At 47.1% G+C, this 1,153,433-nt stretch overlaps 2 protein-coding genes, 2 long non-coding RNA genes and 5 pseudogenes across 6 annotated transcripts; 4 read left to right on the top strand and 5 right to left on the bottom strand.

The window, feature by feature from the left end:
• Positions 1 to 37,483: 37,483 nt before the first annotated feature.
• On the bottom strand, positions 37,484 to 53,997 carry YWHAQ (tyrosine 3-monooxygenase/tryptophan 5-monooxygenase activation protein theta). Its single transcript, XM_063915435.1, has 6 exons — positions 53,849 to 53,997; positions 51,207 to 51,622; positions 43,745 to 43,868; positions 41,590 to 41,753; positions 40,023 to 40,118; positions 37,484 to 38,308 (listed from the first exon to the last, which is right to left on the bottom strand). Exons 2-6 carry the CDS (start codon positions 51,501 to 51,503, stop codon positions 38,246 to 38,248), a joined length of 744 nt encoding a protein of 247 aa, XP_063771505.1. The 5' UTR covers positions 51,504 to 51,622; positions 53,849 to 53,997; the 3' UTR covers positions 37,484 to 38,245.
• Positions 53,998 to 320,821: 266,824 nt separating this feature from the next.
• Positions 320,822 to 323,155, bottom strand: LOC134911168 (uncharacterized). The gene is made up of 3 exons (XR_010176375.1): positions 323,039 to 323,155; positions 322,659 to 322,793; positions 320,822 to 321,047 (listed from the first exon to the last, which is right to left on the bottom strand). It is a non-coding gene; the product is annotated as an uncharacterized LOC134911168 (long non-coding RNA).
• A 95,800-nt stretch (positions 323,156 to 418,955) lies between these two features.
• On the bottom strand, positions 418,956 to 419,079 carry LOC134913261 (U2 spliceosomal RNA; annotated as a pseudogene).
• A 130,908-nt stretch (positions 419,080 to 549,987) lies between these two features.
• On the bottom strand, positions 549,988 to 811,124 carry LOC134909040 (uncharacterized). 2 transcript variants are annotated; one of them, XR_010175833.1, is made up of 4 exons: positions 811,035 to 811,124; positions 800,230 to 800,326; positions 551,090 to 551,758; positions 549,988 to 550,113 (listed from the first exon to the last, which is right to left on the bottom strand). It is a non-coding gene; the product is annotated as an uncharacterized LOC134909040 (long non-coding RNA). The 2 variants fall into 2 exon arrangements; XR_010175834.1 differs by lacking the exons at positions 549,988 to 550,113; positions 551,090 to 551,758 and adding an exon at positions 640,444 to 640,946.
• On the top strand, positions 557,923 to 558,041 carry LOC134912646 (5S ribosomal RNA; annotated as a pseudogene).
• LOC134913653 (5S ribosomal RNA) lies at positions 626,969 to 627,087 on the bottom strand (annotated as a pseudogene).
• On the top strand, positions 682,987 to 683,104 carry LOC134911957 (5S ribosomal RNA; annotated as a pseudogene).
• On the top strand, positions 683,187 to 683,304 carry LOC134912203 (5S ribosomal RNA; annotated as a pseudogene).
• A 79-nt stretch (positions 811,125 to 811,203) lies between the features above and the next one.
• Positions 811,204 to 1,127,204, top strand: TAF1B (TATA-box binding protein associated factor, RNA polymerase I subunit B). 2 transcript variants are annotated; one of them, XM_063915434.1, is made up of 15 exons: positions 811,204 to 811,293; positions 822,422 to 822,520; positions 842,999 to 843,086; positions 846,773 to 846,873; positions 854,737 to 854,832; positions 854,915 to 855,062; positions 855,430 to 855,592; positions 861,938 to 862,037; positions 974,601 to 974,748; positions 987,363 to 987,540; positions 988,098 to 988,144; positions 990,834 to 990,924; positions 1,025,537 to 1,025,607; positions 1,026,874 to 1,027,099; positions 1,126,612 to 1,127,204. In XM_063915434.1, the coding sequence occupies exons 1-15, from the start codon at positions 811,276 to 811,278 to the stop codon at positions 1,126,778 to 1,126,780; spliced, it is 1,743 nt and encodes a 580-aa protein (XP_063771504.1). In that variant the 5' UTR covers positions 811,204 to 811,275; the 3' UTR covers positions 1,126,781 to 1,127,204. The 2 variants fall into 2 exon arrangements, with proteins under 2 accessions (XP_063771504.1, XP_063771503.1); XM_063915433.1 differs by lacking the exon at positions 811,204 to 811,293 and adding an exon at positions 812,223 to 812,357.
• The last annotated feature ends 26,229 nt before the right edge of the window (positions 1,127,205 to 1,153,433 follow it).

Below are 1,153,433 nucleotides of genomic sequence, written 5' to 3'. Positions count from 1 at the left end.
AATAGAGAGGGGAAAGCTTTTATGGGTTCATTAAAATAAAGTAACAGATCATCAGCAAAAGCCGAAACTTTCACTGATTGTGAGCCAATTTCTATCCCTTCCCAAGTAACATCTTGCACGCAGGTGTGTATTAACGGGTCAAGGGCCAAATGAAAAGTAGGGGAGAGAGGGGACATCCCTGGTGCGTACCCCTATGTAAGGAGAAGGCGGATGTGTTCAATCCATTAATAGTGAGGTGAGCCTGCGGATTAGAATAAAGCATATTGAAGACTCTAATAAACTCTGCTCCGAATTCTTGAGTATGGAAGATTCTCAGTAAGTGTGTCCAGGATACCCGGTCAAACGCTTTATCAGCGTCGCAACTGACCACTAGCGCTTTAGATGTTGTAGAGCCATCGACACTATGTATTGCTGCAATCAGGGTACGTACATTATGCACTGATGTTCTAGTCTTTACAAACCCGGTTTGGGCAGGATGTAAGATACGTTGCAATATTAATTGGAGACGAGCGGCCAATAATTTGGTGAATAGCTTTAGGTCCTGGTTTAGAAGGGATATAGGACGATAAGACTGGACAAGTGTAGGGTCTTTACCTGGTTTAGGAAATACTACTATTCTAGCTTCGGTGAATCCCGAAGGGGGAGAGGATCCTTGCAATAATGAGTTAAATAATGTTAGCAAATAAGGCAACATATGAGGAGCTAGCATTTTATAATATTCTGCTCCGAACCCATCCGGGCCCGGCGTTTTGCCATTATGGAGTGATTTAATCAAATATAGCAATTCCGTTTCCGTTACTGGGTCCGTCAATGATGCCCGTTCCTCCTCCGTCAATGTGGGCAAGCCTGCTTTTTCCAGAAATAACATACCCTCAGTGGGGTTATCTAGGGGTGCTGCGTATAAATTCTTATAATATTGTAAGAAGGTGTCAGATATGGTTTGCGTGTTCATAGTTGAAGAAACTGAGTCTGTGTGTAAGTGAGTAATGCGAGAAGGGATTGTAGATGATCTCACTAAGTTAGCCAACAATTTGCCCGACTTGTTACCACCACGGAAAAATTTGTTTCGTTGGACATCATAGGAAAAGTTAGCTCGTTCAGTGTATAACGCGTCATGAAGATGTTTTGCGTCAGTATAGGCCCGCCTAGTGGCTGGAGAATCATGTAATACCATAGCGTCATATGCTGCCGTCAAAGCTTTACTCAGATCATGCAACTGGGCGTTCAATTGCTTGCGTTTTCTGGAAACATATTCAAGGATTTGTCCACGGACAACTGGTTTGGAAGCCGACCAAAACAAATTGATGTCATTGACATGAATTTTGTTATCATTTACATAGTTAAGGAAGGCCTGGGTAAGAAATTGACTAAAGTCTGAGGAATGTTCCAGGTAAGCAGGGAAACGCCAATTATAGGATCTAGTCAAAGGGGTATCTAAAGTGATCGAGAGCCAGATTGGGGCATGGTCCGAGAGTGAAATGGGTTCTATCGCAGCATCCACAATATGTTGCAGAAGAGAATCCGCAATTAACCAAAAATCTAATCTAGAAGAGGAGTGGTGAGGGTGGGAGTAGAAGGTATATTCGCGAGCGTCTGGGTTGCGAATTCTCCATGGGTCAGATAGTCGTAAAGAAGAGGTGAGTAGTGTGAGTGAGGTAGGAGTGGTAACAGTAGACAAATTAGGTGTGGACGTCCTGTCAAGACCAGTTGACTGTACACAATTAAAGTCTCCTCCCAAAATAATTTCTCCCTCTGCCCAACCCTGCAATTTCGAGTATATATATGAGAAAAAAGATGCATTAGGGCCATAGATATTGGCCACCGTATAGGTCGTATTTAGTATTTTCAGTTTCAAGAATAGAAATCTACCCTCTTGATCAACCAGGCTATCTAAAATAATGGCGGGCAGTGATTTATTGAGGATAATCAAGATGCCTCTGCGTTTTGATGTGAAGGAGGCCATTCTATATTCTCCCACCCACGTATCGCGTAGCACATTAGGGTCCGATACCTTCCAGTGAGTTTCCTGTAATAACACTATGTCAGGTTTTAGCCTTTTCAAATAGGTAAGAACCTTTTTCCGTTTAATAGGGGTATTGAGTCCCTCGACGTTCCATGACACTAACTTGAAACGTGATTGTGTTATCATAGAAGAGTCATGTGTTAGCGGCATTCAACCGATACCAACCCTAGGCCAGTATCCGACTACAATATGCCGTAACAGTTGATCCCAGCCCTTCCCAGCGAGCGGGCCGTAGTGGATCAATGATGAAAAGTAACAAAGATAAAGACGTACTGATATTCCTATCAAAATTTGTGAAGATTGTGTGTGTATAGCAATAAAGTTATAAACCGGGTTACAAAACATTTTCAACACTTTAAGAACCCATGTAAGTGCCCTATGAAATTCCTTCAACATCCAGAAAAAAAAACCCAGTAGAACACATGAGGAGGATATCCTCAAACATAAAATCCAAGGGCACCATAAACTGAAGTAACATATCAAAAGATGAGAAAAAGGGGAGAGGAGCAGGCAAAGGAGCCAGAAAAAGGATAGAAGAGGCGGTAGCAGGTGAGAAAAGGGGTATAGAGGAAAGAACATAAGAGCATGACAAGTATGAAATTGTTGCATAGCAGTTGGTATTATACTCCAACTGCTACAATAAACCATTGTCACAGTGTTGAAATACAACCAAATCACTATATCAAATAGAAAAGCATTATTCATCTGTTTCTTGAATGGACAAGCAAAAGGTGACAATTAATCAACTGGAAAAGGATATAAAGAGTCAGTCCGCATCATCCAGACCAGAGAGTAGAGTTGTATCCAAAGAGTTCACAAAGTTTCTGGCCTCCTGTGCAGTTTCAAAGAGGTAGGATTTACCAACATGGGTGATTCTCAGCTTGGCCGGATATAACAATGCAAATCGGTGACCAAGTTCAAACAGACGTTTACATATAGGTGAAAACTCTCGTCGTTTCGCAGCCACTAGATAAGAAAAGTCCTGAAATAGTAAAATCTTGGAGTCTTGGTATCGAAGATCAGTACTTTTCCGATAGGCTTCCATCAAACGGACTTTATCGGCATAGTTAAGAATTCTCATAATGACCGGTCTGGGTCTGTCTCTACCGGTCTGACGATCAGGGCCAATCCGATGGACACGTTCAACCAAAATGGACCCCGTGTCCGAAACGCAACCCAGTTCTCTTGGCAGCCATTGGGAGGCCAGTTTCATTAGATCTGACGGTTTCACAGATTCTGGCAAACCCACAAGACGGACATTATTTCTTCTATTCCAATTTTCTAAATCTTCTAGCTTGTCTTGCAGGGACACCATCAGCTTATCGTGTTCTATCCGGTTCGACTTAGCCGCAGATAGATTGTCCTCTAAATCAGAAATCCTTTGTTCAGCTTCGGATATACGTTGATCATGAGCTGTGAGTTGAGTGTGTGCCGAATCTAAGGAATCCTTCAGGGGCGCCAGTTTTTGATCCAGTAGAGATGAGAGTATATTTGTGATTTCACTTGTGGAGAAGGACTTGGATGATTCCATAGTTGGAGCAGGTGGTGGGTGCCCCCTGGGACTAGAACCCTGACTATATGTCGGGGAGACAGGAGCACTATTAGCGGAGCTTTCACGATTTTTGCTTTACCCGCCTGGGCACCCCGTGGATTACGTAGTTTTTTAGACATGAATTTGTCCATAATAATATATATAGGTAGAATGGACAGGTGATCCACAGAACTGCAGTGAAAGGTATCTTAGGGAGAGGCTACTGATCTGGACCAGCCACAATCAGAGCACTGGCGGGCAAGATATGTGCAGGTAAAGAAGTATAGACCACTTGTAGAAGGGGTTTGTGAGGCGCGTGAGCGTGCAATAGCAGGCGATCCAGGTCTGCAGGCACTGGTCCGATTGTGTAGTGCACTCCAGTGCACACCTCACTATAGATAAGAATCACCCCACGCGGGCCACGGTCCCAACTTCAAACAAGGTCCCGGCTCCGGTGGTGAATGTAAACCGTAGTCCGCGAGCATGTCAGCCCCGCGACCCAGGTCAGGGATCCACACCCCCGAGTGCGAGCAGGACACTATCTGCCGTTGCTACGGTATAAATTTTTTTTTTTACTTTTTTTTATTTTTTATTATTATATCTTTTTATCGCAGCTGATGTAGCTCCAGACAGTGCCACGGAGATAGAGTTCCCAGCAAGCAGCAGTAGAATCAGGGTCAGCTGCCACTTTGCGTCTGGTTTAGCCAATGCAGTTATACCAGGGACAGACTGAGGTATATCAGGGTCTCCGGGTGTATGTAACACCACCTGCAGGGTATAGTGTGGGGAAGGAGAGGGGAGGGAAGCCTCTAAATGCAGCCCATCACACCCCCCCTAACACTCAATACGGAGTACCTGGGGCCCAGACTGTACCAGCGTGGGTCAGAGAGTCGTCCTCTGCAGCCTCCTAATCACTCCCAGCGCAGCGTCTCCTCTTCTGCCTCCCACTGAGGGAGAGAGAGTGGCCGTCGTCACTTGCAGCAGCAGCCGGACGGCAGTCACGGGGGAAGCTGAGTCCTTCTCACAGGCGCGCCTATCAGCCGCACAGGGTCCCGTCTCACTAGTTGCGCCGCAGTCAGGGAGGGGGTCCCGGCGCCGGAGCGACACTTCCGACGTCGCGGGGCAGATCCATAAATTGAGGTCCCGGCTTCAGGTGACGAGTAGGCCACAACCCGCGGGGACTGAGTAAACAGCCCCCCGGCTCCGTGACCCGTCTCGTCGTGCAATGGATGTTTATCCCAGCCAGGGAGAGTGAAATAGGGCTGCCGGGCACCACAACAAGGGCTGCTTTTAAACTGTATTTGCAGGAGCTCCTGCGTTCCACATCTACTCAGGCTGCTCACCAAGCCACGCCAGCACTTCCCTTTTTAAACAGTCCCCAGTTAGAAAAGGATAATTTGAATCCCATTTTCTGGGAATTCTGTATTTTTTTTATTGAGTGTAGCCCAAGCTTCTTCCATGATTTCCGTCAGTTGATCTGATCCTGGAAACTCTATCCTGTTTTGGGACATTGAAACACAGGTACCTTCGTTTTTAACACTGGCTCTGTTGAATCCTCTAAGGACAGAATAGCCTTCATTATTCTAATTAATTCAGCTACATCCACTGAGCTGATACCCCCCTACCTGTTCTTCGTATGCTGAAGCAGAGTAGATAGAGCTATCATCATCTGATGTATCATCCTGTGTAGCCTGTGAATTTTATGATTTATTTACACTCGGTTTATCAGCTTGTTTCATTGGAGAAGCTGTTGGGGATATACCGTAGGAAGGGAGCTGCATGTATGAGTTAATAGTGTACCCTACTCCTGGTATTGAAGCTGTAGGAATTACCCGTTCAGCTATACTGGACAAGGTCTGTGCAAACATTGCCCAAGGTGCATCTACCGGACGCTGAACAGGGATCGGCCTTGTAATCTGCTGAAAAGCAAAACAATTTGCACATAAACCATCCTGTACTAGATCCTGAGAGGATAATACCGTTTTGCAGGACAAACATGATATGAGTGTTGGTGTTACTGTCAGTGTAACCTCGTCACTTTTGCCGCTCTTAGACATGATAAATAATCAGCACTTCCACAGTGTACTACACAATTTGTGACTGTAATCACTTTACCCTTTAAAGTGGTATCAATCTAACCCTACCCATGCACCAGCATTGAGGCTCAGGTGAAACCACTGACAAACATATATAAAGTCAGCAATCACACTAGCAGTCAGTCACATGTTATATATTAGTCATATGAGCATATTTAAAAATATGTAGGAGTACATATTACTGCATTCTGTTCTATACAGATCTTAACGTATTCAGACGCAATGCGAAGAAAACCACAGTAATGTACACAGACTCATATGCAATGGGCACTAAACGTAACTATTCATACTAACAAAAGTAGATAGAAATTTAGTGCTGTATTACCGGTACTCAGTAGAGTGGGATACAGGGAGACTCACCTCACTTCCAAGATCGATCAATATGTTAGCAAATGCTGAGTGGATCCAGACGCTACTAATGTACACTGTCGCTTCGGGAACTTTAGGTGCACACAGACGCCTGTGCTGCGACCGGGTCTCATCCTCGTGGTAGCATCTGAGACGGAAGTGAGGCAACAGTTCATGGCGGGAGACCGACGGAAACTGGTCATGAACTGGGGGGAGGGGCGACCAGGAGAGCGAGTGACTCCCCACTACTGACATTAACCCTAGGGATCGCAGCCTCATACTATTCCTGGTGCCGCGCCAGCTACTGCTTGGTAGTATCCTACCAAAACGGTGTGGCTGTGTCCGTATTCCCCTTCTAAGCGGAACTGATGTCTTACCTTCTCCCCATGCTCCGGCCACAGCCATGTCATGTCTGCTGGACCTGCTAGTATATCTGACACAGGCGCCCGTCGAGACAGCACTTGTATCGTGGGTAAGCATTGCTGCAACCTGACGGAGAGTTGTTGGAGCAACTCTTTCCAATATGCGTATAAGACGCTGTTAGGAAAGATCACTCAAAAACCTAGTAAGACTATAAAAAATAAAATAAGAAAGCTTAGGGCTGTCAAAAACAGCAGCCCTCTGACCATGGTCCAGCTCCTGCTGCACCAAACAAAAAACTGATTTGCCTGAGCCAGTGGGCGGGGATATATGGACGGGCCCATTGCATCCTGGGAGGACTGAAAGCTTGTGATCGTTTGGTGCCAATCCGCTATCGCGCCATCATATCCCATTGTTATCCTGTGGATAACCTGTGGACCCAACCGGAGAAAACACCCTGAGTGAAAGTGTGAACGTCAGGAAGAGACACAATCTTTCTCTGAAACCACACAAACAAGGCAGATATATGAACCTTGAGGGAGGACAGACAAAGGCCTAAGTCCAGGCCCTGTTGCAGAAAAGCCAAACGTTTGGCAGTACTGAACTTGTATGCATCATAATTCTTAGCCGCACACCAGGTGAAGTAAGAATTCCAGACCCTATAATAAATCCGAGCCGAAGCTGGTTTACGGGCTTTCAACATAGTTTGAATGACCGCCTCAGAAAATCCTTTGGCCCTCAGGAGGGACGCTTCAAGAGCCACGCCATCAAAGCCAGTTGGGCCAGATCATGGTAGACACAGGGGCCCTGAACGAGGTCTGGGCATTGTGGAAGCAGAAAAGGACGCTCTATTGAGAGACCCTGCAGGTCTGAGAACCAATGCCGTCTGGGCCACGCTGGAGCGATTAGAAATAGTATTCCTCCTTCTTGCTTGAACTTCCTTATTACCCTGGGCAGGAGTGACACCGGAGGGAACACGTACGGCAGCTGAAAGTTCCACGGAATTGCCAGTGCATCCACAAATGCTGCTTGAGGATCTCTTGTCCTTGCTCCGAAGACCGGAACCTTGTGATTGTGTCGAGACGCCATCAGGTCTACATCTGGTAGGCCCCACTTGTCCACTAGGGGTTAAATGACCTCCGGATAAAGGCTCCACTCTCTGGCGTGTACGTCCTGACAACTGAGGAAGTCCGCTTCCCTGTTGAGGACCACCGGAATGAACACTGCCAATATGGCTGGCAGATGGCGTTCCGCCCATTAAAGAATCTTTGACACTTCCATAACTACCATGCGGCTTTGCCGTGGTGGCATTGTCCGACTGTACTTGAACAGGCCTGTTGTGTACCAGAGGCAGGGCAAGTTTCAGAGCATTGAACACTGCCCGCAACTCCAGAATATTTATCGGGAGGAGAGATTCCTCCCTGGTCCACCGACCCTGAAGAAAGTGTTGCTCCAACACCGTGCCCCAACCCCGCACACTGGCATCCATCGTTAGGAGGACCCAGTTGGAGATCCAGAAGGGACGACCCCTGCTCAATTGTTGTTCCTGTAGCCACCAGCTCAGTGACAGACAAACCTCCAGAGTCGAGGAGATCATGTGAGATCTGATCCGGTGAGGCAGGCCGTCCCATCTGGCAAGGATCAGCTTCTGCAGAGGGAGTGTGAGAAATTGAGCATACTCTTACCATGTCGAAAGCCGACACCATGAGGCCTAGTACTTGCATCACTGAGTGTATCGACACTCGTGGGCTATAAAGGAAGCATCTTATTCTGTCCTGAAGCTTCAGGACCTTTTCTGGAGACCAGAACAAATGTTGGTTTTGTGTGTCCAGTAATTCCCGCAAGTGCACCATGCTCTGAGCAGGGACCAGTGATGACTTCTTCCAATTGATGAGCCACCCGTGTGTTTGTAGGAATTGGACCGTCAGTTCCAGATGACGGGTGAGAACCTCTGGGGAGTTCACCAGGATCAGCAAGTCGTGCAGATACAGCAGGATCCCGATACCTTGCCGACGGAGAATGGCCGTCATGACCTTGGTGAAGATCGGAGGAGCTGTAGTCAGTCCAAAGGGCAAGGCTTGGAATTGATAATGTAGGTTGCCAATAGCAAACCGCAGATACTGCTGATGCAATACAGCAATGGGTATGTGTAGGTAAGCATCTTGTATGTCCAGGGATACCATATAATCCTTGGGCTCCAAAGGCAGAGCAACAGAACGAAGAGTTTCCATACGGAATTTGGATACCTTCACAAATTTGTTCAAAGATTTGAGATTGAGAATGGGCCGGGAGGATCCATTTGGCTTCAGTACTAGGAACAGCGTTGAATAGTACCCCCTGCCCCTCTGAGACAGAGGCACCGGCACTATCACTGTGTCCAGGAGGGATTGCACCAACAAACGTAGAGTTTTTGCTTTTAACGGATCTGAACGGATAACAATCGAGCAAAACATGTGAGGGTGACATGTCCTGAAAGAGATGGCGTATCCACGAGTGACGACTTCCCTCACCTAAGTGTCTGAAGTGGTCTATAACCATACCTGGGTAAATCGCAGAAGCCGGCCTCCAACCCTGGGATCCCCGCCACGTCATGTAGTAGGCTTGTCTGGTTTGGAAGCAGGCTGACGGGCAGCCCAAGGACATTTAGGCTTGGGCTTAGAGGTTTTGGAAGTGCAAGCCTGTTTCGGGTACGCCTGACCCTGTGCTTTACTTGGAGGTCGAAAGGTACGAAAAGTGGTACTCTTAGCCTTCGGAGCCGAAGGATTACTACTTGGCAGACATGCAGTTTTAGCAGACGCTAAATCAGCAACAATCTTGTTCAAATCTTCTTAAAAGGGATCACCTCCAAAGTCTATTTAGAGTCCAGGTCTACCGACCAGCACCGCAACCACAGAATTCGGTGAGCCAGAATGGACATAGTAGACGCTTTGGCCACCAGAACACCGGCATCCGAGGCCGCCTCCTGAATGTAATGAGAGGCTGTGGTAATGTATGAAAGACACTGCCTGGCATTATCAGAAAAATTCAGAGGTAGCTCTGCCTCAACAGCTTGAACCCAGGCTTCAATACCTTTTGCAGCCCAAGAAGCAGCTATAGTGGGTCTATGCACAGCACCCACAAGAGTGTAAATAGACTTTAAACAACCCTCCACACGCCTATCCGTCAGTTCCTTCAGACAGGTGATGGTAGTGAGAGGAAGAGTAGAAGACACCACAAGACGCGCTACATGTGAGTCCACCCGTGGTGGTGTTTCCCAATTCTTACTTAACTCTGCAAAGAGGGGATAACGAGCTAGCATCTTTTTAGACAGGGAGAATTTCTTCCCTGGAGACTCCCAGGATTCCTGACTTATGTCAACCAAATGGTCAGAATGTGGCAAAACTAATTTAGTAACCTTCTGACGTTTGAACTTATCAGGTTTCTTAGACGTATCTGGAGAATCAGTTTCATCCTCAATCTAAAGAATGAATTTGATAGCCTCCAATAGGTCAGGAACATCAACCTGCATTGTAGATTCCTCATCAGAAGCATCTGCATCAGTGTCTGATGGATCAGTATATACCCCATCTTCATCAGATAAAGTATCCGAAACATAAGTGGATTGTGAGGAAGAAATGGCCTGCTTAGGTGACACCTTGGTCCTAGGAGGACGAGGGTTAGGCTTTTGTTTAACCAAAGACTGATTTAATTTCTGTAACTGAGTAGACAGAGTGTTCGCCCATGGCGGATTAACTACAGGGACAATATGTGGCTGTAATGGCACAGGAGGTCCCACAGGGGGCGTAAGTCTCATTACTAGCGTAGTCAGTAAATTAGAAAAAGCAGCCGAAGCTGGGTCTTGGTGTGCCACTAGTGCTGCAGACTGACTGAGGGATACTGGACCCCCGGTACCTGGACCCTCAGCTGGAATATTTCCCTCAGATAAATCTGCAGATCTACCGCCCTGTGTAGCAGACATTATATGGAAACGTAGCCTCAGGGTGTTAACAGTACAATATAGCCAGACACAGTACCTGCAAAAAAAAAACCCTGTGGAGTGTGACTGCAAATGCAGAACACAGAGGATTTAAGTGGTATATGGTGACTGAAATACACAAAGAAAAATACAAAACCGTATATCCTGTGAAAGACTATATAATATATGGGACCCTGATGCACTTAGCCCCCCTCAGGGTACAGAATATAGTGATAGCAAGATGTGATACACAGAATGGAAACCACTCATCAGCTATAGGCACACACAGTCACATGTACAATGCAGACATTATTGCACACAACAATAAGACTGCACTGGACTAGTAATACTATGTATGTATACAGATATAACAATGCACAGTAAACACTGGATGTATATCACAGAATACCTGTACTAAATATTTCTGTAGTTATGTACTTGTTCTTAACTAACACTGTCTAAACGACATGTAGAATACTTAAGTGTCCTGTAAATGCACAGCACTGATGAGGCAGGTGGCTTTATAGATGAGCCAGTGCCCAGCAGTCCCAGAATCAGCACAGCTCTGTGTAATGGCGCCCAAACGCTGACAGGGAGTGAGAGAGAGAGATGCAGCTCCAGGGCGGAAACATCTGCTGTAGATGGCACCTGGGGCTACAGGTCAGTGCCTTATCCCCTTCTGCTGGGCTTCACCACTGGATACTATGGAGCCTGTAAGAAATTATTTTAGTAAATCCAACCTGTGCTCCTTGTCCCTGTACGGGCAGTGTCCACGGCCAGCGGCGCACTCCGTCTCCTAGGACCGCGATTTTGGCAGGTCCCAACTGGGGGACCCTCTTACCTCCTCCCTGTAAGTGCAGCCACGCGATCCAGGAGAGCATCAGTGGTGACTGTGCCTGATGAGACCGGAGCGCCTCCGTTGTAAGAACCCGGCAACCAGGGCGCGGGAGTATACAGCGCCGCTAGGGGAGGTGATGGAGCCACAGCACGATATGTTAGTGTGACATAGCATCTAGTGCAGGCCTGGCCAACCTGTGGATCTCCAGCTGTTGTGAAACTACAAATCCCAGCATGCCCTGCCACAGTTTTGTTATTAGGGAATGCTAAAACTGTGGCTGGGCATGCCAGGACATGTAGTTCCACAACAGCTGTAGAGCCACAGGTTGGCCAGGCCTGATCTAGTGCCTGTGCTGCGGCCCTTGAAGTCTTCTTTCTTCTCAAAAAAACTCTTTTCAGGGCTGCCTAACGCAGCCCTCCCTGTTAGCTGTCTGCACTGCAGGCACCAACTTACAAACTGAGCTCCAGTGCCTGGTGGCAGTGCAATGCATCCTAGGAACAATCAAAGCTTTAGCCTGTTGGTGCCTTGATAGAGATCCAAACTCTATACCCCCAATGTTATTCCCTGTGGAATCCCAATGTACCCCACTGCAGAAAATAAGATTTTAAACCTACCGGTAAATCTTTTTCTCCTAGTCCGTAGAGGATGCTGGGGACTCCGTAAGGACCATGAGGTATAGACGGGCTCCGCAGGAGACATGGGCACTCTAAAGACTTTAGATGGGTGTGAACTGGCTCCTCCCTCTATAGCCCTCCTCCAGACCTCAGTTAAAGAACTGTGCCCAGAGGAGACGGACAGTACAAGGAAAGGATTTTTGTTAATCTAAGGGCAAGATACATACCAGCCCACACCATCCACAACGTACAACATGGAATATACGAAACCAGTTAACAGTATGAACAAAACAGCATCAGCCAGAGACTGATCTCAACTGTAACATAACCCTCATGTAAGCAACAACTATATACAAGCCTTGCAGAAATAGTCCGAACTTGGGACGGGCGCCCAGCATCCTCCACGGACTAGGAGAAAAAGATTTACCGGTAGGTTTAAAAATAAGATTTTACTTACCGGTAAATCTATTTCTCGTAGTCCGTAGAGGATACTGGGGACTCCGTAAGGACCATGGGGAAGAGACGGGCTACGCAGGAGACATGGGCACTTTAAGAAAGAATTTAGTTCCTGGTGTGCACTGGCTCCTCCCTCTCTGCCCCTCCTCCAGACCTCAGTTAGAGAACTGTGCCCAGAGGAGATGGACAGTACGAGGAAAGTATTTTTGTTAATCCAAGGGCAAGATTCATACCAGCCACACCAATCACACCGTATAACTTGTGATAACAATCCAGTAAACAGTATGACAATAACATAGCATCAGTTCACGCCCGATGCAACAATAACGTAACCCTTATTGAAGCAATAACTATATACAAGTATTGCAGAAGAAGTCCGCACTTGGGACGGGCGCCCAGCATCCTCTACGGACTATGAGAAATAGATTTACCGGTAAGTAAAATCTTATTTTCTCTAACGTCCTAGAGGATGCTGGGGACTCCGTAAGGACCATGGGGATTATACCAAAGCTCCCAAACGGGTGGGAGAGTGCGGATGACTCTGCAGCACCGATTGAGCAAACATGAGGTCCTCCTCAGCCAGGGTATCAAACTTATAGAATTTTGCAAAGGTGTTTGTACCCGACCAAGTAGCAGCTCGACACAGCTGTAGTGCCGAGACCCCTCGGGCAGCCGCCCAAGAAGAGCCCACTTTCCTAGTGGAATGGGCCTTGATCGATTTAGGTAACGGCAATCCTGCTGTAGAATGCGCCTGCTGAATCGTGTTACAGATCCAGCGAGCAAGAGTCTGCTTTGAAGCAGGGCCGCCAAGCTTGTTGGCTGCATACAGAACAAACAGTGCTTCTGTTTTTCGGACTCTAGCTGTCCTGGCTACATAAATTTTCAAAGCCCTGACCACATCAAGGGACTCGGAATCCTCTAAGTCTCGTGTAGCCACAGGCACCACAATAGGTTGGTTCATATGAAAGGATGAAACCACTTTTGGCAGGAACTGAGGACGTGTCCACAATTCCGCTCTATCCATATGGAAAACCAGATAGGGGCTTTTATGTGATAAAGCCGCTAATTCCGACACTCGCCTAGCCGAAGCCAGGGCTAATAACATGACCACCTTCCAAGTGAGATATTTCAACTCCACCATTTTCAGTGGTTCAAACCAGTGTTACTTTAGGAAGCCCAAGACCACATTAAGGTCCCAAGGCGCCACCGGAGGCACAAACGGAGGCTGAATATGCAGTACTCCCTTAACAAAAGTCTGAACTTCTGGGAGAGAAGCCAATTCTTTTTGAAAGAAAATGGATAGGGCCGAAATCTGGACCTTAATGGAGCCTAATTTAAGGCCCAAATCCACTCCAGTTTGTAGGAAGTGAAGGAAACGGCCCAGATGGAATTCTTCCGTAGGAGCATTCCTGGCATCACACCAAGAAACATATCTTCGCCATATACAGTGATAATGTTTTGCTGTTACTTCCTTCCTAGCCTTTATCAGCATAGGGATAACCTCCACCGGAATACCTTTTTCCGCTAGGATCCGGCGTTCAACCGCCATGCCGTCAAACGCAGCCGCGGTAAGTCTTGGAACAGACAGGGACCCTGTTGCAACAAGTCCTGTCTTAGAGGAAGAGGCCACGGGTCCTCTGTGAGCATTTCTTGCAGATCTGGATACCAGGTCCGTCGTGGCCAATCTGGAACAACGAGGATTGTTCTCACTCCTTTTCTTCTTACTATTCTCAACACCTTTGGTATGAGAGGAATAGGATGAAATACATAGACGGACCGGAACACCCACGGTGTCACGAGGGCGTCTACCGCTACTGCCTGAGGGTCTCTTGACCTGGCGCAATACCTCTGCAGCTTTTTGTTGAGGCGGGACGCCATCATGTCTATCTGTGGCAGTTCCCCCCGACTCACAATCTGTGCGAAGACTTCTGGATGAAGTCCCCACTCTCCCGGGTGTAGGTAGTGTCTGCTGAGGAAGTCTGCTTCCCAGTTGTCCACTCCCGGAATGAACACTGCTGACAGTGCACTTACATGATTCTCCGCCCAGCGAAGAATCCTGGTGGCTTCCGCCATTGCCGCTCTGCTCCTTGTGCCACCTTGGCGGTTTACATGAGCCACTGCGGTGATGTTGTCTGACTGGATCAGAACTGGTTGGTCGCGAAGTAAGGCCTCCGCTTGACGTAGGGCGTTGCATATGGCCCTTAGTTCCAGGATGTTGATGTGCAGACAAGTCTCTTGACTTGACCAAAGACCCTGGAAATTTCTTCCCTGTGTGACTGCTCCCCAACCGCGGAGGCTTGCGGCCGTGGTCACCAGGATCCAATCCTGAATGCCGAATCTGCGGCCCTCGAGAAGGTGAGCACTCTGCAGCCACCACAGCAGTGACACCCTGGCTCTGGGGGACAGGGTGATCAACCGATGCATCTGTAGATGTGATCCGGACCACTTGTCCAACAGATCCCATTGGAAAGTCCTCGCATGGAACCTGCCAAAGGGAATGGCCTCGAATGAGGCCACCATCTTTCCCAGGACTCGAGTGCAATGATGCACGGACACCTGTCTTGTTTCCAAAAGGTTCCTGACCAGAGTCATAAGTTCCTGGGCTTTTTCTATTGGAAGATAAACCCTTTTCTGGGTCGTCTCAAGAATCATGCCCAAGAAGGGCAGACGAGTCGTAGGAACCAACTGCGACTTTGGGATATTGAGAATCCAGCCGTGTTGTTGTAACACTTTCAGTGAAAGAGATACGCTGTTCAGCAACTGCTCTCTTGATCTCGCTTTTATGAGGAGATCGTCCAAGTACGGGATAATTGTGACACCCTGCTTGCGCAGGAGCACCATCATTTCCGCCATTACCTTGGTGAAAATCCTCGGAGCCGTTGAGAGACCAAACGGCAACGTCTGAAATTGGTAATGACAGTCCTGTACCGCAAATCTTAGGTACGCCTGATGAGGTGGATAAATGGGGACATGAAGGTATGCATCCTTTATGTCCAGTGACACCATAAAATCCCCCCTTTCAGGCTGGTGATGACCGCTCTTAGCGATTCCATCTTGAACCTCTTCAAGTATAGGTTCAGAGATTTTAAATTCAATATGGGTCTGACCGAACCGTCCGGTTTCGGAACCACAAACATGGTCGAATAATACCCCCTTCCCTGTTGAAGGAGGGGAACCTCGACCACCACCTGCTGAAGATACAATTTTTGTATTGCATTTAACACTATCTCCCTCTATAGGGGGGAAGACGGTAGGGCCGATTTGAAAAACCGGCGAGGAGGCACCTCTTCGAATTCCAGCTTGTAACCCTGAGACACAATTTCTATTGCCCAGGGATCCACCTGGGAGTGAACCCACATGTGGCTGAAATTCCGAAGACGCGCCCCCACTGGCCAGTGGAGCCCCAGCGTCATGTGGTGGATTTTGCAGAGGCCGGGGAGGACTTCTGTTCTTGGGAACTAGCTGTATTGTGCAGCTTCTTTCCTCTGCCCCTCCCTCTGGCAAGAAAGGACGCACCTCGGACTTTCTCGTTTCTTTGTGAACGAAAGGACTGCATTTGATAATGCGGTGCTCTCTTAGGCTGTGAGGGAACATAAGGCAAAAATTTTTACTTTCCAGCCGTAGCTGTGGAGACCAGGTCCGATAGACCTTCAACGAACAATTCCTCACCCCTGTAAGGTAAAACCTCCATATGCCGTTTTGAGTCGGCATCACCTGTCCATTGCAGAGTCCACAGGACCCTTCTGGCAGAAATAGACATAGCGTTTATTCTAGAACCCAGCAGACTAATGTCTCTTTGAGCATCTCTCATATAAAGGACAACGTCTTTAATATGCCCCAGGGTCAATAAAACAGTATCCCTATCTAGGGTATCAAACTCCTCTGATAAGGTATCAGTCCATGCCGCTACTGCACTACAGACCCAGGCAGACGCGATTGCCGGTCTGAGCAAGGTACCTGAATGTGTATAAATGGACTTCAGGGTACCCTCCTGTTTGCGATCAGCAGCATCCTTGAGGGTAGCCGTATCCTGGGACGGCAGGGCTACCTTTTTGGATAAGCGAGTTAAAGCTTTGTCCATCCTAGGGGAGGATTCCCATCGTAACCTGTCCGTTGGCGGGAAAGGATACACCATAAGAATCCGTTTGGAAATCTGCAGTTTTTCATCTGGAGATTCCCAAGCTTTTTCACATAACTCATTCAGTTCGTGTGAGGGGGGAAAAGTTACCTCAGGTTTCTTTCCCTTATACATATAAACCCTTGTGTCAGGGACAGGGGTTTCCTCCGTGATGTGCAAAACCTCCTTAATTGCTATAATCATATATCGGAGTGATTTAGCCAACTTTGGCTGTAACTTTGCATCATCGTAATCGACACTGGAGTCAGAATCCATGTCGGTATCTGTGTCAACAATTTGGGATAGTGGGCGCTTATGAGACCCTGACGGTCCCTGCGACATAGGATCAGGCACGGGTTGAGACCCTGACTGTCCCAATGCATCAGCCTTGTCTAATCTTTTATGCAAAGAATTAACATCATTTAAAACCTTCCACATATCCATCCAATCAGGTGTCGGCGGAGACACCATATTAATTTGCTCCCGCTCCTCTCCCACATAGCCTCCCACATCAGACATGTCGACACAAGCGTACCGACACACCACACACACACAGGGAATGTCCTTTCTGAAGACAGTTCCCCCACGAGGCCCTTTGGAGAGACAGAGAGAGAGTATGCCAGCACACACCCCAGCACTATATAACACAGGAATAACACAGTAACTTAATGTTAACCCAGTAGCTACTGTTAATATACTTTTTTGCGCCTAATTATGTGCCCCCCCTCTCTTTTCAACCCTCTTCTACCGTGTATCAGCAAGGGAGAGCTTGGGGAGTTTCCTCTCAGCGTGCTGTGGAGAAAAAATGGCGCTGGTGAGTGCTGAGGGAGAAGCCCCGCCCCCTCGGCGGCAGGCTTCTGTCCCGCTTAAATTTTATTTCTTTGGCGGGGGCTCCTACATATATACAGTGCCCAGCTGTATATGTGTGTTTATTTCCCAGAATGAGGTCCCAAATGCTGCCCAGGGCGCACCCCCCCCCCCTGCACCCTAACAGTTACCAGAGTATGTGTAGGTGTGTGGAGCAATGGCGCACAGCTGCAGTGCTGTGTGTTACCTCCAGTGAAGATCACAAAGTCTTCTGCCGCCTGTGAAGTCTTCTTGCTTCTCATACTCACCCGGCTTCAGTCTTCCGGCTCTGCGAGGGGGACGGCGGCCCGGCTTTGGGACGGACGGCGAGGGTGAGATCCTGCGTACCGATCCCTCTGGAGCTAATGGTGTCCAGTAGCCTAAGAAGCAGGACCTAGCTTCAGAGAGTAGGGCTGCTTCTCTCCCCTCAGTCCCACGATGCAGGGAGTCTGTTGCCAGCAGAGCTCCCTGAAAATAAAAAACCTAACAAAAAACTTTCTATCAGCAAACTCAGGAGAGCTCACTGAAAAGCACCCAGCTCCTCTGGGCACAGAATCAAACTGAGGTCTGGAGGAGGGGCAGAGAGGGAGGAGCCAGTGCACACCAGGAACTAAATTCTTTCTTAAAGTGCCCATGTCTCCTGCAGAGCCCGTCTCTTCCCCATGGTCCTTACGGAGTCCCCAGCATCCTCTAGGACGTTAGAGAAATCTTATTTCCTCTTACGTCCTAGAGGATGCTGGGGACTCCGTAAGGACAATGGGGATTATACCAAAGCTCCAGACGGGGCGGAAGAGTGCGGATGACTCTGCAGCACCGATTGAGCAAACATGAAGTCCTCATTAGCCAGGGTATCAAACTTGTAGAATTTTGCAAAAGTGTTTGAACCCGACCAAGTAGCTGCCCGGCAAAGCTGTAATGCCGAGACGCCTCGGGCAGCCGCCCAAGAAGAGCCCACCTTCCTAGTGGAATGGGCCTTTACCGAATTAGGTACCGGCAATCCAGCTGTAGAATGAGCCTGCTGAATCGTGTTACAGATCCAGCGAGCAATAGTCTGCTTAGAAGCAGGAGCGCCAACCTTGTTGGCCGCATACAGGACAAACAGTGCCTCTGTTTTCCTAACTCGAGCCGTCCTGGCTACATAAATGTTTAAGGCCCTGACCACATCAAGGGATTTGGAATCCTCCAAGTCCCCCGTAGCCACAGGCACCACAATAGGTTGGTTCATATGAAACGACGAAACCACCTTAGGTAGAAATTGAGGACGAATACTCAATTCTGCTCGATCCACGTGAAAAATCAATAGGGGCTCTTGTGAGACAAGGCCGCCAATTCGGACACCCGCCTCGCGGATGCTAAGGCCAACAACATGACCACTTTCCAAGTGAGAAATTTTTATTCAACCGTTTGAAGAGGTTCAAACCAGTGTGACTTAAGGAACTGTAACACCACGTTAAGGTCCCACGGTGCCACAAAAGGAGGTTGGATGTGCAGCACTCCCTTTACAGAAGTCTGGACTTCTGGGAGAGAAGCCAATTCCTTCTGAAAGAATATAGATAAGGCCGAAATCTGCACCTTAATGGAGAGCCTAACTTTAGGCCCATATCCACTCCTGTCTGTAGAAAATGGAGAAAACGACCCAGCTGAAAATCTTCTGTAGGAGCATTCTTGGCTTCACACCAAGAAACATTTCCTCCAGATGCGGTGATAGTGCTTCACCGTTACCTCCTTCCTAGCTTTAATCAGAGTAGGGATAACTTCCCCCGGAATACCTTTCCTAGCTAGGATTTTGTGTTCAACCGCCATGCCATCAAACGTAACCGCGGTAAGTCTTGGAACACACAGGGCCCTTGTTGCAACAGATCCTCCCTGGGAGGAAGAGGCCACGGATCTTCTGTGAGCATCTCCTGAAGATCTGAATACCAGGCATTGGCTCTTGAACCCAACAGCCCAATATCTCTCGCAGCCTCTCTCATATATAACGCTGCGTCCTTAATGTGACCCAAAGTCAACAAAATGCTATCTTTATCTAGGGTGTCAATGTCAGATGACAAGTTATCTGCCCACGCTGCAATTGCGCTGCTCACCCATGCCGACGCTACTGCCCGTCTGAGCAGGGCATCCGTATGTATGTAAATTGATTTTAAGGTAGTTTCCTGTCTGCGATCAGCAGGATCCTTGAGGGCTGCCGTGTCTGGAGACGGTAGCGCCACCTTTTTGGACAAGCGCGTTAAAGCCTTGTCCACCGTGGGCGAGGATTCCCACCGTAACCTATCCTGTGAGGGGAAGGGATACGCCATAATAATTCTCTTGGGAATCTGCAGGAGGGGTGTGTCTTTATGTAAAGCCGTTTTTAAAACCGGATATACGGGAAGATATTCAGGAGGGGACTGTAGACACTGTCGAGACATTATGGGTAGAAATTGCATGCGGGGAAAAAGGAATAAAAAAGTTAGTATTGGGTGTATGCTATAGGCCGCCTGGTATCAACGCATCTGATGAGGAATTGTTACTAAAGCAAATTGAAAGAGCAGCAGGAGTAGGAGACATAGTAGTGATGGGAGATTTTAACTATCCAGAGATAAACTGGAAAAAAGATTCATGTGATACTGCTAGGGGCAATATGTTTTTAAACACACTTAATGATAACTACTTAGTCCAACTAATTGAGGAACCAACTAGGTACAATGCAATCTTAGACCTGGTATTAACAAACAATGGGGATTTGGTATCAGGTATTATAGTAGGGGAACCCATAGGAAACAGCAACCACAATATGGTCACATTCAATATCAGTTTCCATAAACAGCCCTATACTGGCTCAACTAGGACTCTAAACTTTAGCAAAGCAAATTTTGAAAAGATGAGGGTATTTTTCAGGGATATTGAATGGGAAGGTTTGTTTTTAGGAAAAAATACTACGGAGAAATGGGAGGTACTGAAATTCCTGCTAGCTAAAAATACACTCAAATTTATTCCTATGAGCAGCAAAAAAAGGAATAAAAATCATAAACCGATGTGGCTTAACAAAAAGATTAAGGAATTTATGGGCAAGAAAAGGCGAGCATTTAAAAAATACAAATCTGACAGGGAAGCAGTCATTTCAGCACTATAAGGAATGTAACAAAATTTGCAAAAAGGAAATAAGAGCGGATAAAGTAGATACTGAAAAACTAGTAGCAAAGGAAAGCGAATCCCAAAAAATTCTTTAAATACATTAATAGCAAGAGATTAAAGAAGGAGAGTATAGGCCCTTTAAAAGACAAGTTGGGAGTCTTAAGCAAAAATGATAATGACATAGCGGACACACTAAATGAATTTTTTTCAACAGTATTCACTAGAGAGGACCCAATTCAGGGACTGACAATCTCAATAATGAGAATATCCCACTGATAGGTACTTATTTAAGCGAGGAAGTAGTCTGTGACCGATTAAAACATTTAAAGATAAATAAATCACCAGGGCCCGATGGTATTCATCCAAGGGTTCTAATGGAGCTTCACTCTGAACTGACAAAACCGCTATCTTTGATCTTTAAGGATTCAGTTATATCAGGTATGGTTCCCAAAGACTGGCGTATAGCGGAAGTAGTGCCTATATTCAAAAAGGGAAATAAAGCTGAACCAGGTAATTATAGACCAGTTAGTCTTACATCTTTAGTGGGGAAAGTAGTGGATGGTATTCTACGAGATAGTATTCAGAAGTTCCTTGAAGTCAATAAGGTCATTAAAAGGAATCAACATGGGTTTATGAAGGACAGATCCTGTCAAACCAACTAGCTTTTATGAAACAGTAAGCGCAAACCTAGATCAGGGTAAAGACGTGGATGTAATCTTTTTAGACTTTGCCAAAGCGTTCGATACTGTACCACACGAGACTTATCTACAAGCTACAAGAATCAGGGCTAGGAAGCACAATATGCACTTGGGTCAAAAACTGGTTAGATAATAGGGAGCAGCGCGCTGTGGTTAATGGATCTTTTTCAACTTGGACTGAAGTGCTAAGTGGTGTGCCGCAAGGCTCAGTATTAGGACCGCTATTGTTCAATATTTCCATTAACGACCTAACAGAAGGTCTAGAGAGCATGGTGTTAATTTTTGCAGATGATACCAAATTGTGTAAGGCTATAAATACAGAGGAGGATGCCGAGTCTCTTCAGAACGACTTAGTTAAGTTAGAAGCATGGGCAGCCAAATGGAGAATGCGCTTCAACACAGACAAGTGTAAGGTAATGCACTGTGGTAACAAGAACAAAAATTACACCTACCTACTAAATGGGGTAAAATTAGGGGATTCTGTACTGGGAAAGGACTTAGTGTTACGTTCCTGATGCTCAGAACTAGAGAGATGTTGCGTAGTGAGTCCAGAGCACCAGGACGTGACGCTGAAATAAGGGGTGGTACGGGAATAGCCCCTAGCACCCTACCTCCATTGTTTTACCCGTGTGGTCAGTTCACGCCTGAGTGACTATGGTTTCTTGGGCCCACGGCAGCCGCGTTTGAAGGGCGGATTAGGTCTGCCCAACTCAGATGCCCCCAGGTCTTAGAGTGAGACAAGGCGTGACCCGAGACAGGATAATAACAAGGGGACCTCTAACTAAAGCAAACAGAAAGCTAGGGGCTACTAACTACCCTAAAACTAAATATATGTGCGGCACGCCGCCAAAGGAAAGGAACAACAAAAGATACCACTGTCCACTCCCCCACACGGCACCGCCGAGTTTCGGGGAGGACAGTGAAAAGCAGAAACCTCCGCAAAAACCACCAATACAAAATTAACACAAGGACTAAGCGGCCTAGGCCGCAACACGCGGCAGAAGCCGCTACTCATGAAACCGGGAGAACCCCAACAAGCGAGAACCCCCAGATGACTGCAACAGGTTCACTTGGACAGGAAGGATTCCCAGGACCGGCTTCAGAACTCAGGAGCACAGGAAGCAGGATCGACCAGATATAGCTGACCAGGAACAGACGTTGCAAGGCAGGAACAGCATACAGGAAGCTATCACCGGCGAGGCTGCAGTGTGCTGGCTCCCATAAAAAGACCCTGCTGGCCAATGACAGGAGGGCTAGCAAGACCAGCCCCTAATTACTAGTTGCCGTGCAGCTGCCCTGCTGCACGAGCAACTAATCAATCCTATCTGGCAGCGGGGAACGCGGTCCGCCAATGGCGTCCCCGTTGCTATGGACCCAGCGGCTGAGGACGCCCGGCGTCCTAGCGTTGCCAGGGACCCGGCGGCTACAGTACGCACGGCGTCCTGGCGTTGCTAGGCGCCGGGCGGGCAGGGAGGGAGGTGCGGCGGCCGTGACCGTCGCTCGGAAGCAAACCGAGCGGCGCCGCGGACCACGGCACCTAACACTTAGGTGTCCTCATAGATAGCAAACTAAGCAGTAATACCCAAAGTAGGACTGCAGCAAAGAAGGCTAATAAGATAATAGCAAGCATAAAACGGGGTATTGATGCTAGGGACGAGTGTATTAGACTCCCGTTATATAAATCACTAGTGAGGCCACACCTTGAATACTGTGTACAATTCTGGGCACCGTACTACAAAAAGGATATCCTGGAGCTAGAAAAGGTTCAGAGGAGGGCGACCAAACTAATTAAGGGCATGGAGACGATGGAATACAAGGAAAGGCTTGAAAGACTAGTCATGTTTACATTGGAAAAGCGGAGACTAAGAGGGGATATGATCAACATCTACAAATATATAAGAAGACAATACACAGAGCTTGCGCAGGACCTGTTTTTGGTTAGATCAACACAGAGGACTAGTGGACACTCGCTCAGGTTAGAGGAGAGGAGATTCCGCACAAAACGGCATAAAGGCTTTTTCACGGTAAGGACAATACATGTTTGGAATTCCCTGCCTGAGGGAGTTGTAATGGCGGAATCTGTCAACACCTTTAAGAATGGGTTAGATAAATTCCTAATGGATAAGGATATCCAGGGGTATGGTGCATAGTCATGCATTATAGTTACTATAAAATAAGAATTTACTTACCGATAATTCTATTTCTCGGAGTCCGTAGTGGATGCTGGGGTTCCTGAAAGGGCCATGGGGAATAGCGGCTCCGCAGGAGACAGGGCACAAAAAAGTAAAGCTTTACTAGGTCAGGTGGTGTGCACTGGCTCCTCCCCCTATGACCCTCCTCCAGACTCCAGTTAGGTACTGTGCCCGGACGAGCATACACAATAAGGGAGGCATTTTGAATCCCGGGTAAGACTCATACCAGCCACACCAATCACACCGTACAACTTGTGATCTAAACCCAGTTAACAGTATGACAACAGAAAGGGCCTCTTAAAGATGGCTCCTTAACAATAACCCGAATTAGTTAACAATAACTATGTACAAGTATTGCAGATAATCCGCACTTGGGATGGGCGCCCAGCATCCACTACGGACTCCGAGAAATAGAATTATCGGTAAGTAAATTCTTATTTTCTCTATCGTCCTAAGTGGATGCTGGGGTTCCTGAAAGGACCATGGGGATTATACCAAAGCTCCCAAACGGGCGGGAGAGTGCGGATGACTCTGCAGCACCGAATGAGAGAACTCCAGGTCCTCCTTTGCCAGGGTATCAAATTTGTAAAAATTTACAAACGTGTTCTCCCCCGACCACGTAGCTGCTCGGCAGAGTTGTAATGCCGAGACCCCTCGGGCAGCCGCCCAAGATGAGCCCACCTTCCTTGTGGAGTGGGCTTTTACAGTTTTAGGCTGTGGCAGGCCTGCCACAGAATGTGCAAGTTGAATTGTGTTACAAATCCAACGAGCAATCGACTGCTTAGAAGCAGGTGCGCCCAACTTGTTGGGTGCATACAATATAAACAGCGAGTCAGATTTTCTGACTCCAGCCGTCCTTGCAATGTATATTTTTAAGGCTCTGACAACGTCCAACAACTTGGAGTCCTCCAAGTCGCTAGTGGCCGCAGGCACCACAATAGGTTGGTTCAGATGAAATGCTGATACCACTTTAGGGAGAAAATGCGGACGAGTCCGCAGTTCTGCCCTATCCGAATGGAAGATTAGATAAGGACTTTTATAAGATAAAGCCGCCAATTCAGATACTCTCCTGGCAGAGGCCAGGGCTAGTAACATAGTCACTTTCAATGTGAGATATTTCAAATCCACCTTTTTCAATGGTTCAAACCAATGGGATTTGAGGAAATCTAAAACTACATTTAGATCCCACGGTGCCACCGGAGGCACCACAGGAGGCTGTATATGCAGCACTCCCTTGACAAAAGTCTGGACCTCAGGGACAGAGGCCAATTCTTTTTGGAAGAATATTGACAGGGCCGAAATTTGAACCTTAATGGATCCCAATTTGAGACCCATAGATAATCCTGATTGCAGGAAATGTAGGAAACGACCCAGTTGGAATTCCTCCGTCGGAACCCTCCGATCCTCGCACCACGCTACATATTTTCGCCAAATGCGGTGATAATGTTTCACGGTGACTTCCTTCCGTGCCTTAATCAAGGTAGGAATGACTTCTTCTGGAATGCCTTTCCCTTTTAGGATCTGGCGTTCAACCGCCATGCCGTCAAACGCATCCGCGGTAAGTCTTGAAAAAGACAGGGACCCTGCTGTAGCAGGTCCCTTCTCAGAGGTAGAGGCCACGGTTCGTCCGTGAGCATCTCTTGAAGTTCCGGATACCAAGTCCTTCTCGGCCAATCCGGAACCACTAGTATTGTTCTTACTCTTCTTTGCCGTATGATCTTCAATACCTTTGGTATGAGCGGCAGAGGAGGAAACACATACACTGACTGGTACACCCAAGGAGTTACCAGTGCGTCCACAGCTATTGCCTGTGGATCTCTTGACCTGGCGCAATATTTGTCCAGTTTCTTGTTGAGGCGAGACGCCATCATGTCTACAATTGGTCTTTCCCAACGGTCTATTAACATGTTGAAGACTTCTGGATGTAGACCCCACTCTCCCGGATGAAGATCGTGTCTGCTGAGGAAGTCTGCTTCCCAGTTGTCCACGCCCGGGATGAACACTGCTGACAGTGCTATCACGTGATTCTCCGCCCAGCGAAGAATCTTGGCAGCTTCTGCCATTGCACTCCTGCTTCTTGTGCCGCCCTGCCTGTTTACATGGGCGACCGCCGTGATGTTGTCCGACTGAATCAACACCGGCTTTCCTTGCAGGAGAAGTTCCGCCTGGCTTAGAGCATTGTAGATTGCTCTTAGTTCCAGAATGTTTATGTGAAGAGACTTTTCCAGACTCGTCCATACTCCCTGGAAGTTTCTTCCTTGTGTGACTGCTCCCCAGCCTCTCAGGCTGGCGTCCGTGGTCACCAGGATCCAATCCTGAATGCCGAATCTGCGGCCTTCTAATAGGTGAGCCTTCTGCAACCACCACAGAAGTGACACCCTTGTCTTTGGTGACAGGGTTATTCGCAGGTGCATCTGCAGATGCGACCCTGACCATTTGTCCAACAGATCCCTTTGGAATATTCTTGCATGGAATCTGCCGAATGGAATTGCTTCGTAAGAAGCCACCATTTTTCCCAGGACTCTTGTGCATTGATGTACTGACACTTTTCCTGGTTTTAGGAGGTTCCTGACCAGATCGGATAACTCCTTGGCTTTTTCCTCTGGAAGGAAAACCTTTTTCTGAACCGTGTCCAGAATCATTCCTAGGAACAGCAGACGAGTTGTCGGGATTAAATGGGATTTTGGAATATTCAGAATCCACCCGTGTTGTCTTAGCACCTCTTGAGATAGTGCTAAAGCTGTCTCCAGCTGTTCTCTGGACCTTGCCCTTATTAGGAGATCGTCCAAGTATGGGATAACTAATACGCCTTTTCTTCGAAGAAGAATCATCATCTCGGCCATTACCTTGGTAAAGACCCGAGGCGCCGTGGACAATCCGAACGGCAGCGTCTGAAACTGATAGTGACAGTTTTGAACAATGAACCTGAGGTACCCCTGGTGTGCGGGGTAAATTGGAACGTGTAGATACGCATCCTTGATGTCCAAGGATACCATAAAGTCCCCTTCTTCCAGGTTCGCTATCACTGCTCTGAGTGACTCCATCTTGAACTTGAACTTTTTTATGTAGAGGTTCAAGGACTTCAGATTTAGAATAGGCCTTACCGAGCCATCCGGCTTCGGTACCACAAATAGAGTGGAATAATACCCCTTTCCTTGTTGTAATAGGGGTACTTTGACTATCACCTGCTGAGCGTACAGCTTGTGAATGGCTTCCAACACCCTCTCCCTTTCGGAAGAGACGGTTGGTAAGGCAGACTTCAGGAAACGATGAGGAGGATCCGTCTCTAATTCCAACCTGTACCCCTGAGATATTATCTGCAGGATCCAGGGGTCTACCTGCGAGTGAGCCCACTGCGCGCTGTAATTTTTGAGACGGCCCCCCACTGTCCCCGAGTCCGCTTGAGAGGCCCCAGCGTCATGCTGAGGTTTTTGCAGGAGCCGGGGAGGGCTTCTGTTCCTGGGAAGGAGCTGCCTGTTGGTGTCTCTTCCCTCTTCCTCTGCCTCGTGGCAGGTACGACAAGCCCTTTGCTCTCTTATTTTTGTAGGAGCGAAAAGGCTGCGGTTGAAAGGTCGGTGCCTTTCTCTGTTGGGGAGTGACTTGAGGTAAAAAAGTGGATTTCCCGGCAGTAGCCGTGGCCACCAAGTCTGATAGACCAACTCCAAATAACTCCTCCCCTTTATACGGCAAAACCTCCATGTGACGTTTTGAATCCGCATCGCCTGTCCACTGTCGTGTCCATAAGGCTCTTCTGGCTGAAATGGACATAGCACTCACCCGAGATGCCAGTGTGCAAATATCCCTCTGTGCATCACGCATATAGATAAATGCATCCTTTATTTGTTCTAACGACAGTAAAACATTGTCCCTATCTAGGGTATCAATATTTTCAATCAGGGATTCTGACCAAACTACTCCAGCACTGCACATCCAGGCAGTTGCTATAGCTGGTCATAGTATAACACCTGCATGTGTGTATATATTCTTTTGAATAACTTCCATCTTTCTATCTGATGGATCCTTAAGTGCGGCCGTCTCAGGAGAGGGTAACGCCACTTGTTTGGATAAGCGTGTGAGCGCCTTGTCCACCTTAGGGGGTGTTTCCCAGCGCGCCCTAACCTCTGGCGGGAAAGGGTATAATGCCAATAACTTTTTTGAAATTATCAACTTTTTATCAGGAGCAACCCACGCTTCATCACACACGTCATTTAATTCTTCTGATTCAGGAAAAACTGTTTGTAGTTTTTTCACACCATACATAATACCCTGTTTTACGGTATCTGTAGTATCAGCTAAATGTAACGTCTCCTTCATTGCCAAAATCATATAACGTGTGGCCCTACTGGAAAATACGTTTGAATTTCTACCGTCGTCACTGGAATCAGTGCCCGTGTCTGGGTCTGTGTCGACCGACTGAAGCAAAGGGCGTTTTACAGCCCCTGACGGTGTTTGAGGCGCCTGGACAGGCATTAATTGATTGTCCGGCCGCCTCATGTCCTCAACTGTTTAAGGGAAGATAAACCATCACGTAATTCCACAAATAAAGGCATCCATTCTGGTGTCGACCCCCTGGGGGGTGACATCTGCATATTTGGCAATTGCTCCGCCTCCACACCAATATCGTCCTCATACATGTCGACACCACGTACCGACACACACCGCAAACTCACAGGGAATGCTCTAATGAAGACAGGACCCACTAGCCCTTTTGGGGAGACAGAGGGAGAGTCTGCCAGCACACACCACAAAGCGCTATATATACAAGGGATATCCTTATATTAAGTGCTCCCTTATAGCTGCTTTAATATATATATATATATAGCCATTAATGTGCCCCCCCTCTCTGTTTTACCCTGTTTCTGTAGTGCAGTGCAGGGGAGAGACCTGGGAGCCGTTCTGACCAGCGGAGCTGTGACAGAAAATGGCGCCGTGTGCTGAGGAGATAGGCCCCGCCCCTTTTTCGGCGGGTTCTTCTCCCGCTATTTTTCCAGTCAGGCAGGGGTTAAATATCTCCATATAGCCCCTATGGGCTATATGTGAGGTATTTTTAGCCTTGTATAAGGTTTATATTTGCCTCTCAGAGCGCCCCCCCCCAGCGCTCTGCACCCTCAGTGACTGCCCAGTGAAGTGTGCTGAGAGGAAAATGGCGCACAGCTGCAGTGCTGTGCGCTACCTTATGAAGACTGAGGAGTCTTCAGCCGCCGGTTTCCGGACCTCTTCACGCTTCAGCATCTGCAAGGGGGTCGGCGGCGCGGCTCCGGGACCGGACTCCACGGCTGGGCCTGTGTTCGATCCCTCTGGAGCTAATGGTGTCCAGTAGCCAAGCAGCAAATCCACTCTGCATGCAGGTGAGTTTACTACTTTCCCCCTAAGTCCCACGTTGCAGTGATCCTGTTGCCAGCAGGACTCACTGTAAAGAAAAAAACCTAAACTAAACTTTCTCTAAGCAGCTCTTTAGGAGAGCCACCTAGATTGCACCCTTCTCGTTCGGGCACAAAATCTAACTGGAGTCTGGAGGAGGGTCATAGGGGGAGGAGCCAGTGCACACCACCTGACCTAGTAAAGCTTTACTTTTTTGTGCCCTGTCTCCTGCGGAGCCGCTATTCCCCATGGTCCTTTCAGGAACCCCAGCATCCACTTAGGACGATAGAGAAATAGGGATAAAATGCAACGGCTGACAGCATCAGTCAGAAATTTTAGTCAAATCATCATGCATAGGAGACCACAAATAGGTTGAACTCGATGGACAATTGACTTTTTTTCAACCTCAGATACTATGTTATATGTTTCTTGTCTGGAGTTTCCCAAGCATTTTCAAATAAAGCGTTGAGCTCATGAGATGGGGGAAACGTTACCACAGGTTTCTTTTCCTTAAACATGCAGACCCTCGCGTCAGGGACAGAGGGGTCCTCCGTGATATGCAAAACATCTTTTATCGCAATAATCATATAATGAATACTCTTGGCCACACTTGGGTTTAACCGTGCATCATCATAGTAGACACTGGAGTCGGAATCCGTGTCGGACGTTTATGAGACCCCGAAGGGCCTTGTGACAGTCAAAGCCATGGATTGACTCCCTGCTGTTTCCCTGGACTCTGCTTTGTCCAATCTTTTATGTAATAGTCACATTTGCATTTAAAACATTCCACATATCCAACCAATCAGGTGTCGACGGAGACACCACAATCTGCTCTGCCTCCTCCCTAGACTAGCCCTCCGCTTCAGACATGCCGACACACACGTACTGACACCCCCCCACACACACTGGGATATACAAATATGGGGACAGCCCCCCAATGAGGCCCTTTGTAGAGACAGAAAGAGTATGCCAGCACACACCCCGCGCCACTGGAACAGCGCTTTTTATATATATGAATACACCTTTTTGCGCCAAATAAATGTGCCCCCCCCCCCCCCCCCCCCCCTTTTTTTGCCCTCTGTTACTTGGTTCAGCAGGGGAGAGTCCGGGAGCAGCTTCTCTGTAGCTTGCTGTGGAGAAAATGGCGCTGGTTAGTGCTGGAGGATCAAGCCCCACCCCCTCGACGGCAGGCTTTGGTCCCGCTCATATTTTTATACTGGCGGTGGTTTTATAATATACTACCTCTGCAGTATCTGATACCTGTGCCAGTGTTAGTGAGGTAATTATTGCCACCCAGGGCGCCCCCACTGCACCCTTGCACCCATGCTGTGCAGTGTGTGTGCACGCGCAATGGCGCGCAGTGTGACCGCTGCGCGGTACCTCAGTGAAGATCAGAAGTCTTCTGCCGCCTGTGAAGTCCTCTTTCTTCTTATACTCACCCGGCTTCTATCTTCCGGCTCTGTGAGGAGGACGGCTGCGCGGCTCCGGGATGACACCTGCGTTCCGACCCTCTGGAGCTAATGGTGTCCAGTAGCCTAAGAAGCAGAGCCCATCAGTTAAGTAGGTCTGCTTCTCTACCCTCAGTCCCACGATGCAGGGAGCCTGTTGCCAGCAGTGCTCCCTGAAAATAAAAAACCTAACAAAAGTATTTTCAGAGAAACTCAGTAGAGCTCCCCTGCAGTGCATCGTCTCCTCTGGGCACAGGATCTAACTGAGGTCTGGAGGACGGGCATAGAGGGAGGAGCCAGCTCACACCCATCTAAAGTCTTTGAGTGCCCATGTCTCCTGCAGAGCCCTTCTATACCCCATGGTCCTTATGGAGTCCCCAGCATCCTCTAGGACGTAAGAGAAGTAAATGCACAGTATATACTGGATGTATATTTCAGAATACTTGTACTAAATATTCTGGTAGAAGTACACTTGTTCTTAACACTGTCTAAAATGACATGTAGAACACTTAAGTAACTGTAAATTCACAGCGCTGATGAGACAGGCGGATTTATGGAGGAGACATTGCCCTGCAGTCCCGGAGATCAGCCACAGCTACTTGTGTAAAGATGGCACCTAAATCTCTGTGAGGGAGAGTGAAATGCAGCTCCAGGGCAGGAACACCAGCAGTAGATGGCGCCCGGAGCTGTGGGAGGGGCTACAGGTCAGCAATTTCTCTCTATGCTGGTCCTCACCACCGAGTACTGTGGAGCCTATCTAAAATGGATTTTTTTTTTTTTTTTTAAATGCGACCTGGTTATATAGGAGGCTATGCAATGCATTCTGGGAACAGTCAAAGCATTAGCCTGTTGGTGCCTCTGGATCGAGATCCAACTCTACACCCTGATGTATTCCCTGTGGAACAGAGTGTACCCCGCTGCAGAAACGACAGTTAGGAGCTGGCTCTTTATCTCCATCCACGGCTTAGTAAATAGACCCCTTAGTGTTCTACAGTAGTCTTGTATGTGGGGGCCCCCAGTCACAAATCTTTCTCCTGAATACCCAGACTTTACGGCCACTCTTCTGGAAGCATTCTGAACTACTGTATATTCACACAGAAGGTCAGTGATGAAAGCCTTTGGAAGATCACCCTTGGAGAAAATAAGATTTTACTCACCGGTAAATCTATTTCTCGTAGTCCGTAGTGGATGCTGGGACTCCGTAAGGACCATGGGGATTAGCGGCTCCGCAGGAGACTGGGCACAACTAAAGAAAGCTTTAGGACCATCTGGTGTGCACTGGCTCCTCCCACTAAGACCCTCCTCCAGACCTCAGTTAGGATACTGTGCCCGGAAAAGCTGACACAATAAGGAAGGATTTTGAATCCCGGGTAAGACTCATACCAGCCACACCAATCACACCGTATAACTCGTGATACTATACCCAGTTAACAGTATGAAATATAACTGAGCCTCTCAACAGATGGCTCAACAATAACCCTTTAGTTAGGCAATAACTATAAACAAGTATTGCAGACAATCCGCACTTGGGATAGGCGCCCAGCATCCACTACGGACTATGAGAAATAGATTTACCGGTGAGTAAAATCTTATTTTCTCTGACGTCCTAAGTGGATGCTGGGACTCCGTAAGGACCATGGGGATTATACCAAAGCTCCCAAACGGGCGGGAGAGTGCGGATGACTCTGCAGCACCGAATGAGCAAAATCTAGGTCCTCCTCAGCCAGGGTATCAAACTTGTAGACTCTTACAAAAATGTTTTAACCCGACCAAGTTGTAAAGCAGAGACCCCTCGGGCAGCCGCCCAAGAAGAGCCCACTTTCCTCGTGGAATGGGCTTTTACAGATTTAGGGTGCGGCAGTCCAGCCGCAGAATGTGCAAGTTGAATCGTGCTACAGATCCAGCGAGCAATCGTCTGCTTAGAAGCAGGAGCACCCAGCTTGTTGGGTGCATACAGGAGAAATAGCGAGTCAGTTTTCCTGACTCCAGCTGTCCTGGAAACATACTTTTCAGGGCCCTGACTACATCCAGTAACTTGGAATCCTCCAAGTCCCAATTAGCCGCAGGCACCACAATAGGTTTGTTCACATGAAAAACTGATACCACCTTAGGAAGGAATTGGGAACGAGTCCTCAATTCCGCCTTATCCATATAAAATACAGATAAGGGCTTTTGTATGACAAAGCCGCCAATTCTGATACACGCCTGGCCGACGCCAAGGCCCACAGAATGACCACTTTCCACGTGAGGTATTATAGCTCCACGGATTTAAGTGGCTCAACCCAATGCGACTTCAGGAAATCCAACACCACGTTGAGATCCCACGGTGCCACTGGAGGCACAAAACGGGGGCTGACTATGCAGCACTCCCTTAACAAAAGTCTGAACTTCAGGCAGTGAAGCCAGTTCAATTTTGGAAGAAAATCGATAGAGCCGAAATCTGGACCTTAATGGAACCCAATTTTAGACCCATAGTCACCTCTGACTGTAGGAAGTGCAGAAATCGACCTAGCTGAAATTTCTCCTTTGGGGCCTTCCTGGCCTCACAGTGCGCAACATATTTCCGCCATATGCGGTGATAATGGTTTGCGTTCACTTCTTTCCTAGCTTTAAATAGCGTAGGGATAACTTCCTCCGGAATTCCCTTTTCCTTCAGGATCCGGCGTTCAACCGCCATGCCGTCAACGCAGCCGCGGTACGTCTTGGAACAGACAGGCCCCCTGCTGCAGCAGGTCCTGTCTGAGCGGCAGAGGCCATGGGTCCTCTGAGATCATTTCTTGGAGTTCTGGTTACCAAGCTCTTTTTGGCCAACCCGGAACAATGAGTATAGTTCTTACTCCTCTCCTTCTTATTATTCTCATTACCCTGGGTAAGAGGCGCAGAGAAGGGAACAGATACACCGACTGGTACACCCAAGGTGTTACCAGAGCGTCCACAGCTATCGCCTGAGGGTCCTTGACCTGGCGCAATATCTTTGTAACTTTTAGTTGAGGCGGGACGCCATCATGTCCACCTGTGGCCTTTCCCAACGGTGTACAATCATTTGGAAGACTTCTGGATGAAGTCCCCACTCTCCCGGGTGGAGGTCGTGTCTTCTGAGAAAGTCTGCTTCTCAGTTGTCCACTCCGGGAATGAACACTGCTGACAGTGCTAACACATGATTTTCCACCCATCGGAGAATCCTTGTGGCTTCTGCCATCGCCATCCTGCTTCTTGTGCCGCCCTGTCGGTTTACATGAGCGACCGCCGTGATGTTGTCTGACAGGATCAGCACCGGCCCGTGTTGAATCAGGGATCTAGCCCGACTTAGGGCATTGTAAATGGCCCTCAGTTCCAGAATATTTATGTGTAGGGAAGTCTCCTGACTTTTCCATAGCCTTGGAAGTTCCTTCCCTGTGTGACTGCCCCCCAGCCTCGAAGGCTGGCATCCGTGGTCACCAAGACCCAGTCCTGTATGCCGAATCTGCGGCCCCCTAGAAGATGAGCACTCTGCAGCCACCACAACAGCGACACCCTGACCCTTGGAGACAGGGTTATCTGAAGATGCGACCCGGACCACTTGTCCAACAGATCCCACTGGAAAATCCTTGCATGGGACCTGGCGAATGGAATTTCTTCGTAAGAAGCTACCATCTTTCCCAGGGCTCGCGTGCATTGATGCACCGACACCTGTATACGTATTAGGAGGGCTCTGTCTAGAGACAACAACTCCTTGGACTTCTCCTCCGGGAGAAACCCTTTTTATCCTGTTCTGTGTCCAGAACCATACCCAGGAACAGTAGGACGCGTCGTAGGAACCAGCTGCGACTTTGGAATATTCAGAATCCAGCCGTGCTGTTGTAGCACTTCCCGAGATAGTGCTACTCCGACGAACAACTGCTCCCTGGACCTCGCCTTTATAAGGAGATCGTCCAAGTATGGGATAATTATTTCGGCCATTACCTTGGTAAATACCTCGGTGCCGGGGACAGACCAACAGCAACGTCTGGAATTGGTAATGACAATCCTGTACCACAATATTGAGGTACTCCTGGTGAAGAGGGTAAATAGGGACATGCAGGTAATCATCCTTGATGTCCAGTGATACCATGAAATTCTCCAGGCTTGCAATAATCGCCCTGAGCGATTCCATTTTGAACTTGAACCTTCGTATATAAGTGTTCAAGGCTTTCAATTTTAGAATAGGTCTCACCGAACCGTCTGGTTTCGGTACCACAACATTTTGGAATAGTAACCCCGGCCTTGTTGAAGGAGGGGTACCTTGATTTCACCTGCTGGAAGTACAGCTTGTGAATTGCCGCCAGTACTACCTTTCTCCGAGGGCAGCAGGCAAGGCTGATGTGAGGTAACGGCGAGGGGGAGTCGCCTCAAACTCCAGCCTGTATCCCTGTGATACTATTTGCAGAACCTAGAGATCCACCTGTGGGCAAGCCCACTGGTCCCTGAAGTTCCCGAGACGCGCCCCTACCGCACCTGTCTCCACCTGTGGAGCCCCAGCGTCATGCGGTGGACTCCGAGGAAGCGGGGGAAGATTTTTGATCTGGGAACTGGCTGCTGTTGCAGCTTTTTTCCTTCTTCCCTTGTCTCTGTGCAGAAAGGAAGCGCCTTTGACCCGCTTGCTTTTCTGAAGCCGAAAGGACTGTACCTGAAAATACAGTGCTTTCTTAGGCTGTGAGGAAAGCAGAGGTAAAAAATTTTCTTCCCAGCTGTTGCTGTGGATACGAGGTCCCAGAGACCATCCCCAAACAATTCCTCACCCTTATAAGGCAGAATCTCCATGTGCCTTTTACAGGCAGCATCACCTGTCCACTGCCAGGTTTCTAATACCCTCCTGGCAGAATGGACATTGCATTAATTCTGGATGCCAGCCGGCAAATATCCCTCTTTTATATATAAGACAACGTCTTAAATATGCTCAATGTTAGCAAAATATTATCCCTGTCTTAACGTATTAATATTATCTGACAGGGTATCAGACCACGCTGCAGCAGCACTATTTATGCTGAGGCAATTGCCGGTCTCAGTATATAACCTGAGTGTGTAAATACAGACTTCAGGATCTCCTCCTGCTTTTTATCAGCAGGTTCCTTCAAGGTGGCCGTATCCTAAGACGGCAGTGCCACCTTTTGACAAACGTGTGAGCGCCTTATCCACCCTAAGGTATATCTCCCAACGTGACCTATCCTCTGGCGGGAAAGGGTACGCCATCAGTAACTTTTTAGAAATTACCAGTTTCTTATCGGGGGAAACCACGCTTCTTTACACACTTTATTCATTCATTCGATGGGGGAACAAAACACTGGCTGCTTTTTCTCCCCAAAAATAAAACCCCTTTTATGTGGTACTTGGGTTCATGTCAGAAAATGCGTAACACATTTTTCATTGCCGAGATCATGTAATGGATGTTCCTAGTGGATTGTGTATATGTCTCAACCTCGTAGACACTGGAGTCAGACTCCGTGTCGACATCTGTGTCTGCTTTCTGAGGTAACGGGCGTTTTTTGAGCCCCTGATGGCCTTTGAGACGCCTGGGCAGGCACGGGCTGAGAAGCCGGCTGTCCCACAGCTGTTACGTCATCCAGCCTTTTATGTAAGGAGTTGACACTGTCGGTTAATACCTTCCACCTATCCATCCACTCTGGTGTCGGCCCCACAGGGGGCGACATCCCATTTATCGGCCTCTGCTCCGCCTCCACGTAACCTTCCTCATCCAACATGTCGACACAGCCGTACAGACACACCACACACACACAGGGAATGCTCTGACTGAGGACAGGACCCCACAAAGTCCTTTGGGGAGACAGAGAGAGAGTATGCCAGCACACACCAGAGCGCTATATAATGCAGGGATTAACACTATAACTGAGTGATTTTTCCCCAAATAGCTGCTTGTATACATATATTGCGCCTAAATTTAGTGCCCCCCCTCTCTTTTTAACCCTTTGAGCCTGAAAACTACAGGGGAGAGCCTGGGGAGCTGTCTTCCAGCTGCACTGTGAAGAGAAAATGGCGCCAGTGTGCTGAGGAAGAAGCCCCGCCCCTTTTTCGGCAGACTTTCTCCCGCTTTTTCTGGAATACTGGCAGGGGTAATTTTACATCTATATAGCCTCTAGGACTATATATGATGTAGATTTGCCAGCCAAGGTGTCATATATTGCCCTCAGGGCGCCCCCCCCAGCGCCCTGCACCCATCAGTGACCGGAGTGTGAGGTGTACATGAGGAGCAATGGCGCACAGCTGCAGTGCTGTACCTTGGTGAAGACCGAAGTCTTCTGCCGCCGATTTTCCGGACTCTTCATGCTTCTGGCTCTGTAAGGGGGACCGCGGCGCGGCTCCGGGAACGAACACCAAGGTCGGGTCCTGCGGTCGATCCCTCTGGAGCCAATGGTGTCCAGTAGCCTAAGAAGCCCAAACTACCACCTGCTAGGTAGGTTCGCTTCTTCTCCCCTTAGTCCCTCGCTGCAGTGAGTCTGTTGCCAGCAGATCTCACTGTAAAATAAAAAACCTAAATATACTTACTTTCTAGAAGCTCAGGAGAGCCCCTAGTGTGCATCCAGCTCAGCCGGGCACAAGAATCTAACCGAGGTCTGGAGGAGGGTCTTAGTGGGAGGAGCCAGTGCACACCAGGTAGTCCTAAAGCTTTCTTTAGTTGTGCCCAGTCTCCTGCAGAGCCGCTAATCCCGATGGTCCTTACGGAGTCCCAGCATCCACTTAGGACGTCAGAGAAAGGCCGTAAGTTTGTCAATCAGATCTTGCTGCTTGTCCTACCTTCAGTATTGGCCACCTTAGAAAATGCCAACAATCAACTATTATTTCCTGCTATCTCTATAGCAAGCAGCAGGGTAAGGGGAGTCGGGCTGCTGGAGATTTAAATGTTGCAGAGTAGAATTAGATGTTGCCGACACCACCACTAATCCGGCACAGCACCGGAACCAAGCATGCCGGATTATCAGTGTTGTCCCTGTACTTTTAAACCAGACCTAGAGATGTACAATATCCGCCCCCGACAACGTCCATTTTAGTTTTAACATAGGCTATCAGGAGGCCAGTATAATAGCCTAGATCATATGTTCCCAAACTTAGCTCTCAAGGCACCCTAAAGCTGAATGACTTAATTAGCACCCCTGTTTTCTTCAATACCTTTAAAGTACTGGACAATTGGGTATGGGTCATTAAAATCGACCACTGTTGGTCAACATGCATTAGGTAGACATGATCACTAGGGCGACATTAGGGGTTTTTCCCCCACTTTTTTTGGTGTAGTTTTCTCCGTAACGTGACGGGGAATCCCAATTAGTGCACCGTGTCTGCGCGCCATGCTTCGGGCAAGGTGTCAAATTGTAAAGTATGAAAAAGTTTAAAAAAAATGAAGGGAAAATAAAAAAATGTGAAAAACTCATGTCAACCAATAGTGGTCGATCTAATGACTATCCCAGACAATTAATAAAATGCAGTTGGATATTAAGTAAACACCAGGACAACAAGACCAGGAGTGTAATGAAGATTTATTGGAGTAGGCAGAGGTTTGTCAACTGAACAGCAGCAAAAAGAATAAAATATTAGAGAATTCCATATTTGTTATCCACAGCCTCCGATGCAATGATCCAGTGGTTGCTAGGTAGAATAGGTTATATTCTGCCAGCTATTTAATTCTGTAAGTGCACCCCAAATTTGCAAAGGACCTTTACCACCCCAGGACACACAATTTGGACATTTATAAAAGGTGTAGGGGGGGGGAATAGAATAAAGGATTTTCAGATAAAGAAAATATTTATGCAACAAAACAAGTGATATTTCAGGGAAAATTATAATCAATACAACCCAGTTAGGCTGTTAGCAGTTAACTACATTTCTTTCATACATTTTACATTATAATACACAGAAAGTCTTTTGCAGAAACTGGTGGTTCCAATTTTTTTTCCATTTTTTTTAAATTTAAATACTAGAAAGTTCTCCAACATAAGAGTTTGATAGAAACTTATGTGCATATTTCTCTTAAATTTCTTTTTTACATGAGGTGAAACCATTAATACTTCTCTACAGCAGTAACCGCACAAAAACATGAGGGGAAAAAAAAAAAGAAAAAAAAAAAAAAAAGGGGGAATGGAGTTCTCCCAAAGCTGCAGTGTGAAGAGACTATAAACCTTATTTCCGTTACACATGGATGGACTTTCTGTGCTATAGAAAATCCATGTGGAGCGATTAGGAATGGAGACGTGTAAAAAGGGACAGGTGCCTGCTGCATGAGTTAGTTATTTTCGGCTTGCTCCCCTGCGTCGTTTTCTTCTCCTGCAGCGTCCGAGGTCCATAACTAAAAGAAATAAAATAAAATCTGTAGCATTGGGCTATACAAAGTTGAGCAAATATGGTAACAAGTTCACTTGTCTGAAGTTGCTAGGGCAGTAAATTAGGGACACTATGGGAGGGGGCAATATAATAAAAAATTTTAGCCACTTTGAAGCGGTTCAAAATGCCATGTAGACTTGTGATCAATATGTAAACATTCTGACTGGCGCCAAATACTAAATATGGATTTTTTTTGTGCAGTTATACATATTTTATTGGTTCAGAAGGATTTTAAAAGCACCTGGTTTAATACACTGGTTTTTTATTCTCACCCTAAATACAACCTACTTTATATCACTGTACACGTTTAGTTTCTGGCAGCGAAAGAAAGAATAACCCAGAATTCAATATGTATTTCACTAACCTATTGCGTAATCTTTTCTGTAATTCAAATTCACATTATCATACGAGAAAGATTAGATCTCCATTATATGGAAATAGTTCTGACCACAGCTAGGGCACACAATTATATAATTTTTTTGTGTTAGGGCTTGCACATGGTTGGTGTAACCAATTGTAAAGAAAGTATACAGTATGTCACACACCAAAACCAACATCTATAGTAAATAGTGATTTTACGCCTAATAGGAGGGAATTGAATTCAAAGTAATGTGCCCCCGGGAATCACCACGATACCCGGCTATTTACAGTAGAACTTGCATCATACGTTTTCCCTGGCACCTCAGGAGTTGTGAAGGAAACGTGGGATGCTGGTTTACGCGCTGTACCATTCCAGAATGGCACATTGCTTCCTTCAGGCAGAAAAAATTTCCCCCATAAAGTATTTTAAAATACCCCCTAAAAAAAAAATTTATTCAAGCAGCCCCAACACCAGTCAGTCGGGCTGCCTCTATGACTGGCAGATAACTAAATTGGCAACCAGACCTAGTCTGGGATAGGCTGAACCAATTCAACTATAATAAAACATCTCATAGTGGGAACCAGTCCCATTCTGGTCAGAACAGGGGCAGAGGGCTGAGACTTTTGCAACGGGCCCACTTGCTATTGGCCCGCTCTGAATCTTGGGGCATATAGAACTACAGACAGCACATGGCCGCTGTGTGTGTGTAGAATAAATGGTTTACCAAATATTATTTAAATAAAGACATGCCGACATTTCTTTTACCAATTTAATACCAAAATCATCCATTCTAGTGAATGCACTGCAAATCCTCACCCACTAAGTAGCAGAACTGGGTAATAAAATGCCACATGGCAAAATACCATTGTCCCCGAACGTCAAGAAAAACCCTACCCAAAATCTCAGGAGCTAGCACAACACTATCTGTAACACCTCCCCTCCCCCATCTTGTGTCTTGTGACACAGCATTATCATAAAGTACACTTCAGTCACAGTTTCCTTCTTTCCTAAAATCTGCATAATTGGGATGGAGGTGGGGCATCTGATCTCCTTAACTCCTGAGGGAACAGGTAATTTTCCTAGGCACTATATAGCAAGGATTCTTGCTCAGTACACTTGAGACAGGACGGTCACCCACAGACCATCTCAGTTGCTGCATAATAAGCAGTGAAGTGGACCGACATCACATTAGCCCTTCTATAGGATCACATCAGAGTAGAAATCACACACCGCCGATACACTAAATACCATTACCAACATGTGACCTTTCATAAAGAGCTTAATTTAGTGATGAATCTGCCCTAACACAAACACTCACTGTTAGGTTGTCTCTAAGCAATTGCATGATAAGGGTGCTGTCTTTGTAGGATTCTTCGTTGAGGGTGTCAAGCTCTGCAATTGCTTCATCAAATGCCTGAAAAATGAGGGGAGAACAAAAAAAACAAACAACTTTAACTTTTGCATCAAAACCTCCCATAACCCTCAGAACTCCGTGTAACAGAACTTCATTTAAGACTTCAAAAACAGTTTCCGAACCCAATATAGTTGTTTGTCACAGATAAGTGACCTGTATACTATACACGCTAGCGTAACACTAAGCACAGTTTGATCTAGATGATTATTCAGCCCCCAGGTGGACAACCTACTCATAAGAGGATGAAGAGGTCCGGTTTTAAATTACTTAAGATGATCCATACAATTTTATTTATCTCTCATCCCCCCCCCCCCTCCTCCTCAAAAAAAAAAAAAAAAAGTTTTGAAAGCTTGGGGGGGGGGGGGGGGGGGGGGGGTTTTCAATGTGCCAACTACACAATGTGCTGTTCCTGCAACGGCAATTTGTGGTTCGTGGGCTCTCCCTTACAAACGTGGTGCCGCTACAAGCGTAATTGCAGATATGCTTGCAGTCAGGCGTGGCAGAATCAAATTTTCCCCTTAGTGTCCCCAATCAAAATTACCCTTATGAGCTGTATACCCAGTTGTCAGTATCTGGTTCATAGTAGCACTTACAGATGTGTCCTCATACTAACTCGCCAAACATACCTACTCAACACGTTTGTGACAAGAGTCTTTTTTTTTACACAAATCTTAGTAGCATTGTGTCAATCTAGTGCACGGACTAGTTTGATATGCAACACTTGCATACCTGTGAGCGAGAGTCTGAATTTCTATAAGGAGGGATGCAATGCCGTAGCTTTATCACACCAAGTTCCACATAAACAGAATCAGATGGTGGGCCTAGTTCAGCATGGATCGTAGCTGTGCGAAAAAACACGGTGGCAATCCTTTCGCATGTTTAAGGTAGCCCTCTGCTTACGCAGTCTAGCTGTGAAGGCAGGCGGCAAATAGTCATGTTTCAGGTCACAGCAGCTGCGTGTAACGCCATGCAACTGCTGCGGGCCGTAAACAGTCAAGACACGCATGCGTTGTCTGGACTGCGCGCCCCCCTGCCAAGTTGATGCTGCACCGCGAACACCTCTGTCAGAGGCGTTCGCACATGTGAGATGCTTTCACAACTTACTGTGAGCACACACACGCAGTGCAGCTGCGCACACTTCACAGGGCTTCAGCATGTGATACAAAATGTGATCATATGTGTCACTGATCAACCCACTACCAAGATTGGGAGTAAATTGTGGCAGCTGAATGCAGCCCCTGGAGCGAAAAACCACCAAGTCCCTAGAAAGGACAGCATTCGAAATACAGATCCTAAGAACCTGAGCAGGCTACAAATATTCAACAGTATTATCCAACACACGCAACTGTTCCAATTGTAAAGCGCAAAAGAATGTGCTGCGCTTATAAGAAACTGTTTACTACTACCGCTTAAAATGTCAACTAGTACTGGCATTCTCTTTCATAAATTGGTTCTAGAAGTCATCACTTACGGTCTTGGCTAGTGAACAGGCCTTTTCTGGACTATTAAGAATTTCATAGTAGAAGACTGAAAAATTCAGGGCCAAACCCAAGCGGATGGGATGAGTTGGCTGCATTTTCTGCTTGCTGATGTCGAATGCTTCCTGGTAAGCTTCTTGAGAGTCTTGAATTGTACCTGTTGAGAGGCAAACAGGTATTACACCGTGCTACACATCAGAGAGGTTACAGAATGCAGAAATATAATAATCAGGTGATGTACAACTGCACATGTATGAAAATTCTCATGGCGCGTGCATTACACAGTACACACAAAGCTGATGTTGCAATCGGGACAGACTTAAAGAAATGAGGAGTCCAAGTAATCAGCGCTCCTGGGCGGTGACTGGGACGTGGCTAGAAGTGAGCGCAAAGAGTCCATCCCATGGTAGTGTCAGCGAAAGTGGCTGCGCTCTCAGAGGCCAGTGTCACACAGAGGGCTGCTGCAAGTGTCGTTCATGCAGCAGTATCAGTGTGCAGAGAGGCTAAAAGTAGGAGTCTCAGTCCTTGCACAGAGAGACGCAGGCTACTACATCAAGGGAAGGGCCTATACTAGCATATGATCACAGCGGGGGCGCAAGAGCAAACGCAGCAGTGCCCACCCCTGAATCAGGCCCTCGGTGTGCATATCAATATGTATTATTCTTAGCATTAATTCTGGAGGAACCAAAACTTCCCACAGCACCATACTGTATAGTGTCTGATGGACTGAGAAATGGATCAGTGCTTATATGGAAGAAACAGGGAATGTACCAATTAACTAAAATGATTCACAAAATGTCCATTGAGCAGGGAATCCGTGATCTTTATATATGCTTTATAAGAATATTTCCATGTTCTGCCTGGATGCCACCAAGACCCTCATTCACTCACTGGTCATTCCCAGCTTGGGCTTCCTCTAACCTCCTCCCTCACTACTGCCTCTCATCACTCCAGTCTGTCCTCAATGCTGCTACCTGGGTCATCTTTCTATCCAAACACACTACATATGCCACCCCTCTCCTGTAGGGCCCTACATTGGCTCCCCTTCAGAACCTAATTCAAGCTTCTCCCATTCCTCTCCCTTCACCCTCTGCTGCATAAATGCACGCAGCCTCTCATCAACCGATAACTACCTCCCATTGCCACACCAAGATTTTGCATGTGCTGTTCCCTTTCAGAGTCTGCACAAAACATTGAACGGGTACTCAACACCCACTTCTTCAAACATAGCCATCTCATCTTAACTCTCTGTTCCATGCTCACTGTTTACACCATCTGTGTAAAAGTACACCTTGAAAGACAAATAGGTGCCATGTACAACCTTACCAGAAGTTTCATATGACAGCAAGTAGTGCTGCTGCTGTGAATAACCGCAGTGCGAATGTCATCTATTCACATTAAAGGGAGAGCTTGGGGGTAGGCCAGCACCATCATAAGTTCCAGGCACGCCCCCATTACCAACGCCACAGCTGGGGCACTCCCCTATTAGTGACGTTGAGGGGCCACACCACCCCCAATAGACGCCAGCGGGGCAGGGTAACACCCCTTTGCTTGGCAGGATGCATCTCCTTTCCGATCGAGCACTTCCTGGCCTGGCATCTCTGCGCCCTGCCTGGATCCTAGCAGGAACACTCATTTCTGATGAAATGGGCAGGGAAAGCTACAAACGAGGTAGTAATTTACAAAGCTGTACAGGCAATATAAAGAGAAAATCCGCACAAGATTAAATATATAAAGCTCTGAATATTAACAGGTAACGCAAGTTAGCATATTAATATATGAACAAGTTGTTCACTCAGGTATCATCCGATTTACTGACCAAAATGTGCATAAACCACTACAATAGATTGCCTTGCATGAAGAAAGATAACTTAGGGGCCAATTCAATTGTGGCGCTCACCCCCTGCTAGCAGTCTAAACGAATGGTGGCTACCGTAGCCATTAAATTGTTGCTCCGATCACACTGTTACCCACAGCACACACACACTTTCCATCAAGGCCTTCGGAGGAGTGATGGGAATTTTTTTTTTTTTTTTTAAATGTGCGCTTAAAGTCTGTAGTTTGCGGGTGCAACAATTGATGAGCCCCTCAGTTTACAACCCCCCTCCCCCACCATCCCCTTCTAATATGTAGGAGGACGACACTCACGGCTTCTGTCTTCTCCACTGGCCACCTCTGCCAGATATCGGTAGTAGTCCCCCTTCATCTTCAGGTAAAACACTTGGCTCTCCGCTTGGGTCGATTTGAGGATCAGGAACTGGTCAAGCAGAGTCTAGACAAGAGGAGAGAAGAAAAAAACAAAGAAAAAAAAACAAAGACAACTATTACACTCATACTACAATAGTCTACAGCAAACATTTTGCCAAAGTGACCAAACATGAAAGATTAAACCAGGAGGTATTTCTCTGTGTATTGCCTGTAATGTGTTGGGAGTTTAGACTTTAAGACTGATACGATTAGTTGTGGTTCTCTCTTGTTCTCTAGGATTGTTAGCGGATTGGGATGAGTTTAGAGAGTCTTGGCTGATGCTAGGCAGATTGAGGGCCTAATTCAGACCTGATCGCAGCAGCAAATTTGTTAGCTAATGGGCTAAACCATGTGTACTGCGGGGCAGATATAACATGTGCAGAGAGAGTTAGATTTGGGTGGGGTGTGTTCAAACTGAAAACTAAATTAGTGTAAAAATACAGCAGCCAGTATTTACCCTGCACAGAAACACATAACCCACCCAAATCTAACTCTCTGCACATGTTCCATATTGGCCTGCATGTACAGCCGACGATGGACCAGCGATGAACGAGCGCGGGGCCGCGCATCATTCATTGCTGGAGCCTCCACACTGCACGATATGAACGTTATCTCGTTCATTAATGAACAAGATCGTTCATATCGTGCAGTCATGTCGGCCAGTGTGTAGGGCCCATTACAGTACAAGACATCGCAGAACACATGATACAGGCTATATAAACATTGCTTCTTATTACAAGACCCAAGAAAGCAGCTCTGGGGGGGATGTTAGCAGTGGGGAGGAGGAGGGTATCTGATCTCTAGGTCAACAAGACTTAGGTTGACCACTATTGGTTGACAGTAGGTAGACATGGAGTTTAAACTTTTTAAGCATGGCGAGCGAAGCGAGGGCACTAATGGGGATTCCCGGTCACTGTACGGAGAAAACGACACCAAAAGAAGTGAAAACACAAACAACTCATGTCGACCTTGTATCATGTCAACCTAGCCCATGTCAATCTACTTACTGTTGACCAATAGTGGTCGACCCAACTCTTATCGAGCCTCCATGCCACACCCGAGGAGGAGACGGTATAAGTACATGAGGGAAGGGAGTGTAGCATGCAGCCGACAGTACTGCTGCATCCATTCACTCTCCAATTTGCAGTCATTATAACACATATCTGGAATTGCAGCTATTCTATTATTTTTGTTTTACATTATAAAAAATGAACAGCTTGCTGTGAGGATGCAGGAAAGAAAACCATGAACCCTCAATAAAAATTACTGCACCAGACCGCTGTCAGGACAGTTCAGATGACTCTTGGATGAAAGGTGTTGGCAACATTGTAGAATTGGTAGTTTAGAGCATTTCCTTGTAAGGAAGTACAGTAGATCCACAATGTGGTTTTCCTCTGCAGAGGATAGTCTGTAGCACCACGCCTTTCCATGTCTTACCACCAGAATGAGTACGTTTATTGCAGAGAGGGATTGTTGCTCAATAACACAGCAGAAAAAAAACACATGGAATTCCCTGATACATTACAGGAACAAACAATTTACTTCATAAATAGAGTGATGGTATGCCCAGCTGAACACTGCGTACGTCTGTTACAGCTATAAACTGGATATTTATTATTTTATTCTATTTTACCAGTTATTTATATAGCGCACACATATTCCGCAGCGCTTTACAGAGAGAATATTTGGCCATTTACACCAGTCCCTGCCCCAGTGGAGCTTACAATCTATGGGGTCGATTCTAGGTACATGCTCAGCTTTCCTCCTGTGCAGGTTAGATTGCAGCTCTACTGTAGAGTCAGTCTAGCAATTCTCATAGCACGCTAATCATACAAGACAAGGGGGCAGATGTATTAAGCCTGGAGAAGTGATAAAGCAGTGATAAATGCAAGGTGATAAAGCACCAACCAATCATTACGGATTTGAAAAATGACAGGAGCCGACTGCCTGGTGCGTTATCACCTTGCACTTATCACTGCTTTATCCCTTCTCCAGGCTTAATACATCTGCCCCAGTGCGCCTGGTGACAGATACCCAGGGGCCCAAATATACCTCCTGCACCTTAGACACCGTTTGATACCAGTTATGAGTACAGACAGTCACAAAGCAGGTCTGTTTGATTACTATTGTAGCTGCATAAAAGGTCTTTCATGGACACCTATGCTTTGTGTGTAAGCAACATGCAAATCAGGCACTAATCTCATTAACTACTGCACTCCCATACAGGCAATGCTGCCTAGTTTATAGTGTGTGAACACACCCAATTCATTCAGGTACATGAAATACAGATGGCTATGTGAATACATACTGTAGACAAACTTGAGCATTTATAGATCAACCTCAGATAAAAACCATAAGGCTTGTATACATGACATTACAATAACACGTTCAACACCTGTACTTAAAGCCTTGTAACACGCTTTAAAGCCTGACCTCAAAAGCAAAGAAGGCCTGAGAAATGCTCGAGAGGACCAAGTGCAAGGTTAATGTACTGTGCTACAAGAGCTGTGCGCCTCCAAGCATCCAGATACACGTCGGAGCGTGGAACCTCCCCCTGAATCTTAATTTCCAACCATAGGGGTCTACTTACTAAGCCTTGGATGGAGATAAGTGACCAGCCAATCAGCTCCTAACTACCATGTCACAGGCTGGGTTTGAAAAAAAATGGACAGTTAGGAGGTGATTGGCTGGTACTTTATCTTATCCAAGGCTTAGTAATACCCCTTTTCCACTAGCTTTTTAAACACTGGTAAATGCGTGGGGGCACACATTTACCCGTGTTTCCCCTAGTGGAAAAGGGTCCCCCTGCAAATTCTCAGATCAAGTGATCCGGGAATACTACCCGGGTAGCTAGCCGTGTTGAACACGTGTTCAACCCGGCTAGCTGTCTAGTGTGAATGGGAGCCGTGTTGAGGCGACACGGCTCCCGTTCAGTGTATGGGAGGGCTGTGCTGGGAGATCATGTGATCTCCCAACGCCGCCCCTGCCGCGTCACTAACCCGGCAATATGCCGGGTGGATGAGCGCTGTCTGAAAGGGGGCTGTAGCACGGTGACACGGCTGCGACCCGTGCTACACAGTGGAAAAGGGGTATACAAAGACCCCATAGTTTATTAAATGGACAGGATCCGTAGTACATGCAGTTCTTAAATAATGCATATGCCAACCAAGAACAGACCATTAAAGAGAAAGCTCTCCGGATGCACTATGTAATGGATGCAGATTACCTGCTTCCTGCACAGAATGGAGACCAATCTCTCTAGATATTTCAATTCAATGATCAAGGATAAAATGCAATTAGTGGCTCTCCTGCCATATGCCTTCCTACCTCTTTGTCTGTCTGTTTTTACCCAGTTTTGTTCTATTACTGTTCTAATTGTAAAGCGCAACGGAATATGCTGCGCTATATAAGAAACTTAATAAATAAACAAATATGTCATTCTAGAACATACTGTGGAAAGCAATATCGTTAGTTTTCCCTGTAACCCTCAACATCGACCAACTTCATGGAACTGCACATCCCAGCATGCCCTGCCAGTTTGCTACCAAGGAATATTTAAACTGTGGCAGTACATGCTGGGAAGTGCAGTCACTATTCAATTGTTTGGGCAGACATGCATATCGCACCCAGACAGGGTTTAGCCGTGTAAAGCAGCTAAAACCAGTCTAAAGTCCTGATTTGGGTGTACAAACTTTCAGACGCCCATTGTGCAGACTCTGCACACATTTCTTCTTGCTAATTGTTCCCAGAAAGCACAAAATGTTTAAGAAAGTAGGAGGCCAGGATCTAAGGCACCAGTATTACAGGTTGAGTATCCCTTATCCAAAATGCTTGGGACCAGAGGTATTTTGGATATGGGATTTTTCCGTATTTTGGAATAATTGCATACCATAATGAGATACCATGGTGATGGGACCTAAGTTTAAGCACAGAATGCATTTATGTTTCATATACACCTTATACTCACAGCCTGAAGGTAATCTTAGCCAATATTTTTTGTAACTTTGTGCATTGAACAAAGTGTATCTACATTCACACAATTCATTTATGTTTCATATACACAGCCTGAAGGTCATTTAATACAATATTTTTAATAACTTTGTGTATTAAACAAAGTTTGTGTACATTGAGCCATCAAAAAACAAAGGTTTCACTATCTCACTCTCACGCAAAAAAGTCTGTATTTCGGAATATTTGGATATGGGATACTCAACCTGTACTGCCATTTCTTTGAAAATACTAGAATTACAATACAATCAACAGGAAAGACCAGCTGCAAGACAGGAACCAGGATCATTTCAATCTAGTCTTATTGAGTGCGCAAGAACACTTCAAGCACTGAGAGGAGGCGTCCTACTACCCCCTTATGTTGGGACAGCTGTGAGGTATCGTGGAAGATGGCACAGAAAACATGGCGCTTAGAGCATACACTATTGAGTCTCTTGTGAGAATGGGGATAACCAGATTCCTATAATAGCATATTACTCAAGCACAAACACCAAGCCCATAATATGGTAACAGGATTCTCCCATTAAGGCAGCTGATGGAACACCACCTCTCCAAACTGCATTGCAAGCAGTATTCAGGCTTATGTTAATGCGTGGTTTTTGTAGGGCTGGGGCGTTCCTGTATATAACCAAAGATGCCTCATTACAGTGTTAGGCGGCGTACATGCCAAGCAATATAAAACAAATACTTCTAGCCGGCTTGCTCCTAAAGAACACAGTATATCCAACCATGTTGAACAGTTGCAGTAGAGGAACAGAAAGAAAAAAAAAAAAACCCATGTAACATGGGTTTCACATACACACAAAAAGGTGTATTGCTAAGAACTCTGGTGTATGCTTCTATTTCTGGATAGAGGCAGCCAAGATGTTAAATAAATCACTGCCTGACACAGAGGCCCAGATGATGCCACTCTCTAGCAGCGTATAGTCCTCTGCCTTAGTAGTGTCTGCTGACACACTATCTGCAGCATGCTTGTTACTGCAGTGCTACAGACAGCGAGATTTATGCTGCTCCAATGAGTATTGATCCAGCAGTCAGATGGCGCCACTACTGCACTGCTAACATGAGGGCAGCCTGTACAATGCAGAGAATTACCGATGATAGGCCGCGTGTGATACAGTTCCGTCAGACAAATATCCCTCTACATATGCTGCATACCACACCAGACAGGAAAACCCACGTAACAGCTTAGACAGGTAACATTTACTGACAGGGGAGAGAAGTAGGTTTCCCATCTAGAAACATTTCCTGCATAAGTTGAAGCAGGGAGGTCCGGCAGCCTCTCATAGGGCCTCGGTGCATATAGCATTCCCAACCTCGGTCCCGAGGCACACTAACAGTACAGGTTTTATAGTGATCTCCATGCTTGAGCACAGGTGACAATTAGTATCGCAGTTATTTTGATTTAATCTGTGCTGAAGCCTGGATATCACTAAAACCTGCACTGTCGGTGTGCCTTGAGGACCAAGGTTGGGAATGCCTGAAAGGGTCCCAGCTCTGTGTTGCGAGATTGCAAATAGCCCAGGCAAGGCATACAACCAATAAGTTATACCTCAAGATAAAGAGCTGTCCCCTAAACACATCAGACCATTGTCTGTAACACAACTAAATGTGCAAATATAAAGGAAAATAGAATGACTTCACTACATATAGCAAGGGTACAAGGCATCCGACATCTATGAGCATGTACATATACATTTGCCAATTTAAGCACAGTACACCACGTGCCAAGAATCTAAGTCACATGATCATAGCAATTAGAAGAGGACAACAGGCAATGTGTATGATCCCTGGAACACTACAAAGCAGCAATAACCTCGCAGATAGGTCCCCTTATGAATACAGACATTTTCATAATAAACTTCAAGTACATTTGGCAAAGACTAATAGGCCAATTTATCTACGAGTGATAAACCTCATTGCACATGATAAATGATACTCCAGCCAATCAGCTCCTGTCATTTTTCAAACACACGACAGTTAGGAGCTGATTGGCTGGAGCGCCATTGATCATACACAATGCGTTTTATCACTTGATAAATGAGCCCCAAAATCCTGTTTAGTAGAAAACGACAGTTACACATAAAAATAATCTGCCCTGTAGTGTAATGCAATGTAAATGATACTCCGTTGCACATTGCTTTCTTAGCCAGTTTTAAGTCCTTGGAGTAGTTTGCAATACCCCTTTCATGCCACACAAATAACCCGGTTTCGACCCGGTATATTGCCAGGTTGACACGGGTCGCTGTGCGGTGTGAAAGGGGCCATGGACGAATTCCCGGGTTGCCTGGCGCACTAGGCGCAGTGTGAACAGGCTACCCAGGTCGATGCAACCCAGGACCCAATCGCTGCACAGGGAGAGGATGTTATCTTGCAGCACCGCCTCTGCCCCCAGATGGAAACCTGACCAGTCATATTGCTGGGTCGGGACTGCGGTGTGTAGGGTCCAATGCCGGGTCCCACCCAGGAAGGACCCGTTTCCAAGTCCTGTGTGGGACCCAGCATTGCGACCTGAAAGCGGTATAAATAAACCCACCCCCCCCTCCCCCCCACATCAGCCAAGCTTCCACTAGGCAGCTTTTACTTTCAGGCTTTTCCCGTTCTTTGTGCCCACAAAAGCTTCTGGTTCAGGTAAATGCAAGGGTACGAAATCTCAAATATAAAATCATGAGATCACAGGAGTTATTTCAGACTGGCTGGAAGCATATTACAAGACTGCCTGTATTAAGAGTGCTCATTAGCACCACGTATCAGTGGCTCGTCAGATAGAGACACTGGTAATTAATTTAATCTCGTATCTTAGACAGTACTCAGAAGCCAGCTAGTGACATCAGTATTTCATTAGGCGTATAATCTGCACTCTAAACTCTGCAGTATATAGGTGTGTGCCACTGGCCTCCCAGGAAGGTAAATGCTTTACAGACCACAAAGCCATCAAGCTCAGTAAATACATACGAGACTAGTGCATCTGTTTTTCAGTTACTGAATACATATACTAAACAAAACAAACATTCCACAGATGAAGTAGTAGTGTGCAAAGTGATATCCTTCAGGGGTCTTAGGGTGGCTCGAGACTACTTAACAGCTTATATATGGAGGAGAAAACCCAGCTCACATTACTGGATCAGAGCAGCATGGAGCTCACAGGACCTCCTCACCAGCTACTGTTGGGCCATCTATGTACCCAGGGAATCCATTTTTGCTTACGCTTCTACAGTCAACAGGATGTTTCAGTCCTGCCTAATGCCCAACACTGCTATAAAGGTATGCTTTTTTTTTTCTGATGCAGTAGCGATTTCCTTTCTTTACAGTGCACTGCCATCACATAAGTCAAGTCTACCGGTCACCAACTTACCAGAACAGTTTCACATATAGACTTGAGCTCACTCTCTATTTTCTCCCTGTACTCTTTGACCAGCTGCTGCTTCTTATCCGAGCTCTCAGTCTTCTGCTCAATACTGGAGACGACCCTCCAAGCGGATCTCCGCGCACCAACCACGTTCTTGTAGGCCACGGAAAGAAGGTTCCTTTCTTCGTTGGACAACTCGTCTCCGCATTCCGTCACAGCCTTCATGTTGGCCGCCATATCATCGTAACGCTCTGCTTGTTCTGCCAGTTTGGCCTTCTGGATCATATCGGTTCTGTCTGCCATGGCTTGAGTGTGTTTAAGCGCAAAGAGGAGGAGAAACAAAACCCTGGTGAAAGGACAGTTGGGATGGGGATCAAGTGAGGAGTTTTAGGTGGCAGCAAAGCACAAGCAGGCAGAGAAACCTGAAAAAAAGGCATAAAAAAGCGTCAGTTTTACATACTCAATGAAAATAGACTTACCGGTGTTTAAAGTAAGCTATACAGACATACCAGGATAATTCTGGAAACAGTGCTGCAATCACACACACAAGTGACTATTGCTTCATGAGAATACCAAGGCACAAATGCAGGGAATTCTAGCACACATGCCAACCTTAAGACAGGCACAGCCCAAGTTTCTGGACATGCACTATCTAGAATCCCCACATCACAGACAATATGTAGGTCACATAGGAATATAAACTTAAATCACCCTAAAGAGTAAAGGGAAAGTTTCCTTTCAAAATTATTTAAACAGCATGAGTCAGTAGCAGGAGGAGCTCAGTCCCTGAAATCACACTAGGGGAGGAGAAGGAATCAATCTGGCTGCCCTGCCTTTTGTCTCCAGGCTGCCTGGATGATCACCGCCCTGGCTGCCTCTCCCTCCGTTACTCCCACCCCTCAGGGGAGCCAGGCTTCCCAGCAATGCACAGCCAGATTCATGGGACACGCCAGACTCCAGGAGCACACTATATGATAATGTGCAGCCCTAACAGAGTAATGCCCAGATCCTGCTAGACAGGCAGCACAATAAGTGCTACAGTGATTTATTGAAACCCCATCAGCAGAATTAAGAGACAAAATGTAGCACAAACAGGCTTCCCATAAAACCATCTGATAAACCAGGGACATTAAGCAAAACATTGTTTGACTGTGGGCACTAGTGACCCACTACATGTCCATTGAGCACTTCTCCAGTGTGACAGACAAGGCACCCATGCTCACCAATACACCTGCAAGTGAACACATTCATGCACCAAAAGCAGTAACCTAAGCAAATAGCACTGAACCGACAAACTGATGTAATAAACCCAACACGGTGATATATGAAGTATACAGGACACAAGTAGGGCTTTGAGCGACAATAGACTGAATTATGCTGTGCATAAAATGGAGGAAAGAACATGTAACTGCTTGTTAATCACCTTCCTACCACTGGAGGGACAGCATGACAAGCTAGAGGTGGTGGACCCCGCACATTACACACTGGAATTTCCTGCAGTAACCAGAGGAGGAAGACCCCACACACACACACATCATCATCAACCTACAGACGTGGAAGAGCCCACACATTACACTCTGGATCAGCAGTATCCAATGGTGGAGGATCCCACACACTGGAACATACCACCTTGCAATATCCAGAGATGGAGGAGCACACACATGCTACTTGCAGTATTTAGAGGTGGGGTATCACACACACACACACACACACACACACACACACACACACACACACACACACACACACACACACACACACACACCAGGGATAGGCAGCCTGTGGTATTCCAGCTGCTGTGGGACTACATATCCCTTCATACCCCGACAGTTTTACTGTTAAGGCATGCTGGGATGTGTAGTTCCACACATTGCAATCACACACTAAACACTGGGATTATCAGCCACCTACTATATCTAGAGATGGAGGATCCCACACACCATATCATCATCTAACACCCAATACCCAGAGATGGAGGTACCCACACTCTGGATTATCATTTACCTCCTACCATACAGTGGAGGAGCATAGACAGGAGATAATTGTCCCCTGCAATAGTAAAGTGCAGCGGCATATGCTGGCATTATACAAGTAATTATAAATATCCAGAGGCTGAGGATCCCATACAGTGGATCATTATCTACCTGCATGGGTAGGGGTGGAGGAGCCCACACATTTCACCCTCTGGCATTTCATACACCTGGTGACATGCACACAGCCCAGTATATTGGGGAGGGGGGGCTGAATGTCACATGGATGTAGACGGTATGCAGGCAGCACATGTGCTTGTCATACGAGTGAAGTAAAGTACAGACAGAGAGACAGACAGTCACACACATATCCTAGTGCTTAATGCACCTAGAGACAGAGGGGAACATTTTTTTTAAAATATATATATATATATATATATATATATATATATATATATATATAATATATATATATATATATATATATATATATACACACACACACACACACATACGAGCAACCAGTGACACATACACACCCAGGAGGTGCAGCAGCACAGTAGCTGTCCCTGTGACAGTCAGTGCAGGACACGGAGGCGATAGTGTGATGGCGTGTAGCTGGGGGAAGGCCACCACGGGGCGGCAGGGCAGACTATCAGTAGCGCGGCGGAGACTCACCTTGCACCGCTCCTCCTCACCGTGCGAGCCGCTGGCCGGCGCTGGAAAGAGAGGGGGGGAGAGGAGACAGCCCGGAGAATGAGGCTACAACGTACAAGGATCCCTCCCGGCTCAGCCTAACCCAATTACCAGGCGTTGGCAAAGGGAGGGGTAAAGAGGCGGCAGCCAATCGACGCCCAGAGAGAGGCCCGCCAATTCCACGTGCTCCTCCGCGCTGCCGGCCAATCAGGAGGCAGCGCGGGAGCCAGGGGCGGGACTCAGGGAGATGGAGGAGGAGGGCGGGTTAGGTTGAACGACAGGCTGCAGATTGGGCCACGGGGTTTCCTCCAATGAGGTGCAGGGTGATATGACGTCACTGTCGCTGAGGCAACCGAGTTGCTGCCCCCCCCTTCCCCCTCTCCCACCTTCCCGCCCCTCCTAGACTGGATGAGCGCGCACGCTGAGGCCGGGGCGTGGTGCCGGCTCCCTGCAGTAGTAGTAGTAGTATGCTGTAGTAGTAGTAGCAGCAGTGCTGCAACACCTGCACCGGCTGTGCCCACATCAGCGCAGTATAGTATCCCTCACCAGCTGCATCACCCATAGGTGGCTTCTGTGGGTGGTGCAGCGGTTATGCTGGCTGTATGTATTCTAAGAGGAATGTGTACCACTGGACCACATTGTTCAGCCTAAACTGCACCTTAGTAGGTTATGGAGGTGAAGCAGGAAGCAATGTATTAACATGTCAGCACTGTGGCCCATCTATGGGGGTCAATCCGAGTTGTCCGCTCGCAAGCTGCTTTTAGCAGCTTTGCACACTCTAAGCCGCCGCCTACTGGGAGTGAATCTTAGCTTATCAAAATTGCGAACGAAAGATTAGCAGAATTGCGAATAGACACTTAGCAGTTTCTGAGTAGCTCCAAACTTACTCGGCATCTGCGATCAGTTCAGTGCTTGTCGTTCCTGGTTTGACGTCACAAACACACCCAGCGTTCGCCCAGACACTCCTCCGTTTCTCCAGCCACTCCCGCGTTTTTCCCAGAAACGGTAGCGTTTTTTCACACACACCCATAAAACGGACAGTTTCCGCCCAGAAACACCCACTTCCTGTCAATCACATTACGATCACCAGAACGAAGAAAAAACCTTGTAATGCCGTGAGTAAAATTCCTAACTGCATAGCAAATTTACTTGGCGCAGTCGCACTGCGGACATTGCGCATGCGCATTAGCGACTAATCGCTCCGTTGCGAAAAAAAATAACGAGCGAACAACTCGGAATGACCCCCAATGATGGGCGCAGTGTGTGTGGTGCATACAGACCCCTTGGGTTCAGGGAGGCCCGCAGCGCACACACTGCACCCATTATTCAGTACTTGCCTATACAGAGTCCACTCTAGTGGTGCTACAGCAGCCCTGCAAAATCACTGGGAAAATGGCGTAGTTGTCATTTTCCTGGAGACTTGCACATGTGCAGTAGGGGGAAATTGCTGGGAAAATGTCCGTTGCGCTATTTTCCCAGAGTCCTGCACTCTAGAATCTAGTGCCCAGCGCCGTGACACTGACTTTGCTGCCTGGCTACCGGAGAGAGAGGGGAGGGGGCCCTGGTTGGAGACTGAACACAGGCCTCCTCTCTTAATATGCCCCCGTGTCAGCAACTGGAGTGTGGGAGAGAAACCGCCTTTCTCCTGCGATGTGGGCGAGCTCCATAGCGCATCAGCCTAGTCACTGGCGTTTCTATAATGGGAGCAGTGTGTGCGGTGCACACGGCACCTGAGTCCAGAGGGAGCCCACACCGCACACACTGTAACCATTTTTTAATACCACTCTGGAGTCCCGTGCCGACGTCACCGGCGCTGTTAAAACCCTGTGAAAATGGCGCAGTGGTCATTTTCATGGAGTTCTGCGCATGTGCAGTACAGATATCTCTGGGAAAATGTCCGCCACACCATTTTCCCGGAGATCTGCGCATGCGCAGTAGAGTCTGAGCCCTCTAGCGCTCAGACCCTACAGTGCTCCTGCAGAGAGGAGGGGGCCCGTATGGAGGAGGCAGCACACAGGCCTCCTCTCTTAAAGCGCCCCTGAGCCTAGTGCTGATCCAATCGCTAATGCCCCTGGTTGGCCTCATTACATGCGTGAGATGTCGCATAACCACAAGATGTCATTTGCTGACAGACGGCACACGGGCGAGGATACAGTCTCAGTCAGTACTTACCGGCAAAGGAATCTGCCAATACATGACATAGCCAATATGCCACAAAAGTGAGCTTATCCATTTGTGCTGGTATCTTATTGATAACCAGTAGGCTCACTTTTGTGGCATACAATTGTATGGCAATGGCAACATCAGTGGTGCAAGTAGAAAAAATGTCATAGGTACTGTCAAAAATGGGTGTGGCCAAATGCCACATGGGGCGTGGCCAATGAAAATGGGGGCGTGATTCACATATGGGAGGAGGAGCAGATACACATATGACCCCAATAGTGCCAGATACACGTTGCCTCACAGTGCCAGATATATATTGCCCCACAGTGCCAGATACACATATGCCCCCAGAGTGCCAGATAAACATTGCCCCACAGTGCCAGATACATATTTCCCCACAGTGCCAGATACTGTACACATTGTCCCACAGTGCCAGATACACAAATGCTCCCAAAGTGCCAGATATACATTGCCTCACAGTGCCAGATACACAAATGCCCCCAGAGTGCCAGATATACATTGCCTCAAAGTGCCAGATACACATTGCCCCACAGTGCCAGATACACAAATGCCCCAGAATGCCAGATATACATTGCCTCACAGTGGCAGATACACAAATGCCCCCACAGTGTCATATATACATTGCCCCCCAGTGCCAGATACACATGTCCCCCCAGTGGCAGATATGCTCCCAGTGCCAGATACACAAATGCCCCCACTGTGTCAGATATACATTGCCCCCCCCAGTGCCAGATACACATGTCCCCTTAGTGGCAGATATGCTCCCAGTGCCAGATATGCCCCCAGTGCCAGATACAGAGATGACCCCAGTGCCAGATATGCCCCCAGTGCCACATACAGAAATGTCCCCAGTGCCAGATACACATGTCCCCCCAGTGCCAGATATGCTCCCAGTGCCAGATACACATGTCCCCCCAGTGGCAGATATGCTCCCAGTGCCAGATATGCCCCCAGTACCAGATACAGAAATGCCCCCACAGTGCCAGATATGCCCCCAGTGCCAGATACACAAATGCTCCCACTGTGTCAGATATACATTGCCCCCCAGTGCCAGATACACTTGTCCCCCCAGTGGCAGATATGCTCCCAGTGCCAGATATGCCCCCAGTGCCAGACACAGAAATGTCCCCAGTGCCAGATACACATGTCCCCTCAGTGCCAGATACACATGTCAGTGCCAGATATGCCCCCAGTGCCAGATACACATGTCCCCGCAGTGCCAGATATGCCCCCAGTGCCAGACACAGAAATGTCCCCAGTGCCAGATACACATGTCCCCCCAGTGCCAGGTATTCCCCCCAGGGCCAGATACACATGTCAGTGCCAGATATGCCCCCAGTGCCAGATACACATGTCCCCGCAGTGCCAGATATGCCCCCAGTGCCAGGTACACATGCCCCCCTCTTCCCCTGCTGCTCACCACTGCTGCTGTGCTGTATTGTGTGTGAGGGGAGGAGAGCGCAGCCTGCGCCTCTCCTGCGCCTCAGTTTTCGGCGGCGTTGCAGGACTCTACCTTCAATTCAACGCCGATCCGTGAGCCAATCAAAGCTCGTGGTCCGGCAGCCAATCAGGAGCCTTGGCTGCCGGTCCGCGAGCTCTCATTGGCTCATGGACCGGCGCTGAATTGAAGACACTGAGGGGCAGGAGAGGCGCAGGCTGCGCTCTCCTCCCCTCATGCAGCGGCGGTGAGCAGCAGCAGCGGAGGGAGCGAGCGGTAGCCTGTCGGCGTGGGTACGGCGTTCCCATGGCTAAATTCTTAAGGGTACGCCGTACCCACCCATACCCGCCCACTTGCACCCCTGGGCAACATTGGAACATGGTTGCAGAGACCGTAGGGGAAAGTGATTTTTCTTTGTGGACCCTGCTTTGATACATGTTGCTGATTGATACAAATGCCAGATTGCACTGGCACTAGCATGTTTGGCACTTACCATCTGGAGAGTAGGCAAGCATGATAAAAAGCTGACTCATTACGCTAAAGGCTCCCATCCACTAGTGCGATATGGCCACTTTTCATCCGATTCCGAACTTGAATGAGGGATTGGATGAAAAGTGTCACATAGCATGTCATTTTACTCCGATCCGAGGTGCATTACCGTGCTCCTCGGATCAAGGTCGCAGATTTTCATGGCTGCTATGAATATCGCAATCAGAGGTAAAAAGTTGCACATCGGAGTGCATTTGTACACCTGCGATCCTATCGCAGACGATACCTCGGATGAGTCTCTTGACTGGCACCTTGGGCACACCCATCCACACGCCCAGCAGCAGCGGAGGATCAGCAGCAGCACCGATCGGCGGCGTGTTTATTTATTGCATTACAAGTCGGATTGCAAGCAGGTACCAGCACCCATCACACCCATATACACTAGCTACCATGTACATGTTTTAAAACACTGTCCACCCATGTATCACACTATCCACAACGTTTATATCACTGCACACTGCCCACCACCACCCATATCCCTCAGAGCACATGTGCATCCTGTATGTTTCCCATTGCTTGTCCTACAGTGGATTTAACCTGTTGATGCCCATCTTGATTACCCGCCACTGTACCCCTATTGTGTCCCATTGCTTACTGCTGTCCCAAAGTGGTTTTAACCTGTTGATGCTTAATGACACATTGTTTTCAAAACCAACTTTATTTTTAAATAATTTTTAAACCATAAAAACATTTTTAAACCCTATTAAAACATCAATAAATAAATATAAATAAAAACATCTAAAATAAATAAAAACATCTAACATCTAACTTAATTACCATAAATAAAAACATTTAACCATAACTAAAACAATAACTAAAACTTTTTTTATCCTTTGTTTAGTCCTTACATATGTCTTTAGACAAGAATGTGGATTTTATTACATGTTTCATTGAACTCTTCCAGTCCAAGGATTGTCTTTGGCGGGCAAAGTCCAAGGACTATTCAAACAAGACCAAGCGTCTTGCGGCCAATGAAGAACTGGTGGAGTTTTCCAAACCTTTTTATGCGTCAGCCAATGTGGGTCACAAAGAAGTGGCAGAACCTGCGAACCATCTTTAAGAGCACAAAAATATGGAGGAGTCGAAGCGTTCCGGTGCAGGCACAGATGAGGTGTACAAGCCGAGTCTATGGTACTTCAACATGATGACCTTCATAGTAGATAAAGAGCCAGCAAGGGGTGGATTCTCCTCCCTCCCATGGCCTGACGCAGCGGAGCCTGAAGTGGGTAAAACGTTTCAGGCCACATCTGTAAGTATATTGTCATTCTCATTTTAATTTTTAAAATGTCCCACACATACCTCCCAACTTTGTCCCCTTTGAAAGAGGGACACATGCGCGGCGAAGCCGCGCGCGCTCCCGAAAAAGGGGTGTGACCTAAGTAAAAGGGGGCGTGGCTTCACGGGAGGACCGCGATCGCGAGCCACGCCCCCATTTTCGTCACTGAGGGGGCATACCCAGCGCTCTGTGAGCCGCTGGCATGCCCCCTCTCCCTCTGACTTCAGTGAATAGACGCTAAGCAGGGCAGCGACAGACAGAGCCTCCCAACTGCCCCCCCACCCCCACCGCGGGACACTGCGGCCCGCGGGTGGGACAGCGGGACAGTCCCCAAAAAACGGGACTGTCCCGCGAAAATCGGGACAGTTGGGAGGTATGCCCACAGTCCACACCAGTCCGCTTCACTCATACTCCACTACACTTTACATAATGGCCTTCACCTGCCAGGGGATCGCACCTACTCCATTAAAATAGGCCAGGTACTCCTCCCTGACCTGGTTTGCACACGCAGTCCTTTTGGAGAGGAGAGGAGGTACTTGCAGGGAAGACAATGATGTATCCTCCTCCAGTTGGTCTGGCTCCTCCAGTGCTGCTGTGCCCAATGTCCTATGCTTGCTGGCTTTCCTGCGCAAAAAGTTATGGAGGTCACAGCATGAGTCACCGCCCAGTTTATTTCTCTTACGTCCTAGAGGATGCTGGGGACTCCGTAAGGACCATGGGGTATAGACGGGCTCCGCAGGAGACATGGGCACTATAAAGAACTTTCAGTATGGGTGTGCACTGGCTCCTCCCTCTATGCCCCTCCTCCAGACCTCAGTTAGATTCTGTGCCCAGAGGAGAATAGGTGCACTACAGGGGAGCTCTACTGAGTTTCTCTGAATAAAGAATTTTGTTAGGTTTTTTATTATCAGGGAGCACTGCTGGCAACAGGCTCCCTGCATCGTGGGACTGAGGAGAGAGAAGCAGACATACTTAAATGATAGGCTCTGCTTCTTAGGCTACTGGACACCATTAGCTCCAGAGGGAGTCGGAACGCAGGTCTCACCCTTGCCGTTCGTCCCGGAGCCGCGCCGCCGTCCTCCTCACAGAGCCGGAAGATAGAAGCCGGGTGAGTATAAGAAGAAAGAAGACTTCAAAGGCGTCAGAAGACTTCAGATCTTCTATGAGGTAACGCTGTGCGCCATTGCTCCCACACTACACACACACTGAAGCACTGATGGGTGCAGGGCGCAGGGGGGGCGCCCTGGGCAGCAATAAACCTCTAGGACTGGCACAAATATGAATATAGGCAACAGTGGCAGTATATATTTTAACCCCAGCCAGTATAAATAAAATTTGAGCGGGACCAAAGCCCGCCGCTGAGGGGGCGGGGCTTGATCTCCCAGCACTAACCAGCGCCATTTTCTCCACAGCACACTGCAGGAGCTGGCTCCCCGGACTCTCCACTGCTGAACACGGTGACAGCGGGCCAAAAAGAGGGGGGGGGGGGCACTTGTAAGGCGCAGTGAGTGTATAGATTTAGCTATATAAATATATAAAAGCGCTACTTGGCTGGGAATTTGGTTTCCAGGGTTATTGGCGCTGGGTGTGTGCTGGCATACCCTCTCTCTGCCTCTCCAAAGGGCTTTATTGGGGGAGTTGTCTCCATAGTAATATGTACAATCCCTGTGTGTGTGTGTGGGGGGGTGTCGGTATGCGTGTCGGCATGTCTGAAATGGAAGGCTCTTCTAGAGAGGAGGTGGAGCAGATGATTGGGGGGCTCAGTCGGCAACGCCGACACCGGATTGGTTGGACATGTGGAATGTTTTAAATGCGAATGTGACCTTGTTACATCAGAGATTGGACAATGCAGAGTCCAGAGAACAGGGCCCTTCAGGGTCTCAAAAGCATTCCCTATCCCAAATAGCTGACACTGATACCGACACAGATTCTGACTCCAGTGTCGATTATGATGAGGCTAGGTTACACCCAAGGGTGGCCAAAAGTATTCATTATATGATTATTGCAATAAAAGATGTTTTGCATATCACTGATGAACCCTCTGTCCCTGACACGAGGGAACACATGGTTAAGGAAAAGAAACCTGAGGTAACATTTCCACCATCTTATGAGCTGAACGCTGTATTTGAAAAAGCTTTGGAAACTCCAGACAAGAAACTGCAGATTCCCAAGAGAATTCTTATGGCGTATCCTTTCCCTGCGCAGGACAGAGTACGGTGGGAATCCTCACCCAGGGTAGACAAGGCGTTGACGCGCTTATCCAAAAAGGTGGCGCTACCGTCCCCTGACACGGCAGCTCTCAAAGATCCTGCTGATCGCAGACAGGAAACAACTTTGAAATCTATTTATACACATACTGGTGCTTTACTCAGACCGGCTATAGCATCGGCTTGGGTCTGTAGCGCGGTAGCAGCTTGGACAGATACCTTGTCAGCTGATCTTGATACCCTAGATGGGGATACCATTTTGTTGACCTTGGGTCACATCAAAGATGCAGTCTTATATATGAGAGACGCTCAGAGAGACGTCGGACTACTAGGTTCAAGGGCCAACGCCATGGCGGTCTTAGCTAGACAGGCTCTGTGGACCCGCCAATGGACGGGTGATGCCGACTCAAAGAAGCATATGGAAGTTTTACCTTACAAGGGTGAGGTTTTATTTGGGGAAGGTCTCGAGGACCTAGTTTCCACAGCTACTGCAGGTAAATCTACTTTTTTGCCTTATGTTCCCCCACAGCAAAAGAAAACTCCACAATATCAGATGCAGTCCTTTTGGTCGCATAAGTCCAGAAGAGGTCGGGGCTCTTCCTTCCTTGCCAGAGGTAAGGGTAGAGAAAAAAGAACGCCTGCTTCGGCTAGTTCCCAGGAGCAGAAGTCCTCCCCGGCTTCTACTAAATCCACCGCATGACGCTGGGGCTCCACTGAGGGAGTCCGCACCGGTGGGGGCACGTCTTCGACTCTTCAGCCAGGTCTGGGTTCTGTCAGACGTGGATCCTTGGGCGATAGAAATTTTTCCCAAGGCTACAAACTGGAATTCGAAGAGGTGCCCCCTCGCCGATTTTCAAGTCGGCCTTACCAGCTTCTCCCCCGGAGAGGGAAGTAGTGTTAGCTGCAGTTCAAAAGCTGTGTCAACAGCAAGTGATTATCAGGGTCCCCCTGGCCCAACAGGGAAAAGGGTACTATTCAACCCTGTTCGTGGTCCCGAAGCCGGATGGTTCGGTCAGGCCCATTTTAAATCTAAAATCCCTAAACCTGTACTTGAAAAAGTTCAAATTCAAGATGGAATCACTCCGGGCAGTGATATCCAGTCTGGAAGGGGGGGATTTTATGGTGTCACTGGACGTAAAGGATGCATACCTTCATGTCCCCATATATCTTCCTCATCGGGAGTATCTGAGATTCGCGGTACAGGACTGTCATTCAGTTTCAGACGTTGCCATTTGGGCTTTCCACGGCTCCGAGGATTTTCACCAAGGTGATGGCGGAGATGATGGTGCTCCTGCGCAGGCAATGGAAAAAGCCCAGGACCTCCAGAACATGGTCAGAGACCTGCTAAAACCAAAAAGGGTGTTGGTTCATCAATGCACTCGGGTTCTGGGGAAAATGGTGGCAGCTTACGAGGCCATCCCCTTCGGCAGGTTCCATGCGAGGACTTTTCAGTGGGACCTTCTGGACAAGTGGTCAGGGTCCCATCTGCACATACATCAAAAGATAAGCCTGTCCCCCAGGGCCAGGGTGTCTCTCCTGTGGTGGCTGCAAAGTGCTTACCTTCTAGAGGGTCGCAGGTTCGGCATTCAAGACTGGATTCTGGTGACCACGGACGCGAGCCTCCGAGGATGGTGAGCAGTCACACAAGGAAGAAATTTTCAGGGACTATGGTCAAGCCAGGAGGCTTGTCTACACATCAACGTACTGGAATTGAGGGCCATATACAACGGCCTACGACAAGCGGAGAATCTTCTTCGCGACCTACCGTTGCTGATTCAATCAGACAATGTCACAGCCGTAGCCCATGTAAACCGCCAAGGCGGGACAAGGAGCAGAGCGGCAATGGCGGAAGCCACCAGGATTCTGCGCTGGGCGGAAAATCACGTAAGCGTTCTGTCAGCGGTCTTCATCCCGGGAGTGGACAACTGGGAAGCAGACTTCCTCAGCAGACACGATCTCAATCCAGGAGAGTGGGGACTTCATCAAGAGGTCTTTGCAGAGATAACAAGTCTTTGGGCAAATAGACATGATGGCGTCACGCCTCAACAAAAAGCTTCGGAGTTATTGTGCCAGGTCAAGGGACCCTGAGGCAGTAGCGGTAGACGCCCTAGTGACACCATGGGTGTTTCAGTCGGTCTATGTGTTCCCTCCTCTACCTCTCATCTCAAAAGTGCTGAGAATCATAAGACGAAAAAGAGAACAGACAATACTCATTGTTCCAGATTGGCCCCGAAGGGCCTGGTATTCAGATCTTCAGGAGATGCTCACAGAAGATCCATGGCCTCTTCCTCTCAGGGAGGACCTGTTGCTGCAGGGGCCCTGCGTGTTCCAAGACTTACAGCGGTTACGTTTGACGGCATGGCGGTTGAACACCAAATCCTAGCTGAGAAGGGTATTCCGGAAGAAGTCATCCCTACTCTGATAAAGGCTAGGAAGGAGGTGACGGCGAAACATTATCACCGTATCTGGAGGAAGTATGTATCTTGGTGTGAAGCCAAGAATAATCCTACGGAAGATTTCCATCTGGGCCGTTTTCTCCACTTTCTACAGACAGGAGTGGATATGGGCCTGAAGTTAGGCTCCATTAAGGTACAGATTTCGGCCCTATCTATATTCTTCCAGAAGGAATTGGCTTCTCTTCCAGAAGTCCAGACTTTTATAAAGGGAGTGCTACACATCCAGCCTCCTTTTGTGCCCCCAGTGGCACCATGGGACCTTAATGTGGTATTAAGTTTCCTGAAATCTCACTGGTTTGAACCTCTTCAAATGGTTGAATTTAAATTTCTCACTTGGAAGGTGGTCATGTTATTGGCCTTGGCATCTGCAAGGCGGGTGTCAGAGTTGGCGGCCTTGTCTCACAAGAGCCCCTATTTGATTTTCCATGAGGATAGAGCAGAGTTGAGGACGCGGCCTCAATTTTTGCCTAAGGTGGTTTCTTCATTTCATATGAACCAACCTATTGTGGTGCCTGTGGCTACAGGCGACTTGGAGGACTCCAAGTCCCTGGATGTTGTCAGGGCCTTAAAAATGTATGTAGCCAGAACGGCTAGGGTTAGGAAAACAGAGGCTCTGTTTGTCCTGTATGCAGCCAACAAGGTTGGCGCTCCTGCTTCTAAGCAGACTATTGCTCGCTGGATCTGTAACACGATTCAGCAGGCTCATTCTACGGCGGGATTGCCGTTACCAAATTCGGTAAAGGCCCATTCCACTAGGAAGGTGGGCTCTTCTTGGGGGGCTGCCCGAGGCGTCTCAGCATTACAGCATTGCCGAGCAGCTATTTGGTCGGGTTCAAACACTTTTGCTAAATTCTACAAGTTTGATACCCTGGCTGATGAAGACCTCGCGTTTGCTCAATCGGTGCTACAGAATCATCCGCACTCTCCCGCCCGGTTTGGAGCTTTGGTATAAACCCCATGGTCCTTACGGAGTCCCCAGCATCCTCTAGGACGTAAGAGAAAATAAGGTTTTAAACCTACCGGTAAATCTTTTTCTCCTAGTCCGTAGAGGATGCTAGGCGCCCGTCCCAGTGCGGACTGAATCTGCAAGACTTGTATATAGTTGTTGCTTACATAAGGGTTATGTTACAGTTGGAATCGGTCTTTGACTGATACTGTTTTTTGTTCATACTGTTAACTGGTTGCGTATATTCCAGGTTATACGGTGTGATTGGTGTGGGCTGGTATGAATCTTGCCCTTAGATTAACAAAATCCTTTCCTCATATTGTCCATCTCCTCTGGGCACAGTTTCTCTAACTGAGGTCTGGAGGAGGGGCATAGATGGAGGAGCCAGTGCACACCCATACTGAAAGTTCTTTATAGTGCCCATGTCTCCTGCGGAGTCCGTCTATACCCCATGGTCCTTACGGAGTCTCCAGCATCCTCTACGGACTAGGAGAAAAAGATTTACCGGTAGGTTTAAAATCTTATTTTTTCCCGCAGGGAGGTTGATAGCTGTAAGAAAAATGCGGAAGCGGTTGGACAGTATCCCAAAAGCGTTTTCCACAATACGGCGTGCCCTGGATAGCCTATAATTGTAAATCCTCCTCTCCTTTGATAGCCTTCTTTGCGGTTAGGGCTTCATTATGTTTTCTCATACATCCTAGAGGATGCTGGGGTCCACTTCGGTACCATGGGGTATAGACGGTTCCGCAGGAGCCATGGGCACTTTAAGACTTTTTCAGAGTGTGAACTGGCTCCTCCCTCTATGCCCCTCCTCCAGACCTCAGTATAGAAATGGTGCCCAGGCAGACTGGTCGCACTCTAGTGGAGCTCTACAGAGTTCTACTAAAAGACTTTGTTTAGGTTTTTTATTTTACAGGGAGACTGCTGACAACAGCCTCCCTGCTTCGTGGGACTTAGAGGGAAGAAGTAGGAACCAACTTCCTATGTAGTTTCATGGCTCTGCTTCTGCTGACAGGACACTATTAGCTCCTGAAGGGTACTGAACACTAGCTGCGGCTATGCGCTCACTCCCACAGCATGCCGTCACCCCCCTAACAGAGCCAGAAGTCAGAAGACTGGTGAGTAGTGTTACCGGAGATCTGCAGAGAGGGACCTCCGGTCATCCTGACGGCTTAAGGTACCGCGCAGCGAGCATGCTATCCATATACAAAGAACCCAGCAGGGCGTGTGGGGGGGGGGGGGGGGCGCCCTGGGCAGCATGAACCCTACTGTCACTGGCAAAAGGTAGCATACGATGTTTTACACAGTCCTACACCCCCGCCAGTATACAGATTATGTCTAATACCTGAGGGAAAACGCGCCATTACAGGGGGCGGAGCTTCTTCCTCAGGCAGCCAGCACACTTCTCAGCGCCATTTCTGCCCAGCAGCAGCAGTGAAGACACGCTGATCCTCCTCTCCACATCTGACCAAGTATCAGGGTGTAAAAAAAGGGGGGGGGGAGTGTATTATTTAGGTGTTATAACCTATATTGGCATTATATAAGCGCTCCACAAGTCTCTGTGTGTAAACAACGTAATTTGTTATTTTTGCGCTGAGTTGTGGACTGGCAATTCCCTTCTGTGTCCCTCTGACAGATTTTGCTGTGGGTCTGTCTCCAGTAGCCCCGGAGTGTCTGTGGTGTGATTTTGCACGTGTGTGACATGTCTGAGGCAGGGAGCTCTTCCCCTGAGGAAGCCATTTTAGGGACACAAGGATGTAATGTGGTGGCACTGCCGTCGCACCACGAGCCTGAATGGGTGAAAGAATTACGTGATAGTGTGAATCATATAAGTAAGAGATTGGATAAGTCTGAGTCTCATGCAGAAAACTGGAGAAAATCAGTGGAAGACGTGATTTTTCATAGTTCTGCCTTTTCATCCACAGGGGACCCCTCTGGTTCACAAAAATTGTAATTTGCACAAGTAGTACAAACTGATACCGACATGGACTCTGAGTCCTGTGTCGACACTAGTGATTCCAGGGGAATAGATCCAAAGTTAGCAAAAAACATTCAATACATGATTGTTGCTATAAGGGAGGTGTTAGAAGTTACAGAGCCCCCTCCTTTACCACAGGAGAAGGCTTACTTTAATAAAGAGAAGAAACCTGGACTTCTGCTTCCGGCCCCGCTGATGAGAGCCGCACGATAGCGCAGCTCTGACACCGCCGCCGGGCTCCCGATCTCATGGCTGCTCCTGCAGCCTCCACGCCGCCGGGACCCACACCCGCTGCCCTCACAGACGCCGCTGCGGTGTATGGACTGCTTCCTCTTGCCTCCGATGCCACGCAATAAGAATATGGGAGCTAAGGAGGCCCCTTCCATGATGGCGCCCGGAGCTGACTGGACGGAATCCCCAGCTCATGTGCCTGCAGTTACAAACACAGAGCAGCACAGTAGAGGTGAGCTACCTCCCCTGACCTCCCCTGGACACACTCTTAATACAGATGCTGCACATTTAGACTCCCCTGTGACATACAGGGACATGGTAACTGCAATTAGGGATGCCATAGGCCCCCTTATCACTGCACAAACAGCCAGCATCACACAGCAGCTGGACAAACTCACTCACAGGGTCCAGGATACAGAACAGAGGCTAGGGGCAATATTTTCGGATGTGGCGGATCTTCAAACCTCTTCTACTAAACAGAGGAAACTTCAGCACTCGATAATTAACAAACTGCAAGATTTGGAGAACAGATCGCGCAGAAATAATTTACGAGTTGTTGGAGTCCCTGAAGACGTAAAAGGCCCCGTCCTTTATGATTTTATAAGAATCACTCTCCCAGAGTTATTTCAACTTTCGGATCAGTGCCGGGATATGGTAATTGAGCGGGCGCACCGCCTGGGACCGGTGCGCAACCAAACAGGTGCACGCCCCCGTGTGGTCATCTTCCGTATCCTTAATTACGCACACAAACACTTACTGTGGCTAGCCTCCCGCAAGCTCGGTTCCTTACATTGGAATGGAAACACATTGCTCCTATTTCAAGACTATTCGGCAGAGCTGACAGCTGCAAGAAAAGAGTTCTCTCCAGTATGTTCTTATTTGATCAAGAAAGGGAAAAAATTTGCCTTGTTATACCCGGCATGGCTTCGCATTTACAACGGGTCCTCCCATGTGGACTTCACTTCAGTAGCCGATGCTCAACAATATCTGGAAAAACTGCAAACTGATATGGATGCCCAATCTGGGCACGACGATGATTGATGTGTCTGTTGACTATGATTGACTTCCTAATAATCCCTTGCACAATTGTGCAGCATCATTTATGCACATCTGTTTACGCTGTTTATAACTCCATTTGCCTGCTTGATTCTGTGTGAGATTCCTTTTATAGAATCACTACAGCGACTCGACCAACACCAGTATTATACCCGCTCCCCCCCCTCACCCCCCTCTGATTTTACCCCCATCCCTCCCCCCCCCCCCCCTCCTAGTGGCAACGTAATTCTGTATTTTCAGACACCCCTTTCTCCAAGCCTAGGCGGTGTCACGGAGCTATCCCTGAGCTCATTATTTTAAATGTCTTTTTTTCACACATTGGAAGTCCATCTTACCAAGTTTGTGCATCACAGAGACGGTCAATACTGACTCGGAAAGGAACGAGTCGGAGACCCGCCTTCTGCTTGATGCTTTTGGTATTGTTGTATGTTTTAATGTTCTGTATGTTTACATTTTGTTATTTTCAGGATCAGGTCTGTTCCCGGCCTGCTCCCTCCCTTTCGCCTAGTTGCACTCAGGCTCTTGCTAGCGAGGTTGTATTTTTACTTCTTTTTTTCCTTTGTATGATGAGTAGTGATGCCTTCATGAAGTACGTTTATTGTGATAGATGATGACGTTACTTAAAATTGGTTCACTGAATGTAGGAGGTGTAAATTCACCTTCAAAAAGAAGGAAAGTTTTGCTCTACCTGACTAAACAACGCATTGATATAGCCTTCCTCCAGGAGACACGTCTTCTAACCGATGACATACTCAGGCTGCAAATCCTCGGCTGGCGAGTATTGCATTCTGCTTCATATACTTAAAAAAAGAGAGGCGTTGCCATTTTAGCTAAAAGAACCGTCCCCATTGAGCTTCTGTCGTCCACGACAGACCCTGATGGGCGTTATGTTTTAACAGAGGTTAAGATTGGCGTGACAGTATATGTCTATTGTAACTTATATGCACCCAGTGTCTCTCCCCAAAAACTTTTACACCACTATTCTTACCGCCCTCCAGCAGTATACCCATTTACCTATGCTGGTTTGTGGCAACTTCAATATGTATGTTTCTCCGCACTTAGATAAACGGGTACTTCTAGCAAACCTCACCCGGCTCAGAAATATGGTATACCCATGCTACTGGACAAACTCCAATTGCTTGATGGCTGGAGAACCCACCCCCCGACTGACAAGGTATACACATGCCTATCGGCAGCCCACGGTTCCCTATCCAGAATTGACTACATCCTAGTCTCGCCCTCTCTGTTTTCTAAAATGGAAGAGGTGGAGATCTCCCCTATTTGTATATCTGATCATGCCATGGTCTGGTTAACACTACGCACCACTATAGATTTGGGCCCCTACATTCAATGGCGCTACCCCACTTCCTTTGCCACATCTATCAAATTTTGTAGTAAAGTTCAAGCTGCTTGGGCAGATTATGAATTACTCAACATTGAATCACAATCCAATGAGCCTTCATTATTTTGGCAAGCATCCAAATCGGTTCTCAGGGGAACAATTATGGCTTACACCCACTCCTTTAAAAAGAAAACGGCAGCTGATTACCTCTCTCAGCAATCTCACCTTACTACCTCCTATCAACTCTTCATATCCGACCCCTCCCCATCAATAAATCAGCCTATTCCCTCGCAAAAACCCATTTTGATGCCTTACTTACTACATTAGAATCCATATACTCTTTCCGCAAAGATCACCTTTTTTTAAAAATTCGGTAACAAAGTGGGCAAACTATTGACAAATCTTTTACGCAGCCAATCCCCACATATGGTGATTCATCCATTAAGACTTCCTGATGGCTCCTTAGAATCCCGTAGCGCGCATATTGTTAATATCATGACGGACTTCTACACCTCACTATACTCTGCCCCCACTCATGATACTAGGACTGAGGACTCCTTTTGGGAAAACCTAACTGTTCCAACACTCCCACCCTCCGCTGCTGACTTGCTCACAGCTCCAATAACTGAATTTGAAGTTAAGAACACGATCTCTAATTTAAAATCGGGTAAGGCACCAGGACCAGATGGCCTGACGACCGAATATTACAAACTCCTAGCTCCTTCTATAGTTCCTATTCTAACAACTCTATATAATCAAATTATCACCACTCATACCCTCCCTAAATATTTTAACTCTGCTATAATTAAACTTGTCCCGAAACCAGGAAGAGACCATAGCAATACCTCCTCTTATAGACCAATATCACTTCTCAACCTGGATTATAAAATCCTAACGAAAATCCTAGTTGATAGACTAAAAATATTCCTCCCTTCTATAATACACAAGGACCAATCTGGATTTGTGGCTGGTCGACACTCCGTCACTAATGTTCGAAGAGTCTTCTCGGCTATCTTTTCAGTCTCCCAAACAGCTTCCCCAATGCCTAGCGCCATACTTTCCCTAGATGCCGAGAAGGCCTTCGACATGGTGCTCTGGAGTCATCTTTTTTCCACCATGTCCAAATTTGGTTTTCCAGAAAGCTTCATTATGATTATTAAAACTTTATATCTATCCTCTACTTCCCAACTATCTTGTAATGGTTATCTATCATAACCCATCCCCATACTGAGAGGCACCAGACAGGGCTGCCCCCTATCCCATCTGCTCTTCGATATTGCATTGGAACCGCTAGCAATCACATTACGTGAATCCCTCTTTATCAAGGCATTCGTATAGGTTCAATAGACTTAAGAATATGTTTATTTGCAGACGATATGCTATTATTTTTATCCCACCCGGAACACTCCCTGCCAGTAGTAATGGATATCATTGCCCGATTCAGCATTTTTTCCTCTTACGTCCTAGAGGATGCTGGGGACTCCGTAAGGACCATGGGGTATAGACGGGCTCCGCAGGAGACATGGGCACTATAAAGAACTTTAGATGGGTGTGCACTGGCTCCTCCATCTATGCCCCTCCTCCAGACCTCAGTTAGATCCTGTGCCCAGAGGAGACTAGGTGCATTACAGGGGAGCTCTCCTGAGTTTCTCTGAATAAAGAATTTTGTTAGGTTTTTTATTTTCAGGGAGTACTGCTGGCAACAGGCTCCCTGCATCGTGGGACTGAGGAGAGAGAAGCAGACCTACTTAAATGATAGGCTCTGCTTCTTAGGCTACTGGACACCATTAGCTCCAGAGGGTCGGAACGCAGGTCTCACCCTCGCCGTTCGTCCCGGAGCCGCGCCGCCGTCCTCCTCACAGAGCCGGAAGATAGAAGCCGGGTGAGTATAAGAAGAAAGAAGACTTCAAAGGCGGCAGAAGAATTCAGATCTTCTCTGAGGTAACGCGCAGTGGTAACGCTGTGCTCCATTGCTCCCACACACAACACACACTGCAGGCACTGATGGGTGCAGGGCGCAGGGGGGGCGCCCTGGGCAGCAATAATAAACCTCTAGGACTGGCTAACATATAAATATAGGCTGCAGAGGCATTATATTATATAATCCCCCGCCAGTATTGAAAATTTGAGCGGGACCGAAGCCAGCCGCTGAGGGGGCGGAGCTTGATCCTCCAGCACTAACCAGCGCCATTTTCTCCACAGTACACTGCAGAGAAGCTGGCTCCCTGGACTCTCCCCTGCTGAACACGGTGACAGAGGGCAAAAAAGAGGGGGGGGGGGCACTTGTAATTGGCGCAGTGAGTGTATATATGTATATATAGATATATAGTTATATAAAAGCGCTGTTTATCTGGAAATTTTGTTTCCAGTGTCAGTTGGCGCTGGGTGTGTGCTGGCATACTCTCTCTCTGTCTCTCCAAAGGACCTTATTGGGAACTGTCTCCATATAAATATATCCCTGTGTGTGTGGGGGTGTCGGTACTTGTGTGTCAGCATGTCTGAAGCGGAAGGCTCATCTAAGGAGGAGGTGGAGCAGATGATTGTGGTGTCTCCGTCGGCACCGCCGACACCTGATTGGTTGGACATGTGGAATGTTTTAAATGCAAATGTGGCTTTATTACATAAGAGATTAGATAAAGCAGAGTCCAGGGATAATACAGGGAGTCAATCAATGGCTTTGACGGTGTCACAGGGCCCTTCAGGGTCTCAAAAACGTCCCCTATCCCAAATAGCAGACACTGATACCGACACGGATTCTGACTCCAGTGTCGACTACGATGAGGCGAAGTTACACCCAAGGGTGGCCAAAAGTATTCATTATATGATTATTGCAATAAAAGATGTTTTGCATATCACAGATGACCCCTCTGTCCCTGACACGAGGGTACACATGGTTAAGGAAAAGAAACCTGAGGTAACCTTTCCCCCATCTCATGAGCTGAACGCGTTATTTGAAAAGGCTTGGGAAACTCCAGACAAGAAACTGCAGATTCCCAAGAGAATTCTTATGGCGTATCCTTTCCCTGCGCAGGACAAGGTACGGTGGGAATCCTCACCCAGGGTGGACAAGGTGTTAACGCGCTTGTCCAAAAAGGTGGCGCTACCGTCTCCAGACACGGCAGCCCTCAAGGATCCTGCTGATCGCAGACAGGAAACTACTTTAAAATCAATTTATACACATACGGGTGCTTTGCTCAGACCGGCTATAGCATCGGCTTGGGTTTGTAGCGCGGTAGCAGCTTGGACAGATACCTTGTCAGCTGATATTGATAACCTGGATAGGGATACCATTTTATTGACCTTAAGTCACATTAAAGACGCAGTCTTATATATGAGAGACGCTCAGAGAGACGTTGGTCTACTAGGTTCGAGAGCCAACGCCATGGCGATTTCTGCGAGGCGAGCCCTGTGGACCCGCCAATGGACGGGTGATGCCGACTCAAAGAAACATATGGAAGTTTTACCTTACAAAGGTGAGAATTTATTTTGGGAAGGTCTCGTGGACCTGGTTTCCACAGCTACCGCGGGTAAATCTACTTTTTACCTTATGTTTCCCCACAGCAAAAGAAAACGCTGCAATATCAGATGCAGTCCTTTCGGTCGCATAAGTCCAGAAGTGGTCGGGGCTCTTCCTTCCTCGCCAGAGGTAAGGGTAGAGGGAAAAGAATGCCTGCTACGGCTAGTTCCCGGGAGCAGAAGTCCTCCCCGGCCTCTACCGCATGACGCTGGGGCTCCACTGAGGGAGTCCGCTCCGGTGGGGGCACGTCTTCGACTCTTCAGCCACGTCTGGGTTCAGTCAGACGTGGATCCTTGGGCATTGGAAATTGTATCCCAAGATTACAAGCTGGAATTCGAAGACGTGCCTCCTCGCCGTTTTTTCAAATCGGCTTTACCAGCTTCTTCCCAAGAAAGGGAGATAATTTTAGCTGCAATTCAAAAACTGTGTCAACAACAAGTGGTTGTCGAGGTTCCCCTAGTTCAACAGGGGAAGGGGTACTATTCAACCCTATTTGTGGTCCCGAAACCGGATGGCTCGGTCCGACCCATTCTAAATTTAAAATCTCTAAACCTGTACTTGAAAAAGTTCAAATTCAAGATGGAATCGCTCCGGGCAGTTATCTCCAGCCTGGAAAGGGGGGATTTTATGGTGTCACTGGACATAAAGGACGCGTACCTTCATGTCCCCATATATCCCTCTCATCAGGCGTACCTGATATTCGCTGTACAGGACTGTCATTACCAGTTTCAGATGTTGCCGTTTGGGCTTTCCACGGCCCCAAGGATTTTCACCAAGGTAACCGCGGAAATGATGGTGCTCCTGCGCCGGCAGGGAGTCACAATTATCCCGTACTTGGACGATCTCCTGATAAAAGCGAGATCGAGAGATCTGTTGCTGAAAAGCGTGGTGCTCTCCCTGAGAGTGCTGCAGCAGCATGGCTGGATTCGAAATCTACCAAAGTCACAGTTGGTTCCAACAACTCGGCTATCTTTCTTAGGCATGATTCTGGACACGGAACAGAAGAGGGTCTTTCTCCCAATGGAAAAAGCCCAGGAACTCCAGAACATGGTCAGAGACCTGTTAAAACTGAAAAGAGTGTCAGTGCATCAATGCACTCGAGTACTGGGAAAAATGGTGGCGACCTACGAGGCCATCCCCTTCGGCAGGTTTCATGCAAGGATGTTTCAGTGGGACCTCTTGGACAAGTGGTCCGGGTCTCATCTTCAAATTCATCAGAAAATAACCCTGTCCCCCAGGGCCAGGGTGTCTCTCCTGTGGTGGCTGCGGAGTGCTCACCTTCTAGAGGGTCGTAGGTTCGGCATTCAGGACTGGGCTCTGGTGACCACGGACGCGAGACTCCGAGGTTGGGGAGCAGTCACACAAGGAAAAAACTTTCAGGGACTATGGTCAAGCCAGGAGGTTTGTCTACACATCAACGTACTGGAATTGAGGGCCATATTCAACAGCCTACGTCAAGCGGAGAATCTTCTTCGCGACCTACCGGTTCTGATTCAATCAGACAACGTCACAGCCGTGGCTCATGTAAACCGCCAAGGCGGGACAAGGAGCGGAACGGCAATGGCAGAAGCCACCAGGATTCTTCGCTGGGCGGAAAATCACATAAGCGGGTTGGCAGCGGTATTCATTCCGGGAGTGAACAACTGGGAAGCAAACTTCCTCAGCAGACTAGGAGAAAAAGATTTACCGGTAGGTTTAAAATCTTATTTTCAGGCTACAAAATAAACATCGGCAAGTCAGAAATAATGCCCTTGTCAGGTCCCCTGGATTTTATACACTCTGACCCATCTTTACATACCATGACTGTCGTCCCTACACACTTTAAATACTTAGGCATCCAAGTCCCAGCTAAACTTTCAGATCTATATGGTCTAAACTTTACTCCTTTAATATCACGCATTTCTAATACTCTGGAAGGATGGAAATCTCTTCCTTTATCCTTGCTGGGTAGGGTGGCGGTCATAAAACATATTATCTTTCCCAAATTACTTTATTTAATGCAGATGCTCCCTATACGTATGTCCCATACAGACATCTCTCTTTTAAATACCATTTTCCAAAAATTTCTTTGGAAAGGTGGGAAATCCCGTATCGCACAGAAAAAACTAAAAATGTCCCGCAAACATGGTGGTCTGGGCCTCCCTGACCTACTGGTTTATACTCACTCGATTCTCTTCTGATATGCCTCTGGTTGGCTCCTAGAAAAAAGCATATTCACTGACTATGAACTAGACTCTTCGCTATTTCATCCGCTATCACCTAATGTCCTCCTCCATACTCCGAGAGCAAACCTACCTCCTAAACTACTCCTCAATCCACTCTTTAGAGAAACTTATATATCCTGGCTGTCTATTAATAAAAAATTTAAACGTAACCATAGATACACCAAACATATCTCTTTATGGGGAAACCCACTTTTTGAGCCGGGAAGGGACTCTTCTGTTTTCCACAGACTTTTCATGAAGGGCATCCGAGCTACCTCGGATGTCTTTGACCCAGGAGGCAAATGATATACCTTCCCCTCTCTCCGGGAGAAGTTTGGACTTACTTCGCAACATATTTACCCTTACATGCAGATTCAACACTTTGTTTCATATTTACACCGCTTCGCGCCATCCAGATCCATCCCAGATGAAATAGATACATTGCTGCACTTTCTAAGACAGCATACTTATAGATTGAGGTTCCTCTACCTCCCGTTACTGACACTTTCCAAAGATAAGATCTGTGCCTCAATAGTATCCCAATGGTCTGCAGATATCCCTGTTAGATTCATCTGCTACTATTTTCCAACACTATGACCGTTCTATGAAATTGCTACGATCCTCTTTGCTGCAAGAGGTTCATACCAAGGTGATACATAGAGCTTATATCACACAAATGCAACGCCGGCATTACATCCCCTCAGTACTCAAATGCTGTTTGAAATGTTCTATTGCATCTGCAACATTTATACACTATGTATGGCATTGTCACAAAATCCGAAAATTTTGGAACAAAATTGTATATTTTATTAATACTACTTTAAACTTACAGCTTCAATTAGACCCAATCCCTTGTCTTTTTGCTAATTTTCAATCTTGGATACAGCAAGGTATGTTACCAAGCATGATCCCTTTCCTTACGATCTTAGTAACCGTAGCGAAAAAAGTTATTATGAGACATTGGATTTCGTCAACTTCCCCCTCTCTATGTGAGGTGAAATCCCTACTCCTCAAGATTCTCTATTTCGATAGAGAGTCGACAATTCCTGATCTGGAAAGGGGGGTAATCCGCTTTTATAGAAAATGGGGTATATATATTGACACACTTGACGAGGTCACACGTTCCAAGATTTTCAAGCTCTATGAAAACACTGATTGGTGGCATTATAAACGACTGGCAGACCTAATCTAATAAGTGTATTCTCCTGGGTCGACCTACAAGACGCTTCGTTTTTCTGCTCTTCTGACTTAAGCCACACCCATCCCTTCTACTTAGACTTAAATTATCTATGCTAATCGTAGCATCCTATTCTTTTTTTTTTAACTTGTGTAATTTTTTATTGAAGTTTTCCAGAGAAAAACAAAAAACATTAAATACAGAACAAAAACAAACACACAAAAAAAAGAAAAGAAAAAAAAGAAAAAGGTACAGGAAAAATACAGCAAATAATGCAATCTGTGTCACAGTGTCACATAGATAGAGATAATAAGTGTCACGGCAATCTCGCAAATTCACATACTAAACCTCAATCAGTTAGAGAGTAGTGCCCCAGCTGTAGCCAGACGGGAGGTATTCCACCTATCCCACTTGCTGAGGTAATGGGGTAGGGTCCCTCTAGACCTATGTGTAAACCTCTCATGTCCTGACACCTCATTCGCTAGAGCTCGCCAATTGTACACATTAGGGGAAGAAGTAGCAATCCAGTTATGCGCTATAATCACCTTAGCTAAGGTAGTCAGGCAAAGAACATATTTGTACAATGCCGGGCAGTAGGATTCCTCTAAGTCTAGCGCAAACATACACAGTGTAGGAGAAAGGGGGGGCAGCGTAGGTTCAGTAAGCAGAATGTCCGACCAGACTGCTTCCCAAAAGGCATACACAGTGGGGCACAGCCATAGTAGATGCCAAAAGGTAGCTTCAGGGGCACCACATCTTGGGCCGGTAGTACCAGGCCGTAGACCTGCTTTACATAAAGAAACTGGAGTACTATACGTCCTATGTAGAACAAAGAAATAAACCTGTTGGTACTTGACACACTGAGTAGTATATTTAAGAGAGCACAACACCTGGAGCCATTGGTCATCTGTAAGTGGGCCAATGTCTTGCTCCCACTTAAGTTTAAGTTGGTCAAATATATTCGGGCAGATGTGGGCATTAAGACTAACATATAAAGTGGAAACTTGGTGACTTGTACCCAAATTCATAACCATGTCTTTAATCGGGGAATCAGAAATGGACGGAGGCGAGGCCCCAAACTGTGCCTGCACCGCATGGCGGAGCTGTAGATAACGATAAAAGGATCTATTGGATATTTCAAGCTCCTCCCGCAGTTGTGTGAAAGATTTAAAAACACCATTATCATACAGTTGTGAAACTGTGGTAAGGCCCGCCCCAATCCATATATTGTCCTGTGAGAGCTGCAATAACTCCGTATATGCTGGGTTAAACTAAAGTGGCGTGTCAGAATCTGTACCTCGCCATTCATAATAGGAGTGAGTTTGACGCCATACAAGTAGCGACTGACGGAGTAAAGGAGGAAGACCAGCAGTAGAAGAGGCAAAAAGAAGGAACTGGATAGGGGAGAAGTGAGACCCCACATACTCGGCAAAGAATCTCTCAAACGTGGGACTATCCCTACTGAAAGTCCAATTAGACAAATGCGCAAGTTGGGCAGCTAGATAATAGGCCCGCAGATTGGAAAAACCCAAACCTCCATCCAATTTAGCCCTAACCAGAGCTCTCAGGGCAACCCTAGGCGTTTTGTCACCCCAAACAAAAGAGGAAAACACGCTATCAATGCTAGTGAAAATTTTCTTGGGGATATAAGTAGGAGAGTGCTGTAATAGATAAAGATATTTTGATTGTATCCCCATCTTGATCAAGTTAATGCGACCCGTGACAGTAAGGGGAAGCTTCTTCCATACATGGATCCGTCGCTTCAGATCCGCCGTGACCTGGTCAATGTTTTGATGTACAAAAGACTTAACATTAAGAGTGATCCAGACACCAAGGTACTGAAAGCGAAGGGTCCAGTGCAAGGAGGACACAATAGGCAATGGGTCAGGAAGAATACCAGATATGGGAAAGACATTAGATTTATTCCAGTTGATAGGACGGAATAGAGGCCAAATGTATCAACAATACTTAGAAGGGAGGTCAGGGAAGCATCAGGGTCATTGAGAAACAAAAGCATGTCATCGGCATATAATGCAATAACATCCTCATGTCCATCAATAGTAATGCCCCTAACATCAGGGGACGCTCTAATGAAACTCGCCAATGGTTCCACAGCCAGGGCAAAAAGGGCAGGGGACAGTGGGCAGCCCTGTCTAGTACCATGAGACAAAGCAAATGGGGATGTTACATAGCCATTGACAGATATTCGAGCCACGGGGGAGGAATAGAGTAATTGTACCCAGCGTATGAATTTGGGGCCAAAAGCAAATCGTCTAAGGACTTCCCACAAATACTCCCATTCCACAGAGTCGAAGGCTTTGGCAGCATCCAGGGAAACCACTACAGCCCCCGACTCGGACTGGTCCCCCATCTGCAGGTGACAAAACAGTTGCCTCAAATTTTGGAGAGTAGACTTGCCTGGCATAAATCCTGTCTGATCATCGTGAATGATCGAAGTGATAACACTATTGAGTCTAAGTGCCAGAATTTTGGCCAAAATCTTGACATCAGTAGGTAGCAATGAGATTGGGCGGTAGGATTCTGGGGCCGTAGGGTCCTTACCTGGTTTGAGGATCACCACAATAATAGCATCTGACATAGAAGGAGGCAAACGAGCACCCTCTAGTAAAGCATTAAAGAGAGTCAAAAGATAAGGGACAAAGTATGCACGATATTGTCTATAGACTTCAACCGGTATACCGTCGCTACCCGGGGCCTTTTTATCAGGGAAGGAGGCAATAGCTGCCTCAACTTCCTCTGGAGTGATACTAGCATCTAGAAAATCTATAGATTGTTGGGACAATTGTGGTAGGACAATACATGAAAGATATTGCTGTAGTTGACTGGGGGTATAAGTGACTTTAGAGGCATACAACGAGGAATAAAAGGACTGGAAAACCTGGGCTATCTCAGGAGTGGCATAGACCATTTCGCCCTGGGCGTCACAGATCTGCTGAATAGAACCTCCAGTTCTCTCCCCCCAAGCCAGAAAAGCCAAGTAACTACCCCCCGTGTCCGATTGTGATTAGAGGGTATGCTGGGAGAAAAGTAATTTGCGCCTCGATTTATCAAGTAAATGGTCAGACCAGGCTTTCCTGGCCAAATTCCACCTCACTCGGTCACTAAGGGTCTTAGTAGAAAGGTAAACAGACTCAGATTGGGAACAGGCAAGCTCCAGGCGCACCTCCTCCTCCCTACTAGATTTTTTAACATTAGCAATTTGTCGTATGAAGGAGCCCCGTAACGAAGCCTTAAATGCGTCATGTTTAACCAGTTGATCAGAACAGGATGCATTATGTACCTCAAAATCACTCCATTCGCGAACCAAGGCCTCATGATCAGTCAACAAGGTCAACCAAAAGGGGTTCAATTTCCAGAGTTTAGCCCCACAGACAGGCACAGAATCCAGGGCCACCAGCAGGGGTGAGTGGTCCGAGATTCCCCTCTGTAGGTACTGGACATCTAGTATTCTAGCGGTGAGATCAGGGGAAACGAGGGCCAAATCTATTCTCGAGAACGTGTGAAAACTGGCCGAGTGGCAAGAGTATTGTAGCTGTTTAGGGTGTCTCAGCCTCCAAATATCCAGGAGCCCAAGCTCGGTAACCAGCCTCGCAAACGGTTTGGGGGACGGGGAAGTAGAGGGTAGAGAAGGGGGAAGCTCAGCCCAACGATCTAAAACTTTATCTAAAACATTATTGAAATCTCTGATGCAAAGACCGGTGCTGAGGGAGAAGTAGCAATAAACGACATTGCCTGTCGGAGTACTTTGTTAGTGTAGGGGGGGGGGGATATAAACAGCAAGTATATGTAAAAGTGTACGGTTAACATAAGCCCTAAGGATTTGACTATGAACTAAATGGAAATTAACCGACTTCCGCACCAAAACTGAAACCCCCCTGGAATTAGCAGAAAAGGTGGAATGATAGGAGAGACCAACCCAGGGCTTCCTGAGAGCTAAGGTTCTAGTACCAACCAAGTGTGTTTTGGAGAGGAATATGACATCTGCCTTATACTTCCTCACCTGAGATAAAACTAGAGCCCGCTTGATGCGGTCATTCAGGCCCCTCACATTCCAGCCGAGTATGCAGAGTCCATCAACCCCTGCAGCCATGAGTATAAGAAAGAAAGGACAGAAGGAGAAACGAAGCAAGGTGAGAACATGGAGAGGCAGAAGAGGAGGAATATCCAAGGCAAGCGGGGCACGTAACAGAGGGGAACCCAGAGTGTAGAGAAAGAAGGAGCAAAGGGACCACTGCGGCCCTCCACCAGCAAGCAGGTAGAGCATCTGGAGACCAGAAGGCACATATAAGAAAAAACATAGACACATTGCAATTCAAGAAAAAAAAATAACACAGTGACACACGGAGCAATACACATACAAGAAAAACAAACAAACCCAAAACAACCCAAACACCCCCCTCCCTGCATATCCATCCCAAACTAAACACGCCTGGATCCTAAAAAACCAACTAAACTAAAGCTGAAAACCTATAGCTGTCACAACTGAGGGCCTGAGCTGACGGGAGGCAGCCTCAGTTGTAGGGGCTGAGATGTACCGGAACCTGGGAGGTTGTATCAGACCCCTGGACATGTAAGTAACATGAATAATAACTGCCCGAAGGCGTGACCACGACAACTTGGATAAAAGTCAATGATGTTTATTATGACAACTCCGCAACACAGCAGCAGTAAAAGAAAACGTAAAAGTCAGCAAAGAATAAATACAGTTCCTGGGTACTACAGGATGGCAGGAGCCACAGGGCACTGGTAGTGTGAGATAGTTCTTATAATCTTCTAGATGGAAAGTCCTTACCAGGCCCAACTGTAGCAATGGAGATAACCCAGGATTGTACCAGCTGGTGTTCCAGGAAAAGCTGGGTTGCTGAAGATAAAACGGCTGCTGTGGATACTGGCTGGAACCAGACTGTTGTTAGCACGGAGTGGATACTGGCTGGAACCAGTTAAATAATAAATGAACTTGGGAGCGATGAAATATGAGCTGAAATGTAGAACTTGAGAGCGGAGAAATAATAATACCGGTGGAGAGTGGTAAAGTGTAGAAAGGACACCGGCCCTTTAAGAGAAGCTGTACTCTGCTGGAAGCTGGGCTGGAAGCAGGTAATGTTGTAGCTGGAAACAGATGAATCCACAATGGATTGGAGAGTCAGGCTACACCGCAGATGGAATGCTGGTGCGGGTCTCTATGGTGGAAGTCTTGAGACAGGAGCTGGAACCTGGAAGACAATCACAGGAGAGAGACAAACAGGAACTAGGTTTGACAACCAAAGCACTGACGCCTTCCTTGCTCAGGCACAGTGTATTTATACCTGCAGCAAGGAAGGGATTGGCTAGGCAATTATGCAGATTAACAATACTGACAACAGATTGGAGGAAATGATCAGCTGACAGAATCCAAGATGGCTGCGCCCATGCAGACACTTGGAGGGAAGTTTGGTTTGTAATCCATGTGGTAATGAAAACAGTAATGGCGGCGCCGGCCACTGGAGACAGGAGACGCCAGGCTGACAAGTGCACATCCAACCACGCGGACACAGCGAAGGCCGCGGCTGACGTAATCGCCACTCTGACACTCTGCATGCAGAAGCTCAGGGACGGCGGCGGAGGCCGCGGGAGACGCCATGCCAGATGTAATAAGGCGTTACTGTGACAGCGTCTCAGAGAGACAGGAGAGGATGCAGGAATGTGAACATTAGGATAACAGATGGGATCCGGTCCTGGAGCGCTGAGCCAGCCTTAGGAGGCATCTGATGGGTAAGAAATGGCGTCCAGATACCCGGATCGTGACAGCACCCCCCCCTTTAGGAGTGGCCCCAGGACACTTCTTTGGCTTTTGAGGAAACTTGGAATGGAATCTCCGGACCAAGGCAGGAGCATGGACATCAGAAGCATTGGTCCATGAACGTTCCTCAGGGCCGTAACCCTTCCAGTCAATAAGATACTGTAGTTGACCGTAACGGTGACGTGAGTCCAGGATCTTGGCCACTTCATACTCAACGCCTCGTTGAGTTTGGACTTTCGGAGTTGGAGGAAGTGAGGAATGAAACCGATTCAAGATCAGCGGTTTCAACAGGGAAACATGGAATGTCCTCGGTATTTTTAAGAAGGGAGGCAACTGAAGTCTGTAAGCAACAGGATTGATGACTTGTTCAATCTTGAAAGGACCGATATAGCGAGGTGCAAACTTCATACTGGGAACTCTTAACCTCAAATTCTTCGTGGATAACCATACCCGATCACCCACCTTGAGAGCAGGAACTGCTCGACGCTTCTTATCCGCAAACTTCTTGTACCTGAACGATGCCTTGAGCAGAGCTGATCGTACGCTCTTCCAGATATTGGCAAACTGATGCAAGGTGATATCCACTGCGGGAACAGAAGTTGCTGGAAGCGGTTGGAACTCAGGGACTTTAGGGTGGAATCCAAAGTTAGTGAAGAATGGTGTTGAAGCAGATGAAGAATGATACTGGTTGTTATGACAGAACTCGGCCCAGGGAAGTAATTGAACCCAGTCATCTTGAGAGGAGGACACATAGATGCGGAGGAAGGCCTCCAAGTCCTGATTCACCCTCTCGGTTTGACCATTGGTCTGAGGATGCTAAGCCGTGGAAAACTTTAGCTTGACTTGAAGGACTTGACATAAACTTCGCCAGAATTTGGCTGTGAATTGAACTCCTCGATCTGAGATAATTTCTTCAGGAAGACCGTGGAGTCGGAAGATCTCTTGTATGAATACTTGAGCCAACTTGGAAGCTGACGGAAGACTGGTGAGAGGAATGAAGTGTGCCATCTTGGTGAACCGGTCAACTACCACCCAGATGGTATTGAACTTGTTGCACATGGGTAAATCTGTAATAAAATCCATCGACAAATGGGTCCAAGGTCGACGGGGAACAGATAGTGGAACCAGTTGCCCCGCAGGCGACTGGCGGGATACCTTATGTTGAGCACACTTTGGGCAAGATGCAATAAACTCCAAGACGTCCTTTTTCAGAGTTGGCCACCAATAGGACCTAGAGATAAACTCCAGGGTTTTTTGGATACCTGTATGTCCGGCAAAACGGGAAGCATGGGCCCAATGCATGAGCTTCTTCCTTAGCATCGGTTTCACAAAACTTTTCCCTGATGGGGGCGTAGAGTCCATCCCTACCGTGGAGAATGCCAACGGATTTATAATAGGATGCTTGTCTGAAGACTCTGACTCATTTTCTTGCTCCCATGAGCGGGAAAGGGCATCGGCCTTGCGATTCTGAGAGCCCGGACAGAACTGGAGTTTAAAGTCGAACCTGGAAAAGAAAAGTGCCCATCTGGCCTGACGAGGGTTGAGACATTGTGCGCCTTTCAGATATAAAAGGTTCTTGTGGTCTGTAAGTATGGTAATTGAATGAGAAGCTCCCTCCAACAGATACCTCCACTCTTCTAGAGCGAGCTTGATGGCTAGCAACTCCTGGTCGCCAATGGCATAGTTGCGCTCAGCTGGGGAGAACTTCCGGGAGAAGAAACTGCAAGGGTGTAAATGGCCATCTTTAGCCCTCTGAGATAACACCGCTCCTACTCCAACGGAGGAGGCATCCACCTCTAAGATGAAAGGAGAGTCGATGTCAGGCTGTTTCAGAACAGGCGCAGAGATGAACCTTTGTTTTAAAAGACGAAATGCTTGCATGGCTTCTTCAGACCACTTGGACGGGTTAGCACCCTTCTTAGTGAAAGCAGTAATAGGCGCCACAATGGTGGAAAAGTCTCGTATAAACTTTCGGTAATAGTTGGCGAACCCTAAGAACCTCTGGACCCCTTTGAGGGTTAAGGGTACCGGCCAATTTTGGATTGCTTGTAGTTTCTCAGGATCCATCTCTAGTCCGGAACCGGACACAATGTACCCTAGAAACGGAATGGACTTGACTTCAAAGACGCATTTCTCTAATTTGCAATAGAGATGATTGACACGGAGACGGGACAGAACCTCTTTAACCCAAAAACGATGTTCCTCTAAATCGTTGGCAAAAATGAGGATATCGTCTAGATAGACCACGACATGACGGTATAGAATGTCTCTAAAGATCTCATTGACAAAATGCTGGAAGACAGCTGGAGCATTGCTCAATCCGAAGGGCATGACGAGGTACTCATAATGTCCGTCACGGGTGTTAAAGGCGGTCTTCCACTCGTCACCCTCACGGATCCGGATGAGATTGTATGCACCTCTCAAGTCCAGCTTTGTAAAGATGGTAGCTCCGCTAACTCTGTCAAAGAGCTCAGTAATCAGGGGTAAAGGATAACGGTTCTTGATGGTAATGTCGTTCAAACCTCTGTAGTCGATGCACGGCCGCAGACCACCATCTTTCTTTTTTACAAAAAAGAAGCCTGCGCCGGCTGGAGAAGAAGAAGGTCGAATGAACCCCTTTGCTAGGTTCTCTTTAATATATTCCTCCATAGAATGCGTCTCAGGCAGAGACAACGGATAAGTTCGGCCTCGAGGTGGAACCTTCCCTGGAACGAGATCAATCGGGCAGTCCCATTCTCTATGAGGAGGAAGGATATCAGCAGAAGCTTTACTGAACACATCCGTGAAATCTTGATATGGAGGAGGTGGAACATCAGACGACCTGGGGGAGGAAGAACAGACAGGCAATACTTTAAACAAACATGTCTCAGCACAGGAGGAACCCCATGCCAGGATTTGCGTAGTCGTCCAGTCAATTGTAGGATTGTGAAGACGGAGCCATGGAAGGCCCAGGACCACAGGATGTGTGGCTCTTGGAATCACTAAAAAAGAAATAAGTTCGGAATGAAGAACTCCCACTCTCAGACGAACTGGTAGAGTCCTTAAAGAAATAACTGCATCAAAAATTTTGCTGCCATCCACGGCAGTTAAAGAAATGGACGAAGGAAGTCTCTCGGTGGGTAGGGACCACCGTTTAACATAGGCTTCGGTAATAAGTTCCCAGCTGCTCCGGAATCAAGGAGGGCAATGACGTTCCGATAACGTTGAGCAACTTGAAGCGAGACTGGGAGATTACAATCTTGAGGAGATGGAGAGGAAATCATTACTCCTAGCCGGCCCTCTCCTTGGCGAGCTAGGATTTGGAGTTTCCCGGACGTTTGGGACAGGCATTAATGGTGTGAGACGGAGCTGCACAATACAGACAGAGAGACTCGGAGAGACGTCTTCGGCGCTCAGCAGGAGTTAAACGGGAACGGCCAATTTGCATGGGCTCATCTTTAGTTGGTGACAGTTGGCGAGGAGGAGGAGCAGAAGATTTTGGAGCAGATGATCTTCCACGCTCAGTTGCTCTCTCTCTGAAACGTAAATCAACTTTCGTGCAGAGTGAGATTAGCTCATCTAACTTAGAGGGTAAGTCTCTGGTAGCTAACTCATCTTTAATACGCCCAGATAAGCCATGCCAGAATGCAGCATACAGGGCCTCGTCGTTCCATGCCAGTTCGGATGCCAGGATCTGGAACTGTATCAGATATTGTCCTACAGTACGTGACCCCTGGCGTAAACGGAGAATCTCGGATGAAGCTGAGGTTACCCGGCCTGGCTCGTCGAAGATGCGCCTGAATGTTGACACGAAGGCAGTGTAGGAAGATAGCAGGGTGTCGGACCTCTCCCATAACGGTGATGCCCAATCAAGGGCTGAGCCACTGAGAAGAGAAATAATGTAGGCAATTTTTGTACGGTCACTGGGAAAATTGCCAGGTTGTAGCTCAAACTGAATCTCACACTGGTTGAGAAATCCCCTGCAGAATCTTGGAGATCCGTCAAATTTTGCTGGCGTTGGAAGATGAAGACGTGGAGCAGAAATGGGTAAGGTGGGTGGGGTTATAGCTGGAGTCACTGTGGTTGACGCACCAGACGCGCCTGATCCACGGAGAGTTGTCTGAATCCTATCCAGCCGAGTAGAGAAATCCTGGAGACAGCGGATGATGTGGCCCTGTGCAGCCTCCTGATGTTCTAGTCGGGCTGCCAGTTCTTGCATCGGCCTGGCCGCTTGATCCTGGTCTCCGGCTGGATTCATTAGGTCAGTGCTTACTGTCACAACTGAGGGCCTGAGCTGACAGGAGGCAGCCTCAGTTGTAGGGGCTGAGATGTACCGGAACCTGGGAGGTTGTATCAGACCCCTGGACATGTAAGTAACATGAATAATAACTGCCCGAAGGCGTGACCACGACAACTTGGATAAAAGTCAATGATGTTTATTATGACAACTCCGCAACACAGCAGCAGTAAAAGAAAACGTAAAAGTCAGCAAAGAATAAATACAGTTCCTGGGTACTACAGGATGGCAGGAGCCACAGGGCACTGGTAGTGTGAGATAGTTCTTATAATCTTCTAGATGGAAAGTCCTTACCAGGCCCAACTGTAGCAATGGAGATAACCCAGGATTGTACCAGCTGGTGTTCCAGGAAAAGCTGGGTTGCTGAAGATAAAACGGCTGCTGTGGATACTGGCTGGAACCAGACTGTTGTTAGCACGGAGTGGATACTGGCTGGAACCAGTTAAATAATAAATGAACTTGGGAGCGATGAAATATGAGCTGAAATGTAGAACTTGAGAGCGGAGAAATAATAATACCGGTGGAGAGTGGTAAAGTGTAGAAAGGACACCGGCCCTTTAAGAGAAGCTGTACTCTGCTGGAAGCTGGGCTGGAAGCAGGTAATGTTGTAGCTGGAAACAGATGAATCCACAATGGATTGGAGAGTCAGGCTACACCGCAGATGGAATGCTGGTGCGGGTCTCTATGGTGGAAGTCTTGAGACAGGAGCTGGAACCTGGAAGACAATCACAGGAGAGAGACAAACAGGAACTAGGTTTGACAACCAAAGCACTGACGCCTTCCTTGAAATATGAGCTGAAATGTAGAACTTGAGAGCGGAGAAATAATAATACCGGTGGAGAGTGGTAAAGTGTAGAAAGGACACCGGCCCTTTAAGAGAAGCTGTACTCTGCTGGAAGCTGGGCTGGAAGCAGGTAATGTTGTAGCTGGAAACAGATGAATCCACAATGGATTGGAGAGTCAGGCTACACCGCAGATGGAATGCTGGTGCGGGTCTCTATGGTGGAAGTCTTGAGACAGGAGCTGGAACCTGGAAGACAATCACAGGAGAGAGACAAACAGGAACTAGGTTTGACAACCAAAGCACTGACGCCTTCCTTGCTCAGGCACAGTGTATTTATACCTGCAGCAAGGAAGGGATTGGCTAGGCAATTATGCAGATTAACAATACTGACAACAGATTGGAGGAAATGATCAGCTGACAGAATCCAAGATGGCTGCGCCCATGCAGACACTTGGAGGGAAGTTTGGTTTGTAATCCATGTGGTAATGAAAACAGTAATGGCGGCGCCGGCCACTGGAGACAGGAGACGCCAGGCTGACAAGTGCACATCCAACCACGCGGACACAGCGAAGGCCGCGGCTGACGTAATCGCCACTCTGACACTCTGCATGCAGAAGCTCAGGGACGGCGGCGGAGGCCGCGGGAAACGCCATGCCAGATGTAATAAGGCGTTACTGTGACAGCGTCTCAGAGAGACAGGAGAGGATGCAGGAATGTGAACATTAGGATAACAGATGGGATCCGGTCCTGGAGCGCTGAGCCAGCCTTAGGAGGCATCTGATGGGTAAGAAATGGCGTCCAGATACCCGGATCGTGACAATAGCAACCCCAGGGAGTAGAGACAAGTATTGCCTCTACAAAAAGGCTATATCCTAGCATTCAGCTCCTAAACTTAAAGATCGTCCCCGCTATATGAACACTAAACAAAAAAAACAAAAAAAGGAAAGAATTTGGCAAATAGCAGGAGTACGAAACCCAGCAATCAATGCGACCCCTGAGAGAGAAACAATCAAAACAGCAAAAGTCAGAAACAGTCCTCAGTTAGGGGCCCGAGGTCTACGCTCCAGCCAGGTCTCCGCCTCTTGAGGGGTATTGAAGAAGTGTGTGGAGCCATCATACACCACCCTTAAACGTGCCGGAAACAGTATGGCATATTGGATTTGATGGTCACGATGCTTCCTTTTGACCTGAAGGAACTGCGCACGCGACTTCTGGACATCTACGGCGAAGTCCGGATAAACAGAAATATCATGGTTGTCAAATTTCAAAGGACCCTGTGTGCGGGCCAGCCGCAGGACCGCATCCCGGTCCCTGTAGTGCAGGAAACGAGCTATGAAAGTGCGCGCAGGTGCGCCTGGGGGAGGAGCCCTAGCAGGTAATCGATGCGCCCTCTCCACAGAGAACTGAGGACCAAAGTCATCACGTTGAAATAATCGGAGAAGCCATGTTTCCAGGAACGATTCTGGAGAGGAGCCCTCCGCTCTCTCCGGGAGGCCCACAAAGCGGACGTTATTACGACGGAGTCTTCCTTCAACATCAGAGAGCTTCGCCTTAACTGCCGACATTTGAGTTGTGAGATTGGAAACCGTATCTTTAAGAGGATTGGTGATGTCTTCTAAGTCGGAGATATGGTGCTCCGCTTCCCCCACCCGTTCACGAATCTTTTGCATATCATGTCTGATTAAAGTGATATCCACCTGCACTTGGCTGATTTTATCCATGACTCTGTGTTCGGACGTGGATATGGCCAAAAGAATTTGATGCGTCGACTGGGACGTGTCATCTTCTTGAGGAGGTGTCCCCGAGGGGGAAGGAGGGGATGGGGGAGCAGTACCCTGGGTGAGTTGGGAGGAAGACTGAGAGCCACTAGCAAATTTTTCAAGCTTAGCAGCAGCGGTAGCAGCAGCAGCACTGCCCCCACGCACCATGACGGGACACGGGTGGAACCCGGGGGTCGAGGTAGAAATAGCAATAACAGTAGAGGCTAAGTGCGAGAGCAAAGCTACTGAAGTAATGCAGAGAGAGGACTCCCGCAGCGATGATATAGAACAAACAATACGTGCTCACCACAGGCTGTAAAATCTTCAGGCTTCCAGAGTCTCACTTAGGTGAATGGACACAAGCAGGGAAAAGGAAATCCTTAGTGGCAGCAGTCAGGCTGTAGAATCAGCAGCAGGCTTTCAAGTGGACCCTCATGGAGAGTAGTGTAGATAGTGCAGCGCCAACCAGCAATGTAGGCAGAGTAGGATAGCAGCAGGTGTCCAGGCAGCCCCGCAGGCAGAGTAGTGCAGACAGGGTGGCTCCAACCAGCAGTGCAGGGAGGCAGGGGTCGTCAGGAGGGACGGTCAGTGCAGACAGATGCACCCCCGCACTGTCAGCAGCGATCACCGCCACCCAGGGACAATCAGCCCACCGGTCGCAAGGTGGAGGGAGACAGGGGCACACGCCGACCTCCGGATCAGCAGGAAGCAGCAGAGGGCACGGGTGAAGGGAGCTCCGGCCCAGCGCGTCCCCGGCCTCCGCTGTTAGTTCCCAATATGGCGCCGCACTTCCGGTTAGACGGAAGGAGTAAGGCAGAGCGGTGTAGGCCACGATCCGTCCGGCGGCCGCCCAGGGCAGAGACACAGTCCCGCAGACCTCTCAAAATGTGCAGGGCCAAGAGACACAAAGGGTGAGCCAGGTCAGGAGCGATCACCAGCGGGGGAATCAGGATGATAGCAGCATAGACGGAGCTCTAACTCCTAGCTCCTTACTCCATGCTCGGCCAAGCCACGCCCCCCCTGTAGCATCCTATTCTTACCTTGAAGTACCGCCTCTATGCAGAGCCTCTCTTTTATCAAATTACACTCCCCCCCCCTCCCCTCCCATGATTCGATTATATGCTAAGTAGTGATGAGCGGGTTCGGTTCGTCGGAATCCGAACCCCCCCGAACTTCACCCATTTTACACGGTTCCGAGGCAGATTCAAATCTTCCCGCCTTGCTCGGTTAACCCGAGCGCGCCCGAACGTCATCATCCCGCTGTCGGATTCTCGCGAGATTCGTATTCTATATAAGGAGCCGCGCGTCGCCGCCATTTTTCACTTGTGCATTGGAAATGATAGTGAGAGGACGTGGCTGGCGTCCTCTCAGTTTTATTCAGGTGGCTGCAAATATCTGTGCTCACTGCTTTATTGTGGGGACTGGGGACCAGCAGTATTATATAGGAGGAGTACAGTGCAGAGTTTTGCTGACCAGTGACCACCAGTATTATACGTTCTCTGCCTGAAAACCGCTCCATATCTGTGCTCAGTGTGCTGCATATATCTGTGCTCACACTGCTTTATTGTGGGGACTGGGGACCAGCAGTATTATATAGGAGGAGTACAGTGCAGAGTTTTGCTGACCAGTGACCACCAGTATTATACGTTCTCTGCCTGAAAAACGCTCCATATCTGTGCTCAGTGTGCTGCATATATCTGTGCTCACACTATTTTATTGTGGGGACTGGGGACCAGCAGTATTATATAGGAGGAGTACAGTGCAGAGTTTTGCTGACCAGTGACCACCAGTATTATACGTTCTCTGCCTGAAAAACGCTCCATATCTGTGCTCAGTGTGCTGCATATATCTGTGCTCACACTGCTTTATTTTGGGGACTGGGGACCAGCAGTATTATATAGGAGGAGTACAGTGCAGAGTTTTGCTGACCAGTGACCACCAGAATTATACGTTCTCTGCCTGAAAAACGCTCCATATCTGTGCTCAGTGTGCTGCATATATCTGTGCTCACACTGCTTTATTGTGGGGACTGGGGACCACCAGTATTATATAGGAGGAGTACAGTGCAGAGTTTTGCTGACCAGTGACCACCAGTATTATACGTTCTCTGCCTGAAAAACGCTCCATATCTGTGCTCAGTGTGCTGCATATATCTGTGCTCACACTGCTTTATTGTGGGGACTGGGGACCACCAGTATTATATAGGAGGAGTACAGTGCAGAGTTTTGCTGACCAGTGACCACCAGTATTATACGTTCTCTGCCTGAAAAATGCTCCATATCTGTGCTGCATTGTAGTATATAGTAGGAGTACAGTGCATAATTTTGCTGACCACCAGTATATAATATATAGCAGTACGGTACAGAAGGCCACTGCTCTACCTACCTCTGTGTCGTCAAGTATACTATCCATCCATACCTGTGGTGCATTTCAGTTTTGCACAGTTTGCTGACCACCAGTATATAATATATAGCAGTACGGTACAGAAGGCCACTGCTCTACCTACCTCTGTGTCGTCAAGTATACTATCCATCCATACCTGTGGTGCATTTCAGTTTTGCACAGTTTGCTGACCACCAGTATATAATATATAGCAGTACGGTACAGAAGGCCACTGCTCTACCTACCTCTGTGTCGTCAAGTATACTATCCATCCATACCTGTGGTGCATTTCAGTTTTGCACAGTTTGCTGACCACCAGTATATAGTATATAGCAGTACGGTACAGTAGGCCACTGCTCTACCTACCTCTGTGTCGTCAAGTATACTATCCATCCATACCTGTGGTGCATTTCAGTTTTGCACAGTTTGCTGACCACCAGTATATAGTATATAGCATTACGGTACAGTAGGCCACTGCTCTACCTACCTCTGTGTCATCAAGTATACTATCCATCCATACCTGTGGTGCATTTCAGTTGTGCGCAGTATATATAGTAGTAGGCCATTGCTATTGATACTGGCATATAATTCCACACATTAAAAAATGGAGAACAAAAATGTGGAGGGTAAAATAGGGAAAGATCAAGATCCACTTCCACCTCGTGCTGAAGCTGCTGCCACTAGTCATGGCCGAGATGATGAAATGCCATCAACGTCGTCTGCCAAGGCCGATGCCCAATGTCATAGTAGAGAGCATGTAAAATCCAAAAAACAAAAGTTCAGTAAAATGACCCAAAAATCAAAATTAAAAGCGTCTGAGGAGAAGCGTAAACTTGCCAATATGCCATTTACGACACGGAGTGGCAAGGAACGGCTGAGGCCCTGGCCTATGTTCATGGCTAGTGGTTCAGATTCACATGAGGATGGAAGCACTCATCCTCTCGCTAGAAAACTGCAGTGCCACTCCTAGATGGGCCAGGTGTTTGTGTCGGCCACTTGGGTCACTTAGCTTAGTCACACAGCTACCTCATTGCGCCTCTTTTTTTCTTTGCATCATGTACTGTTTGGAGACTATTTTTTTGAAGTGCCATCCTGCCTGACACTGCAGTGCCACTCCTAGATGGGCCAGGTGTTTGTGTCGGCCACTTGGGTCGCTTAGCTTAGTCACACAGCTACCTCATTGCGCCTCTTTTTTTCTTTGCATCATGTGCTGTTTGGGGACTATTTTTTTGAAGTGCCATCCTGCCTGACACTGCAGTGCCACTCCTAGATGGGCCAGGTGTTTGTGTCGGCCACTTGGGTCGCTTAGCTTAGTCACACAGCTACCTCATTGCGCCTCTTTTTTTCTTTGCATCATGTGCTGTTTGGGGACTATTTTTTTGAAGTGCCATCCTGCCTGACACTGCAGTGCCACTCCTAGATGGGCAAGGTGTTTGTGTCGGCCACCCTGGTCGCTTAGCTTAGTCACACAGCTACCTCATTGCGCCTCTTTTTTTCTTTGCATCATGTGCTGTTTGGGGACTATTTTTTTGAAGTGCCATCCTGCCTGACACTGCAGTGCCACTCCTAGATGGGCCAGGTGTTTGTGTCGGCCACTTGGGTCGCTTAGCTTAGTCATCCAGCGACCTCAGTGCTAATTTTAGGACTAAAAATAATATTGTGAGGTGTTCAGAATAGACTGAAAATGAGTGGAAATTATGGTTATTGAGGTTAATAATACTATGGGATCAAAATGACCCCCAAATTCTATGATTTAAGCTGTTTTTGAGGGTTTTTTGTAAAAAAAACACCCGAATCCAAAACACACCCGAATCCGACAAAAAATTTTCAGGGAGGTTTTGCCAAAACGCGTCCGAATCCAAAACACGTCCGCGGAACCGAATCCAAAACCAAAACACAAAACCCGAAAAATTTCCGGTGCACATCACTAATTTGCTAAGTTATTACGAGAGAGAGAGATATATTTGATGTTCCATTTCTATATATATGCTAAAAGAAGACAGACATGACTTGATTGCTATCCGTTGAAATTTTATTATCGTAATAGATCATCTGCATAACAACGATATATTGTGGTAAGTCAACTATTTAATTTTATGTCATGTTCATGAATAATGTTGTCTCTTAATATCCGATGCTGAAACCCGTGCATATGATGTCTGGACAGACTCTAGCGATAACTACACGTGATGTACTCCGATTACTTTTCATTAGTCTTGACTTTCTCTTTCTTTCACTGTCATGATTATTATTGTTGTTATCCTGAAAGAAAACCCAATAAAAATATGTAAAAAAAAAAAAAAAAGAGAAGAAACCTAATGTAAATTTCCCTCCATCTCATGAACTGAACGGACTCTTTGAGGGAGTCTGGACAAACCCTGAAAAGAAATTTCAGATTCACAAAAGAATTCAGGCAGCTTACCCTTTTCCTGCAGAGGACAGGAAACGGTGGGACTCACCCTCCATTTTAGACAGTGCCCTGTCACGGTTAACAAAAAAGGTGATTCTCCCTGCAACTGGGACGGCTTCACTAAAGGAGCTGGCAGACCGCAAGTTAGAGACTACGTTGAAATCTATTTATGTAACCAATGGGACACTACTCAGGCCTACCATTGTCTGTGCGTGGGTGAGTAGTGCTATTGGAAAGTGGTCAGAAAACTTGTCATCTGACATTGACACGATAGATAGAGATGAGATACTCCTAACGTTAGGTCATATCAAGGACACTGCTGCGTACATGCTGGAAGCCATGAAAGATATTGGTCTCTTGGGATCAAGAGCCGCTACCATGGCGATTTCAGCACGTAGGGTGTTGTGGATTCGCCAATGGAATGCAGACGCAGATTCCAAAAGGAATATGGAGTCTCTCCCGTATAATGGTGAAGCCTTATTTGGAGATGGGCTGGATGCCTTCGTTTCTGCAGCTACCGCAGGTAGGTCGACATTTTTGCCTAATGCTCCTGCGCCGGCGAAAAAGACGCATCAGTCTCAGATGCAGTCCTTTCGGCCCAATAAATATAAAAAGGGAAAAGGTTCCCCTCTCTCTACAGGTAAAGGAAGGGGAAAAGGTAAAAAGTCCACAGCATCTCCAGGATCGCAGGAGCAGAAATCAACCTCTGCTTCTGCCAAATCTTCAGCATGACGCTGGGGCTCCCTAGCGGGAGTCCGCTCAGGTGAGGGGACGTCTGAAACTCTTCAGTCAGATTTGGGTTCAATCTGGCCTGGACCCATGGGTCTTACAAATAGTGTCCCACGGGTACAAGCTGGAGTTTCAAGGCATTCCCCCATGCCGATTTTTCAAATAGGCCTTACCAGCTTCTGCTCCACACAGGGAAGTGGTATCAGCAGCAATACAAAAATTGTGTCAGGATCAAGTGATTGTCCTGGTTCCCTTGTCGCAACAAGGAGAAGGATTTTATTCAAGCCTTTTCGTAGTTCCGAAACCGGACGGCTCGGTCAGACCGATTCTAAACCTGAAAACACTGAATCTCTACCTGCAAAGGTTCAAATTCAAGATGGAATCTCTGAGGGCAGTGATTTCCAGTCTGGAGGAGAAGGACTTCATGGTGTCAGTGGACATAAAAGATGCCTACTTACATGTTCCTATCTATCCTCCACATCAAGCTTATCTGAGATTCGCAGTGCAGGATTGTCATTACCAATTTCAAACGTTACCGTTCGGGCTCTCCACGGCACTGAGGGTGTTTACCAAGGTGATGGCGGAGATGATGGTCCTCCTTCGACGGCAAGGAGTCAACATAATCCTTACCTGGACGATCTCCTGATAAAGGCGAGGTCCAGGGAAAGGTTGGTGCAGAGCATTGCACTCTTCCTGACAGTACTTCAACAACACGGTTGGATCATATATTTTCCAAAGTCACAGTTGGAACCGACGACAAGATTATCGTTTCTGGGGATGATACTGGACACAGAAGTACAGAGGGTATTTCTTCCAGTAGAAAAGGCTCTGGAAATCCAGAGAATGGTCAAACAAATTCTAAAACCAACAAAAGTGTCGATTCATCAATGCATACGTTTGTTGGGGAAGATGGTAGCGGCCTAAGAGGCCCTACAGTTCGGCCGATTCCATGCCAGAGTATTCCAGTGGGACCTATTGGACAAGTGGTCCGGATCTCATCTACACATGCATCAGAGGATAATCCTGCCATCCAAAGCCAGAATTTCGCTCCTGTGGTGGCTACACAGTTCTCACCTCCTAGAGGGACGCAGGTTCGGGATTCAGGACTGGGTCCTAGTAACCACGGATGCAAGTCTCCGAGGCTGGGGAGCAGTCACACAGGGGGAAAGCTTCCAAGGAAGATGGTCAAGTCAAGAAACCTGTCTTCACATAAGCGTTCTGGAGTTGAGAGCCATTTACAATGGCCTTCTACAAGCGGTGCATCTTCTTCAAGATCAACCCATGCAGATCCAGTCAGACAATGTAACAGCAGTGGCGTACATAAACTGTCAGGGTGGAATGAAAAGCAGAGCGGCAATGGCAGAGGTGACAAAGATCCTCCTCTGGGCAGAAAGACATGCAAGAGCTCTGTCGGCAATTTTAATTCTGGGAGTGGACAACTGGGAAGCGGACTTCCTCAGCAGACACGATCTCCACCCAGAAAAATGGGGCCTCCACCAAGAAGTCTTCACAGAGTTGACAGGTCTTTGGGAATTCCTCAAATAGACATGATGGCGTCTCGTCACAACAAGAAGCTTCAGAGATATTGATCCAGGTCGAGAGACACTCAAGCAATAACAGTGGATGCATTAGTGACCCAGTGGGTGTTTCGGTCTGTGTATGTCTTCCGTCCACTTCCACTAATAGCAAAAGTTCTCAGAATCATAAGAAGAACAGGGGTTCGAGCAATCCTCATTGTCCCAGACTGGCCAAGGAGGGCTTGGTATCCAGATCTTCAGGAGTTACTCATCGTAGATCCTCGGCCTCTTCCTCTTCACGAGGACCTGCTGCGGCAGGGGCCGTGTGTGTATCAAATCTTACCACGGCTACGTTTGACGGCATGGCTGTTGAACACCGGATCCTAGCCCGAAAGGGTAATCCCAAATAAGTCATTCCCACTCTTATTCAGGCCAGGAAAGGAGTAACGTCTAGACATTACCACCATATTTGGAGAAAATATGTGTCTTGGTGTGAAACCAAGAAGGCTCCAACGGAAGAATTTTCAGTTAGGACGTTTTCTCCATTTTATTCAGGCGGGTGTGGATGCTGGCTTAAGATTGGGTTCAATCAAGGTCCAAATTTCGGCCTTGTCCGTTTTCTTTCAGAAACAATTAGCCTCCCTTCCGGAAGTTCAGACGTTCGTGAAAGGGGTTCTGCACATCCAACCTCCATTTGTGCCTCCTACGGCACCGTGGGATCTTAACGTGGTGTTGCAGTTCCTTCAATCAGATTGGTTTGAACCTCTCCAGGAGGTGGAGTTAAAGTTTCTCACTTGGAAAGTGGTCATGCTGTTGGCCTTGGCATCAGCAAGGAGGGTGTCTGAGTTGGGGGTCTTGTCTCACAAGAGCCCTTATTTGATCTTCCATGAAGATAGGGCTGAACTAAGAATTTGTCAACAATTTCTTCCAAAGGTTGTTTCTTCTTTCCATGTGAACCAACCTATTGTGGTGCCAGTGGCTACTGACACCTTAGCTGCTTCAAAGTCTCTGGATGTGGTCAGAGCGTTGAAAATTTATGTCACGAGAACAGCTCAGATAAGGAAAAAGAGGCACTGTTTGTCCTGTATGATCCCAACAAGATTGGGTGCCCTGCTTCTAAGCAGACGATTGCGCCCTGGATCAGAGGTACGATTCAGCATGCTCATTCCACGGCAGGATTGCTGATACCGAATTCGGTGAATGCCCATTCTACAATGCAGGTGGGCTCGTCCTGGGCGGCTGCCCGGGGGGTCTCGGCATTACAGCTTTGCCAAGCAGCTACTTGGTCGGGGACAAACACGTTTGCTAAGTTTTACAAGTTTTACACCTTGGCCGCTGATGACCTAAAGTTTGGTCAGTCGGTTCTGCAGGGTCATCCGCACTCTCCCGCCCATACTGGAGCTTTGTTATAACCCCGTGGTACTGAAGTAGACCTCAGCATCCTCCGTAGAGGATGCTGGGCACCCAGCCCAGTGCGTACTTTACCTGCAGTAGTTATTTTGTTATGGTTTTACACAGGTGTTGTGTTAAAAGTGTTTTCAGCACGCTGCTGCAATGGTCATGCTCGTTGGCATGTGTTATATTGAATTCCATGTTGTGCGGCAAGGTTGAAGTGTGAGCTGGTATGAATCTCACCATTAACTTAAAAGTAAATCCTATTCTCGAATTGTCCGTCTCCCTGGGCACAGTTCCTATACTGAGGTCTGGAGGAGGGGCATAGAGGGAGGAGCCAGTTCACGCTCTGAAAAAGTCTTAAAGTGCCCATGGCTCCTGCGGAACCGTCTATACCCCATGGTACTGAAGTGGACCCCAGCATCCTCTACGGACTAGGAGAAAAGGATTTACTGGTAGGTATTAAAATCCTGTTTTTGTGGAATGCGAAGGCCTCATCCGCCACGAAAACAAAATTTAACCCATGCCTCTTTCCCCCCTAGAAGGCAAATTCATGGTGTTTGTGGTGAATTTTTTGTAGAAGGCAGTATTCTTCAGGGAGCCACCATCTGAGGCCCGGCCATTTTTCTCAACATCTATAAAGATAAACTCGCAGTTGGCATTGACCACCACCATCAGAATGATGCTGAAGTGCCCCGCTGTTAACAGGGGGGTTAATGCGGATGTGTTTACCATCAATGGCTCCACTGCAATTACGGAAATGCCACCTGGTTTCAAACTCCTCTGCGATGGCTTGCCACTCTTCCACACTTGTAGGGAACTAGAAAAAAATAGAAAACAAATGATTAACACATGGAAAATGTTTGTGTTTTTGACCCACAGATTTCCACTTTGGAGCATGATAAGACAAAGCACCCCAGACCTCAGTATTTTTGTGGACCCTGAGGACTCCTCCCAAGTGCCTACAATACCGCAAGAATTCACTGCACCTGTGTCTCCAGCCACCCTTCCCCAAGCTCCCCGGAAGAGAGCCAGAAAGCGAAAGAATACCCAGGGCGAGGAGGAGTTGGCCCTGTGTTTTCAACAAGTGAAAAGGGCATTGTCAAATCCCCTGACCAGTTTGACCAGTTTGGGGCATACGCCATGCCCCTCTCGACAAAGTGGACCACTTTGAGAGACTGTCCAATGACATGCTGTTCATGCTGAGAGGCCGTTTAAATGACGACACAGTGGTTGGTCCCTGTTCCACTATCCTCTCTGCTCATTCCACCCAACTCCAGCCTATTTCTATCACCCAACTCCAGCCTATTCCTCTTACCCAACTCCAGCCTTCTCCCACCCAACTCCAGCCTATTCCTGTCACCCAACTCTAGCCTTCTTCCACCGAACCCCAGCCTATTCCTTCCACCCAAGCCCAGCCTACATCCCCACACACCTTCTCTTCAGCTATTTAGATGGCTGTGCTGGATGCAGAAGATGACAATGTGCCTGATTTTTCAGACTTGTAGATATATTTTATATTATTATTTTTTAGTTCACCATAAATATGGTGCTGTATGGTGCTATATGGTGCTTTGGCTGCAGATTTTTGGTGGAGGATACACACATGCTGCAAGTGCGTAGTCATGCAACTGGGACCATTGATTCTGCGCTTTACAGCATGTGTATATTCTCTTGTTCAAATCTGCGACCAAAACACCATATAGCCCTCCCATGTTAGGAATATATATACCGCACCATATTTATTGGGGAATTAGAGGGATTGGCTAAAAAACAGACAGGGTCAGATGCACAAACGCCAGACTGTACTGAATCCCCACACTAATCTTGGCCACTTTTTTAAAAAAGTACTGCAGGTACCTGTCTGGGGATGGGGTGGGGGGGGGGGTGTCTTGGCCTTGGGGGTTTATGTGACAGCGGTCATCAGGAAGAATGGGAGGGAGAGATTACAGGCATTCTGCATCATCCAGGGATGTTCTAAAAAACCAGATCGACCTAGACCATGGGTCTTCAACCCGGGGCCCTCCAGCTGCTGTAGAACTACACATCCCAGCATGCCCTGCCTCAGTTTTAGTATGACTTAATAGCAAAACTGTGGCAGGGCACGCTGGGATGTGTAGTTCCACAGCAGCTGGAGAGACGCAGGTTGAAGACCCATGACTTATACCATACAGAGATGCTGTAATCTCTCTCCCCGTGTTCCGCAATGACTGCTGACATATACACCCCACCATGCTGGAGACCCCACAGACTGGGACGTACGGGGATGCACAGTACTGTTTCCAAAATTGTTGGGATTGCTGCAGGGATCCGGTCCGGTGTGGTGTTGGGGGCTCTGGACGGTTCTGACTTTTACCCAATCCCACAAATATTAAACTTTTAACATGTTATACTGTTATAAAGGTGTATTTATGCTTGTTTAAAGCCATGTTGGCTACACTGGAAATATATGCCATGTTGGCAAAAAAAACTGCACTTTTTGGCTTAAAACAAATATTTAAATGTTTTATGCTACTTTAGATTAAAAAGAAAAATTACTACTTAAGTAAATAAGTGTGTCGTGTTGTTCTTTTACCTTTAAATACTAGTTTTGCAAAACCTTCATGATGACTTTGCAAGTTTGATCAGAGATGAGGGTCTCAAACTTTAGATCTTCCAGTGAACGGCCAGTAGCCAGATACCTCAAGGTAGCCGCCAGTCTCTCCTTAGGTGATATGGCCCTCCGCATCTTGGTATCCTTGGTATCCTGATATAGGGAGTCACCAGGGCCAGTAACTCCTGGAATGTAGGCTCATCCATACGCAAGTAGTTATGATAGTCCTCTGGGTTGTTCTCCTTAATTTCAGTCAGGAGAGACGTGAGAGAGAGTGTCCCTCTTCAGCCAGTCCTTTGTCCAGCAGGACATTACCCTCCTCCTTTTCTGAGCCCTGTCACCTCTCCCCTTCAGAAAGCCATAGGCTAGCAGGCGTTTATAGCGATAGGAATCCATCACAGAATAGGATATAGCCCTTTGTTGAGACAAGCCAAATAAAGCAGTGCACGGTTGCAATGTGGAACGCTCGGTAGGTGTAAACCAGCCACACTAATCACAAAGCAGAGTGTGCCCAGTGTTAAAAATAGCTGCTGATTATATATGCTTTAGCCCATCCCACCAGATAAATCTGATGTGTAAATTGTCTGTTAAAAATGTCCTTTCACATATATCGCATCAGATGGATCCCCGCTTAATAAATGGGATGCGATATATCACATGTAATAAAAACACTCAAGTAGCAAATCGTAATCGCAGGACTCCCGGGAAGCTGCCAGCCAGATCGGGGGTAAATCGGATCTGACTTTTAGTTCAGATAAGTCTCACTAGTGGATGGGGGCCTTAACCCTGAACACTGAGATGACATGGTACAAATAAAGAACACACAATGACATGAAACAGAAGGTAAAGATGACCTTGCCCAAATGGGTTTAAAATCTAAAAGGTGTCAGGAAGGGATGCATTTAGCATCCCGGCAGTCAGGATGTGACCGATGCCAGAATCCTAACACTGCTCAGGAGACTGGCGCCAGAACACGACATCCGGCATCCTGATGGTTAGTATTGGTATTGGTATTAGGGTTTAGCCATAGCCGCCACCCCCCTAGGTTTAGCCCTAGCCGCCACCTCAGGAGGGTTAGGGGTGGGAGGGTTAGTGTACTTACCCTGCAGAGGTGTTGGGATTCTTGGTTTATGGGTGCCGGGGTTGGTCATGGTTGCTGGGATTTGTACTGAGGCGCCCACTGGAGGTGTCTAAGATATGCCGCTTGTGTATGAATACATCAGATGCACATCGGTTGATAATCGATCTTCTGGGTACTCCTATGGTAGAGAAGCATAGCCGCATAATGTAAGACGCCGCAGACATTGTAACTGCATACAGGATCACAGGTTCAGGCATGCTCCCAAAATGGTTGCAACACACCTGTGTTTAAGTCTGTACTTGTGCTGTGGGTGTACGTCCAAGAAAAAGGGTGTGTGGTCTCACTGCATGGGGTGTGAGGACTCTCTAACCGAAATCACACATTGACCAACACATTTAATACACACATTGGCGCCCACAGGAAAAACTCTGATTGCCCTCACAGGGGAAAAAAAATTATCCCCCCAAGAAAAACCCAAACATATCATCTCCCACAGGAAAAAAAACCTTGTCCCCCATATATTAAATTGCCCCAACCCCTCACAAAAAGACAAAATCTGTTAGCGAAATAAAAATATCAAGTTGGCACTAATAAACAGTAAATCAAAATATTTTAAATACAGACTTGTACACCAGCCTTCACATGTGGAACTGGATTTCCACTCTCTAAGCAACAGTAAGCTGACGCGTTTCTCCACTCAATCGCACAGCGGTTTCATTAGCGGTTCCTCTGATGAAACTGTCATGTGATTGGGTAGAGAAATGCATCAGGTGACTGTTGGAATGCAGGTGGAACACAAACTGGAAACCCGGGAACCGGAAATAGCGTGAGTTTGGCAGCGGCTCCTGGCCAGCTGAGGCAACGTGAGCAGCTGCTAGTGCTGCAATTTGGGAGCAGAGGTCCCTCTGTCTTGGGTCCCAGCACCTTCAGTCTCCCGGTGCACCAAGCGTACATCGGTGCCAATGTGCAGTAATCATCATACTTTGGCTGTTAAGATCATTGCCACCCTCCTCTATTAAGTGAATAGAATAGTGAATAGACTGCTTATTACAGTTTGTTTGGCTGCCTGAATATCTATTTCCATTCAAGTAATATCTGCTGAACTGCAATACTGCTCTTTTTCATGTGAACTTTTTTTTCAGCCGGATCGTGCTCATTTCATTATATGTTTTAGAGATTGAATTCAGTCCACTTTCATAGCCATTGTTTTACATTATTTTATATGTGTTTTAGGAAGATTTCTTCCAAGGTAATGGATTTCCTGTTGTGTAATTATTAATATATCTTCTAGTGATATAAAAAATATATATATTTTTATTGCATTTAAACCAGCAGCCTTTCACAAGTGCTCCCATTCCATTTCTTTATCAAATCAGCTCCCAGCCCTTCATATCCCTCCGACATGACAGTCCAGCAGCAGCCTCAGTGTGGTGGGTGCAGTGGTGCCAAGCAGGGGGGGCGGTACTCTTTACCCGGGCCCGGCAGGGGCACGGGTGCCACTACCCACCTTCACCATTGCACAGGGCCACAGTGTAGGGAGAGAGAGGAATGCTTCTTCAGCAGCCTCTCTCCGTCGCCGAGCACACGCTGCTGTGTGCTGGGTAGACAGACAGGTGTGTGTGTGTTGGCTACATTAGCCACGCCCCAACTCCGGGACCCGGCAGACCTGTCGGCACCACATGGTGTGTTGCAGTGGCTACCCCCATGCCTGCTAGTCTTGGTTGATAGAGTGTCCTGGACTAGGCCGCACTGCACTAGGCTGGCCCTTCCTCCATCCCCCCCCCCCCACCTCAATTTGGCTTTCCGGCAGTCAAAATGGGGGCTGTCACATATGAGAGCCTCAGCTAATACGAATCAGCCTAATTCCTATTGGCTATTGCTGTCACAGTGACATCCTGCAGAGAGCTGCTGCTTCAGCTAGCAACGGCAGCTTCAGTTTGTCACAGCTAGCCAATAAGAATCAGCCTGAATCTTATTGGCTGCTGTGGAAAGTCCACAGCAATTGATTGGTTGCGTGTACGCGGACGACCAGTTCATTGCGATCGATGCTTTGGCCACCTCTGTTCTAAAGGATATGTAACAGATCACTAGTCTGTCAACTGGTGGCTACCGAACCTCTCTTGATTAAACAATTAGCTCCTATGTTTGTCTCTGGTGGAGACTGTGTTATTATCTATACACTCAAATGAACTACTGTCAATAAAAGTAAAACAAGTAAAGAAAACTTTTATTTTACTGGAACCACTCTCCGTCCTCTGCTGTTTGTGGTAAATGAGGTAACCTGTGCAGAAAGGTTAATACAGCTATCTAATTCATACAATTTTAAGACACAGTGTAATATGCAACAAAGTTAATAACTTTATAATTACTACGCGCTGTCGGTACAGTAAGGGAAGGGGTTCCATTCACACCTTAACTTTCTGACTAGAGTACTCATAATCACTCGTTGGTGCACATTAGAACGACAATCCCCACAGTCTGACTGAACTATATGAGTTCCTATATTTCCTGTGTCGGCTGTGTCAGCCAGTAGTCTAATTGTATAAGTGCAATATTTCAGCTCTGGCAATCAACTCCTAGTTCACTAATTTTAGAGGCCACAAAGTCTGCAGGGATGAAAGCTATTTCTGAAGTTAATCTATGGCTCCGTGTTTGCTGAACCAGTTTATTACTACTCTGATGCAGGCTACTTACTAATGTCACCAAATAATGTTTAGCGGTATCTCACGGTAGTACTATGAAACTTGCTGAAATGCTGCCAGACTGGGTGACACATGATAATATTAATCCGACTGTCTCTGACCAGACTATCACAGTGTTATATAACTTTTGATCACACTGTGCGGATAGCACCGAGCTGGCTGTCACTGACAAGGTTGGGACAAAACTGAGGGACATGTAGACGCACTGCACTGACTGTCTGGTAAGACTGAAACAAGGTTGAGGGACTTGTAGATGCACTGCACTGACTGCCTGGTAAGACTGAAACAAGGTTGAGGGACTTGTAGATGCACTGCACTGACTGCCTGGTAAAACTGAAACAAGGTTGAGGGACTTGTAGATGCACTGCACTGACTATCTCTGGTGAGGCTGATGCAGGTCTGAGAGATTGACAGGTGCACTGTACTAACGGTCTCTATCAAAGCTGCTGCGGGCTAAGTGTATTGGGAGAACACTACAGCTGACCGGCTACTGTGGGAACATAAATACCGTATATGGAAGCTCCAGTTCTGCCTTTCGCTGTCACTCTTGTTCCGGCCCGCCTCACTCGAGGCCGGCTTAGCTGCGTCACTCCCGCCCGCCTCACTCGGGTTTGTCTAGGCCCTCTTTGCTCCGCCTCGCACCGTCCCTCCTTTCCAAGCCGCGCACCACACTCGATCTCCGGTCACGGCTTTTCAGGCGGCCACCCGCTGAACTGTCAGAGCGGGTGAGACAGGTACCAGCTCGCGGGATTAACTCGGGTGTCCGGAGGTGAGGGTCCCATTTTCGTCTCCTCACGCAGCGTCGTCCCTTTTCTCTTCTCTCTTTCCTTTAAGACACCACCTCTCCCCTTTATATCCTTCCTGCCAGGTTCCCGGATCAGTCCCGCCAGAGACCCCTTGTACGAGCTGGGTTATCCTACAATAGTCTCGTGCCAGCACCCCTCTTCTCTATAGGCAGTGTGACCAGTGCAGTTTCTTGCGGCGGGCGGGCCGTGCAACCGCACGGGGCGCCCGCCTCGGCACTTCTTGAGCACTTTGAATCCCCCCTCCTCTCTCCTCCCGAGTGCCCAGCTCGGGTAGGCGGAGTTTTGCGGAATGACGCGAGTGCATCGTGACATCACGACGCAATCGTGTCATTCCGTGAAACTCTGCCCCCCGAGCTGGGCACTCGGGAGGAGGGAGAAGGGGGAGCCAAATTGTCTAGAAACAGCCCTGAGTGTGACAGTCTATTCAACCCATATCCAGGCTGACAGTACCAACTCCCCTCTGTGAGGGGCCCTTATTCACCATTACTTCTTTCTGTGAAAGCAATTATATTAAATATGCTAATATCCTCCTATGAGGGTCTATGTGTAATTACATGAAATTCTTATTTTTCTTATCCCTATCTACACAAAGCACATTTAATAATATTATAACTTTACCCTGTTACAACTCATTGCCCACGCAGGGGTCTTAGCAAAGTGCTACATGCAGGTTTTAACAGAGTGTTACATTGTGACTACAATTCCACGAAAAAGTCTGTCTAACAATGCCGTAGTAAGACTTTCCCAAATCTTTCATATATTAATAAAACATTACTATTCCTTTAAGAGAATCTGTAAAATTCAGGACAACTGTGAAGGGCTTTGAGGTGTGAATAGCAATACCACATTTATGTTCAAAAAGATAAAACATTTTTACCAACAGTGAGAACCTGAATAGATACAAAGTGAAAACTATGGCTCATTTATAAAATACTTATTAAATGTTAAGATTGCTGAAGAGCATTGTACAGCCGCAGAGTGTATCATTACTAAATAACAAATTGGCTAATAGTTTGAAAATTTCAAAAGATTTTATTTAAAAACTGTCTTCTACAGAAATTGTGATCAAAGCGACACAGAGAATAGGAGCTGTCTAAATTCTAAAAGGGAAAAGTAACATTCTAAAAGTACAGTGCATTTAAATAAAACTGGAAAAATTCTTAAAATAATTATAATGCCACAGCAAAGAAGCACTTAAGTTATTGTACCCCTCAGGTGAGGCACATCTTCCCTATGTACTTCTTTAGCATGGGCCACCGCTATCTGGTGGTGTGGATCATTAGGGTGACCAATATTAGGTCGACAGTCACTACATCAACCGTGTTCGAGAGGGTCAAAAGGTTGACAGTAAAAGGTAGACACACAAAAGGTCGACATGGAAACGGTTGACACACAAAAGGTCGACAATCAGTGTACCACGTCCCTTCGCATGGCCAGTGAAGGCAAGGTGCCTTGGCATAGGTTACTATTCCCAGTCGTAGTCCACGTAGATGGTAAAGTATGAAAGTAATTAGCAAAATGGAAGAAATCTGAAAGAAAATGGGTATCGACCATATGTGTGTCGACCATTGTCATGTCAACCATTTGAACTTGACAACCTTTTGTACCAGTCAACCTTAAGCACTGACAAACTTTTCCAGTCGACCTTTTGTACCCGTCAACCTATTGCATGTCGACCATATGGGGGTCGACCTATTGACTGTCTACCTTATTACTTTTAGACCTATTATCCGGCTACCATGCCAGCCATCATTCTGCTGGATTTATGGGGATATGTATCAGACCTTCTAAGGAAGACAAGTGGTGTTGCTCATGGTAACTAATCAGATGCTATCTTACATTTTATAGAATGTACAAAACAAGTGATATGTTGCCTACTTTCTGGACCATCCGACAGACTCCTAAATCTATGGTGGCTCTCCCAAATGGCCGGAAAATTAGGCAAGTCTTCCAGAGTCCACGTGCCACCGACTCCTGAGGTATGTGGGCAGTTCTGAGTAGCATGTTGACATAATTTACTACCTGGAATCGCAATCCAATCGCAATTGTTGTCTCAGACACTCCCACTGCACACCTGCCTGTGCCACACCCCCTGAATCTCCCATCTACTTGACCCCTCCCAGAAGGGACAGACAGAATATGTTTAGAAGGTTTGATATATCTCCCCATGAATCATCACCTAGGTTGGGAATGTTTAGGGTAGTCTCCTTTTCTGATTGGCAGAAAATGGCTTAAATCTAGCACTAGTAAGGGGTACATTGAAGGACCTGCCCCAAAATGCCAGGGGTTGTGTAAGACTGTTACTCCCAACAGTTTTGAAGAAAATTAAACTGAGGAACCATTTTTTCACCTACCCGATGGTGTACAAAAACCCTATTTGATGAACCAAAGATTTTACTATTTGATTCATCCAGCCATAAGATTTTCTTTCAGTCTTAAGTAGTCTACTGAAAATGTGAAATATACGTTATTTTGGGATGCTTTCAAGATGCCGGCAGCCGGAATACTGGCAGTCAAAATCCCCCCACGCAGCTAGACGACCAGAGCCGGAATCCTGACATCAACTGGAAATGCTGATGCCAGAATCCTGACAGCCGGCATCCTGATCATTAGGGGGGTTAGGTTTTCTGACCGCTGGCATCCCGATCACCAGTCACGCGCATGTATTCAATTATTTTTTGTTGTTAACTAAACTAAACTTGTTTTTTTTAGTCTTCAGGAATGTAGCTCTTACCGTTGTATCATTTCAGTTTATTCACAGAACTTATATGCTTACATTTCCATTAAAACTGGGAACATTCTAAAACGTTTGACTTGTGTTTATGCAGTGCTAATGATCCAAGTACAATAAACTAGAGAAGACAATGAGCCTGATTCAGATGCCTTCGCAACTTCAATGGTGGCGCAACTGTGCAATTATTGGTAGACTGTGCATGTGTTGTGGCCGTAGTGCGCATGCACCAAGTTACCTTTGCGATGCCGCTTGTAGTGAGGAGTTATTAGCAGAGTAAAGGCAGGAAAAAGCTGTTTGGGGGAGGTAAGTGGGTGTGTCTGTAAAAACAGGTGTGTGGTGACCGTTTCCTGGGTGTATCTCGGTGTGTGACTGTGATCTTGTATGCATAAAATATGGTGCCGGCATCGCAGCTCCTGCGTCCGTTCTGCGCTGCCATAGAGGTCCTCAATGGAGTCAGTGTTCCTTGCATCTTCGTCATGGTTGAGATGGAGTACGCAGTTGCTGTATGTTGCGACCACTTCGGTGGGCGTGTCTGTTCACTTTATGGCAGCAGCAACACTTGCGTTGCCTCACAGTTCCATCACTGAAAAGGATCGCTGCTGCGTCAGCATTGAGACCACATCTGAATCAGGGTTAATATGCGATAAGCCATTCAGAAACGACTAGAATAGATACTGCTGCTGATAGCCATCTTCATCACTTCATTTTGTAACACGTGCCATATAAGAGTTAAACCATATTAATGGCTTATGTGCGGATGAGTTTTGTTGTGTCATTCCCCTGTACTGTATATCATAGGGATATAGTGGGCATCCCAACAGACGGGATCCTGGCCGTGAAAAGACCACTGTTGGAATCCCCAACGTAAGTATGCTGGAAGGGTTAGGCTGCGGGGGAAGGGTTAGTGCTAGGCTGCAGGGGAAGGGTTAGGCTGTGGGGGAGGATTAGGGATAGGCTGTGGGGGGAGGGTTAGGGTTAGGCTGCAGTGAGGGATGGTTAGGGTTACCCTGAGGGAATCGAGAGTTAGAGTTAGACTGTGGGAAGGGTGGATAGTGTTAGGGGGATGGTTAGGGATATTTTAGTTTGTCAGTCGGGATCCCGGCATCGGTATTCTGACTGCTGGCATCCTAACAGCCAGTATCCCGTACCCAATCTGTATCACAGGAGAATTAAGGTTTATTTATATTGTAGTCGACTCAGTTTGGTGAGATTCACCCAAAGGAGCAGAGTTTAACAGGGACCTGGATTTCTCCCAGTAATCCTGCTACAGAAGCTCCATAGGTCAAATGATGAGTACCAAAGGACTCGTTGGGAGCAGTAGTGGAGACTGGGATAGCACAGTGGAGCGTCTCAATCAAGGGTCAGTCAAGCCAAGGGTCAAGGACACAAGCAGAGGTTCACAAATGTTTAAATAATCCAAGTGGTCAATGGCACAGACAAAGATGTAAGGTTGAGGTCAAGCCAGAAACTGGTGCACTGGAGTCAAAGCATTTTAAGCTGTGGGCTACTGAAGGCAACTGAGATATGGAGTCTTCACTGTTTGGGGAAGATGTATCACTCTTTGGAGAGAGATAAAGTACCAGTCAGCTCCTAACTGTCCTTTTACAGGTTGTGTTTGAAAACTGACAGGAAGGAGCTGATTGATTGGTACTTTATCTCTATCCATGGTTTCATACATTTCCCCCATGGTGAGGGGCAAGCATCTGAAAAGGCAGTAGTGGAGTGAGGGGTTTAAATATTGTGCCAGCACCTGTGATTGGTTGTAGTGATCATCTGGATAAAAACTGAAAAGCTGCTGCTATGTTGATCTTTGGCAAAATGGCGGCACCCATAGAAGGAGACCAAGCTGGCTCTGTAAGGACTCCTAGAAGAAAATGGTGCCCATTGGACGTATAGATGTAGCGGGAGACGAGCTCTGAAGATACTAGGAGCCACCCCAGTGTCAGTGAGTCACAGAAGCACAGAGGACAAGCCATAATAAGCAAAATTGTATGAATGGATGTGTCCACTTCCCAGCCCCAGTGCCTGGCATTTATAGAGAAAAACAATACATTTCCTTTTAGTTCTAACAGTAAAGTAATATAACGTAAAACATCAAACTTACCAATATGCATTTTGTTAGCTAAAAATTCTTCCTTAGACAAATTTAAATGCAATTTTAATATGTTTGTTAAGAAACTGCAGTGTATTTTGTAGATTGCATTGTTTTATAATCCGGATTTTCACCAAACACTTCTTTTGATCTTAGCAATAAAACAACCAAATAGACTGGATGTCAGTGAAAGGATACATTTATATGATTGTTGTCTTGCTTGGAAGCAATCACATTTCTTTGAAGGTTTGTGTATATTAGCGTCAAGTGTACATGTGTTAGAATGCTTATGATGACAGTCAGGCAGACATTTAGTTGTTGATGGCTGATCCCAACATCAAAGCGGCAGGGAGATATGAATGTTTACAGAATATAATTGCTTTGCAGAGCTGGGTCGCAGGTAGGGATGTGCTGAATTACAGCAATACTCAGAAATCACTCTGTAATGGTAATTTACAAACTGCAAAAAAGTGGCCTTAATTGTCTGCACATCCCCTTTCCAGCTGCACGCTAATTCTCCAGTCTTATACCTATAAAAGTGGGATGCTCACATTTGAGGATACTCCAGAGAATGGTGAAACAGTTTAAATGAACTGTATAAAATAAACTACTGTAGTTCTCATGGTAATTAGGTCACTCTTAATTTGACTCAATTCTTTATATTAGAGAATATTAATAGAATTAACTTTAGCTTCTCGTTTTCCAGATTCCACCTGCGCCAGATTATACAATTTTAGGATATCTTTCGGGAGAAACCTGGACATCTACCAACTCCAGTTTGCAATCCATGAACTTTAAGTCTCTTCTTGGTAAAGCTGGGCACACACTCAGTGGCAAACGCAGGATTTCCAGAGGGTTTTTTTCAAATGCAATCCTCAAATATCCCACTCTGCGGAACGTGGAATACAGTATAGATGATCTATAGTATGGGATGTATCAAACATATTTAAATAATATAAATAAGCGGTCATGAAAAAGTTTAAACATACTAAAATAAATGCACAAACATTATAGAACAAGTACTGCATATTCTAAGCACGCATTCTCCCACCTCATGGTAAGGCTCCTGTCTCTTCTTCTTGGTAGCTACTCTCTGGTCCAGTGCACTGAATGAGAGCTCAGAACCCCACAGAAAACTTGGTGGAAGAAGCTGCCACCACTGGGCATGTGCAGCAGCTCTGCTCTGTCCCTTAAACTGCATGATGTGGCGGCAGCTCTACTAATCATATTATATGCCATTATCACTAGCGTCTGCGGGCACCCGTATATTGGGCATACACACTGCCCAATGTGCACCAAAATGCAAGCGATATGTCGGTCCGATCCGCTGGATCAGATGACATATCGCTCAGTGTGTACCCACCTAACCACACCTTATTAAGTGGTACCAGGGCCGGTGCAAGGTTTCTTGGCACCCTAGGCAAAACTTCTGCCTACTGCACCTTCCCCATACCCACCCTTCAGGTGAAAGGCATGCTGCTGCTCTCCCCCACCCCCAGTCTCTGTGGGTGCCTGCTGCTCTCACCTTCCCCACCACCGTTAAATGTCTGCTGTTTTATCCCGCACCATCTGTGTGCATGCTGCTGCTTATCCCCCTAAGACTGTGTGCAACCCCCCCTGCACGCACACACACACACACACACACACACACACACACACACACACACACACACACACACACACACACACACACACACACCCCCCCAGACTGCTACTCTCCCTCTTTTTCCTTATCAAATGCAGAGAGTGCACTGTGCAGCCACCTTTACCTGCAGGCTGCATCGCAGAGTCTGTGAAAGAGCCTGGAATCAAGAGTAGCACCGTATGTCACCCCTGGCCAGGACTCCAGGAGATATCAAAGTTACTGCCTGTGGCGGGTGAAGGCGGAGCTTGTCAGTCGCGGCTACTGTAAGATGAGTGCTGGGGGGATTGCGGCAGCTGTAAGAGGTAGGACCACGGTACCTTTTTCAGGTAGCTGTAGCAGGCTGCCCCCTCAGGTCCCGGTGCCCCTAGGCAACTGCCTAAAGCTGCCTAGTGGAAGCTCCGGCCCTGAGTGGTACTAAACATTTATCATATGCCTGGGAACATTGCCTTTATTGAATACAGCAGAAGTGTCTGTATTACTTTGAGGCACTTTTGAACAGCTAGAAAACTTTGGTCCTGGTAAGAAAATGCTTTGTGCCCGCTTATGAAACAGGGTATTGCTCTATAAATGCTCCTTCTCCTAGGACGCAGCTCAGATCAGTAATGCAGCATGAGACGTGATGCTTCCTTCTGCATTAACATATAAGTGCTATCGCTGCTGCTCCCATGTAAGAGATAGCTAATCCGTCCACATCTAAATCAGGCCCATTATGCACACAGTGTCCCCAGTTCATATTATGCCACATTACAGTGACCACTGTTCATACTATGCCACATTAGAGTGCCCTCCAGTTCAAATTATGCTACATTACAGTGCCCCAGTTCATAGTATGCCACACTATAGTGCCTCTGTTTAATATTGTGCCACATTAAAGTGCCCCAGTTCTTTTGTATGTAACATTATAGTGCCCTCCATATTACAATGAGATCAGATTATGACACATTACAGTGGCCTCCTGTTCGAATGATGCCACATTACAGTGCCACCTAACTATTATAACATCCAGGGCCGTCTTTTTGTATAGGCTCAATGGGCACTTGCCCAAGGGCCCCAGGAGTATAAGGGCCCTATGCTGATAGCTGAGGGTCCCCTCTTTCCAGGGATACCTGATTTATGAAAATCGGCCCAGGGGAACAAGAGATATCCAACTTGAAAGCAGTGGTCCCCATCCAAGCCTGTTAATTGCTCTTCCCAGCCAGATATCTCGGGTTCCGTCTGACATAGAGTTTTTCTGATGGTATACTCCAAAAGCTGGGACTCTCCCCTTTCGGTGGACACTGGCAGCTTGTCTCTACTACTGTATGCCCAGAACCAGAGATATCAGCCTTCAAGCAGCTGGTCCCTGCTCCAGCTCCACGTGCCTGGTATGCAGTTTTATATGTTCGTCGGTGGATTGCTCTGGCTCCTGAACTCTCATCCCCAAGTCCCCAGTACCTCCTAAAAGTTGAGATTCCATTCAAAGCTATTTCCAGGAACTTGAGATATCTGCAGTCAAGCAAGCAGCCCTCCCACCAGAAAATGATGAATATTAAGCCCACTCCACTATCCACCCCTTCCCTACGTATTAAACACTCCCTACCACCCTGGAAGTCATGTACCGGGGCCCCTTCATTCAGCCCAATGCCCCCCTCTACAGTTTAGTGTTCTCCCTCCCGCCCCATATGTGCAGTAAAGGAGTAATTAGCAAAAATTTCTGCTCCAGGTCCTACATGCTGAGCGGAAGATAGAATACCCCCTACCACCGTGGGACATCAAAGCTGCCACTGATAGCCCCCCCTCCCCCCCCCCACCCCTACCGCTGGAGGATGGGTAGGGCCCCCAGTGCATTACTGTGCCCAGGGGCCTACACTGCTAAGACGGCCTTGATAACATCCACTACACGCTTCTCTCACTGAAAATGTAATGTCACACAACTGAGGCTGGGCAATGGATCAGACACAATTGCTTAGCAGATAATCTGGAAAATTGATGTGCAACCTTATAACCTGGGTCCAGGCATCCCTAAGCCTCTGGGGCCCATAGCAATGGCATCACATGCACCCACTAGTTACTTACGCCCATGATAAGAACAGATGTGCAGAAGATCTACGTGTAAATGTGAATAGCTTACACCAAGGAGGGAAATGGGCCTGTATAACAAGCAAGGAGGGTGGTTTATCTGCTGGGCCTGGGAAGAATCTTTATTAGAAAATTATGCTATTTTAATGCGCCAGGTCTCTCCTTACAGCTATAATTCCTCTCAGCGCCTCTAAATCACCTGTCTCTGCATATTTGGGGAGTGCCAGGATGAAGTTTGTATCACCAAGTAAGTGTCTATGGTCTGGCACATATCCACCTATTCTGGTCACCGCCCATTTACCTCCCAGAAACGCACGTTTCACTGAAAGTGTTTGCTATGCAGACAAACGGATCCATTGGTACGCACTTCAAAAACTCTGTCCGGGTGCCTGGTCTGGCGCACACCAATTTCTGTTTACCGTGCAGCATGCAGATTTCCAAGAGATGTGTCACATTTCCACTTGTGTCCTACTCAGATGTGGCCTTAAAAGTAGCATTGGGTGTAGCTTAGTGCCAGTTGCCTTAAGCCTGGCAATTGGTGGGTGGTGGTGGTGAGTAACAATTATGGGTCTGGCATCACTGTATAATGTATACCTGGCAGTCAGGTATATTTGTCCAATAACAGTAGGGGTGTTACTGTGTAATGTATGGAACGCTATTGTGGAGTCTATTGTTGTGAAAGGTACGGCTAGCATGGGGAATGCAGTTTGCAAACATTAATTAGTGGATGAATCCTGATTTTTCTATCCTATCCTATGAATAAAGCTATACTTCAAATCCTAGTGATTTGGCTATACAGTGCTTTCGGAAAGTATTCACACTGCTTAATTTTTTCCACATTTTGTTATGTTACAGTCTTACTACAAAATGGAATAAATTCATTTTCCCCCTCAAAATTCTACACACAATACCACATAATGACAACGTGAAAACAGTTTTTTTTAGATTTTTGAAAATGTATTAAAAATAAAAAAACTAAGAAATCACATGTACATAAGTATTTACAGCCTTTGCCATGAAGCTCAAAATTGAGCTCAGGTGCATACTGTTTCCACTGATCATCCTTGAGATGTTCCTACAGCTTAATTGGAGTCCACCTGTTGTAAATTCAGTTGATTGGACATGATTTGGAAAGGCACACACCTGTCTATATAAGGTCCGGGAGGTGACCAAGAACCTGATGGTCACTCTGTCAGAGCTACAGCATTCCTCTGTGGAGAGAGGAGAACCTTCCAGAAGGAAAACCATCTCTGCAGCAATCCACCAATCAGGCCTGTATGGTAGAGTGGCCAGACGGAAGCCACTCCTTAGTAAAAAGCACATCGCAGCCCGCCTGAAGTTTGCCAAAATGCACCTGAAGGATTCTCAGACCATGAGCAGCAAAATTCTCTGGTCTAATGAGACAAAGATTGAACTCTTTGGCGTGAATGCCAGGCGTCATGTTTGGAGGACACCAGGCACCGCTATTAACGAGGCCAATACCATCCCTACAGTGAAGCATGATGGTGGCAGCATCATACTGTGGGGATGTTTTTCATTGGCAGGAACTGGGAGACTAGTCAGAATAGAGGGTAAAATGAATGCATAAATGTACAGAGACATCCTGGATGAAAACCTGCTCCAGAGCGCTAGTGACCTCAGACTGGGGCAACAGTTCATCTTTCAGCAGGACAACGACCCTAAGCACACAGCAAAGATATCAAAGGAGTGGCTTCAGGACTACTCTGTGAATGTCCTTGAGTAGCCCAGACTTGAATCCGATTGAACATCTCTGGAGTGATCTGAAAATGGCTGTGCTCCGACGCTTCCCATCCAACCTGATGGAGCTTGAGAGGAATGGGCGAAACTGCCCAAAGATAGTTGTGCCAAGCTTGTGGCATCATATTCAAAAAGACTTAAGGCTGCAATTGCTGCCAAAGGTGCATCATCAACAAAGTATTGAGCAAAGGCTGTGAATATTTATGTACATGTGATTTCTTGCAAAAATCTCAAAAAAAAACTTTTTCTGCTGCGGGGTATACTGAGCTCCACAAGGAGAGACATAGGGGTGTAGAGTAGGATCTTGATCCGAGGCACCAACAGGCTCAAAAGCTTTGACTGTTCCCAGAATGCATAGCGCCGCCTCCTCTATAACCCCGCCTCCCTGCACAGGAGCTCAGTTTTGTAGTTGTTGCCGCAGATAGCAGGCACATAACAGAGGGGCTGCTCTGGGCAGCCCTAAGAAGAGCTTTTTGAGAAGAAAAGTGAAGACTTCAAGGGCTGCAGCAGTGTGTACATGTCTAGTGACATTCACTGCTGCAGATCCATCTCTCCCCAGCGGCGCTGTACACTCCCGAGCCCTGGTTGCCGGGTAACTACAGCAGGAGGCTCCGGTTTTCTTCTAACGTCAGGCACACACGACGGGGGCTCTCCGGGATCGTGTGGCCACGCTTCGGGAGGTGGTGAGTGGGTCCCGCACGCGGGACCCATACTTTATCGCGATCCGGCGCGGTCAGTGGGAGGCAGGCCACACGCGCTGGCGGTGGACACTGTGGCAGTACAGGTGATCCCACTAGATCACCAGGGCATGGGTGCAGGTCAGGTTCTCCCTTAAAACTGTTTTACTAGTAGCCCACAGTACCCGGTGGTTTTGCCAGCAGGGGATAAGGCTTAGACCTAGAGCCCCTCCCCCAGCCCCAGGGCACCATTTCCAGCAAATGTTCCCGTCCTGGAGCTGCATATCTGTCTCTCCCTCACTCCCTGTCAGTGTCTGGGCGCCATTTCTCTCAGCTACACTGTTCCTGGGACTGCTTGGGCAAATCCTCCTGTGTAAAGCCGCCTGGTTGTCAGCGCTGTGACTTTACATGACACTTAAGTATTCTACATTGTTAGTTAAGAAAGAGTGCATTTAGTCAGGGTTCTCTGGTACAAGTACCCTGTGATATCCATCCAGTTCTTACTGTGCAGTGTTATATCTATTGACTACATAGCTATATAAGCTGGTCCAGTGCAGTATTATTGTTAGTAATAACCTCTGCATTGTTTACGTGACTATATATTATTTATTACCAGTTATTTATATATGTGTGTGCATTAGCTTGCTGAGTGGTTTCCATTCCGTGTCTCTCACTCAACTAGCTATCCCTATATTCTATAACCTGAGGGGGCTTGGTGCGTCAGGTTTTATTATTATATAGGATTTTCACAAAGATATACTCTAATACGTATTTTTCTCTGTGATTTTAGTCACCATATCTCTCCTGTATCTCTGCTTGTGCTGACTACACTGCACAGGGGTTTGGGTAAGTGGTATTGTGCTGCTGCGAATTGTACTGTGTTACCTGATACTGCAAGTTATATCATGTCTGCTTCTGAAGGTAACGGTTCTGGGGCGGAACACACTGCCGGTGTTGCTGAAGCCGCAGACCCCTATGAGGAGACTATAGCAGCTGTGGGCTCTTGTTCTGGGGGCTCCTTGCCCCCCAGTGGGACTGTGGCAACGGCGGTACATAATGACCCACCGTGGGCTACTTTCTCCACACTTCTACATACGCTAGTTACTAAACTAACACCTCCTATGGGACCTCCTATGCCGGTGCAACCGTATGTGGTCCCTGCAGCTAACCCGCCTTGGGTGGACAATTTATCTGCTCAATTGAAGAAGTTGAAACAGCCTCTGACTACTAAAAAGTCTGACCCTCGCTCGCCTAAGACCAAGGGATCCTCTAAGCAAGCTCTTATCTCCTCATAATCCACTGCTGTCACTGACACCTCGTCTGATGAAGATGGCGCTTACACTGACCCCACAGATTCTGACACAGATACTGCTGATGGGGAGGGTAGTTCACATGTGGATGTTCCTGATCTTTTGGAGGCTATTAAATTAATTTTATAGATTACGGATGATCCCGAGCCATCCGCCCCTCCTAAGAAACCAGATAGGTTCAAGCGTCAGAAGGTGGTTAAACAAGTTTTACCTCACTCTGACCACCTAGTGGATATACATCAGGAACCCTGGGGAAACCCGGGAAAGAAGTTTGTGCCTCAAAAGAAGATGCTGGCTCGCTATCCCCTCGCGCCAGAGCTCTCTAAAAATTGGGAAACGCCTCCTCCAGTAGACTCGCATGTGGCTAGGATGGTGGTTTCCTCAGCTCTACCTGTCACTACCGTCACGTCTCTAAAAGAGCCTGCGGATAAACGTGTGGAGGGTTGTCTGAAAGCGATTTACACCCTCACGGGTGCTGCACAAAGGCCCACTATTGCAGCAACATGGGCTGCAGAGGCTATTGAAGCATGGGCCTTAGAGTTAGAAGCTGAAATCTCTTCTGACCATGCTAGACAATGCTTGTCATATATTGTCACAGCTTCTCACTATATTAAAGAGGCGGCTTCTGATGCCGGTATCATAGCAGCCAAGGCCTTTACTACATCAGTCCTGGCTCGCCGGATATTGTGGCTGAGATCCTGGTCTGTGGATCTGGACTCTAGAAAAACCCTGGAGGTACTCCCTTTCAAGGGAGATATTCTGTTTGGGAAGGACTTAAATAAGATAGTGGCTGACTTGGCTACTGCCAAAACTGCCTGTCTGCCAAGTACCGCTCCTTCTGTGTCGAAGGCTAAAGGTACTTCCTTTCGCCCCTTTCGTCCTTCAGGTAAAGTAAAAGGTCAGGCGTACAACAAGCAGGCCCACACTTCCAAACCTGGTAAGCCGAAGCCCAAAAGAGCCTGGGCTGCCCGTCAGCCAGCTCCCAAGACCGATAAGCCTACCGCATGACGGGGCGGGCCACCCCCTGGGGGATTCCAGGGTGGGGGGCCGGCTTCTAGGATATACCCAGGAATGGTTGAAGCCCACTTCAGATGCCTGGGTACAGGAAGTCGTTACTCGAGGTTACGCCATAGCCTTCAAAAACCGACCCCCTCATCGATTTTGCCGGACAGACGTCCCATTGGACCAGACAAAGGCAAACACTCTACATTCGGTGGTACAGACCCTCCTGGATACAGGAGTCGTAGTACAGGTGCCTCTTGCTCAGAGGAGCCGGGGGTACTATTCTCCGCTGTTTCTGGTCCCAAAACCGAATGGGTCCTCCCGGCCCATTCTCAACCTCAAGGCATTGGACAGGTTTGTGAAAGTATCCAAGTTCCGTATGGAAACCCTTTGCTCTATAGTTCTGGCCTTGGAACCTGGGCACTACATGGTCTCCCTGGACATACAGGATGCTTACCTGCATATTTCTATAGCAGTGTCACATCAGCAATACCTGAGGTTTGCGATTGGCAACCTCCATTACCAGTTTCGGGCGTTACCTTTTGGTTTAACTACGGCTCCGCGAGTCTTCACCAAAGTTATAGCGGTGATGACGGTGGTACTCCGCCGTCAAGGGGTCAGGATACTGCCGTATCTGGACGACTTGTTAATCCTGGCAAATTCCCCAGAAATTCTCCTACGTCATCTGGATATGACTGTCCGGTTTCTACAAGCCCACGGGTGGCTCATCAACTGAAAGAAATCCTCCCTGGTCCCTGCATGGTGCACCTGGGAGCGCTTTTGGACACTCACAATCAGCGGTTGTTCTTGTCTCAGGAGAAAGTCCCGAAGCTTCAGGACAGGATTCATTGCTTCCTTTCTCGTCCGCAAGTGTCGATACATTCGGCGATGCAGGTGCTGGGCCTCATGGTATCAGCATTCGACATGGTGGAGTATGCTCAATTTAATTGTCGCCCCCTCCAGAGGCTGATTCTAGCCAAATGGGATGGCCTGCCTCACCGGATCAGGTCTCACATGATCTCATTGACTCCGGAGGTCCGTCTGTCGCTGCACTGGTGGCTCCAGGACCAGCGATTGTGCAGGGGCCGGCCCTTCTGGATATCCGACTGGGTCCTGTTGATGACAGATGCCAGTCTCAGAGGTTGGGGAGCGGTGATGGAGCAACACTCCCTTCAGGGTCGGTGGACCAAGGAGGAATCTCTCCTCTCGATCAACATTCTGGAATTGCGGGCGGTCTTCAATGCGTTGAACCTGGCCCAGCATTTAATTCAGAACCGTCCTGTTCAAGTACAGTCGGACAACGCCACTACAGTGGCTTACATAAATCATCAAGGCGGCACTCGAAGCCGTTTGGCAATGAAGGAAGTCTCACGGATTCTACATTGGGCGGAACGCCATCTACCGGCCATATCGGCAATATTCATTCCGGGAGTCCTGAATTGGGAAGCGGACTTTCTCAGTCGTCAGGACGTACATGCCGGAGAGTGGGGCCTCCATCCAGAAGTGTTTCAACTCCTAGTGGAAAGGTGGGGCCTTCCAGACGTCGATCTGATGGCGTCTCGACATAATCACAAGGTTCCGGTCTTTGGAGCAAGGACAAGGGATCCTCAAGCAGCATTCGTGGATGCGCTGGCGGTGCCGTGGAGGTTTCGGCTGCCGTACATGTTCCCTCCGGTGTCACTTCTGCCCAGGGTAATTCAGAAGTTCAAGCAAGAAAAAGGAATTCTGCTTCTCATAGCTCCAGCGTGGCCCAGACGGCACTGGTTCTCAGACCTGCAGGGCCTATCGTCAGAGCGTCCAATTCTACTTCCACAACGCCCAGACCTCCTCGTTCAGGGCCCCTGTGTCTACCAGGACCTAGCCTGGCTGTCTTTGACGGCATGGCTCTTGAAGCTTCCGTCTTGAGGGCTAAAGGGTTTTCTGAGGCGGTCATTCAAACTATGTTGCGGGCCCGTAAACCGGCTTCTGCTCGGATTTACTACAGGGTCTGGCATTCTTACTTTGTTTGGTGCGCATCTAACGATTATGACGCTTCCAAGTTTAGTACGGCCAAGTTGTTGGCCTTTCTTCAGCAGGGCCTGGACTTAGGCCTGCGTCTGGCCTCCCTCAAGGTTCAAATATCTGCCTTGTCGGTGTGGTTTCAGAGAAAGATTGCGACCTTACCTGATGTGCATACCTGATGTGCATATCGTCCCGGATATTTACCTAAGGTGGTTTCTTCGTTCCACCTTAACCAGGAGATCGTGGTTCCGGCACTTGTTTCTCCTGATCTGTCTCCCAAAAAGCGGTCTTTGGATGTGGTAAGGGCTCTCCGTATCTATGTGAAGAGAACTGCTTCTATTAGGAAATCTGATTCTCTCTTTGTGCTGTTTGGATTTCACAAACGGGGCTGGCCTGCTCACAAGCAAACTTTGGCCAGATGGATTAGAATGGTGATTGCACATGCTTATGTGAGGGCTCGTCTATCAGCTCCTGCTCACATTACTGCCCATTCTACTCGGTCTGTTGGACCTTCTTGGGCGGCCCGCCGTGGTGAGACCCTTGAACAATTGTGCAACACGTTCATAAGGTTCTATGCCTTCGATACTGCCACTTCCCAGGATGCTTCCTTTGGACGCCGGGTTCTTGTGCCCGCTACAGTGCATCCCCTCCCATAAGGAACTGTTTTAGGACATCCCCTATGTCTCTCCTTGTGGAGCCCAGTGTACCCCGCAGCAGAAAACGAGTTTTATGGTAAGAACTTACCTTTGTTAAAACTCTTTCTGCGAGGTACACTGGGCTCCACAAGGTGCCCACCCTGACGCACTTAGCTTCTTTGGGTTGGTATGGCATTAGCCGCTGACACTTCTCCTGTCGTGAGAGTGTGGTGTATGTGGCTACTAACCGTTGTCGTCTCTTTTCCTGCTACTGCATTGGGCTTGTTAACTAAAACCTGAGCTCCTGTGCAGTGAGCCGGGGTTATAGAGGAGGCGGCGCTATGCATTCTGGGAACAGTCAAAGTGTTTGAGCCTGTTGGTGCCTCGGATCAAGATCCTACTCTACACCCCTATGTCTCTCCTTGTGGAGCCCAGTGTACCTCGCAGAAAGAGTTTTAACAAAGGTAAGTTCTTACCATAAAAATCATTTTTCACGTTGTCATTATGGGGTATTGTGTGTAGAATTTTAAGGGTAAAATGAATTTATTCCATTTTGGATTAAGGCTGTAACATAACAAAATGTGAAAAAAGTCAAGCGCTGTGAATACTTTCCGGATGCACTATATTTCTATTCTATATATATATAGGGATATGAGGGTTTATTAAGGCTTGGGATGATGATTCTGACCATTTAATAATGGTGGCAGTTTGCTGTGTAAGATAATGATAGAACTTTGCTGTGTAGAGGCATGGTGATCACTTGCTTTAAAGGGAACTCTGGTTATCAGTTGTTGGGGCTCTGCATGGTATAGTTACCAGCAGACTGTGGTTTCCTGCATGGCATACTGGTCAGAATACGATAGCGCTTTAGCTAGTATACTGGTCATCAGATTGTCGGGTTCTTACATGTTATATTGTCAACTGATGATGGAGTATCGCAAGCTGTAGTGGTAACCAGACATTGGAATATTATACTGCATCTTTTTCAGCTCCAGGCTCACACACTCCTTATTTGAACGTAGTTGTAAGGCCTGCTATAAAAAGTCGGCCCCGTTCAGTGCCACCCTGAAAAGGCATGGTAGCTGTCATAACTGAGGGCTGGTGTTGGTGTGAGGCTACCTCAGTTGTAGGGGCTGGCGTATAGATGAATCTAGGTGGCTGAATAGGACTCCTAGACATAGGGAACTTCTACCACCAATGCCCGAAGATGTGACCACGACAACAAAGATAAAAATAAATGTTCGTTTATTAGACACAGTTCTGGTGGTACACCGGCAGTTAGCACAAGATGAAATGAAAGATGATTTAAAAACAGTACATGGTTGCAAGAACAACAACAGCTGTAATGTTTCTTTAGCTGTGGTAGCCGCACAAGACTAGCTTGGGAGTTTAAGGAGATGGACAGTCCTTACCAACACCTAGGTGCTGTGGAATGATGGTAACTGGAACTAATCAGCAGATGGAATACGGAGGCTGAATGCACTGTAGAAGAATGGATATCTGTAGACTGCTGGTTTTGCCGGATGAAACGGAAGGTGAAGAACTGTGGAAGTAGTGCAGTTCCTGATTAAACGGATAATGTAAGTGAATAACACAAATGATGCTAGAGATCGATGAGTTGAAAAACAGATGACTTGGTACTGAGTGTAAATGTCAGGAACTCCGATGACGGTAGATAGGTGAACACCACTGGGAGCACAATGCTGGAAGATGGTGTTAACTCAAATAACTGCTACTCGCAGAAACACTGATGATATAAGGAAGTCAGGCAGGCACCGTAGGGTGATGATTGGCGCTGGTCTCTGTAGAACTGGAGACTTCAGGAGCTGGAATACCTGGAACACAGTTACAGAGAGCAGAGACAGAATACACTTGGTGATGGCAACCAAAGCACTGATGATTTCCTGGTCCAAAATCAGTCGCTTTATACCCTCAGCAATGCAGGGATTGGATCAGCAATGCAGGGATTGCATCAGCAATCAGGCAAGCTCAGCAGGACTGTGGATTGGTAGAAACAGTGTCACATGATATGAACCAACATGGCTGCGCCCATACTGAGTCTTGGAGGGAATCCTGGCTTGTATTCCATATGGCCTTTCACAGCAATGGCGGCAGCGGCCACAGGACCCAGAGAATGACAATACTGCACAACATTTCCCCAGCGCCAGCAACAGACGCTACGAAAGGTGAGAGGCGCTGCACAGTCCCGTAGTGTACTAACAAGGTAATCGCGGCAAGCGGCCGCGGCTGACAGGAGATGTCACACGGATCCATCCTCACGCTGGAAGCGCAGCAAAGGCGGCGGAGGCCGCAGCTGACAGGATGTATAATGCAGAGCCGTCCACAAGCTAAGAGTCCAGTAATGGCGGTGAAGGCCGCGGTGATTCAGAAATTCCATTCTATTTAAGAATTTCTTATGACAGCACCTGTAAGCTAACGGGGAAGGAATATGAAGTAGGAACATAACATCATAACTGAGACCCGGCCCTGGGACGCTGAGCCAGCCTCAGGAGACACCTGAAAGGTAAAAAATAATGTCCAGTCGTCCGGATCGTGACAGTAGCCAATCACCCATGATGATGTTGAAGGGAGTGTCACACAAATGGTTTCAACTTCCTGCCTTTTCTCTGTCTGCTGGTCCCAAACCTAACTAATATTACTCCATTTCCTATTTCTGCTACCTCAGACATTCCTATATACAGCTTGCCCTTATCAATACCAGTGTGTTGTGTATGTCGTCCAAGACTCCCCAAACCTATCCTTTGCTCAGTATAAACTCTGATTGTAATATCTGTCAATAAACAAAGAGTTACACAATATATGAAGAAAGTAGCCCCTTATGCTTCTGAGGAAGCTGCGTGACTTTGCGCAGAGAAAGCGTTCAGCAGGACTCACAACGGTCATTTTGGGGTATGATCATCTTGTTTTGGACTCATTGGGCATCACTTCTTCCATCCTTCTTTGGAGGTCACTCCATTTCATCTGCAAGAAATGTGTCACTGCTAAAGTACACCAGGTGGCATTTCCAATAGGTATATACCATGGTGTTCTAGCTACCAGAATCAGAATCATCTTTATTGCCAAGTATATCAGTACATAATACACAAGGAAATTGTTTCCGATAACCACAGCTCTCAGACAGAAAAAATGAAAAGAGAAAAAGAAGAAAAAAGAAAACAACAACGTGACATAAACTTATAGAAGGGAACATAATGGATGCTTGAATACATGGTTCGAGTGCAAAAATGAATAGACTAAGCAAGTGTCGAGTTAACCAAGATAGTCGCTTGGGGAAAGAAACTGTTCCTGTGTCTAGCAGTTCTCAAGAGCCGCAGGCTGTACCATCTTCCAGATGGCAGCCGTCGGAACAGGTCATGAGCTGGTCATCGATGATCCTTTCCGCCCGTTTCATAACCCTAGCCCAGTAGATATCCTCAATTTCCGGGAGATTTGTCCCTATGATTTTTTCCGCTACCCTTACTATTCGTTGTAGTTTATTCCTGTCGTGAGTTGAGGCCGAGCCAAACCACATTATTATTGAGGTGGATAAAACAGATTGCATGAATGCCGAGTAGAAGAGGATCAGAAGTTACCGTGGCAGATTGAGCTTCCTTAGTTGGCGTAGGAAGTACAGTCTTTGCTGGGCTTTTCCCGCAATGCGCTCTATGTTAGTCTTCCACCTCAGATCCTTGGTGATCGTGGAGCCTAAAAATCTGAAGGATTCTACCACAACTACTGTGCTGTCCGCAATTGTGAGTGGGGAAAGTGTAGGGGGAAGCTTCCTAAAATAAACAATCATCTCAACCGTTTTCAATGTATTTAGCTAAAGATTGTTTGTACCGCACCAGGTAGTTAGCCGCTTGACCTCCCTTCTATAAGCGGACTCCTCTCCGTCCATAATAAGTCCAATCAGCGTGGTGTCGTCCGCGAATTTAAGGAGTTTCACGGAGGAGTCTGCAGAAGTGCAGTCGTTGGTGTAGAGAGAGAAGAGGAAGGGAGAAAGAACACACCCCTGGGGAGCACCCGTGCTAGTTGTCCTGACGCTGGAGATGAATTTCCCTGTCCTGACTCGCTGCTCCCTATCCGTCAGGAAGTTTACCACCCAGGAACATAGCATTTCTGGTACTCCTAAGCTGCACATTTTCAATTACAGCAGATCAGAGATGATAGTGTTGAATGCGGAGCTGAAGTCTACGAACAGGACCATCGCATAGCCTCCTGGTGAATCCAAATGTTGCATGATGTAGTGCAGGCCCAGAATCACTGCATCCTCAGACAATCTATTTGCTCTGTAGGTGAACCAGGAACAATTTTCTGGCTAGTACAAACCCCCCAAAACTGCCCTTTCCTCAGCAGACACTTTGATTGTAATAGCTGTCAATCAACAAAGATTTACACACTATGGGGTCTATTTACTAAGTCCTGGATGGAGATAAAGTGGATGGAAATAAAGTACCAGACAATCAGCTGCTCCTGTCATTTTTCAAACCCAGCCTGAGACATGGCCGTTAGACACTGATTGGCTGGTACTTTATCTCTGTCCACTTCATCTCAATGCAAGGCTTAGTAAATAGACACCTATATTACAATGACTGCTGGTCGGGACCTGTTTCTGTGAGCTCGCACACACGCAGGGTACATAATATTGTCTACTTAGTTTAGTATTTCATTCATTTTCATGTTAACAAACTTCAGTTCCATTCATTTCCCCATACAGGGTGGAAGTAGAGTGTCTCCAGCAGGTGCTGCCCTCACAATTTCTCATATATAAATTTCCAAGTTACTCTCTTTAATTATAAGCACAACCCTGTAAAATACTGCAATGTTGGCCTCACACTCATCCATATTGGCGCCAGTATCGGAGATCTGTCCCAATATCATCCCCTGCGTCACACAAAATAATTAGCATGCCTCAGAATGATTGGAGCAGAAATGATGAGATTATTTTTGGACACATCACAAATCCAGTCAGCCGATGACAGCTGGCAGCCTGTGTATATGGTCATCTGGCACAAGCACTGGCAGGCCTCCGTGTGATGTAATGCAGAACTGCCCCCGGGATGGCAGAACACATCTTCATAGGAAAATCACCTTATACAGAACATGTGCTAGTGTTATTTACATTTTTGGCAGTGCAATTATTTTACGTTCTAACTAAGATACAAAATAATGATGTAAATGTGCAATGATCATGCTGTATTCTCCAGCACTTGTCTACACTAAGGCAGGGTACAAACTCTCCAATGTATCATTTGTGCAGCCGATGAACGATATATTGACTAGACCATCGGCTCGTATGTACAGCCACTATGTCTGTGAACAAAGTCGTTCACAGACATATCAGGTCGGCCCTACAGCACGGCCAATGCTGACATATCATGTAGATTTGTCAGTACGTCTGCTTGTATGTTCAGGCGACCTCCCGCAGAAACCATTGAATATGGTGTCACAAGTGGGTGGTCGTATTTAAGTTGGGCTGCTAGCCAGATATCGCGGGCAGATGATCTGTAAATGTGTATCATACTTACCTACTATGGCTGATTCCTCTCCAGGAGAGCCCGGAAAGGAGATGCAGCTGGGTGGGGGCGGGGCCTGACTAGTAACATCATTAGGCTCCGCCTTATGCAAAATACTGCATTTCCATAGAAACGCATCACTAGGCGCCAACTCCTCCCTCAAGGTCCGAGGATTCCTTATATTACTCTCCCCATTCTGCCCACTTCACTAGTGGGTTGGATATGGGAGGAGTACCAACTCTTCTGGGGGTGCGAGGGACTGTCTGAAAAAAACGGGTGTCTCCTCAGGCAAGTATTGTGTTCATGCCAGATCGTTTGTGCATAAAACTAATAGTAATATTGGTCGGCGGTAGCGAAGCCAATCCCGCAACAGTTGTGTAATCCCGGGATTGAGTTACACCCACAATTCGGCCTACTGAAGTAGCTGCCCCAGACTCCTGCATACACTGACTGCATGCCGGAGGCAAGGGTACAGTATCAGAAAAGGCCTACATGTTCCCAATTTAACATTCAGCAAATAATTGTATCACCCCTGTTGTTCCCCATGATCCTGACCTCACCTGTCAGATGTCTCACTGTGGTCTAGCTTTCTCAAGCCTTAGAGAGTGATAAATTGCACGGTGATAAAATGCCAATCAATCAGCTCCTAACTGTCATTTTTCAAACACAGCCTGTGACATGGCAGTTAGTAGCTGATTGGCTGGTACTTTGTCACTGTGCAATTTATCATTCTCCAAGGCTTGATAAAATCTGGGCTTCTGTCACTTGCAGAGCCAGAGACCTCGACTCACATGTAGTGGAAGAAGAGGAGCTCGTCCTCCCAGTCCCTTCCTCATCAGCCACTCACTTCATCACTAGCACTATTGTGCACTGAGTCTCTTTGTGCTGTGCCAATCAGAAGAGTGCAGTGCACTCTTCTGATTGGCACATCACAAAGAGACTCAGTGGACTGCCTGATCATTGACGTCACGCCGCCGCAATGCCGTTCATTGGTCACGTTTCGGGTCGTGTCTAAGCAGCTGGAAGAGCTACCCAGGCCAGAACAATCCTGGAAGAACTAGTGTGCTCTACAAACCCATGCCCTGTAGATACTCTGTCACTGTTATTTATTGAACCTGACCATCTTAACTTCTGATATGCTGAGATACTGATTTATGGACCTTAAAAATAATAACCACGTTTAGAACAGACCTGTCTACAAAGTTCTGCCCTCTACCTTTCACAAGAACTCAAGGCTAAGATGACAAGTGGTGGCCATTTCTCTACGCCATCACACATTTAGTACAGCTATATTATATGGTTGCAGCATAAAAAGGTTACAAGGCTTATGTATTGCAACTCTATATGTACTGATGCCCTTCAATGTATCTAAGTACTAGTTATAGTAGTTATATCAAGCTTTTCCTGGATTTCCCAAAGAAGTCCATTCTCCTGTTGATAGGCCAAATTAGGAAAAATAATATATCATTTTTAACTGGAGTTGAACCCATAAGCCTAAATGAACCCAAGACAACGGAACTGTCTCGATTGCTTACCCCAGTCCCAGTCCTGACCACTGACTGTCCTTTTCTCTTCATGTAGACATTCCTTGGCAGCCATTAGAACTATTTAGACCTATGGGTATATATTCCAAGCATACTAGTTTCTTATACCTGCATTACAGTAAATATAAGCTTACAGTTACTGTTTAATTGTTGCTATTCTATTAAAATTGAGCTATTGATTAGATTAACTACTAATGCTTGGAAGCATGGGAGTGCCTAGATCCCCTTCATCAAGATGACTTTTCCCATAATGCAGTGGGCCAACATCCACCATCTATTTGGAACAGTAACCTGTGGCGAGCAAAGCAAGCCTAAATAAAACAAAATAGCCTACAACAAACGGAAAATTGGAGGAAACATACAAATGCTGTAAGGGCAGAAGAGACCTTCCACCCTCACCTAATGTCACATCTGGTTCCTTTCCACAAAGGGTAAATAGATTCAACCATAATCTCTTCTTCATTCCTGCTTAGACAATTTTGCCTCATAGGAGCACCCTGTGCTCTATGCAGCCTCCAAGTCTTATTCTCAGCAAACAGAGTCAATAGCTTCTACTGATGACCCCTAATAAGGCAGAAACAGCAGTCTACTGTATTTCAATTTGAGAAGTGTGGGTTCGGATTTACCCAGATTTACATGGATCTCAAAACAGCATCTTATTGGCTATCCGGCTGTCACGTGTTCTGGATCGTCAATAAGAAAAATCCAGATAAACACAAAATTTGCGCTAATTTGGCATTAAGAAACAAGTAAATCTGAACCCGCATATCTCTAAGTCTTCAGGAAGTGTGATTATTACATTTAACCTCATAGGGTGGAACATTTTTTTTTGCTTAATATTTTCCTATGCTCGCCAATGCTATACATAAAATAAAAATTCACATACCCCTGTTGACAAGCCCTGTTTAAAATGAATGACCCCCACCTCTTAAATATGCACCCCAGTAATTTCCAGATTTTGGCCCTTTGGCCAAAACGCATCACTAGGCGTTTGGCCTGTACGGTGTAACCATAGCCAGATTAAGGGAGGGATGCATAGCATACTGAAGCCCGGGCCCCCCTTTGTCAGGAGGGCCCCCAGGCCAGAGCACACTGACATCACTAGCTTTACCTGTTAAGCAGCAGCAGAACCAGCAGCCAGAATGCAAGCATAACAGTATGCAGTGCAGGTAAAAACACAGGAATATCATGTTACCGATAGAGCTTTCCGACCAGAGGAGAAATAGGAGGGTGTAGAGAACTGTAAGTGACACAGGAATCTCAGCTCATCCTCCTCCCTGCCTGGGTGTCTGAGGACTCTGTAAACCGCTATGCAACTAAACCATTTGGGTCTAGAGATAGAGACACAAACAGAGAGTCCTCCTGATTCCTATCCCAGTGTGTAAGTAGTACAGAGGCTGCTGCTATTCTTGCATGTGACAAGATAATTTTTTTAAAATTTTATATGTGTATTTTAAGGTTATCTTTGTTCCACTACCAGAAAAGTTTATAAAATAGTTGTCTTTCAATTGGGTGGAGCTATAAACAGTACCCAGGCATTATTACACTATTAGTTAAAACTAGAGATGAGCGGGTTTGGATTTACTCGGTTCTTAACGCAAAAATTATCGTAAGTTCGGTTTTATCCGGATTTTTCTTATTGGCTATCCAAAACACGTAACATCCGTGAGCCATTAAGATGCCGTTTTGAGATCCGGGTAAATCCTCACAAAACCGAACCCGCTCAGCTCTAGTTAAAACTAATATACTCCATGGTTTAAATTTAATATAAACAATCTAGACCTCCCAACATCACCCATTCCAGGAGGGACACAATGCTCTCTATCCTGGACTTCCTTCTTAATGTATGATTACAATCACCAATGTTGAAATAGCTTTATTATCAATTAAATATTTCAACACAGGTAACGCCAATCACCTGGGGAAGTCCAGGTAGAGAGCATTTTGTCCCTCCTGGAATGGGACATGTTGGGAGGTATGCACAATATAATATACATCTCCCACCTTTCATCGGGGCCCCCCTGTCTTAAGTGCCCCGGGCACCCCCAAGGCTTAATCCGGCCCTAGGTGTAACCATAACAAGCTCCTCATCAGACAGAAGTTTAGTACAGTCAGGGAACAATACCTTTTTTTGCTTACCATTTTTATATTATGCATGTTGCCAAGCAGGAAACACATTTTACCAGCGACAAATGCACACGATATACAAACAATAACAGTGACAGAATATGTGACACATCTACGATGACGGGAATTCCCAATAGCATCTTCCTTCTCTGTAAACGTCCATGTAGAGTACATAAGTGGGCCTGCCTGGCATGCAGTGACTGTCACTTCTCAGCGCACAGTCTCATATTCTGAAACAGTAGTTCAGTGACCTCTGTGAGCACTAATTTATACATCAATCACTGAGCTAGGGCAACCTTTTAAATAGTTTTCTCTTCAAAATTATGTTACTGTTATTAAATATATCTGCCAATGGTACAGATTTTATTTTATTTTTATACATCTAGACCTCTAGACTTCTGAAAATAGCTGTTTATATATCGTACCCAAGGGATTAGCTGAAAACTCTCCCTGACCCCTCTCTTTGTCTCAGCGAAGCTGCTAAATATTTCATAACAATTACTACATCACCAGGTTATTTTATTTTATGGCACCTAAATGCCTCTATGGCTGTCTTAGTGGTAGCTTTATTGGATAACTGTTGTTGAGTGTGATCCGTTAGATGCAAATATAAACATTTTCCATGTAAAGTGGAATATGTTAATAATGTAATAACTCTTAAAGCAATTTGTATTTTAGGTGCAGATGCCAGGGCCTTCTAAGAGATTTTTTTAGGGGTCTATTTACTAAGCCTTGGATGGAGATAAAGGGAGTCATTCCGACCCGATCGCATGCTGCAGTTTTTCGCAGCGGTGTGATTGGGTCTGAACTGCGCATGCACCGCGACCGCAATGTGCAGTTGCGTCGCAGCCCGGCGACGGTAAATGCCGGGCATCGTGGGACCTTACAAAGAACGCGATCGCAGCGGCGATTGCAAGAAGGCGTTTCTGGGTGGCAACTGACCGTTTTCTGGGAGTGCCATGGAAAATGCAGGCGTGTCCAGGCGTTTTGCAGGGTGGGTGTCTGACGTCAATTCCGGGACCTGACAGGCTGAAGTGATCGCAGTGGCTGAGTAAGTTCAGAGCTACTCAGAAACTGCACAAAAACTTATTGCACAGCTCCCCTGCTCAAGCGATCGCACACTTGCTATGCTAAAATACACTGCCCCATAGGCGGCGACTATCTGATCGCACGGCTGCAAAAAACTGTTACCGTGCGATCAACTCAGAATGACTCCCTAAGTCGCTGGAGATAAAATACCAGCCAATCGGCTCCTAACTGCTATGCCACAGGCTGTGTTTGAAAAATGACAGGAGCCGATTGGTTGGTACTTTATCTCTAGCGACTTTATCTCCATATAAAGCTTAGTAAATAGACCCCATTAGCCACCCCTGTACCTATCATGTGACAATATGATGCCAGAATGAGAGGAAGGGGCCACTGGACTAGGGAGAAGTTGAGAGTGCCTGGACTGTCCAAAGGTTTGCCGCCGGATCTAGTAAGGTACTGAGTGTCCGGAGCATCTTTCGGAAACGCCAAGTGGCTTCTTTCTAGACTGCAGGGTGCTGTTCCGGAGCTGATTGGCTGGTGCGTTATCATATCACCTTCCATTTATCACTGCTTTATCACTTCTCCAGGCTTAATACATCTGCCCATTATATCTTTCATTAAATCATTTACACATACCTATCTACTCTCTGATCTGTGGCAAATTGCTTCATAGTAGATTTGCCACCCACTGCGTGCTGCTGAACTTAGTGGCACTTTGCAGCAGGGGGCGTGGCCTTGGTTATACAAGTTACTTTGCAACGTATCTCGCACTTTTGACTTGAACTTCCTGGAGTTGATGAAGAAAAACTTTGCAAGTGAGACATTTTTTGCCAGCAGAGTCAGCACTAGGCATAGTCAAACTAGGCAAATACCTAGGGGCACAAGCAGCTTCTGCTGATTAAAATGATATGTGGCATGCCTATATTCTGTGTGTAGCATTTCGTATACAGATACAGCCACAATCGCACACAGTATATAGGCATGCTGCATATCATTTTAATCAGCAGAAGCTGATTGTGCATCCTAGCCACATAGCAATGCAAATAAGATGCACATTCATCAAAAATAGACACCCAACATTAGCAGAGCTGCCAGCTGACTCACGCCAGGCATCTCCTGCTGCATTCAGGCAAGATTTAGGACATATCTGTATCCAAGCAGAGGCAGAGGCACACTGTTAGTGGCCGTATGAGTGCTGTGTGTGTGTAAGTGGGTTGGTTGTGCAATTGTGTTTGGCATATGTGTAAGGGACATTATGTGTGTTATTATGTGTATAAATGCATTAATAATGTGAGGCATATGTGTAAGAGGCATTGTGCGTGTCATGTGTATAAATGCATTAATAATGTGTGACATATTTGTAAGGGGCACTATGTGTGTTATTATGTGTATAAGGGCATTAATAATGTGCGGCATCTGTATAAGGGACATTATGTGTATAGGGGCATTTATAAAGGTTGGCATAATGTGTAAGGTGCATTATGTTTATAAGGACATTAATAATGTGTGTCATATGTGTAAAGGTGTGTACACATGGGCCCTCATTCCGAGTTGTTCACTCGCAAGCTGCTTTTAGCAGCTTTGCACACGCTATGCCGCCGCCTACTGGCAGTGAATCTTAGCATAGTAAAATTGCGAACGAAAGATTAGCAGAATTGTGGATAGACACTTCTTAGCAGTTTCTGAGTAGCTCCACACTTACTCGGCAACTGCGATCAGTTCAGTCAGTTTCGTTCCTGGTTTGACGTCACAAACACTCCCAGCGTTCACCCAGACACTCCTCTGTTTCTTCAGACACTCCCGCGTTTTTCCCAGAAACGGCAGCGTTTTTTCACACACACCCATAAAACGGCCAGTTTCCGCCCAGAAACACCCACTTCCTGTCAATCACATTACGATCACCAGAACGAAGAAAAAACCTCGTAATGCCGTGAGTAAAATTCCTAACTGCATAGCAAATTTACTTGGCGCAGTCGCAGTGCGAACATTGCGCATGCGCAATTAGCGGAAAATCACTGCGATGCGAAGAAAATTACCGAGCGAACAACTCGGAATGACCACCTAGGTGAGATCTTTGCTTTCGATTTTGATTATGTAGTCAAAATCGCAAGGAAAGTTAGTGCAAATCGCAAGGTGTTAGCCACCTTGCGATCCCAATTCAATCCTGATACACACTCCCGCGGGTTGGTATCACAAGGCTAGATAGACTGTGCAGGCAAGTCAATCTTTACTATATAGTGTACTGTCTAGTACAAAGTATAGTCAAAATTGTACATAGTCAAAATCGAAAATCGAAAGTACAGATAGTCAAAATTGGTGCTTATGGGCTCTGGGGGAGTTCAAGGGAAATTGCATAGTCAAAATCGGGCATAGGCCCTCATTCCGAGTTGCTCGCTCGCTGCTAATTTTAGCAGAATTGCTAATAGGCTAAAATCCGGCAGTTCTGTGCATGCGTATGCACAGCAGGGCGCACGCGCTAAGCAATTTTACACAAAACTATGCTATTTTACTCACGGGCGAACAAAGCTTTTCAGTCGCTCTGCTGATCGTAGTGTGATTGACAGGAAGTGGGTGTTTCTGGGCGGAAACTGGCCGTTTTCAGGGAGTGTGCTAAAAAACGCAGGCGTGCCAGGTAAAAACGCAGAACTGGCTGGAGAAACGGAGAAGTGGCTGGCCGAACGCAGGGTGTGTTTGTGACGTCAAACCAGGAACTAAACGGACTGAGGTGATCGTAATCTAGGAGTAGGTCTGGAGCTACTTAGAAACTGCAAGGAAATTGCTTTCGTTAGCAATTCTGCTAATAATAGCAGAATTGCTAATCTTCCGTTAGCAATTGCTAATCTTTTTCGTTAGCAATTCTGCTATGCTAAGATACACTCCCAGAGGGCGGCGGCTTTGTGTTTGCATTTCTGCTAAAAGCAGCTAGCGAGCGAACAACTCGGAATGAGGGCCATAGTCAGATCTCACCATGTGTATGCACCTTAAGGGGCAGTATGTGTGTCATTACGTGTATGGGTAATTACTGTGTGGTGTTTTGTGGATAAAGGCATTACTAATGTGTGGCATTACGTCTGTAAGGTGCTCTACTGTGTGGCATAATGTATAGAAAGGGCTCTACTGTGTGGTCTAATGAGAATAAAGAGCAATATGGTGTGGTGTAATGTGAATAAGGAGTAATTCAGTGTGATGTAATGTGAATGAGGGGCACTACTGTTAGGAGTAATGTATATACGGTAAAGTGGTACTACTGTGTGATGTAACGTAAATAAGGGACACTATCGCATGATATAATGTGAATAAAGTTGCAGTATTGTGTGGCGTAATTTGAATTGGGGGTATTATTGTGTGGCCATGCCCCTTGTCAGCAAAAACACCCCCCTTTTTGGGCTGTGGACCAAATGTGCGCACTGTCCTATTTAAAATATAGGGGGTAGGAACACCAAAATGAGGACTGCTATGACTGAGGAGTGATGGTGCTAGGAAAGGGGTGCAGGGTCAGAGGCAGAACTAGCAGCAGTGCTAGGGGGCACCAGCCAAAAACTTGCCTAGGGCATCATATTGGTTAGGGATGGCTCTGTATGCCAGGAACTGGTAGATGAGTACTGTATACACAGACTGAATAAAAAGAAGATCATGTCACAAAATCACCCTGGGTAGTTCTAGAATGGTAAAACATACATAGCCAGGAAGATCAGCTGTTGTATTTATTATATTTCCTTCATAATAGCTTTTGTCTTATGTCATAGGTATGTGTAAAATGTCATCTTGCAAGAGATGTTGTATATCAAGAAATGCATGTCACATATTTTAAGCCCATGTAATAGGTTCATGACAAGTTTAAGTAAAATCTGCATTGTAATCAGAGCTATTTATACCAGCAGTGGAACGTACATTGCTGACTGTCCATAGCACCCTTATATTCAGAAAATTTAAGTACCTCTTTGATTTCTTAGTTTCCTGGGCTGAAACAATGCAAATACCACCTGTCAGATATATGCCAGACTCACACTTTGAGGAGCCAATTAAGAATACTGGTCAACAATTTTTCACATATGTATGCTTCTGAGATGAAATCTGTTATTTCTCATGTATTCTGATGTGCTGAATTCAAATCTAACAATGAAAACTGCTAATTGGCAATTGTTTTAAAGATACAAGAGGTTGGCTGTTTTCATTATTTTATTATCACATACAATATATATATATATATATATATATAAATATATATAAAATGAAGTGCAAAAGAGCGCCTAATGGTGTTAAAAATATTCTAAAGTTATGAGTTACTATGTAACCAATTCACCATGTGAAAAGTGCAACGTGCAGATTTAAAAGGATTGACTTAGCTTCCTTGGGAAACTGCTTCAGTCTGATGACACGTTTGGAACATGTAAAACAGAAATAAAAATAAAAATAAAAAATAAAAAATAGAAAGTGTCATCAGACTGAAGCAGTTTCCCAAGGAAGCTAAGTCAATCCTTTTAAATCTGCACGTTGCACTTTTCACATGGTGAATTGGTTACATAGTAACTCATAACTTTAGAATATTTTTAACACCATTAGGCGCTCTTTTGCACTTAATTTTTATATTTTATCCATATACTGGGCACGAGCTGCCACCCATTAACCCTTGGGGGGTGTCAAAATAATTTTCATCTAATCACGAATAATTTTTTTATTCAACTTTATTTTGTGTGTCATTAAGGATTAGCCTCGGCGCTACTCTCCATTTTTATATATATATATATATATATATATATATAGTACATAGAAGATTTTTAGGGGGAGATGTACTAAGCAGTAAAAATAGAGAAGTGAGCCAGTAAAGAAGTTGCCTATGGCAACCAATCAGCCGCACTGTATAATTTTATAGTATGCAAATTATAAATGTTACTTCACTGCTGATTGGTTGCCATGGGCAATTTCTCCAGTGGCTCACTTCTCCACTCTTTCCACTGCTCAGTACATCTCCCGCTTAGTCCTTAATCTGTGTCTACTCTACACTTTTTGGTTTCTCACTTGTAGGCATTAAAGGGAACAGTGCTGGGCTCCATTGCCTGGGTACCGTTTCTCCATGGATGTAATATCTTGGTGAAACCGCTCACCGTGCTCGTCACTTACTGCTCCACAGTTCGATGGAAAGAAATCTAGATGCAAATCCAAATACTGGATCTTGAGTGACATGTTACATCCCATACATTTATATGCCTTGATGAGGTTTTCTACCAACTCCTTGTAGTTCTGTGCCTTTTTGTTCTCAAGAAATCTTGTTGCCACTAACGGGAATGCTTCCCACACAGCCTTCTCCTTGTCACGCAGTGCACAGTCAAATTCTCTATCTCTAAGAAGTTCACAAATCTGAGGACCCATAAAAACACCTTCCGTTATTTTAGCATCACTTAATCTGGGAAATTTTGAAGTGAGGTTCTTGAAAGCCTGATCTGTTTTGTCCATGGCTTTGACAAAGATCTTCATCAGGCCCAGTTTTATGCGTAAGGGTGGTAACAAAATATTGCTTGATTCAACAAGTGGTGGATGCTGAACATTTTTCTTCTCAGGCTCCAATGATGGACCGAGTGGTCAGTCTCTGTTGATGCAGTGGGAATTTCTTGCATGACTGTCCCATTCACATAGAAAACAGCAGTACTTTGTATAGCCACCCCGCAAACCCATCCCAATATCAACAACCTTCAAATCGCCACAGATCTGCCACTGATGTTGGTCATAGTTTATGCATCTCAAAAATGTTGTCTTTATGCTTTGTGCTTGGTAAGGGTTGTTTAACAAGTACGGAGGCTAGATGTGAGTGGACAGATCTTTCGGCTGAACTTTGAGTTCAGTACAAAACAGAAAGACTTTTGCTATCAGCGCTAACAATAATATACCATACCGCCCAACTTTTGAGGCAGGTAAAACAGGACTTTGCACGCCAGAGGCATGGCCACACCCAACAAGGGAGCATGGCTTTTAGCAGATGGGACGTGGCCTCGTCACACAACCCCCGTGATCGTCATTTTGGGGGCGTGCACAGCACTCCTGAGCAGCATGCGCACAACATCTATTCAGTGTCACCGGCTGCTAAGCAGAGCAGAGCAGCGGTGATCACAGGCTCTCTCAAACTGCCTCCGTCACCCGCGGGACACTGCGGCCCAGGGGTGGAACAGCGGGACAGTGTCTGAATAGCAGGTCTGTGCTGCTGGAATTGGGAAAGTTGGGAGGTCTGATATACTGCAAATCGGTGTGTGCCTAGCAAATACAAGCAGGCTATTTTGTTCATATTTTGAGCAAAACATTTAAGCTTGCAGCCCATCTTCAAGGAACACCAATTCTCTGCAAGTCCTTACACTAGCATAGATGCCGAGCACACCATTACATTGCAGCTAAATGCACTCTCCTCCCAGATAAAGAGGACAACATCTTATACAGTGGTGTCACAAGCCGGGTGCGGGGGGTGCGGCCCGCACCGGGGTGTGACGCCTAGAAGGGTTGACACCAATCTGTGGGCTCCTCCGCAATGACTGGAGCCAGGCGCTGCAGTGTGAAATTCTGCTACAGCACCCGGTTCCTGTCAAAGAATATGAGCCAACAGCGCTGCAGACAGTCTCCAGGGGCAGCCCAGTAAAGCCCTTCATCTCTGGAGATGCTTGGCACGACCCTGGAGTGATGACCTGCGAGATCACGCCCCCTTTTGGTACGACCACGCCCCCTTTTTGCAGCACGCTCTGGCATATCAAGGGTGCGCACTGGGTGTCACTGCACCCGGTGACGCCTCTGATCTTATACAAGGGCTGGCTTATGAGCCCAACTAGGCGTTTTAAAGCCTTCATTGAAAGCAGCCATGATTGCCAGGGCAATAGAGACCTTGGCTGGGGCCAGGTACTTTTCAAGGGGCATGGCCTAATCACAGGCGGCATGGCCATACACCCTTGGAAAAAATACAGAAAAAATAGTACTTAGAGCAACTCCCTGGCCACACTGCAGCCCAGTACACAGCAGTGTGTACTAGGCTGAGACGAAGAGCTGCAGCTGCTGCTGCCAGTTAAGGGGGGAAAGATCTAGGCCCCCATTGGGTCCCTCTATTATACCTGGGCCTGGGTAATTTGTGTGTCCCCCCCCCTCCCTTTTTGTCACCACTAAAGATAGCACTAGGCAAAATTTTGAAACAAAACCGAAAATAAATATGCCTGAGCTCAGTTTTACCCATATTGTACATGGTACCAGCTGCGTGGCAGTATTAATGCCATGGACTTCGAGTTGATGTTATTACTCTTTCCACCAGGTTTACCTGAAAAACCCACAAAAGCTTGTGCCAGTAGCGATTCCAAAGACTGGATTGCTAGCATGCCCCCAGTTTTTGCAATTAGGTACATTTACACAAAATAAAGGCTATATCACAAGGCCCACCTGGGCATGCATGACGTATGTTAAAAGACATGCTCTCACTGTTAAATACCAAGGTTGAGTGACTCCTGAAGTCTTTGAGAAATCAATGACAAAACTTTGTTTTGTTAAATCAGATTTAAAATGACAAAAAAAATCACAATGGTTATAAAATATTAGTATTATTATCAATCTGCCAAATAGAAATATTACAGAAAAATAATCTCTTAACATAAAAGAGAAATGAACAATTAATGTTCAATTACTTATTTATTATTTAACTATTTTATTGCTCCACTGTTCAACAGTGGTTCCATTAATGGACTGTTAAAAAATAATATCCTATCTGGAACACAGCTGACAGTTGTTAATACTGTCACTAAACAGGGTATGTTTTTTTTTTTTGCACGCATACATATGAAACATTACTATGTTGTATGGATTTCTATAGGAGTTTTATCATTCCCATACATAGGTTTCTTGTTGGATATATCATTGACACATGTGGTGTGCTGATCAGCATTTACAGATTTATACAGATGCATTCTGTATATGCATCTGGAGTGACCCAAACATAATATTGTAGATGTACGCTGTATGTGGATGGTGGAAGTTGCATCATTGTCATTGTTCTGGCCATGGGAATTCTTCGCCAAGCTTTTGTGGACTCTTAATTGGGAAATAAAAAGTTTTGAATGATTATCTGTGTGAACGTATCCCTCTGGCCACACGCTGAGCACATGTGTTCGAAATGCAACTTACCTTCATACTGCCTGTACGTATTAATTAGGAGGTTGGACACTCCAGACTTTCATCTCATATAGTGTACTGGGGATGTAGTTATGTAACTGGCAGTCACAATACCTTCCCCTACATCCCGCCCCCTGAGAATCCCAACAGTTGGCATGCTGACTAGCAGAGACTATTCCGACTCGTGGGTGTCCACAACACCCGGGAATAGAACCTATGGCCACCTGAGCCCGATAGGGGCTTCCTGTGCTCGCCAAGAACCTCCGCCGGCATTTCGCTGCCGGCATCCTGTCGGAGGTATGCTGACTGCTGGTCACCTGACCGCTGGTCACACATACCCAGCCCGTCTACTGTAGGTGCCAGACACCAGAGATAGTTAGATGCCTAGTTTAGAAGTTAAATTTGATTATATATATATAGTATACTAATTACATTCAATAGATGTACAGTCATGCCTGCTGAAGTCAGTACTTTAGTCCAGAAGGTTTCTTTTGGAAAGTAATGTTCTGGTTCAATAAAAATAGATAACCATATGCAGGGGATGTATGGAGGGTGGTTCCGGTGGAGCTCGAGCTCCAGGCACCCAAGACAGTACAGGGCGCCGCAGCTTGACTCCACCGGGACCTCCGCCTGGCCGCACGGAGCTCGCAGCTGTCAGTCACTGACAGCTGCGAGCCTGAGGAGCTTCAGCTCTCTACCTCGCTCCCCTGCTCCATGCTTGGTTATGCACGGGTGGCTGACGACATGACGTCAGACGGGTGGAGATGCGCAGCAGCCAGACGGGACAGGACTGCAGAGACGGAGCAGCAGCAATGTCAAGCAGGAACGGGGCAGGTGAGTATTTTTTTTTTTTCCTTGTGTGTGTAAGCGGCGCTACCAGGGGGCACAACTACTGGGGGCAAATATACAGGGGGCATGACTACTGGGGGAAAATATACAGGGAACACAACTACGGTGGGCAAATATACAGGTGGCACAACTACTGTGGGCAAATCTACAGGGGGCACAGCTACAGAGGGCACAACTACTGGGGGCAAATCTACAGGGGGCACAACTGCAGGGGGCAAATCTACAGGGGGCACAGCTACAGGGGGCACAACTACAGGGGGCAAATCTACAGGGGGCACAACTACTGTGGGCAAATCTACAGGGGGCACAGCTACAGGGGGCACAGATACAGGGGCACAACTACAGGGGGCACAGCTACAGGGGGCATAACTACTGGGGGGCAAATCTACAGGGGGCACAGGTACAGGGGGCACAACTACAGAGGGCACCACTACTGGGGGCAAATCTACAGGGGGCACAGCTACTGAGGGCACAACTACTGGGGGCAAATCTACAGGGAGCAAATCTACAGGGGGCACAACTACTGAGGGCACAACTACTGGGGGCAAATCTACAGGGAGCAAATCTACGGGGGGCTCAGCTACAGGGGCACAACAACTGGGGAAAATCTACAGGGGGCACAGCTACTAGGGGCACAACTACTGAGAGCACAACTACTGGGGGCACAAGTACGGGGTCACAGCTACTGAGGGCACACTACTGGGGGCAAATCTACAGGGGGCTCAGCTACAGGGGCACAACTACTGGGGGCAAATCTACAGGGGCACAGCTACAGGGGGCACAACTACAGGTGGCAAATCTACTGAGGACAGAACTACAGGGGGCAAATCTACAGCTGGCACAGCTACAGGGGGCACAACTACTGGGGGCACAACTACTCTGGGCACAGCTACAGAGGGCACAACTACTGGGTCCATAACTACAGGCGGCATAACTGTGGCGAAGCCCCTTCCCTATGAAGCCATGCTCCTTTTTTTGGGCGCACGCCTTTGGCACGCACTATGTTGCACCTACAGGTGTGTGTGTGGGGGGGGGGGGCGCTCTGAGTGCCACAAGGTCTAGAACTGGCCCAGGTGGCCACGCCCCCAATTCAGTACAGGAGGAGTGGGGGGGGGGGGGGTGTGCCGAACCATATCTTGCTCCAGGCACCGTGACACCTTGCTACACCTCTGACCATATGAACAACGGCTGCTCCAGAATTTGAGTGACTAAAAAGTGCTTGTACAATAAACTAACAAATTACAGCGATTGCCTATGTAAATCATGTATCAGTTTTATTATCCCAGAAGGAAAACGTAAAACAAGCCTTACATGGATTATCCGACCCTTCCCTGGGTTTTGGTAGATACATTCTGGTGCTAGACAACAGTTTAATGTTTCATACTGCAGACGTGTTACTGTTGGGGGGTTAAACAGATAACTTTTATTTGATTGTTTAACTAATGATTACACGTAACACCTGGTTCTCTGCCTTTGTTTAAACATAAATAATTGACAGATATGAGTCATCCCTTATCCTGCCGGGTTTCGCATGTGTGTCAGATTTTGTGGTGCCAGCTGGATCCCGGGTGACTTCTTTCTTCTCTGTGAATCCTATTTTCTTTGTTAGCGATCGTCATGTCCACTACTTTTCTTTATGCAAGTTTATTAGTTCTCATCCAAGAATCATTAGCCTGCATTAAGCATCTGTCTATTGTATGTACCCCCTCAAAAATACAAGTTTTGTGACACTACTAATCTTGAATGTCTAACATGATGGCATATGTAGCAGTGGGTAGTGAAAGTGTAACACACCTACAAAGAAGGCGAGCGTGCAACCACCCTTGAAACATCAACTTTCAGATGCCGGTGAGCACATAGCCCAACTCACAATAAGAACAGTAGAGCAGGGCTTTGTGCCACTCTGTGCCAGCCCCATCCCTTAACAGGTGATGTCATTATGTCATGCCAGCTAACAGGGTCACACAGTGTCGGATGGGGCATAAAGGGCCCACCGGGGTGATGCAGTGGTAGGGGCCCGTGCTTAGGGGTGTGGCCAGTCTCCAGAAGGGGTGTGGCTAGCCCCAACAGAGGTTTGGCTAACCATTAGAGAGTGCATGGTCTGGGCCCCTTGATTAATATATAGTAAATCCTGCTAGTGCATACATGATAATGTACCAGATTAATAACAGCAATGCACTGTAGATAATACACCATAGTCCTGTGCAGTATAAGGTAACATGTATATTGTATAATTCAAGTGCACAGTCTGGAACCTGATCCTTAGAGGAGGAGGTGGGCCACTGGGGTTTTCCCCTGTACCCCTGTGGGCCAGTCCAACCCTGGGGTCACAGGTACCAGGAAGTACAGTACTGTCCAGAGCGTCTTAAGGACACTTCAATGGCTCTAAGACTGCAAGGTGCATGCCTGGAGCAGTAGGTACTGCACTAGGCACCCTGAAAGCCTAATGCAGATGCTATGTGGCAGCGATGGCGCCGCTGACAGGGTCATGCACCATGTGTGACGGCATCACTCACACACCCCTAGTTACGGCCCTGAATATTCTCTGGCTATGCTCCACAAGTATGGACAAAACAGAGTTGTACGCATTCCATTCGCCTTATGGCCAAGGAGTCAGATCTTGTCTGTAAGTGGGCACTGTCACGTAGTCCAGTGAGGGTGTGGTCATGCAAATGAAGGCCTATACGATGCTGGGTGTCAGCGCATAAACACCCATCTGAAGGTGTACCTCCCCCAACTAGCACAGAGTAGGGGAAAGCCCATATTGATTATGATAGCTGATAGTAAGCCAGACGTGTGAAGTTAACTTGAGATCACTAGATGTGTAGAACTATGGGAGAATCGGAATATACACTTTTTTTGCAGTGCACGTTTCTTTGAGCAATGTATGCCTGATTTACTTGCAACTCTGCAGCAGGTCTAATGTATTGTTACGTAGCAAACAAACTCCACCTATGGAAACATAGGAGCTGAGCAGAATTGGGCACAACTGTACCTAAAATCATCCCATTTGTGTTCATTAAAATAACTATGACCATATGCGATGGAACAGTACGGGTCAAGGATCCCTTATCCAAAATTCAAAATCACACATTTTTTGTTCCCCTACTGAGATAATGATACATATATATGTTTATTATATTATATATCTATATAATAGTTCTATATATACACATACATAATAGATAATAAATATGCCATTATCTCAGCAGGGGACCCAAACATGTGTGATTTTGAATTTTGGATAAGGGATACTCAACCCGTATCACATGGTCCTGGTGACAGCAGACATTCGTCACACGCACTTACATCCTACTTGCATCCATATTTTTAACCATTAAATTAATTGCCAACAAACGTATAACATATTAGGCACCAGTGAAACTGCTACAACTTCACTAATATGGCAGGAGATGAATTACATACTATTTACCAGCGGGCGGGATGCTGGCTGTCAAGATACCGACATCGGTATCCCGCCCGCCAGAATGCCGGTAGCGTGGCAAGCGCTAAGAGTCCCCTTGCGGGCTCACTGTGCACGCCACGCTGCAGGCTCGGTGGCTTGCTGCGCTCACCACAGGTTCTGTTTAAAACACATCTATGGGCGTTGTGGACACCCACGATTGGGAATAGTCCCTCTGTGCTAGGATTCCGGCTGTTGGCATTGTCAGCTGTCAGGATTCCAGCCGGCAAATTGATTGCATCCCCAGGAGATAACTCCTTGTCTCATATATAACAAAAAAAGTTCTGTTTAAAACACATACAAAAGCATAATCTATGCCCAAGCGACAAAGAAAGCACCAATCAGTGTCAGCAGAGCATTAGCAAACAGCCAATCACAAGGAGTTCACTAGTACCAGCAACTGTGAACAGCAGCAGCATCCAGGATTGTCAGCTGTCCTTACCAGCTGCACATAATACAGCTTTCTCAGATACATATGTGTCTTAGTCCTTGATGGCATCTGTTCAAAATTGCGCAAAAACATGGCCATACTGTACTTGCTCGCTGTTAAAACGCACCTGTACGGTCTGTCCAGGCCCAAACAGGCGTAAGTGTAAGAATTGCCTTAATGCATTAATGGGCGCCCACTGTTCAGGGCATAGCAAAATATGGTATGCCAACTGGCATATAGCACACTTGGAATCAGGTGCAAACCATGCCTGCCGACATATTAGCTTCTAGGTGGGAGGTTTAGTGGGGTGTGATGTCACAATCAATTAATTGTGGCCCTGCCGCCTGCTAAGTGTGGTGCAGGGCCACGATGATGTGATTCAACACAACTTGTGTCATCTAGCTGCAGAGACCATCCACTTGACATGTGGACAGCAACAAGCACCATGCAGGGGAATGGCCTACTCTCCCTGCACTCTGAAAAAGCCACCCATAATTCGTGAGACTTCCGGGCATTCCGGAAGAGTAGGTACTGTAAGTATGATGCAAATTGTCTTTGTGCTCAGTATACAGTAAGCACATACATCTACAATAAACAATAAATCACCTTTCTCTTATCTGATGCAGAAATAAACTTTGGCTGATGATAAGTAGATGGCTGAAAGCACTCAAGGAAGGCAGTATAATAAATGAATTTACTATGTAATAGTTGCAGATTACTATGTGCAATCCTCTGAAAATCATTAAATGTCTCTAGCTGACCAGCGGGCTGGAAATGATCAGAGCTGGTAAATATAAATGCAGGTCATTTATTTATCCCACCGTAAGACCTTAATAAGCAGGTCCCTCCACCCATTCCCTGTGTGCAGCTCAGACAGAATGTGACTTGTGTGTGACCCTGGAATGTGCTCCTTTGCTCTAGCCAGGAGACTAATGACTCATGACCAGTCACTGCTCTCACTCTACCTACTACAGGTTTCACATGAGCTGTGCTATACTGCATGTTGCTTAAATGGTAAATGAGCTCCCGAGTCCCTGTTCTGGTGTTTTCAAATAACAATGACTTGTGTACAGAAATAAGTAATAAAAAGAAGCTGCAATTTTCACGTTTCTGCTGAAGAACAACAATACAATTCCATAGGCACATAAAGAGAATATGATGCTGTGGTTAAAACACTTCAGGCCCATACACACTTGACGATGCACACGTCGTTAACGACTTCCCTTGAACTTCCCTTGAACAGCTGAGCAAATGACATGAGCATACACACTACCAACGACCAAAGACCAAAGACCATTCATTGTTGAAGCATCCAAGCTGAAGAGTTTATTAAAATAATGAGCTGGGAACACGGCTGGTGAACAGTGGCTTGGTCGTTGGTCGTTCACACCATACACATTCAACGACGTCTCTGGTCGGTAACGACCATAGTGGAAATTGAGCATACATGCTCCACAGATAAGCGAGGGTCGTTAACGTCCCGCGGGGCCGCGCATCGGTGGTCGTTGGATGCATACACACTTGACGATATAATGAGCGACGTCGTTGATGAGGGCTGAAATGAACGACGTCGCTCATTTTATCGTCAAGTGTGTATGGGCCTTTCCTTCTGTTACCATTATTTCAGGGGCATACTGTGCAGTATTCATATTTTTAAGCTTTTCCAATTCTGTTTTCAGGTTCAGATATTTGGTTTACAACAGCACATAGGGAACAGAAAATAGGATAGAACACGGTCAGTGTGGTTGGTATAATGGATAGCTTTACAGCCTCACAGCACTGAGGCTGTGACTTCAATTGCTACCATCGTCCTAATAGTATATTCTTCATGTGCTTCTGTGGGTTTCCTATTGGTGCTCTGGTTTTCTTCCACAATCCAAAAATATACTGGTAGGCTAATTGGCTCCTGGCCAAAAATTAACCCTAAGGCTTGTGTGCATGTGGGAGCAGACCGATGGGGGCCCCACAGCACAATCCCCATGGGGCCCCCCTAGCTGACTGCTCAGACCGCCCCCCCCCCTTTCCCCTCATGGACTACTCACAAACATCGAAGTTCCTCCCTTCCCCGTGGTTTGCCCATGTAGACTCCCTTCCCCCGTGGACTAACCAAAGACCTGCCCTGTTGCCTGCTTTTCATTTCTCAGCTGTTTGCTGCTCTGCTCTCCATCCCAGCCGTCTCCGTCTCATCACTCCTTACTGACCCCTTGGGGGGTCATTCAGAGTTGATCGCTTGCTAGCTACTTTTGCAGCGCTGCGATCAGATAGTCGCCGCCTATGGGGGAGTGTATTTTCGCTTTGCAAGTGTGCGAACGCTTGTGCAGCTGAGCGGTACAAAACAGTTTTGTGCAATTTCTGAGTAGGTCTGGACTTACTCAGCCACTGCAATCACTTCAGCCTGTCCGGTCCCGGAAATTGACATCAGACACCCGCCCTGCAAACGCTTGGACACGCCTGCGTTTTCTCTAACGTCCTAGAGGATGCTGGGGTCCATATTAGTACCATGGGGTATAGACGGGTCCACCAGGAGCCATTGGCACTTTAAGAGTTTAATAGTGTGGGCTGGCTCCTCCCTCTATGCCCCTCCTACCAGACTCAGTTTAGAAAATGTGCCCAGAGGAGCCGGTCACAGCTAGGGGAGCTCTACAGAGTTCTCTTAGTAAAAGAGTTTATTTCTTCTTTTTCAGTTTTTTTTATTTTACAGGGAGGCTGTTGGCGACAGCCTTTCTGCAGTGTGGGACTGAGGGGGGGGGGGGGGGAGCAGTGTCCGCCCCACGGGTTCTTGAGCCACTCTCGCTCGCCCCGGCAGCCGGCCGCCACACTCTCAGGAGCTGAAGATGGGGAGTGAGTCACTGTCCCCCCTTGCAAGCGGGGGGACAGTGTGAAGTGGGCGGCTAGAGGGTTAGGAGCGCGGTCTTAACCGCGCTCCTGGAAGGCTCAGCGGTACTTTGTGCGGTGCTGGGGGGGAGCGCCCTGGGCCAGCACCGGACCCTGCACTGGTCGCTTCCTGCATGTCGGGGTCTGCGGATCCAGGTCAGCCAAATCCTCCAGGCCAGTATAATCTTCTTGAGAGCAGGAAGCCGGCGCCATTGAAGGGGGCGGAGCTTCTCCTCAGAGCGGACCCAGCAGCGTTCAGCGCCATTTTCTCTGCCTGCAGTCGCTATCCACTGGATCCAGGTCCCTCCAGAGCTTTCTCCACCAGTCTGTATGGTACCAGGGGACTGTAGAAGGGAGGGGAGGCTGCATAATAGGCTGTGTCACCTATTAAGGGACACAGTCAGCGCTGGGAAGGGACTCCCTTTGCCTACAAAGCGCTGTGGGTGGGTTGGCTCCAATCTCTGTGTCTCTCTGCCTTTCTTGGGGGGGGAAACTCTGACTGCATAATACCCTGTGTGTGTGTGTGGGTGTGGTAACATGTCTAGGGACAATGTGTCATATGCTGCAGAGGATTTGTCCTCCCAGGAGGACTCCATACCATGTAATCAGGATTGCACAGTTTTAGCGCAGATCCCAGCTAGAGAGCCAGAATGGTTAGCTTCTCTGAGGGGGACTATTTCCCAGATTTCTGATAGAGTTGCTAGAACTGAACACGCCACTCAGGTCCTCCAGTCCTCTATGGTGGTATGGTCGGATTCTGCCTCCTCGGGGTCCCCGGCGGTACATTCTCATAAACGTGCGCTTGCAATTATGCAGGATGACGCGGACACCGACTCTGACACTGCAGACGGTGATGGGGATGTGTTGCGGGGGATGACATCACTTGCCAAGGGGGTGCAGTTGATGATTGAGGCTGTTCGGGATGTTTTATACATTTCAGACACAGCTCCGGAACAGGTGGAGGAGGCCTTCTTTACAGATAATAAGAAGACTCCCCTCACCTTCCCGGCATCCAAGGAATTGAATGCTATCTTTGAAAAGGCATGGGAAATGCCGGAGAAGAAATTCCAGATTCCCAAGAGGGTCTTGGTGGCTTTTCCCTTCCCAGAGGAAGATAGGAAGAGGTGGGAGTCTCCGCCGATAGTCGACACCTCTGTATCCAGGCTGTCCAAACAGGTAGTTTCACCGGTCCCGGGATCTACCGCGTTAAAGGACCCTGCAGATCGCAAGGTGGATGCTACGCTGAAATCCATTTACACGGCTTCGGGGGCTATATTGCGGCCTACTATAGCCTGTGCTTGGATTGCTAAAGCTATTGCCAGGTGGTTGATCACTCTGCAGGAGGAATCGTCTACGCTGGACAAAGGAGACGTTGATTTGTATTTGCGTAATATTCAGGATTCTGCAGGGTTCCTGGTGGATTCCATGAAGGACCTGGGTTCCATGGCTGCGGGGATCTCCTCCATGTCAGTCTCGGCTCGCAGAGGTCTCTGGCTGCGCAACTGGTCTGCGGACACGGAATCCAGGAAGTGTGTGGAAGGCCTTCCGTACAAAGGTCAGGCTCTATTTGGGGAGGAGCTGGATACGTGGATTGCCACGGCTACCGTGGGTAAGTCTCCTTTTCTCCCCTCAGTTGCACCGGCTACAAAGAAGCCCTTTTCATCTAACACGTCACAGTCCTTTCGGGCCGCGAGGCCTAGAAAGAATAAGCTTTCGAACACCTTCTTCAGAGGTGGTCGTGCCAAGGGAAAGAAACCCGCTCCCGCAGGTTCCCAGACCCAGAAGTCCGCTTCTGATACCCCTAAGTCCTCCGCATGACGGTGGACAGCTAGGCCGGGAGGAAGGTCAGGTGGGGGCGAGACTCTGGCAGTTCAGCCACGTCTGGGTTTCGTCGAGTCTGGACCCCTGGGTTCTGGATATAGTGTCCAGGGAGTACAGACTGGAGTTTCAAGAGCCCCCGCCTCACCGTTTCTTCAAGTCAGGCTTACCAGCTCTGCTGGCGGACAGGACAGTTCTTCTGGAAGCCATCAGGAAATTGGTGGTGTAAGAGGTAATTGTTCAGGTCCCTCTTCAGCAACGGAACAAGGGTTATTATTCAAACCGTTTTGTGGTACCGAAACCGGATGGTTCGGTACGGCCTATTCTAAATTTAAAGTCCTTGAACCCTTATCTCAAGGAGTACAAATTCAAGATGGAATCTCTGAGAGCTGTCATTTCAGGGCTGTCAGAGGGGGAGTTCCTGGTGTCCCTGGACATCAAGGATGCTTACCTCCACATTCCAATTTGGGCGCCGCATCAAGCTTATCTCAGGTTTGCGCTGATGGACGATCACTATCAGTTCCAGGTGCTACCGTTTGGCCTCTCAACAGCACCAAGGATCTTCACCAAGGTGATGGCGGAGATGATGGTTCTCCTTCGCAAACAGGGGGTGAACATAATTCCATATCTGGACGATCTCCTGATCAAGGCGTCATCCAGGGAGAGGTTGATGCGGTCCATCGCACTCACGACAAAGCTGCTCAGGAAGCCCGGTTGGATCCTGAATCTTCCGAAGTCTCATCTGGAGCCGACATGGCGGCTGTCTTTCCTGGGAATAATCCTCGACACGGAAGTGCAGAGGGTTTTTCTCCCAGTGGAGAAAGCGTTGGTGATTCAAACAATGGTCCGGGATGTCCTACGGCCTACCCGGGTATCGGTTCATCAATGCATAAGCCTTCTGGGGAAGACGGTTGCCGCCTACGAGGCTCTGCAGTACAGCAGGTTTCATGCTCGACCTTTTCAACTGGACCTCTTGGACCAGTGGTCGGGCTCTCACCTACACATGCACAAGAGGATACGCCTGTCTCAGAAAGCCAGGATTTCACTCCTCTGGTGGCTGCAACTTCCTCACCTTCTGGAAGGGAGAAGGTTCGGAATTCAAGACTGGATCCTCTTAGATGCAAGTCTAAGAGGTTGGGGAGCGGTCGCTCTGGGGGAAACCTTTCAAGGACGATGGTCGGCTCAGGAGTCACTTTTCCCAATAAACATCCTGGAACTCAGGGCCGTTTACAACGCCCTTCTAAAAGCAGCACACCTTCTACAGGATCGGGCTGTTCAGGTCCAATCGGACAACGTGACCACAGTGGCCTACATAAACCGACGAGGCGGAACGAAGAGCAGAGCTGCCATGGCAGAGGTGTCAAAGATCCTCGTCAGGGCAGAAAGGCACGCAGTTCCGATGTCGGCAATCTTCATTCCGGGTGTAGACCACTGGGAAGCAGACTTCCTCAGCAGACACGATCTCCATCCAGGGGAGTGGGGCCTCCATCCGGAGGTGTTCGAGGAGGTAACCGGTTGGTGGGAGGTTCCTCACATAGACATGATGGCTCCCGCCTCAACAAGAAGCTACGGAGGTACTGTTCCAGGTCAAGAGACCCACAGGCAGTGGCGGTGGACGCACTGGTAACGCCTTGGGTGTTCAAGTCAGTGTATGTGTTCCCTCCACTTCCTCTGATACCAAGAGTTCTTCAACTCGTGAGAAGAACGAAGGTTCTGGCAATCCTCATTGCTCCAGACTGGCCAAGGAGGGCTTGGTATGCGGACCTGCTGGATCTTCTGCTAGAAGATCCAAGGCCGTTACCTCTTCGGGAGGATCTGCTTCTGCAGGGGCCGTTCGCTTATCAAGACTTACCGCGGCTTAATTTGACGGCATGGCGGTTGAATGCCAGATCTTAGCTTGAAAGAGTATCCCGAGTGAGGTCATTCCTACCCTGATACAGGCCAGGAAGGGGGTAACGTCTAAGCATTACCATTGCATTTGGAAGAAATATGTTTCTTGGTGTGAGGCCAACAGGTTTCCGGCTGTGGAGTTTTAACTTGGCCGTTTTCTTCTTTTTCTGCAGGCAGGGGTGGATATGGGGCTGAGACTGGGCTCCATCAAGGTCCAGATCTCTGCTTTGTCCATCTTCTTCCAAAAACAATTGGCTGTTCTTCCTGAGGTTCAGACCTTTTTGAAAGGGGTTCTGCACATTCAGCCTCCCTTTGTGGCGCCTACGGCTCCATGGGATCTGGATGTGGTGTTGCAGTACCTACAATCTGCTTGGTTTGAGACTCTACAGGAGGCTGATCTCAAGTTTCTCACGTGGAAGGCGGTCACCTTGTTGGCCTTGGCTTCTGCGCGACACGTGTCGGAATTGAGGGCTTTATCTTGTAAAAGCCCCTATCTGATCTTCCATGAAGACAGGGCGGAACTTAGGACTCGTCCACAGTTCCTGCCTAAGGTTGTGTCGGCTTTCCACATCAACCAGCCCATTGTGGTGCCAGTGGCTACTGACTCCTCATTTAATTCAAAGGCCTTGGACGTAGTGAGGTCTTTGAAGATTTACGTGAAGAGGACGGCTCGTCATAGGAAAAGTGACTCTCTGTATGTCCTCTATGATCCAAAAAAACTTGGATGTCCTGCTTCTAAGCAGTAGATTTCACACTGGATCAGTTTCTCTATCCAGCATGCTTATTCCACGGCAGGATTGCCGTGTCCGAAATCCGTAAAGGCCCACTCTACTCGTAAAGTGGGTTCTTCCTGGGCGGCTGCCCCGGAGTGTCTCGTTGATACAACTCTGCCGAGCGGCTACTTGGTCTGGGTCGAACACCTTTGCCAAGTTTTACAAGTTCGATACTTTGGCCTCTGATGACCTCACGTTTGGTTAGGCAGTGTTGCAGGAGCCTCCGCGCTCTCCCTCCCGTACTGGGAGCTTTGGTACATCCCCATGGTACTAATATGGACCCCAGCATCCTCTAGGACGTTAGAGAAAATAGGATTTTGGTTACCTACTGGTAAATCCTTTTCTCGTAGTCCGTAGAGGATGCTGGGCGCCCGCCCAGCGCTTCGTTTCCTGCATTGGTTTTATAGTTCAGAGTTACCTGGTTCCTAGGTAAGTTCTGCGTTATTTACTGTTTCAGCTGTTGCTGAGTTGTTCCGGCATGTTGGCCGGATTTTCATGTTTGTGTGAGCTGGTATGAATCTCGCCACTATCTGTGTAATTCCTTCTCTCGAAGTATGTCGTCTCCTTGGGCATAGTTTCTAGACTGAGTCTGGTAGGAGGGGCATAGAGGGAGGAGCCAGCCCACACTATTAAACTCTTAAAGTGCCAATGGCTCCTGGTGGACCCGTCTATACCCCATGGTACTAATATGGACCCCAGCATCCTCTACGGACTACGAGAAAAGGATTTACCGGTAGGTAACCAAAATCCTATTTTTCCAACCACTCCCTGAAAATGGTCAGTTGCCACCCACAATCGCCTTCTTCCTGTCAATCTCCTTGCGATCGGCTGTGCGAATGGATTCTTCGTAAAACCCATCGCTCAGCAACGATCCGCTTTGCACCCGCACGACGCGCCTGCACATTGCGGTGCATACGCATGCACAGTTTTACCGAGTTTTGACCTGATCGCACCGCAGCAAAAAAATCTAGCGTGCCATCAGCTCGGAATGACCCCCATAGTCCTGAAGCTGACACCCTGCTGGCCCTGAACCTCGACCCTGACTCAACCCTGGTTCCAAACATCAACCTAGCCATAGCCCCTAGCCTGGGCCACTGGGTCAATTCTGGTACCCTAATCCTGGTGCCCAAGCCCAAATGCCTAAACTAACCCCAGTGCCCTGGCCTAAACAGCTAAACCAACCTTGGTGCCCTGGCCCAGTCTACTAGTCAACCCTAGTGTCCTGTCCGTAATGCCCTAGCCCCTAACCCAAACACTTAAACTAGCTCTGGTACGCTGTCCCAGGCTGCTGGACCAAGCCTTTTACCCTATTCCTGATGCCCTAATACCCAAGCCACTTGCCCAGACCCCTAATCTGATTCAAAAACCCTAACTCAAATTGCTAAACCAACCCTAATATCCTAATCCAAACCCCTAAACGAACCCTAATACCCTAACCCAGACCCCTACACCAATGTGTAAGTATGATTGCTGTATATGTGTATATGCTGTGTGTGTATGCTGTGACGCAGGGGAAGTGAAGGTGTGCTGAGAGACGACACGGTTTAGGTGATAGTGTGCTGAGAGACGTTTCAAGGGGAGGTGATAGTGTGCTGAGAGACGTCTCAGGGGGAGGTGATAGTGTGCTGAGAGACGTCTCAGGGGGAGGTGATGGTGTGCTGAGAGACGTTTCAGGGGGAGGTGATAGTGTGCTGAGAGACGTCTCAGGGAGAGGTGATGGTGTGCTGAGACACGTCTCAGGGGGAGGTGATAGTGTGCTGAGAGACGTTTCAGGGGGAGGTGATGGTGTGCTGAGAGACGTCTCAGGGGGAGGTGATGGTGTGCTGAGAGACGTCTCAGGGGGAGGTGATGGTGTGCTGAGACACGTTTCAGGGGGAGGTAATGGTGTGCTGAGATACAAGGCAGGGGGAGATGATGGTGTGACTGAGAGACAACGTAGGGGGTAGGTGATGGTGTGCTGAGAGAAGCAGGGGCAGAATGTGAAACAGGTTACACGAGTCTGGTTGAACCACTCTTGTATGCTGCTAACCTTGTTAATATTCCTACACAACCAGGCATCTTCTGGACGCTGTGATCTCCTCTGTGAATAGTGAATACCGACTGAAGATGCTGTTTACCTTAGAAGAAACATTTCATCAGAGAGTCCACATTGTGAGAAACCATCATATAGGTAAGGTGCATGTGGAATTGAAAAGAATGTTGCCAGTGTGACAAGAAACAGGAGGCGTGTCATGTTGGCACGCCCCATTTTCAGTGGCCACACCCCCTCTGGAGTGCGACCACGCACATTTCATGGCTTTCTTTATGATTTTTTTTTTTTTTGGTGGGGGGGGGGGGTAGGCGCCATTCATAATCTTGCCCTGGGTTCCAAAAGCCCTTCTTACGCCTTTGGTCAGGTATGGTTGTATCACATATGTGTAGTAATCTATGTACATTCCTTTAGAATGTGAAGCCTGTGGTGAGTACGCATAATATACCTGTGCAAAAGACACAAAGTGTTCCTGGATTTTATGCTGGAACATTGGCCGCATGCGCCACTTTGCATATACTTTGATTAGTGAAATGAGGCACCTTTAACTGCTTGTGACTTGGCTGCCAGTGTCTGAGACAGCATGAGTCAGCCGTACTGAGACTGGGACTGATTTGAGCTGATATTCATGTCACAGGGCGTTCCTTGGGAATAGGGGAATCATTTCCCAGCCATACCCAGAGAAGGCTCTGCAGGCAGCTACAGATCCAGACACAGCTGTTGACATAGGTGTGTTGTGGCACGCCCCATTTTTCACATTCTTCCTGCCTTTGTATTGCATGGTAATGGCTGAATATCATTCCTAGCTTTCATGCTTGAAGGCATAGGGGGATCTAGCAGTCCCCACCCTGCTGATGTGTCAGACTGCTTTACCAAGGTGCTCAGCACCTTTATGGAAGAGAAGCATTTCCGGAATATGCTGCACTTTATGTGCAGTCTGCCTTACCTATTCTAGAACTCATTACACTAGCTGCGTCTACGCCTCTGGGCTTAATCCAGGGGTCTAGTAGAAATTTCCCCATCGGCATTACATAGGTTTTTTCACCTGAGAAGCATATAAGAACAATGGGGGTCATTCCGAGTTGTTCGCTCGATGCTGATTTTCGCTATGCAGCGATTTGTTGCTAACTGCGCATGCGCATGGTTCGCAGAGCACATGCGCTAAGTTATTTAACACAAAATTTAGTAGATTTGCTGGTGTTCGAACGACGATTTTCAGTTGCACTGCTGATCGGTGAGTGATTGACAGGAAATGGGCGTTTCTGGGTGGTAACTGAGCGTTTTCCGGGAGTGTGCTAAAAAACGCAGGCGTGTCAGGGAAAAACACGGGAGTGTCTGGAGAAACGGGGGAGTGGCTGGCCGAACGCAGGGCTTGTTTGTGACGTCAAACCAGGAACTAAACGGACTGAGGTGATTGCAATCTGTGAGTAGGTCTGGAGCTACTCAGAAACTGCTAAGAATTATTTAGTAGCAGTTCTGCTAATCTTTCGTTCGCTATTCTGCTAAGATACACTCCCAGAGGGCGGCGGCCTAGCGTGTGCAATGCTGCTAAAAGCAGCTAGAGAGCGAACAACTCGGAATGAGGGCCATTGCTACTACAGCAGCAAGCATAGGCACTGTGTGGCTTTCTAGCTGTTGTAGAACTACAAGCGCCAGAAGATTTTACATCCACAACAGAGCTATAAATTGTCTACACTGTTATACAGTGCCTAGTAATTGCAATTTGCTGGTGGAAATCATACTTTTTCTGTTACTGTATATATTGTTATTACTGTAGATGTTGCAACATTTTTAGACATTTGATATATAGTGTTGCACAGGGATCAGTACTAAATGCCACCGGTCGGAATCCCGGCGGTCGAAATACCGACGCCGGAATCCCGACCACACAATCCCGACAGGGGTGGCGAGCGGAACGCAGCCCCTTACGGGCTCGCTTCGCTCGCCACGCTGCGGGCACGGTGCCTCGCTACGCTCGGCACACTATTATATTCTCCCTCTGTGGGTGTCGTGGACACCCACGGAGGGAGAATATGTCGGGATTGTGGCGGTCGGGATTCCGGCGTCGGTATTTCGACCGCCGGGATTCCGGCCGGCGGCATCTTGACCGCATCCCGTTGCACAGTGAGGGGCAGAAATAGAGCTGAAAGATAGTCTGCAGTAACTGCTCCCCATTACATGCCTGGAAATAAATGCTGGTATTCACCTTCGCACTGCGGCACCGGCGCATTCGCAGTTCTGACCCGAACGCTGCGACAAACTGCAGCGAGCGTTCGGGTCAGAATGACCCCCTTGGTCTCATGGTAAAAGACTACCTTACACATCAGGTTTGCACCCTGCGCACATTGGCCCCTACAGCGCAGCTTCAGTGATGCAGATGGAGTTGCGTGACTTGCGATATCAAGATGCTACATTGCCATTAGTCACTGCGCTTTGCCCTCATTAATCTGCTTTGGTGGCCAATGGCAGCAGGGATCACAGCACTCCATGTGATTGCATAGCTCGATAGCCCTACAAACTGTTCTGCCGTCACCAATGTCAGTGCGTAAATTGTGCCAGTCCTATCCTTGAAAGATCCATCTGAAAACTAGTGTAATAATGTGTAGGCTCAACTCTGCATAGTCCAGACTTCCGCCTGTGAATGTAGGGTACTTGCGAATGCCCCACTACCAGCAAAGTTATTCCCCTTCAGCTGCATGTGAAGATGCTTCTCAGTTGTGCACACACAGCTCAGGAACCCATAAGATCAAAACCAGACCCAAGTGTGTTGGAATGCCAAAGACTTCAGTTGTTACATGGGAGGTGAGAGATATGCAAATCCCTTGATCTTTAAAGTACATTGTACGGTAAGACGCACTCCTGCACTATTGGATAGGATTAATGTGTACTTTAGAGTAATATGCTTCACTGCTTGTCCTATGAGCTAATGCATCACTTTCTGGAGCTGAGTGTGTACAAGATGTATTTCTGTGCTATTCTTCTCTGGTATAATATGAATTAATACTTATAATAACTATTTACAGTTACTACCATTAACGGAACTAGTGAGTAGTGGGCCGAGGTGCGAAATTACGCTTACCACCACCACCTCCAGTACAACTACGCAAAAAAGCGCTCTCAATTCACATTATATGTCACAATGTGTCCCCAAGTCACAGTATATGCTACACTGTGCCCTCAAATCACATTATACTGTATGTCATACTGTGCTGTCAAATCACATAATATGCCCCAGTGTGCCCCCAAATCACATAATATGCCCCAGTGTGCCCCCAAATCACATAATATGCCCAGTGTGCCCCCAAATCACATAATATGCCCAGTGTGCCCCCAAATCACATAATATGCCCCAGTGTGCCCCCCAAATCACATAATATGCCCCAGTGTGCCCCCAAATCACACAATATGCCCAGTGTGCCCCAAAATCACATAATATTCCCAGTGTGCCCCCAAACCACAAAATATGCTCAGTGTGCCCCCAAATCACATAATATGCCCCAGTGTGACCCCAAATCACATAATATGCCCAGTGTGCCCCAAATCACATAATATGCCCCAATGTGCCCCCAAATCACATAATATGCCCCAGTGTGCCCCCAAATCACATAATATGCCACAGTGTTCCTCCAAATAGCATAATATCATACCTCCCAACTGTCCAGATTATTGCGGGACAGTCCCTTTTTTTGGGATTGTACCGCTGTCCCACCTGCGGGCTGCAGTGTCCCGAGGTGTGTGTGTGGGGGGAGGGGGCAGTTGGGAGGCTTCTGTCACTGCTTCTCTGCTTAGCAGAGCAGTGGTGAATAAATGCTGTGTGCATGCGCACAGCATCTATTCACGGAGACAAGAGGGACTAGGGGCATGGCCAGCATTTCACAGAGTGAGTGATGGGGAATGGGGGCATTGTGATAGGAGTCCCGATTCCTTCTCCCTAAAAGTTGGGGGGGGGGGGTGTAATATGCCAACTGTGCCCCCAAATCACATAATATGCCACAGTGTGCCCCCAAATCACATAATGTGCCCACTGTGCCTCCAAATCACATAATATGCCAGAGTGTGCCCCCAAATCACGTAATATGCAGCTCATCTTCACCCGTTGCTGTGTCACCACGCTCTGCTGCTCACTTGTAAAGTGCAGTATCTGTTGTCCAGGATAAAGAGTTTGACTGCCATCAGGGGTTGTGTCAGAGCTCCATGGAACTTGGGGACTGGTATATGTGTGCCCCTAGTACTCCCCTGTCACCGGGCCAGGGCAGGGAGGCTCCGCCCCTTTGTTTTTTGTTGTTGATGGGGATGGTCATGATATTGTGACATGAGGTCCCTGGCAACAGCAGTGTTAGAGAGGAGGAGGTGAGAGGAAGAGAGGGAACCCCTTGTCACCTACGCTTGAACCATCTCCTCCTTATTTGATATGGCCATGGCATACTGTAATGAGTCACTGTGAACGCATTATAAGTAGAGATGAGCGGGTTCGGTTCCTCGGAATCCGAACCCGCCCGAACTTAAGGGTTTTTTACACGGGGCCGAGCAGGCTCGGATCCTCCCGCCTTGCTCGGTTAACCCGAGCGCGCCCGAATGTCATCATCACGCTGTCGGATTCTCGCGAGGCTCGGATTCTATATAAGGAGCCGCGCGTCGCCGCCATTTTTCACACGTGCATTGAGATTCATAGGGAGAGGACGTGGCTGGCGTCCTCTCCGTTTATATATAGAGATTCGAGAAGAGAGTGAGACAGTCTCACTAGAGAGAGACACAGTAGTAATTTTGGGGAGCATTTAGGAGGAGTACTACTACTACTAGTACTTGCTGAAGTGAAGTGATAGATAGTGTGACTGTATTGTATTATCTGACTTGTGGGGGAGACACTGACAGTGGGGAGCAGTTAGAGTCTGAGAGCAGGACTCAGGACTCAGGAGTACATAGTACATATAACGTACAGTGCACACTTTTGCTGCCAGAGTGCCACACCAGTATAATATATATTGTGATTGTATGCTTAGGAGTACTACTTGCAAGTTGCTGATAGTGTGACCAGTGACCTGACCACCAGTTTAATAATCACCACCAGTTTAATTAATATATATATATATATAATTGTATATAATTAATATATATATAATATTATAATTGTATACCACCTACCCGTGTTTTTTTTTTTTTTCTTTCTTCTTTATACATACTACTATAGTAGCTTACTGTAGCAGTCTGCGGTGCTGCTGAGCTGACAGTGTCCAGCAGGTCCGTCATCAGTCATTACATAATAAATATATCTACCTGTCCGGCTGCAGTACTAGTGATATTATATATACATATATATATTGATTTCATATCATTATCATCCAGTCTATATTAGCAGCAGACACAGTACGTTAGTCCACGGCTGTAGCTACCTCTGTGTCGGCACTCGGCAGTCCATCCATAATTGTATACCACCTACCCGTGGTTTTTTTTTTTCTTTCTTCTTGATACATACTACTATAGTAGCTTACTGTAGCAGTCTGCAGTGCTGCTGAGCTGACAGTGTCCAGCAGGTCCGTCATCAGTCATCATTACCTAATAAATATATATCTACCTGTCCGGCTGCAGTACTAGTGATATTATATATACATATATATATTGATTTCATATCATTATCATCCAGTCTATATTAGCAGCAGACACAGTACGTTAGTCCACGGCTGTAGCTACCTCTGTGTCGGCACTCGGCGGTCCATCCATAATTGTATACCACCTACCCGTGTTTTTTTTTTTCTTTCTTCTTGATACATACTACTATAGTAGCTTACTGTAGCAGTCTGCGGTGCTGCTGAGCTGACAGTGTCCAGCAGGTCCGTCATCAGTCATCATTACCTAATAAATATATATCTACCTGTCCGGCTGCAGTACTAGTGATATTATATATACATATATATATTGATTTCATATCATTATCATCCAGTCTATATTAGCAGCAGACACAGTACGTTAGTCCACGGCTGTAGCTACCTCTGTGTCGGCACTCGGCAGTCCATCCATAATTGTATACCACCTACCCGTGGTTTTTTTTTTTCTTTCTTCTTGATACATACTACTATAGTAGCTTACTGTAGCAGTCTGCGGTGCTGCTGAGCTGACAGTGTCCAGCAGGTCCGTCATCAGTCATCATTACCTAATAAATATATATCTACCTGTCCGGCTGCAGTACTAGTGATATTATATATACATATATATATTGATTTCATATCATTATCATCCAGTCTATATTAGCAGCAGACACAGTACGTTAGTCCACGGCTGTAGCTACCTCTGTGTCGGCACTCGGCAGTCCATCCATAATTGTATACCACCTACCCGTGGTTTTTTTTTTCTTTCTTCTTGATACATACTACTATAGTAGCTTACTGTAGCAGTCTGCGGTGCTGCTGAGCTGACAGTGTCCAGCAGGTCCGTCATCAGTCATCATTACTTAATAAATATATATCTACCTGTCCGGCTGCAGTACTAGTGATATTATATATACATATATATATTGATTTCATATCATTATCATCCAGTCTATATTAGCAGCAGACACAGTACGGTAGTCCACGGCTGTAGCTACCTCTGTGTCGGCACTCGGCAGTCCATCCATAATTGTATACCACCTACCCGTGGTTTTTTTTTTTTCTTTCTTCTTGATACATACTACTATAGTAGCTTACTGTAGCAATCTGCGGTGCTGCTGAGCTGACAGTGTCCAGCAGGTCCGTCATCAGTCATCATTACCTAATAAATATATATCTACCTGTCCGGCTGCAGTACTAGTGATATTATATATGCATATATATATATTGATTTCATATCATTATCATCCAGTCTTTATTAGCAGCAGACACAGTACGTTAGTCCACGGCTGTAGCTACCTCTGTGTCGGCACTCGGCAGTCCATCCATAATTGTATACCACCTACCCGTGGTTTTTTGTTTTCTTTCTTCTTGATACATACTACTATAGTAGCTTACTGTAGCAGTCTGCGGTGCTGCTGAGCTGACAGTGTCCAGCAGGTCCGTCATCAGTCATCATTACCTAATAAATATATATCTACCTGTCCGGCTGCAGTACTAGTGATATTATATATACATATATATATTGATTTCATATCATTATCATCCAGTCTATATTAGCAGCAGACACAGTACGTTAGTCCACGGCTGTAGCTACCTCTGTGTCGGCACTCGGCAGTCCATCCATAATTGTATACCACCTACCCGTGTTTTTTTTTTTTTCTTTCTTCTTGATACATACTACTATAGTAGCTTACTGTAGCAGTCTGCGGTGCTGCTGAGCTGACAGTGTCCAGCAGGTCCGTCATCAGTCATCATTACCTAATAAATATATATCTACCTGTCCGGCTGCAGTACTAGTGATATTATATATACATATATATATTGATTTCATATCATTATCATCCAGTCTATATTAGCAGCAGACACAGTACGGTAGTCCACGGCTGTAGCTACCTCTGTGTCGGCACTCGGCAGTCCATCCATAATTGTATACCACCTACCCGTGGTTTTTTTTTTCTTTCTTCTTGATACATACTACTATAGTAGCTTACTGTAGCAGTCTGCGGTGCTGCTGAGCTGACAGTGTCCAGCAGGTCCGTCATCAGTCATCATTACCTAATAAATATATATCTACCTGTCCGGCTGCAGTACTAGTGATATTATATATACATATATATATTGATTTCATATCATTATCATCCAGTCTATATTAGCAGCAGACACAGTACGGTAGTCCACGGCTGTAGCTACCTCTGTGTCGGCACTCGGCAGTCCATCCATAAGTATACTAGTATCCATCCATCTCCATTGTTTACCTGAGGTGCCTTTTAGTTGTGCCTATTAAAATATGGAGAACAAAAATGTTGAGGTTCCAAAATTAGGGAAAGATCAAGATCCACTTCCACCTCGTGCTGAAGCTGCTGCCACTAGTCATGGCCGAGACGATGAAATGCCAGCAACGTCGTCTGCCAAGGCCGATGCCCAATGTCATAGTACAGAGCATATCAAATCCAAAACACCAAATATCAGTAAAAAAAGGACTCCAAAACCTAAAATAAAATTGTCGGAGGAGAAGCGTAAACTTGCCAATATGCCATTTACCACACGGAGTGGCAAGGAACGGCTGAGGCCCTGGCCTATGTTCATGGCTAGTGGTTCAGCTTCACATGAGGATGGAAGCACTCAACCTCTCGCTAGAAAAATGAAAAGACTCAAGCTGGCAAAAGCACCGCAAAGAACTGTGCGTTCTTCGAAATCCCAAATCCACAAGGAGAGTCCAATTGTGTCGGTTGCGATGCCTGACCTTCCCAACACTGGACGTGAAGAGCATGCGCCTTCCACCATTTGCACGCCCCCTGCAAGTGCTGGAAGGAGCACCCGCAGTCCAGTTCCTGATAGTCAGATTGAAGATGTCAGTGTTGAAGTACACCAGGATGAGGAGGATATGGGTGTTGCTGGCGCTGGGGAGGAAATTGACCAGGAGGATTCTGATGGTGAGGTGGTTTGTTTAAGTCAGGCACCAGGGGAGACACCTGTTGTCCGTGGGAGGAATAGGGCCGTTGACATGCCTGGTGAAAATACCAAAAAAATCAGCTCTTCGGTGTGGAAGTATTTCACCAGAAATGCGGACAACATTTGTCAAGCCATGTGTTGCCTTTGTCAAGCTGTAATAAGTAGGGGTAAGGACGTTAACCACCTCGGAACATCCTCCCTTATACGTCACCTGCAGCGCATTCATAATAAGTCAGTGACAAGTTCAAAAACTTTGGGCGACAGCGGAAGCAGTCCACTGACCAGTAAATCCCTTCCTCTTGTAACCAAGCTCACGCAAACCACCCCACCAACTCCCTCAGTGTCAATTTCCTCCTTCCCCAGGAATGCCAATAGTCCTGCAGGCCATGTCACTGGCAATTCTGACGAGTCCTCTCCTGCCTGGGATTCCTCCGATGCATCCTTGAGTGTAATGCCTACTGCTGCTGGCGCTGCTGTTGTTGCTGCTGGGAGTCGATCGTCATCCCAGAGGGGAAGTCGTAAGCCCACTTGTACTACTTCCAGTAAGCAATTGACTGTCCAACAGTCCTTTGCGAGGAAGATGAAATATCACAGCAGTCATCCTGCTGCAAAGCGGATAACTGAGGCCTTGACAACTATGTTGGTGTTAGACGTGCGTCCGGTATCCGCCGTTAGTTCACAGGGAACTAGACAATTTATTGAGGCAGTGTGCCCCCGTTACCAAATACCATCTAGGTTCCACTTCTCTAGGCAGGCGATACCGAGAATGTACACGGACGTCAGAAAAAGACTCACCAGTGTCCTAAAAAATGCAGTTGTACCCAATGTCCACTTAACCACGGACATGTGGACAAGTGGAGCAGGGCAGGGTCAGGACTATATGACTGTGACAGCCCACTGGGTAGATGTATGGACTCCCGCCGCAAGAACAGCAGCGGCGGCACCAGTAGCAGCATCTCGCAAACGCCAACTCTTTCCTAGGCAGGCTACGCTTTGTATCACCGCTTTCCAGAATACGCACACAGCTGAAAACCTCTTACGGCAACTGAGGAAGATCATCGCGGAATGGCTTACCCCAATTGGACTCTCCTGTGGATTTGTGGCATCGGACAACGCCAGCAATATTGTGTGTGCATTAAATATGGGCAAATTCCAGCACGTCCCATGTTTTGCACATACCTTGAATTTGGTGGTGCAGAATTTTTAAAAAAACGACAGGGGCGTGCAAGAGATGCTGTCGGTGGCCAGAAGAATTGCGGGACACTTTCGGCGTACAGGCACCACGTACAGAAGACTGGAGCACCACCAAAAACAACTGAACCTGCCCTGCCATCATCTGAAGCAAGAAGTGGTAACGAGGTGGAATTCAACCCTCTATATGCTTCAGAGGTTGGAGGAGCAGCAAAAGGCCATTCAAGCCTATACAATTGAGCACGATATAGGAGGTGGAATGCACCTGTCTCAAGCGCAGTGGAGAATGATTTCAACGTTGTGCAAGGTTCTGCTGCCCTTTGAACTTGCCACACGTGAAGTCAGTTCAGACACTGCCAGCCTGAGTCAGGTCATTCCCCTCATCAGGCTTTTGCAGAAGAAGCTGGAGACATTGAAGGAGGAGCTAACACGGAGCGATTCCGCTAGGCATGTGGGACTTGTGGATGGAGCCCTTAATTCGCTTAACAAGGATTCACGGGTGGTCAATCTGTTGAAATCAGAGCACTACATTTTGGCCACCGTGCTCGATCCTAGATTTAAAGCCTACCTTGGATCTCTCTTTCCGGCAGACACAAGTCTGCTGGGGTTGAAAGACCTGCTGGTGAGAAAATTGTCAAGTCAAGCGGAACGCGACTGTCACGATCCGGGTATCTGGACACCATTTCTTACCTATCAGATGCCTCCTAAGGCTGGCTCAGCGCTCCAGGACCGGATCCCATCTGTTATCCTGATGTGCACATTCCCGCATCCTCTCCTGTCTCTCTGGACGCAGTCACAGTAACGCCTTATACATCTGGCATGGCGTCTCCCGCGGCCTCCGCCGCCGTCCCTGAGCTTCTGCATTCAGAGTGGCGATTACGTCAGCCGCGGCCTCCGCTGTGTCCGCGTGGTCGGATGTGCATCTGTCAGCCGGCCTCCGCTGTCTCCGGTGGCCGGCGCCGCCATTACTGTTTTCCAGACCACATGGATTACAATCCAAACTTCCCTCCAAGTGTCTGCATGGGCGCAGCCATCTTGGATTCTGTCAGCTGATCATTCCTACCAATCCGTTGTCAGTATTATTAATTTGCATAATTGCCTAGCCAATGCCTTCCTTGCTACGGGTATAAATAGGTTGTGCCTGAGCAAGGAAGGCGTCAGTGCTTTGGTTGTCAAACCTAGTTCCAGTTTGTCTCTCTTCTGTGAATGTCTTCCAGGTTCCAGCTCCTGTCTCCAGACTTCTGCTATAGAGACCCGCACCAGCATTCCATCTGCGGTGTAGCCTGACTCTCCGATCCATTCTGGACTCACCTGTTTCCAGCTACAACATCACCTGCTTCCAGCTTAGCTTCCAGCAGTGTACAGCTTCTCTTAAAGGGCCGGTGTCCTTTCTGCAGTTTACCACTCTCCACCGGTATTATTATTTCTCCGCTCTCAAATTCTACATTTCATCTACATTGCATCGCTCTCAAGCTTTATTTATTATTTAACTGGTTCCAGCCAGTATCCACTCCGTGCCAACACCTGTCTGGTTCTAACCAGTACCCACAGCAGCATTTTATCTACAGCAGTCCAGCTTTCCCTGGAACACCAGCTGGTACGACCCTGGGCTTTCCTCATTGCTACAGTTGAGCCTGGTAAGGACTTTCCAACTTGCAGATAATAAGAACTGTCTCATACCACCAGAGCTCTGTGGCCCCTGCCACCCTGTAGTACCCAGGAACTGTATTATTATTTCTCTGCTTATTTTTATGTTACTTTTTACTGCTACTGTGATGCATGGAGTTTGTCATAAATAAATATCATTGACTTTTACTCAAGTTGTCGTGGTCACGCCTTCGGGCGGTTTCTCTTCATGTTACTTACATGTCCAGGGGTCTGATACAACCTCCCAGGTTCCGGTACATCTCAGCCCCTACAACTGAGGCTGCCTTCCGTCAGCTCAGGCCCTCAGTTGTGACAGTAAGCACTGACCAAATGAATCCAGCCGGAGACCAGGATCAAGCGGCCAGGCCGATGCAAGAACTGGCAGCCCGACTTGAACATCAGGAGGCTGCACAGGGCCACATCATCCGCTGTCTCCAGGATCTCTCTACTCTGCTGGATGGGATTCAGACAACTCTCCGTGGATCAGGCGCATCTGGGGCGTCAACCACAGTGACTACAACTATAACCCCACCCACCTTACCCGTTTCTGCTCCACGTCTTCATCTTCCAACGCCAGCAAAATTTGACGGATCTCCAAGATTCTGCAGGGGATTTCTCAACCAGTGTGAGATTCAGTTTGAGCTACAACCTGGCAATTTTCCCAGTGACCGTACAAAAATTGCCTACATCATTTCACTTCTCAGTGGCTCAGCCCTTGACTGGGCATCACCGTTATGGGAGAGGTCCGACACCCTGCTATCTTCTTACACTGCATTCGTGTCAACATTCAGGCGCATCTTCGACGAGCCAGGCCGGGTAACTTCAGCTTCGTCTGAGATTCTCCGTTTACGCCAGGGATCACATACTGTAGGACAATATCTTATACAGTTCCAGATCCTGGCATCTGAACTGGCATGGAACGACGAGGCCCTGTATGCTGCATTCTGGCATGGTTTATCCGAGCGTATTAAAGATGAGTTAGCTACCAGAGACTTACCCTCCAAGTTAGATGAGCTAATCTCACTTTGTACAAAAGTTGACTTACGTTTCAGAGAGAGAGCAACTGAGCGTGGAAGATCATCTGCTCCAAAATCTTCTGCTCCTCCTCCTCGCCAACTGTCACCAACTAAAGATGAACCCATGCAAATTGGCCGTTCCCGTTTAACTCCTGCTGAGCGCCGAAGACGTCTCTCCGAGTCTCTCTGTCTTTATTGTGCAGCTCCGTCTCACACCATTAATGCCTGTCCCAAACGTCCGGGACTCCAAGTCCTAGCTCGTCAAGGAGAGGGCCGGCTAGGAGTAATGATCTCCTCTCCATCTCCTCAAGATTGTAATCTCCCAGTCTCGCTTCAAGTTGCTCAACGTTATCAGAACGTCATTGCCCTCCTGGATTCCGGAGCAGCTGGGAACTTTATTACCGAAGCCTATGTTAAACGGTGGTCCCTACCCACCGAGAGACTTCCTTCCTCCTTTTCCTTAACTGCCGTGGATGGCAGTAAAATTTTTGATACAGTTATTGCTCTAAGGACTCTACCAGTTCGTCTGAGAGTGGGAGTTCTTCATTCCGAACTTATTTCACTTTTAGTGATTCCAAGAGCCACACATCCTGTGGTCCTGGGCCTTCCATGGCTCCGTCATCACAATCCTACAATTGATTGGACGACTACGCAAATCCTGGCATGGGGTCCCTCCTGTGCTGAGACATGTTTGTTTAAAGTGTTGCCTGTCTGTTCTTCCTCCCCCAGGTCGTCTGATGTTCCACCTCCTCCATATCAAGATTTCACGGATGTGTTCAGTAAAGCTTCTGCTGATATCCTTCCTCCTCATAGAGAATGGGACTGCCCGATTGATCTCGTTCCAGGGAAGGTTCCACCTCGAGGCCGAACTTATCCGTTGTCTCTGCCCGAGACGCATTCTATGGAGGAATACATTAAAGAGAACCTAGCAAAGGGGTTCATTCGACCTTCTTCTTCTCCAGCCGGCGCAGGCTTCTTTTTTGTAAAAAAGAAAGATGGTGGTCTGCGGCCGTGCATCGACTACAGAGGTTTGAACGACATTACCATTAAGAACCGCTATCCTTTACCCCTGATTACTGAGCTCTTTGACAGAGTTAGCGGAGCTACCATCTTTACAAAGCTGGACTTGAGAGGTGCATACAATCTAATCCGGATCCGTGAGGGTGACGAGTGGAAGACCGCATTTAACACCCGTGACGGACATTATGAGTACCTCGTCATGCCCTTCGGATTGAGCAATGCTCCAGCTGTCTTCCAGCATTTCGTCAATGAGATCTTCAGAGACATTCTATACCGTCATGTCGTGGTCTATCTAGACGATATCCTCATTTTTGCCAACAATTTAGAGGAACATCATTTTTGGGTAAAGGAGGTTCTGTCCCGTCTCCGTGTCAATCATCTCTATTGCAAATTAGAGAAATGCGTCTTTGAAGTCAAGTCCATTCCGTTTCTAGGGTACATTGTGTCCGGTTCCGGACTAGAGATGGATCCTGAGAAACTACAAGCAATCCAGAATTGGCCGGTACCCTTAACCCTCAAAGGGGTCCAGAGGTTCTTAGGGTTCGCCAATTATTACCGAAAGTTTATACGAGACTTTTCCACCATTGTGGCGCCTATTACTGCTTTTACCAAGAAGGGTGCTAACCCGTCCAAGTGGTCTGAAGAAGCCATGCAAGCTTTTCATCTTTTAAAACAGAGGTTCATCTCTGCGCCTGTCCTGAAACAGCCTGACATCGACTCTCCTTTCATCCTAGAGGTGGATGCCTCCTCCGTTGGAGTAGGAGCGGTGTTATCTCAGAGGGCTAAAGATGGCCATTTACATCCTTGCAGTTTCTTCTCACGGAAGTTCTCCCCAGCGGAGCGCAACTATGCCATTGGCGACCAGGAGTTGCTAGCCATCAAGCTCGCTCTAGAGGAGTGGAGATATCTGTTGGAGGGAGCTTCTCATTCAATCACCATCCTTACAGACCACAAGAACCTTCTATATCTGAAAGGCGCACAATGTCTCAACCCTCGTCAGGCCAGATGGGCACTTTTCTTTTCCAGGTTCGACTTTAAACTCCAGTTCTGTCCGGGCTCTCAGAATCGCAAGGCCGATGCCCTTTCCCACTCATGGGAGCAAGAAAATGAGTCAGAGTCTTCAGACAAGCATCCTATTATAAATCCGTTGGCATTCTCCACGGTAGGGATGGACTCTACGCCCCCATCAGGGAAAAGTTTTGTAAAGCCGACACTAAGGAAGAAGCTCATGCATTGGGCCCATGCTTCCCGCTTTGCCGGACATACAGGTATCCAAAAAACCCTGGAGTTTATCTCTAGGTCTTATTGGTGGCCAACTCTGAAAAAGGACGTTTTGGAGTTTATTGCATCTTGCCCAAAGTGTGCTCAACATAAAATATCCCGCCAGTCGCCTGCGGGGCAACTGGTTCCACTATCTGTTCCCCGTCGACCATGGACCCATTTGTCGATGGATTTTATTACAGATTTGCCCATGTGCAACAAGTTTAATACCATCTGGGTGGTAGTTGACCGGTTCACCAAGATGGCACACTTCATTCCTCTCACCGGTCTTCCGTCAGCTTCCAAGTTGGCTCAAGTATTCATACAAGAGATCTTTCGACTCCACGGTCTTCCAGAAGAAATTATCTCAGATCGAGGAGTTCAATTCACAGCCAAATTCTGGCGAAGTTTATGTCAAGCCCTCCAAGTCAAGCTAAAGTTTTCCACGGCTTACCATCCTCAGACCAATGGTCAAACTGAGAGGGTGAATCAGGACTTGGAGTCCTTCCTCCGCATCTATGTGTCCTCCTCTCAAGATGACTGGGTTCAATTACTTCCCTGGGCCGAGTTCTGTCATAACAACCAGTATCATTCTTCATCTTCTTCAACACCATTCTTCACCAACTTTGGATTCCACCCTAAAGTCCCTGAGTTCCAACCGCTTCCAGCAACTTCTGTTCCCGCAGTGGATATCACCTTGCATCAGTTTGCCAATATCTGGAAGAGCGTACGATCAGCTCTGCTCAAGGCATCGTTCAGGTACAAGAAGTTTGCGGATAAGAAGCGTCGAGCAGTTCCTGCTCTCAAGGTGGGTGATCGGGTATGGTTATCCACGAAGAATTTGAGGTTAAGAGTTCCCAGTATGAAGTTTGCACCTCGCTACATCGGTCCTTTTAAAATTGATCAAGTCATCAATCCTGTTGCTTACAGACTCCAGTTGCCTCCCTTCTTAAAGATACCCAGGACATTCCATGTTTCCCTGTTGAAACCGCTAATCTTGAATCGGTTTCATTCCTCTCTTCCTCCAACTCCGAAAGTCCAAACTCAACGAGGCGTTGAGTATGAAGTAGCCAAGATCCTGGACTCACGTCACCGTTACGGTCAACTTCAGTATCTTATTGACTGGAAGGGTTATGGTCCTGAGGAACGTTCATGGACCAATGCTTCTGATGTCCATGCTCCTGCCTTGGTCCGGAGATTCCACTCCAAGTTTCCTCAAAAGCCAAAGAAGTGTCCTGGGGCCACTCCTAAAGGGGGGGGTGCTGTCACGATCCGGGTATCTGGACACCATTTCTTACCTATCAGATGCCTCCTAAGGCTGGCTCAGCGCTCCAGGACCGGATCCCATCTGTTATCCTGATGTGCACATTCCCGCATCCTCTCCTGTCTCTCTGGACGCAGTCACAGTAACGCCTTATACATCTGGCATGGCGTCTCCCGCGGCCTCCGCCGCCGTCCCTGAGCTTCTGCATTCAGAGTGGCGATTACGTCAGCCGCGGCCTCCGCTGTGTCCGCGTGGTCGGATGTGCATCTGTCAGCCGGCCTCCGCTGTCTCCGGTGGCCGGCGCCGCCATTACTGTTTTCCAGACCACATGGATTACAATCCAAACTTCCCTCCAAGTGTCTGCATGGGCGCAGCCATCTTGGATTCTGTCAGCTGATCATTCCTACCAATCCGTTGTCAGTATTATTAATTTGCATAATTGCCTAGCCAATGCCTTCCTTGCTGCGGGTATAAATAGGTTGTGCCTGAGCAAGGAAGGCGTCAGTGCTTTGGTTGTCAAACCTAGTTCCAGTTTGTCTCTCTTCTGTGAATGTCTTCCAGGTTCCAGCTCCTGTCTCCAGACTTCTGCTATAGAGACCCGCACCAGCATTCCATCTGCGGTGTAGCCTGACTCTCCGATCCATTCTGGACTCACCTGTTTCCAGCTACAACATCACCTGCTTCCAGCTTAGCTTCCAGCAGTGTACAGCTTCTCTTAAAGGGCCGGTGTCCTTTCTGCAGTTTACCACTCTCCACCGGTATTATTATTTCTCCGCTCTCAAATTCTACATTTCATCTACATTGCATCGCTCTCAAGCTTTATTTATTATTTAACTGGTTCCAGCCAGTATCCACTCCGTGCCAACACCTGTCTGGTTCTAACCAGTACCCACAGCAGCATTTTATCTACAGCAGTCCAGCTTTCCCTGGAACACCAGCTGGTACGACCCTGGGCTTTCCTCATTGCTACAGTTGAGCCTGGTAAGGACTTTCCAACTTGCAGATAATAAGAACTGTCTCATACCACCAGAGCTCTGTGGCCCCTGCCACCCTGTAGTACCCAGGAACTGTATTATTATTTCTCTGCTGATTTTTATGTTACTTTTTACTGCTACTGTGATGCATGGAGTTTGTCATAAATAAATATCATTGACTTTTACTCAAGTTGTCGTGGTCACGCCTTCGGGCGGTTTCTCTTCATGTTACTTACATGTCCAGGGGTCTGATACAACCTCCCAGGTTCCGGTACATCTCAGCCCCTACAACTGAGGCTGCCTTCCGTCAGCTCAGGCCCTCAGTTGTGACAGCGACCTGTCAACATCTCCTCCTTCACATTCTCCCGCAACTGGGGGTGCGAGGAAAAGGCTCAGAATTCCGAGCCCACCCGCTGGCGGTGATGCAGGGCAGTCTGGAGCGACTGCTGATGCTGACATCTGGTCCAGACTGAAGGACCTGACAACGATTACGGACATGTCGTCTACTGTCACTGCATATGATTCTCTCCCCATTGAAAGAATGGTGGAGGATTATATGAGTGACCGCATCCAAGTAGGCACGTCACACAGTCCGTACTTATACTGGCAGGAAAAAGAGGCAATTTGGAGGCCCTTGCACAAACTGGCTTTATTCTACCTAAGTTGCCCTCCCACAAGTGTGTACTCCGAAAGAGTGTTTAGTGCCGCCGCTCACCTTGTCAGCAATCGGCGTACGAGGTTACATCCAGAAAATGTGGAGAAGATGATGTTCATTAAAATGAATTATAATCAATTCCTCCGTGGAGACATTGACCAGCAGCAATTGCCTCCACAAAGTACACAGGGAGCTGAGATGGTGGATTCCAGTGGGGACGAATTGATAATCTATGAGGAGGGGGATGTACACGGTGATATATCGGAGGATGATGATGAGGTGGACATCTTGCCTCTGTAGAGCCAGTTTGTGCAAGGAGAGATTAATTGCTTCTTTTTTGGTGGGGGTCCAAACCATCCCGTCATTTCAGTCACAGTCATGTGGCAGACCCTGTCACTGAAATGATGGGTTGGTTAAAGTGTGCATGTCCTGTTTATACAACATAAGGGTGGGTGGGAGGGCCCAAGGACAATTCCATCTTGCACCTCTTTTTTCTTTCATTTTTATTTGCGTCATGTGCTGTTTGTGGAGTGTTTTTTGGAAGGGCCATCCTGCGTGCCACTGCAGTGCCACTCCTAGATGGGCCCGGTGTTTGTGTCGGCCACTAGGGTCGCTTATCTTACTCACACAGCTACCTCATTGCGCCTCTTTTTTTCTTTGCATCATGTGCTGTTTGGGGAGTGTTTTTTGGAAGGGCCATCCTGCGTGACACTGCAGTGCCACTCCTAGATGGGCCCGGTGTTTGTGTCGGCCACTAGGGTCGCTTATCTTACTCACACAGCTACCTCATTGCGCCTCTTTTTTTCTTTGCGTCATGTGCTGTTTGGGGAGTGTTTTTTGGAAGGGCCATCCTGCGTGACACTGCAGTGCCACTCCTAGATGGGCCCGGTGTTTGTGTCGGCCACTAGGGTCGCTTATCTTACTCACACAGCTACCTCATTGCGCCTCTTTTTTTCTTTGCGTCATGTGCTGTTTGGGGAGTGTTTTTTGGAAGGGCCATCCTGCGTGACACTGCAGTGCCACTCCTAGATGGGCCCGGTGTTTGTGTCGGCCACTAGGGTCGCTTATCTTACTTACACAGCTACCTCATTGCGCCTCTTTTTTTCTTTGCGTCATGTGCTGTTTGGGGAGTGTTTTTTGGAAGGGCCATCCTGCGTGACACTGCAGTGCCACTCCTAGATGGGCCCGGTGTTTGTGTCGGCCACTAGGGTCGCTTATCTTACTCACATAGCTTCCTCATTGCGCCTCTTTTTTTCTTTGCGTCATGTGCTGTTTGGGGAGTGTTTTTTGGAAGGGCCATCCTGCGTGACACTGCAGTGCCACTCCTAGATGGGCCCGGTGTTTGTGTCGGCCACTAGGGTCGCTTATCTTACTCACACAGCTACCTCATTGCGCCTCTTTTTTTCTTTGCGTCATGTGCTGTTTGTGGAGTGTTTTTTGGAAGGGCCATCCTGCGTGACACTGCAGTGCCACTCCTAGATGGGCCCGGTGTTTGTGTCGGCCACTAGGGTCGCTTATCTTACTCACACAGCTACCTCATTGTGCCTCTTTTTTTCTTTGCGTCATGTGCTGTTTGGGGAGTGTTTTTTGGAAGGGCCATCCTGCGTGACACTGCAGTGCCACTCCTAGATGGGCCCGGTGTTTGTGTCGGCCACTAGGGTCGCTTATCTTACTCACACAGCTACCTCATTGCGCCTCTTTTTTTCTTTGCGTCATGTGCTGTTTGGGGAGTGTTTTTTGGAAGGGCCATCCTGCGTGACACTGCAGTGCCACTCCTAGATGGGCCAGGTGTTTGTGTCGGCCACTAGGGTCGCTTAGCTTAGTCATCCAGCGACCTCGGTGCAAATTTTAGGACTAAAAATAATATTGTGAGGTATGAGGTATTCAGAATAGACTGAAAATGAGTGGAAATTATGGTTTTTGAGGTTAATAATACTTTGGGATCAAAATGACCCCCAAATTCTATGATTTAAGCTGTTTTTTAGGTTTTTTTGAAAAAAACACCCGAATCCAAAACACACCCGAATCCGACAAAAAAAATTCGGTGAGGTTTTGCCAAAACGCGGTCGAACCCAAAACACGGCCGCGGAACCGAACCCAAAACCAAAACACAAAACCCGAAAAATTTCCGGCGCTCATCTCTAATTATAAGTACTGCTGGCTGCAGGCCCTTTCACTACTGCGGGCCCCAGTGCAGGGCCAGATTAAGGGCTACATGGGCCTGGAGCTGAACATTTTCAAGGGCCTGTACTGAGATGGAGAGGAGCTGTGACCAGTGCTGTGTGGGTGTGGCCCGAGTCACCTGTGGGTGTACACCCTGTACACTATGGGCGGTATTTAAATTATATATCACGCCCAATCTCCTTTCTAAAGTGATCCCCATTATTGTGCCCATAGTAATCAGGTTTAGCTGCATAAAGGGCTGGACGCCCTCGTTACCCCGGGGGTAGCAAACTGAAAAGATTATGCCATGCCTGTCAGCAGAAACAGAACGGTTGTGGAAAGGGGTGAAAATAATTTAATACCACCCTTTGTGCCATAATGTCTCCCTGAATACATAAACATAGAAAAATTGGATCATTTTGTGCGAAAAGCTACAAACACAAAATTAATACTTATGATTTATGATTGCCAGCTGTCATCATCCTGTTGCCAGCATGATGGTCCTATTTTTATGTGGAGGCCTGGAGCTGTAGCTCCATCCGCCCTATTTGTTGTCAAAGTCGGAAAAATATCATGCTACACGTTGCCATATATTCACCTCATGCGCTTGCCCGCTGCACGTGCACATTCTCTCCCGTGCGTGCGGATACTCGCAGCTGCGTGATGGCGCCTCCTCGGCCATGCGCTCGAGCACGTGGTATGTGCATTTACGGTAGAGTTTGTGTGCGTCTAGCGGGCGACTCAAACGTTAAATAATAAAACCAAATAGTATGTTTTATAGATAATGTTCCCCTTAATAATGACTGTAAGTTTGTTTAATGTAACTGGTTGCTGGACAGAGGAATTCCTCTTTTCATGGTACGAAGGGTCAGACAGGGTTTGAGCAGTTGTGTCTGGTACCTAACTAAAGAACATTTTATTAGAAACAATCCGGTGCTGGTTAGGTAAAGATTAATCGCTCCTGCGTATAGTTATGGCTATTAGTAGTTTCTGGACATTTACTATATTTGCGGTTCATTATCCATGCAGCGGGAATTCTCAGATTCCCTCCCACCTGAGCAGTTTGATATAGTCACAGCCCACCTGTTCAAACTAACCTATGACCTTTTGTTATGATGCGAGGAGACATTCCTGTGTCCAATGAACAATGAGATTGTAGGTCCCTTTGTAGTATACTGTACGCAGTTTATATAAGGACAGCCAGCCTGGCCAGCTCACTCTTCTCTCCACAAACGGTTTTCATCTTGACTAACTCGGAGCTGGTACCAGAGCTGCGCAGCGATCGTTCCCCAGTGTGTGTAAGTTATTCTCTGTAACCATTCTAAATCTCTGTTTGTATTTGCCATATTCTCTCTCTCTGTTATTGTATAAGATTGTGACGATATTGTATATTTATGTGTAGTTAGCCTGCTTAGATATTGATGTTAGCCTGTAGTGTATGAACTGTTAACTGTTTTAACTTTTACATTGCTAGATATTGTTAGTAAAGGTGTTGGAACCTTAGCAAGGTATTGTGTGTTTATTACATTGCTGAGAGTATTCAGAGTGTCTCAATCGCTCAAGAGGCTTTCATACAATAGAGGTTAATTAGCATTGCATTGTGCTCACATTACAAAACCAAGGTTTACAGTACAAACTCAATCTTTCACTGTGTTGCATACAAGGTTTACTGAGTGTCATCCCGTGAGCGTCTGCGCCGCTCGTGTTCTCCTCGTGGTCACGAGCGTACGCTACGCTAGTAGCGTAGCATTACGGTAGTTGACCGCCTATAGCGTGCTCGACACCACACGTTAAGTTGTGAGCGAGCGTGTCGCATGTGCGTCTCGACCACGGCTAAGCGTCTGCTACGCTAAGTGCGTACCCTTACGGTACCCCATACGCCAATTGCGTACTGAGTCTCTTACCCATTTTATAGTGAATGTAATAAGATAAATAGTTAGCTTTATCAATTGGCGGCTCGTCCGTCCTCCACATATCCGCACCAGCGAAAACAGACTTTATCTGTCAGCAAGGGCGGGAAGGCAGTATCCCTTCGTATCGGGATACAGTAGTGCTGGCTAGATAAGCGTCTGTTTCGCTACGTTGTAGGAGTGCTGGTGGAATCCGGAACCGGAAGGTAAGAACAGTACGCTATTGTCTTTTAAAACTGTTTATTTCTGTTTTGCGTACGCACACACGCACGCACGCACACACCTGTATTTCTTTTTCCATTTGTGTATTTTCACACCTCACCTTCCTGTATGCCATTTCACAATTGATAACGTGCTGAGAAAGATTTGTTGCTATTGGTAGTTAAAAGTAATATTAATACGTTAAGGAGTAATTTGTAAAACATGTGCACGGCTTGCCTAAGATACAAGGAAGTTCGGTGTGGTGTTCAGTAGATGATTACAGTTAAAGATCATCTACATTGATATAAACGTGTTAATTGTATTTCTGTGGATATACCTGGCTTGCGTACATGTGTCTCTAACAAAGGGCGGGACTAGCGTACGCGACGCAAGGGCCGACGCACGGAGCGTATATTACGCAACGGAGCGTCTGGGTACGCCCACATAATACAAATCACACGATAGTATTGTTTTAGTCAGGCGATAAGGAGGCAACGCGATAATAACGCAAATCAATCTCAGTGTCCAAAATTTTAAGCTAATAGATCCTTCTCTAGTTGCAACTCCTCGGGATTAGCCTGCGATACTGAATGAAAGGGATTTCTGCGCAGAAACGAAAGTAAAGAGTATATGAGGTGAAAGAGTGTGTATACATATATATAAGTTTCTAATTTTTGGGGTTGAACCACAGGAAATCATCGAGTTCTCGTGAGGTACATACGTGTAAGTGACTGCACGGTAGCTTGGGAGGCATCCCTTGTTAAACATTTAAAAAAAGAGCATTAGAGTATAGCAGACCAGGAGGTCTACTGTAACACAGACCAGGAGGTCCAGACAGACCAGGAGGTCTAGGTACAGCAGACTAGGAGGTCCGCTATAGATAAAGAGTAAAGAAGCACAACAGCAGGAAGGGTTGGTGCGGTACCCATATAGGCCATTAAGCTCTGGCTGAAGGAATTCGCAGCCACAATTTTCGATTCCACTGGTCGCTCCGCACATAAGATTAGTTGCTTATGTGCAGAACGATTGTACCGCACGTAATTGTGTGCATTAGTTAATAACTTGACCCAGTACCATTTGCGTACGCTAGAGGGGTCATAAACGCTATTTGTACATTCTAACGTGATTTGTGTAATTTTTTTATTTTAAGGGAGGTTCGCTGGTCACTCGGGAATTCTCTAACAACCAATAGTTACTGGGAAGGGTTAAGTGCTCTTCGGATCACACCCACATGTTCCAGTAAATAGAGGTTCAGGTCGCATGGGCCCTAGGTCGAGTACGCCAGCGCTAGGGCAGTGTGTGGGCGTATTGGTCGACGTGGGCGAGTGAGTGGAGGTACTCGGTAAACTTCCGCCGCCGGCCTACCCCGGACATCTTGGTTTTTGTAAGGGTTCGCTGAAGACCCTGATTTGAAGGTCAGAGGTAGTGAAAGCAACACCTGCAAAGATGGGGGCCAGTTGTTCAGGTAGGGGGCGATCAACCTCGGTTCGGGTTGACTTAGTAAACCGACCAATCGGGTCGGCAAGGTATGTCATGTGTGAGAAATACGGTTCACGCACAGAGGTTTTGTGCGATGAATGGGAAAGAATGACTGTGCATGATGGGGAAAAGTTCCCACGGGTAGGCAGTTTTAGTCCCGAGGTGTTACAAAATCTAAGGAGAAGGATATGTCTCATTAAATCTGCAAAGAGACGGATCAAACATTATGATTATTTACAGTTATGGCAACAGGAAGGTGAAATACAAAGAGGATTGGCTCAAGCGGCTGGATCTAACCCTATCAGAAAACTGATAGCCACCGCGCCACCACCACCATACATAACGGGAGAGAAGGTGGTTACAGAGAATGGCACACTGGTGAATGATAAACATGCACTTAGTAACTGTATAAATGTTAAGAATAATGTAACCAAGATTGTTGATGCTAATATTAACCCGTGCAAGCTGTACCCTGTTTTAAACTTTCCCCAGGATTGTGACCAAGAGGATGAGCCAACAACAATATCGGCACTCTCTCTAGCAGCCACCATAGCAGAAACAACAGTGGGCACGTCCCAACCAGTAAGAGCAGTATCAAAGGCCCCTAGTGGAGGGACAGGTGAGGTCATATCAACTGGTAAGTACGGCACCATACACTATGCTGAAACCATTTCACCACATGTTGTAGAATCTACTCAGAATGATGTTATTGAACTTAATCCCGTTCGGGTAATTGCAGTGCCAAATGGGAAAACTGACACTTCAGGAGTCACTCCTCTCAGACACATCGCCATGCACTGCCCCTTTTCCCGAATGGAATTAAGATCAATGGTGTCTGAATTCCCTGATCCTAGGAAAGATCTAGTTGCAAGCCAGGAATACATTAGAGAGCTAGGAAATACTGTGGAGCTTAATAACAAAGACTGGCAGATATTGCTGAGGGCATGTTTACCCTCCAATGTCGACTCAGCAAGATTTATAGCTGACTGTAAATTAGATGAAGAGGTACCCCTTACGGATGTGTACAACCAAGATAATGTAAAGAGAATAAATTTACAGTTAAAAGAAGTATTTTCCAGCTGTTGTCAAATGGAACAAACTTTTCTCCATCAAACAAAAAGAGGGAGAAACAGCTGCTGATTATTTTCATCGGGCACTACAGGATATGGCTAAGTATACAGGCATAGAAGACATTAAGACAAATGTGAATCATAGAGAAGTAGCAGTATCTGTGTTAATGGATGGTTTAAAGGAAGTATTGAGGACGAGGGTACAGACCACCCAACCATGTTGGCGAGGTCTGTCGGTGGCTACTTTGAGAGAGGCCGCTATTGATCATGATCGGAATATCACCAGACACAGGGAGTCACAAAGTGATAAGTTAATGGCCGTAAGTATACAGGCCCTGACCACAAGGCCACCTCTGTATAAATCTCCGACCCCTGTGGGTAAGTCAAATGTGGTAACTTGTTATTACTGTCATAAAGAGGGACATTTTGCACGAGACTGTAGATCGAAAAATGTACAAAAATCATATCAACCCCCTAGACAACGACATGACACACGAAATTGGGATCAAGGACCGCAGAAACGGAGTTATGAGCCACACGCAGGGGAAACAAAAAGGTATCCCCCAAAAAGAGACTGGCAAGTCACTGATAGTTCCCATTTACCCCCTTCACAGGTAATAGCTGCCAGCGCAATGCAGGGAGGTCACCACGCACCATAGGGGCGGGGCCACACCTGTAGTCTGCAGCCAGTGAAATTAATTGCGAGCCTTGGAAGTGAACCCGAGGTCACAATTGATGTAGCTGGTAAATCTCTAAATTTTCTTGTAGATACGGGGGCGGCCAAGTCAGTGATAAATTTGACCGTGGGCATGAGAACCACTGGCAAAACAATTCCAGCCATGGGAGTAACAGGAGTAGTACAGCACTACCCTTTAAGCAAACCTGCAGAGATTACGATAGGGCCTTTGCATACCAAGCATTCTTTTCTGCTGGCTGCATCGGCTCCGACTAATCTCCTAGGGAGAGATTTACTGTGCAAAATGGGATGCGTCATATACTGTACTCCTGAGGGTGTGTTCTTGGACATACCCGAAAACCACGCCCAGGAAGCGCAGGATATGCTAGACTCCCCAACAAGATTAATGTCACACACTGTTGTTGTAAATAGGTGTCCGTCCAAGGTAGAGGAAATGATTTCCCAAATACCGGAATCACTTTGGACCAAGGATGGACAAGACACTGGATTGATGGCAAATGTAGCCCCAGTAGTTGTGCAAGTAAAAGATGGTAGGATAGCTCCAAAAATCCCACAATACCCTCTGAAGCCAGAGGTGGAGTTAGGAGTTTACCCTGTAATAGAGCGCTTGCTACAACAGGGCATTCTGGTAAGAACGTCCAGCACTGCCAATAGTCCCATCTTCCCTGTTAAAAAAGAGTGGGGGGAGGGGTTACAGATTAGTGCAGGATCTAAGAGGGATCAACAAAATAGTTGAGAGTCAATTCCCCGTAGTGCCAAATCCAGCTGTCATCCTTATGCAAATCCCTCCCACTGCCAAATTTTTCACTGTGATTGACCTCTGCTCCGCTTTCTTCTCGGTACCTCTGCACCCTGACAGTCAATACTTATTCGCATTCACATACAGAGGAGTTCAGTACACTTGGACTCGATTACTACAAGGTTTCATAGACAGTCCAAGTATTTTCTCACAGGCCCTGCATGATTGTTTACAGTCTTTCCAACCAGAGAGTGGATCAATATTGATACAGTATGTGGATGATTTACTGCTGTGTTCAGATTCACTGGAAGTGTCCCTGAGAGATACGAAACAACTCCTGTTTCATCTTTCAGACACAGGACACAAGGTTTCCAAGGATAAGTTACAATTATGCCAAACCCGTGTGAAGTATTTGGGACACTGTCTAACACAAGGACTGAGACACCTTACCGCTGATAGAATTCAAGCAATTCGTGACATGACCCTGCCACAAACCCAGCAACAGATTAGAACATTTTTAGGAATGTGTGGGTATTGCTGTAACTGGATCCCAGGTTTTTCCATACTAGCCCTACCTTTGCAGGAGATGGTCTCCTCAAACAAACCTGATCGGATTTCGCACACAGACGAATCTGAAATGGCATTTGAGAGACTTAAACAGTGCCTAACGCTGGCACCAGCATTAGGTATGCCTGACTATGGGAAACCCTTTGAGCTGTTTGGATAAGAGAGTGCTGGGTGCGCAGCAGGTGTCTTAACCCAGAAGCATGGTGATGCCAGCAGGCCGGTAGCCTACTATAGCGCTCAGCTAGACACGGTAGCGCGATCCCTCCCCACATGCTTGCGAAGCGTTGCAGCAATAGCATTGCTAGTCACAAAGAGCGAAGATGTAGTGCTAGGACACAACCTCACAATTCATACACCACATGCAGTGTCAGCCTTACTGAATTCGGCCCAAACCAGACACGTCTCATCAGCGCGGTTTACAAGATGGGAATTGGTATTGATGGCCCCCGTAAACATCACCATAAGGAGATGCAGCGCATTAAATCCTGCAACGTATCTCCCAGGTGTGCCTGGACAGGCACAAAGGGTGGAGGATGAGAGTGATGGTGAAGGAGGATTTAATACAGGGGATGACACGCATGATTGTATGGAATATTTGACCTAAAATTTCACGGCAAGGCCTGACATCAGTGACAACCCACTGGAAGATGTAGATTTTACTTTCTACACTGACGGTAGTTGTCACAGACAGACGGACTCGGGAGACTTATGTACTGGTTACGCAGTCGTAGATGACCAAGGTACCATAGAAGCGGAACCGCTAGGCCCACCACACTCAGCACAAGTTGCTGAACTGGTTGCCCTAACCAGAGCATGTGAATTGGCTAAGGGCAAATCAGCCAATATTTACACAGATTCTAGGTACGCCTTCGGAGTAGTCCATGATTTCGGGGCCCTATGGCGCCTCAGAAATTTCATGACGGCAGCTGGCACACCCATAGCGCATGCAGCCCACATCAAAAGACTTCTAACAGCGATACAGGAACCCGACAGAGTGGCTGTTATCAAGTGTAAAGCTCACACATATAGCCAAGACCCGGTATCACTTGGTAACAGCCGAGCAGACGAAGCTGCTAAATCAGCAGCAGGTAACCCCATACAAACAGATAGTACACGACTGATGGTATTTAATACTGTAAACACACAGAAATTGTGTGAAATGCTAAATTTGTGTTCCCCACAGGAAAACGCAGTTTGGAGGTCAAAAGGATATGGCCAGGAGTCCTCAGGACTCTGGACAGATGGACAGGGTAAGCCAGTGGCACCCCGAGCATACCTTCCAAGTCTAGCGGAAGCGGCACATGGGCTGACTCATCTAGGCAAAGAAGGAATGTGTAAGTTGGTAAGAGCTTATTGGTGCGCCCCAGGATTTTCTTCCCATGCGGGTAAAAGAGCGATGACATGTCTCACCTGCTTGAGGAAGAATATCGGAAAGGCAATACCGACAGAGCCATCCCATATCCCTCCGACAGATGGCCCTTTTCAGGTAATACAAATTGATTTCATACAATTGCCACCTTGTTGAAATTTAAAATATGTATTGGTCTGTATTGATGTGTTCTCAAATTGGGTTGAAGCATTTCCCGCAGCCACAAATACCGCTGTATTTACTGCAAAGAAAATTGTGCAGGAATTTGTGTGTAGGTATGGTATCCCTAGAATCATTGAGAGTGATAGGGGTACCCATTTTACAGGTGAAGTCTTTCAAACAATGTGTAAGTTGATGGGAATTAATAGTAAGCTGCACACTCCGTATCGCCCCCAGGCGAGTGCGAAGGTGGAAAGAGTAAACAGCACTATTAAAAATAAATTGAGCAAGGTAATGACTGAAACAGGACTGTTATGGCCTGAAGCTTTGCCAATCGTATTATACAGCATCAGAACCACTCCCAGGTCCCCTCTTAATCTGTCTCCTTTTGAAATTCTGTTTGGTCGACAACCCCATGTTATGATTAACCCCCAGGATGATTTGAAATGTAACAATGAAGTAACCGTAAAGTACTTGGTTAAGATGAGTAAGCAATTGAGGAATCAGAATGATAATCTAAAGTTGGTGATTCCTGATCTGCCGGACAGTAATTGTCATGACATTGAACCTGGGGATTATGTAATGATACGGAATTTTCTATGCTCAGGTTGCCTTATTGACAGATGGGAAGGACCATATCAAGTCTTATTGACCAGCACAACAGCATTGAAGGTTGCCGAGAGAGAGACTTGGGTCCATTCGTCTCATTGTAAAAAGGTCACTGGCCCAGAGAGGTCCCGTGATAAAGAACAGACGGTAGAGGTTGTATCACTAGAGTGTCTGTTCAGGGAGGATTGAGACGACACCTGAGCGCTGAGAATAATAAGACCGGAAGCTTGTCGAGCCAGATTTCTTTTTCCCATTTGTTATTTTCTCCAGTTCCCACCTCCCTCCTATTTCCTTTCCCCTTTCTTATTTTTCTCCTTTTACTCCTCTAAGATGGACTTGCCCCAAGAGACTGTGATCCGGATTTTCCTGTTGACCATGATGTTGACCAGAGCAGTCTGTTTCGGTGAGAGTACCATGGAGGTCGAGAAAGGATCGGGAATGGGTTCTGATGACCAGGATGCAGGCGTAAATTTCCAAGAGCAACATAATCTCCGAGTAAAGGCGAGTATCAGAAAACGATCTGGTAGCATTGACAATAGAAGAAATTGTGAAGGATTGTTAGCTGAAGAGAACTGCATCTGTAGGCATTGTGACAATATAGTTGAGGATGGGTGCATAAAGAAATGTCAGTCCAGTTTTAATGTTCACATGGATCGGCATCCATTGAGTGACTATCACTCCTTAGTGGGTAAAGTGTTAAACCAGACAGACTGTTGGGTATGCTCTCAAGTACCTCAAGGTTATAGTAAATCAGGACTAGTACCATTCCCTTTAACTGTAGGAGAGGTACTTGAGCTAAGTGGTGGGAGGCCGGTGGACAAGAGGTTTAATATCTCTAGTCCTCCTAGTTTGAAGCTCCACCAATATCACGTGGATAGGTCCTTAGTGTGCTTTAACATTTCCAATCCCCGAAAGCCGGGAAATTGGGAAGTGTCATGGAGTAATCAAACCATGACCTTTTCATACAGACCCGACAGAATGCCCATAGACACAGAACTTATACGCCAGATAGCCGACCATGGAAGATTTTTACGGTATAGGTACACTCTAGGAAGTAGGACCATGCGAGTTGGAGAAGTATCACCAGGATACTGTGCACATATCGTACAAACAGATACGTGTACTAAACAGATGGGAGAGTTAGGGTTAGGAGATTTCACATGGAAAATTTGTAACATGATAATGTCATACTCCGTCCCATATGTTCTCCCCGATGATGCATATTTCATATGCGGGAGGAAGGCGTATAAGTGGCTTGCCCCAAACTCAGAGGGATTGTGCTATATTGGAAAAGCACTGCCTGAAGTAATGACTATAACCCATAACAAAATGAAAGATATTCACCGCAGTGCCCAAGCTCCTTATACTCACACTCATTACGAGCACGTCGTTAAACGACACCTGATAGAGAGGACAGAGCATTCAGCCTCTGATCTGATCCATGAATCCACCGGGATTCAATTCCTACTCGCGTTAGATATCACTCGCACCGCCAGAGGAGTGATAAATTATAAATATATATCTGCGCTTGCAAATTTATTAGACAATATCACCGAAATGTATGACGACACATTCAGGTACACTGGGAAAGAGTTACAAGCCTACAAAACAGAACTGGTTCAGCATAGGATGATTCTCAATAACCTCACAGCTGTGACAGGCGGGTATTGTGTTACCCTAGCAACCCAATATGGAATAAAGTACTGCACGTACATTACAAACAGCACAGAGGACCCAGCCGAGGTCATAGACCAAAAGATGGATGACATTTTACAATTAAAGTGGGAGTTTCGAAGGAAACACAATCTCACACTCGCTGCTGTGGGTAATGAGCTGACCAGTTGGGTGTCATGGTTGAACCCACAAAATTGGTTCTCGGCTTAGGAGAATGGGCCCAAGGTATTATTATGGATGTAGGGAAATTTCTTTTGTGTATTTTGGGAGTCGTCATATTGGTTGGCCTGATATTTAGATGCGTTCAGGTTTTAGCGAAGCGTAAAAGTAACACCAGGGTGATGAGTCTAAGGAGCGAAGACACTGTAATAACAACAACTAATTTGATTTATGACCCAACGATAGAGACAATGTTGTGATGAAAATGTGATTCCACGGTCCGTTTCTTTCACCCGTTTCTTCTTTGTTTTCCTCCAAGGTACAAAGACATCCGCTTGGAAGAAGAATTTGACAACCTCTTTTATACAGACCATTGATGGACTATGCTACAAGCCCCCAATTTCCCTAGTGACTTTAATTTTTACGATAGCCCAACACTTTAGAGACTGTAACTTTATGGACAATGGAACAACTTTTGCTCGTTATTTATAGCAAAAGCACCGAGAGACATCAGACAACATGTACATCAAGACAAGACATCAGACAAGACCTCAATCGGCGAATGCATATTAAACTCACATAGTTTACGACTGCATTTATAATAATTGCTTCTTATCTTCACCTCTACAACCTTCAGGTAATGACACACATAGTCGATAGGGAATATAGATACAGATATCAGCACTCACATATCCCCCCATTCATGTATCATCAACTAAATGTGCTCCCCCATTTGTTGCAACCAAAAGCCGAAAAGAGCTCGGTAAAGTTTGACAGCCCATCCACAGACCCTTGATACGGGATAAGAAGGAATTCAAATGTATACTTCGCAATACCTCGAAGCTTGATCTAAAACACGTACGGCACGATGATACATGACCCCTCAAACATGGATTCATACACACATGCTTCTACTATCTCACTAGGTCATACCTTTTTCCCACCTGCTCCTCTCCTCCCCTTACCCAATCATAAAATGGTATTTACATTATGACATATATTTTTCTTTTTGAACTGTTTTAGGAAGTGGCAGTTATGATGACTGCCAAAGGGTGGACTGTCAAAGTCGGAAAAATATCATGCTACACGTTGCCATATATTCACCTCATGCGCTTGCCCGCTGCACGTGTACATTCTCTCCCGTGCGTGCGGATACTCGCAGCTGCGTGATGGCGCCTCCTCGGCCATGCGCTCGAGCGCGTGGTATGTGCATTTACGGTAGAGTTTGTGTGCGTCTAGCGGGCGACTCAAACATTAAATAATAAAACCAAATAGTATGTTTTATAGATAATGTTCCCCTTAATAATGACTGTAAGTTTGTTTAATGTAACTGGTTGCTGGACAGAGGAATTTCTCTTTTCATGGTACGAAGGGTCAGACAGGGTTTGAGAAGTTGTGTCTGGTACCTAACTAAAGAACATTTTATTAGAAACAATCCGGTGATGGTTAGGTAAAGATTAATCGCTCCTGCGTATAGTTATGGCTATTAGTAGTTTCTGGACATTTACTATATTTGCGGTTCATTATCCATGCGGCGGGAATTCTCAGATTCCCTCCCACATGAGCAGTTTGATATAGTCACAGCCCACCTGTTCAAACTAACCTATAACCTTTTGTTATGATGCGAGGAGACATTCCTGTGTCCAATGAACAATGAGATTGTAGGTCCCTTTGTAGTATACTGTACGCAGTGTATATAAGGACAGCCAGCCTGGCCAGCTCACTCTTCTCTCCACAAACGGTTTTCATCTTGACTAACTCGGAGCTGGTACCAGAGCTGCGCAGCGATCGTTCCCCAGTGTGTGTAAGTTATTCTCTGTAACCATTCTAAATCTCTGTTTGTATTTGCCATATTCTCTCTCTCTGTTATTGTATAAGATTGTGATGATATTGTATATTTATGTGTAGTTAGCCTGCTTAGATATTGATGTTAGCCTGTAGTGTATGAACTGTTAACTGTTTTAACTTTTACATAGCTAGATATTGTTAGTAAAGGTGTTGGAACCTTAGCAAGGTATTGTGTGTTTATTACATTGCTGAGAGTATTCAGAGTGTCTCAATCGCTCAAGAGGCTTTCATACAATAGAGGTTAATTAGCATTGCATTGTGCTCACATTACAAAACCAAGGTTTACAGTACAAACTCAATCTTTCACTGTGTTGTATACAAGGTTTACTGAGTGTCATCCCGTGAGCGTCTGCGCCGCTCGTGTTCTCCTCGTGGTCACGAGCGTACGCTACGCTAGTAGTGTAGCATTACGGTAGTCGACCGCCTATAGCGTGCTCGACACCACGCGTTAAGTTGTGAGCGAGCGTGTCGCATGTGCGTCTCGACCACGGCTAAGCGTCTGCTACGCTAAGTGCGTACCCTTACGGTACCCCATACGCCAATTGCGTACTGAGTCTCTTACCCATTTTATAGTGAATGTAATAAGATAAATAGTTAGCTTTATCATTGTTAATCTGGCCCTGCCCCAGTGCAATGCACTGGCTACACCACAGGTAATTCTGCCATTGGGTAATTACCATATCTGTGAGAACTGTGACTATTATTTATTTATTATTATATATTACCAGTTATTTATATACAGTAGCACACACATATTCTGCAGCGCTTTACAGAGAATATTTGCCCATTCACATCGGTCCCTACCCCAGTGGACCTTACAATCTGTGGGGGTAATTCAGAGTTGATCGCAGCAGCAAATTTGTTAGCAGTTGGGCAAAACCATGGTGGTCATTCTGAGTTGTTCGCTCGCTAGCTGCTATTAGCAGCCGTGTGGACGCTAAGCTGCCGCCCTCTGGGAGTGTATTTTAGCTTAGCAGAAGTGCGAACGAAAGGATCAGACAGCGGCTACAAAATAATTTTGTGCAGTTTCAGAGTAGCTCCAGACCTACTCAGCGCTTGCGATCACTTCAGACTATTAAGTTCCTGTTTTGACGTCACAAACACGCCCTGCGTTCGGCCAGCCACGCCTACATTTCCCCAGCCATGCCTGCGTTTTTATCTGGCACGCCTGCATTTTTCCGCTCACTCCCTGAAAACGGTCAGTTGACACCCAGAAACGCCCTCTTCCTGTCAATCACTCTGCGGCCAGCAGTGCGACTGAAAAGCCTCGTTAGACCTTTTGTGAAACTACAACGTTCGTTGTAATAGTACGACACGTGTGCGCATTGCGCCGCATACGCATGCGCAGAAGTGCCGTTTTTTTTGCCTCATCGCTGCACATCGAACGAATGCAGCTAGCGATCAACTCGGAATGACTCCCATAAACCGGCACTTCCACAATACAGCTGGCAGGTGCAGACAGCTCCGCATCTTCAACACATTTCTCCGCCTATGGGGCAGCTTTCTCAAGAAGCGGATGTGGGCAATCACCTATAGCATTAATTACTTGTCGCAATGGTTTACGTGCATTTGGAGTAGGGAGATCTATCTCTATGCACCCAATCAGCCCATTTACTTTGGTATCCAACTCTCCGCGAGTTCTGGCATCAGATATTAAATTACCAGAGGAATTCAAGAATGTTCCGATGCAGGTAACACCTGCAGTTATGGTGCTAATTAGTAGCAGTATAATATATGACACTGCCAGATCTGACCTAAGTGGGTAATTCAGACCTGATTTCTGCTGTGGGTTTTCACACAGCGGGCGATCAGGTCCAAACTGAACATGCGTATGCACCGCAATGCACAGGCGCATCGCATGGGTACAAAGCGGATCGCCGCTCAACGATGGGTTTGTGTGACGTATCCGTTCGCACCGGCAAGCGCAAGGAGATTGGCAGGAAGAAGGCGTTTCTGGGTGGTAACTGACCGTTTTCAGGCAGTGTCTGGAAAAACGCAGGCGTGTCCATGCGTTTGCAGGGAGGGTTCCTGACGTCAATTCCGGTTCCGGACAGGCTGATGTGATCGCAGTGGCTGAGTAAGTATTGTGTTGCGCAGATACTGCACAAAATCTGTTTGTACAGCTCTGTTACACATGCGTTCGCACACTTGCACAGCTAAAATACACTCCCCCTGTAGGCGGCGACTATCTGACTGCAGCAGTGAGACAATCGCTTGCTAGCGATCAGGTCTGATTTAGGCCCTAAGTTCGTTCCTGCGCACGGAGAGTGCCGACACAAGCTGAGGCATCCAGTGTGAATAACGACAGGAATCTTCAATAAAGGGAGATACAGTATCACAATATTGGTGGTTACATTGCAGAATTATGGCCCAAATGTATAAAGCTTTAACAAGAGATTAAGGGGTCCATTCATGAAGCAGTGAAAAGCGTGGAGAAGTGAACCTGTGGAGAAGTTGCCCATGGCAACCAATGAGCATTGAAGTAACATTTATAATTTGCATACTATACAATTGTATGGAGCAGCTGATTGGTTGTCATGGGTGTTGGTGAAGGTATAAAATGGGTAGAAGCGAACTGATTAGATTATTTGCTAACTAAATGGCTTGCCAGAAGGAGCTAACCGAATTTGCAAAGGGGATCATCATAGGCAGCTCAATCAGAGGTATGGTTGTGAGAAGCACTGCGGATGGTAGGAAGATTACTAAATCCACTGTGTCTTTTGTCATTAATGCGTGGAAGAGGAACGGTCTCTGCAGGAATGCACCTCGCCCTGAAAGAACCCCAAAACTGCAACCCAGTGACTGGAAAGTGCTAACCAGGGAGCTGTAAAAGAACAGGGGTCGTCCCATGTCCCGGTTTTAACAAGAACACTTCATAAGAGGCCCATGCACTTGGATATAATGGGCAAGCAGCTGCTCGTAAACCTCTCATCGCAAAGAAAAATGCCGCATTGCGCTTATGATGGTGTAAAGAGTGCAAAAGCTAGACACTAGAACAATGGCGGTGAGATTTACGGAGTGACAAATCGCGGTTTACACTTTTCAGATCACATGGACGTGTTTGGGATTGCCAGGAGAACGTCTGATGTCAGAGTGTACAGTACCTATAGTAAAGCATGGAGGTGGTGGTGTTATGCTGTGGGGCTGTTTCAGCTGGTTTGGCATGGGTCCGCTAGTTGTAATGCATGGCCTCATTAACTCTGAGAAGTATAGAGATGTTCTCTGTATCTCTGTGCTCCCTATATTGTGGCAGTTTTATGGAAACGACAAATGTTTGTATCAGGACGACAATGCCACCTGTCATGTCTCCAGGGCGAAGCTGGGCTGGTATACAGAAAATTGGGTAACCCGGATGGACTGGCTTGCTTATACCCCTTTCACATCGCACAAATAACCCGGTATCAACACGGCATATTGCCGTGTCGAACCGGGTCACTGTGCGATGTGAAAGGTCCTTTCACGATTTAGCGGGTCGCCTGACCCGGTAATTCAACCCGGTAAAAAAGAAGGGTTTTACCCGGGTTGATTACCGGGTCAGGTGCGGTGTGAATGGGAGCCGTGTCGATGCGACACGGCTCCCATTCACAGCATAGGGAGAGGCGGCGCAGGAGATGAGCTCATCTCCCGGCGCCGCCTCCACCCCCGCCCCTGCTGCTGCTGCTGCTCCCGCCGCTGCTATGGCAACCAACCCAGTATATTGCTGGGTCGGAAAGCCAGCAGCGGAGCGCAAATGCCGGATCCCACCCGGTAAGTACACGTTTGTCTTACCGGGTAGGATCCGGCATTTGCGGTCTGAATGTAGTATTAGAGTCCAGATCTTTATACCACTGAGAACTTCTGGGACGAATTGGAGCGACGGGTGCCTTCTAGGCCGACTCGACTGTCTTAAGTGTCACAGTTGGTCATTGTACTTAAGGCGGAATGGCAAAACATTTCCTGTGTGGTTCAGGGTGAAGCCCCGGATCCCTAGTACACTTCGAATGGTGTTTTGCTGCATCTGCGATGTGAATAAGATGCATAATGTAATGAATAATATGGTATGATACACCATCTCAGTCACGGCTGGTGTCTCACGTATAGTTGCTAGGTGTATGGGGACACATCTGTATTACAATTAGAAATTGGCCACGTACAGTACACCTGGATGTGGTTATGGTGTCTAAGATTTCCTCCAAGTCAGTGATCCAGTTTGTCTAGATGAAACAGCCCTGACAAGCTTGTTATGCAACTTTAATGTTTTATTTCAGACAATTTAACATTTCCACAGGCTGACCCAGTTTTCTCTGGCATTACCGTGTGGACTTTGATTTCAGTAAAGTGACAGCTGTAGCAGGAAGTCTAACAAGAGGTTCCAGACTGTCACCTGAGCAACTCAAATCATCTGAGCAGTCAGAGGGCCTGATTCAGGTTTGTTAGCACAGCAAAAAAGCACACAACTGGGCAAAACCATGCTGCACTGCAGGTGGGGCAGATGTAACGTGCAGAGAGATTTAGATTTGGACAGGGTGTATTCAACTGAAATCTAAATTGCAGTGTAAAAATAAAGCAGCCAGTATTTACCCTTCACAGAAACAATATAACCCACCCAAATGTAAATCTCTCTGCATGTTACATCTGCCCCACCTGCAGCACAACCAGTTTTTCCCCAGCTGTATGCTGTTTTGCTTTACTTACAAGCCTGAATCGAGCCCTCAGTTCCTGACAGTCAGGCTTATTTACAAACTGCAGAATAAAAAAAAGATGCATGCACTGTTTTTTAATGTGCGCAAATGTGTCTAAATGCATTTTCAGTTGCACACTGCCTTCTTATCTTTGTAACGCCCAATTCCACTTTAGGGTCTCCTCCCTCTTCATTCATTTTAGCTTTTTATGTTTTTCTCATGAGGGCCCGGCTTATTTATTAAATAAGGGGGTAATTCAGACCTGATCGCTGCTGTGCATTTTGCGCAGAGACTGCACAAAATCAGTTTGTAGAGCTCTGCTACACATGCATTCACACACTTGCACAGCTAAAATACACTCCCCCCTGTAGGCGGCGACTATCTGATCGCAGCAGTGCAAAAATCTCTTGCTAGCGATCAGGTCTGAATTAGGCCCTAAGGGGGTCATTTTAAGTTGATCGCTCGCTGGCTATTTTTTGAAGCGCTGCGAACAGATAGTCGCCGCCTGTGGGGGAGTGTATTTTTGCTTTGCAAGTGTGTGAACGCATGTGCAGCCGAGCACTACAAAAAAGTTTTGTGCAGTATCTGAGTAGATCAGAACTTACTCAGCTGCTGCGATCACTTCAGCCTGTTCTTGTCCGGAATTGACGTCAGACACCCGCCCTGCAAACGCTTGTACATGCCTGCATTTTTCCAACCACTCCCAGAAAACGGTCAGCTGACACCCACAAATGCCCTCTTCCTGTCAATCTCCTTGCGATCGGCTCCACTACTGATGCGCTCGGCACAGGTTACCGTTCCCAATTGTAGTCCAAAGTATGTAAAAGTTCCAAAAACGCATGTCGACCTTGTTCATGTCGACCTAATGGTCATGTCAACCTATTTCTATTGTCGACCTATCCACTGTCGACCAATGGGTGTCGACCTCATGGGTGTCGACCCAGAGTCCGGATGCCGTATCTCACATAGAAAAGAATAAAGCTGCTCCAGAAGAGAATGGCTACTGTCCCAGGAAAACATTATTAACACAAAAATATGGAGCGCGCCCGTCCCTCCTGTGGTGCTGTGATGGTGATCACTCAGTAATCCAAATATTATCACAAATAGTCTTCTCAAATATAAGTAGAATAGCAAGTACATATGATACACAGAAGAGAAAATACATATAAATAGACATCTGGATGTTTTTGTACAATGGTTTGTGTAGTATATTCAGGGCCGGATTAAGGGAGAGGCAACAGGGGAGGTTGTCACAGGGCCCCCACAGATTAGGGACCCCAATACACTGCTGCATAAAGTGGAGGAGACCCCCTCTGACAGCTTCAGCGGCCGCTGAGGAGCTCCTGAGTCTTGCGGGATAGGGAATTAAATTCCCACGAGACACTGAGTGTGATCCGACCACGTGTGCAGGAGGTGCGGAGCGTGGACAGACGATTCTGCAACATCCAGGGAAACTGCGTCCAGTGAGTGTGTGTTTTTTTTTTTTTTACGGTGCACAGGGGGTGCTGAGGGTTTCCCATCACTTTTACTAGTGGGGACCCCTACAACTACATTGCCCAAGGGCCCCCACAGGCTCTGAGTATATAATATTTGTATATCATCTCTTATACAGAGATACAGAGAGGGGCCAGGATTAGATTTGAACAATTTACTGATAGATTGATAGATAGATAGATAGATAGATAGATAGATAGACAGACTGTAGAATATATATATATATATATATATATATATATATCTCCCTTATTGTGCTATATTAAAGAATATGTGAATAAGTATTTGTGGGCTGCCTTATTACACTGGATTCTCTGCTAGTCACAACCAAAACACAGAACAAACACAACAATAGTGAAATTGGCGCCCTAGGGGAGGTATACTCCTGATCCCTCTTATGTTAGTATCTCAATATATCTTACAGAGAGCATAAAATACACAGTGAGTTCCAATATACAGATTTTTTTATTAAAACATTGCTAAAATATCAATTATGTCCTTATATCCTTAGATGCATTAACAGATGACAGTCTCCTCACATAACATGGAGGTTTGATTTCTCATAGATGAACAGATTGCTTTTTTCATGAGATCCTCCTTCAAATGATACAGGTTGGAGGTTACATTAAAGCATAATAGAATAGACAAAACATGTTTAGCATCATTATGTTTTAAATTATATAGTAGAGTGTAACATCAGATATTGTTAGGGTCTCCTGCCCTGTGCTGCCACGTCGTCATGGCAACCGGGAGACAAGTGCTAGCGGAGTAACCTGAGCGCAGCTGATACTCCGGTTCGGGTCTTTTGCTGTGCAGTGGTTATAGGCTCTGTGCATGGCAGGGGATCCGGTGCTGGTTTTTGTGCTCACAGTCTGTGAGGTCTGAGTGGGGCGTGGACAGCACCTGCTTTATAAGGCCTCTTTTCAGGGTAAGCAGATGCTGCTGAATCTTTGTTGGTTAGTCAGTTTCTGAAAGTTAGCCAGTACTGTGTAGCTTTGTATTTGTTTGTTGCTTACTGCAAATAGGCCTGGGGATTTGGTATTACACTCTGCCAATCCAGACCTAGCAGTAAGACTGGAGTCAGTCGTTTAGCTTGCTGGGGTTCTGTTACTACTCTGTGAACTTAGCAAGTTTGCGGCTGTATTCTAAGACTTGCCTGTCTAATCCTGTCTCACTGTGCTAGGTGTCAGGGGTCAGTTTAGTGGCAGTAAACCGAACCTGTGCACTGCAAGTGAGAATTAGGATTGTGGAGAATCTCCTTGTGTCTATCATTCCATCTCTGACCAAGGAGTTTACTGCCACACCCGTTGGTAACCCTTTAGGGTTTTGCTGTTGCCCTTAGCAACAGCATTTCGGGTTTTCTATGTATTAAAACACAACATCTTGCTTTTCACATCTGAGCAGTTCTAATACAAGGGAGATACCCAGTTCCTTAGCCTCTGGGCTTCTCTGTTCACGTTGTGTGTATTTTGTTACCCTTCCACCTTCTGTGTACGTTATGTCATATTCCCTAGTCTGTCTGTGAGTCCATTTGTTTTGCATAACAGTTCAAACACCAGTACATTCCTGCAGGCACTGGAGTGCATAACAGTCCTGACACCAGTACTTTCCTGCAGGCACTGGTGTGCATAACATATTCAGCAGCCCAATACTCCTGTTGAAATTTTGTGGGAATATGGAGCATACCCCTCAAAATACGTTGCAACAGGTGGTTGATCAGGTGCAGGTCCTGACTCAAAAATGTAATGATTTGTCCATTAAAATGCACACCTCCCAGGCTGCTGGCGGAGCTCCCGCAGCAGCAGCACCTGCAGGGGTTAAGGAGCCGAAAGTAAATCTCCCGGATCGTTTTTCTGGAGATCGCTCGCAGTTCTTTTGTTTCAAGGAGAGCTGCAAGCTATACTTCCGGCTTAGGCCTCAGTCTTCTGGGTCGGAGATTCAGCGGGTGGGCATAGTGATTTCCTTGCTACAAGGAGACCCACAGGTCTGGGCATATGGGTTGCAGCCTGACTGTCCGTCGCTTAAAAGTGTTGATGCTTTTTTTACGGCACTGGGCATGTTGTATGATGACCCTGACAAGACGGCCTCAGCCGAGGCTCAGATTTCGATCCTTAAGCAAGGGCGAAGGCCAGTTGAGGTTTACTGTACGGAGTTTCGGAGGTTGGCCCATGATACCCAGTGGAATGACCCAGCCCTGAGACACCAGTACCGAAGAGGTCTTTCTAACCAGATAAAGGACCAACTGGTACAACATCCCTTGCCTGATAGCTTGGATCAGCTCATGCAGTTATCCATCCGGGTGGATAGACGGCTGAGAGAGCGTAGGCTTGAAAGGGAGACTGAGATTTCCTTCCTTCCCAAGGGAACCTCAGACTCTGAGGAATTTTCCGAGGAGCCTATGCAGATTGGGGCTACCCGCCTCTCCTCGCGTGAGAAGATGCGGAGGAGACAGCAGGGGTTGTGTTTGTACTGTGGGAATAAAGGTCATGTGGTAGTATCATGCCCAGAAAAGCCGGAAAACTTCAGGGCCTGAGGGTGATGGGAAATATCCTGTCAGGCCAGAAGTCAGAATTTCCCAAGAAGACTTTTATCATTCCGGTGACCTTGAAGATCCTCGGTCAAACTGTCAAGACTGAGGCCTTTGTGGACAGTGGGGCCGACGGGGTTTTTATGGACCGCCAATTCGCCCTGAAACACTCTGTTCCCTTAGTACCCTTGGCATCGGAAATTGAGATTTGTGGGTTAAACGGGGAACCATTATCCCAAGGTAAAATTACCTCTTGCACTAGCCAGATTTCTTTGTTTATTGGAGCCACACACTCTGAAAAATTGTCCTTTTATGTGACTGTCTGTACTTTTGCCCCATTGGTGTTGGGGTTACCCTGGTTAAGGGCCCACAATCCTCAATTTGACTGGGTCTCTGGGGAGATTCTTAGTTGGAGTACTGATTGTTTCAGGAGTTGCTTGAGCCTTCCAGTCAGGTTCTCGCAGCTAAGTTTGCCAGGATTGCCAGGGTGTTATGCAGATTTTGCGGACGTGTTCTCCAAAAAAGTTGCAGAGGTACTACCTCCCCATCGCTCCTATGACTGTGCCATTGATTTGTTGCCAAATGCTAAGCTTCCCAAGAGCAGGTTGTACTCCCTGTCACGTCCTGAGACTCAGGCTATGGCAGAGTACATTCAGGAGAACTTGGCTAAGGGATTTATCAGACCTTCACAGTCTCCAGTTGGGTCGGGGTTCTTCTTCGTGGGTAAAAAGGACGGTTCGTTGCGACCCTGCATCGACTTCAGGGAATTGAACCGTATCACGATTAAAAACTCATACCCACTGCCTCTCATTTCGGTCTTGTTTGACCAGCTTCGTACTGCCACCATTTTTTCTAAGATTGACCTACGCGGTGCGTACAATCTAATCCGAATAAGAGAGGGGGATGAATGGAAGACTGCCTTTAATACCCACTCGGGGCATTATGAATATTTGGTGATGCCTTTTGGGCTCTGTAATGCCCCGGCAGTCTTCCAGGATTTCATGAATGATGTGCTCAGGGAATATTTGGATAGATTCTTAGTTGTATACTTAGATGACATCCTAATCTTCTCCCATTCCCTGGAGGAACATCGGAAGCATGTACGCTTAGTCCTCCAGAAACTCAGAGACCACCGGCTTGGGGCGAAGCTGGAGAAGTGCGAATTTGAAGTTCAGCAAATCGCATTTCTAGGATATATTATCTCCCCAGAAGGTTTCCAAATGGAGGGTTCCAAGGTACAGGCAGTCCTGGATTGGGTGCAGCCCACTAGTTTGAAGGCGCTTCAGCGTTTCCTGGGCTTTGCGAATTTTTATAGACGATTTATCGCTGGATTTTCGTCTATAGTGGCGCCCTTGGTGGCACTCACTAAGAAAGGGGCGGATGTTGCTCACTGGTCTTGTGAGGCTAAAGCGGCTTTTGCCCGTCTCAAAAGGGCATTTGTTTCGGCCAAGGTGCTGCGACACCCAGATCCAGAGCGTCCTTTTGTGGTGGAGGTGGATGCCTCTGAGATGGGTATTGGGGCAGTGCTTTCTCAGATGGGAGTGTCAGATAATCGCCTTCATCCCTGTGCTTACTTTTCCCGTAAATTTTCGCCTGCCGAGATGAATTATGACGTGGGTAACCGGGAATTGTTGGCTATTAAGGATGCACTCGAGGAGTGGAGACACTGGCTTGAGGGGGCTAAGTTTGTGGTCTCAATTCTCACTGACCATAAGAATCTGGCATATTTAGAGTCAGCGAAGCGTCTCAATGCCAGGCAGGCACGATGGGCTTTGTTTTTTGCTCGCTTTAATTTTTTGATAACATATCGCCCTGGGTCAAAAAACATCAAGGCTGATGCGCTCTCGCGGAGTTTTGCTCCAATCCAGGAGACCACCGAGGAGCCGTTGCCCATTGTTTCCCCATCATGTATTAAAGTGGGCATTACCCAGGACCTCTTATCATTAGTCCTTAGAGCACAGGAGCAGGCTCCTCCAGACCTTCCGGTAGGTCTTTTGTTTGTGCCTCCTAGGTTAAGACAGCGAGTGTTCCTGGAATTCCATGCCAAGAAGTCTGCAGGTCACCCGGGTATTGCCAGAACTCGGGAGTTGCTATCTAGGGCGGTGTGGTGGCCCTCGGTGGCTAAGGATGTGGATCAGTGGGTTCGGGCATGTGACATCTGTGCCCGAAATAAGACTCCTAGAGGGGTTCCTGTTGGCCCACTACATCCACTCTCTATCCCATCTAAGCCATGGACCCACATTTCAATGGATTTTGTGGTGGACTTGCCCAAATCCTCGGGGATGACAGCCATCTGGGTTGTCGTTGACAGGTTTTCGAAGATGGCGCACTTCGTTCCACTGGTTGGGCTGCCATCGGCCAGACGCCTGTCTGAATTATTTATGCTGCATGTTGTGCGTCTCCACGGGTTGCCACTTGATGTGGTCTCTGACCGCGGATCCCAGTTTGTGGCCAAATTCTGGAGGGCATTTTGTTCCGATCTCCAGATTTCTGTCAGCTTGTCGTCGGGCTACCATCCGCAGTCTAATGGGCAGACTGAAAGGGTGAACCAGTCCTTGGAGCAGTTCCTCAGGTGTTATGTCTCCAAGTGTCAGACTGACTGGGTTGCTCATCTGTCCATGGCGGAGTTTGCCTATAACAACGCGGCTCACTCTGCTACAGGGATCTCTCCCTTCCTTTGTGTGTATGGGCATCATCCTAAGGCCAATTCTTTTGACCCCCTGGACTCCACGCCTGGTGGTTCCTCTGTGGTTTCGGTCCTTAGAGGTATTTGGCGGAAAGTGAAGAAAGCCCTTGTGTCTGTGTCATTAGTGACCAAAAGGGTTTTTGATAAGCGGAAAAGACCCTGCAGCTTCAAATTAGGAGACTTCGTCTGGTTGTCTACCAAGAATTTGAAGTTGAGACAGCCATCTCATAAGTTAGGCCCCCGGTTCATCGGCCCTTATAAGATCACCAGGGTTATCAATCCGGTGGCATTTCAGTTAGATCTGCCCCGTTCTTTGGGTATCAATAAAACATTTCATTGTTCCCTTTTAAAACGGGCGATTAGTAATCCTTCTTCCAGTGGAAGACCTTCCCCTCTTCTGATACGTGGCCAGAGGGAGTTTGTTGTTGAAAGGATTCTTGACTCCAAGATGGTTCGGGGTCGGCTGTCATTTTTGGTGCACTGGAAGGGGTATGGCCCGGAGGAGCGGTCGTGGGTGCGCAGTTGTGATCTTCATGCCCCCAGACTGATACGCTCTTTCTTCTCGCAGTTCCCCGATAAACCCGGTGGTAGGGGTTCTTTGACCCCTCGTCAGAGGGGGGGTACTGTTAGGGTCTCCTGCCCTGTGCTGCCACGTCGTCATGGCAACCGGGAGACAAGTGCTAGCGGAGTAACCTGAGCGCAGCTGATACTCCGGTTCGGGTCTTTTGCTGTGCAGTGGTTATAGGCTCTGTGCATGGCAGGGGATCCGGTGCTGGTTTTTGTGCTCACAGTCTGTGAGGTCTGAGTGGGGCGTGGACAGCACCTGCTTTATAAGGCCTCTTTTCAGGGTAAGCAGATGCTGCTGAATCTTTGTTGGTTAGTCAGTTTCTGAAAGTTAGCCAGTACTGTGTAGCTTTGTATTTGTTTGTTGCTTACTGCAAATAGGCCTGGGGATTTGGTATTACACTCTGCCAATCCAGACCTAGCAGTAAGACTGGAGTCAGTCGTTTAGCTTGCTGGGGTTCTGTTACTACTCTGTGAACTTAGCAAGTTTGCGGCTGTATTCTAAGACTTGCCTGTCTAATCCTGTCTCACTGTGCTAGGTGTCAGGGGTCAGTTTAGTGGCAGTAAACCGAACCTGTGCACTGCAAGTGAGAATTAGGATTGTGGAGAATCTCCTTGTGTCTATCATTCCATCTCTGACCAAGGAGTTTACTGCCACACCCGTTGGTAACCCTTTAGGGTTTTGCTGTTGCCCTTAGCAACAGCATTTCGGGTTTTCTAAAAACACAACATCTTGCTTTTCACATCTGAGCAGTTCTAATACAAGGGAGATACCCAGTTCCTTAGCCTCTGGGCTTCTCTGTTCACGTTGTGTGTATTTTGTTACCCTTCCACCTTCTGTGTACGTTATGTCATATTCCCTAGTCTGTCTGTGAGTCCATTTGTTTTGCATAACAGTTCAAACACCAGTACTTTCCTGCAGGCACTGGTGTGCATAACAGATATATATGTATTATTGGAACAGAACAAGATAAACATATCATGCTTAGTGTCAACATGATCAGGGGAATGAGTGTGTTAATTTGATAGCTGTGGTTAGATTGTAGCACATTGCAACGATTAGTTATGATTAAATGTATGAAATCTAAAGTCACTTTTATTAGAACAAAGACAGCATGTTTGCAGCACAAACCAGTGGCTAACCCCTCTTCAAATTGGACGTTGCTTGCATATGAACTGACCAATAACACATCATGAACAAGAGATCTCCCTCCCCTGGACCAATAACAGAAGACTCAGTCCCAGACATGTACCTCCCCCAATACACATCATATAGGTATTTTCCCTCACCCAAGAAGGTCTGTTTTGTTAGTTGCTGTTGCAGCAGATTCAAAGATGGAGCGGACTGTGCATTGAGGGACAGGGTGAAGTATGCTGGCTGTAGCTGTAATTGATCCTTATGTAACTACAACTGCTTCTTGTGTAATTGTAACACTTTAACCATATATATACTGTACATGTGTTATATTGTATGCATACCCTTTTAATATCAAATATATACATCTCTGAGCATTGGACCTCATCCGACAATGTGTACGAGTACTTGTTTTCTCTTAAGGGATGTAGTGTCGCTGAACTGATGGGTTTATTAAACACTGTGCATGTCCTGTTTAAACAACATAAGGATGGGTAGGAGGGCCTTGGCCAATCTGGAGCAATGAGAATTGCTTGAACCTTTTCCCTTTTTATTCTTTTGAGAATTCTTGGAATCATTGGAAGTGGTGGAAACACATACACCATCTGATAGACCCATGGAGTCACCAGAGCTTCCACCGCCACTGCCTGTGGGTCTCACGACCTGGAACAATACCGCCTGAGCTTCTTGTTGAGACAAGAGGCCATCATGTCGATCTGTGGAATTCCCCACCGATGTGTCAAGCACCTGAACACCTCCGGGTGAAGGCCCCACTTTCCTGGGTGGAAGTCGTATCTGCTGAGGAAGTCTGCTTTCCAGTTGTCTACTCCCGGAATGAAGATTACGGACAGTGCCACAGTGTGTCTTTCTGCCCAGTGGAGAATCCTTGTTACCTCTGACATTGCCGCTCTGCTCTTCGTTCCGCCCTGTTGGTTTATGTACGTTACCACCGTCACATTGTCCAACTGAACCTGGATGGCCTGATCTTGAAGAAGATGTGATGCCTGTCGAAGGGCGTTGTATATGGCTCTGAGGCTTGCATCTGTGGTTAGCAGAATTCAATTTTGAATCCCGAACCTTCGGCCCTCTGTCAGGTGAGAAGTCTGAAGCCACCACAGAAGAGAAATCCTGGCTCTTGGGGACAGACGTATCCTCTGGTGCATGTGGAGATGCGATCTGGACCATTTGTCCAACAGATCCAGCTGGAAGGGCCTTGCGTGAAACCTTCCGTACTGCAGCGCCTCGTAAGTGGCTACCATCTTTCCCAGAAGGCAAATGCATAGATGCACCGACATCCGGGTTAGTTTTAGAACATCCCACACCATCGACTGGATTATCAATGCCTTTTCCAATGGAAGGAATACCTTCTGTGCCTTCGTATCCAGTAGCATCCCAAGGAACGGAAGCCTCCGTGTTGGTTCCAGGTGAGATTTTGGTAGGTTCAGAATCCACCGGTGATCCCGGAGTAGTCGAGTTGAGAGGGCAATGTTGTCCATCTACCGCTCTTTGGATGGTGCTTTTATCAGCAGATCGTCCAGGTATGGAATTATGTTCACACCCTGTTTTCAGAGGAGAAACATTATCTTTGCCATTACCTTGGTGAACACCCTCGGTGCCGTGGAGAGACCAAATGACAGGGCCTGGAACTGGTAGTGACTGTCCTGTAATGCAAACCTTAGATAAACCAGATTGGGATATGACGGTACGTATCCCTGATTTCCAGAGACACCAAGAATTCCCCTTCCTCCAGACCTGAGATCACCGCTCTCAGAGACTCCATCTTGAATTTGAACACCCGTAAATACGGGTTCAGTGACTTGAGGTGTAAAATGGATCTTATTAACCCATCTGGTTTCGGTACCACAAGCAGGTTGGAATAATAACCTTTGTTCTGTAGCTGAGGTGGAACTGGAACAATGACCTGAGTCTGTACCAGTTTTTGAATTGCATCCTGTAAAATTATACTTACCTACTGAGAAGCTGGTAAGCCTGATTTGAAGAATCTGTGAGGTGGGAGCTCCTGAAACTCCAGTCTGTACCCCTGGGCGATGAGCTCTTTGACCCAGGGATCTTGGCATGATGTCGCCCAGATGTGACTGAAATCTCTTAATTGGGCTCCCACCTGCCTGTCTTCCAGGCAGTGCAGTCCACCGTCATGCTGATGGCTTTGAGGAAACAGAATCTGAGTTCTTTTCCTGTGAACCTGCAGTTGCTTGTTTTCTGGGTTTACCTCTATTGCCTTTGAAGGTTGTAGAAGAACCTCTGGTTTTATTTTTAACTTTGCTGTCCGAAAGGACTGCAGAGTTGGAGCAGAGTAGGTCTTCCTTACTGGGGGGGGGGGCTGCGGAAGGAAGATATGTAGACTTACCCACCATAGCCTTGGATATCCACGTATCCAGTTCATCTCCAAACAGGGCCTCACCTGTGAATGGTAGGCTTTCTACACCTTTTCTGGAATCCATTGACGTAGCCATAGGCCCCTGCGTGCTGACACTACCATGGCCGTGGTGCGTGCATTGAGCAAGCCTATCTCTTTTATGGCCTTCACCATAAAATTTGCAGAGTCCTGTACAGTGGGGCAAAAAAGTATTTGGACAGCCACCAAATGTGCAAGTTGACCCACTTAAAAAGATGAGAGAGGTCTGTAATTTCCATCATAGGTACACTTCAACTGTGAGAGACAGAATCTAAAAAAAACCCCTAGGAAATCACATTGTATGATTTTTAAACAATTTATTTGTATATTCTTGCAGAAAATAAATATTTGGACAATCAAAAAGTTTAACTTAATACTTTGTAATGTAACCTCGGTTGGCAATTACAGAGGTCAAACGCTTCCTGTAGTTCTTGACCAGGTTTACACACACTGTAGCAGGTACTTTGGCCCACTCTTCCATGCAGATCTTCTCTAGATCTGTCATGTTTTGGGGCTGTCGCCGGGCACCACAGACTTTCAACTCACTCCACAGATTTTCTAGTGGGTTGAGGTCTGGAGACTAGCTAGGCCACTCCAGGACCTTGAAATGCTTCTTATGGAGCCACTCCTTAGTTGCCCGGGCGGTGTGTTTGGGGTCATTGTCATGCTGGAAGATCCAGCCACATTCCATCTTCAATGCTCTTACTGAGGGAAGGAGGTTTTTGCACAAAATTTCACGATACATGGCCCCATTCATCCTCTCCTTAATACGGATCAGTCGTCCTGTCCCCTTTGCAGAAAAGCCCCAAAGCATGATGTTTCCACCCCCATGCTTCACAGTGGGTATGGTGGTCTTGGGATGCCATTCATCATTCTTCTCCCTCCAAACACGGCGAGTGGAGTTTATACCAAAAAGTTCTATTTTGCTCTCATCTGATCACATTACATTCTCCCAATCCTCCTCTGGATCATCCAGATGGTCACTGGCAAACTTTAGATGGGCCTGGATATGTGCTTGTTTAAGCAGGGGGACCTTTCGGGCGCTGCAGGATTTCAATCCATGACGATGTAGTGTGTTACTAATGGTAACCTTTAACCTTTGTGACTGTGGTCCCAGCTCTCTTGAGGTCATTGATCAGGTCCCCCCGTGTAGTTCTGGGCTGATTCCTCACCGTTCTCAAGATCATTGATACTCCACGAGGTGAGATCTTGCATGGAGCCTCAGGTCAAGGGAGATTGTCTGTGATCTTGTATTTCTTCCATTTTTTTTATAATTGCGCCAACAGTTGATCTCTTCTCACCAAGCTGCTTGCCTATTGTCGAGTAGCTCATCCCAGGCTTGTGCAGCTCTACAATTTTGTCCCTGGTGTCCTTAGACAGCTCTCTGGTCTTGGTCATGGTGGAGAGGTAGCAGTCTGACTGTTTGAGGGTGTGGACAGGTGTCTTTTATACAGATAACCAGTTCAAACAGGTGCCATTAATACAGGTAACGAGTGGAGGATAGAAGAGCTTCTTAAAGAAGAAGTAACAGGTCTGTGAGAGTCAGAAATCTTGCTGCTTGGTAGGTGTCCAAATATTTATTTTCCACAAGAATATACAAATAAATTTTTAAAAATCATACAATGTGATTTCCTGTTTTTTTTTTTCCAGATTCTATCTCTCACATTTGAAGTGTACCTATGATGGAAATTACAGACCTCTCTCATCTTTTTCAGTGGGTCAACTTGCACAATCGGTGGCTGTCCAAATACTTTTTTGCCCCACTGTATATGCTGTAGGAGTAAAACTATCTCCCATCTGGGTAAGGAATCTAACCCCTCAATTAGGTTACCTGACTATTTTGCAATGGCCCATGCACAAGTTATAGTGGGTCTCTGGGCAACCCCCGCAGCTGTGTACAGGGATTTGAGAGTGGTCTCAATCTTGCGTTCAGCAGTGTCCTTTAAGGAGGCTGCCCCCGGGACAGGTAAGATTATCTTATGTGACAACCTAGATACCGATGCATCAACAATTGGTGGGTTTTCCCATTTTTTTCTATCATCCTGAGGAAAAGGGAAGGATGCCAGTAACCTTTTAGGGATCTGAAACTTCTTGTCAGGATTAATCCGTTTCTTCAAATAGGGAATTTAATTCCTTAGATGCAGGGAAAGTAGCAGAGGATGTCTTTTTTATTATAGAATAAGATTCCTCATCGTCCTCTGTCACTTTGTCAGGAATGTGCAGGACGTCTCTAATATCTTCTAGTCCACCTCACCCTCCTCTGCGTCTGATACATCATCATCAGTGTCAGCCTGCAGGATTTGAGCCAGTGTACATTTTTGTGGACAATTGGTAGGAGTCTGAGTCGCTGGTATGGGCACTGAATCTCTATTCATCAGGTCATCCACAGACTGTTTTAACTTACTATTGCGTCTCTTTCTCATTTTGGGACAATTTATTTGAAATATTTGAGATCATCCCTTTTAATGAATCCAACCATACTGGTTCGGACCCACCAGCCTGAGAATGTGTACTATACTGAGTACACTGTAGTGATCCCCCTGAGGAAGAAAAACACTCTGCCGTGCATGAGACACACTCCTTTGACATTGTAAAATGTGAAAGAACACACCCACACAGGAGAAAGGTTAAAAGCACAGTTAACCCACACAGAGCCCCCTAGGGAGACACAGAGGATGATGGAGCCAGCCGCACCGCGCCCTTATAGCTAATGCCAAGCTTAGCTGGGTCGCAAATTAAGTACCCTTAATGGGGCTTAGTATTCTGAGATTGCTCCCCCCCCCTTGGTATGACCCCTTGGTACCGCTGAGATAAGCTGGAGTCCTTGTGGAGGAGCTGCGCTTCCCTGCCAGTCTATCTGTGTAAGCTGCAGAGGGAAAATGGCGCTGATGAGCTGCTGGATCCGCTCATAGTGAAGCCCCGCCCCTTCAATGGCGCGTGGTCTTCCTGTTTTTTTTTATACTTGCTGAGATGATTTTGGTGCTTAACAGTGGGTCAGAGCCTCTGCAAGCCCTGTGCCAGTGTGGGTAGTTGTTTAAAAACGGCTCAGCTCGCCCCTCATAGCGGTGCAGCAATGCTGATCTGAGCCTGGAGACGCAGCCTGCACTCAGAGCTGCGCTCCTACACTCGTGCCGCCATAATAGCCGGTGACCCGCTAATCGGGGCGCAGGCATAGCACTCACCACTCTTATAACTTCTGGCTCTGTTATGGGTGGCGGTGTGCTGTGGGAATGTACGCTCGCCGTGGTGGGGCTTGCGAATGGTTCCCTCAGGAGCTTAGTGTCCTGTCAGCGGGGAACGGGACCATTAACCCCCCCCCCCCCCCCCAAGTCCCACGAAGCAGACAGGCTGTTGCCAACCAGCCCTGTCTGAAAATAACAAACAGAAAATAAAAGCAGAAAACTCTTCAGGAGCCCTAAGCGTGACTGGCTCCTCCGGGCACATTTTCTAAACTGAGTCTGGTGGGAGGGGCATAGAGGGAGGAGCCAGCGCACACTATTGATTTCTTGATGTGCCCAAGGCTCCTAGTGGACCCGTCTATGGCCCTCATTCCGAGTTGATCACACAAAGCTGCTTTCTGCAGCCCGTGTGATCGACTAGTTGCCGCTTATGGGGGAGGGATTTTTTGCATAGCAAGGCTGCGAATGCTTGTGCAGACCTGCTATGCAAAAAGATTTTGTGCAGTTTTTAAGTAGGTCCTGACATACTCACTGGCTGCGATGTCTTCAGCGTGACTGGTCCCGGAGTTGACGTCAGACACCCACCCTGCAAACGCCTGGACACGCCTGAGTTGGACTCACCACTCCCAGAAAATGGTGAGTAACTGCCCCGGAACGCCTTCCGCCTGTCAATCTTCTTGCGCTCGCCGCCCATGGTACTGAATGGACCCCAGTATCTTCTAGGACGTAAGAGAAAGTAGAAAAAGGGATTATTACCCCTTGAGAAATATATCCCTAGCATTCTGCTGTGTTAACCTTTCTTTCTACTTGTCAAAACTGGGATTAGAAGGGACGCAGGCTGACTGAAGTGATCCTGCCAGGACTGTGCCAGTTCCTGGCAAGGAACCCCCTCTGGTTAGGTAAAGGAGAGGTTAGATAAAAGATATATTTGAGTTGGAGTTATCTCCTTCCTACCAAAGATTACTAATAAGGATATTGGGGGTCAATCTGAGTTGTTCGCTCACTAGCAGTTTTTAGCAGCCGTGCAAATGCTATGCCGCCTCCCACTGGGAGTGTATTTTAGCTTAGCAGAAGTGCGAACGAAAGGATCGCAGAGTGGCGGCAAATTTTTTTTGCGATCACTACAGAATGTTCAGTTCCTGTTTTGACGTCACAAACACGCCCTGCATTTTTCCTGGCACGCCTGCGTTTTTTTTGAACACTCCCTGAAATGGTCAGTTGACACCTAGAAACGCCCCCTTTATGTCAATCACTCTGCGCCCAGTAGTGCGACTGAAAAGCTTCGCTAGACCCTTTGTGAAACGACATTGTTCGTTGTAATAGTACATCGCACGTGCGCATTGCGCAGTATACGCATGCGCAGAAGTGCTGTTTTTTTGCCTCATCGCTGCACAGCGAAAAAATGCAGCTAGCGATCAACTCGGAATGACCACTAATGTGAATTGTGGTCAGTAATTATCCCACACTACCCTCCAATAGTTTTAATTATTCAAAGAAATCAGTTCAGGCATCTATTTCTCCTTTCCCTCCATTATTATTCAAATATTGCAGATCACCTGAACACCATAAATTGCTGTATACTCCTTCCCCAAGCCTATGATCCTTAAGGTAAGTGCTCTGAGCTGAACCTAACCCCACTCCACATAACATGTAATTGTTAATTTATCTAACAACCCTTCTATTAACTACTGCCAAGTCCTAATCTAACCTATACTTATTTAATGCAAGAAGGATACTACATGTAATAAAGCAATCAGAGTAATACCTGTGGTGCAGTGATAGGCAGGTGCACTGTTAGTGTACTAGATGGATCAGCAGTGACTTCATCTAATCACACCTGTACTGAGTCATGGCACTGTGTACTCAGAACGTCAGCATGACCAGTAGAGGAAGTGAGACACAAGCATCATTTACCATTTGTGCCATAATGGGGATGTTATAGTGTCAGGTATACTTGGGAGAGTCTCCTGCAGTGCTGAAAGTGGGTGGTACGGAGTACCATTAAGAAATATGGTGGTGGTACACAGTACCACCAGCCTACCGCTGGGGCATAATTTATAAGGGGCATTTTTGTAAAATTGTGTTGGTGGCATAACTGTATGTGGCATAATATGTAATAGGCATTACGGTGTGTGGTATAATATGTAATAGGCATTATGGTGTGTGGCATAATGTGTAATGGGCATTATGGTGTGTGACATAATGTGTAATGGGTGTTTTGGTGTCTTGCATAATGTGTAATGGGCATTACGGTGTGTGGCATAATGTGTAATAAGCATTATGGTGTGTGGCATACTGTGTAAAGGGCACTACGGTGTTTGGCATAATGTGTAAGGGGCATTATGGTGTTTGGCATAATATGTAAGGGGCATTACGGTGTGTGGCATAATGTGTAAGGGGCATTACGGTGTGTGGCATAATATGTAAGGGGCATTACGGTGTGTGGCATAATGTGTAAGGGGCATTACGGTGTGTGGCATAATGTGGCCATGTCCCTATTGTCATGTAGTCACTCCCATAGTTTCGGGTGACCATGCCCCCTCATGGCATGTGATCACGCCCATTTTTACTATCAGTACCACTAAGAAAAAATTTCTACTTGCACCACTGGTCTCCTGCACCTGTCCTGATGGCATCACGCCTTATGATCACTCAGTGGTAGTACAGATAATCATGGAGGTGACTTAGGACTGCAGAGACAAGAGACCAAATCAAAATAGCTAAATATGTAGTTAAAAAGGTTCAAGTTCAGAGAGAGAGAGAGCAAAAAATAGGCAGCACTCTGGATCAGATGCACTAAACAAGGTGTGTTTATTGTGCAAGTCAGCAACGTTTCAGACACAAAGGGCCCATTCTCAGACTGAAAGGTACATTTGTGCCTGAGATGTTGCTTACTCCATGTAGTATCCTCTATCTGAAACAGGTGTGCAGTTTCCGCCCTCTTGCTACAGCTGAGCACGGAAGTCGGTACACAAGCCCAAGATGCTTCAGTGACACAGAACAGTTTTATCCGATTACGTGGTTGCCCCCCAGTTACCATCCAGAAACCCCATTTCTCTAACGTCCTAGAGGATGCTGGGGACTCCGTAAGGACCATGGGGAGAGACGGGCTCCGCAGGAGACATGGGCACTTTAAGAAATAATTTAGTTCCTGGTGTGCACTGGCTCCTCCCTCTCTGCCCCTCCTCCAGACCTCAGTTTGATTCTGTGCCCAGAGGAGCTGGGTGCTTTTCAGTGAGCTCTCCTGAGTTTGCTGATAGAAAGTTTTTTGTTAGGTTTTTTATTTTCAGGGAGCTCTGCTGGCAACAGACTCCCTGCATCATGGGACTGAGGGGAGAGAAGCAGCCCTACTCTCTGAAGCTAGGTCCTGCTTCTTAGGCTACTGGACACCATTAGCTCCAGAGGGATCAGTACGCAGGATCTCACCCTCGCCGTCCGTCCCAGAGCCGCGCCGCCGTCCCCCTCGCAGAGCCGGAAGACTGAAGCCGGGTGAGTATGAGAAGCAAGAAGACTTCACAGGCGGCAGAAGACTTCGTGATCTTCACTGAGGTAACGCACAGCACTGCAGCTGTGCGTCATTGCTCCACACACCTACACATACTCCGGTCACTGTTAGGGTGCAGGGCGCAGGGGGGGGGGGGGGGGGGGGGCGCCCTGGGCAGCATTTGGGACCTCATTCTGGCAAATGAACACATATATGCAGCTGGGCACTGTATATATGTAGGAGCCCCCGCCAAAGAAATAAAATTTAAGCGGGACAGAAGCCCGCCACCGAGGGGGCGGGGCTTCTCCCTCAGCACTCACCAGCGCCATTTTTTCTCCACAGCACGCTGAGAGGAAGCTCCCCAGGCTCTCCCCTGCTGATACACGGTAGAAGAGGGTTGAAAAGAGAGGGGGGGGCACATAATTAGGCGCAAAAAAGTATATAAACAGCAGCTACTGGGTTAACATTAAGTTACTGTGTTATTCCTGGGTTATATAGCGCTGGGGTGTGTGCTGGCATACTCTCTCTCTGTCTCTCCAAAGGGCCTCGTGGGGGAACTGTCTTCAGAAAGGACATTCTCTGTGTGTGTGGTGTGTCGGTACGCTTGTGTCGACATGTCTGATGTGGAAGGCTATGTGGGAGAGGAGCGGGAGCAAATGAATGTGGTGTCTCCGCCGACGGCGCCGACACCTGATTGGATGGATATGTGGAAGGTTTTAAATGATAATGTAAATTCCTTGCATAAAAGATTAGACAAGGCTGATGTATTGGGACAGGCAGGGTCTCAAGTTCTCAACCCGTGCCTGATCCTATGTCCAGGGACCGTCGGGGTCTCATAAGCGCCCACTATCCCAAATTGTTGACACAGATACCGACATGGATTCTGACTCCAGTGTCGATTACGATGATGCAAAGTTACAGCCAAAGTTGGCTAAATCACTCCGATATATGATTATAGCAATTAAGGAGGTTTTGCACATCACAGAGGAAACCCCTGTCCCTGACACAAGGGTTTATATGTATAAGGGAAAGAAACCTGAGGTAACTTTTCCCCCCTCACACAAACTGAATGAGTTATGTGAAAAAGCTTGGGAATCTCCAGATAAAAAACTGCAGATTTCCAAATGGATTCTTATGGCGTATCCTTTCCCGCCAACGGACAGGTTACGATGGGAATCCTCCCCTAGGGTGGACAAAGCTTTAACCCGCTTATCCAAAAAGGTAGCCCTGCCGTCCCAGGATACGGCTACCCTCAAGGATGCTGCTGATCGCAAACAGGAGGGTACCCCGAAGTCCATTTATACACATTCAGGTACCTTGCTCAGACCGGCAATCGCGTCGGCCTGGGTCTGTAGTGCAGTAGCGGCATGGACTGATACCTTATCAGAGGAGTTTGATACCCTAGATAGGGATACTGTTTTATTGACCCTGGGGCATATTAAAGATGCTGTCCTTTACATGAGAGATGCTCAAAGAGACATTAGTCTGCTGGGTTCTAGAATAAACGCTATGTCGATTTCTGCCAGAAGGGTCCTGTGGACTCGGCAATGGACAGGTGATGCCGACTCAAAACGGCATATGGAGGTTTTACCTTACAGGGGTGAGGAATTGTTCGGTGAAGGTCTCTCGGACCTGGTCTCCACAGCTACGGCTGGAAAGTAAATTTTTTTGCTTTAAGTTCCCTCACAGCCTAAGAGAGCACCGCATTATCAAATGCAGCTCTTTCGTTCACAAAGAAACAAGAAAGTCCGAGGTGCGTCCTATCTTGCCAGAGGGAGGGGCAGAGGAAAGAAGCTGCACAATACAGCTAGTTCCCAGGAACAGAAGTCCTCCCCGGCCTCTGCAAAATCCACCGCATGACGCTGGGGCTCCACTGGCGGAGTCGGGACCAGTGGGGTTGCGTCTTCGGAATTTCAGCCACATGTGGGTTCACTCCCAGGTGGATCCCTGGGCAATAGAAATTGTGTCTCAGGGTTACAAGCTGGAATTCGAAGAGGTGCCTCCTCGCCGGTTTTTCAAATCGGCCCTACCGTCTTCCCCCCTAGAGAGGGAGATAGTGTTAAATGCAATACAAAAATTGTATCTTCAGCAGGTGGTGGTCGAGGTTCCCCTCCTTCAACAGGGAAGGGGTTATTATTCAACCATGTTTGTGGTTCCGAAACCGGATGGTTCGGTCAGACCCATATTGAATTTAAAATCTCTGAACCTATACTTGAAGAGGTTCAAGTTCAAGATGGAATCGCTAAGAGCGGTCATCGCCAGCCTGGAAGGGGGGGATTTTATGGTGTCACTGGACATAAAAGATGCGTACCTTCATGTCCCCATTTATCCACCTCAACAGGCGTACCTAAGATTTGCGGTACAGGACTGTCATTACCAATTTCAGACGTTGCCGTTTGGTCTCTCAACGGCTCCGAGGATTTTCACCAAGGTAATGGCGGAAATGATGGTGCTCCTGCGCAAGCAGGGTGTCACAATTATCCCGTACTTGGACGATCTCCTCATAAAAGCGAGATCAAGAGAGCAGTTGCTGAACAGCGTATCTCTTTCACTGAAAGTGTTACAACAACACGGCTGGATTCTCAATATCCCAAAGTCGCAGTTGGTTCCTACGACTCGTCTGCCTTTCTTGGGCATGATTCTGGACACGACCCAGAAAAGGGTTTATCTTCCGATAGAAAAAGCCCAGGAACATATGACTCTGGTCAAGAACCTTTTGAAATCAAGACAGGTGTCCGTGCATCATTGCACTCGAGTCCTGGGAAAGATGGAGGCCTCATACGAGGCCATTCCCTTTGGCAGGTTCCATGCGAGGACTTTCCAATGGGATCTGTTGGACAAGTGGTCCGGAGCACATCTACAGATGCATCGGTTGATCACCCTGTCCCCCAGGGCCAGGGTGTCGCTCCTGTGGTGGCTGCAGAGTGCTCACCTTCTCGAGGGCCGCAGATTCGGCATTCAGGATTGGATCCTGGTGACCACGGACACAAGCCTCCGAGGTTGGGGAGCAGTCACACAGGGAAGAAATTTCCAGGGTCTTTGGTCAAGTCAATAGACTTGTCTGCATATCAACATCCTGGAACTAAGGGCCATATACAACGCCCTACGTCAAGCGGAGGCCTTACTTCGCGACCAACCAGTTCTGATCCAGTCAGACAACATCACCGCAGTGGCTCATGTAAACAGCAAAGGCGGCACAAGGAGCAGAGTGGCAATGGCGGAAGCTACCAGGATTCTTCGCTGGGCGGAGAATCATGTAAGCGCACTGTCAGCAGTGTTCATTCCGGGAGTGGACAACTGGGAAGCAGACTTCCTCAGCAGACACGACCTACACCCAGGAGAGTGGGGACTTCATCCAGAAGTCTTCGCACAGATTGTGAGTCGGTGGGATCTGCCACAGATAGACATGATGGCGTCCCGCCTCAACAAAAAGCTACAGAGGTATTGCGCCAGGTCCAGAGACCCTCAGGCAGTAGCGGTAGACGCCCTCGTGACACCGTGGGTGTTCCGGTCCGTCTATGTATTTCCTCTTCTTCCTCTCATACCCAAGGTGTTGAGAATAGTAAGAAGAAAAGGAGTGAGAACAATCCTCGTTGTTCCAGATTGGCCACGACGGACCTGGTATCCAGATCTGCAGGAAATGCTCACGGAAGATCCGTGGCCTCTTCCTCTAAGGCAGGACCTGTTGCAACAGGGACCCTGTCTGTTCCAAGACTTACCGCGGCTGCGTTTGACGGCATGGCGGTTGAACGCCGGATCCTAGCGGAAAAAGGTATTCCGGTTGAGGTTATCCCTACGCTGATAAAGGCTAGGAAGGAAGTAACAGCAAAACATTATCACCGTATATGGCGAAGATATGTTTCTTGGTGTGAGGCCAGGAATGCTCCTACGGAAGAATTCCATCTGGGCCGTTTCCTTCAATTCCTACATACTGGAGTGGATTTGAGCCTTAAATTAGGCTCCATTAAGGTCCAGATTTCGGCCCTATCCATTTTCTTTCAAAAATAATTGGCTTCTCTCCCAGAAGTTCAGACTTTTGTTAAGGGAGTACTGCATATTCAGCCTCCGTTTGTGCCTCCGGTGGTGCCTTGGGACCTTAATGTGGTCTTGGACTTCCTAAAGTCACACTGGTGTGAACCACTGAAAACGGTGGAGTTGAAATATCTCATTTGGAAGGTGGTCATGTTATTAGCCCTGGCTTCGGCTAGGCGAGTGTCGGAATTAGCGGCTTTATCACATAAAAGCCCCTATCTGGTTTTCCATATGGATAGAGCGGAATTGCGGACACGTCCTCAGTTCCTGCCAAAAGTGGTTTCATCCTTTCATATGAACCAACCTATTGTGGTGCCTGTGGCTACACGGGACTTAGAGGATTCCGAGTCCCTTGATGTGGTCAGGGCTTTGAAAATTTATGTAGCCAGGACTGCTAGAGTCCGAAAAACAGAAGCACTGTTTGTTCTGTATGCAGCCAACAAGCTTGGCGGCCCTGCTTCAAAGCAGACTCTTGCTCGCTGGATCTGTATCACGATTCAGCAGGCGCATTCTACGGCAGGATTGCCGTTACCTAAATTGATCAAGGTCCATTCCACTAGGAAAGTGGGCTCTTCTTGGGCGGCTGCCCGAGGGGTCTCGGCACTACAGCTGTGTCGAGCTGCTACTTGGTCGGGTACAAACACCTTTGCAAAATTCTATAAGTTTGATACCTTGGCTGAGGAGGACCTCATGTTTGCTCAATCGGTGCTGCAGAGTCATCCGCACTCTCCCGCCCATTTGGGAGCTTTTGGAGTCCCCAGCATCCTCAAGGACGTTAGAGAAAATAAGATTTTACTTACCGGTAAATCTATTTCTCGTAGTCCGTAGAGGATGCTGGGCGCCCGTCCCAAGTGCGGACTTCTTCTGCAATACTTGTATATAGTTATTGCTTCAATAAGGGTTACGTTATTGTTGCATCGGGCATGAGCTGATGCTATGTTATTGTCATACTGTTTACTGGATTGTTATCACAAGTTATACTGTGTTATTGGTGTGGCTGGTATGAATCTTGCCCTTGGATTAACAAAATCCTTTCCTCGTACTGTCCATCTCCTCTGGGCACAGTTCTCTAACTGAGGTCTAGAGGAGGGGCAGAGAGGGAGGAGCCAGTGCACACCAGGAACTAAATTCTTTCTAAAAGTGCCCATGTCTCCTGCGGAGCCCGTCTCTCCCCATGGTCCTTACGGAGTCCCCAGCATCCTCTACGGACTACGAGAAATAGATTTACCGGTAAGTAAAATCTTATTTTCATTGAAAGTATGGTCCGTCGATGGATAGATCAATCCATACACACTAGTGATCTCCATTCGTGTGATCCGGCACATCTGCACTATGCTGATATCTGCAAAGTGCGCCCACATTTATTTTTTTACTTTTGTCCGACACAGAATAAAGCAATATAAGCATGTACTGTATGAAAGAGAATAAATGGTCACTCATCAAAAATTACTATGGGTGGTATCCAATTAGATGCAATCTGTTTTCGGCAGATCAAAATGGCGTTATAATGACCATCGTGCAAAAATGGCAGCATCCAATTAGAGGCCACTTTGATCGGCCGCAAATGGACCCGTGGTCGTGCGATTATACATGGGATCTGGGATAAGCTCCTGATCCCATGTGTTAAAGTGGCTCCAGTGGCCACTTATCGTGGATTATGCTTCAGGTGCCATCGGGGGGAGGAGCCCGCCCTATCAGGGCTAATATGATGCCCATGCGAACCAATTAGTTGGATACCTCCCTATATATGAGAGAGAAATAGTAGTTGACTGTATAAAATCCTAGAAGCTGCAAAGTTGGAAGGTCCAGTAAAAATCCAAGCTCACAATATTAGTGATCCAACATAATGGACAAACGTGCGTAAAATAGAAACCACAAGAAGAAAGGGAAAAGCACTGTCCATAAAGTGTATAGTTCTTTCACTCCCACGGCTTTCTGTCAAACAGGTTCTTCAACCAGTACAGGTGCTATCCCCTTAGTATAATGTGTATTACTTACTAGACTGCTTCAGCACATCAGCATGCAACCATTGCCAAATGTCCCTAATTTCCAGGGGCAGTCCCAGATGTTCCAAATTTGCCCGGAAATGTTAATCTTTTGTTAATGTAACAGTACTCCTTCTCTGTATAAGGAATACAGTTCTCACTCAGGGCCATCTTATCAGCAGTGTAGGCCCCTGGGCACACTAATGCACTGGGCCCCTTACCCATCCTCCAGCGCAGAGCCGGCCCTAACCAATATGATGCCATAGGCAAGATTTTGGCAGGTGCCCCCAAGCACCGCCGCTAGTTCTGCAGGAGATGCCTGGCATGAGTCAGCTGGCAGCTCAGCTAACGTCGGGCACCTTTTGTTTATGAAAATGCATATGATTTGCATTACTATATGGCTAGGAGGCACAAGCAGCTTCTGCTGTTTAAAATGATATGCAGCATGCCTATATTCTGTGTGCGACTGCGGCTGTATCTGCATACGAAATGCTACATTACAGTGATTTCCAGGAATACACGCAATAAAGCATTTTGTATGCAGATACAGCCACAGTCACACACAGAATATAGGCATGCTGCATATAATTTTAATCAGCAGAAGCTGCTGGTGCCCCTAAGCATACCAAATGCCCTAGGCATTTGCCTAGTTTGCCTATGCCTAAGGCCGGCTCTGCTTCAGCGGTAGGGGTGAGGGGTGCTATCAGCGGCAGCTTTGATGTCCCACGGGCGGTAGGGGGTGTTCTATCTTTCACTCAGCATGTAGGACCTGGAGCAGTAATTTATGCTAATTAATCCTTTACTGCACAGATGGTGCTTAACTGTAGAAGGGGGTATTGGGCTGAATGAAGAAGCCCTGGTACATGACTTTCAGGGTGGTAGGGAGTGTTTAATACGCAGGAGAGGGATGGATAGTGGATTGGGCTTAATATTTATCATTTTCTGGTGGGAGGGCAGCTTGCTTGACTGCATATATCTCATGTTCCTGAAAATATATTTCTTCGCTTTGAATGGGATAAAAAACTAGAGTCCCACCTGTCAGGAGGTTCTGGGGACTTGGGGATCAGAGTTCAGGAGCCAGAGCAATCCACCAACGTATATCGAAGACTGCATATTAGGAATGTGGAGCTGGAGCAGGGACCAGCTGCTTGAAGGCTGAAATCTCTGGTTCTGGGCATAATAGAGACAAGCTGCCAGAGTCCACCAAAAGGGGAGAGTCACAGCTTTAGGATTATTCCCTCAGAAAAACTCAAGTCAGACAGAACCCAACATATCTGGCTGGGAAGAACAATTAACAGGCTTGGATGGGGACCACTGCTTTCAAGTCAGATATCTCCAGTTCCCCAGGACCGATTTTCAAAAATCTGGTACCCCTGGAAAGAGGGGACCCTCATCTATCAGCCTATGGGCCTTACACTCCTGGGTTCCTTGGGCAAGAGCCCATTGAGCCCATACGAAAAGACGGCCCTGTTCTCACTACCTATTCCTCTACTTTTGGGTTTATGACTTAATTTAATATAAATTGTAGACGTCTATTTAAAATGCTGTAATAATGCATGACAAACACGAGCAATACAAAGACTGTGAGGTTAAGGGCAGAAAAGGCAATCTATATAGGAGCAAAACTGGGCCCTAAGGAGGGGTGTGCGACTGGTGCCGCCACCGAGGGCACAAGGTTAAGGAGGCAGCATTGTTGTTGGCCCAACAGCATATGCTTTCATCTTGCATGGTGCCTGGAGAGGGACACTGCTACATGGAAAGATGTTGGGGCATACATTGGGTCTGGTATCAGTCTTCCTGCTAAGTGACATCACTTAGTTGAAATTTTTTTATCTCCCACATGATGACTTCCAATGATCCAGTGGCTAAGGCTGCCGGGCCCAGGGCAATTATAGGAGAAGCTACAGGGTTTGAGGGGAAGAGAATAGAAACAATGGCATCTGTACTGACCATGGATATCTATACTCAGAAATAGGCAGGTAGTGTTGGAGTGTGAAAAAATATTCAAACATAATTCTTTACATTCCTACAAATTAAGTAAATTACTTCAAGAATAATTTTATACGTTCACACCTTAGTATTTACATTAGGCACATTTAACTTTGAAAGATTCAAGTTTCTGGATGCTGACTTAGGGAAGGGGCAACACTATTTGATTAAACTTCATGCAGCTTTCACACTCTGGTCTCTCTGGACTGTTTACCGACATCCCAGTCACTCTGCCATCTAGAAGATTCTATGGGGTATATTCAATTAAGGTCGAAACTGCCGTCTTGTCGAAAAGACAACAGTTTTCGACTTTTTTAGGTCGGAAGGGGTTCCGACCTATTCAATCCCAAGCATTTTTATTCCACAAGTTGGGGAATTCGACTTGTCGAATAGTACGTGAATCGGCGGTATAACTGCCGATTTGCGTACTTCTGAGGGAAACGGGGCCAAATTCGACAGGTTTTGGCCCCATTTCCGACCATCTCAGTTCGACTTAAAAAAAAGTCAAACTGAGATGAGGGACCTGAGAGGAGGAGAGGGGGGAGAGCCGTGGGCAGACGGGGGACAGCAGCGCTACAGCACAGCGCTGAAGGAGGATGTGGCACAGCCGCCGCTCACGGCAGCATCCACCCGGCTCCATCAAGTGAGGTCCCGCTTGCTGGAGCCAGGTGGACACTGCCGTGAGGTCAGGCGGCTGTGCCACATCCTCCTGCAGCGCTGCTGTCCCTCGTCTACCCGCGGCTCTCCCCGTCTGCCCGCAGCTCTCCCCCCTCTCCCCCCCCCTCCCTCATCTCAATTTGACTTTTTTAACGAAGAATACATTTGCACGTGCGAGCGCAAGGTGATTGACAGGAAGAAGGCATTTGTGGGTGTCAACTAGAGATGAGCGGGTTCGGTTCCTCTGAATCCGAACCCGCCCGAACTTCAGTTTTTTTTACACGGGGCCGAGCGACTCGGATCTTCCCGCCTTGCTCGGTTAACCCGAGCGCGCACGAACGTCATCATCACACTGTCGGATTCTCGCGAGGCTCGGATTCTATCGCGAGACTCGGATTCTATATAAGGAGCCGCGCGTCGCCGCCATTTTCACACGTGCATTGAGATTGATAGGGAGAGGACGTGGCTGGCGTCCTCTCCGTTTAGAAATTAAAATAGGAGAGTGAGAGTGAGACACGTTCATTACTATACTTACTGGAGCTTAGGAGGAGTTATTATATTATACTACTAGTGACTGATGACCAGTGACCTGACCACCAGTGCAGTTTTATAATTTATTAATATTTAAATAATAATCCGTTCTGTTCTTGTTCTCTGCCTGAAAAAAACGATACACAGCTTAATTGTGGGGGAGACTGGGGAGCAGTTATAGGTTATAGCAGGAGCCAGGAGTACATATTAAACAGTGCACACTTTTGCTGCCAGAGAGAGACTAGTGCCACTGCCAGTGTGACTGACCACTGTGACCAGTGACCTGACCACACTGACCACCAGTACTATAGTACTATATTTATTGATTGTCTGCCTGAAAAAGTACACTCGTCGTGGACTCGTGTGACTTGTGTGGTGTTTTTTTCTTCTTTAAAAAACTCATTCTGCTGACAGACAGTGTCCAGCAGGTCCGTCATTAATATCTGACTGTGCTCACACAGCTTAATTGTGGGGGAGACTGGGGAGCAGTTATAGGTTATAGCAGGAGCCAGGAGTACATATTAAACAGTGCACACTTTTGCTGCCAGAGAGAGACTAGTGCCACTGCCAGTGTGACTGACCACTGTGACCAGTGACCTGACCACACTGACTACCAGTACTATAGTACTATATTTATTGATTGTCTGCCTGAAAAAGTACACTCGTCGTGGACTCGTGTGACTTGTGTGGTGTTTTTTTCTTCTTTAAAAAACTCATTCTGCTGACAGACAGTGTCCAGCAGGTCCGTCATTAATATCTGACTGTGCTCACACAGCTTAATTGTGGGGGAGACTGGGGAGCAGTTATAGGTTATAGCAGGAGCCAGGAGTACATATTAAACAGTGCACACTTTTGCTGCCAGAGAGAGACTAGTGCCACTGCCAGTGTGACTGACCACTGTGACCAGTGACCTGACCACACTGACCACCAGTACTATAGTACTATATTTATTGATTGTCTGCCTGAAAAAGTACACTCGTCGTGGACTCGTGTGACTTGTGTGGTGTTTTTTTCTTCTTTAAAAAACTCATTCTGCTGACAGACAGTGTCCAGCAGGTCCGTCATTAATATCTGACTGTGCTCACACAGCTTAATTGTGGGGGAGACTGGGGAGCAGTTATAGGTTATAGCAGGAGCCAGGAGTACATATTAAACAGTGCACACTTTTGCTGCCAGAGAGAGACTAGTGCCACTGCCAGTGTGACTGACCACTGTGACCAGTGACCTGACCACACTGACCACCAGTACTATAGTACTATATTTATTGATTGTCTGCCTGAAAAAGTACACTCATCGTGGACTCGTGTGACTTGTGTGGTGTTTTTTTCTTCTATAAAAAACTCATTCTGCTGACAGACAGTGTCCAGCAGGTCCGTCATTATATAATATTATATACCTGTCCGGCTGCAGTAGTGATATATTTTTTATATCATTATTTATCATCCAGTCTATACTAGCAGCAGACACAGTATGGTAGTTCACGGCTGTAGCTACCTCTGTGTCGGCACTCGGCAGTCCATCCATAATTGTATACCACCTACCCGTGGTTTTTTTTTTCTTTCTTCTTTATACATACTACATCTCATTATCAACCAGTCTATATTAGCAGCTAGTATCTAGCTAGTATTATTAGCTAGTACTATTATTATTAGCTAGTATTAGTACTAGTATTATTAGCTAGTACTAGTATCCATCCATCTCCATTGTTTACCTGAGGTGCCTTTTAGTTGTGCCTATTAAAATATGGAGAACAAAAATGTTGAGGTTCCAAAATTAGGGAAAGATCAAGATCCACTTCCACCTCGTGCTGAAGCTGCTGCCACTAGTCATGGCCGAGACGATGAAATGCCAGCAACGTCGTCTGCCAAGGCCGATGCCCAATGGCATAGTACAGAGCATGTCAAATCCAAAACACCAAATATCAGTAAAAAAAGGACTCCAAAACCTAAAATAAAATTGTCGGAGAAGCGTAAACTTGCCAATATGCCATTTACCACACGGAGTGGCAAGGAACGGCTGAGGCCCTGGCCTATGTTCATGGCTAGTGGTTCAGCTTCACATGAGGATGGAAGCACTCAGCCTCCCGCTAGAAAAATGAAAAGACTCAAGCTGGCAAAAGCAGTAGCACCGCAAAGAACTGTGCGTTCTTCGAAATCCCAAATCCACGAGGAGAGTCCAATTGTGTCGGTTGCGATGCCTGACCTTCCCAACACTGGACGTGAAGAGCATGCGCCTTCCACCATTTGCACGCCCCCTGCAAGTGCTGGAAGGAGCACCCGCAGTCCAGTTCCTGATAGTCAGATTGAAGATGTCAGTGTTGAAGTACACCAGGATGAGGAGGATATGGGTGTTGCTGGCGCTGGGGAGGAAATTGACCAGGAGGATTCTGATGGTGAGGTGGTTTGTTTAAGTCAGGCACCCGGGGAGACACCTGTTGTCCGTGGGAGGAATATGGCCGTTGACATGCCTGGTGAAAATACCAAAAAAATCAGCTCTTCGGTGTGGAGGTATTTCAACAGGTGTCAAGCCGTGTGTTGCCTTTGTCAAGCTGTAATAAGTAGGGGTAAGGACGTTAACCACCTCGGAACATCCTCCCTTATACGTCACCTGCAGCGCATTCATAATAAGTCAGTGACAAGTTCAAAAACTTTGGGTGACAGCGGAAGCAGTCCACTGACCAGTAAATCCCTTCATCTTGTAACCAAGCTCCCGCAAACCACCCCACCAACTCCCTCAGTGTCAATTTCCTCCTTCCCCAGGAATGCCAATAGTCCTGCAGGCCATGTCACTGGCAATTCTGACGATTCCTCTCCTGCCTGGGATTCCTCCGATGCATCCTTGCGTGTAACGCCTACTGCTGCTGGCGCTGCTGTTGTTGCTGCTGGGAGTCGATGGTCATCCCAGAGGGGAAGTTGTAAGCCCACTTGTACTACTTCCAGTAAGCAATTGACTGTTCAACAGTCCTTTGCGAGGAAGATGAAATATCACAGCAGTCATCCTACTGCAAAGCGGATAACTGAGGCCTTGGCATCCTGGGTGGTGAGAAACGTGGTTCCGGTATCCATCATTACTGCAGAGCCAACTAGAGACTTGTTGGAGGTACTGTGTCCCCGGTACCAAATACCATCTAGGTTCCATTTCTCTAGGCAGGCGATACCGAAAATGTACACAGACCTCAGAAAAAGAGTCACCAGTGTCCTAAAAAATGCAGCTGTACCCAATGTCCACTTAACCACGGACATGTGGACAAGTGGAGCAGGGCAGGGTCAGGACTATATGACTGTGACAGCCCACTGGGTAGATGTATGGACTCCCGCCGCAAGAACAGCAGCAGCGGCACCAGTAGCAGGATCTCGCAAACGCCAACTCTTTCCTAGGCAGGCTACGCTTTGTATCACCGGTTTCCAGAATACGCACACAGCTGAAAACCTCTTACGGCAACTGAGGAAGATCATCGCGGAATGGCTTACCCCAATTGGACTCTCCTGTGGATTTGTGGCATCGGACAACGCCAGCAATATTGTGTGTGCATTAAATATGGGCAAATTCCAGCACGTCCCATGTTTTGCACATACCTTGAATTTGGTGGTGCAGAATTTTTAAAAAAACGACAGGGGCATGCAAGAGATGCTGTCGGTGGCCAGAAGAATTGCGGGACACTTTCGGCGTACAGGCACCACGTACAGAAGACTGGAGCAACACCAAAAACGCCTGAACCTGCCCTGCCATCATCTGAAGCAAGAAGTGGTAACGAGGTGGAATTCAACCCTCTATATGCTTCAGAGGTTGGAGGAGCAGCAAAAGGCCATTCAAGCCTATACATCTGACCACGATATAGGAGGTGGAATGCACCTGTCTCAAGCGCAGTGGAGAATGATTTCAACGTTGTGCAAGGTTCTGATGCCCTTTGAACTTGCCACACGTGAAGTCAGTTCAGACACTGCCAGCCTGAGTCAGGTCATTCCCCTCATCAGGCTTTTGCAGAAGAAGCTGGAGACATTGAAGGAGGAGCTAACACGGAGCGATTCCGCTAGGCATGTGGGACTTGTGGATGGAGCCCTTAATTCGCTTAACCAGGATTCACGGGTGGTCAATCTGTTGAAATCAGAGCACTACATTTTGGCCACCGTGCTCGATCCTAGATTTAAAACCTACCTTGGATCTCTCTTTCCGGCAGACACAAGTCTGCTGGGGTTGAAAGACCTGCTGGTGAGAAAATTGTCAAGTCAAGCGGAACGCGACCTGTCAACATCTCCTCCTTCACATTCTCCCGCAACTGGGGGTGCGAGGAAAAGGCTCAGAATTCCGAGCCCACCCGCTGGCGGTGATGCAGGGCAGTCTGGAGCGACTGCTGATGCTGACATCTGGTCCGGACTGAAGGACCTGACAACAATTACGGACATGTCGTCTACTGTCACTGCATATGATTCTCTCACCATTGAAAGAATGGTGGAGGATTATATGAGTGACCGCATCCAAGTAGGCACGTCACACAGTCCGTACTTATACTGGCAGGAAAAAGAGGCAATTTGGAGGCCCTTGCACAAACTGGCTTTATTCTACCTAAGTTGCCCTCCCACAAGTGTGTACTCCGAAAGAGTGTTTAGTGCCGCCGCTCACCTTGTCAGCAATCGGCGTACGAGGTTACATCCAGAAAATGTGGAGAAGATGATGTTCATTAAAATGAATTATAATCAATTCCTCCGCGGAGACATTGACCAGCAGCAATTGCCTCCACAAAGTACACAGGGAGCTGAGATGGTGGATTCCAGTGGGGACGAATTGATAATCTGTGAGGAGGGGGATGTACACGGTGATATATCGGAGGATGATGATGAGGTGGACATCTTGCCTCTGTAGAGCCAGTTTGTGCAAGGAGAGATTAATTGCTTCTTTTTTGGTGGGGGTCCAAACCAACCTGTCATATCAGTCACAGTCGTGTGGCAGACCCTGTCACTGAAATGATGGGTTGGTTAAAGTGTGCATGTCCTGTTTATACAACATAAGGGTGGGTGGGAGGGCCCAAGGACAATTCCATCTTGCACCTCTTTTTTCTTTAATTTTTCTTTGCGTCATGTGCTGTTTGGGGAGGGTTTTTTGGAAGGGACATCCTGCGTGACACTGCAGTGCCACTCCTAGATGGGCCCGGTGTTTGTGTCGGCCACTAGGGTCGCTTATCTTACTCACACAGCTACCTCATTGCGCCTCTTTTTTTCTTTGCGTCATGTGCTGTTTGGGGAGGGTTTTTTGGAAGGGACATCCTGCGTGACACTGCAGTGCCACTCCTAGATGGGCCCGGTGTTTGTGTCGGCCACTAGGGTCGCTTATCTTACTCACACAGTCAGCTACCTCATTGCGCCTCTTTTTTTCTTTGCGTCATGTGCTGTTTGGGGAGGGTTTTTTGGAAGGGACATCCTGCGTGACACTGCAGTGCCACTCCTAGATGGGCCCGGTGTTTGTGTCGGCCACTAGGGTCGCTTATCTTACTCACACAGTCAGCTACCTCATTGCGCCTCTTTTTTTCTTTGCGTCATGTGCTGTTTGGGGAGGGTTTTTTGGAAGGGACATCCTGCGTGACACTGCAGTGCCACTCCTAGATGGGCCCGGTGTTTGTGTCGGCCACTAGGGTCGCTTATCTTACTCACACAGTCAGCTACCTCATTGCGCCTCTTTTTTTCTTTGCGTCATGTGCTGTTTGGGGAGGGTTTTTTGGAAGGGACATCCTGCGTGACACTGCAGTGCCACTCCTAGATGGGCCCGGTGTTTGTGTCGGCCACTAGGGTCGCTTATCTTACTCACACAGTCAGCTACCTCATTGCGCCTCTTTTTTTCTTTGCGTCATGTGCTGTTTGGGGAGGGTTTTTTGGAAGGGACATCCTGCGTGACACTGCAGTGCCACTCCTAGATGGGCCCGGTGTTTGTGTCGGCCACTAGGGTCACCCAGCTTAGTCATCCAGCGACCTAGGTGCAAATTTTAGGACTAAAAATAATATTGTGAGGTGTGAGGTATTCAGAATAGACTGAAAATGAGTGTAAATTATGGTTTTTGAGGTTAATAATACTTTGGGATCAAAATGACCCCCAAATTCTATGATTTAAGCTGTTTTTTAGTGTTTTTAAAAAAAAAACACCCGAATCCAAAACACACCCGAATCCGACAAAAAAAATTCGGTGAGGTTTTGCCAAAACGCGTTCGAACCCAAAACACGGCCGCGGAACCGAACCCAAAACCAAAACACAAAACCCGAAAAATTTCCGGCGCTCATCTCTAGTGTCAACTGACCTTTTTCTGGGAGTGTTTAGAAAAATGCAGGCGTGTCCAAGCGTTTGCACTGTAGTGATGTGCACCGGAAATTTTTCGGGTTTTGTGTTTTGGTTATGGATTCGGTTCCGCGGCCGTGTTTTGGATTCGGATGCGTTTTGGCAAAACCTCCCTGAAAATTTTTTGTCGGATTCGGGTGTTTTTTTACAAAACCCCCTCAAAAACAGCTTAAATCATAGAATTTGGGGGTCATTTTGATCCCATAGTATTATTAACCTCAATAACCATAATTTCCACACATTTCCAGTCTATTCTGAACACCTCACACCTCACAATATTATTTTTAGTCCTAAAATTTGCACCAAGGTCGCTGGATGGCTAAGCTAAGCGACCCAAGTGGCCGACACAAACACCTGGCCCATCTAGGAGTGGCACTGCAGTGTCAGACAGGATGGCAGATTTAAAAAATAGTCCCCAAACAGCACATGTTGCAAAGCAAAAAAGAGGTGCAATGAGGTAGCTGTGTGGCTAAGCTAAGCATCCCAAGTGGCTGACACAAACACCTGGCCCATCTAGGAGTGGCACTGCAGTGTCAGACAGGATGGCAGATTTAAAAAAATAGTCCCCAAACAGCACATGATGCAAAGAAAAAAAAAGTGCAATGAGGTAGCTGTGTGACTAAGCTAAGCGACCCAAGTGGCCGACACAAACACCTGACCCTTCTAGGAGTGGCACTGCAGAGTCAGACAGGATGGCAGATTTAAAAAATAGTCCCCAAACAGCACATGATGCAAAGAAAAAAAGAGGTGCAATGAGGTAGCTGTGTGGCTAAGCTAAGCGATCCAAGTGGCCGACACAAACACCTGGCCCATCTAGGAGTGGCACTGCAGTGTCAGACAGGATGGCACTTAAAAAAATAGTCCCCAAACAGCACATGATGCAAAGAAAAAAAGAGGTGCACCAAGGTCGCTGGATGGCTAAGCTAGGCCCATCTAGGAGTGGCACTGCAGTTTCCTAGCGAGAGGATGAGTGCTACCATCCTCATGTGAATCTGAACCACTAGCCATGAACATAGGCCAGGGCCTCAGCCGTTCCTTGCCACTCCGTGTCGTAAATGGCATATTGGCAAGTTTACGCTTCTCATCAGACGCTTTTAATTTAGATTTTTGGGTCATTTTACTGAACTTTTGTAGTATACTTGACGACACAGAGGTAGAGCAGTGGACTACTGTACCGTACTGCTATATATTATATACTGGTGGTCAGCAAAATTCTGCACTGTCCTCCTACTATATATACTGCGCACAACTAAAATGCACCACAGGTATGGATGGATAGTATACTTGACTACACAGAGGTAGAGCAATGGACTACTGTACCGTACTGCTATATATATATATACTGGTGGTCACAGCAAAATTCTGCACTCTCCTCCTACTATATACTACAATGCAGCACAGATATGGAGCGTTTTTCAGGCAGAGAACGTAGATATTTTCAGCACACTGAGCACAGATATTTGCAAGCACACTGAGCACAGATATTTGCAGCACACTGAACACAGAAACTGAGAGAACGCTGCACGTCCTCTCCCTATCATCTCCAATGCACGAGTGAAAATGGCGGCGACGCGTGGCTCCTTATATAGGATATGAATCTCGCGAGAATCCGACAGTAGGATGATGACGTTCGGGCGCGCTCGGGTTAACCGAGCAAGGTGGGAAGATCCGAGTCTGCCTCGGAACCGTGTAAAATGGGTGAAGTTCGGGGGGGTTCGGATTCCGAGGAACCGAACCCGCTCATCACTAGTTTGCAGGGCGGGTGTCTGACGTCAATTCCGGACCGGACAGGCTGAAGTGATCGCAGCGGCTGAGTAAGTCCTGAGCTACTCAGAAACTGCACAAACTCTTTTTGTACAACTTGGCTGCACATGCGATCAGGTCTGAATTAGGCCCATACTTCAGTACATATAGCAGTGCGTAGTGCTATCAGTTGGGATCTGCTGATGAGCGCGCCGAATGGTAAAGGACAGACTGGTAAATAGAAATATTAATTGTGGAAATAGTTGAATTGGGTTGGTGTGTGTGTGTGTGTGTGTGTGTGTGTGTGTGGGGGGGGGTTCTCATATGATTCTCACACAGGGAGCTACTAGACCTGGGGCTGGCCCTCCCTCATTACACTATTATATTGTGTACAAACTGGGTAATGTGACATTAGCATTTTCTAGTACTAACACTATCAAGCTGCATCTCTTGGTGGATGTTACTGTTGTACAGCTGAACATGTATTGAACTGCTTATTATTATTTTTTTCTTTAATGTATGTATGTTACTCCTGCGCTTTTAGATGTACGGTTCATTTAACTTTACACAAGCCGCTGTATATTCAAAAACAACGTTTAAAAATAAAATAAGGATTCATAAGAAAAAATAATATTGCTAAATCAAACTTTGCTGTTTTATATATTTTATTTTTCAATTTCTGCTCTCAGTTTCTATCGGTCCTATTCTTCCTGAATAGATATTTCCCATCATCTTGGAATTGGGGTTTCTGCTGTTCCGGGTCCACCTGTGTAAAGTGTTTTATGACCGTCCACAACTATAATATCAAACTACTATGCAAACATAGGGACATCTGAAGATGCTGCACATCAATCGTCATGTTTACATTTAACCTAAGGAATAAGTAACCTGTTCCATTCTCAGCAGCCTGACAGCTGCTTCCTGTCTGACTGCTTGGCATTGACTAGGTTGATGAGAACTTTGTTCTGATTGAAATGAAACTTTGATGAAAAGTACATATAAGCTATAGTGACACTCTCAGTTTAGAATAGCATTAATAGTGAAACAGACCAATGGATTTTCCATCTAGCTGTGGTAGGAATATGCCATGCCGGTATTGTGCCATCTCCATTATCCTGTTGCATATTGATGTCGACACAACAGTCCCAAAGACTTATGATGCCATTGTGGCTGAAGCAGAAAGCAGTATCGATGAGTGAAACTCCCCCTCCCTGCTAGATCACCCACAGCGCGTAGCCTAGTACTGATGCGCTGTGTTTCATTCCCAGCCGAGTCCACTGGGCATGCTCAAGATCTCACAACCATGGCGAAATCTCACATGAGCAACCCGGAGACCAGCATCCAATGCAGGTCAGCACACATAGGCAGGTAATACTCTTTATGTGACGCAATCTGTATTTTCTTTATTGTACTCCATCACCCCCACCCAGATGCCCCCAGGCATTTGCCTATACTGCATATGCCTAGAACCAGCTCTGAATACCCATCAAATCCTCTCTCATTCAGAACATCTACTAGGTTAAGAGTAAAGCAATATACACACAATGCAATAAACTAAGATTTATTAACCAGCAACTGAGGAAGTACAATAATTATCATTATTGCAACATGTAATCCTGATCCTTATCTCCTTTCTGTACTCATGCAGCATTTTATTATGTCGTTTTTCATTTCATAGAATTATTAGCAGAATGTCCGAACCCTAGCAGTCCCAAACCTTGCCCAGATAGTAGCAATTGCCGACAGAAGGGCTGATTCAGAGGTGGATGCTATAGCACAGCCGCTGTGTCTTTGTACGCACCAGCTGTGCTGCTAAGATATGTAAAAGCTGCAGTTTTCTGTGATGCTTCCTGTCGCCACCATCTAGCCACCCCCAACCACCAACAGCATGTCAGTCATGCTGCAGCGTTTGTGGCACTGTGAGCAACATCACTTCCCCAGATCTGCACATGCGCCATCTTTAAACATCTGCAACTACGGAAAATCTCTATAGCGTCCGCCTCAGACCCGGATTGGAAGGTGTGAGGGGTTTGGGGCTCAGAGGATCCTGTACCCCAGGCCCCCCTCTCTCAGGGCACCCCCCCCCCCCCTTCCCCCAGCTGGAGCACCTTGACATCACCTGCACTCACTCCTGCAGTAGCAGAAGGAAAAACCTGGCAGCCAGCACGGAATGTGAGCAGGACAGTGAGCAATGCAGGCAGGAATCAGGTTTCATCAGATTCATCAGATGCCGAATGAACTTCCCGACCAGAGGAGATATAGGAGAGGGGAGAGGGCTGTAAGTGACCCAGGGATCCCAGCTTCTTCCTCCCACATACACAGCAGGCTAGGTTGAAGTGTCTGGGTCCTCTGGTCCTGTGTAACCCAATCAGGGCATTTGGGACTGGAGAGAGACACACACAGAGAGTCCTCCTGAGTCCTGTCCCATTTTGTAAGTACAGAGGCTGCTGCTATTCTTGCATGTGACAAGATAGCTTAGATTGTTTTTCTATGCCATTTTAAGGCTGTTTTTACATTGTCTTAGTTTTGATTCTAAGATGTACAGTATTGCACAGCCGCCGGGATGCAGCTGTGCAATACTATTATTTCTTTATTTTTTTTATTTTTTAACAGTTTCTTATATAGCGCAGCAAATTCCGTTGCGCTTTACAATTGGAAATAACAATGATATAACAAACTGGGTAATAACAAACAGTCATAGAGGCAGGAAGGCCCTGCTTGCAAGCTTACAATCTATAGGAAAATAGGCATGTATACAGAAGGAAAGGTGCTATCTATTGCATAGTTGTCCGCCAGATTGCAAAGGTTCTTGGTGGGCTGTATGATATGGTCATACAGCAATGATGAACCGGGGTTGAGAGGAAGGGAAAGTGAAGAATGAGAAGACATGTGAGGATATGTGTGGACTGTGCAGAGTGGATGCAATTTGATAGGAAGGTTTATGAAAGTTATGCGGGCGGTTCTGGAATGTGATAAGCTTGCCTAAAGAGGTGAGTTTTCAGGGAACGCTTGAAGGTTTGGAGACTAGAGGAGAGTCTTATTGTGCGTGGTAGGGCATTCCACAGAGTGGGTGCAGCCCGATGAAAGTCCTGCAATCGTGAGTGGAAGCGAGTAATGAGTGTGGATGAGAGACGCAGGTCTTGTGAAGAACGAAGAGGTCTGGTTGGGAGATATTTTGAGATAAGTGAAGTGATGTACGTTGGTGTAGTTTGGTTAATGGCCTTGTGTGTGAGTAAAAGTATTTTATATTGAATACGGTAGAGTACAGGTAACCAAAGGAGGGACTGACAAAGTGGATCTGCAGACGATGAACGTCTAGCGAGGAAGATAAGCCTAGCCGCTGCATTCAGAATGGATTGTAGTAGTGAGAGTCTCGTTTTGGGAAGACCAGTTAGGAGACTATTGCAATAATCAATGCGGGAGATAATACTATACAACTACTGTGCTAATGCTGCAGGAAGTGCATACTTACCGATTTTATGGCTGCTCTCTCCGGGAGAGAGCAGCCAGTTCGGCTCAGCAGGGAGCGGGGCAGGGTAGCGATGAGCAGAGGGGGCGGGGCAGAGGCAGAATGGGGGCAGGGTGGGAGCATGGCTGATGGATCACGTTATTTAAGCCACACTCCCCGCTGTGTAATGCCTTTGTTACCGGCATTATACTGCAGGGGGCGTGGCTATTATTATGCGATTCAACAAGAATCGCGTCATCGACTGCCCACTTTACTCACTAAGTGGACTGCCGGGCAGGGGGGACGAGACAGAAATCGTGAGACTTAGCTGCTCTACCAGGGAAGGCGGGTGGGTCACCTGATTTTCGGGAGCCTCCCGGCCATTCCGGGGGAGTAGGCAAGTATGAGGAAGCGTCTATTGGAAAAAGATGCCTCCTGCATGCAGCACTGATCTGAGTGCTGCGTCCAAAGATGCAGCATCAGATCACCGGTCGCCATAATCACAGACCTCGGCCATCTGAGTAAGCCAAAATTACACTTACTGGCCACTGGAACATCTCTGCTGGATGAAGCACACTGCTGCAGTGTGCATTGTGCATTGCCGTAGAGGGGGTGGGCTGGATAACAAGCAACAAGTGGGGGCTGTGCTGACAAGAGGGAGGGGGGGCTTAGTGGGTCCCCCCTCTTAAATGCCCCTCTGGCCTCCCCTCTGGGGCCCCCATGTCTTAAATGCCCCCTGGCCTCCCAAAGGCTTAATCTGGTGCTGGTCCACCTCTGTATCAGCTTCAGAGATTGCAGCTGTAGCAGCCAACTGTGTGATAGTGGCTGCAGTTTCCTGCGGTCTGCCAGACGGAGCATGGGTGCTACTGCATCAAGCATTGGGAGACTTCCCTTTCCCCATACGAATGGGGATGTAGTTATGTGACCGGTGGTCGGGAAACCGCCAGTCACTAGACCGATGCCGGGATCCCTGATGATTCTGAGCCCGACAGTCGGCATGCTGACTGACAGGGACTATTTCCACTTGTGGGTGTCCACAACACCCAGTGGAAATAGAACCTGTGGCGAGCGCACCCAGACTTCTTTCTCAAACCGTGGGGAAATCCTTCAACTAATTTAGGCCCAGATTTATCAAGCTTTGGAGAGTGATAAATTGCACGGTGATAAAGTTCCAGCCAATCAGCTCCTAACTGCCATGTGTTTCAAAATTGACAGTTATGAGCTGATTGGTTGGTACTTATTGTAAAATATGCCATATACTGTATTCATTTTTTTTGTACTGAATCTGTGTATATTTTAGACCATGAAAGTATTTAATCAAATACACACAAGTAATTTTAGTCTGATATGAACATGTATGTGAATTGTGAATAAACAATTCCTTTATTTTGAACATTACGACCCACATTTCATTAAGAGCTGTTTTTTTGCGCCAAGATCTTTTTTTCTGCTAAAAGCTATTAAAACACAATAGAGAAAGAATCGTAGTACAGGCAGCATAACACTACATAACACTAAATTACAGTACAGGCAGCATTACACTACATTATAGTACAGGCAGCATAACACTACATTACACTACATTATAGCACAGGCAGCATTACACTACATTATAGTACAGGCAGCATTACACTACATTATAGTACAGGCAGCATTACACTACATTACAGTACAGGCAGCATTACACTACATTACACTACATTATAGTACAGGCAGCATTACGCTACATTACACTACATTATAGTACAGGCAGCATTACACTACATTACAGTACAGGCAGCATTACACTACATTACAGTACAGGCAGCATTACACTACATTATAGTACATGCAGCATTACACTACATTACACTACATTATAGTACAGGCAGCATTACACTACATTACACTACATTCCAGTACAGGCAGCATTACACTACATTACACTACATTATAGTACAGGCAGCATTACACTACATTACAGTACAGGCAGCATTACACTACATTACACTACATTATAGTACAGGCAGCATTACGCTACATTACACTACATTATAGTACAGGCAGCATTACACTACATTATAGTACAGGCAGCTTTACGCTACATTACACTACATTATAGTACAGGCAGCATTACGCTACATTACACTACATTATAGTACAGGCAGCATTACACTACATTACAGTACAGGCAGCATTACACTACACTACATTACAGTACAGGCAGCATTACACTAGAGATGTGCACTTGAAATTTTTCGGGTTTTGTGTTTTGGTTTTGGGTTCGGTTCCGCGGCCGTGTTTTGGGTTCGACCGCGTTTTGGCAAAACCTCACCGAATTTTTTTTGTCGGATTCGGGTGTTTTTTTCAAAAAACACTAAAAAACTGCTTAAATCATAGAATTTGGGGGTCATTTTGATCCCAAAGTATTATTAACCTCAAAAACCATAATTTCCACTCATTTTCAGTCTATTCTGAATACCTCACACCTCACAATATTATTTTTAGTCCTAAAATTTGCACCGAGGTCGCTGGATGACTAAGCTAAGCGTCCCTAGTGGCCGACACAAACACCGGGCCCATCTAGGAGTGGCACTGCAGTGTCAGGCCGGATGGCCCTTCCAAAAAACACTCCCCAAACAGCACATGACGCAAAGAAAAAAAGAGGCGCAATGAGGTAGCTGTGTGAGTAAGATAAGCGACCCTAGTGGCCGACACAAACACCGGGCCCATCTAGGAGTGGCACTGCAGTGTCACGCAGGATGGCCCTTCCAAAAAACACTCCCCAAACAGCACATGACGCAAAGAAAAAAAGAGGCGCAATGAGGTAGCTGTGTGAGTAAGATAAGCGACCCTAGTGGCCGACACAAACACCTGGCCCATCTAGGAGTGGCACTGCAGTGTCACGCAGGATGGCCCTTCCAAAAAACACTCCCCAAACAGCACATGACGCAAAGAAAAATTAAAGAAAAAAGAGGTGCAAGATGGAATTGTCCTTGGGCCCTCCCACCCACCCTTATGTTGTATAAACAGGACATGCACACTTTAACCAACCCATCATTTCAGTGACAGGGTCTGCCACACGACTGTGACTGAAATGACGGGTTGGTTTGGACCCCCACCAAAAAAGAAGCAATTAATCTCTCCTTGCACAAACTGGCTCTACAGAGGCAAGATGTCCACCTCATCATCATCCTCCGATATATCACCGTGTACATCCCCCTCCTCACAGATTATCAATTCGTCCCCACTGGAATCCACCATCTCAGCTCCCTGTGTACTTTGTGGAGGCAATTGCTGCTGGTCAATGTCTCCACGGAGGAATTGATTATAATTCATTTTAATGAACATCATCTTCTCCACATTTTCTGGATGTAACCTCGTACGCCGATTGCTGACAAGGTGAGCGGCGGCACTAAACACTCTTTCGGAGTACACACTTGTGGGAGGGCAACTTAGGTAGAATAAAGCCAGTTTGTGCAAGGGCCTCCAAATTGCCTCTTTTTCCTGCCAGTATAAGTACGGACTGTGTGACGTGCCTACTTGGATGCGGTCACTCATATAATCCTCCACCATTCTTTCAATGGGGAGAGAATCATATGCAGTGACAGTAGACGACATGTCCGTAATCGTTGACAGGTCCTTCAGTCCGGACCAGATGTCAGCATCAGCAGTCGCTCCAGACTGCCCTGCATCACCGCCAGCGGGTGGGCTCGGAATTCTGAGCCTTTTCCTCGCACCCCCAGTTGCGGGAGAATGTGAAGGAGGAGATGTTGACAGGTCGCGTTCCGCTTGACTTGACAATTTTCTCACCAGCAGGTCTTTGAACCCCAGCAGACTTGTGTCTGCCGGAAAGAGAGATCCAAGGTAGGTTTTAAATCTAGGATCGAGCACGGTGGCCAAAATGTAGTGCTCTGATTTCAACAGATTGACCACCCGTGAATCCTTGTTAAGCGAATTAAGGGCTCCATCCACAAGTCCCACATGCCTAGCGGAATCGCTCCGTGTTAGCTCCTCCTTCAATGTCTCCAGCTTCTTCTGCAAAAGCCTGATGAGGGGAATGACCTGACTCAGGCTGGCAGTGTCTGAACTGACTTCACGTGTGGCAAGTTCAAAGGGCAGCAGAACCTTGCACAACGTTGAAATCATTCTCCACTGCGCTTGAGACAGGTGCATTCCACCTCCTATATCGTGCTGAATTGTATAGGCTTGAATGGCCTTTTGCTGCTCCTCCAACCTCTGAAGCATATATAGGGTTGAATTCCACCTCGTTACCACTTCTTGCTTCAGATGATGGCAGGGCAGGTTCAGACGTTTTTGGTGTTGCTCCAGTCTTCTGTACATGGTGACAGAAAAGACTAAACAAGAGAGCGCAGGCAGACTTAGCAAAATTCACAATTTATTAAAACAGTGATCACAAAATAAGATAATAATAAAATGATTATGAATTAATTCCGTACTACCACTCCATATATTCCACACATTTAGAGTGCACTAGTATACTAGTATAATGACAATATGAAGTAATCCTGGAAATTTTAGGCAGCTGGTGTTTTAAGTGCTGCGGATCTTATCCATATAATAGTCTCATACTTGTATTAATTTGTTCAAAGTGAAAGTCACATGTATACAAAGTCAGTGCACTGTTGATTTGTGTTAAATATCTGTGAGTTACCTCCAATAGACAGAGCACCAGTTCCGTTTGGTTTAGTATATCCTCATATAGGGAATTAACGCTTACCGCTTCCTTGATGTGAATAAAGCACTCCCGAGTGCTCGGGTGTCTGTTTGTTCCAGCGGCTGTATCCACTGCTCTCTCCTTACTGAGTCTTGTCAGACTCCTGACTGCTCACCACTCCTATGGATCATCTGACGGTGCTGTAATTAACCGAAGTGCCGTTGATCCAAGGAGATAAGTTGATAGCCACGGTCCCCGTGTTTGCAAAAGGGACCCGTGCAGGTGGCTTTAATCGGGCAGATTCGGACCCGACAGTGGAAGTGAGCTGGCAGCCACGGTCCCCGTAATTCAAAAACGGACCAGTGCAGGAGGCTGAACTCGGGCAGATTTTTACCCGACAGTGGAGTAGAGCTGGAACAGATAAAGTCCGTGAGAAATGGAGGTAGTAAGATGAAAGGTAGTCGGATCCTATAGCAGCCCTGACGCGTTTCTCGACCGACACAATCTGGTCGTTTCCTCAGAGGGTTATAGTGAACCTATCCTGCTGGTACCTCATATTTAAAGGACTCCCAGGACGGTCATTAGTGCAGGCACCTGCGAGGCACCTGTTTAAATCATTACTAAACGTGTGTGCAGATAGAATTACAATCAATTCCACAGACAAATCTGGCAGTTTTAAAAGAGCATATCTAAACAGACTAATTCGTAACTCAACCAAATAACATAATAAGATAACTTTCAGAGTAATACTTTTATACATTTATGATATTTCATTATTATTATTAGAATTGTTTCATAGCGGAGCGGGAGACAGCAACATATTGATCTCAATGCAACAGTTTATAATCCAAATTGTAACAGTATTAAACCATATCTGTTGTATTGATCAATGAATTCATTTATCTATATGGAATATTCTCACTCAAATTGATCCAATAGTATCTCGTAGAATAGGGAGAAATCCATAAGAGTTCCTTATGAAAAATAAATAAATTTAACTAGACTAATATTATATAAATTATACAAATATAAATAAAAATAAATAGAAAAAAAATTAATAATAAACATATACTACTCATCAGTAGGTATATATAATTACTTCCCCAGTGCTACAAATGGATAAGCCTTTTGCTCTCCATTTGCATAAAATATATGTATATAAATGAATCTAAATAATAAAAATACTAAAAATAATAAAAATAATAATAAATGGAAGGTGGGAATGGACGAATGCATCACACGATGGTAGAGAGATATATTTACACTCGATCTGCCAAAGTGGGAGGCACTCGCCCACTCCCTCAGCAAGAACAGAAAAGGAAGACATACATAATCAGGACAGCTCATGGAGACACCTGTAATTTACCCTACAATTGGTGGACACAATAATCTTCCATAAGGTAAAAAGAGACAAAGATAGAAGGAGAGACCAATTAAATAGCATTGAGTTCCACTGTGTCATTAAGACCATGTGGGCTCAAAGTATGTAACCGGAAAATCCAAAATGCTTCACGCATGCAAAGTTTTCTGTATCTGTCGCCTCCCCTCATAGTGACTTTTATGTGTTCAACTGCTCTAATGGTTAAACCATTAATAGCTCCTTTCTGACACCAAGAGACATGACTAGATAGACTATGCGTTTTAATATTCTTTATAATGTTCCTCTTATGTTCCATGAATCTTTCATGGAGGGGACGAATCGTGCGGCCAACATACTGTATTCCGCATTTGCATTGGATGACATATATCACAAAGTTGGTCCTACAGTTCATAAAGCCTTTTATCTCAAACTCTTCAAATCTGCTGAAGGATTTAATCTTAGTGCATTTATTTTCTGCAAAAAGACACGTCATACATCTATCCTTACCACATTTGAAGAATCCATTCGGTTTAGATGGTAATCTCATTACATTTTCTCCTATTTCTTTGGGTTTTCTTTTAAATAGACTTGGTGCTAGTTTTTGTCTCAGTGAATCAGCTTTTCTAAATACCACTGATCACCCTCTGATCTTTCCCCTCAAAATCTGGGTGATTAGAATGAATTAGTAATGCTTCCTGTATTTTTTCTATTTTAACTTGAATGGCAGATATATAGATGATTTATTTTTTATTTGGGATGAGGATGTCTCACCTTTTTCACTACTCACTGGTTTTCTTAATTCAAACACACTGGGTCTTAAATTCACTAACACTTTTAGTAAAATATCTATTAATTTTCTTGATATCACTGTCACTATTCAGGATGGTAGAATAGTCACTTCCACTTATATTAAAGATGTGGACTGTAATAATTACTTACACTTCACCAGTGGGCACTACAAACCATGGAAATTAAATATACCCAAAGGACAGTTCCAGCGGTTACGTCGGAACTGTTCCACTGAGGAGGCCTTTAAGAACCAAGCAGAAAGCATGTATAAGGCATTTATACGGCAGGGATATCCAGCACACATTTTGGATAAAGCTCTTATAGAGACACAATCTAAATCGAGGACCACACTAGTTCATCCTGTAGTCAAAAAGAAACAAGACCCAAATGATAGACAAATAGCATTCATTACACAGTACAATACAGCAGCGAAGGATATTAAAAGAATCATCACAAAGAATTCTGCTATCCTAAAATCAGATAAAGTGTTAGAGACTACCCTAACCGGAAGAAACTTAGTGGTATTTAGAAAAGCTGATTCACTGAGACAAAAACTAGCACCAAGTCTATTTAAAAGAAAACCCAAAGAAATAGGAGAAAATGTAATGAGATTACCATCTAAACCGAATGGATTCTTCAAATGTGGTAAGGATAGATGTATGACGTGTCTTTTTGCAGAAAATAAATGCACTAAGATTAAATCCTTCAGCAGATTTGAAGAGTTTGAGATAAAAGGCTTTATGAACTGTAGGACCAACTTTGTGATATATGTCATCCAATGCAAATGCGGAATACAGTATGTTGGCCGCACGATTCGTCCCCTCCATGAAAGATTCATGGAACATAAGAGGAACATTATAAAGAATAGTAAAACGCATAGTCTATCTAGTCATGTCTCTTGGTGTCAGAAAGGAGCTATTAATGGTTTAACCATTAGAGCAGTTGAACACATAAAAGTCACTATGAGGGGAGGCGACAGATACAGAAAACTTTGCATGCGTGAAGCATTTTGGATTTTCCGGTTACATACTTTGAGCCCACATGGTCTTAATGACACAGTGGAACTCAATGCTATTTAATTGGTCTCTCCTTCTATCTTTGTCTCTTTTTACCTTATGGAAGATTATTGTGTCCACCAATTGTAGGGTAAATTACAGGTGTCTCCATGAGCTGTCCTGATTATGTATGTCTTCCTTTTCTGTTCTTGCTGAGGGAGTGGGCGAGTGCCTCCCACTTTGGCAGATCGAGTGTAAATATATCTCTCTACCATCGTGTGATGCATTCGTCCATTCCCACCTTCCATTTATTATTATTTTTATTATTTTTAGTATTTTTATTATTTAGATTCATTTATATACATATATTTTATGCAAATGGAGAGCAAAAGGCTTATCCATTTGTAGCACTGGGGAAGTAATTATATATACCTACTGATGAGTAGTATATGTTTATTATTAATTTTTTTTCTATTTATTTTTATTTATATTTGTATAATTTATATAATATTAGTCTAGTTAAATTTATTTATTTTTCATAAGGAACTCTTATGGATTTCTCCCTATTCTACGAGATACTATTGGATCAATTTGAGTGAGAATATTCCATATAGATAAATGAATTCATTGATCAATACAACAGATATGGTTTAATACTGTTACAATTTGGATTATAAACTGTTGCATTGAGATCAATATGTTGCTGTCTCCCGCTCCGCTATGAAACAATTCTAATAATAATAATGAAATATCATAAATGTATAAAAGTATTACTCTGAAAGTTATCTTATTATGTTATTTGGTTGAGTTACGAATTAGTCTGTTTAGATATGCTCTTTTAAAACTGCCAGATTTGTCTGTGGAATTGATTGTAATTCTATCTGCACACACGTTTAGTAATGATTTAAACAGGTGCCTCGCAGGTGCCTGCACTAATGACCGTCCTGGGAGTCCTTTAAATATGAGGTACCAGCAGGATAGGTTCACTATAACCCTCTGAGGAAACGACCAGATTGTGTCGGTCGAGAAACGCGTCAGAGCTGCTATAGGATCCGACTACCTTTCATCTTACTACCTCCATTTCTCACGGACTTTATCTGTTCCAGCTCTACTCCACTGTCGGGTAAAAATCTGCCCGAGTTCAGCCTCCTGCACTGGTCCGTTTTTGAATTACGGGGACCGTGGCTGCCAGCTCACTTCCACTGTCGGGTCCGAATCTGCCCGATTAAAGCCACCTGCACGGGTCCCTTTTGCAAACACGGGGACCGTGGCTATCAACTTATCTCCTTGGATCAACGGCACTTCGGTTAATTACAGCACCGTCAGATGATCCATAGGAGTGGTGAGCAGTCAGGAGTCTGACAAGACTCAGTAAGGAGAGAGCAGTGGATACAGCCGCTGGAACAAACAGACACCCGAGCACTCGGGAGTGCTTTATTCACATCAAGGAAGCGGTAAGCGTTAATTCCCTATATGAGGATATACTAAACCAAACGGAACTGGTGCTCTGTCTATTGGAGGTAACTCACAGATATTTAACACAAATCAACAGTGCACTGACTTTGTATACATGTGACTTTCACTTTGAACAAATTAATACAAGTATGAGACTATTATATGGATAAGATCCGCAGCACTTAAAACACCAGCTGCCTAAAATTTCCAGGATTACTTCATATTGTCATTATACTAGTATACTAGTGCACTCTAAATGTGTGGAATATATGGAGTGGTAGTACGGAATTAATTCATAATCATTTTATTATTATCTTATTTTGTGATCACTGTTTTAATAAATTGTGAATTTTGCTAAGTCTGCCTGCGCTCTCTTGTTTAGTCTTTTCTGTCTCCATTTGTTTAGGGATCGCTAATACCCTATTCCTTTGAGAGCAGCGGGCAGCGTTTCAACATAGGATCAAGGAGGCGCCTCTTTCCCCCCCTTTTTTTCTGTACGTGGTGCCTGTACGCCGAAAGTGTCCCGCAATTCTTCTGGCCACCGACAGCATCTCTTGCACGCCCCTGTCGTTTTTTAAAAAATTCTGCACCACCATATTCAAGGTATGTGCAAAACATGGGATGTGCTGGAATTTGCCCAGATTTAATGCACACACAATATTGCTGGCGTTGTCCGATGCCACAAATCCACAGGAGAGTCCAATTGGGGTAAGCCATTCCGCGATGATCTTCCTCAGTTGCCGTAAGAGGTTTTCAGCTGTGTGCGTATTCTGGAAACCGGTGATACAAAGCGTAGCCTGCCTAGGAAAGAGTTGGCGTTTGCGAGATGCTGCTACTGGTGCCGCCGCTGCTGTTCTTGCGGCGGGAGTCCATACATCTACCCAGTGGGCTGTCACAGTCATATAGTCCTGACCCTGCCCTGCTCCACTTGTCCACATGTCCGTGGTTAAGTGGACATTGGGTACAGCTGCATTTTTTAGGACACTGGTGACTCTTTTTCTGAGGTCTGTGTACATTTTCGGTATCGCCTGCCTAGAGAAATGGAACCTAGATGGTATTTGGTACCGGGGACACAGTACCTCCAACAAGTCTCTAGTTGGCTCTGCAGTAATGATGGATACCGGAACCACGTTTCTCACCACCCAGGATGCCAAGGCCTCAGTTATCCGCTTTGCAGCAGGATGACTGCTGTGATATTTCATCTTCCTCGCAAAGGACTGTTGGACAGTCAATTGCTTGGTGGAAGTAGTAAAAGTGATCTTACGATTTCCCCTCTGGGATGACCATCGACTCCCAGCAGCAACAACAGCAGCGCCAGCAGCAGTAGGCGTTACACGCAAGGATGCATCGGAGGAATCCCAGACAGGAGAGGAATCGTCAGAATTGCCAGTGACATGGCCTGCAGGACTATTGGCATTCCTGGGGAAGGAGGAAATTGACACTGAGGGAGTTGGTGGGGTGGTTTGCGTGAGCTTGGTTACAAGAGGAAAGGATTTACTGGTCAGTGGACTGCTTCCGCTGTCGCCCAAAGTTTTTGAACTTGTCACTGACTTATTATGAATGCGCTGCAGGTAACGTATAAGGGAGGATGTTCCGAGGTGGTTAACGTCCTTACCCCTACTTATTACAGCTTGACAAAGGCAACACACGGCTTGACAAATGTTGTCCGCATTTCTGTTGAAATACTTCCACACCGAAGAGCTGATTTTTTTGGTATTTTCACCAGGCATGTCAACGGCCATATTCCTCCCACGGACAACAGGTGTCTCCCCGGGTGCCTGACTTAAACAAACCACCTCACCATCAGAATCCTCCTTGTCAATTTCCTCCCCAGCGCCAGCAACACCCATATCCTCCTCATCCTGGTGTACTTCAACACTGACATCTTCAATCTGACTATCAGGAACTGGACTGCGGGTGCTCCTTCCAGCACTTGCAGGGGGCGTGCAAATGGTGGAAGGCGCATGCTCTTCACGTCCAGTGTTGGGAAGGTCAGGCATCGCAACCGACACAATTGGACTCTCCTTGTGGATTTGGGATTTCGAAGAACGCACAGTTCTTTGCGGTGCTTTTGCCAGCTTGAGTCTTTTCATTTTTCTAGCGAGAGGCTGAGTGCTTCCATCCTCATGTGAAGCTGAACCACTAGCCATGAACATAGGCCAGGGCCTCAGCCGTTCCTTGCCACTCCGTGTGGTAAATGGCATATTGGCAAGTTTATGCTTCTCCTCCGACAATTTTATTTTAGATTTTGGAGTCCTTTTTTTACTGATATTTGGTGTTTTGGATTTTACATGCTCTGTACTATGACATTGGGCATCGGCCTTGGCAGACGACGTTGCTGGCATTTCATCGTCTCGGCCATGACTAGTGGCAGCAGCTTCAGCACGAGGTGGAAGTGGATCTTGATCTTTCCCTAATTTTGGAACCTCAACATTTTTGTTCTCCATATTTTAATAGGCACAACTAAAAGGCACCTCAGGTAAACAATGGAGATGGATGGATACTAGTATACTTATGGATGGACGAGCGACTGCCGACACAGAGGTAGCTACAGCCGTGGACTACCGTACTGTGTCTGCTGCTAATATAGACTGGATGATAATGAGATGAAATCAATATATATATATATAATATCACTAGTACTGCAGCCGGACAGGTATATATATTTATTATGTAATGACTGATGACGGACCTGCTGGACACTGTCAGCTCAGCAGCACCGCAGACTGCTACAGTAAGCTACTATAGTAGTATGTATAAAGAAGAAAGAAAAAAAAAAACCACGGGTAGGTGGTATACAATTATGGATGGACGAGCGACTGCCGACACAGAGGTAGCTACAGCCGTGGACTACCGTACTGTGTCTGCTGCTAATATAGACTGGATGATAATGAGATGAAATCAATATATATATATATAATATCACACTAGTACTGCAGCCGGACAGGTAGATATATTTATTATGTAATGACTGATGACGGACCTGCTGGACACTGTCAGCTCAGCAGCACCGCAGACTGCTACAGTAAGCTACTATAGTAGTATGTATAAAGAAGAAAGGAAAAAAAAAAACCACGGGTAGGTGGTATACAATTATGGATGGACGAGCGACTGCCGACACAGAGGTAGCTACAGCCGTGGACTACCGTACTGTGTCTGCTGCTAATATAGACTGGATGATAATGAGATGAAATCAATATATATATATATAATATCACACTTGTACTGCAGCCGGACAGGTATATATATTTATTATGTAATGACTGATGACGGACCTGCTGGACACTGTCAGCTCAGCAGCACCGCAGACTGCTACAGTAAGCTACTATAGTAGTATGTATAAAGAAGAAAGAAAAAAAAAAAACCACGGGTAGGTGGTATACAATTATGGATGGACGAGCGACTGCCGACACAGAGGTAGCTACAGCCGTGGACTACCGTACTGTGTCTGCTGCTAATATAGACTGGATGATAATGAGATGAAATCAATATATATATATATAATATCACACTAGTACTGCAGCCGGACAGGTAGATATATTTATTATGTAATGACTGATGACGGACCTGCTGGACACTGTCAGCTCAGCAGCACCGCAGACTGCTACAGTAAGCTACTATAGTAGTATGTATAAAGAAGAAGAAAAAAAAAAAAAAAACGGGTAGGTGGTATACAATATTATATATATATTATATACAATTATATATATATATTATATATATTAAACTGGTGGTGATTATTAAACTGGTGGTCAGGTCACTGGTCACACTATCAGCAACTTGCAAGTAGTACTCCTAAGCAGACAATCACAATATCTATTATACTGGTGGTCAGTGTGGTCACAATGGCAGTGTGGCACTCTGGCAGCAAAAGTGTGCACTGTACGTTATATGTACTCCTGAGTCCTGCTCTCAGATCCTAACTGCTCCCCACTGTCAGTGTCTCCCCCACAAGTCAGATATACATTATACAGTCACACTATCTATCTATCTATCTATCTATCTATCTATCTATCTATCTATCTATCTATCTATCTATCACTTCGGCAAGTAGTAGTACCCCTTCTAATGTGCCCCAAAATTACTACTGTGTCTCTCTCTACTCTAGTCTCACTCTCTTCTCTATAAACGGAGAGGACGCCAGCCACGTCCTCTCCCTATGAATCTCAATGCACGTGTGAAAATGGCGGCGACGCGCGGCTCCTTATATAGAATCCGAGTCTCGCGATAGAATCCGAGCCTCGCGAGAATACGACAGCGGGATGATGACGTTCGGGCGCGCTCGGGTTAACCGAGCAAGGCGGGAAGATCCGAGTCGCTCGGCCCCGTGTAAAAAAAAATGAAGTTCGGGCGGGTTCGGATTCCGAGGAACCGAACCCGCTCATCTCTACATTACACTAGAGATGAGCGCCTGAAATTTTTCGGGTTTTGTGTTTTGATTTTGGGTTCGGTACCGCGGCCGTGTTTTGGGTTCGAACGCGTTTTGGCAAAACCTCACCAAATTTTTTTTGTCGGATTCGGGTGTGTTTTGGATTCGGGTGTTTTTTTCAAAAAACACTAAAAAACAGCTTAAATCATAGAATTTGGGGGTCATTTTGATCCCAAAGTATTATTAACCTCAAAAACCATAATTTACACTCATTTTCAGTCTATTCTGAATACCTCACACCTCACAATATTATTTTTAGTCCTAAAATTTGCACCGAGGTCGCTGTGTGAGTAAGATAAGCGACCCTAGTGGCCGACACAAACACCGGGCCCATCTAGGAGTGGCACTGCAGTGTCACGCAGGATGTCCCTTCCAAAAAACCCTCCCCAAACAGCACATGACGCAAAGAAAAAAAGAGGCGCAATGAGGTAGCTGTGTGAGTAAGATTAGCGACCCTAGTGGCCGACACAAACACGGGGCCCATCTAGGAGTGGCACTGCAGTGTCACGCAGGATGGCCCTTCCAAAAAACCCTCCCCAAACAGCACATGACGCAAAGAAAAAAAGAGGCGCAATGAGGTAGCTGTGTGAGTAAGATTAGCGACCCTAGTGGCCGACACAAACACCGGGCCCATCTAGGAGTGGCACTGCAGTGTCACGCAGGAAGTCCCTTCCAAAAAACCCTCCCCAAACAGCACATGACGCAAAGAAAAAAAGAGGCGCAATGAGGTAGCTGACTGTGTGAGTAAGATTAGCGACCCTAGTGGCCGACACAAACACCGGGCCCATCTAGGAGTGGCACTGCAGTGTCACGCAGGATGTCCCTTCCAAAAAACCCTCCCCAATCAGCACATGATGCAAAGAAAAAGAAAAGAAAAAAGAGGTGCAAGATGGAATTGTCCTTGGGCCCTCCCACCCACCCTTATGTTGTATAAACAAAACAGGACATGCACACTTTAACCAACCCATCATTTCAGTGACAGGGTCTGCCACACGACTGTGACTGATATGACGGGTTGGTTTGGACCCCCCCCAAAAAAGAAGCAATTAATCTCTCCTTGCACAAACTGGCTCTACAGAGGCAAGATGTCCACCTCATCTTCACCCTCCGATATATCACCGTGTCAAAGTCAGAAAAATATCCCTATACACGCTGCCATATTTGCACCTCATGCTGGTCCGTGCTGCGCATGCGTGCGCTTTCCCGTGATAGCGCATACCCGCTGATGCGTGCACCCGCTCGCATCGGTATGCGTATCTACGGTAAAGAGTATGTAGTCGTAGCGTGCGACCCAATCGTTACATATTTTCACAATTAATGTAGTTTGTAGATCATGGTCCCTTTGATAGTTTCTGAAAGTTTAGTTAATATAGAATGTCCCTGAGCTGAGGAATCCCTCTTTGTATTGTGGGAAGGGTCTAACAAGAGTCATGCAGCAGTGTTTGGTACCCATCGGAAGAGTATTTAATTAGCAATATTCCGGTGTTGGTTTGGAGCGTATTAATCGCTCGTGCGAATAGTTATGGACATAAGAAGTTTATGTCCATTTCTATTATTTACTCATACTCAGGTATGCGGCGGGAAACCCAGTTTCCCACCCACCTGAGCTGTTTGAAATCGTCACAGCCCACCTGTATGAATCAACCTATGACCTTTTGTTATGATACAGGGCCGAATTCCGACGTCCAATGGACAATGGGATTGTAGGGACTATGAGATTGCATTGTGTGAGGGGCATAAATAGGCAGGTCGACCATATCCAACTTCACTCTCTCATCAACGGTTTTCTGCTGATAACCGGGAGCTGGATATCGAGGCGCATGCGATCATACCCTTTGTGCGTAAGTTTCTCTCCGTAATCATTGTCTTACTGTGAGCCAATTTCTCTCATCTCTCTCCATTTCTCTCTCTCTCTCTCCTTTCTCTTTTCTCTCACATCTCCCCTAGACTAGTATTGAATTGTATTAGATAGTATTGTATTTTGGTTAGGAAGTCTCTGTTATATTGTAGTGTATCATTTGTACTGTTATCCCCTTTTACAAGTATATTAGATATAATACAGTTAATAGGCTTTGGACCCTAAACCAGTATCTGTGTATTTCCTATAGTGTTAAGTGTTCACTTGAGCGTCGGTGACGCTCAAGCAGCTTTGTAGTTAGTCAGGTTACACAAGGTTGCACTTACACCCTGTATTCACATTAAGGTATTCTGTGTATTTCATTGGTATAAGGTTTAGACATAAAGGTATAGCGTTGTGAGCGTCTGCGCCGCTGGTGATCTCCTCGTGGTCTCGAGCGTCCGCTACGCCATAGCGAATCATTACTCTAGTCATAGCCCTTAACGTGCTGTCCTGTGATCGCTGGGCCGTGAGCGAACGTGACGCTTGAGCGTCTCGCCTACGGCGGAGCGATCGTTACGCAACCAGCGTACCCGTACGGTACTTCTTAAGTAAACAGCGTACAGTGTTCTTAGACTTCATAAAGGGTTGTTTATACGACAAAGGAATTTAGCATTGTCAATTGGGGACTCGTCCTATCCTTCTCATATCTGCACTAGGTAGATCAGCAGACATTATCCCCCCAGCAAAGGGTGGGAGGTTGTCTCGCAGTGCTGTGCTGACGGGATAAGCGTCTGCTTCGCTTAGACAAAGAGTGCTGAAGGAATCCGGGAACCGGAAGTAAGAACAAAACGCTTGTGTCTTTTAAAACTGTTTATTTCTCTTCTGTCTTGCGTATACACGCACGCATACATATATATCTGCATTTCTTTTTTCAAATTTCGTATATCACTATTCCTGTTTGCCAATTTTTATAGTTGATAGAAAGTGCTAAAAGAGATTTGCTGTTATTTCATAGTAGAGGTAATAGTTAAAGTATAGACCAACACACGGCTTGTCTGGGAGATAAGGCAGTCAGTGTGGTGTGCGGTAGATGATCAGGGATCATCTACATTGATAAAAGTAGAAATTGTGTTACGGTGGATCTTTGTTTTGCGTACACGTGTCACTAACAAAGACTAGCGTACGCAATCCAAAGGCAGACGCACGCAGCGTTCATTACGCAACGTAGCGTCCGGTTACGCCCACGTAGCTCAAGTCACGAAAAGTTGGATTTTAGCGCAAAACGATAATTAGCGCAAAGCGATAATTAACGCAAAGGCGATAAGATAACGCGACGCGGTAAATAACGCAAATCTATTTTTGGAAAAATCTGAAATTTAGTTTAACAGATCCTGCTCCTAATTGGTAACACAGCTGGGCTGAAGAAAATTTCTGCGCAGAAATAGATATAGAAACAAAGTGTACATGTGTTGAGTGAGTGTGTTTTTATCACATAAGTTTATATAACTTAGAGGTTGAACCAAAAGGAAAGTCGGGTACTCGTCAAAGGACATACGTGTAAGTGACATATGCGGTGGCTAGGGAGGCATCCCTGGTTAAATAATATTTGAGCATTAGAGTATAGCGGACCATAAGGTAACAGACCAGGAGGTCATTAACAGACGGTAACAGACCAGGAGGTCATAAGGTAACAGGTTAAATAGACAAAGAGGTCCGCTATAAAGGTACAAGAGGCACAACGCCTGGGGTGTTGGTGCAGAACCCATATAGGCCATACAAGCTCTTGCTGAAGGAATCGCGGCCGGAAACATCGATTCCATTGATCTTTCAGTACATGACAAGTAGTGCTTATGTACTGAACGATTGTACCGCACGTAATTGTGTGCAGTAGTTAGTAATCTGACCTAATACCATTAGAGTAAAGTGGTCACAAACGCTATTTGTACATTCTGACGTGATTTGTGTAATTTTTTATTTTTGGAAGGGAAGTTCGCTGGTCACTCAGGAACTATCTAACAACCCCACCTTTACTGGAAAGAGTAAGTGTCCTGCGGGTAACCCTCATATGTTCCAGTAAACAGAAGGTTCCATAGGGGCCCTGTATCGAGTACGCCAGCACCATATCGGTGTGATCAGGTCGTATTGGTCGAGGTGGGCGAGTGAGTGGGGTACTCGGTAAACCGCCACCGCCGGCCTATTTTTGGACAATTTAGTTTGCTGTAAGGGTTCGCTGAAGACCGTGATATAAAGATCACAGGAGTAGTAAGCAACACCTGCAGATTATGGGGGCCAATTGTTCAGGTAGGGGGCGATCAACCTTGGTTCGGGTTGATTCAGAGAACCGACCCGTCGGGTCGGCAAGGTACATCATGTGTGAAAAATACGGAAGTCACACAGAATCTTTATGTGATGAATGGGAGAGAATGACTGTACAAGACAGGGACAAATTCCCAAGAATAGGTAGCTTCAGTCCAGAAGTGTTACAAAATTTAAGGAGGAGGATATGTCTCCTAAAATCAACAAAGAGACGAATTCAGCATCATGATTATTTACAGTTATGGCACCAGGAAGGTGAGATACAGAGAGGTTTGGCTCTGGCGGCAGGATCTGGGGCAGTCAGGAAGCTGATAGCCACAGCCCCTCCTCCACCATACATTGCTGGAGAGAAGTTGATTGCGGAGAGAAACGCACTGGGTTGTAAAACACAAACTCTTAGTAACCCTGTAAATGTTAATGATGTTAACCAAGTAACTCATGCAATTATTAACCCGTGCAAGATGTACCCTGTTTTGAACCTTCCTCAGGAGTGTGATCAAGAAGACGATTCAACAACAATTTCAGCTCTCTCTCTCGCGGCCACCATAGCAGAGACCACAGTAGGCACAACAACACCCACGAGATTAGCGAAAGCCCCTAGCGGAGGGATAGGTGAGGTCGTGTCAACGGGTAAGTACGGCACCATGCACTACACTGAAACAATTTCACCACAAGTTGTAGAATCTACACAGAATGAGGTTGTTAGACTTGCTCCTGTAAGGGTAATAGCAGTTCCCAATGGAAAAACAGATGTGTCTGGAGCCACTCCCATAAGGAACATTGCCATGTACACTCCATTTTCCCGAATGGAATTAAGAACAATAGTGTCCGAATTTCCTGACCCCAGGAAGGACTTAGTTGCTAGCCAAAAATACATCAGGGATCTAGGCAACACTGTAGAACCCAACAACAAGGATTGGCAGATACTGCTAAGAGCTTGTTTACCTTCCAATGTCGACGCAACTCAATTTTTAGCTGACTGTGCATTGGATAAAGATGTACCGCTTACAGACGTGTACAACAAGGATAATGTAAAAAGGATAAATTTACAGCTAAAGGAGTATTTCCCAGCCGTTGTTAAATGGAACAAGATATTCTCCATTAGACAAAAAGAGTCCGAGACGGCATCAGAATATTTTCACCGGGCACTATTAGAAATGGCAAAGTACACTGGAATAGAAGACATTAAGACCAACCCAAACCATCAAGACGTAGCAGTATCTGTACTGATGGATGGTTTAAAGGAAACATTAAAGACTAGGGTACAGACCACGCAACCATGTTGGCGAGGTCTGTCGGTATCCACTTTGAGAGAGGCTGCTATTGATCACGACAGAAACATCACTAGACACAGGGAGTCGCAAAGTGATAAGTTAATGTCAGTAAGTATACAGGCGCTGACCACAAGGCAGCCTGCGTATGTACCATCGAATCCTGTAAGTAAATCAACTGTAATAACTTGTTATTCCTGTAACAGACCAGGACACTATGCACGAGAATGTAGAACAAAGAGTGTACAAAGATCTTTTCAACCCCCTAGACAACGACACGACACACGACATTGGGAGCAGGGTCCACAGAGGCGGAGTTTTGAGCCACATACAGGGGAAACAAAAAGATATCCCCCGAACAGAGACTGGCATGCCTCTGGTAGTTCCCAGCTAACTCCCTCACAAGTAGTCGCTGCCAGCGGGGTACAGGCAGGTCACCATACCCAATAGGGGTGTGGCCATACCTGTAATCTGCAGCCAGTTAAGTTGATTGCCAGTCTTGGAAGCGAACCAGAGATTGCAATCAATGTAGCTGGTAAAACTTTAAACTTTCTTGTAGACACAGGGGCGGCCAAGTCAGTGATAAATTCGACAGTGGGCATGAGAACCACTGGTAGGACAATTCCAGCCATGGGAGTAACAGGAGTAGTCCAGCACTACCCTGTTAGCAAACCAGCCGAGATTACAATAGAGATGAGCGGGTTCGGTTTCTCTGAAACCGAACCCGCACGAACTTCATGTTTTTTTTCACGGGTCCGAGCAGACTCGGATCCTCCCGCCTTGCTCGGTTAACCCGAGCGCGCCCGAACGTCATCATGACGCTGTCGGATTCTCGCGAGACTCGGATTCTATATAAGGAGCCGCGCGTCGCCGCCATTTTCACACGTGCATTGAGATTGATAGGGAGAGGACGTGGCTGGCGTCCTCTCCATTAGAAATTAGATTAGAAGAGAGAGAGAGATTGTGCAGAGTCAGACAGAGTTTACCACAGTGACCAGTGCAGTTGTTGTTAGTTAACTTTTATTTATTTTAATATATCCGTTCTCTGCTATATCCGTTCTCTGCCTGAAAAAAAACGATACACAGCAGCAGCCAGTCACACAGTGTGACTCAGTCTGTGTGCACTCAGCTCAGCCCAGTGTGCTGCACATCAATGTATAAAAGGCAAAGCTTATAATAATTGTGGGGGAGACTGGGGAGCACTGCAGGTTGTTATAGCAGGAGCCCCCAGGAGTACATAATATTATATTAATTTAAAATTAAACAGTGCACACTTTTGCTGCAGGAGTGCCACTGCCAGTGTGACTAGTGGTGACCAGTGCCTGACCACCAGTATAGTAGTATATTGTTGTATGTATTGTATACTATCTCTTTATCAACCAGTCTATATTAGCAGCAGACACAGTACAGTGCGGTAGTTCACGGCTGTGGCTACCTCTGTGTCGGCAGTCGGAACTCGGCAGGCAGTCCGTCCATCCATAATTGTATTACAATATATACCACCTAACCGTGGTATTTTTTTTTCTTTCTTTATACCGTCGTCATAGTGTCATACTAGTTGTTACGAGTATACTACTATCTCTTTATCAACCAGTGTACAGTGCGGTAGTTCACGGCTGTGGCTACCTCTGTGTCGGCAGTCGGCAGGCAGTCCGTCCATCCATAATTGTATTATTATTATAATATATACCACCTAACCGTGGTTTTTTTTTCATTCTTTATACCGTCGTCATAGTGTCATACTAGTTGTTACGAGTATACTACTATCTCTTTATCAACCAGTGTACAGTGCGGTAGTTCACGGCTGTGGCTACCTCTGTGTCGGCAGTCGGCAGGCAGTCCGTCCATCCATAATTGTATTATTATTATAATATATACCACCTAACCGTGGTTTTTTTTTCATTCTTTATACCGTCGTCATAGTGTCATACTAGTTGTTACGAGTATACTACTATCTCTTTATCAACCAGTGTACAGTGCGGTAGTTCACGGCTGTGGCTACCTCTGTGTCGGCAGTCGGCAGGCAGTCCGTCCATCCATAATTGTATTATTATTATAATATATGCCACCTAACCGTGGTTTTTTTTTCATTCTTTATACCGTCGTCATAGTGTCATACTAGTTGTTACGAGTATACTACTATCTCTTTATCAACCAGTGTACAGTGCGGTAGTTCACGGCTGTGGCTACCTCTGTGTCGGCAGTCGGCAGGCAGTCCGTCCATCCATAATTGTATTATTATTATAATATATACCACCTAACCGTGGTTTTTTTTTCATTCTTTATACCGTCGTCATAGTGTCATACTAGTTGTTACGAGTATACTACTATCTCTTTATCAACCAGTGTACAGTGCGGTAGTTCACGGCTGTGGCTACCTCTGTGTCGGCAGTCGGCAGGCAGTCCGTCCATCCATAATTGTATTATTATTATAATATATACCACCTAACCGTGGTTTTTTTTTCATTCTTTATACCGTCGTCATAGTGTCATACTAGTTGTTACGAGTATACTACTATCTCTTTATCAACCAGTGTACAGTGCGGTAGTTCACGGCTGTGGCTACCTCTGTGTCGGCAGTCGGCAGGCAGTCCGTCCATCCATAATTGTATTATTATTATAATATATACCACCTAACCGTGGTTTTTTTTTCATTCTTTATACCGTCGTCATAGTGTCATACTAGTTGTTACGAGTATACTACTATCTCTTTATCAACCAGTGTACAGTGCGGTAGTTCACGGCTGTGGCTACCTCTGTGTCGGCAGTCGGCAGGCAGTCCGTCCATCCATAATTGTATTATTATTATAATATATACCACCTAACCGTGGTTTTTTTTTCATTCTTTATACCGTCGTCATAGTGTCATACTAGTTGTTACGAGTATACTACTATCTCTTTATCAACCAGTGTACAGTGCGGTAGTTCACGGCTGTGGCTACCTCTGTGTCGGCAGTCGGCAGGCAGTCCGTCCATCCATAATTGTATTATTATTATAATATATACCACCTAACCGTGGTTTTTTTTTCATTCTTTATACCGTCGTCATAGTGTCATACTAGTTGTTACGAGTATACTACTATCTCTTTATCAACCAGTGTACAGTGCGGTAGTTCACGGCTGTGGCTACCTCTGTGTCGGCAGTCGGCAGGCAGTCCGTCCATCCATAATTGTATTATTATTATAATATATACCACCTAACCGTGGTTTTTTTTTCATTCTTTATACCGTCGTCATAGTGTCATACTAGTTGTTACGAGTATACTACTATCTCTTTATCAACCAGTGTACAGTGCGGTAGTTCACGGCTGTGGCTACCTCTGTGTCGGCAGTCGGCAGGTATCCAATACTAGTATCCAATCCATCCATCTCCATTGTTTACCTGAGGTGCCTTTTAGTTCTGCCTATAAAATATGGAGAACAAAAAAGTTGAGGTTCCAAAATTAGGGAAAGATCAAGATCCACTTCCACCTCGTGCTGAAGCTGCTGCCACTAGTCATGGCCGAGACGATGAAATGCCAGCAACGTCGTCTGCCAAGGCCGATGCCCAATGTCATAGTACAGAGCATGTCAAATCCAAAACACCAAATATCAGAAAAAAAAGGACTCCAAAACCTAAAATAAAATTGTCGGAGGAGAAGCGTAAACTTGCCAATATGCCATTTACCACACGGAGTGGCAAGGAACGGCTGAGGCCCTGGCCTATGTTCATGGCTAGTGGTTCAGCTTCACATGAGGATGGAAGCACTCAGCCTCTCGCTAGAAAACTGAAAAGACTCAAGCTGGCAAAAGCACCGCAAAGAACTGTGCGTTCTTCGAAATCCCAAATCCACAAGGAGAGTCCAATTGTGTCGGTTGCGATGCCTGACCTTCCCAACACTGGAGGTGAAGAGCATGCGCCTTCCACCATTTGCACGCCCCCTGCAAGTGCTGGAAGGAGCACCCGCAGTCCAGTTCCTGATAGTCAGATTGAAGATGTCAGTGTTGAAGTACACCAGGATGAGGAGGATATGGGTGTTGCTGGCGCTGGGGAGGAAATTGACCAGGAGGATTCTGATGGTGAGGTGGTTTGTTTAAGTCAGGCACCCGGGGAGACACCTGTTGTCCGTGGGAGGAATATGGCCGTTGACATGCCAGGTGAAAATACCAAAAAAATCAGCTCTTCGGTGTGGAGGTATTTCACCAGAAATGCGGACAACAGGTGTCAAGCCGTGTGTTCCCTTTGTCAAGCTGTAATAAGTAGGGGTAAGGACGTTAACCACCTCGGAACATCCTCCCTTATACGTCACCTGCAGCGCATTCATAATAAGTCAGTGACAAGTTCAAAAACTTTGGGTGACAGCGGAAGCAGTCCACTGACCAGTAAATCCCTTCCTCTTGTAACCAAGCTCACGCAAACCACCCCACCAACTCCCTCAGTGTCAATTTCCTCCTTCCCCAGGAATGCCAATAGTCCTGCAGGCCATGTCACTGGCAAGTCTGACGAGTCCTCTCCTGCCTGGGATTCCTCCGATGCATCCTTGCGTGTAACGCCTACTGCTGCTGGCGCTGCTGTTGTTGCCGCTGGGAGTCGATGGTCATCCCAGAGGGGAAGTCGTAAGCCCACTTGTACTACTTCCAGTAAGCAATTGACTGTTCAACAGTCCTTTGCGAGGAAGATGAAATATCACAGCAGTCATCCTACTGCAAAGCGGATAACTGAGGCCTTGGCATCCTGGGTGGTGAGAAACGTGGTTCCGGTATCCATCATTACTGCAGAGCCAACTAGAGACTTGTTGGAGGTACTGTGTCCCCGGTACCAAATACCATCTAGGTTCCATTTCTCTAGGCAGGCGATACCGAAAATGTACACAGACCTCAGAAAAAGAGTCACCAGTGTCCTAAAAAATGCAGCTGTACCCAATGTCCACTTAACCACGGACATGTGGACAAGTGGAGCAGGGCAGGGTCAGGACTATATGACTGTGACAGCCCACTGGGTAGATGTATGGACTCCCGCCGCAAGAACAGCAGCGGCGGCACCAGTAGCAGCATCTCGCAAACGCCAACTCTTTCCTAGGCAGGCTACGCTTTGTATCACCGCTTTCCAGAATACGCACACAGCTGAAAACCTCTTACGGCAACTGAGGAAGATCATCGCGGAATGGCTTACCCCAATTGGACTCTCCTGTGGATTTGTGGCATCGGACAACGCCAGCAATATTGTGTGTGCATTAAATCTGGGCCAATTCCAGCACGTCCCATGTTTTGCACATACCTTGAATTTGGTGGTGCAGAATTTTTTAAAAAACGACAGGGGCGTGCAAGAGATGCTGTCGGTGGCCAGAAGAATTGCGGGACACTTTCGGCGTACAGGCACCACGTACAGAAAACTGGAGCACCACCAAAAACTACTGAACCTGCCCTGCCATCATCTGAAGCAAGAAGTGGTAACGAGGTGGAATTCAACCCTCTATATGCTTCAGAGGTTGGAGGAGCAGCAAAAGGCCATTCAAGCCTATACAATTGAGCACGATATAGTAGGTGGAATGCACCTGTCTCAAGTGCAGTGGAGAATGATTTCAACGTTGTGCAAGGTTCTGATGCCCTTTGAACTTGCCACACGTGAAGTCAGTTCAGACACTGCCAGCCTGAGTCAGGTCATTCCCCTCATCAGGCTTTTGCAGAAGAAGCTGGAGGCATTGAAGAAGGAGCTAACACGGAGCGATTCCGCTAGGCATGTGGGACTTGTGGATGCAGCCCTTAATTCGCTTAACAAGGATTCACGGGTGGTCAATCTGTTGAAATCAGAGCACTACATTTTGGCCACCGTGCTCGATCCTAGATTTAAAGCCTACCTTGGATCTCTCTTTCCGGCAGACACAGGTCTGCTGGGGTTGAAAGACCTGCTGGTGACAAAATTGTCAAGTCAAGCTGAACGCGACCTGTCAACATCTCCTCCTTCACATTCTCCCGCAACTGGGGGTGCGAGGAAAAGGCTCAGAATTCCGAGCCCACCCGCTGGCGGTGATGCAGGGCAGTCTGGAGCGACTGCTGATGCTGACATCTGGTCCGGACTGAAGGACCTGACAACGATTACGGACATGTCGTCTACTGTCACTGCATATGATTCTCTCAACATTGATAGAATGGTGGAGGATTATATGAGTGACCGCATCCAAGTAGGCACGTCACACAGTCCGTACTTATACTGGCAGGAAAAAGAGGCAATTTGGAGGCCCTTGCACAAACTGGCTTTATTCTACCTAAGTTGCCCTCCCACAAGTGTGTACTCCGAAAGAGTGTTTAGTGCCGCCGCTCACCTTGTCAGCAATCGGCGTACGAGGTTACATCCAGAAAATGTGGAGAAGATGATGTTCATTAAAATGAATTATAATCAATTCCTCCGCGGAGACATTGACCAGCAGCAATTGCCTCCACAAAGTACACAGGGAGCTGAGATGGTGGATTCCAGTGGGGACGAATTGATAATCTGTGAGGAGGGGGATGTACACGGTGATATATCGGAGGGTGAAGATGAGGTGGACATCTTGCCTCTGTAGAGCCAGTTTGTGCAAGGAGAGATTAATTGCTTCTTTTTTGGGGGGGGTCCAAACCAACCCGTCATATCAGTCACAGTCGTGTGGCAGACCCTGTCACTGAAATGATGGGTTGGTTAAAGTGTGCATGTCCTGTTTTGTTTATACAACATAAGGGTGGGTGGGAGGGCCCAAGGATAATTCCATCTTGCACCTCTTTTTTCTTTTCTTTTTCTTTGCATCATGTGCTGATTGGGGAGGGTTTTTTGGAAGGGACATCCTGCGTGACACTGCAGTGCCACTCCTAGATGGGCCCGGTGTTTGTGTCGGCCACTAGGGTCGCTAATCTTACTCACACAGCTACCTCATTGCGCCTCTTTTTTTCTTTGCGTCATGTGCTGTTTGGGGAGGGTTTTTTGGAAGGGACATCCTGTGTGACACTGCAGTGCCACTCCTAGATGTGCCCGGTGTTTGTGTCGGCCACTAGGGTCGCTAATCTTACTCACACAGTCAGCTACCTCATTGCGCCTCTTTTTTTCTTTGCGTCATGTGCTGTTTGGGGAGGGTTTTTTGGAAGGGCCATCCTGCGTGACACTGCAGTGCCACTCCTAGATGGGCCCGGTGTTTGTGTCGGCCACTAGGGTCGCTTATCTTTCTCACACAGTCAGCTACCTCATTGCGCCTCTTTTTTTCTTTGCGTCATGTGCTGTTTGGGGAGGGTTTTTTGGAAGGGACATCCTGCGTGACACTGCAGTGCCACTCCTAGATGGGCCCGGTGTTTGTGTCGGCCACTAGGGTCGCTAATCTTACTCACACAGCTACCTCATTGCGCCTCTTTTTTTCTTTGCGTCATGTGCTGTTTGGGGAGGGTTTTTTGGAAGGGACATCCTGCGTGACACTGCAGTGCCACTCCTAGATGGGCCCGGTGTTTGTGTCGGCCACTAGGGTCGCTTATCTTACTCACACAGCGACCTCGGTGCAAATTTTAGGACTAAAAATAATATTGTGAGGTGTGATGTGTTCAGAATAGGCTGAAAATGAGTGTAAATTATGTTTTTTGAGGTTAATAATACTTTGGGATCAAAATTACCCCCAAATTCTATGATTTAAGCTGTTTTTTAGGGTTTTTTGAAAAAAACACCCGAATCCAAAACACACCCGAATCCGACAAAAATAATTCGGTGAGGTTTTGCCAAAACGCGTTCGAACCCAAAACACGGCCGCGGAACCGAACCCAAAACCAAAACACAAAACCCGAAAAATTTCAGGCGCTCATCTCTAGATTACAATAGGGCCTTTGCATACCAAGCATTCCTTTTTGCTGGCTGCATCGGCACCAACTAATCTCCTGGGTAGAGACTTACTATGTAAAATGGGTTGCGTCATTTATTGTACTCCTGAAGGTGTATTCTTGGACATTCCTGAGAATCACGCTCAGGAGGTACGAGACATGTTAGACTCCCCATCAAAATTAATGTCACATTCCATTATGACAAATAGGAATCCATCCCAAGTAGAAGAGATGACATCTCAGATACCAGAGTCACTTTGGACAAAAGATGGACAGGACACTGGATTAATGGCAAACGTAGCTCCAGTAGTTGTACAAGTAAAAGATGGTAGGATAGCTCCAAAAATCCCACAGTATCCTCTGAAGCCAGAGGTGGAGTTAGGAGTTTTCCCAGTAATAGAACGCTTGCTGCAACAGGGCATTCTAGTAAGAACGTCCAGCACAGCAAATAGTCCCATCTTCCCTGTTAAAAAGAGTGGGGGGAGGGGTTACAGGCTAGTGCAGGATCTAAGGGGGATTAACAAAATAGTTGAGAGTCAGTTCCCCGTAGTGCCTAATCCAGCTGTCATCCTAATGCAAATTCCTCCCACTGCCAAATTTTTCACTGTTATTGACCTCTGCTCCGCATTCTTTTCGGTACCTCTGCACCCTGACAGCCAATATTTGTTTGCTTTTACATACAGAGGAGTCCAATACACGTGGACCCGGTTACCCCAAGGTTTCATAGATAGTCCAAGTATATTTTCTCAGGCTTTGCATGATTGTTTACAGTCTTTCCAACCGGAGAGTGGATCAGTATAGATACAGTACGTGGACGATTTACTGCTGTGTTCAGATTCACTGGAAGCCTGTCTGAAGGATACGAAACAGCTCCTGTTTCATCTTTCAGACACAGGTCACAAGGTTTCCAAAGACAAGTTACAATTATGCCAGACTAAGGTAAAATATTTGGGACACTGTCTAACACAAGGACTGAGACACCTGACCGCCGATAGAATCCAAGCCATTAGAGACATGACACTGCCACAAACCCAGCAACAGATCAGGACGTTTTTAGGAATGTGTGGGTATTGCCGTAATTGGATCCCAGGGTTTTCCATATTGGCGCTACCTTTGCAGGAAATGGTCTCTTCAAACAAACCTGATCGGATTTCGCATACAGACGAATCCGAAGCAGCATTTGAGAGACTTAAGCAATGCCTAACGCAGGCACCAGCACTAGGTATGCCAGACTATGGGAAACCCTTTGAACTATACGGAACAGAAAGTGCTGGGTGCGCAGCAGGTGTACTAACCCAAAAACACGGTGACGCCAGCAGGCCAGTCGCATACTACAGCGCCCAGCTAGACACGGTAGCGCGATCTCTCCCCACATGCTTGCGTAGCGTTGCGGCGATAGCATTGCTAGTGACAAAAAGCGAAGATGTCGTGCTAGGCCACAACCTCACAATCCATACACCACATGCGGTATCTGCCTTATTGAATTCTGCCCAAACCAGACACGTCTCATCAGCAAGGTTTACAAGATGGGAATTGGCATTAATGGCCCCAGTAAACATCACCATAAGGAGATGCAGCGCATTAAATCCTGCAACATTTCTACCAGGTGTGCCTGGTCAGACACAAAGGGTGGAAGGTGAGAGTGATGGGGAAGGAGGATTTAATGCAAAGGAAGATACACATGATTGTATGGAATATTTGACCCAAAATTTTACCGCAAGGCCTGACATCAGTGACAATCCACTGGAAGATGCAGAACTCACGTTCTACACTGACGGTAGTTGTCATAGACAGTCAGACTCGGGAGACTTGTGTACTGGATACGCAGTCGTAGATGACCAAGACACCATAGAAGCGGAACCGCTAGGCCCACCTCACTCAGCCCAGGTTGCTGAACTGGTCGCCCTAACCAGAGCATGTGAATTGGCTAAGGGCAAGTCAGCCAATATCTACACCGATTCTAGATACGCCTTCGGGGTAGTACATGATTTCGGAGCCCTATGGCGCCTCAGAAATTTCATGACGGCAGCTGGTACACCGATAGCGCATGCAGCTCACATAAAAAGGCTTCTAACAGCGATACAGGAACCCGACAGAGTGGCTGTTATCAAATGTAAAGCACATACATATAGTCAAGACCCAGTGTCACTTGGTAACAGCCGAGCAGACGAAGCCGCAAAGCTTGCAGCTGCTACCCCCATACAGACAGACACCACACAACTGATGGTATTTCATACCATCAACACACAAAAGTTGTGTGAGATGCAGAATTTGTGTTCCACACAGGAAAGAGCAATCTGGAAGGCAAAGGGATATGGCCAGGAGTCCTCAGGGCTCTGGACGGATGGACATGGTAAACCAGTGGCCCCCAGAGCATATCTTCCATGTCTGGCTGAAGCAGCTCACGGGCTGACTCATCTAGGCAAGGAGGGAATGTGCAAATTGGTAAGAGCATACTGGTGCGCCCCAGGATTCTCCTCTCATGCGAGTAAAAGAGCAATGTCATGCCTTACCTGTCTGAGAAAGAATATTGGAAAGGCAATACCTACAGAACCATCCCATATCCCACCTGCCGGCGGCCCTTTCCAGGTAATACAAATTGACTTCATTCAATTACCCCCATGTCGAAATTTGAAATATGTACTTGTTTGTATAGATGTTTTCTCGAATTGGGTCGAAGCATTTCCAGCAGCTACAAATACCGCTATGTTTACAGCTAAGAAAATTGTGCAGGAATTTGTATGTAGATATGGTATCCCTAGAATCATTGAAAGTGATAGGGGTACCCATTTTACAGGTGATGTCTTTCAAGGAATGTGTAAATTAATGGGTATTGATAGCAAGCTGCACACTCCGTACCGTCCACAGGCGAGTGCGAAGGTCGAAAGAGTGAACAGCACTATTAAAAATAAATTGAGTAAAGTAATGGCAGAGACAGGACTGACGTGGCCAGAAGCTTTACCCATCGTTTTGTATAGCATCAGAACCACTCCCAGGTCCCCTCTTAATCTGTCTCCTTTTGAAATCTTGTTTGGTCGACAACCGCATGTCATGATTAACCCTCAGGATGATTTGAAATGTAACAATGAAGTAACTGTAAAGTACTTAATTAACATGAGTAAACAGTTAAGGAATCAAAATGATAATCTGAAGTTGGTGATTCCTGATTTACCAGATAGTAATTGTCATGACATTGAACCTGGGGATTATGTAATGATACGAAATTTTCTACGCTCAGGTTGTCTTATTGATAGATGGGAAGGACCATACCAGGTCTTATTGACTAGCACCACAGCATTGAAGGTTGCTGAGAGAGAGACTTGGGTCCATTCATCCCACTGCAAAAAGGTTGCTGATCCAGAGAAGTCCCGTGATAAGGAACAGACGGTAGAGGTTGTATCACTGGAGTGTCTGTTCCAGGAGGACTGAGGCGGCACCTGAGCCTTGAAGACCGAAAGCAGTTGTCGACTCCCCTCTCCCTTTTATTGTTTTTCTCCACTTCCCATCCCCTCTCCCTTAAAATTTCTTTTCCCCCTTCTCATTCTTCTCCATTTCCTCCTCAAAGATGGACTTGCCCCAAGAGACTGTGATCCGGATTATGATGTTGACCATGATGTTGACCAGAGCAGTCTGTTCCGGCGAGAGTACCATAGAGGTCGAGAGAGGTTCTGGAATGGGTTCCGATTATGATGATGGAGGCGTAGTTTTCCAAGATCAACCAAACCAACAAGCAAAGGCGAGTATCAGAAAACGATCCGATAGCATTGATCATAGAAGAAATTGTGACGGATTGTTAGCTGAAGAAAACTGTATCTGTAGGCTCTGTGATAATCTGGTTGAAGATGGATGCATAAAGAAATGCCAATCCAGTTTTAATATCCATATAGACCGGCATCCATTGAGTGACTATCACTCCTTAGTGGGTAACGTATTAAACCAAACAGATTGTTGGGTATGCTCTCAAGTACCTCAGGGTCATAGCAAATCAGGGCTAGTACCATTTCCTTTAACGTTAGGGGAGGTACTTGAGCTAAGTGGTGGGAGACCGGTGGACCGGAGGTTTAATATCTCCAGCCCTCCTAGTTTGAAGCTCCACCAATACCATGTGGATAGGTCCCTCTTATGTTTCAACATCTCCAATCCCAGAAAACCGGGAAATTGGGAAGTGTCGTGGAGCAATTCAACCATGACCTTTTCACACAGAGCAGATAGAATGCCTACAGATACAGAGCTTGTACGCCACATAGCCAGTAGAGGAAAATCTTTCCGGTATCGATATACCTTAGGAAATAGGATTACTAGAGTTGGAGAAGTATCACCAGGATACTGTGCACATATCGTACAAACTGATACGTGCATTAAGCAGATGGAAGAATTAGGGTCAGGAGATTTCACCTGGAAGGTTTGTAACATGGTAATGTCCTTCTCCGTCCCATATGTTCTCCCCGATGATGCATATTTCATATGCGGGAGAAAGGCGTACAAGTGGCTTGCCCCAAACTCTGAAGGATTGTGTTATATTGGAAAAGTATTGCCTGAAGTGATGACTGTTACACATGACAAAATGAAGGACATACACCGTGGTGCCCAAGCTCCTTATACTCACACTCATTACGAGCACCGAGTTAAAAGACAACTGTCAGAAAGGTTAGAGCATCCGGCCTCTGATCTTATCCATGAATCCACCGGGATTCAGGTTCTGGTAGCGTTAGATTTCACTCGCACCGCTCGAGGAGTGATGAACTATAAATACATTTCCGCACTCGCCAATTTGTTAGATAATATCACTGAAATGTATGATGACACGTTTAGATACACTGGAAGAGAACTTCAAGCTTATAAAACAGAACTAGTTCAGCATAGGATGGTTCTTAATTATCTTACAGCAGTAACAGGCGGATATTGTGTTACATTGGCAACACAGTACGGCATAAAGTGTTGCACGTATATCACAAATAGCACCGAGGATCCGGTAGAGGTCATAGACCAAAAGATGGACGATATTCTCCAATTGAAGTGGGAATTTCGTCGAAAACACAATCTCACCCTTGCTGCTGTAGGTAATGAGCTGACTGGTTGGGTGTCATGGTTGAACCCGCGAAATTGGTTCTCCGGTTTGGGAGACTGGGCTCAAGGAGTCATAATGGATGTTGGAAAGTTTCTACTATGTATCTTGGGTGTCGTTATATCGATTGGATTGATATTTAGATGCGGGCAGGCTTTAATGAGGTGCAAACAAAGTACAAAAGTGATGAGCTTGAGGAGTGAGGAAACTGTAATTAACCTGGATTTGATTTATGACCCAATGATAGAAACCAGAATGTGATGAAAATGCGATTATACGGTCCGTTTCTTTCACCTGTTTTTCTGCTTTTTTCCAAGATACAAAGACCCCCTTGGACGAGGAAGTTGACGAGACGCTATACAGACAACAGACAAGCACCAAAGATGAAGTTTTGACAACCTATGATATGGACACTTGATGAACTTTGCCATGGATCCCCAGTTTCCCTAGTATTTTTAAACTCACGCTAGCCCAACATTTTTTGTAAATCTGATGGCACTGACAAAGCTATTTGCTCATGCCCAAGGAGCAATACAGCGCAAAGAAGACGACTCTCAACAGATACCGAACACAACTTCAACGACAGATGTACATTTCCCTGACATAGAATATCATTGCATTTCCCATAAGTGTTCTTTATCTTCATCTCTACAACCCTCAGGTAATGACACACATAGACGATAGGGAATACAGGCACAGATATCAGCAACCACATACCTCCCCCATTCATGTATCATCAACTAAAATGTGCATCCCCATTTTGTTACAACTGAAAGCCGAAATGAGCTCGGTAAAGTTTGACAGCCCATCCACAGACCCGTACCACGGGATAAGAAGGAATTCAAATGTATACTTCGCAATACCTCGAAGCTTGATTTACAACACGTACGGCACGATGATACATGACCCTCCAAACATGGACTCATACACACATGCTTCTGCTATCACACTAGGTCATACCCTCTTCACACCTACTCCTCTCTCCTCCCTCACCCAACCATGGAAATGAATTAACCCCTGACATATATTTTTCTCCTTTTGAAATGTTTTAGAAGGTGGCAGTTATTACTGACTGCCAAAGGGTGGACTGTCAAAGTCAGAAAAATATCCCTATACACGCTGCCATATTTGCACCTCATGCTGGTCCGTGCTGCGCATGCGTGCGCTTTCCCGTGATAGCGCATACCCGCTGATGCGTGCACCCGCTCGCATCGGTATGCGTATCTACGGTAAAGAGTATGTAGTCGTAGCGTGCGACCCAATCGTTACATATTTTCACAATTAATGTAGTTTGTAGATCATGGTCCCTTTGATAGTTTCTGAAAGTTTAGTTAATATAGAATGTCCCTGAGCTGAGGAATCCCTCTTTGTATTGTGGGAAGGGTCTAACAAGAGTCATGCAGCAGTGTTTGGTACCCATCGGAAGAGTATTTAATTAGCAATATTCCGGTGTTGGTTTGGAGCGTATTAATCGCTCGTGCGAATAGTTATGGACATAAGAAGTTTATGTCCATTTCTATTATTTACTCATACTCAGGTATGCGGCGGGAAACCCAGTTTCCCACCCACCTGAGCTGTTTGAAATCGTCACAGCCCACCTGTATGAATCAACCTATGACCTTTTGTTATGATACAGGGCCGAATTCCGACGTCCAATGGACAATGGGATTGTAGGGACTATGAGATTGCATTGTGTGAGGGGCATAAATAGGCAGGTCGACCATATCCAACTTCACTCTCTCATCAACGGTTTTCTGCTGATAACCGGGAGCTGGATATCGAGGCGCATGCGATCATACCCTTTGTGCGTAAGTTTCTCTCCGTAATCATTGTCTTACTGTGAGCCAATTTCTCTCATCTCTCTCCATTTCTCTCTCTCTCTCTCCTTTCTCTTTTCTCTCACATCTCCCCTAGACTAGTATTGAATTGTATTAGATAGTATTGTATTTTGGTTAGGAAGTCTCTGTTATATTGTAGTGTATCATTTGTACTGTTATCCCCTTTTACAAGTATATTAGATATAATACAGTTAATAGGCTTTGGACCCTAAACCAGTATCTGTGTATTTCCTATAGTGTTAAGTGTTCACTTGAGCGTCGGTGACGCTCAAGCAGCTTTGTAGTTAGTCAGGTTACACAAGGTTGCACTTACACCCTGTATTCACATTAAGGTATTCTGTGTATTTCATTGGTATAAGGTTTAGACATAAAGGTATAGCGTTGTGAGCGTCTGCGCCGCTGGTGATCTCCTCGTGGTCTCGAGCGTCCGCTACGCCATAGCGAATCATTACTCTAGTCATAGCCCTTAACGTGCTGTCCTGTGATCGCTGGGCCGTGAGCGAACGTGACGCTTGAGCGTCTCGCCTACGGCGGAGCGATCGTTACGCAACCAGCGTACCCGTACGGTACTTCTTAAGTAAACAGCGTACAGTGTTCTTAGACTTCATAAAGGGTTGTTTATACGACAAAGGAATTTAGCATTGTCAATCGTGTACATCCCCCTCCTCACAGATTATCAATTCGTCCCCACTGGAATCCACCATCTCAGCTCCCTGTGTACTTTGTGGAGGCAATTGCTGCTGGTCAATGTCTCCGCGGAGGAATTGATTATAATTCATTTTAATGAACATCATCTTCTCCACATTTTCTGGATGTAACCTCGTACGCCGATTGCTGACAAGGTGAGCGGCGGCACTAAACACTCTTTCGGAGTACACACTTGTGGGAGGGCAACTTAGGTAGAATAAAGCCAGTTTGTGCAAGGGCCTCCAAATTGCCTCTTTTTCCTGCCAGTATAAGTACGGACTGTGTGACGTGCCTACTTGGATGCGGTCACTCATATAATCCTCCACCATTCTATCAATGTTGAGAGAATCATATGCAGTGACAGTAGACGACATGTCCGTAATCGTTGTCAGGTCCTTCAGTCCGGACCAGATGTCAGCATCAGCAGTCGCTCCAGACTGCCCTGCATCACCGCCAGCGGGTGGGCTCGGAATTCTGAGCCTTTTCCTCGCACCCCCAGTTGCGGGAGAATGTGAAGGAGGAGATGTTGACAGGTCGCGTTCCGCTTGACTTGACAATTTTGTCACCAGCAGGTCTTTGCACCCCAGCAGACTTGTGTCTGCCGGAAAGAGAGATCCAAGGTAGGCTTTAAATCTAGGATCGAGCACGGTGGCCAAAATGTAGTGCTCTGATTTCAACAGATTGACCACCCGTGAATCCTTGTTAAGCGAATTAAGGGCTGCATCCACAAGTCCCACATGCCTAGCGGAATCGCTCCCTTTTAGCTCCTTCTTCAATGCCTCCAGCTTCTTCTGCAAAAGCCTGATGAGGGGAATGACCTGACTCAGGCTGGCAGTGTCTGAACTGACTTCACGTGTGGCAAGTTCAAAGGGCATCAGAACCTTGCACAACGTTGAAATCATTCTCCACTGCACTTGAGACAGGTGCATTCCACCTCCTATATCGTGCTCAATTGTATAGGCTTGAATGGCCTTTTGCTGCTCCTCCAACCTCTGAAGCATATAGAGGGTTGAATTCCACCTCGTTACCACTTCTTGCTTCAGATGATGGCAGGGCAGGTTCAGTAGTTTTTGGTGGTGCTCCAGTCTTCTGTACGTGGTGCCTGTACGCCGAAAGTGTCCCGCAATTTTTCTGGCCACCGACAGCATCTCTTGCACGCCCTTGTCGTTTTTTAAAAAATTCTGCACCACCAAATTCAAGGTATGTGCAAAACATGGGACGTGCTGGAATTTGCCCATATTTAATGCACACACAATATTGCTGGCGTTGTCCGATGCCACAAATCCACAGGAGAGTCCAATTGGGGTAAGCCATTCCGCGATGATCTTCCTCAGTTGCCGTAAGAGGTTTTCAGCTGTGTGCGTATTCTGGAAAGCGGTGATACAAAGCGTAGCCTGCCTAGGAAAGAGTTGGCGTTTGCGAGATGCTGCTACTGGTGCCGCCGCTGCTGTTCTTGCGGCGGGAGTCCATACATCTACCCAGTGGGCTGTCACAGTCATATAGTCCTGACCCTGCCCTGCTCCACTTGTCCACATGTCCGTGGTTAAGTGGACATTGGGTACAACTGCATTTTTTAGGACACTGGTGAGTCTTTTTCTGACGTCCGTGTACATTCTCGGTATCGCCTGCCTAGAGAAGTGGAACCTAGATGGTATTTGGTAACGGGGGCACACTGCCTCAATAAATTGTCTAGTTCCCTGTGAACTAACGGCGGATACCGGACGCACGTCTAACACCAACATAGTTGTCAAGGCCTCAGTTATCCGCTTTGCAGTAGGATGACTGCTGTGATATTTCATCTTCCTCGCAAAGGACTGTTGAACAGTCAATTGCTTACTGGAAGTAGTACAAGTGGGCTTACGACTTCCCCTCTGGGATGACCATCGACTCCCAGCGGCAACAACAGCAGCGCCAGCAGCAGTAGGCGTTACACGCAAGGATGCATCGGAGGAATCCCAGGCAGGAGAGGACTCGTCAGAATTGCCAGTGACATGGCCTGCAGGACTATTGGCATTCCTGGGGAAGGAGGAAATTGACACTGAGGGAGTTGGTGGGGTGGTTTGCGTGAGCTTGGTTACAAGAGGAAGGGATTTACTGGTCAGTGGACTGCTTCCGCTGTCACCCAAAGTTTTTGAACTTGTCACTGACTTATTATGAATGCGCTGCAGGTGACGTATAAGGGAGGATGTTCCGAGGTGGTTAACGTCCTTACCCCTACTTATTACAGCTTGACAAAGGGAACACACGGCTTGACACCTGTTGTCCGCATTTCTGGTGAAATACCTCCACACCGAAGAGCTGATTTTTTTGGTATTTTCACCTGGCATGTCAACGGCCATATTCCTCCCACGGACAACAGGTGTCTCCCCGGGTGCCTGACTTAAACAAACCACCTCACCATCAGAATCCTCCTGGTCAATTTCCTCCCCAGCGCCAGCAACACCCATATCCTCCTCATCCTGGTGTACTTCAACACTGACATCTTCAATCTGACTATCAGGAACTGGACTGCGGGTGCTCCTTCCAGCACTTGCAGGGGGCGTGCAAATGGTGGAAGGCGCATGCTCTTCACGTCCAGTGTTGGGAAGGTCAGGCATCGCAACCGACACAATTGGACTCTCCTTGTGGATTTGGGATTTCGAAGAATGCACAGTTCTTTGCTGTGCTGCTTTTGCCAGCTTGAGTCTTTTCATTTTTCTAGCGGGAGGCTGAGTGCTTCCATCCTCATGTGAAGCTGAACCACTAGCCATGAACATAGGCCAGGGCCTCAGCCGTTCCTTGCCACTCCGTGTGGTAAATGGCATATTGGCAAGTTTACGCTTCTCCTCCGACAATTTTATTTTAGGTTTTGGAGTCCTTTTTTTTCTGATATTTGGTGTTTTGGATTTGACATGCTCTGTACTATGACATTGGGCATCGGCCTTGGCAGACGACGTTGCTGGCATTTCATCGTCTCGGCCATGACTAGTGGCAGCAGCTTCAGCACGAGGTGGAAGTGGATCTTGATCTTTCCCTAATTTTGGAACCTCAACATTTTTGTTCTCCATATTTTAATAGGCACAACTAAAAGGCACCTCAGGTAAACAATGGAGATGGATACTAGTATACAATTATGGACTGCCTGCCGACTGCAGACACAGAGGTAGCCACAGCTGTGAACTACCGTACTGTACTGTGTCTGCAGCTAATATAGACTGGTTGATAAAGAGAAGATGTCTATGTAACTATGTATGTATAAAGAAGACTGAAAAAAATCCACGGTTAGGTGGTATACAATTATGGACGGACTGCCTGCCGAGTGCAGACACAGAGGTAGCCACAGCCGTGAACTACCGTACTGTACTGTGTCTGCAGCTAATATAGACTGGTTGATAAAGAGAAGATGTCTATGTAACTATGTATGTATAAAGAAGAATGAAAAAAAACCACGGTTAGGTGGTATACAATTATGGACGGACTGCCTGCCGAGTGCAGACACAGAGGTAGCCACAGCCGTGAACTACCGTACTGTACTGTGTCTGCAGCTAATATAGACTGGTTGATAAAGAGAAGATGTCTATGTAACTATGTATGTATAAAGAAGAATGAAAAAAATCCACGGTTAGGTGGTATTACAATTATGGACGGACTGCCTGCCGAGTGCAGAGACACAGAGGTAGCCACAGCCGTGAACTACCGTACTGTGTCTGCTGCGACTGGATGATAAATGATATAAAAAATATATATATATCACTACTGCAGCCGGACAGGTATATATTATATATTATATAATGACGGACCTGCTGGACACTGTCTGTCAGCAGAATGAGTTTTATTTTTATAGAATAAAAAAAAAAAACACACAAGTGAAGTCACACGACGAGTGTTTAACTTTTTCAGGCAATCACAATATAAGTATACTACTAACTATACTGGTGGTCAGTGTGGTCAGGTCACTGGTCAGTCACACTGGCAGTGGCACTCCTGCAGCAAAAGTGTGCACTGTTTAATTTTAATATAATATGTACTCCTGGCTCCTGCTATAACCTATAACTGGCACTGCAGTAGTGCTCCCCAGTCTCCCCCACAATTATAAGCTGTGTGAGCTGAGCAGTCAGACAGATATATATAATATTATATATAGATAATAGATGATGCAGCACACTGGCCTGAGCCTGAGCAGTGCACACAGATATGGTATGTGACTGACTGAGTCACTGTGTGTATCGCTTTTTTCAGGCAGAGAACGGATATATTAAATAAACTGCACTGTGTGTCTGGTGGTCACTCACTATATAATATATTATGTACTCCTGGCTCCTGCTATAACCTATAACTGGCACTGCAGTAGTGCTCCCCAGTCTCCCCCACAATTATAAGCTGTGTGAGCTGAGCAGTCAGACAGATATATATAATATTATATATAGATAATAGATGATGCAGCACACTGGCCTGAGCCTGAGCAGTGCACACAGATATGGTATGTGACTGACTGAGTCACTGTGTGTATCGCTTTTTTCAGGCAGAGAACGGATATATTAAATAAACTGCACTGTGTGTCTGGTGGTCACTCACTATATAATATATTATGTACTCCTGGCTCCTGCTATAACCTATAACTGGCACTGCAGTAGTGCTCCCCAGTCTCCCCCACAATTATAAGCTGTGTGAGCTGAGCAGTCAGACAGATATATATAATATTATATATAGATAATAGATGATGCAGCACACTGGCCTGAGCCTGAGCAGTGCACACAGATATGGTATGTGACTGACTGAGTCACTGTGTGTATCGCTTTTTTCAGGCAGAGAACGGATATATTAAATAAACTGCACTGTGTGTCTGGTGGTCACTCACTATATAATATATTATGTACTCCTGGCTCCTGCTATAACCTATAACTGGCACTGCAGTAGTGCTCCCCAGTCTCCCCCACAATTATAAGCTGTGTGAGCTGAGCAGTCAGACAGATATATATAATATTATATATAGATAATAGATGATGCAGCACACTGGCCTGAGCCTGAGCAGTGCACACAGATATGGTATGTGACTGACTGAGTCACTGTGTGTATCGCTTTTTTCAGGCAGAGAACGGATATATTAAATAAACTGCACTGTGTGTCTGGTGGTCACTCACTATATAATATATTATGTACTCCTGGCTCCTGCTATAACCTATAACTGGCACTGCAGTAGTGCTCCCCAGTCTCCCCCACAATTATAAGCTGTGTGAGCTGAGCAGTCAGACAGATATATATAATATTATATATAGATAATAGATGATGCAGCACACTGGCCTGAGCCTGAGCAGTGCACACAGATATGGTATGTGACTGAGTCACTGTGTGCTGTGTATCGCTTTTTTCAGGCAGAGAACGGATTATAAAGTAAACTGCACTGTCCTCACTAGTAAACTCTCTCCACTCAGTCTCTACACTTCTACAGTAACAGTACTCCTCCTAGTCAGCTCCAGTAAATCTCTCTCAGTCTCTTATAATCTAAATGGAGAGGACGCCAGCCACGTCCTCTCCCTATCAATCTCAATGCACGTGTGAAAATGGCGGCGACGCGCGGCTCCTTATATAGAATCCGAGTCTCGCGATAGAATCCGAGCCTCGCGAGAATCCGACAGCGTCATGATGACGTTCGGGCGCGCTCGGGTTAACCGAGCAAGGCGGGAAGATCCGAGTCGCTCGGACCCGTGAAAAAAAACATGAAGTTCTGGCGGGTTCGGATTCAGAGAAACCGAACCCGCTCATCTCTACATTACACTACATTACACTACATTATAGTACAGGCAGCATTACACTACATTACACTACATTACAGTACAGGCAGCATTACACTACATTACACTACATTATAGTACAGGCAGCATTACACTACATTATAGTACAGGCAGCATTACACTACATTACACTACATTATAGTACATGCAGCATTAAACTACATTACAGTACAGGCAGCATTACACTACATTACAGTACAGGCAGCATTACACTACATTACACTACATTATAGTACAGGCAGCATTACACTACATTACACTACATTACAGTACAGGCAGCATTACACTACATTACACTACATTATAGTACAGGCAGCATTACACTACATTATAGTACAGGCAGCATTACACTACATTACACTACATTATAGTACAGGCAGCATTACACTACATTTTCTCTAACGTCCTTGAGGATGCTGGGACTCCGTAAGGACCATGGGGAATAGACGGGCTCCGCAGGAGATAGAGCACTTTAAGAAAGCTTTGGACTCTGGGTGTGCACTGGCTCCTCCCTCTATGCCCCTCCTCCAGACCTCAGTTTTACACTGTGCCCAGAGCAGGATGGGTGCACTGCAGAGAGCTCTCCTGAGTTCTCTGCCTAGAAGCATTTTTGTTTGGATTTTTTTCTACTTTTTTACAGGGAGCACTGCTGGCAACAGGCTCCCTGCATCGAGGGACTGAGGAGAGAGGGGCAGACCTTCTTGTCTAAGATAGGCTCTGCTTCCTCGGCTACTGGACACCATTAGTTCCAGAGGGGGTGAACACAGGTTCTTACTGGGCGTCCACCCCCAGAGCCGCGCCGCCGTTCTCCTCACAGAGCCAGAAGAACCGAAGTCAGAAGACGTCAGGCGGCAGAAGCCTTCAGCTTCACTGAGGTAACGCACAGCACTGCAGCTGTGCGTCATTGCTCCCATACACCTCAGATACTCCGGTCACTGTAAGGGTGCAGGATGCAGGGGGGGGGGGGGGGGGGCACCCTGGGCAGCAATATAACACCTCTATTATGGCAAAAGACAATATACATGTACAGGTGGTCACTGTACATGTATATAAAAGAGCCCCCGCCATATTTTAGTAAGTTTGAGCGGGACAGAAGCCCGCCGCCGATGGGGCGGGGCTTCTCCCTCAGCACTCACCAGCGCCATTTTCTCTCCACAGCACCGCTGAGAGGAAGCTCCCCGGACTCTCCCCTGCTTACACACGGTGAAGGGGTGTTTAAAAGAGAGGGGGGGGGGGCACATAATTGGCGGATAACATATTATACAGCGCGGCTGGGAGGAAAACATTTTGTGTTGCTCTCCAGGGTCATTGCGCTGGGGTGTGTGCTGGCATACTCTCTCTCTCTGTCTCTCCATAGGGCCTTGAAGGGGATACTGTCTTCAGAAAAGAGGTTCCCTGTGTGTGTGAAGTGTGTCGGTACGCGTGCGTCGACATGTTTGACAAGGAAGGCTCGCTTAATGTGGAGGGGGGGTGCTTGAATGTCATGTCGCTGTCGGCAACACCGACACCGGAATGGGTGGATATGCTGAATGGCTTGAATGCAAATGTCAATCTATTGCATAAAAGGTTAGACAAGGCTGAAGCTAGGGATCAGTCAGGTAGCCTGTCCATGCCTGTCCCTGTGGCGCCAGGCCCTTCGGGGTCTCAGAAGCGCACCATATCCCAGATCGATGACACAGATACCGACACGGATACTGACTCTAGTGTTGACTATGAAGATGCAAAATTACAGCCGAGGGTGGCAAAAGGTATTCGGTACATGATTATTGCCATTAAAGAGGTTTTGCATATTACTGAGGAACCCCCTGTCCCTGACAGGGTTCACTACGATATGCCGGCGGTCGGGCTCCCGGCGACCAGCATACCGGCGCCGGGAGCCCGACCGCCGGCTTACCGACAGTGTGGCGAGCGCAAATGAGCCCCTTGCGGTCTCGCTGCGCTCGCCACGCTACGGGCACGGTGGCGCACTACGCGCGTCACACTATTTTATTCTCCCTCTAGGGGGGTCGTGGACCCCCACGAGGGAGAATAAGTGTCGGTATGCCAGCTGTCGGGCGCCGGTATGCTGGTCACCGGGAGACCGACCGCCGGCATACTGAAGATCACCCCCCTGACACGAGGGTACACATGTATAAAGGGAAAAAGACTGAAGTCACCTTTCCGTCCTTATTTGAACTGAGTGAATTGTGCGAAAAGGCTTGGGAATCTCCGGATAGGAGACCACAAGTTCCCAAAAGGATTCTTATGGCGTATCCTTTTCCACAAACGGATAGGATACGATGGGAATCTTCGCCTAAAGTAGACAAGGCACTGACACGCTTGTCCAAAAAGGTGGCACTGCCTTCTCAGGATACGGCTTCCCTCAAGGATCCTGCTGATCGCAGGCAGGAAATTACCATGAAGCACATTTACACTCATTCAGGTACTATTGTTAGACCGGCTATGGCGTCGGCCTGGGTTTGTAGTGCGGTTGTGGCATGGGCAGATTCCTTATCTACGGAGATTGACACCTTAGATAGGGATGCCATTCAAATGACCATAGAGCATATCAGAGATGCTGCCTTGTATATGAGAGATGCTCAGAGAGACATTTGTTTATTAAGCTCCAGAATAAATGCTATGTCTATTTTTGCTAGGCGGCTCTTGTGGACCCGACAGTGGACGGGAGACGCCGATTCAAAGCGGCATATGGAGTCCTTGCCTTACAAAGGGGAGGAGTTGTTTGGAGACGGCCTCTCGGACCTTGTCTCTACTGCTACGGCTGGTAAGTCGAATTTCTTACCTTATGTCCCCCCGCAGCATACAAAAAAGGCACCTCATTATCAAATGCAGTCCTTTCGTTCCAATAAAAACAAATAGGTACGGGGATCGTCCTTTGTTGCCAGAGGGAAAGGCAGGGGAAAGAAGCTGCACACAGCTAGTTCCCAAGAGCAGAAGTCCTCCCCTGCGTCTGCAAAGTCCATCGCATGACGCTGGGGCTTCCCGGGGGGAGGCAGATCTAGTGGGGGCTCGTCTTCGGTTTTTCAGCCACGTCTGGGTTCACTCGCAGGTGGATCCCTGGGCATTAGAGGTTGTTTCTCAAGGATACAGGCTGGAATTCGAAGACTTGCCTCCTCGCCGGTTTTTCAAGTCGGCTCTGCCGGCTTCCCCGTCAGAGAGGGAGCTAGTGTTGGCAGCAATCCAAAAATTGTATATTCAACAGGTGATTGTCATAGTTCCTCATCTCCATCAAGGAGAAGGATATTACTCAACTCTGTTTGTGGTCCCGAAACCAGACGGTTCGGTCAGACCCATTTTAAACCTAAAATCCCGGAACCTGTACTTGAAGAGGTTCAAGTTCAAAATGGAATCACTCAGGGCGGTCATCGCCAGCCTGGAGGGGGGGGGGGATTGGATGGTGTCCCTGGACATAAAGGATGCTTACCTTCATGTTCCGGTATTCCCCCTTCATCAGGCGTTCCTGAGATTTGCAGTGCAGGACTGTCACTACCAATTTCAGATGTTGCCGTTTGGGCTTTCCACGGCCCAGAGAATTTTCACCAAGGTAATGGCGGAAATGATGGTGCTCCTGCGCAGGCAGGGGGTCACAATTATCCCATACTTGGACGATCTCCTCATAAAGGCGAGATCTCGGGAGAAGTTGCTGGACAGCGTGTCTCTGTCCATGAAGACGTTGCAGTTACACGGCTGGATTCTCAATATACCGAAGTCCCAGCTAGTCCCTACAACGCATCAAACTTTTTTGGGCCTGATTCTAGACACAGACCAGAAAAAGATTTTTCTTCCGGTCGAAAAGGTTCAGGAGCTCATAGCCCTGGTCAGGAACCTATTAAAACCAAAGCAGGTTTCAGTGCATCATTGCACGCGGGTCCTGGGGAAGATGGTGGCTTCATACGAGGCCATCCCTTTCGGCAGGTTCCATGCGAGGACTTTTCAATGGGACCTCTTGGACAAGTGGTCCGGGTCCCATTTACAAATGCATCGAAGGATCACCCTGTCTCCCAGGACCAGGGTATCTCTCCTGTGGTGGCTGCACAGTGCTCACCTACTAGAGGGTCGCAGGTTCGGCATTCAGGACTGGGTCCTGGTGACCACGGACGCAAGCCTCCGAGGCTGGGGAGCAGTCACACTGGGAAGAAATTTCCAAGGTCTCTGGTCAAATCTAGAGACTTGTCTCCACATCAACGTCCTGGAGTTGAGGGCCATATACAACGCCCTGCGTCAAGCGGAGGAATTGCTTCGGGAAAAAACGGTTCTGATTCAGTCAGACAATGTCACGGCAGTGGCTCATACAAACCGCCAAGGCGGAACGAGGAGCAGAGTGGTCATGGCAGAAGCGACCAGGATTCTACGCTGGGCGGAAGGCCATGTAAGTGCGCTATCAACAGTGTTCATCCCGGGGGTGGACAACTGGGAGGCGGACTTCCTCAGCAGGCACGACCTGCATCCGGGAGAGTGGGGACTTCATCAAGAAGTCTTCGCACAGATCACGGGTCGGTGGGGACTGCCTCAAATAGACATGAGGGCATCCCGTCTCAACAAAAAGCTAAAGCGGTATTGCGCCAGGTCAAGGGTCCCTCAGGCGGTAGCGGTGGACACTCTGGTGACACCTTGGGTGTTCAGATCGGTCTATGTGTTTCCTCCTCTTCCTCTCATACCCAAAGTGTTGAGAATAATAAGAATAAGCAGGGTCAGGACAATCCTCATTGTTCCAGATTGGCCACGGAGGACTTGGTATCCGGAGCTACAAGAGTTGCTCACAGAAGATCCGTGGCCTCTTCCATTAAGGCAGGACCTGCTGCGGCAGGGGCCCTGTCTGTTCCAAGACTTACCGCGGCTGCGTTTGACGGCATGGCGGTTGAACGCCGGATCCTAGCGGAAAAAGGGATTCCGGAGGAGGTCATTCCTACCCTGATCAAGGCTAGGAAAGACGTGACGTTAAAACATTATCACCATATATGGCGAAAATATGTTTCTTGGTGTGAGGCCAGAGCTGCTCCTATGGAGGAGTTCCATTTGGGCCGTCTACTTTACTTCCTTCAAATAGGAGTGACTTTGGGCCTAAAATTAGGGTCCATAAAGGTCCAAATTTCGGCCTTATCCATTTTCTTTCAAAGAGAATTAGCCTCTCTTCCTGAAGTACAGACTTTTGTGAAGGGTGTGCTGCATATTCAGCCTCCCTTTGTGCCTCCGGTGGCGCCTTGGGATCTTAACGTGGTGTTACGTTTCCTCAAGTCACCTTGGTTTGAACCACTCAAAACTGTGGAGTTGAAATACCTCACGTGGAAAGTGGTCATGTTGTTGGCATTGGCTTCGGCAAGACGTGTTTCAGAATTGGCGGCTTTATCACATAAAAGCCCATACTTGGTTTTTCACGTGGATAAGGCAGAGTTGAGGACTCGTCCTCACTTTCTGCCAAAAGTGGTCTCGTCTTTTCATGTGAACCAACCTATTGTTGTGCCTGTGGCTACACGGGACTTGGAGGATTCCGAGTCACTGGATGTGGTCAGTGCTTTGAAGATTTATGTGACCAGAACGGCTAGAATCAGGAAGACTGAAGCTCTGTTTGTTCTGTACGCGGCCAACAAGGTTGGCGCTCCTGCTTCAAAGCAGACTATGGCTCGCTGGATCTGTAATACGATTCAGCAGGCGCATTCTACGGCAGGTTTGCCATTGCCTAAATCGGTTAAGGCCCATTCCACTAGGAAAGTGGTCTCTTCTTGGGCGGCTGCCCGAGGGGTCTCGGCATTGCAATTGTGCCGAGCTGCTACTTGGTCGGGTTCAAACACCTTTGCAAAGTTCTACAAGTTTGATACCCTGGCTGAGGAGGACCACATGTTTGCTCAATCGGTGCTGCAGAGTCATCCGCACTCTCCCGCCCGTTTGGGAGCTTTGGTATAATCCCCATGGTCTTTACGGAGTCCCAGCATCCTCAAGGACGTTAGAGAAAATAAGATTTTACTTACCGGTAAATCTATTTCTCGTAGTCCGTAGAGGATGCTGGGCGCCCGTCCCAAGTGCGGACTTCTTCTGCAAGACTTGTAAATAGTTGTTGCTTACATAAGGGTTATGTTATAGTTTATCGGTTGACCCGAGGCTATGTTGTTGTTCATACTGTTGACTGGGTAGTGTATCACAAGTTATACGGTGTGATTGGTGTGGCTGGTTTGGATCTCACCCTTAGATTTACAAAAATCCTTCCTCGTACTGTCCATCTCCTCTGGGCACAGTTTCCCTAACTGAGGTCTGGAGGAGGGGCATAGAGGGAGGAGCCAGTGCACACCCAGAGTCCAAAGCTTTCTTAAAGTGCCCTATCTCCTGCGGAGCCCGTCTATTCCCCATGGTCCTTACGGAGTCCCAGCATCCTCTACGGACTACGAGAAATAGATTTACGGGTAAGTAAAATCTTATTATAGTACAGGTAGCATTACGCTACATTACACTACATTATAGTACAGGCAGCATTACGCTACATTACACTACATTATAGTACAAGCAGCATAACACTACATTACAGTACAGGCAGCATTACACTACATTACACTACATTACAGTACAGGCAGCATTACACTACATTACAGTACAGGCAGCATTACACTAAATTACACTACATTATAGTACAGGCAGCATTACACTACATTACACTACATTATAGTACAGGCAGCATTACACTACATTACAGTACAGGCAGCATTACACTACATTATAGTACAGGCAGCATTACACTACATTACAGTACAGGCAGCATTACACTACATTACAGTACAGGCAGCATTACACTACATTACACTACATTATAGTACAGGCAGCATTACACTACATTACACTACATTACAGTACAGGCAGCATTACACTACATTACCATACCTCCCAACTGTCCCGATTTTGGCGGGACAGTCCCGTTTTTCACGGTCTGTCCCGCTGTCCCACCCGCGGGTCACAGTGTCCCGCGGGTGGGGGGCAGTTGGGAGATCCCCCCCTGTCACTCGCTGCTCTGAGGAGAGCAGCGGTGAATAGATGCTGTGTACACGCCCGCCCAGTTCATGACGTCAGTCCCCGACGGATCGGGCAGTGTGTATGCACATATAGTGAAATACCATTTTAATAGCATACATATATGACACACATCTTTAAAATACAAAAAGGTCAGATATTGCACAAATCCCTTCAAGCAGCAAAAGAAAGACAGGCTAATTACCAGATCACTCAGAACTGTGGTTAAACAGTTCTAAAAGCGCATGGAAGATGGTATAGGGATTTCCGGATAGTCCCACCACACACACGTTAGGTCTTACTGGATACTGGTCCTTAAGTCCGTCCTTAGGCTTGTCAGGAGGTAACCTACGTGTTTCCACCCCAGGCTGGGGTCTTTGTCAAGGTTCAAAAGTCTGAATGCTGACCTCCCCATTCAGACTGCTATTTAAATATACACAGCACCAATAGGAATCCTAATCGCCCAGCTGGACCCTATACATAACGAGAACTACCAGTCCCATGGTCCTCTGCTGTAGGCGTCCCTATCGTCATGGAGACTCCAATCCTAATCTAAAAATCTTCTAGTAGGCGGGCTCGTTGTCATAGAGACCCGTTTTCTTGTCTCTCCAGTTCGGGCTCCGGCGCTGCATGGCGTAACGTCACTTCCGGCTTTTGTTACTATAGAGACCGATGCCTCTATCCACACCTGATAGCTCCGGCGCCGTGTGGCGCATCGTCTCTCTGATCCAAAGGATCATGCACTCCATTAGATGTTGTGTAGTTCTTAAAGCCACCATTTAAAAAGTCCATCATTAAGGTGTCCTTTTAATAATAGTTAAATGATTATACAGGGGTCCGCTCAATTTCAAGCGTAACGTCACTTCCGGTGACGTCAGAAATATAGTCCGTTATTCATATTTACCTATAAAGGATATTTTGACATTAAGAAAAAAAGGGGAGTGAGTCATCAACCAGGATAAGATTAACATAAAAACATCATAAAAGCAAATAAATAAATGCATATATTTATTTAAAAATTATATAAAAACCATAATCACAAATAACCACCCTAAGGTGCAGAATATGTGAAGCTTTTTAAGGAGGACTATTAATTACATAAACAGGGTAAGATAAGATTATAAAAACCATTTAACCTCGAAATCGGAGTTAATACTTCCCGGTTTCAAGGTACCAAATTCATAGATCAATTGCATCTCCATTTTTGCCAATTGACCAGGAATATTCTTACATCTCCAGTTTCCTTTCACATGTTTAATACCACAAAACCGTCTGATAGCTGAAGTATTACTCTGATGAGCAGTCCTGAAGTGTTCAGATAATGCATGTGTATTTAGGCCATTTCTAATATTTCTCAGGTGCTCACCAATACGAACTTTCAATGCTCTCGAGGTGCGGCCTATATACCAAAGGCCGCACGTGCATTCTATTGCATAAACAACATTAGCAGAGTTGCATGTAATGAAATCTGTTATTTTCCAATCTCGTTTATTAATAGTGACCTCCGTAATTTTACTGGTCTTTGACTGGATTCCTCTACATCCCAAACAGAGGCCACAACGAAAAAAAAAACTTTGATTTTATTGTGCTCATGGCTTTCTTCAGAGGATGAGCACTTTTAACGAGACTGGTTTTTAAATTTGGTGCTTTTCTGAAAATGCATTCGGTTTATTTGGGACAAATTCCCCAATTATCGGATCCTTTTTTAATATCCCCCAATGTTTGGCCAAGGTTTTCTCATTATTCCTCTATTGGCTGTTATATGAGGTTATAAAAGCCCATTCAAAATTAGAATTATTTTTCTTTTCAGCACTGTTCTTAGTTTGTAACAGAAGTTCTCGATCTATACCTGCTACTCTATTCTTGGCATCTGCAATCTTTTCTTTATTATAGCCAGATGCCTCAAATCTGAGCTGCATTTCTTCTGCCTGTACCTCATATCTCTCTTCTTGGGTGCAATTCCTTTTAAGCCGCCTAAATTGGCCCCCAGGAATTGAACCCAGCCAGTCCGGGTGATGGCAACTCTTTGCATTGATATAGGCTCCCGAATCAGTAGGTTTTTTGAAAGTCATGGTGTTTAACTTTCCATTTTCCACATATACTGTCACATCAAGAAAATTGATAGTGCTAAAACTCTTCTCAAAAGTAAAAAAGATATTCAAATCATTAACGTTAAGATATGTAAAAAAACTCATCTAACAAGGTTTCTCCACCTTTCCACACAAAAAAGACATCGTCGATGTAGCATCTCCACAGCACCAGGTTCGCTCCGAAGGGACAGTGGTTCCAGATATTCTCCTCCTCCCACTGTCCCATAAAGATGTTAGCATAACTCGGAGCGAACCTGGTGCCCATCGCCGTGCCCACACATTGGAGATAAAAAATACCCTTAAAAGAGAAATAATTGTTCTCTAGAATAAAATTAACCCCCTTGTATATAAATTCCTGAAGGTCCCCTTCCAATCCACTGTTATTTAGGGCCACTTGTATTGATTTTAGACCTACACTGTGCTCTATAATAATATACAGTGACCGGACGTCTGCCGTGACTAATATCATTCACTCCTCCCATTGTAAATCACTCATCAACCTCAGAAAATCTTTTGTATCTTTCAAGTGTGCCTTACACTTTGAAACCAACGGTTGTAAAAAATAATCGATGAATTCTGACAAGTTTGAGGTGATTGAACCTATCCCCGACACAATTGGGCGTCCTACTGTAGCTGGCAATCGTACTAGATGGACCCCTATGTTGGTGGAATTGGTGAAGTGTCTTGTGGAGAAGAGGAATCTATGATTTGTTAGTTCGTCCATCTCCTAATGCTGATGAACTTATATAACCCCACACATTGACTGATAAAATCCCTATATTGGGGAACTGGTGAAGTGTCTTGTGGAAAAGCGGAGACTGTGATTTATTGATCCGTCTATCTCCAAGCTCCGATGAACATATATGACCCTATAGACTGATCGATATTCAGTTTGAGTTGCAATCGGGCTGCACCCCCGTATAGTGAGATCTATTAATAGACTTATATTTTCTTTACTGGGGTTTAAGTATCAGATAACCAATTAGTTTACAGATCACCAAGTGTGCAGATACATCTTCTCTTCCTATACACTGTAATGAGGCACAATATGAACAGAGAGCACTATATGTCATAATGTGAATTGGGGGTACTGTGCGGCATAATGTGTACTGGCAGCTCTGAATTGTGACATAGGGTGAACTTAAGCACTACTACGATTCATAAAAGAAACTAGGGCACTACTATGGTGCATAACATTAAATAAGGCTCTACTATGGTTCAGAAAATGAACTAGAGCACTATTATAGGGCATAAAAATAACAACTGCTGCAGAGAAGTGTCTCTCTAGAAGCATTGGGACAGGGGCCCCTTCAAAATGTTGCTATGAGGCCCACAAAGTTCTGGCTATGCTCCTGGCCTTTCTGTTTGTTTAGGACCCTCTATGCAAATGCTGAGCATCATGAACTAGCAGCCTACCTCCTCACCCTTCTCACCCTCCTTACACTTTCCTCTAACCCAGGGCTGGCCAAACCGGTCCTCGAGATCTACCAACAGTGCTTGTTTTCCAAGCCTCCTGGAGATCTGTAGAATTGTCAGTTAGGAATGAATGCAGCACATCTTAAGTAGTAATGACTACACCTGTGCACCAGCTAGGTAGTCTGGAAAATGTGAACTGTTGGTAGATCTCGAGGACCGGTTTGGCCAGCCCTGCTCTAACCAATCCTTATGTTGTCTTCTGATTTCACGTTCCCTATTAAGGGAAGTTAATGTAATAGGCTGGAGTCAGAATCAGCTGGAAAGAAAGACAGATCAATATAGGTTTGCTGCAATCAGGAGAGGTCAGAGACAACTAGGTACTGTATGGCACACAGTTAATAAAATCAATATAAAGAACTGAATAAGAGGTGAAGGTGCAGTCAAGATGGGGACAGTGTATGAGCTGGTGATGACAGAAGTCAGAATGCCTCAGACAACATCAACTAGAACACTGGTAGGAGCGCAATAATCAATCCAGTGTCTCTGTCGCTCATACCAATAAAAACTCATACACTGGAGTTTATAGGTTTCTGTATTTATTATCCTGTTTAATGAAATAAAGAATTTATTTAAAAAAATAATAATAATTGGGCAATTGGCAAAAAAAAGTATTCTGAGTATAGCCAAATGGTCAGTGTTATAAATATGCTGATGCATAGTTGAACGCAAGTGGGCTTTGTAGTTTCATCTTTTGTGTTTTCACACTATGCGTGTTCTGGTGCTGAGCAGACGATGCAGCCTTGAACGCAATTCAACTATGGCGGAACTCTATATAACTGGGTAGTGACAATGCATTCACCAGGGATAGGTTCAATGAGGACCTGTACATGAAATTTCTGGTTCTGCACAATTATGGGTATGCGTAATTATAGGGTCTATGCATACTTGCATACTCTCCCGGATTCTGCGGGAGACACCCGGTTTCTTGTGTACTCCCCCGCTGCCCCGGAAGAGGGGGTACCACTCCCGGATTTTGTCCACTTTTTAGTGAAATGAGCAGAATGCAGAGATAAATACAGAGAAACCGCGGACCTGGCAGAGGGGTCTGGGCCTAATGATGCGATTATATGCTAATCGCATTATCCTAGCTCTGCCCCTATGCAAATTTGGCCCAATCGAGTAATTTTTCTCATGCATGGACGGGACCTAATGACAATATTAGCTTGGCCCCACCCCATCACCGTGCACCTGCTTCTCCTACCGGGCATCTCCCGGAGAGTAGATTAGAATAGTAGGTAAGTATGGTCTATGTACTAAGCCTTGGAGAAAGATAATGTTGAGAGCGCTAAAGTACCAGCCACTCAGCTCCTAACTGCCATGTCACAGGCTGTGTTCGAAAAATGACAGGAGCTGATTGGTTGGTACTTTATCTGCGTCCACTTTATCTCTCACCAAGGCTTATAATATAGATCCCTAATGTCTGTTTTCATGTGGTTCTTTTGTACTAGGGATAGAGCTGATTCAATGATGCAGTGATTGTGATGATGGATATCAAAGCAAGTGTATATATAGGGGCGGTCTATCTGATAGATGCGTAAAGAGAATATACAATATGTTTTGCAATGTGGTAGCAATTACAGTTGACTTGGCATTTGTTGGAAATAAGTGTGTACAGGCTTCAGGATGAAGCAGTTTCTGTACACACCATCGGGTGCCTTACAACTGTGAACAGCCCAGTTACCTAACCAGTGGAGTGGCTTGATTGAAGATGAAGCAGGTACGGCTGTACTCGCTGTTATACACAGTGGTAAATGGAGCAGTGCTTGAGCAGAGTGGGTGTCATACAGGTGTTAGCGGCAGCTGCAGGGAGACGCAGGTCCTGGCGGTTGCCTGGTGACCGGGATGCCTCATCTCGCCGGGCCGCCAGGGCTGCTGGTCCCTGCCTGGCGCCAAGCAACAGGCTGACACCTGGCGCAATGCTCCCTGGTCCCTGCCCGGCGCTTAGCAACAGGCTGACACTGGATGCTGGGGGCCACCGGTCCCCTAGCAACGGGGACACCGGAGGCAGATGGCATTCCCCGTTGCTCAGTAATTATTTAGTACGTGCATGAATTATGTTAATTTGCCAGCAGGGTTTGTTATTGGTGTAAGCACCGTTAAGATTAATTTCCTGGTCACTCCCAAACTGCTGGTTATAGTTCCTGCTTCTTGGAGAAACTGCCGGTTCTGTGAGCTCCTGTTTAAGATACCCTGCTTAATTCAAACCCTGCCTTGATTCCAGTCTGATTCTGCCACAGCTGCTGCATGGATTTTCCTCACAAATTCTTTTATAGTGTTTTCTTAATCCTTTGTTTACTTCTGCTACCATTTGTTATTTCTTGCTATCATACACACTCTGCCACTACAACTGCCATACCAACACATATCCTTCCACCAAATCCCCTAATTTCTACAGCTTTCACTACATACATTATCACCGCCATTTTTCTGTACCAATATTAGACTTCATCTAGTTAGTCTCCTCTGTTGACTCATAGCTCTGGTCGTCTCGGGGATAAGCTTGTACTGTCGTCAGTGGCGTATGTCCTGGTGGGCATCCCAGTACTGGTAGACATATTAAGTCTTAAGGGAAACACGGCTCTTATAGGCAAGAATTCCTGCTGAGTTTTACTCTATGAAGCTTACACCCAGGAGTCCAGGGCTATCGTCAGAAGATTGACCAGGAGTCAAGTTCTTCATTGCCATTGTGTCAAGATTCTCATCATCCAATCAGTTCTCCGCAAGATTCCGTCCAGGTACACCTTTCAGTTCGTAACAGTATAACCAGCCCCCCCAAAAAAAACATAGCCTCGAAGCTCACTCATTTCCGGATGGATCCAGTACAACAAAACCCTACCAGATCCTGGCTGGCCAGATTCAGGGTTTGATCCAGCAGCTATGGGATCTTACTCTCCGTGTGGAAACCCAGAAGGAGAGCCATAGGTCCCAAACTGCCTCATCACCTGCCCCAAGGGAGCCAAAACTCAACCTGCCTGATAGGTTTACCATGTTCTGTAAACATTTTGTACATTTCTGGGAAAGCTGCAAGCTGTATTTTAGGCTCAGACCCCACTCTTCTGGTTCAGAGATCCAGCGGGTGGGAATCATCATTTCCCTCTTGCAAGGTGACCCGCAATCGTGGGCTTTTGGCGTTCCAGCAGATCACTCCAGTCTGCGCTCCATGGATGCCTTCTTTAAGGCCCTGGGGGTACTCTACGATGACCCAGATCGGACAGCATCTGCAGACGCCCATCTCTGCTCTTTAAAACAAGGAAGAAACCCTGCTGAGGTATATTTCACCGAATTTCGCCGTTGGGCCAATGATTGCGGTTAGAATGACCCGGCCTTTCTGAGTTAGTTCCGTTTGGGTCTTACGGAACAAAGGAGTTGGGTTTGGGTCTCACGGAAATAAGGAGTTCCTCGTTCAATCCTACTCCGGCTACCTTGGGTGCTCTTATGGAGCTAGCCATCAAGGTGGATAGGCGGATCCGGGAACGGAAGATGGAAAAAGTTTCCCTAGCTATCATCCTGATGGACGGTGTCAGAGGTTGCTGTGGATACCGAGGAACCCATGCAGATCAGGGAGTTCCGCTTGACCCCCCAGGAGAAGGCTAGGCAACGCAATCTTGGATTGTGTCTATATTGCGAGAGCAAGGGACACTTAGCAAACGCCTGCCCACAGAAGGTGGAAAACTAGTAGACCTGAAAAGTAAAGGGGGAATTTTCTCAGGTCTCTCTTCCATCTACCCAAATAATTATTTTTTGCTTCCCACTAGGATTCTCACTCCAAACGGCCAGATCGAGGTTCAGGCCATTTTGGATTCCGGTGCCGCTGGAAATTTTATGAATCTGGAATTTGCTCTTGCCCGAGGAATTCCAATAAAGAATTTGGATTCACCTATTGCTGTCTGTGGTTTGGATGGGAATCTCCCTGCTTAATGGTTGGGTGAACGCCCGGACATCAGTCCTTCATTTTTCTGTGGGAGCTTTACATTCTGAGGAGTTATCCTTCCTCCTAGTTCATTGCCCTCTTACTCTGGTTGTTTTGGGCCTGCCTTGGCATAAGGTACACAACCCGGTGTTCCACTGGGGTACTGTAGACCTTGTTTCTTGGGGTTCAGGATGTGCAGCAAGATATTTGACCGTACCGGTCCAATCAATTCATCCAGTTCCTGAAGGGTTGCCAATTCAACATCTGGATTACGTGGACGTCTTCTCTAAGCAGCAAGCCTCCTCACCCATCCTATGATTGCGCAATCAGTCTTATGCTGGAGCCAAGCTCCCTAAGGGTTGGCTTTATGTATTGTCATTACCCGAGACCAAAGCCAAGGTGGAATACATCCAGTAGAGTTTGGAGACGGGTTTTATTCACCCTTCCAAATCACCGGTAGGAGCGGGTTTTTTCTTTGTGGGCAAGAAGGATGGCTCGTTGCGGCCATGCATTGACTATAGGGGTCTAAATAAGGTGACAATAAAATATTCTTACCCCTTACCTTTAATTTCTGTTTTATTTGATCAGCTGAGGGAGGCTACAATTTTCTCCAAAATTGATTTGCGTGGAGCATAAAAATTTATACGGATCCGGCAGGGGACGAATGGCAGACCGCCTTTAATACTCATTCAGGTCATTACGAGTATTTAGTTATGCCATTTGGAATTTCTGACGCACCTGCTGTCTTTCAGGATCTCATTAATGACGTTCTCCGAAAATTCTTGGGAAAGTTTGTGGTCGTTAATCTTTATTCACGTACCATCGAGGAACATCGGATTAAGGCTGTTCTCTAAAAACTCAGAGAGAATCATCTTTATGCTAAATTGGAGAAGTGTGAATTTCAGGTAGAGAAGGTAGCCTTCCTGGGGTACATTATCACATCCAAGGGATTTTCTATGGATCCTAAAAAACTCCAGGCAGTTCTTGATTGGGTCAGTCCCACAAGTTTGAAAGCCATACAAAGCTTTTTTGGTTTCTCTAATTATTACAGGAGATTTATCCATTAATTCTCTACCATTGTAGCTCCAATTGTGAATTTAACCAAGAAAGGTGCTGATCTTACTCGTTGGTCACCACAGGAGGTCAAAGCTTTTGAGGATCTCAAAAAACTATTTATCTCTGCTCCTGTCCTCAGACATCCTGATCCAGATTTGCCCTTGTAGTAGAAGTAGATGCTTCTGAAGTGGGAGAGGGAGCTATTCTCTCTCCTGAAGATCCAGTCAACCACAAACTTCACCCCTGTGCCGTTTTCTCACGAAAGTTCTTCTCTGCGGAAATGAATTATGATGTTGGAAATTGAGAACTCTTGGCCATCAAATGGGCTCTGGTGGAGTGAAGACACTGGTTGGAGGGAGCAAAGCATGCAGTAACGGTGTTTACGGATCACAAAAACCTGGCTTACATCGAATCAGTGAAGAGATTGGATCCCGACAGGCCAGATGGCAACTGTGTTTTGCAAGATTCAATTTTGTGATCACTTTTAGGCTGGGATCTAAGAATGTGAAGGCTGACGCCTTATCCCGAAGTTTTATACCTAGTCTGGAAGTTTCTAGGTCTACAGTGCCTATTGTTTCCCCAAAATGTATTCTTGTTGGTCTCACTATGGATCTTGAGTCACGCATTCAGTCTGCACAGGGGCAGGCTCCATCCGAAACGCCCTCTGGACTTCTGTTTTTACCAGAGAAATTAAGATCTGCTGTTTTATCTGAAATCCACTTCAATAGGACCTCTGGGCAACCTTGGAAGACTAAAACTTTGGATCATCTCTCACGTTTGGTATGGTGGCCGACTATCAAGACTGATGTGCAGGAGTTTGTGAGGGCGTGCACTATCTGTGCTAAACACAAGTCTCCTCGAGTTCTGCCCTCAGGTCAGTTGCTTACTTTATCTATACCCTCCAAACCATGGAATCATTTATCTATGGATTTTTTTGTGGATCTGGCAAAGTACTCCAAGTGTTTGGTCATCTGGGTGGTGGATGATCATTTCAGTAAAATGGCTCACTTCTTTCCTCTGTCCATATTACCTTTTGCCAAGGATCTTGTCTCTTTGTTTATTCAACACATCTTTCGAGTTCATGGGTTACCTCAAGACATTGTCTCCGATAGGGGCACCCAATGTGTGGCACTTTTCTGGAAATCCTTTTGTGTTGAATAGTGAATTAACATCAGTCTTTCTTCAGGATACCATCCACAATCCAACGGGCAGACTCCCCGGGTAAACCAGTCTTTAGAGCAATATCTTTGGTGTTACATTTCTAAATGTCAAGATGATTGGGTGGACCATCTTCCCTTTACAGAATTTGCATATAACAATTCTGGACATTTTTCGACCTCCATGTCTCCATTCTTTTGTGTGTCTGGTTTCCATCCCAAGTCCAATACTTTAACTCCTTCGCAACAGTCAGGTTCATCTTTTTCTCATGTGTCTTATCTTAGGAGCATCTGGAGGAAAGTACATCAAGTTCTGGAAGATGCTGCGGTCCGGTCCAAGAGGCTTGCTGATAATTCTCTGAAACCTTGTTCTTTGAAAGTAGGAGACATGGTGTGGTTATCTACTCGGAACATCAAGCTCCGCCAACCTTCTCAGAAATTGCGTCCCCGTTACATTGGGCCATTTCAAATCATTCAGAAAATCAATCCTGTTGCTTTTCGCCTTCAACTGCCCAGATATTTGAGAATCAATAATACCTTTCATTGTTCTTTGTTTAAGCCAGCTTTTGTTTCTAGAAGGTTTAAAGTTGGGGGTTCCAGGAGACCTGCCACAGTCATGTTTCAAGGGTGACAGGAGTTTGTTGTGGAAAAAATCCTTGACTCCAAGTCTGGACGTGGTCAGCTGCACTTTTTGGTTCATTGAAAAGGCAATGGCCCTGAAGAGAGGGTATGGATTCCTGGAATATTCCTTTATGCTCCTGAACTCAAAAAGATGTTTTTTAGAAAGTTTCCCCTGAAACCTAGCTCTAGGGGGGTACTGTTAGCAACGGCGCAATGGTTGCAGGGAGACGTGGGTCCCAACGGTTGCCTAGTGACCAGGACGCCACGTCTCTCCCAGCCGCCAGGGCTGCTGGTCCCCGCCCGGCACCTAGCAACAAGCTGATGTTGGGTTTAATGCTCCCTGGTCCCCGCCGGCGCCTAGCAACAGGCTGACACTGGGTGCCACCGCTCACCTAGCAATGGGGACGCCGAAGGCAGACAGCGTTCCCCATTGCTTAGTAATTAGTTAGTACTTGCAGCAGGGCAGCTGCACTGAATGATGTTAATTTGCCAGCAGGGTTCTGATTGGTGTAAGCACCATTTATAATCATTTTCTGTGGTCACTCCCAAACTGCTGGTTATAGTTCCTGCTTCTTGGAGAAACTGCCTGTCCTGTGAGCTCCTGTTTAGGATACCCTGCTTAATTCAAACCCTGCCTTGATTCCAGTCTGATTCTGCCACAGGTGATGGGTGGATTTTTCGACACAAACTCTTTTCTTGTGTTTTCTGAATCCTTTGTTTACTCCTGCTACCATTTGTTATTTCTTGCTACCATACACACTCTGCCGCTACCACTGCCTTAACATCACTTATCCTTCCACCATATCCCCTCATTTCTACAGCTTTCACTACATACATTATCACCGCCCTTTTTCTGTACCAATATTAGACTAGGTTCCTTGATCTAGTTAGTCTCCTCTGCTGACTGATAGCTCTGGTCGTCTCGGGGGTAAGCTTGTACTGTCACCAGTGGCGTAAGTCCTGGTGGGCATCCCAGTACTGGTAGACATATTAAGTCTAAAGGGAAAAGCAGCTCTTATAGGCAAGAAGGCCTGCTGAGTGTTATTCTATGAGTCTTACACCCAGGTGTCCAGGCCTATCGTCAGAAGATCGACCACGAGTCAAGTTCTTCATTGCCATTGTGTCAAGATTCTAATCATCCAATCAGTTCTCTTCAAAATTACGTCCAGGTACATCTTTCTGTTCATTACAACAGGATGCTAGAAAATGTTGTGGATCACCAGGTAATTGCAGGTCTCACTATATCTTCGACTGTGGCACTCTAACACACAGTCACAAGATGGCTTCTCACATGGCCAGTAATGGCCTCATAGCCATTGTGGTACATGGAATGAAACAGGGGTGCATCTAGAGAGAAGGCGGTCAATGTGCAGGCTCCGTCTGAGCCCCCTCCTCTTTAGCTGGCAGCGCTGTTGCTCTGGACACTAGGGTCACTAGGTGACTCTAGCGCTGTCCCACAGTTTAGATTTCATGTGCAGATCTCTAGGAAAATGGCGTGCGGACATTTTCCAAGTGATTTTCCTACTACGCATGCGTGAAGTACTATGAAAAATGGCCACGCTGCCAATTTACCAGTGACTTCTGCACCACAGACCTCCGGAGGATAAGTATTAAAAATAATGGGTACAGGGTGTGCCGTGTGGGCCCCCTTGCACCGCATACACTGAACCCATTATAAATACGCCAGTGGAATGAAGCTTCCCTTGAAGAGTAGCAACATGGAATCTGCGCAGTAACGCACTCCACTTTCAACAGGACTGAAATCTGCATCAGGCCCAATGAGACAAATCAGCATAGCTAGAGCCCCTCTGTACAGTCTGTAGATGCCCTTGGACAGCTGCCTAGTTAGCCTGGTAATTGGATAATGTATGAAGACCAGAAGTAGTAATCTTCTATAGCTGTTCTGAGTGAAGGCAAAACAAATGAAGCTTGAAGGGTACAAAGGAAACCTAGCAAACCTGTTAGAAATGTATTTACCTGTGCATTAGCTGTTGTCCGATAAAGCTGGCGATGGGTGAAAGTCAAATTGCGTGGTGACCATTCCCTGTACATCTGCAGCGAGTATATTAGAGTATGTCACAAATATCCTTTGTTTTCAGGTTGGTAAATATTGTAGAAGCGACGGCATCATCTAGCCATCTGAAAAGCATAAATTCACTTATCTATATAAACTCTGCTGCTGCAATAAGCTCTGAGCACTCAGTCGTGTAATAGTCAGGCCAACAATTTTTCGCAGTTCAATATACGAGTAATAGCTTTTCAATTTGGAGCCCTGAATAGCACAGTAAGAAATCACACAGTATTTACAATAAGTGGAGAACTGGAACCAAGTTCCCGGAATGAGTTTTTATGCTTGTGGAGCTGTTGCAAGATATAGTGGGGAGATTTTATTTTATTTTTGAAACTTACATTAGGTTCTAATATAATATATATTTTTTATTAACTGTCAAAGTTATTTAATTTTATATGTTTGACCTTGTTGCTGTGGCCACCATTACATTGGCAAAACTTTAAGAAAATGAAAAAATCCATCTGGTATTTATCAGTACTGTCAAAGTCAGAAAAATATCACGCTGCACGTTGCCATATATTCACCTCATGCGCGTGCCTGCTGCACGTGCACATTCTCTCCCGTGCGTGCGGAAACTCGCAGCCGTGTGATGGCGCCTCGGCCATGCGCTCGAGCGCGTGGTATGTGCATTTACGGTAGAGTTTGTGTGCGTCTAGCGGGCGACTCTAGATAATAAATCTAAATAGCATGTTTTATAGATAATGTTCCCCTTAGTAATAACTGTAAGTTTGTTTAATGTGACTTGTTCACGGACTTGGGAATCCCTCTTTGTATGGTACGAAGGGTCAGATAGGGTTTGAACAGCTGTGTCTGGTACCTAACTGAAGAGTATTTTAATAGCAACAATCCGGTGCTGGTTAGGTAAAGATTAATCGCTCCTGCGTATAGTTATGGCCATTAGTAGATTCTGGACATTTCATATATTTGCGATTCATTATCCATGTGGCGGGAATCCGGAGATTCCCACCCACCTGAGCTGATTGAAATAATCACAGCCCACCTGTTCAAACTAACCTATGACCTTTTTATATGATGCGAGGAGACATTCCTGTGTCCAATGAACAATGGGATTGTAGGTCCCTTTGTAGTATACTGTACTCAGAGTATATAAGATCAGCCAGCCTGGACAGCTCCCCCACTCTCCACAAACGGTTTTCATATTGACTAACTCGGAGCTGGTACCAGGCTGCGCTGCGATCGTTCCCAGTGTGTGTAAGTAATTCTCTGTGATTATCTCGCTCTTTGTTTGTATTGCCCACATTCTCTCTCTCTCTCGGTTTAGTTTAAGATTGTAACGTTATTATATATTACTGTCTAGATATTCTGTTAGAATTATATGTTAGTATGTAGTGTATGACTTGTAACTGTTTTACCCCTTTTCGATATAACTAAAAGCTTGTTAGTAAAGGTGTTGGATCCTTAACACGGTATTGTGTGTTCATTACATTGCAGAGGGTAATAGGAGCGTCTCGATCGCTCAAACAGCTTTAGTGTTAACAAGGTTAAGCAGCGTTACATCGCTACAGTGTTTCAGTACAAGGTTTACAGTATAAGAATATCCTTTCTGTGTGTTACATTCAAGGTTTACTGATTGTCAACTTGTGAGCGTCTGCGCCGCTCGTGATCTCCTCGTGGTCTCGAGCGTCCGCTACGCTAATAGCGTAGCATTACGGTAGTCGCTCGCCTATAGCGTGCTCGACACCACGCATTAAGCTGTGAGCGAGCGTGCCGCATGTGCGTCTCGATCACGGCCTAGCGTATGCTACGCTAAATACGTACCCTTACGGTACCCCATACGCCAATTGCGTACTGTGTCTCTTACCCATTATTGTGAAGTTATAAGGTAATCTAAATCAGCATTATCAGTACACACACCTGTAGTAAAAGGTAAATTCAAAATACAAAAAGGTTAATAAAGCCTTACATTTTGCTCCACATACCAATTGTGGTCCATTGAAATTAAAATATATAGGAATTTAAATCCCCCATAATAGAAGAGAGGTCAGGAAAGTTACCCTCATCACTTATTCACTGATCATCATTTACATGCCCAGCTAAAGCACACAACAAACTGCATTGGTCTTGGTTCTGGTGCAATCTCATGGTATGCCCAGTCAATGGGCCTAATTTAGACCTGATCGCTAGGCTGCGTTTTCGTACAGCTTGCGATCAGGTCTGAACTGCGCATGCGTATACACCGCAATGCGCTGGGGCGTCGGTCCGCATCGACTGGGATCGCCAGGCAGTGACGGGATGGTGCGAGAAAAGCAATCGCAAGGGCGATCACAAGGTGACTGACAGGAAGAGGCCATTTGTGGGTGGCAACTGACCGTTTCTAGAAAAACGCAGGAGGGACCAGGCATTTGAAGGGAGGGTGTTTGACGTCAGCTCCGGCCCCAATCATTGAACTCGAAGAGTAAGTACTGGGCTGTGCAGAGACTTCACAAGCTTCTGTTTGTGCGGCTCTCCTGCACATGCGATCGCACCCCTGCACAGCGATTTCCACCTCCCCCTGTAGGCGGCGACTACCTGATCGTAGGGATGCAAAAAACACACCCTAGCGATCAGGTCTGAATTAGGCCCCATATCAAAAAGTATGCTAACTCTACGCTCTCAGAAGACCCCTCAGCGAACAAGAAGTGTGCCGAAACTTGTAGTCAGGAGGAAAAATCTCAAGAGGCACTCGGTGCAAATATTAAAACATCTGGATAATGTAATTCATCCAGTGTTTTTAATATCCCCACATGGCTGCTGACCTCTAGGAGAAGCAGTATACAGCTTTTTACCTGTGATGGACTATGACAATGTGTGACAGCCAAGAGCCACTCTAAGAAACAGTGAATGATGCCTTACCTACCTACCTAAAGTAGCAGGAATGCAATGCCATGGGAGCACCATTTCTCAAGGGTAGGTGAATGAGTGCCACCTAGTGCACCCCCAGAACTAGTGCCAGCTCGGGAACTGCCCCTTCAATTAAATTCAACTTTGCCATTTTTCTTCTCAAGTGCTGCTGGATTTTATCTAATTTATATTTTAAATTAATCATGAGCAAAGGTACATTATCTTTACTACATATAATACCTTATCTATTTGGAGTACATCTAGAAATGGGGTGGTCTTCAGTTTGCCAGCTGTTGGGATCCCGGCGCACAGTATACCGGCGCCAGAATCCCGACACCTGGCATACCGACACCCCTGGAGGGAGAATAGATAGCGTGGCGCACCACCGTGCCTGCAGTGGGGCTCATTTGCGCTCACCGGCTGTCGGTATGCCGGCAGTCGGGATTTCGGCGCCGGTATGCTGGCCACCGGGAGCCCGACGCCGGCATAACATATTACACCCCTAGAAATGTGCTTCCTCCCTGAAGCTCACGTGCCAAATGAGTCCAGTTAAACGTATATGGATGAGGTTGGGCTTCCACCACTGAGATACAGTATGTAAGTAATTTTGCAGATAAGAACTGGCTGTGTGCCTACCTGTAAAATGGAAGGGGGTGGGGAAATCTCAATAAAACGCCTCATTTAAATAATTGCCATGCACAAAATGAAAAGGTTTTTCCATGGGAACTTGTGCATTGAGAAAAGTGGGCGGGTACAAGTACCACAGCCTTAACATACCTTAGGGGCAGATTAGTGGGGTGTGTTCTACTGAAATCTAATTTGCAATGTAGAAATAAAGCAGCCAGAATTTACCCCATACTTGCATACCCTCCCGGAATGGCCGGGAGGCTCCCGGCCCCCCGGAAAGGTGGGCAAAGCCTCCCGCTTACCCTGCAGCCCCTCTACGACCCTCCTCGGCCGCCCGCAGCAGAGAACAAGTGGGCGGTCCGAGTGGGTCCGATGATGCGATTCGTGCTGAATCACGTCATCATAGCACCGCCCCCGCTATACAGCACCTCTTTTCTCGGCACTGCACAGCAGGTAGCGATGCCACAATGATGCAACCCTGATACCACGCCCCCAGACCATCCACTTCCCTGTCGGCCACGCCCCCGGACCACCCATCCTGCTGCCGGCCAAACCCCCATGCACCTACAACGCTGCCTCCTCCCGGAGGAGGGGGCAGCAAAGTAGGTAAGTATGATTTACCCTGCACAGAAACAAAATAACCCACCCAAATCTGTGAGCAGCACCTGAACTCACTGTATAGGCCAGCCACACAGGCTCCCAGTTGCCAGTTCATCGTGTCAAGGTTGTCTCAGTTCCTGGTCCTGGTTATGCTGGTCTCTACTGCTAAATCATCCATAGAACTGCCAGGTTCTACCACAGTGCTATCCTCTGATCCAGCTACAGTGCAATCCTGTTATCCTGCTATGTTGCATATTCTACCACAGTGCTATCCTGTGATCCTGCTACAGTACAATCCTGTTATCCTGGTATGTTGCACACTCTACCACAGTGCTATCCTGTGATCCAGCTACAGTGCAATCCTGTTATTCTGCTACGTTGCATACTCTACCACAGTGCTATCCTGTGATCCTGCTACAGTGCAATCCTGTTATCCTGCTACGTTGCATACTCTACCACAGTGCTATCCTCTGATCCTGATACAGTGCAATCCTCTGATCCTGCTACAGTGCAATCCTGTTATCCTGCTACGTTGCATACTCTACCACAGTGCTATCCTGTGATCCTGCTACAGTGCAATCCTGTTATCCTGCTACGTTGCATACTCTACCACAGTGCTATCCTGTGATCCTGCTACAGTGCAATCCTGTTATCCTGCTACGTTGCATACTCTACCACAGTGCTATCCTGTGATCCTGCTACAGTGGAATCCTGTTATCCTGCTACGTTGCATACTCTACCACAGTGCTATCCTGTGATCCTGCTACAGTGCAATCCTGTTATCCTGCTACGTTGCATACTCTACCACAGTGCTATCCTGTGATCCTGCTACAGTGCAATCCTGTTATCCTGCTACGTTGCATACTCTACCACAGTGCTATCCTGTGATCCTGCTACAGTTCAATCCTGTTATCCTGCTACGTTGCATGCTCTACCACAGTGCTATCCTGTGATCCTGCTGCAGTGCAATCCTGTTATCCTGCTACGTTGCATGCTCTACCACAGTGCTATCCTGTGATCCTGCTACAGTGCCTTCACAGTCCATAGTGTCTCAAGTGTTTCCACAGTCTACACCGTTTTCATGTACTCACAGTCTCCTGTGATCCCGTGTATTCACAATCTCCTGGCATCCCATGTCCCCTCAGTTCTCCCTTTCATTTTGTGTTCTCTAATTATTCCTGGTTTATACTTATTGTTTACAGTTGTACACTGCTTTAATAAACTTGCTATTGTACCGTGAACATCAGTCCCTGCGAATATGTTCTCACAAAGGGAAATCCAAACGAATTCTGACAGTATGAACTGGCCCAAAACAAACAGGGAAGATAACTGCAATCTGCCTGAGGGAGTTTTCTCTAACGTCCTTGAGGATGCTGGGATTCCGTAAGGACCATGGGGGATAGACGGGCTCCGCAGGAGATAGGGCACTTTAAGAAAGCTTTGGATTCTGGGTGTGCACTGGCTCCTCCCTCTATGCCCCTCCTCCAGACCTCAGTTTTACACTGTGCCCAGAGGGAAATGGGTGCACTGCAGGGAGCTCCCCTTAGTTCTCTGCCTAGAAAGCATTTTTGTTTGGATTTTTTCTATATTTTACAGGGAGCACTGCTGGCAACAGGCTCCCTGCATCGAGGGACTGAGGAGAGAGGGGCAGACCTTCTTAAATGATAGGCTCTGCTTCCTCTGCTACTGGACACCATTAGCTCCAGAGGGGGTGAACACAGGTTCGTCCTGGGCGTTCACTCCCAGAGCCGCGCCGCCGTTCTCCTCACAGAGCCAGAAGAAACGAAGTCAGAAGACGTCTCAGGCGGCAGAAGCCTTCAGAGCTTCACTGAGGTAACGCACAGCACTGCAGCTGTGCGTCATTGCTCCCATACACCTCACACACTCCGGTCACTGTAAGGGTGCAGGGCGCAGGGGGGATGCCCTAGGCAGCAATATAACACCTCTCTTATGGCAAAAGACAATATACATGTACAGGAGGGCACTGTACATGTATATAAAAGAGCCCCCGCCATTTTTTTATAACTTTGAGCGGGACAGAAGCCCGCCGCCGAGGGGGCGGGGCTTCTCCCTCAGCACTCACCAGCGCCATTTTCTCTCCACAGCACCGCTGAGCGGAAGCTCCCCGGACTCTCCCCTGCTTTACACACGGTGAAAGGGGGTTTGAAGGAGAGGGGGGGGGCGGCACATAATTCGCGTTTTATTACTACTCAGCGCTTCTGGAAAAGGGCATTCTGTGTTTTTTTCCAGGGGTATAGCGCTGGGGTGTGTGCTGGCATACTCTCTCTCTGTCTCTCCAAAGGGCCTTAAAGGGGATACTGTCTTCAGAAAAGAGTTTCCCTGTGTGTGTGAAGTGTGTCGGTACGCGTGTGTCGACATGTTTGACGAGGAAGGCTCGCTTAATGTGGAGGGGGAGTGCTTGAATGTCATGTCGCCGTCGGCAACGCCGACACCGGAATGGGTGGATATGCTGAATGTCTTAAATGCAAATGTCAATTTATTGCATAAAAGGTTAGACAAGGCTGAAGCTAGGGATCAGTCAGGTAGCCAGACCATGCCTGTCCCTGTGGCGCCAGGACCTTCGGGGTCTCAGAAGCGCACCATATCCCAGATCGATGACACAGATACCGACACGGATACTGACTCTAGTGTCGACTATGAAGATGCAAAATTACAGCCGAGGGTGGCAAAAGGTATTCGGTACATGATTATTGCCATTAAAGAGGTTTTGCATATTACTGAGGAACCCCCTGTCCCTGACACGAGGGTACACAGGTATAAAGGGAAAAAGCCTGAGGTCACCTTTCTGTCCTCATTTGAGCTGAGCGAATTGTGCGAAAAGGCTTGGGAATCTCCAGATAGGAGACCACAAGTTCCCAAAAGGATTCTTATGGCGTATCCTTTTCCACAAACGGATAGGATACGATGGGAATCTTCGCCTAAAGTAGACAAGGCGCTGACACGCTTATCCAAAAAGGTGGCACTGCCTTCTCAGGATACGGCTTCCCTCAAGGATCCTGCTGATCACAGGCAGGAAATTACCATGAAGCACATTTACACTCATTCAGGTACTATTGTTAGACCGGCTATGGCGTCGGCCTGGGATTGTAGTGCTGTTGTGGCATGGGCAGATTCCTTATCTACGGAGATTGACACCTTAGATAGGGATGCCATTTTAATGACCATAGAGCATATCAGAGATGCTGCCTTGTATATGAGAGATGCTCAAAGAGACATTTGTTTATAAAGCTCCAGAATAAACGCTATGTCTATTTCTGCTAGGCGGCTCTTGTGGACCCGACAGTGGACGGGAGACGCCGATTCAAAGCGGCATATGGAGTCCTTGCCTTACAAAGGGGAGGAGTTGTTCGGAGACGGCCTCTTGGACCTTGTCTCTACTGCTACGGCTGGTAAGTCGAATTTCTTACCTTATGTCCCCCCGCAGCATACAAAAAAGGCACCTCATTATCAAATGCAGTCCTTTCGTTCCAATAAGAGCAAGAAGGTACGGGGATCGTCCTTTGTTGCCAGAGGAAAAGGCAGGGGAAAAAAGCTGCACACAGATAGTTCCCAGGAGCAGAAGTCCTCCCCTGCATCTGCAAAGTCCACCTCATGACGCTGGGGCTTCCCGGGGGGAGGCAGATCTAGTGGGGGCTCGTCTTCGGTTTTTCAGCCACGTCTGGGTTCACTCGCAGGTGGATCCCTGGGCATTAGAGATTGTTTCTCAGGGATTCAGGCTGGAATTCGAAGACTTGCCTCCTCGCCGGTTTTTCAAATCGGCTCTGCCGGCTTCCCCGTCAGAGAGGGAGCTAGTGTTGGCAGCAATCCAAAAATTGTATATTCAACAGGTGATTGTCACAGTTCCTCATCTCCAGCAAGGAGAAGGATATTACTCAACCCTGTTTGTGGTCCCGAAACCAGACGGTTCGGTCAGACCCATTTTAAACCTAAAATCCCTGAACCTGTACTTGAAGAGGTTCAAGTTCAAAATGGAATCACTCAGTGCGGTCATCGCCAGCCTGGAGGGGGGGGGGATTGGGTGGTGTCCCTGGACATAAAGGATGCTTACCTTCATGTTCCGATATTCCCCCCTCACCAGGCGTTCCTGAGATTTGCAGTGCAGGACTGTCACTACCAATTTCAGACGTTGCCGTTTGGGCTTTCCACGGCCCCGAGAATTTTCACCAAGGTAATGGCGGAAATGATGGTGCTCCTGCGCAGGCAGGGTGTCACAATTATCCCATACTTGGACGATCTCTTCATAAAGGCGAGATCTCGGGAGAAGTTGCTGGACAGCGTGTCTCTGTCCATGCAGACATTGCAGTTACACGGCTGGATTCTCAATATACCGAAGTCCCAGCTAGTCCTTACAACGCGTCTGACCTTTTTGGGCCTGATTCTAGACACAGACCAGAAAAAGGTTTTTCTTCCGATTGAAAAGGTTCAGGAGCTCATAGCCCTGGTCAGGAACCTATTAAAGCCAAAAAAGGTTTCAGTGCATCATTGCACACGGGTTCTGGGGAAGATGGTGGCTTCATACGAGGCCATCCCCTTCGGCAGGTTCCATGCGAGGACTTTTCAATGGGACCTCTTGGACAAGTGGTCCGGGTCCCATTTACAAATGCATCAAAGGATCACCCTGTCTCCCAGGACCAGGGTATCTCTACTGTGGTGGCTGCACAGTGCTCACCTACAAGAGGGTCGCAGGTTCGTCATTCAGGACTAGGTCCTGGTGACCACGGACGCAAGCCTCCGAGGCTGGGGAGCAGTCACACTGGGAAGAAATTTCCAAGGTCTCTGGTCAAATCTAGAGACTTGTCTCCACATCAACGTCCTGGAGTTGCGGGCCATATACAACGCCCTGTGTCAAGCGGAGGAATTACTTCAGGGAAAACCGGTTCCGATTCAGTCAGACAATGTCACGGCAGTGGCTCATATAAACCGCCAAGGCGGAACAAGGAGCAGAGTGGCCATGGCAGAAGCGACCAGGATTCTACACTGGGCGGAAGGCGATGTAAGCGCAGTGTTCATCCCGGGGGTGGACAACTGGGAGGCGGACTTCCTCAGCAGGCACGACCTGCATCCGGGAGAGTGGGGACTTCATCAAGAAGTCTTCGCACAGATCACGGGTCGGTGGGGACTGCCTCAAATAGACATGATGGCATCCCGTCTCAACAAAAAGCTAAAGCGGTATTGCGCCAGGTCAAGGGACCCTCAGGCGGTAGCGGTAGACGCTCTGGTGACACCTTGGGTGTTCAGATCGGTCTATGTGTTTCCTCCTCTTCCTCTCATACCCAAAGTGTTGAGAATAATAAGAATAAGCAGGGTCAGGACAATCCTCATCGTTCCAGATTGGCCACGGAGGACTTGGTATCCGGAGCTGCAAGAGTTGCTCACAGAAGATCCGTGGCATCTTCCTCTAAGGCAGGACCTGCTGCAGCAGGGGCCCTGTCTGTTCCAAGACTTACCGCGGCTGCGTTTGACGGCATGGCGGTTGAACGCCGGATCCTAGCTGAAAAAGGGATTCCGGAGGAGGTCATTCCTACCCTGATCAAGGCTAGGAAAGACGTGACGTTGAAACATTATCACCGTATATGGCGAAAATATGTTTCTTGGTGTGAGGCCAGAGCTGCTCCTACGGAGGAGTTCCATTTGGGCCGTCTACTTCACTTCCTTCAAACAGGAGTGAAGGATTAGGGTCCATAAAGGTCCAAATTTCGGCCTTATCCATATTCTTTCAAAGAGAATTGGCCTCTCTTCCTGAAGTACAGACTTTTGTGAAGGGTGTGCTGCATATTCAGCCTCCCTTTGTACCTCCGGTGGCGCCTTGGGATCTTAACGTGGTGTTACGTTTCCTCAAGTCACCTTGGTTTGAACCACTCAAAACAGTGGAGTTGAAATACCTCACGTGGAAAGTGGTCATGTTGTTGGCATTAGCTTCGGCAAGGCGTGTTTCAGAATTGGCGGCTTTATCACATAAAAGCCCATACTTGGTTTTTCACGTGGATAGGGCAGAGTTGAGGACTCGTCCTCAATTTCTGCCAAAAGTGGTCTCATCTTTTCATGTGAACCAACCCATTGTCGTGCCTGTGGCTACACGGGACTTGGAGGATTCCGAGTCCCTGGATGTGGTCAGGGCTTTGAAGATTTATGTGACCAGAACGGCTAGGATCAGGAAGACTGAAGCTCTGTTTGTTCTGTATGCGGCCAACAAGGTTGGCGCTCCTGCTTCAAAGCAGACTATTGCTCACTGGATCTGTAACACGATTCAGCAGGCGCATTCTACGGCAGGATTACCATTGCCTAAATCGGTTAAGGCCCATTCCACTAGGAAGGTGGGCTCTTCTTGGGCGGCTGCCCTTGGGCGGCTGCCCAGTTGTGCCGAGCAGCTACTTGGTCGGGGTCAAACACCTTTGCAAAGTTCTATAAGTTTGATACCCTGGCTGAGGAGGACCTCCTGTTTGCTCAATCGGTGCTGCAGAGTCATCCGCACTCTCCCGCCCGTTTGGGAGCTTTGGTATAATCCGCATGGTCCTTACGGAGTCCCAGCATCCTCAAGGACGTTAGAGAAAATAAGATTTTACTTACCGATAAATCTATTTCTCGTAGTCCGTAGAGGATGCTGGGCGCCCGTCCCATGTGCGAACTTCTTCTGCAAGACTTGTTTATATTTATTGCTTACATAAGGGTTATGTTATAGTTTATCGGTTGACCCGAGGCTATGTTGTTGTTCATATTGTTAACTGGGTAGTTATCACAAGTTATATGGTGTGATTGGTGTGGCTGGTATGGATCTCGCCCTTAGGTTTACAAAAATCCTTCCTCGTACTGTCCATCTCCTCTGGGCACAGTTTCCCTATCTGATGTCTGGAGGAGGGGCATAGAAGGAGAGCAGTGCACACCCAAAATCCAAAGCTTTCTTAAAGTGCCCTATCTCCTGCGGAGCCCATCTGTTCCCCATGGTCCTTACGGAGTCCCAGCATCCTTTACGGACTACGAGAAATAGATTTACCGGTAAGTAAAATCTTATTTTCTCAGAGCTCGTTAACCCCGCAGCTCCCAAAACATCACCTTCTTTAGATTCATTACGACTGGGGATTTTAAAGGAAAAGTTAAACCAGCTACAGACTTTAGTATCCAGTATTCTATGCATTCTACCTGAATTCCTGGGGAGACTGGTGGACCCCAGTAAAATAGCTCCAGAAAAGGAGTTTTCTTCTAACCCATGGACTAGGCATGCTAGGGGCACCTCTCTTCCACAGACAAGAGGCAGGTTCCAAAGTTTCCCTCGACCTAGCCTCTCAGAAACAGAACGCCAGCATCGCAGAGACAATAAACTTTGCCTGTATTGTGGGGGTCAAGGACATTTTATTCTAACTTGTCCCATTCGAAAACCAAGAAATGGGGGCAGAGTGCATCTCCAATCTTTAAATACCATCTGTCTCAAAACTGGTCTTCCACCTAAAGTTTCCGAGCCTGTTGCCCCAGGAGGAGTTTCTGAGCCTGTAGCCCCAAGAGGGGATTCTTCAGAGTGTCCAGCCCCAGCGAGGGGTTCAGAGTGTCCAGCCCCAGTGAGGGGTTCAGAGCGTCCAGCCCCAGGAGGGGGTTCTTCAGAGTGTCCAGCCCCAGGAGGGGGTTCTTCAGAGTGTCCAGCCCCAGGAGGGGGTTCTTCATAGAGTCCAGCCCCAGGAGGGGGTTCTTCAGAGTGTCCAGCCCCAGGAGGGGGTTCTTCAGAGTGTCCAGCCCCAGGAGGGGATTCTTCAGAGTATCCAGCCCCAGGAGGGGGTTCTTCAGAGTGTCCAGCCCCAGTGAGGGGTTCAGAGTGCCCAGCCCGAGAGTCTACAGAGTGCTGCCCAGCCCCAGGGAGTCTTCAGAGCGCTGCCCAGCCAAAGAGTCTTCAGAGCGCTGCCCAGCCAGAGAGTCTTCAGAGCGCTGCCCAGCCAGAGAGTCTTCAGAGCGCTGCCCAGCCAGAGAGTCTTCAGAGCGCTGCCCAGCCAGAGAGTCTTCAGAGCGCTGCCCAGCCAGAGAGTCTTCAGAGCGCTGCCCAGCCAGAGAGTCTTCAAAGCGCTGCCCAGCCAGAGAGTCTTCAGAGCCCTGCCCAGCCAGAGAGTCTTCAGAGCGCTTCCCAGCCAGAGAGTCTTCAGAGTGCTGCCCAGCCCCGTGAAGAGGGGGCTCTTGCCTCAGCCCAGCCCCGTGAAGAGGGGGCTCTTGCCTCAGCCCAGCCCCGTGAAGAGGGGGCTCTTGCCTCAGCCCAGCCCCGTGAAGAGGGGGCTCTTGCCTCAGCAAAGCCCCGTGAAGAGGGGCTCTTGCCTCAGCCCAGCCCCGTGAAGAGGGGGCTCTTGCCTCAGCCCAGCCCCGTGAAGAGGGGGCTCTTGCCTCAGCCCAGCCCCGTGAAGAGGGGGCTCCTGCCTCAGCCCAGCCCCGTGAAGAGGGGGCTCCTGCCTCAGCCCAGCCCCGTGAAGAGGGGGCTCCTGCCTTAGCCCAGCCCCGTGAAGAGGGGGCTCCTGCCTTAGCCCAGCCCCATGAAGAGGGGGCTCCTGCCTTATCCCTGGCCCGTGAAGAGAGGGCTCCTGCCTTAGCCCAGACCCGTGAAGAGGGGGCTCCTGCTTTAGCCCAGCCCAGTGAAGAAAGGGCTCCTGCCTTAGTTCAGCCCCAGGAGGGGGCTCTGAGCATTATGCCAATCTCCGAAGAAGAATCTAGCACTCCCGTTTCTCACAACACAGGCCATATATCTAGGCACATAGGCACTGCTGTAGTCCTGGGTTCCAATCCTACTACTAACTTGTTGGCTCGCGATTTAGGTACAACTCAGTCTCACAGGACTTCCAGGAAGGACCAAATCCAGAAAGTGCCATCCAAATCTCTAGTCAACGTTCGGTTAGGATCATCATGTATTCCTGACCAGTCTCCTGAAAGTCTGTCCCCTCCTCAGTGTCCTGATGCTCCATTTTTCATTCCATCTCCAGTGTTTCCAGAAAATTAAGCTTCCACTTCACAGAATTCATCCAACGCTCCATCTTTGGATTACTTTGATGGAGATTTAACGCAATACTTCGCACTAGTTAACCAATATCTTTCCATGATGGAGACAGACCCTTCCCTCGGAATTACTCCCTCCAAAATAATTAAATTGTTATTCCTGACCTTCAGAGGAGAAGCCTTGGAATGGGCTAGTCCACTAATTGAAACCAATGACCCAGTTCTTCTCAATCTTGTGACCTTCAGTGAGGTGGTAATTAAGAAATTCAATTCATGCTCTTATCAGTCTTCAGGGAACCAGTCTATTTCAGTTGAGGTTCCTGCCCAGTCGGGGCCATCTAAGGTTTCTATCTATCTTGGTTCATCCGAGACTCCTGTTGCCAGCTCAGAGACTCCAGCAATCAGCTTACCTGTTGGTTTTCTTCAGCTTCAGTCTACTGCTCCTGCTGGGAAATCTACAAAAAGGAGAAAGAAGAAAAAGGGAAAGTCTAAGTTGAAAGCCACTGCTGGACTTCCTTGGCAGCATGAGGATACCCTGATATGCCCTCAAACTTTTGATTCAGACTCTGACAAGTGTTGAGCGTCTGGAATCCGCTCCTTAGGGAGGGGGTACTGTCACGATCCATGCAGTTTCTCCTCCATGCCTGGGGTGGCGCTCTCTGCTCTGGTGCTCAGCACTCTCTGCTCTGTATCTGCAGCTTGGTAATTAGCTGTTACCACAGCTGTGAGCAGCACCTGAACTCACTATATAGGCCAGCCACACAGGCTCCCAGTTGCCAGTTCATCGTGTCAAGGTTGTCTCAGTTCCTGGTCCTGGTTATGCTGGTCTCTACTGCTAAATCATCCATAGAACTGCCAGGTTCTACCACAGTGCTATCCTCTGATCCAGCTACAGTGCAATCCTGTTATCCTGGTATTTTGCACACTCTACCACAGTGCTATCCAGTGATACAGCTACAGTGCAATCCTATTATTCTGCTACGTTGCATACTCTACCACAGTGCTATCCTGTGATCCTGATACAGTGCAATCATGTTATCCTGCTACGTTGAATACTCTACCACAGTGCTATCCTCTGATCCTGTTACAGTGCAATCCTGTGATCCTGCTACAGTGCAATCCTGTTATCCTGCTACGTTGCATACTCTACCACAGTGCTATCCTGTGATCCTGCTACAGTGCAATCCTGTTATCCTGCTACGTTGCATACTCTACCACAGTGCTATCCTGTGATCCTGCGACAGTGCAATCCTGTTATCCTGCTACGTTGCATACTCTACCACAGTGCTATCCTGTGATCCTGCTACAGTGCAATCCTGTTATCCTGCTACGTTGCATACTCTACCACAGTGCTATCCTGTGATCCCGCTACAGTGCAATCCTGTTATCCTGCTACGTTGCATACTCTACCACAGTGCTATCCTGTGATCCTGCTACAGTGCAATCCTGTTATCCTGCTACGTTGCATACTCTACCACAGTGCTATCCTGTGATCCTGCTACAGTGCAATCCTGTTATCCTGCTACGTTGCATACTCTACCACAGTGCTATCCTCTGATCCTGTTACAGTGCAATCCTGTGATCCTGCTACAGTGCAATCCTGTTATCCTGCTACGTTGCATACTCTACCACAGTGCTATCCTGTGATCCTGCTACAGTGCAATCCTGTTATCCTGCTACATTGCATACTCTACCACAGTGCTATCCTGTGATCCTGCTACAGTGCAATCCTGTTATCCTGCTACATTGCATGCTCTACCACAGTGCTATCCTGTGATCCTGCTACAGTGCAATCCTGTTATTCTGCTATGTTGCATACTCTACCACAGTGCTATCCTGTGATCCTGCTACAGTGCAATCCTGTTATCCTGCTACGTTGCATACTCTACCACAGTGCTATCCTGTGATCCTGCTACAGTGCAATCCTGTTATCCTGCTACGTTGCATGCGCTACCACAGTGCTATCCTATGATCCTGCTACAGTGCAATCCTGTTATCCTGCTACGTTGCATACTCTACCACAATGCTATCCTGTGATCCTGCTACAGTGCAATCCTGTTATCCTGCTACGTTGCATACTCTACCACAGTGCTATCCTGTGATCCTGCTACAGTGCAATCCTGTTATCCTGCTACGTTGCATACTCTACCACAGTGCTATCCTCTGATCCTGTTACAGTGCAATCCTGTGATCCTGCTACAGTGCAATCCTGTTATCCTGCTACGTTGCATACTCTACCACAGTGCTATCCTGTGATCCTGCTACAGTGCAATCCTGTTATCCTGCTACGTTGCATACTCTACCACAGTGCTATCCTGTGATCCTGCGACAGTGCAATCCTGTTATCCTGCTACGTTGCATGCTCTACCACAGTGCTATCCTGTGATCCTGCTACAGTGCAATCCTGTTATCCTGCTATGTTGCATACTCTACCACAGTGCTATCCTGTGATCCTGCTACAGTGCAATCCTGTTATCCTGCTACGTTGCATACTCTACCACAGTGCTATCCTGTGATCCTGCTACAGTGCAATCCTGTTATCCTGCTACGTTGCATGCTCTACCACAGTGCTATCCTGTGATCCTGCTACAGTGCAATCCTGTTATCCTGCTACGTTGCATACTCTACCACAGTGCTATCTTGTGATCCTGCTACAGTGCAATCCTGTTATCCTGCTACGTTGCATGCTCTACCACAGTGCTATCCTGTGATCCTGCTACAGTGCAATCCTGTTATCCTGCTACGTTGCATACTCTACCACAGTGCTATCCTGTGATCCTGCTACAGTGCAATCCTGTTATCCTGCTACGTTGCATACTCTACCACAGTGCTATCCTGTGATCCTGCTACAGTGCAATCCTGTTATCCTGCTACGTTGCATGCTCTACCACAGTGCTATCCTGTGATCCTGCTACAGTGCAATCCTGTTATTCTGCTATGTTGCATACTCTACCACAGTGCTATCCTGTGATCCTGCTACAGTGCAATCCTGTTATCCTGCTACGTTGCATACTCTACCACAGTGCTATCCTGTGATCCTGCTACAGTGCAATCCTGTTATCCTGCTACGTTGCATGCTCTACCACAGTGCTATCCTATGATCCTGCTACAGTGCAATCCTGTTATCCTGCTACGTTGCATACTCTACCACAATGCTATCCTGTGATCCTGCTACAGTGCAATCCTGTTATCCTGCTACGTTGCATACTCTACCACAGTGCTATCCTGTGATCCTGCTACAGTGCAATCCTGTTATCCTGCTACGTTGCATACTCTACCACAGTGCTATCCTCTGATCCTGTTACAGTGCAATCCTGTGATCCTGCTACAGTGCAATCCTGTTATCCTGCTACGTTGCATACTCTACCACAGTGCTATCCTGTGATCCTGCTACAGTGCAATCCTGTTATCCTGCTACGTTGCATACTCTACCACAGTGCTATCCTGTGATCCTGCTACAGTGCAATCCTGTTATCCTGCTACGTTGCATGCTCTACCACAGTGCTATCCTGTGATCCTGCTACAGTGCAATCCTGTTATCCTGCTATGTTGCATACTCTACCACAGTGCTATCCTGTGATCCTGCTACAGTGCAATCCTGTTATCCTGCTACGTTGCATACTCTACCACAGTGCTATACTGTGATCCTGCTACAGTGCAATCCTGTTATCCTGCTACGTTGCATGCTCTACCACAGTGCTATCCTGTGATCCTGCTACAGTGCCTTCACAGTCCACAGTGTCTCAAGTGTTTCCACAGTCTACACCGTTTTCATGTACTCACAGTCTCCTGGCATCCCGTGTATTCACAGTCTCCTGGCATCCCATGTCCCCTCAGTTCTCCCTTTCATTTTGTGTTCTCTAATTATTCCTGGTTTATACTTATTGTTTACAGTTGTACACTGCTTTAATAAACTTGCTATTGTACCGTGAACATCAGTCCCTGCGAATATGTTCTCACAAAGGGAAATCCAAACGGATTCTGACAAATTGTGCTTAATCATCCTATACTGGAGCTCTGTTGTACAATGGATGTGGACATTATAATCACTATCTGTGGTACCAAGGACTATTAATATGCAATGGTGTTTATAAGAGTGATTAACAGTTTTTATATACATTGTTGTGATTTGATTTACATTTCTATATTTAATAAATTGTGTTAGACGAATGAACTTTTACTGCAGCGCTCCCTTGTGATATTATATATTTCTTTGTTTTTTTTTATACTAGTGAGTATTGCAGAGTACTCATATGGGAGCTGCTTATATCTAAATCCAAATTTAAAGTGACCAATCGGCTAATAATTGATTTGTGCGCCTGATTTATTACAACTATGGCCCTCATTCCGAGTTGTTCGCTCGCTAGCTACTTTTAGCAGAAATGCAAACACAAAGCCGCCGCCCTCTGGGAGTGTATCTTAGCATAGCATAATTGCTAACGAAAGATTAGCAATTCTGCTATTAAGTATTTCCTTGCAGTTTCTGAGTAGCTCCAGACCTACTCCTAGATTGCGATCACCTCAGTCCGTTTAGTTCCTGGTTTGACGTCACAAACACACCCAGCGTCCGGCCAGCCACTCCCCCGTCTCTCCAGCCACTCCTGCGTTTCTCCAGCCACTCCTTCGTTTTTACCTGGCACGCCTGCGTTTTTTAGCACACTCTCTGAAAACGGCCAGTTTCCGCCCAGAAACACCCACTTCCTGTCAATCACACTACGATCAGCAGAGCGATTGAAAAGCTTTGTTCGCCCATGAGTAAAATAGCATAGTTTTGTGTAAAATTGCTTAGCGCGTGCGCCCTGCTGTGCATACGCATGCGCAGAACTGCCGTATTTTAGCCTATTAGCAATTCTGCTAAAAATAGCAGCGAGCGAACAACTCGGAATGACCACCTATATTAGTATAATTGTGATTTTTATCTATTTCAATAGCCTTAAAATGTGAGTGCTTGAAATCTGTTGCCAGCCCTAGGGAAATGTGCCAGTGATCTGATAGAAGAGATCCGGTGGGATATGAGAGCATCGGGTGTGCAGTTTAGGAAGTTTGTGGGCAGAAGATGCTGTCAAATGTACCGTTATGTGGAACTACATTCATACATCTGATTGTTAGCATTTGGGGGCAAATTGACCTCACCATAAAAATTTGCAAAGTAGTTGTCCATAGGCTACTTTAGAATAATGCCATGTGGCATTGGCGTTACCTACCAAAGCCAAGCTCCAGAAAATGTAGCATTCTGGAACTTGGTATGATTGCTATACAACAGCAGCATATCAGCCCCAAGAGAAACCTATGCATTTGAAGGCAAAAATGGAGGGAACGCGGCAGATATCAGAAACGTGCTGCTATCCCTCAAAGTCAGTGCAATATTTCAGTTGGATACACTTTACAAGACCAGTGAAGCACATAACATAAAAAATTACGTATTGTAAAACTGAAAGCAACAAGTGTTATTTATTTATGCCTCTGAAAATGATTTTGGCATAATATGCTCCTACTGTAAAATATAAGGATGCAGGAGTCACAGATGGAATGGGTTATATGATTTGTACATTTATATGCATCTATGTGTATATAACACACACTGTACAAAACGACACTATTCCTCTGAGCACCCGATGTGTGAAGAGAATTAGATAACCTACAGTATGAGGGGGTTTGTGGTGTTGAGTAAATGGGAAGGTCTTTTCTCTTACGTCCTAGAGGATGCTGGGGTCCACATTAGTACCATGGGGTATAGATGGGTCCACTAGGAGCCACTGGCACAGTTTGAGAGTGTGGGCTGGCTCCTCCCTCTATGCCCCTCCTACCAGACTCAGTTTAGAAAATGTGCCGGGAGGAGCCGGTCACAGCTAGGGGAGCTCCTAGAGCTTCTTTAGTTTTATTATTGTTCTAAGAGTTAAGTTAGGCACAGGGAGGCCGCTGGCAACAGCCTCCCTGCTTCGTGGGACTTAGGGGGGAGGAGTAGTGTATGCCCTGAGGGGTTTTGAGCCACTATCTCCACTGACAGGACATTAGCTTCTGACGGTGATGAACGTTAGCCGCCCCAGGCAACCACTCACTCCCGCAGCATGCCGCTACCCCCTAACAGAGCCAGAAGAATTCCGGTAGCGAGTGAGTCACCGGCCCCCTCAGCAAGCGGGGAGCCGGTGTGAAGATGGCGGCAACAGGGTGGGAGCGCAGTATTAACTGCACTCCGGAGGCTCAGTGGTACATAGTGTAGTGCTGTGAGGGGCACCCTGAGCCAGCGCCGATGCCCTACACTGGTCAGCAAGTCTGTCAGGGACCTCGGTTACACTGCCAGCAGAAATCCTCAGGCCAATATAAAGAATTGAAGAGCGGGAAGCAGTGCCATGTTCAGGGGGCGGAGCTTCTCCTCAGAGCGGAGCTTCTCCTCAGAGTGGACCCAGCAGCGTTCAGCGCCATTTTCCTGCCTGCAGATCCTCTACAGAGACACTGACAGGGAGAGCTGTCCCTCCAAGCAACTCCAGCTATCCTGTGCAGTACCAGGGGGTTGTAGAAGGGGGGGAGGCTGTATAAAAACTGTGTAGTCTATTAAGGTACACAGTAAGCGCTGGGTAGTTGTATTATATCTACTTCAGTAAGCGCTGTGTGTGGGTTGGCTCCAATCTCTGTGTTTCTCTGTGGCATACTTGGGGGGAAACTGTGTCTGACATTTCCCTGTGTGTGTGGAGGTGTTTGTTGTCTCACATATCCATGTCTAGGGACTCTGTGCCATATGCTGCAGAGGATGTTTCCTCTCAGGAGGAATCCATTCCATGTACACAGGAATGTAATGTCTTGTCTCAGATCCCTATTAATGAGCCTGAGTGGTTGACCTCTATTAAGGGGATGATCTCTCAGATCTCTACAAGGGTAGCTCATACTGAGACTGAAACTTAGGTGTTAAAGAACTCTATGGCAGTTTAGTCAGGTTCTGTTCCTATTCCTGCAAAATCCCCTAGTATGTTCCCACAGAAACGTGCACTTGCCCAGACTATGCAAGATGACACGGATACCGTGAGGAGGCTTACGTCACTGACAATAAGAAAGTCTTGCTAACCTATATTTGAAAAATCCTGGGAAACCCCAGAGAAAAAATTCCAGATCCCAAAAAGGGTTCTGGTTGCTTTTCCCTTCCCTGGGGAGGATAGGAAAAAATGGGAAAACCCACCCTTAGTTGACACATCTGTCTCCAGACTGTCTAAAAAGGTGGTTTTACCTATCCCTGTATCTACTGCGTTAAAAGAACCAGCTGATCGTAAGATTGACACTACGCTCAAATCCATATACACTGCTTCAGGAGTGGCGTTAAGGCCCACTATTGCCTGTGCATGGATTTCTATAGCCATAGTAACGTGGTCGGGCACATTACTGCAGGATTTGCATACAACGGATAGAAGTGACATTGAATTGTTTTTATGTAACATACAGGATTCTGCGGGGTTCATGGTGGAATCCATGAAGGACCTGGGTATGCTGACTGCACGGATTTCTTCCATGTTGGTCTCAGCTCGCAGGGGATTCTGGCTACACCAATGGTCTGCAGACATGGAATCCAGGAGAGGTATGGAGAACCTACCCTACACAGGTCAGGTTCTTTTTGGGGAAGTGTTGGATGTGTGGATTTCCACGGCAAACGCGGGTAAGTCACCTTTCCTTCCCTCTGCTACACTTTATACGAAGAAATCATTTTCTTCAGCTGTGTCACAGTCCTTTCGGACCGCTAAGGCAAAAAAGTCCAGGCCTCCTACCACTTTCTTTAGAGGTGGTCGTGCAAAATCCAAAAAGCCTGCACCCGCAGGCTCCCAGGACCAGAAACCTGCTTCTGGTTCCTCAAAATCCTCAGCATGACTGATGGGTGCGAGACTCAGAAGTTTCAGACACGTCTGGGTGTCGTCCGGCCTGGATCCCTGGGTACAAGATATTGTGTCCCAGGGGAGCAGACTGGAGTTGCAAGAACTCCCGCCTCACCGATTCTTCAAATCAGGCTTGCCAGCTTTGCTGACGGACAGGGCTATCCTACGGGAAGCCATCCTAAAATTGGAAAAGTCACAGGTCATTGACCCAGCTCCACCTCATATGCAAAACAAGGGTTATTATTCAAACCTTTTCGTGGTACCAAAACCGGATGGTTCGGTCAGACCGATTTTGAACTTGAAATCGTTGAACCCTTACCTGATGGTGTTCAAATTCAAAATGGAGTGATCTCAGGTCTGGAGGAGGGGGAGTTTCTGGTATCTCTGGATATCAAGGATGTGTACCTCCACATTCCGATTTGGCCGCCACACCAGGCTTATCTCAGATTTGCACTGCTAAACAGTCACTATCAATTTCAGGCACTGCCATTCGGCCTCTCCACAGCACCGAGGGTGTTCACCAAGGTGATGGCCGAGATGATGGTTCTCCTCCGCAGACAGGGGGTGAACATAATCCCATATCTGGACGATCTGCTGATAAAGGCATCGTCCCAGGAGACTTTTTTGCAGTTCATTGTTCTCACAAATCATCTGTTCAGGGAACACGGTTGGATCCTGAACCTTCCAAAGTCACATTTGGAGCCAACAAGGAGATTGTCTTTACTGGGGATGATCCTCGACACGGAAGTGCAGAGGGTGTTTCTGTCTGGAGGAGAAGCGTTGGTGATTCAAACAATGGTCCGGGATGCCCTGAAGCCAACCTGGGTATCGGTTCATCGGTGCATTCGACTTCTGGGGAAGATGGCGGCCTCTTACAAGGCTCTACAGTATAGAAGGTTTCATGCTCGGTCCTTCCAACTGGATCTCCTAGACAAATGGTTGGGATCTCACCTACACATGCACCAGAGGATACATCTGTCGCAGAAAGCAAGGATTTCACTCCTTTGGAGGCTGCAAATGCCTCACCTTCTGGAGGGCAGCAGGTTTGGGATTCAGGACTGGGTTCTTCTTACCACAGATGCAAGTCTCCGGGCTGGGGCGCAGTCACTCAGGGGGAAACCTTCCAAGGAAGGTGGTCAAGCCTGGAATCTAGTCTTCAAATAAACATTCTGGAACTAAGAGCCGTCTACAACGGTCTTCTCCAAGTGGCTCATCTTCTGCGAGATCGAGCCATTCAAGTACAGTCGGACAATGTAACGACGGTGGCCTACATAATTCGACAGGGCGGATCGAAGAGCAAAGCTGCAATGTCAGAGGTAACAAGAATCATCCTCTGAGCAGAAAACCACGCAGTGGCGCTGTCAGCAATCTTCATTCCGGGAGTAGACAACTGGGAAGCGGACTTCCTCAGCAGACACGATCTCCATCCAGGAGAGTGGGGACTCCATCCGGAGGTGACAGATCTTTGGGGTGTACCTCAAATAGACATGATGGCCTCCCGTCTCAACAAGAAGCTTCGGAGGAATTGTTCCAGGTCAAGGGACCAGCAAGCCATGGCAGTGGACGCCCTGGTAACTACATGGGTGTTCCAGTCGGTGTACATGTTTCCTCCACTTCCACTCATTCCAAGAGTTCTAAGACTTATAAGGAGAACAAGAGTTCAGGCAATCCTCATTGCTCCAGACTGGCCAAGAAGGGCTTGGTACGTGGATCTTCTGGGCCTTCTGCTGGAAGATCCGAGGCCTCTTCCTATTCGGGAGGACCTGCTGCAGCAGGGGCCATTCGCTCATCAAGACTTACCGTGGCTACGTTTGACGGCATGGAGGTTGAACGCCAGATATTAGCTCAGAAAGGCATTCTGAGCAAGGTTATTCCTACCCTGATACAGGCTAGGAAAGGAGTATCGTCTAAACATTACCATCGTATTTGGAAAAAGTATGTATCTTGGTGTGAATCCAAGAAGTTTTCTACGGTGGAGTTTCAACTGGGACGTTTTATCCTCTTCCTGCAAGCAGGTGTGGATATGGGCCTGTGGTTGGGATCTGTAAAGGTCCAGATTTCGGCCCTATCCCTTTTCTTCCAGAAACAGTTGGCTTCCCTTCCTGAGGTTCAGACTTTTTTGAAAGGGGTTCTGCACATCCAGCCTCCCTTTGTGCCACCTTCGGCACCCTGGGATCTTAATGTGGTGTTGCAGTTCCTCCAATCAGATTGGTTTGAGCCTCTACAGGAGGTTGAGGTCAAGTTTCTCACTTGGAAGGCTGTCACCTTGTTGGCCTTAGCTTCTGCTAGACGTGTGATGGAGTTGGGGGTTTGTCTTGTAAAAGCCCCTACTTAATCTTCCATGAAGATAGAGCTGAGCTCCGGACACGTCAGCAGTTCCTTCCGAAGGTTGTGTCGACATTTAATTTCAACCAACCTATTGTGGTGCCAGTTGCTGCTGACTCCTCAATTTCATCAAAGTCCTTGGATGTTGTAAGGGCTCTGAAAATCTATGTGAAGAGGACTGCTCGTCACAGAAAATCGGACTCTTTGTCCTGTATGATCCCAAGAAACTTGGGTGTCCTGCTTCTAAGCAGACTATCTCTCGCTGGATCAGGTTCACTATCCAGCATGCGTATGCTATGGCAGGATTGCCGTGTCCTACATCTGTTAAGGCCCACTCTACTCGTAAGGTGGTCTCTTCCTGGGCAGCTGCCCGGGGTGTCTTGGCTTTACAGCTTTGCCGAGTGGCTACTTGGTCGGGGTCGAACACGTTTGCTAAGTTCTACAAGTTCGATACTTTGGCCTCTGAGGACCTGAAGTTTGGTCAATCAATTCTGCAGGAGCCTCCGCGCTCTCCCTCCAGTTTTGGGAGCTTTGGTAAATACCCATGGTACTAATGTGGACCTCAGCATCCTCTAGGATGTAAGAGAAAATAGGATTTTAATTACCTACCGGTAAATCCTTTTCTCGTAATCCGTAGAGGATCCCGCCCAGTACTTCATGATCCTGCTGTGGTTACTTGGTTCAGTACTGCTTAGTTCTTGGTTACTTGGTTAAGTAATCTTTTGTTACTTGGTTAAGTAATCTTGTTCAGCCATTGCTGAGTTTTCAAGCTGGTTAGCTTGGTTTGCCTTATATGTGTGAGCTGGTGTGAATCTCGCCACTATTTGTGTAAAATCCTTGTCTCGAAGTTGTCCGTCTCCTCTGGCACAGTTTCTAGACTGAGTCTGGTAGAAGGGGCATAGAGGGAGGAGCCAGCCCACACTCTCAAACTCTTAAAGTACCAGTGGCTCCTAGTGGACCCGTCTATACCAGGGATGTGCAGTGAGGTTGATGGCTCAGAAGGCACTGGCTAGCACCAGAGCCAGATTTATACGCAATATATGAGCCAAACGGTACATCTGGGTATTATACACATGTGCAACAGTATAAACTCCTGGAAATTTGGTGAGGTTTGCTCAGAGATGCGCAGAAAAAATAGTCAGGGGAGGCACTGCCTCACCTGCCATAGACTTTTTGCTCCAGAGTTTTGGCTATAAAAATGATAAGAATAATACAAAGAAGATATTTCTAACATATTCTTTGTATTTTTCATAAACTTTATACAGTCAAAACTCTGGCATAAACATTATTATGACAGGAAAGGCTCTGCCTCACCCCACCGCACATCACTGGTCTATACCCCATGGTACTAATGTGGACCCCAGCATCCTCTACGGACTACGAGAAAAGGATTTACCGGTAGGTAATTAAAATCCTATTTTCTAGTCAGCACCGCTGTACTCAAATATATCTCCACATATCCCAGAGAAAAATTAGGACAACATTGATCAAAGCTCTGACCAAGTCACACCCCTAACGCATCTCATTAACCCCCACATTTTACACCAATTCTGTTCTTTCATTCTTCTGACCACCTAATATTGGAGCTGTTGGGGGATTGCAATAGCCATACTCCTTCTGAGGTCCTGGAACTTTGGATGAGTGCGTTACGCATACTGTTATGTTTGCAATGAAGCAAGTGGCACAATAGGCTTCATCAGGGTAGAGCCAAGCTATACAGGTCTGAATAGAATTAGAATATTCAGCTACTATTGGGCCCAGAGCCGAGAGAGGCCACCTTTCCTGTCACATAGGTACTGTGACTGACTACCAGTGCAATGCCTCAGCTACTGGTGTGATCTCCACCTCCTGTGACACGATCCACCTGCTGGTGCTGTGACTGCCTACCAGTACAATGCCTCAGCTACTGGTGTGATCTCCATCTCCTGTGACACGATCCTCCTGCTGGTGCTGTGACTGCCTACCAGTGCAATGCCTCACCTACTGGTGTGATCTCCACCTCCTGTGACACGATCCTCCTGCTGGTGCTGTGACTGCCTACCAGTGCAATGCCTCACCTACTGGTGTGATCTCCACCTCCTGTGACACGATCCTCCTGCTGGTGCTGTGACTGCCTACCAGTGCAATGCCTCAGCTACTGGTGTGATCTCCACTTCCTGTGACACGATCCTCCTGCTGGTGCTGTGACTGCCTACCAGTGCAATGCCTGACCTACTGGTGTGATCTCCACCTCCTGCGGCAGGATCCTCCTGCTGGTGCTGTGACTGCCTACCAGTGCAATGCCTCAGCTACTGGTGTGATCTCCACCTCCTGTGACACGATCCACCTGCTGGTGCTGTGACTGCCTACCAGTGCAATACCTCACCTACTGGTGTGATCTCCACCTTCTGTGACACAATCCTACTGCTGGTGCTGTGACTGCCTACCAGTGCAATGCCTGACCTACTGGTGTGATCTCCACCTCCTGCGGCAGGATCCTCCTGCTGGTGCTGTGACTGCCTACCAGTACAATGCCTGACCTACTGGTGTGATCTCCACCTCCTGTGACACAATCCTACTGCTGGTGCTGTTGTTACTGCCTACCAGTGCAATGCCTGACCTACTGGTGTGATCTCCACCTCCTGCGGCAGGATCCTCCTGCTGGTGCTGTGACTGCCTACCAGTGCAATGCCTCACCCACCGGTGTGATCTCCACCTCCTGTGACACGATCCTACTGCAAGCCATGTTTGGGGGCGGAGCTTTGGCGCGGACCTGGTCTACTATGGTCGTTACATAGACGACATGTTTTTTATTTTTGATGGTGACATTTCCTTGGTACCTGATTTTATCACTCAATTGAACACTAATGATTTTAATTTATGTTTCACTAGCACTTCACATAAATCTTCTATTTCCTTCCTTGATATTAGCCTCACAATAGTAGATGGGAAAATCTCCACTAAAACCTATCGAAAGGAAGTGGACTCATTAAATTTCATACATTACAATAGTTCACACTATAAACCCTGGCTGAATAACATTCCCTATGGACAGTTTAGACGTATCAAACGTAACTGTAGTGATCCAATAGATTATCAACTACAGGCAGATGAACTATCTGCATCATTTCAGAATAGAGGATATCCGACCAATCTGATAAAATCAGCACGGGAAAAGGTGGATATCTTGGATAAAAACGATCTGCTTACGCACAAAACAAAAGACATCAATTCTGTGCAAGACCAACCATATTTTTTGACACAGTTTAATAGTTCTTCACTGAAGATTAGGAACATCATACGCAACAACTATTCCATTCTCCTCACAGATCAAATCCTTAGGGCAGAACTTAGTGACACACCTTCTGTGATTTTTAAAAGATCTAATAATTTACAACAATCCCTTGCACCCAGTCTATTCATCGATAAAAGAAACACTTTAATTGATACCACTTCAATTGACTCTACACAGTGGCTCCCTAAAATTATGGGTTGTTTCAAGTGTGGGGCCAAACAGTGTCTGACTTGTTCCTACATCCAGAATAATGCGAAATATTTTGGTAGCTCTGAACCTATACGTTTTGAGATACGGTCTTTTATCAACTGTAACAGTTCTTTTGTCGTTTACTTATTGATTTGCAAATGTAATTTGCTATATGTTGGTAGGACAACCCGTAAACTGAGAGTCCGATTTTTAGAACACAGACGGAATATTCAAAAGGGCTTTCTTTTTCATAGTGTTTCTAGACATTTCTCTGATAAGCACCAAAAAAATCCAGAAGACATCAAATTAGTTGGGATTGAAAAAATTATGCCAACAGTACGTGGGGGGGATCGTTATAGAAAACTTTGTCTCCGTGAGAATTACTGGATCCATAGACTTGGAACCCTAGTACCAGAGGGGTTGAATGAATCTATTGGATTCGATCTGTGAGTCATGCTTAAGTGGCTAGTTGCCCACCCCGTTCGTTACTGTCTATCTTTTTCCATTATATATATGGGAGTTTCATCATATATATTATCTAAGATATTGGGTTACATCTAAAGGTTCATTTGGAACCCCTATGGCTATAGTTAACGGTGAGTGTTGTGTACTATTTTGGATCATATTAATTTTTGTTATGACATGATATTATATATTTATATAGATATTCCCTGTACAGCATATAACTTTCTACGGGTTGTGAAATCAAACGCACCCCACAATATTGACAACAGCTGGTGTTCCCCCCCCCCCCCCCCCTTTCCCCTCCCCCCTTTTTTCCCCCCTTGTCTATCGGAAGTACTCCCCTCGTGTCCTGTACACACAAATGCCTGACTCGTTAAGTCCTGTCTTCCGTCATTCATCTTGGAATATTTTAAATATCCATACATTCTATATACAGCGGTCCGTGTGGCGCAGACCATCCAGCCACAGACTTGCTATATGTAAGGGATTATTAGGTCGTGCCTAGTTGACATACCTCAGCGGGGTCCTTTAGAATTTTCATTCATTTTTTCTTTTATTTATTTTTTCTTTTTAATATTATTCACTGCCTTATTATTCTGGGCATCCGTTCTGTCTCTTTATTTGTTAATAGTGCACAAATGATTCTTTAGGAAAGGGAATGTAATTGAGATATTTATCTTCTTTACCTCTTCCTCCGTAGTAATATTGGAGCTATTAGCTATTAGACACCAATGATATAGACTGTTTCACTGGTTAGTTATTTACTACTTGAATATAATCAATATTATGAATTGTTAAATCCTCTTAGTATGGTCTTACTCCAATACCTTGTGATCTATTCACGTTACTGACTGACAAGCCTTGCATAATATAGTTCTTCGCTTTACCTTTACTTATTTGTGTCACATTTTTATACACAAGTGTTCAGCGGCTCGTGTGGCGTAGACCGCTTAACCACAGACCCGCTATAGTTAAGGGACCACGAGTTCGCACCCAGTTAACATTACTTAGCGGGTGCCCTCAGAACTTTCAGTTTTAGCATTAAACTATTTATTGCCTCATTATTATAGACATTTCCCTCCTCTCTTCTCTTTACATTCTGAGAATGCATAAATGACTCCTTAAAAAGAGGAAGGGAAGTCGGAGATTTGTCTCTCTTGAGTTTTTTCCCCATATAGCACACTAGAGCCATTAACTATATAAATTGCCTCACTGGTTAGTTATTTATTGCATATATGTAATTAAAAATTATAAATTGTTAACTCCTTTTAGCAGAGTTCCATCTTTAATATCTTGTGATTTATCTATGTCACCGACTGATAAGCTCTATATAATATAGTTTTTTGTTTGTTTTTTATTATCTCTGTTATATTTAATACTGCATTATGTTTATTCCTTAATGATGAGAGCCGACATTCGTTAATACAACTGCACCTGATTTTAATTTTAGACAGCTGTTAGAACCTCTGAACTGGCTTTAAATATCGGCCAGTCATTGGCAGGAGTATACCTTTGACAAAGTCACGTGGAGCGTGACGAAACGCGTTAGGACTCCGCCTCCAGCTCACCTCTACTCCGGTGTTACCACTGATACACCATTTGCCTTGCTCCGGTACGAGTGCTTCCAAGCTTCCCACCACCGCTGACCGCGGCTCTACAACACAACGCATTATCCTTTACACCCGGGATATCATCTGAACCTCCATCACGCTGCATAGCGCAAGTGGGCACTGCAGGACATCAGGCCGAGGACGCTCGGCCCATCGCCAGCCCACAGGAGAGGTAAAATAATCACCTTGAACCAGGTGTTTTGAAACAAACACTACTCTGGGATTACAGTCCCTCATATAATTGCCAGCGGTTCTGTGTTCATACCTAGTCAGCTACAATCCGGGACTGCCTTCACATCTTTCTTTGCCGGTTATTTGCAAAGCATTTATCGGTTATATCAATTATGGACATTTTCTTCATTCACTAATGATATGAACTTATGCTCATTTTATGTCCAGATACGGAGTATACAGAGGTGATTTATAATATACGTTTTTAGGTTTTATATGCAGTTTTTATTTTCATATTTTATTTTTATTTGATCTACAATATTATTAAATCTGTATTAATTTTGAATTGTTGGCTCTCATCGTCTCATATATTTCCTGGAACTCAGCGCTTTCCGTTTTTTCTTCCTTGCTGGTGCTGTGACTGCCTACCATGCTGCATAGCCTTGCTTACTACCACTGTGGGTAACAGTTTGCTTAAGCCGAATTTGTGTTGGGCCCCGCTTATAGCTGACTTACTCCAACCTACATGAGGCTACTTTTCATATATTTCCAGGGCCACTTTACGTTCCCAATCCACCCCTGTCTGGCATGGAAGAAATGTGAATGATAAATCAATGTAAATGTAGCAGGAGGTATTGACACGCCTTTATAACATTATCTTATACTGTGAATTTCTTACCGTTTCCAAGACAATTAATTAATTTCAAAACAAAACCACACAGCTTTGACTGTCTAACCACTAATGATTTCAACTGTCAAACCTGTGTAACAATCAAGCGCACTAAAACTAACTCCTTAGATGGGTACCAATTTTAAATGATATATTTGCAGCTCCCAATAGAGTATTCTACCTTACTCCAAACTTGAACACTAAAAACATATACCATATAAGAATATGTATATTACAAGGAAGCGCATATATATAATCTATTTGATTAAAAATTGTAAATATTTTTTATTTAGTATTCAATTTTCTTAATAATGCATGACATAATAAAACCTTAAAACACACCAAATCTGCAGTGCAAAGAAGTCCAGAAACTGTGACTATTACCGTCCAGATAACCATATACCGCTGGAGCTCCAATAAGGATTTTCTTTAAGCACACTAAGTGCTATTTTTGTAACTCCCCGGTGAAAAGCTGGTTATTTTAAAGTGATATCCGTTGTTACTTTGTATCCACTAGCCAGAACAATATACTTTGTAGGAACTGCAAATGTTCACAATGTGCCTGCCGCACAGCAGCTAGTGTCCCCTTTCTCACCCCACCGCCAATGATTATTGCTCACCACAGCCGTACGTTGAAGCCTCAGTGCGGCTAGATCTTAAATGGTTAGTACCGAAGTTCTCTGGCGGGAGCGGCGGTAACAGCAGCGTCCACGGGGGAAGGGTGCACACTTTCAAAGTTGGTTTTAAATGATTCTTCCAAAGTGTTCTCTGGCATAGAGGGATTCTGGACAGCCTGCCGGTGTTTAAAATGGATCCTTAAAGGATCCATTTTAAACACCGGCAGGCTGTCCAGAATCCCTCTATGCCAGAGAACACTTTGGAAGAATCATTTAAAACCAACTTTGAAAGTGTGCACCCTTCCCCCGTGGACGCTGCTGTTACCGCCGCTCCCGCCAGAGAACTTCGGTACTAACCATTTAAGATCTAGCCGCACTGAGGCTTCAACGTACGGCTGTGGTGAGCAATAATCATTGGCGGTGGGGTGAGAAAGGGGACACTAGCTGCTGTGCGGCAGGCACATTGTGAACATTTGCAGTTCCTACAAAGTATATTGTTCTGGCTAGTGGATACAAAGTAACAACGGATATCACTTTAAAATAACCAGCTTTTCACCGGGGAGTTACAAAAATAGCACTTAGTGTGCTTAAAGAAAATCCTTATTGGAGCTCCAGCGGTATATGGTTATCTGGACGGTAATAGTCACAGTTTCTGGACTTCTTTGCACTGCAGATTTGGTGTGTTTTAAGGTTTTATTATGTCATGCATTATTAAGAAAATTGAATACTAAATAAAAAATATTTACAATTTTTAATCAAATAGATTATATATATGCGCTTCCTTGTAATATACATATTCTTATATGGTATATGTTTTTAGAATTAATTAATTTAACTTGCTAATTAAGTGAAAGGAAGACATGATATTTTCCGGGAGATGTATCAAGCCGTGGAGAGAGATAAAGTTGAGTATTTGCCCAAATCAAATGAAGCTTCTAACTACAGGTATTATTTCATGTACTGTGCTAGATAAGTGACAGAAGATGATTGGGTGGTTTGGACATCTGCACTTTATCTCTCTCCAAGGTTTGCTACATCTCCCCAAGAGTGCTGTATATAAAATATATGTCTGGCTGCTTTACAGCAGGCCAGGAGCACCAGCAGGACAGTAGAGTAACAGTCATATCAGTAATAATTTGCGGACCCTGTGAAATTAGCATTCAGTAAAGACGGGAGACTCAGTCAATGAATACACAAAACATTTTTTAGTTTATGTTAAAATATAAAAAGTTTATTAAGTGGAAAATGTAATAAATAATATTTGCGAGACATCTCCAAAAACAGTCTGTTTTGGGGGCTGCCCACAAATATTAACCAGCCCCTGAATGTATGTATTGGGGACTGCAATGGATATTTGAGATATCTATTGCGTTCCTCCTATTTTGAACACAAAAGCAGCCACCAAAAGTTTCTACGGCAGATGGTAAACTGTGAAACTCACCAAGCTCCAGAATGCAAAGCATTTCTGAGCTTGGCCCTGCAGCTAATGCCATTTCTAAATGGCGTTTGTAGCCTGTGGGCTACATTATGCAATAATTCCCAGGAGAAGGATCCTTGGGATCCCTCTGCATTACTGTCTGCTCTCACATACGCAGTCTGACGACTGCACATGTGAGCTAGCACAGCCGGGGTCTAAACCCAGAAGTAAAGTGATCGCATTAGCAATTATTTTACTTCTTATACATTGCAGGGATGGGCATGAGATTGGTACTCATTATGGCATAAAAGCTACACCTCTGGACTCACAAAGAGTCATCCTTCAGCACTCAGGAGAGGAAAACCCCCTTGGGGGGAAACCTCTGGGGAATCATGGCCTCAGGATCGCCCTTCCCTCTGGGCATTAAGAGGTGTGCTAATAGGGGGATCAGTATGATATCCCAGCACATGGGATCCCGGTGGTTGTCATACCGATGCCGGGATCCCAGTATAGAAAAGACCGACAGGGGTGAGTAAGGGGTGTTCTCCCCTCTCCCCACCCCCCTAATCCTGCCTGTCCACAGTCTAACCCTAACCTCCCCCCTTTGTTCCTAACCCTCCCGCGGAGGTGCCTAATCCTAACCTCCGTCCCTCCTGCCTAAACCTAACCCTCCCTTCCCCGCAGCCTAACCACTCCCGGGGGTGCCTAACCCACCCTACCCACAGCCTAACCCTAACTTCCCCCCACCCGCAGCCTAACCCTATCCTCCCCCCACCCGCAGCCTAATCCTAACCCCCCATCTGATGCCTAAACCTAACCGCCCACCTGATGCCTAAACCTAACCCTCCCTTCCCCGCAGCCTAACCACCCCCGGGGGTGCCTAACCCTAACCAACCCTACCCGCTGCCTAACCCTAACCTCCCCCCACCCACAGCCTAAACCTAACCCCCCGCCTGATGCCTAACCTAATCTCCCCACCTGATGCCTAAACCTAACCCTCCCTCACCCACAGCCTAACCACCCCTGGGGGTCCCTAACCCACCCTACCCGCAGCCTAACCCTATCCTCCCCCCCTAACCCCTCCACCTGATGCCTAACCCTCTCCCCACCCCCCTAACCCTGCTTGTCCGCAGTCTAACCCTAACCTCCCCCCTTTGTGCCTAACCCTCCCGCAGAGGTGCCTAATCCTAACCTCCGTCCCTGCTGCCTAAACCTAACCCTCCCTCTCCCACAGCCTAACCACTCCCCCTTCCGTCCCTGCTGCCTAAACCTAACCCTCCCTCCCATGCAGCCTAACCCACCCTATCTTCAGCCTAACCCTATCCTCTCCCCACCTGCAGCCTAACCCTAACCCCCCGCCTGACACGTAAACCTAACCCTCCCTCCCCCGCAGCCTAACCCCTCTGTGCCTGATGCCTAAACCTAACCCCCCTTGCCCAGCCCTAAACCTATGATCGTGGAGATACAGGCGTCAGTATCCTTGCCCATTCGGAGTTCCAACGTCGGATTCTGAAGAGTGTCGGAATCCCAGTGTCAGTATTCTGACTGCCGTAAACCCGACAGCCGGCATCTTTACTGCATATGTCCCAACATTTGGAGCATGTGTCCGCAGATCTCCTCCCAGGGCAGCTATTCAGGGTTCACCCACTGCGTGAAGAGGAAGAGATGAAAAATCATTGTTAGTGGATGAATAAGCAGAGAAACAAACTGCAAACTGTGGTGTGGTTGTGTAGAGAGAAAAATCTCTCTATGTAAATATGTTACTCTGACTACTGAGGACATGGAAAATGCCTAAAATAAGGACAATTATCCCAAAGTGCCCATTGTTTTTATACAATACACACATTGGGGGGATAAGTTCTATCTTATAGTAATTAGTGGGTACCTTCAGAAAAGAAATTTGACCAGTAAATAATATAAGCTATAAATTGCTAACATTTAGGGGTCAATCCAATTAGGTGCGAGTTACCATTGCTGCGACGTTTCAACAGCATCCAAACTCACACCCTTCGTGGCCAGATTCAGCCTATGGGGCTACCGGAAAGTGCGGCTGTTGTAAGACAAACTTGCACCTAATTAAACTGACCCCTTAGTTGGTAAATGTGATAAAATAGTAAAATATAATGGTGTAATTGTGGGCCTGATTCAGTTGCGGTTGTTGAAGCGATCGCTGCTGCAATCTTGTCGTTCACAATTGCATCGTGAGACTGAGCAGTCGTAGACTGAGAAAGACTCCTAGACACAGGGGGCTCTCCAGCAGCAACACAGGTCGCAATGGGTAATTTATGCACGCACATGGAACGGCATTTGAACGGACCTGGCACGCCTGTATACAGTTGAGCCACCCCGTTACCACCTCAAACGCTGACTTCCTGTCAAACACTTTTTGCGATGGGATCCTCTATGTGAGCTTGATTTCATTTCGTGTGCTGTGCAGCTTACACGCATGCACAGTGAAAAAGCATTGAGCCACTTGGTGCAACAGCAGCTCTGCGTACGCATCTGAATCAGGCCCCCTGAGTGGTAAGAAGAAGGACTCTAGGGAAAGGACTAAGGGGGTAATTCTGAGTTGATCGCAGCAGGAATTTTGTTATGTTATATCTGCCTCCCCTGCACTGCACATGGTTTTGCCCAACTGCTAACAAAGTTCCTGCTGCGATCAACTCAGAATGACCCCCTAAGTCACCTTTATTATATGTAAAGATAGGGAAACAGTCACTTGTTACAGCTCCAATTCACATCATTTATACCATTCTGTATCATTTCATAATTTGATTATTCTATGGGGGAGATATATTAAGCCCTGCAGAGTGATAAAGTGGAGAGAGGTAAAGTACCAGCCAATCATCTCCTAACTGCCATGTTACAGGCTGTGTTTGAAAAATGACAACTAGGAGCTGATTGGTTGTTAGTTTATCTCTCTCCACTTTCACCATCTCCCCTGATCTCTATTGTTCTTCCCCCGATCTGTATGTTCTGTATCATGCTCTCCCTACCCTTCCTGTTTTTCTGTATTACAGTATGTTCTACCTCTCGCAACCCCCAAAAGTGTATGTCCTTCCTCTATATGTCCTATAGAGTGCGCCACAATTTCTATGTTTTTGTATTGTGCCCCCACACCATCTGTATGTGCTATACCAAGTTGCCCGCTTCTGCATGTTTTGTATTGTCCGCTCTCCCTCACCATAGACCCTATGTTTTGTACTGTGCTCTCAATACCCCCACCACACACACAATTACACAAGTATGGTAACTTACCTCCTGCATGCTATTCTACAGTCACTAATTCCTCTGCGACGCCTCCCGTCGTCTTCAACTGACACTTTGCAGATCTCTTTGCCGGTCACCCGACACTCTGCAAATCTCTTTGCCAGAACTTTGCCAAATGATGTTCTAAATAACCAGAATTTCCTGGTCAGACATACTGAGTGTATATTTATACTACTACATTTTGTTACGTACTTTCATTTTTATTCATTTGCAATTTATCTATTTTATTGACTTTTTATCCAAAACCATCATACACTGGGCCTAATTCAGACCTGATTGCAGCAGCAAATTTGTTCTCTAATGGACAAAACCATGTGCACTGCAGGTGGGGCAGATGTAACATGTGCAGAGAGAGTATGGTAACTTACCTCCTGCATGTTATACTCCAGTCGTTGCTACCTCTGCGACCCCTCCCTTTGCCTTCAACTGGCACTTTGCAGATCTCTTTGCCGGTCACCCGACACTCTGCAAATCTCTTTGCCAGATGATCTAAAAAACACAAAAGACTATCATTAAGCATAGTACTAGTTTAAGTACAATAAAATGTCCATGAGTCAACCAGTTTCCCAATTTTCCTTAAACCAAACAAGATACTTTCAAAGTTATCAATATCCCATTTATCTATTTTATCAACTTTTTCATCCCAAAGCCACGATCCTGCCTCATAGAGACCCAGGTTATCTGCATCCCCTCTATGTGTGCTTATCCTCCATACTGCCCTCTTTATTCCTGTAACGCTATATTTTTATTCCTAAATATGTCATTCCTTCCTGCGCTTCTCCTATTTATGTGTCCTTTTACCTGTATTCACTGTTCTGTCTATCTTGTCTTGCCTTTCAGCTGACTATACTGCACTCTGTCTTCCTTACCCCCTCCGTCATACCATGGTACTGTATGTAGGACTCACCTCCTCCTACCTGTCTTCCTGCATGGAAACTGGAAACATCAGCAGCTGTAGATAGAATGTTACAGGAAGAAGCATTGTGATGTCACGGGCTAGTGATGTCACAGGCTAGGTGTGATGTCACAGTAACCAGCAGCAAAGCTACAGAGTTACAGCTATCTTACATATACATTTTCTACATCAATTACAACTGGATATACATGAGTTTGTAGTTTAAAAAAAATGAGACTAGTGTAGAAAATGAAGTATAAGGCAATGTTGTACAGAGTGCCTCAATATATATAAACATAAGTGACAGGAATATCTAGACTAAATCACTGCTTATATTTTATAAGGAAATAAAGCTCTTTATCTAAGAGGCTGAATTAATCATTTTCCGTTATGTGTGTGTGTGTGTGTGTGTGTGTGTGTGTGTGTGTGTGTGTGTGTGTGTGTGTGTGTATATATATATATATATATATATATATATAGAGAGAGAGAGAGAGAGAGAGATGTGTAAAAAGGGGGACTGTCTGCCGTTAGGTGTAAAAAGGGGGACTGTCTGCCATAATGTGTAAAAAGGGGGATGCTGTCTGCAGTAATGTGTAAAAAGGGCACGCTGTCTGCCGTAATGTGTAAAAAGGGGACGCTGTCTGCCGTAATGTGTAAAAAGGGCACGCTGTCTGCCATAATGTGTAAAAAGGGCACAATGGTGGTCATTCCGAGTTGTTCGCTCGGTAATTTTCTTCGCATCGCAGCGATTTTCCGCTAATTGCGCATGCGCAATGTTCGCACTGTGACTGCGCCAAGTAAATTTGCTATGCAGTTAGGTATTTTACTCACGGCATAACAAGGTTTTTTCTTCGTTCTGGTGTTCGTAATGTGATTGACAGGAAGTGGGTGTTTCTGGGCGGAAACAGGCCGTTTTATGGGAGTGTTTGAAAAAACGCTACAGTTTCTGGGAAAAACGCGGGAGTGGCTGGAGAAACAGAGGAGTGTCTGGGCGAGCGCTGGGTGTGTTTGTGACGTCAAACCAGGAACGACAAGCACTGAACTGATCGCACTAGAAGAGTAAGTCTCGAGCTACTCAGAAACTGCACAGAGAAGTCTTTTCGCAATATTGCGAATCTTTCGTTCGCAATTTTGATAAGCTAAGATTCACTCCCAGTAGGCGGCGGCTTAGCGTGTGCAAAGCTGCTAAAAGCAGCTTGCGAGCGAACAACTCGGAATGAGGGCCAATGTCTGCCGTAATGTGTAAAAAGGGGACTCTGTCTGCTGTAATGTGTAAAAAGCGGACGCTGTCTGCCGTAATGTGTAAAAAGGGGACTCTGTCTGCCGTAATGTGTAAAAAGCGGACGCTGTCTGCCGTAATGTGTAAAAAGGGGGACTGGCTGCCGTAATGTGTAAAAAGCGGACGCTGTTTGCCGCAATGTGTAAAAAGGGGGACTGTCTGCCGTAATGTGTAAAAAGGGGGACGCTGTCTGCCGTAATGTGTAAAAAGGGGACGCTGTCTGCCGTAATGTGTAAAAAGGGGGACGCTGTCTGCCATAATGTGTCAAAAGGGGGACTGGCTGCCGTAATGTGTAAAAAGGGGCTCTACCTGGTGTAGTGGCGCTACTGTGTGGCATAATTTGAATAATGGAAACTACTGTGCACCGTAGTATGAATTGGTATTATTTTGTGGCCACAGCCCTTCCCCATGAAGCCACGCCCCTATATATTTTTCACGCGCCTGCAGCGCGCACTGCCCCTATCTTGCATGGGGGAGCGCCATTGCCGTTTCATGCACACAGCGCTAAAATGCCTAGTTACGGCACTGCTGGGAATCACATCTGAATTCCAGTGTACAGGGATAATTGCCTTAGAGGCACTTAGGATATGATGAAGTAACGATTTCTTAAATTGAGATCTGGGTCTACTTGTAAAATTTAAGAGGCCCTGGGACAATCTCTAATGCAACGTCCTTCAGCCCTATAGCTGCCCAATGTCTGTCCATGATGATGGGCCTAGTTATGTGGTGGTTATGTATGTAATGCGGTGGCTACGTTGTTCGCTCGGTAATTTTCTTCGCATCGCAGCGATTTTCCGCTAATTGCGCATGCGCAATATTCGCACTGCGACTGCGCCAAGTAAATTTGCTAAGAAGTTTGGTATTTTACTCACGGCATTACAAGGTTTTTTCTTCGTTCTGGGGATCGTAGTGTGATTGACAGGAAATGGGTGTTTCTGGGCGGAAACTGTCCGATTTATGGGTGTGTGTGAAAAAACGCTGCCGTTTCTGGGAAAAACGCGGGAGTGGCTGGAGAAACGGGGGAGTGTCTGGGCAAACGCTGGGTGTGTTTGTGACGTCAAACCAGGAATGAAACTGACTGAACTGATCGCAGTGGCAGAGTAAGTATCGAGCTACTCAGAAACTGCTAAGAAATTTCTATTCGCAATTTAGAGAATCTTTCGCTCGCAATTTTGATAAGCTAAGATTCACTCCCAGTAGGCGGCGGCTTAGCGTGTGCAATGCTGCTAAAAGCAGCTAGCGAGCGAACAACTCGGAATGAGGGCCGTAATGCGGTGGTTATGTATGTAATGTGGTGCTAGTCGTATAATGCGGTGCTATACATGTAGTGTGGTGCTATACCTGTAATGTTGTGCTATTCGTGTTATGTGGTTTTATTTGTGTAATGCAGTGCTATACGCGTAGTGCTATACATATAGGGGGTCATTCGACCCGATCACTCGCTGCAGTTTGTCGCAGCGCAGTGTTCGGGTTGGAACTGCACATGCACCTGCGCCGCAGTGCGCCGTCGCATGGCAGCTTTCGTTACCTAGCGATCGCCTCTAAGACAGAGACGGTCACTAGGTGGGAGGGGGCTGAACAGCGGCGTTAAGCCGCCGTTTAGGGGGAGTGGTCCGGCCAACGCAGGCGTGGCCGGACCGTTGGGGGGGGCGGGCCGCGGCGGCTGCGTGACGTGTCACGCAGCCGCTGCGGCCAGCGGGAGTGATGAGCAACTCCCGGCCAGCCGCAGGAGCTGCGCTGGGTGGGAGTTACTCCTCAGAGATGCTTTTGTATTTGTGCTGGGGGGGGGGGCCGGACTGACATGCGAGACGGACTAGCCCTGTGCTGGGCGTCCCCCTGCATGTCTGAGTTAACGATCGTAGCTGTGCTAAATTTAGCACAGCTACGATCAACTCGGAATGACCCCCGTAATGCGGTTTTATACGTGTAATGTGGTGCTATACGTGTAATGCAGTGCTATTTGTATAATGTGGTGCTATTCATGTAATAATGTGGTGGCTATGTATGTAATATGGTGGCTATGTATGTAATCAGGGGCGGATTGGCCACTGGGACAGATTCTGCTGCGTTGGTCCCCTGTGTCTGTTTCACTACTTGTGTGTGCTCCCTCCCTGTACTGTGCTGTATGTAGTGTGTGCTCCCTCCCTGTACTGTGCTGTATGTAGTGTGTGATCCTCCTCCCTGTACTGTGCTGTATGTAGTGTGTGCTCCCTCCCTGTACTGTGCTGTATGTAATGTGTGCTCCTCCTCCCTGTACTGTGCTGTATGTAGTGTGTGCTCCCTCCCTGTACTGTGCTGTATGTAGTGTATGCTCCCTCCCTGTACTGTGCTGTATGTAGTGTGTGCTCCTCCTCCCTGTACTGTGCTGTATGTAGTGTGTGCTCCCTCCCTGTACTGTGCTGTATGTAGTGTGTGCTCCCTCCCTGTACTGTGCTGTATGTAGTGTGTGCTCCCTCCCTGTACTGTGCTGTATGTAGTGTGTGCTCCCTCCCTGTACTGTGCTGTATGTAGTGTGTGTTCCTCCCTGTACTTTGCTGTATGTAGTGTGTACTCCCCCCCTGTACTGTGCTGTATGTAGTGTGTGCTCCCTCCCTAAACTGTGCTGTATGTAGTGTGTGCTCCCTCCCTGTACTGTGCTGTATGTAGTGTGTGCTCCCTCCCTGTACTGTGCTGTATGTAGTGTGTGTTCCTCCCTGTACTTTGCTGTATGTAGTGTGTGCTCCCTCCCTGTACTGTGCTGTATGTAGTGTGTGTTCCTCCCTGTACTTTGCTGTATGTAGTGTGTACTCCCCCCCTGTACTGTGCTGTATGTAGTGTGTGCTCCCTCCCTGTACTGTGCTGTATGTAGTGTGTGCTCCCCCTCCCTGTACTGTGCTGTATGTAGTGTGTGCTCCCTCCCTGTACTGTGCTGTATGTAGTGTGTGCTCCCTCCCTAAACTGTGCTGTATGTAGTGTGTGCTCCATCCCTAAACTGTGCTGTATGTAGTGTGTGCTCACTCCCTGTACTGTGCTGTATGTAGTGTGTGCTCCCTCCCTGTACTGTGCTGTATGTCAGAGCCGGCCCTAACCAATATGATGCCCTAGGCAAGATTTTGTCTGCTGCCCCCTAGCATCGCCGCTAGTTCTGCAGGAGATGCCTGGCATGAGTCAGTTGGCAGCTCTGCTAACGTTGGGCGCGTTTTGTTTATGAAAATTTATCTTTTTTGCATTACTATGTGGCTAGGACGCACAAGCAGCTTCTGCTGATTAAAATGATATGCAGTATGCCTATATTCTGTGTGCGACTGTGGCTGCATCTGCATATGAAATGTTACATTACAGTGATTTCCAGGAATACACTGCAACATAGCATTTCGTATGCAGATACAGCCGCAGTCACACACAGAATATAGGCATGCCGCATATAATTTTAATCAGCAGAAGCTGCTGGTGCCCCTAAGCATACTAAATGCCCTAGGCATTTGCCTAGTTTGCCTATGCCTAAGGCTGGCTCTGCTGTATGTAGTGTGTGTTCCTCCCTGTACTTTGCTGTATGAAGTGTGTGCTCCCTCCCTGTACTGTGCTGTATGTAGTGTGTGTTCCTCCCTGTACTTTGCTGTATGTAGTGCGTACTCCCCCCCTGTACTGTGCTGTATGTAGTGTGTGCTCCCCCTCCCTGTACTGTGCTGTATGTAGTGTGTGCTCCCCCTCCCTGTACTGTGCTGTATGTAGTGTGTGTTCCTCCCTGTACTGTGCTGTATGTAGTGTGTGCTCCCTCCCTGTACTGTGCTGTATGTAGTGTGTGCTCCCCCTCCCTGTACTGTGCTGTATGTAGTGTGTGCTCCCCCTCCCTGTACTGTGTTGTATGTAGTGTGTGCTCCCTCCCTGTACTGTGCTGTATGTAGTGTGTGTTCCCCCTCCCTGTACTGTGCTGTGTGTAGTGTGTGCTCCCTCCCTGTACTGTGCTGTATGTAGTGTGTGCTCCCCCTCCCTGTACTGTGCTGTATGCAGTGTGTGCTTCCCCTCCCTGTGCTGTGCTGTATGTAGTGTGTGCTCCCCCTCCCTGTACTGTGCTGTATGTAGTGTGTGTTCCTCCCTGTACTGTGCTGTATGTAGTGTGTGCTCCCTCCCTGTACTGTGCTGTATGTAGTGTGTGCTCCCCCTCCCTGTACTGTGCTGTATGTAGTGTGTGCTCCCCCTACCTGTACTGTGCTGTATGTAGTGTGTGCTCCCCCTCCCTGTACTGTGCTGTATGTAGTGTGTGTTCCTCCCTGTACTGTGCTGTATGTAGTGTGTGCTCCCTCCCTGTACTGTGCTGTATGTAGTGTGTGCTCCCCCTCCCTGTACTGTGCTGTATGTAGTGTGTGCTCCCCCTACCTGTACTGTGCTGTATGTAGTGTGTGCTCCCCCTTCCTGTACTGTGCTGTATGTAATGTGTGCTCCCCCTCCCTGTACTGTGCGGTATGTAGTGTGTGCTCCCTCCCTGTACTGTGCTGTATGTAGTGTGTGCTCCTCCTCCCTGTACTGTGCTGTATGTAGTGTGTGCTCCCCCTCCCTGTACTGTGCTGTAAGTAGTGTGTGCTCTCTCCCTGTACTGTGCTGTAAGTAGTGTGTGCTCTCTCCCTGTACTGTGCTGTATGTAGTGTGTGCTCCCCCTCCCTGTACTGTGCTGTATGTAGTGTGTGCTCCCCCTCCCTGTACTGTGCTGTATGTAATGTGTGCTCCCCCTCCCTGTACTGTGCTGTATGTAGTGTGTGCTCTCTCCCTGTACTGTGCTGTATGTAGTGTGTGCTCCTCCTCCCTGTACTGTGCTGTATGTAATGTGTGCTCCCCCTCCCTGTACTGTGCTGTATGTAGTGTGTGCTCTCTCCCTGTACTGTGCTGTATGTAGTGTGTGCTCCTCCTCCCTGTACTGTGCTGTATGTAGTGTGTGCTCCCCCTCCCTGTACTGTGCTGTATGTAATGTGTGCTCCCCCTCCCTGTGCTGTATGTAGTGTGTGCTCCCCCTCCCTGTACTGTGCTGTATGTAGTGTGTGCTCCCCCTCCCTGTACTGTGCTGTATGTAATGTGTGCTCCCCCTCCCTGTACTGTGCTGTATGTAGTGTGTGCTCCCTCCCTGTACTGTGCTGTATGTAGCGTGTGCTCCTCCTCCCTGTACTGTGCTGTATGTAGTGTGTGGTCCCCCTCCCTGTACTGTGCTGTATGTAATGTGTGCTCCCTCCCTGTACTGTGATGTATGTAGTGTGTGCTCCTCCTCCCTGTACTGTGCTGTATGTAGTGTGTGGTCCCCCTCCCTGTACTGTGCTGTATGTAATGTGTGCTCCCTCCCTGTACTGTGCTGTATGTAGTGTGTGCTCCCTCCCTGTACTGTGCTGTATGTAGTGTGTGCTCCCTCCCTGTACTGTGCTGTATGTAGTGTGTGTTCCTCCCTGTACTTTGCTGTATGTAGTGTGTGCTCCCTCCCTGTACTGTGCTGTATGTAGTGTGTGCTCCCTCCCTGTACTGTGCTGTATGTAGTGTGTGTTCCTCCCTGTACTTTGCTGTATGCAGTGTGTGCTCCCTCCCTGTACTGTGCTGTATGTAGTGTGTGTTCCTCCCTGTACTTTGCTGTATGTAGTGTGTACTCCCTCCCTGTACTGTGCTGTATGTAGTGTGTGCTCCCTCCCTGTACTGTGCTGTATGTAGTGTGTGCTCCCTCCCTAAACTGTGCTGTATGTAGTGTGTGCTCCATCCCTAAACTGTGCTGTATGTAGTGTGTGCTCCCTCCCTGTACTGTGCTGTATGTAGTGTGTGCTCCCTCCCTGTACTGTGCTGTATGTCAGAGCCGGCCCTAACCAATATGATGCCCTAGGCAAGATTTTGTCTGCTGCCCCCTAGCATCGCCGCTAGTTCTGCAGGAGATGCCTGGCATGAGTCAGTTGGCAGCTCTGCTAACGTTGGGCGCGTTTTGTTTATGAAAATTTATCTTTTTTGCATTACTATGTGGCTAGGACGCACAAGCAGCTTCTGCTGATTAAAATGATATGCAGTATGCCTATATTCTGTGTGCGACTGTGGCTGCATCTGCATATGAAATGTTACATTACAGTGATTTCCAGGAATACACTGCAACATAGCATTTCGTATGCAGATACAGCCGCAGTCACACACAGAATATAGGCATGCCGCATATCATTTTAATCAGCAGAAGCTGCTGGTGCCCCTAAGCATACTAAATGCCCTAGGCATTTGCCTAGTTTGCCTATGCCTAAGGCTGGCTCTGCTGTATGTAGTGTGTGTTCCTCCCTGTACTTTGCTGTATGAAGTGTGTGCTCCCTCCCTGTACTGTGCTCTATGTAGTGTGTGTTCCTCCCTGTACTTTGCTGTATGTAGTGCGTACTCCCCCCTGTACTGTGCTGTATGTAGTGTGTGCTCCCCCTCCCTGTACTGTGCTGTATGTAGTGTGTGCTCCCCCTCCCTGTACTGTGCTGTATGTAGTGTGTGTTCCTCCCTGTACTGTGCTGTATGTAGTGTGTGCTCCCTCCCTGTACTGTGCTGTATGTAGTGTGTGCTCCCCCTCCCTGTACTGTGCTGTATGTAGTGTGTGCTCCCCCTCCCTGTACTGTGTTGTATGTAGTGTGTGCTCCCTCCCTGTACTGTGCTGTATGTAGTGTGTGCTCCCCCTCCCTGTACTGTGCTGTGTGTAGTGTGTGCTCCCTCCCTGTACTGTGCTGTATGTAGTGTGTGCTCCCCCTCCCTGTACTGTGCTGTATGCAGTGTGTGCTTCCCCTCCCTGTGCTGTGCTGTATGTAGTGTGTGCTCCCCCTCCCTGTACTGTGCTGTATGTAGTGTGTGTTCCTCCCTGTACTGTGCTGTATGTAGTGTGTGCTCCCTCCCTGTACTGTGCTGTATGTAGTGTGTGCTCCCCCTCCCTGTACTGTGCTGTATGTAGTGTGTGCTCCCCCTACCTGTACTGTGCTGTATGTAGTGTGTGCTCCCCCTCCCTGTACTGTGCTGTATGTAGTGTGTGTTCCTCCCTGTACTGTGCTGTATGTAGTGTGTGCTCCCTCCCTGTACTGTGCTGTATGTAGTGTGTGCTCCCCCTCCCTGTACTGTGCTGTATGTAGTGTGTGCTCCCCCTACCTGTACTGTGCTGTATGTAGTGTGTGCTCCCCCTACCTGTACTGTGCTGTATGTAGTGTGTGCTCCCCCTCCCTGTACTGTGCTGTATGTAATGTGTGCTCCCCCTCCCTGTACTGTGCTGTATGTAGTGTGTGCTCCCTCCCTGTACTGTGCTGTATGTAGTGTGTGCTCCTCCTCCCTGTACTGTGCTGTATGTAGTGTGTGCTCCCCCTCCCTGTACTGTGCTGTAAGTAGTGTGTGCTCTCTCCCTGTACTGTGCTGTAAGTAGTGTGTGCTCTCTCCCTGTACTGTGCTGTATGTAGTGTGTGCTCCCCCTCCCTGTACTGTGCTGTATGTAGTGTGTGCTCCCCCTCCCTGTACTGTGCTGTATGTAATGTGTGCTCCCCCTCCCTGTACTGTGCTGTATGTAGTGTGTGCTCTCTCCCTGTACTGTGCTGTATGTAGTGTGTGCTCCTCCTCCCTGTACTGTGCTGTATGTAATGTGTGCTCCCCCTCCCTGTACTGTGCTGTATGTAGTGTGTGCTCTCTCCCTGTACTGTGCTGTATGTAGTGTGTGCTCCTCCTCCCTGTACTGTGCTGTATGTAGTGTGTGCTCCCCCTCCCTGTACTGTGCTGTATGTAATGTGTGCTCCCCCTCCCTGTGCTGTATGTAGTGTGTGCTCCCCCTCCCTGTACTGTGCTGTATGTAGTGTGTGCTCCCCCTCCCTGTACTGTGCTGTATGTAATGTGTGCTCCCCCTCCCTGTACTGTGCTGTATGTAGTGTGTGCTCCCTCCCTGTACTGTGCTGTATGTAGAGTGTGCTCCTCCTCCCTGTACTGTGCTGTATGTAGTGTGTGGTCCCCCTCCCTGTACTGTGCTGTATGTAATGTGTGCTCCCTCCCTGTACTGTGATGTATGTAGTGTGTGCTCCTCCTCCCTGTACTGTGCTGTATGTAGTGTGTGGTCCCCCTCCCTGTACTGTGCTGTATGTAATGTGTGCTCCCTCCCTGTACTGTGCTGTATGTAGTGTGTGCTCCCTCCCTGTACTGTGCTGTATGTAGTGTGTGCTCCCTCCCTGTACTGTGCTGTATGTAGTGTGTGTTCCTCCCTGTACTTTGCTGTATGTAGTGTGTACTCCCCCCCTGTACTGTGCTGTATGCAGTGTGTGCTCCCTCCCTAAACTGTGCTGTATGTAGTGTGTGCTCCCTCCCTGTACTGTGCTGTATGTAGTGTGTGCTCCCTCCCTGTACTGTGCTGTATGTAGTGTGTGTTCCTCCCTTTACTTTGCTGTATGTACTGTGTGCTCCCTCCCTGTACTGTGCTGTATGTAGTGTGTGTTCCTCCCTGTACATTGCTGTATGTAGTGTGTACTCCCCCCCTGTACTGTGCTGTATGTAGTGTGTGCTCCCTCCCTGTACTGTGCTGTATGTAGTGTGTGCTCCCCCTCCCTGTACTGTGCTGTATGTAGTGTGTGCTCCCTCCCTGTACTGTGCTGTATGTAGTGTGTGCTCCCTCCCTAAACTGTGCTGTATGTAGTGTGTGCTCCATCCCTAAACTGTGCTGTATGTAGTGTGTGCTCCCTCCCTGTACTGTGCTGTATGTAGTGTATGCTCCCTCCCTGTACTGTGCTGTATGTCAGAGCCAGCCCTAACCAATGTGATGCCCTAGGCAAGATTTTGGCTGCTGCCCCCTAGCATCGCCGCTAGTTCTGCAGGAGATGCCTGGCATGAGTCAGTTGGCAGCTCTGCTAACGTTGGGCGCCTTTTGTTTATGAAAATTTATCTTTTTTGCATTACTATGTGGCTAGGACGCACAAGCAGCTTCTGCTGATTAAAATTATATGCAGTATGCCTATATTCTGTGTGCGACTGTGGCTGTATCTGCATATGAAATGTTACATTACAGTGATTTCCAGGAATACACTGCAACATAGCATTTCGTATGCAGATACAGCCGCAGTCACACACAGAATATAGGCATGCCGCATATAATTTTAATCAGCAGAAGCTGCTGGTGCCCCTAAGCATACTAAATGCCCTAGGCATTTGCCTAGTTTGCCTATTCCTAAGGCTGGCTCTGCTGTATGTAGTGTGTGTTCCTCCCTGTACTTTGCTGTATGTAGTGTGTGCTCCCTCCCTGTACTGTGCTGTATGTAGTGTGTGTTCCTCCCTGTACTTTGCTGTATGTAGTGCGTACTCCCCCCCTGTACTGTGCTGTATGTAGTGTGTGCTCCCCCTCCCTGTACTGTGCTGTATGTAGTGTGTGCTCCCCCTCCCTGTACTGTGCTGTATGTAGTGTGTGTTCCTCCCTGTACTGTGCTGTATGTAGTGTGTGCTCCCTCCCTGTACTGTGCTGTATGTAGTGTGTGCTCCCCCTCCCTGTACTGTGCTGTATGTAGTGTGTGCTCCCCCTCCCTGTACTGTGTTGTATGTAGTGTGTGCTCCCTCCCTGTACTGTGCTGTATGTAGTGTGTGCTCCCCCTCCCTGTACTGTGCTGTGTGTAGTGTGTGCTCCCTCCCTGTACTGTGCTGTATGTAGTGTGTGCTCCCCCTCCCTGTACTGTGCTGTATGTAGTGTGTGTTCCTCCCTGTACTGTGCTGTATGTAGTGTGTGCTCCCTCCCTGTACTGTGCTGTATGTAGTGTGTGCTCCCCCTCCCTGTACTGTGCTGTATGTAGTGTCTGCTCCCCCTACCTGTACTGTGCTGTATGTAGTGTGTGCTCTCCCTCCCTGTACTGTGCTGTATGTAGTGTGTGTTCCTCCCTGTACTGTGCTGTATGTAGTGTGTGCTCCCTCCCTGTACTGTGCTGTATGTAGTGTGTGCTCCCCCTCCCTGTACTGTGCTGTATGTAGTGTGTGCTCCCCCTCCCTGTACTGTGCTGTATGTAATGTGTGCTCCCCCTCCCTGTACTGTGCTGTATGTAGTGTGTGTTCCTCCCTGTACTGTGCTGTATGCAGTGTGTGCTCCCTCCCTGTACTGTGCTGTATGAAGTGTGTGCTCCCCCTCCCTGTACTGTGCTGTATGTAGTGTGTGCTCCCCCTACCTGTACTGTGCTGTATGTAGTGTGTGCTCCCCCTCCCTGTACTGTGCTGTATGTAATGTGTGCTCCCCCTCCCTGTACTGTGCTGTATGTAGTGTGTGCTCCCTCCCTGTACTGTGCTGTATGTAGTGTGTGCTCCTCCTCCCTGTACTGTGCTGTATGTAGTGTGTGCTCCCCCTCCCTGTACTGTGCTGTAAGTAGTGTGTGCTCTCTCCCTGTACTGTGCTGTAAGTAGTGTGTGCTCTCTCCCTGTACTGTGCTGTATGTAGTGTGTGCTCCCCCTCCTTGTACTGTGCTGTATGTAGTGTGTGCTCCCCCTCCCTGTACTGTGCTGTATGTAATGTGTGCTCCCCCTCCCTGTACTGTGCTGTATGTAGTGTGTGCTCTCTCCCTGTACTGTGCTGTATGTAGTGTGTGCTCCTCCCTGTACTGTGCTGTATGTAATGTGTGCTCCCCCTCCCTGTACTGTGCTGTATGTAGTGTGTGCTCTCTCCCTGTACTGTGCTGTATGTAGTGTGTGCTCCTCCTCCCTGTACTGTGCTGTATGTAGTGTGTGCTCCCCCTCCCTGTACTGTGCTGTATGTAGTGTGTGCTCCCCCTCCCTGTGCTGTATGTAGTGTGTGCTCCCCCTCCCTGTACTGTGCTGTATGTAGTGTGTGCTCCCCCTCCCTGTACTGTGCTGTATGTAATGTGTGCTCCCCCTCCCTGTACTGTGCTGTATGTAGTGAGTGCTCCCTCCCTGTACTGTGCTGTATGTAGTGTGTGCTCCTCCTCCCTGTACTGTGCTGTATGTAGTATGTGCTCCCCCTCCCTGTACTGTGCTGTAAGTAGTGTGTGCTCTCTCCCTGTACTGTGCTGTAAGTAGTGTGTGCTCTCTCCCTGTACTGTGCTGTATGTAGTGTGTGCTCCTCCTCCCTGTACTGTGCTGTATGTAGTGTGTGCTCCCCCTCCCTGTACTGTGCTGTATGTAGTGTGTGCTCCCCCTCCCTGTGCTGTATGTAGTGTGTGCTCCCCCTCCCTGTACTGTGCTGTATGTAGTGTGTGCTCCCCCTCCCTGTACTGTGCTGTATGTAATGTGTGCTCCCCCTCCCTGTACTGTGCTGTATGTAGTGTGTGCTCCCTCCCTGTACTGTGCTGTATGTAGTGTGTGCTCCTCCTCCCTGTACTGTGCTGTATGTAGTGTGTGCTCCCTCCCTGTACTGTGCTGTATGTAGTGTGTGCTCTCTCCCTGTACTGTGCTGTAAGTAGTGTGTGCTCTCTCCCTGTACTGTGCTGTATGTAGTGTGTGCTCCCCCTCCCTGTACTGTACTGTATGTAGTGTGTGCTCCCCCTCCCTGTACTGTGCTGTATGTAGTGTGTGCTCCCTCCCTGTATTGTGCTGTATGTAGTGTGTGCTCTCTCCCTGTACTGTGCTGTATGTAGTGTGTGCTCCCCCTCCCTGTACTGTGCTGTAAGTAGTGTGTGCTCTCTCCCTGTACTGTGCTGTAAGTAGTGTGTGCTCTCTCCCTGTACTGTGCTGTATATAGTGTGTGCTCCCCCTCCCTGTACTGTACTGTATGTAGTGTGTGCTCCCCCTCCCTGTACTGTGCTGTATGTAGTGTGTGCTCCCTCCCTGTATTGTGCTGTATGTAGTGTGTGCTCTCTCCCTGTACTGTGCTGTATGTAGTGTGTGCTCCCCCTCCCTGTACTGTACTGTATGTAGTGTGTGCTCCCCCTCCCTGTACTGTGCTGTATGTAGTGTGTGCTCCCTCCCTGTATTGTGCTGTATGTAGTGTGTGCTCCCTCCCTGTACTGTGCTGTATGTAGTGTGTGCTCCCTCCCTGTACTGTGCTGTATGTAGTGTGTGCTCTCTCCCTGTACTGTGCTGTAAGTAGTGTGTGCTCTCTCCCTGTACTGTGCTGTATGTAGTGTGTGCTCCCTCCCTGTACTGTGCTGTATGTAGTGTGTGCTCCCTCCCTGTACTGTGCTGTATGTAGTGTGTGCTCCCCCTCCTTGTACTTTGAAACATATAAGGTTAAAAAAAGGGGTTTGTAGAATGAAAAATTAATAAAATTAGAAGTAGATCAAAGGCATGACAGCGGTGTCAGTAGACACTGAAAGTGGGCATATCAGTCCTTGTATATTCAGACGTACAGATGTGCATCAGGGAAGGGTATTGTAGCAGCATATGCATAAAGGGGGTCATTCCGAGTTGATCGCTTGCTGCCGATTTTCGCAGCGCTGCGATCAGGTAAAAAACTGTCAAAACTGCGTATGCACCGCAATGTGCACGCGCGTTGTGCGGGTACAAAGAGCACCGTGGTTGTGCAATGCTTTTAGCGACGAATCCATTCGCACAGCTGATCGCAAGGAGATTGACAGGAAGAGGGTGTCTGTGGGTGGCAACTGACCGTGTTCTGGGAGTGTTTGAGAAAACGCAGGCGTGTCCAGGCGTTTGCAGGGCGGGTATCTGACGTCAATTCCGGGACCTCCGTCGCTACAATCATCGCACAGGATAAGTAACTACAGGGCTGGTCTTGTTTTGCACAAAATGTGTTCGTGTCGCTCGGCTGCAGATGTGATCGCACACTTGCAAAGTGAAAATACACTCACCCGTGGGTGGTGGCAATGCGTTTGCACGGCTGCTAAAAGTAGCTAGCCGGCGATCAATTCAGAATGAGGGCCACAGTCACAGGTAAACATTAGCATAACGTAAAGCAAAGGAGGCCCAACTGTGTCTATCTCAGAATCAGGACCTCTGAGGAGTGATCCCGCCCTCTTGACAGGCCCCTCCCCCTCAACAGACTCCACCCTCATTAGGGCTGCTTACATTAATTTCCCGGGCTGGTGTTCGATCCCAATCTGCCCCTGTGCTGTTGTATTCTACCAAGTAGAACACCATACACCATGCTCAACGTGTTATCTACTAACCTAGTTATAAAAATGTTGGTGTGTACAATTTTTATTGCGGCTTTCTAATAAAGTTTTGAAATAGAGTTAAATCCACAATGATCATTCTGTAGCACTGCAGTCGGAACTGGATTAGGAAATGGTTTTTCCACACTAATACTAATCCAGGGCTGTGTATTACTGAACTGAAAGATGTGCCTGAAAGAAATCAAGTGGATTGAAGTGGATGAAGCTGTCATTTGTCAGCAATTAGAGTGTCTGCCTTATAAACTTGCTGTGGACTATGGGGGTCATTCCGAGTTGTTCGCTAGCTGCTTTCGTTCGCTGCGCAGCAATCCGGCAAAAAAAGGCACTTCTGCGCATGCGTATGCGGCGCAGTGCGCACACGCGTCGTACTTTTACAACGAACGATGTAGTTTCACACAAAGTCTAGCGAAGCTTTTCAGTCGCACTGCTGGCCGCAGAGTGATTGACAGGAAGAGGGCGTTTCTGGGTGTCAACTGACTGTTTTTAGGGAGTGTTCGAAAAAACGCAGGCGTGCCAGGAAAAACGCTGAGTAGGTCTGAAGCTACTCTAAAACTGCACAAAATTATTTTGTAGCCGCTCTGCGATCCTTTCGTTCGCACTTCTACTAAGCTAAAATACACTCCCAGTGGGAGGCGGCTTAGCGTTTGCACGGCTGATAAAAACTGCTAGCAAACTAACAATTCGGAATGACCAGCTATGTGCATGGATGGATGCATGCATTGGGGCAGGGATAGTGATGTCACAGCAGCTCAACTAGCCACAGACAGAATCTACGTTTAAGTAAATAGGACAAAGGGCCTGATTCAAACCTGATTGCTAGGCTGCGTTTTCGTACAGCGGTCGATCAAGTCTAAACTGCTCATGCGTATGCACCGCAATGCGCAGTTACGTTGCACGGGTACAAGCGGATCGCTGCTCAGCCATGGGTTTGTACGAAGGATCCATTCGCACGGGAGTTCGCAAGGAGATTGACAGGAGAAAGCGTTTGTGGGTGTCAATTGACCGTTTTCTGAGAGTGTTTGGAAAAACGCAGGCGTGTCCAAGCGTTTGCAGGGCGGGTGTTTGATGTCAATCCCGGTCCTGAACAGGCTGAAGCGATCGCAGCGGCTGAATAAGTCCTGCGCTACTCAGACACTGTGTAAAATCTGTTTGTACAGCTCTGCTACACATGCGTTCGCACACTTGCACAACTAAAATACATTCCCCCCTGTAGGCGGCGACTATTTGATCGCAGCAGTGCAAAAATCGCCTGCTAGCGATCAGGTCTGAATTAGGGCCCTCATTCCGAGTTGTTCGCACGCAAGCTGCTTTTAGCAGCATTGCACACGCTAAGCCGCCGCCTACTGGGAGTGAATCTTAGCTTAGCAGAATTGCGAACGAAAGATTCTCAAAATTGCGAATAGAAATTTCTTAGCAGTTTCTGAGTAGCTCCAGACTTACTCTGCCACTGCGATCAGTTCAGTCAGTTTCGTTCCTGGTTTGACGTCACAAACAATCCAGCGTTCGCCCAGACACTCCCCCGTTCCCCCGTTTCTCCAGCCACTAAATTTAGCACAGCTACGATCGTTAACTCAGACATGCAGGGGGACGCCCAGCACAGGGCTAGTCCGTCTCGCATGTCAGTCCGCCCCCCCCCCCCCCCCCCCCCAGCACAAATACAAAAGCATCTCTGAGGAGTAACTCCCACCCAGCGCAGCTCCTGCGGCTGGCCGGGAGTTGCTCGTCGCTCCCGCTGGCCGCAGCGGCTACGTGACCACTCCCCCTAAACGGCGGCTTAACGCCGCTGTTCAGCCCCCTCCCACCTAGTGACCGCCTCTGTCTCAGAGGTGATCGCTAGGTAACGAAAGCTGCCATGCGACGGCGCACTGCGGCGCAGGCGCATGTGCAGTTCCAACCCGAACGCTGCGCTGCGACAAACTGCAGCGAGTGATCGGGGTGAATGACCCCCTACATGTATAGCACCACGCGTATAGCACTGCATTACACAAATAAAACCACATAACACGAATAGCACAACATTACAGGTATAGCACCACACTACATGTATAGCACCGCATTATACGACTAGCACCACATTACATACATAACCACCGCATTACGGCCCTCATTCCGAGTTGTTCGCTCGCTAGCTGCTTTTAGCAGCATTGCACACGCTAAGCCGCCGCCTACTGGGAGTGAATCTTAGCTTATCAAAATTGCGAACGAAAGATTCTCTAACTTGCGAATAGAAATTTCTTTGCAGTTTCTGTTTTTGAGTAGCTCGATACTTACTCTGCCACTGCGATCAGTTCAGTCAGTTTCGTTCCTGGTTTGACGTCACAAACACACCCAGCGTTCGCCCAGACACTCCCCCATTTCTCCAGCCACTCCCGCGTTTTTCCCAGAAACGGCAGCGTTTTTTCACACACACCCATAAAACGGCCAGTTTCCGCCCAGAAACACCCATTTCCTGTCAATCACACTACGATCACCAGAACTAAGAAAATTCCTCGTAATGCCGTGAGTAAAATACCTAACTGTTGAGTAAAATAACTAAGCGCTTGCGCTCTGCGAACATTGCGCATGCGCAGTAAGCGACTAATCGCAAAATAGAGAAAATCGGCAACGAGCGAACAACTCGGAATGAGGGCCTAGGCCCAATGTTCTATAGATGTGGAAGGAGCTTCTGCTGTCTGTCATGAGGTGGGTAACCAATAGAAAATTTGCTCAAAAAATTGCCGCTTTTTACTTTTAAATATTTGCTATATTTATATTTTTAAACTGCCGCGACAGTCTTTGCAGTGGCGTAACTAGAAATGTTTCTCCCCCAAGCCAAAAAATTCTCTGGCGCCCCCTCCCCTCATAATTGGCACTATCAAAGTGGAGAATTTGCGTGCGCCGCGCCAAAAAAGGTGTGTGGCTTCATTAAAATGGGTGTGGCTTCGCTGAAAGTGGTGTGGCATTGCAAGAAAAGACTACCTTATACCCCAGTTCTGCAACCTGCACACCGAGACATTGGCGACCACAGGAAAAAGAAATAACCCTGATTCATGCCCCTTACATTATTTGTCATTATTCCTCCTTATAGTAATGCCTCTTACACATTATGCCATACACTGCAATGGCCCTTAGACATTATGCCACACCGCAATACCCGTTATAAATGATGCCACACACTGCAGTGTCCCTGAGACATTATACCACACCGTCATGTCTGTGACACATTATGCCACACACCGCAATGCCCGTTATACATTATACCACACACTGCAATGCCCCTAAGACATTATGACACACACCGCAATGCCCGTTATATATTATGCCACACACCGCAATGCCCATTATATATTATGCCACACACCGCAATGCACATTACACATTAAGCCCTAGAGTAAGGCTTCTATTTACTTTTAAATTACCTGGTCGTTGCCAAGGGTTTCATGCTCTTGGTTCCTTGCACGGTGCCAGGGGTTTTCATGCTCAGGGTGTCATGCTCGTTGCCAGGGGTTTCATGCAGTAGGTGTTATGCTTGTTGCCAGGGGGTAATGCTTGTTGCCAGGGATTTCATGCACTGGGTGTCATGTGGCGTAATGCTGCCCAAACCGCTCCCCACTGTTTAATGTGCTGCGGGCACTGCTGCCCGATCCCCCCATTGCTGCTGCTGCTGCTGCCCGCGCCACTCCAGGGTAGCAGGGTGGCAGGGCTGCAGGGTTGCGCTGGACGCAGCCAGCGCTATGCGCTCCCGCGGGTCCCGGCACCTCCTAGACGCTAGAGGTCAAGTATGACCTCTAGCATGTCTCCTCCATGACGACTAATCTGCATGTCAATCTGCTCTGAATCAGTGGCGGCGCCCCCGCAGCTCTGCGCCTCCAAGCCTCCGCAGTGGCTGCGGGGGCAATAGTTACGCCACTGAGTCCTTGTCGTAAAGGGCTGTCCCGGTAAGGAGATATCAAACATCTTTTGCATTTACAGAGTATATGGAGCCAGCCAGGGCAACGGAGAAAAGCATGAAGAGATTTTCTTTCTTTGTGCAGGTAAGAAGACACATAAAGCCATAACATGTCCTTGCATATTTTTGTTTATTACCTTTAATCTCTAATAGAGCAGTAGCAGAATGCCAGGTAACAGTATATTTTTCTTTGGCCTCAGAATTGGTCTTTGTACCCACAATGCGGCCACATATAGGGCCTGATTCAGACTTGATTCCTGCTGCGTGTTTTCACACACCGGGTGATTATCGAACTACTGCGCATGCGTATGCACCGCAATACGCATGCGCGACGGACAGCTGCGATGACTGGGTGAAAATTTCATTTGCACGGCGCACGCAAGGTGATTGACAGGAAGAGGCCCTTTGTGGGTGTTAACTGGCCGTTTACTGGATGTGTCCCGAAAAACGCAGGCGTTCCCAATCATTTGCAGAGAGGGTGTGTGACGTCACCTGCGGCCCCGATCAGCCTGATTTCTTCACACTGGAGGAGTAAGTATTGAGCTACGCACAGACTGCACACACTGCACAGAATGGGAAAACATTAGATGGTGAGTGTGATGTGAACGGTTTTGCAGCTGTCCGCTGACTGAGGGGAATTTTCGCACAGCGTACACATGCCATTGCACACTTGCACGGGGTGAATTTTCACTCCCCCTGGGCGGCGACTATCGCAGGACAGTGTAATTTGCAGCACAGTGATCAGGTCTGAATTAGGCCCTTTGTCTTTCTGGAAAATCTTCAGATTACAGGTTAAAATCCAAACTGCAGATTAAATTGTTCCCCAGTAGCATAGCTGGAGAGCAGACTTTGTAAATAATACTGTGCTCACTCTGACATCAGAATCAACAAGAACCTCTAAAAAGCTGAAATCACTGGCGATGACTCAGGAATGCTGCATGTGAACCCATGGAGGCTGTATAAGGACCCCAGCCATCTGTGGCCCCCCCACTGCTCTAGCTGTACAAACCAATTCCTGCCTGACACAATTTTGCAGTGAAGCAGACAATTCCAATTCTCCTCGTCCAGATGTTTCATTCACATCTATTAGAATGTGCAGAAAGATGTATGTCATATAACGAGAGATGACGTCTCAGACATTATACAGTGCTAATTAGCTGTCCTTTGTTTAAGTCGTGAATAGCTGGGTGTAGACTCTTCTTGTAGTTTTTTTTTCCTCCATCCAAACCCGCCTTTGCTGAGATCAGTGAAATACTCAGCAAGTTGTAACATATCTGAGATTATTGCTGTGTCATATAGAAAGCTTTGAGTGTCTCAGTGGGGAGGAAATAAGACACAGTACACACTATTCAGATATTGGCCCTCATTCCGAGTTGATCGCTCGCTAGCTGCTTTTAGCAGCAGTGCAAACGCTAAGCCGCCGCCCTCTGGGAGTGTATCTTAGCTTAGCAGAAGTGTGAACGAAAGGTTAGCAGAACAGTGCTGAAACTTTTTCATGCAGTTTCAGAGTAACTGCAGACCTACTCCTACCTTGCGATCACTTCAGTCTGTTTAGTTCCTGTTTTGACGTCACAAACACGCCCTGCGTTCGGCCAGCCACTCCCCCGTTTCCCCAGCCACTCCTGCGTTTTATACTGACATGCCTGTGTTTTTTAGCACACTCCCGGAAAACAGTCAGTTACCACCCAGAAACACCCACTTCCTGTCAATCACTCACCGATCAACAGAGCGAATGAAAAGAGTCGCTAGACCTTGTGTAAAACTACATACTTTTGTGTGAAAGTAAGTTGCGCGTGCGCACTGCGGCCCGTACGCATGCAAAGTTTTGCCGTTTTTTTAACTGATCGCTGCACTGCGAAAATCGGCAGCGAGCGATCAACTCGGAATGACCCCCATTGTTCCTCCGTGCCCACCAGCCATTTCTTTCCTAGCATGAGACATTTTTTAAACATGGAAAGAATGTAAAATCACAAGTCTTTCCAGATGTGACCTAATTGTGCTCCTGCAGCCGTCCAATTAGAGCTCTTGTAGCTAGCCAATCAGTACCCCTGCAGCCATCCTGTCAGTGCTCCTGTAGCCGTCCATTCAGTGCTCCTGTAGCCGTCCAATCAGTGCTCCTGCAGCCATCCTGTCAGTGCTCCTGTAGCCGCCCAATCAATACTCCTGTAGCCATTCAATTAGTGCTCCTGCAGCCATCCAATCAGTTCTCATGTAGCTGTCCAATCAGTGCTCCTGCAGCCATCCAATCAGTTCTCATGTAGCTGTCCAAGCAGTGTTCCTGCAGCCATCCAATCAGTTCTCATGTAGCTGTCCAATTAGTGCTCCTGCAGCCGTCCTGTCAGTGCTCCTGTAGCCGTCCAATCAATACTTGTGTAGCCAGGGCCGATGCTAGGGTGTTCGGCGCCCCCCTGCAAACTGTAAATTTGCGCTCTCCCATACTTTACAAAGGGACAGCACATATAATTCCCCCTGTAGCAGTGACGCTTATACACATAATGCTCCCTGTACTAATGCCGCTTACACGCGTATCGCCCCTGTAGCAGTGACACTTACATATGTAACACCCCCTGTACCAGTGATGCTTACACACATAACGCCTCCTGTACCATTGACGCTTACACACGTAAGACACCCCCTGTAGCAGTGACACTTACACACACAACGCCCCCTGTACCAGTGACGCTTACACGCGTAATGCCCCCTGTACCAGTGATGCTTGCACATGTAACGCCCCCTGTAGCAGTGATGCTTACACACGTAACGCCACCCTGTAGCAGTGACAGTTATCTAAGACGCCCCTGTAGCAGTGACGCTTACACACATTATGCCGCACAGTCACACATACACACACCACACACACACACACACACACACACACACACACACACACTGTACATACATTACACATATACACAGTCGCACATTCACACACATACTTGTACACACACACACACACACACACACACACACACACACACACACACACACACACACACACACACATACATATATATCCACACAAACACTTTCACTCACTCACTCTTTCAAGACACTTACATAAGGAAGTCTGGAAGCTCATCCTCCTGTGTTGCAGGCTGCAGCCTGGCCCCGTGTAGCTCCGCCCCCTTTTCCCATGTAGCTCCGTCCCCCTTTAGGTCCGCACACTGCACTGTAAGGTGAGTCTGTGACAGGGGAGGGGAGAGGAGTCTTCATGCTGCTGCCGTCACTGCCTGTGGTAGACTGTGACAGGCGCAGCAGCAGGGACATTTGCTCCGCCTCTCCTTCCTGGCGCCTCCCTGCACTGCATCCCTTTGCTGAGTGGTTAGCGCCGGGCCTGTGTGTAGCCCTCCAATCACATACCTCCCAACTGTCCCAATTTTCCTGTGTTTGTGGGACTGTCCCGCTGTCCCACCCGCGTGCCGCAGTGTCCCGTGGTGGGTAGTCGGGAGGCTCCTGCACTCACTGCTCAGCGTCTATTCAGTGGAGCCAGAAGGAGAGGGGGCATGCCAGCAGCTCACAGAGCGCTGGGCATGCCCCCTCAGTGACGAAAACGGTGGGCGGGGCTCATGATCGCCGGCCCTCCCGTGAAGCCACGCCCCTTTTTAATAAGCCATGCCCCTTTCCGGGAGCACGCGCGGCACGTAAGGGGGGGTGGCGATGGCCTCCATTTTACAAAATTGTTGCGAGTGCTGAGGCCAGGCTCTCCATCTTCTGATGGGTCACACAGGTGATCTGATGCTGCATCCTAGGACCTAGCTCTGGATCACTAATGCAAGCTGGAGGCATTTTCTTTTACCATACGCCTCCTGCTGCATTACCATATCTGGGCATCGCTGCTCCTTCCAAGTAAGCAGCAGCGATGCACCCTCCAACCACACATGAATCAGGCCCAGCGCATACCTCCCAACTTTCCCCTTATCTAAAGCGGTACACATGCGTGGCGAAGCCGTGCGCTCCCGAAAAGGGAGTATGGCCTGTGGAAAAGGGGCGTGGCTTCGCAGGAAGGCCCGCGATTGCGAGCCACATCCCATTTTCATCACTAAGGGGGCATGCCCAGCGCTCCGTGAGTCGCTGGCATGCCCCCTCTCCTCCTGTCTCCACTGAATAGACGCTGTGCGCATGCTATTCACCGCTGCTCTGCTAAGCATAGCAGCAAGTGCAGGAGCCTCCCAACTGCCCCCCCCCCCCCTCCTCCACCGCAGGACACTGCGGTCCATAGGTGGGACAGCGGGACAGTCCCAAAAAACGGGACTGTCCCGCGAAAATCAGGACAGTTGGGAGGTATGCCAGTGTGTGGGATAGTGCTTCCACATGCAGTAACAAAAAATGTTAGTATGCAACAAGGCAGATTATTGCATTAGCATACTGTGGTGTATATAGTTCCCATTGCTGTATATGTATTCTGGTGAAAAGTTACAACAACGGATCTTATTTTGTGTGTTTAATAGTTGGCGTATGAATATCATTCTGTGTCTTTGGCTTCCTGCAGTTTTTCAGTAAAAGAAGCCGGCAACACTCCAAAAGTGACACAGCTACTAATGAACTTTTGAAATTGTTATCTGCTGCACAACCCATCTTCCAACCAGGAATAGGCAAGTTAAAGGGCATTAGGGCCAGTATAGAGTTAGATCCACATGCTAGTTCAAAGTTTTGTAAAGCTTGTACAGTACTATGGGCAGTGGCGTAACTACTGCCCCCGCAGTCCTCGCGGTGGCTTGGGGGCGAGGGGCTGCGGGGGCGCCACTGATTTACAGCAGACTGACATGCGGACGAGCGTCCGCATGTCAGTCTGCAGTCTCCTTCCCTCCGCCGCTTGTTGGAGGGACACGGAGGGCACACAGCGCGCCTCCCTGTGTCCCTCCTGCTGAATCATCTCCGGCGGCCGCGGGTCAAATAGGGGGAAGTGCCGTCCGTGAGCTCTAATTGGCTCACGAACCGGCACTTCCCCCTATTAGACCCGCGGCCGCCGGAGATGATGCAGCAGGAGGGACACAGGAGAGACGAGCTGTGCCCTCCGTGTCCCTCCAAAAAGCGACGAGGGGGGGGGGGGGGGTTAAATATCTGGCACTGGGGGCATATATGGCACGGGGGGGGAGGGAGGAAGGAATATCTGGCACTGGGGCATTTCTGGCACTGGGGGCATATCTGGCACTGGGGGGGGGATATCTGGCACTGGGGCATATATGGCACTGGGGGGGAATATCTGGCACTGGGGGCATATATGGCACTGGGGGGGGGGATATCTGGTACTGGGGGCATATATGGCACGGGGGGCATATATGGCACTGGGGGGAATATCTGGCACTGGGGGCATATATGGCACTGGGGGGGGGGATATCTGGCACTGGGGCATATATGGCACTGGGGGGAATATCTGGCACTGGGGGGAATATCTGGCACTGGGGGGGGGGGATATCTGGCACTGGGGCATATATGGCACTGGGGGGTATATCTGGCACTGGGGGGGGGATATCTGGCACTGGGGCATATATGGCACTGGGGGCATATATGGCACTGGGGGGGGGGAATATCTGGCACTGGGGGCATATATGGCACTGGGGGGGATATCTGGCACTGGGGGCATATATGGCACGGGGGGAATATCTGGCACTGGGGGGGAATATCTGGCACTGGGGGCATATATGGCACTGGGGGCATATTTGGCACTGGGGGGGGAATATATGGCACTGGGGGCATATGTGGCACTGGGGGGGAATATCTGGCACTGGGGGCATATGTGGCACTGGGGGGGTATATGTGTACCTGGCACATGGGGGGACGACTATATTTGGCACTGGGGCATGTAAGTACCTGGCACCGTGGGGGAATATCTGGCACTGGGGACATATGTGGCACTGGGAGCACAGCCCTAGCAACAAGGACTACCTCCTAGCAACGAGCATGACACCCAGTGCATGAAACACCTGGCAACGAGCATGACACCCAGTGCATGAAACACCTGGCAACGAGCATGACACCCAGTGCATGAAACCCCTGGCAACGAGCATGACACCCTGAGCATGAAAACCCCTGGCACCGTGCATGGAACCAAGAGCATGAAACCCCTGGCAACGAGCATGACACCCAGTGCATGAAACCCCTGACAACGAGCAGGTAATTGAAAAGTAATTAGAAGCCTTACTGTAGGACTTAATGTGTAATGGGCATTACGGTGTGTGGCATAATGTATCACGGACATTGCGGTGTGTGTCATAATGTGTCACAGGCATTACGGTGTATGGTATACTATATCGCGGGCATTGTGATATGTGGTATAATGTCTCAGGGTCATTGCAGTGTGTGGCATAATGTATCACGGACATTGCGGTGTGTGTCATAATGTGTCAGGCATTACGGTGTGTGGTATACTATATCACGGGCATTGTGGTATGTGGTATAATGTCTCAGGGTCATTGCAGTGTGGCATAATATATAACGGGCATTGCGATGTGTGGCATAGGGTATAACGGGCAGGGCATTGCGGTATGTGTCACAGGCATTACGGTGTTTGGTATACTATATCACGGGCATTGTGGTATAATGTCTCAAGGTCATTGCAGTGTGTGGCATAATGTGTCACAGGCATTGTATGTGCTATAATGTATCGGGCATTGCAGTGTGTGGCATAATGTATCACGGACATTGCGGTGTGTGTCATAATGTGTCACAGACATTGTATGTGCTATAATGTATCAGGGGCATTGCAGTGTGTAGCATAATGTATAACGGGCATTGCGATTCCTGTCATAATGTGTCACAGGCATTACGGTGTGTGGCATAATGTGTCACAGACATTACGGTGTGTGGCATAATGTGTCGGGGGCATTACAGTGTGTGCATATTGTGTCGTGCATTATTGTGTGCGGCATAATGTCTAAGGGCCATTGCAGTATGTGGCATAATGTATACTGGGCATTACTATAAGGAGGAAAAATGACAAATAATGTAAGGGGCATGAATCAGGATTATTTTTCTTTCCTGTGGTGGCCAACGTATGGGCGTGCAGGTTGCAAAACTGGGGTATAAGGTAGTCTTTTCCTACAATGCCACGCCCCTTTATGTGAAACCACGCCCACTCCTACAAAACCACGCCCCTTTTTTGGCGTGCGCGTCGAAGGCGCGCGAATATTTATCCCTTTCTTGCTCCCAATTATGGAGCATGAAGGGGGGGGGGGGGGCGCCGAAGAATTTTTTGGCTTGGGGGAGAAAAATTTCTAGTTACACCACTGACTATGGGCCTAATTCAGACCTGATCGCAGCAGCAAATTGTTAGCTAGCTAATAGGCAAAACCATGTGCACTGCAGGTGGGGCAGATATAACATGTGCAGAGAGAGTTAAATTTGGGTGGGGTGTGTTCAAACTGAAATCTAAATTGCAGTGTAAAAATACAGCAGCCAATATTTACTCTGCACATAAACAATATAACCCACCCAAATCTAACTCTCTCTGCAAATGTTATATCTGCCCCACCTGCAGTGCACATGGGGGGTCATTCCGAGTTGTTCGCTCGTTAAAAATCTTCGCATCGCAGCGATTTTCCGCTTAATGCGCATGCGCAATGTCCGCACTGCGCCAAGTAAATTTGCTATGCAGTTAGGAATTTTACTCACGGCTTTTTCATCGTTCTGGCGATCGTAATGTGATTGACAGGAAATGGGTGTTACTGGGCGGAAACAGGCCGTTTTATGGGCGTGTGGGAAAAAACGCTACCGTTTCCGGAAAAAACGCGGGAGTGGCTGGAGAAACGGGGGAGTGTCTGGGCGAACGCTGGGTGTGTTTGTGACGTCAAACCAGGAACGACAAGCACTGAACTGATCGCAGATGCCGAGTAAGTCTGGAGCTACTCAGAAACTGCTACGAGGTGTGTAATCGCAATATTGCGATTACATCGTTCGCTATTTTAAGATGCTAAGATTCACTCCCAGTAGGCGGCGGCTTAGCATGAGCAAATCTGCTAAAATCCGCTTGCGAGCGAACAACTCAGAATGACCCCCATGGTTTTGCCCATTTGCTAACAAATTTGCTGCTGCGATCAGATCTGAATTACTCCCTATATACTATTGGTTGAGGAGGAACTACGGAAACTGGAAGACTCTGGTATACTCTCCCCAGTGGAATGGAGTGAATGGGCTAAGCCTACAGTTCCGATAGTAAAGGAAGACAAAATGGAAAGTATCCGCTTTTGCAGATATTTCAAAATGACAGTAAATCCAGTACTGACATGTCGCAGGCGATCACCACGGCAGCCTCCCGGGGGGCAGGATCGCCCAAGATACATCATATGCAGTCCTTTTGTATACAATATATCTTGGGCGATTCCAGCCATGCCTGCGGGGTCCGACATATCACGAGTGCAGAACGTTCAATGTGGAGGATCCGATCCGATGCTCATGGGAACGCGCATCGGATCGGATCAGAAATACCTCCAAAATGCCCGATTTCACCCGATATATCGGGCATTATCATTCTAGTGTATGGGGCCCTTATCTTCCGCCCCAGCACTATGTCAGAGAGCAATGGATCAATTCCTACAAGGAATACCAGGTAGGCAATGTTACCTGGATGAAATAATTGTAACAGGCAAAGATGTTGTGGTCCATTTAAATCATTTGTAAAGAGTATTAACCCAACTTCAGGAATATGGACAATGTGCATTTTTCCAAGAAAGCATTTCCTATTGTGGACATGTGATTGATAGAGAAGGCCTGCACAAATCGACTGATAAAATTGAGGCAGTATTGCAAGCACCCCACCCCAGGGATGTGCGGTGAGGTAAATGGCTCAGGAGGCACTGGCTACCATCAGAGCCAGATTTACACGCAATATATGAGCCAAAGCCTACATCTGGGCATTATACACAGGTGCAGCAGTATATACATCTGGGCATTATACACAGGTGCAGCAGTATAAACTCCTGGAAATTTGGTGAGTTTTGATCAGAGATGTGCGGAAAAGATAGACAGGTCAGGCACTGCCTCAGCTGCCATAGACTTTTTACTCCAGAGTTTTGGCTATAAAAATGATAAGAATAATGCAAAGAAGATATTTCAAACATATTCTTTGTATTTTTCATATACTTTATACAGTCAAACCTCTGGCACAAACATTAGTATGACAGGATAGGCTCTGCCTCACCCCACCCCACCACACGTCACTGCGCCGGGGCCCCAACCCCAGTCTGTGTCACAACTGAGATCTTACCTGGACCTAGTTAATTATTATCACAAGTTCTTACCAGACCGCTCCACTGCTCAGTGGTGCAAGTAGAAAAAATGTGTTATAGGCGCGCGCGTCAAAAAATGGCTGTGGCCAAATGCCACATGGGGCGTGGCCAATGAAAATGGGGGCGTGATACACATATGGGGGGCCCGATACACATATGACCCCAATAGTGCCAGATACACAAATGCCCCAGAGTGCCAGATACACAAATGCCCCAGAGTGCCAGATACACAAATGCCCCAGAGTGCCAGATACACAAATGCCCCCACAGTGCCAGATACACAAATGTCCCCACAGTGCCAGATATACAAATGACCCCACAGGGCCAGATATACATGGCCCCACAGTGCCAGATACACAAATGCCCCCACAGTGCCAGATATACATTGCCCCACAGTGTCAGATACACATTGCCCCCACAATGCCAGATACACAATTGCCCCCAATAGTGCCAGATACACAATTGCCCCCACAGTGCTAGATACACATTGCCCCACAGTGTCAGATACACAAATGCCCCAGTGTCAGATACACATTGCCCCACAATGCCAGATACACAAATGCCCCCACAGTTCCAGATACACAAATGCCCCCACAGTGCCAGATACACAAATGCCCCACAGTGCCAGATATACAAATGCCCGCACAGTGCCAGATATACAAGTGCCCCCCACAGTGCCAGATACACAAATGCCCCCACAGTGCGATATACAAATGCCCCCACAGTGCCAGATATACAGTGCACCCCGCCCGTGCTCACTGCTGCCTCTTGTTTCTGCTGTGTGAGGGGAGGAGAGCGCAGCATCTCTCCTGCCCCTCAATGTCGTGAAGTCCGGTCTCTTCAGCTCCGGTGGCCGGTATCTCAAATGAGGCACCGGTTCATTAGTCAATCAGAGCTCGCAGACCGGCAGCCAATCAGGAGCCGCGGCTGCCGGTCCGCGAGCTCTGATTGGCTAGCAAACCGGTGCCTTATGAGATTCACCCCGCTGCCACAGTCGCCGGAGACCGGACAAGCCATCCCAGAGAATTGAGGGGCAGGAGAGGCGCTGCGCTCTCCTCCCCTCACATAGCAGCCAGCGGGAGTCAGGTATGGTAGACGGCCCGGCAGTACGACGTACCACCCTGTACAGCCATACTTGCAGCACTGCACCTGCTAAATGCCCTACTACAGAAAAATGTACGTTGGAAGTGGACAAAAGACTGTGAGAAAACATTCTCAGAAACAAAATGATTGATTACATCTGATAAAGTCTTTACTCATTTTGATCCAAAACTACCCAACAGACTGGCATGTGGTGCCTCACCATACGGCATTGGAGCAGTGTTGTCACATCTACTTAGAGATGGATGCAAGCAACAAGTAGCGTTTGCTTCACGGTCCTTCACAGTAGCAAAGAATTATGCTCAAATTGATCAAGAGGACTTAAGTTTAGTATGGGGAGTAAAGAAATGTCATCAATAGTAATTATGCTGTAATTATTCTGGGGTGCAGTGAAAATCAATGTACACTGGCCCTGTCTTGTATGCTGTAAAATTACAGGGGTGTTGTGAAAATACAGAGGTGCTAGCACTGTCTGTGGTTGCGATGTCTAGGCCTGACCTTCACAACACTGTATGGGAAGAGGAGGCTCCTACCACCATTTGCTTACCCCCTGCAAGTGCTGGGAGAGCACGGCCAGTCCAGTTGCTGATATTGAGATTGAGGATGTCACTGTAGAAGTACACCAGGATGAGGAGGATATGGGTGTAGCTGGCGCTGCGGAGGAAGTTGATGATGAGGATTCTGATGGTGATGTGGTTTGTTTGAGTATGGCACCAGTGGAGACAGTTGTTGTCCATGGGATGAAAAAGCCCATTGTCATGCCTGGGCAAAATACAAAAATAAACACCACTTCGGTGTGGAATTATTTCTCCACAAATCCAGACAAAATGTGTCAAGCCATCTGTTGCCTTTGTCAATCCATAATAAGTAGGGGTAAGGACGTTAACCTCCTTGGAACATCCTCCCTTATACGTCCCCTGCAGCGCATTCATCATAAGTCAATGTCAAGTTCAGAAACTTTGGGTAATAGTGTAAGCAGTCCATTGACCCCTAAATGATGTGGTTTGTTTGTTTGAATATTATTTTTCTGTGAGGATGAGGATATAAACACTGAGGGGGGGGGGAATCTGAGGATGAGGATGACATCTTGCCACTGTAGAGCCAGTTTGTGCAAGGAGAGATCAATTGCTTCATTTTTGGTGGGGGCCCAAACAAACCAATCATTTCAGCTACAGTCGTGTGGCAGGCCCTGTCGCTGAAATTATTGGTTTGTTAAAGTGTGCATGTCCTGTTTATACAACATAAGGGTGGGAGGGAGGGCCCAATGACAATTCCATCTAGCACCTCTTTTTCTTCTTTGCATCATGTGCTCTTTGGGTCCTAGTTTTTAAAAGAGCCATCCTGTCTGACACTGCAGTGCCACTCCTAGATGGGCCAGGTGTTTGTGCCGCCCACTTGGGTTGCTTTGCTTAGTCATCCAGCTACCTCATTGCACCTCTTTTTATTCTTTGCATTATGTGCTCTTTGGGGCCATAATAGGGGAAGAGAGAGTTGTAGAATATGCAGCATCCCTGGTTTCCATCTCGAAATGGAAGTGGGTCTTAGAGACAACTTTTTCAAAGGGAGGAGGGGAGGGAGATTTCCAGTCTTGAGCAATCGTAGCTCTGGCTGCAATTAGAATGTGGCCAAGGACATAACGAGATGATTTGGGGACAGTGTCTGGGTACCAGTGCAACAAAGCCAATGAAGGGTCCTGGGTCAGGTTAAGGTCAGTAATTGAATGAATAAGGTCATATACTTTATCCCAAAAGGAGCGCAGAACAGGGCATTCCCAGAAAACTTGTAAGAGCGTACCTTCGTGATGACAAAGGCACCAGCAAAACTTAGAAGTGGTCGGCCAAATCTTATGTAGTTTAGATGGGGTGAAATATAGTCTGTGCAGTTTAATGTGCATTTCAGTGTGGTTAGTGCATTTAGAAAGGGAGAAGGAAGAAAGATGAATAGATTCCCACTGCTTGAGAGTGAATGTACGATGGAGATCAGCTTCCCACTTAATCTGAGCGGCAGATTTAGTCGTGGCGGGTGGGGGTGACAGCAAATCATACCAGTCAGAGATGGCTTAACGGGATGAAAGTTTAGTCAGTCTATTCAGGACATTGTTAGTGGGGAGGTGAAAGGCGTTGGGGCTAATGGTCATACCGTCTATCCAATGTTTAAGCTGGTAATAGTAGAGCCAGGCTGAGGGTTCGAGGCGGTATTTAGCTCGTAGGTCTTGTCGAAGTCAAAAATATTACATAAAAAGAACATACAAACTACACACATTATGAGTCGCTATACATGCAAATACGCGCAGCGAGCACAGCAATATATGGTAACACACGCATTTACACGGACATGCCACAGAGATGGATTCGACACTTATTTCATGCAGTACATAATTATAATAATATCAAGCGCCAGACATCATGATGATTTAAAATTTTCTATAATGAAGTAATGTCATGTATGTGTATTATTTGAACAAAACCAGATACACCTGTCATATTTGGTATTAAAGCAAGCAGATTAATGTATAGATTCATGTGATAATTGTTATTAAGTTGTAGGACATTGCAACAAATAGTTATGATTAAATGTATAAAAGCTAAAATCACTTTTATTAGAACAATAGATATTCAAAACAGGTAGTGGACAGGAAGCTCAGGCCAGCCCCTTTTGATGTCTGATTTGGCTGAACCTGTTTAGCATATACAGAGACTAGTGACTCATCATGAATGAGGAAGTTCCCTCCCCCAAACTAGATAACACATTGCTGATCACACAGGAAGCCAGTTGCTGTTTTGTCTCAGAGGATAAATGGAGTTGCTGGCAGACCAGTGCCAGCATGATTTTACAGAGAGAGATATAAGATGCTTTGAGGGAATGGTATTGTATGCTGGCCTGTAACTGTAACTGTATGTAACTATGTAACTGTATGTTTTAACTGCTTACTGTGTGAGTGTAACCATGTAACTATAGGTATACTGTACTTTGTAATATATTGAACCCATATCCTTTTAATAACAAATATATACATCAATGAGCTTTGAAACTCAGATAATGTGTGGGTGTATTGTTTTCTCTTATGGGATGCAGTGTTTTGCGATGTACAGCGCACATTCATGGCAAATGGTAATAAGATGTGCAGGTGTTTACAATATATATTAGAGCGGGCATTTTAAATATTTGTGAGGAAACAATTTGGCATTCACATATGAGGGCTCGTCCGGGATATCAGGGTCTTAATGATGCACTGTACATTACAAACGCGGCTATGATTGACCGGCTCCGATAGACGCATCGCGACGCTGATGAATAACATACACGTGTATTGTTGTGTTATCAGTAAGCCAATGATATGAAATTTCAAGGGACAATGCGTTTCTCATAATATTTAAGATGCTAAAATGTATTTTTATTGTTGCAAAACAAAGTTCAAATAAATCATATTGTGTTTGATACAGATTGGATTGTTTATCTGTTAAGTAGGATTAAAAGTACATTTAAAAGTTGCTGCATAGCCTTGATATAGTTTTTTTTTAACTCAGGCCTAAAATAACTTCTGGTGCTTGTATAATGTGTGATTTCTTTGTGACAAAGGAAGCCGCATGGTCTGTCCTCCATTTTGGACTAACCACATGGCCTGTCCACCATTTTGTGTAAACCTCATGGATGTGGAAGGGGGAGGAGCAGTGGCCATTTTAGGAAGGTCATTTTCTAAATAGCTGATTCTCAATCTGCTCAGAACAATCAGTTTCCTTGGTTACATCAAGCACAATTTATGAGTTACCAATGCATTTATTTAACCCATGCCATAGTCAATTACAAATAGTTTCAGTTGGGCCTAGTGAGAGTAAATGGTGAGAAGTTTTTTTTTCCTGTCCTTCTTGTCTGTGCGTAATTACTTTACATCAAGTGAGGGGGTTGCACACAGATAGAAAAAGGAAAGAAAGAGTTGGTTTTGTTTTTTTTCCTTCCAAGACTTGTAGAATCTGCTTACAGGGAGGATAGCCACTGAAATGCAAATTAACCTGTGTAACTGCTTTTTCTTAGCAGTGAAAACCAAATAGCTTTGATATGCAAATAAGAGGTAAGGTGTCTCATAGGAGACCAGTGAATGGTACATATATATAATATTATTATAATTATGTGTATATTTATATCAGTGTATGTTCTGCAAGATAGTTATCCAATCTGAATCATATCATTTAAATTATTGATTATTGCTAGAGTCATTATAGATCTGTGTGAAATAGGATACATTTGTTGCTATATAGGTAAATTTGAAATAACAGTATTTTAAGGAAGTAAGTGTAAAGACACAAACGCAGGTCTGCATAAAAGTTTATACAGAACAAGTTATGTCTAGTGGGCAATAGTAATTAGTATTGCTCACATTTATAGAGCTGTGTGATTTGTTTTATTGCGGACGCAGGGTTTTGTACATGTGTCTCGGACAAAGTACAGGACTGCGCACGCAGCGTAAGAGACACGCACGGTCGCGTGTTTACGCAAAGTGCGTAAGAGTGCGGGCGCTAAGTACAAATTATACAATAGTGTCGTTTAGTTTAAAGGTGGGATAGTAGACATTTAATACAAAAGCACAAACTACTCGGTTTCTAAAGCAGATTAGTATAAAACTTTTGTTTAAACTGTATTGCTTCTGGGGTAAAGCTGCCTATCTGAATGAATTAAAACCCGTTTTACGAGCTTTTGCATAAAATCGCGGTATCATTAGCGCTGTGTAGAGCATACGCAAGCATGATTTGTGTATAAGTGTATAGGGAGTTTTCGCTGGTCTCTCTCAGGAAAATCTCCAGCGGCGGATATTTACTGGAAAAGGTAAGTCACTCCTAACACTTCCAGTAAATAGAAACCAATAGGGCCTCACTGGGTACGCGGTGTTCACTATTGGAGTGAGTCATGGTACTCAGCGGAGAAGGAGTGAGTGAAAGCGCTAGGTGTCTTTCACCGTCTATCTGCGGTGTGCATTGGGGATTGCATTTATTGGAAAAAAAATTGCGATGGGATCCAATTGCACAAGCAGTGGGCGTTTGGTAGCCAGGGTTCAGGCTGAAGAAGTGGGACCGAAAAGGTCAGATTTGCGACCGAGAGGGTCAGCAAGGTTTATTATGTGTGAAAAGTATGGTTCACACACGGAGGTTTTTTGCAATGAATGGTTACGTATGACTGACAAAGATAGGGTACCATTCCCTAAGGTGGGCAGCTTTGAACCAGAGGTACTGCAGAATGTAAGCAGTAGACTATGTCTGATAAAATCCAGAAAACAAAGGGTCAGACATACAAAGTGTTTAAACCTGTGGCAGCAAGAGGGGTTGGTGAGTTTGATCCTAAGGTATTGCAGGTGGTATGTCTAACCAAAGTCATATAAGACAAGAATGGAAATATAAGAACTGTTTGAACTTGTAGCAACAATAAACAAGTAGGAAGAAAAAAAAGAATGCAAGTATACCGCCATATGTAGATGTGAAAGCAGTTACGGCCAGCATACAAACTATAGAAAATATGAAAAATATGAAAAATATGACTGTAACCTATATATGTACTAATGAATGTTGAAGTTTTATTTAGGAGGAGAAGGTGACCTGATTGTTTTCAGCCATTTCTCATGCACCCAGAGGAGTATCCAACCGGTAAAAGAAGAGCAGTAGCCTGTGGGGGAAGTGGCTGAGACCAGTGGAACAGGTAAGTATGGTATCATTCGTGTACATATATAGTAAAACCCAAAAATAAAACAAAAAAATCAAGAAAGTAACGTCAGAAATGGAGAAAAACCTGTCCGCACATTAGTATTTGCCAGTAGGAAAGCGGACAGAGACAAGGTAACCTCAGGGTATTTCTTTCGGTTACCATATAAGAAGTATTCATTCCTAGTAATGCCCCTAGTAAAGATGAGCTCGGAAATGTTTGTTGGACCATGTACAGACCCTTAATACGGGATGAGAAGGATTGAATGAATACTTCGCATGACCTAGAAGCTTGTTAAAAAATTTTTTTGTTTTTGTCTCTTGCAGTAATAGAAAACTCTCCATCTGGATAAGATCACTGGTATACACTAATTCGGCAAATGGGAGGTGGCTGTCTCTGTGCAAATGGACGGGCTCAATAAGGCATTGAGTGTCAGGGTGCAGACTTCTTTGCAAAATTGGAAAGGGGTCACAGTAGCTAATCTTAGATAGTGTGCTATTGAACATCATAAGAATAGTGCTAGGCGCAGAGAACAACAGGTGGAGAGGTTAAGGACGGTAAGTATACTGGCACATACAGGAAAGACCCATCAGTCCAAACCCCAGATCCCTAATGGTCAATAATATGTTACACTTGTAGGAAGGAAGGGCATTTTGCCAGAGATTGTAGGAGTAGTAGGACACATAGTCAATATAGATCCCCTAGACAGAAAACACAAGCCACATTATTAAACGCATAGACGGGACCAAGGGACATATAGTAAGGAATCATAAGCCATATAGAAAACACAGATTCAGCTAATGGGAAGAACAAAATAAATGCAACATTACCCTTTGACAAAACTTGCTGGGGTTAAGATGGGGCCTCTAAACTTTTGCTTCTTTTTCCTAGCAGAAATGGCCCCTGATTAACTTAATTTTGTTAGATATGATATACATATACTGTGCTCCCGCACAGGAAGTACAAAGTATGTTAGACACCCACGAAGACTAATGTCGCATTCTACTGTTCTAGATGCATGTTCATCACAGGTAGAGGAAATTATCTCACAGATACCGGGTTCCCTATGAACTTAGTATGGAAAGGACACTGGATTGATGGCTGGGATAGTCCCAATAGCGATACGACAAACACAAAAATTTTTTTTAAGGGGAGTAGACCAAGTAGAGAATCACTTCCCCGTAGTGCCCAATCCAGTTGTCAAATTTTTATAAAATCTTCACCTCTACAAACTCATCTGTCACCAACCTCTATCCTGTTTCTCTACAGTTTCCTCCTCATCTTTTGCGTTCACACAGGGTGGTACAATACATGGACCCAAGTACAGTTCAAACTCCACATGCCTAGGTCCTTCAGAGTTCTGCCGGAACCCAGTATATCTCAACAGCACGATAACACCAGTATTACTGCAGTGTGCTTTGTCATGCACAAAGGGTGGAGAATGGGAATACTGGTGAAGGGAAATTTTGTATAGACACTGATATGCCTGTTGGTGAATGGCAAACCTGACATTTTCTTTTTCATTTTCTTCTTCTTTCTCTCCTCTAGAGATGTTTCTTTTTTCTTTTCTTTTTTTTTTGAGTTATGCTCATGGTACTCTACATTGCAAACACACGATAGTAAATTAAAATGAACAAATTTGTGTTCCCTACAGGAAAAGGCAGTCTGGAGGACAAAGGGGTATGGCCAGGAGTCCTCAGGACTGTGGACAGATGGACACGGTAAGCCAGTAGCCCCCAGAGCATACCTTCCAAGTCTAGCTGAGGTGGCACACGGTCTGACTCATCTAGGCAAAGAGGGTATGTGCAGGCTGATGAGAGCCTACTGGTGTGCGCCAGGATTCTATTCTCATGCAGGTAAGAGAGCAATGACCTGTATTGCTTGCTTGAGGAAGAATATTGGTAAAGCAATACCACCAGAGCCATCCCATATCCCTCCTGCAGACAGATCTTTTCAGGAAATACAAATCGACTTCATACAGTTAACACCCTTTAGGAATTATTGTTATGTATTGGTGTGCACTGATGTTTTCTCAAACTGGGTAGAGGCATTTCCAGCCGCCACGGATGCTGCTGTGTTTACCGCAAAGAAAAATTGCGCAGAAATTTGTGTGTAGATAATGGTACCCCTAGAAGTAGGAGCAAAGCTTGAAATTGTACTATTGTGATCATAGATACTGCCACTAGAATTATGTAGCTTCGGAACCACTCCCAGATCTTCACTCACCGAATCACCCTCTTCTAAATTTGTTTTTGTTTTTGTTTTGGTATTTGTGTTTTTTTTGGGTTGTTTTTGGAAGACAACCTCATGTCATGATTGATCTGCACAATGGGGGTCATTCCGAGTTGTTCGCTCGGTAAATTTCTTCGCATCGCAGCGATTTTCCGCTTAGTGCGCATGCGCAATGTCCGCATTGCGACTGCGCCAAGTAAATTTGCTATGCAGTTAGGAATTTTACTCACGTTTTTTTCTTCGTTCTGGTGATCGTAATGTGATTGACAGGAAGTGGGTGTTTCTGGGCGGAAACTGGCCGTTTTATGGGAGTGTGTGAAAAAACGCTACCGTTTCTGGGAAAAATGCAGGAGTGGCTGGAGAAACGGAGGAGTGTCTGGGCGAACGCTGGGTGTGTTTGTGACGTCAAACCAGGAACGACAAGCACTGAACCGATTGCAGATGCCGAGTAAGTCTCGAGTTACTCAGAAACTGCACAGAAATGTCTTATCGCAATATTGCAAATCTTTCGTTCGCAATTTTAAGAAGCTAAGATTCACTCCCAGTAGGCGGCGGCTTAGCGTGTGCAAAGCTGCTAAAAGCAGCTTGCGAGCGAACAACTCGGAATGACCCCCAATGATCAGAAATACACCAATGAGGTGACAGTACAGTACCTTATTGAGATGAGACAGCATTTGAGAACTTGACAAAAGAACTTGAAACTGTAGATTGCTGGTATGTCAAATACTAACTGTCTTGATTGTGAACCAAGAGACTGTGTGATTGTTCTTACGCTCAGGTTGCCTAATAGACAGGTGGGAAGGACCATACCAAGTTTTGTTGACAGCACTATCCCAGTGAAAGTAGCTGAGAGAGAGACTTGGGTCCACGATTCCCATTGCAGGAAAGTCGGTAGTCCGGAAGGAACTCGTAAATGGAGTGAGATCGCAAAAGTATCACCAGAGACTCTGTTCCGTGAAGACTGAGAGGCGGCACTGTTGAACACTACCTGAGCGTACTAAAGGATTGCAGAAAGATCAGTCATTGTAATTGATTTGTTATGAACAAGAGTTGTTTTGTTCTATTTCTCTTTTCTCTCTCTTTCCGGCTGACAAACATTTTTTTTCAGGATATTCTATTTTTGCGAGGTTTTTTTATGAGGAGTCGAGTGTTGGACTGGAACTCGTTCTGGAGGTAATAGTGATTTCCTTATAGGATCCCAGGATTAGCCGATCAGTTTGTTAAAGTCAGAGAAAAATCAAAGGTCTAGTAGTTATGGAGTTCAGAGGTAATCAGGAACAATCAGACAATGGCTATTCACACATTGCAGATAAAGAGCTCATTAATATATGTGGAAGAAAGGTTTATGAGTGGCTGTCCCCGAACTCCGAAGGTTTATGTTATTTAGGAAGGACACTACTTATAATCCTTGTTCAATTATTAAACAGACCTAGCATATGTTCCAGAAATGGAAACAATGTTCAGAAAATGATAGGAATATGTAGATCATGAAAATTGTATATGTCACTGTCACGATTTGTTTGTGTCTTCTTCATCTACCCAGCAGAACCTCAATCGAACCCAAACATCAGTGTACAAAGACGTAGGTACATGTATGTGTGAAATGTTCGTCGCAAATTAGACATTATAGGCCAAAGCACTGTCCCAGCATACTCTATAGGTTGAATGTTGTCCCACACCCAACCAGTGGTCCCGTTACCGCCGAGTGCATATAGAGGATGTCTCGTCCTCCTCCCCGTCTTCCCCAAATATAGTCAAGTGTCTGATTTGCAAAATGCATACATACTTGTGTCTAGGTCACCGATTATTGTATGAAATATTTTTTTTTCTTATGTTAATAATTGATGGCAGTTATTGTTTGCTGCCAAAGGGTGGACTGTCGAAGTCAAAAATATTACATAAAAAGAACATACAAACTACACACATTATGAGTCGCTATACATGCAAATACGCACAGCGAGCACAGCAATATATGGTAATACACGCATTTATACAGACATGCCACAGAGATGGATTCAACACTTATTTCATGCAGTACATAATTATAATAATATCAAGCGCCAGACATCATGATGATTTAAAATTTTCTATAATGAAGTAATGTCATGTATGTATATTATTTAAACGAAACCAGATACACCTGTCATATTTGGTATTAAAGCAAGCAGATTAATGTGTAGATTCATTTGATACTTGTTATTAAGTTGTAGGACATTGCAACAAATAGTTATGATTAAATGTATAAAAGCTAAAATCACTTTTATTAGAACAATAGATATTCAAAACAGGTAGTGGACAGGAAGCTCAGGCCAGCCCCTTTTGATGTCTGATTTGGCTGAACCTGTTTAGCATATACACAGACTAGTGACTCATCATGAATGAGGAAGTTCCCTCCCCCAAACTAGATAACACATTGCTGATCACACAGGAAGCCAGTTGCTGTTTTGTCTCAGAGGATAAATGGAGTTGCTGGCAGACCAGTGCCTGCATGATTTTACAGAGAGAGAAATAAGATGCATTGAGGGAATGGTATTGTATGCTGGCCTGTAACTGTAACTGTATGTAGCTGTATGTTTTAACTGCTTACTGTGCGAGTGTAACCATGTAACTATAGGTATACTGTACTTTGTAATATATTGTATCCATATACTTTTAATAACAAATATATACATCAATGAGCTTTGGAACTCAGATAATGTGTGGGTGTATTTTTTCCTCTTATGGGATGCAGTGTTTTGCGATGTACAGCGCACACTCATGGCAAATGGTAATAAGATGTGCAGGCGTTTACAATATATATTAGAGCGGGCATTTTAAATATTTGTGAGGAAACAATTTGGCATTCACAGTCTGAAAATGACAAGAGGGAGGCTGGGGAGAAGATATCAGTAAGGGATTCTACACCTAAACGTCTCCACTAGGCGAAATGGAGATGAGGCAACACTTTATCCAATGCAGACAGAGAAATGTTTCTAGTGGGTACAGTAATATTAAAGGAAGGGGAGAGTCTAGAGTCCCAAATTGTCAACGCATCGGATATGGAAGAGGGCGATAGTGGATAATGTGGACGTAGTTGTCGCAGTAGCCACAAGAGATCAGTGAGGGGAAAGTCTCGAAACAAAGCACGTTCCAGATCTACCCATGGTTTAGAGTGGGGGGGAGAGATAGGTCGGACAGTTGGGAGAGCATAGAAGCTTCATGATATCTGAGTAGGTCAGGGAGTGTGAGGCCACCCTGTGACTTAGAGCGAATCATACATGTGTAGGCCAATCGAGGAGGTTTACATTTCCATACATATGACAACATTAACCTTCGCATCTGGGATAATAGTTTGCGAGGAATTGCATAGGGGATGGCTCGAAACAGATACATAAGTTTTGGTAACAACATCATCTTAAATGCTGCCAGGCGGCCCAACCAGGAGACCTCGTAGCCCATCCAAGTAGAAGTCAGTGAGGTTAGATGGGCCAGTAGCGGCACATAATTGAGAGAGTGTACATCCTGGAAATGAGAGGGTATGGAGATACCTGGTACGTTAAGGAGGAGTCTTTCCACGTATACGGAAAGCGCACCTTCAAAGACTGAAGGACAGTAGCTGGGATATTAATAGGAAGGGCGTCCGATTTCGTAGTTTTCAACTTATAATAAGAAGCAGCGCTAAAGCACCCCAATATATCATGTAGAATGGGCAACGAGGTCTCCGTGTCTGAAACAAACAATAAGACATCGTCTGCGAAAAGGCAGAGTTTATGGGAGGTGTTACATACTGTAAGGCCGGGAAATTTTGGAGAGAGTCGAATCAGTTGGGCAAGGGGTTCAATAGCCAGCACAAATATCAGCGGGGAAAGGGGGCACCTCTGTCTGGTACCATTGGAAATAAGGAACGGGGAGGATAGGAAACCATTACTAAATATCCTGGCAGAAGGACCGTCGTAAAGAGCCAATATAGAACGGAGGATGTCCCCGCAGAGACCAAACTTGGACAACACTTGGCGCATATAACCCCAATGGAGGCGATCGAACGCCTTTTCGGCGTCGAAAGAGAGTAAGAGAAATGACGATTTAAGACGGGAAGACCATTCAACTAGATCGAGGACTCTCCGGGTGTTGTCAGGGGCCTGACGGCCAAGGACAAAACCTACTTGGTCTGGGTGTATGAGGCGTGGGAATAAAGGATTCAAACGATTGGCTATTAGTTTAGCATAAATTTTTAAATCCGTGTTAAGGAGGGCAATAGGTCGGTAATTCTTGCAGTCAGAAGGGTCTTTACCGGGTTTCGGGATGGTTACGATTTGGGCTTCAACCATTTCTGCCGGGAAGGACCCAGTATTGGAAACCTGGGAATAGAGTTGTAGAAGAAGAGGGGAGAGTGGTGGCCTGGCTTGCAGAGTGAGAGGAAGCAATCTTGTGCTGCTCCTCAGGGATCTGAACAAATAAATATCCCTATTTATACCTACTCCCTCCCTGAGAGCCCAGGAGAGCCACTGACACACTAGCACACCCTCCTGCAGCCACTGAGGGGGACCCGCGGAATCGGGGAGCGCTTTTTAGCCCTCCTGCGGGTTGCGGCCTTCCCCTTGGTGTGGAGCCGGGGCCTAAATTTGGAGCTGCGGCCGAACGGGAGTTCCGGAGCCATACAGCCGACTCCGTGGGACCTCTCTGGACCCCTGGAAGGCGCCGAGCGACCGGACAGACTGCTCCTATATCCCCCCACTTGTCGCACCTGATCCCTGGGGCGCTGGATGCGTGGTGGCTGGCGGGACCTGCCGAGACGAAGACGGAGCGGGCGGCCATATTGCTTCCAAGTGCGGAGCTCGGGGAGAGACGGGACTCCGGCTGGGTAAGCTACTGCCCCTCCTCCCCTCGACCGCTACTTCCCCTTACCGCTGAGACGAGCGGTTCTTTGTCCCCGCTGGACGCCCCGACGCCGCTGGTCTCTGAACGCGGCGCAGGTCCACAGGCTCCCTCCCGTTATATACGCAGCGGTGATCAAGAGGGCTTCAAGACCAGGTTCCATACCGCGGCCCCCTATTATTGCTGAGCACTTTAGCCGCATACTCCTCCCGCCTCCTGCTTGACGCTGTTCAGAGGGGCTTCCGGACCGGGGACCACTCCGCGGCCTCCGCTCCCCACTATTGGGAACAATAGGTGCCTGCACCAAATTAAACAACGGGGCCACTATAGGTGCCTGCGCCTAATTAAACAACAGGGCCAGCTTCAACCGTGAGGAGCAGGGACTTGACTCCCCCCTCCCCCCTGCACTCCTCAATACAAAGAACCAGCTACGCCACGTATCACTAAATCCAATCCTAATACGCTGCGGCCGATCACTGGCTGGTCCGTGACCGCGCCAACGTGTGTCCCCCACCTCCCCAGTGTATAGCTGCAGTGACTATCACTGGTGGGAGCTACTCACCTATCTCACTATGTAACACAGATTGTGTCCCACATCACATTGCTATCCACCCTACCGATTTCGCTATGAGGATCATGTGATACCTGTCTTATGCTAATTCATTCTGCGACCAGGATGCGACTAGGAGTCCACTATCAATAATACTTATAAAGCAGCTGGAAACCGACATCAATCCATCTTGCAACTGTGACGTCAGCTTTGCTAAACCGATAATCTCAGTAGATACCTGTCTATTTCCTCATCCCACCATGTCGCAGAGGAGCCGGAAAACCCCTGTTCAAGCTAAACCTAGCATCCTCCGAGCATGGGAAAAGGCGGGCGCTATCCCACGTGGCTCCCCCACGGTGGACCCCATATCCGATGTCGACGATGCGCCCTCTCCGACGACGAGTCTCACAACTCAAGACGTAGTGGCAATCGTCACTAAAACCATTCAAATGGAAATGAGATCAGTCCTAGCTGAATTCAGAACTGAACTCGCTGACCTAGGCGCACGCACAGATTCCCTGGAACGTAAGGTAGACGAGGTCTGCCAATACCAGGTGGTGGTCGAGCAGGAGTTATCGGAGATCCGCGCAGATTTGGCCCAACAAGAGGATCACTTGGAAGATATGGACAACCGGAATCGACGGAATAATGTTCGGATCCGCAACATCCCAGAGAGCGTATCTATGGAGGCCCTCCCAGCCTTCCTAGAAGGCCTAATACAGACCATGATCCCCGAGGTTTCTAAAGATCTCCTCCTTCTTGATAGAGCACATCGGGCCCTGCGCCCACGTCCACCGCCTACCCAACCTCCAAGAGATGTCATCCTCCGGTTTCACTATTATAGAACGAAAGAAAAATTCATAATGGCGGCCAGAGAACACCAAACGGTTCTCTATTCCGGAGCCCAAGTACAGATTTATCAGGATCTAGCCCCTTCTACACTCCGAAAGCGCAAAGACCTTACCGCTATCACCAAAGTCCTCCGAGACAATTCAATTAAGTATAAATGGGGCTTCCCGTTTCAACTACATGTCACAAAAGATGGCTCTCATCACTCGATAAAAACTCCCGCCCAGGGCTACGACCTCCTCAGATCCCTAGGTATGTCCGAGTCTCTTCCGGATGAAATTCGGAATCAGCCTCCTATCACTCCCTCCAAAAGGCCAGGGGCTCCTACCCCCGATTGGACTACCAAATGAGCGAATGGAAACTCCTTGTCGGATTATTGGATATGAAGGACATTGCATACTAGTCCTTCCACACTTTACTAGCATGGTGGCTTAACGGTATAATATCTTACATGATTTATCTTTCAGACTCTGCGAATTCAGCAAAGTTAGATACCTAAGCCTGATCCCTACATATATCGCTACATGATGACCTCATTCTAATGATAAATGTTAGCGCTGAGGTGGGCCGACTGTTGGGCCGCTCCACATGGAGGGGTGGCGCGGCCTCTTACAACCGGCTCAACTACTCCAAAATTTAGATTCTTAACATGTTCTCATTGGTTTCTATAGCTCTCTAAATATGTTCACCCACAACTACCCTCACTATAGAGGAGATGACTACTACATACCGAAATGTTTTCTTAATACTCATACTAAGTTGTGTTACCTTCCTTTTACCTCATTTAAACTGTTTCCCATCCATAGACGTGAAGGCTGAGCGGTTAGTACTCGACTGACCCTCCCTGCATGTTGGCTATGGGCGGTCCCCTTTTTCTAGACGGATTTAGTGCCTTGAATTGGTAAGGCTAAACTACCACTTGATCATCAAGGGCCGCTCGGACACCGGCTATAGGCGTGCCGACTGAGCCTATCTCTGCTGATATGTACCGCCATAGATTCACCAGCGCAATGTTACAAATTATATCTAGGTTGTATTTATGATGCCATATCTGAACTATGTACAAAACTGCTACTACTGTTACCATTACTACTGATAGAAATGTCTTTCCCTGTCTTCCGACAACTTCTTACTTCCTGGTTTAATTCTCCCTCTCCCCTTCACCTGGTTCGCAGAATGTACCTCTCCCTTTTTCCTCTACTCTTTGACAAGTTCCCCACTCTCATTGTGATGTGCCACTACTGGCGCGACCCCACACTCCGAAGGGGCGACCCGCTTGGCGCCCGCCCCTTAACTTCTAGACCCAACCCGTTTTTAGGAAAGGGTCTATCCCTTAAATTCGTTCCTATGACTTTCCCTACCTGTTTCTACTATCTTCTCTGTCCCTTCTTCACGCCCCATGGTCGGTCGAGTCAGAGACCACCTTCTCAATTAAGCTATGCTATCTTTCAACCCCCATGACTCTAAAAGTCATATCCATTAATGTCAATGGCCTTAACTCCCCGACCAAGCGCTCCATGGCATTTCAGTTCTTTGCCAGACAAAAAGCGGATATCATATTTTTACAGGAGACCCATTTTAAAGCCCCTCACCCTTCGCTAAGCTCCAAACGCTACCCTCACGCCTTTTACTCCACAATGTCAGCCAAACGCAGAGGCACAGCCATCCTAATCCATCGTGACCTTCCCCTGGTCGTCCGGGACACGGTTCTCGATGACCATGGCAGATTTGTAATCCTCTCCGGTTCCATCAATCAAATTCCCATTACCCTAGCGTCGATCTACGCTCCAAACATGCAGCAGGGCTCCTTTTTTAAAACATTCTCCGATCACCTCTCTAAACTTTCAAACCCCTGGGTTATTGTAGCCGGTGATTGTAATGCTACAATGGATCCTCATGTAGACAGATCCCGCCCAGGCGGGGGGCCTTCTCCCCACACAAAACTGTCTAGACTCCTCCAGTCCTGCATCACTGCACACAACTTATATGATGCCTGGAAAACGCTTTACCCATCTGCCAAGGGTTATACACATTATTCCCCTCAACATGATATATACACTCGTATCGACTACGTTTTTGTAGATAGGGACTCCACCCAAAATCTATTGGGCGCCCAAGTGGTCCCAATCACCTGGTCTGACCACTATGCGATAACGTTAGATTTTACATGCTCTCACAAACCTTTGACTCCCCGTAAATGGCGGCTTAATGAGTCCCTATTCCTCAAAACTACTAATGTATCTCAAGTGGAGGCTGCAATACACCACTTTCTAACTGACAACACCTCCCCCGACATATCGTCAGCAATACTATGGGAAGCACATAAGGTTACATTGAGGGGTCTTCTCATTAGCCTTTCGTCTACCCAGAGGAAAATCGAGTCTAAGCGGATTGCAGACTTAGAGACTGAATTAGCCTCTCTGACTCTACGCCACCAGCGGTTCCCTAGACGCAAATTATACTTAAAGATACTTGCCCTGAAGGGACAAATGTCCCAAATTCTCACAAAGAAAACAATCCAGTCACTCTTGTGGATCCGCCAAAAGTTTTACGAAAAATCGAACAAGGCAGATACCTTATTAGCTCGTCGATTGCGCGAGAAACGCACAATCAATCGAATACTGGCTCTGAGATGCCCTGACGGATCCACAACATGTGACCCTAAGGTGATGGCTTCCCTTTTCCAGGATTATTATGCCTCCCTCTATAACCTCCCCACCGAGGCCGCTACCAATCCACACCATCTATCAGCTATTCAACAATATCTCTCCTCTTGTCACTTACCGAAATTAACTATAGCGGACCTGAAGACTCTCAATGAACCCATTACCCACGAGGAAATATTGACCACAATTGGCCAGCTCCGTCGCTCTGCCGCACCGGGGCCAGATGGATATACCGCCATCTACTATAAAAAATTCTCCCAAGCCCTCCTCCCTATGCTACACACACTATTCAATTCACTGATGGAGGGGAATTCCCTAGATGCAGCTACCACTAGAGCCAATATTATAGTCATTCCTAAGCCCGATCGAGATCCCCTGGAAATGAAAAACTATAGGCCCATCTCATTATTAAACACAGATCTGAAACTATTCGCCAAAATTCTTGCAAATCGACTCGCCCCTTATCTCCCCACACTAATTCACCCAGACCAAGTGGGCTTTATTCCCAATCGACAGGCTGCTGATAATACACGCCGTCTTATAGATCTTATTCACCTCTCCCATAGAGACTCCATCCCGACCTTAGTGATGGCTCTAGATGCCGAGAAGGCTTTCGATAGAGTGGCCTGGCCTTTTATGCAGCAAGCACTACAGGCTATGGGAATCCAAGGCCCATTTTATAATGCCATCACCTCGCTTTATTTTAATCCATCAGCGTCAGTTCTAGTTAATGGTCTTTCCTCCCCGCCATTGTCTATTAGAAATGGCACCCGTCAGGGATGTCCACTCTCCCCCCTACTTTTTGCCCTAGTAATGGAGCCACTGGCGGCAAGGGTCCGACTGAACCCCAACATATCGGGCATACCAGTGGACAACCATGAATACAAAATTGCACTATATGCAGACGATGTCATTTTGACTCTGACCGACCCATACAATTCCCTACAACATCTTTTTAAGGAGATACATACCTATAGCTCCATCTCAAATTACAAACTAAATTCAGACAAAACAGAGGTTTTAGATCTACATATCACTCCACGGGAGCTCAGTCTGTTACGCACCTCCTATCCTTTCAAATGGCAAAACACTAAACTTAAATACTTAGGCGTATATCTAACCAAAACATACTCATCGTTGTACACCGCTAACTTCCCACGATTGATATCCTCACTCAAAGCCGACCTCACTGCCTGGAATAAATTATTCATCTCCTGGTTTGGCCGCATTGCGGCAGTCAAGATGAATCTACTACCACGAATATTATATCTTTGGCAAACCCTACCTATTCACATCCCAGTTAAAATACTGAAGAATCTCCAACGAGATATTTCTAACTTCATCTGGGCTGGGAAAAAACCCAGAGTTAAGATCCGACTGCTCCAACAACACCGCTCGGAGGGCGGGCTTGGAGTTCCAGACCTCATCCACTACTATCGGGCCACACATCTGGCCTCCTGCGTCCTCTGGCATTCACCCCCAACGCAGAGAATGTGGACCTCACTCGAGGCGCATTCACTCCATATGTTCTCACCCTCAACTCTTCTATGGAGCCCTCCCCGCTCCCGTCCCACCTCTAGTCTTCTCCTGCCGACAATACGCTTTTCCTTGTCGATATGGGATTTTTGTACTCGCTTCTACCAACTCCGTTCCCACAACCCCTATCTAACTCCCCTATGGAATAATACACTATTCCCACCAGGCAATAACCACTCTACATTTCACCACTGGACCGCACATAATATTCTCTTTCTGCAAGACGTTGCTCCCCTCTCCTCATTCCCATCTTTTGCAAACCTTCAATCCCGCTTCTCGTTTCCCCACTCAGTGTTTTATCAGTTTCTACAAATTAGACATTTCTACGGAACGATCCCCAAACCTACCCATCCTATTATAGCCACACCTTTAGAGATATACTGTCGCGGCGCACACTCAACGAAGGGACTCCTTTCGCGTATCTACCGAATGTTACTGACACACAATATCCCACCCAAGGAGAGTCACGAACTGGCCTGGGAAAGAGAGGTAGGAGAGACACTGACTGTAGAGGAATGGGAGCAGATTAGACAGGAAATCACCAAAAGCTCTATCTCAGTCCGCATAGCTGAAAACTCTTATAAAATATATTACCGCTGGTATCTGGTCCCCACTAGACTACACTCTATTTATCCCACGTGCTCGGATGAGTGCTGGAGATTATGTGGGTGCCGGGGGACCTTGCTGCATGTTTGGTGGTCTTGCCCACTGATCCGCCATTATTGGGGACAAATTCACAGATTGATTATGGAGGTCACGCACTTAGCTGTCCCTAACTCGCCCCTCTACTCACTACTCTCCCGTCCCATTCCTAACACCTCACGCTGTCAGCGAGCCCTAATTAAACATATACTGAACACGGCTAAGTGTCAAATAGCCTCTAACTGGAAATCTGCGACCCCTCCCAGTCTAACCGCTACTGTTAGCGCAATTTGGTTCACGTATAGGCTGGAGCGAATCACTGCCTCCATTCGAGACTCCCCAGCAACCTTCACAGAGACATGGACTCCTTGGACCTCACACTTTAATGCTGAACCGCCATTGACAACCATTTAACATTTAATACTTATTGTATTGTTTGGTGTCTGGTGTTTAATACTAGACTTTGAATACTTATCATTTAATCTTGATCCTACTTACACCACAAACTAACTTTATAGATGGATCTGACTGACCGACCTCCCCCCCCCCCCCTTTTTCTTTCTCCCCCCTATCCTTGTAGCCTACAATCCCCTTCTCCCACTGTTACCTCTTTTCTTCCTAGTAATTTTTTCTTCACAACACCCTGCCTCCATCTCCCCCCCCCTCTTCATTTCTCTTTTCTCTCCCTATCTCTCCATCTTTCCTCTTCTTCTTCCTTCCTTTTATCCTCTTACTTAAATGAATAATTGTGACAATTTAGGGAACAAGTCTATGCGGAGACGTATGTGATAACTACTGATTGAAATGCCCTTTGACCGCCTCCTTTGTTTGATTATAACGTCTCAATGTTATCTGACTTACCCTCTGTTGATTACAAAGATGTAACTGTTTACATTTATGCTTATAAAATCAATAAAACTTTATTTCAAAAAAAAAAAAAAAGAAGAGGGGAGAGTACCTCACTAAACGTGGACTAAAAGGAGTTAATAAAGCCATCAGGCCCTGGAGCTTTGTCTTTTGGCAATTGTCGAATTACGAGTTGTATCTCTTCCTGAGATCAAGGGGCGTTCAGGGATGCCAGGGCATCGTCATCCAGGGACGGGAGGGGAAGGTCATCTAAAAATGCGGAGATAGTAGCCGCAGAGGGCGGAGGTATAGTAGAATCCTTACGCAGGTTATATAACTTGGCATAAAATGTTGAGAATAGATTAGCAATATCAAGGGGATTAAGGCATGGTTTGCCTGAAGGGGCAATGAGGCATTTAGTACGATTACGGGCCTGGCGACTACGGAGTTTGCGTGCTAACAAACGAGTAGCTTTGTTTCCTGCTGTGCAAAATTTGCTGTGGAAGCGGGCCAGTGCTGATTGCATGTGAAGCATGAAAAGCTTCTGGAGATGGGTTCGCACCTCCTGTAGCTGTTTACGTAAAGCCTGAATAGGGCGGGTTTGATTCTGAGACTCCAAAGACCGCAAGGACAACTCTAAATCAGCTTGCGTTTTCCTAGAGCGAGCCTTGAGTTGAGCTCCTTTTTGGATAGACGTGCCACGGAGCACCGCTTTCAGAGCACACCAATACGTGAAGATAGAAGTATCCTCAGGGGCATTGGTCTGCGTATACATTGAGAGAGAGTCAGTGAGGGCCTTCAGAGTCTCAGGATTCGTCAATTGATATTCCAGGAGTCGCCAGGGGCGGGGGAGTGAGAACCCACATTCCAGGACCACAATATCGGAGCATGATCCGACCAAGTAATGGGGAGGATTTTAATTTTACGAGTATGCTGAAGAGCCCTCTTATCCAGAAGAACAAGATCAATTCTAGAGTAGCTGTTGTGAACAGCAGAGAAAAAAGTATAATCTCTTTCGGTAGGGGAGAAGACGCGCCAGGCATCATACAAGTCGAACTCCATAAGTAGCTTCTTAAAAGCAAGGGACGGGCCTACATCCCGAGGGGAGGGGCTAGGGCCTTGCGAGGAAGACCTATCCACTTTAGGATCGAGGACAAGATTAAAATCTCCTAGCAGTATAAGCACCCCCTGCCTAACCTTATATAACTCCTCAAGGGTTTCCCGCAGGAATGGGATTTGACGGGAGTTAGGGGCATACAGAGATACTAGGGTCACTAAGGCATTGTCAACAGTACCAATGAGGATAAGGTAACGGCGTTTTTATCCTTAACTTGTCGCTGTAAGGTAAAAGGGGTATTTATATGGAACAATATAGCCACGCCGTTACGTTTAGCAGGGCCATTAGCAGTATAACAGGTGGGATACCTATGGTCATGGAAGACAGGGGGAAATGAAGAAGAAAAATGTGTCTCTTGAAGAGCTACAATGTTGGCCCTATAGTTATGAAACGTTGAGAGGGCCAGTCTACGCTTATGAGGGGAGTTGAGGCCTTTGACATTGAAAGAAATTACCTTAACCATCAATGAACAGAAAAACAAAAGCACGTATGAATGCCATGGGTGTACCTGTCTGAAGAACATAGAAAAAAGAAAAGGGGATATAAAGAAACGAGAAAAGAGAAAAAAATAAGAAAAAGGGTTGGGGTAAACCAAAAAGACTCAAAAAGAACCCAAAAGGCCCAGTATATCGGGCAACAGTAGGTGCCGCAAAAAAAAACATAGCGGCAACATGGTCACCTTGTGGGGGGAGGCCAGTGTGAGCCCCACCCATGAAACCTTATACATAACAAAACATGGGAGAACCACAAAAGACATGCATATAAACTAAACATGAGAGCATAAAAAGTACGTCAAATACCATTTGTAGATATGAGTAATAAACAATACTTGCGAATATAACATCAGGACGTAGTGCCAGTCCAGGGGCACCGTAACGAAAGTCCCTTCACAAATGAAAACCCATGTCAGGGACAATCCATAATAATGTAAAGAGTAAACAGAACTGAGAAACAAAGAATGTCCCGACATCAGGCGCCTTGAGGCCAATCAACAAGAACTAGAGAGGGTAAAGGCATCGAGTCAGTAGATAGTCAGCCCACTTTAGACCAGTCCGGTTGCACAGGAGGGCCTCGAGAAGCCAGAGGAACCGAAACAGGGATATTCCAGTCAGTCAAAATCTTGACGCCAGCTTCCAACGATGAGATGACAAAGGTGGAGCCATCCTTACGAACCAGCAGTTTAACCGGGAATCCCCATCTATATTGTATTTCCTGGTCACGGAGGGCTCTCGTGATGGGTTGGAAGGATCTGCGTTTATTGATAGTATGGAGTGACAATCCAGAAATATTTGTAGGTTATCCTAGACATCCGAGTCCTCTGCCATGCGGGCGGCCTTGAGAATGTCCTCCTTGATATGAAAGAAATGGAGACGGAGGAGAACGTCTCGTGGAGAGCTACTGGGAGCGGAACGAGGCTTCGGTAAGCGATGTATTCTATCACTCAACAAGTCCCGGGTTTTGGCTGAGGGCAGTAACTTTTTAAAGAGGGAGAGGACAAAGTCCTGGAGGTCGGTGGTCAATACTGTCTCCGGAACACCTCTGATTTTAACGTTATTTCTACGTGATCTGTCCTCAAGATCGGCTAGCTTGTCTTTAACAGCTGACAGTTCCGCTAAAGGCCGAGTTGTGGGAGGTAAGAAGCTCGTTGTGGGAAGAGACCAACTCCTGTACTCCTGTGAGGGAGTGGGGCGTAAGGGGGGTATGTAGCACTGCTGGGGGCCACACAACCACTTCAAGAAACACTGCCCATTCAGCCTAAGTAATGCTGGCAGCGGGATCCAATATGGCCGCCGTTTCCCCTGGCTGACAGACTGCTCTGGTGCTGCAGCTGTTACCCTCAGCCAGTCGTCCTCCTGGCCCTCAGCGGCTGATGTGTCTGCTCTGGGAGGCTTGCAGGATGAGCTGGGGGTCGGAGGGGGTCCCGCGCCACGGAGCCCGAATCGCGGGTACGGGAGCTACTCGAGGCCACGGCTTCCGGGCGTGAGTAGGCCACAACCTGCGGGAACAGGCAGAGCTGCTCCCCGGCTCTGCGGCACCCAGGCAGGTAAAGGAGGCTGTTTTAGGGAGCCACAATGCAATTTTAGGGCAAAAAGGGGCACAGATTAAAGGAGCCTAGCAGATATGTGTCTTCACTCCTCCACAGCCAGGCCACACCCCCGGGGCCTAGTTTTTAAAAGTGCCATCCTGACTGACACTGCAGTGCCACTCCTAGATGGGCCAGGTGTTTGTGCCGCCCACTTGGGTCGCTTAGCTTAGTCATCCAGCCACCTCATTGCACCTCTCTTTCTTCTTTGCATTGTGTGCTCTTTGGGGCCTAGTTTTTAAATCTGCCATCCTGTCTGACACTGCAGTGCCACTCCTAGATGGGCCAGGTGTTTGTGTCGCCCACTTGTGTTGCTTAGCTTAGCTTAGTCATCCAGCGACTTCGGTGCAACCTTTTGGCCTAAAAACAATATTGTGTGAGGTGTTCAGAATAGACTGGAAATGAGTGGAAATGAATGTTATTGAGGTTAATAATACCGTTGGAGCAAAGTTTCCCCCAAATTCTGTGATTTTAGCTGTTTTTATGTTTTAAAAAAAAAAAATCATCCAGATCCAAAATCAAAACCGAAAAGGTTGGTTTTGGCAAAACCAATCCAGATCCAAAACATGAGCGGGGATCCAGATCCAAAACCAAAATACAAAACCCGAAAAGTGCCCGCTGCATATCTCTAATTTATATGAAGCATACGGTGTACATAAGCAGAGCAAGAAAATAAGTACCCACTGTTCAGAAATAAGAATGATGAAAAAAATATATCTCACTCTATCTCATCTTACAGTCAATTAATCAGAGAGTTGAGCTGGAGCCGCCATATCTGTAGCAAGAAGGGAGGTGTTCCATCTGTCCCATTTATTAAGATAATGAGGCAGGGTCCCTTTAGATCTGTGTGTAAACCGCTCATGCCCAGATACCTCGTTAACCAAAGCCCACCAGTTATACTGGTTAGGAGAGGAAGCTGCAAACCAGTTCCGTGCTATGGTGGTCATTCCGAGTTGTTCGCTCGGTAATTTTCTTCGCATCGCATCGATTTTCCGCTAATTGCGCATGCGCAATGTTCGCACTGCGACCGCGCCAAGTAAATTTGCTATGCAGTTAGGAATTTTACTCACGGCATTACGAGGTTTTTTCTTCGTTCTGGTGATCGTAATGTGATTGACAGGAAGTGGGTGTTTCTGGGCGGAAACTGGACGTTTTATGGGAGTGTCTGAAGAAACGGGGGAGTGTCTGGGCGAACACTGGGTGTGTTTGTGACGTCAAACCAGGAACGAAACTGACTGAACTGATCGCAGTTGCCGAGTAAGTCTGGAACTACTCAGAAACTGCTAAGAAGTGTCTATTCGCAATTCTGCTAATCTTTCGTTCGCAATTTTACTATGCTAAGATTCACTCCCAGTAGGCGGCGGCTTAGCGTGTGCAAAGCTGCTAAAAGCAGCTTGCGAGCGAACAACTCGGAATGAGGGCCAATAATCACCTTTGTCAAGGTAGTCAGACATAAAACATATTTATAAATTGCCAGGGAGTAGTTTTCCTCTAAGTCCAAAGCAAAAATACACAGTTTAAGAGAGAAGGGGGGCAACGATGGTTCAGTAAGTAATATATCCACCCATACTGCCTCCCAAAATGCATACACAGTTGGACATAGTTAGAAGAGTTTTTTTGAGAGTGTGTAAACACCCCCACTCCTGGCGCACCTTGATTGGGTAAATTAAAAGAAAGCTATACAACAGCTGCAAGCACTGGGGGACTGCTGGTTCCCCCAAAAAACAGAAATGGAAATATATACAGAAGTGCTGCGCTTGAGTTGAGCTTGATTATTTTGTAAAGTAAATAAAATATATATATATATAAAAATGAGTAGGTGTCTGCTTAAATCAATCGGCAACTCACACGGAACTTGCTAATATAAACAAATTTAATAACACACACAAAATAAAATAAAACAGATAATAAAACAAATGTTTAAAACATGTAGCTCAAGCACACTGATAGGTTTGCTAAATAAATCACTGAAATGAGAGAGTTAGAAATAATGTCACTTCAATGTTGCCACATAGACCTAATTGTGGTCTCTTTGTATCGATTGAAACTGATAAGCAACAGTTAGTACAGCCTATTGGAGAATAGTTGAGCAGAACTCTTGTACCTCTAAGCTACTGGCGTCCCAGTGCAGAGGAAAAAGCCGCTGGTGATAATTACCCGTCCTGCGGGAAGATGCAGTATCGCGGCACAAGAGGAACCGGAGCAGCTACCGTGCGTCCGCCGCTGGCACTAGCAGAGTGCAGATGAATGGATCTTGGCAAGCCGGTAATGATGCTGCAATGATACGCTGAGCTCAACTATTCTCCAATAGGCTGTACTAACTGTTGCTTATCAGTTTCAATCGATACAAAGAGACTATGTGGCAACATTGAAGTGACATTATTTCTAACTCTCTCATTTCAGTGATTTATTTAGCAAACCTATCAGTGTGCTTGAGCTACATGTTTTAAACATTTGTTTTATTATCTGTTTTATTTTATTTTGTGTGTGTTATTAAATTTGTTTATATTAGCAAGTTCCGTGTGAGTTGCCGATTGATTTAAGCAGACACCTACTCATTTTTATATATATATATATTTTATTTACTTTACAAAATAATCAAGCTCACCTCAAGCGCAGCACTTCTGTATATATTTACAGTTGGACATAGCCACAATAAGTGCCAGAAGGCAGCTTCAGGGGCACCACAGTGCGGACAATTTGCATCAGGCCTCAACCCCGCTTTACATAGAGAAACTGGGGTTTTATATGACCTATGGAGGATATATAAAAAGATCTGTTGGTACTTGATACATGGTTTAGTGTATTTGATAGAGCCCACTTGAAGCCATTGGTCATCCTCAAATGGACCAATGTCTAATTCCCACTTAAGTTTAAGTGGGTCAAAAAGATTTGGGCAAATATGTGTATTTAGTACATATACATTTAGTACATTTAGCACATATAGTAGATATTTGATGTCTCGTACCCAGTGCCAAGACCAGTTCCTTTACTGGAGAACTGGAAATGGACAGGGGCGAGACTCCAACTTGTGCCTGCACTGCATGGCGGAGTTGTAGGTAGTGGTAAAAAACCTATTGGATATGTTAAACTCCTCTTGCAGCTGCGTGAAAGATGTAAAAATACTATTAATGAATAATTGAGAAATTGTTGTGAGGCCCGCCCCAATCCATATATTGTCCTGTGAGAGATAAACTAGTTCCCCATACTGTGCACTGAACCAAAGTGACATATCAGCATCCGTACAAGTCCACTCATAGTAAGAGTGAGTCTGTCGCCACACAAGTAGTGATTGACGTAATACAGGAGGAAGACCAGCAGCAGAGGAAGTAGAGAGAAGAAATTGGACAGGGGAGAAGTGGGACCCCACACACTCAGCAAGGAATCTCTCAAACGTAGGAGCATCCCTTTTCAGGATCCAATTAGACAAATGTACTAGCTGAGCAGCCAGGTAATAAGCATGCAGATTAGGAAATCCCAATCCTCCATCAATTTTAGACTTAACCAGAGTTCTCAGGGCAACCCTAGACGTCTTATTACCCCAAACAAATGAAGAGAGTACACTTGCAATACTAGTGTCATGCCGCGGCCGCCGTACTTACCCCTCCGGGCACGCTGGGTCTCCGTGCGGCCGTCCTCGCTGGCGGTCTCCATCTCCCGGCACTCCGTCCCGCGATCGTGAGTGTGGACGCCGCGGGTACGCCTGGCGCCCACTGAAGGTGCAGGTGCGGGTGACGTCATCAACACTTCCCACCAATCAGGTACTGGCGGGAAGTTCAAATTTAGACGCCGGGCTAAGCTCCGGCGCCTGAGTATCATCTTTTCTTCTTAGAAGTTGTGATCTCCAGTGCTCCTGTATTGCTGTGGCTCTCTGTGCCTCCAAGCACCTCAGCATCTCCACGCACCTCAGTGCCTCCAAGCACCTCAGCGTCTCCACGCACCTCAGTGCCTCCAAGCACCTCAGCGTCTCCACGCACCTCAGTGCCTCCAAGCACCTCAGCGTCTCCACGCACCTCAGTGCCTCCAAGCACCTCAGCGTCTCCACGCACCTCCGTGCCTCCAAGCACCTCAGCGTCTCCACGCACCTCCGTGCCTCCAAGCACCTCAGCGTCTCTACGCACCTCAGTGCCTCCAAGCACCTCAGCGTCTCCACGCACCTCAGTGCCTCCAAGCACCTCAGCGTCTCCACGCACCTCAGTGCCTCCAAGCACCTCAGCGTCTCCACGCACCTCAGTGCCTCCAAGCACCTCAGCGTCTCCACGCACCTCAGTGCCTCCAAGCACCTCAGCGTCTCCACGCACCTCAGTGCCTCCAAGCACCTCAGCGTCTCCACGCACCTCCGTGCCTCCAAGCACCTCAGCGTCTCCACGCACCTCCGTGCCTCCAAGCACCTCAGCGTCTCTACGCACCTCAGTGCCTCCAAGCACCTCAGCGTCTCCACGCACCTCAGTGCCTCCAAGCACCTCAGCGTCTCCACGCACCTCCGTGCCTCCAAGCACCTCAGCGTCTCCACGCACCTCAGTGCCTCCAAGCACCTCAGTGTCTCCGAGCACCTCAGTGCCTCCAAGCACCTCAGTGCCTCCCAGCTCCTCAGTATCGCTCTCGGTGAGCTCACGGTATTCTTCACCAAATTCATCAGCGCCTTTTCAAGTCTTGTCTTTCAGGAGACCTTCCGCATCCACACGTGCCTCCTGCCTGTCATCCAAATCCTGCATGAGGAAAACCTACATTCGGCCATCTCTGCTGCGGCCCAGTTGCGGTTCCTCTTCCCGGTCATCGGAAGAAACCCCGAGTCCACAACACTCCCAAACCAGGTCAGTGATAGTATACTCAGGCCACATGGACCCGGGGGATCGGAACACAGAGTCGAGCGCCATCCAAAGTTTGGCTTCCCGAGTTCAGACTCAGGAAGCGACACAGGGCCAGGTGATGCAATATCTCCAGGAACTGTCCGGCCGATTGGATCAAATTCAAGCATCCTTAGCTTCCGTAATTCCGGTTTCAGTTCCCGTAACTGCTCCAGTTGCCGTTTCCAGTAACGTCCAATCTCCGGCCGGTACCAGGTCACGCCTTCAGCTTCCTACTCCTTCCCGCTATAATGGGAATCCAAAGAATTGCCGTGGTTTTTTAAACCAGTGCGAGGTGCACTTCAAGCTTCTCTCTCATAATTTCCCTACGGATCGGTCTAAGGTGGCGTATATTATTTCCCTGCTCGAAGGGTCAGCGTTGCATTGGGTGTCTCCGTTATGGGAACGATCTGATCCCGTGGTTTCCAACTACACCAACTTCATCACGTCCTTTCGAAGAATCTTCGACAAGCCCGGCAGGATGACCACTGCTTCTTCTGACTTGCTCCGTGTCCGTCAGGGCTCCCGCTCCGTGGGTCAGTATGTGGTTCATTTCCAGACCATTTCCTCTGAACTTCGCTGGAATAATGACGCCCTGAGGGCTGCCTTCTGGAACGGTCTCTCCGACCGGCTGAAAGATGAGTTGGTCACTAGGGATCTGCCGGATCCATTAGAAGAGTTGATCTCCCTCTGCGTCAAGGTGGATCTTCAGATGCAGGAGCGTGGAGGAGAACGTAGTCGTTCAGATCGTTCCAGGTTCCGGCTTCCTCCTCCTAGGCTGGTGGCTGTGCACAGTCCAGACGAACCCATGCAAATTAACCGGTCCCGACTGTCTCCGGAGGAACGACAGCGTCGTCGTGAGGGTAAACTTAGCCTTTACTGTGGAGCCGCAGATCATTTCCTCAAGTTTTGTAAATCCCGTCCGGGAAACGGGCAGGCCTAGCTTGTTCCGGAGGAGTCAAGTTGGGAGTCATGTCCAAATCTTCTCCGACTTTGGATTGCTTACTTTCCGTGTCTTTGTCCTCCAAGTCAGTTGCCAAATCTTTTAATGCCCTATTGGACTCTGGGGCTGCTGGGAATTTCGTTCCTTTCTCCTGTGCCCAAGGTCTGGATTTAAAGTTGCGGTCTATCAAACGGCCTATTTCTTTGACTGCTATTAATGGAACCAGAATATCCATTGGCCTCATTACATATCGCACAGAGCCCGTTAGGCTGCAGGTCGGAGCGCTACATCAAGAACATCTAGAACTCCTAGTGATTCCGGAGATGCCTCACGACCTTGTCCTCGGGTTGCCTTGGCTCAAAACCCATAATCCCCACGTCGACTGGAAGTCTTCACAAATTCTGTCTTGGAGTTGTTTTTGTCATGCTAACTGTCTCTCTCCTGTCTGTCCGCTCCGTGTCTCTGCTAAGTCGGATGAAGAGGTTATTCCGGAGGCGTATCAAGAGTACAAGGATGTGTTTTTGGAACATGCGGCTGACCAGTTACCACCCCATAGGCCTTGGGACTGTCCCATTGACCTAATCCCAGAGAAGATGCCGCCCCGTGGCCGCACATATCCTTTGTCACTTCACGAGACTCAAGCCATGTCGGACTATATTAAGTCCAATCTTCTCAAGGGATTTACTCGCCCCTCTACCTCTCCGGCTGGAGCAGGTTTCTTTTTCGTGAAGAAGAAGGACGGGGGTTAAGACCATGTATCGATTACCGCGGCCTAAACGATATCACCGTCAAAAATAAATACCCCTTGCCACTAATTACAGAGTTATTTGATAGGGTTCGTGGCGCCCACGTTTTCTCCAAGCTCGATTTGAGGGGAGCCTATAATCTTATACGCATCCGAGAAGGGGATGAATGGAAGACAGCCTTCAATACGAGGGATGGGCATTACGAATATCTGGTGATGCCGTTCGGCCTTAGTAATGCCCCCGCCGTCTTTCAAGGATTCGTCAACGAGATCTTTTAAGACATGTTATATCGAAGTGTTGTGGTATATTTAGACGACATACTGATTTTTTCCAAAGATCTTACTGAACACAGGACACAGGTCAAAGAGGTGCTCCACCGTTTACGAAAGAATCATCTCTATGCTAAGATCTCCAAATGTACCTTCGAAGTAACAGCAATTCCGTTCCTCGGTTATATCATCTCGGGGAAAGGAGCTTCGCATGGACCCGGAGAAACTTTCCACCATTCGTGACTGGACTCAGCCCCTCTCTTTGAAAGCAATACAAAGATTCCTGGGGTTTGCGAATTATTACAGGAAATTCATTAGGGGTTTCTCCACCATAGTCGCACCCATTACCGCCTTGACCAGAAAGGGCTCCAACCCGGGTTTGTGGTCTCCCGAGGCCATGGAAGCTTTCACCTATTTAAAATCAGCTTTTATGTCAGCCCCGGTCCTCCAACAACCAAATTTCGAAGAACCTTTTTTCCTGGAAGTTGATGCGTCCTCGGTCGGAGTCGGAGCCGTTCTCTCCCAATACTCCTCGGATAAGAAATTGCATCCGTGTGGCTTCCACTCTCGTAAATTCTCTCCGGCCGAACGGAATTATTCTATTGGTGATCAGGAACTTTTAGAAATAAAATCCGCTTTGGAGGAGTGGAGGTATCTTTTAGAAGGGGCCAAACATGTAATTACTATCTACACCGATCACAAAAATTTGTTGTATATCAAAACCGCACAGTGTTTGAATCCTCATCAAGCTATATGGGCGCTTTTCTTCACTCGATTTTCTTTTGTTATCAAGTAATGGGCCGGGACTTTCAATACTAAAGCGGATGCGCTTTCTCGTTCACAAACTCCCACAGATGAAGAGAATTCTTTTGAGCAGAGTTTAATTCTGAATCCAATTTCTGTTTCCGCTGCTTCCACTACTCCGAGTCCTCGCCCTGGAAGGATGTCAGTACCAACTAAATTCCGTCCGAAAATACTGCAGTGGGCTCATAACTCCAAGTTTTCCGGTCATCCTGGTGTCCAGAAGATGTTCAAGTTTCTGCAAAAATCTTACTGGTGGGACACCATGAGGAAGGATGTACAGGATTACGTTAACTCTTGCCCACAGTGTACGCAGCATAAATCTCCTCGTCTGCCTCCTGCCGGGTTGCTTCGTTCTCTGTCCATTCCTTTGAAACCCTGGACTCATATTTCCATGGACTTCATTACCGAGTTGCCCTGTTCCAAAGGTTACAATACCGTCTGGGTGATTGTCGACCGTTTTTTTAAGATGGCGCACTTCATTCCATTGACGGGTCTGCCGACAGCTCCCAAATTGGCTCTATTATTCATCCAGGAACACTTTCGGTTGCACGGTTTACCTCAAGAAATAGTCTCTGATCGAGGGGTACAGTTTACTGCAAGGTTCTGGAGAGCCCTCTGCTTAGCCCTACAAATTAAACTTAAATTTTCGTCTGCCTATCATCCCCAAACGAATGGTCAAACGGAACGAGTCAACCAAGATTTGGAGACTTTCCTCCGCCTTTATCTCTCCCCTTCACAGGACAACTGGGTGGAGTTGTTACCTTGGGCGGAGTTTGCCCATAACCATTAATTTCATTCTTCCACTGGTGAATCTCCGTTCTTCATCAACTATGGGTTCCACCCACGAGTTCCGGAATTGCCAATCCTTCCGACAGAAGAGGTTCCAGCTGTGACTTCCACTTTATCACACTTTAGACAAATTTGGAGTAAGGTTCATGCTAGTCTTAAAAAGGTTTCTGTCCGATACAAGTACTTCGCGGACAAGAAACGGCAAGCCGCTCCTCAATACAAGGTTGGTGATAGGGTATGGCTATCCACACGTAATCTCCGGTTAAAGGTACCCACTATGAAGTTTGCTCCAAGGTTCATCGGTCCTTATCCTGTGCTACAAGTTCTGAATCCTGTGGTCTGCAAGTTGGGTTTACCTTCTCATCTACGCATACCAAATGCCTTCCATGTTTCTCTTCTTCGTCCTCTCGTCCTTAATCGTTTTCATTCCAAGTCTTCTAGCCCCACCTCAGTAGAAACTTAAACCGGTACAGACTTCGAGATCAAAACTATTCTGGACTCTCGTTATCATCATAAGAACCTGCAATATCTGGTAGAGTGGAAAGGTTATGGTCCTGAGGAGAGAAGTTGGATAAAAGCTTCTGAGGTCTCAGCTTCTCGACTAATCCGGATTTTCCATTCTAGACACCCTACGAAGCCAGTGAAGTGTCCAGGGGCCACTCCTAGAGGAGGGGGTACTGTCATGCCGCCGCCGCGACCGCCGTACTTACCCCTCCGGGCACGCTGGGTCTCCGTGCGGCCGTCCTCGCTGGCAGTCTCCGGCTCCCGGCTCTCCGTGCCGCGATCGTGAGTGTGGACGTCGCGTGTACGCCCGGCGTCCACTGAAGGTGCGGGTGACGTCATCAACACCTCCCACCAATCAGGTACTGGCGGGAAGTTCAAATTCAGACGCCGGGCTAAGCTCCGGCGTCTGAGTATCATCTTTTCTTTTTAGAAGTTGCGATCTCCAGTGCTCCTGTATTGCTGTGGCTCTCTGTGCCTCCAAGCACCTCAGCATCTCCACGCACCTCAGTGCCTCCAAGCACCTCAGCGTCTCCATGCACCTCAGTGCCTCCAAGCACCTCAGCGTCTCCACGCACCTCAGTGCCTCCAAGCACCTCAGCGTCTCCATGCACCTCAGTGCCTTCAAGCACCTCAGCGTCTCCACGCACCTCAGTGCTTCCAAGCACCTCAGCGTCTCCATGCACCTCAGTGCCTCCAAGCACCTCAGCGTCTCCACGCACCTCCGTGCCTCCAAGCACCTCAGCGTCTCCACGCACCTCAGTGCCTCCAATCACCTCAGCGTCTCCACGCACCTCAGTGCCTCCAAGCACCTCAGCGTCTCCACGCACCTCCATGCCTCCAAGCACCTCAGTGTCTCCACGCACCTCAGTGCCTCCAAGCACCTCAGTGTCTCTGAGCACCTCAGTGCCTCCAAGCACCTCAGTGCCTCCCAGCTCCTCAGTATCGCTCTCGGTGAGCTCACGGTATTCTTCACCAAATTCATCAGCGCCTTTTCAAGTCTTGTCTTTCAGGAGAACTTCCGCATCCACACGTGCCTCCTGCCTGTCATCCAAATCCTGCATGAGGAAAACCTACATTCGGCCATCTCTGCTGCGGCCCAGTTGCGGTTCCTCTTCCCGGTCATCGGAAGAAACCCCGAGTCCACAACACTCCCAAACCAGGTCAGTGATAACTAGTGAAAACCTTTTTAGGGATATAAACAGGGGAGTGTTGCACTAAATAGTGGTATTTTGGCTGCATCACCATTTTGATAAGATTGATGCGACCTGTGACAGTGAGGGGAAGCTTCTTCTATATGTGGACCTGACATTTCAGGTCCTTTGTGACCTGGTCTATATTTTGTTGTACAAAAGTGGTAACGTTAGGAGTAACCCAGACACCAAGAAACCGGAAGCGAAGGGTCCACTGTAATGAGCATACAATAGGCAACGGGTCAGGGGTAACACCAGATATGGGAAAAATATGAGATTTATTCTAATTAATGGACAGTCCTGAATAGAAGCCAACGGTGTTAACAATACTGATAAGGGAAGTCAGTGAAGTAACATACTGTAGTAACATAGTATCTAAGGTTGAAAAAAGACAATTGTCCATCGAGTTCAACCTATTTGTGGTCTCCTATGCACGATTATTTTGTAGAAAATTTTGACTGAAGTTGATGAGTGCCGTTATGTTTTACCCCTCTTTTCTATATTAACCATAGTGCGTGACTATGCCCCGTAACCCTGGATATCCTTATCCATTAGGAATTTATCTAACCCATTCTTTAAGGTGTTGACTGAGTCTGCCATTACAACTCCCTCAGGCAGGGAATTCCAAACACGTATCGTCCTTAAAAAGCCTTTACGCCGTATTGTGCGGAATCTCCTCTCCTCTAACCTGAGCGAGTGTCCACAAGTTCTCTGTGTTGATCTAACCAAAAACAGGTCCTGCGCAAGATCTGTATAATGTCCCCTTATATATTTGTAAATGTTGATCATGTCCCCTCTTAATCTCCTCTTTTCCAGTGTAAACATGCCTAGTCTTGCAAGCCTTTCCTCGTATTCCAGCGTCTCCATACCCTTAATTAGTTTGGTCGCCTGCCTTTGAACCTTTTCTAGCTCCAGGATATCCTTTTTGTAGTAAGGTGCCCAGAATTGTACACAGTATTCAAGGTGTGGCCTCACAAGTGATTTATATGACGGGAGTATAATACTCTCATCCCTAGCATCAATTCCCCGTTTTATGCATGCTAATATCTTATTAGCCTTCTTTGCTGCAGTCCTACTTTGGGTACTACTGCTTAGTTTGCTATCTATGAGGACACCTAAGTCCTTTTCCAGTACAGAATCCCCTAATTTTACCCCATTTAGTAGGTAGGTGTTATTTTTGTTTTTGTTACCACAGTGCATTACCTTACACTTGTCTGTATTGAAGCGCATTCTCCATTTCGCTGCCCAAGCTTCTAATTTAACTAAGTCGTTCTGAAGCAACTCAGCATCCCCCTCCGCATTTATAACTTTACACAATTTGGTATCATCTGCAAAAATTGACACCATGCTCTCTAGACCTTCTGTTAGGTCGTTAATGAAAATATTGAACAATAGCGGTCCTAATACTGAGCCTTGCGGCACACCACTTAGCACTTCAGTCCAAGTTGAAAAAGATCCATTCTGCGCTGCTCACTATTATCTAACCAGTTTTTGACCCAAGTGCATATTGCGCTTCCTAGCCCTGATTCTTGTAGCTTGTAGATAAGTCTCATGTGTGGTACAGTGTCGAATGCTTTGGCAAAATCTAAAAAGATTACATCCACCTCTTTACCCTGATCTAGGTTTGCGCTTACTGTTTCATAAAAGCCAAGTAAATTGGTTTGATAGGATCTGTCCTTCATGAACCCATGTTGATTCCTTTTAATGACCTTATTGACTTCAAGGAATTCTGAATACTATCTCTTAGAATACCTTCCAATACTTTCCCCACTATAGATGTAAGACTAACTGGTCTATAATTACCTGGTTCAGCTTTACTTCCCTTTTTGAATATAGGCACTACTTCCGCTATACGCCAGTCTTTGGGAACCATACCTGATATTACTGAATCCTTAAAGATCAAAAATAGCGGTTTTGCAAGTTCAGAGTGAAGCTCCATTAGAACCCTTGGGTGAAGTGTCCGCATCATTGAGAAACAGGAGCATGTCATCAGCATATAAGGTGACAACATCCTCATGTCCATCAATAGTAATGCCCTTAACATCAGGGGACTCCTGAATAAAACTAGCCAAAGGCTTAATAGCCAGGGCAAGAAGAGCTGGGGATAATGGGCAGCCCTGCCTAGTACCACGATGTAGAGCAAAGGAAGACGTGACATAGCCATTAACAGATATTCAAGCCATAGGGGAGAAGTAAAGCAATTGTAACCAACTTATAAATTTAGGACCAAAAGCAAATTTTCTAAGGACTTCCCATAAGTAATCCCATTCCACGGAGTCAAAGGCCTTGGCAGCATCCAAGGAAACCACCACGACCCCCGAGTCCGAGTGTTTTCCCCTCTGCAAATGGCAAAACATCCATCTCAGGTTTTGGAGAGTAGATTTGCCCGGCATAAACCCTGTCTGGTCCTCATGGACGATAGATGTAATGACATTATTAAGGCGGATAGCCAATAATTTAGCCAAAATGTTTACATCAGTGGATAATGATGAGACTGGACGGTAAGAGTCCGGGACCGTAGGGTCCTTGCTTGGCTTAAGAATTACTACAATGATTGCCTGGGACATAGAGGGGGCAAACCACCACCTTCCAGCAAGGCATTAAATAATTTCAAAAGATAAGAGACAAAATAAGCACAATATTGTTTATAGACTTCGACTGGTATGCCGTCACTACCCGGGGCTTTCTTATTAGGGAAGGAGGCAATAGCTGCCTCAACCTCCGCTGTGGATATACTAGCATCTAAATAATCGATAGATTGTTGTGACAACTGGGGCAAATTAATGTGAGAATGATACTGCCCCAATTGATTTGAGGTTTAAGTGGTTTTAGAGGCATACAACGAGGAATAGAAGGACTGGAAAACGTGGGCTATCTCAGGAGGGGATGCACTCACGTGACCGGCAGTCACGAGACCGATGGTCACATAACCACCCTCTACATCCCGAAGCCTCACAATCCCAACGGTCGGCATGACAACCAACAGGGACTATTCCCAGGGAGGAAACAAGTAAAGGCTCTTACCAGAGGCTGAAGGATCCACTTAGAGCCAAGGTTCCCTGCTCACAGAGCAGTCCTAATGAGAATGGAAGGATCAGGAGCGGAGGCAATCAGGGGACAGTGAGCAGGGATAGTTATAGGTACTGGGAGGGCAGGATCCCTCCCAGGCTCACAGCAGCGGCAGCCCCTATACAATCACACCCGGCCCGCTAACCATGGGAACCGGGCAGCAGCACACAGGAGTCCCATGGGAGCAGCAGCGGCAGGGAGAGCAGGAGCCACAGAAACAAGGGAGCTCTGGCACAGCACGGATAGTTACTGGGAGTGCGGGGTCACTTCCAGACTCACATCAGCGGCAGCCACATATACACCTATACAGTCACATCCGGACCGCTGACGACGGGAGCCAGGCAGTAGTACACAGGAGTCCCACGGGAGCAGCAACGGCGGGGAGAGCAGGAGCCGCAGGCATAGGGAACTCAGTCACAGTGTGGCTCCAACGGATACACTCGGTGCCCAAAAATGGTGCACCACTTCTGGGAAGACAGAGCTGGTGAAGCAGGGTGGCAGAGGTCACAGTGCTTGCAGGTGCCGTCCAGGGAGAATCCCAAGCATAAAAAGCAGCTCAAAAGAGGCATTAAAGGATACCAGACAGGTAGGGTGAGTATAAAGGCATTCACTAGCGGGGAGACAGGTTAAATTAAGGATGGTAGATGGAGCTCACTCTCCTAGCTCCCTAGCACATGCTAGGCCAAGCTTAACCCCCCATTGGTATTGATATTTAACCCCCACAAGGGAGTTCCATCCATGACTGCGGCTCGTCTGCAACATTGGTCATTATTCCTGAGTGCACAATCATATGACATTGAGTTTAAAGGAACAAAATTACATGGCAATGCTGATGGTCTATCGCGTTCTCCCTTGCCCCAAAGTGAGGAGGACAATGGTGGAGACCCCCTTGAAGTGTATCCCAATATGTTGATGGAACAGCTACCTATTACCAATGACATGATCAATCGGGAAACTAGGAAAGACCCGGTACTATCAAAAGTGATGGACTTAACTCTCCAAGGTTGGCCTAAACATGGCGATGCTCAATATTACGGGTTTTCGGCCAGGAGAGATCAGCTTTCTGTCTGTCAAGGAACTCTATTGTGTGGGTCCAGAGTGGTAATACCACCTAAACTTTGAAACAGAGTTTTAGAAAATTTACATGAGAGTCATCTAGGCACAGTAAAAATGAAGAATCTCGCTAGAACTATATGTGGTGGCCAAGAATTGATGGTGAAATAGAAACATTAACAAAGGGGTGTGAAGGTTGTCAAAGAGTTCAAAATTCAACACCTTCAGCCCCGTTACACCTCTGGGAATGGCCATCATCTCCATGGCAGTGGGTACAGATGGGTCCTCCGTTATCTTGGCTCTTTCTGCGCTTAGACGGAGGTTTAGTCAAGCCTAGGCGATAGCTCCGGACAGGCACGTTGAGGCGTGACTAGATACTCAGCATGCAATACACATCTCCATCACTGGGTGGCTAATGCTCCACTAATCCAGTACTTTAGATCGAATAGCGGAGGATTGATCTACAAGCTCTGACAAATGGTCAGTGACGACTGTAATGTTAATATACAGTCTTGTACTGCATAGTGTACACACAGATGGTGACCAATGGTCAGATGGAGAGAGTTAAAAAAAAAAAATAGTTTATACAGATACAAATGAACATGTTAAAACACTTGTGTATGCAGACCCAACTAAAGATTGTGTATGCAGACGCAACTAATGTGTGAAAGGAATAATGTAGCTCATTGACTTTAAAGTATGTACAGTGCACTAAATACCGTGCTTTTGAAATATGAGCATCCGAGTCCCCTATGCCATAAAACAACACCAATGGGAAGGAATCGCTCTTTGCAGTACTTTTACACATGAACTTGTAAATCTTCCATGCAGTGTTGTGGGCTAGTGATGAAGGCTTTCGCCTGCCACGCTGAGAGTCCTGGGTTCGATTCGCAAAGTGCCAATCTTTTTTTTTTTTGTGTTCCCGTGACATTCACTTTATTATTATTATTTTTTCTGTGTATTCCATTGTAAAATATTCAATGGAAGGGTGCACACAGGTTTCAAACAAATCAGGGTAAATCTGCAGGAGCGACTCATTCGCTATCTACACAGTGGTAATGATCACCTGTAGACATATCAGTAAATATAAATGAGTGTATTCTGACGCAACTAACTGTTCGAGCAACACAGTACTGTAGATCGTCGGCGTTAGAGAATCTGTGTTGTGAGAATGTGTTGTACATACTGTACAGAGATACTAAGGACGGTGATTTGGCATCTAGGAACTTAGGGAGGAGCTTTTATATCTCTCCGTTATACATAGAAAGATTAATCTTGCCGCTGTACGTTACAAGCTGTTCGTGCTAATTAGTACACTAATAGAACATACTGTACATAGATACTAAGGCCGGTGATTTGGCATCCAGGAACTTAGGGAGGAGCGTTTATCTCTCTCCATTGTAAACTTTCTAAGTATAACGGAGACTTCGTGGGAGTTAAACATTGTTATCCAGCCAGAGTTCGTACGGCACCTCAAAGACTTGATTTGTAGCCTTCTGGGATGACGTATACATTGCATAGTGCTAACCTTTTTCATGTCTGCATTTATCCAAGGTGGGAGGAATGTAGTATATATAGTTCCCATTGTTGTATATGTATTCCAGTGGAAGGTTACAACGGATCTTATTTTGTGTTTATAATAGTTGGCGTATGAATATCATTCTGTGTCTTTGGCTTCCTGCAGTTTTTCAGTAAAAGAAGCAGGCAACACTCACTGTGTCCTGATTACATGAAAACTCTTATTGAAATATAAGCCACAGACTTAACACATACACTTAGGGATATATTTACTAAACGGCAGGTTTTTAAAAGTGGAGCTGTTGCCTATAGCAACCAAGATTCTAGCTGTCATCTTCTAATCTAGATAAATGATTAATCTGATTGGTTGCTTTGGGCAACCTCCCCACTTCTAAAAAATCTGCAGTTTAGTAAATATACCCATAATAGATGATGCTTTATGGAAAAGCTACAGATGCACCTGGCTCAGAAGCAGGCCTGAGACCTGATCATTTCTAATCTGTGCCGCATTGTTTTCCTGTCCTCCATAACAACCTAAAATGTACTTTCACCTGAAAGCTGAGGAAGGTATTCATGTCCAAATGACACCAATAATGCCAAATATCTTATGCTGGAGAGTGTAAGATTCCCCATCACCCTAGAGGAATATTGAAATGACAGCGATGATCCAGGAAAAGGTGCCTCCCCTGGTAGTGGTCACACCCTGCTAGAATGAGGATGTAGATCTAATTATTATTTATGGCAACAGAAGCAAAGTCCAGTGTGTAAGTTAGTGGTAGTGCATGCAGCCCATGATTCCTGTGTGCAATGTTGCTAGGAGATTCCAGTGTATGTTCTTCCCTCCTGTGCAGGTTATCGCACCTTTATGACATGTGAATCATCACAGCACTGACTGTATCACAGCACCCACCAGTCATGCCTGTGTGCAGAGTAACAATATGTGATGATTGAAGGAACTAGGGCATGATTCAGAGACGTAAGCTAATGCATTCTCAGCGGCATCTTTGTACACAGCTACTGTGCGAACATATGCCAAGGTCTCAGATGCCGGGATTTGTATTGAGACGCCCACAGGTGGCAACGCAAATCCTGGCAGCTGTGTACAACAACTCAGCGGCGGTCTCTGAGATGCTTCCATAATCGACCAGCCAAGTAACCCAGAGGCCGATGTATTAAGCCTGGAGAAGGGATAAAGAGGAAGGTGATAACGCACCAGCCAGTCAGCCCCTAACTGCCATGTTACAGGCTGGGTTTGAAAAATCACAATTCGGAGCTGACTGGCTGGTGCGTTATTACCTTCCACTTTATTCATACTTGCCTACTCTCCCGGAATCGCTGGGAGACTCACGAAAATCGGGTGACCCTCCCGGCCCCCCGGAAGAGCAGTCAAGTCTCCTGATTTCTGGGGTCACCCCTTCCCGGCCGCCCACTTAGCGAGTTAAGTGGGCGGTCCGGGCAGTTGATGATGTGATTCTTGTTGAATTGCGTCATCATAGCCACACCCCCTGCAGTATAATGGCGGTAATAGTGGCATTACACAGTGGGAGGCGTGGCTTAAATGACACGATACATCAACCACGCCCCCATCCCGCCCCGTTCCGCCTCTGGTCCACCCCCCTCTGCTCATCACGTCACTTCCCCGCCCCCTGCTGAGCCGACCTGGCTGGTCTCTCCTGGAGAGAGCAGCCATAAAGTCAGTAAGTATGACTTTATCAGGTCTCCAGGCTTAGTACATCTGCCCCCCTATGTAGTGCAGAATGGCTGCAGTAACTGAGATGCTAACACATGTATTCTGCATATGAGATCGCAACCGCAGCCTGAGACACACCCTGAAAATGGTTGCAACACGCCTGCATTTTTGCTGCCACTCCCTGTTACCACAAACGGTCCCTGACTCTCAATCATTTTGCAAATTAATTCTTACTGCGAGGCAGTGGCGGATTTAGGGGGGGGGGGGGCACCAAGGCACGTGCCCCCCCTGTCATTTTTAGTTGATTTTTGTATTTTTATTTTATTTTGTGCGCACGCCGCAGCCCTCGCGGTGGCTTGGGGGCGAGGGGCTGTGGGGCCCGGGGGCGCCACTGATTAAGTGCAGACTGACATGCGGTCGAGCGTCCGCATGTCAGTCTGCGGTCTCGTTTCCTCCGCTGCTGTTAGGAGGGACACGGAGGGCACAGTGCACGCCTCCCTGTGTCCCTCCTGGGTCTCCGGCGGCCGCGGGTCTCATAAAGGAAGTGCCGTTCGTGAGCACTTCCTTTATTAGAGTGACCCGCGGCCGCCGGAGACCCAGGAGGGACACAGGGAGGCGTGCACTGTGCCCTCCGTGTCCCTCCTAACAGCAGGGGAGCGGGGGGAGCGGCGGCGGCGGAGGAAGGGGGGGGGACGCACTGAGGGGGCATATCTGGCACTGGGGGGGAATATCTGGCACTGGGGGCATATTTGGCAGGGGGGGGTGAGAATATCTGGCACTGGGGACATATATGGCACTGGGGGGAATATCTGGCACTGGGGGCATATGTGGCACTGGGGGGGGGGAATATCTGGCACTGGGGGCATATGTGGCACTGGGGGCATATATAGCACTGGGGGGGGGATATCTGGCACTGGGGGCATATGTGGCACTGTCGGGGAATATCTGGCACTGGGGGCATGTGTGGCACTGGGGGGGGGGGGGAATATCTGGCACTGGGGGCATATGTGGCACTGGGGGGGAATATCTGGCTCTGGGGCATATGTGGCACTGGGGGCATATATAGCACTGGGGGGGGATATCTGGCACTGGGGGCATATGTGGCACTGTCGGGGAATATCTGGCACTGGGGGCATATGTGGCACTGGGGGGGTATATGTGTACCTGGCACATGGGGGGGGGGGGCTATATTTGGCACTGGGGGCATGTGAGTACCTGGCACCGTGGGGGAATATCTGGCACTGGGGACATATGTGGCACTGGGAGCACAGCCCTAGCAACAAGGACTACCTCCTAGCAACGAGCATGACACCCAGTGCATGAAACCCCTGGCAACGAGCATGACACCCAGTGCATGAAACCCCTGGCAACGAGCATGACACCCAGTGCATGAAACCCCTGGCAACGAGCATGACACCCTGAGCATGAAAACCCCTGGCACCGTGCATGGAACCAAGAGCATGAAACCCCTGGCAACGAGCATGACACCCAGTGCATGAAACCCCTGACAACGAGCAGGTATTTAAAAAGTAATTAGAAGCCTTACTGTAGGACTTAATGTGTAATGGGCATTACGGTGTGTGGCATAATGTATCACGGACATTGCGGTGTGTGTCATAATGTGTCACAGGCATTACGGTGTATGGTATACTATATCGCTGGCATTGTGATATGTGGTATGATGTCTCAGGGTCATTGCAGTGTGTGGCATAATGTATCACGGACATTGCGGTGTGTGTCATAATGTGTCAGGCATTACGGTGTGTGGTATACTATATCACGGGCATTGTGGTATGTGGTATAATGTCTCAGGGTCATTGCAGTGTGGCATAATATATAACGGGCATTGCGGTGTGTGGCATAGGGTATAACGGGCATTGCGGTATGTGTCACAGGCATTACGGTGTATGGTATACTATATCACGGGCATTGTGGTATAATGTCTCAAGGTCATTGCAGTGTGTGGCATAATGTGTCACAGGCATTGTATGTGCTATAATGTATCGGGCATTGCAGTGTGTGGTATAATGTATCACGGACATTGCAGTGTGTGTCATAATGTGTCACAGACATTGTATGTGCTATAATGTATCAGGGGCAGTGCAGTGTGTAGCATAATGTATAACGGGCATTGCAATTCCTGTCATAATGTGTCACAGGCATTATAGTGTGTGGCATAATGTGTCGGGGGCATTACGGTGTGTGGCATAATGTGTCGGGGGCATTACGGTGTGTGCATACTGTGTCATGTGCATTATTGTGTGTGGCATAATGTCTAAGGGCCATTGCAGTATGTGGCATAATGTATACTGGGCATTACTATAAGGAGGAAAAATGACAAATAATGTAAGGGGCATGAATCAGGATTATTTTTCTTTCCTGTGGTGGCCAACGTCTGGGCGTGCAGGTTGCAAAACTGGGGTATAAGGTAGTCTTTTCCTGCAATACCACGCCCATTCCAACGAAGCCACGCCCATTCCAACGAAGCCACGCCCCTTATGGTGCCCCCCCCCCCCCCCCTGTAATTTTTTTCTGGATCCGCCCCTGCTGCGAGGGACATTGCTAAGGTACCCTGGCGCATTCGCAGTGCAACTGTAACGTATGCACAGTTTACCCGATAATTGCTCAACTCTATAAATAAGAGCATTGCATACATCTATGTATCGTAACAAAGATGCATACCCCATATTGCTCTTTTGCACTGTATTATAAGGTCTAATGGGTCCTCTCACTGCTTAAAATAGTTGACAGGTAAAAGTATACAGTGCTTAAGGACGACAGTCTCAAAAAGGTGGACATGACAATGGTCGACACATAAGGTCGACACAAGGTTTTATTTTTCAACTTCTTCATCATTTACTATCTACATGGACTACAACTGGGAAGAGTAACCTGTGCCAATCGTAGCCGTAGCTGAGCAAGGCACCATGGGCCTAATTCAGAGTTGATCGCAGCAGCAAATTTGTGTGTTCAAACTGAAATCTAAATTGCAGTGTAAAAATAAAGCAGCCAGTATTTACCCTGCACAGAAACAAAATAACCCACCCACATCTAACCCTCTCTGCAAATGTTATATCTGCCACACCTGCTAACAAATTTGTTGCTGCAATCAACTCTGAATTAGCCCCTATGGGGCTAATTCAGACCTGATCAGTGCTGTGATCACAAACACGTCACAAACACGTGATCAGCAGCGATCAGGCCTTAGCTGCGCATGTCCCAGCGCCGCAGTGCGCCGGTTCATGGCAGACAGCCGATGGCTGTCTTAGCCCAGCGATCGCCTCTGCTTGACAGGCAGAAGCGGTCGCTGGGCGGGAGGGGGCGGGCCGGCGGCGTTTAGCCACCGCTTAGGGGGTGCGGTCCGGGCAACGCAGGCGTGCCCGGGCCGTTGGGGGGGGGGGCGTGCCGCGGTGGCTGCGTGACATCACACGCAGCCGCTGCGACCCGTGCTGCAGCGAGTAGCTCCCTGCCAGTGCGCAGGAGCTGCGCTGGCAGGGAGTTACTCTTCCAGTACAAAAGCATTGCCGCTGTGCGATGCTTTTGTACTTGTACGGGGGGTTAGGGCCTGACATGTGGGGCGGACTAGCCCTGTGCTGAACGTTCCCCCGCATGTCAGGGAAGCTGATCGTAGATGTGATAAATTTAGCATATCTACGATCAGGTCTGAGTCACCCCCATGTCGGAAGCCTGGCGAGCGAAGTGAGCTCGCAAGGATGCACTAATTTGGCTCAGATATGGGGAAGCATACAAAATCACACACACACGAAAAAAACCTTGTGTCTACCATTTTCATGTTGACCTTTTCTACTGTCTACCTTTTTTCCATGTTGACCTTTTGCCCCTGTCAACATTTTGCATGTTGACCATTGGGGTCTACCTATCGACTGTCTATCTTTTTACTGTAGATCTATTAAACCAAACCCGTGAAACCTGGGTCAATATATTCTAGGCAACTGACCACGGAAGCCTCAGTCCCAGGCAATCTGTATAATGGATCTTAGTTGATGACTTTGAAATACTCCACTTCGGGCAATTCTGAATGGGTCGATCTCAAGGTCAACTGGGAGGAGGAGAGACGCAGTGCAGCGAATTGCATAATTTTTCAGTGGAAGACAGAGCCAGCGAATCATGTCATCATGCCTCGACCCACCCACTTCACTGAAAATGAGGACTGGATGTGTGAGTATTGTCTACTCTCTCTGGATCCAGGGCTAGCACTCCAAAATATGGGCATCTCCTTGGGCATTCTGGGTGACTAGGCAAGTGAGTAACTGTAATGTTTAGGGTGGTTTTTTTTCCTAGAGGGAGACTTTACTTGACCATAGGGATACAGTAAATATAGGTGTTGAAATGGGTTGGGGCTAATATGCCGGCGGTCAGGATTTTGGAGGTCAGAATATCGACAGTGACATTCCAATGGTCAGAATCCCGATAGTGGCCGGCTAAGTATGTTAACCCTCCCCTACAGCAGCCTAAACCTAATCCTCCCTCCCTCCTGCAGCCTAACCTTAACCCTCTCCGGTGGTGCCTAAACCTAACACCCTTCCCGCAACCTAAACCCCCCCCCCCCACGCAGCCTAACCCATCACGTGGGTGCCTAAACCTAACACCCCCCTCCCGCAAGCCTAAGCCAAATCCCCCCTCCCTGCAGCCTAACCTCCAACCCTCCCCCCACAGCCTAAACCTATGCTGGCTCCGGCATTCCGAGTAGTGTTGGGATTTCGACTGCCACGTGTGCTGCCACTGTAGAAAAGTTGTACTTTAAGAGGCCCATTTATTAACATTATTTTAACTAAAATAATGTGAAAAAGGGTGTTTTCACACCCAGAGGTGTCACCGGGTCAGGTGACACCCGGTACGCACTCTGCACCCTCTTGTGCACGGAAGCGTGCTCGTGGGCAAAAAGGGGGCATGACCTAAGTCGGATGGGTGTGGCCTCATGGGGGAACACAGTAACATCACTCTGGGTACAGCCTAGCATCATCCAAAGAAGCTGGGCTACCCCCTTTGAATTGTAAATGTGCAGTGTCAGTGCCCGGATCACAGGAGCCGAGTGATGCAAGCGACTGTCACACTGAAAGCCAACACCCGGCTCCTGTGAGTGTGAGAGGAAGACATTTCGGTGTCACCCCCAACGAGGGTGACACCTGGGTGCGGGCCTCACCCCCCACATACACCTTCTGATGCCACTGTTCACACCCTTTTCACATTATTTTAGTGTCACCTGAATGTATTAAAGGGCATTTGGAGCAGTTTTCATGAAAAACTGCTCCAAACCCTTTAATTCACTTTTTTTAGTAACCCACATCGCATTCCCCATACTTATAATGGGAAATGCGATGTGGCCAAATTTACAAAAAAGTGAAAAAATACCACAGTGTGCCCTGTGATAATCTCACCAGCTCATAGCTGCGATAGGCAGGCATTTGCCCAGTTTTCGATGCCCCTGGCAGAGAAAGCTGTGCGGGGACACAGCAGTGTGATCAGTGACACAAGCTGATCAAAGTGTAAAAAGAAAAAAAAAAGAAAAAAAACCCCCAAAACATACTTACCTGAAAAAAAAAACAAAAAAACCCCAATCCCCGATGATGCTGCGGCGTGTCATCGCATGCGATCATTGATACATCCCTGTGATGTAATCAATTATCGCAGTGCGAGTTTGGGCGATTTTATCATATGACATCCGCATCCAAGGCTTAAAGCCTATTTCAAGAGTACTATAAACATGAATACTAGCAGCCTCAAATGAATCTGTTGTTGAGACTCCTTTTTCCTTCTGACTTATTTTCTAACCAAGTACACGTTTTATTAGCAAGTGGAGGCAAGGGTGGTCATTCCGAGTTGTTCGCTCGCTAGCAGTTATTAGCAGCCGTGCAAACGCTATGCCGCTGCCCACTGGGGAGTGTATTTTAGCTTAGCAGAAGTGCGAACGAAAGTATCGCACAGCGGCGGCATAATATTTTTGTACAGTTTCTGAGTAGCTCAATACCTACTCAGCGCCTGCGATCACTTCAGACCGTTCAGTTCCTGTTTTGACGTCACGAACACGCCCTGCATTCGCCCAGCCACTCCTGCGTTTTTCCTGGCACGCCTGCGTTTTTTCAAAACACTCCCTGAAAACGGTCAGTTGACACCCAAAAACGCCCACTTCATGTCAATCACTCTGCGGCCAGCAGTGCGACTGAAATGATTCGCTAGACCTTGTGTGAAACTACATCGTTCGTTGTAATAGTACGCTGCGCATGCGCATTTCGCCACATACGCATGCGCAGAAGTGCCGTTTTTTTGCCTGAATGCAGCTAGCGAACAACTCGGAATGACCACCAATGCCATTTGTATATGGGTCGGTGGAGTTGTCTATTAATCCATGCTCTGCGATAGTGAACGTACATACAAATGGGGACCGGACAGGTGACCTGAATTTTCTGTTTCCTTTTCACTGAATTGTAAGGATATTGGCCTACACAGTACAATTCACCATGGAATTAATCATGTACATAAGCTCAGTAATAACTGTCTACAGTGTCTCTGAGTTAGGGCCAGGTGAGCAATTCCTTTATCACTGTTCCTATTACTTACACATTATTTAAATGCAACAGACTACAGTAATAATTACTGCTACATTTAGAGTATCCATCTTTTATCTCCCTTTGGGCAGGATGTATCATGCATGGCATATTGCCTGCAATACATCCCGCCACTTATCACATACATGTCATCATTTCTTAAAATTTAGTGAAATTATAAAAGGTAAATCATAAACTGTTAGGAATGTTCCTGTAGCTTTGACAAGTCAACACACACAGTCATCATTACACATCAATGATGACCATAAGCTGAATCAGGTTTACACACTGGCTGTGATCCGGTGAAGTCAGCAGAATGGGCACTGATACAGGTCTCTCAGCATGTTGTAATACAGAGAAGCGTTGGGATATACCTGCCCGCTGTTCTTCTATTAGGTAACTCTATATACTGTATGAGTCATTTGGGATTGATTTCAAGCAGCGACATGCCTGTGACAGAAAGTGTCTGCGTGAAGAGCCGGCCCCATGTTCTCATGCCGTTTACCTGGCTGCGGGCCAGTACAGGACTGCATGGGTTTCTTCTCTCTCAGATCACGTACTCAGCATCCGGCCAAGGTTCTAAATCACAGTACATAGTCATTTGTAACAGCTGCACAGCATCTATACTGAATGATCTAGACTATGTCTAGTTACAACCTACCTGTACATTTACAGTGTTAGGTTTACATTTTTAATAATCTTTATGCTGTAAGTAATTATTTTTTATTTAGATTTTTCTGCTGCGGGGTACACTGGGCTCCACAGGGAATGGCATTGGGGTGTAGAGTAGGATCTTGATCCGAGGCACAAACAGGCTAAAACCTTTGACTGTTCCCAGAATGCATAGCACCGCCTCCTCTATAACCCCGCCTCCGTGCACAGGAGCTCAGTTTTGTAGTTGGTGCCACGCAGCCCTCAGAAGAGCTTTTCAAAGTGAAAAATGAAGACTTCAAGGGCTGCAGAAGAGACACTGTGGGGTATATTTACTAAGGTCCCGATTTTGACCGAGATGCCGTTTTTTCATCAAAGTGTCATCTCGGTAATTTACTAAGCAAAAATCACGGCAGTGATGAGGGCATTCGTAATATTTTGGAAGTCCTAGGAAAAAATCACGAATCAATACACCATCGGTCAAATACGCCTGCAATTTGCTAGAAATCGTGAATTTACTAAAAAGTGCAAAACACAAACACTGCCGACAATAGCCAAACACTGCCGTGATAAAATACAAATCGTGAAAAAGTGCTAAAAAAAAACAGACCTGCTTTTTTATCCCGTGTTTGTATAGGCATGCACGGATCCATGAGATCCGTGCATGTTTTTCAGTGGGAAGGGGGGGGAAATGTTCTAAATTTTCAGAAAAAAAATTGCGTGGGGTCCCCCCTCCTAAGGCAAACCAGCCTCGGGCTCTTTGAGCCGATCCTGGTTGCAGAAATATGGGGGAAAAATGGACAGGGGTTCCCCCATATTTAAGCAACCAGCATCGGGCTCTGCGCCTGGTCCTGGTTCCAAAAATACGGGGGACAAAAAGAGTAGGGGTCCCCCGTATTTTTGAAACCAGCACCGGCTCCACTAGCTGGACAGATAATGCCACAGCCGGGGGTCACTTTTATACAGTGCCTTGCAGCCGTGGCATAAAATATCCAACTAGTCACCCCTGGCCGGGGTACCCTGGGTTAGTGGGGACCCCTTCAATCAAGGGGACCCCCCCCCAGCCACCCAAGGGCCAGGGGTGAAGCCCGAGGCTGTCCCCCCCATCCAATGGGCTGCGGATGGGGGGGTGATAGCCTTTGTGATAAGTGATTGATATTGTTTTTAGTAGCAGTACTACAAGGCCCAGCAAGCCTCCCCCGCAAGCTGGTACTTGGAGAACCACAAGTACCAGCATGCGGCGGAAAAATGGGCCCGCTGGTACCTGTAGTACTACTACTAAAAAAATACCCCAATAAAGACATTACACACACACCTTGAAAGTATAACTTTAATACATCCATCCACACCTCCATATACACATACTTACCTTATGTTCCCACGCAGGTCGGTCCTCTTCTCCAGTAGAATCCATGGTGTACCTGTAGAAAACATTATACTCACATAATCCATGGTTGAAGGCTCCTCTGTAAATCCTTTTGTAATCCACGTACTTGAAAAAATAAAAAAACGGACACCCGACCACGAACTGAAAGGGGCCCCATGTTTTCACATGGGCCCCCTTTCCCCGAATGCCAGAAACCCACTCTGACTGATGTCTAAGTGGGTTTCTTCAGCCAATCAGGGAGCGCCACGTTGTGGCACCCTCCTGATCGGCTGTGTGCTCCTGTACTGTATGACAGGCGGCACACGGCAGTGTTACAATGTAGCGCCTATGCGCTCCGTTGTAACCAATGGTGGGAACTTTCAGGTCAGCGGTGAGGTCACTTTCGGTCAACCGCTGACCTGAAAGTTCCCACCATTGGTTACAATGGAGCGCATAGGCGCTACATTGTAACACTGCCGTGTGCCGCCTGTCATACAGTACAGGAGCACACAGCCGATCAGGAGGGTGCCACAACGTGGCGCTCCCTGATTGGCTGAAGAAATCCACTTAGACATCAGTCAGAGTGGGTTTCTGGCATTCGGGGAAAGGGGGCCCATGTGAAAACATGGGTCCCCTTTCAGTTCGTGGTCGGGTATCCGTTTTTTTATTTTTTCAAGTACGTGGATTACAAAAGGATTTACCGAGGAGCCTTCAACCATGGATTATGTGAGTATAATTTTTTCTACAGGTACACCATGGATTCTACTGGAGAAGAGGACCGACCTGCGTGGGAACATAAGGTAAGTATGTGTATATGGAGGTGTGGATGGATGTATTAAAGTTATACTTTCAAGGTGTGTGTGTAATGTCTTTATTGGGGTATTTTTTTAGTAGTAGTACTACAGGTACCAGCGGGCCCATTTTTCCGCCGCATGCTGGTACTTGTGGTTCTCCAAGTACCAGCTTGCGGGGGAGGCTTGCTGGGCCTTGTAGTACTGCTACTAAAAACAATATCAATCACTTATCACAAAGGCTATCAGCCCCCCATCCGCAGCCCATTGGATGGGGGGGACAGTCTCGGGCTTCACCCCTGGCCCTTGGGTGGCTGGGGGGGGGACCCCTTGATTGAAGGGGTCCCCACTCCCTCACGGTACCGAGGCCAGGGGTGACTAGTTGGATATTTGATGCCACGGCCGCAAGGCACTGTATAAAAGTGACCCCCGGCTGTGGCATTATCTGTCCAGCTAGTAGAGCCCGGTGCTGGTTTCAAAAATACGGGGGACCCCTACTCTTTTTGTCCCCCGTATTTTTGGAACCAGGACCAGGCGCAGAGCCCGATGCGGGTTCGGTTCCTCGGAATCCGAACCCCCCCGAACTTCAGCCTTTTTACACGGGTCAGAGGCAGACTCGGATCTTCCCGCCTTGCTCGGCTAACCCGAGCGCGCCCGAACGTCATCATCCCGCTGTCGGATTCTCGCGAGGCTCGTATTCTATCGCGAGACTCGGATTCTATATAAGGAGCCGCGCGTCGCCGCCATTTTCACACGTGCATTGAGATTGATAGGGAGAGGACGTGGCTGGCGTCCTCTCCGTTAGAATAGATAGAGACACTTGAGTTGATTACTTAGTAATTTTGGGGAGCATTAGGAGTACTCAGAGTGCAGAGTTTTGCTGATAGTTAGTTACTAGTGACTGACCACCACCAGTTTTATTTATTATTTAATATAATCCGTTCTCTGCCTGAAAAAAAACGATACACAGTCACATACCATATCTGTGCTCAGCCTCAGTGTGCTGCATGATAATATCATCTATGTATATCTGACTGTGCTGAGTGCTCACTGCTCACACAGCTGAATTGTGGGGGAGACTGGGGTGCAGTTATAGCAGGAGTACAGTGCACACTTTTGCTGCCAGTGTGACTGACCAGTGACCACCAGTATATTGTCTGCCTGAAAAAGTTAAACACTCCTGTGGTGTTTTTTTTTTTTTATTCTATAAACGCATTCTGCTGACAGTGTCCAGCAGGTCCGTCATTCATTATATTATATAAATATTTACCTGCAGTAGTGTTATATTTTTTTTGTTCATCTCTATCATCTTTATCATCTCTATATTAGCAGACGCAGTACGGTAGTCCACGGCTGTGGCTACCTCTGTGTCGTCAGTGCTCGTCCATAATTGTATACCTACCTGTGGTGGGGGTTTTTTTTCTATCTTCTTCATACTAGTAGTTTAGGAGTCTGCTGACAGTGTCCAGCAGGTCCATCATTATATTATATATACCTGCAGTAGTGATATATATATTTTTTTTATATCATTATCATCTCTATACTAGCAGACGCAGTACGGTAGTCCACGGCTGTAGCTACCTCTGTGTCGTCAGTGCTCGTCCATAATTGTATACCTACCTGTGGTGGGTTTTTTTTTCTATCTTCTTCATACTAGTAGTTTAGGAGTCTGCTGACAGTGTCCAGCAGGTCCGTCATTATATTATATATACCTGCAGTAGTGATATATATATATTTTTTATATCATTATCATCTCTATACTAGCAGACGCAGTACGGTAGTCCACGGCTGTAGCTACCTCTGTGTCGTCAGTGCTCGTCCATAATTGTATACCTACCTGTGGTGGGTTTTTTTTTTCTATCTTCTTCATACTAGTAGTTTAGGAGTCTGCTGACAGTGTCCAGCAGGTCCGTCATTATATTATATATACCTGCAGTAGTGATATATATATATTTTTTATATCATTATCATCTCTATACTAGCAGACGCAGTACGGTAGTCCACGGCAGTAGCTACCTCTGTGTCGTCAGTGCTCGTCCATAATTGTATACCTACCTGTGGTGGGGTTTTTTTTTCTATCTTCTTCATACTAGTAGTTTAGGAGTCTGCTGACAGTGTCCAGCAGGTCCGTCATTATATTATATATACCTGCAGTAGTGATATATATATATTTTTTATATCATTATCATCTCTATACTAGCAGACGCAGTACGGTAGTCCACGGCTGTAGCTACCTCTGTGTCGTCAGTCACTCGTCATCCATAAGTATACTAGTATCCATCCATCTCCATTGTTTACCTGAGGTGCCTTTTAGTTGTGCCTATTAAAATATGGAGAACAAAAATGTTGAGGTTCCAAAAATAGGGAAAGATCAAGATCCACTTCCACCTCGTGCTGAAGCTGCTGCCACTAGTCATGGCCGAGACGATGAAATTCCATCAACGTCGTCTGCCAAGGCCGATGCCCAATGTCATAGTACAGAGCATGTAAAATCCAAAACACAAAATATCAGTAAAAAAAGGACTCAAAAATCTAAAATAAAATCGTCGTCGGAGAAGCGTAAACTTGCCAATATGCCATTTACCACACGGAGTGGCAAGGAACGGCTGAGGCCCTGGCCTATGTTCATGGCTAGTGGTTCAGCTTCACATGAGGATGGAAGCACTCAGCCTCTCGCTAGAAAAATGAAAAGACTTAAGCTGGCAAAAGCACAGCAAAGAACTGTGCGTTCTTCGAAATCACAAATCCACAAGGAGAGTCCAATTGTGTCGGTTGCGATGCCTGACCTTCCCAACACTGGACGTGAAGAGCATGCGCCTTCCACCATTTGCACGCCCCCTGCAAGTGCTGAAATGAGCACCCGCAGTCCAGTTCCTGATAGTCAGATTGAAGATGTCAGTGTTGAAGTACACCAGGATGAGGAGGATATGGGTGTTGCTGGCGCTGGGGAGGAAATTGACAAGGAGGATTCTGATGGTGAGGTGGTTTGTTTAAGTCGGGCACCCGGGGAGACACCTGTTGTCCGTGGGAGGAATATGGCCATTGACATGCCTGGTGAAAATACCAAAAAAATCAGCTCTTCGGTGTGGAAGTATTTCAACAGAAATGCGGACAACAGGTGTCAAGCCGTGTGTTGCCTTTGTCAAGCTGTAATAAGTAGGGGTAAGGACGTTAACCACCTCGGAACATCCTCCCTTATACGTCACCTGCAGCGCATTCATCATAAGTCAGTGACAAGTTCAAAAACTTTGGGCGACAGCGGAAGCAGTCCACTGACCAGTAAATCCCTTCCTCTTGTAACCAAGCTCACGCAAACCACCCCACCAACTCCCTCAGTGTCAATTTCCTCCTTCCCCAGGAATGCCAATAGTCCTGCAGGCCATGTCACTGGCAATTCTGACGAGTCCTCTCCTGCCTGGGATTCCTCCGATGCATCCTTGCGTGTAACGCCTACTGCTGCTGGCGCTGCTGTTGTTGCTGCTGGGAGTCGATGGTCATCCCAGAGGGGAAGTCGTAAGACCACTTTTACTACTTCCACCAAGCAATTGACTGTCCAACAGTCCTTTGCGAGGAAGATGAAATATCACAGCAGTCATCCTGCTGCAAAGCGGATAACTGAGGCCTTGGCATCCTGGGCGGTGAGAAACGTGGTTCCGGTATCCATCATTACTGCAGAGCCAACTATAGACTTTATTGAGGTACTGTGTCCCCGGTACCAAATACCATCTAGGTTCCATTTCTCTAGGCAGGCGATACCGAAAATGTACACGGACCTCAGAAAAAGACTCACCAGTGTCCTAAAAAATGCAGTTGTACCCAATGTCCACTTAACCACGGACATGTGGACAAGTGGAGCAGGGCAGACTCAGGACTATATGACTGTGACAGCCCACTGGGTAGATGTATTGACTCCCGCCGCAAGAACAGCAGCGGCGGCACCAGTAGCAGCATCTCGCAAACGCCAACTCTTTCCTAGGCAGGCTACGCTTTGTATCACCGCTTTCCAGAATACGCACACAGCTAAAAATCTCTTACGGCAACTGAGGAAGATCATCGCAGAATGGCTTACCCCAATTGGACTCTCCTGTGGATTTGTGGCATCGGACAACGCCAGCAATATTGTGTGTGCATTAAATATGGGCAAATTCCAGCACGTCCCATGTTTTGCACATACCTTGAATTTGGTGGTGCAGAATTATTTAAAAAACGAGAGGGGCGTGCAAGAGATGCTGTCGGTGGCCAGAAGAATTGCGGGACACTTTCGGCGTACAGGCACCACGTACAGAAGACTGGAGCAACACCAAAAACGCCTGAACCTGCCCTGCCATCATCTGAAGCAAGAAGTGGTAACGAGGTGGAATTCAACCCTCTATATGCTTCAGAGGTTGGAGGAGCAGCAAAAGGCCATTCAAGCCTATACAACTGACCACGATATAGGAGGTGGAATGCACCTGTCTCAAGCGCAGTGGAGAATGATTTCAACGTTGTGCAAGGTTCTGCAACCTTTTGAACTTGCCACACGTGAAGTCAGTTCAGACACTGCCAGCCTGAGTCAGGTCATTCCCCTCATCAGGCTTTTGCAGAAGAAGCTGGAGACATTGAAGGAGGAGCTAACACTGAGCGATTCCGCTAGGCATGTGGGACTTGTGGATGGAGCCCTTAATTCGCTTAACAAGGATTCACGGGTGGTCAATCTGTTGAAATCAGAGCACTACATTTTGGCCACCGTGCTCGATCCTAGATTTAAAACCTACGTTGTATCTCTCTTTCCGGCAGACACAAGTCTGCAGGGGTTCAAAGAACTGCTGGTGAGAAAATTGTCAAGTCAAGCGGAACGCGACCTGTCAACATCTCCTCCTTCACATTCTCCCGCAACTGGGGGTGCGGGGAAAAGGCTCAGAATTCCGAGCCCACCCGCTGGCGATGATGCAGGGCAGTCTGGAGCGACTGCTGATGCTGACATCTGGTCCGGACTGAAGGACCTGACAACGATTACGGACATGTCGTCTACTGTCACTGCATATGATTCTCTCACCATTGAAAGAATGGTGGAGGATTATATGAGTGACCGCATCCAAGTAGGCACGTCAGACAGTCCGTACGTATACTGGCAGGAAAAAGAGGCAATTTGGAGGCCCTTGCACAAACTGGCTTTATTCTACCTAAGTTGCCCTCCCACAAGTGTGTACTCCGAAAGAGTGTTTAGTGCCGCCGCTCACCTTGTCAGCAATCGGCGTACGAGGTTACTTCCAGAAAATGTGGAGAAGATGATGTTCATTAAAATGAATTATAATCAATTCCTCCATGGAGACATTCACCAGCAGCAATTGCCTCCACAAAGTACACAGGGAGCTGTGATGGTGGATTCCAGTGGGGACGAATTGATAATCTGTGAGGAGGGGGATGTACACGGTGATGAATCGGAGGATGATGATGAGGTGGACATCTTGCCTCTGTAGAGCCAGTTTGTGCAAGGAGAGATTATTTGCTTTTTTTTTGGTGGGGGTCCAAACCAACCCGTCATTTCAGTCACAGTCGTGTGGCAGACCCTGTCACTGAAATGATGGGTTGGTTAAAGTGTGCATGTCCTGTTTATACAACATAAGGGTGGGTGGGAGGGCCCAAGGACAATTCCATCTTGCACCTCTTTTTTCTTTCATTTTTCTTTGCGTCATGTGCTGTTTGGGGAGTGTTTTTTGGAAGGGCCATCCTGCGTGACACTGCAGTGCCACTCCTAGATGGGCCAGGTGTTTGTGTCGGCCACTAGGGTCACTTATCTTAGTCACACAGCTACCTCATTGCGCCTCATTTTTTTCTTCTTTGCGTCATGTGCTGTTTGGGGAGTATTTTTTGGAAGGGCCATCCGGCCTGACACTGCAGTGCCACTCCTAGATGGGCCAGGTGTTTGTGTCGGCCACTAGGGTCGCTTAGCTTACTCACACAGCTACCTCATTGCGCCTCTTTTTTTCTTTGCGTCATGTGCTGTTTGGGGAGTGTTTTTTGGAAGGGCCATCCTGCGTGACACTGCAGTGCCACTCCTAGATGGGCCAGGTGTTTGTGTCGGCCACTAGGGTCGCTTATCTTAGTCACACAGCTACCTCATTGCGCCTCATTTTTTTCTTCTTTGCGTCATGTGCTGTTTGGGGAGTATTTTTTGGAAGGGCCATCCGGCCTGACACTGCAGTGCCACTCCTAGATGGGCCAGGTGTTTGTGTCGGCCACTAGGGTCGCTTAGCTTACTCACACAGCTACCTCATTGCGCCTCTTTTTTTCTTTGCTTCATGTGCTGTTTGGGGAGTATTTTTTGGAAGGGCCATCCTGCGTGACACTGCAGTGCCACTCCTAGATGGGCCAGGTGTTTGTGTCGGCCACTAGGGTCGCTTATCTTAGTCACACAGCTACCTCATTGCGCCTCTTTTTTTTCTTCTTTGCGTCATGTGCTGTTTGGGGAATATTTTTTGGAAGGGCCATCCGGCCTGACACTGCAGTGCCACTCCTAGATGGGCCAGGTGTTTGTGTCGGCCACTAGGGTCGCTTAGCTTACTCACACAGCTACCTCATTGCGCCTCTTTTTTTCTTTGCGTCATGTGCTGTTTGGGGAGTGTTTTTTGGAAGGGCCATCCTGCGTGACACTGCAGTGCCACTCCTAGATGGGCCAGGTGTTTGTGTCGGCCACTAGGGTCGCTTATCTTAGTCACACAGCTACCTCATTGCGCCTCTTTTTTTTCTTCTTTGCGTCATGTGCTGTTTGGGGAGTATTTTTTGGAAGGGCCATCCGGCCTGACACTGCAGTGCCACTCCTAGATGGGCCAGGTGTTTGTGTCGGCCACTAGGGTCGCTTAGCTTACTCACACAGCTACCTCATTGCGCCTCTTTTTTTCTTTGCGTCATGTGCTGTTTGGGGAGTGTTTTTTGGAAGGGCCATCCTGCGTGACACTGCAGTGCCACTCCTAGATGGGCCAGGTGTTTGTGTCGGCCACTAGGGTCGCTGAGCTTAGTCACACAGCTACCTCATTGCGCCTCTTTTTTTCTTTGCGTCATGTGCTGTTTGGGGAGTGTTTTTTGGAAGGGCCATCCTGCGTGACACTGCAGTGCCACTCCTAGATGGGCCAGGTGTTTGTGTCGGCCACTTGGGTCGCTGAGCTAAGTCATCCAGCGACCTCGGTGCAAATTTTAGGACTAAAAATAATATTGTGAGGTGTGAGGTGTTCAGAATAGACTGAAAATGAGTGGAAATTATGGTTATTGAGGTTAATAATACTTTGGGATCAAAATGACCCCCAAATTCTATGATTTAAGCTGTTTTTTAGGGGTTTTTTTTAAAAAACACCCGAATCCAAAACACACCCGAATCCGACAAAAAAAATTCGGTGAGGTTTTGCCAAAACGCGTTCGAACCCAAAACACGGCCACGGAACCGAACCCAAAACCAAAACACAAAACCCGAAAAATTTCCGGTGCACATCTCTAGCTTAAATATGGGGGAACCCCTGTCCATTTTTTTCCCATATTTCTGCAACCAGGATCGGCTCAAAGAGACCGAGGCTGGTTTGCCTTAGGAGGGGGGACCCCACGCAATTTTTTTTTTTTACATTTAAACTTTATTTTATTTTTTTAACAAAGTGCACAATGAAGCCCAGCACGGATCTCTCAGATCCGGCCGAGATTCATTGTATTAAAGTCGGCAGTGTTTTACAAGTCACTCACGTAAAACACTGCCAAAAAAAACGAATGACATCGACATCGGAAAACCCGAAAATGCAGAATACGGCAGCTTAGTAAATTAGTCGTAATCAATTCAAAAAGTTGCATATTTACACTTTCGATGTCATTCGTGATTGAACTTTGACCTCAAACGGGAAAACACGAATCTTAGTAAATTTACCCCTGTGAGTGTTAGATGTCAGTCAGACATCTCCTGTTGCAGCTCCATCACCTCCCCCAGCGGCGCTGTATACTCCCGCACCCTGGTTGCCAGCCGGGTACTTACAGCGGAGGCTCCGGTTTTCTTCAGTCGGGCACACACACCACCGCAGCTCTCCAGGATCGCGTGGCCGCATTCAGGGAGGAGGTAAGTGGGTCCCCCAGACGGGACCCGCTGTAAACCGCGATCCGGCACGGCCGGTGGGAGGCGGGCTGCACGGGCTGGCGTGGACACTGTGGCAGTACCCCACTAGACCACCAGGGCAAGGGCACAGGTCGGATTCTCTCAAAAATCCGTTTACTAAGGCCCACAGTACCCAGTGGTGAAGTCCAGCAAGGGGATAAGGCTCTGACCTGTAGCCCCTCCCCCAGCCCCAGGGCGCCATTTAGAGTAAATGTTCCCGCCCGGAGCTGCATATCTCTCTCTCCCTCACTCCCTGTCAGCGTTTGGGCATCATTAGGTCAAGCTGAGCTGATCCTAGTACTGTTTGGGCAAATCCGCCTCTGTAAAGCCGCCTGCATGTCAGCGCTGTGCATTTTACAGGACACTTAAGTATTCTACATGTCTGTCGACAGTGTTAGTTAAGAAAAAGTGCATTTAGTCAGGGTTATTTAGTACAAGTACCCTGTGATATACATCCAGTCTTTACTGTGCATTGTTATATCTATTGAGTGTATAGCTATACTTAGTATTACTATGTATTGCTAGTCCAGTGCAGTTTTATTGCATGTCATAATTTCTGCTTTGTACAATGTGACTATGTGTGTGTGCATATAGCTGCTGTGTGACCTCCATTTTGTGTATCTCACTCAGATTGCTATCCCTATATTCTGTAACCTGAGGGGGCTAAGTGCATCAGGATTACTTAATATAGGTGTTTCACAAGATATACGTATTGCGTATTTTTTTCTGTGATTCTTAGTCGCCATATACCTCTGGAACTCTCTGTTTGTACTACACAGGGGGTTCTTGTCAGGTGTTGTGCTGCTGAAATTGTACTGGGTTGCCTTGAATTGAGCTTTCAGACATGTCAGCTACAAGAGGCGACGGAGCTGGAGCTGATCCCATATTGCGTGGTGGTGATGCTGCAGATGCATTAGAAGAAAACATTGCAGCAGAGGGTTCAGGTTCTGGGGGTTCCCTACCCCCCAGTGGGACCGTAGCAATGGGGGTGCATAAAGACCCACCTTGGGCTACTTTCTCCTTGTTATTGAATACACTAGTAACTAGACTTATGCCCCCTATGGGACCTCCTGTGCCGGTGCAATTGCTTATGGTCCCTGCGGTTAATCCACCATGGGCAGATCAACTGTCCACTCAGTTACAGCAATTGAACCAGTCACTGACTAAACAGAAATCTCACCCTCGCCCGCCTAAGACCAAGGGGTCCTCTAAGCAGGCTATTACTTCCTCACAATCCACCAACATCCCAGACACCTCATCTGATGAGGATCACGTATATACAGACCCCACAGACACCGATACTGATAATTCTGAAGGGGAATCTGTTTCACAGGTGGATGTTCTTGACTTGTTGGAGGCTATCAGGATGATTCTTCAAATTACTGATGACCCAGAGCCTGATACTGCCCCTAAGAAACCGGACAGATTTAAAAGTCAGAAAGTGGTTAAACAAGTTTTACCTCACTCTGACCATTTAGTTGACATACGTCAGGAATCCTGGGAGAATCCAGGAAAGAACTTCACACCTTACAAGAAGATGCTGGCTCGCTATACCCTCGCGGCGGAGCTAAGTAATAATTGGGAGACTCCCCCGCCAGTGGATTCGCAAGTGGCACGACTTGTGGTATCCTCAGCTCTGCCTGTTACTACCGTCACGTCTCTGAAAGAACCGGTGGATAAGTGTGTGGAGGGTTGTTTAAATGCAAATTACACCTTAGCATTGCTGCGCATCGGCCCACCATTGCAGCGACATGGGCTGCAGAGGCTATTGATGCGTGGGCTCAGGAGTTGGAAGCTGAGCTGCCTTCCAACGCTTCTGATCATGCTAGACAATGTCTTTCGTATATTGTCACAGCTTCTCATTACATTAAGGAAGCGGGTTCTGATGCCGGTATTCTGGCGGCCAAGGCTTCTACTACGCCCATTTTGGCTCGCCGGATTCTCTGGTTACGGTCCTGGTCTGTGGATCTGGACTCTAAGAAAACCCTGGAGGTACTCCCTTTTAAGGGAGACATTCTTTTTGGAGAAGACCTCAACAAGATTTTGGCTGACTTAGCCTCTGCTAAAATAGCTTGTCTACCTAGTACTGCTCCTTCGGTACTGAGTACTTCCTTTCGCTCCTTTCGTCCTTCAGGGAAAGCAAAGGGTCAGGCGTACCCGAAACAGGCTCGCACTTCCAAATCCAATAAGCCCAAACCTAAATGGGCCTGGGCTGACCGTCAGCCTGCTTCCAAAACTGACAAGTCCGCTGCATGATGGGGCGGGCCTCCCTCTGGAGGATCCCAGGGTTGGGGGCCGACTTCTAGGGTTTACCCAGGAAGGGTTGAAGACCACTTCCGATGCCTAGGTACGGGAAGTCGTCACTCGAAGTTACGCCGTATCCTTCAAGAATCATCCCCCTCATCGATTTTACCTGACAGACGTCCCTTTGGATCAGGTGAAGGCAAAAACTCTTCATTCGGGGGTACAGTCCCTCCCGGACACAGGAGTGGTAGTACAGGTGCCTCTGGCTCAGAGAGGCAAGGAGTACTATTCACCGCTGTTCCTAGTCCCGAAACCAAATGGGTCCTCTCGGCCCATTCTCAACTTCAAGTCCTTGACAAATTTGTGAGGGTCTCCAAGTTTCCTATGGAAACTCTTCGCTTTATTGTTCTGGCCTTGGAACTTGGGGATTATATGGTCTCCCTGGACATACAGGATGCTTACCTGCATATTCCCATTGCAATGTCGCATCAGCAGTACCTGAGGTTTGCGGTTGGCAAACTCCATTACCAGTTTTGGGCATTACCGTTTGGTTTGACCACGGCTCCGCGAGTCTTCACCAAGGTCATGGCGGTAATGACGGCTGTACTCCGCCGTCAAGGGGTCAGGATCCTGCCGTATCTGGATGACTTGTTAATCCTGGCGATTTCCCCAGAAATTCTACGCCATCTGGATCTGACGCTCCAGTTTCTGCAAGCCCACGGGTGGCTCATCAACTGGAAGAAATCTTCCCTGGTCCCTGCTAAGAGCATGGGGGGTAATTCCAAGTTGAACGCAGCAGGAATTCTGTTAGCAATTGGGCAAAACCATGTGCACTGCAGGGGAGGCAGATATAACATGTGCAGAGAGAGTTAGATTTGGGTGTGGTGTGTTCAATCTGCAATCTAATTTGCAGTGTAAAAATATAGCAGCCAGTATTTACCCAGCACAGAAATAAAATAACCTACCCAAATCTAACTCTCTCTGCAAATGTTATATCTGCCACACCTGCAGTGCACATGGTTTTGCCCAACTGCTAAAAAATTTCCTGCTGCGATCAACTTGGAATTACCCCCATGGTGCACCTGGGGGCGTTGTTAGACAATCACAACCAGCGGTTGTTCTTGTCTCAGGAGAAGGTCCTGAAACTTCAGGACAGGATTCAATGCTTCCTATCTCGTCGATACATTCGGCAATGCAAGTGCTAGGTCTCATGGCGTCGGCTTTCGACAAGGTGGAGTACGCTCAATTCCATTCCCGCCCTCTACAGAAATTGATTCTTGCCAAGTGGGATAGCCTGCCTCACCGGATCAGGTCTACTCACATGATATCCTTGTCTCCGGAGGTCCATCTGTCACTGAGCTAGTGGCTTCAGGACCAACAATTGAGCAGGGGTCGTCCCTTCTGGATCTCCAACTGGGTCCGTCTGACGACGGATGCCAGTCTGAGAGGTTGGGGAGCAACACTCCCTTCAGGGTCGGTGGACCAGGGAGGAGTCTCTTCTCCCGATAAACATTCTGGAACTGCGGGCGGTGTTCAATGCTCTGAACTTGGCCTAGCATTTAATACAGAACAGACCTGTTCAAGTACAATCACGGTGGCGTACATAAATCATCAAGGCGGCACTCGCAGCCGCATGGCAATGAAGGAAGTTTCAAGAATTCTTCAGTGAGCAGAACGCCATCTGCCAGCCATATCGGCAGTGTTCATTCGGGGGGGTCCTAAACTGGGAAGCGGACTTCCTCAGTCATCAGGACATACACGCCGGAGAGTGAAGCCTTCATCCAGAAGTATTTAAACTCCTAGTGGACAAGTGGGCCCTCCCAGATGTGGACCTGATGGCGTCTCGACACAGTCACAAGGTTCCGGTCTTCAGAGCAAGGACAAGGGATCCTCAAGCAGCGTTCGTGGATGCACTGGCAATTCCATGGAACTTTCGGCTGCCATATGTGTTCCCTCCGGTGTCTCTCCTGCCCAGGGTAATAAGGAAGTTCAAGCAAGAAGGAGGAATCCTACTTCTGATCGCTCCAGCGTGGCCCAGACGGCACTGGTTCTCAGAACTTCAGGGTCTATCGTTAGAGCGCCCTCTTCTGCTTCCACAATGACCAGACCTCCTCGTTCAGGGCCCTTGTGTCTACCAGGATCTGTCCCGGCTGGCTTTGACGGCGTGGCTCTTGAAGCTTCCGTCTTGAGGGCCAAAGGATTTTCTGAGGCGGTCATTCAAACTATGTTGAAGGCCCAGAATTCGGCTTCTGCTCGGATTTATCATAGGGTCTGGAATTCTTACTTTGCTTGGTGCGCCACTAACAGTTATGACGCTTACAAGTTTAGTATGGCTAAGCTTTTGGCCTTTCTACAACAGGGCCTGAACTTGGGCCTTCGTCTGGCCTCCATCAAGGTTCATATTTCTGCCTTGTCAGTTTGGTTCCAGAGATAAATTGCAACTTTACCTGATGTTTATACGTTCACTCAGGGTGTGTTGCGGATTCAGCCTCCTTATGTCCCGCCTGTGGCTCCTTGGGACTTGTCGGGTATTCTGGAGGCGTTGCAAGAGTCTCCGTTTGAGCCTCTTGAATCTGTAGACCTTAAGTGGCTTTCTCTTAAGGTATTGTTTCTGCTGGCTATTGCCTCTGCTAGACGGATGTCGGATCTGGGTGCCTTGTCTTTTAGGTCCCCATATCTAATTTTTCACCGTGACCGGGCGGTTCTTAGGACACGTCCCGGGTACTTACCTAAGTTGGTGTCTTCTTTCCACCTTAATCAGGAGATAGTGGTTCTGGCTTTTGCCTCTCCTGAATTGTCTTCCAAAGAGCGGTCTTTGGATGTGTTATGGGCTCTCCGTATCTATGTGAAGAGAACTGCATTCCTTCGGAAGTCTGATTCTCTCTTTGTACTGTTTGGTTTTCACAAACGTGGCTGGCCTGCTCACAAGCAGACCCTGGCCAGATGGATTAGAATGGTGATTGTGCATGCTTATGTACAGGCTGGCCTTCCAGCTCCTGCTACCATCAAGGCCCATTCTACTCGGTCTGTTGGACCTTCTTGGGTGTCCTGCAGTGGTGCGACCCTTGAACAATTGTGCAAGGCGGCTACGTGTTCCTCAGTGAACACGTTCATAAGGTTCTATGCCTTCGATACTTCCGCCTCCCAGGATGCTTCCTTAGGATGCCGGGTTCTTGTGCCCGCTACAGTGCGTCCCCTCCCATGAGGAACTGCTTTAGGACATCCCCAATGTCATTCCCTGCGGAGCCCAGTGTACCCCGCAGCAGAAAACGAGATTTATGATAAGAACTTACCATTGTTAAATCTCTTTCTGCGAGGTACACTGGGCTCCACAGGACGCCCACCCTGACGCACTTAGCTTCTTTGGGTTGGTATGGCATTAGCCGCTGACACTTTCTCCTGTCCTGAGAATGTGGTGTATGTGGCTACTAATGGTTGTCGTCTCTTTTACCTGCTACTGCATTGGACTGGTTAACAAAAACTGAGCTCCTGTGCACAGAGGCGGGGTTATGGAGGAGGCGGCTCTATGCATTCTGGGAACAGTCAAAGCTTTTAGCCTGTTGGTGCCTTGGATCAAGATCCTACTCTACACCCCAATGTCATTCCCTGTGGAGCCCAGTGTACCTCGCAGAAAGAGATTTAACAACGATAAACTCTAACAATAAATCTCGTTTTTTTTTACAGACAGTAAATTTATTGATGGTTGGTAATAAATTTTATGCATTAAATAGCTCGTTGTATAGGAAGTCTGCTAGTGTAAACTTGTAAGGTAAATTGTATATAAAATGGTAAATAAGTAAAATATATGACAGAAGTCTGCATCATAGCTGGCCAACAGAAATCCTGCAGGCTCTTGGGTTATGGATTGATGTCCTGTAGGTAGCATCGTAGACAGGAGAAAGGGGGCGTGGCCTTGCGGAACGAGGCATGGCCTCGCAGGAAGCCTTCCCGCTGATATCACTTTAGGGGTGTGGCCTTGCGGGAAGTTCCCCATTTACATCACTGCGGGGAATGCATTCCTGGCTCCTTCTCAGTGACAGGATGACACCCAGAGGAGTTGGCATTTTGGTGCCACTCCCTAGAAGGGAGACACCTGGGTGTGGTCCGTATCCCCCTTGTGACACCTCTGGGTCCAGTAACGTTTTAATTTTATCAACTTAATTCAACTTTCAAAAGTTTATAAAGCAGAAATGTTGAATATAGAAGGTTTCTGGTCCACTGCATTATGCATAATACCTGGTACATGCCTCTTTGGTGAGGTTGTGTACAAGTAATGCCCAGGTAGCAACTTTCTTCCTACAGTCTCTCTGTTTAGATATAGGCAGTGCCTCCGCCTAAATCTGTACAGACCTCAGGGGTAATGGCCCGGGTCTTCCGTCCTTCAGAGAATGACTCAGGAACCCACTCCCCCAATACCTTTAACCTTTTATACTCTGACAATATAAACCACACAATGGGCCTAATTCAGCATGAGTTGTAGTTTTGCGAGAAATCTACAACTTATGTCTCTAGCATGTAGAGGGCCACCTAGCACAGGGCAAGGCCACCCCGCATGCCGGGTACTCCTCCTCCCACTAAAATGCGAGCGCATCAACCTCTTAAGGGTTACCCCCTGCCTTTGCGCAGTCGCTGGCAGACATGTTTCGGGTTGCATCATGCAGCCACTGCAGCCCTCCTTGCAAAAGGTCCAGACACGGCTCCAATGTTGGGACTGCGCCGCCCAAATGGTGCGCCCAGGCTGAGGTCAACCTAGGCTCATGGCTTCCTCTCCACAGCCATGCGCCCAGGCTGATCTCAGCCCCGCTATCAACCCCTGGCTCCGGTTTCCTTTCCCAGTGTGCAGACTGGTGTGAAATCAAAATGCCTTGCAGCTTCCTGATAGCACTTTATTGCTCCTCTTCATGGTCCCGGCAGTAGTGTTCCACTTCACTGAAACAGCGCCTCCTCAACAAAAGTTTGGTGGCCATCTTGGGAAAGCCAATGTTGGTCGCCACCATTGTTGGTGGGCCCATTTTCTTTTATTACCTGCAGTCCCCTGGTTAACACACATACACACGTATATTTTTCATTTTCTTAAATATTTATCTCATTAGTGGTCCCATTTGCTGTCCCATTATATTTGTTTACTGTGATACTGGTAGCACCTTTTGTATATTTTCCTGCAACCAGTTTCTGTTATTGTACTCTTGTATTTCATTTGCAAATGCCACTCTGAGAATAAGCTAAATAGTGTCCATATAGCATTCAGAAAAGCATAATATCAATATACTGCATTGATTTCCTGGAAGGACCGTGTCCCAAATGACATCATGGTCCTTAGAATGTTCTTTGTATTGTATGACGACCACTTGAATATTATCTGTATTGTTTGCTGGTCACTAGCATGCTCTTTGTATTGTATGGGTGTCAGTACAATGTCTTCTATATTGTATGGTGGTCACTAGGATGACATTTTTATTGTATGGCCGTCACTAAGATGTCCTTTGAATTGTATGGCACGAGAATGTATTCTGTATTGTATGGCAGTCATAAGGAAGCGCTCTGTATTGTGTTTTAGTAACTAGGATGATCTGTGTGTTGCATGGTGGTCACTTGGATGTAATCTGTATTTTACACTAGGATGCTCTTAGTTTTTGATATAATAAGGCACAGACATTGTTATTTATTTTTACACTCATAGGGATAATTTATCTAACCCTACCTACTTTTATCTTGACCCCAACTCATGTATACTGTATCCCCTCAAACAATGGCTCCACATTAAGTTGTCAATCTGCCTCTGCTCGTGGGAGACCATCTGTTCAGCCAGTCAATGATATAAACATTATTTTGTGAATTTTTTTTTGTTAAGCCCGAGGTGCGTTGCTTCGTCACCCAGTGTCTGTGACCAAACGTGCTGGAGGCATAGGTTCTTGGACCCTCTCCGAAAGGAGAAGGGCCCCGTTACTCCCCTACCCCTCAAAGCCAAAAGGTCTACTGAGGGTAAAAAGGGACTGTGGGTCCCCCCTTGCCGAAGCGCAGTGGGACCCTGGTGTATCCCCAAGGTTGGCCGATGCTTCCCCCTGGGGATCGAAAACAGCCTCTGGCCCTCCCCAAAAGGAGAGGGCCTCGGCAACTAGGGGAGAGGGTGGCCCATAAGGGTCTCACCTAAACCCCAAACAAAAAACCAAGACGTGACAAACTATACAAAAATAAGTGCTAGTGTAGTGCAAAGGTGCAAAACACGTGCGTGAAATAAATAAATAAGCCTCAGTCAGAAGGCCGGGGCAAAGGAAAGTGGGTGCAGACAGGAAGAGTTGAAGTGTTAAGTGCTAAAGTGCCTTCGTGCATTGGTGGTCCGAATCCCCAGTGCATTTCCAGCACCCCTGTCCCAGTTCCAGGGGCACGAAACACCTCGAGCTTCTAGCTGCTCCCGACCTCTCAGCCAGACCAAGCTTCATACCCACTCTGTGCCAGGGTCAACCCCCAGTACGAGAGTAGATACTAGACCAGGTCGTTCCCGCTCCAAGTAAGGGGTCCTATTTCAACCCCTAAGAAGGTAGCGGATACTAAGCCCAGTTTTTCTCCACTCTCAACCAGAGGCATTGCCACACCCCAGCATGGTACTCCACAAAGTGTTTCTCCATTCCACATCTAGGAACCTCTCACGCTCCTAGTGTAAGAACAGGTAATCCACCAAGTGTTTCCCTCGAGCAGGTACTACACTTGATCTTAGCCAAAAGGCAGAGAAGCGATTATTTTGTGAATGATATACATAAATTGTCCCCTCCCATCCATACCTACATCCCAAAGACCCAAACTGCACTTGTGCGAGTACCATACAGGTGTCCTGATTTTGGAGCCTCCTACAAAGGGAAGTGTATTTGCTGTATTGATTGAAAAATTGATTGGTAACTATTAGTAAATGAACACAGACAGAGATGGGAACTGTAACTTAATTGAATGCAGTATTTTCAGAAGCACTATGTTACTTTTTTATATATGCTAATTTACAAGTAGTACACACCCAGCTGCTGTTACTAAAGATTAAAGAAAGGACAGTCTGGTATGAGACAGCTGTAGGGAACTTACACACCACACCCTACTAGTGTGCCAGACAGGTGAGACCAATAGAAAAAACACTGCGCACTGAGGTTCATGTACTAGTGTACGGAGTGTGCTGCAAATTGTAAAGGGGTGTCCTCCCCCTTCTATAGAATGCAAACAGGAGATGGGTGATGATGCGCTCAGCCCCTTAGTGAGTATTGTCTCTGTTAGACAGGCGTTTAGACCTGTGACAGTGCAACATGTGGAGTTGTGTAACGTGGTATAACACAAAACACCTGGTATCTGCAATAATTGTCTTAGTCAGAGCCAGCCATAGGCATAGGCAAACTAGGCAATTGCCTAGGGCATTTGATATGCTTAGAGGCATCAGCAGCTTCTGATGATTAAAATGATATGCAGTATGCCTATATTCTGTGTGTAGCATTTATATGCAGATACAGCCACAGTCTCACACAGTATATAAGCATGCTACATATCATTTTAATCAGCAGAAGCCGCTTGTGCATCCTAGCCACATAGCAATGCAAATAAGCTGCATTTTCATAAAAAAAAGGTGATCGACGTTAGCATTGAGGCAAGATTTATGAGGACACATCTGTATCCAAGCAGAGGCAGAGGTGTTAGGGTCTCCTGCTCTGTGCTGCCACGTCGTCATGGCAACCGGGAGACAAGTGCTAGCGGAGTAACCTGAGCGTAGCTGATACTCCGGTTCGGGTCTTTTGCTGTGCAGTGGTTACAGGCTCTGTGCACGGCAGGGGATCCGGTGCTGGTTTTTGTGCTCACAGTCTGTGAGGTCTGAGTGGGGCGTGGACAGCACCTGCTATATAAACCCTCTTCTCAGGTTAGGCAGATGCTGCTGAATCTTTGTTGGTTAGTCAGTTCCTGAAAGCTAGCTAGTACTGTGTAAACTTTGTATTTGTTTGTTGCTTACTGCAAATAGGCCTTGGGATTTGGTATTACACTCTGCCAATCCAGACCTAGCAGTAAGACTGGAGTCAGTCATTTAACCTGCTGGGGTTCTTTTGCTACTCTGTGAACCTAGCAAGTTTGCGGCTGTATTCTCAGACTTGCCTGCCAAAATCCTTTCTCACTGTGCAAGGTGTTCAGGTGTCAGTTTAGTGGCAGTAAGCTAAACCAGTGCACTGCAAGTGAGGACTAGGATTGTGGAGACTCTCCTTGTGTCTATTATTCCATCTCTGACCAAGGAGTTTACTGCCACACCCGTTGGTAACCCTTTAGGGTTTTGCTGTTGCCCTTAGCAACAGCATTTCGGGTTCTCTACGTATTAAATCACTACATCTTGCTTCTTTCCATCTGAGCATTCCTAATACTAGGGAGACACCCAGTTTCTTAGCCTTTGGGCTTCTCTGTTCACTTTGTGTTTATTTTGTTACCCTATCACCTTCTGTGTATGTAATGTCATATTCCCCAGTCTGTCTGTGAGTTCATTTGTTTTGCATCCCTCACCGTTCAGACACCAGTACATTCCTGCTGGCACTGGTGTGCATAACATATTCAGCAGCCTAATACTCCTGTTGAAATTTTGTGGGAATATGGAGCATACCCCTCAAAATACTTTGCAACAGGTGGTCGATCAGGTGCAGGTCCTGACTCAACAATTTAATGATTTGTCCATTAAAATGCACACCTCGCAGGCCGCTGGCGGAGCTCCCGCAGCAGCAGTACCTTCAGGGGTTAAGGAGCCGAAAGTAAATCTCCCGGATCGTTTTTCTGGAGATCGCTCGCAGTTCTTTTGTTTCAAGGAGAGCTGCAAGCTATATTTCCAGCTTAGGCCTCAGTCTTCTGGGTCGGAGATTCAGCGGGTGGGCATAGTGATTTCCTTGCTACAAGGAGACCCACAGGTCTGGGCATATGGGTTGCAGCCTGACTGTCCGTCGCTTAAAAGTGTTGATGCTTTTTTTACGGCACTGGGCATGTTGTATGATGACCCTGACAAGACGGCCTCAGCCGAGGCTCAGATTTCGATCCTTAAGCAAGGGCGAAGGCCAGTTGAGGTTTACTGTACGGAGTTTCGGAGGTTGGCCCATGATACCCAGTGGAATGACCCAGCCCTGAGACACCAGTACCGAAGAGGTCTTTCTAACCAGATAAAGGACCAACTGGTACAATATCCCTTGCCTGATAGCTTGGATCAGCTCATGCAGTTATCCATCCGGGTGGATAGACGGCTGAGAGAGCGCAGGCTTGAAAGGGAGACCGAGGTTTCCTTCTTTCCCAAGGGAACCTCAGACTCTGAGGAATTTTCCGAGGAGCCTATGCAGATTGGGGCTACCCGCCTCTCCTCGCGTGAGAAGACGCGGAGGAGACAGCAGGGGTTATGTTTGTACTGTGGGAATAAAGGTCATGTGGTAGTATCATGCCCAGAAAAGCCGGAAAACTTCAGGGCCTGAGGGTGATGGGAAATATCCTGTCAGGCCAGAAGTCAGAATTTCCCAAGAAGACTTTTATCATTCCGGTGACCTTGAAGATCCTCGGTCAAACTGTCAAGACTGAGGCCTTTGTGGACAGTGGGGCCGACGGGGTTTTTATGGACCGCCAATTCGCCCTGAAACACTCTGTTCCCTTAGTACCCTTGGCATCGGAAATTGAGATTTGTGGGTTAAACGGGGAACCATTATCCCAGGGTAAAATTACCTCTTGCACTAGCCAGATCTCTTTGTTTATTGGAGCCACACACTCTGAAAAATTGTCCTTTTATGTGACTGTCTGTACTTTTGCCCCATTGGTGTTGGGGTTACCCTGGTTAAGGGCCCACAATCCTCAATTTGACTGGGTCTCTGGGGAGATTCTTAGTTGGGGTACTGATTGTTTCAGGAGTTGCTTGAGCCTTCCAGTCAGGCTTTCGCAGCTAAGTTTGCCAGGATTGCCAGGATGTTATGCAGATTTTGCGGACGTGTTCTCCAAAAGAGTTGCAGAGGTACTACCTCCCCATCGCCCCTATGACTGTGCCATTGATTTGTTGCCGAATGCTAAGCTTCCCAAGAGCAGGTTGTACTCCCTGTCACGTCCTGAGACTCAGGCTATGGCAGAGTACATTCAGGAGAACTTGGCTAAGGGATTTATCAGACCTTCACAGTCTCCAGTTGGGTCGGGGTTCTTCTTTGTGGGTAAAAAGGACGATTCGTTGCGACCTTGCATCGACTTCAGGGAATTGAACCGTATCACGATTAAAAACTCATACCCACTGCCTCTCATTTCGGTCTTGTTTGACCAGCTTCGTACTGCCACCATTTTTTCTAAGATTGACCTACGCGGTGCGTACAATCTAATCCGAATAAGAGAGGGGGATGAATGGAAGACTGCCTTTAATACCCACTCAGGGCATTATGAATATTTGGTGATGCCTTTTGGGCTCTGTAATGCCCCGGCAGTCTTCCAGGACTTCATGAACGATGTGCTCAGGGAATATTTGGATAGATTCTTAGTTGTATACTTAGATGACATCCTAATCTTCTCCCATTCCCTGGAGGAACATCGGAAGCATGTACACTTAGTCCTCCAGAAACTCAGAGACCACCGGCTTGGGGCGAAGCTGGAGAAGTGCGAATTTGAAGTTCAGCAAATCGCATTTCTAGGATATATTATCTCCCCAGAAGGTTTCCAAATGGAGGGTTCCAAGGTACAGGCAGTCCTGGATTAGGTGCAGCCCACTAGTTTGAAGGCGCTTCAGCGTTTTCTGGGCTTTGCGAATTTTTATAGACGATTTATCGCTGGATTTTCGTCTATAGTGGCGCCCTTGGTGGCACTCACTAAGAAAGGGGCGGATGTTGCTCACTGGTCTTGTGAGGCCAAAGCGGCTTTTGCCCGTCTCAAAAGGGCATTTGTCTCGGCCAAGGTGCTGCGACACCCAGATCCAGAGCGTCCTTTTGTGGTGGAGGTGGATGCCTCTGAGATGGGTATTGGGGCAGTGCTCTCTCAGATGGGGGTGTCTGATAATCGCCTTCATCCCTGTGCTTACTTTTCCCGTAAATTTTCGCCTGCCGAGATGAATTATGACGTGGGTAACCGGGAATTGTTGGCTATTAAGGATGCACTCGAGGAGTGGAGACACTGGCTTGAGGGGGCTAAGTTTGTGGTCTCAATTCTCACCGACCATAAGAATTTGGCATATTTAGAGTCAGCGAAGCGCCTCAATGCCAGGCAGGCACGATGGGCTTTGTTTTTTAAAAACGATACGTGAGTTACCACTGGACCAGCGCCTAACTTTTCATGGACAGTTGTATTCCTGGACCTCCTCACAACTCTCAATATGGAGGAACTTCCGGGAGTATTTTTCAAAGTTGTACCATGGAAAAGAAATGGTATGTACACATAGTGTGATACTGTATAAAAGACGCCAATTTAATACATAACACACATTACATAACCAAACATTTAAAAACAATTAAGAACACAGAAACCACGTGATAGTGGTGCAGACATTCACTGTAAAGACTGGCCTCCCAGGCAATGATAGTAAAAGTGGCTGATTACCGGCTGTAAGGGAGAACTGGCTCACACCAGTTCTATAAGCATGAGTGAATCAAGGGAAGTCACCAAGCTGCAGCATAGGGATTCCTCAATCTCAGGACTCCTTCACTCGCCAGGTCAGCTCCTTATGCCTTAGTGTCCACACCGGAGGTCAGTCAGCAGAGCACCCACGCGTTACGACCCTCCCCGGGTCTTTCTCAAGGTCAGCTCCAATGTGCATGTCTGTAGAATCTCCAGTTTATAACCCCACTAACTTCACCTGATAGGTCCCAGCGCAGCTGATCTCTATACACATTAATCCTAATAGTCCATGATCATGTGCGCTAGGATCCTCCCTAACTACTAGGTAGATTCCATAGCAACTCCAATTGTAATTCGTCTGAGGCGGAGTCCACTGGAGTTTTCACTCCATTGCGCCCACGTGACGGACCCGTCATTGTACGTCACGCAATCCTCCCCTCCGGGATTCTCGGTCACGTGACTTGTCCTCTCGTCACTTGATACTCCTTGGTGTATCGCTCCCTTGCGCCCACGTGACGGACCCGTCATTATGTGTCATGCGATCTTCCCCTCCGGGATTCCTAATCACGTGACTCGTCCTCTCGTCACTTAATACTCATTGGTGTATCGCGGGCCCTCCTCTCCTGTTTCCATAGTTACACCAGCGGTTAAAGGTATCTTTCATGCGGTTTCTCATCTAAAGTTTCTCCCACTGTAGACTTTGAGCACGTTATTTGGAGTTTCATCTTGGGTCCCCTTATTAGTAGACGTTTTTAGTATGTATGAGTATGTAGGTAGAATTTCTTATAATCTCTTATCAGGTCATATGTACACCAATCTCCTGGCGGATCAAAAAGTACAGGTATTAGGATATTGACAATTAGAATGCAACAAATCTCCCATGGGGTGGGGAAACAAATATAACGACTACAAATGGTATTAAGAAGCATGACAGAGATGAAGGAGGAATAGAGTGAGCGAACCCGCAAATGCACTACAAAAACCATTTGACCTCGAAATCTAAGTTGAGGCCCTTTGGCTGCAAGGTCCCTAGCTCGTAGATGGCTTTCATTTCTGCCTTTGCCAATTGATTTGGCAGATCTCGCCTCCTCCAATGTCCCTTTACCCATTTTAGTCCTATGAAGCGCCTGATTGCTGTTGTAGAACAGCCATGTTGCTTTCTAAAGTGGTCCGAGAGAGCGTGTGTTTCAAGGCCTTTCCTGATGTTTCTTAAATGCTCTCCCACTCGTATTTTTAAGGCCCTGGACGTCCTCCCGATATAGAACAGGCCGCAGTCACATTCTATGGCATACACCACATTTTTTGTGTTGCATGTGATGAATTCTCTGATGTCAGATTTTTTTCCATTAATTGTAATCTCACTAGTCTTACTTTGATTTTCCATTCTGATTTCCCTACATCCTATACAATTCATGCATCTGTAAAACCCCTTTGATTTCACACCACCTTGTGATATTGGTGGTAGTGCGCTTCGTGTAAGACTATTTCCTAGGTTGGGAGCCCTCCTGTATATACATTTAGGTTTTACAGGGAGATGTTGTCCTAAAATGGGATCTTTCTGTAGGACCCCCCAATGTTTGGACATGATTTTTTCTATAGATTTGTATTGATTACAGAATGTAGTCACAAAGGCCCAATCAAAATGATCCTGCTGGTCATTTTGTCTGGTGCCATCTTTTCTTTCTAGCAATTTCCTTCTTTCCATCTTTTCGGTATCATCCATTGCCCTCTTAACTACCTTGTCATTATAGCCACAAGCGAGAAACTTCGACTGCATCTCTTTAGCCTGTTCTTGGTAGACCTCTTGCTTAGAGCAGTTTCTCTTTACCCTTTTGAGCTGCCCCACCGGGATGGTTTGTAGCCAATTAGGGTGGTGGCAGCTCGTGGCGTTAATGTAGCTACTAGAGTCGGTAGGTTTGGTAAACGTTTTTGTTTGGATGGTACCATCCTCCACATAGATGGATATATCTAGGAAGTTAATGACTTCTTTACTACTGTTGAAACTGAACTCAATATTAAGGGGATTGTTATTGAGGTAGACGTAGAACTCCCTCAAGGAGGTCTCGTCACCCTTCCAAAAAAAGAGGACATCATCTATATACCGGGACCATGATACCAGGCTCGCCCCAAATTGATGGTCACTCCAGATATATTCTGACTCCCAACTGCCCATGAATATATTGGCGTAACTTGGGGCGAACCTGGTACCCATGGCGGTCCCAACCTTTTGCAAGTAGAACTCCTCCCCAAAAGAAAAATAATTATTTTGGAGTATGAACATCACTCCTTCTAGGATAAATTCCTGAAGGCCTTTATTTAGTTCACTCTTATGGAGGAAACTCTTCACAGCCTGTAGACCATCTTTATGATCTATGATAGTGTATAACGACCGTACATCGGCCGTTACCATGATGCAGTCATCTTGCCATTCTAAATCTTTCAGAACCCTTAGGGCATCATTAGTATCCCTCAAATGAGATTTATTACCCAAGACCAATGGCTGCAGATAATAGTCTATGAATTCTGATAATCCCGCCGTGATAGAATCTATCCCGGAAACTATAGGTCTCCCTGGTGGATTTGTCAGGTCCTTGTGGACCTTAGGGAGAACATATAGCACCGGGATCACTGGTTCGGGATTAATAAGGAACTTCTGTTCCTTTTCACTTAAGACCTCCCGAGTTTTATATTTATCGACCAAATTATTTAATTTGTCAATAATATTACTCGTGGGGTCAGATCGTAATTTGTGGTAGGTAGTCCTATCATCTAGCTGACGGAGGACTTCAGCCTCGTATTTTCCTTTGTCCATGACCACCACCCCCCCGCCCTTATCGGCGGGTTTAATGACAATTTCTGGGCGGTCTTTTAGGTCCTTTAGTGCCTGTCTTTCTTTATATGTGAGGTTAGGTTTTTCCCCATTTGTGTTGAGTTTATTCAGATCATCATGTACCAAAGAAAAAAAGGTTTCCACAAAATTGCCTTTGATATATGCTGGATAGAATATTGATTTGGGCTTAAAGGGGGTGATGGTCCCTGGCTCATCTACTAGGTTGGTCTCAGTTTCCTTATTTAAAAAGAATTTTTTGATGGTTAACTTTCTAATGAATTTTTGTAGATCAACAAAAGTAGAGAACTTATTAATCGTGTTAGAGGGGGCATACTTTAGTCCTTTCTCAAGGACTGATGTCTCTTCCTTAGTGAGGAGATGGGAACTTAAGTTGAAAATCTTCACAAACCCCTCTTTCGGTTCGGCATAGCTCTTGCCCCCCTTGTCCTCCTGCTCCTTTCTTTGTTTAAGTTTATTTTTCTTATATTGTTTTTTCTGCAGAAACTGTTTTTGTTTCTTACTTCGACCTTTGTTTTTGGGCTTTGTTTTTTGCTCGCTTTAATTTTTTGATAACATATCGCCCTGGGTCAAAAAACATCAAGGCTGATGCGCTCTCGCGGAGTTTTGCTCCAATCCAGGAGACCACCGAGGAGCCATTGCCCATTGTGTCCCCATCATGTATTAAAGTGGGCATTACCCAGGACCTCTTGTCATTAGTCCTTAGAGCACAGGAGCAGGCTCCTCCAGACCTTCCGGTAGGTCTTTTGTTTGTGCCTCCTAGGTTAAGACAGCGAGTGTTCCTGGAATTCCATGCCAAGAAGTCGGCAGGTCACCCGGGTATTGCCAGAACTCGGGAGTTGCTATCTAGGGCGGTGTGGTGGCCCTCGGTGGCTAGGGATGTGGATCAGTGGGTTCGGGCATGTGACATCTGTGCCCGAAATAAGACTCCTAGAGGGGTTCCTGTTGGCCCATTACATCCACTCTCTATTCCATCTAAGCCATGGACCCACATTTCAATGGATTTTGTGGTGGACTTGCCCAAATCCTCCGGGATGACAGCCATCTGGGTTGTCGTTGACAGGTTTTCGAAGATGGCGCACTTCGTTCCATTGGTTGGGCTGCCATCGGCCAGACGCCTGTCTGAATTATTTATGCTGCATGTTGTGCGCCTCCACGGGTTGCCACTTGATGTGGTCTCTGACCGCGGATCCCAGTTTGTGGCCAAATTCTGGAGGGCATTTTGTTCCAATCTCCAGATTTCTGTCAGCTTGTCGTCAGGCTACCATCCGCAGTCTAATGGGCAGACTGAAAGGGTGAACCAGTCCTTGGAGCAGTTCCTCAGGTGTTATGTCTCCAAGTGTCAGACTGACTGGGTTGCTCATCTGTCCATGGCGGAGTTTGCCTATAACAACGCAGCTCACTCTGCTACAGGGATCTCTCCCTTCCTTTGTGTGTATGGGCATCATCCTAAGGCCAATTCTTTTGACCCCCTGGACTCCACGCCTGGTGGTTCCTCTGTGGTTTCGGTCCTTAGAGGTATTTGGAGGAAAGTGAAGAAAGCCCTTGTGTCTGTGTCATTAGTGACCAAAAGGGTTTTTGATAAGCGGAAAAGACCCTGCAGCTTCAAATTAGGAGACTTCGTCTGGTTGTCTACCAAGAATTTGAAGTTGAGACAGCCATCTCATAAGTTAGGCCCCCGGTTCATCGGTCCTTATAAGATCACTAGGGTTATCAATCCGGTGGCATTTCAGTTAGATCTACCCCGTTCTTTGGGTATCAATTAAACATTTCATTGTTCCCTTTTAAAACGGGCGATTAGTAATCCTTCTTCCAGTGGAAGACCTTCCCCTCTTCTGATACGTGGCCAGAGGGAGTTTGTTGTTGAAAGGATTCTTGACTCCAAGATGGTTCGGGGTCGGCTGTCATTTTTGGTGCACTGGAAGGGGTATGGCCCGGAGGAGCGGTCGTGGGTGCGCAGTTGTGATCTTCATGCCCCCAGACTGTTACGCTCTTTCTTCTCGCAGTTCCCTGATAAACCCGGTGGTAGGGGTTCTTTGACCCCTCGTCAGAGGGGGGGTACTGTTAGGGTCTCCTGCTCTTTGCTGCCACGTCGTCATGGCAACCGGGAGACAAGTGCTAGCGGAGTAACCTGAGCGTAGCTGATACTCCGGTTCGGGTCTTTTGCTGTGCAGTGGTTACAGGCTCTGTGCACGGCAGGGGATCCGGTGCTGGTTTTTGTGCTCACAGTCTGTGAGGTCTGAGTGGGGCGTGGACAGCACCTGCTATATAAACCCTCTTCTCAGGTTAGGCAGATGCTGCTGAATCTTTGTTGGTTAGTCAGTTCCTGAAAGCTAGCTAGTACTGTGTAAACTTTGTATTTGTTTGTTGCTTACTGCAAATAGGCCTTGGGATTTGGTATTACACTCTGCCAATCCAGACCTAGCAGTAAGACTGGAGTCAGTCGTTTAACCTACTGGGGTTCTTTTGCTACTCTGTGAACCTAGCAAGTTTGCGGCTGTATTCTCAGACTTGCCTGCCAAAATCCTTTCTCACTGTGCAAGGTGTTCAGGTGTCAACGAACAAAAAGAATTTTCTCCACTAATGGAGAAAAGTAGAGGCGCTGATATGAAAATATTATAAATAAATATACAATACAGCAATATGTGCAATTTTTGATTTTTGGTTTATTAAGACAAAAAATTTTTTTTGGTGATTATTTATATTAATACCGGCCGGTAAATATAATCAAAGATGTTCCATTATTTATACAATCCTAAAAATAAACAATTTAAAAACAGATCGATTACTGTATCTAAAAATCAATAGCAGAGCTATAGTACAGAATGTCCTTTAGAATACACACATATCTAGGTATTAATGATATATTATACTCGTGCGTGAGCCCAATTTTATAAGCGTGATCACTCTTCCCGTCCACTGGTAGCAATTCCTTTTTATGTGGACATATCAGGAAATCAGGTGAATAAAAAACTGCTTAATGACCAGAATATATATTGACTTGTCCCGTAAAAGTCACTGTGTGAAATCTTCTTAATCACCGTAGCATGGAGGGAACAAAGCAATGTTTATCCATGGGAATAGAGATAATTATTTGATAATGAAGGAGCTTATAGGCAACAGTTCCATACAGACGAGGTGTATATAGTGTAGTGCTCACCTCGTTGTTTTATGCTCAACAATGCCCCACTCCCGGACACAGCTGCCGGCGCCGCTTCAGGCGCTCGTTTCTCCTGCAGCCGTCCCGTGATGTGCTTCCTCGTACAGCTCGTTCCCGGACCAGGCTGCCGGCGCTGCCTCCAGCGCTCAGATCTCCTGCAGCCGTCAGATTGCTTTTCCCTCTGTGTTACAGTGTCGGGCTTTACACCGCACCTGAGCCGCACAGCAAATGCTAGTCCCCGTGCCGTTCTCTCCTCAAATGGTGGTATATTTTCAGAACATATAAACCATAGTCATCTGTTCATATGATGAAATGGATGAACATGCCGGCTTGTAGCAAATAGATAAAGGGTTTACGCGTTTCTCTGCCTTTAGAACCTCTCGGCAGCTTCCTCAGAACATAATGAGGCTGTCTATATGAAGGTGTATTTTTAAAGCATTCCAGATTCCATACACCTGTTCACAATTGAGATTTATCCCCTCCTATTTTAACTCTTAAGATAATTTCCTCAAGGGATATATTCCCAATAAGTTATTACTATTATAGATAGCCTCACATTATTTGTATCTATTATATAAAAGCCACAAATATACAAAAAATAAACATTTAAATATCTATATTTATATAGCTTCATTTAGATATGCTCTAGACCATCATTTAGATAGACAACACCGTAGATTATAATATATTATATGCAGAGGAGAAGTGAATAATCAGGATGTCGCCTACCATTTAGTTTAAGATGAATTATATCACAAATAAAGAGAGAGAAATTTCCAAAGATTAGACCAACAGTTTCCTATATAGTTCCATTATTTTGTACATATACCTAACTGATATAGAATCCTACTACGCCCAAATATACATATACAGTTATATCCCATACATGTAAACTAACCGTCAACGTATATAATACATATACATAAGCATAACCCTATAGATGGAAGGCAAATTATAGGTTGAAATAGATTCTATGATAATATACACATGATTGTTTATACAAATATTCCTAATTCTAAAAAAGATATATGTAAATGAATATCTACGCAAATACATATATGCATGAGACACATGCCCATACAAATATCTACCCCTAATAGGCATATTTACAACAATACAGATATCAGATGTTATTCAACTCTACTGTATCATTAAGTCCATGGGGTACTAACGTTTCTAGTCTATAAATCCAAAATGCTTCTCTTCTGCAAAGCGAATTGAATCTATCACCACCTCTTTTTGTACATTTTATGGATTCTATAGCCCTAATATTGATATTACTGAAGGTATCTGATTTCATGCATTTTGAGATATGACTTGAAAGGGGATGGGACTTAATTCCTTTATTTATATTCCGCCAATGTTCCATAAATCTGGTATGCAGCATACGAGTGGTCCTCCCCACGTATTGTTTGCCACAACCACATTGAATTATATAAATAATATATGTAGATCTACAATTCATAAATTTTTTTATAGTAAACACTTTTCCATTACTGTTTGAAGTAAAGTCAGTAGTTTTTCTTAAAGCATGTTTACAGGTAATACAAGTGGATTTTCCACAGACATGAAAACCATTTGGATGTTCTGGTATCCAGGTTTTATTAACAGCCTGTTCCTGTTGGTAATGACTCTTAACCAGTAATGAATGTAAATTTGTGGACTTTCTAAATATGACTGTACCTTCCAAGTCTACATTATCACGTACAGGTTGAGTATCCCATATCCAAATATTCCGAAATACGGAATATTCCGAAATACAGACTTTTTGGACTGAGAGTGAGATAGTGAAACCTTTGTTTTTTGATGGCTCAATGTGCACAAACTTTGTTTAATACACAAAGTTATTAAAAATATTGTATTAAATGATCTTCAGGCTGTGTGTATAAGGTGTATATGAAACATAAATGAATTGTGTGAATGTAGACACACTTTGTGTAATACACAAAGTTACAAAAAATATCGGCTAAAATGACCTTCAGGCCGTGTGTATAAGGTGTATATGTAACATAAATGCATTCTGTGCTTAGATTTAGGTCCCATCACCATGATATCTCATTATGGTATGCAATTATTCCAAAATACGGAAAAATCCGATATCCAAAATACTTTTGGTCCCAAGCATTTTGGATAAGGGATACTCAACCTGTAGTATATTATCTAGTTTAAGTAGAGCTGAATTCTTCTTTATAATAGACCTAATTTTAAATGCACAGTTGTTATATTGCGTAGTAAATAGAGCAGTCCTATCTGTATTACCCCTACTATCAAGATTTTTGGAAGTCTTCAGAAGATTTATTCGATCTATTTGATTAACCTCTGTTAGGGCCTTTTGTAGTATGCTCTCCGGATAACCCTGTTCTAGAAATGACTGATATAGTTTGGCTGCCTGTTCCTTAAAGCTACTATCTGTATCACAATTTCTTTTTATCCTTATAAATTGCCCCTTAGGGATATTGATTTTCCATGAATTTTTGTGTGAACTGGTAAAGTTCAAATAACGGTTTTGATCAACCGGTTTAATGTAAGTTTTTGTGGTTAATTTGCCCTCAGTAACATGTAACGAAATATCCAGAAAATTAATAGAAGTTTCATGTATATTAAACGTAAAGTGCAAACCAAATTCATTGTTATTTAAGTTCAAAACAAACTGTTGTGCGGAAAATAGATCCCCATCCCAAATAAAAAACAAATCATCTATAAATCTGCCATAGAGGGCGAGGTTCGCTTCATATTGCCCTCCCCATATGTGATGTTCTTCAAATCTACCCATAAAAAGATTAGCTAGGCTCGGAGCGAACCCCGCCCCCATCGCAGCACCCCGTGTCTGCAAAAAAAACTGTGAATTAAATGTGAAACAATTGTGACTCAAAATAAATTGTATAGATTGTAAAATAAAATTACGTAGCTGTACTGACATGTTGGTATCTTGCAAAAGGTAATATTCTACAGGTTGAGTCTCCCTTATCCAAAATGCTTGGGACCAGAGGTATTTTGGATATGGGATTTTTCCGTATTTTGGAATAATTAGATACCATAATGAGATATCATGGTGATGGGACCCAAGTCTAAGCACAGAATGCATTTATGTTACATATACACCTTATACACACAGCTTGAAAGTAATTTTAGCCAATATTTTTTATAACTTTGTGCATTAAACAAAGTGTGTCTACATTCACACAATTCATTTATGTTTCATATACACCTTATACACACAGCCTGAAGGTCATTTAATACAATATTATTAATAACTTTGTGTATTAAACAAAGTTTGTGTACATTAAGCCATCAAAAAACAAAGGTTTCACTATCTCACTCTCACTCAAAAAAAGTCCGTATTTCGGAATATTCTGTATTTCGGAATATTTGGATATGGGATACTCAACCTGTACTGCTTTTACTCCCAATGTATGCGAAATATTGGAATATAACGCCTCTACATCACATGTCATAAGTAGATAATTTGATTTCCATGAAACTGTATTCAATAAATTCAAAAAATGAGTGGTGTCTTTAATATGGGACCGAAGATTTTTTACATGATCCTGTAAATAGTGATCAACAAAAAGTGATAAATTACTCGTGAGGGACCCCACACCAGAAATTATAGGACGACCAGGGGGTGCGGTGAGGGACTTGTGAATCTTGGGTAAATAATAAAAAGTGGGAACAATAGGATGTGCATTAAATAAAAAACAATGAGTATTCTTGGTTATAGCACTATTTTCCAGACCCAGATTGAGTAGGTCTGAAAGTTGTTTTTGGAAAAGGAGGGTGGGATCGCGATCCAGTTTTTTGTAATACTGTTCATTAGAAAGTTGTCTGTTTACCTCCAAGAGATAATCATCCGTGTTGAGTATCACGATCCCACCCCCCTTATCTGCTGGCTTAATGATAATCGTTTTATCAGAGTATAAGGTTTTAATAGCTTTTCTTTCCCCTTTATTCAAATTATCACTAAACTTTTTCTTTTCTGACAATTCACACATGTTTTTAAAATGTTCTAGCGTGCTGTTGTAGAAACTCTCGATGAAGGGACCTCTGTATTGTAGAGGGTAGAATTCTGATTTTTTCCTTTGTGAGAAGTTCTTTTTAGTATCATATATTTTTATAATCTCATCATTATAATCTCCCTCTTGTTGTAGAAGCTCTAATGCCTCAATGGCTGAATTATCCTCCTGATCTAGGATAATTGGTGTACCTGCAATTTGTTTTTGTTTAATTGTTTTCAATGCAAAATAGCGTTTGCGACTAAGGGTTCTAACATACCTGTTAAGATCAACAAACAGGCTAAAAAGATTGGGTCTCATAACTGGGGCAAAATTTAGTCCCTTTTCAAGTAGGGCAAGTTCATATTCATTTAAACTTTTATTGGATAAATAAAAAATTCCTTTACCAGTAGACTTTATCTTGTGCATACATTTTTTGTAGGGTTTTCGTCTCCCTCCCCTAGTCCCCCTTTTCCGTTTTCCCTTGGTCATTTTTGGCCCCCTCCTATTGGGAACCTGGGGTTGGATGGGAAGCGTTTCTCTAAAAAACGTCACTGCGGGGAGACATATCAAAATTGGATTTTTAGATACAGTAATCGATCTGTTTTTAAATTGTTTATTTTTAGGATTGTATAAATAATGGAACATCTTTGATTATATTTACCGGCCGGTATTAATATAAATAATCACCAAAAAAAATGTTTTGTCTTAATAAACTAAAAATCAAAAATTGCACATATTGCTGTATTGTATATTTATTTATAATATTTTCATATCAGCGCCTCTACTTTTCTCCATTAGTGGAGAAAATTATTTTTGTTCGTTTTCGCTATACTGTGGGAGGAGCATACCCACTATAGAGGCTGCAGATATTTAAATATTATCAGCTGGCGCTGGGTATTTCTTTCTAAACATATTTGTTCAGGTGTCAGTTTAGTGGCAGTAAGCTGAACCAGTGCACTGCAAGTGAGGACTAGGATTGTGGAGACTCTCCTTGTGTCTATTATTCCATCTCTGACCAAGGAGTTTACTGCCACACCCATTGGTAACCCTTTAGGGTTTTGCTGTTGCCCTTAGCAACAGCATTTCGGGTTCTCTACGTATTAAATCACTACATCTTGCTTCTTTCCATCTGAGCATTCCTAATACTAGGGAGACACCCAGTTTCTTAGCCTTTGGGCTTCTCTGTTCACTTTGTGTTTATTTTGTTACCCTATCACCTTCTGTGTATGTAATGTCATATTCCCCAGTCTGTCTGTGAGTTCATTTGTTTTGCATCCCTCACCGTTCAGACACCAGTACATTCCTGCTGGCACTGGTGTGCATAACAAGAGGTCACAGTGTTAGTGGCAGTGGGTGTGCTGTGTACATGTGAGTGGGTTGGTTGTGCAGTAGTGTTTGGAATATGTGTAAGGAGCATTATGTGTGTCATGTAAAAATGCATTAATAATGTGCAACATATGTATAAGGGGCACTATGTGTGTCATTATGTGTATAAGGGCATTAATAATGTGCGGCATATGTGTAAGGGGCACTATGTGTGTCATTATGTGTATAAGGGCATTAATAATGTGCGGCATATGTGTAACAGGGTACTACTGTATGTGTGTCATTATGTGTATAGGGGCACTAATAATGTGCAGCAAATGTGTAGGGGGCACTATGTGTGTCATTATGTGTATAAGGGCATTAATAATGTACGGCATATGTGTAAGGGACATTATGTGTAAAAGGGCATTAATGAAGGTTGTCATAATGTGTAAGGCGCATTATGTTTATAAGGACATTAATAATGTGTCTCATGTGTAAGGGGCATTACTCTGTGGCATTATGTGTATAAGGTGCTCTACTATGTGGCGTTGCGTATAGAAAGGGCACTACTGTGTCGTCTAATGTGAATAAAGAGCAATAGAGTGCGGTGTTATGTGAATAAGGAGCAATTCAGTGTGATGTAATGTGAATAAGGGGCTCTACTGTGAGGAGTAAAGTTTATAAGGTAAAGTGATACTACTGTGGGATGTAATATGAATTATGGACACTATCGCATGATCAAATGTGAATAAAGTTGCAGTACTGTGTGGCGTAATTGGAATTGGGGTTAATATTGTGTGGCCATGCCCCTTGCCAGCAAAAACACCCCCTTTTTGGGCTGAGCACCAAATGTGCGAACTGTTCCTATTTAAAATATAGGGGGTACAAACACCAAAATAAGGACTGCTATGGGTGAAGGGTGATGGTGCTGGGAAAGAGGTGCAAGGTCAGAGGCAGAACCAGCGGTGGTGCTAGGGGGCACCAGCCAAAATCTTGCCTAGGGCATCATATTGGTTAGGGCCAGCTCTGGTCTTAGTGTACAGAGAGATGTTAAAGTTGCCAATTAACTTTTACTATTCAAAACAGGAAATTGTCAATAACATATACATACATAAGCCAAATACATATAATATAAACAGTTGGAAGGAAAACTTCCAATGTGCTGTCTTCTGTTGTCCACAGAAGAAAGGTCCTTCCGTGTAGAGCTAGAACCTTTTATTTTTATGTCCTCGCCCTGTAAAGGGAATATGGCATCCCGTTTCCCTGTTTGCCAAATAATATGGTGTGTGTGTCCAAATTAGAAATCTTCAGTGCTAATTAGTTGCGGCTGTTTGGGGTGTCTGCTGGGGGTACCCGGGGGTCTCCTTCTCGCAGGTGGACTTGAGGTAGGCTAAGGCAAAGTAAAAGGAGTTCCTGGCTGACTTTGTCGACGTGGGACCCGCTCCCTTTGAGGTCCCTGTTTGGGGTAGTGCCTGGGCCTGGACGGACACAGCACCGGCACCAGCCTCAGGAACTATGCCTGTCTAATAGAGACAATACTCGCTAAGGGGCTGAGCGCATCATCACCCATCTCCTAATAGCAGTCATGGATAGTGTGCACAGACTCTGCCTGATTCAGAGAGGGACATAAATGACTCCGTGATTTATTACGCAGCCGCTGTGTGGAAATATGCAAATGTTGCATCTGCAGGATTTGTATTGAGATGCCCACTGGAAATGCCTCAGATCTGCCGCTTGTGTATGAACATTCAACCACCGGACGATAATCATCTTCTGAATAACCCTACGGTCACACAGCAGTCAGTCAGAAGTAAGACGACAGAGCCAGTGGCGGATCCAGGGGGGAGCACTCGGCAGTGACGGATCCAGGGGGGGGGGGCACTCGGGCCCGTGCCCCCCCCTGTCATTTGTGGCCTCCACCCCATTCCGCCCCCCCCCCCCCCCGGCGTCGGCGCCGCACAGGGAGATGACGGGCGCCCGCTGAGATTGTGTTACCAGCGGGCGCCCGTCTCCCTGCACAGCGGTAGCCGGAGGCCGGAGCTCAGTACTGAGCTCCGGCTTCCGGCGCTGTCACTGTGCGCCGTGCGCTATGGGAGAGACGTCAGTCATGACGTCTCTCTCATAGTGCTGAGGAGAGGACGCCAGAAGGAGGAGGAGGACTGCAGCGGCCTGGAAGCGGGAACGGGGCTCGGTAAGTATTGTGTTTTTTTCTTCCTTAATGCAGCGGGGGCATCTACTGGGGGCAAACTACGGGGGGACATTACTACTGGGGGGGCATCAACAAGGGGCATTACTACTGGGGGGGGGGCATTACTACTGGGGGCATTATAACTGGGGGCATCACTACTGGGGGGGTCATCTATTGGGGGCAGCTACTGGGGGCATTATTACTGGGGGGCACCTACAGGGGGCATTACTACTGGGGAGTCATCTATTGGGGGCACCTAATGGGGGACATTTTTACTGGGGGACATCTACTGGGGGCATTATTACTGAGGGGCATCTACTTGGGGCATTACTACTGGGGGGTCATCTATGGGGGGCAGCTACTGGGGGACATTATTACTGGGGGCCAACTACAAAGGTGCTAACTACTGGGGGCATACTACAGGAGGGCATTACTACTGGCGGCTTAACTACAGGGGCATTACTACTTGGGGGCTAAACTACAGGGGGGCCAAACTACTGGGGGCATAACTACAGGGGCCAAACTACTGGGGGATAACTACAGGGGCCAAACTACTGGGGGCATTACTACTGGAGGCTAAACTATAAGGGGGGCATAACTACAGGGGCTAAACTACAATGGGGCAAACTACAGGGGGGCATTACTACTGGTGGCTAAACTAGTGGGGGCATTACCACTGGGAGGCTAAACTAAAGGGGGGAGGTAAACTACTGGGGTCATAACTGCAGGGGCATTACCACTGGGGGCATAATGACTAGGGGCATTACTACAGGCAACATTGCTACTGGGGGCAATACGGGCATTGCATAAGGGACACCACTACTATGGGGTCTATATAAGGGGCACTACCAGTACAGTGGACATTGCATAATGAGCGCTACAACTGTGGGCATTGTATAAGAAGCGCCACCTCACATGCACCGAAGCCGCACGCAAATGTACTTGCCCCTTCCATGGTGCCCCCCCTATCATTTTCTTCTGGATCCGCCCCTGGACAGAGCCATTATAACTGAGCATGGGATCGCATCTGCAAGCCGTGACATACACCCAAAGCGGGCACAACATGCCTGCATTTAAATCACCACTCCCCAGTTACCTTCCACAAATGACCCCCCCCACACACCTCCCCACATCACTCACTTTCAAAACAAACCTCATTGCACGCACAGACGCTAGACCATCGCTGCACATGCACACTGTGATTTATACACAGCCGCTGTACCAAGAAATAGCTCCACAGCGTACACAAAAGTTGCCTCCATCTCTTAATCAGGCCCTCTGTATTAGCAGTGAAACAGTTAGGCTTTTGCTTGGAACACGTTAGATAAAAAGGAGAAGGGCGGCGGTGAGGGAACAGAGTGATGCATCCCTTTCATGCAGCAGCACAACGTGAGCAGAACTGTGTGAGACAGCACAGCCGGACGGAGCTGATAGGAATTTGAATCTTCAGTTCAGCATGGAACGGATTAAATGTTTTCTATGCAGGTAGTTTAACAGTGTGATGCAAGCTGGCTGGTGACAGAGCAGAAATGTACTGGCAAATAGCATGCAGAGTCAGAGACAATATACAGGGCACAAAGACATCGCCCAGGGAAGAGCAATTGCAGGAAGTGGTTTCCAAATGTGCGGATGATGTAGTTATTAAAAATATGTAGTATAAGGGTAATTTTTATTATCATACATGCGTCACACTGTGGATGATGTAGTTACCAGATATATGTAGTATAAGGGTCATTTTATTATTATTAATAATAATAATAATAATAAGAAGAAGAAGAAGAAGAAGAAGAAGAAGAAGAAGAAGGGATAATAAGAACAATGCCTTCTAGTGTCACTGCATTCAAAAAACACCAGCGAGCACATCCACGTAACTTGCCAATGGTTTCCCTGTAGAACTCATCTCTATGTAGCATATAACTGATCAGGTACAGGAGTAAAAACCTATTGTGTTATTTCTTATTGTGATTTTAAATGAAAGTAAGAGGAGAACCGGAACCTTAATTGTAAAGCACCAGATCTAGGGATGGACAAGTGTAGTGAACTGCTGGAGTCTGGATTCTACGTCACAGCCAAGACTGTGGGTCTGCATTGTCCCATCACTGGAGATCTGGGCCAGGGTCTGCATTGTCCCATCACTAGAGATGTGGGCCAGGGTCTGCATTGTCAGCAGGGAGTTGAGGACCAGCATCTTACAGACACTAGAGGGTTTGGAGCTTGTATTTTATCGTCATTAGCTGGATCACTTATTATATACTACAATTTTAGATCCGTCATTTGTCAGGTCACTTACTACTGTGAGCTGATTTTTCAGGAATTAGCCCCGCTCTCCTGGATGAGTGGATGAATCTTCTGCATCCCATTCCTAGTGAAGCGGGCAGGATGGGAAGATTATGCAGAGAATTACGGCTCCATTTTGAGAGGGAGGGGCTCAATGATGCAAAATTGCCTGATGACGTGATAGCCTAGCCCCGCCTCCCAAAGTTGCCTGCAGCATCTCCTCTCCAGGGTGGTAAGCATGGTTTGTCTATACGGTATCCGTTCAGATGGTCGACAGTGTTGAGGTCGACACTCATTAGGTCGACCACTATTGGTCGACATTGACATGGTCGACGTGGACAAATGGCCGACACATGAAAAGGTCGACATGGCTTTTTACAAAAAATAGATTTTTTTACTTCTTCATACTTTACCATCCACATGGACTACGATTGGGAATAGTAACCTGTGCGGAGCGCAGCGAGGCACCATGCCAGCAGCATTGGGGTTCCTGGTCATGTCACGGAAAAAATCACACCAAAAATAGTTCAAAAATCCATGTCGACCTTTTCATGTGTCGACCATTTGGACATGTCGACCATGTCAACCAATAGTGGTCGACCTTAACACTGTCGACCATTCATACCGGAACCTGTCTATACAGAGGGCTAAATGTACTAAGATGGGAGTTCTATTTAAGATGGGACGTTGCCCATAGCAACCAAACAGATTCCAGGTATTATCTTCTAGAAGGAGCTAGATAAATGAGAAGTAGAATCTGATTGGTTGCTATGGGCAACATCCCATCTTAAATAGAACTCCCATCTTAGTAAATTTACCCCAGAGTCTGTAATTTTTACTTTCCCCCAAAAATAAAATGGTCTCTCTCTATGCACATTAGTTTTACAATGATATCTCTGAACATATTTAGAAACAAGGGCAGCAGTTTCGGTGTGTGTGTGTGGGGGGGGGGGGGGGGGGGATTTAAATTATACTGTCTATCCTGCAGGATTATATTTGCTTCATGGCAAAGACTGACATTTTTAACATTTTTGGAATTGAATTACTACAAGTAGAAACTTTCTTTACATAACTGTACAGGTAAAGAATGCCAACGCAAATATATCATACGTGCAGGACTTTCCCAGATGATGTCATTGACCTTTAAACGGCGCTATGTTTTCACTTACAATATGTTATGGCTCAAAACATGAACGGTACGTGACCATCTGTATGCTTCATGCCCAAGGGCCACGCCAGATTGAAAGCCACATTTGCCAGGGGCTGTAAATGATCAGGGGCCTATTTCTGAGATGCAGAAGAGGCGTGACCAGGGCTGTGTGGGTGTGGCCGATGTTGTATGGGTGTGGCCAGTGCCATGTGGGCGTGTCCTCCTTTACACTATGTAAAATGTCTACCTATTTCTCATCTGTGAGGAAAATAGAAATACAATTTGAATATTTATGATTTATGGCCGAGCGTGTGGCTTACTGGTGGCTGGTCATCATGCTGTCATGGCCTGCATTCCTATCTGACTCTATGCCTTTGTCACCGATCTTATCTACTGCAGTGCTGACAACAGGACTATTGCTGATTTTATCTACTAGTTCTTCCAATATTAGTTCCATTGTGACTAGCTCAATATATATTTTATTACTGGTTCAAACAAAACAAAAAATATCAGGATTTGCTGGCAGGGCCGTCTTTTTGTATGGGCACAATGGGCTCTTGCCCAAGGGCCCCAGGAGTAAGAGGGCCCTAGGCTGATAGCTGAGGGTCCCCTCTTTCCAGGGGTACCAGATTTTTGAAAATCGGCCCTGGGGAACCGGAGATATCCGACTTCAAAGCAGTGGTCCCCATCCAAGCCTGTTAATTGTTCTTCCTAGCCAGATATCTTAGGTTCTGTCTGACTTAGAGTTTTTCTGAGCATATACTCCAAAAGCTGGGACTCTCCCCTTTCAGTGGACACTGGCAGCTTGTCTCTACTATGCCCAGAACCAGAGATATCAGCCTTCAAGCAGCTGGTCCATGCTGCAGCTCCACACGCATAATATGCAGTTTTATATTTTTGTTGGTGGATTGCTCTGGCTCCTGAACTCTGATCCCCAAGTCCCCAGCACTGCCTGAAAGGTGGGACTATCTAGTTTATTTTATCTCTTTAAAGCTAAGAAATCTATTTCCAGGAACTGGAGATATCTGCAGTAAAGCAAGCTGCCCTGACCCCCGGAAAATGATGAATATTAAGCCCACTCCACTGTCCTCCCCTCCCCTGTGCATTAAGCACCCCCTACCACCCTGGAAGTCATGTACCAGGGCCCCTTCATTCAGCACAATGTCCCCTTCTACAGTTTAGTCTCTCCTTCCCACCCCATTTGTGCAGTAAAGAAGTAATTAGCAGAAATTATTTCTCCAGGTCCTACGTGCTGAGCGAAAGATAGAACACCCCTACCCCCTGCGGGACATCAAAGCTGCTGCTGATAGAACCCCCCACCCCTATCGCTGATGGGTGGACAGGGGCCCCAGTGCATTGCTGTGCCCAGGGGCCTACACTGCTGTTAAGACGGCTCTGTTTGCTGGGCCTATTATACGAGTGGCGTAGAGCTGAATCTCCATTTTGTAAACTGTTCTGAAAATGGGGATTATATCCGACAAATGTCCCAGTTTTGGGGGGACATCATGTTGCCTATGAATGTCCTGTCACTTTGCTGTGGGTATTATTCACCATAACCTTCTGCCACTGGTGTACCTATAATTGGTGCATGGTGTGCGGTGCACACGGGCCCCTGGGTCCAGCAGGGCCCCTCACCGCACACCCTGCACCAATATAATTATACTTACCTAAGCGGAGTCCCACTGCGGCCAGCACTGCAGACATAAATCACTTGGAAAATGGCGCTGCAGCCATATTCCCGTTGATGTGCGCATGCGCAGTAGATATGCCTCCGCGAGTAAGGTGCGGGCGCCATGTTCCCGGAGACCTGCACATGCGCTGTAGACTCTGGCACAAAGCCTTAGTCTACAGCACTGCGGCCGCTGCCAGAGAGGAGGGGGCAAGCTCCTCACTGCACCTAGGTGAGGGCTGGCATAGAGCATGATACCAATGATGACAAATCGTACGATCCATCAAAATTGGACCTCAGTGAACTCCATCTGTGCCAGGTGAGACAAAACAAAAAAAAACTTTACTTGGTAGTGTTTAAAAAATAAATAAATCATTTTTTTAAATATATTTTTTAAAACAATATGTAGTGATAGTGTTTATAAATGCATAACATTTAACACAATGACACAAACACACACTTTTACACATGGATTAGCGTAAAAAAAGTGTAATAATAATAAAGACTGCGTAGGGAACATAATGTGACCATAGCAGCATAAACGCACCGTTTGGGCTTCCGCAGCGCCGCTCTATGCATCACCTTGGATTGGAAGGGGTTAATGTTTTTGGTGGGAGGAACGTAGAGAGAGGGTCCGAGGGGCTGATTGGCTGGATCATGTATAGGGGCTGGCCCGTCATGCATATAGGCTGCTGAGCGGGTACTTCCTGCCTCTCTTCCAGCTCTTCTCGTGAGGCCTGCAAGTATTGCTCCCATTTAATATATCCTATACCCTTATTCTCTCTCATATTTCTAAAATATCCCTTTGTACTTCTTTCACTCGCTCTCCTCTGTTCTTTGCCTTTCTCTATCCCCTCTACTCTTTTCCTATATTTCCCCTTCCTATCCTTTGTGCTCCTCTGTGTGTCATCCTAAACCCTCTATGGCAGCCAGAATCCGCCCCAGCCGCACCACTGCCCTCCCCGCCCGGCTCCTGGACGCCTCTGATGTCCAGCCAGCACGGGGAGTGCCTGCTGCGGCCGCCAGTAAGGTCCGAGCCGCGCGCGGCCGTGCTCGGCCGCCCGCTCGTGCTCCCCCGCGAGTGCGCTCTCCGTCCCCGATGCTAGCCGCGGCGGGGGACTGAGCGCAGGGGGATAGAGGGCGCACGCGGCGGCTTGCCAGGGACGGTGCTCTGCCGTCCCTGAGCCCGTCGCTAGGCGCCACCTGCTGCAGCTACGATCACGTGGGGCCGGGACGGAGCTCCCGGCCCGCGGATCGGCTGATTGCGGCCACCAGGGGGGGCAGCACCCAGCCATATGTGGGCTCCACCATGGGGGTTAATGGGCGGGGGGGTCGCGCGGATGCCAGACACACGCAGTCTAGGCAGCGCGCGCGTGCTGCAATTTCATCCTGCCAAGCTGGGGGGCCCAGATGAGGCCTGACCCATCTGGCCGGCTCTCCCCCTCGGCCGGTCAGGTCCGACCTGCGCCCTCCCCTGACAGAGCGGTGCGTCGCCCCCGCTCTGCTGCTGCACATCCCCCGTTGCCTGTTGCAGATAGGGCAGGGACGGTTAGAAGGGGGCGTTCTGCGTCCGCCCGCGGCGGGGCGGCCCTTCTGGCCTCTCCTGCTGTGGATGGCCCCGTAGCGCCTGCCCCTCCTGGATCGACTCGGATGGCGACTGGCGCTGCTGCCGCTGCCCGTGGCCGAGCGGCTCCTCCCGGGGTCACTCACCCCATCAGGGGGCGGCGGGCGCCGGTGGAGGGCGACCGTTCTTCCCCTCCCCACGTCCTGTCGTCGCCTGCCAACGTCGCTGCGGATGGCGTTTATTCTGACGTCGCACTGCCTCCTTCCAGTAGTGACGACTCTCCGGTTTCTCGTCCTGCGGCCAATGCTCGGGATAGGAGGAGGTCGCGGCGCGGGCGGTTTGCGTGAGGTTTCTCGCAGCGGGACGGCTATACCGTGATGCCCGACAGTGAGGGATCGTCCGGGTCCTTGCTCCCAACGGGGGGTTTACGAACCTCCCATGGGGCGCACGACTCGCGTGGCGTCTCTGATTTTCCTATGCCTGCCACTGCGGCTGCACCCTTGGTGGACGCCACCGTTCTGTCTGCCATTTGTGCCGCTGTTGTGTCGGCGGTGGCGCCCTTGTTATCCTCCGTACCCGGAGGATAACCCGGCGGATAGCATTGCGCGATCTCTTACCCCGCTTCTGTCCCCGGGCGCGACGGTTCCCCCACCTGCCTCGTTCCCGGCGACCGGAGGGGCTTCTGGCGGTTGCGGGTTCCGGTGGGGGAGCTGGGGAACGATGTCTCTTTTGCCTCCCCAGCCACGGAAGTCGTTTTCGGAATGGAGTCTGCCGGTGCATCCTCGAATCGTTCGGTGGCCGTCGGGACGGACGGTGTTCCCTCTCGTGCAGCTGAGTCTTCATCGGACCCCGACTGGTCCAGGGGGAGCGCGGTTACACCCCATAGCGGCTTGGGAGCGGGTACTCACTCCAGCTCCTCTAGTGCAGGCAGAGGTGCGCGTAGGGTTTCCAGCAAGCGCAGCAGGCGCAGCCGCAGGTGTCGGGACACGGACTCTTCCCTTGCTTCCACGTCCTCGGAGGGTCTGTCCTCCTTCGACGGCGGCTTGCACAGGGTTAAGCGTCACAGACGGCGCGAGCGTCGGTATTCAACCTCGTCCGCCTCCCAAGTCTCGGTGGAATCGGACACAGTGCACTGCGCTAATACGGCCGTGCAACGCGGACTCAGGCCCCGGGTCCGGGACCATATCCATAAGGGCCAATATGTAAATATTTTCGCTCTAACTAGTGACGATCGCAAAGCCCTACTTTCAGCTAAGAAAAAAGGTCAGGCCAGCGAAGACACTTTGCGGTCCTACCCGAATTGGGTGCGATGTATGTTGATCTTTGCTGCTTGTTACCTGGAGACCCGCCCGGACGAACACATGAACGTTGTGCGGTATCAATTCCTCATACACGTGCTGTACCATAAGTACAAAGGGTCGGCCTGGCGTCATTATGATGAGGATTTTCGGCGCAAACAACACGGGCGGCAGATCTACAACTTCGGTAAGAAAGATGTGGAATTGTGCTCGGAACTGACCCAGGGTGCGGCCGGCACTGAGGAAGTCGGCATGGCGAAGCGTTGGGCAAACCGACCTGCCTCTCGTTTGGCCGGCTTTCGCGGCGGTTCAGGGCGCGCGGGGCATGACAAATGCTTCGCTTTTAATAATGCCCAATGTGACTTAGGCGACCGGTGTCGTTTTCGTCACTCCTGTATCAGATGTGGCGGGGGCCACGGGATTAAGGACTGTCCCAGTCCAGCGACCGGAGGGGCTTCCGGACCACAGACCCGACAGAGTCGTGCTCCCGCGGCCTCTGGCGTTGGCCATGGCTCCCACCCCAATTAGACTTCGGGCGCTCATTCCATGGCTGCGACGGTACCCGCGGCCGGAGGACGCCCAATTCTTACACTCGGGTTTCGCATCGGGTTTCCCCTTGCCGATACATGGACGGGTGGGTCCCGGGGCTGTGCTCGGCTCGGGAGTTTCCGGACGTGCTCCTCCAGAAGGTGGAGGCGGAAGTGGAGTTGGGAAGAATGATAGGCCCTTTCCGGGAACCCCCCTTGCCAGATTTGGTTTTGTCCCCCGTAGGCATAGTGCCCAAAAAGACAGTGGGGAAATTTCGACTGATCCAACATCTTTCCTGTCCTCTGGGGTCATCGGTTAACGATGCCATCCCTTATGAGCAGTGTAGGGTTGTTTACCTATCCTTTGATTCAGCTATAGACACCATCCGGTCCTTTGGGCCTGGGGCAGTGATGTGTAAATTAGACATCCAGTCAGCATTCCGTCTCCTTCCACTGCACCCGTCTGCCTTTCGGTTTATGGGTTTTAAGCTAGATGATGGCTACTACATCGATCGGCGCCTCCCTATAGGCTGCTCTGTTTCTTGCGCCTACTTCGAAAGATTCAGTTCTTTCCTCCACTGGTGTCTTGAGCAATCGACGGGCGAACGGGGAATTTCACACTACTTGGATGATTTTCTTTTTATCGGCCCATCAGGCTCGGATCGCTGCGTCAATTTGCTGCGGGGGGCTCTTGCCCACTTCGCACACTTCGGGGTTCCGGTGGCACCTGAGAAGACGGAGGGTCCCTCCGCCTCCTTGGTTTACCTCGGGATTCAGATTGATACGGTCGGTGGTCTGTGTAGGCTCCCTGCGGACAAGGTGTTGCGTTTACACGACGGTATCCTATATGCGCTGGCTGCGGGCAAGCTCACTCTCAAACAGGCTCAATCCTTATTGGGCCTGTTTAACTTTGCTTGCAAGGTGATCCCCATGGGCAGGGTCTTCTGTAGAAAATTGGAACGGGCTACCGTGGGGGTTAGACGCCCGCATCATTTTCTTAGGTTGTCTCTCGAAATCCGAAGGGATTTGCGCATTTGGGACGAATTTCTTGTTTGTTTCAACGGCATCTGTATTTGGCAGGAGGCGGCTGTGTCTAGCCCAGCCCTGGAGCTTTTCACGGACGCCTCTGGCGCTTACGGGTTCGGAACTTATTTCGCAGGCCATTGGTGCGCGTGTCCCTGGCCTCGGGCCTGGCTTAACAAGGGCCTCACGACGAACATGCTGTTGCTGGAAATATTTCCCATTCTGGTCGCTCTGGAATTGTGGTGCGTTGCCCTGCGTAACAAACAGGTTATCTTCTGGTGTGACAATTTGGGCGTGGTTTTTGCCATAAACCGCCAAAAATCTACGTCCTTGCCGGTCCTTGCGCAGATAGTCTTGCTATGTTTGGTGAACAACATTATGTTGCGAGCCAAACATGTCCCTGGCGTGCGTAACGAAATTGCGGATGCTCTGTCTCGGGGCGCTTGGCAGCGGTTTCGGCGCTTGGCTCCTGCAGCGCTAATCCATGGGGAATCATGTCCTGCTTATGTGTGGCAGGTCATCCACCCGGATTGGAGGAGTTAGCATACAGGTCATTGGCCCCTGCTACTTTTACGGCCTATCAGGCCGCCTGGGAGCGGTGGAGTCGCTTCCTCCTGGAGCGAGGCCAGCGTGGTATGACCTCTCACGATTTACTCTTAGAATACATCTGGATGTTGTACTCCGACGGGATTTCGCGGGTTAGCAGGATTCTGGCGGGTATTTCATACTTTCTGCAGCTTCGGGGGGAAGCGGATTTTACGAAGTCCTTTTTCCTCCGGCGGGTGTTGAAAGGTTGGGCTCGGGCGTTCCCGCCCCTCCTGGATACTCGCCTGCCGATCACGGGTGCTTTGCTGAGGCTGATTTTGGGATCCCTCCGGAGTATTTGCTCCTCGGGATACGAAGTTCGCCTCTTCATGGTGGCCTTTACGATGGCCTTCCACGGTGCATTCAGGGTGGGTGAGCTGGTGTCCGTTTCTCGGACTTCTGCCTCGCCCATGCTGGCAGCCCACGTCGTCGTACGCCCCGACGGTTTGTGGTGCAGGATTCAGCGCTCCAAGACTGACGTAGCCAGCAGGGAGCAGTGGGCTCGAATGGGTCGGGCTCGTGCGCGGGGCATTTGTCTAGTTGCCGCGGCCCTGGCTTATTCGTCCCTTCGGCCTCCAACGCCCCCCGGGTGGCTCGTCCATAGTGACGGTTCCCAGGTGACCAGATATCAATTCCGGTCGGTTTTGGGACGTTGTCTTTTGTACCTGGGTCTCTCTCCGGCCGACTATGGGACTCACTCTTTCCGCATCGCTGCGGCGGGTTGGTCCGAAGTCGAAGTCCGGGCACTGGGTAGGTGGAGGACTGGTGCAGTCAGACGCTATATCAGGCCTTTTCCTCCCAGTGCGCCCATTTGAGGACTAGCCGCTCGTCGCAGTTGCACTTTGCGATTGCGAAGGCCTTGAGGAATTTTTGTTTTATCGTTGGTTTTACCTGCGGATTTTGCCGGCTAACGAAGTTTTGTTTTTGCCTCAAGTCAAATTGGGTGGCCCAATCCCCCCCCCCATTAGGGACGCAGTTAGGTTGCCCATTTAAGAATGCTATCTTTTATTTAATTTATTAACCTTCGTCACACCCTTCTTTTACAGGACGGTGGTTAGATCCGCACTTTATGTGGTTTGTCGGCCATTCATACATCTATTGGCTGTCCGTGTGTCGGCTCTGGCCTGCGACACAACCCGGTTTCCGGAGCTGCAGGCTGTGCGCTGGTTGGGGCGTAGACGGCCTGCGGGACTGGCTTCGGGCGGCAGTTGGCCGATTTGGGTACCCACTGTTTTTGGTCTTGCATCTGGGTGGCAACGATCTGGTGCGCCGCACGGGGCTTGACATTCGCCTCGAGATCAGCCGTCAGCTGTTGGAACTTATGGCTGACTGGCCGTTTTTGCCTGATCCTCTGGTCAGACATCGTCCCTCGGCGGTCTTGGCGTGGAGCCTTTAACCCCAGGGCGATTGACCTAGTTCGGAGGCGGGTCAATTCGGTTGTCGGTCGTGCTGTCCTCCAGCATGGCGGGCTGGTCGTGCCGCACGGTGGTATCTCCTTCCGGGATCCGTCACTGTACTGGTCTGACGGGGTGCATTTGTCGCCAGCTGGCATGCTGATCTTCTTGGAGGACATTATTCACGTTCTTCGGTCCCCTTAGGTAGTTTTTCTCTTTCGGTCTCTTTAGTTAGTTTTGTTCTGCTTTTTAGGTCCCTTTAGTTAGTTTTTCTGCTTTTTGAGTTTTTGAGTTCGGTGGCGGTGGCAGGTTGGTAACCTGGCAGTTGGCCGGTTTCTGAACGGTTACTTAATTTTAATTATGAGTTCAAGGTTAGAAGTTTGGGTGTATTTTTATGTAAATTTCATAGTCTTGAATTAGTTTACGGCCATTTATCAAGTGGGGTCCATATAATTGGTATAAACATATGTGGATGGCGGGGCCGGTGGCCCAATTTTTCACCCCGTAGGGGCGGAGCGTACCTCCGTCCCTACAACTGTGGTGGGCAGGGGTAGTGGCAGAAGGTCGACCCCTGTCCTTGGATTTTTTGATTTTTAATGTCCGGGATGGAGGCAGGAGGCCGATCCCGGAACAGCTGGGGCAGAAGGCTCCCTCACACATATGTTTTTATCGCTAGCTTTTTCTGTATTATGATATTGATCACCCATGTTACGTTTATCATGTTTAACCGTTCTTCTCCCCGCCACCTTAGTTAGAGAGGGAAGTCTACATTTTAGTTTTAGTATTTAATAGGCCTTCCTCTCAGTAAGAAAATAAAAGCTGACCCCTTTCACGCCAATTACAGTTGTTGTGTCTTTATTTTATAAGATAAGTGTGCTTGAGTGGCGCGTGGATGCATCTGACGTGTGAGGTTTAAGACTTCGTAGGGAACATAATGTGACCATAGCAGCATAAACGCACCGTCTGGGCTTCCGCAACGCCGCTCTATGCATCACCTTGGCTTGGAAGGGGTTAATGTTTTTGGTGGGAGGAATGTAGAGAGAGGGTCCGAGGGGCTGATTGGCTGGATCATGTATAGGGGCTGGCCCGTCATGCATATAGGCTGCTGACCGGGTACTTCCTGCCTCTCTTCCAGCTCTTCTCGTGACCCGCCCTCCCGCCCTGGGGACTTGGTTTTTGTTCTTCAGTGTATTCCTTGTGTCGGCTTTTGGTGGCCGGTTTCTGAACGGTTACTTAATTTTAATTATGAGTTCAAGGTTAGAAGTTTGGGTGTATTTTTAGGTAAATTTCATAGTCTTGAATTAGTTTACGGCCATCACTTTATCAAGTGGGGTCCATATAATTGGTATAAACATATGTGGATGGCGGGGCCGGTGGCCCAATTTTTTACCCGTAGGGGCGGAGCGTACCTCCGTCCCTACAACTGTGGTGGGCAGGGGTAGTGGCAGAAGGTCGACCCCTGTCCTTGGATTTTTTGATTTTCAATGTCCGGGATGGAGGCAGGAGGCCGATCCCGGAACAGCTGGGGCAGAAGGCTCCCTCACACATATGTTTTTATCGCTAGCTTTTTCTGTATTATGATATTGATCACCCATGTTACGTTTATCATGTTTAACCGTTCTTCTCCCCGCCACCTTAGTTAGAGAGGGAAGTCTACATTTTAGTTTTAGTATTTAATAGGCCTTCCTCTCAGTCAGAAAATAAAAGCTGACCCCTTTCACGCCAATTACAGTTGTTGTGTCTTTATTTTATAAGATAAGTGTGCTTGAGTGGCGCGTGGATGCATCTGACGTGTGAGGTTTATGCACAATACACAAATTAAGGAGTTAAGTACATGGCAATGATTGTTGGTCTTCCCTATATATTCATTGACTGGCTTAAATGGGTGATCTGGGCAGTATGGATGGTGTAATGGTTAGCATTACTGCCTCACAGTACTGAGGTCATGGGTTTGATTCCCACCATGGCCCTAACTGTGTGGAGTTTGTATATTCTCCCTGTACCTGCGTGGGTTTCCTCTCACAATCCAGAAATATACTGGTAAGTTATACCCCTTTTACACTCGCAGAAAAATCCCGGGATATTGCACGTGAACGCGCATCATCCCGGGATTTTTCTCAGTGTGAATGGGTACAGGGACAATTTCCCGGGATTTCATCCCAGGTCTCGACCAGGGTTGAACCCGGGACCGTCTCGGGAAGCTGGCAGTGTAAACGGGTATACCGGGTCAAGGCGACCTGGCACACGTTCTCTTCATAGGAGGAGCCGGTGCTTGGAGAAGATTATCTCCAAGCACCGCCTCTGGGAGACTCAGCGGTGACGTCACTGACCCGGCAATATGCCGGGTCAGCCCGCTAATGTGAAAGGGTCATTCCCGGGAATGTGTCCCGGCAAATATACCGGGACACATTCCCGGGAATGAACTTTCCTGCGAGTGTAAAAGGGGTATTAATTAGATCCCAACAAAATTATCCCTAGCATGAATGCGTGTGCGTGTACATGTGGTAGGGAACATTGGGCACGATTTAGACCTGATCGCTGCTGTGTGTTTTTGCACAGCGGGCGATTATCAATTGACTGCGCATGCATATGGTGCGAAAATTTTGATCGCAACCTGATTGACATGAAGAGAACATTTGTGGGTGGTAACTGACCATTTTCTGGGAGATTCGGGTGTTCCCAAGCGTTTCAGGGAGGGGGGTGTGACCAGAGCCGGATTAAGGGGGGAGCCCAGGGGACACATTACCCTGGGCCCCCCAAATTGAAGGGCCCCCCGTGCCTGCCGTGAAGCACTGGCAGTTTTGCATGTTTTTTTTTTTTTTTTTATGAAGTTCAAACTGTTTCAGAGACGGAGACAGTCTTATCTCCGTCTCTGCACTCGGCGGGACCACCCACGGGCACTAACGAGCTGCCGAGAACTCTCCTCACAGAGAGCTCTGATCAGCAGAGCTCTCTGTACTGGGCAGTGGACACATGAGTCACAGTGGAAGGAGCTGCTGAGCATGTGCAGCAGCAGCAGCAGCTCCTGTGCTTAAACTAACTCCGTCAAAATCTCCTTCTCTTCTCTTAAATTGGTTAGTGCTGTGTGTGTGTGTTTCTGTAGATATGCTGTTTATTTGTATGTAGTGTGGGTGTGTGTGTCTTTGTAGGTGTGTATGCATGCTGATTGTGTGTGTGTGTGTGTGTGTGTGTGTGTGTGTGTGTTTGTACTGTATGTGTGCTATGTGTGTTTATGTAGGTATGGTGTGTGTGTGTGTGTGTGTGTGTGTGTGTGTGTGTGTGTGTGTGTGTGTGTGTGTGTGTGTATGCTGATTGTGTGTGTATGTACTGTATGCATGCTGTGTGTGTTTATGTAGGTATGGTGTGTGTAGTGTGTGTGTGTGTGTGTGTATGCATGCTGATTGTGTGTGTGTGTGTGTGTGTGTATGTACTGTATGCATGCTATGTGTGTGTGTGTGTGTGTGTGTGTGTGTGTGTGTGTGTTGTAGGTGTGTAGTGTGTGTGTATGTACTGTATGCATGCTATGTGTGTTTATGTAGGTATGGTGTGTGTGTATGTATGTACTGTATGTGTGTGGATGTTTTGTGTGGATGTATGCTGTGTGGATGTAGGTATACTGTGTGTGTATGTTAACAGTTTTCTTCTTGTAGTACTATAAGGTTTAGGATTAGTTGATATACTTCATTTTGTGACAGGCAGATTATACAATCCTGCACTGTTGTAACCATCAGCTTGCCTATCCCTAGATGCAAGCAGATCATGACCCCACATAATACTATCACCACCTACTGTGTGACAGGTTTGCGGTGACCCTGTGCCTCGCAGACTAGCCACAACGTCCAATCCTCTGAGTCTAGCTGAACACTACAGTGTGATATCATATTGTTTTTCTACAGTGTATACATACGCTAATTTTCTGTTGAATAATATGTGCTATATGTTGTTACTGCCTCTAACAGCTGTCTTCTTATACTTTTATCTATCCTATATATATATATATATATATATATATATATATATATATACGCGCACACACGTGTAAGGTACATCCCCTTCCTATATACACTATATTTAGTCCTCTGGGGCCCCCCTTGTCTAAAGTACCCCGGGCCCCCTGAAGCCTTAATCCGGCCCTGGGTGTGACGTCAGCTCCGGCCCCGATCAGCCTGATTCTTTCGCACTGTAGGAGTAAGTCCTGGGCTGCGCACAGACTGCACACAGTGATAAAAACATTTGATGGTGTGTGAGGTGCGAACGGATTTGCAGCTGTCCGCTGACTCAGTAACATTTTTGCACGGCATACACATGCGATCGCACACTTGCACGTTCAAATGTACTCTCCCTTTGGGCGGCGACTATCTGATTGCAGGACAACAAAATTAGCATCCCAGTGATCAGGTCTGAATTGGGCCCATAGACTATAAGCTCCACTGGGGCAGAGACTGATGTGAATGGCCAAATATTCTCTGTAAAGTGCTGCGGAATATGTGTGCGCTATATAAATTACTGGTAATAAATAATAAATAAATAAATAAATAAATAATTAAACAAATCAAATTATAAATCAGTAAAAGTGTAGGGGAACTGCTGATCTATGCAGATGGCAGACGGACACTCCGTGGGTTGCATTTTGCTAGCGTTGCTGTATGCATGGGCGCTTCTGCGTGGTAATACGTGTGTGAGCAAATGCACGCTATTTTGTTTGGTGCGTGGGCCTCTGCGTTCAAATGTGCAGATCCTTTGCAGCATGCTGATTTCCATTTGCATATTGCTGTATCTGCACACACCCTGTTGGGCAAGCGTGCGGCCGCAATTCTGTGCACCTCAGTCAGGCCTATTATATCTTTTTATATTTCCCTCAGCCTACCTCGATTTTTAAAGGAAAGGCACAAGCTTTACATGTGATGGCTTGAAGTACAAAACTTAATAGGCTCAAAGGGGATTCAGTCAGGATCCCGGCTGTTGGGATCCGGCAATCGGAGTGCTGACGCTGGAATCCCGACACTGCTAGGAATGACGGGGTCGGCATCCTGACAAGGTTCACAAACCCATTGCTGGGGGTGTAGTATTGTATGCCGGCGGCCGGGCTCCCGGCGACCAGCATACCGGCGCCGGAACCCCGACCGCCGGCATACCGACAGTGTGGTGAGCGCAAATGAGCCCCTTGCAGGCTCGCTGCGGGCACGCACCACTCTATTTATTCTCCCTCCAGGGGGGTCGTGGACCCCCAAGAGGGAGATAAAGTGTCGGTATGCCGGCTGTCGGGATTCCGGCGCCGGTATACTGTGCGCCGGGATCCCGACAGCCGGCAAACTGAAGACCACCGATTGCTGGGATCCCAACAGCCAGATCCCAACAGCTGGGATACCGAGCGAGCGTATACCAGGCCGCCGGAGAGGTTAGCTGCGCGGGGGGAGGTTAGGTTTAGGCTGCGAGGGAAGGGTTAGGGTTATGCTGCAGGGAAGGGAGGGTTATGAAGTTGCTGCTAGTGCTCTGTGTACAGCTCAGCACCAATGAGAGAGCTTGGAAAGCCAAAGTCTGAAGCTAGGTACACACTAGACGATGTGTGTACCCAGAAACATCGCGGGCGCCAGGAATCAGATCGGACGACATATTGTCTAGTGTACCCAGTTTAAGGTTAATCCGTATGTAGTGAAAGTATGGGTCAGTAAAGCAATCTGAGGAAGGTGAGAGCAAGCCAAGGTCAAAACCAATAATCAGCCCGACAAAGGTAAGAGAAAGTCAGGGTCACAGCCAGTAATCATTCTGAGAATTCTGAGGGTCACAGCCAGATCAGCACCAAAAGCAACCAAGAAGCAAGGTAACGTTAGCACTGACATCTGACAGAGGGCACGACGACTATATAAAGGGCTGCTATCCAATCAATGACTAGAATCAAAACAAACAACCAGCTGTGAGTGAACAGAAGTTTCTTACCGATGATAGCAAAGCCTTTTGAAATTTACTTAATTTAAGTCTCAATATGAATGAGTTTCTTTTTTTCATGAGGACTGTTTAGGCTAGAGCTATTCATCAATGGTTGATGTTTAGCCACCACCACACGTCCGATGGTCGATGGATTTATCATCGACTGTTGGGTCCCAATTGTAATTTGTGGCTTTCTTTTTTCTTTCTGCGAGTCTCCTATCCTTTGAAACCATCAATGGTTAAAGCACCTATGGTTCTCCAATGATGGGCACCTGCCGTCGACCATCGGCTGCAACAGTTTTAAAGGACAACCCTAACCGGGTTACATTTAAAGCACCGGATGAATAATATATGTCACTCATTCAGTGTTTTAGGTGCCTCCTAACAATTGGCTCCCCAGGCATGGGATCGTCTAGTGATAGCATTGGCACTGTACCTCTGTGAATTAGGTTACAAGTCACACCATTTCCTGGCACTTTGTGGAGTAACCTTGCTTAAATGATAACAATTGGCCAACCCTTTCATGCTTCATTCTGTGGTACCTGTCTGTAACTGTTGGCTCCGTGCATTCAGGCCAACTTGTCCGACCAGCCTACATTTCATCTATCTGATGAGGTTATTGGGGAGAGACAGATACTGTGCTGCTGCAATGCATGATGGGAGATGTACTGTCCTGTCTCACCCATTGTTGTTCGTACAGGTATTTCTATGAAAACAATAATAATAAAAAAGAAAAAGTTAGCTATCTCTGGCAAATAGCAGTTTTATTACAGAATTTATTAGAAGTTGAAATTACCTCAACTTTTAAGGCATTTGGGGCGAGATACAGAGGTGAACGCAGATGTGGTCTCATCTGCATCTTTTGGTAGTCACCCCTCTGCGACTCAGTGCAAATGCTGCTATAAAGCCTTTCCCTAGTGTACAGCAGTGCATACTGTATGAATGTGCAAGGACTAAAATGCTGTAATATTGCCTGGTGCGTCTTTAGATCGGTTGCACTATAGAGATTTGCACCAAACCTATGACAGGCGTCTCAAAACGAATGATAGAGCATCTGTGTATGCAAACACTTCAGCGATATGCCTGCTATATGCCCATAACACGCAGTGCATTTCCGTGCATCTGTTTAGCTACCGCCACTGGCTTATCTATAATGGGTGCAATGTGTGTGGTGCACACAGGCCCCCTGGGGTCCAGGGGGGACCATATCGCATACTTGGAATCCATTGTTTGAATACTTTCCCTCCAGAGTCGTCAGCAACAACATTCCAGAAACCACTGAGAAAATGGCTCAGATACCCTTTTCCTGGCATTTTACGCATGTGCAGTAGGGATATCACCAGGAAAATGGCCGCCTCGCCATTTCTCTGGAGCCCTAGGCATGTGCGAGAGAGGGGGCCTGGACAGAGACTGCACATAGGCCTCCTCTCTTAATGCGCCCCTGACCATCGCCCAGCACTTTGCCAAAACATTTCTGATACCGTGTGTCTCATTTGCAAAAGCGTCTTTGTGCTTACACCGTGTGCAACATACTGTATGCGGCGTAGGAGGTTTTAGGCTCAGCTGCGGCATTTCATGCAACTCTGTATAAGGCTCTTGTACACCTATAAAATGCAATTTATAGTTTGCATGTTTTGTGATAACACAAATATGATCTATATTAAGAAGAAACCACCTAATTTAATTTCACCAGAAATCTGTACATGGACTGCAATTAGTAAAGCTCCCCTTTTTATGAAGAAAAAATTAGAGATGAGCGGGTTCGGGTGTTACTCGGTTTTACTTGGATTTACTCGGTTCTCTAAACGGCATCTTATTGGCTATCCAAAACACGAGACATCCATAAGCCATTAAGATGCCATTTTGAGAACCAAGTAAATCCGAGTAAAACCGAACCCGCTCATATATACTTTTTATTAGATAGATTACATCAAAGTACAGCAACCGGTAAATGTTTAAGTTCACAATTACAGTCATCAATATAACTAGCAACAGGTTACACAGTAAACAATATATTGAGTGATCCATTTTTTTATGAGAGATAAAGAATGAGGAAATTTACCTCATCTATACCAGGATAGCAAGGCCATGAGAAAGTACAGAAAGGATAGAAAAAAGGGAAGAAAAAAAGGAAGTAGTACCCTTGGGGCGAAAACCGGGAGAAGAATTCACCCCTGCTCACACTGCAACCTACCTCCCCCACTGCCAGCCAGAGTCCAGCCCAGGCGCGGGGGTTCAAATGCCAGCATCGAGTAAGACTGTTACTTATGACAGCGCAGAAGGCTTCATTAGCCCTCACTGCACCGCACAGTTTCCCAGCACTTCCTCCTCCACTTCCTTTACCACCATGCTAGGTGCAGTCAAACTCAGCCTCAGCTTTGAGAAGGTGGCCCGTGTGATTGTGACAGGGCTGTCCTGCAGATGTCTTATGCTGCTTGTTGGAGATCCAGCTGGCTGCTTCTGCTAATCAAAGAAGGGAAGTTCGTGTCCTGCAGTCTGAGTCTCACTGCAGTGCCCAAAACGAGGTATGCTGCACCTGTCACCTCCAACTAAAAACTATAATAATTATATTGTGCTGGGGTGCCTTCCAGGCTCCCATAACTAATGGAACAGGTGACCAACATTTCAAGGCCCAATCAGCCTTTTCATCAGGGTGAAACATTGGCAATAAACCAAGATGCGCTCCTACAGCCAATCATTACCTGATGGTGTATTATGTGAGGCTATGCCCCCTGTGATACCACTCCTCTTATCTGGGAGCACGCGTGCCTTAGGTGCATGTAAATATAACTATTACCGTTCCCCTATCTTCGTGCCCCCCCTTTCATTTTCTTCTGGATCCGCCCCTGGTAAGAAGAGATATGATTTCCTTCCAGAGAGCAGTTATCTTCGGGCATGACCACCAGATATGGGTGAAGGAACCCTCCTCAGAGCAGCCCCTCCAACACCTATCTGAGGCATCAATGAACATAACGTGAAAACGGGGAAGGTACATAGTGCCACCTATACTGTAATTTATATACGTTCTCTTTTACTTTGACACATATGGGGCTGGAGGCAGCATTTTCCCAAATCTCCGACCATTCTTCTGAATCTAAATTATTTCCCAGATCCCTTTCCCAGGCGGACTCATGGGGGTCCCGGGCAATAGGCGCTTCCCCAACTAGTAGTGCATACAGATCGGAGATCAAGCCCTTGGTGGAGGAACATCTCCAGCAAAGGGTCTCAAAATCAGTAAGGGGCCTATCAACTAGTGAATTTCCCCTCTAAAGGGCCCCATACACTACTGCTACATGTGGGACCCTCATGTCGCAGGCGATCACCTTTGAACTGCCCGGTAGCCTACCTGGTGGCAGGATCGCATAAGATACATCGTATACGGTTCTTTTGCATACAGTGTATCTTATGCTATCCCAGCCATGCCTGCGGGGTCCGACATATCGCTAGTGCAGTCAATCTAGGGGATCCGATCCAATGCTCACGGGACCGCACATCGGATTGGATGTAAAACACATCCGCTATGCCCGAATTCATCTGATATATCGGCCCGAATGGCCGAAATCAGATGAAATTGGGCATTATCATTCTAGTGTATGGGGCCCTTTAGAGTGTAAGTGTCTGAGCTGCAAATATTGAAAAAAATCTGTAGATGGGAGTTCCGTATGTTCCTGAACCTGAGAAAACTGTGGAAAATGAAGGTCTCTAGTAATATCACTAAGAAACAGGATATTTCCTTTTTTTCCAGTGAGAAAAGGATGACCTAATCATACCAGGGGGAAAATTGGGGTTATGAAATATTGGAACAATAGGGGATGGGCTAGGGGCCAATTTGAATTTCCTATTTGTATAGTCCCAAATTGATAAGGAGCAGGAGACAATTGGATGGGATTTTGCCGATCAAGGATGGCTCTCTTTTGACTGACAAAGGAGAGAAGAGACCGTAGAAAGAGCCACCTCAATATTAACCCAGACCTTGTTAGCACCCAGATTACACCATTGTACACTGTGAGCTAGTTGCACCGCTACATAGTATCTCTTAAAATCAGGAATGCCCAAGCCACCACCCTCAGACGGACGCTGTAGTATTTTTAACTTGACCTAGGGTGTTTGCCATTTCAAATAAAATGAGAAGTTTGAAATTGTAGAAATTTTAAAACATATGGGGGTATATAAATTGGTAAAGTTTGGAAGAGATACAGTATAAGAGCCGAAGAAGTACATTCATCTTTACCGAGTTCACCCTGCCAATCCATGAAATAAGGTGAGTAGACCACGAATGAAGATCAGCTTTAATTTGTTCTAAAATGCGGGGAAAGTTGGCCTGGAAAAGCTGGTGCTAGCTACGTGTCAGGAATACTCCCAGGTATTTAATCTTTTGTTTATGCCAGCTAAACGGAAACGTCGCTTCCAAAGTGTGTTTGATAGTTGCTGGTATGTAAAAGTCAAGCACTTCCATCTTGCTAGTGTTACTATTATATCCTGAATGTGTGGAATAAGTATCAGTTTCTGAAAGGAGAAGTTGCATGGCCTGGGCGGGATTAGTAAGAGAATTTAAGACATTGTCTGCGTACAGGGCTACCTTGTGCTCAGTAAGAGCAGATTTGACCCACCGAGATCGCTGTGTTGCAGTGAATCCGTGCCGCCAATGGTTCCATGATTAAAGCAATAATTAGGGGCGAGAGAGTGGACAGCCCTGTCTAGTGCCATTGGCAATCCCAAAACTCGAAGAGGTGACCTGAATAACTGAGACCGTCATCATAAGGGAACGGCACAGTGCTGATACGCCCTCAAAATTTTTCCCAGAAAAGCCCATTGACCTGATTGCTGCTATTGTTTCTTCTACTAAAGATGGGCGCATTCAATGCTGATAGCTGAGTATTAAAGATACAAGGCAGCGGAACTGATAGTAAATAAGAACAAATCTCCTCCGTTTTAGCAGGTAAAGGAAGGTTGGGGTCGGACAAATTATAAAGTGAATTATAACACTCTTTAAAGTCCTCCACCATAACCTTAGAGTCATACGTGTAGGATCCTAATTTATTGGTATAGTTTGTCGATGATACCTTTCGCTTGATTACTTTATTTGCCAGAACAGTATCAATTCTATCAGCCTTATCATAAAAATGTTGACATAATTTCTGCAAAATAACCGCAGCACGGTTAGACAGGTGGGTATTCAACTGACCCTTAAGCCATTCAATTTGGGAGAGCAGGGTGTCACTGGGAGATTGTTTATGTTATGTGAGTAAAGCAGCAATGTGAGCCTCAAGAGAGGAGATTTCCTGTGCCGCCTTTCTCCTGATTGCAGCCGATTTAGACATTAGATGACCCCTAAGTGTGGCCTTATTCCCAGATTATAGCGGGGGAAATGTCTGGGGAAGAATTTTCCACAAAGTATTGTTGGATGGCAACCTTAATTTCCGCTTGGGCAGATGGATGTTGCAGAATGGAATCATTTAGGCACCATTTACATTCCCCCGGGGAGACCTGTAAATATCCAGTAGGATTGAGGGGCCTATTTACTAAACCTCGGACAGGGATAAAGTGGCTGGAGATAAAGGGGGTAATTCAGACCTGATCGCTACTGTGCGTTTTCGCACAGCAGGCGATCATGTCCAAACTGCGCATGCGTAAGCACCGCAATGCGCAGGCGCGTTGCACGGGTACAAAGCGGATCGACGCTCAGCGATGGGTGTGTGCGATGGATCCGTTTGCACGGGCGATCGCAAGGAGATTGACAGGAAGAAGGCAAGGGTGTAGCTACCATAGGTGCAGGGAGTGCAGCTGCTATGGGGCCCAGAGCTGAGAGGAGCAACCTTCCCTGTCACAGTTACATGTGCTATATACATTTTTTACCAATGGGTGTTACTTACTGTAGGAGCCCTTTCAAACTTTTGTCTTGGGGCCTACATTATATCTACTTATGCCCCTGCCCATTGTAATGTGGGATAAAATGAAGTGGAGGACATTATAATGTTACATAATAGGAACAGTGTAATGTGGCACAATATGAAGTAGAGGCACTCTAGCGTGGCATTATATGAACTGGGGCATAGTAATGTGGCACAATATGTAGTGGAGGCACTCTAGCGTTGCATAATGTGTACTGGCAGCCCTACAGTGTGGCATAACGTGGACTAGGGCTCTACTATGGTTCATAAATAGACTAGGGAACTACTATGGGGCATAATATTAACTAAGGCACTACTATGGTTCAGAAAATGAAGTATGCCACTATTATTGGGCATAAACTTAACAACTTCTGCGGAGAGGTGTCTATCTAGAAGCATTGGGCCCTTTCAGAATGTTGCTATGGGGCATTTATGGGTGTCAACTGACCGTTTTCAGGCAGTGTCTGGAAAAACGCAGGCGTGTCCATGCGTTTGCAGGGAGGGTACCTGACGTCAATTCCGGTCCCGGACAGGCTGATGTGATCGAATCGGCTGAGTAAGTCCTGAGCTGCGCAGAGACTGCAGAAAATCTGTTTGTACAGCTCTGCTACACATGCGATCGCACACTTGCACAGCTGAAATACACTCCTCCTGTAGGCGGTGACTATCTGACCGCAGCAGTGCAAAAATCGCTTGCTGGCGATCAGGTCTGAATTACCCCCAAAGTACCAGCCAATCGACTCCTAACTGCTGTTTTTCAAACCCAGACTGTAACATGGCAGTTAGGAGCTGATTGGCTGGTACTTTACCTCAGCTCATTTTATCTTCATCCAAGGCTTAGTAAATAGACCCCATAGACTCCAAAGTGATCGATCCAGGTGAATGGAGTGATCGCCGCATCTGTGATCTGGGAAGAAATAGAATGGGATACATGTATCATGTCATTTCGAGCAGTGGCGTAACTAGAAATTTTTCTCCCCCAAGCCAAAAAAATCCTTCGGCGCCCCCCCCATACCCCCCATAATTGGCACTAGTAAAGGGACAAATATGCGTGCGCCGTAGGCGCGTGCCACCAAAAGGGTGTGTGGCTTCGTTGAAATGGGCGTGGCTTCGCGTAAAGGGGCGTGGCATTGCAGGAAAAGACTACCTTATACCCCAGTTTTGCAACCTGCACGCCCAGACGTTAGCCACCACAGGAAAGAAAAATAATCCTGATTCGTGCCCCTTACATTATTTGTCATTTTTCCTCCTTATAGTAATGCCCAGTATACATTATTCCACATACTGCAATGGCCTTAGCCATTATGCCACACACAATAATGCACATGACACAATATGCACACACCGTAATGCCCCCGACACATTATGACAGGAATCGCAATGCCCGTTATACATTATGCTACACACTGCAATGCCCCTGATACATTATAGCACATACAATGTCTGTGACACAGTATGACACACACCACAATGATCCTGAGACATTATACCACATACCACAATGCCCTTGATATAGTATACAACACACCGTAATGCCTGACACATTATGACACACACCGCAATGTCCGTGATACATTATGCCACACACCGTAATGCCCATTACACATTAAGTTCTACAGTAAGGCTTCTAATTACTTTTAAATTACCTGCTCGTTGCCAGGGGTTTCATGCTCTTGGTTCCATGCACGGTGCCAGGGGTTTTCATGCTCAGGGTGTCATGCTCGTTGCCAGAGGTTTCATGCACTGGGTGTCATGCTCGTTGCCAGCGGTTTCATACTCTTGGTTCCATGCACGGTGCCAGGGGTTTTCATGCTCAGGGTGTCATGCTCGTTGCCAGGGGTTTCATGCACTGGGTGTCATGCTCGTTGCCAGCGGTTTCATACTCTTGGTTCCATGCATGGTGCCAGGGGTTTTCATGCTCAGGGTGTCATGCTCGTTGCCAGGGGTTTCATGCACTGGGTGTCATGCTCGTTGCCAGGGGTTTCATGCACTGGGTGTCATGCTTGTTGCCAGGGGTTTCATGCACTGGGTGTCATGCTCGTTGCTAGGGGGTAGTGCTTGTTGCTAGGGCCATGCTCCCAGTGCCACATATGCCCCCAGTGCCAGATATTCCCCCACAGTGCCAGGTATATGCCCCCAGTGCCAGATATTCCCCCACAGTGCCAGGTACATGCCCCCAGTGACACATATACCCCCCCATTGCCACATATGCCCCCTCAGTGCCTGCTCACCCCAGTGCCAAATATTCCCCCACAGTGCCACATATGCCCCCTCAGTGCCTGCTCCCACCAGTGCCAGATATTCCCCCACAGTGCCAGGTATATGCCCCCAGTGCCAGATATTCCCCCACAGTGCCACATACAGTATGCCCCCTCAGTGCCTGCTCCCCCGAGTGCCAAATATTCCCCCACAGTGCCAGGTATATGCCCCCAGTGCCAGATCTTCCCCCACAGTGCCAGGTATATGCCCCCAGTGCCAGGTATATGCCCCCAGTGCCAGATATTCCCCCACAGTGCCACATATGCCCCCTCAGTGCCTGCTCCCCCCAGTGCCAAATATTCCCCCACAGTGCCAGGTACATGCCCCCAGTGCCAGGTATATGCCCCCAGTGCCAGATCTTCCCCCACAGTGCCAGGTATATGCCCCCAGTGCCAGATCTTCCCCCCACAGTGCCAGGTATATGCCCCCAGTGCCAGATCTTCCCCCACAGTGCCAGGTATATGCCCCCAGTGCCAGATCTTCCCCCACAGTGCCTGCTCCCACCCCCCGCTCCTTTGTGTTGGAGGGACACGGAGTAGAGATGGCTACTGACTCACTGTCTCAACACAGTGACTCGAATCATCAGGGAGTGTGAATGATTCGAGTCACTCGCTGTTTAATGAGTCGAGACAGCTGCAGCAGCCTCTCTCAGCCAGAGGGAGGAAACTCAGTGTGTGTCCTTCAGTCAGTGTGTTCTGCTGTGTGTCTTTAGCTGTGATTGGCCAGAGGCTATACCAGGTGACACCCAGTGGGAGGGGGGAGGGAGTAGTCACGACTCACCAGTCAGTGAGTGCTGTGCTGCTGTGCCTGAGTCATGTCATGAATCATGATTCATCCTGAGTCTGCCAGTGAGTTGAGACAGTTGTACACTGGGGGTAATTCCAAGTTGATCGCAGCAGGAATTTTTTTAGCAATTGGGCAAAACCATGTGCTCTGCAGGGGAAGCAGATATAATATGTGCAGAAAGAGTTAGATTTGGGTGGGTTATTTTGTTTCTGTGCAGGGTAAATACTGTCTGCTTTATTTTTACACTGCAAATTAGATTGCAGATTGAACTCACCACACCCAAATCTAACTCTCTCTGTACATGTTATATCTGCCTCCCCTGCAGTGCACATGGTTTTGCCCAACTGCTAAAAAAATTCCTGCTGCGATCAACTTGGAATTACCCCCACTGTGTAGACTCAGTGGGGTAAATTTACTAAGATTCGTATTTTCCGGTTTCAGGTCAAAGTTCAATCACGAATGACATCGAAAGTGTAAAACTGCAACTTTTTGAATTGATTACGACTAATTTACTAAGCTGTCGTATTCGGGTTTTTCTTTTGTTCCGATGTCGATGTCATTCGTGGTTTTTTTTCTATTTTTACGGCAGTGATTAGCAAAACACTGCCGACTTTTTTTACAATCAATCTCGGCCGGATCTGTGTGATCCGTGCTGGGGTTTATTTTTTATTTTTTTTTAATTAAACACTGTAAAATAATAAAAAAAAATGCGTGGGGTCCCCCCTCCTAAGCATAACCAGCCTCGGGCTCTTTGAGCCGATCCTGGTTGCAAAAATATGGGGGAAAAAATGACAGGGGTTCCCCCATATTTAAGCAACCAGCATCGGGCTCTGCGCCTGGTCCTGGTCCCAAAAATACGGGGGACAAAAAGAGTAGGGGTCCCCCGTATTTTTAAAACCAGCACCGGGCTCCACTAGCTGGACAGATAATGCCACAGCCGGGGGTCACTTTTATATAGTGCCCTGCGGCCGTGGCATCAAAAATCCAACTAGTCACTCCTGGCCGGGGTACCCTGGGGGAGTGGGGACCCCTTCAATCAAGGGGTCCCCCCCCCCCAGCCACCCAAGGGCCAGGGGTGAAGCCCGAGGCTGTCCCCCCCCCATCCAATGGGCTGCGGATGGGGAGGCTGATAGCCTTTGTTGTAAAAGAAAAGATATTGTTTTTAGTAGCAGTACTACAAGGCCCAGCAAGCCTCCCCCGCATGCTGGTACTTGGAGAACCACAAGTACCAGCATGCGACGGAAAAACGGGCCCGCTGGTACCTGTAGTACTACTACTAAAAAAATACCCAAAAAAAGACAAGACACACACACCGTGAAAGTATAATTTTATTACATACATACACACATACATACATACTTACCTTAAGTTCCCACGCAGGTCGGTCCTCTTCTCCAGTAGAATCCAAGGGGTACCTGTTGAAGAAATTATACTCACGAGATCCAGGGGTCCAGGCTCCTCGGGAAATCCAGGGGTAATCCACGTACTTGAAAAAAATAACAAAACGGTGTCCCGACCACGAACTGAAAGGGGACCCATGTTTGCACATGGGTCACCTTTCCACGAATGCCAGAAACCCACTCTGACTTCTGTCTAAGTGGGTTTCTTCAGCCAATCAGGGAGCGCCACGTTGTAGCACTCTCCTGATCAGCTGTGTGGTCCTGTCCTCACTGACAGGCAGCACACGGCAGTGTTACAATGTAGCGCCTATGCGCTACATTGTAACCAATGATGGGAACTTTCTGCCCTGCGGTTGACCTAAAGTGACGTCACCGCTGAGCAGAAAGTTCCCATCATTGGTTACAATGTAGCGCATAGGCGCTACATTGTAACACTGCGGTGTGCTGCCTGTCAGTGAGGACAGGACCACACAGCTGATCAGGAGAGTGCTACAACGTGGCGCTCCCTGATTGGCTGAAGAAACCCACTTAGACAGAAGTCAGAGTGGGTTTCTGGCATTCGTGGAAAGGTGACCCATGTGCAAACATGGGTCCCCTTTCAGTTCGTGGTCGGGACACCGTTTTGTTATTTTTTTCAAGTACGTGGATTACCCCTGGATTTCCCGAGGAGCCTGGACCCCTGGATCTCGTGAGTATAATTTCTTCAACAGGTACCCCTTGGATTCTACTGGAGAAGAGGACCGACCTGCGTGGGAACTTAAGGTAAGTATGTATGTATGTGTGTATGTATGTAATAAAATTATACTTTCACGGTGTGTGTGTCTTGTCTTTTTTTGGGTATTTTTTTAGTAGTAGTACTACAGGTACCAGCGGGCCCGTTTTTCCGTCGCATGCTGGTACTTGTGGTTCTCCAAGTACCAGCATGCGGGGGAGGCTTGCTGGGCCTTGTAGTACTGCTACTAAAAACAATATCTTTTCTTTTACAACAAAGGCTATCAGCCTCCCCATCCGCAGCCCATTGGATGGGGGGGGGCAGCCTCGGGCTTCACCCCTGGCCCTTGGGTGGCTGGGGGGGGGGGACCCCTTGATTGAAGGGGTCCCCACTCCCCCAGGGTACCCCGGCCAGGGGTGACTAGTTGGATTTTTGATGCCACGGCCGCAGGGCACTATATCAAAGTGACCCCCGGCTGTGGCATTATCTGTCCAGCTAGTGGAGCCCGGTGCTGGTTTTAAAAATACGGGGGACCCCTACTCTTTTTGTCCCCCGTATTTTTGGAACCAGGACCAGGCGCAGAGCCCGATGCTGGTTGCTTAAATATGGGGGAACCCCTGTCAATTTTTTCCCCATATTTCTGCAACCAGGATCGGCTCAAAGAGCCCGAGGCTGGTTATGCTTAGGAGGGGGGACCCCACGCAATTTTTTTTAATAAAATAACAACTTTCCCACCCCTTCCCACTGATATACATGCACGGATCTCATGGATCCGTGCATGCCTATCCAATCACGGAAAAAAAAAAGTAGGTCTGTTTTTTTTTAGCACTTTTTTACGAGTTGTAATTTTTCACGGCAGTGTTTGTTTGTTTTTTGCTTTGCACTTCTTAGTAAATGACCGAGATTCATACTTAAACAGCCGCGTTTTGACCGATGGTGTATTCATTCGTAATTTTTTACTTGGACTTGCAAAAAATTACGAATGCCCTCATCTCTGCCGTGATTAGTGTTTAGTAAATTACCGAGATGACACTTTGATGAAAAAACGGCATCTCGGTCAAAATCGGGAGCTTAGTAAATTTCCCCCAGTGGGGTAAATTTACTAAGATTCGTATTTTCCAGATTCAGGTCAAAGTTCAATCACGAATGACATCGAAAGTGTAAAACTGCAACTTTTTGAATTGATTACGACTAATTTACTAAGCTGTCGTATTCGGGTTTTTCTTTTGTTCCGATGTCGATGTCATTCGTGGTTTTTTTTCTATTTTTACGGCAGTGATTAGCAAAACACTGCCGACTTTTTTTACAATCAATCTCGGCCGGATCTGTGTGATCCGTGCTGGGGTTTATTTTTTTTTATTTTTTAAATTAAACACTGTAAAATAATAAAAAAAAATGCGTGGGGTCCCCCCTCCTAAGCATAACCAGCCTCGGGCTCTTTGAGCCGATCCTGGTTGCAAAAATATGGGGGGAAAAATGACAGGGGTTCCCCCATATTTAAGCAACCAGCATCGGGCTCTGCGCCTGGTCCTGGTCCCAAAAATACGGGGGACAAAAAGAGTAGGGGTCCCCCGTATTTTTAAAACCAGCACCGGGCTCCACTAGCTGGACAGATAATGCCACAGCCGGGGGTCACTTTTATATAGTGCCCTGCGGCCGTGGCATCAAAAATCCAACTAGTCACTCCTGGCCGGGGTACCCTGGGGGAGTGGGGACCCCTTCAATCAAGGGGTCCCCCCCCCCAGCCACCCAAGGGCCAGGGGTGAAGCCCGAGGCTGTCCCCCCCCCATCCAATGGGCTGCGGATGGGGAGGCTGATAGCCTTTGTTGTAAAAGAAAAGATATTGTTTTTAGTAGCAGTACTACAAGGCCCAGCAAGCCTCCCCCGCATGCTGGTACTTGGAGAACCACAAGTACCAGCATGCGGCGGAAAAACTGGCCCGCTGGTACCTGTAGTACTACTACTAAAAAAATACCCAAAAAAAGACAAGACACACACACCGTGAAAGTATAATTTTATTATATACATACACACATACATACATACTTACCTTAAGTTCCCACGCAGGTCGGTCCTCTTCTCCAGTAGAATCCAAGGGGTACCTGTTGAAGAAATTATACTCACGAGATCCAGGGGTCCAGGCTCCTCGGGAAATCCAGGGGTAATCCACGTACTTGAAAAAAAAAAAAAAAACGGTGTCCCGACCACGAACTGAAAGGGGACCCATGTTTGCACATGGGTCACCTTTCCACGAATGCCAGAAACCCACTTTGACTTCTGTCTAAGTGGGTTTCTTCAGCCAATCAGGGAGCGCCACGTTGTAGCACTCTCCTGATCAGCTGTGTGGTCCTGTCCTCACTGACAGGCAGCACACGGCAGTGTTACAATGTAGCGCCTATGCGCTACATTGTAACCAATGATGGGAACTTTCTGCTCAGCGGTGACGTCACTTTAGGTCAACCGCAGGGCAGAAAGTTCCCATCATTGGTTACAATGTAGCGCATAGGCGCTACATTGTAACACTGCCGTGTGCTGCCTGTCAGTGAGGACAGGACCACACAGCTGATCAGGAGAGTGCTACAACGTGGCGCTCCCTGATTGGCTGAAGAAACCCACTTAGACAGAAGTCAAAGTGGGTTTCTGGCATTCGTGGAAAGGTGACCCATGTGCAAACATGGGTCCCCTTTCAGTTCGTGGTCGGGACACCGTTTTTTTTTTTTTTTTACAAGTACGTGGATTACCCCTGGATTTCCCGAGGAGCCTGGACCCCTGGATCTCGTGAGTATAATTTCTTCAACAGGTACCCCTTGGATTCTACTGGAGAAGAGGACCGACCTGCGTGGGAACTTAAGGTAAGTATGTATGTATGTGTGCATGTATGTAATAAAATTATACTTTCACGGTGTGTGTGTCTTGTCTTTTTTTGGGTATTTTTTTAGTAGTAGTACTACAGGTACCAGCGGGCCCGTTTTTCCGTCGCATGCTGGTACTTGTGGTTCTCCAAGTACCAGCATGCGGGGGAGGCTTGCTGGGCCTTGTAGTACTGCTACTAAAAACAATATCTTTTCTTTTACAACAAAGGCTATCAGCCTCCCCATCCGCAGCCCATTGGATGGGGGGGGACAGCCTCGGGCTTCACCCCTGGCCCTTGGGTGGCTGGGGGGGGGGACCCCTTGATTGAAGGGGTCCCCACTCCCCCAGGGTACCCCGGCCAGGGGTGACTAGTTGGATTTTTGATGCCACGGCCGCAGGGCACTATATCAAAGTGACCCCCGGCTGTGGCATTATCTGTCCAGCTAGTGGAGCCCGGTGCTGGTTTTAAAAATACGGGGGACCCCTACTCTTTTTGTCCCCCGTATTTTTGGAACCAGGACCAGGCGCAGAGCCCGATGCTGGTTGCTTAAATATGGGGGAACCCCTGTCAATTTTTTCCCCATATTTCTGCAACCAGGATCGGCTCAAAGAGCCCGAGGCTGGTTATGCTTAGGAGGGGGGACCCCACGCAATTTTTTTAAATAAAATAACAACTTTCCCACCCCTTCCCACTGATATACATGCACGGATCTCATGGATCCCTGCATGCCTATCCAATCACGGAAAAAAAAAGTAGGTCTGTTTTTTTTTAGCACTTTTTTACGAGTTGTAATTTTTCACGGCAGTGTTTCTTTGTTTTTTGCTTTGCACTTCTTAGTAAATGACCGAGATTCATACTTAAACAGCCGCGTTTTGACCGATGGTGTATTCATTCGTAATTTTTTACTTGGACTTGCAAAAAATTACGAATGCCCTCATCTCTGCCGTGATTAGTGTTTAGTAAATTACCAAGATGACACTTTGATGAAAAAACGGCATCTCGGTCAAAATCGGGAGCTTAGTAAATTTCCCCCAGTGACTCAGTGGATGGATCTGATTCATGCAGCATAAGCCTGCAGGAGGTGGAGCCCCTGTGGTACAGTGTTCTCAGCTCAGTGTTCTCAACTCACTGTTCCTGCTCAATGTGATTGTGGGTGGCAAACTCCCTGGAGGCTAGATAGTGGATAATATAATAAATACAAGCCCACCTAAAATCATCCAATTAGCAAAGTATGCAAAGTAAAAAAAAAATTTTTTATTTGGTTTAGTTACAGACTGAATGATGTGTTTCATGGCTTTTAAGCTTTCTCTCAACCAGAAGTAATGTGCATATTCTGTAACTAGTGTGCAATAAGTGGTTATTAATAATATATCAACATAACACTGAATCTATGTTAATATATTATTAACAATCAGTGCATAAGCAGCTGAATCCCCCAGATACACTGCACACAATCACTGCAGCTGAATAACTCCCTCAATGAGTCCAGCACTGATCTGCCAGCACTGGCAACTCACTGATTCATGTGCAGTCTCTGCAATACATTCCAATATAAATGAGTCATGACTCATGTGCCGAGACACTGACTCGAGACACTTCACTGAACTGAGTCATGTGTCTCAACTCAGTTCAGTGAATCACTTTGCCCATGACTAACACGGAGCGCATAGCGCGCCTCTCCTGTGTCCCTCCTGGCTCTCCTGCCGGTCTAATAAAGGAAGTGCCGGTTCGTGAGCCAATCAGAGCTCACGAACGGCACTTCCTTCATTAGACAGGCCGGGGGAGAGCCAGGGAGGGACACAGGAGAGGCGCGCGATGTGCGCTCCGTGTCCCTCCTTACAGCAGCGGAGGGAAGGAGACCGCAGATTGACATGCGGACGCTCGTCCACATGTCAATCTGTGCAAAGTCAGTGGCGCCCCCGCAGCGAGGACTGCGGGGGCAGTAGTTACGCCACTGAATTCGAGTATAAATTGTGTGGGGCTGAAAAATGAGTATAATCCCTAGCTAGTGATTGTTTGAGGCGCCATGATAGTAAATCTCCCTTTAAACATACCTCCCAACTGTCCCGATTTTCGCGGGACAGTCCCGTTTTTTGGGGACTGTCCCGCTGTCCCACCTGCGGGCCACAGTGTCCCGCGGTGGGGGGGGTCAGTTGGGAGGCTCTGTCAATCGCTGCTCTGCTTAGCAGAGCAGCGGTGAATAGACGCTGCGCATGCACACAGCGTCTATTCAGTGGAGTCAGAGGGAGAGGGAGCATGCCAGCGGCTCACAGAGCACTGGGCATGCCCCCTCAGTGACGAAAACGGGGGTATGGCTCGCAATCGCGGGTCCTCCCGCGAAGCCACGCCCCCTTTTCATATGCCACGCCCCCTTTTCGGGAGCGAGCGTGGCTTCGCCGCGCGAGTGTCCCGCTCCACAAAACAGCAAAGTTGGGAGGTATGCTTTAAAGGTGATGAGTAATACAGATTCCTGGGTGGGACTTTTTCTTCTGAGTTCAGACTGACAGATAATAATTCAGTAGATTTTGGCACATCACTGGAAAGTGTCAATAAAGAATTTCTTTTGCTAAAATTTAAAACATGCTAACTATGAGACCAAAGGGCAGATTTACTAAATGTGGGATTTTCAAAGCCGCCGATGATTGTGGCTTTGTCCGATGTTTTTCAAACGGCAATAAAGCTGAATCAGCCTTGTTTAAAATGAATTAATATTGCTGTTCGAAAAACACCGGTCTAAGGGCCAGATCAGCGATATACACACACCCAATGGCATATACTGTATCTGTACATTCGCCATTTCTTGACAATCCAAATTTTCGGGTAGGAGAAACAGCATTTCATTTTACCTTATGGAAAATAATGGGTCTATCGATGGTTGGTCAACTTACTGTATTAATAGACAGAAAAGAAAACCAATGACCTCGACACAGACAAGTGAAGCCTTCCCTAGGTTTAATTTCCTGAAACCTAGCGTTCATCCAAGCCCTGCACTACACTAGCATGGTGGTTTGGACGTTTTGTGACTTGGGGCCTAATTCAGACCTGATCGCTCCTCTCGATTTTGCAGAGGGCTGCGATCAGATAGCCGCCGCCCATAGAGAGTGAAAACCCACCCCGTGCAAATGCATGCGTACGCCGTGCAAAAACTTCATCAGATAGCGGACTTCTGCAAACCCGTTCGCAACACACTCACCATCTAATGATTTTTTTCAGTCTGCGTAGCCCAGGACTTACTCCTACAGTGCGATACAAACACGCTGATCGTACCGGAGCTGACGTCACACACCCGCCCTGAAAATGCTTGGGAACGCCTGCATTTTTCCTGACACTCACAGAAAATGGACAGTTACCACCCCCAAACGTCCACTTTCTGTCAATCAGCCTGCGTTCGCCTAGTGAGAAAAAAAAACACAGGATGTTTTCACAGTTTGGCCTCGCGTCTGTGCATTATGATCCATACGCATGCGCAGTCATTCAATAATCGCCTTTGTGCGATTTCCCACAACAGCGATCAGGTCTGAATTAGGCCCTTGGATTGGTCTAATGTGTTAGATGCAGTACACTTTTATCTCTCCATACTCCAACTCATAAGGCAATATCATCTCATTATACGTTCTTAATGATTTATCTGGATTATAATGTCCTTTAGGCTTGATTAAGTAAATGGAAATTAGAGATGAGCGGGTTCGGTCCTCAGAGAACCGAACCCTACCGGACTTCACCACCTGAGCCCGGATCCGAGTCAGGCTCGGGTTTTCCTGCCTGACTCGGAAACCAGAACGAGGCAAAACGTCATCATCCCACTGTCGGATTCTCGCAGGGTTTGGAGTCCATATAAGGAGCCGCGCGTCTCCCCCATTTTCACTCCGGCATTGGAGAGTGTAGAGAGAGGACGTGTCTCCGTTCTCAGTGTCCGTGCCTTGTGCTGCATCTGTCCAGTCACAGTGGTTGTGTCCTCTGCTGCCATATGTCCAGTGATGCTGTATAAGTACAGTCCAGTGGTGCTGTGTTGTGCTGCATCAGTCCAGTGGTGGTGTCTTGTGCTGCATCAGTCCAGTCACAGTGGTGGTGTCCTCTGCTGCCATATGTCCAGTGCTGCTGTATAAGTCCTGTCCAGTGGTGCTGTGTGGTGCTGCATCAGTCCCGTCACAGTGGTGGTGTCCTCTACTGCCATATGTCCAGTGCTGCTGTATAAGTCCAGTCCACCGCAGTGGTGCTGTGTTCTCCTGCATCAGTGGTGGTGTCCCTGTGCTGCCATATATGTCCAGTAATCCTGCCGTATATGTCCATTGATACTGCCAAATATGTCCAGTGGTACTGCCGTATAAATCCAGTGATCCTGCCGCATAATTCCAGTGATCCTGCCGTATAATTACAGTGATCCTGCCGTATAATTACAGTGTTCCTGCCATATAAGTCCAGTGATCCTGCCGTATATGTCCATTGATACTGTCGTATATGTCCAGCGGTACTGCCGTATAAATCCAGTGAACCTGCCATATAATTCCAGTGATCCTGCCGTATAATTCCAGTGGTACTGGCGTATAAGTCCAGTGATCCTGCCGAATAATTACAGTGGTACTGGCATATAAGTCCAGTCCAGTGATACTGCCGTATATGTCCATTGATACTGCCGTATATGTTCAGCGGTACTGCCATATAAATCCAGTGATCCTGCCGTATAATTCCAGTGATCCTGCTGTATAATTCCAGTGGTACTGGTGTATAATTCCAGTGATCCTGTCATATAATTCCAGTGGTACTGGCGTATAAGTCCAGTCCAGTGATACTGCCGTATATGTCCAGCGATACTGCTGTATATGTCCATTGATACTGCTGTATATGTCCAGCGTTACTGCTGTATATGTCCATTGATACTGCTGTATATGTCCAGCGGTACTGCCGTTTAAATACAGTGATCCTGCCGTATAATTCCAGTGGTACTGGCGTATAAATCCAGTCCAGTGATCCTGCCATATATGTCCATTGGTACTGCCATAAAATTCCAGTGATACTGGAATATATATATATATATATATATATATACATACCCTGTTGCAAAGCGGATTATTGAGGCCGTAACAACTATGATGGTGTTAAGATGTGCGTCCGGTATCCGCCATTAGTGCAGTGGGACTGCAGTGCCAACCCTAGATGGGCCAGGTGTTTGTACCGCACACTTGTGTCGCTTAGCTTAGTCATACAGCTACCTCATTGCCCTCTTTTACTTCTTGGCATGATGTGTTGTTTGGGTACCATTTCTTTTTAAGTGCCATCCTGTCTGACACTGCAATGCCACTCCTAGATGGGCCAATTGTTTGTGTCGCTTAGCTTAGTCATACAGCTACCTCATTGCACCTCTTTTTCATATTTGCATGATGTGTCGTTTGGAGCCTTTTTTTAATATCTGCCATCCTGTCTGCCATTGCAGTGTCACTCCTAGATGGGCCAGGTGTTTGTGCCGCACACTTGTGTCGCTTAGCTTAGTCATATAGCCACCTCGGTGCAACCTTTTGGCCTAAAAACAATATTGTGAGGTGTGAGGTGTTCAGAATAGACTGGAAATGAGTGGAAATGAATGTTATTGAGGTTAATAATGTCGACCTCATCCTCATCCTCCGATTCCTCACCACTTTTACTGTGTAAATACTCCTCCTCACAGAGTATTAATTCGTCCCCACTGGAATCCACCATCACAGGTCCTTGTTTACTTTCTGGAGGCAATTGCTGGTTAAGGTCTTCCCGGAGAAATTTTTAATTAATTTTGATGAACATCATCTTCTCCACATTTTGTGGAAGTAACCTCCTACGCCGATCGCTGACAAGGTTACCGGCTGCACTAAACACTCTTTCGGAGTACACACTGGAGGGGGGACAACTTAGGTAAAATAAAGCCAGTTTGTGCAAGGGCATCCAAATTGTCTCTTTTTCCTGCCAGTATAAGTACGGACTGTCTGACGTGCCTACTTGGATGCGGTCACTCGTATAATCCTCCACCATTCTTTCAAAGGTGACAGAATCATATGCAGTGACAGTAGACATGTCAGTAATCATTGGCAGGTCCTTCAGTCTAGACCAGATGTCAGCACTTGCTCCTGACTGCCCTGCATCACCGCCAGCGGGTGGGCTAGGAAATCTTATCCTTTTCCTTGCAGCCCCAGTTGCGGGAGAAAGTGAAGGAGGAGCTGTTGACGGGTCACGTTCTGCTTAAGTTGACAATTTTCTCACCAGCAGGTCTTTGAACCTCTGCAGACTTGTGTCTGCCGGAAAGAGAGATACAACGTAGGCTTTAAACCTAGGATCAAGCACGTTGGCCAAAATGTAGTGCTCTGATTTCAGCAGATTGACCACCCTTGAATCCTGGCAAAGTAAATGAGGGGCTCCATCCACAAATCCCACAAACTTTGCGGAATTGCTCTGTCTTAGCTCCTCCTTCAATTTCCCCAGCTGCTTCTGCAAAAGCCTGATGAGGGGAATGACCGGACTCAAGCTGGCAGTGTCTGAACTGACTTCACGTGTGGCAAGTTTGAAGGGTTGGAGGACCTTGCACAAGACGGAAATCATTCTCCCTGCGCTTGAGTCAGGTGTATTCCCCCTCCTTTGCCTATATCGTAGGTGGATATATAGGCTTCAATGGCCTTTTGCTGCTCCTCCATCCTCTGAAGCATATAGAGTGTTGAATTCCACCTCGTTACCATCTCTTGCTTCAGGTGATGGCAGGGCAGGTTCAGGTGTGTTTGATGGCGCTCCAGTCTTCGGCACGCGGTGGCTGAATGCCAAAAGTGGCCCGCAATTTTTTGGGCCACCAACAACATCTCTTGCACGCCCCTGTCATTTTCCAAAAAAAATCTACACCACCAAATTAATTGTATGTGCAAAACATGAGACATGCTGGAATTTGCCCAGATGTAATGCACGCACAATATTGGTGGCGTTGTCGGATGTCACAAATCCCCAGGAGAGTCTAATTGGGGTAAGCCATTGTGCAATGATGTCCCTCAGTTTCTGTTACAGGTTGTCAGTGGTGTGCCTCTTATGGAAAGCGGTGATACATAGCGTAGCCTGCCTAGGAACGAGTTGGTGTTTGCGAGATGCTGCTACTGGTGCCGCTGCTGTTGTTGCTGCGGGACGCCATACATCTACCCAGTGGGCTGTCACAGTCATATAGTCCTTATCTGCCCTGTTGCACTTGTCCACATGTCTGTGGGTAAGTGGACAGTGGGTACAACTGCATTTTGTAGGACACTGAGGACACGTTTTCTGACGTCTCTGTACATTCTCGGTATCACCTGCCTAATGAAGTGGAACCTAGATGGGATTTGATACCGTGGTCACAGTACCTCAAACAATTCTCTAAGTCCCACTGAACTAATGGCGGATACCGGACGCACGTCTAACACCAACATAGCTGTCAATGCCTCAGTTTTCCGCTTTGCAAAAGGATGACTGCTGTCATATTTCATCTTCCTCACAAAGGACTGTTGGACAGTCAATTGCTTAGTTTAAGTAGTACAAGTGGTCTTCCGACTTCCCCTCTGGGATGATGATCGACTCCCAGCAGCAACAACAGCAGCGGCAGCAACAGCAGGCGTACCACTCAAGGATCCTCCGGAGGAATCCCATTTAGGAGAGGACTCCTCAGTCTTGCCAGTGACATGGCCTGCAGGACTACTGATGTTTCTGACTGAGGAGGAAGTTGACGTTGAGGGAGTTGGTGGTGCGGCTTGCAGGCGCTTGGGTACAAGAGGAAGAAGGGATTTAGGTGTCAGTGGACTGCTTACGCTCTTACCCAAAGTTTCACAACTTGACACTGACTTCTGATGAATGCGCTGCAGGTAACGTATAAGGGAGGATGTTCCTAGGTGGTTAACGTCCATACCCCTGCTTATTACAGATTGACAGAGGCAACACATGGCTTGACACCTGTTGTTCGGATTTGTGGAGAAATAATTCCACACCGAAGAGGTGGCTTTTTTGGTATTTTGCCCAGGCATCACAATGGGCTTATTCATCCCACAGACAACAGGTGTCTCCCCCGGTGCCTGATTTAAACAAACCACATCACCATCAGAATGCTCATCGTCAACTTCCTCCTCAGCGCCAGCAACACCCATATCCTCATCCTGGTGTACTTCATGTCACGATCTAGGTAATTCCTTATCAGTATTTACCTTCCAAATGCCTCCTGAGACTGTCCCAGTGTTCCAAGCCTGGATTCCATTTACACTGTCTGTGTGCAGCACGCTGCATCTCATTGTCTCAAATCTCTTTACTGTGATTCTGGCAGCTTCATGGTTAAAGCTCACATTCAAGTTACAAACAATCTTTCCCTCCAAAACTACCATGGGCGCAGCCATGTTTTCCTAATCACATGTTACCTTTCAGCCTATCAGCTGCACTCTGCTCTCAGCCTGATTACACAGCAGCTGCACTCTGGTCTCTGGTTAATCAGCCAGCCAATCCCTGCTTCCCAGCAGGTATAAATATCCTGTTCCTGGGGTGGAAAGATGTCAGTGCTTCAATTGTCTTCAGTGATTCCAGTGTGCAGTTCTCCCATGGACTTTCTCTGCAGTACAGCCTGACTTCCTGGTGATTATACTCTGCAGTGTAACCCGACACTCCAGTGATTAACCCTCTACAGTCTACCCTGATTCACCAGTGTTTCTGCATCTGATCTTCCATTACACTGGTATCTGACACCATTTCACAGCTCACCACCTGTGTCGGTTCTATCCGGCAGTTAAGTCATCAGCTTCTGTTTCCCATCAGCTACCCAGTGCATCGGTGTTGGTAAGGAAATATCATCTCCAAGTCCTTCAAGACTGTGCTTAATTAAACCACACCTAGAGACTGCCTATATGCACTCCTGGGAACTGTGACTTATATGCTGTTCTTAATATTGCTAACTGCCGACATATGCTTGTGAGCTGAGTTTCAATAAAACCTTTAAACTTTCCTTTGTTGTCGTGGTCACGCCTTCGGGCATCTGTGGTAAAGGTTCCCTGCATGTCTAAGAACTCTGTACTGCTTCCCAGGTTCACATATACCTCTGCCCCTACAATTGAGGCTTCCCCTGGTCAGTACCAGCCCTCAGTTGTGACACTTCAACAGTGACCTCTTCAATTTGAATATCAGAAACTAGACTGTGGGTGCTACTTCCAGCACTTGCAGAGGGCATGCAAATGGTGGAAGGAGCCACCTCTTCCCGTCCAGTGTTGGGAAGGTCAGGCATCGCAGCCGCCGACACTCTTGGACTCTACTTGGGGATTTGTGATACCATCTTAGAACGCACAGTTCTATGCTGTGCTTTTTCCATCTTAACTCTTATCATTTTTCTAGTGGGAGGATGAGGGCTTCCATCGTCATGTGAAGCTGAACCACTAGCCATGAATATAGGCCATGACCTTAGACACTCCGTGTCGTAAATGGCATATTGGCAAGTTTATGTTTCTCCTCAGACCATTTCAATTTCTTTTTTGGTGTCTTTTTACTGAACTTTGGCTTTTTGGATTTTACATGTCCTCTACTATCACATTGGGCATCGGCCTTGGCAGACAACGTTGATGGGATTTCATCGTCTATGTCATGACTAGTGGAGGCAGCTTCAGCACTAGGAGGAAGTGGTTCTTGATCTTTCCCTATTTTATCCTCCAAATTTTTGTTCTCCCATTATTTTTCTGGAGTTATATAATAATTTGTGGTACAGGAGAGCATACCTCTACACCACACAGGGCAAACCCTGGGAAAATTATATTGATTAAATATTAATAACCCCTTTATTTGTAGTAAATAATATACAGCACAGGACAGCACCACTGAACTTATATGGCAACACCACTGGACTGGACTTATACGGAATTATATGGACTTATATGGCATTATATGGCAGGATCACTGCACTTATACGCCAGTACAACTGGAATTATACGGCAGGATCACTGGAATTATACGGCAGGATCACTGAAGTTATGCGGCAGGATCACTGGACTTATACGGCAGTATCAATGGACATATATGGCAGTATCAATGGACATATACAACAATATCACTGAACTGGATTTATACGCCAGTACCACTGGAATTATACGGCAGGATCACTGGAATTATACGGCAGGATCACTGGAATGTCACCGCAGGATCACTGGATTTATACGGCAATACCGCTGGACATATACGTCAGTACCGCTGGACATATACGTCAGTACCGCTGGACATATACGGCAGTATCAATGGACATTTAAGGTAGTATCACTGGACTGGATTTATACGCTAGTACCACTATAATTATACGCCAGTACCACTGGATTTATACGCCAGTACCACTGGAATTATACGGCAGGATCACTGTATTTATACGGTAGTACCGCTGGACATATACGGCAGTATCAATGGACATATACGGCAGTGTCTGTGGACTGGATTTATACGCCAGTACCACTGGAATTATACGGGCGGAACACTGGATTTATACGCCAGTACCACTGGAATTATTCGGCAGGATCACTGGATTTATATGGCAGTACCGCTGGACATATACAGCAGTATCAATGGACATATATGGCAGTATCACTGGACTGGAATTATACGCCAGTACCACTGGATTTATACGGCAGGATCACTGGACTTAAACGCCCGTACCACTGGATTTATACAGCAGGATCACTGGAATTATACGGCAGGATCACTGGAATTATACGGCAGGATTACTGGAATTATACTGCAGTACCGCTGGACATATACGGCAGTATCAATGGACATATATACGGCAGTATCTGTGGACTGGACTTATACGCCAGTACCACTGTAATTATACGGCAGGATCACTGGATTTATACGGCAGTACCGCTGGACATATACGGCAGGATCAATGGACATATACGGAAGGATCACTGGACTTATACGGCAGGATCACTGGACTTATACGGTAGGATCACTGGATTTATACGGCAGTACCACTGGACATATACGGCAGTATCAATGGACATATACGGCAGTATCTGTGGACTGGATTTATACGCCATTACAACTGTAATTATACGGCAGGATCACTGGATTTATACGGCAGGATCACTGGAATTATACGGCAGGATCACTGGATTTATATGCCAGTACCACTGGAATTATACGGCAGGATCACTGGATTTATACGGCAGTACCACTGGACATATACGGCAGGATCACTGGACTTATACGGCAGGATCACTGGAATTATACGGCAGGATCACTGGATTTATACGGCAGTACCGCTGGACATATACAGCAGTATCAATGGACATATACGGAAGGATCACTGGATTTATACGGCAGGATCACTGGACTTATACGGCAGGATCACTGGACTTATACGGTAGGATCACTGGATTTATACGGCAGTACCACTGGACATATACGGCAGTATCAATGGACATATACAGCAGTATCTGTGGACTGGATTTATACGCCATTACAACTGTAATTATACGGCAGGATCACTGGATTTATACGGCAGGATCACTGGAATTATACGGCAGGATCACTGGATTTATATGCCAGTACCGCTGGACATATACAGCAGTATCAATGGACATATACGGAAGGATCACTGGATTTATACGGCAGGATCACTGGACTTATACGGCAGGATCACTGGACTTATACGGTAGGATCACTGGATTTATACGGCAGTACCACTGGACATATACGGCAGTATCAATGGACATATACAGCAGTATCTGTGGACTGGATTTATACGCCATTACAACTGTAATTATACGGCAGGATCACTGGATTTATACGGCAGGATCACTGGAATTATACGGCAGGATCACTGGATTTATATGCCAGTACCACTGGAATTATACGGCAGGATCACTGGATTTATACGGCAGTACCACTGGACATATACGGCAGGATCACTGGACTTATACGGCAGGATCACTGGAATTATACGGCAGGATCACTGGATTTATACGGCAGTACCGCTGGACATATACGGCATGATCACTGGACATATACGGCAGCATAGGAAGACCACCACTGGACTGATACAGGACACCACAGCACCACTGCAATGGACTGGACTTATACAGCAGCACTGGACATATGTGTCCTAGTTTCTAATCACCAACATGTGTCTTTCTGGCCGGGTAGATGATGGGTCGCTAACAAATACAAGATAGGCTGCTATTTTGCTAACGTCTCTGTCCATATGCTGCAACAACACGGAGAAGAAATCTTACCACTTTCATTGTTACCATCTGTCTTACAATAGACCTCAGTAGCTGCTCGCCACCTGCTGCAGACTGCGATGATCCCTCGCTTCATTGCAAAGGAAAGACAAGCCAAGATTTGTGACAATTCTCATGTCACCATTATGGCTCTGACGGCTATTTTAAGTACAGTGTATAAACACTATAAAAATACAACATTGAAAACAGTCAAATCATATAAATCTTTATTAATTATTCCTTATGTATAAGTCATATTTTTATCCATTGTGAGATTAAGATTTCTAGTGGAAAATAGGAGACAGATCCTAGAAAACCAGAACACATTGCATGTAGGATAGGCTAGCTAGGCCTCTTGCTTACAAAACCAATGCTGGAAGGGGTGTCTGGGCCTCAAGTTAACGTAAAGGACAGGAGGCACCATTTTTCAGCCAACATATACTGTATACATACGAGGACCAATTTTACTTTATACCAAACCAGCACTTCAAAATACTTATATAACACAAGATGTCTGGGGTCTATGTTCTAAGGCTGGGGGGGATAATTACTAAAACATAATTATTTAATAAAAGCTAGAAAGTGTGATATGTATGTTTTCTGGAGTTGGCGATAAATATCTCCTCTCCAGTGGCAGTTTCAGCACGGTCCAAAATTCAAACGGGGAACCAAAACAACTGCCAGTGAGTCCCGAGCAGCAATGTCTGGCAGTGTTTGGGGTGGCAGTTGATGTGGCTCCCCTATTTGAATTGTGGACTGCTCTGCAACTGCCACTGGAGAGGAGATATTTATCTCCATCTCCAGAGAACATAAATATCACATTTTCCAGCTTTTATGAGATAATTATGTTTTATTAAATATCCCCCTTGGGGAGAGACAGAGTGGACGGAGCTAAAGTACCAGCTAATCAGCTCCTAACTGCCATATTACAGGCTGTGTTTGAAAAATGACAGGAGCTGATTGGCTGGTACTTTATTCCCGTCCAATTTATCCGTCTTCCCCCTAACTGCTAAGCCACCAAGCCATGTTAAAATAGTAAGTTAGTCACCATTGGTGGGGTCAATATCATAGCGGTAGCTACACATACGGGTAAATTTACTAACGCTTCTAAAACAGAGAATTGGTGATGTTGCCCATAGCAACCAATCAAATGTTTGTCTATCATTTCTCTATTGCCTTTTCGAAAATTATAGACAGCATTTGATTGGTTGCTATGGGCAACGAGCCAGATGTACTAAGCGGAAAATGCGGTAAACTCCCTGTTTACCGCATTTTCCTGATGTACTAACCCCCGGCCGGCAGGTCAGTGCCGCAGCGGGGTACGCCAGCTTTAGCTGGCGATAGTCCATAGAAGCCTATGGGCTTCTCTCCGCGGTGCTGTGTGAGGGATCCGATCGGATCCCTCCCAGCATGCCCTGCGGCCGCCCCCGTCACCCCGCGCATGCGCAGACTGACTCCTGGGGCCGAATCCCAGAAGTCAGGCTGCCGCTGCGCATTGCGGAGGACAGCTCTTATCGGAAGAGCTGTCCTCCGCAATGCTGATCGCATATGTTAGTACATATGCGATCAGCATCGTGGCGCAGGGCGGCGATGTACATTAGTACATCCCGCCCAACATCTCCAAATCTCTGTTTTAGAAGCTTTTGTAAATTTACCTCATAGAGAGAGCGAGAACATATGTAAAAGTAGATCATAACTAAGGAGTACATCTTTAAAGTGGGCAGTTGCCAATTTCAGACAGTAAATATACAACTGTAGGACAGGCCGCTGTTTTGCAATGTCAGTGAAAATGCCAACATGTAAAAAATTAGCACCTGAGAGCTCCTCACCTAAAACAATTAAACCTGTACATGGTTGCAAAACATTAATATCATTAATAACCATTAACCATAAATAATTCAAGTATTAAATCGTGCATAAGCATCTGTATCTTGAAGTGCTTCAGACACTGCATTTCTGCTATTCTCATGTTCTTTTTGCAAGGCCTGTAATTAGGAGTGTGTAATACTCCTTAGTTTCCACGGCAACCGAGGTACAACGCTGCTCCACTTGCCAACACCCATTACCACACCCTGCACAGAAGCTTTTTGTCTGGTTTACGGGACTCGGCTCCCAAACACGTTGTTCTTTGTAACTTTCTGTGGGCGGCTTACAGTCTGTAGTGAAATCATCTCTGTATCCACAGGTAGAGCTGCAATGAGTCACACGTGTGCCTGCGCTTTCTGTGTGAGATTCACGCTGAGTGCCAGGCAACCCGGCAAGATGTTAGAGGAATGATAATATGGAACAAGCCTGCAAAACATGCTGGGGGGAGACTGAAAGCCTCATCTAAAGGTGCATACACACGGTGCGATTTTACCTCTGATATAGACTATATAGTCCATATCGGAAGTAAATATAGTGCATATTGCACCATGTGTATGCACCTTGCGATGCCGATGCACGGCTCTGCGGGTTCGGCATCACAATGAAATATAGTGGGTGCAGGCAGGGCCGATACTGTCTATATCGGAGGCACATGCCTACAGCGTGAATATAGTTAGTGTCGGCCGCCGCACGGCTCGCACCGTGTGTATGCACCTTTACTTATTTGCAACGAGCAACCCCATGGCTGCCACTCAAGCTTGTCGTTATATTTTTCTATAGTGTAGCCTGCAGGAAGGGCAGGTAACTTATGTTGCCGCCTGCAGGAGAGCCTAATTGGCTTATGACACTATGGATTGGAGGAGATAGGTAAATTTTTCTAGGATGTGATATACGTTTTATAATGATAGGCGTGGCCAGAAGTATCCAGTTAATTGACTTGCATACGCACGCTTGTGTGCAAGGGGGAGACTGAAACTAGCATTTACATATTATCGCACACGCGACTTTGATGATAGTGTGGAGTCTACTCTATAGACACAATAGCATCTATCTCTGAATCATGCCCAGAGTGTGTGTTCACTATTAATCTATGCCCATATCAGCTCTCATCCTCAACCCTTACTCCGCTGGGCTGCAGCACCGGGCACCGTCCTTGTAAAGTTTGTAGCACTATTATGTATATGCCGGAACTTCTTACTAATTAGTTGTTACTAGTTACTGTTACTTCCTGGTTCTTGTTATGTATCTGTTGTATTCATTAAGTTATACTAGTAGTTTTGGATCCATCCTACATACCTCCCAACTGTCCTGATTTTCGCGGAACAGTCCCGTTTTTTGGGGACTGTCCCGCTGTCCCACCCGCGGGCCGCAGTGTCCCGCGGGGGGGGGGGGGGGGGCAGTTGGGAGTCTCTGTCTCTCGCTGCCCTGCTTAGCAGAGCAGCGGTGAACAGACGCTGTGCGCATGCGCACAGCGTCGATTCAGGGGAGACAGGAGGAGAGGGGGCATGCCAGCGGCTCACAGAGCACTGGGCATGCCCCCTCAGTGATGAAAACGGGGGTGTGGCTCGTGATCGCGGGTCCTCCCACAAAGCCACGCCCCTTTTCTTAGGCCACGCCCCAGAGATACCTGACTGGCTGCTGCCGCTGCCACCACTATCTGTGTCGGGCAGCGCTGTGCTGAGTGCTCTTTTGCGGGACGGCCCGTGACCTACAGTAACGTGGCGTGACTCATAGGCCACACCCGCTATGTAGCCTTGCCACCCGCCCACTGCTACTCCGTGATGCCCGACTCTCCAAATCTCCATACCTTCTCAGCGCTCCTCACTGCTCCCGCCACTGACTGCCATAGGTTAAATAAAAATAATTATATTTTTATGTATATGTGGAATTACTGCGGGGGAAGGGGTAAGCAGGCTGTGTGTGGAATTACTAGGGGGGGGGGACTACAAGCTATGTGTGGATTAATATGGGGGGGACAGTTTGTGGAATTACTGGGGGGAGGCCAATGAGTGGAATTACTGTGGGTACAGTGTATGGCATTACTGTGGAAGCCAATGTACTTTATGACTTCTGGGAGTCAATGTGCTTTATTACTTCTGGGGGCCAATGTGCTTTATTACTGTGGGGGCAAATGTGCTTTATTACTGTGAGGGTGAAAGCATTTGTTTTATTACAGTGGGGCCAATATATGTTGATATTTATTATTATATATTATATTTGATAAAAAAAAACTGATGGTGTGCCTTAGCAATTTGAAAATCTTGTTTAGTGTTCCACGAGTTTAAAAAGGCTGAAAATCACAGCTGTAAAGCATTCAACCGTTTCATCGTAGCCACGCCCCCGCTTTACAATGCTAGTAATCTCGCACTGTATAGCAGGGGGTGGAGACACAATGATGCGATTGCACCATCGTGCCCCCCTTCCCCTTACACCTATATTGCACCACGGCCCCAATGTGCCGATCTGACTGCCAGCACACAGAAAGTCTGCAAATATGCAGCATCTGTCCCAACTTTGCTTTCCAAGAAGCTCGGCTTCTGCACAACTTGCTGTCGCTGTACTCTGTCACAGGCCCATTACACTTACCTTCCGGCGGCCTCCTTGTTTGTCGAGTCTCACTGGCAGTGGCAGCCATTGGGGGAAGTAGGAGGGGAGCGCACGGGGAATGCCAGAGATATGATGAACTTACTGCATTCAGTTCTTATATAGTTTGTTGTTATATGCTGTTCTCCAGTAAAGAAGCACACGTTGTTTGCTCCAGTTTTGAGTATGGTATGCATGTATATATATATATATATATATATATTTATTGTAACATTCTCTCACGGATGTAAAAGGCCTCATTTTGGGGTTAATTTGTCAAAGTGTGCTTTATCTCAGCACTAACAGACATCCTGCTTAGCCACTTATCGTAGCGAGGCAGGATGACTTAGCGATGGAATGTATTATAAAAATCCTCATAGAGGTGTTACGAAAACTCACCCCTCCGGCAATCTCTGCAATCAGCACTCCTGAGCGGCCATAAAAATCCATGGTGTGCAACTGTGTGAACTGTGCAACTACAAGAGCATCCGGAGGCTGCATCAGGACTGCATAAAGCTATCATCAGATGGCGTTTAGTTGTACTTGACAAGCACAGAAAAGCTCAGCTTTTCAATGCTTGATAAACTCCCATCCGGATAACTGTTCATGACAACAGCATACCTCCCAACTTTTGATGCAGGTGAAGCAGGACTTGCAGTGCCAGAGGTGCGCCCGCGCCAAAAGGGCGTGGACTTGGGTGGAGGGTTGTGGCATTGGGAGGAGGGGTGTGGCCTAGTGCCACTACCCCATTTTTTCTCATTTTGGGAGCGTGCCCAGCGCTGAGTGAGATGGATGTATGGAGTGAGAAGGATGTTGGACAAGGTGGGATTGTTGTGGTGACAGAATGGGATGGTTGTAGGCACTGTGTGGGATGGGAGCACCACATAACTGCTCAGACCTTCAGTTGCATAGGCAATAATAGGATTTTAATTACCTACAGGTAAATCAGTTTCTCGCAGTCCGTAGAGGATGCTGGGGTCCACATTAGTACCATGGGGTATAGACGGGTCCACTAGGAGCCACTGGCACCTTAAGAGTTTGAGAGTGTGGGCTGGCTCCTCCCTCTATGCCCCTCCTACCAGTTTAGAAAATGTGCCCAGAGGAGCCGGTCACAGCTAGGGGAGCTCTTCTTTAGTTTTATTATTTTCTTACAGTTATTTTAGGCACAGGGAGGCTGCTGGCAACAGCCTCCCTGCTTTGTGGGACTAAGGGGGGGGGGGGGGGAGTAGTGTCCGCCCAGAGGGGGTCTGAGCCACTATCTCCGCTGACAGGATATTAGCTCCTGAGGGTGCTGATCGCAAGCCGCCCCAGGCGACCGCTCGCTCCCGCAGCATGCCGCCACCCCCTTACAGAGCCAGAAGATTTTAGTGGCAAGTCAGGTGCCCCGAACGCGTGTGCGTGTCAGATGTCGCGCCTGTATGTGTGTGTCAGGTGCTGCGTTTGTATGCGTTAGCTGCTGCGTGTGTGTTAGGTGTCGCACCTGTATATGTGTAGGTGCCAGGTGCTGCACGTGTGGGAGTGGGTGCCAGGTGCTGCGCGTGTGTGTGCGGGTGCCAGGTGCTGCGCGCGCGGTTGCCATGTGCTGCGCGCGCGTGAGTGCCAGGTGCTGCGTGCGCGTGAGTGCCAGGTGCCGCCCCAGGCGACCGCTCGCTCCCGCAGCATGCCGCCACCCCCTTACAGAGCCAGAAGATTTTAGTGGCAAGTCAGGTGCCCCGAACGCGTGTGCGTGTCAGATGTCGCGCCTGTATGTGTGTATCAGGTGCTGCGTTTGTATGCGTTAGCTGCTGCGTGTGTGTTAGGTGTCGCGCCTGTATATGTGTGGGTGCCAGGTGCTGCACGTGTGGGAGTGGGTGCCAGGTGCTGCGCGTGTGTGTGTGGGTGGCAGGTGCTGCGCGTGTGTGTGTGTGTGTGTGTGTGGGTGGCAGGTGCTGCGCGTGTGTGTGGGTGGCAGGTGCTGCGTGTGTGTGCGTGCGTGTGGGTGGCAGGTGCTGCGCATGTATGTGTGTGTGGGTGGCAGGTGCTGCGCGTGTATGTTTGTGTGGGTGGCAGGTGCTGCGCGTGTATGTGTGTATGTGTGGCAGGTGCTGCGCATGTGTGTGTGGGTGGCAGGTGCTGCGAGTGTGTGTGTCAGGTGCTGCATGCGCGCGTGTGTGTGTGTCAGGTGCTGCATGCCTGTGTGTGTCAGGTGCTGCATGCCTGTGTGTGTGAGGTACTGCAAGCGTGTGTGTGTGTGTGTGTGTGTGTGTGTGTGTGTGTGTGTCAGGTGCTGCATGCCTGTGTGTGTATGTGTCAGGTGCTGCATGCCCGTGTGTGTGTGTGTGTGTGTGTGTGTGTGTGTGTGTGTGTGTGTGTGTGTGTGTCGGGTGCTGCATGCCTGTGTGTTTGTGTATGTCGGGTGCTGCATGCCTGTGTGTGTGTGTGTGTGTGTGTGTGTGTGTCGGGTGCTGCATGCCTGTGTGTTTGTGTATGTCGGTGCTGCATGCCTGTGTGTGTGTGTGTGTGTGTGTGTGTGTGTGTGTGTGTTTTGGGTGCTGCATGCCTGTGTGTGTGTGTGTGTGTGTGTGTGTGTGTGTGTGTGTGTGGTGCTGCATGCCTGTGTGTGTATGTCAGGTGCTGCATGCGTGTGTGTGTGTGTGTGTGTGTGTGTGTGTCAGGTGCTGCATGCCTGTGTGTGTGTGTGTGTGTGTGTGTGTGTGTGTGTGTCAGGGGCTGCGTGTGTGTGTGTGTGTCAGGTGCTGCATGTTTATATTAGTGTGTCAGCTGTTGCGCTTGTGTGTGAGTCAGGAGTTGCGCGTGTCAGGTGTTGCAAATGTATATGTGTGTCAGGTGCTGCGAGTGTATATGTGTGTGTTAGGTTCTGTGCGTGTTAAATGCCGTGTGTGTGTGTGTGTGTGTGTGTGTATGTGTGTGTGTCAGGCGCCGCATGTGTATATTAGTGTTTCTGATGCTGTGCCTGTGTGTATGTGTGTATCAGGTGCTGCTTTTGTGTGTGTCAGGTGCTGCGTGTGTGTTAAATGCCGCCCCCCCCCCCCCCCCCCACACACACACACACACACACACACATACCGAGATCTCTGGATCTGCTCTCACTCCTGAGGAGCGCTGTCTTCCACAGATGCTGGCAGGTTGTCTTTCCCCTGCCTGTCACCGGCTCTGCTGTAAGCGTTCTTCAACATGCACTGCTTGTATGACTGCAGATCAGTGGTTCCCAGAGGAGCCGGTCACAGCTAGGGGAGCTCTACAGAGCTTCTTTAGTTTTATTATTTTCTTAGAGTTATTTTAGGCACAGGGAGGCTGCTGGCAACAGCCTCCCTGCTTTGTGGGACTAAGGGGGGGGGGGGGGAGTAGTGTCCGCCCCGAGGGGGTCTGAGCCACTATCTCCGCTGACAGGATATTAGCTCTTGAGGGTGCTGATCGCTAGCCGCCCCAGGCGACCGCTCACTCCCGCAGCGTGCCGCCACCCCCTTACAGAGCCAGAAGATTTTAGTGGCGAGTCAGGTGTCCCGCGCGCGCGTGCGTGTCAGATGTCGCGCCTGTATGTGTGTGTCAGGTGCTGCGTTTGTATGCGTTAGCTGCTGCGTGTGTGTTAGGTGTCGCGCCTGTATATGTGTGGGTGCCAGGTGCTGCGCGTGTGTGTGTGTGGGAGTGGGTGCCAGGTGCTGTGCGTGTGTGTGTGCCAGGTGCTGTGCGCGTGCGTGCCAGGTGCTGCACGCGTACGCGTGGGTGCCAGGTGCTGCGCGCGTGCGCGTGCCAGGTGCTGTGCGCGGGTGCCAGGTGCTTCGCGCACGTGGGTGCCAGGCGCTGCGCGTGTGTGGGTGGCAGGTGCTGCGCATGTGTGGGTGGGTGGCAGATGATGCGAGTGTGTGTGGGTGGCAGTTGCTGCGCGTGTATGTGTGTGTGGGTGGCAGGTGCTGCGTGTGTAAGTGTGTGTGGGTGGCAGGTGCTGCGCGTGTATGTGTGTGTGGGTGGCAGGTGCTGCGCGTGTGTGTGTCAGGTGCTGCATGCCTGTGTGTGTGTGTCAGGTGCTGCATGCCTGTGTGTGTCAGGTGCTGCATGCCTGTGTGTGTGTGTGTGTGTGTGTGTCAGGTGCTGCATGCCTGTGTGTGTGTGTGTGTGTGTGTGTGTGTGTGTGTGTGTGTGTGTCAGGTGCTGCATGCCTGTGTGTGTGTGAGGTGCTGCAAGCCTGTTTGTGTGTGTGTGTCAGGTGCTGCATGCGTGTGTGTGTGTGTGTGTGTGTGTGTGTGTGTGTGTGTGTGTCAGGTGCTGCATGCCCGTGTGTGTGTGTCGGGTGCTGCATGCCTGTGTGTTTGTGTGTGTCGGGTGCTGCATGCCTGTGTGTGTGTATCGGGTGCTGCATGCCTGTGTGTGTGTGTGTGTGTGTGTGTGTGTGTGTCGGGTGCTGCATGCCTGTGTGTGTGTGTGTGTGTGTCAGGTGCTGCATGCGTGTGTGTGTGTGTGTGTGTGTGTGTGTGTGTCAGGCGCTGCATGCCTGTGTGTGTGTGTGTGTGTCAGGCGCTGCATGCCTGTGTGTGTGTGTGTGTGTGTGTGTGTGTGTGTGTGTCAGGTGCTGCATGCGTGTGTGTGTGTCAGGTGCTGCATGCCCGCGTGAGTGTGTGTGTGTGTGTGTGTGTGTGTGTCAGGTGCTGCATGTGTGTGTGTGTGTGTGTCTGTGTGTGTGTGTGTGTGTGTGTGTGTGTGTGTGTGTGTGTCAGGTGCTGCATGCCTGTGTATGTGTGTGTGTGTGAGGTGCTGCATGTTTATATTAGTGTGCCAGCTGTTGCGCTTGTGTGTGAGTCAGGTGTTGCGCGTGTGTGTATGTGTGTGTGTGTGTGTGTGTGTGTGTGTCAGGTGTTGCGAAAGTATATGTGTGTGAGTGTCAGGTGCTGCGAGTGTATACTGTATGTGTGTGTTAGGTTCTGTGTGTGTTAAATGCTGTGTGTGTGTGTGTGTGTGTGTGTGTGTGTCAGGCGCCGCATGTGTATATTAGTGTGTCTGATGCTGTGCCTGTGTGTATGTGTGTATCAGGTGCTGATTTTGTGTGTGTCAGGTGCTGCGTGTGTGTTAAATGCCGCTTCCCCCCATACACACACACATACCGAGATCTCTGGATCTGCTCTCACTCCTGAGGAGCGCTGTCTTCCACAGATGCTGGCAGGTTGTCTTTCCCCTGCCTGTCACCGGCTCTGCTGTAAGCGTTACTGTCAGCATGCACTGCTTGTATGACTGCAGATCAGTGGTTCCCCTCATACCCCTATATAAAAATAAAAAAAAGGCGCAGGGGACTGTACGGGGGGCGGCACGGAGGGCACAGGACTGTACGGGGGATCGACACTCAGAGCGCAGGGGACTATACAGTGGGGAAATGCACAGGGCGACACAGGGTACAGGGGACTGTTAGGGAGGGTGACACACAAGGTGCAGGGGACTGTATGGGGGGGCAACACGTAGGGCGCAGGGACTTACTGGGGTGCACGCAGAGGACTGTAAGGGTGGGGGTTACATGCAGGGTCAGGGGACTGTACAGGGGGGTCAACACCTGGGGCACAGGGGACTGTATAGGGAGGCGGCACACAGAACGCAGGGAAATGTACAGTGGAGCAAAACGCAGGGCGCAGGGGATTTTACAGGGAGGGGGAAACGCAGGACACATGAGGACTATACTGGGGAGATGACACGCAGAGCACAGCGGACTGTACAGGAGGTGACACTTAGAGCATGGGACTGTACAGGAGGTGACACGCAGGGCTCAGGGGACTGTACGGGGGATAGTGACATGCAGAGCGCAGGGGACAGTACCGGATGAAAGCAACACGCAGTGTGCAGGGGATTGTACTGAAGTGGGCAACACGCAGAACGCAAGGGACTCTACTAAAGGGGCGAGACACAGGGTGCAGGGGACGGCAACACACAGGGCACAGGGGACTGTACGGTGGTGGTGACACACATAGGGCGTAGGGGACTGTACCAGGGGAAAGCGATACGCAGGGCACAGGACTGGGTGAAAGTGACAAGCAGGGCGCAGGAGACTGTATGGGGGCGACAGGCAGGGTACAGAGTACTGTATGGGTGGGGGGCAACACGCAGGGGAGTGTACGGGGTAGGGTGACATTTAGGACGCAGAGGACTGTACGTGTGTGTGTGGGGGGGGTGGCACGTAGGGCACAGTGTCAGGGAAAGCGATGCACAGGGCACAGGACATGGGGAAAGCAACACGCAGGGTGCAGGGAACTGTGTAGGGGATGACGACACGCAGGGAGCAGGGGACTGTATGGGGAGCGACACCTAGGGTGCAAGGAACTGTATGGGGGGCAACACGCAGGGGACTGGTTAAGGGTGGGTGACACGCAGAGGACTATATGGGGGGGTAACACACAGGGACTGTACGAGGGAGCATAACGCAGGGCGCTCTATGTGGGTGGCGACACGCAGGGGATTGTACAGAGGGCGACACACAGGGAGCAGGGGACTAATGGGGGGCGACATGCAGGGGACTGTACGGGGGGTGACATGCAGGGTGCAGGGGACAGTACTGGGGAAAAGAGACATGCAGGGCGCAGACGTCAGTACCGGGGGAAAGGGACATGCAGGGCGAAGAGGGCGACATGTAGGACACAGGGGATTGTACTGAAGGGGGCGAAACAGAGCACAGGGGACCGTACAGGAGGGGCGACATGAAGGGCACAGAGGACTGTATGGGGGGGGGAGACACAGGGGAATGTATAGGGGGCAGCATGCACAGCATAGGGGACTGTACGGGGGGGTGACACGCAGGGGTCTGTACAGGGGGGATGGTGTTACACACAGGGGGCTGTATGGGGGGGAGACACGCAGGGGACTGTACAGGCCAACACGCAGGGCATGGGGGACTGTATGGGGAGGCGACACAGGGTAGTGTATGGGTGGGGGCAACGCGCAGGGGACTACCAGGGTGAGTGACATGCAGGAGACTGTTTGGGGGAGCCATATACATGGGGGAGGGGGGCAACTTGTAACAATCTGGGCAGCACGCACCTGGTGAGAAGGAGCAGGATCAGGCATGGAGGAGTACACCGATGGTCAGCCCTGTTTAGAGTGCTGGGTGCACAGACAGAGATGGAAGGCAGTCAAAGGGGGAGGGCTGTCAATGAACATATCCGGGCGGCTGCAGGAAGGATCAGTGATGGCGCCAGGCACACAGCATGGGGGGATGAAGCGGGGGCGCCGGGCACACAGCACGGGAGGAGAAGCGGGGAAGCCGGGCACAAAGAAAAGGGGTGGAGCCGAGAACACAGCACGGGGGAGTGGAGGGGTAGGGGGAGCAAGGCACACGGAACGGAGGGTGGAGTGGGGCAACCAGGCACACGGAACGGAGGGGGGAGTCAGGCACACAGAAGGGGGGGAGGTGGGCACACACAGAAGGGGGGGAGGTGGGCACACACAGAAGGGGGGGGGAGCCGGGCACACAGCATGGGGGAGGTGCGGGGGTAGGGGGAGATGGGCACACGGACCGGAAGGTGGAGCGAGGCAGCCAGGCACACGGAATGGAGGGTGGAGCGGGGCAGCCAGGCACACGGACCGGAGGGCGGAGCAGGGCAGCCAGGCACACGGAACGGGGGGGGGGGTGGAGCGGGGCAGCCAAGCACACAGAACGGGGGGGAGCGCGGGGGAGCCGGGCATACGGAAGGAGGGGGGAGCGGGCACAAAGACCACGGGGAAGCCGGGCACACAGCACAGGGGGGGAGGCGCGGGGGAGCCGGGCACACAGCATGGGGGGGGAGTCGAGAACACGGCACGGGGGGTGCACGCGGGGGTGCCAGGCACACAGAACGGAGGGGGAAGCCAGGCACCCATAACGGGGGGAGAACGAGGGAGCCAAGAACACAGCACGGCGGAAGGAGCGGGGGGGGGGGCCACACAGCACGGGGAGGGGGGAGATGGGGAGGCAGGCACACAGAAGGTGGGGAACGTGGGAGCCGGGCACACAGCACGGGGGGTGGAGCGGGGCACACAAAACGGAGGGAGGAGCTAACTTACCAGGGGATCAGGCCCTGTGGGCCTGCCTACACATGCACGTTACAGTGGCCTGGGTCCCAGTACCACCCTTTATTCACCAAGGGAGCACAATTTATTCTGGGCCTAATGCCCCCTAATTAACCACAGGCCAGAGGCCTGACACTTAGCCACAGGCCTGGTGCCCGCCTATCATGGGGCCTGCTGGGTGACCTGGGCCTAATGCCCAGGGTCATCTTATTCCCTAATGGGCCACACTTACATTAGGGCCTAATGCCCTCTATTACAGGCACAGGCCTAATGCCTGATATTGGCCCCGGGCCTAGTGCCTGCCTACTGCGCCCACAGGCCTGACAGCCACGGGCCTGGTGCCCGCCTATCATGGAGCCTGCTGGGTGACCTGGGCCTAATGCCCAGGGTCACCATATTCCCTAATGGGCCACAGATACACTAGGGCCTAATGCCTTCTATTACAGGCACAGGCCTAATATTGGCCCCGGGCCTAGTGCCCGCCTACTGCGCCCACAGGCCAGAGGTCTGACACTTGGCCATGGGCCTGGTGCCCGCCTATCATGGGGCCTGCCGGGTGACCTGTGCCTAATGCCCAGGGTCACCTTATTTCCTAATTGGCCACACTTACACTAGGGCCTAATGCCCTCTACTATAGGCACAGGCCTAATGCCTGATATTGGCCCCGGGCCTAGTGCCCGCCTACTGTGCCCACAGGCCTAAGGCCTGACTGATCCACCACGGGCCTAATGCCCGAACCCTGATGGTCTAGAGAGGAGGAGGAGGGGGGGGGGAGGAGGGGGGAGGGCGCCTACCAGTCCCGGTGGGAGATGTACCAGGCGGGAGCTTCGTTAGCTCTTGTGCTTTCCACCCCTGGTGACCTCTCCGGTCCTTCACTCTTCTGCCGCTAGCCCATCCTGGCCAGCGGCGCCATCGCCTCTTCTCCACGTCCAGCCGACGCTGGACATCTTCTTTGGTGTGCCCGGCGTCTTCTGGCCTCTTCTGCAGCCTCAGGAACACTTCGCCGCTCTTCCACGCGGCCTGCTGCGCTGCTCCTCTTCCCCGGCGGCGTCCTCTCTTCTCCAGGTCTAAGCAGCGTCTGACGTCACCGGGGCGGGGCCTGTGATGCGGCGAACACTGATTGGCTCGCCGCGGCCGCCCGTGATAGGCCGGCCCTTCTCATTGGCTGCCGAATCGGCGCCAAGTTTTTAGTGCCGCTTCCGTGGCGCTACCCGTCGCCGCTTCTGGTCCGGTGCAGGGAACCAATGCACAGTCCCGGCACCGGACACCTGTCGCCACTGCACAGACAGCGCTGGGGACAGACAAGGTGCCCCAGCGCTGTCTATTGCCTGGAACTGCAGAGGATCCCCTGCCTACTGCTGCTCGCCCGACGCTGGGAGAGGGCAGAGCACCGGAACACAGCTCCACAACAGGGGCAGCCCGGCAGCAGTGATAGACTGCCGCAGCTGCCCCTGAACCTCCTCCCGGCTCCCGCACCACTTCAGCCGCTTCTGTAGTGACAGGGGCAGCCCGGCAGCAGTGATAGACTGCCGCAGCTGCCCCTGAACCTCCTTCTGCTTTGCCGCCCTCTAATTCACAAGACCATTCCACCTAAGCGAGAGAGGTCAGCCATCTTTGGACACCCATATGAAGCCTATCTAAGTACACCCCCTGCTGGTGGCCACTGCGCAGCCGCAACAAATTGAAATTCCCTATCTCTATAATGGGGCATTTTTTACTAAATAAAAAAAAACCTGTACGTTTCTGAAAAACCTTAACCCCAAAAGGCACTACACTGGGACAATATCTATCTAATAAAACAAACCCCAAGTCTTTATTTGTCCTCTATCCTGAGTTATGCCTTCCCAAAAAACTTCCCATTGACTATATGGGAAAACCATCCTCAAAAGCCAAACAGGAAGTCGCAGAAAAAAAATTACAGTTGAAACTTTAGGTTACTCCCAATTCCTCATTTTTTATTATTTTGCCCTGATTGGGCATGCAGCACCGGGTGACGATTCTACGCGTCCATGCCAAATTTGAGCTCAGTACGTCCAATCACTTTTGAGGTGTAGCCCCTCAAACACCATGCCCCCATCTCAGAAGTTCCCTATGGGAGAATTCCGTTTGTTCAATTCAGCCTTAATATAAGGGCACGACCGTGCCCTTATAATATATATATATATATATATATATCCAAAGTCATACCGGCACTCCAAAAAAGTGGAAAAATACCTTTGCTGCGGTGCCCTCCAGGTCAGTAATAGACAATATAGGAAATATAGAGATTGGTGGCACTCACGCAGACTTGATAAATGCAGGAAGAAGTTTCTTTATTTGCCTACATGTTTCGGGGAAAAGCACCCCGTCCTCAGGGCTAGACAACAATAAAAACATACACATACAACACTTAAATACACCACAGAAAAAGACATTATTGCAAAGATTGTACTCACCTGTCCTCACGGCGCTGCCGCTCGTCCGCACCTGCTGCACGCTTCCGTGTCGCTGGGCAATGACGTCACGGTGCGCCGCGGGGCAGGGAGATCGTCATGGAGACCAAACAAAAAACAATACACAGTCACCGGCTCCTATAGAGCCTGTCAAAAGAAAAACAAAGTGAAAAATACAATATAAGACAGCACATTTAAAATACATGCATATCATCACTGGGAGGGGAAAAAAAAAAAACCAACAATCCCTAGCCCACCTCATAATCACGTATCTATAGTAATATTTCAAGATTCTGATATTAAATTCAGAGAGAAAACTTTCTCCCTCATAGTGAACATGAAACGACTAGCAGTTACTAACCTCCCTTATAAGGAACATATATCATTTAAGGTAACAGGGGCCTAAAGAAAACACTGCAGTCCCAGGTTTTCATTAAGGCCACCTGGGGACAATGTTCCTAGCTTAAATATCCAGCGAGATTCCTTCTGTAAGAGCAATCTATCCCTATTGCCACCCCTCAAAGAAGTGGGGGTGTGATCAATCAGGATAGCACGAATGCTGGCCACCCCATGTTTGGCTGACAAGCAGTGTCGTGCAAATGGCTGATCACTTGTGCCCTTCTCAAAAGCTTTTTTAATGGCACTCCTATGGAGTGCCATCCTTTCTCTAAACTGTCGTATGGTCTTGCCCACGTAGGCAAGACCACATGGACATGTAAGCAGGTAAACTACGTGGGTAGTAGTGCAGGTAAGGCGATGTCTAATAGGTATTTTATGCCCTGTTTGTGAATGGTTAAAGGTAGTGCCTGTTTGCAAAGTATTGCACGTAGCACACCCAAGACACCTATAGCACCCCATCTTAGGTCTAAGGAAATGGGCTTGATCATGTTGGTGACATCGAGACGAACTACATGGTCTCCTATATTATTACCCCTAGTATGACTAGGTAATAGTCTAGTATTGGACAGACTACTAAGTGCTGTTTCAGTTTGTATAATAGGCCACAGTTGTTTGGCCTTACTTACTATCCGTTTTGAACTTGTAGTGAACCTACTCACCCAAGGTAATCTATCTACTGTAGCTTTCTTGTTAGAGCTAGGGTTTAATAATTGCTGTCTAGGGATACGGAGAACTGCCTCCTTTGATCTTTCTAGTTCCCTAGATCTAGAAATATTACTATAGATACGTGATTATGAGGTGGGCTAGGGATTGTTGGTTTTTTTTCCCCTCCCAGTGATGATATGCATGTATTTTAAATGTGCTGTCTTATATTGTATTTTTCACTTTGTTTTTCTTTTGACAGGCTCTATGGGAGCCGGTGACTGTGTATTGTTTTTTGTTTGGTTTCCATGACGATCTCCCTGCCCCGCGGCGCACCGTGACGTCATTGCCCAGCGACACGGAAGCGTGCAGCAGGTGCGGACGAGCGGCAGCGCCGTGAGGACAGGTGAGTACAATCTTTGCAATAATGTCTTTTTCTGTGGTGTATTTAAGTGTTGTATGTGTATGTTTTAATTGTTGTCTAGCCCTGAGGACGGGGTGCTTTTCCCCGAAACATGTAGGCAAATAAAGAAACTTCTTCCTGCATTTATCAAGTCTGCGTGAGTGCCACCAATCTCTATATTTCCTATATTGTCTATTACTGACCTGGAGGGCACCGCAGCAAAGGTATTTTTCCACTTTTTTGGAGTGCCGGTATGACTTTGGATATATTTTTGGTTTGACTTCTATCGTGTGGTCACTCCTATCAAGGCACCCGGTGATAATTACGTTACCCAGGACATTGACATTTGCTGTGGCTGTACTCACTAGCAGCCTTTTAGAATCTTATCATTGTTTGTGGGGGTTGGAACCGATAGTCCCTGCCTAACTTCTGTGGCTTTCCACACCATTGGGTTGCCAGTGGTACTATGGAACATAACTCTGATATGGACGCCACTTTGGATTTAGTGCATCAAGATGCACGTGAACGCTTAAGTTTTTCTGATGCAGAAGCTCATGCCATTCTGGTGGATAGGAGACTGATGGATGAGACAGGTTCTAATACTAATGAGGAGCTGTACCGACAATGGATAAAATTAAAACAAAGGGAATGTGATTATATATATCATGGTATTACATTATCCGATTATTACCGGAGTAACCTGATTCCCCGTGGTTTTAGGATATCCAACTCGCCAACGATCGGCCGCTATAATGCACAGTTCTGTCGTCGGTGGGTGGCTATTCTGAATAAGTGCTCGATGGACCTTATTCTGCTGGTGGTGGAGGAATCCACCAGGGAATTAAATCTAGCAAAAGAGCAGATTCAGTCTTTTGAGCAACAATACAAAGCCACCATCTGTGCGGACACACAGGCCGACTGGATGAATAAGTTAAATACCCAGATGGAAAAATACCGACAGGACCTTATACGGTTCAAAAAAGATAAATTGGCTAAAGTCCAAAGAGACTATGCCCAAAGGCAGGTTTACCCCTGGCTGGGTAGCTCAAGATCAAACCAGCAGCAAAACCCCGCCAGACGCCGACAACAAAATTGGCGACACAGGGAACAACCTGGTATGTCATCTTCTGCGAGTGATTCGGATATGACCTCTGCACCCTCAACATCAACTGAGAGAATGGTCCCTTTAGGCCAACCTTTGGCGGGGGTCCAAGGACGCTCCAACCACAAACCTGCAAGCGGACGCGGCAGAGGACGAGGAGGTCCAAACAAAACCAAAGGATCTTACGAGCTAAGACCGCCACGTCATTAAAAGAGCTTGTCTTTAATCTCTCATCTACTCCTCTTTCAGATTCAGAATATGGCCTTTTGGCCAAAGGACTTTCTTTTGTCCCTACAACAATTCCAGATCCATTAGAATGGAAGGCTGATGTTTATCGCCTAAATAGGACTCTGAAGCGTAAGGAGTACTTTAATGGCAAAGCTCCTCGAGAGATACCATCTGAGATGGCCACTCCAGAAATACCCACACAGCTCCTGAAAATAGCTCCTAAATCCAAATTTGACCCTCCCAGTCAAAACTCGTCCATCAGGACATTCATCCGCATGGTAGAGAGAGAAGGCATTCAGGCTATGAATGAACCGGTACACTTTAATCTTTCTTTTGAAGAACGAACTACCCTTAAAAATTTGTCTACTAGATCTGACATTGTAATTCGTAAAGCGGATAAAGGTGGGTCTATAGTCGTACAGGACACTGGGGCCTATATTGCTGAGTGTGAACGGCAGTTAAGGGATCCCTCCATATATGCCCGCCTTAACAAAGATCCTACCAAGGACTATAAAATAGAGTTGGACGTATATCTTAATGAGTCCAGGGGGTTGGGTATTATATCTTCAGATGTGTGTACTGCCCTTTCGGTAGACTTCCCGGTAGTACCGCTCTTTTATACCTTGCCTAAAGTGCACAAAACCCTTCAGAATCCTCCAGGTCGACCCATTGTGTCAGCTAGGGGTTCGCTCTATCAGCCTATTGCGGTCTACCTGGATGCCTACCTTAATCCTTGTGTTCAAGCCTTGCCTTCCTTCCTTAAGGACACATCGTCCCTCTTGCTACAATTACAGCAATTAGGTACGGTCCCTGATAATACCCTGTTATGCAGTGCTGATGTTACCAGCCTCTACACCTGCATTCCACATGTGGCAGGTGTGGAGGCCGTAAAAGCACTTATTGAGCATAACGCGATGTACCATGGGCCTGAAGTGTCTTTTTTTCTACACTTGTTGGATTTGGTTCTGAGGAGGAACTACTTTGTCTTCAATGGGGAGTTTTATTTACAGTTGTCTGGCTGTGCGATGGGGTCCGCAGTGGCCCCGTCGTACGCCAATGCATTCATGTACCAGCTTGAAAAAAATATGTTCCATCTTGACCCCTTTGTTAGCCCCCATGTAGTTTATTACAGGCGCTATATCGACGACCTGTTGGTCTGTTGGGGTGGCCCCAGAGATGAGTTGATAAATCTATGGGACCAACATAATGCATCAGAACATGTAGTAAAATTTACGTATGTAATTGATGGTAAGCAAATTAACTATTTGGATGTTTCTATTACCCTTAATTCTGGTCAACTTAATACCTCTCTATTTGTTAAAAGTACTGACAGAAACACGTTTTTGAACCACCAAAGTTTTCATCCACTTGCACTTAAGAAAGGGCTGCCATACTCGCAATTTCTGCGGGTGCGGCGCATTACATCAGACCCACAGGAGACAATTGTGGCCCTGGATGAAATGCTACTGAGATTTGCGCAAAGGGGATACCCCATTAGGGAACTAGAAAGATCAAAGGAGGCAGTTCTCCGTATCCCTAGACAGCAATTATTAAACCCTAGCTCTAACAAGAAAGCTACAGTAGATAGATTACCTTGGGTGAGTAGGTTCACTACAAGTTCAAAACGGATAGTAAGTAAGGCCAAACAACTGTGGCCTATTATACAAACTGAAACAGCACTTAGTAGTCTGTCCAATACTAGACTATTACCTAGTCATACTAGGGGTAATAATATAGGAGACCATGTAGTTCGTCTCGATGTCACCAATATGGCCAAACATGATCAAGCCCATTTCCTTAGACCTAAGATGGGGTGCTATAGGTGTCTACGTGCAATACTTTGCAAACAGGCACTACCTTTAACCATCCACAAACAGGGCATAAAATACCTATTAGACATCGCCTTACCTGCACTACCACCCACGTAGTTTACCTGCTTACATGTCCATGTGGTCTTGCCTACGTGGGCAAGACCATACGACAGTTTAGAGAAAGGATGGCACTCCATAGGAGTGCCATTAAAAAAGCTTTTGAGAAGGGCACAAGTGATCAGCCATTTGCACGACACTGCTTGTCAGCCAAACATGGGGTGGCCAGCATTCGTGCTATCCTGATTGATCACACCCCCACTTCTTTGAGGGGTGGCAATAGGGATAGATTGCTCTTACAGAAGGAATCTCGCTGGATATTTAAGCTAGGAACATTGTCCCCAGGTGGCCTTAATGAAAACCTGGGACTGCAGTGTTTTCTTTAGGCCCCTGTTACCTTAAATGATATATGTTCCTTATAAGGGAGGTTAGTAACTGCTAGTCGTTTCATGTTCACTATGAGGGAGAAAGTTTTCTCTCTGAATTTAATATCAGAATCTTGAAATATTACTATAGATACGTGATTTTGAGGTGGGCTAGGGATTGTTGGTTTTTTTTTCCCCTCCCAGTGATGATATGCATGTATTTTAAATGTGCTGTCTTATATTGTATTTTTCACTTTGTTTTTCTTTTGACAGGCTCTATGGGAGCCGGTGACTGTGTATTGTTTTTTGTTTGGTTTCCATGACGATCTCCCTGCCCCGCGGCGCACCGTGACGTCATTGCCCAGCGACACGGAAGCGTGCAGCAGGTGCGGACGAGCGGCAGCGCCGTGAGGACAGGTGAGTACAATCTTTGCAATAATGTCTTTTTCTGTGGTGTATTTAAGTGTTGTATGTGTATGTTTTTATTGTTGTCTAGCCCTGAGGACGGGGTGCTTTTTCCCGAAACATGTAGGCAAATAAAGAAACTTCTTCCTGCATTTATCAAGTCTGCGTGAGTGCCACCAATCTCTATATTTCCTATATATATATATATATATATATATATAGTAACAAGCAACCTTCCACCAGACAAGACGCTGACACAGTTGTATAAAAGAAAAGCAGTCTGTTTACTTCCACAGCACAGTAAATAGACTTTTAACAGCATGTTCAAGGGGTACCTCAATTAGGCACCGGTTCACAAACATCATGTACACATTCTCAGGCTCCCTGTCTCTAGCCCTCTATCGCCTGGCCACTTGTTGGCATCAGGAGTCCTGAGCCCTTGCCCTAAGAGCTTTATAAAGTGTGGCACAGGTGTGCCTGATTACTGGGAGCGCTTGCTCCAATACCTGGAACGGACCTACATGGATGGGATCTCATGTATGAAACTGCAGGGTATTTCTGTGTATCAACAACAATACACTAATATAATTTCCAACTGTCAGATAATCTTTGACACAACATTAAAGAGACAAACTGCTGTGTCCCAACACCTCCCTGGGCTACCTATTGGTACAGCCCTAAACCCAGGTCGCCTTAGCCCGGTCAACCGAACTGTTGTGCCCTGTCCATATATATATATATATATATATATATATATATACACACACACATATATCTATATGCAGTGCTTAAAGTGGTCCTAGAGAGGTGGAACTCACCCCCCAACCCCCAAACTTGTGTAATAAAGGGATTGCATGCACCGTAGGCGTGCATGCAGCAAAAAGGGGTGTGGTCTCAAAAAGGTGTGTGGTCACTCAGTAGTATCCCCAATTGAAATTATGCCACACAGTTGCACAGTCTTATTCACATTACACCACATAGTAGTGTCCCTTACTCATGGTATGACACACATTAGTGTCCCTTATACACAAAGCCTACAGTAGTAGCACCCCAAATACACACAATGCCCACAGCAGTAGTGCCCCTTATACAATACCCTCAGTAGTAGTGCCCCTTATGCAATGCCCACTGTAGTGGTAGTGCCCACAGTTATAGTGCCCCTTATGTAGAGCCCATAGTATCAGTGCCCCGTATACAGTGCCCCCAGTAGTAGTGCCCCTTATGTCCCCAAGAGTGATTCCCCTTATTAAATGCCCCCTATGCAATGCACCCGTGTAGTATCGCCCCTATTAGTAATGCCCCCCAATAGTTATGTCCCCTGTAGATATGCCCCCAGTAGATATGCCTTCAGTAGTTATGTCCCCTGTAGTTTTGCCCCCAGTAGTTTTGCCCCCACTAGATATCCACTAGATTTGCCCACACTAGATATGTCCCCAGTAGTTTCCCCCATTAGATATGCCCCCACTAGATATGCCCCCAGTTGGTTTGCCCCCATTAGATATGCCCCCATCTGGTTTGCCATACTAGACATGCCTCCAGCTGGTTTGCCTCCACTAGTTTTTCCCCCATTAGATATGCCCCAAGCTGGTTTGCCCCCACTAGATATGCCCCCAGCTGGTTTGCCCAACTTGATATGCCCCCAGTTGGTCCCCTCCCCAGCAGCGCCGCTTACACACACAAAAAAAATAAACACAATACTCACCAGCCCCGCTCATGCTTCCGGACCGCTGCTGACCTCCGCCTGGCTCCCGCTCCTCGAAACTATGGGAGAGACGTCATGACATCTCTCCCATAGTGCACTCTGCGGGACTCGGGAGCCGGAAGCTGGAGCTCAGTAGCGAGCTCCTGCACCGGCTGCCGCTGAGAGGAATTTGCCGGGCATACACTGGTAATACAATCTCAGTGGGCGCCTGGCATTTCCCTGGGTTAGGTGAGCCAGAGGAGGTGGAACTGTGTTCCGGCTCCAAATGGAACTTACGGAACTACGTTCCGCCCCGTTCCGGCTCACTTTAACCTCTGTCTATATATATTATATACGATACAATACATTTATTATCATTATCAAACAAATTTGACAACAAAATTCAGTTTGTACAACACATCAAGGCAATGGTAAAAATTAGGACATAGGTATAAAAAAGAGCACACAGTAGCAAACATATGAGAGATGACACATTATTGCAGTTGGGAAGAAGCTATTCTGCGTAGACGATTCCTGCGTGCTTTCACTGATCTAAAAGACTTTCCAGAGGGCAACTTAGTAAAAAGATATGCAGATGGATGGCTAGTATCAGACATTCCCCACCAGGCATGCACCTTTTGTCACTATTGGAAAAATGTGTGTGTGGGGGGGGAAGGGGGGGGGGGGGGGGGGGGGAATTCTCTCTCTGGCACAGGGCATCAAAAAGTCTAGTTACGTCTCTATCGCTTCACATAGTGACTCTATTAGCCAGGGATAGGGGTGCAACCGTTTTTTCCCAGGACTATGACCAAAAAAACAAATGATGTTATCAACCTCCAGACAAATATGGAGGGCAAACCTTAAACTGCGGTGCCAAACAGAGTGGATCCTGTCCAACGATCAGAAATTTTCTCCCTGACTATAATGTAATATCCTTCCAAATGAAAGTACAGTATCTCTTCTGAAAATTGACTTATTTAGGGGAATATTTATCACAATGTGCATTTCCCCCCAAAAAGATGGAATTAGTAGCCCAGAGGCTACTATAGGGTAGCGCCATCTGTTGTGCAAGAAAATGTGACACTGCGGTCTAGTGCGCTAAAATATCAATATGCAGCCAAATTTGTGAATACTCAACAGGAGGATTCCTCCAACCTCCACCACAACATACAAAAGAGAAAAAAATTGGTATCACTTATCCGGCGCTGTTGTATAGAGGATGGTCTGCGGGGATGGTACTAGGCTGACTTTCTCTTAAGGCAATTAGCAATTGCATCCAGGTAATTAAATGCATAAAGAGAAAGGGTTCATATAGTGAAGTACAATACAGACATCTTTAATTACACAATAAACATGAAATATACATAAAAAATGATTAGCTCCACATGGACTATATAAACAGCATGGTGTCCAGCACAGATGTAATAGATGTAATTACCAGAATCTCATGAACTGAATGAACAGTTCAGAATCAGCACAACACAAGAGAGTCCCGGGCACCCTTGATATCTGCTTAGCTGTACTCAGTCTCCCGGTATTACAGTCATGCGTCTGTCCTGGGCTGCTGCTGCTGTTCTCTCCTGACGCGTTTCCACCCCTATTCTGGGGTCTTTTTCAAGGGAGTCCGTGTGTGGAGCTGCCAAACGTTGAAATTTAAATGTCTTCAGTCCAATAGCAACCCTCCGGTTTCAGCTGAAGTCCGTCTCCTCATTAACTTTGAAGTTTTCCTCCAGCTACGGCGGGTTGCCATAGTACCGCCGCATCACTTCCGCCGGCGGGTCTGAATGGACTCCATGTCCCATGCTCCTCACTGTCCGTTCCTATGGCGACCGGATTTGTCATTTCCGGTTGCGGCTTCCGTAGTAAAGTTTATAGGTTGCCCCGGAGACGGCTCTGCCCAGCGTCTAGCCGCCGTTGTTATAGGGACACAGTCCTATACTGCCCAGCAGTTAAAAATATCATAAAAAACAAAGTTAAAAACTTACAGATGATGTGGCTTCTGTACAATATATAAAGACAGGGTAAAAGCATATATTAAAAACAATCCCTAATATAAAAATAAAAATAGCTAGGATAAAGTGCCCGTGCTGGAAAAAGTGCCCTTATTTAGCCAGAGGGGAACACATACAACACCGTTAAAAATGAAGCAATAAGAGAGGAGGACGAAAAAATCATGGTATAAGACCAAAATGTGTTCCTATAAAAACCATTTGACCTCAAAGTCCAAATTAAGGCCTCCTGGCTTGAGGGTCCCTAGTTCAAAAATTAATTTCATTTCCGCCTTGGCCAATTGGGTGACCAGATTTCTTTGTCTACGGTGACCTGATATATGTTTTATACCGAAAAACCTTCTGATTTCTGATGTTTTATTACTATGTACTAATCTGAAATGTTCAGATAGGGAATGGGTTGGTAAACCTTTCTTTATGTTTCGTAGGTGTTCCCCCAGTCGAGTTTTTAGTGGCCTAGAGGTTCGTCCTATGTAGTGGAGACCACAAGTACATTCAATCCCGTAAACTACATTCTTAACATTACAGGTTATGAACTCCTTAATTTTCTCTGTTTTGCCATTAATTTGAACTTCCATCAATTTTTTGTTATCCCCTTTGATCTCTTTACAGCCGATACAGGATCCGCACCTATAGAATCCTTTCGACTTTACCGTGCCTGGTTTTATTTTATTTGAAGGAAGCAAACTCTTAACCACCCTTGAACCTATGGTGGGTGCTCTTCTGTAGATGCATTTTGGTTTATTGGGTAATAATCCCCCTATAATGGGGTCACTCTTGAGGATCTTCCAATGTTTGGATAAGATAGTCTCTAACTGTTTGTATTGACTATTATAGGTAGTTATAAACGCCCAATTATAAGCTGCCGAATCCTCTTTTTGTTTGGGTTTCTTAGTCAAAAGTTGTCTTCTGTCAATTTTCTCCACTTGATCAGTTGCTTCCTTAATCCGGTTTTCTTTATAGCCGGAGGCTATAAACTTGTCCTTCAGAGTATCCGCCTGTTGGAGGTAATTGTCCTCCTTGGAGCAGTTACGTTTAACTCTCCTTAGTTGGCTACCAGGGATAGAGCTCAGCCAATTAGGGTGATGGCAACTCATTGCTTGTAAATACGTGCCTGACATTTTAAACCCAAATCAGTTTTTAACCCCACGCACATGAGGGGTAATTTTTTAGAAACTTTTTTAAGCCTTTGCACTGATGAAATACAGACCCTTGATAGGGGGAATATTAAATTCAATTTGACCAAAAAAGAAAGACTGGCATTAAAGAACCTGAGTGAAAACTCAGAATTAGTCATCAAGCCATCAAACTCGACTGGGGGAACACCTACGAAACATAAAGAAAGGTTTACCAACCCATTCCCTATCTGAACATTTCAGATTAGTACATAGTAATAAAACATCAGAAATCAGAAGGTTTTTCGGTATAAAACATATATCAGGTCACCGTAGACAAAGAGATCTGGTCACCCAACTGGCCAAGGCGGAAATGAAATTAATTTTTGAACTAGGGACCCTCAAGCCAGGAGGCCTTAATTTGGACTTTGAGGTCAAATGGTTTTTATAGGAACACATTTTGGTCTTATACCATGATTTTTTCGTCCTCCTCTCTTATTGCTTCATTTTTAACGGTGTTGTATGTGTTCCCCTCTGGCTAAATAAGGGCACTTTTTCCAGCACGGGCACTTTATCCTAGCTATTTTTATTTTTATATTAGGGATTGTTTTTAATATATGCTTTTACCCTGTCTTTATATATTGTACAGAAGCCACATCATCTGTAAGTTTTTAACTTTGTTTTTTATGATATTTTTAACTGCTGGGCAGTATAGGACTGTGTCCCTATAACAACGGCGGCTAGACGCTGGGCAGAGCCGTCTCCGGGGCAACCTATAAACTTTACTACGGAAGCCGCAACCGGAAATGACAAATCCGGTCGCCATAGGAACGGACAGTGAGGAGCATGGGACATGGAGTCCATTCAGACCCGCCGGCGGAAGTGATGCGGCGGTACTATGGCAACCCGCCGTAGCTGGAGGAAAACTTCAAAGTTAATGAGGAGACGGACTTCAGCTGAAACCGGAGGGTTGCTATTGGACTGAAGACATTTAAATTTCAACGTTTGGCAGCTCCACACACGGACTCCTTTGAAAAAGACCCCAGAATAGGGGTGGAAACGCGTCAGGAGAGAACAGCAGCAGCAGCCCAGGACAGACGCATGACTGTAATACCGGGAGACTGAGTACAGCTAAGCAGATATCAAGGGTGCCCGGGACTCTCTTGTGTTGTGCTGATTCTGAACTGTTCATTCAGTTCATGAGATTCTGGTAATTACATCTATTACATCTGTGCTGGACACCATGCTGTTTATATAGTCCATGTGGAGCTAATCATTTTTTATGTATATTTCATGTTTATTGTGTAATTAAAGATGTCTGTATTGTACTTCACTATATGAACCCTTTCTCTTTATGCATATAATTACCTGGATGCAATTGGTAATTGCCTTAAGAGAAAGTCAGCCTAGTACCATCCCCGCAGACCATCCTCTATACAACAGCGCCGGATAAGTGATAGCGCCATCTGTTGCTTGGTAAATTCAGATGGAAACTATGGGGTCTGCGGATGCTGTCGGAAATATCTGCTGCGTTCCCTCATAGTGCATCCTGGGGATATTAAATATTTTCAGGTATCCACTAAAATCATCTGGTTTTTGGGGGGAAATATCACACAAATACTTAATGGAAATAGGCCCCATAACCTTTAAAATGAAAAGTTATTCCTGGCAAAATAACACACAGTAGTGAAGGACATGCTCAGCTGTGTTGCAATGCCATGCCATAGCAGGTGTTGCACTCCTGGGTCAGTAATACTTGTATGGCACTGTATAGTGGTAGACAGAGCCATGCTGATGTAAGTGTGGCCTCAGCCCCTAACCCTCCCACTTGACAGTGCTATACCAACATCATTGTTGAACTAGCTGCCCCCTCAAGGTAGGTGCAGCCAGTATCGGACTATGGCATGAAGGGCCCACCAGGAAATGCAGTGGTAGGAACCTATGTATAGGGGTGTGGCCAGTCTCCAGAGGGTGTGTGGCTTGACACCACATTGGTTTATCTAACCGCAACAGAGTGCATGGTCTGGGCCCATTGATCGATGTATATAAATATATATATATATATATATATATATATATATAAAAACAGATAGAATACTGCTAGTGCATGCCTGATAATGTACCAAATGAATAACAGCAATGCACTGTAGAATATTAACCATATTTCAGTGCAGTATAAGGCATAGGTGCCTACCTTACTGCATCCTTCTCCAGGAGGTGGCAGCGTGCAAGGCTAATGGAGGCGTGGCCGGTGGCAATGTGTGCAGTCCAGGCAGGGCCGGTGCAAGGTTTCTCGGCACCCTAAGCAAAACTTAAGCCAACTCCCCATCCCACCTTATTCACATTACTTCACAGTAGTGCCTCTTATTGATGTTACGTAACACAGTAGTGCCCCTTATTCAAGTTACGTAACACAGTAGTGCCCTTTATTCACGTTACACCGCAGTAGAGCCCATTTACATTAAACCACACATTACGCCACACAGTTGAGTCCATTCAAGTTCTATCACACAGAGCCCATTCACATCCTGCCACACAGTAGTGCTCATTAAACACGTTATGCCACACAGTAGTACTGCCCCTTATAACACATTATGTCATACAGTAATGCCCCCTATACATTATGCCACACAGTAATGCCACTTACACATTATGACACAGTAATGCCCCCTTATAACATTATGCCACACAATAGTATTGCCCTTACACATTATGCCACAATATGATTGTCTACCGATCCATGAGCTCCAATTGGCCAGATTCAAAATAATGGAGTCATTGTCTCTCACATGTCTGTGTGCACTGGCCAGTACACTACCTGTAATCAGCTGATGCGTAAAACAAAAATGTGCGGCTGTACTGGAGCAATTATATATAGGTCAAGTCAGTGGCAGAACTTCTGAATGTTGGGCCCATGTGCAAAAATATCATTTGGGCCCCCTCCTCGGCAGTGGGTGATAGTATAAGGCAGGGGGAGGAAGAGGGTAACAGCAGAAGGTAGTGGCAGGCAGAGGGTGACAGCGAGAGGTATGGGGAGGCAGAGGGTGACAGCGGAATGGAGAGTGAGGTAGGGGGAAACAGGGGGAGGCAGTGGGTGACAGCGGCAGGTCCCTCACGCAGTGGGGTCCATCCTGCTCTCTGCGCTGGGTCATTCATCTGACATTGCTCAAAATGATCTGCGGGGGTGGTGGGTCGGGTAGGGGGCAGGGCAGGACTCATTGCTGGGTCTGGGCTGCAGTGGGCCCTTTAGTCCTCATTGGCCCCTCTGCAATGCACCTGCTGCACCAATGGTAGTTCTGCCTCTGGTTCAAGTTCAGAACCTGGGACCCCTGGGTTAGCATAACTAAACTGCTTCAGAACATCATTACATTTGTTCAGAACAGTAAAATATGTACCGTCACTCGCCAAAGGTTACTATTTCCATTACATGTCCACATTCTGAACTTGAGCGTATATATATATATATATATATATATATTTATACATACAAACAAATATAAATGGGATGCAGTTAATTTGCCGGCTGTTGGGATCCCGGCGGTCAGGATACCAACGCCGGAATACCGACACCCGGCAATGCCGCCGGCCGGAATCCTGGTGCAACAGGGCTATTCCCACTCATAGGTGTCCACGACACCCATAGAGTGGGAATAGAACCTGTGGCAAGCACAGCGAGCCACCTAACCTGCAGCGTGGTGAACGCAGTGTGCCCGCAAGGGAACTCATAGCGGACGCCCCGCTGACGGCATTCTGGCGGGCGGGATGCTGCTGTCGGGATTGTGACAGCCAGAATCCCACCCGCTGGTAAACCATACGGAACCAAATAATATATACTGTATATAAATATATATATATATATATATATATAGTCCAAGAATTGGTCTGGCACTCCTCGTCCCCACAGGGTATCCGCTCCAGTGCCCTCCTTAAGCAGCAATAGCTCGATGTATAGGTGGAAGAAGGCGGCACTCGGAGACTTTCACAAATGCAAATAAGTGCTTTTAATGTGGGTCGACGTTTCGGGAGACGTACTCCCTTCCTCAGGGCCGGTGCAAGGTTTCTCGGCACCCTAGGCAAAACTTCTGCCTTCTCCCCCTTCCCCCGGGTGGTCTTCTGGTTGCCGAATGTCAGGATCCCGGCGCACAGTATACCGGCGCCGGAATCCCGACACCCGGCCTACCGACAGATATTCTCCCTCGTGGGGGTCCACGACCCCCCCGGAGGGAGAATAAATAGCGTGGCGCGCTTCACCGTGCCTGCAGCGTGGTGAACGCAGCGAGCCCGCAAGGGGCTCATTTGTGCTCGCCACGCTGTCGGTATGCCAGCGGTTAAGCTCCCGGCGCCGGTATGCTGGTCGCTGGGAGCCCAGCCGCCGGCATACTATACTACACCCCCTTCCCCCTACCCACCCTTCAGATGAAAGGCATGCTGCTCTCACCCCCTCACCCCTACTCTGGTAAATGTCTGCTGTTCTATCCCCCCAAAATCTGTGTGCATGCTGCTGCTCATCCCCCCAGACTGTGTGCATGCCTGCTCTTTATCTCCCGCCCCCCCCCCCCCACCCCCTCACCACACCGCTGCTCTCGCTCTCTTTCCTTATCAATGCAGAGAATGCACTGTGCAGCCACCTTACCTGCAGGCTGCAGTGCAGAGTTGAAACTGAGTAGTCTGCGAAAGAGTCTGGAATGAAGAGCAGTGCTGCATGTCACTCCCAGCGAGGACTCCAGGAGCTGTCAAAGTTACTGCCTGTGTCGGGTGGAGGTGGAGCTGGAGGCTGCAATACGGGAGCTTAGCAGTCACGGCTACTGTAATGGGCCCTACTCACTTGGCGATGTGCCGCCGAGGTGCCCGACGGCCGATACGGCCGACGAGCGACCCGGCGGCGGGGGGGCAGTGACGGGGGGAGTGAAGTTTCTTCACTCCCCCCGTCACCCGGCTGCATTGAAGTGCAGGCAAATATGGACGAGATCGTCCATATTGGCCTGCATGCACAGCCGACGGGAGACCAGCGATGAACGAGCGCGGGGACGCGCATCGTTCATCGCTTAAGTCTCCACACTGAAAGATATGAACGAGTTCTCGTTCATTTATGAACGAGATCGTTCATATCTTTCAGAATATCGCCAAGTGTGTAGGGCCTATTAGATACGCATTCTGGGGGATTGCAGTGGCTGTAAAAGGTAGGACTATGCTACCTGTTTTAGGCAGCTGTAGCAGGCCGCCCCCTCAGGTCCCGGCGCCCCTAGGCAGCTGCCAAAAGCTGCCTAGTGGAAGCTCCGGCCCTGCCCTTCCTCAAGACACAGCAAAGTTTATATATATATTAGTGATGAGCGGGTTCGGTTTCCGAGAAACCGAACCCACCCGAGCTTTACCTTTTTTTACACGGGTCCGAGCAGACTCAGATCCTCCCGCCTTGCTCGGCTAACCCGAGCGCGCCCGAACGTCATCATCCCGCTGTCGGATTCTCGCGAGATTCGGATTCTATATAAGCAGCCGCGCGTCGCCGCCATTTTCGCACGTGCATTGAGATTGATAGGGAGAGGACGTGGCTGGCGTCCTCTCCGTTTATAATTGTAGAAGAGACAGTTGATTGCTTGTTTTATTACTAATTGTGGGGAGGATTGGGGAGCAGCTGTTAGGAGGAGTACAGTGCAGAGTTTTGCTGATAGTGACCACCAGTTTTTTTTTATCCGTTCTCTGCCTGAAAAAAACGCTCCATACCATATCTGTGCTCAGTGTGCTGCATGATATATCTGTGCTGAGTGCTCACACTGCTTAATTGTGGGGACTGGGGAGCAGCTATAGCAGGAGTACAGTGCACAGTTTTGCTGACAGTGACCACCAGTATACGTTTGTCTGCCTGAAAAACACTCCTGTGGTGGCTTTTTTTTATACTAGTTTAGCAGTCTGCTGACACTAGTGTCCACCAGGTCCATTATACTGTATATAGCAGTACGGTAGGCCACTGCTGTACCTACCTCTGTGTCGTCAGTCACTCGTCATCCATTAATAATAATAAGTATACTATCCATCCATCTACATTGTATACCTGTGGTGGCTTTTTTTCTTTATACCAGTTTAGCAGTTTGCTGACAGTGTCCACCAGGTCCATTTATTATACTGTATATAGCAGTACGGTAGGCCACTGCTGTACCTACCTCTGTGTCGTCACTCGTCGTCCATAAGTATACTATCCATCCATCTACATTGTATACCTGTGGTGGCTTTTTTTCTTTATACTAGTAGTACTAGTTTAGCAGTCTGCTGACAGTGTCCACCAGGTCCATTATACTGTATATAGCAGTACGGTAGGCCACTGCTGTACCTACCTCTGTGTCGTCACTCATCGTCCATAAGTATACTATCCATCCATCTACATTGTATACCTGTGGTGGCTTTTTTTCTTTATACTAGTAGTACTAGTTTAGCAGTCTGCTGACAGTGTCCACCAGGTCCATTATACTGTATATAGCAGTACGGTAGACCACTGCTGTACCTACCTCTGTGTCGTCACTCGTCGTCCATAAGTATACTATCCATCCATCTACATTGTATACCTGTGGTGGCTTTTTTTTATACTAGTAGTACTAGTTTAGCAGTCTGCTGACAGTGTCCACCAGGTCCATTATACTGTATATAGCAGTACGGTAGGCCACTGCTGTACCTACCTCTGTGTCGTCACTCGTCGTCCATAAGTATACTACCATCCATCTACATTGTATACCTGTGGTGGCTTTTTTTTATACTAGTAGTACTAGTTTAGCAGTCTGCTGACAGTGTCCACCAGGTCCATTATACTGTATATAGCAGTACGGTAGGCCACTGCTGTACCTACCTCTGTGTCGTCACTCGTCGTCCATAAGTATACTACCATCCATCTACATTGTATACCTGTGGTGGCTTTTTTTTATACTAGTAGTACTAGTTTAGCAGTCTGCTGACAGTGTCCACCAGGTCCATTATACTGTATATAGCAGTACGGTAGGCCACTGCTGTACCTACCTCTGTGTCGTCACTCGTCGTCCATAAGTATACTACCCTCCATCTACATTGTATACCTGTGGTGGCTTTTTTTTTATACTAGTAGTACTAGTTTAGCAGTCTGCTGACAGTGTCCACCAGGTCCATTATACTGTATATAGCAGTACGGTAGGCCACTGCTGTACCTACCTCTGTGTCGTCACTCATCGTCCATAAGTATACTATCCATCCATCTACATTGTATACCTGTGGTGGCTTTTTTTCTTTATACTAGTAGTACTAGTTTAGCAGTCTGCTGACAGTGTCCACCAGGTCCATTATACTGTATATAGCAGTACGGTAGACCACTGCTGTACCTACCTCTGTGTCGTCACTCGTCGTCCATAAGTATACTACCATCCATCTACATTGTATACCTGTGGTGGCTTTTTTTTTATACTAGTAGTACTAGTTTAGCAGTCTGCTGACAGTGTCCACCAGGTCCATTATACTGTATATAGCAGTACGGTAGGCCACTGCTGTACCTACCTCTGTGTCGTCACTCGTCGTCCATAAGTATACTACCCTCCATCTACATTGTATACCTGTGGTGGCTTTTTTTTTTTTGAATAGTAGTACTAGTTTAGCAGTCTGCTGACAGTGTCCACCAGGTCCATTATACTGTATATAGCAGTACGGTAGGCCACTGCTGTACCTACCTCTGTGTCGTCACTCATCGTCCATAAGTATACTATCCATCCATCTACATTGTATACCTGTGGTGGCTTTTTTTCTTTATACTAGTAGTACTAGTTTAGCAGTCTGCTGACAGTGTCCACCAGGTCCATTATACTGTATATAGCATTACGGTAGACCACTGCTGTACCTACCTCTGTGTCGTCACTCGTCATCCATAAGTATACTATCCATCCATCTACATTGTATACCTGTGGTGGCTTTTTTTTTATACTAGTAGTACTAGTTTAGCAGTCTGCTGACAGTGTCCACCAGGTCCATTATACTGTATATAGCAGTACGGTAGGCCACTGCTGTACCAACCTCTGTGTCGTCACTCGTCGTCCATAAGTATACTACCATCCATCTACATTGTATACCTGTGGTGGCTTTTTTTTTTATACTAGTAGTACTAGTTTAGCAGTCTGCTGACAGTGTCCACCAGGTCCATTATACTGTATATAGCAGTACGGTAGGCCACTGCTGTACCTACCTCTGTGTCATCAGTCACTTGTCCATAAGTATACTATCCATCCATCTACATTGTATACCTGTGGTGGCTTTTTTTTTATACTAATTTAGCAGTTTGCTGACAGTGTCCACCAGGTCCATTTATTATACTGTATATAGCAGTACGGTAGACCACTGCTGTACCTACCTCTGTGTCATCACTCGTCATCCATAAGTATACTATCCATCCATCTACATTGTATACCTGTGGTGGCTTTTTTTTTATACTAGTAGTACTAGTTTAGCAGTCTGCTGACAGTGTCCACCAGGTCCATTATACTGTATATAGCAGTACGGTAGGCCACTGCTGTACCAACCTCTGTGTCGTCACTCGTCGTCCATAAGTATACTACCATCCATCTACATTGTATACCTGTGGTGGCTTTTTTTTTTATACTAGTAGTACTAGTTTAGCAGTCTGCTGACAGTGTCCACCAGGTCCATTATACTGTATATAGTAGAGATGAGCGGATTCGGTTTTACTCGGTTTTACTCGGTTCTCAAAACCGAATCTTATTGGCTCACGGATGTCACGTGTTTTGGATAGCCAATAAGATTCGGTTTTGAGAACCGAGTAAAACCGAGTAAAACCGAATCCGCTCATCTCTAGTATATAGCAGTACGGTAGGCCACTGCTGTACCTACCTCTGTGTCGTCACTCGTCGTCCATAAGTATACTACCCTCCATCTACATTGTATACCTGTGGTGGCTTTTTTTTTTATACTAGTAGTACTAGTTTAGCAGTCTGCTGACAGTGTCCACCAGGTCCATTATACTGTATATAGCAGTACGGTAGGCCACTGCTGTACCTACCTCTGTGTCGTCGGTCACTTGTCCATAAGTATACTATCCATCCATCTACATTGTATACCTGTGGTGGCTTTTTTTTTATACTAATTTAGCAGTTTGCTGACAGTGTCCACCAGGTCCATTTATTATACTGTATATAGCAGTACGGTAGGCCACTGCTGTACCTACCTCTGTGTCGTCACTCGTCGTCCATAAGTATACTACCCTCCATCTACATTGTATACCTGTGGTGGCTTTTTTTCTTTATACTAGTAGTACTAGTTTAGCAGTCTGCTGACAGTGTCCACCAGGTCCATTATACTGTATATAGCAGTACGGTAGACCACTGCTGTACCTACCTCTGTGTCGTCACTCGTCATCCATAAGTATACTATCCATCCATCTACATTGTATACCTGTGGTGGCTTTTTTTTTATACTAGTAGTACTAGTTTAGCAGTCTGCTGACAGTGTCCACCAGGTCCATTATACTGTATATAGCAGTACGGTAGGCCACTGCTGTACCAACCTCTGTGTCGTCACTCGTCGTCCATAAGTATACTACCATCCATCTACATTGTATACCTGTGGTGGCTTTTTTTTTATACTAGTAGTACTAGTTTAGCAGTCTGCTGACAGTGTCCACCAGGTCCATTATACTGTATATAGCAGTACGGTAGGCCACTGCTGTACCTACCTCTGTGTCGTCACTCGTCGTCCATAAGTATACTACCCTCCATCTACATTGTATACCTGTGGTGGCTTTTTTTTTATACTAGTAGTACTAGTTTAGCAGTCTGCTGACAGTGTCCACCAGGTCCATTATACTGTATATAGCAGTACGGTAGGCCACTGCTGTACCTACCTCTGTGTCGTCAGTCACTTGTCCATAAGTATACTATCCATCCATCTACATTGTATACCTGTGGTGGCTTTTTTTTTTATACTAGTTTAGCAGTTTGCTGACAGTGTCCACCAGGTCCATTTATTATACTGTATATAGCAGTACGGTAGGCCACTGCTGTACCTACCTCTGTGTCGTCACTCGTCGTCCATAAGTATACTATCCATCCATCTACATTGTATACCTGTGGTGGCTTTTTTTCTTTATACTAGTAGTACTAGTTTAGCAGTCTGCTGACAGTGTCCACCAGGTCCATTATACTGTATATAGCAGTACGGTAGGCCACTGCTGTACCAACCTCTGTGTCGTCACTCGTCGTCCATAAGTATACTATCCATCCATCTACATTGTATACCTGTGGTGGCTTTTTTTCTTTATACTAGTAGTACTAGTTAAGCAGTCTGCTGACAGTGTCCACCAGGTCCATTATACTGTATATAGCAGTACGGTAGGCCACTGCTGTACCTACCTCTGTGTCGTCACTCGTCGTCCATAAGTATACTATCCATCCATCTACATTGTATACCTGTGGTGGCTTTTTTTATACTAGTAGTACTAGTTTAGCAGTCTGCTGACAGTATCCACCAGGTCCATTATACTGTATATAGCAGTACGGTAGGCCACTGCTGTACCTACCTCTGTGTCGTCACTCGTCGTCCATAAGTATACTACCATCCATCTACATTGTATACCTGTGGTGGCTTTTTTTTATACTAGTAGTACTAGTTTAGCAGTCTGCTGACAATGTCCACCAGGTCCATTATACTGTATATAGCAGTACGGTAGGCCACTGCTGTACCTACCTCTGTGTCGTCACTCGTCGTCCATAAGTATACTACCATCCATCTACATTGTATACCTGTGGTGCCTTTTTTTTTTATACTAGTAGTACTAGTTTAGCAGTCTGCTGACAGTGTCCACCAGGTCCATTATACTGTATATAGCAGTACGGTAGGCCCCTGCTGTACCTACCTCTGTGTCGTCAGTCACTCGTCCATAAGTATACTATCCATCCATCTACATTGTATACCTGTGGTGGCTTTTTTTTATACTAGTAGTACTAGTTTAGCAGTCTGCTGACAGTGTCCACCAGGTCCATTATACTGTATATAGCAGTACAGTAGGCCACTGCTGTACCTACCTCTGTGTCGTCACTCGTCGTCCATAAGTATACTACAATCCATCTACATTGTATACCTGTGGTGGCTTTTTTTTTTATACTAGTAGTACTAGTTTAGCAGTCTGCTGACAGTGTCCACCAGGTCCATTATACTGTATATAGCAGTACGGCAGGCCACTGCTGTACCTACCTCTGTGTCGTCAGTCACTCGTCATCCATTAATAATAATAAGTATACTATCCATCCATCCATCTACATTGTATACCTGTGGTGGCTTTTTTTCTTTACACATACTAGTTTAGCAGTTTGCTGACAGTGTCCACCAGGTCCATTTATTATACTGTATATAGCAGTACGGTAGGCCACTGCTGTACCTACCTCTGTGTCGTCACTCGTCGTCCATAAGTATACTATCCATCCATCTACATTGTATACCTGTGGTGGCTTTTTTTCTTTATACTAGTTTAGCAGTTTGCTGACAGTGTCCACCAGGTCCATTTATTATACTGTATATAGCAGTACGGTAGGCCACTGCTGTACCTACCTCTGTGTCGTCACTCGTTGTCCATAAGTATACTATCCATTGATAAAGCTGAATATTTATCTTACTTAAAACCCTCTAAAAGGTGGAAGAACACAGTACGCTATTGGCGTATGGTATACCGTAAGGGTACGCACGTTGCGTAACAATCGCTTAGCCGTAGTCGAGACGCTCGAGCGTCACATTCGCTTACGGCCAAGAGATCACAGGCAGGCACGCTATAGGCTGCCGACTAACGTAATGATACGCTATTAGCGTAGCGGACGCTCGGGACCACGAAGAGATCACCAGCGGCGCAGACGCTCACAATGTTAAACCTTTATAACTATACCATAAACAATGTACTTATACTGTAAACCCTTGTGCAGTGATAAGGTGAAAATGCAACACAGTGTAAGATGGTTTACACTAAAGCTGTTTGAGCGATAGAGACGCTCCTATTACCCACTGCAATATAATGAACACACACACAATACCGGTCTAAGGGTCTAACGCCTTTTAAGGAAATGAATGAATGTTCAAAAAGAATAAAACAATACAAGTCATACACTACCAATATAACATAGACTACCTAACCAGATAACTACACATGAAATACAATAGCAGTACAATAACACTTTGAGAGGAAAAGAGAGAGAAAGAGGAGAGGAGAGAGAGAGAGATATATGGCTCACAATAACAAGAAAGACAATATGATTGCGGAGAAAACTTACGCTCAAGGGAAACAATCGCATGCGCCTCTGGATATCCAGCTCCCGATTATCAGCAATGAGAACCGTTGAAGAGAATAGAGAGCTGGCCCAGAGTGGCTTGTCCTTTTATACCCTACACATAATACAGTACAATGGTCCTATATTCTTATTGTTCATTGGACACAGGAATTCCTCTTCGCATTATAACAAAAGGTCATAGGTTGATTCATACAGGTGGGCTGTGACTATTTCCAACTGCTCAGGTGGGTGGGAAACTAGGTTTCCCGCCGCATGGATAATAAAGTGCAAATATAGTAAAAGTCCATAAACTTCTTATGTCCATAACTATTCGCACGAGCGATTAATCCGCTTCAAACCAACACCGGAATATTGCTAATTAAATACTCTTCCGATGGATACTAAACACCACTGTATAACCCTTGTCTGACCCTTCGTATCAAACAAAGAGGGATCTCTTTGTTCACGAACATGCTACATTAACTAAACTTTCAGATTCTATCAAAGGGACCATAATCTACGAAATACATTATATGGTAAAAATATGTAACGATTGAGTCGCACGCTAGGCGCACATAAACTCTACCGTAAATGCGCATACCGTGCGCCTGCGGGTGCACATAACAGCGAGTATGCGCACGCACGGGAGAGCACATGCACGCGCAGCGAGGACACGCATGAGGTGCAAATATGGCAGTGTGTAGCGTGATATTTTTCTGACTTTGATAGTCCACCCTTTGGCAGTCACCAATAACTGCCACTTCCTAAAACATTTCAAAAAGAGAAAAATATATGTCATGTATAATACATTTCTATGATTGGGTAGGGGAGGAGAGGAGAAGGTAGGAAAAGGGTATGACCTAGTGAGATAGCAGAAGCATGTGTGTATGAATCCATGTTTGGGGGGTCATGTATCATCGTGCCGTACGTGTTTTAAATCAAGCTTCGAGGTATTGCGAAGTATACATTTGAATTCCTTCTTATCCCATGGTACAGGTCTGTGGATGGGCTGTCAAACTTTACCGAGCTCTCTTCGGCTTTTGGTTGCGACAAAATGGGGGAGCACATTTTAGTTGATGATACATGAATGGGGGAATATGTGAATGCTGATATCTGTGCCGGTATTCCCTATCGACTATGTGTGTCTTTACCTGAAGGTTGTAGAGATGAAGATAAGAAACAATTATGGTAAATGCAGTGGTATTCTATGTGAGGTTAATATGCATTTGTTGATTGAAGTCTTGTCTGGTGTCTGTTGACTGCAGTCTTCTTTGGGCTTTTGTCAAAAGTGCAAGCAAAAGCTTTGTCAATGTCCATAGACTTACAAAAGTGTTGGGCTAGCGTAAATTTAAAATTTCTAGGGAAACTGGGGGTCTATGGCATAGTTCATCAATTATCTGTGTACAAGGTTGTCAAAACTTCTTCTTTAGTCCATCTGTTGTCTGTATACCGGGTCATCAAATTCCTCTTCCATGCGAGTCTTTTTACCTTGGAGAAAAACGAGAAACAGGTGAAAGAAACGGACCGTGGAATCACATTTTCATCACAACATTGTCTCTATCGTTGGGTCATAAATCACATCAGTCGTTGTTATTACAGTATCTTCACTCCTTAAACTCATCACTCGGGCGCTACGTTTACACTTTGTTAAAGCCTGAACGCATCTAAATATCAAGCCAATCGATATGACAACACCCAAGATACATAGAAGAAACTTCCCTACATCCATTATGACTCCTTGAGCCCATTCTCCTAAACCAGAGAACCAATTTCGCGGGTTCAACCATGACACCCAACTGGTCAGCTCATTACCCACAGCAGCAAGGGTGAGATTGTGTCTCCTGCGGAATTCCCACTTTAATTGGAGAATGTCGTCCATCTTTTGGTCTATGACCTCGACCGGGTCCTCGGTGCTATTCGTAAATCCACCTGTCACTGCCGTGAGATAATTAAGAACCATCCTATGCTGGACCAGTTCAGTTTTATAAGCTTGGAGCTCTCTTCCGGTATATCTAAAAGTGTCGTCATACATTTCTGTGATATTGTCTAATAAATTTGCAAGCGCTGATATATATTTATAATTTATCACTCCTCTGGCGGTACGAGTGATAGCTAACGCGATTAGGAATTGAATCCCGGTGGATTCACTGATCAGGTCAGAGGCCGGATGCTCTGTTCTCTCTATCAGGTGCCGTTTAACGATGTGCTCGTAATGAGTGTGAGTATAAGGAGCTTGGGCACTGCGGTGAATATCTTTCATTTTAGTATGTGATACAGTCATTACCTCAGGCAGTACCTTTCCAATATAACACAATCCTTCAGAGTTTGGGGCAAGCCACTTATACGCCTTCCTCCCGCATATGAAATATGCATCATCGGGGAGAACATATGGGACAGAGTAGGACATTACCATATTACACATTTTCCATATGAAATCTCCTAACCCTAATTCTCCCATCTGTTTAGTACACGTATCTGTTTGTATGATATGTGCACAGTATCCTGGTGATACCTCTCCAACTCTCATGGACCTACTTCCTAGGGTATACCTATATCGGAAATATTTTCCACTACCAGCTATGTGGCGTATAAGTTCTGTATCTGTTGGCATTCTATCGGCTCTGTATGAAAAGGTCATGGTTTGGTTATTCCATGACACTTCCCAATTTCCCGGCTTTCGGGGATTGGAAATGTTAAAACATACTAGGGATCTATCCACATGATATTGGTGGAGCTTCAAACTAGGAGGACTGGAGATATTAAACCTCCTGTCCACCGGCCTCCCACCACTTAGCTCAAGTACCTCCCCTACCGTTAAAGGGAATGGTACTAAGCCTGATTTACTATGGCCTTGAGGTACTTGAGAGCATACCCAACAATCTGTCTGATTTAACACATTACCCACTAAGGAGTGATAGTCACTCAATGGATGCCGGTCCATGTGGATATTAAAACTGGATTGGCATTTCTTGATGCACCTATCCTCAACTACATTGTCACAGAGCCTACAGATGCAGTTCTCTTTTCAGCTAACAATCCTTCACAATGTTTACAAATAACATGGCTGCTAGATCGTTTCCGGTACTCGCCTTTGCTTGGTGATTGTGTTGCTATTGGAAATTTACACCTCCATCTCAGTCATCAGAAATCCATTCTGGATCCTTTCTCGACCTCACTGGTACTCTCACCGAAACAGACTGCTCTGGTCAACATCATGGTCAACAGGAAAATCCATATCACAGTCTCTTGGGGCAAGTCCATCTTACAGGAGGAGAAAAGGAGAAATTTGTAATGGGGGTACAGAATAAAAATTTGAGGGGGAGAGAAACTTGTTACGATAATTAGTTCTCTAGTCTTGTTGTTCTTCTTGTTCTGCTGTCATCTCAAAGGTGCTGTCTCTCAGTCTTCCAACCGAACACTCTGGTGATACAATATTCCTTCCAAACCAGCGATCTCTCTGTAAGGAGTAAAAATCTTGCATTACCATTTGTCTAAATGATGTGTGACATACCATCTTTAAAATATGAAAACATGAATGAGAAGAGAGAAAACAAAAAAAAAACAAAAGAGAGAGAGAACAATTCATATATATATATATATTACATAAACCAACAATAAACAACAACAGGAAAAAAAAACATTTTTTCAAATCACTTTGTAAAACATTATTCATCAGGCTGTCATATCTACATGTCCAATGGTATCCTTGCGCAGTCCCTCCCCCCAGCACCTCCATACTCCACCCTCTGTATCTGGCCAGGATACATTGATGTGAGTAGGTCATGCTGGGGTTTGGTAGACTTCTGCAAAGATCAAGCAGACATGCAATGTTTGAGTCCTGCCAATAATCGTCAGAGATGGGGAGAGAAGAAAAAATTTTACAGATACATTTACAACGTTTCACCCGGTCATTCCTGTGTCTTCAGGGAATGACCTCCCAATTTATTAACCGTTACCTCAGGCTTACCATCAGTCCTAATGATCACCTTTCCTGACTATATATTATGGGGGTGGCCCAAAATTCTTCCTATATGATCCCTGATTATAATTTGGTGTGTCATAACTTTGCTCATTTCTTTGTCTAGGGGGTCTGACTTTATGTGTGCTGTTACAGTTGCTGGCATAATACCCTTCTCTTTTACAAAGATAACAAATCCTTGGCTTCCTCCATGTGCTAGGGGCCTGGGGTTTTGGTCGACTTGATGCCTCCTCTAGTGCTTGGATGCTCATTACCATCAACCGCTTTCCCTGTGCTTCCCTGCTTCCTTGGATATCATGGTTATGTTGTTGTCTAGGGGGTTGATATGACTTTTGTATTTCTCTTGATCTACAATCTCTCGCAAAGTGTCCCTTTTTATGACAATTGTAACAGACTTCCACATCTGAATTTCTCTCAGGGGTTTGGGGCTTATGCTGGAGTGGTCTTGTGGTTAGGGCCTGTATACTTGCGGCCATTAACTTATCACTTTGTGACTCCCTGTATCTGGTGATATTCTGATCATGATTAATAGCGGACTCTCTTAATGCGGCCACCGAGATATTTCCCCAGTTTGGGTTGGTGGTCTGTATCCTAGTTCTCAATACCTCCTTTAAACCATTCATTAATACCTTAACCGCTATTTCTCTATGCTGTGCATTAGTTTTGATGTCTGTGATCCCAGTGTTTCTAGCCATTACTTGCAGTGCTCGATTGAAATAATTAGAAATACTTTCCCCTTCGTTTTGTCTTATGGAGAAAATTTCATTCCACTTGACAACGGCAGGGAAATATACTTCTAACTGTCGGTTAATCCGCTTAATACATTCCTGATTGTGTTCCTCCGTTTGAGGTACTTCTGTGTCTAATTGACAATCAGTAATAAATTTCGCAGGGTCAACACTGGAGGGCAAACATGCCCTCAGCACTGTCCGCCAATCTTTGTTGGTGGGTTCTGTTGAGTTTCCTAGTTCTTTAATGAACCTTTGACATGCGACTAGATTTTTCCTAGGATCAGGAAATTCAGACATAATTGATCTCAATTCGGTCCGGGACCAGAGACAGCGCATTGCACTGTCCCCGACGGGAATGATTCCCTGATCGTCAGTCTTCCCATTGGGGACTGTGATCACCCTGACAGGATCAAACTCAACTACATCATCTTGTGTTGGTCTTACAATATGGGGTACATTTGTTTGTGCGTGACATAAAACATTGTACGTACCTGTGGACACGACCTCACCTGACCCTCCGTTAGGGGGTTTGATTATTGCCTTTACCGATTTGGTCGTGTCCACCCGGATGTCTTGTGTGATGGCTGCTGGAAGAGGTGCCGACATCGTGCTGGGCTCACTTTCTGGCTTGTAATCCTGAGGGAAGTTTGACATGGGGTGCAACTTGCATAGGTTAATAGTTGTACATTTAACAGTATTACAATTATCATGGTTATGTTTATTACAATTATTCTTATCATCTATAATACAGTTGCTAAGTGCATTTTTATTGTACAACCTTGTGCCTTTATCCGCAACCATAATCCTCTCCATTGCCATGTCTCTCCTCCCAAGATGAGAGTCAGATATGTCAGTTAACTCTCTTTGCATTTCACTTTCCTGTTGCCACAATTTTAAACAATCATAATGTTTGATCCGTCTCTTTGCTGATTTAATAAGACCTATCCTTCTCCTTAGATTTAGTAACACATCTGGGCTAAAGCTGCCTACTCTTGGGAACTTCTCCCCGTCATGTACAGTCATTCTTTCCCATTCATCACATAAAACCTCTGTGTGTGAACCGTATTTTTCACACATTACATACCTTGCCGACCCGATTGGCCGGTTTACTGAATCAACCCGAACCGAGGTTGATCGCCCCCTACCTGAACAACTGGCCCCCATAACTTGCAGGTGTTGCTTGCACTACCTCTGACCTTTATATCAGGGTCTTCAGCGAACCCTTACAAAAACCAAGATGTTCAAGATAGGTTGACGGTGGTGGTTTACCGAGTACCCCACTCACTCGCCCACGCCGACCAATACGCCTACACACTGCTTTAGCGCTGGCGTACTCGACCTAGGGCCCCTATGAACGTTTGTTTACTGGAACATGCGAGTGTGATCCGCAGAGCATTAACCCTTTCCAGTAACTGTTGGTTGTTGGATAATTCCTGAGTGACCAGCGAACTTCCCTTACAAAAATAAAAAATTACACAAATCACGTTAGAATGTACAAATAGCGTTTATGACCCCTTTCGTACGCAAATGGTACTGGGTCAAATTACTAACTAATGCACACAATTACGTGCGGTACAATCGTTCAGCACATAAGCAACTAATCTTATGTGCGGAGCGACCAGTGGAATCGAAATTTAGCAGCTGCGAATTCCTTCAGCCTGAGCTTTATGGCCTATATGGGTTCCGCACCAACCCTTTCTGGTGTTGGGCTACTTGTCTCTATTTATAGCGGACTTCCTTGTCTGCTGTACCTGGACCTCCTGGTCTGTTCTGGACCTCCTGGTCTGTGCTACAGTATGACCTCCTGGTCTGCTATACTCTAATGCTCTTTGTATATTTAACAAGGGATGCCTCCCTAGCCACCGTGCATGTCACTTACACGTATGTAATTCACGAGAACTCGATGATTTCTGTGGTTCAATCCCAACAAAATTGTAGAAACTTATATATACAAACACTCACTCACCACATGTACACTTTACTTTTGTTTCTATTTCTATTTCTGCGCAGAAATTTCTTTCCTTTAGACCAGATGAGTCGTAAATTTAGAGAAGGATCTATTAGTTTAAATTTCGGACACTAAAATTGACTTGCGTTATTTATCGCGTTGCCACCTTTTCGCCTGTTTAAAATAACACTATCGTGTGATTTGTTACGTGGGCGTACCCAGACGCTCCGTTGCGTAATATACGCTGCGTGCATCGGCCTTTGGGTTACGTACGCGAGTCTCAGCCTTTTGTTAGAGACACGTGTACGCAAGGCAGATATCCACCGTAACACAATTAACACGTTTATCAATGTAGGTGATCCTCGATCATCTACCGAGCACCACACAAGTCTCTCCTTGTATCTTAGGCAAAGCTGTGTGCGTGTTTTACAAATTACCCTTTAAATGTATTAAGTTTACTCTTTAACTACTGATAGCAACAAATCTTTCTTAGCCCGTTAACAATTGTGAAATGGCAAACAGGAGAGTGATATGAAAATACACGAATGAAAAAGAAATGCAGATATATGCGTGCGTGCGTACGCAAGACAGAAATAAACAATTTTAAAAGACACTAGCGTGTTGTTCTTACCTCCGGTTCCGGATTCCTTCAGCACCCTTTACTAAGCGAAGCAGACGCTTATCCAGACAGCACTGCGAGGAATATGACCTCCCGCCCTTTGCTGATGGATAATGTCTGCTGAAATTTCCTAGTGCAGATATGTGAAGGACGGGCGAGCCGCCAATTGATAAAGCTGAATATTTATCTTACTTAAAACCCTCTAAAAGGTGGAAGAACACAGTACGCTATTGGCGTTTGGTATACCGTAAGGGTACGCACGTTGCGTAACAATCGCTTAGCCGTAGTCGAGACGCTCGAGCGTCACATTCGCTTACGGCCAAGAGATCACAGGCAGGCACGCTATAGGCTGCCGACTAACGTAATGATACGCTATTAGCGTAGCGGACGCTCGGGACCACGAAGAGATCACCAGCGGCGCAGACGCTCACAATGTTAAACCTTTATAACTATACCATAAACAATGTACTTATACTGTAAACCCTTGTGCAGTGATAAGGTGAAAATGCAACACAGTGTAAGATGGTTTACACTAAAGCTGTTTGAGCGATAGAGACGCTCCTATTACCCACTGCAATATAATGAACACACACACAATACCGGTCTAAGGGTCTAACGCCTTTTAAGGAAATGAATGAATGTTCAAAAAGAATAAAACAATACAAGTCATACACTACCAATATAACATAGACTACCTAACCAGATAACTACACATGAAATACAATAGCAGTACAATAACACTTTGAGAGGAAAAGAGAGAGAAAGAGGAGAGGAGAGAGAGAGAGATATATGGCTCACAATAACAAGAAAGACAATATGATTGCGGAGAAAACTTACGCTCAAGGGAAACAATCGCATGCGCCTCTGGATATCCAGCTCCCGATTATCAGCAATGAGAACCGTTGAAGAGAATAGAGAGCTGGCCCAGAGTGGCTTGTCCTTTTATACCCTACACATAATACAGTACAATGGTCCTATATTCTTATTGTTCATTGGACACAGGAATTCCTCTTCGCATTATAACAAAAGGTCATAGGTTGATTCATACAGGTGGGCTGTGACTATTTCCAACTGCTCAGGTGGGTGGGAAACTAGGTTTCCCGCCGCATGGATAATAAAGTGCAAATATAGTAAAAGTCCATAAACTTCTTATGTCCATAACTATTCGCACGAGCGATTAATCCGCTTCAAACCAACACCGGAATATTGGTAATTAAATACTCTTCCGATGGATACTAAACACCACTGTATAACCCTTGTCTGACCCTTCGTATCAAACAAAGAGGGATCTCTTTGTTCACGAACATGCTACATTAACTAAACTTTCAGATTCTATCAAAGGGACCATAATCTACGAAATACATTATATGGTAAAAATATGTAACGATTGAGTCGCACGCTAGGCGCACATAAACTCTACCGTAAATGCGCATACCGTGCGCCTGCGGGTGCACATAACAGCGAGTATGCGCACGCACGGGAGAGCACATGCACGCGCAGCGAGGACACGCATGAGGTGCAAATATGGCAGTGTGTAGCGTGATATTTTTCGGACTTTGACACCATCCATCTACATTGTATACCTGTGGTGGATTTTTTTCTTTATACTAGTTTAGCAGTTTGCTGACAGTGTCCACCAGGTCCATTTATTATACTGTATATAGCAGTACGGTAGGCCACTGCTGTACCTACCTCTGTGTCGTCAGTCACTCGTCATCCATTAATAATAATAAGTATACTATCCATCCATCTACATTGTATACCTGTGGTGAATTCAGTTGTGCGCATTAAAATATGGAGAACAAAAATGTGGAGGTTAAAAAAATAGGGAAAGATCAAGATCCACTTCCACTTCGTGCTGAAGCTGCTGCCACTAGTCATGGCCGAGACGATGAAATGCCATCAACGTCGTCTGCCAAGGCCGATGCCCAATGTCATAGTACAGAGCATGTAAAATCCAAAACACAAAAGATCAGTAAAATGACCCAAAAATCAAAATTAAAAGCGTCTGAGGAGAAGCGTAAACTTGCCAATATGCCATTTACGACACGGAGTGGCAAGGAACGGCTGAGGCACTGGCCTATGTTCATGGCTAGTGGTTCAGCTTCACATGAGGATGGAAGCACTCATCCTCTCGCTAGAAAAAAGAAAAGACTTAAGCTGGCAAAAGCACAGCAAAGAACTGTGCGTTCTTCGAAATCACAAATCCCCAAGGAGAGTCCAATTGTGTCGGTTGCGATGCCTGACCTTCCCAACACTGGACGGGAAGAGCTTGCGCCTTCCACCATTTGCACGCCCCCTGCAAGTGCTGGAAGGAGCACCCGCAGTCCAGTTCCTGATAGTCAAATTGAAGATGTCAGTGTTGAAGTACACCAGGATGAGGATATGGGTGTTGCTGGCGCTGGGGAGGAAATTGACAAGGAGGATTCTGATGGTGAGGTGGTTTGTTTAAGTCAGGCACCCGGGGAGACGCCTGTTGTCCGTGGGAGGAATATGGCCATTGACATGCCTGGTCAAAATACAAAAAAAAATCAGCTCTTCGGTGTGGAATTATTTCAACACAAATGCGGACAACAGGTGTCAAGCCATGTGTTGCCTTTGTCAAGCTGTAATAAGTAGGGGTAAGGACGTTAACCACCTCGGAACATCCTCCCTTATACGTCACCTGGAGCGCATTCATCAGAAGTCAGTGACAAGTTCAAAAACTTTGGGCGACAGCGGAAGCAGTCCACTGACCAGTAAATCCTTTCCTCTTGTAACCAAGCTCCTGCAAACCACACCACCAACTCCCTCAGTGTCAATTTCCTCCTTACCCAGGAAAGCCAATAGTCCTGCAGGCCATGTCACTGGCAAGTCTGACGAGTCCTCTCCTGCCTGGGATTCCTCCGATGCATCCTTGAGTGTAACGCCTACTGCTGCTGGCGCTGCTGTTGTTGCTGCTGGGAGTCGATCGTCATCCCAGAGGGGAAGTCGGAAGACCACTTGTACTACTTCCAGTAAGCAATTGACTGTCCAACAGTCCTTTGCGAGGAAGATGAAATATCACAGCAGTCATCCTGCTGCAAAGCGGATAACTCAGGCCTTGGCAGCCTGGGCGGTGAGAAACGTGGTTCCGGTATCCATCGTTAATTCAGAGCCAACTATAGACTTGATTGAGGTACTGTGTCCCCGGTACCAAATACCATCTAGGTTCCATTTCTCTAGGCAGGCGATACCGAAAATGTACACAGACCTCAGAAAAAGACTCACCAGTGTCCTAAAAAATGCAGTTGTACCCAATGTCCACTTAACCACGGACATGTGGACAAGTGGAGCAGGGCAGACTCAGGACTATATGACTGTGACAGCCCACTGGGTAGATGTATTGCCTCCCGCTGCAAGAACAGCAGCGGCGGCACCAGTAGCAGCATCTCGCAAACGCCAAATCATTCCTAGGCAGGCTACGCTTTGTATCACCGCTTTCCAGAATACGCACACAGCTGAAAACCTCTTACGGCAACTGAGGAAGATCATCGCAGAATGGCTTACCCCAATTGGACTCTCCTGGGGATTTGTGACATCGGACAACGCCAGCAATATTGTGCGTGCATTACATCTGGCCAAATTCCTGCACGTCCCATGTTTTGCACATACCTTGAATTTGGTAGTGCAGAATTATTTAAAAAAACGACAGGGGCGTGCAAGAGATGCTGTCGGTGGCCCGAAGAATTGCGGGCCACTTTCGGCGTTCAGGCACCGCGTACAGAAGACTGGAGCACCACCAAAAATACCTGAACCTGCCCTGCCATCATCTGAAGCAGGAGGTGGTAACGAGGTGGAATTCAACCCTCTATATGCTTTAGAGGATGGAGGAGCAGCAAAAGGCCATTCAAGCCTATACATCTGGCCACGATACAGGCAAAGGAGGTGGAATGCACCTGTCTCAAGCGCAGTGGAGAATGATTTCAACGTTGTGCAAGGTTCTGCAACCCTTTGAACTTGCCACACGTGAAGTCAGTTCAGACACTGCCAGCCTGAGTCAGGCCATTCCCCTCATCAGGCTTTTGCAGAAGAAGCTGGAGACATTGAAGGAGGAGCTAAAACAGAGCGATTCCGCTAGGCATGTGGGACTTGTGGATGGAGCCCTTCATTCGCTTAACCAGGATTCACGGGTGGTCAATCTGCTGAAATCAGAGCACTACATTTTGGCCACCGTGCTCGATCCTAGATTTAAAACCTACGTTGTATCTCTCTTTCCGGCAGACACAAGTCTGCAGGGGTTCAAAGACCTGCTGGTGAGAAAATTGTCAAGTCAAGCGGAACGTGACCCGTCAACAGCTCCTCCTTCACATTCTCCCGCAACTGGGGGTGCGAGGAAAAGGCTAAGAATTCCGAGCCCACCCGCTGGCGGTGATGCAGGGCAGTCTGGAGCGAGTGCTGACATCTGGTCCGGACTGAAGGACCTGCCAACGATTACTGACATGTCGTCTACTGTCACTGCATATGATTCTCTCACCATTGAAAGAATGGTGGAGGATTATATGAGTGACCGCATCCAAGTAGGCACGTCAGACAGTCCGTACGTATACTGGCAGGAAAAAGAGGCAATTTGGAGGCCCTTGCACAAACTGGCTTTATTCTACCTAAGTTGCCCTCCCTCCAGTGTGCAGCCGCTCACCTTGTCAGCAATCGGCGTACGAGGTTACTTCCAGAAAATGTGGAGAAGATGATGTTCATTAAAATGAATTATAATCAATTCCTCCGTGGAGACATTCACCAGCAGCAATTGCCTCCAGAAAGTACACGGGGACCTGAGATGGTGGATTCCAGTGGGGACGAATTAATAATCTGTGAGGAGGGGGATGTACACAGTGAAAGGGGTGATGAATCGGACGATGAGGAGGAGGTGGACATCTTGCCTCTGTAGAGCCAGTTTGTGCAAGGAGAGATTGATTGCTTCTTTTTTGGTGGGGGCCCAAACCAACCAGTCATTTCAGTCACAGTCGTGTGGCAGACCCTGTCACTGAAATGATGGGTTCGTTAAAGTGTGCATGTCCTGTTTATACAACATAAGGGTGGGTGGGAGGGCCCAAGGACAATTCCATCTTGCACCTCTTTTTTCTTTCATTTTTCTTTGCATCATGTGCTGTTTGGGGAGTATTTTTTTGAAGGGCCATCCTGCGTGACACTGCAGTGCCACTCCTAGATGGGCCAGATGTTTGTGTCGGCCACTTGGGTCGCTTATCTTAGTCACACAGCTACCTCATTGCGCCTCTTTTTTTCTTTGCATCATGTGCTGTTTGGGGAGTATTTTTTTGAAGGGCCATCCTGCGTGACACTGTAGTGCCACTCCTAGATGGGCCAGGTGTTTGTGTCGGCCACTAGGGTCGCTTAGCTTAGTCACACAGCTACCTCATTGCGCCTCTTTTTTTCATTGCGTCATGTGCTGTTTGGGGAGTATTTTTTTGAAGGGCCATCCTGCGTGACACTGCAGTGCCACTCCTAGATGGGCCAGATGTTTGTGTCGGCCACTTGGGTCGCTTATCTTAGTCACACAGCTACCTCATTGTGCCTCTTTTTTTCTTTGCATCATGTGCTGTTTGGGGAGTATTTTTTTGAAGGGCCATCCTGCGTGACACTGCAGTGCCACTCCTAGATGGGCCAGGTGTTTGTGTCGGCCACTTGTGTCGCTTAGCTTAGTCACACAGCGACCTTGGTGCGCCTCTTTTTTTCTTTGCATCATGTGCTGTTTGGGGAGTATTTTTTTGAAGTGCCATCCTGTCTGACACTGCAGTGCCACTCCTAGATGGGCCAGGTGTTTGTGTCGGCCACTTGGGTCGCTTAGCTTACTCACACAGCTACCTCATTGCGCCTCTTTTTTTCTTTGCATCATGTGCTGTTTGGGGACAATTTTTTTGAAGGGCCATCCTGTCTGACACTGCAGTGCCACTCCTAGATGGGCCAGGTGTTTGTGTCGGCCACTTGGGTCGCTTAGCTTAGCCATCCAGCGACCTCGGTGCAAATTTTAGGACTAAAACTAATATTGTGAGATGTGAGGTGTTCAGAATAGACTGAAAATGAGTGGAAATTATGGTTATTGAGGTTAATAATACTATGGGATCAAAATGACCCCCAAATTCTATGATTTAAGCAGTTTTTTAGGGTTTTTTGAAAAAAAACACCCGAATCCAAAACACACCCGAATCCGACAAAAAAATTTCGGTGAGGTTTTGCCAAAACGCGTCCGAACCCAAAACACGGCCGCGGAACCGAACCCAAAACCAAAACACAAAACCCGAAAAATTTCCGGTGCACATCACTAATATATATATATATATATATATATATATATATATTCCGATGGTGGACCAGAACTCCTTCCTAATGGCTGTATTGCTCCGGAGCCCTCTGGATCATTTTTCAATAACATCCACACAACCAAAACAGCGGCACTCGGAGGCTTTCACAGAAGACGTGTATTTCACAACACACAATTCCAACATTTTGGGGCACGCTCGCCCCTTTGTCAAGGTGAGTAACAATCTGGTTTCCTTGTTTTTGGTGGTTGGGACCTGTAAGGCTTAAGTGATCTTGCACACTCTATGTTATTATACAGCGCCAGTGTCCGGATGGTCAGCGTCCAGGTAACCAGGGTTACCCAGCGCATAAGCAGTGACGTCATCAACATGAAGCTGAAAACGGAGCGGACGGCTGCACCACCGGTACACTGGCGGGCTTCTACTCTTTATAAGGTACTGTATGGTTTTGTTTGTATCACTCATTACTCACCTCGACAAAGGGGCCACCGTGCCCCGAAAACGTTGGAATTGTGTGATGTGAAATACACATGTTTTTTGTAAAAGCCTCCGAGTGCTGCTGCTTTGATTGTGTGGATGCTATCTATCTATCTATCTATCTATCTATCTATCTATCTATCTATCTATCTATCTATCTATCTATATATACATATATATATATATAGCAAACATTCCAAAAGCATGAGAATCCCTCCTCAGCAAAAAGAAAGAAACCAGCACACCAACACTAATCGATTCAAAAGTGCTCTATTTCAGCATGGCAACAGTCAGAATTTGAAAAAAACATTATCCTCCAGTTAGGCTAAACATGATACATCACATGTCCCTCTGGTAGAAAAGTCATGGTTTCATCTGCATCGGGCAGATGAAACCATGACTTTTCTACCAGAGGGACATGTGATGTATCATGTTTAGCCTAACTGGAGGATAATGTTTTTTTCAAATTCTGACTGTTGCCATGCTGAAATAGAGCACTTTTGAATCGATTAGTGTTGGTGTGCTGGTTTCTTTCTTTTTGCTGAGGAGGGATTCTCATGCTTTTGGAATGTTTGCTATACTTGTTATATGGAATTACAGCACCCGGACTTAACCATGCAAATGTGTGCGGCTTTTCTTGCTTGTTTTTCATATATATATATATATATATATCAGTGGCGGTTCTTGCCACGGGCAAGCGGTACTTTTGCCCGGGGCGCCGCCTTCCGGAGGGCGCCGGCGCCATCCGGAGGGCGCCGCACCAGGGCAAGATCCGCCACTGTGCCCCCCGCAGTGCCCTGCTTGCCCCCCCGCTTTGAAGGGAACCAGACGCGTAGCGTCTAGTTTCCCTTCATTGAGAGGACCTTAGTTGTGCGGTGCGCGATGACGTCATCACGCACCGCACAGCAAAGGTCCTCTCCATGAAGGGAAACTAGACGCTACGGTCTAATTTCCCTTCGTGTAGAGGACCTTTTCTGTGCGATGCGCGATGACGTCATCGCGCACCGCACAGCATAGTGGCACAGACACTAGGGGTCATAATTGACCTCTAGTGTCTATGCTGTTCTATGGGAGAGACGTAATAACGTCTCTCCCATAGATCGAAGAGAAGAGAGAGGGGAGAAGAGCGGTGCCGCCGGCGGAGGGGGGCTGGATCAGGAACGGGGATGGTAAGTATTCTTTTTATTTATTTATTTTCTTGCAGCGTCGTGACCACGCCCCCAATTGAAGCCACGCCCCCATATTTTGCCCGGGGCGCCACAACTCTTAGAACCGGCCCTGATATCTATCTATATATATATACACTGCTCAAAAAAATAAAGGGAACACAAAAATAACACATCCTAGATCTGAAGACCATCAGGAGACCATCCGCCACCTCATCAGGAGCATGCCCAGGCATTGTAGGGAGGTCATACAGGCACGAGGAGGCCACAGACACTACTGAGCCTCATTTTGACTTGTTTTAAGGACATTACATCAAAGTTGGATCAGCCTGTAGTGTGTTTTTCCACTTTAATTTTGAGGATGACTTCAAATCCAGACCTCCATGGGTTAATAAATCTGATTTCCATTGATAATTTTTGTGTGATTTTGTTGTCAGCACATTCAACTATGTAAAGAACAAAGTATTTAATTAGAATATTTAATTCACTCAGATCTAGGATGTGTTATTTTAGTGTTCCCTTTATTTTTTTGAGCAGTGTATATACTGTATTTAGTCAGGCAGGGATCAGCAAGATACAAGGGAGCTGGGAGCAGTTGGGCGGTTGCCAGCAGCTTGTGGAAAACGGTGGGCGACTGTGGGAGCATGGAAGGCTTGGGGCAGTGACCAGACCTCCCTGCCTATGGCTTTGAGAGAAGGGAGAAGGGAGAAAACGATGCTTCTGCTGCCTGTCTGGCCAGTAGAGAGACACGGCAGCATCGCACAGCAGGCCGACTGTCAGCCCCTGACAGTCCATAAGGTTGGCCCCAAATGCTTTAAATGTACCGCAGCCTGGCTGGGTTCTTTCATAGCTGCGGCAGATGTGAGCGGGAGCCGCAGCTGTTCCCAGTTGTTCCTTGGTGGTTGTGTCCAGGCTGGGGACCGTCAGCAGAGGGGGCGGAAAACGTAGTTCACCCTGGCTGGTGGTGAGGGTGACTGGCAGTGGCGACTGTGGCTGGTCAGACCCGCGCCGCGGCAGCCACTCGGATAATTTTTAAGCAAAACTGGTTTAGCAGGAACCTGCCACCCTCCAGTGGCCGGCGCCCATAGGCAGCTGCCTAAAGTGGCTGGCGGGGGAAGTGGGCAGTCAGGGGGCATGGCATCAGGTTCGCATCGTAATGGCCCCGCCCCCACTAGACAGTGCTGACAAAACAGGTACTGTATAGCAGGGGGTGGAGCTACTATGACGCGATTCAACTTAAATCGCATCATCGTATCCCCCTCGGATCGCCCACTTGTTCTCTGCTGTGGGAAACCAAGGCGGGTGTTGGGGGCTGCCAGCGAAAGCAGGAGACTTGCCCACCTTTTCGGGAGCCTCCCGGCCATTCTGGGAGGGTAGGCAAGTATGGTACAAGGTAACATGTATAATGTATAATTCAAGTGCACAGTACCGGATCCATAGAGGAGGTGGGCCTCAAAGGGCAGTGGTACCCACTACGGGTTTCCCCTGTACCCCTATGGGCCAGTCCAACCCTGGGTGCAGCCTAAATGTCGGCAACTATATGTACCGGGTGTTATATGGTGGCCCCCCTCGTGACTGCACCCCTGGCGAGTGCCATCGTAGCCAACCAGTAATTACGGTTAGGATATGGTGCCTGTCTCCTTCTTTGTACCAGTCTATGGGTGCATCCCCTAGTGTTTGACCTCTAGTGCCAGGAGTCACTCGGAGACGTAGTTATATGATTTAGTTCCTGTTCCTCCATCTCAGAGAGAAAGCGAGGAGAGTGTGACACACAGAGAGACTGAGACAGCGTCCTGTGTGTACAAGTGTGCAGAGCTGAGACTGGGAGCAGATCTCAGGTACAGAGACTCACAGTGTTCCAGTGCATGCATCATCTTCTCTACAGTGGGAGTCAGTCTGCACAGCTGTGCAGTCCTCCATGCTTTACCACCACAGACATCTCCTGATAAGTACCACTACCTAATGCTGTTACCTTGTGTGATATATGGGCTCCTGATTACAGCTATCAGTGTTACATCTGAGTCACCTGTGTACACTAAATAAACCTGCATTACTGTTTAAGTTACTAAGTGTGTGGCCTGACGTCACTGAACCAGATAGCCTAGAACACTCTGCCAACAATTACAGCCCTGTAAACACAGCACACACACAAAAAAAACATGTTCCCATTAGTGATGAGCGGGTTCGGTTCCTCGGGATCCGAACCCGCCCGAACGTCACCTTTTTTTGCACGGGTCCGAGCAACTCGGTTCCTCCCGCCTTGCTCGGTTAACCCGAGCGCGCCCGAACGTCATCATCCCGCGGTCGGATTCTCGCAAGATTCGTATTCTATATAAGGAGCCACCATTTTTCACTCGTGCATTGGAGATGATCGTGAGAGGACGTGGCTGGCGTCCTCTCAGTTTCTATGTTCAGTGGGCTGCAAATATCTGTGCTCAGTGTGCTGCAAATATCTGTGCTCAGTGTGCTGCAAATATCTGTGCTCAGTGTGCTGCAAGTGCAAATATCTACGTTCACTGCCTGAAAAACGCACCATATCTGTGCTCAGTGTGCTGCAAATATCTGTGCTCAGTGTGCTAATTGCTTTATCGTGGGGACTGGGGACCAGCAGTATTATATAGTAGGAGGACAGTGCAGAGTTTTGCTGACCAGTGACCTCCAGTATTATACGTTCTCTGCCTGAAAAACGTTCCATATCTGTGCTGCATTGTAGTATATAGTAGGAGGACAGTGCAGAATTTTGCTGACCACCAGTATAACTATATATATACTAGAGATGAGCGGATTCGGTTTTACTCGGTTTTACTCGGTTCTCAAAACGACATCTTATTGGCTCACGGATGTCACGTGTTTTGGATAGCCAGTAAGATTCGGTTTTGAGAACCGAGTAAAACCGAGTAAAACCGAATCCGCTCATCTCTAATATATACCAGTACGGTACAGTAGTCCACTGCTCTACCTCTGTGTCGTCAAGTATACTATCCCATCCATACCTGTGGTGCATTTCAGTTTTGCACAGTTTGCTGACCACCAGTATATACTATATAGCAGTACGGTACAGTAGGCCTCTGCTCTACCTACCTCTGTGTCGTCAAGTATACTATCCATCCATACCTGTGGTGCATTTCAGTTTTGCACAGTTTGCTGACCACCAGTATATAATATATAGCAGTATGGTACAGAAGGCCACTGCTCTACCTACCTCTGTGTCGTCAAGTATACTATCCATCCATTCCATACCTGTGGTGCATTTCAGTTTTGCACAGTTTGCTGACCACCAGTATATAATATATAGCAGTACGGTAAAGAAGGCCACTGCTCTACCTACCTCTGTGTCGTCAAGTATACTATCCATCCATACCTGTGGTGCATTTCAGTTATGCACAGTTTGCTAACCACCAGTATATAATATATAGCAGTACGGTACAGTAGGCCACTGCTCTACCTACCTCTGTGTCGTCAAGTATACTATCCATCCATATCTGTGGTGCATTTCAGTTTTGCACAGTTTGCTGACCACCAGTATATATAATATATAGCAGTACGGTACAGTAGGCCACTGCTCTACCTACCTCTGTGTTGTCAAGTATACTATCCATCCATACCTGTGGTGCATTTCAGTTTTGCACAGTTTGCTGACCACCAGTATATAATATATAGCATTACGGTACGGAAGGCCACTGCTCTACCTACCTCTGTGTCGTCAAGTATACTATCCATCCATACCTGTGGTGCATTTCAGTTTTGCACAGTTTGCTGGCCACCAGTATATAATATATAGTAGTACGGTACAGTAGGCCACTGCTCTACCTACCTCTGTGTCGTCAAGTATACTATACATCCATACCTGTGGTGCATTTCAGTTTTGCACCGTTTGCTGACCACCAGTATATAATATATAGCAGTAAGGTACAGTAGGCCACTGCTCTACCTATCTCTGTGTCGTCAAGTATACTATCCATCCATACCTGTGGTGCATTTCAGTTTTGCACAGTTTGCTGACCACCAGTATATAATATATAGCAGTACGGTACAGAAGTCCACTGCTCTACCTACCTCTGTGTCGTCAAGTATACTATCCATCCATACCTGTGGTGCATTTCAGTTTTGCAAAGTTTGCTGACCACCAGTATATAATATATAGCAGTACGGTACAGTAGGCCACTGCTCTACCTACCTCTGTGTCGTCAAGTATACTATCCATCCATACCTGTGGTGCATTTCAGTTTTGCACAGTTTGCTGACCACCAGTATATAATATATAGCAGTACGGTACAGTAGGCCACTGCTCTACCTACCTCTGTGTCGTCAAGTATACTATCCATCCATACCTGTGGTGCATTTCAGTTTTGCACAGTTTGCTGACCACCAGTATATAATATATAGCAGTACGGTACAGTAGGCCACTGCTCTACCTACCTCTGTGTCGTCAAGTATACTATCCATCCATACCTGTGGTGCATTTCAGTTTTGTGCAGTATATATAGTAGTAGGCCATTGCTATTGATATATTACTGGCATATAATTCCACACATTAAAAAATGGAGAACAAAAATGTGGAGGGTAAAATAGGGAAAGATCAAGATCCACTTCCACCTCATGCTGAAGCTGCTGCCACTAGTCATGGCCGAGACGATGAAATGCTATCAACGTCGTCTGCCAAGGCCGATGCCCAATGTCATAGTAGAGAGCATGTAAAATCCCAAAAAATAAAGCTCAGTAAAATGACCCAAAAATCTAAATCAAAATTGTCTGAGGAGAAGCGTAAACTTGCCAATGTGCCATTTACGACACGGAGTGGCAAGGAACGGCTGAGGGCCTGGCCTATGTTCATGGCTAGTGGTTCAGCTTCACATGAGGATGGAAGCACTCATCCTCCTGCTAGAAAACTTCAAAGAGTTAAGATGGCAAAAGCACAGCAAAGAACTGTGCGTTCTTCTAAATCACAAATCCCCAAGGAGAGTCCAATTGTGTCGGTTGCGATGCCTGACCTTCCCAACACTGGACTGGAATAAGTGGTGCCTTCCACCATTTGCACGCCTCCTGCAAGTGCTGGAAGGAGCACTCGCAGTCCAGTTTATGATAGTCAAATTGAAGATGTCACTGTTGAAGTACACCAGGATGAGGATATGGGTGTTGCTGGCGCTGGGGAGGAAATTGACAAGGAGGATTCTGATGGTGAGGTGGTTTGTTTAAGTCAGGCACCCGGGGAGACACCTGTTGTCCGTGGGACGAATATGGCCATTGACATGCCTGGTCAAATTACAAAAAAAAATCACCTCATCGGTGTGGAATTATTTTAACAGAAATGCGGACAACATTTGTCAAGCCGTGTGTTGCCTTTGTCAAGCTGTAATAAGTAGGGGTAAGGACGTTAACCACCTAGGAACATCCTCCCTTATACGTCACCTGAAGCGCATTCATCAGAAGTCATTGACAAGTTCAAAAACTTTGGGTGACAGCGGAAGCAGTCCACTGACAACTAAATCCCTTCCTCTTGTAACCAAGCTCCTGCAAACCACACCACCAACTCCCTCAGTGTCAATTTCCTCCTTAGACAGGAACGCCAATAGTCCTGCAGGCCATGTCACTGTAAAATCTGATGAGTCCTCACCTGCCAGGGATTCCTCCGATGCATCCTTGAGTGTAACGCCTACTGCTGCTGGCGCTGCTGTTGTTGCTGCTGGGAGTCGATCGTCATCCCAGAGGGGAAGTCGGAAGACCACTTGTACTACTTCCAGTAAGCAATTGACTGTCCAACAGTCCTTTGCGAGGAAGATGAAATATCACAGCAGACATCCTGCTGCAAAGCGGATAACTCAGGCCTTGGCAGCCTGGGCGGTGTTAAACGTGTTTCCGGTATCCACCGTTAATTCACAGGAAACTAGAGATTTGCTTGAGGTACTGTGTCCCCGGTACCAAATACCATCTAGGTTCCATTTCTCTAGGCAGGCGATACCGAGAATGTACACAGACCTCAGAAAAAGAGTCACCAGTGTCCTAAAAAATGCAGTTGTACCCAATGTCCACTTAACCACGGACATGTGGACAAGTGGAGCAGGGCAGACTAAGGACTATATGACTGTGACAGCCCACTGGGTAGATGTATTGCCTCCCGCAGCAAGAACAGCAGCGGCGGCACCAGTAGCAGCATCTCGCAAACGCCAACTCATTTCTAGGCAGGCTACGCTTTGTATCACCGCTTTCCAGGAGAGGCACACAGCTGACAACCTCTTACGGAAACTGAGGAACATCATCGCAGAATGGCTTACCCCAATTGGACTCTCCTGGGGATTTGTGACATCGGACAACGCCACCAATATTGTGCGTGCATTACATGTGGGCAAATTCCAGCACGTCCCATGTTTTGCACATACATTGAATTTGGTGGTGCAGAATTATTTAAAAAACGACAGGGGCGTGCAAGAGATGCTGTCGGTGGCCCGAAGAAGTGCGGGCCACCTTCGGCATTCAGCCACCACGTGCCGAAGACTGGAGCACCAGCAATCACTCCTGAACCTGCCCTGCCATCATCTGAAGCAAGCGGTGGTAACGAGGTGGAATTCAATCCTCTATATGTTTCAGAGGATGGAGGAGCAGCAAAAGGCCATTCAAGCCTATACAGCTACCTACGATATAGGCAAAGGAGGGGGAATGCACCTGACTCAAGCGCAGTGGAGAATGATTTCAACGTTGTGCAAGGTTCTGCAACCCTTTGAACTTGCCACGTGAAGTCAATTCAGACACTGCCAGCCTGAGTCAGGTCATTCCCCTCATCAGGCTTTTGCAGAAGAAGCTGGAGAGATTGAAGGAGGAGCTAAAACAGAGCGATTCCGCTAGGCATGTGGGGCTTGTGGATGGAGCCCTTAATTCGATTAACCAGGATTCACGGGTGGTCAATCTGTTGAAATCAGAGCACTACATTTTGGCCACCGTGCTCGATCCTAGATTTAAAACCTACGTTGTATCTCTCTTTCCGGCAGACACAAGTCTGCAGAGGTTCAAAGACCTGCTGGTGAGAAAATTGTCAAGTCAAGCGGAACGTGATCTGTCAACAGCTCCTCCTTCACATTCTCCCGCAACTGGGGCTGCGAGGAAAAGGCTAAGAATTCCGAGCCCACCTGCTGGCGGTGATGCAGGGCAGTCTGGAGCGAGTGCTGACATCTGGTCCGGACTGAAGGACCCGCCAACGATTACTGACATGTCGTCTACTGTCACTGCATATGATTCTGTCACCATTGAAAGAATGGTGGAGGATTATATGAGTGACCGCATCCAAGTAGGCACGTCAGACAGTCCGTACGTATACTGGCAGGAAAAAGAGGCAATTTGGAGGCCCTTGCACAAACTGGCTTTATTTTACCTAAGTTGCCCCCCCCCCCCTCCAGTGTGTACTCCGATAGAGTGTTTAGTGCAGCCGCTCACCTTGTCAGCAATCGGCGTACGAGGTTACTTCCAGAAAATGTGGAGAAGATGATGTTCATCAAAATGAATTATAATCAATTCCTCCGTGGAGACATTCACCAGCAATTGCCTCCAGAAAGTACACAGGGACCTGAGATGGTGGATTCCAGTGGGGACGAATTAATAATCTGTGAGGAGGGGGATGTACACAGGGAAAGGGGTGAGGAATCGGACGATGAGGAGGAGGTAGACATCTTGCCCCTGTAGAGCCAGTTTGTGCAAGGAGAGATTGATTGCTTCTTTTTTGGTGGGGGCCCAAACCAACCAGTCATTTCAGTCACAGTCGTGTGGCAGACCCTGTCGCTGAAATGATGGGTTTGTTAAAGTGTGCATGTCCTGTTTATACAACATAAGGGTGGGTGGGAGGGCCCAAGGACAATTCCATCTTGCACCTCTTTTTTTCTTTAATTTATCTTTGCATCATGTGCTGTTTGGGGACTATTTTTTAAATCTGCCATCCTGTCTGACACTGCAGTGCCACTCCTAGATGGGCCAGTTGTTTGTGTCGGCCACTTGGGTCGCTTAGCTTAACCATCCAGCGACCTTGGTGCACCTCTTTTTTTCTTTGCATCATGTGCTGTTTGGGGACTATTTTTTAAATCTGCTATCCTGTCTGACACTGCAGTGCCACTCCTAGATGGGCCAGGTGTTTGTGTCGGCCACTTGGGTCGCTTAGCTTAGCCACACAGCTACCTCATTGCACCTCTTTTTTTCTTTGCATCATGTGCTGTTTGGGGACTATTTTTTAAATCTGCCATCCTGTCTGACACTGCAGTGACACTCCTAGATGGGCCAGGTGTTTGTGTCGGCCACTTAGGTCGCTTAGCTTAGTCATTCAGCGACCTCGGTGCAAATTTTAGGACTAAAAATAATATTGTGAGGTGTGAGGTGTTCAGAATAGACTGGAAATAAGTGGAAATTATGGTTATTGAGGTTAATAATACTATGGGATCAAAATGACCCCCAAATTCTTTGATTTAAGCTGTTTTTGAGGGTTTTTTGTATAAAAAACACCTGAATCCAAAACACACCCGAATCCGACAAAAACATTTCAGGGAGATTTTGCCAAAACGCGTCCGAATCCAAAACATGGCCGCGGAACCGAATCCAAAACCAAAACACAAAACCCGAAAAATGTCCGGTGCACATCACTAGTTCCCATACATTTAGGTGCATACTACCACTGGAAAAAGTTTTTAAGTTCCTGCAACTTGGGACAACCTAAATTTCCGATCTCATCCCTACTTGATACCTTGTGAATTCTTGTAGGGAGATAGATAGGCAGATGAACTGAATGCAGATCCGCAGCAAGGAAAGGGGGCAGCAGGTAAGAGAAAGAACATGAGCACTAAGGATGCTACGCGCAATATTCCTCAATTCTCTGCCGCAGGGTGTAATCCTTGGTGACTGGGACATTAAAAAAAATAATCTTCTTTAATAAGGACTAGGGAACTGCGTCTCAGGGACACAAACTCATTGGGATTGATGCAGTGTTGGCTTCCACAAATCGCAGGTGTAAAATGTGTTTTCTTAGAAAGTGTGCATAAACTAAGGGGCTAATTCAGGTTGGATCGCAAATCGTGATCCAACTGGAATTTCTGCATTCGCCCGGCAGGCACATGCACAGGGCTCGTCCTGTGCATGAGCCCGCATTTTCTGCGGGTGACCCGCAGTAAATGCGAACGCCTCTACCTGATTGACAGGCAGAGGCGTTCGCGGGATGGGAGGGGGCGGCAACGCTCTGTTTCCAAGGTGGAGACGGAGTGTTGTGGGGGCGGCGACAGGGATACAGGGGCATGGCGGCGTGAACGGGGGGCGTGGTGTGGGCGTTATCGGGCGCCTGCGTGATGTCACACGCAGCACCTCTGATGACGGCGCAGGGAGGGGGTGGGCGGCGGTTAGCATGCAGGGCAGCCTTGCCCTGCGATTGGTCGGCCCCCAGCATGCGAGTCAAAGGATTGCAATTTCTGCTAAATGATGCTTATCCTTATTTTCTCTACTAGAGGAATTTTTATACTGTAGGAAGACTTTTCTTCTAAGCACATCAACAATCTCCCATGAATGTTTGAAATGAGCGTTTTGGAAATGCATTTGCAAAGTGATAAGAGAGAATGTCCAGATCTTAAGTCATCTTAAATAACTTAACACTTCTGTGTTGCATTTAACATATATCTGTTCAAACACGTCCTAAAATACATACCTCCAAAGAAGGAAACTATCAAAATTGGGACAAAAGAAGCCACCCCTAATCAGCTCAAATCATACTTGGCTACTCTCCTGAAATGTCCAAAAGACTCAGAAATTGTGAAATGGGCTGAACAGGAGCATAATGCTGCGAAAAGTGGGTCTAGGCAGGGGTGGTGGGGACAATGAGCCTAATTCAGAGATGATAGCAGCAGCAAATTTGTTAGCAGTTGGGCAAAACCGTGGGGGTCATTCCGAGTTGATCGCACGTAGCAACTTTTTGCTTCTCGTGCGATCAACTAGACGCCGCCTATGGGGGAGTGTATTTTAGCATAGCAGGGCTGCGATCGCTTGTGCAGCCCTGCTAAGCTAAAAAAGTTTTGTGTAAAACAAAACCAGCCCTTCAGCTACTTACCCAGTGCGATGGATCCAGCGATGAAGGTCCCGGAATTGACATCAGACATCCGCCCTCCAAACGCCTGGACACGCCTGCGTTCGCTGCTCCACGCCCAGAAAACAGTGAGTTGACGCCCCGGAACGCCTTCCTCCTGTCAATCTTCTTGTGATCGCCGTTGCGACCGCTTTCTTCGTTCGCGGCGTCGCTGCCCAGCGACGGCAACGATACGCCTGTGCAATGCGGGCACCGCACATGCGCAGTTCCGACCCGTTCACACCGCCGCGATGAACCACAGCATGCAAACGGGTCGAAATGACCGCCCATGTGCACTGCAGGTGGGGCAGATATAACATTTGCAGAGAGAGTTAGATTTGGGTGGGGTGTGTTCAAACTGAAATCTAAATTGCAGTGTACAGATACAGCAGCCAGTATTTACCCTGCACAGAAACAATATAACCCACCCAAATCTAACTCTCTCTGCACATGTTACATCTGCCACACCTGCAGTGCACATGGGGGGTCATTCCGAGTTGATCGCTCGCTGATGTTTTTCGCAGCGCAGCAAATAGGTTACTACTGCACATGCGTATGCACTGCAATGCACAGGCGCGTCGTACGGGTACAGAGCGAATCGTTGCTGGGCGATGGATTTAATGAAGAATCCATTCGCACATCCGATCGCAAGGAGATTGACAGGAAGAAGGCATTTGTGGGTGTCATCTGACCGTTTTCAGGGAGTGTTTGGAAAAATGCAGGCATGTCCAGGCGTTTGCAGAGCGGGTGTCTGGCGTCAATTCCGGTACCAAAAAGACTGAAGTGATCACAGCGGCTGAGTAAGTCCAGAGCTACTCAGAAACGGCAAAAACCTTTTTCCTCCCGCTTGGCTGCACATACGTCCGCACACTTGCAAAGCGAAAATACACTCCCCCGTGGGCGGCGACTATGCGTTTGCATGGCTGCTAAAAGTAGCTAGCGAGTGATCAACTCGGAATGACCCCCATGGTTTTGCCCAACTGCTAACAAATTTGCTGCTGCGATCAACTCTGAATTACCCCCATATGTTGCAATTAAGTGAGTTTTGTGTAATTTTGGCTCCGTCCCCTCTTCTCAAATAGCGATTTGTAGTACTATGCAGCGAGATGGGGTGGCCTAATGGCACACAACCAGCCCCGCCCCATAAATGAGTGGCTAGATTTCCTTCTGAGCTTTTCCTGGAGGGTAGTGAAGGAATGTCAGTAAGTATACAACCCTGCCCTGATCATTCCACACGCCAACCAATCCACCCAGAAATGTCCACTCTTGGGTCAAACTTTCCCAAATCATAACTGCTCTGTCAAAATCGGGACAGTTGGGAGATATGTATTCTAACACTGTATAGGCCACAGTTACAAACTGCCTCCACATAATAAACATTTAAGGGCATATGTACTAAGCAGAGGTGGATTTAGACCTCATGGGGCCCTAAGCAAAACACAGATTTGGGGCCCCCTTCCTCAAACAATCCTCAGTGTGTGTCCCCCTATCAATTGTAGCAGATAGGCCTCCACTCATTGTGCCACTCCCCAGTCAGTGTATGCTCTCCAATCTGCCCCCGTCCGATTATATCAGGCGGATGGTAGTTGTGCTAGTGTACTTAAAATCACACTGTAGGCACTGCGCACAGGCAGCTGCAGGCAACTGGCAGCTATCTAGTCACTGACAGCCTGCCGGGAGTACTCAGCCAGCCCAGCACTCAGGCATTTTCACCAGAAATCAGAAATGCCATCCCGACTCCATGATTTTTCGGTGAGCTCCCTGGGACCTGCCGGGCCCTGGTGGCTGCTTTGGTTGTCTAATGGTAAATTCACTGCTGCACGGTGGTGGTGAGTTCACTATATATAATATACTGCAGGCTGTTCACTATATATAATATAGTGCAGGCTTCCATATCTTATAATACTTATTATTACACCCAATTACAGGTTAGTGTTGACTGCATCATATACAGAATATGAGCACCCCCCTCCCCTTACTGGTAGTAGCATAACAGGTTCCCCATCCCTTATAATTTCCATTATTACACCCCTCAGTCAGTGTGACCTTATTGATTATATATCAGTGCCCCACTGACTGTAGCAGGCAACTACTCCCATACACAGTAGTACTTAAAATAGAGTATGATAGCATATTGATATATTACTAGTGTGCCTCTCCCCCGCCCTGATTGCAGCAGATATTAGACACTGTCATAGGTGGATGTCGTATAAAATGTAAAAAAATACTGTAATAAAGTTCACTGGAAGACCTCATGTTTTTTTCTGTGCACATCCCGGCTCCTCTCTCTAAGCATCTGACGTCATACACACGTATGTCATGACTGGTCACATGCACAGTACTGCAGGACTGGAGACACAGGCATGCGCTGGAGCCGGGGGTCCAACAGCTGTCCAATCACTGACAGGCTGCGGGGAGTATTCAGCCAGCCAAGATCTCAGACAATTTCGAGAAGCTTGTGGTCTGCCAGAAATGCCCTTTATAGAGCCTTGTCGACAGGCACCCTGGGGCCAAAAGGGCTCTAAGCAGCCGCTTTGGTTACCTTGTGGTAAATCCTCCACTGGTATTAAGACTTGAAGAGTTATAAAGTGGAGAGAGATAAACTACCAATCAATCAGCTCCTGTCATTTTTCAAACACATCCTGTAACAAAGAAGTTAGGAGCTGATTGGCTGGTACTTTATCCCTTTTATCACTCTCTAAGGATTAGTACAGCACATCTTCCCTGGGGTGGTCTTCAGTATGCCGACTGACGGGATCCCGGCGCACAGTATACCGACACTTATTCTCCCTCGTGGGGGTCCATGACCCCCCTGGAGGGAGAAAACCGTGCCCGTAGCGTGGCGAGCGCAGCGAGCCCGCAAGGGGCTCATTTGCGCACGTCACACTGCCGGTAAGCCGGCAGTCGGGCTCCCGGCGCCGGTATGCTGGTCGCCGGGAGCCCGACCGCCGGCATATCGTAGTGAACCCCTTCCCTGTAGGGGTCTATTTATTACCATTGGTGTTGCGTCCCTGAAAATCAATATTCCTTATTGTGGCAGTTTTAGCAGTCTGGTGCTCTCTTGCAGTGGATTTCTCACTGGCAGCGTGGTTCAGCAGCATTATTTGTCAAATGCAAGAGATATCCCTGATAGCAGTAATATCATTTGCACCACCTGTTGATGATGATGACAACTATCAAACCCAGGATACAGATACTGTAATTGGCAGGTGCGCCTCTAACATGCAAACTACTTGCATAACAGGCCATTTTCTGCATATGGTTCCCTGTTCAAAGTAATGGCTGATTCATCGGGATGCGGTCAATTTACCTACAATCAAAATCCCGACGGTCAAAATACCGACAACCATTGACCGATGGTCAAAATCCTGACAAGGTAAAAATCCCGACATGGGCAAAATCCTGTCATTTAAAATGCCGACAAGGTCAAAATACTGACATTTAAAATGTCGACAGGTCAAAAAGTCGACATGAGTTTTTCATGAGTTTTTAATTGAAACCAAGATGGTTCATACTTTACCATAAAAGTGGACCTGGAGGTGGAATATAATAGTGTGCCGAGCGCAGCGAAGCACGCAATACACTTATATGGTGTCCATATCGACCTATGTCGACATAAACACAAATAAAAATAAATTGTGTCATCGTTTTGACCTGTCGACATTTTAAATGTTGGTATTTGACCTTGTCTGTATTTTCTCTTACTTCCTTGGAGATACTGGGAATCCATTTAGTACCATGGGGTATAGACGGGTCCACTAGGAACCTTGGGCACTTTAAGAAATTGATAGTGTGGGCTGGCTCCTCCCTCTATGCCTCTCCCACCAGACTCAGTTTAGAAAATGTGCCCGGAGGAGCCGGTCACGTTGCTGGAAGCTCCTGAACAGTTTTCTGCATTTATTTTATCTGTTTGTTATTTTCAGGCAGGACTGGATGGCACCAGCCTGCCTGCTTCGTGGGACTTAGGGGGAAGAATGGTTCAACCTCTTGAAGGGTTAATGGTCCCGTTCCCTGCTGAAAGGACACTAGCTCCTGAGGGAACTATTTGCAAGCCCCACCATGGCAATCGTACATTCCCGCAGCACGCCGCCACCCCTAACAGAGCCAGAAAAAAGAAGAGTGGTGAGTACTAAGCCGTCGTCCCGGTTAGCAGGTCACCGGCCATTATGGCAGCATGAGGTTACGGAGACGCACGGCTTCTACATGAGGCGGCTGGGTCTCCAGACTCAGTACACTGTGTAGACGCACAGCTTCTGAGGGGGCGAACTGAGTCTCAGTACACTATATGTGTACAAAGTACCCAGACTGGCATTACAGACTTAAAAAGGGGCTGACTCCATTTTAGACACAAAATTACCTCAGCCAGTATAAAAAAGAGTGGGAACACCGCGCGCCATTGAAGGGGCGGGGCTTCACTATGAGTGGATCCAGCAGCTCACCAGCGCCATTCTCCCTCTGCAGTGGACACAGACGCTGACTGACAGGGATGCACAGCTCCTCCGGAGAGACTCCAGATTACCTCAGCGGTACCAGGGGGTAATAGCAGGGGGGAGCGATTATTAGTGTACTAAATCCCCAATCTGGGTACTTAGTCTGCGACCCGGCTAAGCTTGGCATTAGCAGTAAGGGCACCGTGTGCTGGCTCCATACTATCTCTGTGCCTCCCTGGAAGGGCTCTTTGTGGGTTAATTGTGCATTTAACCTTTTCCTGTGTGTGCGTGCTGTCACTGTTACAGTATGTCAGGCAAAGAGTGTTTCATGTAAGGCAGTGTTCCTCTTCTCCAGGGGGTTCACTACTGTGTACTCAGTGCAGTGTACCTTCCTAGGCTAGCGGGGCATGCCATTAAGGGAATGATTTCCAATATTTCTACTAAATTGTCCCGCAATGAGAAAGAGACGCAATACTTAAGACAATCGATGACTGAGTTTATGAAAAGAGACTCAGTACCCAAACCTGTGTCTCAGTCCCCTGCTATTTGGCCGCAGAAACGTACTTTGGCCCATATCCTGCTGTCTGACTCTGATAATGAAGGGTCAGACATGGAGGAGGAGGAGGTGGACTCAGAGGTGGGGGACGCTACTCTGTCACAGGGAATAGAGGCTCTCATAGAGGCTATCAGAGAAGTTCTGCAAATCCCTGATAAGGTGACAGAGGAGACTGATACCCCTTTTCCACTTGTAGCACGGGTCGCAGCCGGGTGCCTGACACGGCTGCGACCCGTGCTACAGCCCCCTTCTACACTACACTCACAAACCCGGCATATTGCCGGGTTGGTGACGCTGCTGCTGACGAGGCAGGGGCGGCGCTGGGAGATCACATGATCTTCCAGCGCCGCCCTTCCATACACTGTGAACGGGAGCCGTGTCGCATCGACACGGCTTCCGTTTACAGTACACAGCTTACCGGGTTGAACACGTGTTCAACCCGGTAAGCTACCCAGGTAGGATTCCCGGATCACTTGATCCGGGAATTTGCAGGGGGGGCCGTTTCCACTAGGAAAAAACACGGGTAAATGCGCGCCCCTGTGCATTTACCCGTGTTTTTAGAGCTAGTGAAAAAGGGGTATGAGGAATCTTATTTTAATAGAAAAGAGAAATCCTCAGCCATGTTTCCTGTGTCAAAGGAACTAAGGTGGTCATTCCGAGTTGTTCGCTAATTTTTTCGTTCGCACAAGGTATTCGAAAAATTGCGAACATGTTGCATAATAGCGAATATCTGCCTGCAACGTATTTTTGCGACGTCCTACACAGTATTACACAAAGTAGGCGTATGGCAAATGCCATCGCACTAATGTGAACCCATCGCATTACCATAAACCGCATCGTAAAAATACAAACTTCTCGTAGATTTACACATTCTTCTTAACATTGCACATGCTTTTGCAGAAAAACGCACAGCAATGGGGTTTTTTTCAAGTTAAATTACACCTTTCAATTCAAACTCAACAAGCCTTCCTCAATTACGAATCCAATTAGTGTAATGAATGATTGTGGTCATGACCAATTAAGTCTTCAAAGAATACCTACAGAACACTTTGTAGGCATAATTGGCCATTGCCATGATTGTTTATAAATAAGTGAAATAGATGTGTAAACTGTGCCTGGGCTAATGTTAAATAGCATTTTTTTGTGTGAAGGTGTAGTGTGTGAATATATGTGTTTACATGTTTTTCTAAACAATAAGCTCCTAACTGACATAATTTTTTTGTTTGTTTGTAAATAATAAGATTAATAATCATAAGTTTGATGTGTGATTTTTGTAAGGTAACCAATTTCTTCTAGGCAATATTCGGTTCCTTTATTGCATTAAAAAACACAACAACAGCTTAACTGTAAACAATTTTTTTTATTTTTGAACATATTGGTTTTTTTTTCTGTAACAAATAAAAAATAGTTTTAAATTAAAAAAATTGTTGCAGCCGGTCAACATCGGCCAGCATGGCCTGCAAATTTGCCTTTAGGCTAGCAAGGATGCCAGACAGGCTTGTGGGATCTCCAACTGCACCATCTGAAATGAACAGCAAAAATAAAAATAAAAAACTTACTCCTATTACCTATTACACAAGCAAGCCACAAAGCAGACTTAAATGGCAAAGGGACTACATCATGGATGTTTGAATGTTAAAACAGTAGCATACCAACACACAAGCATGCTCAGCAATGTTTTTTATTGTTAAATTAAAAATTTACAAAGTGTACCACACCATGATGTACATTTACTAAGATGGGAGTTCTATTTAAGATGGGACGTTGCCCATAGCAACCAATCAGATTCCACATATCTTCTAGAAGGTGCTAAATAAATGAGACGTTGAATATGATTGGTTGCTATGGGCAACATTCCATCTTGAATAAAACTCCCATCTTAGTAAATGTAACCCCATGCTGGGATTCATTCACATCTGTAGTGAAGCAGACTTGTCTTTTTTGGTGTTTGCCCTGCATCATCACACTGCATATCAACATCTTCAGAAGGACAACATATCCTAGCATGCCCACACTCCCTGAAAGCCTGCCTTACTACATAAGGTGAAACAGGTTTTTGTTTTTTTAAATAATCATTTTTTGAGTGTAACTTTCCCAACACAAATCATTGTGTCCTTAGCCTGGCTAACAAAGTGAAGCATGCGAGTTGAATGTGCAAATATTAGGAATACCCAGGCACAAGTGTAAAAGACCAACAACATACTAAACTCCACTCAGGTCTAACTGTTTCACTGACAACCTAGCACATATAAACCCTGTTATCCTGGCAACCCTGTCGACCTAATGAGTGTCGACCTAGAGTGGACACCCTAAACATTGCAGACATAGACACTGTACATCTAATGATACTCACACAAATGTAAATGCAACATCCATACCATGATGAAGAACACAAACATTTTTCCTTGGGCCAAGATTTGCCACAGTACAACACTGCATGTATTGGAATTTGAAGTTTAAGTAGGTAACAAATACATTTTAAATATGTAAAAACTTACTCTCATCTGCCACATGCGCAGTACCCTGAAGATCCGCAGGGGCTTCTGCTGCCCATTCACTGGGTGGGGAAGGAGGCTGGATGGGGGAAGGAGGCTGGATGGGGGAAGGAGGATGGATTGGGGAAGTAGGAGGGATTGGGGAAGGAGGCTGGATGGGGGAAGGAGGATGGATTGGGGAAGGAGGAGGGATTGGGGAAGGAGGATGGAATGGGGAGGTGTTTACAGAGGGTGGGTCTGATTGAGAGGGGGAGGGGGGCGGAGAGGGTGTTTGGGCCACAGAGGGGGAGGGGGCCAGAGAGGGGGAATGGGAAAGAGAGGGGGAGGTGGGCGGAGTGGTGGTTTGGCCTACAGAGGGGGAGGGGGACAGAGAGGGGTATTGGTAAAGAGAGGGGGAGGGGGGCAGAGAAGGGGAGGGGGAAGGAGAGGGGGATTGGGCCACAGAAGGGGAGGGGGGCAGAGAAGGGGATTGGGAAGGAGAGGGGGATTGGGCCACAGAAGGGGAGGGGGGCAGAGAAGGGGATTGGGAAGGAGAGGGGGATTGGGCCACAGAAGGGGAGGGGGGCTGAGAAGGGGATTGGGAAGGAGAGGGGGATTGGGCCACAGAAGGGGAGGGGGGCTGAGAAGGGGATTGGTCCGGGCTTCCAGCAGCAGCTTGCCGTTGTGCTTGCTCTAGAATGACATATGTAATATTTAGGTTGTGGCTTTAAAAATTATAACAACAGCATTTTTCTATTACACTGTTCTGTCCCATGTTAAAGACACAGGGGTAAAATTACTAAGTTTTTATATTTTTGAAACTGGTGATGTTGCCCATAGCAACCAATCTGATTCTACGTAACATTTATTAAGCTGCTTCTAGAAGATAATAGAAAGCATCTGATTGGTTGCTATAAGCAACATCACCAGTTCTAAAAAAATCCCACCTTAGTAAATTTACCCCATAGAGCAAGTTATTGGGTTCATTCGACAGCCTGTGTATCAACTCAGTACAACAACATTCACTTTTTAAGAAGCACTTTCTAACACAGTCAGTACTGCTTGCCATAACCACACATACTGTGTCATGTTTGTTCTACAATAGTACATTGACAGTCTGCTAATTTACACACTATATAACATTAGTGAAAATATGCAGTCTGTACATTAAAAGATTCTGCTAACAATCTCAGTGTTATTTAATGTAATGTGAAACTTACTGCGTCTTCGTCTATTGCGGATTTGTTGGTGTATCTCCGCCAACAGGTCCGGCGTGCGCCTGCGGAGGTCGCTCCAGCGCATCTCTAGTTGGATAATGCTCCTCCTGCTCCAGGCGTGGGTTCGCAATAAAACAGCGGACCTCCGCGTAGGCTTCGCGCTTTACCCTATTTGGGATAAAGGGCCCTACGCGGCCTACGTGGCGGTCCATTACCGCGGCCAGCAGGCGCAGCTCCTGTCGGGTAAAAGCAGCTGCGCGCATGGTGCCAATGGCGTTTTCCATACATGGGCATATATTTATAGTGTATGCTGCCATTTGATTGGTTGTCAATTGATGGTGTCATCTGTAATAAACTTTATTGATATGTGTGCATTAATGTGAAACACAGTGGGTACAGTTCGCATTAGCGGTAATTCGCACCAGCGGAAGAAAAAAAAAACACATACACTCACACTCACACACACACTCACATACACACACACACACAAACACACTCACAATCACACTCACACACACTCACATACACACACACACACACTTATTGAAAAGTAATTGTAACAATCTGTGTACTCACCACATTTTTCAATAACAATCAGCTGCACAAAGTCACAAAGTTCTCAACATTTAGGAGCATATGTTGTGTCATTTGTAATGTAAACAGATGCACAAGCCAAAACAAAAAGAAAAACAAAAAAAATATTAACACAATTTACCTATGTAAAATGTATAATAAATTACCAAAAATGGTCGTAAATTATTAAAAAATTATTATTAAAAATTATTATTATATAAAAAAAATTATTATTAAAAAAAAAATTATTATTAAAAAAAAAAAAAAATGTTGCCAAAAATTTTTTTTTGCTAAATTCAGGAACAAGGATATGATGGATACCCCACCATCTATGATCAGTGGACCAACTCCAACTACCCCCACATTGGAGGAACCTTCTACCTCATCATCTATGATTAGTGGACCAATGCGGACTACCTATACACAGGAGGAACCATCTACCTCAACATCCCTTCTTACATCTCTATCGGAAGAAGAAATAACAGCAATCCAGACCCTGGAGGAACTATACATAGAATCATCCTCAAACACATTACCGATACCCAATACCAGACCTACGTGTAAGGCTAAGTCGACATTTTTTCCACCGGACAACAACAGTCCTGAGATTAAGGTCTTCTTGGATCTGGTATCGAGAGAATTCGATGAGATCGAAATGAACCCCAATAAAAGATGCTACACGAAGAACCTTAAATATAGAGAGAAACTTGCTCTCAAAGAAATTCAGTCATGGCGGGACATAGTTCTCAAGCCCTCAGATAAAGGGAGCAATATTGTGATTTGGCCGGTCTCTATGTATGAGGAAGAAGCCCGAAGACAACTATTGATTACCACTCAATCCGACAGTCAAATTTCATAGACAGTATATGCACATGATTGAAGAAGCATCAGCCTTAGGAACCATTACACAACAAGAAGTTAAATATCTCACAGTTTCCAATCCCAAAGTACCCACATTTTATCTTTTACCAAAGGTACACAAGAATATCAAAAAACCACCAGGTAGACCCATTGTCTCGGGAAACGGGGGATTATTGGAGATACCTAGCAAATTCTTGGACCTACATCTCAGGGAACATGTCTTAACACTACCCTCTTATCTGAGAGATACATCCGACTTACTACGCAAATTACATGACATCTGTGTAGATAAAGATTGTATTTTGGTTACCTTGGATGTTGAGGCCCTATACAGTAGCATCTCTCATCAACAAGGTGTACAAGCAACTAAGTTCTTTCTGGACATGAAAGAAAAAAATGACTTTAATGACTTTCTTTGCGAAATGTTAAACTTTGTACTGAACAAGAACTTCTTTACATTTGGTGATCAATTTTTTCAGCAAATTCGAGGGACAGCGATGGGAGCGGCCTGTGCTCCCACGTATGCTAATCTGTTTCTCGGCTGGTGGGAACAAACCATTGTGTTCAGTGACGAGAATCAGAAATACACACAACATATTTTAAACTGGCTCAGATTCATAGATGATATTCTTGTGATCTGGGACAGTGATGAGCAACTCCTATATGATTTCATCAATTTACTGAATGACAACAATCTTAATATTTTTTTGAACCATACCATAAGCAAAGAAAAGGTTTCCTTTTTAGATCTTAACATCTACAAAAGTGCCAATGGAACCCTGGCCACTGAGCTCTATCGTAAAGAAACAGCAACCAACAGTATCTTGTATCAGACTAGCTCACACTTTCCGCCCACTGTCGAGAATATTCCCAAAGGGGAATTTCTCAGACTCAGACGCAACTGTACAGAAGACAACATATACAAACAGAAAAGTCAGGAACTTGCGAACAGACTCCAAGTACGGGGGTACAGCAAACGTTCCTTGAAGAGAGCTCAGAAAGCTGTTCTCAAAACTAACCGAGATGCCTTAATTTTCCAAGACAAACCAAAGGATGATAAGGATGAAGCCACAATCCGCTTTGTAGGTACCTTCTGTCCAGAATGGCGCCAGATAAAAAATGCAATTCATAAACATCTACCGGTTCTACATCTTGATGCAGATCTGGCACCCTTTTTGGATTCTACGCTCCAAATTAGCTGGAGGCGAGCGAACAACGTGAAGGATATGCTCGTTCAGAGCCACTTTACACGTAATCCCATGAAAACCAGCAATACCACTGGGTCCTTTCCCTGTGGACAGTGTAAAGCCTGTCCTCAGATCCAGATTACAGACAAAGTAACAGATAGATTAGGACGTGACATTCAAATACGACATTTCTTTAATTGCAACACAGAAGGAATGATCTACTGTTTAATTTGCAGCTGCAATCAACGTTATATCGGCATGACCACGAGGAAATTCAAAACCCGAATCTTGGAACACATGGGTACTATCAGGAATGCCTCATCCGATCTTCAGAAAGGCAAAAAATTGACATCGGTAGCCAGACATTTCCATGCTCATCACCATGATTCTCCATGTGAAATGCGGGCATTTGGCTTGGATAGAGTTCACTTAGGCATACGTGGGGGTGACCTAAGTAAGGAACTCATTAAGAAAGAAAGTGAATGGACCTTTAAGCTGGGAGGGCTTAAACCTTTAGGACTAAACGAGTACATCAACTATAGTGTATTTCTATGATACTCACATTACCAAACAACATGTTCTTACTCGTTAACCTTACATCATTATTTCCAATGAATCTGCACACGACTCCACAGTACATCTATCTTACTCTCACCTGACCATCCCATAGCACTACCACACAATCCCATTCACTCCTACACACTTTTTTTCCCCTTTCCCCCCCCTCCTAACCCCTGCAATACCACTATCATTTCAACATATATTTGACAATATAACTTCATACCCCACTATACCCCAGCTACATATGCACTCTCCACTTTTCTCCTCACTGCACTCTGCTTTACCCATTTCTCATCCCCCCAGCGCTCACTGTCAACCCTCGCCCTGTTCACCATACTGCAAGCAACCTTAACCTTCATTTCTTGGCAATAGTCCATCACCCCTTCCATCCTCTCCTCCGCTTGTCCTTTTCCCCCTCTCCCTGCCACCCCCTTTTCTAACCCATACTACCCCCCTTCCCCCTCATTCCTCCCAGATTCCTTTACCATCAATACATAGGTACCTATTATGAGCTGACACATCCAGCTCCCTCAGGGGAACATTAAAATGGTTCCCTTAAGTTCACCAGTCACAGATCTAAACTGTGTTTACTACTCTTTGCTTCAGAATAATGCCAATCCTAATTAGGTATGAACTGATTGTGTCATATGTACCACCTATTTTTTCAAATTTATTCTCCAGTATTATTCTTAATCAGTTCATTTACCTAGGCATAACATAATATAGTTTCATTAACCCAATCCCCTATTATCATTTACCAGGGCACTCCACAGCACTCGTTCCATTAATTAATTTTCATACTGTCCTAGTTACAGTCCAAGGTAATCTGATTATTTGCAGCCTCAAATCAGGCTACACATCTATTCTTTCAACCCAGCACCTGGTCCCTAGTCAAGTTATTATTCCTTAATTAATTTATTAACAAGCCGCGTCTTTCACGCTCTCATTATGTTGATTCTATCAGTACTTACATGTTTGCATAGTTAACTAATCACCTGCAATCACTAATATCTAATTCAGTCTTCATTTCTTTGGTTATTACCTATAATTTACATATCAGAATATCTATGACTACTAATTTTGGTTGTGTTTTAAAAACCTTTCTTTTTCTTCTTTTAAAATTTTTTTTTTCTTTTACATGTACAACGACATCTCCTGGTAATCAACAACTGATTATGAGCAATTGCAATTTATCCGGAGGATATAAGTCGATCACAGTAGCCAATTAATTAATCAACACATATACGCCTGATTGGATGATCCAGGTTATCCTGCAGTTAAAAGCACCGCCGGGATCCAGTCTTCAACAGGAAGTGACCAAGCCCGGTGTACGGGTGAAACGCGTCTTCCGACTACACCATTTCTCTCTGACTGATAGAAGCCACGGTTTTTTCCTCAGCCTCAGTGTACTCAGAATCTCCTCTGACTGTTCCGTCTCCGTTGCAGCAGTGGACGGCTTCCCGCATTTGCGATCGTCCCCGCCAGGCCGGCGGCGCCCGGCGCCCTCTCCTCCCTTATCAATCTAGACACGGGGTCTCCATCAAGCCAGCGGCACCTGCAATCATGGGACGGCTTCACAGGACCACTCAGTGGACGGCTTCCCGCACTTGCGATCGTCCCCGCCAGGCCGGCGGCGCCCGGCGCCCTCTCCTCCATCACCAATCGAGACACCGGGGTCTCTACTAAGCCAGCGGTACCTGCAATCACGGGACGGCCTCACAGGACTACTGTAAGGGTCTTTTCAGTACAATACCCAGCGCGGTAATATCAGCCCCCTTTTTTTCATCTTTGTAATTGCATTTCATCATTTTGAATACAAGATATTTATTAGTAATTAATGACCTGCTATTATTGCACAGTCATTTAATATGCTGGATGTTATAAAATATTTTGTCTGACTAAAGTCAATTCAATGGTTTTCCAGGTTATCAGCTAACCTGTTCCAGCATTACAGTTACATGAACATCCACAATAATTTTTGTACTCTATATCCTAATTTGTTATTTACTGTATATACACAAGGATAATCGCTGGGATTTGATTTAAACCCCTATACACTTGCTGTTTTAAGATATACCACTGTCCAATTTGCTATATTCCCCTGTCATTTTTATTGTCTCCTTCTTACATTCAACATCCTGCAGCTGGATACTTTTTTACAGCCTGCTGGTTACATTGTCATTTCTTTCTGTACTTGGGCTTTGTTTTGCGCTCTCTGACACTTTGTGTCTTGCAAATTTCTGAATCTCAATATTATCTCTATCTCCAGCAGTTTTATCTATTTTCATTCATCTCTGTATTTCGTGGACTCTCACCATTGATTCAGGGCCAAGCACCTGTCTAACATTGGCAGCAGATCCATCTGGCTTCCTCTACCTCTAATATCTGTCTTAAATAACTATGTAATTTCGTGGACTCTCATCAGTGATTCCAGAGCTTCCAATTATTGTTCAAATTCCTCTACTATCATACCACACTGGAAACGCCCGAAGCCGTCTGATCTTGGAAGCTAATCAGTGTCGGGCTGGGTCAGTACTCAAATGGGCGACCATTGAGGAATACTCAGTTTAGTAGAGCCCATTGGTCTAGCCCTATAGTGTCTAACACTGACAGATGATTCGCACTGCCACCTTACTTTCCACCCTTTATTATCGATAAGATTAACCAGCATCTGGACTGTTGTATTTATTTTGAATTTGACACTGACAAGGAACAGGTTATAATGTGGTAGAACGTGCCGTTTAAAAATCTAAACAATTTGTTTATAAACACTCAATCTCCTCTATCAGTCAGAATTTAGTTTTCATTGTGTATCAAGTACTTTGTACTACCTGAATATACTATCATCTTCTTTGATCATTATCTTCTTCATGAACCACTTGTTATCTTAATCTTGTTGAATTATTAAAAATTTACACTTTTAATCTATTCTGACCATTATTTAAAATTCATTTCAAGTCAAAGAGTGCGCCCACAAAAGAGTCTTCTTTTCTCCGTAATTTCTCAAAACAAACATTGTCAACAACAATATTCCAACAAAATACATGATAAGGAGAACATTACAGATTTATTTCTTAAACAAAGAATAATATAGACTCACAAAACAAAGATTTAGCTGATGTAGTTTAGAAGTTGGTTTATTCACACTTGATTGCATTTGCTAGTATTAAAGAAATAATTACAACATGCATTTAACATCAATGTTTATTTTGCAAATAAAATAAATAATGCATTATTTGTTAGCGTGTCAGATTTATAGGTGATAACAATCAAAATGTTATGTGTCCAGACAATTGCTGTTTGTAGTATTTTGGCAGAGCAGTGTTTGCCAAGTAATTGGACAACAGGTGATTTCATTGGCAAAATAATTGCTAATTAGGGCAGACACACTTGTAACAGTAGTTCGCAAGTGCTGAGTAACTGCAGACTTAAGGGCCCTACACATATCACGATGCGCCGCCGAGGTGCCCGACGGCCGATACGGCCGACGAGCGACCCGGCGGCGGGGGGGGGGGGGGCAGTGACGGGGGGAGTGAAGTTTCTTCACTCCCCCCGTCACGCGGCTGCATTGAAGTGCAGGCAAATATGGACGAGATCGTCCATATTGGCCTGCATGCACAGCCGACGGGAGACCAGCGATGAACGAGCGCGGGGCCGTGCATCGTTCATCGCTGGAGTCTCCACACTGAAAGATATGAACGAGTTCTCGTTCATTTATGAACGAGATCGTTCATATCTTTCAGAAAATCGGCCAGTGTGTAGGGCCTATTACTCCTCGGCTGCGACAAGATAGCGAACATTTGTTGTGTACATTTTACCATCGGATACGCATTTCTGCTAAAAACACGCCTACTGCTGGTTGCATACTCCCAAACTAGCCGCCCACTTTCACGCCCATTTCGTTAGATAGCGAAGCCGAGCCTCTGTCACGCCTCCGTCACTCCCTGTTTTCGGTGGTGTAGTACAAGCAGATTCTCAGTTAGTAATTTTGCTCAAGCGTCGTATCGCTCCCTTTGCGCACGCGCAGTTGAACGTTCACGCATGCGCAGTTTGCGGAATTTCGCCGTTTGCGATGCGATGAACTGCTGCAAACAACTCGGAATGAGGGCCTAAATACCCTGTTTGAAGAACCGTGGGTTAATCCTGATATGAAATTTCAAATCCCTAAAAGGTTGCTATCATCTTTTCCTTTTCCTCCTGAGGATAGGAAAAAATGGGAAAATTCACTGATAGTGGATGCATCAGTATCCAGGCTGTCTCGAAAAATTGTATTGCCTGTCCTGTGTGCAGCCTCCCTAAAAGACACGGCTGATCGTAGAATTGAGACTTCACTCAAATCCTTGTATACAGCTGCTGGGGTGGCCAGAGACCCACTATAGCATGTGGGTGGATTACTAAGGCCATCGCCAAATGGTCGGGAACCTAACTGAGGGGTTAGATACCTTGCCTCAAGGGGAGATTACTTTACTCCTGCAACATATACAGGACTCTGCAAACTTTAAGGTGGAAGCCATAAAAGAAACAGACTTGCTTAATGCACGTGCCACTGTTATGGCAGTGTCAGCACCCAGAGGCTTATGGCTACGCCAGTGGATAGTTGACGCGGACTCCAGGAAAGGCGTGGAAGGCCTACCCTTCACAAGAGAGGCCTTATTTGGAGATGAAGTAGACAAATGGATCGCCAAAGCTACTGGGATAAGTCCACATATCTTCCTTCTGCAGCTCCTCCAGCCAGGTAGGCCTACTCAGGACCTAATCTACAGTCCTTTCGGACTGCCAAGTTTAAGGGCAAAGCCAGAGGTTTTTCTACAGCTACCAGAGGCGCTAGAGGTAAACCACGCAAACCAGCAACTGCCGGTTCGCAGGAACAGAGCTCAAGCTCTGCTTCCTCAAAGCCTTCAGCATGACGGTGGACCATGATGCCTGGAGCTCTGTCAAATGGGAGCCCGGCTAAAATTCTTCAGTCACATCTGGACAGGTTCGTGCCAGGATCACTGGGTCGTAGATCTTATTTCCCAGGGCTACAGACTGGAGTTTCAGGAGCTCCCACCTCACAGATTCTTCAGATCAGGCTTACCAGTTTCGCAAGAGGCAAGTATTACCTTATAGGATGCCATTAAAAAATTGGTACTGAATTAGGTCATTGTTCCAGTTCCACCTCATCTGCAAAACAAGGGGCATTATTCCAACTTGTTTGTAGTACCGATACCAGGCGGTTCGCTAAGACCGATTTTGAACCTCAAATCATTGAACCCGTACTTACGAGTGTTCAAATTCAAGATGGAGTCTCTGAGAGCGGTGATCTCAGGTTTGGGGGAAGGGGAATTCTTAGTGTCTCTGGATATCAAGGATGCGTACCTTCACATTCCGATCTGGCCGCCTCTTCAGGCTTATCTGCTGTTTGCACTGCAGGACTGTCACTACCAGTTCCAGGCCCTGCCATTTGGTCTCTCCACGGCACCGAGAGTGTTCACCAAAGTGATGGCAGAGATTATGTTTCTACTCCGCAAACAGGGAGTGAACATAGGGGGTCATTCCGAGTTGATCGCTCGCTAGTAGTTTTTAGCAGCCGTACAAACGCACTGTCGCCGCCCACCAGGGAGTGTATTTTCGCTTTGCAGAAGTGCGAACGCTTGTGCAGCAGAGCGCCTTCAAAATCTTTTTGTACAAAACAAGACCAGCCCTGTAGTTACTCTTCGTGTGCGTTGATTCTAACAAGGCTTTTGACGTCACACACCCGCCCAGCGAACGCCCAGCCACGCCTGCGTTTTTTCTGCCACGCCTGCGTTTTTCTAAGCACTCCCTGAAAACGGTCAGTTGACACCCAGAAACGCCCATTTCATGTCAATCTTCCTGCGTTTGGCCGTGCGACAGGAATGTTCGTTACACTCATTGTACCCGTACGACGCGCCTGCGCATTGCGGTGCATACGCATGCGCAGAAATGACGATTTTTCAGCCTGATCGCTGTGCTGCAGACAACGGCAGCTAGCGATCAACTCGGAATGACCCCCATAATTCCGTACCTGTACGATCTTCTGATAAAGGCACCGTCCAGGAAGCGGTTGTTGGACAGCATTGGTCGCTCAACCAGACTACTCCTGGATCACGGGTGGATTCTGAACTTACCGAAACCTCATCTGGAACCGACGCAGAGGCTTCCTTTTCTGGGAATGATACTGGACACAGAGTCTCAGAGAGTGTTCCTTCTCTTGGAGAAGGCTATGGTAATCCAGTCGATGGTTCGGGCTGTCCTGAAGCCGACCCGGATCTCGGTGCATCTGTGTATTCGTCTTCTGGGGAAAATGGTGGCCTCTTACGAGGCGCTTCAGTATGGAAGTTTTCATGCGAGGACCTTCCAGCTGGATCTGTTGGAGAAATGGTCCGGATCGCACCTTCACATGCACCAGAGGATCTGTCTGTCGCCAAGAGCCAGGATCTCCATTCTGTGATGGCTACAGACGTCTAACCTCATCAACGGTTGGAGGTTCGGGATTCAGAATTGGATTCTGCTAACCATGGATGCAAGCCTCAGAGGTTGGGGAGCAGTCACCCAGAGGGTGCAGTTTCAAGGAAAATGGTCAAGTCGGGAAGTCGTCCTTCCGATAAACATCTTGGAACTCAGGGCAATCTACAACGCCCTTCTGCAGGCCTCATCTCTACTTTGGAATCAGGCCATTCAAGTCCAGTCGGACAATGTTATGGCAGTAACGTACATAAACCGCCAGGGCGGAATAAAAAGCAGAGCAGCAATGTCAGAGGTGTCAAGAATTCTCCTCTGGGCGGAAAAACACTCTGTGGCGTTGTCGGCGGTCTTCATTCCGGGAGTAGACAACTGGGAAACAGACTTCCTCAACAGACACGACCTACACCCGAGGGAGTGGGGCCTCCACCCGGAGGTGTTCCGGTGGTTGACACGTTGGTGGGGATATCCACAAATCGACATGATGGCCTCTCGACTCAACAAGAAGCTCAAGCGGTATTGTTCCAGGTCAAGAGACCCACAAGCAGTAGCGGTAGACGCTCTGACAACTCCGTGGGTCTACCAGCTGGTGTACATGTTTCCTCCACTTCCTCTGATCCCAAGAATTCTAAAGAGAATAAAAAGGGAAAAGGTTCAAGCAATCCTTATTGCTCCGGACTGACCACGAAGGGCCTGGTACGTGGATCTTCTCGAGATGCTGGTTGAAAATCCGTGGCCTCTACCCCTTCACGAGGATCTTCTGCAACAGGTCCCGTTCGTCTATCAAGACTTACCGCATCTATGTCACAACTGAGGGCCTGAGCTGACGGGAGGCAGCCTCAGTTGTAGGGGCTGAGATGTAACGGAACCTGGGAGGTTGTATCAGACCCCTAGACATGTAAGTAACATGTAGAATAACTGCCCGAAGGCGTGACCACGACAACCAGGATAAAAGTCAATGATGTTTATTATGACAAACTCCGTAACACAGCAGCAGTAAAAGGAAACATAAAAGTCAACAGAGGATAAATACAATTCCTGGGTACTACAGGGTGGCAAGGGCCACAGGCACTGGTAGTGTGAGACAGTTCTTATAATCTTCTAGTTGTAAAGTCCTTACCAGGCCTGACTGTAGCAATGGAGAGAACCCAGGATCGTACCAGCTGATGTTCCAGGAAAGGCTGGGCTGCTGAAGGTAAAACGGCTGCTGTGGATACTGGCTGGAACCAGACTGTTGTTGGTACGGAGTGGATACTGGCTGGAACCAGTTAAATAATAAACGAACTTGAGAGCGATGAAATAATAATGAAGTTTGGAGTTTGAGAGCGGTGAAATAATAATACCGGTGGAGAGTGGTAAACTGCAGAAAAGGACACCGGCCCTTTAAGAGAAGCTATACACTGCTGGAAGCTGGGCTGGAAGCAGGTGATTGTTTGAGAGCGGTGAAATAATAATGAAGTTTGGAGTTTGAGAGCGGTGAAATAATAATACCGGTGGAGAGTGGTAAACTGCAGAAAGGACACCGGCCCTTTAAGAGAAGCTGTACACTGCTGGAAGCTGGGCTGGAAGCAGGTGATTGTTGTAGCTGGAAACAGGTGAGTCCAGAATGGATCGGAGAGTCAGGCTACACCGCAGATGGAATGCTGGTGCGGGTCTCTATAGCAGAAGTCTGGAGACAGGAGCTGGAACCTGGAAGACAGCCACAGGAGAGAGACAAACTGGAACTAGGTTAGACAACCAAAGCACTGACGCCTTCCTTGCTCAGGCACAGCATACTTATACCTGCAGCAAGGAAGGGGTTGGCTAGGCAATTATGCAAATCAACAATACAGACAGCAGATTGGTGGAAATAATCAGATGACAAAATCCAAGATGGCTGCGCCCATGCAGACACTTGGAGGGAAGTTTGGTTTGTAATCCATGTGAGAATTGAAACAGTAATGGCGACGCCGGCCACAGGAGACAGGAGACGCCAGACTGACAAGCGCACATTTAACCACGCGGGCACAGCGGAGGCCGCGGCTGATGAAATCACCACTCTGACATTCTGCATGTGGAAACTCAGGAACAGCGGGATCCGGTCCTGGAACGCTGAGCCAGCCTTAGGAGGTATCTGAAGGGTAAGTAATGGCGTCCAGATACCCGGATCGTGACAGCACCCCCCCCCTTTAGGAGTGGCCCCAGGACACTTCTTAGGCTTTAAAGGAAACTTTGCGTGGAAATTTCGGACCAAGGCAGGAGCATGGACGTCTGAGGCATTGGTCCAAGAGCGTTCTTCAGGACCATAGCCCTTCCAGTCAATGAGGTATTGTAACTGACCGTAACGGAAACGTGAGTCCAAAATCTTGGCCACCTCGTACTCGACTCCCCGTTGAGTCTGAACTTTGGGAGCTGGAGGAAGTGCGGAATGAAACCGATTCAGGATCAGCGGTTTCAACAAAGAAACATGAAATGTCCTGGGTATTTTCAAGAAGGATGGTAACTGTAACCTGTAGGCAACAGGATTGATGACTTGTTCAACCTTGAAGGGTCCGATGTAGCGAGGTGCAAATTTCATGCTGGGAACTCTCAACCTCAAATTCTTCGTGGACAGCCACACACGATCACCCACCTTGAGAGCAGGAACCGCTCTACGCTTCCTATCGGCAAACTTCTTATACCTGAATGAGGCTTTAAGCAGGGCTGCGCGGACGTTCCTCCAGTTATTTGAAAACTGACGCAAGGTGACATCCACTGCTGGAACAGAAGTTGCGGGAAGCGGTTGGAATTCTGGGACTTTAGGGTGGAATCCATAATTAATGAAGAATGGTGTAGAAGAAGATGAGGAATGGTATTGATTGTTGTGGCTGAACTCGGCCCAAGGAAGGAGTTGAACCCAGTCATCTTGAGAGGAAGACACATATATACGGAGGAAGGCCTCCAAGTCCTGATTCACCCTCTCGGTTTGACCATTGGTCTGAGGATGGTAAGCCGTGGAAAACTTTAACTTGACTTGGAGGGCTTGACACAAACTTCGCCAAAATTTGGCTACAAATTGTACTCCACGATCCGAGATGATCTCTTCAGGAAGACCGTGAAGTCGGAAGATCTCTTGTATAAACACTTGAGCCAACTTGGAAGCTGACGGAAGACCGGTGAGAGGGATGAAATGTGCCATCTTGGTGAACCGGTCAACTACCACCCAGATGGTATTAAACTTGTTGCAGATAGGTAGATCGGAAACAAAGTCCATCGACAAATGGGTCCAAGGTCGACGGGGAACAGATAATGGAACCAGTTGCCCCGCAGGCGACTGGCGGGAGACTTTGTGTTGGGCACACTTTGGGCAGGAGGCGATAAATTCCATAACGTCCTTCTTCAGAGTTGGCCACCAGTAGGACCTAGAAATAAATTCAAGGGTTTTCTGAATGCCCATATGTCCAGGAAAACGGGAAGCATGGGCACAATGCATGAGCTTCTTCCTTAGAACTGGCTAAACAACACTTTTCCTTGGTGGAGGCGTAGAGTCCATCCCTACCGTGGAGAATGCCAACGGATTAATAATAGGATGCTTGTCTGCAGACTCGGACTCATTTTCTTGCTCCCATGAGCGGGAAAGGGCATCGGCCTTACGATTCTGAGAACCCGGACAGAACTGGAGTTTAAAGTCAAACCTAGAGAAGAAAAGTGCCCATCTGGCCTGACGAGGATTCAGACATTGTGCGCCTTTGAGATATAAAAGATTTTTGTGGTCGGTAAGTATGGTGATTGAGTGGGAAGCTCCCTCCAACAGGTATCTCCACTCCTCCAGAGCGAGCTTGATGGCTAGCAACTCCTGATCGCCAATGGCATAGTTGCACTCAGCTGGGGAGAACTTCCGGGAGAAGAAACTGCAAGGATGTAGATGTCCATCTTTGGCCCTCTGGGATAACACTGCTCCTACTCCAACGGAGGAGGCATCTACCTCTAAGATAAAAGGAGAGTCGGTGTCGGGCTGTTTCAGAACTGGTGCAGAGATGAACCGTTGCTTCAGAAGGTGAAAGGCCTGTGTAGCTTCCTCGGACCACTTGGACAGATTAGCACCTTTCTTGGTTAATGCAGTGATAGGCGCCACAATGGTGGAAAAGTCTCGTATAAATTTTCTATAATAATTGGCGAACCCTAAGAACCTCTGGACCCCTTTGAGGCTTAAGGGTATAGGCCAATTCTGGATTGCTTGGAGTTTCTCAGGATCCATCTCTAGTCCGGAACCGGACACAATGTAACCTAGAAACGGAATGGTTTTAACTTCAAACACACACTTCTCCAATTTACAATAGAGGTGATTGACACGGAGACGGGAAAGAACCTCTTTTACCCAGAAACGATGATCTTCGAGATTATTAGCAAAGATGAGGATGTCGTCTAGATAAACCACGACATGGCGGTACAAGATGTCCCTGAAAATCTCATTCACGAAGTGCTGGAAGACTGCTGGAGCGTTGCTCAATCCGAAGGGCATGACGAGGTACTCATAATGTCCGTCACGGGTGTTAAAGGCGGTCTTCCACTCGTCACCCTCACGGATTCGGATGAGATTGTAGGCACCCCTCAAGTCCAGCTTTGTGAAAATAGTTGCACCACTAACTCTATCAAAGAGCTCGGTAATCAGGGGTAAAGGGTATCGGTTCTTGACGGTAATGTCGTTCAGACCTCTGTAGTCGATGCACGGACGCAGACCACCGTCTTTCTTCTTAACGAAGAAGAAGCCTGCGCCGGCTGGAGAAGAAGATGGTCGGATGAAACCCTTCGCCAGGTTCTCTTTGATGTACTCTTCCATGGAGTGTGTCTCAGGCAGAGACAACGGATAAGTTCGGCCTCGCGGTGGAACCTTCCCTGGAATGAGGTCGATTGGGCAGTCCCATTCTCTATGAGGAGGAAGGATATCAGCAGAGGCTTTACTGAACACGTCCGTGAAGTCTTGATATGGAGGAGGCGGAACATCAGATGACCTGGGGAAGGAAGAACAAACAGGAAGAACTTTGGCTAAACAAGTCTCAGCACAGGAGGGACCCCATGCCAGTATTTGCGTAGTCGTCCAGTCAATTGATGGGTTGTGGAGACGGAGCCATGGAAGGCCTAAAACCACTGGATGTGTGGCTCTTGGAATCACTAAAAAAGAAATATACTCAGAATGAAGAACTCCCACTCTCAGACGAACTGGAAGAGTCCTTAAGGAAATGACTGCGTCAAAAATCTTGCTGCCATCCACGGCAGTCAAAGAGATGGACGAGGACAGTCTCTCGGTGGGTAGGGACCACCGTTTAACATAAGCTTCGGTTATGAAATTCCCAGCTGCTCCGGAATCAAGGAGGGCAATGACGTTCCTGTAACGTTGAGCAATTTGGAGCGACACTGGGAGGTTACAGTCATGAGGAGATGGAGAGGAGATCATTACTCCTAGCCGGCCCTCTCCTTGGCGAGCTAGGATCTGGAGTTTCCCGGACGTTTGCGACAGGCATTGATAGTGTGCGACGGAGCTGCACAGTAGAGACAGAGAGACTCAGAGAGACGTCTTCGGCGCTCAGCGGGAGATAGACGGGAACGACTAATTTGCATAGGCTCATCCTTGGATGGAGATGGTTGACGAGGAGGAGGAGCAGAAGATTTAGGAGTAGATGATCTTCCTCGCTCGGTTGCTCTCTCTCTGAAACGTAGATCAACCTTCGTGCAAAGAGAAATTAGCTCATCCAACTTAGAGGGCAAGTTTCTGGTAGCTAACTCATCCTTGATGCGTTCTGATAAGCCATGCCAGAATGCAGCATACAGGGCCTCGTCGTTCCATGCCAGTTCGGATGCCAGGATTTTAAACTGTATAAGATACTGTCCCACAGTACGTGTTCCCTGGCGTAAACGGAGAATCTCAGATGAAGCAGATGTTATCCGGCCTGGCTCGTCGAAGATGCGCCTGAATGTAGCTACAAAGTCAGTATAGGAGGATAGCAGGGGATCAGACTTCTCCCATAAAGGTGATGCCCAGTCAAGGGCTGAGCCACTGAGAAGGGAGATGATATAGGCAATTTTGGTACGGTCACTGAAGAAATTGCCAGGTAGAAGCTCAAAGTGGATTTCACATTGATTGAGAAATCCCCTGCAGAACCTTGGAGATCCATCAAATTTTGCTGGCGTTGGAAGATGAAGATGTGGACTGGAAATGGGTAAGGTGGGTGGGGTTACAGCTGGTGTTACTGTAGTGGACGCACCGGACGTGCCAGGTCCACGAAGGGTCGTTTGAATCCCATCCAGCCGTGTAGAGAGATCCTGGAGACAGCGGATGATGTGGCCCTGTGCAGCCTCCTGATGTTCAAGTCGGGCTGCCAGTTCTTGCATCGGCCTGGCCGCTTGATCCTGGTCTCCGGCTGGATTCATTAGGTCAGTGCTTACTGTCACAACTGAGGGCCTGAGCTGACGGGAGGCAGCCTCAGTTGTAGGGGCTGAGATGTAACGGAACCTGGGAGGTTGTATCAGACCCCTAGACATGTAAGTAACATGTAGAATAACTGCCCGAAGGCGTGACCACGACAACCAGGATAAAAGTCAATGATGTTTATTATGACAAACTCCGTAACACAGCAGCAGTAAAAGGAAACATAAAAGTCAACAGAGGATAAATACAATTCCTGGGTACTACAGGGTGGCAAGGGCCACAGGCACTGGTAGTGTGAGACAGTTCTTATAATCTTCTAGTTGGAAAGTCCTTACCAGGCCTGACTGTAGCAATGGAGAGAACCCAGGATCGTACCAGCTGATGTTCCAGGAAAGGCTGGGCTGCTGAAGGTAAAACGGCTGCTGTGGATACTGGCTGGAACCAGACTGTTGTTGGTACGGAGTGGATACTGGCTGGAACCAGTTAAATAATAAACGAACTTGAGAGCGATGAAATAATAATGAAGTTTGGAGTTTGAGAGCGGTGAAATAATAATACCGGTGGAGAGTGGTAAACTGCAGAAAAGGACACCGGCCCTTTAAGAGAAGCTATACACTGCTGGAAGCTGGGCTGGAAGCAGGTGATTGTTTGAGAGCGGTGAAATAATAATGAAGTTTGGAGTTTGAGAGCGGTGAAATAATAATACCGGTGGAGAGTGGTAAACTGCAGAAAGGACACCGGCCCTTTAAGAGAAGCTGTACACTGCTGGAAGCTGGGCTGGAAGCAGGTGATTGTTGTAGCTGGAAACAGGTGAGTCCAGAATGGATCGGAGAGTCAGGCTACACCGCAGATGGAATACTGGTGCGGGTCTCTATAGCAGAAGTCTGGAGACAGGAGCTGGAACCTGGAAGACAGCCACAGGAGAGAGACAAACTGGAACTAGGTTAGACAACCAAAGCACTGACGCCTTCCTTGCTCAGGCACAGCATACTTATACCTGCAGCAAGGAAGGGGTTGGCTAGGCAATTATGCAAATCAACAATACAGACAGCAGATTGGTGGAAATAATCAGATGACAAAATCCAAGATGGCTGCGCCCATGCAGACACTTGGAGGGAAGTTTGGTTTGTAATCCATGTGAGAATTGAAACAGTAATGGCGACGCCGGCCACAGGAGACAGGAGACGCCAGACTGACAAGCGCACATTTAACCACGCGGGCACAGCGGAGGCCGCGGCTGATGAAATCACCACTCTGACATTCTGCATGTGGAAACTCAGGAACAGCGGGATCCGGTCCTGGAACGCTGAGCCAGCCTTAGGAGGCATCTGAAGGGTAAGTAATGGCGTCCAGATACCCGGATCGTGACAATCTACTTTTAACTGCATGGAAGTTGAACGGCTGATTCTAGCCAGAAGAGGGATTCCTGATAGGGTCATCCCGACTGTGATCCAAGCCAGAAAGGGGGTAACGTCTAAACATTACCACCATATATGGAAGAAGTATGTCTCTTGGTGTGAGAGCAAACAATATTCTGCAGTGGAATTTCATCTGGGACATCTCCTGCTTTTTCTACAGTCGGGAGTGGATGTGGGCCTTCGCCTAGGTTCCATTAAAGTCCAGATTTTGGCCTTGTCTATTTACTTTCAGAAACAATTGTCTTCTCTCCGAGGTTCAGACGTTCTTCAAAGGTGTTCTGCACATCCAGCCTCCCTTTGTGTCTCCCACGGCACCTTAGGATCTAAATTTGGTGCTGCAGTTCCTCCAATCGGACTGGTTCGAACTGTTACAGGAGGTTGACGTATAGTACCTTACGTGGAAGACCGTCACACTTACGGCCTTGGCTTCAGCAAGACGTGTGTCGGAGCTAGGGGCATTGTCTCACTAGAGTCCCTACTTAATTTTCCATGAGGACAGAGCTGAACTCAGAACTCGTCAGCAATTTCTTCATAAGGTGGTGTCCGCGTTTCACATCAACCAACCTATTGTGGTTCTGGCTGTTACGGACACCTCTGCTACTTCAAAGTCTTTGGATGTTGTGAGGGCTTTGAAGATGTATGTAAAGAGGACAGCTCATCACAGGAATTCGGACTCGCTGTTCATTCTCTATGATCCAAATAAGATTGGGTGTCCTGCTTCAAAGCAGTCTATTGCACGCTGGATCAGGCTCACTATTCAGCATGCTTATTCCACGGCAGGATTACCGGTTCCAAAATCTGTACAGGCCCACTCTACTAGGTCGGTGGGTTCTTCTTGGGCGGCTGCCCGGGGTGTCTCGGCTTTACAGCTCTGCAGAGCAGCTACTTGGTCAGGTTCAAACACGTTTGCAAAGTTTTACAAGTTCGATACTTTGGCCTCTGAGGACCTTCAGTTTAGTCAATCAGTTCTGCGAGAACCTCAGCACTCTCCCACCCGGTTTTGGAGCTTTGGTACTTCTCCATGTTACTAATGGATTCCCAGTATCCCCAAGGATGTAAGAGAAAGTAGGATTTTAATTACCTACCGGTAAATCCTTTTCTCGTAGTCCGTAGGGGATACTGGGTGCCGTCCTGGTGCTTCGTTCTTCCTGCACTGTTACTTGGTTAAGTATTCTGGTTGGTTCAGTTGTTGCTGTTCCTGGTTTCAAGTTTGGTTAGCATGGCTTTCCTCTTGTTTTGTGTGAGCTGGTTCGTAATCTCACCACTTTCCTTATCTATCCTTCCCTCAAAGTATGCCCGTCTCCTCGGACACAGTTTCCTAGACTGAGTCTGCTGGGAGGGACATGGAGGGAGGAGCCAGCGTACACTATCAAATTCTTAAAGTGCCCAAGGCTCCTAGTGGACCCGTCTATACCCCATGGTACTAAATGGATTCCCAGTATCCACTACGGACTACGAGAAAAGGATTTACCGGTAGGTAATTAAAATCCTATTTTAAATGTCAGTATTTTAACCTTGTCGTTATTTTGACCCTGTCGGGATTTTGACCGTCAGTCAATCGTCTGTATTTTTTTTAATAGAATATAGGGGGTCATTCTGACCCGATCGCACGCTGCAGTTTATCGCAGCGGTGCGATTGGGTCAGAACTGCGCATGCGCCAGCGCCGCAGTGCGCTGGCTCATGCCAGACGATCGACTCTGCCTGATTGACAGGCAGAGGCTGTCGCTGGGCGGTGGAAGACAAAACGGCGGCGTTTGGCCGGCTGTTTCGTGGGCGCAGTCCAGCCAACGCAGGCGTGGCCAGACCATGCGGGGGCGGGCCGCAGCGGCTGTGTGACATCACACGCAGCCGCTGCAGGCCGGGGAGCGACGAGTAGCTCCCGGCCAGCACGCTAAAACTGCGCTGGCCGGGAGCTACTCCTAAAGTGCAAAAGAAGTGCACTTTTGCACTTCTGCTGGGGAAGCCGGCACTGACATGCGGGGCGGGATAGCCCTGTGCTGGGCGTCCCCCCGCATGTCTATGGACATGATCGTAGCCCTGCAAAATTTTGCAGGGCTACGATCAACTCGGAATGACCCCCATTGTTATTCAAGATAGAATGTCATATACAGATAGCGCATAATACTCATGTAACACGTGCAATAGACATATGCAATAATAAAACATAGAAAAAACGTATTGAACAGGAAGCACCACATACAATACAATATATCAAGTGTGTAACATATTGGCAAAATCATAATTACACGTCAATAAACGCCAGTATTGTAAGTGCACACGTGAACAGGCAAATATTCATACTGGAGAAATTTGCGAAATCCGTAAACAGTATAATAGCCATCATTACATTTTTACATAATGGTTTGCATTTGCATATAACTAACTAACCTATAAAAACCATATAGAGAAACAAAAATAAAAACTAAAGTAGAAGAGAGAGAAGTGAAAGCGCAAGTACTAAACACTCAGAGCACGGCATCCATTGTTTCATATAGATGTAGCGGTCTTTGGAAAGAGTATCATTCACCAGGACCTTGAATGCAGAAATTGAAGGACTATTAGGAGCCATCCATAGTCTTGCAAGGCATACCTTAGGCAAGGCACATACACTGCGAGCATACAGGCTCTCCCATCTGGACGCAAAAGCAGAGCCTCCCATCCCCAAACGACAAAACTGCGGGGTGAGCAAGTCCCCAGATATTCCTGTTCCCTTCAGAATTGACCTGATCCCAGACCAAAACACCCGCATCGACGGACAATCCTACACGAGATACCAGATGGAACCTACAACAACACCACATTTAAGGCAGATGTCTGAAAGACCAGTCCCAAACTTAGCCAGTCATACCGGTGTCATGTATATTCTATGTAAAATAAAAAACAATCTGTTGGAATCTAAGGGACTTAGTGACCGTACTAGGGTACTTCAAGCACTGGCGTGCGCAGCACATTTTATTAGGGGGTTCCCCGCTGGAGGGGTGTGTCTAGCACCGCCTTTTGGGCGTGTCTAGCAACATCTATTGATGGTCAACGCATATAAAATATCCACCCCTGTACCAATCCTAATAAAGCAGATACATTGTCAGATGTTGTGGTGTGCACCAAACAAACACCCCTGATGGCACTCACTGCAATTACACTGCTCCTCCTCAGCCTGGTCTGGCTCCCCCTCTCTTTCCCCTGCAAGCTCCAGCAGCTTACTTACAAGTCAGTCTCTCACTGAAACTGACAGTCGCAGACTAGTACTGCTGCTGCTGGAAAAACAAGTGACGTGACAATGTTGCTGCCGACCGCCTTCCAGTATTGAATTTGTCTTCCTAAGAGGAACGCTGGCTGCATGCTGATCCTCATCAGGGGCTGGCGTTGGCATAGCATAGAAGGAGAGAGGTGTATATGTGGCTGGTGTGACGGGTGGGCGTGCGAGCAGCATGATGTCATTACGTCACATCACGCTGTTTTTGTACATAGAGGTGGAGCCAGGAGTTTGAAAGCCGGTGGCAGTGACACCCTTGATTAACCCAGGCGTCTGGTCAGTAATGCAGTCCTGACAGGGTGCAACGCAGAGGGGACAGTAATCAGCCTGCTCGGCGATTGCTGCATCAGGCATGTGAGATCGGGGTGCCAGACATTAGGGGGTGCCTGTGCGCACCAGGCACCCCCCCTGCACACACCTATGCTCCTGGATCTTTTGTAAGATCTTAAAGATATATCTTATGTGTATTGCACTGTATCGTGAGCCCGGTACTGCTGGGGAGCTGCTGGATAGTTCAAGGGAAAATCGACAAGACAAAACAAGATCGCATCATTACAAGTCATCTAGTATAAGGGCACCATTAGAGTGGTGAGGCAGCATTCACTACTTGCCTCCCAGCCTGCAGCCAAACATTGAATGGCTGTCGGCATGCTGATTGGTGGATGGCTGTGACTATCCACCTGACAGCCTTTAACTGTATGGAAGCATGTGGAGAGATGGCGCAGGACTGCAGGAGGTGCTTTGATTTCTTATAATTGGATCCCATGAATAGGTGTGTCCGTCCATTGCTTTGCCCAGGGCCTACTATGCTGTTAAGACGGCCCTGTTCCTCTGCGCCTGCCCAGGTCTGGATGGAAAGTATAAACTTGCGTCAACCTCTCAGCTGCATGCCACCATTCTCTGCCTCTCATAAATATATGACATGCATTGTCAGGGACATCAGAGTGGTTGCCTACTGCTGCTGATGTACAGGAAAATTGGTGCAGTACAGGAAACAAACTGGTGTCTCTATAAGGACCACAGTTTCTTCAGCTACAGTAAGCTTTATTTAATAAAGATTTTAGTGACAGTATAGTGTCAACATCATGCGTCTATGGAGGCACCAATTGGTATTATAGCGTGCATGGACACTGAAGTGGATGTCTCTGTTCATGAACATTCAGACGAATGGATACACTAGGAACAGTACACTATGGAAGTTTGTAGCTGCATTTGCATAAAGTCGCAGACAGGCGACTGGCCAATGGAAGCTGCTGCGTGAGCTTTGCGTACAGCTCAGGAACAGGCCCTATAACTCGTCTCATCCAAGGCAAGATCCCATCTCCTTCTTCTATAGGGCCTAAATCTCCCTCCCATTTCTCACGAAGATGAGATAGAGGGTCCGTATGAAGATTAGCAAGGAGATATCCATAGGCGAGGGAAATCGCCTTAATTCGACCCAATTTGCTTACAAAGGTCTTAATGGGAAATGGGAGGATAGTAGGGGGCGATCTCGTGAACTGAGTCTGTAGAGCATGCCGAATCTGTAAATATCTATAGAAATATGAGTTAGGTAAATTGAACTCATCTTTCAATTGCTGGAAAGATTTGAATATATCATCTTTGTATAGGTGGAATATGGAAACAATGGATCTAGGAGCCCAAAACTCCCGTCTCTTAAGAGTATTTAATTCAGGGAGCCAGCTAGAGTACCTATCAAATTTGAGAAGAACCCTCAAGGCTTGCCAAGTTTTTGTAGCCTGAAAAACAATAGGAGGAAAAAACCGAGATATGTTCGCACTCAATAAAACCTGTGTGGGAGAGAGGCCAGGAAAGTAGTATTGAATAAACACCCAGTGTAGATAATCGACATTAGCATATTGCACCCAAGCACTAAGGTGCGCCAACTGAGCGGCATAGTAATATATTTGAAAATTAGGTAGTGCCAATCCATCATTGCATCGTTGCCTGGTGAGAGTATTCAACTGTATTCTGGGTATTAGCCCATATTAAAGATGATAAAAACACTGTTCAATTTCCTAAAAAAATAGTGGATAATTATAAACAGGGGATTGCAGACTAATATACAAAATTTTAGGCAGTAATAACATTTTGATGAGGCTCACCCTGACAGTCACCATCAATGGAAGCTTACACCAAGTATTGGATTTACGCGTAATCTGTTGCATGAGCGGGTCGAGGTTCAAAGGTATGAAGTCAGAAGGGTCATTTGTAATCTGAACACCGAGGTACTTAAATTGTGCCGTCCAGCAAAGTGGCAAAGACATTTTAGGAACAGTAGGAGGGGGACCAATAACTGGCATTATAAATGATTTAGACCAGTTAATATGGAAACCTGAATAACCGCCGAATTCCTCAATCACCTGCAACACAATAGGCATAGACATGGCATAATCCTTTAAAAATAACAACAGGTCATCTGCATAAAGGGCAATCTTATCTGTGCGAGGGCCTGTAGAGATTCCTATAATACCCGGGTGTGATCTAATTAGATAGGCCAAAGGCTCGATGGCTAGGGCAAACAACGTGGGGGAAAGGAGGCCTCCCTGCCTGGTGCCACGGGATAGTGTAAAAGAGGAAGAAACCTAACTGTTTACTGAGATCGTGGCACTTGGATGTTGGTACAGAAATTTGGTCCACCGTATATAGTTAGGCCCGAAGCCCATACATTTTATGACCTCCCATAGGTAAGACCATTCAACACTGTCAAACACCTTGGCCGCGTCCAGAGAGACCACGACCGAATCAGAAGGAAAGGCATGTGGGACATGTACAATGGTATGCAATCTACGCAGGTTAATGGAAGTGGACATCCCAGGCATAAGGCCGGTTTGGTCCGGGTGAATGATGGAGGTAATAACTGTGTTAAGCCGTAGTGCCAACATTTTTGCCAGGATCTTAGCATCAGTGGAATCAGGGAAATTGGCCTGTAGGAATCTGGAAACCTAAGGTCCTTACCGGGTTTTGGTATCACTATAATAACAGCCTCTGACATAGAAGGGGGAAATTGATTGTTAGCAAATATATTCAAATATAGGGTAAGTATCCTGGGGCCACAAAAATCAATGTGGGTTTTGTAGACTTCAGTGGGGATTCCGTCAGAACCCGGTGCTTTACTGTTAGGGGATAAGCCAGTGGCCGCAGTCACCTCATCTAACGTCAATGGTGCCTCTAAAAAATCACGAGCCTCAGAGGAGAGTGTAGGTAGAGCAATATTCCTCAGGTAAAGGCGAAGGTCCGCAGCTGAGCATACCAGCCGAGACCTATAAACATCCTCGTAATAAGACAGTCCGGTGTGGTGTCAACAAGGGTGTCATCGCAACTGGACATTTGAGTAACAGTGGTCCCAGGGCGGTCGTAATGCACTAAGTGGGCCAGCAAGCTGCCAGGTCTATCCGCTTGCATAAATATATTAGTAGCACGAAACAGAAGAGAACGTGAGTTTTTATCTGATAAGTGGGCTAACCAGGCTGACTGAGCTATCAACCAGCGCGTTTTAAGTGCAGGGGTACCATCTGCCAAATATTGAGTCTCCAGATTCCTAAAATCAGTCTCAAGGGCCTTCTCCTTTTCCCTGCAAGACATTTTATGGGCTGCTATTCGTCCAATAAACGTACCACGTAAGAAAGCCTTAAATGAATCCCAGACCACGGTTACCGGGGCTGAACCTATATTATCAGTGAAATATCCCTCCCACTGTGTCTCTAGATTGTGACAGTCGCCCAACTGGGCCAACCAGGAAGGATGTAGCGTCCAGTAAGACTGTCCCCTCTGGCACTCCACATTAAGTGACAATAACAAAGGTGAATTATCATATACACCCCTGGCCTCATAATGGACATCAGTGATTTTAAGTAGAAGGGCGGGAGATACTAGGATCAGGTCAATTCTAGAAAAAGAACCATGCGTGCTGGAAAAACAGGAAAACTGGCGGAGCGTAGGGTGCCGAATTCTCCAAGCATCTATCCACCGTAAACTACAAAAAAAATCAGCAAATTTAGTAGAGCCACCGACCCCCCACGGGGTCAGGAGGAGACTTCCATCTATCCAGAAAGACATTTAAAACATTATTAAAATCCCCCAAACAAATGACAGGAGTACGAGGGGAGGAAGCAATGAAAGAGGCGGCCTGCTGCAATACATCATAAGAGAATGGGGGAGGAACATAAACAGATAGAAGAAAAAAGGTCTGAGAGCTCAATTTACATTCTATAAACACAATTCTACCATGTGGGTCAGTTTTAATAGTAACTCAAATTGCACCGTCTTTTTTATCAGGACTGACACCCCACGAGAGAAGGAGGAGTGGGAGGCATGGCATGCCCACCCCACCCAGGGCCTGCAGAGTGACATCAATCTGTTACCCTCCAGATGAGTCTCACTGAGACAAGCAATGTCTGGGTCATACTTCCTAATCATGTTCGGGACTAAGGAGCGTTTTATTTTATTATTAATACCCCGGACGTTACATGCAAGAAATTTCAGGTCGGGCATAACACCTGCGGGAACATATGAGTTACTACGGATAGAAACCATACTAAATATAGTTGAGGACCCATAGAAAAAAGCAACCAGGTATACAAACATTGAACTGAGCCAGACGAAGGGTTAAAACAACCCAAAGGAGATGACATATACATTAATGTAGGGAAACAAGGAAACCTAGCGTCCCTGTAAACATACCGTACACTGTCCCTGAGTTGTAAACCATGCTATCCAATGCAACAGATATGCACTTCTCAAATTGGAGTATACACATATGAAAAATAAAAAACTGAAGAAAGAAAAAAAAAACACATAAAACCTAACAGTTTCCCAACAACAATCCCCCACCCCGTACACCACCCCAGACTCTGGCATACTTATACTCCAAACAAACCCTAACTCCAAAAAACGAAATGCCCAAGACAGAGCCGGCCCTAACCAATATGATGCCCTAGGCAAAATTTTGTCTGGTGCCCCCTAGCACCACCACCACTGTTTCCGCCTGTGACCTTGCCCCTCTTTACCAGTACCATCACCCTTCACCTATAGCAGTCCTTATTTTGGTGTTTGTACCCCCTATATTTTAAATAGGAACAGTTCGCACATTTGGCGCACAGACCAAAAAGGGGTGTGTTTTTGCTGGCAAGGGGCATGGCCACACAATAATAACCCCAATTCCAATTATGCCACACAGTACTGCAACTTTATTCACATTTGATCATGCGATAGTGTCCATAATTCATATTACATCCCACAGCAGTATCACTTTACCTTATAAACATTACTCCTCACAGTAACATAGTAACATAGTAACATAGTATCTGAGGTTGAAAAAAGACAATTGTCCATCGAGTTCATCCTATTTGTGGTCTCCTATGCATGATGATTTTACTAAAATTTCTGACTGATGCTGCTGTCAGCCATTGCATTTTATCCCTATTTATAGTAACTATAATGCATGACTATGCACCATACCCCTGGATATCCTTATCCAATAGGAATTTATCTAACCCATTCTTAAAGGTGTTGACAGATTCCGCCATTACAACTCCCTCGGGCAGGGAATTCCAAACACGTATTGTCCTTACCGTGAAAAAGCCTTTACGACGTATTGTGCGGAATCTCCTCTAACCTGAGCGAGTGTCCACGAGTCCTCTGTGTTGATCTAACCAAAAACAGGTCCCGCGCAAGCTCTGTGTATTGTCCCCTTATATATTTGTTGATGTTGCTCATATCCCCTCTTAGTCTCCGCTTTTCCAATGTAAACATGCCTAGTCTTTCAAGCCTTTCCTTGTATTCCATCGTCTCCATGCCCTTAATTAGTTTGGTCGCCCTCCTCTGTACCTTTTCTAGCTCCAGGATATCCTTTTTGTAGTACGGTGCCCAGAATTGTACACAGTATTCAAGGTGTGGCCTCACTAGTGATTTATATAACGGGAGTATAATACTCTCGTCCCTAGCATCAATACCCCGTTTTATGCATGCTAATATCTTATTAGCCTTCTTTGCTGCAGTCCTACTTTGGGTACTACTGCTTAGCTTGCTATCTATGAGGACACCTAAGTCCTTTTCCAGTACAGAATCCCCTAATTTTACCCCATTTAGTAGGTAGGTGTAATTTTTGTTCTTGTTACCACAGTGCATTACCTTACACTTGTCCGTGTTGAAGCGCATTCTCCATTTGGCTGCCCATGCTTCTAATTTAACTAAGTCGTTCTGAAGAGACTCGGCATCCTCCTCTGTATTTATAGCATTACACAATTTGGTATCATCTGCAAAAATTGACACCATGCTCTCTAGACCTTCTGTTAGGTCGTTAATGAAAATATTGAACAATAGCGGTCCTAATACTGAGCCTTGCGGCACACCACTTAGCACTTCAGTCCAAGTTGAAAAAGATCCATTAACCACAACGCGCTGCTCCCTATTATCTAACTAGTTTTTGACCCAAGTGCATATTGTGCTACCTAGCCCTGATTCTTGTAGCTTGTAGATAAGTCTCATGTGTGGTACAGTATCGAAAGATTACATCCACGTCTTTACCCTGATCTAGGTTTGCGCTTACTGTTTCATAAAAGCCAAGTAAGTTGGTTTGACAGGATCTGTCCTTCATAAACCCATGTTGATTCCTTTTAATGACCTTATTGACTTCAAGGAACTTCTGAATACTATCTCTTAGAATACCTTCCAATACTTTCCCCACTATAGATGTAAGACTAACTGGTCTATAATTATCTGGTTCAGCTTTACTTCCCTTTTTGAATATAGGCACTACTTCCGCTATACGCCAGTCTTTGGGAACCATACCTGATATAACTGAATCCTTAAAGATCAAAGATAGCGGTTTTGCCAGTTCAGAGTGAAGCTCCATTAGAACCCTTGGGTGAATAGTACCATCGGGCCCTGGTGATTTATTAATCTTTAAATGTTTTAATCGGTCACAAACTACTTCCCCGCTTAAATAAGTACCTATCAGTGGTATATTCTCATTATTGAGATTGTGTGTCAGTCCCTGAATTGGGTCCTCTCTAGTGAATACTGTTGAAAAAAACTCATTTAGTGTGTCCGCTATGTCATTATCATTTTTGCTTAAGACTCCCAACTTGTCTTTTAAAGGGCCTATACTCTCCTTCTTTAATCTCTTGCTATTAATGTATTTAAATAATTTTTTGGGATTCGCTTTGCTTTCCTTTGCTACTAGTTTTTCAGTTTCTACTTTAGCCGCTCTTATTGCCTTTTTGCAAATTTTGTTACATTCCTTATAGTGCTGAAATGACTCTGCTTCCCCGTCAGATTTGTATTTTTTAAATGCTCGCCTTTTCTTGCCCATAAGTTCCTTAATCTTTTTGTTAAGCCACATCGGTTTATGATTTTTATTCCTTTTTTTGCTGCTCATAGGAATAAATTTGAGTGTATTTTTAGCTAGCAGGAATTTTAGTACCTCCCATTTCTCCGTAGTATTTTTTCCTAAAAACAAACCTTCCCATTCAATATCCCTGAAAAATACCCTCATCTTTTCAAAATTTGCTTTGCTAAAGTTTAGAGTCCTAGTTGAGCCAGTATAGGGCTGTTTATGGAAACTGATATTGAATGTGACCATATTGTGGTCGCTGTTTCCTATGGGTTCCCCTACTATAATACCTGATACCAAATCCCTATTGTTTGTTAATACCAGGTCTAAGATTGCATTGTACCTAGTTGGTTCCTCAATTAGTTGGACTAAGTAGTTATCATTAAGTGTGTTTAAAAACATATTGCCCCTAGCAGTATCACATGAATCGTTTTTCCAGATTATCTCTGGATAGTTAAAATCTCCCATCACTACTATGTCTCCTACTCCTGCTGCTCTTTCAATTTGCTTTAGTAACAATTCCTCATCAGATGCGTTGATACCAGGCGGCCTATAGCATACACCCAATACTAACTTTTTTATTCCTTTTTCCCCGCATGCAATTTCTACACATAATGTCTCGACAGTGTCTACAGTCCCCTCCTGAATATCTTCCCGTATATCAGGTTTTAAAAACGGCTTTACGTAAAGACACACCCCTCCACCCTTTTTATTTAGTCTGTCTCTCCTAAACAGTGTATAGCCCTCTAGATTGACTGTCCAATCATGAGATTCATCCCACCAAATTTCAGTAATGCCTATAATATCATACTGTTTGCTTGCTGCAAGTATTTCTAGTTCACCCTTTTTACCAGTAATGCTTCTGGCGTTTACATACATAAAACTAAGATAAGTATTTTCCCTTGCGTTAGGGACATCTTTCACCTTATGTAGCAATGATGACCTGTAATCGTCATTGGTTAGTGCTTTGGTAAAATCTCTTTTAGTACCCATGTTAGTAACCTTACCGCATGCTCTTACCCTCACCCCCGCCCACCTGCGATCACAGTGGCCCGCGGGTGGGACAGCGGGACAGTCCCAAAAAAACGTGACTGTCCCGCGAAAATCGGGACAGTTGGGAGGTATGCAGATGCACATCAGTCGCACCATCAAACATCTGTGCAACACTATACCTGCTCATGTCTGTCACAACTAACCCACTGGAGCCATTAGAACTGCATACACAGATGCAGTCGCTGGCTGCAACATGCAAGGAGTTACCACCTGCGCACTGAGGCGATCTACCTAGTGAATTTGGCAAGCTGCTAATGTTTGTAGGTGATCTTTCCTAATAAACAATATACAAAGCACGTGAAACATAGTATCTCCGTGCGTGTGCAATCTCAATTCTAATTTACATATGTACTGTATAATGGGAACCAATTGTTTCGTCAATTTATGTCACACAGGTGTACAAAGGCAAAAGTGTAAGTGGCAAAATATCTTTTATTGAGGAGTCACAGTGCTCCAGCCAAATGACTTATCAAGGCTATAAGCTGTCTTGCTACAACTAAAAATTTACTCTGTCCATGTAAATGGCATAAAATAAATCCAATACAAAATCTCTTTAAAAGTCTCTAGTCTCTGGTGATATCCAGCAATGCTAAGGCACATAAATGAGCCAATTAACAAAGTACATGTTCAATTGCTGATCGCAAATAGGTGTAAACTGATCGATGTGTAATGGAATGAATGACCGCAGCAAATGTTCAATTAAACAAAACAAATGTGTGGTGGGGGATATATGTTCTGGGGGTGCGGCGTCCCGTAACCCTCAGGCACATATACTTACCCTTCTTTTCCTGGTCGTCCTCGGCCGCTGCTGCCCGTTGCACCTCCTTCTTTCCCCGTCCCGGTCCCAGGCAGGTGTGATTCCTATGTGTGCAAGCCTGCACACTGATGATTGAGCCTCCGGGACAGCGGGACCACCGGCGGCTGCTGCACTTCCGGGTAATGGTAACCTGGTGCGGGTTTCCAGTCCCCGGCTCGCTGCAGCGCTGACGGTTGCTCCACATCACTAGCCAGTGAAGGAGACTGGGGGTGCAAAGCAGGGGAGGCTGTCAGCGGCTCTTTACAGATGGTCTGTGCGAATTAGTGTTCTGTTCCCCCAACGCGTTTCAACCTTGATTGGCCTTCCTCTGGGAGTGTATGGCTGCGACATGCCCACGAGTGGGTTGCGACACGCCTGCATTTGACGAGACACCCACCGTTATCTCCCAAAAACGCACACTGACTGTCAATCACTCTGCATCCCAATCGCATCGCATGCGCAAGGTGTCTCAGTCACATGCGCAGTACGAAACGAATCACTCAACTGCGCAAACATTGGCATTGTATGAAGTTAGCGTCCATCTCTAAAACAGGCCACTATCTCTCTTTACAGAAAACAGTTACAGCTTCTCTGCTCAATCAATTCCCTGTCAGTAGGTGTGATTGCAGAAGTCATTATCTGTCTCTTGCAGAGGTCTGGTGTACAAGGAAAGGTTACTGAGCACTTAAACGCCTGAAGCTAAATCCAAACCCATCCATGCTGTAGCAGAGGTGCAGAATGATTCAGCGGATTTAGTGGATGATTCAGAGCTAGCACATCTACGATCAGTTTCTCTGACATGCAGGGGGACGCCCAGCACAGCTTTCGCACCCGCCAAGTAGCTCCCTACCTGCGCAGCTGACAGTCGACTACCTGCTGCATTCTGGGTCACATTAGCTGCGTGAGATGTCACGCAGCTGCTGCGGCCCGGCCCCGCAACGGTCAGGGCACGCCTGTGTTGACCACGCGCCCCCCCCAACGGCGTTCTAACGCCGTTCGCAAGCCCCCTCCTGCCCCGCGACCGCCTCTGCCTGTCAATCAGGAAGGGGCGATCGCACCAGTGAGATGCACTGGATTTCACTGGGTAAAGGGCTACAGACTGCGATTGCTGCCGTTGCAGCGATCGGCCCTTAATTCATTTAGCACTGAATTGCTTCCAGGGCAATAGGGTAGGAGGGACATTATGCACTGACTTTTGTTCTGGATTTCACAAATTTGAGGACAGGGGAATAACTAGAATTTTGAAACAATTGTAAGGTATCACCCGAGCCAAAGCTGTTAGTGACACTGCTCTCCGCAGCGGTTGATCACGTTATGGCACACTGTGCTGCCCCCAATTCACATCATGCTGCAGTGCATTGTGGGAGAAGGAGAGATCATGGGCGGGATGTAATGAAGTCCGAGTTTAGCGGCGTGAGGGGTTGATGTACAAGGCTAAACCATGCTTTGTACATGATTGCCCCTTTAAAAAAACATCCGCATTCGGCCGGCATCCTGCACAGACACCGAATTCATGCTTCATTACATCCCGCCCCATATGTTATGACATAATATCAATATCTGATACCAATACCTTGTTAGCTGTTGTGTTATTTTTAAGCTAAGCATAGTAACTGCATGAAGCAGCCATGTGCTAGCACACAACAATCAGTGAGACATTGTGTGGCTGATCCAGAGGAGGACACTGCTGCAGCTGCTTTTGTTTCTATTGCCGTCAGAGCTGTAAGGAGGGCGGAGTGGCCGGTGCAGCTGCACTGGGCAGAACCAGACTTTCCCACCCTCCCGTAACGGCTGGAGGCTCCCGAATATCGGGTGACTCTCCCGGCCTCCCGGAAAGGCAGGCAAGTGTCCCGGATTTAGTTGAAACCCCTGCCAGTGTCAGACTGGGGCATGCAGGGCCCACCAGGGAAATGCAGTGGTAGGGGCCTATGTTAGGGGTGTGGCCAGTCTGCAGAGGGGGTGTGGCCTGCCACCTCATTGGTTTGACTAACCATTATAGAGTGCAACGTCTGGGCCCCTTCATAAATATATACAGTAAATTCAGCTGCTGCATGCATGATAATGTACCATATTAATAACAGATTAATAACAGAAATGCACTATAGAAAATACACCATAGTCCAGTATAAGGTAACATATGTATAATGTATAATTCAAGTGCACAGTCTAGAACCTGATCCTTAGAGCTGGAAGTGGGCCACCAGGCAGTGGGGCCCACTGGAGGTTTCACCTGTACCCCTGTGGGCAAGTCCAAGCCTGACCCCCGCACTCCCCTTCTGCTGTTAGTGGAAGTGGGCAGTGTGGGGGCCAATGATGCAAATATAGGTATTGCTGTATTGCCGACGTTCCGGCTACAGTTCGCTTATCAAGCAGAGTATAATAATGTATATTTACTGCTCGATGTTTCTGTTTATATCTGGCTGCGGGCATCTCTGCTTGCACCTGCCCTCCTGATGGTGATGCGCTCACTGCTGCGGGATAGGTGTCCGTCCGCAAGTCCTCCGCTCACTCATATCTCCAGGTGATAAGCCAGCTGCCGCAAGGACCGGCGTCAGACCGCGAGCGCCTGCCCGCTTTTCCCTTCCTGTGGAGATATTCACCACTGTAGGGGCTGATGGTCACCACTGCGGGAGCTGGTCCGGATAAGAGAGTAATCTCCCGGCGGCAACGGTCACTGCACGTGGAGCTGTTTGTATGGCTCAATGGATGATGATGAAGAGATCTGTTTTTGGAGGTATCGTAATCCAATATGGTCCGGTCAACGGGTTTCGTCCCACAATGCACTGGGACTTTTTCAAGACTCTAGTGTTGGTTACTGCAGGCCATAGCTAAAATCCACCACTGATCCTTAATATTTGCAGGTACCCCCTCCCCCGAACAACAGTGTTTTATAAATAGGCCCCTTAATAATGAAAGGTGCAATCTATACATATAATAAAACTGTAAGGACTGTGGACCTTATTCAGTAAGGATTACAATTTCTGCTAAAAAGCAGTTGCTGTGATCAAACATTTGCCGCCCAGAAATAGAAAAAAAAACCGCCCATTGCAGAAATTGCAAATGCATCGCAATATGGGGGCTGATTGCAAAATCATACGCAATTCCCAGAACATCAAAGATTTTCCATATCTGCGCCAGGCAAAGTCATCCACAATTCTTGCGACACAAGAGGCTGAAAGTGGTCATCGCTGATATAAGAGGCCTCCTTAAAAATGCTTGGACACCCCTGCATTTTTTCAGACACACCCAGAAAACGTCAGGTTTCCACCCAGAAATGCCGGCTTCCTGTCAGTCAAACAGCGGCTGCATTGTGATCACAATGGTATCCGGTCAGATGATCGACAATGTTTAGGTTGACACTCATTAGGTCGACCACTATTGGTCTACATTGACATGGTCAACGTGGACTAATGGTCGACGCATGAAAGGTCGACACATGAAAAGGTTGACATGAGTTTTTCAATTTTTTTTTTCTTTTTTGGATTTTTTTTTTATACTTTATGATGCAGGTGGACTACGATTGGAAACGGTAACCTGTGCCGAGCGCAGCCGCGAGGGGACACGGTGCACCAATTGGGGTTCCCCGTTATGCAGAAAAGACACCCAAAAAAGTTAAAAAAAAATCATGTGGACCTTTTCATGTGTCGACAATTTCCATGTGTCGACCATTAGTCCACGTCGACCATGTCAATGTCGACCAATAGGGGTCGACCTTAACATTCATACCGGAACCGATAACGATGTGTATGCAATTTCTGTCACTATTTTTACTCATGCGTGTGCAATGTGAACGGTGCATATGCGCACTTGTTCGATAATCAGCCGTACTGGGAACTGCAAATTTTGCAATCCTTACTGAATGTGGTCCTGTGTCTGTACATAGCAATTATTAATTTTTTGAGAAATATACTTCTAGGAATGGTTTATGAATTATGGAGAAAAAAAATATGTTGAATTTTTGTCTGTTTATCTGTTGGATCCGCATCACGCAAAAACTACCGTATGAATTTGGATTGTGTTTTCCCTATTGTATAGCTTAGTAGTGACATCAAAAGAAACTGAGGTATGTATGATCTCGATGTCACATTAAGCAGAGGAGCATTAAAGGAAAAACCAGATGCTTGACAGTGACACTGAAAGTTGGTGTTCTGATCATGCGTCTGTGGAACTTGACTCCGCCCCAGTGTTATGCAAGGAATCTGACCTAAAGTGACTGCACTGCAGAGGAACATAATTGAGGCAGAGATTCTAACAGGATGTGGCACAGGTGAGACTGTATTTTTATACCATGTATACCCCTTATCCCAAACAATTGCTCTTTTCAATTCAAGTGCCTGCAGTTTATTGTAAGCATCTGCTTCGCTATGATGATAAACAAGTCATAGGGGCAAACTCTCAGGACTGCAGGCGTAGATCTCGGGACCAGCTGCTTCTCCCATGGGCAGCTTCACATGGCTTACTCACGAGTAAGCAGCCCCAGGCATCTTTTTATGTTAATCCCTGAAGGAAGAACTGCAAATATTGTTTACAAAGATAAATATGTACAATATAAAGTATATTATCATAAACCATTACTCTCTTTGTAAAATTAGTTCTGCTGCACAGTAACAGACATCCGCGAGGGAAGCCACGGACAAATGTTAGTTCTTAAAAAAAACGGACTGCATAAAAAAAGAAATGGCAACTGTGTTAATCCTAAAATCCTTGTACAATGGTAATAGTGCACAAGCGGGGTCATTCACACTCGCAGTCTGAAGCCCTTTGGGGAATGCGCTCTCAAAGCGGGCACACTGCGCATGCGCACCCCGTAAAGCCCAGTGAGATGCAGAAGCATCTCAGGGCTGCAATCGCCTTTGTCTGATTGACAGGCAGAGGCAGTAGCGGGGCGGGAGGGGGAGTGCCAACGGCGTTAGAACGCTGTTGGTGGAGCACAGTTCAGACAACGCAGGAGTGTCCGAACCGCTGCAGGGGGTGGGTCACGGTGGCTGCGTGACGTCACATGCAACCGCTGCGACCCGGGATGCGGCAGGTAGCCGACTACCAGGGCATCTAGGCTGCGCAGACAGGGAGCTACTCGGCAGGTGCAAAAGCATCGCCACTGTGAGATGCTTTTACACCCGTGCAGGGGTGGGGGTAGGGCCAGACAAACGGGACAAATTAGCCCTATGCTGGGCATCCCCCCGCATGTCTGAGTAACTGATAGTAGATGTGCTAAATTTTGCACATCTACGGTCAGTTCTGAATGACCCCCAAGGAATCCATAGGATCACTGTCTGTTATACATGAAAGAGTCAACATTCATTTATAAACATACCTTTCCACTGAGCAATAACCGACATCCACGCGAGGGAAGCTGTGGGCAAATGCTAGTTAGAAATAAGAATACCAAGCTGAAGTGCCCAGATTCAACAGGCAAAGGTTTGCTGGGCAGAACATTTTGCCCCTTTTTACCCCTTTGGAGTCAAATTTAAAAAATCCCTTCTTAGTGGGTGGCTGCACATAACTGTCACAGTTTCCAGACCACCCAGCAGGTGCGCAGGGAAAGTTTGCCAACTGTCACATTTTCCAGGGCACAATGGTGATGCATTCTAAATGGCAGGCAGACGTTTTCACAAAAACAATGCAACCAATTACAACAACAATATTTTTCTGCAAATCTACAGACCAAGACCTTTAATTTGGTATATGATGTGCCCTGTTTAGACAAGGACATCATAGAAATATGTCACTCATATATCTTGTCCTTCTGCTATTACTATATAGATAATTATAATCCCTTGCGATGTCCAGACTTCCCAGTTGTTTATGACCCAGGCTCCCTGCAGATCCCTGTCCATGGACTCATTGCGGAATGAAGCCCATAGGCTTTTATAGGCAACTCCATTTATAGCTGGCATTGCCTATCAGGCACAACTCCCAAAAATTGAGCTGCCTGGAATTTCATAAATATGATAATTGTAGCAAACCTCTGAAAATGGCCGTTTTCTGAGGTTTGACTGCATTTTAGGGTTAGTGCTTCCCTCCCATAAACCCTATGTATTTCTGGTTATATGTACTTTTAAGTCATAATGACATTTAGCACTACCAGTAATGAAACCAATAACTGAAGTTATCTTTCTTGATAACTGTCCCACATTTTCACACCATCTTTACAAGATGCAGACTACGAGGCAATGACGTCACCTTGTACCCTTTGACCTTCCCACTGCATCATCTGTCTGTCCAGAATGTTCAAATATTTTCAGATTGGTGTCATCGAGGTCTCACTGATGTGGAAAATGTAAATCTTCCAGAGATTGGAATGTCTGTGGTTTCTTTGAATCTGTACGCTAGACATAAATAGCCATACAAACAAAAAGATATGACCTCATACCTCCCAACATAAAAGGTCTCGAAAGTGTTATGCCCCTGTGAGAGTTTGTTTGCAGAAAAATAGATTTTCTTTTTTCTTTTTTTTCATGCCTCTCACCTCTATTGTGTGTGGTAGTGGAACACCTCCTACCTCCCTGACAGATTGGGATAGCATGTCCTGACAGAATGACAGTGCAACAGACCACCAAAAACATGACTGTATCCTATGTTCTGGACTTCAAATGTTAATCACAAACAGGTCTGGTTTTACATTTTCCCAGCCTTAGGCCATTTTATTATGCCTGGCCGCACGCCTCTTCCAACTGTTTAGAGCACAGGTTCTCAAACTCGGTCCTCAGGACCCCGCAGTGCATGTTTTGCAGGTAACCCAGCAGGTGCACAGGTGTATTAATTATTCACTGGCAAATTTTAAAACGTCCACAGGTGGAGCTAAATATTTCACTTGTGATTCTGTGAGGAGACCTGCAAAACATGCAATGTGTGGGGTCCTGAGGACCGAGTTTGAGAACCTATGGTTAGAGGATACGGGGTACATTTACTAAAGCTTTTAAAATAGAGAATTGGTGATGTTGCCCATAGAACCCAATCAGATACTGTCTATCATTTTCTAAAAGGCAATAGAGAAATAATAGACATCGTTTGATTGGTTGCTATGGGTAACTTCACCAATTCTCCATTTTAAGTGGGTACACACTGGGCGAATTCAGCCTCAAAAATAAACGATAATGACATAAATGTCGTTATCGTTTACTTTTTAGGCTTATATCGTCCAGTGTGTATGGGGGTAATATTGGTGACCGATGAATGATGCGCGCTCCCACAGCGATGACCAATATTGAGCTGAAAGGCAGCTCAACCCGTTAATGTCGGGCTGAGCTGCATGTCCGGGAATGCTGGCGGTGACGTCACTGATCATTTTCGTTGAATGATAACGTTCAGTGTGTATGCGCTATATCGTTGAATACTATGTCGTTTCATTATTGCCCAGTGTGTACTTGGCTTTAGAAGCTTTAGTAAATTTACCCCTGCATGTTTGCAACGGACATTGTGTATCTGAGTCTGAGGTGGGAGGAAACAAAAAAGGGCAAATATGTTTACATCTTTACAAAACCGAGTTGCACTGCAAGTAGGGCATGTGTAAAATCTGCAGAGAGGAATAGATTTGAGAGGAGAACGTCAAAACCACAGCTGCTGACATTCTGGTTGCTTTGAAAGGGGACAGCCAGTTCAGCACAGCGGGGATGCGAGGTGGGGGGGCTTGCTAAAAGGGGGTGATGTGGGGGTATGATGGTGCAAAGGGGGTGGTGCAGGGGGCGGCGTTGCATGATCATGTAATGAAGGCCACATTTTCCAGTATGCAATGCCAATATTACCAGCATTGTACAGTAGGTGGCGTGGCTACTATGACGCAATTCAGAGCAAATCACGTCATCATCTGTCTGGTCTGCCCATCTTACTTAGTAAGTGAGCGGCTGGGTGGCAATAGTGGCTGGCTCTGGGAGACTTATCCACTCTTCCAGGTGGCCAGGAGCACCACACGATTTTCAGGAGCCTCTCAGCTGTTCCGGGACAGTAGACAAGAATGGGCCAAACGCAAATCTAAATTGCTGTATTATAATAAAGGGGTGGTCTTCAGTTTGCCGGTGGCCGGGCTCCCAATGACCAGCATACCGGCGCCGGAATCCCGACCGCCAGCTTTTCTCCCTGCTTGGGGGTCCACGACCCCCCTGGAGGGAAAATAGATAGTGTGGCGTGCGTAGCGTGCCACCGTGCCCGCAGCGAGCCTGCAAGGGGCTTATTTGCGCTCGTCCAGCTGTCGGTATGCCGGTGGTCGGGATCCCGACGCCAGTATGCTGGCCGCCGTGAGCCTGACTGCCGGCATAACATACTACCCCCATAATAAAGCTGTCCAGCATTTGTGGGCGCATGTAAAAGCAGGCAGTATGTACCCTGCATGCAAAAATAATACATGTATTTGCATCTCTTACATTGCAACATGCTTTGCAAGATACACAGTTACACATTGTACAGCAGGGTGTGTGGCTACGATGATGAAATTCAGCTTAAATCGCATTATCAACCACTGGGTGAGCTCACTTCACCCAACTCTGGGAGAATTGACCACTCCTCCGGGGGGCCAGGAGCGCCACCCGATTTTCTGGAGCCTCCTGGCCATTCCAGCAGTGTAGGCTGGATTAGGGTGTACTTATACAGTATGTTCTGTAATAGGGTGTACTTATGCACAGTACCTTGTTGCCAGTTTGTTCAGCACTAAGGAACTCTTGTGGTGTCTTATAAATTAAAGACATGAATAATAATAAAAGAGTGGGAGTGAATGTGACTGAGAGAAGACAGGGAGAGATTAAAGAGGAGGGGGCACAGCAATGGCAATGCCAAATGTTTGCTCCCCCATCCCTGTACCCTCTTATAGCCCATAAGAACAACACTTTCCAATAACAATTCTGCACACTGGGCCTAATTCAGCTTCACTTGTAGATTTGCGAAAAATCGCAAAACTACAACTTTTTTCTTTAATATGCCGGGTCCTGTTTCCCCCCCTTCCCCTCCAACATGTGAGTGCATCGCTATACAGCGATGCACTCGCATGACTAAGGTAGTCGGAGGGCTGCCATCTTTTGGACCGCAGCGGCTGCGTATAACATCACACAACCGCTGCGGCCCGCCCCTACAATGATCCAGACACGCCTCCATTGTCCGGACCACGCCCCTAAAACGGAGCATCGACGCACAAAAAACGCAGTGTCGATGCCCTTTTCCCGCCACCCCTCCAGGTCTTACACTGCGATTGCCTGCGATTGCAGTTTAGGACCTTGCACATGCGCACACTGGAATGCAAGCATGCGCAGAAGTGCTGAAATTGCGACTGAACCTGAGACGGGCCTACAGTACATTGTGCAGAGAAATTCCTGTACAAGACATTGGAGCCCATTCATTAAACCCAAAAACATGATTAATCCGCCAAAACCAGAATGCCACATATTTCAGCATTGGGGCTATTCAACAAGCAGCTATTGCAATAGTTCTCTCCAAAATTTGCTGTAGTCCAACTTTCTGAGCTCGGAAAAGCTGTAACCGCAGTTTCCATGTAACTGCAAAAATGTCCCCCATTAATTGCGTTATGTTGGGAAGTGACTTTAAAGAGGCGTTGTACATGAGCATTTTACCAGATAGAGAGGCCTGTGTGTAGCGGGCCTCCTGACCATTGAATGTGGTTCCCCCTTCAGTACCGGTATATTGGCAGTTTCAGAATCTGTGTCACATGCACCCCTATATGTGATCTCGACAGTACAGCCAACTTTACGGCTATGTCTTTGGAAAGATGACGTATGCGCAAAAGAGAGCAAAGGCTCTGGCACACTGGTGTCTGCCACCCTGGCGTCATCTTTCCAAATACGGCAAAGATGGCGCCGATAGGAGGACTTTTATGTGGTCATTCCGAGTTGATCGCTCGCTAGCTGTTTTTAGCAGCCGTGCAAACGCTATGCCGCCACCCACTGGGAGTGTATTTTAGCTTAGCAAAAGTGCGAACGAAAGGATCGCAGAGCGGCTACAACGTTTTTTTTGTGCAGTTCTACAGTAGTTCAAAACCTTGTGATCACTTCAGGCTATTCAGTTACTGTTTTGATGTCACAAACACGCCCTGCGCTCGCCCAGCCACGCCTGCATTTTTCCTGGAACGCCTGCGTTTTTCCAAACACTCCCTGAAAACGGTCAGCTGACACCCAGAAACGCCCACTTCATGTCAATCACTGTGCGGCCAGCAGTGCAACTGAAAAGCTTCGCTAGATCCTGTGTAAAACGACATCGTTCGTCGTAATAGTACGTTGCGCGTGCGCATTGCGCCACATACGCATGCGCAGAAGTGCTGTTTTTTTGCCTCATCGCTGCACAGCGAACGAATACTGCTAGCGAACAACTCGGAATGACCACCTTAGAGAACAAAACTGCTGTCCACAACTCTGAAGCTGCTGTAGGTGGATCTCTCATGGACCTGTGTGCCCTGAATCAGTTATAGATATGCCACTCGTGTTGCCAGTCATTTCAAAACTAAAAGAATGTAAGGAACGCACTGCACTGTATAAAAGTGATGTGACAAACTGTATTACATTATTCCCATAGGCATCTGCTTAAACTGAACTGCAGCCAAAATTGAAAAAATGACAGCTGAAACTTTGTCGCAGTTTTTCACTTTTAAACCTAATGCAAAAACTTAAGTAATGCTCAGTTTGAGCAATGAAAAACAACTCTGCGTGACACCTACAGAAGCGTTACTATAATAGGCTTTTATTACTAGCATTTTCTGTGATAGCACAGATGCCGCAAACATATACATCCCTATGACATGTATATATGTTACAAAGGACACGGAGTGACTGGCTTTGCGTGAAGCCACGGTAGACTGATATACTACATTATGCTAATGCAAGATTACGTTCAGGTGATGCAAGAATCTGCCCCACCCACTGCTGATACCACCATTAGTTTCAGTGCATACACCAGACCAATCCCAGGGACAAGAGGTCCTCCAGAAACGGGCTTTCCTTCTCCGCGGGTATGGCTCAAAATCACACAGAGCTGAACCTCCCATGTCATGCTCATGTCACGCCCATGAAACAGATCTCTTGTGTGTTGATGCCCAGTTTCAGCCCATTTCAGGTAGTGCGAGATTCAGAAATGATCTGTTCACCTAGAGTTGATCGGAGGTATTCAAGTATGCATAAACTCTCTTCTGTGCACTGTACAGTACTTTCTACTTACGTCCATAATAGAAGACACCTCTGACAGAATTAATGATACTAACAAATATTCCTTTGTTACCTGGGCCGAATTTAAGGGTCAGGTACTAGGTAGCCCCTTAGGCACATTATTGGTCGCTGTCCCCCCCGTCCCCCCCCCCTCATCACATCCTGGCACCCCCTTTGGATGCCAATCCGGATCCCTGAAGGCCACCAACCTCGCCCTACTACCAACTCCTGGACCACTATTTGCTACCCATTGTCTTACCCCCATCATTTGCTAAAATATTTTTTTAATTACCTACCGGTAAATCCTTTTCTCATAGTCCATAAGGAATATTGGGGAGACTTAGGCCCTCATTCCGAGTCGTTCGCTCGGTAATTTTCATCGCATCGCAGTGAAATTCCGCTTAGTACGCATGCGCAATAATCGCACTGCGACTGCGCCAAGTAATTTTACAATGAAGATAGTATTTTTACTCACGGCTTTTTCTTCGCTCCGGCGATCGTAGTGTGATTGACAGGAAATGGGTGTTACTGGGCGGAAACACGGCGTTTTAGGGGCGTGTGGATAAAAACGCTACTGGTTCCGGAAAAAACGCAGGAGTGGCCGGAGAAACGGGGGAGTGTCTGGGCGAACGCTGGGTGTGTTTATGACGTCAAACCAGGAACGACAAGCACTGAACTGATCGCAGATACCGAGTAAGTCTGAAGCTACTCTGAAACTGCTAAGTAGTTTGTAATCGCAATATTGCGAATACATCGGTCGCAATTTTAAGAAGCTAAGATACACTCCCAGTAGGCGTAGGCTTAGCGTGAGCAACTCTGCTAAATTCGCCTTGCGAGCGATCAACTCGGAATGAGGGCCTTAGTACGATGGAATTTCTTCACCGGGTGTGCTGGCTCCTCCCCTCTATGCCCCCTCCCACAGGCAGTTATAGGTAAAACAGTGCCTGAAGGAAAAAGGACATATATGAGAGAAGGAACATAACAACAATGAGTGGTGAGATTTATACACCAGCACACCACTAACATACGACAACCAGCAACGGCTGGTAAAAACAACAGCAACAGCTGAACAGGTAACCATAGAAAAGAGAACCTGCAGAAATGTTAACGCACTGAGGCGGGCGCCCAATATCCCTTTTGGACTATGAGGAAAGGATGTACCGGTAGGTAATTAAAATCCTATTTTGTCTAGCATCCATAAGGGATATTGGGGAGACTTAGTATGATGGGGACATCCCAAAGCTTCCAGAATGGGCGGGAACGTGCGGAGACTGCTGCAGCACCGCCCGCCCAAACTGGGTATCCTCTTTGGCCAGGGCATCAAACTTGTAGAACTTAACAAAAGTGTTCTTCGCCGACCAGGTAGCAGCACGGCATAGCTGCAAGGCCGAGACTCCACGGGCAGCCGCCCAGGAAGAGCCCACCGATCTTGTAGAGTGGGCCTTCAGAGACTTAGGAACAGGTAAGGCTGCTGACACATAGGCCTGTTGGATAGTAAGCCTAAGCCAACGAGCAATGGACTGCTTTGAAGTAGGGCAACCTTTTTTCTACGCATCATAGAGCACGAACAAGGAATCCGTCTTTGTGACCTGAGCCGCTCACTTGACATAGATCTTCAAGGTTCTCACAGCATCCAATGCCTCCGGAGGAGCAGACGTGTCAGAACTGGATGGAACCACAATAGGCTGATTCAAGTGGAATGCAGAGACAACCTTTGGCAGGAACTGCTGCCTAGTCCTGAGCTCCGCTCTGTCCTCGTAAAAGACCAAGTAGGGACATTTACACGATAAGGCCCCCAATTCTGAGACACGCCTAGCAGAAGCCAGGGCCAGTAACATCACCGTCTTCCACGTGAGGTACTTGTCTTCTACCATCATCAGAGGTTCAAACCAGGAGGACTGTAGAAACTCCAACTCCACATTCAAATCCCAGGGTTCCGTAGGCGGCACAAAAGGAGGTTGTATGTGGAGCACCCCTTGCAAGAAGGTCTGAACTTCTAGCAACACTGCCAATTTCTTCTGAAAGAAAATTGAGAGAGCTGAAATCTGGACCTTAACGGAACCCAGACATAAGCCGTTATCCACACCAGCCTGCAGGAAACGTAAGAAATGTCCCAAGTGGAACTCTGCAGGCGGATACGTGCGTTCCTTGCACCAATAGACATATCTTCTCCAGATATGATGATAGTTTTTTGACGTCACAGGTTTCCGGGCCTGAACCATGGTAGCTATAACCTTCTTGGAAAGGCCCTTGTGAGCTAGGATGTTCCGCTCAACCTCCATGCCGTCAAATGAAGTCACCGTAAGTCCGGGTAGACGAACATGTCCAGAAGGTCCGCGTACCGCGCCCTCCGGGGCAATCAGAATTGCCTCAATTCCCTGATTTCTGATTTGCTTGAGCACGCTTGGGAACAATGAAATTGGAGGAAACAGGTAGACCAGCCGGTAAGGCCAAGGCGACGTCAGTGCAATTACTGCCCTCGTCTGAGGGTCCCTGGTTCGTGAGTAATACCAGTGAAGCTTCTTGTTGAGTCAAGAAGGCATCAAGTCTATTTGTGGGCAGCCCCATCGGTTGATGATCTGCTGAAACACCTGATGGTGGAGTCCCCACTCCACCGGGTGGAGATCGTGACGACTCAGGAAGTCCGCTTCCCAGTTGTCCACTCCCAGAATGAAGATTGCTGACGTTGCTCTTGCATTTCTTTCCACCCACAGGAGTATCTTTGACACCTCTTGCATGCAGGCTCTGCTTTTTGCTTTTTGTCCCTCCTTGCCGATTGATGTACGCCAATGCTGTGGCATTGTCTGATTGTACTTGGATCGCGTGATCCTTGAGCAGAGGAGAGGCCTAAAGCAGAGCATTGTAGAGCGCCCGAAGTTCCAGAATGTTGATCGGAAGGAGGGCTTCCTGGGCTGACCTCCTGTCCTGGAACTGAGCCCCTTGAGTGACAGCTCCCCATCCTCGTAGACTCGCATCTGTCGTGAGGAGGGTCCAATCCTGAATCCCGAAACTCCAGTCTTCCAGGAGATTGGAGGACTGTAGCCACCACAGGAGAGAAATCCTCCCCTGAGGTGACAGCGGTATCATCCGGTGCATCTGTAGATGTGATCCGGACCACTTGCTCAGGAGATCCAATTGAAATGTTCTGGCATGGCCATGGATTGCCTTGTATGAGCCAACCATCTTCCCCAAAAATCTTATGGAAAGATGGATAGACACTCGAGCAGGTCTGAGCACCATGTGGACCATCTCCTGAAGCGTTCTCACTTTGACCTCCGGGAGGAACACCTTCCAGGCCACAGTATCCAGTAACATCCAGTAACATCCCCAGGAACAGGAGCCGCTGAGTTGGCTCCAGGTGGGACTTCTGTAAATTGAGAATCCACCCATGGTGTGACATAAATTGGATAGTGCGGTCGATATGGAGCAATAAAAGCTCCCTGGATCTTGCTTTTATCAGGAGATCGTTCAGGTAAGGGACAACTTTGACCCTTGACATTGACATTGACCCCGTGGACCCGAAGCTGGAACATCATCTCCGCCATTACCTTTGTGAATACCCTTGGAGCTGTGGACAGGCCGAAGGGCAGTGCCTGGAACTGGTAGCGATCGTCCAGTAGGGCAAACCTCAGATAAGCCTGATGAGGTGGCCAAATTGGAATATGAAGGTAGGCGTCCTTGATATCCAAGGAAACCATGAATTTCTGTACGTCCAGGCCCACAATCACTGCTCTCAAGGATTCCATTTTGAACTTGAAAATCTTTAGGTATGGGTTCAAGGACTTTAGATTCAAAATGGGTCTTACCGAACCGTCCGGCTTTGGTACCACAAACAGGTTGGAGTAATAACCCTTTCCTTGCTGTGGTATTGGTACTGGAACAATGACGTGGGCCTGGACCAACCTTTGGATGGCCTGTTGCAATGTAACTTGTGTATCCTCCAAAGCTGGTAAGCTGGACTTGAAAAACCGTTGGGTAGGAGTACCGTCAGCTTGTAGCCCTGAGAAATGAGGTCCTTGACACAGGTATCCTGGCAGGAACCCTCCCAGATGCAGCTGAAGTGACGCAGTCGAGCTCCCACCTCGAGATCCCCTCAGGGGTGGGGGGGCATTGTCATGCTGAGGACTAAGTGGAAGCAGAACTGGTGCTCTGTTCCTGAGAACCGGTGTTTGCAGGTCTTCTTGTCTTACCTCTTGTGCCTCTAGCCGCATTGGAGGCACCCCTGGCCCTAGATCGAAATCTGTTAGACCAAAAGGACTGAACAGACGGCCCCAGGTAGAAACGCTTAGCTGGCGGGGCCCCAGAGGGGAGAAACATGGATTTTCCTGCAGTGACTTTGGCAATCCACAATCCAACTCAACCCCAAAGAGCCAATCCCCAGAAAATGAGAGATTCCACGCTGCGCTTGGACTCTGCGTCCGCTGTCCACTGACGCAACCACAAGGCCCTGTGTGCCGACACTGCCATGGCAGAAGTCCTAGCATTAATATTGCCCATCTCCTTGAGCGAGTCACACAGGACACAAGTAGTGTCCTGAATGTACTTCAGGAGAGTCACCATACTGACCAGAGGCATATCCCCGGAGAGGCCCTCCTGGATTTGAGAAGCCCACATGTGAATGGCATGGGTCATGCAGCAACCCGCTATGACCAGCCTTTGCGATACACCTGCTGCTGTGTAGATAGTCTTTAGTGTAGTCTGTATTTTTCTGTCCCCAGGGTCCTTTATGGTAAAGGAGCCCGGGGCTGGCAGCACCGCCTTTTTTGACAGTCGAGAGACTGATACGTCAACTCCGGGGGGGTTCACAGAATTTCCTACCTTCCGGAGCAAATGGGAAAGTGTGCAGAAATCTTTTTGAAACTTGGTATTTTCTGTCTGGATTTTTCCAGGCTTACTTAAACAGGGCATCTAACTCTGCAGAATCAGGGAAAGTGACATTAGGCTTGTTTTGTGTAAAGAAAAACGACTGCTGTGATGCAGCGTCCTCTAGTGGGAGTTTTAACACGTCCTGTATAGCAAGAATGAGGGATTCAATACCCTGAGCAGAAGCGGAATCCCCGCTAATGAGATCCATGTCCTCCCCATCCTCCTGTATATCCTCATCTGAATCAGAGAGTAGAGCAGGTAAACCACGCTATTGTGGTCCTGAGACAGAGAGGGGGGGGGGGGGCTGTGTAACATCTGCCCTAGCCACTAAGTCTGCAACAGCCTGTTGTAGTAGCTGTGTTATCTGAACATTAGCAGTGAGTTGTGATGACAAATCAGACATCATATTCTTAAGGGCCCCTAGCCAGGAATGCTCTTGGCCCTCTCCCCCAGCCCCCTCACTGAGTTGTGAAAATTGGCTGCATCGTTCACATGAAACGGAATCAGATGATAAGGGAGAGAATCTGGTGTGGCATACACTGCATAGTTTGTGTTTACCCATGTTCACAGTAAATCACAATGACCTACACACAGACAGTAATACTTAGCAAGCCTGCCCTTACTGTATGTGAGAGGAGACACAGAGAGAGAGAGAGAAGGCCAGCACACCCCAGCTATACAGCCCCAGTGAGGCTGTCAGCTTACTATATCACAGTGAAACACTTATGATTTCTGTCCTGTATAGGACACAGATTATACAATAGCGGCTCTCCCCCTTTGCTACACCCTGTACCAGTTTTCCAGCATTTTCTGAGTGTCAGGAGGAGCTGTGTGAGCCTGCTGCGCCTGCTGCTGCAGTAAGCAGGGGGAGATGCCAAAATGCCGCTGGTCCCACTGTGAGGTAGGGAAGGCGCGCGCGACAAAAAATGGGTGTGGCCAATTAAAATGGGACGTGATACACAGACATATGCCCCCAATAGTGCAGTGCCAGATCCACAATTGTCCCCATAGTGCCAGATCCACAATTGCCCCCACAGTGCCAGATCCACAAATGCCCCCACAGTGCCAGATCCACAAATGCCCCCACAGTGCCAGATCCACAAATGCCCCCACAGTGCCAGATCCACAAATGCCCCCACAGTGCCAGATCCACAATTGCCCCCACAGTGCCAGGTATACATACAAATGCCCCACAGTGCCAGCCAATTGCCCCCACAGTGCCAGGTATACATACAAATGCCCCACAGTGCCAGCCAATTGCCCCCACAGTGCCAGGTATACATACAAATGCCCCACAGTGCCAGCCAATTGCCCCCATAGTGCCAGGTATACAATTGCCCCCACAGCAGCCAGTGCTGCAGCTGCTTACCGCTGCTGCACTGCTGCTGCTGCTCCTCCGGGTGGCTGTGAGTGAGGCAGGGTGACGGTGTGACAGTGTCAGTCAGGAGAGGAGAGCGCCCGCCAGCGCGGCTATGTCTGGCGCTGGTGGCATGTAGCGGACTTCAAACCAGCCGCCGGTTCGTGAGCCAATCAGAACTTGCGGACCGATTGGCTCAAGAACCGGCGGCTGGATTGAAGTCCGCTATACGCCGCCACGCCAGACACAGCCGCGCTGGCGTGCTCCCCGCCGGACTGAGCGGCAGCGTGTCTCAGTGACACAAGGGCGGGCCCCCCTGACCCGGCGGGCCCTAGGCAACCGCTTAGGTTGCCTAGCGGCAATTCCACCACTGTTGTGGACCAAGCAGTGCCTGGAAGGCTTCACCGAAGGCAAAATGGCTGCTGCTGGGTCCCCACTATCGGAAATGGGGACCGTTTCACTCTCGCCATCTATTGATGGAGAGATACAGTGACAAACAGCTTAGTTTACCGCTGTTTGCTGAATACTGAAAGGAGTAGATTATCCCTTTAGCGAGTGCTAAATACCAGCTTGTCTATTGATTGACAGTCAGGGTAGTCACAGCCAATCAGCGTCCTGTTTCCACAGTAACAACTGCTGATTGGCTGGCGGCTGCAAATGACGGAAACCATGTGGATTCCAGCATTTTCTGAGAGGCACTATATGTGTATACATATACACACAAAGCTTCTCTAGTTCCAGCTGGTTCGGGATTTTCATTTTTTTTTTTTTTTTTTTTAACCCCCTGGATGCGACAGGAGCAGAGGGCCAGATGTTGCAAGGATTGGTGAGTACAGATTTTTGTTCCCCCCTCCATGTAACAGAGTCTACTAAGTAGTCCAAGTGGCACCAATGAAAGTTGAGTAAATTGTATATGAGTGTGAGTGTGTTTAATAAACTTATGTCAATGGCAGTGCCGGATTTCCCACTAGGAGGGTGGATGGACACGCGAGTCGGGGGGAATGGCTGTAGAGGCACCAAGCACCCGAGCAAAGGTACAGCTGGTGAGTTATTAAGACGGCTCTGGTCAACGGTGTTTGTATACTGTCTTTATTTTAATATTTATTTTACAGGAGGGCTATAGGTACCAGTAGGCCCTTAATGCTGGTTCTAAAAAAAGGGAAGGGGGACCCTACTTGTTTTGTGTTCCCTGTATATGTAGAACCAGGGACGGCTCCAAGAGCCCGTTGCTAGTCATTAAATACGGGGGACCCCTACACGTTTTGTTCCCTATATTTTTTGAACCAGGGTTGACTCAAAGAGTCCGGGACTAGTTATGCTTTTGCGGGAATCACGCGCCTTTTTCTCCGCTAGCTTTTTTAACTAATGACTTTTACATACTGAATAATGCACGGATCTCGCTGATCTGTGCAGGTTCTGTCTAACTCTCACCTTGCAATGAAACTCAGGTGGTCTTCAGTATGCCGACTGTCGGGATCCCGGCGCACAGTATACTGGCGCCGGAATCCCGACATCCGGCATACCGACACTTTTTCTCCCTCGTGGGGGTCCACGACCCGGCTGGAGGGAGAATAAAATAGCGCGGGGCGCGTAGCGCGCCACCGTGCCCGCAAGGGGCTCATTTGCGCTTGCCACACTGCCGGTATGCCGGCGGTCGGGCTCCCGACGCCGGTATGCTGGTCGCCGGGAGCCCGGCCGCCAGCATACCATACTACACCCATGAAACTCGCATCACAAGGGGTGAGTTTACATGCAATTTAACTCACGTAAACTAGCATGCCAGTCAAACTCACACCCACCGACTCGCACCCTATTACATAGTGTGAGTTTCTGAACAAACCTGCAACCAAATTAGCAGCGAGTACGGTAGGTGCACATTTGTACTCGCACATTAACTCGCAGCCTTTTACATTTCCCCCACAAACTTTAATTCCTCTGCTCTTTGTTTCCATGTGTCACATAGGGTAATTTGTTCCAATTTCTGCTGCAAATCACCACAGGATTCTGGAGAACTGCAGAAGTGTGACTTTACTAGCTGCACATCATGCTGAACTATGGCTGCATCGGTACTTCCTGTATAATAAGTGGATGGAGGTGATAAAACTTCCAACTTTCTCATATAACATACATATACAAGGTAGGAATGGCCATAGATGGTAAAAGTATTCAACATTGGCCACAGACAATGGTTTAGAAGCATTAATGTTAGATGACCATGCCTACTGCAAGGGCAACCGAGACCAAAGTGAGTATAGCAATATAAAATGGTAGCTGCTCAATACATTTAGTTATACTTCTCAGGTGCATGAACGTGAGACATACCTCCAAACTGTTACGATTTTGGCGGGACAGTCCCGTTTTTATGGGACTGTATCGCTGCCTGATCCACGTGTCACAGTGTCCAGCAGTGGGTGGGGGGGCAGTTGGAAGACCTCTCTTACAGTGCACGGCCTGTATTCACCTAGAGAGAGGGACGGGGGAATGGCAGCAGCTCACAAAGCGCTTGGCATGCCCCCAACAGTGGTGAAAACAGGGGCATGGCTCGCTATCGCTGCACTTCCTGTGAGACCACGGTCCCCTGTCCACGGGTCACACCCCTAATTTCGGTTGCTCATCTGTGTCCCTCCTCCCAACTTTAGAAAGTTGAAGGTATGGAGAGGGGTTATTCTAAACAAGACAACAATAGTTTTTATCCCTAGCACACTAAAAAGTATTAGCAATAAGATTTGAACACTAAATGGTAATAGAAATACAGAGATCTTAGTCGCATATATTTGTAAAGATATGGTTAAGCCACCAGGCCTTGACAAGGCTTCTCTGATACTGGTGGTCTGTAACGCTACATGCACTGGGTCATATAATTGCCTATTGTAAAGCCACATGATAATAGCACCAGCAAAAATATATCTAAATTGAGAGCTAACTCATCTGGAGTCACCCCTAGATCCTCCAAATTGCACAACAAGATCCAGCATGCCCTCCAAATGCCAGTTCCATCCATGCCTCTCAGAACAGCAATATAAAATGGTAACTGCTCAATCAATGTAATAATATTGCTCAGGTGCATGAACGGGAGGGATTATTCTAAACAAGAAACAGTGCTATATTGTGCCTGTTTCTCTTTGTCCTATGTGGCAGGAATGTGTTGTTGCTGGTCAGAGCTATATATACAACAGGGCAGCTGGGTAGTTGTTCCGGGGCCCTCACACACTGGAGGGCCCAACAGACAGCTACATCACTAGCATGGCTTGGGGGGGCATAATGTCAACTGGGGGCACTACAACGTGTTCAACACATTTATATGGTGAAGAGAGTATTTACACATTACTGTATACTTTTGACATCGCCAGTATCTCTTATTACCAATTTTATTGCTAGGGGCCCCCACAAGCTAGCTTTCTTGGGGCCCCTAGCCCCTCACAAACCTTAATCTGGCCCTGTTGCTGGTCCTTGCCCATGTTTAGCTGAGAGGCTGTGAGTGAGGCTCGAAAGAGCGGGTGTTTGGCAGAGCTCTGTGTCTATGAGGATTATTCAGTGTCCTCTACAACTCTGTTTTCATGATTATTAACAGAATTGTGATGCGATTCACCAAAAATTTAATATGGATAATTATTCTGTGGAGAAGTCACTCATCTCTAATGATCAGGTTGTTTTACTTTTCAGCAACAACACCTGATGTAGGCAGTGAGAGCGGATAGGTGGGAAGAGACTAATCGGTTTGGAACACAAATTCAGATGGAGGTCAAGGTCATATGGCAGCGGTTCCCAAGGCACCCCAATGGTCCTGGTTTTAAATGTATCCATGCCTGGCCACAAGTGACTTAATTAGCACCATAGTCAATTTGATTTAACCATCTGTGCTGAGCCATAGATATGTTAGGGTCTCCTGCTCTGTGCTGCCACGTCGTCATGGCAACCGGGAGACAAGTGCTAGCGGAGTAACCTGAGCGTAGCTGATACTCCGGTTCGGGTCTTTTGCTGTGCGGTGGTTACAGGCTCTGTGCACGGCAGGGGATCCGGTGCTGGTTTTTGTGCTCACAGTCTGTGAGGTCTGAGTGGGGCGTGGACAGCACCTGCTATATAAACCCTCTTCTCAGGTTAGGCAGATGCTGCTGAATCTTTGTTGGTTAGTCAGTTCCTGAAAGCTAGCTAGTACTGTGTAAACTTTGTATTTGTTTGTTGCTTACTGCAAATAGGCCTTGGGATTTGGTATTACACTCTGCCAATCCAGACCTAGCAGTAAGACTGGAGTCAGTCGTTTAACCTGCTGGGGTTCTTTTGCTACTCTGTGAACCTAGCAGGTTTGCGGCTGTATTCTCAGACTTGCCTGCCAAAATCCTTTCTCACTGTGCAAGGTGTTCAGGTGTCAGTTTAGTGGCAGTAAGCTGAACCAGTGCACTGCAAGTGAGGACTAGGATTGTGGAGACTCTCCTTGTGTCTATTATTCCATCTCTGACCAAGGAGTTTACTGCCACACCCGTTGGTAACCCTTTAGGGTTTTGCTGTTGCCCTTAGCAACAGCATTTCGGGTTCTCTATGTATTAAATCACTACATCTCGCTTCTTTCCATCTGAGCATTCCTAATACTAGGGAGACACCCAGTTTCTTAGCCTTTGGGCTTCTCTGTTCACTTTGTGTTTATTTTGTTACCCTATCACCTTCTGTGTATGTAATGTCATATTCCCCAGTCTGTCTGTGAGTTCATTTGTTTTGCATCCCTCACCGTTCAGACACCAGTACATTCCTGCTGGCACTGGTGTGCATAACATATTCAGCAGCCTAATACTCCTGTTGAAATTTTGTGGGAATGTGGAGCATACCCCTCAAAATACTTTGCAACAGGTGGTCGATCAGGTGCAGGTCCTGACTCGACAATTTAATGATTTGTCCATTAAAATGCACACCTCGCAGGCCGCTGGCGGAGCTCCCGCAGCAGCAGTACCTTCAGGGGTTAAGGAGCCGAAAGTAAATCTCCCGGATCGTTTTTCTGGAGATCGCTCGCAGTTCTTTTGTTTCAAGGAGAGCTGCAAGCTATATTTCCAGCTTAGGCCTCAGTCTTCTGGGTCGGAGATTCAGCGGGTGGGCATAGTGATTTCCTTGCTACAAGGAGACCCACAGTTCTGGGCATATGGGTTGCAGCCTGACTGTCCGTCGCTTAAAAGTGTTGATGCTTTTTTTACGGCACTGGGCATGTTGTATGATGACCCTGACAAGACGGCCTCAGCCGAGGCTCAGATTTCGATCCTTAAGCAAGGGCGAAAGGCCAGTTGAGGTTTATTGTACGGAGTTTCGGAGGTTGGCCCATGATACCCAGTGGAATGACCCAGCCCTGAGACACCAGTACCGAAGAGGTCTTTCTAACCAGTTAAAAGACCAACTGGTACAATATCCCTTGCCTGATAGCTTGGATCAGCTCATGCAGTTATCCATTCGGGTGGATAGACGGCTGAGAGAGCGCAGGCTTGAAAGGGAGACCGAGGTTTCCTTCTTTCCCAAGGGAACCTCAGACTCTGAGGAATTTTCCGAGGAGCCTACGCAGATTGGGGCTACCCGCCTCTCCTCGCGTGAGAAGAAGCGGAGGAGACAGCAGGGGTTATGTTTGTACTGTGGGAATAAAGGTCATGTGGTAGTATCATGCCCACAAAAGCCGGAAAACTTCAGGGCCTGAGGGTGATGGGAAATATCCTGTCAGGCCAGAAGTCAGAATTTCCCAAGAAGACTTTTATCATTCCGGTGACCTTGAAGATCTTCGGTCAAACTGTCAAGACTGAGGCCTTTGTGGACAGTGGGGCCGACGGGGTTTTTATGGACCGCCAATTCGCCCTGAAACACTCTGTTCCCTTAGTACCCTTGGCATCGGAAATTGAGATTTGTGGGTTAAACGGGGAACCATTATCCCAGGGTAAAATTACCTCTTGCACTAGCCAGATTTCTTTGTTTATTGGAGCCACACACTCTGAAAAATTGTCCTTTTATGTGACTGTCTGTACTTTTGCCCCATTGGTGTTGGGGTTACCCTGGTAAAGGGCCCACAATCCTCAATTTGACTGGGTCTCTGGGGAGATTCTTAGTTGGGGTACTGATTGTTTCAGGAGTTGTTTGAGCCTTCCAGTCAGGCTTTCACAGCTAAGTTTGCCAGGATTGCCAGGATGTTATGCAGATTTTGCGGACGTGTTTTTCAAAAGAGTTGCAGAGGTACTACCTCCCCATTGCCCCTATGACTGTGCCATTGATTTGTTGCCGAATGCTAAGCTTCCCAAGAGCAGGTTGTACTCCCTGTCACGTCCTGAGACTCAGGCTATGGCAGAGTACATTCAGGAGAACTTGGCTAAGGGATTTATCAGACCTTCACAGTCTCCAGTTGGGTCGGGGTTCTTCTTCGTGGGTAAAAAGGACGGTTCGTTGCGACCCTGCATCGACTTCAGGGAATTGAACCGTATCACGATTAAAAACTCATACCCACTGCCTCTCATTTCGGTCTTGTTTGACCAGCTTCGTACTGCCACCATTTTTTCTAAGATTGACCTACTCGGTGCGTACAATCTAATCCGAATAAGAGAGGGGGATGAATGGAAGACTGCCTTTAATACCCACTCAGGGCATTATGAATATTTGGTGATGCCTTTTGGGCTCTGTAATGCCCCGGCAGTCTTCCAGGACTTCATGAACGATGTGCTCAGAGAATATTTGGATAGATTCTTAGTTGTATACTTAGATGACATCCTAATCTTCTCCCATTCCCTGGAGGAACATCGGAAGCATGTACGCTTAGTCCTCCAGAAACTCAGAGACCACCGGCTTGGGGCGAAGCTGGAGAAGTGCGAATTTGAAGTTCAGCAAATCGCATTTCTAGGATATATTATCTCCCCAGAAGGTTTCCAAATGGAGGGTTCCAAGGTACAGGCAGTCCTGGATTGGGTGCAGCCCACTAGTTTGAAGGCGCTTCAGCGTTTTCTGGGCTTTGCGAATTTTTATAGACGATTTATCGCTGGATTTTTGTCTATAGTGGCGCCCTTGGTGGCACTCACTAAGAAAGGGGCGGATGTTGCTCACTGGTCTTGTGAGGCCAAAGCGGCTTTTGCCCGTCTCAAAAGGGCATTTGTCTCGGCCAAGGTGCTGCGACACCCAGATCCAGAGCGTCCTTTTGTGGTGGAGGTGGATGCCTCTGAGATGGGTATTGGGGCAGTGCTCTCTCAGATGGGGGTGTCTGATAATCGCCTTCATCCCTGTGCTTACTTTTCCCGTAAATTTTCGCCTGCCGAGATGAATTATGACGTGGGTAACCGGGAATTGTTGGCTATTAAGGATGCACTCGAGGAGTGGAGACACTGGCTTGAGGGGGCTAAGTTTGTGGTCTCAATTCTCACCGACCATAAGAATTTGGCATATTTAGAGTCAACGACGCGCCTCAATGCCAGGCAGGCACGATGGGCTTTGTTTTTTGCTCGCTTTAATTTTTTGATAACATATCCCCCTGGGTCAAAAAACATCAAGGCTGATGCGCTCTCGCTGAGTTTTGCTCCAATCCAGGAGACCACTGAGGAGCCATTGCCCATTGTGTCCCCATCATGTATTAAAGTGGGCATTACCCAGGACCTCTTGTCATTAGTCCTTAGAGCACAGGAGCAGGCTCCTCCAGACCTTCCGGTAGGTCTTTTGTTTGTGCCTCCTAGGTTAAGACAGCGAGTGTTCCTGGAATTCCATGCCAAGAAGTCGGCAGGTCACCCGGGTATTGCCAGAACTCGGGAGTTGCTATCTAGGGCGGTGTGGTGGCCCTCGGTGGCTAGGGATGTGGATCAGTGGGTTCGGGCATGTGACATCTGTGCCCGAAATAAGACTCCTAGAGGGGTTCCTGTTGGCCCATTACATCCACTCTCTATTCCATCTAAGCCATGGACCCACATTTCAATGGATTTTGTGGTGGACTTGCCCAAATCCTCGGGGATGACAGCCATCTGGGTTGTCGTTGACAGGTTTTCGAAGATGGCGCACTTCGTTCCATTGGTTGGGCTGCCATCGGCCAGACGCCTGTCTGAATTATTTATGCTGCATGTTGTGCGCCTGCACGGGTTGCCACTTGATGTGGTCTCTGACCGCGGATCCCAGTTTGTGGCCAAATTCTGGAGGGCATTTTGTTCCGATCTCCAGATTTCTGTCAGCTTGTCGTCAGGCTACCATCCGCAGTCTAATGGGCAGACTGAAAGGGTGAACCAGTCCTTGGAGCAGTTCCTCAGGTGTTATGTCTCCAAGTGTCAGACTGACTGGGTTGCTCATCTGTCCATGGCTGAGTTTGCCTATAACAACGCGGCTCACTCTGCTACAGGGATCTCTCCCTTCCTTTGTGTGTATGGGCATCATCCTAAGGCCAATTCTTTTGACCCCCTGGACTCCACGCCTGGTGGTTCCTCTGTGGTTTCGGTCCTTAGAGGTATTTGGAGGAAAGTGAAGAAAGCCCTTGTGTCTGTGTCATTAGTGACCAAAAGGGTTTTTGATAAGCGGAAAAGACCCTGTAGCTTCAAATTAGGAGACTTCGTCTGGTTGTCTACCAAGAATTTGAAGTTGAGACAGCCATCTCATAAGTTAGGCCCCCGGTTCATCGGTCCTTATAAGATCACTAGGGTTATCAATCCGGTGGCATTTCAGTTAGATCTACCCCGTTCTTTGGGTATCAATAAAACATTTCATTGTTCCCTTTTAAAACGGGCGATTAGTAATCCTTCTTCCAGTGGAAGACCTTCCCCTCTTCTGATACGTGGCCAGAGGGAGTTTGTTGTTGAAAGGATTCTTGACTCCAAGATGGTTCGGGGTCGGCTGTCATTTTTGGTGCACTGGAAGGGGTATGGCCCGGAGGAGCGGTCGTGGGTGCGCAGTTGTGATCTTCATGCCCCCAGACTGTTACGCTCTTTCTTCTCGCAGTTCCCCGATAAACCCGGTGGTAGGGGTTCTTTGACCCCTCGTCAGAGGGAGGGTACTGTTAGGGTCTCCTGCTCTGTGCTGCCACGTCGTCATGGCAACCGGGAGACAAGTGCTAGCGGAGTAACCTGAGCGTAGCTGATGCTCCGGTTCGGGTCTTTTGCTGTGCGGTGGTTACAGGCTCTGTGCACGGCAGGGGATCCGGTGCTGGTTTTTGTGCTCACAGTCTGTGAGGTCTGAGTGGGGCGTGGACAGCACCTGCTATATAAACCCTCTTCTCAGGTTAGGCAGATGCTGCTGAATCTTTGTTGGTTAGTCAGTTCCTGAAAGCTAGCTAGTACTGTGTAAACTTTGTATTTGTTTGTTGCTTACTGCAAATAGGCCTTGGGATTTGGTATTACACTCTGCCAATCCAGACCTAGCAGTAAGACTGGAGTCAGTCGTTTAACCTGCTGGGGTTCTTTTGCTACTCTGTGAACCTAGCAGGTTTGCGGCTGTATTCTCAGACTTGCCTGCCAAAATCCTTTCTCACTGTGCAAGGTGTTCAGGTGTCAGTTTAGTGGCAGTAAGCTGAACCAGTGCACTGCAAGTGAGGACTAGGATTGTGGAGACTCTCATTGTGTCTATTATTCCATCTCTGACCAAGGAGTTTACTGCCACACCCGTTGGTAACCCTTTAGGGTTTTGCTGTTGCCCTTAGCAACAGCATTTCAGGTTCTCTACGTATTAACTCACTACATCTCGCTTCTTTCCATCTGAGCATTCCTAATACTAGGGAGACACCCAGTTTCTTAGCCTTTGGGCTTCTCTGTTCACTTTGTGTTTATTTTGTTACCCTATCACCTTCTGTGTATGTAATGTCATATTCCCCAGTCTGTCTGTGAGTTCATTTGTTTTGCATCCCTCACCGTTCAGACACCAGTACATTCCTGCTGGCACTGGTGTGCATAACAAGATATAGCTAAACCTGGACTGTTGGGGTGCCTTGAGGACCGCGTTTGGGAACCTCTGTCATATGGTATTTCTTCCAATGTATTCTCCCTTCTGCTGCATCATATGATTTCATATGCACCTGTAAGAGTAATATTGATTAAAATGCTTTTGCTGTATTAATGTTTCACTATATTCTAAAGACTGTATATATGTCCCTTTACATATATTATAAGGTCATCGTTGCTTGTATTGTATGTGTGAGACAACAGGTGGTTTCCTTAAAATACTTTACAAGATAAGAATGCGAAGCCAGGAGATAGAGAATGACAGAAATAGAGATCTTCAGCAATCGCCTCATTCTTTGACAAGACAGACTCCAGGAATAGTTTGGGACTGTGTCTTCTGAATATTACCTTCTATGTCACTGAAACTTGTAATATATATATGATTAGCTAACTTTATACTTCACTGTGATTGGAGGGCATGTAAAAGCCCACTTCTCTTATGGTATAAATAAAAGCTCTCTCTGTCACAGGACAGAGCAGTGTTATACTTACAATTGTGTAGTGTGACTTCTTGCTCTCCGGCCGGCTGTATCCAGTACTTTGAATCTCCAAGACAGAAGGGCTACTAAGGCGTTGATAGTTGAGGTGTAAGCCTATTACCCTAACATTTCCTGGGTGCTCGTCTGGGATTCCCCTACATTCCTGCCGTCACTGACCAGACCAACCGCTGATGCCCAGGAACCAGCTGAAATAAATCTGTACAGTGGGGTAAGCAAAGACAAGTGCTCGAGCACCTTCTTACTCTCTTTCAGCTCTTCCTGAGGTATGGTGGGGCTCAGTGGGGACGGGTTAGCGGAATACCAGAATCCAGTAACCTTCTGTCTTTAAAGTATAAGTTGTCTCGTTATCAGTGTATGACTGCATGATATGAGTGTGTTGTATGAGTGGTACATGAGATGTATATAAAAAGCTGGCAAAATTGATCAGAGGACCAAAGACTACCCCTTCCTGAATGCAACCTAAAGGCTTGTCCTGTCTTCTTGGGAATAGGTGCCCCTGGGTCCAAAGATCTTTTCTGCATATAGACCTTGGCTCTCATGAGAAAGAAGTGATACGTGGACATTCTTATGTAAGGTGTCCGGATACGTACCTGCAATTCCAGGTCAGGGTCCTTCACGTTTCCGCTAGGTGACCCTACGGGGCTCCTAAGGCTGGAGGGTGTCTTGTATGACATTTTTGTTATATGTCTAGATTGACAGATTTATGTTAAAACTGCATTTGTTTTTGCTTAAATGTTCAGTCTTTGCAGCATCAAAAATTGTAGGAATTGCAGATAGCTCTGTTGGTTGTATTTGGGTGGAAAACAGGGAGGTGGGGGAAACAGTGGTCATTGTAGGAACACATCTCAGTAGAAAATATCTGTCACAAGTTGTAGGATAAGATTGGTGTAAGGTGATCACATAATATCCAGTAAGTTTTATTTCTGTATAGATACATAGTATGTGTCCTATGGTCCAGCCCTATATACCTGTTACATCAGATATACATACATCTGTATGTAGGAATCATTATTTTTTTAAGAGGATACCCTGAAGATCAGAGTATCTGAAATAGTAGACGCACAGACTCTTTGAACATGAATGACTTATGTGTATGAATTCAGTAGAGAATTTATAAGGCTGCACTATTGAAAGGTTTCCTCACTATATTAATGAGGGAAGCTGTCAAATACCTTATAATAAAACCATCAGACATATTATGAGATCTACCGGGGTATTATATACTAAAGTTATGGGAATTTATTACAATTCATAAACAGCTTAGTGGATATACTGTAATATAGCTGTAGTGAATACAGTCAGCTATCTCTTCCAACAGTCACATTTATATCCATAGGTTATAACCACTACTGAATGGATGACACATTAAGGAGCATATAAAGGTTCAACCACCAGTAACAATTTCATTTTCTTTTGCATTATATAAGTTTGGATTATGAATAAAAAACTCAATTCATAAGTAACTTAGCGAGCTTATGAAAATGTAACTGGAGGGAGTACTCAGTGATTCTGATAGTCGTATTTGTATCAATCTGTAACAACTTCAGCTATTACTGAACAGATGGTATAATTACACTTGTATTAATTTGTGACAACTGTAAACACTATTGAATAGATGGTACTTTAAGGAGTCTATAAAGATATAACTGTCATAGATAGCAGGCTCTCACTTAGAGATTACATGAATGTGATCTATATAGTATGAACAATCTATATGTATGTATGTATGAGCTCAGTATAATGGAGGTAAATAATCACCAGGCAGACTACAATATATATTGACACATGGGGGGTAATTCCAAGTTGATCGCAGCAGGATTTTTTTTAGCAATTGGGCAAAACCATGTGCACTGCAGGGGGGGCAGATATAACATTTGCAGAGAGAGTTAGATTTGGGTGGGTTATATTGTTTCTGTGCAGTCTTAATACTGTCTGCTTTATTTTTACACTGCAATTTAGATTGCAGATTGAACTCACCACACCCAAATCTAACTCTCTCTGCACATGTTATATCTGCCCCCCCCCTGCAGTGCACATGGTTTTGCCCAACTGCTAAAAAATTTCCTGCTGCGATCAACTTGGAATTACCCCCATTATATGTGAACATTGAATAATTATTCTTGGTGTGATTATGGAACACTTAGGTGATGGTTGTTAATACCCTCTTTCTCCACACATAACGGTTCAATCAGAGATTGATATTTGGACTCTGATCTATAGTAATACAGCCAAACTATTTGATAAATAAATACATGATACAGATAGCGAGCCTTGATTTTTATTCACTGAAAAGTATGTATGATAAATATATTCTTGTTATATTATTTTTTATTTTGTTATCGGACATTTTTTAATTAATTTATTAAAAGTTAATTTTTAATTATTATACGTGCACCAACAAAGAGACATTATTTTCTCTTCTACTGTTCAACTAATTTTGTCTTTGTATGCACCCCCGAATATCCAGTAGTAGATTCATAACTTATTGATGGATATTAGTCAAGGGTCTTTTCATAGATATGATAAAAGGAATTGTTAGCTGGTGCAGAGTGTTTCCAATTTCCCCATTTTTTTTATGATTCTAGATGGATGAGGGTACAGAAATTGGGATAATTACTTTAGTGTGTCTCTTAGCGCTGGTAGTCATATTATACTGTCTTTGATAACTTAGGCAGGGGGTACAAGGTGTTAGGAAAATACTGAATGGTGGAATAAGGGTCTAGTGATCTTAGTTGTGTGTATTGTACAGGAGTTTTAGTATTCCAAACAGAGGGAGATCCCATACCCACACTTATGGGGGATCCTGCTTCTAGGAACAACTCCAGGGGTGTACATTAGAGAATCACATAAAGGCACAACACGCACTGATCATATTAGTCAGGGAACACACGCATCAGACCACAATTATCTAAAGACATTACAAGGCATTATTTGGGTATCACTGGTGTTAAATTTGCCCATGAATACAGGAGGTAATAGAAGTTGCAGTATATAAGGTAATTGAATCTAGAGAGAGGGGAATATAAGGACCTTGAAAGGGTCAGACTATACATAAAGTATCTGTGACCAGTAACCCATATGGGGGCACAGGGGAGCAAGGGTATGGCGGACCTAGCGCCCAAGACTCCCATTGAGATAGTCAGACAAAAGGAAGGTCCTGAAGCCATTAAGGGAATACAAAAAGTATTCAAAAGGGCAGGATTTCCCCCTCAGGGAACTCTAGATTTCAAGAGATGGGAAATATTTTTAAGGGAACAGAATGTTTGGATAGAAAAGAAAGAAAAGAAACATCAAGTAGAAATGTGGAAGAAAGTAGCTACAGAATATCTGCCCAAAGAGGAACCAGAATTTTTATAAGATATAGCATGGGACATACAGATACCAGTACCAACACCAGTAGTAAACCCACCACCACAAGTGACACCATTGATTCAGGTACCACCACCATTTGTACCTAACACAGCACCAACCCTGACTACACCTGCAGCACCCTTACACTCACGAGAACCTAATGTGGTACTGAAGAAAAGAGATGGCAAGTGGTATACAGTTTCTTCAGAACCATACAATCCAATATATCCAGATCTGCAAAAGGAATTGAGACAGAGAAAGTGTCCACAATGTCACCAATGTATACCTGAAGGATATGAACATTGCCCCTTTTGTGACAATTGGGTACCCCCCAACGAACCACACTGTGACAATAGCCAGAACACACCCATAATCTCTAAGAACAACCCGTTTCTGGCAAATAGTCCCCAGACTATTGGGACAAGGATAATACATAGAAAAGAACAGTGTAAGAAAATGCAATCAGGGGACTTTAGTACACCATGTCCATGTAATACCTGTGCACCACATGTCCAGATGTTTTATCAGATGCAGCCACCACCATATCCTGAAGAGACCATTACAGCATACCCAGTATCTGTACAAATCACTAGAGACCTTAATGCTGCGGGACTAGCAGGAAATTTTGTTAGACAACAGGAACAATACAGACCATGGTCTGCATCAGATATGAATGACATTATTTCCAAAGCTCCAGACCCACGCAAGCATCCAATTGCATATTTGAATTATATGAAGAGAATAAATCTTGTTTGGACAGGATCTTGGATAGATCTTCAAGAACTAAACTCAGTGTTATTGGGTTCATCAGCTGAAGCTGAAGTAAGAGGATATCCAGCAGGAGCAGCTGCAAACATAGTAGCTCCACTAGCAGAAGATGCACAAAGGACAAAGATAAGCGGGGAACAGTACATACACAGATTAGAACACTAGTGTAACCAGCAAAGAGACAGAGTACCTGCATTTCCAGATGTTAAACAGAAGAGTGGTCAGACTGTCAGACAGTACCATGATATGGTGCATCAAGGACATATAGATGGAGGATTTGATGTGGCCAATGCCCAACATGAAAGGCTTTTGAAAACACATTTCTTAAATGGTCTCACAGAAGCCCTGAGAGGAGAATTGTTCCAGGTTAGACCAGAAGCCTCTACCTTAAACATGGAATCACTCCTACAAGTTTTAGAGGCCATAGAAGAAAGACAAGAAGAGAAGAAAAGAAAACAGAAAGAAAAGAGCTCTGTACCCAGAATAACTGTCCATGTAATGCAAGAAACAGGAACAAGATCCAAGTAACAGATGTCCAGAAACACAGGAAAGAAGCCCCAAAGGAAAGTCTCTTTAGAAGAAGCTAAGATGAAGGGTTTGTGTTTTTTCAGCAATGAACAAGGACATATGAGGAAGGAATGTTCCAAATACAAGACATGGGCTCAGAACAGGGCGGCCTCTGAAGCCAGCCCATAGGAAACAGGCGCTCCAGAACTGTACCTTTCGGTCCAAGTAATTGACTCTCCTAGACCCAAAGTAACAACCACACTTACCCTACCGGGAGGGGAACAATTGGACTGTATTATAGATACCAGAGTAAGATGAACTATATTAAGATAACAGGAGGTACCAACAAAACTGCAAGCAAAATAAACTATATTGGGAACAGGAATGGCAAGTACAACAGTCCCTCTAAAGAAAAGCAATCCTGCAAAATCAGTGTGGGACAAGAAGTCATTTTAGTACCTGTGCAGTTCCTCATCTCTGAAGACTGTCAAGTCAATTTATTTGGAACCAATGTGTTATCAGCCATTCAAGCCACAGTACAGTATACAAGTAAAGAAATAACATTATCCACAAGAACAAGCGACAAGCTTCAACAAGCTGTAGTAGCTGCTACAATGTTGATGGAAGAACAGAAGTCACAAGGTGATCAACTTCCAGAATGGCTAGACCAGGTACCATCCAAAGTCTGGTCCAAAGGAAAGACAGATGTTGGATTATTGACAGTACAACCTGTCCACCTGAAACTTAAAGAGAAGACTTCAGACATTGTGCTTAACCACCCCTTAACAATACAGGTACTGCATGCAGTTACAGAAATTCTGAATCAAGCAAGAACCAAGCATCTGTCAGCAGCTAGATTAACCAAATACGAAGTAGTGCTGTTGAGTCCTACGAATGTCACCATTTCACGTTGTACGGTATTGAATCCTGCTACATTGTTACCAGTAGAGGATTCAAAAGAGGGGAGAAAGTACACATTATCTGATGAACTATATGATGACAGAAGAAGATACAGCAAACTCTGGAAATACACAAAAAAAAAAAAAATTTCATCATGTTTGTTTTGAATTTATGAGATCAGAGATGTCTCCTCTTGATAATGTTATCGAACTGGTATAGGACAATGCAGATCTTACCCTGTTTATGGATGGATCCAGGTATTATCATGAATGGTCACCATGTACAGTTTATGCAGTAACAACAATGGATGAAGTCCTGGTCCAAGAACTCCAACCACACTTTTCTGCGCAAGAAGCTGAACTAAATGCACTTTAAACAGCATGTATAATAGTGGAAAACTGAACAGCTAAGAAACTAATGGAAGATGTGGTCTGCAGATATGGGGTTCCAGAAACAATTGATCAGACAGAGGAACTCATTTTATAGGAGAAATAATGCAACACATAATGCAGGACTTGGGTATCAGTTAGGCATTTCACACACCCTCCACAGGTCAGAGGCGAGTGGCAGGGTAGAACACCTGAATAGCAGCCTTAAATTAAAAAGATACAGGAAATAATGGCAGAAACAAAGAAAATATGGTTAGAGTGTCTACCTATAGCCCTATACCCAGAACACACCCAATAAGAAACACAAACTGACACCATATGAAGTGTTATTCCACACAGCACCTAAGACAGGATGTTATTTTCCCAGCAGATGTGACGTAATCATGGAGATATGACTACTTATGTTACCATGTTAAGCAAACAAATGATTAATGTACACAATACAGTGTTTCCATCTCTTCCAGATCTTGTCTCCATTGTAGGAGGATGTTCATTACAACCAGGAGATTGGGTCTATACTAAGCGGCATGTCAAGAAAGCACTAGAACCACGCTTTGATGGTCCATTCCAGGGTCTGCTAATAACCCCTACAGCAGTCAAGCTTGAGCTAAAAGAGACCTGAATACACCTTGTAAAGCTGGCTGTGAAGATCGAGTCACCATGAATCCTTTTTACGTGTTAATAATAATACTTAGTTTAGAGATATTACAGAACAGGTGACACCAGGGGGGCAAATGATGTACTCAAAAGAGGTTCAAGGTATTATCAATGCCATTAACAAGACAATAATATGTGTACTACATCTAGAGAGAGTAAACTGTTCAGCTTGTTACGTTCAGATGTAAACAATTATAGAACCAGCAAAATTAGCAGAAATAGCAGCAAAATTAAAGGGAAACGTATAGCATCATTGGTGGGATATATTTACAGGTAAATTTCCATCATTCTCTAAAGCATATAACATTCTGATACATCCAGTGATATGGATAATAGTACTATTGATTCTGCTTGTCCTTTGGAACTGTTATCTATCCTGTAGTTTCAGAAAAATGATTACTAGAAGTATGACCCCAGCAAAAAGCGCTTGTTGTGAGCACAAAGGAAGAAACATTTAGCAAATGCAAAAGACCTAACATGGGAAACAGAAGTACATGTATGTATTGCTCACATCCCCTAATGGTTTAAGAAGGAATAGTATTGTCATAGTTTAATCGGAGTATGGGTTCCGAATGATCGGTTGACATCCATCCATATGTGGTTCTTATGATAACATATGAGGTGATATAAGGTATCATAAGTGCTCAGGTTATTACTAATACAATATGTGTAAGGCAGGATCAGAGTAAGATTTTAATCAAAAGAGGGGTTTGTAAGAGTAATATTGATTAAAATGCTTTTGCTGTATTAATGTTTCACTATATTCTAAAGACTGTATATATGTCCCTTTACATATATTATAAGGTCATCGTTGCTTGTATTGTATGTGTGAGACAACAGGTGGTTTCCTTAAAATACTTAAACTTCACACGTCAGATGCATTCGCACGCCACTCAAGCACACTTATCTTAGTAAATAAAAACACAACAACCGTAATTGACGTGAAAGGGGTCAGCTTTTTATTTTGACTGAGAGGAAGGCCTATTAGTACTAAACTATAAATGCAGACTTCCCTCTCTAACTAAGGTGGCAGGGAGAAGAACGGTTAAGCATGATAAACAACTTAATAAGGGTGATCCAAAATCATATGACAAAATAGAGCGATAAACATATGTGTGAGGGGGCCTTCTGCCCCAGATGTTCCGGGATCGGCCTCCTGCCTCCATCCCGAGCAATAAAAACATGTGTGAGGGGGCCTTCTGCCCCAGATGTTCTGGGATCGACCTCCTGCCTCCATCCCAGACATCGGAAATCCAAAATCCAAGGCCAGGGGTCGACCTTCTGCCACTACCCCTGCCCACCAACAGTTGTAAAAAATTGGGCCTCCGGTCCCGATATCCACATATGTTTATGATCTATCATATGGGCCCACCAGGTATGGTGGTGCCCATCAATTAATTATAAGACTATAAAAATACCTAAAAGTTCATCCAAACTTACTAACGATAGACTCCTTAAGTTAAACTAAAATAACCGTTCTGAAACCGGCCAACTGCCAGGTTACCAACCTGCCACCGCCACCGAACTGCCCATCAATTAATTATAAGACTATAAAAATACCTAAAAGTTCATCCAAACTTACTAACGATAGACTCCTTAAGTTAAACTAAAATAACCGTTCTGAAACCGGCCAACTGCCAGGTTACCAACCTGCCACCGCCACCGAACTGAAGAAAACTCAACTCAACTGAAACTAAAGAAAACAAATAACTAAGCTAAACGGACCTCAAGACCTGGCAAACCAGATCATTGCCACCCACATGCAGGACCAGAAAAAGCAGATACCCGAATCGGCCAACTGACGACCTCAGCCAGTCTCGCAGGCCGTCCCAGCCAGCGCACAGCCTGCAGCTCCGTAAACTGAATCGTGTCACAAGCCAGAGCCAACACCGACAGCCAGGATACGTAGGAATGGCCGACAAACCATATAAAGCGCGGATCTAGCCGCCTGCCTGCAAAAGAAGGGTGTGACTGAGGTTAATAAACAAAATATAGTATGGAGAAAATGGGTAACCTAACCTGCGTCCCTAACGGGGGAAGAAGGGGGGTCGCCCAATTTGACTTGAGGCAAAAACACAAAACTTCGTCAGCCGACAAAAACCGTAATTAAAACCAACGATAAAGCAAAAATTCCTCAAGGCCCCCACAATCGTAAAGTGCAACTGTGACGAGTGGCTAATCCTCAAAGGGGCGCACTGGGAGGAAAAGGCCTGATATAGCGCCTGACTGCACCAGACCTCCACCCACCCAGTGCCCAGACTGCGACTTCGGACCAACCCGCCACAGCGGCTGCAGAATCAGAGCCGGTGCGGAAAGCGTGAGTCCCATAGTCGGCCGGAGATAGACCCAGGTATAAAATATAACGCCCCAAAACCGACGGGAATTGATATCTGGTCAACGGGGAACCGTCACCATGGACGAGCCACCCGTCAGGCATGGGAGGCCGTATGGACGAATAAGACCGGGCCGCGGTAACTGGACAAAATGCCCTGCACACGAGCCCGGCCCATCCGACCCCATTGCCCCCAGCCGACTACGTCAGTCTTAGGGCGCTGAATCCTACACCACAAACCGTCGGGGTGGACGACTTGGCTCGCCAGAATGGGCGAGGCAGGTGTCCGCGAAAGGGACACCAGCTCGCCCACCCTGAACGCACCGTGAAAGGCCATCGTAAAGACCGTCCTGAAGAGGCGAACTTCATATCCCGAAGAGCAAAACACTCCGGAGGGATCCCAAAAGTCGCCGCAACAAAGCTCGGCATTCGGACGATGTTTTTGTTTTTGTTTGTTTTTTGTTGTTTTTTGACAGGGGCGGGACCGCCCGTGCCCATCCTTTCAACACCCTCCCGAGGAAAAAGGACTTATCAAAATCCCATTCCCCGCGAAGTCGCAGAAAGCATGACATACCCGCAAGCACCCGACCGACATACGTCCGCGATCTAACCCCGGAATAAAAAGCCCAGACATAATCCAAAAGTAAGTCGTGAGAGGTCTTACCACTATGGCTTCTTTCCAGAAGGTAGCGACGCCACCGCTCCCAGGCGGGCATATAAGCCGCGACAGTTGCAGGAGCCAATGACCGATGGGCTAAATCCTCCAATCCGGGCGGGGAACCTGCCACACATAATCAGGACACAATTCCCCTTGGATTAGTGTTGCAGGAGACAAGCGCCTAAGCCTCTGACATTCGACACGAGAAAGGGCCTCAGCAATTTCGGTACGCACACCCGGGACAAGCTTGACTCGCAACTGAATGCTGTTCACCAGGCATAGCAAAACTATCTGCGCAATGACCTGAAGGACTGGCAAGGATGATGATTTGTTGCCTATTACTGGCGAAAACCATGCCCAAAGTGTTACACCAGAAGATTACCGTTTTGTTACGCAGGGCATCGCACCACAACACTAACGCGACCAGTATGGGAAAAAATTCTAGCAACAGCATGTGTCTCGTCAGTTGCTCGCTGAACCAGGTACTGGGCCATGGAGATGTACACCACCGACCTGCGAAGTAAGCTCCGAAACCGCAAGCGCCGGAGGCGTCCGTGAAGAGCTCCAAGGACGCATTCGACACCTCCGGCTCTTGCCAAACACATGCGCCATTGAAATGAACTAGAAACATGTCCCATGTACGTAAATCTCTCCGAATGTCAAGGGACAATCTAAGAAAATGAGGCGTGCGTCTAATCCCAACTGTCGCCCGCTCTAATGTCCTACAAAAAACCCTACCCCTGGGGATAACTGTGCAAGCAAAATGAAACAGGCCCAAGAAAGATTGAGCGCTTAAGAGTAAGCTTACCCGCAGCCAGCGCAGAGAGGATACCGTCGTGAAGACGGAACACAGTGTCCACCGGGAGCCTACATAAACCGGAGACCGCGTCAAGTTGAATTCCGAGGTAAACTAAGGTGGCAGACGGACCCTCTGTCTTCACAGGCGCCACAGGAACCCCAAAGTGCGCGAAGAGGGTAAACACCCGCTGAAGCAAGCTAGTGCAGCGATCTGAGTCCGGAGGGCCAATCAAGAGTAAATCATCCAGATAGTGCGAAGTACCTCTTTCGCCCCTCGCATGCTCCAGCACAAACGGAGGAATGAACTGAATCGCACAAAGTATGCGCAAGAGACAGAACAACCCCTATGGAGGCACCGATCGATTTAGAAGCCATCGTCCAGTGGAAAACCCATGAACCTAAAGGCAAAAGGGGGTAGCGGGAGGAGACGAAAAGCCGACAGGATGACCAAGTGACACATAGAGGCCCCCGGACCGAAGGACCGAATGGTGGCTATGGTCGAATCGACAGATAGGTAAATGACCCTACACCGAGCAGCCGGTATAGCCTTATCGACTGAGGAACCGAGAGGACAGGAAAGATGACCCAATGACATCTCAGCCTCAACTTCTGCCGTAGGATGGTCGGAAACTCCCTAGCCGAACAAAGGTTCGCACCAGCACCGGGACCCACAGGACCAGATATCGGCAAGGGGAAGCCAGGCGCGAAAACAGAGTGCAAAAAATTGGCGTCCACCCGTAGCGGGTAACGGAGCAGCCAGGGTAGGATTGCTGGAAGTCTAATTGGGGAGGGGGCTGTGCCCAGCGACCGGGGCCGCGGAAACGCATTTTTTGTTTGTGTCTGTGGGCCGGAAGTACCCCAATTCCCTGGTTCGAGGCAGTCCCTGAACCCATGGCCTCTGTCTAATCGGATGCAGGAGTGATGAAAACGACACCGTCCTACCAAATCCCAATAGGCATTATTGAATGCGAAGCCTCAGCCATGCCCCGCGCGTGACGGACCCGTCTGAAAGCCGGTAGTGCCAGGCTGCTTCGCCCATCGACTCGCAGTACCGCCGTCCTAATCGCCCCCGGGGCCCTGAGTGAGCTCCACGTGCAATTCAACATTTGGTTTCCCGAAATAGTAGAATTCCCAACCGTGCTGTTCGCGCCTGAAGTCGCCATTGTAACGTCGCCAAGCCGAGCCATCGTACTTAGGTACAGCACATGTATTAAGAACTGAAAGTGCACAATGTTCATGTGTGCATGCGGGCGTGTCTCTAAATAACATGCCGCGAAGATTAACCTGCACCCAACCCAATTGGATAGGAGCGCCAAGCGTCCTTGCTGCTCTGGGGGGTTCTTTCTTAGCCGAAAGCAAGGCCCTATGATCAGTGCTAGTAAGTGCAAAAATATTGACATATTGCCCCTTACATAGTCAGTCTCGGATCCGGGGCCGCAGACCACGTTGCACCGCCGTGTTAGTGCAGTAAACGTTGTCCGACTCAACCGACGCCTGCGAGGCTGAAGAGCTGGAATATCTGCGTATGGCCATTTCGCAACGGTTTACCCTGTGCAATCCGCAGTCGGAGGAGGATACCCCATCTGAGGACGAGGAGGCAAGGGAAGAGTTCGTGCCCCGACGCCAATGCAAGTACCTACTGCGCTTGCTGGAAACCCTACGCGCACCCCCCCCCCCCCGCGCCAGATGAGCGGGACCGAGTACTGGATCCCGATCCGCTATTGGGGCTAACCGCAATCCCCCGGGACCAGTCGGGGTCAGGGGAAGACTGACCTGCCAAAGAGGCCACATCGTCCGTTTCTGCATCCTCCAGACGACTGGCTGAGGTACCGTCAGGCTCCATCCCTGTCCCTGCGTCCGCGGCAGGGGAGACAAAAGATACATTTTTCCCATGCACCCCGACTGCTTCTGCAGCCGCAGTGAGCCGCGGGGCTGGCAGACGGACCATCCCACTAGAGGACAGGAGCGGCGTAAGAGTGCGCGCGATGCTATCCACCAAGGATGCTGTGGCCGGCCCCTGTCCCCCGGGTACGGTGGATAACAAGGGAGCCACGGCCGAAACAACGGCGGCACAAATGGCGGATAACACGGAGGCATCAACCAAGGGTGCAGCCGCCATCGTCAGCGCTCTGAGCTCGGACACCAAACGGGAGTCCCACTCCCGACGAGAGGCTTGGAAACCACCCGTGGAAGCAAAGACCCGGACGAGCCCTCGCTGTCGGATGTCGCGGCGTCACGACCCTCTTCTGAAAAGCTTAGCCTGGCATGTCGGCACCGTGACCGCCGACTATCCCTATCATCGCGCGCAGACGAGTGTCCTGAGCGCTGTCGCTGCCATAGAGATGCAGCACACCCTCAGACTGAGGGCTGTTCGCAGCAGCGTCCGGAGCAGGCTGCCCCCGGCTGGGCCTGGATAACGCGCTAACTGGCTGCATATGCCGGCCTCCTAGGGGGGGGCAGAAACATGCAGCTGCCCTACCTGATTGTGGCCAGCCGGGATAATGCGGGCACGTCGGCCGGCCGGACTAAGTGACGCGCACGCACCCCCAGAAAAGGGACTGGTGCCTTGGGACCCGACCCACCGTGTGGCCCTGCGACAGTAGGAACGGCTCCAGTGCGGCCGACCAGCCGGAGACCCCTGAGGGACCTCCCCACGAGGGCCGACGGCGTCACTGGCCTAACTGCAGCAGGAGGGGCGCATCACCCTATCCCACTGCGGGAGGCCACAGCACAGCCCCGCACCTGGCCAGGAGAAACACCCGCACTCCATGCCCGGCTAGGCCTCATGTGGGCAGCCCTTGTGTGGACCGGTGACAAGACCAGCCCAGACGCAGGTGGGCGTGGGCGGCCTGCACGTGATCCAGCATCTTTTCATTTATTTTTTATATATACATATTTTTTATTTTTTTTATTTCTTTTTTGTTGCAGACAGTGTGTCTGACGCTGCCCCCCCCCCCCCCCCACCGGCAGAAGCACCCGGCCGCGCTGCGGGGCGGGAGCGCTGTCCAGGGTGCCAAGGCCCTGCGCGGCCGTCACCCACTCCCACAAGCGGATGCGGGGACGACCAAACGCCCGCCCGAGCAGGCCGCCGCAGCCGTGCAAGAACACCCGGCAACTCGTCCCCCGCCCCCGCCAGCGGCGGGGCCAGAGACGAAGATAGAGGCCGGAGGGGGAGCGCGAGCGGGCGGACAAGCGCAAGCGGCCGGCCAAGCCCGGCCACGAACGCCCGGACGGCACACGTGCTACAGGCGCAACGGGCCTGCCCTGACTCGGCCGGACCACAAAGGATTCCAGTAGCCGAGCAGGCAGGCCAGCGCTGCGCCCGAGTCAGGCACACAAGGAATCGATTAAGAAATAGGAGAGGGGGAAAAAGAGGATAGAAGGAGGGGAACAGGGATGGAAAATAGAAGGTACAGAGAGTATTAAAGAGTAGGAGGGTAGAGAGAAAGATAATAGATAGAAATGAAGTGTGTGAAGAAAACAGTAATAAATCAGTGTACTTGCAGTTCCACAGAAAAAAACTTGAAAGAGGCAGGATGTCCTAGGTCTGAAGACTATGTGTATGTCAGACCAGCCCCTATACAGAATCCAGCCAATCACAATCCAGGCAGTTTTCCTTACGTTCCTCCCACAAAAACTGTAACCCCTTCCGTGCCAGAGTGATGCATTAAGAGGCGTGCAGCAAGCCCAGCCGGTGAGTCTACGCTGTTTCGGCCATATTACATGACCTACGCAGTCTTTACAAGATAAGAATGCGAAGCCAGGAAACAGAGAATGACAGAAATAGAGATCTTCAGCAATCGCCTCATTCTTTGACAAGACAGACTCCAGGAATAGTTTGGGACTGTGTCTTCTGAATATTACCTTCTATGTCACTGAAACTTGTAATATATATATGATTAGCTAACTTTATACTTCACTGTGATTAGAGGGCATGTAAAAGCCCACTTCTCTTATGGTATAAATAAAAGCTCTCTCTGTCACAGGACAGAGCAGTGTTATACTTACAATTGTGTAGTGTGACTTCTTGGTCTCCGGCCGGCTGTATCCAGTACTTTGAATCTCCAAGACAGAAGGGCTACTAAGGCATTGATAGTTGAGGTGTAAGCCTATTACCCTAACACACCTTGGGGACTTCAGCTAATACATGACTCTCAATGGAACCACTTAATTGATAATTATTTATTAATAAATAATTAACATCAAAACTTTTTTTATATTTATCAAAGTATTTAAATATATTAGTGGGAAAAAATGCCTAGAACAGGCATTCCCAACCTGGGTTTAGTATGAAATACCTACAATTAAAATCCTGATGGTCAAAATACCGACAACAATTGACCGACGGTCAAAATCCCGACAAGGCCATAATACCGACAAGGTCAAAATACCAACATTTAAAATACCGACAAGGTCAAAATACCGACATTTAAAATGTCAACAGTTCAAAAAGTCGACACATATTTTGCTAATTTTTTGTGTGTCACCATAGGTCAACATGGGCACCGTGTAAGTGTACCGCGTCCCATCGCATGCTTCGGGCACGGTGCCTCGCTGCACTCAGCACACTATTATATTCCCCCTCCAGGTCCACTGGGATGGTAAAGTATGAACAAGTCAGTTTCAATTAAAAAAATCATGAAAAACGCATGTCGACTTTTTGACCTGACGACATTTTAAATGTCAGTATTTTGACCTCGTCTGTATTTTAAATGTCGGAATTTTGACCATGTCGGGATTTTGACCTTGTTGGGATTTTGACCATCGGGATTTTGATTGTAAGTAAATTGACTGCATCCCCCCAACCTCGGTCCTCAAGGCGCACTAACGGTCCAGGTTTTAGTGATATCCATGCTTGAGCACAGGTGACTTAAATAGTAACTCAGTTATTTTGATGTAACCATCTGTGCTGAAGCCTGGATATCACTAAAACCTGTGCTGTAAATGTGCCTTGAGGACTGAGGTTAGGAATGCTTGGCCTATAGGATATGCCAGTGTTCATTTATGCCCACTATAATAAAACCTCCCCAGTGGCAACAGATCCACCAGTGGCTTTACCCCACCCAGCGGTAATAGATCATCCAGTGGCATTTCACCCTCCCCCGTGTCCATAAAGGCCCAGTACTCCGTCTTCCCAGCAGTGGCAATAAACTCCCTGTCAATAGCTCCCCCACTCTACATTGGCAATAGTTCTCTTTGTAGCATTAAACCCACCTTAGTGGCCAATACATCCCCCCACCCCAGGCATACACACATATACGGGCACTTACCCCGCCCCCAGCACTGTAACTAGGGTTGGGCAAGTGATGCCACTGCCCAGAATGCGGGGACTAGGAGGTGGAACACTTGCTGTCCCGTGGCACTTGAATTTGGCTTGCACGGCACCCTGCGCCAAAGAGAGACGCTGCCAAGCCAAACATCTTCCTAGTCCTGGGGTTCCTTCATCCTTGTTTTCATGATGTCACAGGTTCATGGGGCTGCTCTGAAGCAGAGCGGGTATCAAGAGGATTGACCTTCAGTCCCCCAGCTAATCTCTGTACTCGGAGAGCAAACATTGGCAATAGTGCACAGAGGGAAATTCAGTTACCCGTTTTACACTTGATTTTAAATTTACTGATTGGTGCATGTGCTCCAGAATGCACAAAATTGGCACATGATGTTCACAGTCAGGGACCGCTACATCATAGCCGAGGGCCAGTTCGGCAGCAGAAACCCAGTTCTGCCACTGTGCCTATAAAAAGCCAAGACACGCAGTAGGATGGAATGGCTGCATGGGATGCGACTGCACCAGGTGGTTAAGCCTGGATAAGATACAGCTACGCTCCCAGATCGTTGCATAGGCATTTGGGAAAATCAAATCTCCCTCCAAGTGAAAATTTCTCCATGCAGGAACCATTTCAGTGAAAAGTACACCAGCACTTCAGAAACAGTCTAGCACGATAAACTAATATCACGCCTTAATAATACAGTTGCTAATAAAATACACACAATGATCTCACATGTAAAGGTTAAACTCAAACACACAGCCTATCAATCACTGGTGTGACAAGCAAGCATGGATTACACACTGGTACAAACCGCAGTTGGTGTGAATAAGTTAAACATACAAAAACATTCACACAAAGATAAAAAAAAATATAACCACATGCAAGCTATATAAAACATAATAGATTAGAATGATATAAATGTAGACAATAGGAAGAGAAGAAGACTCTTTTGTGGGCGCACTCTTTACTTTACATAAATATAGAAAATAGTCAAAGTAGATTAAAATACAAATTTTAATAATTCAACAAGATAATTCTACAAAATTAAGACAATTAGTGGTTCATCAATAAGATAATGGTGGTCAAATAATTAACAAAATATTCGAAATAGCACTATGTGCTGATATGAAATGAAAACTGGGTTTTGGCTGACGGAAGGAAATTCTAGACGTTATATATTAAATGGTACATTCTGCTAATAAGCCAATCACTGTTATGAATACCCCTGTAATATAGTCTGGATACTGGTGGTACTTAAGAGTAGTATAAATGTCTCTGTTTTGTCTCCTGCCAAAGAAGAGAGGGGAGGAGGGGGCGGAAGGGGGAAAGACAAAGAGTGGAAGTTGAAGAGCAGTGTGAATCTGCTGTCAGTGTTAGACACTATATGGGCTCAATCAATGAGCTCTACTGCACTGAGTATTCCTCAATGGTCACCCACTTGAGTACTGACCCAGCCCAACACTGATTAGCTTCCGAGATCGGACGGCTTCGGGCGTTTCCAGTGTGGTATGACAGTAGAGGAAATGACCAATATTTCGAAGCTCTGGAATCACTGATGAGAGTTCACGAATTTACAAAGTTATTCAGGACAGATACCAGACATAGAGGAAATCAGATGGATCTGCTGCCAATGTTAGACAGGGACGTGACCCTGAATCACTGGTGAGAGTCCACGAAAAATAAGGATGGGAAGAAAATAAGTAGATAAGGTCTGAGGGGCTTTAAATCCCAAATACGGCAATAGTAAAATGAACTAGAATATTTACTTTATAATTGTCAACAATTGCCTAGATACAGGGTGCCTGAAATAACAAAGCAGAGACAAAGAAGAAAAAATGACAGAGTACCAGCTATGAGAAAGTATCCAATATGAATTATTGGTACTTTAAAGTAGCAATGAGGTTGTAGCTGAATTGCACCTAGAGTGTAACTGTTACAAAAGTATTCACTGCAGGTTGTCAATACTCCAAAAGGATATACATAAATAGCAGTGAGGTTGTAACTGAGTTGCAATGATATGTCCAGACTAGGGAGGATCTATCGAGGTTTTTAGATTGAATCACTGCCAATATCATCACACGAAGAAGTGGAAATGAAACATTATAATACAGTTTATGAATATTGCAGGCAGGGCCGGATTAACAATGGGGCGGATGGAGCTGCAGCTCCAGGCCCCCCATTGAAAATAGGCCCACAGCAAACTGGCAGCATTGACAGGAAAAAACTTTTTCCTGTCGCAGACTGCCAGCGGCCTCCTCTCTCCCATGCCCCCTCCTCCGGCTCCAGCGCTCTCACCTGAGATGTCACGGAGCAGGAGCCGTGCAGGCAGTGTGCTGGCCGCCCCGCCCTCTCCAGTCTCTCCTTCTCCAGGGTCCTGCTGTGACTCATGGGCCCAAGCTCCGCCCCCCAGACTGTACGGGGAGCTTAGCTGCTTCTGAAGGAGTCCTTACAAGGTTAACTTAATAGCTTATTGATTAATGTGTGTGTGTCCCCTAAATGTGTATATTGTGTAGTGTGTGTATATGTGGTGGTGGGTGTGTATATGTGGTGGTGTGTGTGTACTTTGTGTGTGTGTAGTGTGTACTGTGTGTGTGTCATACTTGCCTACCTGACCCTCTCCATGAGGGAGAAAATACTGTGTGTGTGTGTGTGTGTGTGTGTGTGTGTGTATAATGTGATGGTGTGTGTGTGTAGTGTGTACTGTGTGTGTGTATATGTGGTGTGCTGTGTGTGTATAATGTGATAGTGTGTGTGTGTGTGTGTGTGTGTGTGTGTGTGTGTGTACTGTGTGTGTATATGTGGTGATGGGGTTGTGTGTGTACTTTGTGTGTGTGTAGTGTACTAGGTGTGTGTGTGTGTGTGTGTGTGTGTGTGTGTGTGTGTGTGTGTGTTTGTAGTGTGTATATGTGGTGGTATGTGTGTACTTTGTGTGTTTAGTGTGTACTGTGTGTGTATAATGTGATGGTGTGTGTGTAGTGTGTGCTGTGTGTATATGTGGTGTGTGTGTGTACTGTGTGTGTGTGTGTGTGTGTGTGTGTGTGTGTGTGTGTGTGTGTGTGTGTGTGTGTATATGTGGTGATGGGGTTGTGTGTGTACTTTATGTGTATGTGTAGTGTGTACTGCGTGTGTGTGTATACTGTATGTGGTGCGTGGGTGTGTATAGTGTGTGTGTATATATGTGGTGGTGGAGGTGTGTGTGTGTGTAGTGTATATATGTGGTGGTGCAGGTGTGTGTACTTTGTGTGTGTAGTGTTGGTGGGGGTGTGTGTGTGTCAGAGCCGGATTAATAATGGGACCCCATCAAAAAAGGCTCACAGCATTTCCTATGGCCGCATAAGGTCCCATACACTCACACATCAAACGCTTCCCCCTGTTCCCGCCCGGGGGTAGAAAAACCAAGAATATTGAAAGTGAAGCGCAGGAAGAGCTTGAGAAGGCTCCTGCTGCGCCACTATCACCGCATTTAAGCATACCGCATTTAAAAGCGGTAATAGTGGCGCAGCAGGTGCTTCACTTTCGGTTTCTGCCCCATGACCTCTCCCGCTCCATGATATCATGGCGCACATCCCGCAGGGTGACTGGAACATGCGCTGCCCTGTAGCACAGCTGGAGTAGCCGAGCTCAGGTCCGTGAAGTAAGGCTTGATGATCCTGACTGAGCTGCTGTATGTGGCTGCTGCTGCTGATCGCGGAAGGGCTGTAGTGCAGTGCTGTATAGAAAGGTATGCACTGCCACAATGAAGATGTTAGCAATTATATTTGGTGACTTGAAACTGTATATATCTCTTTGTTTGTAAGTATGTAATAGTTTAAGACAGGTCACCTCAGTCAATGTCTGCCCCTGCTTGGCTCTACCCTCTCTCTGCTATTTACCCAAGCCCTTTCCCTTCCCTTTTGTGGCTCAAATCCCCCTCCTTCCTCCCATCATGCCTCCTTCCCAATCCATCCCAGATGGATCCCACACATTCATCCCAATCTCTTCCCCTCCCCCTCCCCCATCATGGTATAGACACAAACCCCTCACCCATCCCCCTTCCACACTCCCATACTTACCCTGGTGGCCAGTCAACCTTTCCTCAGCTGTCCCATCTCACATGTAGCTATATATATATCCTATAGATTGTAAGCTTGCGAGCAGGGCCTTCCTACCTCTGTCTGTGTGTTTTTACCCAGTTTTGTTCTATTACTGTTGTTCTAATTGTAAAGCGCAACGGAATATGCTGCGCTATATAAGAAACTATTAATAAATATATATATATATATATATATATCAAATATATATCTATGGGATGGCATTGGGATCCTGGTGCTTGTAATGCCAGTACTCAAAAAAGACCAACACATACTTGCTTACCTGACCCTCTCCATGAGGGAGAAAATGCTTTGTTCCTGGACTTTCCTGGTAATGTATGATTGCCATCACCTGTGGTGAGCTAGGTAATTGATAAGAAAGGTGATTCACCACAGGTGATGGCAATCATACATTACCAGGAAAATCCAGGAAAAGAAAATTTTCTCCCTCATGGAGAGGGTCAGGTAGGCAAGTATGGACCAACAGCGGCATCCCAAAGCGCAGAATCCCTACACCTGCTAGGTAAGTATTCTAACCCTCCCCTTCTACCTTTCTAACACTCCCTACCCATACCCGCAGCCTAACCATAACCATCCCTCCCCACAGCCTAACCCTAGCCTCCCCCCACTTAACCCTTCCTGTAGTATAGTGAACCTACCTTCCTTCCCCTCGTCAAGCATAGTCTAACCCTCCCCGCCATACTTACGATCGAGATGCTGACTAGGTTTTGCCCCTTTGTACCCGCTAGTTACTGCATCGGTAGCCCACTTTGAGGTCTGGGTCATTGTGTGACATTACACCGGGGGTTGGGTATATTTATTTGACATGGCACTGCTGTATGTGCTTATTTATCACATATGTCATCTTGTGGAGGGATATAGTCATGTGACCGGTGGTCAGTAGACCACTGGTCACAATACTGACGGCTACATCCCATCCCCTCTAAATCCTGACAGTTGGCATGCCGATTAGCAGGGACTATTCCCATACAGTGGGAATAGAACCTGTGGTGAGAGCAGCTCACCACCTAGTTGTTAGGGTCTCCTGCCCTGTGCTGCCACGTCGTCATGGCAACCGGGAGACAAGTGCTAGTGGAGTAACCTGAGCGCAGCTGATACTCCGGTTCGGGTCTTTTGCTGTGCAGTGGTTATAGGCTCTGTGCACGGCAGGGGATCCGGTGCTGGTTTTTGTGCTCACAGTCTGTGAGGTCTGAGTGGGGCGTGGACAGCACCTGCTTTATAAGGCCTCTTTTCAGGGTAAGCAGATGCTGCTGAATCTTTGTTGGTTAGTCAGTTCATGAACGTTAGCCAGTACTGTGTAGCTTTGTATTTGTTTGTTGCTTACTGCAAATAGGCCTGGGAATTTGGTATTACACTCTGCCAATCCAGACCTAGCAGTAAGACTGGAGTCAGTCGTTTAGCTTGCTGGGGTTCTGTTACTACTCTGTGAACTTAGCAAGTTTGCGGCTGTATTCTAAGACTTGCCTGTCTAATCCTGTCTCACTGTGCTAGGTGTCAGGGGTCAGTTTAGTGGCAGTAAGCTAAAACCTGTGCACTGCAAGTGAGAATTAGGATTGTGGAGATTCTCCTTGTGTCTATCATTCCATCTCTGACCAAGGAGTTTACTGCCACACCCGTTGGTAACCCTTTAGGGTTTTGCTGTTGCCCTTAGCAACAGCATTTCGGGTACTCTACGTATTAAAACACAACATCTTGCTTTTTCCATCTTAGCAGTTCTAATACAAGGGAGATACCCAGTTCCTTAGCCTCTGGGCTTCTCTGTTCACTTTGTGTGTATTTTGTTACCCTATCACCTTCTGTGTACGTTATGTCATATCCCCCAGTTTGTCTGTGAGTCCATCTGTTTTGCATAACAGTTCAAACACCAGTACATTCCTGCAGACACTGGAGTGCATAACAGTTCTGACACCAGTACTTTCCTGCTGGCACTGGTGTGCATAACATATTCAGCAGTCTAATACTCCTGTTGAAATTTTGTGGGAATATGGAGCATACCCCTCAAAATACGTTGCAACAGGTGGTCGATCAGGTGCAGGTCCTGACTCGACAATTTAATGATTTGTCCATTAAAATGCACACCTCCCAGGCTGCTGGCGGAGCTCCCGCAGCAGCAGCACCTGCAGGGGTTAAGGAGCCGAAAGTAAATCTCCCGGATCGTTTTTCTGGAGATCGCTCGCAGTTCTTTTGTTTTAAGGAGAGCTGCAAGCTATACTTCCGGCTTAGGCCTCAGTCTTCTGGGTCGGAGATTCAGCGGGTGGGCATAGTGATTTCCTTGCTACAAGGAGACCCACAGGTCTGGGCATATGGGTTGCAGCCTGACTGTCCGTCGCTTAAAAGTGTTGATGTTTTTTTTACGGCACTGGGCATGTTGTATGATGACCCTGACAAGACGGCCTCAGCCGAGGCTCAGATTTCGATCCTTAAGCAAGGGCGAAGGCCAGTTGAGGTTTACTGTACGGAGTTTCGGAGGTTGGCCCATGATACCCAGTGGAATGACCCAGCCCTGAGACACCAGTACCGAAGAGGTCTTTCTAACCAGATAAAGGACCAACTGGTACAATATCCCTTGCCTGATAGCTTGGATCAGCTCATGCAGTTATCCATCCGGGTGGATAGACGGCTGAGAGAGCGTAGGCTTGAAAGGGAGACTGAGATTTCCTTCCTTCCCAAGGGAACCTCAGACTCTGAGGAATTTTCTGAGGAGCCTATGCAGATTGGGGCTACCCGCCTCTCCTCGCGTGAGAAGACGCGGAGGAGACAGCAGGGGTTGTGTTTGTACTGTGGGAATAAAGGTCATGTGGTAGTATCATGCCCAGAAAAGCCGGAAAACTTCAGGGCCTGAGGGTGATGGGAAATATCCTGTCAGGCCAGAAGTCAGAATTTCCCAAGAAGACTTTTATCATTCCGGTGACCTTGAAGATCCTCGGTCAAACTGTCAAGACTGAGGCCTTTGTGGACAGTGGGGCCGACGGGGTTTTTATGGACCGCCAATTCGCCCTGAAACACTCTGTTCCCTTAGTACCCTTGGCATCGGAAATTGAGATTTGTGGGTTAAACGGGGAACCATTATCCCAAGGTAAAATTACCTCTTGCACTAGCCAGATTTCTTTGTTTATTGGAGCCACACACTCTGAAAAATTGTCCTTTTATGTGACTGTCTGTACTTTTGCCCCATTGGTGTTGGGGTTACCCTGGTTAAGGGCCCACAATCCTCAATTTGACTGGGTCTCTGGGGAGATTCTTAGTTGGGGTACTGATTGTTTCAGGAGTTGCTTGAGCCTTCCAGTCAGGCTCTCGCAGCTAAGTTTGCCAGGATTGCCAGGGTGTTATGCAGATTTTGCGGACGTGTTCTCCAAAAAAGTTGCAGAGGTACTACCTCCCCATCGCCCCTATGACTGTGCCATTGATTTGTTGCCAAATGCTAAGCTTCCCAAGAGCAGGTTGTACTCCCTGTCACGTCCTGAGACTCAGGTTATGGCAGAGTACATTCAGGAGAACTTGGCTAAGGGATTTATCAGACCTTCACAGTCTCCAGTTGGGTCGGGGTTCTTCTTCGTGGGTAAAAAGGATGGTTCGTTGCGACCCTGCATCGACTTCAGGGAATTGAACCGTATCACGATTAAAAACTCATACCCACTGCCTCTCATTTCGGTCTTGTTTGACCAGCTTCGTACTGCCACCATTTTTTCTAAGATTGACCTACGCGGTGCGTACAATCTAATCCGAATAAGAGAGGGGGATGAATGGAAGACTGCCTTTAATACCCACTCAGGGCATTATGAATATTTGGTGATGCCTTTTGGGCTCTGTAGTGCCCCGGCAGTCTTCCAGGATTTCATGAATGATGTGCTCAGGGAATATTTGGATAGATTCTTAGTTGTATACTTAGATGACATCCTAATCTTCTCCCATTCCCTGGAGGAACATCGGAAGCATGTACGCTTAGTCCTCCAGAAACTCAGAGACCACCGGCTTGGGGCGAAGCTGGAGAAGTGCGAATTTGAAGTTCAGCAAATCGCATTTCTAGGATATATTATCTCCCCAGAAGGTTTCCAAATGGAGGGTTCCAAGGTACAGGCAGTCCTGGATTGGGTGCAGCCCACTAGTTTGAAGGCGCTTCAGCGTTTCCTGGGCTTTGCGAATTTTTATAGACGATTTATCGCTGGATTTTCGTCTATAGTGGCGCCCTTGGTGGCACTCACTAAGAAAGGGGCGGATGTTGCTCACTGGTCTTGTGAGGCTAAAGCGGCTTTTGCCCGTCTCAAAAGGGCATTTGTTTCGGCCAAGGTGCTGCGACACCCAGATCCAGAGCGTCCTTTTGTGGTGGAGGTGGATGCCTCTGAGATGGGTATTGGGGCAGTGCTTTCTCAGATGGGAGTGTCTGATAATCGCCTTCATCCCTGTGCTTACTTTTCCCGTAAATTTTCGCCTGCCGAGATGAATTATGACGTGGGTAACCGGGAATTGTTGGCTATTAAGGATGCACTCGAGGAGTGGAGCCACTGGCTTGAGGGGGCTAAGTTTGTGGTCTCAATTCTCACTGACCATAAGAATCTGGCATATTTAGAGTCAGCGAAGCGTCTCAATGCCAGGCAGGCACGATGGGCTTTGTTTTTTGCTCGCTTTAATTTTTTGATAACATATCGCCCTGGGTCAAAAAACATCAAGGCTGATGCGCTCTCGCGGAGTTTTGCTCCAATCCAGGAGACCACCGAGGAGCCGTTGCCCATTGTTTCCCCATCATGTATTAAAGTGGGCATTACCCAGGACCTCTTATCATTAGTCCTTAGAGCACAGGAGCAGGCTCCTCCAGACCTTCCGGTAGGTCTTTTGTTTGTGCCTCCTAGGTTAAGACAGCGAGTGTTCCTGGAATTCCATGCCAAGAAGTCGGCAGGTCACCCGGGTATTGCCAGAACTCGGGAGTTGCTATCTAGGGCAGTGTGGTGGCCCTCGGTGGCTAAGGATGTGGATCAGTGGGTTCGGGCATGTGACATCTGTGCCCGAAATAAGACTCCTAGAGGGGTTCCTGTTGGCCCATTACATCCACTCTCTATCCCATCTAAGCCATGGACCCACATTTCAATGGATTTTGTGGTGGACTTGCCCAAATCCTCGGGGATGACAGCCATCTGGGTTGTCGTTGACAGGTTTTCGAAGATGGCGCACTTTGTTCCACTGGTTGGGCTGCCATCAGCCAGACGCCTGTCTGAATTATTTATGCTGCATGTTGTGCGTCTCCACGGGTTGCCACTTGATGTGGTCTCTGACCGCGGATCCCAGTTTGTGGCCAAATTCTGGAGGGCATTTTGTTCCGATCTCCAGATTTCTGTCAGCTTGTCGTCAGGCTACCATCCGCAGTCTAATGGGCAGACTGAAAGGGTGAACCAGTCCTTGGAGCAGTTCCTCAGGTGTTAAGTCTCCAAGTGTCAGACTGACTGGGTTGCTCATCTGTCCATGGCGGAGTTTGCCTATAACAACGCGGCTCACTCTGCTACAGGGATCTCTCCCTTCCTTTGTGTGTATGGGCATCATCCTAAGGCCAATTCTTTTGACCCCGTGGACTCCACGCCTGGTGGTTCCTCTGTGGTTTCGGTCCTTAGAGGTATTTGGCGGAAAGTGAAGACAGCCCTTGTGTCTGTGTCATTAGTGACCAAAAGGGTTTTTGATAAGCGGAAAAGACCCTGCAGCTTCAAATTAGGAGACTTCGTCTGGTTGTCTACCAAGAATTTGAAGTTGAGACAGCCATCTCATAAGTTAGGGCCCCGGTTCATCGGCCCTTATAAGATCACCAGGGTTATCAATCCGGTGGCATTTCAGTTAGATCTGCCCCGTTCTTTGGGTATCAATAAAACATTTCATTGTTCCCTTTTAAAACGGGCGATTAGTAATCCTTCTACCAGTGGAAGACCTTCCCCTCTTCTGATACGTGGCCAGAGGGAGTTTGTTGTTGAAAGGATTCTTGACTCCAAGGTGGTTCGGGTCGGCTGTCATTTTTGGTGCACTGGAAGGGGTATGGCCCGGAGGAGCGGTCGTGGGTGCGCAGTTGTGATCTTCATGCCCCCAGACTGATACGCTCTTTCTTCTCGCAGTTCCCCGATAAACCCGGTGGTAGGGGTTCTTTGACCCCTCGTCAGAGGGGGGGTACTGTTAGGGTCTCCTGCCCTGTGCTGCCACGTCGTCATGGCAACCGGGAGACAAGTGCTAGTGGAGTAACCTGAGCGCAGCTGATACTCCGGTTCGGGTCTTTTGCTGTGCAGTGGTTATAGGCTCTGTGCACGGCAGGGGATCCGGTGCTGGTTTTTGTGCTCACAGTCTGTGAGGTCTGAGTGGGGCGTGGACAGCACCTGCTTTATAAGGCCTCTTTTCAGGGTAAGCAGATGCTGCTGAATCTTTGTTGGTTAGTCAGTTCATGAACGTTAGCCAGTACTGTGTAGCTTTGTATTTGTTTGTTGCTTACTGCAAATAGGCCTGGGAATTTGGTATTACACTCTGCCAATCCAGACCTAGCAGTAAGACTGGAGTCAGTCGTTTAGCTTGCTGGGGTTCTGTTACTACTCTGTGAACTTAGCAAGTTTGCGGCTGTATTCTAAGACTTGCCTGTCTAATCCTGTCTCACTGTGCTAGGTGTCAGGGGTCAGTTTAGTGGCAGTAAGCTAAAACCTGTGCACTGCAAGTGAGAATTAGGATTGTGGAGATTCTCCTTGTGTCTATCATTCCATCTCTGACCAAGGAGTTTACTGCCACACCCGTTGGTAACCCTTTAGGGTTTTGCTGTTGCCCTTAGCAACAGCATTTCGGGTACTCTACGTATTAAAACACAACATCTTGCTTTTTCCATCTTAGCAGTTCTAATACAAGGGAGATACCCAGTTCCTTAGCCTCTGGGCTTCTCTGTTCACTTTGTGTGTATTTTGTTAACCTATCACCTTCTGTGTACGTTATGTCATATCCCCCAGTTTGTCTGTGAGTCCATCTGTTTTGCATAACAGTTCAAACACCAGTACATTCCTGCAGACACTGGAGTGCATAACAGTTCTGACACCAGTACTTTCCTGCTGGCACTGGTGTGCATAACACTAGTCTGCAGAGTGGCGAAGGCAGTGAGCCCGCAAGGGGCTTTGTTGCGCTCGCCCCCTCTTGCATTCTGCTGCCGGGAACCCGCGGTCGGTATGCTGACTGTTGGGATCCCCAGCGCTTTAATTTTATTTATTTTTTATTTATTTTTATTTGTTACTTTTCATTTTCTATTTTCATCATTTTGTGGTACCTTTGTATTTCACATTCTGCAATATTTGTGTATTGTGTTATGTATTTTATCAGCCGCCTTGCTGTTTGTTCTATTACTGCTATGCCATGTGCTGTGGGATATTATACTATTACTTGCCGTATGACGCATCCTATTGGTGATACCCTCTGTGCTGTTATTGCATTATAATAGTTCTCCCACATATGTCCTTTTGTTTATAGCCTGCATGCTGTCCTGTATGTTGTCAGTCTTCTCCAATAGATTCCCTATTGATACCACATACTGACAGCCACGGACGTGCAGTCAGGGGAGGCAGGGGAGGCAGTGCCTCCCCTGTGATTCATTATTAAAATAATAAAAAGAAGATACTTATGACACATATTCTGTGTCATAAGTATCTTCTTTATTGAATCCTAGTCATTTCACTGCTTTAAAGCAGTTTGGGAGGCACTGACAGCAGGTGCCTCCCGTGGATAATGGGAACGGGACAGTGCGGGGGGCGGAGCCTAGCACTGGGCTGTAAAAGCCCATGAAAAAACATGGGGAAAGCGGCACTGTTCCAAGTGCCTCGCTGACAGGGATACCACCCCCATGTCAGCGAGGCACCTGTGATTGGACAGCAGATCCAGGGCTGGATCCGCTTGTCCAATCACCCACATGCGGCGCTGCAGGCGGCGGGTCCCGGCGTGAATGATAGGCGGGAGTAGCGGTGGCCAGTGTGTCTGCGGCTTCCCCCCTTCCCGTCCTCCTGCTCCGGCTCCCGCTCACCTTGCCAGCGGCGGCGGCGGTCCTGAGGAGTGTGCAGCTCTCCCCCCGTCCTCCCCCGTCTGGCTCCGTCCTCCCGGCTCCCGATCACCTGACAGCCAGCAGCGGCTTGTGCGGCTGTCCTCCTCCGCCGGCTCCAGCGGCAGCAGGTTAGTTTGGTTTTTTTTTTTGTTCTCTCTCTCTCTCTCTCTCTCTCTCTCTCCTTTCCCCCTCCTGTGGATCATATGTAAGCATAATGTTCAGTTTTTACAGGTACCCCTTTGGATTCTACTGGACAAGTGGACGTGACCGGCGTGGGATGTAGGTAAGTATGTGTGAGTGTGCATTAATAAAATTTTACTGTCACGGTGTGTGTGTTTGTGTTTTTATTTGGGTATTTTTTTTGTTGTAGAACTACAGGTACCAGCGAGCACGTTATTTCCCCGCCTGCTGGTACTTGAGGTTCTCCAAGTACCAGCAAGCGGGGGAGGCTTGCTGGGCCTTGTAGTTCCACAACAAAAAACAATATTCTTTTTTTACACACATGGCTATCAGCCTGGCACCCACCGCCCAGGGGTGCTGGGGACAGCCTCAGGCTTCACCCCTGGCCCTTGGGTGCCTGGAGGGGGGGACCCCTTGATTTAAGGGGTCCCCACTCCTCCAGGGAACCCCGGCCAGAGGTGACTAGTTGGGGGAGTAATGCCACGGCCGCAGGGACCTACATAAATGTGTCCCCCGGCTGTGGCATTATGTCCCTGGCTAGTGGAGCCCGGTGCTGGTTTTAAAAATACGGGGGACCCCTATATCTTTTGTCCCCCGTATTTTTGGAACCAGGACCGGACTAAGAGCCCGGTGCTGGTTGTCTAAATACGGGGAACCCCTGTCCAATTTTTTTCCCAGTATTTAAACAACCAGGACTGGCTCAAAGAGCCCGAGGCTGGTTATAATTAGGAGGGGGGACCCCACGCATTTTTTTTTAACCCATTCAGACCCTTCTCCATTAAGTTAATGGAAGCCCTGGACAACAAAATTGCATTCATCTCCTCCTCCCACTCCCTTCCCAGTCCCAAACACTAATTTTATTTATTTTTTCTATAAAAATGTACACTATAAAAATGTACACTACACTACAAGTACACTACACTACAAGTATGATGAGCAGGCAGCGGGCATTGGCGGCATCGGACTGAGAGAGAAATTAGTGGCGGAGGGCTGAGTCAGTTGATTGTGGGCGAGTTTGTAAGCCTTTGGCGGTGGCAGCGGGTACCGGCTCAGAGGCAGTAGCAGGCATTGGCTCGGCGGAGGTAGGGGTCATCGGCAGGATTCGGCGGACATTATGGCTGCAGTGCCTCACCAGCCACTGACCTCACCGCACGCCACTGCTGACAGCCTCTGTGCTGTGGAAATTTACTGTACATTATCTTCCTTTGTAGGACTGCACACCACTATGTTGCTATTTTGTTTCTGTCGGTAGTTACTATGTTTCAAGGTGTTTGTTTCTATGATTGCCATACATAGCCCTGCTGATGTTTCACCGCTATTGCAGACACAGGACACCAGGATTTATAGGGGTTATTCTGTTGCCTGTGCGCTTCCAATATATACCCCACTCATTGTAAATGACACAGAGAGCCACACTGCTGTAGTCAGCACGGATGGTGTAATGGTTAGCATTACTGCCTCACAGCACTAAAATCATGGATTTGATTCCCACCATGGCTCTAACTGTGTGGAGTTTGTATATTCTACCAATACTTGTGTGGGTTTCCTCCGGGTGGTCCGGTTACTTACCACAATCTAAAAATATACTGATAGGTTAATTGGCTCCCAACAAAAAGTAACCCTAGAGTGAATGTGTCTGTGTGTACATGTGGTAGGGAATATAGAGTGTAAGCTCCATTGGGGCAGGGACTGATGTGAATAGCTGAATATTCTCTGTAAAGCACTGCGGAATATGTGTGCGCTATATAAATAACTGGTAATAAATAAATAACAGTCAGGAGGGGTTTGCTGCCACACAAAGAGCTGCAAAGAAGGGGGCAGGTATAAGATCGGTATGAACAAGCAGAGTATGACACGTTGGAAGGACCTTGTACTGTCAAGTTCTGGACTAGCTGCGCCGAGAGTGCTCGTTTGGCGCAGATGTAGCCACGATGAGCATGGCTACATCTGTATTACAGTCACATTAACAAGTGGTTTGTTCATTCATAGACTCTCACATTGCAATGTTCATGTAAGTGAAGAGCACAGTTTTTACTTGAATTGAAATGGAGAGCACAGTTTTTACTTGAATTGAAACGGAGAGCACAGTTTTTACTTGAATTGAAATGGAGAGCACAGTTTTTACTTGAATTGAAATGGAGATTTCAATTCAAGTAAAGTTGTATTCATTGTAAGTGAAGAGCACAGTTTTTACTTGAATTGAAATGGAGATTTTTGAAAGGCGCTAGTCACACCATATGTACAGGCCACAACCCCTGTGCAGACCACACCTCCACAACACTAGTTACACCCCCACATCACTAGTCACACTCTTGGTGTGCTGGTCACACCCCCTGCGGCAGCACACAATAGGCCCTTCATAAATTTCAGCTCCAGGCCCAAGTGGACCTTAATCTGGCACTGATTGCAGGTATTGATGTAACTGCTAAGGCAGACAAGAACCTATTAGCACAAAGTCCGTCTAGTATATAAAATGTATAATACCAGAGTGATAGTAGTAAATGCTCACAAGAGCAAATGAAAAAACATATTAAGCTACTGCGGGCCTGTAACTCCCAATATGAACTATGCAGTCAAATTGTTGTAGATAGGTAAGAATAGAGAGTTGATATTACCCGCGCCAAATGTAGGGGTAGATTAGCCCCTTCTAAAGTCTTGACATCCGTCTCCTTTCAAAAAGGTGCTGTCAGTCTGCTAAGCGCCCCGGACATCTCAAATGATGGGGGAGTTCAGGAGCCGCCGGTCTGATGGTGTCCTGTCGGATAACAGCCGCCGTCAGACGTCAGCTGCTGCAGTCAGTTGCGATAAGTGAGAGTCAGGGGAGACGGAGGGCACAGGCAAATGCCAGATAACGTCCGTGGTTCCGGTCAGCCAAAAGGACAGAGGTGATGTCGGAAAACGCGTTTCACCCGTCCGCCGGGCTTGATCACTTCCTGTTGTGGTCTTGATCCCAGCAGGTTTTTAAGGAGAGGTTAAATCAGTATCTTCCAATCAGAAAGGAGGAGGTGTATGAGTCCTTTGATTGCCAGCTGAGGTTTTACGGCTTGAATACTCCGGGTAGATTAACACTGAATCACTTGTTGATTGACAGGAGAAGCAGTTATCCATGTGAACAAATAAAATAAAGAAAAAAAGAGTTTTAAAACACAACCAAAGTAAAGTTCTTATTGACCGGATAATGAATCATATGCAGCATGATGCAAAGCTGAATTAGGTGAATGCAGGTGATTAGTCTAATATTGCAAACCTAATGAGAAATAATGAAAATAATAATGAAGGTAATAAGAGCAGCATGATTAGACCATATAAATAAATAATGTTGCTTGCTGAAGTGATTAACCTTTTAGACCGATGAGTGCGGGTCGTCCCTATTGTATACCTGGCTTATTGGTTTTTGACAGTTTGCAGTATGAAGCCCGGACAGGGATAACTTACTAATAGGACTAGTGGTAATTGTATCTAAGCCACTATTTATAGTCACACAGTATTGTCCAAACCAAATAGGCTGATAGAATAGGTGATTATTTAATAAACTGTTACTACACAATCTGCGGTCCTAGGTCCGAGCAAAGAAAACTAAATAGCCATTAATTTGTAATGATTAGATATGAATTGCTACAGGTGATCAAGCAATGTTGTGTGTATATTTTTTAATTAATTAACTAGTGATTCAAGGAATGCTGATTATATGGCGCATGTATAAGATATAGTAGGGTGCCTCTACTGGTCAAATATAATAGTCACTATTGCTGCAGGGTCAGTGGTCCTAAAACCGGACAAAAAGGCTCCCTAATAGGGCTGAGAAATAGCCTTACATTAGAAATGATTGATCTAAATCAGTGATAATACAGTATCTCGCTTATTAATGATCATCCAGTATCCTGTATAAACAATAAATTGTTGAGGTAGTGATATAAATGCTAATTACGTGGAACATGTCTGCTCTTTAATGCGGTTAACCTATGGGTCAGAGATGCTGAATACTAATGCCGCATGGTCCGCGATACTAAATACGGGCAAAAGAAAGGGAAGAAAGAAAAGGAAATGAGAAGGAAATAAGGGGGCTCCCTAGTAGAGCTGATAAACTGATAAGTTACCATGATTTAATAAGAGTCACTAATAGTGACCCAGCAATATTCTATATGCAAGTTTAAAAAATATAAATACCTAGGTAAATAGACAAAAATGAAATGTGATAATACCTTTTTGTAATATATAAACAGGTCCTATATTTGATGCACACTAGATGACTTGTCCCAATGATGCACCAGGATGGCCTGTCCCTGCCCACAATAGAGTATAGACCAACATTTTGTTACTGAGAAAGACCTCTTCAAACTAGAAGTGGATTTAGGTGTTCAAAGAGGAAAAATATCACGCATGAAAGGCCCAACCTTGTCCCACTTAAAAATGAAGCTTTTAGTTTTTACCTACAATACTGCTTACTTAGTGAAGAAGCACAATGGCAGCACTTGCATCCCCCTGAGATGTGAACTATAATTGCTAGGGAATCCGGATGACTGATCCAGACACCTTTATATATTTCCTTTGTGAACTCCGCAAGATTACGTGATGGTAAGAGGCAGGACTGGTCAACAGCTGACGCGTTTCACTGTATCAAACAGCTTTTTCAAAGGAGGAAAAGCTGTTTGAGATAGTAAAAAGTAAACTCCTGAATCATTTCACTATTATTATTGCCAAGAGTCCACCCAACTGCCAAATGTAATAAAGGCCACAACAATGTTACCTCACATTCATAATTATATTAAGCCAGTGGTTCCCAAACTGTGTGCCGTGGCTCCCTGGGGTGCCTCGGGACACTTGCAGGGGTGCCTTGGATTGGTGGTCCAGGACCAATTCAAATTATTTATGGTCAATATAATAGGCAAAACCAGTGTTAGTAGCTGTCAGTTATAAAATATGGGGACAAAAAGAAGCAAATCTTGTCCCTCACCACACAATTAAGCCTAAGGATGACATATAAACACAATCTACTTAATTTAATATTTCTTTCTAAATTTCTCAATAAGAAATTTTTGGCCTAGGGGTGCCATGAAAAAAATTCTGATATTCTAGGGCGCCATGATTCAAAAAAGTTTGGAAACCACTGTATTAAGCCATAAATGAGTTTATGCCAAGCTTTTACATAAAATCTACTATAATATTTACTGTAAAACTATTCTTAAAATTTTACTTTTTAATGCAGATGTAACATTTAGTAGGTGGCAGCTATAGATGTGAGACCCTAGCAGATAGAAACTAAGTTATTGCCAGATGTATGAGGTCACTATGAATTGTGGGTAGATGTAGGTAAATTATCAGATTAAAGGATTATAATGATATCAGAGCTGTGAAAATGTTTTTTTTTGGGAAAACAGTACAATAAATAAACCACTTTCTGAAACAAGAAAGATTTAAGATGGTGGAAGAGATTAAAGTGATGTGATTTCTAAACGTAGAAAAAGAGAAATCTCAGTATATATATATATATATATATAAAATAGGCAGAGCTGTAGTAACAGCTGAGGAGCCTGTATGTAGTGCCCCCTTAATCCGTGCTGCCTCACCATACCCTTTACAGGGTGCCCTTGCTCTAAAGAGGAGAGACCCAGCCAGCTTACCCCAGCCTGGTCCCGGCCCCTGCACAATGGATCTGGCAGGTGCATGGACCTAGTATTCATACACATAACTGGCAGTGGGCCCTGTGCATGCGCAAAACACCGGCTTCTCTGGACTGCATTGGCTGCAGACCATAGAAGCCGGGTATGGCTGCCCGAAAGGCAGAGAGTGGTTTCCCACTGGAAATAATTGTAGGCCGGTCTGGCAGTCCCAGAAGGAGAGAACAGCACCTAATAGGACTGCTTGTAGCATCTGTGACTGACAGGTAGCCCTTCCAATGGTAAGTCACTGCCAGTCATGGACTGCAACTGGCTCACTGAGGTGGCAGATTTTACTAGGGGGGCTGGCACAGTGTCAGAGTGCTTGCGATCTCCACTGCCATCATTCCAAATATATCACCCAATAAATGGCTGCTGGTGATAGGTATGGAGTTGGGGTGCCTGGCACACAGGGGAGTATATTCTGGATGCAGATTATGCTGGCACAGTGTCAGAGTGCTTGTGATCTCCAGTGCCATCTTTCCAAAGATATCACCCAATAAATGGATGCTGGTGGCAGGTATGGGGCTGGGGTGCCAGGCACACAGGGGAGTCTATAAACCTCACACGTCAGATGCATCCACGCGCCACTCAAGCACACTTATCTTATAAAATAAAGACACAACAACTGTAATTGGCGTGAAAGGGGTCAGCTTTTATTTTCTGACTGAGAGGAAGGCCTATTAAATACTAAAACCATCCCAGACATCGAAAATCAAAAATCCAAGGACAGGGGTCGACCTTCTGCCACTACCCCTGCCCACCAACAGTTGCAGGGACGGAGGTACGCTCCGCCCCTACATGGTAAAAATTGGGCCACCGGCCCTGCCATCCACATATGTTTATACCAGTTATATGGACCCACTTGGTAAAGCGATGCCCGTAAACTAATTATACAACTATAAAATTTACCTAAAAGTACACCCAAACTTACTAACCTTGAACTCATAATTAAAATTAAGTAACCGTTCAGAAACCGGCCACCAAAAGCTGACACAATGAACCCGACTGTAGAACAAAAATAAAATAAAAACAAAACCAAGTCCCCAGGGCGGAAGGGCGGGTCACGAGAAGAGCTGAAAAGAGGGAGGAAGTACCATGTCAGCAGCCTATATGCATGACTGGCCAGCCCCTCTACCTGATCCCTCGGACCCTCTCTCTACATTCCTCCCACCACAAAACATTAACCCCTTCCAAGCCAAGGTGATGCATTGAACGGCGCTGCGGAAGCCCAGACGGTGCGTTTATGCTGCTATGGTCACATTATGTTCCCTACGCAGTCTTAAACCTCACACGTCAGATGCATCCACGCGCCACTCAAGCACACTTATCTTATAAAATAAAGACACAACAACTGTAATTGGCGTGAAAGGGGTCAGCTTTTATTTTCTGACTGAGAGGAAGGCCTATTAAATACTAAAACTAAAATGCAGACTTCCCTCTCTAACTAAGGTGGCGGGGAGAAGAACGGTTAAGCATGATAAACGTAACATGGGTGATCAATGTTATAATACAGAAAAAACAAGCAATAAAAAACATATGTGTGAGGGAGCCTTCTGCCCCAGATGTTCCTGGATCGGCCTCCTGCCTCCATCCCAGACATCGAAAATCAAAAATCCAAGGACAGGGGTCGACCTTCTGCCACTACCCCTGCCCACCAACAGTTGCAGGGACGGAGGTACGCTCCGCCCCTACATGGTAAAAATTGGGCCACCGGCCCCGCCATCCACATATGTTTATACCAGTTATATGGACCCACTTGGTAAAGCGATGCCCGTAAACTAATTATACAACTATAAAATTTACCTAAAAGTACACCCAAACTTACTAACCTTGAACTCATAATTAAAATTAAGTAACCGTTCAGAAACCGGCCACCAAAAGCTGACACAATGAACCCGACTGTAGAACAAAAATAAAATAAAAACAAAACCAAGTCCCCAGGGCGGGAGGGCGGGTCACGAGAAGAGCTGAAAAGAGGGAGGAAGTACCATGTCAGCAGCCTATATGCATGACTGGCCAGCCCCTCTACCTGATCCCTCGGACCCTCTCTCTACATTCCTCCCACCACAAAACATTAACCCCTTCCAAGCCAAGGTGATGCATTGAACGGCGCTGCGGAAGCCCAGACGGTGCGTTTATGCTGCTATGGTCACATTATGTTCCCTACGCAGTCTTAAACCTCACACGTCAGATGCATCCACGCGCCACTCAAGCACACTTATCTTATAAAATAAAGACACAACAACTGTAATTGGCGTGAAAGGGGTCAGCTTTTATTTTCTGACTGAGAGGAAGGCCTATTAAATACTAAAACTAAAATGCAGACTTCCCTCTCTAACTAAGGTGGCGGGGAGAAGAACGGTTAAGCATGATAAACGTAACATGGGTGATCAATGTTATAATACAGAAAAAACAAGCAATAAAAAACATATGTGTGAGGGAGCCTTCTGCCCCAGATGTTCCTGGATCGGCCTCCTGCCTCCATCCCAGACATCGAAAATCAAAAATCCAAGGACAGGGGTCGACCTTCTGCCACTACCCCTGCCCACCAACAGTTGCAGGGACGGAGGTACGCTCCGCCCCTACATGGTAAAAATTGGGCCACCGGCCCCGCCATCCACATATGTTTATACCAGTTATATGGAACCACTTGGTAAAGCGATGCCCGTAAACTAATTATAAAACTATAACATTTACCTAAAAGTACACCCAAACTTACTAACCTTGAACTCATAATTAAAATTAAGTAACCGTTCAGAAACCGGCCAACTGCCAGGTTACCAACCTGCCACCGCCACCTACTCCGAAAAGACTAACTAAAGGGACCTAAAAAGCAGAACAAAACAAACTAAAGAGACCTAAAAGTAGAACACGGACTAACGCAACGGAACCCAAGAAAAACTACCTAAAGGGGCCTAAGAATGTGAATAATGTCCTCCAAGAAGATCAGCATGCCAGCCGGCGACAAATGCACCCCGTCAGACCAGTACTGTGTCGGATCACGGAAGGAGATACGACCGACAACCGAATTGACCCGCCTCCGAACTAGGTCAATCGCCCCGGGGTTAAAGGCTCCACGCCAAGACCGCAGAGGGACGATGTCTGACCAGAGGATCAGGCAAAAACGGCCAGTCAGCCATAAGTTCCAACAGCTGACGTCTGATCTCGAGGCGAATGTCGAACCCAGTGTGGCGCACCAGATCATTGCCACCTGTTAGGCGCTGGGGTCCGCTCGTCGGTGCGGCCCGGCGCCTAGCAACCAGGGACGCCGTGCGCGTACAGCCGCCGGCTCCCTGGCAACGCTAGACGCCGGGCGCACGGAGCCGCTCAGACCCTAGCAACGGGGACGCCACGTTCGGGCCGCGTTCCCCGTTGCTGGGTCTTTTCTAATTGTACAATGGTGTGCTGGCCGTGCAGCATGCAAGCTGCACGGCATTACTTGTGATTACCCAGTCTGGCTCCTGATTGGGGAGCTCACAGTTATAAGCACCCTTTGGACTTCTCACAGACGCCGGTGATAGCTTCCTGTTTGCCTGTGTTGGTTACAGAGAGTTTCCAGTCCTGCTCAATCCGGTTGTTCCTGTCCTCAGTGATCCTGTACTCGGAAATTGTCATCTGTTCCTGGAGTCTGACCGAGCACCTTTAACATCCTGTGGTGTTCGTGAGTCGCGGCGTAGCCGTGTGTTGCGGCTTGACCGCTTACTGTTTATTATTTTGTATCTTTGTGTTCTGGAGCTTTTGCGGAGGATTCCGCTCCCCCTGATCCACTCTGGTATCCAGCGGTGCTGGATAGGAGTTACGGATCAGTGGATCTTTGGTTGTCCTTTTCCCTGGCGGCTAGTCCGCACATACTTTTTGGTTTAGTTAGTTAGCTTGTAACCCCTGGCCTGGTTGCTTAGTCAGAGGGCCCCTTGTTATCACCCTGTCTCGGATTTCCCTTTGTCTCCCATTAAGACCTGAGGGGGCATCGGGGTTGGGCAGACATAATCCGCCCTTCGAACGCGGCTGCCATGGGCTCAAGCAACCATAGTCTCGCAGGGGATTTCTGATAACACGGGCGAGACAACAGAGTTAGGGCGCCAGGGGTTACTAGGCTCTCCTGCTCCCACAACCAGTATATCTTTCCAGTACTCAGACCTCTGCCATAAGATCTCCTCTGGTCTGGAGTACGGGAATCATAACATTATCACCGGCCAGACTAAATTTAAAATTAAACAGGAGTTAATTTTTTCCCTTGTTCAGTTGGGAGATTTGTCGGCCTCATGAATCCCACCGGTGTCGGGCCAAATCCTGGCCAGCTTCTAGTTAGCCAGATTCAAGAGCTTACTCAGATGGTTCAGGATCTGTCTCTTCGGGTGAGGTCACAGGAAGATCTGTTACGGACTTCCCCGAGGGTCATTCCTGAACCAAAAATGCATCTGCCTGACCGTTTTTCTGGGGATAGAAAACGGTTTTTTAATTTTAAAGAGTCTTGTAAACTTTATTTTCGTTTGAGACCAGTCTCCTCAGGTACGGAGGCTCAGCGGGTTGGAATTATTATTTCTCTGCTTCAGGGGGATCCTCAGACCTGGGCTTTTGGTTTAAAGACAGACGATCCGGCTTTATTTTCTGTAGACGCCTTTCTAAAGTCTTTAGGGCTATTGTATGACGACCCTGATAGAGAGGCATCCGCCGAGAGTCAGTTGCGTGCTCTCAGACAGGGTAGGAATCCCGCAGAGATTTATTGTACGGAGTTTCGCCGTTGGTCGAACGACTGTGGATGGAATGACCCAGCCCTGCGCAGTCAGTTTCGCCTCGGCTTATCTGAGTCTATAAAAGACAGTCTCCTTCAGTATCCCGCTCCTGAGACTCTCGATAAACTCATGGAGCTCTCTATTAAGATTGATCGTCGGCTCAGAGAGCGGAGGGCTGAAAAAGGAGCATCTGTCGGGTCAACTCCTTGTGTTTTTTCCATCCCTGTGGACATAGAGGAGCCTATGCAGATAGGTCTCTCCAAACTGTCTTCTGAAGAAAGAACCAGAAGGCAAAATTCTGGTCTTTGTTTATACTGTGGAGGTAAGGGACATTTTGCCCGTAGTTGTCCGAACAAGTCGGGAAACGTCTCGACCAAGTGAATTGTGAGGGGGTTCACTTTGGTCTGCAGCTTATCTCCTCAAATAATTCACTGTTAGTCCCAGCTAAAGTTTCCTTTGGCAGCCTCTGTTCCTCGGTCTCTGTTTTTGTGGACAGTGGAGCTGCAGGGAACTTTATGGATTTGACATGGGCCAAGACCTTAGGTATTCCTCAGTTAGCCTTGGGTAGGTGTATCACCATGCATGGTTTAGATGGGAGTCCCTTGTCCAATGGGGTTATTTCTCTCTGTACACCTCCTGTTCTACTCTCGGTAGGAGCTCTGCATTCTGAAAAAATTGAGTTTTTCCTCACCCATTGCCCAGCAGTTCCAGTGGTTCTGGGTCACCCTTGGCTGGCCTTTCATAATCCCATCATTGATTGGCAGTCGGGGGAGATCTCACAATGGGGTACCATCTGTAATAAGGAATGTATTACGCTTCCCATCAGAATAGCTGCTGCCATTCCCGCACCCATTCCTGTGGAATACCAGGATTTTGTTGATGTTTTTTCCAAGGGCAATGCGGATATTCTGCCTCCCCATAGGCCTTATGATTGTGCTATTGAGCTGATTCCTGGTGCCACTTTGCCTAAGGGAAGGTTGTATGCATTGTCCGGACCTGAAACTGTGGCCATGAATGAGTATGTTAAAGAAAGCCTAGGGAAAGGATTTATCAGGCCATCTAAGTCCCCTTTAAGTGCAGGCTTCTTCTTCGTAGAGAAGAAGGATGGTTCACTCAGACCCTGCATTGACTTTAGAGCCTTGAATAAAATCTCAGTAAAAAATACTTAACCTCTGCCACTGATCTCTGTCCTCTTTGATCAGCTACGTTCGGCTGTGATTTTTTCTAAGATTGACCTGAGAGGAGCATATAACCTCATCAGAATCAAGTCAGGGGATGAGTGGAAAACGGCATTCAGTACTCAGTCAGGCCACTATGAGTATCTGGTTATGCCATTCGGCCTGTCTAACGCTCCGGCAGTTTTCCAGGATCTCATTAACGATGTGCTCCGTGAATTTCTTGGAAAATTCGTTGTAGTCTACTTGGACGATATTTTGATTTATTCTGACTCTGTAGAACAACATGTTACCCAGGTGCGTCAGGTTCTAAAAAAATTACGTGAAAATCACCTATATGCCAAGCTGGAGAAGTGTGAATTTCATGTCACGGAGGTATCCTTTTTAGGATACATTATTTCCCCTCGGGGATTCCGTATGGAACCAAAGAAGCTCCAAGCCATCCTTAGTTGGGCGCAACCCACCAACTTAAAAGCAATTCAGCGCTTTTTAGGGTTTGCGAACTACTATAGAAGATTTATTCACTCTTTCTCTGACCTAGTTGCTCCCATTGTGGCACTGACTAAGAAGGGAGCGGATCCTACCAATTGGTCACGTGAAGCCGAGCTATCTTTTCAGGCCTTGAAACAGGCCTTTGTCTCAGCCCCTGTCCTCAGACACCCCAACCCAGAATTGCCTTTCATTGTTGAGGTTGATGCCTCAGAGGTTGGAGTAGGGGCTATCCTATCTCAGAAGGATCCGGATTCCCTTGAATTACACCCTTGTGCCTTTATGTCCAGAAAATTCTCTTCTGCTGAGTCCAACTACGATGTTGGTAACCGGGAATTGCTGGCTATTAAATGGGCTTTCGAGGAGTGGAGGCATTGGCTTGAGGGAGCGACTCATATCATTTCAGTTTTGACTGATCACAAAAATCTTCAATACATTGAATCAGCTAAACGACTGAATGCCCGGCAGGCTCGTTGGGCTTTATTTTTTACTCGTTTCAAATTCATTATCACCTTCAGGCCAGGTTCCAAGAATACCAAGGCAGATGCCCTGTCACGCAGTTTTCTTCCAGTTCAAGACAACAGTCCTGTTACTCCCATACTTCCGTCTTCAGTCATTCGGGCAGGCCTCACACAGGATTTATTTACCCAGTTAAAGCTGCTTCAACATCAGGCTCCTGGAAATACTCCTGCTGGTCGTCTTTTTGTCCCTGAGTTTTTGAGAGCAACTGTTTTGACGGAGTTTCATGATAGCAAAGTTGCCGGGCATCCGGGAATCGCTAAGACTTTGGAATTAGTCTCCCGCTCAGTATGGTGGCCTGGTCTTTCCAAAGACATTAAGGAGTTTGTTTTTTCGTGTCAGGTCTGTGCACAGCATAAAGTTCCCCGTTCTTTGCCTATCGGTCAGCTTATGCCCTTGAATGTTCCTCTTAGGCCATGGTCTCATATCTCCATGGATTTTGTGGTGGACCTCCCTCTGTCAGCCGGATGCCGAGTCATATGGGTGGTAGTGGACCGTTTTAGTAAAATGGCCCATTTCATTGCTCTTCCCCGATTGCCATCTGCCCAGGGATTGGCAGTCTTGTTCCTCCGCCATGTTTTCAGACTCCATGGGTTACCCACTGATATTGTTTCCGATCGGGGTCCACAATTCATTGCACAGTTTTGGAAATCTTTTTGTGTCTCATTGAAGATGAAATTATCTTTAACGTCAGGCTACCATCCCCAATCCAACGGGCAGACTGAGCGAGTTAATCAATCACTAAAACAATATTTGCGGTTGTACTCGGCCAAACTCCAAAATGACTGGTCTGAGTTTCTTCCATTGGCGGAGTTCGCTTACAATAATGCCTGTCATTCCTCCACCAATGTGTCTCCATTTTTTGCAGTTTTTGGTTTTCACCCCAGAGCTAATTCCTTTTTTCAACATTCCTCTGTCTCCTCACTGACCTTGACCTCTCATCTTAGGCTCATTTGGAGAAAAGTGCACCTGGCTCTCAGAAAAGCGGCATTTCAGGAAAAGAGATTTTCTGACAGGCTCCGGCGGCCGTGCACTTTTAAAGTAGGAGATAGGGTGAGGTTGTCGACTCGCAACATTAAACTTCGACAAACCTCAGCCAGATTGGGTCCTAAATTTATTGGACCATTTCACATTATCAAAAAAGTCAATCCAGTTGCCTTCCGGTTACGTTTACCAAAAACTTTACGGATCGGAAATACTTTCCATTGCTCATTGCTGAAACCATATGTTTCGTCCAGTAGATTTCCTCGTAAGATATCTCAGGGGAGATCACCAATTGTTGTACAGGGTCAGCAGGAGTTCTTGGTGGAGAAGGTTCTCGATTCCAAGTTGTCCCGGGGTCGGCTTTATTTTTTGGTGCATTGGAGAGGTTATGGTCCAGAAGAAAGGTCTTGGGTCCTGGATAAGGATCTCCATGCCCCGAGGCTCAAGAGGGCATTTTTTCGAGAATTTCCTCGGAAACCGGGCTTTAGGGGTTCCTTGACCCCTCCTCAAGGGGGGGGTACTGTTAGGCGCCGGGGTCCGCTCGTCGGTGCGGCCCGGCGCCTAGCAACCAGGGACGCCGTGCGCATACAGCCGCCGGCTCCCTGGCAACGCTAGACGCCGGGCGCACGGAGCCGCTCAGACCCTAGCAACGGGGACGCCACGTTCGGGCCGCGTTCCCCGTTGCTGGGTCTTTTCTAATTGTATAATGGTGTGCTGGCCGTGCAGCATGCAAGCTGCACGGCATTACTTGTGATTACCCAGTCTGGCTCCTGATTGGGGAGCTCACAGTTATAAGCACCCTTTGGACTTCTCACAGACGCCGGTGATAGCTTCCTGTTTGCCTGTGTTGGTTACAGAGAGTTTCCAGTCCTGCTCAATCCGGTTGTTCCTGTCCTCAGTGATCCTGTACTCGGAAATTGTCATCTGTTCCTGGAGTCTGACCGAGCACCTTTAACATCCTGTGGTGTTCCTGAGTCGCGGCGTAGCCGTGTGTTGCGGCTTGACCGCTTACTGTTTATTATTTTGTATCTTTGTGTTCTGGAGCTTTTGCGGAGGATTCCGCTCCCCCTGATCCACTCTGGTATCCAGCGGTGCTGGATAGGAGTTACGGATCAGTGGATCTTTGGTTGTCCTTTTCCCTGGCGGCTAGTCCGCACATACTTTTTGGTTTAGTTAGTTAGCTTGTAACCCCTGGCCTGGTTGCTTAGTCAGAGGGCCCCTTGTTATCACCCTGTCTCGGATTTCCCTTTGTCTCCCATTAAGACCTGAGGGGGCATCGGGGTTGGGCAGACATAATCCGCCCTTCGAACGCGGCTGCCATGGGCTCAAGCAACCATAGTCTCGCAGGGGATTTCTGATAACACGGGCGAGACAACGGAGTTAGGGCGCCAGGGGTTACTAGGCTCTCCTGCTCCCACAACCAGTATATCTTTCCAGTACTCAGACCTCTGCCATAAGATCTCCTCTGGTCTGGAGTACGGGAATCATAACACCACCCAGATGCAAGACCAGAAACCGCGGGTACCCAAATCGGCCAACTGCCGCCCGAAGTCAGTCCCGCAGGCCGTCCCCAGCGGAGGCCTCTACGCCCCAACCAGCGTACAGCCTGCAGCTCCGGCCGGCTTGTGTCGCAGGCCAGAGCAGACACGGACAGCCAGTAGATGTATGAATGGCCGACAAATCCTATAAAGTGCGGATCTAACCGCCGTCCTGCAAAAGAAGGGTGTGATGCAGGTTAATAAACAAAATAAAGATAGAATGAGTAGTAGATGGGCAACCTAACTGCGTCCCTAACGGGGAGGGGGTTTTGGGGGGAAGGGTCGCCCAATTTGACTTGAGGCAAAAACACAAAACTTTGTTAGCCGGCAAAAGCCGTAATTAAAACCAACGATAAAAAAAAATTCCTCAAGGCCCCCGCAATCGCAAAGTACAACTGCGACGAGCGGCTAGTCCTCAAAGGGGCGCACTGGGAGGAAAAAGCCTGATATAGCGTATGACTGCACCAGACCTCCACCTACCCAGTGCCCGGACTTCGACTTCGGACCAACCCGCCGCAGCGGCTGCTGACGCAGCGCCGATGCAGAAAGAGTGAGTCCCAGAGTCGGCCGGAGATAGACCCAGGTACAAAAGACAATGTCCCAAAACCGACCGGGAGTGATATCTGAACAACGGGGAACCGTCACGATGGACAAGCCACCCGGTGGGCGTTGGAGGCCGAAGGGACGAATAAGCCCGGGCCGCGGCAACTGGACAAATGCCTCGCGCACGAGCCTGACCCATTCGAACCCACTGCCCCCTGCCGACTACGTCCGTCTTGGAGCGCTGAATCCGACACCACAAATCGTCGGGGCATACGACGACGTGGGCCGCCAGCATGGGCGAGGCAGAAGTCCGAGAGACGGACCCCAGCTCACCCACCCTGAGCGCACCGTGGAAGGCCATCATAAAGGCCGCCATGAAGAGGCGAACCTCTTATCCCCATATCGTATCCCCGTATCCTCGTATCGTGAGCGCTGAATCCTACACCCCAAACCTTCGGTGCGTACGTCGACGGCTTTTATTGACTGAAAGGAAGGCCTATTAAATCTAAACTTGGATGAAAAAACTCCCTGTCTAACTAAGGGACGGTTGAAATATTTATCACACATAGCAGAAAGCAGACAGCTCATGAAAATAAAATATCTCAAAATTATAATTGAAATAATAACCTAAATGTTGGAGGGCCTTCTGCCCCGATGTTCTGGGATTGGCCGTCTGCCACCATCCCTGAGGAACTGCTACCCAGATGTTATGGGATCGGCCTTCTGCCACCATCCCTGAGGGCCTGCTACCCAGATGTTATGGGATCGGCCTTCTGCCACTATCCCTGAGGGCCTGCTACCCAGATGTTATGGGATCGGCCTTCTGCCACCATCCCTGAGGGCCTGCTACCCAGATGTTATGGGATCGGCCTTCTGCCACCATCCCAGACATCCCGAATCCAATGCAACTATGGGCCATCTGTATTGTGAGGGGTCTTACCCACTATGGCCCCTCTCCAGAAGGTAGCGATTCCACTGCTCCCAAGCGGCCAGATAAGCCGTAAAAGTTGCAGGAGCCAAAGACCTGTGGGCTAAATCCTCCAATCCGCACACAGAAGCAGGACAGAAGTCCCCTTGGATTAGAGCTGCAGGAGCTAACTGCCGAAACCACTGCCAGTCGCCGCGAGAAAGGGTATCATCAATTTCGTTGCGCTCGGCCAGGACATGCTTGTCTCGCAACGTAATGTTGGTCACCCAGCATAGCAAGACTATCTGCGCGAAGACCCGCAGTCCAGCAAGGATGTGGACTCCTGCCTAATGATGGCAAAAAACCACGCCCAAATTGTCGCACCAGAAGACCACCTGTTTGTTACGCAGGGCATAGCGCCAGAGCGCCACTGCGCCCAGTATGGGAAAAATATCCAGCAACAGCAAGAATCGCAAGCACCAGAGGCGTCCGTGAAAAGCTCCAGAGAGGAGGTGAAACGAACTAGAAATCTGTCCCAAATACGTAAATCCCTCGAGTGCGAAACTAAGAAAATGATGAGGGCGTCTAATCCCAACTGTCGCCCGTTCCAATTTCCCACAGAAAAACTCTACCCATTGGGATAACCTTCCAAGCAAAAAGAAACAGGCCCAAGAAGGATTGAGCCTGTTGTAGAGTAAGCTTGCCCGCGGTGAGCCCATAGAGGATACCATCGTGAAGACGCAACACCTTGTCCCCGAGGAGCCTTCAGAGACCACCGACCGTATCCATCTGAATCCTGAGGTAAACAAGGAGGCGGAGGGACCCTGCCAATGGCCACCGCAGCAAGACGACGCAGCGAACAGAGCCAGGTGGGCCGAGCAAAAGAAAATCATCCAAGTAGTGCGACATACCCCGCTCGCCCGTCGCCTGCTGCAGACCCCAGCGGAGGAAAGAACTGCACCATGCAAAGTCAGCGCACGAGAGAGAAAAACCCACAGGGAGGCAGCGATCGATGTAGTAGCCATCATCCAGTTGAAAACCCATAAATCGAAAGGCGAAAGGGTGCAGCGGGAGGAGCGAAACGCTGACGCGATGTCCAATTCACACATCACTGCCCCCGGACCAAACGACCAAATGGCATCTATGGCCGAATCAAACTTACAGATAGGTAAACGACCCTACCTGATAATAGGGATAGCCTCATTAACCGATGACCCGAGAAGACAGGAAAGATGGATGAGACTAAATTCGCCTGCGGACTGCTTGGGCACCATGCCTACGGGGGACAAGACCAAATCTAGTAAGGGGGGGGGGGGTTCCTGGAAAAAGCCTATCATCCCGCCCAACAACAATGCAGCCGCAACCTTCTGCCGGAGCACGCCCGGAAACTCCCGAGCCGCATGCAAGTTCGTACTAGCCCCGGGACCCGCCAGTTCATGTATCGGCAAGAGGAAACCAGGTGCGAAAACCCGAGTGTAAGAATAGGGCGTCCACCGGCCGCGGGAAGTCTAATTGGGGTGGGGGCTGTGGCCAGCGCCTGGGGCCGCGGGAGCGCGGCTCTGCGGGCCGGAATTACCCCTGTGCCGTGTACTGGAGCAGTCCTTGATCCCGTGGCCTCCGCCACAGCTGATGCAGGAGTGACGAATACGACACCGCCGCCCCAAACCGCATTGGGCAGGATTGAAAGCGAAGCATTAACCATGCCCCGCGTGCAATGAACCCCCTCAAAAACCGGCAGAATGAGAGGCAGGTCGTGGAACCCATCGTTCCTGCTGTACCGGCTGAACCCTGAGGCAGCTCCGAGCACAATACCACATCCTTTCAACCGAAGGTATAGATCTGCCGCCCATGCTGTTTGCGCCGGAAGTCCTAGTAGTAACGCCGCCAAGTATGGTACAGCACGTGTATAAGGAATTGATGGCGCACGATGTTCATGTGTTCGTCCGGGCGCGTCTCTGAGTAACACGCTGCAAAGATCAACATGATCTAACTCAAGTCGGGTAGGAGCGCAAAGCGTCCTCGCTGCCCCGGCCCTTTTGCTTAGCTGAAAGCAAGGCTATACGAACATCGCTAGTAAAAGCAAAATATAGACAGATAGGCCCTTACGGATCCAGTCTCGGACCCGGGGCCGGAGACCACAGTGCACTGCCGTGTTGGCGCAGTAAACGAAGTCCGACTCCACCGACACGTGCGAGGCGGAAGAGGTTGAATGCCGTTGCTGCCGCCGTTTTCGACGCTTGACCCTGTCCCAACAGTCGTCGTAGGACACCCTCTGAGGACGTGGAGGCAAGGAAAGAGTCCGTGCCCCGACGCCTGCGCCTATCGCGCTTGCCGGTAACCTGATGCGCACTGCTGCCGCTGCTAGAGGAGCGGGACTGAGTACTAGATCCCCCCCACTATGGGGGGTAACTGCGCTCCCCTTGGACCAGTCAGGGTCCGATGAAGACTCACCAGTACGAGGGGGAACTCCATCCGTCCCAGCAGCTGCCGTACGACTTGTGGATGCGCCGACTGACTCCATTCCTGGCCCAACGTCTGCGGCTGGGGAAACAAAAGAGAGACAATGTTCCCCTGTTCCCCTATCGAACCAGCAGCCGCCGGGAGTGGGGCAGGCGGGGCGACCGTCGAGCCAGAGGACAGGAGCGGGATAAGAGATTGTGCAATGCCATCCTCCAAAGAATCGGTGGCCAGACACGGTCCCCCGGGTACGGAGGATAACAAGGGAGCCACCGCCGACACGACAGAGGCACAAATGGCTCTAAGATCAGACCCGGAACGCGAGTCGCGCGCCCCACGGGAGGTTCGCAAACCTCCCGCCGGGAGCAAGGACTCCGATGATCCCTCACTGTCAGGTACAATGGCACGTCCGCTCCGCTGCGATACCCCCCGACCGAAAACGCCTGCGCCGCGACCTCCTCCCAACCCGAGCAGTAGCCCCAGGAGGAGAAACCGGAGAATCGCCAGAACTAGAAAGAGGCAGCTCCACGTCGGACTGAGGGCTATCCATTGCAGCGACGGAAGCCGACATCCGTACGCGGGGCGGGACAGAACGCTCGCCTCCCGCCATCGCACGCCGACCCCGTATGAGACCGGTAGGGGCCACACGGTCACGGCTGGCGGCAGTACGAAGCGGCCTACGAGCAGACCCGGAGGGGCTGGCACCACGGGTCCAGCCACGGCAGGAGAGGCCAGGTGGCCCGTCCCACCGCGGGCGGACGCGGCACGCCCCAGGCCGACAGTTTCTACAATGGCCATCGCCGGCAGCAGCCCATCCGCAGCCGCAGAGCAGGTGTGTTGCCCCGCCCTGCCACAGGAGGGAGCCTGCCGGCGAGCGTGTCCCCGGGGCGCAGTAACAGGCCTCATATGGGCCCCTGTAGTCCCCGTGGCAGTAGTGGCACGCGCGCGCTGGCCAGACCCCTGGCGTCTGGCAGCCGCGCGATCCCCCCTCCCTCCTGATGAAACAATATAATATGGGCTTCCCCCCACCCCGGGCGGCCGATGCGCAGGGCGGGAGACTGTTCCCGGCCCCACGCGGCCAGCCCGTCCAGCAGCAGCCCCGAGCGGCGGATCCAGGGACGGCAGGACACCGTCCCTGGCAGGCCGCCTCAGACGGCCGCGGACCCCCGTCGCTCCGTCTAGCGCCGGAGCCAGCGGAGGTGACGGACAAAGGGACTGATGCCGAAGGGGAGTGCGGGCGTGCACGGGCGCGCGCGGCCGGAGTCTCCAGCGCAGCGGGTGCAACGGGTCTACCCCGTGACGGCCGGACACCATCAGAGTCCATAAGCCGTGCGGGGAGCCCTGCGCTGAGCCTTGGTCGAGACATGGCACCGATCGATGTAAGGAGAAAGGAGGGGAGGAGGTGAGCTGCAAAATGAAGATAGGAATAGTTAGGAGAAGGTAGGATAAAGGGACAGCAGAGATAGTATAGAAGATAATAAGGGGAGAAAAAAGGAATAAAGTGATAGGAAAAAGGAAATAGTGTAAGTAATATAAGTGATAATAAAAAGAGGGTTACTTAGCAGTTCCACGAGAAGAGCTGAAAAGAGGGAGGAAGTACTGTTGAAATATGGACAACAGACTATGGTTTTGTTTAAATGCATGTAGTTACCGTACAGGGGCAGCAGATGGCGCTGTATAGTTACAGAGATGTAGTGTTTGTCTGTTGCATATGTTATGTACTTGTTTGTTTTACCTCACATGTGGTTATTCTAGAAGAGTCTCTGAGGGAGAAGGAGATAAGCTGATGATACTGAAACCTGTTGTATTGATCCTGCTATTTCAGTACTATATAAAGGAGATATACATCTCAAGTCTCGTTCTGTCTGTATACAAGGTAACTCCTGAGGTAATACTTTATCTAAGGCTCCCCACTGCACACCTATGGTATCGATCCATCGCACTATACCAACAGGTTATGGGCCCAGACTGGAGTCTGTACAAGATAAAGTTTTCAGGAGTGCATCCCAAGCAGCATCCAGATCACGAGTCGCACTGCAAGTCCCAGCAGGCGCAGACAGCAGACTGTGTAACGCACAAGAAACAACCCAGGAGAACCTTGGAAAGAAAACTGTGAGTAAAACAAGTTTAATACCACAGAAGAATAGAGAGATCTATACAAGGAAGGGTTATGGCAAATTACACAGATCTCAGACTAGCTGCAAGCAAGCTTTCTAATGAGAACTATCAAACATGGAAGTTTAAAGTAGAAATGCTATTAACCAGAGATGATTTATGGGATGTTATAAATGCAGACAGACCTGAAGGAGAGGATCAGCAGTGGATTAAGAAGGACAGACAGGCAAGAGCCACTATAAGTTTACTAGTGGAAGATGAACAGCTTATACACATAAGACAAGAGAGTACAGCTAAAGGCATGTGGTGTGCTTTGCAGAGAGTGCATGAAGGAGCAAGTTTGAACAGCAAACTATTCCTATTAAGAAAATTATATCAAATGAGATTTAATAAAGGCAAGACAATGCAAGAACACATCAGTGCACTACTAGAGATAACCATACAGCTCAGGTCAATGGGAGAAGAAATCAAAAGCAACCACATAGTAGCCATCCTCCTTTGCAGTTTACCAGATACATACAGTGCACTAATAAACGCACTAGAAATGAGACCTGAAGCAGAAATCACACCAGACTTTGTGAAGAACAGGCTCATAGAGGAGTATCAACGCAGAAAGGAGCTTACAGAGTGCAATACTGAAAGTGACACAGAGAAAGCACTTAAAATGGCGGACACTAAGCCACACACCAGGGAAACAAGAGCATGTTTCAGATGCAAGAAAGTGGGTCACCTGAAAAAAGATTGCACCATATGGAAGACAGAGCAGCATAAACCACCAGAAAGATTACACAAACAAAGAGCCAAAGCCACACTTACAGATACAGGAGCACACAAGTGGAATGGAACATTTAAAGCGACAGTAAACCAATTATCAGAAAAGTGGTATGTAGACTCAGGAGCGACTAGTCACATGACAAATAACAAGGACTTCTTTACTGAATTTGATTTGAACCATAAAGAAACAATCTACCTAGCAGATGGAACAAATATCATTGCAGAAGGGAAAGGGAATGGTCAATTCCTATGCTCCAAGGGTAATGGCAGCTATGCAGAAATACCCGTAACAGATGTGCTATATGTTCCCAAGCTTGAGGGAGCACTGCTATCAGTAAAGAATCTAGTAGAAAAAGGACTTACTGTAAAGTTTCAGAATAATAAGTGTTTTATCCAAAACGGAAGAGAAACACTAGCTACAGCCAGAATAAAAGAACATTTATACTGTCTGGATATTGCAGCACAGCAGGCAAAGCTGAGTACACAGAAACACGCTGACTGTATTCACAAGTGGCATAGAAGATTAGGACACAGACACCCAGATTGCATAAAGGAAATGCAGAAGAGAGACCTAGCCAGGGATCTCAAAGTGTCAGACTGTTCAGAAATGATGAAGTGTCAATGCTGCATAAAAGCGAAAGCGACAAGGACAACAATTCCTAAGAAAAGTGAAAACAGAGCTTCCAGACCACTAGACCTGGTACATAGTGATGTATGCGGACCTATGAAAACGCGAACCGTAGGAGACAAAAGGTACATGCTGACATTCATTGACGACTACTCCAGGTTCACAGTCACTTATCTAATAAAAAGTAAAGATGAAGTCTTTGAAAAGCTGCAAGACTATGTGAACATGACCAGAAACAGGTTCAAGAGGAATATGCTAACTCTACGCAGCGACAATGGAGGCGAGTTCACAGGACAGAAAATAGAACGGTACTTAAGAGGACTCGGTATTGAGCATCAGAAGACAGTACCATATACACCAGAGCAAAATGGCGTATCTGAGAGGAAAAACAGATCACTAACAGAAATGATAAGGTGCATGCTTACAGATTCAGGACTACCTGATAAATATTGGGGTGAAGCAGCAGCAACAGCCACCTATCTTCAAAACAGACTACTTTCCAAAGCAGTAAGGAAGACACCATATGAGCTGTGGCACGGTAAGAAACCCAGCTTAAAGCACATTAGAGTTTTTGGATGCAGAGCCTTCGTTTACATTCCTGCTGAAAAACGAAGCAAGTTGCAGAACCGAGCAGAAGAGGGAGTTCTAGTCGGTTATAGTGAACATTCAAAAGGCTACAGAATCTTAAATCCAAGAACTGGAAAAGTAGTTATAAGCAACAGTGTGACATTCATAGAAGAAACACGAGATGATGTCATAACTCCAGTAGACTCTACTGAAGAAGAAGAAAGCACCAAATCCAAAGAAACAGATGATGTAGAGATCACTCAAGAAGTTGAAGTACAACACGAGACAAATACCAGCGACACTCATGAGAGTGCATCCGAGGGGGTGAGACGCTCTTCAACAGAAAATAAGGGAAAAGCACCTACACGTTTATCTTACAAAGCAAAAGCCATTAACATACAAGAACCTGCATCATGGGAAGAAATTGCAAATTTTTCTGAAACAGAAGCACAGAAATGGCTAGGAGCCGCAAAAGAAGAAATGGAATCAATGGAAGACAATCAGACATGGACATTGACCAGACTACCATTAGACAAAAAGGCCATAGGATGTAAATGGACTTTTAAGGTCAAGTATGATTCTGAAGGAAAAATAGAAAGATACAAGGCAAGACTGGTTGCTAAAGGATATTCACAGAAATTTGGAGAAGATTATGATGAAACGTTTGCTCCAGTTGTGAAGCACACTACCATTAGAACCTTACTCCTAACAGCAGCCATAAAGGGTATGAAAGTGAAACATTTCGATGTAAAGACGGCTTTCCTACATGGTGAACTAAAGGAAGATATATACATGGAACAACCACCAGGCTTCGTGAATTCTCAGAACCCAGATCACGTATGTAAACTGAACAAAAGTATATATGGTCTTAAACAAGCAGCAAGAGCATGGAATACAAAGATAAATGGAGTTCTGACAGAAAAGGGATTCATCAGAAGCAAAGCAGACCCATGTCTCTATACAAAGTTGATAGAGGAAAGATGGTTCTATGTATTAATTTACGTGGACGATTTGCTAGTTTGTTTCGAACAAGAAGGGGACGAAGTTGAATTGTTACAAGAACTAAACCGTCAGTTTGAAACAAAAGACCTCGGCCACATAACGCATTACTTGGGAATGCAAATCTCAAGAGAAGGTGATGGAACATTCACACTAAGTCAGAAATACAAAATTCAGGAAACCATTGAGGAATTTGGTATGCAAGATGCAAAGACAGCAAGCACTCCTATGGAGACAAGTTATGAAAAGGAACCAAATGATCAGAGCAACCTGTTAGAGGATAACCATCTATACAGAAAAGCCATAGGAAAATTGCTATACATTGCAACCGTCACCAGACCAGATATCTCCACAGCAGTCGGGATTTTAAGCAGAAAAGTCTCTAAACCAACAAAGATGGATTGGAACGCAGTTAAGAGGGTAATTCGTTACTTAAAGGGAACGATTAACAAGAAGCTTAAGCTCTCAGCAAACACAAGTCACAAGTTAACAGGATACGTTGACGCAGATTGGGCTGGAGACACAAGTGACAGAAAATCCACAAGTGGATATCTATTCTCTATTGGAGAAGGATTAATCAGCTGGACAAGCAAGAAGCAGTCTACCGTAGCACTATCTTCTACAGAAGCTGAATATATTGCAGCAGCTCACGCCAGTCAAGAAGTGGTATGGTTAATGCAACTACTATCAGACCTAGGAATGCCTCAAGAAGAACCTATCAAGATATATGAGGATAATCAAGGATGCATTGCATTAGCGCAAACAGAAAGAGTGAACCCAAGAACCAAGCACATTGATGTCAAGCATCACTTCCTGAGGGATCTACAGGAACAAGGTCTTATAGAGTTGAACTATTGCCCAACAGAAGATATGACAGCTGATATCATGACTAAGCCTCTTACCAGAGAGAGACATTGGAGACTTACGTCAAAGATGGGTCTAATTGAAGAAACCCAGTCTGTTGAGAAGGGGTGTTGAAATATGGACAACAGACTATGGTTTTGTTTAAATGCATGTAGTTACCGTACAGGGGCAGCAGATGGCGCTGTATAGTTACAGAGATGTAGTGTTTGTCTGTTGCATATGTTATGTACTTGTTTGTTTTACCTCACATGTGGTTATTCTAGAAGAGTCTCTGAGGGAGAAGGAGATAAGCTGATGATACTGAAACCTGTTGTATTGATCCTGCTATTTCAGTACTATATAAAGGAGATATACATCTCAAGTCTCGTTCTGTCTGTATACAAGGTAACTCCTGAGGTAATACTTTATCTAAGGCTCCCCACTGCACACCTATGGTATCGATCCATCGCACTATACCAACAAGTACCATGTCAGCAGCCTATATGCATGACAGGCCAGTCCCTCTACCTGATCCAGCCAATCAGCCCCTCGGACCCTCTCTCTACGTTCCTCCCACCACAAAACATTAACCCCTTCCAAGCCAAGGTGATGCATTGAGCGGCGCTGCGGAAGCCCAGACGGTGCGTTTATGCTGCTATGGTCACATTATGTTCCCTACGCAGTCTTTCTGAATGCAGATTATGCAGAACAGAGCCCTACCTGACACAAGGACTCATGTGCATTGCACACTCTGTCCCCATTATACTGCAGATACACTATGTGACAAAGGTCCAAAGTATTATTGCTACCCCATGTGATATCTTAAAAGCTGTAGGCTGAGATGTGTCAAGCTTCCTAAATACTGGAGAAGTTGGCAAGTGGAGAAGTGGACCAGTGTAGAAGTTGCCCATAGCAACCGATCAGTTTCTGAACAATGGGGCTTGTAGAGACAGGTTACCCAGTCCTGATGTATTGCATATCTGACAGACAAGGGACCCCCCCCCCCCCCCCAGAATAGATTCTGGTGCCCTGTTTGGGCTCCTTACCCACAGATGGCCCATTTCACACCTACGGGGAGCAGTATCAGACCTTGGAGAAACATAAAGTGGAGAAGTTGCCCAAAGTAACCAATCAGATTCTAACTGTCACTTCAAGGCATGTGCTAGATAAATGAGAGAAGCTGACTGGTTGGCAACTTTTCCTTTTTATCTCTCTCCAAGGCTTAACACATTTCCCCCATTGATGACCAGGGCCGGATTAAGGGAGGGGCGAAAGGGGCGGTCATCCCGGGGCCCCCACACCCAGGAGCGTAGTAGTCTCCCCCCTCCCGGCGGCTCAGCTCAGCTGTTCATTAACAGCGCTGCCAAGAAGGTGCACCTTGCACAGCATTTCATAGTCTCGCGGGATTTCAATGCAGCATCCCGCAAGACTATTAAATGCTGTGCAAGGAACACCTCCTTGGCGGCGCTGTTAATGAACAGCTGAGCCGCTGGGAGAGGGGAGACTGCTACGCTCCTGGGTGTGGGGGCCCTGACTCCGGCATCTGCTGCACCGCCGGACGGACATGTAGCGTGCGCGCATATGTGTGTGTACGTCCGTGTGTTGTGTGTGTACGTCTGTGTGTTGTGTGCAGCATGGGTGTATGTGCAGTGGCGGATCTAGACTTAACTTTTAGGGGGGGCGGTTTAAGAATGATGACTCCTCCCCCTAATCATAGCCCCTCCAACTTAGTAATGCCCTTCCCGTTCGCTTCTAAAATTTCCTATTGTTGCCATTACTAATAAAATTTTGCCAGTCAGTGGAGAGAACCCTGCGCACTGGTGATACAGACTGGCGAATCGCCATTCCTTCCATCAGGGGTGGTAGAGGATAAGACAGTAGGGCAATTTAAACATGCATGGGATAGACATAAGGATATTCTTACAAAGAAATAAGGATCAGATAAGGTTAGAGATAAAAATAATGTAAAAAAAAAAAAAAAAGGGGCAGACTAGATGGGCCAAGTGGTTCTTATCTGCAGACAAATTCTGTTTCTACAGCACACAGAATGAGCCGAAATTCGCATTATAGCACACTGAATGAGCCGACATTCACATTATAGCACACTGTATGAGCTGAAATTCACATCATAGCACACTGAATGAGCCGAAATTCACATTGTAGCACACTGTATGAGCCGAAATTCACATTATAGCACACAGAATGAGCTAAAATTCACATTATAGTACACAGTATGATCCGAAATTCACATTATAGCACACTGAATGAGCCGAAATTCACATCATAGCACACTGAATGAGCCGAAATTCACATCATAGCACACTGAATGAGCCGAAATTCACATCATAGCACACTGAATGAGCCGAAATTCACATCATAGCACACTGAATGAGCCGAAATTCACATCATAGCACACTGAATGAGCCGAAATTCACATTATAGCACACTGAATGAGCCGAAATTCACATTGTAGCACACTGAATGAGCCGAAATTCACATTATAGCACACTGAATAAGCCGAAATTCACATTGTAGCACACTGAATGAGCCGAAATTCACATGATAGCACGCAGAATGAGGGAAAATTCACGATAGCACGCAGAATGAGGGAAAATTCACGATAGCACGCAGAATGAGGGAAAAATCACATTATAGCACACTGTATGAGGCAAAAATTACATGATAGCACGCAGAATGAGGCAAAATTCACATGATAGCACGCAGAATGAGGGAAAAATCACATTATAGCACACTGTATGAGACAAAAATTACGTTATAGCACGCAGAATGAGCCGAAATTGACATTATAGCACGCAGAATGAGGCAAAATTCACATGATAGCACGCAGAATGAGGGAAAAATCACATTATAGCACACTGTATGAGGCAAAAATTACATAGCACACAGAATCTAGGCAAAATTCAGCCAAATAATGCAGGGAGAAGAGGGGGGGGGGGGGGGGAGAAATGGGAGACACACTCACACACACTCACTCACTCACACACACTCACTCACACACACACTCACACACACTCCCACCTCATAGATGGAGGCCGGGCCCGCCAGGATATTGGGAACGGGGTGCAGAGCGGTGCAGCGCTGCGGAGGACGAAGAGAGAGAGAGAGCATCTCCTGACGCGCGTACAGGAAGGAGGGGGCGTGGTCAGAACAGAGGTCGCTGTACGCGAGTCAGGACGCTCCTCTCTCTCCTCGTCCCCCGCCGCGCTGCACCGCTGTCCACCCCGTTCCCAATACCACGCCGGGACCCGGCCTCCATCCCGGTGCCGGTATATGTAGGGAGGGCGTTCGCCCTAATCGCCCCCCGCTAAATCCGCCACTGTGTATGTGTGTGTGTTGTGTGCAGCCTGGGTGTGTGTGTGTGTGTGTGTGTGTGTGTGTGTGAGTGAGTGAGTGTGTGTGTGTGTGTGTGTAAGGGGGGGCTCAGGGGTCTGTCACCTGCTGTAGTGGGGGCCACCACAACTTCATTGCCCGGGGCCCCACCATGCTTAATCTGGCCCTGTTGATCACTAATAAATGATCAATAGAATGGGCAAAATGCTGACAGTCAGAAGGTGGGCAGCATGATGTTAAACCCGCTATGTAACATGGTACTAATGCGATGTAAAGTACTGTAACCGTGTCGGCCTTACACATGATACAGTGGTTACTTGTCTATGCCAGTGTCCAGGAGAGGGCAAGCGTCTCCTAGACTGTACATGTAGAAGATAGTCAGGCTTATCTCATCATTCCTGTGAACAGAGGAAACCCACAGCAATAAAAGCAATTCAGGAAATGATTAATCACCGCTGCGTGTTTGTCTAGCTGTCATCCTTTTATATCAATTAGCAATGCAATCACTGGAGCCTGTATATAGTGATCATGAAGAGTGTGATGATCTGGAAATGCCTCTTTTACTAATGTCTCTCCTGTCTGCTGCAGTCTAATAAGATATTACATGTACTGTCACAGCCTGAATGCAGGCAGGATTTCCATAAACCCGGGGCGAGATTCTAACATGCAGTGAGCTGGCAGCTGAGACTACCAGTGACAACCTGCCAGGGGCTGCGCACTGAGACAAGAGACTTGTGCATGCATTACAGCAAGTTACCAGCCACCACAAGTCCTAATACTTAGCACTTAGGATGCTCAGAAACTCAATGCAGCAATAGACGTGCCTACAGTTGTTGTTAGATCTGATTATTTCACACTGCCGGTAGGTCCGTGATAAAGTCTGCTATGTGATATAAGTGTGATGATGAATGTGGGATCCGGATTCTAGATCTACAATGTCTAGGTCGATGGTCGACGCCATATCGTCCACATGCATTAGGCCGACATTGACAAGTCGACCTATGAAAGGTCGACACTGGAAAAGGTCGCCATAGACAAAAGATCAACGGGTTCAAATGGTCGTACCTGCTAATGGTCGACACACACATATAGTCGACACATTTTTCTGTGGTTTTTTCCATGTTTTTTTTTTTCTTTTTCCATCCTTGACTATCTAGGTTACAAATTACCTTTAGTAACCTTGTGTCAAGCAAAGCGGAGCGAGACACCATGCCCGAAGCAAGCCCACGAGGGGCAGCGTTTCCACAAATGGTGGTCCCAGATGGAAAACTATCCACACTAATCCCAAATATGAAAAAAAAGTGTTGACAATTTTTGTGTCGACTATTGTCATGCCGACCTTTTCACCCTGTTGACCATTTGTCCACATCAACCTTTTCCAGTGTTGACCTTTCATAGGTCAACCTTTTGTCAATGTCAACCATATGGGGTTATGGTAATGTCAACCATATGGTGTTGACTGTCACCCTAGACATTGTAGATCTTCTATACCAGACCTGAAGAATGTGACTATATTACATGGTTATTACACAGATTTCCAGTGACTAAGGGCTAGATGTATCAAACATTCTATGTCGAGGCAGCTGTCATGTTATAGAATGTTCAAAATAAATTATATCTAGAATCTAATAGGTTGCTATGGGCAACACCTGCACTTGTTCTCTTTAGAAGGTTTCATAAATGTTCCCATAAGCATGAAGGGTGATTGTAGCCATTCAGCTGACTGTGAGTTGTGACATTGGGCAATGGACAATTTTAAACCCCATGTAGTGGTGCCTAAAGGAGAATGTAAATACCATTCACAGATAATGTAGATAATACTAAGCCATTCACCAGTGAGGGTGTGGATTATTAGATCTATACTAAAAATATCTACAGTCAATAAGTCTACTACTAATGGTAGACATGCATTAGGTTGACAGGGTCAAAAGGTCAACAGGGTAAAAAAGTCGTCAGAATAGATCAACAGTACAAAAGATCGACATGGAAATGGTCGAAAGCTCGAAACAAAAAAGGTAGACAATTTTTTTCATTTTTTTGGGTGTTTTGTCACGTTTGCCCTATTAGTGTACTGCGTCTCTTCGTATGGTTCACTTTGCTCGCCATGCTTCGGGCAAGGTGCCTTGCTCTGCTGCCGCTGCGCTTGGCACAGGTTACTATTCCCAATCGTAGTAGTCCACGTGGATGGTAAAGCATGAAAGAGTTGAATACAATGTGAAAAAATAAGAATTTACTTACCGATAATTCTATTTCTCATAGTCCGTAGTGGATGCTGGGGACTCCGTAAGGACCATGGGGAATAGCGGCTCCGCAGGAGACTGGGCACATCTAAAGAAAGCTTTAGGACTATCTGGTGTGCACTGGCTCCTCCCCCTATGACCCTCCTCCAAGCCTCAGTTAGGATACTGTGCCCGGACGAGCGTACACAATAAGGAAGGATTTTGAATCCCGGGTAAGACTCATACCAGCCACACCAATCACACCGTATAACCTGTGATCTGAACCCAGTTAACAGCATGATAACAGAGGAGCCTCTGAAAGATGGCTCACAACAATAATAACCCGATTTTTGTAACAATAACTATGTACAAGTATTGCAGACAATCCGCACTTGGGATGGGCGCCCAGCATCCACTACGGACTACGAGAAATAGAATTATCGGTAAGTAAATTCTTATTTTCTCTAACGTCCTAAGTGGATGCTGGGGACTCCGTAAGGACCATGGGGATTACACCAAAGCTCCCAAACGGGCGGGAGAGTGCGGATGACTCTGCAGCACCAAATGAGAGAACTCCAGGTCCTCCTCAGCCAGGATATCAATTTTGTAGAATTTTACAAACGTATTTGCTCCTGACCAAGTAGCTGCTTGGCAAAGTTGTAAAGCCGAGACCCCTCGGGCAGCCGCCCAAGAGGAGCCCACCTTCCTTGTGGAGTGGGCATTTACAGATTTTTGGCTGTGGCAGGCCTGCCACAGAATGTGCAAGCTGAATTGTACTACAAATCCAACGAGCAATAGTCTGTTTAGAAGCAGGAGCACCCAGCTTGTTGGGTGCATACAGGATAAACAGCGAGTCAGATTTCCTGACTCCAGCCATCCTGGAAAAATATATTTTCAGGGCACTGACAACGTCTAGCAACTTGGAGGCCTCAAGTCCCTAGTAGCCGCAGGCACCACAAATAGGTTGGTTCAGGTGAAACGCTGAAACCACCTTGGGGAGAAACTGAGGACGAGTCCTCAATTCCGCCCTGTCCGAATGGAAAATCAGATAAGGGCTTTTTCAGGATAAAGCCGCCAATTCTGACACGCGCCTGGCCCAGGCCAGGGCCAACAGCATGACCACTTTTCATGTGAGATATTTTAACTCCACAGATTTAAGTGGTTCAAACCAATGTGACTTTTGGAACCCAAAACTACATTGAGATCCCAAAGTGCCACTGGAGGCACAAAAGGAGGCTGTATATGCAGTACCCCTTTTACAAACGTCTGAACTTCAGGGACTGAAGCTAGTTCTTTTTGGAAGAAAATTGACAGGGCCGAAATTTGAACCTTAATGGACCCCAATTTCAGGCCCATAGACACTCCTGTTTGCAGGAAATGTAGGAATCGACCCGGTTGAATTTCCTCCGTCGGGCCTTACTGGCCTCGCACCACGCAACATATTTTCGCCAATTGCGGTGATAATGTTTTTGCGGTTACATCCTTCCTGGCTTTGATCAGGATAGGGATGACTTCATCCGGAATGCCTTTTTTCCTTCAGGATCCGGCGTTCAACCGCCATGCCGTCAAACGCAGCCGCGGTAAGTCTTGGAACAGACAGGGTCCTTGCTGGAGCAGGTCCCTTCTTAGAGGTAGAGGCCACGGATCCTCCGTGAGCATCTCTTGAAGTACCGGTTACCAAGTCCTTCTTGGCCAGTCCGGAACCACGAATATAGTGCTTACTCCTCTCCATCTTATCAATCTCAGTACCTTGGGTATGAGAGGCAGAGGAGGGAACACATACCCTGACTGGTACACCCACGGTGTTACCAGAGCGTCTACAGCTTATTGCCTGAGGGTCCCTGGACCTGGCGCAATACCTGTCGAGTTTTTAATCATGTGGAAGACTTCTGGGTGAAGTCCCCACTCTCCCGGGTGGAGGTCGTGCTGAGGAAGTCTGCTTCCCAGTTGTCCACTCCCGGAATGAATACTGCTGACAGTGCTATCACATGATTTTCCGCCCAGCGAAGAATCCTTGCAGCTTCTGCCATTGCCCTCCTGCTTCTTGTGCCACCCTGTCTGTTTACGTGGGTGACTGCCGTGATGTTGTCCGACTGGATCAACACCGGCTGACCTTGAAGCAGAGGTCTTGCTAAGCTTAGAGCATTGTAAATGTCCCTTAGCTTCAGGATATTTATGTGAAGTGATGTCTCCAGGCTTGACCATAAGCCCTGGATATTCCTTCCCTGTGTGACTGCTCCCCAGCCTCGCAGGCTGGCATCCGTGGTCACCAGGACCCAGTCCTGAATGCCTAATCTGCGGCCCTCTAGAAGATGAGCACTCTGCAACCACCACAGGAGGGACACCCTTGTCCTTGGTGACAGGGTTAACCACTGATGCATCTGAAGATGCGACCCGGACCATTTGTCCAGCAGGTCCCACTGGAAAGTTCTTGCGTGGAATCTGCCGAATGGGATTGCTTCGTAGGAAGCCACCATTTTACCCAGAACCCTTGTGCATTGATGCACTGAGACTTGGCTCGGTTTTAGGAGGTTCCTGACTAGCTCGGATAACTCCCTGGCTTTCTCCTCCGGGAGAAACACCTTTTTCTGGACTGTGTCCAGGATCATCCCTAGGAACAGAAGACACGTCGTCGGAACCAGGTGCGATTTTGGAATATTGAGAATCCAATCGTGCTGCCGCAACACTACCTGAGATAGTGCTACACCGACCTCCAACTGTTCCCTGGATCTTACCCTTATCAGGGAATTGTCCAAGTAAGGGATAACTAAAATTCACTTCCTTCGAAGGAATATCATCATTTCGGCCATTACCTTGGTAAAGACCCGGGGTGCCGTGGACCATCCATACGGCAGCGTCTGAACTGATAGTGACAGTTCTGTACCATAAACCTGAGGTACCCTTGGTGAGAAGGGTAAATTTTTGACATGAAGGTAAGCATCCTTGATGTCCCGAGACATCATGTAGTCCCCTTCTTCCAGGTTCGCAATCACTGCTCTGAGTGACTCAATCTTGAATTTGAACCTCTGTATGTAAGTGTTCAAAGATTTTAGATTTAGAATCGGTCTCACCGAGCCGTCTGGCTTCGGTACCACAACAGTGTGGAATAATACCCCGTTCCCTGTTGCAGGAGGGGTATCTTGATTATCACCTGCTGGGAATACAGCTTGTGAATGGCTTCCAAAACTGTCTCCCTGTCAGAAGGAGACATCGGTAAAGCCGACTTTAGGAAACGGCGAGGGGGAGACGTCTCGAATTCTAATTTGTACCCCTGAGATATCACCTGAAGGATCCAGGGGTCTACTTGCGAGTGAGCCCACTGCGCGCTGAAATTCATTGAGACGGGCCCCCCACCGTGCCTGATTCTGCTTGTAAAGCCCCAGCGTATACTGAGGGCTTGGCAGAGGCGGGAGAGGGTTTCTGTTCCTGGGAACTGGCTGATTTCTGCAGCCTTTTTCCTCTCCCTCTGTCACGGGGCAGAAATGAGGAACCTTTTGCCCGCTTGTCCACGAAAAGACTGCGCCTGATAATACGGCGTCTTCTCATGTTGAGAGGCGACCTGGGGTACAAACGTGGAATTCCCAGCTGTTGCCGTGGCCACCAGGTCTGAAAGACCGACCCCAAATAACTCCTCCCCTTAATAAAGCAATACTTCCAAATGCCGTTTGGAATACGCATCACCTGACCACTGACGTGTCCATAACCCTCTACTGGTAGAAATGGACAACGCGCTTAGACTTGATGCCAGTCGGCAATTATTCCGCTGTGCATCACGCATATATAGAAATGCATCTTTTAAATGCTCTATAGGCAAAAATATACTGTCCCTATCTAGGGTATCAATATTTTCAGTCAGGGAATCCGACCACGCCAACCCAGCACTGCACATCCAGGCTGAGGCGATTGCTGGTCGCAGTATAACACCAGTATGTGTGTAAATACCTTTTAGGATACCCTCCTGCTTTCTATCAGCAGGATCCTTAAGGGCGGCCATCTCAGGCGAAGGTAGAGCCCTTACAAGCGTGTGAGCGCTTTATCCACCCTAGGGGGTGTTTCCCAACGCACCCTAACCTCTGGCGGGAAAGGATATAATGCCAATAACATTTAGAAATTATCAGTTGTTATCGGGGGAAACCCATGCATCATCACACACCTCATTTAATTTCTCAGATTCAGGAAAACTACAGGTAGTTTTTCCTCACCGAACATAATACCCCTTTTTTGGTGGTACTCGTATTATCAGAAATGTGTAAAACATTTTTCATTGCCTCAATCATGTAACGTGTGGCCCTACTGGAAGTCACATTCGTCTCTTCACCGTCGACACTGGAGTCAGTATCCGTGTCGGCGTCTATATCTGCCATCTGAGGTAACGGGCGCTTTAGAGCCCCTGACGGCCTATGAGACGTCTGGACAGGCACAAGCTGAGTAGCCGGCTGTCTCATGTCAACCACTGTCTTTTATACAGAGCTGACACTGTCACGTAATTCCTTCCAACAGTTCATCCACTCAGGTGTCGACCCCCTAGGGGGTGACATCACTATTACAGGCAATCTGCTCCGTCTCCACATCATTTTTCTCCTCATACATGTCGACACAAAAGTACCGACATACAGCACACACACAGGGAATGCTCTGATAGAGGACAGGACCGCACTAGCCCTTTGGGGAGACAGAGGGAGAGTTTGCCAGCACACACCAAAGCGCTATATATATACAGGGATAACCTTATATAAGTGTTTTTCCCCTTATAGCTGCTGTATAGTTAATACTGCGCCTAATTAGTGCCCCCCTCTCTTTTTTAACCCTTTCTGTAGTGTAGTGACTGCAGGGGAGAGCCAGGGAGCTTCCCTCCAACGGAGCTGTGAGGGAAAATGGCGCCAGTGTGCTGAGGAGATAGGCTCCACCCCCTTATCGGCGGCCTTATCTCCCGTTTTTCTATGTATTCTGGCAGGGGTTAAATGCATCCATATAGCCCAGGAGCTATATGTGATGCATTTTTTGCCATCCAAGGTGTTTTTATTGCGTCTCAGGGCGCCCCCCCCAGCGCCCTGCACCCTCAGTGACCGAAGTGTGAAGTGTGCTGAGAGCAATGGCGCACAGCTGCAGTGCTGTGCGCTACCTTGTTGAAGACAGGACGTCTTCTGCCGCCGATTTTCCGGACCTCTTCTGCCTTCTGGCTCTGTAAGGGGGCCGGCGGCGCGGCTCTGGGACCCATCCAAGCTGGGCCTGTGATCGTCCCTCTGGAGCTAATGTCCAGTAGCCTAAGAAGCCCAATCCACTCTGCACGCAGGTGAGTTCGCTTCTTCTCCCCTTAGTCCCTCGATGCAGTGAGCCTGTTGCCAGCAGGTCTCACTGAAAATAAAAAACCTAAACTAAAACTTTCACTAAGAAGCTCAGGAGAGCCCCTAGTGTGCACCCTTCTCGTTCGGGCACAGAGATCTAACTGAGGCTTGGAGGAGGGTCATAGGGGGAGGAGCCAGTGCACACCAGATAGTCCTAAAGCTTTCTTTAGATGTGCCCAGTCTCCTGCGGAGCCGCTATTCCCCATGGTCCTTACGTAGTCCCCAGCATCCACTTAGGACGTTAGAGAAAAATAAAAAGTGTGTCGACCATATGTGTGTGAACATTGGCATGTCGACATTTTGAACGGTCTACCTTTTACATGTCGACCTTTTGACCATGTCGACTTAATGCATGTCTACCATTAGTGGTCGACCTATTGACTGTCGACCTTTTTAGTGAGGCTCTCCTCTATAGACCGGATACCCACTGGTGACTGTGGGTAATTTGACTAAGAATCTTGGGGGTCATTCCGAGTTGTTCGCTCGGTAAAAATCTTCGCATCGCAGCGATTTTCCGCTTAATGCGCATGCGCAATGTCCGCACTGCGACTGCGCCAAGTAAATTTGCTATGCACTTAGGAATTTTACTCACGGCATTTTCATCGTTCTGGCGATCGTAATGTGATTGACAGGAAATGGGTGTTACTGGGCGGAAACAGGCCGTTTTATGGGCGTGTGGGAAAAAACGCTACCGTTTCCGGAAAAAACGCAGGAGTTTCTGGAGAAACGGGGGAGTGTCTGGGCGAACGCTGGGTGTGTTTGTGACGTCAAACCAGGAACGACAAGCAGTGAAATGATCGCAGATGCCGAGTAAGTCTGAAGCTACTCAGAAACTGCTACGAGGTATGTAATCGCAATATTGCGAATACATCATTCGCAATTTTAAGATGCTAAGATTCACTCCCAGTAGGCGGCGGCTTAGCATGAGCAAATCTGCTAAAATCCGCTTGCGAACGAACAACTCGGAATGACCCCCCTTGCTACTTGTTGGAAAGTTACCACCAATAGTAATTGTACTTGAGGTTTGCAGAAAGTCCTGTGCTTTTCGCTAGCAATTGGATATGTTATGCATTTAATTTAACTTTTTTTTTTTATAAGAATGTATTGATTTTAATATGGAATGTACAATAAATTCATATATGTATTTTTATTTTAAAAAAATGTATCCAGTGAATTGCATACCAGCGCGATTTCTTGATTTATCTTGGAAATACTCACCTAATCTTCCTGAGCACCGATCACTGGTAGAAGCACATGTAGGCCTGAGTCAGAGTGGGAAGTAAATCAGTATATTGCTCTAAAGATGCTTTCACGCTAAAATGTGTCTATTCAACCATATGGAAAGTTGTATGTTACTCTTGTGTGACCACATCACCTGTTTTACTATTAAGCTAGCTAGACACCATATGATTTTTTTGGTCGCCCCAACAATCATGCGAGAATTGACAAGTGGAAGGGCCCGATAGCGGCGATACACATTAAGGGGGATATTCAATTTGGTCCGAAGAGACATCGGGAGTAAAAACCCCCGATGTTTCTTCGGGTGCTGCGGTCGGGCTATTTAATTTGCTCGGCCGGTAACAAGTCCTCTTACACCCGAAAACACACAGGTTCAGTGAAACCTGTGTGTTTTCGGGTGAAACAGCCCCGTTTTCGGTTGAAAACGGGGCTGTTATCGGGCATTTTGCTTCGCCTGCCGGAGGCAGGTGAAGCAAAACCCCTGATAAGCCGCGGCACGCGCCGGCTTATCGGAGCCAATTAAATAGCCCCCACCGGCCGATACTTATCACCCGGCACCCCGGGCCAAATTGAATATCCCCCTAAGTATTTTTTTTATAAGTTACCGATTTTCTGCCACATCACACTGATTTTGCACGTCTGCCTACAAGGAGGATGAGGTAATCAGGATAAACCGTAGGAAATTTGGTCAGATTATTGAGAATGTACACACACTGCACAATATCAGGAGCTTTTGGCCTGATACCTTTTGCCAAGTCTGATCGATTGGATGATCAGAGCTGAGCATTTCTGCGCTTTTCTGGACCCTTTTTTCCTGCGTTTGGTCAAAACGCTCATGCCTACACTCTACGCAATAAAACTGGCCCAATAATTGTATAGTGTGTAGCTAGCTTTATTCATCATCTTCAGAGAAGACTCCAGACAGGTGTGTTTTCTCTTACATCTAGCTCTGCGTAGTCTACAATTGTATGGATACACCATCACTGATTTTTATCTACACAAGAACGCACATTATCAACCTATAGTCGTAACTGTAGGTGCATCTGAAATGCATTAATCCCTGTATACATGCATGCTCCCATCTCTGAGCAGATGCAGTTCAACAATATGTAAGATAATGTTCTGCAAATGTAAAAGTGTCAAGTTTATCCACGATATTCAATTTCCCGCACAGATTGTGGGTGTTAAAGTTTTGCCGGGGTGGGGGTGGGGTTATCTAATTAACCCCCCCGAAAGCCGGCGCGTGCTGCGGCTTATCGCAGATTTTGTTTTGCCTGCCTCCGGCAGGTGAAGCAAAGTCCCCGACAACAGCCCCGTTTTCATCCGAAAACGGGGCTATTTCACCCGAAAAAACACACAGGCTTCACTGAACCTGTGTGTTTACGGGTGTAACTGCAACTTTTACCGGCCGAGCTAATCAAATAGCCCGACCGCAGCACCCGAAGGCACATCAGGGGTTTTTACTCCCGATGTCTCTTCGGGCAAAACTGAACATCCCTTTATGTTTGGAACCTTTGCATCGTGACCAGTACTGGAATCCCAGAATCTGGTTGGGGGCTCCTGATTATCAGATGACTAATGCTACTGGTTAGCGTCTCTTTTAAGGATCCAGTACAACAGCACCCTGAGATCACAGATAAAAAAGTCTGAGCATCATTGGTTTATGAGAATAAAGGCTTATCCCTATAACCGCCTCACTAGCAGTGTTTGTCTTCTTAATGTAAGACTAGTGAGTGCCACCTTGTGGACAGGTCTAGAAATACAAATGCCCTGCAACAAAATTACATGGAAGATGTACATTTATTAAATGTACATTTATTAAAAACAAAAACGTGTCTTTTGTACTTTAAAATGTTCATAAAATCTATTGTTTGATGGGCTCAAGAATGTCCCATAACCCATTCAACCAAACCTATCCCCTTAAGAACCCAACCTTGAATAAACAGACAGACACACTGAGTGGAGGTCTTTATCAAAAATTCTAATGAATGAATGGGTGGCCAAAAAGACGTGCACGCACGAAAAAGGGGTGAAAGGTTAGAATGAAGGCGTGCAGCCTCGTGGCACCCCAATGTGCGGCTCTGTGAGGTGTGCCCAGCACTCTCAGAAATGCTGGGCTGCCCCCCAGGCTGTCCCTGCACTGTGAATAGATGCCGTGCGCATGTACATCACATCTAGGGCCTGCTTCAGGTGTGGTTGTTAATGTGGCGTATGCCGCAAAGTACCGATGTCCGTTACTTTGTGCATGTGCAGTGCAGTAAACGTCTGTGATGTCAGCACTACGGCATCAGACTGTTAGTGATTGACGATCTGATGCCCTTTGCAGAGCCGTAACTAGATATTTTGGAGCCCTGTGCCAGAAAGAGTAGTGCTCCTTACACACCTAATGCCACACAGTATAGCCTCTTATACACGTTGCACCGCACAGTAGAGCCCTGTATATACATTACCACACACAGCAGTGCTGCTTATACACATAACGCCACGTAAGGGAGAGCCCCTTATACACATTATGCCACACAGTAGTGGCCCTTATACACGTTATGCCACACAGTAGAGCCCTTATACACGTTATACCACATGGTAAAGCCTCTTATACACGTTACACCATACAGTGTTGCCCCGTATGCATGTTACGCCACACAGAAGAACCTCTTATATATGTTACGTCACAAAGTAGTGCCCCTTATACATGTTACACCACACAGCTGTACAAGTTATGCGACAGTAGAGCCTCTCCTTCTCATTCTTTCTCCTCATTCCTTCTCCTCCTCCTCCTCATTCCTCCTCCTCCTCATCATCATTCCTCCTAACTGCTGCCGAGATGTGGGGGTGGGGGGTAATACCTGGGCCTGATGGAGAGTCTCAGTCCGCCGCCCACCTTAACTGTCAGCAGCAGCAGCAGCAGCTTCTTCTCCAGTCAGCACACCCTTTGCAGTCTTTTTTGATTGTGGCCACTGTGCCTACAAAAAATAAATCCTGATACCCTACTTGCGGGCTCTGTTAGTCGACAACTAGTAAAGTAGCATACACCATTGTGTGTGTACATCAGACTTACCTACATTTTGGCTGCTCTCTGCGGGAGAGAGCAGCCAGGTCAGCTCAGAGGGCGGGCAGGGGAGGCTGTGACGTCGTGGAGGGGGTGGACCGGAGGCGGGACGGGGCGGAGAAAGGGTGGAGCGGGGGCGGGTCTTGACGATGCCTCTTTTAAGCCACGCCCCACTCTGTAATGCCGCGATCACCGGCATTACACTGCAGGGGGCGTGGCTATGATGACGCGATTCAGCAAGAATCGCGTCATCAACTGCCCGGACCGCCCACTTTACACACTATGTGGGCGGACGGGCAGGGGGGGTCTCCACGAATCGGGAGACTTGCCTGCTCTTCCGGGGGGCCGGGAGGGTCACCCGATTTTCGGGAGCCTCCCGGCCATTCCGGGAGAGTAGGCAAGTATGGTGTACATTCTCTTATGTATGTGAGTACATTCTCTCATGTGTGTATACATCCTCTCATGTGTGTGTCTACAGCCTCTTGTGTTAACAGCAGTTACTGTATATCTACAGTACTTTGTGCTATGTTTATTCTGTACTTCTAGAATAAAGTCTGGCAGCAGACCTGTGTTCTGAGGTAAAGTTATTAGAATGAATCACTATAGGGAGTGGTGGCAGATTGCAATTGTTTACATTGTCTTTGTCCACAGGGTGTTCCCTCTGCAACAGTCATTTTTTCTACAAAAAAAAAAGGTAAGCGGTTATAGGAGGCGTTATTTCATGGTTGCGCACACCCTCTAAGGCAACGGTAAATGATCAGGCTGTCAGTCAGTACAGGGACTGTCAGGATTTTTTAAAGAGATTTATGAGATAGTTGCAAAACCTTTTATACATGTTTTTCCTGATTGCTTTGTATGTGAAACAGGGACTGGGGGCCAGCAGTTGCAAATGTCTGGATGCATGCAATGAGCGATTATCGGCTACTGCTCATGCACACACAACTCAAAGGCCTATATTTACTAATAATCCGAGTTTGTCCGATTTGTGTTTTTTTTTTCTAACCCCAACACGGGAATTCACTAAGCACAAATCCCGGCAGAGTTTGGTCTATTCGTAATGGTTTCAACGGCAAAGTTCAGAAATACGAATGAATAGACCATCGGTCAAACGCGGCTGTTATTTCATACAACACGGGTATTCACTATTCATTCGTATTTGGGTGTTAGTCTCTGAATGCTCAAGTGCGGGTGTATTTTTTGCGATTCGTTAAAAAAAGCAGCAAAAAAATAGACCTGCTTTTTCAAGGCGAGTTTGGATAATCATGCATGGATCAGTGAGATCTGTGCATGGTTATCTATGGGAAAGGGTCTGTTTACTGTAAAAACTGGAAAAAAAATTGCGTGGGGTCCCCCCTCCTAAGCATAACCAGCCCCGGGCTCTTTGAGCCGGCCCTGGTTGTAAAAATACGGGGGGGGGGATTGACAGGGGTTCCCCCATATTTAAACAACCAGCACCGGGCTCTGCGCCTGGTCCTGGTGTAAAAAATACGGGGGACAAAAGACGTAGGGGTCCCCTGTATTTTTCACACCAGCACCGGGCTCCACTAGTCAGAGAGATAATGCCACAGCCGGGGGACACTTTTATATAGGTCCCTGCGGCCCTGGCATTAAATCCCCAACTAGTCACCGCTGGCCGGGGTACCCTGGAGGAGTGGGGACCCCTTAAATCAAGGGGTCCCCCCCCCTCCAGCCACCCAAGGGCCAGGGGTGAAGCCCGAGGCTGTCCCCCCCATCCAAGGGCTGTGGATGGGGGGCTGATAGCTATAGTGTAAAAAAAAAGAATATTGTTTTTTGTAGCAGTACTACAAGTCCCAGCAAGCCTTCCCCGCAAGCTGGTACTTGGAGAACCACAAGTACCAGCATGTGGGGGGGAAACGGGCCTGCTGGTACCTGTAGTTCTACTACAAAAAAAATACCCCCCCAAAAAACAGAACACACACACCGTGACAGTAAAACTTTATTACATACATGCACACCTACATACACACATACTTACCTATGTTCACACGAGGCTCGGTCCACTTCTCCACGTAGAATCCATGGGGTACCTGTAAATAAAATTATACTCACACAATCCAGTGTAGCTCCGTCCTCTTTGTACTCCACGTCTTTGGCAAAAAAACAAACCGAAAAATCCGATCCACACACTGAAAGGGGTCCCATGTTTACACATGGGACCCCTTTCCCCGACTGCCGGGACCCCCCGTGACTCCTGTCAAAGAGGGTCCCTTCAGCCAATCAGGGAGCGCCACATCATGGCACTCTCCTAATTGGCTGTGCGCTCCTGAGCTGTCAGGCTGCGCACTGAAGATACAATGTAGCGCATAGGCGCTCCATTGTATCCAATGGTGGGAACTTTGCGGTCAGCGGTTGAGGTTACTCGCGGTCAACTGCAGACTGCAAAGTTCCTTGTGGTTCTCCAAGTACCAGCTTGCGGGGGAGGCTTGCTGGGACTTGTAGTACTGCTACAAAAAACAATATTCTTTTTTTTTACACTATGGCTATCAGCCCCCCATCTGCAGCCCTTGGATGGCGGGGACAGCCTCGGGCTCCACCCCTGGCCCTTGGGTGGCTGGAGGGGCGGGACCCCTTGATTTAAGGGGTCCCCACTCCTCCAGGGTACCTCGACCCCACGCAATTTTTTTTATGTTTTTTAACTCTTTAAACACTGTTTTTAAGGTACACAATGAAGCCCTGCACGGATCTCACAGATCCGGCCGGGATTCCTTGTGTTTTGTCAGGCAGTGTTTTACTCATCACTCCCGTAAAACACTGCCTGACATTACGAATCACATCGACATCGGAAAAGACGAATGAGGAAAACTCGGCAGCTTAGTAAATGACCGTATCAGGATTCAAAAAGTTGCTTTAAAATGCACCCGATACCATTCGAGATCAAACACCCTTAAAAATGGCTAAAACACGAATATTAGTAAATATATCCCAATGTGCGCTCGTAAACTGCTGCTAGCGATGATGAAAGCAGTAAAATGCAATCACCAACGCATTCACAATGGCATCGTCACAGAACAATGATTAAGGGGAATGCACTGGGTGTGACTTTCAGAAGCATACACAATTTCCGCATACGTGGGCGTGTATTGGGTGTTGGGTTTGCAAACCTGCGACCTTTCGTGTTACAAACACCACTCATCTGCGACAGATTTACTGAGTAGCTGAAAGGTCACGTAGAACATGTTACTAATGATGAACGCAGGACCGATATTTCCACTACTAAGAATTTACATACATGCAGGTTTATTATTTATGTATTTATGTATTTATTATTTATGTATTATCAGTAATGAGAGACATTGTCTGGCATAATCAGAAGCGTCGGAAGGTAGCTTCGCCTCCAGCTCCTGAGCCCAAGCTTCAGCAGCCCATGTTGCTGCAATGGTTGGTCTATATACAGCCCCCATTAGGGTGTAAATCGCTTTCAAACAACCCTCCACACGTCTATCCGTCGGTTCCTTCAGAGAGGTGACGGTAGTTACTGGCAGAGCTGAGGAAACTACCATGCGAGCCACATGAGAATCCACCGGAGGAGGCGTTTCCCAATTTTTACATATCTCCGCAGAGAGAGGATAGCGAGCCAACAGTCTCTTATGCGGTGTAAATTTTGTACCTGGATTTTCCCAGGATTCCTGACGTATGTCAACCAGGTGTTGAGAATAAGATAAAACTTGTTTAACCACCTTCTTACATTTAAATCTGTCCGGATTTTTAGAGTCAGCCTCGAGCTCAGGTTCATCAGAGACCTGAAGGATGAGCCTGATAGCCTCAATCAAATCAGGGACATCCACCAGTGACTTCCCTTCCCCATCAGAAGCATCAGAGTCATTGTCTGTGGGGTCAGTATATGCACCATCCTCCTCAGAGGAAGTGTCCGGGACAGCGGTGGATTGTGAGGAAGTAGCGGCCCGTTTAGAGGACACCTTAGTCTTAGGCAGGCGAGAGTGAGACTTATGTTTAGTCAGTGATCAGTTCAAGTTCTGTAACTGTACGGCAGCAGTGGACATATAGCAGCATCGTATATCGTCACTGGAATGACTGATGAACAGGACACTACCACTGGTCTGATGCAGCACAACACAACAACACTGTAAGGGACTTGTGGTTGTTATTATTATTATATGGCAGCAGTGGACACATAGCAGCAGCGTATACCACTGTGACTGCCTCGTCACTGGAATGACTGATGAGACAGGACACTGCCACTGGTCTGATGCAGCACAAACACAGCAACACTGTAAGGGACTTGTTGTTGTTGTTATTATTATTATTATACGGCAGCAGTGGACATATAGCAGCAGCGTATACCACTGTGACTGCCTCATCACTGGAATGACTGATGAGACAGGACACTACCACAGGTCTGATGCAGCACAACACAACACCACTTTATACAGCTACACTGGATATATGGCAATAGAGGACACCAACACTGTGACTGGCTGGACTGATGCAGCACAATACACTGACTACACTGGACTGAACAGCACAACACAGCACCACTTTATACAGCTACACTGGATATATGGCAGCAGAGGACACCAACACTGTGACTGATGGAGCACAATACACTGACTACACTGGACTGGACAGCACAACACAGCACCACTTTATACAGCTACACTGGATATATGGCAGCAGAGGACACCAACACTGTCAAAGAACGGTTGATTGAGTCTGCACAGGATCACTTAATGAATCCAAATAATAGCCAAGAAAATATATTCTTAACACCCTCTCATTTCCTCATTCGAAGCTTGGGCAGATGATGAAAAAGCAGAAGTGTTTTCAAAACATAGACCTGATTCGCTCTTTCAACTCTTATCATAGCACTGTGTTTTTCACCCAAGTATTTGCATTACTATTTGTCAATGTACTCAGTATCTGTTGATGAATTTTTTCGGTTCTCATAGGCATTCCAGATTAGATGACACATGGTCCCCAGTATTATCAGATGTGATATACTTACCTGCGGTCAAACCACACTGATTATGCCCAATCTCATCTGATTTTGGAAACCAAGCACTGTGGGCCAGGCCAGTACCTGGGTGGGAGACCACCAGAGAATACCAGGTACTGCAGGTAGTTTTATCCAAACCAATAAAACCCACAGACATTTTTGATCGGACTACATATGGTTCTCGGTGTCAAGAGGTGTGACCTATTTACCTGCGGTCAAACCACACTGAGTATGCCCAACCTCGTCTGATCTTGGAAGCCAAGCACTGTGGGCCAGGTCAGTACCTGGGTGGGAGACCACCAGAGAATACCTGGTACTGCAGGTATTTTCAGTTACACAGGACCTGGAACCAAGCATTAGGGTACATCCTTCATAATTAGTATTTTATCATCGAATCATTTAGAGCCCGGCATACAATTTTTTCATTTTTTTCTTTTTCTTCCAGAGATATTTTCTATCATAGCGCATATGCCACTATAATAGGAAAAATAAATGTATTTGTAACATCGGATATATATTTTTGCTCATTGAGCTACTACGCCAGTAATTGTTTTGTTATATTGACATTGGTGTATATATTTCTATATTATTATATATATTTTTTCGCTTTTCTCTTTCTTTGTTGCCTTTGAGCACTTATTTTAGGAGGACTAATAATAAAAGTTATATTTTAAATTTGATAACAAATCTTTTTTCATCAATACAAGTGTGCCCCAGAAGAGACATATAGTCTTTCTTTTTTCTCTTGGTTCCGGTACTATACGGGAACCATCCTTCTCACTGACACCAACACTGTGACTGGCTGGACTGATGCAGCACAATACACTGACTACACTGGACTGGACAGCACAACACAGCACCACTTTATACAGCTACACTGGATATATGGCAGCAGAGGACAACAACACTGTGACTACACTGGACTGGACTGAGCAGCACAACACAGTACAAGGCTCGCCACCCCACTTTCCCGCCCCCACACAGACACTGAACACTGAGGACACATCCTCTCAATACACTCTCCGAAACTGGAGTGAAAATGGCCGCGACGCGCGGCTCCTTATATGGAATCCAAATCCCGCGAGAATCCGACAGCGGGATCATGACATTTTGCCGCGTTCGGGTTTCCGAGTCATGCGCGAAAACCCGAGCCGGGCACGGAACCAAACTCGGAAGGCAAAGTCCGGTAGGGTTCGGTTCTCTGAGAACCGAACCCGCTCATTTCTATAACAGAAATCTGGGATTATTTTAATAAATTATGTGTCCCCTGTGGCTCTATTATGAGAAGTGACATTAGGTGCTTATGTGTAATAATGTTGTGTAAGTGTAATGTGTAAATACATTTACCAATATTTACTAAGCGTAATGTGTAAATATATTTACAACAAACATTACACAACAAACATATATAAATATATATGTACAGAAGAATAACAATATTATTATTTGCTATATAATCAGTTTCATGTGTTTATTTTGTTGCTACAAAAGAGGTAACTCAGGCAATGTGCGTCAGTTTGAAGGACTCTACACAACATCACCTACAGGCATGTGCTGTCTAGGGTGCGCGATTGCCTTTTTTTGGCTCAACATATAACTACTATTTATTTACATTATAATGCGCACAGCTAAGGCTGCCGGAGATGGAACTGCGCCAGAACACCTGTAAAGGCAGCACATCACAAAGATGTAGTTCTACCATAATTCTGGGTGAATTGTGCAGCCACAAATCGAGACCACACATAAAGTGGAATTGATGAGGCCCCTAAGTGTGTGGAGTCTAAGGGGGCGATTCAATTGTTTTTGGACGTCTATTTTTCCCATCTAAACGGGATATTTACAGTCAGGATTTAATTGTTTTTGGGCACCCATGCATATCGCAAATGTAGCACCCAAACAGACAGGGTTTAGCCACATAAAATGGCTAAACCTTTCTAAAGTTCTGCTCCCATTTGGATGCCGAAAGTGCCAGGAGGCAGCAAGAAGAGATGTCACCCCTGCGGCTAGTGGGCGTCTACATGGAGCAACAATTGAATTGCTGAGTTTTGTGCCCCCTAGTGACAAATGAATCGCCCCCTAAGATGAATCCGCAGAGAGATGCACTATATGCATCACTGGTGCGCATACGCAGTATGGAAAGGTGGGTTTTAAAAAATAACTTATGTCTAACTCTATATGAAGCCTAGGAACGGGCTGGAAAGTCACTGTATGCGGCTAACTATAAAAGTGTTTGGCCACGTCCCTGGTCTGTCTTCATTCAAAGTTTTTCAAAGTCCTCGATTGGTCAATCTCCCAAGCACCACAAGTGTGATGTAATGGAGTCTGAGATCGCCAGAGGTGTGTAATGCCACCTGATCTTGGACGTTTTTTTAAAGGAGCAATCACTTACAATGCATGGTTTTGCCTTGTAAGTGACTGCCCCTTTAAAAAAAGTCTGAGATCGGTGTTTTCCTGCAACTCCGGCAATCTCGGACTCCATTACATCCCGCCCCATAGCCTTTTTCTCTAGTATAAATCTGTCAGGGATCTCTGGAGGCTGTAATACAGGCTACATGACCTACACCGGCATCCCGACCATGAGAATGCCGGCAGGGGACGGGGTAATTATTTTTCCCCTCCTCTGGCCCCTCCCCTAACCCACTTGTGGTGGTGGCTAGGGCTAAGGCACAGGGGCTGGGGGCTAGGACTAAGAGTCGGGGACGGCAGCTACTGCTAAACCCCCCCTCCTCTCTAGAGCCTTATCCTAACCCCACCACCCCCCCGGGGCCCTAACCCTAACAGTAACCCCGATACTTACCTTTGGGATGCCGGCAGTCAGTGTTCCGGGGCCAGGCTTCTGTATGGCTAACTGCATGCCTCTCTGACAGCTACAGGAAAATTATCTTACCACTGATTCAGCTTGCACATGGGCAACTGAAAGTCTACATTTGGGCTGTCACAAAAAAGTTAAAAAGAAGATAAAAATGTTTTTTTCTTCATACAGTGATAAGGCGCCCACCTGCTGCGGCGCTAAATTGCCACTATGCATATTCAGTGTCACCACAGCGTCCGCCTCTAGATCAGGCCCTAAATAAGCTCCTGTATGCAGAAGGGATTCCATTGGCTGGAAAGTTGAATAACGGCCATGGCGATCCTAAACTAAAAGGCAAAGCAGAGGCAAGATCAGGAAACAGAAGTCAGATTGCAGAGATGCAGGTGAGGATGCTGAAAATGTTGCATTGTGGGCAAGAGCTCAGTAAGTGTCAGCCTCAATGTTGATTCTCTATAATACCTACAGTATAGGTCAATCACCAGGCCTGGTGGAGAGTGTGCATGCAACCATACATATGCAGCTGCCCTCAGATCAGGCACTGCATTATCAGGGCTAGATTCAGCACTTTATGTTTTCTCTTAGCTTTTATATCCAGCACAAGCATCGAAGTCATGACTTTAACTAGATGTGGGGCTGCAGATGTGGGGCTGCAGTCAGTCGCAATTTCAAATAGGGGATGTGGCTCCTCTATTTGGATTTTGGACTGTGCTGCAGCCCCACATCTGGAACCACCACTTACTTTAACAATCTCAAAGGACCAGGAGGGCGTTGCAAGGCAAATCGCATGATTTCTACCATTAGGTCACTAGGGTGAGATCATAATGATGCAATTCATAGCAGATCGCATCATAAAAATCGCCAGGATGTGGGGATTTGCCCACCTCCAAAGTGTGTGTGTGGGAAAGGGGGGGGGGGGGGGGGGGGACACCTCCAAAGTGTGTGTGTGTGGGGGGGGGGGGGGGGGGGGTTTCCCCGGAAATTCCAGGAGAGTGGGCAAGTATGATCAAAGCCATAAATGCCACTAAAGTAGGAATAGGTGCTCCATTCTTACAGCTTGTACAGGTTAAGGGATTGACAGAAACATTTGTTTAAAATAAATAAATACATAAATGAATAACTGAGCACCGAAACATGGTGGAAGTGGTAAATAATGCTGGGTCCACACCTACAGATATATCTAATGGTACCCATACACTTGTGCGATGCCCCGCGACACAACATCACGGGGCATCACACCGGCAGTTCAGGTGCGATGAAATCGCACCTGAACTGGCAAAGTGATTACCATGCGATCATTTTTTATTTATTTATTAACAGTTTCTTATATAGCGCAGCAAATTCCATTGCGCTTTACAATTGGAAATAACAATGATACAACAAACTGGGTAATACTAATAACAAACAGTCATAGAGGTAGGAAGGCCCGGCTCGCAAGCTTACACTCTATAGGGAAATAGGCATGTATACACAAGGAAAGGTGCTATCTATTGCATAGTTGTCCACCAGATTGCAAAGGTTCTTGGTGGGCTGTATGATATGGTCACACAGCAATGATGAACCAGGGGCGAGAGGAAGGGAAAGTGAAGAATGAGAAGACATGTGAGGATATGTGTGGACTGTGCAGACTGGATGGAATTTGATAGGAAGGTTTATGAAAGTTATGTGGGCGGTTCTGGAATTTGATAAACTTGCCTAAAGAGGTGAGTTTTCAGGGAACGCTTGAAGGTTTGGAGACTAGAGGAGAGTCTTATTGTGCGTGGTAGGGCATTCCACAGAGTGGGTGCAGCCTGAAGAAAGTCCTGTAATCGTGCATGGGAGCAAGTAATGAGTGTGGATGAGAGACGCAGGTCTTGTGAAGAGCGAAGAGGTCGGGTTGGGAGATATTTTGAGATAAGTGAAGAGATGTACGTTGGTGTAGTTTGGGTAATGGCCTTGTGTGTGAGTAACAGTATTTTATATTGAATACGGTAGAGTACAGGTAACCAATGGAGGGACTGGCAGAGCGGATCTGCAGACGAATGTCTAGCGAGGAAGATTAGCCTCGCCGCTGCATTCAGAATGGATTGTAGTAGTGAGAGTCTCGTTTTGGGAAGACCAGTTAGGAGACTATTGCAATAATCAATGCGGGAGATAATGAGAGCATTGACTAGAGTTTCAGCAGTGTCTTGTGTAAGCAGTGCCGGCTCCATGCCTACTAGCATCCCGAGCGAGAAAATGTAAAAGCACCCCCCCCCCCCCCGGAAAAGTGGGCGTGACCTCTGGTAAAGTGGGCGTGGCCTCATAACTTCATATCATCAAACTATAAATAAATATATTTTTCACCCCCCCTCTCTCTCTCTCTCTCTCTCTCTCTCTCTATATATATATATATATATATATATATATATTTTAGACTAGATAAGCCCCACTTTGGATGAAAGTTATGCCTCACTGTGTCAGGCTATTCTTGAATACCAGTCACTCTAGATATTATAGGCCAGTATAGGGTTAACAGCTCCTGAATTCACATGTGTAATGGTATTTATTGAATACGTTCCTGGACTTATACTGGACCGTTACAGCTGCTTTCTGAAACGCCCTGTGTATTGGAATAAACAGCAGTGTAAACATAGACTCCGTCAGGGGCGGATCCAGAAAAAAATTACAGGGGGGGCACCATAAGGGGCGTGGCTTCATTGGAATGGGCGTGGCTTCGTTTGAATGGGCGTGGTATTGCAGGAAAAGACTACCTTATACCCCAGTTTTGCAACCTGCACGCCCAGACGTTGGCCACCACAGGAAAGAAAAATAATCCTGATTCATGCCCCTTACATTATTTGTCATTTTTCCTCCTTATAGTAATGCCCAGTATACATTATGCCACATACTGCAATGGCCCTTAGACATTATGCCACACACAATAATGCACATGACACAGTATGCACACACCGTAATGCCCCCGACACATTATGCCACACACGGTAATGCCCCCGACACATTATGCCACACACTATAATGCCTGTGACACATTATGACAGGAATTGCAATGCCCGTTATACATTATGCTACACACTGCACTGCCCCTGATACATTATAGCACATACAATGTCTGTGACACATTATGCCACACACTGCAATGACCTTGAGACATTATACCACAATGCCCGTGATATAGTATACCATACACCGTAATGCCTGTGACACATACCGCAATGCCCGTTATACCCTATGCCACACACCGCAATGCCCGTTATATATTATGCCACACTGCAATGACCCTGAGACATTATACCACATACCACAATGCCCGTGATATAGTATACCACACACCGTAATGCCTGACACATTATGACACACACCGCAATGTCCGTGATACATTATGCCACACACTGCAATGACCCTGAGACATTATACCACATATCACAATGCCAGCGATATAGTATACCATACACCGTAATGCCTGTGACACATTATGACACACACCGCAATGTCCGTGATACATTATGCCACACACCGTAATGCCATTACACATTAAGTCCTACAGTAAGGCTTCTAATTACTTTTCAAATACCTGCTCGTTGTCAGGGGTTTCATGCACTGGGTGTCATGCTCGTTGCCAGGGGTTTCATGCTCTTGGTTCCATGCACGGTGCCAGGGGTTTTCATGCTCAGGGTGTCATGCTCGTTGCCAGGGGTTTCATGCACTGAGTGTCATGCTCGTTGCCAGGGGTTTCATGCACTGGGTGTCATTGCTCATTGCCAGGGGTTTCATGCACTGGGTGTCATGCTCGTTGCTAGGAGGTAGTCCTTGTTGCTAGGGCTGTGCTCCCAGTGCCACATATGTCCCCAGTGCCAGATATTCCCCCACGGTGCCAGGTACTCACATGCCCCCAGTGCCAAATATAGCCCCCCCCATGTGCCAGGTACACATATACCCCCCCAGTGCCACATATGCCCCCAGTGCCAGATATTCCCCGACAGTGCCACATATGCCCCCAGTGCCAGATATCCCCCCCAGTGCTATATATGCCCCCAGTGCCACATATGCCCCAGTGCCAGATATTCCCCCCCAGTGCCACATATGCCCCCAGTGCCAGATATTTCTCCCCCCCAGTGCCACATATGCCCCCAGTGCCAGATATTTCCCCCCCCCCCAGTGCCACATATGCCCCAGGGCCAGATATCCCCCCCCCAGTGCCACATATGCCCCCAGTGCCAGATATCCCCCCCCCCAGTGCCACATATGCCCCCAGTGCCAGATATTCCCCCCCCCAGTGCCATATATGCCCCCAGTGACAGATATTCCCCCCAGTGCCATATATGTCCCCAGTGCCAGATATTCTCCCCCCCCTCCCTGCCAAATATGCCCCCAGTGCCAGATATTCCCCCCCAGTGCCAGATATGCCCCCTCAGTGCGTCTCCCCCCCGCTTCCTCCGCCGCCGCCGCCGCTGCTCCCCCCGCTCCCCTGCTGTTAGGAGGGACACGGAGGGCACAGTGCACGCCTCCCTGTGTCCCTCCTGTGTCTCCGGCGTCCGCGGGTCACTCTAATAAAGGAAGTGCTCACGAACGGCACTTCCTTTATGAGACCCGCGGCCGCCGGAGACCCAGGAGGGACACAGGGAGGCGTGCACTGTGCCCTCCGTGTCCCTCCTAACAGCAGGGGAGGAAACGAGACTGCAGACTGACATGCGGACGCTCGTCCGCATGTCAGTCTGACTGCACTAAATCAGTGGCGCCCCGCAGCCCCTCGCCCCCAAGCCACCGCGAGGGCTGCGGGCTGCGGCGTGCGCATAAAATAAAAATACACAAATCAACTAAAAATGACAGGGGGGGCACGTGCCTTGGTGCCCCCCCCTAAATCCGCCACTGGACTCCGTGTCCCTTTAAAAAGTATGCTAAACCCAGAGCACAGAAATAAATATGTAAAATAAGGAGTACCAGGGTGTGGAAATCTGGGCTTTAAACACAGAGGAATACAGCTACGTACAGACTGATTTGTAATGCTCTATGGCACATTTATTAATACTTAAAACTATAGTTTATACATTTCCTTAAAATATTTTTCTTTGCTCGACCGTGGGATTAGGACGCAATACGTTTAATACCAAACTAATTGTTTAGCATGTATTTATAGATAAAATAAATAAAAAATAATAATTTTTACAGATCTGGAAATAGTGTCACCAACTTCTGTGCACTGCGAGCTGAAATGCTGCCGGTGACACTGCCAATGTCACCCCCCACCCCCCCAACCAGCTCCCAGGCAATATACACATCATTTTTATTTCTTAATACATAGTCATACAGTATATCCACGTAACAAGGCACTGTGTGACAGATCGCTGCTGACAGCCACTAACACACACCGATGAATGGTACAGCATAACGGTGCAACCGCATTATTACTATTATCATAATTATTATTAATAGGGTAACCTAGTGCTCCAACCACACAGACACCGTGGCCCTCTCTCACCTCAGGGCAGCTACCTGGACACTCCGTCCCATCCATGTAAGACACACACATATATTCTTTAAACAAAGCCACAATAAATAAAAAGAAACAAAAATCTGCATTCAAAAAAACTGTTTTATGCAATGAATAAAACTGAATAACCATGTCTTCAACTCATAAAATAAAGATGGAGAAGAGCAGAGAAGAATGTAGAATTACATCTTCAGGGCTGTACCCCGATAACACAGGTGTGCACCCCGCTATAAAACAGTGACACTAATATAATAATGCAATAAGTCAATATATTAACAATTAAAAAAAAATTAGTGAGGGGCAAATAAATGAGTGGGTCTAATGCAAATAATAAGGGGGTAGATAGGTGCTCACTATAATAATAAATTGATGGATGGTGGGGTCAATACTAATAGGAGGCAGATAGATCATGAGCATACAAATGATAGAGAGTTTTGGGGCACAGTGGTCCTGGCTATTATAATAATAATAATAATAATAATAATAATAGAGCTGAGGGGCAGATGGGTGCATTTTATAATAAGGATGATGGATGAGGGCATAATGAGGATAATAGGGGCAGATGGATGGTGGGGTAACAGTAATAACAATATTAATAAGATGGCTGAGTAATAATACTACTGCTACTAAGATGCTGAAATAATAATAAGAAGGGCAGATGGATGGTGGGGTAATAATAATAGTAATAATACTGGATAATAGTAATAATGATGGGTGAGGAAACAGCACTAATACTACCACCCCTGTGTGACTGGGTAATAATGGTAATAGGGAAGGGTGAGGGGGGTATATACTAGTAATAATAGTATTAATCCAGGAGCCACTCTCGTTGTTCAGGGCGGGCAGCCCCATTGCACCTGAGGAGAGCCCGGAGGGGCCCCGTGGGCCCTCGCCCCCTGACTGACCGGGCAGCTCCCCATCTCTGCAGCGGGCTGAGTGAGGGCTGTTGCCCGCTGCCAGCCTCCTCTACCTTCTATAGCATATGAATATGTCAAACGCGGTAATGATTACCTGCTGCAGCTGCCGCCGCCGAACTCTCATCCTAGGCGCCGGTCCGCAAGCCAATCAAAGCTCGCGGTCCGGCAGCCAATCAGCCTCAGCTGCCGGACCACGAGCTCTGGTTGGCTCACGGGCCGGCGCTGGTTAGCGGGGGAGGGGGGTGTCGCCGGCCTTTGCATTTAGTGCACGACGGACACTGCTGGGCTGTAGCTGTAGGGACGGCTCCAGGCTCCAATATGGCGGCCAGAGCTAGCGGCGCCCATAACGTCCGGCGCCCTATTCGGCCGCTCTATTGGAACATGCCTGGAGCTGGCCCTGTGTGTAAGGTATTGTCATATTTTGGATATGTTTTTTAGATGCATGTAACATGATCTTGAGACAGATTGAATGTGGGGAACAAAGGACAGATCAGAGTCAAGGATGACACCTAGGCAGTGAGCCTGTGGGGTAGGATAGATAGTTGCGTTAGATCATGCGATAGATCGCATGGTAATCACGTGATCAGCACGTCACCGCCGACTGGGAGCGGCCTCTGGTCGCTCCCGACGGGTGCCCAACGCACATCGCAGTGCGATATATCACATGTGGTTTAAAAACCACATGCGATCGTACTGCGATGCAAGAAATATTAAGTGTAGCACACTATCTTGAGACGCGACATTCGAGCGGCGTGCCCGCGCATTGCATCAAGTTACCTAAAATGTGCATACAATCCTTCGATTTCTTTCACAGATGAGGTCGAAATCGATGGTTAGCACCGATTATCTCACAAGTGTATGGGCACCATAAAGCCGAATCGGGCAGTGTGCTGTGCATACACACTGCCCAATCCGTCGGGGACTGACGTCATGAACTGGGTGGGCATTTACACACACCCGCCCAGTTCAGCTGTCAGTCACCGCCGGCTGCTGCAACTTGTTTACGGGTGGTCGGCTGACTGCCCGTACACACACACACCGACGTGCCAATATATCTAACAATATATTGGCCATCGGCCTTGCAGCAGGGCAGACGCGATATGTCTGTGAATAACGGAGTTCACAGACATATCGCTCGTACACACTGACCGACAGACCCACGATATATCGGCCGTTCAAGAGAACAGCCGATATATATCGGCCAGTGTGTACCGTATGGGACAGATTTAGAATTGGCAGCTAAGAAAAGAAAAAAGAAAAGCTCCAAATTTGCAGCTGGGTATAACCATGTTTCACTACAAGCAGGGAAGATTTAAAATGCAGAGAGATTAAGGGGGAAGTGCCTTGAGGAAAAGTTGAGTCCTATTGGAGAAAGAGCTCTATATAAAATTATTATTATTTCCTGTGACTTTGGACTAATAGTCGTGTAATGTAATAGATAGCAATCTAGAAGGTACCAAAGTAATTCTCCCGTGGCTGCAAGCTGTACATAGGATGTTTTCTGATAGACAACATTATGTGCACAGGGAGCTACAGTAGGGGATACATTCAGCAACCCAGTGGTCATGTGACTGATGCCAGGAGAAGACCGCATACCTCCCAACTGTCCCGATTCCAACGGGACAGTCCTGTTATGCGGACACTGTCCCGCTGTACCACCCGCAGGTCACAGTGTCCCGCGGGCAGGTGGGGGGGGGGGGGGGTTGGGAGAACCAGTGATCACCACTGCTCTACCTTGCAAAGCAGCCGGTGATCACTGATTAGATGGCGTGCACATGCGCATGGCATCTGAACAGTGCGGGGAGGAGAGGAGAGGAAGGGGCTGCCCAGCTGCTCGGGGAGCGCTGGGCACGCCCCCAAAATATCAAAAACAGGGATTGTAACGTGATGCACCACCCCCTTTTCCTGAGGCTTTGCCCCTTCTCTCGAGGCTCTGCCCTATTCCAGCCACGGTTGCACCTGATGAATACGAAAGTTGGGGGGTATGAGACCAGATCACCAACTGCCGACATCTCGAGGGTGAGAGTCGGGGTTTAGGGTTAGAGCACGGGATTGGGGGGGTGGAGGGTTAGGCATTAGGGTAAGGCGCAAGGGGAGGGGGGTAGCCATAGCCACCATCCCCGAAGGGTTAGCCGTAGCCAACACCGGAGGGTTAACTACAGCCACCACCCCCCGAGGGTTACGGTAGGGGACAGGGGAAGGTAATAATACTTACCCCTTACGATGTCGGGATCTTCAAAGTCAAGATGCCGCTGACAGTCATGTGACCGCCAGCATCCAGACCGCCAGGATGGAGATAGCTGATGGAGACCAGCAGAGAGGAATGGGGAGAGGCACAGATGTTGAGTAGCATTCCAAAAATTATTTTCTTGTCTGATATCTGAAGATTTTAATATTTTTATTTATTACATTTTGATTTAAGTAACTGTCATTGTGTTTACTCACATTTTGCATTATTTAAAAAAAAATAACTTTATTTAAAAAACAAATAAACAAAAGTTGATTTTTAAAAGGTACTGTAATAGCAACCAGCAAATGATTTAATCAGTCTCGCTGCCCTGAAGCCTGTCTTTTGTATAATGAGTTATTCTGGTGCATTTCTGGCAAATTTTCAAGTAGCTATTACCTCAGGCGATGTGTATATTTTACATTAGTGATATCTGGAAGGCAGGTTACATTACACCAAGATTAAGGTACGATTCAGGCACGTTTGCCTCAGTTGTTATTCTATTGCATATGGTGACTTAAAACTCAAGGGACATATGCCAGACTTGCACCTGTTTTGCAAAATTGCAACTTATTACAGTTTCTCCTTGCAGTTTAAAGGAGCGTTTTCTAGTTAAATGCTACATTGCAGTGTAAGAATAAGGCTGCAAACAATGGGGGTCATTCCGACCCATTCGCACGCAGCGGTTTTTCGTTGCTGTGCGAACGGGTGCAGAATGCGCATGTGCGGCGGGCGCAGGGCGTGGGCGCGACGTTGCCCGGCGGTTACGTTGCGGCTTCTGACGGGAGCAGTCGCAGCAGCGACCGCTAAAAAGATTGATAGCAAGAAGGCATGGATGGGTGTAACCGGACTGTTGGAGAGCGTTTTCGGGGAGTGGTGAGTGAAACGCAGGCGTGTGCAGGACAACGGAGGGCGGAGGAGTGACGTCAAAGCCGGCCCCATCTTCGCTGGATCCATCGCACAGGGTAAGTATGTCCAGGCCTACTCTTGTTTTGCTTGAAATTTTTTTAGCTTAGCAGGGCTGCACAAGCGATCGCAGCCCTGCTAAGCTAAAATACACTCCCCAATAGGCGTGGACTGTTGATCGCAGCAGCAGCTAAAAGTTGCTGGCTGCGATCAACTCGGAATGACCACCTATCTGTGGGCTACTTGCAAAAGCAGACAGTTTTTACCTTGAATGCAAAACATAAATGTATTGCGTCCCTTGCAGTATAACCTGGTTTGTCCAGATGCAAAGTTACAGTACTTGGTTTTTTTTTTAAATTCCAACTCTGAAAAGCAGATGTCTAGGTCACCGAAACCTAAGGGGTGCAGCTGAGGAGAATGGAGTATGTTTCTAAAAGAGACACCCTTCTTCTAGATGATTCCTCTGACAGCTGCAAATCTTATTAGCCTCATCTACTGTAGCTCCATACTTCTCCCTTGCTCTTAGCCACAACACCCAGCACAGCTCCTGTCAGGTCATGTCTCCAGCTTTCTTCTCCCCTTCATTTCCTCCCAGCCAGGCATGTGGAAGGGGTGTACTATGATTGGCCGGCTGTCGGGATCCCGGCACCCAGCATACCAGCGCCGGGATCCTGACAACCGGAATGCCGGCAGCGGGGCGAGTGCAAAAGAGCCACCTCCCAAGAGGGAGAATAGTTGTCGGGATACCAGCTGTCAAGATCCCGGCACCGGTATGCTGAGCGCCGGGATCCCGACAGCTGGTATATCAAGTGCCTCCCACGTGGAAGTTCTGCCTCCCAGATAAGATGCTGGCAGCTGCTTGCTGAGGGAATGGTGGCTCACAATAGGGGGAGGGGCTCTGGTGGCATGTGCCTTGTGATCCCTCCCTCAAGGGGCCACCCTCGGTCATTATTTGAGCTGAACTGTCCACTAAGCAAAAGAAGAGGAGAGTGCAGTCACTGAGCAGAGGTGGGGCTACCCAGCACAAAGTACAACTCTGATTCATGAAATGTACTGTGTAACTGTATATGTATTTGTGTATCTGTATATATGTACCCATTTAACTGTAATAGAAACATAGAAACATAGAATTTGATGGCAGATAAGAACCACTTGGCCCATCTAGTCTGCCCCCCCCCCCACCCCTTTTTTTTTTTACATTATTTTTTTCTCTAACCTTGTTTGATCCTTATTTCTTTGTAAGGAGATCCTTATGTCTATCCCATGCATGTTTAGATTGCTCCACTGTCTTAGCCTCTGCAACCTCTGATAGGAGGCTAATCCACTTCAGTGACGTGCGGTGAGGTCATTGGCTGGGGAGGCACTGAGATTTTATGTTATATATATATATATATATATATATACATACACACACACACACACACACACTGGTCGAAGTGGAAATTTTAAACTGCGGGTAAGGAAAAGTATCAGGTGTGTCCTTCAGTGTAGTAGGATTCCTTATACTATCTAGTACTGGTGCCCCTTTCACCTGATACCACACAGTATACGCCGAAATTCACATTACAGCACACGTTATGAGCTAAAATTCACATTACAGCACACGTTATGAGCCAAAATTCACATTACAGCACACCGTATGACCTGAAATTCATATTTTACCACACAGTATGAGCCGAAATTCACATTACAGCACACGGTATGAGCCGAAATTCACATTACAGCACACGGTATGAGCCGAAATTCACATTACAGCACACAGTATGAGGCGAAATGCACATTACAGCACACGGTATGAGCCGAAATTCACATTACAGCACACGGTATGAGGCGAAATTCACATTACAGCACACGGTATGAGCCGAAATTCACATTACAGCACACAGTATGAGGCGAAATTCACATTACAGCACACGGTATGAGCCGAAATTCACATTACAGCACACGGTATGAGGCGAAATTCACATTACAGCACACAGTATGAGCCGAAATTCAGATTATAGCAAACAGTATGACCCGAAATACATATTTTATTTTTACCACACAGTATGAGCCGAAATTCACATTACAGTACACGGTATGAGTCAAAATTCAGATTATAACAAACAGTATGACCCGAAATTCATATTTTACCACATAGTATGAGCCGAAATTCACATTACAGCACACGGTATAAGCCAAAATTCACATTACAGCACACGGTATGACCCGAAATTCACATTACAGCACACGGTATGACCCGAAATTCACATTATAGCACACGGTATGACCCACAATTCAGGGACAGGGAGAGAGAGTGACAGCAGGGACTGAGAGAGTGACAGCAGGGACTGAGAGAGTGACAGCAGGGACTTAGGGAAGCAGGGGAACCTTACCTGATATGTGCAGCGTGTCACGATCCGGGTATCTGGACGCCATTTCTTACCCATCCGATGCCTCCTAAGGCTGGCTCAGCGCTCCAGGACCGGATCCCATCTGTTATCCTGATGTGTACATTCCTGTATCCTCTCCTGTCACTCTGGGACGCTGTCACAGTAAACGCCATATTACACCTGGCATGGCGTCTCCCGCGGCCTCCGCCGCCGTCCCTGAACTTCTGCATGCAGAGTGTCTGAGTGGCGATTACGTCAGCCGCGGCCTCCGCTGTGTCCGCGTGGTTGGATGTGCATCTGTCAGCCTGGCGCCTCCTGTCTCCAGTGGCCGGCGCCGCCATTACTGTTTTCATTACCACATGGATTACAAACCAAACTTCCCTCCAAGTGTCTGCATGGGCGCAGCCATCTTGGATTCTGTCAGCTGATCATTTACTCCAATCTGTTGTCAGTATTGTTAATCTGCATAATTGCCTAGCCAATCCCTTCCTTGCTGCAGGTATAAATACACTGTGCCTGAGCAAGGAAGGTGTCAGTGCTTTGGTTGTCAAGCCTAGTTCCTGTTTGTCTCTCTCCTGCGATTGTCTTCCAGGTTCCAGCTCCTGTCTCAAGACTTCCACCATAGAGACCCGCACCAGCATTCCACCTGCGGTGTAGCCTGACTCTCCAATCCATTGTGGATTCATCTGTTTCCAGCTACAGCATTGCCTGCTTCCAGCCCAGCTTCCAGCAGAGTACGGCTTCTCTTAAAGGGCCGGTGTCCTTTCTACACTTTACCACTCTCCACCGGTATTATTATTTCTCCGCTCTCAAGTTCTACATTTCAGCTCATATTTCATCGCTCCCAAGTTCATTTATTATTTAACTGGTTCCAGCCAGTATCCACTCCGTGCTAACAACAGTCTGGTTCCAGCCAGTATCCACAGCAGCCGTTTTATCTTCAGCAACCCAGCTTTTCCTGGAACACCAACTGGTACAATCCTGGGTTATCTCCATTGCTACAGTCGGGCCTGGTAAGGACTTTCCATCTAGAAGATTATAAGAACTATCTCACACTACCAGTGCCCTGTGGCTCCTGCCATCCTGTAGTACCCAGGAACTGTATTTATTCTTTGCTGACTTTTACGTTTTCTTTTACTGCTGCTGTGTTGCGGAGTTGTCATAATAAACATCATTGACTTTTATCCAAGTTGTCGTGGTCACGCCTTCGGGCAGTTATTATTCATGTTACTTACATGTCCAGGGGTCTGATACAACCTCCCAGGTTCCGGTACATCTCAGCCCCTACAACTGAGGCTGCCTCCCGTCAGCTCAGGCCCTCAGTTGTGACAGTAAGCACTGACCTAATGAATCCAGCCGGAGACCAGGATCAAGCGGCAAGGCCGATGCAAGAACTGGCAGCCCGACTAGAACATCAGGAGGCTGCACAGGGCCACATCATCCGCTGTCTCCAGGATTTCTCTACTCGGCTGGATGGGATTCAGACAACTCTCCGTGGATCAGGCGCGTCTGGTGCGTCAACCACAGTGACTCCAGCTATAACCCCACCCACCTTACCCATTTCTGCTCCACGTCTTCATCTTCCAACGCCAGCAAAATTTGACGGATCTCCAAGATTCTGCAGGGGATTTCTCAACCAGTGTGAGATTCAGTTTGAGCTACAACCTGGCAATTTTCCCAGTGACCGTACAAAAATTGCCTACATTATTTCTCTTCTCAGTGGCTCAGCCCTTGATTGGGCATCACCGTTATGGGAGAGGTCCGACACCCTGCTATCTTCCTACACTGCCTTCGTGTCAACATTCAGGCGCATCTTCGACGAGCCAGGCCGGGTAACCTCAGCTTCATCCGAGATTCTCCGTTTACGCCAGGGGTCGCGTACTGTAGGACAATATCTGATACAGTTCCAGATCCTGGCATCCGAACTGGCATGGAACGACGAGGCCCTGTATGCTGCATTCTGGCATGGCTTATCTGAGCGTATTAAAGATGAGTTAGCTACCAGAGACTTACCCTCTAAGTTAGATGAGCTAATCTCACTCTGCACGAAAGTTGATTTACGTTTCAAAGAGAGAGCAACTGAGCGTGGAAGATCATCTGCTCTAAAATCTTCTGCTCCTCCTCCTCGTCAACTGTCACCAACTAAAGATGAGCCCATGCAAATTGGCCGTTCCCGTTTAACGCCTGCTGAGCGCCGAAGACGTCTCTCCGAGTCTCTCTGTCTTTATTGTGCAGCTCCGTCTCACACCATTAATGCCTGTCCCGAATGTCCGGGAAAACTCCAAACCCTAGCTCGCCAAGGAGAGGGCCGGCTAGGAGTAATGATCTCCTCTCCATCTCCTCAAGATTGTAATCTCCCAGTCTCGCTTCAAGTTGCTCAACGTTATCGGAACGTCATTGCCCTCCTGGATTCCGGAGCAGCTGGGAGCTTTATTATTGAAGCCTATGTTAAACGGTGGTCTCTACCCACCGAGAGACTTCCTTCGTCCATTTCTTTAACTGCCGTGGATGGCAGCAAAATTTTTGATGCAGTTATTTCTTTAAGGACTCTACCAGTTCGTCTGAGAGTGGGAGTTCTTCATTACGAACTTATTTCTTTTTTAGTGATTCCAAGAGCCACACATCCTGTGGTCCTGGGCCTTCCATGGCTCCGTCTTCACAATCCTACAATTGATTGGACGACTACGCAAATCCTGGCATGGGGTTCCTCCTGTGCTGAGACATGTTTGTTTAAAGTATTGCCTGTCTGTTCTTCCTCCCCCAGGTCGTCTGATGTTCCACCTCCTCCATATCAAGATTTCACGGATGTGTTCAGTAAAGCTTCTGCTGATATCCTTCCTCCTCATAGAGAATGGGACTGCCCGATTGATCTCGTTCCAGGGAAGGTTCCACCTCGAGGCCGAACTTATCCGTTGTCTCTGCCTGAGACGCATTCTATGGAGGAATACATTAAAGAGAACCTAGCAAAGGGGTTCATTCGACCTTCTTCTTCCCCAGCCGGCGCAGGCTTCTTTTTTGTAAAAAAGAAAGATGGCGGTCTGCGGCCGTGCATCGACTACAGAGGTTTGAACGACATTACCATCAAGAACCGTTATCCTTTACCCCTGATTACTGAGCTCTTTGACAGAGTTAGCGGAGCTACCATCTTTACAAAGCTGGACTTGAGAGGTGCATACAATCTCATCCGGATCCGTGAGGGTGACGAGTGGAAGACCGCCTTTAACACCCGTGACGGACATTATGAGTACCTCGTCATGCCCTTCGGATTGAGCAATGCTCCAGCTGTCTTCCAGCATTTTGTCAATGAGATCTTCAGAGACATTCTATACCGTCATGTCGTGGTCTATCTAGACGATATCCTCATTTTTGCCAACGATTTAGAGGAACATCGTTTTTGGGTTAAAGAGGTTCTGTCCCGTCTCCGTGTCAATCATCTCTATTGCAAATTAGAGAAATGCGTCTTTGAAGTCAAGTCCATTCCGTTTCTAGGGTACATTGTGTCCGGTTCCGGACTAGAGATGGATCCTGAGAAACTACAAGCAATCCAAAATTGGCCGATACCCTTAACCCTCAAAGGGGTCCAGAGGTTCTTGGGGTTCGCCAACTATTACCGAAAGTTTATACGAGACTTTTCCACCATTGTGGCGCCTATTACTGCTTTCACTAGGAAGGGTGCTAACCCGTCCAAGTGGTCTGAAGAAGCCATGCAAGCATTTCATCTTTTAAAACAGAGGTTCATCTCTGCGCCTGTTCTGAAACAGCCTGACATCGACTCTCCTTTCAACTTAGAGGTGGATGCCTCCTCCGTTGGAGTAGGAGCGGTGTTATCTCAGAGGGCTAAAGATGGCCATTTACACCCTTGCAGTTTCTTCTCCCGGAAGTTCTCCCCAGCTGAGCGCAACTATGCCATTGGCGACCAGGAGTTGCTAGCCATCAAGCTCGCTCTAGAAGAGTGGAGGTATCTGTTGGAGGGAGCTTCTCATTCAATCACCATACTTACAGACCACAAGAACCTTTTATATCTGAAAGGCGCACAATGTCTCAACCCTCGTCAGGCCAGATGGGCACTTTTCTTTTCCAGGTTCGACTTTAAACTCCAGTTCTGTCCGGGCTCTCAGAATCGCAAGGCCGATGCCCTTTCCCGCTCATGGGAGCAAGAAAATGAGTCAGAGTCTTCAGACAAGCATCCTATTATAAATCCGTTGGCATTCTCCACGGTAGGGATGGACTCTACGCCCCCATCAGGGAAAAGTTTTGTGAAACCGATGCTAAGGAAGAAGCTCATGCATTGGGCCCATGCTTCCCGTTTTGCCGGACATACAGGTATCCAAAAAACCCTGGAGTTTATCTCTAGGTCCTATTGGTGGCCAACTCTGAAAAAGGACGTCTTGGAGTTTATTGCATCTTGCCCAAAGTGTGTTCAACATAAGGTATCCCGCCAGTCGCCTGCGGGGCAACTGGTTCCACTATCTGTTCCCCGTCGACCTTGGACCCATTTGTCGATGGATTTTATTACAGATTTACCCATGTGCAACAAGTTCAATACCATCTGGGTGGTAGTTGACCGGTTCACCAAGATGGCACACTTCATTCCTCTCACCGGTCTTCCGTCAGCTTCCAAGTTGGCTCAAGTATTCATACATGAGATCTTCCGACTCCACGGTCTTCCTGAAGAAATTATCTCAGATCGAGGAGTTCAATTCACAGCCAAATTCTGGCGAAGTTTATGTCAAGTCCTTCAAGTCAAGCTAAAGTTTTCCACGGCTTACCATCCTCAGACCAATGGTCAAACCGAGAGGGTGAATCAGGACTTGGAGGCCTTCCTCCGCATCTATGTGTCCTCCTCTCAAGATGACTGGGTTCAATTACTTCCCTGGGCCGAGTTCTGTCATAACAACCAGTATCATTCTTCATCTGCTTCAACCCCATTCTTCACTAACTTTGGATTCCACCCTAAAGTCCCTGAGTTCCAACCGCTTCCAGCAACTTCTGTTCCCGCAGTGGATATCACCTTGCATCAGTTTGCCAATATCTGGAAGAGCGTACGATCAGCTCTGCTCAAGGCATCGTTCAGGTACAAGAAGTTTGCGGATAAGAAGCGTCGAGCAGTTCCTGCTCTCAAGGTGGGTGATCGGGTATGGTTATCCACGAAGAATTTGAGGTTAAGAGTTCCCAGTATGAAGTTTGCACCTCGCTATATCGGTCCTTTCAAATTGAACAAGTCATCAATCCTGTTGCTTACAGACTCCAGTTGCCTCCCTTCTTAAAAATACCCAGGACATTCCATGTTTCCCTGTTGAAACCGCTGATTTTGAATCGGTTTCATTCCTCACTTCCTCCAACTCCGAAAGTCCAAACTCAACGAGGCGTTGAGTATGAAGTGGCCAAGATCCTGGACTCACGTCACCGTTACGGTCAACTACAATATCTTATTGACTGGAAGGGTTATGGTCCTGAGGAACGTTCTTGGACCAATGCTTCTGATGTCCATGCACCTGCCTTGGTCCGGAGATTCCATTCCAAGTTTCCTCAAAAGCCAAAGAAGTGTCCTGGGGCAACTCCTAAAGGGGGGGGGTGCTGTCACGATCCGGGTATCTGGACGCCATTTCTTACCCATCCGATGCCTCCTAAGGCTGGCTCAGCGCTCCAGGACCGGATCCCATCTGTTATCCTGATGTGTACATTCCTGTATCCTCTCCTGTCACTCTGGGACGCTGTCACAGTAAACGCCATATTACACCTGGCATGGCGTCTCCCGCGGCCTCCGCCGCCGTCCCTGAACTTCTGCATGCAGAGTGTCTGAGTGGCGATTACGTCAGCCGCGGCCTCCGCTGTGTCCGCGTGGTTGGATGTGCATCTGTCAGCCTGGCGCCTCCTGTCTCCAGTGGCCGGCGCCGCCATACTGTTTTCATTACCACATGGATTACAAACCAAACTTCCCTCCAAGTGTCTGCATGGGCGCAGCCATCTTGGATTCTGTCAGCTGATCATTTACTCCAATCTGTTGTCAGTATTGTTAATCTGCATAATTGCCTAGCCAATCCCTTCCTTGCTGCAGGTATAAATACACTGTGCCTGAGCAAGTAAAGGCGTCAGTGCTTTGGTTGTCAAGCCTAGTTCCTGTTTGTCTCTCTCCTGCGATTGTCTTCCAGGTACCAGCTCCTGTCTCAAGACTTCCACCATAGAGACCCGCACCAGCATTCCACCTGCGGTGTAGCCTGACTCTCCAATCCATTGTGGATTCATCTGTTTCCAGCTACAGCATTGCCTGCTTCCAGCCCAGCTTCCAGCAGAGTACGGCTTCTCTTAAAGGGCCGGTGTCCTTTCTACACTTTACCACTCTCCACCGGTATTATTATTTCTCCGCTCTCAAGTTCTACATTTCAGCTCATATTTCATCGCTCCCAAGTTCATTTATTATTTAACTGGTTCCAGCCAGTATCCACTCCGTGCTAACAACAGTCTGGTTCCAGCCAGTATCCACAGCAGCCGTTTTATCTTCAGCAACCCAGCTTTTCCTGGAACACCAGCTGGTACAATCCTGGGTTATCTCCATTGCTACAGTCGGGCCTGGTAAGGACTTTCCATCTAGAAGATTATAAGAACTATCTCACACTACCAGTGCCCTGTGGCTCCTGCCATCCTGTAGTACCCAGGAACTGTATTTATTCTTTGCTGACTTTTACGTTTTCTTTTACTGCTGCTGTGTTGCGGAGTTGTCATAATAAACATCATTGACTTTTATCCAAGTTGTCGTGGTCACGCCTTCGGGCAGTTATTATTCATGTTACTTACATGTCCAGGGGTCTGATACAACCTCCCAGGTTCCGGTACATCTCAGCCCCTACAACTGAGGCTGCCTCCCGTCAGCTCAGGCCCTCAGTTGTGAAACAGCGGAGGTGCGGAAGGGACTGTGGTTGTCGTGGCAGATGAGCCCATGGTCTGCGGGGGATGCGGCGGTACTAAGCCGTCCTTTGTTGCTGCGGCGTTGATGTCCCTCTGTTGTCTGCGGTGGTCAGCTTTCAGTGGCAGTGCAGCGTGCGGCAGTGAGCGCTGGTCAGCAGTGGGCGGCGGGCAGCTGTGATACAAATATATAATTTTTTTACATTTATTTTATTTATTTTTCCCTGTACCTGCGTCCAAGTGATCTGGGGGTGAGCTGCAGTCCAAGTGATCTGGGGGTGAGCTGGCCAGACACTTCCCACCCCACCGCACAACTCCCCCCCCCCTGCGCCTCCTCGCCTGGGTGGTCAGGTACCAGTGCTGCAGGCACCGCTGCGCTGTCCCCAGCTCTGGTGCTGCAGTTATCTCCAGAGCTGCCGCTGCTGTAGGCAGCTCCTACAACGGGTCCCGCCGCCTGTAGTGGCGGCTCCACTGTAGCGCCGGGTCCCGCCGCAGCTGCAGCTCAGTGCCTATGGGTGATTGGACCAGCGGATCCAGTACTGGATCCGCTGTCCAATCACATCTGCCTCGCTGCCAGGGGCGGGTTTCCCCTGTCAACGAGGCACTGGCATATGTGCCGCTTCCCCTGCAGTTTTTTAATGGGTTTTCACAGCCCCGAGCTTGGCCCGCCCCCCTTTCTCTCCCCCTTTCCAGTGGGAAGGTGACAATACGCTCCGGCTATCATCGCAGGCTATGGAAAACAGCTGCGGGAGGCTGCGCTATGCTGCGACGAGTACGCATCACAGCAACGCCACACTATGCAGCCTCCCGCAGCAAGGATGTTGGAGGACACTTTTGTATATATGTGTGTGCGTGTGGTGTGTGAATATATATATATATATATATATATACACACATACATAAATACACACACATACATAAATATACACACATATGTACAGTTTATATATATATATATATATATATATATATATATATAGACTTTTTTTGCAGGAGGAACTACAAATACAAGTACTTTATTTTGGAGCAATAATAATAAATACTTACAAGTATCTGGCACACGGATAGAAAACAGCAGGAAGTTGAGGGACTGGGGACTGAACAGAATGAAGACTATCTGCAGCAGCTGCAGGCCAAGCTACAGCCCATGACTCGTGGGTCATTTGAAGGGGGTGGAGCCAATTGCCAGAGGGGCGGAGCTTAAATTGCGGGCCGCGGCGACGGCTCTTTTACTTTAAAAAAACCGATCTGGTCTGTCAGGGGACCCCCCTGCGTGAGCTAGTGCAGCGCACACAGTCCCCTGTGTTCCACACCCACTTCCCCGTGTGTCCCCGCAGACAGCGCGCACAGACCCGTGTTCCCCCTTCCCCCTGGTCCAGAGGGAACACAAGGGTCTGTGTGCGCCGTCTGCGGGGACACACAGGGAAGGGTGTGTGGAACACAGGGGACTGTGTGCGCTGGCAGTGGGGACACCAGGGGGATAGGTAAACAAACTTACTGAGTCAGGGTAAGTCGGGATGCGGTGCCCTCCTAAATGTCCAGGGTAAATGATAGGGCCGGCCCTCCCACTGCCCAATCATATGTTCTTTAGTCACAGGGGCGTGCTTTCAGATGAGCTGAAAGCACGCCCCTGTCAAAGCGGCACTGCTATTAGGTGCCGCTTATTAGGCTTTTTTCAATGGGCTTTCACTGCCCAGTGCTTGGCCCCGCCCCCCGCTTCCGGACATTTCTCGCAGACGGCTGGAGGCACCGTGAAAGGTGCCTCCGATACACATTTAAAATAGTTTTTTTTATAGGGTCAAATTATTAAAATAATACACAGCCTAAAGAAGATACTTATGACACAGAATATGTGTCATAAGTATCTTCTTTGTATTATTTTAATCATTAATGACAGGGGAGGCACTGCCTCCCCTGCCTCCCGTGACTGCACGTCCCTGATCCACTTGTCCACTACCCTTTCTGTGAAGTAATTTTTCCTCAAATTTCCCCTGAACCTTCCCCCCTCCAGTCTCAGTGCATTTCCTCGTGTCCTATTGCTTCTCTTCATTTGGAGAATGTTTCCCTCCTGGACTTTGTTAAAACCCTTGATATATTTGAACATTTCTATCATGTCCCCCCTTTCCCTTCTCTGCTACAAACTATACATATTGAGATTTCTTAGCCTTTCTGGGTATTTTTGTGATGTAGGCCATGCACCATTTTAGTTGCCCTTCTTTGTACAGTCTCTAATGTATTAATATCCTTTTGAAGATATGGCCTCCAGAATTGAACACAGTATTCTAGATGAGGCCGTACCAATGAACTATACAGTGGCATTATTACTTCTTTCTCATACGTCCTAGAGGATGCTGGGGATGCTTCAAGAACCATGGGGTATAGACGGGATCCGCAGGAGACATGGGCACTTTAAGACTTTATATGGGTGTGAACTGGCCCCTCCCTATATGCCCCTCCTCCAGACTCCAGTTAGATTCTGTGCCCAGGGAGACTGGTCACACACAGGGGAGCTCTACTGAGTTTCTCTAAAAAAGACTTATGTTAGGTTTTTTATTTTCAGGAAGCTCTGCTGGCAACAGGCTCCCTGCTTCGTGGGACTGAGGGGAGAGAAGCAGACCTACTTCTGTGAGTTTCAAGGCTCTGCTTCTTAGGCTACTGGACACCATTAGCTCCAGAGGGTCTGATCGCTAGATACGCCTAGATGCTCGTTCCCGGAGCCGCGCCGTCACCCCCCTTGCAGAGCCAGAAGTCAGAAGACGGGTGAGTAAAAGAAGAGCAGAAGACTTCAGTGACGGCAGAAGACTTCAGTGTCTTTGAGGTAGCGCGCTGCGCGCCATGCTCCCACACACACAGCGGCACTACAGGGTGCAGGGCGCCGGGGGGGCGCCCTGGGCAGCATAATACCTCATAAATACCTGGCAAAAGAGGACTACAGTGCTTTGGCACTATATCCAGACCCCTGCCAGTATAAAGAATATGAAAATTAGCGGGACTGAAGCGCGCCATTAAGGGGGCGTGGCTTAGCCCTCACAGCTCTAATCAGCGCCATTTTCTCTTCACAGAGCTGCAGCAACGCTGGTTCTGGCCTCCTACACTACTGTCCAAGTAACAGGGTGCAAAACGGGGGTGGGGCACAGTAAATTTGGTGCTGTTTAAATAATGATAAAAGCGCTAACAGGTCTGAGGCACTGTGTATAAGTTTCAGTACCGGGATAGGCGCTGGGTTGTGAGCTGGCAAACTCCCTCTGTGTTTCTCTGACAGGCTTTACTGTGGGTCTGTCCCCTATAGCCCAGTGTGGTTGCATGTGTCGGTACGCGTGTGTCGACATGTCTGAGGCTTAGTGCTCTTCCCAGGAGGAAGCTGGAGTAGGGACAGAAAAGACTGTGGGAGTGACCGTGTCGGCATCGCCGACGGCTGATTGGGTAAATGTTTTGAATGCAAATGTGGCTCGATTGAATAAGAGATTAGATAAATCTGAGTCTCAGAACCAGACATGGAGAAAATCCATGGAGGATGCATTATCACAAGTTCATTTACCCAGATAGCGGATACAGATACCGACACGGACTCTGATTCCAGTGTCGACTATAGTGATGCCAGATTGAATCCTAAACTGGCTAAGAGCATTCAGTACATGATTGTGGCGATAAAAGATGTATTACATATCACGGAAGACCCTGCTGTTCCTGATACTAGGGTCTGTATGTTTAAGGGAAAGAAACCTGAGGTGACGTTTCCTCCCTCTCATGAACTGAACGCTCTTTTTGAAAAAGCTTGGGAAAATCCTGACAGGAAGCTACAGGTTCCCGGGAGAATTTCGGTGGCATTTCCGTTCCCCTCTGGGGACAGGGAAAAGTGGGAGTCAACCCCCACGGTGGACAAAGCTCTATCGCGTCTGTCCAAAAGGGTGGCGCTTACGTCTCCTGACACGGCAGCCCTAAAGGATCCTGCGGATCGTAAGCAGGAAAATACACTAAAATCCATTTATGTCGCTACAGGTCCGCTGCTCAGGCCTGCCGTTGCATCGGCATGGGTGAGTAGCGCTATTGAAAAGTGGGCAGATAACTTGTCATCTGATATAGATTCCCTGGACAGGGATACCATTCTTTTGACACTGGGTCATATCAGGGACGCTGCAGCCTATCTAAAGGAAGCTGCAAGAGATATTGGCCTTTTGGGATCAAGGGCCAATGCCATGGCAGTCTCGGCTAGGAGGGCATTGTGGATTCATCAATGGAATGCTGATGCTGACTCTAAGAAGGCTATGGAGTCTCTGCCGTATAAAGGTGGTGTCTTGTTTGGTGACGGCCTCGCTGACCTGGTATCTACGGCTACCGCGGGTAAGTCATCGTTTCTACCTTATGTCCCTGCACAACAAAAGAAAACGTCACACTATCAGATGCAGTCCTTTCGGCCCAATAAATACAAAAAAGGACGAGGGTCTTCCTTCCTTGGAAAAAGGTCACAAGCTGTGGCAAGTTCCCAAGAGCAGAAGTCCTCCCCGGCTTCTACCAAATCCACCGCATGATGCTGGGGCTCCTCTGTGGGAGTCCGCACCGGTGGGGGCAAGTCTCCGACTCTTCAGTAAGGTCTGGGTTCGCTCGGCCCTGGATCCTTGGGTATTGGAAATAGTAGCCGAAGGGTACAAATTGGAGTTACAAGACGTGCCCCCTCACCGATTTTTCAAATTGGCCTTGCCAGCTTCTCTTCCAGAAAGGGAGGCAGTATGCGCTGCAATACTAAAGCTATGTCAAAATCAAGTCATTGTCACGGTACCCCCGTCACAACAGGGGAAAGGCTTTTATTCGAGCCTGTTCGTGGTCCCGAAGCTGGACCGATTCTGAACCTAAAATCCCTCAATTTCTATCTAAAAAAATTCAAATACAAGATGGAATCTCTCCGAGCGGTGATCTCCAGTCTGGAGGAGGGGGATTTTATGGTGTCGGTTGACATAAAGGATGCCTACTTACACGTCCCCATATATCCTCCACATCAAGCTTATATGAGGTTTGCTGTTCAGGATTGTCATTGACAATTTCAGATGTTGCCGTTTGGTCTGTCCATGGCTCCGAGGATTTTCACCAAGGTCATGGCGTAAATGATGGTTCTCCTGTGCAAGCAGGGAATCACAATTATCCCGTACTTGGACAATATCCTGATAAAGGCGAGATCCAAGGAGCAATTACTGAAAAACGTTACGCTCTCCCTGACAATTCTGCAACAACATGGTGTCACAACTGAGGGCCTGAGCTGACGGAAGGCAGCCTCAGTTCTAGGGGCTGAGATGTACCGGAACCTGGGAGGTTGTATCAGACCCCTGGACATATAAGTAACATGAAGAGAAACCGCCCGAAGGCGTGACCACGACAACTTGAGTAAAAGTCAATGATATTTATTTATGACAAACTCCATGCATCACAGTAGCAGTAAAAAGAAACATAAAAATCAGCAGAGAAATAATAATACAGTTCCTGGGTACTACAGGGTGGCAGGGGCCACAGAACTCTGGTGGTATGAGACAGTTCTTATTATCTGCAAGTTGGAAAGTCCTTACCAGGCTCAACTGTAGCAATGAGGAAAGCCCAGGGTCGTACCAGCTGGTGTTCAAGGGAAAGCTGGACTGCTGTAGATAAAATGCTGCTGTGGGTACTGGTTAGAACCAGACAGGTGTTGGCACGGAGTGGATACTGGCTGGAACCAGTTAAATAATAAATAAAGCTTGAGAGCGATGCAATATAGATGAAATGTAGAATTTGAGAGCGGAGAAATAATAATACCGGTGGAGAGTGGTAAACTGCAGAAAGGACACCGGCCCTTTAAGAGAAGCTGTACACTGCTGGAAGCAGGTGATGTTGTAGCTGGAAACAGGTGAGTCCAGAATGGATCGGAGAGTCAGGCTACACCGCAGATGGAATGCTGGTGCGGGTCTCTATAGCAGAAGTCTGGAGACAGGAGCTGGAACCTGGAAGACAATCACAGGAGAGAGACAAACTGGAACTAGGTTTGACAACCAAAGCACTGACACCTTCCTTGCTCAGGCACAACCTATTTATACCTGCAGCAAGGAAGGCATTGGCTAGGCAATTATGCAAATTAATAATACTGACAACGGATTGGTAGGAAAGATCAGCTGACAGAATCCAAGATGGCTGCGCCCATGCAGACACTTGGAGGGAAGTTTGGATTGTATTCCATGTGGTCTGGAAAACAGTAATGGCGGCGCCGGCCACCGGAGACAGGAGACGCCAGGCTGACAGATGCACATCCGACCACGCGGACACAGCGGAGGCCGCGGCTGACGTAATCGCCACTCTGAATGCAGAAGCTCAGGGACGGCGGCGGAGGCCGCGGGAGACGCCATGCCAGATGTATAAGGCGTTACTGTGACTGCGTCCAGAGAGACAGGAGAGGATGCGGGAATGTGCACATCAGGATAACAGATGGGATCCGGTCCTGGAGCGCTGAGCCAGCCTTAGGAGGCATCTGATAGGTAAGAAATGGCGTCCAGATACCCGGATCGTGACAGCACCCCCCCCTTTAGGAGTGGCCCCAGGACACTTCTTTGGCTTTTGAGGAAACTTGGAATGGAATCTCCGGACCAAGGCAGGAGCATGGACATCAGAAGCATTGGTCCATGAACGTTCCTCAGGGCCATAACCCTTCCAGTCAATAAGATACTGAAGTTGACCGTAACGGTGACGTGAGTCCAGGATCTTGGCTACTTCATACTCAACGCCTCGTTGAGTTTGGACTTTCGGAGTTGGAGGAAGTGAGGAATGAAACCGATTCAAGATTAGCGGTTTCAACAGGGAAACATGGAATGTCCTGGGTATTTTTAAGAAGGGAGGCAACTGGAGTCTGTAAGCAACAGGATTGATGACTTGATCAATTTTAAAAGGACCGATGTAGCGAGGTGCAAACTTCATACTGGGAACTCTTAACCTCAAATTCTTCGTGGATAACCATACCCGATCACCCACCTTGAGAGCAGGAACTGCTCGACGCTTCTTATCCGCAAACTTCTTGTACCTGAACGATGCCTTGAGCAGAGCTGATCGTACGCTCTTCCAGATATTGGCAAACTGATGCAAGGTGATATCCACTGCGGGAACAGAAGTTGCTGGAAGCGGTTGGAACTCAGGGACTTTAGGGTGGAATCCAAAGTTGGTGAAGAATGGTGTTGAAGAAGATGAAGAATGATACTGGTTGTTATGACAGAACTCGGCCCAGGGAAGTAATTGAACCCAGTCATCTTGAGAGGAGGACACATAGATGCGGAGAAGGACTCCAAGTCCTGATTCACCCTCTCAGTTTGACCATTGGTCTGAGGATGGTAAGCCGTGGAAAACTTTAGCTTGACTTGGAGGACTTGACATAAACTTCGCCAGAATTTGGCTGTGAATTGAACTCCTCGATCTGAGATAATTTCTTCTGGAAGACCGTGGAGTCGAAAGATCTCTTGTATGAATACTTGAGCCAACTTGGAAGCTGACGGAAGACCGGTAAGAGGAATGAAGTGTGCCATCTTGGTGAACCGGTCAACTACCACCCAGATGGTATTAAACTTGTTGCACATGGGCAAATCTGTAATAAAATCCATCGACAAATGGGTCCATGGTCGACGGGGAACAGATAGTGGAACCAGTTGCCCCGCAGGCGACTGGCGGGATACTTTATGTTGAGCACACTTTGGGCAAGATGCAATAAACTCCAAAACGTCCTTTTTCAGAGTTGGCCACCAATAGCACCTAGAGAAAAACTCCAGGGTTTTTTGGATACCTGTATGTCCGGCAAAGCGGGAAGCATGGGCCCAATGCATGAGCTTCTTCCTTAGTGTCGGCTTCACAAAACTTTTCCCTGATGGGGGCGTAGAGTCCATCCCTACCGTGGAGAATGCCAACGGATTTATAATAGGATGCTTGTCTGAAGACTCTGACTCATTTTCTTGCTCCCACGAGCGGGAAAGGGCATCGGCCTTGCGATTCTGAGAGCCCGGACAGAACTGGAGTTTAAAGTCGAACCTGGAAAAGAAAAGTGCCCATCTGGTCTGACGAGGGTTGAGACATTGTGCGCCTTTCAGATATAGAAGGTTCTTGTGGTCTGTAAGGATGGTGATTGAATGAGAAGCTCCCTCCAACAGATATCTCCACTCCTCTAGAGCGAGCTTGATGGCTAGCAACTCCTGGTCGCCAATGGCATAGTTGCGCTCCGCTGGGGAGAACTTCCGTGAGAAGAAACTGCAAGGATGTAAATGGCCATCTTTAGCCCTCTGAGATAACACCGCTCCTACTCAAACGGAGGAGGCATCCACCTCTAAGATGAAAGGAGAGTCGATGTCAGGCTGTTTCAGGACAGGCGCAGAGATGAACCTCTGTTTTAAAAGATGAAAAGCTTGCATGGCTTCTTCAGACCACTTGGACGGGTTAGCACCCTTCTTGGTGAAAGCAGTAATAGGCGCCACAATGGTGGAAAAGTCTTGTATAAACTTTCGGTAATAATTGGCGAACCCTAAGAACCTCTGGACCCCTTTGAGGGTTAAGGGTACCGGCCAATTCTGGATTGCTTGTAGTTTCTCAGGATCCATCTCTAGTCCGGAACCGGACACAATGTACCCTAGAAACGGAATGGACTTGACTTCAAAGACGCATTTCTCTAATTTGCAATAGAGATGATTGACACGGAGACGGGACAGAACCTCCTTTACCCAAAAACGATGTTCCTCTAAATTGTTGGCAAAAATGAGGATATCATCTAGATAGACCACGACATGACGGTATAGAATGTCTCTGAAAATCTCATTGACGAAATGCTGGAAGACAGCTGGAGCATTGCTCAATCCGAAGGGCATGACGAGGTACTCATAATGTCCGTCACGGGTGTTAAATGCGGTCTTCCACTCGTCACCCTCACGGATCCGGATGAGATTGTATGCACCTCTCAAGTCCAGCTTTGTAAAGATGGTAGCTCCGCTAACTCTGTCAAAGAGCTCAGTAATCAGGGGTAAAGGATAGCGGTTCTTGATGGTAATGTCGTTCAAACCTCTGTAGTCGATGCACGGCCGCAGACCACCATCTTTCTTTTTTACAAAAAAGAAGCCTGCGCCGGCTGGAGAAGAAGAAGGTCGAATGAACCCCTTTGCTAGGTTCTCTTTAATGTATTCCTCCATAGAATGCGTCTCAGGCAGAGACAACGGATAAGTTCGGCCTCGAGGTGGAACCTTCCCTGGAACGAGATCAATCGGGCAGTCCCATTCTCTATGAGGAGGAAGGATATCAGCAGAAGCTTTACTGAACACATCCGTGAAATCTTGATATGGAGGAGGTGGAACATCAGGCGACCTGGGGGAGGAAGAACAGACAGGCAACACTTTAAACAAACATGTCTCAGCACAGGAGGGACCCCATGCCAGAATTTGCGTAGTCGTCCAATCAATTGTAGGATTGTGAAGACGGAGCCATGGAAGGCCCAGGACCACAGGATGTGTGGCTCTTGGAATCACTAAAAGTGAAATAAGTTCGGAATGAAGAACTCCCACTCTCAGACGAACTGGTAGAGTCCTTAGAGCAATAACTGTATCAAAAATTTTACTGCCATCCACGGCAGTTAAGGAAAAGGAGGAAGGAAGTCTCTCGGTGGGTAGGGACCACCGTTTAACATAGGCTTCGGTAATAAAGTTCCCAGCTGCTCCGGAATCCAGGAGGGCAATGACGTTCTGATAACGTTGAGCAACTTGAAGCGAGACTGGGAGATTACAATCTTGAGGAGATGGAGAGGAGATCATTACTCCTAGCCGGCCCTCTCCTTGGCGAGCTAGGATTTGGAGTTTCCCGGACGTTTGGGACAGGCATTAATAGTGTGAGACGGAGCTGCACAATACAGACAGAGAGACTCAGAGAGACGTCTTCGGCGCTCAGCAGGAGTTAAACGGGAACGGCCAATTTGCATGGGTTCATCTTTAGTTGGTGACAGTTGGCGAGGAGGAGGAGCAGAAGATTTTGGAGCAGATGATCTTCCACGCTCAGTTGCTCTCTCTCTGAAACGTAAGTCAACTTTCGTACAAAGTGAGATTAGCTCATCTAACTTGGAGGGTAAGTCTCTGGTAGCTAACTCATCTTTAATACGCTCGGATAAACCATGCCAGAATGCAGCATACAGGGCCTCGTCGTTCCATGCCAGTTCAGATGCCAGAATCTGGAACTGTATAAGATATTGTCCTACAGTACGTGATCCCTGGCGTAAACGGAGAATCTCAGACGAAGCTGAAGTTACCCGGCCTGGCTTGTCGAAGATGCGCCTGAATGTTGACACGAATGCAGTGTAAGAAGATAGCAGGGTGTCGGACCTCTCCCATAACGGTGATGCCCAGTCGAGGGCTGAGCCACTGAGAAGAGAGATGATGTAGGCAATTTTTGTACGGTCACTGGGAAAATTGCCAGGTTGTAGCTCAAACTGAATCTCACACTGGTTGAGAAATCCCCTGCAGAATCTTGGAGATCCGTCAAATTTTGCTGGCGTTGGAAGATGAAGACGTGGAGCAGAAACGGGTAAGGTGGGTGGGGTTATAGTTGGAGTCACTGTGGTTGACGCCCCAGATGCGCCTGATCCACGGAGAGTTGTCTGAATCCCATCCAGCCGAGTAGAGAGATCCTGGAGACAGCGGATGATGTGGCCCTGTGCAGCCTCCTGATGTTCAAGTCGGGCTGCCAGTTCTTGCATCGGCCTGGCCGCTTGATCCTGGTCTCCGGCTGGATTCATTTGGTCAGTGCTTACTGTCACAACTGAGGGCCTGAGCTGACGGAAGGCAGCCTCAGTTGTAGGGGCTGAGATGTACCGGAACCTGGGAGGTTGTATCAGACCCCTGGACATGTAAGTAACATGAAGAGAAACCGCCCGAAGGCGTGACCACGACAACTTGAGTAAAAGTCAATGATATTTATTTATGACAAACTCCATGCATCACAGTAGCAGTAAAAAGAAACATAAAAATCAGCAGAGAAATAATAATACAGTTCCTGGGTACTACAGGGTGGCAGGGGCCACAGAGCTCTGGTGGTATGAGACAGTTCTTATTATCTGCAAGTTGGAAAGTCCTTACCAGGCTCAACTGTAGCAATGAGGAAAGCCCAGGGTCGTACCAGCTGGTGTTCCAGGGAAAGCTGGACTGCTGTAGATAAAATGCTGCTGTGGGTACTGGTTAGAACCAGACAGGTGTTGGCACGGAGTGGATACTGGCTGGAACCAGTTAAATAATAAATAAAGCTTGAGAGCGATGCAATATAGATGAAATGTAGAATTTGAGAGCGGAGAAATAATAATACCGGTGGAGAGTGGTAAACTGCAGAAAGGACACCGGCCCTTTAAGAGAAGCTGTACACTGCTGGAAGCTGAGCTGGAAGCAGGTGATGTTGTAGCTGGAAACAGGTGAGTCCAGAATGGATCGGAGAGTCAGGCTACACCGCAGATGGAATGCTGGTGCGGGTCTCTATAGCAGAAGTCTGGAGACAGGAGCTGGAACCTGGAAGACAATCACAGGAGAGAGACAAACTGGAACTAGGTTTGACAACCAAAGCACTGACGCCTTCCTTGCTCAGGCACAACCTATTTATACCTGCAGCAAGGAAGGCATTGGCTAGGCAATTATGCAAATTAATAATACTGACAACGGATTGGTAGGAAAGATCAGCTGACAGAATCCAAGATGGCTGCGCCCATGCAGACACTTGGAGGGAAGTTTGGATTGTATTCCATGTGGTCTGGAAAACAGTAATGGCGGCGCCGGCCACCGGAGACAGGAGACGCCAGGCTGACAGATGCACATCCGACCACGCGGACACAGCGGAGGCCACGGCTGACGTAATCGCCACTCTGAATGCAGAAGCTCAGGGACGGCGGCGGAGGCCGCGGGAGACGCCATGCCAGATGTATAAGGCGTTACTGTGACTGCGTCCAGAGAGACAGGAGAGGATGCGGGAATGTGCACATCAGGATAACAGATGGGATCCGGTCCTGGAGCGCTGAGCCAGCCTTAGGAGGCATCTGATAGGTAAGAAATGGCGTCCAGATACCCGGATCGTGACACATGGTTGGCTCCTAAACTTGCCAAAATCACAGTTGGTTCCGACAACACGGCTGTCATTCTTGGGTATAATTCTGGATACAGAATTACAGAGAGTCTTTCTTCCGGTGGAAAAGGCTCTGGAAATACAGATCATGGTCAAACAGATTCTGAAACCGGCAAGAATGTCGATTCTTCAATGCACTCGGTTGCTGGGGAAGATGGTGGCGGACTACGAGGCCATTAATTTTGGCAGGTTCCATGCCAGGGTATTTCAGTGGGACCTGTTGGACAAGTGGTCCGGGTCTCACCTGCACATGCACCGGAAAATAATCCTATCTTCCAGGACCAGAATCTCTCTCCTGTGGTGGCTGCACAGTTCTCACCTCCTAGAGGGTTGCAGGTTCGGGATTCAGGATTGGGTCCTGGTGACCACAGATGCAAGTCTCCGAGGCTGGGGAGCAGTCACACAGGGGGAAAATTTCCAGGGAAAATGGTCAAGCCAGGAAGCTTGTCTGCACATAAATATTCTGGAATTAAGGGCCATTTACATGGGCCTTCTGCAAGCGGAACATCTTCTTTGCAGTCTGCCCGTCTTGATTCAGTCAGACAACATAACAGCAGTGGCGTACATAAACCACCAGGGCGGAACAAAGAGCAGAGCGGCGATGGCGGAGGCCACAAAAGTTCTTCGCTGGGCGGAGAAACATGCAAGCGTTCTGTCAGCAGTCTTCATTCCAGAAGTGGACAACTGGGAAGCAGACTTCCTCAGCAGACACGATCTCCATCCAGGAGAGTGGGGTCTTCATCAAGAGGTCTTTGCAGAAGTGACAAGTCGTTGGGGAATTCCTCAAATAGACATGATGGCGTCTCGCCTCAACAAGAAACTTCAGAGATATTGTTCCAGGTCGAGGGACCCTCAAGCAATAGTGGTGGACGCCCTGGTGACACTGTGGGTGTTTCAGTCGGTCTATGTGTTCCCTCCACTTCCACTCATTCCAAAGGTGATAAAGATCATAAGAAGAACAAGGGTTCAGGCGATACTCATTGTTCCAGACTGGCCAAGGAGGGCCTGGTATCCGGATTTTCAAGAATTACTCATAGAAGATCTCTGGCCTCTTCCTCTACGAGAGGACCTGTTACAGCAAGGACTGTACATGTATCAAGACTTACCGCGGCTGCGTTTGACGGCATGGCAGTTGAACACCAAATCCTAGCCCGAAAGGGTATTCCCAGTGAAGTCATTCCCACACTACTTCAGGCTACAAAAGCAGTAACGGCGAAGCATTACCACCGTATTTGGAGAAAATATGTGTCTTGGTGTGAATCCAAGAAGGCTCCTACGGAAGAATTTCAGCTGGGGCGTTTGCTCCATTTTTTGCAAGCAGTTGTGGATGCGGCTCCATTTCCAAATTGCGGCCTTATCAATTTTCCTTCAGAAAGAATTGGCCTCCCTTCCAGAAGTTCAGACCTTCGTGAAAGGCGTGCTGCACATCCAACCTCCCTTTGTGCCACCAGTGGCACCATTGGATCTTAATGTGGTGTTGCAGTTCCTGCAATCTCATTGGTTTGAACCTTTACGTAAGGTTGAGTTGAAATTCCTTTCTTGGAAAGTAGTCATGCTGTTGGCCTTGACATCCGCAAGGCGGGTGTCTGAATTGGCGGCTTTGTCTCACAAAAGCCCCTATTTAATCTTCCATGCTGATAGAGCGGAGTTGAGAACTCGTCAGCAATTTCTGCCAAAAGTGGTTTCATCGTTTCACGTTAACCAGCCTATTGTGGTGCCAGTGGCTACTGACGCCTTGGCGGAATCAAAGTCTCTTGATGTGGTCAGAGCTTTGAAAATCTATGTCGCCAGAACGGCTCAGATTAGGAAAACAGAGGCTCTGTTTGTCCTGTGGGCTCCCAATAAGATTGAGGCTCCTGCTTCCAAGCAGACTATTGCACGCTGGATCTGTAATACGATTCAGCAGGCTCATTCTATGGCGGGATTGCCGTTACCGAAATCGGTGAAGGCCCATTCTACCAGAAAGGTGGGCTCATCCTGGGCGGCTGCCCAAGGGGTCTCGGCATTACAGCTTTGCCGAGCTGCTACTTGGTCGGAATCAAACACCTTTGCGAAGTTTTACAAGTTTGATACCCTGGCTGAGGAGGACCTCTTGTTTGGTCAATCAGTGCTGCAGAGTCATCCGCACTCTCCCGCCCGTTCTGGAGCTATGGTATAAACCCCATAGTTCTTGAAACATCCCCAGCATCCTGTAGGACGTATGAGAAAATAGGATTTTATTACCTACCGGTAAATCCTTTTCTCTTAGTCCGTAGAAGATGCTGGGCGCCCGACCCTGTGCGGACACTATCTGCAGTACTTGTTTAATAGTTATTGCTTGTGTTACACAAAGGTTGTGTTTTGGTTATGGTCAGCCTGTTGCTGATTTTGTTCATGCTGTTGCCTGGACTTTTTTCTAATCCCATGTTGTACGGCGTGTCTGTGGTGTGAGCTGATGTGTATTTCACCCTTAGTTTAACAATAAATCCTTTTCCTCAAAATGTCCAGCTCCCTGGGCACAGTTCCTATAACTGGAGTCTGGAGGAGGGGCATAGAGGGAGGAGCCAGTTCACACCCATTTAAAGTCTTAAAGTGCCCATGTCTCCTGCGGATCCCGTCTATACCCCATGGTTCTTGAAGCATCCCAAGCATCCTCTACGGACTAAGAGAAAAGGATTTACCGGTAGGTATTAAAATCCTATTTTCTTTCTGCTGCTGATTCCTCTCCCAGTGCAGCCAAGCATCTGACTAGCCTTCCTCATTGCTTTGTTACATTGCTTACCTGCCTTTAAGTAATCTGAAATAGTGACTCCTAGATCCCTTTCCTCCTCAGTAGTTTCCAGTATAGTGCCATTAATACTATATTTGGCCTTTGGGTTTTTGAAACCCAAGTGCATGATTTTGCATTTTTTGGCATTAAACTGTAATTGCCACACTCTTGACCATTCCTCTAGTCTACCTAGATCCTCAATCATTTGTTTTACCCCACCTGTAAATTGCCAGATTTGAGATAATCTACAACTCTTTATTTTAAGAGTGATTCCATCAGTTTCCCTACTACTGATGTAAGACTTACTGGTCTGTAGTTGTTTGCCTCTTCCTTGCTTCCACTTTTGTGCAGTGGGACTACGTTTGCTCTTTTCCAGTCCTCTGGAATTTCTCCTGTAGCTAATGACTTGTTCAGTAATTCTGTCAATGGTGCTACCAGCACCTCTTTAAGTTCTTTTAGTATCCTTGGATGCATCCCATCTGGCCTCATAGATTTGTCCACTTTCAGATTTGAGAGTTCTGTTAGGACCTTCTCCTCTGTAAAAGTACTTGTTTCATTTTCCTGAATATCCCTGCAACTTAACTGTGGCCCCTTCCCCTCTCTTTGAGTAGTAAATACTGAGCAAAAATAATTATTAAGATGATCTGCTATTACATTGTCTCCCTCAACAAGACTCCCAGTCTCTGGCTTTAGTTTTGTTGTTCCGCCTTTTGTTTTTCTCCTTTTGCTTATATACCTAAAAAAAAGTTTTGCCTCCTTTACCCACTCGCTGGGCCATTTTCTCCTCAGCTTCTGCCTTTGCACATCTGATTACCTTCTTAGTCTCCTTCTGTCTAACAAGATATATATCAATGTCTTCATTATTTTGTGTCTGCTTATATTTCCTAAAAGCCGTCTTTTTTGCTTTCACAATATTTGCTACTTCTTTCGCAAACCACACTGGCTTCCTTTTCCTTGTGTTTTTCCTAACACTTTTGATACAAAGGTCTGTTGCCTTTAATATTGCACATTTTAATGTTTCCCACCTCTCCTGTACTGCTTCCAAATTCTTCCACTCTGCCAAAGAATCGCTTACACATTTTCCCATCTCTACAAAATCAGCCTTCCTAAAATCCAATACCTTTGTTTTTGTATGGGATGAGTCAGTCTCTGTCTTTACACATGTGTATGCATACTCTCTATATATGCATACCTCATGACTATCCAACTTTCAGCAGGATAGTCCCGCTTTTCAAGTACTGTCCTGCCATCTTACCCATGGGCAGTGTCTCATGGGGGGGTGGAGGGTTGGGGCGAGGCACTCTCCACAATATCCAATGATCTTATGTGGAAGTCTAACATCGAGGTAATTCTGGGGAAAGCCCAGCAGAGACTGTACTATCTATGTCGGCTTAGGAAGTTCAAACTGCCACAAGAACTTCTAATCCTCTTCTACTCGGCAATTATTCAATCCGTCCTCTGCTCCTCGATAATAGTGTGGTTTGGCTCTGCCTCAATCCATAACAAAAATAGGCTACAGCGGGTTGTAAGGTCTGCTGAAAAAATCAAAGGGACAAATCTTCCGGCAGTCAAGAATATCTATTGGGCAAGGGTTACGAAGAGGGCGGCGAGGATTACGGACGACCATTCTCACCCTGCTCATATGTTCCGACTGCTACCGTCTGGCAGACAGTACTGCTTGCAACTAGCGTGAACTGCTAGACACAGAAACAGCTTCTTTCCTCAAGCAATCAAACTGTTCAACTCGACATTCGCTTAGCAATACTCTCATATTCAGATCTTTTATTGTATATCATATACTGAATGGGAGCTGTAGCTATCAGAAACTAATTCCTTGTGTATTGTGTATTATGTATGGGTGTAGTATGGTATGCCGACAACCGGGCTCCCGGCGACCAGCATACCGGCGCCGGGAGCCCGACCGCCGGCATACCGACAGCGTGGTGAGTGCAAATGAGCCCCTTGCGGGCTCGGTGGTGCGCTACGCGTGCCACGCTATTTATTCTCCCTCCAGGGGGGTCGTGGACCCCGAGGGAGAATGTGTGTCGGTATGCCGGGTGTCGGGATTCCGGCGCCGGTATACTGTGCGCCGGGATCCCGACATTCGGCAACCTGAAGACCACCCTTATGTACTGATTTACTTGGCAATAATCTATTCTGATTCTTCTCTCACCACAAAGCAGTCGGTGAATAGATCCCATGGGAATGTGCACAACAGCTATTCATGGTGCGGGGAGATTCTAGGTGACTGAATGCTGGACACCCCCCCCCCCCCAAAGTGATGGGAATGGGGACATTTAGCGAGGCCACGCCCATCATTACTAGGCCACGCCCTTTTTGTTATGCACCCATCAATCCCGATTTGAAATTATAAAATGTATTATCTTTTCTCTCACCAGTGAATTGGGTAAATCAGCTATATATATGTGGCACCCTGGAGTGAATTGTGTATGCCCCTTTAAATTATAAAATATGATTTTAATTTCCTACCGGTAAATCCTTTTCTCGTAGTCCATAAGGGATATTGGGGAGACTTAGTACGATGGGGTATAGATGGGGTCCAAAGGAGCCAATGCACTTTAAATTTCTTCAACTGGGTGTGCTGGCTCCATCCCTCTATGCCCCCTCCCACAGGCAGTTAAAGGTAAAACAGTGCCCAAAGGAGAAAGGACATACTTGAGAGAAGGAACATAACAACAAAGAGTGGTGAGATTTACAGACCAGCACACACTAACAGAAAATGACCAGCAACGGCTGGCAACAAAACAGCAACAGCTGAACAGGTAACCATATAACAGAGAACCTGCAGAAAAGTCAACGCACAGAGGCAGGCGCCCAATATCCATTATGGACTACAAGAAAAGGATTTACCAGTAGGTAATTAAAATCCTATTTTCTCTAGCATCCATAAGGGATATTGGGGATACTTAGTACGATGGGGACGTCCCAAAGCTTCCAGAATGGGCAGGAATGTGTGGAGATGTCTGCAGCACCGCCTGCCCAAACTGGGTATCCTCTTTGGCCAGGGTATCAAACTTGTAGAACTTCACAAAGATGTTCTTCCCCGACCAGGTAGCAGCTTGGCATAGTTGCAAGGCCGAGAAACCACGGGCAGTCACCCAGGAAGACCCCACTGATCTCAAAGAGTGGGCCTTCAGAGACTTAGGAACAGGTAAGGCTGCCGACATATTTGCCTGTTGGATAATAAGTCGAAGCCAATGAGAAATGGTTTGCTTCGAAGCAGGGCAACCCTTTTTCTGCGCATCATATAGCACGAACAAGGTTCCGTTCCGTTCTCTTGACATAGATCTTCAAGGTTCGCACAGCTTCCAATGCCTCCGGAGGAGCAGCAGTGCCAAAACTGGATGGAACCACAATAAGCTGATTCAAGTGGAATTTAGAGACGACCTTCAGCAGGAACTGCTGCCGAGTCCTGAGCTCCGCTCTGTTCTCATAAAATACCAAATAGGGGCTCTTACACGATAAGGCCCCCAATTCTGAGACATGCCTAGCAGAAGCCAGGGCCAGTAACATCACCGTCTTCCACGTGAGGTACTTGCCTTCCACCGTCATAAGAGGTTCAAACCAGGAGGACTGTAGAAATTCTAACACAACATTCAAATCCCAGGGTGCCGTGGGTGGCACAAAGGGAGGATGTATGTGAAGTACCCCTTGCAAGAAGGTCTGAACTTCTGGCAACACTGCCAATTTCTTCTGGAAGAAAATTGAAAGAGCTGAAATCTGGATCTTAATGGAACCGAGACGTAAGCCCTTATCCACACCAGCCTGCAGGAAACATAGGAAAAGTCCCAAGTGGAACTCCGCAGGTGGATACGTGCATTCCTCGCACCAAGAGACATATCTTCTCCAGATATGATGATAGTGTTTTGACGTCACAGGTTTCCTGGTCTGAACCATTGTAGCAATAACCCTTTTGGAAAGGCCTTTGTGGGCTAGGATGTTCCGCTCAACCTCCATGCCATCAAACAATGCCACCGTAAGTCCGGGTAGATGAACGGTCCTTGTTGAAGATATCTTCTCAGTGGCAGAGGCCAAGGGTCTTCAACGGACATGTCCAGAAGAGTCGCGTACCAAGCCCTCCCAGGCCAATCCAGAGCAATCAGAATTGCCTGTACTACTTGATTCCTGATTCGCTTGAGCACCAGTGGGAGCGATGGAATCGGAGGAAACAGGTAGACCAGCCGGTAAGGCCACGGCGACATCAGGCCATCTACTGCCCTCGCCTGAGGGTCCATGGTTCATGAGCAATACCAACAAAGTTTCTTGTTGAGTTGAGAAGCAATCATGTCTATTTGTGGGCAACCCCACCGGTCGATGATCTGCTGAAACACCTGACGGTGAAGCCCCCACTCTCCCGGGTGGAGAGGATCCACCAGTGGTGTGACTCACAAAGTCCACTTCCCAGTTGTCCACTCCCGGAATGAAGATTGCAGACAGTGCTCTGGCATTTCTTTCTGCCCAGAGGAGTATCTTTGACACCTCTCGCATACAGACCCTGCTTTTTGTCCCTCCTTGTCGATTGATGTACGCCACTGCTGTGGCATTGTCCGACTGTACCTGGATCGCGTGATCCCTGAGTAGAGGAGAAGCTTGAAGCAGAGCTTTGTAGATCGCCCGAAGTTCCAGAATGTTGATCGGAAGGAGGGCTTCATGGGCTGACCACCTGCCCTGCTACTGAGCCCCCTGGGTGACAGCTCCCCATCCTCTCAGACTTGCATCCATCGTAAGGAGGATCCAATCCTGAATCCCGAAACTTCGGCCTTCCAGTAGGTTGAAGGACTGCAGCCACCACAGGAGAGAAATCCTGGCCTGAGGTGACAGGCAAATTATCCAGTGCATCTTAAGATGTGAGCTGGACCACTTGCTCAGGAGATCCAATTGAAAAGTCCTCGCATGGAACCTTCCATACTGCATCACCTCGTACAAGGCAACAACTTTCTCAACAATCTTGGATACCTGAGGAGGTCGGAGAACCATGCGGACCATCTCCAGAAGTGTTCTCGCCTTGTCCTATGGGAGGAACACTTTTTGAGCCACAGTATCCAGCAACATTCCAAGGATCAGGAGCCTCTGAGTGGGCTCCAGGTGGGACTTCTGTACATTGAGGATCCACCCGTGGTGTGACAGAAGCTGGATAGTCCGGTCAATAGGGAGCAATAAAAGCTCCTTGGATCTTACTTTGATCAGTAGATCGTCCAGATAAGGGACAACATTGACCCTCTGGACCCGGAGTTGGAACATCATCTCTGCCATCACCTTCGTGAACACCCTCAGAGCTGTGGACAGGCCGAAGGGTGATCGTTCAGCAGGGCAAACCTCAGGTAAGCCTGATGAGGTGGCCAAATCGGGATATGGAGATAGGCGTCTTTGATATCCAGGGAGACCATGAATTCCCGTTATTCCAGGCCCACAATCACTACTCGCCATGATTCCATCTTGAACTTGAAAACCTTTAGGTAAGGGTTCAAGGATTTTAGATTCAAAATGGGCCTTACTGAACTGCCCGGTTTCGGTACCACGAACAGGTTGGAATGGTAACCCTGTCCCTGTTGTTGCAGCTACACTGGAACAATGACTTGGGATTGTACCAATTTTAGGATGGGCTGTTGCAGCGTAACAGCAACCTGCTATGACCGGTCTTTGAGACATACCCGCTGCTGTGTAAATAGACTTCAGTGTAGTCTTTATCTTCCTATCCCCAGGGTCCTTCATGGTGAAGGAGCCCAGGGCTTACAGCATGCCTTCTTGGATAGGCGCAAGACTGAAATGTCCCCAGCTGAGGGTTCTTCCCAGAATTTTCTGCCTTCAGAAGCAAATGGGAAAGTGTGTAAAAACCGTTTTTACACTTGGTATTTTTTATCTGGATTTTTTTCAGGCTAACTTATATATGTCATCTAACTCTGCAGAATCAGGGAAAGTGACATTGGGCTTGTTCTGTGTGAAGAAAACCAACTGCTGTGACGCAGCATCCTCTAGAGGGAGCTTTAACATGTCACGTATAGCCAAAATGAGGGGTTCAATACCGTGTGTAGAAGGGGAATCCCCAGTAATAGGTTCCAATTCCTCCCCCTCCTCCAGTGTTTTCTCATGTGAATCTGAGAGCAAAGCAGGTACGCCACATTTTTGTGGTTCTAAGTTAGAGGGGGAAGGGGGGGCTGGTCAGCCCTTGCGGCCAGGTCTGTAACAGCTTGCTGCAACTGTTGAGTTTTCTGAGCATTAGCAGTGAGCTGAGATAACATATCTGACATCATGTTTTTTTTTATAGCACCTAGCCAGGAAGACTCTTGACCCTCCCACCCAAGTCCCCATACTGTGCTGTGAGGACTAACTACATTGTTCCTATGATAATGAACCAGACGTAGGAGGAGAGAATCTGGTGTGACATATACTGCATAATTGGTGTTTTACCATGTTTACAGTAACGACACTTACATACACATACACACAGACAAGTAATTTGATAGCAAGCCTGCCCTTACTGTATGTGAGAGGGAGACAGAGAGAGAAAGGAGACCAGCACACCCAAGCTAAACAGCCCCAGTGAGGCTGCAAGCTGACAGTGTAACACCAGTATTTTGTCCTTTTCAGGACACAGATTATACAATAGTGGCTCTCCCCCTTTGCTACACCCCTGTACCAGTTTTCCAGCATTATCTGAGTGTCTGGAGGAGCTGTGTGTGCCTGCTGCTGCAGCTGTAAGCAGAGGAAGATGCCAAAATTCTGCTGGTCCCGCGCTGAGGAAGCTCCACCCCCTGTAACCGCACCAGAGTTTCTGTAGTTTTTATGCTGGCAAAAGTCTCCCCATGAGTAGAAAACATCACACAAGTGCTAGTTTTACCCACCGCTGCCAGTGTACGCAAGGGGGCTGAGGCGGGTCCCCTCTCAGGAGGGTCCCATATGCCACCCCTGCGTTCTACCACACCATGAACCGGGGGACCCCACTAGCGGGGCCCCCGGTTTGTACTCACCACTGATGTCACCTTCAGGCTAATGTTAGGGGTGTGCGGCGTGCTGCAATTGTGATCGCCAAGGTGCAGTGCCCCGCTGTACAACAACCTCTCAGGACGGTGGTCCTGCAGCAGGAAAGCGGCTCTGACACCTCGCAAGACCGGTGACCATCCGCCCCATAACTCCCATGGTGCAGGTATGCTGTTGCCCAAACAGCATACCGACAATAACAAAGATTGAAAAAGAAACTGAAGAAAAACTCTGGAGCTTGCAGAGTGTGCATCCTCTCCTGAGGGCACTTTTTTCTAAACTGCCTGTGGGAGGGGGCATAGAGGGGAGGAGCCAGCACATCCAGATGAAGAAATTTAAAGTGCACCGGCTCCTTTGGACCCTGTCTATACCCCTTCGTACTAAGTCTCCCCAATATCCCTTATGGATGCTAGAGAAATTAAAATTTTACTACCTGAAAATTCATTTGGCTGACACAGTGGGAGTTAAGGAATGGACCAGAGAGAGGTCACAGGTCCTGCATTGTGAGGTGGCAGGATCCCGCTGGACCAGAGTGGTGAAGCACAAGTGGAGCATTGTGGAAAGAAGAGGGCCGTGACACACATGTTGGAAAGAAACCATTGTGGGACGCAAATGTGTCCAGACGATCGAAGCGGTTGTAACTGGTGAGAGTCGGGTGGTCATGCATGGCGGTGTAGAGCTGCTTGCACAGTAAAGGCAGCGAAGTGCTTCCGTGAAGTTGTGATAGCTGGGAGAAAGGATGTGGGATACCGCAGCCGGGGGCTGGACACCGCCAGGCCTGAGCAGAGGTGCGGACGCTACGGTCATCTTGAAAAGGCTTGAACTCGCTAAGTGGTGACAGGTGTCAGGCGTGGAGCAACCGGGAGAACCTCAGTGAGTTACATAGACTGTGTTTATGACGGATTACAGGAGGGGGAGTGCTGAAACCCATTTTATTTGTCACATGCACAACACTCGACAATCCTATGGCGAGGGAAGGCTGCCAGGCCTAATACCAACAATTATACAGAGTGACCCTTATTTGATGGCTGCGTTGAGCAGCATAGAGACACTTATTCTTTTTGAGGACCAGCATAAAGCCATCTACCATTTGATGAGCAATATAGAGCTATTACCTTGGATAAAAGACATTCATTGCCTGGGATAAGAGACATAGAACCTTTTTTTTTTTTTTTAGTTAGTTGCTACTGAGACAGTTTGCTTTTTTGGAAACTAAGGGGGTCATTCCGAGTTGATCGCTAGCTGAATTTGTTCGCAGCGCAGCGATCAGGCTAAAAATCGGCAGTTCTGCGCATGCAATGAACGATGTAGTTTTGCACAGGGTCTAGCGATGCATTTCAGTCGCACTGCTTGCCGCAGAGTGATTGACATGAAGTGGGCGTTTCTGGGTGGCAACTGACCGTTTTCAGGGAGTGTGCGGAAAAACACAGGATTGCCAGGAAAAACGCAGGCGTGGCTGGGCGAACACTGGGCGGGTGTATGAAGTCAAATCCGGAACTGAATAGTCTGAAGTGATCGCAAGCGCTGAGTGGGTTTTGAGCTACTCTGAAACGACACCAAAATTTTTGGTAGCCGCTCTGAGATACAACCGTTTGCACTTCTGCTAAGTTAAAATTCACTCCCAGTGGGCGGCGGCATAGCGTTTGCACGGCTGCTAAAACTAGCTGGCGAGCGATCAACTCGGAATAAGCCCTTAAGTACACATTTGCCACATAAATCTCAGAAACTGGAATACAGTGACACTGTCCATCCTGACACTGCAGGTCAAATGTTTTGACCCAGGATCTACAGTGCTTTAAGAAAGTGTTTAACCCTTTGTGCAACAAGTACAGTGTAAATTACAGACCCCATTGCAATACTCTGGCACTGTAGGGTCTTTGAGCTCCAATATATGTTGCCGGTGAAGATTGGGACTATTCATTTAGGGGCATTTAGAGAAATAGTGATTGTTCTTTGTGCAATTATATTCAGAATCATCTTTTCACTGTTTTCGCAACATTATCTTTCGGAATATGCCTGTATCTGTGAATAGATTGATTGAATTTTGAATTATTGCGTTGTCCAGTGTATCGTGAGCTGTAGATAAACATTATTTTCATAACATTATCAGGTTATTTTACTCTTCAATGTGATTGTCTACCTCAATTGTTATATTGTGATTGTCTAATTTTTGCTGTATATCCAATAACCACCTTTTATCCAGAATTAATTGCCGCACAATGAAGAAAGTTCAATATGGAGATTGCTGTCCTTGAACTCTCTGCTTGCATATCAATCTGTTCTGATAATGTCGATATTACCTTAGACTGCAAAGCTATACCTCTAGATACACTATTACCGTGGAGCCGCTATGGCCGTTAGACTGAATACACGTGCTACGCACTTTGTACGCTATTTGCGTACAGAGTCCCGCACGTGGTACGTACTTGGCATACCCACGCCCCGCGCTGAGTGTACAGAGTACGCTCAGCGTGCGCACACACAATGGTTAACCTTTAAACCTTGTTAATGATACAATGTAATGATACGCTTATACTTTAAACCTTTAGCAGCAAAGTACTGCAATGATGTAATACCTTTAAACCTTAAGTAGCGCTAGCGATACAAAGTACCCGCAGTGCGTACACCTTATCAATGCTATACACCTTATACAGATTAATCTACTTTAAAGCCCATGCAGGAAAGTGAAAACACAACACCGATTTGTAGTTGCAACCACAGGGTTCTAAGGCCTCCGTGGATTAATTCCAAAAGGTAAAAACAATACAAATCATACACTACAGGCTAACAAGTAAATCTAAACAGAATAATGGCCACAGAGAATATACATACGTGAGAATGTTCGCAAGCGCAACCCGGCTCGGTCCTCCTCTGGTCATACAGATAGCGTTTAGAGTCTTCTGACCGGCCAGGCAACAATGGTCTTTTTATACACAACAGGCATACACAATACAATGGTCACTGTAATCTCATTGTCCATTGGACACAGGGATGTGTCTCTACATTACAGAAAAGGTCATAGGTGGATTTGAATAGGTGGGCGATGTCTTTCCCCAACTGCTCTTGTGGGTGGTATCCTCTGGATTCCCGCCGCATACATAAAATACAGTAAATACAGTTAATGTTCATATTCTACTTTTGTACATAACTATACGCAGGAACAAACGATCTTTCTCTAACTAACACCGGAATGTTACCCTCAAAATACCCTACAGCTGGATACTAGAAATCACCTTCCAACCTTTATCTGACCCTTCCTATCATGCAAAGGCGAATCTCTCTGTCCAGGAACTGTTTAAACTATTAATACTCGCTGACATGGTCTAGGGGAACTACATCTACAATGTACACTATTAGGGTTAAATATGTAATGTTCCAATTACCCTCTATGCGCTCACAAACTCTACCGTAAATGCGCATACCACACGCTAAGGCGCATGGCTTTGGAAAGCTCCATTACGCAAATTGCGGATATGCGCATGCACGGCAGAGCGAGTGCACGCGCAGCGGGCATGTGCATGGGGTTAGTACGTTAGGCATGCATTACAATATTTTTCGACTTTGACAGTTCTACCTCTCTTAGGGAAAGGGTCTTAAGGAAAGGGTCCATCATATAGTCACGGAACACCTGTGATACCTCTTCCAATCACATAGACACACCTACCAACCCTGAGGTGTAACATATACTACCTTGGAGGTGTTATTCCATATTATTAGGGATACCATGTTACCGGTATTACTCAGTGGCGGAAACACTTTCCTACAAAGAGTGAATCAGCAATTTTGCATGTGCTTCTTTATTCAAATTCTCCCTGCTACCACTTACACAGAATTGTTTTACAGAATTTTCTACTTCGAAATGGGCCAAATGTACTAGACCAGATGCAGCCCTGTATCATTGTTTTTGGGATTGTTTCTATATTTAATAGTTTTAGTTTTAATTAAACCAATTTGAACTTTTAGAATTGGATATTTATTTGCCATTAACACCTTAAAGTGCAGCGTTTGGTTTATTATCACGGAATCCCTTGGCTGTAGAAAATTATTTCTGATACTCACAGTCGTGGCAAGTATACTCCAGCAATGGATTCACCTTTTTCTTCCTTTTTTGCAAATGTTTAAGGACAAATTGTTCTTAAGGCCCCCATACATTACTGCGATTTCTACTACGGGATAAATCTCAGCCGATGCCCCTTGAACCGCCTGCAGGATCGCATGCGGTCCTTTTGCATGTGACATATCGCATGCGATTCCATTCCCCGCTGCCGCAGCCCGCCCCGAGTCGGATGTGCAGCACATCCGATCTCCGACTCTGATCCGATGCACACGGGACCGCGCATCAGATCGGATGTCAAATACATCTGATTTGGCCACTTTTCACCAGATTTCTTGTCCCGATCCATCAGATTCGGGTGAAAATTGGCCATATCGGACAGGTGTATGGACAGCTTAAGTATCAAAATGAACTGGATAGAGACGTCCCTACATAAAAAAACAAAAATGCTATTTTATTTTCTATTTGAGAGTTTTTTATTGATTCAAATTAAAAACTGTTTCAGTTCTACCTTATGCTATTAAACCAGAACTTTGTGGATGGTGTCAAAGTTGAAAAATATTGTAATGCATGCCCCATGTACTAACCCCATGCACATATCCGCAATTTGCGTAAAGTAGCTTTCCACGGTCATGCACCTTAGAGCGTGGTATGCGCATTTACGGTAGAGTTTGTGAACGTATAGAGGGTTATTAGAACATTACATATTTAACCCAAATAGTGTACATTTTAGATATAGCTCCCTTGTACCACATCAACAAGTCCAGAACAAAGGGATTCACCTTTGCAGGATAAGAGGGGACAGACTAAGGCTATAAGGTGATGTTTGGTATCCAGCTGTAGGGTATTTTAAGGGAAACATTCTGGTGTTGGTTAGAGAAAGATCGCATATTCCTGCGTATAGTTATTTGCAGAAGTAGAATATAGATATAAATTGTATTTAACTGATCATGGGGCGGGAACTCAGATGTAAACAACAGAAACCACATCTCAAGTCCTAGCCATCGCCCACTCCTTGAACTGACCAATGGTCCCCGGTGCACAGGACATGTCCCACCCCCTAACCAATGGAAGAAAAGTACACAGTGTCTATTGTATTATGCCTTGATCTACTGAATAAAGAGCGAGCTGCAGGCCAGGTCACTATCAAAGACTCTGAACGCTATCTGTATGACCAGCGGAGGACCGGCCGGGTTGCACTTGCGAACATTCTCACGTATGTACATTCTCTGTAGCCATTATTCTGTTTAGATTTATCTTGTTAGCCTGTAGTGTATAATTTGTACTGTTTAACCTTTTTGAATAATCCACTGTGGCCTTAGAAGCCCTGTGGTTCAACTACAAAACTGTGCTGTGTCTTCACTTTCCTGCAAGGGTCTTAGAGTGTATTTATCTGTATAAGGTGTATAGGCATTGATAAGGTGTACGCACTGCGGGTACTTTATACCGTCAGCGCTACTTAAGGTTTAAGGTATAACATCGTTGCAATACTTTGTTGCTAAGGGTTTAAAGTGTAATCATATCATTGCATTATATCATTAACAAGGTTTAAAGGTTATCAATTGTGTGCGCGCACGCTGTGTGTACTCTGTACACTCAGCGCGACGTGTGTACGCCAAGTACGTACCACGTGTATCCAGTCTAGCGGCCATAGCGACTCCACGGTAATAGTGTATCTAGAGGTATAGCTTTGCGGTTTAAGATAATATCGACATTATCAATAGTGAATCCCCCATTCAGTAGTAATTTGTTATTTATGTTTTTGCTCTTGGTATGAGTTCATTCTGTTTTAGAATTGCGCTTGATAAGCCACACGTCATCCTTCTTTTATGCCCCTCCCTCATTCTTCTCTTTTACCCCTTAAATTCTATAAATAACATGCTTGCCTAACTATTTTTTTGCTAATATAATGTGTCAGGGGTGTGTGTGCACAACTTGTGCGCATGCCAATGATTGCTAGGGCATACATTCAGTGGTGTATCTATAATGGATGCAGTGTGTGCGCTGCACATGGGCCCCTGGGTCCAGAGGGGCCCACACTGCACACCCTGTACCCATTTTTTCAATACTTATCTTTCTGGAGTCCCGCTTCAGTGACAGCGACTCCGAGGACTGGGTGTGCACATGTCTCCAGGAAAATGGCACAGCCGCCATTTACCCTGCATTTTGTGCATGCACAGTAATGGAAATGGCTTGGAAAATGGCCGCCTTGCCATTTTCCGGGAGACCTGCACACCACCTGAGTCACTGTCACTGCTGCTGCCTGCTACAGAGAAACCATGTGCCCCAATTAAGTGTGATCCTAGCACACAAAGCATAGTGGGCCTAATTCAGTAAGGATAGCAAATTCTGATGTCACACAGCCACTGTGATCATGCCCCCGACATGCCCGCATTCGGCTGCCTCCGCCCCTGTCCGCGCCGCAGCGCCCCCCACAACGTTCCACCTCCTCCCTTGAAACGGAGCGTTGCCCGCCCCGCCTCTGCCTGATTGTCAGGCAGAGGCAATTGCATTTTCTGCGGCCCCCTCGCAGAAAGTGCGTCTGCATGCTCAGGACGGGCGCTGCGCATGCGCCCGCGGGCTGATCGTAAAAATTCCGGTTGGATCGATTTGTGATCCAACCTGAATTAGGCCCTGTGCCCAGATATGAGTCTGAAGGTTTGGAGATATAAAGCACAGGCTCTCAAACTCGGTCCTCAGGACCTCACACAGTGCATGTTTTGCAGGTAACCCAGCAGGAGCACAGGTGTATTAATTATTACAGACACATTTTAAACGGTTAACAGGTGGCATACCTCCCAACTTTGATGGGCGTTAAGGAGGGACGTCGGCACGGCGTAGCCGCGCCCGCCGGAAAAAAGGAGTGTGGCCTCCGAAAAGGGGGTGTGGCTTCGCGGGAGTGCCGCGATCGCAAGCCACGCCCCCGGTTTTCGCCACTTTGGGGACATGCCCAGCGCTCTGTGAGCCGCTGGCATGCCCCCTCTCCCTATGTCTCTAGTTAATAGACGCTGTTAATAGTAGTGATGTGCACCGGAAAATTTTCGGGTTTGTGTTTTGGTTTTGGATTCGGTTCCGCGGCCGTGTTTTGGATTCGGACGCGTTTTGGCAAAACCTCCCTGAAAATTTTTTGTCGGATTCGGGTGTGTTTTGGATTCGGGTGTTTTTTCATAAAAAACCCTCAAAAACAGCTTAAATCATAGAATTTGGGGGTAATTTTGATCCCATAGTATTATTAACCTCAAAAACCATAATTTCCACTCATTTTCAGTCTATTCTGAACACCTCACACCTCACAATATTATTTTTAGTCCTAAAATTTGCACCGAGGTCGCTGGATGGCTAAGCTAAGCGACACAAGTGGCCGACACAAACAACTGGCCCATCTAGGAGTGGCATTGCAGTGTCAGGCAGGATGGCACTTCAAAAAAATAGTCCCCAAACAGCACATGATGCAAAGAAAAAAAGAGGCGCAATGAGGTAGCTGTGTGACTAAGCTAAGCGACCCAAGTGGCCGACACAAACACCTGGCCCATCTAGGAGTGGCACTGCAGTGTCAGGCAGAATGGCACTTCAAAAAAATTGTCCCCAAACAGCACATGATGCAAAGAAAAAAAGAGGCACACCAAGGTCGCTGTGTGACTAAGCTAAGCGACACAAGTGGCCGACACAAACACCTGGCCCATCTAGGAGTGGCACTGCAGTGTCAGACAGGATGGCACTTCAAAAAAATTGTCCCCAAACAGCACATGATGCAAAGAAAAAAAGAGGCGCACCAAGGTCGCTGTGTGACTAAGCTAAGCGACACAAGTGGCCGACACAAACACCTGGCCCATCTAGGAGTGGCACTGCAGTTTTCTAGCGAGAGGATGAGTGCTTCCATCCTCATGTGAAGCTGAACCACTAGCCATGAACATAGGCCAGGGCCTCAGCCGTTCCTTGCCGCTCCGTGTCGTAAATGGCATATTGGCAAGTTTACGCTTCTCCTCAAACGCTTTTAATTTTGATTTTTGGGTCATTTTACTGAACTTTTGTTTTTTGGATTTTACATGCTCTCTACTATGACATTGGGCATCGGCCTTGGCAGACGACGTTGATGGCATTTCATCGTCTCGGCCATGACTAGTGGCAGCAGCTTCAGCACGAGGTGGAAGTGGATCTTGATCTTTCCCTATTTTACCCTCCACATTTTTGTTCTCCATTTTTAATGTGTGGAATTATATGCCAGTATCAATAGCAATGGCCTACTACTATATATACTGCGCACAACTGAAATGCACCACAGGTATGGATGGATAGTATACTTGACGACACAGAGGTAGGTAGAGCAGTGGCCTTCCGTACCGTACTGCTATATATACTGGTGGTCACTGTCCGCAAACTGCAAAATTAAAATGCACCACTGGTATAGAATCTAGATGGATAGTATACTTGACGACACAGAGGTAGGTAGAGCAGTGGCCTTCCGTACCGTACTGCTATATATACTGGTGGTCACTGTCAGCAAACTGCAAAACTAAAATGCACCACAGGTATAGAATCTAGATGGATAGTATACTTGACGACACAGAGGTAGGTAGAGCAGTGGCCTTCCGTACCGTACTGCTATATATACTGGTGGTCACTGGTCAGCAAAACTCTTCACTGTACTCCTCCTATATAATATACTGGTGGTCCCCAGTCCCCACAATAAAGCAGTGTGAGCACAGATATATGCAGCACACTGAGCACAGATATGGAGTGTTTTTCAGGCAGACAACGTACACTGGTGGTCACTGGTCAGCAAAACTCTGCACTGTACTCCTCCTATATAATACATCTGCTCCCCAGTCCCCACAATTAAGCAGTGTGAGCACAGATATATGCAGCACACTGAGCACAGATATGGAGTGTTTTTCAGGCAGACAACGTATACTGGTGGTCACTGGTCAGCAAAACTCTGCACTGTACTCCTCCTATATAATACAGCTGCTCACCAGTCCCCACAATTAAGCAGTGTGAGCACAGATATATGCAGCACACTGAGCACAGATATGGAGTGTTTTTCAGGCAGACAACGTATACTGGTGGTCACTGGTCAGCAAAACTCTGCACTGTACTCCTCCTATATAATACAGCTGCTCCCCAGTCCCCACAATTAAGCAGTGTGAGCACAGCTATATGCAGCATACTGAGCACAGATATGGAGTGTTTTTCAGGCAGACAACGTATACTGGTGGTCACTGGTCAGCAAAACTCTGCACTGTACTCCTCCTATATAATACAGCTGCTCCCCAGTCCCCACAATTAAGCAATAAGCAGCACAAATATTATTAATAAATGGAGAGGACGCCAACCACGTCCTTTCCCTAACATTTCCAATGCACGAGTGAAAATGGCGGCGACGCGCGGCTGCTTATATAGAATCCGAATCTCGCGAGAATCTGACAGCGGGATGATGACGTTCAGGCGCGCTCGGATTAACCGAGCCATACGGGAGAATCCGAGTATGCCTCGGACCCGTATAAAATGGGTGAAGTTCGGGGGGGGTTCGGTTTACGGGGAACCGAACCCGCTCATCACTTGTTAATAGACTCCCAACTGCAATCCCCCCCCCCACCCCCACCCCGGGACACTGTGGCCAGGCGGGTGGGACAGCGGGACAGTCCCAAAAAAACGGGACTGTCCCGCGCAAATCGGGACAGTTGGGAGGTATGAGGTGGTGCTAATTATTTCACTTGGGATTCTATGAGGAGACCTGCAAAACATGCACTGTGTGGGGTCCTGAGGACCGAGTTTGAGAACCTGTGATATAAAGCATGTGTTTAGACTAGAGATATGCAATTCTCTTCTGTAGAAATCTGAACCCATCAAAATTTAGTGGCTACAAACCAAACCAAAACACGGTCAGAATCTGGTGCGAAACGAGCCCCTGTTCGGATTGCAAAAATTACATGACTTTAGCTGTTTTTATACATTTTCAAGAAATCCAAAACTCAAGATTCAGATTTTAAATCTGAATTCTAAACAAAACACTTGAGGGTGGTTTTGCAAAACCAAAACCAAAACCAAATCACGTTGATAAAATTACAACCAAAACAGGAAGCTCCGCACAATTTCCCAAATGGAAAATTTGAACGGTTGAGACTGGGGCAGATAGCTCACCTTCTTTGATCTCTGTTCTGACAGATACCTACATACCTCCCAACTGTCCCGATTTTCGTGGGACAGTCCTGTTTTTTTAGGACTGTTCCACTGTCCCACCTGTGGGCTGCGGGGTGGAGTAGTTGGGAGGCTCATGCACTCGCTGCTCTGCTTAGCAGAGCAGCGGTGAATAGACGCTGTGCGCATGGAGACAGGAGAGGAGGCATGCCAGCAGCTCACAGAGCGCTGGGCATGCCCCCTCAGTAACGAAAACAGGGGCGTGGCTCGCAACCCCCATCCTTTCCGTATGACACACACCCTTTTTGGGCGGGTGCACGCAGATATCCCTCCTTACGGTAGCCAAAAGTTGGGCTGTTTGTACCTACACCTGATCAACACCAAAAATGCTCCTCAAACTGGGATCATGCCTCAGAGTTGGAATTACTGACTTGCTGCCAGCACAGAGGGAATCTTTGAACCCTTATTGCAATGAGAATTGTGCTGAAATGGTAAAGTACTTAAAATTGCAAAACTGCTTCATTCATGGCAATATTTTCAATCTACGAAAACTGTGTTTTACTTGGATTTTATGCAACCGTATATTTGGCAGCATCTATGGAAAGCAAAATGAGTCATTAAGAAATCATTTGAGTCGCTACAGCATTGCATTGTCAGAAGGGTTAAATTCAAAATGAGATGATCGAGCAAAATCATAGTTCTATCTGATCAGGTCACAAGCAATGGTTCCCATGGTGATAAAGAACAGCACTGATGCAATGTGGAGGGGGCGGATATTGAGTAGGAGGAATTGAACAACATTAAATTCATCAGGGAGTCGTTATGTAGGAGTATGGTAACCTCCCACATCTGTCAGCGAAACAAACTCTAAAAGCCATTCTGGAAAAGAAGCGTCATTAATCGCACTTATCACTTACTTAATTGTCCCACTAAGTCTAAAGTTCAGCTTGTACCTGATCTGGATCAGAGGACCACATGTGGACATGTGACATTGCCAATGAATATTTGCACTGTGCATTGTCCAGTATGCACTTTGGTGGTCATTCCGAGTTGATCGCACGTAGCAACTTTTTGCTGCTAGTGTGATCAACTTGACGCCGCCTAAGGGGGAGTGTATTTTAGCATAGCAGGGCTGCGATCGCTCGTGCAGCCCTGCTATGCTAAAAAAGTTTCCTGCAAAACAAGACTAGCCCTGCAGCTACTTACCCAGTGCGACGGATCCAGCGATGAAGGTCCCGGCTGTGAACGCCTGCGTTCGCCTTACCATGCCCGGGAGACGGTGAGTAGACGCCCCGATTCTCCTTCCCACTGTCAATCTTCTAGCGATCGCTTTCATCGGTCCTGGCGTCGTTGCCCGGCGACGGCCGTCACTAGGCAACGACGCTTGTGTGCAATGCGGCCACCGCGCAGCCGCAGTTCTGACCTGTTCGCACCACAGCGAAGAACCGCTGCGTGCAAATAGGATGGGATGACCCCCTTTATGCATGACACCAGGTTTTATTAGCAAAGACTGTGTTGTATCTTTGCAGTCATGGGGGCTGATTCCGAGATGGGTCAGAGCAAAAAAGAGCAAGTAACTTTACACCTAGACAAACTATGCTGCACTGCAAGGGGTGCACATACATCTACTGTGTTTATGTATGCAGGGTAGATGAGTGTGGTATAGAAGTTCCTCAGTTATTAAACAATCAATAGTTTGACACCATATGGTCGACAGACATTAGATCCACAGGGTCAAAAGGTAAAAGGTTGACAGGGACAAAGGTGGTCATTCCGAGTTGTTCGCTCGTTGACGTTTTTCGCAACGGAGCGATTAGGTAGAAAATGTGCATGCGCTTAGTAATTTTACTCAAAACTTTGGAGAATTACACAAGCTCGAGCTACGTTTTTCCAACGCTCGAGTGATCATAGTGTGATTGACAGGAAGTGGGTGTTTCTGGGCGGCAACTCAGCGGTTTCAGGGAGTGTGCTAAAAAACGCAGGCGTGCCAGGTAAAAACGCAGGAGTGGCCGGGGAAATGGGGGAGTGACTGGCCGAACGCAGGGCGTGTTTGTGACGTCAAACCAGGAACTAAACGGACCGAGGTGATCGCAATCTAGGAGTAGGTCTGGAGCTACTCAGAAACTGCAAGGAATTATTTAGTAGCAGTTCTGCTAATCTTTTGTTCGCTATTCTGCTAAACTAAGATACACTCCCAGAGGGCGGCGGCCTAGCGTTTGCAATGCTGCTAAAAGCAGCTAGTGAGCGAACAACTTGGAATGACCCCAAAAGCTTGACAGGTACAAAACCTCAATATGGTCAAAAGGTCAATATGGAAATGGTTGACACAAAAAAGGGCGACACAAGTTTTAAAATTTTGTGTCATTTTGTATGTTTCACCTGTGACCTACAGGGCCTGACCAAGTGGTTTATGCCTCTATGCCTCAGAAATATTTTTGTTTTGTTTTTTTCAAGAAGAGGTTCTGGCACCCATGGGTGGGTGGGTGGGGAGGGGAGGGGGGGGGGGGGGCGAACGCACAACATTTTCCTGGGGATTTCTGAAGCACTGCTGCAGCCGTCATTTGTCTGCAGTACGATATACTACATCCAGAAGGCACCGGAGCACAATATCGGTATAAGTGTAATGCCGAGCTGTACATAGTGACTACCAGTCTTTCCTATTGATTATTAATTTTATTCAATGATGCTGAGTGGCTATTCATTTTAGTCAATGAACATTTTTAAAGAACACATGGACCCGTCTGGTGCATAAGGAGTCCACTCGCACAGTGCCCGTGCGACCAGGAGTGATGTATATGTAGAATTTAAATTGTCTCACTTGCGGGGCGTGGCTTGGATCGGCATGGAGTAGCTGTGTGCAGCCTTAGCTCTCCACTAAAATCCTGCAAACCCATCCTTTTTACCCCAACCTGTGGATCCTGTTCCCTGCCAGCTGGCCCCTGAATGTGTGCTGCCTTTGCTGCTGCCCTTGCTGATCCGGTGAGCGGCGCGGGTGTGCTGTTGTGGACCATCCAGCGTGGTCTCCGGCTCCCTACCCCTCCGCCGGCCGCCGTCGGAGCTCCGGGAGCGGCGCGTGTCCGCGCACCCGGCGGTGTCTGAGCGCTGGTCCTCCGGCTGGGGGACTACAGAGAGGAGGGCCCTGTCGTCTGCTGGGTCCAGTGGAGGTGCATGCCTGGGGCCCCACTGCGGTGACGCTGGAGACCGAGTACGGGCGAAAAAGCCCGCGAAAAGCCGCCATTTTCAGTCCTGCTGCTCCTTCTCCCCCTGAGGTGCTGTGCGATGCGATGACTGTGGTTGCCATCCTGTTTCCCTCTTGGGCTTAATACCTGTCCACAGTGCCCTTTTTTGGATGGACTATATACATTTCACTGGAGCCAGCTGCCCTACATTAGCTGCCTGTTATCCTGTGGGGACAGCTTGGGTGCCCCTGACTCAGCTTTCACTCTGCTGCAATTTCTACAACATACACCTGCTTCCTGATTATCTGCAGTGTGCCCACATACTTGCTCCGTTTATTGGGGTGCCATCTCTGCCCTGACTCTTGTGCAGAACCTGCTGTAATACTCCTCCGGATCTGCATTCCCGTTCAGGGATACCATGGTGAGGGGAGGACAGAGTGCAGCTAACGCTGCTGCGAAACTGGAGAAATTTGCCAGACCACAGCAGGCATCCACTTCGACAAAGCGGGGTGAGGCCGGCCCGCCCTCGCCGACGGCCGAGGGGGACACCTCTGACCATGATGAACAGGTGCATTCTACCCAGCAAATATTGCAGGCAATTTCTGCGTCCGAGCAGAGGGTCACGGACCGGATTGGGCAAGTACAAATGGATGTTTCTCTGCTAAGGCAGGATATGCAGAAGATCCGAGAGCGAGTGGGTGAAACTGAACATCGGATATCGGCTTTGGAGGATGCTGCTCCACCCTTGCAGTTGAAGGTGGCGGACCTGTCTACCCAAGTGACATCTATGCAGGCTAAAATGTCAGATATAGAAGGGAGATTGCGGCGCAACAACGTCCGGTTTGTCGGGCTCCCCGAGAGAGCGGAGGGCACCTCCCCGGAGTCATTTCTTGAAGGGTGGCTTATTGATCTATTTGGCAAGGAGGCATTTACCTCTCAATTTGCGGTGGAGAGGGCGCACAGGCTTCCACCTAGGCCGCCGCCGCCGGGGGCCCCGGCTAGAACATTTATTGCACGCTTCCTGCATTTCAAGGACCGTGATGCGGTGCTCCGTCTGGCCCGAACAAAGGGCCCTATTCAACAAGATGGACATAATATTTCCGTATTTCCTGATTTTGCCCTGGAGGTGCCAAAGAGCCGATCTCAATTTATTCACGTCAAGCGTCAGCTCAGAGACCGCAATATACAATATGCTATGCTGTTTCCAGCCAAGTTGCGGGTGGTGCTTAACAACACCACTCATTTTTTTACATCTCCTCAAGATGCTGGTGCATGGCTGGAACGTCAACCACGTTCTCCTTGATGATGTGTTGTTGCTCAGATGTTGATTTCATTCTTCTTGCACCGCTGTTTCTATTTATCTGATGTATATTCCTGTGAATATAAATGCACTGTGGGGATATATGCGATGTGGGGCGAATAGAAATGGGGCAAAATTATGGTATTGCTTGCTATGCATCGTTATGATATGGCGGTAACGGTCAGCCCCACATTGTTTTACTACTGTTTGATGCTTTATAATGGGGCATGTGCCTAGCTATGTTGTTTTTTCTTTTTTTTTCAGGGTTGGGGTACTACTTCCTTCTACAAGTTGTGGAGAGCTCTTGCCGAAAATAGTGTAGGGGCTTTTCCTAAGGTTCTTTGGTTAGGCCCTTATCCCTTAGTTTGGTTACTTAATGGGAGTTATGGGATCCAGGTATGCCTTAAGTTTGCGAGGTGATACAGGGTGGGTGCGGGGGGGGTTAGTTTGTTTTTTTCTAAGCCATCACTTTTTAGTTCTGTGCGTACTGTGCAATGACACGCTATATCCGTACGATACTGCTCTGTGCTCTTTTGTCTCCTGGGGCGTAGGGGGACTGGTTGCTCTTGTCCCTGTTTATTGTTTGCTCAGCCTTGCTCTGCTGAGATGCCAGGTTTTGATGTATGTCTCTTTAATCTATCCTGTTGCACCTTCCTTCTATAATTTCCATGTCTGCTGTTTCTGAGGGGCTTCGTCTGCTCAGCTGGAATGTTCGGGGATTGAATGAGAAAATTAAAAGATCGTTGGTCCTGACTCAGGTTAAAAAATACCAGGCGGACATAATTTGTCTTTCTGAAACACATTTGCATGGAGGTAGGGTGTTGGCACTTAAAAAACCATGGGTTAGTCACGTGTATCATTCCACTTTCTCTAGCAGTGCCAGAGGCGTTTCTGTAATGATTAGAAAGTCCGTACAATTTCACCTGGATGACTGTGAAACTGACCAATATGGCAGATACGTCTTCCTACGAGCCCATATCAACTGCAGATTGTTCCATGTATTAGCAGTATATGTCCCCCCGCCATATAATAATGAGGTTCTCCGTCATGCTGCCCGATTCCTGGCCCGGTCCCCTGCTACCCCTGTAATATGCCTAGGAGATTTCAACAATGTTATGGATGGTGGTATGGACAGGTGGAGGGAGTCTGTTGCGTCCTCCCCTCCCCTAGCGTCCCCTACCCCGTTCGCAAGACTGGTGGGGGAGCTGGGGCTGGAGGATGTATGGAGATGTCGTAATCCCACAGCTACTCACTTCTCCTGTCAGTCCGCTACCCATCATGCTTTTTCCCGTATTGATTTGGTTTTGGTTTCTCCTGATCTGTCCCCGGACGTGCTGGCGGTAGATTATCTCCCTAGGGGTATATCGGATCACTCTCCTGTTTTAGTTACAGTTAATATTGGTTGGGAGCGGGGTGCAAAAATGTGGAAGCTTAACCCCTTTTGGTTGACTTTGCTGGGGGAGGGTGCAGACCTGATTGCCGCTTGGGAAGGGTTCCAGGAAGACAATTTACTATTCAGTGATCTGCCGCTAAAACATGATGCTTTTAAAGCGTTTTTGCGAGGCTCCTTTATAAAGCGGATCTCTGAAGTTAAAGCGTTTAGTAAGAGGGAAGAGGTGCGGTTGGAATCTTTGTGCCGGCAGTTGGAGTCTCAATACCTTATTACCCATCTGCGATCTGATGAGCTGTTGTGGAAGAGCGCGCAGAGCGAGTGGTCGGATTGTTTATTTGAGAAATCCAGGCGTAGACTCCTTTTTGCAGGACATGAGCAGTATTTTCGGGCGGAGATGAATGGCAGCTACTTGGCTTTTTTGGCCCGGTCCGATTCCCCTAGAACTGTAATTCAGTGTGTGAAGAACTCTGCTGGCCAATTGTGTTACTCTGGATCAATGGTGGCGGAGACGTTCCGTAGTTATTACTCCTCGCTCTATGCCTCCCGAGCCAGTTACTCTGACGATCAGCTTCGGGATTTTTTGGCCCAGTTGACCTTGCCATGCTTGTCCCGGGAGGACTCGGGGGCTTTGGATGCACCTATCACGTTGGAAGAAGTGGAGGCTGCGATCCTGTCTCTCCCGGCGTCTAAGGCACCGGGATCCGATGGGCTTCCGGGGGAAGTCTATAAAAAATACAGTACGTTTTTTGCCCCCTATCTCCTACAATTGTTTGACTTACTCTTAGAGGGTAGGGCTCTCCCGCGCTCTATGGCCGAGGCCAATATAATTGTCCTGTTGAAACCAGGGAAGGACCCCCTGCTCCCCGAGTCTTATCGACCCATTTCCCTCCTCAATACTGATGTCAAGATACTGGCAAAAATCTTGGCATCTCGATTGAATTTGGTAATTGCAACAATAATTCACCCGGACCAGACTGGCTTTATGCCAGGTAAGTCCACGGCCCAAAATTTGCGTAGACTGTTCTGTCATCTCCAGAGGGGTGATGTGGTGGGGTCGGACGCGGTGGTGGTGTCCCTTGATGCGGCCAAAGCGCTCGACTCCGTAGAATGGAGGTACCTGTGGGGGGTGCTGGAGAAATTTGCTTTTGGCCCTCGATTTATTAGCTTTATCCAGTTGTTGTATTCCTTGCCTGTGGCTCGGGTGACGGCTAATGGTTTCACGTCTGAGCTTTTTGCGTTGGAGAGGGGCACTCGACAGGGTTGCCCCCTATCTCCTGCACTGTTTGCAATCGCCGTGGAGCCGTTGGCCGGCCTGCTGCGCAGTAATGGTAGGGTCAGGGGCGTTGAGATTGGGGGTCATGTGGATGTGGTAGCGCTATACGCGGATGACATGCTTCTTTTTTTGCAAGACTCTGATGACTCCCTACAAGCAGTGTTACAGGTAGTGGAAAATTTTGGTATCTTTTCCGGTCTACTAATTAACTGGGACAAATCCCACATTTTCCCCATCTCTGGCCTTCTCCCGGAAAATACACAGGGGGCGTATCCTTTGCAATGGACATTGCGGTTCAAGTATTTAGGCATCTGGATTACTCCTATGGCGCGTAGCTATGTGGCCCAAAATATTGACCCCATTCTAGCGACATTTAAAGAGAAGGCTCATAGCTGGAAAAAACTACCGTTGTCTGTCCTGGGTCGGGTTAATCTATTTAAAATGGTGATGCAGCCAAAATTCCTTTATGCTCTACACAATTCTCCGGTATACCTCCCCAAGAAGATCTTTACTGTTATAGAGGGCGTTCTGTCCTCATTTATATGGGGTGGCAGGCCAGCGAGAGTCTCTATCAGGACATTATGCAGATCTCAGATGTCCGGCGGGGCAAGTCTCCCTGATCTCAGACTATACTATGTAGCGGCTCAGCTGTCTCATCTGAGTGAATGGATCGGGGATTCTCTAGGTACTACGGTGAGGGGGTTTCTGGCTGAGCGGGCGGAGTGCTCTCCTACTTTCTCTCTTTCTCCTCTTCAGCTTCTCCTCTCTGGTCTCTCAGCGCCTGGCTTGCCTCCCCTGTTGCGTCAAGCCTTGCTCATCTGGCGCTATGCACACACTTTATATGATTGGGAGGGACATGATGCCGGTACTCCATTGTGGTTCAATAGTGTATACCCTGAGCTATATGAGATGTCGCTAGATAATATATGGATTGCTAGGGGTGTCGTGGCGCTGGGTCAGCTGTACCACGATGGAGTGCTGAAGTCATTTCAGCAACTGAAGATCGAATTTGATGTACCTAATACTGCTCTGTTCCGGTATTTTCGGCTTAGACATGCTGTACAAACTCAATTCCCTCATGGCCCACCACTGATTGTTGACTCACCTGTTAGGACGATGCTTACTTCTCTGAGTCAGAGGGGGAGGGTGTCTACCATATATGCTGCTTTAAATAATAGAAGCTACCCCGATCTATTAAATAATCTCCGTATTAAATGGGAGACTGATTTGGGGCGCTTGTCCCATGAGCAGTGGCTCCAGATTATGAGCTCCCTTAGATACACTACGCCGTGTATAAGATATAAGCAGGTTTTTTTCTATATTTTACACAGGGCCTATCGTACTCCAGTTACTATGCAGAGGGCTGGTCTTAGGGAAGATTCTAACTGCCCCAGGTGTCGGGCAGCCGATGCCGGATTTTGGCACTTACTGTGGGATTGCCCTGAGATTTCCCTTTTTTGGCGTAAAGTGTGGAGTGATGTGATCATGACAGCACCGTCCCTCCCTACATTAGATCCTGGTATATGCTTGTTTGGGTTAGATCTTGAGGAAACACACTCTGTCTTACTGTATAAATATGTCCTGTGTCTCACTACGCTGGCAAAAGTTGTTATTGCTAGGGTCTGGTTCTCGGCAGATGTGCCTAGGGTGGAGCACTGGAGGGCGTTGGTGAACGAGGTAATTCGTCATGAGAGGCATATGTATAAAATACGGGGTTCCACCTCTCGATTTACGGAGATGTGGGATCGCTGGAGTAGCACATGGCTGGGCGGGCAGGTATTGAGCACTTGAGCGACATTCGTAATAATATTGATATTCTATGTCGTGTACACATATGCGAAAAGAATTAACACGCACACCGAACTGTGATCTGAAAATACCTGTTTATTGATGGCAATTGTTATAGTTTATTTCAATGTTGTTGTTTTGTCTTGTTGTGTCAATGTGTTACAAAACTCAATAAAAAATTACTTGATTTAAAAAAAAAATTGTCTCACTTGCATTGTTTAGTATTTAATGGGTGTGTGTTGGTAGTGATGCAGCGACACACATGCATAGGCAGATACAGCAGGGCACATCATTTAGGAAAATGTTTATTTTATTTAAGTGCAGCCACAGTGTGCACAGATGCACCAGCACAAGGAAAGGGCGCAAGGAGGCACCAGTCAGTGTCGTGGGGTGCAGTGCTCTGTGGGAACTAATACCGTTTGGCCATCGCCTGCATGTGCTTGACTGCAGTGCTGCTGAATCGAGCGGTCAGCTGCCATCTTGCGGCTTCTAGATGGCTGCTCAGGGACCCTGACAGGACCCTGACCCCAGCATTACCTGCTCTACGGCACGACAATACAGCCAATTTGATGCATTGATGATTTGTTCACCAATTAACATAATGGCTATATGATTCATAGCCTATGTATACTCGTAGGATCTCATGAAACATTTCAGTGAAAATTCGATCAAAATCTGGTTCCTGCCTTCTCCCTGTGCTCCCCACCCCCTTCATATAATCAAAGGTACCCCTCTGGATAAGGAGTAGTGGTGCTTCCTCTCCATACTCCATATGTATCCAGATGCTGCTGACAGAAGCCTAGTAAGTTATCTCTGTAATGGCTTCCTGCTGAGTAAGGGTTGGGGTGTGTGTGTGTGTGTGTGTGTGTGTGTATATGTGTGGTGTGTGCATGTATGTAATATGTATGTATCTGTGAAACAATATCCTGGCGGTTGGAATGCCTGCGGTCACATGACCGACACTGGCATCCTGACAATTAGAATGCCGGCGGGACGGGGTATTTATTTTACCCATCCCCCTGTCATCTACCCTAACACACCTGGGGTTGCAGCCAGGGCTAAGACTTGGGTAGTGTCAGCTAGGGCAAAGACTCGGGGAGTGGCAGCCCCCCCCCTCCCCCTCTAGTGCCTAACCCTAACCCCCACACCCCGGGCCCTAACCTTAGTAGTCACCCTTATACTTACCTTTGGGATGTCAGATGAATTACACAGGTTGTGTGGCTGATTAAAACCCAGTCAAATGCAGGTTTGAAGTCAAAACCTGTGTAATTCATGAGTGTCCTGATTTAAAGAGATAGTATATTAAGATAGACGTGTGTGTGTGTGTGTGTGTGTGTGTGTGTGTGTGTGTGTGTGTATGTTTGATGTGTGTGTGTATGTATTGTGTGTATGAGTGTGATACAGGATCCCGGCGGTCGTTATGCTGAAAGGGTCGGGGTAATTATTTTACCTCTCCCCTGTCCCCTACCCTAACCCACCTGCGTTGGCAGCTAGGGCTAAGATTGTAGGGGTGGCGGCTAGGGCTAAGATGATGGGGGTGGCAGCAGTTATGACTACCCTAACAGGGGGCCCCCCCAGATACTTAGCTTCGGAATGTCGGCGTTCTGTATTCCGGCACCGGGATTCCGAGTGGTGTAGGGATTCTGGCACTGGGTTACATGACCACTGGCATTGTGTGTGTGTGTGTGTGTGTGTGTGTGTGTGTGTGGCCAATTAACATGATAGCCAAATGATTCATAGCCTGTGTTACTTCATAACTGCTCAGTCTCTAATTTGTAGCCTAATAGCATTCTACTTTTTGTCCACAAGATATCCTCACACAATTTTTTTATTTTGTTTGCTAATTAGACAATTAACAGGTTAGCCTGTGCACCTGTTGGGTGACCTGGAAAACGTGAGCTGTTTGCGGTCCTGAGGACTGACTTTGAGAACCATTGATTGTAAACGCTGATTTACATACAGGACTAAAAGCAACACTTTAAAAAGACATTTCATACACTTTAAATGAAGCCGCTGCGGCCGCTATACTTAATCCACAATCTACGTACTTATTACACCATTAGCATAGAGTCCCGTACCGTATATGGACTTTGCGTACAAACGCGGCGCTGGCTGTACAAAGTACACACAGCGCGTACACACCCAAAGTTACACAGTGAACCCTTAACAGATATGCATGCGATAGTAATACACTTTAAACGTTAGCAGGGAAAGGAAAACACGACACCAGATTTGTATTTAAACTGCTGGGTTCCGACACAAAGCAATACAATACAATCAGGGCCGTTTCTACAGGCGTGCGAGCCGTGCATTTGCACGGGGCGCCCACCGCGGCTCATGCTGGCAGCTGCTGCCTTCAGTGTTCTGCTTCCCCCCTCCCCTCCGTTTTACTCCGCTCGCTGGGCGGAGTTATGCATTTTGACGCGATTGCGTCCAGACGTCATGACGCCGTGACGTCAAACGCCGGGGGTTTACCTATATAATGGTAGAGCGGGTGAGCGCCATTTTAAAAGTGACAAGTCCGTCACTCAGGCATGCGCCAGGGCTGAGGTAATTTGGCTGCTGATGGTGGAGCGGCTGCGGAGGAGTAGCTGGAGGCCGCATTTCAAAGGTAGCGTAGCACTGACTGATCCACTGACCGCGCTTATTCTGCAGCCAGCAGTCTTTTTTTTTAGGCTGGATTTGTGTCTTTGGGGGGGTGGGGGGCGAGGGGGACAGAGAGGAAATAAATAGCAGGCTCCTCCATTTAAAAATAAGTTACTTTATGGGATTCCATGCTGCTCTGGGGGGTGCCTCACAATCACACTGCTGGCTTGCTCGTTTTTGTTCAGGATGGCTGGGTTTGTGTCTTTCTGGGGAGGGGGGGGGGGAATAAATTGCAGGCTCCTATCTATAGACTCCATTTAAAGATGAGTTACTTTATGGGATTCCATGCTGCTCTGGGGGGTGCCTCACAATCACACTGCTGGCTTGCTCGTTTTTGTTCAGGATGGCTGGGTTTGTGTCTTTCTGGGGAGGGGGGGGGGAATAAATTGCAGGCTCCTATCTATAGACTCCATTTAAAGATGAGTTACTTTATGGGATTCCATGCTGCTCTGGGGGGCGCCTCACAATCACACTGCTGGCTTGCTCGTTTTTGTTCAGGATGGCTGGGTTTGTGTCTTTCTGGGGAGGGGGGGGGGAATAAATTGCAGGCTCCTATCTATAGACTCCATTTAAAGATGAGTTACTTTATGGGATTCCATGCTGCTCTGGGGAGCCTGTAATTTTTGTAAAGGGTGGGGGCACAGCTACAAGGAGATAACTGTGGCCAAGCTCATTCCCTATGAAGAAGACACGCCCTGGGCGCCACAAAGTCTTGAACCGGCCCTGCACGTGCCTGCCGCAATGTGTAAAATGGGGACACTTGCCTGCCATAGTGTGTAAAATGGGGGCACGTGCCTGCCGCAATGTGTAAAATGGGGGCACGTGCCTGCCGCAATGTGTAAAATGGGGACACTTGCCTGCCGTACTGTGTAAAATGGGGGCACGTGTCTGCCGCAATGTGTAAAATGGGGACACTTTTTCCTGCCGCAATGTGTAAAATGGGGGCACGTGCCTGCCGCAATGTGTAAAATGGGGACACTTGCCTACCGTGCTGTGTAAAATGGGTTCGCGTGCCTGCTGTAATGTGTAAAATGAGGACATTTTTTCTTTTTTTATCCTGTGGTGGCCATGATGATGAGATCAGATGAGACCACGCCCATTTTAACGATGCCACGCCCCCTTGCCAGGAGCACGAGCGCATGCTTTTCCTCTTTATATCTATGGGGGAGGGGGAGCATTTTTTCTTATGTGAATGGGGGGGCGCATTTTTAAATCTCGCACTGGGAGCCAAATTGGCTAGAAACAGCCCTGAATACAATAGACTAATGGCTACAGTCAATGGTACATAACTTTGTGAGTCTTGAGAGAGAGAGAGAGAGAGAGAGAGAGAGAGACCAGGCCTGCAGCTGGCTCCTTTTATATAATCTTCCAAAACTTAACACAATGGATACTGTAATCTCTTTGTCCATTGGACACAAGGATTGTCATTTACAGTACAGGAGAGGTCATAGGTTGGTTTGAATAGGACGGCGATGTCTGTTCAAGATGCACTTGTGGGTGGTCTCCTCTGGGTTCCCGCCGCATATCTAATGTACAGTAAATACAGTTTATATCTATATTCTGCTCCTGCACATAACTATTCGCAGGAACGTGCGATCTTCTGCAAACCAACACCGGAATATTACCCTTAAAATACCCTACAGCTGGATACCAAACACCACCTTATAACCTTGTTCTGTCCCCTCCTATCCTGTAAAGGTGAATCCCTTTGTTCTGATACCATTTAAACTGTTGTAACTTGGTGGTGTGGTGCAGGGAGACTATGTGTACATTGTGCACTATTTGGATTAAATATGTAATGTGTTTTGATAGCTTTTCCATGCGTCCACAAACCCTACCGTAAATACCCATACCACGCGCTAATGCGCAGGACCGCGGGAGCGACCATACGCAAATTGCGAATATGAGCACGCACGGCAGAACAAGTACATGCACGGAGGCCATCTGTGTGTAGTTTGTACGTGATGTGTGTACTGCAATATTTTTCGACTTCGACAGATTTACATAATATGTTTTTCCTCAAAAGTGTAAGCCATGAGCAATAACAGAAGAAATTATTAGAGATGAGCGCCTGAAATTTTTCGGGTTTTGTGTTTTGGTTTTGGGTTCGGTTCCGCGGCCGTGTTTTGGGTTCGAACGCGTTTTGGCAAAACCTCACCGAATTTTTTTTGTCGGATTCGGGTGTGTTTTGGATTCGGGTGTTTTTTTCAAAAAACACTAAAAAACAGCTTAAATCATAGAATTTGGGGGTCATTTTGATCCCAAAGTATTATTAACCTCAAAAACCATAATTTACACTCATTTTCAGTCTATTCTGAATACCTCACACCTCACAATATTATTTTTAGTCCTAAAATTTGCACCGAGGTCGCTGTGTGAGTAAGATAAGCGACCCTAGTGGCCGACACAAACACCGGGCCCATCTAGGAGTGGCACTGCAGTGTCACGCAGGATGTCCCTTCCAAAAAACCCTCCCCAAACAGCACATGACGCAAAGAAAAAAAGAGGCGCAATGAGGTAGCTGTGTGAGTAAGATTAGCGACCCTAGGCGTGGCCTGGAGGCTGATCTGAAAAGCAGCACACTCTGAGAGCTCCTCAGAGATCAAGGAGTTTAGCCCTCAAAACCCTCTCTCTGCTTGGGAAAACCCTTCCAAACTTGCTCCCCTTGATAGAGGGGACACTCGTCGGTGGTGGGGTAGCGCTGCGGAATCGGGGAGCCGGTTTACCGGCTCCTGCGGGTTGCGGCCTACCCTCCATTCAGAAGCCGGGGCCTAAATTTTGAATCCTCCGGCGGCGGGCCGTACGGAGCCTCGTACCTGTCCCTGAAGTGCTCTCAAGTGCCCTGGCGTGGACCCCCTGGGAGCTGACATACGCTTCCCCATACTGACGAGGCGGGGGAGGCTGCGGAGGAACGAGGAGCTGGCCAAAGAGCGGACGCCGGGGATCCGATGCCTCGAGGGCGGCGGCCATTTTAGATTTCGGACCCGGAGACGGAGCCGCGGACTCGGGTCCTGCCGGCCTCCGCTACACTAGAGGTGAGCTGCTCCACCAACACTCTCCCCCCCCCATCATCACCTGCGCTTGACGCCTGGACACTCCGTGCTGAACGCCGGAGGGGGTCACAGAGCCGCAGCACCACAGCACCTACATCAGCCTCTCTCTGGGGGTGAACCTCTGTCCCAGGCCTGCAGTTACTCAGCAGCCACCGGAGACATCACCATCGGCGCTAGGCACGGAGGCTCCTGTGACCCTCAGCCCTCCCTTCGCCTGGTGTGCTAGGTGGCCCTTGACCTGCGGATCTCACATGGTCACTGGGGAGCCCCATTCGACTGCCCTCACGGTGGCTGGCGTCTTCCTTCTCCCCTCCCTGCCATAAGGTACGACTGGGCTGAGGAGAGTGCCATCTTCTCGCCCCATAGGGGTCCTATATATGCTCTAACACCCCCCTAGTATTACATTTTCATATAACCTGCTGAGGCTATTTGGCATTCCCCTTCTGTGCTGGACTTCTATGTACTACAAGTTTACAAGTTTACAAGCCAGAGGGCGCCATCTTCTGGCCTCTCCCTACTATTGCGCCTGCTTTGCACCCCAGTCTCCTATGTCACTATCCAGCAGAGAAATGTGCTGCTGAAAGCCTGGGGGCACGACCCCGGGGGTCTTGTTCTTGTGAAATCTCAACGTCTACTTCGTGATGGATCACTAACTACCTATATTACTACTCAGCTATGCCCGATGACCTCTTTTAGCTCCGGGACTGTCATACACCATGCCTAAGTCCAAGTCCAAGAAAAATACATCTTCTGCGGAAATTTCCACCTTTATTTCTAAGATGAAGTCTAGTTCCACCAAATTACCGGCCGTCCCTGTTCCCGCCCAGGTTTCAGAATCTGAGGAAGACTCGTCGTCCCCAGACCCCTCCATGAAAGAATGTATCTCCTCTATTCTGGCGGAGATGAAATCGCTGAAACAAGCTTTTCATTCGGAAATCCAGAATGCCATCTCAGGGCTCAAGGCGGAGATATCCGATCTCGGGGCCCGCACTAACGACGCTGAACAAAAAATTGATGAAGTCATTTCCTTCCAGCAGGAGCTGGAACGCTCAGTACACGTTATGCAGGAGGATATCTACCTGCTCCAAGACCAGCAGGAAGACGCAGACAATCGCGCACGACGTAATAACCTACGTATTAAATATATTCCGGAGTCGGTGGAACCGGCACAATTGGAAGATTTCCTCCTCAGATTTTTCCAACACCTCCTCCCGGACGTCCCACGTGAGCAGTTCCTCCTGGACAGGGCTCACCGGGCCTTGCGCCAAAAACCCCCGACTTCATCCCCTCCACGTGACGTAGTCATACGATGTCACTACTTCAAAATCAAGGAAAAAATTCTAACAGCGGCCCGGAACAGAGACTTGTGTATGTTTGACTCGCATAGGCTAATGGTGTTTCAGGACTTATCCCCTACCACTCTTAAGAGGCGCTTCGACCTGCGGGAGTTCACCCGAATCCTCAGGGAAAACCAAATCCGTTACAGATGGGGTTACCCCTTTGCCCTCATTGTGCAACTCGATGGGAAGAGACTGTTGGCACGTTCTAAGGAGGAGGCCCATCGGCTCCTTCTGAGACTTAACCTTTCTCCCCCGGAGTCCGATAAACCTGACGCCCCGCTGGAAGCTCCAGTTCTTCAACGCACTCCAGTCTCACCCCTCCCGCAGCGGGCGCCTCGACGTCTGTGGTTGACAGTCCCGGCAAAAACCTCCGTGAGACATGACACTTCATGAACATTTCTTCACAGCTGCACTGTCGGGTTATTATTTGTCATTCTCTACTGTTATGCATATTAGCTTAGAGGTTTACGGGTTCCTCTTTTCCACCGTGTTCATATAACTGAACATATGACAGTCCCGGAGAAAACCTCTACAAGCCATGACCCGCCGTGAAAGTTTCTGCACAGATGTACTGCTGGGTCACTATAGGGGTAAAATGTCACTGTTTTACAAACGAGTTTAGAGTTGTAAGAATCTCTTTCTGAGTTGAGATTGTTTATTTGCTTATTTACTTATATAATTTCAACGGTGGTCCACTGTGGCAGGTTGTTGCAACGACCCCTTCGGTCGCCCCCCCATAAGTTTAGTTGGTGGGCGTCCCGGTGGCCGAGACCGCGCCCCCCACCGAGCCTCCATAGTCAGTTTTGAGCATGAGGGAGTTCTCTTCTCCCTTAAATCCCCCATACGGGTGCTCAAACATACAGACCCGTACGCAGCATACAATGGGTCGGTGGCTCGGTCAATTCTACTTGTTTATTTTACAGTATCTTAAAGGTCTTTTTGTGACTTTTGTGATTTTTCTTTTTTTTCTTCTTTCTCTTTTTCTTCCCCTTATCTTTCTTCCCCAACTTCCCGCTCTTTCTCTCCCCCTTGTTCCCCTCGTTTCCCAGGGAGACTACTTAAGGTTCAATAAGAACTCTTATGCTATACTTATACTTGTAACATTATGTCTGTTAACGTAATATCCTACAATGTGAAGGGCCTTAACAGTCCTCAAAAGAGGACCAAGTTATTTCTTTTTCTGAAACAGGTAAGGGGAGATCTGGTATTCCTCCAGGAGACGCATTTTAAAGGGATTTCCCACCCTGAACTATGTTCTAGACGCCACCCTGTTGCCATACACGCCTGTGATCGCACTCATAAGAAAAGAGGGGTCGCCATTCTGATTCCCGCCCATTTACATTTGGAATCAGACCGAATCATTAAGGATAAGCGCGGTAGGTTTCTTATTATAGTAGGTAAACTTAATAATGTCCCTATCACCATGGTTAATGTCTACGCTCCCAATATTAACCAGGCCTCGTTCTTTGCTTCCTTAGACTCCAAAATCGCCCAATGTAGGAAAGGTGACCTCTTAATAGCAGGAGACTTTAACACCATACTACATCATAGTCTGGATCGCTCCCATCCCCTCCCACGGTCCCAGTCCCGTATCAGCACCCGCAACTCTAGAGCCCTACAGTCGCTGCTTAAAAATCACCTCCTGTTTGACTCCTGGAGGGTTGTTGATCCCCTAATTAAGGACTATACGTTCTATTCTCCAGTCCACAATCTATATACTAGAATTGATATGATTATGGTCGGAAGGGACCTAACATCCAGAATCCAGAACTGCTGTATTTATCCAATCACGTGGTCTGATCACGCCCCGATTTCTCTGACTCTGACCGGGCTAGCCCGCACTCCTTCCCCCCCCTCCTGGTCGCTTAACGACGCCCTCCTCCAACAACCTGAAGTATTACAGCAAACCACTCAGGTATTAACTGACTACTTCAACGAGAACCAAACCTACGGTATATCCGATACGACCCTGTGGGAAGCACACAAGGCGGTCCTCCGGGGCCACTTCATTCAGACTGCGGCCAGGATCACCAAGCAGCGCTCCCAAAAGATTCTAGAGTTATCTAACCAGCTCCACCAAATGGAGGAAGTGCATAAGTCCTCTCTAGACCCTGCGGATTTTGAGACGGTTCTTAAAATCAGAGGAGAACTTAACTCACTATTGTCTCATAAGACTGAAATGTGCCTTAGACGTCTTAACCAGATTTACTACGAAAAAGGGGATAAGGCGGATAAACTATTAGCCAGAAAGTTGAGGGCTAGGATTTCCTCCAAAAATATCTTATCCATCCGCACCAAACAAGGGGCTTTGACCCATGATCCTGACCGCATTCTGGGTGAATTCGAGGAATTTTACAAATTGCTGTACAACTCGGAATCTACCCCCCCCTCATCACCGAGACTTGAAAAGGGAATTGATTCCCTCCTAGACAAATGTAACCTACCGTCACTGAATAGCGCGACAGTGTCCCAATTAGGCTCTGAGATTACTACTGAAGAAATAGAGAACGCACTAAAAACTCAGAAACCGGGCAAAGCCCCTGGACCCGATGGGATGTCAATTACTTATTATAAGAAATTTAAGGGATTGCTTCTACCCCACCTTTGCCGGCTCTTCAACGGGTTCCTAAGTGGTAACCCTCTATCACCCCGTACCTTAGAGGCACGAATAGTTTTAATACATAAAATTGGGAAAGATCCCAACTCCTGTGCCAGCTACCGCCCCATTTCCTTATTGAATAACGATATTAAGTTATTCGCCAAAATTATAGCCCTAAGATTAAACCCTGTCCTCCCGCGCCTAATACACGCTGACCAGGTGGGCTTCATCCCAGGCCGACAAGCCAGAGACAATACACGAAGAACTATTAATCTGGTTCATCTTATTAACAAATCTAAAATACCTTCTGTCCTTCTCTCACTAGATGCAGAGAAGGCTTTCGACAAAATACTATGGCCTTTCATGTTTGCCACTCTACGCAGATTTGGTCTGGGAGGAAGCCTACTTCAAGGCATTCAGGCACTTTATTCCAACCCCTCCGCTAGAGTTCGGGTCAACGGCAAAGACTCTCAACTCTTTCACATTAGCAACGGTACACGCCAGGGGTGTCCCTTGTCTCCACTAATTTTTGCTATGACGATCGAACCTCTGGCGTGTATGGTTAGGGCCAACCCCGATATCAAAGGCATACATGTTGGGGAAGAGGAATTTAAACTGTCATTATTCGCAGATGATGTCCTCCTGACTATCTCCTCCCCCAATATATCCATCCCTAATCTGTTTAAAACCCTCTCATTATACTCTCATTACTCTGGTTATCGTATTAATTACTCCAAGTCGGAGGCCCTCCCACTACATCTTGATGAGAATACCAGATCTCTCCTTGCTGACAACTATAACTTCTCTTGGCGCTCCAAGAAAATCAAGTACCTTGGAGTGTACATCACAAACTCCTACGACTCTCTATACTCTGAGAACTTCCCTGCCCTTTTCAAATGTATAGAGTCTGACCTTAGAGCTTGGGACAAACAGATTATAGCCTGGTTTGGACGGATAGTTTCAATTAAAATGAACATCCTCCCGAGGATCTTATATCTGATCCAAACAATCCCCGTGAGCATCCCTGCTGAGGCCCTATGTCGTATTCAGAAATTATTTGTAAAATTTATATGGTCTGGTAAGCCCCCAAGAATTAGGACCTCCACTCTGATACGTGACCCGCTGGCGGGGGGTAGGGGATTACCGGATATTCGTAAATATTATCATGCAACCCATCTGAGTCAGGCTCTGGCATGGTTCTCCCCTGCCCCCCACCTGCCTTGGATCCGAATCGAGCTTCTGGCGGCCGGGGTCTCCTCTTTGGTTTCCCTCCTTTCACCGACCAAGCCACTGCGATCACTACAAACCTGTATCCCCTCGACAAAACTCACTTGCGCCTTGTGGCTCTCCTGCATTCGACACTATGGCCTATCCACTTTCCCATCTCCTATCACGCCCATATGGGATAACAGGGACTTCCCTCCAGGCTCCACTTTGCAATCTCACTCGTGGCTTCATCTGAATCCACGCCCGGGTATAGTATTTGATTTCATAGAGGGCTCCTCATGGCGTTCTTTACAATCTTTAAGTGACAGATACGATATCCCCCAACCCGTGTTTTACGAATATTTACAGCTCCGCTCCTTTTTAAGTTCCCTTCCCAAATCCCAGGTTATCCGCCAACTCACCCCCTTGGAACGTCTATGTATTTACTCTCCTATGCGGCAGGGTATTATCTCTATACTCTACGGACTATTACGTTCCCTGAAGGCAACAAGCACCCTCCTCCATGAGCAGAGGTGGGAACGGGACCTAGGCCCTCCGCCTGATGAAGACGCATGGGAAACCATTAGACAAAAGGTTGCCCAATCATCAATTTCCTCCCTTGTGAAGGAAAACTCTTATAAAGTCTACACTAGATGGTATCGGGTCCCAGCAACACTGCATAAAATTTTTCCCGGGTCCTCCCCATTGTGCTGGCGTGGATGTGGCCAGATCGGAGACTTTAAACACATCTGGTGGTCATGTCCCAAAATACATGCGTTCTGGTCTCAGGTGGAGGCTCTCTTAGGTTCTGTCTTCTGTTCAAGGATAACTCTGGACCCCTGGTCAGCTTTGCTGAGCCTACCTTTACCCAACCTAGACAACCAAGCTAATAGCTTGGTTCTTCAAATCTTACATGCAGCCCGCTGTGTAGTAGCAAAACATTGGAAAAATACCAATACTCCCTCTAGAAGCATGCTAATTGCTAAAATTTGGCATATTTCCACGATGGAGAAAATCACAGCCTCCTTACATGACAGGTCGGACAAATTTAGGAGGATATGGGAACCATGGTTCGCCTATAATACGCCCCACGCTACCGGGATTGGATGAGATACGTCACACTGTGAGGCAGCTCTCTACACCACATAGGTCCCAATTAACTTAAGAGGTGTAATACAGACCCTGGTTGTACAGATGGTATGATTGATAGCTGGGAAATATTATTCTCCTATCACATGTACTCACTTAGTCCGCCTCTCTGACGAACCACCACTCTCCCACCCCCCCCCCTCCCTCTCCTTTCTCGCCCACACTCTTTTTCACTCTTTTTCTCTCTCCGCTTATCAGAACCTTTCTTATTATTTTCTTTATATGATTGTTTGATGTTTAAACATAAAAAAATTGTGATGGTCGAGTCATGCATACATTGGGTATTGTCACAATATGCCTTTGTCTCTGTAATATTCGGTTACTCCCTAGGGGATAACTTGTATGTGATTAAGCATTTACTTGGAGCTATCATCTCCTGTTTGTTCTGTACTTGCATGCTCGACTTTTCTTTAATAAAAATATTAATTAAAAAAAAAAAAAGATTAGCGACCCTAGTGGCCGACACAAACACCGGGCCCATCTAGGAGTGGCACTGCAGTGTCACGCAGGATGGCCCTTCCAAAAAACCCTCCCCAAACAGCACATGACGCAAAGAAAAAAAGAGGCGCAATGAGGTAGCTGTGTGAGTAAGATTAGCGACCCAAGTGGCCGACACAAACACCGGGCCCATCTAGGAGTGGCACTGCAGTGTCACGCAGGATGTCCCTTCCAAAAAACCCTCCCCAAACAGCACATGACGCAAAGAAAAAAAGAGGCGCAATGAGGTAGCTGACTGTGTGAGTAAGATTAGCGACCCTAGTGGCCGACACAAACACCGGGCCCATCTAGGAGTGGCACTGCAGTGTCACGCAGGATGTCCCTTCCAAAAAACCCTCCCCAATCAGCACATGATGCAAAGAAAAAGAAAAGAAAAAAGAGGTGCAAGATGGAATTGTCCTTGGGCCCTCCCACCCACCCTTATGTTGTATAAACAAAACAGGACATGCACACTTTAACCAACCCATCATTTCAGTGACAGGGTCTGCCACACGACTGTGACTGATATGACGGGTTGGTTTGGACCCCCCCCAAAAAAGAAGCAATTAATCTCTCCTTGCACAAACTGGCTCTACAGAGGCAAGATGTCCACCTCATCTTCACCCTCCGATATATCACCGTGTACATCCCCCTCCTCACAGATTATCAATTCGTCCCCACTGGAATCCACCATCTCAGCTCCCTGTGTACTTTGTGGAGGCAATTGCTGCTGGTCAATGTCTCCGCGGAGGAATTGATTATAATTCATTTTAATGAACATCATCTTCTCCACATTTTCTGGATGTAACCTCGTACGCCGATTGCTGACAAGGTGAGCGGCGGCACTAAACACTCTTTCGGAGTACACACTTGTGGGAGGGCAACTTAGGTAGAATAAAGCCAGTTTGTGCAAGGGCCTCCAAATTGCCTCTTTTTCCTGCCAGTATAAGTACGGACTGTGTGACGTGCCTACTTGGATGCGGTCACTCATATAATCCTCCACCATTCTATCAATGTTGAGAGAATCATATGCAGTGACAGTAGACGACATGTCCGTAATCGTTGTCAGGTCCTTCAGTCCGGACCAGATGTCAGCATCAGCAGTCGCTCCAGACTGCCCTGCATCACCGCCAGCGGGTGGGCTCGGAATTCTGAGCCTTTTCCTCGCACCCCCAGTTGCGGGAGAATGTGAAGGAGGAGATGTTGACAGGTCGCGTTCCGCTTGACTTGACAATTTTGTCACCAGCAGGTCTTTCAACCCCAGCAGACCTGTGTCTGCCGGAAAGAGAGATCCAAGGTAGGCTTTAAATCTAGGATCGAGCACGGTGGCCAAAATGTAGTGCTCTGATTTCAACAGATTGACCACCCGTGAATCCTTGTTAAGCGAATTAAGGGCTGCATCCACAAGTCCCACATGCCTAGCGGAATCGCTCCCTTTTAGCTCCTTCTTCAATGCCTCCAGCTTCTTCTGCAAAAGCCTGATGAGGGGAATGACCTGACTCAGGCTGGCAGTGTCTGAACTGACTTCACGTGTGGCAAGTTCAAAGGGCATCAGAACCTTGCACAACGTTGAAATCATTCTCCACTGCACTTGAGACAGGTGCATTCCACCTACTATATCGTGCTCAATTGTATAGGCTTGAATGGCCTTTTGCTGCTCCTCCAACCTCTGAAGCATATAGAGGGTTGAATTCCACCTCGTTACCACTTCTTGCTTCAGATGATGGCAGGGCAGGTTCAGTAGTTTTTGGTGGTGCTCCAGTCTTCTGTACGTGGTGCCTGTACGCCGAAAGTGTCCCGCAATTTTTCTGGCCACCGACAGCATCTCTTGCACGCCCCTGTCGTTTTTTAAAAAATTCTGCACCACCAAATTCAAGGTATGTGCAAAACATGGGACGTGCTGGAATTTGCCCATATTTAATGCACACACAATATTGCTGGCGTTGTCCGATGCCACAAATCCACAGGAGAGTCCAATTGGGGTAAGCCATTCCGCGATGATCTTCCTCAGTTGCCGTAAGAGGTTTTCAGCTGTGTGCGTATTCTGGAAAGCGGTGATACAAAGCGTAGCCTGCCTAGGAAAGAGTTGGCGTTTGCGAGATGCTGCTACTGGTGCCGCCGCTGCTGTTCTTGCGGCGGGAGTCCATACATCTACCCAGTGGGCTGTCACAGTCATATAGTCCTGACCCTGCCCTGCTCCACTTGTCCACATGTCCGTGGTTAAGTGGACATTGGGTACAACTGCATTTTTTAGGACACTGGTGAGTCTTTTTCTGACGTCCGTGTACATTCTCGGTATCGCCTGCCTAGAGAAGTGGAACCTAGATGGTATTTGGTAACGGGGGCACACTGCCTCAATAAATTGTCTAGTTCCCTGTGAACTAACGGCGGATACCGGACGCACGTCTAACACCAACATAGTTGTCAAGGACTCAGTTATCTGCTTTGCAGTAGGATGACTGCTGTGATATTTCATCTTCCTCGCAAAGGACTGTTGAACAGTCAATTGCTTACTGGAAGTAGTACAAGTGGGCTTACGACTTCCCCTCTGGGATGACCATCGACTCCCAGCAGCAACAACAGCAGCGCCAGCAGCAGTAGGCGTTACACGCAAGGATGCATCGGAGGAATCCCAGGCAGGAGAGGACTCGTCAGAATTGCCAGTGACATGGCCTGCAGGACTATTGGCATTCCTGGGGAAGGAGGAAATTGACACTGAGGGAGTTGGTGGGGTGGTTTGCGTGAGCTTGGTTACAAGAGGAAGGGATTTACTGGTCAGTGGACTGCTTCCACTGTCACCCAAAGTTTTTGAACTTGTCACTGACTTATTATGAATGCGCTGCAGGTGACGTATAAGGGAGGATGTTCCGAGGTGGTTAACGTCCTTACCCCTACTTATTACAGCTTGACAAAGGGAACACACGGCTTGACACCTGTTGTCCGCATTTCTGGTGAAATACCTCCACACCGAAGAGCTGATTTTTTTGGTATTTTCACCTGGCATGTCAACGGCCATATTCCTCCCACGGACAACAGGTGTCTCCCCGGGTGCCTGACTTAAACAAACCACCTCACCATCAGAATCCTCCTGGTCAATTTCCTCCCCAGCGCCAGCAACACCCATATCCTCCTCATCCTGGTGTACTTCAACACTGACATCTTCAATCTGACTATCAGGAACTGGACTGCGGGTGCTCCTTCCAGCACTTGCAGGGGGCGTGCAAATGGTGGAAGGCGCATGCTCTTCACGTCCAGTGTTGGGAAGGTCAGGCATCGCAACCGACACAATTGGACTCTCCTTGTGGATTTGGGATTTCGAAGAATGCACAGTTCTTTGCTGTGCTGCTTTTGCCAGCTTGAGTCTTTTCATTTTTCTAGCGAGAGGCTGAGTGCTTCCATCCTCATGTGAAGCTGAACCACTAGCCATGAACATAGGCCAGGGCCTCAGCCGTTCCTTGCCACTCCGTGTGGTAAATGGCATATTGGCAAGTTTACGCTTCTCCTCCGACAATTTTATTTTTGGTTTTGGAGTCCTTTTTTTACTGATATTTGGTGTTTTGGATTTGACATGCTCTGTACTATGACATTGGGCATCGGCCTTGGCAGACGACGTTGCTGGCATTTCATCGTCTCGGCCATGACTAGTGGCAGCAGCTTCAGCACGAGGTGGAAGTGGATCTTGATCTTTCCCTATTTTTGGAACCTCAACATTTTTGTTCTCCATATTTTAATAGGCACAACTAAAAGGCACCTCAGGTAAACAATGGAGATGGATGGATTGGATACTAGTATACAATTATGGACGGGCTGCCGAGTGCCGACACAGAGGTAGCCACAGCCGTGAACTACCGCACTGTACTGTGTCTGCTGCTAATATATAGACTGGTTGATAAAGAGATAGTATACTCGTAACTAGTATGTATGTATAAAGAAAGAAAAAAAAACCACGGTTAGGTGGTATATACAATTATGGACGGGCTGCCGAGTGCCGACACAGAGGTAGCCACAGCCGTGAACTACCGCACTGTACTGTGTCTGCTGCTAATATAGACTGGTTGATAAAGAGATAGTATACTACTAATATTATATATACTGGTGGTCAGGTCACTGGTCACTAGTCACACTGGCAGTGGCACTCCTGCAGCAAAAGTGTGCACTGTTTAATTTTAATATAATATTATGTACTCCTGGCTCCTGCTATAACCTATAACTGGCACTGCAGTAGTGCTCCCCAGTCTCCCCCACAATTATAAGCTGTGTGAGCTGAGCAGTCAGACAGATATATATAATATTATATATAGATAATAGATGATGCAGCACACTGGCCTGAGCCTGAGCAGTGCACACAGATATGGTATGTGACTGAGTCACTGTGTGCTGTGTATCGCTTTTTTCAGGCAGAGAACGGATTATAAATAAAACTGGTGGTCACTGGTCACTATCAGCAAAACTCTGCACTGTACTGAGTACTCCTAATCCCAAAATTAGTAAATCAAGTGTCTCTCTAATCTATTCTAAACGGAGAGGACGCCAGCCACGTCCTCTCCCTATCAATCTCAATGTACGTGTGAAAATGGCGGCGACGCGCGGCTCCTTATATAGAATCCGAGTCTCGCGATAGAATCCGAGCCTCGCGAGAATCCGACAGCGTCATGATGACGTTCGGGCGCGCTCGGGTTAACCGAGCAAGGCGGGAAGATCCGAGTCGCTCGGACCCGTGAAAAAAAACATGAAGTTCTGGCGGGTTCGGATTCAGAGAAACCGAACCCGCTCATCTCTAGAAATTATTGATATTTCCAGTTGTGTGAATACTGAGTAAGCTGTTTTCTTGCTAAGAGGTTGATAATTATATATCCAACAACTGCACATTCATTTGTACTGTTTTTATATCCTGGGATGGCGTAAGCCATAAATCACCAAAGTCATTTACTATTTATACTTTCAATGTGGATTAATAGAGACATTTTATTCTTATTCAAATACTTCTAAAAGCATGCTGTGATGTATAGCTGCAATCTACATGATGTTTTGGAAAACACCAAAATCTCTGATTCTAGTAAAAATAGGATTTTAACTATCTACCAGTAAATCCTTTTCTCGTAGTCCATAGAGGATGCTGGGGTCCACATTAGTACCATGGGGTATAGACGGGTCCACTAGGAGCCACTGGCACTTTAAGAGTTTAATAGTGTGGGCTGGCTCCACCGTCTGTGCCCCTCCTACCAGACTCAGTCTAGAAACTGTGCCCGAGGAGACGGACAACTTCGAGAGAAGGATTTTACACAGATAGTGGCGAGATTCATACCAGCTCAAACAAACAAGGCAAACCAAGCTAACTAGTTTGAAAACTCAGCAACAGCTGAATAACATTACTGAACCAAGTAATAACGCAGTACATAACTAAAAACAAAGCAGTACTGAACCAAGTAACCACTGCAGGATAACGAAGCGCTGGGCGGGCGCCCAGCATCCTCTACGGACTAGGAGAAAAGGATTTACCAGTAGGTAATTAAAATCCTATTTTCTCTAACGTCCTAGAGGATGCTGGTGTCCACATTAGTACCATGGGGATGTACCAAAGCTCCCAGAACAGGAGGGAGAGCGCGGAGGCTCCTGCAGAACTGAACAACCAAACTTTAGGTCCTCAGAGGCCAAAGTATCGAACTTGTAGAACTTAGCAAACGTGTTCGACCTAGACCAAGTAGGCAAAGCTGTAAAGCCGAGACACGCTGGGCAGCCGCCCAGGAAGAACCCACCTTACAAGTAGAGTGGGCCCTAACAGATTTTGGACACGGCAATCCTGCCGTAGAATACGCATGCTGGATAGTGAACCTGATCCAGCGAGATATTGTCTGCTTAGAAGCAGGATACCCAAGTTTCTTGGGATCATACAGGACAAACAGAGAGTCCGAATTTCTGTGACGAGCAGTCCTCTTCACATAGATTTCCAGAGCCCTTACAACATCCAAGGACTTTGATGACATTGCGGAGTCAGTAGCAACTGGCACCACAATAGGTTGGTTGATATGAAATGCCGACACAACCTTCAGAAATAACTGCTGACGGGTCTGAAGCTCAGCTCTATCTTCATGGAATACCAAGTAGGGGCTTTTACAAGACAAAGTCCCCAACTCCGACACATGTCTAGCAGAAGCTAAGGCCAACAAAGTGACAGCCTTCCACGTGAGAAACTTGACCTCAACCTCCTGTAGAGGCTCGAACCAATCCGATTGGAGGAACTGTAACACCACGTTAAGATCCAAGGGTGCTGTAGGCGGTACAAAGGGAGGCTGGATATGCAGAACCCCTTTCAAGAAAGTCTGAACCTCACGGAGGGAAGACAGCTGTTTCTGGAAGAAGATGGATAAGGCCGAAATCTGGACCTTCACGGATCCCAACCTCAGGCCCATATCCACACCTGCTTGCAGAAAGAGGAGAAACTGTCCCAGTTGAAACTCCACCGTAGGAAACTTCTTGGATTAACACCAAGATACATACTTTTTTCAAATGCGATGGTAATGTGTAAACGAGCTAATATCTGGCGTTCAACCTCCATGCCGTCAAACGTAGCCACGGTAAGTCTTGATAATCGAACGGCCCCTGCTGCAGCAGATCCTTCCGAAGAGGAAGAGGCCTTGGATCTTCCAACAGTAGATCCAGAAGATCCGCGTACCAAGCCCTTCTTGGCCAGTCTGGAGCAATGAGGATTGCCTGAACTCTTGTTCTCCTTATGAGCTTTAGAATCCTTGGAATGAGTGGAAGTAGAGGAAACACGTACACTGACTGGAACACCCACGGGTTACCACGGCGTCCACCGCCACTGCTTGCAGGTCTCTTGACCTGGAACAATACCTCTGAAGCTTCTTGTTGAGACGGGAGGCCATCATGTCTATTTGAGGTACACCCCAAAGATCTGTCACCTCAGTGAACACCTCCGGATGGAGGCCCCACTCTCCTGGATGGAGATCGTGTCTGCTGCGGAAGTCCGCTTCCCAGTTGTCCACTCCTGGAATGAAAATTGCTGACAGTGCCACCGCGTGCTTTTCTGCCCAGAGGATGATTCTTGTTACCTCTGACATTGCAGCTCTGCTCTTCGTTCCACCCTGTCGGTTTATGTAGGCTACCGTTGTCACATTGTCCGACTGTACTTGAATGGCCCAATCTCGCAGAAGGTGTACCGCTTGGAGAAGACCGTTGTACACGGCTCTTAGTTCCAGAATGTTTATTGGAAGACTGGATTCCAGATTTGACAACCTTCCTTGGAAGGTTTCCCTTTGAGTGACTGTGCCCCATCCCCGGAGACTTGCATCCGTGGTTAGAAGGATCCAGTCCTGAATCCCGAACCTGCGGCCCTCCAGAAGGTGAGACATTTGTAGCCACCAGAGGAGTGAAATCCTTGCTTTCGGTGACAGACGTATCCTCAGGTGCATATGTAGATGAGAACCCGACCACTTGTCTAGGAGATCCAGTTGGAAGGATCGAGCATAAAATCTTCCGAACTGTAGAGCCTCGTAAGAGGCAACCATCTTCCCCAGAAGGTGAATGCACTGATGAATCGATACCCAGGCTGGCTTCAGGACATCCCAGGCCATTGCTTGTACCACCAACGCTATCTCCACCAGTAGAAACACCCTCTGCACTTCCATGGGAAACACCCTCTGCACTGGGGAGGATCATCCCCAGGAAAGACAATCTCCTTGTCAGCTCCAAATGTGACTTTGGAAGGCACAGGATCCAACCATGGTCCCTGAGCAGACGATTCGTGAGAGCAATGGACTGCAACAGCTTCTCCCTGGACGATGCCTTTATCAGCAGATCGTCCAGATATAGAATTATGTTCACTCCCCATCATCTCTGCCATCACCTTGGTGAACACCCTCGGTGCCGTGGAGAGACTGAATGGCAGTGCCTGAAACTGATAGTGACTGTCTAACAGTGCAAATCTGAGTGCAGCGGCCAAATCGGAATGTGGAGTTACGCATCCTTGACATCCAGGGATACCAGAAACTCCCCCTCCTCCAGACCTGAGATCACTGCTCTCAGAGACACCATTTTGAACATGAACTCCCTTAGATAAGGGTTCAGTGATTTCTAGTTCAAAATCGGTCTGACCGAACCATCCGGTTTTGCTACCACGAAAAGGTTTGAATAGTAACCCATGTTTTGCATATGAGGTGGAACTGGAACAATGACCTCCGACTTTTCCAATTTTCAGATGGCTTCCTGTAGGATAGCCCTGTCTGTCAGCAAAGCTGGTAAGCCTGATTTGAAGAATCGGTGAGGCGGGGTTTCTTGAAACTCCAGTCTGTACCCCTGGGACACAATATCTTGTACCCAGGGATCCAGGGCGGACGACACCCAGACGTGGCTGAAACGACTGATTCTCGCCCCCACCAGCCCGTCCTCTAGGCTGTGTGGTCCACCGTCATGCTAAGGATTTTGAGGTACCAGAAGCAGGCTTCTAAAGAAGGTGGTAGGAGGCTTGGACATTTTTGTCTTAGCGGTCCGAAAGGACTGTGATGCAGAGGAAGAAAAGGGTTTCTTCGCAGAAGGCGTAGCTGAGTGAAGAAAAGGTGACTTACCCGCGGTTGCCATGGAAATCCATGCATCCAACGCTTCCCCAAAAAGAGCCTGACCTGTGTAGGGTAGGTTCTCCACACTTCTCCTGGATTCCGCGTCTGCAGACCATTGGCGAAGCCAGAGTCCCCTGCGCGCTGAGACAGACATGGAAGATATCCTTGCATTCAGCGCACCCAGGTCCTTCATGGACTCCACCATGAACCCTGCAGAATCCTGTATGTTACATAAAAACAGTTCACTGTCAGTTCTGTCCATTGTATATAAATCCTCTAGTAACGTGCCTGACCACTGCGAGAGTGAGCGGTCGCCTGGGTCGGCTAATGATCATCACCCTCAGGAGCTCAGTGTCTTGTCAGTGGAGATAGTGGCCATTAACCTCTCAGGGTTGGACACTACTCCCCCCCTAAGTCCCACAAAGCTGGGGGGCTGTTGCCAGCAGCCTCCCTGTGCCTAACTCTAATAAAAAATAAGAAAACCAGGAAAACTCCTATGGAGCTCCCCTAGCTGTGACCGGCTCCATCTGGCACATTTTCTAAACTGAGTCTGGTAGGAGGGGCATAGAGGGAGGAGCCAGCCCACACTATTAAACTCTTAAAGTGCCAGTGGCTCTTAGTGGACCCATCTATACCCCATGTTACTAATGTGGACCCCAGCATCCTCTAGGGCGTTAGAGAAATGGTCATATTCATAAAACACAAAGGGGTTAATCTATCTAGTAGTGAAAACAGCGGAGAAGTGGACCAGTGAGGAAATTGCCCATAGTGACCAATCAGCTTTGAGAAAGCATTTGAGTACTTTCTATAAACTGATAGGTAGATGTTAATTGGTGCTATGGGCAACTTATCCACTGGTCCACTTCTCCACTCTTTTTACTATTTGATACATCAGCCCCCGAAATCTGATTAGCCACATTTTGTGGTTCCGCGCACCTCTTTTCATATGACCCGGGTATAAATACTGTACATGACAATGTAATATGGGTTTTTAGCATTATTGTTTTTACAGATGTTGATTTTTATCACTGTGCATCTCATTAGCATTTACAGATAGATGACACTGCACAAAAAAGAGATTTGGAGAGGAGTGTACAGCGCTGAAAAACCCTTAAAATCTGGATAGTGTCTATATATAAAACACAAAAAGGATTATTCTATCCTTTGTACATAAAAATGGGCAGTAATCCAAGCTCTAACAGATAGCTTAGTGGATAATTAGTGAAAAAGCATATGATATAGAGAGCATTAATTAGAGCAGTTGGTAATCGTTATGCAAACTTCTATCCTTTGTACATACAAATGGGCGTAATACAAGCTCTAATAAATAGCTTAGTGGATAATTAGTGAAAAAGCATATGATATAGAGTGCATTAATTAGAGCAGTTGGTAATCGTTATGCAAACTTGATATCCAGCTGATTGTCAGTAGTGAGATCGGTTTAAACAGAATCTCTGTTTTTTGCTGTGCTCACTATGAAACTGACACTCACTTTAAAAAAACCAATACCGTTCACTGAAAGGTATCTTTGTATTCCTTAATCCCATCTGGTGTCATCAGGATTCAGGACTCCAACAGACCAATCACAAATGGATAAAAAGAAGTACCCCTTAGGGAATTTATTCACAAAGACGTAACAAATTTTTCTTTAAAAAAGAAGGAGAACACGGAACGCATACCCGCTCCCAGACAGAGGCTGTGCTTCACCACTGAGATGTCCGGAATATCTCAGTCCGCTGTAACGGCAAACAGCCTCAGGCGTGCGGGTAAGTTGCAGCTCTCTCCTGGATCAGTTCCCACGTCACTACAGCATCAACCGGTTTCGGGGGTCCGCCCCCTTTCTCAAGATACACTGTAGTAGATCCGGATCTTCCTTATATGCTCTTAATTGGGTTCTGATTGGATCATTCTCAATGAGGTCATTGTAGGCGGATAGTTTTAAATTCAATCACACACCCATTCAGACCATTATGTGTTTCACTATTACATTGACATTCGTCTACATATTCAGCAAATACAATATACATGGTAATTTGCACAATAGTAAATAAATAATAAAAAGCATATGTTTAATTAACAATAAATACTAAAAAAAAACATACAATAAAAACTATGCTAGCATTTCATTCCCATTCATACTATTCCTCCATGGATGGGCTCCATATGCATAGGGGAAGAGAAAAGGAAAAAAGAGACAATTATTAGTGATGGTCATTATAAAAACCATTTGGTCTCAAAGTCTTTATTAAGGCCATCAGGTAACAAGGTTCTCATCTCAAAAATCGTTTGCATTTCCAACTTTGCAAGTCTGACAGATCTATCACTAGTCCTCCAGTTGCATCTTGCAATTTTTATCCCTGCAAACATTTTGATATATTTTGGGTCGCAATTATGTGCGGTCTTAAAATGCATTGACACATTGTGGTTTTCATAGCCCCGTCTGATATTCCTGACATGTTCTGTCAGCCTATCTTTTAGTGGGCGTGTCGTTCGGCCGATGTTTGCAGGGATAAAAATTGCAAGATGCAACTGGAGGACTAGTGATAGATCGGTCAGACTTGCAAAGTTGGAAATGCAAACGATTTTTGAGATGAGAACCTTGTTACCTGATGGCCTTAATAAAGACTTTGAGACCAAATGGTTTTTATAATGACCATCACTAATAATTGTCTCTTTTTTCCTTTTCTCTTCCCCTATGCATATGGAGCCCATCCATGGAGGAATAGTATGAATGGGAATGAAATGCTAGCATAGTTTTTATTGTATGTTTTTTTTTAGTATTTATTGTTAATTAAACATATGCTTTTTATTATTTATTTACTATTGTGCAAATTACCATGTATATTGTATTTGCTGAATATGTAGACGAATGTCAATGTAATAGTGAAACACATAATGGTCTGAATGGGTGTGTGATTGAATTTAAAACTATCCGCCTACAATGACCTCATTGAGAATGATCCAATCAGAACCCAATTAAGAGCATATAAGGAAGATCCGGATCTACTACAGTGTATCTTGAGAAAGGGGGCGGACCCCCGAAACCGGTTGATGCTGTAGTGACGTGGGAACTGATCCAGGAGAGAGCTGCAACTTACCCGCACGCCTGAGGCTGTTTGCCGTTACAGCGGACTGAGATATTCCGGACATCTCAGTGGTGAAGCACAGCCTCTGTCTGGGAGCGGGTATGCGTTCCGTGTTCTCCTTCTTTTTTAAAGAAAAATTTGTTACGTCTTTGTGAATAAATTCCCTAAGGGGTACTTCTTTTTATCCATTTGTGATTGGTCTGTTGGAGTCCTGAATCCTGATGACACCAGATGGGATTAAGGAATACAAAGATACCTTTCAGTGAACGGTATTGGTTTTTTTAAAGTGAGTGTCAGTTTCATAGTGAGCACAGCAAAAAACAGAGATTCTGTTTAAACCGATCTCACTACTGACAATCAGCTGGATATCAAGTTTGCATAACGATTACCAACTGCTCTAATTAATGCACTCTATATCATATGCTTTTTCACTAATTATCCACTAAGCTATTTATTAGAGCTTGTATTACGCCCATTTGTATGTACAAAGGATAGAAGTTTGCATAACGATTACCAACTGCTCTAATTAATGCTCTCTATATCATATGCTTTTTCACTAATTATCCACTAAGCTATCTGTTAGAGCTTGGATTACTGCCCATTTTTATGTACAAAGGATAGAATAATCCTTTTTGTGTTTTATATATAGACACTATCCAGATTTTAAGGGTTTTTCAGCGCTGTACACTCCTCTCCAAATCTCTTTTTTGTGCAGTGTTAACTACAGGTGTTGGTGTATACCTGGGATTGGAGTTGAGCAGCTGATTACCAGCGCTGTGAGGGGGAATAATTTCTGTTTTCATTTACAGATAGATGTATGCATTGTTCTGTCACTTCTTTGGAAAATGTGTTAAGAATCTTATTTTTAGTACACTGCATTGCTTAAAGGAATAGAACCCTCTACTTCACTTTTAAGGTTTCCCCATAAGAGTTAGGGTGTGGACACACGGTGAGATTTTCACTTGCGATTTCCCTTGAACTCCCCGGAGCCCAGCACCACCGATTTTGACTAACTTTTCTTGAGATATGGACTATGGGGGTCATTCCGAGTTGTTCGCTTGCTAGCAGATTTTAGCAGCATTGCACACGCTAGGCCGCCGCCCTCTGGGAGTGTATCTTAGCTTAGCAGAAGAGCGAACGAAAGGTTAGCAGAATTGCGAATAGAAATTTCTTAGCAGTTTCTGAGTAGCTCCAGACCTACTCACAGATTGCGATCAGCTTAGGCGGTTTCGTTCCTGGTTTGACGTCACAAACACGCTCTGCGTTCGGCCAGCCACTCCCCCATTTCTCCAGACACTCCCGCATTTTTTCCTGACACGCCTGCGTTTTTACGCACACTCCCAGAAAACGGCCAGTTTTCCGCCCAGAAACACCCACTTCCTGTCAATCATACTCGAACACTACAACGATGAAAATTCTTCGTTCGGACGTGAGTAAATCTACTAAGTTTTGTGCTAAAATACTTACCGCATGCGCACTGCGTACCATGTGCATACGCATTTTTGCCTTAATCGCTCCGTTGCGAAAATCGACAACGAGCGAACAACTCGGAATGACCCCCTATGTGTGCTTACGATTTTGGCTTATGTGAGATTTTGGCTTATGTGAGATGTCATTGACATGTGAGATGAACTAGATAGTACACCGATCTAGCAAGGATCGACTTGCCTGCACAGTCTATCTTTTCTTGCGATGCCGACCTGGCGGGACCGCGCATCGGGATCGAATCGGGATCGCAAGGTGACTTTCACCTTGCGATCTGCACTAACTTTTCTTGAGATTTTGACTATATGGTCAAAATCGAAAGAAAATATCTCACCGTGTGTACACACCCTTAGCAACAGGAATTATAAATATTTCAAGAAACATTTGCATAGATGGATTTCATTGGCTTTAGTCCTTATACAGCCCATGTGAATTGCCCACATTTTTACATTTTCCTTCACAACAATAAAGAAAAAATAAAATAGAAGGATTTCTGGAGTAAATGGGTGGGATGATATATAGACAATGTCAGAATTCCCTAATCTGTACTGTTCCATCACAAATGATAAAGGGGCATATGCATCAATGCTTGGACAGTGATAAAGTAGGGATAGATAAAGTACCAGCCAATCAGCTCCTAACTGCCATGTTACAGGCTGTGTTTGAAAAATGACAGGAGCTGATGGATTGGTAGGCACTTTATGTCTCTCTACTTTATCTTTCTCCAAGCATTGATGTAATATGCCCGATAATGAGGCTCCTGTCAAACTGATGCAGGAAGACTGTCTTGTCAAACACTAGATTATGTGACAGAAAGTTTAAACACTGAACTTGTTTAAATATATTTTTTAAACCACGCCCCTTTAAGACATAGATACACAACCATCTTATGGTTTAAGGCTACGTGGGGGAAACATCATTTTAAGGGGCAACAATATAACATAGGTTAAAAATGTAAAATACAGCGAGGGTATTACAGGAAAAGAGCAATCTCCCCGCAGATAAGCCCTTCCTATCAAAGGGCCTAATTCAGACCTGATCGCTAGGCTGCGTTTTCGTACAGCAGGCGATAAGGTCTAAACCGTGTGTGCGTATGCACCGCAATGCGCAGGTGCGTTGCACGTGTAGAAAGCAGATCGCCGCTTAGCGATGGTTTTGTGTGAAAGATCCGTTCGCACGGGCGATTACAAGGAGATTGACAGGAAGAGGCCGAATGTGGGTGTCAACTGACCGTTTTCTGGGAGTGTTTGGAAAAATGCAGGTGTGTCCAAGCATTTGCAGGGAGGGTTCCTGACGTCAATTCCGGTCCCGGGCAGGCTGATGTGATCGCATCGGCTGAGTAAGTCCTGGGCTACTCAGAGACTGCACAAAATCTGTTTGTACAGCTCTGCTGCACATGCGTACACACACTTGCACAGCGAAATTACACTCCCCTATGCGCGGCGACTATGCGAACACAGGACTGCAAAAAAAAACCTAGCGAGCAATCAGGTCTGAATTAGCCCCAATATTAAGAGCAGTGTCTGCTGAGGGGGCGTGGACATTCCACATAAGGGGCATGGTATTTGTGGCTTATTGTGCCTACTATATGCTTCCCACCTCTGTAAGACATTTTCCCCCCTACATCTCCCCTGTAACACATTCTCCCCTCAACTCTGTAGTAAGACAATTCTTCCCGCTCCTATAGTAACAAGATTTCCCCCTCACCTCTGAAATAAGATCTTTCTTCTCCAACCTGCACCTGTAACACATCCCTGACTGACATAGCTAGTTTCTAGCCCATTGCCCCTCCCCCCCAAAGTTTACCCCATGGCCCTTGTAGTAGAATATTCCAACCCACCGCCTTTCCCTGCAACACCCATCTCATTTACATTAGGGATGAGCGGGTTCGGTTCCTCGGAATCCGAACCCGCCCGAACTTCATGTTTTTTTACACGGGTCCGAGCGACTCGGATCTTCCCGCCTTGCTCGGTTAACCCGAGTGCGCCCGAACGTCATCATCCCGCTGTCGGATTCTCGCGAGGCTCGGATTCTATCGCGAGACTCGGATTCTATATAAGGAGCCGCGCGTCGCCGCCATTTTCACACGTGCATTGAGATTCATAGGGAGAGGACGTGGCTGGCGTCCTCTCCGTTTATAGAGAAGAGAGTGAGACAGTAGAGAGAGACACAGTAGTAATTTTGGGGAGCATTAGGAGGAGTACTAGTTACTTGCTGAAGTGATAGATAGTGCGACTGTATATTATCTGACTTGTGGGGGAGACACTGACAGTGGGGAGCAGTTAGAGTCTGAGAGCAGGACTCAGGAGTACATATAACGTACAGTGCACACTTTTGCTGCCAGAGTGCCACACTGCCATTGTGACCACACTGACCACCAGTATAATATATATTGTGATTGTCTGCTTAGGAGTACTACTTGCAAGTTGCTGATAGTGTGACCAGTGACCTGACCACCAGTCACCACCAGTTTAATATATATATATATATATATATATATATATATATATATATAATTGTATATAATATATATATAATATTGTATACCACCTACCCGTGGTTTTTTTTTTTTTTTTCTTCTTTATACATACTACTATAGTAGCTTACTGTAGCAGTCTGCGGTGCTGCTGAGCTGACTGTGTCCAGCAGGTCCGTCATCAGTCATTACATAATAAATATATATACCTGTCCGGCTGCAGTACTAGTGATATTATATATATATATATTGATTTCATCTCATTATCATCCAGTCTATATTAGCAGCAGACACAGTACGGTAGTCCACGGCTGTAGCTACCTCTGTGTCGGCAGTCGCTCGTCCATCCATAATTGTATACCACCTACCCGTGGTTTTTTTTTTTCTTTCTTCTTTATACATACTACTATAGTAGCTTACTGTAGCAGTCTGCGGTGCTGCTGAGCTGACAGTGTCCAGCAGGTCCGTCATCAGTCATTACATAATAAATATATATACCTGTCCGGCTGCAGTACTAGTGATATTATATATATATATATATATATTGATTTCATCTCATTATCATCCAGTCTATATTAGCAGCAGACACAGTACGGTAGTCCATGGCTGTAGCTACCTCTGTGTCGGCAGTCGCTCGTCCATCCATAATTGTATACCACCTACCCGTGGTTTTTTTTTTTTTCTTTCTTCTTTATACATACTACTATAGTAGCTTACTGTAGCAGTCTGCGGTGCTGCTGAGCTGACAGTGTCCAGCAGGTCCGTCATCAGTCATTACATAATAAATATATATACCTGTCCGGCTGCAGTACTAGTGATATTATATATATATATATTGATTTCATCTCATTATCATCCAGTCTATATTAGCAGCAGACACAGTACTGTAGTCCACGGCTGTAGCTACCTCTGTGTCGGCAGTCGCTCGTCCATCCATAATTGTATACCACCTACCCGTGGTTTTTTTTTTCTTTCTTCTTTATACATACTACTATAGTAGCTTACTGTAGCAGTCTGCGGTGCTGCTGAGCTGACAGTGTCCAGCAGGTCCGTCATCAGTCATTACATAATAAATATATATACCTGTCCGGCTGCAGTACTAGTGATATTATATATATATATATATATATATATATTGATTTCATCTCATTATCATCCAGTCTATATTAGCAGCAGACACAGTACGGTAGTCCACGGCTGTAGCTACCTCTGTGTCGGCAGTCGCTCGTCCATCCATAATTGTATACCACCTACCCGTGGTTTTTTTTTTTTCTTTCTTCTTTATACATACTACTATAGTAGCTTACTGTAGCAGTCTGCGGTGCTGCTGAGCTGACTGTGTCCAGCAGGTCCGTCATCAGTCATTACATAATAAATATATATACCTGTCCGGCTGCAGTACTAGTGTGATATAATATATATTGATTTCATCTCATTATCATCCAGTCTATATTAGCAGCAGACACAGTACGGTAGTCCACGGCTGTAGCTACCTCTGTGTCGGCAGTCGCTCGTCCATCCATAAGTATACTAGTATCCATCCATCTCCATTGTTTACCTGAGGTGCCTTTTAGTTGTGCCTATTAAAATATGGAGAACAAAAATGTTGAGGTTCCAAAATTAGGGAAAGATCAAGATCCACTTCCACCTCGTGCTGAAGCTGCTGCCACTAGTCATGGCCGAGACGATGAAATGCCAGCAACGTCGTCTGCCAAGGCCGATGCCCAATGTCATAGTACAGAGCATGTAAAATCCAAAACACAAAATATCAGTAAAAAAAGGACTCCAAAATCTAAAATAAAATTGTCGGAGAAGCGTAAACTTGCCAATATGCCATTTACCACACGGAGTGGCAAGGAACGGCTGAGGCCCTGGCCTATGTTCATGGCTAGTGGTTCAGCTTCACATGAGGATGGAAGCACTCAGCCTCTCGCTAGAAAAATGAAAAGACTCAAGCTGGCAAAAGCACCACAAAGAACTGTGCGTTCTTCGAAATCCCAAATCCACAAGGAGAGTCCAATTGTGTTGGTTGCGATGCCTGACCTTCCCAACACTGGACGTGAAGAGCATGCGCCTTCCACCATTTGCACGCCCCCTGCAAGTGCTGGAAGGAGCACCCGCAGTCCAGTTCCTGATAGTCAGATTGAAGATGTCAGTGTTGAAGTACACCAGGATGAGGAGGATATGGGTGTTGCTGGCGCTGGGGAGGAAATTGACAAGGAGGATTCTGATGGTGAGGTGGTTTGTTTAAGTCAGGCACCCGGGGAGACACCTGTTGTCCGTGGGAGGAATATGGCCGTTGACATGCCTGGTGAAAATACCAAAAAAATCAGCTCTTCGGTGTGGAAGTATTTCAATAGAAATGCGGACAACATTTGTCAAGCCGTGTGTTGCTTTTGTCAAGCTGTAATAAGTAGGGGTAAGGACGTTAACCACCTCGGAACATCCTCCCTTATACGTCACCTGCAGCGCATTCATAATAAGTCAGTGACAAGTTCAAAAACTTTGGGCGACAGCGGAAGCAGTCCACTGACCAGTAAATCCCTTCCTCTTGTAACCAAGCTCACGCAAACCACCCCACCAACTCCCTCAGTGTCAATTTCCTCCTTCCCCAGGAATGCCAATAGTCCTGCAGGCCATGTCACTGGCAATTCTGACGATTCCTCTCCTGCCTGGGATTCCTCCGATGCATCCTTGCGTGTAACGCCTACTGCTGCTGGCGCTGCTGTTGTTGCTGCTGGGAGTCGATGGTCATCCCAGGGGGGAAATCGTAAGACCACTTTTACTACTTCCACCAAGCAATTGACTGTCCAACAGTCCTTTGCGAGGAAGATGAAATATCACAGCAGTCATCCTGCTGCAAAGCGGATAACTGAGGCCTTGGCATCCTGGGTGGTGAGAAACGTGGTTCCGGTATCCATCATTACTGCAGAGCCAACTAGAGACTTGTTGGAGGTACTGTGTCCCCGGTACCAAATACCATCTAGGTTCCATTTCTCTAGGCAGGCGATACCGAAAATGTACACAGACCTCAGAAAAAGAGTCACCAGTGTCCTAAAAAATGCAGCTGTACCCAATGTCCACTTAACCACGGACATGTGGACAAGTGGAGCAGGGCAGGGTCAGGACTATATGACTGTGACAGCCCACTGGGTAGATGTATGGACTCCCGCCGCAAGAACAGCAGCGGCGGCACCAGTAGCAGCATCTCGCAAACGCCAACTCTTTCCTAGGCAGGCTACGCTTTGTATCACCGGTTTCCAGAATACGCACACAGCTGAAAACCTCTTACGGCAACTGAGGAAGATCATCGCGGAATGGCTTACCCCAATTGGACTCTCCTGTGGATTTGTGGCATCGGACAACGCCAGCAATATTGTGTGTGCATTAAATCTGGGCAAATTCCAGCACGTCCCATGTTTTGCACATACCTTGAATTTGGTGGTGCAGAATTTTTTTAAAAACGACAGGGGCGTGCAAGAGATGCTGTCGGTGGCCAGAAGAATTGCGGGACACTTTCGGCATACAGGCACCACGTACAGAAGACTGGAGCAACACCAAAAACGCCTGAACCTGCCCTGCCATCATCTGAAGCAAGAAGTGGTAACGAGGTGGAATTCAACCCTATATATGCTTCAGAGGTTAGAGGAGCAGCAAAAGGCCATTCAAGCCTATACAATTCAGCACGATATAGGAGGTGGAATGCACCTGTCTCAAGCGCAGTGGAGAATGATTTCAACGTTGTGCAAGGTTCTGCTGCCCTTTGAACTTGCCACACGTGAAGTCAGTTCAGACACTGCCAGCAGAAGAAGCTGGAGACATTGAAGGAGGAGCTAACACGGAGCGATTCCGCTAGGCATGTGGGACTTGTGGATGGAGCCCTTAATTCGCTTAACAAGGATTCACGGGTGGTCAATCTGTTGAAATCAGAGCACTACATTTTGGCCACCGTGCTCGATCCTAGATTTAAAACCTACCTTGGATCTCTCTTTCCGGCAGACACAAGTCTGCTGGGGTTCAAAGACCTGCTGGTGAGAAAATTGTCAAGTCAAGCGGAACGCGACCTGTCAACATCTCCTCCTTCACATTCTCCCGCAACTGGGGGTGCGAGGAAAAGGCTCAGAATTCCGAGCCCACCCGCTGGCGGTGATGCAGGGCAGTCTGGAGCGACTGCTGATGCTGACATCTGGTCCGGACTGAAGGACCTGTCAACGATTACGGACATGTCGTCTACTGTCACTGCATATGATTCTCTCCCCATTGAAAGAATGGTGGAGGATTATATGAGTGACCGCATCCAAGTAGGCACGTCACACAGTCCGTACTTATACTGGCAGGATAAGTCGCTCGTCCATCCATAATTGTATACCACCTACCCGTGGTTTTTTTTTTTTCTTTCTTCTTTATACATACTACTATAGTAGCTTACTGTAGCAGTCTGCGGTGCTGCTGAGCTGACTGTGTCCAGCAGGTCCGTCATCAGTCATTACATAATAAATATATCTACCTGTCCGGCTGCAGTACTAGTGTGATATAATATATATTGATTTCATCTTATTATCATCCAGTCTATATTAGCAGCAGACACAGTACGGTAGTCCACGGCTGTAGCTACCTCTGTGTCGGCAGTCGCTCGTCCATCCATAATTGTATACCACCTACCCGTGGTTTTTTTTTTTCTTTCTTCTTTATACATACTACTATAGTAGCTTACTGTAGCAGTCTGCGGTGCTGCTGAGCTGACTGTGTCCAGCAGGTCCGTCATCAGTCATTACATAATAAATATATCTACCTGTCCGGCTGCAGTACTAGTGTGATATAATATATATTGATTTCATCTCATTATCATCCAGTCTATATTAGCAGCAGACACAGTACGGTAGTCCACGGCTGTAGCTACCTCTGTGTCGGCAGTCGCTCGTCCATCCATAATTGTATACCACCTACCCGTGTTTTTTTTTTTTTTCTTCTTTATACATACTACTATAGTAGCTTACTGTAGCAGTCTGCGGTGCTGCTGAGCTGACAGTGTCCAGCAGGTCCGTCATCAGTCATTACATAATAAATATATCTACCTGTCCGGCTGCAGTACTAGTGTGATATAATATATATTGATTTCATCTCATTATCATCCAGTCTATATTAGCAGCAGACACAGTACGGTAGTCCACGGCTGTAGCTACCTCTGTGTCGGCAGTCGCTCGTCCATCCATAAGTATACTAGTATCCATCCATCTCCATTGTTTACCTGAGGTGCCTTTTAGTTGTGCCTATTAAAATATGGAGAACAAAAATGTTGAGGTTCCAAAATTAGGGAAAGATCAAGATCCACTTCCACCTCGTGCTGAAGCTGCTGCCACTAGTCATGGCCGAGACGATGAAATGCCAGCAACGTCGTCTGCCAAGGCCGATGCCCAATGTCATAGTACAGAGCATGTAAAATCCAAAACACCAAATATCAGTAAAAAAAGGACTCCAAAATCTAAAATAAAATTGTCGGAGAAGCGTAAACTTGCCAATATGCCATTTACCACACGGAGTGGCAAGGAACGGCTGAGGCCCTGGCCTATGTTCATGGCTAGTGGTTCAGCTTCACATGAGGATGGAAGCACTCAGCCTCTCGCTAGAAAAATGAAAAGACTCAAGCTGGCAAAAGCACCACAAAGAACTGTGCGTTCTTCGAAATCCCAAATCCACAAGGAGAGTCCAATTGTGTCGGTTGCGATGCCTGACCTTCCCAACACTGGACGTGAAGAGCATGCGCCTTCCACCATTTGCACGCCCCCTGCAAGTGCTGGAAGGAGCACCCGCAGTCCAGTTCCTGATAGTCAGATTGAAGATGTCAGTGTTGAAGTACACCAGGATGAGGAGGATATGGGTGTTGCTGGCGCTGGGGAAGAAATTGACAAGGAGGATTCTGATGGTGAGGTGGTTTGTTTAAGTCAGGCACCCGGGGAGACACCTGTTGTCCGTGGGAGGAATATGGCCGTTGACATGCCTGGTGAAAATACCAAAAAAATCAGCTCTTCGGTGTGGAAGTATTTCAATAGAAATGCGGACAACATTTGTCAAGCCGTGTGTTGCCTTTGTCAAGCTGTAATAAGTAGGGGTAAGGACGTTAACCACCTCGGAACATCCTCCCTTATACGTCACCTGCAGCGCATTCATAATAAGTCAGTGACAAGTTCAAAAACTTTGGGCGACAGCGGAAGCAGTCCACTGACCAGTAAATCCCTTCCTCTTGTAACCAAGCTCACGCAAACCACCCCACCAACTCCCTCAGTGTCAATTTCCTCCTTCCCCAGGAATGCCAATAGTCCTGCAGGCCATGTCACTGGCAATTCTGACGATTCCTCTCCTGCCTGGGATTCCTCCGATGCATCCTTGCGTGTAACGCCTACTGCTGCTGGCGCTGCTGTTGTTGCTGCTGGGAGTCGATGGTCATCCCAGGGGGGAAATCGTAAGACCACTTTTACTACTTCCACCAAGCAATTGACTGTCCAACAGTCCTTTGCGAGGAAGATGAAATATCACAGCAGTCATCCTGCTGCAAAGCGGATAACTGAGGCCTTGGCATCCTGGGTGGTGAGAAACGTGGTTCCGGTATCCATCATTACTGCAGAGCCAACTAGAGACTTGTTGGAGGTACTGTGTCCCCGGTACCAAATACCATCTAGGTTCCATTTCTCTAGGCAGGCGATACCGAAAATGTACACAGACCTCAGAAAAAGAGTCACCAGTGTCCTAAAAAATGCAGCTGTACCCAATGTCCACTTAACCACGGACATGTGGACAAGTGGAGCAGGGCAGGGTCAGGACTATATGACTGTGACAGCCCACTGGGTAGATGTATGGACTCCCGCCGCAAGAACAGCAGCGGCGGCACCAGTAGCAGCATCTCGCAAACGCCAACTCTTTCCTAGGCAGGCTACGCTTTGTATCACCGGTTTCCAGAATACGCACACAGCTGAAAACCTCTTACGGCAACTGAGGAAGATCATCGCGGAATGGCTTACCCCAATTGGACTCTCCTGTGGATTTGTGGCATCGGACAACGCCAGCAATATTGTGTGTGCATTAAATATGGGCAAATTCCAGCACGTCCCATGTTTTGCACATACCTTGAATTTGGTGGTGCAGAATTTTTTAAAAAACGACAGGGGCGTGCAAGAAATGCTGTCGGTGGCCAGAAGAATTGCGGGACACTTTCGGCGTACAGGCACCACGTACAGAAGACTGGAGCAACACCAAAAACGCCAGAACCTGCCCTGCCATCATCTGAAGCAAGAAGTGGTAACGAGGTGGAATTCAACCCTATATATGCTTCAGAGGTTAGAGGAGCAGCAAAAGGCCATTCAAGCCTATACAATTCAGCACGATATAGGAGGTGGAATGCACCTGTCTCAAGCGCAGTGGAGAATGATTTCAACGTTGTGCAAGGTTCTGCTGCCCTTTGAACTTGCCACACGTGAAGTCAGTTCAGACACTGCCAGCAGAAGAAGCTGGAGACATTGAAGGAGGAGCTAACACGGAGCGATTCCGCTAGGCATGTGGGACTTGTGGATGGAGCCCTTAATTCGCTTAACAAGGATTCACGGGTGGTCAGTCTGTTGAAATCAGAGCACTACATTTTGGCCACCGTGCTCGATCCTAGATTTAAAACCTACCTTGGATCTCTCTTTCCGGCAGACACAAGTCTGCTGGGGTTCAAAGACCTGCTGGTGAGAAAATTGTCAAGTCAAGCGGAACGCGACCTGTCAACATCTCCTCCTTCACATTCTCCCGCAACTGGGGGTGCGAGGAAAAGGCTCAGAATTCCGAGCCCACCCGCTGGCGGTGATGCAGGGCAGTCTGGAGCGACTGCTGATGCTGACATCTGGTCCGGACTGAAGGACCTGTCAACGATTACGGACATGTCGTCTACTGTCACTGCATATGATTCTCTCCCCATTGAAAGAATGGTGGAGGATTATATGAGTGACCGCATCCAAGTAGGCACGTCACACAGTCCGTACTTATACTGGCAGGAAAAAGAGGCAATTTGGAGGCCCTTGCACAAACTGGCTTTATTCTACCTAAGTTGCCCTCCCACAAGTGTGTACTCCGAAAGAGTGTTTAGTGCCGCCGCTCACCTTGTCAGCAATCGGCGTACGAGGTTACTTCCAGAAAATGTGGAGAAGATGATGTTCATTAAAATGAATTATAATCAATTCCTCCGTGGAGACATTGACCAGCAGCAATTGCCTCCACAAAGTACACAGGGAGCTGAGATGGTGGATTCCAGTGGGGACGAATTGATAATCTGTGAGGAGGGGGATGTACACGGTGATATATCGGAGGATGATGATGAGGTGGACATCTTGCCTCTGTAGAGCCAGTTTGTGCAAGGAGAGATTAATTGCTTCTTTTTCGGTGGGGGTCCAAACCAACCCGTCATTTCAGTCACAGTCGTGTGGCAGACCCTGTCACTGAAATGATGGGTTGGTTAAAGTGTGCATGTCCTGTTTATACAACATAAGGGTGGGTGGGAGGGCCCAAGGACAATTCCATCTTGCACCTCTTTTTTCTTTAATTTTTCTTTGCGTCATGTGCTGTTTGGGGAGTGTTTTTTGGAAGGGCCATCCTGCGTGACACTGCAGTGCCACTCCTAGATGGGCCAGGTGTTTGTGTCGGCCACTAGGGTCGCTTATCTTACTCACACAGCTACCTCATTGCGCCTCTTTTTTTCTTTGCGTCATGTGCTGTTTGGGGAGTGTTTTTTGGAAGGGCCATCCTGCGTGACACTGCAGTGCCACTCCTAGATGGGCCAGGTGTTTGTGTCGGCCACTAGGGTCGCTTATCTTACTCACACAGCTACCTCATTGCGCCTCTTTTTTTCTTTGCGTCATGTGCTGTTTGGGGAGTGTTTTTTGGAAGGGCCATCCTGCGTGACACTGCAGTGCCACTCCTAGATGGGCCCGGTGTTTGTGTCGGCCACTAGGGTCGCTTATCTTACTCACACAGCTACCTCATTGCGCCTCTTTTTTTCTTTGCGTCATGTGCTGTTTGGGGAGTGTTTTTTGGAAGGGCCATCCTGCGTGACACTGCAGTGCCACTCCTAGATGGGCCCGGTGTTTGTGTCGGCCACTAGGGTCGCTTATCTTACTCACACAGCTACCTCATTGCGCCTCTTTTTTTCTTTGCGTCATGTGCTGTTTGGGGAGTGTTTTTTGGAAGGGCCATCCTGCGTGACACTGCAGTGCCACTCCTAGATGGGCCCGGTGTTTGTGTCGGCCACTAGGGTCGCTTATCTTACTCACACAGCTACCTCATTGCGCCTCTTTTTTTCTTTGCGTCATGTGCTGTTTGGGGAGTGTTTTTTGGAAGGGCCATCCTGCGTGACACTGCAGTGCCACTCCTAGATGGGCCCGGTGTTTGTGTCGGCCACTAGGGTCGCTTATCTTACTCACACAGCTACCTCATTGCGCCTCTTTTTTTCTTTGCGTCATGTGCTGTTTGGGGAGTGTTTTTTGGAAGGGCCATCCTGCGTGACACTGCAGTGCCACTCCTAGATGGGCCCGGTGTTTGTGTCGGCCACTAGGGTCGCTTATCTTACTCACACAGCTACCTCATTGCGCCTCTTTTTTTCTTTGCGTCATGTGCTGTTTGGGGAGTGTTTTTTGGAAGGGCCATCCTGCGTGACACTGCAGTGCCACTCCTAGATGGGCCAGGTGTTTGTGTCGGCCACTAGGGTCGCTTATCTTACTCACACAGCTACCTCATTGCGCCTCTTTTTTTCTTTGCGTCATGTGCTGTTTGGGGAGTGTTTTTTGGAAGGGCCATCCTGCGTGACACTGCAGTGCCACTCCTAGATGGGCCCGGTGTTTGTGTCGGCCACTAGGGTCGCTTATCTTACTCACACAGCTACCTCATTGCGCCTCTTTTTTTCTTTGCGTCATGTGCTGTTTGGGGAGTGTTTTTTGGAAGGGCCATCCTGCGTGACACTGCAGTGCCACTCCTAGATGGGCCAGGTGTTTGTGTCGGCCACTAGGGTCGCTTATCTTACTCACACAGCTACCTCATTGCGCCTCTTTTTTTCTTTGCGTCATGTGCTGTTTGGGGAGTGTTTTTTGGAAGGGCCATCCTGCGTGACACTGCAGTGCCACTCCTAGATGGGCCCGGTGTTTGTGTCGGCCACTAGGGTCGCTTATCTTACTCACACAGCTACCTCGGTGCAAATTTTAGGACTAAAAATAATATTGTGAGGTGTGAGGTATTCAGAATAGACTGAAAATGAGTGGAAATTATGGTTTTTGAGGTTAATAATACTTTGGGATCAAAATGACCCCCAAATTCTATGATTTAAGCTGTTTTTTAGGGTTTTTTGAAAAAAACACCCGAATCCAAAACACACCCGAAAAAATTCGGTGAGGTTTTGCCAAAACGCGGTCGAACCCAAAACACGGCCGCGGAACCGAACCCAAAACCAAAACACAAAACCCGAAAAATTTCAAGTGCACATCTCTAATTTACATACAGTATGCTGTGGTGGAGGCACTCCTAAGCAGCAAAGGTTACGGGCATATTTATAAATGGGAAAAATGCTTTATTGCTGGTGAAAGCATGTGTTTGGTTGGTGATAGCTTTGCCCTATACTAGAAATGAGTTACCACCTTAGTGAGAAGCATACAGTTTTTATCAAGTATGACCGTGGAACCTACATTTCTGCAACGCCTGTTTCTGTGGGCCTGCTTCACAGGTGGATGCAATGCTGGGTTTGTGCAGTTGGCCAATGTTTATTGTTCTGTGCATGTGTCGTCGCACTGCGCATGTACCGCAATGGGCGATAGATGGCGGTCGCAGTGTGGATATGGATTCAGAGTGATTGTCAGTGACAGTTTGAGGGAGGGGCGGGGGGTTTACAAAACCCAGATGTGTTGTGACTGTTTTGTGGGTGTTTTGCAGCTTGCCCCTTCATACGCAGTAATGAGGGTTCCGGCGGCTTAGTTGCAACGGAAGTTTTGAGCAGCCATGCTGCGTCTTTGGGCTTGATTCAGACCTGATCGCTAGCAAGCGATGTTTGCACTGCTGCGATCAGATAGTCGCCGCCTACAGGGGGAGGGTATTTTATGTGTGTAAGTGTGCGATCGCATGTGTAGCAGAGCTGTACAAACAGATTTTGTGCAGTCTCTGCGCAGCCCAGGACTTACTCAGCCGCTGCAATCACATCAGCCTGTCCAATGACGTCAGGAACTTTCCCTGCTAACACTTGGACACGCCTGCATTTTTCCAGACACTCCCTGAAAACGGTCAGTTGACACCCATAAACGCCCTCTTCCTGTCAATCTCCTTGCTATCGCCTGCGCAAACGGATCCGTCGCACAAACCCATCGCTGAGCGGTGATCCGCTCTGTACCCGTGCGATGTGGCTGCGCATTGCGGTGCATATACATGCGTAGTTTGTGCCTGATCGCCTGCTGTGCGAAAACACACAGCAATGATCAGGTCTGAATTACCCCCTTTGTGCGCTGCTAGTGGGCGTCTCCATACAACTCCCAGTGGCTGTGACATTTGCACATTTTCGCAGAACTGCTGCACACGAATTCGCAGTCACAATGGCCTTTATCTCCACCTCTGTACCAGGCCTTGTATTACATTATCATTTAAAAAAAATAGACTTTACTCTCAGAATTAAGTATTTTTAGTAAATTAGTGTTTCAAACTGTTTATTTGTATAGTACATCAAAAACATTATAACGAATCGATTAAGTTTTCCAAATGAGTGGATGTGAGAGCGGCCTTATGCATGCGGAGAGAGTGATGGGATAACTGTTACCGCACCAGGACGGGTGTAGTACGGCTGACCGGCGGTCTCCTGACCGCCGGTCAGCTTACCGACGCCGGGATCCCGGCAGCATACCGATGCCGGGATCCCGGCGGGGAGGGGGGAGTGCAGCAAGCCCTTTGCGGGCTCGCTGCGCTCGCCACGCTGCGGGCTCGGTGGCGACCTGCGGTCGCCACGGGTTCTATTCCCACTCTATGGGTGTCGTGGACACCCACGAGTGGAAATAATCCCTGTTGGTCGGCATGCCGACCATCGGGACAGTGACCCGTCGGGCTGGTGGAGGAGGTCATGTGACTGTCGGTCAGCTGACCGGCGGTCACATGAATACCACCCCACCAGGACAGCAATCTCTTAAATTCTGGCGATATGGGTTTAAAAAAATGTTGTTTAATAAAACTGTAATTATGGCTGCAAAGGGCTCTCAGTGATAAATTGTCCTGTCAGTCCCACGAGATGAGTCTGCGATGCTAAGCTCTGCAGTACAGCAGAGGAAGAGTCTGACGGTTCACCTCAATATGAATGGCTGGATGTCACTACGGCTGCTTTAGTGGCAATTGGGAGAGACTCTATCGCAAAAGCCACAGGAGCATATGCATCAATGCTTGGAGAGAGATAAAGTAGAGAGAGAGATAAAGAACCAACCAATCAATCAGCTCCGACATGTTACAGGATGTGTTTGAAAAATGACAGTTACAGATTTCCGTCCGTAATGCCCAGAGATATGCAAAGATGTGTATGTTTGCTGCTGTGCATTTGCAGTTTGCTAGAATTTGCTAGCTGTGTCAGCCTACGTAGCTGCATGTGACTCAGGATTAGGATGGGCAATCCCGGGCCATTTTTTCAATCCCGGGAATCGGGGTTGAAAAAGGTCAGATAAAACACAACAATCTCACTGGGCGCGTTCTGGCGGCAGGGCGGGCACTGTGGCGGTGAGGTCCTGCGGCTGTGCAGCGTGAGGTCCTGCGGCTGTGCAGCCACCGTATCTCACCGCCGGGGGAGGTGAGCAGAAGGAGCCGGGCAGCGTCTGAGCGTCCTGTGGACGCTCAACACTGCCCGACATATCAAAAAATTTGTTACTAGCCAATCCCGAAATCCCCGGGATTGTTAGCTCCAATCCCGGGATTGCATCCCGGACAATTTTAGGCCAGGATCCTGGGATCCCGCCGATCCCAGGATTGGCCACCCTACTCAGGATCAGGCCCTTTATGGACCAGATTCAGAGATGTAATTTGTATGCAGCGGATGTGTCAAAACATAGAGGGCGATTTTGCAGATCCAAATAACTGCATACAGACAGACACAGGCTGTCGCCGGACCTTCCATAATGAGCCTGATATGTCATCCTATCATGCAGAGTGGCCACTGGCGCCATGCTTCCTAGGTACGGAATTGCAGACCCAGAATGAAACACACACTGATATCGGTCGCGACACGCCTGCATTTTTGCCACCAACCCCCCCAAATGGTCCCTGTTAATCACTTAGCAAAGAAATCCTCACTGGAAGCAATGGGGGTCATTCCGAGTTGTTCGTTCGTTATATTTTTCTCGCAACGGAGCGATTAGTCGCTAATGCGCATGCGCAATGTGCGCAGTGTGACTGCGCCAAGTAAATTTGCTATGCAGTTAGGTATTTTACTCACGGCATTACAAGGTTTTTTCTTCGTTCTGGTGATCGTAATGTGATTGACAGGAAGTGGGTGTTTCTGGGCGGAAACTGGCCGTTTTATGGGTGTGTGCGAAAAAACGCTACCGTTTCTGGGAAAACGCGGGAGTGGCTGGAGAAACGGGGGAGTGTCTGGGCGAACGCTGGGTGTGTTTGTGACGTCAAACCAGGAACGACAAGCACTGAACTGATCGCAGATGCCGAGTAAGTCTGGAGCTACTCAGAAACTGCTAAGAAGTGTCTATTCGCAATTTTGCTAATCTTTCGTTCGCAATTTTGATAAGCTAAGATTCACTCCCAGTAGGCGGCGGCTTAGCGTGTGCAAAGCTGCTAAAAGCAGCTTGCGAGCGAACAACTCGGAATGACGGCCAATATCGCTCCGGTGCCTCGGTGCGTGTACAGTGCGCTCGTGACACATGCGCAGTCGGCCGATGTCCATTTCACCTTTCAATATCTGTAACAGGATAAAAGAATGTGTAAAACTCCTTGTAATGAGACCAATTTATGGAAACAAGCTTTGTTAAACGGAATGATTCATCCCCACTAACGGGAAAGCCTTTGTGACCCTGACAACGACATGAATTTCTACTGCCATGAGAAGGACTTTCTCCCAACCCCACAGATGAAATAGGATTTAAATAGCACTGACAGATGTATCATGAATAGTATGTATAGATGGATAATCAGCTTGTACGTAGATGCTGCGGAAAATGAGCTTTAAATGTGCATCTGCTAATAAAGTGTTTGAGAGCTGTGGGATGGTGTGAAATGCTTCCTCTGCGGCAGCTATCACATTACAGTATGTCTTCAAGAAATATCCACAATCCCACTCTAAACTGACCTGAACAGCAGCGCACAGTATAATTTGTTCTGCGGAGACTCGCTGCTCTGTATCTATGGTGAATGAAACAGATAAGAGAAATGTTACTTCTCTTATACGATAGGTTCACAGTTCCCATGTAACATACCATCTACTCCCCGGGGATCTCTTTTATATAAATATATATACAGTATGTACAGAGTTGGTATCGGGTTTACCGGCGGCCGGGATCCCGCGCAACAAAGCCCCTTGCGGGCCATAGGTTCTAATGCCGACTGTCGGGATTGAGAGCCGGCAGGTTGTCAGGGTCGGTATTGTGACCACATAACTACATCCCGTCCAGTATATTCTCCATTATCAGGATATATTTATTGTTTTCATATAATGAGAAAAATGTGATATCTCTGACAATATTTGCTTTTGACCTCAGTTTATACTTTTTTTTGTTATAAAGCTAAAGATACACATATAAAAAGAAAAATAAATCCATGGGAGAAACATTACATTTCACCCATAAAAATGATTAAGTAACTATTGCTACTGCATGAATATATCCCGAAGTAGAGTCTCTATATACTGGAGTACTGAGAATTTTAGGCCTGTCATATTGCTGGAATTGATTGGTGTTAGGCAACAAAATATGAAACTTCCATTATTTCACAAAGGAATGCACTTATCACAGCCAGCATGGGCAACTGGAGAACCTAAATACACGATTCTGATTCGGACCATCAGCAGTAACGGACGTCTCATTTGATCCTCCCCTATATGCGCTTATAGTCTGAAAGACTTAAGTGGGGTCTACGCATGCATGTGGTCAGACTTCTGTGATTGTTAAAGCATCTGGATGCAGATAGGACACCTGTTTCTGATGGATCTTTTGCAGCCAGGGTGGGGTGGGTCCAAGAGGCGAAACTAATGATGACAGCTGAGGCTATCACTAGCATTGGCAAGTACGCAGGCTGCCACAGATGTGTCCGACTCAGGATTAGCCCTATATTCAGCTAACTGCAGTATATGGAGATGCCACATTGCTGGTTGGGTACATGGCAGCACCCAGGGACAATAGAGGGTATTCTGTTCCTGATCCTCTGGACAAATGTTGCCTTTGCTGAGGCTCTGAAGTACAGGAACATTAAGGAGACCCTGAAATGACTCCATCTGCTACAGAAGACCGTACCAAGCAGAAGCCATGACAAGAAATGTGTGATCCACATGAAAAAGATTTGAAGTGGTCCCCAAAGCTTTAGTGAGGAACGCCTTGCCATCAGAGTAGGTGTGATCACATTTTTACTATAGGGCCTACAATGGTCTAGTTACGCCCCTGGATACCACCCTATCTTATATATGATACCACTTTTTTGTCTAATATCAAATGTTTTACAAACGTTGCCCATATTCACTCTGTACTTTAAAATAATCTAATAAGTAAGCAAAGCTCCTCTGAATAGTATTGTAGAATATGGTAAATATGAATAATGTAGAATTATATTATGGCTATATCTAGAGATATTTATTGGTGCTTAATTGCCTACAATGTATTACATGTTGCATTAATACAGCTGGGATGTGTAGTTCTACAGCAGCTGGAGAGGGCTACAATCTCTGCAAATAATTTCTTTCTGACTGTAAGTAAACTAATTGACCTCTAGGGGGCTCTGTCCTCTATCTTAATGTGCATGATAGGTCTGACCAGTGATGCTATACTGTACATTAGTGACACACTATGGTGATAAAATGTATATAACACAATAACAGAAAAAGTAATTACCAAAAGCTGAAGAGTTTCTCACAACAGCTTTTAGTATAGATAGATAGACTACAGGAACAAACCAAGTAGCAATGCATGGGGGTTTTTTATGCAGTGAAAATACTGACTGCCTTTGCATCATACTTGCCTACTCTCCCGGAATGGCCGGGAGGCTCCCGAAAATCGGGTGACCCTCCCAGCCCCACGGAAGAGCAGACAAGTCTCCCGGTTTTTAACTTACCCCCTGTCCGGCCGCCCACTTTGAGAGTAAAGTGGGCGGTCCAGACAGTAGATGACCCGATTCTTGTTGAATCGCGTCATCATAGACACGCCCCCTGCTATAAAATGCCGGTTATAATAAGAATTTACTTACCGATAATTCTATTTCTCATAGTCCGTAGTGGATGCTGGGGACTCCGTCAGGACCATGGGGGATAGCGGCTCCGCAGGAGACAGGGCACAAAAAGTAAGCTTTTAGGATCACATGGTCTGTACTGGCTCCTCCCCCTATGACCCTCCTCCAAGCCTCAGTTAGGTACTGTGCCCGGACGAGCGTACACAATAAGGAAGGATCTTGAATCCCGGGTAAGACTCATACCAGCCACACCAATCACACCGTACAACTTGTGATTTGAACCCAGTTAACAGTATGATAACAACGAAGAAGCCTCTGAAAAGATGGCTCACAACAATAATAACCCGATTTTTGTAACAATAACTATGTACAAGTATTGCAGACAATCCGCACTTGGGATGGGCGCCCAGCATCCACTACGGACTATGAGAAATAGAATTATCGGTAAGTAAATTCTTATTTTCTCTAACGTCCTAGTGGATGCTGGGGACTCCGTCAGGACCATGGGAATTATACCAAAGCTCCCAAACGGGCGGGAGAGTGCGGATGACTCTGCAGCACCGAATGAGAGAACTCCAGGTCCTCTTTAGCCAGAGTATCAAATTTGTAAAATTTTACAAACGTGTTCTCCCCTGACCACGTAGCTGCTCGGCAAAGTTGTAATGCCGAGACCCCTCGGGCAGCCGCCCAAGATGAGCCCACCTTCCTTGTGGAGTGGGCATTTACAGATTTAGGCTGTGGCAGGCCTGCCACAGAATGTGCAAGTTGGATTGTGCTACAGATCCAACGAGCAATCGTCTGTTTAGACGCAGGAGCACCCATCTTGTTGGGTGCATACAGGATAAACTGCGAGTCAGATTTTCTGACTCCAGCCGTCCTTGAAATATATATTTTCAATGCTCTGACAACGTCCAGCAACTTGGAGTCCTCCAAGTCGCTAGTAGCCGCAGGCACCACAATAGGCTGGTTCAAGTGAAAAGCCGAAACCACCTTAGGCAGAAACTGAGGACGCGTCCGCAGTTCTGCCCTGTCCGAATGGAAAATCAGATATGGGCTTTTGTACGATAAAGCCGCCAACTCTGATACTCTCCTGGCTGAAGCCAGGGCCAGTAGCATGATTACTTTCCATGTAAGATACTTCAAATCTACCGATTTGAGCGGCTCAAACCAATGGGATTTGAGAAAATCCAAAACTACGTTGAGATCCCACGGTGCCACTGGAGGCACAATCGGGGGCTGTATATGTAGTACACCTTTGACAAAGGTTTGTACTTCAGGCACTGAAGCCAATTCTTTCTGGAAGAAAATCGATAAGGCCGAAATTTGAACCTTAATAGACCCCAATTTGAGGCCCATAGACAATCCTGCCTGCAGGAAATGTAGGAATCGACCCAATTGAAATTCCTCCGTTGGGGCCTTCTTGGCCTCACACCACGCAACATATTTTCTCCAAATGCGGTGATAATGTTGTGCGGTCACTTCCTTCCTGGCTTTAATCAAGGTAGGAATAACTTCCTCTGGAATGCCCTTTTCTTTTAGAATCCGGCGTTCAACCGCCATGCCGTCAAACGTAGTCGCGGTAAGTCTTGGAACATACAAGGTCCCTGCTGAAGCAGATCCCTTCTTAACGGTAGAGGCCACGGCTCTTCCGTGAGCATCTCTTGAAGTTCCGGGTACCAAGTTCTTCTCGGCCAATCCGGAGCCACGAGTATTGTTCTTACTCCCCGTAGCCGTATAATTCTCAGTACCTTTGGTATGAGAGGCAGAGGAGGAAACACATACACGGACTGGTACACCCACGGTGTTACCAGAGCGTCCACAGCTATTGCCTGAGGGTATCTTGACCTGGCGCAATATCTGTCCAGTTTCTTGTTGAGGCGGGACGCCATCATGTCCACCTTTGGTTTTTCCCAACGGTTCACAATCATGTGGAAGACTTCTGGATGAAGTCCCCACTCTCCCGGGTGGAGGTCGTGTCTGCTGAGGAAGTCTGCTTCCCAGTTGTCCACTCCCGGAATGAACACTGCTGACAGTGCTATGACATGATTTTCCGCCCAGCGAAGAATCCTTGCAGCTTCTGTCATTGCTCTTCTGCTTCTCGTGCCGCCCTGTCTGTTTACGTGGGCGACTGCCGTGATGTTGTCCGACTGGATCAACACCGGCTGACCCTGAAGCAGCGGTTTTGCCAGGCTTAGAGCATTGTAAATCGCTCTTAGCTCCAGTATATTTATGTGAAGAGACGTCTCCAGGTTCGACCACACGCCCTGGAAGTTTCTTCCCTGTGTGACTGCTCCCCAGCCTCGTAGGCTGGCATCCGTAGTCACCAGGACCCAGTCCTGTATGCCGAATCTGCGGCCCTCTAACAGATGGGCACTCTGCAACCACCACAGAAGAGACACCCTTGTTCTTGGTGACAGTGTTATCCGCTGATGCATGTGCAGATGCGATCCGGACCATTTGTCCAGCAGATCCCACTGAAATATTCGTGCGTGGAATCTGCCGAATGGAATTGCTTCGTAAGAAGCCACCATCTTTCCCAGGACTCTTGTGCATTGATGTACTGACACATTTCCTGGTTTTAGGAGGTTCCTGACAAGTTCGGATAACTCCCTTGCTTTCTCCTCCGGGAGAAACACCTTTTTCTGAACAGTGTCCAGAATCATTCCCAGGAACAGCAGACGTGTCGTCTGGGTCAATTGAGATTTTGGAAGATTCAGAATCCACCCGTGTTGTTGAAGCACTACTTGGGTTAGTGCTACTCCGACTTCCAGCTGTTCTCTGGACCTTGCCCTTATCAGGAGATCGTCCAAGTAAGGGATAATTAATACGCCTTTTCTTCGTAGAAGAACCATCATTTCGGCCATTACCTTGGTAAAGACCCGAGGTGCCGTGGACAAACCAAACGGCAGCGTTTGAAACTGATAATGACAGTTTTGTATCACGAACCTGAGATACCCTTGGTGTGAAGGGTAAATTGGGACATGCAGATAAGCATCTTTTATGTCCAGGGACACCATGAAGTCCCCTTCTTCCAGATTCGCTATCACTGCTCTGAGTGACTCCATCTTGAACTTGAATTTCTGTATGTACAGGTTCAAGGATTTCAGATTTAAAATAGGTCTTACCGAACCGTCCGGCTTCGGTACCACAAATAGTGTGGAATAATACCCCTTTCCCTGTTGTAGGAGGGGTACCTTGACTATCACCTGCTGAGAATACAGCTTGTGAATGGCTTCCAATACCGTCGCCCTTTCTGAGGGAGACGTTGGTAAAGCAGACTTTAGGAACCGGCGAGGGGGAGACTTTTCGAATTCCAACTTGTAACCCTGAGATACTACCTGCAGGATCCAAGGGTCCACCTGTGAGCGCGCCCACTGTGTGCTGAAAATCTTTAGTCGACCCCCCACTGCCCCTGAGTCCGCTTGCACAGCCCCAGCGTCATGCTGAGGGCTTTGTAGAAGCCGGGGAGGGCTTCTGTTCGTGGGAAGTAGTTGCTTGCTGCACCCTCTTACCCCTTCCTTTGCCTCTGGGCAAATATGACTGTCCTTTTGCCCGCTTGTTCTTATAGGAACGAAAGGACTGCGGCTGAAAAGACGGTGTCTTTTTCTGTTGGGAGGTGACCTGAGGTAAAAAAGTGGATTTTCCGGCTGTTGCCGTGGCCACCAGATCCGATAGACCGACCCCAAATAATTCCTCTCCTTTATACGGCAATACTTCCATATGCCGTTTGGAATCCGCATCACCTGACCACTGTCGCGTCCATAAACTTCTTCTGGCAGATATGGACATCGCACTTACTCTCGATGCCAGAGTGCAAATATCCCTCTGAGCATCTCGCATATAAAGAAAAGCATCCTTTAATTGCTCTATAGTCAATAAAATACTGTCCCTATCCAGGGTATCAATATTTTCAGTCAGGGAATCCGACCACACCACCCCAGCACTGCACATCCAGGCTGAGGCTATTGCTGGTCGCAGTATAACACCAGTATGTGTGTATATACTCTTCAGGGTAGTTTCCAGCCTCCTATCAGCTGGATCCTTGAGGGCGGCCGTATCAGGAGACGGTAACGCCACTTGTTTTGATAAGCGTGTGAGCGCCTTATCCACCCTAGGGGGTGTTTCCCAGCGCGCCCTAACCTCTGGTGGGAAAGGGTATAATGGCCCTCATTCCGAGTTGTTCGCTCGGAGTTTTTCATCGCATCGCAGTGAGAATTCTCTTAGTGCGCATGCGCAATGTTCGCACTGCGACTGCGCCAAGTAACTTTACTATGAAGAAAGTAAGTTTACTCACGGCATTTTCATCGCTCCGACGTTCGCATTGTGATTGACAGGAAATGGGTGTTACTGGGCGGATGCACGGCGTTTTAGGGGCGTGTGGCAGGAAACGCTACCGTTTCCGGAAAAAACGCAGGAGTGGCCGGAGAAACGGTGGGAGTGCCTGGGCGAACGCTGGGTGTGTTTATGACGTCAGCCAGGAACGACAAGCACTGAACTGATCGCACAGGCAGAGTAAGTCTGAAGCTACTCAGAAACTGCTATCTCGTTTGTAATCGCAATATTGCGCCTACGTCGGTCGCAATTTTAAGAAGCTAAGATTCACTCCCAGTAGGCGGCGGCTTAGCGTGTGTAACTCTGCTACATTCGCCTTGCGAGCGAACAACTCGGAATGAGGGCCAATGCCAATAACTTCTTTGAAATTAGCAGTTTTCTATCGGGGTTAACCCACGCTTCATCACACACGTCATTCAATTCCTCCGATTCTGGAAAAGCTACAGGTAGTTTTTTCACACCCCACATAATACCCCCCTTTGAGGTACCTGCAGTATCAGAGATATGCAAAGCCTCCTTCATTGCCGTGATCATATAACGTGTGGCCCTATTGGAAAATACGTTTCTTTCTTCACCGTCGACACTAGATTCATCTGTGTCGGTACCTGTGTCGACTGACTGAGGTAAGGGACGTTTTACAGCCCCTGACGGTGCCTGAGACGCCTGGACAGGTACTAACTGGTTTTCCGGCCGTCTCATGTCGTCAACTGACTTTTGCAGCGTGCTAACATTATCACGTAATTCCATAATTAAAGCCATCCATTCCGGTGTCGACTCCCTAGGGGGTGACATCACCATTACCGTCAATTGCTCCGCCTCCACACCAACATCGTCCTCATACATGTCGACACACACGTACCGACACACAGCAGACACACAGGGAATGCTCTTATCGAAGACAGGACCCCACTAGCCCTTTGGGGAGACAGAGGGAGAGTTTGCCAGCACACACCAAAGCGCTATAAAAATGTATATAAACAACCCTAAAAGGTGTTGTTTCTGTTATATGCGCTTAATATATAAAAATATCGCCAAAATATGCCCCCCTTCTCTGTTTTACCCTGTTTCTGTAGTGCAGTGCAGGGGAGAGTCCTGGGAGCCTTCCTCACAGCGGAGCTGAGCAGGAAAATGGCGCTGTGTGCTGAGGAGAATAGGCCCCGCCCCCTAAAACGGCGGGCTCTTCTCCCGGAGTTTGCGATATATGGCAGGGGTTAAATACATCCATATAGCCTCAAGGGCTATATGTGATGTATTTTAGCCATAGAAAAAGGTATTATACATTGCTGCCCAGGGCGCCCCCCCCAGCGCCCTGCACCCTCAGTGACCGCTGGTGTGAAGTGTGCCGACAACAATGGCGCACAGCTGCAGTGCTGTGCGCTACCTTATGAAGACTGAAAGTCTTCTGCCGCCTGTTTCCGGACCTCTGGACCTCTTCAACTTCGGCATCTGCAAGGGGGGTCGGCGGCACGGCTCCGGGACCGGACTCCATGGCTGGGCCTGTGTTCGATCCCTCTGGAGCTAATGGTGTCCAGTAGCCTAAGAAGCAAATCCATCCTGCACGCAGGTGAGTTCACTTCTCTCCCCTAAGTCCCTCGTAGCAGTGAGCCTGTTGCCAGCAGGACTCACTGAAAATAAGAAACCTAAAAAACTTTTTCTAAGCAGCTCTTTATGAGAGCCACCTAGATTGCACCCTGCTCGGACGGGCACAAAAACCTAACTGAGGCTTGGAGGAGGGTCATAGGGGGAGGAGCCAGTACACACCATGTGATCCTAAAAGCTTACTTTTTGTGCCCTGTCTCCTGCGGAGCCGCTATCCCCCATGGTCCTGACGGAGTCCCCAGCATCCACTAGGACGTTAGAGAAAGCGGCATTTCCGAGTGGGGGGCGTGGCTCAATGGTGTAACCCCGCCCTCGTTCCACCTCTGTCCCTCCTCCACCCGCCCCGTTCCGCCTCCTCCCCGCCCACTCCTCTCGTCGTATTCCTGCCCAGCCCCTCCATTGAGCCGTCCTGGCAGCTCTCTCCCTCTGAGAGCTGCCAAAAAGTAGGCAAGTATGCTTTGCATGTACTAAATGAATACCGGCCAACATTGTGTTTACACTAAAATTTAGAATTCAGACAGGACGCGCCCCTTCCCAACTTCAAATCTCTGCACATTTTCTATCTGCCCCACAGGCAGTGCAACATGTTTTGTGAAGGTGCACACCAGGGGCAGAACAAGCGGCGGTGCAGCTGGTGCATTGCACCAGTGCCCTCCGCTATAAAGGGGCCCACAGCCAACAAAACTGTAATGAGTCAGACTGACTCATTGGTAAGATGCTGTGCCGCAGCTCTGTGTACAGGACAGAGAGGGAAGATGCAGTAAGTTCCTCAGGAGGAGGAGGGGCAGTCAGGGGGACCCTCCCCTTACCTCTCCCTGGCTCCTCCTTTCCTTCTGACTAGTGACTGGGACTGGGTGGTGAGGCGGTCCCTTATGCGAAAGCCCTGGCAGGGCAGTAAGGAAGAGCCATCCACTGGCCTGCCAGCCATCTCATTGCTGATCCATAGTTCACTTGCCAAGTTTTCTATCATTCTAGTCAGTGCCAAGTCCGGGCCTACTAGCACCCTGTGTGATCATTTTTGGAGCACCCTCTAATATGTGTCTGTGGTGGTGTTCTGGAAAAGTGGGCATGGCCTCACAACAAGGATGTAGTCTCACAAAAAAAGAGCGTGACCTCAAAGGGAATGTCATATCCGTATGACGGGGAGAGGGTGATGTCTTGGAGAGGCAGAGGGTGACAGGAGAAAGAGGGTGATAGTGATGCAGGGGAGAACCAGAATCAGTGGGTTGCCCCTTACATATTACGCTCCCACAGCAGTAGTGCTCCTTACACTTTATGCCACTCAGTAGTACTCCTTATGCACGTTACGCAACACAGTAATAGTGCCCCTTACACATTATGCCCACACAGTAGTACTCCTTATACCAGGGGTGGGCAATTATTTCAGCTGGGGGGCCGCTTAACACTTCCAGCGAATATTCGAGGGCCACACACAAAATACTCAAAAAGAGTCCCCTTTTTACACATTACGGCAGACAGCGTGCCCTTTTTTACACAATACGGCAGACAGCGTCCCTCTTTTTACACATTACGGTAGACAGCGTCCCTCTTTTTACACATTACGGCAGACAGCGTGCCCTTTTTTACACATTACGGCACACAGCGTCCCTCTTTTTACACATTACGGCAGACAGCGTCCCTCTTTTTACACATTACGGCAGACAGCGTCCCCTTTTTACACATTACGGCAGACAGTGTGCTCTTTTTACACATTACGGCAGACATCGTCCCCCTTTTTTACACATTACGGCAGACATCGTCCCCCTTTTTTACACATTACGGCAGACATCGTCCCCCTTTTTACACATTACGGCAGACATCGTCCCCCTTTTTTACACATTACGGCAGACATCGTCCCCCTTTTTTACACATTACGGCAGACATCGTCCCCCTTTTTACACATTACGGCAGACAGCATCCCCCATTTTTACACATTACGGCAGACAGCATCCCCCATTTTTACACATTAAGGCAGACAGTCCCTACCCCCCTTTCCTCCCCTCCCCTAAACCCATATTGCAGTTTTTAATCCCCCTCCCTCCCCACCCCTAAACCTATATGGCAGCTTAAGCACTGATCCAGGGGTTGGCTGGACAGGGGGTTTACCTGTTTGTCACCGTGACAAACGATCCCCGCTGTCCGAAGATCCGCGCTGCTGCTGGCCGGAGTCACCACTGATGTGGCCTCTCCTGCTCCGGCTCGCTGCCCGCCGCTTCTCCTCACTGGCCACCGCTTAATCTCCTCCTCACAGGCCGCCGCTCCTGGTCACTGCAGTGCCCGCTCCCCGTGCCGCCCAGCTAACAGAGGAAATCCCGGTCAGCTGACTCTGTGACGTGACCGGGATTTCCTCAGCGGCGCCGCGTCTGAGAGCAGTGCAATGACAAGCGGCCTGTCGGGCCGCTTGTCATTTCACTCTGGTGGGGCACAGCGGGCCAGGCAGGATCGGTCCGCGGGCCACATCCGGCCCGCGGGCCGCCTGTTGCCCACCCCTACCTTATACCAATAGTTCCCAAACTTTTTTGAATCACAGTGCCCCAAAGTATCAGAATTTTCTTCACGGCACCCCTAGGCCAAAATTTTCTTACTGAGAAATTTAGAAAGAAATATTAAATGAACTAAACTGTGTTTATATGTCATCCTTTGGTTCAATTGTGTTGTGAGGGACAACATTTGCTTCTGTTTGTCCACATAGTTTATGACTGACAGCCACCAGCACTGGTTTTGCCTATTACATTGACCATAAATAATTTGAATTGGTCCTGGACCACCAATCCAAGGCACCCTTGCAAGTGCCCCGAGGCACTCTAGGGTGCCACGGCACACAGTTTGAAACCACTACCTTATACACATTATGCTACACAGTAGTAGTGTCCGTTAAACATTATGCCACACAGGGGTGTATTCAATAACTGTCGGAAGCTGCCGTCTTGTCGGAAAGATGGCAGCTTCCGACAGAAATAGGTCGGATGGGGTTCCCACCTATTCAATAGGGGCTGATTTTTTCCGACAAGTCGGGAATTCCCGACTTGTTGGAAAGCACGTGGATCGGCGGAATAGACGCCGATCCACGTGCTTCTGTCGGAAATGGGGCCAAATCCGACAGGTTTTGGCTTCTTTTCCGACAAACTCAATCCAACTTGAAAACAAGTCGGATTGAGGTGAGGAGCGGTGCTGCGGGCGGTTGGGGAGCTGAGATCGGTGGATGGCGGGGGGAGCTGGCCAGGCACCTCTCTCCCTGCAAAGCCTCCCCCCGCCGCCGCAGATATGTTCCTCCGCTGCCAGCCCCTCCCGCCGGCCGCCGATCTCTGCTCCTCCCGCTGCCTGCAGCACCTTTCTTCCTGCAGCGCGTCCCCCTGCCGCTCCACACATATCCCCCGCAGCCAGCCCCTCCCGCTCACGGCAACCAATCTCTGCTCCCCTGGCCGCTGCTGTCAGCGCTTCAGCAGCCGCTGACAGCAGCGGCCTGACAGGACCCTGTGTACGGTCGGATCAGGCCGTCCATTGAATAGGGGTTGTCAGATCCATTCCGACTACTGCATGTCGGAATGGATCCGACTCTTATTGAATATACCTCACAGTAGTAGTTCCCCTTACACATTACTCCCACACAGTAGTACTCTTTATACATGTTACTGCCGCACAGTGGTACTCCTTATACACGTTATGCCACACTGTAGTAGTGCCCCTTACACATTATACCCACACAGTAGTACTTCTTATACACTTTATGCCCACAAAGTAGTGCTCCAGATACACTTTACACAACACAGTGGTACTCCTTATACACGTTACACCACACAGTAGTAGTGCCCCTGACTATCTTGACTCAAAAGTACTTCTTCACTGCTACCTACTGCTAGCCTCAGACCCACAGCCCCAGGCTTACCCTCAACCAGAGTAATCCCAGATGATCCCTATATGAAATGTAATTAAGTCAATCATCTCACTCCACACCACATGAAACAAAGTAGCACCACCACACACGTCATGGGTGACCACACCACCTGCACTGCACCAGAGTCCATAATTTCCCTCTCCTCAGTTCACAATCATAGTCTCCTCCTCCTAGCCCTCCTCACCACTGTAGTTCACTTGCCAAGCTATGTGTCACTCCAACAGAGTTTCTGGAGTAACTTCCCTTCATTCTCCCATATTCAATTACAATGATGTGAAGGCTGCAGTAGTGAGAGCTAAGGAAACAGGAGAGAACACTAACCTGAAGCAGGGGGTATTTTGCTTGTGTAGAACTACAAGCACTAGCATTCTCTGGTATCCAGCTGTAGCTGAGACTAGTAACACCACACTGCAACATACTGAAAAACAAACAAAAAAAACCCTCAAAGTTTGTAGAAAATAGCATGTAATTTATATAAGCATCCTCGTGCTACACGTTATTAGACTCCTAACTCCTACAAGGTATATTCTCTGTATATGTAACAGCTGCAGCACCTTCTTTGTATATAAATGCTTTTCACAAGAAGCCTGTATATGAACCCAGCCCTCGCCACATCATTATTTTGGTGGTGCTGGGGGATTTAAAGAACCAGTTGGGAGGGTGGCCCAAAGCATATTGTGGCGCCTGGGTCCACCACCCATCACTAGTTCCAACCCCTGTACTAACTGCTCATTTTTTCTTTTTAATTTGCTCCTAACGCTGAATTAGGAATGGCTAATCGGCAGTCCGTAATCGATTATTTTGGGAATCGATACGGGATCCCATTTATTTAATACACTGTGGAACAGGTAAGTTTATCGCTGCTACAGCCTTGTGATTTTTGGAATGATTCAGACTATACATTGTGACTTGAGAATCCATCCAAAATCAAAACGATGGGCATCGATCTTTTGGGAATAACAAAGATAGATGCCCAACCCTGCTCTGAATCAGCCCCACTGTGCATGCGTTTCATAACTTGTACTTTTCCAGGGAAATAGCCACAAGTACAATGATGTATAGTACAGGTGGCAGATTAAAGACACTGGTAAAGTCAAACACACACAATCGCATACCAATTGCCGAGATTTAATTTGATTTGGCTGCAAATTGCTCATTTTAAAACAGCAGAAAATTTGAATGGCAAAACCCTGATGCCACAAAGGCAAAGTTGAGCACTGCCCTTGTAACTTAATACACAATTTGCAGGAGTCTGTTGCAGCGGGTAAGGCTATGATGATGCAATTCACAGTAAATCATGCTATCATGCCCCCACCACCCCAACTTCACAGACGTGGACACGAAGCAGCAGGACTGTGAACTCCATACCTCCCAACTGTCCTGAATACAGCGGGACAGTCCCGCTAATTGGACAATGTCCCGCTGTCCCACCTGCGGGCCACAGTGACCTGTGGGAAGGGGGGGCAGTTGAGAGAGCCAGTGATATCAGCTGGTAATCACTTAATAGGTGCCATGCGGCATCTATCAGTGCGGGAGTGGAGCCGCCAAAATGACAAGAACGGATGTTGCTGCACGAGGCCCCACCCCCACTACTCAAAGCCCCGACCCTTTTCGCCCACGGCTGCGCCTCTGGCGCGGGTTGTCCCTACCCCCAACGATCAAAAGTTGGAGGGGTATGGTCATCTCTAGGGATGGCCATTAGTGGGTTATCCATTGATGGTTACCAAAGATGGTACCATTGATGGATAACCTCGATGGTGTGAAACCATCTGGTAAGGAACCATCAATGGTCCCCCCCCCCCCCCCTCCCGGATACTTACACCTGCTTTAGTGTCCACGATTTACGTGCCAAAAAGAGCTCAGGGGCATGGCTTCACGGATGTCGGGGGCTCCGTGTCCCAAGACCTTGAAAAAAAGTTACAAAAAATATTTGGTTGCTCTGTAACATCGATTGTGGGAAACCATCTGGTTTCCCCCCATCGATGCTAAAACTAGTTGCCATCAGTCATAAACCATCAATAATTTAAAATCATCGATGGTTGATGGCCATCCCTAATCAACTCTCCTACTGACGGCCAAGTCTCCCAATAGGCACGTATGAGTAGGATTACCATACTATCCCTTTAAACTGGGACAGTCATGAATTATGGCTTCGGGGGGAGGAGAGAATGGGAAAACTTGAGCACAGGTCAAATGAGCATAGTTGTTTGGTTATAATAACCAGCAGTATGATTTTCCACGATTGTTCACATTATTGTCTTCGTAGAAGGATGTCTAGAGAAATAACTCGAGTGGAGGTGCACCCCTGAGAGTCAGATATTCAGTATGTATGGGGAGAGGGGGAAAGGGACTCTTGTTTTTGGGGGGGCACTCTTTAGAAGAAAAAAATATTTTTTTTCATAAAATGTAACTTTTATTTCAGCAATATTAATATTTATTCACAGACCAAGACAAAGACATTCACATAAAAACATAAATTCACAAAAGCCACATCCTCAGTTCCGTGTGGAATCACGTTTTGAAGTTTTGCGAAATATTACAAAACAATCCAATAATAATACAAAACAATATCCCACTCTGCACCCACTCTGTGGAATGCCGTACCACACACAATAAGACTCTCCTCTAGTCTCCAAACCTCCAACCGTTCCCTGAAAACTCACCTCTTTAGGCAAGCATATCAAATTCCAGAACCACCCACATAACTTTCATAAACCTTCCTATCAAATTGCATCCACTCTGCACAGTCCACACATATCCTCACATGTCTTCTCATTCTTCACTTTCCCTTGCTCTCGAACCCGGTTCATCATTGCTGTACGACCATATCATACAGCCCAGTGGCGTAACTAGAAATTTTTGTCCCCCAAGCCAAAAAATTCTTCGGTGCCCATCCCCCATAATTGGCACTAGTAAAGGGACAAACATGCGTGCGCGTCGCAAAAGGGGCGTGGCTTCGTTGAAATGGGCGTGGCTTCACATAAAGGGGCGTGGCATTGCAGGAAAAGACTACCTTATATCCCAGTTTTGCAACCTGCACGCCCAGACGTTAGCCACCACAGGAAAGGATTCATGCCCCTTACATTATTGGTAATTTTTCCTTCTTATAGTAATGCCCAGTATACATTATGCCACATACTGCAATGGCCCTTAGACATTATGCCACACGCAATAATGCCCATTACACAATATGCACACACCGTAATGCCCCCGACACATTATGCCACACACCGTAATGCCTGTGACACATTATGACAGGAATCGCAATGCCCGTTATACATTATGCTACACACTGCAATGCCCCTGATACATTATAGCACATACAATGTCTGACACATTATGACACACACCGCAATGACCCTGAGACATTATGCCACATACCACAATGCCCGTGATATAGTATACAACACACCGTAATGCCTGACACATTATGACACACACCGCAATGTCCGTGATACATTATGCCACACACTGCAATGACCCTGAGACATTATACCACCTATCACAATGCCCGTGATATAGTATACCATACACCGTAATGCCTGTGACATATACCGCAATGCCCGTTATACCCTATGCCACACACCACAATGCCCGTTATACATTATGCCACACTGCAATGCCCCTGAGACATTATACCACATACCACAATGCCCGTGATATAGTATGCCACACACCGTAATGCCTGTGACACATTATGACACACACCGCAATGTCCGTGATACATTATGCCACACACCATAATGCCCATTACACATTAAGTCCTACAGTAAGGCTTCTAATTACTTTTAAATTACCTGCTCGTTGCCAGGAGTTTCATGCAGTAGTGGATCTTGCCACGGGCAAGCAGGACTTTTGCCCGAGGGCGCCGCACCAGGGCAAGATCTGCTGCTGCTGTGCCCTCCGCTGCCGCTGTGAAGGGAAACTACAGTTTCCCTTCGTGGAGAGGTCCTTTACTGTGCGGTGCGCGATGACGTCATAGCGCACCGCACAGCAAAGGTCCTTTCTACGAAGGGAACTAGACGCTACGCGTCTAGTATCCCTTCGTGGAGAGGACCTTTGCTGTGCGGTGCGCCATGACGTCATCGCGCACCGCACATTAAAGGACCTCTCCACAAAGGGCTTCACAGCGGCCAGCGGCAGCGGGCACATTTCAGAGCGCTACAGTAGTCTGTACAGAGGGCGTAAATGACCACACCCCCTGTATGAAGCCACGCCCCCCCATTGCCGCCCGGGGTGCGCAAAGCCCCAGAACCGGCCCTGATTTCATGCTCTTGGTTTCATGCACGATGCCAGGGGTTTTCATGCTCAGGGTGTCATGCTTGTTGCCAGGGGTTTCATGCTTGTTGCCAGGGGTTTCATGCACTGGGTGTCATGCTCGTTGCCAGGAGGTAGTGCTTGTTGCTAGGGCTGTGCTCCCAGTGCCACATATGCCCCCAGTGCCAGATATTTCTCCACAGTGCCAGGTACTCACATGCCCCCAGTGCCAAATATAGCCCCCCCCCCCCATGTGCCAGGTACACATATACCTCCCCAGTGCCACATATGCCCCCCGTGCCAGATATTCCCCCACGGTGCCAGGTACTCACATGCCCCCAGTGCCAAATATAGCCCCCCCCATCTGCCAGGTACACATATACCCCCCAAGTGCCACATATGCCCCCAGTGCCAGATATTCCCCCACAGTGCCAGGTACTCACATGCCCCCAGTGCCAAATATAGCCCCATGTGCCAGGTACACATATACCCCCCCAGTGCCACATACGCCCCCAGTGCCAGATATTCCCCCACAGTGCCAGGTACTCACATGCCCCCAGTGCCAAATATAGCCCCCCCATGTGCCAGGTACACATATACCCCCCCAGTGCCACATATGCCCCTCGAAGTGCTCCCCCTCCCCCTGTGCCGAATATGCTCCCCCAGTGCCAGTTAAATCCCCCCCCCCCCCCGCTGTTTTGTGATGGAGGGACACGGAGGGCACAGTGCGCGCCTCTCCTGTGTCCCTCCGGCGGGTCTGTTAAAGGAAGTGCCGGTTTGTGAGCCAATCAGAGCTCACGAATGGCACTTCATTTATTAGACCCGCCGGAGATGCAGGAGGTACACAGGAGAGGCGCGCGCTGTGCCCTCCGTGTCCCTCCATCACAGCAGCGGAGGGAAGGAGGGAGAGGAGACAGCAGATTGACATGCGGACACTCGTCCGCATGTCAATCTGCGCTAAATCAGTGGCGGCGCCCCCGCAGCCCTGCGCCCCCAAGCCACCCTGAGGGCTGCAGGGGCAGTAGTTAAGCCACTGATGCAGCACACCTAGAACCTTTGCAATCTGGCGGACAACTATGCAATAGATAGCACCTTTCCTTGTGTACACATGCCTATTTCCCTATAGACTGTAAGCTTGCGAGCAGGGCCTTCCTACCTCTATGGGGTATATTCAATAAGGTCGAAACTGCCGTCTTGTCGAAAAGATGGCAGTTTTTTACTTTTTCAGGTCGGAAGGGGTTCGACCTATTCAGTCCCCAGCATTTTTATTCGACAAGTCGGGGAATTCGACTTGTCGAATAGTACGTGAATCGGCGGTATAGCTGCTGATTCACATGCTTCTGAAGGAAACGGTGCCAAATTCGACAGGTTTTGGCCCCGTTTCCGACCATCTCAATTCGACTTAAAAATAGTCATACTGAGATGTGGGACCTGAGAGGAGGAGAGGGGGGAGAGCCGCAGGCAGACGGGGGACAGCAGCGCTACAGCACAGCGCTGCAGGAGGATGTGTCATATCTGCCGCTCATGGCAGCGTCCACCCGGCTCCAGCAAGTGAGATCCCGCGGCTGTCCCCCGTCTGCCCGCGGCTCTCCCCCCTCTCCGGTTCCTCATCTCAATTCGACTTTTTTAAAGTCGAATTGAGATGGGCATTGAATAGCCCTTGTCGGATCCATTCCGACAAATGCATGTCGGAATGGATCCGACTCTAATTGAATATACCCCTATGACTGTTTGTTATTACCCAGTTTTGTTATATCATTGCTATTTCCAATTGTAAAGCGCAACGGAATTTGCTGCGCTATATAAGAAACTGTTTATAAATAAATAATAAATAAATAAATATCCTTTATTATTGGATTGTTTTGTAATATTTTGCAAAACTTCAAAACGTGATACTTTATCACAGGATTCCACACGGAACTGAGGATGTGGCTTTTGTGAATTTATGTTTTTATGTGAATGTCTTTGTCTTGGTCTATGAATACATTTTAATATTGCTGAAATAAAAGTTACATTTTATGAAAAAAAAAATTTTTCTTCTTCTAAAGAGTGCCCCCCCAAAAAAACGAGAGTCCCTTTCCCCTTCTCCCCATACATAGTCATGAATTACACAGGTTCTGTGGCTGGCTGACTACAAGCCTGCACGTCACCTGATGTTAATCAGCCATAGAACCTGTGTAATTCATGAGTGTCCCTGTTTGGTAAGCCGGTTCTGAGACTCAAGGTCGACAGCAATTAGGTTGACACACCTTAGGTCGACCCTTGAAATAGGTCGACATGGACAAAAGGTCAACATGAACAAGGTCAACATGGAAAAAGGCAGACATGAGTTTTTTATGTTTTTTTGGTGTTGTTTTCTCCATAATGTGACCAGGAACCCCAATTAGTGCACCATGTCCCCTCGCATGGCTCGCCATGCTTCGGGCAAGGTGCCACAGGTTACCGTTCCCAATTGTAGTCCACGTGGATTGTAAAGTATGAAAAAGTTCAAAAAAGTAAAAAAAAAGTGAAAAACTTGTGTCGACCTTTTTCAATGGTGACCTTGTTCATGTCGATCCTTTGTCCATGACGACCTATTTCAGGTGTCGACCAAAGGTGTATCGACCAATTGGTGTCAACCTAAGTGGTGTCAACCTTTTGTCTGGATATCGGTAAGCCTAGGTATGAGACAAGTCAACATGTTGGCGGCAGAGTATCAAAGAGTGGATAAAACTAGCATGGTAATAGTGTGCACTTGGGGGCAGAGTGCGTGCATATGCTGACACTGCTGTAATAATCCTCTGCATCGAACTCAACTGCATGCAGCCACACTACCCTACCACTAGAGGGTTGAGGCTAGATCCAAGTGGCCTAAGGGACCTTTTCCGTCAGGGGGAGGAGCCACGACACAAAGGGGAGGAGCTACGCCAGCGGGACAGCTGCTCCAGTATCCACGCCACCAGGGCTGGCTCTAGGCACGTTCGAATTGAGCGGCCGCGCGGGGCGCCACCCTTAATGGGCGCCGCGCGCTGGCGCCGCCATTTTCGTTCCTGGAGCCGGCCCTGTGCGTGCGCTGCCCGGCCTTAAACTATTATGTGCTTACGCGCTGTGCGGCGCTGGCATCTGACGTCAGACGCCAGCGCAGCGCACATAGCGCACACCACCCGCACCGCCGCCACACCGCCCGCGGCCCTGCTCCCTCAGACAGCAGCACTCCTCCCCCTCCCAGCGCAGCAGGTATTGGGGGCATTTATGGATGGCATTATGTGGGGGCTGCACTGTGGGGTCATATCTGCACTGTGGGGGCATTCATTTATCTAGCACTGTGCAGGCATTTATTTATCAGGCACTGTGGGGGCATTTATTTATCAGGCGCTGTGGGGGCATTTATTTATCTGGCACTGTAGGAGCATATCTGGCACTGGGGGCATTTATTTATCTGGCACTGGGGGCATTTATTTATCTGGCACTGGGGGCGTTTATGTATCTTGCACTGTGGGGGCATTTATGTATCTGGCACTGTGGGGGCATATCTGCACTGTGGGGGCATTAATGTATCTGGCACTGTGGGGGGCATTAATGTATCTGGCACAGTGGGGGCATTAATGTATCAGGCACTGTGGGGGGCATTAATGTATCTGGCACTGCAGGGGCATATCTGGCACTCTGGGGGGCATTAATGTATCTGACACTGTGGGGGGCAATAATGTATCTGGCACTGTGTGGGCGCTTATGCATCTGGCACTGTGTGGGCACTTATGCATCTGGCACTGTGTGGGCACTTATGCATCTGGCACTGGGGGCATTTATGCATCTGGCACTGGGGGCATTTATGTATCTGGCACTTGGGGCATTTATGTATCTGGCCCTGTGGGGGCATATCTGGCACTGTGGGGGCATTTTTATATCTGGCACTGTGGGGACATATCTGGCACTGTGTGGGCATTTTTATATCTGGCACTGTGGGCACTTATGTATCTGGCACCGTGGGGGCACTTATGTATCTGGCACTGTGTGGGCACTTATGTATCTGGCACTGTGGGGCATTAATGTATCTGGCACTGTGGGGGGCATTAATGTATCTGGCACTGTGGGGGGCATTAATGTATCTGGCACTGTGGGGGCATTAATGTATCTGGCACTGCGGGGGCATATCTGGCACTGTGGGGGGCATTAATGGATCTGACACTGTGGGGGGCAATAATGTATCTGGCACTGTGTGGGCACTTATGCATCTGGCACTGGGGGCATTTATGCATCTGGCACTGGGGGCATTTATGTATCTGGCACTGGGGGCATTTATGTATCTGGCCCTGTGGGGGCATATCTGGCACTGTGGGGGCATTTTTATATCTGGCACTGTGGGGACATATCTGGTACTGTGTGGGCATTTTTATATCTGGCACTGTGGGGACATATCTGGCACTGTGGGCACTTATGTATCTGGCACTGTGTGGGCACTTATTTATCTGGCACTGTGTGGGCACTTATGTATCTGGCACTGTGGGGGCATTTATGTATCTGGCACTGTGGGGGGCATACAAACAATTTGGCAGTTACTCAATCATACCTGGAGATAATTATATATCAGGTGCTGGAAGGGGGAGGGGTCACAGACAAACAACAGACAGAGAGGAGGGGGGTGCAAATCCCCACCCCTAAATTCCCTTCCGCACACTGAAAATTACCTGTAACCATCCCTGAACCTATCTGGTAATAAAATTCAGAGAATTAGTCACAAATGTTTGCAAACACATGTTTAGCTGCTGGCCACGTCACGGCTTCTCCGATACAGCAGTCCTAACCTACTTAATAGCAGTGCCCACATAGGGCCATGTAATTTGTCACAGTAGGCCTCATGATAAAGGCTATTACTAAAACACTTCCAGACAGAGAGCTAACTTACCCAGGAGCCACCCCCAGGATCTCCCATTGGCACTACAAGGAACAGCATGCCTTTCAAATGCTGCTCCCATTCAATGCCTCTTGCACACAAGCAGTCAAACAATTTGGCAGTTGCTCAATCATACCTGGAGATAATTATATATCAGGTGCTGGAAGGGGGAGGGGTCACAGACAAACAACAGACAGAGAGGAGGGGGGTGCAAATCCCCACCCCTAAATTCCCTTCCGCACACTGAAAATTACCTGTAACCATGCCTGAACCTATCTGGTAATAAAATTCAGAGAATTAGTCACAAATGTTTGCAAACACATGTTTAGCTGCTGGCCACGTCACGGCTTCTCCGATACAGCAGTCCTAACCTACTTAATAGCAGTGCCCACATAGGGCCATGTAATTTGTCACAGTAGGCCTCATGATAAAGGCTATTACTAAAACACTTCCAGACAGAGAGCTAACTTACCCAGGAGCCACCCCCAGGATCTCCCATTGGCACTACAAGGAACAGCATGCCTTCCAAATGCTGCTCCCATTCAATGCCTCTTGCACACAAGCAGACAAACAATTTGGCAGTTGCTCAATCATACCTGGAGATAATTATATATATATACTGTGGGGGGCATATCTGCACTGTGGGGGCATTTATGTATCTGGCACTTTGGGGGCATTTATGTATCTGAACTGTGGGTGCATATCTGGCACTGTGTGGCCATTTATGTAGCTGGCACTGCTGGGGGGGCATGTCACGTGTAGCTGGCACTGCTGGGGGGGCATGTCACGTGTAGCTGGCACTGCTGTGGGGGCATGTCACGTGTAGCTGGCACTGCTGGGGGGGCATGTCACGTGTAGCTGGCACTGCTGGGGGGGCATGTCACGTGTAGCTGGCACTGCTGGGGAGCATATCACGTGTAGCTGGCACTGCTGGGGGGCATGTCATGTAGTGTTCCCGCTAGGCGTCTGTGGCTAGGCAATGTGTCTCAGTGCTCTCCCTGGTGCAATGTGTCTCAGTGCTGTGCCTGGCGCAAAGTGTATAGGAGGTTCTACCTGGTGCAGTGTGTATTAGGTGCACTACTGTGTGGTGTAATGCAAATTGCCACTATTATGTGGCCACGTACCTTCCCCACAAAGTAACTCCCCTTAATTTTTGCTGCGCGCCTTCGGCGCGCACTGTCCATGCTTTGGCATATAGGTATGGGAACAACAAGCAGTATGTACATCATTTTGCCCTCCTAACTTAAAAATGTGCCCTCCCTGTGATCAGCACCATGCCCTAAAAAGTGAACACTATCATGTGTAGCTGGCACTGCTGGGGGGCATGTCATGTGTAGCTGGCACTGCTGCGGGGCATGTCATGTCTAGCTGGCACTGATGCGGGGCATGTCATGTCTAGCTGGCACTGCTGCGGGGCATGTCATGTGTAGCTGGCACTGATGCGGGACATGTCATGTCTAGCTGGCACTGCTGCGGGGCATGTCATGTCTAGCTGGCACTGCTGGGGGGCATGTCATGTCTATCTGGCACTGCACATTATGTGTATCTGGCACTATACTGGAGACATTGTGTGTAAGTAAGGAACACTACTGTGGCTATGTGTAAGGCTGCTAATTGTGTGAAAATATATTTATAGTTTGATGATATGAAGTTACGAGGCCACGCCCACTTTTCCAGAGGCCACACCCACTTTCCCGGGAGCGTGCCTTCGGCGCGCGCATGGGGGGGGGGGGGGGGGCGCTTTTACATTTTCTTGCTCAAGGTGCTAGTAGGCCTGGAGCCGGCCCTGCACGCCACCAACTATTACCTTTAGTAATTTGGTGGCGAGCGAAGCGAGCCACCGAGCCCTAAGCGGGTCGAGCGAAGCGAGCCCGCGAGGGTACTTTTCGGGTACCCTGTTCGGTCGTAGCTCCTCCCCCTGGTGACGTAGCTCCTCCCCTAGGTACGTCAGAAGGTCCCTTCTCCCACTCCGATATAGAATCAACCCTACTAGTACCTTTGCCACCAGCTAGCGATATGTAGCCACGTGACGTCTGATCACATGACGTATGTCTCCCGAAACACGTGATGTAGGTCTCTAGCGTCACTGATGCTCCAGCTAGACCGGGCGGAAGTGACGCGTAAACGTGTGTGTGATGAAGGAAACCGCAGCAGTCTGCTCTGCGTCCCCTCCACTGATAGCCTCAGCGGTGTATCTAGTCCTTTGGCGGAGTCTCCGGTGTAACGGGTGGTGAGGAATGGAGGAGGAAGAAACGGTGTGTACTGATGACGTCACGGAGACGCGCCCGGCGCCAGTCACGTGCTCACCCGCTCCCTCTCCCACTGGCTATAGTCAAGCCAAGTTTGCCCACACGTGTTCCGCACAGAGCATCAGCATGCTGCTGTTATATGTCACCTACAGTACTACCTAGTTATCATCAGTGTGCTCGGGGCAATGCTGTAGCTGCTGGGCATGTTACTAGCCTCTTTAGTAATTAGGCTTGGTGTGTTTAGCGCCTATACGTATATATGTGTTTTTATATTTTACACACACACATTTACACACACACGCACCATACTTGCCTACCTGACCCTCTCCATGAGGGAGAAAATGCTCTGTTCCTGGACTTTCCTGGTAATGTATGATTGCCATCACCTGTGGTGAAACATCTTTCTCATTAATTACCTAGCTCACCACAGGTGATGGCAATCATACATTACCAGGAGAGTCCAGGAACAGAGCATTTTCTCCCTCATGGAGAGGGTCAGGTAGGCAAGTATGACACGCACAAGTCGCACATTATATTCCATCTGTGACAGAGAAAGGACATGTAAATAGCATTTTAATCTTTGTGTATAGCTCTTTACAACTTGGTTCACAAAGTAGTGTTCTGTGCAGTTTCCATAGGCAGTAACAGGGATTTTAGCGCTTGCTGTGTTCTGTCTCCCACCTGTGCCTAATAAATAGCATGTATTGCATGAAACAGACCCATGCATAAATAACCGTCTTGTGTTTGCAAAAAAAAATAAAAAAATGTAGTGGCGTGTTTTATTACCCAATCCACCCCCATCCCCCAATAAATAAATATGCACAAGCTAAAGCTTCTGCATGATTTAAGTAACTTAGTTAACAAAGCCTAACTGATGCTGCAGGTCATGCCCCGTTGTTCACAATGGGAAATAGTATCTAATGATATCTTTAGATGGGGATGTGGTCAAGATGCTGGCTGTCGGGATACTGGTAGCTGAAATACCAACACTGGAATCCCGACACCCTTCAGAATCCCGACATCGGAACGCCGAATGGGCCAGCAAACCGACGCTGGGATCCCGCGCAGCGGTATAACATACTGATTCCCTCAGATGACAATAGCAGCTTTTCCTATGGAAAGAGCTACCAGAGTGTGAAGAGGCATACAAATCCCCCTGCTTTTAGCTCTTTTGTGCAAATGCGTGGCATACAATTGGTCACTATACCACCAATCAGAAGAATGACAGCGGGGTCCCGCTTTACAGAATACCGGCTGCAGGGGGGGGGGGGGTTAGGATTAGGCTATGGTTGGATTAGGGGTAGGGTAAAAAAATACTGTGATCAGTCAGGATCCCGATAACAGAGATTTTGTGCGAAGCCCAATTTTGCATGTGCAGGAGCAGTGTAAATTTCCGTGGCTGTGATAAGCGGTTTATGTACGGGTGTGAGCATTTATTGGGGCAGATGGTTATCAGAATGGGTGTCCCACAATGGATAAATTCTTCAATATTCTTTAAAAAGTATTCCGTATCACTCTTCTGCCACCTATGATAAATAAGCCCTTTAACTGGCTATGTTTTTTTCAAAAATTGTCTTTTATTATCAATATAATAGCTATTTAAACCTGATTTGCAGATTTGTTGAGACATTTATACTGAGTAAAGGTCAAATAAGTATTTGCTACACTACAATATGTAATTTTGACTGCACTACAATATGCAATGTATGCAATGTAGTACAAAAATACCTGACTGCACATACTATTTTGCCTTGTGATTTGGACTATGCGGGAGCGCACATCGCAAGGGAAAATAAACACAGTGCAATTTGAACTAGACGCAATGAGATTTGAACTAAAAAGATCAAATCACACTATAAATATAGAAAACATTTTTCTACACTTCTTCTTGCAGGACTTCTTAGTTTTCTCAAGAAGATCAGCCAGTAGCAGGGAGTGATACTAAGGATTGCCCTTTACTGCTGGCAGAGAGGGGGAGAGGCCACGCTGCTGCAGTACAGTCAGCAGCCCAGGCTGGTGGCCTATCCTATCAGGATAGCACATTGCAGCCTGCTCCCATCCACCTGCAGCCGGTGGAGAGAAGGGAATCTGCAGCTTCACTGATCCCCCTAGCTCGGGCTGCAGGAAGACTTTCTGTATTCCTTCAGCCACTGGTGGGCGATCCGTTTAGAATCACTACCTTTCTGAAGCCCAGCCAGCAGGGGGAACTGAGCGGCGGGCCTGGTTGGGTTAACCCGAGACATGCTGGAAGATTAGCTTCCCGCAGTCTCCTCTGGCACGGTCACTTCAGATGTGACCATGTTGTGGAATGCCCATCTTGACATGGTCATATCTGATCTAATAGAAGGCACCAAACCTCATGATGTTATTAAGTCTATAGCCTTTCTATGATGGGGGGAGATTTAGCAAAGATTGGAGAGAGCTAAAGTACTAACCACTCAGCTTCTGTGATTTTTCTAACACAACCTGTAAAATGGCAGTTAGCAGTTGATTGATCTCTCTCCGAGTCTTGATAAATCTCCCCCTGGAAGTCTTGTGTTTATAGGTATCCTCATAATCCTATTTTGGGCTTTTTTTTTTTTTTTGGAATGTGACCTTACACTCACAGATTAGTATCTCACTTTGTACGTTCTATAACATCAGTTTTATTGGTTTATTCCTTTTTGTTGCTTTTGGCAGAGCTTTGTGGCTGCTTGGAAACCATTTCTGATGTTATCATAATACGAGTTCCAAATTGAACTCTTATAGTACCCCTGACCTTTTAACACATTGCTGTATGAAGTGCATTTTGCATCTAATTCCGGCTTGTTCACCCATCCAATTAGAATCCATAAATAATAACTGAAAGACGGCATATTCTACAGAATCTCTCTATCCCTTTGTTATACTTTCTTTATACTTTAAATTGTTATGGTGGCGTAATCTGACAAAACGTTATTTGATCATATCTATACCGTGTGCATGAGAAAAGCTGCACACACACACACACAGCAGTTTCTTTGGCCGATGTTATCTGATTTGATTGAACAGGTACAACATGGTCAGTATTTCATGTGCAAGTGTGCCAACCAGATTAATAGGAATAGCTTATTACAGAGGTTCCCAAACGCGGTCCTTAAGGCAACCCAACGGTCCTGGTTTTAAATGTATCCATGCTTGGCCACAGATGACTTAATTAGCACCTTAGTCAATTTGATTTAACCATCTGTGTTGAGCCATGGATATACCTAAAACCTGGACTGTTGGGGAACCTCTGGCTTATTAACTGATTGCCAGAAAACGCAGTTCTGTGGCTGGCTAAAGGGAAGTATATAAAAACTGTTCAAGCGGGGAGGGGGGAGGTGCCTGCTTCTTTAAACTGTCAGTGGGGGACGTTAATAAAATTGTATACAGATAAAATGCATTACATTTTTGACAGCTGTGTTCCTTTTTATTTTTTTTAAATGTCCCTACTGATTGCACACTTTGTTTTGGAAAGTGGTGTAGGTACTAGTTCTTATTTTAGATTTTTATTTTTTATTGCAAGTATCAGTTGTCTGTTGTAACCCCATGGTCCTTGCTGTATATGGCAAAGAGCTTTTGACCGCTTCTGCTTAGTGTTTAAGTTCTCAGGCAGGGCTCTGTTACCTCCTGTTCTCTCCCTAGCGCTATCTATGGTGCCAGTGCTCCTTCTCTTTTCTCACTTTATCCACTCCAGTGACTGTGGGGCAGATTTATTAAGCCTGGAGAAGTGATAAAGTGGAAGGTGATAATGCACCAGCCAATCAGTTCCTAACTGCCATGTTACAGGCTGGGTTTTGAAAATGACAGGAGCTGACCGGCTGGTGCGTTATCACCTTTCACTTTATCACTACACAAGGCTTAATAAATCTGCCCCTCTGTTCCTGTCTGCTTGCCCGTAGTGTGAGTAAAGAGTCGCTCACCACTTCCTGCTCCTAACAGCTAGAATGAGTTGCCATACCCTTACCCCTGTACTCCTCCCTCCCTGACCATAGTTTTACTGTAATGTCTATTATTCATGCTATGTACTTATGCAATGGTTCGATGTTGTGTATTGTACTGATCCTGTTTATTTGTTTTTATGTCTAGCCCATGTACATTGCTGCATCCACTTTGGGGTAGATTCAGTTAGCCGTGTTGCTTACCCCGCAGGGTTTTAACTCCCAGTTAGGTGCCCAAAGCTATTCAATTATTTCTCCTGCAGGTTCCACAGGTTATCCACAGGATATTAGGATATGAGGTAGCGACAGCGGATTGGCACCAAACGATCAAAGCTTTCGGCCTCCCAAAATGCAACGGGCCCGTCCCTATATCTCCGCCTCCTGGCTCAGGCAATTCAGTTTTTTGTTTGGTCAATGGGCTGCTGGTTTTTAGCAGCCATAAGCTTTTTTATTTTATTTTTATAGTCTTAATTTTTTTTTGGAGCGATCTTTCTAAAAAGCGTCTTATACGTACCTTAGAGTCGCTCCAACAACTCCCCGCCGGGTCGCGACAATGTTTACCCATGTGTAAAGTGCTGTTTCGGCAGATGTCTGTGTAGGATGTACTAGCAAGTCCAACAGACGTTACCAGGCTGTGGCTGGAGCACGGGGAGAAGGTAAGACATCGCTTCCGCTTAGTAGGGGAAACGCGAGGCACAGCCGCACTGTTTCGGGATGGAGACTACCAAACAGTCGCTGACTCAGCTGCCACCTTGGGTGTACCAGTGCTAGGCCTCAGGGATCATAGGCTCCAGGGGTAGTATGAGGCCGTGATCCCTAGGGTTGATGTCAGCAGTGGGGAGTAAGACGCTCCCTTGGTCGCCCCTCCCCCCGGTCCATGACCAGTTTACTCAGTTTCCCGCCATGAACTGAGTTTCCGCTTCCGTCTGAGACGCTGTGTATCTAAAAGGACCCAGTCGCAGCATAGGCAGCTGTATGACTGGTGCGTTGGTGTTCACTTAGGCGTCTGGATCTATTCAGTGTTCACTAACGTATTGATCGATCCTGGAAGCGGGGTGAAGTCTCCCTGCACCCACTCTCCTGAGCCAGGTGATACAGCACTAAGGGGGACATGTACTAAGCAGTGATAAAAGTGGAGAAGTGAGCCAGTGGAGAAGTTGCTCATGGCAACCAATCAGCTGCTCTGTAAACGGTTATAGTATGCAAATTATAAATGTTATGTCAATGTTGATTGGTTGCCATGGGCAACTTCTCCACTGGCCCACTTCTCCTCTTTTATCACTGCTTTTATCACTGCTTTTATCACTACATGTCCCCCTATGTCTCTGTCTACCTTTGGTACGAATAGTTGGATAAGTGCCTGTTGCATATGAGTCTGTAAACTACTGCTGCTGTTTTCTTTCGCTGTGCGACTGAATACGTCTAACCTCCTATATAAGGTAATGTAGTACAGGTTGAGTCTCCCTTATCCAAAATGCTTGGGACCAGAGGTATATTGGATATGGGATTTTTCCGTATTTTGGAATAATTGCCTACCATAATGAGATATCATGGTGATGGGACCTAAATCTAAGCACAGGATGCATTTATGTTTCATATACACCTTATACACACAGCCTGAAGGTAATTTTAGCCAATATTTTTTATAACTTTGTGCATTAAACAAAGTGTGTGTACATTCACACAATTCATTTATGTTTCATATACACCTTATACACACAGCCTGAAGGACATTTAATACAATATTTTTAATAACTTTGTGCATTAAACAAAGTTTGTGTACATTGCGCCATCAGAAAACAAAGGTTTCACTATCTCACTCTCACTCAAAAAAGTCAGTATTTCGGAATATTTGGATATGGGATACTCAACCTGTAATATGTTTCTCCTACATAATTGAAATGTATCCGTAGTTGATGATTTGCTCATATTGCTTATTATACTAATGTATAACCTGTGACTGATTGCTAGTGTGATTGCTGACTTTACTATTTTCTATCAGTTTCTGTGTATTCCGATCCTCAATGCTGGTGCCAAAGCAGGGAGGGAATAGATTGTGTGTCACTTTAACAAATTTTAAAGTGATTGCAGTCACAATTTGTGTAGTTAACATTGTAAAGGTGTGTTATTTATTTATCATATCTAAGAGAGGCAAGGGTGAGGAGGATACACTCTTCACAGCATCACCAACACTCAAGTCATGTTTGTCTTGCAAAGCTGGGTTAGCCTCTCAGGATCTGGTTCAAAATGGATTATGTGCAAATGGTTTTAGCTTTCACCAAAGCCTCTTGAATAATCTGAGGCAGGCACAGGTTCAAGTTAAACCCCCATGGGCTACTTTCGCGCAGACATTCTCCAGTATAGCTGAGTGGATAATGCCAGCTCCTATACCAGGGATAAGTTAGCCTATTAACCCTTACATGCATTCCACCTGGGGGTTATCACATCCAGTACCGGAATTGGTAGCCTCTCAAGAGAAACAGGCTGAAATGCCGGTGGTAAGTTAATCACATAGACATAAAACAACATCTTCACAATCTACACATGTTTCAGATGAGGACTCGTTGAAGGATGAGGACTCATCGCACTCCGGGTCTGCATACGGAGACGAGGAGGAAGGCCTCAGCTCAGTGGACATTCCTGAGCTAATAGTGCTATGAATGCCATTTTATCCTTAGAGGAGGCAGCAGAGCCTTTGTTAACATCTATGGCACCTGTGTTTAAATGTCCCAAATTAGTTAGGACCATGTTTCCTGGGTCAAAACAGCTGATGGAAATTATGCAAGAGGCTTGGGTTACACCCAGTAAGAAGTTTAGAATTCCAAGGAAATGGAATTCCTATTATCCTCTTCCGGCTGGGGACTGTTTAAAAAGGGAGGTGGCTCCCAAAGTAGATAGGCATGTCATCCGATTGGCCTGAAAATCTACATTACCTCTGCCTTCAACATCGTTAAATGATGTCACTGATAGGAAAATAGATGGTTTTCTTAAAACCATTTACTCCTTGTCTGGGGCAATCATAAGACCAGCCATGGCTTCAACCTGGATGGCAAAAGCTGTGGCAGCCTAGGGTGATGCATTGGAGGATGACCTTACAATGGCATCTAGAGAGCAAAAATTCCATATTGCACATATCAAATAGGCAGCTATTTTTATGGAAGAAGCAGCCTTGGAGCTGGGTACAATTGCCTCTCAGGCATCAGCCTCAGCAGTAGCAGCTCGCAGAGTGGTTTGGCTACGTACATGGAAAGCTGACTCAGAATCCAAGAAGGTTCTGGAGTCATTGCCTTTTACTGGAGATATTCTTTTTGGTAAAGAATAAAACAGTATTTTGGAGTCAGAAGCAGGCTCCAAGGAAGTGAAGTTTCCTTCCACACACAAATCAAAGCATAGATTTCCAGCCTTTCGGACTCAAGGCAAAGCAAAAGGAAAGGGTTATGGCAAACAGTCTCAATCTGACAAGTCTGGTAAGACTAAAAAGCATTGGGCTACCAGAGGGCAAGCTTCCAAATCAGAAGATAAGCCATCAGTTTGATGGTGCGGGCCTCCACCTGCAGGACCCCAGGGTGGGAGGCCCACTACTTCAGTTTGCACAGATCTGGCAGCAGTCTACCACAGATGCCTGGGTGCAAGTAGTAGTATCTCACGACTATGCGTTTGCTTTCAAGAAGCACCCTCCTCAAAGTTTTTAGTTTTTTTTGTATCAGCCCGTCTTCAGTGGAAATGAAGGCCCGGGCTTTGCAAGAGACAGTTCAGAAGTTTCTTCAGTCAGGAGTGATAATTCCAGTTCCTCCTGCACAATGAGGATAAGGTTTTTATTCCAACCTGTTTCTAGTCCAGAAGCCAAATGGGTCGTTCCGGCCTATACTCAATCTCAAAGTGCTGAACAAGTACATTTGGGTGCCTCTGTTACATATGGAGATTTTACGCTCCATTATTTTTGCCATGAAGCCGGAGGATTTTATGATATCCCTTGATATCCAGGATGCTTACCTTCATGTTCCTATAGCACTGTCCCATCAGCGCTATCTCAGGTTTGCTATCCTCCAGCAACATTTTCAATTTCAGGCCCTACCATTTGGTCTGGCCACAGCTCCCAGAGTGTTCACCAAAATTATGGTGGTAATGGCATTTTATCTCCGTCAGCAGGGGATAAGGATTTTTCCATACCTGGACGATTTATTATACTGGCACAATCTCAGGAATTGCTTCAGAGTCATCTGCGACAGACAATAGCGTGTTTGCAGAGATACGGTTGGCTCATAAATTGGGCAAGGTTGTCCCTGCTTCCGTCACAACGGATGACTCACTTGGGAGCTGGTGTTGGATTGAGTCTTCAGAGAGTAATTTTACCTGTGAACAAAATATCCAAAATTCAGTCAAGGATTCAGGAGCTGGTACATAGTCAAAAGGTATCCATTCACGCAGCAATGCGTGTGATGGGGTTGATGGTGTCGACATTCGACATGGTGGAGTATGCTCCGTTCCACTCTAGGCCTCTGCAACTTCTGATCCTTTCCAAATGGAATGGTTTTCATCAGACAATAAAAACGCAGATTATGGTCCTTTCTCTGAAAGTGAGGGGGTCATTAGCCTGGTGGCTACAGACATCCCATCTGGACAAAGGGAGACCCTTTTGGATATCAGATTTGGAAATTCTGACAACAGATGCCAGCCTTCAGGGCTGGGGAGCGGCGTCAGGAAGTAGTTTCTTCCAGGGGCAGTGGACCAAGGAAGAAAGTTGCCTGCCAATAAATATATTGGAACTTCGGGCCATATATATATATATATATATATATATATATATATATATATATATATATATATATATATATCACTTATTCAGGCAAAGGACATCTTTCAAGGGAAACCAGTCCAACTCCGCTTGGACAATGCAACGGCAGTAGCGTACCTCAACCATCAGGGAGAAACTCGCAGCCAAAACGCAATGAAGGCGGTAAGTCACACATTAAAGTGGGCAGAACTTCATCATACAGCCTTGTCCGCAGTGTTCATTCCGGGAGTCCTAAACTGGGATGCGGATTTCCTCAGTCGGCAAGCCATTCATGCAAACTAAAGGGCTTTACACCCAGAATACTTCCAAATTCTGGTAGACAAGTGGGGGTTACCGAAGATAGAGCTCATGGCGTCCTGTCAGAAAAACAAAGTTCCCGGATTTGGGTCAAGAACAAAGGATCCCAAAACGATCTTTGTGGATGCCCTGTCAGTGAGATAGGACTTTCGTCTGGCCTATGTGTTTCCACCAATCGCCCTGTTACTCAGGCAAACAAGGAAGGGGTGCCGTGATACTAATTGCTCCGGGTTGGCTCAGAAGACATTGGTACACAGATCTGCAGGGGCTATCGATGGATGTTCCATTACTACTCCCTCAACGTCCAGATCCTCAGGGTTTTTGCTATCACAAGCACCTGAATCGACTGTCTTTGACGGCGTGGCTCTTGAGACTTCCATCATGAAAGCAAGAGGATTCTCACAATAGGTAATTCAAACAATGCTCAGAGCAAGGAAACCTTCCTCAGCTCGCATTTATCACCGAATATGGCAAGCCTATATTCAATGGTGCAGTGACCTGAATCCATGGAATGCTGCACATTCAACCTCCTTTTGTTCCTCCTACAGTGCCTTGGGACTTAAGTTTAGTTCTAAAGGCCCTTCAAGTTGCCCCATTTGAACCACTAAAATGAGTGGATCTTAAATGGTTGACAGCTAAAGTTCTCTCTCTACTTGCTATTGCTTCAGCTAGAAGAGTTTCAGATTTAGGGGCATTGTTACGTCGCCCTCCTTTTTCTGTTTTTTTTTTTTTTTTTAATCCAGAGAGAGCGGTTCTCAGAACCAAATCTGGGTATCTTCCTAAGGTGGTGTCTAAATTCCACCTCAACAAAGAAATTGTAGTCCCGGCCTTCCAAGGGCCGGACCTTTCTGCAGGAGATGCATTGTTGGACCTAGTCCGTGTTTAAGGATCTACGTGGATCGTACCAGTGCTATTAGAAAAACAGACACACTCTTCATTCTCTACGGATTTCACAAGAGAGGATGGCCTGCTGACAAGCAGACACTGGCGAGGTGGCTTCGAATGACTATTTCAGAAGCATATTCTCAAGTTGATCTCCCTGTTCCGGCTAATGTCTCTGCTCACTCTACTCGTAAGGTAGGTCCGTCATGGACAGCACAATGTGGTGCTTCAGCAGAACAGATATGTAAGGCAGCCACATGGTCTACCATTAACACATTCATTAGACATTCTGCCTTTGACACCTTTGCTTCTCAGGATGCTGAATTCGGGTGAAAGATTCTCCTGTCCAATCAGGAGCGTCCCCACCACTAAATTGCTTTGGGACATCCCAATATTATCCTGTGGACCCTGTAGAAGAAATAATCGTTATGGTAGACTTACCGTTGATAACTGTATTTCTTCTAAGTACACAGGACCTACAGGGACACACTAACCTCTTCCTTAGTGTACTGAAGGGTGTGCATGTTTGTTCTTCTCGCCTGATTAGGGCTTTCTATGATGCTCCTGTCTTGAGCTTTGGAGAATAACTGAATTGCCTGAGCCATGAGGTGGGGATATAGGGACGGGCCCGTTGCATTCTGGGAGGCCGAAAGCTTTGACCGTTTGGTGCCAATCCGCTGTCGCTACCTCATATCCCAATGTTATCCTGTGGACTTAGGAGAAATACATTTATCAACGGTAAGTCTACCATAACGATTATTTCCCATGGTCAGCCAGTGGCTAGCGCACTGTAACCCATAGCTCTCAGGTTAAGTGCCTGGAGCTTTGCATTAACCACCTGCAGTATGCAGAAGTACTTATTTCTGTTCGCACCTCAGTAGGGTGCGAGCAGAAAGTTAAGTGCACACTTAGGGCTAGTAGCAGGGTTAGCGCAGTCAGCACGTGAACAGCTTTGGGCCCTTTACCCCAGAGCTAAAGCCCTGCGGTAAGTCCTGTGGTTAACTGAATCCCACCATTGTGGTGCCAAATAAATAAACATAATAATAAAAAAACTAAGAGGGTGCGTGGATGGTACAGTGTGTACATGAAATATTCAGTCCTTGCCCAGGGCATTTTTAAAAGGGTACATTGGTGAAATGAACAGTTTTTTCTGCCCTGAATGTTTATCCATACCTTTTTATAAGGCTGTCCAGTACTCACATTTCCCTGTCTTTGTTAGAGGCATTATAAAGAGCCATGTCCACAATGTTCAGAAGTTACCTGGGGTGTCAACGATGAAGGCAGATTCTACTGCAAATCCTGCCACACCTTTATAGAGGTACGTTCCCTAAACACTCTAATATGTGCATGTTTTCCCTGATGTTATCTAGGCCTGGTAAATGTGATCGTTATGGTCCATGTTCTTTTTCATTTGCTATGTATTTCTCCTGTACAGTATTGGGTTATAAAGAGACTATAGGTGTGACCCAAAGGGGGGCAGTGATGTGCCCATAGAATTTCATGGAAATGCTCCAACGACAACCCCTCACAGGCACAATAATGGTCCCTTTATCACTATAGGGGTGTGCAGTAAAAAGAGCAATGTTACTCTGGTGTAATTATCCATGATGTGTGCAGCTGCTGCAGACCACTGAATTGCCCTGAAGGTGAATAACCCCCTTCCAGACAGACTCATGGCAATGTTCTCATGTGTGTCCAGTTTAGACATACAGTACATATGACCACCAAACAGATCACCATTTGTACACTCATTATGGCAGGGGTGGCCAACCAGTCAGAGACAGAGCCAAAAAAAATCTTGTTAGGTACATCTAAGAGCTGACATCGAACCAGAGGTGCGCATGCAAAAATGGGGTGTGTCACTCCAGCCAGCACCCTCCTGTGTCACTTCTGCCAACTCCCCCATGTGTCACTCCTGCCAGCACCCTCCTGTGTCACTCCAGTCAGCTCCCCCTTGTGTCACTTCAGCCCACCCCCAGATGTCATTACAGCCCGCCCCCCAACTTGTACCATTGCAGCAGCCCCTTATGTGTCCTCTGTATTCCGGTGGGTGGACACTGTGGCAGTACAGGGACCCCACTAGACCACCCGGGCAAGGACACAGGTCGGATTCTCTCAAAAATCCGTTTGCTAAGGCCCGCAGTACCCGGTGGTGAAGTCCAGCAAGGGGATAAGGCTCTGACCTGTAGCCCCTCCCCCAGCCCCAGTGCTACAGAGTAAATGTTCACGCCCTGGAGCTGCATCTCTCTCTCCCTCACTCCCTGTCAGCGTTTGGGCGCCATTACACATAGCTGCGCTGATCCTGGGACTGTTTGGGCAAATCCTCCTCTGTAAAGCCGCCTGCATGTCAGCGCTGTGCATTTTACAGGACACTTAAGTATTCTACATGTCTGCTGACAGTGTTAGTTAAGAAACAGTGCATCTAGTCAGGGTTATATGATACAAGTACCCTATGATATACATCCAGTCTTTACTGTGCATTGATATATCTATTGAGTGTATAGCTATACTTAGTCTTGTTTTGTATTGCTAGTCCAGTGCAGTTTTATTGCATGTCATAATTTCTGCATTGTACAATTTGACTATGTGTGTGTGCATATAGCTGCTGCGTGACTTCCATTTCGTGTATCTCACTCAGATTGCTATCCCTATATTCTGTAACCTGAGGGGGGCTAAGCGCGTCAGGTTTATTAGTTAATATAGGTGTTTCACAGGATATGCTTTTTGTGTATTTCTCTAACGTCCTAAGTGGATGCTGGGGACTCCGTAAGGACCATGGGGAATAGCGGCTCCGCAGGAGACTGGGCACAAAGTAAAAGCTTTAGGACTAGCTGGTGTGCACTGGCTCCTCCCCCTATGACCCTCCTCCAAGCCTCAGTTAAGATTTTGTGCCCGAACGAGAAGGGTGCAATCTAGGTGGCTCTCCTGAGCTGCTTAGAGTAAAAGTTTAAATAGGTTTTTTTATTTTCAGTGAGACCTGCTGGCAACAGGCTCACTGCACCGAGGGACTAAGGGGAGAAGAAGCGAACTCACCTGCGTGCAGAGTGGATTGGGCTTCTTAGGCTACTGGACATTAGCTCCAGAGGGACGATCACAGGCCCAGCCATGGATGGGTCCCAGAGCCGCGCCGCCGTCCCCCTTACAGAGCCAGAAGACGGAAGAGGTCCGGAAAATCGGCGGCAGAAGACGTCCTGTCTTCAATAAGGTAGCGCACAGCACTGCAGCTGTGCGCCATTGCTCTCAGCACACTTCACACTCCGGTCACTGAGGGTGCAGGGCGCTGGGGGGGGGGCGCGCCCTGAGACGCAATAAAAACACCTTTTTGGCAAAAAATACATCACATATAGCTCCTGGGCTATATGGATGTATTTAACCCCTGCCTATTTTTACATAAAAAAGCGGGAGAAAGGCCGCCGAAAAAGGGGCAGAGCCTATCTCCTCAGCACACTGGCGCCATTTTTTCCTCACAGCTCCGTTGGAGGAAGGCTCCCTGACTCTCCCCTGCAGTCCTGCACTACAGAAACAGGGTAAAACAAGAGAGGGGGGGCACTAAATTGGCATATAAATATATACAGCAGCTATATTAGGGAAAAACACTTATATAAGGTTATCCCTGTGTATATATATATATATATATATAGCGCTCTGGTGTGTGCTGGCAAACTCTCCCTCTGTCTCCCCAAAGGGCTAGTGGGGTCCTGTCCTCTATCAGAGCATTCCCTGTGTGTGTGCTGTGTGTCGGTACGTTGTGTCGACATGTATGAGGAGGAAAATGGTGTGGAGGCGGAGCAATTGCCTGTGTTAGTGATGTCACCCCCTAGGGAGTCGACACCTGACTGGATGGTCTTATGGAAAGAATTACGTGATAGTGTCAGCACTTTACAAAAGACTGTTGACGACATGAGACAGCCGGCAAATCAGTTAATACCTGTACAGGCGTCTCAAACACCGTCAGGGGCTCTAAAGCGCCCGTTACCTCAGGTCGATACAGACACGGACACTGACTCCAGTGTCGACGGTGAGGAAACAAACGTATTTTCCAGTAGGGCCACACGTTACATGATCACGGCAATGAAGGAGGTTTTGAACATTTCTGATACTACAAGTACCACAAAAAAGGGTATTATGTGGGGTGTGAAAAAACTACCCGTAGTTTTTCCCGAATCAGATGAATTAAATGAGGTGTGTGATGAAGCGTGGGTTTCCCCCGATAAAAAACTGCTAATTTCTAAAAAGTTATTGTCATTATACCCTTTCCCGCCAGAGGTTAGGGCGCGTTGGGAAACACCCCCTAGCGTAGATAAGGCGCTCACACGCTTATCAAAACAAGTGGCGTTACCGTCCCCTGATAGGGCCGCCCTCAAGGAACCAGCTGATAGGAAGCTGGAAAATATCCTTAAAAGTATATACACACATACTGGTATAATACTGCGACCAGCAATCGCCTCAGCCTGGATGTGCAGTGCTGGGGTGGCTTGGTCGGATTCCCTGACTGAAAATATTGATACCCTGGACAGGGACAATATATTATTGACTATAGAGCATTTAAAGGATGCATTTCTATATATGCGAGATGCACAGAGGGATATTTTCACTCTGGCATCAAGAGTAAGTGCGATGTCCATTTCTGCCAGAAGAGGATTATGGACGCGACAGTGGTCAGGGGATGCGGATTCCAAACGGCATATGGAAGTATTGCCGTATAAAGGGGAGGAGTTATTTGGGGTCGGTCTATCGGACCTGGTGGCCACGGCAACGGCTGGAAAATCCACCTTTTTACCCCAAGTCACCTCGCAGCAGAAAAAGATACCGTCTTTACAGGCTCAGTCCTTTCGTCCCCATAAGGGCAAGCGGGCAAAAGGCCACTCATATCTGCCCCGGGGCAGAGGAAGGGGAAAAAAGACTGCAGCAGACAGCCTCTTCCCACGAACAGAAGCCCTCCCCCGCTTCTGCCAAGTCCTCAGCATGACGCTGGGGCCTTACAAGCGGACTCAGGCACGGTGGGGGCCCGTCTCAAGAATTTCAGCGCGCAGTGGGCTCACTCGCAAGTGGACCCCTGGATCCTGCAGGTAGTATCTCAAGGGTACAAATTGGAATTCGAGACGTCTCCCCCTCGCCGGTTCCTGAAGTCTGCTTTACCAACGTCTCCCTCCGACAGGGAGGCGGTATTGGAAGCCATTCACAAGCTGTATTCCCAGCAGGTGATAATCAAGGTACCCCTCCTACAACAGGGAAAGGGGTATTATTCCACGCTGTTTGTGGTACCGAAGCCGGACGGCTCGGTGAGACCCATTTTAAATCTGAAATCCTTGAACACTTACATAAAAAGGTTCAAGTTCAAGATGGAGTCACTCAGAGCAGTGATAGCGAACCTGGAAGAAGGGGACTATATGGTGTCTCTGGACATCAAGGATGCTTACCTCCATGTCCCAATTTGCCCTTCTCACCAAGGGTACCTCAGGTTTGTGGTACAGAACTGTCACTATCAGTTTCAGACGCTGCCGTTTGGATTGTCCACGGCACCCCGGGTCTTTACCAAGGTAATGGCCGAAACGATGATTCTTCTTCGAAGAAAAGGCGTCTTAATTATCCCTTACTTGGACGATCTCCTGATAAGGGCAAGGTCCAGAGAACAGTTAGAGGTCGGAGTAGCACTATCTCAAGTAGTACTACGACAGCACGGATGGATTCTAAATATTCCAAAATCGCAGCTGATTCCGACGACACGTCTGCTGTTCCTAGGGATGATTCTGGACACAGTACAGAAAAAGGTGTTTCTCCCGGAGGAGAAAGCCAAGGAGTTATCCGACCTAGTCAGGAACCTCCTAAGACCAGGCCAAGTGTCAGTACATCAATGCACAAGGGTCCTGGGAAAGATGGTGGCTTCTTACGAAGCGATTCCATTCGGCAGATTCCACGCAAGAACTTTTCAGTGGGATCTGCTGGACAAATGGTCCGGATCGCATCTTCAAATGCATCAGCGGATAACCCTGTCTCCAAGGACAAGGGTGTCTCTCCTGTGGTGGTTACAGAGTGCTCATCTCCTAGAGGGCCGCAGATTCGGCATTCAGGATTGGGTCCTGGTGACCACGGATGCCAGCCTGAGAGGCTGGGGAGCAGTCACACAGGGAAGAAATTTCCAGGGCTTGTGGTCAAGCATGGAAACGTCACTTCACATAAATATCCTGGAACTAAGGGCCATTTACAATGCCCTAAGTCAGGCAAGACCTCTGCTTCAGGTCAGCCGGTGTTGATCCAGTCGGACAACATCACGGTAGTCGCCCACGTAAACAGACAGGGCGGCACAAGAAGCAGGAGGGCAATGATGGAAGTGGCAAGGATTCTTCGCTGGGCGGAGAATCATGTGATAGCACTGTCAGCAGTGTTCATTCCGGGAGTGGACAACTGGGAAGCAGACTTCCTCAGCAGACACGATCTTCACCCGGGGGAGTGGGGACTTCACCCAGAAGTCTTCCACATGATTGTGAACCGTTGGGAAAAACCAAAGGTGGACATGATGGCGTCCCGCCTCAACAAAAAACTAGACAGATATTGCGCCAGGTCAAGGGACCCTCAGGCAATAGCGGTGGACGCTCTGGTAACACCGTGGGTGTACCAGTCAGTGTATGTGTTCCCTCCTCTGCCTCTCATACCCAAGGTACTGAGAATCATAAGAAGGAGAGGAGTAAGAACTATACTCGTGGCTCCGGATTGGCCAAGGAGTACTTGGTACCCGGAACTTCAAGAGATGCTCACGGAGGACCCGTGGCCTCTACCTCTAAGAAGGGACCTGCTCCAGCAGGGACCCTGTCTGTTCCAAGACTTACCGCGGCTGCGTTTGACGGCATGGCGGTTGAACGCCGGATCCTGAAAGACAAAGGCATTCCGGATGAAGTCATCCCTACCCTGATCAAAGCCAGGAAGGATGTAACCGTGCAACATTATCACCGTATCTGGCGTAAATATGTTGCGTGGTGTGAGGCCAGGAAGGCCCCTACAGAGGAATTTCAACTGGGTCGTTTCCTGCATTTCCTGCAAACAGGACTGTCTATGGGCCTAAAATTAGGGTCCATTAAGGTTCAAATTTCGGCCCTGTCGATTTTCTTCCAAAAAGAACTAGCTTCACTTCCTGAAGTTCAGACGTTTGTCAAGGGGGTACTGCATATACAGCCTCCTTTTGTGCCTCCAGTGGCACCTTGGGATCTCAATGTGGTGTTGGGATTCCTAAAATCACATTGGTTTGAACCACTCACCACTGTGGACTTAAAATACCTCACATGGAAAGTGGTAATGCTGTTAGCCCTGGCTTCAGCCAGGCGTGTTTCAGAATTGGCAGCTTTATCTTATAAAAGCCCTTACCTAATTTTCCATACGGACAGGGCAGAATTGAGGACTCGTCCTCAATTTCTCCCTAAGGTGGTTTCAGCATTTCACTTGAACCAGCCTATTGTGGTGCCTGCGGCTACTAGGGACTTGGAAGATTCCAAGTTGCTGGACGTGGTCAGGGCCCTGAAAATATATGTTTCCAGGACGGCTGGAGTCAGAAAATCTGACTCGCTGTTTATCCTGTATGCACCCAACAAGCTGGGTGCTCCTGCTTCTAAGCAGACTATTGCTCGTTGGATTTGTAGTACAATTCAGCTTGCACATTCTGTGGCAGGCCTGCCACAGCCAAAATCTGTAAAAGCCCATTCCACAAGGAAAGTGGGCTCATCTTGGGCGGCTGCCCGAGGGGTCTCGGCTTTATAACTTTGCCGAGCAGCTACTTGGTCAGGGGCAAACACGTTTGCTAAATTCTACAAATTTGATACCCTGGCTGAGGAGGACCTGGAGTTCTCTCATTCGGTGCTGCAGAGTCATCCGCACTCTCCCGCCCGTTTGGGAGCTTTGGTATAATCCCCATGGTCCTTACGGAGTCCCCAGCATCCACTTAGGACGTTAGAGAAAATAAGAATTTACTTACCGATAATTCTATTTCTCATAGTCCGTAGTGGATGCTGGGCGCCCATCCCAAGTGCGGATTGTCTGCAATACTTGTACATAGTTATTGTTACAAAATCGGGTTATTATTGTTGTGAGCCATCTTGTCAGAGGCTCCTTTGTTATCATGCTGTTAACTGGGTTCAGATCACAGGTTGTACGGTGTGATTGGTGTGGCTGGTATGAGTCTTACCCGGGATTCAAAATCCTTCCTTATTGTGTACGCTCGTCCGGGCACAGTATCCTAACTGAGGCTTGGAGGAGGGTCATAGGGGGAGGAGCCAGTGCACACCAGCTAGTCCTAAAGCTTTTACTTTGTGCCCAGTCTCCTGCGGAGCCGCTATTCCCCATGGTCCTTACGGAGTCCCAAGCATCCACTACGGACTATGAGAAATAGAATTATCGGTAAGTAAATTCTTATTTTTTCTCTGTGATTTTTAGTCACCGTATACCTCTTGAATCCTCTGTTTGTGCTGATACACTACACAGGGGGTTCTTGTCTGGTATTTAGCTGCTGATATTGTACTGGGTTGCCTTGAATTGAGCTTTCAGATATGTGAGCTACAAGGGGCAACGGAGCTGGGGCTGATCCCACATTGCGTGGTGGTGATGCTGCAGACACGTTGGAGGAAAACTTAGCAGCAGAGGGTTCAGGTTTTGGGGGTTCCTTACCCCCCAGTGGGACCGTAGCAACGGGGGTTCAAAATGACCCACCTTTGGCTACTTTCTCCACGTTGTTAGGTACGCTAGTAACTAAACTTACGCCCCCTATGGGAACCTGTGCCGGTACAACCGCTTATGGTCCCTGCGGTTAATCCACCATGTGCAGATCACCTGTCCAATCAGTTACAGCAATTGAACAAATCACTGACCAAACACAAATCTAACCCTCGCCCGCCTAAAACCAAGGGGTCCTCTAAGCGGGCCATTACTTCCTCACAATCCACCCACATCCCAGACACCTCATCTGATGAGGATGGCGTATATACTGACCCCACAGACACTGATCCAGATACTTCTGATGGGGAATCTGTCTCACAGGTAGATGTTCCTGACTTTTTGGAGGCTATCAAGCTAATTCTTCAAATTACTGATGACCCAGAACCTGACGCTGCTCCTAAGAAGCCGGATAGGTTTAAACATCAGAAAGTAGCTCAACAAGTTTTACCTCATTCTGACCATTTATACTCCTTTCACACTGCACAAATAGCATGGTATCGAGCCAGCAAATTGGCCGGTCGACATGGGTCGGTGTGCGGTGTGAAAGGGGCATAGCCAAAATCGCGGGTCGCCTGACCCGACAATTCAAATAAAGCAGTGTTATACCTGGGTTGAATACCGGGTCAGTGGTTGCGTAAACGGGCTCCCGGGTCGATGCGTCCCGGGACCCGTTTACTACAGCAGGGAGAGGCGGCGCGGAGATGAGCTCATCCCCCAGCGCCGCCGCAGGCTCCGCCCCCCGCTACTATGGCAACCCGCCCGGCATATTGCCGGGCTGGGGAAGCCTGCAGCAGCGCCCAATGCCGGATCCCACCCGGGAAGGACCCGTTACCAATTCCCGGGTGGGATCCGGCATTGGCAGTGGGAAAGGGGTTTTAGTTGACATTCGTCAGGAATCCTGGGAAAATCCAGGAAAGAAATTCACACCTCACAAGAAGATGCTGACTCGCTATCCCCTCGCTGCAGAGCTCAGTAAGAATTGTGAAACAGCTCTGCCTGTAACTACCTTCATGTCTCACAGAACCGACGGATAAGCATGTGGAGATGTGGAGGGTTGCTGAAAGGCGATTTACACCCTGGCAGGTGCTGTGCATCGGCCCACTATTGCAGCGACATGGGCTGCAGAGGCTATTGAAGCGTGGGCTCGGGAGGTGGAAGCGGATCTGCCTTCCAACTTCTCTGATCATGCTAGACAATGTCTATCGTATATTGTCACAGCTTCTCATTACATTTAGGAGGTGGCTTCTGATGCGGTATTCTGGCGGCCAGGGCTTCTACTACGTCCATTCTGGCTCGCAGGATTCTTTGGCTACGATCCTGGTCTGTGGATCTGGATTCTAAGAAAACCCTGGATGTGCTCCCCTTACATTCTTTTTGTAGAGGACCTCAACAAGATAGTGGCTGACTTAGCTTCTGCTAAAACAGCGTGTCTACCTAGTGCAGCTCCTTCGCTTCCGAAGGCTAAGAGTACTTCCTTTCGCTCCTTTCGTCCTCCCTGGAAAAGCAAGGGGTCAGGCGTACCCGAAACAGGCTCGCACTTCCAAACCCACTAAGCCCAAACCTAAACGGGCCTGGGCTGCCCGTCAGCCAGCTTCCAAAACTGACAAGCCTGCTGCATGCAGGATCCCAGAGTGGGGGGCCGAGTGTTTACCCAGGAATGGTTGAAGACCACTTCTGATGCCTGGGTACGGGAAGTCGTCACTCGAGGTTACGCCATATCCTTCAGAAATCGTCCCCCTCATCGATTTAGGACATCCCCAATGTCATTCCCTGTGGAGCCCAGTGTACCCCGCAGCAGAAAACGAGATTTATGGTAAGAATTTACCGTTGTTAAATCTCTTTCTGCGAGGTACACTGGGCTCCACAGGGCGCCCACCCTGACGCACTTAGCTTCTTTGGGTTGGTATGGCATTAGCCGCTGACACTTTCTCCTGTTGTGAGAATGTGGTGTATGTGGCTACTAACGGTTGTCGTCTCTCTTACCTGCTACTGCATTGGACTGGTTAACAAAAACTGAGCTCCTGTGCACGGAGGCGGGGTTATAGAGGAGGCGTTGCTATGCATTCTGGGAAGAAGGTCAAAGCTTTTAGCCTGTTGGTGCCTCGGATCAAGATCCTACTCTACACCCCAATGTCATTCCCTGTGGAGCCCAGTGTACCTCGCAGAAAGAGTGCAGTCGGACAATGTAACGCAAGTGGCTTACATAAACCGACAGGGCGGAACGAAGAGCAGAGCTGCAATGTCTGAGGTAACAAGAATCATCTTCTGGGAATAAAAACACGCGTTGTCGCTGTCAGCAATCTTCATTCTGGGAGTAGACAACTGGGAAGCGGACTTCCTCAGCAGACACGATCTCCATCCAGGGGAGTGGGGTCTCCTTCCGGAGGTGTTCAAGGAGGTAACAGATCTTTGGGGTGTACCCCAAATAGACATGATGGCCTCTCGTCTCAACAAGAAGCTTCGACAATATTGTTCCAGGTCGAGGGACCTGCAAGCCGTGGCGGTGGATGCCCTACTGACTTCGTGGGTATTCCAGTCGGTGTACATGTTTCCACCACTCCCACTCATTCCAAGAGTGCTAAAGCTCATAAGGAGAACAGGGGTTCAAGCGATCCTCATTGCTCCAGACTGGCCAAGAAGGTCTTGGTACGCGGATCTTCTGGATCTACTGCTAGAAGAGCCAAGGCCTCTTCCTCTTCGGGAGGACCTGCTGCAGCAGGGGCTGTTCGCCTATCAAGACTTACCACGGCTACGTTTGACGGCATGGAGGTTGAACGCCAGATACTAGATATTCTGAACAAGGTTATTCCTACCCTGATACAGGCTAGGAAAGGAGTTACGTCTAAACATTACCATCGTATTTGGAAAAAATATGTATCTTGGTGTGAGTCCAAGAAGTTTCCTACAATGGAGTTTCAACTGGGACGTTTTCTCCTCTTCCTGTAAGCAGGTGTGGATATGGGCCTGAGGTTAGGATCCCAAAAGGTCCAAATTTCGGCCCTATCCATTTACTTCCAGAAACAGTTGGCTGCCCTCCCTGAGGTTCAGACTTTTTTGAAGGGAGTTCTGCACATCCAACTTCCCTTTGTACCGCCTACGGCGCCTTGAGATCTTAACGTGGTGTTGCAGTTCCTCCAGTCGGACTGGTTTGAGCCTCTACAGGAGGTTGAGGTCAAGTTTCCAACGTGGAAGGCTGTCACTTGGCCTTAGCTTCTGCTAGACGTGTGTCGGAGTTGAGGGCTTTGTCATATAAAAGCCCATACTTGATCTTCCATGAAGATAGAGCTGAGCTTCGGACACGTCAGCAGTTTCTTCCGAAGGTTATCGGTATTTCATATCAACTAACCTATTGTGTGCCAGTTGAGACTGACTCCTCAATTTCATCAAAGTCCTTAGATGTTGTAAGGGCTCTAAAAATCTATGTGAGGAGGACTGCTCATCACAGAAAATCGGACTCTCTATTTGTCCTGTCTGATCCCAAGAAAATTGGGTGTCCTGCTTCTAAGCAGACGATCTCTCGCTGGATCAGGTTTACTATCCAACATGCATATTCTACGGCAGGCTTGCCGTGTCCTACGTCTGTTAAGGCCCACTCTACTCGTGAGGTGGGTTCTTCCTGGGCGGCTGCCCGGGGTGTCTCAGTCAGGGTTGAACACGTTCGCAAAGTTCTACAAGTACGATACTTTGGTCTCTGAGGACCTTAAGTTTGGTTAATCAGTTCTGCAGGAGCCTCCGCGTTCTCCCTCCCGTTCTGGGAGCTTTGGTACATCCCCATGGTACTAATGTGGACCCCAGCATCCTCTAGGACGTAAGAGAAAATTAGGATTTTAATTACCTACCGGTAAATCCTTTTCTCGTAATCCGTAGAGGATGCTGGGCGCCCGCTCAGCGCTTCGTTTTTCTGCAGTGGTTTTCTGGTTCAGTATAAATTTGTTTTTCGTTAAGTACTGCATTGTTACTTGGTAAGTACTGTTTCAGTGGTTGCTGAGTTTCCAAGCTTGTTAGCTTGGTTTGCCTTCTGAGTGTGAGCTGGTATGAATCTCGCCACTATCTGTGTTAAATCCTTCTCTCGAAGATGTCCATCTCCTCGGGCACAGTTTCTAGACTCAGTCTGGTAAGAGGGGCAAAGAGGGAGGAGCCAGCCCACACTCTCAAACTCTTAAAGTGCCAATAGCACCTAATGGACCCATCTATACCCCATGGTACTAATGTGGACCCCAGCATCCTCTATGGACTACGAGAAAAGGATTTACCCGTAGGTAATTAAAATCCTATTTTCTGATGCCCTATAAAGATAGATTGTGTATTGCTTTGTGGACTATAAGTACAGGTTTTTTTTATTTCAAGTAATATGTTCACATCTTTAGGGTCAGAATGGAATCTCTACATAGTATCACCATATCTGTGGAACGGAGAGGTTATACCTTGCTAATATAAACCACCACTACCAAGATGGCCATCTCTTACCACATCACCAAAGTGGATGTGGGTAGTCGCACTGATGCCAGCCATAAGAATATATCACCCTTACAGGGGAATTAGATATCACTTCAGTCACCTCTTTTATAGGCTTAGTGTTTCTGACAAACACATTCTGACTTTATGCGGGTAGGTAAACGCAACATTCCCCATATCAGGTCATAGAAACATAGAATTTGATGGCCGATAAGAACCACTTGGCCCATCTAGTCTGTCCCTTTTATTTTTTTATTTTTTTAATCCTTTAGGCAATCTCAACCCTTTTTGAATCTTAATTCTTTGTAAGGATCTTCATATGCCTATCCCAAGCATGTTGAAATTGCTCTACAGTCTTAGCCTCTACCACCTCTGATGGGAGGCTATTCCACTTATCCACTACCCTTTCTGTGAAGTAATTTTTCCTTAAATTTCCCCTGAACCTCCCTCCCTCCAGTCTCCGTGTATGTCCTCGAGTTCTAATACTTCTCTTCCTTTGAAGAATGTTTCCCTCCTGAACTTTTTTAAGTCCCTGGATATATTTGCAAGTTTCTATCATGTCCCCCCTTTCCCTTCTCTCCTCCAAACTATACATGTTAATATCTTTTAGCCTTAAGTCATTTACAAAGGTTCAATCTAGTAGCCATGCAAAACTTTTCTATTTCTGCAAATGCACCAATTGTCTGTCTGCGCTGTCCATGGGATTACAGTCCAACTGGAAATGCAGATGTTAGAAAGAATGAGTAAAAAAAATGTCTCTGCAAAGTTCCACACTGCGATTTTCCTACAGTGCAGCCCTATGTAGCCTGGCCACCCATTAAATTGAAGTCTTTTAAGGGGCTTGGTACATTAAATGTTTTGAGTCGCCCTCTAATCAGAGAACGCGCCCTTTTGGATGTCACTGAATGAAGAAAAAAAAAATGTAAGCAAGTGTTTGCACATTGCTTGTGAATATATTCTCTTGATGTTCTCACAAGATTAGCTGTTTGCATTATTTTAGAAGTCACCATTTTTCTTTCTCTTCCTCTGAATAAATCACCTGTATTTCAATTTTAGAACTAAGTAATGCTGCTGCTGTATAGGCCGTATAGGCTTGCTATATAGGGGGTAATTCACATCTGATTGCCGATCAGATTCTAACTGCGTATGCACTGCAATGCGCACGCGCGTCAGACATCAACAACGGGCGTCGCCGGTCAGCGACGGGAAGGTGTGAAAAATCCGATCGCACGGGCGCTCGCAAGGTGACAGGAAGAGGCCGTTTGTGGGTGGCAACTGAGCATTTACTTGGAGTGTCCAGAAAAATGCAGGCGTTCCCAAGTGTTTTCAGGGAGGGTGTCTGATGTCAGCTCCGACCCCGATCAGCCTGTTCTCATCGCACTGGAGGAGTAAGTCCTGGGCTGCGCACAGACTGCACAAAGTGGATGCAGCTCAGCTACACATGGGATCGCACACCTGCACAGCAAATTTACACCACCCTTGTAGGCGGCGACTATCTGATCACAGGACAGCAAAAAACGCAGCCCTGCGATCAGATCTGAATTCGGCCCATAGTCTTCTATTGCTGTCTACCTTTTTTTTTTTTTTACGGAATATTTTATTGAAAGCATAAAGGTAGATACAGAAAATAAAGAGAAATCCATAACATAAGAAAGATGATATGCAATAAAAATGGAACGAACATGAGGTATAACAGGCAAATCAAGGGCTATCACATTAAGCAAAAGGGATAACCAATGAAGTCCTCAAGTGAAATTTTGGAGACTGTGGAGCAGAATGAAGCCCAAAATAAGGGCAAACAGAAGGGGGGGTAGGGTTGGAGGGGACGAGGGTGGTGAGAGCCCCAGATGGGCCTAGTGATAACTAAGAGGTCGGAGATTTGAGAACTTGGTTAAAAGTGGCCATGAGGTGGGGGACAAGAGGGCCCTGGAACGTTTTGTCATAGGAAAAAAGGAGACCATCCGGGCCTGGAGCTTTAAAAGGTTTCTGGGGTTTAAGAGCATTAGTGACTTCCTCATGGGTTCTATTGCTTTCTGTTTTCTGCCTCTTGGTTTCCCACTGGTGCCAGGTTACAATCCACCGCTCCAGTGTGTGGACAGATGAGAGAGCTGTTGCCACTGGACCCGACTTGTTTTAGTTTTCCATGTAGTAAGGGTGGTGGTGTGTAAGGATTGTGGTTTTGATTAAATTAACATTATCTTCTGTCCAATCAGAAGCTGCTTTCACTATAGAAGTACTGGACATGATTTTGTGTTCACTGTCTGCTGTCTCCTGTTAGTGATGACCGTGTGTGCAGTGGTGCCGAGAGAGGGAGGGGGGGGGATGGTACAAATTACCCGGGCACAGGGCTGATGGAGGGGCCCAGTGAGGGTCCAGTGGGGCTCGGGCCCCCTTCCCCTTACATGGCGGCAGCAGCAGCTGCAGCTCTTCTCTTCAGCCCAACACACACTGCTGTGTGCTGGGCTGCAGTGTGGCCATGGAGGTGTTTAAAATGCAATTTTTCAGTATTTTTTTCTAAGGGTATATGACCACGCCTCCTTGATCAGGCCACGCCCCCTGAAAAGTGCCTGGGCCCAGCCCGGCTCTCTACTGCCCTATGTGTGTGGCTGCTGTATGGTAACGGTACCAGTCCCTCTTGTGGTCATGTGAGCATGGTCTGTGCAAAGGTGTACAGTCTCTGTAATGGAGTGAGCACCATGATAACTTCACCTCAGTAAGTACAAGTTTTCAGAGAGAGCGCCTATCATTTCCTCTTAAAGAATTGGCACCATTTTTTTCTGCCACCCTGATACTTTCAGTGTCGTCCTCTGATGCAGATATGTTTATATGCCCTGTACTTGTCCTACGTTGTCTTGACCTTACTTATTTGTTTATGTAATTGGGCGCTGCGGATCCCGTGTGGCGCCATATAAATAAAGGTTAATAATAATTTCTCTGACGTCCTAGTGGATGCTGGGACTCCGTAAGGACCATGGGGGATAGCGGCTCCGCAGGAGACAGGGCACAAGAATAAAAGCTTTAGGATCAGGTGGTGTGCACTGGCTCCTCCCCCTATGACCCTCCTCCAAGCCTCAGTTAGATTTTTGTGCCCGAACGAGAAGGGTGCAGGCTAGGTGGCTCTCCTGAGCTGCTTAGAATAAAAGTTTAATTTAGGTTTTTTATTTTCAGTGAGTCCTGCTGGCAACAGGCTCACTGCATCGTGGGACTAAGGGGAGAAGAAGCGAACTCACCTGCGTGCAGAGTGGATTGGGCTTCTTAGGCTACTGGACATTAGCTCCAGAGGGACGATCACAGGTACAGCCTGGATGGGTCACCGGAGCCGCGCCGCCGTCCCCCTTACAGAGCCAGAAGAGACGAAGAGGTCCGGTGAAATCGGCGGCAGAAGACAATCCTGTCTTCAGACTAAGGTAGCGCACAGCACCGCAGCTGTGCGCCATTGCTCTCAGCACACTTCACACTCCGGTCACTGAGGGTGCAGGGCGCTTGGGGGGGAGCGCCCTGAGACGCAATATAAATGATAATACCTTAGGTGGCAAAAGAATACATCACATATAGCTCCTGGGCTATATGGATGTTTTTTAACCCCTGCCATTTTTACACAAAAGAGCGGGAGATAAGGACGTCGTGAAGGGGCGGAGCCTATCTCCTCAGCACACAAGCGCCATTTTCCCTCACAGTTCCGCTGGAAGGACGGCTCCCTGACTCTCCCCTGCAGTCCTGCTTCAGAATCAGGGTAAAAAAGAGAAGGGGGGGCACTATTGGCAGCAAATGACAATATAAACAGCAGCTATAAGGGAATAACACTTATATAAGGTTATCCCTGTATATATATATAGCGCTGGGTGTGTGCTGGCAGACTCTCCCTCTGTCTCTCCAAAGGGCTCGTGGGGTCCTGTCCTCTATCAGAGCATTCCCGGTGTGTGTGCTGTGTGTCGGTACGTGTGTGTCGACATGTATGAGGAGGAAAATGATGTGGAGGCGGAGCAATTGCCTGCGTTAGTGATGTCACCCCCTAGGGAGTCGACACCTGACTGGATGATCGTGTTCAAACAATTAAGTGATAATGTCAACACTTTGCAAAAAACTGTTGACGACATGAGACAGCCGGCAAATCAATTAGTGCCTGTCCAGGCGTCTCAGACACCGTCAGGGGCCCTAAAACGCCCGTTACCTCAGTGGGTCGACACAGACCCAGACACAGATACTGAGTCTAGTGTCGACGGTGATGAGTCGAACGTAATGTCCAGTAGGGCCACACGTTACATGATCACGGCAATGAAGGAAGCATTGCACATTTCTGACACTACAAATACCACTAAGAAGGGTATTATGTGGGGGGTGAAAAAACTACCAATAGTTTTTCCTGAGTCAGATGAATTGAATGAGGTATGTGATAAAGCGTGGGTTTCTCCCGACAAAAAACTGCTAATTTCTAATAAATTATTGGCACTATATCCTTTCCCATCAGAGGTTAGGACACGTTGGGAAACACCCCCTAGGGTAGATAAGGCGCTCACACGTTTATCTAAAAAAGTAGCGTTACCGTCTCCTGATACGGCCACCCTCAAAGAACCAGCTGATAGAAGGCTGGAAAATATCCTAAAAAGTATATACACACATACTGGTGTTATACTGCGACCAGCAATCGCTTCAGCCTGGATGTGCAGTGCTGGAGTCGCGTGGTCGGATTCCCTGACTGAAAATATTGATACCCTGGATAGGGACAATATATTGTTAACTATAGAGCATTTGAAGGATGCATTACTATATATGCGTGATGCACAGAGGGATATTTGCACCCTGGCATCAAGAGTAAGTGCTATGTCCATCTGCCAGAAGAACGTTATGGACGCGTCAGTGGTCAGGGGATGCGGATTCCAAACGACATATGGAAGTATTGCCGTATAAAGGGGAGGAGTTATTTGGGGCTGGTCTTTCGGACCTGGTGGCCACGGCAACGGCTGGAAAGTCCACCTTCTTACCCCAGGTCACTTCACATCAACAGAAAAAGACACCGTCTTTTCAAACTCAGTCCTTTCGTTCCCATAAATACAAGCGAGCAAAAGGCCATTCCTTTCTGCCCCGGGGCAGAGGAAGGGGAAAAAGACTGCACCATGCAGCCGCTTCCCAGGATCAGAAGCCTTCCCCTGCTTCTGCCAAGTCTTCAGCATGACGCTGGGGCTTTACAAGCAGACTCAGACTTGGTGGGGGCCCGTCTCAAGAATTTCAACGCGCAGTGGGCTCACTCGCAAGTGGATCCCTGGATTCTACAGGTAGTATCGCAGGGGTACAAACTAGAATTCGAGGCGTTTCCCCCTCGCCGGTTCCTGAGTCTGCTCTGCCAAAGTCTCCCTCCGACAGGGAGGCAGTTCTGGAAGCCATTCACAAGCTGTATTCCCAGCAGGTGATAATCAAGGTACCCCTCCTACAACAAGGAAAGGGGTATTATTCCACGCTGTTTGTGGTACCGAAGCCGGACGGCTCGGTGAGACCAATTTTAAATCTGAAATCCTTGAACACTTACATAAAAAGGTTCAAATTCAAGATGGAATCACTCAGAGCGGTGATAGCGAACCTGGAAGAAGGGGACTATATGGTGTCTCTGGACATCAAAGATGCTTATCTCCACGTCCCAATCTACCCTTCTCACCAAGGGTATCTCCGGTTTGTAGTACAAGACTGTCATTATCAGTTTCAGACGCTGCCGTTTGGGTTGTCCACGGCACCTCGGGTCTTTACCAAGGTAATGGCCGAAATGATGATTCTTCTTCGAAGAAAAGGCATCTTAATTATCCCTTACTTGGACGATCTCCTGATAAGGGCAAGGTCCAGGGAACAGTTAGAAGTCGGAGTAGCACTATCTCAGATAGTGTTACGTCAGCACGGGTGGATCCTAAATATTCCAAAATCGCAGCTGATTCCAACGACACGTCTTCTGTTCCTAGGAATGATTCTGGACACAGTCCAGAAGAAGGTTTTTCTCCCGGAGGAGAAGGCCAAGGAGTTATCCGAGCTAGTCAGGAACCTCCTAAAACCAGGCCAGGTGTCAGTGCATCAGTGCACGAGGGTCCTGGGAAAAATGGTGGCTTCTTACGAAGCAATTCCATTCGGAAGATTCCATGCAAGAACGTTTCAGTGGGATCTACTGGACAAATGGTCCGGTTCGCATCTTCAGATGCAGCAGCGGATAACCCTGTCACCAAAGACGAGGGTGTCCCTCCTGTGGTGGTTGCAGAGTGCTCATCTTCTAGAGGGCCGCAGATTCGGCATTCAGGATTGGATCCTGGTGACCACGGATGCAAGCCTGAGAGGCTGGGGAGCAGTCACACAGGGAAGAAACTTCCAGGGCTTGTGGTCAAGCATGGAAACATCTCTTCATATAAACATTCTGGAACTACGGGCCATTTACAATGCCCTAAGTCAAGCGAAACCCCTGCTTCAGGGTCAGGCGGTATTGATCCAATCGGACAACATCACGTCAGTCGCCCACGTAAACAGACAGGGCGGCACGAGAAGCAGGAGTGCAATGGCAGAAGCTGCAAGGATTCTTCGCTGGGCGGAAAATCATGTGATAGCTCTGTCAGCAGTGTTCATTCCGGGAGTGGACAACTGGGAAGCAGACTTCCTCAGCAGACACGACCTTCACCCGGGAGAGTGGGGACTTCACCCAGAAGTCTTCCACCTGATTGTAAACCGTTGGGAAAAACCAAAGGTGGACATGATGGCGTCACGTCTAAACAAAAAACTAGACAGATATTGCGCCAGGTCAAGGGACCCTCAGGCAATAGCGGTGGACGCTCTGGTGACACCGTGGGTGTACCAGTCAGTGTATGTGTTCCCTCCTCTGCCTCTCATACCAAAAGTACTGAGAATCATAAGAAGGAGAGGAGTAAGAACGATACTCGTGGTTCCGGATTGGCCAAGAAGGACTTGGTACCCGGAACTTCAAGAGATGCTCACGGAAGACCCGTGGCCTCTACCTCTAAGAAAGGACCTGCTCCAGCAGGGGCCTTGTCTGTTCCAAGACTTACCGCGGCTGCGTTTGACGGCATGGCGGTTGAACGCCGGATCCTGAAGGAAAAAGGCATTCCAGATGAAGTCATCCCTACCCTGGTCAAAGCCAGGAAGGATGTAACCGCAAAACATTATCACCGCATTTGGCGAAAATATGTTGCGTGGTGTGAGGCCAAGAAGGCCCCTACAGAGGAATTTCAACTGGGTCGTTTCCTCCATTTCCTGCAAACAGGACTGTCTATGGGCCTAAAATTAGGGTCCATTAAGGTTCAAATTTCGGCCCTGTCGATTTTCTTCCAGAAAGAACTGGCTTCAGTACCTGAAGTTCAGACATTTGTAAAAGGGGTACTGCATATACAACCTCCTTTTGTGCCTCCAGTGGCACCTTGGGATCTCAATGTTGTTTTGAGGTTCCTTAAGTCACATTGGTTTGAACCACTCACCACTGTGGACTTAAAATATCTCACATGGAAGGTGACGATGCTGTTAGCCCTGGCTTCAGCCAGGCGTGTGTCAGAATTGGCGGCTTTATCATATAAAAGCCCTTACTTAATTTTTCATTCTGACAGGGCAGAATTGAGGACTCGTCCTCAATTTCTCCCTAAGGTGGTTTCTGCTTTTCACATGAACCAACCTATTGTGGTGCCTGCGGCTACTAGGGACTTGGAGGACTCCAAGTTACTTGACGTTGTCAGGGCCCTGAAAATATATGTTTCCAGGACGGCTGGAGTCAGAAAGTCTGACTCGCTGTTTATCCTGTATGCACCCAACAAGCTGGGTGCTCCTGCTTCTAAGCAGACTATTGCTCGTTGGATTTGTAGTACAATTCAGCTTGCACATTCTGTGGCAGGCCTGCCACAGCCAAAATCTGTAAAAGCCCATTCCACAAGGAAAGTGGGCTCATCTTGGGCGGCTGCCCGAGGGGTCTCGGCTTTACAACTTTGCCGAGCAGCTACTTGGTCAGGGGCAAACACGTTTGCTAAATTCTACAAATTTGATACCCTGGCTGAGGAGGACCTGGAGTTCTCTCATTCGGTGCTGCAGAGTCATCCGCACTCTCCCGCCCGTTTGGGAGCTTTGGTATAATCCCCATGGTCCTTACGGAGTCCCAGCATCCACTAGGACGTCAGAGAAAATAAGATTTTACTTACCGATAAATCTATTTCTCGTAGTCCGTAGTGGATGCTGGGCGCCCATCCCAAGTGCGGATTGTCTGCAATACTTGTACATAGTTATTGTTAACTAAATCGGGTTATTGTTGTTGTGAGCCATCTTTTCAGAGGCTCCTTCGTTGTTATCATACTGTTAACTGGGTTCAGATCACAAGTTGTACGGTGTGATTGGTGTGGCTGGTATGAGTCTTACCCGGGATTCAATATCCTTCCTTATTATGTACGCTCGTCCGGGCACAGTATCCTAACTGAGGCTTGGAGGAGGGTCATAGGGGGAGGAGCCAGTGCACACCACCTGATCCTAAAGCTTTTATTCTTGTGCCCTGTCTCCTGCGGAGCCGCTATCCCCCATGGTCCTTACGGAGTCCCAGCATCCACTACGGACTACGAGAAATAGATTTATCGGTAAGTAAAATCTTATTTGTTCTAATGTCAGTGTTTTTGTGTTGGTGCAGAAAACCAAAGACGTTGAGGAGTTAGACCTTTTCATTCACAATTCAAAGGTACAGTCTGTTTCCAGGGGATTAAGGAAAGCGAAAACTGGTGAGTGCTTGTAGAGAGACATGGCTGCTATTTATCTTATGCATTTACAGGAAGCTGCAAAGAAGTTGTTGGGCAACATGTTTAATGGATCACCAAAACTGACTGAGTGCTCGAGTGTTAGAAAGAAACAGTATACTGTCAATTCTTCATTTAGCCGCACATAAATCCACAAATGGCTGGATGATCTTTGTGGAAGAATATGATTTTCTACATTTTAGTTTGCTGGAAATTTTATAATGGAAAAAACTCTTGAGTGACATCTATTGGTCATTTCTGGTGTTGATCAGCTATCATCAGTCATTTCCACCCTGGGTAAGCCCTGGGTCCCAATTTGCTTTATGACTACCCTAACATTTGCAAAGTAATACATATAATAGCCATTAGAAAAACTCTTTAGGTCATGGGTCTTCAACCTGTGGCCCTCCAGCTGCTGTGGAACTACACATCCCAGCATGTCCTTCCTCAGTTTTACCATGCCTTAATAGCAAAACTGTGGCAGGGCATGCTGGGATGGGTAGTTCCAAAGCAGCAGGAGGGCCACAGGTTGATGACCCATGCTTTAGGTGCTGCTATATATAAAAGCAAAAAATGTGCCATAAACCAGATTTATAAAAAAAAAAAAAAAAAAACCAAGAGTAGAATGATTTATACAAATATATTTCTCAGTTTTTTTTAAAAAAACTTAAAATTGGCAATTAAACTGTGTTTTCTTATAAAAGGATACAGCTACAGACTTTTTTAATTTTGCTCTACTGTTATGTATGGGACTAGAGAGCCCTAGCATACTGCATTCCCTATGTGCCTCATTTTCACCTGGGTGTCCCACCCTGCCCAATTATCACCTGGGTGTCCCACCCTGCCTAATTATCACCTGGGTGTCCCACCCTGCCCCACCATTACAGAGACATTTTTATGTACCCCTGAACGTCACAGCAAGTACCCCCAGGTATACTAGGTTGAGAACCACAGGTATACTCAGAAACAAATACATTTTTGCCAGACAGCAACATCTTTTGTACACAGGATTTTATTTCTTTAATTTTTATAGTATTTGTTATTAACATATTACTTTATATAACCCCTTTCCCATGCTGCAATACACCTACCTGCATTTTAGATCCAAGAGACATCTTATGAATTGGTACAATTTCTAAAAGTCATGCAACCCAACTCCATACCTCCCAACATAACCCTCTCCAGGAGGGACACAATGCTCTGCTTCTGGACTTACCTCTTAATTTAAGATTGTTGGCACCTGTTTTGAACAGGTTAATGGATAAGAAAGGTGTTTCACTACAGGTTATGACAATTATAAATTAAGAGGGAAGTCCAGGAGCAGAGAATTCTGTCCCTCCTGGAGAGGGTCATGTTGGGAGGTATGCAACTCTATGCCATTTTTATTATTTTTTCTTTTAACTACACCCCAGCATTGTTTGAACATGTCACATACCCTAGAACCATTGAAGAACGGACAAGGTATTTTTGCGTTTTTGACATGTGTTGCTATACGTGGTACATCCAGAATGGGAAGGGGGGGTTGGGGGGGCCACTAAGTGGATCTTTACCTTTTAGCTGGGAGTACTGATTAAGATTTTGCATGTTTTTAATGTGTTTATTCTGGTGCGTACTGGGCCTCTACAAACTAGAGAGAAAAAAGTATTCCGTATTAGGGCACACTCAAGGCAAATACACTAATATATCCTAAAAGTCGACGCCCCTTAGGGGAGAGGACCAAAATTTTATTAAAATATAACTTTTATTGGTATATATTAAAGCTTACGAAATATGTGCAAGTGAAAAAATAATAAAGAAAATGAAAAAATAATAAAAAATGTTTTCATTGTGCAGACTTAATGTGATATTAAAAAGCTGAACCACTGTGTAGATGTATGTGTTGTTAATTCTTCCAATGAAAGAAAGTGTGTATCACTTAGTTCTGTGGTTACATCAAATATTGCTACAGCTATTGCAATACTGTAGCTGCTTATGACAGGGATAGTATTTGTATCAATTTCACTGTGATGGTCTTATTTTTAAATGCCTACTACACCTCACACATAAACATAAATCTGTCTGACGTCTAAATGTCATAGAGGCATAGCATACCCTCCAACATGACCCGCCCCGCTAGGTATAAAATGCTCTGTTTCTAGACTTCCCTCTTAATTTATTATTGCCATCACCTGGGACGAAACAGCTTTCTTATCATTTAACTAGTTCAACACAGGTGATGGAAATCATAAAGTAAGAGGGAAGTCCAGAAACAGAGCATTTTGTACCTAGTGGGGCGGGTCATGTTGGAGGGTCTGGCATAGTACACGTCTATCTCCTAGCATAATGTAGTATACCACAATTAAGTATCGTGTTGATGAATATTTGGAAACACACACATAGGAAGTATTAATAATATGCTGCTAAATAAGATTCATTCATGAAAAATAATAAAAGTATAATTATTGTACATAATAGTCCTTTATATATATGATTTTATATGTCCCCATCAGTATCCATAATTTGTATATTTGCGTACTGGGCCTCTGTAACTTCTCTTCAGTGTTTTAGGGGTCTATTTACTACGCCTTCGGTGGAGATGAAGATGTATGGAGATAAAGTACCAGCCAACCAGCCCCTAACTGTCATTTTTCAAACCCAGCCTTATCTCCATCCACTTTATCTCCATCCAAGGCTTAGTAAATAGACCCCCATGTGTGCTGTTTACTAGTTTCTCATTTCCATTCTGTCAATTTTTTTTTTATTTGCCTTCATTTCGTACCTTGCCTTGTTTAGTGCATGTTTTGCAGGTAACCCAGCAGGTGCACAGGTGTACTAATTACTCACTGACACATTTTAAAAGGTCCACAGGTGGAGCTAATTATTTCACTTGCGATTCTGTGAGGAGACCTGCAAAACATGCACTGTGTGGGGTCCTGAGGACCGAGTTTGAGAACCACTGCTCTAGAACACAGGTTCTCAAACTCGGTCCTCAGAACCCCACACAGTGCATGTGTTGCAGATCTCACAGAATCACAAGTGAAATAATTAGCTCCACCTATGGACCTTTTAACATGTGTTCGTGAGTAATATACCTGTGCACTTACTGGGTTACCTGCAAAACATGCACTGTGTGGGGTCCTGAGGACCGAGTTTGAGAACCACTGCTCTAGAACAGTGGGTTCCAAACTGTGTCCTCAAGGAGCACTAACTGCCCAGGTTTTAAGTATGTCCATAGCTCAGCACAGATGGTTAAATCATATTGACTGAGGTACTAATTAAGTCACCTGTTGCTAAGCATGGATACTTAAAACCTGGACCGTTAGTGCTCCTTGGCGACCGAGTTTGGGAACAAATGCTGTAGACAGTGTATAGTATGTATGATTCTATCACTGTGCAGTTTTCGGTGCTACCCCGTAATCCTGACCCTGCTAAGTATCGATGTGTCTGTCTTGTTTTCCCTGGCATGCTTATACGATTCAACAGTTCCTTTTGTCTTTGTTATTTGACCCTGGCTTGCTTGGACTTCCAAGGACTGTGTTTATAGGGGAGCATCCGAATACCAGAGTTGCTGGTCTTATTGCCCCTGCCCAGCACATCCCAGTATCCAGCTGGACAGGATGTATTGAAATTCACCGGGACAGTTATTGAATATTTTTGTTTTATTTTGTTTTCTTCTGTTTTCCTCTTTTTAGAAACATTCAGCTGGGAGTGGTACGTTTGTGAAGGCTTCCAGCTAATCTTGCTCCGGCAAGCTGAAGCCCTTCAAGCCTTGGGAGTGGACCCTCAAGTTAAGGTCATTTGAAAATAATTGTATTATTTATGACATTGACCATATATAAAATTGAGTTGTTCCTTGTTCCTTCCTCTATGTCCTTAAATTCCTACAACATAGCACTCAGCAATTTATCTCGAAAATGTCCTAGAGATTTCCTTTGGTTATTGCAAAGTGCGTTATGGAAAGGATGATTGGTCATCCCCAATTTTAAACATTAAGTTGTGTCTGCATTCACGTACTTTCTGCGCCATGTGATGTGAGATGTCTGACGCGATTCCCGTGTGGGGCACTTTTTCCTCAATTTTGCTACTTTTCCCTCAGTTTAGCATTTCAGTTCACATATATGGGGGAATTCAATTCCAGAAGAAGGGTGCAATTTTCTTTTGCGGTGGCATTTAAACGCTGGCAGCGGCACCACATCTCACACCCTTTGCCTCCCGGTTGAATCCCGTATTCACTGAAAGATGCTTGCTCCCCTATGGGGTAACGAACACTTTTTTTTTTGCAACACCGTGCTGCTGTGAAGTGCAGCTGCTGCCCAATCAGCTGGGTGAAATTATTCACCAGTAATCGGAATCCCCCCCCATAGTGCACTAGGTACCTAGGATGATGATGATTATTATTTTTATTATCACAAAGGAATTACTCTAAAGCCGCAGATAAAACACAGCAATGCATGGTGCAGGTCCTGGTATTGGACCGGGCTTTTGCCTTTTTACATAAACCTCATATTCCTCATATTGCTTATAGTGTACTAGGTATCAGGATTAGTATATTTGTAGCAAAGGAATTGGCATAAAGTCACAGATTAAGCATAACGCTATATGGCGTGGGCCAATCATATGGGACCTGTCCGTTGCTGTTTACCTTACATTGTTCTACTTTTTCCACAGATTTGCCTTTTGGTTCATTTATAGGGCCAGGCTGAATTAGCCGCGGTGATTAACCGATTAGCTGCAGGCTGTTTTTAATGTGGATTTCTGTGCGAGCCTGAGGGAGGCTCAAACAGAAATCCATGGTAAGTGCCCTTAGCGCGGATGCCGCAAATGCAATAACCCATAGCTCCTGGTATTTTGAAACATATGGGTTAATGTGCATTAGGGGGTGAAATTGAAAAGCCTCGGTGTGAAAACCCGAAGCTACAACCTTTTCCCCACACTGTGAATTACCATGGCTAATTGAATCTGGCCCTTAGTGTACTAGGTTCTTAGGATTACTGTTTTGGCGCAGCTAAGCCGCAAAGTCAATGGCACACTAAACAGGGATATTTGGCGCGATTATGGGATAGGTGTATGTCGCACATCTGTACATAGCCACATGGCTTGGCCAGTGTGTTCTGTGTAGGTTGTCACAGTAAATCTTTTATTTCTCTGACGTCCTAGTGGATGCTGGGGACTCCGTAAGGACCATGGGGAATAGACGGCTCCGCAGGAGACTGGGCACATCTAAAGAAAGATTTAGGTCTATCTGGTGTGCACTGGCTCCTCCCCCTATGACCCTCCTCCAAGCCTCAGTTAGATTTCTGTGCCCGGCCGAGCTGGATGCACACTAGGGGCTCTCCTGAGCTCCTAGAAAGAAAGTATAGTTTAGGTTTTTTATTTTACAGTGAGACCTGCTGGCAACAGGCTCACTGCAGCGAGGGACTAAGGGGAGAAGAAGCGAACCTACCTAAGTGGTGGTAGCTTGGGCTTCTTCGGCTATTGGACACCATTAGCTCCAGAGGGATCGCACACAGGACCCGACCTCGTCGTCCGTTCCCGGAGCCGCGCTGCCGTCCCCCTTACAGAGCCAGAAGCAAGAAGGTCCGGTAAATCGGCGGCTGAAGACTTCTGTCTTCTCCAAGGTAGCGCACAGCACTGCAGCTGTGCGCCATTGCTCCTCATGCACACCACACACTTCGGTCACTGATGGGTGCAGGGCGCTGGGGGGGGGGGCGCCCTGAGCAGCAATATTAACACCTTGGCTGGCAAAACTGACACCATATATAGCCCCAGAGGCTATATAGGTGTATATTACCCCTGCCAGAATAACACAAAAAGCGTGAGAAAGCCCGCCGAAAAAGGGGCGGAGCCATCTCCCTCAGCACACTGGCGCCATTTTCCCTCACAGCTCCGCTGGAAGGATCGCTCCCTGGCTCTCCCCTGCAGTCCTGCACTACAGAAAGGGTAAAAAAGAGAGGGGGGGCACAAATTTAGGCGCAGTATAATATATATATGCAGCTATAAGGGAAAACACTCTTTATAGGTGATATCCCTGTGGTATATAGCGCTCTGGTGTGTGCTGGCATACTCTCCCTCTGTCTCCCCAAAGGGCTTTGTGGGGTCCTGTCCTCTGTCAGAGCATTCCCTGTGTGTGTGCTGTGTGTCGGTACCGCTGTGTCGCCATCTATGATGAGGAAAATGATGTGGAGGCAGAGCAAATGCCTGTAAATGTGTTGTCACCCCCTGAGGGGTCGACACCTGTGTGGATGGACTTATGGAAGGAATTACGTGACAGTGTCAGCTCCTTACATAAAAGGTTTGACGACATAGGACAGCCGGCTACTCAGCTTGTGACTGTTCCAGCGTCTCAAATGTCATCAGGGGCTTTAAAACGCCCGCTACCTCAGATGGCAGACACAGATGTCGACACGGATACCGACTCCAGTGTCGACGACGATGAGACTAGTGTACCCTCCAATAGGTCCACCCGTTACATGATTGAGGCAATGAAAAATGTATTACACATTTCTGATAGTACCCCAGGTACCACAAAAAAGGGTATTATGTTCGGTGAGAAAAAACTACCAGTAGTTTTTCCTGCATCTGAGGAATTAAATGAGGTGTGTGAGGAAGCGTGGACTTCCCCCGATAAGAAATTGATAATTTCTAAACGGTTATTGGCAGCGTACCCTTTCCCGCCAGAGGATAGGTCACGTTGGGAAACGTCCCCTAGGGTAGATAAAGCGCTTACACGTTTATCAAAACAGGTGGCACTACTGTCTCCGGATACGGCCGCCCTAAAGGATCCTGCTGATAGAAAGCAGGAGGCTACCCTAAAAGCTATATAGACCTCGTTTCCACAGCTACGGCTGGGAAATCGACATTTTTGCCACAGGCTACCCCACAGCAAAAGAAGGCACCGTATTATCAAGTACAGTCCTTTCGGCCCCATAAACACAAGAGGGCGCGAGGCGCATCCTTTCTGCCGAGAGGCAAAGGTATAGGGAAAAAGCTGCAGCATACAGCCAGTTCCCAAGAGCAAAAGTCCTCCCCCGCGTCCGGTAAGTCCACAGCATGACGCTGGGGCTTCACAGGCGGATCCGGGTACGGTGGGGGCCCGTCTCAGAAATTTCAGCACACAGTGGGCTCTCTCACAGGTGGATCCCTGGGCCCTTCAAGTAGTATCTTAGGGGTACATGCTGGAATTCGAGACGTCCCCCCCCCCCCCCGCGCCGTTTTCTAAAATCTGCCTTACCAGCAACTCCCTCTGCCAGGGAGGCAGTGTTGGTGGCTATCCAAAAACTGTATTCACAGCAAGTGATTGTCAAGGTACCCCTCCTTCAGCAAGGGAAGGGTTACTATTCCACAATGTTTGTGGTACCGAAACCGGACGGTTCGGTGAGACCCATCTTAAATTTAAAATCCTTGAACACTTGTATCAAAAGGTTCAAGTTCAAGATGGAATCGCTCAGGGCGGTTATTGCGAGCCTGGACGAGGAGGATTACATGGTCTCCCTGGACATCAAGGATGCGTACCTGCATGTCCCCATTTACCCTCCTCACCAGGAGTACCTCAGATTTGTGGTACAGGACTGTCACTATCAGTTCCAGACGCTGCCGTTTGGGTTATCCACGGCACCGAGGGTCTTTACCAAGGTAATGGCCGAAATGATGATACTCCTTCGCAAGAAGGGAGTTTTAATTATCCCGTACTTGGACGATCTCCTGATAAAGGCGAGGTCCAAGGAACAGTTGGTAGTGGGGGTAGCACTTTCTCGGGAAGTGCTACAACAGCACGGCTGGATTCTCAATATTTCAAAGTCACAGCTGGTCCCGACGACACGTCTTCTGTTCCTGGGAATGATTCTGGACACAGACCAGAAGGAAGGTTCCACGCAAGGACTTTCCAGTGGGACCTGTTGGACAAATGGTCCGGGTCCCATCTCCAGATGCAACAGCGGATAACCCTGTCGGCAAGGACCAGGGTGTCGCTGCTGTGGTGGCTGCAGAGGGCTCATCTACTAGAGGGCCGCAGATTCGGAATACAGGACTGGGTCCTGGTGACCACGGATGCCAGCCTTCGGGGCTGGGGCGCAGTCACACAGGGAAGAAATTTCCAAGGACTGTGGTCAAATCAGGAGATTCCGCTTCAAGCAAGGCCCCTGCTTCAGAACCAGCCGGTACTGATCCAATCAGACAACATCACGGCGGTCGTCCATGTAAACAGACAGGGCGGCACAAGAAGCAGGAGGGCAATGGCAGAAGCCACAAGATTCTCCGATGGGCGGAAAATCATGTGTTAGCACTGACAGCAGTGTTCATTCCGGGAGTGGACAACTGGGAAGCAGACTTCCTCAGCAGGCACGACCTCCACCCGGGAGAATGGGGACTTCATCCAGAAGTCTTCCAAATGCTGGTAAACCGGTGGGAAAGACCACAGGTGGACATGATGGCGTCCCGCCTCAACAAAAAGCTAAAAAGATATTGCGCCAGGTCAAGGGACCCTCAGGCGATCACGGTGGACGCTCTAGTAACACCGTGGGTGTACCAGTCGGTTTATGTGTTTCCTCCTCTGCCTCTCATTCCCAAGGTACTGAGAATAATACGAAGGCGAGGAGTGAAAACTTTACTCGTGGTTCCGGATTGGCCAAGAAGAGCTTGGTACCCGGAACTTCAAGAGATGCTTTCAGAGGACCCTTGGCCTCTGCCGCTCAGACAGGACCTGCTGCAGCAGGGGCCCTGTCTGTTCCAAGACTTACCGCGGCTACGTTTGACGGCATGGCGGTTGAACACCGGATCCTGAAGGAAAAGGGCATTCCGGAGGAAGTCATCCCTACCCTGATCAAAGCCAGGAAGGCTGTCACCGTAAAACATTATCACCGCATTTGGCAGAAATATGTTGCTTGGTGTGAGGCCAGGAAGGCCCCAACGGAGGAATTTCAACTGGGTCGATTCCTGCATTTCCTGCAAGCAGGGGTGACGTTGGGCCTCAAATTGGGGTCCATTAAGGTCCAGATTTCGGCCCTGTCGATTTTCTTCCAGAAAGAACTGGCTTCACTGCCTGAAGTTCAGACTTTTGTCAAAGGAGTTCTGCGTATTCAGCCTCCTTTTGTGCCCCCAGTGGCACCTTGGGATCTCAATGTGGTTTTGGAGTTCCTGAAATCACATTGGTTTGAACCACTTAAGACTGTGGATTTGAAATATCTCACGTGGAAAGTGGTCATGCTGTTGGCTCTGGCTTCGGCCAGGCGTGTGTCAGAATTGGCGGCTTTGTCCTATAAAAGCCCTTATCTGATTTTCCATATGGATAGGGCAGAGTTGAGGACTCGTCCTCAGTTTCTCCCGAAGGTGGTATCAGCGTTTCACTTGAACCAGCCTATTGTGGTGCCTGCGGCTACTAGGAACTTGGAGGATTCCACGTTACTGGACGTAGTCAGGGCCCTGAAAATGTATGTTTCCAGGACGGCTGGAGTCAGGAAAACTGACTCGCTGTTTATCCTGTATGCACCCAACAAGCTGGGTGCTCCTGCTTCTAAGCAGACTATCGCGCGCTGGATTTGTAGCACTATTCAGCTGGCGCATTCTGCGGTGGGACTACCGCAGCCTAAATTTGTAAAAGCCCATTCCACAAGGAAGGTGGGCTCATCTTGGGCGGCTGCCCAAGGGGTCTCGGCTTTACAACTTTGACGAGCTGCTACTTGGTCAGGGGCAAACACGTTTGCAAAATTCTACAAATTTGATACCCTGGCTGAGGAGGACCTGGAGTTCTCTCATTCGGTGTTGCAGAGTCGTCCGCACTCTCCTGCCCGTTTGGGAGCTTTGGTATAATCCCCATGGTCCTTACGGAGTCCCCAGCATCCACTAGGACGTCAGAGAAAATAAGAATTTACTCACCGGTAATTCTATTTCTCGTAGTCCGTAGTGGATGCTGGGCGCCTATCCCAAGTGCGGATTGTCTGCAATACTTGTAAATAGTTATTGTTACACAAATCGGGTTGTTATTGCGAGCCATCTGTTCAGAGGCTCCGTTGTTATCATACTGTTAACCGGGGTTCCTATCACGAGTTATATGGTGTGATTGGTGTGGCTGGTATGAGTCTTACCCGGGATTCAAAATCCTTCCTTATTGTGTCAGCTCTTCCGGGCACAGTGTCCTAACTGAGGCTTGGAGGAGGGTCATAGGGGGAGGAGCCAGTGCACATCAGATAGACCTAAATCTTTCTTTAGATGTGCCCAGTCTCCTGCGGAGCCGTCTATTCCCCATGGTCCTTACGGAGTCCCCAGCATCCACTACGGACTACGAGAAATAGAATTACCGGTGAGTAAATTCTTATTTTATAATCTCCTTTTTGTATTTGCCTAATGGAAATATTTATAGATAAAGATATAATAATATTCTGGGGCAGATGTATTAAGCCTGGAGAAGTGATAAAGCAGTGATAAGTGGAAGGTGATAACGCACCAGCCAATCAGCTCCTAACTGTCAATTTACATATTGGAGCCGATTGGCTGGTGTGTTATCACCTTGTACTTATCACTGCTTTATCACTTCTCCAGGCTTAATACATCTGCCCCTCTGTCCTTATTTCCTGTGCAGGTATTACTGTGTCTACTTTGTGCAGACTAGAACAGTATATAGGTGGTCATTCCGAGTTGTTCGCTCATTGCCGATTTTCGCTATATTGCGATTAGTCGCTTACTGTGCATGCGCAAGGTTCGCAGAGCGCATGCGCTTAGTTATTTTACGCAAAAGTTAGGTATTTTACTCACGGCATAACGAGGATTTTTCATCGTTCTGGTGATTGTAGTGTTATTGACAGGAAGTGGGTGTTTCTGGGCGGAAACTGACCGTTTTCTGGGCGTGTGCGGAAAAACGCTGGCGTTTCTGGGAAAAACGCGGGAGTGTCTGGGCGAACGCTGGGTTTGTTTGTGACGTCACACCAGGAACGAAACTGACTGAACTGATCGCAATGGCTGAGTAAGTCTGGAGCTACTCAGAAACTGCTAAGAAATTTCTATTCGCAATTCTGCTAAGCTAAGATACACTCCCAGAGGGCGGCGGCTTAGCGTGTGCAATGCTGCTAAAAGCAGCTAGCGAGCGAACAACTCGGAATGAGGGCCATACTCTCTTCCCTTACTAACCTACCCCTCTTTGCCACCTCTCCATCTACACCTGACCATACTTTCCATGGATGGATCCAGTGGTGGCGCCTACCTTTATGGAGGAGGGGGGCTGCCGCTGGCCGAGCTGTCTGCTCCCCACCACCTGACATGCTGCCTGCTCCCCTCCCGCTGTTATTGGCGTTGTCCACTGTTGCTCTAATTCTTATAGGTCTCACAAACACAAGCCCGACCTACTGTTACTACATTTGTCGATGCTTTTGTTCCTATTGAATTTTATTGTATTTTAATGATCTTTAATAGAATATATATGTGTGTGTGTGTATATGTGTGTGCATATATATATATATATATACAATAATAGCTAACTCACCAGGAAAGGTTAGGACAGTAATTAGGGGTGGTGCGTGGCCGGAAAGCAGAGGTTCAAAAATATCATAGAGGTGGCCCTCACGTCGTAGTTTGCTCGCTTTCATAACCGTGTGATTGACACAAATTGAGCAAAGAACATTTCCCCGATACTGTAGAGTCCATTTAGTTTGTTATTTCTGTACAACAGGATCATGTGATGTGCAATCTCTGGAGACGATACCTTCACAAGACTAAACAAGCTTACTGCAAAATACCGCCGTCCAGGTGTTGGCCATCGCAAACGGTACGTATGGCTAAATAACGGTGGGTATTTCATTTGTGAACAGGTCCCAATCCGGTACTGACATCTGTGGTGTTTGTGATAGCTATCGGAGAGCAGTTTGTGCTCCTCCGAACTGGACAGTGAGCCAGATGTGACCCAAGCTTCAGAAACTGAAGGAGAAACTGAAGGAGAAACGTTATCTGATTACAGCTGTGGTCTCTCTTCCTCCGATCAATGCACAACAGCATCAGGTATGTCTATTGGTACTTATACATTAATAGCAATCCGGCACTACATGGACACTTGGATCTAAACTATTTCTAGTTGGCTGTATTATCGGTGTAATTAATTAATTTCCGGTGATGCCCTCGATGGAATGCCGGCAACGGTACCCTAATCATCCCAAAGTAACCACTAATTTGCTTATTGTAGTTTGCTGCCCCAGAGGGCTACTGTAAGTGTGGCTGATGTGCATACTACATCTGGGGCATTGCACCTGATTAAAATGCCCCCATAGTGTCTTAAGTTACCTACAGGAACAGCAATGCCCTCTCCACACTATACTAAACATAGACATCCCCGATCTGAATAAATGTATTTCATATTCTTTATATACAGAAAGTAGCTGGTCTGTCCACTCTGGGTCTGTAGACGGAAGATTATACAAGCGAGTGAAGAAAAAGAAGAGAGACTGGAAAATGTCCATGCCGATGACGCTCGCGTTCTGCTACCTCTCATTACTGTGGGTCAGAGCATCTATCACTCTCTCTGATTTGTTAAGGTGAGAATCTGATTTCATTAGTACTGGTGGTCAGCTGAGGGGTGAATACCGGGTGATCCAGCGGCAGCTATGGTGATGAGTAACCCTAACTTCCCCTCTCATAGTCTAACCATAACCTTTCCCCCACAACCTAACCCTAGCCTCCCCTCCCGCAGCATAGCCCTAACCTCCCCCTGCTACTCAGTAGAATGACTGCGCATGCGTTTGCACCACAATGAGCACGCGCATCGCCAAACAGCGACAGGATGGTGCGAACATTTTGATTGCAAGGTGATTGACAGGAAGAGGATGTTTGTGGGTGGTAACTACCCGTTTGCAGGGAGTGGTAGGAAAAACGCAAGCGTTCCCAAGCGTTTTCAGGGTTGGTGTCTGACGTCCGCTCCGGCCCCGATCAGCCTGATTCCTTCGCACTGTAGGAGTAAGTCCTGAGCTGTGCACAAACTGGAAAAATCATTCGATGGTCAGTGAGTTGCGAACAGATTTGCAGCTGTCCGCTGTCTGGCGGAATTTTCGCACAGCGTACGCATGCATTCGCAAATTTGCACGGGGCGGGTTTTCACTCTCCTTGGGCGGCGACTATCTGGTCGCAAACCGCTGCAAATTTGCAGCACGCTGATCAGGTCTGAATTAGGACCTTAATGTTGTACATCTGTGCAATCTAATATGATATTTCTCTAACGTCCTAGTGGATGCTGGGGACTCCGTAAGGACCATGGGGGATAGACGGGCTCCGCAGGAGACATGGGCACTTTAAGAAAGAATTTAGATTCTGGTGTGCTCTGGCTCCTCCCTCTATGTCCCTCCTCCAGACCTCAGTTTGAATCTGTGCCCGGACGAGCTGGGTGCTATTCAGTGAGCTCTCCTGAGCTTGCTGTAAGAAAGTATTTTGTTAGGTTTTTTATTTTCAGGGAGCTCTGCTGGCAACAGACTCCCTGCATCGTGGAACTGAGGGGAGAGAAGCAGCCCTACTCTCTGCAGATAGGTCCTGCTTCTTAGGCTACTGGACACCATTAGCTCCAGAGGGATCGTACACAGGATCTCACCCTTTGTCGTCCGATCCCAGAACCGCGCCGCCGTCCCCCTCGCAGAGCCGGAAGACAGAAGCCGGGTGAGTATGAGAAGCAAGAAGACTCACTGAGGTAACGCACAGCACTGCAGCTGTGCGCCATTGCTCCCACACTACACCCACATACTCCGGTCACTGTAAGGGTGCAGGGCGCAGGGGGGGGGCGCCCTGGGCAGCATATGGACCTCTTTTTGGCAAAAGTGAGCATTTATACAGTTGGGCACTGTATATATGTATGAGCCCCCGCCAAGAAAATACATATTGAAGCGGGACAGAAGCCCGCCGTCGAGGGGGCGGGGCTTCTTCCTCAGCACTCACCAGCGCCATTTTTTCTCCACAGCTCCGCTGAGAGGAAGCTCCCCAGGCTCTCCCCTGCAGATACACGGTAGAAGAGGGTAAAAAGAGAGGGGGGGGGCGCAAAATTCAATATAACAGCAGCTACTGGGTTAACATTAAGTTACTGTGTTATTCCTGGGTTGATAGCGCTGGGTGTGTGCTGGCATACTCTCTCTCTGTCTCTCCAAAGGGCCTTGTGGGGGAACTGTCTTCAAAAAGGGCATTCCCTGTGTGTGTGGTGTGTCGGTACGCTTGTGTCGACATGTTTGACGAGGAAGGCTATGTGGAAGCAGAGCGGGAGCAAATAAATGTGGTGTCTCCGCCGACGGCGCCGACACCTGATTGGATGGATATGTGGAAGGTTTTAAATGATAATGTTAATTCCTTGCATAAAAGGTTGCATAAAAGGTTGGAAAAGCTGAAGCCTCAGGACAGTCAGGGTCTCAGCCCGTGCCTGATCCTATGTCGCAGAGGCCGTCAGGGTCTCAGAAGCGCCCACTATCCCAAATTGTTGACAAAGATACCGACATGGATTCTGACTCCAGTGTCGATTACGATGATGCAAAGTTACAGCCTAAATTGGCTAAATCCATCCGTTATATGATTATAGCAATTAAGGATGTGTTGCACATCACAGAGGAAACCCCAGTCCCTGACAAGAGGGTTCATATGTATGGGGAAAAGAGGCAGGTGGTGACCTTTCCCCCTTCACACGAGCTAAATGAGTTATGTGAAAAGGCTTGGGAATCTCCAGATAAAAAACTGCAGATTTCCAAACGGATTCTTATGGCGTATCCTTTCCCGCCAACGGACAGGCTATGCTGGGAATCCTCCCCTAGGGTGGACAAAGCTTTAACACGCTTATCCTAGAAGGTAGCCCTGCCGTCACAGGATACGGCTACCCTCAAAGATGCTGCGGATAGAAAGCAGGAGGGTACCCTGAAGTCCATTTATACACATTCAGGTACCTTACTGAGGCCGGCGATCGCGTCGGCCTGAGTGTGTAGTGCTGTGGCAGCATGGACGGACACCCTGTCTGAGGAACTTGATACCTTAGACAAGGATACTATATTATTGACCCTGGGGCATATAAAAGACGCTGTCCTATATATGAGAGATGCTCAAAGAGACATTAGTCTACTGGGTTCTAGAATAAATGCTATGTCGATTTCTGCCAGAAGGGTCCTGTGGACTCGGAAATGGACAGGTGATGCCGACTCAAAAAGGCACATGGAGGTTTTACCTTACAAGGGTGAGGAATTGTTTGGGGAGGGTCTGTCGGACCTGGTCTCCACAGCTACTGCTGGAAAGTCAATTTTTTTGCCATATGTTACCTCACAGCCTAAGAAAGCACCGTATTACCTAATGCAGTCCTTTCGATCACAGAAAAGCAAGAAAGTCCGAGGTGCGTCCTTTCTTGCCAGGGGCAGGGGCAGAGGAAAGAAGCTGCACAACACAGCTAGTTCCCAGGAACAGAAGTCCTCCCCGGCTTCCACAAAATCCACCGCATGACGCTGGGGCTCCACAGGCGGAGCTAGGCCCGGTGGGGGCGCGTCTCCGAAATTTCAGCCACAAAGTGGGTTCACTCCCAGTTGGATCCCTGGGCAATAGATATTGTGTCTCAGGGTTACAAGCTGGAATTCGAAGAGATGCCTCCTCACCGATACCTCAAATCGGCCCTGCCAGCTTCCCCCCTGTAGTGTTAACTGCAATTCACAAATTGTATCTTCAACAGGTGGTGGTCAAGGTTCCCCTCCTTCAACAGGGAAGGGGTTATTATTCGACCATGTTTGTAGTACCGAAACCGGACGGTTCGGTCAGACCCATATTGAATTTAAAATCCCTGAACATATACCTGAAAAGGTTCAAGTTCAAGATGGAATCGCTGAGAGCGGTCATCGCAAGCCTGGAAGGGGGGGATTTTATGGTGTCTCTGGACATAAAGGATGCATACCTTCATGTCCCCATTTATCCACCTCATCAGGCGTACCTCAGATTGTGGTACGGGATTGTCATTACCAATTTCAGACGTTGCCGTTTGGTCTCTCCACGGCTCCGAGAATATTTACCAAGGTAATGGCGGAAATGATGGTACTCCTGCGGAAGCAAGGGGTCACAATTATCCCATACTTGAACGATCTCCTCATAAAAGCGAGATCAAGAGAGCAATTGCTGATCAGCGTAGCACGTTCTCTGGAAGTGTTACGGCAACATGGCTGGATTCTAAATATTCCAAAGTCGCAGTTGATTCCTACGACTCGTCTGCCTTTCCTGGGCATGATTCTGGACACAGACCAGAAAAGGGTTTATCTCCCGATAGAGAAAGCTCAGGAACTCAGGACACTGGTCAGAAACCTATTAAAAACAAAACAGGTGTCAGTGCATCACTGCACTCGAGTCCTGGGAAAGATGGTGGCATCATACGAGGCCATTCCCTTCGGCAGGTTCCATGCGAGGACCTTTCAATGGGACTTACTGGACAAATGGTCCGGATCACATCTTCAGATGCATCGGTTAATCACCCTATCCCCCAGGGCCAGGGTGTCTCTCCTGTGGTGGCTGCAGAGTGCTCACCTTCTTGAGGGCCGCAGATTCGGCATTCAGGACTGGGTCCTGGTGACCACGGATGCAAGCCTCCGAGGGTGGGGAGCAGTCACACAGGGAAGAAATTTCCAAGGTCTGTGGTCAAATCAGGAGACTTGCCTTCACATCAACATCCTGGAACTAAGGGCCATACACAACGCCCTACGTCAAGCGGAGACCCTGCTTCGCGACCAACCGGTTCTGATTCAGTCAGACAAACATCACTGCTGTGGCTCATGTAAACCGACAGGGCGGCACAAGGAGCAGGGTGGCAATGGCGGAAGCCACCAGAATTCTTCGCTGGGCAGAGAATCACGTAAGCGCACGGTCAGCAGTGTTCATCCCGGGAGTGGACAACTGGGAAGCAGACTTCCTCAGCAGGCACGACCTCCACCCGGGAGAGTGGGGACTTCATCAAGAAGTCTTCACGCAGATTGCAAGTCGGTGGGAACTGCCACAGGTGGACATGATGGCATCCCGCCTCAACAAAAAGCTGCAGAGGTATTGCGCCAGGTCAAGAGTCCCTCAGGCGATAGCTGTGGACGCACTGGTGACACCGTGGGTGTTCCAGTCGGTCTATGTATTTCCTCCTCTTCCTCTCATACCCAAGGTGCTGAGAATCATAAGAAAAAGAGGAGTGAGAACAATACTCATTGTTCCGGATTGGTCAAGAAGGACTTGGTATCCAGATCTGCAAGAAATGCTCACAGAGGAACCGTGGCCTCTTCTTCTAAGACAGGACTTGTTGCAACAGGGGCCCTGTCTGTTCCAAGACTTATTGCGGCTGCGTTTGACGGCATGGCGGTTGAACGCCGGATCCTAGCAGAGAAAGGCATTCCGGATGAGGTTATTCCTACGCTGATAAGGGCTAGGAAGGACGTGACAGCTCAACATTATCACCGTATATGGCGAAAATATGTTGCTTGGTGTGGGGCCAGGAATGCCCCTACGGAGGAATTCCAGCTGGGCCGTTTCCTTCACTTCCTACAGTCAGGAGTGACTTTGGGCCTAAAATTGGGTTCCATTAAGGTCCAGATTTCGGCCCTATCCATTTTCTTTAAAAAATAGCTAGCTTCTCTACCTGAAGTTCAGACGTTTGTAAAGGGAGTGCTGTATATTCAGCCCCCTTTTGTGCCTCCAGTGGCACCTTGGGATCTTAACGTGGTGTTGAGTTTCCTGAAATACCACTGGTTTGAACCACTCAAAACGGTGGAATTGAAATATCTCACGTGGAAGGTGGTCATGCTACTAGCCTTGGCTTCGGCTAGGCGTGTGTCAGAATTGGCGGCTTGGTCACATAAAAGCCCCTATCTGGTTTTCCATGCGGATAGAGCAGAATTGAGTACCCGTCCACAATTCCTGCTGAAAGTGGTTTCATCTTTTCATATAAACCAACCTATTGTGGTGCCTGTGGCTACTACTGACTTGGAGGATTCCGAGTTGCTTGATGTGGTCAGGGCTTTGAAGGTTTATGTAGCCAGAACGGCTAGGGTCAGGAAAACAGAGTCTTTGTTATCCTGTATGCTTCCAACAAGCTTGGTGCTCCTGCTTCAAAGCAATCTATTGCTCGCTGGATCTGTAACACGATTCAGCAGGCTCATTCTGCGGCTGGATTGCCGCTGCCAAAATCAGTTATGGCCCATTCCACTAGGAAGGTGGGCTCTTCTTGGGCGGCTGCCCGAGGGGTCTCTGCATTACAGCTGTGCCGAGCGGCTACTTGGTCAGGTTGAAACACTTTTGCAAAGTTCTATAAGTTTGATACCCTGGCTGAGGAGGACCTTGTGTTTGCTCAATCGGTGCTGCAGAGTCATCCGCACTCTCCCGCCCGTTTGGGAGCGTTGGTATAATCCCCATGGTCCTTACGGAGTCCCCAGCATCCACTAGGACGTTAGAGAAAATAAGATTTTACTTACCGGTAAATCTATTTCTCGTAGTCCGTAGTGGATGCTGGGCGCCCGTCCCAAGTGCGGACTTCTTCTGCAATACTTGTATATAGTTATTAGTTGCATCAGGGTTGAACTGATGCTCTGTTGTTGTTCATACTGTTGACTGGGTAAGTTTATCACAAGTTATACGGTGTGATTGGTGTGGCTGGTATGTATCTTGCCCTGGATTACCAAAATCCTTTCCTTGTACTGTCAGCTCTTCCGGGCACAGTTTCTCTAACTGAGGTCTGGAGGAGGGACATAGAGGGAGGAGCCAGAGTACACCAGAATCTAAATTCTTTCTTACAGTGCCCATGTCTTCTGCGGAGCCCGTCTATTCCCCATGGTCCTTACGGAGTCCCCAGCATCCACTACGGACTACGAGAAATAGATTTACTGGTAAGTAAAATCTTATTTTTGCTGTTTGTTTCACAGACTAGTTTTCTACCGTCACGTACCTTACTTCAGTCCAGAACAGTATTTACCAGAGAAAACCAATGTCAGTGGATTAGACGTTACGATCTTTGAAGTTAAGGTATGACTTTCATTTCTTTTTGCCACTTCAATTCACATTTCATTCCGATTTAATGTATTTTATCTTTTAAATTGATGAAGTTTAAACTAAGTATTGTTCTCTTATACATTCAATTGATAAAATTTGGAGAAGAAGCATTTGTGGCAAGAATTACTTTTAGAATACAATCTAAGAATTGTGTAATGTTGATGGTCTATATTGAAAAAGAGGACTTTAAGGGGTATAATTGATCCTTAAATCCTGTAAATTAGGGACAGTTGTTTCTATGATAATGTGCCCCATATTCCCTGGGTGGTGGCTCTCTGTACATATTGGATGAAAATCACAAGCTTTTTTTATTTCATTTTTGCAGAAACATCTGGCTCTAATCACTTAACTGATTATATTTTACAAAAATGTCATACAAAAAATTTGTTTTATAATAATTATTATTATTATTACTCAAATCAAAAATATCTGTCTAAACTAGTTTTTAACTATCTTAGTGGAAACAAAATACACCTAGAAGGTGTCTAGCTCAGAGGTACCCTTTTTGCATTTTTGTAATCTGCACTTGTGCTCCAGAATGCAGATTGCACGGCATTCTAGTATTTGATGTCGGCGTTCAGAGACCCCTACATTACTGCTAAACAGAGCAGACCCTGGGCATAAGCAGTATAAGCAAATGCCTAGCGGCATCTGGAACAGCCTAAGAGCAGCTGGCCATTGCTCCCCCCAGTCGGGCCACTTGGCTGGCTCACACTGCTTGCCAGGCCGGACGGTGGCTACCACGATCAGAGCTTAACTCCGATTGGGCAGCAGTCAGTCAGCTTCTGCACATATGTATAAGTCACACTGGCCAATTAGGATGAGATTGACAGGTCAGTCTTTTTCCGCAGGCCCTCAGGAAAATTGTCTATGATGCTAAATGACTGGAGAAGTTCGTAGCCCTGTGTGAGTGTCTTAACTATGTGTGTCTGTCCATTCTAGTGACTAGGAGTTGAAAGGGGAAGCCCCTTTTGTATTTGATAGAATGGTTCCGCAGAGCCTAGTCACATTAATGAGATCCTCACCGCTTGTGAAGCGTTGCTTGAACCAGGTCTTGGAATATTTGAAGCTGAGATCCAGAGTAGGAAACCGCTGGGACTCTGACAGATGCTGTGATTTGATCTTTCACTTTTAAATAATGAACATAACGATACCTACAGCCATTCTATTGTCGCCCGCAGCTGCAGGATGCGATACTGCCATATATATCAATATTGGGAATGCGAATCATTTCTGATATTGGCCCCCTCTGCTACCTAAATCTTCAGATTGCGGTAGCCCATTGTAGCCTATGGACTGCACTTCGCGGGATGTAGTACCGACAGGGTTCTCCAGGAACCCTCCGCCGGAAATGGCCCATGTGTATGGTGGTTACAAGGACTGTGCATGCGCAGAGGACCGGACACCACACTTGGCACATTGCAGGGACGGGCTCCTTTCGTATCCCCTGCCAGTGCCAGGTGATAAATGCACTCTGTGATTGCATTATGCAGTGTGACCTGGGTGCGATATTAGCGCCTAGAGTTGCATTACAAATGCGCTCATTAGTAAGTGGAACCCATACTTGGCCCCACGCGTTTGCTGCATCCACTCTGCGTGAGTGAGAGTTATGTTACCGTGTATAGACTTCTTGTGGTTCTTCACTGCATGTTCTATATTACAGCACTGCATAATATAGCCAACCGCATCTGACCCGTAAAAAAGTGTTACTGTAGAACCGACATAGGCACAAGCCTGATTACGCTACTCACCTTACATGTCATCTAACATCAAAAGGACATTTCATTGGGGGCGTGGCCTAGCGAGACGTGGAGTAGCAGCTCGGCGTGAGTGCTCTCCACTCCCTTTCATCCGTTTGAAACATCCTGAGGGGTCCCCCCGAGCCCAACTTACCCTATCTGGTGGGGGAAGAGGCCGGGCAGCTGTGGAGCTGTGGCGAGCCGCCGGACGAGTGACAGCCGCTGGGGATCTGAGCGCCGCGCTTCTTCTCCTCTGGCCTCCTAAGATGGCGCCGTGACTTCCGGTCCCGGCTCTCCAGCGCGCCCTCATAGTGTGCGCCGCGCGGGACCCGCTTTCACGGGGGACTGATACCGGAGCCTGCTCACCATTCTCCTACACTGTCTCAACGCTGCTGTGGGCTGTGACATCCGCGACCCCCCCCTCTCCTCCACTGTGCTGCCTGTGTGCAACAGAGCCTGGGGCTGCCTGGGTGAACTACATGATATAGAGGTCGTGCTCCTTCTCACTGGATCCCTGCTGTAAGCTCTCCTGGATCTGTTCTGGACTGCTGCATGGTCCTATGAGGTGCTGTGACTGAGTCCTACTGCTGTAAGTGTGTTCACACGTTAATATTATCCTGGGCTCTACAGTCTTTGTGCTGCTGCTGGATCTTCACTGAGCTACCGATCCTGATCTACTCTAATATATCTAAACAAGGTGAGAAATCATCACAAATCTGCTGCAGCCCGGCTTGCCCAGTACTCGCATACTCCTGGAAGGCGTGCAGCGACGCCGGCGTGGGGAGGGGATACCCCTCCACCGGTGTCCCCAGTCATTCATCATCCTCCTGGTGATGCTTCTGATGATGTGCTGCAAAAAGTGTTTGGAAGCCCTGGCGGCTAGTGAATCCCGGCTCTCTGACAAGATAGGCCAGGTACAGGCTGACCTGACCATAATCCATCATGATATCCAAAAAGTGAGAGAACGGGTCGGGGAAGTTGAGACCCGAACATCTACAATAGAGGACAAGATCTCACCGCTTAGCTCCCGTGTTACGGCCATTGATGGTCAGCTGTCAGATATAAAAGGCAAGATGCTAGACATGGAAGACAGACTGAGGAGGAATAATGTCCGCTTTGTGGGGCTTCCGGAGAAGGAGGAGGGTAATGCCCCGGAGCAATTCGTTGAATCTTGGCTGAAAAACTCTTTTGGGGCTGACTCCTTTACACCTTTCATCACAGTTGAACGGGCTCACAGAATCCCTTTCAGGCCGCTGCCACTGGGGGCGCCACCGCGCACACTCATTGCGAAATTTCTCCACTTCCGAGATCGGGATGTTGTTCTATCTCTGGCACGCACCAAGGGTCCCCTGTTGTGGAACGGCTCCAAAATCTCAGTGTTTCCTGACTTTGCGCTGGAGGTGCAAAAGGACCGTGCACAATTTGTTCCAATTAAAAGACTCCTCAAGGAACTCAATCTACAGTATGCAATGCTTTTTCCTTCTAGGCTAAGGGTGGTGTCGGACGGAGAAACAAAATTCTTCGCTACAGCTCGGGAAGCTGCCCTCTGGCTGGACCGCTGTTCCCCGGCCAGGCGGGCGCTTGCTCCTGATCCTTAATGTCTGCTATATCCTTATGTTTTGGCTGGTGTTTTCTTTTTTGCTGATATCTGCGTGGCAGTATGTTACCCGGATAATGCTACATTGCTACTGCTAATGTTTATTTTTTCATTTCACTGATGTCTCTATCTAGGGCTCGGGGTGGGGTCCCCACGCATTCCCTATGTGGGGGTGGGGGACCTACACCCTTGTCTTTGGTCATTTCATTCATTGCCCTTTTATGTTGGTATAGTTTGTTTTTTCTTTGTTAAGGGAAACAGTTATTTATTTATTTTTCTTTTCTTGTATGTGTTGCAAACGCTAGGGGTTCTTTGATTTGTTTGACCTCATCTAGTGGTGGTGTCGCTGGTCTGTCGGGGACACGCGGGACCGATCATATATGTTGTTTTGTCTTGACTTATGGCCTCTAATCAACTTAAATTTCTATCCTGGAATGTCCAGGGGCTGAACGATAAACTCAAACGTTCACTAGTGCTCCGTCACTTTAAACAATATGGAGCGGATATTGTTTGCCTCATGGAGACCCATCTGGTGGGGGCAAAAGTCCTAGCTCTTAAAAAACCATGGGTGGGCTGGGCATACCACTCCACCCATACGTCGCATTCGCGGGGTGTGTCCATTCTAGTCCGAAGGTCGGTCCCGTATGTCCTTGATCAGGTCCAATTGGACCAGTGGGGCAGATAAGTTTTTCTAAAATGTCAAGTTTATTCTATGTCTTTGCTTATCTTGGCTGTTTATATACCGCCCCCCTATTCCCCAGAGGTTCTCAGAAAGGCAGCCGAGTTTATTACGTTATATCCAAATGTTGCTATAGTTTGTCTTGGAGACTTCAATAACGTCATCGACCACGCTTTAGATAGAACTAGACGGTCTCCAGTTGCTCCTGTGGTGTGCAGGAGGGACTTTACGCTGCTGGTGGACAGTCTGGGCCTGGTCGATGCGTGAGAGTCCACCATCCTGGCATACGACAGTATACATGCTTCTCCGCTACCTACTTATCCTTCTCCAGGATAGACTTGGCCCTCACCTCTAAAGGCCTGCTGCCAAGGTTGATCGATGTTCAGTATGCTACCAGGGGCATATCAGATCATTCCCCGGTAATTCTCTGTCTAGACATGGGAGATGTTAGGGGGACACGGTTTTGGAGGTTTAATTCCTTCTGGCTGACTCAGATGGGCACCGGTGCGGAGCTGGTGGAGATGTGGGAGGCCTTCTTGCTGGAAAATCAGGGCTCAGTGTCTAACACAGTTCTATGGGATGCCTTTAAGGCATATGTCCGTGGCACCCTGATCAAAACAGTGGCTGTCTTAAAATCAAGTTATGCCCAGGGTGAACGTGACCTTGAGGCAGGATGTAGGAGTCTGGAGCTTCAGTATATGACGGATGGTCTTGACACTACGAGGGAGAGGTGGTTGCTTGCGTAGGCTGAATGGCGTGACTGCTTGGCTGATAAGGCTAAGTACCGTCTACTTTATGCCCAACACATGTACTATGCAATGGGTGACAGGCCTGGTAGCTTTATGGCAACATTGGCGGGTGCGGACAGGGCATCTAATACTGTGCCTGTAATTTGTACCAGTGATGATGTGACTCATTTTAATACTCCTAATATAGTGGGGGACTTCGTAGATTACTATAGACGACTGTATAGCTCTAGGCTCACCCACACCGAGACGGAAATAGAGATGTATTTAGCTGATATTCCACTACCCACGCTGTCCCAGGACGCTATAACGTTTTTGGACTCCCCCTTAACGCTGACTGAGGTGGAATCTGCTGTTAACTCTTTTCCTGGAGGGAAGACCCCGGGTCTTGATGGACTCCCCCTGGAACTTTATAAAAAACACCTACCTTTTTATGGCCCTAAACTCCTTGATATATATAATAATTTATTTGTGCAGGGTAGGTTGCCTGACTCTATGGCAGAAGCCCTAATTATAGTACTCCTTAAACCGGACAAAGACTCAACCCGAGTTGAATCTTATCGTCCAATCTCCTTGTTAACAACTGACGTTAAGATCTTAGCTAAAATACTGGCGACAAGTCTCAACGCTGTGATTCTACAATTGATACATGAGGACCAATCAGGGTTCGTGCCGGGCCGGTCCACTTTACCTAATCTACGTAGACTCTATACGCACCTCCAGGCCCCTCATGAGGGGTCCCACTCCTCAGCTATTGTTTCTCTGGACGCTGCTAAGGCGTTTGATTCAGTGGAGTGGGGCTTCTTGTGGAGGACACTGGACCGATTTGGTATTGGACCTATTTTTAAAAAATGGGTCCAGCTGCTTTACTCTGCACCCAAGGCTAGGGTTTCTGTTAACGGTCACATATCCTCCTCTTTCTCTCTACAAAGAGGGACGAGACAGGGTTGTCCGTTGTCCCCGATCCTATGTGCTTTGGCCGTAGAGCCTTTGGCCTGTATTGTTAGGTCATCCTCGCGGGTGGCGGGTTTCCGGTTGGGCGGTAGAACAGACAAAATTGCTCTTTATGCAGATGATATTCTGTTGTTTGTATCTGATTACTTTACCACTATGCCTCATATCCTGGAAGTGATTGACACTTTTTGGGGATTCTCCGGTTTGTCCATTAATTGGGACAAGTCCTGTGTCCTTCCGCTTAGAGGCCCCTGTTCTGCCTGCCCCCCCCGGGGACCTGCCGCTTCGCTGGGTCGACTCTTTTAAATACTTGGGGGTATGGATCACCAACCAGTCCTCGCAATTTATTGATCTGAATATACATCCACAAATGGACTACCTACGGTCTCGTGTTAGGGTGTGGAGTAAACTGCCACTTACTGTCACGGGTAGGATAAACCTCATTAAAATGGTTGTGCTACCTAAAATGCTGTATGTCCTCCAACATTCCCCTGTTTATCTCCCCCAGAGATTATTTGGTATCATAGATGATCTCTTGTCATCACTGGTATGGTCCAACCGTAGAGCTCGGATTAAATTAGATACTCTAACTAGACCTCGGGACTCGGGTGGTCTGGCCCTTCCTAAAATTAGATTCTATTACTTAGCGGCCCAGTTATTCCACCTAATCCCTTGGGTCTCCGACTCGAATGGAGATTTACTAATCTCTTCTGTATTATTTGCATCTGGAATCAATTTGTCACCCCTGCAGCTCCTACTTTGTGATAATGTTGTACTCCTTATGATGCCGTTGGTTAAACAAGCGATTATGGTATGGAGGCAGGTACATTCTATGTTGGGGGGGGGGGGGGGATGGGATCCCGACACCCCCCTGATGCACACTCAGGCTCTTACTCATTTCACGTCCCTACAAATGGGATCGGTGTGGGGACGCTGGGGTATTTGCTCCCTCAATCACTTGTACTCCTCGGGCACATTTATTTCTTTTGGACAATTGCAGCTTGAGTTTAATATACCCACATCCTATTATTATAGATATATTCAGCTTCGCCACGCTTGCGCGTCCCAGTTTAGTGCTGCTCCACCTCTCCTTCGGAAGTCACCGGTTCACCTGCTCCTGGCTGATACTCCGGGCTCCAGGACTGTTTCTGGTCTCTACTCCGCTCTGCTCGGTGCCCATCACTCTGACAGTCTCTCACACCTTAAATCTAAATGGGAAGCTGATTTGGGACCGGTTACCCTAGATATCTGGGAGGAGGCCTTGGGGACCTCACGTACTGCTACCACTTCGGCTCGTTTTCAGCAGATACATTTGTTTATATTACACCGAGTCCATATCACTCCCACCCGTCTTCTTAGCATAGGGGGGTGGGGTGACTCTAGGTGCCCGAAGTGCGCCTCTCCGGATGGTACCTTCTGGCATTTATTGTGGGCTTGCCCGGTGGTGCAGGACTTTTGGCGGGCGGTGACACGGTTGGTGGCCTCTACGGGAATCCCCCTTGACGTGTTTACCCCCCTTGTGTGTATCCTTGGGGTTATAGATGAGGAGATACTGGATGCACATTCTAGAAGATATATTCTTAACTTATGCGCTTTGGCCAAAGTATTGATAGCATGCTCATGGATGGAGACTACGGGCCCTGATATTAATAAATATTAATAAATGGATCCCGTTAGTTGTGTCCCATGAAAAGTTTGTTTATATTTCTAGGAAAGCCCCGGATAAATTTTACAGGATATGGGATAGGTGGTTATCATCTCCACTCTACCGGGGTACCCATGTCTCTGCCCCGCATTGATTTCTGGCCAATTAATGCAACAATATTGTATGAACAAATGAAAAGAAATCACGACAATCGCTATGTATAACTTGTAGCTGTTTGCAACTTTATTTCTGTATGTCTGTTGATGCATATAACATTCGCTGATTAATATTTGTATACCCATTTATGTAGCTGTGTTGCAACAAGTGTCTATCATAAGCCTCCCGCCGGGAAGAGGGTTACATGACTGATGAAGCCTGGTGATATCTTGTGAATATACGCTTATTACATGGGATTTCTACTTACTAATTGGATATTATTTATCTCCACCAGTGACTTTTTCTTTTTTTTTAACTAAGGAGTTGTAGTATGAATATGTTGGAACCCTTTGTAATTGCTAAAACGTAGATATATTAGAGCATATTTGCCAACATAATGAAATGATGGCCAGGGACACTTTCCTTCTGGGCATGATACTGTGTTGACACACTTTTGGTGCATATAAACCCCTGTGATCTGTTCACATGATGATGTCGCTGTTAAGACATACAGAAAAAGATACATGACTTTCTTAACAATTCAATCATTTAAGTGACAAATACTTAAAAACTGTGATTGTTCCTGTATGGACGTTTGGAATCTGGTTATCGGGTGCTGTACAGAAAGGTGCACCCAGCTTGAATGATCAGCAAAGCCAATCAATGATCCAACACGAGCTAATGGTCTGCACGTAATAATTATTGCCATCTTTTATTTTTAAGTGTCCACGTAGTGTCTGCAGCACTTTACAGCGAATGTACATTGTAACAGCGCAACTTGACATATCCTAGGTACAGTAAGTGTAGTACAGCCAATAGTGTACATCTGCGATGGATTGTGGCAATTCACAGTTTTGACGATTATTGGGCTGAAATATTTGTAATATATGGGGTACAGCAATCGCCGATTCTGACCAAAAAGTGATCGGACTATGTACATCTCGGGATTCTAGATTGCTATTGTTTGGTAACGATCAGCCGATATGTGGACCGTTACTAGTAAAATGATGAGCCTTGCTGATAATGATCTACAAATCACTGACAAATATTGCCAGTGTAGTGAATCATTAAATCCGGGAAATAAAACAGAATTGTTGAATCGTTTTTTCTGATTGCTGATGTATGGGCTCCATAAATTGACCTATCATAGGAACAGAACAGCAGTAAAGTCAAAGGCAGTGGGTGGCAGTTAAGAACTAGACGGGACTGTCCCCCATGTAAGTGTGAGCGCGCAGGGTCTGTACCCTATGTAAGTGTGAGCGCGCAGGGTCTGTAACCTATGTAAGTGTGAGCGAGCAGGGCCTGTACCCTATGTAAGTGTGAGCGCGCAGGGCCTGTCCCCCATGTAAGTGTGAGCGCGCAGGGCCTGTCCCCCATGTAAGTGTGAGCGCGCAGGGCCTGTATCCTATGTAAGTGTGAGCGCGCAGGGCCTGTACCCCATGTAAGTGTGAGCGCGCAGGGATAGAGTCGCTGATAGGGGGTAAAGAGACAGGGAGAATTGGAGGCATGGATAGTGCTACGGCATGGGAAGGAAGGAGTGCTTGCTTACTCAGATTCATATGGGTAATATTGCCTCCAAGCCAGTGGTGTCAAAATAAGTATTTGTCAATACAACTTTAGTAAATGGGGGCGACATAGAAACCCTTTGTTTGCGGTGTGCCCATAACCAGTTGTGTTTTAAAACAGTCTGTACTTCAAAACCTATATTTGACCAGGTAACAAAAATATAGGGCATTTGATTATTGATGCAAAAAGGTTTCGACATAACTACAGCATATAATATTAGTGTTCATTCATTGCAAATTAATAGTTTCTCATACGTCCTAAAGGATGCTGTGGACTCCGTAAGGACCATGGGGTATAGACGGATCCGCAGGAGCTTGGGCACACTATAAAGACTTAAACTTGGTGTGAACTGGCTCCTCCATCTATGCCCCTCCTCCAGACCTCAGTTAGACTTTGTGCCCAGGAGTGAATGGACACACACTAGGGAAGCTCTCCTGAGTTTCTCTGAAAAGACTTTTGTTAGGTTTTTTTATTTTCAGGGAGACCTGCTGGCTACAGGCTCCCTGCATCGTGGGACTGAGGGGAGAGAAGTCAGACCTACTTCTTCTTAGTTCAAGGGCTCTGCTTCTTAGGCTACTGGACACCATTAGCTCCAGAGGGTTCGATCACTTGGTGCGCCTAGCTGCTTGTTCCCGGAGCCGCGCCGTCACCCCCCTCACAGAAGCCAGAAGAAAGAAGCCGGGTGAGTATGAGAAGTACAAAAGACGTCAGACGGCAGAAGACTTCAGTAACGGAGGTAAGCGCAGCGGTAGCGCTGCGCTCCGTGCTCCCACACACCATCGCACTCACAGGGTGCAGGGCGCTGGGGGGGAGCGCCCTGGGCAGCAGTTACTGAGGTCTGGTTTAACTGGCAAAAGAGCATACTACGGGCCCCGGGCACCGCGTACGATACCCCCGCCAGTTCATAGCAGCGGTCGCGCTGCGCGCCGGTGCTCCCACACACCAACGGTTTTTCTTTGGTGCAGGGCGCAGGGGGGGGGGCGCCCTGAACAGCAATATGTATAGGGGTTCAGGAGGTATATAGTGTGTATACACTATATACGGTCCCCTGCCTGCATATATACTATAACGGGGCTGAAGCGCGCCGATGGGGGCGGGGCTTAGCCCTCACACATAGGAGTCAGCACCATTTTCTCACTGTCCCCGCCAAAAAATGTGTAAAGCACAAACGGGGGGGGGGGGGGGGGACAGTCTTTTAGTGTTATGTTGGACATATATAACACTAGTTGATTTAGAGATGAGCATGTAATCATTCTTGTGTGTACACGGAAAGCTAACTGATATTATATTTCTATGCTGTGGGCTTCTTTGCATTACATGCACATGAGGGAGTGTTTGTATTCGGTAAGACATCAGATAGATTTACCCTAAAGAGAGAGGGGAGGTTCCTTATGTTGGTTCTTCTCTATAACATTGCGGCAGGCTGCCGTACGTATACAGGAAGTGTGGCCGGGGGAATGCTGAGGCTGACTCAGAGAGTTACTGGAGTTTTCTCTTACGTTCTAGAGGATGCTAGGGACTCCGTAAGGACCATGGGGTATAGACGGGCTCCGCAGGAGACATGGGCACTATAAAGATCTTTAGAATGGGTGTGCACTGGCTCCTCCCTCTATGCCCCTCCTCCAGACCTCAGTTAGATCCTGTGCCCAGAGGAGATAGGGTGCACTACAGGGGAGCTCTCCTGAGCTTCCTGAAAGAAAGTATTTTGTTAGGTTTTTTATTTTCAGGGAGCACTGCTGGCAACAGGCTCCCTGCATCGTGGGACTGAGGAGAGAGAAGCAGACCTACTTAAGTGATAGGCTCTGCTTCTTAGGCTACTGGACACCATTAGCTCCAGAGGGAGTCGGAACGCGGGTCTCCCCCTGCCGTTCGTCCCAGAGCCGCGCCGACGTCCTCCTTGCAGAGCCGGAAGATAGAAGCCGGGTGAGTATAAGAAGAAAAGAAGACTTCCAGGCGGCAGAAGACTTCGGATCTTCACTGAGGTACCGCTGCGCGCCATTGCTTTCACACACACTACACACACTAGCGGGCACTGATGGGTGCAGGGGGGGCGCCCTGGGCAGCAATATAACCTCTGTATCTGGCATAGAAACTGCGGAGGCAGTAATTCTTTATATCCCCCGCCAGTTTGAAATATTTTGAGCAGGACCGAAGCCTGCCGCCGGAGGGGGCGGAGCTTGGTCCCTCAGCACTAACCAGCGCTATTTTCTCCACAGAGATCTGCGGAGAAGCTGGCTCCCCGGTCTCTCCCCTGCTGAACACGGTGACACAGGGCTGAAAAGAGGAGGGGGGGGGGGGCACTTGTAAGGCGTAGTGAGTGTATTACACAGTAATCTAATATAAAAGCGCTGTTATCTGGGACATTATTTTCCAGTGTCAGTTGGCGCTGGGTGTGTACTGGCATACTCTCTCTCTGTCTCTCCAAAGGGCATTATTGGGGAACTGTCTTCTTATAACTATATCCCTGTGTGTGTGGGGGTGTCGGTACGAGTGTGTCGCCATGTCTGATGTGGAAGGCTCAGCTAAGGAGGAGGAGCAGGTGATTGTGGTGTCGCCGTCGGCAACGCCGACTCATGATTAGATGGACATGTGGAATGTTTTAAATACAAATGTGACCTTATTACATAAAAGATTGGACAAAGCAGAGTCAGGGAAAGCGCAGGGAGTCAATCCACGGCTTCGGCTGGGTCACCGGGCCCTTCTGGGTCTCAAAAACGTCCCCTATCCAAGATAGCAGACACTGATACCGACACGGACTCTGACTCCAGTGTCGACTACGATGAAGCGAGGTCGCACCCGAGGGTGGCAAAAAGTATTCATTATATGATTATTGCAATAAAAGAGGTTTTGCATATCACAGATGACCCCTCGGTCCCTGACACGCATGTATAAGGAAAAGAAACCTGAGGTAACCTTTCCCCCATCCCATGAACTTAACGAGTTATTTGAAAAGGCTAGGGAAACTCCTGATAAAAAAACTGCAGATTCCCAAGAGGATTCTTATGGCATATCCTTTCCCTGCACGGGACAGGGTACGTTGGGAATCCTCACCCAGGGTGGACAAGGCTTTAACACGCCTGTCCAAGAAAGTGGCGCTACCGTCTCCGGACAGGCAGAAACAGCATCGGCATGGGTGTGTAGTGCAGTTGCAGCTTGGACAGATACCTTGTCAGCTGACCTTGATACCCTAGATAGGGATACCATTTTATTAACCTTAGGCCACATTAAAGACGCAGTCTTATATATGAGGGATGCTCAAAGAGACGTTGGGCTGCTGGGGTCGAGAGCCAACGCCATGGCGGTTTCTGCTAGGCGCGCCCTGTGGACTCGCCAATGGAAGGGTGATGCCGACTCAAAGAAACATATGGAGGTTTTGCCATACAAAGGTGAAGTTTTATTTGGGGAAGGTCTCGCGGACCTGGTTGCCACAGCTACCGCTGGTAAATCTACCTTTTTGCCTTTTGTTCCCCCACAGCAAAAGAAAACTCCACAGTATCAGATGCAGTCCTTTCGGTCGCGTAAGTCCTGAAGAGGTCGGGGCTCATCTATCCTCGCCAGAGGTAAGGGTAGAGGGAAAAGAATGCCTGCTACTAGCAGAAGTCCTCCCCGGCTTCTACTAAATCCACTGCATGACGCTGGGGCTCCACTGAGGGAGTCCGCACCGGTGGGGGCACGTCTTCGACTCTTCAGCCAGGTCTGGGTTCTGTCAGACGTGGATCCTTGGGCGATGGATATTGTATCCCAAGGCTACAAACTGGAAATCGAAGAGGTGCCCCCTCGCCGATTTTTCAAGTCGGCCTTTCCAGCTTCTCCTCCAGAGAGGGAAGTAGTGTTCGCTGCAATTCAAAAGCTGTATCAACAGCAAGTGATTGTCAAGGTTCCCCTAGTCCAACAGGGGAAAGGGTACTTTTTGACCCTGTTCGTGGTCCCGAAGCCGGATGGTTCGGTCAGACCCATTTTAAATCTAATATCCCTAAACCTGTACTTGAGAGAGTTCAAATTCAAGATGGAATCGCTCCGGGCTGTGATCTCCAGTCTGAAAGGGGGGGGATTTTATGGTGTCACTCGACATAAAGGATGCATACCTTCATGTCCCCATATATCCTCCTCATCAGGCGTACCTCAGATTCGCTGTACAGGACTGTCATTACCAGTCTCATACGTTGCCGTTTGGGCTTTCCACGGCCCAGAGGATTTTCACCAAGGTGATGGCGGAGATGATGGTGCTCCTGTGCAGGCAGGGAGTCACAATTATCCCATACTTGGACGATCTCCTGATAAAAGCAAGGTCGAGAGATCAATTGCAGAAGAGCGTATCGCTCTCCCTGAGAGTGCTACAACAACACAGTTGGATTCTCAATCTGCCAAAGTCACAATTGATTCCAACGACTCGACTATCATTCCTAGGCATGATTCTGGACACGGAACAGAAGAGGGTTTTTCTCCCGATGGAAAAAGCCCAGGACCTCCAGAACATGGTCAGAGACTTGCTAAAACCAAAAAGAGTGTCTGTTCATCAATGCACTCGCATTCTGGGGAAAATGGTGGCAGCCTACGAGGCCATCCCCTTCGGCAGGTTTCATGCAAGGATGTTTCAGTGGGACCTCCTGGACAAGTGGTCTGGGTCCCATCTACTAATACATCAGTAGATAAGCCTGTCCCCCCGGGCCAGGTTGCCTCTCCTGTGGTGGCTGCAAAGTACTCACCTTCTAGAGGGTCGCAGGTTCGGCATTCTGGACTCTGTTCTGGTGACCACGGACGCGAGCCTCCGAGGATGGGGAGCAGTCACAAAAGGAAGAAATTTTCAGGGGCTATGGTCAAGCCAGGAGGCTTGTCTACACATCAACGTACTGGAATTGAGGGCCATATACAACGGCCTACGACAAGCGGAGTACCTTCTTCGCGACCTACCGGTTCTGATTTAATCAGACAACGTCACAGCCGTGGCTCATGTAAACCGCCAAGGCGGGACAAGGAGCAGAGTGGCAATGGCGGAAGCCACCAGGATTCTTCGCTGGGCGGAAAATCACGTAAGCGCTCTGTCAGTGGTCTTCATTCCGGGAGTGGACAACTGGGAAGCAGACTTCCTCAGCAGACACTATCTCCATCCAGGAGAGTGGGGACTTCATCAAGAAGTTTTTACAGAGATAACAAGTCTTTGGGGAATTCCTCACATAGACATGATGGCGTCACGCCTCAACAAGAAGCTTCGGAGGTGTTGTGCCAGGTCAAGGGACCGTCAGGCAGTAGCGGTGGACGCCTTGGTGACACCTTGGGTGTTTCAGTCGGTCTATGTGTTCCCCCCTCTTCCTCTCATCTCAAAAATATTGAGAATCATAAGACAATAAAAGGGTGAAAACAATACTCATTGTTCCAGATTGGCCTCGAAGGGCCTGGTATTCAGATCTTCAGGAGATGCTCACAGAAGATCCATGGCCTCTTCCTCTCAGGGAGGACCTGTTACAACAGGGGCCCTGCGTGTTCCAAGACTTACCGCGGTTACGTTTGACGGCATGGCGGTTGAACGCCGAATCCTAGCTGGGAAAGGTATTCCGGAGGAAATCATCCCTACTCTGATAAAGGCTAGGAAGGAGGTGACGGCAAAACATTATCACCGTATCTGGAGGAAGTATGTTTCTTGGTGTGAAGCCAAGAATGCTCCTACGGAAGATTTCCATCTGGGCCGCTTTCTCCACTTTCTACAGACAGGAGTGGATATGGGCCTAAAATTAGGCTCCATTAAGGTACAGATTTCGGCCCTATATATTTTCTTTCAGAAGGAATTGGCTTCTCTCCCAGAAGTCCAGACTTTTGTAAAGGGAGTGCTGCACATCCAGCCTCCTTTTGTGCCCCCAGTGGCACCTTGGGACCTTAACGTGGTGTTACGGTTCCTGAAGTCTCACTGGTTTGAACCTCTTCAAACGGTTAAATTTAAATTTCTCACTTGGAAAATGGTCATGTTGTTGGCCTTGGCATCTGCAAGGCGGGTGTCCGAAATTGGCGGCCTTGTCTCACAAGAGCCCCTATTTGACCTTCCATGTGGATAGAGCAGAGTTGAGGACTCGTCCTCAATTTTTGCCTAAGGTGGTTTCTTCATTTCATATGAACCAACCTATTGTGGTGCCTGTGGCTACGAGTGACTTGGAGGATTCCAAGTCCCTGGATGTAGTCAGGGCCTTAAAAATCTATGTAGCCAGGACGGCTCGAGTTAGGAAAGCAGAAGCACTGTTTGTCCTGTATGCAGCCAACAAAGTTGGCGCTCCTGCTTCGAAGCAGACTATTGCTCGCTGGATCTGTAACACGATTCAGCAGGCTCATTCTACGGCAGGATTGCCGTTACCAAATTCGGTAAAGGCCCATTCCACTAGGAAGGTGGGCTCTTCTTGGGCGGCTGCTCGAGGCGTCTCGGCTTTACAGCTTTGCCGAGCAGCTACCTGGTCGGGTTCAAACACTTTTGCAAAGTTCTATAAGTTTGATACCCTGGCTGATGAGGACCATGCATTTGCTCAGTCGGTGCTGCAGAGTCGTCCGCACTCTCCCGCCCGGTCTGGAGCTTTGGTATAAACCCCATGGTCCTTACGGAGTCCCCAGCATCCTTTAGGACGTAAGAGAAAATAAGATTTTAAACCTACCGGTAAATCTTTTTCTCCTAGTCCGTAGAGGATGCTGGGCGCCCGTCCCAGTGCGGACAAAATCTGCAAGGCTTGTATATAGTTGTTGCTTACATAAGGGTTATGTTACAGTTGAGATCAGTATTTAGCTGATACTGTTTTTTGTTCATACTGTTAACTGGTTGCGTATATTCCAGTTTATACGGTGTGGATGGTGTGGATTGGTATGGATCTTGCCCTTAGATTAACAAAATCCTTTCCTTGTATTGTCCATCTCCTCTGGGCACAGTTTCTCTAACTGAGGTCTGGAGGAGGGGCATAGAGGGAGGAGCCAGTGCACACCCATTCTAAAGTTCTTTATAGTGCCCATGTCTCCTGCGGAGCCCGTCTATACCCCATGGTCCTTACGGAGTCCGCAGCATCCTCTACAGACTAGGAGAAAAAGATTTACCGGTAGGTTTAAAATCTAATTTTTTTCCCTGGGACGGTGTACCGCTTGTTGGGGGGATGCCTCAGTTCAGTCAATCTCGGTGGATACTGCTGGTAAGTCTAACTTCGGGAGTTAGGTTCCCTCACAACGGTTGGTGACGCATTCTTTGTCGGATGCAGTCGTTTTAACCGGTTCGATACAGTTCTTTTTTCCTTTTCTGTGTAGCCTGTGGAAGGTGACAAGATAAGAGTTCTGCAGCCTTGTTAGGTTTGCAGAAGAGGATGTCGTTTCTGTTTCTACCACATACACCACATGTCGCTGAGTCTATATGGCTGGACCCCACTCCGGTGAGGACTCAGTTACTACTTTCAGTTAGTCCGGGAATAGACTAGGACCGGTGAGTTACTTATAGAATCCAAAGGGGGACATTCTGGAGTTACAGATGTTTCCCCTCCCTGATTTTCTAATGGATATTGCCGTTTCCCCTCTGGAAGGGGAGGTAGTACGCAACGCCATACCAGAGGTGCGTCAGGTTCCAGGGCCTTGTCCTCCTGTCCCGGTTATATATATATAAAAAAAAAAAAAAGTTTACATGCGTTGTTCTACGCATTCAGATTACCTGGAGGGTTATCCAGGATTGTCTTTGCCATTTCACCGGAGTGATGGTAGTATGATGGTTTTCTTTCAATAGTAAGAGCCATTGTTATTCTGTACTGAGACGCTCTCCTGATTGAGGCGAGGTCAAGAAACAAATGGTGCAAGTCGTTGTTTCTCTCTGACTGTTCTTCAACACAGGGAAGGGCTGTTGTTCCCAACGACGCAGATGTCGGAGGTGGGTATCAGAGTAGATACTGAACGGTTGAGGTTCTGTGTTTTCCTGTGGAAAGAGGTCTGAGGATCCAGAGTCGGATCAAGATTTCCAGTGACAATCCATCAATATGTTCCGTTGATGAAGAAGTTGGGTGCGGATTAAGAGGCCTTTTCGGTGAGCAGGTCAAATGCCAGAGTGGTTTTCACGGGACCAGTTGGAAATGTGGTCCGGGTCTCACCGGCACATGCACCGGAATATAATCCTAATGGCCAGGATATCGCTCCTGTGGTATCTGCTCAGTTCTCACCTCCTAGAGGGACGTAGGTTCGGGATCCAGGATTAGATCCTGGTGTCCATGTATGCAGATCTCCGAGGCTGGGGAGCAGTCCTTGCATGGGAAGTATTTCCAGAGGAAAAGGTCAAGCTGCGAAGCTGGTCTACAATAAGCTTTCTTGAATTAAGAGCTATTTTCAACGAACATATTCTTCGTGATCTGCCCGTGTTAACTCTGTCGGATGACTTGACAGCAGTGGCGTAAGTAAGCCGCTAGGGCGGAACAAGGAGCAAAGCGGCAATGGCAGAAGCTGAAATAGTTTTCCGCTGGCTGGAAAGACTGGTAAACGTTATATTAGCAGTCTTCGTTCCGGATGTAAACGACGGAGAAATAGATTTCCTCTGCAGACGCGATCTCCATCCGGGAGAAATACAGTCGTCATCGAGAAGTTTCACAGAAGTGACAAGTCTTTGAGGAGTGCCTCAATTGGGCATGTTGGCGTCTCACCTCAACGAGAGACCTCAGGGATATTGTTCCAGGTCAAGGGACACTCAAGCTATAGTAGTGGACGCCCTCGTGACACTTTGGGTGTTTTTTCAGTCGGTCTATGTGTCCCCTCCGCTTTCACTCTTCTGAAGGTGATAAACGTAAGAAGAACAGAGGTTCCGGCGATCCTCATTGTTCCGGTCTAGCCAAGGAGGACTTGGTATCCAGTTCTTCAAGATTTATTCATAGAAGATCCCTGGCCTCTTCCTCTACGCGAGGAACTGATACAGCAAGATCCGGGCGTGTATCAAGACTTACCGCGGCTGCGTTTGACTGCGTGGCGGTTGAACGCCATATCCTAGTCCGAAAGGGTATTCCCAGTGAGGTCATTTCCACACTTCTTCAGGCTAGAAAAGAAGTAACGGCAAAGCCTTACCACCGTATTTGGCGTGAGTATGTGTCTTGGTGTGAATCCAAGAAGGCTTCTACGGAAGACTTTGAGCTGAGTCGTTCTTCTCCATTCTTTGCAAGCAGGTGTGGATGCAGGCCTAAAGTTAGGCTCAGTTTCAGGGCAATTTTGGCCTTATAAATTTTCTTTCAAAAAAAAAAAAAAAAAAGAATTGCCCACCTTTCCGGAAGTTCAGACTTTCGTGAAAGGAGTACTGCGCATCCAACCTCCATTTGTGCCCCCATTGGCACAGTGGGATCTTGACGTGGTGTTGCGTTTCTTGTGTCGCACTGATTGGAACCTTTATTAAAGGTTGTGTTAAAATTTCTCTCTTGGAGAGTGGTCATGCTATTGCCTTTGGGCGACTGCAAGGCGGTTGTCGGAAGTTGCGGCTTTGTCTCACAAGAGCCCCCTGTTTGATCTTCCAAGTGGATAGAATTGAGAACTCGGATAGTAGTTCTGCCGAAAAGGGTTTTCTGTGTTTATCAAAACCTGCCTATTTTGATGCCTGTGGTAACTTCAGCATTGGCTGATTCAAAGTCTCTCGATGTAGTCAGGGCTTTGAAGATTTATGTCGCCAATTGGGCTCAGATTGGGGAAACAGAGGCTCTGTTTGTCCGGTATGCTCCCAGCGTGCTTGGGGCGCCTGCGTCTCTGCAGTCTGTTACACGCTGGATCTGTGATACGATTCGGCGTGCTAGTTCTACGGCTGGATTGCCGTTACCGAAGTCGGGGGAGACCCATTCTACTAGGAAGATGGGCTCTTCTTGGGCGGATGCCCGAGGTGTCTCGGCGGGTTAACTTTGCCGAGCGGCTACTTGGTCGGGTTTCAAACACCTTTGCTAAGCTCTACAAGTTTGATACCCTGGCTGATGGGGACCTCATACTTGCTCAATCGGTGCTGCAGAGTTGTCCGCACTCTCCCGCCTGGTCTGGAGCTTTGGTATAAACCCATGGTCCTTACGGAGTCCCCAGCATCCTCTAGGACGTATGAGAAAATAGGATTTTGGTACCTACCGGTAAATCCTTTTCTCCTAGTCCATAGAGGATGCTGGGCGCCCGTCCCAGTGCGTACTGTGTCTGCAGTTATTGATTTTGGTTGCACTTTGTGGTGTTTTTTCTCTGTCAGGCTATCGCTGACGCTGTTCATGCCATGGCATGTGGTTTCTTATTATTGGTTGTGTTGACACACGGGTTGTGTTACATATTCTCTCAGCATATGGCTGGCTGTATGTTTTTCATAACGTGGGCTAGTATACTGTTGAATGCCATGTTTTGCGGTATGTTCGTGGTGTGAGTTGGTATAACACTCACTGTGTTTAAATTATAAATTCTTTCCTCGAAATGTCCGTCTCTCCTGGGCACAGTTTTCTAACTGTGGTCTGGAGGAGGGGCATAGAGGGAGGAGCCAGTTCACACCCAGTTTAAGTCTTTATAGTGTGCCCAAGCTCCTGCGGATCCGTCTATACCCCATGGTCCTTATGGAGTCCCCAGCATCCTCTACGGACTAAGAGAAAAGGATTTACCGGTAGGTATTAAAATCCTATTTTTTGTTTCCAAAAATAGCTATAAATCAAGCTTTCCATTCTTTCACACTGTTTATTTGGTAGCTCTTCTGTGTACTGTATGTCATTTACATCTCTACATAGTATAAAATAAAGTCCCCGGTAGGCGTCTGTCTGTCTGTTCGGGGACTTTGATGCGGTTTTCACTATTCTATAGAGCATTTGTTGAGGAAGGTTTAATTGTATGAAACAATAATCTATTCCAAAAGGGAGTCGAAGTTAGAACACATATTTTACCTGTATTTTTCCAGATTGTATACATTGCTAGATTCAAGCGGGCGAAAGGGCCTCTGACGTCATAACCAAGTGACCCACGATGGCAGGTGGAGGAGAAAGATCAGTGGGCTAGCAGTCTCCTCATCCACATCAACATCTGTTTCCTTTAGTAACCTGGTAGCTAGCGAAGCAGAGTGAGCCATCGACCTCAAAGCGTGGTGAGCGTATACTTTAGGCCCCATGTTTCGACTGTGCTCCTCCCCATACTGTCGCTGGTCATGCAGTCTTGATGTCCGAGGTCCTTTAGCCTGGTTGAATTTAGGGCCTAATTCAGACCTGATCTCAGCAGCAAAGTCTTTCTCTAATGTGCAAAACCATGTAGCACTACAGGTGGGGTAGATGTGACATGTGCAGAGAAAATTAGATTTGGGTGGATTATATTGTTTCTGTGCAGGGTAAATACTGGCTGCTTTACTTTTACAGGTTGAGTATCCCTTATCCAAAATGCTTGGGACCAGAGGTATTTTGGATATCGGATTTTTCCGTATTTTGGAATAATTGCATAACATAATGAGATATCATGGTGATGGGACCTAAATCTAAGCACAGAATGCATTTATGTTACATATACACTTTATACACAGCCTGAAGGTCATTTTAGACAATATTTTTAATAACTTTGTGTATTAAACAAAGTTTATGTACATTGAGCCATCAGAAAACAAAGGTTTCACTATCTCACTCTCACACAAAAAAGTCCGTATTTTGGAATATTCCGTATTTCTGAATATTTGGATATGGGATACTCAACCTGTACTTTACTTAGATTTCAATTTGAACACACCCCACCCAAATCTTAGGGTTGGGAAGGGGGGAGGGGGGTGAAGGGGTTAGGTTTATGCTGTGGTTTGGGGAAAGAGGATTAGCATACTTACCTGACCTTTGTCCGGGTTCTAACCATTGGGATGCCACGGTAAATATACGATAATAGCCAAAGATCAAAATTTATATATATATATGGGAGACCGCTGTATAGTCAAAGCTCCACCTCCTATCTTAAAGCAATTACTGCAGATGCTTTCTGTGTTGTGTCGCCCACCAAACTGGATATGCCACAAGAGTTCACGCGTTGCAGGAGAACTGTTCAAACAAGTTATTTTGTGAACTAAACTTTAATAGTACTGTATATTCAGGTTTGGTTGTGAAATATATTTGTAAACCTGATTATACTTACGACACTATTTTAACCGTGGTATGACATGAAAAAACGTAGCACCTTTGTTGTCACATTGGCCTCCACACAGCAAGTTTGGGGTCCCACTTATTTAATCATCCTTATTCTTATACGTTGTTTTTTTTACATTTGTAAGCATGCCCGTGTGCTTTTCTAGGTGTACGGCAGGTCATATATAAAAGTCTGCCCTACCTTCTTTTTTTCCCAGGGAAACAGGGGGCAGATCATTCCTCTGCTTATACAGACAGCACCAGGCCATTAGATTTTTATCCTTGTTAAATATTTACACCTGTATAAATAGCAGAATGCCTGAGAACACATGCCAAGATGTTTGAAATGATACGCCAGGACGAAAGTCTATGTGAACGTCTTACATATTCCTGAGTCGCTGTCATTTGCTCAGTAACTAAACGCCTGTAGCCTATGACTAGACACCGCAGATCACGTGACATGCATCATTCTTCATGTGTACTTACCCCCCTTTCCCCCTCGCTCTGGCTAATGTAGGTAATCGGGGATCTGTCAGCACTGGGAACACTGCTCCTGTTTACTGGCCACTACCTGGCCTCTAAATCTGCTTTCCTCATGATCTAATCTATTTATCTTTAAACCCAACCTGTGCAAGCACAACATGGTCTAGTACTTTGTAAATTAGAAGATCATTGTTCAATTAAGTCTTCAACGGATGCTGTTGTTTTATCGTCTTGAATTGGTCCTAAAATTAATGAGGTTTTTAAAATGGTCTCGTCTTGCTAACATAAAATCATGACTTTCATTAAAAATGTGAAATTGCTGTCAATCAGATGCTGTGCGTGTTGGATTTATTCAACTTTTACTAACTACAATCCTTTATCTGTGCTTTTCAGCAATATCTTTATATGGGAGAAGGCAGAGTTGGTTATGGACATTGCTCAGGGATAGAACACAGAACTGCTCTCTGCAAACCATTGTGTCCAATGTGGAGAGCCGAGCTGAATCAGCCCACGGTGGCATAAATGAACAGATGCTCATATAAAGGTATGGCTGAAAAGCACTGGTGGTAATGAGGAGAAATAAACCTATATAGTGTACATTGGAACAGTGGTAACTCCAGATGTCTTCCTTTTTCAAACTTCTAGAACACCTGCCAAAAGTGGAAGTCATTGAGGAAGCGCGTAGTGACCAAAATAGATTTTTTTCCCCCCCTCATTTCCATCTGTGCTTTTCAGTCATACCTTTTATATGAGCAGTTGTTCATTTACGCCACCATGGGCTGACGCAGCATATAATAGTGTACATTGAAAACAGTGGGAACTCCGGGTGTCTTCGTTTTTCAAACTTCTAAAACACCTGCTGAACATGGCAGTCATTGAGGAAGCGCGTAGTGACCAAAATAAGATTTGGTCATTTATTGCGCCTCTACTTGCCCACGTGCACCTAAATATCCATGGAAGTAAATTAGAGCTAGATGGTGGCATTTTTGGGGGGAGACACAGAAGTTTGCACAAGCCAAGATAAATTTGGAGGATACCAAGTCTAGGGCCCTACACATTGAGCGATCCACCGCCGAGCTGCACGACGGCGGATACGGCCGACGGGCTACACGGCGGTGGGGGGGGGGCAGTGATGGGGGGAGTGAAGTTTCTTCACTCCCCCCGTCACCCGTCTCCATAGAAGTGCAGGCAAGTATGGACGAGACCATCCATATTGGCCTGCATGCACAGGCGACGGGGCACCAGCGATGAACGAGCGCGGGGCCGCGCATTATTCATCGCTGGTGCCTCCACTCTCAAAGATATGAACGGTATCTCGTTCATTAATGAACGAGATCATTCATATGTTTGAGTATTATCGCCCAGTGTGTAGGGCCTATAATACCTACACCCATGTAATCCGTTGCGGTTGAATACAGGCAATCAGATCAGCACTACTCACATGCTAAACCATTCTGTGCTGCTGTAAAATGTGTCAAACATCTGATTGGCTACAGATTGTTATGTCTCCTTTCACTTCAAATCTGGTGACATCTGGACCTGCAGGAGATAAAGTGGTGAATTAAAGGTGCTTTGGTCCTAGTCTAATACACAGAATGTATGTGAAATTAATATATATATGAAAGGTAAACAGCCTGTAATCTCAAGTTTGTAATTCTGGGCATAAACAATTTCTTAGATATTTTTATTGTTTTTTTTGCACAGATATTATTAATTTGTTATTTAGAAAGGATTTTCATTGCTCCAATGCTGATTTGTTTAACAATTGATAGACTAGATAATATATAATCTATTGTTCTTGTGATATTTCAACATCATTGCATAAATTGACCACTAGAGGGCCTCAGCTTTACTAGAGATTTAGGGCTTGATCACCCAGGTGTACTGAGATACCTGTGCTCCCTTTTCTAACAGTCCACAGTGAAAGTAGGCAGAGATCAGAATACAGCTCATTGTTTTCAGGTTTGTGCACACACGGATGTGAGAGACTGATCTCTGAGCGTAAATGCAGTGTTTTATAAAAGTTGCTGTACAATATTAGGAATGGAAATACCAGTATGGCAGGAAGCACGTCATTTCTGTAAGATGTCTAAAATACAGGCTTTACACAATTCAGTAATCCTGCCCCGCGGGTCTGATCAGGTGCTTGTGAAAGAGTCCCCGCACATAGAAAACTTCATTTGTTAGAGCAAATGACAAGAGGCCTTGTTTTTGAGCACCAACATGGGATATGGCTTATCAGGAATGTAAGGTGCTTACACTACATCTCTGTCCTTCTGTTTTATCTGTGGCGTCGCCGATCCATATTGGGGCTCTTTTTACTGTCCGTAACCTGCTGTTACTGATCACGATTGTTGTTACTTATCCCCCAGACACTCACTGATGGGGACTGCGCACCACTGCTCTTTCACTGACGCCGGGTGTTTGGTATAGCTCCTGCAGTGCTTCTGTGCTAGTTCCTCCTGACCGCAGGGTAGCAAGTGAGGTGTGCTTACAAATCTGCAGGCAAAGGAAAAAACAAAACAAAAGGGGATAGGGCGAGACTGGATGATAGGGACAAGACACAAAGCACTGGAAGGACTAATATGGACGGGAAGGAGTCAGGGAGGGCTGGGCAGCAAAGGGTCAAGGCAGAGGGTACTTTGTGAGCTTTACTCTCCTATTACTGGTACTTTTAATTCACCATACAGTCCCAGAGAAGGAGAAAGCCAGTCACGCTGAAGCTGGGAGAGGAGGGTCAACAATGTGCAGTTTCCACACGGTGGCAATAGGCAGTACAAATTCTATGCCCGCACCCCTGCTCAGTGGGCTGCATGCAGCTTCTGGAGAGACAGAAGGAAAGAGGCTAGTAATGACCAGGGAATGAACAGCTGCTTTCTGCTCCCTTGCAGTTCTTTTCTTCCATGGTCAGCCATGAAGGCACGCCTCTCTCTTCCAAACAGGATAGCATTCTGCACAATGATTATTACAGAATGTTAGCATCAGGTAATAGCTCTGGTCACAGGGCATAAGTAGTGATCTAAAATTGGGATTCAAACACCAAATATAACATAATCTCTAATTTCATCAAGAAGTGTTTTTTATCATTGGACATTTCCACAAGAGAGACACAAATACATAAGGTCCAGTTCAGTTTGGCACAAGGTCCCGCTGGCAGTGACGACATACTGCCCATCCACCTGCCGGTCATATCCCCATTTATCATATATTTAATAATAGGCACAAACATGTGACACACATACAAATCATTGCAGTGTTGCTGCACACGGCAGTGATATAGTATGTTGGGTGGCACAGTGGTTAGCTTTGATGCCTTACAGTGTTGAGGTCATTGGTTTCATTCCAACCAGAGACCTATCCGTGAGTCATTTGTATATTGTCCTTGTGTTTGCAGGGGTTTCCTCCAGGGGCTCCAGTTTGTAAACCCTCAATCCAATATGCTCCTGTCTGGTTTCTAAACCATAATTACTCTGTGGTCTTTGTCCATGTTCTGGAACCCAGCGCAACAGCTAGGGGCTGGTTTGGAGCATTTCGTAACCCCTCACCCATGCAGTATAGGTTTTTGTGTGCACGTTAGGATGAGTAATGCTATTTTATATGGCTTGATGCGTTCTTTGTGCTGCAGTTTTGCATAGTTTTGTCTTACATGAAAATGGCATCTGTAAAATATATGTAACTGCAGTATGACCAGCCCTGGACTTTCCAGTTCTTCAATAAATTCTTAAAGATATCATAAAAACAAGAAGTCAGAAATCCTTTTCCTAGTAGAGACCTGTCCAGTTTGACAGATTTCATGAGCATTACCGGTAGAACCTGCAGAAGTTGTTCTGTGTTCATTATTCTAGTTTGTTTCACCGGATCAAGTAAATGTGGTACGCAAAGAGTGATCGAGGTTTTCCCAACATATCCGTCAAAGTGGTTCCATTGGTCAGTGTTCATTTTATCCCTGTGTATCTTTTACTTTATTAACAGGACAAAATGCATTTAGACTGCACTGTACAGTAAAGGTCCCACTCGCTAGCTGGGCTGTACAGCTATTTGGAATGTTTTTGAGACATGTTAAAAATGTTGATTAGCCTGTTATGCATTTTCTTGGTTGCAGTGAACTCTGCGGTATTCATTGTGACTTTTAATTCCTCTCTCTAGGGAGTGCCCCTTTTATGAAAATATACTGAAAGACTTCCGCTAAATATCGTATTGAAGGTTTTCTTCTGTATTCAGCGCTTGGAAATTTTAGTAGCATTTACCCCGGAAATCGGGCAATCGGGGGAAAGGTGTGTGTGTGTGTGTGGGGGGGGGGGGGGGGTAGAATAAGGAGTGTAACATAAAGATCTGTTCTCTTTTAGGTATAAGCAATAATCTGTAAATAGTCCCTGGTGCGGTTGAATTAGCAGATGGAGTATAATGGCTTTGTAGAGATTATACAATATGTCTGATTTACGTTTGTAATTAGTAAAGCAAAAAAGCAAGCAACTGGGCAAAACCATGTTGCACTGCAGGTGGGGGCAGATGTAACATGTGCAGAGAGATTTAGATTTGGGTGGGGTGTGTTGAAACTGAAATCTATATTGCAGTGTAAAAATAAAACTAACATTTGTGGCCTACATGCAAAAGCAGCCAGTATTTGCACTGCACAGAAAAAAATCTAAATGTATTTGCACCCCTTGCGTGGCAACATGGTCTGTTCCAGATACTTTGTTACTTGCTTTTTTTTTTTTTGCTTTACTTAAAAATATAAGTCAGGCACAATGTTTGTAATCCATAATGTAATGCATAATGTGTATTGGGGTCCCAGTGATTGTAAGATAAATGAAACTGAGGGGTGGTATTCATGTGACCGGCGGTCAGCAGACCGACGGTCACATGACCTCCCTCAAAATCCCGCCCACTCACTGTTCAGACAGTTGGCATGCCGACCAACAGGGACTATTTCCACTCGGGGGTGTCCACGACACCCATAGAGTGGGAATAGAACCTGCGGTCGCCACTGAGCCCGCAGTGTGGTGAGCGCAGCGAGCCCGCAAGGGGCTTACTGTACTCACCCCTCCCCGCCGGGATCCCGGCGTCTGCATGCTGACTGGCTGTCAGGAGACCATCGGTCAACCATAGCACACCCCTTACAGAGGGAGTGTAATAATCTAGTTGCAGTGCAGTTAGGCTGGTATAAAGAATCCACGCTTTATTTATTAATTTATTGCTATAGCACACACACATTCTGCAGCCGTTATGGAGAATATTTCAGCCATTTACATCAGTTTCTGCCCTAGTGGAGCTTACAGTCTACAGTATGTTTTCTACCACATTGACACACATTCAGCATACACGTCAGACGCCAATTAGCCTACCAGTATGTTTTTGGATTGCGGGAGGCAACCGGAGCAAACCCAAGCAAACACTGTAAGAACATACACACTGGCTAATATGGTGCAATATATCTTATATTAAAAGCGCTGTAGGTCTGGGGCATTTATTAGGCGCTTCAGAACCGCTGATTGAGCGCTGGGGTGTGAGCTGACAATTTCCCTCTGTGTCTCTCTGACAGGCTTTCCTGTGGGTCTGTCCCCTATAAGCCCAGTGTGTCTGTGGGTGTGTATTACACGTGTGTCGGCTGAGTGCTCTTCACAGGAGGAGGCAGTATTAGAGACACAAAAGGAAGTGGGGGTGACCATATCGGCACCGCCGACTCCTGATTTGGTAAATGTGTTGAATGCTTTGATAAAGCTAAATATTTATCGTATATAATACCCTTTATGAGGTCTAAGAACACTGTACGCTAACTACGTATGAAGTACCGTAAGGGTACGCACGTTGCGTAACGATCGCTTAGCCGTGGTCGAGACGCTCAAGCGTTACGTTCGCTCACGGCCAAGAGATCACTGGCAGGCACGCTATTGGCTGCCGACTACCGTAATGATTCGCTATAGCGATGCGACCGCTCGAGACCACGAAGAGATCACCAGCGGCGCATACGCTCACAATGTAAAACCTTTATATCTAAACCATAAACAGTGTATTATGCAGTAAACCCTTTGTGTAGTGATATGGTATAAATGCAACACAGTATAACCTTACTAGCTTGAAAGCAGTTTGAGCGTCACCGACGCTCTGAGAATACTTAACTCTATAAGAAATACACAGATACCTAGGCTTAGGGTCCAACGCCTAATATATATATATTTTGAATGATATACTTGCAAAAGAATTAATACAAATACAAATCATACACTACAATATAACATAGACTAACTAACCAGGTAACTATACAGTAAATACAATACAATTAAGTTTAAGAGAAAATGAGAGATAGAGAAGAGAGAGAAAGATATGGCCCATAATAACAAGAGAGAAACAGTATGATTACGGAGAAAAACTTACGCACAAAGGAAACGATCGCATGCGCCTCTGGACATCCAGCTCCCGATTTTCAGCAATGATAACCCTTGAAGAGTGAGAGCTGGATGTGATCGGCCTTTCTATTTATGCCCCACACACAATGCAATTCAATGGTCCCTACAATCTCATTGTTCATTGGACACAGGAATTCGGCTTCGCATTATAACAAAAGGTCATAGGTTGATTCATACAGGTGGGCTGTGACTATTTCCAACAGCTCAGGTGGGAGGGAAACTGGGTTTCCCGCCGCATGGGTAATAAAGTGCAAATAAAGTAAATGTTCATAAACTTCTTATGTCCATAACTATTCGCACGAGCGATTGATCTGCTTCAAACCAACACCGGAATATTTCTAATTAAATATTCTTCCGATGGATACTAAACACCACTGTATTACTCCTGTCTGACCCTTCGTATCAAACAAAGAGGGATTTCTCTGTTCATGAACATTCTATATTAACCAAACTTTCAGAATCTATCAAAGGGACCATGATCTAAAAAATACATTATATAGTGAAAATATGTAATGATTGAGTCGCACGCTACGATCACATAAACTCTACCGTAAATACGCATACCGTGCGCCTGCGGGTGCCCGCGACTGTGAGTATGCGCACGTACGGGAGAGCGTACGCATGCGCAGCACGGACCTGTGTGAGGTGCAAATATGGTAGTGTGCATAGAGATATTTTTCTGACTTTGACAGTCCACCCTTTGGCAGTCAACAATAACTGCCACTTCCTGAAAACATTTCAAAAAGAGAAAAATATATGTTAGGGGTTAATACATTTACATGGTTGGGTAAGGGAGGAGAGGAGATGGTAGGAAAAGGGTATGACCTAGTGAGATAGCAGAAGCATGTGTGTATGAATCCGTGCTTGGGGGTCATGTATCATCGTGCCGTACGTGTTTTAAATCAAGCTTCGAGGTATTGCGAAGTATACATTTGAATTCCTTCTTATCCCGTGGTACGGGTCTGTGGATGGGCTGTCAAACTTTACCGAGCTCTTTTCGGCTTTGGTTGTAACAAAATGGGGGAGCACATTTTAGTTGATGATACATGAATGGGGGAGATATGTGATTGCTGATATCTGTGCCTGTATTCCCTATCGACTATGTGTGTCATTACCTGAGGGTTGTAGAAATGAAGAAAAGACATAATTACGGTAAATGCGGTGGTATTCTATGTCAGGTAAATGTACATTCATCGATTGAGGTCTTGTTTGGTGTCTGTTGAATGCAGTCTTCTTTGTGCTTTTGCTCATAAGGTGCGAGCAAAGCTGTCAATGTCCATAGATTTACAAAAGTGTTGGGCTAGCGTAATTTTAAAATTTCTAGGGAAACTGGGGATCCATGGCATAGTTCATCAAAATCTGTGTTTCAGGTTGTCAAAACTTCTTCTTTAATCCACCTGTTGTCTGTATATCGGCTCATCAAATTCCTCGTCCAAGTGGGTCTTTTTACCTTGGAGGAAACGGAAAAACAGGTGAAAGAAACGGACCGTAGAAATCGCATTTTCATCACGTCATTGTTTCTACATTTGGGTCATAAATCAAGTCCATTGGAATTACAGTTTCCTCACTCCTTAAACTCATTACCCTAGTACGATGATTGCACCTCATTAAAGCCTGACCGCATCTAAATATCAAACCAATCGTTATGATAACACCTAAGATACATAGGAGAAACTTCCCAACATCCATTATAACTCCTTGGGCCCATTCTCCTAAACCGGAGAACCAATTTCGCGGGTTCAACCATGACACCCAACCAGTCAGCTCATTACTCACAGCAGCAAGGGTGAGATTGTGTCTTCTGCGAAATTCCCACTTTAGTTGGAGAATATCGTCCATCTTTTGGTCTATGACCTCGACCGGGTCCTCGGTGCTATTCGTAATATATGTGCAACATTTCACGCCGTATTGTGTTGCCAGTGTGACACAATATCCGCCTGTTACTGCTGTGAGGTAATTGAGAACCATTCTATGCTGTACCAGTTCTGTTTTGTAAGCTTGAAGTTCCCTTCCAGTATACCTAAATGTGTCATCATACATTTCAGTGATATTATCTAACAAATTTGCGAGCGCCGATATGTATTTATAATTCAGCACTCCTCTAGCGGTGCGGGTGAAATCTAACGCGATTAAGAATTGAATCCCGGTGGATTCACTTATCAGATCAGAGGCCGGATGCTCTGTCTTCTCTATCAGGTGCCTTTTAACAACGTGCTCGTAATGGGTGTGAGTATAAGGAGCTTGGGCACCACAGTGTATGTCTTTCATTTTGTCATGTGATACAGTCATTACTTCAGGCAGTACTTTTCCAATATAACACAATCCTTCAGAGTTTGGGGCAAGCCACTTGTACGCCTTTCTCCCGCATATGAAATATGCATCATCGGGGAGAACATATGGGACGGAGTAGGACATAACCATATTACACACCTTCCATGTGAAATCTCCTAACCGTAATTCTTCCATCTGCTTAGTACACGTATCAGGTTGTATGATATGTGCACAGTATCCTGGTGATACCTCTCCAACTCTAGTAATCCTATTTCCTAAGGTATACCTATACCGGAAAGATTTTCCTCTACTGGCTATGTGGCGTACAAGCTCTGTATCTGTAGGCATTCTATCTGCTCTATGCGAAAAGGTCATGGTTTGGTTACTCCATGACACTTCCCAATTTCCCGGCTTTCGGGGATTGGAGATGTTGAAACATAATAGGGACCTATCCACATGGTATTGGTGGAGCTTCAAACTAGGAGGACTGGAGATATTAAACCTCCTGTCCACCGGTCTCCCACCACTTAACTCAAGTACCTCCCCTATCGTTAAAGGAAATGGTACTAGCCCTGATTTGCTATGACCTTGAGGTACTTGAGAGCATACCCAACAATCTGTTTTATTTAACACATTACCCACTAAGGAGTGATAGTCACTCAATGGATGCCGGTCCATATGGATATTAAAACTGGATTGGCATTTCTTTATGCACCCATCCTCAATGACATTGTTACAGAGCCGACAGATACAGTTTTCTTCAGCTAACAATCCTTCACAATTCCTTCTATGGTCAATGCTATCGGATCGTTTTCTGATACTCGCCTTTGCTTGTTGATTATGTTGTTCTCGGAAAACTACGCCTCCATTTCTGTCATCAGAACCCATTCCAGAACCTCTCTCGAACTCCATGGTACTCTCGCCGGAACAGACTGCTCTGGTCAACATCATGGTCAACAGGAAAATCCGGATCACAGTCTCTTGAGGCAAGTCCATCTTAGGAGGAGACGAAGAAGAATGAGAAGGGGGGAAAAATAATTTGAGGGAGAGGGGATGGGAAGTGGAGAAAAACAATAAAAGGGAACAGGGGATCGACAACTGCTTTTGATCTTGTGGTTCTCGATGCTCAGGTGCCGCCTAAGTCCTCCTGGAACAGACACTCTAGTGATACAACCTCTACCGTCTGTTCCTTATCACAGGACTTCTCTGGATCAACGACCTTCTTACAGTGGGACGAATGAACCCAAGTCTCTCTCTCAGCAACCTTCAATGCTGTAGTGCTAGTCAATAAGACCTGGTATGGTCCTTCCCATCTGTCAATAAGGCAACCTGAGCGTAGAAAATTCCGTATCATTACATAATCCCCAGGTTCAATGTCATGACAATTACTATCTGGTAAATCAGGAATCACTAACTTCAGATTATCATTTTGATTCCTTAACTGTTTACTCATGTTAATCAAGTATTTTACAGTCACTTCATTGTTACACTTCAAATCATCCTGAGGGTTAATCATAACATGCGGTTGTCGACCAAACAAGATTTCAAAGGGAGACAGATTAAGAGGGGACCTGGGAGTGGTTCTGATGCTGTACAGTACAATGGGTAAAGCTTCTGGCCATGTCAATCCTGTCTCTGCCATCACTTTACTCAGTTTATTTTTAATAGTGCTGTTCACTCTTTCCACTTTCGCACTCGCCTGTGGACGGTATGGAGTGTGCAGCTTGCTATCAATTCCCATCAATTTACACATTCCTTGAAAGACATCACCTGTAAAATGGGTACCCCTATCACTTTCGATAATTCTAGGGATACCATATCTACATACAAATTCCTGCACAATTTTCTTAGCAGTAAACATAGCGGTATTTGTGGCCGCCGGAAATGCTTCGACCCAATTTGAAAAAACATCTATACAAACAAGTACATATTTCAAATTTCGACAAGGGGGTAATTGAATGAAGTCAATCTGTATTACCTGGAATGGGCCGCCGGCAGGTGGGATATGGGATGGTTCTGTAGGTATTGCCTTTCCAATATTCTTTCTCAAACAGGTAAGGCATGACATGGCTCTTTTACTCGCATGAGAAGAGAATCCTGGGGCGCACCAATATGCTCTTACCAACTTGCACATCCCTTCCTTGCCTAGATGAGTCAGCCCGTGAGCTGCTTCAGCCAAACATGGAAGATATGCTCTGGGGGCCACTGGTTTACCATGTCCATCCGTCCAGAGTCCTGAGGACTCCTGGCCATATCCCTTTGCCTTCCAGACTGCCTTTTCCTGTGTGGAACACAAATTTTGCATCTCACACAACTTCTGTGTGTTGATGGTATTAAATACCATCAGTTGTGTGGTGTCTGTCTGTCTGGGGGTAGCAGCTGCTAACTTAGCTGCTTCGTCTGCTCGGCTGTTACCAAGCGATACTGGGTCTTGGCTATATGTATGTGCTTTACATTTGATAACAGCCACTCTGTCGGGTTCCTGTATCGCTGTTAGAAGCCTTTTTATGTGAGCTGCATGCGCTACCGGTGTACCAGCTGCCGTCATGAAATTTCTGAGGCGCCATAGGGCTCCGAAATCATGGACTACCCCGAATGCGTATCTAGAATCGGTGTAGATATTGGCTGATTTGCCCTTAGCCAATTCACATGCTCTGGTTAGAGCGACCAGTTCAGCAACCTGGGCTGAGTGAGGTGGGCCTAGCGGTTCCGCTTCTATGGTGCCTTGGTCATCTACGACTGCGTACCCAGTACACAAGTCTCCCGAGTCTGACTGTCTATGGCAACTACCGTCCGTGTAGAACGTAAGTTCTGCATCTTCCAGTGGGTTGTCACTGATGTCAGGCCTTGCGGTAAAATTTTGGGTCAAATATTCCATACAATCATGAGTGTCTTCCTTTGTATTAAATCCTCCTTCCCCACCACTCTCATCCTCCACCCTTTGTGCCTGTCCAGGCACACCTGGGAGATATGTTGCAGGATTTAATGCACTGCATCTCCTTATGGTGATGTTTACGGGGGCCATTAGTGCCAATTCCCATCTTGTAAACCGCGCTGATGAGACGTGCCTGGTTTGGGCAGAATTTAACAAGGCTGACACTGCATGTGGTGTATGAATTGTGAGGTTGTGACCTAGCACGACGTCTTCGCTTTTCGTTACTAGCAATGCTATCGCAGCAACGCTTCGCAAGCATGTGGGGAGGGATCGCGCTACCGTATCTAGCTGAGCGCTGTAATATGCTACTGGCCTGCTGGCATCACCGTGCTTTTGGGTTAGTACGCCTGCCGCGCAACCAGCACTTTCTGTTCCGTATAGTTCAAAGGGTTTCCCATAGTCCGGCATACCTAATGCTGGTGCCTGCGTTAGGCACTGTTTAAGTCTCTCAAATGCTGCCTCAGACTCGTCTGTATGCGAAATCCGATCAGGTTTGTTTGAGGAGACCATCTCCTGCAAAGGTAACGCTAAAATGGAAAACCCTGGGATCCAATTACGGCAATACCCACACATTCCTAAAAATGTTCTGATCTGTTGCTGGGTTTGTGGCAGAGTCATGTCTCTAATTGCTTGAATTCTATCAGCGGTCAGGTGTCTCAGTCCTTGTGTTAAACAGTGTCCCAAATATTTTACCTTAGTTTGGCATAATTGCAACTTGTCTTTGGAAACCTTGTGTCCTGTGTCTGAAAGATGAAACAGGAGCTGTTTCGTATCCTTCAGGGATGCTTCCAATGAATCAGAACACAGTAGTAGATCATCCACGTACTGTATTAATACTGATCCACTCACTGGTTGGAAAGACTGTAAACAATCATGCAAAGCCTGAGAAAAGATACTTGGACTATCTATGAATCCTTGTGGTAATCGAGTCCATGTGTATTGGACTCCTCTGTATGTAAATGCAAACAAATATTGACTGTCAGGGTGCAGAGGTACCGAAAAGAAAGCGGAGCAGAGGTCAATAACAGTGAAAAATTTTGCAGTGGGAGGGATTTGCATTAGGATGACAGCTGGATTTGGCACTACGGGGAACTGACTCTCAACTATTTTGTTAATCCCCCTTAGATCCTGCACTAGCCTGTAACCCCTCCCCCCACTCTTTTTCACAGGGAAGATGGGACTATTAGCAGTGCTGGACGTTCTTACCAGAATGCCCTGTTGTAGCAAGCGCTCTATTACGGGATAAACTCCTAACTCCACCTCTGGCTTCAGAGGGTACTGTGGGATTTTTGGAGCTATCCTACCATCTTTTACTTGTACAACTACCGGAGCTACGTTTGCCATTAATCCAGTGTCCTGTCCATCTTTTGTCCAAAGTGACTCTGGTATCTGAGATGTCATTTCTTCTACTTGGGAGGGAGTCCTATTTGTCATAATGGTATGTGACATTAATTTTGACGGGGAGTCTAACATGTCTCGTACTTCCTGAGCGTGATTCTCAGGTATGTCCAAGAATACACCTTCAGGAGTACAATAAATGACGCACCCCATTTTACACAATAAGTCTCTTCCCAGGAGATTGGTCGGTGCCGATGCAGCCAGCAAAAAGGAATGCTTGGTATGTAACGGCCCTACTGTAATCTCGGCTGGTTTGCTAACAGGGTAGTGCTGGACTACTCCCGTTACCCCTATGGCTGGAATTGTCTTACCAGTGGTTCTCATGCCCACTGTCGAATTTATCACTGATTTGGCCGCCCCTGTGTCTACAAGAAAGTTTAATGATTTACCAGCTACATTGATTGCAATTTCTGGTTCACTTCCAAGGCTTGCAATCAATTTTACTGGCTGCAGATTACAGGTATGGACACACCCCTATTGGGTATGGTGACCTACCTGAATCCCGCTGGCAGCAACTACTTGTGAGGGAGTTAGCTGGGAACTACCAGAGGCTTGCCAATCTCTGTTTGGGGGGTATCTTTTTGTTTCCCCTGCATGTGGCTCATAACTCCGTTTCTGCGGACCCTGCTCCCAATGTCGTGTGTCGTGTCGTTGTCTAGGGGGTTGATAAGATTTTTGTACATTTCTCGATCTACAGTCTCGTGCAAAGTGTCCCTGTTTGTGACAAAAATAACATGTTACCACATTTGACTTACCCACAGGGTTTGGTGATGTTAACACAGGCTGTTTTGTGGTCAGGGCCTGTATACTTACTGCCATTAACTTATCACTTTGTTGTTCCCTGTGTCTGGTGATGTTCCTATCGTGATCAATAGCAGCCTCTCTCAAAGTAGCCACAGACAGACCTCGCCAACATGGTTGTGTTGTCTGTACCCTAGTCTTTAATGATTCTTTTAAACCATCCATCAGTACCGATACTGCTACTTCTCGATGGTTTATGTTTGTTTTAATGTCCTCTATGCCTGTGTATTTTGCCATTTCTGATAATGCTCTGTGAAAATACTCTGCAGCTGTCTCTGACTCCTTCTGTTTAATGGAGAATATCTTGTTCCATCTGACTACCGCTGGGAAATACTCTTTTAACTGTAAGCTTATTCTTTTTACATTATCTTTGTTGTACACATCTGTAAGAGGTACATCCTGATCTAATCCGCAATCAGCTAAAAATTGAGTTGCGTCAACATTGGAGGGTAAACATGCTCTCAGCAATATCTGCCAGTCTTTATTGTTGGGCTCTACAGTGTTACCTAAGTCTCTGATGTATTTTTGACTGGCAACTAAGTCTTTTCTAGGGTCAGGGAATTCAGACACTATGGTCCTTAATTCCATTCTGGAAAATGGGCTATACATGGCAATGTTCCTCACAGGGGTGACTCCTGATGTGTCAGTTTTCCCATTTGGAACAGCTATTACCCTAACAGGATTAACTCTAACAATATCACTCTGTGTGGGTTCTACAGCCTGTGGTGAAATGGCTTCAGCATAGTGTATGGTGCCGTACTTACCTGTAGATACGACCTCACCTATCCCTCCGCTAGGGGCCCTTGTTACTAATCTCGTGGGTGGAGCTGTGCCTACTGTGGTCTCTGCTATGGTGGCTGCTAGAGAGAGCGCTGAAATTGTTGCCGATTCGTCTTCTTGATCACACTCCTGAGGAAAGTTCAAAACAGGGTACAACTTGCACGGGTTAATACTTGCATTGGTTAATTGGTTAACATTATCTTTAACATTTTCACAGTTGCTAAGTGTTTGTGTGTTACACCTTAGTGCGTCATTCTCCGCAACCAATTTCTCTCCCGATATATATGGTGGCGGTGGGGCCGTGGCTATCAGTTTTCTGATTGAGCCAGATCCCGCCGCCTGAGCCAATCCTCTCTGTATGTCACCCTCCTGTTGCCACAACTGCAAATAATCATAATGCTTGATTCGTCTCTTTGCTGATTTAATGAGACATATCCTTCTCCTTAAATTCGTTAACACTTCTGTGCTGAAGCTACCTACTCTTGGGAATTTCTCCCCGTCATGTACTGTCATTCTCTCCCATTCATCACATAAAGCTTCTGTGTGACTTCCGTATTTCTCACACATTACATACCTTGCCGACCCAATTGGTCGGTTCACTGAATCAACCCGAACCGAGGTTGATCGCCCCCTACCTGAACAAGTGGCCCCCATAGTTCGAAAGTGTTGCTTTATCCAGCCAACCCTTACGCAAACCAAATGTCCAAAATAGGCTGACGGTGGCGGTTTACCGAGTACCCCACTCACTCGCCCACGCCGACCAATACGACCTGATCACACCGATATGGTGCTGGCGTACTCGACCTAGGGCCCCTGCGACCTGAACCTCTATTTACTGGAACCTGTGAGGGTGATCCGAAGAACACTTACTCTTTCCAGTAACTATTGGTTGCTGGATAGTTCCTGAGTGAGCAGCGAACTTCCCTTAAAATAAAAAAAATTACACAAACCACGTTAGAATGTACAAATAGCGTTTATGACCTTCGTACACAAATAGTACCGGTCAGGTTTACTAATGTACACAATTACGTGCGGTACAATCGTTCAGCACATAAGCAACTAATCTTATGTACGGAGCGACCAGTGGAATCGAAAATTGCGGCTGCGAATTCCTTCAGCCAGAGCTTGTATGGCCTATATGGGTGTTGCACCAACCCTTTCTTGGTGTTGTGCCTGTGGACTGTATAGCGGACTTCCTTGTCTGCTGTACCTGAACCTGTTGGTCTGCTATGACCTCCTGGTCTGTTACAGTATGACCTCCTGGTCTGCTACACTCTAATGCTCAAATTGTATGTTTTAACCAGGGATGCCTCCCTAGCCACCATGTACGTCACTTACACGCATGTACCTCACGAGAACTCGACTTTTCTTGTGGTTCAACCTGTAAAATTGTATACACCACACTCACTCACCACATGTACACTTTTGTTTCTATTTCTATTTCTGCGCAGAAATTTCTCTTTAGACCAGATGTGTTACAAATTAGGAGAAGGATCTATTAATTTAAATTTAAAATTTAAAAAAAAAAATAGATTTGCGCGATTTATCGCCTGGCGTTATTTACCGCGTGGCGCTACTTATCGCGTTGAGAGGAGAGGAAAAAAAAATTGTGATTTGAGTTATGTGGGCGTACCCGTAATATACGCTGCGTGCGTCGGCCCTTGGATTGCGTACGCAAGTCTCAGTCTTTTGTTAGAGACACGTGTACGCAAAGCAAAGATCCACCGTAACACAATTTATACGTTTATCAATGTAGATGATCCTTTATCATCTACCACGCACCACACTGACTTCGCCTTGTCTTTCAGGCACAGCTGTGTGTTTGTCTATACTTTAACTATATTACCTTTACTCTTAAACTATGAAATAGTGACAAATCTCTCTAAGCACGTTTATCAACTATAGAACTGGCAAACAGGAGAGTGACATACGAAAATACACCAATGAAAAGGAAATGCAGATATATGTGTGCGTGCGTGTGTACGCAAGACAGAAAAATAAACAGTTTTAAAAAGACACTATTGTTTTGTTCTTACCTCCGGTTCCCGGATTCCTTCAGCACCCTTTACTAAGAGAAGCAGACGCTTATCCAAACAGCACTACGAGGAATATGATCTCCCGCCCTTTGCTGCTGGATAATGTCTGCTGAAATTACCTAGTGCAGATATGTGAAGGACAGGACGAGCCCGCAATTGATAAAGCTAAATATTTATCGTATATAATACCCTTTATGAGGTCTAAGAACACTGTACGCTAACTACGTATGAAGTACCGTAAGGGTACGCACGTTGCGTAACGATCGCTTAGCCGTGGTCGAGACGCTCAAGCGTTACGTTCGCTTGAGCGTCTCGCTCACGGCCAAGAGATCACTGGCAGGCACGCTATTGGCTGCCGACTACCGTAATGATTCGCTATAGCGATGCGACCGTTCGAGACCACGAAGAGATCACCAGCGGCGCATACGCTCACAATGTAAAACCTTTATATCTAAACCATAAACAGTGTATTATGCAGTAAACCCTTTGTGTAGTGATATGGTATAAATGCAACACAGTATAACCTTACTAGCTTGAAAGCAGTTTGAGCGTCACCGACGCTCTGAGAATACTTAACTCTATAAGAAATACACAGATACCTAGGCTTAGGGTCCAACGCCTAATATATATATATTTTGAATGATATACTTGCAAAAGAATTAATACAAATACAAATCATACACTACAATATAACATAGACTAACTAACCAGGTAACTATACAGTAAATACAATACAATTAAGTTTAAGAGAAAATGAGAGATAGAGAAGAGAGAGAAAGATATGGCCCATAATAACAAGAGAGAAACAGTATGATTACGGAGAAAAACTTACGCACAAAGGAAACGATCGCATGCGCCTCTGGACATCCAGCTCCCGATTTTCAGCAATGATAACCGTTGAAGAGTGAGAGCTGGATGTGATCGGCCTTTCTATTTATGCCCCACACACAATGCAATTCAATGGTCCCTACAATCTCATTGTTCATTGGACACAGGAATTCGGCTTCGCATTATAACAAAAGGTCATAGGTTGATTCATACAGGTGGGCTGTGACTATTTCCAACAGCTCAGGTGGGAGGGAAACTGTGTTTCCCGCCGCATGGGTAATAAAGTGCAAATAAAGTAAATGTTCATAAACTTCTTATGTCCATAACTATTCGCACGAGCGATTGATCTGCTTCAAACCAACACCGGAATATTTCTAATTAAATATTCTTCCGATGGATACTAAACACCACTGTATTACTCCTGTCTGACCCTTCGTATCAAACAAAGAGGGATTTCTCTGTTCATGAACATTCTATATTAACCAAACTTTCAGAATCTATCAAAGGGACCATGATCTAAAAAATACATTATATAGTGAAAATATGTAATGATTGAGTCGCACGCTACGATCACATAAACTCTACCGTAAATACGCATACCGTGCGCCTGCGGGTGCCCGCGACTGTGAGTATGCGCACGTACGGGAGAGCGTACGCATGCGCAGCACGGACCTGTGTGAGGTGCAAATATGGTAGTGTGCATAGAGATATTTTTCTGACTTTGACAGCTTTGAATGCTAATGTGGCTCGTATTGGTAAGAGATTAGACAAGTCTGAGTCTCAGACCCAGGCATGGAAGAAGTCTGTGGAGGATATGTTATTACAAGTCCAGGTCCCCTCGGGGTCACAGAAAAGTATGTTGGCCCAGTTGGCAGACACTGATACCGACACGGACACTGATTCCAGTGTCTACTATAACGATTCCAGATTAGATCCAAAATTGGCAAAGAGCATTCAGTACATGATTGTGGCAGTTAAAGAGGTATTACATTTCACTGAGGACCTGGCTGTCCCTGATAAAAGGGTCTGTATGTATAAGGAAAGGAAACCTGAGATAACTTTTCCTCCCTCTCATGAACTGAACACGCTGTTTAAAAAAGTCTGGGAAGGTCCTGACAGAAAGTTTCAGATTCCCAAAAGAATTACGGTAGCTTATCCGTTTCCCTCGGCGGATAGGGAAAAGTGGGAGTCACCCCCCATGGTGGACAAGGCCCTGTCACGTTTGTCTAAAAAGGAGGATCTCCCATCACCTGACACGGCAGCCCTTAAGGATCCTGCGGATCGTAAACAAGAAACTACGTTAAAGTTCATTTATGCGAGCACAGGTACGCTACTCAGACCTGTCATTGCGTCTGCGTGGGTGAGTAGTGCTATCGAAAAGTGGGCAGACAACTTGTCTTCTGAAATAGATACCCTAGATAGGGATAGCATCCTTTTGACGCTGGGTTATATCAAGGACGCTGCAGCATACCTTAAGGAAGCTGCGAGAGATATTGGTCTTTTGGGATCAAAGGCCAATGCCATGGCAGTCTCAGCTAGGCGAGCGTTGTGGATTCACCAATGGAATGCTGATGCTGACTCCAAGAAAAGTATGGAATCTCTACCATATAAAGGTAAGGCCTTATTTGGTGACGGCCTTGATGATTTGGTAACTACAGCTACCGCGGGTAAGTCATCCTTTTTGCCTTATGTTCCTCCATAACAAAAGAAAACGCACCACTATCGGATGCAGTCCTTTCGGCCCAATAAATACAGAAAGGGCCGAGGTTCTTCCTTCCTTGCTACTAGAGGACGGGGAAGAGGTAAACGATCACCATCCTTGTCAGGCTCCCAAGAGCAGAAGTCCTCCCAGCCTTCTGCCAATTCCACCGCATGACGTTGGGGCTCCTATGCGGGAGTCCACACCGGTGGGGGCACGTTTCAAACTCTTCAGTCAGTTTTGGGTTCGTTCGGACCTAGACCCATGGGTTTTACAAATAGTATCCCAAGGGTACAAGCTGGAGTTTCAAGACGTCACCCCTCGCCGTTTTTTCAAATCGGCCTTACCAGCTTCTTTTCCGGACAGGGAGGTAGTTTGCGACGCAATACAAAACTTGTGTCAAAATCAAGTTATCGTCAGGGTTCCCCAGTCACAACAGGGAGAAGGTTTTTATTCGAGCCTGTTTGTGGTCCCGAAGCCGGACGGCTCGGTCAGACCAATCCTAAACCTGAAATCCCTAAATTTCTACCTAAAGAAATTCAAATTCAAGATGGAGTCTCTCCGAGCAGTGATCTCCAGTCTGGAGGAAGGGGATTTTATGGTGTCGGTGGACATAAAGGATGCCTACTTACATGTCCCCATTTATACTCCGCATCAGGCTTACCTGAGGCTTGCAATTCAGGATTGTCATTACCAATTTCAAACGTTGCCGTTTGGTCTGTCCGCGGCTCCGAGGATTTTCACCAAAGTGATGGCGGAGATGATGGTTCTCCTTCGCAAGCAAGGAGTCACAATTATCCCATACTTGGACGATCTCCTGATAAAGGCGAGATCAAGGGACCAGTTTGTGCAAAACGTTGCACTCTCCCTGACAGTTCTTCAGCAACATGGTTGGCTCCTAAACTTGCCAAAATCACGGTTGATTCCGACGACGCGGTTGACGTTTTTGGGAATGATATTGGACACAGAACTACAGAGGGTCTTTCTTCCAGTGGAAAAGGCTCTGGAACTTCAGACTCTGGTCAAACAAATTTTGAAACCAGCAAGAGTGTCAATCCATCAATGCATTCGGTTGCTGGGGAAGATGGTTGCGGCCTACGAGGCCATTCAGTTTGGTAGGTTCCATGCTAGAGTGTTCCAGTGGGATCTGTTGGACAAGTGGTCCGGGTCCCACCTACACATGCACCGGAGGAAAATCCTGTCTTCCAAGACCAGGGTATCACTCCTGTGGTGGCTGCACAGCTCTCACCTCCTAGAGGGGCGCAGGTTCGGGATACAGGACTGGGTCCTAGTAACCACGGATGCAAGCCTCCGAGGCTGGGGGGCAGTCACAATGGGAGAAAACTTCCAAGGAAGATGGTCAAGTCAGGAAACTTGTCTCCACATAAATGTTCTGGAGTTAAGGGCCATTTACAATGGCCTTCTGCAAGCGGAACATCTTCGAGATCTGCCTTTACTGATCCAGTCGGACAATGTAACAGCAGTAGCGTACATAAACTGCCAGGGCGGAACGAAAAGCAGAGCGGCAATGGCAGAAGCCACAAGGATTTTCCACTGGGCGGAAAAGCATACAAGCGCTCTGTCAGCGATCTTCATTCCAGGAGTGGACAACTGAGAAGCAGACTTCCTCAGCAGACACGAACTCCATCCAGGAGAGTGGGGCCTCCACCAAGAAGTCTTTGCAGAGGTGACAAGTCGTTGGGGAGTTCCTCAAGTAGACATGATGGCATCTCTTCTCAACAAGAAGCTTCAGAGATATTGTTCCAGGTCAAGGGACCCTCAAGCAATTGCAGTGGATGCACTGGTGACACCGTGGGTGTTTCAGTCGGTGTATGTATTCCCTCCACTTCCTCTCATTCCAAAGGTTCTAAAGATCATAAGAAGAACAAAGATCCAGGCGATCCTCATTGTCCCAGACTGGCAAAGGAGGCCTTGGTATCCAGATCTTCATGAATTACTCATAGGAGATCCCTGGCGTCTTCTTCTGCGCGAGGTCCTGTTACAACAGGGGCCATGCGTGTATCAGGACTTACCGCGGCTAAGTTTGACGGCATGGCAGTTGAGCGCAAAATCCTAGCCCGTAAGGGTATTCCCAGTGTAGTCATTCCCACACTTATTCAGGCCAGAAAAGGGGTAACGTCTAAACATTAACACCGTATTTGGAGAAAATATGTTTCTTGGTGTGAATCCAAGGGGGCTCCTACGGAAGAGTTTTGGCTAAGACGTTTTCTCAATTTTTTACAAGCAGGTGTGGATGCGGGCTTAAAATTAGGCTCAATTAAGGTACAGATTTCAGCCTGATCGGTTTTCTTTCAGAAACAATTGGCCTACCTTCCAGAAGTTCAGACTTTCGTGAAAGGCGTGTTGCACATCCAACCTCCATTTGTGCCTCCAGTGTCACCATGGGATCTTAATGTGGTGTTGCAGTTCCTTCAATCACATTGGTTTGAACCTTTACGGAAGGTGGAGTTGAAATTCCTCACTTGGAAAGTGGTCATCCTGTTGGCCTTGGCATCTGCAAGGCGGGTGTCTGAGTTAGCGTCCTTATCTCACAAGAGCCCTTATTTCTCTAACGTCCTAGTGGATGCTGGGGACTCCGTAAGGACCATGGGGAATAGACGGGCTCCGCAGGAAACATGGGCACTTTAAGAAAGAATTAGGAATTCTGGTGTACTCTGGCTCCTTCCTCTATGTCCCTCCTCCAGACCTCAGTTTGAATCTGTGCCCGGACGAGCTGGGTGCTGTTCAGTGAGCTCTCCTGAGCTTGCTGTGAGAAAGTATTTTGTTAGGTTTTTTTATTTTCAGGGAGCTCTGCTGGCAACAGACTCCCTGCATCGTGGGACTGAGGGGAGAGAAGCAGCCCTACTCTCTGAAGCTAGGTCCTGCTTCTTAGGCTACTGGACACCATTAGCTCCAGAGGGATCATACACAGGATCTCACCCTCGTCGTCCGATCCCAGAGCCGCGCCGCCGTCCCCCTCGCAGAGCCGGAAGACAGAAGCCGGGTGAGTATGAGAAGCAAGAAGACTTCGAAATCGGCGGCAAAAGACTCCGTTCTTCACATGAGGTAACGCACAGCACTGCAGCTGTGCGCCATTTCTCCAAACACACCTCACATACTCCGGTCACTGTAAGGGTGCAGGGCGCAGGGGGGGGCGCCCTGGGCAGCATATAGACCTCTTTTGGCAAAAGTACACATATATACAGTTGGGCACTGTATATATGTATGAGCCCCTGCCAAGAAAATGTATATTTAAGCGGGACAGAAGCCCGCCGTCGAGGGGGCGGGGCTTCTTCCTCAGCACTCACCAGCGCCATGTTTTTTCTCCACAGCACCGCTGAGAGGAAGCTCCCCAGCCTCTCCCCTGCAGATACACGGTAGAAGAGGGTAAAAAGAGAGGGGGGGGCACATAATTAGGCGCAAAAATCAATATAAACAGCAGCTACTGGGTTAACATTAAGTTACTGTGTTATTCCTGGGTTAATAGCGCTGGGGTGTGTGCTGGCATACTCTCTCTCTCTGTCTCTCCAAAGGGCCTTGTGGGGGAACTGTCTTCAGATGAGCATTCCCTGAGTGTGTGGTGTGTCGGTACGTGTGTGTCGACATGTCTGAGGTAAAAGGCTCCCCTAAGGAGGAGATGGAGCAAATGTGTATGTGAGGGGTGTCTCCGTCGACAACGCCGACACCTGTTTGGATATGTGTAATTAAGTGCTAAGGTGAATTTATTGCACAAAAGATTAGAGAACAGACAGGGAATCTACCCATGTCTGTCCCTATGTCGCAGAGACCTTCAGAGTCTCTCAATGCTCACTATCCAAAATAATAGACACTGATATCGACACGGAGTCTGACTCCAGTGTCGACTACGATAATGCAAAGTTACAGCCAAAATGGCAGGAAAGTATTCAATATATGATTATTGTAATAAAAAATGATTTGCATATCACTGATGACTCATCTGTCCCTGACACAAGGGTACACATGTTTAAGGGGAAGAAAGCTGAGGTAAATTTCCCTCCTCTCATGATGAAAAAGAGCGGGAATCTCCAGACAAGAGACTGCAGTTTCCCACAAAGAATTCTCAGGGAGTATCCTTTCCCTACTAGGGCCAGGATACGATGGGAATCTTCCCCTAGGGTTTCACGTTTGCCCAAAAGGTAGCCCTGACTTAACAGCTATCCTCATGGATCCTGCAGATAGCGTGCGCATTCTGGTACACTACTCAGACCGGCGATTGTGTCGGCATGGGTTTATAGCGCTGTAGCAGCGTGGACAGGTACCTTATCAGCAGAGATTGAGACCCTAGTATGTAAATATATATATATATATATATATATATATAGATATATATATTAAAGATGCTGTCTTAAGATATATATATATATATATATATATATAGAAAACATGCCCAAAGAGACATTAGTCTACTGGGTTCTAGAGTCAACGCTATGTCGATTTTCTGCTTGACGTGTCCTGTAGAATATGCAATGGACAGGTGATGCCGACTTAAGAGGCATATGGAAGGCTGAGGATTGTGTGGAGAAGGGATCTCGGACCTGGTCTCCACAGCTATAGCTGGTAATTCTGATCTTTTGCCTTATATTCCTGCACAGCCTAGGAAAGCACGACATTATCAAATGCAGCCTTTCGATCACAAAGAAACAAGAAAGTCCGAGGTGCGTCCTTTCTTGCCAGAGTTAGGGGCAGAGGAAAGAAGCTGCACAACACAGCTAGTTCCCAGGAACAGAAGTCCTCCCCGGCCTCTACAAAATCCACGCATGTCGCTGGGGCTCCACAGGCGGAGCTAGGCCCGGTGGGGGCACGTCTTCGTAAGTTCAGCCACAAGTGGGTTCACTCCCTGTTGGATCCCTGCGCAATAGATATTGTGTCTCAGGGATACAAGCTGGACTTTGAGGAGATGCCCCCTCACCGACGGCCCTGCCGGCTTCCCCCACGAGAGGGAAATAGTGTTAACTGCAATTCACAAATTGTATCTTCAACAGGTGGTGGTCAAGGTTCCCCTCCTTCAACAAGGAGGGGGTTATTATTCGACCATGTTGTAGTCCCGAAACCGGACGGTTCGGTCAGACCCATATTGAATTTAAAATCCCTGAACATATACCTGAAAAGGTTCAAGTTCAAGATGGAATCGCTAAGAGCGGTCATCGCAAGCCTGAAAGGGGGAGATTTTATGGTGTCTCTGGACATAAAGGATGCATACCTTCATGTCCCCATTTATCCACCTCATCAGGCGTACCTCAGATTTGCGGTACAGGATTGTCATTACCAATTTCAGACGTTGCCGTTTGGTCTCTCCACGGCCCCGAGACACTTCACCAAGGTAATGGCGGAAATGATGGTGCTCCTGCGGAAGCAAGGTGTCACAATTATCCCGTACTTGGACGATCTCCTCATAAAAGCGAGATCAAGAGAGCAGTTGCTGAACAGCGTATCACTTTCTCTGGGAGTGTAACGGCAACACGGCTGGATTCTAAATATTCCAAAGTCGCAGTTGGTTCCTACGGCTCATCTGCCTTTCCTAGGCATGATTCTAGACACAGACCAGAAAAGGGTTTATCTCCCGATAGAGAGAGCTCAGGAGCTCATGACACTGGTCAGGAACCTATTAAAACCAAAACAGGTGTCAGTGCATCACTGCACTCGAGTCCTGGGAAGGATGGTGGCATCATACGAGGCCATTCCCTTCGGCAGGTTCCATGCGAGGACCTTTCAATGGGACTCACTGGACAAGTGGTCTGGATCACATCTTCAGATGCATCGGTTAATCACCCTATCCCCCAGGGCCAGGGTGTCTCTCCTGTGGTGGCTGCAGAGTGCTCACCTTCTCGAGGGCCGCAGATTCGGCATTCAGGACTGGGTCCTGGTGACCACGGATGCAAGCCTCCGAGCGTGGGGAGCAGTCACACAGGGAAGAAATTTCCAAGGTCTGTGGTCAAGTCAGGAGACTTGCCTTCACATCAACATCCTGGAACTAAGGGCCGTGTACAACGCCCTACGTCAAGCGGAGACCCTGCTTCGCGACCAACCGGTTCTGATTCAGTCAGAAGCCACCAGAATTCGTCGCTGGGCGGAGAATCACGTAAGCGCACTGTCAGCAGTGTTCATCCCGGGAGTGGACAACTGGGAAGCAGACTTCCTCAGCAGGCACGACCTCCACCCGGGAGAGTGGGGACTTCATCAAGAAGTCTTCACGCAGATTGCAAGTCGGTGGGAACTGCCACAGGTGGACATGATGGTATCCCGCCTCAACAAAAAGCTACAGAGGTATTGCGCCAGGTCATGAGACCCTCAGGCGATAGCTGTGGACGCACTGGTGACACCGTGGGTGTGCCAGTCGGTCTTTGTATTTTCTCCTCTTCCTCTCATACCCATAAGAAAAAGAGGAGTGAGAACAATTCTCATTGTTCCGGATTGGCCATGAAGGACTTGGTATCCAGATCTGCAAGAAATGCTCACAGAGGACCCGTGGCCTCTTCCTCTAAGACAGGACTTGTTGTAACAAGGGCCCTGTCTGTTCCAAGATTTACCGTGGCTGCGTTTGACGGCATGGCGGTTGAACGCCGAATCCTAGCGGAAAAAGGCATTCCAGATGAGGTCATTCCTACGCTGATAAAGGCTAGGAAGGACGTGACAGCTCAACATTATCACCGTATATGGCGAAAATATGTTGCTTGGTGTGAGGCCAGGAATGCCCCTACCTTCACTTCCTACAGTCAGGAGTGACTTTGGGCCTAAAATTGGGTTCCATTAAGGTCCAGATTTCGGCCCTATCCATTTTCTTTCAAAAAGAGCTGGCTTCTCTACTTGAAGTTCAGACGTTTGTGAAGGGAGTGCTGCGTATTCAGCCCCCTTTTGTGCCCCCGGTGGCACCTTGGGATCTTAACGTGGTGTTGAGTTTCCTGAAATCCCACTGGTTTGAACCACTCAAAACGGTGGAATTGAAATATCTCACGTGGAAGGTGGTAATGCTACTAGCATTGGCTTCGGCTAGGCGTGTGTCAGAATTAGCGGCTTTGTCACATAAAAGCCCCTATCTGGTTTTCCATGCGGATAGAGCAGAATTGTGGACCGTCCACAATTTCTGCCAAAAGTGGTTTCATTCTTTCATATAAACCAACCTATTGTGGTGCCTGTGGCTACTACTGACTTGGAGGATTCCGAGTTACTTGATGTGGTCAGGGCTTTGAAGGTTTATGTAGCCAGAACGGCAAGGGTCAGGAAAACAGAATCTTTGTTTATCCTGTATGCTTCCAACAAGCTTGGTGCTCCTGCTTCAAAGCAAACTATTGCTCGCTGGATCTGTAATACGATTCAGCAGGCTCATTCTGCGGCTGGATTGCCGCTGCCAAAATCAGTTAAGGCCCATTCCACTAGGAAGGTGGGCTCTTCTTGGGCGGCTGCCCAAAGGGTCTCGGCATTACAGCTGTGCCGAGCGGCTACTTGGTCAGGTTCAAACACTTTTGCAAAGTTCTACAAGTTTGATACCCTGGCTGAGGAGGACCTTGTGTTTGCTCATTCGGTGCTGCAGAGTCATCCGCACTCTCCCGCCCGTTTGGGAGCTTTGGTATAATCCCCATGGTCCTTACGGAGTCCCCAGCATCCACTAGGACGTTGGAGAAAATAAGATTTTACTTACCGGTAAATCTATTTCTCGTAGTCCGTAGTGGATGCTGGGCGCCCGTCCCAAGTGCGGACTTCTACTGCAATACTTGTATATAGTTATTGCTGCAATAAGGGCTATGTTATTGTTGCATCAGGGTTGAACTGATGCTCTGTTGTTATTCATACTGTTGACTGGGTAAGTTTATCACAAGTTATACGGTGTGATTGGTGTGGCTGGTATGAGTCTTGCCCTGGATTTCCCAAATCCTTTCCTTGTACTGTCAGCTCTTCCGGGCACAGTTTCTCTAACTGAGGTCTGGAGGAGGGACATAGAGGGAGGAGCCAGAGCACACCAGAATCTAAATTCTTTCTTAAAGTGCCCATGTCTCCTGCGGAGCCCGTCTATTCCCCATGGTCCTTATGGAGTCCCCAGCATCCACTACGGACTACGAGAAATAGATTTACCGGTAAGTAAAATCTTATTTTGATCTTCCATGAAGATAGAGCTGAATTGAGGACACGTCAACAATTTCTACCGAAGGTGGTTTCCTCTTTCCACATGAACCAACCTATTGTGGTGCCTGTGGCTACTGACGCCTTCGCTGAGTCAAAATCTCTGGATGTGGTCAGAGCTTTGAAGATTTATGTCACCAGAATGGCCCAGATTAGGAAAACAGAGGCTCTGTTTATCCTGTATGCTCCCAACAAGGTTGGGTGTCCTGCTTCCAAGCAGACCATTGCACGCTGGATCTGTAACACGATTCAGCATGCTCATTCCACGGTTGGATTGCTGTTACCGGAATCGGTGAAGGCCCATTCTACTAGAAAGGTGGGCTCGTCCTGGGCGGCTGCCCGGGGGGTCACGGCATTGCAACTTTGCCGAGCAGCTACTTGGTCGGGGTCAAACACATTTGCAAAGTTCTACAAGTTTGACACCTTGGCCGATGAAGACCTTAAGTTTGGTCAATCGGTACTGCAGATTCATCCGCACTCTCCTGCCTGTTCTAGAGCTTTGGTATAACCCCATGGTTCTTTGATGACCCCAGCATCCTCTAGGACGTATGAGAAAATAGGATTTTAATACCTACCGGTAAATCCTTTTCTCTTAGTCCGTAGAGGATGCTGGGCGCCCGTCCCAGTGCGTACTGTATCTGCAGTTATTAGTTGTGGTTACACACATGTTGTGTTACGTTTATTGTCAGCATGTTGCTGCTATTGTTCATGCCGTTGGCTTGTGTTCTGTTGAATGCCACGTTGTGCGGCATGCTTGAGGTGTGAGCTGGTATGAATCTCACCTTAGTTTAACAATAAATCCTTTCCTCGAAATGTCCGTCTCCCTCGGCACAGTTCCTATAACTGGAGTCTGGAGGAGGGGCATAGAGGGAGGAGCCAGTTCACACCCTTTCAAAGTCTTAAAGTGCCCATGTCTCCTGCGGATCCCGTCTATACCCCATGGTTCTATGATGACCCCAGCATCCTCTACGGACTAAGAGAAAAGGATTTACCGGTAGGTATTAAAATCCTATTTTTGAGGGCAACCAAAAATTTCATGTGTGATGAATATAAAAAGTCTACACACCCGTTATGATTTTTATTTTTGTGATGTAAAATCCAGATCGATTATGTCAGACCTTTCCCAGCATTTAATGAGGGGAATTCAATTGTTTGAAAAGTCAGTTGGGTTTCTGTTTTTTCCTGTCTATTAGATAGGAAAAAACAGAAACCCAAATGACTTTTCAAACAATTGAATTCCACCCTATGTGTTCTTGAAACCATCAAATTGCCAGTGATAAACATGTGAAATACAGAACGTATACAGGTTGAGTATCCCTTATCCAAAATGCTTGGGACCAGAGGTATTTTGGATATTGGATTTTTCTGTATTTTGGAATAATTGCATACCATAATGAGACATCATGGTGATGGGACCTAAATCTAAGCACAGAATGAATTTATGTTACATATACACCTTATACACTCAGCCTGAGGGTCATTTTAGCCAATAGTTTTTATAACTTTGTGTATTAAACAAAGTGTGTGTACATTCACACAATTCATTTATGTTTCATATACACCTTATACACACAGCCTGAAGGTCATTTAATACAATATTTTTAATAACTTTGTGTATTAAACAAAGTTGGTGTACATTGAGCCATCAAAAAACAAAGGTTTCATTATTTCACTCTCACTCAAAAAAGTCCGTATTTTGGAATATTCCGTATTTTGGAATATTTGGATATGGGATACTCAACCTGTAATACATTTGTTGTATAAGTGTGCACACTCTTTCATAATAGGGCTATAGCATACCTCCCAACATGACCATCTCCAGTAGGGACAGAATGCTCTGTTCCTGAACGTCCCTCTTAATTTATGATTGCCATCACCTGTGCTGGAACACCTTTCTTATCCATTAACCTGTTCAAAACATGTGATGACAATCACAAATTGTGAAAAAAAGTCCAGGAGCAGAGCATTTTGTCCCTCCTGGAGAGGGTCATGTTGGGAGGTATGCTGTAGCTACATTTACAGTTAATCACCTTCAAAAACTTGTTCAGAGGTAATGAAATACACCGGTCAGCAATGAAGGTGATTGTGATTAGCCTCTAATAAAGATTGGCAGTCCCTGTAGGAGGCTACCACATGATCTACAGCAACATTAAAGGCGATTCAAGGACTGCCCACTTCTTGCATGTATCTAGATCAGTGGTTCCCAACCGCGGTCCTCAAGTACCCCCAACAGTTCATATTTTTCAGGTCTCCTCCCAGGATTGCAAGTGAAATAATTTGCTCCACCTGTGGGTCTTTTAAAATGTGTCAGTGAGTAATGAATACACCTATTCAACTGCTAGGTGACCTGGAAAGCATGAACTGCTGGGGGTACTTGAGGATCAAGGTTGGGAACCACTGATCTAGAGCACAGGTTCTCAAACTGGGTCCTCAGGACCCCACACAGTGCATGGTTTGCAGATCTTCTCACAGAATCACAAGTTAAATAATGAGCTCCACCTGTGGATGTTTTAAAATGCGTCCGTGCGTTATGAATACACCTGTGCACCTGCTGGGTGACCTGCAAAACGTGAAATGTGTGGGATCCTGGGAACAGAGTTTGAGAACCACTGATCTAGAGCATAGGTTCTCCAACTTTGCCCTCAGGACCCCAAACAGTTCATTTATTCCAGGTCTCCTTACAGACTGACAAGTGAAATAATTATCTCCACCTGAGGATCTTTTAAACTGTATCACTGAGTAATGAGTACTCCTGTGCCCCTGCTGGGTGACCTTGTAAATTGTGAACTGTTCACAATCCAAAACTATGTGGGGAAATGTCTCTTGGTCTGTTGTTACCAAAGTTGAACTTCTGATGTGAATGTTTGGCATACTATAAAGGCAACTCCTCTCATCACCCAAGGAAACCAATACCTACAGTGAAGCATGGTGGTACCAGCAAAGTATTATGCAAGGAGGGTTCCCTTGTTATTGGTAGAGAAAAGTCTGACACGATTTATCTTGTTTTACATAGAGGTATGTAGACTTTAAACCAGGCACATTTATTAATGGCGCTGGTGACATCCCCAGCCTTTCTGTTACACACTTTAATATAGACATTTTAATACAGCAGCCTATGCACCAGGATAATCACCAGGTAGAGATGCACAAAGAGACCTGATCTGTGTAAATGATGGTGCTAATAATATAGTGTGTGTGTGTGTGTGTGTGTGTGTGTGTGTGTGTGTGTGTACACACAGTTGACGTTTTTTCATGTCACCCAGCAGCTGCACTGTGTATCACCAACTGTCACATTTTAAAAATCTACAGGTGACCTGCAAACCGTGTGGGGTCCTGAGGATCGAGTTTGAGAACCTGACCGTTTTCACCAACATGATTGGACACTTTAGATCACATGACTGTGCATTGTTAACCAACGACCGCACACCTCAGGCCTGATCTACTTCCAACTGCAATTTGAACCTAATCACAAAGCCACCGCTGAATCACTCCACAAGTGTAAACAGTACCAGCTCTCACAGAGACACTGCTCATAGGGTAGTAGCATATCACTGCCTCACTATGACACGTTTTGGACAGAAACAATTCCCAAAATGTCCAATTTACCTCAATTCTCAAAATATTTCACATCAGACCTCCTCAAACATGACTTACTGTATACAAGGATGCTCTCTCTATTCCCTGAGCAGCCACTTCAGAACCAGCAAACATCTGTGTCACCCTACATTATATCCACATAGAACTATTTTGTCACAACAGGGACAATCTTATAAGATAGATATACCACCTTGGGTTGTTGAATGCTGTGTCTTCCAGTTAGTGGCTTATTCATAGAGAGACGGCTGACACGTAGAGCAGCGAGTATTATTTGCCCACAGTCACTGGCCTCTGTCCAGTGACACAGATACACTAAGCTGCTTTATGATTCTGTGAAAATATACTTGGAAAGCCCACTGTAGGCCTGGGTGAGGCTCTCCCTCTTTCTGTATTGCAGCAGGAAACGTCTGGCAAGGCATTGTGTTCAGGTTTTAGCTGAGAGTAATCTCTTGTGTAACAGAAACTCTAGCTTGTCCTTACTTGTCTCATGTATGACCTAATCGAGAAAACAAAACCCCGGTATATTTTGTGAGATTTCTATAAAACATTTTTTCCCAGCAATTCATGCAGTGTTTTTTGTGTGTATTGAACTCCGTTCTACAAAAAAAAAAGGGGCGAGAGGGGTGTTTCAATATATAATTTATAATAATTAGCATGGTAAAGGTTCACTTAAAGGTCCATAGGCTTCTGTATCTGAAATCCATAAGGAATGTCTCTAATCGTTTTCCTAAGCGTTTGGGACAAAAAACAGTTTGTTTTCTGTTTTTTTGTTCTTTAAACTAAAGTGTAGACACTGAGCAGGTTGTTTTGTGGTTGGTTGGGTGTGTGCAATATTTTTTGGGAAGATTTCAAAGGCAATAAATGAATAGAGAATAAACCACAACTGGGCAAAATGCTTTCAAGGGAACATTTTTATTATTATCATTATTAACAATTGTTTTGAAGAGAACATATGCTAAAAAAAATGCATGAGCTCACTCACTGTTGCAGATACATTATTCAGGAAACATTGACTTAACAGTAATACATTTTATGTGTATACTGTATGTATATGTGTGTGTGTGTATGTATATATGTGTGTGTGTATGTATGTATATATATATATATATATATATATATATGTGTGTGTGTATATATGTATATATCAGTGGTTTCCAAACTTTTTTGAATCACGGCACCCTAGAATATCAGAATTTTTTTCACGGCACCCCTAGGCCAAAAATTTCTTGTTGAGAAATTTAGAAAGACATATTACATTAAGTAGATTGCGTTTATATGTCATCCTTAGGGTCAGTTGTGTGGCGAGGGACAAGATTTGCTTCTGTTTGGCCACATATTTTATGACTGGCAGCCACCAGCACTGGTTTTGCCTATTATATTGACCATGAATAATTTGAATTGGTCCTGGACCACCAACCCAGGGCACCCCTGCAAGTGTCCCGAGGCATCCCAGGGAGCCACGGCACACAGTTTGGGAACCTCTGGTATATATATATATGTGTGTGTATGTGTATATATATATATATATATGTATATATATATATATATATATATATATATATATATATATAATATTAACATGAGATACATACATGCACATTGGCCCTCATTCCGAGTTGTTCGCTCGTTATTTTTCATCGCATCACAGCGATTTTCCGCAAACTGCGCCAGCGCAATGTTCGCACTGCGGCTGCGCCAAGCAAATTTGCTAAGAAGTTTGGTATTTTACTCACGGCATTACGAGGTTTTTTCTTCGTTCTGGTGATCGGAGTGTGATTGACAGGAAGTGGGTGTTTCTGGGCGGAAACTGGCCGTTTTATGGGTGTGTGTGAAAAAACGCTGCCGTTTCTGGGAAAACGCGGGAGTGGCTGGAGAAACGGGGGAGTGTCTGGGCGAACGCTGGGTGTGTTTGTGACGTCAAACCAGGAACGAAACTGACTGAACTGATCGCAGTGGCAGAGTAAGTGTCGAGCTACTCAGAAACTGCTTAGAAATTTCTATTCGCAATTTTGAGAATCTTTCGTTCGCAATTCTGCTAAGCTAAGATTCACTCCCAGTAGGCGGCGGCTTAGCGTGTGCAATGCTGCTAAAAGCAGCTTGCGAGCGAACAACTCGGAATGAGGGCCATTGTGGGTAGGTACGCGTTTCACGTTTAAGTCACATGAAATCTAGTTTTGTTATGTTGGCTGCTAATACTCTTTGAGATTTAGACACTGGTTTTACCCTGAGTTTGTCTCATGTTGGTGTGTATGTATGTCTCATGTTGGCGTGTATGTATCTTATCATTATCAACCAGATCTCAGTAGATGGCTGAAATTTCAGTTGGCAATAGCTGTGATTAGGCAGCTTCAGCCCCATAGGATCCAGCCATTTGGCCTGAGCATGTTTGTCCATTTGGGCCATCCACAGATTGGACATAGACCTGGGTCTTTGTATTTTCATCTTTGTAATCCATTTATCTTATTCCTGGTCTAAATAGCAACCATATCAGTTGTGCAGAGAGGTCTATCCACATTTCATCTCTCTACACTTTATCTCTCGCCATGGTTTGATGCATCTTCCCCAAACACTTTATTCTCCTGATGAGAATATTTACTGTACCAGTATATTGCCAGGCTAATAATCAGCCAACATCAACACTAAAATACTGACAACAATGGGACTAAACTTCTTGTCAGGTGACAGAACCTTGCTAACGAGTGAGGCTTCCTCAGGAGCCAGGTCACTGCCATCATTCTGCTAGTCGGATGGGAGAAAACATTCCACTGTGTAGAGCTATTTTTTTTCTTTTTCTCATACGTCCTAGAGGATGCTGGGGTCCACTTCAGTACCATGGGGTATAGACGGTTCCGCAGGAGCCATGGGCACTCTTAAGACTTTTCAAAGGGTGTGAACTGGCTTTTCCCTCAATGCCCCTCCTCCAGACCTCAGTTTTAGAAATGTGCCCAGCAGGTTTTTTATTTTCAGGGAGGACTGCTGACAACAGTCTCCCTGCTTCATGGGACTGAGGGGGCAGAAGTAGGAACCAACTTCCTAAATAGTTTCATGGCTCTGCTTCTGGCTGACAGGACACCATTAGCTCCTGAAGGGTACTGAACGCTAGCTGTGCCTAGATGCTCACTCCCACAGCACGCCGTCACCTCCCTTGCAGAGCCAGAAGTCAGAAGATAGGTGAGTGTTAGAAGAGAGATCTTCAATCGAGGTGACGGCTAAAGGTAACGCGCGGGTGGCTGGTGCGCAGCGCTCCATACTGCCCACACAACACAGGCACTGCAGGGCGCTGGGGAAGGGGGGGGCATGCCCTGGGCAGCATGAAACCTTATAAAACTGGTAGAAAAGGGGCATAAGATGCCGAAGCACAGCCCTACCCCCGCCAGTATAAATATAGTTATCAGAATCTCTGAGGAGAAAAGCGCCATTGCGGGGGCGGAGCTTCCTCCTCAGTCAGCCAGCACACTGCTCAGCGCCATTCTTTCTCTCTCCTCAGGCTGCAGAGACCACGCTGGTCCTCCTCCACTACTGAATACAAGTATCAGGGTGCAAAACGGGGGGGGGGAGGGCACAGTGAAATTGGTGCTTTATATTGTGTATTTACATTATAAAAAAGCGCGGCATGTCAGTGGGCATTTTATGTTTCACAGGCATTGTGTTACTGGCGCTGGGTTTGTGAACTGGCTGCTCCTATCTGTGTCCTTCTGACAGATTTTACTGTGGGTCTGTCCCCTATAAGTCCCGGAGTGTCTGTGGTGTGTTTGTGCACGTGTGTGACATGTCTGAGGCAGGGAGTTCTTCCCCTGAGGGAGCCATTTTAGGGACACAGAGTTGTAATGTGGTGCCGCTGCCGGCACGCCACGAGCCTGAATGGGTGAAAGAAATACGTGATAGTGTGAATCATATCAGTAGGAGATTAGATAAGTGTGAGTCTCATGCAGAAAGCTGGAGAAAATCAGTAGAAGATGTGATTTTTCAGGGTTCTGCTTTCTCATCCGCAGGCGACCCCTCTGGGTCACATAAGAGACCGTTTGCAAACATTGTACATACTGATACCGACACGGACTCTGATTCCTGTGTCGACGATAGTGATTCGAGGGGGATAGATCCTAAATTGGCAAAAATCATACAATGTATGATTGTTGCTATAAAGAAGGTCTTAGAAGTTACGGAAGCCCTACTGTACCTCAGAAGAAGGCTTATTTCTATAAGGAAAAGAAATGTAAGGTAACTTTCCCTCCTTCCCACAAGCTAAATACTCTTTTTGAGGGAGTTTGGGTGAATCCTGATAAGAAATTTCATATTCCCAAAAGGATTCAGATTGCTTATCCTTTTCCATTAGAGGACAGGAAAAGATGGGAGTCACCCCCGGTGTTAGACAGTGCACTGTCAAGGTTAACAAAAAATGTAATTCTCCCTGCACCTGGCACGGCTTCACTAAAGGAGCCGGCAGACCGCAAAATGGAGACTATGTTAAAATCTATTTATGTGGCCAATAGTACGCTGCTCAGACCCACCATTGCTTGCAAGTGGGGGAGTCGTGCCATTGAAAAATGGTCAGATAACTTGTCATCGGAAATTGACACGATTGATAGAGACGAGATACTCCTAACGTTAGGTAATATCAAAGACGCTGCCGCATACATGCTGGAAGCTATGAAGGATATTGGACTCTAGGGTTCAACAGCCGCTACCATGGCAGTATCGGCTCGGAGGGCGTTGTGGATTCGCCAGTGGAATGCTGATGCAGATTCCAAAAGAAATATGGAGGCTCTCCCATATAAAGGTGAGGCCTTATTTGGTGATGGGCTGGATGCGTTCGTCTCGGCGGCTACCGCAGGTAAGTCAACATTCTTGCCTTATGCTCCTGCACCGGCGAAAAAGACACATCACTCTCACATGCAGTTCTTTCTGCCCAACAAATACAAAAAGGCCAAAGGTTCCCCCTTCTTTGCAGGTAGGGGAAGGGGAAAGAAATCCGCAGCGTCTCCAGGATCCCAGGAGCAGAAGTCAACCCCTGCTTCTGCCAAATCTGTAGCATGATGCTGGGGCTCCCTTGCAGGAGTCCGCTCGGGTGGGAGCACGTCGAAAACTTTTCAGTCAAATCTGGATTCAATCTGGCCTGGACCCATGGGTCTTACAAATAGTGTCCTATGGGTACAAACTGGAGTTTCAAGACGTCCACCCATGCCGATTTTTCAAATCGACCTTGCCAGCGTCTCTTCCAGAAAGGCAATTCAAAAATTATGTCAGGATCAGGTCATTGTCCTGGTACCCTTGTCACAGCGAGGAGAAGGTTTTTATTCAAGCCTCTTCGTAGTTCCGAAGCCGGACGGCTCGGTCAGACCGATTATAAACCTGGAAAAACTGAATCTCTACCTGAAAAGGTTCAAAATCAAGATGGAATCCCTGAGGGCAGTGATTTCCAGTCTGGAGGAGGGGGACTTCATGGTGTCAGTAGACATAAAGGATGCTTACTTGCATGTTCCCATTTATCCTCCTCACCAAGCTTATCTGAGATTCGCAGTACAGGATTGCCATTACCAGTTCCAGATGTTGCCGTTCGGACTCTCCACGGCACCGAGGGTATTCACCAAGGTGATGGCGGAGATGATGGTCCTACTTCGTCAAAAAGGAGTCAATATAATTCCTTATCTGGACGATCTCCTGATAAAAGCGAGATCCAGGGAACAGTTGGTGCAGAACCACGCCCTCTCCCTGTCAATACTCCAACAACACGGTTGGATCATGAATTTTCCAAAGTCGCAGTTGGAACCAACGACAAGATTGTCCTTTTTAGGGATGATTCTGGACACAGAAGTACAGAGAGTATTTCTTCCAGTGGAAAAGGCTCTGGAAATCCAGGAAATGGTCAAACAAATATTGAAACAACAAGTGTGTCGATCCATCAATGCATTCGGTTGTTGGGGAAAATGGTAGCGTCCTACGAGGCCATACAGTTTAGCCAATTTCATGGCAGAGTATTTCAGTGGGACCTGTTGGACAAGTGGTCCGCATCCCACCTACACATGCACCGGAAAATAATCTTGTCCCCCAAAGCCAGGATTTCGCTCCTGTGGTGGCTACACAGTTCTCACCTATTAGAGGGACGCAGGTTCGGGATTCAGGACTGGGTCCTGGTAACCACGGATGCAAGTCTCCGAGGCTTGGGAGCTGTCACACAGGGGGAAAGCTTCCAAGGAAAATGGTCAAGTCAGGAAGCCTGCCTACACATAAACGTTCTGGAATTGAGAGCCATTTACAACTGCCTTCTACAAGCGGTACATCTTCTACAAGATCATCCCGTGCAGATCCAGTCGGACAATGTAACAGCAGTCGCGTACATAAACAGGCAAGGCGGAACGAAAAGCAGAGCGGCAATGGCAGAGGTGACAAGGATTCTCCTCTGGGCAGAAAGACATGTAAGAGCTCTGTCAGCAATTTTCATTCCGGGAGTGGACAACTGGAAAACAGACTTCCTCAGCAGACACGATCTCCATCAAGAAGTCTTTGCAGAGGTGGCAAGTCTTTGGGGAGTTCCTCAAGTAGACATGATGGCAAGAAGCTTCAGAGATATTGGTCTAGGTCGAGAGACCCTCAAGCAATAGCAGTGGATGCACTGGTGACCCAGTGGGTGTTTCTGTCGGTATATGTTTTCCCTCCACTTCCACTGTTTCCAAAAGTTCTCAAGATAAGAAGAACAAGAGTTCAAGCAATCTTCATTGCCCCAGACTGGCCAAGGAGGGCTTGGTATCCAGATCTTCAGGAGTTACTCATAGAAGATCCTCGGCCTCTTCCTCCTCGAGAGGACCTACTACAGCAGGTGCCGTGTGTGTATCAAGACTTACCGAGGCTACGTTTGACGGCATGGCTGTTGAGCGTCGGATCCTAGCCCAAAAGGGTATTCCCAAGGAAGTCATCCCCACTCTTATTCAGGCCAGGAAAGGAGTAACGTCTAAACATTACCACCGTATTTGGATAAAATATGTGTCTTGGTGTGAATCCAAGAAGGCTCCTACGGAAGAGTTTGAGTTGGGATGTTTTCTCCTTTTTCTGCAGGGTGGTGTGGATGCGGGCCTTAGATTGGGGTCAATCAAGGTCCAGATTTCGGCCTTATCTGTTTTCTTTCAAAAACAATTGGCCTCCTTTCCAGAAGTTCAGATGTTCGTGAAAGGGGTTCTGCACATACAGCCTCCATTTGTGCCTCCAGTGGCACCATGGGACCTTAATGTGGTGTTGCAGTTCCTTCAATCAGATTGGTTTGAACCTCTGCAGGAGATAGAATTGAAGTTTCTCATTTGGAAAGTGGTGATGCTTTTGGCCTTGGCATCTGCAAGGCGGGTGTCTGCGTTGGGGGGCCTTGTCTCACAAGAGCCCTTTCCTGATCTTCCATGAAGATAGGGCAGAGTTAAGAACTCGTCAACAATTTCTTCCAAAGGTGGTTTCGTCCTTCCACATAAACCAACTTACTGTGGTGCCAGTGGCTACTGACACTTTCATTGAGTCAAAGTCTCCTGATGTGGTTAGAGCTTTGAAGATTTATGTCGCAAGAACAGCTCGGATACGGAAAACAGAGGCTCTGTTTGTCCTGTATGCTCCCAGCAAGATTGGGTGTCCTGCTACTAAGCAGCTGGATCAGAGGGACGATTCAGCAAGCTCATTCTACGGCAGGCTTGCCGGTACCGAAGTCGGTGAAGGCCCATTCTACTAGGAAAGTGGGCTCATCCTGGGCGGCTGCCCGGGGTGTCTCGGCTTTAGAACTTTGCCGAGCAGCTACTTGGTCAGGGTCAAACACATTTGCTAAATTTTATAAGTTTGACACTTTGGCCGATGAGGACCTCAAGTTTGGTCAATCGGTGCTGCAGGGTCATCCGCACTCTCCCGCCCGTACTGGAGCTTTGGTATAACCCCATAGTACTAAAGTGGACCCCAGCATCCTCTAAGACGTATGAGAAAACAGGATTTTAATACCTACCAGTAAATCCTTTTCTCCTAGTCCGTAGAGGAGCTGGGCACCCGACCGTGGCCCTCATTCCGAGTTGTTCGCTCGCAAGGCGATTTTAGCAGTATTGCACACGCTAAGCCGCCGCCTACTGGGAGTGAATCTTAGCATCTTAAAATTGCGAACGATGTATTCGCAATATTGCGATTACACACCTCGTAGCAGTTTCTGAGTAGCTCCACACTTACTCGGCATCTGCGATCAGTTCAGTGCTTGTCGTTCCTGGTTTGACGTCACAAACACACCCAGCGTTCGCCCAGACACTCCTCCGTTTCTCCGGCCATTCCTGCGTTTTTTCCGGAAACGGTAGCGTTTTTTCCCACACGCCCATAAAACGGCCTGTTTCCGCCCAGTAACACCCATTTCCTGTCAATCACATTACGATCGCCTGAGCGAAGAAAAAGCCGTGAGTAAAAATCCAAACTTCATAGCAAATTTACTTGGCGCAGTCGCAGTGCGGACATTGCGCATGCGCACTAAGCGGAAAAACGCTGCGATGCGAAGAAATTTTCCGAGCGAACGACTCGGAATGACCTCCCCAGTGCGTACTTTACCTGCAGTATGTTCATTATAGTTACACAAGTTGTGTTACATTTGTTTTCAGCATGTTGCTGCAAATGGATCATGCCTGTTGGCGTGTGTTATGTTGAATGCCATGTTGTGCGGCATGGTTGAGGTGTGAGCTGGTATGAATCTCACCATTAGTATAAAAGTAAATCCTTTCCTCGAAATGTCTGTCTCCCTGGGCACAGTTCTTATAACTGAGGTCTGGAGGAGGGGCATAGAGGGAGGAGCCAGTTCACACCCTTTGAAAAGGCTTAGTGTGCCCATGGCTCCTGTGGAACCGTCTATACCACATGGTACTGAAGTGGACCCCAGCATCCTCTACGGACTAGGAGAAAAGGATTTACCGGTAGGTATTAAAATCCTGGATTTTTTTTTCCTGTTGGAATTGGCCGGCTGTTGTTGACTTATAAGCAATGATAAGGAAAGCTCCTGTGTTGTTGTACTCGCTAGAAATTTTTCGGGAGCCGCTTATAGGCACTAGCAAGTATAAGTGAGTCGCAAACCAGTTAATTATCAGTGCATGGATTAACTATAACCAAGGCTTATACAAGGTCAGTAGCTTTCTAGGGGGCCACAGTAATGGCTGAGAAGGGCCGCATAGGAAGTGTCATATATTTTATGCAGTATTGCCGCAGGTATATATGTACATGTTATGTTTTTCTGGTGGGAGTCATGTATTTAAAAATGTGTTTGTGTGAGAAATATTTCTATTTGAAAAAACAACATTTTTCCTTCTATTAAAAGGGGCTTGTTAAGACATCAATGCTTAAGTTTTTCAGTTCTACATGTTTAACAAATGTTGCACGATTGCGCCTTTTTTCCGGTACACGGTTATCACTGTCTAGGAGCTGGCAAGGAGAAGAGCATAGCAAATATATAGAAATGCACAAATTATTTGTTATAAATTAGAATTTCCGAAACTCTGTCCTCAAGGTACTCTAATAGGGGTCTTCAATTAGCTGCGCCGGAGCAATACAATCAGCGGGGGTTGCCCTGCGCATGAATCCCAAAGTTGGACTGAACTTCGCAGCTCCATGAGCTGTGACGTAAAGTCTGCATATAAACCGGAAAATCGGGTTCATGTGCAAGATAAAACTCATTGATTCCACAGTTTTCGAAGAATCAGTGGGTTTCCAACCCTGAATCCTGATTTTTAGGTACATGAAAAAGGCTATTAATTGAGTAGCCTTTAACCACACTGTGTGGGATTTTTACCTCCAATTAGCCATGGGAAAACCCCTGCAGCTAATTGAATACCACCCTAACAGTCCAGGTTTTAAGGCTATCCCTGCTTGTTCGCAAATTTGTATAATCAAACTGACTGAGAGTCTTAATTGAGTCACCTGTGCTTCAGCATGAATATCCTGGTCTGTAAAGATGCCTTGAGGACTGAGTTTGGGAACCACTGTTATAAATGACCTAAAACAATATGCGGAGACTGTTTAGAGGAACACTGGTTAATGTTACAGCAGAACACGGTCTGCATGGGTTTCAGTAGATACCTCTTCCCATAAATGTCACCCTTTGTGTGTTTCTTAGAGGCCAGGGGCGATAAGCAGGTTGGCTCACCCCACCCTATTACTTGACTGACTGACAGGGTAATCCACTTCGCTCATCTTGTCATATTACATGTGCCATCATTAACTTAGTTTACACTGTTTCTAGAAGACACATCCGTCATAATAATACATTTTATACTGGCAGATGGGCTCTCCAGTAAATGCTGTACTCTGTCTTACATATTTCTTGTCATAAACTGCACCCAGCACTGAGCAGGAGATTTATTAAGCCTGGTGAAGTAATAAAGTGGAAGGTGATAACGCACCAGCCAATCAGCTCCTAACTTCCATGTTACAGGCTGGGTTTGAAAAATGACAGGATCTGATTGGCTGGTGCGTTTCAACTTCCACTTTATCACTTCACCAGGCTTAATAAATCTGCCCCTATATCTCAGGATTATATTGTGTGTGGGTAAATGGTAAAGACTGGTTTACCATGTTCTCCATGGCTGCATTTCCTGATGAATGTAGTTAATTGTGTAAGATTAAAGGAATAAGGGAGGACTGATTTAGTTATTTCTATATTACGCATATTCCCCAGCACTTTAAGTAGAATATTTCAGTCATTCACATCAGTCCATGCACCAGTGGAGCTTATAGTCTATATTCTGTACATTTTAGGGATAATGGCCCTCATTCCGAGTTGTTCGCACGCAAGCTGCTTTTAGCAGCTTTGCACACGCTAAGCCGCCGCCTACTGGGAGTGAATCTTAGCATAGTAAAATTGCGAACGAAAGATTAGCAGAATTGCGAATAGACACTTCTTAGCAGTTTCTGAGTAGCTCCACACTTACTCGGCAACTGCGATCAGTTCAGTCAGTTTCGTTCCTGGTTTGACGTCACAAACACTCCCAGCGTTCGCCCAGACACTCCCCCGTTTCTTCAGCCACTCCCGCGTTTTTCCCAGAAACGATAGCGTTTTTTCAAACACACCCGTAAAACGGCCAGTTTCCGCCCAGAAACACCCACTTCCTGTCAATCACATTACGATCACCAGAACGAAGGAAAAACCTCGTAATGCCGTGAGTAAAATTCCTAACTGCAAAGCAAATTTACTTGGCGCAGTCGCAGTGCGAACATTGCGCATGCGCAATTAGCGGAAAATCGCTGCGATGCGAAGAAAATTACCGAGCGAACAACTCGGAATGACCACCAATGTTCTTTGTTAGAAGCCAATTATCTACCAGTATGTTTTTAGAGAGGAAACCGTTGCAGCCCAGGAAATCTCAAGCAAACACGTGGGGATGTGCAAACTCCACACAGATTAGCCTTGACTGGGAACTGAACTCATGACCTCGATGATGTTAGGCAGCAATACTAACCACCATGCTATCCATGTTGCCCAATCAACCTGAGGGGGTATTTACTGATGTTGCTCAAAGGTGAAACAATAACCACCAATCCGCAATTAGCTTACACCTACCTGCTGCAAGTTAGACAGTGATAGGAAAATGTCTGATTGCTATGGCTTTGGATTCGCTAGAAGGAAGTGCTGTGTTTTTGTTATTCCTTTTAAACAGTTTCACGATAATGGCAGAAATACTGACACAATACAGATGACATAAATGTTTGGTACAGCTTTCTTTGCTTTGTAGGCCTATAACATACCATTGTTTTGAGATGCTATGGGGTTGATTCAGTTGCGGAAATTACCTGCAATGTGCCAGTGCAATAGCATTGGGATACCAGCAACGGCACTCCAAGTCATTCCGATTATGCCCCAAACTTTTATTTTTGTTTGCAGTCCTTATCAGGGTACTTAAAGATTATTACCTTCTGCCCCAGTCAGTTCTCCTCCTCCCAAAATTGAAGGAGAGCTGATTGGGGCAGGAGATGTGGGTGTGTCATAAAGAGGCAGGACTACTTTCTGACTGTTCCCCCCCGTTCTCCCCTATTAACCTTTCCTACCCACTAATGGCAGAAGTGCATGTTGCTTCTCTTCACTAGTGCTTTGCTGTGCTATACATGCCTACCCAACTGCTCGCCAATCAGAGAAGTATCATCCATTAAGTGTTAGCATAGCAGAGCCCTCAAATAGAGACTGTCCCACTGATACTGGGATGCATGGGAGGTATGTGAGTATTAATGGCTTTGGCCACAATAAAAATGTATGTGTGTGCAGATCATAAGCTCAACTGGCACAGTCACTGATGTAAATGATTAAAGATTCTATAGTAAAGCTTATTACTAGTGTAACTCTTCTGTCAACTGTGAGCACCCCAATATTATCGTGAGATTACCTACCTAAAACTATGAAGGTTTTGCCTTGCATAGTGGGTGGTGGTCTGACACCAGGGGTGATAAAAAAACAAACATTTCTGCAGTCACCTCTCTCTATAAGGAGAAACCTGGTCAGCAGAGGTTAATGGCCCCAGATCAGGACCACTTTCAAACCAAACATTTCTAAAAAAATAAAAATTGGAGTACCTTTGTTTCAACTAGAAAAACTCTACACAACCTACACATATTTTGTTGTTTTAAAACAAAAACAAAAAACCACTACACTCTTTTTCATTAGCGCTTTGCTCATTAATTGTATAATGCATAGGCAGGGCCGTTTCTATCCAATTTGGCTCCCAGTGCGAGATTTAAAAGTGCCCCCCCCCCCCCCCCCCCCATCGCTATAAAAAAAAAAATGCGCCCCCCCCCATAGCTATAAAAAGAAAAAGAAGGCGCGCGTGCTCCCGACAAGGGGGTGTGGCCTGATTAAAATGTGCGTGGTCTCATTAAAGTGGCCGTGGCCTCATCTGATATCATCACGGCCACCGCAGGGAGAAAAAAATAATCAAAAAAGTCCCCATTTTACACATTACAGCAGACAAGTGTCCCCATTTTACACAGTATGGCAGGCACGTGTCCCCATTTTACACAGTGCGGCAGGCAGGTGCCCGCCGCTAGAAACGGCACTGTGCATAGGCTTAGCATATTATCCCTTTAAACCAGGATACTCATGAATTACACAGGTTCTGTGGCTGGCTTAATTCAAGCCTGTATTTCACTTGGTTTTAATCAGCCGTAGAACCTGTGAAAAGCTGTTTTTCTTGCTATTGTAGACAAATTTATGAATTCTTAATCTGGGCACAAACATCATTTCTCTTACGTCCTAGAGGGTACTGGGGATCCGTTCAGTACCATGGGGTATAGACGGGACCACTAGGAGCCATGGGCACTTTAAGAATTTGATAGTGTGGGCTGGCTCCTCCCTCTATGCCCCTCCTACCAGACTCAGTTTAGAAAATGTGCCCGGAGAAGCCGGTCACGTCTCCTGAAGCTCCTGAAGAGTTTTCTGAATTTATTTTTCTGTTTGTTATTTTCAGGCAGTACTTTTTGGCACCAGCCTGCCTGCTTCATGGGACTTAGAGGGGGGGGGGACGCCCCAACCTCTTGAAGGGTTAATGTTCCCATTCCCCGATGACATGACACTAGCTCCTGAGGGAACTATTTGCAAGCCCCACCACGGCAAGCGTACATTCCCGCAGCACGCCGCTACCCCTAACAGAGCCAGAAGAAAGACGAGTGGTGAGTACTAAGCCACTATGGCGGCATGAGGGTACAGAGACGCATGGCTTCTAACCGCTGTGGATTGCGTCTCCAGACTCAGTTCACAACTGCGTCTCAGTACACTGTATACAGTACCCACACTGGCAATCAAAGCCTTAAAATGGATCTGTTACCTCAGCCAGAATAAAAAAAGCGGGAAGACCGCGCGCCATTGAAGGGGCGGGGCTTCACTATGAGCGGATCAGCAGCTCACCAGCGCCATTTTCCCTCTGCAGTGAACACAGATGCTTACTGACAGGGACGCGCAGCTCCTCCGGTGTGTGACTCCAGATTACCTCAGCGGTACCAGGGGGTCATAGCAAGGGGGGAGCGATTATTAGTGTACTAAGTCCCCAATCGGGGTACTTAGTCTGCGACCCGGCTAAGCTTGGCATTAGCAATAAGGGCGCTGTGTGCTGGTTCCAAAATATCTCTGTGTCTCCCTGGAAGGGCTCTTTGTGGGTTAATTGTGCTTTTAACCTTTCGTGTGTGTGTGTATGTGTGTGTGCTGTCACATTTACAGAGTGTTCCTCTTCCCCAGGGAGCTCACTACTATGTACTCAGTGTAGTGCACCTTCTCAGACTAGCGGGGCTGAACCAGCGTGGCTGGATTCCATTAAAGGAATGATTTCCAATATCTCTAATAAATTGTCCCGCAATGAGAAAGAGACGCAATACTTAAGACAGTCTGTGGATGAGATTATAAATAGAGACTCACTCCCCTGCCATTTGTCCACAAAAACGAACTCCGGCCCCATATCCTGCAGTCTGACTCTGATGCTGAGGGGTCAGACATGGAGGAGGGGGAGGTGGATTCAGAAGGGTGGGGGGGGGGGGGCGACGCTGCTCTGTCACAGGGAATATAGGCTCTCATAGAAGCTATCAGAGATGTTCTGCAAATTCCTGATAAGGTGGCAGAGGAGTGTGAGGAACCTTATTTTAATGTGAAAAAGAAGTCCTCAGTCACTTTTCCTGTGTCAAAGGAATTGAATACCCTGTTTGGGTTAATCCTGATAAGAAATTTCAAATCCCTAAAAGGTTACTCTCATCTTTTCCTTTTCCTCCTGAGGATAGTAAAAAATGTGAAAGTCCACCGATAGTAGAGGCTTCAGTGTCCAGGTTGTCTCGAAAAATTGTATTGCCTGTCCCTTGTGCAGTCTCCCTGAAAGACACGACTGATCGTAAAATTAAGACTGCACGCAAATCCTTGTACACAGCTGCTGGGGTGGCCCAGAGACCCGCTATAGCATGTACGTGGATTACTAAAGCCATTGCTAAATGGTCAGGTAACCTAATTGAGGGGCTGGATTCCTTATTTAGGGGGGAGATTGTTTTACTCCTGCAACATATACAGGACTCTGCGAACTTTATGGTGGAAGCCTTAAAAGAAGTAGGTTTGCTTAATACACGCACTACTGCTATGGCAGTATTGGCACGCAGGGGCTTATGGTTAGGCCAGTGGACTGCGGACACGGACTCCAGGAAAGGCGTGGAAGGCCTACCCTTCACAGGAGAGGCTTTATTTGTAGACAAACAAATCAAATGGATCTCCAAAGCTACTGCAGGTAAGTCAACATATCTTCCTTCTGCAGCTCCCCCAACTAAGAAGACCTTCTCAGGACCTACTCTACAGTCCTTTCGGACTGCCAAGTTTAAGGACAAAGCCAGAGGATCTTCTACAGCCAACAGAGGCGCTATAGGTAAACCACGCAAACCAGTAACTGCCGGTTCTCAGGAACAGAGCTCCAGCACTGCTTCCTCAAAGCCTTCAGCATGATGGTTGACCGCGATGCCTGGTAGACTGGCAGGTGGGAGCCCGACTAAAGAATTTCAGTCACTTCTGGACAACATCATGCCAGGATCCCTGAGTCATAGATCTTATTTCCCAGGGCTACAGACTGGAGTTTCAGGAGCTCCCACCTCACAGATTCTTCAAATCAGGCTTACCAGTTTCACACGAGGCAAGTATAACCTTACAAGATGCCATTCAAAAACTGGTACAGACTCAGGTCATTGTTCCAGTTCCACCTCATCTCCAAAACAAGGGATGTTTTTCCAACTTGTTTGTGGTAAGGCCGATTTTTAATCTAAAATCGTTGAACCCGTACTTACGGGTGTTCAAATTCAAGATGGAGCGGTGATCTCAGGACTGGAGGAGTGGGAATTTCTAGTGTCCCTGGATATCAGGGATGCGTACCTTCACATTCCGATCTGGCCGCCTCACCAGGCTTATCTAATGATGTTTCTCCTTCGCAAGCAAGGAGTGAACATAATTCCGTACCTGGACGATCTTCTGATAAAGACTCCATCCAGGGAGAAGTTGTTGAACAGCATTGACCTCACAACCAAACTACTCCTGGATCACGGATGGATTCTAAATCTTCCGAAATCTCACTTAGAGCCAACTCAGAGGCTCCCATTTCTGGGAATGATACTGGACACACAGTCGCAGAAAGTTTTTCTTTCGTTGGAAAAGGCTCTGGTAATCCAGTCGATGGTTCGCGATGTCCTGAAGCCAACCCGAATATCGGTGCATCTATGCATTCGCCTTCTGGGAAAAATGGTGGCCTCTTACGAGGCTCTTCAGTACGGAAGGTTTCATGCAAGACCCTTCCAGCTCGATCTGTTGGACCAATGGTCTGGATCACATCTTCACATGCACTAGAGGATCCGTCTGTTGCCAAAGGCCAGGATCTCCCTTCTGTGGTGACTACAGACTTCTCACCTAATCGAGGTCCTACTGTTCGGGATTCAAGATTGGATTCTGCTAACCATGGATGCAAGCCTCAGAGGTTGGGGCGCAGTCACCCATGGGGTGCAGTTTCAAGGAAGATGGTCAAGTCAGGAAGTCGTCCTTCCAATCAACATTCTGGAACTCAGGGCAATCTACAACCCCTTCTGCAGGCCTCATATCTTCTTCAAGATCTGACCATTCAGGCCCAGTCGGACAGTGTGACAGCAGTAATGTGCATAAACCGACAGGGCGGAACGAAAAGCAGAGCAGCAGTGTCAGAGGTGTCAAGAATTCTCCTCTGGGCAGAAAAACACGCTGTGGCGTTGTCAGCGGTCTTCATTCCAGGAGTTGACAACTGGGAAGCAGACTTCCTCAGCAGACACGACCTGCACGCCGGGGAGTGGGGCCTTCACACGGAGGTATCCAGGTGCTTGACACGTCGATGGGGATGTCCGCAAATCGACATGATGGCCTCTCATCTCAACAAGCTCAAGCGGTATTGTTCCAGGTCGAGAGACCCACAGGCAGTGGCGGTAGACACTCTGACGACTACATGGGTCTATCAGATGGTGTACGTGTTTCCTCCACTTCCTCTGATCCCAAGAATTCTGAAAAGAATAAGAAGGGAAAAGGTTCAAGCAATTCTCATTGCTCCGGACTGGCCAAGAAGGGCCTGGTACGCGGAACTTCTGGAGATGCTCCTCGAAGATCCGTGGCCTCTGCTTCTTCGCGAGGATCTTCTGCAACAAAGCCCGTTCGTCTATCAAGACTTACTTCAGCTACGTTCGACGGCATGGAAGTTGAACGGCTGATTCTAGCCAGGAGAGGCATCCCTAACAAGGTCATCCCAACTATGATCCAAGCCAGCAAGGGGATAACGTCTAAACATTACCACCATATTTGGAAGAAATACGTCTCCTGGTGTGAGAGCAGAAAATATTCTGCAGTGGAGTTTCATCTGCTACGTTTCCTGCTCTTTCTGCAGTCTGGTGTGGATGTGCGAAATGTCTGGGCTCCATAAAAGTCCAGATTTCGCCTTGTCCATTTTCTTTCAGAAACAATTGGCTTCTCTCCCTGAGGTCCAGACGTTCTTGAAAGGTGTTCTGCACATCCAACCTCCCACAGCACCTTGGGATCTAAATTTGGTGCTGCAGTTCCTCCAATCGGACTGGTTTGAACCATTACAGGAGGTTGACATAAAGTACCTTACGTGGAAGACCGTCACACTGTTGGCCTTGCCCTCAGCAAGACGTGTGTCGGAGCCAGGAGCATTGTCTTACAAGAGTCCCTACTTAATTTTCCATGACAGAGCTGAACTCAGAACTCCTCAGCAATTTCTTCCTAAGGTGGTGTCCGCTTTTCACATCAACCAACCTATTGTGGTTCCGGCTGTGACGGACACCTCGGCTACTACAAAGTCTTTGGATGTTATGAGGGCTTTGAAGGTGTATGTAAAGAGAACCGCTCGTCATAGAAAAGCCGACTCGCTGTTTGTCATCTATGATCCCAATAAAAATAGGATTTTAGTACCTACCGGTAAATCGTTTTCTCCTAGTCAGTAGAGGATGCTGGGGACTCCAAAAGGACCATGGGGTATAGACGGATCCGCAGGAGCTTGGGCACACTATAAAGACTTAAACTGGGTGTGAACTGGCTCCCCCCTCTATGCCACTCCTCTAGACCTCCGTTAGAAACCGTGACCAGGAGAGATGGACATTTCGAGAAAAGAATTTATAATTTAAACACAGTGGCCAATATTTACTAAGAATTCGAGTTTGTCCGTTTTGTGTTTTTTTTTCTAAGTCTCAATCCGGGAATTCACTAAGCACCAATCTCGGCAGTGTTTGGACTATTCGTAATGGTTTGATTTGCAAAGTTCCGAAATACGAATGAATAGACCATCGTTCAAACGCGGCTGTTATTTCATACAATACGGGAATTCACTATTCATTCGTATTTGGGTGTTAGTTTCTGAGTGCTCAATTGCGGTCGTATTTTTTTGCGAATCGGTAAAAAAAGCGGCAAAAAAATAGACCTGCTTTTTTCAATCGTGTTTACATGTGTTGCAACTCAAAAATCAATCACACCTGAATTAGGATGCCTGTAAAAGGATGTTAGGCCCATTTCAATACACCTACACTCAGAAATGGCAGCAGGACTGTGGACCAGTGATCTTTTGTGTGCTGTGGGATTCCTCAGACTCAGACATCAGCCTGTAAGTACCCAGGGCCAAGAAACTGAACATGGTCAGCAGGTTGTACAGGTTCCGCGGAGGCTGCGCAGGCCTCGTTTTTTTAGGGGGCGTTTAAACTTGAACGCATTGTCCGATGATAAGGTCATACAGATGTTCCGTCTAAATCGTAACAACATTTTCCGTCTGTATGACCTTGTCAAACTGGGCCTAGACCCTGAGACAGCACGCTCTCGCTCTGTCTCAGGCCTGCACAAACTCCTGGCTGTGTTGCACTTTCTTGCTACTGGCAGCTTTCAGGCTGTGTCTGGGGATGTCATAGGAATCTCACAGCCCTCATTTTCCAGAATCTTAACACAGGTGATGTATACCTAACTACCTCTTCTGTTTTTTGTTTGTTTTAATTTCTCGGTGGCCAGTTCTGTCCTAAAATCTCATGTTTATTGTTCTTTAAAATATACACACGTGTTGGCTGTTTTGCAGCCCCACATCGAGGCCTCAATCTGCTTCCCTACCCAGGAGTCTCAGTGGCATGCCGTCAGGGTAGATTTCTATGAGCTGGCTGGCATGCCCAATGTGCTTGGAGCCATAGATTGCACACACATTCAGCTGAGACCACCTAGGGGCAGGCAGCACATATATACTAATCGCCATTTCGAACACTCCACAAATGTGCAGGTGGTTTGTGATGCAAATCTCAAAATAATGAGTGTTGTTGCTGGTTACCCTGGGGGCTGCCATGACTCCTTCATCCTCAGTCAGTCATCCCTCTTTGATAAGTTTGAGGACGGACAAATGCCAGATGGATGGCTGCTGGGTATGTAATTTGATATGTGTAGGCCTGCGTATGCTTTGTCCAAATACAGGTTCAGATGTATTAACCTGTAGAAGGCATAAGGAAGTGAGAAACCAGTGATATGTGCAAGGTGATATAGGCACCAGCCAATCAGTTCCAATATGTAAATGAACATTTAGGAACAGATTGTCTGCTGCCTTTATTACCTTGCACATATCACTGGTTTATCACTTCCTTATGCCTTGTACAGGTTAATACATCTGCCCCACTGTGTGTTACTTATGTGTTGCTGTATCTTCATGAATCACGTTACTATATCTGTCTTTTAGGTGATGGAGGATATGGCTGTTTCTCTTGGCTTCTAACTCCATTGTCCCGACCTGATACCCCTGCTGTGATAGAAAGATGTTTTGGTGTGCTGAAATCTAGGTTTCGGTGTCTGGATAAGTCTGGTGGCCTTTTGTTGTATAGTCCCTTGAAGGTGACTCAAATTGTGTTCTGCTGCTGCTTTCTTCATAACATGTGTTTGCAACAACATCTGCCACATGTTGAGGAGGAGGAGGAGGAAGAAAGCAGCCAGCAAGCAGAGGAATTAGAGACATCTGGTGATACTTGGAGTACAGATGTAGGGAGGCAGGTTAGGCAAGAGCTCATCACTCGCTATTTCTAAGGTAAGTTTGGTTTGCTTATTTCATTTGTTGTGTAATCATAAATAGCTGTTTTGCCATTTTTATTGGCAAAACCATTACTCCGAATGTGTCTGTCTCCTTGACACATACAAACATACCCTCGCTTTATGCAAATCAAATGTCGCATGTGTATTGTGTGTATTTTAAAACTCAAAACAACAGATTATGAGTGGCATGCATTAAGTCTGGATAAGTGATCGTAAACTTGCAGTGCTAATTTATTACAAGCACACATAATCCATTTAGTATTTCACTTAATCATTGTGTGCAACGTCGCTGTCACGATCCGGGTATCTGGACGCCATTACTTACCCTTCAGATGCCTCCTAAGGCTGGCTCAGCGTTCCAGGACCGGATCCCGCTGTTCCTGAGTTTCCACATGCAGAATGTCAGAGTGGTGATTTCATCAGCCGCGGCCTCCGCTGTGCCCGCGTGGTTAAATGTGCGCTTGTCAGTCTGGCGTCTCCTGTGGCCGGCGTCGCCATTACTGTTTCAATTCTCACATGGATTACAAACCAAACTTCCCTCCAAGTGTCTGCATGGGCGCAGCCATCTTGGATTTTGTCATCTGATTATTTCCACCAATCTGCTGTCTGTATTGTTGATTTGAATAATTGCCTAGCCAACCCCTTCCTTGCTGCAGGTATAAGTATGCTGTGCCTGAGCAAGGAAGGCGTCAGTGCTTTGGTTGTCTAACCTAGTTCCAGTTTGTCTCTCTCCTGTGGCTGTCTTCCAGGTTCCAGCTCCTGTCTCCAGACTTCTGCTATAGAGACCCGCACCAGCATTCCATCTGCGGTGTAGCCTGACTCTCCGATCCATTCTGGACTCACCTGTTTCCAGCTACAATAATCACCTGCTTCCAGCCCAGCTTCCAGCAGTGTACAGCTTCTCTTAAAGGGCCGGTGTCCTTTTCTGCAGTTTACCACTCTCCACCGGTATTATTATTTCACCGCTCTCAAACTCCAAACTTCATTATTATTTCACCGCTCTCAAACAATCACCTGCTTCCAGCCCAGCTTCCAGCAGTGTATAGCTTCTCTTAAAGGGCCGGTGTCCTTTTCTGCAGTTTACCACTCTCCACCGGTATTATTATTTCACCGCTCTCAAACTCCAAACTTCATTATTATTTCATCGCTCTCAAGTTCGTTTATTATTTAACTGGTTCCAGCCAGTATCCACTCCGTACCAACAACAGTCTGGTTCCAGCCAGTATCCACAGCAGCCGTTTTACCTTCAGCAGCCCAGCCTTTCCTGGAACATCAGCTGGTACGATCCTGGGTTCTCTCCATTGCTACAGTCAGGCCTGGTAAGGACTTTCCAACTAGAAGATTATAAGAACTGTCTCACTCTACCAGTGCCTGTGGCCCTTGCCACCCTGTAGTACCCAGGAATTGTATTTATCCTCTGTTGACTTTTATGTTTCCTTTTACTGCTGCTGTGTTACGGAGTTTGTCATAATAAACATCATTGACTTTTATCCTGGTTGTCGTGGTCACGCCTTCGGGCAGTTATTCTACATGTTACTTACATGTCTAGAGGTCTGATACAACCTCCCAGGTTCCGTTACATCTCAGCCCCTACAACTGAGGCTGCCTCCCGTCAGCTCAAGCCCTCAGTTGTGACAGTCCTAATGCACAGGTTCACAAACTCGGCCCTCAGGACCACACACAGTGCATGTTTTTCACGTAACCCAGTAGAAGCACAGGTGTATGAATTACTCACAGACATATGTTAAAAGGTTCACAGGTGGAGCTAATTATGTCACTTGTGATTCTGTGAGTAGACCTGCAAAACATGCACTGTGTGGGGTCCTGAGGGCCGGGTTTGAAAACCTGTGTTCCCAAAAAACACTCCTCAACATATAATATGTTAGCCTTGAGGAATACATGTGTCCCTATGTGTGATACTCCATCATATTTAAGGGACACAAACTTACTGTAATCAGAAATAATTTATTTCCTAATGTTTGATGCAGTAAACTTGCTGATGTGCAAGTAAATACACAGTTTGCCACATATATACATTATTATACACATTCTTTGTTTTTTGGTTAAAAAGTTCTTATTTGTTTGTTTCTGCTTCATGTGTAATAACATTCTTACTAATTTTTAACACACACAAACATGTCCCAACAATACTGACATTCATTTTGTCAATGTATTCATAAAAATTCAATGCCAACATATGAAAAGCTTTTTACGCAACTCAATTGTGTTCTTCTTGTAATGTTGTATAGAGAAGAAAGGTAAAAATAAGAATTTACTTACCGATAATTCTATTTCTCGTAGTCCGTAGTGGATGCTGGGAACTCCGTAAGGACCATGGGGAATAGCGGCTCCGCAGGAGACTGGGCACAAAAGTAAAGCTTTAGGACTACCTGGTGTGCACTGGCTCCTCCCCCTATGACCCTCCTCCAAGCCTCAGTTAGGATACTGTGCCCGGACGAGCGTACACAATAAGGAAGGATTTTGAATCCCGGGTAAGACTCATACCAGCCACACCAATCACACCGTACAACCTGTGATCTGAACCCAGTTAACAGCATGATAACAGCGGAGCCTCTGAAAAGATGGCTCACAACAACAAAAACCCGATTTTTGTAACAGCAACTATGTACAAGTATTGCAGACAATCCGCACTTGGGATGGGCGCCCAGCATCCACTACGGACTACGAGAAATAGAATTATCGGTAAGTAAATTCTTGTTTTCTCTGACGTCCTAGTGGATGCTGGGAACTCCGTAAGGACCATGGGGATTATACCAAAGCTTCCAAACGGGCGGGAGAGTGCGGATGACTCTGCAGCACCGAATGAGAGAACTCCAGGTCCTCCTCAGCCAGGGTATCAAATTTGTAGAATTTAGCAAACGTGTTTGCCCCTGACCAAGTAGCTGCTCGGCAAAGTTGTAAAGCCGAGACCCCTCGGGCAGCCGCCCAAGATGAGCCCACCTTCCTTGTGGAATGGGCTTTTACAGATTTAGGCTGTGGCAGGCCTGCCACAGAATGTGCAAGCTGAATTGTATTACAAATCCAACGAGCAATAGTCTGCTTAGAAGCAGGAGCACCCAGCTTGTTGGGTGCATACAGGATAAACAGCGAGTCAGATTTTATGACTCCAGCCGTCCTGGAAACATATATTTTCAGGGCCCTGACTACATCCAGCAACTTGGAGTCCTCCAAGTCCCTAGTAGCCGCAGGTACCACAATAGGCTGGTTCAGGTGAAACGCTGAAACAACCTTAGGGAGAAATTGAGGACGAGTCCTCAATTCTGCCCTGTCCGTATGAAAAATTAGGTAAGGGCTTTTATAGGAAAAAGCCGCCAATTCTGACACACGCCTGGCCGAAGCCAGGGCCAACAGCATTACCACTTTCCATGTGAGATATTTTAAGTCCACAGTGGTGAGTGGTTCAAACCAATGTGATTTTAGGAACCCCAAAACTACATTGAGATCCCAAGGTGCCACTGGAGGCACAAAAGGAGGCTGTATATGCAGTACCCCCTTGACAAACGTCTGAACTTCAGGAACTGAAGCCAGTTCTTTCTGGAAGAAAATCGACAGGGCCGAAATTTGAACCTTAATGGACCCTAATTTTAGGCCCATAGACAGTCCTGTTTGCAGGAAATGCAGGAAACGACCCAGTTGAAATTCCTCTGTACGGGCCTTCCTGGCCTCGCACCACGCAACATATTTACGCCAAATACGGTGATAATGTTGTGCGGTTACATCCTTCCTGGCTTTGATCGGGGTAGGGATGACTTCATCCGGAATGCCTTTTTCCTTCAGGATCCGGCGTTCAACCGCCATGCCGTCAAACGCAGTCGCGGTAAGTCTTGGAACAGACAGGGTCCCTGCTGGAGCAGGTCCCTTCTTAGAGGTAGAGGCCAAGGGTCCTCTGTGAGCATCTCTTGAAGTTCCGGGTACCAAGTCCTTCTTGGCCAATCCGGAGCCACGAGTATAGTTCTTACTCCTCTCCGTCTTATAATTCTCAGTACCTTGGGTATGAGAGGCAGAGGAGGGAACACATACACTGACTGGTACACCCATGGTGTTACCAGAGCGTCCACAGCTATTGCCTGAGGGTCCCTTGACCTGGCGCAATACCTGTCTAGTTTTTTGTTGAGGCGGGACGCCATCATGTCCACCTTTGGTTTTTCCCAACGGTTCACAATCATGTGGAAGACTTCTGGATGAAGTCCCCACTCTCCCGGGTGGAGGTCGTGCCTGCTGAGGAAGTCTGCTTCCCAGTTGTCCACTCCCGGAATGAACACTGCTGACAGTGCTATCACATGATTTTCCGCCCAGCGAAGAATCCTTGCAGCTTCTGCCATTGCCCTCCTGCTTCTTGTGCCGCCCTGTCTGTTTACGTGGGCGACTGCCGTGATGTTGTCTGACTGGATCAGCACCGGCTGACCTTGAAGCAGAGGTCTTGCTAGGTTTAGAGCATTGTAGATGGCCCTTAGCTCCAGGATATTTATGTGAAGTGATGTCTCCAGGCTTGACCACAAGCCCTGGAAATTTCTTCCCTGTGTGACTGCTCCCCAGCCTCTCAGGCTGGCATCCGTGGTCACCAGGACCCAGTCCTGAATGCCGAATCTGCGGCCCTCTAGAAGATGAGCACTCTGCAACCACCACAGGAGAGACACCCTTGTCTTTGGTGACAAGATTATCCGCTGATGCATCTGAAGATGCGACCCGGACCATTTGTCTAGCAGATCCCACTGGAAGGCCACAAACCTGAGGTACCCTTGGTGAGAAGGGTAAATTGGGACATGTAGGTAAGCATCTTTGATGTCCAGAGACACCATATAATCCCCTTCTTCCAGGTTTGCAATCACTGCTCTGAGTGACTCCATCTTGAATTTGAACCTCTGTATGTAAGTGTTCAAGGATTTTAGATTTAAAATTGGTCTCACCGAGCCGTCCGGCTTCGGTACCACAAACAGTGTGGAATAATACCCCTTTCCCTGTTGCAGGAGGGGTACCTTGATTATCACCTGCTGGGAATACAGCTTGTGAATGGCTTGCAATACTGCCTCCCTGTCTGAGGGAGACGTCGGTAAAGCAGATTTTAGGAAACGGCGAGGGGGAGACGTCTCGAATTCCAATTTGTACCCCTGAGATACCACCTGAAGGATCCAGGGGTCCACTTGCGAGTGGGCCCACTGCGCGCTGAACTTCTTGAGACGGGCCCCCACCGTGCCTGAGTCCGCTTGTAAAGCCCCAGCGTCATGCTGAGGACTTTGCGGAGGCGGGAGAGGGCTTCTGTTCCTGGGAACTGGCTGTGTGCTGCAGCCTTTTTCCTCTCCCTCTGCCACGGGGCAGAAATGAGGAGCCTTTTGCCCGCTTGTGCAGAAATGGACAGCGCGCTAACTCTTGATGCCAGTCGGCAAATATCCCTCTGCGCATCACGCATATATAAAAATGCATCTTTTAAATGCTCTATAGTCAGTAATATACTGTCCCGATCTAGGGTATCAATATTTTCAGTCAGGGAATCCGACCACGCCACCCCAGCACTGCACATCCAGGCTGAGGCGATTGCCGGTCGCAGTATAACACCCGTGTGAGTGTATATACATTTTAGGATATTCTCCTGCTTTCTGTCGGCAGGTACCTTTAGGGCGGCCGTATCAGGAGAGGGTAGTGCCACCTGTTTAGACAAGCGTGTGAGCGCTTTATCCACCCTAGGGGGTGTTTCCCAACGTGCCCTATCCTCTGGCGGGAAAGGGTATGATGCCAATAACCTTTTAGGAATTATCAGTTTTTTATCGGGGGAAACCCACGCCTCATCACACACTTCATTTAATTCCTCGGATACAGGAAAAACTACAGGCAGTTTTTTCTCACCAAACATAATACCCTTTTTAGTGGTACTTGTATTATCAGAAATATGCAAAACATTTTTCATTGCCTCAATCATGTAACGTGTGGCCCTACTAGAAGTTACATTTGTCTCATCATCATCGACACTGGAGTCAGTATCCGTGTCTGTGTCTGCCATCTGAGGTAACGGGCGTTTTAGAGCCCCTGATGGCGTTTGAGACCCCTGGACAGGCACAAGCTGAGTAGCCGGCTGTCTCATATCGTCAACTGTCTTTCGTAAAGAGCTGACATTGTCACGCAATTCCTTCCATAAGCTCATCCACTCAGGTGTCGACTCCCTAGGGGGTGACAACTCTATTATAGGCAATTGCTCCGCCTCCATCTCATTTTCCTCCTCAAACATGTCTACACAATCGTACCGACACACCGCACACACACAGGGAATGCTCTGATAGAGGACAGGACCCCACTAGCCCTTTGGGGAGACAGAGGGAGAGTATGCCAGCACACACCAGAGCGCTATATATAGACAGGAATACCACTATATAACGTGCTTTTCCCTTTATAGCTGCTGTTATTATCAAAACTGCGCCAAATTAGTGCCCCCCCTCTCTTTTTTACCCTTTTCTGTAGTGCAGGACTGCAGGGGAGAGTCAGGGAGACGTCCTTCCAGCGGAGCTGTGATGGAAAATGGCGCCCGTGTGCTGAGGAGATAGGCTCCGCCCCCTTCTCGGCGGCCTTTTCTCCCGCTTTTTGGTGAATTCTGGCAGGGGTTAAAATACATCCATATAGCCCTGGGGGTTATATGTGGTGTATTTTCGCCAGCCAAGGTGTTTTACATTGCTGCTCAGGGCGCCCCCCCCTAGCGCCCTGCACCCTCAGTGACCGGAGTGTGAAGTGTGCCTGAGGAGCAATGGCGCACAGCTGCAGTGCTGTGCGCTACCTTGTTGAAGACTGATGTCTTCTGCCGCCGATTTTTCCGGACCTCTTCTTGCTTCTGGCTCTGTAAGGGGGCCGGCAGGGCGGCTCTGGGACCGGACTCCGAGGCTGGGCCTGTGTTCGGTCCCTCTGGAGCTAATGGTGTCCAGTAGCCTAAGAAGCCCAAGCTGGCTGCAAGCAGGCAGGTTCGCTTCTTCTCCCCTTAGTCCCTCGATGCAGTGAACCTGTTGCCAGCAGGTCTCACTGAAAATAAAAAACCTAAAACTAAACTTTCACTAAGAAGCTCAGGAGAGCCCCTAGTGTGCACCCTTCTCGGCCGGGCACAAAAATCTAACTGAGGATTGGAGGAGGGTCATAGGGGGAGGAGCCAGTGCACACCAGGTAGTCCTAAAGCTTTACTTTTGTGCCCAGTCTCCTGCGGAGCCGCTATTCCCCATGGTCCTTACGGAGTTCCCAGCATCCACTAGGACGTCAGAGAAATAGTTATCAATAACATTGTAATTTGGATTGTCTGCAGGAAATGAGAATGATTGGAATCTAGAAGGAGTAATGATTAGAATAAAATCAAGTGGTCTGTTTACTTCCTGCTAACATGCATGTGCGGCTCCATCAACATTTCCCTCCTCCAATACCAAAATAAAATGGTAAAGAATAAATGTGCGTACAAATTTTATGTTGTTGTTTGTACCACTTATAATTAATGATGTTGTATAAATTGTCAAGGAGCTAAGTGTTATATGGCCCTCATTCCGAGTCGTTCGCTCGGTATTTTTCATCGCATCGCAATGAAAATCCGCTTAGTACGCATGCGCAATATTCGCACTGCGACTGCGCCAAGTAATTTAACAATGAAGATAGTATTTTTACTCACGGCTTTTTCATCGTTCCGGCGATCGTAATGTGATTGACAGGAAATGGGTGTTACTGGGCGGAAACACGGCGTTTTATGGGCGTGTGGTTGAAAACGCTACCGTTTCCGGAAAAAACGCAGGAGTGGCTGGAGAAACGGGGGAGTGTCTGGGCGAACGCTGGGTGTGTTTGTGACGTCAAACCAGGAACGACAAGCACTGAACTGATCGCACAGGCAGAGTAAGGTTGAAGTTACTCAGAAACTGCTCAGTAGTTTGTAATCGCAATATTGCGATTACATCGGTCGCAATTTTAAGAAGCTAAGATACACTCCCAGTAGGCTTAGCGTGTGTAACTCTGCTAAATTCGCCTTGCGACCGATCAACTCGGAATGAGGGCCTATATTTTTTGCCAAACATACACTTACTAACTATTTTGAGTTACTTATCACAAATGTCTAATTTGTATTTTTTTCACGTTTTTTTGGGTGGCTGCTTGTCCTGCCCTTTGCCTTTAGCACTGTCATGTTGTCGTGCTCTGGTGGAGCGTCTTGGTGGTGATGAGACTGGCGTGATATTTGGAGTAGTCGTACCAGAACTGCTGCTTGTTTGCTGTTGGTGCATGCATCTGAGTGTTTCATTCAGGTTAGTGAGACTGAACTGATCGCACAGGCAGAGTAAGGTTGAAACTGCTCAGTAGTTTGTAATCGCAATATTGCGATTACATCGGTCGCAATTTTAAGAAGCTAAGATACACTCCCAGTAGGCGTAGGCTTAGCGTGTGTAACTCTGCTAAATTCGCCTTGCGACCGATCAACTCGGAATGAGGGCCTATATTTTTTGCCAAACATACACTTACTAACTATTTTGAGTTACTTATCACAAATGTCTAATTTGTATTTTTTTCACATTTTTTTGGGTGGCTGCTTGTCCTGCCCTTTGCCTTTAGCACTGTCATGTTGTCGTGCTCTGGTGGAGCGTCTTGGTGGTGATGAGACTGGCGTGATATTTGGAGTAGTCGTACCAGAACTGCTGCTTGTTTGCTGTTGGTGCATGCATCTGAGTGTTTCATTCAGGTTAGTGAGAGTGGCATTGAGTTCACGTGTAGCAGCATTTTGATTGTCTACAATTCGGAATAAACTTTCATTAATCTTTTGATTGTTTTGAAAAATGTTCATATAACTTTGCTGTTGTCTGTGCTCTTCCATTAGTCTGTGTTGTTCTTCCATTAGTCTGTGCTGTTCTTCCATTATGCGCTGTAAGTTGCCCATGACCTGTGTAATGTCTGTACGCATGAGTTTCATGGTATTGCCAATTCTGGTTGTTTGTTAATTTTGTCTACTCGGATTTCTTGATATTCTTCTGAGGTGAGATGGTAGGCTTGCAAACATTTGTGTCTGCCTACGCAGGCAATCTTCATTAGTGGCCTGCTGTCTAGCCCAAATGGTCCAAAACACCTGATCAGGGCCTTGTGTTACTGGTGTTGTTGGGCTGTGTTGTGGTGGTGGTGTGCTTTGCTGTGGTGGTGTACTCACAGGTGCTGGGGGACTCATTCCTTGGCTTAATGGCTGCATTTCTATGATGTTTGTCTCCTCCATGTCACTGTGTTGCTGTTGTTGCGGAGGGATGCTGTTCCCAGGACTAGAAGCTGAAATGTTAAACAAATCGTTAGCTATCCATATGTTTGAGAAATGTAAACAAATCACTACACATGGAACACATGTCATTCACTGTTGCTTTCAACTATTCTGCCTAGCAACATCATCACTCATAACTTAAATACATACATATGCCTGTTTGTGGCAAATGTGTATGGTTACTTAATTGTGAAGGCAAACACTTCAGTTTTATTGTAGCTCACACATACTCCACCATATAAACACATTGGAATCCATAATGTGTTACCTTATAGCTATGATCAAACAAACATAGTAATGTGTTTATATGTATTTTGCAATGTTACCTCAAACACACGTGAAATTTAGAAAAACAACCTTACTTTTTTCAATTAAAAAAACATGCTTTTTTGTTGCAGCATCTTACACACAATGTCGTACTGTATGGCTCAAGTGGACATACATATCTTTACTGGATGTGGACAAGGCCATTTAGCTTGGATTCCATTTCAGGTTTTACTTACTGCGGTAAGTATCTAAGTTTTTGATGTGTTTTGACTTAATGCGGTTAAGAAAAAGTTTACGTTCTGAAATTTTTTAAATTTATTTCAGTTTGATACTCACAATCAAGATGAGGGGAGTGTGGATGACGTCTTGGAGGTGTGTCCAAAATTTGGAGTCGGGGACAGAACATACGGACGATAATCTTCGTGGCGGGGTAGCCTGCTGTTGTTGGCCCGGGACATACGACCTTGCTTTCTTTTCGGCCACAGGTTTTTTGTGGTGAAGTCCCACTTCTGCTGCTCCATACTTCTTTTGATGGACCTTTTAATGAAAGTGCAATTTTGTTATGGCTATTCCTTTACAAACATACCCTATACTACAATGGACACTTTACCTGCTTCCGCAGCGTCATCATCATCAGATGTGATAGGAGTTACTGGCCGACGAGTAGTACTGCTTTTTTCAAACACTGTATAAAAAAAATAAAAATAAATATTCATGCTATTGTTGATACATCCACCCATTATGCTTATAAACATTTATTCTTTAAGAAATGCTTGCTTTATTTCTTAAAAAACCATAAGGACCGAAAACAAAAAAAAAATACATAAAACAATAAACATTGTCCAATAGACATATGCACTATGGAAAAATCAACACAGGGAAACATGTACAGGACACTGACATATGCCACAAGTAAAAAAAACAAAAACATTACCAACCAAAAACACACAAATCTTCATTTTGTAATGAAATGAAAAATATTACAGATGCAATATATAAATTGCTCTGTGATGTGGCACTCCAAACACACATTACCACTATATGAGCCAAACCAAAATGTATAAATATTTTAAAAATTACACTGCATTGTGGTGTCACGGTACAAATACAAGCTAAAAATTATCAATGAAATAGTGTTATTTTGTTTAAAAATATTACATTATCTAATAATGACATTACACATGTAAGTGGTTTCCAAACCACTTTCCACTACTCCAGCCTCTGTTAGGGTCTCCTGCTCTGTGCTGCCACGTCGTCATGGCAACCGGGAGACAAGTGCTAGCGGAGTAACCTGAGCGTAGCTGATACTCCGGTTCGGGTCTTTTGCTGTGCAGTGGTTACAGGCTCTGTGCACGGCAGGGGATCCGGTGCTGGTTTTTGTGCTCACAGTCTGTGAGGTCTGAGTGGGGCGTGGACAGCACCTGCTATATAAACCCTCTTCTCAGGTTAGGCAGATGCTGCTGAATCTTTGTTGGTTAGTCAGTTCCTGAAAGCTAGCTAGTACTGTGTAAACTTTGTATTTGTTTGTTGCTTACTGCAAATAGGCCTTGGGATTTGGTATTACACTCTGCCAATCCAGACCTAGCAGTAAGACTGGAGTCAGTCGTTTAACCTGCTGGGGTTCTTTTGCTACTCTGTGAACCTAGCAAGTTTGCGGCTGTATTCTCAGACTTGCCTGCCAAAATCCTTTCTCACTGTGCAAGGTGTTCAGGTGTCAGTTTAGTGGCAGTAAGCTGAACCAGTGCACTGCAAGTGAGGACTAGGATTATGGAGACTCTCCTTGTGTCTATTATTCCATCTCTGACCAAGGAGTTTACTGCCACACCCGTTGGTAACCCTTTAGGGTTTTGCTGTTGCCCTTAGCAACAGCATTTCGGGTTCTCTACGTATTAAATCACAACATCTCGCTTCTTTCCATCTGAGCATTCCTAATACTAGGGAGACACCCAGTTTCTTAGCCTTTGGGCTTCTCTGTTCACTTTGTGTTTATTTTGTTACCCTATCACCTTCTATGTATGTAATGTCATATTCCCCAGTCTGTCTGTGAGTTCATTTGTTTTGCATCCCTCTCCGTTCAGACACCAGTACATTCCTGCTGGCACTGGTGTGCATAACATATTCAGCAGCCAAATACTCCTGTTGAAATTTTGTGGGAATATGGAGCATACCCCTCAAAATACTTTTGCAACAGGTGGTCGATCAGGTGCAGGTCCTGACTCGACAATTTAATGATTTGTCCATTAAAATGCACACCTCCCAGGCTGCTGGCGGAGCTCCCTCAGCAGCAGCACCTGCAGGGGTTAAGGAGCCGAAAGTAAATCTCCCTGATCGTTTTTCTGGAGATCGCTCGCAGTTCTTTTGTTTCAAGGAGAGCTGCAAGCTATATTTCCAGCTTAGGCCTCAGTCTTCTGGGTCGGAGATTCAGCGGGTGGGCATAGTGATTTCCTTGCTACAAGGAGACCCACAGGTCTGGGCATATGGGTTGCAGCCTGACTGTCCGTTGCTTAAAAGTGTTGATGCTTTTTTTACGGCACTGGGCATGTTGTATGATGACCCTGACAAGACGGCCTCAGCCGAGGCTCAGATTTCGATCCTTAAGCAAGGGCGAAGGCCAGTTGAGGTTTATTGTACGGAGTTTCGGAGGTTGGCCCATGATACCCAGTGGAATGACCCAGCCCTGAGACACCAGACCGAAGAGGTCTTTCTAACCAGTTAAAAGACCAACTGGTACAATATCCCTTGCCTGATAGCTTGGATCAGCTCACGCAGTGACGCCCCTTTTTACAAGTTCAGTGCAGTGGATATCTGTTACTCCACAGACGGGCTCCTATTATCTCGGCTCCGATACTCCGGTTTTGTTTACATCTAAGCCAAGTGACCTACAAGATCCTACCTCCGTAGTGAGGTTAAAGGGAGTTCAGTTGCTAACGGCGTTCCTGCATCAGAGTCCTGCAGCGATCAGCTGGACACAGACGGATCTCCGCTGTGAGACCATTGCGGCGCCAGCCATCAGCTGCCGTTTCATGCTGTTACTGCTAGCTATACGGATCACGTCCCTCGCTGGGAAACTCCCTTTATCTCATCATCTGATGGTCAACTGACGGCTTTTCACAACGGAGAATTAGTATTCCAGCAAGTCTGTCCTTTAATTAATATTGTGGCAGCAATCACAAATCTTTACATCTTCCTCGTGCAAATGCATACAGGACTCTGCATTACATCTCAGGTATCAGCACGGGGGTAATTATTACCGTTTGCTTTGCTTTTAATAATTTCACATTGTGGAGCCATCTGTGGACATTATATATGATTCCACACTGGGACGCCAGTGTCAGAATCAATTGTTGTTCTCTGTAGAGAGCTTCTTTTACTTAAGATATCTGATCTGCATTTTAGATACATTGTATGCTGTTTAAACAGCACGTTTATAAAGCCTAATACAGTGTTTCTGTTTATATATACAAGAGGTGAAAACCTCTGGTTTTTAAACTGCCATATATATATATATATGTATATGTATTGTTTGTTCTATATATTTTGTTTTGTGTCATTTATTGTTTGATAAAAATTTTTTTATATAAAAGGTCAAGCATCATTGAGTCAATCATTCTACTTGCTAGACTGCACTTAATTAATCAATTAATTAATTCTAAGTGATTTTTGGTGCGCAGAGCATTTTTTCCCTTTTCTTGTGCTTCAATTAGTTGTTCAGCCTAACCAGCTGTTTTGCTCAGCAGCCCATTAGGTCACGATTTTTATTGATTACCATCTGGTAAATTATCACCATATTTCTCTATCGTCCTAGTGGATGCTGGGGTTCCTGAAAGGACCATGGGGAATAGCGGCTCCGCAGGAGACAGGGCACAAAAAGTAAAGCTTTAGGATCAGGTGGTGTGCACTGGCTCCTCCCCCTATGACCCTCCTCCAAGCCTCAGTTAGATTTTTGTGCCCGGCCGAGAAGGGTGCAATCTAGGTGGCTCTCCTAAAGAGCTGCTTAGAAAAGTTTAGCTTAGGTTTTTTATTTTACAGTGAGTCCTGCTGGCAACAGGATCACTGCAACGAGGGACTTAGGGGAGAAGAAGTGAACTCACCTGCGTGCAGGATGGATTGGCTTCTTGGCTACTGGACATTAGCTCCAGAGGGACGATCACAGGTACAGCCTGGATGGTCACCGGAGCCTCGCCGCCGGCCCCCTTGCAGATGCTGAAACGAGAAGAGGTCCAGAATCGGCGGCAGAAGACTCCTCAGTCTTCTTAAGGTAGCGCACAGCACTGCAGCTGTGCGCCATTTTCCTCTCAGCACACTTCACACGGCAGTCACTGAGGGTGCAGGGCGCTGGGAGGGGGGCGCCCTGGGAGGCAAATGAAAACCTTTTTTGGCTAAAAATACCTCACATATAGCCTCCGGGGGCTATATGGAGATATTTAACCCCTGCCAGAATCCGTTAAGAGCGGGAGACGAGGCCGCCGAAAAAGGGGCGGGGCCTATCTCCTCAGCACACAGCGCCATTTTCCCTCACAGAAAGGCTGGAGGGAAGGCTCCCAGGCTCTCCCCTGCACTGCACTACAGAAACAGGGTTAAAACAGAGAGGGGGGGCACTAATTTGGCGTTAGAAATATATAAAAAAGATGCTATAAGGGAAAACACTTATATAAGGTTGTCCCTATATAATTATAGCGTTTTTGGTGTGTGCTGGCAAACTCTCCCTCTGTCTCTCCAAAGGGCTAGTAGGTCCTGTCCTCTATCAGAGCATTCCCTGTGTGTGTGCTGTGTGTCGGTACGTGTGTGTCGACATGTATGAGGACGATGTTGGTGAGGAGGCGGAGCAATTGCCTGTAATGGTGATGTCACTCTCTAGGGAGTCGACACCGGAATGGATGGCTTATTTAGGGAATTACGTGATAATGTCAACACGCGCCAAGGTCGGTTGACGACATGAGACGGCCGACAAACAATTAGTACCGGTCCAGACGTCTCAAAAACACCGTCAGGGGTTTTAAAACGCCCGTTTACTTTAGTCGGTCGACACAGACACAGACAGGGACACTGAATCCAGTGTCGACGGTGAATAAACAAACGTATTCCTTATTAGGGCCACACGTTAAGGGCAATGAAGGAGGTGTTACATATTTCTGATACTACAAGTACCACAAAAGAGGGTATTATGTGGGATGTGAAAAAACTACCGTAGTTTTTCCTGAATCAGATAAATTAAATGAAGTGTGTGATGATGCGTGGGTTCCCCCCGATAGAAAATATGGGCGGTATACCCTTTCCCGCCAGAAGTTAGGGCGCGTTGGGAAACACCCCTTAGGGTGGATAAGGCGCTCACACGCTTATCAGAACAAGTGGCGGTACCGTCTATAGATAGGGCCGTCCTCAAGGAGCCAGCTGACAGGAGGCTGGAAAAATATCATAAAAAGTATATACACACATACTGGTGTTACTGCGACCAGCGATCGCCTCAGCCTGGATGTGCAGAGCTGGGGTGGCTTGGTCGGATTCCCTGACTAAAAATATTGATACCCTTGACAGGGACAGTATTTTATTGACTATAGAGCATTTAAAGGATGTATTTCTATATATGCGAGATGCACAGAGGGATATTTGCACTCTGGCATCAAGAGTAAGTGCGATGTCCATATCTGCCAGAAGATGTTTATGGACACGACAGTGGTCAGGTGATGCAGATTCCAAACGGCACAAAGGTGTATTGCCGTATAAAGGAAGAGGAGTTATTTGGGGTCGGTCCATCGGACCTGGTGGCCACGGCAACTGCTGGAAAATCCACCGTTTTTACCCTAAGTCACATCTCTGCAGAAAAAGACACCGTCTTTTCAGCTTCAGTCCTTTCGTCCCTATAAGAGTCATATCTGCCCAGGGATAGAGGAAAGGGAAGAAGACTGCAGCAGGCAGCCCATTCCCAGGAACAGAAGCGTTCCACCGCTTCTGACAAGCTCTCAGCATGACGCTGAGACCGTACAGGACCCCTGGATCCTACAAGTAGTATCCCAGGGGTACAGTTTGGAATGTCGAGACATTTCCCCTGCGCAGGCTCCTGAAGTCTGCTTTACCAAGGTCTCCCTCCGACAAGGAGGCAGTATGGGAAAAAATTCACGAGCTGTATTCCCAGCAGGTGATAATTAAATTACCCCTCATACAAGAAAAGGGGTATTATTCCACACTATATTGTGGTACTGAAGCCAGAAGGCTAGGTGAGACCTATTCTAAATCTAAAAAAATTTGAACACTTACAAAGGTTCAAATCAAGATGGAGTCACTCAGAGCAGTGATAACGAACCGGGAAGAAGGGGACTATCTGGTGTCCCGAGACATCAGGGATGCTTACCTCCATGTCCCAAATTTGCCCTTATCACTAAGGGTACCTCAGGTTCGTGGTACAGAACTGTCACTATCAGTTTCAGACGCTGCCGTTTGGATTGTCTACGGCACCCCGGGTCTTTACCAAGGTAATGGCCGAAATGATTGTTCTTCTTCGAAGAAAAGACGTCTTAATTATCCCTTACTTGGACGATCTCCTGATCAGGGCAAAGTCCAGGGAACAGTTGGAGGTCGGAGTAGCACTATCTCGGATACTGTTACAACAGCAGGGGTGGATTCTAAATATTCCAAAATCGCAGCTGATCCCGACAACAAGTCTCCTGTGCTTAGGGATGATTCTGGACACAGTCCAGAAAAAGGTGTTTCTCCCGGAAGAGAAAGCCAGGGAGTTATCCGAGCTAGTCAGGAACCTCCTAAAATCAGTGCATCATTGCACAAGGGCCATGGTAAAAAAATGGTGACTTCCTTCGAAGCAATTCCAGTCGGCAGATTTCATGCAAGAACTTTTCAGTGGGATCTGCTGGACAAATGGTCCGGATCGCATCTTCAGATGCATCAGCGGATAACCCTATATCCAAGGACAAGGGTGTCTCTCCTGTGGTGGTTACAGAGTGCTCATCTTCTAGAGGGCCGCAGATTCGGCATTCAGTTTTGGATGTTGGTGACCACGGAGGCCAGCCCGAGAGGCTGGGGAGCAGTCACACAAGGAAAAAATTTCCAGGGAGTGTGATCAAGTCTGGAGATTTTTCTCCACATAAATATAGCTAAGGGTAAATTTATAATGCTCTAAGCTTAGCAAGACCTCTGCTTCAAGGTCAGCCGGTATTGATCCAGTGGGATAAAACATCACGGCAGTCGCCCACGTAAATAGACAGGGCGGCACAAGAAGCAGGAGAGCAGTGGCAAAAACTGCAAGGACTTTTCGCTGGGCGGAAAATCATGTGACAGCACTGTCAGCAGTGTTTCATTCCGGGAATGGAAACTGGGAAGCAGACTTCCTCAGTAGGCACGACCTCCACCCGGCAGAGTGGGAACTTCATGGGGAAGTTTTCCACATAATTGTAAACCGTTGGGAATTACCAAAGGTGGACATGATGGCGTCCCGTCTGAACAAAAAACGGGACAGGTATTGCGCCAGGTTAAGAGACCCTCAGGCAATAGCTGTGGACGTTCTGGTAACACCGTGGGTGTACCAGTCGGTGTATGTGTTCCATCCTCTGCTTTTCATACCTAAGGTACTGAGAATTATAAGACGTAGAGGAGTAAGAACTATACTCATGGCTCCGGATTGGCCAAGAAGGACTTGGTACCTGGAACTTCAAGAGATGCTCACAGAGGACTTATGGCCTCTGCCGCTAAGAAGGGACTTGTTTCAGCAAGTACCATGTCTGTTCCAAGACTTACCGCAGCTGCGTTTGACGGCATGGCGGTGGAACGCCGGATCCTAAGGGAAAAGGCATTCAGGAAGAGGTCATTCCTACCCTGGTCAAAGCCAGAAAGGAGGTGACCGCACAACATTATCACCACATGTGGCGAAAATATGTTGCGTGGTGTGAGGCCAGGAAGGCCCCACGAAGAAATTTCAACTCGGTCGATTCCTGCATTTCTTGCAAACAGGAGTGTCTATGGGCCTCAAATTGGGGTCCATTAAGGTTCAAATTTCGGCCCTGTCGATTTTTCTTCCAGAAAGAATTGGCTTCAGTTCCTGAAGTCCAGAAGTTTGTCAAGGGAGTATTGCATATACAACCCCCTTTTGTGCCTCCAGTGGCACTGTGGGATCTCAACGTAGTTCTGGGATTCCTCAAAACACATTGGTTTAAAACCAGTCAAATCTGTGGATTTGAAGCATCTCACATGAAAAGTGAACATGCTCTTGGACCTGGCCTGGACCAGGCGAGTGTCAAATTGGTGGTTTTTTTCTCAAAAAAGCCCATATCTGTTTGTCCATTCGGACAGGGCAGAGCTGCGGACTCGTCCCCAGTTCTCTCCCTAAGGTGGTGTCAGTGTTTCACCTGAACCAGCTTATTGTGGTGTCTTGCGCCTACTAGGGACTTGGAGGACTCCAAGTTGCTAGATGTGGTCAGGGCCCTGAAAATATAGGTTCCAGGACGGCTGGAGTCAGGAAAACTGACTTGCTGTTATCCTGTATGCACCCAACAAACTGGGTGCTCTTGCTTTTAAGCAGACTTTTGCTAGTTGGATGTGTAATACAATTCAGCTTGCACATTCTGTGGCAGGCCTGCCACAGCCAAAATATGTAAATGCCCATTCCACAAGGAAGGTGGGCTCATCTTGGGCGGCTGCCCGAGGGGTCTCGGCTTTACAACTTTGCCGAGCGGCTATTAGTCAGGGGCAAACACGTTTGTAAAATCCTACAAATTTGATACCCTGGCTAAGGAGGACCTGGAGTTCTCTCATTCGGTGCTGCAGAGTCATCCGCACTCTCCCGCCCGTTTGGGAGCTTTGGTATAATCCCCATGGTCCTTTCAGGAACCCCAGCATCCACTAGGACGATAGAGAAAATAAGAATTTACTTACCGATAATTCTATTTCTCGGAGTCCGTAGTGGATGCTGGGCGCCCATCCCAAGTGCGGATTATCTGCATTACTTGTACATAGTTACAAAAATCGGGTTATTATTGTTGTGAGCCATCTTTTCAGAGGCTCCGCTGTTATCATACTGTTAACTGGGTTCAGATCACAGGTTGTACAGTGTGATTGGTGTGGCTGGTATGAGTCTTACCCGGGATTCATAAATCCTTCCTTATTGTGTACGCTCGTCCGGGCACAGTACCTAACTGAGGCTTGGAGGAGGGTCATAGGGGGAGGAGCCAGTGCACACCACCTGATCCTAAAGCTTTACTTTTTGTGCCCTGTCTCCTGCGGAGCCGCTATTCCCCATGGTCCTTTCAGGAACCCCAGCATCCACTACGGACTCCGAGAAATAGAATTATCGGTAAGTAAATTCTTATTATTGTATTTCAGCGCCAGATATATATACAGTTTGAGATCTATCTCTAGCTGTATGTGTTTATAATTTTTCACGTTATGTTATATGATGACCCTGACAAGACGGCCTCAGCCGAGGCTCAGATTTCGATCCTTAAGGGCGAAGGCCAGTTGAGGTTTATTGTACGGAGTTTCGGAGGTTGGCCCATGATACCCAGTGGAATGACCCAGCCCTGAGACACCAGTACCGAAGAGGTCTTTCTAACCAGTTAAAAGACCAACTGGTACAATATCCCTTGCCTGATAGCTTGGATCAGCTCATGCAGTTATCCATTCGGGTGGATAGACGGCTGAGAGAGCGCAGGCTTGAAAGGGAGACCGAGGTTTCCTTCTTTCCCAAGGGAACCTCAGACTCTGAGGAATTTTCCGAGGAGCCTATGCAGATTGGGGCTACCCGCTTCTCCTCGCGTGAGAAGACGCGGAGGAGACAGCAGGGGTTATGTTTGTACTGTGGGAATAAAGGTCATGTGGTAGTATCATGCCCAGAAAAGCCGGAAAACTTCAGGGCCTGAGGTTGATGGGAAATATCCTGTCAGACCAGAAGTCAGAATTTCCCAAGAAGACTTTTATCATTCCGGTGACCTTGAAGATCCTCGGTCAAACTGTCAAGACTGAGGCCTTTGTGGACAGTGGGGCCGACGGGGTTTTTATGGACCGCCAATTCGCCCTGAAACACTCTGTTCCCTTAGTACCCTTGGAATCGGAAATTGAGATTTGTGGGTTAAACGGGGAACCATTATCCCAGGGTAAAATTACCTCTTGCACTAGCCAGATTTCTTTGTTTATTGGAGCCACACACTCTGAAAAATTGTCCTTTTATGTGACTGTCTGTACTTTTGCCCCATTGGTGTTGGGGTTACCCTGGTTAAGGGCCCACAATCCTCAATTTGACTGGGTCTCTGGGGAGATTCTTAGTTGGGGTACTGATTGTTTCAGGAGTTGCTTGAGCCATCCAGTCAGGCTTTCGCAGCTAAGTTTGCAAGGATTGCCAGGATGTTATGCAGATTTTGCAGACGTGTTCTCCAAAAGAGTTGCAGAGGTACTACCTCCCCATCGCCCCTATGACTGTGCCATTGATTTGTTGCCGAATGCTAAGCTTCCCAAGAGCAGGTTGTACTCACTGTCACGTCCTGAGACTCAGGCTATGGCAGAGTACATTCAGGAGAACTTGGCTAAGGGATTTATCAGACCTTCACAGTCTCCAGTTGGGTCGGGGTTCTTCTTCGTGGGTAAAAAGGACGGTTCGTTGCGACCCTGCATCGACTTCAGGGAATTGAACCGTATCACGATTAAAAACTCATACCCACTGCCTCTCATTTCGGTCTTGTTTGACCAGCTTCGTACTGCCACCATTTTTTCTAAGATTGACCTACGCGGTGCGTACAATCTAATCCGAATAAGAGAGGGGGATGAATGGAAGACTGTCTTTAATACCCACTCAGGGCATTATGAATATTTGGTGATGCCTTTTGGGCTCTGTAATGCCCCGGCAGTCTTCCAGGACTTCATGAACGATGTGCTCAGGGAATATTTGGATAGATTCTTAGTTGTATACTTAGATGACATCCTAATCTTCTCCCATTCCCTGGAGGAACATCGGAAGCATGTACGCTTAGTCCTCCAGAAACTCAGAGACCACCGGCTTGGGGCGAAGCTGGAGAAGTGCGAATTTGAAGTTCAGCAAATCGCATTTCTAGGATATATTATCTCCCCAGAAGGTTTCCAAATGGAGGGTTCCAAGGTACAAGCAGTCCTGGATTGGGTGCAGCCCACTAGTTTGAAGGCGCTTCAGCGTTTTCTGGGCTTTGCAAATTTTTAGACGATTTATCGCTGGATTTTCGTCTATAGTGGCGCCCTTGGTGGCACTCACTAAGAAAGGGGCGGATGTTGCTCACTGGTCTTGTGAGGCCAAAGCGGCTTTTGCCCGTCTCAAAAGGGCATTTGTCTCGGCCAAGGTGCTGCGACACCCAGATCCAGAGCGTCCTTTTGTGGTGGAGGTGGATGCCTCTGAGATGGGTATTGGGGCAGTGCTCTCTCAGATGGGGGTGTCTGATAATCGCCTTCATCCCTGTGCTTACTTTTCCCATAAATTTTCGCCTGCTGAGATGAATTATGACGTGGGTAACCGGGAATTGTTGGCTATTAAGGATGCACTCGAGGAATGGAGACACTGGCTTGAGGGGGCTAAGTTTGTGGTCTCAATTCTCACCGACCATAAGAATTTGGCATATTTAGAGTCAGCGAAGCGCCTCTATGCCAGGCAGGCACGATGGGCTTTGTTTTTTGCTCGCTTTAATTTTTTGATAACATATCGCCCTGGGTCAAAAAACATCAAGGCTGATGCGCTCTCGCTGAGTTTTGCTCCAATCCAGGAGATTACCGAGGAGCCATTGCCCATTGTGTCCCCATCATGTATTAAAGTGGGCATTACCCAGGACCTCTTGTCATTAGTCCTTAGAGCACAGGAGCAGGCTCCTCCAGACCTTCCGGTAGGTCTTTTGTTTGTGCCTCCTAGGTTAAGACAGCGAGTGTTCCTGGAATTCCATGCCAAGAAGTCGGCAGGTCACCCGGGTATTGCCAGAACTCGGGAGTTGCTATCTAGGGCGGTGTGGTGGCCCTCGGTGGCTAGGGATGTGGATCAGTGGGTTCGGGCATGTGACATCTGTGCCCGAAATAAGACTCCTAGAGGGGTTCCTGTTGGCCCATTACATCCACTCTCTATTCCATCTAAGCCATGGACTCACATTTCAATGGATTTTGTGGTGGACTTGCCCAAATCCTCGGGGATGACAGCCATCTGGGTTGTCGTTGACAGGTTTTCGAAGATGGCGCACTTCGTTCCATTGGTTGGGCTGCCATCGGCCAGACGCCTGTCTGAATTATTTATGCTGCATGTTGTGCGCCTCCACGGGTTGCCACTTGATGTGGTCTCTGACCGCGGATCCCAGTTTGGGGCCAAATTCTGGAGGGCATTTTGTTCCGATCTCCAGATTTCTGTCAGCTTGTCGTCAGGCTACCATCCGCAGTCTAATGGGCAGACTGAAAGGGTGAACCAGTCCTTGGAGCAGTTCCTCAGGTGTTATGTCTCCAAGTGTCAGACTGACTGGGTTGCTCATCTGTCCATGGCGGAGTTTGCCTATAACAACGCGGCTCACTCTGCTACAGGGATCTCTCCCTTCCTTTGTGTGTATGGGCATCATCCTAAGGCTAATTCTTTTGACCCCCAGGACTCCACGCCTGGTGGTTCCTCTGTGGTTTCGGTCCTTAGAGGTATTTGGAGGAAAGTGAAGAAAGCCCTTGTGTCTGTGTCATTAGTGACCAAAAGGGTTTTTGATAAGCGGAAAAGACCCTGCAGCTCCAAATTAGGAGACTTTGTCTGGTTGTCTACCAAGAATTTGAAGTTGAGACAGCCATCTCATAAGTTAGGCCCCCGGTTCATCGTCCTTATAAGATCACTAGGGTTATCAATCCGGTGGCATTTCAGTTAGATCTGCCCCGTTCTTTGGGTATCAATAAAACATTTCATTGTTCCCTTTTAAAACGGGCGATTAGTAATCCTTCTTCCAGTGGAAGACCTTCCCCTCTTCTGATACGTGGCCAGAGGGAGTTTGTTGTTGAAAGGATTCTTGACTCCAAGATGGTTCGGGGTCGGCTGTCATTTTTGGTGCACTGGAAGGGGTATGGCCCGTAGGAGCGGTCGTGGGTGCGCAGTTGTGATCTTCATGCCCCCAGACTGTTACGCTCTTTCTTCTCGCAGTTCCCCGATAAACCCGATGGTAGGGGTTCTTTGACCCCTCGTCAGAGGGGGGTACTGTTAGGGTCTCCTGCTCTGTGCTGCCACGTCGTCATGGCAACCGGGAGACAAGTGCTAGCGGAGTAACCTGAGCGTAGCTGATACTCCGGTTCGGGTCTTTTGCTGTGCAGTGGTTACAGGCTCTATGCACGGCAGGGGATCCGGTGCTGGTTTTTGTGCTCACAGTCTGTGAGGTCTGAGTGGGGCGTGGACAGCACCTGCTATATAAACCCTCTTCTCAGGTTAGGCAGATGCTGCTGAATCTTTGTTGGTTAGTCAGTTCCTGAAAGCTAGCTAGTACTGTGTAAACTTTGTATTTGTTTGTTGCTTACTGCAAATAGGCCTTGGGATTTGGTATTACACTCTGCCAATCCAGACCTAGCAGTAAGACTGGAGTCAGTCGTTTAACCTGCTGGGGTTCTTTTGCTACTCTGTGAACCTAGCAAGTTTGCGGCTGTATTCTCAGACTTGCCTGCCAAAATCCTTTCTCACTGTGCAAGGTGTTCAGGTGTCAGTTTAGTGGCAGTAAGCTGAACTAGTGCACTGCAAGTGAGGACTAGGATTGTGGAGACTCTCCTTGTGTCTATTATTCCATCTCTGACCTATGAGTTTACTGCCACACCCGTTGGTAACCCTTTAGGGTTTTGCTGTTGCCCTTAGCAACAGCATTTCGGGTTCTCTACGTATTAAATCACAACATCTCGCTTCTTTCCATCTGAGCATTCCTAATACTAGGGAGACACCCAGTTTCTTAGCCTTTGGGCTTCTCTGTTCACTTTGTGTTTATTTTGTTACCCTATCACCTTCTATGTATGTAATGTCATATTCCCCAGTCTGTCTGTGAGTTCATTTGTTTTGCATCCCTCTCCGTTCAGACACCAGTACATTCCTGCTGGCACTGGTGTGCATAACAGCCTCTAACATGACAACCACTGTTTTTTAAACATTGCACATGGATCACATAAATATAAAACATAGTCGCAATTATTTAATAAAAAAGGCACAAAAGGAAAACATTATTGCAGGACAATTCAGAGACACACCAAGTCCAAACTACACATGCAAAATATCTTTCATAAAAACACATGACATACAATAAAGTAAGATGTTACATTGGCTTTGTATAAAACATTAACCAAAACAATGTATTTGCTGACACACACTTGAAGATGGGAGTAATATGCAATGTCACATGACACACATTTAAAAAAAAAAAAAAGGTCATAGAATGTAAATGCAAATACACATGCTCACCATTCTTCCTGGGCCTATCTGAATCCCGGACATGGGTTGCAGAGACAACTTCAGGAGGTATTACACTCCGCATGGGCTCCTCATACTCCAGATATCTTGCAATATAGGGCTGCCCACCACCGGTTTTTCGAGCCGACTTCGCCTCCTTGGCCATTTTGGACTTGACACGTCGCTTTATGTCATAGTACCGTTTGCGGCACGTGTCCTCCGTCCGCTTGACCACCCCCTCACTATTGATAGCAGCAACAACTTTCGCCCACAACACCGTCTTCCTCCGTGTTGGCACCTTGGCGGACTCGGGGCCAAATAGCTGCCTCTGGTACTTCATCAGCTCACGCACCAATGCCACATTTTCTGCAAAACTAAACTTTACATTCCGCCCAGTCTTAGTAGTGGTGCGTGGCTGCGGAGCACTCTGACTGTCACTATCACTTGAGGCTGCTGCAGCAACCTCACCCACCTCCTCCACCTCACTAACACTCACCTCCTCCACCTGACCAACCTCCTCCCCCTCACTCACACCCTCCACCTCACCCACCTCTGAGTCACACATAATTGTGTGTGTAAACAGTCAACACAGAAAAAAAAAAGACAAACAACACACTCCTCCACTACCACTACACAACTCACACACACACACACACACACACACACACACACTGACAAGGGACTATAAAGAAAAATAACTTGGACTAAAAATGAAACAAAACCACAAAATACAAGAATGACAAGACGACTTTCAAACACAATACCACACTCAGAAATCGCTACCAACACTCCTCACCAAACCACAAATTCACCTACCTCCACAGCACAACCTCCCTCCTCCTCACCACTAACTAAACCCACGAGGTGCGGACGGTTTGAGGCGTATTTATATGGTTGCGCACAGACACTCCTACCATCTGAAACACAACCAATCACGAACGGGGATGAAAATCGAAACTGAAAGTGAAAATGCGGCCGCTGAAAAAAACAAAACTTTGCTGCGTTTAACTTCGGGAAAAAAAACAGCAAATACAACAAAAATACGTACGCAAACGACAATGATGGCCGTAAATGTGCCCAAAAAAACCGACTGGCATCGACATCGGAAAACACGAAAAACCATAAAGTCGACTGCTTCGTAACTTTGCGTATATGGATTCAAAAAGTTGCATGAAAATGCACCCGATACAAAACGAGTTTAAACACTACACAAACCGAATCAAACACGAATATTAGTAAATATTGCCCAGTGAGTGTTATACCAGCTCACAACACAAACATACCGCAAGACATGGCCTTCAACAAAATACCAGCCCACGGTATGAAAAACATACAGCCATATGCTGAGAGAATATGCAACACAACCTGTGTGTCAACACAACCAATAATAAGAAACTGCATGCAACAACGTCAGTGACAACCTGACAGAAAGGAAATACCACAAAGTGCAACCATAACCAATTACTGCAGACACAGTACGCACTGGGACGGGCGCCCAGCATCCTCTATGGACTAGGAGAAAAGGATTTACCGGTAGGTACTAAAATCCTATTTTCTCTTACGTCCTAGAGGATGCTGGGGACTCCAAAAGGACCATGGGGTTTATACCAAAGCTCCAGACCGGGCGGGAGAGTGCGGACGACTCTGCAGCACTGATTGAGCAAACATGAGGTCCTCATCAGCCAGGGTATCAAACTTGTAGAACTTAGCAAAGTGTTTGAACCCGACCAAGTAGCTGCTCGGCAAAGTTGAACCGCCGAGACTCCTCGGGCAGCCGCCCAAGAAGAGCCCACCTTCCTGGTAGAATGGGCCTTCACCGACTTCGGTAACAGCAATTCAGCCGTAGAATGAACATGCTGAATCCTATCACAGATCCAGCTTGTAACAGTCTGCTTAGAAGCAGGGGCCCCAATTTTGTTGGGAGCATACAGGATAAACAGAGCCTCTGTTTCCCCAATCCGAGCCGTTCTGGCGACACAAATATTCAAAGCTCTGACTAAATCGAGAGTCTTTGAGTCAGCCAAGGCTTAAGTAGCCCCAGGCACCACAATAGGCTGGTTCCTGTGAAATGCAGAAACCACTTTTGGCAGAAACTGTTGCCAAGTTCTCAATTCCGCTCTATCCACATGGAAGATCAAATAGGGGCTCCTGTGAGACAAAGCCGCTAATTACTACAACCGCCTTGCGGACGCCAAGGCCAATAGCATGACCACTTTCCAAGTGAGAAATTTTAACTCAACCTCTCGTAAAGGTTCCAACCAGTGTGACATAAGAAACTGCAACACCACGTTCGGGTCCCATGGTGCCACTTGGGCACAAATGGAGGTTGGATGTGCAGCACTCCTTTCATGAAAGTCTAAACTTCTGGAAAGGTGGCCAAATCTTTTTGAAAGAAAATTGATAAGTGAAATTCTTCCTTAGGAGCCTTCTTGGATTTACACCAAGACACATACTTCCTCCAAATACGGTGGTAAAGCTTCACCGTTACTCCTTTCCTAGCCTGAAGCAATGTGGGAATGACTTCACCGGAAATACCCTTACGGGCTAGGATATGGCGTTCAACCGTTCTGCCGTCAAACGCAGCTGCGGTAAGTCTTGATACACGCCCGGTCCTTGCTGTAACAGGTCCCCTCGTAGATGGAGAGGCCAGGGATCTTCTATGAGTAAGTCTTGAAGATCTGGATACCAAGCCCTCCTTGGCTAGACCGGAACAATGAGAATCGCCTGAACCTTTGTTCTTCTTATGTTTATCACCTTTGGAAAGAGTGAAAGTGGAGGGATCACATAGACCGACTGAAACACCCAAGGTGTCACGAGGGCGTCCACTGCTATAGCTTGAGTGTTCCTTGACCTGGAACAATATCCCTGAAGTTTCTTGCTGAGGCGAAACGCCATCATGTCTAATTGAGGAATTCCCCAAAGACTTGTCACTTCTGTGAAAACTTTGTGATGAAGACCCCACTCTCCTGGATGGGGATCGTGTCTGCTGAGGAAGTCTATTTGTCCGTTGTCTACACCCGGAACGAAGACCGCTAATAGAGCGTTTACATGCCTTTCCGCCCAGCGGAAAACTTTTGCTGTTTCTGCCATTGTCGCTTTGCTCCTCGTTCCACCCTAGCGGCTTACTTACGCCACTGCTGTTAAGTCGTCCTACAGAATTAAGACGGGTAGATCGCGAAGAAGATGTTTGTTGTAAATAGCTCTTAATTCAAGAATGCTTATTGCAGACAAGCTTCCCGGCTTGACCTTTTCCCCTAGAAATTCTTCCCCTGGAAAGACTGCTCCCCAGCCTCGGAGACCTGCATCCATGGACACCAGGATCTAATCCTGGATCCCGAACCTTCGTCCCTCTAGGAGGTGAGAACTGTGCAGCCACCCCAGGAGAGATATCCTGGTCCTGGACTATAGGATTATTTTCCGGTGCATGTGCAGGTGAGACCCGGACCACATGTCCAACTGGTCCCGCCAAAACCACTTTGGCATTTGACCTGCTCACCGAATGGCCTCGTAGGCCGCAACCATCTTCTTCATCAACGGAACGTATTGATGGGTTTACACTGTTGCAAATCTGGTCCGACTCTGGATCTTCAGATCTCTTTCCACAGGAAAAAACACGGAACCTCAACCGGTCAGTATCCACTCTGACACCCACCTTCGAACTCTGCGTCGTTGGGAACAACAGTCATTCCCACTGTTGAAAGAACAGTCAGAGAGAAACAACGATTTGCACCACTCGTTTCTTGATGTCGCCTTAGTCTGGAGAGCGTCCCAGAACAAAATAAGAATGGCTCTTACTGTTGAAAGAGAACCATCATACCGCCATTACTCCTATGAAATGGCAAAGACAATCCTGGATATCAACCCAGGTAATCCGAATGCGGAGAACCCCGCATTGAAACCTCTTAGTCTTTTTTTAAATTTTTTTGGAACAGCAGAACAATTCCCTGAACCTGACGCACCGCTGTACGGCGTCACGTACTACCTCCCCTTCCAGAAGGGAAACGGCAAGATTTAATAGAAAAACAGTGAGGGGTAACATTTGTAACTCAGAATGTCCCCCCTCGGATTATACAATCAAGTCACAAGTCCTAGTCAATTCTCGGACTAACAGAAAATTAGTACACGAGTCCCCACCAGAGTGGGATCCAGCCAGATAGACTCAGCGACCTGTGGCGGACGTGGTAAAAAACAGAAACCGAGATCCGGTTCTGCGGACCAAACAGGGCTGCAGAACTCTTACCTTTTCAGCTTCCACTGTCTGCACAGAAAAGGAAAAAAGAACGGTATCGAACGATTAAAACAACTGCATCCCACCAAAGAATGCGTCCCCAACCGTTGCAAAGGAGTCTAACTCACAAGCTAGACTTACCAGTGGTATCCGCCGAGATTGACTGAACTGAGGCAGCCCAGTATCTCTCGGAAACAACCTCAGCAGTTTTCCTCGGCCACACCTCCTGCCGTCACGCGGCAACCTGCTGCAATGTTATAGAATATAATCAACATAAGCAACCTTACCCACACTCTGTAGGGTAATTCTATCGGATGCCTGTCTGAACAGAACACTCCCCCATGTACATGCAGTGCAAATAAGTATAGAAATAAAATATCACTTAGCTTCCTGTGTATGATCCTTTGCGACCGGCTCTGCGTCGACCAGGAGTTGACTGCCACAATGCTCTCTCCGCGTCGGGAAGAGAATAATATTCGGACTCCTTGAGAGGATCCAAAACCAACTCATCACGGCCAATCTAGAGCTTAATCAACAGAGCGACCAGCACATGAGAAGAATGCCATTATTTCAGCATTCATGGATATACATAATGTAATACACAATAAAACACACATATCCTAACCATGCATATATAAACATATATATACAGGTTGAGTCTCCCTTATCCAAAATGCTTGGGACCGGAAGTATTTTGGATATCGGATTTTTCCGTATTTTGGAATAATTGCATACCATAGTGAGATATAATGGTGATGGGACCTGTCTAAGCACAGAATGCATTTATGTTTCATGTACACCTTATACACACAGCCTGAAGGTCATGTAATACAATATTTTTAATAACTTTGTGTATTAAACAAAGTTTGTGTACATTGAGCCATCAAAAAACAAAGGTTTCACTATCTCACTCTCACTCAAAAAAGTCCGTATTTCGGAATATTTGGATATGGGATACTCAATCTGTATACATATATATATATATATATATATATATATATAACCTATACGCAAGTGGATTGTCCAGACCTGTCAGGTCCCTAGTGACAGTAATGTGTTCTGAATGTGTATGACCATGTACTGACATGCCCCAGATGTGGATCTACCAGGAACGTTATGGTCGACAGAAACCTAGTATATGTCGACAGCAGGGAATAGTAAAGGGGCAAAAATTAACAATCTTGGAACCCTGAGGGGTCTGAGGGAAGCATACATATACAATTTCAATAAGACTCCCCCACATATATCTATAAATATATATATATATATATATATATATAGGTACAAGGCAATAACAGCCTGTTAATTTTTTTACACAGTAAATACCGTTGATGCCGACAGGGCACCCACAAACAACTGTGTCTCCCCTAGCGTGTTTACTTTTTTAAGCACACACACACACACCTGCTATTACTTAATCTTCCGAATCAAGTACCGTCATGCGCCGGCGAAGCCGACAGCTATCCCCAAGCAGCTAGTGACAAAGCCCTCACATATGTCAACATATGTCGACTAACAGATAGTGGGTAAACAAACAGGGAAACACTGAATTTACGTATCACAATAAAGATTATGCGCCCCTTATAAAACATAATGCTATATGACTTCATATAGCATTAAAAAACACTGTGCCCCCCCTCCTTCTTACTATACAGCAAGCCTTGGCGGGGACCTGAGGAAAATGGCGCTGACTCCGCTGTGAGGACTAAGCTCCGCCCCTTCTCGGCGTGCTTAAGCCCGCTCAAAAAACATATATAAAACTACATATAATGAGCTGGGGGAACCTATATACAGGGTATAACCCCCTGTATATACACATAAATAGAATCACTGCCCAGGGCGCCCCCCCCCCCCTGCGCCCTGCACCCTCGGAAGCCGGTGGTGTGTGGGAGCAAAGGCGCGCAGCGCGATCGCTGCGGCACCCTGGCGGGGTAACATACTCGGTGTCTGGTCAACTAAATATGTCCCCCCGCCAGCAATCTAAGTCAGTATATGCCGCCCAGGGCGCTCCCCCCCCAGCGCCCTGCACCCTGCAAGAGCCGATGATGTGCAGGAGCAGGGAGCGCAGCGCTACCGCTGCTGCTCCCTCCGTTTCGCGGCACACTGGCGGGGTGAACATACCCGGTGTCCGGACACCTAAATATGTTCCCCCGCCAGAGATCCAAACCTCAGCAACATGCCGCCCAGGGCTCTCCCCCCCAGCGCCCTGTACCCTGCCAGAGACGTTGGTGTGTGGGAGCATGGAGCGCAGCGTTACGGCTGCTGTTACCTCCGTTACTGAAGTCTTCTGCCGTCACTGAAGTCTTCTGTTCTTCACATACTCACCCGGCTTATTTCTTCTGGCTTCCGTGAGGGGAATGACGGCGCGGCTCCGGGAACAAGCAGCTAGGCGCACCAAGTGATCGAACCCTCTGGATCTAATGGTGCCCAGTAGCCGAGAAGCAGAGCCTTTGAACTAAGAAGAAGTAGGTCTGCTTCTCTCTCCTCACTTCCACGCTGCAGGGAGCCTGTAGCCAGCAGGTCTGCCTGAAAATAAAAAACCTAACAAAGTCTTTTCAGAGAAACTCAGGAGAGCTCCCCTAGTGTGTGTCCCATCACTCCTGGGCACAAAGTCTAACTGAGGACTGGAGGAGGGGCATAGAGGGAGGAGCCAGTTCACACCCAGTTTAAGTCTTTATAGTGTGCCCAAGCTCCTGCGGATCCGTCTATACCCCATGGTCCTTTTGGAGTCCCCAACATCCTCTAGGACGTAAGAGAAATTGGGTGTCCTGCTTCAAAGCAGTCTATTGCACGCTGGATCAGGCTCACTATCCAGCATGCTTATTCCACGGCAGGCTTGCCGGTTCCAAAATCTGTACAGGCCCACTCTACTAGGTTGGTGGGTTCTTCTTGGGCGACTGCCCGCAGTGTCTCGGCCTTACAGCTATGCCGAGCAGCTACTTGTTCAGGTTCTAACACGTTTGCAAAGTTCTACAAGTTCAATACTTTGGCCTCTAAGGACCTTCAGTTTGGTCAATCAGTTCTGCAGGAACCTCAGCACTCTCCCACCAGGTGTGGGAGCTTTGTTACTTCCCCATGGTATTAAATGGATCCCCAGTATCCTCTAGGACGTAAGAGAAAATAGGATTTTAATTACCTACCGGTAAATCCTTTTCTCGTAGTCCGTAGAGGATACTGGGCGCCAGCCCAGTTCTTCGTTCTTCCTGCACTGTTACTTGGGTGGTCATTCCGAGTTGTTCGCTTGTTGCCGATTTTCGCAGTGCAGCGTTTAAGCGAAAAAACGGCAAGCATGCGCATGGTACGCAGCGCGCATGCGCTAAGTACTTTCACACAAAACTTTGTAGATTTACACAAGGTCTAGCGACGTTTTTTCATCGCTCGAGTGATCATAGTGTGATTGACAGGAAGTGGGTGTTTCTGGGCGGAAACTGCCCATTTTCAGGGAGTGTGCTAAAAAACGCAGGCGTGCCAGGTAAAAACGCAGGAGTGGCTGGAGAAACGGGGGAGTGGCTGGCCGAATGCAGGGCGTGTTTATGACGTCAAACCAGGAACTAAACAGACCGAGGTGATCGCAATCTAGGAGTAGGTCTGGAGCTACTCAGAAACTGCAGGGAATTATTTAGTAGCAGTTTTGCTAATCTTTCGTTCGCTATTCTGCTAAGATACACTCCCAGAGGGCGGCAGCCTAGCGTTTGCAATGCTGCTAGAAGCAGCTAGTAGCGAACAACTCGGAATGAGGGCCTTGGTTAAGTATTTTTTGTTTGGTTCAGCTGTTGCTGTTCCTGTTCCAAGTTTGGTTAGCATGGCTTTCCTCTTGTTTGTGTGTGCTGGTTCGGAATCTCACCACTATCCTTTTATGTATCCTTCTCTCAAAGTATGTCCGTCTTCTCGGGCACAGTTTCCTACACTGAGTCTGGTGGGAGGGTCATAGAGGGAGGAGCCAGCCCACACTATGAAATTCTTAAAGTGCCCATGGCTTCTAGTGGAACCGTCTATACCCCATGGTACTAAATGGATCCCCAGCATCCTCTACGGACTAAGAGAAAAGGATTTGCCGGTAGGTAATAAAAAATCCTATTTTTATTTAGATAATTTACCCCAAATGGGTGATGGCAGTTCTGTAGAATCTTTAGTCACATCAATGTGCAACTAAAACGCAAATTAGAATTCCAAATTCTCTCTTCATGCTTAAGTAGTTAAATCATTAAGCTTTAATTACTTAACTGTAACAGATGCACTTCAGTCAGTATCAATTCAGCATTGTCACTGAAAATTGTAAAATATTTACTGCATCATGATGCACGGACAGCTGCTAGACAGGCTGAACTGTCGTTTTAGAACACATCTGATAGCCTCCTGGTGTATTTTGCCGGAGAGCTGCTCCACTGTAGCGCGTAGGTGGGCCCTCTAAACACCTTTGTTTCGACGTTCACCTCTCACGTCAACGACACGTGGTGCTCCGCAGTTTCCACGTCTGTTATTTGCAATTATCCAGTGCAATTATGTGCCATTTGTCCAGTCACGGTACACCTTCACCACAGCAGCACGCGCACAGTTCACAAACTGCCCTGTTTCAGAAATACTGCCACCCTTGGCCCAAAAACCAATAATCGTCTCTTTTTGCAACTTTGATAAATCACCCCTTTTACCCATGACAGCGATGAGTGATATGTGGGCAGACTGTCTATCGCACACCTTGTATATACATCAAGCCAGCGCACGTGACGTACTTCATGGACTACGTGCCGCCGACGTCAAATGTAGGAGTTTGTCATAATAATGTGAATTAACCGTGTAGCCGTTTCAACCACCCTTCTGGTGGTTTTCTTCATGGGACAGTGGGGTGGTTGAAACAGCCGTCATACACCTGCTTTTTCCATGTCTCGTCCTCAATCAGCACATCAACAAGCTTAATATGAGTGCTGGTCTGTTCTTTATCCGGACAGATGGGGATAAGTGTGCTTATTTTGTTTAACCATTCGGACCCTGTACCTCACCTCTTTGTGTTGAAGATTTTGATTGCTGCCTTGTCCCAAACTGTATATGTACAGTATATATACAGTGTATATATATATATATATATATATATATATATATATATATATATATATATATTTCTGCTGTGGGGTACACTGGGCTCCACAAGGATTGGACAATGGGGTGTAGAGTAGGATCTTGATCCGAGGCACCAACAGGCTCAAAGCTTTGACTGTTCCCAGAATGCACAGCGCTGCCTCCTCTATAACCCCGCCTCCCTGCACAGGAGCTCAGTTTTGTAAGTTGGTGCTGCAGTAAGCAGGCACTTAACAGAGGGGCTGCTCCAGGCAGCCCTAAGAAAAGCTTTTTATGAAGAAAAAGTGAAGACTTCAAGGGCAGCAGCGGTGGTAAATGTCAGGAGACATTCACTGCTGCAGCTCCAGCTCTCCCCAGCGGCGCTGTACACTCCCGAGCCCTGGTTGCAGGGTACCTACAGCGGAGGCTCCGGTTTTCTTCACATTAGACACACGGCTGGGGCTCTCCAGGATCGCGTGGCCGCGCTTCGGGAGGTGGTGAGTGGGTCCCGCTTGCGGTACCCGTTCTTCATCGCGATCCGGCGCGGTCAGTGGGAGGCGGGCCACACGCGCTGGCGGTGGACACTGTGGCAGTACAGGTGATCCCACTAGATCACCATGGCATGGGCGCAGGTCAGGTTTTCTCTCTAAACCGGTTTTTATATCGCCCACAGTACCCGGTGGTTTTGCCAGCAGGGGGATAAGGCTTAGACCTGAAGCCCCTCCCCCAGCCCCAGGGCGCCATTTCCAGCAAGTGTTCCGGCCCTGTAGCTGCATTTCTGTCTTTACCTCACTCCCTGTCAGTGTCTGCGGTACCATTATCCCTCAGCTCACTGTTCCTGGGACTGCTTGGGCAAATCCTCCTATGTAAAGCCGCCTGGTTGTCAGCGCTGTGCCTTTACATGACACTTAAGTATTCTACCTGCCTTTTTAGACAGTGATAGTTAAGAAAAAGTGCATTTAGTCAGGGTTTTATAGTACAATTACCCTGTGATATACATCCAGTTCTGACTGTGTACTGTTATATCTATTGTTATACAGGTTGAGTATCCCATATCCAAATATTCCGAAATACGGAATATTCCGAAATACGGACTTTTTTAAGTGAGACTGAGATAGTGAAACCTTTGTTTTTTGATGGCTCAATGTACACAAACTTTATTTAATACTCAAAGTTATTAAAAATATTGTATTAAATGACCTTCAGGCTGTGTGCATAAGGTGTATATGAAACATAAATGAATTGTGTGAATGTACACACACTTTGTTTAATGCACAAAGTTATAAAAAATATTGGCTAAAATTACATTCAGGCTGTGTGTATAAGGTGTATATGTGACATAAATGCATTCTGTGCTTAGATTTAGGTCCCATCATCATAATATCTCATTATGGTATGCAATTATTCCAAAATACGGAAAAATCCGATATCCAAAATACCTCTGGTCCCAAGCATTTTGGATAAGGGATACTCAACCTGTATAGCTGTGTAAGCTAGTCCAGTGCAGTATTATTGTCAGTAATAACCTCTGAATTGTAATAACTGTGACTTTCTGTGTGTGCATTTGATAGCTGAGTGTTGTCCATTTCGTGTCTTTCACTCAACTTGCTATCCCTATATTCTATAACCTGAGGGGGCTTGGTGCGTCAGGTTTTATCTAATATAGGATTTTCACAAAGATATACTGTATTACGTATTTTTCTCTGTGATTTAGTCATCATATCTCTCCTTTATCTCTGCTAGTGCTGACTACACTGCGCAGGGGTTTGGGCTTAGAGGTATAGTGCTGCTGATAATTGTACTGTGTTACCTCATACTGCAAGTTATATCATGTCTGCTTCTGAGGGTAACGGTTCTGGGGCTGAACACACTGTCGGTGTTGCTGAAGCCACAGACCCTTATGAGGAGAATATATCAGCTGTGGGCTCCGGTTCTGGGGGCTCCTTGCCCACCAGTGGGACTGTAGCATCGGAGGCACTACCGACCCACCGTGGGCCGCTTTTTCCACGCATCTGCATACGCTAGTTCATAAAATAACACCCCCTATGGGACCCCCAATGCCGGTACAACCGTATGTGGTCCCTGCAGCTAACCCGCCGTGGGCGGACGATTTATCTGCTCAGTTAAAGAAGTTGAACCAGTCCCTGACTACTAAAAAGTCTGACCATCGCTCACCTAAGTCCAAGGGGTCCTCTAAGCGAGCGCTTGTCTCACAATCCACTGCTGTCACTGACACCTCGTTTGATGAAGACGGCACGTACACTGACCCCACAGGTTCTGAATCAGATACGGCTGATGGGGAGGGTAGTTCACATGTGGATGTTCCTGATCTTTTGGAGGCTATTAAGTTAATTCTACAGATTACGGATGATCCCGAGCCATCCGTCCCTCCTAAGAAACCAGATAGGTTCAAGCGTCAGAAGGTGGTTAAACAAGTTTTACCTCACTCTGACCACCTAGTGGATATACGTCAGGAACCCTGGGAAAACCCGGGTATGAAGTTTGTGCCTCAAAAGAAGATGCTGGCTCGCTATCCCCTTGCGCCAGAGCTGTCTTGGAATTGGGAAACGCCTCCTCCAGTGGACTCACATGTGGCTAGGATGGTGGTTTCCTCAGCTCTGCCTGTCACTACCGTCACGTCTCTAAAAGAGCCTACGGATAAGCGTGTGCAGGGTTGTCTGAAAGCGATTTACACCCTCACGGGTGCTGCACAAAGGCCCACTATTGCAGCTACATGGGCTGCCGAGGCTATTGAAGCATGGGCCTTGGAGTTAGATGCTGAAATCTCCTCTGACCATGCTAGACAATGCTTGTCATATATTGTCACAGCTTCTCGCTATATTAAAGAGGTGGCTTCGGATGCCGGTATCCTAGCAGCCAAGGCCTCTACTACGTCAGTCCTGGCTCGCCGGATATTGTGGCTGAGATCCTGGTCTGTGGATCTGGACTCTAGAAAAACCTAGAGGTACTCCCTTTCAAGGGAGATATTCTGTTTGGGGAGGATTTAAATAAGATAGTGGCTGACAGCTCCTTCTGTGTCGAAGGCTAAAGGTACATCCTTTTGCCCCTTTTGCCCTTCAGGTAAAGCAAAAGGTCAGGCATACCACAAGCAGGCCCGCACTTCCAAACCTGGAAAGCCGAAGCCCAAAAGAGCCTGGGCTGCCCGTCAGCCAGCTTCCAAGACCAATCAGCCTGCCGCATGATGGGGCGGGCCTCCCCCTGGGGGATCCCAGGGTGGGGGGCCGGCTTCTAGGTTATACCCAGGAATGGTTGAAGACCACTTCAGATGCCTGGGTACGGGAAGTCGTCACTCGAGGTTACGCCATAGCCTTCAAAACCCGACCCCCTCATCGATTTTGCCAGACAGACATCCCGTCGGACCAGACAAAGGCAAACACTCTGCATTCGGTGGTACAGACCCTCCTGGATACAGGAGTCGTAGTACAGGTGCCTCTTGCTCAGAGGGGCCAGGGGTACTATTCTCCGCTGTTTCTAGTCCCGAAACAGAATGGATCCTCCCGGCCCATTCTCAACCTCAAGGCATTGAACAGGTTTGTGAAGGTTTCCAAGTTCCGTATGGAAACCCTTCGCTCTATAGTTCTGGCCTTGGAATCTGGGGACTACATGGTTTCCCTGGACATACAGGATGCTTACCTGCATATTCCTATAGCAGCGTCACATCAGCAATACCTGAGGTTTGCTATTGGCAACCTCCATTACCAGTTTCGGGCATTACCTTTTGGTTTAACAACGGCTCCGCGAGTCTTCACCAAAGTGATGACGGTGGTACTCCGCCGTCAAGGGGTCAGGATACTGCCGTACCTGGACGACTTGTTAATCCTGGCAAATTCCCCAGACCTTCTTCTACGTCATCTGGATATGACGGTCCGGTTTCTACAAGCCCACGGGTGGCTCATCAACTGGAAGAAATCCTCCCTGGTCCCTGCTCAGAGCATGGTGCACCTGGGAGCGCTATTGGACACTCACAGCCAGCGGTTGTTCTTGTCTCGGGAGAAAGTCCTGAAGCTTCAGGACAGGATTCGTTGCTTCCTTTCTCGTCCGCAAGTGTCGATACATTCGGCAATGCAGGTGCTAGGCCTCATGGTCTCAGCATTCGACATGGTGGAGTATGCTCAATTCCATTCTCGCCCCCTCCAGAGGCTGATTCTAGCCAAGTGGGATGGCCTGCCTCACCGGATCAGGTCTCAGATGATCTCATTGACTCCGGAGGTCCGTCTGTCGCTACTTTGGTGGCTCCGGGACCAACAGTTGTGCAGGGGGCCGTCCCTTCTGGATATCCAACTGGGTTCTGTTGACGACAGATGCCAGTCTAAGAGGTTGGGGCGCGGTGCTGGAGCAACACTCCCTTCAGGGTCGGTGGACCAAGGAGGAATCTCTCCTCTCGATCAACATTCTGGAATTGCGGACAGTCTTCAATGTGTTGAACCTGGCCCAGCATTTAATTCAGCACCGTCCTGTTCAAGTACAGTCGGACAACGCCACCACAGTGGCTTACATTTATCATCAAGGCGGCACTCGAAGCCGTTTGGCAATGAAGGAAGTCTCACGGATTCTACGTTGGGCGGAACGCCATCTACCGGCCATATCGGGCCTCCCTCAAGGTTCATATGTCTGCCTTGTCGGTGTGGTTTCAGAGAAAAATTGCGACTTTACCTGATGTTCATACTTTCACTCGGGGTGTGTTGCGTATCCAACCTCCCTGTGTCCCGCCTGTGGCTCCTTGGGACTTGTCGGTGGTTTTGGAGGCGTTGCGGGAGCCTCCGTTTGAACCCCTGGGTTCAGCTGACCTTAAGTAGCTTTCCCTTAAGGTGGTATTCTTGCTGGCTATTGCCTCTGCTAGAAGAGTGTCGGATCTGGGTGCCTTGTCTTGTAGTTCCCCATATCTGATTTTTCACCATGTCCGGGCGGTTCTTAGGACTCGCCCCGGATATTTGCCTAAGGTGGTTTCTTCGTTCCACCTTAATCAGGAGATTGTGGTTCCGGCCTTTGTCTCTCCTGATTCGTCTCCCAAAGAGCGGTCTTTGGATGTGGTACGGGCTCTCCGTATCTATGTGAAGAGAACTGCTTCTATTCGAAAATCTGATTCTCTTTGTTTTGTTTGGATTTCACAAACGGGGCTGGCCTGCTCACAAGCAGACCCTGGCCAGATGGATTAGAACGGTGATTGCACATGCTTATGTGAGGGCTGGTCTGTCAGCTCCTGCTCACATTACGGCCCATTCTGCTCGGTCTGTTGGACCCTCTTGGGCGGCCCAACGGGGTGCGACCCTAGATCAATTGTGCAAGGCGGCTACGTGGTCCTCTGGGAACACGTTCATAAGGTTCTATGCCTTCGATACTGCCGCTTCCCAGGATGCTTCCTTTGGACGCCGGGTTCTTGTGCCCGCTACAGTGTGTCCCCTACCATAAAGAACTGCTTTAGGACATCCCCATTGTCCAATCCTTGTGGAGCCCAGTGTACCCCGCAGCAGAAAACGAGATTTATGGTAAGAACTTACCTTTGTTAAATCTATTTCTGCGAGGTACACTGGGCTCCACAAGGCACCCACCCTGACGCACTTAGCTTCTTCGGGTTGGTATGGCATTAGCCGCTGACACTTCTCTTGTCGTGAGAGTGTGGTGTATGTGGCTACTAACCGTTGTCGTCTCTTTTCCTGCTACTGCATTGGGCTGGTTAACTAAAAACTGAGCTCCTGTGCAGGGAGGCGGGGTTATAGAGGAGGCGGCGCTGTGCATTCTGGGAACAGTCAAAGCTTTGAGCCTGTTGGTGCCTCGGATCAAGATCCTACTCTACACCCCATTGTCCAATCCTTGTGGTGCCCAGTGTACCTCGCAGAAAGAGATTTAACAAAGGTAAGTTCTTACCATAAATCTCGTTTTATATATATATATATATATATATATATATATATATATATATATATATATATATTGTCAGGACAATCTACATTTTCTTTTCATCAAAACAATGGAAAGAGTGAAAGCACTCCAGTTTCCTCCAAAGTGTCAAGACCGCAGCTTCCCCATATGAGGACCCCGCATCTCGTGGGTATAGAATCTGTCACAGAAAATTATACAGGGTGCGCTCCATAGTGGTTTGAATAAAAGGTTTATTATACACAATAAAACCACAAACCAGCCAGGTAATACTCGTACCAACTAAAGCCTCAATCATGCATGTCACAAAAAATATTGTTGAGTGCTGCGCCTCTCCAGACACAAAGGGGGGAATTCAAATGTTTGAAAAGTCAGTTGGGTGTCTGTTTTTTCCTATCTAATAGCAAAAAACAGACACCCAACAGACTTTTCAAACATTTGAATTCCACCCAGAGTATGCTGCTGGAACCGCTGCTGCTTACAAGATGTATAGTGGAAGACTCTTCTCCCCTCTTGGCAACCACAAGCACGAGACCCGACTTCAGATGGAGAGCACGGCCAGAACATTCTCTTGCTCCATAAACTCATGCACCTAGACTGTAGCTAATGGACAGCATAACTTAAACGACCATTAGAGTGGGGTATACATTTTTTTTTTCTTACTTTTAATTGTGAACCTAAGTCATTCCAACTTGTCAGTGTGGGATATCTGTACCAATAAATCTAGATTCATGTTATATTATAAAATGTAGACAACTTCCATGTATCTTACACCTCATATTTCTGGTATTATTTTCCTTATGTCCCTGCTAGGATATTAGCTGTGGGGTCTCATGCACTAATTCTCTTTCATTCTATCTCCTCCATAGACCTTCCCAGTATACAGTGATATCATGGAGCTGACTACAGGCCTTGGAACCTTTTTAGAGTTACCTCCATTTCCACCCATAACACAAACCTGCTATTATCACCCCAATGTACTGTGTATGAAATACCTGATGGAAGTGAATTTGCCAGGTAATTTTATTTTCTAGAATCTTATTAAATGTCAAGATGACTGCTGGTTAGAGAGAGGTACTTTATAATGTTATGTATAGTAACTTTCAGTCCTTGCACTGACACAATTTGTAAAGTCTTAGGGGCCACTACATCTAGTCGCTAGTTAGTTGGAAATTGCTTAATGCAGGTTAATTAGTTAGAAAGTTCTCAATAGGAATTTACACAGAGCTTTGTTCACAGCTTCAGACGATGTGAAAGTAGGAAAAATCCTTATTGTAATGCAGAAATGTCAGCGCACAGGGTCTTATTCAGATTTATATGCAGTCCCAATGGTTTATGAACCATTCCGATGCTGTGGGGTCTGCGCAGGCGCAGAATGGGTCTTGCAATATCGTTCGCAGCCCCCTGTCAGGCACAGCATATTTGACAGGGAAGAGTGGGGACAGCACCCAGCACCAATCTTCAAAACGGAGGTCGCGTTGGTTCCATTTTGAGGGTGTGACAGGTACAGGGTCTGCATTATCGGATGCAGACTTACTGGACCGGGGTATCTGGATCTGACGGCCAGCCTGGGTAAGCTTCGGGGATAGGGCTCTGAAAGGAGCCTGCCCCTGCAATGTGTTCAGAGTGTAGAGAGACCACCTTAGTAGTCCCTTCACTACTCTATTGGGACTCCTGTGCATTCACTGTCCCTCTGCCGGTGACTTCTGCAAAGTGTAGCCAACAGTAATTTGGAGTCCCTCCTTCACACGTGCGGGTGTTACTTAATGCTTGTGGGTATCTCCCCCCAAAACTGGTGTTTTTCAGGTAATAGGCCTCAAATATTTAATGAAAACTAAGGCCACTAGATATGCTAACCGGAATCCTGACTTGGGCTGTAGAAATGTCAAACCCTTTGGCTGAGTGCTGTCAGAGAAAATAGACTCCACATATTATTATAGGAGATTGATTATTCACAAGAGATTATTTGGCTCAGTGCTGTCAGAGAAAATAGACTCCACATATTATTATAGGAGATTGATTATTCACAAGATTATTCACTATAGACAGACGTTTGTGGAATGTGAGAAGGAACGGGGAAGTTGTATAGGCCCTAAAGTTATATTTCACCTGTTGCACAACACCTGAAATTAAATCAAGGTCAAAGTGTTTATCCAAAATACCATTTGTTCTAGCAGTAGGAGATGAGTTTTTCCGTGTGAGTGAAGTGTTTACAATAACATCACTACCCCGATATATGCTCATCAAAACTTTCATACAATTCTTAGTGCCAATGGCCTGTTCCTTTTTAAAATATAAACCACTGCTCTTTTTGGATAGTTATATCCCATACCCATACAGTGATTTTGTGATTGTCCAAAAAGACCATTAGCTAGAAGGTGTTTATTTTCAAGAGAATGCTGCATTTCCTTCCTCTTGGCTATGCACAGTCCGGCGAAAACTCTCCCTGCAAAGCTTGCCATCTGACTGCAAGCATGATTTTGATTGGCAGAGACAGGCTGCTGTTTTCTTAATTGAAAGTAATATAATGCAATGGAAGGGGTGACTGTCTGGAAGACGTATTTAGCAATAGAGTTGCAAGAATGAAGAGAGACTTTCTCGTGTCATTTATAATTATAATATTCTGCTTAGTGACTTAGGGGTCTATTTACTAAGCCTCGGATGGAGGTAAAGTGGACGGAAATAAAATACCAGCCAGTCAGCTCCTAACTGTCATTTTTCAAACACAGCCTGTGACATGGCAGTTAGGAGCTGATTGGCTGGTACTTTATCTCCATCCAAGACTTAGTAAATAGACCCCTTAGCTTCTTATGGGGATATTACTAATGGATGTTCTAGATATATTCCCATCCAGCATTTGTACTTAGTAGGATTACTGAATCATTTGGTGTTTGGCTTATACTTTTTAGCAGATTTTGGGTTTAGCTGATTATAATACTGTAGACAAAATCATTTCTCTAACGTCCTAGTGGATGCTGGGAACTCCGTAAGGACCATGGGGAATAGCGGGCTCCGAAGGAGGCTGGGCACTCTAGAAAGATCTTAGACTACCTGGTGTGCACTGGCTCCTCCCACTATGACCCTCCTCCAAGCCTCAGTTAGATTTCGTGCCCGGCCGAGGTTGGATGCACACTAGGGGCTCTCCTGAGCTCTTAGAAAGTTATAGTCTTAGAATTTTTTTTTTTTTTCAGTGAGACCTGCTGGCAACAGGCTCACTGCAGCGAGGGACTAAGGGGAGAAGAAGCGAACTCGCCTGCTTGCAGCCGGATTGGGCTTCTTAGGCTACTGGACACCATTAGCTCCAGAGGGATCGACCGCAGGCCCAGCCTTGATGTTCGGTCCCGGAGCCGCGCCGCCGTCCCCCTTACAGAGCCAGAAGCAGGAAGATGGTCCGGAAAATCGGCGGCATGAAGACATCCTGTCTTCACCAAGGTAGCGCACAGCACTGCAGCTGTGCGCCATTGCTCCTCATACACACTTCACACTCCGGTCACTGAGGGTGCAGAGCGCTGGGGGGGGGCGCTCTGAGGCAGCAATAAAAACACCTTGGCTGGCTAAAATACCTCAATATATAGCCCCTGGGGCTATATATGAGGTAAATACCCCTGCCAGAATCCCAAAATAAGCGGGAGAATAGGCCGCGAAAAAGGGGCGGAGCCTATCTCCTCAGCACACTGGCGCCATTTTTCCCTCACAGCTCGGCTGGAAGGAAGCTCCCTGGCTCTTCCCTGCATTTCTACAATACAGTAAGAGGGAAAAAGAGAGGGGGGGCACTAAATTGGCACTGTATACAGTATAAGCAGCTATTAGGGACATAACTCAGTTAGTCCCTGTATATATATAGCGCTCTGGTGTGTGCTGGCATACTCTTACTCTGTCCCCCCAAAGGGCTTTTGTGGGTCCTGTCCTCTATTTGAGCATTCCCTGTGTGTGTGGAGTGTGTCGGTACGGCTGTGTCGACATGTTTGAGGAGGATAATGATGTGGAGGGGGAGCAGATGCCTTTAGCAGAGATGTCACCCCCTGCGGGGCAGACACCTGAGTGGATGGTATTATGGCAAGAAATGAGTGCACGTATAGACTCCTTACATAAAAAATTTGACGACATGCCGACTGTGGGACAGCCGAGTCTTCAGCTCGTGCCGGTCCAAGGGTCTCAAAAGTCATCAGGGGCTCTAAAACGCCCGTTATCTCAGGTGGCACAAGTAGATGTCGACACGGATACTGACGCCAGTGTCGACGACGATGAGTCAAATTTAATGCCCGTTAAGGCCATTCGCTGCATGATTGAGGCAATGAAAGAGGTGTTAAATATTTCTGATTTACATCCAGGTACCACAAAAAAGGGTATTATGTTTGGGGAGAAAAAACTACCTGTAGTTTTTCCCCCGTCAGATGAATTAAATGAAGTGTGTGAAGAAGCGTGGGCTTCCCCTGATAAGAAATTGGTGATTCCTAAGAAATTACTAATGGCGTTCCCTTTCCCGCCAGAGGATAGGTTACGTTGGGAAACACCCCCGAGGGTGGATAAAGCGCTCACACGTTTGTCAAAAAAGGTGGCACTACCGTCCCAGGATACGGCCGCCCTTAAGGAACCTGCTGATAGAAGGCAGGAGGCGATCCTGAAGTCTGTATATACACACTCAGGCATTATACTCAGACCAGCAATTGCGTCAGCTTGGATGTGCAGTGCTGCCGCTGCATGGTCAGATAACCTGTCAGAAAATATTGACACACTAGACAGAGACACGATCCTGTTAACAATTGACCATATCAAAGACTCAGTCTTATACATGAGAGATGCACAGAGGGAAATCTGCCGGCTGGCATCTAAAGTAAGTGCACTATCTATCTCTGCTAGGAGATGCTTATGGACTCGCCAGTGGACTGGAGATGCAGATTCCAAAAGGCACATGGAAGTTTTGCCTTATAAAGGGGAGGAATTATTTGGGGATGGTCTCTCCGACCTAGTTTCCACAGCAACGTCTGGGAAGTCAGCATTTTTACCCCATGTCCCCTCACAGCCTAAGAAGGCGCCATTTTATCAGGTTCAGTCCTTTCGATCCCAGAAAAATAAGCGGGGAAAAGGAGGGTCTTTTCTGTCTAGAGGCAGAGGCAGGGGAAAAAGGCTGCAGCAAACAGCAGGTTCCCAGGAACAAAAGTCCTCCCCCGCTTCCTCTTCCAAGTCCGCCGCATGACGGTGGGGCTTCACAAGCGGAGCCAGGTACGGTGGGGGCCCGCCTCAGGAATTTCAGCGATCAGTGGGTTCGCTCACAGGTAGATCCCTGGATCCTTCAAATAGTATCTCAGGGATACAGGCTGGAATTTGAGGCGATTCCACCCCGCCGTTTCCTAAAATCCGCCTTGCCGATTGCTCCCTCAGACAGGGAGGCAGTGCTAGCGGCAATTCACAAGCTGTATTCCCAGCAGGTGATAATCAAGGTACCCCTACTTCAACAAGGCCGGGGTTACTATTCCACACTATTTGTGGTACCGAAACCGGACGGTTCGGTGAGACCCATTCTAAATTTGAAGTCCTTGAACACATACATAAAAAAATTCAAGTTCAAGATGGAATCGCTCAGGGCGGTTATTGCAAGCCTGGACGAGGGGGATTACATGGTATCCCTGGACATCAAGGATGCTTACCTGCATGTCCCCATTTACAATTCTCACCAGGAGTACCTCAGATTTGTGGTACAGGATTGCCATTACCAATTCCAGACGCTGCCGTTTGGACTCTCCACGGCACCGAGGGTATTTACCAAGGTTATGGCGGAAATGATGATACTCCTTCGAAAAAAGGGAGTTTTAATTATCCCATACTTGGACGATCTCCTAATAAAGGCACGATCCAAGGAACAGTTGTTAGTGGGAGTAGCACTATCTCAGGAAGTGCTGAGCCAGCACGGTTGGATTCTGAATATCTCAAAGTCACAGCTGGTCCCCACGACACGTCTAATGTTCCTGGGAATGATTCTGGACACGGCCCAGAAAAAAGTGTTTCTCCCGGAGGAGAAAGCCAGGGAGTTGTCTTCTCTAGTCAGAGACCTCCTAAAACCAAAACAGGTATCGGTGCATCACTGCACGCGGGTCCTGGGAAAGATGGTAGCTTCTTACGAAGCAATTCCATTCGGCAGGTTCCATGCCAGAATCTTTCAGTGGAACCTGTTGGACAAGTGGTCCGGATCGCATCTTCAGATGCATCGTTTAATAACCCTGTCTCCACGAACCAGGGTGTCTCTTCTGTGGTGGCTGAACAGTGCTCATCTTCTGGAGGGCCGCAGATTCGGCATACAGGACTGGGTCCTGGTGACCACGGATGCCAGCCTACGGGGCTGGGGGGCAGTCACAAAGGGAAGAAATTTCCAGGGACTATGGTCAAGTCAGGAGACTGCCCTTCACATAAATATTCTGGAACTAAGGGCCATTTACAATGCCCTAAGTCAAGCAAAATCCCTGCTTCTACACCAGCCGGTGCTGATCCAGTCAGACAACATCACGGCAGTCGCCCATGTGAATCGACAAGGCGGCACAAGAAGCAGGACAGCGATGGCAGAAGCCACAAAAATTCTCCGATGGGCGGAGAATCATGTACTAGCACTGTCAGCAGTGTTCATCCCGGGAGTGGACAACTGGGAAGCAGACTTTCTCAGCAGGCACGACCTCCACCCGGGAGAGTGGGGACTTCATCCAGAAGTCTTCAAAATGATTGTAAATCAATGGGGTCGTCCACAGGTGGACATGATGGCGTCCCGCATAAACAAAAAACTAGAGAAGTATTGCGCCAGGTCAAGAGACCCTCAGGCGATAGCGGTGGACGCCCTAGTGACACCGTGGGTGTACCGGTCAGTATATGTGTTCCCTCCTCTACCTCTCATACCAAAGGTACTGAGAATAATAAGAAAGCGAGGAGTAAACACAATTCTCGTGGTTCCGGATTGGCCAAGAAGAGCGTGGTACCCGGAACTTCAAGAGATGATCTCAGAGGACCCTTGGTCCCTGCCGCTCAGACAGGACCTGCTACAGCAGGGCCCCTGCCTGTTCCAAGACTTACCGCGGCTGCGTTTGACGGCATGGCGGTTGAACGCCGGATCCTGAAGGAAAAGGGCATTCCGGAGGAAGTCATTCCTACGCTTATTAAAGCCAGGAAAGATGTTACGGCAAAACATTATCACCGCATATGGCGGAAATATGTTGCATGGTGCGAGGCCAAAAAGGCCCCAACAGAGGAATTTCAACTGGGTCGATTTCTACATTTCCTGCAAGCAGGAGTGAATATGGGCCTAAAACTAGGCTCCATTAAAGTACAGATCTCGGCTCTGTCGATTTTCTTTCAAAAGGAACTAGCTTCAGTACCTGAAGTTCAGACATTTGTGAAAGGAGTGCTGCATATTCAGCCCCCATTTGTGCCTCCTGTGGCACCGTGGGATCTCAACGTGATGTTGAATTTCTTGAAATCACATTGGTTTGAGCCACTAAAAACCGTGGATCTGAAATATCTCACGTGGAAAGTGGTCATGTTATTGGCCTTGGCATCAGCCAGGCGAGTGTCAGAATTGGCGGCTTTATCATGTAAAAGCCCTTATCTGATTTTTCATATGGATAGGGCAGAATTGAGGACTCGTCCCCAGTTTCTCCCTAAGGTGGTGTCAGCGTTTCACCTGAACCAGCCTATTGTGGTGCCTGCGGCTACTAAGGATTTGGAGGACTCCAAGTTGCTAGACGTTGTCAGGGCCCTGCAAATATATGTTTCCAGGACGGCTGGAGTCAGAAAATCTGACTCGCTGTTTATCCTATATGCACCCAACAAGCTGGGTGCTCCTGCTTCTAAGCAGACTATTGCTCGTTGGATTTGTAGTACAATTCAGCTTGCACACACTGTGGCAGGCCTGCCACAGCCTAAATCTGTCAATGCCCATTCCACAAGGAAGGTGGGCTCATCTTGGGCGGCTGCCCGAGGGGTCTCGGCTTTACAACTTTGCCGAGCAGCTACTTGGTCAGGGGCAAACACGTTTGCAAAATTCTATAAATTTGATACCCTGGCTGAGGAGGACCTGGAGTTCTCTCATTCGGTGCTGCAGAGTCATCCGCACTCTCCCGCCCGTTTGGGAGCTTTGGTATAATCCCCATGGTCCTTACGGAGTTCCCAGCATCCACTAGGACGTTAGAGAAAATAAGAATTTACTCACCGGTAATTCTGTTTCTCGTAGTCCGTAGTGGATGCTGGGCGCCCATCCCAAGTGCGGTCTATCTGCAATACTTGTACATAGTTATTGTTAACTAAATCGGGTTATTGTTGAGCCGTCTGTTGAGAGGCTCTATCGTTTCATACTGTTAACTGGGTTTCATATCACGAGTTGTTCGGTGTGATTGGTGTGGCTGGTATGAGTCTTACCCGGGATTCAAAATCCTTCCTTATTGTGTACGCTCGTCCGGGCACAGTACCTAACTGAGGCTTGGAGGAGGGTCATAGTGGGAGGAGCCAGTGCACACCAGGTAGTCTAAGATCTTTCTAGAGTGCCCAGCCTCCTTCGGAGCCCGCTATTCCCCATGGTCCTTACGGAGTTCCCAGCATCCACTACGGACTACGAGAAACAGAATTACCGGTGAGTAAATTCTTATTTTTATGTTTGTGCTGGGATTTCAGTTAGCGCTTAGAATTTGTACAGTAGAAGTCAGAGTTACAGTAGGGGGGTATCCACTTACCCACTAAACAGGGTTTTCACATTTTTTTTTCCTTTTTACGGATGATTTTTTTCCCTCAGGCTATCCAATAAGCCCTTTTTTTCTGTCCAAAATATTTTCATTTTATGTGCGCAAACGCAATAGGATCAGTGAAAAGTCGCGAACCTATGTATTTTTGTGGCCGCGATCAAAGGAAAAAAGGCTTCTTCTTGTGGAAAATCCCCGATAATTGCCGACACCATAGCTAATTGATATCCCCGGGTGAGGTAGTTAGCCGCAGCTAATATGATACCACCTTTAGAAGGAAAATGTGCTAAGCAGAGCTGCTGCATCTTTGGGTTGTAGCCATTGGATTAAAGGGGGTAGTAATAGTAAATACAAAGCCGGGCGTGTCTGTGGATTTATTATTGCTTCTTTAAATCTTTTTGCTGAAGATTTAGCGGCTTAGAAAAAATCTGCTTCGGAAATTTACCCCTTAGTTTTTAATCTCTAGTATCACCCTCTAAATATATATTAACCAGTGTTTGCATTTGTTCCATGTTTTACTCCAGATACACATGAAGTGTAATATACTTATGTAACATTTTAGGGGGAATTCAAATGTTTGAAAAGTCGGTTGGGTGTCTGTTTTTTCCTGTCTATTAGATAGGAAAAAACAGACACCCAACTGACTTTTCAAACATTTGAATTCCCCCCTTTGTGTGTTATCTGTGGTGATTAGTCGATAACTCTAAATGTTGTGATGAGACGATTACTCTTCTGAAAAGTTATAGTTGTTAGATTACATCTTTGTAAGCATTTCTGGAAGAGTCAAATTATTTCCTGGTTAATTTACAAAGCGTAGCATTTGCGGAGGATGTGTGGAAGTATACATGGCCGCCATTCTCTGTCCATTCAATGCTAACAGCGCAAACACGTCTACATGCTCCGTAGCAATGGTCAATATGGAATTTCCCGTCCAAGCACTCGGGGCAGTTTGTTTTTTGTGTGTTTTAATTCCTGCAAGAAGAACTGTATGTGGTTTTTCTTGTTATACGTTTAGCCCTATCTGCTTTGTGCTGCTGACAGCGGATATTGCTGATTGTGTAGCTGTCTAATAATTATGGAGCCAGAGTTTCTTGTTAAACTAGAAATGTAGGAGCTGGCTGGATTGCTGGTGAGGAGATAAGTGACAGCCTGCATGCTCTGCTTGTTTACAACACACAAGCAGGTCAGTGTGTGTATCCTAGTGGCCTTAATGACAAGCAGGTTGTTCAGCTTCTGACACATCACTAATTGCCACCTTGAAGTGGACCATAACCTCATTTGGCGGGCATTCAGGCGTGGTTTCTACACATACAGGTGTTAAGTGGCGACAGCAGCTTCCCAGGTCAGCATGTTGCATACGCATACTGGAATCCGGAATGGAATGATTTTAAAGCCTAACTCCGCCTTTTAATAAAATAATTTACCAAAGAGCTATGGTCATTGGACATCAGTAATACTATGTACTAACAAGCACAACTAGTACTCGATGGGATCCTTAAATGCAAATAAATGCATTCTAGTGTCTCAAATCTCCCAGGATCCTTTGTCGTGGGCAATGAACAGTGATCTCTCATATAGCTCACTCTTACTAAAAGCAAATCAGCAATTGGCCAGAGCAGTCATAGTTACTGAGTACAATTGCAGCATTCACATAAATAGCCTGTGTGGTTTAATAAATGGTCCATATACTTAAAACTATTAAGTGCTGGGTGCATTGCAACATTGGGGGTGATTCAAGTGTTTATGCGCGCTAAATCTCTAAAGTGACTGGAGATCAATTTTTTTGCTCCATTGGGCGCCTGGCACTGACAGCTGTCGGTGAAAAAACATCTGAATCGCTTCCATTGTGGCGTAAAACAAATCAGAGGTGGCGATTCAAATGTTATTTTGGGTGCCCACTTTGGCCAGTGGTTGCTCTGATTGGGCGCCCATTACTTTTTAAGCAGCCAAATAGACGGGGTTTATCCATGAATAGCAGCTAATCCCATTTAAAGTCCTGGTCAATGCGCTCAAACACACGTTGGGGTGCCTATACCGAGGACTTTTTGTACATTTCTTCTCATCGTCTCAGGAGGCAGCGAGAAGAAATGTCTCTCCCGCGGCTAATGAGCGTTCGAACGGAGCAACAATTGATGTGCCTCATTTTGCACCCCCTAGTGGTAATGCTGAGGGGGAGGGGGGGAAGCAATTGAATCGCCTTCTGAGAATACAAATGTGTCAAATTCATAGCCTAAGATTCTGTATATGAAAATATATATATACCACTGTAAAATCCATCTATTATATAACCACTCCTACAACCTAACCACGCAGAATGAATGACACCAAGGACCGATTTGCACGGAAAGATATGGACGAAGGCCAAATGGAAGTGGGTCAGCAACACATTGCATGAAAAGAAGTGGGTGAGGGCCACGTTACATGGATAGACGTAGGCAAGGGACACAATCATTCTATTAATACATCATTTTTATAGTTGTAACAAATGCTAAATTACTTTAGGGTTTGACAAACCCCTGATTTCTCATTTACATTTGTAGCTGCTAGGTTTGTAATTACAATTTTCAAAACTCAATTTCAAGTAAACCTCCACAAAGCATTATCAGAACCATAGATCTGCAACACATGTAAGGTTGTGTTTTCCTTTGATCATGTAGAACAGCTTGGGAGGTAACTGACGTCTGTGAGTGAGCGCTAGACGTACAGTACCTGCCCTAAGGTCTAATTGACATTTTTCTGTAGGTTTTTGCAAAGTGCTTTAGACTCTTACTGCTGGTGTCTTTTTTTTATGGCCTATAATATATAGCAGTGCTTTTCTGTGACAGTATGATGGTCTGAACAGTTTTTGGTGTGTTTCTTACCCGGATTTGTTAGTTCGAAAAAAAACCCTAACACTAAACTGTAGGACCCTACTCTACGTTTACACACAGTTCTTTACAGTGCTATAGTGCATCCGGAAAGTATGCATAACATTTTTTTCCCTCAAAATTCTACACACAATACCCCATAATAACGTGAAAAAAGTTTTTTCAGATTTTTTGCAAATTTTATAAAAATAAAAAAACTAAGAAATCATATGCGCATAAGTATTCACAGCCTTTGCCATGAAGCTCAAAATTGAGCTCAGATGCATCCTGTTTCCAATGATCATCCTTGAGACGTTCCTACAGTTTAATTGGAGTCCACCTGTAGTAAATTCAGTTGATTTGGACAGGATTTAGAAAGGCACACACCTGTCTATATAAGGTACCACACTTGACAGTGCATGTCTGGGCACAAACCAAGCATGAAGTCAAAGGAATTGTTTGTAGACTGCACAAATCTGGGGAAGGGTGCAGAAAAATATCTGCTGCTTTGAAGGTCCCAATGAGAACAGTGGCCTGCATCATCTGTAAATGGCAGAAGTTTGGAACCACCAGGACTCTTCCTAGAACTGGCCGTCCGTCTAAACTGTGCGTTCGGGGGAAAAGGGCCCTGGTCAGAGAGGTGACCAATTACACGATGGTCACTCTGTCAGAGCTACAGCATTCCTCTGTGGAGAGAGGAGAATCTTCCAGAAGGACAACCATCTCTGCAGCAATCCACCCATCAGGCCTGTTTGGTAGAGTGGCCAGATGGAAGCCACTCCTTAGCAAAAAGCGCATGGCAGCCCGCCTGCAGTTTGCCAAAATGCACATGAAGAACTCTCCGACCATGAGAAACAAAATTCTCTGGTCTGATGAGACAAAGATTGAACTCTTTGGCGTGAATGCCAGGCGTCATGTTTGGAGGAAACCAGTCACCGCTCATCACCAGGCCAATACCATCCCTACAGTGAAGCATGGTGGTGGAAGCAGCATGCTGTGGGGATGTTTTTCAGCGGCAGGAACTGGGAGACTAGTCAGGATAGAGCGAAAGATAAATGCAGCAATGTACAGAAACATCCTGGATGAAAACCAGAGCGCTCTTGACCTCAGACTGGGGCAACGGTTCATCTTTCAGCAGGAGAACGACCCTAAGCACACAGCCAAGATACCAAAGGAGTGGCTTCAGGACAACTCTGTGAATGTCATTGAGTGGTCCAGACTTGAATCCGAATGAACATCGATGGAGAGATCTGAAAATGGCTGTGCACCGACGCTTCCCATCCAATCTGATGGAGTTTGAGAGGTGTTGCAAAAAGGAATGGGCGAAACTGCCCAAAGATAGGTGTGCCAAGCTTGTGGCATCATATTAAAAAAGATTTGAGGCTGTAATTGCTGCCAAAGGTGCATCAACAAAGTATTGAGCAAAGGCTGTGAATACTTATGTATAGTACATGTGATTTCTTATTTTTATTTTTATTTTTAATAAATTAGCAAAAATCCCCAAAAAAATTTTTTTTACATTGTCATTATGGGGTATTGTGTGTAGAATTTAAGGGAAAACATTAATTTCCATTTTGTAATAAGGCTGTAACATAACAAAATGTGGAAAAAGTGAAGCGCTGTGAATGCTTTCCGGATGCACTGTACAGTGACTTATAACTAGGAAGTAATGTAGGGCAGTAGACCATGACTGTAAAATAGAATTAGAAAAACAAGTGAGTAAACACTGTGTAATTACCTCTTTCTGGTTTCTATTTATCAAGTGGTGATTATGCTATATTGGTGGAGATACCCCCTTCTATTGACACATATTATTGCAGTCCACATAGCCTGCTATGGGGACTGTGAAGAATCCCCTCCAGATCAAATACCATTGTGCATATTATTGGAACTTTTTGGCACTAGGCTGCCAGTGAGCTCCAAATTGTGTTCTGTATTGCAGTGATATGCTAAACACAGCCATTGATCCAATGATAACCAGACCCCTCTATGTTGTTAGAAATTTTTAGACTACAAAAATATTTTTACTTTTTTCTTTTCTTTTTTTTTTTTTTTTTTAACCCATCCTAAGATGAGTTCCAAAACTGGATCTACCTGGTGGCAAAGAAGACTGGACTGAATGATGCCACTAATCTGACGTTGGATCCCATGAAGAAACGAGGAAGATGTATCCCATATGACATTCAAGCTGTTGCCTTAATAATAGTTGTTCTCAAACTGTTATTTGCCCTCAATGATGACTGGGAATGGTAAGCCTAATGGACAGTATGGTAACAAGCACCTGGATGGTGGTGTAGGGGTTTGTATGTTTATTTATTTTATTAAATCTTATTGCACTCCTGCTTGGTATGCAGCTTTATTTATAGGTTGGGGAGGGCTAGCAAGAGGGGCAGGAAGTCATTTATTGGTAGGAGTGGCATTGAGAGACTGGGCACCCTCCTTTGCTGTATGTAGCCAGCTCTGCGGTGTGGGGCTTGGGAATTTTGAAGACTATTGGGGAGATGTATCAAGCCTACTAAAGAGTGGAGAGGTCGCCCATAGCAACCAATCAGATTTAAGCTAGCGTTTATCAAGTACATTCTATAAAATGATAGGTTGAAGCTTATTTGTAGCTATGGCAACTTCGTCAGTAGATTACTACTGTCTTGTCTGTGATAAATAATTTTCAAATTACAATTATGGTTTCTTAGGGCACAACACATTAAAATGGTCTTCTTATGGTTTGTTTGTTCTTTCTTTAATGATGTATTCAAAAGACCATGCATAATACTTATGCTCTGACATTAATGTAATTCATGTTTTGCAGGCAGATGTCAAAGATTGCTCGCAGCAGAAATAATAAAAAGGGTGAAGGTAGGGGTTGGTGCATGCAACATTTTGTTGGGGGAAGGTCATGTACTTGGGAGCACAAACAAAAGCCTTTTGTTTTTAGAGAATGAAAAAAACAAAAACATTTCATGGGGAAAACAGCAGAACTAGAATTATTTGTCCCTAATGTCTTAACTGGGAACATTGGGGCAGATGTATTAACCTGGAAAAGGCATAAGGAAGTGATAAACCAGTGATATGTGCAAGGTGATAAACACACCAGCCAATCAGCTCCAATATGTAAATTAACAGTTAGGAGGTGATTGGCTGGTGTGTGTATCACCTTGCACATATCACTGGTTTATCACTTCCTTATGCCATCTCCAGGTTAATACATCTGCCCCATTGTTATATCAGTGGCTTTTATTTCATATTTGGAGATGTTTGGAGATCCTACTCCTACCTGCTCTTCTGTCTATGGCTGCTGCTACCTCCATTCTCCTCCTCGCCCGTTACACCAAGCCCCTGTCCTCTTTAACCTAATCACAATTGAACAGAACACTGCTTCCCACAAGTTCAGCAGACTCCTCTCCTGAAATAATATGTGCTGCTGTCATAGTCTGACAACAGGTTGTTCTATTCTATCTGGGGACATTGATGAACAGGAGATTAAACTTGGCCATGACAGTGAGTTACCTAATCACACCACCAAATCAGGAAGTTCGATTATTTTTCACCTCCAAAAAAATCAGGGCTGTATGGGGGAAAGAGGGGGGTGTTGAGTTCTTAGGAAGTTTTTTATTTTTGGAGTGAGTGAGTCTTAACTGGGTGTTCTTTTAACCTTGTGGAATTACACCCACGCTGGTAAAAACACAGTGCATGTTGAAGTGCATTATAACATGCAGTCTCATCATGGGTGTTTTATAGTCAGAGTGGGTTTCTCTTTCCCCCTTCAGTGATCATGACATATATGCATTTGCCACTTTCCCCATTGTCATTGATTTCCCTGGGTAAAATAATCTGTACATAACTCTGAATGGGTTGGTATGTGTGACCGCCGGTCACAAAACCGACGCTGGGATCACGGCTTTTAGATGTCCAGCAGGTGGGGGTGGGGGGGCAAGTGCAGTTAATCCCCTTGCGGGCTCGCTGCGTTTGCCACGCTGCGGGTTCGGTGGCTAGCTGCGCTTGTCACAGGTTCTATTCCCACTCTGTGGGTGTCGTGGACACCCACGAGTGGGAATAGTCCCTGTTGGTCGGATGCCAGCAGGATATTCAGGGGTCGGGATCCCGGCGTCGGTATTGTCACATAACCGCATCCCCTCTGAATGCAGCAATCTCTTGTTCTTGACTGTATTTGTAAGTGAGCTGTTAAAACGCCATCAACATCATTTTATATGGGTGTTTATACAGTACCTGGGGAATTAGATAAGCATCACTATGAACTTCTCACGGGAGATGAGATTTTAAGCGCAGCATATTTATAATGCCTGGGGTGAGCATACGTCTTCAGTCCTTGTGAAGCGGCTGCATCACTCGCACATCATTTTTAATCTTACAATTGTAAGCCACACTCTCTAGAGCAGGGCTGGCCAAACCAGTCCTCGAGATCTACCAATAGTACACATTTTCCAGACCACCTAGCTGGTGCACAGGTGTAGTCATTACTAATTAAGATGTGCTGCATTCATTCCTAACTGACAATTCTACAGATCTTCAGGAGGCCTGTAAAAAACATGAACTGTTGGTAGATCTCGAGGACCGGTTTGGCCAGCCCTGCTCTAGAGTGAGCATATACTGGACTCTACATCCATTCCCTTGTCTCTCCTACCCAGTAATCTTCCTCTAAGGTCAATAAACCTGGGTATGGGGCTATGCGTCATTCAGCAGTGCCAGACATATTCAGACTGTACATCCTTTGACCATGTGGCTGTGCTAAACTCATCATGCTTACTGACGAATGTGCACCATAAAGCAATGGGGCGGATGAATTAACCTGGAGAAGGCATTAGGAAGTGATAAACCAGTGATATTTGCAAGGTGATAAAGGCAGCAGCCAATCAGATCCTAACTGTCAATTTACATATTGGAGCTGATTGGCTGGTGCCTTTATCACCTTGTACATATCACTGGTTTATCACTTCCTTATGCCTTCTCCAGGTTAATACATCTGCCCCAAAGTGTCCAAAATGTATTAAGCCTTAAAAAGTGATAAAGTGGAGACTGATGAAGAGAGATAAATGACCAGCCAATCAGCTCCTAACTGTCATTTTGCAAACACAGCCTGTTACTTGGCAGTTAGGAAGCTGATTGGCTGGTCATTTACCACTCTTTAGCCATCTCCACTTTATCACTTTTTATGACTTTACATTTGGGCCTGTGTCTCTTCTAGTGGCCTGCTGTCTACTGGGAAAATAACGGGTTGCAATGGTAGGAAAATGTAGCTTGTTTTTTTTTTTTGTTACTCACGCCTTTATGGGCACAAATAAAAAGAAGCTTAGGCCCTTCTGTCTGAGAAACCCATGTGTTATTAGTGTTCCATGTGATTGGTTGAATGTAACCCAGACCAGTTTTTACATTGCCTTAGACACCTTACCTTTTTCCCCCACTGTCTGGTCTACCCTGTGTACTTGGCTTTGCTTAACATAATGGTCAAGTTCTATTGAGATGTTTATTCTATTAAACTTCTATTTAGAAGCTGATTATTTTCCCATATGTCATTTTATCTTTTCAGATATTGCAGTTTTTGATTTCGAAAATTGGTATGAAACCATGCGGCCGTGTATGGATGAAGCCCGACGTACTCGGGAGGAAGAGTATGCCAGGTATATAGAATATCCCAGAGTTGAGTGGACTTGTCTTGTACATGCTGCTAGAACAGCCAATGTAATTTAGTATTAATCACAACTTGCCAAGTTGACATGTCTTTATATCAAAGGTGGACCTCATCTGTGGCCCTCAACTCATTAAATAGACACCAGGGCCAATATTTACTAAGAATTCGAGTTTGTCCGATTTGTGTTTTTTTTTCTAAGTCCCAATCCGGGAATTCACTAAGCACCAATCTCGGCAGTGTTTGGACTATTCGTAATGGTTTGATTTGCAATACAATACGGGAATTCACTATTCATTCGTATTTGGGTGTTAGTCTCTGAGTGCTCAATTGCGGTCGTATTTTTTTGCAAATAGGTAAAAAAAGCGGCAAAAAAATAGACCTGCTTTTTTCAGCCGTGTTTACATGTGTTGACACTTACAAATCATTCTAACCTGAATTAGGATGCCTATAAAAGGGACACAAACTTCTCTCATGCAAAATAATTTATTTCCTTATGTTTGCTGGCCAAAAATTGTAGATTTGTAAGGCAATACACATTTAACAACATATATCCATTATTACACACATTTGTGTTCAACTTTCAAATATTTCAAATGTTGTTTCTGCATCATGTTTTTAAATCTGATTACTTATTTTTAACACACACAAACATGGCACAACAATAATGTCAGTCATTTTCGGACTGAATTATCTAAATATTACTCCCAACATATTAGGACACTTTTAGCCAACTCAATTGTGTTTTTCTTGTCAATTCGTCTAGAGAAGAAATGTAAAACAGTTACAATTCACATTGTAAATTGTATTGGTCATGGATGAATCTGCCTGGCTGCCAATTAGTCTGTCTGCTGACTCAAAGAATGATTAGAATCTAGAAAGAGTAATGATTAGAAAAAAATCAAGTGGTCTGCTTTCTGCATGCTAACTTCTATGTGCAGCTCAAACAACAGTTTCCTGCTAACAAAAAATACAAAGATGATAAAGAAGAAATGTGTGTACAAAATTCCTTTTGTTGTTTGTACCAGTTATAATTAATGATGTTGTACAAATTGTCAAGGAGCTAAGTGTTATATATATTCTGTTAATCATACACTTGGTAAGTGTTTTTTTTTTCTCTTCTCTTTAAAGAAATGGGTGTGTTTTTTTTTTTTTATGTTTATTTGGGTGGTTGCTTGTCCTGGCCTTTGCCTTTACCACTGTCGTGTTGGCGTGCTCTGGTGGAGCGCCTTGGTGGTGATGACACTGGTGTTACATTTGGAGTAGTCGTACCAGAACTGCTGCTTGTTTGCTGTTGCTGCAGGGATCTGAGTGTTTCATTGAGGTTACTGAGGGTGGCATTGAGTTCACGTGTAGCAGCATTTTGACTGTCTACAATTCTGGACATGGATTAATTGATCATTTGATTGCTTTCTAAAATGTTTATATAGCTTTGCTGTTGTCTGTGCTGTTCTTCCATTATGCGCTGTAAGTTGCCCATGACCTGTGTAATGTCTGCACGTATGATTTCCATGGTATTTGCAATTCTTGTGTTTGTTTCATTTTGTCTACTCAGATTTCTGCTGATTCGTCTGAGGTGACATGGTAGGCTTGCAAACATTTGGGTCTGCCTACGCAGGCAATCTTCATTAGTGGCCTGCTGTCTAGCCCAAATGGTCCAGAACACTTGATCAGGGCCTTGTGTTACTGGTGTTGTTGGGCTGTGTTGGGTTGGTGGTGTGCTTTGCTGTGGGGGAGTACTCACAGGTGCTGGGGGGGCTGATTCCTTCGCTTACTGGATGCATTTCTAACATGAGTGATCCATGTCACTGTGTTGCTGTTGTTGCGGAGGGATGCTGGTACCAGGACTAGAAGCTGAAATTAAAAACATTTATCCGTTACTTATCCATATGTTTAATACATTGGTACAAAGCACTAAACATGGAACACATGTAATGGACTGGTGCTTTCAGATATCCGGCCTAGCAACATCATCACTCATTACTTAAATACATACATATGCCTGTTTGTGGCAAATGTGTCTGGTTACTTCATTCTGAAAGCAAACACATGAGTTGTATGGTACATCAGACATACTCCTGCCTAAAAACACATTGTAATCCATAATGTGTTGCCTTATAGTGTCTCCAACCAAAACATAGTAATGTTTTTGTATGCAGTTGGCAATGTTAAGACAAGCACACATGTGTAAATGATTCTAACAACCTTACTATTTGCAAAGCTTACACATGAGTTTCTGTTGCAGCATCTTCCACACAATGTGCTACTGTATGGCTGAAGTAGACATACATATCTTTACTGGATGTTGTGTAGGCCATTTTGTTTGGTTTCCATTTCATGTTTTACTGACTTGGGTAAGTATAGCACATTTTGATGGGTATTGACTTAATGAGTTTAAGTAAATGGTTTTTTAAAGATCTGACATTTTTAATTGTTATCACAGTTTGTTACTCACAATCAAGATGAGGGGAGTGTGGTTGTCGTCTTGGAGGTGTGTCCAAAATTTGGAGTGGGGGCACCGAACAAACAGTAGATAATCTTCGTGGCGGGGTAGCCTGCTGTGGTTGGCCCTGGACATCAGACCTTGCTTTCTTTGCTGGCAGATGTTTTTTGTGGTGTGTTCCAGAAGTGCGCCTTCTGCTGCTTAAGACTTCTTTGGATGAACCTAGTATTGAAAGTGACATTTTGTTATGGCCATTCATTTACAAACCTAACCTATACTACAATGGACACTTTACCTACTTCCGCAGCGTCATCATCATCAGATGTGATGGGAGTGACTGTAGGACGACCAGTACTGCTTTTTTTTAACACTGTAAATCCAAAAAAACAAAAAACAAAATTATTCATGCTATTGTTAATACATCCACCCATTATGCTTATAACCATTACATCTTTAAAAAATGGATGTTTTATTATGAATCTAAAAATAAGGACATTAAACACAAAAAGCACAACAACAAACCCAAAACATTGTCCAATAGCCATATGCACTATGGAAAGTGCAACACAGGGAATCATATACAGGACACAGACATAGGACACAATTCCAAAAACATACACTAACAAGCCAAAACACACACAGCTTCATTTTCAAATAAAATGACAAAAAATACAGATGCGATATAGAAATAGGTCTGTGATGTGGCACTCCAAACACACATTAACACAATATGAGGCCAACAAAATGTAAAAAAAATTAAAACAAAAAAAAACCAGTAAGGTAACTAAGTCTACAGTTGTTGTGTCAGTGTACAAATACAGACTCAAAATGAACCAGCAAATAGTGGCCTTGACTTAAACAATATTACATTGAGTACTAATGAAATTACACATGTAACTGCCTTCAAAGACACTTTGCACTACTCCAGCCTTTAACATATCAACCACTGATTTGGAAACATTGCACATGGATAACAGAATAAAAAAACATAGTCCGACTTTCAAAATGTACAATGTGCAAAAGTAAAACAGTATTACTGGACAATTCAATGACACACCAAGTCCAAACTACACATGGAAAATGTTCTGTCCAAAAACCACATGACATACAAGCAAGTAAGACGTTACATTGACTTTTGTATGAAACATGACCCAAAACAATGTATTTGATGACGCACACTTGAAGATGGGAGTAATATGCAACGTCACATGACACACATTTAAAACATACAGTAAGCCAGAAGTAATGTCATAGAATGTTAAGGCAAATACACATGCTCACCATCCTTCCTGGGGCGATCGGAATCCCGGACATGGGTTGTAGACACTACTTCTGGAGGGATTATAGTCCGCATGGGCTCCTCGTAGTCCAGATATGTGGCAATAAAGGGCGGACCACCACCGGTTTTGCGAGCAGACTTCGCCTCCTTGGCCATTTTGGACTTGACGCGTTGCTTTATGTCATAGTACCGTTTGCGGCACGTGTCCTCCGTCCGCTTCACCACCCCCTCACTATTTACAGCAGCAACTACTTTCGCCCACAACACCGTCTTCTTCCGTGTTGGCACCTTGGCGGACTCAGGCCCAAATAGCTGCCGCTGATACTTCATCAGCTCCCGCACCAATGCCACATTTTCTGCATAACTAAACTTGACATTCCGCCCAGTCTTAGTAGTGGTGCGTGGCTGCGGAGCTGTCTGACTGTCACTGTCACTTGAGGCTGCTGCAGCAACCTCACTAACCTCACTAACACTCATCTCCTCCACCTGACCGACCTCCTCCCCCTCACTAACACCCTCCACCTCACTCACCTCAGCCATCTCTGAGTCACACATAATTGTGTGACTAAACAATTAACACAGAAAAAAAAGACAAAACAAAACACTCCTCCGCTACCACTACACTAATCACACACACACACACACACACACACACACACACACACACACACACACTGACAAGGGACTATAAATAAAAAAAACTAGGACAAAAATTGAGACAAAACCAAAAAATACAAGACAACAAGAATGACAAAACTACTTTCAAGCACAATACAACACTCAGAACTCGCAAAAAAATACTCCTCCAAACAAACACTACTCACCAAACTCCACTGCACAACCTCTCTCCTCACCACTAACTAAACCCACGAGGTGCGGACGGTTTGGGGCGTATTTATATGGTTGCGCACAGACACTCCTACCATCTGAAACACAACCAATCACGAACGGGGATGAAAACTGAAACTAAAAGTGAAAATGCGGCCGCAGGGAAAAAAAACCCCTGCCGCGTTTAACTTAGAAAACAACCCAGCAAAAACAACACAAACACGTACGCAAACGACAATGACGGCCGTAAATGTGCCAAAAAAAAACGACTGGCATCGACATCGGAAAACACGAAAACAATAAACTCGAATGCTTAGTAACTTGGCGTATATAGTTTCAAAAAGTTGCATGAAAATGCACCCGATACAAGACGAGTTTAAACACTACACAAACCGACACAAACACGAATATTAGTACATTTTGGCCCAGGGTGTCAATGACTGCAAATAAATGTTTCATTTGGACCCTGGCCTCCTCATCTATGCCCCGTTGAACTTGTGTACTTCTTACTTTGGGGGAGATATACTGTATCGAACCATACTTGCCAACTGCGGGAGACTTTCGATTTTTTAGGTAGTCCCCCGCACTCACGGAAGAATGGCCAGCTCCCCAGCATCCTGCCCACTTCCTAGTAAAGCAAGCAGGATGAGGAGATTAAACAGGGAAATTGCGGCATTGAATGGAAGAGGCGGGGATAATGTCGCAAATGCCCCACCCCTCCTCAGACCTGTGGATTGTGCCACTTTGGGGGCAGGGCCTATTGATGTGACAACCCAGCCCCACCTCACAAAGTGCCAAGCAGCTTCTCCTCTCCAGACTTCTCCCAGAGAGGAGATCTGAAGCATAGGCAAGTATGTATCAAACCCTCTAAAGAGAATAAGTACAGCAGTTGCCCATGGCAACTAGTCAACTCCTAAATATTTAGTACATTCTGTAAAATGCTACTGAGTATCTGGTTGCTATCGTCAACTTTGCCACCTTTCTTTTTTGATGGTTTGATCTCCCCCTTAGTCTGAATCGCTAGGTACTAGGGAAATCATGTGACATTATCATGTGACTTCACAGCCTATTCATGTGCAGAGGGGTCTTCTCTCCTGTGGCAATTTGTTCTGATAGATTCACGTAAAATGGATATTCTAGTAAATGACTGGTATGTGATTGACAGATGTATTTTGCCTCTCTTAGTGCTCTGAATAGGGTATGTCTGCAGAGGTCACCTCTAAAACGTTAAGGAATTTCCTTGTTTAAAAAGGAAGTGTAAACAATAAAATAAAAAAATCTCCCCCCAAAACTAAATAAACATATATGTACTGAAAGAAAACTCCATGCATGTCTTATGTACACACATTTGGTATCTGTGAGCACAGGCGTTGGCGAATGCATTTAGAGGTAATATAACATGACCAGCACTTAAGGTGAAAGTAAATATGGCAAACTCCAGAAAATTGTCTATATTTAATTTGCTACTAAAAGGAAATGCCATCAATTCTGAGAAAATATGTAAAGCTGCATGAGTAATCCTATAAGTATAAGCAGCGCACCTGCCTAGCTGACTGCATGGGAAAAACTGAGTAGAGCCTTTTTCATTCTTAAAGATTACAGGGGCTCTTCCTCTTTTTCTTTTGACACTACTATAATGGTGGTGTCATTGGGTAATATTGGGTATTGAAGCAGATGAGGGACTTTGGTCTAAAACACTGGGTAACCTCAGCTAAAATCCCCAAAACGCGTTCCATTCAATGTCTTATTGGTATCTGTTAGGGTGTGTACACACGATGAGATATTTTCTTTCGATTTTGACTATATAGTCAAAATCGCAAGAAAAGTTAGTGCAGATTGCAAGGTGAAAGTCACCTTGCGATCCCGATTCGATCCCGATGCACGGTCCCGCCAGGTCGGCATCGCAAGAAGAGATAGACTGTGCAGGCAAGTCAATCCTTGCTAGATCGGTGTACTATCTAGTTCATCTCACATGTCAATGACATCTCACATAAGCCAAAATCTCACATAAGCCAAAATCGTAAGCACACATAGTCCATATCTCAAGAAAAGTTAGTCAAAATCGGTGGTGCTGGGCTCCGGGGAGTTCAAGGGAAATCGCAAGTGAAAATCGGCCATAGGAAGGATCTCATCGTGTGTACACACCCTTAGATGTCAATCATAATAAAAAATGAAAAGGAATCAAAGTATGGTCTGGCAGGACGTACAGTCCTCATGCTACTGTGCTAATTCTACTTGGTAGGACACTACCAGTAAATGGCCAGACCTGCCTGATTCAGCCACATGTGTGGCCAAAATGTAAATGGACGTCTTCCGTACATTGGAACAAGTAACTTGAATTATATGTATATAGCGGTTTCATAGACGGTAGATGAACTGGTGTGAACTGTATTTGCTGAATGCTGATGGGCTTCACAGTCCAAAACTCTTACCCTAATCCATGTGCGCAACTGATTTCTTATCCTTGTTGCTCAAGGAGCTAAACATCAAAGCTGGTCTATTACAGGATATTAATCTTGACACATTTAGATGCAAACTTACATACTGTACATACATGCATACATTTTCCTTGACTGTATTTGAGATAAGTGAACGTGTGTAGAATGTCCTATCCAATGTCAGCTGTGTTGTCTGTGTACTGCTAGCTTTATCAGTTTGGAACAACTTCCTGCTATAACTTAATGCCTGTTTTTTAATTTTTTAATTGACCAGACATAGGGGCTGATTTATCAACAAGTTTTATCACGCACAACAAGTTTTAAAAACACATTGCTTATGATAAATGGTGCTCCAGCCAATCAGCTTCCTACTGTCATTTCTGAAACACATGACTGTTAGAAGCTGATTGGCTGAAGCACCATTTATCATATGTAATGAGTTTTAAAACATGTTGATAAATTAGCCCCATAGACTATGGTGGTCATGCCGACCTGATCGCACGCTGCCATTTTTTGCAGCGCAGCGATCATGTCACTACTGCACATTCGTATGCACCGCAATGCGCAGGCGCGTCGTATGGGTACAAAGCGGATCGTTGCTGGGCGATGGAATTAACGACGAATCCATTCGTATAGCCAATCGCAAGGAGATTGACAGGAAGAGGGTGTTTATGGGTGTCAACTGACCGTTTTCTGGGAGTGGTTGGAAAAACGCAGGCGTGTCCAAGCGTTTGCAGGGCGGGTGTCTGACGTCAATTCCGGGACCAGAAAGGCTGAAGTGACCGCAAGGGCAGACCTACTCAGAAACTGCACAAAATGTTTTTGCAGAGCTCGGCTGCACAGGTGTTCGCACACTTGCAAAGCTAAAATACACTCCCCTATAGGCGGCAACTATCTGATCGCAGCGCTGTAAAAAATAGCAAGCGATTAACTTGGAATGACCCCCCTATGTTGGCACTAAGAAACCAAACGTGTGTGTGTGTGTCTGCATGCCTGAAGTCATCGGCCAACTGCACAGATTTTTATTTAGTTTAATCTAGTAATGTCTGTACGGTGTAGCAAACGAGTAGGACACTGTAGCAAGTAAATGTATTCCCCCATTCTGCAGATCGCTTCCTCATCCTCCTCCTTTAACTGAATCCTTGGAGCTCAAGTCAAAGCAAGCTAGTAGTGCAAGAAGAGAAAGTGTACCCATGCCGTCTATTGCAGTGTGTAGGATACGCATACACTCCATCTTCCCATAAGCTCACATTGTGGTCTGATGCCAGTTTTAGGATCAGCTTTCAGTTGAGTCACATTATTATGACCACCAGCTAATAGCCAGAGTAACCGCCGTGTGCAGCACGGACAGCAGCTAGACGGTCTGAACTGTCATGTTAGACACACGTCTGGTAGCCCCCAGGTTCATTGTGATGGTGAGCTGCTCGCCTGTAGCATGTCGGTCAGCTCTCACGCACCTTTAATAGCGGACGTTCACCTCTCACATTAATGACACACGGTGCTCCGCAGTTTCCATGACTGTTATTAGCAATGGTGCCATTTGTCCAGTCACGATACACCCTCACCACAGCAGCACGCGATCAGGTCACAAACTGCGCTGTTTCAGAAATACTGGCACCCTTGGTCGAAAGCCGATAATCATCCCTTTTTGCAACTCTGATAAATTGCCCCTCTTACTCATGACAGCAAAGAGTGATATGTGTGCAGACGGCCTATAGTACACCTTATATACCCACCAAGCCAGCACACGACACGTGACATACTTCATGGGCTATGCGCTGCTGACGTCAAATGTAGGAGGTGGTCATAATAGTGTGACTCTACCGTGTATTACCATTGAAGAACATCATTACATAATTTGCTACTTGGGGCACTAATTCAGGCAGCGGGGTCTTGCCTAAAATTGAACTTCACCCTTTCAGTTCTTGTTCACACTGGTGTCATGACATGCAAATGTTTTCCCAGGAATCCCTGCATAGGACAGTTAAATGACTTTTACACAATTATATTGTAAATCCCTGTATGGTGCTGCCTATACTTTGTGGCGCCATGTAAACAAAAGATAATTAAAAAAATGCACCTACAGACTTCAAAGCATCATATTTTGCCTAAATACCTAAAAGGAATAACCTATTGTACTGTAGATTAAAATAAGTAGACATAAAGGGGTCAATCCTATCAGCCGCAATGATCTTGTGCTGTCCGATAGGGTTCAGAACAATTTTGTCCGCATTGGGACTGATTTCAGACTGCGAAGGGTGTGAGATCAGGTGCGGTTACCGGCGGTGAAACGCAGCGGATCATCGCACTCTTCACAGCTAATAGGATTAGTCCCAAAATGTTTCATTTTACTGTAGGTATTTTTGATTTCTCTTACGTCCTAGAGGATACTGGAATTCCATTTAGTACCATGGGGTATAGACAGTTCCACTAGGAGCCTTGGGCACTTTAAGAATTTGATAGTGTGTGCTGGCTCCTCCCTCTGTGTCCCTCCTACCAGACTCAGTTTAGAAAATGTGCCCGGAGGAGCCGGTCACATTGCTGGAAGCTCCTGAAGAGTTTTCTGCATTTATTTTATATGTTTGTTATTTTCAGGCTGGACTGGTTGGCACCAGCCTGTCTGCTTCATTGGACTTAGGGGGGGTGGGGGGAAACAGCCCAACCTCTTGAAAGGTTAATTATCCCGTTCCCCGCTGACTGGACACTAGCTCCTGAAGGAACTATTCGCACGCCCCACCACGGCAAGCGTACATTCCTGCAGCACTCCGCCACCCCTAACAGAGCCAGAAGAAAGAAGAGTGGTGAGTACTAAGCCGGCGTCCCGGATAGCGGGTCGCCAGCCATTATGGCGGCATGAGGGTACAGAGACGCACGGCTTCTACGGGCAGCGGGGTCTCAGGACTCGGTACACAGTGCGGACGCACCGCTTCTGAGGGAGCGAACTGAGTCTAAGTACACTACGGGTGTACACAGTACCCAGACTGGCATTACAGACTTAAAAGGCAACAGACTCCATTTGAAGCACTAAAAATTACCTCAGCCAGTATAAAAAAGCGGGAAGACCGAGTGCCATTGAAGGTGCAGGGCTTCACTGAGTGGATCCAGCAGCTCACCCGCGCCATTTTCCCTCTGCAGTGGACACAGACGCTGACTGACAGGGACGTGCAGCTCCTCCGGAGAGACTCCAGATTACCTCAGCAGTACCAGGGGGTCATAGCAGAGGGGGGAGCGCTTACTAGGGTACTAAGTCCCCAATCTGGGTACTTAGTCTGCGACCCGGCAAAGCTTGGCATTAGCAGTAGGGGGGCTGTGTGCTGGCTCCAGGCTACCTCTGTGTCTCTCTTGAAGGGCTCTTTGTGGGTTAATTGTGCTTTTAACCTGTTCCTGTGTGTCTGTGCTGTCACTGTTACAGTATGTCAGATAAAGAGTGTGTTTCATGTAAGGCACAGTGTTCCTCTTCTCCAGGGAGTTCACTACAGTGTACTCAATGCAGTGCACACTCCCAGGCTAACGGGGCAAAGCCAGCTTGGCTGGATTCCATTTTGGGAATGATCTCCAATATTTCCACTAAATTGTCCCGCAATGAGAAAGAGACGCAATACTTAAGACAATTGATGACTGAGTTTATGAACAGAGACTCAGTACCCAAACCAGCGTCTCAGTCCCCTGCCATTTGTCCGCAAAAACGTCCTTTGGCCCATATCCTGCAGTCTGACTCTGATAATGAGGGGTCAGACATGGAGGAGGGGGAGGTGGAAGCAGAAGTGGGGGAGGCTACTCTGTCGCAGGGAATAGAGGCTCTCATAGAAGATATTAGAGAGGTTCTGCATATTCCTGATAAGGTAACAGAGGAGACTGAGGAATCTTATTTTAATGTAAAAAAAGAAATCCTCAGCCACTTTTCCTGTGTCAAAGGAACTAAATACCCTGTTTGAAGAACCGTGGGTTAATCCTGATAGGAAATTTCACATCCCTAAAAGGTTGATATAATCTTTTCCCTTCCTCCTGAGGATAGAAAAAAATGGGAAAATCCACCAATAGTGGATGCTTCAGTATCCAGGTTGTCATGAAAATTGTATTGCCTGTTCCTGGTGCAGCCTCCCTAAAAGACATGGCTGATCGTAGAATTGAGAATACATTCAAATCTTTGTATACAGCTGCTGGGGTGGCGCAGAGACGCACTATAGCATGTGGGTGGATTACTAAGGCCATCGCAAAATGGTCGGGTAAACTAATTGAGGGGTTAGATACCTTGCCTAAGGGGGAAATTATTTTACTCCTGCAACATATACAGGACTCTGCAAATTTTATGGTGGAAGCCATAAAAGAAATAGGCTTGCCTAATGCACGCACCACTGCTATGGCAGTGTCAGCACGCAGAGGCTTATGGCTACGCCAGTGGACTGCCAACGAGGATTCCAGGAAAGGCGTGGAAGGCCTACCCTTCACAGGAGAGGCCTTATTTGGAGATGTACTAGACAAATGGATCTCCAAAGCTACTGCGGGTAAGTCCATGTATCTTCCTTCTGCAGCTCCCCCAGCCTGGAAGGCTTACTCTTACTCAGGACATAATCTACAGTCCTTTCGGACTCCCAAGTTCAAGGACAAACCCAGAGGTTCTTCTACAGCCACCAGAGGCACTATAGTTAAAACAACGAAAACCAGCAACTGCAGGTTCACAGGAACAAGTTCTGCTTCCTCAAAGCCTTCAGCATGACGGTGGATCACGATGCCTGGAAGAGCGGTGATCTCAGGTCTGGAGGAGGGGGAATTCCTAGTGTCTCTGAATTTCAAGGATGCATACCTTCACATTCAGATCTGGCCGCCTCATCAGGCTTATCTACGGTTTACACTGCAGGAGTGCCACTACCAGTTCCAGGCCCTGCCATTTGGTCTCTCCACGGCACCGAGAGTTTTCACCAGGGATGATGTTTCTACTCCGCAAACGGAGTGAACATAATTCCATACCCGGACGATCTTCTGATAAAGGCACTGTCCAGGGAGCGGTTGATGGACAGTATTCGCCTCTCAACCACGCTAATCCTGGATCACGGGTGGATTCTGAATTTACCAAAATCTCACCTGAAACCGACGCAGAGACTTTCCTTTCTGGTAATGATACTGGACACAGAATCTCAAAGAGTGTTCCTTCCTGTGGAGAAGGCTATGGAAATCCAGTCGATGGTTCGGGCTGTCCTGAAGCCAACCCAGATCTCTGTGCATCTGTGCATTCGCCTTCTGGGAAAAATAGTGGCCTCTTACGAGGCGCTTCAGTACAGAAGGTTTCTTGCGAGGCCCTTCCAGCTAGATTTATTGGACAAATGGTCCGGATCACATCTTCACATGCACCAGAGGATCTGTCTGTCGCCAAGAGCCAGGATCTCCCTTCTGTGGTGGCTACCTATTTCTCACCTCGTCGAGGGTCGGAGGTTCGGGGTTCAGAATTGGATTCTGCTAACCACGGACGCAAGCCTCAGAGGTTGGGGAGCAGTCACCCAGGGGGTGCAGTTTCAAGAAAATGGTCAAGTCAGGAAGTCGTCCTTCCAATAAACATCCTGGAACTCAGGGCTATCCACAACGCCCTTCTGCAGGCCTCATCCCTACTTCGGAATCAAGCCATTCAAGTCCAGTCGGACAATGTAACGGCGGTAACGTACATAAACCAACAGGACAGAACGAAAAGCAGAGCAGCAATGTCAGAGGTGTCAAAAATTCTCCTCTGGGCAGGAAAACATGCCGTGGCGTTGTCGGCTGTCTTCATTCTGGAAGTAGACAACTGGGAAGCAGGCTTCCTCAGCAGACACGACCTGCATCCGGGGGAGTGGAGCCTTCACCTGGAAGTCTTCAGGTGCTTGACACGTCGGTGGGTATATCCACAAATCGACATGATGGCCTCTCGTCTCAACAAGAAGCTCAAGCAGTATTGTTCCAGGTCGAGAGACCCGCAAGCAGTGGCAGTAAACGCTCTGACAACTCCGTGGGTCTACCAGATGGTGTACGTGTTTCCTCCACTTCCTCTGATCTGAAGGGCCTAGTACGCGGACCTTCTGGAGATGCTGATCGAAGATCCGTGGCCTCTGCCTCTTTGCGAGGATCTTCTGCAACAGGGCCCGTAAGTCTATCAAGACTTACCGCGACTACGTTTAACGGCATGGAAGTTGAATGGCTGATCCTAGCCAGGGGAGGGATTCCTGACAAGGTCATCCCGACTATGATCCAAGCCAGGAAAGGGGTAACGGACATTACCACAGTATATTATAGAAGTATGTCTCTTGGTGTGAGAGCAGACAATATTCTGCGGTGGAATTTCATCTGGGATTTCATCTGCTTTTTATGCAGTCTGGAGTGGATGTGGACCTATTAAAGGTTCCATTAAAGTCCAGATTTCGGCTTTGTCTATTTTCTTTCAGAAACAATTGGCTTCTCTCCCTGAGGTCCAGACGTTTTTGAAAGGTGTTCTGCACATCCAGCCTCCCTTTGTGCCTCCCACCGCACCTTGGGATCTCAATTTGGTGCTGCAGTTCCTCCAATCGGACTGGTTTGAACCATTACAGGAGGTTGACGTAAAGTACCTTATGTGGAAGACCATCACACTATTGGCCTTGGCCTCAGCAAGACGTGTGTCGGAACTAGGGGCGTTGTCTCACAAGAGTCCCTACTTAATTTTCTATGAGGACAGAGCTGAACTCAGAACTCGTCAGCAATTTCTTCCTAAGGTGGTATCCGCGTTTCACATCAACCAAAATATTGTAGTTCTGGCTGTGACGGACACCTCTGCTACTTCAAAGTCTTTGGATGTTGTGAGGGCTTTGAAGGTGTATGTGAAGAGAACAGCTCGTCACAGAAAATCCGACTCGCTGTTCGTCTTCTATGATCCCAATAAAATTGGGTGTCCTGCTTCAAAGCAGTCTATTGCACGCTGGATCAGGCTCACGATCCAGCATGCTTATTCCACGGCAGGATTGCCGGTTCCAAATTCTGTACAGGCCCACTCTACTAAGTCGGTGGGTTCGTCTTGGGCTTTGCAGCTCTGCCGAGCAGCTACTTGGTTAGGTTCGAACATCTTTGCAAAGTTCTACAAGTTCGATACTTTGCCCTCTGAGGACCTTCAGTTTGGTCAGTCAGTTCTGCAGGAACCTCAGCACTCTCCCACCCAGTTTGGGAGCTTTGTTACTTCCCCATGGTACTAAATGGATTCCCAGTATCCTCTAGGACGTAAGAGAAAATGGGATTTTTTTTTTTTAAATATGTTTATTGAGTTTTTCATAGAAAGACATAAAAAAGAAACAATACAGTACAGAGTAAACGTATGCGAAGTACAAAAAAGGCAGCTTGAGGGTAAGGCAAAACCTCAAAAGTTACCATTGACGCAATGGGTGGAAATAACAGTAGAGAAAACATTTCCAATACCGCAGCAGGGCAATAGCAGTATACAATATCATGAGGCCAGACCCAAAGCCAAATACAAATAAAAATGTACATAGTTATTGTCACAATCCGGGTATCTGGACGCCATTACTTGCCTTTCAGATGTCTCCTGAGGCTGGCTCAGCGTTCCAAGGCCGGATCTCATCTGTGTCCACATTCTGCATATCCCTCCTGTCACGCTGAGACGCTGTCACAGCGGTGCCATGTTTGAATCCTGCATGGCGTCTCCTGTCCTCTGCGGCCGGCGCCGCAATTACTGTTATGTTTCCACATGGTTTCCAAACCAGCTTTCCCTCCAAGTTCTAACATGGGCGCAGCCATGTTGGATCCAATCACATGTCTCAGTTCCACCAATCCACTGCCTCTGGAAATCTGCATAATTGCCCAGCCAATGCCTGCATTGCTGCAGGTATAAGTATCCTGTGCCTGGGCCAGGAAATCGTCAGTGCTTTGTTTGTCATACCTTGTTCCTGTCTCTCTCCTGTGGTTGTTTTTCCAGGTTCCAGCTCCTGTCTCCAGCATCCACTAAGAGACCTGCACCTGCCTACCATCCTGCGGTGCAGCCTGACTCTGCAGTCCTCCGTGGCTGATCCAGCTTCCAGCTATTAACCCATCTGCTTCCAGCAGTTTCCAGTATCCTTAAAGTGCCGGTGTTGTTCCAGCGGATTCCTACTTATCAGCAGTATCCACTACCACCGGTAACCTTCCTTTATCTCCTCTGTTTCCACGCTCCCTAGCATCTTACAGTTTCCACTCCGTGTATCATTACCTGGCTGGTTCCATCCAGCATTCACTCAGTGACTTTATCACCTGGCTGATCCCACTCAGCATCCACTCCGTGTCTTACCACCTGGCTGGTTCTATCCAGCAAACACAACAGCTGATTCAAGTTACCAACTTAATCTATTCCATCTACTGGCATGTTCCTTGGTTATCTGCACTACTACAGCCAGGCCTGGTAAGGTTTTTCATCAAGGACTTTAACAGCTGTTCTTAACCTACCAGTGCTCTGTTACACCTTCCATGGTCAAAGTGTTCCAGGAATATTATTTATTGCCACTGTCATCATTCGCTGTCTGTTGTTACACGGAGTTTGTCAATAAACTTTTAATTTACTTTTACCTGTTTGTCATAGTCACACCTTCGGGTTTCCTTTTAACACTTACATGTCCAGGGGTCTGATTAAACCTCCCCGGTTTAAGTTCTTCTCAGCCCCTACAACTGAGGCTTCCTCCTGTCAGCTAAAACCCTCAGTTGTGACAGTAAGCACTGACCATATGAATCCAGCCGGAGACCAGGATCAAGCGGCCAGGCCGATGCAAGAACTGGCAGCCCGACTTGAACATCAGGAGGCTGCACAAGGCCACATCATCCGCTGTCTCCAGGATCTCTCTACACGGCTGGATGGGATTCAAACGACCCTCCGTGAACCTGACACGTCCGGTGCGTCCACCACAGTGACACCAGCTGTAACCCCACCCACCTTGCCCATTTCCATTCCACGTCTTCATCTTCCAACGCCAGCAAAATTTGACGGATCTTCAAGGTTCTGCAGGGGATTTCTCAACCAATGTGAAATCCATTTTGAGCTTCAACCTGGCAATTTCCCCAGTGACCGTACTAAAATTGCCTATATCATCTTCCTTCTCAGCGGCTCAGCCCTTGACTGGGCATCACCTTTATGGGAGAAGTCTGATCCCCTGCTGTCCTCCTATACTGACTTTGTGGCAACATTCAGGCGCATCTTCGACGAGCCAGGCCGGGTAACCTCTGCTTCATCTGAGATTCTCTGTTTACGCCAGGGAACACGTACTGTGGGACAGTATCTAATACAGTTCCAAATCCTGGCATCCGAACTGGCATGGAACGACGAGGCCCTGTATGCTGCATTCTGGCATGGCTTATCTGAGCGCATCAAGGATGAGTTAGCTACCAGAGACTTGCCCTCTAAGTTGGATGAGCTAATTTCATTATGCACGAAGGTTGATCTACGGTTCAGCGAAAGAGCAATTGAGCGGGGAAGGTCATCCACTCCAAAATCTTCTGCTCCTCCTCCTCGTCAACCGTCTCCGTCCGAAGATGAGCCCATGCAAATTGGTTGTTCCCGTCTATCCCCTGCTGAGCGCCGAAGACGTCTTTCCGAGTTCCTCTGTCTCTGCTGTGCAGCTCCGTTTCACGCAATCAATGCCTGTCCCAAACGTCCGGGACTTCAAGTCCTAGCTCGCCAAGGAGAGGGCCGGCTAGGAGTAATGCTCTCCTCTCCATCTCCTCGTGATTGTAATCTCCCAGTCTCGCTTCAAATTGCTCAACGTTACAGGAACGTCATTGCCCTCCTTGATTCCGGAGCAGCTCGGAATTTCATAACCGAAGCTTATGTTAAACGGTGGTCCCTACCCACCGAGAGACTTTCCTCGTCCATCTCCTTGACTGCCGTGGATGGCAGCAAGATATTTGACGCAGTTATTTCTCTAAGGACTCTACCAGTTCGTCTGAGAGTGGGAGTTCTTCATGCAGAATTTATTTCCTTCCTAGTGATTCCAAGAGCCACACATCCAGTGGTTTTGGGCCTTCCATGGCTCCGCCTCCACAATCCATCGATTGACTGGACGACTACGCAGATACTAGCATGGGGTCCCTCCTGTGCTGAGACCTGTTTGTCCAAAGTGCTTCCTGTTTGTTCTTCTTTCCCCAGGTCATCTGATGTTCCACCTCCTCCATATCAAGACTACACGGACGTGTTCAGTAAAGCTTCTGCTGATATCCTTCCTCCTCATAGAGAATGGGACTGCCCAATTGATCTCATTCCAGGGAAGGTTCCACCTCGAGGCCGAACTTATCCGTTGTCTCTGCCTGAGACGCACTCCATGGAGGAGTACATCAAAGAGAACCTGGCGAAGGGTTTTATCCGACCTTCTTCTTCTCCAGCTGGCGCAGGCTTCTTCTTCGTTAAGAAGAAAGACGGTGGTCTGCGGCCGTGCATCGACTACAGAGGTCTGAATGACATTACCGTCAAGAACCGGTATCCTTTACCCTTGATTACAGAGCTCTTCGATAGAGTCAGCGGAGCAACCATCTTTACAAAGTTGGATTTGAGGGTTGCCTACAATCTCATCCGGATCCGTGAGGGTGACGAGTGGAAGACCGCCTTTAACACCCGTGATGGACATTATGAGTACCTCGTCATGCCCTTCGGATTAAGCAATGCTCCAGCTGTCTTCCAGCATTTCGTCAATGAGATCTTCAGAGACATCTTATACCGCCATATCGTGGTATATCTAGATGATATCCTCATCTTTGCCAATAATCTAGAGGAACATCGTTTTTGGGTAAAGGAGGTTCTGTCCCGTCTCCGTGTCAATCATCTCTATTGCAAATTGGAGAAATGTGTTTTTGAAGTTAAATCCATTCCGTTTCTAGGTTACATTGTGTCCGGTTCCGGACTAGAGATGGATCCTGAGAAACTACAACAATCCAGAATTGGCCGATACCCTTAACCCTCAAAGGGGTCCAGAGGTTCTTAGGGTTCGCCAATTATTACAGAAAGTTTATACGAGACTTTTCCACCATTGTGGCACCTATCACTGCATTAACCAAGAAGGGTGCTAACCCGTCCAAGTGGTCTGAAGAAGCTACGCAAGCTTTTCATCTCCTAAAGCAACGTTTCATCTCTGCACCAGTTCTGAAACAGCCCGACATCGACTCTCCTTTCATCTTAGAGGTGGATGCCTCCTCCGTTGGAGTAGGAGCGGTGTTATCCCAGAGGGCTAAAGATGGCCATCTACATCCTTGCAGTTTCTTCTCCCGGAAGTTCTCCCCAGCTGAGCGCAACTATGCCATTGGCGACCAGGAGTTGCTAGCCATCAAGCTCGCTCTAGAGGAGTGGAGATATCTGTTGGAGGGAGCTTCTCATTCAATTACTATACTTACCGACCACAAGAATCTTTTATATCTGAAAAGCGCACAATGTCTTAACCCTCGTCAGGCCAGATGGGCACTTTTCTTTTCCAGGTTTGACTTTAAACTCCAGTTCTGTCCGGGTTCTCAGAATCGCAAGGCCGATGCCCTTTCCCGCTCATGGGAGCAAGAAAATGAGTCGGAGTCTGTGGACAAGCATCCTATTATTAATCCGTTGGCATTCTCCACGGTAGGGATGGACTCTACGCCTCCACCAGGGAAAAGTTTTGTGAAGCCGGTGTTAAGGAAGAAGCTCATGCATTGGGCCCATGCTTCCCGTTTTGCCGGACATACAGGCATTCAGAAAACCCTTGAATTTATATCTAGGTCCTACTGGTGGCCAACTCTGAAGAAGGACGTCATGGAGTTTATTGCTTCTTGCCCGAAGTGTGCCCAACACAAAGTCTCCCGCCAGTCGCGTGCAGGGCAACTGGTTCCATTATCTGTTCCCCGTCGACCGTGGACCCATTTGTCGATGGACTTTGTTACAGACCTGCCTATGTGCAACAAGTTTAATACCATCTGGGTGGTAGTTGACCGGTTCACCAAGATGGCACATTTCATACCCCTCACCGGTCTTCCGTCAGCTTCCAAGTTGGCTCAAGTGTTTATCCAAGAGATCTTCCGACTTCACGGTCTTCCTGAAGAGATCATCTCCGATCGTGGAGTACAATTCGTAGCCAAATTTTGGCGAAGTTTGTGTCAAGCCCTCCAAGTCAAGTTAAAGTTTTCTACAGCTTACCATCCTCAGACCAATGGTCAGACCGAGAGGGTGAATCAGGACTTGGAGGCCTTCCTCCGCATTTATGTGTCTTCCTCCCAAGATGACTGGGTTCAACTCCTTCCTTGGGCCGAGTTTAGCCACAACAATCAATACCATTCCTCATCTTCTTCAACACCATTCTTCATCAACTATGGATTCCACCCTAAAGTTCCAGAATTCCAACCGCTTCCAGCAACTTCTGTTCCAGCAGTGGATGTCACCTTGCGTCAGTTTTCAAATAACTGGAAGAATGTCCGCGCGGCCCTGCTTAAAGCCTCATTCAGGTACAAGAAGTTTGCCGATAGGAAGCGTAGAGCGGTTCCTGCTCTCAAGGTGGGTGATCGTGTATGGTTGTCCACGAAGAATTTGAGGTTGAGAGTTCCCAGCATGAAATTTGCACCTAGTTTCATCGGTCCTTTTAAAATTGAACAAGTCATCAATCCAGCTGCTTACAGACTCCAGTTACCTCCCTTCTTGAAAATACCCAGGACATTCCATGTTTCCCTGTTGAAACCACTGATCCTGAATCGGTTTCATTCTGCACTTCCTCCAGCTCCTAAAGTTCAGACTCAACGGGGAGTCGAGTATGAGGTGGCCAAGATTCTGGACTCACGTTTCCGTTACGGTCAGTTGCAGTATCTTATTGACTGGAAGGGCTATGGTCCTGAAGAACGCTCTTGGACCAATGCCTCAGATGTCCATGCTCCTGTCTTGGTCCGGAATTTCCACTCGAAGTTTCCTCTAAAGCATAAGAAGTGTCCTGGGGCCACTCCTAAAGGGGGGGTGCTGTCACGATCCGGGTATCTGGACGCCATTACTTGCCTTTCAGATGTCTCCTGAGGCTGGCTCAGCGTTCCAAGGCCGAATCTCGTCTGTGTCCACATTCTGCATATCCCTCCTGTCACACTGAGACGCTGTCACAGCGGCGCCATGTTTGAATCCTTCATGGCGTCTCCTGTCCTCTGCGGCCGGCGCCGCCATTACTGTTATGTTTCCACATGGTTTCCAAACCAGCTTTCCCTCCAAGTTCTAACATGGGCGCAGCCATGTTGGATCCAATCACATGTCTCAGTTCCACCAATCCACTGCCTCTGGAAATCTGCATAATTGCCCAGCCAATGCCTGCATTGCTGTAGGTATAAGTATCCTGTGCCTGGGCCAGGAAATCGTCAGTGCTTTGTTTGTCATACCTTGTTCCAGTCTCTCTCCTGTGGTTGTTTTTCCAGGTTCCAGCTCCTGTCTCCAGCATCCACTAAGAGACCCGCACCTGCCTACCATCCTGCGGTGCAGCCTGACTCTGCAGTCCTCCGTGGCTGATCCAGCTTCCAACTATTAACCCATCTGCTTCCAGCAGTTTCCAGTATCCTTAAAGTGCCGGTGTTGTTCCAGCGGATTCCTACTTATCAGCAGTATCCACTACCACCGGTAACCTTCCTTTAACTCCTCTGTTTCCACGCTCCCTAGCATCTTATAGTTTCCACTCCGTGTATCATTACCTGGCTGGTTCCATCCAGCATTCACTCAGTGACTTTATCACCTGGCTGATCCCACTCAGCATCCACTCCGTGTCTTACCACCTGGCTGGTTCTATCCAGCAAACACAACAGCTGATTCAAGTTACCAACTTCATCTATTCCATCTACTGGCATGTTCCTTGGTTATCTGCACTACTACAGCCAGGCCTGGTAAGGTTTTTCATCAAGGACTTTAACAGCTGTTCTTAACCTACCAGTGCTCTGTTACACCTTCCATGGTCAAAGTGTTCCAGGAATATTATTTATTGCCACTGTCATCATTTGCTGTCTGTTGTTACACGGAGTTTGTCAATAAACTTTTAATTTACTTTTACCTGTTTGTCATGGTCACACCTTCGGGTTTCCTTTTAACACTTACATGTCCAGGGGTCTGATTAAACCTCCCCGGTTTAAGTTCTTCTCAGCCCCTACAACTGAGGCTTCCTCCTGTCAGCTAAAACCCTCAGTTGTGACAGTTATATAGAGAAAAATAATACAACAATAGAAGGAAAGAGAGAGAAGAACAACAAAGACATGGATATGAAGCAAGAGGGAGGAGGGGGGGTTGGTTGCAGATGCCAAAAGAAGGATCCAACAATGTTATTCAGGCACACACATAGTGAGCGAAGGGTTCAATTGCGTCTGAGACAAGAGAATGGGACTAGTATTAATATTATCTAGGGGTTAAATAATATCCATCAATCAACAGGAATACATAGCTTGCGATAGGAATCCCAACTAAGGGAGTCAAATAAATTCAACACGTGGAGTTGTTGTGGGGGTGGAAGAGAGTCAATGTATGGACCCCATTTCTTGTAGAAACGCAGAGCGTTACGATCAAAATCTGGGAGTGTGGACTGGCGTTCAAAGTACAATGTAGTAGTGAAGAAAATGGGATTTTAATTACCTACCGGTAAATCCTTTTCTCGTAGTGCTTAGAGGATACTGGGGGTCGCCCAGAGCTTTGTTTGTCCTGCACTGTTACTTGGTTAAGTTTTCTGGTTTGTTCAGCCGTTGCTGTTCATGTTTCAAGTTTGGTTAGCATGGCTTTCCTGTTGTTCTCTGTGTGCTGGTTCATAATCTCACCACTTTTATTATCTATCCCTCTTTCAAAGTATGTCCGTCTCCTCGGGCACAGTTTCCTAGACTGAGTCTGGTAGGAGGGGCATAGAGGGAGGAGCCAGTGCACACTATCAATTTCTTAAAATGCCCAGGCTCCTAGTGGACTCCTCTATACCCCATTGTACTAAATGGATTCCCAGTATCCTCTACGGTCTATGAGAAAAGGATTTACCGGTAGGTAATTAAAATCCTATTTTATGTCCTTTTTGCAAATTCTCCCATATTTGACCTAATTTCATGTCCTTTAATAAATTGCAAAGTATCATTGCTGACAAAGGGGGTGATTCAAACCTGATCGCTGAGCTGCTAATTTTGCTGTCCTGCGTTCAGATAGTCGCCGCCTCCAGGGTGAGTGTATATTCGCCATACAAGTGTGCGATCCTATGTGTACGCCGAGCTGCTAAAATCCACCTTGTGCAGTCTCTGCGCAGCCCAGGACTTACTCCTCCAGTGCGATCACATCAGGCTGATCGGGGCCGCAGCTGATGTCACACACCCTCCCTGAAAACGCTTGGGCACACCTGCGTTTTTCCAGACACTCCCAGTAAACGGTCAATTACCACCCACAAATGGCTTCCTCCTGTCAATCATGTTGCAAACTGATTTCTCTAACGTCCTAGTGGATGCTGGGGACTCCGTAAGGACCATGGGGAATAGACGGGCTCCGCAGGAGACATGGGCACTTTAAGAAAGAATTTAGATTCTGGTGTGCTCTGGCTCCTCCCTTTATGTCCCTCCTCCAGACCTCAGTTTGAGACTGTGCCCGGACGAGCTGGGTGCTGTTCAGTGAGCTCTCCTGAGCTTGCTGTGAGAAAGTATTTTGTTAGGTTTTTTATTTTCAGGGAGCTCTGCTGGCAACAGACTCCCTGCATCGTGGGACAGAGGGGAGAGAAGCAGCCCTACTCTCTGAAGATAGGTCCTGCTTCTTAGGCTACTGGACACCATTAGCTCCAGAGGGATCGTACACAGGATCTCACCCTCGTCGTCCGATCACAGAGCCGCGCCGCCGTCCCCCTCGCAGAGCCGGAAGACAGAAGCCGGGTGAGTATGAGAAGCAAGAAGACTTCGAAATCGGCGGCAGAAGACTCCGTTCTTCACTGAGGTAACGCACAGCACTGCAGCTGTGCGCCATTGCTCCCACACACCTCACATACTCCGGTCACTGTAAGGGTGCAGGGCGCAGGGGGGGGCGCCCGGGGCAGCATATGGACCTCTTTTGGCAAAAGTACACATATATACAGTTGGGCACTGTATATATGTATGAGCCCCTGCCAAGTAAATGCATATTTGAGCGGGACAGAAGCCCGCCATCGAGGGGACGGGGCTTCTCCCTCAGCACTCACCAGCGCCATTTTTTCTCCACAGCTCCGCTGAGAAGAAGCTCCCCAGGCTCTCCCCTGCAGATCACGGTAGAAAAGGGTTTAAAGAGAGGGGGGGCACATAAATTAGGCGCAAAAAACACAATATACAGCAGCTACTGGGTTAACATTAAGTTACTGTGTTATTCCTGGGTTATAGTGCTGGGGTGTGTGCTGGAATACTCTCTCTCTGTCTCTCCAAAGGGCCTGGTGGGGGAACGGTCTTCAAAAAGGGCATTCCCTGTGTGTGTGGTGTGTCGGTACGCTTGTGTCGACATGTCTGATGAGGAAGGCTATGTGGAAGCAGAGCGGGAGCAAATGAATGTGGTGTCTCCGCCGACGGCGCCGACACCTGATTGGATGGATATGTGGAAGGTTTGAAATGATAATGTTAATTCCTTACATAAAAGGTTAGAAAAAGCTGAAACCTTAGGACAGTCAGGGTCCCAACCCATGCCTGATCCTATGTCGCAGAGGCCGACAGGGTCTCAGAAGCGCCCACTATCCCAAATTGTTGACACGGATACCGACATGGATTCTGACTCCAGTGTCGATTACGATGATGCAAAGTTACAGCCAAAATTGGCTAAATCCATCCGTTATATGATTATAGCAATTAAGGATGTGTTGCACATCACAGAGAAAACCCCAGTCCCTGACAGGAGGGTACATATGTATGGGGAAAAGAAGCCGCAGGTAACTTTTCCCTCCTCACACGAGCTCAATGAGTTATGTGAAAAGGCTTGGGAATCTCCAGATAAAAAACTGCAGGTTTTCAAAAGGATTCTTATGGCGTATCCTTTCCCGCCAACGGACAGGTTACGCTGGGAATCCTCACTCAGGGTGGACAAAGCTTTAACACGCTTATCCAAGAAGGTAGCCCTGCCGTCACAGGATACGGCTACCCTCAAAGATGCTGCGGATAGAAAACAGGAGGGTACCCTGAAGTCCATTTATACACATTCAGGTACCTTACTGAGGCCGGCAATCGCGTCGGCCTGGGTGTGTAGTGCTGTAGCAGCATGGACGGACACCCTATCTGAGGAACTTGATACCTTGGACAAGGATACTATATTTCTCTGACGTCCTAAGTGGATGCTGGGGACTCCGTCAGGACCATGGGGAATAGCGGCTCCGCAGGAGACAGAGCACAAAACTAAAGCTTTAGGATCAGGTGGTGTGTACTGGCTCCTCCCCCTATGACCCTCCTCCAAGCCTCAGTTAGGTTTTTGTGCCCGTCCGAGCAGGGTGCAATCTAGGTGGCTCTCTTAAGGAGCTGCTTAGAAAAAGTTTTTAGGTTTTTTATTTTCAGTGAGTCCTGCTGGCAACAGGCTCACTGCATCGAGGGACTTAGGGGAGAGAAGTTCAACTCACCTGCGTGCAGGATGGATTGGCTTCTTAGGCTACTGGACACCATTAGCTCCAGAGGGAGTCGGAACACAGGTCTCACCCTGGGGTTCGTCCTGGAGCCGCGCCGCCGACCCCCCTTGCAGATGCTGAAGATTGAAGGTCCAGAAACCGGCGGCAGAAGGCTCTTCAGTCTTCTTGAAGGTAGCGCACAGCACTGCAGCTGTGCGCCATTGTTTGTCACACACTTCTCACCAACGGTCACGGAGGGTGCAGGGCGCTGCTGGGGGCGCCCTGGGCAGCAATGTAAATACCTTTTATGGCTAAAAAATACATCACATATAGCCCTTGAGGCTATATGGATGTATTTAACCCCTGCCAGATATTACAAACTACGGGAGAAAAGCCCGCCGGAATAGGGGGCGGGGCTTATTCTCCTCAGCACACAGCGCCATTTTCCTGCTCAGCTCCGCTGTAAGGAAGGCTCCCAGGACTCTCCCCTGCACTGCACTACAGAAACAGGGTAAAACAGAGAGGGGGGGCACTTTTTTGGCGATATTTTATATATTTAAGCTGCTATAAGGACACAACACTTATATAAGGTTGTTCCCATATATATTATAGCGCTTGGGTGTGTGCTGGCAAACTCTCCCTCTGTCTCCCCAAAGGGCTAGTGGGGTCCTGTCTTCGATAAGAGCATTCCCTGTGTGTCTGCTGTGTGTCGGTACGTGTGTGTCGACATGTATGAGGACGATGTTGGTGTGGAGGCAGAGCAATTGCCGATAATGGTGATGTCACCCCCCAGGGAGTCGACACCGGAATGGATGGCTTTGTTTATGGAATTACGTGATAATGTCAGCACATTACAAAAATCAGTTGACGACATGAGACGGCCGGAAAACCAGTTGGTACCTGCCCAGGCGTCTCAGACACCGTCAGGGGCTGTAAAACGCCCTTTACCTCAGTCGGTCGACACAGACCCAGACACGGACACTGAATCTAGTGTCGACGGTGAAGAAACAAACGTATTTTCAAGTAGAGCCACACGTTATATGATCACGGCAATGAAGGAGGCTTTGCATATCTCTGATACTGCAAGTACCACAAAAAGGGGTATTATGTGGGGGGTGAAAAAACTACCTGTAGTTTTTCCTGAATCAGAGGAATTGAATGATGTATGTGATGAAGCGTGGGTTAACCCAGATAGAAAAGTGCTAATTTCAAAAAAGTTATTGGCATTATACCCTTTCCCGCCAGAGGTTAGGGCGCGCTGGGAAACACCCCCTAGGGTGGATAAGGCGCTCACACGCTTATCAAAACAAGTGGCGTTACCGTCTCCTGATACGGCCGCCCTCAAGGATCCAGCTGATAGGAGGCTGGAAACTACCCTAAAGAGTATATACACACATTCTGGTGTTATACTGCGACCAGCCATCGCCTCAGCCTGGATGTGCAGTGCTGGGGTGGTCTGGTCGGATTCCCTGACTGAAAATATTGATACCCTGGATAGGGACAGTATTTTATTGACTATAGAGCAATTAAAGGATGCTTTTCTTTATATGCGAGATGCTCAGAGGGATATTTGCACTCTGGCATCGAGAGTAAGTGCGATGTCCATATCTGCCAGAAGAAGTTTATGGACGCGACAGTGGTCAGGTGATGCGGATTCCAAACGACATATGGAAGTATTGCCGTATAAAGGGGAGGAATTATTTGGCGTAGGTCTATCGGATCTGGTGGCCACGGCAACTGCCGGAAAATCCACCTTTTTACCTCAGACCCCCTCCCAACAGAAAAAGACACCGTCTTTTCAGCCGCAGTCCTTTCGGTCCTATAAGAACAAGAGGGCAAAAGGACAGTCATATCTGCCCCGGGGCAGAGGAAGGGGTAAGAGAGGGCAGCAAGCAGCCCCTGCCCAGGAACAGAAGCCCTCCCAGGGTTCTGCAAAGCCCTCAGCATGACGCTGGGGCTGTACAAGCGGACTCAGGAGCGGTGGGGGGTCGACTCAGGAATTTCAGCGCACAGTGGGCTTGCTCACAGGTGGACCCTTGGATCCTGCAGGTAGTATCTCAGGGTTACAGGTTGGAATTCGAGAAGTCTCCCCCTCGCCGGTTCCTAAAGTCTGCTTTGCCAACGTCTCCCTCAGACAGGGCGACGGTATTGGAAGCCATTCACAAGCTGTTTTCTCAGCTGGTGATAGTCAAGGTACCCCTCCTACAACAGGGAAAGGGGTATTACTCCACGCTATTTGTGGTACCGAAGCCGGACGGCTCGGTAAGACCTATTCTAAATCTGAAATCTTTGAACCTGTACATACAAAAATTCAAGTTCAAGATGGAATCACTCAGAGCAGTGATAGCGAATCTGGAAGAAGGGGACTTTATGGTGTCCCTGGACATAAAGGATGCTTACCTGCATGTCCCAATTTGCCCTTCACATCAAGGGTACCTCAGGTTCGTGGTGCAAAACTGTCATTATCAGTTTCAGACGCTGCCGTTTGGATTGTCCACGGCACCTCGGGTCTTTACCAAGGTAATGGCCGAAATGATGATTCTTCTGCGAAGAAGAGGCGTATTAATTATCCCTTACTTGGACGATCTCCTGATAAGGGCAAGGTCCAGAGAACAGCTGGAGGACGGAGTAGCACTAACCCAAGTAGTGCTGCAACAACACGGGTGGATTCTGAATTTTCCAAAATCTCAGTTGACCCCGACAACACGTCTGCTGTTCCTGGGAATGATTCTGGACACGGTTCAGAAAAAGGTGTTTCTTCCGGAGGAGAAAGCCAAGGAGTTATCCGAACTTGTCAGGAACCTCCTAAAACCAGGAAAAGTGTCTGTGCATCAATGCACAAGAGTCCTGGGAAAGATGGTGGCTTCTTACGAAGCAATTCCATTCGGCAGATTCCACGCACGAACTTTTCAGTGGGATCTGCTGGACAAATGGTCCGGATCGCATCTGCAGATGCATCAGCGGATAACCTTATCGCCACGGACAAGGGTGTCTCTTCTGTGGTGGTTGCAGAGTGCTCATCTGTTAGAGGGCCGCAGATTCGGCATACAGGACTGGGTCCTGGTGACCACGGATGCCAGTCTGAGAGGCTGGGGAGCGGTCACACAGGGAAGAAACTTCCAGGGAGTGTGGTCAAGCCTGGAGATGTCTCTTCATATAAATATACTGGAGCTAAGAGCAATTTACAATGCTCTAAGCCTGGCAAAACCCCTGCTTCAGGGTCAGCCGGTGTTGATCCAGTCGGACAACATCACGGCAGTCGCCCACGTAAACAGACAGGGCGGCACAAGAAGCAGGAGAGCAATGGCAGAAGCTGCAAGGATTCTTCGCTGGGCGGAAGATCATGTGATAGCACTGTCAGCAGTGTTCATTCCGGGAGTAGACAACTGGGAAGCAGACTTCCTCAGCAGACACGATCTACACCCGGGAGAGTGGGGACTTCATCCAGAAGTCTTCCACATGATTGTGAACCGTTGGGAAAAACCAAAGGTGGATATGATGGCGTCTCGCCTCAACAAAAAACTGGACAGGTGTTGCGCCAGGTCAAGAGACCCTCAGGCAATAGCTGTGGACGCTCTGGTAACACCGTGGGTGTACCAGTCAGTGTATGTGTTTCCTCCTCTGCCTCTCATACCCAAAGTACTGAGAATTATACGGCAAAGGGGAGTAAGAACGATACTCGTGGCTCCGGATTGGCCAAGAAGAACTTGGTACCCGGAACTTCAGGAGATGCTCACGGAAAATCCGTGGCCTCTACCTCTAAGACGGGACCTGATTCAGCAGGGACCGTGTCTATTCCAAGACTTACCGCGGCTGCGTTTGACGGCATGGCGGTTGAACGCCGAATTCTAAAGGAAAAAGGCATTCCAGAAGAGGTCATTCCTACACTGGTTAAAGCCAGGAAGGAGGTGACTGCACAACATTATCACCGCATTTGGAGAAAATATGTTGCGTGGTGTGAGGCCAGGAAGGCCCCCACGGAGGAATTTCAACTGGGTCGATTCCTACATTTCCTGCAAACAGGAGTGTCTATGGGCCTCAAATTGGGGTCCATTAAGGTTCAAATTTCGGCCCTGTCGATTTTCTTCCAGAAAGAATTGGCTTCAGTTCCTGAAGTCCAGACTTTTGTAAAAGGAGTACTACATATACAGCCCCCGGTTGTGCCCCCAGTGGCTCCGTGGGACCTGAATGTAGTTTTGGATTTTCTCAAATCCCATTGGTTTGAGCCACTCAAATCGGTGGATTTGAAATATCTTACATGGAAAGTAACCATGCTACTGGCCCTGGCTTCAGCCAGGAGAGTATCAGAATTGGCGGCTTTATCGTATAAGAGCCCATATCTGATTTTCCATTCGGACAGGGCAGAACTGCGGACGCGTCCTCAGTTTCTGCCTAAGGTGGTGTCAGCGTTTCACCTGAACCAGCCTATTGTGGTGCCTGCGGCTACTAGCGATTTGGAAGATTCCAAGTTGCTGGACGTTGTCAGGGCATTGAAAATATACATTTCAAGGACGGCTGGAGTCAGAAAATCTGACTCGCTGTTTATACTGTATGCACCCAACAAGCTGGGTGCTCCTGCTTCTAAGCAGACGATTGCTCGTTGGATTTGTAGCACAATTCAACTTGCACATTCTGTGGCAGGCCTGCCACAGCCTAAATCTGTCAAGGCCCATTCCACAAGGAAGGTGGGCTCATCCTGGGTGGCTGCCCGAGGGGTCTCGGCATTACAACTCTGCCGAGCAGCTACGTGGTCGGGGGAGAACACGTTTGTAAAATTCTACAAATTTGATACCCTGGCTAAAGAGGACCTGGAGTTCTCTCATTCGGTGCTGCAGAGTCATCCGCACTCTCCCGCCCGTTTGGGAGCTTTGGTATAATCCCCATGGTCCTGACGGAGTCCCCAGCATCCACTTAGGACGTCAGAGAAAATAAGATTTTACTTACCGATAAATCTATTTCTCGTAGTCCGTAGTGGATGCTGGGCGCCCATCCCAAGTGTGGATTGTCTGCAATACTTGTACATAGTTATTGTTACAAAAAAATCGGGTTGTTATTTGTTGTGAGCCGTCTGTTCAGAGGCTCCTACGTTTGTCATACTGTAAACTGGGTTTAGATCACAAGTTATACGGTGTGATTGGTGTGGCTGGTATGAGTCTTACCCGGGATTCAATATCCTTCCTTATTGTGTACGCTCGTCCGGGCACAGTGTCCTAACTGAGGCTTGGAGGAGGGTCATAGGGGGAGGAGCCAGTACACACCACCTGATCCTAAAGCTTTAGTTTTGTGCCCTGTCTCCTGCGGAGCCGCTATTCCCCATGGTCCTGACGGAGTCCCCAGCATCCACTACGGACTACGAGAAATAGATTTATCGGTAAGTAAAATCTAATTTATTGACCCTGGGGCATATTAAAGACGCTGTCCTTTATATGAGAGACGCTCAAAGAGACATTAGCCTACTGGGTTCTAGAATAAATGCTATGTCGATTTCTGCCAGAAGGGTCCTGTGGACTCGGCAATGGACAGGTGATGCCGACTCAAAAAGGCACATGGAGGTTTTACCTTACAAGGGTGAGGAATTGTTTGGGGAGGGTCTCTCTGACCTGGTCTCCACGGCTACTGCTGGAAAGTAAAAATTTTTGCCATATGTTACCTCACAGCCTAAGAAAGCACTGTATTACCAAATGCAGTCCTTTCGATCACAGAAAAACAAGAAAGTCCGTGGTGCGTCCTTTCTTGCCAGAGGCAGGGGTAGAGGAAAGAAGCTACACAACACAGCTAGTTCCCAGGAACAGAAGAAAATCCACCGCATGACGCTGGGGCTCCACAGGCGGAGCTAGGCCCGGTGGGGGCGCGTCTCCGAAATTTCAGCCACAAGTGGGTTCACTCCCAGTTGGATCCCTGGGCAATAGATATTGTGTCTCAGGGATACAAGCTGGAATTCGAAGAGATGCCCCCTCACCGATACCTCCTCACCGATACCTCAAATCGGCCCTGCCAGCTTCCCCCCACGAGAGGGAAATAGTGTTAACTGCAATTCACAAATTGTATCTTCAACAGGTGGTGGTCAAGGTTCCCCTCCTTCAACAAGGAAGGGGTTATTATTCGACCATGTTTGTAGTACCGAAACCGGACGGTTCGGTCAGACCCATATTGAATTTAAAATCCCTGAACATGTACCTGAAAAGGTTCCGGTTCAAGATGGAATCGCCAAGAGCGGTCATCGCAAGCCTGGAAGGGGGGGATTTTTTTGTGTCTCTGGACATAAAGGATGCATACCTTCATGTCCCAATTTATCCACCTCATCAGGCGTACCTCAGATTTGTGGTACAGGATTGTCATTACCAATTTCAGATGTTGCCGTTTGGTCTCTCCACGGCTCCGAGAATATTTACCAAGGTAATGGCGGAAATGATGGTACTCCTGCGGAAGCAAGGGGTCACAATTATCCCATACTTGGACGATCTCCTCATAAAAGCGAGATCAAGAGAGCAGTTGCTGATCAGCGTAGCACTTTCTCTGAAGGTGTTACGGCAACACGGCTGGATTCTAAATATTCCAAAGTCGCAGTTGGTTCCTACGACTCGTCTGCCTTTCCTGGGCATGATTCTGGACACAGACCAGAAAAGGGTTTATCTCCCGATGGAGAAAGCTCAGGAACTAATGACACTGGTCAGGAACCTATTAAAACCAAAACAGGTGTCAGTGCATCACTGCACTCGAGTCCTGGAAAAGATGGTGGCATCATACGAGGCCATTCCCTTCGGCAGGTTCCATGCGAGGACCTTTCAATGGGACTTACTGGACAAATGGTCCGGATCACATCTTCAGATGCATCGGTTAATCACCCTATCCCCCAGGGCTAGGGTGTCACTCCTGTGGTGGCTGCAGAGTGCTCACCTTCTCGAGGGCCGCAGATTCGGCATTCTGGACTGGGTCCTAGTGACCACGGATGCAAGCCTCCGAGGGTGGGGAGCAGTCACACGGAAGAAATTTCCAAGGTCTGTGGTCAAGTCAGGAGACTTGCCTTCACATCAACGTCCTGGAACTAAGGGCCATATACAACGCCCTACGTCAAGCGGAGACCCTGCTTCGCGACCAACCGGTTCTGATTCAGTCAGACAACATCACCGCTGTGGCTCATGTAAACCGACAAGGCGGCACAAGGAGCAGGGTGGCGATGGCGGAAGCCACCAGAATTCTTCGCTGGGCGGAGAATCACGTAAGCGCACTGTCAGCAGTGTTCATCCCGGGAGTGGACAACTGGGAAGCAGACTTCCTCAGCAGGCACGACCTCCACCCGGGAGAGTGGGGACTTCATCAGGAAGTCTTCGCGCAAATTGCAAGTCGGTGGGAACTGCCACAGGTGGACATGATGGCATCCCGCCTCAACAAAAAACTACAGAGGTATTGTGCCAGGTCAAGAGACCCTCAGGCGATAGCTGTGGACGCCCTGGTGACACCGTGGGTGTTCCAGTCAGTCTATGTGTTTCCTCCTCTGCCTCTCATACCCAAGGTGCTGAGAATCATAAGAAAAAGAGGAGTGAGAACAGTACTCATTGTTCCGGATTGGCCAAGAAGGACTTGGTATCCAGATCTGCAAGAAATGCTCACAGAGGACCCGTGGCCTCTTCCTCAAAGACAGGACTTGTTGCAACAGGGGCCCTGTCTGTTCCAAGACTTACCGCGGCTGCGTATGACGATTGAACGCCGGATCCTAGCAGAGAAGGGTATTCCGGATGAGGTTATTCCTACGCTGATAAAGGCTAGGAAGGACGTGACAGCTCAACATTATCACCGTATATGGCGAAAATATGTTGCTTGGTGTAAGGCCAGGAAATGCCCCTACGGAGGAATTCCAGCTGGGCCGTTTCCTGCACTTCCTACAGTGAGGAGTGACTTTGGGCCTAAAATTGGGTTCCATTAAGGTCCAGGTTTCGGCCCTATCCATTTTCTTTCAAAAAGAGCTGGCTGCTTTACCTGAAGTTCAGACGTTTGTAAAGGGAGTGCTGCATATTCAGCCCCCTTTTGTGCCTCCAGTGGCACCATGGGATCTTAACGTGGTGTTGAGTTTCCTGAAATCCCATTGGTTTGAACCACTCAAAACGGTGGAATTTAAATATCTCACGTGGAAGGTGGTCATGCTACTAGCCTTGGCTTCGGCTAGGCGTGTGTCAGAATTGGCGGCTTTGTCACATAAAAGCCCCTATCTGGTTTTCCATGCAGATAGAGCAGAGTTGCGGACCCGTCCACAATTCCTGCCGAAAGTGGTTTCATCTTTTCATATAAACCAACCTATTGTGGTGCCTGTGGCCACTACTGACTTGGAGGATTCCGAGTTGCTTGATGTGGTCAGGGCTTTGAAGGTTTATGTAGCCAGAACGGCTAGGGTCAGGAAAACAGAGTCTTTGTTTATCCTGTATGCTTCCAACAAGCTTGGTGCTCCTGCTTCAAAGCAGACTATTGCTCGCTGGATCTGTAACACAATTCAGCAGGCTCATTCTGCGGCTGGATTGCAGCTGCCAAAATCAGTTAATGCCCATTCCACTAGGAAGGTGGGCTCTTCTTGGGCGGCTTCCTGAGGGATCTCAGCATTACAGATTTGCCGAGCGGCTACTTGGTCAGGTTCAAACACTTTTGCAAAGTTCTACAAGTTTGATACCCTGGCCGAGGAGGACCTTGTGTTTGCTCAATCGGTGCTGCAGAGTCATCCGCACTTTCCCTCGCCCGTTTGGGAGCTTTGGTATAATCCCCATGTTCCTTACGGAGTCCCCAGCATCCACTAGGACGTTAGAGAAAATAAGATTTTACTTACCGGTAAATCTATTTCTCGTAGTCCGTAGTGGATGCTGGGCGCCCGTCCCAAGTGCGGACTTCTTCTGCAATGCTTGTATATAGTTATTGCTTAAATAAGGGTTATGTTATGGTTGCATCAGGGTTGACCTGTTGCTCTGTTGTTGTTGTTCATACTGTTGACTGGGTATGTGTATCTCAAGTTATACGGTGTGATTGGTGTGGCTGGTATGAATCTTGCCCTGGATTACCAAAATCCTTTCCTTGTACTGTCAGCTCTTCCGGCCACAGTTTCTCTAACTGATATCTGGAGGAGGGACATAGAGGGAGGAGCCAGTGCACACCAGTATCCTAATTCTTTCATAAAATGCCCTGTCTCCTGCGGAGCCCGTCTATTCCCCATGGTCCTTACGGAGTCCCCAGCATCCACTACGGACTACGAGAAATAGATTTACCGGTAAGTAAAATCTTATTTTTTCGCACCATCCCGTCCAACGTGCGTACGCATTGCGGTGCATGCACAGTTGGTACCTGATCTCCCGCTGAGCGAAAACGCACAGCAGCGATCAGATCTGAATCACCCCCAAAGTAATGTAGTATATGAAAAAGACATATATACTGTTAGAGGTGTAACGAACATCATGCAGTGGGGCATGAAGGCACATATCCAAAAAATAGACACAGAAAAAGAGAGACAGTAAGGAAAGGGGGAGCAAAAAGGGGGTTGAAATGGATATGAGACACAGGCTTGAATGCAAATAAAATGGTATGCTACACAGAGGACTCCTGCCTAGGCAATAGAACATGTGTCCCCTAGTTTATGAAACTTAGGAAGATCTGTTCGTCTAGTATAAACATATTGTTCATGGTCAGTGGTATCAATAACAAGTGCCCGTCATTCATGGATGTCTGGCGAATCAGGAGAATGCTAAGAGCAATAACCACCTATAATATCATTCTGTAATAGCTAAAGCAAATAAACAAAGTTTAATCTCTGCTGTGTGGTAGTGCTGGAAAAGTAAATTGTATATCCGACCACACCAACATCCAGATATTACCAACCTTAGAGCAGTGCCATAATAAATACAAAAAAATCACAGTCAAGGGTACGACACTTACTGTATAGAACAATCAGTTGGAACATTGACATCAAAATGTACAATATTGGCAGTGGTATGATATGATCTATGTAGAGTAAAATAATGAATCTGCTGAAAACAAACACATGGTGAAGTGTACTGTATAGATCCCAATATCTGAGTCCATTGGTCATCTTGCAAACAACCCAAGTCTGATTCCCATGTATGTTTTCTGTGTTCTGATCGTAGGTTTTCTTGGAAAAATGAACGAGTTGTTACTTACTCCCAAAGTGGCAAATCTAAGGTTTTAAAAAGAAAACGTGAGTGCAGTTACTTTATATTGGTTGTACAATTCTTAATACTATTATTAAGCCTGTCCAGGTTCTTCTTTTGTTGTTTTTTTGGCGACCTGTGTTTCCAATTTATAAATAAGACTTCTCTTTCTATAAACACTGGTGTTCGCTTAATATCAATGGGGGCTGCTATATTGGGTATCTGTTTGGATGGTTGACAATGTTATGGTCGACAGTCATTAGGTCGACCACTATTGGTCGACATGGACACATGGTTGACACATGAAATGGTCGACACATGAAAGGTTGACACATGAAAAGGTCGACATGAGTTTTTCAAACTTTTTTTCTTTTGGGGAACTTTTCCATACTTTACGATCCACATGGACTACGATTGGGAATGGTAATCTGTGCCAAGCGCAGCGGTAGCGGAGCGAGACACCTTGGCCGAAGCATGGCGAGCGAAGCGGTGCACTAATTGGGGTTCCCCGTCACTTTACGCAGAAAACTACACCAAAAAAAGTGAAAAAACTCACGTCGACCTTTTCACGCGGCGACCATTTCCATGTGTCGACCATTTGTCCATATTGACCATGCCAGTGTCAACCAATAGTGGTCAACCTAATGACTGTCGACCATAACATGATCGACCATTCATACCGGAACCGCTATATTGCTAGCCTTGACCAGGGTATGACGAAAATGTTCTATGGAGTCAAACCCTACCAAAAATGAAATACCAAAAACTGCAAAATAATTACTTATAATTTGACATGCCATAAATGTTTTTGCTACCGTGCATGCATGCATGTTGCACTGCACAATGGTCTTGCGCTGGCAGTCGCAGTGATGATATATTTGCAGAGTGATTGGCAATCAGGGAGCGTTTGTGGGTGTATCATGACCGTTTTGGGTCCTGTCACAGTTTGCGACTGCAAACCCTTGCTCAGTAAACAAAGTCAAACGTGTACCCATTAAGTAAATACCACTCTGTAACTGGGGTCTCCTGTCCATTCTCCACATATCTGTACATGTTCCACAGTCTGTACGGATTTGTTTGAGGCTCTTCCTATCCCAACGTTGATCTTTATTACACAGAACTTTTGGGGGGAAAAATACAAATAAATAACAAGTGCGGTTGCAGTGTTTGTTGATGGTGCAGGTCATTGTTCTCACTTCCTGGCATTCCGTTTGGAACGCAGAGGTTACTGTCACCTGCACAAAACAAGAACCTGGTTATCTGTAAGAAATAAACTGCAATATGAATGCCTTCTTTTGTTCATATCCACACAGGGATGGCAAATAACTTGCAGAGGCAGTTTAGCAAGCTGTCTGGGGCTGCAGCTGATGCTGGGAATCCGGGCCCATCAAGTTTCTTGTTCAACTGGGAAGAGCAAAACACAGGCAAGATCTGTTTTCATGGACACAGCCTGAAGGGAATTGCGCAACAAGGCAAAAACCTGCTCTCGGGACTAAGCACGAATTACTGGTTAAGCTCTCTGAAAAAATGTACAAACAGGTAAGCTTTTTATACATCAGGGGCAGAACAGACGGTGTAATGGTTAGCATTACTGCCTCACAGCACTGAGGTTATGGGTTTGATTCCCACCATGGCCCTAACTGTGTGGAGTTTGTATATTCTCCCCGTGCTTGTGTGGGTTTCCTCCGGTTACTCTCGTTTCCTCCCACAATCCACAAATATACTGGTAGGTTAATTGGCTCCCCACAAAATTAACCATAGCGTGAATGTGTGTGCATGTACATGTGATAGGGAATTTAGGGGGGTATGTACTAAGCAGTGAAAAGAATGGAGAAGTGAGCCAGTAGAGAAGTTGCCCATGGCAACCAATCAGCATTGAAGTAACATTTATAATTGCATACTTAAAAATTATACAGAGCACAGTGTTCGCAAAAACTCGCTATAGCACGTATTTTACCCTATTTTGAGGACCAGGGACTCACATTTCCAAAATGTGAGGGTCCCCCGGGACGCACTCCGCTGCCGCCAATCAGCTGCATGCTATAAAAACAGGAGGTGGAGCCTTGCGCCTCTCCTGGTGGTCAGTGTGAAGGACCTGCATCGGTTAGGTGTTCTCCGGTTTTACTCCCACTCTATGGGTGTCGTGGACACCCACGAGTGGGAATAGTCCCTGCTAGTCGGCATGCCAACTGTCGGCATTCTAAGGGGGTGGGATGTAGGGGGAGATATTGTGACCGCCGGTCTCCTGACTACATCCCCTTACATGGACTCTAATGAATGGTGATCCAGAAAAAAGTTCAGAATTTCTAGTGTATGAACACAAGATCTGAAACGTTATTCATTTAGGAACAGGAAGGTGCTTTCCACCTTCGGACAAGTTTCATTTGATTTAGAGATATACACAGTCCCTATAGTGTTGGGTATGGGATGCCGGCGGTCAGTATATTGATGCCAGGATCGCGTACGCCAGATGCCAGCAGGGGGGCGAGCACAATTTTCTCGCTAGGGGCTGGGAGGGGGTGATGGGTCCGTGCACTCGGTGTTCCAGCTGCTGAAGGGTCCCGGATGCTCAGTGGTCAGGGGGTGTATGTGTGAGGGAGGAGGGAGTGTGTGTGTGGGGGGGGGGGGAGGGGGGGAGTGCATGGTGCTTACATTCCCAAAAGAAAAAGATAAGCTGCTTTTGGGAGATCAACTATACTCATTCTTGTGACTGCCCAAGTTTGGCATCACTTTAGTAGTGTTTGCCCACCATGGGGTAAATTTACTAAGATGGAAGTTCTATTTAAGATGGGATGTTGCACATCACAACCAACCAGATCTTACTTCTCATTTATCTGGCACCTTCTAGAAGATAATACCTGGAATCTAATTGGTTGCTGTGGGCAACATCCCATCTTAAATAGAACTCCCATCTTAGTAAATTTACCCCATGTATTTAAATGGCAGTTTAATAGCAATGCTGAAACTACTGTATTTTAACCTCCTGTTGTTAAAAAAAATAATAGTATTTACCTTCATTCTGATGGGAAAAGGTAAGGTAGGACCCCAATTTTTGAAGGTGAGGGGTCCTTGGGACCCACTCTTTTTTTTGGCTCAGTGCGATCACTGGAGCAGCTGATTGGTTGCCAGGGTCAACCTATTCTCTGGGTCATTTTTCCACGCTTATAACTGCTTAGTACATGTCCCCCATAGATTGTAAGCTCCACTGGGGCAGGGACTGATGTGAATGGACAAGTATTCTCTGTAAAGCGCCGCGGAATATGTGTGCGCTATATAAATAACTGGTAATAAATAATGATAATAAATACATCAAAATCTCCATATTATCATGCAGCAGAATGTATTAAAGAGCACAAATGAGGGTTGCTCATTGGACTGCTCATTGGTTGCTGTTGTGGAACTACAAGTCCTAGTAATGAAGCATCAAGGCATGCTGGGACTTGGTCAGATCCATCTGAAGATCCACAGATTCCCAAAGTTTGCTTTAGCATGGCAACAATAAAAAGTTAACAATTGCCAAAATATTGAACTTCTTTTAAGACAGGATGTTAATCTGATTTTGTTTTTACATTGTACTTTTTCACATTTGTTACTACTTTAATTACTGCTTATACATACATGTCAAATTAAACATGTGTCTTGGGCAAATTGATTTGAGTTGCAACTGAATAACAAGTTCCAGCTAGCACGGAGTAGTTTCTTCTGTTCCAAGAAGTCTGTGTTCCTGAAAAGGTGCTGCTTATTTACAATCATACTGTCACTAGGAAGCCGGTGAAGAATCCACTTATCTCTTATTGTTGTGTCAGTCAGGCTGTCTCCCGCTGTGCTTCACGTGCTGAGCAGAACCCTATCCTGCACTGATGAGGCTGAAACAGGCTGGATGTAGGTGGGCATTCATTATCTGCCCATGCAGAGAGAGAGGGCCGCCCGTGTTACGGTGTTACCAGAAATCACGGTTTCTGTAATATTTTGTAGCGCTTATTTTATATCTTAAGGACATTGGTTTACATCTATACATATACTGCAAATAGAAACATGCCAATGTTTTTATGTTACTGTGTGTATGGAGACTACTTATTAGTGTTACATTATGCCATGGCGCTTACCAGATGCATTGCTTGGTATACCCAGGCAACATAGAATTTGACTGCAGATAAGAACCACTTGGCCCATCTAGCCCCTTTTTTTATCCTTTAGGTAATCTCAACTCCTTTTGAACCTTAATTCTTTGTAAGGATATCCTTATGCCTATCCCAAGCATGTTTACATTGCTCTACAGTCTTAGCCTCTACCACCTCTGATGGGAGGCTATTCCACTTATCCACTACCCTTTCTGTGAAGTAATTTTTCCTTAAATTTCCCCTGAACCTCCCCCCTCCAGTCTCAGTGTATGTCCTCGAGTTCTAATACTTCTCTTCCTTTGAAGAATGTTTCCCTTCTGAACTTTGTTAAGACCCTGGATATATTTCAAAGTTTCTATCATCTCCCTCCTTTCCCTTCTCTCCTCCAAACTATACATATTAAGATGTTTTAGCCTTTCCGGGTAAGTTTTTGCACCATTTTAGTTGCCTTCTTTCTACCCTCTAATGTATTTATATTCTTCTGGGGGGGGGGGGCCCAACCTCCGTAGGGTTAATGGTCCCGTTCCCCGCTGACAGGACACTGAGCTCCTGAGGGTCCTATTCGCGAGCCCCGCCACGGCGAGCGTACAGAGTACAGACCCGCAGTACACCGCCTCCCCTAACAGAGCCAGAAGTAAGAAGAGTGGTGAGTAGGTGGCCGGCATCCCGGTTAGCGGGTCGTTGGCTGTAATGGCGGCACAAGGGGTAGGAGCGTAGCGCTGACAAACAGGCTGCAGCTCCAGGCTTCAGAGGCATACAGGGTGCTGTGTGTTCCACTGTGAGGGGTGAGCTGAAGCCACAGCAACATATACCCACACTGGCAGCAATTCTACAGGAGTTTTAACCCACTGTAGAACAGAAATTACCTCAGCCAGTATAAAAAAACGGGAAGACTGCGCGCCATTAAAGGAGCGGGGCTTCACTATGAGCGGATCCAGCAGCTCACCAGCGCCATTTTCCCTCTGCAGATATACACAGACAGACTGGCAGGGAAGCGCAGCTCCTCCACAAGGGACTCCAGAGCACCTCGGCGGTACCAGTGGGTCATAGCAAGGAAAGGGGGGAGCAATTTTTGGTATACTAAACCCTATTTAGGGTACTTAGTTTATGACCCAGCTAAACTTGTACTTTAGCTATAGGGGCACTGTGTGGCTGGCTCCATTATACTCTGTGTCTCCCTGGAGGGCTCTGTGTGGGTTAACTGTGTTTTACCCTATTTTCCTGTGTATCTGTGTCTATTCTTTCACTTTTACTATATCAAAGGAGTGTGTATCATGCACAGCAGAGTGTTTTTCTGCTGCGGGGTACACTGGGCTTCACAAGGATAGACATAGGGGTGTAGAGTAGGTTCTTGATCCGAAGCACCAACAGGCTCAAAAGCTTTGACCTTCTTTCCAAGATGCATAGCGCCGCCTCCTATATCACCCTGCCTCCGTGCACAGGAGCTCAGTTTGTAGTTGGTGCTTGCAGTCAGAGGCAGATTTAGACCTCGTGGGGCCCTAAGCAAGACACCGATTTGGGGCCCCTCTTTACTGAAACAATTCATAGCAGTATACCATGACATCACTGCCCCCTGGCTGTTACTGCTGTGTTTGTGCCTCCTTCTCTCACCTGTCCATGAGGCGGATCAGCAGCACAGGTCCTACGTGCATTCCTGCAGTGGGGGGCAGTGATTATGCTGCACTGGCTAAAAGGGCATCTTCTGCCAGCAGCATTTAGCACACAATGCAGCAGGGCCGGGCATTACATTACACATACACTGACTGTGTGCCCAGCTCCATCGGCCCCACCGCATCCCTTATCCCTCCCCCACAACAGACCTGGATGTGCAGTCGGCAGCTCGTTCCCAATTCATATCGCTGTCAAGCAGGGCCTGCCGATCTCCTGGATTCTCCTCCTTAAGCAGCTGCTGAGCAGCTCCGCCACATTCCTCTCAGTACATTCTCCTCCCCAGCGTCCCGCTATATCGCGGAGGGAGAACGGAGAAAAAAGACAGGCCCAGGGTGCAGGGACACGCACCGAGTCTTGGGAGCTAGTCTGTGAGAAGCACCCACACTCAGCCGACGGGCGCATCTCCGTGCTGCACGGGTGTGGGGGGAGAGATTCTGACTCTGACCAGACTGCTTCCGGTAGCTGCTCCTGGGATTTCGGAGGAGGAGCACTATGGGTGGTGATGAACTAATCAGGATGCGTGCTTGATCTGATCGTGGGAGTTGGCCAGCACACTGCAGCCTCAGCATCAGTGCAAATGGGAACAATGTCCCCCGCAGCAGCCGACTCGGGCCTCTGCTTGTCGGCGGGCCCCTGGGACCCACCGGGCCCTAAGCGGCTGCCTAAGTTGCCTAGCGGTAAATCCGCCACTGCTTGCAGTGCAAGCATGTGACAGGAAGAGCTGCTCACAGCAGCTCTAGAAAAAGCTTTTTCTGAGAAAAAAAGAAGACTACAAGGGCTGCAGCAGAGGCACAGATTGTGCTGGATGTCAGTAGACATTGCCTGCTGCAGCTCCATCTCTCCCCCAGCGGCGCTGTACACTCCCGTGCCCTGGTTGACGGGTACCTACAGCAGGAGGCTCCGGTTTTCTTCCAAGTTAGTCACACACGGCTGGGGCTCTCCGGGATCGCGTGGCCGCACTTCGGGAGGAGGTAAGTGGGTCCCGCTCTTTATCGCGATCCGGCGCGGCCGGTGGGAGGCGGGCCACGCGTGCTGGCGGTGGACACTGTGGCAGTACAGGCGATCCCACTAGATCACCAGGGCATGGGTGCAGGTCAGGTTTTCTCTCTAAACCTTTTTTCTCTATCGTCCTAGTGGATGCTGGGGTTCCTGAAAGGACCATGGGGAATAGCGGCTCCGCAGGAGACAGGGCACAAAAAGTAAAGCTTTTCCGATCAGGTGGTGTGCACTGGCTCCTCCCCCTATGACCCTCCTCCAGACTCCAGTTAGATTTTTGTGCCCGGCCGAGAAGGGTGCAATCTAGGTGGCTCTCCTAAAGAGCTGCTTAGAGAAAGTTTAGCTAGGTTTTTTATGTTACAGTGATTCCTGCTGGCAACAGGATCACTGCAGCGAGGGACTGAGGGGAGAAGGAGTCAACTCACCTGCGTGCAGGATGGATTGGCTTCTTGGCTACTGGACATCAAGCTCCAGAGGGACGATCACAGGTACAGCCTGGATGGTCACCGGAGCCGCGCCGCCGGCCCCCTTGCAGATGCTGAAGACAGAAGAGGTCCAGAATCGGCGGCTGAAGACTCCTGCAGTCTTCTAAAGGTAGCGCACAGCACTGCAGCTGTGCGCCATTTTCCTCTCAGCACACTTCACACGGCAGTCACTGAGGGTGCAGGGCAATGGGAGGGGGGCGCCCTGGGAGGCAAAATGAGTACCTATAAAGGCTAAAAATACCTCACATATAGCCCTAGAGGCTATATGGAGATATTTAACCCCTGCCTGATTTCTCAAAATAGCGGGAGACGAGCCCGCCGGAAAAGGGGCGGGGCCTATCTCCTCAGCACACGGCGCCATTTCCTCTCACAGCTCCGCTGGTCAGGACGGCTCCCAGGTCTCTCCCCTGCACTGCACTACAGAAACAGGGTAAAACAGAGAGGGGGGGCAAATTTATGGCGATATTTTTATATAACAAAGCAGCTATAGGGGAGCACTTATTATAAGGCTATCCCTGATATATATATAGCGCTTTTGGTGTGTGCTGGCAAACTCTCCCTCTGTCTCCCCAAAGGGCTAGTGGGTCCTGTCTTCATTAGGAGCATTCCCTGTGTGTCTGCTGTGTGTCGGTACGTGTGTGTCGACATGTATGAGGACGATATTGGTGTGGAGGCGGAGCAATTGCCAAATATGGGGATGTCACCTCCTAGGGGGTCGACACCAGAATGGATGCCTTTATTTATGGAACTACGGGATAGTGTCAACACGCTAAAGCAGTCGTTTGACGACATGAGACGGCCGGACAATCAATTAGTGCCTGTCCAGGCGACTCAAACACCGTCAGGGGCTGTGAAACGCCCTTTGCCTCAGTCGGTCGACACAGACCCAGACACAGGCGATGACTCCAGTGGTGACGGTGACGAATCAACCGTATTTTCCAGTAGGGCCACACGTTATATGATTTTGGCAATGAAGGAGGCGTTACATTTAGCTGATACTACAGGTACCACTAAACAGGGTATTATGTGGGGTATGAAAAAACTACCTATAGTTTTTCCTGAATCAGAAGAACTAAATGACGTGTGTAATGAAGCGTGGGTTGCCCCTGATAAAAAGCTGATAATTTCAAAGAAATTATTGGCATTATACCCTTTCCCGCCAGAGGTTAGGGAGCGCTGGGAAACACCTCCTAGGGTGGACAAGGCGCTAACACGCTTATCTAAACAAGTGGCGTTACCCTCTCCTGAGACGGCCGCACTTAAAGATCCATCAGATAGGAGGATGGAAAATATCCAAAAAAGTATATACACACATGCAGGTGTTATACTACGACCAGCTGTAGCAACTGCCTGGATGGGCAGTGCGGGGGTAGTTTGGTCAGAATCCCTGATTGAAAATATTGATACCCTGGACAGGGACAATATTTTACTGTCGTTAGAACAAATAAAGGATGCATTTCTTTATATGCGTGATGCACAGAGGGATATATGCACACTGGCATCACGGGTAAGTGCTATGTCCATTTCGGCCAGAAGAGCTTTATGGACGCGACAGTGGACAGGCGATGCGGATTCAAAACGGCATATGGAAGTTTTGCCGTATAAGGGGGAGGAGTTATTTGGAGTCGGTCTATCAGATTTGGTGGCCACGGCTACAGCCGGGAAATCCACCTTTCTACCTCAAGTCACTCCCCAACAGAAAAAGGCACCGACTTTTCAACCGCAGCCCTTTCGTTCCTTTAAAAATAAGAGAGCAAAGGGCTATTCATATTTGCCACGAGGCAAAGGTCGAGGGAAGAGACAGCAACACGCAGCTCCTTCCCAGGATCAGAAGCCCTCCCCGGCTTCTACAAAAGCCTCAGCATGACGCTGGGGCTTCTCAAGCGGACTCGGGGACGGTGGGCGGTCGTCTCAAAAATTACAGCGCGCAGTGGGCTCACTCGCAAGTAGATCCCTGGATCCTGCAGATAATATCTCAGGGATACAGGTTGGAATTAGAGACAGATCCACCTCGCCGTTTCCTGAGGTCTGCTTTACCAACGTCCCCCTCCGAAAGGGAGACGGTGTTGGAAGCCATTCACAAGCTGTACTCTCAGCAGGTGATAGTCAAGGTACCTCTTCTGCAACAAGGGAAGGGGTATTATTCCACTCTTTTTGTGGTACCGAAGCCGGATGGCTCGGTAAGGCCTATTCTAAATCTGAAGTCCTTGAACCTGTACATAAAGAAGTTCAAGTTCAAAATGGAGTCACTCAGAGCAGTGATAGCGAACCTGGAAGAGGGGGACTTTATGGTATCCTTGGACATCAAGGATGCGTATCTCCACGTTCCAATTTACCCCTCACACCAGGGGTACCTCAGGTTCGTTGTACAAAACTGTCACTATCAGTTTCAGACGCTGCCGTTCGGATTGTCCACGGCACCTCGGATCTTTACAAAGGTAATGGCCGAGATGATGATTCTTCTTCGAAGAAAAGGCGTATTAATTATCCCATACTTGGACGATCTCCTAATAAGGGCGAGGTCCAGAGAACAGCTAGAGATGGGATTAGCACTGTCTCAAGAAGTGCTAAAACAGCACGGGTGGATTCTGAATATTCCAAAATCCCAGTTAATGCCGACAACTCGTCTGCTGTTCCTAGGGATGATTCTGGACACGGTTCAGAAAAAGGTTTTTCTCCCGGAGGAAAAAGCCAAGGAGTTATCCGAGCTTGTCAGGAACCTCCTAAAACCAGGAAAGGTGTCTGTACATCAATGCACAAGAGTCCTGGGAAAAATGGTGGCTTCTTACGAAGCGATTCCATTCGGCAGATTCCACGCAAGAATTTTCCAAAGGGATCTGTTGGACAAATGGTCAGGGTCGCATCTTCAGATGCACCTACGGATAACCCTGTCTCCAAGGACAAGGGTGTCTCTTCTGTGGTGGTTGCAGAGTGCTCATCTATTGGAGGGCCGCAGATTCGGCATACAGGATTGGATCCTGGTGACCACGGACGCCAGCCTGAGAGGCTGGGGAGCAGTCACACAAGGAAGAAACTTCCAGGGAGTATGGACGAGCCTGGAAACGTCTCTTCACATAAACATTCTGGAACTAAGAGCAATATACAATGCTCTAAACCAGGCAGAACCTCTGCTTCAGGGAAAACCGGTATTGATCCAGTCGGACAACATCACGGCAGTCGCCCATGTGAACAGACAGGGCGGCACAAGAAGCAGGAGGGCAATGGCAGAAGCTGCAAGGATTCTTCGCTGGGCAGAGAATCATGTGATAGCACTGTCAGCAGTGTTCATCCCGGGAGTGGACAACTGGGAAGCAGACTTCCTCAGCAGACACGATCTTCACCCGGGAGAGTGGGGACTTCATCCAGAAGTCTTCCACATGCTGGTAACCCGTTGGGAAAGACCAATGGTGGACATGATGGCGTCTCGCCTCAACAAAAAACTGGACAGGTATTGCGCCAGGTCAAGAGATCCGCAGGCAATAGCTGTGGACGCGCTGGTAACGCCGTGGGTGTACCAGTCGGTGTATGTGTTTCCTCCTCTGCCTCTCATACCAAAAGTATTGAGAATTATACGGCAAAGAGGCGTAAGAACGATACTAGTGGTTCCGGATTGGCCAAGGAGGACTTGGTACCCGGAACTTCAAGAGATGATCACGGAAGATCCGTGGCCTCTACCTCTAAGGAGGGACTTGCTTCAGCAGGGTCCCTGTCTGTTTCAAGACTTACCGCGGCTGCGTTTGACGGCATGGCGGTTGAACGCCGGATCCTAAAGGAAAGAGGCATGCCGGAAGAAGTCATTCCTACTTTGATTAAAGCAAGGAAGGAAGTAACCGTGCAACATTATCACCGAATTTGGCGAAAATATGTTGCGTGGTGCGAAGATCGGAATGCTCCGACGGAGGAATTTCAACTGGGTCGATTCCTACATTTCCTGCAATCAGGATTGTCAATGGGTCTCAAATTGGGATCTATTAAGGTTCAAATTTCGGCCCTGTCGATTTTCTTTCAAAAAGAATTGGCTTCAGTCCCTGAAGTCCAGACCTTTGTTAAGGGAGTGCTGCATATACAGCCTCCTGTGGTGCCTCCAGTGGCACCGTGGGATCTAAATGTGGTTTTGGACTTCCTAAAATCTCATTGGTTTGAACCACTAAAAAAGGTGGATTTGAAATATCTCACATGGAAAGTGACCATGCTTCTAGCCCTGGCTTCTGCCAGGAGAGTGTCAGAATTGGCAGCTTTATCTTACAAAAGCCCATATCTGATTTTCCATTCGGACAGGGCAGAACTGCGGACTCGTCCGCATTTTCTCCCTAAGGTGGTGTCAGCATTTCATCTGAACCAGCCTATTGTAGTGCCTGCGGCTACAAGTGACTTGGAGGACTCCAAGTTACTGGACGTTGTCAGAGCATTAAAAATATATATTGCAAGGACAGCTGGAGTCAGAAAATCTGACTCGTTGTTTATATTGTATGCACCCAACAAGATGGGTGCTCCTGCGTCTAAACAGACGATTGCTCGTTGGATCTGTAGCACAATCCAACTTGCACATTCTGTGGCAGGCTTGCCACAGCCTAAATCTGTAAAGGCCCACTCCACAAGGAAGGTGGGCTCATCTTGGGCGGCTGCCCGAGGGGTCTCGGCATTACAACTTTGCCGAGCAGCTACGTGGTCAGGGGAGAACACGTTTGTAAAATTTTACAAATTTGATACTCTGGCTAAGGAGGACCTGGAGTTCTCTCATTCGGTGCTGCAGAGTCATCCGCACTCTCCCGCCCGTTTGGGAGCTTTGGTATAATCCCCATGGTCCTTTCAGGAACCCCAGCATCCACTAGGACGATAGAGAAAATAAGATTTTACTTACCGATAAATCTATTTCTCGGAGTCCGTAGTGGATGCTGGGCGCCCATCCCAAGTGCGGATTATCTGCATAAGTTGTACATAGTTATTGTTAACTAATTCGGGTTATTGTTGAAGGAAGCCATCTTTCAGAGGCTCCGCTGTTATCATACTGTTAACTGGGTTTAGATCACAAGTTGTACGGTGTGATTGGTGTGGCTGGTATGAGTCTTACCCGGGATTCAAAATCCTCCCTTATTGTGTACGCTCGTCCGGGCACAGTACCTAACTGGAGTCTGGAGGAGGGTCATAGGGGGAGGAGCCAGTGCACACCACCTGATCGGAAAAGCTTTACTTTTTGTGCCCTGTCTCCTGCGGAGCCGCTATTCCCCATGGTCCTTTCAGGAACCCCAGCATCCACTACGGACTCCGAGAAATAGATTTATCGGTAAGTAAAATCTTATTTTTACAAGTAGCCCGCAGTACCCTGTGGTTTTGCCAGCAGAGGGGATAAGGCTTAGACCTGGAGCCCCTCCCCCAGCCCCAGGGCGCCATTTCCCGCAAATGTTCCCTCCCTGGAGCTGCATATCTGTCTCTCCCTCACTCCCTGGCAGTGTCTGCGGTGCCATTATCCCTCAGCTCACTGTTCCTGGGAATGCTTGGGCAAATCCTCCTATGTAAAGCCGCCTGGTTGTCAGTGCTGTGACATTACAAGACACTTAAGTATTCTACCTGCCCTTTTTTAGTCAGTGTTTGTTAAGAAAGAGTGTACTTGGGGGCGTGGCTTGGCTGCAGAATTAGGCAGACGTGTCTCCCTAGAGCTCCTGCCTTGGACTCATTTTAAACAGCACCTTGCAGCTCCTTTGTCGTTTTGGGGACTCCCCTTTATTACTTGGGGAACCCCTACATTGGGCAGCACGGTCTGCAGAGCCGGCAGGTGTCTCCAACACCCGTGCGGGTTGCGGCCTGCTGTCCCCCTTGAAGCCTGGACCTCTATTTTCATGCGGCCCGTAGGGAGGTGACCGGATCCCAGCTCGGAGGACAGCCCCACCACTGCTCATCTCCTGTGTGTGCAAAGGCCACCACTGGACACCCCCTACCCTCCGCCTTGTCTCCCCGGTGAGTCCTACCGGCTGTCCTCGTACCCTCTCCCGCTGCGGCGGTCTCTCTTGTTGCTTGGCGCCTGGACATGGGATCCCGGGCCGAGTGATCTGAGCACTGCTTCCTGGCTGATCTCGTGGCACCCTCCGGGAGCCTGGGCTGCGGAAGGCCTGCTCAGAGTCCTGCGGCACCATCTTGTGTGCTGGCAAAGTACCCAGCGGTGCCCTCACTACCAGCTTCAGCCTTCAGCCTGTGTCTGGATCCAGCCTTGGTCTCCGGGGGTGCCTTGTGCCTAATAAATTGCCCGGTCACTGTCTGGGACCTCTTCATCTCTCCAGCTGTGTTACCTCAGATAAAAGGGGGAAGAAGAAAAAAAAAAAGTGGTGGGGTAATATAGGGGGGGAAAAAAAGCATAATAAATTAAAAGAGCAATCTCTGGCTGTGCGCTGTAGGCTGTTCACTCAGGCTGTGTTTTCTATGAGCTCCCAGGGACCTGGGAGTTCCTACAGCCTAAAATAGCCTCCCCACGCTTGTTTCCTCATTTACCTGCCTAGTACTGCTCCATCTATTTATCTTTCTGTCCACACTCTCCAGCTACCTTCGTTACGACCCTGCCATCCTATGATTACGTACCCTCCATAATGTGAGGGTTCTTTCTCTGCTTCCACCGCCACTCATGTTTGCCTTATCGACATGACCTACAGTGGCTGAGTACTCCTGTTTCACGCTTCGCATTTGACCGGTCCTGGCGGAGATAAAGGCACCCGTTCACTCTCCACTGCCTTCACCTCTACTGACGAACGATGCCTCCCAAAAAGAACAAAGACCCAGCGCCTTACAAAATCTCCCCCCCCCCCTCTAAGCCCCTCCAAATCTCCCCTCTACAGAGCGCCCCCCCCCCCCCCCCCCGCCCACTGTGCCAGACCCCGTGCTGTCGACTGGTCTGCCACCCATGCTCACGGTCTCCGGAGTTGATTGCGATTCTGATGCACCCCTGACTGTGAAGTCTCTTTGCCGGATTCTCTCCGCCTTTAAATCGGAACTCTCTAAAGATTTGACCTCGGCTGTTCGTGAGCTCAAAACCGAGCTGGTGGCAATTGGGGACAGAACCGACCACCTGGAACGTAAGGTGGAAGAACTGGTCGTCTCCCATAACAAGCTGATCACCTTCCATGATCGTCAAAACAAGAGATGGACCAATTCCGATCTAAGTTAGCCGACATGGAAGACAGATCGCGACGGAACAACATTAAGATCAAAGGCATCCCCGATTCTGTCACTAATTCCGAACTCGAACCCTATGCCATCGCCCTCTTCAGGATGCTCCTTCCTGCTGCGGACACCGCGGAGCTCCTGATTGACCGTATCCACCGCCTCCCTCGGCCACGCACAGTTTCCTCTGACCTCCCCAAAGATACCCTCCTCTGTGTGCATTTCTTTACAGTCAAGGAACTCATCATGAGAGCTGCCAGAGAATCTAAAAATTCAGACACCCTAGGGGACCTCCAAATATTCCAAGATTTTTCCACTGCCACTATTGCGAAGCGACGTGCCCTTTCACCTATTACTCTGGCGCTCAGGTCTCATGATATCCACTACCGCTGGGGATTTCCGGTCAAGCTGATAGTTTCCTATGAGGACTCCACGTACATCATCTCCTCCATCGATGCGGGAGTCAAGTTGCTCCTGGATTGGGACATTACTGTTCAGAGGTTATCTGCTCCATCCCGTCCGTCCTCAATCAGGCAGGAATGGTCGAACACCTGAGTCATCTGACCACAGAACTGGGTCTCTTAACATTCCTTTCTGACTCTGTGAAACTTTAGATTTCTTCCCCCTGCTGTGAGGGGAAGTCACTAACATTTATTGTACCCGTTATGCGTTGTGATGTTTCTCTGGTCTATGTGTTACAGGTTACTCTTTCTCTTGTTACGATGTGCCTCTTATCATATACTGGTTTTCTTTTTAGTCGCAGTTCAGGTTTACTCCAGCTCCCAGGGGCACTATGCCCTACTGAATTTATTCCCAGTTGTTTATATGTGATGTCCCCTACGCTTTCACCTATTGCGCCATAGGGCCAGTTTCATTGTTCTTATTTTCTCTTTAACTGGTTGTATATGAGTGGCGGTGCCTGCTCTGCCGGCCCGTCCCCGACCTTTTCCTACACTACGGCAAGTTGTTTTCTCCCCCTGCAGTAGTCATGCAGGTCCAATGTACCGGACCTTTTTTTTTTTTTTTGTCTACCCCCCTTCTCCCAGTTTACTATGTCCCCCATGTACCCCCTATTCTCTCTCTCCCCCTCGAGCTCCAGACTCATGGTTTCTCTCTCCATTTCAACAGTAATTATGATGCCTTGTATAGATATGTCTCTCACCCTTGCCTTACACTTTTAATGGTTAACCTCCTCTCTCTCAATGTTAAGGGCCTAAACTCGCCCAACAAACGCAGACTAGCCCTCTCTTTTTTCCGTCAACAAAGAGCAGACGTAGTCGCACTGCAAGAAACCCATTTCTCCTCTGCTAACCCCCCCCCCCCCCCCCCCCTGTTCAAGGATAATTTTTTCCCTGTGGGATACTACGCAAACGCCCCATTTAAACGTAATGGTGTAGCTATCCTCTTTGGTAAACATACTTCCTTTACCCTTCACTCCCAAATCTCTGACAAGAGTGGCCGCTATCTAATCCTTACTGGTCTCCTGGACGACAAGCCCACTACACTAGTTTCCCTCTATGCCCCTAACTTTAACCAAACACAATTCCTACGCAAATTATTTCTCCTAATTCGCAAATCACTTAAAGGCTCCTTGGTTATCCTGGGGGACTACAATTTGGTCTTAGATCCAAAACTGGATAAATCTGGCCTTCTCTCACGACCCATACCCTCGGCTCAATCCGTCCCCTCCCTAGCCTTCCGCAACCTCCTCACGGAGTTTGATCTATTTGATATCGGGAGGATTAATAACCCCTCAGGGCGGGAATATACCTTCCACTCCTCAGTACACAATTCCTATTCTAGGATAGATTTAATTTTATGCGATAAATGGTCTCTCCAGAGAACAAGGGACATTGCTATTCTACCGATCACCTGGTCTGACCATGCCCCTGTTCTCTGGAAATGGAACCTCTCCCCTCCCCAGAACCCCCCTAAGCAATGGCGTCTCTATCCCTACCTATTAAGCAATCCTCTCTCCAAAACACGGATCCTAGACTCTATTAACTCTTATCTCGCCACCAACTCTCCCCAGGACACCTCTGTCATTAACCACTGGTGTGCCTTTAAGGCTGTTACACGTGGTGCAGCTATACAAGCTAGTGCCATCCTTAAGAAACAAGCTCTCCAGCTACAGTTGAAACTGGAGGCCGAATTACTAGAACTTGAATCACGCAACATGGCCACTCCCTCTAGAACCCTCAAGAAGGAACTCTCTAGTGTTCGTAGCCAACTCCAAAAATTACTTCTCGCCCGTACTCAAGCGGCTTTAAACAGATTAAGACACAAGTTCTATCTCCTGGGTAACAAATCTGGTAGAATGTTAGCCCGTAAGCTCTGGGCTCCGCAATCTAGGAACAAGATCAAATTTGTATACTCTTCCTCCAAACGGAAAGTCCTCAATCCTAAGGATATCACAAATCAATTTGCACATTACTACGCTAAACTTTACAATCTAATGTCTGATCCACCTACCCCTCAACCCACCCCTCTTTCCATCTCTTCTTTTCTGGACAATCTCTCTTTTCCCACACTGAATCCAGAGCAACTCTCCGCTCTTAACGCCCCATGTACCCCTACTGAGGTTGCCGCAGCCGTTAAGTCCTCTCCCCGCAACAAAGCCCCGGGCCCTGACGGGTTCGTCTCTGATTTCTATGCCTCGTTCCTTGAAGTTCTCTCTCCCCACCTGACTGCCCTCTTTAACAATTTCTCGGATCAAGGAACTTTACTGGCGGAACTTCTAGAAGCACGAATAGTCACTATTCCCAATCCGGCAAAGACCCTGCTTATGTACACAATTACCGCCCCATTGCCCTCCTTAATACCGATATTAAATTATACGCTAAATTAATAGCGTCACGAGTGAATGGGCTCCTGCCATTGCTGATACACCCGGATCAGACTGGTTTTGTCCCAGGCCGACAGGCGTCGGACAATACGCGCAGAGTTTTCAACTTGATTGATTCTCTCTACAGATAGGGGGCCTTCTCCTGCTATCCTTGGATGCTGAGAAGGCCTTTGATAGACTAAATTGGTCCTATATGCGCGAGGTCCTTCTTCGATTCGGATTTAAGGATCGCATCCTATCCTCTATTTTAGCATTATATAGCTCTCCTTCGGCTCGGGTGTTCAGTAATGGCTTTTTATCCGACCCTTTCCCAATTACAAATGGCACCATGCAGGGTTGCCCTCTCTCCCCCCTGATGTTTGTTCTGTCAATTGAACCTCTGGCTATTACAATTCGCGACAATCCACACTTTCCAGCCCTAAAATTCGTCTCCTCCCACCATAAATTAAGCCTTTTTGCGGACGATGTTCTTCTCTTTATTTCTGAACCTCCCACCACTCTCCCTCTTCTGACCTCCATCTTACATGCCTTCAGTTTAGCTTCCTATTACAAACTTAACATCACAAAGACTGACGCCCTGCCCATTAACCTCTCTCACGCCCTTCCAACCCTCCAATCTTCTTTTCCTTATAACTGGCAGGTTAATTCGATAAAATACTTAGGTATCCATATCCCCCCTCACACTCCCGATGTTTTTACATATAATCTCTCTCCCTTATTAGTTACCTTAGAGGCCTTATCAAAATCTTGGGCAGCATACGAAGTTTCTTGGCTAGGACGTATGGCTGCATTCAAAATGTCCCTCCTGCCCAAACTGATGTACCTGTTTCGCACGATCCCATACACCTTCCCTAAAAAAGCTCTTCAGACTTGTTCCTATATAATGACCAAGTATGTCTGGTCTTCTAAACCCCCATTACTGGCTCACTCCAAAATGATACTACCAAGAACCCTAGGAGGTCTCTATTTACCTAGCATTTCTCTATACCAGGAAGCTTCCCTATCAGCCTCCCTTAAACATTATTTTGCCACTGATCCTCTAGTCTCTTGGGTGGAACTGGAACAAAACCAAGCCCATTTAGTCCCCCTTGCAGATCTTTTCCGCATTCCCAAAATGCTCCGACCTGCCCTCCCACATCTTCTTCCATCCACTCAAGCTTCGCTTAAGACTTGGGATAATCTACATGCCATCCTGCCGTCACCTGCTTGCCGCATTGCCCAGGTCTCCATTACTACCCTCTCAGCGAAAATCCCCCAATTAAATCTTTCTAAATGGAGACAGCTGGGCATTTTATGTCTAGGGGATATACTGGATGGACTTTCCATTTGCCCTTCCTTGCTCTCCAACAGAAATTCTCCCTTCCTGCCTTCGAACTCTTCCATTATTATCAGGTTGCAAACTGGTGGAAATCGATCCCTCCCACCTTATTAACCCTGGATTCCACCTTTCAAGCCCTCTTTTCCCGGCTTTCCTTAAACAAATCCAGAGGCGATATCTCATTCTGGTACAAGCTACTTATTGCCCCTACTATCCCCTCCAAATCTACTGCTCAAATGAAATGGGAGTTGGATCTGGGCAGAACGCTGTCACCTCAGGAATGGCGTACTGTTTTCCTGACCTCCCACTCCATGTCCCAATGCCTGAACCACACTGAAATGCATGTTAAACTTGTATCTGACTGTATCTGATAGACTGTATCTGACCCCCGACCGATTACACACGTTTTGGCCTACTTGCAGCAACAAATGCTGGAGACTCTGTGGATCAGTAGGACATATTTTTCACATATTCTGGTCCTGCCCGATAATTACACAATACTGGTTCGAAGTGTTCGATTTGATTAATACGGTTCTCCACACACAATTTACTCCTGACCCGACCGTAGCGTTACTTCACTTACTCCCTTCCCTCGCCCCCCCTAATAGCAGATATGTTCTGGGTCATATTTTGATAACCGCCCGCACTAATCTTGCTCAACTATGGAAGCAATCTACTGCCCCAGTTCTGCTTCACGTTATTCACGAAACGCACCACCACTACCTCATGGAAACTGAATACGTCCCTGTCTCCGGCACTGCTTCTTCCCCCCAGGCCCGCTGGTCCCCATGTCAGGTGTTTGTTACTACTGGCCCAGGTTCCCAGTATTTCCGCAACCCTTCTAACAGTGCCTCAGCCCACTTTAGTCTAACCGAACTCCCTGATAATGAGTGATTGCGTTCCTGTCCCCCTCCCGGAGTAGCTTCCTCGATTTCATTATAGTGTGGGCTCTCCCGCCACTTACCCTAATCGGGTGTAGGGTCGTGTTTATGTTCCAGTCCCCTTTCTCTCCCTATGCCTTTACATGTTCTTTCTTTCCCTATAACTTTACATGTACTCCCCTTTCCTCTTCTCTCTTTCTTGCGCCTCCCATATCTGTTGCAAGGTACCTCCACCATTGTGTTACTGGATGCCCCCCTTCCTCTACATACCCCCCCCCCCCTATACCCCCCCCCTATATCGTGTTACGGTGTTATGCTGTATGTCCCCCATCCCCTTTTCTTCTTTTTGTACCCCATAAAATTGCTTTTCTCTAATAAAAATTGACGTAAAAAAAAAGAAAGAGTGAACTTAGTCAGGGTTTCCTAGTACAATTACCCTGTGATATACATCCAGTTCTTACTGTGTACTGTTATATCTATTGTTATATAGCTGTGTAAGCTAGTCCAGTGTAGTATTATTGTTAGTAATAACCTCTGCATTGTACAGACTGTGACTATTTGTGTGTGCATTTCATAGCTGAGTGGTGTCCATTTCGTGTCTTTCACTCAACCTGCTATCCCTATATTCTATAACCTGAGGGGGCTTGGTGCGTCAGGTGTTATCTAATATAGGATTTTCACAAAGATATACTGTACTACGTATTTTTCTCTGTGATTTAGTCACCATATCTCTCCTTTATCTCTGCTGGTGCTGACTACACTGCGCAGGGGTTTGGGCTAGAGGTATTGTGCTGCTGACAAACTGTACTGTGTTACCTGATACTGTAAGTTATATCATGTCTGCTTCTGAGCGTAACGGTTCTGGGGCTGAACACACTGCCGGTGTTGCTGAAGCCGCAGATACCTATGAGGAGAATATAGCAGCTTTGGGCTCTGGTTCTGGGGGCTCCTTGCCCCCAGTGGGACGGTGGCAACGGGGGCAAATAATGACCCGCCGTAGGCCGCTTTTTCCACGCTTCTGCATACGCTAGTTCATAAACTAACACCCCCTATGGGACCCCCAATGCCGGTGCAACCGTTTGTGGTCCTTACAGCTAACCCGCCGTGGGCGGACGATTTAACTGCTCAAATAAAGAAGTTGAACCAGTCCCTGACTACTAAAATGTCTGACCGTCGCTCGCCTATGTCCAAGGGGTCCTCTAAGCGAGCGCTTGTCTCCTCACAATCCCTTGCTGTCACTGACACCTCGTCGGATGAAGACGGCACTTACACTGACCCCATAGGTTCTGACTCGGATACGGCTGATGGGGAGGGTGGTTAACATGTGGATGTTCCTGATCTTTTGGAGGCTATTAAGTTCATTTCTCTAACGTCCTAAGTGGATGCTGGGGACTCCGTAAGGACCATGGGGATTAGCGGCTCCGCAGGAGACTGGGCACAACTATAAAGAAAGCTTTTAGACTTCTGGTGTGCACTGGCTCCTCCCACTAAGACCCTCCTCCAGACTTCAGTTAGATTCTTGTGCCCGGCTGAGCTGGATGCACACTAGGGGCTCTCCTGAGCACCTAGAAAGAAAGTATATTTAGGTTTTTTATTTTCAGTGAGATCTGCTGGCAACAGACTCACTGCAGCGAGGGACTAAGGGGAGAAGAAGCAAACCTACCTAACAGGTGGTAGTTTGGGCTTCTTAGGCTACTGGACACCATTAGCTCCAGAGGGATCGACCGCAGGACCCGACCTTGGTGTTCGTTACCGGAGCCGCGCCGCCGTCCCCCTTACAGAGCCAGAAGCATGAAGACGGTCCGGAAAATCGGCGGCAGAAGACTTCGGTCTTCACCAAGGTAGCGCACAGCACTGCAGCTGTGCGCCATTGCTCCTCATGTACACCTCACACTTCGGTCGCTGATGGGTGCAGGGCGCTGGGGGGGGGGCGCCCTGAGGGCAATAAATAACACCTTGGCTGGCAAAATATACATCATATATAGCCCTAGAGGCTATATAGATGTAAAATTACCCCTTCCAGTATTACAGAAAAAGCGGGAGAAAGTCCACCGAAATGGGGGCGGGGCTTCTCCCTCAGCACACTGGCGCCATTTTTCCCTCACAGTTCCGCTGGAAGGAAGCTCCCTGGCTCTCCCCTGCAGTCTGAAAACTACAGAAGGGTAAAAAAAGAGAGGGGGGGCACTAAATTTAGGCGCAGTATAGATTATATATATATATATAATATATATGAAAAAGCAGCTATAGGAAAAACACTCATTGATAGTGGGATCCCAGTGTTATATAGCGCTCTGGTGTGTGCTGGCATACTCTTTCTGTCTCCCCAAAGGGCTTTGTGGGGTCCTGTCCTCTGTCAGAGCATTCCCTGTGTGTTTGCGGTGTGTCGGTACGGCTGTGTCGACATGTTTGATGAGGAGGCTTATGTGGAGGCGGAGCAGATGCCTGTAAATGTGATGTCACCCCCTGCGGGGTCGACACCTGAGTGGATGGTGCTGTGGAAGGAATTACTTGATAGTGTCGACTCCTTACATAAAAGGTTTGATGACATACCAAATGTGGGACAGCCGGCTTCTCAGCCTGTGTCTGCCCAGGCGTCTCAAAAACCATCTCTGGCTCTAAAACGCCCGCTCCCTCAGATGGTTGACACAGATGTCGACACGGATACTGACGCCAGTGTCGACGACGAAGAGACTAATGTAACTTCCAGTAGGGCCACACGTAACGTGATTGAAGCAATGAAAAATGTGTTGCACATTTCTGATGTTACCCCCAGTATCACAAGAAAGGGTATAATGTTTGGAGAGAAAAAAACTACCAGTAGCTTTTCCTCCAGTTAAATGAAGTGTGAAGAAGCGTGGGCTTCCCCTGATAAAAAGATGGTAATTTCTAAGAGGTTACTAATGGCGTACCCTTTCCCGCCAGAGGATAGGTCACGCTGGGAGACATCCACTAGGGTGGATAAAGCGCTCACACGCTTGTCAAAAAAGGTGGCACTACCGTCTCCGGATACGGCCGCCCTGAAGGAATCTGCTGATAGAAAGCAGGAGGCTATCCTGAAATCTATATATACACACACAGGTGTTATACTGAGACCGGCTATTGCTTCAGCCTGGATGTGCAGTGCTGCTTCTGCGTGGTCAGATTCCCTGTCAGAAAATATAGATACCCTAGACAGGGACACTATTTTGCTAAACATAGAGCATATAAAAGACGCACTTTTTTACGTGAGGGATGCACAGAGGGATATTTGCCGGCTGGCATCCAAAATTAGTGCAATGTCCATTTCTGCCAGGAGAGGGTTATGGACTCGACAGTGGACAGGTGATGCAGATTCCAAACGACACATGGAAGTTCTGCCTTATAAGGGTGAGGAATTGTTCGGGGATGGTCTCTCGGACCTCGTTTCCACAGCAACAGCTGGGAAGTCTACATTTTTACCCCATGTTCCCTCACAACCAAAGAAAGCACCGTATTATCAGGAACAGTCCTTTCGGCCCAATAGGGGCAAGCGGGTTAAAGGCGCGTCCTTTCTGCCCAGAGGCAGAGGTAGAGGGAAAAAGCTGCAGCATACAGCCAGTTCCCAGGAGCAAAAGTCCTCCCCCGCTTCCTCTAAGTCCACAGCATGACGCTGGGGCTCCACAGGCGGAGCCAGGTACGGTGGGGGCCTGTCTCAAAAATTTCAGCAATCAGTGGGCTCGCTCATGGGTGGATCCCTGGATCCTTCAAGTAGTATCTCAGGGGTACAAACTGGAATTCGAGACGTCTCCCCCCCGCCGTTTCATCAAATCTGCCCTGCCAACCACTCCCTCAGGCAGGGAGGCAGTGTTACAGGCAATTCAAAAGCTGTACTCACAACAAGTGATAGTAAAGGTACCCCTACTTCAACAAGGAAGGGGTTACTATTCCACAATGTTTGTGGTACCGAAACCGGACGGTTCGGTGAGACCCATTTTAAATTTAAAATCCTTGAACACATATATAAAAAAATTCAAGTTCAAGATGGAATCGCTCAGGGCGGTTATTGCAAGCCTGGACGAGGGAGACTACATGGTATCGCTGGACATAAAGGATGCTTACCTACATGTCCCCATTTACCATCCTCACCAGGAGTACCTCAGGTTTGTGGTACTAGATTGTCATTACCAATTCCAGACGTTGCCGTTCGGTCTCTCCACGGCTCCGAGGGTCTTTACCAAGGTAATGGCGGAAATGATGATACTCCTTCGAAGGAAGGGAGTTTTAATTATCCCGTACTTGGACGATCTCCTGATAAAGGCGAGGTCCAGAGAGCAGTTGTTGGTAGGGGTAGCACTATCTCGGGAAGTGCTACAACAGCACGGCTGGATTCTAAATATTCCAAAGTCTCAGCTGATCCCTACGACACGCCTGCTGTTCCTAGGGATGGTTCTGGACACAGAACAGAGAAAAATGTTTCTCCCGGAGGAGAAGGCCAAGGAGCTGTCATCTCTAGTCAGAGGCCTCCTAAAACCAAAACAGGTGTCGGTGCATCATTGCACGCGGATCCTGGGAAAAATGGTAGCTTCCTACGAAGCGATTCCATTCGGCAGGTTTCATGCAAGAACCTTTCAGTGGGACCTGTTGGACAAGTGGTCCGGATCGCATCTTCAGATGCATCGTCTGATAACCCTGTCTCCAAGGACAAGGGTGTCTCTGCTGTGGTGGCTGCAGAGTGCTCATCTTCAAGAGGGCCGCAGATTCGGCATACAGGACTGGGTCCTGGTGACCACGGATGCCAGCCTTCGAGGCTGGGGAGCAGTCACACAGGGAAGAAACTTCCAAGGAATATGGTCAAGTCAGGAGACTTCCCTGCACATAAATATTCTGGAACTAAGGGCCATTTACAATGCCCTAAGTCAGGCAAAACCCCTGCTTCAAAACCAGCTGGTACTGATCCAGTCAGACAACATCACGGCGGTCGCCCATGTAAATCGACAGGGCGGCACGAGAAGCAGGACGGCGATGGCAGAAGCCACAAGGATTCTCCGATGGGCGGAAAATCACGTGTTAGCACTGTCAGCAGTGTTCATTTCGGGAGTGGACAACTGGGAAGCAGACTTCCTCAGCAGGCATGACCTCCACCCGGGAGAGTGGGGACTTCATCCAGAAGTCTTTCAAATGATTGTAAACCAGTGGGAAAAACCACAGGTGGACATGATGGCGTCCCGCCTAAACAAAAAGCTAGAAAAATATTGCGCCAGGTCAAGAGACCCGCATGCGATAGCTGTGGATGCTCTGGTAACACCGTGGGTGTACCGATCGGTTTATGTGTTCCCTCCTCTTCCTCTCATACCAAAGGTACTGAGGATAATAAGGAGAAGAGGAGTAAGAACTATACTCATTGTTCCGGATTGGCCAAGAAGAGCGTGGTATCCGGAACTTCAAGAAATGATGTCAGAGGACCCATGGCCTCTACCGCTCAGACAAGACCTGCTGCAGCAGGGGCCCTGTCTGTTCCAAGACTTGCTGCGTTTGACGGCATGGCGGTTGAACACCGGATCCTGAAGGAAAAGGGCATTCCGGAGGAAGTCATTCCTACGCTGATAAAAGCTAGGAAAGAAGTAACCGCAAACCATTATCACCGCATATGGCGAAAATATGTTGCGTGGTGTGAGGCCAGGAAGGCTCCAACGGAAAAGTTTCAGCTGGGCCGGTTCCTGCACTTCCTACAGTCAGGGGTGACTATGGGCCTTAAATTGGGTTCCATTAAGGTCCAGATTTCGGCTCTATCGATTTTCTTCCAGAGAGAATTGGCTTCACTACCTGAAGTTCAGACTTTTGTTAAGGGAGTGCTGCATATTCAGCCCCCTTTTGTGCCTCCAGTGGCACCTTGGGATCTCAACGTGGTGTTGGATTTCCTAAAGTCACATTGGTTTGAGCCACTGAAAACCGTGGATTTGAAATATCTCACTGGAAAGTGTTCATGTTGTTGGCCTTGGCGTCGGCCAGGCGTGTTTCAGAATTGGCGGCTTTGTCATGTAGAAGCCCTTATCTGATTTTCCATATGGATAGGGCAGAATTGAGGACTCGTCCCCAGTTTCTCCCCAAAGTGGTATCAGCTTTTCATCTGAACCAACCTATCGTGGTGCCTGCGGCTACAAATGACTTGGAGGCTTCCAAGTTGTTGGATGTAGTCAGGGCCCTAAAAATTTATGTTTCCAGGACAGCTGGAGTCAGAAAGACTGACTCGCTCTTTATCCTGTATGCGCCCAACAAGTTGGGTGCACCTGCTTCAAAGCAGACTATTGCTCGCTGGATCTGTAGTACGATTCAGCTTGCACATTCTGCGGCTGGACTGCCGCATCCAAAATCAGTAAAAGCCCATTCCACGAGGAAAGTGGGCTCTTCTTGGGCGGCTGCCCGAGGGGTCTCGGCTCTTCAACTTTGCCGAGCTGCAACTTGGTCAGGGCCAAACACGTTTGCAAAATTCTACAAATTTGATACCCTGGCTGAGGAGGACCTTGAGTTCTCTCATTCGGTGCTGCAGAGTCATCCGCACTCTCCCGCCCATTTGGGAGCTTTGGTATAATCCCCATGGTCCTTACGGAGTCCCCAGCATCCACTTAGGACGTTAGAGAAAATAAGAATTTACTCACCGGTAATTCTATTTCTCATAGTCCGTAGTGGATGCTGGGCGCCCATCCCAAGTGCGGATTGTCTGCAATACTTGTATATAGTTATTGCTTAACTAAAGGGTTATTGTTGAGCTATCTGTTGAGAGGCTCAGTTGTTATACTGTTAACTGGGTATTGTATCACGAGTTATACGGTGTGATTGGTGTGGCTGGTATGAGTCTTACCCTGGATTCAAAATCCTTCCTAATTGTGTCAGCTCTTCCGGGCACAGTATCCTAACTGAAGTCTGGAGGAGGGTCTTAGTGGGAGGAGCCAGTGCACACCAGTAGTCTAAAAGCTTTCTTTATAGTTTGCCCAGTCTCCTGCGGAGCCGCTAATCCCCATGGTCCTTACGGAGTCCCCAGCATCCACTACGGACTATGAGAAATAGAATTACCGGTGAGTAAATTCTTATTTTTACAGATTACGGATGATCCCGAGCCATCCGTTCTTCCTAAGTAACCAGATAGGTTCAAGCATCAGAAGGTGATTAAACAAGTTTTACCTCACTCTGACCACCTAATTGATATACGTCAGGAACCCTGGGAAAACCCGGGTACGAAGTTTGTGCCTCAAAAGAAGATGCTGGCTCGCTATCCCCACGCGCCGGAGCTGTCTAAGAATTGGGAAACGCCTCCTCCAGTGGACTAACATGTGGCTAGGATGGTGGTTTCCTCAGCTCTACCGGTCACCACCGTCACGTCTCTAAAAGAGCCTACGGATAAATGTGTGGAGGGTTGTTTGAAAGCGATTTACACCCTCCCGGGTGCTGCACAAAGGCCCACTATTGCAGCTACTTGGGCTGCAGAGGCCATTGAAGCATGGGCCTTGGAGTTAGATGCTGAAATCTCCCCTGACCATGCTAGACAATGCTTGTCTTATATTGTCACAGCTTCTCGTTATATTAAAGAGGCGGCTTCTGATGCCGGTTTCCTGGCAACCAAGGCCTCTACTACATCAGTCCTGGCTGAGATCCTGATCTGTGGATCTGGACTCTAGAAAAACCCTGGAGGTACTCCCTTTTAAGTGATATATTCTGTTTGGGGAGGATTTAAATAAGATTGTGGGTGACTTGGCTACTGCCAAAACTGCCTGTCTGCCAAGTACTGCTCCTTCTGTGTCGAAGGCTAAAGGTACTTCCTTTCGTCCTTCATTTAAAGCAAAAGGTCAGGTGTACAACAAGCAGGCCCGCACTTCCACACCTGGTAAGCCTAAGCCCAAAAGAGACTGGGTGGCCCGTCAGCCAGCTTCCAAGACAGATAAGCCTGCTGCATGACGGGGCGGGCTTCCGTCTGGGGGATCCCAGGGTGGGGGGCCGGCTTCTAGGGTATACCCAGGAATGGTTGAAGACCACTTCAGATGCCTGGGTACGGGAAGTTGTCACTCGAGGTTACTCGAGGTTACGCCATAGCCTTCAAAAACCGCCTCCCTCATCGATTTTGCCAGACAGATGTCCCTTTGGACAGTACAAAGGCAAACACTCTACATTCGGTGGTACAGACCCTCCTGGATACAGGAGTCGTAGTACAGGTGCCTCTTGCGCAGAGGGGCCGGGGGTACTATTCTCCGCTGTTTCTAGTCCCGAAACCGAATGGGTCCTCCCGGCCCATTCTCAACCTCAAGGCATTGAACCGGTTTGTGAAGATTTCCAAGTTCCGTATGGAAACCCTTCGCTCTATAGTTCTGTCCTTGGAACCTGGGGACTTCATGGTCTCCCTGGATATACAGAATGCTTACCTGCATATTCCTATAGCAGGTGATGACGGTGGTACTCCGCCGTCAAGGGGTCAGGATACTGCCGTATTTGGACGACTTGTTAATCCTGGCAAATTCCCCAGAACTTCTCCTGCGTCATCTAGATGTGACGGTCCGGTTTCTGCAAGCCCATGGGTGGCTCATCAACTGGAAGAAGTCATCCCTGATCCCTGCTCAGAGCATGGTGCATCTGGGAGCACTATTGGACACTCACAACCAGCGGTTGTTCCTGTCTCAGGAGAAAGTCCTGAAACTTCAGGACAGGATTCGTTGCTTCCTATCTCGTCCGCAAGTGTCGATACATTCGGCGATGCAGGTGCTAGGCCTCATGGTGTCACCATTCGACATGGTGGAGTACGCTCAATTTCACTCTCGCCCTCTCCAGAGGCTGATTCTAGCCAAATGGTATGGCCTGCCTCACCGGATCAGGTCTCAAATGATCTCATTGACTCCGGAGTTCCGTCGAGGTTGGGGCGCAGTGATGGAGCAACACTCCCTTCAGGGGCGGTGGACCAAGGAGGAGTACCTCCTCTCGATCAATATTCTGGAGTTGCGGGTGGTCTTCAATGCCTTGAACCTAGCCCAGCATTTAATTCAGAACCGTCCTGTTCAAGTACAGTCGGACAACGCCACCACAGTGGCTTACATAAATTATCAAGGCGGCACTCGAAGCCGCCTAGCAATGAAGGAAGTCTCACGGATTCTACAGTGGGCAAAACGCCATCTACCGGCCATATCGGCATTATTCATTCCGGGAGTCCTGAATTGGGAAGCGGACTTTCTCCGTTGTCAGGATGTGCATGCCGGCGAGGGGGGCATCCATCCAGAAGTGTTTCATCCCCTAGTGGAAAGGCGGGGCCTTCCAGACGTAGATCTGACGGCGTCTCGACGCTATCACAAGGTTCCGGTCTACGGAGCAAGGGCAAGGGATCCTCAAGCAGCATTTGTGGATGCGCTGGCGGTACCGTGGAGGTTTCGGCTGCCGTACGTGTTCCCTCCGGTGTCACTCCTGCCCAAGGTATTCGAAAGTTCAAGCAAGAAAAAAGAATTCTGCTTCTCATAGCTCCAGCGTGGCCCAGACGGCACTGGTTCTCAGACCTTCAAGGCCTATCGTCAGAGCGTCCAATTCTACTTCCGCAACGCCCAGACCTCCTAGTTAAGGGCTCTTGAAGCTTCCATCTTAAGGGCTAAAGGGTTTTCTGAGGCGGTCATTCAAACTATGTTGCGGGCCCGGAAACCGGCTTCGGCTCGGATTTACTATAGGGTCTGGCATTCTTACTTTGTTTGGTGCGCATCTAACGATTATGACGCTTCCAAGTTTAGTATAGCCAAGTAGTTGGCTTTTCTTCAGCAGGGCCTGGACTTTGGCCTGCGTCTGGCCTCCCTCAAGGTTCAAATATCTGCCTTGTCGGTGTGGTTTTAGAGAAAGATTGCGACCTTACCTGATGTGCATACCTTTACTCAGGGCGTGTTGCGTATCCAACCTCTCTATGTCCCGCCTGTGGCTCCTTGGGACTTGTCAGTGGTTTTGAAGGCGTTACAAGAGTCTCCGTTTGAACCTCTTGGTTCAGCTGACCTTAAGTGGCTTTCCCTTAAGGTGGTGTTCTTGCTGGCTATTGCCTCTGCTAGAAGATCTGGGTGCCTTGTCTTGTAGTTCCCCATATCTGATTTTTCACCGTGACAGGTGGGTTCTTAGGACTCGTCCCGGATATTTACCTAAGGTGGTTTCTTTGTTCCACCTTAATCAGGAGATTGTGGTTCCGGCCTTTGTCTCTCCTGATTTGTCTCCCAAAGAGCGGTCTTTGGATGTGGTACGGGCTCTCCGTATCTATGTGAAGAGACCTGCTTCTATTAGGAAATCTGATTCTCTCTTTGTGCTGTTTGGATTTCACAAACGGGGCTGGCCTGCTCACAAGCAAACTTTGGCCAGATGGATTAGAATGGTGATTGAACATGCTTATGTGAGGGCTGGTCTATCAGCTCCTGCTCACATTACGGCCCATTCTACTCGGTCTGTTGGACCTTCTTGGGCGACCCGCCGTGGTGCGACCCTTGAACAATCGGCTACGTGGTCCTCAGTGAACACATTCATAAGGTTCTATGCCTTCGATACTGCCGCTTCCCAGGATGCTTCCTTTGGACGCCGGGTTCTTGTGCCCACTACAGTGCATCCCCTCCCATGAGGAACTGCTTTAGGACATCCCCAATGTTATTCCCTATGGAACCCCAGTGTACCCTGCAGCAGAAAAGGAGATTTATGGTAAGAACTTACCTTTGTTAAATCTCTTTCTGCGAGGTACACTGGGTTCCACAGGGCGCCCACCCTGACGCACTTAGCTTCTTTGGGTTTGTATGGCATTAGCCGCTGATACCTTCTCCTGTCTTGAGAATGTGGTGTATTTGGCTACTAATGGTTGTCGTCTTATGTACCTGCTACTGCATTAGACTGGTTAACAAAACTGAGCTCTTGTGCACGGAGGCGGGGTGATATAGGAGGCGGCGCTATGCATCTTGGGAAGAAGGTCAAAGCTTTTGAGCCTGTTGGTGCTTCGGATCAAGATCCTACTCTACACCCCTATGTCTTGTGGAGCCCAGTGTACCTCGCAGAAAGAGTTTTAACAAAGGTAAGTTCTTGGGGGCGTGGCCACGGCGGCAGAGGACTAGGCAGCAGGATCGAGGAGCTCCCTGGATAATTAATCCTGCAACAATCCTGGGGCTCCGATCCTGCTCTCCTCTGGATTACTCTCCTGCCTGGCGGTGCTAAGGAGGCGGCTGTGGGTGTGTGCGAGCGCTCCCGGCTCGCGTCGGCGGCCGCCCGGACTCCGGGCCTAGGCCGCAGCTCAGTCCCCGGCCTAGATTTTGAAGCTCCGCCGGGCGCGTGCGCGCGCGCACACGATCGAGCGCCCGAGGCGGACACAGCATCCAGCGGCACCGGAAAGGAGCGGCACCCCACTCCTGCACCCCCAGGGCCCCAACCATAAGCCATCCTGCTCCCCTGAAGGCTGGTGCAGTGAGGGAAGAGGGGGAAATCCTTGTGCTGGGCGGCCATTTTACCTGCAGCTCCCTGAGGTACTGAACACAGCAAGGTGCAGTGTGGGTGAAGACTGCACTGGGCTGGAAGTTTGGATACTGTCCCAGCTGCCCTGCCTCCTACTGCTTATACTGCTGGAATATCACACACTGGACATATTTATTTATACCATTGGACCCCCCTGGTCCCCCTTCTCCCTTCATTATAACATCTGGCTATCCCAGTGCCTGGCGTGCTGCTGATACTGCATTTACCATCCACTGTTATACCTTTTGACACTGAATAACGGGACTCTCATTACTGCTGGGCCTTCACAAAATGGTGAGGGGCGGCCAGAGTGCGGCCGCGGCTAAATTGGAGAGGTTTGCTCGACAGCCTGCATCTCAGTCGATGCAGTCATCTCCTAAGCTCTCCCCCCCTGCCAGAATGGATCCATCGGCTGGGGCCGACTCGGGGGCGAATACGCAGCCGTCTGCTCCCTCCATCCAGCAGGTCCTGGAGGCCATAGCGGCCAGCGAGCAACGTCTATCGGACAAGATGGAGAAGGTGCAGTGTGATTTATCACTGCTACGACAGGACGTCCAATGAGTACGGGAGAGGGTGGGCGAAACCGAGACAAGGGTCTCCAACCTGGAAGACCTCAGCGGTCCTCTGCAACAATCGGTGTCTGCAGTTACACAGCAAGTCACAACGATGCAAGCCAAACTCCTGGACATGGAGGGCAGACTCCGCAGAAACAACGTGAGGTTCGTAGGCCTCCCCGAAAAAGAAGAAGGGGCACATCCCGAGGATTTCCTGGAATCCTGGCTAAAAGAGGCATACGGTGCTGAATCCTTTACCTCTCAGTTTGCAGTGGAGCGGGCCCACCGCGTGCCCTTCCGGCCTTTACCCCCAGGCGCCCCACCACGAACTTTTATAGCAAAATTCCTGCACTACAAGGACCGGGACTCCGTTCTACGCCTGGGACGCGTGAAGGGCCCCCTGATCCGGAATGGAATCCGGGTGTCGGCATTTCCGGACTTTGCAGCGGACGTCCAAAAAGACCGAGCCCAGTTTCTTCCCATAAAGCGACGCCTTCGTGACCTGAACATATCCTATTCGATGCTGTTTCCCTCCAGATTGCGTGTGGTGGCGGACGGGGAGACTAAATTCTTCAGCTCGCCCAGGGAAGCGGCTTCCTGGTTGGACAGATATGCTCCGGGGGCCTGCCAGCTGGCTCCAGACTGACATCGGGTCGCCCTCCTCTATGGGCCTACAACCCGCAAGTATAAGTCCAGGGAGCTTCCTCTCGTTTAGCGGTTCTGGACTTTGCTGAGAAGTGTTATAAAGTATAAACGCATAAGGGTTTAAGTATTGGGGTTGTTTGATCTGTACGCCTAGTACAGTGTTGCCGTAGGCTTTGGGTTCTCCAGGGCTAGAGTTCGGTTAGGGATCTAGGTATGCCACAGTTCGGGGAGGTATACGGGGAGGGGGGATGCCGGGGGGCCGCTGTTGGCCTCCCAGTAGTTTTTCTGTTTTATGTTTTGAATTTACGAAGCCTATATACTTGCCATTCGGAGGGTGTGGTGGGGTCGCACAGTTTTCGGGGGTTTGGCTCGGGGTCCGGGGCCTGTGGACGACGTGATTGCGTGAGCGAGGAACCGGGGGGATGGGCGGTCGATAGGAGTGTTGCGCCCCAGCTGACGACTTGGCTGACATGCCTCCCTTAAAAATCTTGGCGTGGAATGTCCGGGGCATTAACAACAAAGTAAAGCGATCCTTAGTGTTTAAGATGATCAAGAAATATTGCCCGGATATCATCTGTTTAAGCGAAACCCATTTGGAGGGAAATAGGCTGTTGTCGCTCCGCAGGCCTTGGGTGGGCTGGGCATATCATTCCTCTCACTCCTCATATTCCCGAGGGGTGTCGGTAATGATAAAGAGGACTGTACAGTTTGAGATGATCAGAGTAAATACAGATCCACATGGTAGATACGTGTTCATAGAATGTAAATTGTTCTCACGTAATTTTTTCCTGTTGTCTGTGTATGTTCCCCCCCCGTTTTCATATGTCGTTCTGCAAAAGGCCGCCTTATTTGTTGCCTCCTCCCCCCACACCCCTGTCATCTGCTTGGGGGACTTCAACGCTGTGTTGGATGCCTCCTTGGACAGATGGAGGGCTCCCCGGGATCAAGGGACGGGGGGCGGCTCGTTCTCATCGGGATCTAAATTCGCAGATTTTCTAGATAGTATGCAGTGGGTAGACGTCTGGAGGATTCGGAATCCTAGTCTTCGGCAATACTCCTGTTATTCGGGTACACATGGCTCTTTTTCTAGAATCGACCTGGCCCTGGTCTCGCCTGGGCTTTTGCCTGGCGTGACGGATGTCCGTTACGAGGCACGGGGGGTGTCCGATCATTCGCCCCTGGTGCTCTCAATAGATGGGGAATGTCAGAGGGGACAGTCATATTGGCGGCTACACCCTTCTTGGCTGGCCCAGCTGGGCGAATGCCCGGAGTTGGTGTCCACATGGGAGGGATTTTTTGCAGATAATGTGGGATCGGCCCCGGCCCCGGTTGTTTGGGACGCGTTCAAGGCGTATTTGCGAGGTACAATGATTGGCAGAATTGCAGCCTGCAAGGTGGCTAGAAGGGCGATGGAGAGACAGCTTGAGACTGAGTGTAGGGATCTGGAGACGCGCTACCTGACTGAGGGTACTCCTGAGCTGAAGGCCCGCTGGCTTGTGGCTCAGGAGGCCTGGCTGGCTCACCTTTCAGATATAAATGCACGTTCCCTTTTGTTTAGGGCCACTAACATATATATGCAGGCAGACAGACCAGGTAGCCTGATGGCCCACTTAGTGCACTACGATCGACCTGGGACCACGATAGCGCAATTGCTTGACTCAGGTGGCTCCATGGTGGATGCCACCCCTGACATCGCACAGATGTTCCTTGGCTACTTCAGAGAGGTATACGATAGTAGACTGACATGCTCCACGGAGGAACTAGACCTGTACCTGACAAATATTCCCCTTTCTAAACTCTCCCCTGAGGCCAGGGACGCACTGGACGCACCTCTGACCCTGGAAGAGGTGGTGTCGGCGGTGGAGGTGTCTCCTAGCGGTAAATCCCCGGGTAGTGACGGTATTCCCACGGAACTATATAAACAGTACATTGAGTTCTTTGGTCCCCAGCTGCTTGACACGTACGTTAAAATGTCTGCCGCTAACAGCCTTCCTCCCTCAATGTCCGAGGCGATCCTTATAATACTTCCAAAGCCTGGTAAGGACCCCAAGTTGTTGGACTCCTACAGGCCGATTTCCCTCATCCCCACTGATGCCAAGATCCTGGCGAAAATTCTTGCGGTCCGACTCAACCTAGTAATTGAATCTATAATTCATCCGGATCAAACTGGCTTCATGCCTGGGAAATCCACATCCATTAACTTGCGCAGGCTATACACCATTTTGCAGGCTCCTCGTGATTTCCCCTCGGACGCGGCTGTGGTCTCATTGGATGCAGCCAAGGCATTCGACAGTGTTGAATGGCCTTACCTGTGGGGAGTCATGAGGAACATGGGCTTCGGCCCAAACTTTATTCAATGGATCAAATTACTATACCAGAATCCATGCGCCAGGGTCTTGGTGAACGGCTACATTTCCTCCTCCTTCCCTTTGACACGGGGCACCAGACAGGGATGCCCCCTCTCTCCTGCCCTGTTTGCCATAGCCATAGAGCCCCTCGCTTGCCTGATCAGATTGCACCCGGACATTGGGGGAATAGGTACCGGCTCCTGCACTGACAAGATAGCCCTTTATGCGGATGACTTGTTGTTATTCCTTCAAGACTACGCAGTAGAGATGCCCACTGTGCTGCGGGTCATTGAGACATTCGGTGGGTATTCGGGTCTCCGCATAAACTGGTCCAAATCATTCATTATGCCCATTATAGGCTCCCTCCCTCAGGTTCCGAAAATATCCCTGCCGCTGTGCTGGACAGTCCAGTTTAAGTACCTCGGAATTCTAATTACAAACGACCCATCAGACTTTTTGCCCTTAAACCTCGACCCTCTTGTACAGACAGTAGTGCGCAAATCGAGAGCTTGGGGTAAGCTACCACTGACAATGACGGGCAGGGTCGGCCTCATTAAAATGGTAGTCTTGCCTAAACTATTGTATGTTCTATTACAGTCCCCGGTATTCATTTTTCCAGCCTTCTTCAGGAAATTAAATAGCGTCCTGTCTTCCTTAATATGGGCCAATAAAAGAGCTAGAATAAAATTAACCACCCTCACCAGACAAAAAGGGGACGGCGGTCTGGCCTTGCCCCACTTCCTACTGTATTATTATGCTGCTCAGCTATCACATATCAGTATGTGGCTTCGGGAGGGGGGGGGGGCTGGGCTAGGTCGGGCGTTTCTTCAATGCTATTACCCGGACCTTTCCCCGGCACAGGTCCTGGTGGGGGGGAACCCTTCTAGATTTTTACCTCCTATTGTCTTTCAGGCGATGAGAATATGGCTAGCATTGAAGGGCCTACTCGGGTATGAAGGCATGGACCCTGATACTCCCTTATGGCACTCCACAATGCTTAATGAACTGAGGTCCCTAGAGGGCGGGGAGGTATGGGCTCCGTATTCGATAAACTCGCTGTCCCAGTTATATAGTGACGGTTCATTGAAATCGTTTCAGCAATTAAAGGTTGAGTTTGGACTCCCGAACTCTTACTTCTACAGATTTCTACAGCTCAGGCACGCCTTGCAGGCGCAATTTGGAGATTCCCCCCCAGCGCTCCTCCCCTTTCCCATAAAAACATTTCTACATTCACTGGGTCGAGTCAAGGTGATTTCCTTCACCTACTCATACCTTCTTCAAACAATGCATGCAGACCCGCTCTCGAATCTTCGGGAGAACTGGGAGTGTGACTTGGGTCCCATAGACGGGGATGACTGGGAGGGCGCTTTAGGCAATCCGAGCCAGGTCACCAAATCGCTGCGGTTTCAGCAGATACAGCTTTTTATTCTGCATAGATCATACATGACACCGAGCAGGCTGGCCAGATTCAGGTCTGATAGTGTTGATGTTTGTCCCAAGTGCGTGGCTGCCGGAGGCACATTCTGGCACCTCATATGGGAATGCCCGTTGCTGCAGGTGTTCTGGGCTGGGGTCGGGTCGATTCTGGAACATACGGGAACACAGAGGGGATTGCTGACTCCGAGATTTTGTATTCTGGGGGTGGGCGACTCTGATTCTGGGTCCCGGTGGGAAAGCATGTATGCCCGCAGCATATGCGCACTTGCAAAAGTGTGTATCGCGCGGACATGGATGGCCCCCAGTCCTCCCACAATACCTGCTCTTAAAAGTTTGGTCAACGATACCCTATTAAAAGAACGATATGTATATATGAAATATAATGCCCTTACCAGATACGAGAAGATTTTGTCTCCTTGGATCACTTCCACATACTCCTCCCTTGCCCTTCAAATGTAGCGGGCACTGGCCATCGATGCGGAAGCGCTGTGTGGGCCCCGGGGCGTTGGGCCGAGCCTTTTATCTCCCCTGAACGCAGCTGTTTAATCATCTAGCTGTCGCACCACCACCACACCATGCACACATTAGCTTGACTAGGCTTGAGTTTGTTTTAGAGGGTTAGTTCGGGGGTAGTGGGGTTGTGGGCTATATACGGCTCACTAGACGGGGTAATTACACATAAGGTGGGGGGAGAAAATATTGAAAATGTTATTTAAAAAAACAAAAACAAAGGTAAGTTCTTACGATAAAACTCGTTTTCTCAATCTGGGGTATCACTGCTATGTACTCAGACTAGTACACATTCTCAGGCTAGTAGAACTGAACCAGTATTGTTAGATTCATTAAAAGGGATGATTTCAAATAAATTATCCCAAAATGAGAAGGAAACGCAATACTTAAGTCAATCTGTTGATGACCTGGTGAATAGAGATTCAGTGGTCATTCCAGCATCTCAGACCCCTACCATTTGTCCACAGAAGCGTACTATGACCCAAATCATGCAGGCTGATACTGATAATGATTATGATGTATCCGACCCAGAGGAGAGTGAGGTGGACTCGGGAGGGTGCAGCTTTGTCACAGGGAATACAGGCCCTGATAGAAGCTAATAGAGATGTCCTGCACATCCCTGATAAGGTATCAGAGGACGAGGAGTAATCTTATTTTAATGTGAAAAGGAAATCCTCAGCTACTTTCCCTACATCTAAGGAATTAAATTCCCTATTTGAAGCAACTTGGGTAAATCCTGACAAGAAGTTTCAGGTCCCAAAACGGTTACTCACATCCTTCCCGTTTCCTCAGGATGACAGGAAAAAATGGGAAAACCCACAGATAGTTGACGCATCGGTTTCTAGGCTGTCACGTAAGATAGTTTTACCTGTTCCTGGGGCAGCTTCCTTGAAGGATGCTGCAGTCCGCAAGTTAGAGACCACTCTCAAATCTTTGTACACAGCTGCAGGGGTGGCCCAGAGACCCACTATAGCTTGTGCATGGGTCTCTAGGGCCATTGCTAAATGGTCAGGTAATCTAATTGATGGGTTAGATTCCTTATCCAGGGGGGAGATAATTTTACTCCTACAGCATATACAGGATTCTGGTAACTTTATGGTGGAGTCCATAAAGGAAATTGGCTTACTCAATGCACGCACCACTGCCATGGCAGTGTAAGTACGCAGGGACTTGTGGCTACGCCAGTGGACTGCGGTCGCGGGTTCCTGGAAAACGTGAAAAGCCTACCTTTCACAGGTGAAGCCCTTTTTGGAAATGAACTGGATACGTGGATATCCAAGGCTACAGCGGGTAAGTCTACATACCTTCCTTCCACAGCTCCCCCGACTAGAAAATCCTACACTGCTCCAACTCTGCAGTCCTTTCGGACAGCGAAGTTTAAAAACCAAACCAAAGGTTTTTCTACGGCTTTCAAAGGCAATGGAGGTAAACCCAGAAAACCAGCAACTGCAGGTTCGCAGGAACAGAACCCTGGTTCTGCTTCCTCTAAGCTTTCAGCATGACGGTGGACCGCACTGCCTGGAAGACAGGTAGGTGGGAGCCCGTTTGAGATTCTTCAGTCACATATGGGCAATGCAATGCCAGGATCCCTGGGTCAAAGATCTTATAGCCCAGGGTTACAGACTGGAGTTTCAGGAACTCCCACCTCACAGATTCTTCAAAACAGGCTTACCAGCTTCTCAAGAAGCAAGTATAACTTTACAGGAGGCAATTCAGAAACTGGTATGGACTCGGGTCATTGTTCCAGTTCCACTTTAGCTGCACAACCAGGGTTATTATTCCAACCTGTTTGTAGTTCCGAAACCGGACGGTTCGGGAAGGCCCATTTTAAATCTCAAGTCGTTAAACCTGTACTTACGGGTGTTCAAGTTCAAGATGGAGTCTCTGAGAGCAGTGATCTCAGGTCTGGAGGAGGGGGAATTCCTTGTGTCTCTGGATATCAAGGATGTGTACCTTCATATTCCAATTTGGCCACCTCATCAGGCTTATCTAAGGTTTGCATTACAGGTCTGTCACTACCAGTTCCGGGCCCTGCCATTTGGCCTCTCTACAGCGCCGAGGGTGTTCACCAAGGTAATGGCAGAGATGATGTTTCTCCTCCGCAAACAGGATGTGAACATAATACCATACCCAGACAATCTGCTGCTAAAAGCACCATCCAGGGAGGGGTACGGGTCGTTGGGTTGACTCAACTTAGGTCGACAGTCATTAGGTCGACCACTGAAGGTCGACATGGGCACTAGGTCGACATGGTCATTAGGTTGACATGTACTGTAGACAGGTGAAAAGGTCGACACGAGTTTTTGAACTTTTTTTGGTCGACATGGTCATTAGGTTGACATGTACTGTAGACAGGTGAAAAGGTCGACACGAGTTTTTGAACTTTTTTTGGTGTCGTTTTCTTCGTAAAGTGACGGGGAACCCCAATTAGTGCACCGTGTCCCCTCGCATGGCTCGCTTCGCTCGCCATGCTTTGGGCAAGGTGCCTTGTTTTGCTCGGCACAGGTTACCGTTCCAATAGTAGTCCACGTGGATCAAGTATGGAAAAATCCAAAAAATGGAAAAACTCACTCGACCTTTTGACCTGTCGATTTTAGTACATGTCGGCCTAATGACCATGTCGACCTATTGACCATGTGGACATAATGCATGTCGACCTAAGCTGTGTCGACCTAACGACTGTATCCCCCAGGGAGAGGTTGTTGGTCAACATTGCCCTCTCAACCCGACTACTCCAGGATCACAGGTGGATTTTGAACCTGCCAAAATCTCATCTGGAACCAATACGGAGGCTTCCGTTCCTGGTAATGATATTGGATATGGAGGCGCAGAAGGTATTCCTACCGCTGGAAAAAGCATTGGTGATCCAGTCGATGGTGCGGGATGTTCTAAGACAAACCCGGACATCGGTGCATCTATGCATTCGCCTTCTGGTAAAGATGGTAGCCGCTTACGCGGCACTGCAGTACGGAAGGTTTCACGCAAGGCCCTTCCAGCTGGATCTATTGGACAAATGGTCCGGATCGCATCTTCACATGCACCAGAGGATCCGTCTGTCACCAAAAGCCAGGGTGTCTCTTCTGTGGTGGCTTCAGACTTCTCACCTGATGGAGGGCCGAAAGTTCTGGATTCAAAATTGGATTCTGCTAACCACAGACGCAAGCCTCAGAGGTTTGGGAGCAGTCACCACCGGCGAACAGTTCCAAGGAAAATGGTCAAATCAGGAAGCCATTCTTCCAATCAACATTCTGGAACTAAGGTCCATATACAACGCCCTTCTACAGGCATCGCATCTTCTACAAGATCAAGCCATTCAGGTTCAGTCGGACAATGTGACGGCAGTAGCGTACTTTAACCCACAAGGCAGAACGAAGAGCAGGGCAGCAATGTCAGAGGTAACAAGGAGTCTCCTCTAGGCATAAAGACACGCTGTGGCGTTGTCCGCGATCTTCATTCCGGGTGTAGACAACTGGGAAGCAGACTTCCTCAGCAGACACAGCCTCCACCCAGGAGAGTGGGACCTTCACCCAGGGTGTTCGGGTGCTTGACACGTCGGTGGGGATTGCCACAAATCGACATGATATGCGGATCTACTGGAGATGCTCCTAGAGGCCTCTACCTCTTCGCGAGGACCTTCTCAAACAGGGGCCGTTCATCTATCAAGACTTACCACGGCTATGTTTGACGGCATGGAGGTTGAGTGTCAAATTCTAGCCTGGAAAGGGATCCCGGATAGGGTTATTCCAACCCTGATCCAAGCCAGAAAGGGGGTAACATCTAAACATTACCACCGTGTTTGGAAAAAACGTCTCTTGGTGTGAGTACAAGAAATTTCCTGTGGTGTAATTTCAACTGGGACGTTTTCTATCTTTACCTGCTACTGATTCCTCTCCTTATGCAACCAAGCATCTGACTTGCCTTTCTCATTGTTTTGTTGCATTGCTTTCCTGCCTTCAAGTCACTTGAAATAGTAATTTCTAAATCCCTTTCCTCCTCAGTAGTTTCCATTAAAGTACCTTTGATACTATATTTAGCCTTTGGGTTTTTGAGACCCAAATGCATGATTTAGCATTTTTTAGCATTAAACTGTAGTTCTTGACCATTTCTCAAGCCTACCTAGGTCATCAATCATTTGTTTTACCCCTCCCGGTGTGTCTACCCTGTTGCATATCTTTGTATCATCTGCGAAAATGCATACTTTCCATTGCACTCCATTTACTACAACTGTCTGTTTCCTATCCTGCAACCAGATTCTTATCCATTTAACTGTTTTATAATCCACCCCCATGCTTTCAAGTTTATTTAACAGTCTGCAATGTGGGACAGTGTCAAATGCCTTACTAAAGTCTAGATATGCTACATCTACAGCTCCCCCTTGATCTATTATTTTCGTCAAAGTCAAAAAAGTCAATAAGATTTGTTTGGCATGATCTCCCACCAGTAAATCCATGCTGTTTTGGATCCTGTAAGTTTGATTTAAGATATTCAACAACTCTTTCTTTTAATAGTTTTTCCATTACTTTCCCTACTACTGATGTAAGGCTTACTGGTCTGTAGTTACTTGCTTCTTCCTTGCTTCCACTTTTGTGCAGTGGAATTACATTTGCTCTTTTCCGGTCCTCTGGAATGGCACCTGTATTTAGTGACTGGTTAAATGATTATGTTAAAGGTGTAACCAGCACATCTTTTAGCTCTTTTAGTATCCTTCGGTGTATCCCATCTGGCGCGTTGATTTATCCACTTTTAGTTTTGAAAGTTCTGTTAGGACCTTCTCCTCTGTAAATGTACTTTCATCTACCTTATTTTTATGAACATGGCTTATGAGGAAGTAGAAAAGGCATGGTGATAAGGAAGGGAGTGACCGCACAGGCGCTTTACAGGCAGTATCAAAAGTGAAACAGTAATGCAATTATAGATATAGGTGTACTGTTACCCATACATAGTTAGGAGGACTATCATAAACCTCCTCAATATCATTCTTTGATATCTGCTTTTGGGCAAGTACAAGTCGTGGTAGGGTGTGGGAGGGGTCATTGTCCCTAGCTTATAGTAGATAGAGAAAGCATGGCTTTCATTTATCTATAACACTTGGTGGGTTAGGAGACTCCCACAACATAGTTGGTATAGCTGCTATTGGACCAAATGAACCATGTTCTGGACTGCTATCCTACTGACCAAGCTGGTTGGCTCAATATTCCCTCCAGCCACTGCATAGACCATTCTTCCTCACTACACTCCAGATTAGTGCATGACGGGACACATCCTTCTCATAACTATCGCAGCTCTTAAGGGCCCCATACACTACAACGATATGTCTGAGGCAGAAGTTGGATGTAATTTCCATTGAACTCCCCTGGGACCTTCCTGGGAGTGATTCCATACGATTTGGTACTTTTGTGCTATTTTTGCATAAGATATATCGCATGCGTTTGATGAAGCCGCTATACATAGCATGCAATATATCGTACGGCATACAATTGTACCATGAGATATATCTGATGGGCTGGATAGAGGGCTACGGGGGCTGTAAGTGTCCTGAGAATGCCAGTCAAACTTCCCTGTGATACATTGCATGCAATATATCACATGCACAAAAAAGATACTTTAATCCGATTCCATCCAATTCCGATATATCATTAGTGCAGCACCAACGACCTAGGGGAACCTATCCGACAGCCATGGGACGTGCATCAGATTGGATACGATCTTAAACACATACGATTGTACACGATTTCATACAATATCAGACGGATATATCGGAATTGTATGAAATAGTGTAAAATTGTACTAGTGTTTGTGTACTTACATAATACATAATATACATTAAATGCATCAATTGACCATAGTGTAAATATTCAGCAGCTATTTAATATATCTCAAGCAATAAAAATAAAAAGGGAGTATATTAAAATTATAGAAGTGAATTATAATAATTATTATTATTATAATATTATTATAATTTATTTATATGGCACCACATGGGATCCGCAGCGCCCAATTACAAAGTAAACAAATAAGCAAAACATGAAGACAGTGACTTGCAGTTCAATACAATATAGGACAAGTACAGGGTATATAAACATAGCTGCGTCAGTAAACAACACTAAAATAAGTATCAGGGTGGCAGAAAACCAAAGGATTTGGTGCCATCAAAGGGAGTACTGAAAAGAAGATAGGTTAAGTAAGAGACGTAAAAGCACATGAGGGAAGAGGACCCTGCTTGTGAGAGCTTACATTTTAAAGGAGGGGCACACAGGGGTGACACAGATAGGGTAGAAAGTGAGGTGGGACACTTTCTTAGGCAAACTCGGGGTGTTTCCAGATGCCCAGAAACCCCCCTTTCCCCACAGCTGTCACGTGCCGGGTACTCACCACCCCGGGGTCCGAGCACTGCCGGCTCAGCTGCAGGAGGATTCGGTGCGGCTGTCGGCGGGGAACCAGGCTGGCTGCAGCGCTCCTGTGTGTCTGCAAAACTGGAGATAGTCATGTTGGAGACCAGTGTACTGAACCAATGGGCTTCTGGGTAAGTGATCAACCAGTCCTGTTGCCTTAATCCCTACAAATAGGCTCGGGTGTTTGCACTTTCTGCCAGTGCTTTGGTGTTACAAGTTGGAACCCTAGCTCTGCGCTCCCACAGATTGTATCTGTGTTTATCCAGGTGTCCTGGTCCCTACTCCGCTCTCAGTGTTCGCCAGCCTTCCTCCGCTGCGAGATACCCGCCAGTCCCTGGTACGCTGTTTGCAGTTAACTGTTCACCGAACGGTACCACTGAATTATCCGGAGTCCCGTGGAGGTCTGCCGGCTTCCTCCAGAGTTCTTCAGACTCGTCTTGCAAATATCCGGAGCCCGCAATTCAGCTCCTCAGCCTCGTCTTTCAAATATCCGGAGATCACAATTCTTCAGTTCTTCAGTATTGTCTTTCAAATGGTATCCGATCTCTAGGTCGACCACACTTTGGTCAACAGTCATTAGGTCGACCACTATTTGTCGACATGCATTAGGTCGACATGGTCACTAGGTTGACATGACAAAGGGTCGACATGAGTTTTTCACTTTAAAAAAAAAAATTTTTTATACTTTACGATCCACGTGGACTACAATTGGAAATGGTAACCTTGCCCCGAAGCATGGCGAGTGAAGCGGTGCACTAGTTGGGGTTCCTGGTCACTCTACAAAGAAAATGACACCAAAAAAATGGGGAAAAACCATCCTGTCGACCTTGCTCCTGTCGACTTAATGCGTGTGTCGACCTATTTTAGGTGTCGACTTAGTCACTGTTGACCAATAGTGGTCGACCTAGTGACTGTCAACCTAAAGGCCCCCATCCACTACTCAGACTCGTCTGAACTGCAGATCGCATCAGATTTCTCTTGAACTCTCCCGGGAGCGTCCCAGGAATCGGATCGGACCTTGGCTTTAATTTTCACTGCATTCACTTCAGATGTATCTGATGCGATCTATCATTTGTCAGATGGCATCAGATATATCTGATGCACACATGCTACATGCGATTGATCTGATGCTGCTGCCACCGTGTCCTGTGGTGGGTGGGAGTGGTAGTCAAGTGACGCTTCAGATGAATCTGATCAGATACATCTGAAGTAAAAAAAAACACTCCGATGTGCACCTGTTTTCTTCAGATTCAGATAAATAGTTGGGGCAGCCACAAAGATCTGTAGTTCAGACATATCTGACACTGGAGTGTGCATCGGATCGGAAGAGCAATCCGATGTGACACTTTTTTTCTTCAGAATTTTTGGTCAGATGCGTCAAAATTTGAAGAAAAGTGCCCAAATCGGACTAGTGGATGGGGTCCTTAAGTGTGGTCGACCCTGTGAACCACACCCCGTTCAAATAACCGGAGTCCGCAATTCTTCAGTTCTTCAGCCACGTCTTCTCAACAGCCAGTGCTCTCAAATCTTCACAGTCTTTCAGCCATGTTTTCAACAACCAACTCTCACATTTCTTCACAGTTCTTCCGCCATAAATCCGTAATCCAGTTTTCTCCAGAGTTCTTCAGCAATGTCTTTGTAATATCCATTGTGACAGTTCGTTGCAGTTTTTCAACCAAATATCCAGTATCCACAACCGTTCAGTTGCATGAACTACTTCCAGTGAATCACTATAATTTACCTCTTTTATTCCAGTCCTACTCTAATTCTGTTGATCAGCTGCACTAGAATGTGTTTGTTTGATTCATTCAATAAAATATATTAAAAGAAACTATCTTCGTCCACCCAGTTTTATTCATACAGGAGCATCTACTCCTTCAGTTGGCTTGAATCCAATGGATTCACAAAAACAACTTATCGTGACAGTAAGCACTGGCCAAATGGATCCGTCAGGTGACCAAGCTTCTGGAGGCCAATATTCTCTCTCGCCTAAATAATCAAGAGTCCACACAAATGCAAATAGTTCAATTCATGCAGACCATGTCCGACCGTTTGGATGTTCTCCATGCGGCTATTATGGCACCACATGCCCTGTCTCCAGTAATCTCCTCTTCGGCAACGGTTCCTCCTGTCTCAGTTCCGATATCTCGGTTGCAGTTAACCGCTCCCAGCAAGTTTGATGGAACTCCAAAGCTCTGCAAATTGTTCCTTAATCAGTGCGAGATCCAGTTGAGCTTCAGTCTGCCAGTTTCCCGACAACTCGGACTAAGACAGCTTACATGATCTCTTTCCTGACCGGCTAAGCCTTGGAATGGGCGTTCCCTCTTTGGGAGAGGGGAGATTCAATTCTTTAAAATTACACAGAGTCAGTATGTAATCCAATTTTGTACCTTGTCTTTCGAGTTAAATTGTAGTCCAACGGATTCACAAAAACAATTTATTGTGACAACAGCCTGGCCAACGGACACTGTATGTAGTATGCTGGGCAGACTAGAGCTGCTACACATGCCCAGCAGATTATCCTACCATGTCTCATGTCTATGGGCCTAATTCAGACCTAATCGTAGATGTGCTAAATTTAGTACATCTACGATCATATCCACAGCACAAGTACAAAAGCATCGCACAGTGGCGATGCTTTTGTACTGGAAGAGTAGCTCCCAGCCAGCGTAGCTCCTGCATGCTTGCAGGGAGCTACTTGTCGCTGCCCGGGTCGCAGCAGCTGCGTGTAACGTCATGCAGCCACCGCGGTCTGCCCCCAACCCCCGCCCCTCCAATGGTCCGGACACGCCTGCGTTGCCCGGACCGCACCCCCTAAACGACAGTCAGGCAGAGGCGATCGCAGGGCTAAGACAGCCGTCGGTTGTCTGGCACTGCAGCACCGGCGCATGCGCAATTCAGACCTGATCAGGTCTGAATTAGCCCCTATGTATCTGTGTGCTCAATCAGAGAGAATCTGGTAAGTGGCTTACCATGATCATTGGGACTACATATGTCTGAAGTATCATATTACATAAACTACACTTTTGGACAGACTATACCTTGTTACATGCTAATTATGCATCCTTCATGGGCTGGCGAGAATCGCTCTAAAATCAAACATTTGGAAACTGTGGAAATCCTGTGTTTGTCCCTGTAATTGTGAGAGCATAGATCACAATGTATCAGTCGCTGGAAGTGTGTCTGCAGGTTCACATGTAAAGAGCTAAAAAAAAATGATAAATGTATATAAATGGTAGTTCATTAAAAAGCAATTGGTAGGAACTATTGGGGCCCGATAAGGGGTATTGAAACTCCCACTATTAGAGAGTCTCTCCAGACTGAATATGTTACTAGATCTGATGTGATGTACGGGATCTTTCCTGGACAACCATTGGGGGTGATTCAGGCCTGATCGTAGATGTGCTAAATTTGGCACATCTACGATCAGCTTCCTGACATGTGGGGGGGACGCCCAGCACAGGGCTAGCCCGCCCCGCGTGTCAGGGCCAACCCCCCCCTCCCGCACGAGTACAAAAGCATTGCACAGCGGTGATGCTTTTGTACTGGAAGAGTAGCTCCCAGTGCGCGCTGGCAGGGAGCTACTCGTCGCAGCCCAGGACGCAGAGGCTGCGTGTGATGTCACGCAGCCACAGCGGCCCGCCCCCCCAACAGTCCGGCCACGCCTGCGTTGCCCAGACCGCACCGGCTAAACAACGCCAGCCCCCACCCCCTCCCGCACAGCGACCGCATCTGCCTGTCAATCAGGCAGAGGCGATTGCTGGGCTAAGAAAGCCATCGGCTGTCTGGCATGCGCCGGCGGTGCATGCGCACTTCAGATCTGATCGCTTCTGGGCTCTGGGGGAGTTCAAGGGAAATCACATAGTCAAAATCGGGCATAGCAAGGATCTCACCGTGTGTATGCACCTTTATTCATACCACGATGTGACTAGGACGCACCAGGAGACTCTGCTGATTAATTTGTAAAACAGCTGCTGCTGCTGCTACATTGTAGCACTGCGTATATAGATTAAGAGACTCGGTTACACACAGATCTAAAAGTGTTGCATATCAAATTAATCAGCACAGTCTCCTGCGTGCGTCATATCTGCACCACATTGGGAATAAGACGCATTTTTGGGTTTCGGATGAAAAGACGCTTGATGCTAGCAGAGTCTTGCAGGACCTGGCATCGAGACAGGCTGTTTGTCCTGACTGCAGCAAAGATGAATGGGGACACATCTGTAGGGGTGTAGTATGGTTTGCCGGCGGTCGGGGTCCCGGTGACCAGCATACCGGCGCCGGAATCCTGACTGCCAGCATACCGACAGCTGTGCGAGCGCAAATGAGCCCCTTGTGGGCTCGCTGCGCTCGCAATGCTGTGGGCACGGTGGCGCACTACGCGCATCTTGCTATCTATTCTCCCTCTGGGGGGGTCGTGGACCCCCAAGAGGGAGAAAAGATGTCGGTATGCCGGCGGTCGGGATTCTGGTGCCGGAATGGTGGTCGCCGGCAACCTGAAGACCACCCATCTGTAAGTCTACCAATGCCCTACAGTAGAGTTGTCATTGGTGGCTCATAGATTCCTGTAGCAGGAGGGGGAGTTCCTGGGTGTATATGCAGATGGAAGGTTTAATTATGACAAGTCATTTAATAACCACATTAAAGTAAAGTAAATGTAAATGCAGATTTGTTTGTTTTTCTAGAGGTCGAGTGATATTCTAAAATCTCTAGTACTCTAGTGACATATGCAATATATAATTACCAGGAAAGAGTTTATTTGCTGCTATTATCTTGATTTATTGCATCAATTCTCTAAAAAGTGTATTGTGATACCGAAGACTGGGGCTCCTTGTACTTTGTTTTCCGGGGGCATCATTTTCATCCCCCTTGACACAAAACACCCCTTTGCTTGGGTTACATTACAGTTTGAGCCATATCTAAAACCGGCATTGAATTGCGGGATTAAACTGTTCTGGAAAATGCAGAGCTCTCAATGCGGTGTCACAATGGGAACCCAGACTCTGTTACATGCTTCAGATTAATTTTCACCTTCAAGACAAGCCACAGAGATTTTTCACAAAGACAGAGTTTGAGCTGTGGAAATGGGTAGCTAAGTTATTAAGGATAAACAAAGTCACAGCCTGACACGGTCGCCAAGACAAATAAGGAAAATGTAAAAGTGTCATTTATTCCAGATTTTTTTTTTCTCTCCGCTGCGTGTCATTTATGATTAAATCATACAGAACTCTCTTTTTTCCCCACTAACAAAAGAAGTTGTGTTCTAGCACTTGTTTTGATTTCCTGTCCTTCAGCGGACTTGTCACGCCCATTCCAGTTGGATTTACAGGTACGCTCAGTGTCAGGTGCGTGTGGAGTAGTCCTGACAAATAATGGAGCTTTTTCTTCTCCATATAATAATCCATATTGTAGCTGGTGTTGCCAAGGGAAAACCGTTCAGATGGCAAGCATGCCGTTGATTATTTTCCCTCTGTCTGACTTGCCAATTCAATCAAATATAGATGCTGGACCTCTAGAAACAATATATTGGGCCAAATGTAATGGCCTTGATTTGCATGAGCTGGTGCAGATCCAGCAAGATAGTAACTAGATGGTTCAGATGTTCACATTGTGCCTGTAGACAGTTTGAACTATGTCGACATTGTGGTGTCGCCCTCTGAAGGGATGACACCAAGTGCCAGCTGTTCTGCAGTGACAGGAGCCCGGTGCTGCAGTGTGATATTCTCCTGCAGCACTCTGCTCATGTCACAGATGAAGAGACGGCCCAGTACTACACACAGCCCAGTCTCCAGGGGGAAGCCAGCATCTCTGGAGATTCTGGACAACCCCCCTGAGTGACGTAACACGGATCCCAGAGAGGGCACACCCCTTTTATTAGGCCACACCCCTTTCAGGTATTCTCCCCTACAGTGCGGGGGGAGTAATGCTGAGTTCACATAGGTGTCATGGATGCAGTCAATTTACCTACAATCAAAATCTCGACGGTTGAAATACCGACAACCATTGACCGATGGTCAAAATACTGACAAGGTCAAAATTCCAACATTTAAAATGACAGGTCAAAAAATCAACATGCGTTTTTCATGATTTTTTTCATTGAAACCAACTTGTTCATATTTTACCATCCTAGTAGACGTGGATGGGGAATATAATAGTGAGCAATGTGAGGGGACGCGGTGCACTTATATGGTGTCCATATCGACCTGAGGCGACATACACACCAATTTTTTTAAAGAAAAACTTGTTGACTTTGTGACCTGACGACATTTTAAATGTCGGTATTTTGACCGTGTCTACATTTTAAATGTCAGTATTTTGACTATGGGGAGTCATTCTGACCCGTTCGCTCGCTGCTTTTTGTCGCAGCCAAGCGAACGTGTCCCTACAGCGTCGGCGCCGTAGTGCGCCGGCGCATGCCAGTCGGCCGAAGGCAGTAGCAGGGCTGTGATCGCCTCTGCCTGATTGACAGGCAGAGGCGATCGTTGGGAGGGAGGGGGCGGAAAGGCGGCATTTGGCCACCGTTTCGTGGGATCAATCCGGCCAACGCAGGTGTGGCTGGACCGAACGGGGGGCGGGCCGCTGCGGCTGCGTGACGGGGAGCGATGAGTAGCTCACGGCCAGCACACTAAAGCTGCGTTGGCCGGGAGCTACTCTTGAAGTGCAAAGACATCGCTGCTGTGCGATGCCTTTGCACTTCTGCAGGGTGGCCGGCACTGACATGCGGGGTCGGCTTAGCCCTGTGCTGGGCGTCCCCCTGCATGTAAGTGTGAATGATCGTAGCTGTGCTAAATTTAGCACAGCTACGATCAACTTGGAATGACCTCCTATGTCTGTATTTTGAACATCGGTCAATTGTTGTCAGTATTTTGACTGTCGGGATTTTGATTGTGTCCGCGTCAGCCTTCTGACCAGATACCGTACAGTTGACTGAAAAGCTGTGTCATGGGCAGGCCTGGGCTATACCGTTGTCAATTAAGCAGGCAAAAGGTCTGGAGTTGATTCCTAGTGTGAGCCCACAACATGTGGTTAAAGGAGCTCTCAATTCCAGGTAAACAGGCCCTCCTTAGGATGTTAAAAAAATAAAATTAAATAAATCCCATCAGATAAAAAGCCAGAACCTTTTTGTGGCCAGATCAAAAGTTTGGTACAAAAAAGAACGCTCTGGTGAGTTTGGGAAACACAAAAAGGCCTGGACTTCCACGGAAGACAACAATGGTGGATGATCGCAGGATCCTTTCCATGTTAAAGAAAAATCCCTTCATAACATCAAGTGAAGAAATCTCTCCAGGTTGTAAGCTTATCATTATCCAAGTCTGCTATCAAGAGATGCAAATACAGAGGGTTCACCACAAGGTGCAAACCATTCATAAGCTTCAAGAATCGAAAGTCCAGATTAGACTTTGCAAAAAAAAAAAAACCCTAAGAAAGCCAGCCCAGTTCTAGAACTGCATTCTTTGGACATATTAAACAAAGATCAACCTTGTACCAGAGTGATGGGAAGAAAAAAGTATGGAGAAGCCTTGGAATGACCAAAGCATACCATGTCATCTGTAAAACATAGTGGGGCAGTGTTATGGCATGGTGCTCGCCTGCCTTCCAATGTTACTGGGTCACTAATGTTTATTGATTATATAACTGAAGACCGAAGCAGCTGGTTGAATTCTGATGTGTATAGGGATATACTGTCTGATCAGATTCAGGAATGTACGGCAAAGTAGTGAAATGTTCTGCAATGGCTCATCCCACCGTGATCAAGCATTGCTGTAGACAATACTAAAGACAAAAAGACCCATGAAACAAACAACTAAAAACAGCGGCACTGCATTTGGTGCTTTCCAGGGTTCCAGACTGCAGGCAGTCATTGCTTGCAAAGGATTCTCAACAAAGTGTTAAACATGACTGTTTTATTTATGATTAGGTTACAGTTGAGATCCTGAAAATAGGAAAAATGGTTCCTAACCTGCTGGCAAGTGTACACTGCACTATCCTACTATTATTTCACTGTGTACCTGTTATAAGCATTTATTGCTACCTCTGGTTATTGTGTTACGTGGACTTTTGCCAGGAAAAACTGAAATAAGCAGGCACTGAATACCTAGTGTAACTTCCCCAAAGTTAACTATGAAAAATAATAATTACAAACAAATTTTCCACTTTATTGTTTTCACTCCACTTTCAAGGCTAATGGAGAGTAGTCAGGCGGAGTTGCACTGCTGACCTACAGATTGTGACTCATTTGTTTTATTAGTTTGCAATATTTGAGCTTAATACAGCATAAGAGAAGTAAATAATGTTATATATTCAATCTGTTACTAAGTAGCCCTGATACATTATGGGCCCTTTACACACGAGGAAACGGGCCCATTTATATTATTAGGGCCGCCTGGTATCCAGCAAAGTCCAAAAACTGAAAGTTTTGAGCGTTTCACCGAAGTTACCAACGCCATCTGCAGATGCTGGTCATTCCGAAAGGGAATTATCGCCCCATGTGCTAATAGACTGTTGCCCACACTGGGAGCTATTCACAAACCAGTGGGAATATTTCAGTGGGGTTTAGATCCATTATTGTCCAGCCATTGCTATAAATATATTTATTCATGAATTTTACCATTTTAGTTCTACAATATTTGCTTTTGAATATATGCTTTTTATTAATAAATGTCTTAAGGTGGGTACACACTGGCCGATATTTCGGCCGTTCTATTGAATGGCCGATATATCGCGGGTCCGTCGGCCAGTGTGTACGGGCGATATGTCTGTGAACTCCGTCGTTCACAGACATATTGCGTCGGCCCCGCAGCACAGCCGACGGCCAATATATCTACCGATATATTGGCGCATTGCTGTGTGTGTATGGGCGACCAGCCGGCCGCCCGTACACATGCTGCGGTGGCCGGCGGTGATTGACAACTGAACTGGGCGGGCGTGTGTACACGCCCGCCCAGTTCATGACATCAGTCCCCGACGGATCAGCCAGTGTGTATGCACAGCACACTGCCCGATCCGTCCATAGATATATCTGCTGATCAATTGATGGGCAGATATATCTATCAGTGTGTACCCACCTTTACTGTTGTGATATCAAGCCGCACTATTATTTTATTCATTTCCTCTACATAAACCAGTAGCACTGTTCTGTTTATTTCTCTGACGTCCTAGTGGATGCTGGGACTTCCGTAAGGACCATGGGGAATAGCGGCTCCGCAGGAGACTGGGCACAAAAGTAAAAGCTTTAGACTAGCTGGTGTGCACTGGCTCCTCCCCCTATGACCCTCCTCCAAGCCTCAGTTAGATTTTTGTGCCCGGCCGAGAAGGGTGCATGCTAGGTAGCTCTCCTGAGCTGCTTAGAGTAAAAGTTTAAATAGGTTTTTTATTTTCAGTGAGACCTGCTGGCAACAGGCTCACTGCATCGTGGGACTAAGGGGAGAAGAAGCGAACTCACCTGCATGCAGAGTGGATTGGGCTTCTTGGCTACTGGACATTAGCTCCAGAGGGACGATCACAGGTTCAGCCTGGATGGGTCCCGGAGCCGCGCCGCCGGCCCCCTTACAGAGCCAGAAGAGCGAAGAGGTCCGGAGAAATCGGCGGCAGAAGACGTTCCTGTCTTCAGATAAGGTAGCGCACAGCACTGCAGCTGTGCGCCATTGCTCTCAGCACACTTCACACTCCGGTCACTGAGGGTGCAGGGCGCTGGGGGGGAGTGCCCTGAGACGCAATAAAACACTATAAAAACCTTATATGGCTAAAGAAATGCATCACATATAGCTCCTGGGCTATATGGATGCATTTAACCCCTGCCAGTTTTCCTAAAGCGGGAGAAAAGGCCGCCGCGAAGGGGGCGGAGCCTTTCTCCTCAGCACACAAGCACCATTTTCTTTCACAGCTCCGCTGGAAGGACGGCTCCCTGACTCTCCCCTGCAGTCCTGCTACAAGAATCAGGGTAAAACAAGAGAGGGGGGGCACTATTGGCAGCTAATATAAAACAGCAGCTATAAAGGGAGAAACACTTACATAAGGTTATCCCTATATATATATATAGCGCTCTGGTGTGTGCTGGCAAACTCTCCCTCTGTCTCCCCAAAGGGCTCGTGGGGTCCTGTCCTCTTTCAGAGCATTCCCTGTGTGTGTGCTGGGTGTCGGTACGATTGTGTCGACATGTATGAGGAGGAAAATGATGTGGAAGCAGAGCAATTGCCTGTGTTAGTGATGTCACCCCCTAGGGAGTCGACACCTGACTGGATGGTCGTATTTAAAGAATTACGTGACAATGTCAGCACTTTGCAAAAAACTGTTGACGACATGAGACAGCCGGCAAATCAATTAGTGCCTGTTCAGGCGTCTCAGACACCGTCAGGGGCGCTAAAACGCCCGTTACCTCAGATGGTCGACACAGACCCAGACACGGATACTGAATCCAGTGTCGACGGTGAGGAGACAAACGTAATGTCCAGTAGGGCCACACGTTACATGATCACGGCAATGAAGGAGGCATTGAATATTTCTGACACTACAAGTACCACAAAAAAGGGTATTATGTGGGGTGTGAAAAAACTACCAGTAGTTTTTCCTGAATCAGATGAATTAAATGAGGTGTGTGATAAAGCGTGGCTTTCCCCCGATAAAAAACTGCTGATTTCTAATAAATTATTGGCACTATACCCTTTCCCGCCAGAGGTTAGGGCACGTTGGGAAACACCTCCTAGGGTAGATAAGGCGCTCACACGCTTATCAAAACAAGTGGCGTTACCGTCTCCCGATACGGCCGCCCTCAAGGAACCAGCTGATAGGAGGCTGGAAAATATCCTAAAAGGTATATACACACATACTGGTGTTATACTGCGACCAGCAATCGCCTCAGCCTGGATGTGCAGCGCTGGAGTGGCTTGGTCGGATTCCCTGACTGAAAATATTGATACCCTGGATAGGGACAGTATATTATTAACTATAGAGCATTTAAAGGATGCATTACTATATATGCGAGATGCACAGAGGGATATTTGCACCCTGGCATCTAGAGTGAGTGCGATGTCCATTTCTGCCAGAAGAGCGTTATGGACGCGACAGTGGTCAGGTGATGCGGATTCCAAACGACATATGGAAGTATTGCCGTATAAAGGGGAGGAGTTATTTGGGGTCGGTCTATCGGACCTGGTGGCCACGGCAACGGCTGGAAAATCCACCTTTTTACCCCAGGTCACCTCTCAGCAGAAAAAGACACCGTCTTTTCAAACTCAGTCCTTTCGTCCCCATAAGGGCAAGCGGGCAAAAGGCCACTCATTTCTGCCCCGGGGCAGAGGAAGGGGAAAAAGACTCCACCAGGCAGCCTCTTCCCAGGAACAGAAGCCCTCCCCCGCTTCTGCCAAGTCTTCAGCATGACGCTGGGGCTCTACAAGCGGACTCAGGCACGGTGGGGGGCCGTCTCAAGAATTTCAGCGCGCAGTGGGCTCACTCGCAAGTGGACCCCTGGATCCTGCAGGTAGTATCACAGGGGTACAAATTGGAATTCGAGACGTCTCCCCCTCGCCGGTTCCTGAAGTCTGCTCTACCAACGTCTCCCTCCGACAGGGAGGCGGTAGTGGACGCTATTCACAAGCTGTATTCCCAGCAGGTGATAATCAAGGTACTAAAAAGACTATAGATACTATAATAGGGAGCGCAAACATATAATATCTTAAAAACAATTTATTATTGATAAAACAGCATATATTTGACCATAAAATGACTGCTGCAGAGCCAATAGGTAATTAGACAGGAGCAATTGATTATACCAAACAGTGTTGGATAGACACATGTAAAAATGGTCCCCTATTAATTATGATACAGGGAATCCAATATATCCAATGATAAGGTGGTGTATATTTATCGTTCCTTATTAACCCAACGAAAAGTTCAGTCAGCTGTGTCCCTGTTGTTGCAAGTAATTAGCAGCGATGTTCAAAATTGCCTCATTAATAATGATTTTGATGTGATAGCACACACACAGATGGTTTGCAACTGTAATTGATTACCAGTTCCTTAGCAACGTATTTTTGACATCACTACGCCGTATTTAAGATGATGCAAGTTTCTCACCAAGGTGCAGTGTGAAGAGCCGTATCCTATGGCACAAGGATGTAGCGGCTGTGCGGCAGTGGATGTTAACGTTGGTGCCGGGTCCTATGACACGAGGACCGCCCGGCACTGGAGCTGGAAAAGCAGCCAAGTTGGAATTTGGAAATGAGGCAAACCTTAGGGACACGGAGTGATCGCTCGTGCTGCTGAATATGGACGTCCTGGGATCAATATTGATCTTACGGCTCAGCAGTATCGTGGTCAGAATCCTTGACGCGTTTCTCCGGCTTAAATCATGCCGGTTTCCTCAGAAGGTATAACTGGTGATCAGTTCAATGTGGTATATAACAGAACATCAGCCAATCAGTGTTCAGTATAATTAAACACCTGATCTATAACAGGTGTAGGTATCATGCTGTTCAATCAGTATGGTCTCTGACGGGTGTATTTTCATGACTATTTATACATACACTCGCCTGATTGAATATATATTATACATAACAATATAGCATTTTTCTTACATATAAAAGGCAATGAATTGCTCATAATCAATTAATGGCATCGCGGAGAATATATTTATTTAAAGAGAAAAAGAGAAGGAAGAGGAACTCTTTAATGATCAATTCTATACTAAGATACATATATGTTTTTCAGACCAACATATTACAGAGTTGCCAGTGGCGCATCATACAAATCGTCAGGTTTACCAACTGCAACATCCTGGGTTCAAACCTCACTAGTCTCAGATTGATAATTTTAATCTGTTAATTTTTATTTTTTATTTTTATTTCTATTCAATTAACCTTTATTAAACAAAAATATATTGGTCATCATGTATATATCTATATACAATTTACTAATTCCTTAGAGTAATCAATAATCAAAAATCAAAATTCCCATCGCCCGAGGGGAATGAGAGGGCTGGACAATGTCACAAAAGTATAATGATTCTTAAATCGGTGTTCCAAGGTGTATCATTAGAGATCTCTATAACAAGAGGACATATACATAGAGAGGACCTAAAAGGATCATATCACTAAGCGGTGTAGTGCACCTCTATATTTATTTCCAAAGATAGGGTCACTTAATCTAACTAATATAAAAAGAGGGAACTCGATATAAACAGACATTAGACATTGTTCATTTCAATACAGTCATTAAGACCATTTGGAAATAGAGTACCCAAAGAAAATATCCAAAAAGCTTCTCGTTTACAAAGGAGATTATATCTATCGCCTCCTCTGATAGTGGCCTCAATATGTTCTACACCCTGTATTTTAATGTTCTCAATGTTACCTTTATGCTTAGTAATTACATGTCTGACTAAACTATGCTGGCTAGTACCCCTCAGTATATTATTCTTGTGTTCTAAGAACCGCAACCGTAGTGCTCGTGTGGTTCGACCCACATATTGGATCCCACAAGCACAGTTAATCACATAAATAACATAATTGGTTTGACAATTAATGCTACCTAGTACTTTAAACTGAGTCCCATAAGTATATGAATAGATTAATTTTACTTTATCCAACATAAATTGACAAGTAATACACCTACTTCTCCTGCATTTATAACATCCATTTGTTTTTTGTTCTCCACACTTGTGTAACCAAGTTTTTTTCTGCTTGGTATCTATTGTATCAGTATGAGATGGTTTAAAATGACTTGGAGCTAAAAGAGTTTGTAGATTTGACGCTTTTTTATATGTAACACACGGTTTGTCATCCAGAAATGTCGAGAGTAACCTATCTGTTTTTAAAATAGGGTAATTTTTATTAATTATGTTGCTTAGTTCTCCTGAACACATATTATACTTAGAGATAAATCTAGGTTGTTGTGTGTCAATGCATGATTGTTTAATCACTGGTTTAGGTACCAATAGTGATCCTCTTTCTCTAGAGCGTGTATCATTTAAGGCTTTCTTGATCAGTGTCACTGGATATCCCTGGTCTCTGAAGGCAGTGGTAAGTTCCGCAGCTTGTGCCTCGAACTGCTCTAATTGGGAACAATTACGGAGTACTCTTAAAAATTGACTTTTCGGTATATTATTTACCCACGGACGAAAATGGCAACTATGGTAGTTCAGGAAATTGTTGGTATCCACCTCTTTGTGATATGTTGACGTAACTAATATATTATCCTTAATACTAATATCAATATCCAAAAAACTAATATGTGAGGTGTGCGCAGTGCTGGTGAACCGTAAACCATAATTATTGGAATTAAGATGTGATACAAAGGAAGAAGTGGATAATAAATCACCATCCCAAATAAAAAACAGGTCATCGATGTAGCGACCATAAAGTACCAGGTTCGCCCCATAGGGACCTCCCCATATAAGGGAATCCTCAAGGCGACCCATAAAAAGGTTGGCGAAACTAGGGGCGAACCTGGCACCCATCGCCACACCGAGGACCTGTAGAAAAAATTGACCATCAAAAGTGAAATAGTTATGGGATAACAAACTGAATGGCTTGAATAATAAATTGACAAAGGGAACCATCTATACAATCGTCAGCGTGTAAGGACTTGTGTATCTTGGGGAGGTGATAATATGTGGGGATAACAGGAAACTTTGTAAATAAAAATGCATGTTGGTCTTTAGATACACAAGTCCTTACACGCACCCCCCGGGAGACCTATTATTTCTGGTGTTGGGTCCCTCACTTCCAATCTATCAGCCTTTGTCGATTCTTTTTTACAACCTCACGTTCGGAATTTGAAATCATACATTAGAGATTCCACTCAATTTTTGAATATGATTAAAGACGTCAAATGGAAAAAAGAATATATTTTTCTAACGTGTGACGTAGAGTCACTATATAGTAATATTTCACATCAAAAGGGTTTGGAGGTGGTAGAAACTTACTTAGAATCTGACGATTGTATAGATGGTTCCCTTTGTCAATTTATTATTCAAGCCATTCAGTTTATGTTATCCCATAACTATTTCACTTTTGATGGTCAATTTTTTCTACAGGTCCTCGGTGTGGCGATGGGTGCCAGGTTCGCCCCTAGTTTCGCCAACCTTTTTATGGGTCGCCTTGAGGATTCCCTTATATGGGGAGGTCCCTATGGGGCGAACCTGGTACTTTATGGTCGCTACATCGATGACCTGTTTTTTATTTGGGATGGTGATTTATTATCCACTTCTTCCTTTGTATCACATCTTAATTCCAATAATTATGGTTTACGGTTCACCAGCACTGCGCACACCTCACATATTAGTTTTTTGGATATTGATATTAGTATTAAGGATAATATATTAGTTACGTCAACATATCACAAAGAGGTGGATACCAACAATTTCCTGAACTACCATAGTTGCCATTTTCGTCCGTGGGTAAATAATATACCGAAAAGTCAATTTTTAAGAGTACTCCGTAATTGTTCCCAATTAGAGCAGTTCGAGGCACAAGCTGCGGAACTTACCACTGCCTTCAGAGACCAGGGATATCCAGTGACACTGATCAAGAAAGCCTTAAATGATACACGCTCTAGAGAAAGAGGATCACTATTGGTACCTAAACCAGTGATTAAACAATCATGCATTGACACACAACAACCTAGATTTATCTCTAAGTATAATATGTGTTCAGGAGAACTACACAACATAATTAATAAAAATTACCCTATTTTAAAAACAGATAGGTTACTCTCGACATTTCTGGATGACAAACCGTGTGTTACATATAAAAAAGCGTCAAATCTACAAACTCTTTTAGCTCCAAGTCATTTTAAACCATCTCATACTGATACAATAGATACCAAGCAGAAAAAAACTTGGTTACACAAGTGTGGAGAACAAAAAACAAATGGATGTTATAAATGCAGGAGAAGTAGGTGTATTACTTGTCAATTTATGTTGGATAAAGTAAAATTAATCTATTCATATACTTATGGGACTCAGTTTAAAGTACTAGGTAGCATTAATTGTCAAACCAATTATGTTATTTATGTGATTAACTGTGCTTGTGGGATCCAATATGTGGGTCGAACCACACGAGCACTACGGTTGCGGTTCTTAGAACACAAGAATAATATACTGAGGGGTACTAGCCAGCATAGTTTAGTCAGACATGTAATTACTAAGCATAAAGGTAACATTGAGAACATTAAAATACAGGGTGTAGAACATATTGAGGCCACTATCAGAGGAGGCGATAGATATAATCTCCTTTGTAAACGAGAAGCTTTTTGGATATTTTCTTTGGGTACTCTATTTCCAAATGGTCTTAATGACTGTATTGAAATGAACAATGTCTAATGTCTGTTTATATCGAGTTCCCTCTTTTTATATTAGTTAGATTAAGTGACCCTATCTTTGGAAATAAATATAGAGGTGCACTACACCGCTTAGTGATATGATCCTTTTAGGTCCTCTCTATGTATATGTCCTCTTGTTTATAGAGATCTCTAATGATACACCTTGGAACACCGATTTAAGAATCATTATACTTTTGTGACATTGTCCAGCCCTCTCATTCCCCTCGGGCGATGGGAATTTTGATTTTTGATTATTGATTACTCTAAGGAATTAGTAAATTGTATATAGATATATACATGATGACCAATATATTTTTGTTTAATAAAGGTTAATTGAATAGAAATAAAAATAAAAAATAAAAATTAACAGATTAAAATTATCAATCTGAGACTAGTGAGGTTTGAACCCAGGATGTTGCAGTTGGTAAACCTGACGATTTGTATGATGCGCCACTGGCAACTCTGTAATATGTTGGTCTGAAAAACATATATGTATCTTAGTATAGAATTGATCATTAAAGAGTTCCTCTTCCTTCTCTTTTTCTCTTTAAATAAATATATTCTCCGCGATGCCATTAATTGATTATGAGCAATTCATTGCCTTTTATATGTAAGAAAAATGCTATATTGTTATGTATAATATATATTCAATCAGGCGAGTGTATGTATAAATAGTCATGAAAATACACCCGTCAGAGACCATACTGATTGAACAGCATGATACCTACACCTGTTATAGATCAGGTGTTTAATTATACTGAACACTGATTGGCTGATGTTCTGTTATATACCACATTGAACTGATCACCAGTTATACCTTCTGAGGAAACCGGCATGATTTAAGCCGGAGAAACGCGTCAAGGATTCTGACCACGATACTGCTGAGCCGTAAGATCAATATTGATCCCAGGACGTCCATATTCAGCAGCACGAGCGATCACTCCGTGTCCCTAAGGTTTGCCTCATTTCCAAATTCCAACTTGGCTGCTTTTCCAGCTCCAGTGCCGGGCGGTCCTCGTGTCATAGGACCCGGCACCAACGTTAACATCCACTGCCGCACAGCCGCTACATCCTTGTGCCATAGGATACGGCTCTTCACACTGCACCTTGGTGAGAAACTTGCATCATCTTAAATACGGCGTAGTGATGTCAAAAATACGTTGCTAAGGAACTGGTAATCAATTACAGTTGCAAACCATCTGTGTGTGTGCTATCACATCAAAATCATTATTAATGAGGCAATTTTGAACATCGCTGCTAATTACTTGCAACAACAGGGACACAGCTGACTGAACTTTTCGTTGGGTTAATAAGGAACGATAAATATACACCACCTTATCATTGGATATATTGGATTCCCTGTATCATAATTAATAGGGGACCATTTTTACATGTGTCTATCCAACACTGTTTGGTATAATCAATTGCTCCTGTCTAATTACCTATTGGCTCTGCAGCAGTCATTTTATGGTCAAATATATGCTGTTTTATCAATAATAAATTGTTTTTAAGATATTATATGTTTGCGCTCCCTATTATAGTATCTATAGTCTTTTTAGTGTTTATCAGGTACAACAGAATACCTTGTGAGAGCTGCAATTATCTATTACTGTTAAAGTGGTCTTTAATTTTAATTCTATTTCTAAAGCGCCTGTATTTAATTCCTGATAGGAATTCTCTTTTTTCTTTTTCCCTTTACGTGGATAATCAAGGTACCCCTCCTACAACAGGGAAAGGGGTATTATTCCACGCTGTTTGTGGTACCGAAGCCGGACGGCTCGGTGAGACCAATTTTAAATCTAAAATCCTTGAACACTTACATAAAAAGGTTCAAATTCAAGATGGAGTCACTCAGAGCAGTGATAGCGAACCTGGAAGAAGGGGACTATATGGTATCTCTAGACATCAAAGATGCTTATCTCCATGTCCCAATCTACCCTTCTCACCAAGGGTACCTCAGGTTTGTGGTACAAAACTGTCATTATCAGTTTCAGACGCTGCCGTTTGGATTGTCCACGGCACCACGGGTCTTTACCAAGGTAATGGCCGAAATGATGATTCTTCTTCGAAGAAAAGGCGTCTTAATTATCCCTTACTTGGACGATCTCCTGATAAGGGCAAGGTCCAGGGAACAGTTAGAGGTCGGAGTAGCACTATCTCAGGTAGTGCTACGTCAGCACGGGTGGATCCTAAATATCCCAAAATCACAGCTGATTCCAACAACACGTCTACTGTTCCTGGGGATGATTCTGGACACAGTCCAGAAAAAGGTGTTTCTCCCGGAGGAGAAGGCCAGGGAGTTATCCGAGCTAGTCAGGAAACTCCTAAAACCAGGCCAAGTGTCTGTGCATCAATGCACGAGAGTCCTGGGAAAAATGGTGGCTTCTTACGAAGCGATTCCATTCGGAAGATTCCATGCAAGAACTTTTCAGTGGGATCTGCTGGACAAATGGTCCGGATCGCATCTTCAGATGCATCAGCGGATAACCCTATCTCCAAGGACAAGGGTGTCTCTCCTGTGGTGGTTACAGAGTGCTCATCTTCTAGAGGGCCGCAGATTCGGCATTCAGGATTGGATGCTGGTGACCACCGATGCCAGCCTGAGAGGCTGGGGAGCAGTCACACAGGGAAGAAATTTCCAGGGCTTGTGGTCAAGCATGGAAACGTCTCTTCACATAAATATCCTGGAACTAAGGGCCGTTTACAATGCCCTAAGTCAAGCAAGGCCTCTGCTTCAGGGTCAGTCGGTATTGATCCAATCGGACAACATCACGGCAGTCGCCCACGTCAACAGACAGGGCGGCACAAGAAGCAGGAGGGCAATGGCAGAAGCTGCAAGGATTCTTCGCTGGGCGGAAAATCATGTGGTGGCACTGTCAGCAGTGTTCATTCCGGGAGTGGACAACTGGGAAGCAGACTTCCTCAGCAGACACGACCTCCACCCGGGGGAGTGGGGACTTCACCCAGAAGTCTTTCAAGTGATTGTAAACCGTTGGGAAAAACCAAAGGTGGACATGATGGCGTCCCGTCTCAACAAAAAACTGGACAGATATTGCGCCAGGTCAAGGGACCCTCAGGCAATAGCGGTGGACGCTCTGGTAACACCGTGGGTGTACCAGTCGGTGTATGTGTTCCCTCCTCTGCCTCTCATACCCAAAGTACTGAGAATCATAAGAAGGAGAGGAGTAAGAACTATACTCTTGGCTCCGGATTGGCCAAGAAGAACTTGGTACCCGGAACTGCAAGAGATGCTCACGGAGGACCCGTGGCCTCTACCTCTAAGAAAGGACCTGCTCCAGCAGGGACCTTGTCTGTTCCAAGACTTACCGCGGCTGCGTTTGACGGCATGGCGGTTGAACGCCGGATCCTGATGGAAAAAGGCATTCCAGATGAAGTCATCCCTACCCTGATCAAAGCCAGGAAGGATGTAACCGCGAAACATTATCACTGCATTTGGCGAAAATATGTTGCGTGGTGTGAGGCCAAGAAGGCCCCCACAGAGGAATTTCAACTGGGTCGTTTCCTGCATTTCCTGCAAGCAGGACTGTCTATGGGCCTAAAATTAGGATCCATTAAGGTTCAAATTTCGGCCCTGTCGATCTTCTTCCAGAAAGAACTGGCTTCAGTGCCTGAAGTTCAGACGTTTGTCAAGGGGGTACTGCATATACAGCCTCCTTTTGTGCCACCAGTGGCACCTTGGGATCTCAATGTAGTTTTAGGGTTCCTAAAATCACATTGGTTTGAACCACTCACCACTGTGGAATTAAAATATCTCACATGGAAGGTGGTCATGCTGTTAGCTCTGGCGTCAGCCAGGCGTGTCTCAGAATTGGCGGCTTTGTCATATAAAAGCCCTTACCTAATTTTTCATTCAGACAGGGCAGAATTGAGGACTCGTCCTCAATTTCTCCCTAAGGTGGTTTCAGCGTTTCACATGAACCAACCTATTGTGGTGCCTGCGGCTACTAGGGACTTGGAGGACTCCAAGTTGTTGGACGTAGTCAGGGCCCTGAAAATATGTTTCCAGGACGGCTGGAGTCAGAAAATCTGACTCGCTGTTTATCCTGTATGCACCCAACAAGCTGGGTGCTCCTGCTTCTAAGCAGACGATTGCTCGTTGGATTTGTAGTACAATTCAGCTTGCACATTCTGTGGCAGGACTGCCACAGCCAAAATCTGTTAAAGCCCATTTCACAAGGAAAGTGGGCTCATCTTGGGCGGCTGCCCGAGGGGTCTCGGCTTTACAACTTTGCCGAGCAGCTACTTGGTCAGGGGCAAACACGTTTGCAAAATTTTACAAATTCGATACCCTGGCTGAGGAGGACCTGGAGTTCTCTCATTCGGTGCTGCAGAGTCATCCGCACTCTCCCGCCCGTTTGGGAGCTTTGGTATAATCCCCATGGTCCTTACGGAAGTCCCAGCATCCACTAGGACGTCAGAGAAAATAAGAATTTACTTACCGATAATTCTATTTCTCATAGTCCGTAGTGGATGCTGGGCGCCCATCCCAAGTGCGGATTGTCTGCAATACTTGTATATAGTTATTGTTACAAAAAAATCGGGTTGTTTATTGTTGTGAGCCATCTTTTCAGAGGCTCCTACGTTTATCATACTGTTAACTGGGTTCAGATCACAGGTTGTACAGTGTGATTGGTGTGGCTGGTATGAGTCTTACCCGGGATTCAAAATCCTTCCTTATTATGTACGCTCGTCCGGGCACAGTATCCTAACTGAGGCTTGGAGGAGGGTCATAGGGGGAGGAGCCAGGGCACACCAGCTAGTCTAAAGCTTTTACTTTTGTGCCCAGTCTCCTGCGGAGCCGCTATTCCCCATGGTCCTTACGGAAGTCCCAGCATCCACTACGGACTATGAGAAATAGAATTATCGGTAAGTAAATTCTTATTTTTTCTCTGACGTCCTAGTGGATGCTGGGGACTCCGTAAGGACCATAGGGAATAGACGGGACGGGCTCCGCAGGAGACTGGGCACTCTATAGAAAGATTTAGGACTATCTGGTGTGCACTGGCTCCTCCCCCTATGACCCTCCTCCAAGCCTCAGTTAGATTTCTGTGCCCGGCTGAGCTGGATGCACACTAGGGGCTCTCCTGAGCTCCTAGAAGAAAGTATAGTTTAGGTTTTTTATTTTCAGTGAGACCTGCTGGCAACAGGCTCACTGCAACGAGGGACTAAGGGGAGAAGAAGCGAACCTACCTAAGTGGTGGTAGCTTGGGCTTCTTAGGCTACTGGACACCATTAGCTCCAGAGGGATCGAACACAGGACCCGACCTCGTCGTCCGTTCCCGGAGCCGCGCCGCCGTCCCCCTTACAGAGCCAGAAACAAGAAGGTGGTCCGGAAAATCGGCGGCTGAAGACTTCTGTCTTCTCCAAGGTAGCGCACAGCACTGCAGCTGTGCGCCATTGCTCCTCATGCACACCACACACTGCGGTCACTGATGGGTGCAGGGCGCTAGGGGGGGGCGCCCTGAGCAGCAATAGTAACACCTTGGCTGGCAAAACTAACACCATATATAGCCCCAGAGGCTATATAGGTGTATATTAACCCCTGCCAGAAACGATAAAATAGCGGGAGAAAGCCCGCCGAAAAAGGGGCGGAGCCAACTCCCTCAGCACACTGGCGCCATTTTTCCCTCACAGCTTCGCTGGAAGGAAGCTCACTGGCTCTCCCCTGCAGTCCTGCACTACAGAAAGGGTAAAAAAGAGAGGGGGGGCACAATTTAGGCGCAGTATATATATATATTATAGGCAGCTATAGGGGAAAACACTCTGTATAGTGATATCCCTGTGTTATATAGCGCCCTGGTGTGTGCTGGCATGCTCTCCCTCTGTCTCCCCAAAGGGCTTTGTGGGGTCCTGTCCTCTGTAAGAGCATTCCCTGTGTGTCTGCTGTGTGTCGGTACTGCTGTGTCGACATGTATGATGAGGATAATGATGTGGAGGCGGAGCAAATGCCTGTGAATGTGATGTCACCCCCTGCGGAGTCGACACCAGTGTGGATGGACTTATGGAAGGAATTACGTGACAGTGTCAGCTCCTTACATAAAAGGTTTGACGACATAGGACAGCCGGCTACTCAGCTTGTGCCTGTCCAAGCGTCTCAAATGTCATCAGGGGCTATAAAACGCCCGCTACCTCAGATGACAGATACAGATGTCGACACGGATACCGACTCCAGTGTCGACGATGATGAGACGAGTGTACCCTCCAATAGATCCACCCGTTATATGATTGAGGCTATGAAAAATGTATTACACATTTCTGATGATACCCCAGGTACCACAAAAAAGGGTATTATGTTTGGTGAGAAAAAACTACCAGTAGTTTTTCCTGCATCGGACGAATTAAATGAGGTGTGTGAGGAAGCGTGGACTTCCCCAGATAGGAAATTGATCATTTCTAAACGGTTAATGGCTGCGTACCCTTTCCCGCCAGAGGATAGGTCACGCTGGGAAACACCCCCTAGGGTAGATAAAGCGCTGACACGCTTATCAAAGAAGGTGGCACTACCGTCTCCGGATACGGCCGCCCTAAAAGAACCTGCTGAGAGAAAGCAGGAAAGTACCCTAAAAGCTATATACACACACACTGGCATTATATTGAGACCCGCTATTGCATCAGCTTGGATGTGCAGTGCTGCTGCTGCGTGGTCAGACTCCCTGTCGGAAAACATTGATACCATGGATAGGGACAATATTTTGCTAACGATTGACCATATAAAAGACGCGGTCTTATACATGCGTGATGCACAGAGGGATATTTGCCGGCTGGCATCAAAAATAAGCGCTATGTCCATTGCCGCCAGACGGGGGTTATGGACTAGACAATGGTCAGGTGATGCCGACTCCAAACGGCACATGGAAGTTTTACCCTATAAAGGGGTGGAACTTTTTGGGGAAGGTCTTTCAGACCTCGTTTCCACAGCTACTGCTGGGAAATCGACTTTTTTGCCACAGGCTACCCCACAGCAAAAGAAAGCACCGTATTATCAGGTGCAGTCCTTTCGGCCCCAGAAAAACAAGCGGCCTAGAGGCTCATCCTTTCTGCCGAGGGGCAGAGGAAGGGGGAAAAAGCTGCAGCACACAGCTAGTTCCCAGGAGCAGAAGTCCTCCCCTGCGTCCGGTAAGTCCACAGCATGACGCTGGGGCTGCTCAGGCGGAATCGGGAACGGTGGGGGCACGTCTCAGGTTTTTCAGCACACAGTGGGCTCTCTCACAAGTGGATCCCTGGGTCCTTCAAGTAGTATCTCAGGGGTACAGGCTGGAATTCGAGACGTCTCCCCCCCGCCGTTTCCTAAAATCTGCCTTGCCGGCAACTCCCTCTGCCAGGGAGGCAGTGTTGGTGGCTATTCAAAAACTGTATTCACAGAAAGTGATTGTCAAGGTACCCCTCCTTCAGCAAGGAAAGGGTTACTACTCCACAATGTTTGTGGTACCGAAACCGGACGGTTCGGTGAGACCCATCTTAAATTTAAAAGCCTTGAACACTTATATCAAAAGGTTTAAGTTCAAGATGGAATCGCTCAGGGCGGTTATTGCGAGCCTGGAGGAGGCGGATTACATGGTATCCCTGGACATCAAGGATGCGTACCTGCATGTCCCCATTTACCCTCCGCACCAGGAGTACCTCAGATTTGTGGTACAGGACTGTCACTATCAGTTCCAGACACTGCCGTTTGGGTTATCCACGGCACCGAGGGTCTTTACCAAGGTAATGGCCGAAATGATGATACTCCTTCGCAAGAAGGGAGTTTTAATTATCCTGTACTTGGACGATCTCCTGATAAAGGTGAGGTCCAAAGAACAGTTGATAGTGGGGGTGGCACTTTCTCAGGAAGTGCTACAACAGCACGGCTGGATTCTAAACATTCCAAAGTCACAGCTGGTCCCGACGACACGTCTTCTGTTCCTGGGAATGATTCTGGACACAGACCAGAAAAGAGTGTTTCTTCCACTGGAAAAAGCCGAGGAATTGTCATCTCTGGTCAGAGACATCCTAAAACCAGGAAAAGTGTCGGTACATCAATGCACACGAGTCCTGGGAAAAATGGTAGCTTCGTACGAAGCAATTCCATTCGGAAGGTTCCACGCAAGGACGTTCCAGTGGGACCTGTTGGACAAATGGTCCGGGTCCCATCTCCAGATGCAACAGCGGATAACCCTATCGGCCAGAACCAGGGTGTCGCTGCTGTGGTGGCTGCAGAGGGCTCATCTACTAGAGGGCCGCAGATTCGGAATACAGGACTGGGTCCTGGTGACCACGGATGCCAGCCTTCGGGGCTGGGGGGCAGTCACAAAGGGAAGAAATTTCCAAGGACTGTGGTCAAATCAGGAGATTTCTCTTCACATAAATATCCTGGAGCTAAGGGCCATTTACAATGCCCTAAGCCAGGCAAGACTCCTGCTTCAAAACCAGCCGGTACTGATCCAGTCAGACAACATCACGGCGGTCGCCCATGTAAACAGACAGGGCGGCACGAGAAGCAGGATGGCGATGGCAGAAGCCACAAGGATTCTCAGATGGGCAGAGAATCATGTGTTAGCACTGACGGCAGTGTTCATTCCGGGAGTGGACAACTGGGAAGCAGACTTCCTCAGCAGGCACGACCTCCACCCGGGAGAATGGGGACTTCATCCTGAAGTCTTCCAAATGCTGGTCAACCGGTGGGAAAAACCACAGGTAGACATGATGGCGTCCCGCCTCAACAAGAAGTTGAAAAGATATTGCGCCCGGTCAAGAGACCCTCAGGCGATAGCGGTGGACGCTCTAGTGACACCATGGGTGTACCAGTCGGTTTATGTGTTTCCTCCTCTACCTCTCATACCCAAGGTACTGAGAATAATAAGAAGGCGAGGAGTGAAAACCATACTCGTGGTTCCGGATTGGCCAAGAAGAGCTTGGTACCCGGAACTTCAAGAGATGCTTACAGAGGACCCTTGGCCTCTGCCGCTCCGACAAGACCTGCTGCAGCAGGGACCCTGTCTGTTCCAAGACTTACCGCGGCTGCGTTTGACGGCATGGCGGTTGAACACCGGATCCTGAAGGAAAAGGGTATTCCGGAGGAAGTCATCCCTACCCTGATCAAAGCCAGGAAGGATGTCACCGCAAGACATTATCACCGCATTTGGCGAAAATATGTTGCTTGGTGTGAGGCCATGAAGGCCCCGACGGAGGAATTTCAACTGGGTCGATTCCTGCACTTCCTGCAAGCAGGGGTGACGTTGGGCCTCAAATTGGGATCCATAAAGGTCCAGATTTCGGCTCTGTCGATTTTCTTCCAAAAAGAACTGGCTTCACTGCCTGAAGTTCAGACTTTTGTAAAAGGAGTACTGCATATTCAGCCTCCTTTTGTGCCCCCAGTGGCACCTTGGGATCTCAATGTGGTTTTGGCATTCCTGAAATCACATTGGTTCGAACCACTTAAGACTGTGGATTTAAAATATCTCACGTGGAAAGTGGTCATGCTGTTGGCCCTGGCGTCGGCCAGGCGGGTTTCAGAATTGGCGGCTTTGTCTTGTAAAAGCCCTTATCTGATTTTCCATATGGATAGGGCAGAATTGAGGACTCGTCCTCAGTTTCTCCCAAAGGTGGTCTCAGCTTTTCACTTGAACCAACCTATTGTGGTGCCTGCGGCTACTAGGGACTTGGAGGATTCCAAGTTGCTGGACGTAGTCAGGGCCCTAAAAATTTATATTTCCAGGACGGCTGGAGTCAGAAAGACTGACTCGCTGTTTATCCTGTATGCACCCACCAAGCTGGGTGCTCCTGCTTCTAAGCAGTCTATTGCGCGCTGGATTTGTAGCACTATTCAGCTGGCGCATTCTGCGGTGGGACTACCGCAGCCTAAATCTGTAAAAGCCCATTCCACAAGGAAGGTGGGCTCATCTTGGGCGGCTGCCCGAGGGGTCTCGGCTTTACAACTTTGCCGAGCTGCTACTTGGTCAGGGGCAAACACGTTTGCAAAATTCTACAAATTTGATACCCTGGCTGAGGAGGACCTGGAGTTCTCTCATTCGGTGTTGCAGAGTCATCCGCACTCTTCCGCCCATTTGGGAGCTTTGGTATAACCCCCATGGTCCTTACGGAGTCCCCAGCATCCACTAGGACGTCAGAGAAAATAAGAATTTACTCACCGGTAATTCTATTTCTCGTAGTCCGTAGTGGATGCTGGGCGCCCATCCCAAGTGCGGATTGTCTGCAATACTTGTAAATAGTTATTGTTACACAAATCGGGTTGTTATTGCGAGCCATCTGTTCAGAGGCTCCGTTGTTATCATACTGTTAACCGGGGTTCCTATCACGAGTTATACTGTGTGATTGGTGTGGCTGGTATGAGTCTTACCCGGGATTCAAAATCCTTCCTTATTGTGTCAGCTCTTCCGGGCACAGTTCCTAACTGAGGCTTGGAGGAGGGTCATAGGGGGAGGAGCCAGTGCACACCAGATAGTCCTAAATCTTTCTATAGAGTGCCCAGTCTCCTGCGGAGCCCGTCCCGTCTATTCCCCATGATCCTTACGGAGTCCCCAGCATCCACTACGGACTACGAGAAATAGAATTACCGGTGAGTAAATTCTTATTTTTTCTTGTTTTTACCTTATACTTCAACAGCAGTGTTAGGGATCACAGGTAGAGCAGCTTTTCGGAGCAGTTGTCCCCACACCGGAGCAATACTGAATTGCTCCATTGGTTAAGTGTCCGCCGCCACTGCTTGCAGTGAGTTGGAATAGGCCCCTTAGTGGTCTGACAGATCTACCAGTTCCCAGAGTAGACCGACACAACATTCCTCATGATCAGAATAAGCCAGTGCTGCATGTCTGTTCTTGGCTGTTAATGGTCTGTACATTTTCGCTCAGGTTCCCCGACTAAGCCATTTGTTATTAGTTTAGACCTAAGAAACAAGAGGGTTTATCTCAGGACACATGTTTCTTTTACACGTGTTTAAACAACTTTTACTTTATAATGTTGTACCTGAGCGCAAAGTGATCCCAGTAACTGGAAGGGCAGCTTAAACCAGAACTTCTGGACTGATGACTTGACGGCTCAGACAACCCCATGAAAGTCCTGCAGAGTTCATGTCACATTCTTTGTGCCATAGGTTCGTCATCTTTTGTGTCAGATTGACCCAAGTGCTTTCTAACATGGTTAAATAATGCATTTGGGCACACAACTACTATGATACAAACCAAGCTCCGAAATAGCGACAGGTTCTGGTGCTGAACATTCACTTGGCTGTTATCATAAGTGTCTTCACAATTTTGTTGAGTATTTACAGTATGGAATCTACTTACCCATATACGGTATGCGATATGCCTATCTGCAATTTGAGAGAGGGGACCATTCTAAAGCAGGCAGCATGTCAAACACTTAATATAATGACCCTACAATAAACACATAACAAGTTTCATGTGTTTAAATCCCTCCCCATTAGAGATTACAGTCTAATCTAATGCCCTTATTTATCAATGAGTGATACATTTCACAGTGAGTGATAAATTGCACCAGCCAATCAGCTCCTAACTTCCATGTCATAGGCTGGGGTTGAAAAATTACAGTTAGGAGCGGATTGGCTGGTGCAATTTATCACTCACAGTGAAATTTATCATTCTGATAAATAAGGGCATAAATTCCCTAATTTAACATGAGGAAAGATCCACCAAGGGCTGATCTCTTAGATCTTGCTGGTGGGATAGGTGTTCCTCTGCAGAAATAAGAAGAAACGGAATGTATGCTTATTCCACTGCAAACATGGGGGGGGGACAGGCAAACTCCGCACAGACAATGGTTAGGTATCTCAAGAATAAATTAAGCGAGCACCTTTACTTATGCTATAGTGGCTGTACATAATAAAGGCATAAACAAATGTGCACAAGTTATTATATTCAACTTAAACAGAAAGTTATGAATTTATCATTTTATAATAAGCATGAGATCTTGTGGAGCAGTATAGTAATCCATAAGCACCCTTAGCTGCTGGTAGTGGTCAGTTCACACATGCAGTATAATTTACCAACATAATAGTGCAGAAACACTACAAAAAACTTAACAATATACTTGATTAAATAGGTTGGGTACGAAATCCCGATGCTTGGGATGCCGACAGCGGCATCCCGACAGTCAAAATTCTTACGGATCCCGATAAGTATTTAAACCTTAAACCGTCCACTCCCGCAGCCTAACCCTCCCCATCCCCAGCAGCCTAACCCTCCCCCACCTCCGCAGTCTAACCCTACCCATCCCCTGCAGCCTAACCCTCCCCCACCTCCACAGTCTAACCCTACCCATCCCCTGCAGCCTAACCGTCCCCCACCTCCACAGTCTAACCCTGCCCATCCTCAGCAGCCTAACCCTCCCCCACCTCCGCAGTCTAACCCGGCCCATCCCCTGCAGTCTAACCGTCCCCCACCTCCACAGTCTAACCCTAACCCTCCCCCACAGCCTAACATTCCCCATAGTGCCTAACCTCCCTGTACTTACCGGCTGGATGCGTTGGTATTCTGACTGTTGAGATCATGACTGATGGGATCCTCCTGACAGAATCCCAATTAAACATTGTATATTTCTAGCAATTTACTTCAGTGCAAATTAACTGAGCGACTCTCTAATTGCAGTTTACTTGTTGGAGGAAAATAATTGTTTATACCTTATACGCTAACACAGGCATTCCCAACCTCAGTCATCAAGGCACAGTAACAGTGCAGGTTTTAGTAATATCCATGCTTCAGCATAAATGGTAAAATCAAAATAACTGAGTTATTAGTTAAGTCTGATGTGCTCAAGCCTGGATATCACTAAAACCTGGACGGTTAGTATGTCTTGAGGACTGAGGTTGGTAATTCCTGCACGAACATATCTCCTTATTCTGCTGTACGCACACTTCAGATTCGATCATTAAAGTATTGTATTGATATTGATGTTTAACGGAGGCTATTTTGAACTACAGTATGGTGTTCCTGGGACACTAGAACATACATATTCTATACAGTGATGTGTTATTGGATTAATATAAATATGTCTGTGTCATGGTTACTAGTAAGAAATCTTTTTGTCCCGTTTGGTGAGGTTTACAGAAACCAATCCGGTAAATCATGTTGGATGACTTTGTGGTATGAGCTCATGTAGGGGATGACTTGAAATGGCCAGTATAGCTGTAGGGTGTTGTCATTACAACCCTGTGTTTTTCACTTTACTTGCTTGTCTAAATTCTTTGTTGAGGTCATCATGTATTGTGTGCTCCTTGGGTTTCTAAGGCCTGTGGGCTTCATTCAGGCCCTGATGGTAGTGCGGCTCATGCTGCAAGTACAGATGTTCGTAATTTGCACATGTGCAGTACAGATCTGCGCCATCCGAAGCAGATCGGCTGCAGACTTTAAGTACTTGACAGTCTGCTGCCGCTTGGGGGCAAGGAAAGTGCAGTGATGGCCATTGTTTCCCAAAACGGAGGTGCATTGCCTCTGTTTTGGAGGGGGGGTGGGGTGAGGCCAGGATCTCCATTGGAAGGCGGAGATTTGTTGGCTTCTTTGTTGGATCTGCGGCAGCTGGATTGCACAAACTAATAGGTCAGCCAGTCGATAGTGTCGCAGGCGATCCAATTCTGCGTCCTCGGACTCGCTAATACGTGCAGGAGTCAGCTACTTATATCGGAAGTCTCCTGTTGCATTACCATATTAGTGCTATCACTGCTGTGTCCATGTAAGCAGCTGTGATCACTCCTCCAAACACATCAGTATCAGGGCCTGTGTTGTAAACTTCCTACAAAGGTCATTGGGGCAGATGTATTAAGCCTGGAGAAGTGATAAAGCAGTGATAAGTTCAAGGTTATAACACAGCAGCCAATCAGCTCCTGTCAGTTTACCTAATGGAGCCATTTGGCTGGTGCGTTATCACCTTGCACTTATCACTGCTTTATCACTTCTCCAGGCTTAATACGTCTGCCCCATTATTTCAGATGACTCAGATGCAGCAATAAGGAAGGAAGAAGGAAATGTTATGGTAGATCTAGTAAATCATATGATGGGGAGAAGATAATTGTTTGGTAACGATTAGAAAGAGAAGGTGAGGGAAAATTCTGGATTGACGGGAATGATTGGGGCATTGGTCATAAAAGGAGGTAGGGATCAAATGTAAAGAGTGGCCCTCATAGAGAGGTTGCATAAGATGTGTCTTGATGAAGATGCAGACATTGGGTGTAAAACAGTACTGGGGAATGTGGGCGTCAAGAAGGAAATGCAGTGATGGGGTGTTAGCTTTATGAAGCTATGAGATGAGAAGACAGTTCTATAGGGATGGTGGAAATGATAATGAAACCAGGATCCCGGAGATACTGTAGCAGCTGACTCGGAAAACCTGTCACTCGGTCCATCAGGATGAGTCAATACTTCCATCCAACTTGTGATCCTTGAGTTACTTCCCTGTGTGTACATGGTAAGGAAAAGCAACATCACACGTTTGATGGAAGTGTTGGTGCATCATTTGAGGACGGCGTGGAATCATACAGGATACAGGAGTATATCATATATGCCCCGCAGTTCTTATGTGATGTGCGTTCATTACATTTGAGTTAGGGGTCAATGGTATCTTTTCACTTTATCTTACCAGGTGTCAGTCTATGTGTGTGTGTGTGTGTGTGTGTGTGTGTGTGTGTGTGTGTGTGTGTGTGTGTGTAGATATATGTCTGTAATGTATAGCCATAGAAAATATAGAGAATTGTGTGTGTAATGTCTATACATACATACATTTAAAAATGGTGCTATGGAAAATGATATGGAGAGGAGAGTGCAACAGTAATACAATTGACGCAGTAAGAGTAGTGGTCAGTTATGTGAGTTTTCAAAAGAGACTGTCCCACATCCACCACTATTTTTGCATTAGGTTTGTCTTACGTGTGCTCCATAACTCCCCATCACCACCCTCAGCGGAGTATATGGAATAAGTGATGGGCAGTAATAACATTCCAGTGTTCTTCCACGTTATTAACTGTGGAGAATTCATACAGAATAACAAACCCAATAGATCCAATCTATCTTTGTACATGGGCAAAGGTGACTGATGTAATCTTGCCCTCTCTATTTCCTGGCAATGCTCACAGAAAGCATGTTACATGTAGTTCTTCGTGTGCTTGTGTATGTAGACGTTACCTACCAACTAATTCCCGGCTTGTTCTCTTATTTTGCAGACTTGTCGGCTCATAGTTACACACTTGTCCTTTCCCCTGTCCTGTTTTTTTTTCTTTTCTTCTTTTGTGTGTCGTTACACATCTACCGTGACACTGGTGTTTGGAGAAATGTAAACATAGTGTTCTGTTACAGCAGCTTTGTTGTGCAGGTAAATTCTTCTGCGTGAGCAGGAACCTTCCAGCACTTGGTGAAAGCTAATGCCTGCAAGAGTCATGTCTGGGGTTTGGTGCACGCCCAAAGCTGGCTCATTCCCTCTGCAGCTCTCTACCTGTGTGGGAGATCTCAGCCTTAAAGTAGAAATATAATCTGAACGTGAGCTCAGGCAATATAGGTTCCAAGTTACTAGTGTGTGTGTGTGTGTGTGTGTGTGTGTGTGTGTGTGTGTGTGTGTGTGTGTGTGTGTGTGTGTAGGGAAAACAAATCTATATCTCCAAAAACAGCTACTGTACTTGAGCATTTTTATGTAACATGACCTCTTTTCTAATGGCAACTTAATACTAGTTTTCACGGATTTGTATTGTGCTAGTAAATTGGGAATTATGTCATTACGATGTCAGGTGTATTTTTAATCACAGCAACTTAGATAAGCGCGAGATTGAAGGTCGCTTTCACGCTTGTGTGTGCTTGATGGACACCAATCTCTTGTGTTCACCATGAATTTAACAGAGAATCTTTGGTCCATTTTCCGTACAATAGTATGAAATGGTCTCTACACTTATTGGGCAAATCCACTCACATACAGGTATGTAGATGGGAAAACACCAGTTGTCAAAATTGGCAGCGTGTTACACTGGGTTCTAGAGCTCTATGGTTTTGGAATATACAGTGAATCCGGAAAGTATTTACAGCGCTTCACTTTTTCCACATTTTGTTATGTTACAGCTTTATTCCAAACTGGAATTAATTAATATTTTCACTCAAAATTCTACATACAAAACCCCATACTGACAACGTAAAAGGTTTTTGTTTTTTTGTTTGATTTTTGCAAATTAAAACTACAAAACTAAGAAATCACATGTAATTAAGTATTCACATCCTTTGCTATGAAGCTCAAAATTGAGCTCTGGTGCATCCTGTTTCCACTGATCATCCTTGAGATGTTCCTACAGATTACTTTGACATGATTAGGAAATTCACACACCTGTCTGTATAAGGTCCCACACTTGATAGTGCATATCTGAGCACAAACCAAGCATGAAGTGAAAGGAATTGTCTGTAGACCTCCTAGACAGGATTGTCTCGAGGCACAAATCTGGGTATGGGTACAGAAAAATATCTGCTGCTTTGAAGGTCCCAATGAGCACAGTGGCCCCCATCATCTGTAAATGGAAGAAGTTCGAAACCACCAGGACTCTTACTAGAGCTGGCCGGCCTTCGAAACTGAGCGATCGGGGGAGGAGGTCCCTAGTCAGGGAGGTGACCAAGAACCCGATGGTCACTCTGTCAGAGCTACAGCATTCCTCTGTGGAGAGAGGAGAACCTTCCAGAAGGACAACCATTTCTGCAGCAATCCACCCATCAGGCCTGCATGGTACAGTGGCCAGACGGAAGGCACTCCTTAGTAAAAAGCACATGGCAGCCCGCCTGGAGTTTTCCAAAATGCACCTGAAGGACTCCCAGACGATGAGAAACAAAATTCTCTGGTCTGACGAGACAAAGATTGAACTCTTTGGCGTGCATGCAAAGCGTCATGTTTGGAGGAAACAAGGCACAGCTCATCACCAGGCCAATACCATCCCTACAGTGAAGCATGGTGGTGGCAGCATCATGCTCTGTGGATGTTTTTCAGAGGCATGAACTGGGAGACTAGTCAGGATAGAGGGAAAGATGAATGTAGCAATGTACAGAGACATCCTGGATGAAAACCTGCTCCAGAGCGCTCTTGACCTCAGACTGGGGCAACGGTTCATCTTTCAGCAGGACAACGACCCTAAGCACACAGCCAAGATATCAAAGGAGTGGCTTCAGGACAACTCTGAATGTCCTTGAGTGGCCCAGCCAGAACTCAGACTTGAATCTGATTGAACATTTCTGGAGAGATCTGAAATTGGCTGTGCACCGACGCTTCCCATCCACCCTGATGGAGCTTGACAGGTGCTGCAAAGAGGAATGGGCAAAACTGCCCAAAGATAGGTGTGACAAGCTCGTGGCATCATATTCAAAAAGTCTTGAGGCTGTAATTGCTGCCAAAGGTGCATCAACAAAGAATTTTATTCCATTTTGGAATAAGGCTGTAAAATAACAAAATGTTGAAAAAGTGAAGTGCTGTGACTACTTTCTGGATGAACTGTATCTTTTGCTTCAGTAAAGTTTGTCTGTCTTAGCACTTGAGGTTACATACAGTACACCTGTCACTATGCCTAGCACCTGTCATTAATACGGTACTGGACATGAAAGACTTTAGAATTGGAGTTGAAACCCAAATGTTGGGGTTTTTTAATATATATTTTTGAGGTGGGGGGGGGGTTTACAGTGTGACATAATTTAACTTTAAATTGTGGAGGATTATTTACTATTGCAGTTTATTTAACGTCTTTGCAGCTGAAGCTTTTCTTCCCCCTGTGCTGAGCTTATTTTGGAACTTTGCGGGTTGTCCACATTCCAATAACTGTCATTAATTATGCAGAGCCCACACCTTAAGCTTGGCATACACTATACAATTATCTGGTGGAACATCTGTCCAGTCTGGCTGGTTGGAATGAAAATCTGGTAATGGATGGGAGCAAATAAATAACATTTGTTCCCAAACATTGGAAAATGGACAAAAATGGTCGTTCAGATAAATTGGTTATATCACGGATTTAACCAATTTGTCTGAACAGCAGCTTTTGTCTGTTTTTCCAGTGTTTGGGAGACAATGGTCGATTGTCATTTGCTCCCATACATTAAAGATTTTTATTCCAACCAGCCAGACTGGGCAGATGGGCCGCCAGATATTTCTATAGTGTATAGGCCAGTACTCACTGGCCGGTGTGTGCTGAGCGAACCACTCAGCACACATCTCTCCTGCCGCTCAGCACAGCGCGATGTGTGCTGAGCGTGTGGGGGGAGACGGGGGGGCGCTCACTTCACCCAGCGGGTGAAGTGAGCGACCTGCTAGATTGGCCTGCATGCAGGCCAATCTAGCACCAACGATAGCGATGCGCGGGGCTGCGCATCGCTATCGCTGTGAGGGGTACACACGGAGCGATCATGCTTAAAATCTAAGCAATCTAGTCAGATTTCTTAGATTTTAAGCAGCGATCGCTCTGTGAGTACCCCCCTTAAACCCATCTTTAGTACCTATACCTTTTAAAGTAAAGACTGGATGAAATATAATCAGTTCCAAGTTTGCCAAACTGATTTTGGCATGGGATTGAAATCTGTGATCTGATCTGTGACATAATAATATGTGATATAAACTCACTGTTCTAATTTATTTGTCAAAACCTACACTTTTGCAACTCAATCTATTACTCTCCCCCTTTATGTTTTCTGAAAATACTGTTTGTTTGCTTATACTGCCTGACACCACAAACAAGATCTACCCAAAATGACCAATATTTTTTTTTAGTTCAATGTTGCTATAAATTTAACTGATGTGTTTTGTTTTTTTCATGGGGGAGAGGGGGGGTTATTTTTGTTTTTAACCATTGCCAGGATATACAATATGTTTCTACATTTCCATCATTCCCCTTTTCTAAAACTACAAAGAGTCTGATTTCCATGTAGGGTTTTAATGCTAAAATCAATCAAAATTATTTAATACATTATTTTTCCTTTTTTTTTTTAATATGGTAGCCAAACAACTCATAGCACAAACGACTGCATGAAATAGGGGTTTACTAAAAAGTCCCATCTCTGGGCTTAAAAATTTCTGTAGTATTGAGTGTTATTGTGTGATGATTATCACTCAGACAGTACTGTAGCTACTAAGGTGTCCTCACTTTCAAATGAGGTTGCCAGTATATAGGTGTCAGGATGGGGGAGGTTGGTGACATTTTGTGCCCTGTAGGGTGTTATTGTTGGTTGGTAACCAGACATGAAGTAAGGAGAATAGGAGCCTCCCCTCTTTCAGGTGAGGGTACCCTTGTGTGGGCGATCGTGTGTACACAAGACAAAGCAATTCCCATCACCTTGACATTAATGGTTATAATACAAAGCATAGGCTTTAATTTAAAGATCTGTGATAAAGTCGGCCATGTGAGATGACAGCACGGACCTAGAATTTATAGATTCCACTCTGTGTGTAGTATACTGGTTCACACAACTAGGGAAGCCAATCCCGGGCCATTTTTTCAATCCCGGGTATCGGGATTGAAAATTGGCCAATCCCGGGATACCCGAGATTGGCTTTTACCTAGGTGGCCGTCCCCTCGCCCCACCCAGCCCCGCACATATAACTCACCATATACCGGGGACAGGCGGGAGGGGAACATCCTGTGAACGCTGCTGGCGGCTCCCACCAGCAGCTAAGAGCGCAGCGTGACCTCTCACGTTGCGCTGGGGACCCGGAAGCAGGAAGCCGGCCAGCGTTTGAGCGTCCTGTGGACGCTCAACGCTGATCCCTCAATCCCCGGGATTGGAGCTTCCAATCCCGGGATTGAATCCCGGCCATTTTTGGCCCTAAATCCCGGGATTCCGCCGATCCCGGGATTGGCCACCATACACACAACCCTTCATTTATGTTTTCCTAGATGAGCTGGCAAGTAGCAATCCTCTTTCAAGCCTCAGAACGGCACATCTTTCCTTTTTCAATTCTCAGGGATTCTACAATTGTGGTTATTAAAGTGTTTGTACATCTATATTACTTTTTTGGGAGAAGAGAAAAAAAAAAGAAAGAAAAACATTGGCGTGGTGGCACAGTGATTAGCATTGCTGCCTGTGGGGCCATGGGATTGATTCTGACCAGGGCCTTAAATGTGTAGTGTTTGGGAGTTTGTATGTTCTCCCCATGTTTGGATTGGTTTACTCCCAGACCCCAAAGACACACTTTTATGGCTTAGGATGAACGTACGTGTGTGTGTGTGTGTGTGTGTGTGTGTGTGTGTGTGTGTGTGTGTGTGTGTTTGATATTCTATGTAAAGTGCTGCATAATATGTAGTCACCAGATAAAGGTTACTAATGATCAATAATGGTCTCTTGAAAAGTGCAAATTCATTTCCTACTTATGATATTATGTTTGCTGTTGACTGTTTGTTATTATCTGATCTTCATGTTGGCAGGCTTAGTAGGCTCTTGTAATACTGTCAATGGCATACTTGGTTTTTCTACTTTCTTGTATCTAAATATAAAGGGATTAGCGGTTCTAAGGACATAATTGAATGTATTACACATCTACTATATTCCTGGAAGCTCATATCAAACCTCATTCCTAAATGTAGGTCTTTGCGTCGTCTTTACATCACACCAACAATCATCTCCTGTCTGTACATATCACCTTCCTATTCTTATGGAAATCACAGAAATTGCCTTTTATTTAATTTTTTTTAAATTTTGATTGTATATTAAATGTCCATGGTACATTGGTTATTTTCTGCAAGGTGGTGTTGTGCCTAATTAGCTAGTCTGACCTGTTGTACATTCTCTATTCATACAGATAACTCTTCACAGAAAGTGTCTGTAAAATGTATTTTCTCTTACGTCCTAGAGGATACTGGGGTCCACATTAGTACCATGGGGTATAGACGGGTCCACTAGGAGCTTTGGGCACTTTAAGAACTCAATAGTGTGCACTGGCTCCTCCCTCTATGCCCCTCCTACCAGGCTCAGTTTAGAAAATGTGCCCGGAGGAGCCAGTCACGCTTAAGGAAGCTCCTGAAGAGTTTTCTGCATTTATTTTCTATTTGTTGTTTTCAGGCAGGGCTGATTGGCACCAGCCTGTCTGCTTCGTGGGACTTAGGGGGGAGAACAGCCCAACTTCCTGAAGAGTTAATGGTCCCGTTTCTCCGCTGACAGGACACTGAGCTCCTGAGGGAGTCCTTCACAAGCCCCACCACGGTAGCGTACCCTCCCGCAGCACACCACCACAGAACCAGAGGATAGAAGAGTGGTGAGTACAGTGCCGGTGTCCCGGTTAGCGGCACAAGGGTAGGAGCGCAGCAATGCTGCAGGCTGCGCTTCGGGGGCTCAGTAAGGTGATACACTTGGATGTGTCCATGCTGTGAGGCAGGCGCGCTGAGCCACCAATGAAACCCAGATCTGGCCACTTACCTAACAGAGGGTTTTAACCCTCTGTTAGTCACAAAAAGTCCTCAGGCCAGTATAAAAAATGCGGGAAGCCGCGCGCCATTACGGGGGTGGGGCTTCACTATGAGCGGACCCAGCAGCTCACCAGCGCCATTTCCAATCTGCAACTTGTACTGACAAGATACACAGGGAAGCGCAGCTCCTTCACAAGGACTCCACGTCTCCTCAGTGGTACCAGGGGGCCTTAATAAGGGGGGGGGGGGCAGTGTTAGAATACTAAGCCATATTAAGGTGCTTAGTTTGCGACCCAGCTGAGTTTTACTTAAGCTAAAAGGGCGCTGTGTGGCTTGCTCTGGCTTCTGTATTGCCCTGCGGGCTCTGTGTGGGTTAAAACTGTGTTTTCACCTTCTGTGTGTGTGTATATCCCTTCCAGTTGCCATGTCCAGGGACTGCGTTTCCTGCACAGCAGAGTGTCTGTCCTCTCCGGGAGACTCACTGCCCTGTACTCAAGATAGTGCACATTCTCAGGCCAGTGGGGCTGAATCCGCATGGTTAGATTCCATTAAAGGGATGATATCTACTATTTCTACTAAATTATCCCATACTAAAAAAGAGACACTATTCTAAAGACAGTCTATGGATGACCTGATCAATAGAGATTCAGTTCCCATGCCAGTGTCTCAGGTCCCCGGCTGATACTGATGACGATACAGCAGACCCAGAGGAGGGTGAGATGGCTGCGACTGTGGGGGGGGGTGCTGTCCTGTTACAAGGCATACAGGCTCTGATAGAAGCTATCAGAAATGTCCTGCACATTCCTGACAGGGTGGCGGAGGTAGAGGCGGAATCTTATTTTAATGTAAAAAAGAAATCCTCAACAACTTTTCCTGCATCCAAAGAATTGAATGCCCTATTTGAGGAAACTTGGGCCAATCCTGATAAAAAAAAGTTTAAGATCCCTAAAAGATTGTAATCACATCTTTTCCCTTTCCTCTGGAAGATAGAAAGAAATGGGAAAACCCGCCGATTGTGGATGCATCGGTGTCTAGGTTGTCACGTAAGATAGTCTTACTTGTTCCTGGGGCAGCATCCTTAAAGGATACGGCTGACCGCAAGATTGAGACCACTCTCAAATCTCTATACACTGCTGCGGGGGTGGCCCAGAGACCAACTATTGCTTGTGCATGGATCACTAAGGCCATTGCTAAGTGGTCAGGTAACCTAATTGACGAATTAGATTCCTTACCCGGGGGGAGGGGGGAATAATTTTACTCCTACAGCATATTCAGGACTCTGCTAACTTTATGGTGGAGTCCATAAAGGAAATTGGTTTGTTCAATGCACACACAACTGTCATGGCAGTGTCAGCACGCAGGAAATTGTGGCTGCGCCACTGGACTGTGGTTGCGGATTCCAGGAAAGGGGTGGAAAGCCTACCATTCACAGGAGAGGCCCTTTTTAGCGATGAACTGGATAAGTGGATATCCAAGGCTACGGCGGGTAAGTCTACGTACCTTCCTTCCGCAGCACCCCCAGTTAGGAAAAACCTACTCTGCTCCAACTCTGCAGTCCTTTCGGACAACAAACCCAAGGGTTCTTCTACAGCATTCAAAGTCAATAAGAGTAAATCCAGAAAACCAGCAGCTGCAGGTCTTCTTCAAGATATACGCCATTCAGGTTCAGTCAGACAATGTGACGGCAGTGATGTACATAAACCGACAGGGCGGAACGAAGAGCAGAGCAGCAATGTCAGAGGTAACAAGATTTCTCCTCTGGGCAGAAAGACACGCAGTGGCACTGTCGGCAAACTTCATTCCAGGAATGGACATCCTCAGCAGACACGACTTTCACCCGGAGGTGTTCGAGTCCTTAACGCGTCAGTGGGGGATTCCACAGATAGACATGATGGCCTCTTGTCTCAACAAGAAGCTAAAGCAGTATTGTTCCAGGTCGAGGGACCCACAAGCAGTAGCGGTGTATGCTCTGGTGACTCCATGGGTCTACCAGATGGTTTGTGTGTTCCCACCTCTTCCATTGATCCCAAGAATTCTCAAAAGAATCAAAAGGGAAAAGGTTCAAACTATTCTCATTGCTCTGGATTGGCCAAGAAGTGCCTGGTACGCGGATCTACTGGAGATGCTCCTAGAGGACCTGTGGCCTTTGCCTCTTCGAGAGAATCTTCTACAAAAGGGGCCGTTTGTCTATCACGAATTACCGCAGCTACGTTTGATGGCATGGAAGTTGAGCGTCAAATTCAAGGCCGGAAAGGGGTAACGTCTAAACATTACCACCGTATTTGGAAAAAATATGTCTCGTGGTGTGAACACAGGAATTTTCCTGCAGTGGAATTTCATCTGGGACGTTTTCTCCTTTTTCTACAGTCAGGAGTGGATGTGGGCCTACGTTTGGACTCCCTGAAAGTCCAGATTTTGGCCTTGTCCATTTTCTTGCAGAAGCAATTGGCTTCCATCCCTGAGGTTCAGACATTCTTGAAGGATGTTCTGCACATCCAACTGCCCTTTGTGCCTCCCACGGCACCTTGGGATCTTAACGTGGTGTTGCAGTTTCTACAATCGGACTGGTTTGAACCTTTACAGGAGGTTGACGTAAAGTGTTTTACGTGGAAGACTGTTACACTGTTGGCCTTAGCTTCCGCAAGGCGTCTGTCTGAACTGGGGGCATTGTCTCACAAAAGCCCCTGTTTGATTTTTCATGAGCATAGAGCTGAACTCAGAACTCGTCAGCAATTTCTTCCTAAGGTGGTGTCTGCTTTTCATATCAATCAACCTATTGTGGTTCCAGTGCTTACTGACACCTCTGCTACCTCAAAGTCCCTGGATGTTGTGAGGGCTTTGAAGATCTATGTGAAGAGGACAGCTCGTCTCACAAAATCTGACTCGCTGTTTGTTCTCTGATCCCAAGAAAATTGGGTGTCCTGCTTCAAAGCAGTCTATTGCTCGCTGGATCAGGCTTACTATCCAGCATGCTTATTCTACGGCAGGATTGCTGGTTCCTAGATAACAGGCCCACACTACAAGGTCGGTGGGTTCTTCCTGGGTGGCTGCCCAGGGTGTGTCGGCTTTACAGCTCTGCCGGGCGGCTGCTTGGTCAGAATCGAACATGTTTGCTAAGTTCTACAAGTTCGATACTTTGGCCTCTGAGGACCTTCAGTTTGGTCAATCAGTTCTGCAGGACCCTCAGCACTCTCCCACCCGGTTTTGGAGCTTTTGTACATCACCATGGTACTAATGTGGACCCCAGTATCCTCTAGGACGTAAGAGAAAATAGGATTTTAATTACCTACCAGTAAATCCTTTTCTCATAGTCCGTAGAGGATACTGAGCGCCCGCCCAGCGCTTCTTGTTTCCTTGACTGTTACTTTGTTAAGTAATATTGTTGGTTCAACTGTTGCTGTGCCTGTTCAGGTTTGGTTAGCATGGCTTTCCTCTTGTTTTGTGTGTGCTGGTTCGAATCTCTCCACTGTTCTGTTACATCCTTCCTCAGGATATGTCCGTCTCCTTGGGCACAGTTTCTAGACTGAGTCTGGTAGGAGGGGCATAGAGGGAGGAGCCAGTGCACACTATTGATTTCTTAAAGTGCCCAAGGCTCCTATTGGACCCGTCTATACCCCATGGTACTAATGTGGACCCCAGTATCCTCTACGGACTACGAGAAAAGGATTTACCGGTAGCTAATTAAAATCCTATTTTATTTTATTTAGGTTTGGCCTAAAACCATATGTGGGTTCTTGTTGTGTCTCTTATTATGGGTGAAGGGATTTGTTTTGTTTGTTTTTTATAAAATGTCCATTTGCGTATATCGTACTAAAAATTTATTTATTTAATATAGAGACTCAAAAAATCTTTTTTTTTTCTTTTGCTGCCTCAGTTAATGAGTTTTTCAAGAGACAATATGATGGATTGTTTAGTAAGTAAAATAAATTGTTAAGCAACAGATTTATGGTAAAAGCATTGGTGCTTTGCAAAACTTGTTTGTAGAAACATTACATGAAGGTGCAGGTGTGGATTGGCATCGTATGAGTAGATAGCTGGAAAAGTGTCCTTTAACAGTAGTTAATATCGTTTGTAAATCTTTCATATCCAATCTGATTGATTGATTGATTGATGCTCGATAGCACCGAGCATCTTTTAATTTGACATTAAAATGTGTCTTATTCACAAAACAATGCAAATAGGACCCACAATAGAGTGGGTTTAAAAAAAAAAGTTTCTGCATCGATTGCGGGTGTTAAAAAAAAAAAAAAATTGTGGGACCACTCAAGAAGATGATTGTCATTTAGTTTTTATAAATCGGATAATATCTTAGTCGGCCAACTGTCGCTTAAAGATTTAGTATTTACGCCTTATAGGCATGACCGCAGAACACCAGCGCAAAGCGCTCTGGCAGTGCAATTTTTTTTTTCATACTGTATTAATAGTCTAAACTATTGTATTCTGCTACTTAGCAAGAAACAGTGCGAAAAAAAGCGCTGCAAGAGCGTTTTGCGGTGGTGTTCTGCGGGTATGCTTATAGTGTGTAAATACAAAATCTTTAGGCAACGGTTGGCCGACTAAGATATTGTCTCATTTAAAAATACTAAACGGCAACCATCTTCTCGAGTGGTCCCACAATTAATTTTTTTAGACCCTCACAATCGATTCAGAATTTTTTTCTTTTCAACCTACCCTAACGCACAAGCAGCTTATGCTGATTAAAATGATATGCGGCATGTCTGTATTCTGTGTGTGACGGCGAGTGTATCTGCATACGAAATGCTACGCTAGTGTTTTCCTAGAAAAACTTACCTTTTCGTATGCAGATACAGTCGCGGTCACACACAGAATATAGGTATGGCGCATATTTTAATCACCAGGGTCTGTGTGTACATCTTGTTTGCATAGCAATGCGAATAAGACTCTTTTTTGGCAAAAAAAAAAAGACACCTGACATCTCCTGCTGCGTGACGTATTGATATTTTGCCAGACACTTGGCACATTATGAAGACTAAATAACCATCTCTATTTGATTTAAAATGAGAGTGACCGCAAAGAAATATCTGGATCTATTGTATAGGAGGATATACTGTACTATCTTTCCATTCCTTGAATGTTCTAAATTACTGACTAGACCAAGCCGTTATCAGTTGCACGATGAAAGCTGCAATATTTTTGTAAATGGACATTTTATTGGCCAAGATGCTGACATATAGCAATATGAGTAGGTATGTTATAAGTAAAACAGCCTACACTATTTAACTCATTTATCTTATTACTTCTAATAAACAGCAAATTGTCGGTGGTGGTGGTGGTGGTGGGGGGTGACATTTGCATTAGGCGCAGGTTTTCCTGATACATGAAATAAGTCTTCTGTCTGAACCTGACTGTTGATAGCTCATGGTTTCGTCCATTTGACAGATTTGTTGTAAATAACTGGCCTCCCAAGCAAGGAATTTCTGGTTACAGATAGTACTCTGTAAGTCACTCCTAGCCCTTTGTCAGATGGCAGCAACAATGGGTAAAAATTTACATGAAATTAGTTTTTTTTTTCCTATGAAAAACGTTATTTGCCCTCAAGAAATTTTAAACAAAGTTTGACTTCTTAAACTCTCCGCAATATAGAATTTCATTAATATGCGTAGTTATGCAAATCTTCTCACCTACTTCAGCCTGAGGGGATGTGAGACAGAAGTAGACGATGGCAGATACGAGTGTTCCCATTTATTTATATATTCAAAATACAGTTATGTGAGACAACAATCAGGGTAATTTTTGTTCCTTGCTCGATGCCCTGAGGCATGCTGTTTGCTTTTGTGTGCTGTATGAATCCGAGATGGGGAAGAAGAAATTTTATTTCTTTTGTTTTGCATATTTATTTAGTTTAGTTTTTAAGATGTGTTTAATTAGCGATTGAGCACCTTATTGTTGTCCTTCTCCATGTCCTGCATCTCTCTGTACATCCCCAGCTTTGATGTTTGCAGATATAAAAAAAGGGGCTGGTTGGCAGCGCTTACGGAGCTGTTCCGATGAGGAAAATGGCTGTGGAAGGCTTGCATACGCTGCGGTTGCAGAGGGTCGTCCAAAGTTGCTGCAACCACAATTAAATTGCAGTCGCACCCGCTGGGTAGGCCATTCAGCATGCTGGGCGGCCTTGCCCTGCGATGGGCAACCCCCAGCATGCAATAGAAAGGTTTGCAGACTCTGCTTTTTAGCAGAATCTCCAATCCTTACTGAATAACCCCCTCTTCCTGTGTATTTTGAGTCGCATAAATCTCAACCCAAAAGAAAGCAGTATTTCCATCTGGCATGCAAATGCGTATGCTTACGTGTACCTGTAGTGTAAAGTAGGGGTTCAACATGTGGTGGCCCAGCCACTGTGAAACTACACATCCCAGCATGTCCTACTACAGTTTTAGCATGCCCTAATACAAAAAATGTGGCAGGGCATGCTGGGATGTGTAGTTCCACAGAGGCTGGAGGGACAGTTGATGAATACTATTGATGTAGACCAGTGATTCCCAAACTCGGTCCTAAAGGACCCTGAACAGTTCATGTTTTCCAGGTCACTGACACAGGTGGAGCTAATTATTTCACTTGTGATTTTGTGAGGAGACCTGAAAAAACATGAACTGTTGGGGGTCCTTGAGGCCCGAGTGTGGGAACCACTGGTGTAGACATTGTTAGAAATAAGCAAAAAGTCCAACACTACGTTTACAAGAGTGGATGCAAAATTTAGTCCAGGTGTGTATAGTTGCATTATCAGAAAGGAGCAGTTAAATCACTGGTATACTCCAGTTACACAGTCACATAGGTGAGAGGTGACTTCCCTATATACCTGGAAGGCAGTGTAACAGTTTATTGATAATAAGTTGTGATCTAAGATCAGTGGAACATTACCTGATCTCTTTTCCACCACCTGCATAGAGTTCAGGTAAAACCACTTTTACTGACCTGCATATAACCACTGGATGGACTTCAGTCACAGTATATAACTCGGCATTGCAGTTGTTTTTTGGCCTAATCGCCACATAAGACTAGTCGTGTAAAACAGCTGTACATCATTCCTCCAATAGGTGACACGTAGGTCCTTTTGATAATAGGCTACATACACTATACTTAGGTCTACTGTTTATACAGCACCATCGTATTGTGCACAGCTGTACAGTGGTATTGAGAGTGGAACATTACACCATGTTTTGCAGATTGGAATGGTGACACAGTAACATGACTGTGGCCATACTGGACTCTGTTTACCTTTCTAGATTTAAAGAACCTAAAATAGGATTAATATCGGGCCTTTATATGCTGATTATAGAGCCACGTGTTGATGAATATCTATTTGCTACTGTGGCTGAGTATGTCCTCTCCATAGTATCTCTGGATCAGCAAGTTGCCATCAATGTTTGAGTTCATTGAAATAATTATCCATGTTTATGCATGCATGTTTCAGTATATCTTATATGGAGCAGTGGTTAAATGACAAACTGGGGTGAATAACAATTTCAATTGAAAAGTGGTCACTTCCTCTACAATCTTAAAATCTAATTAGGATACCATTAATTGTTTATACATTATACACTGTATGTGTAATATGTAATTGTGGAATAGCTGAACACAACACAAGGAAATACAGTACATAAGTTCTCCCCCATCCATCCTCTGGTACAGCACACAGATCAGATTATACCATAGTTGCCGTGTGTCAGATCGTACAGGTATGGAAACTAAACAAAGACAGATATTTAGCCTCTGCCAAGAGATTGCTATCAGCCATCACATGAAGAGGAAAGGTGTTCAGCGGTGACAAGGGGGTGTCTCTGATGTTTCTCTACTGTGATCAGAGATTGTGTGAAAATCCTTCTCCGAACTCTAGAAAATCACAGCAATTGACTTGGACAGATCTTTGGAAGCCACCAACTTCCCTCCACCTTTGTAACCGCTTAAATTCTGCACCAAATGAAACCAGTATATGTGATCAGTGAGTGCATGCTGTATGCCTAGAATATCATATACTTCCTCCATTCCATGGAATTTTACAGTCTTTTTTTCGTTTAGTTTATCTATTTCGTTTTATTCACTATCCATTAGCTGTCAGGTTGTTGAGATGTAATTTCATAGCACAAATAAGGCCTTTGCTCTCATGGTCTGACTTGCACTATACATATAAAATGAATTACCCATTGATTAATATGGGTTCTTGTACTGTACTACACCATTCAGCAGTGTTAGGAAGTGAACGTCGCTGGTTCTTTGTTCAACGTAAAGAAAAGGGACTTACTCTATCAGACCAAGGTAGAATGTATGTATACAGACTCAGGAGCTTTGAAGCCTCCAGAAGATGTCTGTCCACCACTTGCCCTGTCACCCCTCATCCCCACACTAAGGATCTATGCAAACAGGCTCCTTGCATTGGTTGGTGCAACACTGAGGTCTTGGCTTCTCTCTTTTGACTAAGCTCAAACGTAGATGTCCATGTCTGCTGCTGGTTTTAGGGGCGCCACCAGTAGAAGATGCGCCGTCCGCTTGATTCTCTGGCCTAGAGGCCGGCAGCCTGAAGCCCAGGGTGCTATGTGTCCCCTGGAGCTGCCTGAGCCAGGGGTGCTTAAAAATGAATCGCTGAGTCAGGACCACACCTTGCACTAAGAAAGCACTTTACACTAAGCACTTTAATTTTTCAGGATGCACTCTGGCTAGGACAAGGATCATTTTTTCCTTTCTCTGACGTCCTAGTGGATGCTGGGGACTCCGTAAGGACCATGGGGAATAGACGGGCTCCGCAGGAGACTGGGCACTCTATAAGAAAGATTTGCTACTATCTGGTGTGCACTGGCTCCTCCCTCTATGCCCCTCCTCCAGACCTCAGTTAGATTTCTGTGCCCGGCCGAGCTGGATGCACACTAGGGGCTCTCCTGAGCCCCTAGAAAGAAAGTATATGTTAGGTTTTTTATTTTACAGTGAGACCTGCTGGCAACAGGCTCACTGCAACGAGGGACTAAGGGGAGAAGAAGCGAACCTACCTGCTTGCAGCTAGCTTGGGCTTCTTAGGCTACTGGACACCATTAGCTCCAGAGGGATCGACCGCAGGACCCGTCCTTGGTGTTCGTTCCCGGAGCCGCGCCGCCGTCCCCCTTACAGAGCCAGAAGCATGAAGATGGTCCGGAAAATCGGCGGCAGAAGACTTCAGTCTTCACCAAGGTAGCGCACAGCACTGCAGCTGTGCGCCATTGCTCCTCATACACACTTCACACTCCGGTCACTGAGGGTGCAGGGCGCTGGTGGGGGGGCGCCCTTAGCATCAATAAAAACAACTTGGCTGGCAAAATAACCACAATATATAGCCCCAGAGGCTATATATGTGGTAATTACCCCTGCCAGAATCCATAAAAAAGCGGGAGAAAAGTCCGCAGAAAAAGGGGCGGAGCCATCTCCCTCAGCACACTGGCGCCATTTCTCCCTCACAGTTCCGCTGGAAGGAAGCTCCCTGACTCTCCCCTGCAGTCTACACTACAGAAAGGGTAAAAAAAGAGAGGGGGGGCACTAAATTTAGGCGCAGTATAACTTATAGCAGCTATAAGGGGACATAATTCAGTTAGTCCCTGCATTATATAGCGCTCTGGTGTGTGCTGGCATACTCTCTCTCTGTCTCCCCAAAGGGCTTTTGTGGGGTCCTGTCTCCTTTAAGAGCATTCCCTGTGTGTGTGCGGTGTGTCGGTACGGCTGTGTCGACATGTTTGATGAGGAGGCTTATGTGGAGGCGGAGCAGATGCCTATAAATGTGATGTCACCCCCTGCGGGGCAGACACCGGAGTGGATGGACTTATGGAAGGAATTACGTGCAAGTGTCAACTCCTTACATAAAAAATTTGACGACATGCCAAACGCGGGACAGCCGGCTTCTCAGCTCGTGCCTGCCCAGACTATTCAAAGGCCATCAGGGGCTCTGAAACGCCCACTACCTCAGATGGCAGACACAGATGTCGACACGGATACTGATACCAGTGTCGACGACGATGAGTCAAATTTAATGTCCACTAGGGCCATTCGTTGCATGATTGAGGCAATGAAAGAGGTATTACACATTTCTGATATAAACCCAGGTACCTCAAAAAAGGGTATTATGTTTGGGGAGAAAAAACTTCCAATAGTTTTTCCCCCATCTGAAGAATTAAATGAAGTGTGTGAAGAAGCGTGGGCTTTCCCCGATAAAAAATTGGTGATTTCAAAAAAATTACTAATGGCGTTCCCTTTCTCGCCAGAGGATAGGTCACGTTGGGAAACTCCCCCTAGGGTGGATAAAGCGCTCACACGTTTATCAAAAAAGGTGGCACTACCGTCTCCGGATACGGCCGCCCTAAAGGAACCTGCTGATAGAAAGCAGGAGGCTATCCTAAAGTCTATATAATACACACACTGGTGTTATACTGAGACCAGCTATTGCTTCAGCGTGGATGTGCAGTGCTGCTGCTGCTTGGTCAGATTCCCTGTCGGAAAATATTGACACCCTAGACAGGGACACTATATTGCTAACCGTAGAGCATATAAAAGACTCAGTCTTATACATGAGAGATGCACAGAGGGAGATCTGCCGGCTGGCATCTAGAATAAGTGCATTGTCCATTTCTGCTAGGAGAGGCTTATAGACTCGGCAGTGGACAGGGGATGCAGATTTGAAAAGGCACATGGAAGTTTTGCCTTATAAGGGTGAGGAGTTATTCGGGGATGGTCTCTCAGACCTTGTTTCCACAGCAACAGCTGGGAAGTCAGCATTTTTGCCCCATGTCCCCTCACAGCCTAAGAAAGCGCCGTATTATCAGGTACAGTCCTTTCGACCCCAGAAAAACAGGCGGGGAAAAGGCGGGTCCTTTCTGTCTAGAGGCAGAGGAAGGGAAAAAAAGCTGCAACACACAGCAGGTTCCCAGGAACAAAAGTCCTCCCCCGCTTCTTCCAAATCCGCCGCATGACGGTGGGGCTCCACAGGCGGAGCCAGGTACGGTGGGGGGCCGCCTCAAACATTTCAGCGATCAGTGGGTTCGCTCACGGGTGGATCCCTGGATCCTTCAAGTAGTATCTCAGGGGTACAAGCTGGAATTCGAGGCGTCTCCCCCCCGCCGTTTCCTCAAATCGGCCTTACCGACAACTCCCTCGGGCAGGGAGGCTGTGCTAGAGGCAATTCACAAGCTGTATTCCCAGCAGGTGATAGTCAAGGTACCCCTACTTCAACAAGGACGGGGTTACTATTCCACACTGTTTGTGGTACCGAAACCGGACGGTTCGGTGAGACCCATTTTAAATTTGAAATCCTTGAACACATACATAAAAAGATTCAAGTTCAAGATGGAATCGCTCAGGGCGGTTATTGCAAGCCTGGACGAGGGGGATTACATGGTATCCCTGGACATCAAGGATGCTTACCTGCATGTCCCCATTTACCTTCCTCACCAGGAGTACCTCAGATTTGTGGTACAGGATTGCCATTACCAATTCCAGACACTACCGTTTGGACTGTCCACGGCACCGAGGGTGTTTACCAAGGTAATGGCAGAAATGATGATACTCCTTCGAAAAAAGGGAGTTTTAATTATCCCGTACTTGGACGATCTCCTAATAAAGGCGAGGTCCAAGGAGCAGTTGCTGGTCGGAGTAGCACTATCTCGGGAAGTGCTACAACAGCATGGCTGGATTCTAAACATTCCAAAGTCACAGCTGTTTCCTTCCACACGCTTACTGTTCCTGGGGATGATTCTGGACACAGAACAGAAAAAAGTGTTTCTCCCGCAGGAGAAAGCCAAGGAGCTGTCATCTCTAGTCAGAGACCTCCTGAAACCAAAACGGGTATCGGTGCATCACTGCACACGAGTCCTGGGAAAAATGGTGGCTTCATACGAAGCAATTCCATTCGGCAGGTTCCATGCAAGGACCTTCCAGTGGGACCTCTTGGACAAGTGGTCGGGATCGCATCTTCAGATGCATCGACTGATAACCCTGTCTCCAAGGACCAGGGTGTCTCTACTGTGGTGGCTGCAGAGTGCTCATCTTCTAGAGGGCCGCAGATTCGGCATACAGGATTGGGTCCTGGTGACCACGGATGCCAGCCTTCGAGGCTGGGGGGCAGTCACACAGGGAAGAAATTTCCAGGGACTGTGGTCCAGTCAGGAGTCGTCCCTACACATAAATATTCTGGAACTGAGGGCCATTTACAATGCCCTAAGTCAGGCAAGGCCCCTGCTTCAAAACCAGCCGGTACTGATCCAATCAGACAACATCACGACAGTCGCCCATGTAAACCGACAGGGCGGCACAAGAAGCAGGATGGCGATGGCAGAAGCCACAAGGATTCTCCGATGGGCGGAAAATCACGTACTAGCACTGTCAGCAGTGTTCATTCCGGGAGTGGACAACTGGGAAGCAGACTTCCTCAGCAGACGCGACCTACACCCGGGAGAGTGGGGACTTCATCCAGAAGTCTTCCTACTGTTAGTAAACCGTTGGGAAAGGCCACAGGTGGACATGATGGCGTCCCGCCTCAACAAAAAGCTAAAGAGATATTGCGCCAGGTCAAGGGACCCTCAGGCGATAGCTGTGGACGCTCTAGTGACACCGTGGGTGTACCAGTCGGTTTATGTGTTCCCTCCTCTGCCTCTCATACCAAAGGTACTGAGAATAATAAGAAGGCGAGGAGTAAGAACGATACTCGTGGTTCCGGATTGGCCAAGAAGAGCTTGGTACCCAGAACTTCAAGAAATGATATCAGAGGACCCATGGCCTCTACCGCTCAGACAGGATCTGCTACAGCAGGGGCCCTGTCTGTTCCAAGACTTACCGCGGCTGCGTTTGACGGCATGGCGGTTGAATTCCGGATCCTAAAGGAAAAGGGCATTCCGGAGGAAGTCATTCCTACGCTGATTAAAGCCAGGAAAGAAGTAACCGCAAACCATTATCACCGTATTTGGCGAAAATATGTTGCGTGGTGTGAGGCCAGGAAGGCCCCTACAGAGGAATTTCAGCTGGGTTGTTTTCTGCACTTCCTACAGTCGGGAGTGACTATGGGCCTAAAATTGGGTTCCGTTAAGGTCCAGATTTCGGCTCTGTCGATTTTCTTCCAGAAAGAACTGGCTTCACTGCCTGAAGTTCAGACTTTTGTAAAGGGAGTGCTTCATATTCAGCCCCCTTTTGTGCCTCCTGTGGCACCTTGGGATCTCAATGTGGTGTTGAGTTTCCTGAAATCACATTGGTTTGAGCCACTTAAAACTGTGGATTTGAAATATCTCACGTGGAAAGTGGTCATGTTATTGGCCTTGGCTTCGGCCAGGCGGGTGTCAGAATTTGCGGCTTTGTCATGTAAAAGCCCTTATCTGATTTTCCATATGGATAGGGCAGAATTGAGGACTCGTCCCCAGTTTCTCCCTAAGGTGGTATCAGCTTTTCACTTGAACCAACCTATTGTAGTGCCTGCGGCTACTAGGGACTTGGAAGATTCCAAGTTACTGGACGTAGTCAGGGCCTTGAAAATTTATGTTTCCAGGACGGCGGGAGTCAGGAAAACTGACTCGCTTTTTATCCTGTATGCACCCAACAAAATAGGTGCTCCTGCTTCTAAGCAGACTATTGCTCGCTGGATTTGTAGCACAATTCAGCTGGCGCATTCTGCGGCTGGATTGCCGCATCCTAAATCAGTAAAAGCCCATTCCACAAGGAAGGTGGGCTCATCTTGGGCGGCTGCCCGAGGGGTCTCGGCTTTACAGCTTTGCCGAGCTGCTACTTGGTCAGGGGCAAACACGTTTGCAAAATTCTACAAATTTGATACCCTGGCTGAGGAGGACCTTGAGTTCTCTCATTCGGTGCTGCAGAGTCATCCGCACTCTCCCGCCCGTTTGGGAGCTTTGGTATAATCTCCATGGTCCTTACGGAGTCCCCAGCATCCACTAGGACGTCAGAGAAAATAAGAATTTACTCACCGGTAATTCTATTTCTCGTAGTCGTAGTGGATGCTGGGCGCCCATCCCAAGTGCGGATTGTCTGCAATACTTGTATATAGTTATTGCCTAACTAAAGGGTTATTGTTGAGCCATCTGTTGAGAGGCTCAGTTATATTTCATACTGTTAACTGGGTATAGTATCACGAGTTATACGGTGTGATTGGTGTGGCTGGTATGAGTCTTACCCGGGATTCAAAATCCTTCCTTATTGTGTCAGCTCTTCCGGGCACAGTATCCTAACTGAGGTCTGGAGGAGGGGCATAGAGGGAGGAGCCAGTGCACACCAGATAGTACCAAATCTTTCTTATAGAGTGCCCAGTCTCCTGCGGAGCCCGTCTATTCCCCATGGTCCTTACGGAGTCCCCAGCATCCACTACGGACTACGAGAAATAGAATTACCGGTGAGTAAATTCTTATTTTTTCCTGGGTCTTATTTAATTTATATTTTCCACTTTTGCACTTTTTTTTTACCTTTCATCTCACCTTCTGTTTTTTTTTTTTTTTTTGTGAGTGTGTCACAGTTTTGTGGGCTTTTTGTTGAGATCCTTATCCCTTTCCCTAGTCTCCTGAGGCTTTCTCTTTTAGGGGAGAGCTGAAGATTCTGTTCCCCAGGTGGAAGCTTTGGCCAACTCTGGAGAGAAAGGGGCGACCCCGAACTCTGAGTTGGACGGAAGCACCTTGCCACCTAACAAGCCTTTTGGCTATGGGGTCAGGGATTCAAGGGGTCCCTCGAAACTTTAGCAAGAGGGGAACTGAAGATCCTCTTTTCCCCTCATTGGACTTTCTGACTCCAAGGGTATGAGGAGTAACGGGACCCTTCTCCTTTTGGAGAGGGTCCCATGCCCCCAACACAGTTTTTGCACTGCACTGGATGTTAAAGCCACGTATTTTAGGCTTCACAATAAAAAATGATTGAGATCTTGGGTTTATTTCCCATCCAGCCCTATATGTGCAGAGTTTGTATGTGCTCCCAGTGTTTGGGTGTTCTGGTTTCCTCCCACATCCATACAAATACTTGGAGCTTAACTGTATCCTGACAATTAAAAAAAAAAAAGCATTTTGTACGTGTCTGTACTGTGATAAGGAATTTAGATTATAAGCTTTATCGGGTGGGATCTGGTTACATGGTCGACAGTGACCTACTAGAACATGGGTTAGAATGTGCAATAAAAATGTCAACATGTTCACAATGTCCACATCTGGAATGTCTCCATGTGAACTGTTGGCATTCTCAGAATGCCACCGGTTAAGGTTAGGCTCTAGGGGATGGGTTAGGGATAGGGCAGGTGTACGTACTGAAATGCTGGGGTATCAGACCACTCCACTGGAACTGGCGGTCACATGACTGCCAATATTTGTTAGAAGATGCTGGAGCTGCTTCAACTACCAGGACCAGGTAAGTGACCACTGGGCCACAAGTAGTTAGGTTGACATTCCATCATGCCTACATATCATCCATGTTGTCATGATAAATGTTGACATACTAAGCATGTAGACTTGACATAAAATAGCCCACGTGGCAGGAACTGATGTGAATCACTGAGACAATCTCTATCTGCACTGTGGAATGTGTTGCCACTATATAAATAATTGGTAATTAATACATTTTAGCATATATCTGCAACCATACGTGTATAAACTGTAGCAAAACTGAAATGAGCACATTTCTCATGACACCAGGCCTTTAACACAATGCACATATCTGATCACCATTTATGACGGAGGAATAGACAATGCAATTGTGGCTCTAACTCCTGGAGCCCCATATTATATTAACGTAACTATGTGAACAATTGTGGAAAACCTTACTTTTTTTCTTCGGGGTCAATAGTCTCCACAGGGTTAATTCTTAACCTTGGGTATGATGGCTGGTGGGAGACCAGGACTGACACCGAACAGTAAGCTTATGAGCCTCCCAGGATGCACTGGACTACTCCTGCTTCATACCCTGCCCCCAATCTCAGGCACTTGGTTTTTTTGGTGTCAGCATGGAGTTGGACACTCTAAAGGGGCTACAGCTTGCAGTCTAAGCTTTTGTTTTTCATTGACTTTTTATCACTTGATAACATTTCTAATGAGATGACAACTCCTGGCAATCCAGGAAATGCCAAAGCTGTCTCTCCAACACCCCCACCAGGCCGCGACACCACGAGTGGGTAGGTAATTTTGGTGAGGATCCCCACTGCACCTTTCACTAATAAGACGCAGGGGCGCCCCAGGACTGCAACCCGGAGATATGGGGGACAGGTAGACCTGCGATTTGCACAGTCCATATGCCATGGTCGTGGGAGACAGCCAGAGCCGCTGATGTGCTCCTAGCCCAATAAGTGTACTTGCGGCCGCACTAGACCACCAGGGCATAATGTATACTGGCGCTGGGGACCCTTTAAATGCCAGGAAAACCGGTGGTGATATATCAGCACAGGGGAGGTCAGCGCAAATGGATAAATCTTTAGGTGTATGACCAGCTTTAGGCTTTGTATCTATTGCAGCTCGCCGCGTTGTGTGGCTCCACTCATGGAAGGCGGAAACAGATGCCAAGAAGGCCCTGGATGTCCTCCCTTACACGGGTGAGTTCCTCTTTGTTCCAGCACTGGACAAGATTGTCGAGAAACTAACAACATCTAAGATGGCTCATCTGCCTTCAGCTTCCTCAGGAAGACCTCAGACTTTGTCCTTTTTGACCATTTATTCACAAGCAAACCCAAGGGTCAGTCCTTCCCATGTTCTGATCGCACAGGCAAGGCCTCTAAACCCAGGGCCAAGCAGGCTTGGGCCGCCAGACGTCCTCCTACCAAACCTGAGGATAAACCCTCAGCCTGACGGGACGCACCTCCCCCGGGGGACCTCAGGGTGGGAGTCCGGCATCTTCAGTTTACCCAGGCATGGAGTCTTATCACAACCGACTCCTGGGTCCAAGAATTGGTCTCCCATGGGTACGCGCTCTCATTCCTGAGGCGTTCTCCCAGGCAGTACTTCCCTACCACTCAGTCACCAGACCCTGGCAAAGCACAGGCATTGCAGGGAGTTATTCACTCCTTACTGCAGTCTTGAGTGGTCATCCCTGTGCCACGACATCAACAGGGTCAAGGGTTCTATTCTAAACTGTTTTTGGTTCAGAAACAAAATGTGTACTACCGCCCCATTCTGAATCTCAAACTGCTGATCGAGTACCTCAGACTACCCAAGTTCCGTATGGAAACTCTCCGCTCCATTGTACTAGCAATGTGACCTGGGGATTATATGGTTTCCCTGGACATCCATGATGCATTCATGCATGTACCTATAGCACCCTGCCACAAACGGTTCCTCCAGGTTGCTGTTCTCCAACAGCATTTCCAATTCCAGGCTCTAACTTTTGGACTGTCCACAGCTCCCAGGGTATTCACCAAAGTCATGGCAGTGATGGCGACCCATCTCCAAGAGCAGGGGATTTGAATCCTCCCTACTTGGATGATCTACTACTCCTGGCACAGTCTCCGGAGTTATTGAATCGTCATCTCCAACTGATGTTGTGCTTTCTCCAGGCCCACAGTTGGATAATCAACTGCGCCAAGTCCTCACTCGCCCCTTCTCAGGGGATGCTCCACCTTGGGGCTTTACTGGATGCCAGCCTACAACGCATCTTCCTACCTCAGGGAAAGTTTGCAACATATCAGTTGCGCATTCACAACCTGCTTTACAGCCCCTTGTTCTCTATACATGTGGCTATGCAGACCCTTGGCTTAATGGTATTGGTATTCAACATGGTGAAATATGCTCAATTTCACTCCAGGTCCCTACAGCGCTTGATACTGGCAAGATGTTCTTCAATCCCTTGCATGGTGGCTTCAGATGCCCAACCTGGACCAGGGCTGACCTTTCTGGATTCCACACTGGACAGTTCTCATCACAGACGCCTGTCTTCAACGGTGGAGGTAAGTCACGGGCAGTCGCTCCTTTCAGGGACATTGGTCCCCAGCAGAAAGGACTCTCCCGATCAATGTAGTATAACTCTGAGTGGTTTACAGGGCTCATCAAATGGCTCAAGACCACCTCCTTGGTTCGCCAGTGCAAATCCAGTTGGACAACGCCACGGCAGTGGCCTACATAAATCGGCAAGGCGGCACTCTAAGTTTTCCAGCCATGCAGGAAGTGTCTCAGATTCATCTTCATTTCAGGAGTCTTCAACTAGGAGGTGGACTTTCTTAGTCACCAGGATGTTCACGCCAGAGCGTGATCTCTCCACCCAGACGTCTTTCAAATCCTGGTATGCAAATGGGGTTTACCAGCCGCAGATCTCATGGCCTTCAGACACAACCACAAGGTTCCAATGTATGGAGCCAGGACAGGAGATCCGGAAGCGACCTTCGTGGATGCACTCACAGTTCTATGAAACTTCCTTCTGGCATATCTCTTCCCTCCAGTATCTTTCCTTCCCAGTGTACTGTGCAAATTCAAGGAGGAAGGTGGCATGCTTATCCTGGTAGCTCCAGCATGGCCCAGACACCATTGGTTCTCGGATCTGAGGGATCTCTCCATAGACAAGCCCTTCCCTCTACCTCTTCGGCTAGACCTGCTCTCTCAGGGGCCCTGTCTCCATCCAGACCTGCCACGCCTTTGACAACGTGGCTCTTGAGATTTCCCTCCTAATGGACAAAGGCTTCTCTGGTGCGGTAGTTCAGACTATGCTTCAGGCTCAGAAACTATCCTCAGCCCGCAAAGATTACCGGATATGACACTCCTACTTCCACCGTGCTCACCGTGACTATGATCCTAAAGTTCTCAGGATACCTCGGCTGTTAGCCTTCTTACAGACGGGACTAGCCATGGGTATTTGCCTGGCTTCTCTGAAGGTCCAGGTCTCGACCTTATCCGTCTGGTTACAGAAGAGACTGGCTCCATTGCCAGATGTATGTACCTTCCTTCGGGGGGTACTACGAATACAACCTCCATTTGTCCCTCTGGTGGCTCCGTGGGATTTGTCTTTGGTTCTACAGGCCTTATCTCTTCCCCCTTTTGAACCTTTGGAATTGGTAGACCTCAAGTGGTTAACCGCAAAGACCCTCTTTCTCCTACCAGTTGCCTCAGCACGCATGGTCTGACTTGTGAGCTCTCTCAGGTAGTTTTTAAGTTCCATATTAATGAACCTATTGTGGTACCGGCCTCTCAGGAACCCAGCCTCTCACAAGAGGAAGCATCGTAAGATGTGGTCCGTGCTCTCCGGATCTACTTGGACCATACTGGTTCCCTTAGGAACACCAATTCTTTGTTCATCCTTTATGAATTCCACAAGTGGGGCTGGTCAGCCACTAAACAAACATTAGCACATTGGCTCCGCATGGCCATTTCACAGGAGTATACACAAGCGGATCTGCCTCTTCCAAGTACAGTCTCTGCTGACTGCTCACTCTGTGGGTCCTTCATGGGCAACCCGCCGTGGCACATCTGCTAAACAACTCTGCAAGGCAGCTACGTGGTCTACTGCCCATACGTTTCTATGCCTTTGAAACGTTTGCCTCTCAGGATGCAACCTTTGGCTGCAATGTCCTCCTTTCAGCTTAGGAGCGTTCCCTTCCTATTACAACTGCTTTGGGACTTCCCAAGATTAAGAATTAACCCTGTGGAGACCATGGACCCCGAAGAAGAAAAGAGGAGTTATGGTAAAACTACCTTTGTTAACTCTTTCTTCGATATACATGAGATCCACAGTGCGCCCACCCTGACGCACCTAGCTTAAATGGTTTACTTCTCCGGTCACCAGCTCCCTTCTCTTCTAGGTGAGAGTGTGTTTCCTCTGTGTACCATCCTTCCTCCTTTTTCTCCTTTCCAGCTCCTGCTTTGGGCTTGTTACTAACACTGAAGTTCCTGAGCATGGCGGTGGGGTATGAAGGGGGAGTAGCCCAGTGCATCCTGGGAGGCTCACAAGCGTATTTTTCTGTGTCAGTCCTGGTCTCCACCAGCCATCATACCCAAGGTTAAGAATTAACCCTGTGGATCCCATGGACCTCGAAGAAAGAGAGTTTACAAAGGTAAGTTTTGCCATAACTCCTCTCTTCCTCTTTTTGCTTGTTATCTCCAAGTAATAATTGCAATTGTTTAAAAAAGTAAAGCCTCTTTTCCAGAAAAAGACAAAATCTGATATTGGTACATCCCAAAAAGTATGGTCTGGCCATGATTGGATAAAAACCCTCTGGCCATTAGTTGGTTAACATCCTTTCACCATGTGTCCATTGCAGCAATGGGCCCAACAGCAGTCCTCATCCAACTGTCCAGCGGTACATGCTCAGTTTGTACTGGGGGATGGAGGAAATTTAATGCAATTCTTCTATTCCCAGATCTTATATGTATCAATCTCACTGCTGCTCCGTAGAAATCTAAGGCTACTTCATTTTTTAAACTGTGTGAGAAAATGTTATATTATATACTAGTCCTACAAGTTCAGTTAGGTGTATGGTTCACATAGGAATGTTGGCTGGTTTGATAAAGTGTGTTACTGTAGGTGTCAGATCCTTTCCTTAGGGCCTATGTTATTTGAAGCATAGATAGGGTCCATATTAGAGTCTCTGGTTTCCCTGTTGACCAGCTGATATCTGCTAATTTATTTTTCACTTGTTTCTTTTTTGGCAGTTTTTGTAAACACTGGAAATTATACGAAGCGTCCAACTTCCCGAGCAGCTATGACTTTGTCCTGTCTCTCTTCTCCGTGGTTCTGAACGTGGAGGTCTGCGCTATCCACTACGAGGTGTGCTTGGTGGAGGAGAAACTCTTCCAGTGGAAGCTTAAGACAATGACTTGAACATCGCAGTCATGTCACAGGATGTGCCCGTAGACCTGTATAATCGAGAGGAGCAGAACTAGTTCAGACACAACTACAATAGTAAATGTTGAATATCCCTGATTTGCCATGATGGATTAGGATGACTTGTTTACACGCCATCCGTGTGAAATGTCGTGTTGAGCTACAATGATACACAGTAGAAGACAACGCTCTCATCCATTAAGGAGCTGTCTATTGTCCAGACGGGGCGCCTTATTGCAGCCTTCAGTTGCAGCAACAGATTTGCTGCCTAGATAATAATGGACAAACATGGGCCTATCTGTTAAATGCAATGGCAACAAAAATGTACAGATGTTTTGTTTGTTGTCAGTAGAGTTCTAGAAGTCTAGAAAGCCTCCTGAAACAGGACAGGGCAGTTACAATAAATACATAAATGAACAAGGCTTTCTTGTATGGCAAAGAGTTCTTTTTGCAAATTAACTTTAAAACCCCGCTAACGCAAACTACAGAGATATGCACCAGGTTATTTGATGGGACTTAAGTTGAACATTGACTTAAATTGTGCAAAAGTAATTGAATTTCAAATTTGAAATATAAATTCTGTAAAATAAGATTTTATATAATAATATGGAGACCTAAGCAGAGAAATTCCCATGTGATTTCATCGTTTGAAACACTAATGGTTACTCTGATGTAATAAAGACGTTTTCTTTGACCGGAATGAGGAGAACACAATATATAAGGTCTGTGTGCTGCACATTTAGGGGCCAGTGCAGAGCTGAATTCATGGACTTACTTGGGGTTGCTCTGCGCGTGCTGTTGAGTTGAACATGTACAATTTCAGGCTATGCAGAATCATAAGCAACACAGGAGCAAATGTACTAAGCCTTGGAGAGAGATGAACTACCAACCAATCAGCTCATACCTGTAATTTTTCATACAGCCTGTAACATGGCAGTAAGGGGCTGATTGGCTGGTTCTTTTTTTATCTCTCCAGTTTATCAATCCCCAAGGCTTAGTACATCTCCCCCACAGTCACATCTCAATTTGCAGCTAAAGAGGAGTAACTGGGTGGCAATTAGGTGATTGCACATAGAATAAGTTTAGTGGAGGTATGTTGATAAAACCTTAGCCTTACACAGAGATCTGTCTGGTTTCAGACAGATCTTCTGCACCAAGGATGATAATGGGGTCCATTCATGAGGTTTTGTGTATATAAATTGTTAGTTTTCACTATATATCACATCCGTTCGATGCAATATATATCTTGGCTAAGTAGCAATTCATGCACACTTACCTGTTCTGCAAAGCGATCCGGTATCCAGGGCTTCAGCAATCCTGTCTGCGGTCTTCTTTGAGGAGCGTGGATTCGACAGGCAGGTCCTTTCTGCACCAGCATCGGAGTTCAGGAGAGGTTGCAGTGGCTGCTGGGATATAAAGGGGCGGAGCATAGAGAAATAAACTACTTCTTGTTTTTTTGCATTGAAGTACAGATTATGCCACCTGAGGTGGTGAATCTTTTCCCAGCAGGGTAACGGAAAGCAGAGCTTTCCATTCTTTTATGCATAGCACTCACCATACAAAAGTATGTTAATGCAATTTAGGCACGTAGCAGGGGTGCCGTCTGAGAAGTAAAGAGCCTATTTACGGTAACCTGCTCTGTGAATAGAATGAAGCAGGAAAAAAGGAGATTTATGGTAAGACTTACCATGGTTAAATCTCTTTCTGCGAGGTACACTGGATTCCACAGGGAATAACATTGGGTTGTAGAGTTGGATCTTGATCCGAGGCACTAACAGGCTAAAGCTTTGACTGTTCCCAAGATGCACTGCACGCCTCCTCGAAATCACCGCCTCCAGGCACCAGTCCAGTGCAGTAGCAGGTAAAAGAGACGGTAGATGTTAGCCACATAGAACCACATTCTCACGACAGGAGAAGATACCAGAGGCTAATGCCATACAAACCCAAAAAAGATAAGTGCGTCAGGGTGGGCGCTCTGTGGAATCCAGTGTACCTCGCAGAAAGATTTAACAAAGGTAAGTTCTTACCATAAATCTCCTTTTCTGCAGCGGGGTACACTGGGATTCCACAGGGAATAACATTGGGGATGTCCTAAAGCAGTTCCTCATGGGAGGGGACGCACTGTAGTGGGCACAAAAACCCGGCGTCCATAGGCATCCTGGGATGCGGAGGTATCAAAGGCATAGAACCTGATGACCATGTTCACTGAGGACCACGTAGCCGCCTTGCACAATTGTTCAATGGACGCGCCACGGCGGGCCGCCCAAGAAGATCCAACAGACCAAGTAGAATGGGCCTTAATAGCAGCAGGAGCTAGAAGTCCAGCCTGCGCATAAGCTTGTGCAATCACCATTCTAATCCATCTGGCCAAGGTCTGCTTATTAGCAGGCCAGCCACGTTTGTGAAAACCAAAAAGGACAAAGAGAGAATCAGATCTCCTAAGGGAGACGGTTCTCTTCACCTAGGTACGGAGAGCCCGTACCACATACAAAGACCGCTCTATGGAGGACAAATCAGGAGAGATAAAGGCCGAAACCACAATCTCTTGGTTAAGGTGGAAAGATGACACCACCTTAGGTAGATAACCAGGGTGAGTTCTAAGAACCGTATGGTCACGGTGAAAAATCAGAAAGGGTGGCCGACAAGACAAGGCACCCAAGTCTGAAACCCGTCTAGCAGAGGCAATAGCCAGCAAAAATAAGACCTTAAGCGTACGCCATTTAAGGTTCACAGACTCAAGAGGCTCAAATGGAGACTCTTGCAGGGCATTCAGAACAACAGACAAATCCCATAGAGCTACAGGAGGGACATAGGGAGGTTGAATCCGTAAAGCACCCTGAGTGAAAGTTAGGAAGAGACGCAATCTTTCTCTGAAACCACACCGACAAGGCAAATATATGAACCTTGAGGGAGGACAGACGAAGGCCTAAGTCCAGGCCCTGTTGCAGAAAAGCCAAAAGTTTGTCAGTACTGAACTTGTATACATGGTATTTCTCTTACGTCCTAGAGGATGCAGGGGACTCCGTAAGGACCATGGGGATAGACGGGCTCCGCAGGAGACATGGGCACTAAAAAAGAACTTTAGGTATGGGTGTGCACTGGCTCCTCCCTCTATGCCCCTCCTCCAGACCTCAGTTTAATACTGTGCCCAGAGGAGACTGGGTGCACTACAGGGAGCTCTCCTGAGCTTCCTGAAAGAAAGTATTTTGTTAGGTTTTTTATTTTCAGGGAGACCTGCTGGCAACAGGCTCCCTGCACCGTGGGACTGAGGAGAGAGAAGCAGACCTACTTAAGTGATAGGCTCTGCTTCTTAGGCTACTGGACCCCATTAGCTCCAGAGGGAGTCAGAACGCAGGTCTCCCCTAGCGGTTCGTCCCGGAGCCGCGCCGCCATCCTCCTCGCAGAGCCGGAAGATAGAAGCCGGGTGAGTATAGGAAGACAGAAGACTTCAAAGGCGGCAGAAGACTTCAGAGCTTCACTGAGGTAACGCGCCGCGGTAACGCTGCGCGCCATTGCTCCCTCACAGAACACACACAGCACACACTGTTGGGTGCAGAGTGGTCATCGCAAGTCTGGAAGGGGGAGATTATATGGTGTCCCTAGACATAAAGGATGCATACCTTCATGTCCCCATATATCAACCTCATCAGGCGTTCCTGAGATTTGTGGTGCAGGATTGTCATTACCAATTTCAGACGTTGCCGTTTGGGCTTTCCACGGCCCCGAGGATTTTTACCAAATTAATGGCAGAGATGATGGTGCTCCTGCGCAAGCAGGGTGTCGCAATTATCCCATACTTGGACGATCTCCTGATAAAAGCGAGATCGAGAGAACAGTTGCTGGACAGCGTATCTCTCTCCCTGAGGGTGTTGCAACAACACGGTTGGATTCTCCATCTACCGAAGTCACAGTTAGTTCCAACGACCCGATTGCCTTTCTTAGGCATGATTCTGGACACGGAACAAAAGAGGGTCTTTCTCCCGATGGAAAAGGCCCAGGAACTTCAGAGCTTGGTCAGGGACCTGTTAAAGCCAGACAGGGTGTCGGTACATCACTGCACTCGAGTTCTGGGAAAGATGGTGGCGTTTTACGAGGCCATTCCATTCGGCAGGTTCCATGCCAGAACTTTTCAGTGGGACCTTCTGGACAAGTGGTCCGGGTCACATCTACAGATTCATCAGATGATCCGCCTGTCCCCCAGGGCCAGGGTATCTCTCTTGTGGTGGCTGCAGAGTGCTCACCTTCCAGAGGGTCGCAGGTTCGGCATTCAGGACTGGGTTCTGGTGACCACGGACGCGAGCCTCCGAGGATGGGGAGCAGTCACACAGGGAAGAAACTTTCAAGGTCTATGGTCAAGCCAGGAGACTTGTCTACACATCAACGTACTGGAATTAAGGGCCATATACAACGGCCTTCGTCAAGCGGAGACCTTACTTCGAGGTCTACAGGTTCTGATTCAGTCAGACAACATCACAGCAGTGGCTCATGTAAACTGCCAAGGCGGCACAAAGAGCAGAGTGGCAATGGCGGAAGCCTCAAAGATTCTTCGAGGGGCGGAGAGTCATGTAAGCGCTCTGTCAGCAGTCTTCATTCCGGGAGTGGACAACTGGGAGGCAGACTTCCTAAGCAGACACGATCTGCATCCAGGAGAGTGGGGACTTCATCAGGAAGTCTTCGCAGAGATTTCAAGTCAGTGGGGACTGCCTCAAATAAACATGATGGCTTCACGCCTCAACAAGAAACTTACGAGATATTGCGCCAGGTCAAGGGACCCTCAGGCGGTGGCAGTGGACGCACTGGTGACACCGTGGGTGTTTCAGTCGGTCTATGTGTTCCCTCCTCTTCCTCTCATCTCAAAGATACTGAGAATCATAAGACGAAGAGGGATTCAGACAATTCTCATTGTTCCAGATTGGCCTCGAAGGGCCTGGTCTCCGGATCTGCAGGAAATGCTCACAGAAGATCCGTGGCCTCTTCCTCTCAGGGAAGACCTGTTACAACAAGGGCCCTGTCTGTTCCAGGACTTACCGCGACTGTGTTTGACGGCATGGCGGTTGAACGCAGGATCCTAGCGGAAAAGGCCATTCCGGATGAGGTCATTCCTACTCTGATAAAGGCTAGGAAGGAGGTGACATCGAAACATTATCACCGTATCTGGAGGAAATATGTATCTTGGTGCAAAGCCAGGACTGTTACTCCGGAAGAATTCCATCTGGGCCGTTTTCTCCACTTCCTGCAAACTGGAGTGAATTTGGGCCTAAAGTTAGGCTCCATTAAGGTTCAGATTTCGACCCTATCCATTATCTTTCAAAAGGAATTGGCTTCTCTTCCAGAAGTCCAGACTTTCGTGAAAGGGATGCTGCATATCCAGCCTCCTTTTGTGCCTCCGGTGGCACCATGGGACCTTAACGTGGTGTTACGGTTTCTTAAGTCTCACTGGTTTGAACCTCTTCAAACAGTTGACTTGAAGTATCTCGCTTGGAAAGTGGTCATGTTATTGGCTTCGGCGCGGCGAGTGTCGGAGTTGGCGGCTTTCTCACAAAAGCCTTTATCTGATTTTTCATGTGGATAGAGCTGAGTTGCGGACTCGTCCTCAGTTTTTGCCTAAGGTGGTTTCTTCTTTTCATATGAACCAACCTATTGTGGTGCCAGTGGCTACTAGGGACGTGGAAGATTCCGAGTCCCTGGATGTGGACAGAACGGCTCGGGTTAGGAAAACAGAGGCCCTGTTTATCCTGTATGCAGCCAACAAAGTTGGCGCTCCTGCGTCTAAGCAGACTATTGGTCGCTGGATCTGTAACACGATTCAGCAGGCTCATTCTACGGCTGGATTGCCGTTACCGAATTAGGTGAAGGCCCATTCCACTAGGAAGGTGGGCTCTTCTTGGGCGGCTGCCCGAGGCGTCTCGGCGTTACAACTTTGCCGAGCGGCGACTTGGTCGGGTTCAAACACTTTTGCAAAATTCTACAAGTTTGATACCCTGGCTGATGAGGACCTAATGTTTGCTCATTCGGCGCTGCAGAGTCATCCGCACTCTCCCGCCCGTTTTGGAGCTTTGGTATAATCCCCATGGTCCTTACGGAGTCCCCAGCATCCTCTAGGACGTAAGAGAAAATAAGATTTTAAACCTACCAGTAAATCTTTTCTCCTAGTCCGTAGAGGATGCTGGGCGCCCGTCCCAGTGCGGACAACATCCTGCAAGACTTGTATATAGTTGTTGCTTACATAAGGGTTATGTTTTCAGTTTGGATCAGTTTTGGACTGATACTGGTTTTGTTTCATACTGTTGACTGGTTCGTGTATCCCATGTTATACGGTGTGAATGGTGTGGCTGGTATGAAACTTGCCCTTGGATTTCTAAAATCCTTTCCTCGTACTGTCCGTCTCCTCTGGGCACAGTTTCTCTAACTGAGGTCTGGAGGAGGGGCATAGAGGGAGGAGCCAGTGCACACCAATACCTAAAGTTCTTTTTTAGTGCCCATGTCTCCTGCGGAGCCCGTCTATCCCCATGGTCCTTACGGAGTCCCCAGCATCCTCTACAGACTAGGAGAAAAAGATTTACCGGTAGGTTTAAAATCTTATTTACTTAGCCGCACACCAGGTGAAGGAAGAATTCCAGACCCTATAATAAATCTGAGCCGAAGCTGGTTTACGGGCTTTCAACATAGTTTGAATGACGGCCTCAGAAAATCCTTTGGCCCTCAGGAGTGAAGCTTCAAGAGCCAAGCCATCAAAGCCAGTCGGGCCAGATCCTGGTAGACACAAGGGCCCTCAACGGGTAGGTCTGGGCATTGCAGAAGAGGACGCTCTATCGATAGACCCTGCAGGTCTGAGGACCAATGCCATATGGACTACGCTGGAGCAATTAGAAGTAGTATTCCTCCTTGCTTGAACTTCCTTATTACCCTGGGCAGGAGTGACACCGGAGGGAACATGTACGGCAGGAACATTTCATGGAATTGCCAGTGCGTCCACGAACGCTGCTTGAGGATCCCTTGTTCTTGCTCCGAAGACCAGAACCTTGTGATTGTGTCGAGACGCCATCAGGGTTACATGTGGTAGGCCCCACTTGTCCACTAGGAGTTGAAATACTTCTGGATGAAGGCTCCACCCTCCGGCGTGTACGTCCTGACGACAGATGAAGTCCACTTCCCAGTTGAGGACCCCCGGAATGAACACTGCCGATATGGCTGGCAGATGGAGTTCTGCCCATTGAAGAATCTTTGACACTTCCAACATTACCATGCGGCTTTGCGTGCTGCCTCGATGATTTATATACGCCACTGTGGTGGCATAGTCCGACTGTACTTGAACAACGTTCTGTACAAGAGGCAGGGCAAGTTTCAGAGCATTGAACACTGCCCGCAACTCCAGAATGTTTATTGGGAGGAGAGATTCCTCCCTGGTCCAAGGACCCTGAAGAGAGTGTTGCTCCAACACCGCGCCCCAACCCCGCAGACTGGCATCCGTCATTAGGAGGACCCAGTTGGAGATCCAGAAGGGATGACCCCTGCTCAATTGTTGGTCCTGTAGCCACTAGCTCAGTGACAGACGAACCTCCGGAGTCAAGGAGATCATGTGAGATCTGACCTGGTGAGGCAGGCCATCCCACCTGGCAAGGATTAGCTTCTGCAGACGGCGAGAGTGAAATTGAGCATACTCTACCATGTCGAAAGCGACACCATGAGGTCTAGTACTTGCATCGCCGAGTGTATCAACACTCGTGGGCGAGAGAGGAAGCATCTTATCCTGTCCTGAAGCTTCAGTACCTTCGCTGGAGACAAGAACAAACGTCGGTTGTGTGCGTCCAGTGATGCCCCCAGGTGCACCATGCTCTGAGCAGGGACCAGTGAGGATTTCTTACAATTGATGAGCCACCCGTGTGCTTGTAGGAATTGGACCGTCAGTTCCAGGTGACGTGTGAGAACCTCTGGGGAGTTCGCCAGGATCAGCAAGTCGTCCAGATACGGCAGGATCTTGATACCTTGCCGACGGAGAATGGCTGTCATGACTGCTATGACCTTGGTGAAGATCCGAAGAGCTGTAGTCAGTTCAAAAGCAAGGCTTGGAATTGATAATGTAGGTTGCCAATAGCAAACCGCAGATACTGCTGATGCGATACGGCAATAAGTATGTGTAGGTAAGCATCCTGTATGTCCAGGGATACCATATAATCCTTGGGCTCCAAAGCCAGATCAATAGAGCGAAGAATTTTCATATGGGATTTGGATACCTTCACAAATTTGTTCAAAGATTTGAGGTTGAGAATGGGCCGGGAGGATTCATCTGGCTTCGGGACAAGGAGCAGCGTTGAATAGTACCCCCTGCCCCTCTGAGACAGAGGCACCGGCACTATCATTCCCGTGTCCAGGAGTGATTGCACCAACAAACGTAGAGTCTTTGCCTTTAACGGATCCGAAGGGATAACCGCCGTGCAAAACCTGTGAGGGGGACGTGTCTTGAAAGAGATGGCGTATCCGCGAGTGACTACTTCCCTCACCCAGGCGTCCGAAGTGGTCTGTAACCATACCTGGGTGAACCGCAGAAGTTAGCCTCCCACCCTGGGATCTCCCAGGGGGAGGCCCGCCTCGTCATGCAGCAGGCTTCTCTGGTTTGGAAGCAGGCTGACGGGCAGCCCAAGAACGTTTAGGCTTGGGCTTAGAGGTTTTGGAAGTGCAAGACTGTTTTGGGTACGCCTGACCCTTTGCTTTACTTGGAGGTCGAAAGGAGGTACTTTTAGCCTTCGGAGCCAAAGGATTAGTACTTGGTAGACATGCGGTTTTAGCAGACATTAAATCAGCACTATCTTCTACAAATCTTCCACGAATAGGATGTATTCCTTAAAAGGGATCACCTCCAAGGTCTTTTTAGAGTCCAGGTCTACCGACCAGGACCGCAACCACAGAATCCGGCGAGCCAGAACACTGTATCAGAGGCCGCCTCCTGAATGTAATGAGAGGCTGTGGTAATATATGAAAGATATACTCTCTGGCATTATCAGAAAAATCCAGAGGTAGCTTTGCCTCAACAGTTTGAACCCAGGCTTCAATACCCTTTGCAGCCCAAGAAGCAGCTATAGTGGGTCTATGTACAGCACCCGCAAGAGTGGAAATAGACTTCAAGCAACCCTCCACGCGCTTATCCGTCGGTTCTTTCAGAGAGGTGACGGTAGTGACAGGCAGAATAGAAGACACCACAAGACGTGCTACATGTGAGTCCGCCGGTGGTGGTGTTTCCCAATTCTTACTTAACTCTGCAGAGAGGGGATAATGAGCTAGCATCTTTTTAGACAGGGAGAATTTCTTCCCTGGAAACTCACAGGATTCCTGATGTATGACAACCAAATGGTCAGAATGTGGCAAAACTAATTTAGTAACCTTCTGATGTTTAAACTTATCAGGTTTCTTAGACGTATCCGGAGGATCAGTTTTATCCTCCAATCTGAGGAATCAGTTTGATATCCTCCAATAGGTCAGGAAGAGCAACCTGCGTTGTAGATTCCTCATCAGAAGCATCAGTGTCTGATGGGTCAGTATATACCTCATCTTCATCGGATGAAGTATCCGAAACAAGAGTGGATTGTGAGGAAGAAATGGCCCGCTTAGATGACACCTTGGTCCTAGGAGGGCGAGGGTTAGGCTTTTGTTTAACCAAAGACGGATTTAATTGCTGAAACTGAGTAGACAGAGTATCCGCCCATGGCGGATTAACTACAGGGACAATATGTGGCTGTAATGGCACAGGAGGTCCCACAGGGGGGGGGGGGGGGGGGCGTAAGTCTCATTACTAACGTTGTCCGTAAATTAGAAAAAGCAGCCCAAGGTGGGTCTTGGTGTGCCACCGGAGCTGCAGACTGACTGAGGGGTACAGAACCCCCGTTACCTGGACCCTCAGCTGGAATATTTTCCTAAGATAAATCTGCAACGTCGACACTGCATGATGCAGGATCAGCCACGGATCTCCCGCCCTATGTAGCAGACATTATATGGAAACTTAGCCTTAGGGCGTAACAGTACAATATAGCCAGACACAGTACCTGACAAAAATCCCCTGTGGAGTATGACTGCCAATGAAGAACACAAACAGAGGATTTAAGTGGTATATGGTGACTGAAATACACAGAGAAAAAAATAGGATTTTGGTACTTACCAGGTAAATCGTTTTCTTTGAATCCATAGGGGGCACTGGAGTACTCTTGGGATATGGACGGCTTCCACAGGAAGAAGGCACTGAATAAATTAATTTTGAAACTACACCTCCCTTCCATATCCCTGAGTACCTCAGTGTTTTTTACTGAGCCGAACAGGAGCGATAGAGAGGTTGACAATGGAGAATTACATATAACATAACGGACAACAATAAAGTTGACACAACATTACTAACAACTAAACAGTTGACACCATAACCGATTAGAACTTGTTAATCTGAACCAGTCGGTGAAAATGTGTTACCATAAGATCTACTGAACCTACCCCAAACCAGGTAAACTGCTCTGGGTGGGCGTCCAGTGCCCCCTATGGATTCAAAGAAAAGGATTTACCTGGTAAGTACCAAAATCTTATTTTCTTTTTCATCCACTAGGGGTCACTGGAGTACTCTTGGGACGTACCAAAGTTTTCCCCGTGGGCGGGAGAGCTGTTTGGCACCTGTAACACTAGGCGGCCAAAGCTAGATGCTGATGCCGCAAACGTATCAAACTTGTAGAAGCGCACAAACGTGTGCACCGAAGAACATGTAGCCGCCCGGCAAAGCTGTGTCGTAGAAGCTCCACGACTCGCTGCCCATGACGTTCCCACAGCACGTGTCGAATAAGCGGTTACTGATGTAGGCGGCTGTAACCTAGCATGAAGGTAAGCCTGACGTATGGTCAGTTTAATCCAACTGGATAAGGTCTGCCTAGAAGCTGGCCAACCCATCTTGGCAGCATCATAGAGAGCAAACAACGTATCCGTCTTGCGAACTGTCGACGTTCGGGATACATAAATGCGTAATGCACGTACCACATCCAACCTACCAGAGTCTCATGTTAACACAGGAACTACTATTGGTTGATTGATGTGAAAAGATGACACTACCTTTGGTAGAAAAGCGGAATTCGTCCGAAGTTCCGCTCTGTCATCATGAAACACTAAATACGGTGGCTTGCACGACAAAGCACCCAAATCTGAAACACGCCTTGCTGACGCTAAGGCTAAAAGAAAAATTGTTTTCCCAAGTGAGAAATTTAATATCCACTTGTTGTAAGGGTTCAAAATAAAAAGACTGTAAGAAATCTAAAAACCAGATTCAAGTCCCATGGCACAGTAGGTGGAGTGAATGGAGGCTGAACTCGGAGGACACCCTGCATAAAAGGTGTGAACCGACGGCAATAGGGCCAATCTACTATGAAAATAAATTGACAACGCCGATATCTGCACTTTTAGTGTGGATAAACTCAGACCTCCATCTAACCCCATCTGTAGAAATAACAAAAGACGGGATAACTTAAAAGATGATGTCGGAAACTTCCGAGCTTCACACCAACCTACATAGGCACGCCAAATTCTGTAATAATGAGCTGCCGTAACCGGCTTCCTAGCTCGTAACATGGTTGGTATAACCGATTCTGGAATGCCCTCTCTTCTTAAGAGGGCTGCCTCAACAGCCACCCCGTCAAACGCGGCCGCGCTAAATCGGGGTAAAGGAACGGACCCTGCTGTAACAGGTCCGAACGTAGTGGGAGCGGCCAAAGACCGACTGCGAGTAGACCGCGGAGATCCGAGAACCAAGCTCTCCGAGGCCAAAGAAGCGCCACTAGTATAACTGTGACGGACTCTCCTTTGATCCGTTTTAGCCACAGAGGGAGCAGCGGAAACAGATACACGAGACTGTATGGCCACGTGATTGTGAGAGCATCCACCGCCACTGCCTTTGGATCTCTCGTTCTGGACACGACCTGGGGCGTTTGATGATTGTGGCGAGATGCCATCAGGTCCACCTGCGGGTAACTCCACTTCTGGACCAGCATGTGAAACACTTCTGGATTTAATGCCCATTCTCCTGGATGAAAATTCTGACGGCTGAGAAAATCCGCCTCCCAGTTGTCCACTCCCGGAATGACTACTGCCGACAATATCATTTGGTGATACTCGGCCCAATAGAGGATTCAAGCTACTTCCCGCATTTCCATACGGCTTTTCGTTCCTCCTTGTTTGTTGATATATGCGACCGCCGTCGCATTGTCTGACTGCACCTGAACAGCCTGAGCCTGCTTGTCGTAGCGCATTGTAAATTGCCCGGAGTTCCAGGACATTTATAGACAGCAATCTTTCGTGATCTGCCCAGAGACCCTGGAGCTGATAATTTTGAACTACAGCTCCCCAACCTCTGAGACTCGCGTCCGCCGTGAGAATTATCCAATTCCAGGCGCCGAACCGTTTCCCTGCTGTTAGATTCTGTACTTTGAGCCACCAGAGAAGAGACACTCTGGCCCTTGGAGACAACCTCACCCTGCGGTTAATCTGCAGATGCGAGCCCGACCACTGTGCGAGCACATCCAATTGAAAAGGACGTGAGTGAAGTCTTCCGAACAGAAGCGATTCGAAAGCCGCCACCATTGTGTCTAATAGGCGAATGCACAAATGAACCGAGACTGTGCGTGGCTTGAGCACTAATTGTACCAGATGACGAATGACCTGTACTTTCTGTTCGGGTAGGTAAATTCTTTGATTTACCGTATCGAGAATCATACCTAGGAATTGAAGTAGTTGAGACTGAATCATTCAGGAATTCGCGTAGACAATGGTAGGAAATCAGATTTTCTCTGACGTCCTAGTGGATGCTGGGCACTCCGGAAGGACCATGGGGAATAGCGGCTCCGCAGGAGTCTAGGCACAACTAAAAGAAAGCTTTTAGACTACCTGGTGTGCACTGGCTCCTCCCACTATGACCCTCCTCCAAGCCTCAGATTTTTGTGCCCGCCCGAGCTGGATGCACACTAGGGGCTCTCCTGAGCTCTTAGAAAGAAAGTATAATTTAGGTTTTTTATTTTACAGTGAGACCTGCTGGCAACAGGCTCACTGCAACGAGGGACTAAGGGGAGAAGAAGCGAACCTACCTGCTTGCAGCTAGCTTGGGCTTCTTAGGTTACTGGACACCATTAGCTCCAGAGGGATCCACCGCATGGAACTGGCCTAGGTGTTCGGTCCCGGAGCCGCGCCGCCGTCCCCCTTACAGAGCCAGAAGAAGTCCGGAAAATCGGCGGCATGAAGACTTCTGTCTTCACCAAGGTAGCGCACAGCACTGCAGCTGTGCGCCATTGCTCCTCATACACACTTCACACTCCGGTCACTGAGGGTGCAGGGCGCTGGGGGGGGGGCGCCCTGAGCAGCAATAAAAACACCTTGGCTGGCAAAACAATCACAATATATAGCCCCAGAGGCTATATATGTGATAATTACCCCTGCCAGAATCCTTAAAAAAGCGGGAGAAAAGTCCGCGAAAAAGGGGCGGAGCTATCTCCCTCAGCACACTGGCGCCATTTCTCCCTCACAGTTCCGCTGGAAGGAAGCTCCCTGGCTCTCCCCTGCAGTCTACACTACAGAAAAGGGTAAAAAAGAGAGGGGGGGCACTAAATTTAGGCGCAGTAAATATTATAGCAGCTATAGGGGACATAATTCAGTTAGTCCCTGCATTATATAGCGCTCTGGTGTGTGCTGGCATACTCTCTCTCTGTCTCCCCAAAGGGCTTCTGTGGGGTCCTGTCCTCTGTTAGAGCATTCCCGGTGTGTGTGCGGTGTGTCGGTACGGCTGTGTCGACATTTTTGATGAGGAAAATGATGTGGAGGCGGAGCAGATGCCTATAGAAGTGATGTCACCCCCTGCGGGGCAGACACCTGAGTGGATGGTTTTATGGAAGGAATTACGTGCAAGTGTCGACTCCTTACACAAAAAATTTGACGACATGCCAAATGCGGGACAGCCGGCTTCTCAGCTCGTGCCTGCCCAGGTGTCTCAAAGGCCATCAGGGGCTCTAAAACGCCCGCTACCTCAGATGGCAGACGCAGATGTCGACACGGATACTGATACCAGTGTCGACGACGATGAGTCAAATCTAATGTCCACTAGGGCCATTCGTTGCATAATTGAGGCAATGAAGGAGGTATTACACATTTCGGATATAAACCCAAGTACCACTAAAAAGGGTATTATGTTTGGGGAGAAAAAACTACCCGTAGTTTTTCCCCCATCTGAAGAATTAAATGAAGTGTGTGAAGAAGCGTGGGCTTTCCCCGATTAAAGATTGGTAATCCCTAAAAAATTACTAATGGCGTTCCCTTTCCCGCCAGAGGATAGGGCACGTTGGGAAACACCTCCTAGGGTGGATAAAGCGCTCACACGTTTGTCTAAAAAGGTGGCACTTCCGTCTCCGGATACGGCCGCCCTAAAAGAGCCTGCGGATAGAAAGCAGGAGGCGATCCTGAAGTCTGTATATACACACTCAGGCATTATACTTAGACCAGCTATTGCGTCAGCATGGATGTGCAGTGCTGCCGCTGCATGGTCAGATTCCCTGTCAGAAAATATTGACACCCTAGACAGGGACACTATTCTCCTAACCATAGAGCATATAAAAGACTCAGTCTTATACATGAGAGATGCACAGAGGGAGATCTGCCGGCTGGCATCTAAAATAAGTGCATTGTCCATTTCTGCTAGGAGAGGCTTATGGACTCGGCCGTGGACAGGGGATGCAGATTCCAAAAGGCACATGGAAGTTTTGCCTTATAAGGGTGAGGAGTTATTCGGGGATGGTCTCTCAGACCTAGTTTCCACAGCGACAGCTGGGAAATCAGCATTTTTACCCCAGGTTCCCTCACAGCCTAAAAAAGCGCAGTTTTATCAAGTACAGTCCTTTCGGACCCAGAGAAACAGGCGAGGAAAAGGCGGGTCCTTTCTATCCAGAGGCAGAGGTAGGGGAAAAAGGCTGCAACAACAGCAGGTTCCCAGGAGCAAAAGTCCTCCCCGGCTTCTTCCAAGTCCGCCGCATGACGGTGGGGCTCCACAGGCGGAGCCAGGTACGGTGGGGGGGCCGCCTCAAAAATGTCAGCAATCAGTGGGCTCGCTCACAGGTGAATCCCTGGATCTTGCAAGTAGTATCTCAGAGGTACAAACTGGAATTCGAGGCGTCTCCCCCCCCGCCGTTTCCTCAAATCTGCCTTGCCAACGACTCCCTCAGGCAGGGAGGCTGTGCTAGAGGCAATTCACAAGCTGTATTTCCAGCAGGTGATAGTCAAGGTGCCCCTACTTCAACAAGGACGGGGTTACTATTCCACACTGTTTGTGGTACCGAAACCGGACGGTTCGGTGAGACCCATTTTAAATTTGAAATCCTTGAACACATACATAAAAAAGATATAGTGAAGGGATAAGGGTACCGGCGACTGATGTTGTGTAAATATGCAAATGCTTACTGTTAAAAGCTTATGATTCATGAGCCAAAAAATATATAAAATTGAACAAACAGATTTAATGGTACATACAGATAAAAAGGCATAAAAGGTTGTAAAAAATCCGAATCAGGTAAAAAGGTAACAAGATATAAAACTTAGCTTTAAAATAGGCAAGGGGGTCACTGCAGGGAACCCAACGCGTTTCGTCACATCAGACTTCTTTGAAGAAGTCTGATGTGACGAAACGCGTTGGGTTCCCTGCAGTGACCCCCTTGCCTATTTTAAAGCTAAGTTTTATATCTTGTTACCTTTTTACCTGATTCGGATTTTTTACGACCTTTTATGCCTTTTTATCTGTATGTACCATTAAATCTGTTTGTTCAATTTTATATATTTTTTGGCTCATGAATCATAAGCTTTTAACAGTAAGCATTTGCATATTTACACAACATCAGTCGCCGGTACCCTTATCCCTTCACTATATCTTTTCCTTTGGCAACACCGTACTAGTGTTGCACTCTTAAGGGTTGGCTGACACCTCTAACAAGGTTTTTTGTGTGTTTTTATTAAGCTTTTATACTGTTTTTATAGATCTTAAATTAGTACTGAGATTATACACCACAAGTGGCGCTGTATCACCCTTTGCAATACATACATAAAAAAGTTCAAGTTCAAGATGGAATCGCTCAGGGCGGTTATTGCAAGCCTGGACGAGGGGGATTACATGGTATCCCTGGACATCAAGGATGCTTACCTGCATGTCCCCATTTATCATCCTCACCAGGAGTACCTCAGATTTGTGGTACAAAATTGCCATTACCAATTCCAGACGCTGCCGTTTGGACTGTCCACGGCACCGAGGGTGTTTACCAAGGTAATGGCGGAAATGATGATACTCCTTCGAAAAAAGGGAGTTTTAATTATCCCGTACTTGGACGATCTCCTAATAAAGACGAGATCCAGGGAGCAGTTGTTGGTAGGAGTAGCACTATCTCAGGAGGTGCTACACCAGCACGGTTGGATTCTGAATATTCCAAAGTCACAGCTGGTTCCGACGACACGTCTACTGTTCCTGGGAATGATTTTGGACACAGTCCAGAAAAAAGTGTTTCTCCCGGAGGAGAAAGCCCAGGAGCTGTCATCTCTAGTCAGAGACCTCCTGAAACCAAAACAGGTGTCGGTGCATCACTGCACGCGAGTCCTGGGAAAGATGGTGGCTTCTTACGAAGCAATTCCTTTCGGCAGGTTCCATGCCAGAATCTTTCAGTGGGACCTGTTGGACCAATGGTCCGGATCGCATCTTCAGATGCATCGGCTAATAACCCTGTCTCCAAGAACCAGGGTGTCTCTGTTGTGGTGGCTGCAGAGTGCTCATCTCCTAGAGGGCCGCAGATTCGGCATACAGGACTGGGTCCTGGTGACCACGGATGCCAGCCTTCGAGGCTGGGGGGCAGTCACACAGGGAAGAAACTTCCAAGGACTATGGTCGAGTCAGGAGACTTCCTTGCACATAAATATTCTAGAACTAAGGGCCATTTACAATGCCCTAAGTCAGGCAAAACCCCTGCTTCTACACCAGCCGGTACTGATCCAGTCAGACAACATCACGGCGGTCGCCCATGTAAACCGACAGGGCGGCACAAGAAGCAGGACGGCAATGGCAGAAGCCACAAGGATTCTCCGATGGGCGGGAAATCACGTGCTAGCACTGTCAGCAGTGTTCATTCCGGGAGTGGACAACTGGGAAGCAGACTTCCTCAGCAGGCACGACCTCCACCCGGGAGAGTGGGGACTTCATCCAGAAGTCTTCACACTGATTGTAAATCGTTGGGAACGGCCACAGGTGGTGATAAAGCTGAATATTTATCTTATATAAAACCCTTTATGAGGTCTAAGAACACTGTACGCTGTTTACGTATGAAGTACCGTAGGGGTACGCACGTTGCGTAACAATCGCTTAGCCGTAGTCGAGACGCTCAAGCGTCACGTTCGCTCACGGCCAAGAGATCACAGGCAGGCACGCTATTGGCTGCTGACTAACTTAATGATTCGCCATAGCGTAGCGGACGCTCGGGACCACGAGGAGATCACCAGCGGCGCTGACGCTCACAATGTTAAACCTTTGTATCTAAACCATAAACAGTGTATTGTGCAGTAAAACCTTAGTGTAATGATAGAGTGTAAATGCAACACAGTATAACCTTATTACCTTTAAAGCTGTTCTAGCGTCACCGACGCTCTGAGAATACTTAACACTATAAGAAATACACAGATACCGTGCTCAGGGTCCAACGCCTAATATATATATATTATGAATGATATACTTGTAAAAGAATTAATACAAATACAAATCATACACTACAATATAACATAGACTACCTAACCAGATAACTACACAGGAAATACAATACAATACAATACTATTTAAGGGAAAATGAGAGAAAGAGGGGAAGAGAGAGAGAGAGAAATGGCTCACAATAACAAGAAGATCAATATGATTGCAGAGAAGCTTACACATGTGAGGAACAATCGCTGCGCAGTTATTCAATGCTGAGAATCTTTGTGGAGAAAATACTTGACCTTACCCATACTGGCTGTCCCTATATACACAACCCTACAATACCGCATGGGACAGAAGCTAGACTCCATTTTGAGAAAATTCCCATGAAGACTGCAACACATGGTTGAAAGGGGGAGGGGAAAACACCCGGCAGCAGCCATTTTAGATTTGCAGGTCCAAACACATGGCACTCTCTACTACACCACAATCACATAGCAGAAGACACAAGACTCCATTTTATTCCAAAATGTCCAAGCCTCAGAACAATGCATATGTTCTGATTTTACAATTCCAAACCATCTAAATCACCTTTCACAATTTCAATCCAACTTCCTAGAACCATCTTATTCACTTTCACATTCCAAACAACTTCCTAGAACCATCTTATTCACTTTCACATTCCAAACAACTTCCTTGAACCATCTTATTCACTTTCACATTCCAAACAACTTCCTTATCTCAATAACCAGAGCATATTCATCACAAGACCAGATCACAATGTAACCACACATCTCAGCCCGCCACTGCCACAAGCACATGCCCAAACGCAACTGCATGGTGGTATTTATGATTAACAAGATATATATTATAACTAACCAGTACAATCTATTTTAAATCACCATAGGCAAACAAATACCACAAATGCTATGCTACAGGTTGTCTAATGTCCCAGCTACCATCACAGATTCCCAGATCTATCACACAAACACCCAACAATCACACAACCAAGTTACCATATCCTATTTAAACCAGAAAGCAATCTGTCTATATTTCCTTATCTAGCCATGTGAATTCAATACTTAGCCTTTGGTGCCTGGTGATGATCCAGCCATGCTTCTGAGAGCTTTGTTCTGAGTGTAGCTTCATTACATCTGTTCTCTGAGGCCACCAGCAAAAACTGACCCCCAACCCCCCCAGACAGGAACTATCCTCCTGTGTGTCTGTTCCTAGGGGAGGGGTCTCTCTCTCTCCTTTGTATATGTTAATCAGGTTCAGCTCTGAAAATCTTAGTAAAAGGTTGGCTTGATCATCCATTGTTCTCAACAAAGTGATCTTAGCTTTTATACATATAATCATATCTATCCGCTGCAATGTCCCACAACTTCACAACCAGCATCAAACTAACCCACACATCATTCTGCTTGCTTCAATACCAAACATGATGGGCGCATCTGGTTCTGTTCAGATAATACATATTCATGACATCAATTCATCAGCCAATTCTAAATCTCCATGATGTCTGGTGCTTGACATTATTATAACCATGTACTGTATGAAACAAGCGCCGAATCCATCTCCGTGCCATGTCCGAGCAAATGCGTGTGTTTCCATATATTGCTGTGCTCGCTGCGCATATTCGCAAGTATAGCGACTTAAATGTGTGTGTGGTTTGTATGTTCTCTCTATGTAATATTTTTGACTTTGACAGTGGACATGATGGCGTCCCGCCTAAACAAAAAACTGGAGAGATATTGCGCCAGGTCAAGGGACCCTCAGGCGATAGCGGTGGACGCTCTAGTGACACCGTGGGTGTACCAGTCAGTTTATGTGTTCCCTCCTCTGCCTCTCATACCAAAGGTACTGAGAATAATAAGAAAACGAGGAGTAAGGACAATACTCGTGGTTCCGGATTGGCCAAGAAGAGCTTGGTACCCGGAACTTCAAGAGATGATCTCAGAGGAACCATGGCCTCTGCCGCTCAGACAGGACCTGCTGCAGCAGGGGCCCTGTCTGTTCCAAGACTTACCGCGGCTGCGTTTGACGGCATGGCGGTTGAACGCCGGATCCTAAAGGAAAAGGGCATTCCGGAGGATGTCATTCCTACGCTGATTAAAGCCAGGAAAGATGTAACGGTAAAACATTATCACCGCATATGGCGGAAATATGTTGCTTGGTGTGAGGCCAATAAGGCCCCAACAGAGGAATTTCAGCTGGGTCGATTTCTGCACTTCCTACAGACAGGAGTGACTATGGGCCTAAAATTAGGCTTCATTAAGGTACAGATATCGGCTCTGTCGATTTTTTTCCAAAAAGAACTAGCTTCACTACCTGAAGTTCAGACATTTGTAAAAGGAGTGCTGCATATTCAGCCCCCCTTTGTGCCTCCAGTGGCACCCTGGGATCTCAACGTGGTGTTGAATTTCCTAAAATCACATTGGTTTGAGCCACTAAAGACCGTGGATCTAAAATATCTCACGTGGAAAGTGGTCATGTTATTGGCCTTGGCTTCGGCCAGGCGTGTATCAGAATTGGCGGCTTTGTCATTTAAAAGTCCTTATCTGATTTTCCATATGGATAGGGCAGAATTGAGGACTCGTCCCCAGTTTCTCCCTAAGGTGGTATCTGCTTTTCACTTGAACCAACCTATTGTAGTGTCTGCGGCTACTAGCGACTTGGAGGATTCCAAGTTACTGGACGTAGTCAGGGCCTTGAAATTTTATGTTTCCAGGACGGCTGGAGTCAGGAAAACTGACTCGCTATTTATCCTGTATGCACCCAACAAACTGGGTGCTCCTACTTCTAAGCAGACTATTGCTCGCTGGATTTGTAGCACAATTCAGCTGGCGCATTCTGCGGCTGGACTGCCGCATGCTAAATCAGTAAAAGCCCATTCTACAAGGAAGGTGGGCTCATCTTGGGCGGCTGCCCGAGGGGTCTCGGCTTTACAACTTTGCCGAGCTGCTACTTGGTCAGGGGCAAACACGTTTGCAAAATTCTACAAATTTGATACCCTGGCTGAGGAGGACCTTGAGTTCTCTCATTCGGTGCTGCAGAGTCATCCGCACTCTCCCGCCCGTTTGGGAGCTTTGGTATAATCCCCATGGTCCTTACGGAGTTCCCAGCATCCACTAGGACGTCAGAGAAAATAAGAATTTACTCACCGGTAATTCTATTTCTCGTAGTCCGTAGTGGATGCTGGGCGCCCGTCCCAAGTGCGGATTGTCTGCAATACTTGTACATAGTTGTTGTTCACAAAAGGGTTATTGTTATGAGCCATCTGTTGAGAGGCTTAGTTAAATTTCATACTGTTAACTGGATATGGTATCACGAGTTATACGGTGTGATTGGTGTGGCTGGTATGAGTCTTACCTGGGATTCAAAATCCTTCCTTATTGTGTCAGCTCTTCCGGGCACAGTATCCTAACTGAGGCTTGGAGGAGGGTCATAGTGGGAGGAGCCAGTGCACACCAGGTAGTCTGAAAGCTTTCTTTTAGTTGTGCCCAGACTCCTGCGGAGCCGCTATTCCCCATGGTCCTTACGGAGTGCCCAGCATCCACTACGGACTACGAGAAATAGAATTACCGGTGAGTAAATTCTTATTTTCCCCCCCACTTGGTCTGCGATCTATCTCGTTTGGAATCCGACTCCGCCTGTTAGGAACGTAGCCAAAGTGGACGTTATGCGCCACTAGCGAAGCTGAAAATGCAAGAACCAACTGCCAACGTCCAAAGAAGCTGTAGGCAGCAAGAAGTGTAAGGTGGTCTTTATTTAGGGCAAACCTGAACTGGAGTGTCCTGCCACTACAGCCTTGTTACCTCAAACCCTTACCAAAGCAGTGCGAAGCAACAGCCCTACTGCTGTGTAGGGTACACTCTGATAGGTAGTTAAACGCCCAATAATTGCAATTGTCTCTCATTGAAAATTGTTCAGCCTTCGCTGAGAACCTGACGTACTGGCCTGGTGCTATGAGGGCTGGCGGCAAATCGACCGCAACAATCTAACTGAAACAGTAAAAAAAAAAATATATTATTTTTTTTTTAAAAATTTCAGGCAGTACATGCCCCCGCATTCCCCCCAAAGAGGACCGGTAAGGGTCTGTCTGTGCAGTTTTTACGTAGAGTACTAACCACTATACGATCACGGCAACTTAAACGAGCCAGGTAGGAGATGAACCTACAATCTTTTTATCCGTAGTCAGATGCGTTATACATTGCGCCACTGGCCCAGATTCGTATTTGTCCGACACACTGTGTGACCGACTTTGCAGCGAAGCTGCTTGTTTGACTATGCATTAGACTTAGTGATCATGTACCCCAACCAGTAAGTACACCACGGAAGTAACGTGTGTATAAACCTGCATTACCGTGCATGTGGTTACCAGCAATAGTGAATCTTCCTGTAGAGTCATGCTGTACAAAAACAATTAATAAATTAAATTCCTAACAACACCCCGCTCCTCCATAGTCTAAGTGTTGTAGGGCAGCAACCACCGGGAAAGAACCAGGAAGTAATGTTAAAAAATGGTGTCTTACCATGTTTATTTTTTTATTTTTTTAAACACCTGTTAAACCAGGATCTGAACCAGTGTCCATGCAATCACAATGTTCACTGTGGCCGGGAAGCCTAACCACTTCAATAAATAGTGGAAAACTGCTCTAATCAAGCTGGTAACAATCCCCAGGTGCTGCGGGAGGGGGTTACTCTAGACAAGAAATACAAAAGGGATTTTTCCCACGCACTCTGCTGGCTGTTAGTAAGAAGAACTATATACTATGTAATAATAGGAAATTTAGAGCTCTTCGTTACATATGTTTTGCAAAAGATATGATAAGCCTCCAGGCCACTTCACGGCTGCTCTATTGCTGGAGGTCCCTAACTAAGCATAGGTCCAAGGCTTGGACCCCACAAAGTCGGCCCAGGCCCGACCACCCCAGGGCAGCACACCATTGAAATACTAAAGTGTTAATATGTGTTAAGAAAGAAGCAGAAGCTATGGGTTAGAAAGTGCTACAAAAATAAGGGTGTTAATAAAATACTCAAAAGAGTAATATTAGTGAAAAAAATAGGAGTGTTACATAAGTGCTAAATAAATAATATGGCATGCTACCCCAAGGTGGCCCAGCCCCACCAGACACGGGGGGTACCACTCCCCAAACCCATACTCAGCAGCCGTGAAGTGGCCTGGAGGCTTATCATATCTTTTGCAAAACATATGTAATGAAGAGCTCTAAATTTCCTATTATTACATAGTATATAGTTCTTCTTACTAACAGCCAGCAGAGTGCGTGGGAAAAATCCCTTTTGTATTTCAAGCCTAACCACTTGGCTACAGAGCCACCTGTAAAAACAATAAGCAAAGCTGCTGCAGGTGAGGCCTGAACTCACCATGTTTGCAGTGCTCAACAGATACTGTTTAATAAGCACTGTGTGCTGACCAATTAGTCTTGCTTACTGCAAAATAGATTTTTAATGTCAGCATATTATATATATATATATATATATATATATACAGTCTATCCGGACCGGCACTCCCCCTCCTCAACTTTACTGCTTTGGTGCCATCTCAGGAATTGGTGGGTAGATGAAGCATGAAAAAAGCGGCACTCAAAGTCTGGTGAAGAAGTTAAATATATTTCACACGTAGTGGTGAACCGACGTTTCGGGGACCAAGCGCCCCTTTTTCAAGGTGAACAACAGTGTATACAAGAAAAACATACCTTTTAAAGAAGAAGAAATGCCCGCCAAGTGCTCCTGATCACGCCCGGCCGCTCGTGGTTCGTCTTCCGCTCCGGCACATCTAGATGACGTCATGTTCAGTGCGCCCTACGTGCGCGTCATTGCCATGGTTACCCGATGTAATCCTCGGCCGGGCTGCGGCGCTGATTGGAAAAATATGTACAGTTTGTGACATCAAAAATTACAGAACCAGCCACCACTAAATAAAATTATTGCAATAAGGTGATACTTGAGCAAATGGGTGTTATATGCAAACCTATTGGGAAATGAAAATGAACAGGAAATACACTCAAAACAATGGTCCACATGGCTGACTGGGTGGTAATTCTATTTAGACAGACTGGTGTGGAATGGATGTGAGGTGAAAATTCCATTGCTATATATATAACAGTGGGATTGTAACCATGAGCAACCCTAAACACTGAAAGGGTTGAAGGGGTTGAAGGGACTGTTGGAATAGTGGAATCGCCCCTGCTGGACCAACTAAGTTATCCCCAGGTATCACCTTGATTGCTGTCAGGTATAAATGCTCTATAGGAAAGAAAAATGTTATGCATGAGTGAAGTCACTAATATATAAGGACAATCACATCAGTTGGGCCCCTGCTAATTGTTATAAATTCAATGTTATTATTACTAAAAGATATTCCAATTCAGTCTCTCGTTCAAACCTTGGGGATTGGTAGTATTCAGTTCAAAAATCCATTTAGTTTCCAAACGTAAGAGTTTGCCATCTCTGTCTCCCCCTCTAATGTGTTTGGGAACATGATCTATGATCATGTGTTTCAGATCGTTCATGGAGTGTTTAGCCATCGCAAAATGTCTTGCCACCGGTTGCTCTGACTCCTTTCCTGCCAAAGCTTGCTTGATGGCCGACCGGTGGAGAGCCATCCTTTCCCTGAATGTCCTGACAGATTTGCCCACATAGTGGAGACCACATGGGCATTTAATGAGGTAGACGATGTGAGAAGTGGTGCAGGTGAGTACATGATTGATTTTATATGTTTTGTCTCGATGGGGATTGTCAAAACTGGAACCTACTATCATGTTTTCACACGTAGTGCATTTGATGCACTTGTAGCACCCGGGCTGTCTGGTCAGGAAAGTAGTTGAAGACTGTTCCTGTCGTTGGAAACCCGTGATGTCTGTGTGGACTATTACGTCCTTGATGTTTCTGCCCCTTGAAAAACACATCATTGGTCGTGTCCCTCTAAGTGACGGTAGCGACTGATCCGAAGTGATGATGGGCCATAAGGCTCTAGTCGCTCTCTGTACTACCGGACTTGTGGTGTTGAACCTAGAGATGAAAGGTATGGCCCGACTTTTTGCGCGTTTGCTGGGTTGGAGAAGAGTCTCTCTGGGCAATTGCATCACCTCCTGCTTGTGTTTTGCGAGGAGTTGACAATTATATCCTCGTTCCCTGAATTTCAGAACCATCTTATCCAGCTCTTCTTCCAGCTTATCTCGATCGCTGATCAGGCGTGATACCCTGATCATTTGAGAGCGAGGCAGACCATTCTTGAGGGCTTTGGGGTGGTGGCTGTTAGCTCTCAACAGGGTGTTCCTGTCTGTTGGTTTCGTGTAGACCCCTGTTTGCAATGCGCCCTTCATGATGGAAATCTGTACGTCCAGGTAGTGGATGGAACTTGTGCTGGTTTGATAGGTATATTTAACGCCTTCTGGTCTGGAGTTGGTAAGATGCATTAGCTGGTCAAAACTTTCCGATCCTCCTGTCCACAGGAGGAAGAGGTCATCTATATATCGGGAAAAGAATAAAATATGCTGGCAGACTGTTTGTTCTTGAAAAAACACCTTCTCTTCTTCCTCGAACATATAGATGTTTGCAAATGACGGGGAGACGTTGCTCCCCATCGCACACCCCACCTTTTGGCGATAAAATTTGCCATTAAATAGAAAGAAATTTTTTTCCAGGGTCATGCGGAGGAGGTTCATGAACAATGGAACTTCCAATTTGTCCATGTGTTCTTTTTTCAAGAAAGCTTCCATGGCTGTTAATCCTGCCTCATGCGGTATGTTAGTATACAGACTAACTACATCCACCACACACATGAGGGTTCCTTCCGGTACCTGCTGGATGGCTCTCAAACGATTAAGAAAACTGGTGGTATCTTTAATAAAGTACTTGTGTTTTAAGATCAATGGTTGCAGTATACTGTCTAGGAAGACAGAAACTGGTTAAAAGATGGATTCTCTAGCAGCAATGATGGGTCTGCCTGGTGGGGAAAGTTGGTTCTTGTGCAGTTTAGGTACCGTGAATAAGATGGGCACTAGGGGATTTTTTTGAAGAAGTGCTTTATGCAGTTTTGTGGTTAACTTACCACTGTCCTTGGCCGCATCCAAAGTGCTTTTTAGTGCTTTGTGGTATTCAACGGAGGGATCATGGCTCAACTCCTCATACACATTGACATCTGCGAGTTGACGCTGTATGTCCTTCACGTAATATTCCAAGTCAAGGATTACTACTCCTCCCCCCTTGTCCGCGGGGCGGATGATTATATCTCTATATCCGCCTAGTTGTTTAAGCGCAGATTCTTCCTCTTTAGATAGATTGTGATGTTTTGGAACAGTGGCTGCTGCCTCGTTGTATTTGTGCACAGAGTCATCCAGTAGCCTGGTAAAGGCTTTAATGGAGGCGTTGGTGGACATGGGGTCAAAGGAGGACGCAGAACGTTTATTGAGGAAATCTTGGTGTTTGCAATCCAAATCCATGGATGTAGATACTATGTCAGGTAAATTTTGAAAGTACTCCTGGCGTCTGAGTTTACGTGCATAGTGGTGAAGCTCTATGTTCCACCTGAAATCACTGAATGTGCTGGTGGGCACGAATGACAGGCCCTTCTCCAGTACACTCTGTTCTGCCTCTGAGAGTGTTCTCTTGGAGAGATTGTAAATCATCGTTTTTTGTTTGTGGTGGCACTTTTGGTCCCGCGTGCACTGGCCGCCCCTGCGGGTGGCCTGCCTCTTCGCCCTTTTTCGGGTTGTGTCACCGGCGAGGTCCCTAAAGGGACACTAGGCTCCAGGGTCGGTCCTTCAGAGTCACAGAGCCCGAACTCGCTGTCGCTATTAGAGGTACCTACCACATTCTGCTGCATTTCTCTTCTCTTACGCCAGCTTTGCCTGCTTCTATGGTTAAAATGGCCTGATGTTTGTGCACTTTCTCCCATCAGCCACCTATACACCC

The sequence above is a fragment of the Pseudophryne corroboree genome, chromosome 4, assembly GCF_028390025.1.
Source record: "Pseudophryne corroboree isolate aPseCor3 chromosome 4, aPseCor3.hap2, whole genome shotgun sequence".
NCBI classification, from domain to species: domain Eukaryota; kingdom Metazoa; phylum Chordata; class Amphibia; order Anura; family Myobatrachidae; genus Pseudophryne; species Pseudophryne corroboree.
Note: the sequence above shows the minus strand (reverse complement) of the source record. Positions and strands in the feature narration are given on the sequence as shown.

Coding starts and splice junctions, on each gene's coding strand:
- YWHAQ (XM_063915435.1), bottom strand. CDS start 51,503: ATGGCAGACAGAACCGATATGATCCAGAAGGCCAAACTGGCAGAACAA. Junction 41,754..43,744: donor CAGTGGAGAAGACAGAAGCC/GTGAGTGTCGTC, acceptor GCCTCTCAACAG/GTACAATTCAAGACTCTCAA. Junction 38,309..40,022: donor TGCTTAGAGACAACCTAACA/GTGAGTGTTTGT, acceptor TATTTCTTTTAG/TTATGGACCTCGGACGCTGC.
- TAF1B (XM_063915433.1), top strand. CDS start 812,238: ATGCTGGCTGTCGGGATACTGGTAGCTGAAATACCAACACTGGAATCC. Junction 822,521..842,998: donor CCTGCCACACCTTTATAGAG/GTACGTTCCCTA, acceptor GTGTTGGTGCAG/AAAACCAAAGACGTTGAGGA. Junction 843,087..846,772: donor ATTAAGGAAAGCGAAAACTG/GTGAGTGCTTGT, acceptor TCCTCTTTTTAG/AAACATTCAGCTGGGAGTGG.